The sequence below is a fragment of the Chlorocebus sabaeus genome, chromosome 25 (genome assembly GCF_047675955.1).
Source record: "Chlorocebus sabaeus isolate Y175 chromosome 25, mChlSab1.0.hap1, whole genome shotgun sequence".
Classification (NCBI taxonomy): domain Eukaryota; kingdom Metazoa; phylum Chordata; class Mammalia; order Primates; family Cercopithecidae; genus Chlorocebus; species Chlorocebus sabaeus.
In genome coordinates this window covers 47,677,585-48,746,319 of record NC_132928.1, presented here as the reverse complement: position 1 = coordinate 48,746,319, position 1,068,735 = coordinate 47,677,585, and the positions used below count along the sequence as shown (strand labels likewise).

Below are 1,068,735 nucleotides of genomic sequence, written 5' to 3'. Positions count from 1 at the left end.
CCTGCCTCAGCCTCCCGAGTAGCTGGGACTACAAGCATACACCACCACGGCCAGGTGATTTTGTAGTTTTAGTAGTGACGGGGTTTCTCCATGCTGGTCAGGCGGGTCTCAAACTCCCGACCTCAGGTGATCCATCTGCCTTGGCTTCCCAAAGTGCTGGGATTACAGGCGTGAGCCACTGCACCTGGCTAGTAAATTTTTTTTAATTGAAGGACAATGCACCTACTCATTTCTGTTAGGATATTTATAATTATCTGATTTAACTAAATACATTAAACTAATTACTATAGTATGTTCTGTAGAGACTAGCCAAATAATAGAATTGACCAGTTAAAGCGATCTGTATCTGTTATTACAGCTACCTAAAACCTCTTTTTAAAAAAATCGCACTTAGTTTGCAATCAGTAAGTTGTAAATTAAAATACTTAAGTGGACCCATTAACAGTGGAATAATCTGAAAAGTTTGTCCTATTAAAATTTGGCACTCTCATAACATTAAATATCATTTGTTTGGGGATTTGGGGGGATGTTTCCACTGGTTTAAGATTCTAGTGGGGGCACAGTGGCTCATGCCTGTAATTCCAGCACTTTGAGAGGTCAAGGTGGGCAGATCACTAGAGGTTAGAAGTTTGAGACCCGCCTGGCTAACATGGCAAAACCCTGTCTCTACTAAAAATACAAAAATTATCTGGGGGTGGTTATGGGTTCCTGTAATCCCAGCTACTCGGGAAGCTGAGGCAGGAGAATTGCTTGAACCCAGGAGACAGAGGTTATAGTGAGCCCAGATCGCACCATTGCCCTCCAGCCTGGGCGACAAGAGCAAAACTCTGTCTCAAAGAAAAAGAAAAAGAAAAAAAAAAAAAAAGATTATATAGAAGAAAAAGCCCAAGGTATTCGGTTCCTGGATCTTGCTACTATCTTCCATAATTCGAAGATGTCACCACCTAAGGTGACCATCATCTACTAACGTGTCTGAAAGTTCTTATCACTTGGTGGTGAGCAGCTCAATGAGATGATTTGAACTTTAAGCTCTCTTTGCACAGGCAGGAGAGCTATCACTTAAGACTGAGTATACTTTAATTACTCTGATTGTTGGGTTCTAAGATGGTTTCTTTGCAGTAGCTCTTTTCTAGCTTTTCATGGCTGCACCTTGAATCTACAGGTAAATCTCCCATTTTTGGGGCTTAGTGTTATCTAAGATGTGTAACTAACGTTTCTTTCCCATTGTGACTGTACCAGTCAACCTAATGAACAAACTTCAGTAACTGCATATTTCCTTAGGGGAAGTTCCCCATGGAGTTTATTCACATATTGATTAGACATGATGGTCAGAATCTCAATTTTGCTTGGCATGCATTTTTATAGGTCTAACCCTGGTCAGTTTTGTTCACAACAGCTATTCCAAAGTTTCTTCACTCACTTCAAGCTGTCTGCTTACTTTACAAAGTACCCCACTTACCTCCAACTTTACAAAGATAATTGAGGCTCTCAGAAGTCCCTTAGCTCCTCCATCCACAAATGGACCTGTATCCCATTTCCCTTTATCTTCTTCCATTCAGTCATCAACTCAGTACAGGTATTCTATTTTTGTCCTGGGCTGGGGCCTTAGCCTCCACCTAAGACTCTAGGTCCCATTTTTTACTGACTCTCCCAAGATCTTTCCCAATTATTCCTCTCTGTCTGCTGTAGTTCAGCCTCATAGACTATCGTAGGTGTGAACAGAAAAAAGTAGAGATCACGGCTAGTTTGAATGACCCTAGTATTAGTGCCTTAGGGTTGCCGTAGCAGATTACCTTTAACAACAGATATTTCCTTTGAGTGGCAAGCCACAGGAGATGGATCATCATTGGTCAAACTCAAATGTTGGTATCTTCCCATTCCCCTTTGCCAGTGATTGGTCTAGGGATGGACATGTGACCAAGTTCTAGCCAATAAGACATAAAGGAAAATCTTCTAGGTGCTTCTGGAAAACATTTTCTTCCATGATGAGGAAGAACTGTGTGAGGAGAGAATTCCTTGTACCTCCACCTTCCCTTCCTATGTTTTCATATTTTCATGTGAAGACGTGATGTTCAGAGTTGCAATAGCCATCTTGTAACTATTAGTGAAAATACTCTGAGGATGGCAGAGTTGAAAGATTACAGGATTTTTGTCTTTGATTACATCATTGTAGTTACCTTCAGACTCATTACAGAAGATAAATACATGTCTTTTTTTTTTTTTTTTTTTTTTTTTTTGAGACGGAGTCTCGCTCTGTTGCCCAAGCTGGAGTGCAGGGGCGTGATCTTGGCTCACTGCAACCTCCGCCTCCCAGGTTCAAGCGATTCTTCTGCCTCAGCCTCCCCGGTAGCTGGGATTACAGGCACACAGCACCACGCCCAGCTAATTTTTGTGTTTTTAGTAGAGACAGGGTTTCACCATGTTGGCGGGACTGGTCTCAGACTCCTGACCTCAGGACCTCAGGTGATCTGCCCACTTTGGCCTCCCAAAGTGCTGGGACCACAGGCGTGAGCCACCGTGACCAGTCAAACATCCGAGCGCGGTGGGTCACGCCTGTAATCCCAGCACTTTGGGAGGCCGAGGCGGGTGGATCACGAGGTCAGGAGATCGGGATCACAAGGTCAGGAGATCGAGACCACGGTGAAACCCCGTCTCTACTAAAAATACAAAAAAATTAGCTGGGCGAGGTGGCGGGCGCCTGTAGTCCCAGCTACTCGGGAGGCTGAGGCAGGAGAATGGCGGGAACCCGGGAGGCGGAGCTTGCAGTGAGCTGAGATTGCGCCACTGCCCTCCAGCCTGGGCGACAGAGTGAGACTTCGTCTCAAAAAAATAAAAATAAAAATAAAATAAATAAATGTCTTTTTTTTTTTTTTTTTTTTTTTTGAGACGGAGTCTTGCTCTGTTGCCAGGCTGGAGTGCAGTGGTGCGATCTCAGCTCACTGCAACCTACACCTCCCGGGTTCAAGCGATTCTCCTGCCTCAGCCTCCCAAGCAGCTGGAACTACAGGCATGCGCCACCACGCCTGGCTAATTTTTGTGTTTTTAGTAGAGACAGGGTTTCACTATGTTGGCCAGGATGGTCTCGATCTCTTGACCTTGTGATCCGCCTGCCTTGACCTCCCAAAGTGCTGGGATTACAGGCACGAGCCACTGTGCCCAGCCTAATAAATGTCTTTGTTACTGCTTAAGTTACTATTATTTATTACCTGCAGCCAGGGATATCCTTCATAATATAATTGACACACTGTATCTCTTCACATTTCCATGTATCCTTGAAATAAAATTTCATTATCTAAGGTCAACAAAACAAAACAAAACAAAGAAAAACAATAGTAAAAGAAAGGAAGGAGCAGAGATTTCACAGCCAGCCAGACAGGGATTCCCCATCCATTTACTAGCTGTGTGATTTTTTTGTTTGTTTTTCAGACGGAGTCCTTTTTTTTTTCAGACGGAGTCTTGCTCTATCACCCAGTCTGGAATGCAATGGCGCAATCTCGGCTCACTGCAATCTCCACCTCCTGGGTTCGAGCAATTCTCCTGCCTCAGCCTCCCAAGTAGCTGGGACTACAGGCATACGCAACCACTCCTGGCGAATTTTTTTTTTTTTTTTTTTTTTTTTTTTGTATTTTTAGTAGAGACAGGGTTTCATCACGTTGGCCAGGCTGGTCTCGAACTCCTGACCTCACGTTACCTGCCTGCCTCAGCCTCCCAAAGTGCTAGGATTAGAGGTGTGAGCCACCACACCCAGCCTACTTAACTGTGTGATCTTAAGCAAGTTCTTTTACATTGTGGTAAAATACATATAATATAAAACTCACTGTTAAGGTCTTAACCATTTTTTTTTTTTTTTTTTTGAGACAGAGTCTCGCTCTGTCGCCCAGGCTGGAGTGCAGTGGCGCAATCTCGGCTCACTGCAAGCTCCGCCTCCCGGGTTCACGCCATTCTCCTGCCTCAGCCTCCCGAGTAGCTGGGACTACAGGCGCCCGCCACTGCGCCCGGCTAATTTTTTCTATTTTTAGTAGAGACGGGGTTTCACCGTGTTAGCCAGGATGGTCTCGATCTCCTGACCTTGTGATCCGTTCAGTAAAGTACATTCACACTGCTGTGCAATCTATTTTTTTTTGAGACATAGTCTCATTTTGTCACCCAAGCTGGAGTGCAGTGGCATGATCTCGGCTCACTGCAACCTCCGCCTCAGGTTCAAGCGATTTTCCAGCCTCAGCCTCCTGAGTAGCTTGGATTAGAGACATGCACCACCACGCCTGGCTAATTTGTGTATTTTTAGTGGAGACAGGGTTTCACCATGTTGGCCAGGCTGGTCTCGAATGTCTGATCTCCAGTGATCCACTCTCCTCGCCCTCCCAAAGTGCTGGGATTACAGGCGTGAGCCACCATGCCTGGCCTTAATGTACTATTTTTATTCATACAAATATTGTTTGACCCCTGCTATGTGCCAGCTACTATAATAGGTGCCAGAGGTGCCACAGTGAGCAACATAGACAAATGTGGTGCCCTGCGCGTGTTTTGGGGGCAGATGCTACTTCATTAAGGATCGGACGGTGACTGGAGCTGTCTCTACACACTCCCATCTTTCTGTACATTACCCTCTTCTGCAACTAATAGAAGAAAAAATAGCTCAAGCTGCCTTCTTAGATACCATAAGCCTTGGCCCCCAGCTCTCCCCTTGTCCCCATGCCCTGCATCACAGAAGAGTTACCTTTGCCTTCTTTGATCCTACCCTTGTCGTTGTACATAGTCATACTATAGGACTGATTACAATGTATTTCTATTATATTCTCCCCTGTCCATTTCCCCTACGAGGAGGTGAGCTTCTTGAAGGCACCAGTGGATGAGGCCTTACTTGTCTTAGTATTCCTAGGGCCTGGTATAGTGCTTGGCACATGGTAGACAATCAGTGAATCTTTATTGGGTGGCTGAAGTTGAAAATTAATATTTTTTTAAAGTTAACCATCTCGAATATTATGATGATTCTTTCTGTTCTCTTATAGTGTGTTGGTTTAGAACTTGAACTGCAGGGATTTTAATAGGCCATGGAAACATACAGGAAACATCTTAATTTCTTTTTCCTTTACTTTTTATTTTAATTTTATTAGAGACAGGGTCTTATGGTGTCACCCAGGCTGGAGTGCAATGGTAAGATCATAGCTCACTGTAACCTCAAACACCTTGGCCTCCCAAAGCACTGGGATTATAAGCATGAGCCACTGTGCCTGGTCTCCATTTTCCTTTAAATATTCTTCTACTGCCAGTAATTTGGCAAATAAAGTTGGGCTACTCAGTCTTTTTCATTCCCCTTTTTCTAGCATGTTAGCAGTGGAAAGAACCTTAGATGAACCTCTTCTTTGATCAGATTAGGAAGCCAATGACTGTATAGTGCTATGGTTTGCACAGGGCCCATGCCTAACAAGAGGTAGAATTCCACATGCCAATCTCATTGTTCATTCAATGCTCTTTCCACTATCCTCTGCCATCTGGCAAACATTCAAAGCCACAAATATTTATGGGGTGCCTATTAGATACAAGACAGTAGGCTGGATTCTACTGGAGAGATACAGGTTGAAAAAAGATTCCTGGCCGGGCGCCATGGCTCACACCTGTACTCCCAGCTCTTTGGGAGGGCAAGGCACGTGGATCACCTGAGGTCAGGAGTTTGAGACCAGCCTGACTAACATGGTGAAACCCCATTTCTACTAAAAACACAAAAATTAGCCAGACGTAGTGGTGGGCGCCTGTAACCCCAGCTACTCGGGAGGCTGAGGCAGGAGAATCCCTTGAATTCAGGAGGCGGAAGTTGCAGTGAGCCGGAATCACGCCATTGCATTCCAGCCTGGGTGACAGAGTGAGACTCCATCTCAAAAAAAAAAAAAAAAAAAAAAAAAGAGAAGATTCCTACCTTGAGCCAGTTTTAATCTAATGAGCAAGAAAGACATGTAGGCAGAAAGTGGCAGAAAAGATTGCATATGTGAAAAACAACTGATATGGCTTGGATTTGTGTACCCGTCCAAACCTTATGTGGAATTGTGATCCCCAATGTTGGAGGAGGGGCTTGGTGGGAGGTGACTGGATCATGGCAGAGGATTTCCCCCTTACTGGTCTCATGATGGTGATTTCTCACACTCACAAGATCTGGTTGTTTAGGACAAGTGCGGTGGCTAATACCTGTCATCCTAGCACTTTGGGAAGTTGAGGCAGGAGGATCGCTTGAGGTCAGGAGTTCAAGACCAGCCTGGCCAACATGGTGAAACCCCATCTCTACTGAAAATATAAATATTAGCCGGCCATGGTGGCACATGCCTTTAGTCCCAGCTACTCAGGAGGCTGAGGCATGAGAATCGCTTGAACCCAGGAGGCAGAGGTTGCAGTGAGCTGAAATGGCATCACTGCACTCCAGCCTGGGCGATAGAGCCAGACTGTCTCAAAAGAAAAAAGATCTGGTTGTTTAAAAGTGTGCAGCTCCTCCCTCTGCTTTCTTTCTCCTTCTCCAGCCATGTAAGACATGTCTGCTTCCCCTTCAACTTCCACAATGATTGTAAGTTTCCTGAGGACTCCCCAGCCACGCTTCCTGTACAGGCTGTGGAACTGAGTCAATTAAACCTCTTTTCTTTATTACCGAGTCTCAGGTAGTTCTTTATAGCAGTGTGAGAATGGACTAATACAATAAGGTACATGGAAAAATCCATGAGGTAATGAGCTCCAACTGAAGAACTGGCAGATTGCTTTGGAGTAAAGGCAGTATCTTAACAGTGAGCAGACCAGCCCAGTTGCTCACACCTGTAATTCCAGCACTTTGGGAGGCCGAAGCAGGAGGATCACTTGAGCCCAGAAGTTCAAGACCAGCATAGAGAACACAGATTCCTGCCTCCACAATTTTTTTTTTTTTTTTAATTAGCCAGGCATGGTAGCATGTGCCTGTGTCTCAGCTACCCAGAAGGCTGAGGCAGGAGGATCACTTGAACCAGGGAGATCGAGGCTGCAGTGAGCTATGATCGTGCAATCTGGGCAACAGAGACACTGTCTCCAATCTGGGCAACAGAGACACTGTCTCAAAAAAAAGAAAAGAAAAGAAAAGAGAACTGTGAGCACCCCCTTCTCCTTTGAGAGAGAGGGCATGGGTGTGTGGAAATGAGGACATGGCATCTTTCAGCATCCCTGGATGCCATTTCCGGCACAGTTGGCAGGGTTGGAATGCAGCTCACCTCTCATTATGTGCTTCCAGGAGAGATGAGGAACCATGACAATACCCAGACCAGCCACAGGTTTTCTGAACAGAAAAGAAAGAACCAAGCTCAGTATTTCAAACATATATTTACAACCTTATCTTTTCTTAATCTAAAATGCTCCTGAACAAGGGCTTTTGAACCAAGACTCTTAGTTTACAATGCAACCTGATTTTGTAAACAGGAAACAAAAACCTCCAGAAATGCTCAGGATATCAAGTAATACAGAACTGCAGAGAATAGTCTGTAGAACTAAAGGGCTAATGAGGTACTAACACAGCTTTGCTCAGGATTAACACATTCAGGAGCCAACCAATTAACTGTCTTTTCTAATACCTCCCAGGCAAATTTCTGCATTCAGAACTTGGTACAGCTCCTGGCCTATGTAAATCTCAGCTCATATATATATATATATATATATATATATATATATATATATATTTTTTTTTTCCTGGGCTTGACTTGTGTAGGGGGCAGGTTGGGTAAATGAATAATCTTAAAACTAGCCGAGTGACACATCCCAGATTGAGTTATTGTGTCATTATACTAAATGTTGGTTATATACCTGCACAATCATGTATTTCCTTAGCATCATCCCATTCCTTCATGGATTCGCACAGCCTTTCCCTGACCCCAGTCTGAGTTAGAGCAGAAGCCATGCTCACTGGGCTTCTATTTTGCCAACTGTTCTGGTGCTGACCTTCCTCCCTAATTAATATCCATGTATCATGCAGAGTCCTTGCCAAAGCAAAAAGAAGGTAAGCATCTCTGGATCCAAACATCTAACAGTTGAGTCAGCCACAGACAATTTTAAAGGAGGATCTTTTAGAAATATCACACCACATATATATTTCCATTTCTCTCTCCTTAAGAGCCCTTCCAAGATCTCCAGAAATATCTCTTCTCTTCATGAGGTTTTTTTTCTTCTTTAAGATGTTTCAGAGTCAAGACTGGGAAAGACAATGTCGTAAAACGTTTTGCATTTGCATTACTATACAGAGCTCCTCCATTCCCTTTCCTGGAAACCTCCTTCTGAAGGGACAATAGCTGGTTTTCTTCTCTAAATCATTAATTCAACAAACATGAGCTGAGCGTCACCCTGTGTGTGCCGCATCTATTGGGCTAGGTGCTGAAGAAGAAATATGAGGAGCAAGTCTTGTTGGAACATCAAAGTTAACAGGATTTCTCCATTTTGCCTACCTATTAGAAGAAAGCTTGCCAACTTTATACTTCCTTTTCTGGCTATTGGGTGAAAAGGAGATGATTTATGAGTATTCCAAATGTCTTCCTCCACTATCTATTCCTCCATCCTTTCATCCATCCACTCACCCCAACACTTTAAAGAGCCCTTCCAACTTCAGTGCTTCCTTTGGACCAAGTACTATGCTAGGCACTGAGGATACACACAGGGCAAGACCTGCCCTCTGCCCCCAGGGAAGTCCCAGTCCAGAGGGACACAGTTGTATGATCAAGACACAGTTGTATGCTTCATGTAGGAACTAGAATGTCATTGCTAGAGTAGAAGGATGCATACAATGCTAAGGAATCAAGGTTGTGGTTTCAAGCAGCTGAGGCTGATTGTGGATTCATTCATAAAACAGGTTTCTTTTTTTTTTTTTTTTGATGGCTGCTTTAATTCCCTGTAGGTATATTGCAAGGAAATTTAGAAACAGCAAAATCCAGATTCCAATTTGATATGTATAATCTGTTGATACTTTGGGGGCACGGTTTGGTCCTTCCATTTCTCCATGGTCCTCTTTCACCTCAGGCTCTGGGCCTTCTCAAAGGCATGCTGCAGGTCTGTTCCCCTCCTCTGGGCCTTCTCAAAGGCATGCTGCGGGTCTGTTCCCCTCATTCAGCTCATCGTGTGCTTTCCCTTCTCGTCCACATCCCCAGTCATGACAGGAGACATTTCAGGACCCGCAGAGCCTGGGCTGGCAGTACCAGTTGACATGGGGGAGTATGAGAGGGAGTCTTTCACAGACAATGAAGAGGAAGAAGTAAAAGTGGCAGCGAAGGAGAGCAGAAAAAGGAGAGAAGGAAACAGGGAGGAAAGCAGAGAATGAAGGAGAGGTGGCCGCAGCAGCAGCCTCGGTTCTAATCAGATCTCTTCAAGACCTGGTGCTGAGCAATTTCTGTAACTGAGAATCAGGCTTACAGAAGGACTGGCTGCAACAGTCCTTCCAAATATGGGGGCAAGGTGGAGCAGAATTGCAGGAATACCCAAGACCTGACTCACTTGCCGAGTGACATCTTAAAGGACAATTTCGCTTCAAAATTATGAAGTGGGGAGAAGAAAACTCTCTCAGGATCCATCATGTGTTGCTTTTGGAAATTATTATTTTGGAGCTCAAGCTGTTTCCTGTCTTTAAAGGCTATTATCTATTTCCCTTCCAGGTGGAGGCTGGGCTGCCTGCTAATTTAATCCCCTGGGCTTCCCCCTCTGCCTTCAAGAGCTCACAGACATTCAGGCTTCATAAAGAGGGCACCTTTGTGTCTTCCTCCCCTGAAGGCCTCCATCTACCATGGCAGCAGAAGAGCTGCTATTTTGGGAAACAGCAGCTGAGTTGGGAGGGTTGTTAATTGTTTGTCAAACCCTTCCATGGGGGGAAAAAAGAGCAGAGCAGCAGTGCCCTTGCCTTCACTCTATTTCACTCTTGCATCTGTGAGAAGGGAGGGGAAAAGAGGACTCCTTGTCCTTCTCAGGCACAGGCACCCAAACTAATTAAAAAAAAAAAAAATTCATTCTTCTACCCAATGGAAAGACATAAACAAACATAATATTAGCCCAGAAACCAATCAAAAGAGTTTAAAAATCATTTATACCCTCAAAAACAAAACAAAAACAGCCAAGCAAAAGCTCTTCATAACAGAAACGAAACACCAGGGGTTTTGCCGTCCACTCTGACCAAATCACTGCAGCCAAACTGACTAAGCAGATCCCCAAGCCCCGCCAACACCCTACTGACACACGTGAAAACAATTCTAGCCAGGCACACTAATGGGAGAATTCACCGTGACACACACTCACTCCATCACAGCACAGACAAGTTCAAAATCAAACAGAAAAAGTCCCAGACTAAGAAAAAGCTACTCAGGACTCTGACCTCAGAGGCCCCCATGTGATTCTGAGACTTTCCAAGAGTTAGGTCAGCCGCTGAAGGAAATGGGTGGGAAGGAGCAAAGACTGGGAACCCAAATCTTATGCTGCTTCTTTTTTTTGAGACAGGGTCTCGCTCTGTCGCCCAAGCTGGAGTGTAGTATGTGATCTGGGCCCACTGAAACCTCTGCCTCCCAGGTTCAGGCAATTCTTGTGACTCAGCCTCCAGAGTAACTGGGATTACAGGTGTGTGCCACCACACCCGGCTAAGTTTTGTATTTTTAGTAGAGACAGGGTTTCACCATGTTGGCCAGGCTGATGTCAAACTCCTGGGCTCAAATGATGTGCCTGCCTTGGCCTCCCAAAGTGCTGGGATTATATGTGTAAGCCACTGCACAGGCCAAAATCTTATGCTTCTTAAAAGGGCAACACCATCAATCATTTTATAACTACTTGGTTTTCTTCCTAGACCAATGCTCATATGGAAGCATGGCTAATCCTACTTGACTTTTTTTTTTTTTTTTTTTTTTGGAGACGGAGTTTCTCCCTCATTGCCCAGGCTGGAGTGCAGTGGCGTGATCTCAGCTCACTGCAACCTCTGCCTTCCCGGTTCAAGCGATTCTCCTGCCTCAGCCTCCCAAGTGGCTGGGATTACAGGCATGTGCCACCATGCCCAGCTAATTTTGTATTTTTAATAAAGACAGGGTTTCACCATGTTGATCAGGTTGGTCTCAAACTCCTGACCTCAAGTGATCCACCCGCCTTGGCCTCCCAAAGTGCTGGGATTACAGGCATGAGCCACCATGCCCAGCTACATTTTTTTTTTTTTAAATACAATGCTCTTTCAGCATTTTCAGAAAACTCCAAAAGGAATGATCTCTTATTAATAGAGCAGTTGGGCTCAGAGAACTATGTAAGTGATAATGATAAAGGGAAGGATATGAGAGAATGCCTATTTTACATTTTTCCTCAAAAGAGCTCAGACTGCCTTATAAATACAAGTCTACTAATCCGCCACACACTAGCTCCTGGTTAGACAGCAGATCTGAAACTTCCTTTTGCACTGGAGGATGTGTTTGTATAAATACTTACTCAGAATTCGTTTAGTCAAAATGAGCATACGATGGGTTAGTGATTTAGGGTGTTTGAATTGAATGAACATTCATGTTAGAATTTAGATCAGCTTGGCCGGGCGCGGTGGCTCACGCCTGTAATCCCAGCACTTTGGGAGGCCGAGGTGGGCAGATCACGAGGTCAGGAGATGGAGAACATCCTGGCTAACACGGTGAAACCCCGTCTCTACTAAATATACAAAAAATTAGCCAGGCGTGGTGGTGGGCACCTGTAGTCCCAGCTACTAGGGAAGCTGAAGCAGGAGAATGGCGTGAACCTGGGAGGCGCAGCTTGCAGTGAGCTGAGATTGCGCCACTGCACTCCAGCCTGCGCGACAGAGCGAGACTCCGCCTCAAAAAAAAAAAAAAAAAAAAAGAATTTAGAGCAGCTGTGTTGCTCTAAACTGAACTTGACTCATGAATTAGAATATGTTCTATTAGCTCCTACGATTAGAATAGGAGGAGGGGGAAGAGGGGCAAGACTTTCTTATTGGCTGAAAGAAATATATAGGTGGTCCCTAAACGAGCTGCTGATACCCCGCAAGGTTTTCAGTGCATCAGTAATCCACAACAAATGTTTAATCAGAACAGAGTAGGCAAGCAATTAGCTCAGTGATAAAAATCACACATTTGTAAACAGCATGGCAGGAAAAGGAACCTGTTTAAAAGCAACTTATTTTATGTGAAAAATAGCTTTTATAGGGAAATGGTATAATGTAGAGTCATGAAAAATTATGAGCTAGGGTAAGATAACATGTATTTGCGGTAATATTTGGTTAATCTAACACTAGAATAATTTATGTCAAGTACTCTTTTTTATCCTCTAGTTGGCTGTGTTTAAATATTCTGGCCTCAAATTTTAGGAACCCATTAATTAATCCATTTATTCAGTAGTCATTCATCCCCTGATACAAACATAGCAATATTCAGGGTGCTGGTTACAGGGAGGGCAGGATGCAAAAAAGTGTAAGGGAGCATCTCCCAGTACTTTGTTTATTTATTTTTTGAGACAGAGTCTCTCTCTCTAGCCCAGGCTGGAGTGCAGTGGTGCAATCTTGACCCCACCTCTCTGGTTCAAGTGATTCTTGTGCTTCAGCCTCCCGAGTAGCTGGGATTACGGGCGTGCGTCACCACACCCGGCTAATTTTTGTATTTTTAGTAGAGACGGGGGGTTTCACCGTGTTGGCCAGGCTGGTCTTGAACTCCTGACCTCAGCTGATCTACCCGCCTTGGCCTCCCAAAGTGCTGTCTCCCAGCACTTTACAATGCTATTGGGAAATGAGAACTATAGCCACATAAAAGTTAAGTAATATGAGTAAACAAAATATAATACAAAACAGAAATACAAGGGATACCACAAGATAGTGAGTGCTACTGTGGTTTTAAGTAACAAACAACTGTTGGATTATGAGAGAAAGTGTGTGTAAGAGCACACAATAAGCATCAGTGGGCACAGAAGACTTCCTGGAGGAAGTGATGTGCAGAATTTGGGCGGGAGGGAAGATGATTTCTTGTTAAGAAACTAGATGATATATATATATATATATATATATATATATATATATATATATATATAGTGTTTTTTTTGAGACAGAGTGTCGTTCTTGTTGACCAGGCTGGAGTGCAATGGTGTGATCTCGGCTTACTGCAACCTCTGCCTCCTAGGTTGAGCGATTTGCCTCTGGAGTAGCTGGGATTACAGGCACACACCACCATGCCTAGCTAATTTTTGTATTTTTAGTAGAGAAAGGGTTTCACCATGTTGGTCAGGCTGGTCTTGAACTCCTGACCTCAGGTGATCCACCTGCCTTGGCCTCCCAAAGTGCTGGGATTACAGGTGTGAGCCACTGCACTCGGCCGAGATATATACTTTTGGTTAGATCTGTCTAGGTGAGAAAGAGGGCATTTATGTTGTTCAGGATAGTAGAAAGGTTAGAAAGATTTGCCTAGATTCATAGAATCATAGAATCTTGGACCTAAAATGATTCTAAAACAATTAGCTAGGACACCAGTTCTCAAATGTGGATGCACGTTATAATTACCCATGGAGCTTTTCAAAATTCCAGTGCTGGGTTTTACCCTAGAGACTGATTTAAGTGATCTGGGTGAGGCCTGGGTGTCTGGAGGTTTAAAAACTCCCCAGGTGATTCTAATGTACAACCTTAGCTTGAGGACCACTGATTTAGTCCGACTCCCCAGTTTTATGAGAAAAGGACCACCTTCAAATTTGTTCACGCACAGCTAGTAAGAGCTGCCAGGACACCCAGTGAGCTCCAGCTCTGTTCACCACTCTCGGTTGTTTGTCTTTGACAATGTATTGTGTAGTACTCTGGAGACCATGCCAGAGAACTGGATTTTTGCCATAAAGGTCATGGGAAGCCACTGAGGGTTTTTGTGCAGGAAAATGGCACGTTAAAAACAAATGGTCCTGCAACTTCTAGAAAGACATCAGAATTGAAAGGAATAAATGCACCCTAACAACCCAGGGGACTGATGCTATCCAAGTAAATACTCCTCTGAAATTTAAGTTTTCATGTTTATATTTTGAATTAAAAACTAATATTGTGATAATTTCTATGTCATGGCATTCAAATAAGGAGAACGGTGCTCCTCTAACTTGTGGTTGTCTAGAAAGAAGTTTCTTCTGGCCGATTCGTTCTGTTGTTTACATTTTTCTTTGATTTCATCCTTTACAACTATCTAAGTGTTCTATGTTTCATTTCTTTTTGTCTTTTCTGCCCTTTCCCTCTTCTCCAATCAAGGACATTTGTTAATTGCCCACAATATGCTCATGCATATTTATATGTCTACACCTCCCTCTCCCATTATTGTCCCCAGGGCAGTATTGTCCAATAGAGATATAATCTGAGCCACATACGTAAAATTTTAGAAACAGATTAAATTAATATTAATAATCTATTTTATTTAACCTAATATATCCAAAATTGTATAGTTTCAACATATAGCCATTATAAAAATACAAATGAGATATTTTATATTCTCTTTTTCATCCTATGTCTCTGAAACCTGCTGTGTATTTTATGGTTACAGCACATATCAATTGAGATGCTAGATTTTCAAAATTCAAAAACATGACACGATAAGGTTGGGTTTCAGGAAACATGTATTCTGCTTCAATTTTTAAATTTAAATCGATTAAAATTACATAAATGTAAAATGCAGTTCCTCAGTTGTACTTAACACATTTCAAGTGCTCACTAGCCACATGTAGTGAATAGCACAGGTCTAGGGTTTTATATGGTGGTTTCTCATTCTGCAGCTTGATAGGATCCTAGGCTCATTTTAATGAGTTTGATTGCTCTACCCTTATTGAAGAATCTGTTTTCCTTAGGAGTCTTAAAGGAGACAGGATCTGAAAAAGTTGATCATAAAAACAATTTAAGGTTCTCTAGGGGCCGGTGCAATGGCTCACGCCTGTAATCCCAGCATTTTGGGAGGCTGAGACTGGTAGATCACTTGAGGTCAGGAATTCAAGACCAGCCTGGCCAACGTGGTGAAACCTCATCTCTACCAAAAATACAAAAAAATTAACCAGGTGTGGTGGCGCACGCCTGTAATCCCAGGGAGGCTAAGATACAACAGTCTCTTGAATCCAGGATGCGGAGGTTGCAGTGAGCTGAGATCCCACCACTGTAGTCCAGCCTGGGCGACAGAGCAAGACTCTGTCTAAAACAAACAAACAAACAGCAAAAAAAGAAAAACAAAAAACAATTTAAGATTATCTGAACAAAGATTCAACATTTAGTACAAGAAGGTGGGCAGGGTTGTAAGCAGTTTAGGAAGGAAAATGGGGAGGAGGGAAAAAGACAGGTTTTGGTGCCCATTCCTAGTCAAACACCATTGGGAAATTTAAAAATTATATAGAAAATCAAGCAGCCAGAGCCAGGCACGGTGGCTCACACCTATAATCCCAGCACTTTGGGAGGCTGAGGCTGGTGGATCATGAGGTCAAGAGATCAAGACCATCCTGGCCAACATGGCGAAATCCTGTCTCTACTGAAAATACAAAAATTAGCCAGGCATGGTGGTGCGTGTCTGTAGTCCCAGCTACTCGGGAGGCTGAGGCAAGAGAACTGCTTGAACCCGGGAGGTGGAGGCTGCAGTGAGCCAAGATTGTGCCATTGCACTCCAGCCTGGGTGACAGAGTAAGGCTCCATCTCAAAAAAAGAAAAGAAAAGAAAAAAGAAAAGCAAGCAGCTGAGAGAGAGAGAGAGAAAAAAAAGTACAATATTCAGAATAGTGAGAGAAAAAAGGAACAAATTAAAAAGTGGATTTGGGCCAGGTGCAGTGGCTCATACCTGTCATCCCAGCACTTTGGAAGGCCGAAGCAGGTGGATCCATTGAGGTCAGGAGATTGAGACCAGCCTAGCCAACATGGTGAAACCCCATCTCTATTAAAAATACAAAAATTAGCCATTGTGGTGGCACGCGCCTGTTGTCCCAGCTACGTGGAAGACTGAGAGGCGGAAGTTGCAGTGGGCCATGATCACACCACTGCACTCTAGCCTGGGCAACAGAGTGAGATTCTGTCTCCAAAAAAAAAGAAGAAAAAAAAAAAGTGGATTTGTCTGTTCTCAGAAGAAAAAAAGGAGTATCACTTACACAAAAATCATTTACATAAAGTGCTAATAATGTATTCTTATAGATCTTTTCCTCCTAAAAATTTAGTATGTTATACAAATGACTATTTGATTGCATAAGCAACTTTGACACCGCCGCTCACACCCCACCAATTGAAAATGCCCTAATATTGAAAGGTAGGGATAAATAAGTGCAAATAACTTATTTTTCTTTCACTAACTCCCTTCTTACTAATTGTTACTTCTCACATCGCTACTGTGTGCATAATCTATAGTGGGTTTGCACAGACTAGACGCAATTTAAGGCAGGTTAAGATCTTAAATCGTCTGATAATACTTAACCTTCAATTAGTTGTGTAAACAAGGGCGTAAACAGTGTCAACAGCAGTGGGCAGAGCAGCCCTGTGCTGACAGGAATCCACAGGCTTGAGCCCAGATAGCGCCTGAGTAGCCTCAGACAGCTGTGGGAACAGCAGAGCCCAAAGCTCCTTGTACTAATCTGCCTGTGCCCAGCAGAGGGGTGAAAAGACAGAACAGACCTGTGGGAGGTGCTCTGGCCTTTTCTTCCAGAGCAGTTGCTTCCTCTATTCTTCTGATAACCCTACTGTTTCTGATCATGCTGCGAACTTCTTTTTCCAACTGACAAAATCTCAAAGATGGATGATGGCAAATTCTAACTCAGTTCCTGCTTGCTAATGCTTAGAAGAATATGCTATCGTCCCACTTTTTTTGGTAGGTGAAGGTGAAGATTCCTGATCATAAGAACTCGGGCCCTCCAGACATGAGTTCTAAAGGTTCCATTTTGTTGGCTCAGGATCAAAGAAAATCCTGATAATGATAGTGATAATGTACAACTTAAAAGTCATCAGACAATTATTAAGCACCTATTTTGTGGTACAGCAGAAAAAGCATTAAAAATTCAACAAGTACTAAGAGTGTACCTACTATGTGTTCAGAACTGTGCTAGGCACTGGTGTAATAACAATAACTATAATAACAATATAACTAAGAATTTTAAGTGCTTATATGGTGCTAGGAACTGTACTAAGCAATTTAGTTATTTTTATTATTCCCATTTTTCACAGGAGACTAAGGCACAAAGGGTTAAATAACTTGCCTACGTAAACAAACTAGAATATGGATTTCCCATTTCACCTAAAGGTGAGATGACTTTCCAAAGGTCACACAGCAGTCAGAAGGGGAGCAGGCAATCTAGCCCCATGACCCCACAGTGCAGCTTTAAGTAGGTTAATGTAAATGAAGATAATGATACCTACTTTCAGAACTTTATATATTTGCTAAATAATGCATATACTATGTCTAGCACAGTGCTTGGCAAACATTATCATTATTAGGAATTCATTAATCCAAGTGCATAATCACTCAGTATGCACTGGTACAGCCACCCCAGTTGTTAAAAGTATGGAAATGTTTCCATGTCAGTTGATAGAACCTCTGCCCTAAGCCCATGAGTAGCCCCCTTACTGGCCATGCAGCCCCTCTTGCAGGAGCCCTCCAAACCCCTAGCATTGTAAGGACCTCCAGGACCCTGTTCTGATGGTTAGTGCCTGTGCTGCACCAGTTGTTATGTATTTTCACCATATCCTGGCTACAAATATGAGCTGGGTTCCTGCCTTCAATGAAGGCATAGTCTAGGAGGGGCACTGGGCATGACAGAAGAAAGTGATGAGGGCAATGATGAAGGAGTGTGCTGAGTACAGTGGTGGACGATGGAAAAGCTCAGCTCAGGCAGGTCAGAAAGGCTTCATGGAAGGCAAGAGGCTGGCGCTAGCAATAACCTGTCTGGGTGGGTGAGTGGGAGCATCCCAGATCATCACTAAAGTTCTTTTGTCTCTCAGTTTCTTCATTCTTTTTTCTTTTTCTTTTTTTTTTTTTTTTTTTTTTGAGATGGAGTCTTGCTCTGTCGCCCAGGCTGGAGTGCAATGACGTGATCTTGGCTCACTGCAACCTCTGCCTGCTGAGTTTAAGCAATTCCCCTGCCTCAGCCTCCCGAGTAGCTGGGACTACAGGCACGTACCACCATGCCTGGCTAATTTTTTTGTATTTTTAGTAGAGACAGCGTTTCACCATGCTGGCCAGGCTGGTCTTGAACTCCTAACCGCGTGATCTGCCCACACTGGCCTCCTAAAGTGCTGGGATTACAGGCGTGAGCCACCACACCCTGCCAGTTGCTTCATTCTTGTTTCCTCCACCTAGTTCAGGTCTTCACAACCGTTTGCCTAAATTTCCACAAGAGCTTTATATGTGCTCTTCTATGCACCAACTGTTCTAGAATCTGTTCTGTGGTTCCCTTACTGAACAACCTTTAGTAAGGTCCCCGTGGTCCTGTCTCCTCATCAAGGCACCCACAACCCACTATCATGCAGCCTCGGCCTCTGCTTCTAGCCTTTCTCACTTGCTTTTGGGCATGCCCCCAGCGCAACTGCAAAATAAGATGTTCCCTACACTGGACTCTGTTGCTCCTGCTGCTTGGAACTTGTGAATCCTACCTCAGAGGTTTTCAGCACCCTCTTCAGATACAACTTCTTCGGTGAAACTTTCTTCCATCTATGTTCCTTTCTTCTCCCAGCCTCTTCTCCCACCCCAAGGTAGTATGTGGGATAGTGTGTTCTGAGAACTACCCTACATTGATAGCTTATTGTATGCCAGGTGCTGTTCTACGAGCTTTGCATGTGCTACCTTGTTCTATCCTCACAAAAACTCTAAGAGGTAGGCATTATTATTATTATATTTATTTTTATGTTTTTTTATTCTACTTTTTGAGACAGAATCTCACTCTGTTGCCCAGGCTGGAGTACAATGGTGTGATCTCAGCTCACTGCATCCTCTGTGTCCTGGGTTCAAGCCATTCTCCTGCCTCAGCCTCCCGGGCAGCTGGGATTACAGGTACCTGCCACCATGTAAGGCTAATTACTGTATTTTTTTTTTTAGTAGAGACAGGGTTTCACCATATTGGCCAGGCTGGTCTTGAACTCCTGACCTCAAGTGATCCACCTGCCTTGGCCTTCCAAAGTGCTAGGATTACAGGAGTGAGTCACCACGCCCGGCTGATTATTTTGTAATAAAAAAGACAACAGCACAGAGAAGTGAAATAATTTTCCAGAGGCCATGCAGCAAGTGAACGGAGAAGCTGGGATTCCAAGGCAGGAAGCCGGCCTCCACAGCCTGTGCTCTTAGCCATTGCTTTATAGTGACTAACAACTTGCACAGAAAAAGACAAGAGAAAAATTCTTGCATTATTACTTAATATATGCTACTTGGTTTTGTAATTATTTGTGTCATCATTTTATCTCTTTCTCTGCATGGGCTGAAAATTCCTAGAGCGGAGGAACTGGGTCTCAGAGCCTGCAGTCTCAGTTACCATCAGTTGTGGGCACAGGTAATGCTACTGAGCCATCACATCCTCTGGAGATTGTCAATTGGTCATGATCAAGCCCACCCTTCACTGGTATTTTTCCTAAATAAATTCATTGCTTGGCCAATCCCTGGGGCAGGATCAGGCCCAGGGTTCCACATAGACTCCAAGAAAGCAGTGCTTAGTTTTCTCATTCAGTTTGTGGCTGAGAAGTTGTCATTTATCGTCTGTACAATAAAGCAGATGTGTATGCGACTTCCCCTTTTCAGCGGTGGAGACACTGAAGCGGCCTGAGGTTATTTACCCAGAGTCCTCAGGCAGGTCTGTGGTGGAGCTTCGGTGGAACTAACTGGAAGTGACTCCATGTTTCCAGTCCAGGACCCTGGGCAACCCTGTGGTAATTGTGCCCTGAGATAAGGACCAGTAGATGGACTAAATTGTTGACTGACCAGAAAATTCTGGAACTCTCTAGCGCTATATTTTTACCTTGACACAAAATGAAATTATGACATCATCATGGGAACACAGGACTTCTTTCTTTTTATTTTCAGACCTTGCTCGATTTTTCCAAGGGTTGACTGGTCAGTCCTTGTAATGGAAAAACGGAAATGGAAAAAAAATCATTGTGGAGAACCTGTAACATCTTCCATTTAACCTATTTGATAACTGGCTTTGTTCTAGAATCTAGAGAACAAAGTGAAAGATGCCGGCTTTAGAGGACAACCAGTAACTTTGTATCTAGACACAATTCCTTGATAAGAAGCCAAGAACCTAGCCAAAAACTTTTAGAATCCCCCTTTTCTTTGGTGTTAGAACTGACAGCTGCTAAGAGTGTATGTGACTCTAGCGCGGAAAGCGGCTCATCCAAAAATAATGACAGCCAAATACTTTGCAGTAATACTATTTGTTAACCAGGGGTGTCCTCCGCCGCGTATAACCACCATCTCTATTTTTGCCAGGGTTGAGGGGAGTCGCTTACAGGTGTGGCGGGCCTGGAAATGGTGGCGTGGCCGGTTAGGGCGGAGTTGATTAGGAAAAGATCAGGACTTTATGGCAGAACAGAGTCCAACACCGTGCTCAGAAGAAAGTTCGAATATTTTGTTCGCTTTGGTTTCGACAAGCCATTGCACAAGCCAGAATCTGTAACTCCAAACAGTAGCGCCCTCGAGCACGGTACCCAACACTCACTCCTCATCTGCCTGGTCTGCTCCCGCAATCCGTCGCCCCCTTTAAGAGCTTGCTCCGCGGGACTAACGTTCGAACGGGCCTTGGCGCCCCTCCTCGGGCTCCGATTGGCCGTGCGCGGCGCACGAGGGCGCGCCGGCCAGCCCCGGAACGGTTGGCGGCCCTTCGTGATTGGCGGTCGAGGAGTCTATATAAGGCGCAGGGCGGCCGGGCTGCCCTGTTTAGCGACCGGACCCGAAACCAGGCAGCTGTCTGGTGTGGCGAGGTCTGCGGGGCAGTGAGCGCGCGTCACCGGAGTCGTTTCTCTTCCGAGCCTTAGGTGATCAAGGGTGTGCCCAGGGGGCGGACTTGTTTGCGCCTCCCGTTCTCTCCCAGTTTCCGAACGTAACACCCCGGCGCCGACGGCCCTGTGCAGGGGAGGCAGGATGGAGTTCAAGCTGGAGGCTCACCGAATCGTCAGCATCTCCCTGGGCAAGATCTACAACTCGCGGGTCCAGCGCGGCGGCATCAAGCTGCATAAGAACCTCCTGGTCTCGCTGGTGCTGCGCAGCGCCCGCCAGGTCTACCTGAGCGACCCGTGCCCCGGCCTCTACCTAGCCGGTCCCGCTGGGATCCCGGCGCCGCCACCGCAGCAGCAGCCCGGGGAGCCGGCGGCCGGGCCACCCGCCGGCTGGGGAGAGCCGCCCCCGCCCGTCGCCCGTGCCTCTTGGCCGGAGACTGAGCCGCAACCGGAGCGCCCTTCCGTCTCACATGCGCCGCGGGTAGGGGACGAGGTGCCAGTGACCACGGTGACCGGAGTCGGGGACGTTCTTCAGGGCGGAGAGGCGGACGCGACGGAAGCTACCTGGAGCCGCGTGGAGCGGCCGCGCCAGGCGGCGGCCAGAGAAGCCGAGGGTCCCGCCGGAGGCTGGGGCGTCTTCCCGGAGGGATCGCTTGCCGCGCGCCGCCCCTGCGGCTGCCCCCTAGGCGGGGAGGACCCGCCGGGTACACCGGCCGCGACCCCCCGCACTGCCTGCTGCTGCGCGCCGCGACCAGCCGAGGACGAGCCCCCCGCGCCGCCCGCGGTGTGCCCCAGGAAGCGCGGCGCGGCGGGGGTGGGCGGCGGCCCAGTGGGCTGCCCGGCGCCCGGCTCGACCCCGCTCAAGAAGCCCCGCCGAAACTTAGAGCAGCCGCCAAGTGGAGGAGAGGACGACGACGCGGAGGAGATGGAGACCGGGAACGTGGCTAACCTCATCAGCATCTTCGGTTCCAGTTTCTCGGGACTCCTACGGAAAAGCCCCGGGGGCGGCAGGGAGGAAGAGGAGGGAGAGGAGAGCGGTCCGGAAGCCGCCGAGCCCGGGCAGATCTGCTGCGATAAGCCGGTGCTGAGAGACATGAACCCCTGGAGCACAGCCATCGTGGCCTTCTGAGCCCTTGGCCCCCGTGCGGGGAGGAGGTTGAGCAGCGGGCGTCCTCGAAGTGAGGGCCGGGCCCTTGCCGGCTGCGAGGACGCCCAGAGACCGCGGCCGCTGAGCGCGTTGGGCAGACTGGTTGCCGCTGGGCATCGCAAACTGCCCCCGGGCGCATCTGGCTTTTCTGGAGACCTGGGAGCTTGAGGCTCATTGGAAGAGGACGATCTTTAACTTTTTGTGTTTGTGTATGTCTGTGTATGTAAGTTTGTCTTGTGGCATTAAGACTATTTTGTTCTGGAATGCACCACTCCTTCCCCAGGGCTTAAGAGATTGGGGGCAGACAGGGACTTTCCTCTGCCGGCTGCGTGGAGAAGGAAGCGGCTAAAAGGTTTGGGCCGGGGAGTTCCCCATTCGTTCTCCGGGGAGGGAGGGACTTTACACCCACCCCTCACCGGAAAGCTAGACCCGCTTCAGGGCCAGGAGTGGCGTTTCCGCACAGGATTTCCTAAGACGAGAGGGATTTAGCGAGCAGCACAGACTTGGATTCCTTCTGTCCCTCCCCACCTTTCTCTCCCAATGAAGAAACGTTTATATCCTGTGTTAGGAAAGGGGCATATTAACCGTCCTTTGCTTCCCCGCAGGGGAGAAAAAGCTTGAACTTCACAGAAGAGTTCAAGTTTGGAAATAATGGAGTTTATAGAGAAAAGATATATTTTTAAAAGCTCTAGGTCAGAACTACTACACAGTGCTTTTAAAAAGTGTTTAATGAAAGTTTACAGACAGAAGCCCGAAGTGGAAAGACCTTATGGTTTTGTAGATATGGTGACTCCAGTCTTTGTTATATAAAGGTTGGGGGAGCTGATAAGGTTTTTGTACAGTATTTTCTCCTTCGTTGTATTGATTTTTGTATAAAAATGTAACTTCTACGTGTCTAACACGTATTAAATATTTTGAAGCAACGTAACTGCCTGCTTGTCTGCAATAACCTGCCTGGGTTGGGAGGGAAGTGGGAGGAGAAAAACCAGGGCCTGAGCTAGAAAATTGAAGGTGTGGTTCTTAATATCAGTCATTCGCAGACTGAGAACATTGTTTACTGACTCCACTAAGTATCAAGAGAGACACGTTTAATTTTTCCTCCTAGATCAGAGGAATGCTATTAGATAGTATATCAGCGACCTGCCAGGTTCTTGAAACCTGCTGCTACAACTGTCTTTTCTAAGGTCATTTTAGACCAATTTGTCACCCAATATGTGGGTGTATATTATTAAGTAATTTAACCATCAGCTTTTGAAGCCCTGCTTATCTGCAAAAATGTTTTTCAGCAAAACTTTGTTTCCTGTTAAGCTATTAATATGGGTCATCTTTTAGCTTTGTAATTGAAAAAAAAAATGTTTAGATAGTAGTTTACCTTAAAAACCCATTCGAACTGACATAGGAAGATGAAAGAGACTGACGTCCAAATTGTCAGGTCCACCTCTGCATTACAGTGGATGTCAGGATGTAAAATTTCCATTTTTCTCTTATATCTAGAAAGTAAATGTATTGGTGAGAGGGAAATTGCTTGCATCAAACCAGATAAGGAAGGAGGGCTGGGCAAATTTAATTCTCATTTAGCAAAACTTCCTGATTTGTTTTGTTACTCAAATGGTGACATCAGTGTTTGGTCATGGTAGACACTTAGATCATGATAGCCAAAACACGCATCGATTTTACTAAAATCACTGCCATTAAGAGCTGTTTGTCTCTTCATGTTCAGTGTTTGAAAGGTATTCAATAATCTATTTCAGAAGCAAATCAATTAGGGAATGGTGTTTAAAATACGGTACAGTTGCCAGGACTTTAAAAGGTGGTGCTGGTTTCTAACAACTTATGAGTATGTAGGGTGTTTAAAAGATGGGAGAGATTGAAGAAAGAGACAAAGGTTTAAAGGTCATAGCCTTCGAGTATAAGAGGCATATGAATGGTGTCTTGGCCTTAACTCCCAATTATATGAACTTCTGTTTTAGCTGAATAGGCCAGTGCCTCGTGCCTTGATATTTCAGCAAATCTATTAGTGGTTCCTTAAGCATAGGGAACTTTCTACTTTACGCCCTGTCGCCATTATAATGTATTTATAGAACTAAACATTCTCAAATTAGAGTCTTGTTAAATTGACTTTTTCTTTCAGACAGTAGCTACTTAAATTCTGTTACAGTTACAAAAGATCCATCAAGTGCTGACTGCTTAAACTGAAGAAGGTGTCCAGGGCCTTAATTCTGCAAACATTTACGGTTGCTAGAAAGTATGATGCTTAAACAGCGATCTCGGTATATTTTATGTTTGAAAGGGGGTAACATTTGGTGTGTTTAAGAGAGCTGATGTGTTTTGGAAGAGACAAAAGTTGATCCTTGGTTTCACATTAAGATGAACCTGGGTCCATGTGTCTGCTTAAAGAATGTAAATTGGCATACTTGATAGGAGGATAAAGCTTTGTAGGAATTAGAAAAGATCATTCTTTTTTTGTTGCAGAAGCAGTATAGTGTAGTAGTTAGAGCATGGGCCCTGGAGCCAGGCCGCTTGGCGTCTTCCTTTATTTATTTATTTATTTATTTATTTTACTATAAAAAGTGAGCTATGTTGGCTGGGTTTGTCTTGAACTCCTGCCCTCAAGCAATCCTCCTGCCTCAGCCTCCCAAAGTGCTGGGATTACAGGCATGAGCCACCACAACCTGGCCTGCTTGGGTTTTTGGCTCTGCCACTTAGCTGTGGGACCTTGGACAAGTTACTTCATCTCTCTGTGCCTCAGGTTTTTCCAATGTAAAATTGGGATAATTGGATCTATCTCATAGGGTTGTGAAAATTAATGAGTTAATGCTCTTAGAAGAGTACCTCATGTAATAAGCACTCAACTGTTAATTATTATTAATGTAGAAGTTAATTCTGTGTATAAATCAGATATACTGTGGTCAAAGATTTGTGTGTATTTGTAAGAAAGGAGGAGAATGGAGAATCAAGTGGTCCTATCTGTGAATGCTGGGTTCTTCTATTCCTCTTTTTCTCTGGACACCTGGCAGTCAGGAAGCTTTGTTCTACCAACATAGTTTTGTTGCTGTGAATGTCTCACACCAACCGGGTGATTTTTCCAATTGTATCAACTCTTTTCAGGGAGGAGTAAGCTGGAGTGAAAACAGGCAAGGAGCAAAGTTCTTGTTGACATACAGATGCTTTCTGTGGATGAGTAAAGATAAAAGTAGCCCATAAAGTTATTTTTAGCTTGAATTACTTGGGCATGGAATGTTTAAACCATACTTACTGATAGGTCCTGGATAAGAGCCTTCGCAATGCCAACCTAGGGCTACCACACAACCAAATCAGATGCAGTGTGACTAGAAACAATGCCATGGTTTTATAGTACCTAACCACTTCTTGACCACTCTGGGAGGGACCTAGTCTCTTGATCAAATTAACCTTAGCTCTGGGGTGTAAAAAAATCCTTCTGACTGCTGCGTAAAAGCCAGATGTTTAAAGTGCTTTCCAACAAGTACTCCAAGAAGATCACATTAATAGGGAATAAAGGTCGGGCGCAGTGGCTCACACCTGTAATCCCAGCACTTTGGGAGGCCGAGGCGGGTGGATCACCTGAGGTCAGGAGTTCGAGACCAGCCTGGCCAACATGGTGAAACCCCATCTCTACTAAAAATATAAAAATTAGCTGGGTGTGGTGGTGGGAAAAAAGGGCATAAAGGGATAAATGTTAGTAATGTACTTATTTTTTTTGAGACAGAGTCTCGCTGTGTCACCCAGGCTAGAGTGCAGTGGTGCAATCTCAGCTCACTGCCTCCCTGGTTCAAGCGATTCTTCTGCTTCAGCCTCCTGAATAGTTGGGATTACAGGCGCCTACCACCATACCTGGCTAACTTCTGTATTTTTAGTAGAGATGGCGTTTCACCATGTTGACCAGGCTGGTCTCAAACTCCTGACCTCAGGTGATCCACCTGCCTTGGCCTCCCAAAGTGCTGGGATTACAGGCGTGAGCCACCACCCCTGGCCCAGTATGTACTTCTCAACCATGTCATTTTAACCCTGTCTTCCCTTTCGGAAACCAATATTTGTTCTTGGCAACGGGAACTAATGATGGAAAGCCTGAATTGCTCCTCCAAAATGACTGGGTTTTCTTTATGGCACCAAATAACCTTTCCATTCCTTCTACTCATCACTGATTGGATTTGGGAGTGTGAAGTGAGAGGAAATGGGTCATTTGACAACTTTGGTGGAAAGCGTCTCAGAATAAAGATGTAGGAAATATTGGGAATGAAATTAATAATTATAAAACTGTTCCATCTTATCACTGGGTTAGTCTGAGTTTCTCTTACTGCAACTTACTAGGCATGATAACCTAGCCTCAGATCTTGTGTGATGGGGTCGACAGGCTAATCCCACTGTGATATGGCGTTTGATGGACATTTATTTCCTTGTACTTTTTTTTAAAAAAGTAGAGTTAGTTCAGTTCACTGAATAACCAAAGGATTTCTGATCTCTTGCCCTAAATATTTTATTCTTGTCCTGTTTGTGAATTTTTTATTCTTCTAGACTTCCTTTTATCCCAGCAGTCCCTGAAAAAAGACAGGAATGAAAAGAAACGCTGATCCAACCTTTCCGTGACTATGAAAGAGGCCATTACTATGAGGTGCAGTGCTCTGGTGGGGAGGGAGGCCTGCTTCCCAGGATTCCTGGCACTCTTTCCAGTAATGAGCAGTTTGTCTCTCAGCCTTTGAACCATTGTTCAGATTTAAAATTCGACCCAGTGGAAAGCCTTGGGAGGAAAAACATAGAAGGAGAGTTGATGTTAGGAGTCACTGTGATCTTAACGCATGCCCTTGGAGTTTTTCAGTAATAATTCTTAAGGGTATCATAGAGAACAAATGTGGAAGAGCAGAAAGTGTGAAAGGATACACACATCTAGCTGAATGCCTCCTTCCTGATTCAAATATAGTTTTTCCCAGTGCCTGCTACCACTGCTCCCTCCCCCAGTAGGAATGGGGGTTTTAAAATAAAATCTCTCTCTAGCAATTGCTCTCTCCCAGAGGAATACAGCCCAAAGCATCTTTGCTGGACTACTGCCTGGGGTTTATCTCAGACCTCTGGAATCCTTCAGGCAGGGAAGGAGAAACCTCCAGAGACTGCATTCCCGAAAGGGCCTCTTCTCTCTCCTCTCCAGACCAGCAGGAGCCTCTACTACCGCATGCTGCCCACTTATGGGCAGGTGAGATAGAGTATTGGCTATCCGCTTTTGCAAGCTGCAGGAAGAAGGGCTGGTACCCAGCACTGCCACTGAGCATCTCTAGTAGATGATTCTTTTAGGGGACTGGCATAGAGCTGACCTGGTGTATTATATTAGTTCGTTTTCACACTGCTATAAAGAAATACCTGAGACTGGGTAATTGATAAAGAAAAGAGGTTTAATTGGCTCACAGTTCTGCATGTCTGAGGAAGCCTCGGGAAACTTAACAATCATGGCGGAAGGGGAAGCAGGCACATGTGAGCGCAGTAAAAACTACCATTTATAAAACTCATGGGAACAGCATGGGGGAACCACCCCATAATCCAATCACTTATTTGGGTGGGGACATAGAGGCAAACCGTATCATCTGGGATATTTGCGGTAAATCTACTTTTTATGTAATAAAGTTTTCTGGGACCCGGTCACAAGAAGCCTCTAGGCCTGTGTGATAAGCCATATCCCTAACTTACAGGACGGTGAGACAGCTGCCCCCTTTCCATCCATTTAGCACCAACGCAGCCCTGGTCCCAGCCCTCTGCTTTTTCCCTATGGAATGGGGCCTCTGCAAGGTTGCCCCAGCCCAATCATTCCACCAGATGCCAAGACAAGGCTCCTTTCAGTTCTCCTAGAATTCAGGGATGTGCAGAAAGCCATGTGTTCCCACCTGCTTGTTCCTCAACCCCTTCCACCTCTCAAGTCTTGGGGCAGAGCGGCTGTTGGAAACTTGCATAGTGTGAGGTAAGAGAAAAACCATTTTGTTCCTCTGTGCAAACACGGACGTTGTCTCTGAAGTGTAGGATTTCCTTTGGTACTCCCCACACTTGATCCTCTTCCAGAATCCAAGATACCACCCGTGAGTTTTTCTCTCTGTTGATCCACATCTGGTTCGTTCTTTCTAGCCAGTCACAGGATCTGCCTGTCTTCTGTAGCATAGATATTTCCTTCAGCGCTGTAGCTGTTTTGTCTTCCCATTTCTGTCTGTCTGGGTCTTTCTCTGTCTCCCCTCCCTCCACCCTTTCCTGAGGATGCTCGTGTTCATTATTTTCCTCGGGAAGAGTCTGACTGCTAAGGAGAGAACTGTGATTGGGAATGCTACAGCCTGCTAAGAAGGAGAAAAGATTTGGATTTCCTGACCACGAGACTTGCAAAGAATCTCCAGAGACTCTGGGCCCTGGAGATCAAGCCACAGCTGTGTTAGCTGGAAATCATCCTCTCACTGTGTCTCACCAGACCGCCAATTCCATCATAATAGCAGGGGGTGGTTACGGGAGTATACATCCTAGAAACAGGGGCAGCAGCTGAAACCCAACTTGGCTTGTGGCCAGATGCAGGAAAGGAGAGGCAAAGCAAGGGGAGCTCAAACGTGGGCTACACAGCATTTCCGCTCTCCACCCCAACTTTTTTTTTTTTTTTTTTTTTTGCTGGAACTGCGTGTGCTGCTTTCTAGAACAGATAATGAATCACAGAGCTGCTCAGATGGAGAAATCCAAAAGTGCCTCTTTGCCTTATCTCCCCCTTCTAGGCTTTGATTGATTAATAGAGACTTTTTACAGAGTCACTAAAGTGGGAGTGGGGAGTCCTCATAACCCCCTGGGGTCGTGCAGCAGAGGTGACCAGCGGGAAGTGAGTTACAGGGTTGTGACGTGATGTAGGGAGGTGGAGGAGGAACTGCCACTCAGTCAAGTTCTGCTCAAGGTCTGCTATGGGCCGAGTGAATTTAGGGCAGGAGCACCACACCCACTTTTTTCTCCTTGGCTTTTCTTAAACTGCATCACAACCTCCTGTTTTCTTCAGACAATTTCCAAGTTTTATTTTTGGTTTGGAAAAGGGTGAAAGTGCCTTGGCATCTGCATTGATCAGCTAGCACTCTGTGTGACCTACTTAAGAGACTGCGTAGTGACTTTTCTTTTTAGGGCCATGGGAGAAATCCCTAAAAGCAAAGATTCAGTGTCAGAAGCTGAAGTTGAGGTATATGGGATGCTCTGCTTGGGGGATTATTGTTCTATAGTTCCTGCGGGTTTCTCCCAGCACCCCCCTCCCTCTTCAGAATGCATTTGGAAAGGCGCTCCTAGCCTGCACTGCAGAGAGCAGCTGTAAAGATGTGGTGTGGGGGCGATTCTGGTGCGTGGGGTGGCCCAGCTGTCTGCTTCCCAACCTTTCAGTCACCTCAGCATCAGGCATCTGGCTGCCTAACATGGAGCTGGCAGCTTGCTAAGGCTCCTGAATGCCCTCAGGAGATGAAGTGGGGAGTCTCTTACTTTATCAGCCAGAAAAGACTAAATGAGGTCCAAAGAGTGAGCAGCAGGTCATCATGAATGATCAAGTGAGGACCCAAGCAGAGGCACTGTTAGAATCAGCCCTGGACTGACTCCTTGAGACCTCTCTGGGCAAAGGACAGTGGTCTTAACTCTGAACATGTGACTCACGATTTGGAAAGTCATTCATCTTTCTTGGTTTCTATTTACAGTTTTGAAATAAAGTATCCACTTGCCTCACAATTGTGATTAGAAGATAAATGAGTGTTTGTAAAGCAAAGCTAAAAGATACAAACAACTCAGTCCTGGAGCCCATCAATTAAGCATTGACAGGAATACCCAGAAGAAACTCATGAATAGGGAATACAAAAATGCAGACAACAGGATCCTGGCCCTCACAGCCATTACATTCCAGTTGAGATGCAAAACATCACAGAAACCCCCCGAAACTTGATAGTGCGTTAGGTGTGGGCTAGTCGCTTGCTTCTCAAAGTATGGTCCAGGGACCATGGGTATTGTCTGGGAGCTTACTAGAAATGGAGAGAATCTCAGGCCCCACTTCAGACCTACTGAATCTGCAGTTTAACAAGATCCCCAGGTGATCAATATGCACATTAAAGTTTAAAGAGCAGGTATTTCCACTGATCTCAGAATCAAGCGTGAATTTCTCAGCTTTAGGTCACTCAAGGTCTATCTGTGTCTGTTATTTCTTCTCTCACATCCTGCCTCCAGCTATACGAACTATCTGCAGTTTAGGTAGCTTTTCTGCAGGCTTCTGGGCCTCTTCACGTGCTGCTTCCTAGAGAGGCGTGGTCAAGTTTACAGTTTAACTGTGAGAATAAAGAAACTACCGGGAAGGAAAAAGGGCAGAAAGCTAAGACCTAGTGATATGGAAGCCTAAAGGTAGGGACTGGAATAGGAAGAGGGCGCTGTTAAAAGGAACAGTTTGCAGAGAGGTAGGAGTAGAGCCCAGCTGCTGTGAAGGGAGGTGGGGCAAAGAAAATGTCCTTGAACTAAGATTGTCATTAGTGAATTATTATTATTATTTTTTGAGACAGGGTCTTGCTGTGTCTCCCAGGCTGCAGTGCAGTGTAACGATCACAGCTCACTGCAGCCTCAGCCTCCCAAAGTAGTTGGGACTACAGGAGCGCACCACCATGCCAACTAATGTTTATAATTTTTGTAGAGATGAGGTTTCACCATGTTGCCCAGGTTGGTCTCCAACTCCTGGCCTCAAAGGATCTTCCTGCCCTCAGACTCTCAAACTACTGGGATTACAGGTGTGAGCCACTGTGCCTAGCCACATTTTTTTTTCTTTTAGAGACAGGGTCTTTGTTGCCCAGGCTGGAGTGCAGTGGTGCAATCATAGCTTACTGCAGCCTTGAACTCCTTGGCCAAAGTGATCCTCCTGCCTCAGCCTCCCGAGTAGCTGGCACTATATGCACATGCCTCTAAGCTCAACTAAGTTTTCATTGCTGAATTTTGAGAGAGGTTCTGTAGAAGATGGGAGAGAAAACTAGATTATAAGTGAGTGGAAAGATGTGGGGGCCCTGGCTGTAGCTCCTTCCCCAAGAAATTTGGCATAAAGGTAGAAAAGAACCAGGTGACAGCTAGAAAGGATCTGGGGTCAATTGGAAGGGCCTGCACATGTCTTAAGGCAGAACCAGTGGGTGCAGAAACAGCTAGACTGAGGGTGAATGGGATTTGAATATATAACTTCTAAATATGAGTCTCTTATCAGGAGGAATAAACACTTTCTTTTCCTTCTCCTGTCAAATAAAAGGAGACAAGAGACACTAATAAATCACTCCAGGGACCTTGTTAGTATCAGCAGTCTGCATTCCGCTCCTCACTCCCAGCTCACGAAGACCCTTGCAGCTGAAACTCCAGCATACCAGTTGGCAAGGTAACAAACTGCTAAGGGATCCTGGAGAATAAAAGGATCACTCCCGAAACCCTAGTGCCGCCAGCTACTAATCTAAAGATAGAGATTTCTGATGCTTCATCCCCTTTATAGATTAGGAGTTTAAAACATACTGGAATGCAAACATGTGCTATGAGGAAAGTAGGATTTGTCATTCTTGCCAGCAGAAAACACACATGCACACACGTGCACACACACACTTGTAATCTGTTCTCATTTGGAAAGCCAGTTATGAATGAGCATGGTTTCCTGGGTAAAAAATTTTCTCTTCCTTCCCTCCCCACCAAGTCTGACCTCATCTGTCATTTTCAGTGTTATGGAGGATTAGTCTGAGACTGAAAACAGGTTGAGACATGTCCAACAAAGAGGCTCCAGATACTGAGAGAGGAGGGAGGGAAGTCAAGCAGTTTGAGGTCTCTTAAGGCAACTGACAAGAGGATCAGGAGAAGAAAGTAGGAGTAAGAGAGGAGAGTGGATTGGATGGATAGGGAAGGCAAGAGAGACAGATGTCTGTGATGATTTAAAGAGAAACACGATTAAAATAAATTCAGAGTCAGAAAACAGGAACAATGTGAGAAGCAGGAAAAGGTAACGGACTGAGAACTGCAGTGTATTTGATAAAACATAGCCCCATCCAGATGGAGAAACAGCATCATCCCCCAGCAAACTCCTCTGGAACGTGGGGGTGAGGGGGAATGCAAAAGAATTAATAGCTCCACTTGGTAGCGGGATCCTTTCATGCTAAAGGCGTGAAAGTGATTTACAAACCAGCATCATTACAGGACCTTTGTCACAGTTTGCTGAAAAGATAAGGTGAGGCTCTAACTTGTTAGTCTTTGCATGCCTAGACCACCCAGAGACAAAACTCAACCCAGAGCTCAAAATTCCTCCAGTCTGTTTGCTCTCTGTCCTAATTAGATGAAGCTATTTCTAAAAACAAACAGATCATCTCCTCTCACAGATTCCCTCGCCCCACTGCTATCTGCATTTAGTGCCTTCTCCTGACTTGTCTGATTCTTCCACTCACATTCCTTCTCAGGTACCAGGGTTGCAAATCTTGGCCTCACCCCCCACCTCCACTCCCCATCCCCCATCCCTCTTACCAACACATCTAAACACTCGTTAAGCTCACAGCATTATCTTCACAATGTAGTTCATTTCTATTCCTGCTTTCTAGTTCCCACTGGTACCATCTTCGTTCTTCAAACACTTCTTCAGTCTGTTCTCCACTTCGCCTCAATAGCCCCCCTCACCCCCACCCCAGCGCTACCTTATAACTAATGGATTACTCATCTGACAGTACAGTTTTGGTGATATTATCAGTCTGACTCAAAAGCCTCTAATAACTTCCCATATTCTCTATGAACTCCTCTGCCTGCCAGTCAGCCTTTCATTCAGCCATCATTTATTGTCTACTCTGTGTCAGGCACTAGGTACAAAGATGAGTAAGGAAGTTGATATCTATAGGGAAGAGGGATGAAAAATGGATCATTACAATCCAGAGTTAATACTACTGTGATACAGGAATATTGATGAAGGATACTTAACCCAGACAGAGTGTCAGGGAAGGGTTCCTGCAAAGAGGAGGTTATTTCTGTGCTGAGTCTCAAAAGGCAAGTTGGACTTAGCCAAGTAGGGAATAAGGGGGAAATCATTCCAGGCAGATAGAGCTGCATGTGCAAAGGCCCTGAGGCCTTGAGAGCTGGTAGGAGCTGAACATCACAAATGCTTCCTTCCTTCTGTTTGGAGCATGGGTGTGAAGAATGGCCCTGAGGATTAAGAGGGGTCATACTGCAAAAGACTGAGCATGCCATGGTAGGGGGTTTGGTTTCACCTTAAAAGATGTGAGGAAGCCAAGGAAGACTTTTAAGCGGGGCAGGGGAGCAGGGTCCAGTTAGAGGGCTGTTCTATAATGCAGGTGAGAAATGATTGGGGCCAATAGCAACAGTGGCACTTCTCCTGAGGCATCTATCGTACATTGCCTTACTTGTGTACATATTGTTAAATTTCCTGAAATGTCTTACCTCTCTTTTCCTCACCAAATTGTAAACTCTTTGAAGATAAGTGCTGAACCTTAATCTTTTCTATGTCAAAACCTTTTCTGCCAGGATCTGCTCTGATATCAGCAGAAACAGAAACTGAAAAAATGGGGACTAGCCTAGAAGCAGTAGGCAAGAGGGAGCTCCCAAACCAAAAGAAAGAAAGGAATGTGAGGTTTCTTTTCACTCCGACCCCACACTTCCTGCAGCCCAGCTGGGTTCCCGCTCCAGTTTCTGAGAAGCAAGGTCTGAGTCACCTCTTTCTTCCTGAACTCCCCTCTTCCCCAAAAGGATCGGAAGACTGGAGGGGTACTGAGTCAGAAGGATAGCAGGCAGCACCATCTGATTCTTTCCCCTTCTTGCCATATAGACAAAGGGCAGCGATACTTACAACGGCCAAGCCCTGAAGACCCTAGCCAGAATGTAACATCCACTTCTCACCCCTGGGACCCAGCTTCCACTAGGGTGGAATTTCGCTTGGAGAGTAGGCAGAGGGGGGTGAATTTAGCCTTGAGAAGCTGGGTGGGAGGTGTGGAGAGGAGGGCTTGAGGGAAGGCAGGGAGTGGAATCAAATAATTTGAACCACTTCTCTGGTTACTGGGCTGTTTGCCGTCTTTCTGGTAATTGCTTGTTTACTCACTTCCTGGTTCTCAGAGGCTGTTGGACTCCTGCTGCTTCGGGAGTTGTGGGCTTACCTGACCCCCCTCCTCCCCACACCTTCTCCACTGTATAGAACCTACTGGGAAGGAACAAAGACCAGAGTTCAAGTCCTAATGAGGTCTCCAGTGAGGCAGAGGTGATAGTCTTCATTCGGTACCAGGCAGAGAGATGCTAAAATCCCAGAACCAGCCCTTAAATTGGCTGTTGGCCTGGTGCTCAGAATGAGTACCCCTGGGAGGTGGGCAAGCTTCTGGAACCTGGTTTCTGGGAGAGGGGCTCTAAGTGCAAGGGCTCTACTGGGCCTATTTTGTCCCGAACCTACAGTCCCTCCCCAAGAGAGCATCTGAGTGCTGTGATTTAATAAATAATAAAAGTCAGAGTAAGGATATATGATAAACACAAATATGCATATTATACCCATAAAGAAAACAGCAGACAAATAAATCCGCCTATCTGACTATAACTGGTAAGAGCTTGTACAAATGTTCCCAAAAGGGGACAGATATTAGCCCCTTCATTAGTTAAGGTCCTTATCTGCATTCCTATGGTGAGGGATGATCATGTATTCATTTAAGTATGACTCTGTGCCTCTGGAGACAGAGATTTTGCGAACACATTGATTAGGGTAGGACCTTGCTAGAAAAAGCCATGGGTGTGCAATTCATATCTTCTAATTAATGCACATTATCACTTACTTACAAATGGTTAGGGCTGTAAAAAACTAATCCTTAGGAGACCATAGGTCAAAAAACAAAGATAATTTTCTATAGAGGGGTCAATATAAAACTAATGGAAGAGTTTACTATTGCTTTTTCCTTAGGGACATTAGGTCCTTAAGGACTCTTAGCCTTGATCTCCAAATTCAGGTCTCCCCTTTGGCCAGGGCCCTAGGGAGGCCATGAGTCCTTGGGAAAGTAGAAGCAAAGCTGAATCTCCAATGGCATCTAGGACATCTCTGCCCCTTCCTTCTCTGTACTGTACCCTATCCTCAACAGCACTTGTGGCTCCCCCAAAGCCATGTTTTCCCAGTATTCCCCTGCCTGGGCCACCCTTTCCATCTATCTGCTGGGCCAATGAATCCTTGCAGACTTTTCTCCTTGATGTAATGATTTGTCCACGTTTCTTTGCTTGACCAGACTGTACCCTCTCCACCTCTAAATCACATTCATCTTCCCATCCCTCGAATCTAGCCCAGAACCTGGCAGGTTCTAGGGACTAGATGTTGTCTGGGGAGACTCAAGTTCTGGTTCAGTCATTCACAATCTGTCTGACTTTCAGCAGGCCTTTTAATCTTTTTGTGTCTTAGCGTCTTCATTTTAAAATAAATCTTGCCAATTCCAACTTACATGGTTACAAATTAAAAATGAGACAACTGTGGAAGTGCTGAACAAAACGCCAGGTGGTGGAGGTGGTAGGAGGGGCGCTTAGCTCCAAGCGAAGACATATTTGTCTTAGTCTGCTCTGGCTGCCATAACAAAATACCATAGAGTGGTTTAAGCAACAAAAATGTATTTCTTATAGTTTTGAAGCCCGGAAATCCGAGATCAGGGTGCCAGCATGGTCAGGTTCTGCTGAGGGCTTTGTTTCTGGCTTGCAGATGGCCACCTTCTTGCTGTGCCCTCACACGGCAGAGGAGAGAGCTCCTAAAGACCCTATTTCCAGATATAGTCACATTACGGGTTAGAGCTTAAACACATATGAATTTTGGGGATACTCATTCCACAGCAATACTGAAGGAGATTCATCAGCACATAGCCCTTCAGTCCTGTCCCCACCTCCCACAGGTTGCAGATCTGGAGCACGCCCCCCAACTCCGTATTGCAACTACAGTAATCATGACCTGTATACCAATTTATGGATGTTTCAGTAACTACAGCATTTGTATGATATATCCTATGGTTATGCAGAATATTTCATACATACTCTAACCTCATTTTCACACTATCGTCTCACAGCCAAGGCCCCAATGGCCCAGCCCAAGTCTTCATTTATTTATTTTTTTGAGACGGAGTCTTGCTCTGTCGCCCAGGCTAGAGTGCAGTGGCGCGATCTCGGCTCACTGCAAGCTCTGGTTCCCGGGTTCACACCATTCTCCTGCCTCAGTCTCCCAAGTAGCTGGGACTACAGGCGCCCACCACCACGCCAGGCTAATTTTTTGTATTTTTAGTAGAGACGGGGTTTCATCATGTTAGCCAGAATGGTCTCAATCTCCTGACCTCATGATCCGCCCGCCTCGGCCTCCCAAAGTGCTAGGATTACTGGCGTGAGCCACCGCGCCCGGCCTTGGCCCAGCCCAAGTCTTATTTCCAGGTCCTTTAACTGTATACCTCCAAACTCTTTAGGCCACACCAAAGTACTCTGCTGTAACTACTTCAAAGAAAACAGGACTCTACAAGCTAGTGGAGTCTAAACTCTTTAGTTTCTCCACTGTGACCACGGTTGACGGTCTTTATTTTTTCTATTTGCTCCCATACTAATCCTTTCTTTGTGCTCTAGAATTTTATGGAGTGGAAAATATACATGGAAGGAGACAACATTCTTAGAGGAAAGGACTTCACAAATCTGAAGTAGGGTTAATATTTTGTTTGATTTGGGCACCATTTTCAAAGGACCCTGAATACTTTCTTAGTGTGTTTGGGATGCCCTGCCCACCCAGGACAACTGAGGGAGCCACTCTGGTTTTAATTGCATCAATTCACCAGACATTAGTTTAGAACTTTTTAAGTGCCAGGGCCTCTGCCCTGCAGAAGCTCACATTCCAAACAAGTCAGGTGTAGGCTCCGGTCCTAGAGAGGGACGGTGTGAACAGAGCTAACTGGGTCGGCCTCTCTCCTTCCGACCTCCTACTCCCCTCCCAACACCTCCCTGCCCAGAAAGTCTCAATTCTGACCCAGACACCCTGGGAGGCCGAGAGGCTCTTTTTGGGATCTGAAATACATCCTCCTCACCACAACCAACAGACAAAACGCACGAGTGCCGTGCAAGGTGGAAACCCTTCCCTCTCGGGGATGATCGCCCCAGCAGGGTGAAGCAGACCTCTTTGTTCACGGGATGCCTCGCTAGCGAACCGGCGGCGGGGGCGTTCCCTGGACCGCGAAACCCCGGCTCCCGAGGGCGCCTCCCGTGCCGCTGCTTCCCTCAAGCCCAGTGCCGCCAGCGCCCAGAGCTCCGAACTCCTCCCGCCCCCAGCCCACCGGCAGGAGCTGGCTTCATTTTCCCAGTCCCCCTTTCATCTGGCCGCGCAGGCCGAGCACTTTCCGCTAAGGTCTCCTCCCATCCCAGCAGGAAGGGCGGGGAGACCCGCGGAGGATTTAAAGGGGCGCGTAGGTCAGGAGGACTGGGGGCGGCTCCGAGGAGAAACTGGAGCGCGCTCGTCCGCTCCCGCAGCCTCGGCCGCCGCGCAGCTTCCTCCTCGCTCCCGCCTTTCCGGGCCCGGCGGGCCGAGGGGGAAGGGAGGCTTCCTGCGCCGGCGCCCGCGGCGGCTCCAATGCTGTCCCGCCCGAGAGCGGACCCGGGCGGGGGCTGGGCGCGCGGCGCTGCCCTGCGGGCGGGGGCGGGGCCCGCCGCTTTCCGAGTCACCTCCCGCGCGCCGCGGCCGCCGTTGCCAGGGTGACCGGGGGAGCTCCGTTGGGGGGAGGCGGCCGCGGCGGGGACCGGCGGGCGGAGCGCAGCGGGCGGGGCGGGGCGTGGCAGGCCGGGGGCGGGAGGCGCTGCCTTGTCGTCATGGGAACGGCGCAGTTATTTCCAGCCCCCGGGCCGTGCCAGTGGCGCGGTGCCAGGGTGCGAGGGTATTGCAGGACAGCGGCAATCTGCTGCGGCCTGGGACATAACAATGCGCCCCTTCTGCAGCGCGGGGCCCGCCAGCGAGAGGTCCCGCTGGTCGGAGGGGCCGGGGCCGCCCCCGCGCGTCGTGCCTCCTCTCGGCGCTCCTCGGCTCGGAGCCTAGCGGCACAGGGCGCTCCCGGCTGCACGTGCTGCCCCCGCCGCCGCCCACGCCAGACAAAGCGGGGCCCTCCCGGGCGTGTTTCCTAGGCGCCCCCCTTCCCTCGATGAACTCTTTGATTTCTATCCTCTTCTCTATCTCTCACTTCGTTCCAGCCCCCTCAACTGCCTCCTGGAGCGCCTTTTTTGTGTGCTCGCCATCTCATGTTTGGCCTTCTCTCCAAAGCTCTGCCTTCACAAACGCCTCCATTTGACCTTCCCCCTCCCCCACTCTCTAGTCTCCTTTGGTAGCTTTATAATACATTTGATGGAAGGGCGACTCTCCACTCTTCTATTTTCAGCTCCACGTTACCTTTTGTATTGTCTTCTCCCCTTCCTGTCAGTACCTTCTTTCCGTCCTCGCCCTTTTCAAGACTCTTCCAGAAACTCTCTTGACGTCTCTGCCTCTTTCCCGGTTTCCTTTCTATTTTTTCTTTTCTCTCTGGGCTGTGGGACAGCAGAAGGGAGACTGCAAATGGCTACCTAGATTGAGTCCCCCTTGTACCTCACTGATGCCATCCTTTTTTCTGTCACCTTGAGGTCACATTATTTGGGCACCTGGATGAGGCTCTGGGGGTTCTGCTGCTGTTGCTGCCATTAGCAGTCTCTTTGCTTGGAAGCTTAAATGAAGGAAATTTCTGGCAACTGGTCAAAGACCACTGAAATGCAGCTTGAGGACTAAACATCTCTCTCACTCCATCTCTGCTTGGTTACTCTTCGGTTTGTTTCAAACACCATCTGCTTCTTGCCACTTCTTAGACTCCCTTCACCCCTACCCGCCCCCCCCCCCCCCCAACAATCACATTGTTCATCCCTTTGGCACCAGCTCTAGAGAGGAAAGGGTAGGTCCTCCTCTCCAGGAAGGAAGGTGGGGCAGAGTAACTCCCGCAGGAAGGGAAGGAAAAAGGAGGGAAGGAAGGAAGTGGCCAACAGAAGGTGGAATCCGGTGGGAGGGCTTTTCATTGTTTGAACGTCTTTCCTTTTTAGCTCTGCAAAGTCAAGCCCAAGGCCATCTCACCAAGGTTCTGCTGCCATCTCCCAGAACCCCAGCTAGGACTCCCTTGCCAGAGGCTGGAGGGGGCTGAGGTTTTGGTGGACATATTTAAGGGAAGTGGGCAGAGTTTCATGTATGCTGCAAATTGTAAGCACTTACATTTTTAATGTATCCATCTTCTTCTGTTTCTTTTCTGTCCAACAAAGTCAGCTTTTATCTTCCCTTTTCTCCAGGGGGGGAAAAGAAAGCCCCAGGGTAGAATCATGCCTCAGGTAAGGAAGATTTATCTAGCATTTCCTGAGGAACTTCTGCATGTGAATCTGCTCTTATATTCTGTAATACTTCACGTTTATATAGGGCTTTTTTTCCCTGAAAGGCTGAGTTTTAAAATTAATGGGTAAAAGGAACCAAGTAGGGTTGCGATAAGAGTTGAGATGAAGTAGTGGAAGTGGGAGCTCTTTAAAACTACTCATCAATACTGCTCTCCAATATTTCCCCTCCTTTTTTCTAGCCTAGGCTAATGGCTGAATGCAAGCCCCAGAAACACAGGCAAGGAAGTGCTTTTGTCCATTCTGGGCATGTGATCCAGTACCAAAGGTGCTTAGTTATGGACGAAAAGAGGTTTGTGGTATGACTATTCTTTTGCATAGTGTATCTTTGCATCTCCATTCACTTAATACCCAAATGCCTAGAGAACTGCCAGCCAGGGTTCGGCTTCATTGGCAGTGTCTTGTTCCTTGAAAGCCCTAGAAGGAAAAAAAAAATTAGCTGTGCCTTGGAAGACTTTGCCTGAAACCTACACTAGGTTTCAGACAAGGTCATCCAACCTTCTGGATTAGTTAACTATGTCCTGAACACTGAGCAGTGGCCAGAGGGATTGGGGTTTTGTTTTTCTTAGCCTGAGGAAGCTCATCCTTGTGCTCTGCGAGTGTGTGCTCTAGGGAGAGAGTTTTATCAACACTTCCGTGGTGTGGGATGGGGTAGGGGGTCAGGAAGGGGGCCCAACAACTTTAGGAGGCTTTCTTTTGTTTTCTGTTTTAAGTTGCTGTCTTGGTGGTGGAGGAAGATATGAAAGGGTGGACACCTGGCTGTTGGAGTTGGGACAAGTATGAGCAGAGCTGTGGGGCTTGACTTCCTTTCCTACTGGCTCACTTCCCCAGGGAGGGGAATATATTGCTCTAGAGGGAATTTGCTATCCCCTTCAATCAGCAAACAAACCTGCAAGCCAGTTTGCCTGGGCATTTAGGGCACTGAGTTTGGGGTACCTCAGGGAGCTTAGACTCTCACAGAAAACGCAAGCCCTATGAACAGTTTTCTGGTCATTGTGTGGAGCAGAGGTGGGTAGGGCAGATTCCCCGTAAATCGAAGACAAGATTTTCTCATAAATGGAGGTCTCAACTATGAGGGAGAGCTGGGCTTCCTTGGGCATTCCTAGTCATGGAGATGGTCAAGGAGCCTGGGCTAGAAGTTTGCCTGTCAGAAATTCTGCAGTGTGTGTTCATGGGCTGGGTAGGGGTGAACTGATGGCCCACATGGTCCCTTCTGACTTCAAGATTCTGCAATTTTGAAATATGCTAATGACCCTAGGCAGCATGTGATGGATAGCTTGAGCTTTACTAGGGAATCCATTCATCAAATATTTATTGAGTGTATAGTTTGTACTGCAGCTCTGCTAGACACCGTAGGAGATTCAGAGGTATGAACAATGGAGTTTAAGATCTTTGCAGAGGCTGCTAACACTTGGAATACAATGAAGCAGGAAGGGGGTTCCAGGCCGGAATGAGTGGTCCTGCCCCACATTATCACCCCATCAAAACCAGACAGTCAGCATTCTCTTACACCAGTGCCCTGTGATTTGTTTCTTCCTGAGATGCTGGTTTCAAAGTTTTCCAGGGACTTTGATCTATAGGACAGGGGCAGAAAGGAGAAACAGTGTTAATCCAGAGAGAAAGGCAGAGCGTGTGGGGTTGTGTCTGCAAGGGTGAACGCTGAGTGAAGATAGAGCCCCTCCTGTCAGGACGTGCCAGGATGGAGCAGGCATGAGAACCGGGAGGAAAATGAGGTGGAAATGAATGGGCCCCTGTAGGAGGAGGTAATGAGGTGAATCAGAAAAATCTGTCACTGAGATCCAGGAAGCGACTGGGAGATTTACTCTCTCGGTCCTTTTAAAGATGAGACGCATCAATTTGGGAGCCTGGACTCGCGAAGACAGATCTACCAGGTGCCTAGGGATGGAGCGGGTAGGAGCTTGCCGTAGCTGCTGTGCAAAATGGTAAGATTCCCATACTTGGGCAGCCTGGAATTGGCCCTGGGGCCCATCTCTCGTTTACCATCTTTGGCGAAAGGAGACCTGCTGAACCCCAAGAACTCCTTCCCTGGCCAGTGCTCAGTGCCCCCATCCCCATCAGCAGCCCCCTGGGAAGAGTCCAGGTATCTGTAGGGACTCTCAGGATTTGTAAGCCAGAGAGAACTGTGGGGAGGGGGTGGAGGTGACCACTGCAGGATGGTGAATGTCTGAGGAAGTGAATGTGTCCCTTTCAAGGATTCTGATTGGCTCAGTTGTTCAGGGGAGCAACTCAGGAGTCGGTTTCATTAGACTCATTAGCATCTTCAGGGATGGAAACCTCTGCTTTGTTGGTTTATGTCTCTGTGTGTCCTGGGATAACCTCCCTCTACCACAGCTGTGGACACTCTCAGAATCTTATGCCCAGAATGTCCTTCAGGGGATCATTTCTTATAGCTTGGGAGGGACCTGGGTGTGATTTGAAGGGTTTTTGGAGGAGAAGCAGGCACTCACATGACCCTAACCATGTCTTCTACTAGCCTGTAGCTTCTTTGAGGACATTGGTCTAGTTTTGAGGCATGATCTTGGATACGCATTGAAATACAAGTGCTGCCTCTGCACCCCTGATGACTGTGTGCTGTAAGGAGCAGAGCAGCAGGCACAGAAAAGGGCCACCTAGCACAGGCAGGAGCCTGAAAGAATGAGATCTGGGACCAGGGAATGATGGGGATGGGGACAGGTCCAGGAAGGAAAAAAACAAACACGGGGGTTAGGGTTAGAAGCCTTCTTTGCTGTCTGGCCTTCATCCCTGGTGAGAAGGACTCTGGAGCTGCCCCCTGGGTCCTGACTGCAGGATAGAGGTCCTCAGCCATCTCTGAACCACAGGGCCTGTCTGAACCATAGAACCTGACACTGTGGCCTGGGATATCTGGGAACCTCTGTGAGGTAGATGGGGGCTGGAGTGAGATTTTAGTTTACCTTGAATATGAGAATAGGAAGGCTGCTTCTGGGAGTTTTGCTCCTGTGTGCATTCAGATCACCTCAGGGTTCTTTGCTTTGAAGAATGAACAGAAGCTAGGGGCTCCATTTGACAAGGGCTCTGCGGGGGAATTGTGGGATGTGGTTGTGAGCTGCAGGGAGCCCTTCTCCTGCCCAGATGATGGATGCAACAACCCTCTGCAAGAGAGGCAGCCAGATGCCAGTTGCTTTTCTGGTGTTAGCTCTCACTGGTGGGATTCAGCTAGAAAGCCCTGGCAGGTATCATTCGCAAGCCAAACGAGGGCCGGAGGCACCTGGCCTGAACCCAGGGTCCTCAATGCCAGACACCTGGGAGTTACCCTGCAACGGGTAGGCTGTGGAGGGGAGGGGCTGAGCTGGAAGCTGAAAGAGTTGGGGCAGAGAATGGATTCTTCAGCCCCAGAGGAACTGGTCTTAAGCCCATTGCACTAGTCAGAGTGACCAAGAGGAGCTCCCATGCCTGTGTGCATCATCAAGTTCTGAGAGTTGAGTGATCAACGTGTAACTCCGGCAACTCAGATCTGGCCATTTGTGGATACTCCGAGGCCACTGAGCCTTCCCCATGAGGCTCCCTGCATTTCCCATCTCCACCTGTCAACCTCTGTGTTGGACTGTTTGGTTTTATCTTCATCCTTAGCTGACACGTTCAAGAGCTAATTGAGCTTAGAGGGTGAAAAGAGGCTCACCTTCACTTTCAGGATTAAATTGAAATCCTCCAGTACTAGACATTCAGGTCTTTGTGGTCCATACCCTGCCTACTTTTCCTGCCTCATCTTTTGACACCATCCCACATGCATGGCACCTTCTAGTCCAAACACATGGAAGTGTTTGTAGTTTTCCAGAGGATGGTCTACTGTCATTCTGCTGTTCACTCTCCCTGGAGCATATCCTTCCCTTCTCCCAATCCAGTGATGCCTGGCTCTTCCTGTGAGGCCTTTGAAAGAGCTTGTGGCTCATCTTTTCCAGAGTTACTTTCCTGATGCCCCATGTCTCCCCAGTCTGGGGTGAGAGGTCCCCTCTCTGTTCTCCCAGTCAACCCAGTCACAGCAGTTATCATATTAGATTGTGATCATTTGCTCCTTTGTTTTTTGGGTTTTTTTGGCAGCAGCCAGGGGGCAGGGGGGATGGAGTTTCACTCTTGTTGCCCATACTGGAGTGCAGTGGCACGATCTCAGCTCACTGCAAGCTCTTCCTCCCAGGTTCAAGCGGTTCTCCTGCCTCAGCCTCCCAAGTAGCTGGGATTACAGGCATGTGCCACCATGCCTGGCTAATTTTTGTATTTTTAGTAGACAGGGCTTTGCCATATTGGTCAGGCTGGTCTTGAACTCTTGACTCAGGTGATCCCCCTGCCTCGGCCTCCCAAAGTGTTGGTATTACCGGTGTGAGCCACTCTGCCTGGCCAAGCTCCTTTGTCTTCCTAAGAAACAAATAATTTCTTCTGGGATTTCCCAGTGCTTAGCACTGTGCCTGATACAGAATCCTCACTTGTTTATTTGTTTAGTTGCCAGTTGTCCGTGTCCTCCCCAACCCCACTAGAAATTAAGCTCCATGAGAGCAAAGATCTTGCCTTCTTCATTCACTGCTGAACCCCAATGTCTAGCACATAATGGGCCTGCAATAAATATTTGTTGAATGAATGCATGGAAGTCATGAGCTGTGATTCACATGTGGCTCCTCCCCTGAGTGCCCCAATTACCTTGTGTAAGTTCCTCAGTATACTTAGGATGGTATAGAGGGGAGTTGTGGTGAGACCTGTGTCCAGTGCACAGCCTTTATGGACCACTTCAAGTCTTCTCTGTCTGAAATCTTCCAGCCTCTGCTCCTGTGGCCAGTTCTGTGCAGGATTCCCAGCTTTGTGCATGTACAACTCAGAAGTTCGGAGGAGTTCATACCTTGTGGATGAATGCTTCCCCCCATTCTTCTGGTTGATCATCTTGAGTTTCAGTTTCCTCAGATGGTTTTGCAGGTTGGTTACCAGTTGACCCTTAGCCATAGACAGCTTCATAGTGAATCCCTGTATTGACTCTCTGTCCCGTTTCTGCCTCCTGGGATTGTATTCCCAAACGCACTCTTGCACATAAGCCTTTGTCTCAGGCTCTGCTTTTTGGGGAACTCAGGTGAAGCAATCAGGTTCCATTCCTGGCTCTGCTACTAACTAGTTCTATTTTTGAGTCAAACCATTTCACCTCTCTGCTTCTGTTTCTTCAGCTGAAAAATGAATATCAATGCCTACCACACAAGATTTTTTGTAATATTTGATAATACAATATATGTGAGAGTGTCTGATTCAGTCCCTGCATATAGCAGGCACTCACTAAAGGGTTTCTTTCTTTTCTTCCCTCCCATCACTATAAAAAGGCAGGTCTGGGAAGCCTGCTTGGCCTCTTGGCTGGTGAGGCCTTGTGAACAAATGCCGGTGAGCATGATCTCTGCTCTGGTGGGACAGCCAAGCCAGAGGAGCGAAGGGTGACTAGGCCAGATGACTCAGGGGTTTGGCAACTGGGTCATTCTCTTTGGAGCATTCTGTAAACATCGGTCAATGGAGTCTTGCAACATGCCTGACAGGTGGGAGGCGGGCAGGAGCACGGGTGTGGAGGATGTGGAGGTAGGGAGGAGGCCAAACATGTTGCTCCCAGGGGCCGAGGGCAGCGTGTTTAAGATGCTTCTCCAGCATGCTGGTAGGAAATGTTTTCAATGTGGGAGAGAACAGGGTGGTGACTTCTCAAGTTCTCTTTCTGTCTCCTGCTGCTTTCCTATCAACCCCATGGCCTTTCCTGGGTGGCATCTTTTTGCTGCAGAGAAATATCTTCATGTACTCCATGTCCAAAGTAGCTTGCAGCCCATAGCCATGAAAAGCGAGAGTACAATTTCTGGCCTTCCTATGGAAGTTGAGAGAGGGATTTGGGGGAAGGGAAGCTGCCTGGCTCCCCCTTTATTTATACATGATATGCCTCTTCAGCCTACAGGTAAGGCTGGTTCTAGGCACATTAAGCCCATTGACTCCTGGGAAGATCTTGGGAAATGACTCAGAAGGGCTGGGTCAGCTTTCATGGTGTTTTATCTTTGAGCAGTGAGACCTCTACTTCCCACCCTCCCTGGCAGCCTCGGCAGCCAGCTCGGGACAGTCATGCTCGCTGATTTGCAGGGGGATTCTCTTTCTCTCTGCAGCCTCCACCACCCTAAGACGAGCATGGGAAGGGGAGGTTGGTGTCAGGGTGAATGTTTGGGTGCCTCCACCTCCACAGAGGTGGTCCATCTCCCAGAGCCACCCTCCTGCACCTCCCGAGGGACTAGATTCCTGCCCTCTTGGAAATCCAGCAGACATCCGGCTTTGGCTGGGCCTTCTGAAGGAGCCCAGGACGGGAGAGAGGCAATTGTCAGCAGATGATAGCTGCGGCTGGTGCTGTGCCTTTGTGTGCACAGCCCCTCCACCTCCCGGTCCCTGCCCTGCTCCTTCCTTTTGGTGGCAGCCCAAGGCCTGCTCCCACCTGGCTAGCAAGTCCCTGAACTTACCTGCCCACCCTTAGGTCTCTGCACCTTGTGGTCAGTTGCAGTTAGAGACCCGAGGCTCCTCTTGCTACAGCTCACCCCGCGGACCTCCCTTCCCTGCCCCCTAGGCAGCTACTGGCTGTGCAGGCACAAGCAGAGCCATCGGAAGAGCTGGGAACTTTCTCTGGAGGGAAGTGGCTGAGAGGGGTAGGGAGAGAGAGTGAAAACTGAAGGGGAGACCTGCAGTGAGAGAAATGTGGCCTAAATTGCCAGGACCAATCATCTCTAGGCGCCCAATTCCCTATTTGTTACATTCATCTGGGGATGAGCATTGAAATAGTCACATGTGTGTATTGCTTGCATATGCGGACATTCAGTGTGCAGTAAGTCCTCAGCTAATGTGATCGATGGGTTCTTGGAAACTGTGACTTTAAGTGAAATGACATATTGAAATCAATTTTACCACAGAATAATTGATATAAACAAGAGTTAAGTTCCTATGGAATATTTCTTGTTTTAAAGTTAGCCAGGCATATTGGCATGTGCCTGTAGTCCCAGCTACGAGGGAGGCTGAGGTGGGAGGATTGCTTGAGTCTGGGAGATCGAGTCTGCAGTGAGCTGTGGTCACATCACTGCACTCTGGCCTGGGAAACAACAGATGGAGACCTTGTCTCAAAAAAGGAAACAACAACAACAAAAACTAGTATTGTAGGGTTAGATACTAAACACTTTAAACTTGCCCAAAAGTTTTTTCAACAGGGTTCTTATCCTATCCTCAAAGCATTGTTTTCAGGTAAATGGAGTTAATATGACTCTAGCTGCACAGGTTGGGAAACTGGCCAGAAAGAGTCTCGTTAAGTTGAGAAAGATATGTTAAAAGTGGGTAGAAGAGTTCATGTTTCCTGACTGCTCATCCAATGCTCCTTCTAATGTACTCCTTGCCTCCACAAATTTGGCCTTGTTACTCAGAAACACCCAGCTAACCAAATAATACTGTCACAGGGGCCCCTTCCAGAGAAAAGACGTGGACACCAAGTCAGAACCAACACTGCATTTTAATGCTGAGCTAACATGTTTCCTCTTGCAAGTCACTGGTTCCTTGAGAAGCCATTTTTCCCATATTCTTGTTTTGTTTTGTTTCGTTTTGTTTTTTGTTTTTTGAGACATAGTCTCACTCCATCACCCAGGCTGGAGTGTAGTGGCACAGTCTCACTGCAACCTCTGCCTCCTGCGTTCAAGCAATTCTCATGCCTCAGCCTCCCGAGTAGCTGGGATTACAGACAGGCAGGCATGTGCCACTACGCCTGGCTAATTTTCTGTATTTTTTAGTAGAGACAGAGTTTCACCATGTTGGGCAGGCTGGTCTTGAACTCCTGACCTCAACTGATCGGCCCGCCTTGGCCTCCCAAAGTGCTGCGATTACAGGCGTGAGCCACCGCGCCCGGCTTTTCCCGTATTCTTTCCTTATTGCTCTTTCTCTTTTCACTGCCCCTCTCTCCCAGCTTCACCACACTCTTGGGAAAGAGCGTTTCTACCTCTGTTGAATCCCACTCCCAGTTAGGAGCGATGTTGGTGAGAATTGTCGGCTCAGCATTTCTGGATGCCTCTGTTGTATTGTTAGTGGGCGGGGCCCTCTAGCACCTGTTGCAAGCTGTAGGGTGTTCACCAGGAAGCCTGGCTTGTTAGACCAATTACCCGCTGCTGGCCTTGGCCTCTGTGCCCTGGACAAAGTATTCTTTGCTCAGATTCTTGCAAACATCATGAGAAAGCAGTGGTTCTCATACTTTAGAGAGCATCAGAATCACTTGGAGGGCTTGATGAGCACAGATTGCTGAGCCCTATTCTGAAAGTTTCTGACTCAGCAGGTCTGGGATGGGCCAGTAATTTGCATTTCAAGTCCCCAAGAGATACTAATGCTGCTGGTCGAGGACCCACACTTTGAAAACCATTGTGATAAAGAACACAATTCATACACTCGGTGGACCGTGGGCCTGGAGTATGGGAGGATCAGACAGCTGGAAAGGAGAGTTGGGGCTTAGGATGAGTGTGACCAAATTTGGTCAGCCAGCTACAGCAGCTCCTCTTGGCTTTCTCTGTGTACTGTGGTGTCCTCCCACATCCCAAAGATTCATGTGTTGGGTGAATTGGCATGTCTCCATGATCCGAGTCTGAGCGAGTGGGGATGTGAGTGTGCCCTGCAATGGAACGGCGGCCTCTCCAGGGTCAGCTCCCACTTTGTGCCCTGAGCTGCTGGGATAGGTTTCAACCCTGAAATGGAAAGTAGGTAAATATCTTATTTTGATTAATCTTTCTTAAATGTATACATAGCTCACATTTATTTCAGTGTTTAATATTAGAAATGTTTTGAGTCTTTATTAAGAAGTTTAGTGATGGCCAGGCACAGTGGCTTATGTCTGTAATCCCAGCACTTTGGAAGGCCAAGGCAGGTGGATCCATTGAGCCCAGGAGTTCAAGACCAGCCTGGGCAACATGGTGAAACTCATCTTTGCAAAACATACCAAAAAATTAGCTGGTCAGGGTGGCATGCACCTGTGGTCCCAGCTACTTGGGAGGCTGAGGTGGGAGGATCACCTGAGCCCAGGAGACAGAGGCTGCAGTGAGCAGTGATCATGCCACTGCACTCCAGCCTGGAAGACAGTGAGACCCTGTCTCAAAAAAAGAAAAAACAAGTTTGGTGATATTTTTGAGACCAGTGACTTGCAAGAGGAAACATGTTAGCTCAGCATTAAAATGCAGTGTTGGTTCTGACTTGGTGTCCACATCTTTTCTCTGGAAGGGGCCCCTGTGACAGTATTATTTGGTTAGCTGGGTGTTTCTGAGTAACAAGGCCAAATTTGTGGAGGCAAGGAGTACATTAGAAGGAGCATTGGATGAGCAATCAGGAAACATGAACTCTTCTACCCCCTTTTTTTGTTTTTTGTTTTTTTAGAAACTGATGTTTATTTTCCATCAACCATTTTTCTATGTTGCTTAAGAGCCCATGCAAGAACAGCTTAAGACCATTCAGTGGTTGCTCCTACCCATTCAGTGGCTTGAGCAGTGGGAGCTGCAGACCAGTCTTCCGTGGCAGGCTGAGCACTCCAGTCTTCAGTAGGGAACTGCTGAATAGGCACAGAGGGCACCTGCATACCTTCAGACCAGTCTGCAACCTCAGGCTGAGTAGCAGTGAACTCAGGAGCTGGAGCAGTCCATTCACCCTGAAATTCCTCCTTGGTCACTGCCTTTTCAGCAGCAGCCTGCTCTTCTTTTTCAGTCTCTTCAGGATCTCTGTAGAAGTAGAGATCAGGCATGACCTCCCATGGGTGTTCACGGGAAATGGTGCCACGCATGTGCAGAATTTCCCGAGCCAGCATCCACCACATCAAACCCACTGAGTGAGCTCCCTTGTTGTTGCATGGGATGGCAATGTCCACACAGCGCAAAGGAGAATCTGTGTTACACAGAGCAATGTTAGGTAGGTTAACATAAGATGCCTCCGTGAGAGGCTGGTGGTCAGCCCTGGGGTCAGTAACCACAAGAAGCCGTGGCTCCCGGAAGGCTGCCTGGATCTGGTTAGTGAAGATTCCAGGAGTGAAGCAGCCAGCAATTGGAGTGGCTCCAGTGGCAGCAGCAAACTTCAGCATGGTCCTCTGGCCAGTATTCCTGGAGGATATAACACTGACATCAGCAGGGTTTTCAATGGCAACAATGGCACGAGCCGCCAGCAGAAGCTTCTCCCAGGTCCTCTTCAGATTTATGATGTAGATGCCATCACTTTTCCTTTTATAGATGTACTGCTCCATCTGGAAGTCAAGATTGGTGCCACCTAAGTGGGTTCCTGCTGCAAGGAACTTAAGGACATCATCCTCCTCCATTTGCAGGACATCAAGGGCTCCGGACATTGTGAAAGTTTTCCTTTAAGTTATGACGGGAATCCAGAACAACGCTGTATGGACCCCTCTGTAGGTAGCATGGAAAGGCCTTCTACCCACTTTTAACATATCTTTCTCAACTTAATGGGACTCTTTCTGGCCAGTTTCCCAACCCGTGCAGCTAGAGTCATATTAACTCCATTTACCTGAAAACAATGCTTTGAGGATAGGATAAGAACCCTGTTGAAAAAACTTTTGGGCACGTTTGAAGTGTTTAGTATCTAATCCTACAATACTAGTTTTTGTTGTTGTTGTTTCTTTTTTTGAGACAGGGTCTCCATCTGTTTCCCAGGCCAGAGTGCAGTGATGTGACCACAGCTCACTGCAGACTCGATCTCCCAGACTCAAGCAATCCTCCCACCTCAGCCTCCCTCGTAGCTGGGACTACAGGCACATGCCAATATGCCTGGGTAACTTTAAATCTTTTCATAGGCTGGGCGTGGTGCCTCATGCCTGTAATACCAGCACTTGGGGAGGCAGAGATGGGTGGCTCACTTGAGGTCAGTAGTTTGAGACCAGCCTGGACAACAGCAAAACCCTGTGTCTACTGAAAATACAAAAGTTAGCTGGGCATGGTGGCTGGTGCCTGTAATCCCAGCTACTCGGGAGCCTGAGGCATGAGAATCGCTTGAACCTGGGAGGTGGAAGGAGGTTGCAGTGAAATGAGTTCACATCACTGCACTCCAGTCTGGGCAAGAGAGTGAGACTTCATCCCAAAAAACAAAAAAACCAAAATTTTTTTATAGAGACGGTGTTGCCCCGGCTGGTTTTGAACTCCTGGGCTCAGGCGATCTGCCTGTCTCAGCCTCCCAAGTGCTGGGATTATAGGCATGAGCCACTGTACCCAGGCATTTTTTTTTTTTTTTACAGAGTCTTGATCTGTCACCTAGGCTAGAATGCAGTAGTATGCTCACAGCTCACTGCACTGGGCTTGACCTTCTGGGCTCAAGTGATCCCACCTCAGCCCCCTATAGCTGGAACTACAGGTGCACACCACCATGCCCAGCTAAATTTTTGTATTTTTTGTAGAGACAGGGCTTCCCCATGTTGCCCAGGCTTACTGCACTCGGCTTTACCTCCTGGGCTTAAGTGATCCTCCCACCTCAGCATGTGTAGCTGGGACTACAGGTCATGCTACAATGCCCAGCTAATTTTTTTGGTATTTTTTATAGAGATAGGGTTTTGACATGTTGACTAGGCTGGTCCTGAACTCCTGGGGTCAAGGGATATGCCCACCTCAGCCTCCCAAATTGTGTAGCCACCATGCCCCACCGATTTTTTAAAAATAATCTTCTCTGTGGTCTGAACCCAAAGGGCAAGCAGAATCAAAGGGCAGGTTCGTATGTTGGAAAGAACAGTTGAGCAAGGACAGGATGTCTGAGCTCTGATTTCAGTTTTGCCACTAACCAACAGTGTGATTGTACAACAACTGCCTTTCTCTCTGGGCCTTAGTTTCCCCATCTATAAAATGGGGATGTTAGATTAGATCATGTCTAATGTAACACTAAGATTTAACAGTCTGGAAGTCTGTGACTTTAATTAATTAGTCGTCATGGTCTTGATTTCTAGGCAGGCTATCATACTCTGGCCTTTGTGTCATGGAGGGAGATAACCAAATAAAAGAGATGGCGTGCATCAGAATATTGTTGCTAGATCCAGGGTGCAGGACATGGGGGATGGAGACTGAAGCCAGAGCCGGAAGGCTGGAAAGGGACGTGTCATTCTCAGACAATTTGCTGCAAGTCTGGGTGCTTTTTTCACCCATGAAGCTCGTGTTGGCAGCTCATAAACCAGGGAGTTCCCAGGAGAGAGAAGCTAGTGGGCTGGCTTCATAGACTCCTATCCCACCTCTCCCCTTGGCTTCATGACATTGGATATTTGAATTCCAACTGTCCCCTTCTGGAGACTAGAAGGGGTGGAGGGTGAGGGACTTAACCTTTCACCTCCATATCTATGCCTCATCCTTAGCCTGGCCTTGAGGTAGCCGCTCAGAAAGAAGGGCAGTGAGCAGGCCACTGGCTTCCGGAAGGAAAAGAAAAAGCCCAGCATACTCTTAGAAGACCAGCGTTCCTGCCTCCCAAAGCACTATCTCTGGTTCTCCTGCCACAGGGCGCCCCTATCCTTAGCCAGGCCAAGGGTGTGTGCCCTGAGCCTCACTCTCGTCCTTCCTCCCTAAGGCCCACTCACACCTGTGGAGAGCAGCTTAAGTGGCAGAACCGGTATCAGAGCACCCTGGGGCTCTGTGAGGCTGTAGCTTCTACTCCTGGGAAAGGCTGGAGGCTATTTCTACTCCCTTAGTCAGCACAGGGTGGGAAGGGTGAGGGCCTGGGAAAGGCCAGTGGTGTGAGCTTCTGCAGTAATTGCTCCTCTGTAAACACAGTAATAGCAGGCCTGGGATTATGGCTGTTACTCCTGATAATTATCAGCTGCAGTGCCTTCCTCCCTAGGTGGGCCACACCGAGCTCATCACAGCACAGGGGGCTGTGGAGTAAGCTCCGGATTTCCCAGATCTCTTTCTACAGTTGCTAGGCAACTGGGAGTCTGTGCTGGAAGCAGGGGATCTCATTTAGGAAAATCTCCCTAGGTCCCCCAAATCTCTGAAGTCTAAATTGATTGTTCTCCTAGTGGAGGCCTTGAATGAATGACCACTCACCTGGGAGGGTCAGAGTCCCGTCCAAATGCAGAAGCAGTCTGTCTGGTAACTGAATGAGGGGCCCAGCCAGCCCAGGGAACATGGGTAGGAGAGGCTGGTCCGGGAGAAAGCCTTTTGCTGAATCCCATGACTGTTGTTTAGGGAAGGGGACTGGTTCATGTGTGCTATGGTTTAGCTGGCTGGGATGAGAAGCAGCTTACAGGTGTCCACCTTGTACTGGCCAGAGAAGCTTAAGAGGTGACCCAGAAGAAGAGAAGACACAGAGGGCGGGAAGGTGACTTGTGTTATTTGTCTTGTTTTTGTTTTTGTTTTTTGAGACGGAGTTTCACTCTTGTTGCCCAGGCTGGAGTGCAATGGCATGATCTCGGCTCACTGCAACCTGTGCCTCCCAGGTTCAAGCAATTCTCCTGCCTCAGCCTCCTAAGTTGCTGGCTGGGATTACAGTCATGCACCACCACACCCTGTTAATTTTTGTATTTTTAGTAGAGACGGGGTTTCACCACGTTGGTCAGGCTGGTCTTGAACTCCTGACCTCAGGTGATCTGCCCACCTTGGCCTCCCAAAGTGCTGGGATTACAGGCGTGAGCCACCAAGCCCAGTCAAGCTGGCTTGTTTTTAGTGGAAAGTGCCTGTGAGGGTGTTAAGGAACAGGCCCTAGTGTCTTCTGCTCCACTCCAGAGCTCCATGGACCAGTGTGTGAGGCCACAGGGGAGGAGAAAGTTCTTGGAGCTGCCTTGATTGGTTGATGAAGGGGATGTGACTTGGAGGTTATTAAACCAAATTGTATCTATTCAAGGACCTAATGCATTGTTTTAGGCATGACTTGGGAATCTGCTCCCAAGACACTCGGTCTCTATGTCATAGGTTCGGGCAGGTGTGGAGTTGGGAAGGAGGAGAAGGAAGCAGCAGGGACTGTTGGTCCTGGATCCCGTTCACCATGACCCAGCATGACATTTTCCTATTGAGTTTTGAGGAGTGCATCTACTCTGCTTACCTGGCAAGAGACTCTAGCTCAGAAGCAGAAACCAAACACGCAGGCATTAAAACTCAAGAAACCTTCCTTGACCATGTACTCAGATAGGCAGGTGCTGGGGGCCAGGAGGAAAATGAGGACCTGTGGGACCCAGTTCCTGCTCTCAGGGAGCTCACAGTCTACCAGGGAGGTGTCACATGCACTGCTGCAATTAGGGGTCATTTTTCTTCCTGGGAATGAGTGTCTCACAGCAGCCAGAGGTTGAGGCTTTGTCTTAAGGTGGAGGTAATAAAAACCTGTTTGTCTTCCCAGAGCAAGACTTGCCTCAGGGCCCCTGCTGGTTCACGACAGGGCATTCAGTTTGCCTGAGTCAGGCTGGGGAGGTTCTCCTAGTCTTTGGAATCCTGTTGGGCAGGGAGGCTGCAGGGGATCTGGAAGAGGTAAGGCCTGTCCCTGGGGTGGGAGCTGAGGAGGTAGACATGAAGAACTCCCTGGATTAGGACAGTGGCCCAGGAGGGGAAAAGAGATGTTTGGGTGGTAAGAAAACAGACCTAGAGAGTAGGAGCAGCTGGCCACCCAGCAACCCTGACCACAGTCCTCTCCACCTAGCTGGAATGGCCCCAGGAGCCTGTGATGAAAAGAACCAAGCTGCCCATACACTGGCGTTGATGGCACTTTAACACAGAAATATCCATGATCACAGTCACCTTCAGATTCAACCCATATTCATGGAGTTCCCACCATGTGCCAGCTAAAAGGCTTGGTGCTTTTCCACAGCTATCTTCTTTAGCCCACATTCTCTCAATAATTCTATGAAGTAGGTGTCTCACTCCTGTAATCTCAGCACTTTGGGAGGGCAAGGCAGGCAGATCACTTGAGGTCAGGAGTTCAAGACCAGCCTGGCCAATGTGGTGAAACCCCATCTCTACCAAAAATACAAAAATTAGTCGGGTGTGGTGGCACATGCCTGTAATTCCAGCTACTCAGGAGGCTGAGGCACAAGAATCACTCAAACCTGGGAGGCGGAGTTTGCAGTGAACCGAGATTGCGCCACTGCACTGCAGCCTGGGTGACAGAGTGAGACTGGGGCTCAAAAATAATAATTCTATGAAGTAGGTAGCAGCCTCATTTTACAGAAAAGAAAACAGAACTGTCGAGGCCTAAGAGTACACAGTGAATACTCACCAGATTTGGGTTTGAACTCATCCTGCTGGCAGGTTCTGTGGGACACCACCTAGATGTCCTTTAAGTATTTATTTATTTATTTATATATTTTTTGAGATGGAGTCTTGCTCTGTTGCCCAGGCTGGGGTGCAGTGGCATGATCTCGGCTCACTACAATATCTGTCTCCCGGGTTCAAGCGATTCTCCCGCCTCAGCCTCCCGAGTAGCTGGGATTACAGGCACCCGCCATCATGCCTGGCTAATTTTTTTTTGTATTTTTGTAGAGACGGGGTTTCACCTTGTTGGCCTGGCTGGTCTTGAACTCCTGGCCTCAGGTGATCCACCCACCTCGGCCTTCCAAAGTGCTGGGATTACAGGTGTGAGCCACCACTCCTGGCCTCCTTTAAGTATTTCAAATTCATTTTATCTAAAACCAAGTTCACTACTCTTGACTCCTCCAGGGTTCCCTTGTCTCAGTAAACAGTCATCAGTGCAGCTGCCTGGAATGTGGGCGTTTTCCTAGATACTTCCCTTTTTCTCACTCCTACTCTCTAGGTCTGTTTCTCTTACCACCTAAACATCTCTTTTCCCCTCCTGGGCCATAGTCCTAATCCAGGCTTGAATCAGCCTGGTCATCACAATGGCCTCTAGCCTGGGCTCCCTGCCTGGAGCGTCCCCACCCTCTGCCGTCCACATTGCTGCTGCAGGTGCCTCTCTGTCGAGATAAATGCAAACCCGTTATGTTCACTGAAAGGCCCTTCTGGACTGGACCCTGATTTTTTGCAGTGCCACATCTCCTATCCAATCTTCGCGCACATTACTGTCCCCCAGGCAGGTGACCTGTGTGTGGTTCCCCAAGTGTGCCACACCTCTTGTCTGCCACGTGCTTTGCTCCAGCTGTTCTTTCTCTCTGGCCTCCCTTGTTCTCACCCATCTCTGCTCACCTCCCCAATTTCTATTTGTGTCTTCCAACCTAGCCCCAGTTTCACCCCTTTGTGTTAGCATTTCCAGATGCCCCAGGTGCGGTATTGTCCCTTGCTTATGCTACCTGTCCCCAGAACAGACCATGGGGCTCTGCAGACCAGAAGTGGAGTTTTGGATGCTTGGCAACTGTAGTCATTGTTTGACAAATGAACAGCCTTAGAAAATAGTGTTTTAAGTCGAGGAGACACTGCAACATAAAATAAATTTTGGAAAACTATATATATCTTGTGTAGTTCATTATTCAAAGGAAGACAGTTAGCATTTGTTGAAGCCTACTACAGTCTATGCTGGCCCTTTCCATGTGTTATGTCACTTAACCCACAATGCTGGGACTGAGGCACAGAAAGCCTAGATGGCAGACCCACAGTCACTCCGCGGTTATGGGCCACACCTAGGGGTCAAGTCCAGGCGAACTGTCTGCTCCTTCCCTGCCTCCTCTGGCCTCTCCTATTTACAGACAGGCTATCCAGTGTGGGGATTCTTTTTTTTAGCCATCTGGGGGCCTATCAGGACTGCCACAAGGGAGGGGAAAAGGGATAGAGGACCAGGGACAGGAGGATCAGTGATGCCCAAGACCCCACCACTGGATGTGTTTTCTTTCTTTTTTTTTTTTTTTTTGAGACAGAATTTCACTTTGTGTCAGAGGTATGATCTCGGTTCACTGCATCCTCTGCTTCCTGAGTTCAAGCGATTTTCCTGCCTCAGCCTCCTGAGTAGCTGGGACTACAGGCATGTGCTACCACGCCCAGCTAATATTTGTATTTTCAGTAGAGACAGAGTTTCACCATGTTGGCCAGGCTGGTCTTGAACTCCTGGCCTCAAGTGATCCTCTCACCTTGGCCTCCCAAAGTGCTGGGATTACAGATGGGAGCTACCGTGCCTGGTCTTGTGGTATGTTTTCATCACACCTTACTGTGTTTCTCCAGAAGCACAATTCCTACAGTAGGATTGTCACAAAGTGACCTGAAGGCTGACAGCATTGTGACTCCATGACCAGGCACATTGGGCCTATGCCCCCGTGGCCCATTTCAGCATGGAGAGAAGCAGAAACAGAGCTGGGCCTTGGGTTTTCCCAGGAGCCTGAAGCAGGGCCCTCCCCTCCCTGTCTCCTTGCTCAGCAGCGTGCCCGGTGCCAGCTGGTGCCGAGCACAGGACTGTTGCATGAATGAAGGAATGATTGGGTGCATTCCAGAATGCCATGCTTCTCAGGAAGGAGGAGAAGGGAATGCTCTCCCTTGTTCTTGGGTGTCTTTCCTAAGACCAGGGGCATTTCTACCATCAGCCAATTCCTAGTGTTCCCTCCATGCTCCCCTCCTTCTCTTCTCCCTTCCTTGGCCCCTTTTCTAGTCTCTTATGCTAGTCTCTTACCTGGGAGATGAACATATTATTTTACTTTTGCTGGCTTTGGGATCCCCTGGAGAATGATCCATTCAACATTTATTCACCAAACACTTACTGGATGCCTTCTCTGTGCTTGGCAAATGTGAGGCTCTATGGGTAGAAAAAGAATGAGGAAATGCGCCCGACCCCCAGGAGCTCATGCACAGGGGACAGCCAGACAAGGCGATGGGTTACAATGGCATTTGATTGGAGGTGAGTGCAGTGAGGGACACCAGGAAGACTTGGATGGATGGGATTCAGGGAAGGCATCCTGGAGAAAGTGACAACTGAGCTGAGTCCTGAGCACTTGCATGACCTGGGAGTGAGTGCCTCCTTACATTTTGTATCCTTAGTACCAGCTCTGGTCCTGAGGATGGGTCGGGGTTGGTGGGAAAGGGGAAGACAGTGATGGTGAACGGCTGGGAAGTGCCTTCCAGGTAAGGGAAGCAGCTTGTGGCAGAGGCCTGAGGTGAGAGCCCCATGGTTCCTTCACATCCACCTCTCTGGAGGGGGTGCTGTGTGTGTGGGACAGCTGCTAGTTAGTGCCTGTACCTCATCAGTCACACCCAAGAGCCAGACCATTGTCCCCACCCCCCGTGTTACCGGTACTCTTGCTGGGGAGAGAAGGTAGCTCAAGATGGCAAGGGACAGGCTGTTGTGCGCTCTGACAGCTTCTCAGCCTGTCTACCAGAGTGATAAAATAGCTGACACTTAGTGCTCACCATGTGCCAGGCACCGTTCTGAGCAAGCACCTTACATGCATGAACTCACCTAGTTCTATGGGGATGGTGCTATTACTGTCACCCCAATTTACAGATGCAGACACTGAGGCACAGAATGGTGGAGTAACTTGTCCAAGGCCATACAAGCAGAGCCTGGATTCAAACTCGGGCAGTGCAGTCCCAGAGCCCGTGCACCTAACCACTATACTGCTTTTCCTAATACTGCTGAAAAACAGGAGAGAGTAAATGCCCCTTGGGCAATTTGTAGTAACTACTACAGGCGTAAAATTTATAAAATACTCACATCTTGTCTTAAAAATTCATGTACATTGTGACCAGGCACAGTGGCTCACACCTGTAATTCCCAGCACTTTGGAAGGCTGAGGCAGGGGGATTGCTTGAGCCCAGGAATTTGAGACCAGCCTGGGCGACATGGCAAAACCCCATCTCTACAAAAAAAAAATAACAATTTAGCTGGATGTGGTGGTGCATGCCTGTAATACCAGCTATTCGGGAGGCTGAGGTGGGAGGATCACCTGAGCCCAGAAGTTGAGGTTGCAGTGAGCTGTGATGGTGCCGCTGCACTCCAGCCTGGGCCATAGAGTGAGGCCTTGTCTCAAAAAAAAAAAAAAAAGTCATGTACGTTTTGCATCTATGGCAAAACGAAATCCCTGTTTAATAAAAATATCTTCCACCAAATAATCAAGTAGAATCGGTGCTCCAGAGAGATGTGGCCCATGTCTTCTGAGGCACTGAGTATTTTCAGAGACACGGTCTGCAGCAGGGAGAGCCCAGCCAAGCACAGCTTTCAGAACAGGAGGGGCTCAGACCAGGCTTCAGGAGTTGGGAAGAAGGGACTTGAGTTTTCACAGGGGTGCTGGATTGCTTTCCACCCTACATCCTCTCACCCTATTTATACTAGTGTCTCTCTGAAGTCAGAGTACATGCTAGGAACATGGACAGAGACTTCCCCATGTGACCATCAGTGTGAAAGACTTATGTCAATGGGCTATTCCCATGTTATGGTCACTGGGCTGCCTTGTTGGTAGCTGTTGTTTCTCCTCCTCCCCTTCCTTGCTTCCCCTTTCCTTCCTCCCCCATTTCCTCCTCCCCCTCCTCCTCCTTGTTTGTCCCTCCTCCTCCTCCTCCCCTTCTTCTCCCCCTCCTCCTTCCTTGCCCCCTTCCTCCTCCCACTCTTCCTCCCCCTCCTCCTTTCTTGTTCCTCCTCCTCCTCTTCCTCCTCCCCTTTCTCTTCCTTCCTCCTCCTCCTCCTTCTCCTCCTCCTTCTGTTTTCTTTTCTTCTGGAGGAGGCCTCCCTAAGGGTTATGTGAGCCCACACACATTAGATCAGACGGGGGAACCTATTCCATTTTAGCTGCAGCATTTAGTTCTTTCTAGTTTTCTAGTTCCTCTATTTTTTTTTTTTTTTTTTAGTTCTAGTGTTTGCTCATGTTGAGCCACTGCAGAAAACCCCCTTGAGTGGGCTTAAAAAATAACAGCCACCACTACAAAACACAACATTTTTGTTCTTCTTTCTTTACCCTCCCAATTTCCAAATAGTTCCCTCTCTTGGGGCACACATTGACCATCTTTCTTCTGTCCCAGACATGAGGTGCACTGTCGCATGGCTGACTGTGAGGCTCAGCGGGGCCATTTCTGTTGAACATATTGCAGGTGAAACTGCCCCAGCTTTCTTCTCCTCGGATGTCTTTCAGCCCCATCGTCTCTGAGGTCTTCTTAGCCTTCATTCATTCAACCAGTGGGTAATTATTGAGCACTTGCTATTGGCCAGGTGCTGTCCCAGGCACAAGAGTGCCATGGAGAGCATGATAAAATTGTCTTGTGAAGCTTACATTGGTCAATGGAGACAAACACCCAAGATGTAAATAAATTTAAAAGTTTCAGATAGTTATAAATGCTATGAAGAAAATAAAATAGAGTACTATATGGAGTGACAAGCAGAAAGGAGAAGAAACATCGAGTATCAAGATCCTAGAGCAGGAAAAGACTTTAAGAATGGAAGGGAGGCCAGTGTGGCCAGAGCGTGGTGGCTGAGGGGAAGTGAAGTATAGAGGGCAGCGGGTAGAGGGAAGGGACAGATCACTCAGGCCTTATATGCCATGGTGAGGAGTTTGCTTCTATTTTATGTGCAGCAGGGGAGCAACATGATCACTTCATGAAAAGAACCATCCTGGCTGTTGTGGAAAATGGATGGTTGGGACCGAGAGTGAGAACAAGGAGACCAGTTAGGAGGCCATTATAGTGACCCAGGTCTCGGCTATGGTGACTTGGAAGGCGCCCCCTTGGATGGGGGCAACGAAGAGGGTGAGAAATAGATTTGAGGTAGATTTATTTATTTTATTTTATTTGTTTGAGACAGAGTCTCACTCTGTTGCTCAAGCTGGAGTGCAGTGGTGCGATCTCGGCTCGCTGCAAGCTCCGCCTCCTGGGTTCACGGCATTCTCCTGCCTCAGCCTCCTGAGTAGCTGGGACTACAGGCACCCGCCACCACACCCAGCTAACTTTTTGTATTTTTTTTTTTTTTTTTTTTTTTAGTAGAGATGGAATTTCACCATGTTAGCCAGGATGGTCTCAATTTCCTGACCTCGTCATCCACCTGCCTTGGCCTCCCAAAGTGCTGGGATTACAGGTGTGAGCCACTGCACCTGGCCTAATTTTGTATTTTTAGTAAAGACAGGGTTTTGCCATGTTGGTCAGGCTAGTCTTGAACTCCTGATCGCTGGCAATCATGCCTGGCCCGAGGTAGATTTTAGAGGCAAACACAATGGAGTAGCAAATGCTCTTGTCTGGGCCCCAGAAGTCCTGGGATTAAATCCTGAGTTCACCACTCATCAGATGTGGGAGCTTCTACAGATGGCCTAATGCTTCCGTCCCCTCATCTATAAAATAAAGATAACAGCACCTACCTCCCAGTTTCTCAAGAAGGGGAGCTGAAGAGGCAGATGTGCCCAGCAGGGTGCCTGTGAAACAGGGCCTCCTCCAAGTTGCTTTGTGAGAATGAGTGGGGGTTTGAGTGTACGCTGGAGAGGTAGGTAGGCACTCCAGGCATTTCCTGGAACTCACTTGTCCTCTGTTAAAAAGGCGGAAAGGAAAGATTCTTACCCAGGCTACTGGGAGTGCGCCCATCTTCCAGGTAACTCAAAGTCAACTCTTGAGTAAACAGGGAAGGGTGTTTTTGGAAGCCACTCATTGCCTTTTATACTGGGGACATGGGTTTTAGGTGATGGTTGGGAAATGCCTGGGGCTGGCAGGAGAGAATAGCCTGAGGGGCTCATGGGAGCTGCCAGGCAGGAGGGCCCGAACCTGGGGGCAGGCCTGCTGCGTTCAGAGGGGCAGCTGGTAGAGGTGGCTCTGGAAATACGGGCTCTGGCAGTTGATGGAAGGAAGGCTGGGGAAGAGTTTGATGGACTGATAGGTTTCCAGAGACTCTCAGCCAGCCTGGATAGTGACCTTTTGCAGGTGGAGCCGCTCAGTTTGGAGGCCTTTCCATGGAAGTTCTGAAAGCAGAGTTCCCGCCCCTGGAAATCCCCCATCCTACGCTGGCTTGTGGTCCTGCAGCCCTGTGGTAGCTGCCTGACCCTGGGGCAGGGTGCATGGACTTCGATGAAGGCCAGAACCAAAGGTCAGCATAACTGGGATAGTATTTATGGGCTATGCCCCTTTCTCTTTAGCTCTCTGAAGTGTGGCTGCTGCAGCCTCAGGTTTCTGAAGGGCGGGAAAGGGGAGCTGACGTCAGCAGAGCACCGATGGAGTGCCTGGCCCTGTGCCAAGCAGCCTACACTCCTCATGACACATGGGTAAAGCAAACATTATCATCTGCATTTTTTTTAATAGTAGGAAACTAAGGCTCCAAGGGATGGAAGTAGCTTTTCCCATGTCTTGTGACTGGTACTGGGAACTTGAGTCTGCCCTGCTTCACAGCTCCTGTTCCTGCACAAGCGTCTCCGGAGAGGCTGGGGTGCATCAGAACCTCCAGAGAAGGGGACTTGGGAGTTTGATGTTTAAAAATGCCACACAGGCATGTGAAATGGAGAACTGAATTGGAAACTTCTGCCTGTGGCTTTTTTTTTTTTTTTTTTTTGAGATGGAGTCTCGCTCTGTCGCCCAGGCTGGAGTGCAGTGGCAGAATCGTGGCTCACTGCAACCTCTGCCTCCCGGGATCAAGCAATTCTCCTTCCTTAGCCTCCTGCATAGCTGGGATTACAGGCATGCACCACCACGCCCAGTTAATTTTTTTTTTGTATTTTTAGTAGAGACGGGATTTCACCATGTTGGCCAGGCTGGTCTCAAACACCTGACCTCAAGTGATTTGCCTGCCTTGGCTCTCAAAGTGCTCAGATTACAGGTGTGAGCCAACGCACGTGGCCTGCCTGTGGCTTTATTGAAGGCCTTAGTGGGGGCGTTGTTAGGTGCCTGCCTTTGCAACACCACCTTAGCAGGACTTATAGAATCTTAACGGGAAAAGATACTTTAAACTGTGTTGACTAGGCCGGGCACAGTGACTCATATCTGCAATGCCAGCATTTTGGGAGGCCAAGGTGGTGGTTGTGGTGTGGGGATCATTTGAGCTCAGCCTGGGCAACATAGTGAGAATCCATCTTACTATGGGCAGGGTGGTGCACGTCTATAGGCCTAACTACTTGTGGGGCTAAGGTGAGGGGATCGCTTGAACCCTGGAATAAACTGTGTTAACTGATTTTCCAGCTATAATGCCTGGGGAAGTCATTTAACCTCTCTTAGCCTCAGTTTTCTTGTCTGTACAATAGGGATCAAAATGTTTGCCCTGCAGAACTCTTGAAGGATTAGGGACGTTATAGGAAATGACTTAGCATAATGCCTGGCCCAGCTAACCACTGAATGAATGGTAGCTGTTAACATTAACCAATGCGTCATTAAATCTTCTTTTTTGTGAGGGGACTGGGGGATTGTTGGCTCCCCTGTGGTCTGCTCACCCATTGCTGAGGCCCCCTCCTTGGCACAGCCTGTTCCATAGAAAGAGCAGACTGCCAGCCACTCCTCTCCTTCTTCCTGGGCAAGCCCAGTGTCCCCACAGGCCATCGGACCCTTGCCCCTGGCGCTTGAGGCTTGGACACATGGTGACACCCTCTGCTTTTCAGCTGGCAAGCGTGCCCCTCTCCAGGCTGGCCCCAGGGCAGCCCGGGTAGGGGGAGCTGGCCTCGTGCTGGGGAGGCTGGCCCTTTGCCCTGCTCCTCTGCCAGCTGGGCGGCTGGGCCCGGCAGCAGCTTGGACTAGCTCGAAGGCCCAGCAGGGGCCTCTGTGGGCGGCAGCCTCCCTGAGCCCCTCTTTTAGCACCGGGCCATCTGGTGCCTCTGTCCCCTTTTGTGTGCCTGCAGGGAGAGGAGGGGAGGTGAAGGGGGAGGAGACAGGAGATCTCTCTGGCCAGCTTTCTTCTGAATTGTGGAGAAGGAGGAGTTTGAGACAGAAGGGAGCAGGGCCTGGGAAAGGTGGAGGGGACTCTAGGCTCCGGACTTAGGAAGAAAGGAGGACGGAGACATGAGAGGTGGGAGGAGAAAGAAAGCCCAGAAGGAACGGACCCTCTAGGAACCTGGGTATGAGAGCTCAAAGGGAGAAGAGAGCAGAGAGAGCAAGCAAGAACCAGAAAGCTGTGTGGAGAGGAAAGAGGGAGTGCTGCAGAAAAGGGAAGAAAAGTACTCAGGAAAGAACGATGTCCAGGACTTGAAAGGGGTACAAGAATCTCTCCAAGTACAATGTGTTAAGTTGGTGCCTTATTTCAGTTCTTGAAAAGAGGAAGTGAGAGTGTGTGGGTCAGATGCCCTTCCCTGGCCAGGCTGTAGGTGAATGGGAGGGTGGCTGAGACCCACAGGGTGCATTTCCGCAGAGCAGCCCGGGGCCCAGCCTGGCCCTGCCCATTGACCATGCAGGTTGGTTCCCAGTCATGGCAGCCACCAACTGTGGACTCCCTAGGGGTGGAAAGAAAACGTCTCCTATTGACAAATACCCCTTTGATGGGTTCACCTGGGGAGTAAAAGTGCATTCCTGAGGGCATTAGAGGCATGACTTTTTTTTTTTTTTTGAGACAGAGTCTCGCTCTGTCACCCAGGCTGGAGTGCAGTGGCGCGATCTCGGCTCACTGCAAGCTCCACCTCCCAGGTTCAAGTCATTCTCCTGCCTCAGCCTCCCAAGTAGCTGGGACAACAGGCGCCTGCCACCACACCCGGCTAATTTATTATTATTATTTTTAGTAGAGACAGGGTTTCACCGTGTTAGCCAGGATGGTCTTGATCTCCTGACCTCGTGATCCTCCCGCCTCGGCCTCCCAAAGTGCTGGCATTACAGGCATGAGCCTCTGCACCTGGCCAGGCATGACTTTAAAGAATGTCACATTTGGGATTTTACAGGTTTTGAAGCACCTGTCCCCTGCTGGATGGCAGAACATGCTGTGTCCTCCATCAGTTCCCAGTGGCGTGGCATGAATGATGCAGACACAGGAATAACAATAAAAGTGTGTGGCTTTGTGCTTTTCTGGTGCCATGTTCATTTGGGCTCACGGTCTGCGTTTGGTGTAGTCACAGAGGACACAGAGAATGGGCTATTTTCTCTGCTGAGGACAATACAGACTGGCCTTGGGTTGGATGCCTGCCTTTCCCTGGCTGTGTTCCTGGAGCCCGCTCAGAATTGAGCTCCTCTCCCTGCTGAGTTCTTCCAGGCAGTGGCCCCCTCCCTCTACACTCTGGCCCTGAAGTGTGGTTAGCCCAAAATCTGCCCAGTCATCTGCATAAGGCCTTATCAGGGTCTGTCTTCCGGTCCCATCTGGAAAGTACTGTCCTTGAAGCAGAAAATCTTTGCAAATTAACGCACAACTGAGGCACTGGGAGAGCACATTAGGCGTGAGAAAGCTGAGTGTGACTGATTTAGTGCATATAGGTCCATTTAGCATCAACCAAGTGCTGAGATTTTTTTCTTCTACCATTAAGTTCAATGGAAGATCACAGGCTGCCAGCTCTAGGAAGCACTTTGCAGCTCGAGTGCTGGTATGGGGGTGCTCCATCTTGCCTCAAAATGTCCGTGCAGTGGTTCAGCCCTGCTGGGCTCTGGAGGAGAATGTGCCTTAGACATGCTCGCTGAGGAGCCACGGGGAGCAGGGCAGGCCATGGGGGAAGCAGTCGCTGCCATCAGGGCACGCTCACTTTGAGGAAGGGCAGGCTGCAGCTCAGAAGATCCCTGAGCAAGGTCACCAGATGCAGCCAGCGGACAGCTGACAGCGAGCAGAGATCTCGGGAGATGTCTGTTCACGTGCGTCTGCAGGCAGGCTCACAGCTGAGCCACCTGAAGAAGGGCTAGAGATGACTTGCAGCAACTGCTGTGTATCGAGCACTTACGATGTGCAGGGCGTTGCACGGCAGGTGGTCCCGATCAGTCCTCGCAGCACCCCTGGGAAGGATGAAGAAGCCGTGGCCTAGAGAGGCTAAGGGACTCGCCCACCATCACACAGCCAATAAGGGGCAAAACTGCTCTCCAAACTGTGGCCAGGGGCCAAAAAAGGCTGGGCCCGAAGGAGTGTCGTGGAGGAGGGGTACAGCTGGTGGTGGGGGTGTCAGGAACGGTTGCATGGAGGAGGCCTTGAAGAATGAGCAGGACGTTGACTCTCGGAAGGGTGACATTTCTTCCAAATGGAGAAAATACCTGGCACCAAAGCACGGGGTATTTTGGGATCCGAGCAAAGGGCAGATTATGGAGTGCTGTTTGGAAGAGCCAGGCCAGGGAGGCCTGTTGTCCATTTGTGGAGTCTTTTTTTTTTTTCCCCCCCCATTCCCCTTTATTTATTTATCTATTTATTTATTTATTTATTTATTTATTAGAGATGAGGTCTCACTACGTTGTCCAGGCTGACCTTGAACTCCTGGGAGGCAGTGATCCTCCCACCTCAGTCTCACCAGTAGCGGGGATTACAGACGTGTGCCGCATCACCTGGTTCACTGTATGGAGTCTGAATGCCACTCAGGGGAGGCTGTGTTTTCTTCATAGGGGTGGGGTCTGATGAAGGTTTTGATGAGGGGAGTCCCATGGGTGGGCCTGTCTTGGCGGTGGCCTGAGGGATTGGAACACAGGGGAACAAAGGGCAGCAGGGCTAAGGCAGAAGACCACCGTGGGGGCGCAAAGATGGAGGGGTGGTGAGGAGGCGGCATCTACGGGGACACTGGGTGGGGACAGAGGATGAGTGGGTGAGAGTCGGGCCCTGATGGGATTCAAAAGTGACTGAAATGGTGATAGAGGGTTATTTATAGAAATGGGGAAGTCACAGAGAGAAGGTGCCTTTGAGTCGGGGAGGGGATGGGAAGAAGAAGGAGGGAGTAGATTTTTATTTTGAACCTGGTGGTTGTCAGTGGTTTGCTGTACATCTTGGGGGGCCGACAGTGAACAGCAGGGGCTCCCTAAAACCTTGTCTGGAATACATTCAGCTTCTTCCTTGTCCACCCTCCTCCACCCCGCCAGGTGCTGAGCTCACCATTTGTGATTCTTGGCCTTACATTCTGCACCTCCCAGTGGCACTGGAACCTTGGATGCCCCCGGAGCTGCAGGGCCCCAGTCACCAGCTGGTGCTGAGGGTCAGAGACTGTGACTGTGCAGGCCATGTCTGCAGGTGCTCCCCTGTGCAAGGCCTCCGGGGGCGGGGGGTCCCTCGGACCTTTAGGGAAGTTGCAGATAAAGAATTTCCTTAGAGAGGGTGAGTCCTCCTCCCAGACCCAGCAAGGCCTTCTCTATGTTTCCCCGGAAAAACCTCTTCCATTCTTCCGAAGCTCCAGGCCTTGTTTGTGGGTGTGACAGCCATGCCTGGATCCAGTGTCAGCAGGGGAAGGGAGACACATTTTTGTTCAAGAGGCCATGGCAAAGGCACTGCCTGGCAGATGGAGGAGGGAGCTTCCTGCTGCTGGAGTGGCTGTCCTGGCTGTGAGTATCCTGTCCCATCCACTCACCTGTTCCCCTCCCTTTTTTTTTTTTTTTTTTAGGCTAAGTCTTACTCAGTGGCCCAGGCTGGAGTGCAATGGTGCGATCTCAGCTCACTGCAACCTCTGCCTCCCGCATTCAAGTGATTTTCCTGCCTCAGCCTCCCAAGTAGCTGGGATTACAGGCGCCTGCCACCACACCTGGTAACATGCCTGGTAATTTTTGTATTTTTGGTAGAGACGGGATTTCACCATGTTGACCAAGCTGGTCTCAAACTCCTGACCTCAGGTGATCCACCCAACGTTGGCCTCCCAAAGTGCTGGGATTACAGGTGTGAGCCACCACGCCCGGCCTTCCCTCCTCTTTTCAAATACTCTACTGGTACAGGGAAAAAACTTTTTGAACTCAAATTTTGGACTTGAATTAATTCCAATTCTAGGAAGAAGCAAATTAGAGTGTAAATAAGATTCATTCATTCATTTTCTCACCCAAGAAGTGTGTATATTGTGTCTATTCCATGTCAGATAAATGGTAGCTAGGCTAAAATCCTCCCCACCCCTGAAAAGCTACGAGTTGGGAGGTACAGATATGTAAACAGGCAAGAACAGTGTAGGAGTGGCCCATGACCCAGATTTGGGGAGCTTGGGGGTGCCTCTGCAGAGGAAATGTTGCCTCAGCTGAGACCTGAGGCAGGTAGGAAACTGTCCCAGGCAGGGCGAAAGGGACAACAGTGATCTCTGCAATGAGAACAGCAGAAGCAAAGGCCTGGATGAGAGAGCATCCCCGCCTCACTAGGCACTAGAAGATCATCAGCTTAAGGTATTCTAAAGATGCCTGCCCAGTAGATCTCAACCCTGGTTGCACATTAGAATTACCTGGAAGCTTGAAAAAAATGCAGCAGTCTGGTACCCCATCCCTAGAGGTTCTGATTCCCTGGGTCTGGGGAAGGTCATGGGCACTGGTATTTAAAAAGTTCCCAAGCTCCCCATATGAGTCTAACTTGCAGCGTGGGCTGAGGACACTTACTGCTGGTTTGTTTGCTGAGGTTTGCTAATTACAGGCTGGTCTTACTCAAGGGAGTGAGAGGTTGAAGCCGCTGAGTGTGGTGGGAAGAAGGGGAACAGCAGGTCTTTAAAATGAGTCTTTTTTGCATCCCTGAACTGGCTGAGCCAGTGGCACTCTCTATGGGGAGTCAGCTTCTCCCCATTTCCCCTCCTCTCCATCTCTTTGTTCCCATTGCCACCACCTTGTGCTGGCCCCTTGCCTCTTCAGGGATCTCCCAACCAGGCCCCTGCTGCTCAGGCAGTCAGCGTGACCTTGACCCTAGGCACAGACAGCTTCCTGTGGCTCCTGGCTTGGATGGGATGCCCCCACCTCCCACAGGCTCCTGAGAGAGCACATGGCCGTAATCCTCCAGCCTCCCACCTGCTACCCCTCGCTTCACAACTTATTCTACCCTGAGAAACCCCACACTTGTCATTCCCTCCCCACCTTCATTTCCCTTCCTGGAATGGCCTCTCTGCCTTCTCTACCTGAATTCCCTGTGTTCCTTCAAGAGGCTCAGGCGGCGGCCCCTGGAGATGAATTCAGTGCATTCTCTGAACACCCAGCCCGCACCGCCTGCCCACGTGCCTGCGTGGGAATGGTAAGACCAGATTTCTCCAGCAGCCTTCGGCCTTTGCTTGCCAGGCCTAGTGGCCCCCAGCACAGAGCAGGCACTCAGGGAAGGCGAATTAATGAGTGCAGCTGAGGTGAGGGCAGCAGCCAGGTCCTGCCTGCAGATGTTCATGCCATTTGGGCTGCTCTCCTTGTTTTAAAATGAGGAAATTGTGGGCCAGGCGTGGTGGCTCACGCCTGTAATCCCAGCACTTTGGGAGGCGAAGGCAGGCGGATCACCTGAGGTCGGGAATTCGAGAACAGCCTGACCAACATGGAGAAACCCTGTCTCTACTAAAAATACAAAATTAGCTGGTGTGGTAACGCGTGTCTGTAATCCCAGCTACTCGGGAAGGCTGAGGCAGGAGAATTGCTTGAACCCCGGAGGCGGAGGTTGCTGTGAGCCGAGATCATGCCATTGTACTCAAGCCTGGGCAACAAGAGTGAAACTCAGTCTCAAAAAAAAAAAAGAGGAAATTGTGGTTCCCTCAGAAGAAGAGAGACTTGTCAAAGGTCATTCTGTAAATGACAGAGTTGGCATTTATTAAGTCTCAGGTTTGAGATTGCTGCCTCCAGGGTTTTTCTGGCTTTGTGTTGACAATGCCAGATTTTCAAGGCCGGGGGGAGGAGTGTAGGAATTAGGGGAAGCTGCTATGTGACCCGCATCTTTCCTCTGTCTTCCACCCAAGTGTCCTTGTGCCCCCAGCTACTTTCTCCAATTTGCCTGATTTCATCCTGGGTGTTTTGTGTTTGGCTTTCACCACTGACTTCTCCTGCAGGCCCCCGACAGTGACAACGACTCTTAAGCAGCCTTGTGGTTTCACAGCGCCATCCCTGCCAGGAGTTAGTTTCTTCAGAGCCTTGGTCCCCCAGCTTGGGAGCCTGGGGATGGGTGTGCCCCATGGGAGGGGCAGCCAGGGACAGAGAGCAGAGAGACTGTTAGTGGGATGTTTCTGCCTGTGTGTCCCTGGGTGTCTGCATCTGCCTGGCAGCAGCCCAGCATGGGGCTGAGGGTGAGGGAGGCATGCCCGGGCATGTCTGCTGGGGCAGGCTGGCCAGGCTCCTGAGAAGACCAAGGAGATCCTTGGGAGAGGTGACTAGATCTGAGGAATGGAGAGAATGCCCGCGTCAGGGGAGGGGAGGAGAGCCGGAGCAGGGACGGGTATTGATGAGGAGGCTGTAATGGGGGTGGCTAATAGTAGTGGTGGGTAGCATTTATTGACTATTTACCAGATGCCCGGCACTGGCTTAGGTCTTTTACATATATTGGATCATTTAGTCCTTAGAGCAACACCATGAAGTGAGATTTATCTCCGCTTTTCAGATTTTACATTTTGCAGTTTACAGGTAAGGAAACTGAGGCTCACGTCATCAGCCATCATTGGTGTCCCTGCCTGTCTGAGCCTCTGACTACTGTCCTCTCTGAAGACCTCGAGAGCCCTTGTGGGGACATCTGGAACAGCTGGGTGGGGTTCTAGGGGTGGGGGAGCTGGAGTGGTGTGGCTCAGAGCCAGGCAAATATGGATTTCTATTGTTTTTGTGTCTCAGACTGGCAGGGTCTAGGAAGTCTTGGGGAACTTTTATAGATCTTTAAAAAACTGAATTGTTTTCACCCTGGACTCCAAGATAATGAACTTTCTTTAGCCTTTGTTCATAAGGAGGTGCGGCTTTCTCTAAAAGACTCCTTCAGAATGCTGACTGTGATGGCTCCTCTGGGCCATACTACTACGAACTGGCACAAAAACTAACAGCTCAGACCCTCCTGTGCCAAACTGCAGAGGAAAACAATTCCTGGAGTGTCATAGTTGGCCACAAGCTGAACATGAGTAAGCAGCAGAGATGCTGATTTGTAAGAAAAAGCTGATTTGTGACAGTGTGATCTGCAAAAGAGGGAACTGTCCTCCTCCCCCAATTTGTGTAAGGCCAAGTGACTTACTCTGAGTTGGTCCCAAGGCTTTACTTCTAGGCCACTTGTTAGGAATGCAGAACCCCTTGCCTTGCAGAATTACTGTAGGAATGGAGGCACAGTTCTGAAGCTAGCTTGGAAATGCCCACCTATAGCTCAGAACCTCATATTTATGAGAAAACAATAGGAGAAAGCAATTCCGCTGTGATGTGCAGCTAATTTTCACCATTCCTTTGTTATGACCAGGAAATGCCCCATTGGACACTTTGTGAAGGGAGCGATGATGTCATGGCCAGAGGCACAGCTTCTTTTAATTTTCAGGTTGTTAGTATTTGGCGAAGCCTGCCTCTTTCCACCCCCAACCCCTACTGGATTTTTCTGGAAGGCTTTTAGCTCTTTCCTCAATTGTGCACATGTGTGCACACACACACAGAGACACACACACAGACATCCCCCCCACAGACACAAACATACCATTTACACAGAGACACACACACAGACACACCGCACACATAGACACACCACACACACAGACATACCACACATAGACACACAGACACACCACACACATGCCACACACACAGACACACACCACACACAGACACATACCACACACAGACACACCACACACAGACACAGCACACACACAGAGATATACAGCACACACACAGAGACACACAGCACACACACAGACACACCGCACACATACAGACACAGAGCACACACACAGACACAGCACACACACAGAGACACACAGCACACACACAGACACAGCACACATACAGACACAGCACACACACAGACACAGCACACATACAGACACAGCACACACACAGACACAGCACACATACAGACACAGCACACACACAGAGACAGCACACATACAGACACAGCACACACACAGACACAGCACACACACAGACACAGCACACACAGACACAGCACACATACAGAGACACACAGCACACACACAGACACAGCACACACACAGACACAGCACACACACAGACACAGCACACATACAGACACAGCACACACACAGACACAGCACACATACAGACACAGCACACACACAGAGACACACAGCACACACACAGACACAGCACACATACAGACACAGCACACACACAGAGACACACAGCACACACACAGACACAGCACACATACAGACACAGCACACACACAGAGACACACAGCACACACACAGACACAGCACACATACAGACACAGCACACACACAGACACAGCACACATACAGACACAGCACACACACAGAGACACAGCACACATACAGACGCAGCACACACACAGAGACACAGCACACATACAGACACAGCACACACACAGACACAGCACACACACAGAGACACACAGCACACACACAGACACAGCACACACACAGACACAGCACACACACAGACACAGCACACATACAGAGACACACAGCACACACACAGACACAGCACACACACAGACACAGCACACATACAGACACAGCACACACACAGACACACACAGCACACACACAGACACAGCACACACACAGACACAGCACACACAGAGACACAGCACACACACAGAGACACAGCACACACACAGACACAGCACACACAGAGACACAGCACACACACAGACACACCGCACACACACAGACACAGCACACACACAGACGCAGCACACACACAGAGACACAGCACACACACAGACACACCGCACACACACAGACACAGCACACACACAGACACAGCACACACACAGAGACACACACACACACACAGACACAGCACACACACAGACACAGCACACATACAGACACAGCACACACACAGACACAGCACACACACAGAGACACACACACACAGAGACACACAGCACACACACAGACACAGCACACACACAGACACAGCACACACACAGAGACACACAGCACACACACAGACACAGCACACACACAGAGACACAGCACACATACAGACACAGCACACACACAGAGACACAGCACACATACAGACACAGCACACACACAGAGACACAGCACACACACAGGCACAGCACACACACACAGACACAGCACACACACAGACACAGCACACACACAGACACAGCACACACACAGAGACACACAGCACACACACAGACACAGCACACATACAGACACAGCACACACACAGAGACACACAGCACACACACAGACACAGCACACATACAGACACAGCACACACACAGACACAGCACACACAGACACAGCACACACACAGACACAGCACACACACAGAGACACACAGCACACACACAGACACAGCACACATACAGACACAGCACACACACAGACACAGCACACACACAGAGACACACAGCACACACACAGACACAGCACACACACAGACACAGCACACATACAGACACAGCACACACACAGAGACACACAGCACACACACAGACACAGCACACACAGACACAGCACACACACAGAGACACACAGCACACACACAGACACAGCACACATACAGACACAGCACACACACAGACACAGCACACACACAGACACAGCACACACACAGAGACACACACACACAGAGACGCACAGCACACACACAGACACAGCACACACACAGACACAGCACACATACAGACACAGCACACACACAGACACAGCACACACACAGACACAGCACACACACAGAGACACACACACACAGAGACACACAGCACACACACAGACACAGCACACACACAGACACAGCACACATACAGACACAGCACACACACAGAGACACACAGCACACACACAGACACAGCACACACAGACACAGCACACACACAGAGACACACAGCACACACACAGACACAGCACACACACAGACACAGCACACATACAGACACAGCACACACACAGACACAGCACACACACAGACACAGCACACACACAGAGACACACACACACAGAGACGCACAGCACACACACAGACACAGCACACACACAGACACAGCACACATACAGACACAGCACACACACAGACACAGCACACACACAGACACAGCACACACACAGAGACACACACACACAGAGACACACAGCACACACACAGACACAGCACACACACAGACACAGCACACATACAGACACAGCACACACACAGACACAGCACACACACAGAGACACACAGCACACACACAGACACAGCACACATACAGACACAGCACACACACAGAGACACACAGCACACACACAGACACAGCACACACACAGACACAGCACACACAGACACAGCACACACACAGACACAGCACACACACAGAGACACACAGCACACACACAGACACAGCACACACACAGACACAGCACACACACAGAGACACACAGCACACACACAGACACAGCACACACACAGACACAGCACACATACAGACACAGCACACACACAGAGACACACAGCACACACACAGACACAGCACACACAGACACAGCACACACACAGAGACACACAGCACACACACAGACACAGCACACACACAGACACAGCACACATACAGAGACACACAGCACACACACAGACACAGCACACACAGAGACACAGCACACACACAGACACAGCACACACACAGAGACACACAGCACACACACAGAGACACAGCACACACACAGACACAGCACACACACAGAGACACACAGCACACACACAGACACAGCACACACAGAGACACAGCACACACACAGACACAGCACACACACAGACACAGCACACATACAGACACAGCACACACACAGAGACACACAGCACACACAGAGACACACAGCACACACACAGACACAGCACACACACAGACACAGCACACACACAGAGACACAGCACACACACAGACACAGCACACACACAGAGACACACAGCACACACACAGACACACACAGCACACACACAGACACAGCACACACACAGACACAGCACACACACAGAGACACACAGCACACACACAGACACAGCACACACACAGACACAGCACACACACAGAGACACACAGCACACACACAGACACAGCACACACACAGACACAGCACACATACAGACACAGCACACACACAGAGACACACAGCACACACAGAGACACAGCACACATACAGACACAGCACACACACAGACACAGCACACATACAGACACAGCACACACACAGACACAGCACACACACAGACACAGCACACACACAGAGACACAGCACACACACAGACACAGCACACATACAGACACAGCACACACACAGAGACACACAGCACACACAGAGACACAGCACACATACAGACACAGCACACACACAGACACAGCACACATACAGACACAGCACACACACAGACACAGCACACACACAGACACAGCACACACACAGAGACACAGCACACACACAGAGACACAGCACACACACACAGACACAGCACACACACAGACACAGCACACATACAGACACAGCACACACACAGAGACAGCACACACACAGACACAGCACACACACAGACACAGCACACACAGAGACACAGCACACACACAGAGACACAGCACACACACAGACACAGCACACACACACAGACACAGCACACACACAGACACAGCACACATACAGACACAGCACACACACAGACACACCGCACACACACAGACACAGCACACACACAGACACAGCACACACACAGACACACCGCACACACACAGACACAGCACACACACAGACACAGCACACACACAGACACACCGCACACACACAGACACAGCACACACAGACACAGCACACACACAGACACAGCACACATACAGACGCAGCACACACACAGACACAGCACACACACAGACACAGCACACACACAGACACAGCACACACACAGAGACACACACACACAGAGACACACAGCACACACACAGACATAGCACACACACAGACACAGCACACACACAGAGACACACAGCACACACACAGACACAGCACACATACAGACACAGCACACACACAGAGACACACAGCACACACACAGAGACACAGCACACACACAGACACAGCACACACACAGAGACACACAGCACACACACAGACACAGCACACACAGACACAGCACACACACAGAGACACACAGCACACACACAGACACAGCACACACACAGACACAGCACACATACAGACACAGCACACACACAGAGACACACAGCACACACAGAGACACAGCACACACACAGACACAGCACACACACAGACACAGCACACATACAGACACAGCACACACACAGACACAGCACACACACAGACACAGCACACACACAGAGACACACACACACAGAGACACACAGCACACACACAGACACAGCACACACACAGACACAGCACACACACAGAGACACACAGCACACACACAGACACAGCACACACACAGAGACACAGAGCACACACACAGACACAGCACACATACAGACACAGCACACACACAGAGACACACAGCACACACACAGACACAGCACACATACAGACACAGCACACACACAGAGACACACAGCACACACACAGACACAGCACACACACAGACACAGCACACACACAGAGACACAGCACACACACAGACACAGCACACACACAGACACAGCACACACACAGAGACACAGCACACACACAGACACAGCACACACAGAGACACAGCACACACACAGACACAGCACACACACACAGACACAGCACACACACAGACACAGCACACACACAGAGACACAGCACACACACAGACACAGCACACACACAGAGACACAGCACACACACAGACACAGCACACACACAGAGACACACAGCACACACACAGACACAGCACACACACAGAGACACACAGCACACACACAGACACAGCACACATACAGACGCAGCACACACACAGAGACACAGCACACACACAGACACACCGCACACAGACACAGCACACACACAGACACAGCACACATACAGACACACCGCACACACACAGACACAGCACACATACAGAGACACAGCACACATACAGACACAGCACACACACAGAGACACAGCACACACACAGACACAGCACACACACAGACACAGCACACACACAGAGACACACAGCACACACACAGAGACACAGCACACATACAGACACAGCACACACACAGACACAGCACACACACAGACACAGCACACACACAGAGACACACAGCACACACACAGACACAGCACACACACAGAGACACAGCACACATACAGACACAGCACACACACAGAGACACAGCACACACACAGGCACAGCACACACACACAGACACAGCACACACACAGACACAGCACACACACAGACACAGCACACACACAGACAGCGGGGCCTGCCTTGAGCAGCTCCTGCCTCTGTGGATGCCTGACCCCTTCCCTCACCCCAGTGTCTCTGACTCCCAGGGTGAGATGCTCCTTCACACACTGTCCCAAAGCCTGACAACAACAATATGCCAATGGTTAGTCCTGCCTCCAAAATACACGTCCCTTCAGATTGTATCTCCATCCTTCCAGGGCCTTCCATCTTCTTTGCCAACACCGAGTCATCGCTTCTCATCCACACAAGGTGATTACCTATGGGACTCTGTTTTTGAGACGGAGTCTTGCTCTGTCGCCCAGGCTGGAGTGCAGTGGCGCGATCTCGGCTCACTACAACCTCTGCCTCCCGGGTTCAAGCAGTCTCTGCCTCAGCCTCCTGAGTAGTTGGGATTACAGGCGCACACCACCATGCCTGACTAATTTTTGCATTTTTCGTAGAGTCAGGGTTTTACCACATTGGCCAGGCTGGTTGTGAACTCCTGACTGCCTTGGCCTCCCAAAGCGCTGGGATTACAGGCGTGAGCCACCACGCCCCGCCCACCTATGGGACTCTTGATTCCCCACTGGCACCCCTGTCCTGACCCCGGGTTCCATTCCCCTTGCAGTAGCTGGAGTGAGCTCTGAACTGTCTGTCGGGCCATGCTGCTTCCCAGCCCTGAGAGTGAAACCCCCAGCTTTGAGCCTGTCCCTGTCCCTCTGCTCCTCCTGCTTCTCACCTCCTTTCTCTTTTCTCTGCCACCACATTGCCCCGGGCTGCCTGAAGACACCCAGCTCCTTCCTGGCTCTGGGCTCCTGCTCTGGCTGTCCCCAGACTGTAGGATGCACCTGTCAGTTTAAATCTTGGCCCCACCTTGGAGACATCTTCCTTGATGTCCCTTCCTAAAGTGGCCTCCCTCTACTCTCTTGGCTGATCCCATTTGTTCCCTCAGAGAACAAAGTCACAATCCACAGTGCTCTGTTTTTTCATGCGTGTCCTTTTACATCGTGTGTCTCCTCCACCAGAATGTAATTTTGGAAACCTGTTCTAGTTGCAGAGTCCAGAACAGTGCTCGACTGTGAAGCTGTTCATAAATGTTTGTTGAATGAAGCACATTAAAGAGGTCGAATGAAAAAATGCTCCCACAGTCGGGAAACATTATGGCGTGAAGGGATTTTGGGAGGTGGATGCTGCAGAACTTCCAAGTCCTACTGGTTGGTGACTGACTCAAAGTGGAGGACAAGCAGAGTTGTGTGAGGGCCTTAGTGGTTGGAGGGCCCTGCTGGGTTTGGTGAGGATGAGCTTTAGAAGCCCAAGCCCTGGGGTCAGTGTCCAGGATGGACATGGCACTGGGGCTGATGCTTCCAGGAAGATCACAGGGGAGGTATAGCCATTCGTGGAGACCTTGCTGTATCTATGCTTATTTTATTTTTCATTTATTATTTTTTTTTGGGACAGGGTCTCACTTTGTTGCCCAGGCGGGAGTACAGTGGTGTGATCATAGCTCACTGCAGCCTTGAACTCCTATGCTCAAGCGATCTTCCTTCCTCAGCCTCCTCGGTAGCTGGGACTACAGGTACATGCACCATCATGCCCAGCTAACTTTTAATTTTTTTGTAGAGTTGGGGTCTCACTATGTTGCCAGGGCTGCACCTATGCTTGTAACAAATTGGGCTATGTGGTTTAAACACAAACAACAAACCCTACTTTCCCACCAAGTGGATTGAGAGTAACGGGGCTGGGGTGAAAATAATCACAGTTTAATTGGTTTTAAATATGCTAATGCCTGTGTTGAAAACACAGTGATACGAGCAGATGCTGGCACAACTTTGGGGGTGTGACCTTTGTACCACATGGTGGAATGACTAATGAGTGAAAGACAACCCCCCAAAATAAGTTAGAGGTATGTTTATGAAGTGTCAAGTAGAGTCCTGGGAGAAACAAATTCAGGACACATAAAGGACTTGGTGATAAGGGGAGAAGAATGTATGAATATAAGAAGCAAAAGGAGCAAGTTCTTTTAGATGTTTTTCTTGGGCCATAAGAAAGAAATCAAATATCATTTTTGAGATATTAAAACAGTGGATTTTCACTCTCAGTAATCAAGATGCTCTTATTCACTGAATCAATGGGTTTAGTAGCTTTAGGGAAGCCCCAAACGTCCTAGAACGAAGAAGTCTTCCTCAGTTTTGTGTTTCAAACTAGATTTTTAAAAGTCCGTAGCAAGCTAATACAATAATTTTGAGAGCCTGATTAATAAGAGGGATATATTTTTTCTACTTTCCAAGAAGATCCCTTCTGTAAATCCAGAGCAGAGCTGGGGGGATCTGAGCATGGCTTGATGTGTGAAGCCACAGTGGAGAGAACAGAGGATTCCTCACAAAGGAAGTGCCTGCCCCACAGGAAGGAAGAAAAACCCAGCTGGTGCTGGGAGAGGCTTGGAGGGAGATTGACGCAATGAAGGGGCAGGGTGCCATGCTGTGTGCCCCACCCACCACCCATGAACTAAGTGAGGGGCAAGGTGGTAGAAACAGCCTGCATAGGTAGACAGGAGGTAGAAAGTAGAGGAGCCTGTCCCCTACTTCCCATTTGGATATCTGGGAAGAGAGTCTCTTGCAGGTGTCTGCAGGGCAGCCCTTGCATGGTAGAAATGCTGGCAAATTGTGTCCTGTCAGAGGAAGGGCTGGGACAGTGGCCCTTGCTTCTCCACGGCCTGCATGAAGGTGTATCCGCAACTTCCCAGGTGCCCCCTGCGGGGCATAAGGAGGCTGGGAATTAAGAGCCAGCGTGCTGCAGAGGTGGGCCTAGGAGGCCCCATGGCTGAGTCTCAGAGTGGACAACCAGAGCAGGGCGAGAGGGAGGATGTGGCTGGGCCCTAGAGGGTCAGCAGCGCCAGGGAGCACTGAGGAGAGGCCTGGGCAGTAGGGGGCTGGTCAGACCATCCAAGAGCATGTTCAGGCCATTACCTAACCTGAGAGACCAGGTTATAAGCATCTCAAACCCAGCCACACAGGGGCAGGAAAGGGTGTGGCTTAGGGACAGCACATGGGAAAGACATTTAAGGGTTTTCATTCATAATAAGGTCAAAATGAGTCCCTAGTGTATTAAGATCTGTAAATCAATGAACAAATTACAGTCTCCTCAGTGGAACCTGGTCCCATTCTCGGGGCTGGTGAGCTCACTTCTGGAGAATTACAGTCATGCTGGGTCTCCCTTCGAGACCGAACAGACAAACCAGACCCCCCCATAGAGAGGAGAGTGGGGAGAAACCTCCACATAAGAGCAGCTTGCAAGCACTCGAGAACACGCAGTCTGGCGAAAGAGAATTCAGGGTGACACTGCTTAGGTTCTGTATGTTCCCAAGAGCACACCCAATGCATGCATGTTATAGGGAGAGAGTTCAGCTCCAAAACCGCTAGAACTATCTAATAATTCTAAACTGGCAGGGGCGGAACCAGGACACTTCCTGGATTGGAGCATCCAAGCAGAAGCCAAAACCCTGCTATGCAGGAGAGGCAGATGTCTGCCGGGTCATGGACCTGGACAACCTTCAACATTTCTTCCAACCTTAAGATTTCGTGAATCGCTGAATGAAATTCTAATTTTAAAGTTTCTGACTCAGAAGCAGAGGAGGCTCCTATTTTGAGTCAGAGTACCCGAATGCAAAGATCCCAACTCCTTGGAGACAGACGGACCTGGCTTCTGAGACTGGCTCTGTCACTCACTAGTTGTGTGCCCTGGAGAACTTCCTTTCCCTTTCTGAAGTGCAGTGTTCTCATCTGGAAGATGGAGATATTTACCTGGTAGGGTGTTGTTGGCATTAAGTGAACCAATGTAATAAATATGGCTGATTGTGTGTATGCACACACGTGTGTGTGTATGTGTGTGTTAGTGAGGGTAGGAGGAGTATAGGATGTTTGCCATGCTAGAAAATCGTATTATTGCCTACTGGTTAATTTTCTTCTTCCTAAGACCAGCTTACAGAGCAAGGGAACACTGAGTTTAATGAAAAGATGAAACAGATGCCGATGTGGTGTGGACAGATACTGGTTTGAATCCTCTTAGCAGACAGGGGAAAGTTCTGATGTGGGGAAGATGGGGGAGGCACCTGTGACTATGCTGGGGGAAGGGGCAGGAGGAAGTCACCCCCTGAGGGCCACAGGTGGACACCCTCTGGCCCTGTACCTGGGCTTCTGGCCATGGGATGAGTTGAGCTGTGTGGTGCTCACTGTCTTTTGGGAAGGGAATAGGCCTGGAAGGATCTGCCTCCCCCAATGACTGTCTGCAGGTGACACCAGATCTGCAGTGACCTTTAGCTGTGAAGTGGGCACAGGTTTTCTTTTAGCCCTCCCCACCTTGGCTTTCTGCACTTGTTCCTGCCAGGCCCCACTCCCTCTTACTTCATTCCTAATTCCTTCCTCCATCACATATTTTTCCCTTAGAAGCTCATGTACATAAGGAGGTATGAAGGACTGGCAAAGCTACAAGCCTGACCTCTCCCAGGGATGCTTGCATTTCATCTTTCAGCCACTGCCAGCCTTCACTTCAGCTGGCACGACGCTGATGTCTGTCCCTTTGCAAAGCTGACCTACCCTGGGTCAGGTCCTGGCTGCCTTGAGTAGTGGGAGAGGGTAGTGAAACACAGGCCCAAAGCTCTGCGGGAGCAGCCCCCTCTCCCCTGGCCTTGGGCTAGGAGGAAGTGAGTGGGTCCTGCCTTGGGGCCTCCACTTCCGGGGCCTGGAGGGCTGAGGCTGACTCAATGATTCCTGGAAGGTGATGATGTCACGGTGACATAGCAGTTCCCCTCTCCAGCCAAACTCAATAGGAGAGTGGGTGATGAGTGTCTCTCATTGGCACAGAGGCTCAGGAGTGACCAAGTCCACTGGCTTGTCCAGGCCACTTAACGCCACTTTCATCAATAGTTCCCTTCCTCAAATTCCTACAGCTCTGATCATCTGTCCCTTCGGCCATCTCACATTCTGGACTTCCAGGGCAGTCTTGATTGATTTTAAACATTCTGCTCCTTTGTTTTTCCACGTCAACAAATTCACAAATCATAGAAAATCATCCCAGGTTGGCCTGTGCATCCTGGGGCTTTGGGGACATGGAGCCACCAGGCTTTCTCCGAAACAGAGCATGATCATGTGTACCCTTGTGTCCCAGCTTCACATCTGCATGTCTTTTCAACAATATTAATAGCTTCTTTAGAATCAGCATCTGTGTCTGTTTCTTTTGTCTTCTCCAGGACTCCCCGAAGGGGCTGAGTGTGTGGGAAAATCTAAAAATGCTTATGGGGAGGGGGAGGTTAAGCTCCCCTTCTTGTCCTTGTCAAGGTCTCTCTCCCACTGCTTCACTGGGGGTGAGGGCGCATCTGCAACAGGGGCCCCGTGAGTCTGTAAGGAGATGGCTTTGCTTCTCTCACCCGTGCTTATCGAAGGGTAACCTAGTCCTGGTGTGGGTTTGGGAAAAACGCTGCTGGACTTACGCAGGTCGGGTTGTTTTTGGATAGCCACTCCCTGCAGTCTTGTTTACCAAAGACCTGACTCCCTAGCAGACTGCGTCAGACCCGCATGGAGTAAAATAGATCCTTTGTCAGCTGGAGTCTGATTTCTTCTCTGCGGCCCTTTCCAGACCGACCCCAGCGTTTTACAACGGAGCCCTGGCGTTGCCTTACGCTGCCCGATGCTGCCCCCTGCAGGCGGCTCGCAGACACAGCCCGCTCTGCTGAGCGTGGAGGCTCAGCCTGTGCTGCCCAAATGGTGGCTTTTCATCACCTAGAGTTGTCAGAGCAGCTAATAGCGCATGAACAGGAAGAAAATTAGGCTTCTCTAAGTGAATTGGGTGTTGAAAGACACTGAGATAAATGGTGGAGGCAGTGAGAATGACGGAGTTTCAAGTTTGAAGTAATACATTGGAGAGGTGAGAGTGGGAGAAGGAACCAGTGTTTACAGTGACCATGTGATTTAAATCTGGGCTCACAACAGCCTCAGAGGCAAATGCTCTGAACTCCTGTTTAATAGATGGTGAACTCGAGTGTTAGAGAAAAGTTAAATAACTGCCCAAGATTATACAGCAATAAATGGCAGAACCAGGACTTGAACTCAGTGACCCCAGGCCTCTGTGACATCTGCTGTCCTGCCACCCCACCATAAGAGATCATCGTCCTGCCTGGAGGAAGATCCCTTTGTCTGTAGGATGAACTGGGGTTTTTGGAATGAAGGGGAAACTTCAACAGGGAATTCTCTTCACTAAGAGAGTTTGTAGCTGTAGCCTCTGTCATGTGATTTGAGGGGTGTTTGGCAGATCTCCCTGCCTGAAAGCATCTCCCCAACTTGCTCATTACATTGCCTGGAATTTTGCTATAGAGATCCCTTCCTTTGATTAAGACTGGCTAAGTGGTACTCCTGTTAAATGAAAATGCAATTCCTGTCGGTGGGGGGAAGTCACAGGTTAAACCTTTAAATCTTAATTCAACCTCAGTGGAGATTAGCTCATCAGGTTGCTTCATCCCTGAGGTAGAGAATGAAGGGTGTGGGGAAATTGGAGGACAGGGGTGTGCCAAAACCTAATTTTGTTACTGAATGTCTCACAGACTCCTCAGACTGTACCAAATGAAACTCTTTATCTTCTCTCCCACGCTCTCCCTTCTTGGACATTAAACAGGCTCAGAAATCCCTGCACCGTCCCTCTCTCCTCCATCTGATGGTCATTGGATCCTCCCCAGCCTGCCTCTGAAGTGGCGCTTGAATCTCCACCGTGCGCCCTCACTCTCTGGTGTGCTCAGGCCCTCGTCAGTGTGTTTCTGCCCCTGGGACTTCACCCTTTAATCAAACCTCAGTGCAGCAGCAAATGAGAGCTTTTGAAAACATGAATCGGAGGATGCTGCATTTCCTCCTAAAATCTTCCTCACTGCCTTAAAGAAAAGTGCCAACTCCTTTTGGTACTTTTTTTTAGGAGCGTGTTCCCATCCTTCTCTCTTACCTCTCCTCTGTACCTCTCATTACCACCCTCCTTCACCCCATTCCCCAGCCTGGTCGTCTCATTCACAGCTTCACGCTTTTGTGCTTTGTTTTTGTCAGGAAAGCCCTTCCCCTTCAGTGGTCAGCTAACTACTCCTCCATGAAGCCATCCCTGATTCCTACTCCAGCCCCCAAGGAAGAGGTAAGTTCTTATGTCACCCCCGACTAAGCCCAGACACATGAATGAATGGATGAGTAAACGAAGCTCAACTGATGAGTGGACTATCCAGTTCAAAAGATGAGGTTGTTTCTGAAATGAATATAAACCAAACTGTGGCTGCATTTTTGAAGGTTGCTGCTATGATGCACCGAATGTGTCTGTGTGTGCACTGGTGGGATACAAAGACTCTGTTAGGGTAAATAATTTGATGGGCCTTGAACTTATACAAGCAGACTAGTTTCAGAACATTGCCATGGAGACGAATGAGGACTCAAGCAGCAGGGTACCACTTAGACAGTGACAGATTTTACAGAAAATGGGCTTAGATACACCTTTCTTGTCAAAAAATCTCCTAGCTAATGGGGAGAGTGCTTCAAGGCAGAATAAAAGCTTGCACCCTCAATGAACAAAAAGCTCCTGAAGTTAGAAAACCAGGAAGTAGTAGGTCAGGAAGAAGATAAATTCTTAGTGATAGACTGAAAGACAAATGGCCAATAAGGATGTTGGGGCCATGACATTGTGTTAGAGTTCAGCATATTATATTAGAAAATAAACAAAGGATGAAGATGTTTCAAATGTATCTTTATATGTTCTGTTGTGTGAAGTGAGGAAACTGGTCCCTTGGTCCTTGGCAAAGGGTTAAATCATTTATTTATTTATTTATTTGAGATAGCATCTCACTCTGTCGCCCACGCTGGAGTGCAGTGGTGCAATTTCAGCTCACTGAAACCTCTGCCTCCTGGGTTCAAGTGATTCTCCTCTCTCAGCTTCCTGAGTGGCTGGGATTACAGGCACCTGCCACCATGCCAGGGTCATTTTTAGTAGAGATGGGGGTTTCACCATGTTGGCCAGGCTGGTCTTGACCTCCTGATATCAAGTGATCTGCCTGCCTTGGCCTCCCGAAGTGCTGGGATTACAGGCATGAGCCACCCTGCCTGGCCATGTTAAATCATTTATTACAGAACTAGAACTATGTAATCTCCTACGTAGCCACCATAGAATCTTCCAAGTCAGGGGTTGCACTTGGACGCATCTGCCATCCAATCCACAGACCCCATTCAACATTTTCAAGTTGTCCCAACAATGTCTCTTTTTCCTTTCTCGTCCAAGATCATATCCAGGAATACAAGTTGCATTGTTCTTGTGCCTCTTTAGTTTTCTCCAATTTGAAACAGTTTCTTAGCCTTTCCCTGTCTTTCATGTCATCTACTGTTTTAAACCTTTCATTCTGTAGGACGTCCCTGGGTCTGTCTAATGTCCTGGTGTCCAGACTTGGGTCATGCTCCCTTGTTAAGAACACCACAGCAATGATGCTGTTCTCATCTCAGCGAACTGCGTGGGGTGGAAGGAGGAGACATAGGATGTAAATCCATTCCACAACTGGTACTGTTTATTTTGATCACCAGTCACGTACCAACGTTTGTCTGCCAGGTTTCTCTCCTATAAGGACCCTATTTACCCCCTTTAAATTGATGCATTTTGTGGGGAGATAGTCCTGTTCTTTATCAAACTCCTGTCTCCCAATCTTAGCCTCCATTGATATCTCCTGCCAGAATCAACCACCATTATGACAGTTTCCAAATTATGGTTTTTTATTTCCATCATTCCTTTTCGTTTTATTAGTTGGTGGGCTACTGTAATACAAAACTTTCCCATTTTCTGTTTGTGTTTGCATATTTATTTCAGTAGGGAATCTTGTTTTAGTCAATGGATTGTATTCCATTGCTATCCTTGTTTATTTTGATGTTCACATTGCTCCAGATATGGCTGGTAGAGTCCCTTCAGCTGGGCTCCTGCCTCTTTTTGACACATCTCCACCATTCTCAGCACTGTCTTACTTTCTGGCACTACAATATGACCAAAGCTCATCTTGGTACTTTTCATTCTCCAGCCTGGAATTAGCTCTTTTTCCAAGGAACCCTGCCTTCTTGTAGTGGAGCATGGTGTTTAGAAACCAAGATTTGGCCCTTAGTGTGCTTCTTGTTACTGGGGTGCCATTGCTTCTAGGCCCGTTGAGTGGACAGATCTAGGAAATATATGTGTGCATATGTACACTCACAGGTGTATACACACTTCTAGAACTATTTCCATATCTACCTGTGTTTATATATTATAAAACAGTAAGTCGATGATACTTACACCTCCAGTTCCAACCCACCTCAGTGTTCTTTATAGTTTCCTTATTTTCTTTTTTTTTAAATTTAATTTAATTTTTTATTATTATTATTATACTTTAAGTTCTAGGGTACATGTGCATAACGTGCAGGTTTGTTACATATGCATACTTGTGCCGTCTTGCTGTGCTGCACCCATCAACTCGTCAGCACCCATCAACTCATCATTTACATCAGGTATAACTCCCAATGCCATCCTTCCCCCCTCCCCCCTCCCCATGATAGGCCCCGGTGTGTGATGTTCCCCTTCCCAAGTCCAAGTGATCTCATTGTTCAGTTCCCACCTATGAGTGAGAACATGCGATGTTTGGTTTTCTGTTCTTGTGATAGTTTGCTAAGAATGATGGTTTCCAGCTGCATCCATGTCCCTACAAAGGACACAAACTCATCCTTTTTTATGGCTGCATAGTATTCCATGATGTATATGTGCCACATTTTCTTAATCCAGTTTCCTTATTTTCTATATTTGTAATTCTCTTCTCCAACAGTAAGAAACCTGACTGTCATTATCCTCAAGATATGTACTTATTTGCTCAATAAGTTTACTTATTTGTGTAATTTAATCAATCTCCCAATGACAGCAGCTGTGCCTTTCACCTCTACTCCCTCTCCCCACCCCTAGTGCCCTGTATCCTTAGGTGCCAGCAGGCATATCATCAGTGAACTCCACACAGCAGCCCCCTCTCTGTCAATACCCCATAGGGGCCCTGGGTGACTCCTCCATGCCAGGAAGGGAGGGGAAGGAAAAAGAGAAGAAAGGAAGATAGAGCCTGTGTGGATTGTTTGAACTGAATGCCAAAAGGAAGAAGGAGATGCCATTTCACCTGTGCCAGCAAGTGCTTTGTCAAGTATTGATCATTAAGAAAGTATAGATAGATGCTCATGCATGTATGAATCAGTGATGAATATGACTTTAATACATAATCTAGTTATTGATCAGGGGTCAAAGAAATGCCCAAAGGGCAATTCAGAGTTGTAGTCAGGCCTCAAAACAGGACACTTCTCAAAATTTGGGGGACAAAGTTAAAAATAGCTTATCCTGGTGAGTATGGTAGCTCATGCCTATAATCCCAGCACTTTGAGAGGCTGCAGTGGGCAGATCACTTAGAGCTCAGGAGTTTGAGACCAGCCTGGCCAACATGGCAAAACCCCATCTCTACAAAAATACAAAAAAATTAGCTGGGTGTTGGTGGTTTATGCCTGTAGTCCCAGTTACTCAGGAGGCTAAGACTGGAGAACCTCTTGAGCTCAGGAAGCAGAGGTTGCAGTGAGCCGAGATTGTGCTACTGCACTCCAGCCTGGGCAACAAAGTGAGACCCTTTCTCAAAAACAAAAACAAACGTGTTTATCCTCTGACGTTGAAGCCAACAAAAATCAGCCCCAAATAAATGAGATTAACCACCTGTGGGTGGAACTGTCTTGTAAGATGACTTATAATTGACTCCAGGCACCTTTCACATCTCCATGAAGGAGAATGAAGAGCCTTCCAAAACCTTCCTCTGCAGTAGTTCATTCATTCAACACTATTCACATTGATGTCTGCCATGTTTTCCCTTGTAGCATTGCTATTTATCTCTTTGGAATTACATGTCAGTCGGCTGAGCACTGGAGGATATAACAGGGAAGAAAACACATTCCTTATAGTCAGAAAGTTCATGGTCTGGAGCGGGAGACAGTGACCAGGGCACTTCAGCACGTGAGCTATGTGCATTGAGAGGCATGAGCATCCAGCTGTGACTGGGTGGAGGTGTGTGGAAAGGTGTGCTGGGGAGGCGACTGCAGATACCTGAAGGACTCATGAGAATCAGCCGAGAGAAGGGAGTGGAGGGAATGTTACAGAAGGAGTGGCCACATGTCTCAAGGTCTGGAAAAGTGAGAGAGCACAGAGCGCCTGGCCAGTGGCAAGTGAGAATGTCAAGTTTGAGGGGGAATGGGGTGGGGGTGAGATGGAGAGCTAAGCAGACCTGGATCATCAGAGGTCTTGGAAGCTGTATTTAGGCATTTGGACTTCGTCCTAGGGAGAGCGAGACGTCTCTCAAGCATGATCTGCAGATGTGTGATATGATCATGATCCCATTTTAGAAAAGCTCCCTGACTGTGTACAACAAGTTAGCCACACTCCTGGTTAAGGGCACAGTCTCCACAAGACTGCCCTCACTTCAGACATCAGCCCTAAGTCTGGAGGTCCCCAGGGTCACCTTCTCTTCAGACAAGTTGCCTAGAAATTCAGGGGTTCCCACACTACCCTCAGCTTTGATGATTCACTGGAACAACTCATGGAAATCTGGAAAGGGCTATACTTATGATTATAGTTTTGTTATAATAAAAAGATACAAATTGGAACCTGTCAAAGAAAGAGACATACAGCAGAATCTGAGAGGGTTTCAAACATGAAGCTTCCGTGTCCTCAGGACACAGTGCCCTGCCAGCATTGATATGTGACAATATGCATGAAGGAAGTCCACTCAAGCTTTGGCATCCAGAGTTTTCACTGGACTCTAATGAAGTCCAGAGCCTTCATTAGCTAGGCATGATTGACTGAATTATTGCCCCTGTGGGTGGACTCGATCTCCAGGCCTCCTCCCCTTCCCAGAGGTCAGGCTGATATCATGAGGCCCAAAGGCCCAACCCCCTAACCACATGGTTGGTCCTTCTGGCGTGGTCAACCCATACACTGAGTCCTCTCATAATAAATAAGGGACCCACCACAGATAACAAAGATACTCCTATCACTTGGGAAATTGCAAGGGTTTAGAGGTTACCTCCCAGGAGCTGGGACAAACGCCAGATCTCTCCTTAGGTGAGGCCAGATTCCTTGCTATACACACTGTGGTGTGGCAATTAGACTGGATGAAAGCAAGTTGAGAAGCAGAGAAATCAATTGCTAGTTGCTGCAGCAATCTAAGGAAGATAACATGGTGGTTTGGACCAAAGAACAGCAGAAGGAATGGAAAGAAGTGGAAGGTTTTCAAATGCTTGAATCCTAGAATGTCGGGACTTGGTGCCTGACTACTGGATAAGGGGTTTGAAGGATGGGGACAAGTCAAGGATGATGAGTAGGTATCTGGCCTGGGCAAATGGTTGGTTTGGGGCTGCTGTTTGCCAACACCTTTGGCTTTCAGTTTCCTGAACAATCAGCCTCGCAGAGTGCTTGGCACATAGTGAGCATTCCATAAATAGCTATTGAATAAAGAATGAATGAATGGACCCATCTTTAAGCAAAAGAGACAGTGACTGGACCTAGACTGCTGCAAGAGAGGAGACCAGGTTCAGAAATGTTTATTGTCCACTTCTGAGACAGGGCCACAGAGGAGCTCACCTATCTTCAGCAACTGGACATTTTCACCTTCCATGTAGGAAGCTTCCCAGGCCTGCTTAAGTAGGTGTGTGTATGTGTATGTGCATGTGCATGTGCATGTGCATGTATATGTGCGTGTGCGTGTGTGTGTATGTGTATATGCCTGTGTGTGTATGTGTATGTGTGTGTGTATGCGTATGTGTATGTGTATGTGTATGTGTAATGAGGGGTGGCTCTATGCAACTTGTGAATTTTATTGATCGTTTGAAAGCCAGACTCATAATACTGTTTTGGGGAGGCTTGAAAAGGGGCTTATGTATGCTTAGAATGGAATTGGGTTGAGTGTTGAGGAGGAACTTACTTTCTCCTCTTTTCACGTTTCTATATGAGGGAGTTTGATTAGGGTGATATCCCTGGCTTCTCTCTGTCTCTTACTCTCTTTTCTTTAGTAGTTGAATCGCTTAGTGAGCCTGCAAAGGAAATTGAGGGTATGTGGCTCAGCCCCTTCCTGGCCCTCTCTGAGGATCTGCCTGCCTGCAGACAGTGTGATCATTGCTTTCAGCCAGGTGCTTAGTGAGGCAGGCCCCATGGAGGGGTGCCTGGGGGATGCAGCTGTGCTGATGCATGGGGGGGCGAGTCCGCCTGATCCTGGGATGCAGTGTTAGAAAGCTCATGGTTACTGTGTCCCTAAGTCACATTTCCTGAATCGGTTTTGTTATTCATACGTTCATGAAAGAGGGATGTTGTCTATTTCAATCTCTCCCCAACACTGGGCTCCCAGCTGAAGGAAAGATGTCTGCAATGGGCTTTTCATGGCCAGAATGACCCTGCCCTGTTTCCCTGGGGAGTGGTTTTATGGCTCCCTCCCAGCTTGAGTTCCCGTTTGTCTTAGTCCATATTCTATTGCTATAACTGAATATCTCAGACTAGGTAATTTATAAAGAAAAGGAATTTATGGAATTATTATAGTTCTGCAGGCTGGAAAGTCCAAGGTGAAGAAACCACATTAAGCGAGGGCCTTCTTGCTGGTGGGGACTCTCCATAGAGGCTCAAGGTGGTACAGGGTGTCACATGGTAAAGGGCTCATGAGAGACCTGAGCTGGCTTTTAATAACAGACTCGTGCTTGTGATAACAAACCCACTCCCCTGATTTCCCATTAATCCATTAGCCCATCAATCCATTAATCACATTAACTTTTAATTATTAATCAGAGCCCTCCTGACTCAATCACCTCTTAAAGGCCCCTCCTGTTAATACTGTTACATTGGGGATTAAGTTTCAGCGTGAGTTTCAGAGGGACAAACACTGTTGTTTTAGAGAGCCTCCCAGATTCCCTTCATGATTAGAATATGGTTATGCAGTCTGAGTTGGGATTGAGTTAGGGTTACTGGATTGTGATTTCCAGCTGGTTTTAAGAATCATGAACCTGGTACTCAGTAAATACTAGTTGACGGCTTGGGGAATGTGAAGCTTAGGCTTGTATAGTATTGGTGTTGGGTGGGCTTTGGGCAAGACACCAGTGGATATGGGCAATATCTTGGTGCTGATGTTGGCTGCACCCAGATGCATCTGGCGACTTTTCCAGTGCTAACCAGCAGGTGCTATTTGTTATATCACAAAAGTCTTCCAAGTCCATGTGACTGAAAATTGGGGGCAAAGGTCACCTCTGAAAGCTTATTTCTATCTTATTCCTATGTCATTGCTGAAAAGTCCATGTGCTTATTATAGATTGTTGTGATAAAAAGAGGTGAGTTGCTGAACTGAGAAAAATACTACAAAGTAGAAGGAGGGGATTAAATATATAAAATTGTAACCTGTAATCAAAATTATGATTTTGATCTAGGCTTAGAAGTTGTTACACCTTATCCTATGTTACTGGCAGGCAATGTAAGGTCAATATATTGCCAAAGAATTTGCCAGCCACACTAGGCAGCATCCTCTCTACTAAAAGGCCACAGCCACGGAATGAGAGCCCTGCTCCTGGTCACAGACAGCCCAAGTCTGTTCTGGGAGCCAGATTTAAGGGAGGCCATAGCAGTGCCAGATGGTAGAAGCCAGAATATGGACTGTGGAGTCAGGTAGAACCTGGTTTGAATCCTGCCTCTGCTGTGAATGACCTTGGGCATATAACTTAACCTCTCTGAGCTTCTCTGAGCCACTGTCTTCTTACCTGTGAAATGGGAATGGTAACATCACACTAGATTCTTGTCACGATCAAAAAAGATGATGTACTTATGTGTGTACCGAGCACCATGCCTTATTGACATTGACATGTGAGACCCTTTCTCTCAGATTCGATCCTGATTGCATCAGAATTCTACAAGGCCTGGCATCCACTTATTAATGGTATTAATTTCCTCCACAAGGCTGCTTTGACCTCTAGAACCCAGCAGGCATGCTCTTCTGATCACCTTATCGCTTGCATGGATCATATCTTGCTTTGCTGAGTGTGCTTTCTATTCCTGTATCTGCATTTTACTTCCTCGATTAGGGTGTAATCTCTTTCTGAGCAGAAGCTTTCATCTTTTAAAAATTTTCCATTTTTGCATCTTAGCGCCGTTCCTTTTTGCACATAGCACTTGCTCAAAAAAATAGGGATCGGTTGATAGTTTATCTACTTTTGTGTCCTAAAAATTGCCCCAGAGTCATGAGCTGAACTTAGCTTACGTGAGGTCATTACTACAAAGTCACAACATGTTTATTCATTTATCTGTTTATGTGGTAGCCCTGCCATGACTCACACATCCAAACGAGGATTGCAGCCGTATAAGGGGCACTGTGAAGGCTGACTGTGATTCTGGGAGCCCGTCACCTCGCAGAACATTTTTGGAACTCCTGCTTCGAATCAGTGCCAGAGTTGCAGTGGTGAATCTTCACACCTCCGGGGAGGAGTTATTTTTGGAAACAGTGAAAATCTGTCTGGTCACATTTGGTAGGTGTGGTCATTCAGGGCCTGAGTGTGAGGAGGGATGTTCAGTGGAGTGATAATTAGTTACTATTTAATTGGCCATTTCCAATGCGTCAGCCACTTTACATCCACTGTCTTATTTTAATCTTAATGTGACCTCTATGAAGTAGGTGGTCTTATTATCACCATTTTATAGAAGAGGAACCCTAAGGCACAGAGAGTATAAAGCACACTCTGTACAAGGACTCCATGGCTTTTTACCCATTATTAAGCTAGTGCAGCAGGCACGGGGGACATACCCAAGTAACCCTTACATACCGTAGCAGAGGGACAAGGGGCCTGCACACCTTTTTTACAAACAATAAGGCCAAGGACAGCCACATCTGGATTAGTGGGAGCAAAGGGAGAGTATGGGCGATGCGGGAACCCAGGAGGGGCTGAGAAAACTGGTCAGATCCTGCATCATAGGTGAGTACAGGCACCTCAGGGGGCCCTCTGGGAGAGACCAGAGAAGGGAGGAGAGCACTGGGGCTTGTTTGGGAACCTCTGAGTGGGTAAAGATGGTCACTAAAATCCCCAACCGAAGGAATTCCTTTTATGCCTCTCATTTTTGCTTTCTTAAAATTGTATTCATACTTGCTGATTATAAAAGGAGTTCAAATGAGAACACTTGGACACAGGGTGGGGAACATCACACACTGGGGCCTGTCATCGGGTGTGGGGAAGGGGGAGAGATAGCATTAGGAGGTATACCTAATGTAAATGACGAGTTAATGGGTGCAGCACACCAGCCCGGCACATGTATACATATGTAACAAACTTGCACATTGTGCACATGTACCCTAGAACTTAAAGTACAATAAAAAATTAAAAAATTAAAAAAAAAAAAAAGGAGTTCAAGTCCATCGTAGAAAACTTGGAGAATATAGAGAAGTAATAAAGAAAATAAAAGTCATCTATAAATGTCCCTCTCCTCCCCCAGGCCTCAGGCTTTGCTAAGACAAGGCCGCTGAGCAGATCGGCGCACATCGGGTTATTTATAAATCTCCCGCCTTCCTCTCCACCCACTCCCCTCTCTCTTGGCTACGGAGAAGCCTTCGGCCAGGACATTCCCTTGCAGCCTACTCAAGCTGCTATATAAAGCCCTGCACTTCTCGGGGCTGGATCAGAACGTTCCTTATCTCTGTGCAGCAGGACGCTGATAATCTGCCCAGCTGGCAGGCGCTCTGAGGTCGGCTTGGGCTGCTGCTATCAGGGTCTGCAGCCCCTGTGTGGTCGTCTTCGCTGGTTCCCGCTGAAACCTGGCCAACAACACTAACTGAAACCTCAAATATAGGAAGTTGTTTGCTTGTTTCATTAGAGGGCAGTTGCCAGACAGCTGAGATGAACTTAATGGGCTTGGCATGGCTGACTGGTGTGTCCAGCACATGCAGGCTCTGTGGTCAGTACTGATGGCCCATCATGACGTCCCCTTCGGAAACAGCTGTGCCAGCTCCCTCCTTCCCCAGCCCCCACCCCTGTTCCTTCCCCTTTCTCTGCATTAGTGCTTGGCTCAGAGTCTTCTGCATCCATATGGCTTCTACAGGCAAAGGCCTTCGTGGCCAGGTGGCCTGCTGCATTGCAGTTCCACAATTCCAGGCTGGACTTCTACCTAATAGAGAGTGGACCACAGCAGACTTACTTGCTCTGCCTGGAAAATAAGTTTTGTCATGGGAGGCAGAACCATCTTATTGCTGCAAGTCAGGGCAGAGGAGTGTACAAAAGAGGCAAGGTGTTATCCTGAAAAAATACACAGGTTTTAAATCAGAGCTGATGTGACATCCTAGCTTCTCCACTTAGAAAGAAGTGTGATCCTAAGTCAGTTATGTAACCCCTTCAAAGTCTGGTTTTCTCATCTTTAAAACGTAGAGTGATATTTCCATCCTAGAACTGTTGTAAAATGTAAATAAGATGACATATATAAAGCACTGAAAACATACATCAGATGGCATTATGGTAGCTATTTTTTTCTTTTCTTTTGTTTTTTTGAGATGGAGTCTCACTCTGTTGCCCGGGCTGGAGTGCAGTGGCACAATCTCGGTTCACTACAACCTCCGCCTCCTGGGTACAAGCAATTCTCCTGCCTCTACCTCCCAAGTAGATGGGATGACAGGCACCCACTACCACTCCTGGCTAATTTTTGTAGTTTTAGTAGAGACAGGATTTCACCATATTGGCCAGGCTGGTCTCAAACTCCTGACTTCAAGCGATCTACCTGCCTCGGCCTCCTAAAATGCTGGGATTATAGGCGTGCTGGGATTACAGGTGTGAGCCACCGTGCCCAGACTTGTGGTAGCTATTATAATTATTGTTAATAATATTATTATTTATGAACATTTGAATGAGAAAGAGTTGGTGGTTTCTTTTTTTCCTCTTAGATTCAAGATTCAACAGGGAAACTTTGGACTTTGGTTGTTAAGAAACCCATCTAGGCAGATAGGTGTGTTTCCATTGATATTTAAATGAGTTTTTCAAGTTTTGAGAGAATTTTTTCAAAGGAACTTCTGGGCCCTGAGAAGGTTCTGGTTCACCTTCATATTGGCCTCATAAGAATCAGGTCAACCTCATATGAAAAGGCAAGTCATTGTACCTACTGCTTGGTCAAAATTTAGTAGCAAAATATTCCTGCTGTAAGCCACAAGACGCTTTCAAGATGGAATAATTATCTATAAAACAGCAATAATGAAAACATCACTTACCGGAACTTAGGAGGTACAGTTAAAGCACTGTCCAGAGGAAAATGTGTAGTGTGATGGTTCATTTTATGTGTCAACTTGTCTAGGACACAAGGTGCCCAGATATTTGGTCAAATATTCTGGGTGTGCCTGTGAGGGTGTTTCTGTTTTTAAATTATTATTATTATTTTTTGAGACAGGGTCTTGCTCTGTCACCCAGGCTGGAGTGCAGTGTCAAGATCTTGGCTTACTACAACCTCAACCCCTTGGGCTCAAGTGATCCTCTCACCTGAGCATCCTGAGTAGCTGAGATCACAGGCATGCCACCATACCTGGCTAATTTTTGTATTATTGTTATTTTTTGAGATGGAGTCTCGCTCTGTCAGACAGGCTGGAGTGCAATGGCATGATCTTGGCTCACTGCAACCTCTGCCTCCCAGGTTAAAGCAATTCTTATGCCTCAGCCTCCCGAGTAGCTGGGATTACAGGCGTGCACCATCACATCCAGCTAATTTTTCTATTTTTAGTACAGACGAGGTTTTTGCCACATTGGCCAGGGTGGTCTTGAACTCTTGGGCTCAAGCAATCCACCTGTCTCAGCCTCCCAAAGTGCTGGGATGACAGGTATGAGCCCCCATGCTGGCTGAGGGTGTTTCTATGTGAGATTAGTGTTCTAATTGGTAGACTGTGTAAAGCAGACTGCCCTTCCTGATGTGGGTGAGCCTCTTCCAACTCATTGAAGGCCTGAATAGATCAAAAACGCAGAGTAAGAGAGTCTTCTCTCTCTCTCTGCCTGTCTTTGAGTTGGAACATCAATCTTCTGTCTTCAGACTCAGACTTGGACTGGAACTTATATCATAAGCTCTCCTGGTTCTCAGGCCCTCAGACTTGGACTGGAATGACACCATCAGTTCTCCTGCATCTGTAGCTTGCTGACAGAAGATCTTACAGCTTCTCATCCTCCATGATTGTGTGAGCCAATTCCTCATAACAAATTAATACATATCTACATAGATATCCGATTAGTTCTGTTTCTCTGGATGACTCTAATTTATATGCATAGTCTTATAATGAATTAATAAAAAATCAAACAGGAATGAGAAAATGAAATAAGCATCCAATGGAAGTAGTTAGAAAAAAGGCAACAAATGTCAAGAAAGCAGAAAGGAATTAATAAATGTTAAAACAGAAATCAATTAATTAAAAGACAAATATTTTATAATTGATAAACTGATACATAATAAATAAATTCAAAATAAAATTCTTTGGAAAAACAGTAAGATTTCTAAATTGTCAGCTAACCCTCTCAAGAGAAAAGAAAGGAGGAAGCACAAATAAGAAATGCTAAGGGGTACTTGAGAGGCTGAGGTGGGAGAATCACTTGAGCTCAGGAGTTCAAGATCAGTCTGAGCAACATAGCGAGATGCTGTCTCTAAAATAATAATAATAAAAAAAATTAGCCAGGTGTGGTGGTGTGTAACTGTGGTTCCAGCTACTTGGGAGGCAGAGGAAGAAGGATCACTTGAGCCCAGGAGTTCAAGGCTGCAGCGAGTTATGATCATGCTATTGCCTGGTTGACGGAGCAAGACCCTGCTCTTAAAAAATAAAAGAAAAAAAGAAATGCCAAGGGGATAATAACCATAGATAGAGGAAATTAAAATAATCCTTAGGGATTATGTGGCTCAACTACATGTAAGAAAATTAAAAAACTTACATAGTTAAGAATTAACCTTACCCAAAGAGGTTTGGCTTTTGTCCTGGCTCCTGGAAGGTAAGCTCTGGACCCTTGGAAGGTCCTGCCTGATAAGAGTGTCCTTGTCTACCTGGGAGCCTTAGGCCACCCTGGACAGTCAAATCCCATGTGATTTATGATGGGAGCTGGGGGCACACGGTATCTACTCTACCTCCTGTGGGTCCAGAGAGTAAAGGTCAGCCCATGGACAGTCAATTATGTCTGTGTTCTTGAGCCCCAGTAAAAACTCTGGATACAAAGGCTCAGGTGAGCTTCTTTGTTTGGCAGTACTCTGTGTGTATTGTCACACATTGCTGCCGGGGAAAGTAGCATTTTCCATGGCTTCTCAGGGAGAGGACAACTGGAAGCATTGTGCTTGGAACTTTCCTGGACTCTGTCCTATGTGCCTCTTCTCTTGCCTGATTTTAATCTGCATCCTTTCTCTATAATAAACCATTAACCATAATATAACAGCTTTTAGTGAGTTATGAGTGTCCTGGCAAATTATTATTATTATTATTATTATTTTGAGATGGAGTCTCGCTCTGTCGCCCAGGCTGGAGTGCAGTGGCACGATCTCGGCTCACTGGAAGCTCGTCTCCTGGGTCCATGCCATCCTCCTGCCTCAGCCTCCCCAGTAGCTGGGACTACAGGCGCCTGCCACCATGCCCGGCTAATTTTTTTGTATGTTTAGTAGAGACGGGGTTTCATCGTGTTAGCCAGGATGGTCTCGATCTCCTGGCCTTGTGATCTGCCCGCCTCGGCCTCCCGAAGTGCTGGGATTACGGCCATAAGCACCGCGCCTGGTCCCTGGCAAATTATTGAAACTGAGGGTGGTCTTGGGAACTCCCCCAACTTTGTAAAGCCTGATATACTGGATACTTTTCTGGGAAAATATAATTTGCCAAAAACGGACTCAACATCATAGTCAATTGATATTTTGCCTTAGTTAACCTATAAATTAAAAGGAATCCCCAACAAAAAAAGGAGAATTTTAGACCAATATCTCTGATGAACATCAATGCAAAAATCCTCAATAAAATACTGGCAAACCGAATCCAGCAGCACATCAAAAAGCTTATCCACCATGATCAACTGGGCTTCATCCCTGGGATGCAAGGTTGGTTCAACATATGCAATTCAATAAATGTAATCCAGCATATAAACAGAACCAAAGACAAAAACCACATGATTATCTCAATAGATGCAGAAAAGGCCTTTGACAAAATTCAACACCCCTTCATGCTAAAAACTCTCAATAAATTCGGTATTGATGGAATGTATCTCAAAATAATAAGAGCTATTTATGTCAAACCCGTAGCCAATATCATACTGAATGGGCAAAAACTGGAAGCATTCCCCTTAAAAACTGGCACAAGACAGGGATGCCCTCTCTCACCACTCCTATTCAATGTAATGTTGGAAGTTCTGGTCAGGGCAATCAGGCAAGAGAAAGAAATAAAGGGTATTCAGTTAGGAAAAGAAGAAGTCAAAATGTCCCTGTTTGCAGATGACATGATTGTATATTTAGAAAACCCCATCATCTCAGTCCCAAATCTCCTTAAGCTGATAAGCAACTTCAGCAAAGTCTCAGGATACAAAATCAATGTGCAAAAATCACAAGCATTCCTATACACCAATAACAGACAAACAGAGAGCCAAATCATGAATGAACTCCCATTCACAATTGCTTCAAAGAGAATAAAATACCTAGGAATCCAGCTTACAAGGGATGTGAAGGACCTCTTCAAGGAGAACTACAAATCACTGCTCAATGAAATAAAAGAGGACACAAACAAATGGAAGAACATTCCATGCTCATGGATAGGAAGAATCAATATCGTGAAAATGGCCATATTGCCCAAGGTAATTTATAGATTCAATGCCATCCCCATTAAGCTACCAATGACTTTCTTCACAGAATTGGAAAAAACTGCTTTAAAGTTCATATGGAACCAAAAAAGAGCCCGCATTGCCAAGACAATCCTAAGTCAAAAGAACAAAGCTGGAGGCATCACGCTACCTGACTTAAAACTATATATACTACAAGGGTACAGTAACCAAAACAGCATGGTACTGGTACCAAAACAGAGATATAGACCAATGGAACAGAACAGAGCCCTCAGAAATAATACCACACATCTACAACCAGCTGATCTTTGACAAATCTGACAAAAACAAGAAATGGGGAAAGGATTCCCTATTTAATAAATGGTGCTGGGAAAACTGGCTAGCCATAAGCAGAAAGCTGAAACTGGATCCCTTCCTTACTCCTTATACAAAAATTAATTCAAGATGGATTAGAGACTTAAATGTTAGATCTAAAGCCATAAAAACCCTAAAAGAAAACCTAGGTAATACCATTCAGGACATAGGCATGGGCAAGGACTTCATGACTAAAATACCAGAAGCAATGACAACAGAAGCCAAAATTGACCAATGGGATCTAATTAAACTAAAGAACTTCTGCACAGCAAAAGAAACTACCATCAGAGTGAACAGGCAACCTACAGAATGGGAGAAAATTTTTGCAATCTACTCATCTGACAAAGGGCTAATATCCAGAACCTACAAAGAACTCAAACAAATTTACAAGAAAAAAACAAACAACCCCATCAAAAAGTGAGCAAAGGATACGAACAGACACTTCTCAAAAGAAGACATTTTACAGCCAACAGACACATGAAAAAAATACTCATCATTACTTGCCATCAGAGAAATGCAAATTAAAACCACAATGAGATACCATCTCACACCAGTTAGAATGGCAATCATTAAAAAGTCAGGAAGCAACAAGTGCTGGAGAGGATGTGGAGAAATAAGAACACTTTTACACTGTTGGTGGGATTGTAAATTAGTTCAACCATTGTGGAAGACAGTGTGGCGATTCCTCAAGGACCTAGAACTAGAAATACCATATGACCCAGCCATCCCATTACTGGGGATATACCCTAAGGATTACAAATCATGCTGTGATAAAGACACCTGCACACGTATGTTTATTGCGGCACTATTCACAATAGCAAAGACTTGGAACCAACCCAAATGTCCATCAATGAGAGACTGGATTAAGAAAATATGGCACATATACACCATAGAATACTATGCAGCCATAAAAAAGGATGAGTTCATTTCCTTTGTAGGGACATGGATGCAGCTGGAAACCATTATTCTCAGCACACCATCGCAAGAACAGAAAACCAAACACCGCGTGTTCTCACTCATAGGTGGGAATTGAACAATGAGATCACTTGGACACAGGAAGGGGAACATCACACACTGGGGTCTGTTGTGGGATGGGAGGAGTGGGGAGGGATAGCATTAGGAGATATACCTAATGTAAATGATGAGTTAATGGGTGCAGCACACCAATATGGCACATGTATATGTATGTAACAAACCTGCACATTGCTCACATGTATCCTAGAACATAAAGTATATATAAAAAAAAAAATCCCAAGGTACCTAACAGTTCATATGAAAAAAGAAGGAATAAAAATCAATGGGAAATGAGCCCTACAAGATATACTGTAATGCATATTATAAACCTACAATAAATAAAATAGTGTAGGACATCTTGGAGTTGGAAAGAGATAAGAAGTCCAGAAATAGACCAAAACTTATTGGAAGTTTAGCTTCTGATAATGATGGCATTTCAAATTATTCAGAGAAAAGAAATGAATTATTCAATAAATGGTGTTGGGATAACTGGATAGCCATCTGGAAAAAAATTAAGTTGGATTCAGACCTCACTTCTTATATCAGGATATATACCAGGAGAAGTCAGTGATTTAATAAAAATGATAGAAATAAGTTTGGGAGAGTAAAAAAGGATCTAATGACCATGTCGGAAGAGGGAAGAACTTCCAAAGTATGACACTAAAAACAGAAGCCATAGAGAAAAAACAATAACTTCTATTACATTAAAATTATGCCTGGGAAAAAGAACAAAAGTCAATTCAGAAGAGTAATGTCAAACCAGAAAAATTATGCTGATATTCCTAATGCATAATGACCTTTTCTTCATCAACAAGAAAAATGACATACTGTATAGTAAGAAAATTTGCAAAAGGTATGAATAGAGAGTTCATAGAAAAAGGAACACAAGTGTTTTACAAACATATATAAAGCTGCTTCATATTTCTCATAGTAAGAGAAATAGTAAAATAAAACAACAGATAGCATTTATCATTTTTTGCTTGACAAATTGACAAAAGATTAAAAATTTGTTTATATACTCTGTTGGTGAAGGTATGAAGAACAGAAACTCTTACATGTTGCCGATGGGACACTAAATCTGTACAGCCTTTATAGGTGACAAAAATGACAAATGCACACACCTGTTGTTTAGCTTTCTACTCCTATCGATTTATCCTAGTCACTTTTGAACAGAATGAAGTATGTAACAAGTTATTCACTGCAACATTGTTTGAAAAAGTAAAAGACTGGATATCTTTTAAATGTTAATCAAAAAAGGAGTGACTAAATCAGTTCTTGTACATTGAGGCAATGTAATACTATGCAACTCTAAAAAAATTAAGATTAGTTCATCCGTAATGCAAGTAAAAAAGAAAAACAATGAAGGAAGTTCTTATTTTTTTATTTTTTTTATTTTTTAAGATGGAGTCTCAGTCTGTCCCAGGCTGGAGTGCAATGGCATGATCTTAGCTCACTGCAACCTCCGCCTACTGGATTCAAGCTATTCTCCTGCCTCAGCCTCCCAAGTAGCTGGGATTACAGGTGCCTGCCAACATGCCTGTCTATTTTTTTTTTTTTTTAGTAGATACGGGATTTCACGATGTTGGCCAGGCTGGTCTTAACTCCTGACCTCATGATCCACCCACCTCGGCCTCCCAAAGCATTGGGATTACAGGAATGAGCCACCATGACCGGCCCTCGAAGGAAGTTCTTTATGTACTGATATGGGAATAACCTCCCTGATACATTTCACAGTGAAAAAATAAGGTGCAGAACAGTGTGGGCAAAAGTGTATTATCATTTCTGTAGAACGGGAAAGAACATATGTGACAGTGAGAGCAGATATATAGTGTTGAACCTCCCTTGCCAGGTAGGTACGACGATTATATCCTCTTCTGTGGATGAGGGTAACTGGAGCACAAAGAAGCTGTCCAAGGTCACATACTAACTGGTGAGGGGCAGTGCTATGTCTTGAACTCAGGCAGTCTGGCTTCAGAATTTACACTCTCTTTACTACATCATGTTCCTTTGCATGTATACATGGGCATACTTGTTTGTATTTTCATAAACTATCTCTGGGTGATTAAGAGAAACTATGGGAAGGGGATATTTCACTGTATTTCCTTTTGTGCATTATGACTACTGGGTCACATGAAATATGATCTATATATATTTTTAAAAATTCAATAAACATATGATTAGGAGCAGGGTGCAGGGGAGGGGGATATGTTGCTTAGGACCTGGGTTCCCTAAGGCAGTTGTAACATTTCAGCCCGGGTACCAGGGGCCGAGGGTCTCTGCCTGCTGTGCTGACTACACTGTGTGGCCTCACCATGGCTCTGATCCACTCATGGGGCTCTTGCATGAATGGTGGGTGAAGGTGAGCCAGGGAATGTTCAGGCCCTGCCTACTGGAGGACTGTGCCAGCCCACCCTGTCTTATTCTGACTCCAGGGCCCAGGGTCAAGGAGGTGGTCAGGCTGGACCCTCCACTTGGGCCTTTGGTGTGATCTGAGGCCATCATCCCCACACCCTGAGGCTATCAGGTTGCCTGCTGGGCTTGCTTGGGTGTCTTAGGGCAGTGGGGTGGTATGGGTCAGGGTCTATTTTTGGTGGTGCCCATAAGGGGTTCTTGCACCAGAGCATGTTCCTGGGAATGGAGGTGCTGCAAGCAGGAGCACCTTCAGGTTTTCAAGCACTTGGACTTTGCTTCAGCTCCAGATAAGAGGCCTACACAGCAGTGTGAGGGAGTCACCCATGGCCACAGAGAGGGCTGTGGGGCTTCCTTTCTGACATACACTCATCTGAAGAGAATTTCCTTTCTCTGCCCTCCCCTTTCTTTGCTTGTCTGGGCACAGCCTAGCGCTACTGTGATGAGTTGGTGCCTGGTGTTCAGAGGCTACGCCTCCCAAGTGGCTGGTCTCCTCCTCCATCTGTGATGAAGGAGCCAGAATACCTGCAACAACCATGCAATCTCACAACCACAACTGCCACAAACCACACAACAACCATAGCTGCAACAACCACAGCCATTTGACCACACACCACAACTGCAGTAACTACCAGAACTGCAGCAACCACACAAGCCACAACAGCAGCAACCACAACACCTGCACAACCACACATCCACAGTGGCCATTAGCTGCTGTTTACCAAATGCGTTCTGTGCTCTCACTTAAGACCCTGAGATGTGGTCCTGCAGCCTCCTGCTGTAGATCAGTGGAGGCCAAGGAGGTTGGGAGACTTTCGAAGAGCTTCAGGCAGGAATGGGTGAGGCTGGTCTTTGGCTCAGAGACGTTGCTCCTTGGAGGGAAGGTGTGGTCCCTTGAGGACTTCCATGTCAATTTGGCTGTAAGCTCTCAAGGACTGAAGCTCTTTCTAGTTTCCTTTTCCAGTGGGTGCCCTGAGATGCTCAGCTCTGACCTATAAGCATAAATGGGCCTCTCTGTGTAAAGGGGTTGGGAGCAACAGGCTTATTTTCCTATTGTCCCAGTGTCTCATTTACTATGGCACCTCATGTGGGAGTTCAGTCAGGCTGGTGAGAAATATTTCAGATGGAGTTATAGGATATAGACACAAATCTTCTTGGAAGGCCGGGGAGTTTTGCATAGCTTCAGATAGTTTGGCTGAAGGCAGCCAGATTCTTTTTCAGGAGCCTAAGAGCTTAGGGCACAGATACAAAGGAATATAGGGGAGTTTATTTAAATAGCTTGTTTACTCATGTTGTCCTAAGACTAACTTTTGACCATTCATGGGCAGGATGGCTGTCTTGGGAGGAGGGCGGCCAGATTAATTACCCACAGGTGTGTTGACTCAAAGCTTTTGTCATTTAATGTGTACTGAATAAATGCTGGCAGGGCCAGCTAGTCGAGGCCACGGCTGCTACTCTTTACAGTACCTTCCTTGGTGTTTGTGAGGCGCCCAGACCCTTAGCCGGAAGGACAAGCAGAATATCTGTGTCACTGTACGTTATTCATCCATCGTTGGGTCAGGGTCTGTGGGATGGACCCCCACAATCTCACACCAGGGAGCAGGCCTCCGGCCTTCTGAAAGCCACTTTCCCAGAGGCCACCTTCCTCCCACTATGCAGTCACAGCTGTGTACCTGCCAGTCCACCCTGATGCCTTGGGGGGTCCCATGAAGTCAGGCTCTGTCTTTCTAGCTTTGCGCATCTGTGCTCTGTGCAGGGCCTGGCATTTAGCAAGTGCTCTGGCAATGAAGGAGGGAACTTCCCTAGAAGGTGGGAGGGGTCCCCAGATCTTTGTGGCTCACCGTCACGAGTATTTCCAGGTGGATATTTGAGCAGCAGACTGTCATCGGCAAGCAGGCCCTGGGCTCCAGGTCCCACTGGATAGGCAGTTTCTGTTAGCCAGAATCTGCTAGCTTTCTCTCCTGGGCACCGGTGAGGTACTGGGCACAGTGGGCTGAGGCCAGTGGCAAGCTGGGCACAGTCATGGTTCTTTCAGTTTCTGTTTCCTATTAGGGACCGATAATGGAATTAAGGGGCATGGAGAAGTGTGAGGCAGATGGTCCATGCTTCTGGACAGCTCTGAGGACCTAGATGGTGGGTGCAGGGGGCACTGGAGGGGATGTCAGAGGAGCCACAAGGGAAGCACAAAGGAGAAGCGGGGAGTGGGTTGGGGTCAGAGATTGAAGCCAGCTATCAGAGGAGGGAGGGCACTGGCAGCTTTGCATTGTGTGTGGGGTGGAGAGCACAGCCCAGGAACAACGGTGATGGGGGAGGGAAGGGGTGAGGTGAGGCTAAAAGAAGATGCAAGCTGCTGCTAAGGAGGCTGGGTTTTATGTAATAAGCGACTGGGAGTCATGAGCACCAGAAGATGATGCAGTCCACACGTGGCCACTCAGGAAGACAGCCGCATCTTCTGTGAGGACATCTGGGGAGAGCTGTCACCCGGGCAGGATGGTCTATGCAAGGTCTGCTGCAAACTCAGGTGCTAGCCTGGGTAGTGGCTGAGAAAATGAGCAGCTGGGACACCGGATGAGCTGGGCTGGGAAGGGTGAGGCTGTGTGGTGCATCACCAGTCAGATGCCTGGGGTTGCAGGCTGGGAGTGGGGAAGGTGTGCCCAGGATTTAGAGTTCACTGGGCATGGAGAAGTAGGGGTAGGGGACAGGGGGAGGAGAGGGGATAGGGAGAAGTGCATTCTAGATCCAGGAGAATAAGATTTAGCAGCAAACGTACTTTGTTCAGTTCATGTCCTCATGAGGCTGTGCAAGTGAGAAATGAAGTGTCTCCTCATTACCCTTAATTCTGTCAATGTTAGGAAGCAAGAAGAATCCCTTCTTCCAGTCCTGGGGTTGTTAGTTTTGCTGAAAAGCACCCTGTGCTTCTCTTTTTTTGATTTCAGAGAAGGGGTACATTTTCCTTCAAGGAAAGGGGAGCCAGTTCTGGGACCTATCAGAACGGCACCTCTGAGGTTTGCTAAAGTACTTGCCAGGCTGTTCAGAGGCCCTATTAACACAGTCAGTTAACACATAATTTGCTTTATTTGTTTATTTAGAAATAGAGTCTTGCTCTGTTGCCCAGGCTGGAGTACAGTTGCATGATCTTAGCTCACTGAAGCCTCAACTTCCTGGGCTCAAGTGATCCTCCTGTCTCAGCCTCCTGAGTAGCTAGGATCACAGGTGTGAGCCAAAATGCCTGGCTAATTTTTTTGTGGACATGGGGTTTCACTATGTTGCCCAGGCTGGTCTCAAACTCCTGAGCTCAAGCGATCTACTTGCCTTGGTCTCCCAAAGTGCTGAGATTATGGGCATGAGCCACCACACCTGGCCATAATTTGTATATGTATTATAACTGTATTCATACAATAAAGTAAGCTAGAGAAAGAAAAATGTTATTATGAAAGTCATAAATGAGAGAATACATTTACTATTCATTAGGTGGAAGTAGATCATCATAAAGGTCTTTACCCTCATTGCCTTTACATTGAGTAGGCTGAGGAGGCAGGAGAGGAGGGGTTAGTCTTCTCTTGGAGTGGCAGAGGCAGAAGAAAATCTGCAACTAAGTGGGCCCAAGCAGTTCAACCCCATGTTGTTTAAGGGTCAACTGTATTTCAAATGAGGAAAGCTCAGGCTAGACTTAGAGAAAGGTAAACAGGAGAAAAGTAATCATTAGCATGAAATACTTATGAATTAGAATGCTGTTCACCTCCTCCCTGTCAAACAGCTGTTTGTACCTGGCTCAGGCCCCCTATTATTGTTCCAAAGTGTCAATAAAATTCCACCTGTACCTTCATTGGCTCCTTATCTTCATATAGACCCAGATTTTTGTGCATGCATCTTAGCTCAGACTGCTGTAAGAGAATACTAAACTGGGAGGCTAAAGCAACAGACATTTACTTGTTTCTCACAGTTTTGCAGGCTGGAAGTCTGAGATCAGGGTACCAGCATGGTCAGTTCTGGTAAGGGCTCTCTTCCTGGCTTGCAGACAGCCACTTTCTTGCTGTATCCTCAAATGAGAGAGAGAGAGAGAAAAAACTCTATAGTCTCTTCCTCTTCTTATAAGGGCACTAACACCATTATGAAAGACCCACATTCATGACCTCATTTAAGCCTAATTACCTCCCAAAGGCTTTACCTCCTAATACCATCACATTGGGAGTTAGGGTTTTAACATATGAATTTTGAGTGACACAAACATTTAGTTCATAATAGTATAGTTACCTTGTTCTCCCAAAAGCTTTTTTCATTCTTACAAAGGAGTTAACACTATCTAGTTAATAACATGACTTTGAGGGCTAAGAGATATGCTGGTTGGAAAATGTCTAATATATAATGCCTGGCTCATAGCTGAAAGCAACACATCATAGCAATAGTCATTATTGTTTAGATATTTAGTGCTTTTGTGGTTCAGTTCTAAACTTTTGTAATTTTCACTGTGATGTCATTCCACAGTAAATTTTTTACCTGGAACATGGGCTATAATTTATTTTAATTATTATATGCCTAAAAAAGTATATATATTTTCCTCTTACTCTTGAATGAGTAACAGTTTAGCTAGGTATAAAATTCTATATTGATAGTAACTTTCTCTTGGCACTTTGTGAGTTCCTCCCATGTTTTCTGGCATCTGTTTCTGATGATGTTCCTCCTATCAGTTTTCCTTTTTTGGTAGATAATCTGTTTTATTTTCTCCAATGAGATTTTTTTCTTTATCCTGAGGTGTCTCACAGTTTCACTGTAATATATAGACACATAGATATATCACAGTGAAAATACAAGTTTCTATGTATCCATATCTAGTGAATTCTAACTTTATTACTGGAAAACTTCAGATATTATCTCTTTGAACATCACTTCTCTCTCATTCCTTTTATTCTTTTCTTCTAGAATTCCTATTAGCTGTATGTTGATGCCTGTCAGTGTACCTTCTATATCTCTTAGCTGCCCTTTCATATTTTAAAAAATATATTTTCCCTCTTTGTGTTGAATTATGGGTGATTTCTACCGTACTGCCTCCTAAGTAGTGGATCTCTCTTCCACCATGACATCATAGAGTTTATCCAATACTTCTGAGTTTATGTATTTTTTTTTTTTTTTTTTTGAGACTGGGTATCACTCTGTCACCCAGACTGGAGTGCAATGGTGTGATCATGGCTCACTGCAGCCTCGATTGCCCAGGCTCAAGCAATTATCCCACTTCAGCCTCCCAAATAGCTGGGACCACAGATGCATGCCACTATGCCTGGCTAATTTTTAAATTATTTGTAGAGATGAGGTCTTGCTATGTTGCCCAGGCTGGTCTCAAACTCCTGGGCTCAAGCTATCCTCCTGTCTCAGCTTCCCAAAATGTTGGAATTATAGGAATGAGCCACTGTGCCTGGCCTGAGTTTATGTATTTTAATACCTATATTTTTCATTTCAATTGGTTCTCTTTTATAACTTGCTTTTGTTTTATTTTGCCTATTTATTGTTTCATAGTTTGTTTTTATAAATGGTTGTTAGTCATTCCTTTATATCTGTGAGGATCCTAAACATTTCTTCAAGCACTTGTTAATAGTTGACATGTTACATAATTTAAAATTTTTTCTGTCTCTTCCCCTAGAATGTAAGTTTCAAGAAGGCAGTTGTATTAGTCTGTTTTCACAGTGGTATAAAGAACTGCCCGAGACTGGGTGATTTATAAAGAAAAGAGGTTTAATTGATTCACAGTTCTGCATGGATGGGGAGGCCTCAGGAAACTTACAATCATGGTGGAGGGGGAAGAGGCACATCTTACATGGTGGCAGGGAAGACAGAGCATGCAAGACCTGGAAAAACTGCCTTATAAAACCGTCAGATCTCGTGAGAACTCACGATCACGAGAACAGCATGGGAAAATCACCCCCATGATCCAAGCATCTCTCACCTGGTCCCTCCCTTGACACATGGGGATTATAAGGGATTACAATTCAAGATGAGATTTGGGTGGGGACACAGAACCAAACCATATCAGCAGTCTTGTTTTGTTGATTATTGTATCTTCAGCACCTAAAACAGTGTCTAGGACATGGTAGGTGCTTAGAATATTTGCCAAATAAATAATCAGTTCTTTCAAAAGTCAGCGTCACATTGCCCTATCATTTTCACTTCTTCTGAAGTGAATTTGATGCCTACCATTGCATTTTTAAATTACATTTTTTGATTGCCTTTTTAGTCTTTCTCTTGTGGGAGTTATTATTAGTAATTTTAGTCTCTATGCTCATTCCCTTTCAAACTAGTGGTTTTGCAGTAGCTTCTTTTTGGTCCTCACAGCCCCCAATTCAGAACCAGATTTTCAATTGTCAGCTCAGGTATCCATACTGCCATGATTTTGGGACATTGCTGATCCCATCACTGAGCCAGGGGACCTCTTTGGCAAGGTTCCTCCTCAACGGGGATAAGAAGCTTTGTATAAGTCTCAGCCCCAGCATTTTATATTCCTGGTTCTTGGGTGTGAAAGCCCCACGCAGTTTCTGGACTGGGAACCCCTGGTCATGTATAGTTCCCCTTTTACCACAAGAGAAAACTCCTGGCCATCTCTGCCTGAGTGGTGACCTGGAGAACCTACAGCACCATTTCTGCTGTAGAATTGTATTTCTCTGTTTCTCTGATCCTTGGAGATGCTGATCTTTTTTTTTTTTTTTTCCTGGAATGCAGTGGTGTGATCTCAGCTCACCGCAACCTCCTGAGCTCAAGCGATTCTTATGCTTCAGCCTCCCGAGCAGATGGCAGTACATGAACGTGCTACCATGCCCGGCTTATTTTTATATTTTTAGTAGAGACAGGGTTTCACCATATTGCTTAGGCTGGTCTCGAACTCCTGACCTCAGGTGATCCACTAGTGGCAGCCTCCCAAAGTGGTGGGATTACAGGTGTGAGCCACTGCACCCGGCCAAGATGCTGATCTTTTGGAGCAAGGCTCGGACTTTCATTTTTAAAATTTTTGTATCTTATGTATTATTGTTAGGTGTTTGGAGTGGTGGTGGTGGGAGGGTCTTAATGCATGGACTTACAGTACCATTGTGCCTGGAAGGCATTTGTATCCCCATGAAACCTATTGGAACAGCAGGCCCGCGGGTTTCACTCTGGAATGGCTGCAATGCTGACGTTGGAGGACATGTTAAAGCTCACCTAGCTCCACTTCATCTTACAGAAGCGAGGCCCAGTGGCTTGCCTCAGGCCCCGCATTTTGTTAGCCTCAGAGCCAGGAAGGTAGACGTGACTCCGCGCCTGGGTCTTTGAACACTTGCCTTTGAACATCTGATGTTTTTCACGCAGAATGGCCTTCCTGCTTTGCTGCTGTCTGAGCCTCACAGTTTAAGGGTCAGCTCTAGTTCTACCCAGTTTTCTGTAGTCTTTTCTTCTTCCCCAGGCATATGGCACTTAAAAGGAAGGGAAAGAGCATGGGTTTTAATCATTACTTAGTGCTGACCCTGTAGTAGCTCTGCATGTGGACTGGGCGGGGTGTCTTCACAGTTAATGCTGTGTGAACGCTCACATTTTGTATACGCCACTGCTCTCTAGTGGTCAACCCAGGCATCAACTGTGTGGTCTGGAACAGTGAGTAAAGCCACCCCAAGCCGTTCGTAGCAAATATTAAGGTTCTCATAGTCATAACTTTCCTACCATTCATGAAAGAAAAAGTTCAAGTCCTGTTTATTTGATCTTTCAAAGCCAAATATATGATATTTATTTATATAATCAGAAATTATATATCCACCTCTGTATGTAGAGGTACACACATTCTCCCATTGAAGTTGATCATTTAAGCAGCACTGTCCCATAGAAATATCACGTAGGGCTGAGGCCAGGCATGGTGGCTTATGCCTGTAATCCCAGCACTTTGGGAGGGTAAGGAAGGAGAATTGCTTGAGCCCAGGAGTTTAAGACCAGCCTGGGCAACATAGCGAGACCCTGTCTCTACAAAAAATAAAAAAATTAGCCAGGGGTAGTGGTGCACATCTGTAGTCCCAGCTACTCAGGAGGCTGAGGCAGGAGGATCACTTGAGCCCAGGAAGTTGAAGCTGCAGTGACCCATGATTGTGCCACTGTACTCCGGTCTGGTTGACGAGACTCTGTCTCCAAAAAAAAAAAAAAAAAAAAAAAGTAATATAACATAAGCCACAGGCCGGGCACGGTGGCTCAAGCCTGTAATCCCAGCACTTTGGGAGGCCGAGACGGGCGGATCACGAGGTCAGGAGATCGAGACCATCCTGGCTAACACAGTGAAACCCTGTCTCTACTAAAAACACAAAAAACTAGCCGGGCGAGGTGGCGGGCGCCTGTAGTCCCCGCTACTCGGGAGGCTGAGGCAGGAGAATGGCGTAAACCCGGGAGGCGGAGCTTGCAGTGAGCTGAGATCCAGCCACTGCACTCCAGCCCGGGCAACAGAGCAAGACTCCGTCTCAAAAAAAAAAAAAAAAAAAAAAAAAAAAACATAAGCCACATAGTAACTTAAAATTTTCTAGTAACCACATTAAAAAAATACAAAACATGTTAAATTCAGTTTAAGGATATAATTTATTTAGCTGAATATATCCAAAATATTATCATTGTAACATGTAATCAATGTAAAAATTACTCATGAGATATTGTATGTTCTTTTCTTGACAAGTTTTTGAAATTTGGTATGAATTTTACACTTATAGCACATTTTAGTTCAGACCAGCCACACTGCAAGTGCAGGTAGCCACATGGGACTAGTGGCTACTGCTTAGGACAGCAAAGGTCAATGGCAGTGGTTTCCAAACTCCGTTCTTGCTATTGCAACCTCCAGGGAGGGGAGAGGAGCTGAAGTTTAAGTTGATCACCAATGGCCAGTGGATTTATCAGTCATGCCTCATAATGCAGTAGCTTCCATAAAAACCCAAAGAGACAATGTTCGGAGAACTTCCAGATAGCTGAACACATGGAGGTTCTTGGAGGGTGGCGTGCTCAGGGAAGGTATGGAAGCTCCATGCCTCTTCCCCCGTACCTCATCCTATGCCTCTCTTTGTCTATATTCTTTGTAATATCCTTCCTAATCTGGTAAACATGTTTCCCTGAGTTCTGTAAGCCACTCTGGCAAAATAATCAAACCTAAAGAAATGTCGTGGAAAGCCCAGCTTGAGGATCTGTGACCGGTGTCTGGAGGAAGAGGGAAGTAGTCTTGTGGGACTGAGCCCTCAACCTGTGGGATCTGATGCTATCTCCAGGTAGATGGTGTCAGAATTGAATTGGAGGATACCCCTGCAGCTCACGTCTGCTGCTGAATTGATTGCTTGCATGTTGGTGGGGCAAAACCCCCAAGTATTTGGTCATGGAAGTCTGTTGTTTTTTTGAGACAGAGTCTTGCTCTGTCACCCAGGCTGGAATGCAGTGGTGCAATCTCGGCTCACTGCAACCTCCGCCTCCTGGATTCAAGCAATTCTCATGCCTCAGTCACCCAAGTTGCTGGGATTACAGGCGTGCACCACCACACCTGGCTAATTTTTGTATTTTTAGTAGAGAAGGGGGTCTTACCATGTTGGCCAGGTTGGTCTCAAACTCCTGGCCTCAAGCTATCTGCTTGGTTTGGCCTCCCAAAGTGCTGGGATTATAAGCTTGAGCTACTGAGCCCAGCCAAAAGTCTTCTGTGTTGATGCTGTTGGTGGTGTGAGAGCAGAAGAAACACTCTTCATGTTTGTTCCACTCACCTTGGCTGTTGCCACACACCTTGGAGGATGGCATCGCAATTTTTTGTGCCTCCTTTTAAATGCAGAGCAATGGAAACTGATAAAATACAAGAAGAGAAAGCCATTGTTTTATGGGGAAAGTCGTTAATATCCTCCCAGGCTTTTAACAGGCCTAAATCTGAGGTGATACAGCATCAGTTTGTCCCATTTCATGGGGCTGAGGGACAGAGGAGGAAGAACCTTTTTTGGAAGCGGGAGTTTTCCCTCCTTTTGGAAGAGGAGTTTTACCTCTCCACTCTGGAAGGAGCATCTCCTTGCAGTTGCTCCAAGTTGCAGACTGGTCTCAGGGTCCTCTCATCTCCAATTGGTGTCCCCCTTGGTTCATCTGTCTGATTGCATGTCCTAGCAAGTCACAGTCCTATCCCAGGCATCAAGGCTGAATTTCAAAGTGTCCTTAAGGTATGTCTTCTGGTCACCCTGTTTATAAATGCAGGCCTTAACTCTCCACTCAGCAGCCTCTAGGGCACTCATTAGTAGTTGCGTTTCTTTTTTCAAATATAACCTTTATGGTGGAGTCATAGTATGGAAAAGATGCCAGCAGATTGAAATTTTGTAAATCAAATAATTTTGATTGCCCTGGGAGCTCACAGTTTAAGGAATCCTATGGTGAATTCTTTTGTAGACCGAGTAATCAGCCCTCTCTTTGTTTTGAAAATTCAAGTTTTAATATATTATCTTGCCCGAGGGAGATGATTCCACGCATATTAAAAATAAAAAAGATGCAAAGAAAAGATCCCATCTTCATGCTCCCCTTCTATATTTAAATGGTGGTCTGTAATCACAATCATCCAGCTCTCAAGCAATTACACTAAATATTAATGAAAGAACCCTAGTCACGCAACTGTGCCCAAGGGAAGCTTCTGCCTGAAAGTCAGGGTTAATGGCCCAGCAATTGTTTTAATGGATTTTCAATGAAGTGTGAAGATGACAGGCCAGCAAGGGTGAGGTTCCATGACAGAGCACAATTAGCATCTTACCATTAGTACCTGACTTTGTTTCTATTTTTATTTCTTTACAATCCTGGTAAACCGATTCCTTGAGTATTTATTTATTAATTTATGTTGAACACAACTCAAAAGACCTTTGTTAACTCAGAATAAGAGCGCCCGTCTCCACTGCTTCTGCAGGAGAGGTGCTATAGCTTTATTTAGTGGGGGGTGTTGGTAAAGCCCCTCCTGATGATGCTCAGATGGCAAGGCTGATGCCCGCAGATTCTAATGACTGACACACTGCTGCTTTCCACTGGCTCTTTCTAACTCCCTGGCCCTCTGGTTCCAACCCTGTGACTCCGACCCAGTGACTGGTCCTCTGCTGGTTCTTTGTCCTCTGGAGTAATTGCTAGTGGTTACAAGCTCGGCCCCTGGAATCACATTGCCTGGGATAGAATCCTTCCTGTACTAGCTGTGTCTTTTGGCAAATCACTTGGTCTTTTGGTGCCTCAGTTTCCTCAGCTGTAAGATCAGCCCTTAGTGCCTGTGGGCAAGCCAAGAGCCTCGTGCAGAACTCCTCCAGGGTGCCCCATCTTCCTCCCCCATTTTGAGTCTACCTTCCTAAACCCCAGGACTTTCCTTGACTCCCCTCTTAGCACTTCTGGGAACTCAGATTTTGCTCCCAATCTCTGGTTCCCTGACTGAGTCCCCTCTTTCAGAAAGGCTGCAGAAACTCTTTTTCCTTGTTTTAAAATTGGTGTTCTAACCTAGGGATTGGCAGACTATAGCCTGCCAACCAAATCTGGCCCACAACTTATTGTTATAAATAAAGTTTTATCGGAAAAAGTCAGGCTCATTCATTTATGTATTGTTTACAGCTGCTTTCGGGCTGCCACAGCAGAATTGAGTAGTTGTGACAGAGACAGTGGCTCACAAGTCTAAAATATTTACTATCTGGCTTTTTCCAGAAAACATTTACCAATCCTTGCCTGTTATGGGTTGAACTGTGTCCTCACAGAAAGATATGTTGAAGTCCTAACCTCCAGTACCTCAGAATGTAACCTTATTTGGAAATAGGGTCTTTACAAAGATAATCAAATTAAAATAAGGTCATTGGGTGGACCTTAATCAATATGACTGGTGTCCTTACGAAAAGGGGAAATTTAGACACAGAGACAAACACACACACAGGGAAGATGTTGTGAAGGCAACACCCTGTGATGAGGCAACGCCCTGTGAAGAGTGAGGTGTCTATGCCTGAGGCTACCAGAAGCCTGTAGGGAGGCCTGGAACAGCTCCTTTCTGAGGGCAACTTGGTCTTAGACTTTAGGCCTCCAGAGCTGTGAGACAGTAGATTTCTGTTGTTTTAAGTCACCTGGTGTGTGGCACTTTGTTATGGCAGCCCTAGGAAATGACTGCACTGCCTAACCATCTCTTTTCTTTATTCCTCATTGTTCTTTTATGTAACACATTTGTATGTTGTGCCAAGTCACTTCAAGGTGGCCCTCATACACGAGGCAATGGTGTCACCACCCAGTGTGTTCATTTTGCCTGCGGCCCAGAAAGAGCTGATGATCAAGTCTGGGGAACTGCAATAGAGAAAGAGTTTAATTCACGTAGAGATGGCTAAACAGGAGACCAGAGTTATATTATAACTCAAATCAAATTTTGGAGGCTAGAGTTTTTCAAGGTTTTTTTGGCAGGCAGGGGGAATGGGTGTTGCTGATTCATTGGGGATGCAATTCTAGGGCTGTGGAAAACAGTCCTCGTGTGTTGAGTTCACCTCTGGGTTGGGGAGCCACAGACTGGCTGAGTCTTGAGCCACTTGTCCAGGTGGGTAAGTCTGAAAAAGGTCTCAAACCAATCTTAGGTTCTATAATAGTGCTGTGATCTGCAGAAGTAATTGGGGAGGTTGCAAATTTTCTGACCTCTGGAATAATGGCTGGTAATCGTTTATGTCTACACCTCAGCAGCAGCTAGGCTCCCCTCCTCCTCTTAACCTGGTGGTCTTTCTGTTTTTTTTTTTTTTTTTTTTTTGAAAGGGAGTCTCACTTTGTCACCCAGGCTGGAGTGCAGTGGCGCGATCTCGGCTCACTGCAAACTCCACCTCCTGGGTTCACGCCATTTTCCTGCCTCAGCCTCCGAGTAGCTGGGACTACAGGCGCCGCCACCACGCCCGGCTAATTTTTTGTATTTTTAGTAGAGACGGGATTTCACCGTGTTAGCCAGGATGGTCTCGATCTCCTGACCTCGTGATCCACCTGCCTCGGCCTCCCAAAGTGCTGGGATTACAGGCGTGAGCCACCGCGCCCGGCGACCTGGTGGTCTTTCATTCGTAGATTTTCATTAGTAAACCGCCTTTCATTTCAAAGGCAGTTTAGTTTTGGGGAAGGGCTATTACCATTTAAACTATAAACTAAATGTCTCCCAAAGGTAGCTTGGCCCATGCCCAGGAATGATGGAGGGCAGTTTGGAGGTTAAAGACAAAATGGAGGTTGGTTAGATCAGATCTCCTTTGCTGTCATAATCTTCTGTTATAATTTTTGCAAAGGCAGTTTCAGCAGGGCCAGTCATCAACTCATTTAACAGGTGACGGAGGCTCAGAGACTTTGGAGGCCTTGTGCAGGGGACCCTTGTAGGGCAGCAGTGGGGAGAGAACCAGCAATTCCCGAGGGCCCCTTCTGTGTTTTCCTCACGTCACTTCGCGGCCCCCACAGCCAGCTGAGGAATTACGGAAGAATCAGGCAGTTAAAAGTGTGCTTTCTCTCCCGCCTCACTTCCCTGTCTCTGTGGGCTACTCAGCCACCTTAAGGAGTGTCACTGTTGGAACCAGCTTGCATGGGAGGTGGAACGTCTAGGGAAGTTGTTTCTTCCAAGGACAATGCTGGCCTCACCAGTGTGTGGCAATAAGAGACAGGATTGCTCTAGAGGCTGAAACCACCTTTGCAAAAATCATAACAGAAAATTATGACAGCGAAAGATATCAGACATAACTGACCCCATCTTGCTTCTAACCTCTAAACTGTCCTTGTTCATTCCTGGATATAGGCTGAACTGGCTTTGAGAAGGAATTTAGTGTATAGTTTATATAATAGCCCTTCCCAAAAGGCTAAACTGTTCTTGTAAAACAAATGAAAGGCCACCAGCCGCCAAGTCAAGACAAGAGGGGCTAGAATTCTAAATATTACCAGCCATTATTCCGGAGGTCATAAGATTTGCAACTTTCCCAGTTACTCTTGAAGGTAACATCACTATTGTGGAGCCAAGATCTGCCTTTTGAGATGTCTTTTCAGGTTTTTACATTTCTAACAACTGGATGGCCCCACCTGGACCTGCCAGCCAGTTCTGGGGCCCCCACCCAGGAACTGACTCAGCAGAAAACAGCTTTGACGGGCCAACCAATCAGTACTCCTGATTCATTGGCCCCCTACTCACCAAATTATCCTTAAAAACTCTGATCCCTGAGTTTTCCAGAAGACTGATTTGAGTAACAATAAAACTTTGATCTCCTGCACAGCCGGTTCTGTGTGAATTACTCTTTCTCTGTTGGAATTCCCCTGTCTTGATAAATTGGCTCTGTTTAGGCAGGAGGCAAGGTGAATCCCTTGGGCGGTTACAGGACCTCTTCTTCGGCCCTATGGGGTTTGCTGGGGCCTGAGGGGGAACAATGGGAGGGGTCTGGAGGTTGTTCCAGCATGTAAAACCATTGTGAAAGTTGGCACTTGCCCTGGTTAAGGCTTGGTCTTGGACGCTGTGGGTTCTCCTGACCTCTGGCCCCAGGTGCCCATACAGTCTGAGGTTCTTGCAGCCATGATCTCTGTTTCTTCCTAGTTCTGCTGTTACAACGATTCTTCCACGTCATGGACATTTTGTCAGTTATGACAGGAATTTGGGGACCACAGGTAGGGACAGTCATCCTGAAAGGGATGATCTCCATTTTATAGAAGAGAAAACTGAGTCTCTCTGGGGGTGGGTCTCACAGCCATCAGGGATGACGGTGGCACTGGGAGTGGCCCTCATGGCTCTGTAGCTCTTGTGGTCACCCTGGGCTGTGGTGGGGCAGTGTCCATGTGCTTGGCCTCTTTTCCCATCGAACGTCAATCAGAATGTGATTCCTGTGTGTGGGGTGGGTGAGGGGAGCGAGAGCCCCAGCATAGACTCTGTGAATGCCCTCCTCTGTGCACTGACTATGGAAAGTGCTGGATGCACTGAGTGTCACTAGCTAAGGTAGGGGAAGATGGAGAACTAGAGGGAGAAAAGCCAGAGTGTTTTCTGGGGAAGAGAAGAAGCAGGAGGCAAAAGAACAGAAGAAAAATGTGTGAAACTGACCTTGGGATATTAACCTATCCCTCTCATCCCTGCTTTGTCTCTGTACCCCTCCCCTCAAAGTTGAAGGAGGTGCCACCATCCCGGCCTCAGAGACGCCAGTTCCTGAGACTGCCCAGCCCTGGTTCGGCCTTAGCAAAAAGTGTAACCAGGGGCTGCAGCTGTCCTGGAACTGTGGGAAAGCCTGGGGTCGGGTGTTGGGGGATCTGAAGCTGGGGTTGAGGAGGAGCTGATAGAAGGACTCTGGGAGGGAAGGTCCCACCTCAGCAGGGTGGGACAGGTGCCTGGCACGTCATTGTCAAAGGCGTTGGAACCAGAGTGACTCCATCTTGAATAGGGGCTGGGTGAAATGAGGCTGAGAACTGCTGGGCAGCATCGCCAGGAGGTTAGGCATTCTCAGCCACAGGATGAGACAGAAGGTCACAAGATGCAGGTCACGAAGACCCCACTGATAAAACAGGATGTGGTAAAGAAGCTGGCCCAAACTTGCCAGAACCAAGATGGTGACGAAAGTGACCTCTGGTTACCCTCACTGCTGATTATACGCTGATTAGGATGCGGTAGCATGCTGAAGACACTCCCATCGGTGCATGACAGTTTACAAATGCCTGGAAGTTACCATGTACGTCTAAAACGGGGAGGAGCCCTCAGTTCCTAGGGAAATCTCTGCCCCATTTCCCAGAAAACTCATGAATAATCCACCTCTTGTTTAGCATACGATCAAGACATAAAAAATAGCCAGCAGCAGCCCTCGGGGCTGTTCTGCCTATGGAGTAGCCATCCTTTTATTCCTTTCCTATTTTTTTTTTTCTTTGAGACAGTCTTACTCTGTTGCCTAGGTTGGAGTGCAGTGGTGTGATCTCAGCTCACTGCGACCTCTGCCTCCTGAGTTCAAGCGATTCTCCTGCCTCAGCCTCCTGAGTAGCTGGGACTACAGGTATAAGCCACTATGCCCGGCTAATTTTTGTAATTTTAGTAGAGACGGGGTCTCACCATGTTGGCCAGGCTGGTCTCAAACTCCTGACCTCAGGTGATCCACCCGCCTCAGCCTCCCAAAGTGTTGGGATTACAGGTGTGAGCCACCATGCCTGGCCTATTCCTTTACTTTTAAAATAAACTTGCTTTCACTTTACTCTGTGAACTTGCCCCAGATTCTTTCTTGTGTGAGCTCCGAGCGCCCTCTCTTAGGGTCTGGATCAGGACTTCTTTCCGGTAACATCCTGACAGCGGTTAGGGAGCAGGGCTGCTCCATTCCTGCCAGCCAGAGGCTGAACAACAGCTCCCAGATATGCTTAAGCCCTCATCCCTGGCACTAGGAATGTTCACATAGATCAAGAGGGACTTCGTCCATGCAGTTAAAGATCTTGAAGTGATTAGCCTGGCTTATCTAGGTGGGCCCCAGGTAATCACAAAGGTTCTCATCAGAGGGACCCAGGAGTCAGAGTCAGAGGAGAAGGCAGGAAGATCCGGGAAGCACAGACTGGAGGGCTGCACTCGCAGAGACCCAGAGACCGGACGGCTGTGCTTTGGAGACGGAGGAGGGGCCAAGGCAGGCCATGGATTGTCTTCCCCATGCTTTGGAAGGAACCAGTCCCGCTGATACCTTGATTTTTAGCCCCATTAGCCTTATTTTGGACTTCTGACCTCCAGGACTGTAAGAGAATAATACTGTGTTGTTTTAAACCTCTGAGTTTGTAGTGATTTTTTGCATCAGCTGCAGGAAACAGAAAATGCACTGCCTAGATGGACCCTCTGGCTCCCCACTACCCAGGCTGGAGTGGCAGAGGCTGCCAGGAAGAGCCAGGAAACAGGTGACCCTGAGGCCACTCCCTCCCCAGCCTGAGGCAAGCAATTCTGGGAGGTGTGGGGCCGTGTGGGGCCTGCTGAGGACAGCAACCCTTCCAGGTAAGGTTGGGGTCGTCCCTGTGCCCAAGGCAGGAAGGGATCTGAAGCCCAGCCACCCCTCCCTGACCCTCAGGACACCAGCCCCGGTGCAGGGGCCCTCCAGCAGCTGCAGAGCTCCTCTAGCACCTGGTGTGGCACAGCAGCTTCCTTTATCTGATGATACTTCACTGACCACCTAATACAGGCCAGGGCTGCTGGGAGGCCAGGAATATGGCCATGAAGAGCACAGCACGATGTTCCCTCCATCATGTGTGCATGTTCTAGTGGAGAAGACTGATGGTAAGTAGGTAAATATATGTATATCAGGTGGTGGCAAGGGCTATGGAAAAAATGAGCAAGAGAGGGTCATAGAAAGTGGTAGGATGGAGGGGATGCAGGGAAGGCTGGATAGAATGCAGTTTGGGCCACGTAGATCTCTGAAGGAAGGAAGAACATTCCAGGGATAGGGACCAGGAGGACACAGGTGCCAGGACAGGAGCATGCTGGGCATTTTCAAGGACAGGATGGAACCCAGTGTGGCTGGCGTGGAGTGAGAGGTGGGGAAGGGATAGGAGCAGGAGTGTGGAGGGAAGATGGCCTGGGGCCCTGTGGGCATTAGCCGGGCTCACAAGGGAACTCTTGGAGGGTTCTGAGCAGAGGAGTGAGCTGTTCTGCACATTCCAAGGGTCCCTCTAGGAGACTTGAGATACCTCCTTGCCCTGTTCTGCAGCTGTGCTGGCTGCAAGGTACAGATTTGGCCCTCAGCTACATTGCAGGGAAGACAGAGGAAGAGAGAGGAAGGCTCCATTCTCCTGTTTCTTGCCCATTTCTCCTCATCAGTGGAACCCTGCCTACGCATGGTCTTCATTTGTACGCAGCTCCCTGCCCTCCTCAATACCTTACCAATCATTTACACTTTAGTAAAATTGAGGCTATATATCCCATGACCCCTTCTGCAAAGTGACGAATTATGTCTCCAGAAAAGATGTGTTGAAGTCCTAACCCCCAGTTACTGCAGAATTTGACCTTATTTGGCAGTATGGTCATTGTAGATGAATTAGTTAAGATGAGATCAGGCTGGAGTAGGGTGGGCACTTAATCCCATATGAGTGATGTCCTTTTAAGAAGATGATGTGGGCCGGGTGTTGTGGCTCATGCCTGTAATCCTAGCACTTTGGGAGGCCGAGGTGGATGGATCACCTGAGGTCAGGAGTTCGAGACCAGCCTGGCCAACATGGTGAAACCCCATCTCTATTAAAAATACAAAAATTATCTGAGTGTGGTGATAGGCACATATAATCCTAGTCACTCAGGAGGCTGAGGCAGAGAATCACTTGAACCCAGGAGCAGAGGTTGCGGTGAGCTGAGATGGCGCCACTCCAGTCTGGGTGACAGAGTGAGACTCTGTCTCAAAAAAAAAAAAAAAAAAAAAGGAAGACGATGTGAGATACAAGGGAGGAATGCCATGTGAAGATGGAGGTGGAGATGGGATTAGGCAGCTGCATGCCAAGAACAAGGCCAAAGACTGCTGGAAACCACTGTGAGCTGGAAGAGGCAAGGAAGGACTCCTCCCCAGAGCCTCTAGAGGGAGTGTGGCCCTGCTGACTCCTGGATTTCAGGCCTCTGGCCTCCAGAATAATGAGAAAATGAATTTCTGTTGGTTTAAGCCACCTGGTTTGTGGTACTTAGGGCCTGATTTCTAATTGTAAAATTTGAGATTTTATCCCCTTCAAAGAAATATCCAAAGTCTTATTAGCCTACTAGTCAGCCTTTACCTGAGGACAAAGAGCTTTGTTTTGGGGGAATCCTGGGGCTGTATGGGAATTCCGAAAGGCACATTTGGCTCGATGGCCTGGATGTCTTACCTTTGGGAAGTAGGGAGCTGGGAGGAGCCCAGCTGGACCCCTGCCCCTCTGTTGGATGGGTTTGGCTTAGGGTGTGGGTATTGGTTAGGTGTGGATACAAAGGTTTGGCCTTGCTGTGGCAGAGAAGGTTGATAAAGGGGCCTGGGGAAAATTAAATTAGATGCCAAACTTTGCCTTTTATTTATTTGCCTGAAGATTAAGCTGTCCACAGTTTAATCTGCAGGTCTGTTCACAGGCCAGGGACACAAAATGATGGAGACAGAGTCCCCTTCAAACAAACACCACACATGTATGTTCACTGTGGCATCATTCACAATGGCAGAAGGTGCAGAGAACCCAAATGTCCCTCAGTGGATGAATGGAGAAACAAACATGGCACACCCGCACAATGGAACGCTCTTCAGCCGTAGATGGAATGAAGTACTGCCCCACGCTACAGCACAGACCAACCTCGAAGACATCATGCTGCACGAAAGAAGTCAGCCAGAAAAGGCCACATACTGTATGATTTCTTTCATGTAATTTACCCAGAATAGGCAAAGCCGCAGAGACAGAAGGCAGAGACAGAGACAGATTGTCAGGGCTTGGAGGAGGGAGAAATGGGGAGTGGCTGCTTAATGGGTATGGGTTTCCTTTGGGGTGGCGAAAATGTTCTGGAACTAGGTAGTGGTGATGGTTGTCTAACACTGGGAATGTGCTAAATGTCACTGAATTGTGCAATTGAAAATGGTAAATTTTATATTATTTTACTACAATTTAAAAAAACAGAGTGAGAGAAGACAATCAACAGAGAAACAGATATTTAACATACACGCTACGAAGACCAAGAAGATGGGCTAAGGAGGCAGAGAGTGATGAGGAGGGTGTTATTTTATGGGGTGGTCAAGGCTGGCCTTTCTGAGGAGGATGTGGGGGGAGAGCCAGGCACCTGGCTGGGAGGAGACCCTTCCAGGATGTGGAGGAGGAGCAGCAAAGGCCTGGGGCAGAAGCGAGAAGGAGTGCTGGGGAACCAGCAAGAAGCTACCGGGACTGCAGCTGCAGTGGGAGGAGGCGGTGCAGGGAAGTGAAGTGGGGCTGCGGGGAGAAGAGGCCAGGCACCTGTGACCACTGTCAGGGGTGGGAGCAGAGGAGTGGTGGGAGGGGCGAGCATGGAAGCAGGAATTCAGCCAGGAGGCTGTTGTAGACAGGGATCTGTTTCTGAAGATCCATCAAGACCGGAGAATAAACGCTTGCTTCTTGCTTTGGCTGTGCTGATATTAATTACAGCTCTGCGAATGGCCTCTCTCCTGTCCTCAATTCCAGTGCTGCAAAGTTATGATTAAGCAGATCTGTCACTAAGTGAGGATTTTGTTGTGCTTTTTGAATGCAGTGCCTCGGTATGTTCATTTATTTTTCATTCAAGTTTGTATTGAACGATGTATTATATCTCACATGGTAGGTCTCCTGTGCCCCACTGCCTGGGGCTCCTTGTCCCTCTCCACCTGCTTTCTTTTCCCCCATTGTACTTACTTATCACTACCCAACACATTGGGCATGCATTTGGCATGCTTAGTTTTATGTGTCAAACTTGGCTAAGCTATAAGACCCGTTATTGAAGCAAACGCTAACCTAGTGTTGCTGTGAATGTATTTTATAGATGTGGTAAGCACTTATGATCAGCTGTCTTTAAGTAAAGGAGATTACCCTTGATAGCTTGGTGGGCCTCATCTAATCAGTGGAGAGGTTTGAAGAGCAAAACTGAAGTTTCCCTATGAAAGAAGAAATTCTGCCCCAGGACTGCAGCATCAATTCCTACATGAGTTTCCAGCCTGCTAGCCTGCTCCACAGATCTCAGACTTGCCAGCCTTCACAACTGTATGAGCCAATTCCTGAAATAAGTTCCTTTATACAGGTATGTAATATGTACATATACACACATCTATGTCATCTAGATTTGGAGCTAATCTAACTCCTGGATGTGTTTGTCTGGAGACCCCTGACTGATACTGATGTGTTTATTTGCTTAGCATCCTCCCTACCCCAGATACAAACTCTCTAAGGGGAAGGTCTTCTGTCTGTTTCCTTCATGCTGTGTCTGAAGTGCCCAGGACAGCAGCCGGCCATAGGAGGTGTTCAGTCGATATTGTACAATGGATCTTCATAATTCTTACTTATTTGTGTGGTTGTCAACTCTGTCTGAAATTCAAGAAAGAAGAAAATAAGAAAAAAGGATAAAAGCACACCGGTCTTATCTGAGGCTGGGGATTTCCCAGTTGGGCCCAGTGTTGTGGATTCTGCAGTTGAGCGTGTGTCTGTTTGCGGCTGAAAGAAAGCTGTGGCAGTGAGGAGAGGTTGCAAATTTAAACTCAAGTTCAAGTTCTCCTAGCAACATGCACACCCCCGCTGCTGGCTGGTGTAATCCAAGCACCAGACACGTGCAGCTGGGGCAGTTCGGGTTGCTAGGAGAACAATGACTCTCTTGATTCCAGAGCTCGTAGGTGACTGCGGTATTACCAGAGGCGCACGAAGTGGGTGTTGCCCTTTGTTTCCCAAGTAATTGTTTTCAAGCAAGGTGAGGAGGAGCCTGGGGAGGGGTAGAATAAGAGAGAAATCATGAACCCTGATTTGTGTTTGTTGGTTTGTTTGTTTAGGAACTAGAAGTTAGTGAAAAGCCTCTTGTTTCAGAATGTGTCCCAAATGGGTTTACAATTAGTGACAGAGTCTGTAGGAGCTTATGAAACAACCAATTCCCCACACTGTTTGGCTCTCAGCATCCACAGACCATCTGGATCAGCTGAGCTTGAAGTGTGGGGGCGTGCATTGGGGGCGGGGTCCAGAAACAAAAAAGATCAAGCTGGCATCGGTTGGGGCGGGAGAGGGATTTGGGTTTTCAGATTTTGCTTTCGCTTAATTACATTCGCAGGCTGTCCTGATCCTTACTCCCCTTCCCCATTGTTTCTGCCCTGTCAGCGGGGTTGACCGGCTGAAAACAAACCAGACCACCCAGGCAGCCAGAAGAACTCGTGCCTGTCCTGGCAGCCCTGACTGTGACTCTGGACGGGTGGTGGTAGGTGGTTGGGGGGTGGGAGAACAGGGGAGCAGGGACAAGGACAGTAATATCCCTGGCCACTCTTCATATATGTTGTCACCAATGCTCAAAGCCCTCCATGCCACCACTTCCATCCTGCAAAGGAGGAAGCTGAGCTGCCAAGGAGCGGTGGAGCTGCGAGCAGCACCAGCTCCGTCTCTCCCGAAGACCACCTTCTTTCTCCCATGTCTGCCTGCAGGATTTCATGATGAGACATCGTCTGCTATAGGATTTGCAGGGAAACATGGAGTATCACTTTGGGCCTATTTTCTAAGAGAATGGCCTGAAGAGAATAGATTCAAGTTTCCTCTCAGAAAAGCCTCTGCTTCAGGAGCAGGTAGCAGAAAAAATACAATATGTTCATAAAACAGGTTTGATTCTCCTCTTGGACACATGGAAAGGCTATCTTTTTTTTTTTTTTTTTTTTCTGAGATGGAGTCTTGCTCAGCCACTCAGGCTGGACTTGCAGTGGCGTGATCTCAGCTCACTGCAACCACTGTCTTCTGGGTTCAAGCTATTCTCCCATCTCAGCCTCCCAAGTAGCTGGGATTACAGGCACCCGCCATCATGCCTGGCTAAGTTTTGTATTTTAGTAGACAGGGTTTCACCATGTCGGCCAGGCTTGTCTTGAACTCCTGAACTGTTCCCACCTCGGCCTCCTAAAGTGCTAGGATTACTGGCATGAGCCACTGCACCCGGCCGGAAAGGTTATCTTTCTGAGCTTCCACTGCTGTAAGGTGGGGTCATAGTATTAGAGTAGGTAGCTAAGCAGAAATGAGCAGGGCAGGAGAGGACCCCCCACCGCCCACAGCAATGTCAGGCAACCATCAGGTGATGGTCAGGCAGTTGTTAACTGTCAATCTAAAATAATAATTGGGCATAGCTGGCACTAAGGAAAGGAAGGCTCCCAATAGAAAACACCTGAAGCTGATGAGCAGCTGCTTCCTGGGAAGATCTCAGGAGCCGGGCGAGTGGGCTCAAGCATGCGCATTAAGAGGCAAAATGACAGAGTTTAACCTGTATATGACCTTCCTCTAGGAACACTCGACTGGTAAGGGGAGAAATGCCTCAAATGAGCATGTGCACAACTTCAGTAAACATGCTGTGCATGTGGCCCCTCCCAAGTGCCGGCAGGCCACCACGCAAGTGGGCAGTCCTGGACAGCCCGCCCCTGGGGAATAATCAAGGGAGGAGAAACAGAAACCCTGGAACCGTGTCAATATATAAAACCCCAAGTCAAGGGCTGAATGGCACACTTGGATCTCTCAAGTCACCCGCTTGGCCCCCTTCCAAGTGTACTTTACTTCCATTTGTTCCTGCTCTAAAACTTTTTAATAAACTTTCACTCCTGCTCTAAAACTTGCCTCGGTCTCTCCCTCTGCCTTAAAACTACTTCTGTCCCTCAGCCGAATTCTTTCCTCTGAGAGGACAAGAATCAAGCTGCTGCACACCTCTGCAAATTCACCACTGCTAACAATGGGGCTGGTTTTCTGGCCCGCGGAAGGTGGGCTAAAGGACCCTGCCTGGCACGGTCCTAAAACCTGCCAGACCATCCTCCCTCTGTTCTCTTCCCGTCTGCTTGTTGGATGCAGGAGACCCAGGGTGGGACTCCAAGGCCCTGAAAGAGAGTGGAGCTACTTGGGAGGAGCCCGGGTCCCCGAATGCCTTAGTGGAGTAGAATGTCCCCTACACTCAACTCATATTGGACTCTGAAGGCAAAACTCGCCTTTGTTGTGTTGAGCCACTAAGCTTTGGGGGGCATCTGAAACAGGCTGTGCTGATTAATACAGAGCAGACAGGAGGGTATGGGAGATGACCAGTTTTGTGGGCTGGGGGAGAGGCAGTGGGATTTGGTGGAGGTGTTTCCATGAGGAGGCAGAAAGGAGCCTCCTGGGGATACAAAGGTGAAGTGGAATGTGCTACCCTAAATTGAGAAAAGAGAGCCAGTGTGTGTGCACCCTCTCCTATTTGTAAATTAGAGTTAACACCGCTGGTGGGGCCCTCTGTAAACTGTAAATACAGATAATAATGAAGGTTTGTATTGCATACTCACTTTCTAAGTGCTTTAGACGGATGATCTCATTTAACCCTCATAATATCCCAATGAGGTAGGAAATATTAATATCAACCTCATTTTAGAGGTGAGAAAACTGACCCCAACAGAGATGAAGCACTTTCCCCAACACCACTAGAAAGCAAGTGGCAGAGGCGGATGGGGCTGAGGTGTCCAGGCTCTTGAACTTGCCTCTTAACCATGATGTCTGTCTCTATGGACTATGCACTAACAGCTTTCTAATGAGGATGAAGAATTCTGCTGTTATACCTGGTTGTGTGAAATAAAGCAGGAATTTGGCTGGCTTAAGTGTTCTAGGTTGCTAAAGAAGCCATGCCATTCAATCCTGTCTGAAATGGTGCTGTATATTCCTGGAACCATCCTAGAGGGAACAGCGAGTGCTGGGCTGATGGGGGAAAATGAGGGTCGATAATGGGGGAGGCCAGCCTGCATTATTTGTAGGCTCAGAGGAAGGGTCCTGAGTGGAGGGCTAAAGGAGCTGCCATGGCTAGACCCATCATGCTCTTCTGACCCTGGTGCCACCCAGGAGTGCATCTCACTGCTGGGAATGGCCAGCCCTGGCACATCTGGAGAAAGGACTGTTGGTGGGAAGAGACCTGGGACACCCTCTCCAGACTGTGTCCTGTGAAGGAGGATGGGTCCCAAGGTGGGAAACGTATCCTATACGTCTTTTTTTTGAGACAGAGTTTCACTCTTCTTGCCCAGGCTGGAGCGCAATGGCGTGATCTCGGTTTACTGCAACCTTCACTTCCCGGGTTCAAGTGATTCTCCTGCCTCAGCCTCTCAAGTAGCTGGGATTACAGGTGCGTACCACCACACCCAGCTAGTTTCTGTAATTTTGGTAGAGACAAGATCTCACCATGTTGGCCAGGCTGGCCTCAAACTGCTGACCTCGGGTGATCCATCCCCCTTGGGCTCCCAAAGTGCTAGGATTACAGGTGTAAGCCAACACACCCGGCCTCCTATACATCTTTATATCTTATACAAGAGAGGTGTTGAATCCACATAGCAAATCCTTAGCAAGGGCCTACTATGTTCCAGGAGATGTACTAGATGCTGTGATAGTGAACCATGGCATGGCTCCTTCCTCATGGACCTTTCAGTCTAGAATCTTCATTGGAGGAGGAGCTGAAGGTCATAGGCACTATAGAGGTGGGGCTAGGATGGCAAAAGGGCTCAGAAGTTCAGAAACCTCCAAAGGTAAGCCATACAGTTTGACTGGGATGGGGTTGTTTATTCGCAGGTGTTTTCAGACAACTGGAAGCTGTTCCTAATGGCAATTTGTCCACAAGAACTTATACAGTGCATTTTAGATTTGCGGGAGAGTAAAGGAGCCTTCACCTGGCTGGTTTCCCCCAGGGAGCCAGAAGGGGAGCTCTTGAGTGGGAATTTGGATAACTCTTTTTTAGGACCAGCAGAAATGATGCCCAGAATAGGGTCTTTCCATTTTCAATGTCACTTTGCATGAACAGCTACTTGAGAGGCTGAGGCAGGAGAATTGCTTGAACCTGGGAGGTGGAGGTTGCAGTGAGCGAAGGTCATTTGGGATTAATTAAATCTACATTTAATTTTCTCAGTGCCACAGGCACTCAGATGGAGCTGAAACCTTGCATTGAATTAGGAAGAGAAGAAAAATCACTGGTGGGTCTAGAGCCTGCAGACGTGGTTTGCTCTGGGACACTGCATGGAGGCAGCTGTGCTTTTCCCCACTGTCTCTCATGCTTCCTTGGACAGCAGCTTTCGGTAGTGTAAGTGTTGGATGCTCAACTGATGTTTGGCCTTAGGGTGCGGGCAGACTTGGTGTCCTCATTCCTTCAGCAGATGTGCTCCGAGTGGGAACAGCCTCCCTGTGCCAGGGATGTGTCTGTCCCCTGCTCATGCAAGCAGTGCTGGGAGTGCAGAGGCAATGTGGGTGGGAGCTTGCTCATTGTCTTCATATTTCCTTTAAGCTCTGAGACCCCCACGCATTCTCCACATCAGATTTAATGCAACTCACACAGACTTACAGATGAGCAGGGCAGAATTCCAAAAATATCCCTCTGCGGTCACCTCTCCTAAGCTCCAGCCCTCTGTTCCTAGTTGCTTTCTGGATGCCCTGCAAGACTTCCCAATCATTATGTCCTCCTTTCACTCCACCACCATTTATTTAGTCTTCTCTGTGCCAGGCCTTGCTAGTGGTGAAGAACAAAGAGTCAAAGAAGAGCTAGCCGTGCATCGGTTCAAGTGGCCACCTCCTTCCTCCACTGGACCAAGCATTCCTTGCTCCACAGCGAGTTCTCAGCACCTGGGAGTTAGAACATAGTACGTGCTCGATAAATATTGTTGCATACATGTTGGATAAACTAAACACTTGTCTTCAAAAGGCTTTGGGAAGATTGGGGAAACAGAAGTGAACCAGTAACTGCAGTTCACCCAGCACAAGTGTTAGGATGGAGGTGAGTGAGAAACTGTACTGGGGAGGAAGAAGGGCATTTGACTAAGTCTGACTGTGGGACTCGGGGGCTGCTTCTAGGAGAAGGCAATGCTGGAGCTGAGAACTGAAGAATAAGTGAGAGAGCCTGGTGAGGAAGGGGAGGGGAGCTGGGGGAAGGATATTCCAGCTCTTGACTACAGCAGCCCAGGGACACCACTGCAGGTGTATTCTGGGAGCAGTGGTAGTAGGTGAGGTGGAGAGGTCCGGGATAGGTGGCCAGGCTCATTTTTCTGCAAACCAGCCCCGCCTTCCTCATCTTCCCAGGTTCTCTGGTGGGCACCCTCATTGTCTTGTAGCCATTAGAGCAACCTTCCGCAGTCCAGCTTGTCTCTTCCTTGGGATGAAGCCCTCCAGGTTCCATGCTCGCTCCACCTGGGGCCTCTGATCTAGCTCCACCACCCCGCCCTTACGTTCTGCTTGCCTGGGTTGCTGTCTCTGCATTCTAACTGGTCCTCCCATCCCTTGTTTGGCTCCAATTCATCCTGCACACTTCTGCCAGAGTCATCCTTTTAGCACTCAGATCCTTCCCCTGCTCAACAGCTTTCAGTGGCTCCCAGGTATCTACTAAATTAGGTGAAAACTTTTTTTTTTTTTTTTTTTAAAGAAACGGGGTCTCATTGTCACTCAGCCTGAAGTGTGGTGTCACAGTCACAGCTCACTGTAACCTTGAACTCCTGGGTTTGTTACATAGATACACATGTGTCATCATGGTTTGCTGCACCCATCAACCCATCATCTACCTTACGTATTACTCCTAATGCTATGCCTCCCCTTGCCTCCCACCCCCCGACAGGCCCTGGTGTGTAACATTCCCCTCCCTGTCCATGTGTTCTCATTGTTCAACTCCCACGTATGAGTGAGAACATGCGGTGTTTGGTTTTCTGTTCCTGTGTTAGTTTGCTGAGAATGATGGTTTCCAGCTTCATCATGTCCCTGCAAAGGGCATGAAAGCATCGTTTTTTATGGCTGCATAGTATTCCATGGTGTATATGTGCCACATTTTCTTTATCCAGTCTATCATTGATGGGCATTTGGGTTGGTTCCAAGTCTTTGCTATTGTGAATAGTGCTGCAATAAACATACATGCGCATGTGTCTTTATAGCAGAATGATTTATAATCCTTTGGGTATGTACCCAGCAATGGGATTGCTGGTTCAAATGGTATTTCTGGTTCTAGATCCTTCAGGAATCGCCACACTGTCTTCCACAATGGTTGAACTAATTTACACACCCACCAACAGTGTAAAAGTGTTCCTATTTCTCCACATCCTCTCCAGCACCTGTTGTTTCCTGACTTTTAATGATCACCATTCTAACTGGCGTGGGATGGTATCTCGCTGTGGTTTTGATTTGCATTTCTCTAGTGACCAGTGATGATGAGCTTTTTTTCATATGTTTGTTGGCTGCATACATGTCTTCTTTTGAGAAGTGTCTGTTCATATCCTTTGCCCACTTTTTGATGGGGTTGTTTTTCTCTTGTAAATTTGTTTGAGTTCTTTGTAGATTCTGGATATTAGACCTTTGTCAGATGGGTAGATTGCAAAAGTTTTCTCCCATTCTGTAGGTTGCCTGTTCACTCTGATGATAGTTTTGTTTGCTGTGCAGAAGCTCTTTAGTTTAATTAGATCCCATTTGTCAATTTTGCCTCCAAATTTCTATGGAATCCTATGTGTCTTTCTTTCTTTCTTTTTTTTTTTTTTTGGAGACAGAGTCTCACTCTGTCGCCTAGGCTGGAGTGCAGTGGCGTGACCTGGGCTCACTGCAAGCTCTGCCGGCTGGGTTCACACCATTCTCCTGCCTCAGCCTCCTGAATAGTTGGGACTACAGGCACCCACCACCACACCTGGCTAATTTTTTTTTTTTTTTGTATTTTTAGTAGAGACGGGGTTTCACCGTGTTAGCCAGGATGGTCTTGATCTCCTGACCTTGTGATCCGCCCGCTTTGGCCTCCCAAAGTGCTAGGATTACAGGCGTGAGCCACTGCGCCCGGCCTCTATGTGTCTTTCAAGGCCAGTGTTAAACTCTGCTGTCTCTGTGAAGCCTTTCCCAACTCCCTGATGAAACCATATTCTAGCTCTTCCCTCCTCCTTCAGCACTGTGCTAGCCTCCCTGCTGAGCTGGAGGGTGATGGCTCCTTATCAAAGCTATTGGCAGTACTGAGGTGCTAATCCATGTGTAAGGGCTAGGGCATCCAGGCAGACCTAGACCCTAGCAACCACTACCTGCAAAGTCCCAGAGGGAGCCCTAGAGGAAGAATAGAGGAGGAAGTTACCTTTGCTGGTAGCTGGGCTTGGACCATAAACCCCATGCAGAGAACTGGGGTCAGCTGGGCTGAGTATGGGGGCCTTGTTCTCCCCAACTCTCTGCTCTTCTTGTGCTCTAGCCAGCCACATGGAAGGACAGTGCCTCAGCCTGGGCCCATGAAGTGCATCTGCTGGGTGAACAGAGAACCTCTGCAGCCACATCCTCAGCTTATCTTTTATGCATAGTGACCACACCCACTTGCAAATACGTCAGTGTCCTGAAATCTGGCCAACCAGATGAGTGCTCTTCTTCCTTGGGTCAGAATGAATGGCGGGGTGAGGGAGTCTTGAGATCTTCTCATCCTGCCTTTGAAGTCCCCCAATACCCAGCACAGTGCTGAAGCCAGAGTAAGAGCAACAGGGAATTGTTGAATTAATTTGAAACCAATACTGCTACCATGGGATTGGGTCTGCCCCTCACCTCAGAATCCAGGACCTGGAACTTCTAAACAGGGTGAGAATTGACATCAGAGTGTTGTCCACTTGGCTGCTAGGCGTCTCATCCCTCTGCCTGCCTCTGTGTGACTGCACTTAGACAGTTGAGCTCAGTAAAATCCAACAACCCACGCCGCTTGGGGGACTCAGAAGAGATGTCTGTCAAAGCTCCCTCCCAGAGATTCTGGCACTCTGGAGGACCACAGAGGAAACAGATATTGCAAGGTACCATGTGATGCAAGGAGGAAGAAAAGCCTGAGAAACAGAACCAACTGGGACAAAAACACTGTGCAGCAGAAATACACAGGCTGTGATGGTGTATGCGCCCCTCTCTACTTAGGAAGGAAGACAGTAAGGGAGGGGAGGGAAAAGGAGGGGGCTGCTAGGATCCGCACAGGACCCTGCATGTCAAAAAGGACTTTTAGGGCCGGGCGCGGTGCCTCACGCCTGTAATCCCAGCACTTTGGGAGGCCGAGGTGGGCGGATCACGAGGTCAAGAGATGGAGACCATCCTGGCCAACATGGTGAAACCCCGTTTCTACTAAAAATACAAAAATTAGCTGGGCGTGGTGGTGGGCACCTGTCGTCCCAGCTACTTGGGAGGCTGAGGCAGGAGAATGGCATGTACCGGGAGTCGGAGGTTGCAGTGAGCCGAGATCGTACCACTGCACTCCAGCCTGGTGACAGAGTGAAACTCTGTCTCAAAAACAAAACAAACAAACAAAAACAAACAAACAAACAAAAAAACGGACTTTGAGGAGATGTGTTAATCAGAGGAGCTGAAATCCCTCATTCGGGTCTGCCCTGCCCTGCCAGGTGCTGGGCCCCTGCTCTGCTTGCCCCAATCCTCTCTCCTGAAGCAGGTGTTCTTGCTTTCCCTGCAGCTGCTACCCATGGTACACAGGCGGTGAGGGAATGCTGTTTGGCTCGCTGCTCTATTTTGGGGGTAGAGGTCGGGCCAGGGCTGCCTCCCTGCCTCACTCTGGGGTCAGTTCTCATCCTGCCTTGAGATTCCAGGTCTGAACTCTGAAGTAGGGGACAGCTTTGTTCTCATGATACTGGGCCAATAGTCAGGGGCCTGGGTTCCACCGCTGTGGCTATCAGAATGGGGTCTGCAGGTGGATTTGTTCTTGTGCAAGGAATAGCCCCATACAAGTGGGCAGGTGGAGGTGTTCATGCGCACTCTGGATAGATGCTGGTGGCTGTTGGGATGTCCTAGGTCACTGTGAGGTTCTGTGATTCTGCTTTTGAAGTGGATCAAGTAGGATCCTAGTTAACTTTTGGCTTCTCCTTTGTCCTCCAAACGTCTTTGGGGATTGTAATGTCTATTCTACTGGTTTCCTGAAGAGCGAGCTGCCTTCTAAATTTTATATAGTAAAATCCTTAAGATCATTTAAATTTCCCATATGGAACTTTGTATTTTTGGATCTCAACTGCATGCTCCTTTCTTTCCCCTCCAAACAAAAGTCTCTTGTTTGAGGAGTTTTTAATGTCAGAACTTGAGGGGCTGACTCTTTAAGTAAGTGTATTTGTAATTTCTTGTATTCACCTGGTTACTAAAGCCATCACAGATCAGAAACTTTGAATACCATGGTTTTTGGTCTTCAAAATGCTTTTGTCAGCATTATTTAGTGCACGCCTCACCTCCCCCACCTCCGGAAAGGAGGTTGGGTAGATTTTTATTTTTATCATCATTTTTCCGCAGATGGGAACATCAAGGCACAGATGGGCTGGGGCACACATAGAGTCAGGGCAGAGCTGGGATTAGAACCTGGACTCTACGCCAAATGCTATTCCCTGGAGACCCCAGCCAGGGAACGAGGCGTTTCTCCAGCGTCAGGGTGTAGAGTCCCGTCTTTGTCTTCTCATCAGCCCAGAGCTGTGGCGCTGTGGGTGTAATGCGCTCGGTACAGGGAAGCCAGAGATTCCAGGAGCAGGAACCTCAGACTCATGCCAAAGATTGTCCTATGGGAGGGGTCTCCTGGGGCTGGGGATGTCTAACCCACAGGGAGAAAAGGGCCCCTGCAGGCTCTGTGCACCGGCGCCCTTGCAGCCCTGCCCACGGATCACTGCTTCCTGGACTGAATGAATTGCTCTATGACCTACAGACGAGCAGTCCCTTTGGTGATACGCCCTTCCTTCCACCTTCTCTCCCTTTTGTCAGCCGGGGCATCCTCTGGGCCTCCAGGCTCTTGTAGGCCGCCTCCGCCGCCGATTCCGCATGTGGCCACTGGGTGGCGCCCGCGGCATGCGGGCCGGGCCTTTGCTCTGACTCGAGTGGCGCGTCCAGCCTGCAGCCTCCCGGACCCCCAGCCCTCAGCGGGGTTGCTGGGGCCCCTTCCGCGAGCCTGGGGGCCTGGCGGAGCTGGACGAGGCTCAGGGTCACTTACAGAGAGACAGAGGTGGGTGGGTGGGTGGGGACGCTGGAGGTGGGACGGGGTGGGGAGAAGGGGAGGACGCTCGGAGCTCTGACAAGGTGGTGGTTCTTTACCCCAGGGAAACCCTCTGGGGGTGGAAAGGGCCGAACAGTTACCTTGGAAGAGCAGAGGAGAAAATGGTCTCTGCCCACAGACAGAGTGATCTGGGGAGTGGAGGGCGGGGTGGGGGTGTCTTCCTTATCATTTAACACACGTAGCGCTTACTGCCTGCCAGGTACTTCACAAATGTTAACTCATTTACTTCTCAGGACAACCCCACAGACCCCGTTTTACAGCGGAGGACGCAGAGCCACAGGTTACCTCGTAAGTAGCAGAACCTGGACTCTACCCCGGGTGGCCCAGCTCTCCTGCGGCCTCCCCTCCCTCCTCATAGGGTGGGTAGAAGATGCTGGAGGGAGGCAGGTGTACACCCTCAGCGTTTATGGCCTCTTGCTTCATTCACTAGCTCATTCATTCACTCAACAAATCTTGGTGTGGGGCTTCCTGCTGCCCAGGTGTGGTGCTTGCACTTGGGCTACCATGGTTAGTGAAGCCAGCCACAGCCCTTGTCTTTGTGGCGCTGGTGAGGGAGATGGAGACTAATCAACTCATCACACTAACCACATTCTCCAGATGAGCGTTCTAGAGAAAGGAAGGCGCTCTCCCTCGCAGCCCCCTCTTCCTCCTCTTCCACTCTGTCCCTCCCATCCCAGGCCCACTGGCTTATCTGGCCCAGATGTATCTGCTGAGATGCTAGCTCAGAGCGTTACACAGCCCTTGGGGACTCCCAAGGCGGACCACATCCGTTGTCTTTTTTGGTCTTGTCCAGGGCAAGCTGCTGTGAATCTCTTGGGGAGGCAGCCTTTTAAGAAGGGGTGGGTAGTTCAATTCAGATAATGTTCTAGGGGGGACTGGAGAGAGTCTTTAGTTTAAAGCTGGAACCTGAATCCAGGCTGTCACCTGCTTTGTAGTGTTTGCCGATTTCTGTGACCCATCTGTTGGTAGGTTTCAAGCCACCAGTGAGATACCACAGAACAAACAGTTGGGAAGAGGGGCCCAGAAGTGACTCTCATGAGGCTGTGTGGTGCTCCAGCACTCCTCTGGCAGTGTCTCTTCCTAGTTGTATGACCTGAGGCAGTGATTTCACCAATGTAACCTCACTTTCTTCTCCTGTAAATTGGGCCAACGCCACCTCTCCCAGGCTGTTGGTGTGAGGATTAAATGACTTAGCGTTGTCTCCCACTTACTATACGCAGCTCATTTAATCCTTAGAATGGCCTTACACATTCTAATTATTTGGTTGTATGTCAGTTTTTTCCAATGAACTGTGAACTCCTTAAAGGCAGGGACCATGTCACATTTATCTTTGTATCCCCAGTGTCTAGTACAGAGCTTGGCACATAGTAGGTACTCAATAAATGTGTCCCTTTCAAACCCAAAGCTATGGTCTTGTGCGAGTGAAACCTGTGGTCCACCCCTCAGCCCGGGCCTTCTCTGTGAGCCTGGGGAGGGTGGACCTGCGAACCCTTGCACGGATCCTTCCCGAGGAGCCCACGTGGCTGGGTGAGATTTCAGCTTTTCAAAGTCGTTCCTGGGAACCACGTGTCGTCTGAGGGCTGGTTGTCGGAGGATCACCCTGAGCACATTCCCTGGGCACCTGGAGCCCCCCTGCCCTGGCCTGCAGTCTCTATATCTATAGAGGACAGTTTAGGGGCAGGGTCTGTTTCACAGACATGAGCAGGTCACTGGTTCCTCCCAGCTTCTCAAAATTTCTGGAACAGGGCGTAGGGAACATCAAGGTAATGACGCCATCACCCAAACATATGCCTGTACGTGGAAAAGGAGCCACCCTGGTCCTCTCCCCATGAAGCATAGAATCCGTCCTCAGTCCTGCCAGCCCTAGCTCGGATGCGGCTTGAAAACCTCCCCGTGAGCTTCCACTGGTGAGATGGGCCCTCCTCACATCTGTGTTCCCCGACACCTCAGCTGCTGCCAGAGGCCCCAGCTTGGCACTACACCCTGCCGCCATGAGTTGCACACCCTTGCACCCCTGCTTCCCTTTCTGTTATCCAGTCACTCCTCTGTCTCTAGGGCTGTGTCCCTGAGTAAGGGGCTGCATGGCCTGGTGAGCAGAGAAAAGAGCTTCAGGGAGGCTGTCAGCTCTCTGCAGGAGGCTGCAGTAATCATGCTTTCTTACTTTCCACGCTGTTTGCTTCTCACCACCCGTTCTAGCTCCTCCCCACAATATCTGCTCAGTGGAGGATGCAAATGCTGTTCTCCAGGGTGGGCCTGGAGCATCTCACATCTCCAAGCCCTACAGGTTTCTTCTTCCAAGCAGCCCATTCCCCTCTCCCTCCTTCATCAGGATAGTGGCCAGGTGTCTTTAACACCTCTTGCCCCGTGTACACTGTATCCCATTAGTCTGTAAGTCCTGTTGAGCCCACCCTCACTGTTGATTGACTGTGTGCTCCTCTCTCTGTACCCATCACCACTGATTTCCCTGGTCAATTCTCACCCGGATGATTGCTGTGAATTCTTTTTTTTTTTTTTTTTTTTTTTTTTTTGAGATGGAGTCTCGCTGTGTCACGCAGGCTGGAGTGCAGTGGCGCGATCTTGTTTCACTGGAACCTCTGCCTCCTGGGTTCCATATTGCTGTGAGTTCTTAATGGGGTCCTCCTGTCTTTAGTCCTTCCCCAGCCTCTACATTTAAGTATGTTCTCCAATGCAAATCATTTGTTTATTCTTTCCTTCCATCAATAAATGTGCCAGGTACTGTTCCAGGCACGGGGGAGATGGCTGTGGGCAAGGCAGGATCTCGAGTGTCCTTGGGGCACCTCTGTCCATGGCCTTCTGGGAGTTTCCAGAACCATGGGGCTAAGGCACATATCCCACGGTTGGCATTTGGAGCATGTCAGTATCAGTCCTGGACTCTTTTTGCAGCCCCTTGTTTTCCATCGCCTGCCTGTGAGCTCAGCTTTGGCCTTGCTGACCACTCTGCCTTCTCTAAACACATGATGCAATGTCTTAGGTCTGGAGTGCCCTTCTTTGCCTTTCCATCTATTCCCTGGCCTCCAGCTCCAACACAGCCTGCACAGTGCCTCACACATGGCTGGTGCTCCCTAACAAGCATTGACTCAAATGGGATTGATGGACTGGCAAAAACAAAGGAGGCCCTCTGTTTGCAAAACTGAGCTGAGAGTCCCCTGATCTAACCACCTGAGGTCCTGGGGATTGCCTCTTCATTGTCTTTGTCCAAGCTTTAATAAAAGTAGGATTCTGTTTACCTCCCTAGAAATCGTCTTGGTAAGTCCTATGTAAGTGATTGCTGTTACTGTTGTTAGAAGCTGACTCTGCCATATCCTTAAAACTTCTTGAAGAACTTAACGTCCTTGTGATATGGTTTGGCTCTGTGTTCCCACCCAAATCTCATCTTGTAGCTCCCATAATTCCCACATGTTGTGGGAGGTACCAGGTGGGAGATGATTGAATCATGGGATAGGTCTTTCCTGTGCTGTTCCTGTTCTGTTCTCATGAGATCTGATGGTTTTAAACATGGGAGTTTCCCTGCACAAGCTCTCTTTTTGCCTGCTGCCATCCATGTAAGATGTGACTTGCTCCTCCTTGCTTTCCGCCATGATTGTGAGGCTTCCCCACTCACGTGGAACTGTGAGTTTCCTATTGAACCTCTTTCCTTTGTAAATTGCTCAGTCTTGGGTATGTCTTTATCAGCAGTGTGAAAACAGACTAATAGAGTAAGTTGGTACCAGTAGAGTGGGGTGCTTCTGAAAAGATACCTGAAAATGTGGAAATGACTTTGGAACTGGGTAACAGGCAGAGGTTGGAACAGTTTGGAGGGCTCAGTAGAAGACAGTAAAATGTGGGAAAGTTTGGAACTCCCCAGAGACTTGTTGAATGGCTTCGACAAAAATGCTGATAGTGATATGAACAATAAGGTCCAGGCTGAGGTGGTCTCACATGGAGATAAGGAACTTGCTGGGAACTGGAGCAAAGATGAGTAACTTGTTATGTTTTAACAAAAAGACTGGCGGCATTTTGTCCCTGCCCTACAGGTTTTTGGAACTTTGAACTTGAGAGAGATGATTTAGGGTATCTGGCAGAAGAAATTTCTAAGCAGCAAAGCATTCAAGAGGTGACTTGGGTGCTGTTAAAGGCATTCCATTTTATAAGGGAAGCAGAGCATAAGTTAGGAAAATTTGCAGGCTGACAATGCAATAGAAAGGAAAATCCCATTTTCTGAGGGGATATTCAAGCTGGCTGCAGAAATTTGTGTAAGTAAACAGGAGCCAAATGTTAATCCCCAAGACAATGGGGAAAATGTCTCCAGGGCATGTCAGAGGTCTTCACAGAAGCCTCTCCCATCACAGGCCTGAGGGCCTAGGAGAAAAAAGTGGTTTCGTGGGCTGGGACCAGGGTCTCTGTGCTGTGTGCAGCATAGGTACTTGGTGCCCTGCATCCCAGCTGCTGCAGCCATGGCTGAAAGGGGCCTACTTAGAGCTTGGGCTGTGGCTTCAGAGGGTGCAAGCCCCAAGCCTTAGTGGCTTCCATGTGGTATTGAGCCCACAAGAGCCCACAAGTCAAGAATTGGGGTTTGGGAACTTCTGCCTAGATTTCAGAGGATGTATGGAAACACCTGGATATCCAGGCAGAAGTTTGCTGCAGGAGCAGGGCCCTCATGGAGAACTTCTGCTAGAGCAGTCCAGTAGGGAAATGTGGGTTGGGAGCCCTGACACATTCTATACTGGAGCACCGCCTAATGGAACTGTGAGAAGAGGGCCACTGTCTTCCAGACCCCAGAATGGTAGATCCACTGACAGCTTGTACCATGTACCTGGAAAAGCCACAGACACCACCAGCCCATGAAGGCAGCCAGGAGGGAGGCTGTACCCTGCAAAGCCATAGAGGTGGAGCTGCCCAAGACCATAGGAACCCACCTCTTACACCAGCATGACATGGAGTCAAAGGAGATCATTTTGGAACCTTAAGATTTGACTGCCCTGCTGGATTTCAGACTTGCATGGGGCGTGTAGCCCCTTTGTTTTGGCCAGTTTCTCCCATTTGGAATGGCTGTACCCCCACTGTATCTGGGAAGTAACTAACTTTGCTTTTGATTGTACAGGATCATAGGTGGAAGGGACTTGCCTTGTCTCAGATGAGACTTTGGACTGTGGACTTTTGAGTTAATGCTGAATTGAGTTGAGACTTTGGGGGACTGTTGGGAAGGTATGAATGATTTTGAAATGTGAAGATATGAGATTTGGGAGGGGCCAGGGGTGGAATGATATGATTTGGCTCTGTGTCCCCACCCAAATCTTATCTTGTAGCTCCCATAATTCCCACGTGTTATGAGAGAGACCCAGTGGAGATGATTGACTCATGGGGGCGGGTCTTTCCTGTGTTGTTCTCATAATAGTGAATGGGTCTCATGAGATCTGATGGTTTTAAAAATGGGAGTTTTTCTGCACAAGCCCTCTTTTTGCCTGCTGCTATTCACATAAGATGTGACTTGCTCCTCCTTGCCTTCCATCATGATTGTTCCCATCCATGTGGAACTGTAAGTCCAATAAACCTCTTCCTTTTGTAAATTGCCCAGCCTTGGGTATGTCTTTATCAGCAGCATGAAAATGGACTAATACACCTTGTCATGAAAATATGATTGTTGCTGGGCATGGTGGCTCATGCCTATAATCCTAGCACTTTGGGAGGCCAAGACAGGAGGATTGCTTGAGCCCAGGAGTTTGAGACCCCAGCCTGTACAACATAGTGAGACCCCCATCTTTACCAAAACTTAGGTGGGAATGGTGATGCAAGCCTGTGGTCCTAGCTACTTGGGAAGCTGAGGTGGGAGGATCACTTGAGCCCAGAAGTTCAAGGCTGCAGTGAGCTATGATTATACCACTGCACTCCAGCCAGTTGACAAAGACTCTGTCTCTTAAAAAAGACAAAAAACAAAAAAGAGTAACCAAAAAATAAAAAGTTGAAGAAGAAGGGAAAAAAACACTGGGAATGCCCCACTGGCTGGGAAACTTTTATCAGTCAGTCGCAGACACAGAAGGCTAAATTCTAGCTCCATTTTTTAGGTTACTTACTTTTCCTCTCTAGGCCTTATTTCGATCTACTTCTGAGAACTAAAGGAGACAACTCATGTAAACAAGCTTAGAACAGTGCCCATATGGTGAGTGCTCAGAAAACGTTAGTGAGACACAAATCCAAACACCTCATAGCAGCCTGGAGGAGGGGACACACCTTCATTCATCACAGGTCACAGTCCCCTATCTGCCATTATGAAGTCCAAAAATCTCCAGATTCTCAAGTTTTCTATTTGTTTGCAAGAAACTTCTTTGGTTGCAAAACCTGACCTGAGCTGATGCTGACCTGTTTATAGTCTTTATAATACTTGGTGTGAATATTCATGCAGTTCTCTGCAGAACTATTAGGCTGTTTAATTATGAGATGCTAGCTCAGACCCCTATTGGGGATTACAGAGTATAAAGTATATGCACTCCAGTTCTCTCTAAGATTGGAAAATTCTAAGTTCTGAAGTGCATGTGACTCCAAGGGTTTCTGATATGGGATTTCAGACCTGTTTTAGGAAGTTTGTCAGATGAAATAAAGTCTCTTGAGTTTGTTTGTTTGTTTGTTGTTGTTGTTGTTTTAAACGATAATCTCTAGGAACTACTTGAGTTCTAAGAGGGATTTATCATGGTCTTTGAATAAGGTGCCTAGAGTAACATAATTGATAAGATTCGTTCATCCAACAAATATTTATGTCAGTTTAAAAATAATACAGCTAGTCCAAGATGGCTGAATAGGAAAAACTCTGGTCTGCAGCTCCCAGCATGATCGACACAGAAGACGCGTGATTTCTGCATTTTCAACTGAGGTACCTGGTTCATCTCACTGGGACTGGTTGGACAGTGGGTGCCGCCCATGGAGGGAGAGCCAAAGCAGGGCAGGGCTCCCTTTCCTAGCCAAGGGAAGCTGGAACAGACTGTACCTAGAAAAACGGGACACTCCCACCCTAATACTGTACTTTTCCCAAGGTCTTAGCAACTGGCAGACAAGGAGATTCTCTCCTGTGCTTGGATTGTCAGGTCCCATGCCCACGGAGCCTTGCTCACTGCTAGTGAAGCAGTCTGGGATCAAACTGCAAGGTGGCAGCCTGGCTGGGGGAGGGGTGTCTGCCATTGCTGAGGCTTGAGTAGGCAAACAAAGCAGCTGGAAAGCTCAAACTGGGTGGAGTTCACCACAGCTCAGCATGGCCTACTGCCTGTATAGACCCCACCTCGGTGGGCAGGGCATAGCTGAACAGAAGGCAGCAGACAGCTTCTGCAGACTTAAACATCCCTGTCTGACAGCTCTGAAGGGAGCAGTGGTTCTCCCAGCATGATGGTTGAGCCCTGAGAATGGACAGACTGTCCTCTCAAGTGGGTCCCTGACCCCTGTGTAACCTAATGGGGAGACACCTCCTAGTAGGGGCCAACAGACACCTCATATAGGCGGGTGCCCCTCTGGGATGAAGCTTCCAGAGGAAGGATCAGGCAGCAATATTTCCTGTTCTGCAATATTTCCTGTTCTGCAATATTTGCTGTTCTGCAGCCTCTGCTGGTGATACCCAGGCAAACAGTGTCTGGAGTGGACCTCCAGCAAACTCCAACAAACCTGCAACTGAGGGACCTGACTGTTAGAAGGAAAACTAACAAACAGAAAGGAATAGCACCAACATCAACAAAAAGGACATCCACACCAAAACCCCATCTGTAGGTCACCAACATCAAAGACCAAAGGTAGATAAAACCACAAAGATGGGGAGAAACCAGAGCAGAAAAGCTGAAAATTCTAAAAACCAGAGTGCCTCTTCTCCTCCAAAGGATCGCAGCTCCTCACCAGCAATAGAACAAAGTTGGACAGAGAATGACTTTGATGAGCTGACAAAAGTAGGCTTCAGAAGATCAGTAATAACAAATTTCTCTGAGCTAAAGGAGCATGTTCAAACTCATCACAAAGAAGCTAAAAACCCTGAAAAAAGACTAGATGAATGGCTAAATAGAATAAACAGTGTAGAGAAGATCTTAAATGACCTGATGGAGCTGAAAACCATGGCATGAGAGTTTCGTGATGCATGCACAAGCTTCAGTAGCCAATTCGATCAAGTGGAAAAAAGGGTGTCAGTGATTGAAGATCAAATTAATGAAATGAAGCGAGAAAACAAGGTTAGAGAAACAAGAGTAAAAAGAAATGAACAAAACCTCCAAGAAATATGGGACTATGTGAAAAGAACAAATCTATATTTGATAGGTGTACCTGAAAGTGATGGGGAGAATGGAACCAAGTTGGAAAACACTCTTCAGAATATTATCCAGGAGAACTTCCCCAACTCAGCAAAGCAGGCCAACATTCAAATTCAGGAAATACAGAACACATCACAAAGATACTCCTCAAGAAGAGCAACCCAAAGACATGTAATTGTCAGATTCATGAAGATTGAAATGAAGGAAAAAATGTTAAGGGCAGCCAGAGAGAAAGAGTTACCCACAAAGGGAAGCCCATCAGACTAACAGCAGATCTCTCAGCAGAAACCCTACAAGCCAGAAGAGAGTGGGGGCCAATATTCCACATTCTTAAAGAAAAGAATTTTCAACCCAGAATTTCATATCCAGCCAAACTAAGCTTCATAAGTGAAGGAGAAATAAAATCCTTTACAGATAACCAAATGCTGAGAGATTTTGTCACCACCAGGCCTGCCTTACAAGAGCTCCTGAAGGAAGCACTAAACATGGAAAGAATCAACCAGTATCAGCCACTGCAAAAACATGCCAAATTGTAAAGACCATTGATGCTAGGAAGAAACTGCATCAATTAACGAGAAAAATAACCAGCTAACATCATAATGACAGGATCAAATTTACCTTAAATGTAAATGTGCTAAATGCCCCAATTAAAAGACATAGACTGGCAAATTGGATAAAGAGTCAAGACCCATCACTGTGCTGTATTCAGGAGACTGATCTCATGTGCAGAGACACACATAGGTTTAAAATACATGGATGGAGATCTACCAAGCAAATGGAAAGAAAAAAAAAGCAGGGGTTGCATTCCTAGTCTCTGATAAAATAGACTTTAAACCAACAAAGATCAAAAGAGACAAAGAAGGCCATCACATTATGGTAAAGGGATCAATTCATCAAGAAGAGCTAACTATCCTAAAGATATATGCACCCAATACAGTAGCACTCAGATTCATAAAGCAAGTCCTTAGAGACCTACAAAGAGACTTAGCCTCCCACACAATAATAATGGGAGACTTTAACACCCCACTGTCAATATTAGACAGATCAATGAGACAGAAGGTTAACAAGGATATCCAGGACTTGAACTCAGCTCTGGACCAAGCAGACCTAATAGACATCTACAGAGCTCTCCACCCCAAATCAACAGAATATACATTCTCCTCAGCACCACATTGCACTTATTCTAAAATTGATCACATAATTGGAAGTAAAGCACTCCTCAGCAAATATAAAAGAACAGAAATCACAACAAACTGTCTCTCAGACCATAGTGCAATCAAATTAGAACTCAATTAAGAAACTCACTCAAAACCACACAACTACATGGAAACTGAACAACCTGCCCCTGAATGACTACTGGGTAAATAACGAAATGAAGGCAGAAATAAAGATGTTCTCTGAAACCAATGAGAACAAAGAAACAATGTACCAGAATCTCTGGGACACATTTAAAGCAGTGTCTAGAGGGAAATTTATAGCACTAAATGCCCACAAGAGAAAGCAGGAAAGATATAAAATCAGCACCCTAACATCACAATGAAAAGAACTAGAGAAGCAAGAGCAAACAAATTCAAAAACTAGCAGAAGGCAAGAAATAACTAAGATCAGAGCAGAACTAAAAGAGATAGAGACACAAAAAACCCTTCAAAATATCAATGAATCCAGGATCTGGTGTTTTGAAAACATCAACAAAATAGACGCTAGCAAGACTAATAAAGAAGAAAAGAAAGAAGAATCAAATCGATGCAATAAAAAATGATAAAGGGGATATCACCACTGATCCCACAGAAATACAAACTACCATCAGAGAATATTACACCTCTATGCAAATAAACTAGAAAATCTAGAAGAAATGGATAAATTCCTGGACACGTACACCCTCCCAAAACTAAACCAGGAAGAAGTTGAATCTCTGAATAGACCAGTAACAGGCTCTGAAATTGAGGCAAAAATTAATAGCCTACCAACCAAAAAATGTCCAGGACCTGACGGATTCACAGCCGAATTCACCAGAGGTACAAAAAGGAGCTGGTACTATTCCTTCTGAAACCAATCCAATCAATAGAGAAAGAGGGAATCCTCCCTAACTCATTTTATGAGGCCAGCATCATACTGATACCAAAAACTGGCAGAGACACAACAAAAAGAATTTTAGACCAATATCCCTGATGAACATCAATGCGAAAATCCTCAATAAAATACTGGCAAACTGAATCTAGCAACAAATCAAAAAGCGTATTCACCACGATCAAGTTGGCTTCATCCCTGGGATGCAAGGCTGGTTCAACATATGCAAATCAATAAATGTAATCCATCACATAAACAGAACTGACAAAAACCACATGATTATCTCAATAGATGCAGAAAAGGCCTTCGACAAAATTCAACAGCACTTCATGCTAAAAACTCTCAATAAACTAGGAATTCATGGAGCCTATTTCAAAATAATAAGAGCTGTTAATGACAAACCCACAGCGAATATCATACTGAATGGGCAAAACCCGGAAGCATTCCCTTTGAAAATCAGCACAAGACAAGGATGCCCTCTCTCACCACTCCTATTCAACATAGTGTTGGAAGTTCTGGCCAGGGCAATCAGACAAGAGAAATAAATAAAGGGTATTCAATTAGGAAAAGAGGAAGTCAGATTGTCCCTCTTTGCAGATGACATGATTGTATATTTAGAAAACCCAATTGTCTCAGCCCCAAATCTCCTTAAGCTGATAAGCAACTTCAGCAGAGTCTCAGGATACAAAATCAATGTGCAAGAATCACTAGCATTCCTATACACCAATGACAAACAAACAGCCAAATCATGACTGAATTCCCATTCACAATTGCTACAAAGAAAGTAAAATACCTAGGAATCCAATTTACAAGGGATGTGAAGGACCTCTTCAAGGAGAACTACAAACCACTGCTCAGTGAAATAAAAGAGGACACAAACAAATGGAAGAACATTCCATTCTCATAGATAGGAAGAATCAATATCATGAAAATGGCCATAATGCCCAAGGTAATTTATAGATTCCATGTCATCCCCATCAAGCTACCAATGACTTTCTTCACAGAATTGGAAAAAACTAAAGTTCATTTGCAACCAAAAAAGAGCCCACATTGCCAAGACAATCTTAAGCAAAAAGAACAAATCTGGAGGCATCACGCTATCTGACTTCAAACAATACTACATTGCTACAGTAACCAAAACAGCATGGTACTGGTACCAAAACGGAGATCTAGACCAATGAAACAGAACAGAGCCCTCAGAAATAATACCACACATCTACAACCATCTGATCTTTGACAAACCCGAGAAAAACAAGAAATAGGGAAGGGATTCCCTATTTAATAAATGGTGCTGGGAAAACTGGCTAGCCATATGTAGAAAGCTGAACCTGGATCCCTTCCTTACACCTTATACAAAAATTAATTCAAGATGGATTAAAGACTTAAATGTTAGACCTAAAACCATAAAAACCCTAGAAGAAAACCTGGGCAATACCATATTCAGGACATAGGCATGGGCAAGGACTTCATGACTAAAACACCAAAAGCAATGGCAACAAAAGCCAAAATAGACAAATGGGATCTAATTAAACTAAAGAGCTTCTGCATAGCAAAAGAAACTACCATCAGAGTGAACAGGCAACCTACAGAATGGGAGAAAATTTTTGCAATCTACCCATCTGACAAAGGTCTAATATCCAGAATCTACAAAGAACTCAAACAAATTTACAAGAAAAACCCATCAAAAAGTGGGCAAAGGATATGAACAGACACTTTTCAAAAGAAGACATTTATGCAGTCAACAGACACATGCAAAAATGCTCATCATCACTGGTCGTTAGAGAAATGCAAGTCAAAACCACGATGAGATACCATCTCACACCAATTAGAATGGTGAACATTAAAAAGTCAGGAAACAACAGATGCTGGAGAGGTTGTGGAGAAATAGGAATACTTTTACACTGTTGGTGGGAGTGTAAACTAGTTCAACCATTGTGGAAGACAGTGTGGTGACTCCTCAAGGATCTAGAACTAGAAATACCATTTGAACCAGCAATCCCATTACTGGGTGTATACCCAAAGGATCATAAATCAGTCTACCTAAAGACACATGCACCCGTATGCTTATTGCGGCATTATTCACAATAGCGAAGACTTGGAAGCAACTCAAATGTCCATCAATGACAGACCGGATTAAGAAAATGTGGCACATATACACCATGGAATAGTATGCAGCCATAAAAAAGGATGAGTTCATGTCCTTTGCAGGGACATGGATGAAGCTGGAAACCATCATTCTCAGCAAATATCACAAAGACAGAAAACCAAACACTTTATGTTCTCACTCACAGGTGGGAATTGAACAATGAGAACACATAGACACAGGGTGTGGAACATCACACACTGGGGCCTGTCAGGGGGAGGGGTCCTGGGGGAGGGATAGCATTAGGAGAAATACCTAGTGTAAATGATGAGTTGATGGGTGCAGCAAACCAGCATGGCACATGTATACCTATGTATCAAACCTGCACGTTTGACATGTACCCTAGAACTTAAAGTATAATAACAATGAAAAAAAGTTCATGAGAGAAAAAAAAAGAAAAAAAAATCTTACTTCAAATCTAGATCTTCACTATAACTGAAAATCATTTTGCTACAGTTGGGTCAAATATTCTGGTATCACCATGGCTGAATAAAAGGGTTGCCAACTATCAGTACCAAAATGGCATTATTGAAATAGGTACAGAGGCTGGGTGTGGTAGCTCATGCCTATAATCTCAGCACTTTGGGAGGCCGAGGTGAGTGGATCACTAGAGATCAGGAGTTTGAGACCAGCCTGGCCAACATGGTGAAACCCTGTCTCTACTAAAAATACAAAAATTCGCCAGGCGTGGTGGCGCATGCCTGTAATTCCAGCTACTCAGGTGGTTGAGGCAGGAGAATCCCTTGAACCCAGGAGGCAGAGGTTGCCACTGCACTCCAGCCTGGGTGACAGAATGAGACTCTGTCTCGAGAGAGAGAGAGAGAGACAGAATAAGCAATTATCTACCTCTCTGGGCCTTGGTGTCCTCATACAAAATGGGAATAGCAATAGCAACTCTCACTGAGCCCTTGCTAGGCACTAGGCAAAGTTCTAAATCCTCGACATTATTTTATGTAGCTCATTTAATTTTCACAACAACCTTACAGGTTATGATACTCTCATTTTGCAGATGAGGTAAATGTGGCACAGAGAAGTTAAATAATTAGACGAAGGTTATCCAGCTAGTCAATGTGGATCTCAGCTTTGAACCTAGGCAGCTGGGCTTCAGAGCACAAGTTCTGATAATAGTAGTTCCTTCTCTTCCTTCTTCCTTTTCCTGAACTGCTTAAAAGCAGTTACCAGGAAAAGGCAGTTACTATTCACTCTCATTTATTCTTTTAAATAGCTCTACCCCTTTCTTTAGCTAACCGAGGGACTCTGAGGGTCAGCTGCCTTTTCTTCTGCTCTTCATCTGTCCATCCATTTACCGGTCCCTCTATCCGTGGACAAGATCAATACAATGTAAACAGCTACAGGGATGCCACTTACCAGCTGCTAGCTACTCTCCTCTCTGAACCTCAATTCACTCACCTGGACAAGATAGCATCTCTAATATTTGCCTTACAGATTGCCTGCAAGTATTAAATGAGCTGTTTTATGTACAATGTCTAGCCTTGAATTCATATTACTCTATGTAGTTAAAAGAGACATAATTATATTTTAAAAAATTCTACAAGTGGTAGAATTAAAGATTTCACTAGCGTTCTCACATTCACACTTATTCCAAATCAGCCATGATTTCATTTTTGAAAACCTCATCTCACTATACCCTGGGACAAGCGAATCCTCCAAGTGTTGAACTGACTAAGGAACTGATGTCCACCTTGGCCATCACCGTCTTCCTATGATTAAGGGAGCCATCTGCATTTTGGATGGCAGGGATTCGGGCACCATGGACTGGCTTAGTGTCCTTACCTTCCTGAACTTTTGGTGGACAATGCTGCCTGCTTCTTCCCGGAAGAAAGGGATAGGAGGCTTCAGATGTGGCTGTCCAGCGGGGAGAGCTTCGGGAGAAGCCAGGTTGGACTGGCCCTGGGGGTAGCTGCAATATGTATCAACTTCTAGGGAGTGTTCCAACAACAAGGCCAGGGGCAGTATTTAGAAATTTCTAGTTCCCTGTGCTTCTGATCCTGGACATGGGGTAGTCGGGGGAGGCAGACTGCCTTTAGTCAGAGAGAGCTTGGCACTCAGGCTCCTGCCATCTGGGTTGTGAGTGCTATGTGTGTATGTGTGTGTCCCTGTGTGTGTGTCTGTTCATAGGCAGACTCTCCAGCCAGATGTCAGAAGGTCTCAAACAGGGGAGTTTTTGATCAACTGTCTCCCCAACCACACCCCCAATCATGCCTTCTTCCACCAGTTAAAATGTAGAACTAGATTACAGTTCAAAAGAAATTGAATTTTCGTACATGTATTGCCTTATATCTATGACACCAGGTAATACATTTTAAAAATACAGTCTGTATTATGTAATAATCATCAACGGCAAAAAGAAGAAATAGGCAACACATAAGACAAATAAACAAATCAAAGGCTCAAGCTATCTGCTGCAGTCCCTTCCATAGTGCCCCAGGAAGGAGGCTGACATTTCTGGATCTCTGTCTGCAGTCTGGGAGCAGGAGGGCACATGGTGAGCTGCAGTGTTGCTCAAGAGTCCAGGCTACCAGCAGCCCCTAGCTGAGGGTGAAAGCTGAGCTGAAAGCTTGACTAGCTTGTCCCCATGGAAGCATTCTCCTCCCAAGAACTCAGAGGCAGGAGTGCCCCCAGATCCCATGTGGAGACCGTGTTGGAGCATCTATCTGGACTATTAATGCAGCTGGGGAGGAGTGAGCCGTTGCTGCTGGAGTTCAGGGAGCAGAGAGTTTTCCCCATGGGTGAAAAGTCAGGTGGCTGCTCTTGTGAACAGCAAGGCTTGTGACACTGTTTGACTTTGAAGGTGTGACTCTAGAAGGAACTTGCAATTACTGAACACATATTGGTTGGTTATTCTGGCACCGTGCTGAGTCCTAGAGATCCCAAGGTTCACTCCCTCAACAATCATTTGGTGATTGCCTGCGACGGGCACTGCTCTGGGTGCTGGAGTCACAGTAGCAGGCAGGACAGAATCAGTAACCCTATTGTCATCGAGCTTGCCTTCTAGTGGTGCTAGACAATGGACAAGTGAAATACACAGCATACTAGCTGGAGAGAAGTGTCTGGAGAAAAACAAGGGATAGAAAAGGACTTTTGGGGGAAAAGTTGTACAGCTTTAAATGGGGTGGCTAATAAAGGCCTCACTGAGAAGGTGTCATTTACATGACGACTTGAAGGAGGTGAGGGAATGAGCCTTGTGGTTATCTAGAGAAAGAGTATAACAGGGAGAAGGAATGGCAGGTGCAAAGGCCCTGTGGTAGGGGAGGCCAGTGAGGCCAGAGCAGAGGGTACAAAACAGAGACAGGTAGGAAATGGTATAGGAAGAGGGGTGAGTCATGCAGCACTGTGTGGGCTGCCTCAAAGCCTTTGCTGGACAGTTGCTTCAGGCTTTACAGGACTGCTTTTGCAGGATGCAGAAGAAACAGTGTTTGGCCCCTAGCTCTGGGGGCATGGTGAGATGGTTCCTTGAGGGAAGGCCCAGGTGTACCAGAGGATACCTTCAACTTGGGCCTGAGCATGGAGAAACATGGATGGAATCATCGGGTACCTGGGGAGAGAGGTCAGAGGGGGAGGCTTTGAAATAGACTTGAAAGTACTCTTGACAAAAAGAGAGAGAAAAGTGGCTATGAAAACTGCAGTGTGTACAGTACAATTCCATTTATGTGAAATTACACATGTATGTATGTAAGAAGTACTCGAGGTGTGTGAAAACTGGTCATTAAAAACAGGCAGTGGTCATTTCTGGGTGGCAGGTTTCAGGTGATCCTTTTATCCAAATATATTTCTGTATTGTTTCCTTATTTTTAAATTCTTACAAGAAGCAGTTATTATTTATATAGCCAGAAAAAAAAATTCAGTAGAGCCACATATTTTTATTATTTTTTTTTTTTCCTGAGATGGAGTCTCACTCTGTCTCCCAGGCTGGAGTGCAATGGCATGGCTCACTGCAACCTCCGCCTCCCAGGTTCAAGCGATTCTCCTCTCTCAGCCTCCTGAGTAGCTGGGACCACAGGCGCACGCCACAGCACCCAGCTAATTTTTGTATTTTTAGTAGAGATGGGGTTTCACCGTGTTGGTCAGGCTGGTCTCAAACTCCTCAGGTGATCCTCCCAAAGGCCTCCCAAAGTGCTGAGATTACAGGCGTGAGCCACCATGCCCAGCCAGCAGAGCCACTTTCATGGTGGAAGAATGAAAGATTCAGGGCGATTACTGGATTTGTGTTTTGTTTTGCTGATACATTTAACCTTCTTAGGCCCTGAAGTAACCAACTCAAAAACAGGATGGAACTAGTTGGATGGGGATGGGGTGATTTTTTCTTCTCCAGTTAGTCAAAGAGCTGAATTTGATTGGAAGCTGCGGTGGTTTAGCTTCCAGGTGGTTCATTCCCGTTTGCTCCATTCAGAGCATCTCCCCTCCGTGCTGCAAGTTCACAAGCATCCTGTCTGCCTCACTCCAAGCTCATCACTGTCAGGAGGTGGACACTGTGAGGAGGCGAACTGCAGATTTAGGGCTGAACCTTACCCTGCACCTGATGGGCATGAAGAAGTGAGAAAGAAAGGACTGGCGCCACCACCTAGAAATCCTGGGCCCCAGAGCAACCGTGGCCCCTTGCACCAACCCCTTTCGAGGAAAGAGTAGAAAGGGCTTTGCAGAGCAGAGCGTGGTGGAGGAGGAGGCTGGCAGGGCCTGTCTCCACAGTCCCACCTTGCTTTCCTGCAGAATCACATCATGTGAATCATTACCCCCCCTCACAGGCTGAAGAACTGACCTTCAGCAAGCAGATTTCATAAAAATTTAAAGACCTGAGTCTGCATGTTGTTTTCATGGTGGCTTAAATATCTTTGAAAACCCAAAGCCTCAAGGTCTCCCACAGAGGCCACTGTGACATCTGCAGGGGCTTCCTGGACTCCTGAGCCCTCGGGGCTGCATTCCCCAGGGACTCTGTCCCGAAAAGGAGGTCAGTGCCGGAGGGCGAGAACACCCATGGATGCCTCTGCCTGATACCTGTGGGTGGGTTACAGGTGTCTGACAAAGCAGTGGACCCATGCTGCCGGGTTACCAAGGCAACCCCGCTCCTCCCAGGACACAGGAGGAAGGGCATGCTGACAGTAGGATCTCAGAGCTGTTTTTCTGTAGGGATCCAGGCTAAAAATACCCCACAGTTGACACCCGCATGATTTTGGAGGCCTCTGCCTTGTATCCCAGTGTGTCAGAAACTGTGCCCTGGCTGTGTTCTGATCTCCCTGAGCAGGGCTTGGCACTGCTTGAGGGTGAGGAGGGCAGGCACATTGGAGAACTGACAATGACCTTACTGGCAGCAACTGCAGAGGCCCGAGTTAGGGCAGTGTGAAGAGGAGGGTAGCTGTTTCCCTGGCAGACACAGGCTTGCCTTGTTTTACCTTGCTAGAAGTCATTAGCTTGGTAACTCCTGGGCAGCCTGTTTAAACCCGTAAAACCATTGGCAGCTCCTGGGGGCACTGGAGACACAGGAGATAGAAGAGTCTCATGCCCACCTGCCCGCCCTCCCTGGTGGCCACAGAGAGCTGAGGAGGCCCTCCTGGGTCATTGCAGAGCCTGGGCCTGGGTCAGCCCGAACTTTGCCAGCCTGTGGCTCCTGATCCTTTTGTTACATGCTGCAGGGATGCGCACTGAAGCCGAGAAGGCAAGCTTCTGCTGCTCCCAGGCTTCCAGTCCACGCTTTGGAAGGCAGCCCTCATTCTGAGTTTACGTGTGGCAAGTGCTTAGGTCCACACTGTGGTGCTGACCCCATAGTGCTGCGGGTTTGAAGGTGTCCTGGGATTCTGATATCTAGGAAACTCCCACTGACAAGGACCTCTGAGGCCACTGCTACAACCTCAGAGCCCTGTAGGAGGGTAATATGGAGACTCAGACTGTGACTAAACAGTCACACACCTGGTGACAGGCCGCCTCCCTGCAGTGCTCAAGCAGGGAACTGCCTGGCTGTCAGACGACCCACCAGGCTCACACAGAGGCGACCCTAACTGCCTTTAGGTTGGTGCTCCTCGCACCTTTAAAGTCACTGCAGGCTCCTGTTACAGTGCGGTTTCTGATTCCGCAGGCCTGGTGGGACCTGAGATTCCGCATTCCTAAGGAGCTCCCAGGTGATGCTCGTGTTGCGTTTCTGTGGAGCAACACCTGTGAGAAGGAAAGCTTGCGAGCAATGGTTCTCAAACAGGGGAGCAAATATGAACCTTGGGAAGTGCTTGAAAGTTCCAGATTCCTGGACCCTGTCTGAAACTTCCTGAATCAGAGTCATTACATGATGTGTCCAAACAGCTAACAGGTGATTTGATGCATGACTTTGATTTGCAACCACTGTCCTCAAGCCTTTAGTGGATGGCTAGACACCAGGAGAAATATCTCCCCAAGCCAGTCCAAACACTTCCCTATTTTTAGCAAGATTTGCCCTTTGCAACCCTGGCCTACCATCATTCATACTTCAACAAATGTTTATTAATTCTCTTCTGTGTTTTCATAAGGGTCTATTCTTTCTCTTCTAGGTGGACAGACAGATGGCAGATGACAGTGTCTGCTTCATGCCTCCAAGGCTGTAAAACGGAATCAGAGAAATCTCCAGTGGCTTAGGGTTCACTAGGTTGGCTTCCTTACATGGTTGCAGAACCACTAATGTGTTCTTAACGAACTGCCATTTACTTATGCAAATAGCGGGGCACAGATGCCAGGGGGATGAGGGCTTAGCAGAGAGGCATGCCTCTGCATATGGCTCATGTTTTAACATGGGAGCTGCTATCCTTGGAGCCTGCCTTGTTATTCATCTTTAACAGCCACTGTGCGGGCTGTGTGTCTGTGTGTGCATGTTTGAGGGTCTCGCCAAGCTACACTGGCATGAAGCCATCTCCACCAGCCAGAGGTCCTGGTGGGAGTCATAGGCCAGCCCCTGTTCTGCTGGTTCTGCCTACCTCTGTCTTGTGTCTGGCCTCACTGAGCTTTGTGAGGACTGGAGAAGGTGGAATCAGGAGCTGTTGAACTGCATAGTGTGATGTGCTTGCTAGATCCAAACAGTGCTGTAAGTTTCATTTCTGGTCTCCATAAAAAACTTTTAGCAGAGGTTCTGTTGCATCTTGCCAAAATATTAAAACCACTGTCTTCATTTCTCTCCGGTTTTCCCAAGAAGCTCCCCCCAACACAACAAGAAACGCTGGTGCTCTGACTTTGATGGTATAAGGTCCCTGAGCGTGTGGTTCCAGCATTGGTGTCAGCATCTTCGTTATTTAAGGAGTATCTTGCAGGGCTGTTGGCCTTTGATACCACAATAGGCACTGTTGAGACAGAACTGAACAGGCCCCTCTCCTCATGTCCAGGAACTTTTAGAACCTGCACAGGAGGCCGGGCACAGTGGCTCACGCCTGTAATCCCAGCACTTTGGGAGGCCAAGGCGGGTGGATCATGAAGTCAGGAGATTGAGATCATCCTGGCAAACATGGTGAAACCCCGTCTCTACTAAAAATACAAAAAAATTAGCCAGGTGTGGTGGCGGGTGCCTGTAGTCCCAGCAACTCGGGAGGCTGAGGTAGGAGAATGGCATGAACCCAGGGGGCGGAGCTTGCAGTGAGCAGAGATTGCGCCACTGCACTCCATCCTGGGCGACAGAGCAAGACTCCGTCTCAAAAACAGACAAACAAACAAACAAACAAAAAACAAAAAAGAACCTGCACAGGAAAGCAAAAACCTATCTGAAAAGGTGTTCTGGGGAGAGCTAGCATCATGCTTCCAAAGGGCTTCTGGGTCTTCTTGTCCTGCCATCTCATTCATGCTGCTTTGTCTTCACATCCTTTCTCCTGTAATAACCAGGGGAGCTGCTCAGGATGTCTCCATGGACACTGCTGAGAACAGGCTCTCCCCATCTGGCTAGGCTGCCCCATAGCCTGCTGTGAAACACCTGCTGTGGAATCACAGATGCTGCCAGGTGAGGCCTTCTGCCACTTTCTGGAGATGCCAGACCTGTTAGTAACACGGCCTTCCCATCCCCATCCCCCGTGCTTCTTTAAGTCTCAACCTATCCTTTTCTCTCTGTAGCCGAGGACTTCTCTGCTGTGAACCAGTGTAGATTCTTCCTGGGAAACCAGCCTGGCAGGAAACACTGAATGGGCAGTGGATGGCAGGGGTGCAGCATGGTAGAAGGCAGTGGGGGTTTCCATCCTGGCTGTCACTTAAGAGTTGTGAGACATAAATCACCTTGCCTCATGGGTCTCTGCTGCTTTTCCTTTCTTTTTGAGACAGGGTCTTGCTCTGTCACCTAGGCTGGAGTGCATTGGCACAATCAAGCCTTGACCTCCTGGTGTCAAGCGATCCTCCCACCTCAGCCTCCTGAGTAGCTGGGACCATAGGCATGCTCCACCACACCCAGCTAATGTTTGAATGTTTTGTAGAGACAGAAGGATCTCACTGTGTTGTCCAGGCTGGTCTCCAACTCCTGGACTCAAGCAAACCTCCCACCTCAGGCTCCCAAAGTGCTGGGATTACAGATGTGAGCCACCATGCCTGGCCTCAGTTTCTTCATCTGTAAATGAGAAGCTTGGTTTGGCTTTATCTGGCCCACACTGATTCCAAAAAACAATAAACAGCAACAAAACCAACAAAAAACCCCATTTGAACTAACATTGAAAAGTTTCATATAAAAGTATGAATTTTGACCAGGCTCATTCCTCTAATCCCATTACTTTAGGAGACTGAAGTGGAAGGATCATTTCAGGCCAGGAATTCATGATCAGCCTGGGCACCATAGCGAGGTATAGTCTCTACAAGAATAAGAATTAGAATAAGTATAGATTTCTTCCTTCTCTAGGAAGATTGGCATATCTGGCATCATCAGGGACTCTTGGAGGCCACTGGTTGGACCTGAGTAACTGCTGCCCCTGGGTGTGGGCTGTGCTCTCAGGCCCACTTCTGTGGCCATGCCAGGTCACTCAGTTGTTTTACCTATTTGGTTCTCTAGGCATGTATATTAGTTTCCCAGGGTTGCCATAACAAATTCCCACAAACTGAGTGGCTGAGAGCAACAGACGTTTATTCTCTCACAGTTCTGGAGGCCAGAAGTCTGAGATCAAGGTGTTAGGAGGGCCATACCCACTCCTGAGGGCTCAGGGGAAGACGAGCCCTTCCTTGCTTCTTTCTAGCTTTGTGTGGTCAGGGGCATCCTTGGTGCTCCTTGGCTTGTGGATATATCACTCCAACTTTACCTCCATCATCACAGGGCCATGTTCTCCCTGGGCGCCCATGTCCCTTTATAAGGGTGCAAATCACTGGATTGGGGCCCACACCAATTTAGTATGACCTCATCTTAACCTGATTACATCTGCAAAGACCCCATTTGCAAATAAGGTTATATTCTGAGGTTCCTGGTGGACACAGATTTTGGAGGATCATTAGTCAACCCAGTATAGCATGTGGGCTAAAACCCCTGGACCAGCTGATTTCTTCCATGTTTTGTTTTGTTTTGTTTTTAAAGACAGGTCTTGTTCTTGGGCTCAAGCAATCTTCCTGCCTCAGCCTCCTGAGTAGCTGGGAATAGAGGCATGCACCACAGCGCCCAGCTCCAGCTGCGTTCTGATGTCCCTCTGACTCTTAAGTCCCCTGATTCGCTGTCCTGCTGACTTCTGCCTTTAGTTTTCTTTCTCTGAATGCCATTTTTACTTCTTCACTTCTCTGGATATGAAGAGAAGGCACTATGATCTTCCGGTCTTCTGGTCTTGGTTTGGCCACTTGAAGGGTGAAGGGCCACCTTGGTGACAGTCATTGCTCTTCTGGGTTTTTGTTTCCCTGTGTCACTGCAGGACAATGGAAGCTTTCCTAACCTTTGGTGGAAGCAAGCTGAGAACAGGACGTATTTTTTTTTGCCTGGTGAGATTCAGCCTTCAGTGGCACCGTCTGTGAGCAGCCCTTTCCCCGTCTCCCTCTGGAGGTCAGTTGTTTTTCCTGTGGACCCCCACAGCACCTTGGATGTACCTTTATTCTAGCACTTACCTGCTAGATGGCAATGATCTATTTACAGACCTGTTTCCTCTCTAGTCTTGAGCTTCATAAGGTCAAAGACTGTGTTTTTCTACCAGCCTTTCAGGTGGGAACATAGTAGGCTCTTAATAAATGTTTAATGAGTGGATGATGCTTCAGGGAGTCTACCAACTCTATAATCAGGGCGGGATCAATCCCCTACACCTCCACACCCCTTCATAACATCATAGGCTTGAAGTTATTCTTTGCTTTCTTGAATGCTCCAGCTTCTGACTTTCCCATGGGCTATCCAGCCTTAATTGGGTGGATAATGGGGAAGAGATGGAGAGCTGGAGCCTCCCTTGCCAACCCTTCTTACTGCTAGGTCTGATGTTTGTGTTTTACAGTTTCTTTCTCCCAAATTTCAAACCTGCTGAAGAGCAGCATTTTCTAACTTAGGGAGGGCGTATTCACCAGATCTCTGGATGTTGGATGATGTCCATGGTCTGCCTAATTCTGGCTGTACTTTACATCCTTCATCAAGGCCCTTCAGCCAAGTGATGACTCAGTTTCCCCATCTGGCTGTGTCTATGTTTTATTCATTCATTTTTTTTCCCCAAGAAACATGTATTGAGCTCCGATCATGTGCCAGGTGATGTTTCTGTTCTAGAAAAAAAGTAGTCAATGAGGGAACATGGGCCATTGTCATGAAGTATTTTTTGATGTAAATTGTGATACATGCTATAGAATTAAGCACACAGTGGTGAAAGAGTGTCTGTCAGAAGGATCTGACCCAGTTTGGAGGGTGATCTGGTTTGGCTCTGTGTTCCCACCCAAATCTCATCTTGTAGCTCCCATAATTCCTCCACATTGTGGGAGGGACCTGGTGGGAGATGACTGAATCGTGGGAGTGGGTCTTTCCCGTGCTGTTTTTGTGACAGTGAATGGGTCTCACAAGACCTGATGATTTTAAAAATAGGAGTTTCTCTCACAAGCTCTCTCTTTGCCTGCCACCCTCTGTGTAAGATGTGACTTGCTCCTCCTTGCCTTCCACAATGATCGTGAGGCCTCCCCAACCACGTGGAACTTTTAAGTCCATTAAACCTCTTCTCCTTCCCAGTCTCGGGTATGTCTTTATCAGCAGCATGAAAACAGACTAATACAGAAGGCTAGGGAAGGCTGGCTTCTGTGGAACATGTTGTTTGGGCCGCAGTTTAAAGATAACTAAAAATCTTGTTGGTGTAGGTGGGTGGGGACAGAAAATAGAGGGAAGAGGACACCTGGAGACCTTGAGGTGGGAGAGGGTATAGCATCAACGAGGAGCAGAGGGAAGGCCCATGTGGCTGGAGCTTGGATATCAAAGGGGTGAGGGTAGCCCTGGAGAGTTTAGAAAGACATGCCAGGACTAGACCATGCCCACCTCATTGGTTGCATTAAAAATTTGGTGCAATGGGAGCCAGGGAAGCATTTTAAGCAGGGGTGTGACATGTCCAAATTTGGATTTTCAAGTGCTCACTCTGGCTGCTATGTGGAGGATAGATTGGAGGGAGCAAGAAGGAAAATGAGGATACCAGTAGGAAGCTGTTGGAATCACTCGGGCACAACTTGATGATCACTTGGATGGAGGTAGAGACAGTGAAATATGAATAGTACCTAGGAAGTAAGATGGACTTGGCAATGGATTATATTTGGGGGCTGAGAGAGAGGGAGGTGTCAAGGATGGCCCAAGGTTTCTGGTTTATGAAATTGGATGGGGCCATTCATCCTGGTGAAGAACAATGGATGGGAGGCAGGTTTTCAGGAGAGCGTCGAGAGTGTAGTTTTGGCTATGACCACAGTGTTCCTGGGACTATAGAGAAGGCTATCATCCAGGAAAAAACCTAGGGCTGTTTAGAGAAGCATCTCTGGATTCAGAGATTAGATTCAGAGACAAGCCACTGACAGAGATGCTTCTCTGTCTCTTTTCCCCTCACCGAGTGTGTCCATTGATACCTAGATGAGAAATGATCCCTTAAAAATACTTATTTGTGGAACTAATTTATCTATTAGTGTAATGGTACTTTGCAGTCATTAAAAAATATGATGCCCTTCTGTCCCGAAAGAGTTAAATGTCCTTCCCACAATGAGCCACTGGCTCAAGTGGGATAACTGATGTTTTCATGAGTGGGCAGAAAACAGTGGACCTCAGAGCAGGTGCTTCAGTCACCCAGGTGCCCCAGGGACTTAGGGGATCACTTTTGCATCTCTCCTTTTGATGGCAAGGATTGGCTAAGACTGTGTGGCTGAAAAGGCTTTAGAAAGTTGACCGTGATGTAAAAATATAAGGTGTTGATTGTTGTCACTGTGGCTGCAGGTCCCCCAAGGAGCTGCCTGCTGCCCCTTTCAGATAAGGGGCAACTACTGTCTCTCCAGTGCCCAGCACAGTGTCTGACACATAGGAGGAACTCAACCACTGTTTCCTGAATGAATGAAAAAATCCAACTGCAGAACTAGGGCTTACGTTTATTAAAGCCTGTAGCTTGTGTCTGATTTACTCATGGCTGTATCCCTAGCACCTAGAACAGATATTCGTTAAATGAATGTATGAACTTCTAAGCCAGAATGGGCAACTTTTTACAACTGAGAATGCCCTCTTTTTACAACTGAGGAAACTGAGGCCCATGCCAATGATCACATCACTTTGTGGATTTGGCTGTTGGCGTTGTCCGTGTCTGTAGTCCTGTAGGCAGATTTTTATTACATGTGACACTGTCCTTACACAAGAATTTTGCAGATTCAGTTCCTTGAGACATTGTGCCAAATCCTTCAGCAAAATTGAAATCTGCCACATCTGCTGTGTTCCTCTTAGTCACTAATTTTGGTAATTTGATTACAGAGAAAACCCTCTCTGTTGGAGATTTTCTGCTCTGACCAAGGAAGCTGACTCTGTTTGAGGTGCTATCAGCCCTCCTTCTGAACAGGTTTTTTTTTTTTTTTTTAAACTTTGTGTTTTGTTCTTGAGTTTGGAAAATACAGCATTGACATCAGTTGCAGTAGGCAAACTGCCTCCAGTTCTTTTTAGAGCGGCACAGGGAATAAGCAAATAAATACCTTCACATATACATAAATACTTTAGGCAGATGCTTCCAGGAAGGATCAGTACCTGAATGTGTTTTCCTCCAAATAAATCTGGTTGGTGAAGGTGGGTGGGGGCAGAGAATGGAGGGAGGAGGACAGGCGGTTACAAATGACTTCATTCATTGGCTCTGGGGGCCCAGTCCAGCTGTTTGAACTGTGAAAGCATGGGCAGGTCTTTGGTTTCTCTGGCCCTCAGTTTCCTCACATGGAAAAAGAGGGCATTAGACTAACCTCCGAGTTGCCCATCCTGGCTTAGAAGTTCATACATTCATATAACAAGTATCTGTTCTAGGGGCTAGGACTGTAGCCCTGAATAAATCAGACACTAACTCCAGGCTTTGAGAAACATAAGCCCTCGTTCTGCAGTTGGGTTGTTCATTCTTTCAGGAAACAGTGGTTGAGCCCCTCCTATGTGTCAGGCACAGTGCTGGGCACTGGAGAGACAGTGGTGGCCCATGTAGAAGTGGGCTCTGCTTCTAGGAAGCCTGTGGTCTGAGAGGGAAGAAGGACTAACAGTAAGGGATCCTTGTCATAATGCAGTTGGAGAGGGTCAGGGAGCGTCTCTCTGCGAGGAGAAGGCTGAGCTGAGAGAAGGGTGAGGAAGAGCGGGAGGGAGCATGTTCCTAGCCAGAGAAGAGTCACAAGTTCAGAGCCTCCTTCAGCCAGTTCAGTTCCACTCAGTTCTCACTCAGGCTCTCAGTGCCTTCTGGGCTGCTGGGATACCTTTTGCATTTGGCCTTCCATGCTAAACTCTTATCCCTAATTTCTATTTTTTTAAACAATTTTTTCTCATGTCAGTGGGGTTTGAGGCATCAAGGGTGTTTGACAGCATGGAGGCCTTTTGGAATTTTACAGTCTTCTTTTTCTAGTAAGCCTGTGTCTTTTTTTTTTTTTTCCTGCACGTTTTCCTTGGAAGTGTGGTTGAGGGTTTGTCTGGAGCTCTGGAGCCCTCGCTTTGGTGGGGTGAGGGCACATGGAAGCTGGGTCGGGGGCTGATCATGAGCCGTTTCTTGCCAGCAGCAGGAAGGACCCACACACATGTCCCACACTGACCAAAGAACCAGTGTCAAACTGTAACCAGTGTGCATCTCAGCAATCTTGAAAGGAGCCTCCTCTCATTTGAAAATAAAACATGGCCAGGCATGGCGGCTCACGCCTGTAATCCTAGCACTTTGGGAGGCTGAGGTGGGCGGATCACCTGAGGTCAGGAGTTTGAGACCAGCCTGACCAACATGGTGAAACCCTGTCTCTACTAAAAATACAAAAATTAGCCAGGCGTGGTGGTACACGCCTGTAATACCAGCTACCTGGGAGACTGAGGCAGGAGAATCGCTGGAACCCAGGAGGAAGAGGCTACAGTGAGCCAAGATTGCTCCACTGCACTCCAGTCTGGGTGACAGAGAGAGACTATTTCAAAAAATATATAAATAAATAAAACTAAAATATATGGTTTTCCATACGCATTGTATACCCCGAGACTGTGGCACCCAGGGGCACTCTCACCCTCTGAGCCACCTTGCAGCTCCTCAAACTCTCCACATGCTTCCCTCCTCAGGGCCTTGGCACCTGCTGGGGCTGCTCCTTGGAGCCCTTTTCCCTTCGCCTTATGCTCTGCCTGGTTTCCCCTTACTCACCCTTCCTACCGGGCTCCACCTCCCTTCTTCAGAGGAGTCTTCACTGACCCAGGCAAGGTTGGGTCCACTTTAGCATTCGGCCATCACTCCTTATAGCACTCACCTTTGCTAGTAGTTATATATTTGGGGGGTGATTTGATTAGTGGCTGCCCCCCTGACTAGACTGTAAGTCCCTTGAAAGCAGAACCATGTCTGAGTCCCTGTTGTTTCTTTTTATCTTTTTCTTTCTTTTCTTTTTTTTTTTTGAGACGGAGTCTCACTCTGTTGCCCAGGCTGGAGTGCAGTGGCACAATCTCGGCTCACTGCAACCTCTGCCTCCCAGGTTTAAGCAATTCTTATGCCTCAGCCTCCCAAAGAGCTGGGATTACAGGCATGCACCACCATGCCCGGCTAATTTTTGTATTTTTCATAGAAATGGGGTTTCACCGTGTTGGCCAGACTGGTCTCGAACTCCTGACTTCAGGTTATCCACCTACCTCGGCCTCCCAAAGTGCTGGGATTATAGGCATAAGCAAACACGCCTGGCCCCTGTTATTTCTTGAGAGCACAGTGCCTGTCACGTAGTGAGGGCTCCACAAACATGTCGGATGAGAAGCTGTCACCCATCACCACTGCCTAGCCATTTGCCACTAGGGGCCTCAAATGAGGAAAAGTCATATTTTCTTTTGGTAGCTCTCTGGGTAGTGCTTTTGTGAGACCTGGACTGAGTCGAACCCACTGGGACAATATGCTTTAGTCATGGTGTTTGACAACAGCCCTGGACAAAAGGAAAATGAATGGACTCTTTGGAGGCCAGCAGCTCAGTGCCCCAGGAAAAAGATGAGATATTTTGGCAAACAGTTGGTTTATATCTAATGTGCCTGAGATGGTGCTCATCAAATATCCACATGCTCCTTGCATATGCTGGCTTCCCTGGGCATGACACTGGGGCCATGCCTGGCTCTCTCCAGTGGGCTGTGAACGGAAGTGATGGGGCCATTTCCATGCAGACACAGTTAAGGTGGAATATGCCTTTTTATTTTTATCTTTTATTTTTCAGACTGAGTCTTGCTTTGTCACCCAGACTGGAGTGTAGTACACGATCACCGGTCCCTGTAACCTCTGCCTCCTTGGCTCAAGCGATCCTCCCACCTCAGCCTCCTGAGTAGCTGGGACTACAGGTACATACCACCATGCCCGGCTAATTTTTTGTAGAGACAGGATTTTACCATGTTGTCCTTGCTGGTCTCAAACTCCTGGGCTCAAATGATTCTCACGCCTCTACCTTCCAGAGTGCTGGGATTACAGACATGAGCCATTGCGCCTGGCCTCAGTGTGCTTTTTAAATCTCTTTCCTTACCTTGATGGCCATGTTTTTCCATAGGGCAGAGTTGCAAGATGAAGGAGGCTCTCCTGACATGTACCAGCCTCTTTGTGAATGAGAAATAAATCTTTGTTATATTAAGCCTTCAGATTTAAAATTAATATGATTAAGATTTCAAGATTTGTTACTGCAACATATCATAGATTGTCCTGACTAATACTCTTTCACCATATTAGACCTTCCTCACAATTCAGTTTTCTCCAAACCGAAATATTTACTTCCTTTAAATTCATACCTGCTAGCCAGATGGCTTCAGACATTCTGGGATTCGTATTAAGCATTCCAGGCATCCCACCAGTGATTTTCAGACACCATCTCCTCTGCCAACATTTGGTTGCACTGGTCTCTTGATACAGCTTCCTTCCCCTCCTCCAGGAACAATGTTTCATATTAAGTAAATGTCTTCCAGCCCCTGGTGACATTTCTGACAGCTTCTAGAAGAGGAGTTCTGCTTGACAGGTTCCTGGAGTGTCTCACATACCCTTCTGACTTCTCCCAGGTGATCTCAGGGCAGAGAGCATGTCCCTCTCAGGCCCTGAGCTCTTCCAATTATTCAGCAGGCTCCGAATTGAGAGGGTCAGACCTAAAGCAGACAACTCCCACCCACACAGACACATAGTCACGTATAAGTAAAGGAGGCTCCTCTCTGCCCTACTGGTAGAGGAGGAAGTCCTGCAGTTTCTTTCTCTTTGTCCTTGGAGAGCTCCTGGGGAGGTGTCAGGGTGCCTGCCGAGGACTAAGGGGCTTCTGCTCAGGTACCAGAGCTGATGTTAAATGTTAGATTCTGTTAGAGCTGAAGGGGCCTCTGGCTTGCCTCAGGGTCTGATTAACCTTGGGCCAGCCCCTGGAATTTCCTCACCTGTAAAACAAAGTGTGTGAGGCCCGGCACGGTGGCTCATTCCTGTAATCCCAGCATTTTGGGAGGCTGAGGTGGGCGGATCACCTGGGGTCAGGAGTTCGAGACCAGCCTGACCAACATGGAGAAACCCCGCCTCTACTAAAAATACAAAAATTAGCTGGGCGTGGTGGCACATGCCTGTAATCCCAGCTACTCGGGAGGTTGAGGCAGCAGAATCACTTGAACCCAGGAGGTGGAGGTTGCGGTGAGCCAAGATCACGCCATTGCACTCCAGCCTGGGCAAGAAGAGCAAAATTCCATCTCAAAATAAAAAAAATAAAAACCAACCAACCAAACAAACAAAACAAAGCTTGTGAGTGGAGGGTCCAGGTGAGAGGATGGAGCACTCAATAGTTTCCAAACCACTGGCCTTCAGGGATCATAAAGGTGAGTGATGGGGTCAGAGGGTCCTGGCCTCCTTTGACTGAAAAGCCCTGCATTCATTTATTTCATTTGCGCAGTGGGATAATCCATTGAGGTTTTAGCTCATCCATTAATTCACACTGTGTTCTGACTGCCATGAGAGACTCCAAAGATCATGGTGAGCTTTTTTTCTCCCTCCATCTTAAGCAAGTAGCCAAACCTTCCCATCTGGAATTTTGGCCTTCTTGCTTTAGGGGTTTATGAACAACATGTGAGTTTTAGGATGAAAAACCGATGCACAGGGACCAAGCTAGGTTTTGTTTGGAGGTGGGGAGTTCTGGAGGAGAAGGGAAGGAGTCTGGGGCTAGAAGTGTTCCTTCCTGGAAGAGAGGAGCTGGCAGGGGCCATGAGGGGTAGAGGTCTGTGCCTTACCTGCCAAGGCGATGGTGTCTGGTGGGTGGTTGGCTGCTGTGATTTTGAAGGCCAATGCTGTGGCTTTGAGAATAGTCATGGGTGGGAATGTCATCAAGTATGTGCTGGTGTAAGGAATCACCAAAAGGGGCATTTCTGTGTCTTCCTGAGTAGCAGGGTCTAAGAGATGGGTGAGGGTTGAGGAGGGTAGTCCTCCCTGTATGAGGAGTAGCAGCAGATGGCATTAAAAGCAGAGCCCCCTCCCTGGTGACTAAGGAGTGAGCTGAGAAAGAGGCAGCTTTAGAGACTGGAAATGGTTGATATTGGACCTCTTGGCTACCATGATGGGTAGAGACTGGGGCCAGATTTAAGGCATTTTAGAAGAATAAGGAATGTGAGTGCTGTGGAGGAATCCTCTGTTCCACTCGTTTGGCCTTGTAGTAAGAGTTCTTTTGGAGGAAAGGTGACTACATGTTTGCAACCCACTGTACTCAGTAGCCTCTAAGGTTCTTTCTGGAACAGATACTTGATGACATGGTAGCTTTAAGGGTGGCTTGAGGGTGGTAATGTTCCAAACTAGGGAAATTGCTCTTGCATCTCCCCTCCCCAGAACTGCTGTACACCAGGGGGCACACTTGTGAAACGGTATAGTTTCAGCCATGGCTGGGGAGTAAAAAAGGAGCCTCCTACCAATGTGGACGTGATTCACAGAGTACACGTGAGACTCTGGGAGGCATGGTTGGAGACCCTGGGTCCCGCCCTGCTCAAACCAGTGCTGAGCTACTGATAACTGGAAGCACTCCAGCAAATTGACGGAATTCACGTTTGACCTGTTGGGCACAAAACTCTCCAGCTTTGTCAGTATTATTCAAGGGCACAGCCTCAGCCAAAGTGGAAAAGGGCTACTGCCCCTACTGGGGGGCCCAGCATGGGGGTTCACCTGAGGGAAATGCCCGTGACAGCAGGAACCCAAGTGCATACATGAATCAGAGGTGGTTTTTATGTGCCAGATCACATCGGTCACTGTCCTCTGTGTTTTCCACGTCCTCAGCAGAGTCTGAGGGTCATCCCCAGGGTCTGTCCCATAGACTGACTCACTCCTTCTGTTTTCTGGAAATGTAATCCAAATCAATTTCTCATTTTCTTATGCTCAGGGAAAGATTTGCTTGGAATTCATGAGGCTTTGGCTCTAGGCTCTGGGAGGCACTATGGCCGGCCAGTGGGGGATGGTGGGGGTGAGATAGTGTTCTAAGTGAAAGGGGAATTTCTATGTAAGCATTTGTGGCAAGTTGCCTAAAGAGATCTTAGTAGAAAAGGTCCTGAATTTCCAAGGCTCCAGTAATAATTTGTCATCATTTATCTTATTCTAAATAAATGTTCTTTCACACCTGATTTTATCTTAGTAATTCTGCGTTCTTCTCTTTCTTTCTTTGTGCTTAGAGAGCACAAAGACTGTAGAAGCAGGGACCAGACAGGGCTATGTCCAGCAGTCCCTCAAACACACCCTGTGCTTCATGCTGTTGGTGCTTTTGTCTGGATCATTCACCCACTGACATGTCCTTCCCAATCCTTGTAGTGGGGCCAGAACCTGGCTCAAAGCCAGCTATGCTTGGCCTGGCATGACTTTTCCTTCCTTCCAACAGTTCTGGGTATTTTCTTTAAAATCCACTTAGCAAGTTCTGAGATACAACTTTATGATATTTCTTCTGTTGTTTGTCTTGAACTGAGCTTCAATACCAGCTTGTGTTTAAACGTCTTGTATACATATTTTGTCATCCCTCCCCAAATCAGAGTGTAAGCTCCTTGAAGATAGCGACTGGTTTTGCAAAAAGAACTTTGTATTTTCCACAGAGCGTGGCTCACAGGAAATACCTCAATGCCTATCATGTTGGCTTATTTGAACATAATTCCTGTAATGTTTTTAAAGTTTAAAAAATTTAACTATTCAATTTAAAAAAGCAGAATAGGTAGATATTTTCTCTGCTTTATAGAATAAAAAAATTTGGCTGAGACAGCTCATGTAGGAACGAGAATTAGATCATTGTTCCAAGGTGACACAATTAAAGACCATTTTACATAAATGGTTCCATCTTATTTAAGTTCTTTCAAGAAAGTAGAAATTTCTAGCAAGTCCCTTTCTAGCTGGTCCTATTTATCAGGAAGACTTCTCTTCTGGCTACCCTGAGTCCTCTGTTCTGATTTAAGGGTTATTTGTCTTTTCTGCACACAACTGGAGAGATCTTTTCAAAACCCTAACCATGTCGGTGCTCTGCTTAAAACCCTTCAGTGACTGCTTCCCCACTGAGTTGAAAGAAACCCAGCATCTTCTGTGACTCACCACCCTGGTGAGTGGGCCCTGCCTGCCTCCTCAGCAGTCTCTGCCCTCCTCTTCTCTCACTCTGTTCTAGACACAGGGTTCCTCTTACACTTCCTAGGACACACCAAGTGCTCTCTGCCTCAGGACCTTTGTGCGTGCGGCCAGTGCCTCTGCCTGCTATTCCTCCAGCTCCTTATCCTGTGGGTCTCTGCTTAAATATCACTAACCTCCTCTGACAGGCCTTTTGGATGCCCCATCATGAGTAGGCCCCTGCTCTGCTGGACTCTGTCACAGCACTGTATCTATTTTCTAGACAGAATGTTTCATAGTCTGAAATAATTTTAATCATCAGTCGCTCCAGCTGTTTATGATCTCTGGGACCCCACTAGATGTAGGTTCTCTGAGGATAGGGACCCTGTCTGTTTTATGGAGCGTGGTATTACCCCAGCCCTACCTCTACTTGTCACATGGCAGGGTTTTAATATGTATTTGCCAACTGGAGGACAGAAATATTGAATCTGTTGATCTTGAGGTAGAGGAAAGATCAGGACCTACCCCTCAGAGTTTGGTGGTAAGAGGTTCCCCTGAGTCTGAGAGGCCTGGGCGGGAGGTGCCCTGAAGATAGGTGCCCGTCTCTGGATCAAGTCCATCAGCTGGCTTGGCTGGCAGGACAGGGCCCTCTCTCCCTCTGCTCTGGGCCCTGTGCATATACTCATGAAGTCAGGAAGCATTTCCTTTGTCCTTCCCTCTGGCCCCTGCCTACCAGCTTTGAGAAGGCCAGCAGGGAGCTGGTGAGCACTGGGTACTGCCTGAATGGCTGGGGAAATGAGGTCGCGGAGACCCCCTCCTGTCCCTCATGGCCCCGTCTTTTCCTGAAGCCTCCAACGGTGAGCATTTGCCACCGAGCAAGGCTCAAGGAATAGATTTGGCGGTTTGTGTGCTCAAGGGAGGTGGAGATCACTCAGGGAGATGAGTCCAGATGAGGTTTTAAAATAAGCCATTGTTTGAGGCAACAGGGAACAGCCCATTTTGAGGCCCAGAGGCTCACCTGGGAGTTGGTGGATAAAAGAATGATCTCGTAGCTAGAAAAAGGGAAATCAGCTTCTGAGACTTTTTCCAGCTGCTCAGCTATAATACCATCCAAGAGTTGACCTTTAATGTGGGCGTGTGAGGCCAGCCTGCTGGGATAGACCAAAGGAATCAAGCCAAGAGATGCTGATGGCAAATTTAAACCACTCAAGGGTGGAGTGGCCAGGGGCACAGCCTGTAGAAAGGGCAGTCAGAGCATGGGAAATTAAAAGAACTCCAGAAGTCAGCAATCGAACGTTAGGAAGAATCGAACGTTAGGAAGAATCGAACGTTAGGAAGAAGCCCAGTGAGTGGAGAGGGCTTTTGTGGAGGCCTGCAAACAGTGGGTGCCACAGCGGGAAAGCCAGCCAGGCGGTGCCCAGGGAAGTGGGTGGAGGGTACCACAACCCACCCTGAGAACTGGCAGTGTTCAGAGATGGGGCAGTGTCTGGGAGGTGGAGGGAGATGGAAAATGTCAGTCCCCTACCCTCCCAGAGCAGGATGGGCAAAGATGTCTGGGGCTGCAGGGTGTCACACATCTTCAAAGGACATTTAGTGGCACTTGGTAAAGTCCATTTCATGTAAATAGCTTAATCCCAGCCTGTAAGGAGCATAGCACCATCTCCATTTCCTAGACATGGAGACAAGCCCTGAGAGGTTGAGTGAGTTATCTGAGGCCCCTGGCTAGTTAGAGCAGAACCAGGACTTGAATCAGGTTTTCTGATGCTGAGATCAAGCCCTGGTCAGGTGTTTGGTCAGCACTGCAGGTCCCTGGAGACTGTGTCTACCCTCTGCCTCCCAGTTCTTCTACCCATCTCTCAGGAGCCTCCTCCTCCTCAGTTCCAGTCAGATCCAGGTACCAAGAGCCTTCGAGGCCCAAGCCTGGCAGGTTCTGCTGCTTTGCTCCATCACCCCATGAGGTGACATTTTCACCCTGGACCCAGGATCCTAGGAGGCCCAGAGGCTGTGGCCTTTGGGGTGGAGCAAGATAGTAGTCTCTGGAGCCCACAGTTCTCTTCAGGCTGCATCATCGGGGAAGGGGAGCCTACACGTTTGTAGGAAGGGCCTGATTCCAACGAAACCTCCGTCAGGCCCAGGAGGATGGATCATTGGCCTGACTTGGGTGGTCCTTTTCCTTGTCTCAGAGAGGCTGTGGTAGATTGCACTAAAGGCCTCTATTCTTCCCCCACTCTGTATCTATGCCCTTTGCCATGTGACTTTGTGGATTTGATTTCCTTATTTTTTGAATCTGGGATTAGTGTGTGACCCGCTTTGGCCAACAGAATGAGGTGGAAGTGAGTCTGAGGCTTCCAGCCTGGACCTTGAGAGGCCTTGTGTGTTTCTGCTTGCTGTCTTGCTGTCTCCCTGAAAGGAACGTGCCTGGGCTGGTCTGCTGGCCTCAGAGATGGGGAGGATGAGAGACATGGGACAGAGCTGCCCAGCTGAGCATCCCAGAGAGAGCCCCCACAGGTCTGCAGATGCCACAGTGAGCTTAGCCCACATCAGCTGCTCCATGCAGGCATGTGAGCTGTCATTGTTTAATTTTTTATGCCACTCAGGTTTTGTGGCTGTTAAGCAGCAGTCTACTGATAATAGCTAACAGATACAGAGGTACTTTAAGGGTTAGGAAAGCACTAGAAATCTGAAGAACTAACTAAATATATTATGCAGAAACAGGAAAAAAAGAGTAAGAAAGCTGGCTGATCAAACCTCAGCTCAGGAAGGGATTAGCTCAGGAAGATGGGTGCACCGAGCTGATGAGGACCCTGAGCATGTGGGTGAAGGTCAAGGGCAGGTGTGCTCCATAGCCATGCTCGTAACCTCCATAGTCTGCTGCCTCTTGGCCTTTCTCCACACATCACTCCAGGGTCTGAGGCTATGTCTGGGGCCTTAGAGCAAGAGGCGGACCTCACAGTGACCCTTCCACCTTTCAGTATGGGTCTCCTGGCTGCAAATGCCAGCCAGTTGCTGCCAAACCCCAGAGGTGTCTTTTGAGCTCTGCAATGCCAAATTGGTCCTGCTCCCAGAAAACTGTGACATGGCCTTGAGCCTATTTAGGCAGTTAGATTATACTCCAAGCACTGCCATTGCCCCGCCCTTGGAGCCTGAGAAATATCTTTTCGTATACCAGGCACAGGAGAGAACAACTGACTTGTGCCTTCCTTTGCTCCAGCTTCGTTTCTTGCGTATCTGTTTTCCCAGAGGTGGGCTAGGTTGCCAGCTCCTGACAGGCAGCTAGAGTTTACATATGCATTTCTGTGTATGCGCATGTGTTTGACAATGTAAGTGTGTGTGTGTGTGTGTATGTGGGGAGTGAGACTGGGACGGGACAATTCCATACACACACACACACATACACACACACACATATATGTATATGTATTCCATATATATATATATATATAGTGAAGCTCTCTTTATTCCTGGAAAGAACATAGTGGGTTTACTGGATTATGGTTGTGCTCTTCAATAATTCTTCTGCTCTGGGTCCCTGCTCGTCTCATTGTCTTTTCATTCCTTTCTTACCGGAAGTGCAGGAATTAGATCTGTGCTGGGAGAGTCAAGATTGCATCCCAGTTAGGGGAAGAGGGAGCAAGTGTGGAGCCCCAGGCAGCCGGACTGGAAAAGAACAAGCTCTACCTGAACCCTTCCACTCAGGCCCCGCCTGTCAGCCTGGACTCTTCATCTTATTTCCAGGTGTCAAAAGAAGGCCTCTGGGATTCCTGGGTTGGTTGACTAGTCAGGAAAGAAAGGCCGAGCTACAAGCAGCTGAAGGGAGCTTCGCAGCTCCTCCTGGTTCCCCAGGGCACTTTGTGCTGTGGTTCTCCAGCCCAGCTGTACATATGAGAATCACCCAGGAGGTTAAAAAATACCTATGCCTCAGACAATAGAATCAGAAGTTTTGGGGGTGAGCAAGATGTTTTTATAACTCCCCATGTGATTCTCATATGCAGCCAGCATTGGAACCACTGCTTCCAGAGGTGACTCTGTAGGCACTACCCGTGAGCACTTTGACCAGATGGTATTGGGGCACCTGCTGGTGAGGCAGCTCTATGAGTTAAGACACTGCCTGTAGTAGGCTGAACAATGGCACCCAAAGATATCACGTCCAAACCCACTGAACTTACTACCTTATGAAAATACCACCTTATTTGGAAAAAGGGTCTTTGAAGATGTGATTACATTAAGAATCTTAATAAGGGGACGTTATCCCAGATTATCCAGGTAGGTCTTAAATGCTGTCACGTGAACCATTATAAGAGAAGGCAGAGGGTGCTTTTCACACCCATGGATGAGGCGATGTGAAAATGGAGCAGAGAGAGATGTGAAGAGGCTGACCTTGCAGATCGGAGTGCTCGTTAGGGATTCCAAGACAAGGGATGCTAGAAATCACTGGAAGTTGGAGGAGGTAAAGAACTCCTTTAGGTCTTTCCCTTAGAGCCTCCAGAGGGAGTGTGGCTCTCTTTCTCTTGATACCTTGCTTTTGGTCTAGTGAAACAAACTCTGGCTTCTGGTTCTGGAACTGTGAGATGAATGTGTGTTGGTTTTAAGCCATGTGGTTTATGGTAATTTGTTACAGCAGCCACAGGAGACTCATACACTTCCCTTCATGGGAGGCCGTGTGAAATGTTAGGTCAGGGTTACCCTTTATGGGCTGTTTAGCTGCATTCCCCAGCCCAGCACATAACCTATTGAATTCAATCCACCAGCCAACTGGTCAACTACTATCCAGCCCGATGCTGGATATGATGGCAGCTACCAAGCAGGATGGGCAGTGATGTGGCACATGGTCAGGACTGGGGTAGAGTCAGCAGACTGGGGTTGGCAACCTTTTTGGTTTTCTCCTTGCTGGTCACATGATGGTCAAGAAGAACTCGAGCTGGTAGGGCTCATAGAAGCAGGGAGAAGTGGGTAGGGGAAAGGGGAGAACAGGTGAAAGTTTGGAGCTAGAAACATGTTCAAGATTTTTGGGAAACAAGAGCATGGACAAGCTTGTCTGGAGCCAAGATTTTATGAAGGGAGATTGTTCTTAAACTTCAGGGTGTTGAAAGCCAGAGAAGTGGTGCCAAGAAATCTGCATGTAGTACGAGCTCCCTGGGTTCTTCTGATTTAGATGATTCACTGATCGCATTTTGAGAAACACTGAGTTTGGGGACCATTGAGATAGAAAGTTGAAAGAATGGATTGTAGTCACACTGACTTTACTTTCTCAAATTAGCAAAACGTAAAATAGTATTTGCTTTACTACTCAGCATTTCTTTCATTCTTTCTTTTTTTTTTTTTTTCCGAGACAGAGTCTGGCTCTGTCACCCAGGCTGGAGTGCAATGGTGCAGTCTCAGCTCACTGCAATCTATGTCTCCTGGGTTCGAGCAATTCTCCTGCCTCAGCCTCCTGAGTAGCTGGGGTTACAGGCACAAGCCACCATGCCTGGCTAATTTTGTATTTTTAGTAGAGATGGGGTTTCACCACATTGGCGAGGCTGGTCTCGAACTCCTGACCTTGTGATCTGCCACCTCGGCCTCCCAAAGTGCTGGGATTACAGGCATGAGCCAGCATGCCCATCCTCAGCATTTCTTTTATACCTACACCATACCTTAAATTTTTATTTTTCTTAAAATATATATGTATATAAATTTAAAAATTCTAAAACTACTATAAAAATTATAAGAAAAATATCAGTTTCTATCTTCCTCTCTCATATTCCCAGAGGCAATCTCTTTCAACTCTTTTAACTAATACTTATTCTGGGTTTTAGCCTCCATATTTTTAAATGACATGTGTGTACTACTATTTTCTGATGTTTCAATTTTTGGTGTTATCTTTCGACTTTCCCCTCAGGTTGATGATTAATTTTTCCATTCATCCCTGTCCCTCTCAACAGACCCAGTTCTTTCCCTCCACCTTCCCTGCAAAGCTTTTCATAATTTTTGGTTAAATAAAAATCAATGTTTAGTTTTCTAGGTAAAATTATTCACAGCTAAGCCATTTAGTATATTATGATTACATATCTTTTATGATATAACTTAGGTGTGTCTTAGAATAATAATTTGCTTATTTTTCATTGGCTTTGTTTTCTATGTACCTGTGATGGAGACAGCTAGCTGCTCCCCAGCATTCTTCCTTCTCTGTAGTAAGAGATTTTTTAGCTGCATCTATTGGCGTCCAGCTAAAGCTCCATTTCCTATCCTCCTTCCTGATATCTGGCTACAGTCATTGTGATGAGGTTTGGCTAACAGGAGGTGGGCAAATGTGATGTGGCCACATCTGGATCTTGCCATGACAGGCTAGGCATGTACCATTCCATTTCTCCTTCTTCATTCTTGCCAACTGAAATGCAGATGTTGTGGCAGGAGTGTGATCAGCCAACTTAGACCATAGGGTAGAAGTTGCATGTTGAAGGAAGGACAACATGATACAAGATGCCTGTGTTACCATGAGAAAGAAAGATGTCTGCTATCTTGTTTGACCTCCTATACTGTTGGGTCTGTGTGGGGTCTAGTATTAATAGCCATCAAAGTACCTGTGGGCAGATTTTCCATGAAGTGAATGAAGCTCAAGCTTCAGGATCTCTCACTTGCCCAGACCCCTTTCAGGGCCCTGGAAGGAGCCCTGGCAACTTTGTAGTTCTGTATTCTTTTCATTAAGGAAGCCCTCTAGTTATATAAGCTTCAGGGCCCCAAAATTGGATCCCACCCCGCCCAGTATCTAAGGTAAAGACTGCTAGTTCTCCATCAGCATCCACTCTCCTCTCCTTTGGACCTCAGATTGCGTGTCCCAGCCTATCTTCTGTTAAGTGTGACCCTGTGAGTGGCAACCATGTATGCTGCCTCCAGGCCTGGTTCATAAAAACCTCCTCCAGACTTCTCTGTGCCTTGCCCCATTCTGTGTGCTTGGGAGGGTGATAACCAGCAGCTTGGAAGACAGGTGCTGAAGATGGGGGAGCACTTGTCAACCAGGGTCCCTGATGAATGTGTTGGGGGAGTCCCTCGCCAGTATGAATGTCTGCTGAAGGCCATTACCAAAAAGACATAAACGTGTTGACTGTACGCTGCTGACTTTGGAGGGGTATATTTGTCTCTACAGATCAGCTTACCCTACCTAATACAGTGTCTGTCACTAATTGATCCCCACCTTGCAGAACTCTAAATCTCATTGCAGCACAGTTAAACCTGCTTGGTAATCTATCAGTCCCAGCGATTTATTTGGGAAAGCCCTCTAGGGATTGCTCAACTCCTCTAATCTGTTTTCTTGCTGGGTCTGTTACATAGCTATTAATGCTTACTGTCATCTTAGGGAATTCCTTTTGCTACTCTCCTCTGTTGCATCCTGTTTTCTGGATTCTATGTCCTAATTTTTCCTTATTTATTCCTGTGTTTTGTTGTAACAAAAAAGATCTTCCGGTAGATTTCTAAGAAAGAGTACATGAGAGGTAAAATTGAAGATATTTTGTATGTCTGATTTATATTCTTGTCTGATTTATATTCTTTTCCAATTTATATTCTTGTTTTCTATCTAATATAGACTCTTTTTTTTTTTTTTTTTTTGAGGCAGAGTCTCGCTCTGTCACCTAGGCTGGAGTGCAGTGGTACAATCTTGGCTCACTGCAACCTCCACCTCTCAGGTTCAAGTAATTCTTCTACCTCAGCTTCCCGAGTAGCTAGGATTACAGGTGTGTGCCACCATGCCTGGCTAACTTTTGTATTTTTTTTTTTTTTTTTTTTTTGAGACGGAGTCTCGCTCTGCCGCCCAGGCTGGAGTGCAGTGGCCGGATCTCGGCTCACTGCAAGCTCCGCCTCCCGGGTTCACGCCATTCTCCTGCCTCAGCCTCCCGAGTAGCTGGGACTACAGGCGCCCGCCACCTCGCCCGGCTAGTTTTTTGTATTTTTTAGTAGAGACGGGGTTTCACCGTGTTAGCCAGGATGGTCTCGATCTCCTGACCTCATGATCCGCCCGTCTCGGCCTCCCAAAGTGCTGGGATTACAGGCTTGAGCCACCGCGCCCGGCCCAACTTTTGTATTTTTAGTAGAGATGGGGTTTCACCATGTTGGTCAGCCTGGTCTCGAACTTCTGACCTCAAGTGATCTGCCTGCCTTGGCCTCCCAAAGTGCTAAGCTTACAGGTGTAAGCCACCACGCCCGGCCTAATGTATACTGTTAATTTATAGTTTGATCAACTGCAGCATTCTAAGTTGGAAAGTTTTTCCCTCAGAATTTTTGAGACATTGCTCCATTGTTTTCCCAAGTTGCTGCAGATACATTCAATGCGATTCTGATTTCTTAGAATGTGATCTGATTTTCTCTCTGAAAAATGTTCAGATACTTCCTTTATTCCAGTATTCTTATATTTAAGTGATATGCCTGGGGTCTTTTTTAAATACATTCAGATAAGCAGATGATAGACTCTTTTAATTTATAAACTTAGGTCTTTCGGTTCTGGGAATTTTTTTTCTTTCCTTTTTTTTTGGATAATTTCCTCCCTAACATTTTCTCTGTTCTCTGTATGGAAGTCCATGTTATTTGGATGCTGTACCTTCTGAAATGATCTCTAATTTTTCCTGGTAGATTTTCATCAATGTTAGTTTCTAACTCTTGTACTGAAATTTATATTTCCTTGATCATATTTTAATTTCCAAAAGTTCTTTTTTCTCTTTTTGAGACCGGATCACCCAGGCTGGAGTGTAGTGGTACGATCGCGGATCATGAATCACTGCAATCTCTGCTTCCCAGGCTCAAGAGATCCTCCCAACTCAGCCTCCTGGCTATTTTTAATTTTTTTTTTTTTTTGAGAATAAGTATCACTCTTGTCCCCCAGGTTGGAGTGCAATGGTGCAAACTCGGCTCACTGCAATCTCTGCCTCCTGGGTTCAAGTGATTCTCCTGCCTCAGCCTCCCAAATAGCTGGGATTACAGGCACCTGCCACCACGCCTGGCTAATTTTCGTGTTTTTAGTAGAGATGGGGTTTCACCATGTTGTCCAGGCTGGTCTTGAACTCCTGACCTCAGGGGATCCGCCTGCCTCGGCCTCCCAAAGTGCTGGGATTACAGGCATGAGCCATCGCACCCGGCCTTAATTGTTTTTTTGTAGGGACAAGATATCACTGGTTGTCCAAGCTGGTCTCAGTCTCCTGGCTTAAACAATCCTCCCACCTCAGCATCGCAAAGTGCTGGGAATAAAGGCATGAGCCACTGTGCCTGGCCTCAAAAGTCCCTTTTTTCTCTGAATCAATCAATTAGTCTTACCTTTTTCCCCCAGTGTTTTATCCTTGGTTCATGAATATGATATCATCTTTTATCTCTGTGAGGATAAAGTTAAAAAAATGTTTTCTTCTGTTTATTGCATTATTTCTTTTACCTCTGAGTTTCTTTCTTTTTCTGTTTTGGCCCTTCATTGTCATGTTTGAGAATTTCTTCCAAATATTTGGCAATTCTTGACTGTTTATATTTAAGAGAGAGGTATTCAGTCTACTGGGAACTTCTGAGAGGTTTGTTGACTGGTGAGCCTCCCTAAAGCCAATACATTGCAGGGTCCCAAAGGTCAGTATTTCTATATAATTTTTTATGGCCCGGTTCCCTACAGAGAAATCCTCCAATCTCTTGCCTTGGAGTATAGCAGTGGCTGCTCAGAAGGGGAAAGGGTCTGTAGTGGAGATGGATCTCCACCTTCGAAAAAAGACATGTTGGGCCAGCTTCTGGGATTGTCGTTAGTGAGGGGCCCTCAGGTGTCATCCTTCATGGATATCCAAGCTGCAGGAAGCCACCTTGCCCAAGATCATGTCCTTCCGGTGCTGGCCCACATCCAGTGATTGATTAAGGTGGAGATATAAATGTCTTGCATTTTTGGCCCAATGTGAACCAGTTCCATTGGCCCAACGTGGGACAATTTCAGTTCTAGAGACCCCATAGAGTTGGCTAAAGCTGTCAGACTTGAATTGCAACTCTATTCAAGTGCTGATTCCAAGAGTACTCCCTAATAGACTTGCTGTGTGGGAAACTCTGTCTCATAGTCCACTTTCTAGGCAACCCAGTTTGCAACAGTTTCTTAAGGAGCATTCCATAAAAGCAGAGGGTAAGATGGGGTTTTGGAGCTGGATCGTTCACCTGCCTTCCCAACAATAATGATCCCATCATTGCTGCTGGGTGGGGCACCCCGAGCATTGTATTGTGTCCCCAATACAAATCTAGTGGTTCAACCTTTCATCAGTTGTGGATTTGAATGGTGTACCAGTAGAAGAGAACAACACACTAGCTGGTGCTATCCATCAGGTATTAGAAAAAATGAGAAAAATATTGCTATAGACACAATAGGATTGGGTGATGTCTGTCTTCCATTGCTGCTGTAATAAATTACCACAAATGTAGTGCCTTCTACAACTCAAATTTATTATCGTATAGATTTGTAGGTCAGAAGTCTGACCCAGGTCTCAGAAGCCAAGATGTCAGCCAGACTGTGATTCTTTCTGAAGGCTCCAGGGGAGGGTGTTCTTCACCTTTTCCAGCTCCTAGTGGCTGTCTGCATTCCTTGACTCATGGCCCTTTCCACCGTCTTCAAAGTCAGCAGTAATGGGTGGAGTCCTTCTCATGCTGCTGTTGCTCTAGTTCTCTGCAGTCAGGAAAAGTTTTCTGCCTTTAAGGACTCATGTGATTAGATTGGGCCCACCCAGACAATCCAGGACAATCTCCCCTCCTTAAGGTCCTTAATCTTGATTGCATCTGCAGAGTCGTTTTTGGCATGTAAGGTCACATATTCCATGGGCTCTGAGGATTAGAGCATGGCTATCTTTGAGGACCCTTATTTTCCATTGATAGATGGATATTGCTGAGTTTTATGAAGAGCTAGAGAAAGATAACAAGAGGCTGAGAGCGGTTATCAGCCAATTTAAAGCAAGGGTTAACTCCTCCTTGGCAGCATAAAAACAGGTTTTCTTGTCTTACAAAGGGAGGACAGGAAAAGAAGGCCAGGTCCAGGCCTTAGTGGTCAGAGTGGTTGATGTCCAAAGAAGGCTCAACTCCCAAACAAGGCAGGTCTTCTGTGCCAAGGTCAGGGACTGGCTGGAAGAGGATACAATCCTGACACATGTATATCTGGGACAAATCTCCAAAATCTTGACTTCTCAGATTTCCCTGAACTCTTTGAACCTGCAGAAGTTGATCACCCCTCCCTATTAAAAACTAGGATTATGGCTGGACACGGTGGCTCATCCCTCTAATTCCAGCACTTTGGGAGGCCGAGGTGGGCAGATCACCAGGTCAAGAGATCAAAACCATCCTGATTTCAATGGTGAAACTTCATCTCTACTAAAAATTAGCTGGATGTGGTGGTGCACACCTGTAGTCCCAGCTACTCGGGAGGCTGAGGCAGAAGAATCACTTGAACCCAGGAGGCAGAGGTTGCAGTGAGCCAAGATTGTGCCACTGCACTCCAGCCTGGTGACAGAGCAAGACTTCGTCTCAAAACAAAACAAAACAAAAACTAGGATTATCTCCACCTTCCTGCTTGAAGATAATGCATAGGCCTCTCCCTGCAGGATAAATTGTGTTTCTCCTCCCTCTGTATCTGTCCTGCCTCCTTTTGGCCACTAGATATGTAACTAGGGTTAAGTCACAGCACAGTGCAGCCAGGGATATGCTGAGCTTGATAAAGGTGGAAGGGAACTATTTATCTCCCCAAATCTAGCCAGCATTTACTGGCAGGAACGGGAGGAGTTCTCTAGACTGGATTCTCAGAGTGCTTGATCATGAATGCCAGAGCTTAAGATCAAATAATGGAAAGTGTATTGATTTGGGTATATTCACAAGACACATGATTTAATCAGATGGTGTGAACTCAAAACTAGAGTGGCTCCTATAACCGTACCCACCTAAGTTAGGTCAAAATGCCAGAGTGGCCAAAACAAATGGCAGAGAAAGAATTAAAAGACTCAGGGTCATAGGTATGCTGGATGTATATACCACATGAGCCCAGGAAACCTACTAGATGAGCTTACACAATTTAAGGAATGCACTGTTGAGAGAGTCACCAACATCACAAAGTTTGGTTGTGGCTCTCCTCTGTGGACCAGAGCTAATGGTAGGAGGAACCATTATAAAACTAGGCTCACTAGGCTGGGCCCAGTGGCTTATGCCTGTAATCCCAGCACTTTGGGAGGCTGAGGCATGTGGATCACCTGAGGTAAGGAGTTTGAGATAAAACTAGTCTCACTAGTAGCAGAAGGAATAGGACCCCAATACAATAGAAGCCAGGTGGCAGTACTTAGCCTTCAGAAGCCATTTATGGATGCAATAATTGTAATGCACAGCAGAATCCATTATCGTGGAGGCAATTATTGTAGTGAGCTGCAAGTTCAGAGTGATAGCCAAAGGGGGCCTGACTCACAGATAGTTGTGGGGATGATTAATGGAAGACAGTGTCCTTAGGGGCAAAATATATGGGCAGCAAACAAGGGTACTACTCAACTTGTACAAGCAGAAGAAATCAAGAACAGATTGTCAGAAACAGAATAGAGAGTCCAGAAATAAGTTCACACACCTAGAACCAACAGATTCTTGACAAAGAACCAAGAAAACACGTTGAGGAAAAGACAGTCTCTTCAAGAAATGGTGCTGGGAAAATTGGATATTCACATGCAGAAGAACGAGACTAAACTCCTACCTCTCATCATATACAAAAATCAAATACTTAAATGTAGAACCCCAAACCGTGGCACTACTAGAAAAAAATACAGGTGAAACATTTTACAACCTGGGGCTGGGTAAGGATTTTTAAAAGAAGACCTCAAAAGCACAGTCAATGAAAACATTAACAGACAAATGGGACTACATCAAACTAAAAAGCTTCTGCACAGCAAAGGAAACAATTAACAGAGTGAAGAGACAACCTACAGAATGGGAGAAAATATTTGCTAACTTTACATCTGACAAGCAGTTAATATCAAATATATAGGGAGCTTAAACTACTCAACAGCAAAAAATCAAAGAATCCAATTGAAAAGTGAGCAGAGACCTTAATAAAGATTTCTCAGAAGAAGACATTCGAATGGCCAACAGGCACATGAAAAAATGCTCAACTTCAAAATGCAAATCAAAACAACAGTGAGATACCACCTCACTCCAGTTAGAATGGCTATTATCAAAAAGACAAAAGAAATAAGTGTTGGTGAGGATGTGGAGAAAAGGGAACACTTAGGCACTATTGGTGGGATTGTAAATTAGAATAGCCACAATGGAAAACTGTGCTGAGGTTCCTCAAAAAATAAAAAAGAAGCTACCGTATGACCCAGCAATCCCACTCCTGGGTATGTATTTAAAAAAAAAAAAAAGGGAATCAGTATATCAAAGATATATCTGCACTCCCATGTTTATTGGTTCACTATTCATAATAGCCAACATATGGAATCAACTCAAGTGCCCAACAGTGGATGAATGAATAAAGAAAGAAATCATATATATACACAATGAAATACTATTCAGCCATAAAAAAGAACAAAATCCTGTCATCTGTGACAACATAGATGGCCCTGGAGGACAGTCTACAAGCCAATCACAGAAAGAGAAATACCATATGATTTTATTCATATGTGGAATCTAAAAAAATAAAAAGCCGACATCATAGAAGCAAGTAGAAAAGTGGTTACTAGAGACTGGGGAGAAGAGGAAAGAGGGGAGGATGGGGAGAGGTTGGTCAATGGATACAAAGTTACAGTTAGAGGAATAAGTTCTGGTGTTCTATTACATAGTAGGGTGATGATGGTTAACAGTAAGATATGGTATATTAGAAACTAGCTAGAAGAGAGGCTTTTGAACGTCCTCATCACAAAGAAATGATAAATGTGTGAGGCGACTGTCAGGCTAACTACACTGATTTGGTCATTTTACAATGTATATATGTATCAAAACATCAAATTGTACCCCATAAATATGTACAGTTACAATGTCTCAAAGTAATCATAAAAGAATATTATTATTAGAAGGAAGGATTTCTGTAAAGGAAAAGAAATAAGAAAAGAATAGATGGTCAGGACTGTAAGTGCAGTCACCCAGTAAAAAGTCATGGTTCCTTGTCTGGTTTCTGGACCTGAGATAGTTTCCCAGACTCACTGAAGGAGAGACAAAGTCCCCAGGAAGAAGGACATCTCTGCAGGTATACATGGTAATGATTCCACCATTCCTTCCTTCAAAGCCTCCTACAACCATTTATTCTGATATATTGAAATAGTTTGTGGCAGGTGGACATAGAGTTTGAGTTGACACAGACACTCAGAGACCTGAAGCATCATCATAGCCCTAGAGTAGGGGCATAGACAGATCAGATAATAAATGAAGTCCTGGCCAAAGTCCAGCTCTCAGAAGTTCCTCTGGGTCTTGTGGACTCACCTCTGGGTCATTTTCCCAATCCTAATATGTATAATTTGAATGGCTATAGTTCCTTGTAAGATGGAAGTGGTATATCCAGAATTGAACATGTATAGGACCAGGGGGCACAAGTAAGGGCTTCATGAGCAGGTAGCTCAGACTTCCCATTATTTACCAGTGTTCCTTTCTCAGCTCACACCTATGACCATATGGGGGAATCCCTTATGGCTGGCTGATGGAGGAGGAAAAGCACCATATAGGATTACAGATGAGTCAGCTTGGTACGTGGCTCAACTCAAAATACATATGGCAGCTGCACTACAGCCTTACTCAGGGGTGGCTTTGAAAGACAGAGGTGAGGCTGGGTGTGGTGGCTTATGCCTGTAATCCCAACACTTTGGGAGGCTGAGGTGGGCAGATCGCCTGAGGTCAGGAGTTTGAGACCAACCTGGCCAACACGGTGAAACACCATCTCTACTAAAAAGAAAAAAAAAAACCTACAAAATTAGATGGGTGTGGTGGTGCATGCCTGTAGTCTCCACTACTCAGGAGGCTGAGGCAGGAGAATCGCTTGAACCCAGGAGGTGGAGGTTGCAGTGAGCCAAGATCTTGCCATTTCACTCCAGTCTGGGCAACAGAGTGAGGCTCTGTCTCAAAGAAAAAAAAAAAAAGGGTGAAGGAAAATTCCTCCAATGGATGGAGCTTCATTGGTACATCTGGTCATCTACTCTGTGTGGAAAGAGCTCTAGGATATATATAGATTCACAGACAGTGGCAAATAGTCTGACCAACTTGTTGGTGACCTAGAAAGGAAAAGATTGGAATGTTGGAAACAAGGATGCCTGGTATAGAGGCATAGGCATGGACATATAAGAATGGGAAATAAGTATAAATATCTTTATATCATATGTTACTGCACACCAGAGAGCATCTACCATGAGGAGACACTAAGTAACCAAGCAGACAAAATGACTCAGCCGGTTGATGTCAGCCAGCTTCTGTCATCAGCTACCATGGTAGTGGTATGATGAAAATAAGAACGAGGTGGCCATGGTGGCAGAGAATCAGGCTATTCTGGGCTTAAAAAAAAGTCTGGACTCCTACTTGCCAAGGCTGGTCTGCTGACTACTGCTAACAAATGTGCAATGTGCCAGCAAGAGAGATCAATGCTGAGCCCCCAGTATAGCACCATTTCTTGAGGTAGCAAATTGTTCTGACATGAAGTGATGATACTCATTGTGAGCATGGGTTTGCTTTTCTTGCCAATGCCACCATCCAAGGATGTATATGTGATCCTGTGTAGTATCATACCAGACCAGAAATCTACATTACACAAGGGAGGCACAAGATTAGGCTCATGACTGTGGAGTACATTGTTTGTGTCACGTACTCTACCATCTAGAACCTGATGGACTGGTAGAGCCTGGGATGACTAGCTGAAGGAACAGCTGAAGCTTCAGCCCAGAGGTGAATCTTTTGAAGATGATGTGTCATTTTTGATGTGCAATATATACCTGCAATTAAGCATCTTTGTATAGTATTATGTCCAAAATTAGAAGAATTTGCGGGCCTAAAGACCAAGGAGGGTATGGATGAGTGGTCCTGCTTACTGTCACTTCCAAGAACCACATAAAAACCATGTGCTTGCAGAATGTTCTTGCAACTCTGGGCTCTATAAGGTTAAAGTTCCCGCTCCCCAAAGAGGAAACATTTCTACCAGGGACTCAGCAAGAATCTCTTTGAACTAAAGCGATAGCTGCCACCTGAGCACGTCAGGCTCCTCATGTCCAGGGAACAGCAGGCAAGAAGAAGGGTGACTATCTAGGCAGGGGTGATTGGCCCTGATAATTAGAGGAGGTTGAGATGCTATTACACAATGGAGGCAGGGGGAAATATGTTTAGTGCCCAGATGATACCTTGGGCACCTCTTTGGGTCTCTCTTCCTCAACCGTGATAGTAAATAGATAAGTCTACCAATGCTGGCCTGAAGGGCAAGGTGAATGGAGCCATGCCAACAGTATGAGCCCAGGAAAGCCTAGCAAAAGTGCTAGCTGAAGATGAGGGAATCTAGACTGGATAGTGGTGGAAGGAGATGATGAGTCTAGGTTGAGGCCTCTGGAGCAGCCGCAGCACTGACAGCTGTCATTTATCCCATTAATTTTCCTTTTAAACTGTAATTTGTCTTATTAACCTTCCACTTCTAAGTTGCTCCCAGGAAGAGAGACCCATGAGTGTGGTGGATAATTAGCAGCACTTTCCAACAAGACAATCCCCTGAAGTCCTCACACCATCCTGAGAACAAGAGTTGGGATCTCAAAATGAGTTAGAACAGAGAAGCTCTATCATTTGCTCATCTTGGCTATGGCCACTTCTTGGAATTTCATGTGACAGAGTTATGTGCATGTGTTCCTTCCTGTCAATGCTATTTCCCCTTAATTCCAATCCCGCTCTCTTCCCTCCACCACACACAGTGACCTCAGCCAGTTTCAAACAAGCAATCAGCAAGTGTCTCATGAACAACTTTATTCAGCTCTGTACCTTGGCTTTCATGAACCCATTACAATGGTGATTTGTTCAATTTCCACCCTCCCCACTAGACTGCAAATTCCATGAGATTCCATACCATCGTGGTTGAGGAAGGGAGACCCAAAGAGGTGCCCAAGGTATCATCTGGGTGCTAAACATATTTCCCCCTGCCTCCATTGTGTAATAGCATCTCAACCTCCTCTAATTATCAGGGTCAATCACCCCTGCCTAGATTGTTACCCTTCTTGCCTGCTGTTCCCTGGACACGAGGAGCCTGACGTGCTCAGGTGGCAGCTATTGCTTTAGTTCAAAAAGATTCTTGCTGAGTCCCCTGTGTCAAGCATCTCTAGTCCTGAGATCAGGGCCTGGCTCATTCCAGGTGTCCTATAAACTAAAAAATAAGTAAAGGAATGATCTTGGCTTTTTGGAAACCCATTGTCTGGTACAAAGATAGGGCTGACGAAAGGAAATGAGAAAGACAGGAGAAGATTTAAATTTGGGAGCAAAGATCAGGTCACATAAAAGGTCAGTGTACAGTTAACTGCTAAACAAATGCGGTGGCACTGACTGTTGTGTTTTAGGAGGGTAGAGGTGTATGAAGTCAATGGAGGAAAGGCTTCCTGGAGAAGGTCGGATTTGGTCTAAGCCTCAAGTAGTACATAATGTTTACCCAACTGAGAACATGTGGGATTGAAGGGGGCCCAAAGAGAGCTCATTCATTCAGGAAATAAGCACTTTGTGTTTCCCATGTGGCTGGCCCTGTGCTTGGCACTTGGAATGCAGCTGTGAACAGAAGAGCAATCCCTGTGTTCATGGAGTGTACATTCTGGTGGGGAAAGACAGGCAATAACAAAGTAAATAGATGAATTTATGGCATATTAGCAGGTGTAGACTGCTTTGGAGAAGAATAAAGCAAAGCGGGGTGATAAAGAGGGTCAGCAGTATGGAGTGGGTGCAAGGATGGGCTCCCTGAGAGGTGAGGTGGGGGGCCATGCAGATCTTTGGGGGAAGAACATGTGGGCAGAGGGGACAGCAGGTACAAAGATCCTGAGGTAAGTACACTTCTGACCCATGCAGCTGGCTCAGAATGAATGAGGGCAGGAGCAGTGGGAGGTGATGTTTGAACTTTTTCTTTTACTCTGAGCGAGAGGGGAGCCATTGGAGGGTGTTTTGGTTTTCTATTGCCATGTAACAAATTGCAAACACAATGGATTAAAACAACACAAGCTTGTTATCCCACCGTTTCTGAGGGTCAGGAGCCTGGTGTGTTTTCACTGGGCCCTCTGCTCAGGGTCTCACCAGGCTGAAACCTAGATGTCAGTTGGGGTTGTCGGCTCACCTGGGGCTCAGGATCCTTTTCCAGGCTCACTGGTTGTTGGCAGAATTGGGTCCTTGCAGCTGTAGCACTGAGATTACTGTTTCCTTGCTGGCTATCAGCCTGGAGCCATCCTTAGCTCCCAGACACCACTTGCTATTTCCTGCCATGTGGCCGTCTCCACAACATGGCCGTTTTGGAGGGTATCTCTGTTGCTTAGAATCTCTCTGACTTCCTCTGTCTCTGACCTCTAGACTCTTTAAAAAACGGTCACCTGCTTAAACCAGGCCCACCCACACTGGGGCAGGAATCTTTGACCCACAGAGGGCTTTGAGCAGAGGAGGGGCATGGTCTAACTTACATGTGAGCAGGATCTCTCTGGTGCTGCATTGGGAATAGACTGCTGGGAGGATAGATGGAAACAGGGAAATTGGGAGATGAGTTAGCATGCTTGGATGAAGGAGGGCTGAGAGTGTGTGCTGAGGGCATTGAGGGATGCTGACGCATGGCCGGGGAGTCCCTGCAACGCTGGCCGGGGAGTCTGAACTTCATCTCGGTGCCACAAGGAGCCAGGGTAGCATCCTGAGTTGGGGCTAAGTGTAACTTTATTTATTTATTTATTTATTTTCTTTTAAAAATTTTATAGGTACATTGTAGGTGTATATATTTATGGGGTAAATGAGATATTTGATACAGGTATACCATGTATAGTAATTGCATCAGAGTAAATGGGACACCTATGACCTCAAAACTTTGTCATTTCTTTGTGTGTAACTTTATTTTATTTTATTCTTTTAGAGACAAGGTATTGCTCTGTTGTCCTGGATGGAATGCAATGATGTGATCACAGCTCACTGCAACCTCAGACTCCTGGGTTTAAGCGATCCTCCTGCCTCAGCCTCCCTAATAGCCGGGACTACAGGTGTGTGCCTCCATGCCTGGCTAATTAAAAACATTTTTTTTTGGTAGAGACAAGGTCTCACTATTTTGCCCAGGCTGGTCTGGAACTCCTGGGCTCAAGTGATCCTCCTGCCTCAGTCTCCCAAAGTGCTGGAATTACAAGTGTGAGTGAGCCACCACGCCCGGCCAAGAGTAACTTTAACTTCACCAAAGCTCAAGTGCTCTGGCATTCCTTTGCCTTACCCTGCCAAAGGGTCCAGCTATAGTAAAAACATAGTGGTTACCAGCCAGGAAGGGACAGAGTGGAGGTAAAAGAGGAGGGGAGTGAAAGGGGGCCGGGTTGGCTGAGAATGCTGCACCCAGGTGTGGTGGGCGACCCAGCCCCTGAGACCCTTGAGAAACCTGCCACCTGTGACTCCGGCTGGTGCCTCCGTTCCGCTTGTCTTAGGACCCCTTCTTACCTCCTGTCAAGGAACATGGTCCCAGGATGCCACAGAATGGAAGATGGTAGTGGCTCAGGGCCATGGAAGGCAGGAGCAGTCTGAAAAGCTCGCAGGGGACCTGCCGGTGAATACCCATTGTCTGTTTCTGAGACTTGTCACTGTTCTGTGAGGGAAAGAGAAAGAGAGAATGAGGATGTTTGTGTGAGTCAGGGTTGGGTGAGAGCTAACGCTGAACTTAATGCGAGAATATCTCGCCCGGTGCCAGCACAGAGCAGACTTTCAAGAAAGGTTATCAGTGGCCCTTGGTTCAGTGAAATTCACTGAGGCCTTGCTCCTGGTATCAGTGACTGCAACTCCACTCTTGCCTCAAGGGGTTCACAGTTTTGTTGAACGCAGGTTTTCAAATCACTTGTGTGCAACAAACACAAGTGTGCATGTGTGCACACTCAAAAGCCAACTGTCTGAGTTGAGATCTTGGCCCCATCACTTAACTGCTTGACTTTGAATTGTATGCAAGTCACTGAATGTTTCTGTGCCTCCATTTCCTCTTTGTAAACGGGGTGATAACCACAGTACCCCCCCTCCCCCCACCAGGGAATTGGTAGAAGTGTTGCATTAATGACATGAATTGCTATTTGTAAAGTGTTTAGAACAGTGCTGAACATGCAGGTACACTGTATAGGTGTTTGAGACCTACAAAAACATGGAGATTGAATTCTTAGATGATGTCTCCTCATCTTATGAAGTTCTTTCTTGATTCTTGCAGCCACCCTGGATTGGGTGAAACGGAGCTGAGCAGCTGAGGACTGAAGGTTGTGCCTTTTGTGTGAGTGAAGGAGACAGGAAGTCCAGGCAAACCTTCTGTGGGGGTTCATCAGTGGTTACCCAGGCTCGTCCCTGAGCTAGGCTGCTAGGCTGGCCAGCGTGTGACCTCCAAAGTCCACCTCAGACCACAGGATCCTGGTTTCTGGGGATGGGAACAGTGAATGAGTTTTTAAAAGGTCCTCAGTGAGCCGGGGATGGTGGCACATGCCTGTGGTCCCTGCCATTCAGGAGGCTGGGGAGGGAGGATCACTTGAGCCCAGGAGGTCAAGGCAGCAGTATGCTATGGTCAGGTCTATGAATAACCACTGCACACCAACCTGCAGAACATAGTGAGACCCCATCTCAAATAATAAAAAAAAATCTTCAGGAGATTTTGATATATAACTAGCTATGGAACTCACTGGTAGTGTTGATTTGCCTTTTCTGCCTGTTTTATTTTGTTTTAGTCTGTGGAGAGTGAGTGTGTTTGTGTGTGGGATAATCCTCTGTAATCCACTTGCTCTGGCAGAGTTATTGTAACGACTGGTTTGGATGTGGTACTTTTGTATCAAAACTCTTTCCATTGTCAGGTGGGTGAATAAAGATCATTATTTGTTCCTGTGTGTCACTGTCAAGTAGAGAGCTTTCCCGTTTTTTCCCTGCATCTCTCTGTATGCAGTAGGTATGCGGGCATGTAGTTATGGCAATGACATGCCCTTTCTTACCATTTCCCACATCCCTTTCTGAGTCAGGTAGAAATATTTGAGGGCCAGTGGGACTGATAATAGCTGTTCTAGGAGGTCAGAAAGGAAGCGGAAAGGCAAGGCTGGCTTGGTTTCTGGAGGAACAGAAGCCAGTCCTCAGAACCCTCCAGCCTCCCGGCACGGCACTGCTAGGGGAACTGTCCAGTTGAGTTACTTAGAATCGCATCTCTACCGGGACCTGCTGTTAATCTCCAGCCCAGCCCCCATCAGAACCCAGACCGATAGCTGAGAATGGAGCTGTCTGTCTTTCTGAGCCCCCTGATTGTTTTGTTATTGCTAATGGGCTGATTTCCAGTTATGTAACCTCCTCTCTGTTAGATGAAATCTCATTATTTTACTGTGCTGTGCACATCAGGTCTGGTTCACATTGAGCTACCTGAGAGGAGCTGGGAACGTGCTGTTTCTCATCATTTGCACCCAGCAAGAGAACTGGAGAGAGAAAGCTACACCCAAACCAATTATGGTCAGGCCCTCTGGGCTGTTATATGATATTCCAGGAGACAGTGGAGTGAAGCGGACCTCAGCGTCCTAGAGGTGTGCTGCCAAGACAGTGTGCTTTCTTTGCTTGGAAGTCTTGGGTAAGTAAGGTCTCTTTCCAACCCAGAAGATTTTGAGGGGCATTGTATGTGGGGTAGAGAGAGTTCCTAAATTGACTTACGATTTTCTTACACACAAATAAACAAAGAAGCAAGCAAACAAAAGCAAAGAGAGACCTTCTTTCTAGGCCTGCTGTCTACTACGTTTTAGGGCCTGAGTGAGCTCTGATCCAGGCAAATCAGGTAACCAGGGTCGTGGCCTGGAATCCACATATGAAAACCCTGACTCCCAGGCACAGTGTCCAGTGGGAAACAGAAGGTCTGGTGAGATCCCAAGGCCTGGAGTCCTCCGAGGTGGTTAGTGTGGTATGACTGGGGGAGTGGGGGCTCCGGGGTCAGGAGAACTGGTTTGATTCTGCTCTGCCACTCACCACCCATGTGATCTTGCACAAATCACTCTGCCAGTCAGAAAAACAGAAACAGGTCTTTCCACAGAGAGTGTTTAATTACACAGGCATTGGAAGAGCTGAGGAGACAAACAGGGGCCAAATGGGGGCCTGAGAGCACAGGCCCAGAACAGAAGGATTCTGCAGGAGGTGGGAAGCCAGGGCCCTCCAGTGGGAGGGGCTGCCCATTGTGAGCTGGGACTCTGGAGCCAGGGGAGGAGCTGGAATCATGGGGAAGACAGAGCTGAGAGATGTCATTTGGGGCAGAAAGAGATGAAGAGAAATACCCTGGCATCTCCCTTACTCTCTCCTCCAATCTTATGCTGATCCCCCTTTGGCTGAACCTACAGGATGGCAAAGGAACTTGGGAAACGAGTCTACCGTGGAACAGAACAGAGCGGGGAAAGGGCAGGGAATGGATGAAAGAGCAAATGGGGCATGGCCTGCGTAGAATGAATGTCTTTGAATGAATTGTCTCCAATGTGAATTATTGCCACTGACCCTAGGGCTGAGGCATGGGTGGACCAGGAGCTGGACTGGCCAGTGGACACTCTCAGCTATTTGGGAGGGGAAGGGGATGCAGTGTTTGCCCACATTGGTACTTCCTGTGACTGGAACAGCAGCCCTTGGTGATAATCTCCACGGGGCAGATTAACATGACCCTGCCTACTTCCGTTTTACTGCTTTGTTTCTTTCTTTTAGCAGCTTCCTACCTCCTCTAAGAAGATTTTCCAGGCAAAACCCAGATCTGCTTTAGTGACTTCAGAAGAAACAGATCTGAGGGAGGATAAGAAGCCAGTAGACAATGGTATGTGTGTAAAAACACGCGGCAGACACACCTGCTCTCCAGCGTTCTATCTCAGCTGATGGTCAGCGAGCTTTGGGCCGTCTTCACCTCTTTTTCCTTCCTCTCACTGTCTTTCCACCATGCCATCTCTATCAGTTCAGTTCCCAGTGGAACACAGATGGTTTGCCCGAAGAAAATCTAATAAGGGGTCTATTTATCTGTGGTCAGGGTTTGGGATGCCCATGTGCAGTTGATGCTCCAGGGATGAGCAAGAGTGGAAAACGGTGGCTCCCTTGAGGCCTCAGGGCCAACGGAATGTACTATGCTGCTGGAGCCCTGGGGAGCTGGAGCTTGGAAGAGGGGAAAAGGGGTCACCTCAGAAACTGTAGTCATAGAGATGCAACCACTGCCACACTCCCCAGACTGTGGCAAGGCATGGCGGGAGCAGAGGGAATCAACACCCAGCACCCGTCCCTTTGACCCTTTGACCTGCTGGTGCCTTGCATTGGCTAAACCAGAAACTGGAGGGCAAGAACGCCCCAGTGTAGCAACCTATGGGGCCAAACTTCTGAGGTCAAAGCAGGACAGAAGGTGGAGAAGGGACTTGGGGGGACACATGGAGAACAATCAGCAAAGTTTACCCCCTTTGTCACTTGGCACTGGAAAATCTGAGAAGCACCAGATGTTGTATGAGTTACCTAAGAGGGGTTTGTTGCTTGAATGTCTTTCCACTTTGGGGGATTTTTGAAGAAAGTGTTTATGAGCAGGGCAGCTTTCCCCTTTACCTAGTCTTCCAAGAATAAAAGACAAGGCCTCAGTTTTTAGTCAGTTGTAAACACTTATATTCTTTATTTTTAGGTTATGAGGATGAGGGTGGCTATCCAAAGGATTGAGAGAGTAGGCTTTTGCACTATGTAGCCATAGATTCAAATCCCAGCATTACCACTGACTAGCTTGGGGCTTTGATAAAGTTAGTTACCTCTCTCAGCCTTGATTTGCCAAAACGTAATGTGTTAGAAATATCAAAACACAGTTGAAAGGATGGAATGGGGTAAGATGTATAAATTGTTTAATAATGTTAGCTACATGTTTTTATTTTGCAAACACATGGAGTGGAGTCACTGGGCAAGAAGCAAGATGCTCTCGCAAGGGAAAGTCTTGGCCATTTAACCAGTTATGGGGTAGGGTGAGGACTTTGGTGACACGACAGGTGCCCAAGGTCCTCAGAGTGGCAAATCAGTGCATTTAAGGGCAGTTTTGACTGCCTGGCTGACCAGATGCTCCCCCAGCAGAACTATATCTGTAGGTACTATCTGGAAGTTAGAAGGTATCCTGTTGGGCTGCCTGGAGGCAGGGTTGTAGGGGGTTGGTGACCCTTTGTCTTGGGGTGTGAGGTCAGATGTGTCTGATTAGAGAGCACTAAGAAGGAGACAGGCTGCTGTCCTCTTGGATGGCTCATCTCAAATAACTGCCACCATCTAACATCTGACTAGTGCTCTGCCACCTACAAAACACTCTCATTTCCATCATCTCCTAATTTCACATGGACAGGGCTTAGCTTGCTTGTTCAAATCTCCCATGACTGACCACTTTTGCTGATTCACACAGGAAAAATCATCTAGTCTAGATGAAAAAAACAAACCTTGAATGTGTCTCTACAGACTTTGACATTTTGAGTAGGAAATAGAAGGACTTGAGGACTCATGAGTTTTCGTCTCTCCTTCCTGTTGAAGGTTGAGACTTTGCAAGAGAGAGGGGGCCGTGGGCTATGAGTGGCTGGCTCTGGGGAGGGTTTTAGAAGTGTAAGGTTGGTGGAGGTGACACACCAGGGTGACGGGTTGCTTGCAGGAATGGAGTGGCAACCCAGGAAGGGTGGGGTTTTGGCCTGAATGCTTTTGTCAAACCCATCTTCAGAATGGACTTTATTTATTTATTATTTTTTATTGAACTTTTATTAAATGAAGGTCAGGGGTATATGTGCAGGTTTGTCTTATGGTAAACTTTTGTCATGGGCGTTTGTTGTACAGATTATTTCATCACCCAGATATTAAGCCTGGTACCCATTGGTTATTTTTCCTGGTCCTCTCCCTCTCCCTCCTCCCACCTTCCACCCTCCAATAGGCCCCAGGTGTGTTGTTCCCTTCTATGTGTCCATGTGTTCTCATCATTTAGCTCCCACTTACAAGTGAGGACGTGTGGCATTTGATTTTCTGTTTGTGTGTTAGTTTGCTAAGGATGATGGCCTCCAGCTCCATACGATGGACTTTAAAGGGGGCATTTGAGACTCTAGAGAAAAATGAAGCATAAAGCTCTGAAGAAACTCTGAAGAAGCTAACTCTGAAGAAGCATAAAGCTCAATACCATCCCTAGCAGGTGGAGCCAGTGGAGGCAGTGGTTACTTTTCAGGTGCAAATGAGAAGAAAAGGGTTGGGGACATGGCTGTAGACTTCAGACCCAACTGCACAGAGTGTGGGCCTGAAACAATTTAAACTTGAATTTTTTTTTTTTTTTTTTTTTTTGAGACAGTCTCACTCTTGTCACCCAGGCTGTAGTATAATGGCACGATCTCAGCTCACTGCAACCTCTGCCTCTCAGGTTCAAGTGATTCTCCTGCTTCAGCCTCCCAAGCAGCTGGGACTACAGGTGCCCACCACCATGCCTGGCTAATTTTTGTATTTTTAGTAGAGATGGGGTTTCACCATGTTGACCAGGCTGTGAACCTGAATTTTAATGCAAGAAAGTGAATACATGTGCAGATTCATTTCCCCACTTTGTAGGTTTATGTCAAGTTGAAGACAGACTGCTACTGTTGCTGGGAGGATAGAACCCTGTGGATGTGCCTCACATCCTCTTCCAACGAGGTAGAGTTGCACGGTGGTGAAGTCTTGGCCTCAGGCGTTCAAGTCCTGGCTCTACCACTTACTCTCTATGTGACTTTGGACAAGTCCTCTAACTTTTCTTAGCTGTAGTTTCCTTCTCTGTGAAGCAGAAATGGTAATTGGGTCTATGTCAGGATGATTCTGAGGCTTCAGTGAAATTATGTGAGCAAAGAACACTGTTGGCACGCAGCAAGTATCATAGCATCCTCATTGGAGCCTTTCCTATTCTGGTGGCCTAAGCTGGTGTTCACCTTCCAAGTGCTCTCTACAGGCCCCAACCCTGGCCTGACTTACCTTTCCAGAGGCACAAGGAAGTCCTAGACATCCCCAGATCCACACAGTACCACATGGGGAGAGGAGGAGTTGCCCAGGCAGGAGACTGGCGGGAGCTGACAAAGAAGCAGGAGGAAAACCAAGGGCAAGCGTTTCCTTGAAAGACAGAGAGGGAAGATTCTCATGAGTGAGGGGTGACTGCTAGTGTCACAGACTGGAGAGAAGGGAGATGTGCTGTGAGGGGAGAGCAGAGGGTGCCTTCCAACTTGGGAGATGCAGTGTGATGGCAGGTGGGATACCTGAAGTCCACCCTGCCCTGCTGTGGGGTCTTGAGATGACTGCTGACATCTCTGTATTGGCCTTCCTTAAAATTATGGGGACCAGAGGCGGTAATTCGATGATTTATTCTTTCAAATTTCTTTTAGCTTTAAAGTGGTATGATTCTATGATTAAAGGATTTACTTTTTAATTTTTATCTCATTTTATTTTATTTTTTTGAGGTGGAGTCTCGTTCTGTAACCCAGGTTGGAGTGCAGTGGTGCGATCTTGGCTCACTGCAACCTCCGCCTCCTGGGTTCAAGTGATTCCCCTGCCTCAGCCTCCAGGATAGCTAAGATTACAGGTGCCCGCCACCATGCCCAGCTAATTTTTGTATTTTTTAGTAGAGATGGGGTTTCAAATTAAAAATTAAATCTCAATTCAACAGGCTTTATTGAGGACCCCAAGATTTTTACTGTGTTCAAGGTGCCCTGGGGAGCCTACACCTGGCTGGGAGTCCTGGATTGGTTATCCGTGATAGTTTGATCTTGAATGAATCATTCAGCTTTCTTGATCCTCAGGTTTTCCATGTCTTCTAATAGTTATTGAGCACTCACCATCCAAGCAAGGTAGCAGGCACTTTCAATTAGATTATCTCATTGAATATTGACAATCCTGCAAAGAATTTATGGATGAGGAGTAGTATTAGCGAAACTGTGGGTTTCTTCAATGTCCCATGTCTCTGAGTGGTGCAGCTGGGAGGTAAGCAGAAGTCTGTTCCCTCCCCTGTCCCTTATATGATGCATCTCCACACCTGTTTGCCACAGTTTCCGTCAGTGGAAGAGGCACTACCAGGGTCACGAGTCTATTACAGAGCAAACCTAGTGAATTATAATGAGATACTTATTTATCTGTCTCTCCTGCTATGTGTAAGATTCTTAAAAAACAAAGACTGAATCCAAATTACCTTTTTGTATCTCTGGAGTCCAGTAGAACATCTGGTACATAACAGGGGCTCAGGGGATGTTGAACTAGGCATTAGGACAGGCACTGGGGATTCATAGATTAAAGGATTTAGATCTAGCCTTTAAGGACTCACAGTCTAAAGGGGATATGGGCGTACAACTATATAATGACAATGCAATGAGACACTTTCTTTAATAGAGGTATGTATAATGTGAACATTTTTCTTTTTTTGGAGGGTTGAATTCATTTTAGTGAATACATTTTTTGAAATTTAAAAATTAAGGTCATTTTTATTTTTATTTTATAGCATATGGACAAATACAAAGAATTTTATAATGAATATCTATCTATCACCAAACTTATTAGATCTTGCCAAATATTTGCCAAACTTACTTTAAATGAAAACACACATACACACACACACACACACACACACACACATATTGCAGATCAGCTGAAAGAACCTGGATGTTCCTTTGGATCTCATTGTCCTCCCTCTGTAGAAGTAGCCCTTAATGTAAATTTAGGTTTATTATCCCCATGCATTTTCTTAAAGAGATAGGGAGAGACAGGGTGGTGCTCTGTTGACCAGGCTGGAGGGCAGTGGTGTGATCATGGCTCACTGCAGCTCTACCTCCTGGGCTCAAGTGATCCTTCTGCCTCAGCCTCCCATGTAACTGGGGCTATAGGCTCACACTTCCACACCCAGCCCCCATGCAAATTCTTTTATACTATTGTGTGTGTGTGTGTGTGTATAAATATAAATATAAATAGAGAGGAGCCTATATAGATTCTTTCCTTCCTCCTTCCCTCCTTCTCTCTTCCTTCCTTCCCTCCTTCTCTCTCCTCCTTCCTTTCCCCCTTCTTCTCTTTTTCTCTTCTCTCTCTCTTTTTCTTTGTGATTCTTAACAAAGTGGAAGTCTACTAGACACATTACTCAGAGACTCGTATTTTCCCAGTTAATCTATGCAGATTTATTGGATGAATGGCTTACTTGCCTTTCATCCTGTGTTTTGTGAAAGTGAGAGGTTATAGGGGCTATGCCTCCCACCAGAGAGATGTCTTTTTGCCCTTAAACTGGTAAGAGAAGGTCTCAAGAGAGGCCACATGGGAAAGAGGCAGAAATGCTCAGTTGGATCATGAAGGACCCCTGGGCATTGGAGCAGGAGCCCTCACAATCATCTAGAACAGCAGTTCTCCACAGAGAGGGGGCTTTTCATGTTGGAGTTAGGCTGCAAGAAATATTTTGCTTTTAAAAAACATAATAGAAGTTTGAGAATTTTTTGCCCAAAGTTATCCCTGGGGGCACCATCATTTTTCAGGGGACCCCAGCTCATCCTCGAGCTGAGTGGTCTATCACGCACCCCCAAGAACATGCTCTCACGTCCTATAAACCTTTGTATTAGTAAGGATGCAAGTTCTGCTACTCTGACAAAGACCCAAAGCTGGAGCTGCCACACATTTTCAGAAGTCTTGAGACCTGATTGTTACACAGAGCTATCATTAACAATTAAATTTTATAAATTTAAAAATGATATATTAAAAGTCAAGCTAATCAATACTCAAAACTCCCCGCTTCCTAATTCCTTAACTACATTGTACTCTTCTTGATGCTGCTGCGGTGATTCGCACGTATCATGTCTGCATGGGGCAATGCTCTGTAATGGGGTGAGGCTGCAGCTCTGGGTTCTGACCATCCAGTCTCCTTTGATCCTGCTGCTCTGGCATCTTAACACCTTATTCCATCCTGGGTCCAAGGAGGCTTGTCTAAGCTCTAACTCCTGCCTGCACCCTGGATCAAGGAAAACAGGGAAGAAGGAGAGGGAGGGTCCCTTTTTTCCTTTTAAATGCATGGTCTTGACCTTGCATACATTCCTTCTGCTCTGTTACCCTAACGGCCACATCTAGCTGCAAAGCAGCCTGGGAATGCAGTCTTCATCAGGGCTGCCATGTGCCCAGCTAAAACATTTCTAACTCTAGAAGGAAAGAATGGATATTAGGGGAGAGCTGGCCCTCCCTAACATTTCAAGGGTTCTGCTCAGCTTCTAGGCCACCAGCCAGACCTCCACTCCCTCATCCCAACTATTCTGAAGGCCTGTGGCAAGTCTCCAGGAAGGCTCTTGGAATTGTCCAAGCTGGTGTAGATGTGGCCCCTTCCAGCCAATGTGTTCAAAACACTCATGGGCTTCCCATATCCCCCACCTCCGGGCAGCAAGAAGAGACTCAGAAACACATGAACTAGGACCATCTTTGTACAGAGTGAGCACCAACAGATAAACCCTGGCAAAGGGGCCTCCACTGTATTTAGGACTGAGCTGGACTCTGGGTGAGGAGGGAATAATGGTATTAGGAAAAACTAATAGATAGTCCTTGCTTCAAGGAGCTCCTAATCCAGATGAAACTTTTATACCTGGAGGATCACTAATAATACAGGCAGTATCTGGTAAGGACCAGGTAATTCTTTTCTAATTTTGAATTATGGGCAGAGAACCAGTCTCCATGAGCAGCCAACTCAACTCATTGTTGGTCTAAGCTCTTGTTTTGAACTTGGACAATTATAATCAAATAAAACTTACAACAGAGTTTGGTTGATATTAGTTAAAGCTCTATCTAATTGTTGTGCTGCCTAGTAATTAGGCAACAATGATAAGCAGTCCACATAAGTGACTAATTAGCATTATTTTTACATGATCAAAGTTTTTAATTTTCACTGTTACCCTGTACAGTTTATTGGTTGTCACTCTTGGTTCCAGCCATAACTAACACTTTGCAGTATGCAGAAGGCCCTGGCCCTCTCCAGACTGTAGCCTGTGCCTGGAATGGTCTCTCTTGAAGTTCTCCATCAAGCCCTGTTGATACTTGGAGGAGGCATGGCACAGTGGTCAAGTGCTTGGGCTCTGGGGTCAGAATGCCTTCACGACTTAACTCCAGTGTTTAAGCTGGTAAGCTTAAGTGAGTTGCTTAATCTTCCACTGCTTCAGCTTGAGAATGTGCCTAAGACATAATTAATAATATATGTTATTAGCTCCTTTATTCATTCATTTGTTCAGCAAACAACAGCATCCACTATTTTCCAGGTCCTGTTCTACATGCAGAGAATTAGTAGTGAAATAAACAAAGTTCTGCCCCCATAGTTTACATTTTAGAGGAAGGAGACAGATAATTAACAAGTCTGAAAGTTTATCAGGTGGTGTTAAGTCTGATGAAGAAAACAAGGCATGTTAAGGTGATAGAGGAAGTGCATCAGTCAGGAGAAGCTAGATGAAGCTGCAATAACAAACAACCTCCAAATCTCAGGGGCTTTGCTCATGCTCCATGTTAATTGTGGGGTGGGCAGGAGGGCTCTATTCCACATCTTTCTCACTCTGTGATCCAGTCCTCATCCTCTGGACTGTCACTGGTCATTATAGCAGGCAGAAGGAGGAATATGATGACTCATGTTGGAAGAGGGGAAACCAGAGATACTGATGTGCTGAGTAATCTCTGCTTGCTCCAGATCTGTGCTTACAGTTCTGCTCTGCTCCACTCTGTGCTCTTGAGCCTGAACTCCATGGATTGCATCACCAGGGCTCCCTGCCCTCTGATTTCCAGTTGTATTTGGCCAAAAGGAGGCATCATCATGAGACTCAAGGATGGGAAGAGAGCCAGGTGCTTGCTCTATTGCTCTCTGCTTGGCCACAGTTCTGCAGTGGCTGTTTTCCTAAGGCCACAATGCCATCAAGCACTCTCACTTCCATGGCCCTGACTCTCAGAGGGGCTCTGGTAACACCAGTTTCTCCTCCTACAGGACTGACCATGGTATTGGCTTCCTAGTGTGGCTAGTTTTGAGGGGCCTTAAAATCTCTTCTTGGTTTCCTCCTTGAGTAGAATGTTCATGGAAAGATCTCTCCAAAGATCGTAGCTGAATGTTCCAGTCACTTCTTGCTGGGACCCTCAAATATAATAGGTCAAAGGATTTGTACCACAGAGGACCCCTCTAAGGACATGACATTTGAAGTGGGGGAGAAACTCAAGCAGGTGCTGGGTGCGGTGGCTCATGCCTGTAATCCCAGCACTTTGGGAGGCCAAGGCAGGTGGATCACCTGAGGTCAGGAGTTTGAGACCAGCCTGGCCAACATGGTGAAACCCCATCGCTGCTTGCTACCAAAAAATACAAAAATTAGCCGGGTGTGGTGGCATGTGCCTATAGTCCCAGCTACTGGAGAGGCTGAGGTGGGAGAATTGCTTGAACCCAGGAGGTAGAGGTTTCAGTAAGCCAAGATCACACCACAGCACTCCAGCCTAGGCAACAGAGTGAGACCCTGTCAAAAACAAAACAAAACAAAACAAGTTAGGCAGATATTGCAGTGGGGAAGGAAGATGGTCCAGACTGAAAGAAGACCTTAGTGGTGGGAGAGTGGTTCTTGGCACATTCAAGGAACAGCAACAAGGCCACCGTGGCCAGAGCTAAGTGAGCTGGTGGAGAAATGGTAGGAATCAGGGCCAGAGAGGCAGAGACCCAGATGATACCAATGTTTTTGTAGGTGATGGGAGAAACTTTAGATTTTATTCTGAGTGACACAGGAAACCACTGGGAGGTTTTGAGCCATGAGGGACATGATCCGGCTTATAATTTTAAAGGATAGTTCTGATTTTAAAGGCAAGATGGAGCAAGGAGATTGATTAGGAGGCTGATGCAAGAGTCTCAGAGGGAGAAGCTGGTGGCTTAGACCAATGCGAGAGAAATAGAGGTGGTGAGAAGTGATAAATTAGGGTCTTATTTTTAAGGTGGAGATAACACAAGCTTTGCTGACTGGTTGGATGTTGGCATGAGAGGAAAAGAGAACTCAAGAAGAACTCCAGAGATTTGGCCTGAAATGGGAAGACTGAGGGAGATGCAGTTTTTCTGAGAGATGAGGGTGGATCTCAAGTGTTCAGTTATGGTCATATTTAGTTAAAGATTCCCATTAGAACTTGAAGGGGAGATGTTGAACTTAGATTTAGTTAAAGATTCCAATTAGAACTTGAAGGGGAGATGTTGAGCTATGGTTAGAGGAACAGGTCAGAGCTAGAAATACAAATTTGGTGGTTTCTGGTTGCAAGTGGTGTTTAAAGCCAAGACATGGGTGAGCTCCTCGAGGGAGTGAGAGTGACAGAGAAGAGGTGTGAGGAGGGAGGACTGGGGCATTCCTGCATGTGAAGGTGTGGAGGGTGAGGCACCAGCAAGGGAAGGAAGGAAGGGTGGATGAAGGAGAAGAAGTAAGTGAAGAAAGTGTTTCAAGGAGGAGGGGGTAGTCACCTGCCACGATGCTGCTGAGAGACTGAGAGGCTGCTCCTCCAAGAAGTCTGCTCTAGCCCCTCAAAGTGGACCCTTGGCTTTTTCCTGCGCTCCCGCACATCCACTGCTGATTCTCTGTATTGTAGTTATCTTCTGTCACATCCATCTCCCCCTCTGTACCCAAAGGTCCTTGATGATGATGTCTTGTTAATGACACTGAGTTCATGCCATGCATATAGTGGTGTTAAGTTAACATAATTCACAAAACACAGGACTCAACCAAGGGGATGTGCACCTATCCCTGCAACCCCATGTACTGCCCAAGCCTCCAGATTTGGTTCAAAGAACTGAGGTTCTCTATTCTTTTCACCTTCCAGGGGCCCAAAGACTCTTTTAAGCCCTCCTTTTATAGTAGCCAATGTCCCCACCAACAATCCTCCCCCTTATCATGTTGAGCGCTCTGGGACTATTTCCCCTGGCCAGGCAACCTAGGTACCAGGAAACAGGGCTGCAGAATTGTGGAGATACAGATTTTTACATTGTCTGTCTTGGTGGTGACCTATTGAGTTCTGAGGGGGTAGGAGAGAGGGTGGGCGGGGGGGTGGGGTGGGGAAGAGAGAGAGAGAGAGAGAAAGAAAGAGATAGATAGAGAAGAGAGAGAGAGAAGAGAAGGGGAGGGGAGGGCAGGGGAGGAGAGAAGAGAGGAGAAGAGAGGGGAAGAGAGGGAGAAAGAAGAGAGAAAGGAGAGCAGATCGGGAGAGGAAGAGGGAAAGAGACCCAAGACAGGGGTAGTGGCTCAGTATCAAAGAAGTGACCTGGGGAAAATTAGCTTTTTTCCCTCTGACACCTCAGAAACTTGGGGCAGAAAAGTGGTTTGGCTTAACACTTCTGTTTTACAAAAGGAAAATTGAGGCTCAGAGAAGTGAGTGACTTCCGATTTCAGAGGTGGCTGTGTGGCAGGGCTGGCCTAGCATGCATCCCTTGTGTCTCCCAGTTCAGTGTCCTCTATAACCTGGTGGTGACTTTGGGGAAAGGAATAGTTGTGTCTCTCTTAGACAAATATCTTCTACTTATTCAGTAATACCTGGAACTGCTTTAAAAGACAGCCTTCTGGTCCACAAATGAGAAAGGCTAAAACTGCACATGATGCAGAGAGAACAAAGGTGGGGCTGCTTCTCTGCTAAGGATTGATTGACAGCCATTCCTTAGGAGAGGGGTAGGGGATTGAGATTTAGGAAAGGGAAGGCTAGAATTGTGAAATTCAAACTGAAATTGAGTGAGAGGCACAAATTTGCTATTTGCCTCCTGAGCATGAAGGGACTGATTTCATGATGAATCAACCTGACTGTGCACACTTGAGAAGGCAGAAGAAAGCCACAGTGGCTCAGTTTTCATCCCACCAATGAGAGAGTGAGGCATGAATCTTGATTCTGCTCCTATGAGGGGCCAAATGATCTGCCAAGAAAGGCTTAGGTTAGTGGAGTCCAAGTGTGACCACATAGGATCGGAGTGGGGCCGTTCTCCTTCTGGGCACCGCCTGGGCAGTATCTGTCTTGCCCTGTTGGCCACTGGTGGTGGGGGTGGGAGGTGGGGCATATTCTAGGCCTTTCTGGGATCTTTGTTGCTGGGTAGTCATGAGGTTCAGCAGTGGGCTTGGTGCTCAAGTCCATGAGCTGAGCATTCCTGGGTTTGCTCAAGTCTGGGGGCTTTGCCAGGTTCTGTCTCACCTAGCTCTTTCTAACAGTGCTAATTTCCAAACCCAGTCACTTCCACAGACAGCCTGGCAGCCTCACCTCTTTTCTCAGTGAAGGTTTAATAGCAGAGCACTAAAACAGGTCTCGTTGCTAAGCCTTCATTATTTTCACAACATATACTACAGGACTCCAACTAATATACTGTGACGCATTGTCCTCATTAAAACTAAACGACTCATGTCAAATTAAATGAGCAGAGAACATTGGGTCAGCCAAGGGTTTGGCTTGCAATTACATGTTTGTTTACTTGTTAATTGTCCAAGTTTAATAATTTTAGTAGCCCTTTCTTCTTATCAATACAAATTACTGATGCCTCGGACTTGGTTTTCTAGGGAGCCCAGACTGGGAGGCAGGATATGGATGATCAGTCCTACTGTGCCATATTGTACAAGACATTGAACCCTGTGCTGAGCCTCTCCTGGAATACAGGGGCATGATCATCACCACCCACCCACTTCTCCAGCGTGCTGCAGAGCTACTATAAAGTGGCAACATCCAAAGAGCCCTAAGTGTGCTCCTCTCTGGAAGAGCTTTGGTCCAAAGATAAGTGTTCAGTTCCTGGGTCTAGCAGGGCTTTGAAGGTTGGCGTATCCATCAGGGTTCTGCCAGAGAAATAGAACCAGTAGGATTTATTGCAAGGGACTGACTTACACAGCTGTGGGGTTGGCTAGGCAAGTGAAAGCCACAGGGCAAGCTGTCAGGAAGGGCAGGGTGAAAACTCATGTAGGAGCTGAAGCTACCATCCACAGGCAGAATTTCTTTCTCCTCCGGGAAGCCTCAGTTCTGCTCAGTTCTTTAGCTTGCAATGGATTGGACTATGTACAGCAAGATTATTAAGTATAATATTCTTCTCTTAAAGTCAACTGACTGTAGATCTTAGCCACATCTACAAAGTACCCTCACAAGAACACATATCTTAGTGCTATTTGAATAACTGAGTACTATAGCCTGGTTAAGTTGACATACAAAACTGACCATCAGAACTCCAATCTAGAGACAGTCATCCCATTTAGCACTACTGCCTGCACTTGGTGCTAGAAAGTCCACGGGGTTCAGTTCAATTTTAAGAGGAATATTTTCTTCCAAACATTTCATTCATTTACATTTTCATCAGACATATTTGGAGCACTTGCTAGGGGCCAGGCCCTGCACTAGGAACTGGAGGTACATGTATGAGTAAGCTGTGGTTAGTCTGTGCTGCAGAGGAGCCTGAAGTCTGGTGAGTGAAATGAGCACACACACAGACGACAATGTGGGAGTGCCACAAGAGTGCTATGCACATGGCTTTCAAAGAGCCCAGCCCTGGGAAGTCAGAGGACGTTTCCCTGAGGAGGCAATGCCTGGTTGTGAATGGATAGGGAAAGTGGGGGAAGCAGTAGAAAGGAGATGTGGGGAGATTGGGCATTTCAAGCAGAGTGGGCACACAACTCCACAAAGGCACAAAGGTGAGGAATGCCACAGATTTGCAGGGGATTGTAAGCAGGTCTGTGAGCCTGGAGTGAGGACTGTGGGTGGTGGAGGCTAGTGAGGCTGGAAAGGTGGTGCTGCATCCTGAAGAGCCTCAGAGAGGAGTTTAGACTCATCCGTAGATGATGGGGAGCAACATGATCACCTCTGCATTTAAAAGGGCCTCTTGACTGCGCACAGGGACTCACACCCGTAATCCCAGCACTTTGGGAGGCTAGGGTGAGAGGATCACTGGAGCCTAGGATTTGAGACCAGCCTGAGCAACATAGGGAGACCCCGTCTTTACAAAAAATATAAAAAATAGCCGGGCATGGTGGCATGCACGTGTGGTCCCAGTTACTTGGGAGGCTGAAGCAGGCGGATCATTTGAGCCCAGGAAGTCAATACTGCAGTGAGCTATGATGGCACCACTGCACTCTAGCTGGGGCACTCAGTGAGACCCTGTCTCACAGAAGAAAAAAAGAAAGAAAGAAAAAGAAAAAAGGTCCTTTCTAGAGTGCGAGGGGAGGATGAGATTATGGGACAAGACTTGGGAGAAGAAGGCCCATTAAAGTCTAAAGACACAGAGTCAGGCCAGAGGAACTATTTAAGGATTGGAGAGAAGGCACCCAGAGCTATTTGGGAGGTGAAGTCCACAGAACTGAGTGGTTGCTTGGTCCCATGGGTGTGTAAGGAGAGGCAAGAAGAAAAGATCGCACTAATTACCCAGATAGAGAACATGCGGAAGGCAGAGACTTATAGGGCGCAATGATGAGCTCAGCTGGGGGTATATTGAGTTTGAAGTGTCTCAGGGACACATAGCTGCCAGCTGGCACCTTGACATATGGTTGTAGGGCTCAAGGAAGAGGTGCGGGCTGGGTATTGGGATATAAGATGTTTGGGAGCCATTAGAAATAGTGATGATCCAAAGTGTGGAGTAGTTAAGATCATATAGAAACAACCCCTTGAGACAGACATTGTGTCCAATTCACAGATGTGGAAACTGAGGCTCAGAGATTGAGTAGGTGTATTGAGGTTTATACACCTGGTATTTCCCTCTGGTTTTGTCCCTCCTCAGAGCACACCCCCAGTTGTGTCCATCACAATGCGTGTCTACAGTCTCTTACCTGCCTGCCTCCCTACCAAACTCTGAGCCCATGAGCACACAGTTGCTTCAGGGTGGGTGGGGGTGATGGCCCTGTGTGTAGATGGTCGTCACAGGAGCCCATTGTTATGAGACAATATCTTCCACTGTTAACTGATGCCTGGGTTTCTACAATTTGGAATGTATTCTTTTTCTGGAAGTAATTTTCTTTTTAAATTTTTGTTAAATTTTTTAAAAATTTTAGACTAATTGACAAAGACTGTATATTCAAGGTGTACATAGTAATGATTTGATATACATATATTGCATAGTGATTATCACAACCAAATGAATGAACACACCCATCACCACCCACACTGTACATTAGAGCCTTAGGATTTACTCATCTTAGAACTTGCAGTTTTGTACCCTTTCATCAACACTGCCCTACTTTCCCCACCCCCAGCACCTGGCAACCACTGTTCTATCCTCTGCTTCTGTAAGTTCAACTTTTTTAGATTCCACATGTAAGTAAGATAATATGGTATTTGTCTTTCTGTGTCTGGCTAATTTAACTTAGCATAATGTCTGGCAGGTTGAGCACCTGAAATTTATTCTTTTGGTTTAAGGCTCCTATTTTGTGAAAAAGGCAAAATAACCATGGGAAGCGAATTTGCCACATGTGGTCATTTTCACCAACTGGTGAATGCATTGACTAGGTTAGCACTTTTTCCACTGGTGCAGCCCTGTCTCACAGGGGAAGGGACTGAGATTCTGGGAGGTCGTGTAGCTCGTAAGTGGCAGAGCTGGGGCTGGAACCACACCCTTTATATTCCAGTTATCTTTCCCACTTCGTGTGATACCCTGAGGACTGGCTTTGATTGGGTGAGTAAGGGAGCACATGTGAGTTCTGAGTACCTGGGACGAGGAGGAGGTGTAGGAGATCCTCGGGCAGGAACTCTCCACAAGCAGGGAAGGAGTCCTACGGGAAGGGGCCCGGGGTTTTTCCCACTACAGCACACAGGGCGCGCCTCTCTCTCACCCGGTTATTGTCAGAGTGAACACCCTACCCTTGTACCTCGAGGTGGTGTTCAGAAAACAACCCAGGCTGTCCTCAACCAGTTAGCATAATTTACAACCAGCATGAAAAAGAGAGAAATAAAAGGTGAGCAAGGGAGAATTTGACCAGGAGACAGACAAGGCAGCCTCTGGCTGGTTTTCCCTGAGGCTGAGTGGTTGTCCAGGTTTACCAGGAGCCAGGAGCTGCAGTGGCTAAGGAGCTCCACATGTACGAGCAGACTCTGACCTGACCACAGTGGTCAGTGTGCCCTGCTCTGTACCAACCATTCGGAAATACGTTAGCTATAACTCAGTGCACTTTGCAAAAGGCAAAAAGATGTATACGAGATCCTAGAATGTTAGTTGCTATAGCAACATCTGCCTTTATTATCACCTAAATCCATTCACCATGTAAATATAGTAACTATTTGACTTCCCCACCCCCAGTCCATTTGCTAGGATTAAAAAAAATTGTGACAACTGGAAAAAACCCCAACAAACAGAAGCGTGTGTGTGTGTGTGTGTGTGTGTGTGTGTGTGTAGTGGGCTTTCAGAGGACGAAAGAGGATGAAGACATTTGTGGGGCATGTAGATGTTCATATATTCCAAGTTCTTGGATGTAAGACTTACATCTCAACCAAGGCAGGAAGATGAATTCCTAGAAGGAATGGGCCAGATTGCCACATGGAAAGTTGAGTGATGAAGAGTGAAGTAGGTGAGGTGCAGAAGAGGGAAATGATATCACAATGGGAAGAATTCTAGTTTGTAATCAGACAGACCTGGACGCAAGTCTTGGTATCATTACTTACCACCTGAATAACACTGGACCACCCAATCACCTGAGACTCAATTTCCTCATCTGAAAGTGGGAAAACCATATCCCACAGCCTGTTTCAGCAACTTGGTCTTCTTTCGGGGGGCCTCAGTACCCATGAGCCTGAGCTAGAGATGTGCTCACCAGCAGGAGTTTGTTTCCTGTGCACCAGTGCAGTTCCCTGGAGGGGCAGGTGAAAAGGTCCATGGCAGGGGTTGGTGAGGGTGATCATCGTGCCAGTCTGAACAAAGGGGCCAGGCTAGCTGGAGAAAGCAGGGCATGAGACAGGTCAGGGCAGGACAGTGCAGGGCAAAATAGGCAGTGGGGAGCAGGAGGCTCCTAACAGTGGACATTCCATGGGTCGTTTTTTTCTTTTGAAGACTCAGTTTCCACAGACGGAGGTATTAACTAGGATTAGATGGGGTGAGGAATGAAACCATGGGCAGAAACTCAGCATCCAGCAGCCACTTATGGAGAGCCTGCTGTGAGCCAGGCACTGTGCTGGAAACTGGGATGTGAAGGTGAACAGATACAGGCCTGCTGAGGCCAGGGGAACCACTCCTGCTGAAAAGATGGAAACTTCCTTCTCATAGTCATCCTGTGCTCCATTTCCTTTCTTCCTTGGAACCCATATAGCAAAAGCAAACATTTGCTTTGCACTCACTCCTTGACAGGCACTGTTCTAAGTGCTTTACACACATTAATTCACTTAATCCTTGCAATAATTTCCTAAGGAAGGAGCTAATATTATCCCATGTTACAGATGAGTAAACCGAGGCACACAGAGTGACATGCGGAGGAGCAGTGTGAGCCATAAGGTACTGGCTCTAAGAGTGACACTCAATCTGGTAGCTTCTTTTTCTATAATTCTCATGAGAAAATATACATGAAGCATTTAGCCTGCACCTGGCCACACTAAGTGCTCAGTATATGTTGGTCATTAGTGCTGCGGATATTACTGTCTGATGGAACTATTGTCAGGCTCATGAAATTCAATCTTTTCTCCTCTTTTTAGAAATGGCACTCAGTGTGCCTCATTAAAATTGTGATTGAGGCTTGATATGTTTTTAAAACCTATTTTAGAGTATGCTTTGGTTATCTACTGCTGCCTGATAAACTGCCCCAAAATTTATTATGCTCCCGGACTCTGTGAATCAACAATTCAACAGGGCACAGTGGGGATGGCTTGTTTCTGTTTCAGGATGTCTGGTGCCTCAGCCGAGAAGATATGGGAGTGACTTGAAAGGTGGGGTTCTAGAAACATTTGGTGGCTATTCACATGCCTGTCTGGATAGCCGGAAGACTGAGCTCAGCTAGGATTGAAGATTGGAATGCCTCCATACACCTACCTCTCCCTGGGCCTGGGTCCACAGGGTAGTCAGATTTCTTATGTACATGGTAGCTCAGAGCTTCAAGTGCAAGTGTTCCAGCAACCAAGGAAAAGCTGCATAGCCTGATGATCCAGCCTTCAGAATACTCTAGGTTGGAGGAGTCACAATTTCTTTCATATGCAAAGGGAAGAGATATAGACTCTAATGGGAAGAGTATCAAAGGATATATCTGATTATCGAATATTTAGGAGGTTTGTTCACTATATAGATAAATGAAACTCAAAGATTAAGCCAAAGACATGGTTGATATAATGTGGGTAATTTGCTTTTGTCAACATTTCCTTTAAAACTATTTTTTTAAAAAATTGCTTGACAAAAAGAATATACTGTAAATGATATAGGTAATATTTCTCAAGTTATATTTCTTAGCTATTCCTAGAGTCATCCTATAAAACAAAAAGAAAACAAACAAAGTTTCTGTGGTCAAATAAGTTCAGAAAATGCTGCATTCTATACATATAACCCCCTCTTGGAAAGTCATAATGCATATTGACACATCAAGGCCTCTGAGAATCCTGCAGCAAATAAATATTTATCTTCTGTCAGAGTTTAGATTTTTCTAAAGCTTATTTGAGCAAAGAAACTTAAAATTTTTCTTTGTGGGCTGTAATAACTGTTAAAAATCTTGCTGAACCAATATCCCTTGAGCTCTTTTTAAGAAAGGTTATCTAGACTCTAGATTCCAGAGCAAACTTTTTCAGAACAGGTCCCAAAGTATTATTCAAGAACGTTTTCAATCTTTGTACATAATTTTCAGAGCTTGACTTGAACATTTTCATTAGACCAATACAATCAGAATCTATGAGGTGGGGCCTGAGCACTGGAATTTTTGAAAAGCACTTCAGGTAGTTTTTTAAAAAATTATTATACCTTAAGTTCTGGGGTACATGTGCACAACATGCAGATTTGTTACGTGGGTGTACATGTACCATGTTGGTTTGCTGCACCCATCAACTCGTCATTTACGTTAAGTATTTCTCCTAATGCTATCCCTCCCCCAGGCCCCCACACCTCAACAGGCCCTGGTGTGTGATGTTCCCTGCCCTGTGTCCATATGTTCTCATTGTCCAGCTCCCACTTATGAGTGAGAACATGTGGTGTTCGGTTTTCTCTTCTTGTATTAGTTTGCTGAGAATGATGGTTGCCAGTTTCATCCATGTCTCTGCAAAGGACATGAACTCATCCTTTTCTATGGCTACATAGTATTCCATGGTGTATATGTGCCACATTTTCTTTATCCAGTCTATCATTGATGGGCATTTGGGTTGGTTCCAAGCCTTTACTATTGCGAACAGTGCTGCAATAAACATATGTGTGCGTGTGTCTTTATAGTAGAATGATTTGTAATCCTTTGGGTATATACCCAGTAATGGGATAGCTGGGTCAAATGGTATTTCTAGTTCTAGATCCTTGAGGAATCGCCACACTGTCTTCCACAATGGTTGAACTAATTTACACTGTCACTAACAGTGTAAAAGTGTTCCTATTTCTCCACATCCTCTCCAGCGTCTGTTGTTTCCTAACTTTTTAATGTTCACCATTCTAATTGGCATGAGATGGTGTCTCATTGTGGTTTTGATTTGCATTTCTCTGATGACCAGTGATGATGAGCATTTTTTCTTAAGTTTGTTGGCTGCATAAATGTCTGCTTTTGAGAAGTGTCTGTTCATATCCGTTGGCCATTTTTTGATGGGGTTGTTTGTTTTTTCTTGTAAATTTGTTTAAGTTCTTTGTAGATTCTGGATATTAGCCCTTTGTCAGATGGATAGATTGCAGAAATTTTCTCCCATTCTGTAGGTTGCCTGCTCACTTTGCTGATCGTTTCTTTTGCTGTGCAGAAGCTCTTTAGTTTAATTAGATCCTATTTGTCAATTTTGGCTTTTGTTGCCATTGCTTTTGGTGTTTCAGTCATGAAGTCTTTGCCCACGGCGGTGTCCTGAATGGTATTGCCTAGGTTTTCTTCTTGGGTTTTTATGGTCTTAGGTCTTATATTTAAGTTTTTAATTCATCTTGAGTTAATTTTTGTATGAGGTGTAAGGATGGGATCCAGTTTCAGTTTTCTGCATATGGCTAGCCAGTTTTCCCAGCACCATTTATTAAACATGGAATCCTTTCTCCATTGCTTGTTTTGGTCAGGTTTGTCAAAGATCAGGTGGTTGTAGATGTGTGGTGTTATTTCTGAGGCCTCTGTTCTGTTCCATTGGTTTATATATCTGTTTTGGTAACAGTACCATGCTGTTTTGGTTACTGTAGCCTTGCACTATAGTTTGAAGTCAGGTAGCGTGATGCCTCCAGCTTTGTTCTTTTTGCTTAGGATTGTCTTGGCTATGTGGACTCTTTTTTGGTTCCGTATGAACTTTAAAGTAGTTTTTTTCCAATTCTGTGAAGAAAGTCAGTGGTATTGATGGGGATAGCATTGAATCTATAAATTACTTTGGGCAGTATGGCAGTTTTCACAATATTGATTCTTCCTATCCATGAGCATGGAGTGTTCTTCCATTTGTTTGTGTCCTTTTTTATTTCCTTGAGCAGTGGTTTGTAGTTCTCCTTGAAGAGGCCCTTCACATCCTTGTAAGTTGTATTCCTAGGTATTTTATTCTCTTTGTAGCAATTGTGAATGGGAATTCACACATGATTTGGCTCTCTGTCTGTTATTGGTATAGAAATGCCTGTGATTTTTGCACATTGATTTTGTATCCTGAGACTTTGCTGAAGTTGCTTATCAGCTTAAGGAGATTTTGGGCTGAGACGATGGGGTTTTCTAAATATGCAATCATGTCATCTGCTAACAGGGACAATTTGACTTTCTCTCTTCCTATTTGAATACTCTTTATTTCTTTCTCTTGCCTAATTGCCCTGGTCAGAACTTCCAATACTATGTTGAATAGGAGTGGTGAGAGAGGGCATCCTTGTCTTGTGCTGGTTTTCAAAGGGAATGCTTCCAGTTTTTGCCCATTCAGTATGATATTGGCTGTGGGTTTGTCATAAATTGTTTGAGATACATTCCATCTTATGGTTTTGAGATACATTCCATCAATACCTAGTTTATTGAGAGTTTTTAGCATGAAGGCTGTTGAATTTTGTCAAAAGCCTTTTCTGCATCTATTGAGATAATCATGTGGTTTTTGTCACTGGTTCTGTTTATGTGATGAATTACATTTACTGTTTTGCATATGTTGAACCAGCCTTACATCCCAGGGATGAAGCCAACTTGATCATGGTGGATAAGCTTTTTGATGTGCTGCTGGATTTGGTATGCCAGTATTTTATTGAGGATTTCCGAATCAATGTTCATCAGGGATATTGGTCTAACATTCTCTTTTTTTGTTGTATCTCTGTCAGGATTTGGTATCAGGATGATGCTGGCCTCATAAAATGAGTAAGGAGGATTCCCTCTTTTTCTGTTGATTGGAATAGTTTCAGAAAGAATGGTGCCAGCTCCTCCTTGTACCTCTGGTAGAATTTGGTTGTGAATATGTCTGGTCCTGGACTTTTTTTTTTTTTTTTTTTTGGTTAGTAGGCTATTAATTATTGCCTCAATTTCAGAACCTGTTATTGGTCTATTAAGAGATTCAACTTATTGCTGGTTTAGTCTTGGGAGGGTGTATGTGTCCAGGAATTTATCAATTTTTTTTCTAGATTTTCTAGTTTATTTGCATAGAGGTGTTTATAGTATTCTCTGATGGTTGTTTGTATTTCTGTGGGATTGGTGGTGATATCCCCTTTATCATTTTTTATTGTGTGTATTTGATTCTTCTCTCTTTTCTTCTTTTTTAAAAATTTTATTTATTTATTTATTTATTTATTTTTATGATACTTTAAGTTCTAGGGTACATGTGCACAACATGCAGGTTTGTTACATATGTATACATGTGCCATGTTGGTGTGCTGCACCCATTAACTCGTCATTTACATTAGGTATATCTCCTAATGCTATCCCTCCCCTGCCCACTCACAATAGGGCCTGGTGTGTGATGTTCCCCTTCCTGTGTCCAAGTGATCTCAATGTTCAATTCCCACCTATGAGTGAGAACATGCAGTATTTGGTTTTCTGTTCTTGAGATAGTTTGCTGAGAATCATGGCTTCCAGCTGCATCCATGTCCCTACAAAGGAAACGAACTCATTCTTTTTTATGGCTGCGTAGTATTCCATGGTGTATATGTGCCACATTTTCTTAATCCAGTCCGTCACTGATGGACATTTGGGTTGATTCCAAGTCTTTGCTATTGTGAATAGTGCTGCAATAAACACACGTGTGCATGTGTCTTTATAGCAGCATGACTTGTAATCCTTTGGGTATATCTGCAGTAATGGGATAGCTGGGTCAAATGGTATTTCTAGTTCTAGATCCTTGAGGAATCGCCACACTGTCTTCCACAATGGTTGAACTAGTTTACAGTCCCACCAACAGTGTAAAAGTGTTCCTATTGCTCCACATCCTCTCCAGCACCTGTCGTTTCCTGACTTTTTCATGATTGCCATTCTAACTGGTGTTAGATGGTATCTCATTGTGGTTTTGATTTGCATTTCTCTGATGGCGAGTGATGATGAGCATTTTTTCATGTGTCTGTTGGCTGTATGAATGTCTTCTTTTGAGAAGTGTCTGTTCATATCCTTTGCCCACTTTTTGATGGGGTTGTTTGTATTTTTCTTGTAAATTTGATTGAGTTCTTTATAGGTTCTGGATATTAGTCCTTTGTCAGATTGCAAAAATTTTCTCCCATTCTGTAGGTTGCCTATTCACTGTGATGGTAGTATCTTTTGCTGTGCAGAAGCTCTTTAGTTTAATTAGATCCCATTGGTCAATTTTGGCTTTTGTTGCCGTTGCTTTTGGTGTTTTAGACATGAAGTCCTTGCCCATGCTTATGTCCTGAATGGTATTACCTAGGTTTTCTTTTTAGGGTTTTTATGGTTTTAGGTCTAACATTTAAGTCTCTAATCCATCTTGAATTAATTTTCGTATAAGGAGTAAGGAAAGGATCCAGTTTCAGCTTTCTACTTATGGCTAGCCAGTTTTCCCAGCACCATTTATTAAATAGGGAATCCTTTCCCCATTTCTTGTTTTTGTCAAGTTTGTCAAAGATCAGATGGTTGTAGTTGTGTGGTATTATTTCTGAGGGCTCTGTTCTGTTCCATTGGTCTATATCTCTGTTTTGGTACCAGTACCATGCTGTTTTGGTTCCTGTAGCCTTGTAGTATAGTTCGAAGTCAGGTAGCGTGATGCCTCCAGCTTTATTCTTTTGGCTTAGGATTGTCTTGGCAATGTGGGGTCTTTTTTGGTTCCATATGAACTTTAAAGCAGTTTTTTCCAATTCTGTGAAGAAAGTCATTGGTAGCTTAATGGGGATGGCATTGAATCTATAAATTACCTTGGGCAGTATGACCATTTTCACAATATTGATTCTTCCTATCCATGAGCATGGAGTGTTCTTCCATTTGTTTGTGTCCTCTTTGATTTCACTGAGCAGTGGTTTGTAGTTCTCCTTGAAGAGGTCCTTTACATCCCTTGTAAGTTGGATTCCTAGGTATTTTATTCTCTTTGAAGCTATTGTGAATGGAAGTTCATTCATGATTTGGCTCTCTGTTTGTCTGTTACTGGTGTATAAGAATGCTTGTGATTTTTGCACATTGATTTTGTATCCTGAGACTTTGCTGAAGTTGCTTATCAGCTTAAGGAGATTTTGAGCTGAGACAATGGGGTTTTCTAAACATACAAACATGTCATCTGCAAACAGGGACAATTTGACTTCTTCTTTTCCTAATTGAATACCCTTGATTTCTTTCTCTTGCCTGATTGCCCTAGCCAGAACTTCCAACACTATGTTGAGTCGGAGTGGTGAGAGAGGGCATCCCTGTCTTGTGCCAGTTTTCAAAGGGAATGCTTCCAGTTTTTGCCTATTCAATATGATATTGGCTATGGGTTTGTCATAAATAGCTCTTATTATTTTGAGATATGTTCCATCAATACCGAATTTATTGAGCGTTTTTAGCATGAAGGGCTGTTGAATTTTGTCAAAGGCCTTTTCTACATCTATTGAGATAATCATGTGGTTTTTGTCTTTGGTTCTGTTTATATGCTGGATTACATTTATTGATTTGCATATGTTGAACCAGCCTTGCATCCCAGAGATGAAGCCCACTTGCTCATGGTGTATAAGCTTTTTGATGTGCTGCTGGATTTGGTATGCCAGTATTTTATTGAGGATTTCCGAATCAATGTTCATCAGGGATATTGGTCTAACATTCTCTTTTTTTGTTGTATCTCTGTCAGGATTTGGTATCAGGATGATGTTGGCCTTATAAAATGAGTTAGGGAGGATTCCCTCTTTTTCTATTGATTAGAATAGTTTCAGAAGGAATGGTACCAACTCCTCCTTGTACCTCTGGTAGAATTCGGCTGTGAATCCGTCTGGTCCTGGACTTTTTTTGGTTGGTAGGCTATTAATTATTGCCTCAATTTCAGAGCCTGCTATTGGTCTATTCAGGATTCAACTTCCTCCTGGTTTAGTCTTGGGAGAGTGTAAGTGTCCAGGAAAGTGTCCATTTCTTCTAGGTTTTCTAGTTTATTTGCGTAGAGGTGTTTATAGTATTCTCTGATGGTAGTTCGTATTTCTGTGGGGTCAGTGGTGATATCCCCTTTATCATTTTTTATTGCGTCTATTTGATTCTTCTCTCTTTTCTTCTTTATTAGTCTGGCTAGCAGTCTATCAATTTTATTGATCTTTTCAAAAAAACAGCTCCTGGATTCATTGACTTTTTGTAGAGTTTTTTGTGTCTCTGTCTCCTTCAGTTCTGCTCTGATCTTAGTTATTTCTTGCCTTCTGCTAGCTTTTAAATGTGTTTGCTCTTGCTTCTCTAGTTCTTTTAATTGTGATGTTAGGGTGTCAATTTTAGATCTTTCCAACTTTCTCTTGTGGGCATTTAGTGCTATAAATTTCCCTCTAGACACTGCTTTAAATGTGTCCCAGAAATTCTGATATGTTGTATCTTTGTTCTCATTGGTTTCAAAGAACATCTTTATTTCTGCCTTCATTTCGTTATGTACCCAGTAGTCATTCAGGAGCAGGTTGTTCAGTTTCCATGTAGTTGAGCAGTTTTGATTGAGTTTCTTAGTCCTGAGTTCTAGTTTGATTGCACTGTGGTCTGTGAGACAGTTTGTTTTAATTTCTGTTCTTGTACATTTGCTGAGGAGTGCTTTAATTCCAACTATGTGGTCAATTTTGGAATAAGTGCGATGTGGTGCTGAAAAGAATGTATATTCTGTTGATTTGGGGTGGAGAGTTCTGTAGATGTCTATTAGGTCTGCTTGGTGCAGAGTTGAGTTCAATTCCTGGATATCCTTGTTAACTTTCTGTCTCATTGATCTGTCTAATGTTGACAGTGGAGTGTTAAAGTCTCCCATTATTATTGTATGGAAGTCTGAGTCTCTTTGTAAGTCTCTAAGGACTTGCTTTATGAATCTGGGTGCTCCTGTATTGGGTGCATATATATTTAGGATAGTTAACTCTTCCTGATGAATTGATCCCTTTACCATTATGTAATCGCCTTCTTTGTCTCTTTTGATCTTTGATGGTTTAAAGTCTGTTTTATCAGAGACTAGGATTGCAACCCCTGCTTTTATTTGTTTTCCATTTGCTTGGTAGATCTTCCTCCATCCCTTTATTTTGAGTGTATATGTGTCTCTGCATGTGAGATGGGACTCCTGAATACAGCAAACTGATGGGTCTTGACTTGTTATCCAATTTGCCAGTCTGTATCTTTTAATTGGACCATTTAGTCCATTTACATTTAAGGTTAATATTGTTATGTGTGAACTTGATCCTGTCATTATGATATTAGCTGGTTATTTTGCTTGCTAGTTGATGCAGTTTCTTCCTAGCATCGATGGATCTTACATTTTGACATGTTTTTGCAATGGCTGGTACCTGTTGTTCCTTTCCATGTTTAGTGCTTCCTTCAGGATCTCTTGTAGGGCAGGCCTGGTGGTGACAAAATCTCTCAGCATTTGCTTGTCTGTAAAGGATTTTATTTCTCCTTCACTTATGAAACTTAGTTTGGCTGGATATGAAATTCTGGGTTGAAAATTCTTTTCTTTAAGAATGTTGAATATTGGCCCCCACTCTCTTCTGGCTTGTAGAGTTTCTGCCAAGAGATCTGCTGTTAGTCTGATGGACTTCCCTTTGTGGGTAACCCAACCTTTCTCTCTGGCTGCCCTTAACATTTTTTCCTTCATTTCAACTTTGGTGAATCTGACAGTTATGTGTCTTGGAGTTGCTGTTCTCGAGGAGTGTGTTTCTGATATTCTCTGTATTTCCTGAATTTGAATGTTGGTCTGCCTTACTAGGTTGGGGAAGTTCTCCTGGATAATATCCTGCAGAGTGTTTTCCAACTTGGTTCCATTTCCCCGTCACTTTCAGGCACACCAGTCAGACATAGATTTGGTCTTTTCACATAATCCCATATTTCTTGGAGGCGTTGTTCATTTCTTTTTACTCTTTTTTCTCCACACTTCTCTTCTCACTTCATTTCATTCATTTGATCTTCAATCGCTGATACTCTTTCTTCCAGTTGATCGAGTTGGTTACTGAAGCTTGTGCATTTGTCACATAGTCCTCGTGTTATGGTTTTCATCTCTATCAGTTCTTTTAAGGTCTTCTCTGCATTGATTATTCTTGTTATCCATTCATCCATTCTTTTTTCAATGTTTTTAGTTTCTTTGCGCTGGTTACGTAGTTCCTCCTTTAGCTCTGAGAAGTTTGATCGACTGAAGCCTTCTTCTCTCAACTCATCAAAGTCCTTCTCCGTCCAGCTTTGTTCCATTGCTGGCGATGAGGTGCATTCCTTTGGAGGGGGAGATGCGCTCTGATTTTTTGAATTTCCAGCTTTTCTGCACTGCTTTTTCCCCATCTTTGTGGTTTTATCTCCCTTTGGTCTTTGATGATGGTGATGTACTGATGGGGTTTTGGTGTGGGTGTCCTTTCGGTTTGTTAGTTTTCCTTCTGACAGTCAGGACCCTTAGCTGTAGGTCTGTTGGAGTTTGCTTGAGGTCCACTCCAGACCCTGTTTGCCTGGGTATCAGCAGCGGAGGCTGCAGAAGATAGAATATTGCTGAACAGTGAGTGTTGCTCTCTGATTCTTGCTCTGGAAGCTTTGTCTCAGGGTTGTACCCCACTGTGTGAGGTGTGAGGTGTTGGTCTGCACCTAGTGGGGGATGTCTCCCAGTTAGGCTACTCAGGGGTCAGGGACCCACATGAGCAGGCAGTCTGTCCGTTCTCAGATCTCAACCTCCGTGCTGGGAGATCCACTACTCTCTTCAAAGCTGTCAGACAGGGGCATTTACCTCTACCGAGGTTTCTGCTGCTTTTCTGCTTCCCTGTTCCCAGAGGAGGAGTCTACAGAGGCAGGCCAGCCTCCTTGAGCTGTGGTGGGCTCCACCCAATTCGAGCTTCCAGGCAGCTTTGTTTACCTACTTAAGCCTCAGCAATGGTGGGCGCCCCTCCCCCAGCCTTGCTGCTGCCTTGCAGTTGGATCTCAGACTGCTCTGGGCCAGATATGGGATATAATCTCCTGGTGTGCCATTTGCTAAGACCCTTGGTAAAGCGCAGTATTACGGTGGGAGTTACCCAATTTTCCAGGTGTTGTGTGTCTCAATTTCCTTTGGCTAGGAGAAGGAATTCCCTTCCCCCTTGAGCTTCCCAGGTGAGGTGATGCCTCGCCTTGCTTCAGCTCTCACTGGTGGGCCGCACCCGCAGACCAGCGTCAACTGTCCGACACGCCCCAGTGAGATGAACCCGGTACCTCAGTTGAAAATGCAGAAATCCCCCATCTTCTGTGTCACTCACGCTGGGAGCTGGAGGCTAGAGCTGTTCGTATTTGGCCATCTGGGGTGTGCCCCTCTCTTTTCTTCTTTATTAGCCTGGCTAGAGGTCTATCTATTTTGTTGATTGTTTAAAAAAACCAGATCCTGGATTCCTTGATATTTTCAAGGGTTTTTTGTGCCTCTATCTCCTTCAGTTCTGCTCTGCTCTTAGTTATTTGTTGTCTTCTGCTAGCTTTTGAATGTGTTTGCTCTTGCTTCTCTAATGCTTTTAATTTTGATATTAGGATATCAATTTTAGATCTTTTCTGCTTTCTCTTGTAGGCCTTTAGTGCTATAAATGTCCCTCTACACACTGCTTTAAATGTATCCCAGATATTCTGGTACACTGTGTCATTGTTCTCATTGGTTTCAAAGAGCATCTTTTTTTTTTTTTTTTTTTTTTTTTTTTTTTTTTTATTATTAAACTTCAAGTTGTAGGGTACATGTGCACAACGTGCAGGTTTGCTACATATGTATACTTGTGCCATGTTGGTGTGCTGCACCCATCAACTCGTCATTTACATCAGGTATAACTCCCAGTGCAATCCCTCCCCCCTCCCCATGATAGGCCCCGGTGTGTGATGTTCCCCTTCCCGAGTCCAAGTGATCTCATTGTTCAGTTCCCACCTACGAGTGAGAACATGCGGTGTTTGGTTTTCTGTTCTTGTGATAGTTTGCTAAGAATGATGGTTTCCAGCTGCATCCATGTCCCTACAAAGGACACAAACTCATCCTTTTTTATGGCTGCATAGTATTCCATGGTGTATATGTGCCACATTTTCTTAATCCAATCTGTCACTGATGGACATTTGGGTTGATTCCAAGTCTTTGCTATTGTGAAAAGTGCTGCAATAAACATACGTGTGCATGTGTCCTTATAGCAGCATAATTTATAATCCTTTGGGTATATACCCAGTAATGGGATGGCTGGGTCATATGGTACATCTAGTTCTAGATCCTTGAGGAATCGCCATACTGTTTTCCATAATGGTTGAACTAGTTTACAATCCCACCAACAGTGTAAAAGTGTTCCTATTTCTCCACATCCTCTCCAGCACCTGTTGTTTCCTGACTTTTTAATGATCGCCATTCTAACTGGTGTGAGATGGTATCTCATTGTGGTTTTGATTTGCATTTCTCTGATGGCCAGTGATGATGAGCATTTTTTCATGTGTCTGTTGGCTGTATGAATGTCTTCTTTTGAGAAATGTCTGTTCATATCGTTTGCCCACTTTTGGATGGGGTTGTTTGTTTTTTTCTTGTAAATTTGTTTGAGTTCTTTGTAGGTTCTGGATATTAGCCCTTTGTCAGATGAGTAGATTGCAAAAATTTTCTCCCATTCTGTAGGTTGCCTGCTCACTCTGATGGTAGTTTCTTTTGCTGTGCAGAAGCTCTTTAGTTTGATGAGATCCCATTTGTCAATTTTGGCTTTTGCTGCCGTTGCTTTTGGTGTTTTAGACATGAAGTCTTTGCCCATGCCTATGTCCTGAATGGTACTACCTAGGTTTTCCTCTAGGATTTTTATGGTATTAGGTCTAACATTTAAGTCTCTAATCCATCTTGAATTAATTTTCGTATAAGGAGTAAGGAAAGGATCCAGTTTCAGCTTTCTACTTATGGCTAGCCAGTTTTCCCAGCACCATTTATTAAATAGGGAATCCTTTCCCCATTTCTTGTTTCTCTCAGGTTTGTCAAAGATCAGATGGCTGTAGATGTGTGGTATTATTTCTGAGGACTCTGTTCTGTTCCATTGGTCTATATCTCTGTTTTGGTACCAGTACCATGCTGTTTTGGTTACTGTAGCCTTGTAGTATAGTTTGAAGTCAGGTAGCGTGATGCCTCCAGCTTTGTTCTTTTGACTTAGGATTGTCTTGGAGATGCGGGCTCTTTTTTGGTTCCATATGAACTTTAAAGCAGTTTTTTCCAATTCTGTGAAGAAGCTCATTGGTAGCTTGATGGGGATGGCATTGAATCTATAAATTACCTTGGGCAGTATGGCCATTTTCACGATATTGATTCTTCCTATCCATGAGCATGGTATGTTCTTCCATTTGTTCGTGTCCTCTTTGATTTCACTGAGCAGTGGTTTGTAGTTCTCCTTGAAGAGGTCCTTTACATCCCTTGTAAGTTGGATTCCTAGGTATTTTATTCTCTTTGAAGCAATTGTGAATGGAAGTTCATTCCTGATTTGGCTCTCTGTTTGACTGTCACTGGTGTATAAGAATGCTTGTGATTTTTGCACATTAATTTTGTATCCTGAGACTTTGCTGAAGTTGCTGATCAGCTTAAGGAGATTTTGGGCTGAGACAATGGGGTTTTCTAAATATACAATCATGTCGTCTGCAAACAGGGACAATATGACTTCTTCTTTTCCTAACTGAATCCCCTTGATTTCTTTCTCTTGCCTGATTGCCCTAGCCAGAACTTCCAACACTATGTTGAATAGGAGTGGTGAGAGAGGGCATCCCTGTCTTGTGCCAGTTTTCAAAGGGAATTTTTCCAGTTTTTGCCCATTCAGTATGATATTGGCTGTGGGTTTGTCATAAATAGCTCTTATGATTTTGAGGTACGTTCCATCAATACCGAATTTATTGAGCGTTTTTAGCATGAAGGGCTGTTGAATTTTGTCAAAAGCCTTTTCTGCATCTATTGAGATAATGATGTGGTTCTTGTCTTTGGTTCTGTTTATATGCTGGATTATGTTTATTGATTTGCGAATGTTGAACCAGCCTTGCATCCCAGGGATGAAGCCCACTTGATCATGGTGGATAAGCTTTTTGATGTGCTGCTGAATCCGGTTTGCCAGTATTTTATTGAGGATTTTTGCATCGATGTTCATCAGGGATATTGGTCTAAAATTCTCTTTTTTTGTTGTGTCTCTGCCAGGCTTTGGTATCAGGATGATGTTGGCCTCATAAAATGAGTTAGGGAGGATTCCCTCTTTTTCTATTGATTGGAATAGTTTCAGAAGGAATGGTACCAGCTCCTCCTTGTACCTCTGGTAGAATTCAGCTGTGAATCCATCTGGTCCTGGACTTTTTTTGGTTGGTAGGCTATTAATTATTGCCTCAATTTCAGAGCCTACTATTGGTCTATTCAGGGATTCAACTTCTTCCTGGTTTAGTCTTGGAAGAGTGTAAGTGTCCAGGAAATTATCCATTTCTTCTAGATTTTCCAGTTTATTTGCGTAGAGGTGTTTATAGTATTCTCTGATGGTAGTTTGTATTTCTGTGGGGTCGGTGGTGATATCCCCTTTATCATTTTTAATTGCGTCGATTTGATTCTTCTCTCTTTTCTTCTTTATTAGTCTTGCTAGTGGTCTGTCAATTTTGTTGATCTTTTCAAAAAACCAACTCCTGGATTCATTGATTTTTTGGAGGGTTTTTTGTGTCTCTATCTCCTTCAGTTCTGCTCTGATCTTAGTTATTTCTTGCCTTCTGCTAGCTTTCGAATGTGTTTGCTCTTGCTTCTCTAGTTCTTTTAATTGCGATGTTAGAGTGTCAATTTTAGATCTTTCCTGCTTTCTCTTGTGGGCATTTAGTGCTATAAATTTCCCTCTACACACTGCTTTAAATGTGTCCCAGAGATTCTGGTATGTTGTATCTTTGTTCTCATTGGTTTCAAAGAACATCTTTATTTCTGCCTTCATTTCGTTATGTACCCAGTAGTCATTCAGGAGCAGGTTGTTCAGTTTCCATGTAGTTGAGCGGTTTTGATTGAGTTTCTTAGTCCTGAATTCTAATTTGATTGCACTGTGGTCTGAGAGACAGTTTGTTATAATTTCTGTTCTTGTACATTTGCTGAGGAGTGCTTTACTTCCAATTACGTGGTCAATTTTGGAGTAAGTACGATGTGGTGCTGAGAAGAATGTATATTCTGTTGATTTGGGGTGGAGAGTTCTATAGATGTCTATTAGGTCTGCTTGCTGCAGAGATGAGTTCAATTCCTGGATATCCTTGTTGACTTTCTGTCTCGTTGATCTGTCTAATGTTGACAGTGGAGTGTTGAAGTCTCCCATTATTATTGTATGGGAGTCTAAGTCTCTTTGTAAGTCTCTAAGGACTTGCTTTATGAATCTGGGTGCTCCTGTATTGGGTGCATATATATTTAGGATAGTTAGCTCTTCCTGTTGAATTGATCCCTTTACCATTATGTAATGGCCTTCTTTGTCTCTTTTGATCTTTGATGGTTTAAAGTCTGTTTTATCAGAGACTAGTATTGCAACCCCCGCTTTTTTGTGTTCTCCATTAGCTTGGTAAATCTTCCTCCATCCCTTTATTTTGAGCCTATGTATGTCTCTGCATGTGAGATGGGTCTCCTGAATACAGCAGACTGATGGATCTTGACTCTTTATCCAGTTTGCCAGTCTGTGTCTTTTAATTGGAGCATTTAGTCCATTTACATTTAAGGTTAAGATTGTTATGTGTGAACTTGATCCTGCCATTATGATATTAACTGGTTATTTTGCTCGTTAGTTGATGCAGTTTCTTCCTAGCCTTGATGGTCTTTACATTTTGGCATGTTTTTGCAATGGCTGGTACCGGTTGTTCCTTTCCATGTTTAGTGCTTCCTTCAGGGTCTCTTGCAAGGCAGGCCTAGTGGTGACAAAATCTCTAAGCATTTGCTTATCTGTAAAGGATTTTATTTCTCCTTCACTTATGAAACTTAGTTTGGCTGGATATAAAATTCTGGGTTTAAAATTCTTTTCTTTAAGAATGTTGAATATTGGCCCCCACTCTCTTCTGGCTTGAAGAGTTTCTGCCGAGAGATCTGCTGTTAGTCTGATGGGCTTCCCTTTGTGGGTAACCCGACCTTTCTCTCTGGCTGCCCTTAAGATTTTTTCCTTCATTTCAACTTTGGTGAATCTGGCAATTATGTGTCTTGGAGTTGCTCTTCTCGAGGATTATCTTTGTGGCGTTCTCTGTATTTCCTGGATTTGAATGTTGGCCTGCCCTACTAGGTTGGGGAAGTTCTCCTGGATGATATCCTGAAGAGTGTTTTCCAACTTGGTTCCATTTTCCCCGTCACTTTCAGGCACCCCAATCAGACGTAGATTTGGTCTTTTTACATAATCCCATACTTCTTGCAGGCTTTGTTCATTTCTTTTTCTTCTTTTTTCTTTTGGTTTCTCTTCTCGCTTCATTTCATTCATTTGATCCTCCATCGCTGACATTCTTTCTTCCAGTTGATCGAGACGGTTACTGAAGCTTGTGCATTTGTCACGTATTTCTCGTGCCATGGTTTTCGTCTCTTTCATTTCGTTTGTGAGCTTCTCTGCATTAATTACTCTAGCCATCAATTCTTCCACTTTTTTTTCAAGATTTTTAGTTTCTTTGCGCTGGGTACGTAATTCCTCCTTTAGCTCTGAGAAATTTGATGGACTGAAGCCTTCTTCTCTCATCTCGTCGAAGTCATTCTCCGTCCAGCTTTGATCCGTTGCTGGCGATGAGCTGCGCTCCTTTGCCGGGGGAGATGCGCTCTTATTTTTTGAATTTCCAGCTTTTCTGCCCTGCTTTTTCCCCATCTTTGTGGTTTTATCTGCCTCTGGTCTTTGATGATGGTGATGTACTGATGGGGTTTTGGTGTAGGTGTCCTTCCTGTTTGATAGCTTTCCTTCTAACAGTCAGGATCCTCAGCTGTAGGTTGTAGCTGTAGGAGATTGCTTGAGGTCCACTCCAGACCCTGTTTGCCTGGGTATCAGCAGCAGAGGCTGCAGAAGATAGAATATTTCTGAACAGCGAGTGTACCTGTCTGATTCTTGCTTTGGAATCTTCCTCTCAGGGGTGTACTCCACCCTGTGAGGTGTGGGGTGTCAGACTGCCCCTAGTGGGGGATGTCTCCCAGTTAGGCTACTCAGGGGTCAGGGACCCACTTGAGCAGGGAGTCTGTCCCTTCTCAGATCTCAACCTCCGTGTTGGGAGATCCACTGCTCTCTTCAAAGCTGTCAGACAGAGTCGTTTGCGTCTGCAGAGCTGCTGCGTTTGTTATTATTTACTGTGCCCTGTCCCCAGAGGTGGAGTCTACAGAGACAGGCAGGTTTCCTTGAGCTGCTGTGAGCTCCACCCAGTTCGAGCTTCCCAGCAGCTTTGTTTACCTACTTAAGCCTCAGCAATGGCGGGCGCCCCTCCCCCAGCCTCGCTGCTGCCTTGCCGGTAGATCACAGACTGCTGTGCTAGCAATGAGGGAGGCTCCGTGGGTGTGGGACACTCCCGGCCAGGTGTGGGATATGATCTCCTGGTGTGCCTGTCTGCTTAAAGCGCAGTATTGGGGTGGGAGTTACCCGATTTTCCAGGTGTTGTGTGTCTCAGTTCCCCTGGCTAGGAAAAGGGATTCCCTTCCCCCTTGCGCTTTCCAGGTGAGGCAATGCCTCGCCCTGCTTCAGCTCTCGCTGGTCGGGCTGCAGCAGCTGACCAGCACCGATCGTCTGGCACTCCCCAGTGAGATGAACCCAGTACCTCAGTTGAAAATGCAGGAATCGCAGGTCTTCTGTGTCGCTCGCGCTGGGAGTTGGAGACTGGAGCTGTTCCTATTCGGCCATCTTGCTCCGCCCCCCGCCTCAAAGAGCATCTTTATTTCTGTCTTTATTTCCTTATTTACCCAGTAGTCATTCAGGAGCAGCAGTTTCCATGTAGTTGTGCAGTTTTGAGTGAGTTTCTTAATTGTGAGTTCTAATTTGATTGCACTGTGGTCTGAGACACAATTTGTTGTGATTTCTATTCTTTTACATTTGCTGAGGAGTGTTTTACTTCCAATTATGTGGTCAGTTTTAGAATAAGTGTGATGTGGTGCTGAGAAGAATGTATATTCTGTTGATTTGGGGTGGAGAGTTCTATAGATGTCTATTAGGTCTTCTTGCTCCAGAGCTGAGATCAAGTCCTGAATATCCTTGGTAATTTTCTGTCTCATTGATCTATCTAATATTGACAGTGGGGTGTTAAAGTCTCACACTACTATTGTGTGGGAGTCTAAGTATCTTTGTAGGTCTCTAAAAACTTGCTTTATGAATCTGGGTGCTCCTATATTGGGTGCATATATATTTAGGATAGTTAGCTCTTCTTGTTGAATTGATCCCTTTACCATTATGTAATGGCCTTCTTTGTCTCTTTTGATCTTTGTTGGTTTAAAGTCTCTTTTATCAGAGACTAGGATTGTAACCCCTGCTTTTTTTTTTTTTTTTTTTTTTTTTTTTTTGCTTTCCATTTGCTTGGTAGATCTTCCTTCCTCTATTTATTTTGAGCCTATGTGTGTCTCTGCATGTGAGATGGGTCTCCTGAATACAGCACAACCAATGGGTTTTGACTCTTAATCCAATTTGCCAGTCTGTATCTTTTAATTGGGGCATTTAGCCCACTTACATTTAAGGTTCATATTGTTACGTGTGAATTTGATCCTGTCATTATGATGCTAGCTGGTTATTTTGCCTGTTAGTTGTTGCTGTTTCTTCATAGTGTTGATGGTCTTTACAATTTGACATGTTTTTGCAGTGGCTGGTACTGGTTGTTCCTTTCCATGTTTAGTGTTTCCTTCAGGAGCTCTTGTAAGGCAGGCCTGGTGGTGACAAAAATCTCTCAGCATTTGCTTGTCTGTAAAGGTTTTTATTTCTCCTTCACTTATGAAGCTTGGTTTGGCTGGGTATGAAATTCTGGGTTGAAAATTCTTTAAGAATGTTGAATATTGACCCTCACTCTCTTCTGGCTCGTAGGGTTTCTGCTGAGGGATCCGCTGTTAGTCTGATGGGCTTCCCGTTGTGGGTAACCTGACCTTTCTCTCTGGCTGCCCTCAACATTTTTTCCTTTATATCAACCTTGGTGAATCTGATGATTATGTGTCTTGGGGTTGCTCTTCTCGAGGAGTATCTTTGTGGTGTTCTCTGTATTTCCTGAATTTGAATGTTGGCCTGCCTTGCTAGGTTGGGGAAGTTCTCCTGGATAATATCCTGAAGAGTGTTTTCCAACTTGATTCCATTCTCCCCGTCACTTTCAGGTATGCCAATCAGACGTAGATTTGGTCTTGGTCTTTTCACATAATCCCATATTTCTTGGAGGCTTTGTTCATTTCTTTTTACTCTTTTTTCTCCACACTTCTCTTCTCGCTTCATTTCATTAAGTTGCTCTTCAATCACTGATATCCTTTCTTCCACATGATCGATTTGGCTATTGAAGTTGTGTATGCTTCACGACGTTCTCATGCTGTATTTTTCAGCTCCATCAGGTCATTTATGTTCTTCTATACACTGGTTATTCTAGTTAACAATTCATGTAACATTTTTTCAAGGTTCTTAGTTTCCTTGAGTTGGGTTAGAACATGGTCCTCACTTCAAGTGGTTTTAATGTGCAATCAGGTTGAGAGCCATGGAGTTAGACTATTATTTCAGAGAATGGCTGTTTGTTCTTGGGAGGCTGTGCACTTACCTCAACAGTTTCTTGCTGGAAAGTTAGGAGAACAAAGAGGCAATTTTGTCAACTATTATGAAGTAGGAATTACAAAACAGACTGATTACTGAAGTGGGAATCACAAAAGTGCCCGGACAATCATTGTCCAGGCGTTGTGGCTCATGTGTGTAATCCCAGCACTTTGGGAGGCCAAGGAAGGAGGATTGCTTGAGCCTAGGGGTTCAAGACCAGCTTGGGCAATATAGCAAAATTTAAAATATTAGCCAAGTATGGTGGCATGCACCTGTAGTCTCAGCTACTTGGGAGGCTGAGGCAGGAGGCAGGAGGATTGTTAAAGCCTGGGAGATAGAGGCTGCAGTGAGCCGTGATTGCACCATTGCATTTCAGCCTGGGCCACAGAGGAAGACCCTGTCTCAAAAAAACAAAAAACAAAAACAAAAACAGAGAGACAGACCAGATGTGTGATGTCCGTATTTACCCTGTTCTGCTCTGTGGGTCTTGGCTTGCCAACCGCTGACCTTTGCCCATTTCCTCCAGATTGCATTGTCAAAGCTGTTGTTGACTATTCTGCTGAAGTCTCTCCTCCTCCTTCCCCTTCTCCCCTCCCTTGAAAAACAGGACCTTATTCTAGAGTGGTTACTTCATACTGAGAGTCATGTGCTACTCAGAAAGGGAGACCCTCTGTCATAGATTGGAAGAAGGCTTTTCAAAATTAGTGTGGAAATTCAAAGGAGGTGGTTAGAAAAGAGGACAGACATGGGGACTGGGGAGCGGAGATAGGAAATGGGATGTATCAATGAAAGAAACCTTCTTCCCATCCATGGGAGTTCCATGAAGAACTTAAACCTTAGCTTGCTCATCCCATAGGCTGGAGAAACTTCATACAGCATATAACTTTAGGCTCTCTATTCCTATTTATAACTCTCTTTAATTAATCTAAGATTTTTGGGGAAAAAAAAAAAAACCAAAACCTGCTACATTCACAGGCTATGGCTGGATGTATGAAGAATAAAGTAAAAGGTCAGTGAAAGGGAGTGTGGCTGGCCCCAAATCCAGCCTCCATGGGGTCCTTGAAGATGGCTATATCTAGGAGTTTTACATGGAGCCCATCTACGAAGTGAATGATGGTCCACAGTGGAGCTGGAAATGGCAAGATAAGCACCTTGAGTATCTTTAGGGTAAAACATTCTCATTTCTCATATAGTAGAGGAAGGGGACCTTGAAAATAAAGGGTGGGGATCAGATGGGGAAGAAGGACAACATGACACCTGAGCTGTCAGGTACATCATTATTTATTTAACAATTTCTCTGTAGACATTTGTTTTGTTTCAGGATCCTTCTATTTTCTATAGCACTGCATTGTTATGCACATTATTGCATATAGATCCTAGCCTGCATCTTGAATTATTACCTTAGGATAAATTCCTAGGAGTGGAATCACTGGATTAAAGGATATGGGTGTTTTTAAGTCTCTTAATATATATGACTAATCTCCCTGTAGAAAACTTGTATCAATTTATACTCCCATTAGCAGTGTGCAAGCATGCTCATTTCCCCACATGTCTGCCAACACTGGGCATTATAACTTAAAATACTTCTTGGTGCTCTTATTATTTTTCCCTTGATTGCTCTTTTTCTGGGTTATTCCTAGAATTTTCTAATCGAGTGAATTAAATCCTGTGAATGTCTCTCTGTTTTCTCTTTGAGAAGTAAAATGGCAAATATCTCTTTGCTTTTCAAAACATAACCATCAATTTCTTTTTACACCCTCTGCCTAGTCAGAAGAAAGGAAATTTCAGGTTACTAATAAAGAACAAGAAACCCCTTTTCTTTAATGGACGCTGCAAATAGCAGATGGTTCTAGGTGACTTTTTCCTAATGATGGCCTCCCACTTGTCTGTGCAAACATATCAAAAACTTACTTCAGGGGAGCTTGTCTCCCAGCCTGAACATACATTGTAAAATGAATTTTAAATAAGCATTCTTGATAGAGATTTAAGTGAAACCATGAGTTAGTTTCTTCTTTTATTTGTCTTTCCAATTATGTAGAGTAATACTTATTGCATGCCTGCTAAGAGTCTTGTGTTACACTAGATGCTGTCAAGTACCGATGATCTTCGTTTTTCACAGATCCTGTATTTATGAATTTGCCTACTTGCTAAAATTTATTTGCGACTCCCAGATCAATACTCATGCTGCTTTCCTGGCCATCCATGGACATGCACAGAATGGTGAAAAATGTGGGTCCCCCAATGTGACCAACTCAGTTCCCAGCTGAGGTTGCACAAGGCAATCCTGTGCCTTTCTGTTTCATTTCTCATACCCTAAATAAGTGTCCCTTTAGTGCCTTTTCTTTTTTGCCTTTTTTTGCTTTTTGTTGGTGACTTCATTGTTTGAAATAGCTCCCAAGCATACTGCTGAAGTGTGCTCTAGTGTTCCTAAGCACATGGAGACTGTGATATGCATTGTGGAGAAAATGCGTGTGTTAGGCGAGGTTTGTTTCAGGCATGAGTTAGAGTGCTGTTGGCCATGAGTTCAATGAATCAACAATGTATATCCAATAAGAAGTCTTTAAAACAGAAACATACGTAAAACAAGGTAATGGATTGATTGATCACTGAAAATGTTGTGACCAGAGGCTCTCAGGAATCTAACCCTATGTTTCCCTTAGGGGCAATGGTTCAATATTCATTAATTCAGTGTTCCCAGCAACTTTATAGAACATAACTACTGGGAATAGTGGCAGTTGGCTGTATATCAAAGGGTGACAGCCTACCTTGAGAGATGAGAGGAATACACAGAAAACACATAAAGAACGACCTAAATGTAAAAGTGGTACAAATAACAAAGACTAGAAAAATCAGGACATGCTAGAGGAAGGATTTGTGGAAGGAGTGGTAGTAAACCTGGGCTCTGCAGAATGAAGAGGGTTTATGTAGGCCCAGGAAACTGAGAGTAGGAGTGAGTGAATAATCTTATTTGGGGAGGATATTTCGTATTTCAATTTGTTTGAATCTGAGGGTTATTTAATCTGGGGCATATGAGAAATAAGGATGAAAAAATATAGGGATAAGTTATGAAGAATCCTGAATGCAAGTCTGAGAGGATTTTGGTTTGTTCTTCAGACTAGTATTTTTTTTTTTTTAAAAAAACAACTTTATTGAGGTATAATTTGCATGAAATAAAATGCATCCATTATAAGTATACAGTTTGATATATTTTGACAAATGTATACACCTGAGTAAACACCAGCACAGTCAAGATATAAAACATTTTTATGACCCTAAAATGTCCACTTGTATTTCTTGGCACTCAGTACCCCTGCCACCCATGATCCTAGACCAAAAAATATAGCATAGAATAGCCTCTTAGAGAATTTCATACAAATGGAATCAGATAGTAAGGGTTCTTATGAGACTTGTTGTTTTTTGCTCAGCATAGTGCTTTTGAGATTTATTTATTTTTGTATGTAGAATGTAGCTTTAATAAATTACTGGATAATATCCCATTGCACAGATATACCAAAATTTGCTATTCATTCGTTGTTGAACATTTAAGTTGTTTCCAGTTTTGAACTACTATAAATAAAACTGCTATAGCCATTTGTATGTAACTCTTTCTGTGGAAATATGTTTTCCTTTTTCTTGAATAAATACCTAAGAGTGGAATTGTGGGTCATATGGTAAGAGTATGTTTAACTTTTTAAGAAACTGCCAAACTGTTTACAACGAGGTTTCAACATTTTATATAACTTCAGTCATGTATAAAAATTTCGGTTGCTGCACATTCTCAGCAGCCAATACAGTTTTTAAAGTTTTTGCCATTCTAGTGGGTATGAAGTAGTATCTCATTGTGGTTTTAATTTACATATTCTTTATGACTAATGATAAACAGCTTTTCCTGTACTTGAAATTTGTATATCTTATTTTGTGAAGTCTCTGTTCAAATATGTTGCCATTTTTAGGGTTGGTTGTTTGTCTTATATTGGGCTGGAGACATGCTTTAAATATTCTGGATATCAGTCTTTTGTCACACATATGTACTATTAATAGTTTCTTGTACGTCTTGCCTTTTCATTTTCATAATGGTGTCTTTTTTGAATGTTTTCTTGTTTATTTTTAAAATGGCAAAATAATATACATATTGTTCTGCAACTTGATTTTAAAAAAAATCTAACAATGTACTGTGCATGTTTTTCCAGGGCAGAATATGTACAATCTACTTCATTCTTTTTAATAGATCCATATGTTCAATTTCATTTGATGGGCACCAAGGTTGTTTTTATTCTTGTTATTACAAACAATGCAGCATATAATCCTTAGGCATGTAATGATGTAAATCTGGGGTTAGGGATAGGATCATTTCTAAATATAAGAGGTCTAGACAGAGATTCACTGGCCTGATTGTAGACTCTCTCATGCTGTTGAGTGACCTGTGCTGACATTTCTTACTATATCTATTGTTAGAATATTTTTGATGTCTGCTAAAATATGTCTTCCTCATAATACTTCTTTTCAGTTTTAAAGCTATTTTCCTGCATTTTTATTTTTATTTTATTTTTTTGAGATGAAGTCTTGTTCTTGTCCCCCAGGCTGGAGTGCAATGGCGCGATCTCGGCTTGCTGCAACCTCAGCCTCCCGGCTTGAAGCAATTCTCCTGCCTCAGACTCCCAAGTAGCTGGGATTACAGGTACCTGCCTCCACACCCGGCTACTTTTTGTATTTTTAGTAGAGATACGGTTTCACCATGTTGACCAGGCTTGTCTCAAGCTCTTGACCTCAGGTGATCCGCCCACCTTGGCCTCCCAAAGTGCTAGGATTACAGGCGTGAGTGACTGTGCCCAGCCCTTGCATTTTTATTTCTATGTAAACTTCAATAAATATAACATGTTAAATGCTTCATTAAGATATTGATCAGATATACCCTAAATTTATTAATTTATACCTTCACACTTTTGAGTTTTCTTTTACCCTTTTCAGAATAGTCTTATAATTTTCTTCAGAGAGATACAGTTGTCTTCTGAAGAGCAGAAGTTTTAATTTTTTATGAAGGTCATTTTACCATTTTTTCCTTTTATAGTTCATGGTTTTTGTATTCATTCTAAGAAATCTTTACTTATTCCAAGGTCACAGAGATTTTCTCCTGTATTTTCTTCTAGAAGTTTTATAGTTTTAGCTTTTACATTTAAGTCTATCGCATGTATCAAATTAGTTTTTTTATATGATGTGAAAAAAGGGTTGAAGTTCATTCTTTTCTATATGGATAGCCAGCTGTTTCAGCAGCATTTATTGAAACAACAATCTTTTCTCTATTAGATCCCCTTGGCACTCTTGTCAAAAGTGACAATTGACCATATATGCATTAATCTATTTCTGGACCCTCACTTCAATTCCATTGGTCTACATGTATATCCTCTCTTGATACTGTACTCTCTTGATTACCGTAGCTTTGTAGTAAGTCTCAAAATCAAGTAGTATAAGTTTTCCAACCTTATTCTTTTTTAAAATTGTTTTGTCTAAATTCTTTGAAATTCCATATACATTTTTAAATCAACTTGTCAAGTTCTGTAAAAACATCTGTTGATATTTCCATATGCATCCCATTGAATCTACAGATCAATTTGGGGGAGAAATAACGTTTTAACAATGTTGAGTTTTCCAATCCATAAACATGGTATATCCATCTAATTATTTAGGCCTACTTTAATTTACATAGTAATGTTTTGTATTTTTCAGTGTAGAGGTTTTTCACATATTTTATTTAAATTCTCCCTAAATAGTTTGTTTTATAAAATGCTACTGCAACTTTTTTCATTTACTTTCTCTACCTTTATCCATTTACATGTCATTGATTTCTGCTTTTTTATGATTTCATTTTTCTTGTTCATTTGGTTTTAATTTGCCCTTTTTTCTAGTTTTTGTAAGGTGGAAATTTAGATAATTTATTGCAGACTTTTATTCTCCTCTAATATCACTGTTTAAAGCTATTAATTTCCCAATAAGAACTGCTTTATTTGCACACTATATATTCTGATATGTGTGTTTTCCTTGTCATTCATTTCAATATGTTTCAAAGTTTATCTTATGATTTTTATTTGGCCCCTTAATTATTTAGAAGAATTTTATTTAATTTCAACATATTTTGAGATTCAGATAACTTTATGTTGTTGACTTCTAATTTCACTCTGTTATGGTCAGAGTACACTGTAAGTTCTCTGAGTAGAAGATACTGAGTGGGGTGATACGTTCTATAAATATCAATTAGCTCAAGATGATTGGTAGTGTTGTTCAAGTCTTCTGTATTTTTGTTGAACTTTTAGTCTACTTCTATCAATTACTAAGAGAGGAGTATTGAAACCTGTAACTCTAATTATGGATTTATCTATTTCTCCTTTCATTTCTGTATGTTTTTCTTTCTGTACTTTAAAATTTTTATGTACACACACATTGAAAGCTATTATGTCTTTTTGAGGAGGTGATCCTTTTATTGTGAAATATGCCTCTTTATCCTGAGTTTTATTCCTTGTTCGAATATTAACATAGATACTCCAGGTTTCTTTTGATTAGTGTTTTCATCATACATACCTTTTTACATCTTTTTCGTTTTAACTTATCTTTCACTTTATATTTAGTGTTGATTTCTTATAGGCAGCACATGCTTTTGGATTCCAATTTTTTATTTGACTGACAATCTCTGCCTTTTAATGGGACTGTTTAGACCACTTGCATTTAATGTAATTATTGATATATTTGGGTCTAAATCTATTATTTTTCTGTATGTTTTCTCTTCAAATTAGTTTTTATCTGTTCTTTGTTCATATTTTCCTTTTTTTCCTGCCTTTTCTTGGTTATTTTGTAGTATTCTATTTGCTCCCCTCCATTAGCTTAATTGTGTGTGTGTGTGTATGTGTGTGATATGTGTTCTAGGATTTACAATATGTGCATTTAACTAAAGACAGTCTACCTTTGAATACTTTTATACTGCTTCATATGTAATAGCAAAACTTTAATATAATTCTATGTTTCTTTCTCCTATCCTTTGCTTTGATTCCATTTTTGTTTATTTATTTTTAGAGACAGAGTCTTACTCTGTTGCCTAGGCTGGAGTGAGGTGGCACAATCACAGCTCACTGTAATCTTGGTTCCTGGGCTCAAGCAACAAGCAATCCTCCCACCTCAGCCTCTTGAGTAACTAGGACTACAGATATACACCACCATGCCTGGCTAATTTTTACGTTTTTTTTTTTTGAGATGGCATCTCAATGTGTTTTTGTTGTCATAAATTATACTTCTACATATGTTATTAACCACACAATACATTGCTGTTAGTTTTTTAAAGTAGTCAGCCAGCTTTTAAAAAGTTAAAATATGAGAAAACATGACTTTTACTTATATCATCACATTTACTTTTTTCAACTTTCTTCATCCTTGGGGTAGTTTCAAGTTTCCATATGGTATTATTTTCTTTCTTCCTGAGTAAGTTTACATTTCTTGTAATGAAGGTCTTCTGGCAACAAATTTTCTCAATCTTTAAAAAAATGTTTATGCTGACTTCATTTTTTATTTCGTTTTGATATTTACACTGGATTTTAAATTCTAGGTTGACAAATTTATTCCCCTTTCATCACTTTAAAGCATTCATTTAATTGTTCTCTGACTTGCATTGTTTCTGATAAGCCTATATGAATAAAAGCATATACAATTTCAGTAAGGAGGAACAAGTTCATGAGAACTATTGTACAACATGGTGATTATGGTTAGTAACAATCTATTGTATATTTGAAAGTTGCTAAGAGAGTAGATTTTAAATGTTCTTGCTACAAAAAAATGATAAATATGTGAGGTAATGGATGTGTTAATTAGCTTGATTTAGTTATTCTGCAAGGTATACATAAATAAAGATATGCTGCACACCATAAATATACATAATTTTTAATTTGTCAATTAAAAAAAAAATAAAATAAAGTGTTGAGCCAAAAAAAGATGGCATTCCATTGTCATCTGGTTTGCATTGTTTGTGATAAGAAGTCTGTATAAATCTTACCTTTGTTGCCAAGAATATACACCGGAGAAAGGACAGCCTCTTCAATACATGGCACTTGGAAAACTGGATATTCATATGTAGAAGAATGAAGCTAGACTCCTGTCTCTCCACCCATATACACAAATTAAATCAAAATGGATTAAAGACTTAAATCTAAGACCTCAAAATATGAAACTACTATAAGAAAACATTGGGGAAAATCTCTAGGACATTGGACATTGGTCTGGGCAAACATTTCTTGAGCATTACCCCACAAGTACAGGAAACCAAAGCAAAAATGGAAAAATAGGATCACATTAAGTTAAAAAGCTTCTGCACAGCAAAGGATACAATTAACACAGAGAAGACACAACCCACAGAATGGGAAAAAATATTTGCAAACTATCCATCTGACAGGGGATTAGTAACAAGAATATATAAGGAGCTCAAACAACTCTACAGAGAAAAATCTAATAATCTGATCAAAATGTTGAGCAAAAAATTAAAACATTTCTCAAAAGAAGACATACAAATGGCAAACAGGCATATGAAAAGGTGCTCAACATCATTTATTATCAGAGAAATGCAAATCAAAACTACAATGAGATATCATTGCACCCCAATTAAAATGGCTTTTATTCAAAAGTCAGGCAACAGCAAATGCTGGCAAGGATGCGGAGAAAAGGAAACCCTTGTACACTATTGGTGGGAATGTAAATTAGTACAACCATTATGGAGAACAGTTTGGGGGTTCCTAAAAACACTAAAAATTGAGCTACCGTATGATCTAGCAATCCCATGGCTGAGTATATACTCCAAAGAAAGGAAATTGGTATATCAAAGAGGTATCTGCACTCCTATGTTTGTTGCAGCACTGTTTACAATAGCTAAGATTTGGAAGCAACTTAAGTGTCCATTGACATATGAATGAATGGAGAAAATGTGGTACATATGCACTATGGAGTACTATTTAGCCATAAAGAAGAATGAGATCCTGTCATTTGCGGCAACATGGATAGAACTGAAGATCATTATGTTAAGTGAAATAAGCTAGGCACAGAAAGACAAACATCACACGTTCTCACTTACTTGTGGGATCTAAAAATCAAAACAGTTGAATTCATGGACATAGAGAATAGAAGGATGGTTACCAGAGGCTGGGAATGGTAGTGGGGGCTGTAGAGGAGAGGTGAGGATGGCTAATGGGTACAAAAAATAGAAGAATGAATAAGACCTAGTATTTGATAGCACAACGGGGGGACTGTAGTCAGTAATAACTTAATCGTACATTTTAAAATAACTTAGAGTGTAATTGGATTGTTTGTAACTCGAAGGATAAATGCTTGAGCAGATGGGTACCCCATTCTCCATGATGTGCTTATTTCACATTGCGTGCCTGTATCAAGACATCTCATGTACCCTTTAAATATATACACCTACTATGTTCCCACAGAAAGTAAAAAAAAATCTTACCTTTGTTTGTCTGTATTGTGTGTCTTTTTTCTCTCTGGTTCTTCTTAAAGATATTCTTCTTCTCACTGGTTTTCAAAAATTGATTATGAGGTGTCCTGGTGAGGTTTCTGTGTGTTTAGACTTCTTAGACTCTGTGGTTAGACTATTTGTTCAGTATCTGATCTTTGGATTTACAATTTTTATAAAATCTGGACAATTTTCATCTATTATATCTTCAAATTTGTTTTTGCCCTCCCCCAAACTTCTTGTTATGTTAGACAGCTTGATATTTTCCTACTGGTTACTAAGGTGCTGGTATTTTGTTTTTGGTCTTTTAAAACATTTCTCTTTTTGTACTTAATTAGGATCATTTCCACTCTCATGTCTTCAAGTTAATTGATCTTTTCTTCTACAATGTTTAATCTTCTCTTAATCTTATCTAATGAACTGTTCATTTCAAATAATGTGTTTGAAATCTCTGGATGATTCATGCTGTTTTTACTTATATCTCTCCTCAAATGTTCTTGTTTTCTTTTAAATGCTTATACACAGTTGCAACATTTTAATTTGTTGTTTTACGTCTTGTCTGCAAATTCCTCATTTCATCTGTCATTTTTAGTGTGTGTTCATTGACTGATTTTGCTTGAGGTTTTGGATCACGATTTTCTGTGCTTTTGCATATCTAATAACTATTTGCATTAGAAGGTGAATGTTATAAATTTAGTTTGTTGACTGCTTGATTTTGTTGTATTCCTCTAAAGAGTGATTGGCTTTGTTTTGGCAGGCAGTTAAATTACTTGAGTATTGATCTCGAGGCTTGTTTTAAAGGTTGTTGTTTGTTTTTTTTTTTTTTTTTTTTTTTTTAGGTTAGGTGTGGAGTATACTTTATTCTAGGGCTTGTTTCCAACGTTACCAAGCTATGACACTTCTGGTGTCTCTAAAGAATGCTTCGTAAATGCTTTGGGGTCTGTCCACTTTGGCTGATGGAAACTCAAATGATTTTCAGATCTGTTTGAGCTCTGAAATTTCTTGCCTTACAGCTGTTTGCTAATTGTTCTTTCTCAGCATTATGAGTCTTCACCCTATGCATGTACAGATTAGTGTTCGGGCAAATACTTGAGGGGATCCCTGTGCAGCTATCTGGAGCCCTTTGTTCATATAGCTCATTCATTTTCAGTATTCTACCCCCAAAGTTTTGACTGCACCCTGAAAGTTTTGACTGCACCCTGAAAGTTTTGACTGCCTCGACCTTCTCAAACCTCAATCTCTGTCTCCTAAACTTGGCAAGACTACCAGGATTTGTTTGGATTCCTCCTTCCTGTGCTACAATCTGGAAATTGCATCTAGGCAGATAGTCAAAGTGAATATAGAATTTACCCCATTTATTTCAGTTTTCTCAGGGTTCATACTCCTGCATTGCTTGTAGTTCAATCTCTGAAGATAGTTGTTTTGTCTGGATTTTTATGTGTATAAGTTGGCAGGGCAATTTCTATAGCAGTTATTTGTTCACAGGTAGAAGCAACAGTCTAGAGCAATATTTATCAGTGTCTGTGCTTGAGCCTATGTGATCAGGTATATGCATGTTTGTGCCTTCATATAGTTATTGAGGGCCACTTTTTCTTAGTCTGCTTGAGCTGCCATAACAAAATACCACAGACTGAGTGCTTAAGGAACAGAAATTTATTTTCTAATGGTTCTAGAGACTAGAAGTTCAAGATCAGGCTATCAGGATGGTTAGGTTCTAGTGAGGGCTCCTTTTTTGGCTTGCAGATGGCTGCCCTCTCACTATGTCCTCACATGGCTGCAAAAGGGAGGGAGAGAGGGAGGTAAGGAGGTTGGGGAGAGAGAAAGAGAATGAGAAAGAGCGAGTGAGCAAGAGCTCTCTGGTGTCTTTCTTTAAAAGCACACTAATCCTGTCATGAGGACTCCACCCTCTCTTATCTGAACCTGATTATCTCCCAAGGATCACATCTTTAAAAATCATCACATTGGGCATTAGGGCTTTAATACATGAATTTTGGGGGGACACAATTCAGCCCATAGCACCAATTCATCGGAAATATCTCATTACTCACAGTGATTTTTTTCAACTGGTGTTAGCCACTCTTCTAAGATGTGCTTTTGTATCTAAATGACAAAACTCTCACTTTCTACTGTGTTAGGGCTGCTCAGTTTGAATGTTACTGCAGGCAATAGGGAGCCCTGACATACAGGTCTTGGAGCAGGGAGTTGACATGATGAAATGGTGATTTAGGTGTTTGAGATAGAAAGGAGTATGTATGGGAGGGTGACAGGGACAGCAAGCTATTTCATGGTCATTATGATAACCAGTTGATGAACTCTTTCAGGGTTGAGGGTTAGCCAAATTTGTCCTAAGTCACTTGCTTAGCTGGTTGTGCCTAACCTTATCGTTAATCTCTTCACCAGAACCCTGGACAGCTCCAACAGTGAGGAAGACTCACATGTTGAAATGTATTATTCATTAGTTTATTTATCAGCACTTATCTAACTGTTTTATCTTTCATTTTAAAGAAATACAAAATAAGTAAAGACTACTGCTCCAGCCCTTGGGAAGGCAAGACAAATATAAGTTGAAAAATAATCGTAATAATTCACTATTTTGATAATTTTTCACTGCTGAAAAGTGACCTTCAGTAAAAAAGATAAGCAACATAGTCTCTTGAAGATTGTTTATATGTTATCTGGAAAAAAAGGATAGTCAATGTAGGATGGTATTAGGTGGAGAAGACTTTACAGAAGAGGTTTTTTGAGTGTTGTCTTGAAAGATAGGCTGAGTGGAGCCTGCTCAAGAAGAGGTGTAAGATCTTTTGGACTATAGAAACCTCTGGGGCAATATCATAGGTGTTCAGGCTAACCCAAATAGGGTGGAAGTTGGACTTTGGGAGATATTATGGGATAAAGGGAGGACTCCCAATAATAAATGTCTTTAAGCCTGGGTGGGGGCATGTGGATTTGATGTTGCAGTTGAAGAGTGAGCTGTAGGAGGTTCTTTTGCAGCAAAGTGACAGAAATTTTTGCCCTGTTTTCTATTCCTTTCCTCCACTTTCATGTGAGCTTATTTTAAAATTTATTTTTGATAGTGATACAATTTTTAAATCAGTTTTATGCTTACATTTTATTTTTCTAACAAGCTATATAGTTGATCCTCTCCACAAAAACCTGCAATAATATTTTAGGTTTTATTATTATTACAAATAATAATATTTATAACCACTGAGTTAACACGTTAAACTAGTAACCGAGCATCTTTTCTCTCCCAGACATAATCTGAGACACTGAGAGAGATACAAAGTTTTAGCATTTGTTCATTCACTCATTCAGTCAATATCTTATGATGCTTAATAGGACATGGTCCATGCCTTCAGTGTCTTAAAGTCTAGTGATCACACAGAACTAAAATAAATGACTGATTGAATGCAGATTTCATCTCCTCTCCTTTTGTTACCAGAGAAGTTCACTCATCCTTCAGGGCTTCTCCCCAGGGCATTCTGATTGGCTTAGTGATACAAGAAGGGAGGATGAAGGATGGAAATCAGGAACAGTGTTGGGGGCCTCTGGGGCTGCTGCAGTCTTTATTCTCATCTCACAGAATTCCATATTGACATTCTCAACATCTTTCCATGGAGATTTCTTGGTTAGAAACAGTGTTTCTTTTCTTAGGTTTTTGAGACAGTCATTTGAATCTGTAATTGGGGCTCAAGTAGAAAGGATGAAAAGAGTATGAAAGATGTAACTTTCTTACATAGTTTCTGCGATAATGCCCAGCTGTGTGAGGCAGGTATAAGTGAAAATCAATTATTTCATCAGTAGGTGGGAAGCCCTTTCAGCGAAAGGTTTTCAGTCTACAGTAAGCACATGCCATGGCATGTGGCCACACATAGAGTTGAATGCAGCCTTAGACTGTGTTAATAAAAGTATAGTATCTAAGTATCAGAAATGAAGAGTTTCTGTTTTACTTTACATTGGCCAGTTTATGTCTGGAGTCTTTTATTCATCTGTAGAGATCAGGTTTTAAGAGAGATCTAGACAGATTGATATCTTAAAGCACCAAGAGATAAAATGGCAAGTGATATCTGGAATGGCCGAAGCAAGTCTGTATGTTCCTCTCACAGAAGTGAGGACTCAAAAAGGACTGGAGAGCTGTCTTTATTAGATTGGATCTGGGTGGACCCAAGAGTTATAATTAAGAGCAACTCAAGGAAGTATCAGGGAAATACAAGTGAAGGAGTACTTTTTAACAATTAGAACAGTTTCAAGATGGAATAGCTTGTCTGTTGGGGCAGTGAGTTCTCCATCACTGGATAAATTTGATGAACATTTGGAGAAAATGCTGTGGAAGGATTTCAGTATCTGAAAGATGCTTGGGTTGTTTGATTCTACAGTTCTGTACTCTATAACAAATCCCATCACACCCCAATGCCCTCTGAGTGGAGAGGCAGAGCTAGTGGGAACCAGGAACCTTGGCTGAGTGGGTAAAGAGAGTGACTTCCAGAGGCCCCATTTCTGAGTCATATTTGAGCCACTCTTGGAGACAGAACAGAGGGAGGAGGAGAAATAAATTCCAAGAGGGAAAACATCTTCAGTTGCCCTTAGCAAACATTGAAACACAGCACTTAATGCAGCCCTACAAGGGGAAGGATGGTCCCTGGTGCACTGGCTTCTCTATCTGTCTGTACTTCCCAAAGCAAGTGGCTGATCATAGGCAACCTCTGAGCTACCTCTGGGAGATAATTTGGTTCTGGGGTGTGAGTGAAGTGAGGGTAGGTCTGTTGTCAGTAAAAGGAGATACAGTGTATACCAACCTCAAAGCTGTAGTTGGTCTTTCCAGACACTAAGATAAAGTCTCAGTTGCTTTTTCTCCCTTTGGCTGTGGGTGTTTTCTTGGTCTCTAGGACAGATGGGGCTCCTCACTAGCAAAGGTGAGTATTCTAGAATTTGCTGCTAATGCCCTCGCTTGACATTAACACATTCTTCATTCACTCCCTTTGGCATTTTTCTTTTCACGTGTATTTGTCTTGTATCTCCAATAAATCATAAAATTCTCAAGACAAGGATTGACTCATACTTTTGTGTGTCCCCCATAGCACCTAGCCCAGTGCTCTTGTATAATGCAGGTGCTTATTGAAGTATTAATAATAAATGTCAACTTGTCAAAGTAGATCTTTTTGCTTGAAGGAGATGATGTTAGCTAGTTTTAATCTAGCAAAGTTGTAATCTCTTTGTTATGAATATTAATTACTGAACACCACATATTTCCCTTTTTAGGTATACTGGCTTATGTCATTTGAAAATTATTGCAGGTGGGGAAGGTGTTGAACACCTTGAGGTCTCTCCTGGCCCAGCATTTGAGGATCACCCTGAAGGTCTGTTTAGCTCTGTTTGTTAGAGTTAAGTTTTTGGGATTCTGCTAATGATGACACGAGTCTACCCAAAGTCAACAATACACTCCCCTCACCCCATGATTTGGGTAGCTACTTCTCCTAGCAGAACAAAGAGAATATTTTTTTCAGAAAGCCACACATACTATTTAATTCCTAAATGTCCAAAAGGAAGAGAAATCTACTGGAGGGCAGCTGGAAGCCATGATCAAGGCTGGCTTATGTGTGTGCATGGCAGTGGGGATCGTGACCTTGCACACATCTCTTTGGCCTTTTTCTCACTCCCTCTGGAGAGGGCCTTGGGTAAAGGGCAGACAGGTTAGTACCCCGTAAAGGAGAGTCTTATCAAAAAAAAAAAGCAAGAAATCTCAAAGCAAGGGTGTTTTATTTTCAACTGCCTGGCTAAAAGTTCATATGTGGGGAAACCAAGGAAACCACCTTTGAAAGCTGCATGTGGACGAAATAACAGAATCTGAAACTGTGTTCCTGTATTTTAAAAATAACAAAACTTGGCAGGTAATGGAAGCACACCATGATTTAATTGCTTTTGGTATTAATTAAAAAGGATAGAACAGGCTTTCAGGGAGGGATTTTTATGACAGTAGGAGTGTTTGAACATTCTCTCTCTCTCCCTCTCTCTCTCCCCCCCTTCTCTCTCTCTCTGTGTATACATATATATATGTATATACATATAGATGTGTGATTATAAATAATCACAAAAGCTGGAAAAGAAAAAGAAACATTAAGGGCTCATTTTACTGCCAAAACAAAGATTATTATTATATCTATGAAAAAGTAACTGGGGTTCCTTATGGGAGTCTGTGCTGGGTAATGTTCTCATGATACTCAACCTTAATTTTTTCTTTCTTAATTTCATGTTCATCCCTGCGGCCCATTATCTTCCCTTATGCCACTCAAGTTATTTTGCATCCCCATCACTTAATTGTAAAACATGAAATCATTGTTTTGTCCCAGCCTTTTAAATAATTACTGATGGAACTAACCTAGCTGGCTGGGTTATTTGATCATCTTCAGTTGGCCCTTGTATTACCTAATCATTATAGTTGCTCTTCTCTGGGAAACTTGGAGATTTTTTATGGCCAAGGCTAAGATAACTGTGCAGAAATGTCCTGTTGCTTCAAGTTCTATCTCTCTCAGGAATGCTGAACAGACTTGCATAATTTTTCTTCGGCTTTCTAGATGAGAGAGAGTAAAAAAAGTGCCTAGTGCTGTTCCTCACTAGAAAGCTGTTTCTCAGGGTCAAAGATTTCTTGTCTTTAAAATGAAGGCATGAATTGTATTGTCTTGAAATTTTCCTTTGGTCCTACTATCTGTGATTCTGCTCCAGCTTAGCATTCTTCACTCATGCTCCATACCATGGGGCACCACGGGTGCACAGCAGACAAGAAACGGTTGCATTGAAACAGAGAGAGACCTGAGTCAAGAGAGTGAAATGACATTTGCAAAGCCCTGAGAAGCTGAGCTCTGTATGTTAATTGATGAACATTTCCCAGTACAGTGCCCTGAGCATTTTTGAGGAAACAAACGATATAAATTGAATGCATAAATGATTCCTCTTACATTCTAATTCATATTCTTTCCCTTGGCTAAAATGAGATCTTACTGGTGTTCATGTTTGGGGGTATACATTTCTTTTGTGTGTGTGTGTGCTGTTCAAGGCCCATTTTAATTGGTCTCTAACAAGAAAGAGCAGGACAGCCAGCTGGTTTAGGGGTGGGGAGTATGGAGTCAAGGGTGGGACAGTGACCTGGCATTGGGCACAGGCTGCAGCTGGAACCCACCTCCCTCACTGAGGTGTGAAGTTGTCTTAGATGGCAGCATTCTTCAGCCTCCATCTCAGCAACCCAGAAACCTGGGGAAGCCAAAGGAGCCTTCACAGGAGCCCAGTCAGGCTACAAGTCATGGCAGGTTATGGCATGTGGCATGTGGTTGGGAGAACAAAGAATACTAAGCACCATTAACCTGGAAAGAAGCCTTGGGAATGTCATTGGGACTATTTCCCAATACTCAAAGGACTGTCATGTGGAAGAATTAGGCTTGTGTTAGCTTTCAGAGAATGTTATTGGTGAAAGTTACAGACAGATAGATTTTAGTTCAGTTTCAATAAAATATTCCAAGACTATGTCAGAAATTGGAATAATAATAATATTTTACATATTTATAGTGTTTTACAGTTACAAAACTGCTTTCCATGGCTAATTTAATGGCAATATTATGTAGGTAGAGCTGGTATTATTGTTAATATTACCATCGTTATTACCACCAACACCATCGTTTTCAATCAGATGTGAGCACAGAGGTACATATTAAATGATTTATTCAAAATCATGAAGCTGTGAAGTGGGTAAGTCTAACTCCATATTATATGCCTTTCATTGAATACACACACACACATGTGCACACACACACACACTCCTGCCCCTCTAGTTTTCACTTTCATGTAACAGACCACTCAAAACTCACTGGCATAAAACAACTATTTTTAAATTCTGCTCACGTACTCTATGGATCATGAACACACACACAGTAAGGCATGGTGGAGATGCCTTATCTCTGCTCCATGATGTGTGGGGCCTCAGCTGGGAAGATGCAAAGGTGGAGGGTGACTTGATGACTGCGAGTTGGAATCATCTAGAGGAATCTTTACCCATTTGTCTGGTGGTTGATGTTGGCTATCAACTGAGAACCCAGCTCTCCACATAGCCTAGTTTGGGCTTTCTCACAATATGGCAGCTAGATATCAAAAGCAAATGTCCCAAGGGAGCAAAGCAGAAGTGTATGGCATTTTTAAAAATTTAACCTTGGCAGTCACATAGCATCACTTTCACTGTATTCTATTGTTTGAAATAATCACAAGGATGCCCAATTGCAAGGTGAGGGGACAAAGAGCCCACCTTTTGATGGGAGGAGGGCCAAAGCTACATTGTAAGAAGCATGTGGAATGGAAGATATTGCTGTGGTCATCTTTGGAAAATACAATCTGCCACTGTGTGTGTGTGTGTGTGTGTGTGTGTGTGTGTGTGCATATGTGTGTCTATTTTTTCTGAATTATCAGACATAGTAAAAGCACACTCCTTTATGTTTTATGAATTTGTTAATGCGACTATGTGTTATAGGCAAGTTTTATTTATTTATACTTGCAATAAATTATCTTAACTGAAAAGGCTAAAGTTACTATTTGTTTCTAGTAATATGATAGAATAAACGTCTCTTGGTGGAGAATACCTAAAAAATGCTGAGGTAGTAAAAAAGATATGTCTTGTAAACACATGAATAAACTGGCAAGGAAGTAGTAGAAATTCCTGGGGGCCTCAAATGACAAGAAATATGACTAGGGAAAGCTAACTTCATGCTAAATCTGGTGTGAGATTGGGGGCCGCTGCAGATCCTCGACCGTCTAGAACTTGGGTTTCATGTGAAATCTACATAAAATGACTGAGTCAAAACCATCTTCGATCAAAGTTGAGTGAATGAGATTGGAGGTTGGAGACCCTCACTGGGATTGGAGACCCTCACATAAAGCCACCAGAACCCTCAGAGGCTCGGTTCCTAGTGAAAAAATAAAACCCACCCTGCCAAGCGAGGTGGAGGGAAGAATAAGTTCCTCTCCTAGTCTTGGTTCTGAGTGGAATGGAAAAAAAAAATCCCTCTGGGAATATCTACAGGCCCACCCTCCTGCAGGTTGAGGGCTGGAATTCACATCCTGTTTCTAACCTCCAAAATTATAATCCAAACATGTAGGTTAAAATGGTCCTGGGTTGGTTGTGTACTTGGAAGGAGATTCAAATCCTCTCGGAGGAAGAGCTACTTGGAAGGAGATTGAAATCCTCTCGGAGGAAACCCAGACTTCACAGAATTTTCACAAAGTTCCAAAGATTATGCATACACACACACACACACACACACACAGACACACACACGTACACACAGTTTCCAAACTACAACAAAGCCTGCTGCCAAATCCTGCCAAATCTTTTTAAATGATTGGTCTGACCACGCCATTTTCCTCTTTAAGCCCTTCCTAGTACTCCTTGCACAGAATATTAACTGCTGGCAGCGAATTCCAGGGCCCCTCTCCTCATTCTGCATGAGCTGAGAGGGGTCTTTTTCTAGCCATGGTGAGGATTATCTGGGACGGATCAGTGGGTGGGACTGGGAATCTGGGCTCTACGTGGCTAATTCAGGGTCTAATTTGGGGGGCCCCAGGGAGCAGCTGAATGCTTCCCCAGGTGCATAGCTGGCTTCTTGTAGTGTTGCTATTATGGGATTACTGGAAATGGCAAACTGAGCATCAAGCAGCAGGACCTCTTTCCTCAGACTCTGAGGGAAAGTTAGCAGCAACAGCTCCTGCTCGTGGCAATCTTTGGCTGGAGGAAGGGAGTGGACAGTGGAGGGGAGGATGCTCCTCTTATGAGGAGAATACACCCTCCGTTTCAAAGCTCTCTAAGGGATAAGTCTGTATTTTGTGGCCATTCCTAGCCAGCTTCTCAAGTTATTTTGTAAGACCCAAATATCTCTTCTAACATTTAGCAAGTAGGTTACACTGACTGAGCACTGCCTCTTTGAAGAACGTATAAGGAGATACAAAGGAACACAGGCACGTGCTCCTTGAATTTAAAATGTACTCGATTTCAATTTCCCCAAAGAACAAAGAATTAGAATTGTTAGAGTTAATGACAGAAGTATCAAAAATATATGAAAGAAGCTATAAAAACTGGGACACGTCAACATCGTTCTATTTGCTACGCAGCAGTGTTTGTTAAAAAATCGTATTTTTATGTCAGGATAGAAAATAAAAACAGAAAAATTATGAGCACATGAGAGGTTAGGAATAGCAGGATCTGAGCAGCAGGCCAGGGATGGCCTTCCACGTCTTGGGTCTTTTCTACCTTTCCATCTTCACCACAGGTTGGAGTAGCCTAACTTCCTCATTGCTTGTTTCTTAAGTCTTCTTAAAACTGCTCTGTCCCTAGAGCCTGTCAATCCCAAAACCTTCTTTTCTATTTTTCTCACCTGGCCTAGGAGCTCTCATGCAAACAGGTTACCTGCAGCCTGCCTACACAGTCCAGAGGCCCCAAGAGGGTTTTGCAGAGAAACCCTGTCTAGACACCCAGTATGGATGTCAACAGCTGAGGGCAGGTTGCCTGTGGGGAGGGCTACTAACACAAAGAGGGACCCATCACCCAGGACCACAGTGTTGTCAAGGGAAGACACTGGAGGAGATGCGCTGTCAGCAATGTTCTGCCAGTGGTGAGTATCTTTGCTTGGGGGCAGAGGGTAGAGACAGACCTGGGAGAAAGCAGGATTGAGCAAGACTGGAGCATGAGAAGGGAGGGGGCAAATAGGAGTTCTGGGGATGGTGATAGATGTTTAGAACTTGAACCCCTGCTCCTATCATTATGCTTCCTTTTCTCTTTACTTCTCCCTCACATTCCAAATACAACCGTAGCTTTTTATTACACAGCACTCAGGGGGCAGGTAGATGGAGCCGGAACAAACAAGCCCATTGGATTTTTGATGGAATATTCTTTCTTGCCTAGCATAAATAATAAGCTGAAGATTTGAAATATCTATTTTTTAATTCTAAAAAACTTGGCTTTAAATATCAAAAACCAAAGTCTAGATAGCTGAGATTTTAGACAGCAGAATGACGTAATTTATTGCCCACTGAAAGGAGAGAAAAATGTGACAAACTGGGGGAAAGAGGAGAACCAAAGTGGATATTGCTAGAACTTAGTTGTTGCCTGAGTTTCCATAAAGGAGTGCAGAATCTCCATTCCCCTGGGATGAATTAGGGGAGATGGGGTGAGACTGGGTGACTGAAACAATAAGTGGATTGAAAAGAGTTCCAAGAACTGCAGACACCTGTGCCTCTCTTCCTGGTCTGTGGCCAAAGACCAAATAGTATAGTCTTTCCCCAACATGGCACTTGGGCTGCAGAGTAGCAATGACTGGGGAAAGGCCAGCTTGGCAGGTCTGAGGACAGCCTTATGGAGTCCCATAGAGTGTTCTGTACTCTCCAGGGTAGAGGCAGAGAGCATGCAAAGAATTCCCACGGCACCTGCAATGGCTGCAGAAGGGGCTGGTAATAAGCTGGGAGGCCCTAAGAGCCTCAAGTTGGATTCTACAAGGAGGCTGCAGAATATGCATGCCTCCTGGTGAGAAGCTATGGCAGGATGATGAATGGTGAAGACCAAAGAAGATGAGATATCCCTCTGTGGAGTTAGCCAGGACAGAGGAGCAGTCAACAATCAGATGTCTCTCCTGGAAGCCAGGACAACACCCACCTCTCCCTAACATAGGAATTTAGAACATCCTCAGCAGGAAGGGAAGGAAAAGAGATGGAGAGTGTACATGTCACATTAATCGTATTTATCAATAAGTTCAAAAGAGACGGAGCAACCTTGAATGGAAAGACAATGATTTCTGCTACAGAGAAGGAAACGAGGGCTCATTAGCTAAGTTCTGTTATAGGCAACAAAAATATTGTGCTTTTTGTGCAGTCTATGGTTGCACAATTTTATTCGTCATACAGATTTGCCTAGATGGGGTGAAGACACCAAAATGAAGTTGAGTAGGAGATGAGTGTAGAGACCTTGAGAGGGCAAGAAAGCGCAAGGCACATAGGAGCTAATAATGATGAGAACTTGACTAGTTTCCAAGAGGGGCCTGGGAATGGAAGAAAGCATGCTGATGTTGCATGTTGCACAGAGAAGGCTGCAATCAGACCCCAGCCAACTTCTTTTGTTTTCCAACACATTGATCTGTTTAATTGGTGCTTGTTGTCATGACCTCAAATAGCTCTTTGTAGAGAATCATGATGAACCCAAGAATGACTTTGGCCTCTCCCAACACTCCTAGATCTGAGTATGCAAAGCCATCTATTAGTGCTGTGAGAATGACTCCCATACACAAAACATGGAGAAGCAACAGTTGTGCTTCTCCAAGTACTGTGCACGACCCAATAGGGCCAGACCCAGACATCACTGAGGCTTATTCTCCGCTCCTGAAAGGTCTGCTGATGAGAACAGGGAAACAGAAGGCTGTTGTGAATCAAAGTGTCATGAAAGAGCCAAATACATGTATCTCAAACAAAGCCACCAAACCCACTTCTACTTCTGATGACTGAGCAATCACCTGTGAAATTTACTAAGAAAATTATCTGTAAGCTGGTTTCCCAGATCAAGAAAGATTTTCATGAAAAGAATGGGATTTTTGGCACTATCGCATGAGCTCTGTCATGAGGAGCATCTTCCCTTTTTTTGAGGTTTTCCCCCCTTTCCTTATCTGTGCTAGCTTTTAGCTTTTGCTTTTCCCTTCCCTTTTCTTTTTGTTCACTTTTCTCCCCCTATTGCTTGGCCTTCAATTGTGGTCCCCTGAGCTTCAATTTTACATTCTAGGAAAAAATGGAATTCCCCCGCATTAGGAGAAACTGGATTTCCCTTTCTAATTTCCTGGATCTTTGTAAAATTCGAAGAACATTCTCAGATCCTAGGCTGTTTATTGAATTATGGGTTTCACCTTCCTCTGGAAATTTGACTTGTGGAGCAGGTTTGTCAGAAGGATGTGGGCCTGGCATGGTGGCTCATGCTTGGAATCCCAGCATTTGGGGAGGCCAAGGTAGGCAGATCAACTGAGGTCAGGAGTTCGAGACCAGCCTGGCCAACATGGCGAAACCCCATCTCTACTAAAAATACAAAAATTAGCCGAGAGTGGTGGTGTGCGTCTAATCCCAGCTGCTTGGGATACTGAGGCAGGAGAATCGCTTGAACCCAGGAGGTGGAGGTTGCAGTGAACCGAGATTGTGCCACTGCACTCCAGCCTGGGCAATGCAGTGAGACTCTGTCTCAAAAAAGAAAAACAAACAAAAAACAACAAAACAAAAAAAAAAGGGGGGGGAGAAGGGATAGATTCAGAAAGATTCACCACATTAGCAGAGATTGATTAATCCGTGTTTCTATGACCTCAGCATCCTAAGGGAACAGTGCAGGGATGGCGTTTTGATGGGGCAGAAGAACCTTTACCGATTCTACTCTCTGGTAGATGATGATCGTACTCATGAGGCTCTCAGATAAAGAATTACAGTTATGCTGTTAATGAGTAGGTTACATATAACTCCCCAAGTTACCTTTAAGAAAAAAAAAGAGATGGAGGTCTCCTTTTGTGATCAGGACTGGAGTGCAATAGCGCGATCATAGCCAGCTGTAACCTCCAACTCCAGGGCTCAAGGGATCCTTCTGCATTAACCTCCCAAGTATCAAATTGCTTTTTGAATGCATAGTCATGATTTTTAATTTCAGTCATGTATTTTTTTTCTTTAATTTGGGGTGGCGGGCTTTGGGTTTAGAGAGTAGCATTAATCATCCTCTTCTGTTCCTGGAGTATAATTATCATCATTCTTTGCAAAGTCATTTTCTTGTATTATTATTTTATTTTTTCTTCATTATTCAGGTCCTTATTCCTATCTCCTAACCAGTACTGGAGTGCTCCATCTGTGACCTTGAGTATGCATATGTCTGTGAGGAATAGTGCATTTTCTACATATGGCATTTGATAAAATTATGCAGAATTTAAAACATTTACAAGAAAGGAAGGCCTGATGCATCTCTATGTATCTATCACTCAGCTGCAACAATTATCAACTCGTGGCTAATTTCTTTTTCCTGAGTATTGTTTTCCTACTCTTCTCCAGATTTTTAAAGCAAATCCCAGATATAATATCATTTGATCTATAAATATTTCAGTATGTATTTCTAAAAGATAAAAACTCTTCCTTTTGACAACTTTGCATCAGGAACCAAAGGAGGCCCAATACATTACAATCGGTTAGTACATTTCTTAAATCTCTTTTAGCCTATAGGTTCCCATTCTATTCCTTTTTGTCTTTGACAGTTTTTTATTCTTGAAGAAACTCAGTCATTTGTCTAGTTGTTTCTAACAATTGTTTTGTTCATTGCATCATTGTGATAGTGCCTGACACGTTCCTCTGTCTCCTCTGTAAATTAGAAGTTAGATCTGGAGGTTTGACCAGATTCAGGTTCAATGTAGGGGAGGCCAGACTATGTCATAGGTGGAACCAAGTCCTTCCATCAGAGGGGATGTCACGGCTAGTTGTCTTGTGATGTGAGTAGCCCTTGATGATCATTCTTTATATTTAATTCATTAGAAAATGCAAAATGGGCATAACCTAGTTTTATCATGTCTATTTTTGTTTGTTAGCTGAAATACTACTGAAAGGAAACTTTTCTTCATCAACTTTCCCTCATCAGTTTGTGTAGGAAATAAATGCTTGACTCTGTCTTTTTATTAACAGTTTTTAAAAGAATGAGTTGATTTCTGAGGGTAATCAATGAAGTTTTTAAAAATAGTATTATAGTGAATTCATAGATTTAAACTAATTTAATGTGTTTCAATCAACTGTAGTTACTTTCCTTCATGGTCCTCAAATTGCCCCTTCCTTGGCTAGCAGGAAACTATTCAGGTTGGCTTCTGAGTTCTTTGACATGACTATAGAAGTCTTATTTTCTGAGAAGTTTGCTAGATATTGTTAAATTCTTATCCCCAGGAGGTTATATCATTTTGCCTTCCCACAAGATTTGCCAGCAGAATGTGATTTTGAAATTAGATTTTTACTAATGTAACTGGTGAGAGATGATATCTCAGTGTAGTTTTAATTTGCTTTTCTCTTATTATGATTCAGGATGAACATCTTTTCATATTGTTAGGAGCCATTTGCATTTTTTCCTATGAACTCTCAGTTCATATCTTCATTATATATTACATTTTATTATACATTATTTATTAAATGAAAATGTTTTGGCCTCTTCTCTATTTTTAGAAGGTCTTCATATATTAAGAATAGTAACCCTTTGTTTATGAATAAATTGCAAACAGTTTTTCCTATTTTGTCATTTGTCTTTTTTCTTCATGGTTTTTTTCTTGCCATGCAAAAGTTAAAAAATTTGTGTAATAAAATTTATCAATTTTTAAAATTGCTTCTGGGTTTGAGTCATAGGAAGGTTTTTCCTACTCCAAGGTTATAGAGGAATTCGCCCATGTTTTTTTCAAATACTTGTATGGTTTCATTTTTTAATATTTAAATCTCAGATGCATTTGGAATTCATTCTGGAATACAGGTTAACCCATTTATGCCTAATGTTCCATTATTGGAACACTAAGCATGGGGGAGTTATTCATATCCTACTGCTCAAGGTCATCGCCAGGGTCTGCTTTTTCACTCATGCAAAAATTCAAAAAATTGCAACCTCTGGCATAGTAATGAATCCGATCTTATCTTTTTCCATGTGGTTATACAGTTATACTACTTACTAGAAAGTCTACAATTCCTCTGGTACTTTGAGATGCTGTATTTAGCATATATTAAGTGTTCGTACACAGTGGGGTCATTTTCCAGATTTTATTTTCTGCTCATGTGACAATACCAATGAATTTTAATTATGGAGGCTTATGGTAGGGTTGAATTCTAACAGGACTACTCTTCCCCTCTCCCTCACCTCAAACCATTGTTCTTAATTTTTAGATTTTTCCTGGTGATTCTTGCTTGTTTGTTTTTACAAATGATTGTTTTTGTTTTGTTTTGTTTTGTTTTGTTTTTTGAGAGTTTTGCTCATGTCGCCCAGGCAGACGTGCAGTGGTGCAATCTCAGCTCACTGCAACCTCCGCCTCCCGGGTTCAAGCGATTCTCCTGCCTCAGCCTCCTGAGTAGCTGGGATTACAGGTGCCTGCCACCATGCCAGGCTAATTTTTTTTTTTTTTTTTTTTTTTTTGTATTTTTAGTAGAGACGGGATTTCGTCATGTTGCCCAGGCCGATCTCGAACTCTTGAGCTCAAGTGATCTGCCTGCCTCAGCCTCCCAAAGTGCTGGGATTACAGGTGTGAGCCACAGCACCAGGCCACAAATGAACTTTATATTACACTTGTCTAACACAAGATAAAAAATATTTGATGATATTTTTTATTGAGATTGCATTACACTTAGAAGATACAAAAAAATGGAATCTTTAGGATGGTAAGTCTTCCAGTTGAAAAACATGGTATCTCATTTCATTTATTCAAGTCTACTTTTGTTTCTTCAAGGTTGTTTTGTAGTTTTCCTCATATAAGTTTTGGCCTAGGTATTTTATTTTTGCTATAGTAAAGTAAGGTTTTCTCTTTCATTAGACTTTGAATTGGGTTTCTCTGTGTATAATAATTTTAATTCTTGTTACTTTACTAAGTTTTCCTATAATTTTGGTAGTTTTTCTATTGACTCTTTATAATTTTTAAGATTATATTATATGTAAATAGACTTTACCTCTGTCATTTCAATTCTTATTCCTCTAGATTCTTTCTCTTGTCCAATTGCAGTAGTTTAAACACAATGTTAAATAGAGGAAGAGATAGTGTTTGTCTTGTCTTGTTCCTGAATTTTGTAGAAACACCTTTGGTTGTTTGCATTTGATAAGATGCTGGATTTGGGTTTTTGTCTGTTGGTTTCTTTTGTTTGTCTGTAATTCCTTATTTTATCTCCCTTTTCTTTCACTGAATCTATTTTGAAGTGATAGTCATTTACTCCCAATAAAGTCCCATAAGGCAATCAGTGAGCTTATTTTATTCTTCACATATTCCTTCCAACTCCTTCTGTTTTTTAATTGTATCACATGGAAATTGTCACATAGCTTCAACACACTACTTTTCATATTCTTGTGTGTTCTCCCTTGTAACTATAATTTAGTCAGGGACTTACTAATAAATCTGCATTTAATATTAAACAATTATTTTCTAATTGTTTGCTACTAAGTATAAAAGTAGAATTACTTTTGTATATCGACCTTGTATCTTACAACCTTGCTAAATTTGTTTGTAAGTTCTAACAGGTGTTTTATAGTTTCCTATAAAATTTTCTGTGTAAACAATGTCTATTTCATTGCAGATATTCCCTACCTCTTAATTCATTACAAGCATATTTTCCTTTACCTCACTGAGCATAGTTATACTGTATAAAATTGCTTTAAATTCCTTGCCTCAGAATCCTAATGTCTGGGTCATCTCAGGGTTGGCATCATGTTGATTATTTTTTCCCTTGAGAATGGTTCACATCTTCCTGAGTCTTATTTGTTGAATAATTTTGGATCGTAGCCCGGATACTGTGAATATTATGTTGTGAAGACTCTGCATTCTGTTATATTTCTCCAAGGAGTGTTGACAATTTTTTAGCAGACAATTTGTTTTAGCAGACAATTAAGTTGATTTAGACTCAGAATGCCAACCATTGTGCCTGTGTTAGGTAGTGATTCAGATCCCTGATCAGTTCTTGAAGTCATAGCAGTCAGCTGCTTTCAGTTTGTTCCATGTATGTGTGATTCAGAGGTCAGTCAGAGACTTGGGCTAGGTTATACATACAATTTGAGATTATCTTTTTCTTCTTCTCTTCTTTCTGGGGTTTACTCTTATTTTCCAGAAGCGTTGGTTGTCCTGGTTCCTCTGGTTAGAAAGATGATGGGTTTCTACCAGAATTTAAGCCATTCCGCACCAGTGTTGCTGCAAATGTGCTCTCCCTCAGGGTAAAGCCACAATAAACAAGGAACTTGCTCCAGCCTGGCCACTTGCTTCAAATTTCGCTCCCCTCGAAAATATGCCTGCCTTTGTTCAGTCCTCAGAGTTCTTAGGTAACTTTTTGTTGTATTTATTTCCTAAGCGTTTATAGATGCTATTTGGCTTGGCAGAATTCATTCTTTTATACCAGAAGCAGAACTCCTTTTAGTACAGGTTGAGTATCCCTTATCTGAAATGCTTGGGAGCAGAAGTGTTTCGGATTTTGGATATTTTCAGATTTTGGAATATTTGCATATATATAATGAGATGTCTTGGGGATGGGACCCAAGTCTAAATATGAAATTTATTTCTGTTTCATATATACCTAGCCTGAAAGTAATTTTATACAATATACTTTAATAATTTCGTCCATGAAACAAGGTTCCTGTACCTTGAACTGCTGGAAAGCAAAGGTGTCAGGTGTGGAATTTTCCACTTGTGGTGTCATGTAAGTGTTCAAAAAGTTTCAGATTTTGGAGTATTTTAGATTTTGCATTTTTGGATTAAGGATCCTCAACCTGTAGTTTAAAAAATGTTGAAAGTGTCAAGTTCAAGAGGCTGGAGGAAGTCCAGCCTCTGGAGCAGGCCCAGCTGGGATTAGTTTTGATCCTAATAATCCTTCAACAGTGATTTCTCTACTCCCCTATAGCAAAGCCTACCTTTTCTGGGTTGAGGCTGACGGTAAGGCTCACTGTTTAATGATGAGTACTTCTCCAAAGGAGAATTTTCTGCCTCTTAGGTTCTGAGCCTCACTATGGCCACTGCTAGCCACCTGGAACTAGATGGAATCAGGACAGTGTCAGGTGTCACATCTCCCATCTATAAGCCCGCAGGACTGTGCTCAGCAAGCATCCCAGTCTGCAAAGCAGGTGTAGAGTTGAGATGGCAACATCTCCTTAAATCTCCCATATATGAGATTGCTCTTCAGTCCGACAGTAAGATAACCACCTTACCTCCAGCAGGGAATATTGTGTCTACAAAAGCAAGGGAAAAGGGACCAAAAATGGAGGTCTGTTTCCTCATTCCTGGGAAATGCAATCACTGGATCCTGCCATGTTTTCTGCCTTTCGTGTAACTTTCACACTAAGTTGTAGTCTCTTTCAAATCCCATTTCTTTCATAAAGCCTTCTGTGATTGTCACTAATCTCATTTAAAAAATCTCTCCAAGAACTGAGTATTTGTGGACTATGTTATCCCCTGTTTTGTCCTCTAATAATTTCATATGTACATATCCTGTCTTCTCTATCAGTCTGCAATAATTTTTAGGGCTGGATCCCATTTCTTGAACAATTTATCTACCTATCAGGGCCTAACATAGGACATATTATTAGAGTAGAATTGGTTTGAACTTGAAACCAGGAACACATTTTGACAGCTGAGAGCTCTGGGTTTGCAGTAGAAAAATTTCACGGCAGGTGGTCACAGAGCAATTTTATGAGTCGAGGCCTCCAAGTTTGCAGTGCAGAATATTAGGAGTAAAGCTTTAAAAGAAATAAGTAAATGATGGACCTGTGTATCTGGAGATTTCAATTTAAGTAGAGGGGCTTAAAGTCAAGATGAGGATTATCAAGAAAGTAAACATGGCTATTTCAACAGCTTAAGGATTTAACCAAGTTAAATCCTGGGGCATGATCCTGGCATTTTACTTGAAATTAAAATTTAACATCAATGAAGTAAGAACACAGCACTGAATACGAGTGGCACTTTAGTCTCATCCTGTACACAAAATGTCAGCCTGACTTTTTCTCCCGGAAGTTTCTGTGAGACCAAGGAATTTTCTGAGCAGGGTGTCTCCAGATTAGCAACAAGTGTTACATTAATGTTATTCCAGTCACAAATGGTTTTTAGACATTCTGTGTCCATCAGTTTGTTTCCTGACCTAATAGGATATACTGTTTAAATTGTCTTGCTGGGAGTGCTATCAGCCTTGTTATGTTCCATAGGCCTTTTCTCCTCTTGTGAATAATCCTCACTGATTTCTGCCTCCACTGAAGTCCTAGCACTTATCATCCATGCTGCCTACGGACTCATCAAGTCATAATATCTTGTCTTTGATGCCCACCTGGTTCAACTCACTCACCTTATGCATGAGAAGGCCCAGAGTGCTGTAGTCAGTTTCCTAACGTCATGCAGTAATTTGATAGCAAAATTGTGATTGGAATCTGAGTCTTTACAGACTGTTCTGTATGCTTCCACCTCCGTGGCACTGCTCACATTTACTATTATAAACATACAATAAGAGAAATAATAATAATAAAATAATGTGTTATATTTGTATAATGCCTTACACCTCATTTATTACATTATTATTATTTTTTACTTCTATCAAGACAGTACTGATTTGGTTAGAGGGCCAGTTCTTACAATATTTGCTCCCTAGAATTGAGCTCTATTTACAAAAAAGTATTTTTAAAAAAATGGACAAATTGTATTTGTGGTGCACAACATGATGTTTTGAAATATGTCTACATTATGGAAAGGCTAAATCATAAGCTCTGTTTTTGGGTGGGAGCCCTTATCAGGATTTTCCATGGCCTGGACAGACTGTACTGACTCTGTCCTCTTTCCCTTGTTATGCCTCTGCTCACCAAGCAACCTTCTGAGGACTCACGTGGTCTTGCAGATACACTGATAGGAAGGAGGTAAGCTGACTGGAGAATTTGAGTGCATTACTTCGGGCCTCAGAAAGAATAACTCCCTGAGTAAATTAATAAAGAAGCATTCTAGTTTCTCAGTCTCTGGAAACTTTGGCTTGTGTGAACTATCCCCTGAGACTGGTTAATTTGGAGGGGATGGACAGAAGAACTGTGTTTTAGAAGCTGCCCAGCTGAGATCAGATCTTCACTGATGATGGCTCTGCTGGGCCGTGACTGTGTGGTAGGGCCTGTCTTAGGAACTGCAAGTGGGCCAGCTAATCACAGCTTTACGATGAGCTACTTGATTTCTGGTTCTGTTTGGTACACCCCATTTTATGCAGAGCTAAGGCACTTTCACAGGCTGGGTTTGGTACTCACAAAGCTTGATTACAACGTCAGCCCAAAAACAGCCCAAGAGGACCCCCCGAGGCAATCCTAGACAGCTGTGAGACAAAGGGGATGCCTGGCTTTTAATTCAGGTGAGGGCAGATTCCAGTTAGAAAAAAATCCTGAAGCCAATGAGACTTTGCTACCATTTATCAAAAAATCTCATTCTCCAGAAATCTCACTCTCACCTACATTTAGGACAAACAGTAGGTGGGCCTGTTACTGTGCCATCAAGTCAAACCACCCCAAAAGTCAGAGGCTGAAAACAACAATCATTTATTCTCAGGGACCAGCAGGTGAGCTGGGGCAGCTTTCCTTCAGGCTACAGTGGCAGGGTAGCTCTTCTTCCTGTGTCCCTCCTGCTCCTCCTGGGACTGGTGGGCCAAGCTGGGCATGTTCTTTCCATGGTGGAGTCACAGGGGCAGGCAGGACGGCCCTAATGTGCAAGCACACTTCAAGCCCCTGCTTGCTTGTGTCTGCTGCATCCCATGGGCCAAAGCAAGTTACACGGCTGAGCCCAGCTTCTGAGGCCAGGGATGCTTCCCTGCCTTCCTGTGGGAGGAGCTGCCAGGTTACACAGCAAAGAGTGTGGACACAGGGAGGGCTGGAGGACTAAAGACATTAAGACAAGCAATCCCCAGGGCCAGCTGGCTATTTGGAATTCTTGGTGACAGATTTTTGTTATTCATAGTCCCTGGAAAAGGTTTCTCTGTATGATGAGGTCCGTTTAAAAGAATGTGGTAACATTTTGGCAGTTCCTCAAAAGTTAAATGTAGAATTACCATATGATCCAGCAATTCCACTTCTGGGTATATCCCCAAAAGAATGGAAAGCAGGGACTCACATAGACACTAGGACATCAGTGTTCACTACAGCATTATTCACAATAGCCAAAAGGTGGAAACAACCCAAATGTTCATTGAAAGATGATTGGATGAGCAAAATGCGGTATATACATCCAATGGATTAGTATTCAGTCTTAAAAAGGAGGGAAATTCTGACACATGCTACAACATGAATGAACCTTGAAAACATGGTAAGTGAAATAAATCAGACACAAGGGATATGTGTGGGATGACAAATACTGCATGAATCCACTTAACATGAGGTATGTAGAGTAGTCAAATCCATAGAGACAGAAAGTGGAATGGTGGTTACCAGGGGCTGGGGGCAGGGGGAATGCAGTTATGGTTTAATAGGTGCAGAGTTTCTGTTGGGGAAGATGGAAAAGTTCTATAGATGGAGGGTGGTGACGGTTGAACAACGTGAATGTACTTCATGCCACGGAATTGTGTCCTTTACAATGATTAAAAGGGTGAGTTTTATGTTATGTATATTTTATGTTGGCTTGGTCAGCAGATCTTCGGAGAGACCTGGGGCATCAGATGTGCAGACAGGGTGTGAAGATCCTGCTATCCACTCTGGTATGAAGGCCTCTGTGTCTCAAAGATGAGAAGAGAAGAAAGCTCAGGTCTAAAATATTTGGATTAAATATGCTTATTAAATTTTTATTTGCAGAATTAAATCCATTTGGCCAGGCTAGAAGCTTGCTCACTTTGTAGAAACTGACTCAAGCTTGTATATGAAAAGTTCTGGGAAATGGGAGGATTCAGGACCTGAGGAGGTAAAATGAGGGCAATTTGGGGGCTAATGAGACTGTGGTCTCTTTTCTCGCCTTTTGTTAAATGGGTAACATAACAGATGCACAGGGGAGGAAAGTGGACCCAATAAAGCCAGCAAAGTAACGATGAAGCCAATATGAGTGCTTAATGACACCTGCAGAGCTTGTCTGGGAATACGCAAGATTTTGATGACAGAGATGCCCAAATCTTCCTCTTACGATGGTTGGGCTATTAGTATATTTTCTGAGAGGAGAAAGCTAATGGGTACCTCAAAACCTACCAGCTTCTGGTGTAGAAGGAAGTAGGTTCACGTGTCTAAATATATGTGCTTTTCTTTTTTTTCCTTCCCAAATATGCTCTTCAGAAATATGTCAATGACATTGATATCTCAGTGTGGTGAAGGAGCAACGAGGCGCTTGTCTTTAATCTTGACAACTGAAGAGGACTTCCTTTGTGCTAAGGTTCCATGCCTTTATTGTTTTCTCTTTTCTCCCTGTTTCTTCTGTCCCCTATCTCCCTGGACTTGGAAAGAGAGAGATTCTAAATGGCTACCTTTCTATGTGACAACATTTTTAGGGTAGCCACCTGGGAGGACAGGGTTGGCACATGCTGAGGAAGCAGTACATGGTCTGATTAGTTGTACCTGCTTTTAGACCTGCCTTCTAGGACACAGCATGGGCTTGGGATGAGAATATCCTTTTTTTTTTTTTTTTTTTTTTAAGATGGTGTGTCACTCTGGTCACTCTGTCACCTGGGCTGGAATGCAGTGACACGATCTTGGCTCACTGTGATTTCTGCCTCCCAGATTCAAGTGATTTTCCTGCCTCAGCCTCCTGAATAGCTGGGATTACAGGTGCCTACCACTACTCTCAGCTAATTTTTTTGTATTTTTAGTAGAGAAGGGGTTTCACCATGTTGGCCAGGCTGGCCTTGAACTCCTGACCTTATGATTCGCCTGCCTCGGCCTCCCAAAGTGCTGGGATTACAGGTGTGAGCCACTTTCTTTCTCTGATGACTCATGTGCTCTTTGCTTGAGAATTCTGGGCCTTGGCAAGTTGGGTACCACTAGGCTCTGTGAATGGACAGACCACCATCGTCTGCATTTCCTGGAGTTGTGGAACTAAATGTTATTTCCTTGGCCTTGGCCTTTTCTTCAAGCAAATACAGCCTCATGAAATTCTGGGTATAACCAGAGTCCCAAGAACCATAGGCCTGGGTGTCTGGCCGTGGTTCCTGAGGGCAGAGCAATAGAAATATTGCAGAACAGACCCAGCAGCAACCAAATCAAAGGCCCAAGGAGGGCAACTGACAAGGCTGCCTGTGGTCCTAGGTAATGGAAAGTGAAGGGACATTTGGTGAGTCATCACCAGAGCATCTATGGGGCTCGGGCAGAGAGTGCTGGGAGCACTGCCTGCTGTTTTCCAGGACTCTGTAGTCCAGGACCATCCCTTTCTGATCAATGGCAATGCATTTCTGCTTGTTCTAGTCTGGTGCCAAAGATGAACTCTCCCACTTCCCCCTCCTCTTACTCTAAACATCCCACAGGGACAGAATAAAGAATGTTTCAGATCAGTTGTCCTCACAGTGGAGACCTGTCAGAGATCTGTCAGGAATGATGTGTAAACAGGGATGGGAAAATGAAAACCAGAAAAGCCTCAGGTGGGCTGTTAGGCAGGCGTGAGGGCACCTGTGACAAAACAGTTCACAGACTGTGATGGTTTTGGAAAACTATGGTTACTTTTTCTAAAATAATCAATATGTGTGGGTTTTAAGGATTAAAATTTGCAGCCTTCCCTGAAACGTAGGGAGGTGGTACTCAGACTTCTGTGTAATTGCAGTGTTAGGAGGCTGCATAGGAAGTTATCTTCCCTATTTCCTTGTTTTCAGGCAAGACCAACCAAGGCACCTGACTCAGTTCCAGCCTATTTTAAAAAAATCTCCATTTAAAAAATTGCTCGGCTTGTTTTTGTAATAATGTTTATTGAATATTTTCTATGCACTACGTTCTTGACAGGCAGCATCTCCTTTAATCCTTGCAATCACCCTATGAGAAGGGTGTTGCTATTATCCACATTATACAGACAAGAAGACTGAAGCCCAGAGAGGTTCAATCGCTTGCCCAAACCCACATGCTGTTTAGTTAGTGGCTGCTCTGGCAGTGAACCTGGGCGTCTGACTCCAAAGCCTGAGCCTGGAGCACTGCTTGGGAGCCGTTCCTCAGAGTCTCACTTTGGTGTACCTTCTGCAGTTTCGTCTCAGGTCACCATAACAAAGTGCTACAGATTGGGTGGCTTAGACGACTGAAATTTATTTTCTCACAATTCTGGAGACTAGATGTCTGAGATCAAGGTGCCAACAAGGTTGGTTGCCTGACTTTGCTGGCAAGCTGTTCTTAGACTTTCAGCCTCCATGGCTGTAAGAAATAAATTTCTGTTGTTTATAAGCCACCCAGAACATGGTACTTTGTTATAGCAGCCTGAACTGACTAAGGCAATAACCATTTATAGGTCCCCTGGAAGGGACATGGAGTGGAGAGGAGATACCAGTGTTGGAGCCCTGTCCCCATTCCTGTGGGCTTATGCTGGTCTGGGCCCTTAGATTTTATTCTCTCAGATATTCTTATGAATTAGTAAATATGGTTTTTCTTTCCCATTATAGGGTGGTTGTCTTTCTTGCATAGAGGAGAGGGGATGGGTGTATATGATCTTGGCTGCTCCTAGACCTTAATTAGCCTGAGACTTTTCCAGGGTAACCCATCTGTTGAAGTCAGAGTTTTCCATTTCAGAATTTTATCTCTTTCCAAGGTACAGCCAGAACCCTAGGAAGGGTTTGACTCTATTACAATATACTCGACTTGAAATTGTAACTAAAAATGATGGTGATGAATTGCAGACAGAGCAAGCAAGTGAGCGAGTGAGCATGCAGGAGTGAGCAAGCAGCATCTGTTGAATGGTGAACCCCAAGAGTTCAATTACCCCAGTTCTCGCTGCAGAAGGTAACCATGGAAACCTTATAATCCAAAGCATCACCAGTCTCCAAGCAAAAGACACACACACACACACACACACACACACACACGCATGCCTCAAGAGGGCAGTATGTATGTATGAGTATGGGTGCACGTGCCTGTGTTTCAGTTATGGTGTATGAGGGGTATGTTTGTGTGATACCTTGACAGTTTGTGTTGTGTATATATCACATGGAATTAGTATGGGCGTTTGCTGCCATGCTTTCCGGTTCTGTTCTCAGAGGTGGTGAAAGAGTGCAGATTTGTCCCAGTGTTTGGGTGTTGCACTCAAAGATGGTTAGAACGTGGGAGAGGATGTGCAACTTCAATTTAGTGGAGGGTAATGTGGTGGCAGGGTTTGGGCATATAGGAAGGCTTTTAACTTATTTTTTTCCCATGTCAGGTTTCTATTGCACAAAAGTGTACAGGATTGAATATTTTACCAGTTGGGAGGTATATTCCTGTGGAATAGGGCAACTCAGTGTAGATCCATATTGAACTTCTCAAACAATCTAATGTGGTTGTAAATCCAGGTTTGGGGGTATTATTTTTATAAAGCAGTGTCTTTTTTCAGGGTATGTGCTGGTCTTTTTGTATTTTTCTTTTTTTCTTTCTAGCTTTCTGCTTTAAACCTCATCCTTTTTTCTTAAGCTTGGGGCTAGCTGCCTATTGCATGAGGGATATGTGAATGTTGCACTTAGGGAGGGAGTGGTAGGGACAACTCATGAACGTCTGCTAATGAAATATGTCACTCAGTATGTGCACAATATCAAGAAGACTGTGTGTCACTTGGCAGATCTTTGAGTGTAAGGCAGCTCCGTCTGGATTAAGAATTATTTGTTGAAGGGGGGGTAGCTGTATGAAGACTGGGGCTTCAGACAGGCATTCCTAGGTTTCTGAGTGATGAATGGGGGGCCACACACCATGCGAAACCTGGCCCTGTGTTAGAGGCTGTCTCAACTTAATGGTAGCTCTGTGCACGCAAGTATAAGGGCTATGTGTATGTGTGTTTACCAGCCCTGTTCCTCCTGCTTTGTGTGATGTATGAATGAAAGAGAATTCATTAGGAGGCATTGGGAAGAAACCCTGTCTTTCGAATTCTTGCCTTTCATTCACATTTATAGCTGAGGGTTTTTAAAATATAGAGGTCTTGTTTGTCTATCAAAAGATAATTACCAAAAGAATATTTTCTTTTCTGTTTTGAAAGGAAGCTGCTTCCTGGATGACAGAAATCCACATTGGCATCTTCCAGCAGGGGCTTGAAACACTGCCCACATGGCCCATGTGCCTCTGGTAGCACCATCCCAGCCTCCGTCTGCTCCCAGGAAGAAAGGACCAGGCTAAAAGGCTGGGAGACATTGGATGTTAGGCAGTTGCTTGTAGCTCTGACACCATGAAAGGAACTCCTAGTACTGGATGCATAAAGTTACCTTCTGAGCTTGCCCAAAGGGCACCAGGGCAACCCCAGAGATGGGCTGAAGAGAACCACCTACTTGGCATTGATCACTTTCCCCATTCCTGCTGCTGCCCATCCTCATGTCCTTCAGGAGCTGGGTTTTCCAGCCAGAATGTCTGAAAGATACCCTTGCTCTTGGCCCTCTACCTCCTCAAAACAGTCCAGGGAGGAGGAGGAGGTCTCCTTCCCTCCCTCCGCTGTTGTACAGGGGGAGTCTCCCACCCGGGCTTCCTACCCTGTGCCCTTCCAGGGCATGTCTTGAGTCTTTAACAAGCAATGATTCAGAAACCTGTGGCTTTAGTTTATTTACACTTTCATTCAACTACTTTTTAAGTTCATTCCAAATGGTAGATTCTGGAGATATGGCAATTAAGAAGGCGCTCTTTTTGCCCTTATGAGCTCACACGCTAGTCAAAGTGCCAACAAATAAAAAGGCAGTTATAGTACTATACAGTGAGATAAGATCCAATAGGGGTTAACCCAGGACACTATGGGAGCTTCTAAGAGGGGCACTAGCCCTGTTTTGGGGACCAGGGAGGTTTATCAGAAGATCTGATGTCTGATCAGTAACGTAAAGGATGAAGGGGAATTATCTGGGTAAAGGGAGGTGATGGGATGCTTTCCAACAAGGGGGAATGAAGTATTTGTTAGAAACATAACTGCTTCACAGGTGAAGCCTCATGGCAAATGGTATTTCTGAGAGATAAAAAATGAGGGGTTTGGGGGGGGAGAGAGAGAGATGGAGAAGTACAGGAAGCAAACAAACACGCAGAGAGAGGAAGAGACAGAGACAGCTGGGCAGAGAGGAAAAGCTGGATGGTCGGGAGATGGCGAGACAGAGAGAGGACCACAGAATCATGCATTGTTAGGGCCAGAGGGAACCAGAGCAGACATCCACAAGCTCCTCATTTTAAAGATAAGAAAACAGAGGCAAAGAAAGGCTAAATAATTCGCCAGAGTCCTAAAGGTGTTTAGTTGGAATGCTGAGTGAGGAAACTAGATCTCCAGCTTCCAGTGAGTTGGAGAGAAAGGAGACAGAGGGAGACACGTGGAGAGAGAGTGAAGTCAGAGATGGAGGGAAGAAAGCTAGGTAAAAGCACAGTTGGCTAAGATTCACTAGCGTCTCACTGTCAGGATTATGGTGCGGAGTGAAAGCAGGGAAAGTTTAGATGACATCTCAGCTGGGTTTCTTTCTTTTCCTTTCCCCTCTATCTTTTCATCTTTCTCGCTTTCTCTTTCCCTTTCCAACCACATCTTGCCTACAACTAGATGTCAGGGAACTGGTTGCCATGGCTACTAAATGGCATTCATGCAAGCTGAATTATTAAACCAGGGTCTTTTCTTTGAAGCCCTGGTCCCAGTATGAAGTCCCATTAGGGGGCATCATGTGGGGCATAGGTCTGGGCCAGGGTGCTTTCTTGTGGGTCTGACTGAAAACTGAGAGGACAGGGAGTGTGTCTTGGGCACTGGGCTCTTTGCGTTGCTAGATGTATAGAGGTTTGGGGGTGGGGGGAGGTGCACCAGCGCCGTTGGAGGGATGGAGGGAGACAGGCCCTGTGTGCTGCTGAGAAGAATTCCAGCATCCCAGCCTAGTTCCCCTACCTCCTCTGACTAGAGCAGCAGCCACAACTCATTCAAATGGGACAAGAACCAAAACCAATATTTTTATTATGTCTGAAAGGACACCATATTGTTCTAAATAGTTGTTACTGTAGCCAGGGAAGAAAGAAATAACATGGCAGGTATGTCCCAGGGGGTCATACTTGGGTGTCTGGCATTGAGCCCCGTATATGGATAGGAAAAGGGAATGGGTTGGGGGATCCTCTTATTGGTGAGCAACCTATGCTCCCAATTGTATGAATGGGTTGTCAGAGACAGTCTTGTTTGTGGGTACAATTGTTGTTTGTTTTGATGGTGGAGAGGAGTGGGTATGGACGCTCTGCTCTTTAGGAGATTCCAAGCCAGGAAACCCATCAGCCGTCTGGTATCCTAGCTCTTTAAACTTTTTCATTAAAACAAAGAAACCCACACATTGTAGAGTGGATGCTCCTGCTACGGGCTGAGGGGAGAAGGCCTGGGTGGCTGGTGACTGCACTGTGTGTGTGTGTGTGTGTGTGTGTGTGTGTGTGTGTGTATGTTGGGGTAGTGGTGGGGGCATGAAGCGTATATTTTGGGGTTCATGGAGTCATTCTCCTTTCCCCTGAGCTCCAACAGATTCTGAGGTAATTTCTTAAAGTGGGGAAAATCTCTTCCTCTCCTTCCCCATGTTGTGCTTCTGACCTGGGGGTTCGAATCCTAGGGCCAGGCTCTTCTCAAGGGTTCAAGAGAGGCCCCCACTGCATTCTTATGCTTGAACAGAAAAACCAAACAAACAGCCTTTTGATATGGGAAACCAGACCTCCGAGACTGGTCTAAAAATCTGTCAGCCTCTGAAAAACTGAGGTGTGCCCTGATTTTTTTCCTAATGCCCTGCCAGAACATTGTTTTTTCTTTTTAACATCAGGTTAAAGCCCAGGTTTTGAAAGTCTGATTCATAGACTCAATTCTTTTCAGGTTGGTGAGAATTTTCGGGACTTACCTGGCCCTGGGGCCAACATCCTGGCTCCTCACAGCATGAACCTTTCAAGCAGACCTTCTGGGGGTAAATTGGGAACTAGCTAAGGAGGATACATAGCCACTCCTTTTCCTGCCACAGCTAAGAGGAAAGGTGAGAGGAGCTGTTGGCATGGTGGCTATTTATTTCCCTTTAGTGCATGTTTTCACTGTGTGCCAGGCTCTGCCCTCAGCCATGGAAACTCAAGGCCACGTAGAAGGGCCAGCTGTCGTCATTCAGCCCTGATCATCCTCAAGCGAGGCCTTCTGAGGATTTGACCCACCTGGGTCAAGGCTAAGCCGAAGCAGTAAGAGTGGAGAGAAAGAGAACTCTCCTCTTTCTCTCGCTCCTCCTTCCCTGCAGCTCCCTTCTCTTGTCCCTTCCAATCCCACTGCCTCCTCTTCTCTCTTTTTCTGGAGCCCCTCTCTTCTCTGACTCTGAGCTCCTGGAGGAGAGGAGGCAGTTGTTTATAAAGCCACCTGCCAAAACCTCCCTAGGGACCCTGCTGGGACGTGTGAAGCTGGGTGGGTGGGACGGAAAGTCATCACCTGCAGGGTTCTGGGAGACATTTCTATTAATTTGAGGGAAAGGTATGCAGAGAGCCAGAGACATGGGGGAGAGAATACCCTAGAGGGATTCAGGTCTTGGAAGCCTTGGAAACACCAGTTTGACTCAGTTTTGGGGCTGTTGATTTTTTGTGCTCCTTAACTGCCCACAGGAAACAGGGTCTCGGTTAGAGCCCTCAGCTAGCCCCCGGAGACCTTCAGAGAGCCTCTGGATCAGTCCACAGGCAGTGAACAGGCTCTGCATCAGGCTGGGGCTTCCCCTGGGAAGCGTCTGGCTCAGGGTCTGGTCCCCCACACCCCTCCTTCCCCCTTAACTTGATCCTTGAAGCCCCCAGGTCGCTTGTTTCTTTTTAGATGTAATTATGCTTTCCCTCTCCCTGCCCAGCAAGGCCAGCGGCCAGGACCCTGGTGAAGTCCAGAGCGGGAGCCCAGGAAGGGGCCATCCCGCCCACAAACGAGAATCGGATACTCCAGTGGAAATCGCCCGCGGAAGTTTGAGGTTATTGAACTTTTCCACAGAAATCCTGACCTAAATTTCTTGACCTCAGGCGGTTTACAACACAAACCTCCGCCTAAATGAAGCCTCGCGGCGCCCCCCGCCGCCCCCAGCCCGGGGTGTATGCGCGCTCACGCCGGCGTTCCCCTCCCACCCTTGCGCCGCTCCCTCGCCGCCTCGCGCGTGCCGCCCTTGTCTGGACAGCGATTTCTTCTGCTGTTTGGATACAGCTCTCTTCCCTCCTTCTTTGTTAGTCCCTGGTCTGCCGTCTCTGGAGGGGGCATGTATGCGAGTTCTCTTTCTGATTGCCAGAAATTTCTTTTCCACTGTGTGAGGAGACAGATTTTTTTTTTTTTTTTTAATTGTCTCTCTTCTCTTTTATGAATTTTGTTCCCTGTTTCTGGCCCTCACCTCCGCCTGCCTTCCCCATTCTTTCTGTGGATTCCTCCTTCTTCCCCCTTCAATTTCACCATCTCTCCTCCCCCGTCTTCGCCCTCCCACCCCCACCCCTTTCCTCTTTTAAAATAATTCAGTGATGTCTCGGGAATACTAGCACACCCTCTTCATTCAGCTGAGCGCGGGACTCTACATTAATTCAAGGTAAGCCCTGGGTTTTTACTGCCGGAGATGTGTCTGTCTTGCGTCCCGCATCCACTGCCTGCGGGTCTGCGCTGCATTCCCCGGTGGCGCCACCGGTCTGGCCCCGGCGCTGCTACCTGTTGGGGGGATGCATGGACCTTGGAGATCCGTACTTGGCCCTAACCTTCTCGGAATCTCCTCTGCACGCGCTGCCTGTTCTTCCTCTGCACTCGCTGTCCGTTCCTTTGCAACTTCCGTGAGAATTGTCCTGGCGTGGGAAAGCCCGCTCGCCCTTTGGCGCTTAGGGTGTGCATGTTGCGCCCCTTGCCGCGGCGCTCAGGGCAGCATCCGGCTGGAGGATGCAGGGTTCTCACCACGTGAGGGGGGCTCACGCGGAGCCAGGCTCCGAACAGGGAGCGGGCGCGAGCCGCTGGGTTTTTGCAAGCCTTGGGGCCTCCGGCCGCCCTTCCATGCCTCCGGGCGCGGGCGGCTCAGCAGGTCCTCGGCATCGGGAAGTTTGTGCGGGGATAGCTGGAGGGAAGGGCGCGCGGCCCAGGGGCTGAGCTTGCAGCGAAGTTTCCGTGAGGGAAGCTGCATGTGCCTTTGGAGGCGACTCGGGACTGCTGTAGGGTGGGCTGGGTGTCTTATGGAGTTGCGGGTCAGAGCGAGTGTTGTGGGTCCTTTCCTGGGACAGGACTGGGAATTGGGGCTCGAGGTAGGGGATGAAAGAGAACAGAGGAAGCCAGGCTGCGTAGGGTGGCTTGCTTTTTGATTGGGCTTGAGTCTCCTTGTGCGAGGGTGGTTGTGCGTCCTTTCCCAGGGATGGAACATCCAGTTTTCTGTGCTATTTTGCTTTGTGCCCATGTCCTGGAGAGAATGGTGGGGGACACTAACCCACCGACGTCTCCCTTGAGATCGCGGCTTCCTCCTTGCGCAGGGGTCTGAGGTCACTTGCTGCAATCGTGTCTGTGAGTTTGGCTGCTCCGAGCAGGTGATTCAGGCTGTGGGTGCCTGCCGAGATCTGGGGGCTTGTGCCGAGATCTGGTTCACCGTGTTGGAACATCGATTCGTACTTACTCTTGGCTGAGAATCACACCATGTCATAGAAACCTCATCCTCAGAGGAAAGGCTGGGAGTCAGGATAGCTTAATCCACAGAGCAGGCTGAACCCAGAGAAGTGTATTCATGCAAGGAAAGGGTGTTTCTGATGCTTAAATAAGAGTATTACTTTATCTCCACTGAGGTCAGAACCAGAGGAAAAGGGGCTTTCTCTCCTGGGGTTGGGAAAAAACTTCCCATTTGCAATTCCAAGATAAATTACTAATGGGAAAATATAGAACTTCCCCTGCAAATACATGGGTCTCGTAGGATGGTGCAGCGATTTCTACCATCTAAGATAAGATGACCGTTTCTTGTTGTTTGATTCCATTCTACTGTTCTCTCACATGCTAAGTTTCTCACCAGCTAAGGAGCTTTTTACCACTTTGTAGTATAGTGTAATCATATCATTTATGATTGACTGCATAGGGTGCAGATTGTCCAAGCTGGGACATTTCTGAGAGTGGACAGAGATGTTGGCAATAATTACACATGGCCAATGAAGACTCCCATACAGCTAGAGATAAATGATTGCCCTAAGAGTGACTGTATTTATGCTAGGTTAGAGGTAGGGATAATTCAAAAGGCAACATGCGTTGGTTTCATATCATTTGGATCTTGCCTCATTCTTCCTGACTCAGATTTCTAATGGACTTTATTTCAGTTCCCTCTGAAAATTCAGCTCTCAAATACAAATCTCTTTCCTGTGATGAACACCTTTTTCTCCAATTACATGAGTCCCTCTGAAATGCCCATTCCTGGAGTAGAGCTTCATGCTGTAACTCTGCAGGGATGACAAATTGACAGTGATTTACATGGAGTTGTTTCTATTCCTCTGTCTTCTTGATTGTATTTACGAGTCTGGGGCTCCCAGGGAGCTGTCCTCCTGCCAGGAATTGTGAGTGTTGTATTGATGGTAGCATGATATACAGTGATCCACACAGTCACATGGTTGAGCTATTGGATCATCGCCGTCACAGCTCCTCCACTCCTTGAAGGCTAGGATGTGTGTGTTGGGTGTGAGAAGAAGGAAGAGGAAAAAAATCCTACATATCTGGATTTCAAACTGAGAAACTCATGTTCAAGAAGCATCCTATTGTGGAGAAATGTCTGTTTTTTACTTCCTTGCTTGTGTGAGGGAGTGATGAGGATTCTTACGGATGTGTCAGTCACACCTCCATCCCCCTTGCAGCCTATAAATCTGCCAGACAGCTAAGTCCCTGCAGGGCCTCAAAAAGTGCAGTTACCATTGATTGACTGCTTATTGCTATATTTTCCAAATATTATACCAAGCAGCTTCCAGACATTTTCATAATTAATTGTTAACCAATCCTATTAAGTAGGTATCTCCATTTTATAGATGAGGAAACTGATGCTCAGAAAAGTTAACTAACTTTCTCAAGTTCACCCAGCTAGTAAGAGGCAGAGCTGGGATTTGAACCCAGGCTAGCTGACTCCCTGCATACAAGGTTGACCCTTTGTGCTGTAGTTGATGGCATCTGACTCACAGAGTTAGTCCCAGCTGCTCAGCCTGGGGAGTGATGGCTGGTTCCAGAGTGGGGTAGATTGGCCAGTCTGCTTGGTCATCCTGCCTGGTCCTTAACTCATGTTGCCTCTGTTTTTTCTGTCAGCAGTGTACTTCCTGGTGTCCGTCTTAGTGCATTTTGCTTTGCCGTAAAGGAATACCTGAGGCTGGATAATTTATATATAAAAAAGAGGTTTATTTGGGTTACGGCTCTGCAGGCTGTACAAGAAGCATGGTGCCAACATCTGTTTCTGGTGAAGGCTTCAGGAAGCTTTCACTCTTGGTGGAAAGGGAAGGGGAGCTGGTGTGTGCAGATCACATGATGAGAGAGAAGCAAGAGAGAGAGGAGGGAGGTGCCAGGCTCTTTCTAACAACCAGATCCTTTTGGCAATTAATAGAAAGAGAATGGATTCATTACCTTGAGGATGGTGCCAAGCCGTTCATAAGGGATCTGCCCCCATGACCCAAACACCTCTCACTAGGTCCCCACCTCCAACACTGGGGGTCACATTTCAGCACGAAATTTGGAAGGGATGAACAACCAAACTTTGTGTGTCTTCCACTTTTTGCCTGGCAACCTAGATCTTACCAGAGGGATCCCACCTCTGGATCCCAGTCCAGTGTGCTCACCAATCCTACCTGGGGTGGTGGAATTGTCTAATGGAAAGGCAGAGCACATGTTACCATCTGATTTTCAGGGTTTGTCTGCACCTTAGTTATTGATGCCTGCTTCTCTCAAGATCATAGTTAGGTGAATCCAGTTGTCTGAGAGACTGACCATGGCCTAGATTGGAAAGGGCCTTCCCATGCCTTGGCTTCCCCAGAAGTAGTTCTGTAGACTAATAGGGGAACCAGACCATCTCTAGTTGATAGCGTGTTGGTTGGGTCCCTCAGATCCTCTCTATCATAAAGGCAAAAATAGAGGCTTATGTGGATAATTCTAGATATTGTCATTCCCACTTACCCTGAAGCACAATAATTTACCAGACCAAGAACAGCATGGCTGGGGGGAAAGGAGGCAGGGTGATGATTGGGTCAGGGTGGGGAGTTAGAGTACTGTGTGGGAGACTTCATTTCTACCCAACTCAGCCTCTCTAAGAAGCCATGTCACCTTGCGCAAGTCACTAACCTAGTTGGGCCTCATTTAACTTGTCTGAAAATGAAGGTTGGGAAGATGCCTTGCAGATATTTTCTAGCTTCAGCAGTCCCACAATTCAGGGTGGCTTTCTGCTCTGTGCTCTGTAAGTCTGAGGCAGAGCCACGCCTTTTCTCTTCCCCTCTATTGGCAGAGTGTAGGCGGGACAGATGGGGCTGATGGACAGGAGTTAGATGGAGGGCCATGGAAGAAACCTTCTGGGTGGAGCAGCAACTGCCCTTGGTCTCCTGTAGGCAGGCCTCAGCCCAGTTCTGGTCTGAAAAAATTGGGTAGCTCAGCTGGTCAGGGATGAGTAGTTGAGATGCTGGCATATGTTACTTTGCATCCCCAACAAGTGAGGGAGAATTGGGAAAAGCAGGAAATACAATAGTGTACTAACAACCATCTACAATATGCCCTGAATGATTATCTGAGCAGTGGGGGAAAGGGTGGGAGTGAGAGGTAGGACAGTGGGAGAAGGAGAGACATGGTCTTTGTCCTCCTGGTGCTGACAGTGTGGGGAGAGCCTAGAACTAGGCCATTGGACCAAGTATACATGTTACAAACTATAAAGCCATTCAGAACCAAAAACCCCTTGCAAAACTATTTTTACAAATGGTTGTAACAAATGGTTACAGTTGTTTATATGCAAATCAAGTACCTTCTGGCAGAAGCAAAGATGTGTGGTACCTTTCTCATTGTAACCTGGAAAACTGGTGTTATGAATGTCATCCTCATCCCTGACATGAGGATTCAAGAAGGTTCTATTGTCTGCAATACATGCATGGACTTGGGGGAAGTGCACTGAATGAGGTTCTAGAATGGGGCTCCCCCAAGGACAGGCCTTCCCATTTATGTTCATGTAGTATTGCTTTGGAAGATTCAGTCTGAATCACAGGGCCTTTGTAACTATGTGGACGGCAGTTGAAAAATAAAATTTCCTCCATAAACACTAGTCTGGGATTGGGGTGAAGGGAGAATGCTCTAGATTCTCAGTATAGGATTAGTAGTGACAGCAGCAGCTGAATGGGGCTGAGGGAGGGCACAGCCCCTGGGAGCACCAGGATGAAGGTGTGATGCTGTCTTGGGTACAGCTGCCTATGGCACGGGAGTGCATCCATCCTGATGAGTTTTCATATAATTTCTAACCTGGGTAAAAAAAATCTAGGGCTGCACTTATGGACACACCTCTTATTGATGAAAATATCACTGTAGTTGCAAAAACGTAACTTGATATCAAAGTAGTTCTCTGTGCCTTGCTGTCTTGCAGAGGGTATCTGGTATATGCCTCTCTTAAGTGTCTTTTGGGGTTTCTTCCCCTTTCTCATGAACCAAATGTGTACATGTGCTTTTCCCAGAAGGAATGAGAAAATAAAGATGAAAATGACATGCATGGTTCTTTCTCTTAAGTGATTGGTTTCTAGCTCTAAGTTCAGTACTTTAAGAAAGTATTTCTTTTATCAAATTATATATTCTCTGACTCTGGCATAGTGGATCTGGTCTTGTTCCAATCCATACTAGCTATATGACCATGAAAAAAGCACTTAAACCTGCTGGGTCTCCACTTATTAATACACAGGCACAGAACTCTGTCTTTCAGAGAAGGGGACTTGGAGCCAATGGTCACTTGAGGCCCCTTCCCATGTTAAAATCATTGACTGTCATATGATTCTGTATCCTTTCCCTTCTCTCTCTTCTTCTACTATCTGTCTCCCCCTCTTACCCTTGACTAGTCATACAATAGGATTTTTTTTGTTTGCTATATTTACTGAATAGGAATTTTATTCTTTGTTCTTAAATAGCTATGAGGAACATTTTACATTTCTGCTTCTGAAAAGAATGTAAATTGAGTTACTCTTGACTTACTTAGTCCTTGATTGATGTTTTCTTGAAAGTAATGATCCTAAATACAAAAAAGTTCCACCCTTTCCTTAGTGAGGGGATTCATAATGACAGGTGAACACACATCCAACTTCCACCTTCTTTTGTTGTTGGATCTCAGAATCTGGGTTAATGAGCTGTTCAGTGCTGAAGTCTAAGAGTCCTAGGTTCATCCAGGCAAGGAAAGCCAGCCTTCCAACCTCAGAACCTGAGCCCTGGTCCAGGGCGGCTCCCATGGTGACTGGAGAGGAAGGAACCTAGGCTTGGGGGGCAAAGCCGCTGGTGTGAGCTCAGTTCTGTCACTGGGTAAAAAATCACTTCAGTTCTCTCTGCTTTCCCCTTCCTTTCTTCTACTCTCCTTTCCCCCTTCCCTCTTTCTGAAAATGTGTCCTGAGTGCCTGTTCGGGGCTAGGCACTGACTTGGACACTGGGAATACAGCAATGAACAAGACAGCCAAATATCCTACTGTTTTGGAATTTATGTTCTATTGTAGGAAGAGAGAAACCATACATAGATAAGTAGATTGTTAAAAAAAAAAATCAGACCATAATAGAATAGCGTTCAGATAATTAATAGAGGGTGATGTGGCAGTGACAGGGTCGCACTTTAGATTGCAACATCAGGGAAGGCTTCTGAGGAGGTGATATTTAAGCTGAAGATCAGAATGGTAAAAATGAAATAGGATCTATATCACCGATTCTCTATGGCTATTTTGAGGAATAAGTTAAATTGTATGCAAAAGTGTGTGAGACTATGAAATGAATGCAGCACATTTTATATCTCACTGGGCAAAATTCTTTGAGGTGGAGCATCGTGATTAATTAATATTTGCAGTTTCAGTACCTAGCATAGTAATGAATGTAGGATGAATTAAATTATAAATGTAAATCAGGAGTTCAGAGGAAATGTTTAAGAGATAAACTAGATGATGCCTAGGACAGGCCTTTGTGGAAAGAAGATCCTGTTCCTTCTGCTCTTGCCACTACTGGGCTTTCCTGGAGATTTGCATCCATGAAGCCCTGGGAGAGCAGAGGTTCCCTGGGTTTACAGGGTACAGAGGGATGGTGAGGGACAGACAATACTGAGGGAGTAGAGTTCCTGAGTAAGTTCCAGGTTGCTCTTCTTGCTTTTTGGGGTCTTCTTAACCCAGAGCAGACAGAGATTAGATGCCCAGGCCTCCTTCCATCTCCTGCATCTGGGAGGGTGGCTGTTTTTCCCATGCTGCACAGGATGCAGACTTCATAGCCTTTGCCTTCCTCCAGTGCTGCCACAGCTCTCTCTTCTCTCCAGCCCTGGGCAGAGCTCATCATGCTTTTCCCTGTTACCTGCCTGCCCAAAGGGTTGACTCAACACAGCCCACCTCCTGCACCCAAAGCTGTGAGTCACAGTTGTTCAAACATGGAGGTGTGAATCACTCAACTTCTAGCCTTTGAGATGTCTTGGGTGACAACTGAGGGAGAAGGCTTTGTGTGTGTCCCTGCCCCTCACTTCCCTTTGAGTTTATCATGCTTCCTCCACTTAGACCCTAGAGCTCAGACCTCATGGCCCTTCCCCAGGGCCACAAGACCAGTCTGGGGTACATGGAGTGTTTATTCACTCACACAGGAGGGGGCCTTAGGAAGAACATCCTGTCTCAATTTGTGGTTTCTGGACCAGCCACATAGCACCCTTGAGAATTTCTTAGGCATTCAAATTCTCATGCCTAGTCCCAGACATCTTGAATCAGAAACTCTGGGGGCAGGGCCAAGCCCTCCAGGGGAGTCTCATGCACATTAGTTTGGGAACCCCTGTTAGAAGGATAACTGAGTGTGGAGCATCCAGCATGTGCCAGAAACTAGTTATATTGTATGTACACCTCTTTGAGTTACAGGAATTGTCAGTCTTGTTTTATAGATGAGCAGAAAGGCCTGCAGAACCCAAGATCATAGTAGCTGGTAGATCCCGAGTTTGACTCCAGTCTTGACTTCGAAGTCAGAATTATTGTGAGGTTTGGACCCCTAATTAAAATGCAAATATTTCTGACGACATCTGTTACTAATAAGTAACATCTTAGTGCTCTTAGTGCTAATTCCTGTCCTGGCCATTCACAATAGACTGCTGAGAGGAGAGCAGAACAGCCCTGAGAAGGAGGCCTGGATACCTTGTGGTGTCTCATGGGTGCTCCCACTGCTTGGCAGTTTCTCCTCTGGTTAGCTCTGGCTGAGTTCCTTATCCAGATGGGACTGAGTGACTGATCCTTAAACACAGGTGCTTCCCAGTCCACCCTGGCCCTTTCAGCTATTTATGGTCCACACATCCCTCAATTTGCCTTGGCCATCGCTCATATGCTGGTGACTTCCAAATTTCTGTTCCAAACTAGGATTCTCTTTTGAGTTTCAGAATTTCTCTCCAACTGAATACTAGATGTTTATACTTCAACACCTCATAGTGTCTCAAACTCACCTTGTCTAAAACCTAATGCATCTTTATTTCCCAAATCTTGTCCTCCTCTCACATAGCCTCTTTCAGCAAATGGTACCACCCTCCATCCTGTTGCCCAAGACAGAAATCTGGGAGTCATTTGTGACTCTTCTTCCTCCCTTTTGCCCTGACGTTCATCAACTGACCTGCCCTCGCCCATCCCACGGGAGCCTGGCTCACAGTTGCTTATCCTGATTCCTTGATACCTTTGGGCTGTCCTGGGTTCTTCTCCTTTGCACTCCCTTGGCATCCTGTGCTTACCTCTGGCACTGTGCTTCTTAGGTAGTGTTGTAACCATCAGTCTCCCCTATGCTGAGATCCTTGATGGCGAGGATTGTGTCTTTTATCTATGTGTCTCCAATGCCTTGCCCTTAGTAGGTGACTGATAAGTTTACTGATTATATAAACAAGTAAAGAAGCTACCCTGGAACCTTTGGCAAATCCTGATTCTCCTTCCCTTTGTTAAAATACAGTCTCCCCTATGATGGGGTCACTGTGCTCACCAACTGTGACTTTGACAAATTCCTTATCAGTTGACTTTAAAGTGACAGTGAGTACCCACCAACTCCTCTCAGAGAAAGCAGGGAGTTGACTGAAGGCGGTAATACTACGGAGCGTGTATGTGGTATATATATCTGTGTAGAAAGTGTTGCCATGAAGCCGAAGTGGAAGAATCCAGGCAGATTTCATATTCCTGCCAACTTTATGTCCAACAATTTGTAATTTATAGAAAATCAAAGAAGAGTTTTCTCTGATTTCCCCAATCCCCATCTTTCCCCCCAGGGTAAAGACTGTATTTCAATTATCACTGTTTACCCGCAGCTCCTCAATATGTTGTCTAGAACACAGTTAAGTGCTAAATAAATGTTCAGAAAGAGCTTTGGCTAATGGCAAGAACTCTAGGAAAGGTTCTGGGTTGGGAGAATGAGGGCAGGACCTACAGATCCATGATCAGACCAGCTGAGTCCCATGACTTTGAATATCATCTTTATGCCCTATACTCCTGTAGCAGTTAGCTTTTGCTGCATAATAAATCACCTCTGATCTCAGAGGCCTAAAACAACAGTTAGCATTTCTCATAATTCTGTGGGTTAGCTGGTGGTTCCTTTGTCCTAGGCTAGCCTGGCTGGAGTTGGATGGTCTGGTTTGGCCTCACTGGCATCTATGGGTCATCAGCTGAGGCAGGGGCAGGGGGACAGCTGGGATACTGGAACCTCTCTCTCCACAGTTTCATGTCCTCAGAGAGGCCAGCCCAGGTGTCTTCACATAGTTGCAGAAGGTTTCAGAAACAAGTGTCTTTGTTTGAGCTGCTGTAACACAATACCATAGGTTGGGTGGCTCATAAACAGCAGAAACTTAATGTTTACAGTTCTGGAGGCTGGGAAGTCTGATATCAAGGCGCTGGCAGATTTGATCATGGTGAGGGCCTGTTTCCTGGTTCATAGGTGGTGCCTTCTCGCTGTGTCCTCACGTGGTGGAAAGGTAAGGAGCTCTCTGGGGCCTCTTTTGTAAGGACACTAATCCCATTCATGAGGTCTCCACCCTCATGACCTAATCACCTCCTAAAGGCCCCACCTTCTAATACCATCACAATGGTGAATAGCTTTCAACATATGAATTTGGGGAGGATACAAACATTCAGACCACAGCAAGGAGAGAGGGCAAGCCCCAGAGATCAAACCTTTTTCCATTCTCTGCTTGTGTCACATTTCCTATTATTCCATTGCCTAAAGCAAGTCACATGGCCACACTAGACTCAGTATAGGAAGGGACTACCCAAGGCATGGATATTGGAAAATGTGAACAAATTGGGATTTGTGTTAGCTTGGGTCCTCTGAGAAGTAGCCACCAAGATGGGATGAAATGTACATGGATTTTTATTAGGGGAAAAACTGATGAGAGTAATGGGGAAGGAGTTGGGAAAGGCTAGAAAAGCCATCAGACTACCATGCAAGTCTAACCCTGAGTGACAGATTGAGGGAAGGTAAGTTGAGTTCAAGGGTCCCTGCCTGCTGTGCAATCTGAGGATTGCAAGGCTTTTGGGAGACCCTCAAGCCAGAGTTGGCTATCAAGGGAGTCCTGTGTCTCCTAGAGGTCTGCTAGGCACATTCTCACAGCCACCATAGTGTCATTACTCAACGAATTTATCACAACTCCCAAATTTATACTTCCAGCTCATTCTTTTCTCCTAAGCTCTAGACCTCTATAGTTAATGGCTTTCTTAATCTTTCCACTGGGTGGTCTCAGAGGCATCTCAGACTTACTATGTCGAGACTGAACTCTTGATCTCTGCCTCCAAATCTGTTTTTCCTCCAGCTTTCTTTGTCTTGGTGAGTGACATCTTCATCCACTCACAAGTCCAGGAGTCATTGTTGATACTTGCATCTCTGTATTCCTGTAGGTGATCCATTATGAAAGCCTGTCTACCTTATCCCTCAATATTTCTCGACCTTGTCTTCTTCTCTCCAGCTCTGCTGCCATTACCAAGACCAAACCATCTTCATCTCTCCCTTGGACAATCACAGTAGCCTCCACTTCCTCTCTGGTCCCCTTGTGGAGCTGTAAGCTCCACAAGGAAGCCTGCATGATCTTGAAGAATAAACATGATTATATCACTTTTCAGCTTGAACTCCAAGATCTTAGCCATGGTCTCTGTGCCCTGCAAACCAGTCCCTACCCAACCCCAGCGTCAATGCCTACATTGCTCTCTATCACCCACCACCTTCCAGCAAGTCTGGCCTCTTTTAAAATACGCCAAGCTCTTTCTCACTGCAGGCCTTTGCACATGCTGTTCAGTCTCCTCATAATCTCCCATCCTCTCACTCCCCATTCACCTGGTTGGTGCCTATTCATTGTTCAGTTCTTGATTTAACTGTCATTTCTTCAGTGAGATCTATCTCACAGATGAATCCAACCCCCACCCTAGCCCATCTAATTTATGTTCCTCTGTGACACTGTCTTATAGCATCTTACAGTTTTATAGCTCCCATCCCAGTTCATATGTGTATACTTAGTTTAGTGTCTGTGTCTCCCAGGCAGACAGTTCCCTAAGGATTGGGACTGTGTTTGCATGGTTCATGGCTATGTCTCAGAGCCCAGCACAGTGCCTGGTATATAGCAGCATATCAGTCACTGTTGGTTGAATGGATACAGGTCCAAGGGAGTGGAGGGGAGTGGGGGAGAATGGGTCTTGCGGGGATTTGCCCCTCCCAGTCCCTGACTCAGGAGGAATTGAAGCTGCTCTGGTTCTGAGCGTGTGAGCTGAGACGTAGCATTGTTTCTCCCTGCCCATTCCTTGCTGCCTTACCTGCCTCATGCTCTCCATGCCCTCATACTGGGGATATCATCATACTCAAGACCCAGGGTCTCAAAGGAATTGGGCTGATCAGCTGTTCCTGGATTGGACAGAGAAGCTGGGGCCCCTTCCTGAGCTCATCACGACCTGTGAAGGCATCCCGCTCCCTGATTTCATTCTGATTCCCGCTTCCTCTGGCTTTTGCCACCACCCCTCCCTGCCATGGCCACCTCCCCCCAGCCCCCCTCCCCTTCTTCTCTGCCTACCTCCAGTTTCTTATGACTGAAACCATAGGCTGAAGCACCTCAGAAATGTCAAAACAGGGGTCTTGGTGATGCTGGCTGTGCTGGGCATGAGTGGAGGAGACTGCTAGAGAGTGAGCCTGGGGAAGGTGCCTAGGGAACGGGGCAAACACAGCCCGAGTTCCGTGTGTGGCTACCACAACTCTGACCCCAGATTCTGTCATGTTCTGTCCCCCTTGGGTGGGGCAAGTCCTGCTGGTACCCAAGAAATCATTGCTGGAATTCTGTTGCTAAAACATAAAGCTGCCGAAGTCCCTGTGACAGAATTTCCTATCGGTAGGTGAGTCCAGCGTAGTGTCAGAGGAGCAAGAGCTAAGCAGCCGGGGAGTCAGTGCTGCAAGGCAGGGCTTATTGCAGCAACTTTCAGACTGGGTCCTAGCTCTCCAAATTATTAGCTAAGTGGCTCCATACAGTGACTTATTTTCTTTGAATCTCAGTTTCCTTGATGTATGTAGGAATAGTACTTAACCTCATAGGATTTGTGTAAAGATTGGGTCAGTAGAAACAATCAGCAAATATTAGCTAGAGATGATCTGGGCTTGTTTGAGAGCAGGGGATTGTAGTGATCTCTTGTGGGAAGGGAAGAGGGCAGGGTGGCAGGCAGAGCTCTAGCTGGGGACCACCGTAGTACCTATGGCTGGCCCTCTTAATCTGCTGTCTTATGGCATCTCAGAGCCTCAAGCCCAGTAAAAGTAGATTATGCAAGCATATAAAATATTTGTGGGAGGTAGATGGTGCAGATTGCCTTGGATCTCATATCCTTTCAGGCATGGCTATGGTATGGAAGTGTATTAGTTAGGGTTCCCCAGAGAGAGAATCAATAAGAGATAGATAGGTAGATAGATAGATAGATGGATAGATAGATAGATAGATGGACAATAGATGAAAGGGGATTTATTAGGGGAACTGGTTTATGTGATTATGGAGGCTGAGAAGTCCCATGACAGGCCATCTGTAAGCTGGGAACCGTGAGATGCCAGTCACATGGCTCAGTCCAAAGGCCTAAAAACCCGGAAGAACGGCGGCTGGTATAAGTCCTGGAATCCAAAGAGCGGAGAGCCTTGAGTTCTGATGTCCAAGGCGAGGGGAGGAAGGTGTATCCCAGCTCCAGGAGAGAGTCTTTCCTCTGTTTTGTTCTATACAAGCCTTCAGCCAATTGGATGGTGCCTGACCTCGTGAAAGGTACACTTTCCCCACCTATTCCACTCAGACTCACACGCCAGTCTCCTTTGGAAACACCATTAAGACACCCCCCAAAATAATGTTTTACCAGTTCTCTAGGTATTCCTAAATCCAGTCAAGTTGACACCTGATATTAACCATCACAGCATGTAAAGTTGTGAGGGCTTGGGCGATGCTAATTTGTAGAGGTCATTCAAACCATTAAGATAATGAAACAGTTTCAGTTTTCTGCATGTGGCTAGCCAGTTCTCTGAGCACCATTATTAAATAGGGAATCTTTTCCCCATTGCTTGTTTTTGTCAGATTTGTTGAAGATTAGATGGTTGTAGGTGTGCAGTGTTATTTCTGCGTTCTCCATTCTGTTCCATTGGTCTATGTGTCTGTTCTTATATCAATACCATAAATGCCTAACAATTATAGACTAGATAAGGAAAATGTGGTACATATACACTATGGAATACTATGCAGTCATAAAAAGGACCAAGAGCATGTCCTTGGCAAGGACATGAATGGAGCTAGAAGCCATTATCCTCAGCAAACTAACATAGGAACAGAAAACCAAATACTACATGTTCTCACTTGTGAGTGGGAGCTGAACGATGAGAATACATGGACACATTGCGGGGAGCAGCACACGCTGGGACCTGTCGAAGACTGGGGAGTGGGAGAAGGAAGAACATCAGGAAGAATAGCTAATGGATGTTGGGCTTAATACCTAGGTGATGGGACAATCTGTGCAGCAAACCACCACGGCACACATTTACCTATGTAACAAACCTGCACATCCTGCACGTGTTCCCCGAGCTTAAAATAAAAGTTCGAAAAAAAAGAGATAATGAAACATAATTCAAAGATATAAATTGTACCCCATTTTTATTGTTTTTCTCTGTTTTTCTAAGTATTCATGGCTTGTAAAGTATGTATAATGTCAGCTATTACTTGGGAACTAGCTCCTGATAAGTTTGTTCTTTTGTTCGGCTTATAAAGGTAGAGGATTCTTGAGATTTGCACTGTTATCAGCCTGCCATTGAATAATTTTAACTCTTATTTTCATTGATCCAGAAAAAGTCTTCTAGTTTGGTGGGTGGGAAGCACATATTGACTTTCGAAGGAGACTTGACAGATGTGATTATATCCCAGACTTGCTCCTAAATCCAGTACATCAAAAAATTATTAAACTTTGAGTGTGGTGATTTTGTAGGGCTCTGTGACTACAAAGGGCTTTGTAGTCACAGAGCCCTTTGAAAATCTGATGAAAGCTGTGGACTCAAACTGATAAAATGCACACTCCAAATGCTCATATGACATCAGGGGACCCCAAAGTCTCCTAAAAGTCATTCTACTTGGAGCCTGGGTGAATCACCCTAGATCAGGGCTATCCATCGTGAGTCAACCGGAAGAGGTCCATGCAGAATGCAGAGGACAGAGATACTAGGTGGAAAGGCAGGCCTAGGGCTTGCCCTTATGGAAACATCTGGTGGTATGGGAGTCATGCAGGTAGGGGTGTTTCCATCCTCTGTGTGCAAACTGGATCTCTCTGAGGATGCCACCTACACCTTGAAGGAGAGGGGCTCCCTTCATCAGCTGCGGGCCTGGATGCCACTGAGAAGTCCCACAGGAAGCAATCTACAGTGAGGCAGTGGAGGGTGGACTACATCAGTCCGCAACCCCTTCCGCATGAACACACTAGAGGTCTGTGGAAGAGGCTTCCCCTCACAAGCCTCAGCCTTTACTCACTTTCTTTCCCCTCCTGACTTGCCCTGCCCTCTCCTCTGAGCCCATCTTCTGGGGTCTCACTTCCTCCAAGCCCACACCCATTACATACATCAGGGTTGGCAACATTTTCTGCAAAGGGTCAGACAGTAAATATTTTAGTCTGTGGGCCATGTGGTCTCTGTCTCAACTACTCAGTCCTGCCAATGTAGCTCAGAAGCAGCCACAGCCAATACATAACTCAATAGGCATGAATGAGTTCCAATAAAACTTTATTTATAGAAGCAAGCAGGCCAGATATAGCCCAAGGGCCATAGTTTGCTAACTCCTGCTGAGATAGTTTGTTTCATTAGGGGCTTCCAAAATGATGCTTTCTAATCCCGTAATTCCTTCTTCATTTCTTTTTCTTTTTTCTTTTTCTTTTTCTTTTTTTTTGAGATGAAGTCTCATTCTGTTGCCCAGGTTGGAGTGCAAGGGCGCAATTTCGGCTCACTGCAACCTCTGGCCTCCCAGGTTCAAAGGATTCTCCTGCCTCAGTCTCCTGAGTAGCTGGGATTACAGGCATGCACCACCATGCCCAGCTAATTTTTTGTATTTAGTAGATACGGGGTTTCACCATGTTGGTCAGGCTGGTCTCGAATTCCTGACCTCAGTTGACCCACCCACCTTGGTCTCCCAAAGTGCTGGGATTTACAGGTGTGAGCCACCGCATCCAGCCTTTCCTTCTTTATTTCTTAGTTGGAATACATTTATAAAGAGAAACTTTCCTTGCACTATATGGCTACCTCCATTCTTTTTGAACCCTCCTTAATGAGGCTCTCCTCTCCCCTCACTTCACCAAAATTCTTCTTTCCAAGATCATAAATGGCCTTCCCATTGCTAAATACAGTGGCCAACTCTCAGTTTTCATCTTGAGATACTAGACCTAATGAGTCCTTGACATGGACACGCACTTCTTCACCTGGCTTTCAGGACATGCCCTCTCCTGGTGTTCATTGCTAACTCCTTCTGGGGCTTTGTTAATTTTCTGTCATCAACCAGCTGTGAGCCTTGGATACCCCAGGGTGCAGTCCTAAGGCCTCTTCTTTATCTGTAATCACTTATCCAGGGTACAGATTTAAAGTACCACCCAATATAGATGACTTCTAAACATATAGCTGGTCTTCTTCCTGAATACTACACGTGTCCATCCAATTGTTATGAGAGGCATCCACATGGATGTCTGAGAGGCACATCAAACTTTACATATTTAAATATGAATTCTTGATCTTCTTCCCAAAACCTGCTCTTTCTTCAATCTTCCCTATGTCAGTTAATGACAACACCATCCTTCTAATAGCTCTGGCCAAAAAATCTCAGCATCATTCTTGACACCTCTCTTTCACTCCCCACATCCAATCTGTCAGCAAATCCTGTTGGCTCTGTCTTCAAAATATATCTGCTTCTCACCACCTCCACTGCTACCAGCCTGGTTCAAGCTACTGTCACCCCTCTCCTGGATCACTGTCACAGCCTACTGCTAACTGACACAGGTGGTCATGCTACCCTACCTGGAGTGTGTTCTCAACCCAGTAGCTCAAAGGACCCTTTAGAAGCTGAGTCAGGGTGTCTCACTCCTCTGCTCAAAACCCTCCAGTGTCTTCCCATCTCACTGAGAGTAGAAGTTAGAGCCTTAAAATGGCCTATGGAGTCCTACAGGGTCTGAGAGCTGCCCCACCGCTTATCTCCCTGGACTATCCACAGCTCTCCCCATCTCTCTCTATTCCAGTTGCACAGGTTCCTTGCTGTGCCTCACATGTGCTGGGCATACTTTACCTCTGGCCCTGTAGACTTGCTTTTCCCTCTGGCATGGTCTTCTCCAGGTTTCTGTATGGCTTGCCCCTCACCACCGTCAGGTCTTTGCTCAAATGTCACTGTATCAGTGAGGCCTTCCCTGATCACATTGCTATTCCCACCAACCCTGCACTCCAAGAAAGGAAGTCAGGATATCTAGCAAACAGGATCCACACTGTCTTTCCTCTGAGACCCTCAGGAAAGCTGCCCGGTTGCAGACCATGTAGGGAATATCACCCTGCCCTTCCTTATCCTTATCCCTAAGTGGATACTGCAGTTGAAGTCTTGACTGCACATAACGTTCCAAGACTGAACAGGGAGCCTTGTCTTTCCTTCTGTCTCTGTGCAGGACACTGTCAAACCTCCAAGAAAGAGACCTGTTTTTCTTTTCCTTAAATACTAGGCTTTCAGACTCCTCTGGTTGCTGGCCCAGCTGTGCTGTCTTGAATCTGGGGAGTGGGATACCTTCTTTGGATTCACAGGTGGCCTTGTGTTATTTTCTTCAGGTTTTCAGCTGTGCATACTGCTGTAGTTTTAATCCAAGGCCTGCATCCTGGAGCATGCCCTGGCCCAGAAAAAGGCGGTGGTGGCTTTCTCTTTGGGTCTTTTTACCCTTCTGTCTGTCATCCAGGGACCATTGTGCCTTGGTTCATCTCCATTCATCTATGTGGAAATCATGTCTGTAATTTTGAACTTGAATCCACACCTGACATATGGACACTTTGGTTTCCTGCTGGGGGGAATTTGGATGATGTCATGAAGCAGAGATGTCTGTGAGGCTGACACCCTGGAGTCTTTCCCCAGTCAAGCTGCTGATAGTCCAGTCCTTGGCCCCCACCCTAGAGCATCACAGACTCTCTGAGCCATACGGGGCCATAGTGATCTCATAGTCCAACTTCTGAGTTTCTCTGCAGTATGCCTGGTAAGTAGTTATCCAGATAACCTCACTACTTTTCAGCATAGTCCCTTCTATTTCAGACCAGTCTAATCAATAGAACATACTTTAGACCTTCAATCTAGTTGAGTCTCCTGTTTTTCCTTTTGACAGGTACTTCTATTGTGACTTTTCAACATTTGCTTGTACAGTGAGGACTTGAGTGAAGATAGAATCAGTTAAGGGCCCATTTACTAAGTGGTGAGGTTCTTAAAGGCAGGAACCCATCCTGTTCATCTCTGTAGTCCTAGTACTTGGCATAGTGCCCAGATGTTAGAGGTGCTCAATAACTGCTAATGATAATAATAAATAAGAAAGTCCTACTTATCAAGCTCTTATAATGTGGTGGGCACTACTCTAAGCCCTATACGTGCCTCAAAACAACTCAATGCAGTACTATTATTACTGTTTTGTGGATGACGAAACTGAAGCTTAGAAATGTTAAGTACCTTGTCTCAGGTGACATAGCTATTAAAGGAAGGAGCAAGGATTTAGGCCTAGCACAGCTGACTTTAGAATTCGTACTCTTTGTGTATTATTTATGGTTTCTTTTTTCTCTTTATTTATTTTATTGTGGTAAAATATATATGACATAAAATTTACCATGTTAGCCATTTTTAAGTGTACAGTTTAGTGGCATTAAGTAATTCACATTGTTGTGCAGCTGTAACTGCCTTCCATTTCTAGAACTTTTTCATCTTCCCAAACTAGACTGTATACCTATCAAAGAGTAACTCCCCATTCCTGCCTCCCCCAGCCCCTGCAACCACCAATCTACTTTCTGTCTCTCTGAATTTGACTGCTGTGGGTATCTCATATAAGTAACATCATGTAGTATTTGTGCTTTTGTGATCAGCTTATTTCATCCAGCATAATGTCTTTTTTTTTTTTCAAAGTAGGAAGTGATTTTGGAATTTAATTTTCTTTATATTACATCTATATAATGTCTATTACATCTATTACATAGATACAATGTAATGAAAATTAAATATAGATAAATATAGATATAATATACATAAATATCTATATTATATATTTTACTTTTCTTTATATTATATCTATATTTTATATATTTAAGGTGTTACAACATGATGTTTTGATATACACGTACATAGTGAAATGATTACTACAGCCAAGCAAATTAACATATTCTTCACCATACACAGTTCCTTTTTTGTGTGATAGGAGCACTTAGAATCTACTCTTTTGTTTTTTTTTTATTGAGACGGAGTCTCGCTCTGTCACCCAGGCTGGAGTGCAGTGGCATGATCTCGGCTCACTGCAAGCTCTGCCTCCCGGATTCACTCCATTCTCCTGCCTCAGCCTCCCGAGTAGCTGGGACTACAGGTGCCTGCCACCACACCTGGCTAATATTTTGTATTTTTTTTTTTTTTAGTAGAGACAGGGTTTCACTGTGTTAGCCAGGATGGTAGAATCTACTCTTTTAACAACCTTTCAGTGTACTATACAATATTGTTAACTCTAGCCCTAACCCTGTACATTTAAGATCTGTAGATGTATTCATCCTATATAGCTGCAAGTTTTTACCCTTTGACTTACTTCTCCACTTTTCTTCCTCCTTCCTGCCCCTGGTAACCACCATTTTATTCTTTATTTCTACATATTTGACTTTTTAAAGATTCCACATGTAAGTGAGATCATGCACTATTTTTCTTTCTGTATCTGGGTTCTTTGTCTACTATAATGTCCTCCAGTTTCAGTCATGTTGTCTAAAATGAGAGTATCTCCTTTTTTAAGGCTGAGTAGCATTCCATTCTGTACATATATCATAATTTCTTTATCCATTCATCCATTGGTAAACATTTAAGTTGTTTCCATTGTCTTAACTATTGTGCATAATGCTACAGTGAACATGAAAGTGCAGATATCTCTACGAGGTACTGATTTCATTTCTTTTGGCTGTATAACCAGCAGAAGCGTTGCTGGATCATATGGCAGTTCTATTTTTAATTTTTTTGAGGAACATCCGTGCTGTTTTCCATAATGATTGTACCAATTTACATTCCTACCAACAATGTAGCAGACATTCCTTTTCTCTACACCCTTGCCAACACATGTCTCTTGTCTTTTTGTTAATAGCCATACTAACAGGTATAAGGTTATACCCCATCGTGGGTTTTTTTGTTTGTTTTTTTGAGATGGAGTCTCGCGCTCCCACCCAGGCTGGAGTGCAGTGGCGTGATCTTGGCTCACTACAACCTCTGCCTCCCAGGTTCTAGCGAGTCTCCTGCCTCAGCCTACCAAGTAGCTGGGATTACAGGTGTGCGCCACCATACCCGGCTAATTTACATATTTTTAGTAGAGATGGGGTTTCGCCATATTGGCCAGGCTGATCTTGAACTCCTGCCTCAAGTGATCTGCCCGTCTCGGCCTCCCAAAATGCTGGGATTACGGGTGTGAGCCACAGCACCCGGCCCCCACTGTGGTTTTGATGTGCATTTCCCTGATGATTAGTGATGTTGAGCACCTTTTTATGCACCTCTTGGCCATCTATATGTCTTCTTTGGAAAAATGTCTATTCAGGTCATTTACCCTTTTTTTTTTTTTTTTTGCTGCTAAGTTGTGTGAGTTCTTTATTTTAAATATTAAGTCTTTGTCAGATATGTAGTTTACAAATATGTTCTACCGATCAGTAGGCTGTCTTTTGATTTTGTTGGATTTTCCTTTGCTGTTCAGATGCTTTTGAGTTTGATGCAGTACCACTTGTTTATTTTTGCTTTTGTTACCTAAGCTTTTGGTGTGATATTCAAAAAATTATTGCCAAAAGCCACTATCAAAGAGCTTTTCCTTTTTTTTTTTTCCAGCACTTTTATGATTTCAGGTCTTATGTTTTGGTCTTTAATCCATTTTGAGATGTTTTTTTGTATGGTGTAAAATAAGGGTCCAGTTTCATTTTTTTGCCTGTGGATATACAGTTTTTCTAGCACAATTAATTGAAGAGACTGTCCTCTCTCCATTGTGTATTCTTGGTGGCCTTGTAAAAAATTAGTTGACTGTATATGCTTCGAATTATTTCCAGGCTCTCTATTCTGTTCCATTGGTCTATGTGTCTGTTTTTATGCCTATGTGTCTGTTTTGATTATTATAATTTTGTAATATAATTTGAAATGAGGAAGTATGATGCTTCCAACTTTGTTTTTCTTTTTCAAGATTGCTTTGGCTATTCAGGATCTTATATGATTCAATACAAATTTTAGAATTGTTTTTTATTTGTATGAAAAGTACCATTGGAATTTTGATAGGGGTTGTGCTGAATCCATGTATCACGTTGGGTAGTGTGGCCATTTTAATAATATTAATTCTTCTAACCCAGAAACATGGGATATCTTTCCATTTATTTATGTCTTTTTTTCAATTTCTTTAATCAATGTTATATAGTTTTTAGTGCACAGATCTTTCACTTCCTTGGTTAAATTTATTCCTGAGTATTTTGTTGTTTTTGATACTGTTGTTCACTTAACAGCGTCTTCAGGCTTCATTCATATTATATCATGTGTCAGAACTTCCTTTCTTTTTAAGGCTAAAGAATATTCTGGCCGGGTGCGGTGGCTCAAGCCTGTAATCCCAGCACTTTGGGAGGCCGAGACGGGCGAATCACGAGGTCAGGAGATCGAGACCATCCTGGCTAACACGGTGAAACCCCGTCTCTACTAAAAAATACAAAAAACTAGCCGGGCGAGGTGGCGGGCACCTGTAGTCCCAGCTACTCGGGAGGCTGAGGCAGGAGAATGGCGTAAACCCGGGAGGCGGGGCTTGCAGTGAGCTGAGATCCGGCCACTGCACTCCAGCCTGGGCGACCAAGCGAGACTCCGTCTCAAAAAAAAAAAAAAAAAAAAAAAAAAAGAATATTCTATTGTATGTATATACCACATTTTGTGGTATGAGTTTAAAATTTGGCAGTACAGTCCCAAATAACCTTCTGAGGAAATTGTACAGTTTATTAATCTACCAACATAGTATCTATTTCCTTGCCTCTCTGCTAACATACTGTGTTAAACATTTTTGGTTCTTGACTATTTGAGAGATAAAAGATGTTATCTCCTGGTTTCAATGTGCATTTCTCTTATTGTGAGATTCAACGTCTTTAAAATTATTAAAAACCATTTATATTTCCATTTCTGTGAATTGATTATTTACATCCTTTGCACAGTTTCCTATTAATTTGTAGACTATTTTGTATATTAAGCAAATTAGACTTTTGTAGTATAAATTCAGAAAATGTTTTCCCAGTTTGTAGTTTGCCTTTTGAAGTTGTTTATGTTTTTATGACAGTTTTTACACTTTTATACAGTTGAATGTATCAGTCTTTTTATTATTGTGTCTTGGTTTTATATTATTCTTACAAAGGCCTTCACAACCACAAAAATTATACTTTTTTTTTTTTTTACTTCTAGCACTTTTCATGGCTTTATTTCTTACATTTAAATCTTTGATTCATTGATAATTAATTTTGGTAGAAGACTTGAGGGAAGGACCCTACATATTTTTTTTACATGTCTACTCACTTGTCCCAATACTATTTATTGAGTTATTCATCTCTTCCTCACTGATCTCAAATTTAATATTTCTTGTAGGTATATGGGTCTGTTCCAGCATTTTCTATTTTATTCTGTTGATTAATTTGTTTATTCATATGCCAGAATATAGGTTTTAATTAATGTGATTTTTATAATATGCCTTAATATGTTGTATGGCTAGTCGTTTTTGATATACTTCTTTTTCAGATTTTTTGGGGATAATATTACTTATTTATTGTTCCACATGATCTTTAAATTAAACTTACCTAGCTCCCCCACAAAATTTATTGGTAATTTTTTTGAGAACAAATTTACATCTTTATGATATAAAATTTCTTTATTTATGAATGTGGTGTGATTTTCCACTTGTTCGAGTTCTTCTTTTGCATCTTTAAATAGTATTTAAATTAAAAGTTTCTTCATCCATCTTGCGTATTTTTTATTAAATTCATTCCTAGGGTTTTGTTTTCATTTGTTATTATAGGGATCCACATTGTTAACTAGTAGAGATCTTATTGTGCTGGTAGAAACTTAGTTTCCACCCTTCTGGCCTAGGATGTTATGAGTGTCCCTCAAGGAAAAATCCCCCCAAATCCTGCCACTTACTCCAAACTTTGCTGATGATTTACTATCTGCTTTTACTTTCTCAGTAGTGAGTGTGTTTCAGGCCCATTAATATCATCTTACATTTGTCTACAAACTGTTTTATATATGTGATTCCATTTGATCCTTACAATTACCTTAAGATGTGGACAAAGAGGTTATCTATTTGTATCCATTTTGAAGTGGAAATAATTGACCCTTGGCAGATTAAGAAGCCTGCCTGAGATCATACAGGTAAGGAAGGACCAGGAAGAACTCAGGCCTCTTACCTTCCAGTCCAGGTTCTTAAAGTTACTCCCGTGTCCTGATGTTGGTCCTGCCCTCCTATTCCACCTCCGAGAGGAGCGCCTCCCTGCCTTGCCTTTTATGATTGCTCCTATTCCAGTCTTCCCTCCCCAAAGCCTTGGCCTTGCTGCTCTGGATTTGTGCAGGGAAGTGCCTCAAAATGCTTGGAGCACACCCCACAGCTGCGATGGAAGATATTGAGATCTGGTGCTGGCTTCTGCTGTTCTCTGGATGTTTACTGCGGCAGCAGTGAGGAGAGTTTGTCACTCCTAGAGGTTGCATTGTCAGGTTGACACCCAGATTGTCTCATGCTGCTGCCTTGACTTCTTAGAGAATAATGAAACACCTCCACCTTCCTCCTCCCTTGTCTAGACGAGGATTAAAGGCAGCCTCCCTTATTCTCCTATGTTAGCAGGGGTTGGCTGTGCTCTGAGAAGGTTTCAGTGTTTTCTGCCTCCCAGGGAACCTTCTCCTGGGCTCCAGCTCAACCAGCCTGCAAGGGGCACACAGCCCTCTAGCACACCAGACACCAGCCCTGCATGGGCCCAACAGGAAACCGTTGGCCTAGGGCACAGAGCACAGAGTTTCAATCAGTGTTAATCTCCTGCCTCTCTTCCTTTCTCTATTTTCTGTAGTTCTCAAAAATGTTCACTGCTCTCTACTCCCTTCTCCCAACTGCCACTGGACTACGTACATGGCTATTTTTCTGGGAATTCATTCATTCATCCATCCATTCATTCAAAAAGGTTTTATTAAATGCTCACTCTGTGTCTGACAAGGTTCTGGGTGCTGAGAATAAAGCAGTGAACAAGACAAAGGCGGGAAGAGATAAACAACAAGCAAGTAACCAGACAAGTAAATAAGACGCTTCCCACAGTGACAAGTTCCTTGAAGGAAACAGGACAAGGGTGTGTGGAAGAGGGAGATTTGGGAGTGTCTTCAAAATGAAGTGGTCAAGGGAGTTGTCTGAGGAGGTGGTATTTGCCTGGAGACTTGAATGGTAAGAAGGGACCAACTATGTGAAGACCTGGCAGAAGAGCATTCTAGGCAAAGGGAAGGGCAGGTGCAAAGGCCCAGAGGTTGATGTAGGCGTGGCATGTTCCAGAGGCTGGTGAGGCACGAGTGCTCTGGGCAAGGGGGCAAGGGGAAGAAGAGGAGGTCAGAGGAGGAAGCATAGCCTTATAAAGCATTTAGATTTTCAGTATGGTAAGAAGATTTTTGGAGAATTTTAAGCAGAGGAGTGACAGGATCTGATCTATGTTTAAGACTGTTTTGGCACCAAGAGACATATCAAACTGCTTGTGGCAACATTATTCATAATAGTAAAAAACCCTGGGAATTACTCAAATTCCCATCAACAGTAGAATGGATAAATAATAGATTGTCATATGACAATAAGAATGAACGAACTATGGCTATACACACGGATGAATTTCCTAAATATCATGCTGAGGGAAAGAAGCCCAACACAACAGAATCCTTGCCGTCTGATTCCATTTGTGGAGACTTCAAGTTCCAGCCAAAACCCAGACTAGAGCTTTTAGGGATGCATGTTTGGGTGCTTTTAGGGATGCATGTTTGGGTGATAAAATATAAGAATAGTCAAAGAAGTGCTTACCTCGAAAGCGTGGATAGTGGTTGTCTTTGTCAGAGAAAGAGGATTGCTGATAGAGAACACAAAGAGGGCTTCGGGGTAGAACTGGTAATGTTCTATTTCTTGATCTTGCGGGTGCTTCCACATGTGCTCACTTTGTATGGTTTTGTTTTGTACACTTTTCTGCTTATATATTCACAACAAAAAGGTATAGAAACCTCACTTTGGCTGCTGTGTGACAAATGGGTGGCAGGGCATCAAGAGCCGGGGGAGAGGACTATCGCTTAGTGAGCTGCCAAAATCACAGGACAGGGGGTGGTATATTGGGAGGTATTTTGGTAGTGGCAGCCACAGGATGTGGCCACAGATTGGCTGTGGTTGGTGGTGGTGATGAGGGAGGCATCAATTAGGATGCCTCCTGGAATTTGGCTTGAGCGACTGGGTAGATGGGGGTTCATTCACTGACAAAGAGAAGACTGTGGTGGGGGAGGCTAGAGGGGGAGAGATAGAGCGCTGCTTTCATTCTGTCAAGTTTGAGAGGCTGGTATGGGCTGGATGGTGTCCCCTCCAAATCTCATGTTGCCATGTGACCTCCGGTGCTGGAGGTGGGCGTAGGGGTAGATGTTTGGGTCATAAGGATCGACTCCTCATGAACAGCTTAGTGCTGTCCTCATGATAATGAGTGAGTTCTTGCTCCACTAGTTCACGTGAGATCTGGTTGTCCAAATGACTGTGGCACTTCTCTCCTTCCTGCTCCCTCTCTTGCCGTATGAGGCACTGGCTGCCCCTTTCCCTTCTACCGTGATTGTAAGCTTCCTGAAGCCCTCACCAGAAGCAGATGCTGGCGCTATACCTCGGGTACAGACTGCAGAATCATGAGCCAAATAAACTTCTTTCCTTTTTAAATTACCCTCAGCTGTTTCTTTATAGCAATGCAAAAATGGACTAACCCAGATGTGTATTACGCATTTAAGTGGAGAAATCAAGTAGGCGACAGCTTTCTGACTGGCTAGTTGGCCTCTAGCCTGGCCCCTTTCATTGCATCTTTGGCCCCCTGGCTTCCATGACCTGTCTAAAGAGGAAACCTGGTGATGCCGTGTCTTCTCTCAGAATCGTCCCTATTACCCAAAGGATAGGAACCAAATTCCTCACTGTGGTCCCAAGCCTGTGCCTGGGTGGTCTGCCTCCCCGGCTTCACCTCTCCCCTCCCTGGCTATATAAAAGGACAACAGGCCCTTCCCTGGTCCTTACCCCCCTCACCTGGCTACTTTTGCTCACCCTTCAAATCAACTTGCATACCTATTTCCACAGGAAGTTTTTCCTGCCAAGAAGCCTTTCTCAGCCCCATAAACAGAGTCAGGTACCCTCCTGCGTTCTCTCAAACTTCCTTTTAGTTAGCTTTCCTGTTAGCTAGCAGTCATCCCACTGCTCTGGAAGAATCTCCTCACTTCCATCTTCTCTGTGCAACTGTAAGCTACTTGAGGGCAACATTTGGGTCCTGTTCACAACCGGATTCCAAGCAGCTGCAGGTACCTGTCCAGGCAAACTCTCTTTCCACTAACACTGCTTGCTAAATTAGTACATCGAACGTACCTCCGTACGCATTCCGGGCACTGCTCTTTCTCTCCACCCAAAACATGCTTGGTCTTGTTACTTCTACAAGAATCCTGTCTTGGGCTGAAAGGCTAAGGCAAACCCTCACAGGGAGAGGACATGGGAAGTTTGGTGCTGTCTCTAAAGTCTCCTGAGGTGGCAGATGCTTTCCTGCCTCAGGGTCTTGAAAGGTGACCAAGGAGGAGGCAAGGAAAGAGAAACAACACTCAGCCTTTCTGCCACCCTCAGAGACAAAAATGACCGAATAATTGCCTCAGGGGAAAACCGGGAGTCTGAGCAGCTGCAAATGCTCTTTGCCCTAGGGACACACTTGGCAAGGACAGTGGAATGACACTGTGGCATCGTCCCTGCCTAACAGTCCACCTCCACTTGACATGAATGTTGGAGGAGTCCTTAGTGGAAAAGAAACCACCCAGAGTGCAAGATAGAGGGGCCTTTCTTGGCTGATATCAGTAAGGCCCCCGGGCTGGCCATCTGCCTGGGAACCTGAGGTCTTTCTTTTAATTACCTGCTGGCAAAGCCCCAGTTGCCTCTGGTTTACACTGGCTAGATTAGCCCAGGGAGCTAACCAGCTCTGAGGCCATCCTTGTAATTATGCTATATCCCTTCCCCTGCCCCACCATTCCTAGGTGGCCAAGGTATGACACATTGAATTTCATGCCTGTCAGAAAAAGGTGATCCAGGCCAGACCCTGGAGGTAAAGACAGTGAGCAGGGCAGGCAGGACTCCTGCAGTCTTAGCCAGCTCCCTGTTACCCACCTCAACAGAGGTGCCAGCACTAGGAGCCCCCTGCCTCAGCTGCAGCCTGGGTGCCTCCTTCAGCAGGGTCTGCACACCTAGCTGGGCTCTGCTCCTTGGAAGGCAAAGCCAAGGAGAAGCACCTTTGCAGCGTGAGCTGTCATCAGCTATGCTGATTGATACTGATTGCATTGGAGTGCTGGTGGCTATTTGCTTGTAAAGTCTCCTCATAAGAGCGCTGCAGACCCTGGGGTGAGACGATCTCGCAGTCAGTGTGAACTTCAGTGACAGGAAACACTGGCGGATGAAGGGCTGGCTGCACATGGAATTGCTGCATTTCTTCTTATGGTACCATGTGGCCACGTGCTGAGTTGCTGAGTTGGGGGGCCAGGGGGCTGCGCCTGGGGCATGAGCAGCTACCGAGAAGGCTCTAGGCCTAAAATAACTCCCCAGGGTCTTCTGGCTTTGGTCTTTCTTGGGCATGTGACTGTGTGACTGCAGAGCTGCCGTTAGAATGTCAGGTCAGTCTATTGGCGGAGAAGAGACAGATGAACACGCTGGCAAGTTTGGGCTTCTCAGCAGAGAGCAGACTCATCCAGGACTGGAAGAGGTGTTCGAGATGAGCTATCCAACCATCCTCATTTTACAGATGCACAAACTGTGGCCCAAGAAGGGCAGATGACTCGCTCATTTCCCCGCTTCTTGAGTGGCTGAGCCAGGCTTGTGCCTAGTTCTACCTTCTGGCCAAGGACCATCTGACAGAGGCAGAAGTCGGGGCTCCAGGATCACTGAGTACTGTGGGAGGAGGGGATAGAGTGGTCCCAGGAAGGAGGGGCTGCAGGCACTGAAGGTGAGCTTCAGCTCCCCACAACGTGTCCAGGGTAGTCTCCTCACAGCTCTGTCTCAGGCAGGACCAGGTGTTCCTGAAGGGCAGGCCATAGACGGCCAGCTGGACATGCGAGAGTGAAGGCAGGCACGCTCTGGCAGGATGTGGAATGGAGAGCCCTGCACAGATGAAGGGGTGCAGCAGGACAGCAGGAGTGCTGGGGGGCACCGAAGGTCAGCGAGGGCCAAGGGTTCCCTCTGGAAGGCACCCACACCAGAACTTCTCTGTGTGTTTCCTTAGATGTCTCCATAGTTCTGTCCCCAACTCCTTTCAGATCTTTTCTCAAAAGTCATTTTCTCTGGAGGATTTTCCTGGGTCATTCTTTCTCCAATACATTTCTCTGCTGTAGTTTTTCTCCTTAGTCCTTATCACCATGTAAAATGCCATTTGTTGTGCTTTAAAAACATTTCCTTTATTGTCTGTATCTCCATGAGAATGTAGGCTACAGAAGGATAGGGGTCTTGTTTGGTTTGTTGCAGTACAGCAGGCAGCCCCCAGTAGAAGGGAGAGGGCCATCAGTGGATGCAACCTGAATTTATTTTGAGACGCTGTCACTTCCCCATCACTTGTAGGCTACAGGTATAAGTCCCTGTTCTTCCTAATCAATTCAGGTTACTTTACCTGTCCTCAGTCCCTCCTGGCAACTCTCTGGGGCAGGGTTCCATTCCCTTAGGACCCTTCCCTAAGGGGAGTCAGCCAATCTCAGGTGTGTCAATGTCTACCTTTATTACCTTTTAACCAAAACCTCTTGGGATCACATTCCCTTCATGCAAAGGACTGGATCTCTAATGATGGGAATTGGAGGCACCATGGCCAGGGACAGGGAGGCACCTGGCATCAAATCTCCCTTGGTTGCCTCTTAGACACTGGGACAAAGTGGCTGCTGAGTCCTGCCTTGGGGCCACTGCTTGGACCATAAGGAAGCCTCTCTACGGAAGCAAACCCCGGGTGGTGTGTTTTGAGGAGCATGCCCTGCACCTGAAGTGCAGAGTCCTCTAAAAACTTGCTGAGAGCAGAGCCGGGCAGTCACTGACTGATAGTCTCGGGCTAATCACGGAGGACCATGCCTTTTCACGAAAACAGCTCATCTCAGCACTGCCTTCCTGTTAGCACCAAGGAAATCTTCACTCTCCATGCTTCCCGCATTCAGATCCCATGCCATCCCCCATCACTTCGAAGAATGGCCACCACCTTGCTGTATGCGCACCAGGATCACAGAAATGTGGCCTCCCACAGGCTTGTCCCACAGATGGTTTGTTTCACTTCTAACCTGGTTTCTCTTAGGATTTGTCTAATTTTCTATAAAGCATGACTGTTCATGGAGCCAGAAAGTCCCAGGAACCTTCCCAAGCTGAAGAGATACAAAGCAGGCAATGGAAGAATCAAAATCTGTCTGCATATTCTTCCTTCTCTGTCTTTCTTTTTTCCTCCCATCCCCAGATGGCTGTTTGGTGTTTTTGTCTATGAATCAATGTGCAACTTGTTTCTGCACAGCAAGGCAGACAGAATTCCTACTCAAGAAGCTCTTGTCCAAAGAGCATCAGAGTCCCCTCCCTCCATCTCCACCCTGAACTCCAGACCCTGCAGGCTCTGAGATCACCCCATTTGAAAGGTCCATGCCTGCCTCTGCACCCACTCCTCCTCCACCAGTGACTCTGGGTTTGTTGTGACTCAGGCCTTTATTTGCGTTCCCTGTTTCAGTCATTTGTGGGGCTTGTGGCGGTTTAAACTCATTGACTGTGTCAGCCATTGTGGGTGATGGAATTGGTGACAGCAAGCGTGACTCAGCCTGCTGGGTGGGATGGGGGATAGCCCCTTCACCATCAAGAGTTTTTCTGAGTACTGTGCCCTATCAGGTTTCTGGTGAGAAGTGCTCTAAGACAGTAAATATTTCCCCTTTTTATCAAGAAATAACAATATCCCAGTTGAAGGTGTAAAAGGCACTTTGCATAGGCGTTAATTATGGAGGCTGCACAGCAGCTCTCCTCGAGGCACCATCCAGAGGTGGCTCACAGCCAGGAACACAAAGGATCCCCTCTGGGAGTGCAGCCAGGGCCAGGCCTTCCACCCAGGCTTGGTTCCTGAAGTGAGCAGTTGGAGCTGAGCATCCTGACAACAGACTCAGTCCCACTCCTTGAAGCCGTGCATCTCATGGAGGGTGCTATTGATGCCAGTTGCAACTCAGCACTGAGCTATCCTGGGAGCTTCGATGGGGTCTGGGTGGACAGATGGGCTTGCAGTGGAGATGAGGGGTCATTTCATTCCAGATGTGGGCACGTTTGGTCATGGGGGTCAGCAGGGCTGGTCAGCATGCCTATTGTCAGCATGGGGGAGGGTATCAAACCAGGTCGTATCTAAACTTAGAGCTTCCAAGCCTGAGGTCTCTGTGAGGCTGCACCTCACCTTTCCCTCCCCTTCCTCACATCTAGTGCATCCCCCATTTCACAGTCAAAGAAAGCGTGAGTGATCTGAGGAGCTGACTTAGAGGGTCAGTATGGTTTGCTAATGGCAGTTCTGCTGTTATCATCTTGGCGATGAGCCTTGATACAAGCCACTGAGTCTGCAGATCTCATTAACCATTACCGGGCTCCTGGGAAGCTGTGTGAGGTGGTGATCAACTGTGTATGTGTTGGGTGGGCATACTGTTGCCTCAGTGGTTTTTGTGCCTTCTAGTATTTACTGCACACTCTCTTCTGGGAGATCCAAGCCAGATGTCCAGGAAAAGGGTGAATTCTCCTCTTTCTCCTCTTACATGCCCCAGACTTTAAAGCCATGTTCTGCTTTCAGCTGCTCTGCTGGGCATCTGTGCCTGGAGACATTGATGTCTCTTACAACTTAGGAGAGTACCAGGCAGTAGAGCCTGTGGAGAGCAGAAGTGAGTTATCATATCCTCATTTTGCAGAGGAAGAGCCTTCAGTGAAGGCACAGTGGGATGTGGCCAGGTCCTACAGCCAGACAGTGCTAGGGGCAGGACTGGAACCCAGGACCAAACATGGAACTCCCTATCCAGTGCTCGTCCCACCAGCCATGCCGTTCTCCTGGGCAGAGGCAGCAGAATGGTTGATTAATAGGCAGTCAGGGGGCTCCTCAGACAGCAGCATCCTTGGGGAGCTTTTGGGGACCCATGGGAAGAGCAGGGAAGGGGCAGGCTTGGGCCAGCTGCTGTTATGGGACCAAGAGGAGGTGCAGAGAAGTATCACAATGTGGAATAAAATCGGCCCTTGGTGGAGTTGATGCCCATAGTCTGTTTAGGTGGGGACAGAAACACAGTCTGCTGTGGGGCTTGTCCAAGGTCACAAAGGTCAACTAAACCTGGACTCAAATCTTGGCTTGTCAAGGAACAGACAGCGATGGCTCTCACTGTGTGCTGGGCTGGGGAGACTTGAGAGGAAGCCTCTGGGAACCCCAGTCTTGTTGGGAAGAACAGCCCTGCCCCAAGGGAGACAGGGTACAATTCAGAGCTAAATTGTGTTCTACAAAAACTCCCAAGAGCTGGAGGAGTTCAAAGAGGGGAATGAAGCAGTGACATTGAAAGGGAAGACAATAGAGAAGGCAGGCCTTGAACTGAAGCGTGAAGGAAGGTGAAATTAGAGAGACAGTGAGGGGGTGAGGGCTGACAGGGTGGGAGCGCCTGCAGCAAAGCAAGAGGTGGGGCTAGGCCTGAGTTACTGAGACAGGCCTCTGTAGGAAGTACTCCACGCTGTGTAGGGAGGACTCAGGCCTGTGTAGGAAGGACTCAGGCCTGTGTAGGGAGGACTCAGGCCTGTGTAGGGAGGACTCTGGGCTGTGTAGGGAGGACTCAGGCATGTGTAGGGAGGACTCCACACTGCATAGGGAGGACTCAGGCCCGTGTAGGGAGGACTCTGGGCTCCCTATGGAGGACTCAGGGCTGTGTAGAGAGGACTCTGGGCTGTGTAGGGAGGACTCAGGGCTGTGTGTGTGTACGGGGGTATTGTGGACAAGCCTCCAAGAAATGTGAAATGGAGCAAAATTGGGAAATTTGAATTCTGGCCTCCACTCTTACCAGCAGCTCTGTGACCCCAGGCAAGTCACTGTCTTCTCTGCACTCAGTATCCTGGGGTGTAGTTGCCTTTCAGACCTGATCCAGCCTTAACTTCCGAGACATTCTGGGCAAGACATTCTTGCCTCCTCAACTTTACTGTCCCTGAGTGTGGAGAGGAAGGGTGTTGCACCCTGTGACCCCTGCGCCCTGGCCAGGAAGCTGCCTTGGAGCTGCTTGTGTTTATTGGGGGAAATTTAGTGGGTTCTTAGGAGCCTGATGCTCTCAGCGAACCAGAGCCTGAATTAATGCTTTAATTATCCAGGCAGCCTTCCCTAAGGTCCTGTTCTTCATTTTAATTTCGGGAAACTCACGCAAGGATATTCTTCTTCTCTCGATCTGTCATCAGTCAGGCTGAAATCACTCCCCTGGAGCCCTGGTGGAGGACGTGTGTCCTGGCACTGAGAGCCCTCTGTCATCCAGAGCTGGGTGGTTCCCACAGCTGCTCCCTAAGACCAGGGCAAAAAGAAGAGATCAAGCAGAGCCCTGCTCCTTTGGGGCTTTGAGCACCCCTCGTCTTTTCTCCTGCTCCTTTTCTGCTTCCTCTCCTCTCCTCTCTCCTTTCATAACCAAGGGTGGGAGACTTGGGGGTGTCAGCTGGCTCCATGTCTCCAGTGGAACCTCACAAGGACTCGCAGAGCCCAGCTTGTCCAGGACTGAGACATTAGATGGCAGCATTGGTCATGTGCTTGCACTAACCTTGACCCCTGGGGGTCAAAGTAACTCTAGTCAGCATTCCTACAGGAGGCATTTCCACCCAGACTGGGGTTCTGTTTCAACAGAGTCATGGGCCCCATGACTCAAACTTGAAAATCATCAGAAATGCCTACCCAGCTTTGCCCTATATTCTCCCCATTTTTTCCCACCTACAACCTTATATAGTTAAGGGATTAATTAGTTAATTGAGCAAGTATTTATTGGGTACCCACCATTTACTAGGCACTGTGATGGTGCTGAGGGTGCAGGGGTGAACAGGACAAATGCAGTCCCTGTGCTTTGGGTGGGAGGAGGCAACTGAAAAAAGCCAAACAAATAAATGAGCAAATAAGTAAAACAATGATAAATGGTGGTAAGTCCTATGAAGAAAACACACAGAGGCCAAGAAAAACAGGAGGGGACTCTTTTGGAGGCTGGGTTAGGAAAAGACCCTTTTGGAGGTGACATTTAGGTTTAGACCAAAGAAGGAGCCAGCCACGTGAAGAGCTGCAGGAGCAGGACTGCAGATAAAGCCAGTGCCTAGGGCTGGGAATACCTTGAGGAGGAAGGGTAGGCCTGGGCTCCTCCCTCCTGAGCTGTGGTGGAATCCAGGCAGGATAGGTGGATCACACAGGGGGAAGCGGATGTGCTGAGTCTCAGCCACCTCAGCATCTAGGGCTGTAGCCCCAAGGCTCAAGAAGTGCTCAGAGTCCCCGAATGTATCACGGAATATGCTGGGGAGAAGAATGGTCCTACCCTGGACTCTCTGAGGTGGAGGAAAATGGCCACGAGTTCCCCAGAGTGGCAGAACTTTGGTTTTCCGGTATGGAGATAAAGTGATTTGGATGTGTTCATTTCCTGTGTCTGCTCTAACAAATTGCTACAAACTTAATGGCTGACAGCAACAGAAATTTGTTCTCTCACGGTTCTGATGGCCAGATGTCCGCTATCAGTATCACTGGGCTGAAGTCAAGGTGTCAGCTGGGCCGAGCTCCCTCTGGGGGCTATAGGGGAGAATGTGTTCCTTGGCTCTCCCAGGTTCTGGTGGCTGCTGGCATTCCTTGACTTGTGACCACATCACTCCCGTGTCTGCCTCCACAGTCACATTGCTGTCTCCTCCTCTGTTGCCATATCTCCCTCTGCCTCTCTTGGAAGGATATTTGTGATTGCATTTAGGCCCATCCAGATAAATCCAGGATAATCTCTCCATCTCAAGACTCTCAACTCAATGACGCCTGCAAAGTCTCTTTTGCTATATTAGGATCATTTATGGATTCTGGAGACTGGAATGTGAGCATAGTTGGGGACCGTTATTCAGCCTGCCACAGATGAGTTGGTAAAAGGAAGAGGAGGAGGAGGTGAGTGGGGGCAGTGAGGGCAGAGTCCATGCATTTGCAGCATCTGGAGTAGATAATGCTGGACATTCAACACGCTCTGGTAAAATGCTATCAGAGAATCCTGCCATCAGCTGGAGGTGACAGGCCTTACTTGATTATGTCACCAGCTATGATATTTTAATTTTTCATAACATCTTAATCCTGTCATTCCCAGGAGAGGATTTGATTAGCAGGAAAGAGGGATGAGAAGTTTGGGGTGGTAGAAGCCCTGGGCCTTCCGGTTGCATTGACTCTTATAAAGAGCTTTTTGATGAGGAGTAAAAGGGCAGAGAGCAGTGGGAAATGATGGCGTCCAAGTGAGTGGGGGTGAGAGTGGGTGGGGAGGGGTGAGTACTTCCACTGGCATAGTGAGGTCCTTGGCTGGCTTTAAGTTCTGAGTTACTTATTGGTAGATTTTAAGAATTGATGGAGTTAAATAATTATGAGACAAGATCAAGTAAATAAGAAAAGAATATTGTTTTTCTTAGATCTGTCAAAGAAACCATAAGGTCTCCTACCTAGACAGTCTTTCTAGAAATATTGAATTTCTCTTTATTATTTCAGAAGTTAAACAAGAATAAATTTGAATAATTAATGCATTGGTCTCTCTCTTCACCGCCTCCTCTGCCACTTATTAGTGTCTAGATCATCTTAAGGTGCTGAGAGGAAAGAAACAGATCAGAGAAATGGCAAGGCAATTTGGAGACATCAACTAAATTGCTTGCCTGGTTTGTGGGTGGAGGTGGTGGTTGTGATTGGAGGGTGCGGGCCCTTGACTGGAAGTGCCTGGGGGACTGTGCCAGTGTCTCTTTGATCTGTCTCAATGTAGGACTCAGGTTGATGAGACCTTTCAAATAAGATCACCTCCCTGATTAGGCTAGGGAGTAGGGCTTAGTATGGGCTGCAAGAGAGGCTGCAGATGGGCTGACTCCAGGAAGAACTAGTGAACTAGTTCTGACCTGAGGGAGGGCAGGTCAGGGATTTGGACTGACCCTCAGTGCCCACTCGGAGTGGCCTCTGGGGGCTTCAGTCATGCTGCCCCGGCTTCTGGACTGCTGCTGGTTAATGGTTGTGCTGCTATTTGCTGTATCTAACACAGATCGTTGCCCACACATATTGGGAATTAATGGGATGCCTGACTTCTGATGAACCAATGACCTCCTCCACTAACCCTGATGGGCCTGTAGGACATCATCTCTCTGAGATCCTTTGAGGGGCCCATTTGTATATCCCACAGCATTTAATGGGGGCCTACTGTGGGTCAGGCTCTGGGGATACCACAAAGCATGGTTCAGGCTTGGCCCCCAAGTTTGTCCAGTGGGAGAAACAGACAAGTAATAGGCAATCACTACAGAGTGCTTCAGCCCTGAGTGCAGGGGGATCTGAGAACACAAAACCCAGCGTTGAGAGTCAAGGGTGGCTTTCTGGAGGAAGTCACATCTGCTCTGAAGTCTGAAAGATAACTTGGGATTAACCAAATGAAAGGTGAACATTCCAGATAGTAGGAAAAAACATTGACAAGCTCTTGAGAGAGAGAGAGCATGATGTGTTTGGGGAACCATTAGTAGTCTGGCATGAATATGGTATTGGGTGAGAGATGGGGGTGGGAAGAGATGTCAGTGAACCATGTGTGCTAGACACTTTGGATGGGGCATTAGGGAAATGGGTTCTGAGAGAGTTTAACAGTGTAAATAAACTGTTCTTTCCAATGCATCCCATTGGTCAAAGCAGTCACAGATCCACCCACCTAGATTCAAGGGATGAATGGGAGCGTAGAGAGATTCTACCTCCTGAAAGAGAGAGTACTAACAAATCTGTGGCTACCACACTGAAGAAGGAAGGTGATGGAAGGTTGTAAAAGGCAAGACTATTCTTACTCACAGGCAAGGCATTTGAAGAGATTCCCTATCTGTTAGAGTTAATAATTATTTGCTATATACCTGTATTGCCATACTGGGTTGCTAAAAATAGAAAGGTTTCCACACATTTTAGTAAACAGCAACTTCTCTGAGCCCCTGAGTATGGTCTAATTGCCCTGCTGCCTGACTCGGTTCCTCCCCTGGGACACACAATTGGACTCTTACTTTATTTACATATTATTTAAATTGAATATCTCTCTCTGTATCAGACTGGCAGCTGAATAAGGGCAGAGGACATTTTTTTAAAAAAACAGAGTCTATGGTAATAGTGCTTGCCACATGGTAGGCACTCAATCAGTGTTTGAATAAATGAATGAAACCAATATGTATCAGGTACCCATCATGAGCCAGGCACATTGTGGACCTAGAGCAAGAGAGAGATCATAAGCAAAATAAATAAGTAAAATCTATAGCATGTTAGATGTGGACTCGTGCTGTGGAGAAAATCCGGGGCCGAGGACAAGGAGTGGCAGGGAGGACTTACTCTTTTAAATAGGGTGCTCAGGGATGGCCTGCTGAGAACGTGACTTGAGTGAACACCCAAAGAAATGAGGGAATGAGCTTACACAGTTGATCAGTGCGGGGGGACACTGTGGAGTCCACCTTGTTAGAATCAATACCTTCTGTGCCAGTTTCCTGTGGTTAGAAGGGTCTCAATTAGAGATTCTTCTCTATGGTTCAGGTTGTCTGCACCTTCCCACAGTGCACATCCCTTCAGAGGGACACTGAGCTGCAGGTCTTGCTATAGCTCCCACCCACAAAGTAGTTTTCCCAGAGGGAGACAGGGAAAAGGGCAGCAGGGCCTTGGTTCCAGGAAGGTTTTAGGAAGGGGAGGGTTTCGGGAGATAATGGGTGAGGGCAGGGGTGCCAAGTTCCACTGTGGAAAGAGGAAAAGAGAGGGAGGCAAAAAAGGAGGATTTTGCCTATGAAGAAACCAAACCAGAAAATTAAAATGGCCCACCCCAAACCTAGTGAGTAGCATGAACCAGTAAGGTTAAGGACCTTAGCAATACTTGCAGGAACTCTGGCTGTGTTCAGTTGTGCAATGAGAGCAAAGAGGGCCAGCGCACAGGCAGAGCCTGCTGGTGCCTGCTCCACAAGGAGAGCTGAACCCTGCTGCCAGAAAACCCAGAGAAAGGGGCAAATTTCTCAACATACATAGAACAGTCTCTGGGGAAAGAGCCCAGCAGCTGCCTAAGCCAGGCAGGGCCCATCTGCTTGCCTGGGTTTGGATCCTTGGATCCTGGCCCCACCATGAACTAACTGTGAGGCCCAAGGCAAACTCTTCATCCTTTTAAGCATCAGTTTCCTCATTGGAAAAATGTGGAAAAATAATGAGACCTCCCTCATAGGGTGGCAATGAGGGTTGCATTAGAAAATGAGTACAGGCTGGGCATGGTGGCTCACACCTGTAATCCCAGCACTTTGGGAGGCCCAAGCAGGCGGATCGCTTGAGGTCAGGAGTTTGAGACCAGCTTGGCCAACATGGTGAAACCCTGCCTCTACTGAAAATACAAAAAATAGCCAGGCATGATGGTGCGTGCCTGTAATCCCAGGTACTCGGGAGGCTAAGGCAGGAGAATCGCTTGAACCTGGGATGGGGAGGTTGCAGTGAGCTGAGATCGTGCCACTGCACCCCAGTCTGGGCGACAGAGCAAGACTCCGTCTCAAACAAAACAAAACAAACCAGACAATGCGTACAAAGTACTTAGCCCAGGGCCTGTAGATTAAGTGCTCATTTTATTGATCTTTTTTAAAAAATATGCAGAGGCCACCTTTAAAAGAGAGCTTTGCACTGCAATGCTTGTTTACAGAACAGCTGCGTGACAGTCACTGGAGGACGGGGGATGTTAAAGCTGAATTTATAGAAGGCAATACTGAGAGCGGAGGCATCACACATGAAAGTGAAGCATCTCAGGGACTGTGCAGCAAACCAATGGGGAATGAAGACCCAATTTGTAAGGCAATTAATTTGCATACTACTTTGTGATCCAAAAGCTCATATAATATTAAAGTTGTTTTAAATGTTTCATTTCCTCCTTTCCTTTTTTGCTCATTTTTTTTTTTTGGCTCAAAAAATACTCAGTTTTAAAAACATTTTCATCAACACCATAAAGGCACTCCCCCCCTACTCCCCAGGGTTCACAGCCTGACTCAGGGCCGTCATAGTGCCTGGTTTTTCCTGTGGTAGCAGACATGAAAACTGCTCCGTTAGACGAGGCTCACTGGCCAACAAGTGCTCCCGCAGACAAATTTATTAGGAATATTCTAGATGACTTAGAGGTACTTGGAGCAGAGTTGTTTTTCTCTGAATTTTTAGGAAGTAGAGCATGCGGACTCAGGGGAGAAGAAAAGTAGCAGGACTCTCTCCAGCCACTATATTCCCTGGCTGTTGGCTGTTGCCTTCTATTTGTGTGTGTCTGTGTGTGTGTGTGTGTGTGTGTGTGTATGTTTTCAAGTTGATTGTGAGATGCTAGAATGTAGGCCCTATATCACCTGTTTGCTCTGCGTCTAACCCATACTATTTCCCCTTCCCCTCGTTTAATGTAAGATTTTATGCCTCACACTTGGGACACAAAGATGCAAGAAAGACTCTTGGTTTGACTTGGTCCCTTAGCAGCTGGACCCACTCATGGCTCAGCTGTCCCCAGAAGACACGCACGCTCTTGCCTTTGCACAGCCTGCCACCAGGCCTTCAGGGAGAAGAGAGCCAGGTCTGCTCTGAAGGGCACTTAGGCTCTGCAGGCCTCAGCCTTATTGAACTTCTCTGCCACCTTGGAGGAAGCCGCGGCTGTGGAGGCTGTTCCAGGCTCTACTGCTGTGCGTCTGTTCCTACCAGGACGGGCTCCTGTTGTATCCTGGGAGTTTCCTTGTCCTGGGATGTGAGGTGCAGGGAGGTTAGCTTCTCTACACCCTAGTCCCTTCCTCCCCCATCTCCTGAGCCCTGGTAGGAGCTTTTAGAGTATTCTTTGGCTCCAGTGGACAAAATAACCTGGTTGCTCAAATGGATTCTAAATATAACCGCGGCAGCAAAGAGGCTCAGCTAGAGGGTACGGAGAAGTTGTGCTTGGGTAAACGACGGTTCGTTTCTGATTATTTTACCACTAATTGGAGCTGCCTTCTCTCGGGCTTCCTCTTCTCCTTTTTAGCAGCAAATGTGATTGCTTCCATTGAATTTGCTCCCTTCCTCCCTTCTGCCTGCTGCTTCCTCCCCCACCCACTGCTGGAAAGCAGCCTTTTCTCTTGTTCTTGTTCTTGCTCTTGGATCAGCCCCAGAGGCTCACTGGTCTGGGGCAGGCCTCTGGAAGGCTGGGGTGTCAGCTTCTTCCCCTCCAGCGGAGGTGGCTCCCACTCCTGTTCTCAGCTCAGTCCCCCTAGAATGGGTGTTACCTCACCATTGCCATGTTTAGAAGTCCTCGGGGGGGCATTTTGGGAATTTTTTAATATTCAAACTATGATTTATGAAAAAATGGAGATGGATGCATTAGTCTGACTCTTCTCAGGTCACGTAGTGAACAGGGCTGGACCCTCTGTCCCCTGTTCTGGGCTACCACCCTTTGTAGTGAGCACAGACTCCTGTTCTTGTTTCCCTATTTTTATTTGTTTCTTGTTTTGAGAGAAAGGATGCTGCCAGGCAGCCTCTGTGAATTCAGGGTTAGTTGATGATGAAAAGTCATAGACAGGATTGCCTGTATGTGACCAAAAGAAAACCTCCTCCCTGCTCTTTGGGGAAATTCAGTCCTGCCTAAACCATCAGTGTTCAATTTAGACAAACTAAAGGGTGTTTGGTTTTTCTCAGGTTTCAAAGCTGTATAGATTAACTCCAAACAGCTGGATGACATTAGACATCTAGATGCCACGAACACCCAGCCCCCTGGGGTACCCTTGGTGCCTACCCTGGTTGGACACCATGTCTGGAATCTTTGCCTCTTGGTATCATGAATGAGGGTGGCAAGGAGGTCACTTCTACTCCATTGAGGGGTGTTTCCCTGCTGCTCATTCATGGTGAGTGGAATAAAGGGAGGATGGAGCCTCTCATAACGTTTGCCATGAAGAGGAGGTGAGAGATTTGCTGGTGGAGCATTCCGTCTGTCAGAAAGTGGGAGGTCTGGTCCTCTTCTAGTGTCAGGGGAGGCAGTAGGATGGAGACTGAGGAGAGTAGAGGGTTTGACATCTCCTCAGGAGAATGGGGAGTGCTGCCTATCCAAACACACGAGGCTGTGCCCACAGCTAGCTCTCCACGTGGAAGGGGCCAGGTCTTCCTCACTGCAATGGCCTAAGCAGTCTTCGCTCCTCTAACTCCAGGGGAACCAGGCTGGCAGTGGTCTTTCTCTTGTTTGGAGCAGGTGAGTTCTACCCACTACTCCTATTCCTTGGTCAGGAACTTTTTCTGGAGACTTAGCTGGGAACCTGGAAGTATGTGAAACCATGCTTAAGATCACACACTCCGTTTTGTTTTGCTGGAAGATGCAACAATGAGATTTGTATTGATTTCTATTCTACTGTATAAAGAGACATTTTAAGGAGTATTTGGTGAAATCTTATTCAATGTGTAATCTTACGAGAATGTACTAGGTTGCAGGAGAGATTTTATATTTTGGATATTATAAAGAGTTTCTTTATTGTGGCTGGTGTTCTGATGAACTGAGGAACTAGGCATGGAGATTTCTTGGAAAAGCCTAGACAGCTGCTGTTTTGGAATGGGTTGAATGTGAATATTCGATTTTGCAGGAGGAGTGTTAGTGAGTGTGGAATCTGGCCATCACAGAGCTGTGTGTTAGATCTGATTTATTCATAATGAACTATCATTCCCCATCAATGTAAAGCAGGCTTCTATAAACTGTCTTCCCTCAGAAGTACACCCAGCATGCTACATAATATCCCCGTAACATTTTCCCCCATATGTTTTTCCTCAAATACCAGTCTAATGCATATGCCAGCCATGTTCCTCACTTATGACATTTCCTTACTTTTATCATTTCATCAGCAACTCAGGGAGCAGTCGTGGGACTAACAGGAATTTTGGATGACACCAGAGTGTTTATCTGGTGCACCTTCTGGCCATTCCTTGGAAAGTGCCTTGGTTGTGCTGTGTTTGATCAGTAGCTCAGCCACTCACTAAATGTTGGAGTCTTTGATAAATCGCTTACCTTTCTTGGGTTTAGTGCCCTGTTTGTAAAATAGAGGCTTGGCCTGATCATTCACTGAACAGGTATTTATGGAACACTGGGTATGTGCTAAATGCATAGCATGTATGATCATATTGATATAAGACACTGTCCTTTAGCTGGGGGAGGGACATGGAGTTTGGACAGAAGACAGAGACATATAAACAATTAAGTACAAGGCAAAGTGTACAGCATGCTAAGGGAACAGAGCGGGGAGATAGAGTAATTATGCCTGAGAGGGTTAGGAAATGACACACTGAAGTAAGTGACATTTGCTCTTGGTCTTGACATATGATCTTTTTAGTGTACAAGGTGAGAAGACAGAAGAAAACAGCATGGGCAAAACCACAGAAGTTTGAATATGGCATGGCTGTGGGGCTTAGCAAGCAGTCCAGTATGGCTGAAGGGAGAGGTGATGCTGGGGAGGAAGCTGAAACCAGCTAAATGGGTTCACTAGGCCATTGCAAGCGGGTGGGATTCTGCTCCCACTAAGAAGCTAGAAGTAGTTCCGATACTCTATGGCTCTGTATTGGGGTCCATGTGTTTCCTAAACAAAGGAATGAACACACAAGACAACACAAGACAAGACAAACATGGCGGCCGCCTCGAATGGCGCGCTGTGCTTTATTTTATACAGTCGTTTGTGGAATGTTGCCAAGTCACAAGACACATTGTTGTTTTTCTGACCTTTCCCTGACTTTCTGGATTTTCAAGATGTTTACACATAAACAAGCCCCCAATGCCCTGCTTCGTTTGCAAGAGCAGGACTTATCGGGAATGTCTCGTTTGCAAGCACGTAGTCCTCTACAGCTCTGTGCTTACTCTGCCAGTTTGGATATCCACCCAGAAGTGTGGGTTATGGGGGGTTTTAAAATTCCTCCTGAGCTTCCCTGGTCTTTTCTCTGAGACATTTCTAAGATTAAACTGTGTAGTGGGTACTTATCTCTAGTCACAAATTTAGATGTGCAAGAAATGTAATTTTATTTATTTTTCCGTAATTCAGCTTATTTCTATAATACATTCCTAGTCTGCTACAGAAGAAACTTAACCTCATTGAATTTGGGATCCCCTCCTTTCCTTAGGATTATAGCTAACTTGGGGTACATGGGGGAGCATCTATCATGAATTCACACTGGCAGTTGCTGAAATGTCTACATTGCTGCCCAGCCTTACATTTCACTGCTGAGCAATTTTGACTCTCCCTCTCTCAATGCAAGGCTGCTTTAGGTCTGTCTCCCTCTCTTCTGGTGCATGGGAATCATAAGGGTTTTGCTGATTCCATGACACCTTGGTCCATAGGGGCAGCACCACAGGGCTATCTAAACCCTATCTCTGGTTCAGCCTTTAGTAGAAAAGAGCTAAACATAGGGCTCACCCCAAAACATAGGGTTTACCCAAAAAGTTAAACATAGGGTTACCATATGACCCAGCACTTCCACTCCTAGGCATATACCCCAAAGAACCAGTAACATATAACCACACAAAAACTGGTACATGCCTGTTCATAGAAGCATGATTTCTAATAACCCCAAAATGAAAACAACACAATGCCCATTAGCTGATAAATAGATAAACAAAGTATGTCATATCCATACAAAGAATTTAGCCATAAAAAGGAAGGAAGTACAGATATATACTATATTATAGATATGAACCTTGAAAACATTGTATCAGGTGAAAGGAATCAGACATAATGGCCATATACTGCATGACCCCATTTGTTTGGAATGTCCAGAAGAGGCAAATCTGTAGACCAGAGACTAGGGGCGGGGGAGAATTGGGAGGGACCACTCATGGGTACAACAGGTATGAGCTTTCTTTTAGAGGGTGAGGAATGGAAATGTTCTGGAATTAGATAGTGGTGATGATTGTAAAACATTGTGAATATACTAAAAACCACTGATTGTACACTTTAAGATGGTGAATTTTATGGTATGTGAATTAAATTTCAATTTTGAGGATTGAAAAAAAAAAAAACCAAGATCTTTCTGGACACCCTTTACAACTATATCTTCTCCAAGATCTTGTTGCCCCCTAGAGTTCTACCTGGGAAGGGGGGCAAGGACTCACAATGCTCTCAGATCCCCTAAACCTATGGGGAGAGTGGCTCTAGTACCTTTGAGGAGTGGGAGGCAGGGCACAGGGTTCCCCTTTTTTAGGGACCTGCTACATCTTTCCACTCCTTGCTTCACAGGTGGCATCTCACCACTCCCGCTCACCCTTACCACTCACCACTCTGAGCGCCTTCTTCACGTGGTCTCCTCAGTCTGCTGCCTAGATGCTGAATCTTCTCTGCTCCTTTCCAAGGGCTGGGCTTTGAAAACCCAAAAGCCAAAAGTAACTCTTTCTCTTCCTTTGTAATTCCTTTGTGTCTTCCTTCCCTGAGGCAATGTACTGTCAAAGCAGACTCAATGAGGGAAGGACAGAGGAGCATAGGGAAATATGGAGGTGGCTTGGAAGTATTTAAAATGGTTAATATTTAAAAATATTGTTCTACTACCATATGCGGCTCAGTCTTCTACTTTGGGCAGGGACCCCTTTCCTGGATGTAGGAGGGAAGGTCTCAGAGGTTTCACAAGGCAGGAGATTTGGCTGCTAGACTCCTTTTCCCATGACTCACTGGGAAAACTCCCAGATTATCATTAGAAGAAGATGGAGTGCGTTGCTAGAGGACTGGCCCTGGGCAGAGGCAACATGAAAAGGGGCCTTTTCATGCCCCCAGAATCACCCCATTGAGGGAGCTGTTTATTCTCTTCCCACCTCTCCTGCAAGCCTTTCTTCCTCAACCTGTTCCCCTCCTACAGGCATCGCCTTGGTGCCCCAAGTTCTGCCTGGGACTGTCACTGCTCTGTTTGTATCTGAGGATGTAATGGGGAAGGGCATTAGACTTGATCTTTAAGTCCCCTGGATGGTTCTGATACCTACAAACTGAGTAGCTTTGGGCAAATTACTTAACAAGACTCAGTTTTCACATCTATAAATGGTGATATGATTCCTTAGCTTATACAGCCTCTCCAGTCTAGACATTAATGATTATTAGAATTATTAAGTATACATACTACTCAGCACAGTATGTGGCACATAGCAGGAGCTCATTAAATGTTTATCACATTGATTATTATTACTAGGTTGCAGTCTTGAGCTAGTCATTTGCCTTCTCTGAGCTTGTTTCCTCATCTGTAAAACGGGGCTAATATTACCTCCCTCATAGGAATATTTGAAGCATCTGGCATCCAGTAGGTATTAAATGAACTTTACTGGACCTTTTTCCAGCAACTTCTGATCCAGTTGTTTTCTCCAGCAACTTCCGATCCTTCCTCATCAGAGCCCAAAAGGAGAGGTGCTTTGTCCCAATTATGAGCACGCAGCTCTGCATCTGTCAAACTGCTAACTCTTTCTCCCTGGAGGCCCAAAGTCTCATCTGTTTTCCTAGTAGGTGCAGAAATGGAAGAATGGACTGATGTGTGTGAGTCCTTTCTCCTGTGGATGGCAGCAAGACCTCCTCATTACTGGAATGAGTTCTTGCCTTTGTTGCTGTTTCCCACATGGATACAGGCTTCATCTGGCCTTGGCTTTGTTGGTCCACAGGTGTGTGGTCTCCAGTGAGGAATTCAGCTTCTCCAGACCTCGGTTTCCTTGTCTGTAGAACAGAGATGATGATACTGTTTGCCTCATACATCTTACAGGCTTGTTGCTTGAAACTAATGGAATGATGGATGTGAAACTACTGTGAGCTCTGTAACATGCTGTAACGGATTATTCTTCTGGGCTGCCTGACTACCTAAAGTTTTGCCAATGCTTTGGAAACATGAATGTCTCCCAGAGGCAGCTCACTGGGGACTCATGTCAGTAGGAATTAGAGCAAAGTATATGGGAATAAGACTTAGAAACAAACATCAAGGAAGGGAAATGGGGGAACCGGGGCAAATGTGAAACAGGAGATGGGAAAAACCAAAAACAGATTATTTTCCTGTTTTACAGACTTGTTTGCAGTTTTGCCTTGGGCTGACCTGACCCATAGGCTGTAACCCTCCCTCTGGGAGTCCTCCTTAGGATCTCGTTATGAGTTTTCTGAAGATGAGAGGCGTGGGGATGGTGGAGGTATCTGTGAAAGGACATAAATGTCCCATCATAGGTCTGACATCACACCCCATATAGGCCCTCAAGGGCTCTGCAGGCATAGTTCCCCCTGGGGGACCATCTACAGGGGACAAATAGACCTGGATCATTTCTGATTCCATTCCCTAAGTCTTGAGGGCAGATTTTTGTGCCTAGTCTGGTGCTGAAGGTTATAAAAAGCCTAAAATCTCATCCCGGCTCTCAAGGGTACTCACAATCTCATTAGGAAGATGGGAATATGGGAAAACTATTACACAAACCAAAAACCAGAAACAACCCGCTTGTGAATACCTGCCAAAATATGCGTGTGGGATGTCTATTGCTATAATACCTCAGAGGAGAGAAATAGTCCTAGCCAGCACGGGTAAGGAAGGAAGTAGAGAATCCATGTTTGAAAATAGTGGAAACTAAATTTGAATGGTGTTATAGGTCATATCCCTAAATGCAGACCTCGAAATAAAGATTGATATGCAAGTGACTTACAAAGGAAGTGCTTCGAGGAGACAGAGGTAAGGGACTAGTGGGGCAGGACAAGGTGAGAAGAACATCAAGTAGGGGTGCAATTTCAGGTGGCATCCCAGCCTCAGCCTGACCCCTCAGGCAGCTCTGGAGCATAAATTGCACAAAACAGTTTGTCAACCACTAGGCAAGGGTGGATGATATGGTCCCTGTCCATCAGTCATTGGCTATATAGGTTGCTGCAGGGTAGAAAGAGACTCCGCTGGTCTCTGGCCCTCTGCATGATGATGTGGGAAGTAGCCAAGTCCAATAAGGTGCAGGTGCCAGCAGTCAGAAACAAGGCAGCCAGAAGCTGTGGTCTGGTGCATGAAAGTGTGAGAGAGCTCTGGGAAGGGCAGCAACAGACTTCACTACAGATAGGAGAGGTGGGGCGAGAGTATGGGGTGTCTTCATCACCAGAGTTAGAAGTCTGGACTTGGTCCTCTGTTCACCATAAGCCCTTATGAATTCCTGAGGAGGTGGGCACATGGAAAAGAGAAAGATGAAACCAACAGTGATATTCAAGGGGACTGGAGGTGGCGGAGCCTGGAGGCAAGTCAGGCCAGGCATGCCCTTCCTGTTAGGGCCTTTGTACTGGCTGTTCCAGATTGCCTAGAATGTTTATTCCCTGTGACTCTGATTGGCTCCCTCCCTTACCTCCTTCAGGTTTTTGCTCAGATTTGAATTTTACATCAAAGCCTTCCCTGATTCCTCCATTGAACTCTACATTGTGTGTTTTCTTTATTCACCATCCTAAGCTCCTTTGTCCAGCCTTTTCCGTAGTGCTGATCAGCAGCCATTGTATTTTACACCATACTTGTTTATGATGCCCATTGTTAATTGTCTCTTGTCCTTAGAATGTGAGCTCCGTGTGGGCAGGATCTCTGTTTTCCTCACCGATTCATCCGGAGTGGGTCAGGAGTGCCTGGTCCATGGCAGGCATGCAGCAAACATTCTGTATAATGAATCACTGTGATCAGAGGTGGGATGGAGGCTGTCCCAGAAGGAACCAGATTGGAAGGCCAGATCTCAGAGACCTTATACAGAAGAAATAACAGGGATGGATGGTTCAACACAGGGGCTGAATTGCAGGAGGGCACAAGAAAGATTATGAAGATCTGGACAAAGGAAGGTAGAATGATGCTGTATCCTTGTTGAGTAGCTGTGCCCAGGTAGTTGGTGTGGTGGCATGGAGGGGACAGAATTCCGGGTGGAGCAGCATGTTGAAGGGATATACAATACAGTGAGGTTCTAGGGAGCAAATTTTCCCTTGAGGGTGCCGTGGGGTGTGGGAGGATAAAGTAGTTGCTTTGGATCCTCTTGGGCCCCAGTCTTCTGCCTCTGCAGGGAAAGCCAGGTGCTTCGAAAGGAGCCGGCGGAAGGCTTTTCCTGCTCTCCTGCCCATGGCCCCCGTCCTGCCAGCAGGGCTGCTGGGATAATGAGTGGTTTCCTGGTCTTTCCTCTGTACAAGCCTTTGCAAACGTTCATTAGCCAAGCCTCCCCTGTCCCATTGAGGAACCTGGGAGGTCTCATTCACCCTGGACATGGCTGGGTAGCAGCACTGAGCACACACTTTGGAAGGTAGTGCTGGTTAACACTCTCAGTGAGTGTGCGTGAGTGTGGATGAAGGTGAGGACAGCCTGCTATCATGATGGCAATCCTTGCTTTTTTTTTTTTTTTCAATGAATCAAGGTCTCACTCTGTCACCCAGGTGGGAGTGCAGTGATGCGATCATGACTCACTGCTGCCTCAACCCCCCAGGCTCAAGTGATCCTCCTGCCTCAGCCTCCCATGTAGGTGGGACTACAGGCATGTACAACCACACCTGGCTAATTAAAAAATTTTTATTTTGTAAAGACAGGGTCCTGCTGTGTTGCCCAGGCTGGTCTTGAACTTCAGGCCTCAAGCAGTATTCTAGCCTTGGCCTCCCAAATTGCTGGGATTACAGGCATGAGTCACTGTGTCTGGTCAATCTTAGCCTTTGAGGGCTACCTGGCATTTGGAGACAGTTGGGTAAATCTGATGACTGGGGTCAGGGCAGCTGCAGCCTATTGGCTTGATTTGTTGTTGTCCTAATGAAAAACTAGCAAGGGGAGGCCTGGGCCAGGGTGGTCAGTTCAGTGGCTGCCTTAGACACTGTTCTCCCTTTCTAACCTGAAGCCAGGGTCTGGACAGAGAGGGGCACCCCAGGAAGAAGCTCAAGGAGCTGTACTTGCTTTGTTGAGCACAGGCCTTCTTCTCTGTGGCTGGGGCCATGGACCTGCTCTGGTGTCCTGACATTTAGCAGGAAATGGCACCTAGGCACAGTTGGTAGTCTTTTAAGGCAGATGATGGAAGTGCTGGTAGCTACAGGCATCCTCACAGAGGAAGTGGATGAGGGGGCTAGGGTAGAGAGGAGGATTAGGGCAGATGCCCTGTGCAAACTGGCTGGTGAGCACATGTGAGATGGTTCTTGGGGACCTTCTGCTATGTAAATGGGGAGATGTTGCAGGGCACCAAAGGCCTGCCAGAGCCTATGAACTTGAGGTGTTCTGTTACTCTGACTCTACATCTGTGGGCTAGGGAGAGATGGAGAAAGGCTGATGAAGGGAACCTGGGTCTCCAGAGAACAGGACTCCCCTTGGGGACCTGGTTCTCATTTGACTATCCTCTCTGAATGTTTATTCATATCTGACACCTTCCATTTTAGGGTTGGAGGAGAGTACTGAAGCACCTCTCACACATGACCTCTGTGGTGTTACATCCTTCCTTCCATCTCTCCTGTTCTTGCTACAGAGGTCTTTGATGGCCTTTGGTTCCTGGTATCAGACACTGGCTCAAGGCAATGCACTGTGCTAGAATCTGACTGGATTTACTTGGTTTGCAGGTTGCACGAGACCTGGTTATCTCAAGGTAAGAGTCAATAAGTACATCTGATTAACTGATTTGACCTGGGGGACTTTGAGGGGTCCTGTTGTAATCTTGTTGTTTTCCTCTGCTTTTCTCATTTATCCCTCTTTTTTGCAACTTGAGAAGTAAAATAGCAGCCTACCAAGGTGAGGCCACGCTTGCAGGGATAACATTTGAGCCAAGGCTTCATAAGGGCTGCTGTAGGAGGGGAGAGCATCCTGGCACTTTAGTGGGCTACGTGGCAGACTGCAGTTGCAAGGATTAGCAGTGTGAGCCCTGATCCTGCTACCTCTTTGCTATGTGACCCCAGACAACTTGCTTCCTTCTCTAAACCTGAGACCTGCCTCACAAAAATGAAGAGGAAGCATATATGCCTTTATGTTGGGTAACTGAAGAGTAATAGACTAATACTGATAATAGTAGTAGCTATCACCCCTTGAAGACCCTTGTGGTGCTTGGCACTTAACCTGTGTGATCTATAATTCTCATAAGCAGCCATCTAGGGGTACTTTTATTTCCATTTCATAAGTAAAGGGGCAATGGCATGGAGGTTTGCATCCCTTGAAATGTGCTCTTCTTTCTGTTTTGTGATTCTGTGTCTGTGGTGAAGGAGGCTTTCCCTGCCTAACATGTCCTGTTAGCTACTTTGGGAGCTACCAACAGGGGTGGGCCTAGACTGGGCCATGGATACCTGGCTTCCTGGGACAACTCTGTGTCTCCTACCTCTCCCATCCCTGGAGGTTGCCATTCAAAAGAGTACTGTGGTTGCACCTTCTGCATTTGGGTGCCCTGTCACTCATCAGGATCAAGGCAAGTTCTTAGCAAAATTTAGAATTCGTCAAGATCTTTGGCCTGGTGCCTCATCCAAAGTGCTGTTTAAGAAGCTCTTTTTTGAGTTGAATTGGCACCATGTCATCTCTCCATTCAAACTAAGTCCTTTTTTTTTCTTGTTTGGGCTCCAGGAATTTTTTTCTCAGCTTTTCCCAGGACATCCTGGATATTTATTTTTGCTGTGCACTTTAACCTTGCAAAACATTTAGGGATCTCTACCTTGTCATCTCAAGGGGGTATAGAAATTGGAGTTGTAGAAGAAATTAATAAAAATAAAGCTTGAAACTTTCTAGATGAACCTTGATTTGAATTAATAATTATTTATATTTATATAACTATAAAATATATAATATAATAACATAGTATATAATAATATATAAATATGATATAATTATATAATATATAATCAAGTATTAGAACAAATTAATTATTAATAATGAATACCTTCTAATTATAACTTTAATTAGATATTAAAATAGCAGAGAGCAACTAGTTGACTACTTAAAAATGTTTCATAAAAGATGGGTAAGATATGGTAAAGTAGCTTTTATATTTTAATCATTTTCAAATGCAATGAATATAATTCTATTCCAGAGTCATAGAAACATGCCAATTTATTTGTAGTTTACTTTGCTTTCTTTGAAAACAATGCTTTATTTCTCATATAGTCTTCAGAATAACCTTAATAATGCTTTTGGTAGATTGTCTTGTGAAGTAGTTGACAAAAAGAAAATTGGCCAGGCGTGGTAGCTTGCCCCTGTAATCCCAGCACTTTGGGAGGCCAAGGCAGGCAGATCGCTTGAGGCCAGGAGTTTGAGATCAGCCTAGCCAACATGGTGAAACCCCATCTCTACTAAAAATAAAAAAATGAGCTGGGTGTTGTGGTGCGCATCTGTAATCCCAGCTATTGGGGAGGCTGAGACATGAAAATCGCTTGAACCTGGGAGGCAGAGGTTGCAGTGAGCCGAGATCACACCACTGCACTCCAGCCTGGGTGACAGAGAGAGACTTTGTCTAAAAAAAAGAAAGTAAAAAGAAAATGCATCATTTATATATAGAGAGAGACTCTGTCTAAAAAAAAAAAAAAAAAAAAAAAGAAAGAGAAAATGCATCACAAATCTACCAGAATACCCAGAAAGAAGGTATTTATAACAAGGTGACAAATGAAAACTATTTTCACAGGAACCTATGTACAAATCTTATTGTTGAAATTTTTTCTAAAAAGTTATTAAAGACAATTGAATTAGAAATGATCAAAGCTGAAAATCACAATTAGCTTGAAATAAGAATATCAGTTTATGTGAGAGAAGGTTGCGTTGTGTAACAAACAATTCAGACGTCTCTATGGGGCTGTAGTAAGAACTGCTTTTCACAATTTGCATCTGGCATTTTCCCTCTTCTGTCTGTGAGGATGGAGAAAAGCAGATGGGGTTGGGGGTCAGGACCAATGAGGAGGGGGCAGTGCTTTGCCCATAGTTAACATGAGCTGCTTCAGTGTGAGTGGTCATGGAACTGATTTTGAAAAAGTTGTATAAAGAAAGCCCCTTGCACTCCACAAAAAGATTTTGTTTGGTCTTTATTTCTACTGAATTTGTTTCTAACTTTCCAAGAAAGGAGACAAATGAAATATCTTGGAGGCAGCAGGGTAAATGAGCATCGGTTTTGGAGTCAGATTACTCAGTTCCACATCCTTAGAATGGATCTCAGAATACTCTCCCTGTGTATTCTTCAGTAAGTAAAGATGATATATGCAAAGCACTGGGCCCACTGTAGATTCTTTTAAAATCACTGCTAGGATTTGTATGAATGATGTTCTATCAGGAGGATGACTATGCTAGAAGCAGCACAGTCCAGATGGTTGAAGTGCATGCTGTGGAAGAGAGCAGACTCTTTGGTCTAAGTAACTCCACTAGTTCAGGTTAGGACATTCATCACTTCATGATGCAGGACTGCAAGTACACCAGTGAATAGTTGTGTGTCAACATTTCAAAGCTAGTTGGCTCCAAGGTATTTCTAGCTTGGAAATTTCCACTAATTGAAGCCTTGCTTTGTACAAAATGCAGTGTGGAGGTTGGAAACTGGAGAAATTACCTGGCTCGCTACCAAGTCTTTTTAATGGCCGCATCTTCGGGCTCTGTTTCTTGGTCTGACTTGGCCACAGGAGAAAACAAATGTCTGTGGTGTCATGAGCCTTGCTCTGGCTGTCAGAGTCCCCTAGGAGGGAAGCTAATTTTCTATACGTTAAGGAGCTTGTGAAGCTCAAAAGGCCACATCACAGAGCTTTCTCTTGAATGAATTTGTGGAATGAAAGCCATCCTGTAGTTTTAATACATAGGCCTCAAATGTGGGGACCGCATACCAGGAGACATTTTTTTAGCAGCTGGTGCCAACCTGAAGCATGACACACCAAAGAACTGAGGGGCTCCAGCTGCTCAGGGCCAGGCCAGACTAACCACACTGCCCTGGAGACACAGGAAGACCAACGAGTCCCTTCTGTATGCCGTCAAGATGCCCTATGGACTTCCTGAAACTCAAACACCATTTGATTAGTAGGAGAAGTGGGGAGAAACACCTTTGGTAGGAAATTCGACTTTGTCTTTTTAAAAAATCTTTTAGGCTCAAGGGTACATGTTCAGGTTTGTTATATGGGCAAATTGTGTGTCATGGGGGTTTGACGTACAGATTATTTTGTCATCCAAGTAAGTAAGCACAGAACCAGAGAGGTAGTTTTTCAGTCCTCACCCTCCTCCCATGCTCCACTCTCAAGTAGGCCCTGTTTTCTGTTGTTCCCTTCTTTGTGTCCATATGTACTCAACTTTATTTATTTTTGTTTTTTTTTTTTACCGCTGAGAATTTTAATTTTTCAAAATTATTAATTGATGTCAATTAATTTGCAATATTGAAAGACTAGGACATTCAGGGGTGTGGTTAAAAAAACAAAATTAAAATATAATGAACCTTGAAAAGCTGAACTCCAACTTGTACATTGTGTTAGTGTTGCCTTCCTCTTTATTTCAGAAAATCATCTCATGTTCCAGGATACTCTAACTATTCACACTTGTTTTGTTCCATACTTTTGTTTTTTTTTCTTTCAACTTTTATTTTAGGTTCAGAGAGTACATGTGGAGATTTGTAACATGGGCAAATTGTATGTCACCGGGGTTTGGTGTACAAATGATTTCTTCATGCCCAGGTAGTGAGCATGGTAACTGATTATAGTTTTTCAACCCTTACCCTCCTCCTACCCTCTTTCATCAAGTAGACCCTGATGTCTATTGTTCCCCTCTTTGTGTCCATGTGTACTCAGTGTTTAGCTCCCACTTATAAGTGAGAACATGTGGTATTTGGTTTTCTATTCCTACATTAATTAGCTTAGGATAATGGACTCCAGCGGCATCTATGTTGCTGAAAAGGACATGATTTTGTGTTTTTTTATGGCTGTGTAGTATTCCATGGTGTGTACATACCACATTTTCTTTATCCAGTCCGTCATTGGTGGACATCTAGGTTGATTCCATGTCTTCACTATTGTGAATAACACTGTGATAAACATATGAATGCATTTTTTTTGGCAGAATGATTTATCTTCCTTTGGGTATATGCCCAGTAGTGGGATTGCTGGGTCGAATAATTCTGCTCTAAGTTCTTTGAGAAATTTCCAAACGGCTTCCCCCAGTGGCTGAACTAATTTACATTTCTACAGTCAGCATATAAGTATTCCCTTTTCTCCACAACCTCACCAACATGTTATTTTTTGACTTTTTAATAATAACCATTCTGACTGGTGTGAGATGCTTTCTCATTGTGGTTTTGATTTGCATTTCTCTAATGACTAGAGATGTTGAGCATTTTTTCATATGCTTGTTGGCTGCATGTATGTCTTCTTTTGAGCAGTGTCTGTTCATGTCCTTTGCCCATTTTTAAATGGGGTTGTTTTTCACTTATTGATTTGTTTAAATTCCTTATAGATTCTGAATATTAGACCTTTGCTGAATGCATAGTTTATGAATATTTTCTCATTTTGTAGGTTGTCTGTTTATTGATGTTTTATTTTGCTGTGCAGAAGCTCTTTAGTTTATTTTAAAATTTTGTTTATTTTTATTTTTTGCCATTGCCCAGGTTGGAGTGCAGTAGTGTGATCATAGGTCACTGCAGCCTCAATGTTCCAGCATCAAGAAATTCTCCCACCTCAGTCTATGGAATAGCTGGGACTATAGGCATGTGCCACTACATCCAGCTGATTATTTATTTATTTACTTATTTATTTTTATTCTTAGTAGAGACAAGGTCTCAGTATGTTTCCTAGGCTGTTCTCAAACTCCTGAGCTCAAGCGATTCTCCTGCCTCGGCCTCCGAAAGTGCTGGGATTACAGGCATGAACCACTGCATCCAGCCAGAAGCTCTGTAGTTTAATTAGGTCCTACTTATCTATTTTTGTTTTTGTTGCAGTTGCTTTTGGAGACTTCGTTATGAAATCTTTGCCAAGGCCTATGTTCAGAACGGTATTTCCTAGGTTTTCTATTAGAGTTTTTATAGTTTTAGGTTTTACGTGTAAGTCTTTAATTCATTTTGAGTTGATTTTTGTATGTGGTGAAAGGAAGGGATCTAATTTCAATCTTCTGCTTATGGCTAGCCAGTTATCCCAGCATCATTCATTGAATAGGAGTCCTTCCCCATCGCTTGTTATTGTCAACTTTGTGGAAAATCAGATGGTTGTAGGCATGTGGCTTTATTTCTGGGTTCATTAACCTGTTCCATTAGTCTATGCATCTGTTTTTGTACCAGTACCATGCTATTTTCGTTACGGTAGCCTTGTAGTGTAGTTTGAAGCTGGGTAACCTGATACCTCAAGTAATGTGATTCATTTGTTCTTTTTGCTTAGGATTACTTTGGGTATTTGGGCTCCTTTTTGTTCCATATGAATTTTAGAATAGTTTCTTATAATTCTGTGAAAAATGACATTGGTAGTTCAATAGAAATAGCATTGAATTTGTAAATTGCTTTGAGCAGTATGGCCATTATAATGATATTGATTTTTCCTGTATATGAGCATAAAATATTTTTTCCATTTGTTTGTGTTGTCTCTGATTTCTTTCAGCAGTGTTGTATAGTTCTCATTGTAGTGATCTTTCACCTCCCTGGTTAGCCGTATTACTAGATATTTTATTCTTTTTGTGGCTATTGTAAGTGGGATTACATTCTTGATTTGACTCTCAGCTTGGATGTTATTGGTGTATAGAAATAATACTGATTTTTGTACATTGATTTCTTATTCTGAAACTTTACTGAAATTGTTTATCAGTTTTAGGACCTTTTGGGCAGATACTAGGGGGTTTTCTAGGTATAGAATCATATCGTCTGCAAAGAGAGATAGTCTGACTTCCACTCTTTCTATTTGGATGCCTTTTATTTCTTTCTCTTGCCCGATCACTCTGGCTAGGATTTCCAGTACTAAATTGAATAGGAGTAGTAAGAGTGGGCATCCTTATCTTGTTCCAGTTCTCAAGGGGAATGCATCCAGCTTTTGCCCATTCAGTGAGATGCTGGGTTTGTTCTAGGGGGCTCTCATTATTTTGAAGTATGTTCCTTTGATACCTAGTTTGTTGAGCTACTAGCTCATGAAGGGAAGTTGAATATATATATATATTTAACATGAAGGGATATTGAATATTATCAAAAGCCTTTTCTGTGTCTATTGAGATGATCATGTGGGTTTTGTTTTTAGTTCTGTTTATGTGATGAATCACCTGATTTGTATATGTTGAACCAACCTTGAATTCCAGGAATAAATCCTACTTGATCATGGTGAATTATCTTTTTGTTGTGCTGCTGGATTCGGTTTGGCAGCATTTTGTTGAGATTTTTGTGCCTATGTTCATCAGGGATATTGGCCTGAAGTTTTCTTTTTTCATTGTTTCTCTGACAGACTTTGGTATCAGAATGATGCTGGTCTCATAGAATGAGTTAGGGGAGGAGTTTCTTCTCAGTTTTTGGGAATAATTTCAGTAGGATTGGTACCAGCTCCTTCATTGTATTTCTGGTAGAATTTGGCTGTGAATCTATCTGGTCCAGGGGTTTTTCTGGTTGGTAGGTTTTTATTACTGATTTAGTCTTGGAACTCATTATGGTCTGTTCACGACTTCAATTTCTTCCTGGTTCAGTCTTGGAAGGTTGTATGTTTCCAGGAATTCACCCATTTCTTTTAGGTTTTCTAGTTTGTATATATAGAATTATTCACAATAGTCTCCGATGGTTTTTTAATATTGGTGGGGGGTTGATGGTAAGTCACCTTTGTCATTTCTGAGTGTTTTTATTTGGATCTTCTCTCTTTCTTTTTCTTTTTTTCTTTTTTGAGACGGAGTCTCGCTCTGTCTCCCAGGCTGGAGTGCAATGGTGTGATCTCGGCTCACTGCAACCTCTGCCTCCCAGGTTCAAGCAATTCTCCTGCCTCAGCCTCCCGAGTAGCTGGGATTACAGGCATCTGCCACCATGCCTGGCTAATTTTTTGTATTTTTAATAGAGATGCGGTTTCCCCATGTTGGCCAGGCTGGCCTCGAACTCCTAACCTCACGTGATCCACCCGCCTTGGCCTCCCAAAGTGCTGGGATTACAGACGTGGACCACCGTGCCTGGCCCGAGGTAGATTTATATAGATTTTTGCATCTCAATTTCATTCAGTTCAGTTCTGATTTTGGTTATTTTGTTCTGCTGGCTTTGGGGTTGGTTTGGTCTTGTTTTTCTAGTTCATCTAGGTATGTTAGGTTGTTAATTTGAGATCTTCTAATTTCTTGATGTAGGCATTTAGCACTATAAACTTTCTTCTTGTCACTGCTTTAGATGTGTCCCAGAAAGTCTGGTATGTTGTATCTTTGTTTTCATTAGTTTCAAATAATTTTTTGATTTCTGCCTTAATTTATTTCTTTACCCAGTGGTCAATGATGAGCAGGTTGTTTAATTTGCATGTAATCATACGGTTTTGAGAGATGTCCTTGATACTGATTTCTATTTTTGTTGCACCGTAGTCTAAGATGGTAGTTGGCATTATTATTTTCTTTCTTTTTTTTTGGAGGAAATTCAACTTTGAATTGATTCATTTTTTTCCCTTAAAAAGCTGAGATACTCCAAATGAAAAAAAAATTTTTTTTTGAGACAGGTTATTGCTCTGTCTCCCAGGCTGGAGTGCAGTGATATGATCATGCCTAACTGCAGCCTTGGATTCCTGGGCTCAGCTGATCCTCCCACCTCAGCCTCCTGAGCAGCTGGGACAATAGGCACGTACCATCATGCCTGGCTAATTAATTTTTTTTTTCTTTTGGTAGAGATGGGGTCTTGCTATGTTGCCCAGTCTGGTCTTGAACTCCTGAGCTCAAGTGATCCTCCTACCTCAGCCTCCCAAAATGCTGGTATTACAAGTGTGAGCAACTGAGCCTGGCTGAAAAACGGTTTTAAGTCAGGAGGGTCTTAAGCAACTTTAAACAGCATGTTTAAGCACCCCTCCTCCTACTGCCCAGAGGGATTTAGGGCTCAATAATAAAACTAAATTTGGCTTTAAGAAAGGTATACATAAAACCTTTTTTTACACATCTGAACCATACGTATAATTTTTGTATTTCTACATATATCAAATAATAAATATAAAAGATACAAAAGGATGAGTAGGGTGAAAACAAAATAATCCAACATAGTTAAGATGAATCAAAAAGTGGGTACACTATATGCCATAAATGTCTTCTCAGTTATGAAGTGGGCTTCAGTTTTGGTTCTGAACTTCTTTGCAGCTAGAATAAGAAGAGAACACAATTAGTCACAGGTGTCACATTTTTATGAGGTGAAAGAAAAACAGTTGCTCTGAAGAAGGTTTCCAGACACTGAAGATGGGGAGACCATGAGGTGCTTAGTGATGCAGAAGGCAAATAACACCTGTGAGAAACAATGTGATGGGAATTTGTTAATTTTTTCAAGAAATATTTATAGAATGTGCACATTATGCTTATCATGCAGGTACTGGGAATGTGCAATGGACTGATGTTTATGTCCTCCCGACAGATTAATATGTTGAAATCTAACCCCCAACTGCAAGGTTTGAGCCGAGACCTCTGGGGATATCTGATAGGGTCTGCCAAAAGGAGAAACTTGAGCTGGTTCCTGGAGGATCAGGACAACCACGATAACAAAAGCAAACTTTTGTTTGGTGCTTACTTCGTCTATTCTAGGAACTATTCTAAACACTTTACCATCAAATGTGTTGGTTAGCTTATTTTAATATTCACAACAGCTCTGTGAAGCAGGTAGTACTGTTACAGCCCCCATTCTACAGATGAGGAAACTGAGACACAGGTAAGTCTGGCATCGTGCTGTGGATTGCCTACCTGGTAAGCAATGGCAAGCAATGGAGGCCCCTTCCACTCCTCCGTGAGGGATTGACTTCTACTCATCCTTCCAGTCTTCTCTGGGAGGCCTTTCCTGATTCCCTTGATGAGGCTGAGTTTTCTGGTTGCGTGTTCTAACAGCATGCTGTACTTGCCCTGCTTAGAACTTACTACATTATATGATTACAAGTTTATCTATGTACATTATTCATTCAGTTTGTCAAATTATTTATAACTTACTGTGTTATTATTCTTACAAAATATGTTATTTATAACATATAAATAAAAGTTATTTAATGTCTGTTTCTCCCCGGTAGACTGTAATCTCCATTAGGGCAGAAACTCTGCCTACATTTTCTCACTATTTGATCTTTCGTGCAAGAGTTTGGCACACATAAGGCACTCAATAAGTATTTTGTAAGTGAATGGAGCCAGGATAGGGCTTGAGCTATAGGAAGAATTCATGGTAGAAATCTAAGGTGGCTGGGAATGAGAGTGGGCATGGGGTTTGGAGATATTTTAGGACAAACCTTCCACAAATCATACCGTCTATGTGGATTCCTCCTTAGGAATCCACGTTGTTGTTTGCCTTAAAATAAGCTCTGACCAGAATTACCCACCCAGGAAAGTAAGCTGTTTGCCTTTCTGGGGCAGAGGCAAGAAAAAGGGAAGGAGAGTTGGAAGAGCTTTTACTTCTACGATTGCATTGGCCTACTGTATGTTTCCTGAACCAGTATAGCAGTGCAGAATATGCCAGGACACATTTTTATGTCTTAATTTTCTTTTCCTCCCGAGTCTCTAAGAGATAGAGGCATAGAGGATCTCATGCTGGGAGGCAGCTTGTGTTACATTTTCCTTTGTTCCCTGTTTCCCATTTTTGGAAGGCCCCTCACAGTTTGGGGCAGGAGAGGGTGAAGGGTGGCTCCCACTGTCTGTCTTGCTGCAGGGTTGGCGGGGATGGGAACCGGTTTTAGTCTATTGACATCATGTCACTCTTCCTCTGTATCCTAAGCTGCTGTCTCCCAGTTTTCTATTTCCAGGGGAGGATGGTGGCTGAGTCTATATTTGATGGGATTTTCTGCTTTTCTTTGTCACATTTGACTCAGTGAAGGTGAGTTAATTAGACACATTTAAGAGTCTGGCAACTGGTAACTGGAGTTTTGTGGCCTTTGCTACTTCTGTACCCCTGAGGCTGTCAGGAATAATGTGGCTGTTTTCAGCTCAACTCCTCCTACCATTTGTATGATGAGGAACTCAGCTTTTCCCAGGAAGAACTGGCTAAGGAAAGAGTTTACTGTATGGTCCCTTACCTTGAATGCCCCCACTAGTTTTATGAGTCAAATTCATTTATTTGTTCATTGAGTAGATGTTTACTGGTGCCTTCTGGGTGCCTAGGTCTATGATAACAAGCACTTATAAAGAAAGTAAAAAGGGGTCACATGAAAATCATGGACAGTCGTTACCAAAGCAGTTGAGAGGACATAGAGATTAAATATTTTTAGAGTAATCAGAATAGACTTTATAAGAGAGGTGGAGTTTTAGTGGGACTTCTAAATATGGATAGGAATTTGATCAGGGGTAGAGGTGGGTGGAAGGGGACATGCTAGAATTCTAGAATTCTAAGTGGAGGTGATTGTGTGAGCAAAGACCAGAATAAAGACCTATTTGGGGTCTGGCAAATGAATCAATATTACTGTAGCAAAGAGTTCATATGGTATTTGTGGTGGTAGGGAGATGTGTTTAGAGATGAATGCTGGGGTTAAAGAGTAGGAGCACTTTGGAGGTTATGTGGGGAGCCACCAAAGGTTTTACAGCAGGGATGAAATAGAATAAAACTTAAAATTCAGGAAGCATCTTCGAAAATAATTCTCTTCTGGAGGATAAATTAAAGGGAGGAGAAATTGAAAGCAAGGAGACCAGTTCAATTCAAGCCCATAATATTAGCTAACACTTAAATGATGTTTACTGTGTAGCAGGTACTGTTCTGTGCACTTCACCTATGTTAAATCATTTAATCTTCACAATAACCCTCTGATATTGATACTGTAATAATTCCTGTGCTACAGTAAAAAAATGAATGCATAATGAGGTTAAGTGACTTGTCCAAGATCGTATAGCCAATGAACAAATACAATGAGCTGGTATTTGTACTCAGACAGTCTGGCTCCAGCATTCTATACTCTTAATAATACACTATCCATTCTCTTTGTATTTATTGAAACCTAACAACGTGCAGGAGCTGCTAGCAACATATAAACAAATAAAATGCACATAATTTTGTCCTTCATCACTTAGTTAATGGGAAATTATTTTGGTAATTCAGATGACCATTAAGATTTTCACTATAGTGATGGTAATAGAAATGGATAAAAAGGGAATAATTGATAGAACTTAGTGCTAGACTTGTTGTGGGATTTGAGACCACTTACAATTTGGAATCTTGGGCTGATCCTTCCTTCAATTTACTTATTTGTGATATAGGTGTAATAATAATGATAGAGATCTGGCTTCTGGCCAAGATGGATCAAAAAGGAACATATTGAATTTCCCACGTGAAATAACCAAAAATCGCACACAGTATATGAGATAAGAGTTTGCAAGATCTTGAACATCAGGCAAAAAAGGACAGTAATCTTTGAGCGATGGCAAGAACATGAGGTGAACTCTATGATTCCCTTACTTTACTGTCTTGAGAGAGATTTCAGGCTGCATTGTGGGGAATAGAAACCCAGGTAGATTCCAGCAGACTCCCTGAATTAAGGAGACAAAGCTGAGAGCCCAGGGAGACCAAAGAGATTAGAGTTTACAGGACAAAGTGACAGACAGGAGAGACTTGTACACAGAGAGAACTCTAGAGATTTGGAAAGGATTCCTTTTAAGTATTCAGCTGAGTACTTATAAGTGCATGTATGTGAGGAAACTACCCAAGGCTGGGGAAATAACTGCCTGAAAGGATTAGAGGTAACAGTGCCCAGAATTCACACAAGGACATAAACAGTGCCTATTCTCAGTAGGCTGACTGGAAACCTCGAGATTCAAGGACACTTGGTAGAGTACAAAGAAAGGTCTTCAGTAGTGGGGAAAAAGTATGTCTAGAGCAAACATCACTCTGGTTCTGCAAAACAAATTTTGAAAGCAAGACACAAAAGGACTGAAGTGTTTCCAGGTAATTACGTCTCAGAACAAGGCTCACAAATATTTATGGGGAAACAATTGCCAGCATCCAATAAAGTAAAATTCACAATGTCTACCATCTAGTCAAAAATTACCAGGCATGCAAAGAAGCAGGAAAATACATCCATAATGAGGACATAAGTCAATCAGAATTGAGGTAAATGTAAGAATTAGCAGACAATGACATTAAAATCATTATTATAACTGTATTAAATATGTTCAAAAAGTTAAGTAGAGACATGAGAAATAAACAGAGGCCAAGTCCAGCTTCTAAAAATGAAAACTACAATGTGTGAGATGAAAAATACATTGGATAAGATGAATGGTAGGTTAGACTCTGCAAAAGGAAAGTTTAGTGAACTTAAAATCATAAAAATATGCAAAGTAAGACAAAGGAAAAGGGATCTGTTTAAAAAAAGAACAGAGCGTTAGTAAGCTGTGGAACAACTTCAGGCAGCCTAGTATACATGCAATTGAAATCCACAAAGGAAGAGACAGAAAGGAAAGAAAAAAAATTTGAAGAAACAATGGCTGAAAATTTCCAAATGTAATGAAAACCATAAATCTACAAATTCAAGAAGCTTACAAACCACAAGCAAAATAAACCTGAAGAAAACTATACCAAGGCACATCATAATCAAATTGCATAATCAAGGCATGTCAAATCAAAACCACTACGTTTTAGTCTATTTGAGCTGCCTTAATAAGATATCACAAACTGGGTAGCTTATAAATAATGTTTATTTCTTGCAATTTGGTAGGCTGGTAAACCTGAGATCAAGGCAGATTTGGTGTCTGGTGAGGCCCCACTTTCTGGCTTATAGACAGTGCCCTTTTCATTGTGTCCTCACTTGATGGAAAGGGCTAGCTAGCTCTCTGGGATCTCTTTTATAAGAGGGCTAATCCCAATCATAAGGGCTCTACCCTTTTGATATAATCACCTCCTAAAGGCCTCACCTTCTAATATCAGATTCATGATTAGCTATGAATTAACATATGAATTTGAGGGGGACAGAACCATTTAGATCATAGCACATGATAAAGAGAAAATCTTAAAAGCAGCCAGAGAAAAAGCCACATTATGGATAGAGGAACAGAGATAAGGATGACAGCAGATTTCTTTTAGAAGCAATGCAAATGAGAAGGCAGTGGCAACATCTTTAAAATACTGGGAAAGTAGACTGTTATTTTATATATATATACACACATATATCATAAGGTAAATATATTTAATATATATTGAAATATAATATGTATTTGATATATATACTATAAATCCTAAATCAACCATTAAAATAGCAAAGAGTTCTAGGTAATAAGCCAATAATGGAAATAAAATAGAACAATACAAAATATCCAGTTTATCCAAAAGAAGGCAGAAAAAGAGGAAAAACCATATTAATAAAGACTGCAGTTGAAAGAGACATTGTCAGATTGGATAAAACAAGACCCAACTATATCCTGCCTACAACAAACACACTGCAAATAATAAAGACACAAACTTTATAGTACTAAATGCTTATTTTGCAAAAGAAGAAACATTTCAAAGTGGTGACTTCAGCTTCCATCTTAAGAAATAAAAGAAAGAAGAGCAAAGTAAACCCAAAGTAAGTGCAAGAAAATAATAAAGATCAAAGCTAAAATCAATTACATAGAAGACAGAAAAGTCCAATAGCAAAACCAGACAAACGATATACTAAGAAAAGAAAACTGCAAATCAACATCCCCCATGGACACAGTTGCAAAAATAGTTTGTTTGCTGAAACAAAATTTCAGGAAACTGAATTCAAACAAATGGCAAATAAGCACATTAAAATACACTCATTATTGTTAGTTGTTAAGAAATGTAAATTAAAATCTTAACGAGGTACTACTACATGTCTATTAGGATAGCTAAAATTAAAAATACTGATGGTATGAAGTGTTAGTGAGGATGTGGAAGAAATGGAACTCTAAAACACTAGTAATAGGAATATAAAATGATAGAATTATGTTGGAAAACAGTTTAGCAGTTTTTTAAAAAAGTTAAACATATACCTACAAAATGATATAACCATTTTACCCAAAGTAATTTACCCAAGGGTAATGAAAGTATATGTCCATATAGGCCAGGTGCGGTGGCCCATGCCTGTAATCCCCAGCACTTTGGGAGGCTGAGGCGGGTGGATCACGAGGTCAGGAGTTCGAGACCAGCCTGGCCAAAATGGTGAAACCTCGTCTCTACTAAAAATACAAAAATTAGCCAGGCGTGGTGGTGGGCATCTGTAATCCCAGCTACTCAAGAGGCTGAGGCAGGAGAATCGCTTGAACCCGGGAAGCGGAGGTTGCAGTGAGCTGAGATCGAGCCACTTGCACTCCAGCCTGGGCAACAAGAGTGAAACTCCATCTCAAAAAAAAAAAAAAAAAAAAAGTCTATATAAAGACTTGTACACAAGTGTTCATAGAAGTATTTATAATAGTAAAAAATGAAACAACCCAAATATCCATTAACAGAAGCATGGATAAACAAACTCATATACCAATACAATGGAATACTATGCGGCAATAAAAAGGGATGAACTATTGATATGAGCTACAACATGGGATGGATCTCAAAATAAGTATGCTGAGTGAAAGAAGCCAGGCAAAAATGAGTATGTAAGGTATGATTTCACTTATGTAAAATTCTAGAAAATTCACATTAATATATAGTGACAGAAAGCATATCAATGATTGCTTGGAGAAGATGAAGAAGTGGGGAGTGGTAAGGGAAAGATTGTCGAAGGATACATACAAAGAAGTTTTTTTGGGAAAATGGATATGTTTGTTATCTTGATTTTGGTAATGTTTCGTATTGTACTCAATTCTACTTCAATAAAGCTGTTAACATAGTAATGAAAACTTCAGTGATTAGTGAGATGATACATGAAAACCCTTTATATGCTGTACAATACTATAGAATAGTTATTAATTCTATACAAGGAATTAATTACATATAACTGTGAGGTTGTAAGTTTATGAAACTAGAACTGTGGTGGTAGGATCAGCAGAAATAAGAAAGGAATAGGAACTGGTTTGTAAAAGATTGTGAATTCTATTTTCCCAAATCTATGTAGGGAACATATAGGTAGAAACATATAGGTGAGAAAATCCAGGAGCTAGTTGAGAATGTGGAACTACAGCTGCAGAGAGGTGAATGCTACCACAACAATGTGCACATGAGCATGGAGGTGAGAGCAGAAGGCAAGAGAGTAGATGAGATCTCTGGCCAGAAAGCATGGAGTAAGGGAAGAGAAGCCTGGAGACAGCCCCTGGGCTGGAACAATAACTAGGGAGGGGGCTATTTGGGATAGGGCAATTAGAGGTCATCCAAAATGGTGACCTTTGAGCTGAGCCAGTCATGTGAAGACGAAGAGGAAAAGTGTTCCAGGCTGAGGAACAGCAATTGCAGAGGCCTTGAGATGAGAAAGACCTAAACTGTTCTTGGAACAGTTCAGGAGGGCAGTGTGGCTAGAGTTGGTAAGGGAGAGGAAGGTAGTGTGAGACTGGGTTTGGCTGGTAGGCTGTGGTGAGTTTAGATTTTATTTTCAGGACAATAGAAAGTTATCAATGGGTTTTTAGAAAGGTCAGTCTGGCTGCAGGCGAACAAGTGCTTGTGGAGTGAGGAGGAGTGGAAGTTGAGATCAGCTAAGAAGTTCTTTGAGTAGTTCAGGTGGGGCATCCAGTGACTTGGGCTAGGTTAATGGCAGTGGAGAGGAAGAATTTAAGGAGAAAGAGCAGGATTTGATAAAACCCAATGTGTCTAGGAATCTTGTTGATGACCAAATCACTTGGGCCTTGAAATTTTAGAGTTGGAAGTGAGTTAGGGATGGCCTAATATTACTCCTTGACCAACACCTTATTTTCCACTCTGCTCTGTACAAATACCTTAGCAAATAGCAATAACGATCTTCTCTCAAACTTGTGTGGTCCTTTAAAGCTTTCCGTGTACTTCGTCATCAATGCTTCCTTTAAGGGCATGGCCTCACCCAACCTTTAGCTCAGCCCATTGCTCAGGTGCTCTGCTCCAGCTGATCTGGTCTTATCTTGCTAGTCAGGTGCAGGGAATGGTGGTTCCTGTGTTGTCAAGTGGGACTTACGTGGTAGGGGCAGAGGCTTAGGTAGTGGGATGAAGCTGGAGAAATGACTCCACTCCAGAGACTGACTCTGAGTACACAGCCAGCCATCTTGTCTTAAGACAAGGCCAGGACAGCTGCCTCCTCTTCTGGTGACCTCCTCCCCACATTCCAGCCTGTTCAAATCAGACTGTGTTCACAGTCCATAGTGTAGTGTTTTCTCCTCAATGGGATCTTTCTCTGCTTTCCTCCCCTGACCTCATCTCTCATTCCTTTGAACTTCCCCACTGTTATCTCTTTTCAGGCATTTATCTCAACCGAATTGTTATTCTTATTTCCAACTTTCCTTGAGGTATTGTGTGTTTCACTTCTTTATTCCCCACAACCCCACTTACATGTAGCTCGTGCATATAGCACAGTCCAGTGAACGTTGTTGAACTGAACTCATTCGAGGTCAAATACATCCTTTGGACATGGTAGGTGCACAGAAAAATTAGAAGGAGCTAAGATTCCCTGGTGAATGCTGATTCATATCTCTACACAGGTGTGATGATGAGGCAAGCGGGGGCAGAAAGGAAGCAGAAGTAGTAAACGGAGCAGTTGGGAGTGCTTAGAACTAAGAAAGTCTGTGTGTGGCAAATGCCTTTAGAAAACTCTGACTGAGCAGGAGCCTGACCACCATCTTAACTCTTCCTCATTTAAAATTTAAAACTGTCTGTGGGGAGATACTCTCCTTTTAGGATCATCAATCTGATTTTGTTCCAGAACTCAGTTGGGAAATTCGGTTTTTATTTTAGGAATTTGCTAGAATATACTGTGGCAGAAACTGGCAAATGCTCACTAAACCCATTTCCTTTTCTCCCTGTGCACACAGCTCAACTACATTTCCCTGCCTCTCTTACGGGGTATGAACATGTGACCAAACTCTGGCTGTGGAGTGTAGGCAAAAGGGATGTGTGGCACCTCCAGTCCTGACCCACAAAACCTCCTACATCGTCATCCAGGCTCTTTCTCTTATTTGCCTGCTGACTGCACGCCAGAGATCCGGCGGAGGGCAGCACTGCCCAATGGAACTTTCCACGGTGATGCAACTTTCCATATCTCTGCTGTCCACTCTGATAATCATGTGCTCACTGAGTGCTGGAAATGGAGCGAATGTGACTGAAAAACTGAATGTTTTACTTTATTTAATTTTAATTCATTTAAACTGCCCCAGGTGGGTACGGCTGCCACATTGGGCACCACAGCTTTTGATGCAAGGAGTCTGGTTCCTGAGTGACTGGATGGAGCAGAATTTCCTGTTTACCTGCACCGCACAGTGAAGTACATGAGAAACCAGTATGGTGTTAAGATGCTGAGATGCAGTATCTATGCCATAAAGTGAGGGATACCTGCTGATTCACCTATACTAAAAATTTATATAGTATACATCTTCAGCTGGGTACCAATGTGGCTGGACAAACCCAGTATCTAACGTCAAATCCAATTATCCACTGTCATTCTTAGAAGGAAAATCTAAACTTCTTTTGCCTCTCGAGTTCCCAATCTTTCTTCACCCTACTTTATTGGGGAAAAAAAATGTAGGCCCCCCCAAGCAGGCACTACTTCCTTTTTCCATGTAGGGTAGCAGAGTGAACTCAGGGTTCTGGTTTCCCCTCCATCATAACTCACTGTGTGACTCAGGCAAGTTACATCTCTTCTCTGATTGTTGGCTTTCTCATCTTTAAAGTTGTGATTTCTGGTTTTGGTTATTTTTCTAAAATGCTCTTTTCAAATATTTGCTCTCTCCCTGCACCCTTTGTGCTTCTCCTCCTGTCTTGGAAGGGACCCTCACTCCCGGTGTTCCTGGTACAAGCCCCTTCCAGACCCTGCCGTGTTCCATTCTGCCCTCTGTCTTCAGCCTTAGAAATCTTTCCTGCTTTCCTGCCTCTTTCCTCTTTACCAATGATTAAGCCCATTCCTGCTATCACTACTGCTTCCCATTTCACTCACCTTCACCCTTTCCAGCCTAGATTTTGCACTGATGCCTCTGCAGAGATGGATTTTAGGAATATCACTGTAATTACCCTCCCTTCAGCTTACAAAGGGTGGGCTCTGGGGACAGGGTGAGTCTCTCCTGTCTGAGCAGAGAAAGACACTTAATCCTGTTGCACAGCTCTTCTCCCTTCATCTATAAATTCTAGACTCTTACCTCCTACACTGCCAGGGTGTCATGAGAATTAAAAGTTTGTAAATTGCCTTGAGTTCCTCGGAGATAGCTAGCGAGTGCAAGGAATGAAAATCATTTCATATAAAGCTGTTGAAAAACAGGCAGTGAATTGGTTCACAGTCTCCCCCATTGGGTTATGATTATGAATGTCTCCGATGGAATATCACATTACAGCAGGACAAGTGATGCCTGTGTTCAGCTGCTAATTGTAATAAAGAGCTTAATTTGCACTTCTATCTATTTTTCATGTCAGTGGGTTGGGGAGTGGAGGTGACAGGGATGGGGATATTCAAGGAAGCTTTATAAGCCCATCTTTGAGTTGGTGATGGGGAGATGATTGTTCTAGTATTGTAAACAGTCAAAGCTAGACAGCTTGCTACCATGAACTCTCCAGCTATTCTTTTACTTAATTACTATTGTTTTTCCTATTTCCTAAGGCAGGGACTTTGAATCCATCATTTCTGCAGCTACCCCTTCCTTCCTTTTGTTTTCCTTACTTTTATTTTCTTCCCTTCTCCACTTCCTTCCTTTCCTTCCTCTCTCCTCCTCTACTCTCTTACCTTCTTCCCTCCATTTCTCCCTTCTTTCCTTTGTTCCTTTCCTCCTCTCTTTACCTTCCTTTCTTTCCTCTTTCCCTCCCTCTCTTCCTCCTTTCCTTCATTTATTTTACTATTATTCCTCATAATTTTGATGATCTACCATATATATTGAAGAGAGTGGAGATAAGGTAGTGAATGAGATAAATAAGATTTTTGTTCTCATGTAATTTGAAAACTATGATGGTTGACAACCAACCACACAAGGAATTCTAACAAAGTGTTATTTGTTCATTCATTGTTTCATTCATAAATCATTAAGGAGAGCTTACTATGAGCCAGGCAGTGTTCTAGGCACTTGGGATACATCAGTGAACGATTGACTGATAGTGGGGCTCTGATGGTGAAAGTACAGACTTCTCTGAGAATGGAAAGCAAGAGACCTCTTCTTATCCAAGGGGTCAGGAGGGACCCCAGGGAAGGGATGCTTTGATGGTGAGAAGTTAGCCTGGCAACAAAAGGGGCAGGGGAAGTGTTCCAGCTAGCTGCTGAAGGGAGCAGCCTGTGGAAGGTCGGGAGGAAGCTCACTCAGTGTGGCTGGCGCACATCACGTGTAAGGTCAGAATGGCAAAAATGAGTCCTGAGAGCAAGGCAGGGGCTGATCCCCAAGGGCTGTCTGAGCCACAGTGGGCAGTTTGAGGTTTATTCTAGGTCATCTGAAGGACACTGAAGGGGGTGAGGACAATCAGGATCAGAGCCTTCCAATGAAACTTTCTGCAGTGATGGAAACTGGTCTCTGGCCAACATGGCAGCAGCTAGCCATGGAAACTATTTATTGCACACTTGAATTGTGACTAGTATAACTGAGGAAGTGAGGTTTAAATTGTATTTTATTGAAATGTAAATAGCTCACATGACTAGCAGCTAGCATAATGGACAGTACAAATCAGTATAGTCTGCTCATCATATCCAGAGTACAATCAGATTCCTCCTGCACTCCCATGTAGGCCCTTCTGCAACTCTTAAGCCTTCCCCAAACACTGAAGCCTCTTGTACTGATTGAATCTCTCGGTTAATTGGGTAACTATGTGTGTTCCCGTTTCTCCTCAATGAGTGTGCACACGCTCTGAGTGGGGACCGCTCTTGAGCTTTTGTTTTTGCCCCAGGGCAGGCCACATAGCCTGAGTTCATTGAATAAATTCTGTTCAATCAATTAATTTCTGTTTTCTTTCTTGGGCTGATGGGTAGAAAGTGCAAGGATGCAGATACCAGTGTTGCAGATGGGCTGCCCATGAGGTCTGTGTGCCCCAGCCCTCCGAGAGTACACAGGGGAAGTCTGTCTGTGAGAAGCCAAGCCGCGTGGCCTCTGGGAGCCCTTCCAGAGCCTCATTTGCCCAGCCCTTGGGTGTTTCTGTGCTGTGAGTGGGGTGAGGTGGAGGGAGTTCTCAGCTTTCCGGCAGAAAGGCAGGCACCTGTCACCACCCTGAACACTTGGGCTGCTTCTTTGAGTGCTTTACAGTGACAGGAAGCTTGCTTTCCATTCCTGTATTTTCTCTGGACAGTCAAATCACTTTCCCACTGAGGCTTCTAGTTTTAAAATTATTAAAAAAGGGCCTATTTCCATGCTTATGTTTTGGGCTCAGCTAGAGGCATAAAGGGAAATGTCCTCATAGTAATTGCTCTGAACGGATTTGGGGGTAATAGATGATCTGCCTCTTCCCCAGCTCCCCTCAGCCACAGGAGCCAAAGGTGTATGGAGCTCCTGCCCCGAGGGAGAGCTGCTGCTCAGTGCATTGTTTCATGTGGCAGCAGAAGGCCCATGACACTGTGCCCAGGGCTCGTTCTCTCACTGGAAGCACAGATGGTGTCGCCCCGTTTTCAGAGTCCACGGAGACTGCAGACGTGGTAATTTTAGTGTTGGAACAGGGATCCTGCCCTGGCAGAGTCTTGGTTCCTACTTGGGGAACGTATTTTCGTAGAATAACAGACTTTCAAATGTAATTTAGTCAGTGCTTGCGTTTTTTGTGTCCTTTTCTGGTGGTTGTCACTTGCAGTGATGTGGACTACATTAGCATATGAGGCTGCCCTCCTGACCTCAGGACCGCTAACTCTTGCAACACACTTCCCTAGGTTGAGCTAAAATCTGCCCTTTGTAGTGTTCACTCCTGGATCCCAACCTTCCCCCTGGGGACCCTATAAAGCAAGCCTGATCGTCCCTCCTTCATGTGAACACCCACTGGTATTTGATGAAAGGTAAGAGTTCCTTCAACAGTTTCTCCGAGGATAAGGTCTGAATTCCTGTGGTCACCTTGGCTGATAGGCATTCGTTTCTCCCCAGAGAGTGGAGCACCCAGCAGTGGTCTTAGCAGAGCAGCCAGAGCACGGCCATCGCTGGAAGTTCCACTCCTTTGACACAGCCTAAGAGAACCGTGGGAGACTACAGAGCTCCAGTTAGTCAATGCTGCTTATCTGCGGTAACGTTCTAGAAGGTCGCTGTGAACCCTCAGTTAGCCGATGCTGAGCCATTGCTCCTAGACAAAGAGGAAATGCAGTCATATGTCAGTTAATGACAGGGATACATTCTGAGAAAGGCATCACTAGGTGATTTTGTCATTGTGCGTGCATCACAGATATACAAACATAAATGGTACAGCCTATTACACACCCAGGCTAGATGGTGTAGCCTATTGCTCCTAGGCTACAAACCTGTATGGCATGTTACTGCACTGAATACTGTAGGCCCTTGTAATGCAATGGTAAGTATTTGTGTATCTAATAAACATATATAAGCATACAAAAGGTACAATCAAAATATGGTATGGGCTGGGTGCGGTGGCTCACGCTTGTCATCCCAGCACTTTGGGAGGCCGAGGTGGGTAGATCACCTGAGGTTGGGAGTTTGAGACCAGCCTGACCAACATGGAGAAACCCCATCTCTACCAAAAAAATATAAAATTAGCTGGGCATGGTGGTGCATCCCTGTAATCCTAGCTACTTGGGAAGCTGAGGCAGGAGAATCACTTGAATCTGGGACGCGGAGGTTGCAGTAAGCTGAGATGGCGCCATGGCACTCAAAAAAAAAAAATGGTATTATGATCTTATGGGAGCATCGTTGTATATGCTGTCCGATATTGATGGAAACATTGTTTTGTGGTGCATGACTGTATAGGGTTAGGTTCTGTGAGCCTCTGCTTACAACATTTTCATCAAATGATCAATCCATAAGCTTGTTTCATGTATGTTTTTGTTTAAAGACATCTTCTTTAATATACATTGTTGATTCATTAGCATTGAACTCTCAGCCAACAGCCCTATAGCTCATGCCTGAACCAAGCTTATGTAACACGTATATTTTCTCCGTGAGGCACATTGCAGCTTTCTTTCACTTAGGAACACTAGACAGCACTCAGTACTATGTTTGGGGCCATTTTAACAGCATCATCAGCAACAGAAAGTGCAAAAATGCAAAAATCATGGCACTAAGTAGACCACAAAAGGGAACCTTGTGTACAGCATGAGAGCTGAAACAAGAAGACATCATGTTACCTGTGTGAATTCAACTGGGAAAGAATGTGACTACTTTTTTGCCACCCTGCAGAGGTCCACAGATGAGCTATGAGTGTTGGTCTTGGGGTTACAAATCAATGGTAGTGAGTAGGCTAATTCACAAGTACGAAATCTGTACTTAATGAGGATGGGCTGTACCATGAGCCTAAGGAAGTGGAAAAATGGAGGTTGGCTTCATGCAGAGATGTGGAGAATAGTGCCACAGCAGCAATTTCATGCATGCATGTGTCGCAGGGAGGTCCCATGTAGTGGCCTGTGTCTGTGTGTGTTTTACTTTTGGTCCCGTGTCCTCAGATGGACTCTCAGCTCCAGCAGAACAAGCCTCTCATTTCCATCAGCCATGTCTGGCACAGTGTTTCACCCAGAGTGGCACTTGCAGATCTTTGTCACTGCGGCTGCTGAGGAGGAGATCAGTGCTGATTTAGAGCAGAAGGAGCTGAGGGAGAGAATGAAATGCGACAAGGGATGTGCATAGGTCCTAAGAGATACTTCAAGTGAAGACACAGAGGTTTAGGTTAATTCAGAAAATCAATGAAGAGGTAGTGGAAGGAAGTGAAGGAGGAGACTGACATGGCTGCACCCACAAGAAAGATGATTTTAGAGGAGGCTGACTGTGCATTGGCATGGGACTGGTGAGAAGCTTGTTTTCCTTTTCCCAGGAAGGGCTTTCCTTGTTGAGAGCATGAGACCTTCGCTGCCGTGTGAATGATCGCTGCTCTTCGTAACAGTGCCCCTGAGCCTAGGCAGGGCTATGTGTCCACTTTTCAGATGAGCAAAGTGGGAGGGGGCTTAAGCCACCTTCCCAAGGGAACAGAATCAGTGATGGCGCCAGGGTTCCCACTGTTGCTAACCTGACCACCTTAGGAGAGGCTTCTGCTGAAGGCAGTGATCACCCAGGAGAGGAGAGGAGACACCTTTTTTTTTGTTTTAATGAGAGGTTAGGAAAGTGAAAGAAGTTGAGAGAACCTATAAAAGGAGAGGTGTTGTTTTTGTTGCTTGTTCATGACAGCTTGATTCAGTTCAATAGACATTTGTTGAGCTTCTGCGTGTCCTTCCTGCCACAAAGGATGGAATCATGGGCTGGACAGAGAAGAATTCTGGGCATGGAGGTCACTGACAGCTGCCTGTAAGTAGGAGAGTGGGTTTAATCCATGAGTCAGGGAAGCACATCAAGGACTGGTAGCGAGGGCTCAGAGTGGTTGCTGAAAGCCATATGCTTTTGTGTAGTACGAGGCTTGAGCCTGAAGTCTGTTGCCTAGAGATGATTCTGTTCTGTTAGGCTGCCAGCTCAGCTCTTTTGCCCTGTGGCTCAACATCCATAGGTGCTGCGGAGGTCAGAGAGTTGGAGATACGGTGAGCTGTAACACATGGCACTCTAGCAGGGGAAAAAGTCAAATGGACATGTAACTGTATAATTATAGTGTGTCTCCAGTGCTGTGTGATTACGAAGGAGGCAGAAATTGCTTCCTGTTGGAAGGTTGCCCAAAGCTTCATGAAAGAGATGATTGATGTGCTGATTGGCCGCCAAACTGCCCTTGCCTTTACCTTTCCATCTCTGTACTTTCCACCCAGTTACTTAAGCCAAAAATCTAGAGGAGTCATCACCAATTCTCTCCTTTTCTTAATCTTCCCCACATCCAATCTATCACCAAATTGCTTAGCTTCTGTCTTAAAAATAGAGCTCAACTCTCTCAATTTTACTCTTTATTCATTGCCACCACTGGAGCCCCGGGCACATCACCTGTGGCTGCGACTACTGAAAGAGCCTCACCTAAGGGTGGCTTAAAATTCTACTCATTTTCCTCTTTTATCAGCAGTTTTTGCAGTGGCCAGAGTAATCTCTCAAAAAATAATCCAAGATCCTGCCACTCCCCTGCTCAAAAACCTTTGTAGATTTCTGTATTAGTCAGGGTCCAGCTGTGGAACAACTTTAGGTATTTCAAGCAGGGAATATTAATACAAAGATTTGGTTGCATAGGTACAAATAGAGATGGAAGGCAACCCAGGGCAGGCAGCTGTTACCACCTTTACACTGGAGGCACCCGAGCCCTGGAACCTGGAACTTACTCAACCATGGTGAGTCCTGCCTGGGGGTAGCTGGGAATTCAAAGGGAGGGGCTGTCTGGGTGGAAGCTGCAGTGGCAAAGGAGACACCCCCATTGGCTAGAGCCAAGAGGGAGAGGGGAAAGACTCTGGCTTCTCTTTTCTTTCTTTCTTCTAGTACTCCCCTGCGGCCTCCCAGTGGTCAAACCTTGCCAGAGCCAGTTCTCTAGGGAGTTTGGGGAATGCTGAAGGGTAGAAACAGATGTGACAGGAGTGCGGTGGAGTAAATTTCAGGCACTGGCGGAACTATTTATGCAGACTGGGTTTGGCTCCTAGGTGGAATAGAAGGCTGTTGGATTTGTCTGTCAGAAAGTACCACAGCACAGGAATCTGCTCTGCCACTCTAGATCTTCTCTCTCTCTGTCTCTCTCTCTCTCTCTCTCTCTCTCTCTCTCTCTCTGTGTGTGTGTGTGTGTGTGTGTGTGTGTGTGTGTAGTGGAGGGATAGACCTCTTTTGGGCCAGGGATTGGTGAATGAGGAAGAGCTTCTCTTGGCCTCCTGTTGAGCCTGGGAGGACAAGCACAGAATATTCTTACGAGTGGTCTGTGGCAGATCAGCACAGAAAGTGTAAGGAACAGGCAGTTTGGTACCTCCAGAATATAATCCCAGTGTCTTTTAATCTGGCATCAAAGCCTTTTAGGATCTCATCCAATCTTGCCTTCCATGTTTCTCTAACTGGAATATTTTTCCTGACGCTCAACTCAAGACTTACTAATTTCACCCTCCATGCCTTTGTATGCCTTCATTCAATTCCTGTCATTCTTCAAGAATGGTTCAAACCTCACCTCTTCCAGGAAGCTTTCCTGGTTTCCTCCAGCACTCAGTGATCTTGCTTTCCTTCTCAGAGCTCCTAAGAAGGTTAAGGTTGCTTTTACTACTTGATAAGATCATAGTTTTGCCAAAGAAGGATAGTTTACCTCTCCAAAAATATTTCAGGCTCTTCTATGGCCAGGGCAGGGAGTCACTAAGTTTTTGTATTCACCAGAGATGTCATCACTGTGTCCAGGAACACAGTGGATGCCTGACCAACATCTGTGGAATGGAAATGTATTCAGTCCTAAAGATCAAGTAGTCAGTGTTCAACAAAACAAAGGAGAAGCAGCTGAGCAGGTAGAAATGTGTGATCAGTGATCTCACAACCCCACAAAAAGGTGCTTTAGAAATAAGACAGAGCAATACAGTCATTGGAACCAAGTGTGAGACTGTGACTTATAAAGAGAAAGGAGGCTGTCCCTAATTAACAGGAAGCTGGAAAAAAAGACAGTGGCAAGAGAGAGGCTGAGATGGGGAGCAGGCTGAGGAAACTTAGCATGAAGGTATTGTGTGATGTTGGCAATTTCAAAATGTTATGTTTAGCAATGAGTAATACATAACTGATCTAGTGGAAAATGTAGGGCTGGTTTTTCAGGGAGGTAAGAATGAGATCTGTGAAATGATAAGGAGTTAATTGCAGATATCTGTGTTGGAAGTTATGTCAATTTGCCAATGCAGGCATTGCCATGAGTATGAATGGATTTTCTTTGTGGAGCGCTGGAGGCATAAACAGCTGCAGGTGTTGTTTACATGTTCCACATGCTTTCATGCTGAAGTGTGCTTATCAGCTAAATGCATGCTGTGGGAGAAGACTCCCGGGGTTCAAATCCTGGCTCTACTAATGACCAGTTATGGGATTTTAGGAAAGTTGATAAACCTCTCTGTGTCTCAGTTTTCCTCACCTGTAAGATGGGGTTAATAACAGTACCTTCCTTACAGTGTTATCATAAGGATTAAACGAGATGTAAAGGATTCAAGAGTGTCTAGTTTATTGTAAAAGCTGATAGGATGTTAGTTATTATTACCATTAGTTGTCTTTTATGTTGTCTTCAAGGCTTTGAGGATGGAACTGATGGAGGGGCAGGTGATCTTTTCTTTTCTTTTTTTCTGAGACAGGGTCTGCCTCTGTTACCCAGGCTGGAGTACAGTGGCGTGATCTTGGCTCACTGCAAGCTCTGCCTTCTAAGCTCAAGCTATCCTCCCACCTCACATCCTGCGTAGCTGGGACCACAGGCACGTGCCATCAGGTCCAGCTAATTTTTTGTGTTTTTGGTAGAGACAGACTTTTGCAATGTTGCCTAGGCTGGTCTTGAACTCCTGAGCTCAGGTGATCTACCTGCCTCAGCCTCCCAAAGTGCTGGGATTACTGGCGTGTGCTACTGTGCCTGGCCAAGAAGGACTATGATCTTTTCTGATGGGGGCAGTGAGTACTCATTTGGACTCAAGGCCTTAAAAACCATTACATTTCAAATATTTGGAAAAACGTTTGCAATTTTCAACAAGCAGGTACCAAGAACCTCTTCCTTGGTTTGTGCGTTTGAAGAGCAGCTGGGGTTATGTTGTGTGACTGTCAGCCACCGTGGGACTGAGTGGGACTGAGTGCCTGAACCTGGGGATAGCAAGAAAAGTAGGGATTGGCTGCTGGTCTCTAGACAGGGCCTGTAAGGGATCCTGCAAGAGTGTGATGTGGTGACTTTTGTTGGCCAAAGGTGGCTTCTCAGGGGACGGTTGATTGCTGACTCAGTCCAGGTGCACGGAAGGTGCTTGACACAAGAATGGGAAGAGCAGTGGGGGAGTTTACTTTATTGCCAGCCAGACCTGGGTTCAAATCAGAGTTTGCCTTCTCACCACTTATGTGACTTTTGGAAATCACTTAGCATCTCTGAGCCTTGTAAAATGGGAGGTTTAAATAAGATAGCATATTTAAAGTGACTGGCACATAGGAAGACTGAGAAATGTGAATTGCCTTTTCTCAGTTTCTTCATCTGTAAAATTTGGATAATACAGAATATTTTGTGAGGCTTTTGTAACAATTTCAGATAACTTATTCATTCACTAAAATATTTTTAGTGTTGCCTACGTGCCAGAAATCCTTAAGGGCTTGGGGTAGCTCACCAAATAAAGTGGACACAGATACAGGCCCTTTTGTAGTTTAGATTTTAGCAGGGAAAGATAGACAATACACTAACATAAGGGACAAATACAGCTTCTAGTGTGTTGAAAGATGATAAGTGCTATGGGGGAAAATAGGATAAGGGGGCTCGGGAGTGCTGAGGGTGGGGTAGCATGCAGGATTCCACAGGATGGCTAAGACAGGCCATCATTGTTAAGGTGATACTTGAGCAAATATGTGAAGAAGATGATGGACTTACCCAGAATGATATTTAGGGGAAGAGCATTCCAGACAGAAGAAACAGTGACTGCAAATGCTGTGGGAGTGAGTCTGGCATGTTCCGAGAGCAACACGGAGGCCAGTGTGGCTGGAGCAGAGGAAAGAGAGACTAGAAGGAGATGGAGTCTGGGAAGTAACAGGAAGCCAGGTGGTGCAGGGCCTTGCTGACCACTGGGAGGCCAGCTGTGGCTGTTACTCTAAGTGAAAGGAGGGTACATTGCAGGATGCTATGCAGAGAGGAATGATGTGCTCTGCCTATTTAAGAGGCTCACACTGCACATTGGCTACTGTGTTCAGAATAGACTGTAGAGGGTTAAGGGTAGAAATAGGGAGACCAGTTAGAAGGTTGTTGCTGTGTCCAGATGAGAGATGATGGTGGCTTGGCCCAGGATGGTAGCAGTGGATGGTGAGAAGTGACTCGATCTTTTTATATATCTTGTAGGTAGATTCAATAGCATTCACTGATGATTGGATATGGGGAATAAGAGAAGTATAGGAGTCAAGGACAGCCTGAGCAACCAGAAGGATAGAGCTGCCATCAATTCAGAAGGAGATTGGGAAGCAGACTTGGATGGGAAAAGTTAGGAGTTCACACTTGAGCCTGTTGAATTTGAGTTGTATATTAAATATCCAAGTAGAGAAGTCATGGAAGCACCTGGTTATATGAGTCAGAAATTTGGGAGAAAGATCTGAGCTGAGATATACATTTTGGAGTTGACAACATATATGGTAATTAAAGTCACATGAGTGCATGAGGTCACCAAGGGAGTGAGTGGAGACAGGAGGGAAAAGGACCAGCAGCCTGAGGGCCTCCAGCTTAAAGAATCGAGGCAGAAGAAGAAGAGCCAGCAAAGGAAGTTGAGAAGCGATCCATGAGGTCGAAGGAAAACCAGGAGACTGTGATGTCATGGAAGCCAGATGAAGAAAGTGTTTCAAGGGGGGCAAGAGTGATCAATTGTGTCAAATAATGTGATGAGTCAAGTGTATTAGCTATCTATCATTGTATAACAAATCACTCAAAAACTTAGCCGCTTAAAACAACAAAAATTTATTATCTCACAAAGTTTCCAAGACTCAGGAATCTAGGAGTTGATAAGGTGGCTAGTCCTGACTCAATATCTCTTGCAGGTTGAAATTAAGTTGTTAGCTGTGGCAGCAGTCATCTCTAGGCTCAACTGGGGCTGGAGAATCCCATGCCAAACTTGCTCTTGCAGTTCTTGGCACCCCAGTTCCTGGCCATGTGGGCCATCTGAGTGGCTTCCCCTAGAGCAAGTGGCCCAAGAGGAAGACAGACTGCAGGAGAGCACCCCAGACAGAAGCCATAGTCTTTTGTACCTAACTGTGGAAATGTCATGCCATCACTTCTGAATGTTCTTGGCTACATAGACCAGCCCTGGTACAGTGTGGGAGGGGACCACACAAAGGTGAGCATCCCAGGAGGTGGGGTCATCTTGGAAGCTGGCTACCACATCAAGCATGACAAGAACTGGTCACTGGGTTTAGCAATGTGGAGGGCATTGATAATCTTAACAAAAGCAGTGGGGAGAAAAGTTTGATCAAAGTTGGTGTAAGAAGGGATGAGAGGAGGAGAACTGAGACAGTGAATATAGATGACTCTTTTGAAGAGTTTGTCACAGAAGGGAACAAAGAAATCAGGTAATAGTTGGTGAAGGAAGTGGTTTTTCTAAGATGAGAGAAAGAACAGTATATTTGCACATTGATGGGAGTAATCCAACGCGGAAGAGAAAGGTAACTGCTGGGGCATGGTCCTGAGTAGAACAATGTGGAATAACATAGAAACAGAGCTCCACTCAACCCAGAATAAATAGTTTATGCTAAAACAGATAAAATTGTCCACTACATTCTTTTATAGACAAGAGGTATAAGATCTCAAGAGTTTAAGGAAAAGAAATTACAGGAGAGAAATCTTAAAATTGAGAAAATTATTTCCATTAACTAATTCTTCTTCTGGGACTTCGGTAAAGACTGGAGCTACTTTATTTTAGGAGTAGAACACATCTGTCCAGCCTGCAGAAGATGCCTGGTTTGAACACCTCTGTAGCGAACCTGGCCAATGGAACAGCTGGGACTCCCTTGCAAGCTGCAGACCTGGGAGGGTCAAGAGCATCAGTCCCCACTGATGCCTCCCATGCTCCCAGCAGGCCTCACATTATAGAATGCTCTCCTATTACTATGTCTCACTACAATCACGGTGGATGGGAACTCTGTCCTGAACCCTTAAGAAACCCAGGCCCTTGCCTGGGTGAGTTTTTTGTTTGTTTGTTTTTGAGATGGAATCTCACTCTGTCACCCAGGTTGGAGTGCAGTGCCATGATCTTGGCTTACTGCAACCTCTGCCTACCGGGTTCAAGTGATTCTCCTGCCTCAGCCTTCCAAACAGCTGGGATTACAGGCGTGCATCACCACACCCGGCTAATTTTTGTATTTTTAGTAGAGACGGGGTTTCACCATGTTGGCCAGGCTGGTCTTGAACTGACCTCAAGTGATCCGCCTGCTTAGCCTCCTAAAGTGCTGGGATTACAGGCATGAGCCGCTGTGCCTGGCCAGGGTGGGGGGTTTTAGCCTCTCATTGAGGTCACTAGGAAGACTCCAGGATAAAGGAGGAAAGTGAGAAAAACTTTTGAATGGACTACATCAGTGATGCTTAGAATCCAGCTCCAGGACCAGGTGTCCCTCCCCCTCATCTGGTCTTGTCCTTCCCTCTCCCTGCTGAGCTCCCCAGTCCTGGGGCTTTCACATGCAGCCCTTATCCTTCTTGTACTCCAGTCAGTTCTCACTGGCATTCTCCTGGTTCTCAAAATGCTTTTACCCTATTGGCTAGGACAAAAAATGACCTGAGAGATCCTGGACACTCTTCTAGCAACTGTGCCAGAGCTGGTGGCCATCGCCTTTTTGCAGAGACAGATGCTCCTGTAACAGGAACAAATCAATTAGCCAGCCTGCTGCTAATGTGCAAATGTCACCTTATTAAGCTAGTGTCTGCCTGGGTAAGCCGCCTCTTTCTCCTGTCCCCACTCTGGAGCTCAGCCCTCCGCTGTTGCTTCAACCTCTCTCTCTTCTGAGGTCAATTGTAAAATGAAACTGCCGTCATCTGAACATCTATGAAAGCCACATGCTCTACCCCGATGCCTTGGCTGAGGGGAGGGGCAGTTTAATTTCCCTTCCTTCTCCAAGGAGTCTTGATGTGCAAGGACCAGCTCTCCCTTTTCACCGTTTCCAGAAAAACAGAAACAAGGGAAAACAAAATAAAAACAAAACTTTGGCACCTATTTTTGGTGCCAAACCTTACATTAGGTTAAGATCACATCAATTTCTTCCATAAGCTTTGTAGCTTAGGACGTGCATGCTCACACTTTATCTTATTTAACCCTCATAATAAATCTATTGGAGGAAAGGACAATTATCTCTATATAACAGATGAGAAAACTGAGGCCCAGGGAGGTTGGCTGACTTGCTCAAGGATATTAAGCCAGTAAATGGCAAAGCCAGGGCTGGAAGAAGGGCAAGAAGGGCCAGAAAAGCTGATTCAAAGTGCAGGAACTCTGTAGGCACCTCCTGGCTGCTGGAGCAGGGCATGCGGAGTACCCTCCCTCCATGAGCTAAAGGAGGACTGGGTTCCATGAAGCACCAGTATTGCTCTGTCACCCGCACCCAACCTGGTCACCTTTCACTATGACCACTTTCCATCCCATGTTACTTTCAGGAACGAGGTCTGAGCAGTGCAACTGGACCTACTATAGACATAGTTTCCACTGGCTTTGACTTCATCAAGCGAAAACCAACACCCCTTTGAAATCTGTAGCCTCATCCCTAAAAATCAGCCTTTCAACTTGAATCAAAAGGCAAAAGGCAATGGAGATCCACTTGGAAACAGAGCTCCCTTCCTCCCTTTTAGGCAATGCTGCTGTGTAGAAGGTCGCTTCAGAAATTTTGTCTACACTATGAGGACATAAATATTAGGGAGAATCCCCTCTGCCTCACATGAGCCTGGGTCCTTCAGTGAGTCCCCCCACCACATCCCCTCAGTCCTTTGGTTCTTCCCAGTATTGTGACCCTTCTGTCCTTCCTCTGAAGTTGTAGGAGTTGATTCTTCCCAAAATAACCTGAGTAATGGCTTGCAGGAAAGTTACAATTAGCTTTTCACAGGGAAGAAAGCTCAGTGAGTTTTTTTGTTTGTTTGTTTGTTTTTTAAAGGAAAAGAGGTAGAAGGAAAAAAAGAAAAAAGCAAATGAAAAATCTTGTGGTCTTCTAAGCCAATTGAGAAAACACTGAGTTATTTCCGTAGAGCTATTCTGACAGGAGATACATTGATTTTTGGCCTCTTCATTGCTTTTATTGCTGATTACATCCTCTTTTTCTAGATTGTCCCAGGTGGCCACAGGTGAATAAATTGTGTTTCCTTACAGACCATTGATTTCTGTGTTGACACACATTGATTTCAGCTCAGAATAAGAAAGATCATCCTAATAGAGCTATCTAAAGTTGGAATAGTTGCTTGGGTGGTGGTGGAAGGAGGGTGGTAATGAAATAGTGAAATCCCTGTCAACAGAGGTGTTCAAAGACTGAATGACTGTGGAGGGAATGTGGTCCAGCTGACTCCAGCAGGACTAGGATAGCTCAGGGGATCTTTAATGTTCTCACCTCATGTTCAGCATTAACACCTCAGATGACTGTTTAATATTATGTAGATACTACATGCCAGTGAGGACAGTGTTTCCCAAAGTGTCACTTGTTAGATGTTTCCCACAGGGTGGTATACTTGACGATTTCCTTTGGTGAGGAATTTACTATTAAAATAGTAAAAATGCAATTAGTACAACAAGTCACAATTTCATGGATATCATTGCCTGGGATGAAGCTAACAAAACCCATGCCGTGGTAATGGACATTTAGACTATAAGAATTACAGGTGAGGCCTTAAGTGGTGACCTTGAACATTTAAGACCTTTATTGCTGAATTTTAGCCCTAACTGTTCTGAAGGATGAATCGTACAGATGACGCAGATAAATAATATGGAATCTGATCTACTGTGGTTCTATGCTGTATCTCAGTGTTCCCCCCGACCCAGGGGTACATTGTGAAGCAGATTTGAATTTGCTTCACAAAACTTAGATTATAAAAATCTAGCATTCATTATTTCTAGAACCTTGCTAGATTTCTGAGTTTCTAGCCACTTTAGTGGAAAACAACCTGATCTTTTAAAATTTATGTTTTGCCTTAGTTCTAGCCAGAGATTTTCTAGTTAACTGATGATTTATTATTCTTTTGATTATATATGTCATTCCTTTGATGTATAGACAGTCAGTTGCCTGCTACCCCTCCTTTCCTGAAGCTTATGCAGCCTGATGTTGGGGTTGGGCATCTGGGCTGCAGACCCTCTCGGGAGGCTGCAGACTGTCGGTGGCTGCAGGGAAGAGGGCCCTCCTCGTCTGTGGGCATGGACACCTCTCCCCCACCACATCAGTTGCTGAAGCATCCGCATGCCCTACCAAGCTTCTTGTCTCCTGATACATGAACCCTGTCCCCTCCTTGCCCAAGCCTTGAGACCCCTTTAGGACCATTGGCAAGATCCCTGTGCCCCTCTTTGGCTCAAGATTGTGTGCTGAAGACAGGGAATCTTCACAGAGCCTCCTGCACCACTCAGGAGACACAGGAGCTTTAGGGATGGGAAGGGGCCATCTCAGGCCCTCTCTCTCTGCCTCTCCCCAGTCCTGATGTTCTGTGTTTTCCCTTGGGGTACATTGAGCTCCTATTGATCACTTTGCAAAGCTGTCTCTGTCCAGGGTTTGAGAGGGTCACGCTTTGCTGTATTATGGCTGCAATGGCTTCCAATTGGTCTCCCTGCCTCTTCCACTGCTCTCCCAGTTTGTCCTCAACAGCAGCTACACAGGAGTATCATGCCTGCTTAAAACCCTCTGAAGGCTTCCCACTTCCCTCAGAGCAAAAGGCCAAAGGCCCCTGTGATCTGCTTCCTAACATTACATCGCTGATATCATCTGCTGCTACTCCTGTTCTAGCCACACTGGCCTCCTTGCTGCTCCTAGCAAGGAACATTCTAGGCATGCTCCCTCATTAGGCCTTTGTGCAGCTTTTTCTGTCTTCCCTATATCAGAATTGCCACTTCCTCACTTACTTCGAGTATGCTGAAATGTCACCTTCTCGATGAGGCCTACTCTGACCACACTGTTTCAGTTGCAGTCCACCCTAACTCCCATCCTTCCTGCCTTGCTGACCCTGACATGATGCACAGTTCTTCGCTCAAACACCCTGTCCTCCAGGCAGCCTCCCCAACTCCCCAAGACCCTCTAGGGCCTCCCAGAGAACCTTATTTGTTTTTTCCACTTTAGCACAAATCAAGGTTCATGTTAGAATCTGTTTACTTTTCTGTTTTAAGCTCCGGTGCCTGGCACAATGCCGGGCATGTAATAGGTGCTTATTGTCAATGTATTGAATAAGTAGATGGTTGGATGAATGAGTGAATGACTCAGTTCACTTTGAAAAAAAGCTTAAAGATTGTTGAGGAGATTGGCTAGTAAGGCTTGTAAAACCTCCAGTATGGTGCTTGGCTCAAAAAGAGGAAGTTTATATTTATAATTCATACGATAAAGGAGGGCTTCTTGTCACAGAGCTTCCCTATTGTCTGTGATTCAACTAGTTCCAGTGAAAATTGCACTGATTTTTATATAGGAAACATCAGGCTAAAATGCTTGAAAGATGTGCAGCAGGAGGAAGCGGCAGCCCTCCACTTTGCAGCACTGGATCTTTCTTATACCCGCTAGCAGACGCCCCTCTTCTTGACTCCTCTTGGAATTACTGCCTGGCTGTTAAGTGGCCCAGCTCTCTAGAACACCAACACCTTAGAGGGGGCCTATTTATGTCAGCGATTTTCATCTCCAGTGAAGAATGTGGCCCTGGGGGACTTGTGTTTGGTCTGAGAAGTAGAAGAAAGGTAGGATGGGCCACTTTGGAGCTTGCGTGTGATGATTGATGACCCAGACAATCTCATACTCCTGTTTTGTATCATTATATATTTTCAAAGAAGGTGATCTGCTAACACAGCTGAATGTATACCAATTTTTGTAACCAGATGAGGTATTTCTTATATATAAATTTGCAAATCAGAAAAAATATTCTTTTCAGACCAGTTAACTTCCTTTTTGGATCGAAGAGTAGTGTTGCCATAATCATGGGGGATTTTGTAGAATATTATGGTGAAGACAGGAATTTGGCAACAGCTAGAGGGTGGTGTAAAGACTCTGGCAGCTGGGAAATAGAGGTCTAAGGTGGTGAGAGAGAGCCCAGGGGCCAGGGAAAGAGGTGGGAAGGGTCCCAAGACTCATTTTTCCCGTTCCTCCTAGTTTCCTCCCAGAGCAGAGCCATCACTTGATTCCCATCAGGCAATCACAAGATCACAAAGGATGATCCACCCCTTATTTCCCTTACCTCTTGGGGCAGTCTGAGAGCTTGCTCTGTGATGATGCTGCTTGGAGAGGCCCAGGACTGTTGTGCCAAGCCAGAGCGTATTCCATTCCCATGCAGCACTGTGCTTAGTTAGAAAGTGCTGCTGACAACAGCTCTGCTTCCTCCACATGGACCTGCTTAAAGACAAGGAACCAGGCCAGGGGGAGGGGGCAGGTGGAACCTGGCACAAACATGCACCTGGCACAAACATGCATGAACTTATTACCCCCCTGCACATGCATGTACATATGTACCTGCCATCACTGAAACATACAGTCAGGACAGGACTATTTGAGGACCCATCCAATTTCAAAGTACAGCCTATACTATCCTTACTTCAACTTCCAGAGAGACGTTGGGTAAGGAATCAGATTTTGAATTCTAGGTACAGGGTTACTAGCTATGTGACCTTGGGTAAGTTTCTGTGCCCTGTTTTCTTATTTACTTAATGGGAAAGATAAAAGTACTTACCCAATAGGTTGGTTAATAAACATGAATTTCGGGTCTTGAGTTCAATAAATGGAACTCATACCATAATTAGAGGCAGCAAGGTGCAGTAGATGAAGGCATGGCATTTGGAGTCAGTCGGATCTAGATAAGAGGCTCTTCCATTTAATGACTGTGTGACCCTAACCTTGGGAAAATTATTTAATCCTTTTAAGTCTCAGTTTTTCATTTGTAAAATTGAGTTCACAGTAATAGTTATTTCATAAGATTTTTTTTTGAGAATTAAGTAAAAATTTAAAGGATTTGTTGCATAAAAGCCCCTTATAGTATCTAGTACAAAATTAAAAACCCAATAAATATTAACCATTATTTTTATTGATGATGGTGGTGGAGGTAGTGTCTAGTATGACCCCTCATTCTCATTCTACCCTACTTAATTGCAGAAAGGCCTTTTACATATAATCCAATGCAGTGTTCACTTCCCCACCTCAAACTTACTGCTTGCCCAATTGAACTTAACTTTATTCAGTTTAGATTGAGTCATTTTTCCATTATTCTGAAGACTGTTAGAATTAGAATACTGACCAAGAATTTTATGCAAAAGTGAAGTCCCAGTGCCCATTTATAGAGCATGAACTACAACCAAAAAACATAGAGAGGGATAAAAAGACTCCCCCACTGCTGTGATCAGAACAATGAAGGCTTGTGGAGTATTTAAAGTCTTGTAATTGTGCAGGTGAATATGGGAGCTCCCTCAACTAACGTGCTTTGGGGTGTAAGTAACAGAAAACCTGACTCAAATGGGCTTTGGCCAGTAGGAGCTGTATTGGCTCATATTGCTGGTGGTCTAAGGTAGGGTGGCTTCCAGGTTGATTGAATCTGGGACTTCCTCTCCATTGCTTGTGATTTTCTTGGCCCTCCTCTCCTCCATGTGGTAGGCTTATCCTCAGTTGGCAGTGACGTGGTGGCAGCGGTTTCACAGTTTGCATCTGTGCAGAACCCTGTCAGAGGCAGAGAGGGACCACTTCTTTTTCTAGCCTTCCCTTAAAAGCTGGGGGATTTTCCCTCCAAAATCCTAGTACGTGTTACCTTATACTTCATTGGCTTTAAATGAGTCACATGCCCTTTTCTCAACTAATCACTGGCAAAGGGATGTGGCTACCTTGACTGGATTAGTTTAATTAGAACCCGCCATGGAGCTGGAGCCCATCCCCCAAACTGTATGCACGGTGCATAAGGTTGGGGGATGGAGCGATCTTGAGGAGGTAAACATAGTGCCCACTAGAGTTTTCCTTTTTAGATCACTGGAGAGATGTGGGCACTTTCAATTGGATTGTAATTGTTCGTCTTATCTTACAAGTGCCTTGTGTCTTCTTGCAGAACGTCAGGAAACACCAGTCTGTGTTGTGCAACTGGAATTGCCGACATCGTGCTCAGTATGCATTTATTGAGTTTAAAATCCTTTGGACCACATTATCTCTAGAAATGTGAATTTTGTTCTCAATGAATTCTTTGGCTTAAAAATCAGGTTAATTATAACATAATTATTAGTAATCATGTGGTAAAATATGTAATAAATGACCAGAAAGAAAAAGCACAAAACAGAATAGTCAGAGGGCACAGAGAAGAGAGTGGAATGAAGAAAAGATCCTAAAAGCTTTCAGAGATCAGATATGCTTCGGAGGCACAGGTATGCCCTTCTTCCATTTCTATCAGCTCCTGTATATCCAGATCCTAACCCGAGATCTTCCCACTCGTTGTCAAGCTTCTTTGTAACTTCCCACGTGTTTGATCACAGCTGAGGTGTGCACAAAGGCTGGGTTCTGAGATAGGTCAGATGGAATCTGACCAGAAGGGGCCAGACTTGGCAGCCAGATGGGAAACAGCTCAGGCCACCAGCACAGGAGTTCACAACTGGCCAACATGTGAGGCACTTGAGGGCTGTGAGGTGTCCTCCATGAAGACCACATTGTAGGCCCCATATGCCCAGCTTTGGGCTTTGTTCTTGTTTCCCTAGGTGGCAACTCGGACTGGCTCTCCTAGTCCAAACCATGTTCCCTACTTAGAGCTGCAGCATGAGGGGATACCCCTGGGCTAGTACCTTTGAAAGCCTGTGCTGCTGTTATGACCCTTCTCAGAGAGGAGACTTAATCTGCCAGCACAAACAGTGCTGTCCATAACTTTACTGCAGTAGCAACGTACTCCCTTTAAAAGACAATTACCTCCAAGAAAATCACTTCAAGTAATCTTGGTCTGAGTGGGTGGGAGGGATATTACGAGGCTCTAACTGGAGATCCCCAGTGCTACTGGGATTGATACTTGAGAATGTTTTGATAGAAAAGAGGCTATTGGAGAAGATTTTGCAGCATTGTAGATGCCGTTGTCTGAGCCTGATGCTGCAGTGGTTTGGACAAACACCCTTCGGGGACTATATAGAGGCTTCTGGAAGTTAGCCCCTAGCCCTTCTCTATCCCAGTCTAGATAACTGTGGAACTTCAATTTGTTTCTCCAAGTCCAAGGGATTGTCCCATTTTGTTTTCTTTCCAGTTATAACTATTACTGACTCCTAGTGACTTTTCCTTCCAGAGGCTATCCGAGGAGTAGTGTTCTGTCCTAAGTTTTCTACCTCCCTTAAGTTCCTTAGAAAAGTATGGGAAACTGCAAAATATCTTCCCTCCTCCGTACCTGTTTATCTTCCTCCCTCTCTCCTCCCCTTACTCTTTCCTTTCATAAGCCCTTACTGAATGCTTACAATTGCAGCTGCTGGGGATACAGCAGTCAATGAAGCAGAAGGTGTCTCTGCCTTCGTGTAGCTTCAAGGCTAGCTGGGAAGGGGTAGTCGTTAATCAAAGGACTGCAGAAATAAATATGTCTGTGATGTAAACCTTCTATGTAATTAATGAAGACCCACCAACACTTAATATTTTTGAGGTCTTGTTTTCCAAATCATCAAGATCCTTTGGTATATTGATTGCCACAACATTTAGAGTTTCTCCTTTTTCTTTTATGTAAAAAAAAAAAAAAATCTGATTACCTATCTCTCTACACATTATGATGTAGCAATTTTTTGGCAATCAACTAATTCCCTTCCACAGGTAGATTGGCCAATATTCCATGTATTTGACATATTTGTAAGTGTTTGCATTTGTATTTGCTTTTGTGATTGTAACACAATACAAATAGCAATAGTGTAATAGAGATTGCCAGTGCTTATTGATATTGGTTTTCTCCTTTTCTTCCTTGGCATGCATGTGTACTACATTTCTGCTCTCCTGTGATTAAGCAGGGCCAGATGACTGAATTCTGGCTAATGGAATGTGGAGAGTTGATACACACCACTTCTAGGCCTTGCTTGTAAGCTTCATGCAAAATCTTTCAAGTGCTTTTTTCTTTTTCTTTGTCTCCCAGCTGGAGAGAAAAAGAGCTTAGGAAGACTCTGAGGTCTGAGGCTTGGGTGTTAGCAGGACCAGTTGCCTGTTTTTGTAAATAAAATTTTTATTGAAATACAGCCGTATCCATTTGTTTATATATTGTCTATGCTGCTTTCACACTGAAAGCAGTGTGAAAAGGCAGAGTTGTGTAGTTGCAGCTAAGACCTCATGGCCTGCAATGCCTAAAATATTTACTCTCTAAGCCTTTAAGAAAAAAATTTGCTGAACCCTTCCCCAGGGGATGGCGGAGCCACTGAATGAAAGGAGCCAGGTTCCCTGAATGACTATGTGGAGCAGTCTCTCTTTCCCATCTTCCAGGGCAACTTGCATCATTAGACAGTGATATTAGAGAGAAATAAGTTTTTATTTTATTAAGCTACAGATATTTTGAGATATTTTGAGGTCGTTTAATACAAACATAAGTTATTTTACATAATAAAAATGGTAGTTAATTTTTATGGCCAGGTGCTGTTCTATGAGCTTCTGTATTTAATTCTCACAACTTTATGATGTATCTACTTTTTTTTTTTCTTTTTTTTTGAGATGGAGTCTCATTATGTCTCCCAGGCTGGAGTGCAGTGGTACAATTTTGGCTCAGTATAACCTCCACCTCCTGTGTTCAAGAAATTCTCTGCCTCAGCCTTCTGAGTAGCTGGGATTATAGGCATCCGCCAGCATGCCCGGCTAATTTTTTTGTATTTTTAGTAGAGACAGAGTTTCATATTCTTGGCCAGGCTGATCTCAAACTCCTGACCTTGTGATCCACCCACCTCAGCCTGCCAAAGTGGATGTATCTACTCTTAACAATCATTTTACAGATTAAGATAAGCAAGGCTATGTAATTTGCCCAGGGATTCAGTTGGTGAGAGTGGAGCTGGGATTCACACCTAGCTCCAGAGTTCAAGGTCCTAACTTCTATTTTTTTGCCCTATATTTACCTAACTTACAATTCCAAGTTCCTCCCTGGACACTATCTTGATTCTTATCATAGGCTTCTGTAGGGCAGGTTATATTATTATCCTCATTGTTTATGTGAGAAAACTGACCTAGAAAAGTCAGTCTAAAGCTTGCTTGATTAGCAAGTGGCAGAACTGTAACCTGAACCCAGAGCTTCTGATACCAGACTACGGACTCTTTCGACTCCCCCGCAGAGACTCAGGCTGACTTAGTGCACACTCCATGTTTGAAGCTGAGTGTTTTCCTTGAGTCCTGGTTTACATTCAGAATGCACCAGCCTGTTAAATTGCTGTTGGACATTAGCCCATCCTTGAACAGTCACCATAACAACATAGGCATGTGGAGAGGAATGTAGGGTGGGCAAAAACCGATGCCAGTCCAGGGCAGAATAGAGCTTTGCAGGGAGTGGGGGTGGGTCAGGGAACTCTTTCTGGGTATGTTTTGCTATGTTTTTTTCATGATATAGACTCGAAATGGTTGAGAAGGACACTGTTCTAGCGGCTTTTAACAACCTGACTCATCTAGGACAATACCTCTTACCAACTTAGCACAACCTCTCAGGCTGACACACTGCTTTTAGGACAGTGTTTAAAGACATGATTCCTAGGGGGAAAGGGTGTCTATTAACAATACAGATTCCTGAACCCACCCAAGATCTACTGCATGAGAATCTCTGGAGAGATATTCAGAAATCTGCTTTTAACCAGCAATGTAGATGGTTCTGATGTATACTAGAGATTGAGAAGAGCAGTCTTAGGAAGTCATGGCAAATGAAAATCATGCCCAGCTTTTACTCCTCCTTTTGTGGCCAGGTAGCATGTTGGCTTAGCTAAGAAAAATCCCTAGATGAATGTTTATTTCTGCACAGGAAATATTTCCTCTCAGAGTAGGAGGGTGAATATGCTGAGTAGGTCATTCCCTGCCATTCTTATTGCTGGACAGGAAACCCATTTAACTGTATCAGTTCTCTCTCAAGAGAATCATTTTTACAATTAACTCAGCATGATATATAAGTTGTAGAGTGTCATATCTAAAAATTCATTTCCATCTTATAACTTTTAATTTCTAACAGGTGGGAATTAGGACATCTTTGCCCTCATCCAGCCTATAGCAGACAGAGGATACAGAGCCAGGATAGCTCAGAGCCAGCTTGGGGACACTTGTGTGCCTAACACTCACCTCATAGTACTCATCAGTTCCATTTCTGTCCACTGTCTCTTAGCCCATGTGCTTGGTGGTATATGCAGTGGAGACTTCTTTGTTGAACTCAGAACTTTCAGGGAATGAAGATAGTAGACTTAGAAAAGCGTAAGTTTCATTGACTTCCTGGTGTATCTACTTCTCACAAGGTAGAGGATGCACATGTTCTGGGGGAATCAGAAAGAGAGTGGTGGAGGGGTGGGAATAGGATGGGCATGCACCCAAGAAGAAGAAGATGAATGTCCTCAATGTGGCAGACTCATCTTTAAGGGTCTGAGAGGCACAGATAAGCCAAAGGGGTGCACGGACCATTATTTCTAAAGCAGTCAAAAACAGATGAATTATAAAGTAAAACTCCTGATAGAGTAGAAAGGGAAAGATGGTGCAAAAGACATAATATTTCTTCATGGACAAAGATCTTGACTTTGACTCTAGAAGGGTGACAGGGAAGACAATTTCAGAAGTAGGCAGGAGTGTAATTATGAGCGCAGGTGTTTTTGGCAGTGCAGGGTGCTTGGGTGGAGGTGGAGGAGGAGAGCCCTTATTCTGCCATCCCACTGTGCCCTGAAAAGCAAGGGAAGGGTTTTTCTGGGGCTGCTGGATTGCACTAAACCCTCTTCCTCCTCAGGATCCCCATAATTTAAAATCACACCCTCTGCCCACTAACCAAACTTAGCAATGAAGAATAAGAAGAGAAGTAGGTAGAAAGCAAGGGTTAGAGTCAGACAGGTGCCCTCAAAGCTTTCATTAGCTCATTCTTGGGCAAGTTTCGCAGAGCTGGTCTTATAACTTTTAATTTCTAAGCAGGCCCTCTTTTCCCTCCATTCAGCTGTGTTGAGTGTGAGCTACAGGACAGCAACTTTGCTCTCAGGAAGCTGCTCACCTGGGTCCACCCCTCGTTCTCTTTTGTAGATCTCCATTTCCTATTTTTGCCTAGTTCTCTGTAGAACTTGCTTCCATGGGCGTAGGCTGAATGACAATAATGGAGTCCAAGAAATGCAGTTGAAAGACCAAAGTTTACAGATAAAGTTTTATCAGAACACAGTCATGCCCACTCATTTACATATTCTCTAGCTGCTTTCATGCTACAACAGCAGAGTTTGAATAGTTGCAACAGAGATTGTATGGCACGCAAAGCTCAAAATATTTATTTTCTGGCCCTTTGCAACAGAGATTCTATGGCGTGCAAAGCTTGAAATATTTATTTTCTGGCCCTTTGCAGTGTTTACCAATCCTTGCTCTAGAGAGTTTTATACTGGCATTTAAATGCTAGCCTTAAGTAACATATATCACTTCCACTCACAGCTCACTGGCCAGAATGGTCACATGGCCCCACTCAACCATAGAGGGCCAGGAAGTACATCCTACCAGGGCAATCATCAGAATATTTGGCAAACAGCACTAATGGTCACCATAAGCACCTACTCTGAGTTGAACTCAGTACTAGGTGCTGGGTATAGAAAGATGAACAAGACAAAATTGTTGATCTCAAGGAATTTAAGGAACGCCAGAATTTGGGGATTGGAGGGGGAAGGCTAAGTATAGATTCAAGTATCCTTTCCTAGAAGATATAGACTAGCTTGTCTGAATTGCTTGAGATCTCAGCTTGGTGCTAGCCAGAACTGGGGACTGGCCGGCTTGGCAAGCAGTCGGGGTGACAGATCCTCCTGATGAACATTTGTATCAATAATAGAAGGGTTGTTTAACAGAAATTCTTAAAGGAAAGATGAGATAATTTCATGTTTTGATATTCACAACATAAAGCCGGAGCTCTGCAGTGCGTATTATTGCTGTTGTAATTTTGGCAAAGATGTGACTCAAATTGGCAAAGTGTCTGGGAAGAGGAAATCATGTAAGGAGAGAGGGTGGGAATGGTCAGGAAACAGGTGGGGAGCCAGGTACTGGTGGCCTGGTGAGACCTGGGAGGGTGGCCCAGGAGCCTTTGTCACAGAGAGACACGAGGGAAAGGAGGCTGCAGACAGCAGAGCCTGAGAATTCTTGGAGTTGCTGGAGATGCTAAGGCCTGGGGAGGGAGTGGGAGCAGCAGGGGAGGGGTGTGTGCGTGCATGTGGCGAAGGAGAGACATTTAAACATCGTAGGAATGAAGGATAAATTTAAAATCCCTCAAGGGGAGTTGAGACAGAATGACAACGTGAGGAACATGAATCACTCTTTCTAGGGACCCACCCAGCTGTTGGCATGATTTGGAATACATTTTCTCCTCCTTACCAAGCTCATTCTGGACCCTTTATCTTCCTTCTCCCTGATCCCTTGATCTGGCCTTGGTGGCCAAATACCTAGTGCCGGCTATCATGTCCTGGGAGGTTCAAGCTCAAAAGCATTGAGGCCTTAGGGTGTGATGCTGGTAGGGTGAGGAAGACCAGTCCAGATGCTGAAGATGGAGAAGGGGACAAATAGAGAAGGTATTGTAGGGCTCCAGGGACGTCCATGTCTACTGAATGCTCCCATCAGGCTTTATCACGTATGTGCTAAGATCATCCTCTCATCTAGCCTTTTTGTTTCTATTTGTTATCTAAGCATAATGAGGAGGGGGGCTGGGAGAGGCATTTATGGATTCTGCTTCATGTGGTAGAGACAGTGTGATCAATATAGTGGAGAAAACCATAAGCTAGGACTTGAAATCTGAGTTCTCTCCCAGCTCTGCTTTTTATTGGCAGTATGATCCTGGGTGGGGCTCTCTACTTTTTTGGACCTCAGCATCCATAAATTGATATGGTTAGATCATTAAGATTCCTAACCATTGAAATAGTCTTTGTTTTTGTGACTTGCAATTTGACTTGCAGTCCAACCCAGGGAAGGCGGAGTGGGAGATGTGTCTGGAGGGCAGTGTTCTGGGAGGATGCCACCCTGGGTGCCCAGCACAGCTCCCAACATGTAGTGGGTGCTCAACCATCCAACACTGGTTGAATGATCTGGAGGCCAGGGTTCCTCTGAGCGTGTAGAGCATGGGATACTTCTTAGATGCCACTTGTGGTCACTAAGATGTGTAGTTGGGAGGAATTCTGGTTTTGGGCTCCTGGCTAGGAGGGAGGCAATAAGCAGGTATCTTGAAAAGGTGGTAAGTTCAGGCCCTCTCAAGCCACAGGGACTGTCCCCCCAGTACTTAGACCTGCTATGGGGACTAGCAATGTGTGAGTAACTTTTACGTCTCTCATTAAGTTAAACCTTTGCTAATTGGAGCATGTCAAGATCTAGTACCAGCCACCCACCTGGACTGCTGCTTTCACTTGGGCAGGACCATGAGGTGTAAAGCAGGGAAAACACCTCAATGGCTTTGGACTCAACCTTTAGGGGTGTAGTAGTGGAGGAGAGGTACACAAAGGAGGAGAGAGGAGTGACCAGGGAGGCAGGAGGAATCCTTTGGTTTCCCTAAATCCTCCCTCATGCATCTGCTCTTCCTTTTGCCTGTATTCTGTTCCTAAACTGGCAAGCTCCGTTTAACCCAGCTCCAGGGTCCTTTCCTTCACAAAGCCTCCTGACCACCCCCAGCTGGGCTAGGTGCCCCTCTTTTTTTTTTTCTTTTTTTGGGACAGAGGCTGGGCTGGAGTGTACTGGTGTGATTTCGGCTCAGTGCAACCTCTGCCCACCGGGTTCAAGTGATTCTCCTGCCTCAGCCTCCCGAGTAGCTGGGGTTACAGGCATGCGCCACCACACCTGGCTAATTTTTGTATTTTTAGTAGAGACAAGGTTTCACCATGTTGGCCAGGCTGGTCTCGAACCCCTGACCTCAAGTGATCCGGTCGCCTTGGTCTCCCAAAGTGCTGGGATTATAGGCGTGAGCCACTGCGCCCAGCTAGGTGCGACTCTCATGCGCTCCTCTGGCATGACCAGAGGCATATGACCTCATATGACCAGAGGCATATGACCTATGCCAATCATAGCACATCCTGTCATGTGGTCATAGTCGATGTTCTTCCTGTCTCTCCCATGAGGATGATGTGGACTAAGTCCAGCTCATTTGTTGTGCCCAGTGCCTGGCACATGGTAAGTTCTCAGTCAACGCTGATGGAATGCGTATGTCATTCAGAGGCCAATCTGGTCCTGTCCTCCTTGGCATGGAAAAGGAGATTGACGATACCAAGGGGAGCAGTAGGGCATCTGAGTCACACATGGCCCCAGATCCTGAGGCAGACACAGGTATTAAAAAAGGAGGAAGGAATCTGCATACAGGACCCAGTTCTTAAGAAGAGTCCTTCTTAGGCTGGGCTCAGAGGCTCATGCCTGTAATCCAAGCACTTTGGGAGGCTGAGTCAGGAGGATCGCTTGAGCCCAGGAGTTGGGACCAGTCTAGGCAACATGGGGAAACGACATCTCTACAAAAAATAAAACATTTGCTGAATGTGGTGGCATGTGCCTGTGGTCCCAGTTACTCCGGAGGCTGAGACGGGAGGATCACTTGACCCTCGGAGGTTGATGCTGCAGTGAGCCGTGATTGCGCCATTGCACTCCAGCCTGGGTGATGGATCCTATCTCAAAAAAAAAAAAAAAAAAAAAAAAAAAAAAAAAAAAAAAGGAGACCACCTTGTGGCTTGGTGCCCCAGGAGCCAGGAGCTCGCTTGGGAGGCAGGGCAGCAGATGGTGGGTGGGAGTCCCCCAAGAGTGGGCCCTGGGGAAGGGGCTAGAGGGATTCTTCCACCAAAAATGTGAGGGAACAGCCAGCTAGCTGTCCGAGGTGGGGCTGAGATGTGCGGCCCTCAGAGTTCTCCTCTCCTTATTGCAGCACCTTGAAACCTTATCACCGGGGCATACCATTATTTCTTTAACCTCTGTCTTCTGCAGTAGACTGTAAGTTTATGAGAGCAACAATCCAGTCCACTTTGTTAAAAATCTGGACACCTGGCGCCCAGCCTGGTCCACTGCGGATGCTCCTGATTTCAACATCATTTATTGAGCTCCACTGTGTGCCAGTTTGTGGGTCGGGCCCGGGATGTAGCACTGAGCAAGCCAGAAGCCTTGGCCTGGAGGGCAATGCCATTAACTTCTTTCTTTCTTTTCTCTATTTCCCTGTGACCTTGGCCCCATTCTCCCTCCCTCCCTCCCTTCCCCACTCCTTGTCTCTGCCCTCCCGCTCCCACAGAGCAATGTTCTGTGATGGTGCCCGAGATGCATGGACTGAGCCCAGACCGCAGGCTGCCCGAGCCCGCCCCCTGCCCGGCTGCGAGGAGCCCTGAGCCCGGGTCCGCGGGCCGCCGCCGCCGCCACGTCCTGGCCCTGCCGGAGGAAGAGGCATGGCGGCCCCAGCAGTACGCTCTGCTCGAGGCCGACGCCTCGGACGAGGTGGGCATGCTGCCGGCCTCTCCGCGCGCCGCCTCCGGCTTCGACAACTTCTTCCCGGTGCAGGAGGGCGAGGGTCCGGGCTGGGAGGGCGCCGTGGCACTGGAGGCGGGCTCCAGCCCTTTCCTCCCGGTGAGCCCCGAGGTCATGAAGCGGCGGCGCGGGGGCCTCATCGAGCAGCGCGACATCATCAAGGCCCACGAGGCGCACAAGATGCAGAGCACCCCGCAGGCCCGGCGCAAGGAATGGGAGTGAGTATGGCGGGGATGCGGGGGGCGGGCATGGCTGGCTGGGCCTGGGGTTGGGGTGAGGTCCTGGAGCGGATGGGCGCCCTGAGGCCGCCCTGGAGGGTCAGGAGATGCTTTCAGCTGTGCTGCGACTAATGAGGGACTGGATCCTCTGGGTGAGGTCCTTGTGGTCAGCCCCAGATCACACTACCCGGCTGTAGGCCTCGTCCAGCCTCACTGAGGCGTTCGGCTGTCAGATGCGGGTGAATCTGGCTTGCCCCCAAGGCTCACTTGTTTCACTAAGAGCCTGTGGAAAAAGAACTGGGGTCTGTTTCATTCTCTGAGCTTTCCTGAAAGCCAGGGAGAATCCTTCACAGCGTGGATCAACTATTTCATCTTTCCTTCAGGATCTACAGCTAACCCTGCCTTTTTAATATCCTCCTTGGATGAGTGATTACATTTTGGGCACATCTCCAGTGGATGGAAGAAAATGACCAAGATCTGTGTGGCCACTCCTGGCTTTATTTCTGCTCTATTTGTGTAGGGCAAAAGGCCAACTTTAATTCACATCTGTTGAGAATTTTGGCTTTTTCTCCTCAGGAGTCCTAAATTAAAGGAAGATGGTATTTCATTTAATTCTCGGTTGCCCCGGGTTTATGCTCCATAGAAGGACTTTGCTTTGCCCTCTGGATGCAGTTTATTCTGCATGCTGGCATGCCCTGTGGTCTGTATGTCTTTATCTCTTCTTGCTTTAGATTGTTGACTTGCTAGATGTCATCAAGTGCAAAGAGACTAGTCATAGGTGTATTTTGATGGTGGTGGTCGTGGTGGGATTTACCTACTTGGTTTCAGTGAATGTTCCGATGATGCAAGTAGGGGTAAATGAGCTGATCTCTGTTTCATAAGGATGTTAATGTTTGTTAGTTCATTCATTCGTTCAGTGAGTTGGAATGTATGCCGGGCTCCTGGGATTCAGAGAGGAGTTGGGCATAGGCAGTATTCAACAAATCTCTTGGTTGTTCATCGCTCAGCATTATTAGTGTTTAGAGCCTTACATACCTGTCTTTCAGTGCCAGACAACATTCCAAGCACCTTACATATATCCACTCATGTTAATCTTTACCATAACTATCAGGTAGGTACAGTTATTAGCCACATGTAACCAATGAGGCACACAGAAGTTAAGTGACTTTCTCAAGGTCACTTGGGGAACAACCACATTGTTACTGTGATTTGATATTAATTAGTGATTTGAACCCTGGCAGTCTGGTTGTGGAATCCATGCCTTTAACCATGATGGCACAGTGCTTTTCATTCTAACTCTCAAAGTACTTCTCTCAACAACCTATTGAGATGCCATGGTAAGAGCACCAGTATGGGGGTTTGGAGACTTGGGTCTAATTCCCAGGGTGACCTAATTAGTGGTGTGACCTTGAGTAAGTCACCTCATCATGACTTTGAAAAACAAGTAGAAGGGAGTAGATGGCCTTTAAATACTATGCAGCTCTGATAGCTGGTCTTTCTTCATATTTAGAAGTTTATTTTTTAATGCACCTCCATCTTATCTTTCTAAAAGGACCCTGAACAACTTGAGGGCAGAGACTGTCATACACATTGTTCATGTCACTCAATGCCTATCATCTGGCCTAACCCAAGAAATCCCACAATACTCAATGAAAAACTAGCTTTACCATGACTAGCAATGTGGAAATAACTTTTATGTCTTTCACTAAGTTAAACTTGTACTAATTGGAGGATGTCAAGATCTAGTAGCAGCCACCTACCTGGGGTGCCGGCGGGGATGATTGGGAGACTGTTTTCACTTGGGCATGTCCATGAAGAGGTGAACCAGGGAACACACATCAGTGGCCTTGGGGAATGTCGGCCTTTAGGGGTGTGGCAGTGGAAAGGAGCACATGAATGAGGTGAGAAAGAGTGGAAGGAGGTGGGAGGGTAACCAGAGGGTAAAGGGACAAAGAAGTGAGGAAAATGGTGTGTTCAGAAGGAAGGTCATCATCTCCATAGAATGTTGCTGAGAGGCCAAATAAAATGTTGATAGAGAAGGAAACACTGGCTTTGGCAACACAGAGATGACCTGAATGGGAGTAGTTTCCGTAGGGCGATGGGGTCAGTAGCCCAGTTGAAGTGGGTTGAAGAGAAAATGGGAAGTGATAGAGACAGTGATGTTGCCCCATCCTTCTCTGCTCCCCAACACTCACAACCTCCTCGTGGCTTTTCCCCTCACCACCCAAACTCCTTAGCCTCATGGCTCTGTATGTGCCTTAATTTGATCTCCACACCCCTCCCCAGCTCTTCAAACCCTAATGTTACTGAGAAAAGAGGGATTGCTGCTTGAGGTACTAGAAGCCAATACTATAGCATTGGGTTTTTGAGAAGAGAAGCTTTTTATTGCATGTTGACTCACAAGGAGACAGGATGTCAAGCCCAAATCTGTCTCTCTGTCCTTGCTTCAAGGCCATATTTTCACTAGAAAATGTTCAAGGGATTAGTAGGTGATCGGTGGAGAGAAAGGGGAGGTCTGGAAAGTCCTTGGACATGCTCAGTTATCTCTTCATGCTACCTCATGGGTTGCATGTGAAAATTCTTAAGGACTTAATATGAAACACATCGTGGAAGTTCAGCTGTGACGTCAGCAAGCTTGTTCTGCACAGACTCCAGTAGGCCAGGCCATCTTAGTTCCAACTGATGTCAGCCAGTTTTTACTTGATCTCACATTGTGGGGAATTTCAGCATTTCTGCAAGTTGTTTCTTTTCTTATCTGCCATTCTGCAAGCTCAAGAATATCTGTTAGTCATTGTTTTCTTACTCATTGGGGCACAGTTTCAGCTTCAACTTTTCAGCAGGTTGTTTCTTTTCTTATCTGCTATCCTGTAAGCTCAAGAATGTAGTCATTGACCTCTTTAACTCTTTGGGGGCATGGATTCACTAATACACTGTCTGGCACTCATGTTCCATCATCAACAAAATCCTGTTCATCCTCCTCACCTTCTCTGGAAGTCCCTTCTTCCACGCTGCCTTGGACTCTGGAGTCTAGAGAAGCAACTTGCTCCTCACTGTTGCTTCCAGACCATTACTCCCCTCTCCTGTCCTAAAAATGCCAGCTGTGGAGCACATGTCATCACCTACTGCCCCTCGTTGCCACCATCTACAGACTACTGAGTCACTTGCTTCATTCCAGGAAGAATGGGTTAGGCCTGGGTTTACTGTCTCGCTTCCCCACGTCTTCAGCTGCCAGCAGTTCTTGGTGATTTCAGTATCCACATAGCGGACCCTTCCTGCACCCTGACCTCTTGTTTCCCTAGCCCCTTCTGTTTGGTGACTTTACCTTCTTGCTTCCTGCTGACTGCTCACCTCCATGGTCTGCCTGGACCTTGTCATAACTGCATTGCTCCATAATCTTGGTTTCAAGCATCCCATTGCGTGATCACTTCCTCTTTTCTCTCCACTTCACTCCCTCTAGTGCTCAATTCCCAAGAATCTTTAATCTTTCTGCATCCACAAGACATTGATCCAATTACCTTTTCACTATTCCCTTCCCTAGTCATGTCACCATTTCCCATCTTATCAAACTGAATTCCATTGTAGGCACCAAACATATTTTCCAGATAAAATAGTGACCTTTCAGTTGAGGTCTCCTCCTGCCTCTCAATCTCTTTCTTTTACCAACTTCTAAGATAGAATGAATCATCCACAAAGGACAAGAATGCTGGAGCTCAAGTTGATTTCCAGTGCACTTCATGCTTCGCCATCATTGTAATCTCCTTATTTTCACCCTCACCTTTGTTGTCCATCTGTTGCTTTGTTATACCTTGTCTGGCAAAACTTCAGCCCTGCTAAATCCCACTTGCCCCATTCTTCATGTACACATGGGCAGGTGACCATGGCTATAGAAAAAGTCACAACCACGCCGATTGACCTCACTGTGAATTGATGACTACTACCTCCAGTTGGCCCTTAGTCCTGCCCAGAAATCTTACTACTTTTCCCTTTTCTATTCACTCTCACCCTCCTCTACAGATTGTTTCACATGCTTTTCCCTTAACTCTCAAATCGCATCATTTCCTGCTAGCTCGCTCCTAGCTCATGACTACAATTGCCTTCCTACTTCACTGGGAAAATAGCAGCAATCAGGAGAGGCATGTACAGGCTGCATCCAATGCACTGACCACCTGCTGCATCTGGGCCCTGGTGCCATGCCTTTACCTTCTGTTAATGTGGACTGACCACCCCTCAAGTTCCATGTGGAGTCTGGTGCCCATGTAGAGCAAAATGAGCCCCTTTGTTTATTCTCTCTCCATTTTTTTTTTCTTACATGTTTCTCTGGAACCCATTCCAATCAGGTCTTTGTCCCAGGCAAACAAACAGCTGTTGACATGGTGACATTGGCCTCCTCAAGGCAGAATCCAATGGGTGTTCCTTCGTATCCATCTTCCTTGACCTAGCAGTATCATTTGATCACTTCCTCCTTCTTGAAACTCTTTGGTCCTTATTTTTAATATTTTTTTAGAGACAGGATTTTGCTATGTTGCCCAGACTTATCTCAAACTCTTGGCCTCAAGTAATCCTCCTGCCTCAGCCTCCTGAGCTAGGAGTACAGGGGAAAGTGTTTTGTCACATGGCTTTTATGATACACACTCTTGGTTCTCCTGTGTTGCTGGTTGCTCCTCAATCTCTTGCTAGTTTCCATTTCCTTTTCCCAATCCTTACTAAACACTGGATGTCCCAGGGCTCAGTCCTCAGCCTGTTCTCTTCTCACCAGTGCTTACTTCCTAGTGCTCTTGTCCAGTCCCAGACCTTTGGTTAGCATCATATACAGCTGACCTCTGAATTTCTATCTGTACTCAGGACCTCTTCCCTGAATTTTAGATACCACCCACTTATTCACCATCTTTACATCCATCGGCATCTCAAGCTGAACATGTGTAACATCAAAATATTGATTTCTCTCCAAAACTGCTTCTCTTGTAGTTTTCTCTTTCATTAAACCTACATTTTTTTCTGTTGCTGGGGCCAGAAATGTTGAAGTCATTCTTATTCTCACATTGACACTCAATTCTTTCCAATCCCCAGTGTCTCTCCCTTCAAAATGTATCAGATCACTATTCACCACCTCTGCTGCTATCTCCCTGGTCCAAGCACCTTCTATTATTTTTATTCCACACACATGTATATGGTACTAGATGCCCAGTGCTATTCTAGGTACTTTAAAAATATTAATTAATTTATCCATGTAATAATTGATTGAGTCTGGTACCATTATTACCATTATTGCCCCAATTTTTGCACTTGGGGATAGAGAGTTTAAGTCACTTGCCCAAGATCATAATGTCAACCACCTCTTAATGAGCCTCCCTGCCTCTGCCCCTCCCTGCTAGACTCTGTTTCCCCAGCTGCAGCTAAAGATCCTTTCTTTTCTTTTTTGATTTACAAAGGATTCAGAAAGATAGAACAATGAGTTTCTGTCCAAGAGTCTTAAGAAATGTTTCATGTCAGTCCTTAGCTCAGTACATGATTTCCATCTTCTCCCTCTTCTCCTTGCCCGGCCAGCCTCCTAAAGATGCATGGGTGTCTTTGGTTTGATTTCTTCATCTTTCTCATTCTGCTCTGGCTACACTGGTCCACTGTTACTCCTTGAATGTACTCAGACCTCCCACATCAGGCCTCTGCCCTTTGCTGGTCCCTTTGCCTAGAATGCTTTCCCCATTTACCAGGATGGCTCCTCTCTCGTTTCATTTAGGTTTCTGCTCAGAGAGAACTTCCTGATCACCCTATTTAAATGGCATTCCCCCATTGTCTCTCTCCCTCTTTATTTTGCTTTATTTTTCATCATAGCCCTTATTCTTTCCCCAACGGACACACAAACACACACACATACATACAAGCACGGCTATTTTGCATGGAAGTGCAAGCTTCTTGAAAGCAGGGCCTTTGTCTTACCTTCAGGGTCCAGAACAGTGCCTAGTGTGCAGTTGACTCACAATAAGTGTTTGCTGGAAGAATGATGAATAAACATATTGAGGGGACTTGATATCCATTCTAATCAGTTAAGTTCCAGGGAAGGAGGCAGCTGAGTTCCCTGGGTCAACTGTGTGGTTGTGCAGGTTGCTGACTACAGAGTGCTCCAGTTCTCCAGTTGAACAGTCAGCAGTGGAAGTGGGGAGTCTGTTCTCTGCCCCATTTCAGGGCTGCTCAGGATCTGCATGCACTTTGTAGAGATGGAAAGTTTACCTCCCTTCTGTCTCCTGCCTTTCAGCTTCTCCTGACTTACGTTTTTTAGACAGGATCCCCTTGGCGGTAGGACAGGGGCAGCCTGGTCCTTTCCCGGGGCTTGGATTTGCTACAGTGGGAAATCAGGCAGGGTTCTCTGTGGGCAGCCTTGACAGCATTTTGCTCCTCCCAAGGCCCTGTCCACTGCTTATACAGCTGAAAGCCCGGGACATATACTACCAGCTTTACAAATCCTGTCTCCTAGACACTGAGTCAGGACCCTGCTGATGAGTGAAACAGACTAGAAACCAACCTGGGAGGTCTCCTGCATTTTTTTTTGTCTTTAGCTGGGTAAGCCAAATGTTGATGGGAGAAGGAGTACTTTAGGTGATTTCAGATGAAGCAGATTTTCTTGGGCAGAATGTTGTTTTCCTAAGAACCTATGTAAAGGTTTCCTCAGGCCCACTTTTTTAGGTGACGAGGACTTCTTGGTTAACACCAAGTGTTTCTTGTGTACTAAGTTTTATAACTTTAGCAAGTGGGCATGTCACAATGTTTTACTAATACTTTAATATAGTTCTCTCCAGCTTAAAACATTTTTCATACACATGATCTCATCTGAGCCTCACAATGACCTCATGAATTAGCGTTATTGTTTCTAATTTACAGAAGAGAAAAACGAGCTCCAAAGTTAGAGGTGGTACTAGGTCAAAAACCTATGTCTTAATAATGACTGCCACCATTTATTGAGCACTGGCTATATGGTAGGTGATTTGCATGTATTATTTATTCTAATGGAAATAATAGGTACCATGATGAAGAACAGAAACATTTTGTATGGCACTATTATTGCATATGGGTCTGGAAGAAAGGAAATTATGTGTAACTTTAAAGTCTGCGTAGGTTGGTATGACTTACTCTATAAAGAGGGAGGGGTATTTCCATAATCATAGTACTTAGCACCCTTCATTGTAATTGCCTGTTTACATGTCTGTGTCCCCCACTAGACTGTAAGCAGAGAAATCTGTCTGCTCCCCATTGTGTCTCCTTTACTTAGCACTGTGTTGGGCACATAATAGGCACTCAGTAGACATTTGCAAGATGAACAACAATAACAACAACAACAACAACAACGTAATTTTCCATATCGGGAAACTGAGGCTTGAAAAGGTTAAGTTACCTGCCCAGTATCACAGAGCCAGTGAGGATTCACTCCAGGTCCTCTAATTCCAAAGCCCATGCTTGTTCTAGTGAGCCATCCTACTCACTGGTGTCCCTATAGTAGCTGGCACAGCACTGGGTAAATGACAGGAACTCAGTTTGTGCTTGAATTCTTGCAGTGCTACTTGTAAATTGTGGGATTGGGGCAGGTTGTAACCTCCGCATTTTTCTGAGTAGAGGTGAGAAATAATACCTGCCTTGCAGGCCTGTTGTAAAGTTTGACCACATTTATTAGATCATATAGTCTGGTGGGGGGTCCTCAAAATGTTGATGAGCACCAGGGTTATTCTGGGCCTCTTCTCTGCCTACAGTCTCCCTGGGTGACCTCACCAGGTCCAACTATCTGCAGATGAATTGCAAATGTAAATTTCCTAAGAACCCTTGACTCTTGTAGCCAAATGCTTGTTTGGCATCTCTGCACTGTTATCTATCTAGTCAGCTTCTAAAACGTAACGTGGCTAGAACAAAACTCCTGATCCTCTTCTGATCCTGTCTGGCCCCTCATTTTTCCTTATCTCAGTAAATGGCACCACTATTTCTCCAGTTGTCTGAGCCAAATATTCTCATTATCTTTTATTTCTCTCAATTTTTCATTTCTGATCAGTGGTAAGCCCTGTCAACAACATCTCCCAAACATATCCCAAGTCCAAACACTTCTCCATCCCCACTGCTACCAGTCTTTTCCAAGCCGCTATCCTTTGGACCATTGCAATGGCCTCCTAACCTGTCTTTGCATCTTTGTTTCCCTAGAATCTGAGAATGTGTCTATTGACACAACAGGCAGGGACAATCTGAACTCCTTTTGCTGGCTCATAAAGCCCTCCCCAACCTGAGCTTTGCTTAATTCCTGGCCTCATCTACTCTCTCCCTCGTTCCCTGTGCTCCTGCCCACTTGACTTTTATTTAGGCTGTGCCTGTTTATGTCTCTACCCTGGCCCCTGCCTTTGCCTGGAATATTTCTCCAGATCTCAACAGGGTTGGTTCATTCTTGCCATTTGGACCTTAGCTCAAATGATACTTCCTCAGAGAGGCTATCCTTCGTCACACAGTCTAAAATAGACACCTGGTCACTGTGCCGTATCACCTATGCAGTTGACCACCTACCCCCACAAGAATGTTGGTGCTGTGAGATCAGTGATTTGACTGCCTCGTTCACTCCATATCCCCAGTGCTGAGGGCAATGCTGACACATAGGCCCTCAGTAATTATTTGTGAATGAGTATTTATGAATGTTCTATAACAGTGGCTATGGTTATGATCTATGTGTTCACCTGGCCTCTGATAGCCCTAGCCATACCAAACGGTCTAGTCCAGGAAGCTCAGGATACCAGGGGCTCTAGGTCTAGAACAGGACCAGCCCCTGGGGTGTGGAGATTCATGACCTGTAAAACACAGGTTAGTTAACTTACAGGTTGTATAAGAACTGTCCTCCTTTAAGTTATTGTTTGATCCCCACAGAGCCATGTCTTATTTGACTTTGGGTAAAATATCCAAGCTTTCTGAGCCTCATTTTGCTCTTTTGCTAGATTGTGGATGAGTACAGCAACCTTTTTGAATTGTTATGAGGGAAAAACAGCATGTAAAGTACTTAGTCCGATGCTTGGTTGTTTTTCTCCTTGATGTCTTATTCCTCACCTTCAGGAGCCTGTCACTTGCCATTGCTTATAGTTTAACCAAAACATAAATTGTGAATCTAACAAGAACTGCTAACTTATGCCCCCATGCTTAGCAACATGGCTTTCTCAATTTTGAAGGGATTAGAGTCATCTGTGGGTCTTAGGAACCAAAAACATTGATTCAACTCCAAATAAAAGTAGCAAACATATATTTGTCCACTACTATAATAACCCTAATCCCCTTAATCTTACCCATCATTACTACCTTAGCCAACCCCTATAAAAAAGGTTCATACCCAAATTACGTAAAAACATCTATTGCATGTGCCTTCATCATCAGCCTCATCCCTACAACAATGTTTATATGTACAGACCAAGAAGTCATTACCTCAAACTGACAGGCATCAGAGATTTGCCGAAGCCCACGGTGCAGAGGTTGCAATTAGGCTTGGGATCAGCTGTATACATCAATGGACCACAGCAGCATGTGGGAGATTACAGGAGGGAATGCACAGTGCCTGGCACAAGGTCAACAGTCAGTGCATATGAGCCATTATTATGATCATTATTATTATTCATCTGGTCTAGCTGCCTCATTTACAGGTGAGGAAGCTGGGGTCCTGAGAGCCTGGGTGACTGCTGGTGCTTTATGTGAAGGTCAGTGGACTGTGGTGAGTGACAAGGTAGGAGGAACCAGTCCTGGAATTCCCACCCACTTCTGTCTCCTGTGCCCTGCAGCTATGCTAACTTAGTAGGGGTGATCACATCCAAACAACAGTCTTATCAGCATTCACACCGCATTCAGCATCAGCAACATATTCTGTAAGGCAACACCTGTCTCAACCTTGAAGCTTAATAGTTGAATTTAAGGGCCATTGGGCCAATTTTTTTTTGCTGGCCTTTTGAACCGCAGTCAGTCTCATGCAGATCTAGTCAGACTAAGTAGAGCCCCCAGTCCACATGCTGCCACCTGCTGCCAGCATCAGACATCACTCGGGTTGTTAGAATACAGGAATCTGTGGAACTGCTATTGCCAAAAGGGTGCATGGCAGAATTTGTTCCATTATATATGAGTGCTTTGTTGAATTATCAGATATTTTAATCTTATTTAAATGTGTATGTTTTTAGAGGGGGCAGGAAGTCTCCAGGTTACTGTATTCCCCACCATTCCCTTCTGCCTTAGGGCTAGTTCACTCTTTTAGAGGACTGACTTGGTCCTGAAGGCACCTGAGTTTGCAGGTCTGCAAAATCCAACCTTCTCACTCAGAGATGAGGCATTTCAGGATCCTCGGCTGTAGTATAACAGGGTTGCAGAAGCCCGAACATATGCCAGTGGAACAGAAATCATGAGCCTTCAGTACACCGGGTTATCACTAACCAACAGCACGTTTGAAAACCACCAGCCAAGAAGAGACCTGGAGCATATGCCGTGCTTTCTTGGAATTCTGAACAGAGCAGGAAGGCACAGAGAATCCAGAGAACTGGGCTTCCCTTGGGAACTGACCCAATTTGGGTGATTTCTAGAGATTTGCTTTCAGATGATCCTTTGGGGAACTTCAGCACACACCCTTGAATTTTCTTTACTTGTCCTCCCGGGATTAGAAAAAAGAGGCTGTTTCTAGATCTGGTCTCTGGTGACTCACCTTTACCCTCAAACCTTCCACAGTTCTAGAAATGCTTCCCTAGAGAACTGGGTTTGAGAATAAACAAGGTAGTGCGTGAGCAGTGCAGGTTTCTGTGCTTGCAGCGGAGACCGCCTCTGACAAGGAGGGTCCTGTACTGGGAAGAAGGGGACTGGCCCCCTGCTAAGTGCCTGGCGACTCTCATCTCTTGCAGAGAACGAATGCATAACCTCTCTGCCACTCCCTTTCTCTTTCTGAAGCCCCTGGATGCCCTGAGAGAAAGCAGAGGGTTTCCGTCTTTTCCAGAGCACAGTGCTGGGAGCAAGGGCTCAGGGAGATCGATTGTCCCAGTTCTTCCCTTCTAAGGCAGGCCTTGGGGGAGGAGGCCGGGGAGGGAGTTTGTGACTCTGCAGCCTGGTGCTCAAGCCGGATCGGCCCCTTCTGTGCTTCCTTTTGTGGCACCGTCAGAGTCTCCTCCCTGTTTGGAGGCTCAGGTGAATCAGTCCCCTCTCTCCCACCCTGCCCTTGCGCTGCGCTGCCTCCACTCTGCCCCCATGGCCATATCTGCAGAAGGAGGCTCATCAGTCTTCTGAACATGTCAAGATACGGAGATTCTGCCCCCAGCCACCTTTTTGAAGAAAATGGGAAAAGCGGCGCCCTCTAGCGCCAGCTGCGCAATTTGTCACGTTTTCCCTCTTCTTCAGAAGAGATATTTTTTCCTCTTTTATGGGGCCCCCAAGTGGTTGTTTCTGTGTATTGCAGCCGCAGTCTCAATGGGATGCTTTCCGCTGTGTAGCTGGAGGGGCTGGGGCAGCTTGCTGGTCAGCACTCACATCACAAGACAGGAAAGCGAAGCCAGGAGGAGGAAGGGCCTTGGCAGAGCATGGTGAGCGTCCCGAGACTTCCACAGCAGTCCAGGGCCTTCCCCCTCCCAGACCACTGGCAACACTTGGCTATCTTTAAGGGCTTGCCTGGTCCCATGGCTGCAAATGCGTCAAAGGCGTTTTCCTCTGGGATATGAGGGAATGGCTGAAGACACGTGCAGAAAAGGAAGTGCTCATTGTGGAGGAGGTGAACATAATTGAAGGAATTTGCTTTGGCCTTTTTGGCTGAAAAAAATATTTATGAAATTGCTGAACACCACACACACACACACGCACACACACACACGCAGAGTTAGACACCTGTAGAATTCCAGGCACCAATGAAAAGACTTTTAAAATTAATCTCACAAAGCTTCTCATTGAAGGTGCAGATGAGAAAGCTGAGGCACAGAGAAGGAGGTGGGCATGGGGCATCCTTCTGAACACCCCACCTCAGCCGCTCTTACCCCAGCCACACTGTCCTCCTCTTCTCTTCTGCTTTTAGCTCCTTTAACCGTCTTTCTCTTCCTCTTTTTCTTTTGAAGCCCATAGCAGGGAGAGAATGAAGGCATGCGGGGCTGGCCTGTGAATGAGGAAGAGGGCTCATCCTCCTTTACCTCTCTCCCTGCCCCTGCCTCTCCCGGGGACTTCCTTGCAGACCCTCTGCAGCTGTGCTCACATCCCACTACACAGCCTCACTGCTGTTCTAAAAAGGTAGCGTCACTGCCTGCTGATCAGGTGATTAGAAACCTGCAATCCTTCCCAAATTTATAAAGAAAACACAGAGGAGTTCAGTAAATTCTGTTTCTGCTCTTGGAGTAGAACAGACCAGTGGTCAGTTCTGGGGACAGTGCTCCTGGTGTGGAGACAGTGTTGTCTGGACACACCCGGGTTGGGTGTACTGGGATCAGATGGTCAGGTCTAACTCCATCCCTTTCCTGTCACTCCTTCTCAACCATTCCCCAACCCAATCCTACCCCATCTCAACCCTTCCCCAACCCAACCTGTCTCCATCTCAAGTCCTCCCCATTTCAGCCACTACCCATCTCAGGCCTTCCCATGTCAACCCCTAACAATTAAACTCCTCCTCATCTGAATCCTTCCCTAACTCAACCCAACTCATCTCAACCCCTTCCCGTCTCAACCATTTCCCATCTCAACCCCTTCACAACTCAATCCCTTCACAACTTAACCCCTTCCCATGAAGTCCCTTCACAACTCAACCCCTTCACAAATCAACCCCTTCACAACTCAAGCCCTTCCCATCAAAGCCCCTTCAAAACTCAACTCCTTCACAACTCAAACCCTTCACAACTCAACTCCTTCACAACTGAACCACTTCACAACTCAGCCACTTCACAACTCAACCCCTTCCCAACTGAACCGCTGGACAACTCAACCCCTTCACAAATCAACCCCTTCACAACCCCAACACAAGTCAACCCCTTCCCATCTCAACACTTTCACAACTTAACCCCTTCACAATTCAACCCCTTCCAATCTCAACCCCTTCACAACTCAACCCCTTCCCATCTGAACCCCTTCACAACTCAACCCCTTCCCATCTGAACCCCTTCACAACTCAACCCCTTCCCATTTCAACCCCTTCCCATCTTAACCCCTTTACAATTCAAACCCTTCACAACCCAACTCCTTCCCATCTCAACCCCTTCACAACTCAATGCATTCCCATCTCAACCCCTTTACAATTCAACTCTTTCCCATTTCAACCCCTTCCCATCTCAACCCCTTTACAGTTCAAGCCCTTCACAACTCAACCCCTTCACAACTCAACCCCTTCACAACTCAACCCCTTCACATCTTAACCCCTTCCCATCTCAGCCCCTTAAGAACTCAACGCCTTCCCATCTGAACACCTTCACAACACACCCCCTTCCCATCTCAACCCCTTCACAACTTAACCCCTTCACAACCCATCTCCTTCCCATCTCAACCCCTTCACAACTCAATGCATTCCCATCTCAGCCCCTTCAGAACTCAACCCCTTCCCATCTCAACCGCTTCACAACTCAACCCCTTCCTATCTCAACCCCTTCACATCTTAACCCCTTCCCTTCTCAGCCCCTTCAGAACTCAACGCCTTTCCATCTCAACCCCTTCACAACTCAACCCCTTCCCATCTCAACCCCTTCACAACTAAGCCCCTTCACAACTCAGCCCCTACACAACTCAACCCCTTCACAACTTAACCCCTTCATATCTCAACCCCTTCCCATCTCAACCCCTTCACAACTCATCCCCTTCACAACTCAATCCCTTTTCATCTGAATCCCTTAACAACTCAACCGCTTCCCATCTCAAGCCCTTCACAACTCAACCCCTTCACAACTCAACCCCTTCCCATCTCAACCCCTTCACAACTCAACCCCTTCACAACTCAACCCCTTCCCATCTCAACCCCTTCCCATCTCAACCCCTTCACAACTCAATCCCTTACCATCTCAACCCCTTCACAACTCAACCCCTTCCCATCTCAACCCCTTCACAACTGAGCCCCTTCACAACTCAGCTCCTACACAACTCAACCCCTTCACAACTTAACCCCTTCATATGTCAACCCCTTCACATCTCAACCCCTTCACAACTCATCCCCTTCACAACTTAACCCCTTTTTATCTGAATCCCTTGACAACTCAACCACTTCCCATCTCAAGCCCTTCACAACTCAACCCCTTCACAACTCAACCCCTTCCCATCTCAACCCCTTCACAACTCAATCCCTTCACAACTCAACCCCTTCACAAATCAATCCCTTCACAACTCAACCCCTTCACAAATCAATCCCTTCACAACTCAACCCCTTTGCAACTCAACCCCTTCCCATCTCAACCCCTTCACAACTCAATCCCTTCACAACTCAACCCCTTCACAACTCAACCCCTTCCCATCTCAACCCCTTCACAACTCAACCCCTTCACAAATCAACCCCTGCACAACTCATCCCCGTCACAACTCAACCCCTTTTTATCTGAATCCCTTGACAACTCAACCGCTTCCCATCTCAACCCTTTCACAACTCAACCCCTTCACAACTCAACCCCCTCATAAATCAACCCCTTTGCAACTCAACCCCTTCCCATCTCAACCCCTTCACAACTCAATCCCTTCACAACTCAACCCCTTCACAACTCAACCCCTTTACAACTCAACCCCTTCCCATCTCAACCCCTTCACAACTCAATCCCTTCACAACTCAACCCCTTCACAAATCAATCCCTTCACAACTCAACCCCTTCACAAATCAATCCCTTCACAACTCAACCCCTTTGCAACTCAACCCCTTCCCATCTCAACCCCTTCACAACTCAATCCCTTCACAACTCAACCCCTTCACAACTCAACCCCTTCCCATCTCAACCCCTTCACAACTCAACCCCTTCACAAATCAACCCCTGCACAACTCAACCCCTGCGCAACTCAACCCCTTCATAAATCAACCCCTTCACAACTCAAACCCTTCGCAACTCGACCCCTTCCCATCTCAACCCCTTCACAACTCAACCCCTTCACAACTCAACCCCCTCATAAATCAACCCCTTTGCAACTCAACCCCTTCCCATCTCAACCCCTTCACAACTCAATCCCTTCACAACTCAACCCCTTCACAACTCAACCCCTTCACAACTCAACCCCTTTACAACTCAACCCCTTCCCATCTCAACCCCTTCACAACTCAATCCCTTCACAACTCAACCCCTTCACAAATCAATCCCTTCACAACTCAACCCCTTCACAAATCAATCCCTTCACAACTCAACCCCTTTGCAACTCAACCCCTTCCCATCTCAACCCCTTCACAACTCAATCCCTTCACAACTCAACCCCTTCACAACTCAACCCCTTCCCGTCTCAACCCCTTCACAACTCAACCCCTTCACAAATCAACCCCTGCACAACTCAACCCCTTCGCAACTCAACCCCTTCATAAATCAACCCCTTCACAACTCAAACCCTTTGCAACTCGACCCCTTCCCATCTCAACCCCTTCACAACTCAACCCCTTCACAACTCAACCCCTTCATAAATCAACCCCTTCACAACTCAACTCCTTCCCATCTCAACCCCTTCACAACTCAGCCCCTTCACAACTCAACCTTTTCACAACTCAGCCCCTTCAGAAATTAACCCCTTCCCATCTCAACCCCTTCACAACTTAGCCCCTTCACAACTCAGCCCCTTCACAGCTCAACCCCTTCACAACTCAACCGCTTTTCATCTTCACAGCTCAACCTATTCACCACTCAACCCCTTCACATCTCAACCCTTTCACAAATCAACCCCTTCACAACTCAACCCCTTCCCATCTCAACCCCTTCACAACTCAACCCCTTCCCAACTCAATCCCTTCCAATCTCAACCCCTTTGCAACTCAACGCCTCTCCATCTCAATCTCTCCCCAACTAGACCCTTCAACATCTCAACCACACTCATCTCAACACTTCCCTATTTCACCCTCTCCCCATCTCAAACCTACCCCATCTGAACGCTACCCATCTCACCACACCCATCTCAACCCTCACCCATCTCAACCCCTGCCCCATCTCGACCTCACTTATCTCAACTCCTTCCCTATCTCAGCCCCAGTCATCTCAATCCCTCCGCATCCCAACCCCGCCCATCTCAATTCCACCACCATCTCAACTCCTCCCCCATCTTAACCCCTCCTCACCTCAATCCCTCTCCATCTCAACTCCCTCCACCTCAACTCCTCCCCCATCTCAGTCCCTTCCTCATCCTAACCCCTCCCACCTCAACCCTTCCCCATCTCAACTGTCCCCCACCTCAACTCCTCCTCCATCTCAACCCCTCCCCCATTTCAACCCCTCCCCCACCTCACCTCCTCTCCTATTGCAACCCCTCCCCCACCTCAACTCCTCTTCTATTGCAACCCCTCCCCCATCTCAACCCCTCCCCCACCTCAACCTCTCCCCATCTCAACTCCTGTCCCATCTCAGCCCATCCCCCAGTTGCCATCTGTTGTGGTTGCTTCTTTCCCCTGTGTTTATACTTAAGCTGGGAAAAAGTTCCTCCTCCCTTCTTCCCTCCTCCCCTTCCCTCTTTCTGTCATGAACATGAAATTATATTACACATATAGGTCTTTGTTTTGCTCTTATTCTTTTAGTTTAAAAAAATTAACGGTATATGGTATGCATCTTTCTTTGGCCGTTTCTGGAAAGATGTCCATAACATCTCATTCACGCTGCAGGGTATTCCTCAGCATGGCTGAACTGAAGTTTATTCCAGCAGCCCCTGTCCATGGACGTTCCCAGTTGCTTTGCAGTTACCAGCTGTGCTGTAGTGAGCCTCCCCTACCTGCCTTTAGGACATGCACTTTCATTTCGGTAGGGTCAAGTCCTAGAAGTGGAGCTGTGGACAAGTCTTTCCCACGCTGTGCCCTCGCTCCCCAGAGGACTGGCACTTCTCTTAATACCCCTCCTCAGCATCTCAGCCTCAAATTGAAATGTGAACTTTCACAATCTATGTTATCTCTCTGCCCCCACTGGAGAGGCCCGATGAATTAATAATGTGGCAGCAGGAAACAGACAGATGGAGTTATTAATTGTTAGTTCATGAGCCCCCCTCTCAAGGTCCTAATTACCATGCTGACAGCTTTGGTTTTATCCAGAGCCAGGGCAATGCTCTGGGGACACTGTGGCTCAGCTAGGGGCATCCGGCACAGAGTGGAGAGCCCTGGTGCCTTTCTGGGTGGGTGGAGGGGCGCTTGCAAGAGGCTTGTGAATTCAAAAGTTCCTTCAGGGATCCCTTTGTGCCTGCTGGGGGGTGGGGGAGAGAAACAGGCTGGGAGTGCGGGCAGGAATGGGAGTTTTAGTGTACAGGTGGTGATGGTTGGTGTGTGCTGCTCTTGGGCCCAGGTGGTAGGTTTGTGATTCTGGTTCTGCTGTAGGACAGTGACTCTCGCCAAGCTGTGTTGGGTGTAGTTGTCTCAAGGAGGTGCCTGCTTTCAAACCAAGGTTCCCTTGATGGGGAGGACGGACCCCAGGAAGACCGCTTGCATATCAATATTACTCTAACCCATGGCCATCTTTCATAACATGCACACTCCTGGAAAGGGTGTCATTAAATCTGGCATTGGTGCATGGCCAGGCTCACATAGCGTTGCTCAAGAAATGTTTCTGTAAAAGAGGCCGGGCACTGTGGCTCACTCCTGTAATACCAGCACTTTGGGAGGCTGAAGTGGGTGAATCATTTGAGGTCAGGAGTTCAAGAACAGCCTGGCCAATATGGTGAAACCCCATCTTTTCTAAAAATACACAAATTAACTGGTCATGGTGGCACGCACCTGTAATCCCAGCTATTTGGGAGGCAGAGGCAAGAGAATCGCTTGAACCTGGGAAGCGGAGTTTACAGTGAGCTGAGATCACACCACTGCACTCCAGGCTGGGCAACAGAGTGAGACTCCATCTTAAAAAAAACAAAAAAGAAATGTTTCTGTAAAGGAAACTGCCTATAGGAAGCTGCATGACCTTGGCCAAGCCTCTTCACCTCTCTGGGCCCTTTTTAATGTGGATTAGAGGTGGCCCTTATTTTTGGTTTGCTCCATACTGGGCAGCCAGAACAATCCAGAACACTAGCCAGGACTTGCCTCCCAAGGGTGCTCCTCTGCTGTGGTGCCTGCCTCTCTGCCCAGTCTCTCTCCACACAGTGGAGGCTCTGAGTCTTTCCTACTCTGAGCCGTCAACTCCACCAGCGACTGTGCTTAGCTCTCCCGTCTCAGGTGCCTCTCAAGAAGTTTCAGGCAGCAGAGTTGGTGGAAGCTGAAGAGTCATTTGAATTAGGGTGCCTGGGTCTACTGCTCAGGAGCCTAGGCACATCTCTTAACCTTTCTGGGGCTGAGGACACCAGCATTCAGGGTTGTGTGCGGTGCTTAGTATAATGATTACTAATGTTTGTTATTAGGCTCTGTCCTGCTTCCCCCAGGCTGTGGCCGGGAAGGCAGAACAGCCATTTACACAGTAACCTGCCCAGTGACCCTGCCTTCCCCATTCCCAGTCTGCTTTTAAAAAATATGGGTGCCTAGACCCCAACCCTCAAAGATTCAGATCAGTTCATCTTAGGTGAAGTTTTAATAGGAAGATGTATATATTTGACAAACTCTTCAGCTGATTGATTAGTTTGAGAACCATTGATTGAGACCCATGGCAGCTGGGCAGGTACCTTGTGTTCATGGGACCTGCGCAGCCAGACACAGCCTTTTTCAGGAGCAAATCCCCCTATCTGCCTTCTGGGACATAGCAGACTGTCTGAGATCATCTCCTGATGGCCTCTACATACTCTTTTCTGAGGCTAAGCTGCCTTTCTGGATCAGTTAGAAGGCGACTGGAACATCTCTGAGAGGCTCTGGATCTCTGTATATGTACAGGAAGGGGACAGAGCTCATTCTATGACAGTCTCACCAATGCACCACAGTGTAGCAACCTCTCACTGTGAGGCATCACCCGGAGTTCTTTGTTTCATGACCAAAAAGTTAAGGAGTGTGGACAAAGCGTGAGATTAGAATGAAAGTTTAGTAAGCAAAAGAAGAAAGCCCTCTGCCACAGAGAGGGGACCCGAAAGAGGGTTGCCTTTTTACAGTTGAATTCAAAAGCTTTTGTAAGAAACTCCCCTCATCTCTGTGGCGGTTTGTGTAACTCCCCTTATCTGTGCAGCTGCGGGCATGTCCTTAGGCAAGCACAAAGCACAGCTTCTCTTGTTCGTGCATTTTGGGTAAGCCCCCCACCTCCCTGTGCAAATTCCCATGGAGTCCACTGTGTACATGCCCGAAAAGGGGATGTGGAAATGTTTTTGTGGGAGCCCACTGATTACACCAAGAACAAAGGCTGCTATGTTGGGCCTTGCTTGCTTATCTGTGCAGCTGCAGCCTGAATTTTCCCCAGGCTGCTCTATTTGTTCCTATAGCTCGATTTTTTAGGCTGTCTTTCATTTTAAAATAATTTTACCAACGACAGGCTTTAGCTGTCTGCCCAACTAGATTTCCTTTTCTCCTCCCTCAACTGGATCATAACTTATGACTCTGAGGCTAAGTCCTGGGATAGTTGGATGTAGACGGGGCATCATCTGGATTTGAACCCAGCAGTTCTTAGCTGTGTGATATTATATAAGTTACTTTGCCTTCTTGAACCTCACTTTCACCATCTATAGGACAACATGTGCTTTGCAATAATAACATTAGATTTCTAGAAACACATACACATGCATACCGCCAGGGACAAATTTGCCTGTAACTTATTTTATTGATTTCTTTTACATATATGAAATAGAAAAATGATATTCCAAAGAATTATACCTCTCTATTTTTTGAGGAAAAATGTTAAAAAAATTAAATTCCAATTGTGCAAGTAAAACAAAAGGTGAATTGGAGCTCGCTTTAAAGTAAATTTCAATAGAAGATTGTTGTTGTTTCCCTTGAGTAAGAAGCTGAAATTGCAGAGTGAGTTTTGATGTGGCAGTGTGTTTGCTATCTTTGTCATCCAGCTGTTTGACTCAGTTTTGATGGTAACATATACTGACCATGAAACTCAGAGGTAAGTAATTTCACCATTTCGAAGACACCCACAGCTCTTGACGTTTTCAAAAGGTGGTTCCCAAAGTAGGAATTCTTTTGAGATGGCATTGGTATATTCTAAAGCGATGGATGCCAGAGACTGGCTGGGTGGCTTGATCTGGGTTGCAGACAGTTGAAAGTTAAAGAAAAGTAGGGTAGCGTCTACTTCCTTCATGACCTGCTCCAGGATATGAAGAGACATGCCAATGGCCCTGGTGCTTGGTGTTACTTAACACAGGTATCATTTCCACTTTTTCCCTCTGCTCCAAGCCACAGGGAAACTCAGCCATTTCGAGGGCACTTGGCTTCAGGGAGGTCTCTGCAGTTGCATGGAGCCTGCTTTGTCTGACATTCTGCAGGATTCTTTAGTACAAGGATTTTGACTGGGGCAAATCAGAGATTTGGGCAAATTCCTGCATTTTAAAATAGTCTTCTCCTAAAACCATTTCATTCTATGTGATGGACAGATAAGAGATACACGGCTCCTGTATCAGAAATTTTATTTGACTTTTGGAATACAGTGACCTGAAGAACAAATTGCAGTTTTATTTTTCTCATTATAGCAAGTCAGGAGGAGGCAGCCTGGGCCTGGTGGGGCACTTCTCTGATGTCATCAGGGTCTGCCCACCCTGCCATCTTTAGTGTGGCTTCCTGCCTCACCGATCGACCGAGTGGCAGATCTGAGGGCAAAAGGAAGCCTGATATTGGAGTCAGCCTCCTTTGGAAGAACTTCCCCTACAGCCCATCTAGTAACTTCTGATGATACCTCCTTGGCCTGATCTGTGTCCCTTGACTTCCCCTAGCTGCAAATGGGGCTGGAAGATGTAATTGTACTAGTGAAGCCTTCAACTGTGCCTTATAGTATCAGGGTTTTGTTAGGAAGAAAGGAGGAGAAAAGGGCTATTGGGTAGGCAACTCCCAATGTCAGCTACAAGAACCTTGTCAAAACCAAGAAACAGTACAGCACTGCTGCTTTATGTTGGGCAATGAGAGTAAAACCAAAACTCAGGTAAGCTTTGTCCTATTATAACTTTCCAGCTTTAGCTAGAGCTTATGTAAACAAAGAATATGCCCCTGAATGAAATGGTGGGATCTAGTTTAATTTTTATCAATGGGAGACTTCAGACCTCATTCCATGGTGATGGTTATGTAGAACATCACACACCACCCTACACAGGCTTGAGTTGAAACGATACATGAATGAAAACATTAAAAAATGTTTTCACAAAGACAGTTTTCAAAGTAACAAAGGACACTGGGAAAAAAATCCTTTAGTTGTAACAAGTGTACAGAGCATCAGATAACAATAACACTAACTTTCCACAGAGAAACCAAATATGTCATTTAAATGCTTCCAGAATTAAACATTTGATGTGTATGTTGGGTGAGGAGGCAAGGGGATTGGATAGGGTGGTGAAGTCTGAGTTTGGTCTCCCCTCTCTCACTAACTAGCTGTGTGGCTTTCACTAAACAACTCCAGCCCCTTAACCTTGCTAGCTCAGTTTTGTAATCTGTAAAATGAAAGGATTGGTCTCGATCAGTGCTGTCCAATAGAAATATTATTTGAGCCACCTGTATAATTTTAAGATTTTTAGTAGGCTGGCGCGGCGGCTCACACCTGTAATCCCAGCACTTTGGGAGTCCGAGGCGGGCGGATCACAAGGTCAGGAGATTGAGACCATCCTGGCTAACATGGTGAAACCCCACCTCTACTGAAAAAAACAAACAAACAAACAAAAAAGATTTTTAGTAGCCATGTTAAAAAAGCAAAAAGAAACAAGTAAAATCAATATCTTTTATTTAATCCAATGCACCACAAATATTATCATTTCAACATAAAACCAATAAAATTATTGAGAAAGTATTTCACTTTTTTTTGCACTAAGTCTTTGAATGCTATGTATAATTTACCCTTCCAGCACATCTTAGTTTGGACTGGCCCAATGTCAGGTGCTCAGCAGCTGCACACCTCTCCTGGCTCCTGTTTTGAATGGTGCTGCCCTCCAGAGCTCCAAGGTTTCTTCCAGTCCTGACCCTTGAGGATTTTCAACTTTCCTTCTTGTCTCAGCTTTGAGTGTCTTGGCCTCTTTTTCCATCCCCCAACCTGGGGCTTACCTCTCTTCAGGCATGGGGTGAAAGGATCAAAACCCTGAGGGACACCCCCACCCCATCATTTCTTTCTGCACTGTCTGTTCTCTGTCCTGTGCCTTCCTGATTTGGAATCACTTTCCTTGCTGCTTTTTTTCAGGCTGAGATCCCTCCCAGCTTGCCTTATCTCTGCCTGGTCCCTGAGGGAAAGCATTTGCAGCCTCCCATTCCTGCTTTGTCTAGACTGTTTCATGTTCTCTTAGTTTTGCATTCCATTGCCTTTAAGATCTTCAACCACTTAAAAAATGTAAAATATACATTTTTTCCCTCTCATTACAAAAGATGTGCTCATTGTGAAACAATTGGGAAATATAGAAGCTTATAAAGAATAATATAAAAATCACTCATAATCCACTCACTCCAACATAACCACTGCTGATGTTTTGATGTGCTACCTCTGGTCTTTTTCTAAGCATTACATATACATGTAAATGTGTTTTAAATTTCTTTTTCTGGAGATTTTACAGAATATATAGTTTCCTATTCCATTTCTTTCACTTTTCATTATGCTGTGAGCATTATAACAATATCATTAAGTATCGTTTGAAAACACGGTTTGTAATTGCTAATGGCTGAGGTTCAGGGAGAGATTTTGATGCTATTATGTTGCCGTTAAGCGAGGGACTTAGATAAACTTAGTACCTTCTTTGCTTCTCATTCCTGCTTGTTAAAGAGCTCTTGACCAATGTAAAGAGCAATAGTCAAGCAATAACTACCTTATTAACAGCTCAGCAAGCACTGGAGACCGGCACATTTGCATTTCCGTGCTCATTGGTCTAGCTGAGGCTTCCTGGTTCCATCCCTGGATTCTGAGATGAGCTGGGCTTGTGGAGCAACCTTGGGCTTGACTTTCCTACTTGGCTCGGACTGTCTTTGGCAAATAACCGCTCTGGGTATGTCCTTATCTGTGAAGTGGTGGTTATAATAGTGATCACCTCATAGGTCTGTTGTGCAAATTAAATGCTTATCATAGTTCCTGGCAGATAGTAAATGATCCATAAATGTTTTACCATTTCCCTATTTTTGGAACTTAAGTGGTTTAATTTTTTTTTACTGTTATAAATTAATCAATCGGTAACAAATATTTATTGAGTACTTACTACTGGCCAAATTTTTTTTTTTAAATACTGGAAATTACAGGGGTAACCAAGACCAGACAGGTGTCTGATCTCATGGAATTTAAATTTTAGTGGGGAGACATGATCAATAAGTAGGGTAAGTTTGGATATGGAAAAGGCTATCAATCAAATATAACAAGATGATGCCCTGAGCTTCAGGTAGGGTGAGCAGCAAGGAGCTTTCTGAGTAGGTGATGTGTGAGCAGACACCTGAATGACAAGGGGGAGATCTGGGGAAGAGGAAGTTAAAGATCTTGAAGTGGAAGTGAACTTGAGTTCAATCAAAATTCAGAAGCAGGGAGTGCAGGGGAGATGGTGTGGTAGGAGGAGCTACGGGAGGTGGGCAGGAGCCACCTGGTCAGGGAGCACTTTGGAGCTCAGGGTGAGGAGTGTGGACTTCATTGCAACGTATGATAGACATGCACTGGAGGCTTCTGTGCAGCGGAGGGATGCCAACTCAGTGGTGTGCTGGAGCGGGCTCATGGGGGCTTCTGAGAGCAAAAGATCATAAGTGGAACCATCATAAGCCCAGGACTGTCTATATTTGTAACACAGGAGTTTATAGCAGATGCTGCTCTTCCCCTAGAGAACCAGTTGTTAAATGTTTACCAGCACACCACTGGAACAAACTAATCTAGGTTTTAAAAAATTCTCTTAGCCTATGCTCTGTGAAGAATGAATTTCTGGGAGGCAATATGCAGTTTTGACTGAGAATTTCCTTAGGATAAATTACTGGAAGTGAAATTATCTCATTGCTCCCCCTACTGAAAATGTTTATCAGTTTATACCTCCACTAGCAGCAGGGTACCATTTCCTTGTACTCTTGCTCACACTTAGCTTTAGCCACCCCCGTAGAATGTTCCTTCTATCTAGAACTTTGCATTCTGTTCTCTTTGCAGCTGATTTTTAATTAATTATTTATTTATTTTTAATCCTTCTGGTCTGGGCTCACATCTTTCTTTTCAGAGGACTTTCCTGACCACTCAATTTCATTGTAATCCTTTATTTGCCAGAACCGTGGCCATTTATTTATGTCTGGAACAGGGTCTGCCACATAGGAGGCTCCCAATATATATTATTGAATGAATGAATGCATCTGGCTACCTTTCTGAATTCTCAAATTGATTCTAATACAGTCAAAGGAGTTCTTTTCCTTGGAATGTCTAGGATTGGCTTTTTTCAGGTTAATGACATTTCTGGAGTTGAGGTATATTAAGTCCAAAAAGAGTGCAGTAATTGATAACAAAATACTGTGCCATAACCTAATATTATAACAAGATATTATGCAATAAAATGCAACTTGAAAACATCTGTTATCCAAGTGAAGTGATGACTCACAGATTCAGAGAAATTATTTCCAGACCATACATCTGATAAGGAGTTAATAGTAAAAATATATATGGAACTGAAATGACTTAAGAGCAAGAAAACAAATAACCCTATTAAAAAATGAGCAGGGGACCTGAACAGACACTTCTCAAAAGAAGACATACAGATGGCCAACAAACAGATCCACGAAAAGATGCTCAGCATCACGAATCATCAGGGAAATGCAAACTGAAACCACAGTGAGAGATCAGTTCACACCTGTTAGAATGGCTATAATAAAAGAGACAAACAATGAATGTGGGTGAGGATGTAGAGAAAAGGAAACTTTTATGTATTGTTGGTAGAATGTAAATTGATACTGCCATTATGGAAAACAGTATGGCGGTTCCTTAAAAGCTAAAAATAGAACTACCATAGGATCCAGTAATCCCACTTCTGGGTATATATCCAAAGGAGATGAATCAATATTTTGAAGAGATATCCACACTCCCATGTTCATTGTCATATTATTCACGATAGCTAAGATATGCAATCAAGCTAAGTGTCTATCAATGTGTTAATGGATTAAGAAAATGTGGTGTGTATACACAGTGGAATGCTATTCAGCCTTGAAAAGAAGAAAATTGCCGTTTGTGACAACATGGATGAACCTGGAGTATATTATGCTAAGTGAAATAAACAGGCACCGAAATACCAATATCATGTGAGTTCACTTATATGTGGAACCCAAAAAAGTTGAACTCAGACATACAGAGTACAATGGTGGTTACAGAGGCTGTGGAAGAGGGGAGTGGATGAGAAAGCGGTGAGGTTGTTCAGAGGGTACAACATTTTAGTTAGGAGGAATGTGTTTTAGAGATCTGTTGCACAGCATGGTTGCTATAGTTAATAATAGCAGATTGTGTGTTTCAAAATTACAAAAAGAGTAGATTTTAAATGTTCTCACCACAAATTAGTATATGAGGTGATGGATATGTTAATTAGCTTGATTTTATCATGTAAAATCTATAATGTAAATATATATGAAAACATCACATTATACTCCATAAATATATACAATTATTATGTCAATTACAATGAATTAAAATAATAGAAAACCAAAAAGAGCATGTTATTCATTAAAAGGTGAAAAACCAAGAGCCATCAATAATTGTGTGTTTCTAGTGAGACTGCAGCAATTTCCCTGTGCACTTGGTAGAGGCTTCTCTGACTGGTGGTCACCCTAGAGCCCATGTACCACCCTCTTATTACCACAGGTTTCTGTGCTCACTGCATGGCCGATATGTTTAGACTAACTTCTGAGAGTTTTATATTCTCTTTTAAAATTTTCCACATTTGCTTTTGATCTCATTCTTTCTTTTTTCTGCACTATAAATTTCTCCAGCTCTACTAGATCATCCCACCAGTGTAAAAAACATGCAATAGAATCTCACATATAAGAACAAAACGCAAGAATTCTTGCTACCTCATACCCTTCTTTATCCTCGGTCCCATTTCTCTGCTCTCCTTTATAGCAAAACTTCTCAGAAGAGTGGCCAATGTTGTCCCCACTTTCTCGTCTCCTGCCGCTCCTAACCACTCTAACAAGCATCTGCTCACAAAAACTGCTCTTGTTCAGGTCATTAGTGATGTCCACGTTCCTAGGTCCCATGGTTCTTTCTCTGTCTTTATTTGATTTGACTTCTCAGAGTACTTGATGCTCTCATTCTTGAAGCATTTGCTTCTCTGGCTTTTGTGGTAGCATGCTGTTCTAGTTTTCCTATTTCACTGGCTGTCCTTTTCCAGTCTCTATTGCTGGTTCTTGCTCCTCTGCTATACCTCTGATGTAGGTGTGCCCCAGGGCTGGGTTCTGGGCCCTCTTCTCTGTCTATGCTCACTCCCAGGTTCTCACCCATTTTTGTGGGTTTACATAAATCCATATGTTGATGACTCCCACATTTATAGATTCAGCCTTCATCTCTCCTCTGAGCTTCTGAGGCTGAAATCCAGCTGTTCCCATGACATCTTAACTCAGGTGTCTAATGAGAGTCTTCAACCGAACAGGTCTAAGGAACTTTTGACTTATGCCATCCTCCAGTCTATTCCTCCTCATGTCTTCCTTTCCCCACAAATGACACCACCATCTATGGTGTGGCTCCAATTCCAGATTATACTAAAAAGTTAAGGGAGGTGTGTGGTGAGAATGGTGGCCATACTCCCTTAGGGCGCTGTCACCAGGACAAGTCTTGAGTCCAGTTCAACCCTCCTTGTTTAGTAGCATATGTCTCAGAACACGATATGCATGGCCAGTTCCACCCACCACTTTTACTTCTGGCCCCTTTTCTTAGGAGTTTTGGTATCATAATGGCTCTAGAAGCAGAGGAACTGAAGGCTAGAGTGGGCAAAAGTATTCTGTCTACTTCCAAAGTTATATCCATGCAAGAGAAGTTGGCTTCCTGGTTTTCTGGGTAGCACAATCCCTGGGTCCATATGATGTAGAGCTGCAATTGTGGATGGGGAATGGTGCATCTATGGAAATTATTTCAGGGCAGTAAGTTTGTTTTGTTCCAATTCCATTCTCATTTTTTAAAATGCCATTTACTTTTGCCTTTTTTTTTTTTTTTTTTTTTTTTTAAATCGTCAGGTGGGGAGTGGGAAAATGTCAATCAAAGATTGTCATTCAGATGGTATTTTAAGCTAGAAATCAAGTTCAGGTGGTATTTTAAGCTAGAAATACAAATATAAACAATTAGGAGAAATTTATTTATACCCATGAGAATGGCAAACTTCAGAAAGGTGGATAATACCACTATCGTCACTGACGAGGGAGATGGAAATTTGCATGCATACACTGGTGGGAGCATAACTGGCACGCATATTTTGGAAGAGTCTAGTGAAGTGAAACATGTGCATGACCTATAACCCAGCAATCTCACTCTTGGGTATAGATGTCCTCGATAAATTCTGAAAAGATGTATACAAAGATTTCATTGTAGTATTTTATTTGTGATAGCAGGGACTTAGAGGCAACCTAGGTGCCCGTTCCAAGGGAATAGATAGTTGAAGTGTAGTGGAGCAGCTATGGGATGGATGTGCAGTGGAGAAGCAACAGCCTAAACACATACAGCAACATGGTTAGATTTTCACAACAGTGTTGGGTGAAAAACAATAGGAACTGGATGAGATTTATAACATATTATGACTTATATGTTAAGTTAAAAACATACCTACCAAACTTTTCCTATTTGATATGGATATTTGAATATTTAAGTTTGTATATTAAATATATCAGAGATGGCATCCATGCTGGGGCAGGGGTTGGAGGGAAAAAAGCCCTGTTGCCTCGAGTCATTTCAGACATAGAGAATAATAATATGTCTAAAATGAAAGACAGAAATTTCAAATTTGAGATTTTTCCCTGTAAATTTTAGAAGGTTAGGTTTTCCCAAATTTAGTTTCCTTTTTATAAGAACTGCCTTTAAACCAAGGTTCATGCCCTGCTTGAGTAGGCCATGACTTTGTCTATGGCAGTTAGAGCTGGACTCTACCTCTTTTCTGCTCCCATACTGCTCCGAGTTGCTTGTGGTGTGAAACCAGTATACACAATCAGTTGCCTTACTATCTAGAGGATGAACCCCTCAAGGACAGGGCCGCAACTCATTCTTCCTGGTGTCCCCATCACCCAGCACACTGACCGGCAGTGATCTGTACTTATTTGTCACCTTTAATGGCATCACTGTGTTTGTAGTCTTTTTGGTGTATGTGCTTGCCCTGGCAAAAGGCTTATCCAAGGCATTTCCCTGCAAAAGGGCGAGCCTCTCCCAGAGATACAGTATAATAGTAACTTCCAAGAACATAACATGTCATAGGGTCACAGGTATAAAAACATAAAATGGATTTTCCTGAGTGATGGCCAGATTTATCCCCACAGGGAGGCAGCATCTTTTCTACTTAAGAAATACCTTTCTGGAGTGCTTTTCAAGTTAATCCAATCGCAAAAACATTCAATGCCTACTAAGTGCTAGGGGACGGAAGTCTAGAGGGCATTTCCATCAAGATGGCCAGAAGGCTCTAGATAGAGTGGTAAATAGAGCGTGGTATGTGCAGTACAATCCTTTCTGCAATAATAGTCATAATAGGAAATAATAAAGACTTACATTTATAGAATGCTTTAGACCTTTTAAAAGTACTTTCATGTCAATTATCTCAGTATGGTTTGGTGACCAAATCTCAGGCAGCACCCGTGATCAGGTAGATGTTTTCTTTGGAAAATTATCTCCAGCACTTGGCTACATATTTTTCAGGTTGCATGAGTGTGCGGGGGAAAGAGGCAATTGTCATATGCTTCCATAGAAGGAGATGAAGGAGCCAAAACTGGAAAGTTTCCCATCCTGGGAGTAAAACCTTACATCAGTGATACCCAATCCTGCTTATTGATGCCCCAGGGGTGTCTTGAAATTCTTCAAAGGAAATTAATTGTAATTCACTTCAATTGTTAAAATCCACAGATATGCGGCATAGCACAATGCTTCTGGGTAGGGGTGGCCCAGGGGAGGTGGACTGGAAGTTGTGTGTGTCAAAGAACCTGTCAATCCACCAAAGAACAATAGAGAGCTGAAACTCCTCCAGATTTGGGAGAGTGATTGGTCTGTGTTTGTACCTGCAGGGTAGGCAGAGGCAGAAAGGGTTGATGTTGATTACTGAAAAAGTTAAAATAGCTTGATGGGTGACCAAAGTGACATCACGCTCTCAACAGAGGATGCCCTGCCTGGGACCACTGATTAAGATGCCCAGCTTGGCTGGACACCATGGCTCACTTCTGTAAACTCAGCACTTCAGGAGGCTGCAGTGGATCCAGGCTGGGGCAGGCCTTGGATTGCTTGAGCCCAGGAGTTTGACACCAGCCTGGGCAACCTTGTGAGATCTCTGTCTCCACAAAAATTTTTAAAAAATTAGCTGGGTGTGGTGGCTCATGTCTGTGATCCTACTCAGGAAGCTGAGGTGGAAGGATCGCTTGAGCCTGGGAGGTCGAGGCTTCAGTGAGCCATGGTCACGCCATTGCACTCCAGCATGGGTGACAGAGTGAGATGACCTTGTTTCAAGGAAAAAAAAAAAAAAAAAAAAAGGTGCCTAGCTCTTCCCAGAGTCTGGAAAAGCAGGCTTCCTCACCCCTCGGAGCTATGTCAAATCTGTGTTCCACTGTGGGTGGCAATGCATTGTATCTTTATCATTTTTAATTGGCTAAACAATTCATTGCTTTTATTTTTGAGACAAAGTCCCACTCTGTCGCCCAGGCTGGAGTGCAGTGGCACGACCTCGGCTCACTGCAACCTCCACTTCCCGGGTTCATGCCCTTCTGTTGCCTCAGCCTCCAGAGTAGCTGGGACTACAGGTACCCACCACCACACCCAGCTAATTTTTGTATTTTTAGTAGAGACGGGGTTTCCCCATGTTGGTCAGGATGGTCTTGATCTCCTGACCTCGTGATCCACCTGCCTCGGCCTCCCAAAGTGCTGTGATTACAGGCGTGAACCACTGCGCCTGGCCCAATTCACTGCTTTTAACATTTGTTGATACCAAGAAAGTGCTACTGGAAGGCTGCTATAGGTTTAAGAACACAGTGATTGGTCATTCTCTTTCCTTCCTACCCAGATTGGAAATTCCAAGTTTGCTCTGTCATCGCATCTGGTTAACGCACACTCAAATCACTGTGTGTTCTGGTACTCAGAACTTAAAAGCCATCATATCAGATATGGGAGACTCACTGACAACTGGGCCTCGAAGGAATTTATCAAGCGCCGCCTCTGCTTTTCTCTTCCTGCCTTGCTGGGTTTGCATGGGAGCTGGGATTTGCGGGCAGCTGTAAGTGTGTTTGGGCTGGAGGCAAACTCTTGTGTCTTCTTAGCCTGATTCTACACAGCATAGTAGGAAAGGGGCCAGAGAAAGTGGCTGGCAGTAAGAGAGCCTCTGTTTTGAGAATGTGAAGCAGCCTGGGAGAGAGTGAGGGAAGAAAGGAGGGGAGCCGAGAGTTAGGGAAACCTTAATTCATTTCATCTGAAGGCTCAGAGCCAGAGTTGCCAGGTCTACTCATTTGCAGGTTGTGTTGTCAACACAATCACAGCATTTTAGAGCCCACATGGACCCTGGACTCTGGCACACCATGTAATAGGCTGCAAAAAGCAGCAGCTCTGCTTCCCATCTCACTGGGGGCATGGGGAGAGGAGGATTGGGTTTAGGGAGGAAGGGTACAGGTGTGAAGGACACAGGTATGAGGGGCATAGGTATGAGGGACACAGGTGTGAAGGGCACAGGTGTGAGGGGCATAAGTATGAGGGACACAGGTGCGAAGGGCACAGGTGTGGGGGCACAGATAGGGGCATAAGTATGAGGGGCACAGGTGTGAAGGGCACAGGTATGAGGGACACAGGTGTGAAGGGCACAGGTATGAGGGACACAGGTGTGAGGGGCAAAGGTATGAGAGACACAGCTGTGAAGGGCACAGGTATGAGGGACACAGGTGTGAGGGGCACAGGTGTGAAGGGCACAGGTATGAGGGACACAGGTGTGAGGGGCACAGGTATGAGAGACACAGCTGTGAAGGGCACAGGTATGAGGGACACAGGCATGAGGGGCACAGGTGTGAGGGACACAGGCATGAGGGACACAGGCGTGAGGGACGCAGGTGTGAGGGGCACAGGTGTGAAGGGCACAGGTATGAGGGACACAGGTGTGAAGGGCACAGGTATGAGGGACACAGGTGTGAGGGGCACAGGTGTGAAGGGCATGGGTATGAGGGGCATATGTATGAGGGACACAGGTGTGAAGGGCACAGGTGTGAGGGACAAAGGTGTGAGGGGCACAGGTGTGAAGGGCACGGGTATGAGGGGCATAAGTATGAGGGACACAGATGTGAAGGGCACAGGTGTGAGGGACACAGGTGTGAGGGACACGGGTATTAGGGGTATAGGTATGAGGGGCACAGGTATGAGGGAGACAGGTATGAGGGACACAGGTATGGGGGGCACAGGTGTGAGGGGCACAGGTGTGAGGGACACATATGAGGGGCACAGGTGTGAGGGGCACAGGTGTGAAGGGCACAGGTATGAGAGACACAGGTGTGAGGGGGACAGGTATGAGGGACACAGATATGAGTGTCAAAGGTATGAGGGAGACAGGTGTGAGGGGGCACAGGTGTGAAGGGCAGAGGTATGAGGAACAGGTGTGAGGGACACAGGTGTGAAGGGCACGGGTGTAAGGGGCACAGGTGTGGGGGAACATGTGTGAAGGGTACAGGTATAAGGGGCACAGATGTGAAGGGAATGGGTGTGGGGGACACAGGTGTGAAGGGCACAGATGTGAAGGACACAGAGCTTCATCTTTGCTCCTCATTTTGTTCTTGCACCTTCTCTTTCCAGCTGTTACAGAAGTGCCTTCCAGTGGGCCACCTCCCCACTTCCTCTGTTGGGAACAGGCCAGCACAGCCTGTCACCCAGAAGCCAGGGTCTCAAAACGGCCTCCCAGTGACCTGCTTCTATAATATGCTAGAAGGAGTTGGAGGACATGACCATGTCCTGGTTCTTTGTGTTCAGATAAACTCAAAGGCCCTCAATTCCAAGCCCTTCCACATCCTGTCCCTTTCTTCCTTCCATTCCCCAGAAGACAGTAATTGGTGGGTCAGTGGGCTCCATAGGTGACGTTCCATCCCATGGGAGAGAGAGCATCTCAGTGCAGCTGTGCCCGCTGTCCCATACGTGGGCTGCTCCCTCTGCAGGAAGTCTATCTCTGCAGACCAGCCTTGCTGTCAGGAGCGCCCTGGTCACCTGGCCTCTCTGGCTCATTGTGCAGGAGGGGCAGAATTCTAAACCAAGGAGAAGAAAAGCCCAAATGGAGATAAGCTGGCCCAGTGCAGAGGGGCAGCATAACTTAGTAGGAAGCACTAGGCTAGAGTCCTGGCTCTGGCTTTGCAAACTGTGTACATTTACACACACCACTTTACTCTTTTATCCTCAGTTTCTTTCTCTGCAAACTATGGGAAAACATCTCTACTTTCTCTGCTTCACAGAACTAACATAAAAATGTGTGAAAGCGCTATGCAAAATATGAAATACCAGATGAAAGTAAGGTAGTGGACAGAACTGTACAGCCTCAGGTTTCTCAGCCAAAGATCCAGGTCCATTCTGCTGTCTGCCTCAAGTAGATGTTTGACACGAACTCCATTGTCTCGATTTCAACCTCATACTTCATGGCTTCTTTGTCTCTTTCTCTTCCCTGGGTTTTCCCCATGGCGATAAGAGAGATCAGAAAATGTGCCCTCTCTCTGTCTCCGAGATATTGGAGACGACTAAGAAAATATCTTAAATGTATTTTGAGGCCTGGTATTCTGAAACAAAGCCTGCTGCTGAGGAAAAGTACAAAGGGTGGTGCAGATTTCAAAGGAGGCAGATAGCCTGCTGTAGTCAGGACCCCGTCTTATCACCCCACTACACAGCTGTAAAGACACCCAGGTTCTGAAGTGGCATGTCCTGCAGCAGCTGTGTAAGGCGGGGCTTCTTACCCCTGTTTACAGATAAGGTAATACTGAGGCTTTGTGAGCAGACAGGTCTCTCCAATGGTGAGGCCAGGATTTGATCCCAGGTCCCTCAAACTCCAGCATCCATTCTCTTCCCCCTGCAGCACAATGAATTTGATTATGCATAGAATGTACATGTGACAGCTCTCATCCTGCATCTGCCTCACAGCAGGACTTAGTGCTTTGATGAATCCTCAGAATAATCTAGTTTCATAGTACTTTGATGGGAAATGAAGTTTTTACTGAAGATTTTCTGGGGCCAGATGAGGAAGACAGTTTGCATTAAACATCATTGAAACAAACTTCCTTTAATTCCTTCAATTCATTCTTAACATCTCTGTTCTTCTTTCTGATGCTTCTCTCTCAGCTCCATTTCCAAGGTTGGTTCATCTATTTTTTTCTCACTCTTTTGCTTTGACCCCTTGGTGTCTCCTCCGTTGTTCCAAATAATTCATTTCCCTCCCTCAGCATAGGCAGGGTGGCCGAGCAAAAGCCCTGCAGTTAGTTGAGCTGCCTTTCTTTGATAGCAATTCATTGAGCATCTGGGTTATTCTGGCACGTCCCCGGGTGAGGCTGACCAAAGCATTCACTCAACAGAGCAGGTGTCCTCCAAGGCTAAGGTGGACTGTGCTATTAAAAATATATGCTTTCTTCTTATATTGTGTCATGTGGGAGAGAATGGAGAAGGAGAGTTAAAAGAGAGGGCGTAAGGTACTGGAACTGCTATGGGAGGAAAGAGAGGAGGGAATTGATAGGGAACATTAAAAGCTGAATTACAGGACTTGGTGATTATCTGGAGAAGCAGAGAAAGGAAAGAGAAGGGAGGACTCCCAGGTACTTGACTACAGCAGCAGGTACAGTAAGATGGAGAATTCTGGAAGAAAAATGGATTTGAGATGGGTGAGAAGAAGAACAGTTTGGGAAAGATAATTTATTTTCTGAATATAGGACTTCTTTGCTATCTACTTGGGACCCTGCCCCTCCTGTCTGACCCCAGCAGATGCACTTTTTGCTTTAGTCTTAGGTCATCTGCCGATTCAGGCCAGCACCAGCTGGGGAGATGGGAGCAGCCAGCAAGCTCAGGAGCTCAGAATGTGATTCCCCAGCTCACCACCATGATGAGTGCTCCATAGACAACTGACTCTGCTTGGAGTCCTCTGGGGTTGCTCCCACCTCTGGAGTCTCCTCTTCCATTTTTCCCAGCCATGGTTCCTCTGTCTTCTCTTGCTGTAAATTTGTATCTATTGACTTCTGATCTTTTAGAAATTTCTCACATCTCTGGTTCACTGATGGCATTCCTGTTTTCCAGTACTAGTTTTAGATATGTTCCTAAACAAAACACAACAAAATGGAGGAAAAGAAAAGAGATATGTAATGATACGTCTCTTGATTAACTCTTCTATACTTATTTGTTTTCATGTCTCATTCCCCTTCATGCCTTTGAATTTCTTAAGGGCAGGAATCCCTTTGTTTCTGAACACTAACCAATTCTCCTTTTCCATGCACCGGGGAACTCAGTATATAGGAAATTCTGTGGCTACTTCTTTTGTAATTGAAAACAAAGATAAAAATACAATACATAATCTTCCAATTCAAGATTTGTTTTTTCATGTATTTTCAAGTCAACACTATTCCTGAGTGCCTCTTCTGTGTTTAGCATGAATTTAAGCAAATGTGTGAAAAACATGAACACACCAGATGACCCTGCTATTCCCCATGCTTCTGACCCTGGGTTTCAGGGCTGGAGAGGATGAAGGATGGGAAGTGAGGATGAAGGATGGAAGTAATTCTCTGACCTGGAGGAAATGCCTTGTGTAGCTGGCTGATTGGTGGATGAGCTTCTGTCAGCCTTCCCCAACTCCATGTCTTTTCTGCATACTTGCCCTGTAATTGGCATTACACCAGGAGTATGAGGTACAACAGGTGATGTAGCACACAAGAGCCTTGCCCTCAATGAACTGGGTGGATCAGCCTGACACAGAGGCAGCAGTTAGGGAACATTCTAAGTTAAGAGTTAAAAATCGTAGCTCTTGACAGATCTGGTCTCAAGCTCACCTCACCTGCTAAATTAGTGATTCATGCAGTAAGATCATTCAGATTCCAAAAAGGGAGGCATCAGTATGGGGAGAGCATCTTTGCACCTTTGCACATGGCTCCAGAATTTCCACTGGTTCAAAAAAGTCCCCAGCAACCCCAGTCTCAGGAGATAATTGCTCTTAACAGTGCACCACACTGGGCATCCCAGGACTCATAGACAGCAGAGGAATGTAAAGGTGAATGAATATTGTTTTTTCTGCAAATGACTGTCACTCATTCATCTTGGAGCCCACCTGACAACTTGCTTTCTAGGTAAAATAGCATCATTTTTCTAGGCTGACTTCTTCTATGCTCACTAGCAGGGCTGACCTCAGATGTCTGGGGCAGTCTTAGGTGCCTTGCCAGACTGTGGTGTTCTCTGGGGGTACTTCCAGGACTGGGAGAGGATGTGGCAGGGGCCATTGTTCTGGAGTCTCCCAATATCTGTGAGGTCACCATAGGGGTGCCATCCTGCCCTTGCAGCACAGCTTAGATTTTGCCTTGGCCTGTAATAAAGGATGAAGTGAATCTCTGCCAAAGGTCCCAGGCTTGCTTGGTGCCAAGGGTTTCATTCTGAGCACGTCAGCATACAATGGGCCTAATGGATAAAGCTATTATAGATTATCTAATTAATACAGCAGACTGCTGTTTCATTACAGGGGCTGTGGACTCTGTCAGTGCACAATGCTTAGAGGTACTGCCATCAGTTTCTTGTTCCTGGCGTTGGGGTGGCTAATGTACTATATGAAGATTCAGGGGCATTTAAAAAGATGATCAAGTGCCACGCTGAATTCATGTTTATAGCTTCTTGGCTTGGGTCTTGAAATCTAGAAGTCATTGGGACTGAAAGCTAAGAATTTGTCTTGGTTCAAATGCTGTCTGCTCAATCCCGTTATTGCCTTCCAGCACGTGCCCTCGGATATTCTCGTATCTTGTCTGGTTGTAGAGCAGATTTTGACATGCTGGGAGACGTCATGAAATGTGCCATTTTTTTTCACTGAGACAGCTCTTCTGGTGGCTGGTGGGGCTGTGGCACCTACTAGATCACTGTGTTATTTTCAGATCCTGTGTTTCGTGTAAATGGTACCTGGTTTGTTTCCTATCTTTAAATTACACTATTCTTAGGAGTGCTGTTCTTTTGAACTGCACCTGTTGGACTCTTTCTTAATCCCAGAAGAATCTGGGCCATTGCTTTTTAAGCTTGTAATGTTATCCTCCACTGTAGGGTGATTTGGTAAGGTTGCACTTCCAGGGTTCTTACACTCTTCCCAAATGTACCTCATTGCACAAGCTGCTACCAGGAGAAAAGGGTGACTGGATTAGTCTCAGGGTTCAAATATCCAGAATATCAAGGTTTCTCTTAGGAATAGTTAACTGAGTAAAAGAAAACCTGCATGTTATTCTTTTTTGGGATTTTTTCCCCTATAAAAATAGAACTGTATTTAAAAGTTAAATTTATTATTTTACAATTCTGTAAAGCAGAAACCCGGTATGGGCCTCCCCAGACTAAAATTGAGGTGTGGGCAGACTGTGTTCCTTTCTGGAGGCTCTCAGGGAGAATGTGTTTCCTGTTCCTTCTGGCTGTTGGCAGAAGTCATCTTGTGGCTGCAGGATCACAGTCTCCTTTCCTTGCTGGCTATAATGTAAGGACTCTTTCGTGCTTCTGGAAGCTGCTGCATTCCTTGGCTTGTGGCCTCTTCTCTCCATCTTCAAAGCCAGTAATAGTGGGTAGGGTCTTTCTCATGCTCTATCTTTTAAACTCGCTTTTTTCTCTTCGTCTCTGCTTTTAAGAGCTGGTGTGATTAGATAAGAGATTATGTAATTAGACCATGATAATCCATGATAAATCTCTTCATTTTAAGGTCAGCTGATTAGCAACCTCAATGCTATCTGCAATCTTAATTCCCATAATTTACAGGTTCTGTGGATTATGATGTAGACATCTTTGAGGAGGACATTATTCTGTGTACCATATGTAATTTATTCATTAAACACAATACATGTAATTTAAATTCTAGAGGTTACAATGGAGAGGAGGTAAATTAGCTTTTTTTGAGCACCTACTGTATGCCAAACGTCATGCTAGACCTGCACATGCATCCCCTCATTCTAACATCTCAACAACTGGATGAGATAAATACTATCCTTGTTTGATGATGAGTTAACTGAGGTTTGGAGAAATTAACTAACTTTCCTGAAGTCCAAAAGCTAGTAAACGTAGGAGTCAGGATTCAAGCTCAGGTGGCTAAGATTCCAAATCTGAATGTTGCTCTTTCCACCACATCATATTGTTTCTCCTGGGATCTCAACTAAAAGCCTCAGAATTAATCACTTGTTTAAATGTACGTGTTTCCTCCAGGTTCACTATAGTCTCTTTGAGGTCTGAGTTTGACGTAGATAGATTACTCATTTCCCCTACTCCAGCCTCTGACAAGCAGCAGACCAATTGTATATTACCACAACCTGGGAAAAGAGAGACAACTAATAACGAGACTTTGTTTCAAGGCCTTTGGTGGGGCTGAGCTCTAAATCAACTAAGTGGCTTAAAGTGGAACCAGGCATCTTATCCCTGCAGGGTCTCCCCTGTGTGTGACAGGTGGAGGGCATACCAGTCGGAAAGCTGGTCCAAGCCTCTTCTGTCCTGCTCATCTCAGTTGCCTGGGACTCTGCAGAGAGACTGCCTTTGGTCAGTTCAAGCACCCCTGGCCAGTACGGTTGACTGGCACACAATGGCCTGGAGTGGTTGTGCCAGCTCAGTCATAACGGGAGGAGCTGTGCAGAGAAAGACCTTCCAGGAATTGAGGGTGCAAGGAGATAGGATGGGGCAGATAAGAGTGGCAGGTTTGGTGGGGCCATTGGCAGGGCCACATCTGGAGGCCTCCCATTCTGTGAAACACCCCAGGACTGTGTTAATTGATTTCTTTTGAGTGCAGTTTGTTTGGATGCAGGTAGACTATTGATGCTGTGGTACTTTGGAAGCTCACATTTCCAAGCCAGAGATACTTAGTTTGTGTCTGAATGAGAAAAATCTCAAGATACATGCAGCTCCATCCCTGAGATGTCTGCCACAGTACCAACTCATGGAGGCTGCAGTTACTTCAGTCTCATATGCACATATATGTGTGCTCACGTACACGCTTTAAAATAATGTGATCAGCTTATGTCCTGCTTCAGTATTCTTGCTCTTTTCTTCCAATTTGGGTGCTGATCTGACAGGCTGGCAGCACAACACTATTCTGTCTTTGCACATTGATTGACCCGACTCTGACATATCAGGATTGCAAGTTGCTAACTTGCTTTTAGGCCCTGGCTCCTGAGGAATTTATAATGTCTATCGGGATCTCTTCTCCCCGTAAGCTTCTGCATTGAGAGTCAGAAGTGTGCATGAAGTGGTGTTGGCTTCTTTCTCTTTGTATCCAGGAGGGTGGGAGGCCCCAGGAGAACAGACATCTGGGGCTTCTTTCTGTTGCACAGCCAATGCCTACCCACAGACCACCTTATGTGGAGGTGCTAGGCTGTGAGTTCCTTTGTTTTATTTCAGGAAACATTGATTAAACATCTATTTTGAATATTCAAAAACAAAAAATGACCAACTTATTTCTCAATTAAAATGGCAAATACAATATAGTATTATCATTGCTATGGGTGGTGGGTGGGAAATATAAGGTATTATAGGGGCACAGGGGCACATAGGAGGGTGCCTGTATTAGTCTGTTTTCACACTGCTATAAAGACATACCTGAGACTGGGTAATTTATGAAGAAAATAGGTTTTAATTGACTCACAATTCTGCAGGCTGTACAGGAAGCATGACTGGGGAGGTCTCAGGAAACTTACAATCATGGCGGAAGGCGAAGGAGAAGCCAGCATGTCTTACATGGCTGGAACAGGAGGAAGAGAGAGAGCAAAGGGGGAAGTGCTACACACTTTCGAAGAACTAGATTTCGTGAGAATTCACTATCACAAGAATAGCAAGGGGGAAATCTGCCCCCATGATCCAACTTCCTCCCACTAGGTCCCCTCCCCCAACACTGGGGATTACAATTCAATATGAGATTTGGGTGGGGACACAGAGCCAAACCATATCAGTGCCCAACCCCATCTTGGTAGTGGATGGTCAGGAAAAGCTTCCTTGAAGAACTGACATACAAGCTAAACCTAAAAACAAAGTGGAGATTTTCAGGTGAAGAGGGATTGTGTGTGTGTGTGTGTGTGTATGTGTGTGTGTTGTGTGTGTAGAGGGGGTTCAAGAAGAAGGAAAGACAAGTTCTAGGCGGAATAGATGGCATGGGAAAACACCCAGAGGCCAAAGATAATTTGGCAATGGAGAGAATTAGAAACCGAGATTATGGGTGGTTTTTAGAGTGCAGTAATATCATGGATGGAGGTATGGGGAGAGATTAGATGAGCAGGAACTGAAAAATGAGATAATGATATATAGGCCAGGTGCATAAATTTGTGCTTTAACCTTAGGGAAACGCAGAGCTACTGAACAATTGTAGAAGAATAGTTTCATGATCAAATTTGGCTTTAAAGGAGATGATTTTAGCTGTGATACAGAGAATGGCTTGGAGGAGGCAGGACCAGCATCAGGGAGACCCACTGCAGTGGTCTTAGGTGATAAGAGCAGTAGTCTGACCTAAGGACTAGAATGGAGAAAGCAGGTGAATCTGAAAGATATTTAGGAATTGCAAAGAGTAGGACTTGGTGATTGATGAATAGGGTTGAGGGAGAGGAGGTGGCAATAAGAATACCCCTATTTCTGGCTTAGGCAACTGGATAGTGACAGTGGAGCCATTGATGGCTTCAGAGACAGATAAGGCAGCACAAGTGTGGAGGTATGGGATGGAAAGATGAGAGCAGTATGGGCATGTGGAGGTACAGAAATACCTTTGTGCTGTTGACGAATAGTCGGCCCTGAGCAGGCACTTATATATTTTCTTCCACTGCCTCGCTCACCCTAATTAACCCAGTCCCTAGGGCATTCCCAAGATCTAGAAATGGAACAGTTACTGTGTGACATAGCAGGAGGTCTCCTATTCTGACTGGTTAGTGCCCTTGCCATACCAGATCAATATTTTTAACATCCCTCCTGTGGAGACAGTTCCTGTGGTAGGATTCCTGTGGTAGTTGGTTGTAAAAAGACAATAGCTGAGGAGAAAGAGAGGTTATAGCCAGCCAGGCATGGTGGCTCACACCTGTAATCACGGCATTTGGGAGGCCGAGGTGGGTGGATCACCTGAGGTCAGGAGTTCGAAACTAGTCTGGCCAACATGGTGAAACCCCATCTCTACTAAAAATACAAAATTAGCCAGGCATGGTGGTGCATGCCTGTAATCCCAGCTACTTGGGAGGCTGAGGCAGGAGAATTCTCTTGAATCTGGGAGGCGGAGGTTACAGTGAACTGAGATCATGCCACTGCACTCCAGTCTGGGCAACAAGAGCGAAACTCAGTCTCAAAAAAAATAAAATAAAATAAAAAAATAAAAAAAGTCATAGCTAGCAATGTTCTGTTTGAGAGTCACCACCTAGAGGGTGAAGCCTTTAAGTGGATGAAAGTCTTCAGGAAGAATGTAGGGAGAAGGAAGAAAGGACCCAGGGCTAAGGAATTTGGACTTTACCCTATGAGAAGTGGGGAACCAATAATGTATTTTAAGCAGGGGCATGAGGGAACTGGTGAAGCCTGCAGGACTGAAGAGAGTGCCAGAGATGTCTGACAAGGTTGCTGCCCTCAAGGAACTAATTGGGGTAGGTGAGATAAATGTCTCTTGGAAAGTAATGGTCATGCCAGGTGTGATGATTAAGTAGCAGGTGTGTAGCACAGACAGTAAGGGGGCTAATTGTTTCCCACAAAGTAACTTGGAGTCCCTGTGGTTAGGGCCAGATGAGGGCTTAGTCAATCAATTTGCTTTTGTGGTAATCCTCAATAGAAGAGACTGCTCCTTGGGTGAGAAGACAAATAGACTTCTGAGTTCCCTTTAAAGGCTAGACACTTGGATAAGTAGAAAGGGTTCTTAATAAAAGTGAATGCCTTTTATGGGACTTTGCAGTTTACAAAGCCCTTTGATGTCTGCTACCTCATTTCATTATTTTAGCAAGTAGGTTAGAGGACATTACAGAGATAAGGAACTGAGGCCCAGAGACGTTAGAAGTTAATTAACAAGTTATGGAGCCAGTCTTCATGTCTGAGTCTTTAGATGCAAAGTTTGATTCTTTCATACTTCTCCAGTGGTTTGCAAACTGTATTTCTTGGAGCCCTTCAGGGATGCCTTAGACTTGCAGGTGACGGGGAGGGGATGGGAAACATTCAGGGAGCAGGGTTTCTGCTCCGAGTCCTACCTCAGCCAGGACTCTCAGGAATTTTCAGTTTTCTATGTCAGCCTTTTTTGGAAGGTTTCCCCCAAGTAAGAATTTCCCATTGTGGAAAACCTACTCTATCCTGTCTTCAAGGCTATCTCTAGGTAGGCCTGTCCCTAAACCTTCCTCCAAAGTCAGTGTGAATTCCTGTGCTTAACCACATACAAGATCTAGCAAAACACTTCCTCTTTTCTAACCCTAACTCTTCAGCTCCAGCTCCAGCCTCTTCCCTCTGGATCTTGTTCTAGGTTGTGCTGGTGGTTCTTCTCAGTACAATGTCTGTTTCATTTCTGCCCCAAAACCCTACCACCTTTTTCTGGATTCCTGGCACTCCAGACACTGGAAGAAGCAGTATAAAAATTTACCAGCTTGGATCCTTTCCCAGGAATGCATTGTTGCTGACCCTGTGACCATCAGCTGGACGGTTTTAGTGTCTTCAAATCTTGATGGACTTGTATTTGGACACTTTGTGGCAGTGTTTTTCTGAAACCAGTGCATCTCAAGCATTTGGATCTAATAATTCCTTTGTTCTCAGAAATTGTACTTTCATTAAAACACTCCTTTGTCCATTAAGTTATTTTTTTTAAAGGGTACAGTTTGCCTGGATGTATCCAGTAGGCATGAGTTAGAGATTAAAGACAAAGGGCCCAGGGGCAAAGGAAATAATTTTATTTCCTAATTATACAGTGACATTAGAAGTTAATATTTCTGTAGTTTCCCTTGCTGAGAACTGCCTAGAATTTAGATAACTTCCTGACTCACAAATTGTGAAACCTAGGCCTAAGCCCTTCTCCTTTTCTTAAATATTTATTGAGCACCTACAGTATAGGTGCAAAGCTTAGCTCTAGACTCTATAAAAGATACAAAGATTTTAAGAAACAGTTTCTGCCTTCAAGCGAGTTAATGGTCCCAGCATGGGCCTAAGTAATACAAGGAGGAGGCAAGTGCTGAGGGTGGCCTGAAAATGGAAGTAATCAGTTTATTTCAGGGTTTCAAATGAGAACATTAGTATTTTGCTAAGTAACTTCTCTTTTATATCCTGCTGCAGAAGTGTGGGGGTTGATGGCAGAATCCCACTGTGGATAGAGGGCCAGAAGCCAACTGGACAGAAGGTCTAGCAAGGAGAGCTGACCCTGGTAAATCTAGTTCCAGCTGCTGGTGTGGTTGATGATAGAGAGCTGTGGGCTCTAGAGGAATTCTGGTGCTGAGACAAACTCAGATATTTCAGTTGTGTGCTTTGCAAAATCTGTTTGATTGCCAGTAGCTCTTGAGCCCTTAGCCCCTGATAGGCTGGTCACTCACCAGATCCACAGCAGGGAGAACACAGGCTCTGCAGCCAAAGACTGGGTATAGGTTAATGCTCTCTTTCTCACTTTACTGTGTTGGTTGCTTAACTTCTCTTGCCTCAGGGTTCTCACACCTTGATGGGTGGTTGAGAGGGTGGGAGAGAGTGCGAGGAAAGAGCTTGGCATACAGTAGACACTCATTAGATAGTACCTCATTACTTTTGTTATGAATCCAAGGGCTTCATGGTGAGAAGAACCACAGCTGTGACCACAGCTGTGGTGGCCTAGCACAGATGTTACATTTTACTCTTGTGAGTGGTCAGGAAAGCCATGCTGTATGGTGGAGTGAGGGTCTAGAGATCAGGCCCCTCCCCACAGCCTCCAGGGGACCTTGGACAAGACTCTTAACCTTCTCTGTACATTATTCCTATTCAAACACTGATAAAATGGGAGTAAAAAATCACAAACTTCTGAATTGAAAGGGACCTTCCCATACAATCTACAATAGGGCATATTTAGTAGGAGACACAGTTGAGGCTTAGACAAGGTGAAATGAAGCTCCAAAGACAAATGAGGGGTGGCCCTGTCTTGACTCCCAGTGTAATGTTCCCCTTCACATAGTTGCTACCTGGTGGCTTGAGAGTTTGGGAGCATTCATGAACTATTACATCTGAGGTACTTTTGGCTGGACCGCCTATATCATAGACAAATCCATTTTTATTAGCATCATTCAAGGGTTCATAGCATAAAGGCAGCAAGAAATGGTAGTGGAAATGTGCTGTCTTCCCCCTAAGCCAGTTTTAATTTCTTAACTCCCTCCTGCCCCTTGGTTCCTTTAAGTATTTTCCTGCCCTGACCTGATATTCATTCACTTGGTATTTATTCCACATGTACTAGGCTTTGTGTACTACGGGGACTTCATAGACAAGACACGCAAAGTTGAAAAGTTGGATAAACAATACAAGAAAAAACAAAAGTGAACAAAAATGCAAAGCACTGTATAACTAAACGTCAAATGAGAAATCTATGCCTGTGGTTCCCAAATGCTAATTGACGGATTCGTACCTGTTGATGATAACATTTTCATCAGTTTTCTGTGAAATGAGAAAAGTAGGGCAAGGTATGATTATTTCATAAGGCTAAATTTATTTAATAGGATTTTCTGAGATTATATCCTTCCAACATTTTAGTGCTAAAATGCCCTTTCTTTTATGAAATGTTGGAGCATAAATAGTGGTGGTTGAAAGCCTATACTTAAAAAAATAGAAAGTTGACCACATTATATTGGTTTCTTTTGAAATTTTGCTCATCCTTGAAATCTACAGCTAAGACAACCACTGGTGGGCACAAAAGTCCAGAGTGAAGGGGAGGAGCAATTTTTGAGGAGTGGAGTGCTCAGGGAAAGCTCCAAGAACAAGGACAAACATTGATAAGGAATTGAAGGATGAGAGGATTCAATAATGTGGAGAGGTCTGGGGAGGCTTCCTCTTGAGGGGGTAATGTGAGAAAAGCCTTGGGAGCAAGCATGGAGGGTCTATTTAGGGAAGTAGTGAGAAAAGTTTGGACGCCTTATCTTTTTACCCACTGTGCTCATAAAAAATTCACGCAGTTGTTACCACAATAAAAGCTGACCTCTGCCTCCTTTCAATTAACCAGGTCACTGTCCTGAACTACTTGCCCCAGTCACTGAATCAATGCCCCAGTTCACCTTGTATTCCAGAACTTGTCTTCCATCTGCTCAAGGCAAAGTCAAAAATAGGCATGCAAGAGCATCCGGTGCTCAGTAACTCAGCTCCAGTTCTGACTTCTTTTTTTTTCATCCTTGACCATAATTTAGACTCATTAATGGGTTAGATGGTCTTTACTCATTCAAGCCTTGTTTCTGGGCCGTATGCCCTAGACCATGCCCTTGAATGTGGCCCCAGCTCTGTGAGGAGGACCCATGAGTAGCGCTGTGACAGATGCATCACATAGGGTACTTAGGGAATGGAGGAAGGCTCAACAGGATGTATTTACTGGGTGGAGAGGGAGGAACTGGTGGCCTAAGCCTGTGGGACTGAGGTTCGGATGGTTACCATTGACTAAAATGGGAAGAGAGCCTGTTTGGAGGAGAAGAATTTGGTTCCAGGGAAGTCGAGCCCAGGAATGGGAAGGGAGAACTGGTAAGAAATTGGAGGGAGGTGAAGGGAGGATGGAGGAGAAGGACTAGGTCCATTTGGAGTCATGGTCAAGGATTTCTGGAGAGAGACTGCATCATTGCTGCAGGTACCAGTGAGTGAGGAGGAAACTGAAAAGAGTTCAGCCTCACAGGAAGGCTGGAAATTAGTGCAGGAGGGATGAGCAGGTGAGCAGGAGGCTGGGGAGGTCACAGAGGACAAGATGAGAGAATCAATTAACCTAGAGAGCATAAGTTTGTGTCTGTCAGGGGTGCTCATGCGTTCTGGACTAGGAGGAGTTGTGTTTCACTATGGGTGAAGAGCCTGAGGGTGAGGAGAGGCTGTGCCTGTTCTGCGAGCCTCCATGTGATTTGAGGTATTCCCTTGGCACATACTCACACACCCACCTCCTTTGCTTGGTGTCTTCAGATCTTTCCATACCTCCTCCTCCTCCTCCTCCTCAGGGGGAAGAAGTCCTTGCTTCCAGTAACTGACTGGCTACAAGCATGGAGAGGGTTGGGGCCAAGGGAGCCATCTTTCTTTATGCCTCCCTCTGGGGCTGCTAAGAGCAGTAGATCTATTTGAGCTTATTTATGTGCCTGGAGTTGAGAGCTCATATTTTGCTTATTCAACCAGCTTCCCACGCTGCCAGGAAGGCACTAAGCAGCAGAAATTCATGTTCACCCTCTCTTCTGTCTCCCTCTCTCTCTCACTCTCTTTGGTATTCTTCAACTCCAACGGGAGCTAATATTTACCTGCAGTGTTAGCTGTGGGGCCGTGGGATGTGGCAGCTGGAGGTGGAGAAGACTTTTTTCTCCCTTCCTCCTCCACCTGTCTTTCCCTAGAGATTTTAAAAGGGAAAAATTGTAATTTTAATCTTTAAGACTGCCTGTTTGAGATTTCAGATGTTGCTGAGAAAAGTCAAGGGGTCTTGTGCTCACTTTTCTACTGAAAGATAAGTGTCTTAGTCTGTGGGCCTCTATAATAAAGTACCACAAAGCAGGTGGCTTGTAACAACAGAAATTTATTTATTTTTTTATAGTTCTGGAGGCTGGGAAGTCCAAGATCAAGGTACTGGTAGATTCAGTGTCTGGCAAGCGCCCCCTGCCTGATGGATACCTTTCTTTCCACTGTAACCTTACATGGTGTAAGGGGCAAAGGATCTCTTTGGGGCCTCTTTTAAAAGGGCACTAGTCTCATTCATGGGGGCTCCACCCTTATGACCTAATCACTTCCCAAAGGTCCCACCTCCTAATACCATCCCCATAGCGGGTTAGGATTCAATGTATGAATTTGGGGGAAAAATAAACATTCAGTCCATCAAAACAAGGAGGAAGATGAGATTGGTGGGCTTTTAGGACATGCTGTAGAGAAGGGAGAAAATGTCAACCAAGGAATACTGTCATACTGTTCCTTACAAATGGAGTGACTCTAGTGTTGGAGACAAGAGGGCATGGATGACAGAGTCTGAGGCATTACTGTGACTAGTCTTACTTGGTGCCGGTCAGCTTGGACAACTTCTGCAGTGGGAGCCTAGCAGATTTCATGTGCTAGGCACAATAAGCAGGGCTGGCAGCCATAGCTTTTCCCTACCTGCAGGGAATGTGCATAGGGACAAGTTCCCTCTGAGCCCACTGCCTGGTGCTGACTCAGCCCAAGTGCTTACCTGCTCACAGTCAGGAGTTGAACATATAGATGAAGTTGAACAAATGTCTGAGGCCAGGAATAGGAGAAATGTCTCAGCTCAATGTGGTTTGTGCATGACAAAAAGAATAACTGGTGATTTTCTAAGACCTTGGTACGTTCCCACTATGGGACAGGATCCTTGCTCCCCAGGATGTTGGGGGAAGGGAGAGGTGGGAGATGGGGCAGGGACGGAAAGGAGAACCTCGAGGCTGGGAGTGGGTGAGGATGTCGGCCCGCATGGATTCCGCACGAGGTCTAAGTCCATCTGTGTGTGAGCCAGCTCCCATAGCGGCTAGAGGCTCCTCCACTTCTCTAGTGCCTTTTCCTGCCTTTCTAGCAGTTTTCCAGAAAGTCTGTTCTTGTTCTTCAAACTGCTCTTTTACGCTGTGTGTCATGATTTCTCATGCCCCAGTTTGTCCTCTTGTTGCCATAGTAGCTGGCTAGGGGTCGTCTCCAGTTGGCTGGGGATGTCTTGCTGGCAGGCTACGGAGGCAGAAGACATGGGTGACTTCAGGCTTGTGCTTCGGGGACTCCTGGCATTACAGACCACCTCCTGGCCCCCCATTCCCACCCCTCTGCATTTCCCACAATTTCCTATGCTCACCAAAAGGCAAAAACAGAGGAGGAAACAAGTGTAGCATTTGCCTTTGTTATGGCCATTTCAGAAACAACCTGGCAAGGCATAGACTGCCTCTTTCAAGATTGAGCTATGGCAGAACTAAGATGGGACCCTTGTCTGGGGAAGAACCGCAAGGGAACACTTGTCCCATCAACACTTAGAAAGAGAAAAGAAGGCAGCAGACAGTGAGCCAGGATTTAGTTGTGAAAAGTCACTTTTAAGAAACACGAAGATATACTGAAGGCCCTTGACACCTATGAGCTAAGCATCTGGCAGCTGGGACTCTCCATGCCTATGAATATAGAAATTTTTGTATGGGCCCTTGACTTCACTTTTGTGAAGTTTCCTGTGTTTTGGGCACACTGCATTATTGTTTCCCTTTCTATCTTTCACTTTGGTTTGTATCACATTTGATGACTACTTTTCACAAGATACATTTTAAATCATTTATTTATCCATCCATCCATCCATTTATTCAACAAATATTCAAGAAATAACCATTGATTACCTACTATATATTATGTACCATTCCAACTATGGGGAGATAGCAGTGAAGTATATTGACAGTCTCTGCTCTCAAGGAGCTTACATTCATCTGAGATAGATCAATAACAAATAAAGAAAATACAGGATAGTGAAGAGTGGAAGATTAACCTGGGGTGATGTCACAGAGTGTGACTGGGTGGATGGTCCAGGAAGGCTCTGCAAAGGTAGCATGTGAGCTGAGATCTGAGAGCCAGGAAGCAACTGCTATGGGAGGATGGGGAAGAACATTCCCAGTACAGAGAAAAACTAGCTTAATGCCCTAAGGCAGAAGCAAGATTGGTGTGTTTGAGAAACCTCAAGGAGGCCAGTTGAGATAGGTGAGCAGGTGAGCACTTGGGCTGAGTCAGTACCAGGCAGCAGGCTCTGAGGGAACTTGCCCTTTATACACATTCAGGTAGGGAGAAGCTATGGCTCCCAGCCTTGCTCGTTGTTGTGTCTAGCACACGAACTCTGTGAGGCTTCCTCTGTAGAAGTTGCCCATGCTGGCCAGTACCAAATAAACCAGTCATAGTAATGCCTCAGACTCCATCATCCATGCCCTCTTGTCCCCAACACTGGAGCTACTCCACCTGTGACTGGAGTGATGGGGAAGGAGGTGGAAGATACAGTCAGGGGGTTAGTGTGCCAGACACCTCACCTGAACCATGTCACAGCTTTGTGGCCTCACCTATTTCTGAAACTTTTGGCTGCTTGTTCAGGCTCCAGTTGTCACTGCAGTAACTGACCAACTCCATGCATGTAAAACCCAACAGCACTTCACCTCATGAAGGTGTACCTCCCACCTCTTACCCTGGAGCTTCCCTATTGACACCCACTCATGAGATGCACAAGACTCTCCTGGGCAACTGGAAGGTGGAGAGGAAGTTAACTCCCTGAGTGATGAACATTTTATCAGTGAGATTGAGCAGATGAATTCTTCTCTGTCTTCTGATGGACTGTCCTGAGGCACAGCTGTCTTTTACCAGTGGCCAGCTAGGTCATGCACCATCATATTAGCTCTTCCTCCTTGCCTGCCTTACTTCCCTTTCCCCTCACTCCTGCTTCCTTGCATTTGCATACCTTAATAAAGGCATCTGAACCCTTGCCTCAGGCTCTGCTTTCTGGGGGAACCCAGACTTAGACGGAGAGGCAGGCACCAGCTGATATAGGGCCTGGTAGGACATGATAAGGAATTTACATTTCATTTTGAGAATTAGGGGAGGTTATTAGAGAATACTGAACTGGGGAATGATATGGTCTGATAGACTTTTTAAAAAGCTGACTCTGGTTGCAGTTTGGAGAACAGATTGAAGGAAGGTAGGATGAGCAGTGCGCAGGCTACTATCACAGTTCAGGGGAGAGATGGATGATGGCATGAACCAGAGTGGGAGGAGTGGTGGTCATGAGCCTGTGTGTTTGTGAAGGGCAACCATAAGAGAAGGCTGTACTGAGAAGTATACTGGGTAGTGGGCCAGGAACAGGACCCACCCCTTTGCACAGCAGCTGTTATGGTTGAAATTCAAATTCAAATATGTGGTTCAGCAAGACAACAAATTACAACCCACCAAGGACCTTCATCACCTATTGAACATAGAGAGACTTCAGCTGGGGAGAACTGAAGACCTTTACAGAGACCTCAGGACATTGTTATTCAAACCGATCCATGGAGTTCCTTCAGGAGGAAGGAGATTGGGTTCACCTCCTAGTTGAATCAGAGTAACTCTCTGCCTTCATCTGTTTAATTCATTTACCCTTAGAGTAGTATTTCTTTTGCAGAAAGGGATGCATGGCTAAAAATGTAGTACTGCTTATATTAATGAAAATTAATTTAGCTTAATGAGTCTGAATCTTGGATTCTGCCAGCCCTGAGTTTGAATTCTAGTTTGACCCATTTCTAGGTATGTGGCCTCAGTCTAAGTCTCTCATCTGCAATATGGGAATCAATAACACTAACTTCCTGGAGTTGTGAGAGTTAAATGATTTGGGTGTATAAAATACCTGATACATGCTCTTTATACCCTCTTCACTTCACTCATAATAAATACATCCTGTAGGAAGTTGAAGTACGGTGGGGATTGAATTGAGATGGGTTCATCCTTAGCCCTCACCTGGTAGACTTCTTTCCAGGGTTTAACCTGGAGATACTGGAGTTTGTGCCATTAAGGGAGGTAACAGATCATTACAAAACATTCCTTTGGAGTTATTCAGGAGACTACAACTGAGCTCTCTCTTTTGAGAGGGTCAAAACAGTATCCATTTATGAATGACTATGATAGTACCCCCATGAGATGGTTTAAAAGAAGTGTTGGGCCAGGCACGGTGGCTCATGCCTGTAATCCCAGCACGCTGGGAGGCTGAGGTGGGTGGATCATGAGGTCAGGAGATCAAGACCATCCTGGCTAACACGATGAAACCCTGTCTCTACTAAAAATACAAAAAATTAGCCAGGTGTGGTGGTGAGCACCTATAGTCCCAGCTACTCGGGAGGCTGAGGCAGGAGAATGGCATGAACCTGGGAGGCAGAGCTTGCAGTGAGCCGAGATTGCGCCATTGCACTCCAGCCTGGGCAACAGAGCAAGACTCATCTCAAAAAAAAAAAAAAAAAAAAAAAAAAAAAAGTGTTGTTCAATCAATTTTATAGATGAAAGGTTCTAATATTTCAGGCAGTTGTGCCTTCCCTCTGCAATCAAATTCTGGGGCATTTTTCCCCTTAAAGCTGTCTTCTTCACTTGCTCAACTAAAAATAATACCAGCTCTTGCAGAATAAATCATCAGTCTCTGAGGGTGGCTGATGTGAACAACTCATATGAATATCAGGCCCATCTTAGATTTATTTTTTATTGGGAAATTACAAAAGTATTTTACATTTGTTATAGAAAATATGGAAAAGCATAAGGAAGAAAATGAAAATTATCCATAATGCCATCATGTACAACTGATCATTAATAATGGATAAATATCCTTCTAGGCTTTTTTCCCCTATACACATACCTGTATGTACATTCACATACATACATATACCCACATACAGCTTATTATACTAATGAGGATTATAGTGTGCACATCTTGCTTTTGTAACCAGCTTTACTGATTAATAATATAATATGAACAGTGTCCTGTGTCATTAAATATAATTTTACCATGTGATTTTGAATAATTGCAAGAATTCTCTTATGTGATTCTTATGATTTGCTAACAAGTTCCTTATTGTTGTTCATGTAGTACAATACAAAAAGATTGTAGTTTTTAATATTCAAATGAACAATCCAATGACCAGTTTTATAAATGCATCTTTGTGTGCAAGTCTAATGATCTCATAAGGAGAAATTTCTAGGATTAGAATTATGGGGGCATAGGCTGTGCACATATTTATGACTCTTGAGAAGTACTGCCCTATCTCCCTGAGGAAAGGTTGTGCTAATTCCACCCTCACCCATAGTGAATGAGATTGCACTCATCTTTGCCAACTCTGGGTATTTCAATTAGTAAGAAATGTCTTGAACTTCTCCTAAACACTTAGTTTAATTATGATATATTTCAAACACTTGTATAGAAAACAAGAGACACTCATGTACCCACTACTAACATTAAATACATAATAATATTTGCCATATTTGCTTCATCCCTCTCCCATTTTCAAATACATTACAGATGCATTTTGTATGCTCATTCTTTATTCCTTGCTCCAGAAGTCATCACTCCTCTGAAATTGGTATTTCATTACCATGTGCATTTTTGTAATTTTACTACATATGCATTTATGAAAAAGTATGTATATCAATTTTTTGAGTTTTAAAGTTTTATTTATGTGATACATAGAATGTGTCCTTTTGCAGCAAAATGAACATTTTTGTTTTTAAGATTTACCAGTATTGGCTGGGTGCGGTGGCTCATGCCTGTAATCCCAGCACTTTGGGAGGCCAAGGCGGGCGGATCACAAGGTCAGGAGATGGAGGCCATCCTAGCTAACACGGTGAAACCCCGTCTCTACTAAAACTACAAAAACTTAGCTGGGTGTGGTGGTGGGCACCTGTAGTCCCAGCTACTCGGGAGGCCGAGGCAGGAGAATGGCGTGAACCCAGGAGGTGGAGCTTGCAGTGAGCCGAGATCGCGCCACTGCACTCCAGCCTGGGCGACAGGGCGAGACTCCCTCTCAAAAAAAAAAAAAAAAAAAAAAAAAAAAAGATTTACCAGTGTTATTACATGCATACTGAGTTCATTATTTTACTTTCGGCGTAGAATTCCATTGTATAAATAAATCACAGGTTCTTAATTCACTCCCTTTCTGAGGGGAGGCTAGGTTGCTATAATTTTTTATCATTACAGATAATATTAAAATGATCATCCTTGTCCATGTCTCTTAGGTGCATGTGTGAGATTTTCTCTGGGAAAGATACCTAAAAGTGGAATTGCTGAGTTTAGGAATGCGCATTTCCAACTTTTATTGGTACAGTAGCTCCCCCTTATCTGCAGGAGATAAGACTCCCGGTGGATGCCTCAAACTGTTGATAGTACCAAATCTTATAAATACTATATTTTTCCTATACATACATACCTATGATAAAGTTTAATTTATAAATTAGACACAGGAAGAGATGAATAACTATTAATAAAATAGAACAATTATGTGATATACTGTAATGAAAGCTATTCACGTAACTTATACAGACTCTCTCTCCCTCTCTAAAATTATCTTAGTATTTTTGGACCCTGGTTGACCGAGGGTAACTGAAACTAAGGAAAGTGAAATTGTGGATAAGGTGGGGACTACTGTGTTAACCAACACATGGCTTTCCAGAGTGAATGTGTCATTTCCACTCTGCATATCATATGCAGAACTCCCATTTCTATGTATCTTCAACGTCATTTGAGATATTCAGAATTATTAAAGTGTGCCAATCTAATGGGTGTGAAATGGAATCCAATTATTGCATTAATTGCTCTTTCCCTGATTACTAATGAAATTGAGCACTGGACATATGTTTGTTGGCCATTTGGATTTCCTCTTATGTGAACTGTAGATTCCTATCCTCTGCCCATATTTCTATCAGGTAGTATGTGATTTTCTTATGATTTCTGAAAATCCTTGTATATGTTCTAGATACAATTCGTGAGTTGTCAGTATCTTCTCCCCCACATGACTTGTCTTTTCCACTTTGTTTATGGTGCTTTTTGTCATATAGAGTTATTAATTTTAGTTTGGTAAAATGTATCTGCCTTTTTTTGATGATTTTTGTTCATCTTGTCTCATTTAAAAATTCCTTCCACATACTGAGATAAAAAAGAAGTCATTCATATTTTTTAACTAACGTTTTTTACAGTTTTGCATATCACATTTGGCTCTTTTAATCTATCTGGAATTAATTTTTGTGTATAGTGTGAGGTGGGCTCTAATTTTATCTAGTTTTTCTCTGCTATGATTAGTCCTTTGACTCAACACCATTTAGTGAGTAGGCAATTCTTATCTGCTGTTTCTGGGCACTTCATTGTATTCCACTGGTCTATTTGTATATCCTTCTCACCCATGTCTCACTAATTTAGTTTTTATTACTTTGTAGTTTTGGTATATTAATTCTCCCCATATTCTTGCCAAATTGTCTTGGCTATTGGCTCTTTATTCATCGTATGATTTTTAGGATCACCTTGTCACAGTTCACTAAGAAGATAAGATGTTAATTGAAATTGAATAAATGGATAGATTAACCTAGGGGAGGCTTGCCATATTTAAGCTACTTTGATTTCTGATTTTTTTTTTTTTTCAGTCCCTGGGCATGACATATTTCTTCTTATGTTCAGATCTTTCTTAAAGTTCCTCAAGAGAGTTGAAAATTTTTCTTTACATCTTTGATTGGGTTTGTTTTTAGGTACCTTATGGTTTTGTTGGTTTTGCATGGTGTCTTCTTATCATTATGTTTTCTGATTCTTTGTTTTAGGTGTACCAGAACTTGAACTTTTGTACACTGATTTCATGTCCACCACCCTTGTAGAATTCTCTTACTACTGTGAGTGGCTTTTTTTTTTTTTTTTTTTTTTGGTAGGCAACTCTTATATTTTGGATGCAAGCAGCATCACCTGTGAATAATGATAGCTTTGTTTTTTCCTTTATAATCCATATGCCTTTTCTTTCTTTTTCTTTACTTATTACGTTGACCAGTACTTCAAGTCCAAGACTGAATAGAAAGAGTTTTAGGGGGTGTCCTAGACTGATACCTCACTTTACAGCTATGTCTTGACTTAGTCCGTGTTCCCTGTAAACACCACCTTACCTTTGACCATCCTGCCCACTTTACATGGCATTTTTGGTTAGAAATTTAGTTCTTTTTTTTGTGTATTTACTCATAAATTAGACATTATATATAAAAATATAATTGTCATTATATCCACTAATATCTTTTGCTCCTCGTGCCATTTTCTTGCAGGCCATTCTTCTTTTCTATTTAAATTTCCTCCCTAAGAAATGTCTTACAGTACTTATTTCACCTGAACTTGTATAGTAAACTCTCTATTTTCCTGGAAAAGTCTTTATTTCGAGTCATAATTTAACTATTTTCAACACTTGATGATATTATTCTATCACTTTCTGGCCTCTATTATTATAACCAATAATATAATTGCTGCTTCTTGTAGGTAATCTGTCTTTTCTCTCAGGATGCTTTTAAAATTTTTTTTCCTTCATATTTTTGGATCTTTTGATATTTCACTAGACTGTGTATAGGTTGAATTTATTTTTATTTATCCTCCTTAGAATTCATTGAAATTCTTGACTTGGAGGATTTATATCTTTCATCAATTGAAAAATGTATCCTACAGATCTTCAAATATTGTCTTTCTGCAGTCTCTATGATCTCTTTATAGAAGTCCCATTAGATATATTTTGGGTCTCTTCATTCTGTCTTCCATGTCTGTTAACTTTAATCATATTTTCTCTATTTTTATCTCCCTGGGCTGTATACTGGGGAGTTTCCTCATATGTGTTTTCCTGTTTACTGACACTCTCCTTAGTTATATATAATCTAATAGTTAACCTATCTATTGCCTTTAATTTCAATGATTATATATTTTATTACAAGAAATTTTGTATCTGCCACTTTTTCAAATTATCTTTTTTTCATTGCATTGCATTCTATTATTTTATTTCTTTATATATCTTTTCTATTATTTCAAGTACTGGGGCTTTAATCTTCTTGTTCTTTGTATCAGCTAACTTTTCCTTATGCTGGATTATTTCCTTGTGTGCTTCAAAAATTTTGATTGCAAGTCATGTTTTAGTAGTGCTTGTTTTCCACATGGAAATGCAGTGTATTCGGGATTGTAAGAGTAGCCTTGTTAAGTAGTTTTGTTTGGTTTTCTTACTTGACCCAGGGGTATATGTTCTTGGCCTAAGGGTTCCTGAACCCCAATGAACATGTAGTGTAAATTCAGCCCATAAATCCATGTCACATACAATCTTGAGTTTTGATTTCTCAGGGTTTTGCTTTTTCTCATTCACTCAGAGACAGAAGCTTACTTGTTATCTGTTTTTGCTGTAGAGTTGATTTTCATGCAGTTTATTTAATTGAAGGTACAGTTCTTTAAAGGGTTATAGTTTAGCGCAGAATCTTAGTTCCAACTTCTGTCCACATAAGGTCTAAAGACCTTATCACTTCTCTCGAGTGGACATTAAACTTACCCATTAGGCTGGGCATGGTGGCTCATGCCTGTAATCCCAGCACTTTGGGAGGCCAAGGCTGGTGGATCACTTGAAGCCAGGAGTTTGAGACCAGCCTGGCCAACATGGCAAAACCATATTTCTACTAAAAATACACACACACACACAAATTAAGCCTTGTGTGGGTGGCGTGTGCCTGTAGTCTCAGCTATGTGGGAGGCTGAGACATGAGAATCGCTTGAGCTTGGGAGGTGGAGGTTGCAGTGAGCTGAGATGTGGCCACTGTACTCCAGCTTGGGTGAAAGAGCGAGACCTTGTTTTAAAACAAAACAAAACAAAACAAAGCAAAACAAAACAAAACACATGAAAAACCCCACCCATTAAATCTTCTTTGTTACCAGGACTAGTTACTGCCTATGGGACAGCTGCAGTTTCAATTCACACGCTTCCTCTTTGTATTTCAGTTCCTCCTAGGGGTTTCCTTTTATATCTTTCAAGTTCAGCAATATATCTTTTCAAATATATTTGAAAATATATTTCTGTACTTTATCAGTTTTTCTAGAAATGTGTAGCAAGAGATTTTCTTATTCTGCCATCTTTCTAGTACTGAATCCTTGAATGACTTTTACAAAGAGAATAAAATAGGAAAGCATAAAATAGTCCCTGGGAAATACACACAGTCCTCTAAGACTTATAACTAGATGTTCCTAACGGAGAGGTTAGTAAGAGTGCCGGACAGAGCGTAGGGAAAGATTTGAGGAAGGAAGTGGGTGAGAAACAGCAGTGCATTAATGGGCAATTACTTTCTGCCCCCTCAGATGGTACGTGAGTGCTTAGCTAATGGCAGTTCACTTAGAAAAGTGATCATTGGTAAGTCCTTACCAGCAGCTCCCAAAAATATCTTGCCTGAAGTGATCGAGCCTTTTTAGGAAACGAAAGATCAGATTCAGAAAGCAAGGAGATGGTTCTCAAATTCTAGTGAAGATAAATTCTAGAAGAAAAGCTTTCAAAGGGTGTTGTTGACCAGAGAAGCTGAAGGATTCAAGCTTTCCTGTAGCTTTATAAATAAGAAGGGAAAGAAAACAGAAGGAAAAGCAGGGGATGAGGGTATACAGGGTTGAGTTGAAAGCATGAGTGTAGGAGTTTTCACTGCAGACGTAGCTGATTTGAGGGGGAAACACTGTTTTGCAGGGCTTGTGACCACATTTTGTAGTATCCAAAGTGTCGGAAAAAATCCTATTTATTTGAAATCTAGTTGATAAGCCTTAAGCTGATTATGTCGGGTTGAGGCCACTTTTTCTTTTCAGCTTGGGTTGTCCCTTCAGACTCTGCTGTCCCTTCAGTTTCTTTTATCTTAAGGCATGGAGCCCTGTGCAGGCCTATGAGACCATCAGAAAACCAGAGGTGCAGCTCTGAGTTCATTCCAACTCTCAAAAGCTGTGACTTACTAGATATGAGGGAGAAAACGAAAGTGTACATAGTGAGGCAAATGCATTCCACTGGGGTTCCTGCATTCCTGGTCATGATGTTGATGAGTCCTATAAGCTAGATCAATCCATTTAATTATTCTACACCAGGAGTTTCAACTGGGAAGCGATTTGGGCCCCAAAGGGTCATTTAGCAATGTTTGGAAACATTTTTGATTGTCACAACTGAGTGGCGGACATGTATCTGGTGTCTAGTGGTTACACGCTAGGGATGCCGCTGAATATCGTATAATGCAAGGGCATCCCCTATGACAAAGACGTATCTGACTCAGAAATGCCAATAATGCTGAGCTTAAGACACGCTTCTCTACATGTCTTTTCTTATCTGTAACATGGAAGGGTTAGAAGAAGAGGTTGATGTGTGTGGCTAGATTAGATTATCACCCATCTGTCTAACAGAGACCACTTCAACCCACATCACATCTCTAGATATACAAAGGAAATGAAATTAGTTAAAAACATTCCCCAATTTTCTACCAAAGAACAAAATATTGTACTCAAGTTGTTGTGAGCTTTGCAGGTTCACGGTGACCACTGTGTCTGCCTTTACGCACTGGGTCATTCATATTGTCATGTTAGGTTTGCGAGTTGCACTTGTACCTGTGAGGGGAGGGTTGAGCATGGGCTTCCTTGAGCTGAACTGATTATCTCCAGAACAGTTTTATCACTTGCAGCTTCTCCCACAGCACCTTCCCAACATGGTACAGATCCTAAGGAGTCCATATCCTGCTAGTGTCCACTTGGCTTTGTTTATAGTTACCATTCATTTATTTATGCATTTATTCATTCATTTAATAAACATGTATTCAGAGTCCACTAGACATAAGGCATTGCATTAGTTACTATGGAGAATGCAAAGATGAATAAGCCAAGCCCCTTGCAGTATAGTGGGGAGCCAAGATGTGTACAACACAGTATCTGAGGCAGGGTGACAGAAAGTGCCAGCAGTACTCAGAGGAGAGAGAGATTACTTTTGTCATATGACCACAAATTGCTTCATAAGGGAAGTTGCATATGGGCTGGGCTTTTAAGTCTAAATAATTTTTTGGCAGGTGGTTATGGAAGAAGGGGTAAGGAAGGGAGAAAGAAAATGAGAAATGATATGGAGGAGGACAATTCTAAGGTATTCTCAGGGAAGGGTGAACAGTCCTGCTTCATTGGAGCAGTAGTAGGAGATATTGCTAGGAGCATAATAGCGGGTAACAAAGACTTGGACTGGATGACATTTAAGTTTTCTTTCAACCCTAAGATGATAAGATCTTATGATTGGATAGTTATATTTGATAGGCACTAGAAAACTCATTCATTCATTCAACAACAACAAAAAATTACTTACTGACTTTTTTTTTTTTTTTTTACCAGACACTGTTCTAGGCACTGAGGATACAATATTGTACAAGCTCTTCAATTTTATTGCACTGAAAGGTGAGATAGGGTCAGAGTTGAGCTGTGCAATTAATTTTTGTGGTAGAACCTGGAAGAGAAAGATGAATGAGGAGACTCTGCCCACCTCCTGAACAGAAGGTAGTACTGACTTGAGGGGTGGTGGTGCAAATGGAAAGGACAAGAAGACTGTGACAGTGGCACAGAGAGAAAAATTACAGGGCTTGGAGAATGCTTGTTGTGGGAGTTGGAGTTAAGGATGCAGCCAAAGTTTTGTGCTTGAGTTAGGGGAAGACTACAATGCTGCAAAGAGCATTAGAGACCTAGGAGGGAGCTGGTTCATAGAAAAAGAGGATGAGTCTGCTTTTAAACCAGCAGATTCATGGTGCTGTCAGGCCATCTAGGTGAGGTGCCCATTTGAGCCATGGTGAATATAGTACCAGACAAAAACAAAAACAAACAAAAAACAAAACACAGAGCCAAAGATAAACGTTTGGAAGTCTTCCGGATATTAGTCTTAGTTGAAGCCATCCATACGGATGAGATCACCGAGAGAGTGTGTACACAGTGAAGAGGGCAGAAACCAAGATCTGAGGAATGTTCACATTTAGGAGGCAGGAGAAGGAAAGGTGAAGAAGATGAAGGGGCAGTTAGGGAGGCAGAAGGAGAAGTTTGGAAATGCTCCTGAGGGAGGCAGGAAGAAAGAGGAAAGCCAGTTCATGCTGAGTCCCAATACATAAGAATGTGTGCACACCCTAATAGCCTCCAGGGAAACAGACTCTGGGGTGAAAAAATTCCCTGGAACATATTTAGCTGTAAAAGTGTTGAGCCACCTTATCATGTTATCACTTCTTAGTGCTTCAGCCAGAGGGTGAGGAGGGAGGGGGAGTGGAGGAGGCTTTTCAGTGAGTCATCCCTCCTGCATGTTAGGAGTTTTGGTTAAAAGATTTGCAGAGAGACAGTGAGAGAGAGAGAAAGAGAGAGAGCAAGAGAGAGAGCATAGGAGCGCACAAGTGAGTGTGAGCGAGCTGCTCGATTTATTTTAATTTTTTTTAGAGATAGAGTCTCTAAATTTGTTTTTTAATAGATGGGATCTCTGTCACCCAGGTTGGAGTGCAGTGCTGTGATCACAGCTTACTGCAGCCTTGAACTCCCGGTTTCAAGCATTCCTCCCATCTCAGCCTCCTGAGTAGCTAGGATTATAGGCATGTGCCAAAACACTTGGTTAATTTATTTTTATGTTTTTGTAGGGACAGATTCTCACTATGTTGCCCAGGCTGATCTCAAACTCCTGGCTTTGAGTGATCCTCCCATCCTGGCTTCCCAAAGTGCTGGGATTATAGGCGTGAGCTGCCACATCTGGCCTTCATTTATTTTCTAATAGGTTCCTAGGGCACTGTGGCAACAATGCCTTTTCCCCTGAGAGGTATACAACCAAGGAGAGGACATTTGGGGACCTTCTATGATTGATTTTCATCTGTGCCATCCTGTTCCCCATAGCCTTGATGGCCAAGTGGCTATGTGGGGATCTGTAGTGCACGCAAAGCCTACAGTTCCCAGGTAAAGGGACTTTTTATCCTTTCACCTTTGGCCATGGCTTGGAGGAGGCTTTGTGCATATTGCTTGGCTCTTATCAAGTCCTGAGTGACCCCCTGCTCTTCCATGTTAGGCCCTTGAAACTCTCCTCATCTAGTCTTAAGTTCTAGGCTACAATTTCTCCTTCAGCTTGTCTCTTGCAATAAGGTTGTCTTAGTCTGTTTTTGCTCCTATAACAAAATACTCTAGACTGGGTAATTTATAAACAATATAAACTTATTTCTCACAGTTATGGAGGCTGGGAAGTCAAAGATCAAAGTGCTGGCAGGTTCAATGTCTGTCGAGGACATGGTCTCTGCTTCCTTGAATGCTGCTTCCTCCCGAGTAGCTGATGGCAGTATCCTCACATGGCAGAAAGCTGCCAGACAAAAGGGCCCTAGCTACTTCTCTCCAGCCCTTTTATAAAACACTTATCCCATCCATAAGATTACCCCTGATGGCTTAATCATGTCCTAAAGACCTTACCTCTTAATATGTCTGCACTGGGGATTAAGTTTTAACATGAAATTTGAAGGTGATGCAAACATTCAAACCATAGCAAAAGGCAGTAGTAAGATGTAGTCTCTGGCATTTGGCAGGCTCAGACTCCAAGTGTAGCTCTGTGTGATCTTAGTGTAGGAACTTAGTTTCTCTGATCTTTATTTGCCTTATTTGAGAAATAGTTGAAGCTAACCATACCTACGTTAGAGGATTCTTGTACAGATCAACGAGGCAACACATATACAGTGCTTCAGCCCTCCACAGATGTTGGTAACTGTTGCTGCTTTGAAGAGTTTCTTTGATTTTTTTAACTTAATACTCTTTTGGTTGAGTTGTTTTCAGAATTTCTTTCCCTTTTCTTCCAATGTTTTTCAATTAAGAAAAAAATGTAACTAATTTGAAGAAAATAATAACCTAACACCTCTTAGCTAACTTCTGTGTGGCTCTTTGGGCAAATAAAGGGCCTTGAATGCTTTGATTATAGTGATATAATTCCCTTTTGGAAATAACAGTTTGGTTTTTTTACATCACCTGTAATGCCTGGTGTCTGTCCCTGCAAATATAATAATAATACCACCCACAGTGGTGAGACACTGTGTTTACAAAGCATTTTCATACGTATCATCTCAACAGTCTCAGCATCATTCTGTAAACTGGGTCTTTCACCCTCAGTGAAAGTAATCCCTTTTCTGATATCACCACCTCATAAAGGTATCTGCATTCTCATGTTTATTGCAGCATTATTTACAATAACTAGGATGTGGAAAAAACAAAATGTTCATCGATGGATGAATGGATAAAGAAAATGTGGTGTATGTAGACACACACACACACACACACAATGGATTGTTATTCTGCCGTAAAAAAGAAGATCCTGCCATTTGCCCCAACATGGATGGACCTGGAGGACATTATGCTAAGTGAAATAGACACAGCATGACCTCACATATGTAGAATGAAAAAGGAAATGAAACAGTGGTTAGCACCAGTGGAGAGGTCGGGGGGCGGGACTGGAGGAGGAAGTAGGGAGATGTAGGTCAAAGGATACAAAGTAGGTATCTAGGATGAATGAGACTAGAGATCTAATGTGGGGCATGTGGAATAAAATTAATAAAATTGTATTGTATTAGAGACTTGTGTTAAATAAGTAGATATCAGCTGCTCTTGTTACAAAAAAAGTAACTGTGAGATAATGGATGTTAATCTTCTTCACTGTAGTAACCATTTTACTATCTATATGTATCCGATAACATCCTGTTATAAATCTCAAATGTACACAATAAAATTTATTTTTTAAAAAAGGAAGTTGTCTTTTGACATCACCTATAATGCCTGGTATCTGTACCTGTAAATATAATGGTAATACCACCTACAGTGGCATGACACTGAGTTTACAAAGCATTTTAATACACATCATCTCTACAATCTCAACATCATTCTGTGAGCTGGGTCTTTCTGCTCCAGTGAGCTGTGGTGACTGTCTTCAGGTTTTAGACGCACACACGTGTGTGTGTGTGTGTGTGTGTGTGTGTGTGTGCTTGAGGTATTGCTTCTTTTCTTTTAACACAAAAAGCTGAAGTTTCAAAGCAGGTGGGGTGTGGGTTAAACACTGTTCTAAATGGCAGGCCTGCTGTTCGTGGGGAGGGAGAGTGGCCTGAAAGTTTAAAAATAACCTGAACATTATAGACTCCTGTGAATTCTACAGCCCAGAGCACTGTAAGTCTGTGGGTGTTTTACCTGCTGGAGTGCAGGCAGGAAAACAAGTTGAGATGCAGGAGGATTTAAATTTGCTGAGTCCTTTAGTGGCATGGGCTGGCAGCAGAAGTATTCGTGAAAAAAAAATTAAAGCCAGAACTAATGATCAGGATCGATGTTCCTGAATGGTAGGAACAGTGCTACCCTTTGATTTGCTGAACACAGCACTGCATATTTGTATCAATGATGTAGCGGACCCTTATTTTCTATGACTGAACAACTATCCTTTCCCCCTTGCTCCCTTCCCTCCCTTACTGACCTCTCCAGAGTTTGGTGGATACCTTTTGCAGATAGCTACCTGAGGCGGACCTACCAGGGAGCTCAGGGTTGGGACATTTTGGATAGACTTAGCCATTCATTGAAAAACAAGTAAATGGTGTAAAACCGGGCTCATCACACATAAATTGTGGGCAATAGCACACCCTTTGAATTTTGAGAAGTTTTGAAGGGTTGAAATAATTTTTGAATTAGCACTCAATTCTTGGTCTGACTCCTGTTGCTGTGGGATGTTGCAATGCAAAATGATGGCAGCAGTAGGAGTAGCGCAGCAGGTTGGGCTAAGAATGTATCATCATATTTGGTTTATTTGTAGCCCCATGTAATTCAGAGGGCAGGTACTACTTTTGCCATTTTTGCACATAAGGATATAAACCCAACCAGGAGGTGCAAGCCTCCTGGTGTTTGCACCCTGATAACTCATTTATTCTGAGGCCCTTCAGCACCATCTGTAGAGTCTGGATATATTCTTGCCTCTTGGAACTGCAGAATCATCATGAAATCTCTATTCTCTAGCTCAAATCTCTATTAATGATATCAGCGACACAAATTAAAGTGGCTAAGATAATGGGTTTTGAAGTCAGGGTGACCTAGGATTGATCTTTTGCTATGTCACCCACCACCTACCTATGTGACCATCAGGGAAGTTATTTAGTCCCTTTCAGTCTTGCTTCTCTTATTGTAAAATGGGGTTTATAATAGCACTTACTACATGGGCTTATTCTGAGAAATAAGGAAAGTGAATCTAGTTAGCATGGAGCCTTGCCCATAGCAAGTATTTAATACCTAGGACAAATAATGTTATAAACAGCATCACCTATACTTTTCTTTGTAATTATTCTTTACTTGTTTGATCCATGCCCATTTTTCTGTGTGTGTGTGTGTGTGTGTGTGTGTGTGTGTGTGTGTTTATAGCTCCAGAATTTGCAATATGAAAATAGAGATTATTTAAACAAAACGAAAGTAGCATAACTGGAAACTTTGAATTATTCTATTAATACTTGACTACATATGGAGGAATATTATTGAAAAATGTGGTTCAGTGATGGGGTGGTTTTGTGGAAAAATACAAGTCTTTAAAGGAAAAAGCTAAATCGTGAGTGCATGTATATGTGTGTGTCCAAGGAGCTGGCTTGTCAGTGGTGTTAGGAGTATTTCAGAAATTCTCTCTTGATTGAGAATTACATTTCCACCTTTCCAATTTGTAAATGGCACATTGGGAATATTCAGAAACCTGCAAAAAAGCCTGTAATTCTTCACATTTGAATGTACTCTATTAAGCCTGTCTGAAAGCTCCCTGTAGCATGGGAAGATAACCTGCATGTTTGTACACTCAGCTGACAGAACTTGAGATCACACCAGAATCTGGTGCATGTCTTTGCAAACATGTGTGTGTCATTTTCATATGTAATTCTTCATAAGGGAAATAGGCATGATGACATTTGCCTTTTTGTAAAGAAGAGATAGAACCACTTAATACTGTAGTTGATATGGGTTTTTTTGAAGCAGGACTTCATTATGTTTAATTTTCTGTGGAAAGGGATCTGAAAATATTCTTTAGGTGGGGAGCTGTTTCCTTTTAATAACTGATTCCCCAGATCTTATTTCAACTCCGTTTCTAAGAGCAAGAGATATTCCTCATAAGACAATGAACCCTAATGTTTAATGATTGGTAAGACAGGGCTTGGGCAGTTAGTGTGCTGGGGAAGTTACCCCTGAGTTACAGGCACTTAATTTCCTACAAGGGAATTAAGTACCCCTTTTTGATATATATTTCTTCCTGTTTATATCATCTGGATTTATGGCCACTCAATTCACAAGAAACAGCTGGGAACCCCTGGCAGCAGAGAGAGAGGCTCCTAGTCAGAGCTAGAATGTGTTAGGGGAAAGGTAGCTCCTCAGACAGGGCCCAGATACCTGACTGATGCCGAAGCTCTTTTCCACCAATAACAGTTGCAGGAGATCCATGCATTCATTGACAATTTATTTTGCAAAGGCTTGCTATGAGGATAACATAATGCAGGCACTCTAGGTAATAAAACAAAGAGAAAGATATGTCCTTTACTCTTGAGAAGCTTACACCATAGTTGAGGAGACAAGGCATACATAATTGAAAAATTAATATGAATGTAATGGTGAAGTTACAGTCATGATGATATCAGTGAGAAAACACGGTACTATGAATGATACAGAAGTTCTGTGAATTTATAGGAGGTACACGTCATAGAGTTGGAGCGATTATGAAAGGCTTTGTGGGAGAGCAGATTTGAACTGAACCATGCATAGAAGGATGCCTAGGAATGGGAGAAGCAGAAAAGAGGAAGAATGTTTTTGGGGCAGTGTGAAGCAGGTGCTGTGAGCGGGGCTTTGAGGCAGGAGTGGGCATGACACGTTTATTTATGTACCTCATACTATGATACATGAGGAGATGGTGTTGGAAAGATAGGTTGAATTCTGATTGCCTTGAATTGTCAGGCTAAGCTGTTTGGCCATTTTATAGGCAGTGGGGGAGCCACTGAAGTGATGACAACGTAACATGCATAGCAACTAGCATTTTAGGAGGGGGAGCTTGCTTTGAAGGATTTACAGTGATGTCACTTTTACACATATTGAGTCTGGGGATGAGGGATAATCCATATACAGTTACCCCTAACTTAACTGGACACATGGGTCTGGAAATGAGTCAAAAGGTGAGGTCTAGGAGCTAGATGTGGTGTGGAGGGGGTAGTTGAAATGGCAGGTAAGGATATAACCTTGAAGAGAGAGAAATTAGACAGAGGAGAGAAAGGGGTTTGGGACAGACCCACGGGTGCCCCACAGGTGAGAGCAGTAAGAGAAGGAGAAGGAAACGATGAGAAACTGGGAGATGTGGTAACTGGGATGCCAAGAAGGATGACCTCTGAGGAGAGGGGGAGGTCAGTGGTGTCAAATGCTGCAGAGTGGTCAAGGAAAAGGAGGGTAAAAAAAGGACCATCAGCGGTTCAGTGGGAGTCTTAGAGCAATTTCTGTGGAGTAGAAGGGGCAGAGCTAGTAAATGGCCTACCCAGGTGTACATTTCAAAACTGGCCTTAAGTCCATATCATATGGGAATGCCTTCTTCACTTTGATTATTTTATACCAGGTGGGTGTAACCAGCTGCTCAGTGTAGGAGAGAGTGGGAGAGAGAGGGTGTGGTGATGGACAGGTGGTGGCTTAATCTGCTGATGATTCCAACACAAAGGGTTCTTGGAGAGGCAAGACTGGTGGGTGCAGTGGAATCTTATTCTCTTCTCTGGGCCTTCAGGGACCCTCTAGGCTTGACTGCAGCTGTGAGCTGCATTTTCTATTACTGTGGCATTATCTTCAAGAGTGAAATGTAGGGAGTGGATCAAGACCAGGCAAGACATGAATCCAACCTGGGCACCTTCTCCTAGGCACTGCCTCCTTTGGGTTAGTCCCTGACATGATACCTGACACGTGGAAAGTGCTCATTGCATGTCTGCTAAATGAATGAATCTGCCTGAGCCCACCCGGGCTGAATGAGCTTTGCAAGGTGTGGGCTGTGTTGTGTTTTCTGAGGCAAGAGGCCGTGGGGGTGGATGGATGTATGTGCTCCTGCTGGTTGTTCTCACCCTCTGCTCATCCCCATCAGTGGGAGCTGGAGCGCTGCTGAGTCCTCCTGCTGCTCTTTGCCTTGGCTGAGCAGCAAGGTTGGGTCCTGAGGGTGGGAAGGGAAGTAGACAGTGATGGGCGTGGGATCCTTTGCTGTCTGGGGCTACACTCTAAACCTTCAAATCAACTTTCCCAATAAAGCTTAATATCTATTAGGGTAAGCATATTTTTGGCTTTTCTCTGGGCTGAAAAGTGACCTCATCTTATGGAAAAGAAAGGCTTGAAGTGGTAATGCTATAATCTTCATGATCCTAGATACACTGAAAGAAAATAAAAATGCTGATTGGCTAATCAACCCCATGTATCTTGTGTACCCCCCTCCCCCAACATCCTAAACACTCACGCTCCAGGCTGCTGCTCCATGCCTCCAATACTAGCTCTTTCAAAGAGATCTCTTTTGGATTCTTCCCCTTTCCGGCTGCCTCCAGTGGGAGGGGATGGCTCCCCGCTCTGTTCTCTCTCAGTGCTCTCCTGTGGTGCACTCCACATCCTGCCTTGTATTTGAGCCCTTCGTGGGTATGTTTTCCCTTCTCCTCTTTTGAACTGTAAGTTTTTAGAGGCTATGACTGTGTCTAATTTATCTCTGAGCCCCAGAATCCCTGAGAACAATGTGTGGCACATTGAAGGGGATTAATGAGTATTTGTTAAGTGGGTTTATAAATTCATGAATAAGTAAACAAACACACAGCTCTCTCAGGTATCATGGCCTTTGGGTCTCCAGACACTGGTCTCTACCATTTTTTTTTTCCTTTTGTCCTCCATTCCTCTTTCTGACCTGATCTCAGGCACTTACATGTCTGCGCTCCTCTGTCCATCCCCCGCACAACAGAGTGTGTTCGTCCCTGGCTGCGCTTCTGAAGTCGGCTTTCAGAAACAGAGTCTGTAGACATGCAGTGTTTCCAGTGTGTTACCGTGGTCACAGCTACTGAAGGTGAAATATACATAACAAGTACTTATGTAGCACTTACTTATTGTGTGCCAGGTACTGATCTAAGAGCTTTATGCATATTAACTAACTCAATTTTCATAACAGCCCAGTGGAGCAGAATGGTATGTATTCTTAGCAGTTAAACCCTCTAGGAGACTCTCTGGTTCAAGGTCATGCCTTACCTCTCTAAAGCTCAAGATCCTGCTTATAACTTGACTCTCAAGCAAGGAAAATATTATTTTGACATGCAGTATGTTAATAATGGTCACATATTGCAAAGAATCCTGTCCTTATTATTAGGAGATCTAGATCTGCTATTTCCTAGCTCTGTGCACTGGGACAAGTCCCTGACCCTCTGGGTGTCAGATAACAGGATGTGCCTCACAGTCCTTCCACAAAGATGCAATGAGAAAACATTACGGTTGGCACCCAGGAAGTGATGGGTTGTCATAAATGAATGGTTTGTAAAACATTTTAAAGCCTACTTTGCTGACCTGTGGTTAGCTGATCGCATGTTGGAGTGTGGGGCTTCTCGGGCTTAGGTTTGAGAGATGCTGATTCTAGGGATGGACATTACATAAGGATGTGAAGTTATGTTTTCACCCAAGTAAGGGCTGTGAGGTATTGTGAAAGCCACCAGACTCCCAAGATGTCTGCATTGCCATAATGCTCCTCTGCTCCACTATGCATTTGCACATGGTCTCCTGCCAACTTTTTTCTTAAGAACCCACTCCCAAATCCTCTCTGCATTATGTTCCTTAGAGCACTGCTTTGCATAAGAGTCTATTTCTTGGAAAAGCTCAACGGAGGAAAAATAGAACAAAAGGGGCTCTGATAACTTAAGCATAAGCTATCTGAGTGTAACTGGCAGGGTGGGGGAAGATGAAGGAGCAGGCCTGGTGGGAGGGGCACAGGCCCTTTGGATGAAGCCCACATTCACAGACTTCTCAGTGATGGCTGAAAAATCTCTTATGAAGATGGCCTAAGGCCTGACAGATCTGGGAAGAGCTTAAGAATGAGGGTAATAGGCCAACTGCTTCTCCAACTTTGCCACTCATGTCCATCTGTCTTAGTACAAACTCCCACAGGCGGTATGGTCTGGGGCAGTGTGGACACCTTGTTTTCTGCCTTTTCCAGAAGAGGCTGGAGGGACTACCGACCAGTCCCCTGCACTCCTGATTGCAGCTCGATCATACACTGCAGTAGAGGGGCTCCAGGATAAATGCTTTGAAATGAAAGAGTCTTCATAGGCTTTATAAACTAGGAAAGTTTTCCACTTGCTTCCTTAGCTCCTGTCGGGTTTCCACTTTGCAGGTCACTGCTTTCAGAAAAACATGGAGCATTTGGTAACCCCATCTTAACTTGGGAGGCTGTGTGTGGGACTGTACTTTCCAAGTACTGTGAGATGGGCTGGCTGCATTGTGGTGAAATTTAGGACCTCAACAAAGTCCCATAGGGGAGTAGAGGGCTGTTGACAAGAGGTCAGAGCCTAGGAATGTCTAGGCTCTGAGGCATGGTGCATGGGGTGCTGGGCTGTCAAGCACTTGTGCTCACAGTGACATCTCACAGAGACCAGTAGATGGTGCTCTGACAACAGGAAAATACAGTTACTGTCCCTCTGAGGCTGGAAAGGGATTTTCAGATGGTCTTCAAACTGGTTTCCAATCAGAGTTATGACTAATTGCTGATTTTCCACATTTCCATTTGTGGATCCTTAATAGGATAGTGGAACTGGGGGCACTGGAAGAAGAATGCCCACCACATTCCCATATGAAGAGCATGACTGCAATATTCTGGTCATGAACTTTTTCTGAGGATCCTCCTGGATCTTGAGGGCATGGTGCCAGGAACACTTGGACTCTGATCAAATTCAATTTGAGGATGGTAAGCATAGCATTTCCATAGGCTTAGTGTCATTGCATAGTTCCTTCTCTTGATGAACAATTTAGAATTACACTATTGCTGCCCTGAAGGACGGCACGGGTTTTAGAAAGAGCCACAAATTGGAAATCAGATGTGTTAGAAGTCCACATGCTGCCTCTTAGATGTGGGCAAACGGTTTAACATTGCTGAAACTCTGCTGCTTTGTCTGTCAAGGGTCGTGATACATGTGTTGCCAGGCTCACCTCAGGAGTTTGGAGTAAGGGTCAGCTGTGGGGCTTATGTAAACTGAAAACTATTAAACGCATATATTATTCAGTCATTAAAATTGTAGCCACTGGCGGGGCATGATGGCTCATGCTATCACTTTGGGAGGCTGAGGCAGGTGAACTGCTTGAGCCTAGGAGTTCCATACCAGCTGGGGCAACATAGTGAGACCATCGTCTCTATAAAAAAATAAAACCAACAACTGTAGCTGCCTTGGGGGCTGGTAGAATGGGGGATTAGAGAGTATGATACCAGTATAGAAATTCATAGATCTCAAAGCTCTCAAAAGCTATGACAGCCAGGTGGGGGTGGAAGATGAGAGTCTGTCTTCCTGCTAGCACTGCTGCCCTTAGGCCAAGTCTCTTCCCAAAGTCATTTATGCCATTATGTTTGCCCCTTTCCTTTTGACTGCACCCTTCAAGAATTATCCCTTTTAACTCACTTACATAGGTGCTGAAACTCCCTAAGGTATTCTACATTATTCCTACCTATGCATTTATGATTCTTGTCTCCTTGGAAGGCAGGTATCAACTCCAGTGTGTCGTCGCATTTGCACATGTAATATCCCGTCTTGAGTATTCTAGGCCTCTAAAGAATTACAACAGCCACAGAGAACACAGGACATGGAATACTGGATCTCTGCTGACATCTGATAACATTGAAGACACAAGTCAGGGATCTCTGATGTTCCAAGAACGACGTCTGGGAGGTAAAAGGCTAGTGAGCCCTGCTTACTCTGGGCATTAACAAAAAGGTATGCCACCCGCCAGCCTGCTGAGGCACAACCACAAAGGAAAGGGGTGAGGTGACAGCATGAGAGTGAAGTTTGTGAAGCTTTCTGGCCTGCGAGGCTATACAATTTAGATAATCTAGTGTAAAAAGGTACATGATTTATGTCATCACCCATCTTGTTCATTATTGTATCCTCAGTGCCTAAAACAGTACCTGGCACGTGGAAGGTACTCAAAAATACTTCTCTAATGATTTGAATGAATTTTGTGCTATGGATTATGGTACTGTCTGAAAGCAGTGACATGCATTTAATAATTTTTGAAAGTTGTTTTTCTAACCCTATGTAGTTTACAGGGATACCAAGATAGCCACTTGAAACTAGTGCTAAGTGACTGGCTGATGCGACTTCATGGTTCACAGCACCACCCTCCCTCCGTTTCACATCTGACTAGGTATTCAGACAGAAGAGGACCCTCTGATTAAAGCAGGAGGAAGGACAGAGTAAGGCAGTAATGTGAAATCAAAATAACAATTAGAGCTGACTCACTTTGAATAGTAATTTCACCTGAAATGCGCTCCCCTGAATCAAAAGGTCAAACGCCTTCCCCAAGGGCAGCAGGCTGGACATGTTGAGACAATTCCTTTGGATTTCCAGTACTCAGAATTTTCCTTCACACACACACACAGGCGCACACACTCACATACATTCTCACACAATAGACACATGTCAGTGCTCACATGGCCTTGCCCACACACACACATACTCGTAGGAACACACGTGCCATGCACTCAGACATCACCTCTCAACAGTTAATCTCACTTCATAGGCGTGAAGCCATACTCACCCATGGTTTCCAACTTCTGGGCTTTGGTTAGTGTCTTTGTTTCCTTCCTCAGCCCCTCCTTTCCTTCTTCCTTTCCATTGTTCAGGTTGGGAGGATTTGGAGAGGACTATGTGTTGAGCCAAGGCAGGAAAACGCAGAGGACGGTGTGCCCCAGCTACTGTGGACATGGGAGGGGACGGCTGGTCCCTGTCCTCAGTTCAAACCGCCAGTCACCTGTGGGGAAGGGCTTGGCGGCTAAACAGGAGCTCTTTCCCTAGGGCTTGGAGTCCACCTTTCCCACCTCTGCAGCTCAGATACCAATTCTATTTTTTTTTCCTACATTAATGGGGTGGGTTTGAGAAAGTCCGTGGAGCTTATTTGGGAGTAAAGGATAGGGGGCTGGAGGATCCTTTTGATTATTTGCATTTCGAGAAGGGTAGATTTAGCCCATAACTCACCATGGAGGGCCCTTCCAGGAGAGGTGGGGCAGGGCTCTCCTACAGCGGAACCAGGAGGCCTCCCCGTGAGGGCACAAGCTCCCGCTAGGAGCCAGCACCAACAGCAGAGTGTGGAACCCCCAGAGGTCCTAGCCTTCCCCACGGGGCCTCCCAGATGCTAAGTGGGGAGATGGGGAGATGGTGTTGCCCAATCCTTGGAAATCCTTGGCAGTGTTCATGGAGCATGGGAGGTGCGGAGGAGCGGCGACGCTGCCATGGCGCTAGGCGCGCAAAGGCCCCGACTCCTCACTAGGGCGGCGGCGGGCATGTGGCAACGCGCCAGGCACAGAACAGGGCACAGCACTGGGGACACCTCTCTGCAGGGACCCAAGGCGCGCGTGCGTGTGCGCCTCACGCCAGGCCCTGGCTCTCTTGCGGAGACTCCGCCGCGTCGCCTGCTGCACCTGCCTCTCTCTTCTCGGCATTACTTGGGGGAAAGGGGACTCTTCACTGGACCTTTGCAGAGGTGGCTGCTACCCTTTTGCCACATAAATCAAGAAGGCAAGCCAGCCTCACCTCCCAGGAACCTCCAGCCTTCCGGCTGCGTCCCCGCCCCTCCCGCCTCACCAGCTCCTCCCCCGCTTCTCCCGGCGCTCGCGCGCGCCTCGCTGCGCCTCTGCGCTCCGCTCGCTCTCCCCTGCCTCGCCTCCCCCCTCTCCTTCCGCATCTTCTCCAGCGCTCCGCCGAGGGCGCTGCCTGGGTGGAAGAGGAAGACCCAGCCGTTAGTGAGGAAGTTCGGTCTGTGGACAAGTGTGGTGCCAGGCCGCCGCCAGGCTCGGCTGCAACCTGTTCCTCGCCCGCCGGTGCTCGCTGCCCGCCAGCTCGCGCTCCCGCCCTCTCGGCGGCGCAGCCGCGGATCGCTGTTGCATGCTGATCCGGGGAGGCGGCGGTGGCGAGCGCTCCGGGCGGATGCTGGCACTCAGGCTTCGCTGCTCTCTGGATGCTGCTCAACTTCTAGCCCAAGCGCAGGAGCTTTGAAGTCATTTGTCCCTTTCGCTTGGATCGACTTCTTATTTTGAGATTTGGGGCATTGCGGTTTACGCAGGAACCTCAGTATCGCTCTCCCCACCTCCTTCCCTCTTTCTCCAACCTTTGGATGCGTCTCTGCTGGCAGATATAAAGACCCAAGTCTTCGCGGTGGAATTTCTTAGATGGACTCGTGGGGACTGGCGTTATAAAGCATGTCACCGTAACCCCGTCCTCGTCTTTGTTTATTTTTTTTAAAAAAGTTCTTTTGTTTTCAATTTCCCCTCCTTCCCACCCCTCCCCCCAACCAATAAATCACCAAACTGTTACCTAGCGGGCCGGTGCCTGCCTCTCTCCCTGAACTAGGTGGTGCGTCTGCCAGAAGAGGAGCTATGTTTGAAGAGCAGCCTACTCCACCCCTCTCCTCTCTGGTCCCTGAACACCACCACATACTGGCATTTTGAAAACAATATTTTCCTCCAGGAACTGAGCACCCCCAAGCCCTACCCCCTGTTTTTTTTTTTTTTTTTTTTTTCCTTCTTGAGGAATGGAGCTTCGCAGAGGTTGCGTTTAGATTCAACAGTTCACAGCGGCGGGCTGCTGCTGCCGCCTCTCCGAAGAGCTCGCGGAGCTCCCCAGAGGCGGTGGTCCCGGTGCCTGTCTGGATGCGGCTCTGAGTCTCCGTGTGTCTTTCTGCTTGTTGCTGTGTACGGGTGTTCGGCCGCGATCACCTTTGTGTGTCTTCTGTCTGTTTAAACTTCAGGATGGCTCGCTTCGGGGAGGCGGTGGTCGCCAGGCCGGGGTCCGGCGATGGAGACTCGGACCAGAGCAGGAACCGGCAAGGAACCCCCGTGCCGGCCTCGGGGCAGGCGGCCTCCTACAAGCAGACGAAAGCGCAGAGGGCGCGGACTATGGCTTTGTACAACCCCATTCCCGTCCGGCAGAACTGTTTCACCGTCAACAGATCCCTGTTCATCTTCGGAGAAGATAACATTGTCAGGAAATATGCCAAGAAGCTCATCGATTGGCCATATCCTTTCTTGCCCACCATAACTCCCTCTCCCCCTTTGCATTTCTTTGGGTAAAGGGGGGTACCTAGCATGGAATGTATCCCCCCACCCCCTTCCTGGTGCCAATTTGCCCCTTTGCTGAAGCGCACTCTTCGGTGCATCTAAGGGGCAAGCTTGGTGCTGTGGAGACCGGTTTGGGCACTAGTGTTTTTCAAGGTAAGACTTTTGGTTTTTTATTTTTCCTATGTGGAAATCTCTAGTGTCCCTGGGTGCGTCCCTTTCTGGGCTGGGCTTTGTCTGATTCCCAGCCTTCTCCCCACCCCTACTCCCTTCACATGCCGCCCTCTACATAGATTGGGTTGCCCCAATGCTTCCTTTCATAATCAATTCTCATTTTCCTTTCTTTAAGCCAGCCACTCTGCCCATACCCCCCACCAGCCAGGAGGCACTGCACTGTCTTCCTGTATGGAAGTCAAGGCTCCATGAGGAGATTTATCAGTTCAGAACCTCCCAGGGCCAAAACCTTGTATACAGATAGACAGATGAATAAATAAAACAGGCTTTTGGCTGGGGACTCAGCTAACTCTGGGGACTTAAGTTTAAGTTCCACTGAAAGTGGCATGAATGAGTGTCTGTCAGAGGAGGTGATCTCTGTTGCCACAGCTCAAACAGCTCAAACTTGGAGTTCTCCTCTCAGCCAAGGAGGAGCAGCTCATCAGGCCCATCCTTTCCTTGGTCCTTGGTTGGGTACTCTTGCTTCTTAGTGCTTGACCCAGCTGGTTGCTCTCCCAGTGTCCAGGATCCAGGTGGATCTCCTGGGCCTGAATTCATCCGCTGAGGCCAGAGGTGTGCATGCAGTCTCTCTCTCCGTAGCTCCAAAGGAACTGCTCTCCTCAAAGCTCTGGTGGGGGCCATCTCTGATGGTGGTGGTGTCAGAGTGAACAGACATGGAAGGAGCTTCTTTGCAGGTTTAATCAAGTGCACCAAATGCAGGCTGCTGATTAGGCAGCTGGCTGCCTTGTTCTTCACTAAGGATTGGACGCCTGGCAAGGCCATTAGGAATTGGGGGTGATGAGGTAGTGAAGGGGATTAGTGGGAGGCAAGCTAGTGGTCTGGTGTTAAATATGGGGATGGGGTTGGACACATGGGACTTTGGGAGGGAGATTTGGGAGGGCTGCACCTGCAAAGAAGGCCCCCTTTTTTCTCCCCTATTCTCCCTCTTTCCCACCCTCACCATCCAGGTGTGCAGCAGTGAGGCAGCTGGAGCTGACTTGGGTCTCCAGTATTAGCCAGACACGCAGCTCACTTCCCACAGGGCCTGGGCATCTCCCTACTCCCCCAACCCCAGCCTCTGGCCTTCCCCTCCTTCTCTAGTTCCCTGCCTCAGCAGCTCCATGATTGGCTGGCGCGTGGTGCTTCTAGGCAGCACCCCTCATTAGAAACGAAGGAGCATCTCTAAGCAGATATTCTTCCTGCTGCTGTTCGCATCCTCCCACAGCCACCCCTGGCTGGGCTTCTCCCTCTCTTCTCCTCTCTGCACCCCTCTCCCCTGTTCCACTCCCACAGAGTGATCCTGGGCCATCTATTGCCTGAGTTAAACGTATCTAGCTAGGGAGGTTTCGGGCGGGGGAGGGGTCGGGTCCCTGCAGTCACGCCTGCCGGTGCGCTGCACAAAGCGGACAGATCTCATTGTGTTGTGTGCTGCGGCTGCAAATATTCCTCTAGGCAGTCTACGGATTTCCCAGCTGGGCCCTCCTTTCTCACTTGGCTTCTACAGTTCTCTAAATCTTCCTATGCACCAGGTGCTGCTTTGCTGTGCCACTCTCTTAAGGACGTGTTTACTCAGGCGCCCTCCCGTTTCTTTGCGGTAGACAAAGCCGCCCAACCGCCTCGCGGGTGGCAAAGTGTGCCAGCAGCCATCGTTGGCACCTCGGACAGCGCCGCTGAAACTCCCGGTGGCCCGGGGCTCCCCAGTTACCCCGGTTCAGCACCTCGGGGTACTTCCGGCCGGGCCCAGGCTTGGGGCTGAGAAACCAGGCACGTTTCCTACACCACGCGGTCATCTTTTTTCACGTTTTCTCTTCCGCTGCAAAGACACCGCCTTTCCACCAGGCGTTGCGAGCGCGCAAGGTGCGGCTGTGAGTTTTACTCCTCCCTTTCCTTATCTTTGGCCAAAATGGACCAAAGAGAGTCAAACGGGAGACTCTCAGACTCTCGAGGGAGTTGATTTCAGCATCATGCTCAGTGCCTTGGCCCCAAGCCCTGTCCCAATGGTCTCTTCTGTCTGCATAGTTGGCAATTTCACAGTGGTTCTACAGCATGTAGGCTGTGGTAACAGTGTTCAGAGAACATCTGCTAAGGTGTTTAGTGGAGCCCTGTTGGAAAATGTAAAATACACCATGTACAATGTAGTTGACTAATATATTCCTTCTGGTGGTGACCACGTGGAAACATTGGGCTTCCGTGGGAAACGCACCTAAATTCCTAGTCTCACCTTCCTTTCCTTTCTAAACATCCAACTTCCCAAATAATCTTACTTTGTCTTACTGGAAGTCAGTCTGGGTAGTGGTTGCCCATAAAGTTTTGGAGCTAGGCTGCCTGGGTTCAAATCCTAGTTCCTTCACCAGCTCTGTGACCTTGAAAAGTTATTTCATTACTCTGTGACTCAGTCTTCTTATCTGTTAAATGAAGATAATATTAATACTGGGAGAATTAAATGAGTTAATATATATCACGTGCCTAAAGCATTATCTATTTACCCAGTAAACACTAGTTGTTATTATTAATGGTGTCTTTCAGAAATTTCAGCATGCTTGAAGTGGGGAGGGGTCTTAGTTCAGGTGAAGTCTTCTAGATTCTTGCCTCTCAGAGCGCGGAGCTGCATCCACATCACCTGGGAACTTGCTAAAAATTCAGAATCCTCCACTTCAATCCTGCTGAATCAGAATCTGCATTGTAATAAGATCCCTATGTGATTAATATGCTCATTAAAGTTTAGGAAGTACCTCTTTGCTCTTTGTAAGTGCCAGATTTTTTAAAAAATTTTTTTAGAAGGAAAGGTTGTTCAGTTGTTCAGAAAGCATGTCAAGACCTGCTTTCATATTGACATATGCACATTTAGCATGCTTGAGGATTTTGTTTGTATTACAACACCTTTTGGGATTTACATTTTCATTGCCTGCAGAAAGTCACTGTGGGACAAGGGGGATAATGTACACTTCTATGTGCCACATTAGTGGTCTCATCATGCTGTGCGTTACTGGTCTTTAATCATGTTTGTCTGAAAAGATTGGTTAAATAAAAGGAGTGGTTTAATTTATGCTTGTAGGATTACCCTGACTTGGAGGGGGAGGGTAACCTTATCCAGTTATTAATAGGGGAGGTCTAGTTCTTATGGGAAGAAATGCTCAAGATAACCCAGATTTGGCGTGAAAGATGGTGGCAAGTCAACAGCCTACTCTGAATGTGTTTCATTTTTCTTGGAAGCTACATCTGCATAGGGAGATAATTTTATTTTCTTATGGCACTTTCCTCTGCAGTGGATACCATACTCTTTTTAAAAATGCTAATGTGGTTTAAAATGTGATGTTACATTCTATATGATTCCTCCTTTTCTTTTTTGCTCATCTAATAGATCTTCTCTGGCAGTGGGCTGTTCTGGGTGCCCTTCCATGTTCATTGTGCTTCACGCTTACCAGCTCTCACTCTTTCATGCCCAGGGCCAGTTACCCTGTGGGCATACAGCACCTCTCATGTGGTTTGCAGGATGCCCCTCACTTGTTTGAACTTTTCCAGGTCACGGGTATGAAGGGAAGACGTAATGTGTCTGGCTTGGAGACTCTATGCCAGAGTTGGGCAATAGGATATGCCCCCCACACCTCCATCACCTTGGTTGTCTCAGCAGGGGAGCACATGTTTTGTGTGGAAATGAATATGGCTTACAGTAGGAAGGTCAAATATGTTTGCAGCCCTGAGATATTGAAGCTCATCACAATGAACCTGTGGACATTCATCCATGATTTCTTATTGTAGAGAATTTCATTGTATCCCCAAAGCACTCTGGCTATAGATCAGAGATTGTATGCTTTATTTTTATGAGTCTCCCATTATAAAATGTCCATTTATTTTGGAGGATTTTGGTGAGGATTACCAAAAGTTTTAGTTCTTTTTTTTTTTTTTTTTTTGAGACGGAGTTTCTCTCTGTTGTCCAGGCTGGAGTACAGTGGTGCCGTCTGGGCTCACTGCAAGCTCCGCCTCCTGGGTTTACTTTCCACATTCTCCTGCCTCAGCCTCCTGAGTAGCTGGGGCTACAGGCGCCCGCCACCACGCCCAGCTATTTTTTTTTTTGTATTTTTAGTAGAGACGGGGTTTCACCGTGTTAACCAGGATGGTCTTGAGTTTTAGTTCTTAAATTTCCCATTTTGGTATCTTCTTTTCTTCTGCTTTTGTTGTCTATAAATATACAGCACATTGCAGGATAGTAGACTGAGGTCCTGGTAAGAATTTCAGGTTTGATGTAATTCTAGTGAATCATGAGGCAAGATGCCTTGATTAGGGAAGACGATGGCAGCTAACAAGGATGAAATCTGTAATTATATCCTATGATCAGATAATGCAGAAAGGATTCATATCTTCTGTGTACCTGTGCACAGATGCAGATGTTGAAACAGATAGTGACTGCAGCTGCTACTGGAGCTGTAGGAGAAAGGTCTTCATTTTCTGAGCATCCCAGGACAATCTCTGAATTGCCTGTTGGCTTTGCTTTTGATATGAAGTGTGGGTAATGTTTCATCTGGAAACCAGGCCATGACTTGTTGTGGGGACCATTTGTAATTGGGATGCAGCCTGGAAAATGAGTTGGAGTGAAGGAGTTTGACAGAAATGAAATGACTTAGGATAGGGACAAAAATATCCTCAATGTGATAGTTTTGTCTGTTGGTTTGCATGTCATTATTTCTCCACTTCCCTCCACTTGCTGTTTCTGCAATAGGCGCAACGCATGCTATGAATTAAAGAAAGAAGAGGACAGTAACGAGAACAGGCCTGCTTTTTCTTCTTCTGAAACATCGAGACTCTGAAATTATTAGCTCCATCCAAAATTACTTATCTCTTTATAGCATTGCTGTACAAAATGTAGGTGTTTTTCCCCCTCAAACTCTGCTGCTTTCCCCCTTCTTTACAGGAACATCTGGTTTCTTTCAATCTTCATATTCTTAGTGAAAATAAAACTGAGTGAAGCTTTGCTAAGCTCTCAGAACTCTTGCAAACCTTTGACTCCATATGTTTGATGAGCAGGTCAACTGCCCCCCTTACGTCATGCACAGGGCTGCCTGGAAAGCTACAGACACCAAAGCCCAGATGTGCAATCCAGTCCATCAGTGGTGACTCTGCTGATCTTATTTTGCTTATCATTGACCACAAAGACATAAAAGAGGAAACCTGAATGCAACTCTAATTAATATCCTTTTATTCAAGGAAAGAGAGAGAGAGAGACCAGGTCTTTACTTTCTCTTTCTGCCCATCTTTTCATCTTTCTATATTTCTGCCTCTCTCATTTTTAGGTTCAGCCTTTGTGAATAATTCATTATATGTGTGGGTTTTTCCTAGGATTTTCAGAAAAGGAAGGTTATTTGTCTTCCTCTTGGATAGGATTATTAAGGTCTCTCACAGAGGGCCAACTTCAGAAATCTACTTTTTCCCTAAGACCTTTGTTTTCTGCAGTGGGACCGTCACACAACAAAAAGGAAGCTGGGGAGAGATCTTGTAACCTGCTTTTTCTTGTCATTTGTATGATGACTGCCTCCTACCCAGCCCTGTTACATTTGAGTGCCCCCAAAATATGCAACTACTAGCCTTTTCTACTCAGAGGCCATGGGTAAGTGGAAGGTACGTGTCACTCTGAATCCTCTCATCATCTTGGGTTTTCACACTGATAAATGCTGAACAACTCAGCCAAGGAACAGTCCTCTGTAACCATTTCTTTTCAAATTCCAGTGTGAATTTTTGTAGGAATTACAGGGAGCAGGGGTAGTTATGGGGACCAGACGTAGAAATTAGTGTCTAATATTCCGCCACCACTACCACCACCACGACGTGGCTTCTAAAGCAGTCCCTTCCAAAGAGGAATAGAAATATGTTAGTTTTCCCAAGCCTTCTAAACATGCACAGAGAGGACGCATGTGTGGGTTCACCCATCAGTCATGTTTCCAGCATCGATCTTAATTAAGGACAGAAGGTACAGCACAAAGTTTTTAGACTCCCCCAACCTCGTGGTTTCTTAGTGTTAAGCTTATTGCAGGGAGATGTTTATGGTGTATCTTTGCTCACTGAGTACCCCAAATATGTTTCCTTATAAACCTTGATGAGCCCCAGTGTCCTCATCTCTGGAAAGCAGGGAGCCACTAGAAGATGTGTTTTTATAAGGTGAAGATAGGCCAGATTAAGAGGAACAGCAGTGAATGACTTTAAAATGTGTCAGTTATCCAAGACATCCTCCCTGCCGCCTCCCAGAGCGGTGGGTACTTCTTAGGAGCTTCCTTTATTGTATTTTGAGCTCCAAATTTGTAGGACTAAATAGTTCCACTCTTAATCCTCTTACTTATTAAAAAAAAAAAAAAGAACCTCAAATAGACCCATTTGTAAAGCAGTAGTTAATCCCAGAAGCAGGTGGGTGGGGCTTGGGAATGATATGCCCAGCCAGGCTCCAGCCACGCTCCAGCCACGTGAGGCTTCAGAGAGAGGCCCTGCCTGGCACCTGTGCCAAGTGTGGTTTTTTTTGCCTGTGGGTGGTTGATTTGAATCACTGTTGCAACTCTGCATAATCTTGAGGCTATATTTTTTTGTGTGTGCTGCATTTGGTCTTTTGCTGCATTTTTGCTGCATTTGGGCTGCATCGGTTCTCTTCATCTCGGGAGAATTTAGAAAGCTTCTTCCAGATATATGCCTGAGCTTTCCAAAGACTTGTGTCATTAAAGGGGGGTGTCATCTTTCTTCCCTTTGGGGGAGGGATAAAAAGGATGTAGCTGGACGGTGAGTAGCAGGCTAGAAGGGAAAGGAAGAAATGCTCTGGTGTAGATCATGGACGGAGCCTTGATGATGCTCAGTCTATGGCATCATTGCTGAGATGCAGGACATCGTGCGTGGCCTTCTGGATCTAGAGCAGAGGCTCTGGAAACCAACAGTAGGAGGAAAACTAATTCTCTCAAGTCTTTCTCAGCCTTCAGCTTAGCTGTAGGTTGGAAGTTTTTCAAACTTTCTGTGCCTCTTTCTCAATTTCCACACCATTGTCTCATGGGACTGGTCAGAGCCAAAAAGCATGAAATGGATTTTCAACAGTCACTCACTAACGTCTTGGCAATCTCCAGCTGTGTTCTCCTGGGAACTGTTTTGCTGCTTTTCTGTCAGCTACCATTCCTTTCAGCAGGTGATTTCCATCAACATCAAGGCTAATTCCTAATTTAGTTCCTTTGTGTTGAAGTCAGACATAGGCAGTCTGCCTGTTTCATCTATACTGCTGGCTGTCAACCTGTGTCTCAGAATCACCTGAAGGACTTGTTAAAATACAGATTACTACCCCCTACTTCCAGAGTTTCTGGTTCAGTAGGTCTGAAGTAGGGCTGGAGAATTTTTGTTGGTTGCAAGTTCCCAGGTGATATTGATGCTGCTGGTCTTGGACATCATGCTTTCAGAACCATTGCTGTACGTGATTTTGTTATCTGCCTGGCAATGCCTTTCTAGGAGGCCAGTGTTACAAATTGCTGATGCATTTCCTCATCCCAAATTTCTCTCATTTACCAGCTAAAGCCCTGCTGCTAACAAAAGCTTATGCTTTGGGTTTGGGTAGTGAGGAGGCTTTAAGATTTCTCTAACAAAATGCTGATGACCTTGAGAACAGGGACATATTAGGCAAAATATATGCCATTATCATCTTTGAGTTGGTTTATCTTGTTCTTTCAGGACTTATCACTGAGACCAGGCTCTTCTGAGAAGGGACATGCCCCCATTTAATTCCAGCACCTAGCACATGCTGGCACATGGTGAGCATTCTGTAAACTTTTGTTGGATGATTTATACCCAAATTGGCTACTGTTGAGTTAACAAGCATCAACAAAGTGCCTTGGGTTGCCCTGACCAGGACCTGTAAGACCAGGTGTGGCCCTGGGGAGGGGACAGGAGGTTGCCAGGAGGTGGTGTGAGGGCAGTGGATGGCTAGGAGGGGAGTGAAGGGTCATCACATGGGAATTGGGAGGCTGTAAAATACAAGATTTAGCTACTTCATAATTTTCCTCAGGATTCTTTCAGTTTCTGTATTGCTTAATGCGGGCTTTCTCACTGTAAAAAACAAAACAAAAAAAAAAACAGGGTATTTGTTATCTGGCATTTGTTACATGGAACCCTTTATTAATTGGTGTATAGTATAATGACAATTGAGATTGTAATGGTGACCCCCTAGGTATCACAGAATGTTGGAGTGCTTTCTGAATATTGCCAAGGAAGCATTCATTGCATTATATCCAACACAGTTCCAATGGTATGTGTACTTCATTGTATTTTGAGCTTTGTGTGATTTATAATTCATATTGATTATGTAAGTAGCTCATTATCACTTTTTTTTGTTAAATTAACCAAAGTGTTCTTCTCCAGCTATACCAGATGACAGAGGAATTGGTATGTTGTTCTAGAAATCAGCCCTTTTAGTTCTAGAATATTATAGGACCTGGAGGTGAATCATGGTGCAATTGTCATGTATCAGGTGATAGTAAGAACAAAGTCATTATTTCAAAAATGGACTAACAGCTCAGCAGGCCTTAGATTTACTGGGGAAGTTCCCCAGCTGGTAAGCTGGTATTACATCTAACTGGGTTTGTTTGTTTCTGTAGGCTAACATTGAAAATAAACCACCAAGATTTCCAAGAGAGCTTTCATAAGCATGTCAGCAAGAAGTTGTCAGATGATACCTTCCCCAGCTTGACTCTGAGTTATCCAACTTTTGTGCCTTGGGCTTATTTTCCTGCTCTTTTTTACTCCCACTTCCCTCATCCTTGAAGGTCAGGAGATGATGAGCTCTAAAATGATTCAGTTGTAGGGTGATGGTCTTTAGGTTCTTAAGGGTCAGTGTGAAACTCTGTGGAACTTTAGAGTATGACCTGAATAAGTATCTGAGTAGTGACCTGAGTAAGTGTCTAGATGGCATCTAGATGACTCTTTTTGGAGTGTTGGGACCATTAAGTCCCATCGTCTCTAGTACGGTGTTTATTCATTTGCTTTCTATATTGGGATCACAAATCCTACTGACATCTGGTTGATGCTATAGACCTGTCTCTCCTGAAAAATACACATACAATTTTGCATTCAATTTTGAAGGTCTATGAATCACAATTTAAAAACATCTATCCTGTTAAAAAATTCCCACAATTTGGGATGTTAGGATGCTGGGCTATCAGGAGTAGTGATTCTCAACCAAATATCAAAGGTTTTATAAGCAAGTATGACAGGAACTTTATGTAAAGGAGCTAGAAAGATATGGTTGCACTGGGCTGTCAGCCAGGCTGCTGTGAAAGAACACAAACATTCTAACCAAAGGGCATGAATTCAATACAGAAACTCTTTCTACATCACTGTGAAAGATGACTGTCAAGCTGGAATACTTCCAGTAACAGGGTGCTCTTCCGTTATTAAAAAACTTAAGATATAGGAAGTGGAAATATTCCTCCTTATAGCTTCCATCTGTTCTTTCCCCTCCTGTTTTTTGTTTTGTAAAGCAGTATAGACTCAATCTACTTCCTTTCACTTGATGATCCTGTGACATTGAACAGCACTGTTGGTGGACTTTTGGTGATGATAGACATGGCTCTTGGCACATGTGGCCCTTAAAGACTTGATATGTGGCTAACGTGACTGAGAACTAAATTTTAAATTTTACTGACTTAATTTTAGTTAAGTTAAATTTAAATAGCCACATATGGCTAGTGGCTACTGTACAGGATGGCACAGGCAGAGGGGATGCATGATGAGTCAGAAAGCTTAAGCTTCCCTTTGGTTCTGTCATTCGTTAGCTTTGTAACTGGGCAGGGTCTCCTTGGCTTGGTGTGCAGTGCTTCTCAGGAGCCACCCTGCACATTGCTCCAGCTTTCCTTGACCACTGTAATCACTGTCTCTCCAGCTTCAGTGGCTCTTCCAGGCCTCCATGCCTTTGCACTTGCTGCTCTTCCACCTGGAATGAGTCTGGCTTTAAGATTATACTCAGAGGTCACTTCCTCTGTGAAGCTTTCCTTGATTTCTCTTGGCCGAATAAGACCAGCTTCCTCCTTTGGGCTCTCATAGGGCGCCTTATTTATTACTTTGTTGTAACACATACCACATAATTTTAGTATTTGTTTAAAATCCCTGCAAGGGTGGGGGACGTTACCTAATTACCATATAATAAGGCAATGCTTATTAACATCAGCATGTAACACATTAGTTTGAATTAAAATACTTTTTAATTTTTTTTTTTTTTTTTTTTTTAAGAAGTGGCATTCTGTTTCTGACTTGAGGTAGTCAGCTAAAATCTCTGGACCTTTTAATATGAATTGATGACGGAGTTAGTTTTCTCTTACTCTATTCTCATTCAGTTTAATTTTTGAATCTAGATTCAGTGTTTCTATCAAGTACATTTTATCTCCTTGCTTTTGCTCCAACGGTTTATCCTGTAGAGATCCTTTTCAACTGAGAACAAGGAACTAAGATTCATTGAGCATCTACCAAATTTCAGGCTCTACTTCAAACAAGTATATTATCCACATTTTAAATATGGGGAAGCTGAGGCTAAAGAAGATTAAATCGCTTGCCCAAGAAGATCAAATGACTTGCCCAAGGTCACCACCAGTGAGCTTGAACCAAGTGGTCTGAATCCAAAGTTGAAGTGATTTCTACACCACACTGTCTATGGACTCTGGTGTTTCATGGGTGAGCTCCCCACCCTGAGTGCTACGTCATCTGCAGATTTATAAGCAAATACTTAATGTTTTCATTCGAGTAATTGATAAAAATATATTTAGAATCAGGGACCCCCTTTCTGCTTATCATCAGTGTATCAGTCAGTGTGCGCTGACTGTTCAGCTTTTCTCAAGTATTCTGAACTGTCTTTAGCCTACTGACATTTCTGTATTTTGTCTGTAAAAATATTGTGTGCGATATTCTTGTCACATGCTTTACTGAAATGAGTACACACTTTCATGACTGCTTCGTGTCTATTTTAAACAGGATGTAGCATCTTGGTTTCTCCAAAGTCCACCTTAGGTATCATTTTCAGAGACTCAGACAATATTTTATTTCTTTCTTAGACAATAAAAGTGTTGTGTCCTAGATCTCAGGAGTTGAAAGGATATTAGATGTCATCTAGTCCAATGCCAGTTGATGAAAGCTTCACTTTAGAGTTCAGGATTTACCAGTCTCTGCATGGAAGCATTAGGGTATTAGGGTGTCGTTATTAAAAACATGACCTCTGGATTCAAATCTCAGTATCACCTCTGCCACTTCATAGCTGTGTGCCTCAGGCAACCTGCTTACCCTTGCGGTGCCTTGGACTTTTCAAATGTAAAACAGAGATAGTAATTTGCTTCTGGGGTGTATCATAGGATTTTTGTGAAGGTCAGATGAGATAATACATGCAAAGTGCTTAGAACCATGTTTGGCAAATAGTAAGCTGTGAATAAATCTTGGTTATTAGTATGTGGTTAATTTCAGATACATAAACATTAAACTTCTGCAGCTCTGTTTTCTCTTTCCAACAATGCTGTCCTACTTCCTCCTGGCTCTTACAAGTTTCTAACCTGAGTGCTGCCAGATAATGTTTACGTGACCTTGCATTGGTCTCATTACCTCCCTGAGCCTCAGTGTCTTCAGATGTGAGGTGGAGGTCACTTTCCCTGCTTTGCCTACCTTATAAGACTGTTGCGAGGTTAGCATTGGCTAATGTGTATGAAAACCCTTTGCAAACATATTAGGTATTAGTACTAGTGTTAATGTTGATAGAGTTTATAAATATATAACACTTATTGAACATTTACTATGTGCCAGATTACTGTGCTAAGTGCTGCCCATGAATTATTGCATTGATTCTTCACGACGATCCTACAGAGATAGGCATTATTGTTTTCTGTCTTTCATAGTTAGAAGGATTAAGATGTGGAGAGGTTAATTCATTTCCCCGGGATCGCCCAGTAAGAGCTGGAGGCCTGGATCAGAGCTGGTGCTCTTAATCCCTGAAGCTAAATAGTCTTTCCACAAGCCTTTTTTTCTTCCTTGTCAAAGTTATTGGGTTTACATTTTTAAAAATAAAATGTAAAATATCTACATCAAAACCTGTTTCCTTTATATGTTTCTAATGCTGATTTTATACCAATATTGTACCTAAGGACACATTTGGATTTGCAACCAGAAAAAATATCTTCAGGAGCAATAGTGATGCAGAATTTTCCCAGCAAGCTTTTGATAGAAACAGATAGGATATTTAAAATGATCTATAACCTTAAACAAACTCACTTGGTTTTGTCTTTGTTTGAACAAAAATGATAGCAAAAAATTTCAGATGGCTTGATGGATGGTATGTAGAAGGATCCCCTTTAGATCCTTGGTATCTGGGCAGATTTTCCTCCTGGCGGTTGCCAGCTTCCTGGCTAAATACTTCCTGTCTGCTTAGGTTTCTTGGGTATTTAGGGCCTCTATGTTTGTTCTATCAGATAAGAGAGAAAAGATTGGAATTCGTGAACTGTGGAGGAAGCTTCTGAAAGGGTTACGGTGCTGTGGGGGGAAGGGGAAACCTCCATTGCTTGGGACTCTTGGAAATTTGCCTAATGAGCTTGGTGAAGGTCCTCTGCTATGGTTATTAGGGGCATTTTACCTGTGGGAAATGTTTACTGGTATGGACACGAATGGAGAATTAGGATGCACCACTTGGCTTCTGGAAACCAGACAGAACACTCAAAAGAAATTAAGGAGTGGGCCTAAAAAGTTAAAGGAACTGCCTCTCCTTTCTGCTAACTTTGGATTGTTTTTGCATGGAAATTTGTATTTGTGAAATAACTGAGCCATATGGATGCACAAGGATGCATGTGTTCTTCTAGTCTGTTGATATGAGGAGCAGTTGAAGGGTGTGGGCTTGTCTGGAGGTGGGGTGAGTAGGTGGATGTGGTAACATGAGGAGGGAGCAGGTCTGGGGAATATGGGCCTATGTCAATCCAAGGATCTGGGCATTTTGGCAAGAGCACCCTCCCTTCTCATAGAGAGGTATTTATTTATTTTTGAGATCACCATCTGCCCCACCACCTCCCCCCACCTGAAGTTCTATGGATAAGGATGTTACATCTCTGGGTAACCTCTTTCCCTGGCGATGATTAAAGAGTAACAAATGCCCACTCAGAAAGACTGTACAGGCTCAGAAAGACTGAGCTCATTTCTGTCACAAACATCAGTAGACAGGCTCAGGAGAGCAAAGCAAAGGAATAGATTCTAGGAAATTAGAACTTCTAATAGCTTTCTATACTTCCACTGTGAAAAAGGCTGGGTGCAGAACACCCTGCATAATCATATGCCTTACTATTTCTCTTTTTCTCTTACCTTCGTGTCTTTTTAATCATACAATTTTGCCATCATTCTATAGGGACCCCCCCACCCCTCCAGGCCTGGAGAGCTTTCTGTTCCTCAATATGCATCCCTGAGAATGGATGAAGGAAACTAACCTTTAATGAATGCCTTTTGTATGACAGGCACTCTACAGTGTGCTCTAGAGGAGTATATCATTTCATCCAACCCCGTGTGAAATGGATATTGTTCTCATTTTATAGATGATTAGCCTAAGGTCACAGATAGATGTGGTCTGACTGGTGCCACTGGCTGCTCTCTTTCAATTGTTTCATTCTGCCTTGGGTTAGACCAGAAGACCAGCAGCTACTCTTCCCTAACAGAGTATCTTTTTAGGATGACACTGTGAACTACTTGCATGTATCTGCAGCATCATTGGGTATGAGGCTAACTCACGAGGGAGTGAAGGATCAGTAGATGGGAGAAGAGCAACGATCTCTTTCCCCTCGCTGTGGTCATCATGACATGGACCTGAGACATCCTGCCCTGAGTCACTGGAATGCGAGCTTGAGTCAGAACCTGAGATCTTTGCTATTTTGTCTTTTCTCCCAAAAAACTCCACTGCCACAGTTCCTTTATCACTCTGTAGAGCGCGTTTGGTTTGGAAATGCCAGTGCCCCTTTCAGTATTAGCATGGAAAGTCCATTTTCTTTTTTCCAGTTCTCAAAGAAGTCTACCCTCAGTCCTTTCTGTTCTGGGGTACCCACAGTATGAGTCATAGTGTGGAGGTGGCAGCTTTCATGACCTTCTCTTGAAATTTTACATACTGAATGCGGCTTTTTAAGGAAATGAGGGTTGGGGTATAGAGAAACTGCAGAAAGACTCTTATATCCTGATACAGAATATAGAAAAGGCTTATAGTAGGTTTGTGGAAAAGCTGCCCTTTTCCACAATGGTTCACCCCCAGGCCACCACTGTGGGGATTCTAGCTTTTCATTAACTCTATTAGAGAAGCTGCTAGTCAATCCAACTGGTCATGGAGTTCCTATGCTTGACAATTTAGAAGTATTTCCATGGACTCTAGACCCTTTCATGATGTCCCTGGCTGTGCCAGGATTTCCATTTTGAATGTTATTGTGGTATCTCTTCATTAGTAATTTCACCAAAAATGGCTTCTGTCAGTTGTAATCATGTGTGCTCTTTCTTTCTCCTCCATGTCCCTTCCCATCATGTTCCTCATTAGCATCACAGAATACTAGAATATTAGATTTATAGAGAATAAAGTGAAACTTGAATCAAACTCACACTTATCTATAAGAAAACTGAAGGCCACAGAGGTTAAATGACTTGCCACAAGTCTCTCAATAAGTGGCAGAGCAGAGACTAGAACCGAGGGCCCCTGACCAAGTGCCAGCATCCTTTTGTCACATTTTCTCTTCTTTCCTCTGTACCCTTTCTGTGCTCAACCATCTTCCCTCTAGTACCTTCTTTCTCTTCTGGGGCTTCCTCATCCTTAGCAAGTATATGTTTTTGGTGTTTGGGGCATAGGCGGCTGGATATAAGGATCATTACTAATAAGAAAGGACTTACGTAAGAAAAAATAGGAATGGACAAGAGAAAGATATTCATAGAGGTGAAGCCAACCAGCAGAGATCCAGTGAGAATCAGATACAGTGACTCAGAAAAATGGTTAATGTTCTTCTTTCCCAAATATATTGCTGGAGAACTTTGTGAAATGATAATATAAAACTCAGTAGGCAGTGGACTTCTACCAAGTGTAAAACCAAGAGCAGACCTCAGCGGATGGGAGAATAGATGGATGCTTAGGCAAGCACTCATCTCAGAATGGTTGCTGGGCTCTTCAGTAGCCCTAAAAAAGGCAGGCTATCCAGTCTCTGCCTTAAGAGGTAGCTCTTTGAGAACAATTGAGTACTCCTGGGAAGGAGGAAGCAGCTCAAATAAAAAGATCCTTAGATCCCTTTCTTTTAGAATTCTCAGTTGGAGCTAAGAGACCAGAGAATTTTGTTTGATTATTCTGATTATTCTGTGTATAATAGTTTTCCAAGCTTTTCAGGGCATAGGTCTGAGAGTCCAGAGAGGTTTCTAGCCCTGGTTCTAGAAAAATCTCACTCCTTTCCTAGTCTCAGTATGTACATCTGTAAAATGAGTGTGTTGGAATAGTTACTAAGACTCTAAGGTGCTTTTCAGTTCCCACTGTAGTGCCTCTGGGATTCTAGTTTCCATCATTGTTCTCTCAGCTGATTGGAGGATACCATTAACTTTCTTGGTCTCCAGCATTCAAAGCCTGGCTGCACATTAGAATCAGCCTGGGAACTTCTAGAAATGCTGATACCTGGACTGCAACCAAGACAAATTAAATCCAAATTTCTGGAGATAGGACACCTGTATTCTTAATTTCGAAAAGCTTTCCAGGTGATTCTACTGTCCAGCCATGGCTGAGATCCACTGATCTTCTAGACTGAGAGGAGCCAATTACCTGACTTCCTTCTGTTTCTTTTGAGTGTACTTTGATCATGTCTTGGCTGCTCTCTCTCAGTTTTCTTGCAGGCTATGGTGAAATAGCAGGAGCCCCCTGGGTATCTTGAAATGTAGCCTGAGAGAATGGGGTGATTAATTCTTATGTTTCACTGCATTGACAAAGCCATTCACCTGTGGCTGCTTCCTACACACCTCCAGCTGCACAGGTAACAGCCTTCTGTAACGAGGGGGATGGACCAGACATCGTGAACGCAGATCTAGCTGAGGAGGCCATTTGAGGCTGAAGGACAGAGAAGGCTCACCAAGGAGGCCCTTGAGCAAGTGACTAAAAGTTGTTGACCTTGCTTCCTACCTGATTGATTCACCCTTATGCATATGAGGGTTGATCCAGCATGACTACCGTCAAATACAGGAGTCACCTCCATAACGTCCTTGACACTCCCCTGGGGATGTGGAACTCACAACAAGTGCTGTGCTGAAACTGGCTTGTCCCAGCTCTTGAGTGTCCTCTCTGCGTGTCTCTTCCAGACTCCGTGTTCAGTGATGTCAAGATGGTAGCTTGAAATTGGCCATGGAGAGAGTATTTATACTCCAGAAATTTGCGAATGTTACACATGGGGGCTTTCCCCCCAGTGTTAAACATCTATTAGCACAATACTTAGTTTTCTACTTAAGAAGTAGTCCATTCACTTGTGGAACAGTGGAAGTTCTTCTCTTCATTGCTCCAGATCTGTCTTCGGATGGGTACTCTGCATATTGGATCTTAGTCTTTGCCTCCAGAATAACTTTAAAAACATCTGAGCCCCTTCAAGCTAGCCCTTCAGATATTTGAAAGCAGCTGTGATGTATTTCTCAAGTCTTCCCTTTCCAAGCTGAGTATCCCTAGTTCCTTCAACATTATCTCACGTGGTTTGCAGGCTTGGTAGGTGTCTTTGAATGCCAGGGCTCAGTTGCAGAGTTTTCAGAGGAAAACAAACATTCTCCTACAGGTGATCTATGGACTCTTTCACAAAAGGCTTTTCATTTTTCTTATGCTGTCTCAGTTCCATGATGCTGGTGTTGATATGAAGTGGGGTGTAGTCTTGGGTGGGGTTGCTGATTGCACCTCATAGTCATCTTCCCTGAAATGCACGTTGCTGCCAGAACTCTTGATGGGCTCCAATTCATCAGAGTGTCATCAAAACACAAATTCTCGTTTCTGAAACAGGTAATTTTCCCACTGCTGTTTTGTTTTCTTCCAGAGGCTTTTAATGCTCCCCTTTTCTTTTTTCCCTTTTCTGTAGCATTCAATCATTTGTCTGCTGTTCACCAAAACGGTGTGTTGAATGACAGCATTTTGAGTCCAGGATCCAGTCACACACAAAACAAATGAATTTGTTAAGACTTATCCAGCTGTCTGTAACTGCAAGGGGCATGGCAGTGGGAGGAGGGAGGGAGCCAGTACTGTTTTATTTTCTCAGAACCAGCACTCCCCATCCTTTGGGAATCAGGGCCCAGATGAGTCTGGAACTGACCTGAATGTTGGTTCACCAAAGTAGCAATCGTGTGCGCTTCCTTTCAGTCATTTTATCCAGAGGGCAGGGTCCTGGGAGTCAGATGGGAGCTATTTGGTCTAAAGTAATGAGAATTTGGACTTGGCTTCATAGCCAGCATTACATGAGTAATGCTTAGGATCTTTTGTTTTGAGTAACTGAGTCCATTGACCTCCATGAGAGAGCAGCAGGATTGTATTGGCAAACAAAAGGCCTTTTGGGGAGTTCTCTGCCTCTTTGTTATGTTCTCAATATTGCTTTATTTGTCTTTCATTCATTAGGTTTTAAGTCTTTAGGAGTAGGTGTGATGGCATTTCCATCTTCTTGACAGCAGGAAGGGGGAAGAGAGAGAGAGAGGGATTAAGAAGGAGAGAGGTGTGTGTCTGTTCAGGACAGCCTGTCAGATGGTGAATTTGAACAGAGGCAGCTGTTGTCATGGCGATGGCAGGTTGCATCCCACCACCATGGAAACCAAAGTTAAAAAACTGATGTTAAGGCTGGAAGTCACATGATGCATTTTTGTTTTGTTTTGTTTTAAAAAAAGAAAAGGGGTTTGGTTTTTTAGTCTTTTTTTTTTTTTTTTTTTAAGATGAGGTTGGGTGGTGAGAAAAATTACACTAAGGAAAGCAATGAGATGATGACATGGGACAGTATGGAGTAGGCAGAGCCTTCTTCCATGTTTTTCTGCTTGTTGACAGTGCGTGTCTCCTGCCATGGTTAGGGAGGGGAGGGGAGGGATATGCAGGGTGGACTTCCAGGTTTGCAGCCAGAGTTGTGTACTGCTAACTGTCACATGGAGAAACACAGGGGGTTAGCCCTCTTGCCCTTTGGAGGTGAAGTGTGGTTCACCTTCTGTTGATCAGCCCAGAACAGACACAGGAAACTTAAAAGTATGGACTACCCAAATAGGAAGGTGGTCCATATATTGATAAATGTGGAAGGTTAGCATTTATTTTCAGAGAATTGCAAAGTTCATCTATAGCTCCTCAGAATCTCCAGGAATAGTTCTGTCTGTTTATTGCCTTTTTTGGGCTGGTCTCTTTTGGGCTACCATGTCCTGCCAGGGCAGCCATAAGAGTGAGTGCAAAGAAGTCCAGAAGGAGCCCTGGGCTAAGTCTCCTTGCACCATAGCTTATCTCTTAACCTGGGCCCTCTCACCTGAGCAGAGTGGGGCAGCTTGCTGAGAGGCGTTAGAAAGCCCTCTTGGCTCTCCATCTTTTTTTTTTTTTTTTAATTATACTTTAAGTTCTAGGGTACATGTGCATAACGTGCAGGTTTGTTACATATGTATACTTGTGCCATGTGGGTGTGCTGCACCCATCAACTCATCAGCACCCATCAACTCGTCATTTACATCAGGTATAACTCCCAATGCCATCCCTCCCCCCTCCCCCCTCCCCATCATAGGCCCCGGTGTGTGATGTTCCCCTCCCCGAGTCCAAGTGATCTCATTGTTCAGTTCCCACCTATGAGTGAGAACATGCGGTGTTTGGTTTTCTGTTCTTGCGATAGTTTGCTGAGAATGATAGTTTCCAGCTGCATCCATGTCCCTACAAAGGACACAAACTCATCCTTTTTTGTGGCTGCATAGTATTCCATGGTGTATATGTGCCACATTTTCTTAATCGCTCTCCATCTTTTTACCTCATACTCACTTCTACTTTATGCCATTATTTGGAGAAAATGTGAAACATCCCTCCAGGAAGGGAGCTGGCCTGACCAGGGCTGTTTTTGTTTGTTTGTTTTTTTTGTCTGTTTGTTTTTTGAGACAGAGTCTTGCTCCGTCCCCCAGACTGGAGTGCAGTGGTATGATCCCAGCTCACCACAACCTCTATCTCCTGGGTTCAAGCCATTCTCCTGCCTCAGCTTCCCAAGTAGCCGGGATTACAGGTGCACACCATCATGCCCAGATAATTTTTGTATTAATTGTAGAGACAGGGTTTCACCATGTTGGCCAGGCTGGTCTTGAACTCTTAACCTCAAGTGATTCACTCGCCTTGGCCTCCCAAAGTGCTGGGATTGCAGATGTGAGCCACTGCACCTGGCCAGGCCAGGCCTGTTTGAACAGGGCTGGTTTGACTTTTCTTTTTGTGTAGACAGGTTAAGAAGCAGAGATTTCTGTAAGAATGTCTGCTTCTAGGAAGGTGAGGAAGACCATGAGGGATACAGAGATACTGTTGAAGTGATGGTCATAACTATTGCTATGTCTGGGTTTTAGGCACAAGGTCTTGTGTCTTCGGCATTACTCGTCCCTCCAAGACAGATGTATCTTTCTCAGTCGGCTCAGACGAGGGTCATATGATCTCACCAGCATGATCTCACTGCATTTCCATCAGGGTCTATGGGAACTGGAGCCAGACTTCTGTGATGGTTCAGCCCCTCCTGTTCTTAGCCCTGGCCTTGGGTGTGATTAATATCCTTCTAATCACTGGGAGAGATTGCATCAGAGTCATCAGCTTCATAAATCCTCCTCTGGGGACTGGTGTTTGGATGCACTTTCCATATTCTCAGGAGGTTCTGGGCCAAGTGTCTTTGCTCTTTTCCCGGAGGCCCATTACCATAATTTTCTTTTAAATCCTTTATTGGGGTTGGTCTTCTCCGTGTTAGCCCATGGCTATAGCCAACCAGCCCACTCCTGAGGGCTGGAGGCTGTGACCACCAACAGATGCTTTCCCCAAATTATCGAGCCACAGTAGATGCTGAAAGATTGAGTTAGTAGGATACTGAAAGTAACTGTATTTGTGCAACACTTTACAGTTTTCAGAGGGAGTTCAGATTCCGGTATCATTTTAGGCTTCGGTCCTTTTGTATTTCTTGTTTGGTTCTGTGGGAACGGATGGTCATAACCCTCCATTGACTCGAGTACTGTGCTGGGGCAGCTTTTGCAGTTGGAGGCCTGGCTCTGGTTCCCATTACCAAGCTACATTTTCTCCATTGCATTCCAGGTCTTGAAGAAGATTCTGAAGTTACACAGAAGCCTTGGATAGCTGTATTTCATTCCTGTTCACGTGTAAAATGTCTATTTGGTGTGATGCTTTTAGGGAATCATAGACTAGTCAAGGCTCTTTCTCAGTTACTGTCTTTGAGTCAAAGTCCACTTATTAGGATGAAATTTATGTGCACATGAGGAAGAGGTGGAAAGACATACACAAAGGCATCCATGCCATCCTCTGAGGCTGTTACATCTCTTGGATTTAGACATCCAAAAACATGAGACTGAAGGGAGAAAAGGAAACAGGTCTTCCTGTAGGGAGATTATTGTGGGCCTGGGGCGAGGGGCGGAAATGGGTAAAGGAGGCTGAGGGATGCCTCCCCTCAGACTGTGGACTCTTCTGTACCCCCCAGGAGTTTCCAGGAAGTGCCTGAGTGCCCACTGACTGCTCCCCACAAAAGCATATTCTGCATTAGGCTGGAGTTGGGAGAGCACACAGCATTCTATCTGCCTGCCTGTCCCTGGTGGCCCCTTACCCCTCAGAGCATGGCCTTCTTAGTGTTCAGATGTCATAGGCTCTGAGAGGAGACAGCTGAGTACAAAGGTCTTCAGGATGAGCCCCCTGGTGGTGATAGAGATGCGTATTTGCCTGGGGACACCCAATATTTACTGCCTGAGGCCTAAGTCCTTTCAAGGCGTGTACCTGAAGATCTGTACCTGAGAGGTGGTGATGGGGAGGCTCTTCAGGCCTAGGCAGAGGAAGAGCTCAGCTCCAGGCCAGGCCCCCAGGGCTCTGGTAACAGCAGAACCAGCATCACCACCCTTGCCCCAGCTTTCTGTGCTTCGAGAAGGAAATGAACAAATGGCAGGTGTGCAGGCTGCGTTGTGCTGCTCAAATTAGCCATGTTGCTAAGGAAACAAGTCAACCGTTTGAAGGAAGGAGCATTGGGTAAAGGAGATAAATCAATAAGCGAACCTATTTTTATCATTTCCCTAATGATTGTCTTGAAACTGCTAGACTAGAAAGAGAGTTGGAGCGACACAGGTCCTCATTAATGGGCTCAGAGGGAGTGAGGAGTGAAGGGGTGTTTGAGGAGATTGCCAGTAAACTTTATGAAATGAGGCCCCTAGCGAGCAGTGAGCTGGTACAGGAGGGAATGCAGGAGGGGAGGTGTCTTTTGCAGGTTTCAAAGCGCTTTCATGGTCATTTCCTCATTTTGGCCAGGTCTCTTTATTCTCTTGCATTTAATCCTCTCCGAAGTCTTTCTCTGATTTCTCTGGCCATCGCATTCCTCCTCACTCTCGGGTTGGGATGGGTTTTTGTGTTGATTTGTTTTTTTCAGGATACATGTAGCTTTAATTGATTTTATAGTTATAAATGAACACATGCTCATTTGAACACTCAGAAAATGGTTAGAGGAGTAAAGAAGAAAGTGAAAATAACCCTACTACTGAGAGAAGACTCATCAGCCTTCCAGCCAGACAGAATTTTTTCTCCTTCTCTCCCTTCTCTCTCTTTTTTTTTTTTCTTAGACGGAGTCTTGCTCTGTCACCCAGCCTGGAGTGCAGTGGCGCAATCTCCCCTCACTGCCAGCTCCACCTCCCGGGTTCATGCCATTGTCCTGCCTCAGCCTCCCGAGTAGCTGGGACTACAGGTGCCCGCCACCATGCCTGGCTAATCTTTTGTATTTTTTTTTAGTAGAGATGGGGTTTCACTGTGTTAGCCAGGATGGTCTCGATCTCCTGACCTCGTGATCTGCCCGCCTTGGCTTCCCAAAGTGCTGGGATTACAGGCGTGAGCTACTGCACCCAGCCTTCTCTCTCTCTCTCTCTCTCTCTCTCTCTCTCTCTCTCTCTCTCTCTCTCTCTCTTTTTTTTTAACATGAAAGGGATCTTCCATGTATGCTGGTTTATTTTCTTTTTAAAATAGATCATGTGTGTCTACAGTGGACAGTATAAAAAGTTCAAATGAGTATGCAGTGTGGAGAGTGTGGGTACCTTTTGTAAGGATACCTCTGGCTCTAGTTTCCCTATATGATTCATTTATCACTTGAGTATTAATTTATTAATAAAATAACAGTTACCAGGGCCCCACTGTGGGCCAAGCACAGTGGTAAGTGAGACAGGCAAGGTCCTGCCCTGGGACTCCCAGTCCTCACTGCCCCATCAGCTCCATTTGTTCAAGATTTCAAAACAAAAACAATCTGGACACCAGGGATAGATAGTCTTCCCTAAAATATCCTCAATGTCAGTGACAGACTGTAATGAGTGTCACTGAATTCCAGAACAGAAAGAGTCAGAGACCTGGACAGACTTCCATCTTGTCCCTGATTGTGGTTGCTGTGAAGGGTGTTGGTCTTTGAGGCCGTGGTGACTCGGAGCTCCCTTTGACCTTTCCAAGTCATGTCTTTGTCCAGTCTGCCAGGTTGAGGTGCACTAGCTTGACTGGTGGGTGGGTGTTTCTTGCTGTTTTGGCTCTTCCCTTTGGGCATGTAGCAGAGCCATTGCTTTGGGGTGTGAAGTTTTGCTGTCGGGAAGAAATGGGAGTGGCGCCTCAGAGGCAGCCTGCAACAGTGGGAGTGAGCGGGAGCCCTGGCCTGGGCCAGAGTGGGTGAGCAAAGCGCTGTCTTTACAGTGGCTCCTCAGTGAATGCCTCTTGTTCATTCCTACCTGCATTGAACTTTGACTAAGCTCCTACTGTGTACCATGGGCTCTGCTAAGCACTTCCAGTAGAGAGACGAGCAAAACTCCTGCTTTCAAGATACAGTTTCCTGATTTAAATAGGAGAAGAAATAATACAGTCACACAATTCAAAGACCTGTGGGGCAGGGGGAGAAACTTTCACTGACAAGGTGGCAGTTCAGCTTGGTCTTGATGTATGACCAGAAAGGAGAAGAAAGGCCATTGCAGGTGGTGGCAGAATCACCTAGATGTAAATGCCTCTTCTTTGTGCTTTCTTCAGAAAGGGAAGTGGAAAAGAGGTTGAAGAACAGGGCTGTAAGAGAGAGCGCCTGGGGCCTAGGCAGAATTGGATGGTCTCTTCTGCTCACCTCCCCTGAGATTTCCCTGCTGCTATCCATTCTTTCACCTAGCCCACAGTTACACAGAATCTCCACATTCTCCCCGCAGGTTCTTCGTTACCGCAGCCATGAATTTATCCTGAGGTCTAGATGCCCTATAAGGCCGAAAGGGACATCCCTCTCAAGGGCATATATATCTGAACAGTTTTTAAAATGTAAAGCAAAAAAATGTATATTTTTAAGCCAGAAGATTGCTGCTCTGAATGGGCCTCACATCAGTTAGTGGGCAGAGGATTTGGCTAGAGAGGAAGTAGGAATAGGGTCTTCTCAGAATCTGTGAATTACCAAACTCCCACCTTTAGATTCTAGACTTTAGGGCCTTGGGTAGCACCAGCCATCAATACCTCATGAATTCTCAGCCACCCAGATACTTGGCCAGTCACTGGGAGTTTTACTAATCAGCACCTGGGCCAAGAGCCATTCCCCTGCCTGGAGCATCTTGCAATGGTGATGGCTACACCTTCCTGAGCTAGCCTGTGTCCCCACAAACCCCACATATCTGCACTTGGACATTCTGGGCTAGTTAAGCTTAAAGGTGCTTACAGGGAGCAATATACTTGGGTTAATTGGCTAGGAAAATGCAGGTATGAACGCGGAAGCAGGGAGCCAGGGGCAGTGGAGGAGCTGCCATGGTCCAAGTGGATATTGTGAGTGGGGAGTCATGGGCAGTGGAGGAGCTGCCATGGTCCAAACGGATATTGTGAGTGGGAAAGCCTTGGAGGCACAGGGCTGCCAGGACCTGTCTTGCCTGCAAGTTCAGCACTGAGAACCCATCTGCTTTTAAGCCTGTGCTTATTACTTTCAGGCTTTCAGGGGAAGATTCAACCCCTGCAAACAATCATAGACCCCACATAGACCCATGAGAATGCGAGAGGTCTGCAGCTTGAATGAGAAAGTACTCGTGCCCAGTCCTACCTCTCAGGGCAGGCACTGGGCTTCTTGGATCTGCTGAGCAGGTGTCTGAAATTGCATGAGACATTTCCAGCTGTGGGGAGTGACCAGGTGAGCCCCACACTATTGTGAACAAGGAACAAGGACAGGGAATGACATGGAAGAGGCCCTGGTTTCACTCCAGTCAGAGCCATCAGCCTCCTCCCCCAGCTCTTGGGGACTGGCAGAGAAACCCCCACTTTGTGTCAGGCTGCCCAGCTATGTTCCTGGGAACACCGTTCAAGAGAGATGCTCTGAAAAAAGATTTACAAGGTGAAGCAAGTTTGGGAAATGTTGTGTGCTGTCCCAAACCCCCTGTGTGTGTGTGTTTGTGTGTGGGATGGAGTGTGTGCCCACTGTGTGCAAAAGTGTTAAAGGCCACAAGAAGTCCTGCTGGGGAGAAACCTTCTTAACTTTACCCAACCCAGGCTTTCTCTCACTGGTTTGATTGCAAGTTCCTATAGCACCAGTATTTCATGGCCTGCATTTTAGGAACACCACTCTCAACACTCTCAGCTTCTGTTGTCTTTCATCAGTGACTTGTATGCGTGTTGTCAGTTCCCTTTCTGGCCCTATCGCCCAAGCATGTTTTCAGGAAAAGGTATGAATTCCTTGGCCACCATTGCTCCCGGGTTCCCATCTTTAATTTGCAGGATGAGTCTGGGATTCTGGGTGCCTGTGCCAGGCCCAGGGCAACCTAGGCTGTTCAGAAGGCTTATGGGACACTCGGTCCTGGTGTGGTCCCTGATTGCTCCATGTTTGTTTGTTCAGAGGTCTGGGTTACAGCCATGATGGGAGGGGAGGAGCACTCCCCCTTTGATCAGTGGGCATGGGTGGCCCAGGGCAGGCTGTGTGTTGGAGGGCCTGTCCTTAGAAGGTGGGCATGCTAGCTGGGTGGGCATCTGTGGTGTGTGTCTGCTGGCATGTTTGGCTCTCAGGGGCTTGGCGTCCAGAGTGTTTGAAGGAGGAGGAATGCCCATGGGTGCTGAGGGACTTTCCATGTGGGGAGGCTCCTGTCTGAGTGGGAGGGTTTAAGCAGGCGCAGTGGGGTGTGGAGGCAGTGGACAGGCTCTGAGGTCCCCTGAGGCCGGGTCTGTTTTTAGTTCCAGTGGCTGAGCCTCAGGGCAGCAGAGGCCCGTGGAGTGGTCTCTGGTGTCTGTATGCTGTGTGAGTGTTGGAAGTGCGTGGGAAGGAAGGATGGCGGTCAGCTGCTGGCGAGTGAGTGTGACTCTCCAGTGTGACTCAGGGATGCATGGTGGTGGGGGAGGAGAAGGCACTGCCAAATGAGGATTAAGAGAAGGACTCGGGGCTCACACACAGCCAGCATCTCAGCCCTGCAGCCCTGCATGCCAGCACCCAGACCAGAGCAACTGGTGAGCAGCTCACATCTCATTGCACACACTGCCCCAAGCCCTCTGCCCTGCCCTCCCCAGAGATGCCCTGGGTGCCAACTTAACATTGTGTTATTGCCACAGATAGCCTGGCAGGATGGGAGGCATTGCAGGGATAGCTGTGATTTGCCCTCCTGAACTCCACGAGAGCGTTCCAGGCCCTGCACCCTACACAGCCTGTCTGGGTCTGTGTGGAGATAAGAAGAGCCCCTTTCCTTCCATCCACTTTGCCAGATCTATTGCTCCTCTCTTCTGCCTAATTCCAGAATCTTCTAGAGCACAGGTTGCTCAGCAAGACCAGTTGCAGTAGCTAACTTGTGTTTGTCCTAACAGTGATCACAGAATGAAATCCCAACATGCAGAGTGACAGTGCTGGGAGCTGGTGATTCCCTCTTTATCTTCTGGCAGTCCTTCCCACATCCCTTGGAGCATGTGGCAAAACTTTCCTGCAGGGATCAGGATGCTGGCACTCGAGTCATAGTCCTGTTTTTAAAAAGGCACAGGGAGCACCTCACCTGTTTTCAAAAACATCTAACAGAAAAAAAGCCTGCATTCATTCATTGTAGTGTGGTTCTTACAGGACTGGACTTTGCTGTCCAGGATTCGGATTTGTGATCAGTCTCTGTTTCGTATAGATGCAGACGCTTAGGAGAAAATAAGGTGGAACAAAGCAAGCCTCTCCTTCCCCCAGAAGTACATTGCTGAGTGGAGTTTTAAAATAGAAGGAAGCTCACATGGAGAGAATTGTTTCTTTTCCAGGGGCTCTTCTGTTACTCAGTGGTGCAGAGATTCTGGAAGAGGGGACTCCAGTTGTGAGCCCAGGAGAGCAACAGATTGCAGCATCTGGATCTGTGCACAAGCGTTGTTACCCAGTCCAGTGGTTTGAAGACTGGGGAGAACAGGGGGTCTGCTATGGCATTAATTATGTGACTTCCTTCTTTCTTCCCCCTTCCATTTTCAGCCTTGGTTATTGGATTTGTTATTGAATTCACTCAGTAGCTGGAGTGTCTGTCATATACCCAACTATATTATGTATTGGCTACATACGTTCTTTTTATGGAGAAGATGCTTTGTGTTCAGAGACCAGGCAAAAATGTTTTTGGTTTCACATGCTAAGGACCATCCTCTGTCCTGCCTGCCTGTTTACAAATAAAAATCACGCAAACTGCACAGACACAATGCGGATTGATAGAGCTTGTGTGTTTATGGGCATGGCCATCTTGGAGGCTGTGTCCCTCTCTGGTGAATTTGTTCCTTAACTCCACTTTCCCACGCCATTTGAGTACATGATCCTGGCCACCATCATTGCCAACTGCATCGTCCTGGCCCTGGAGCAGCATCTTCCTGAGGATGACAAGACCCCCATGTCCCGAAGACTGGTATGTGCTTCCCCTGCTTCTCACCTTTCCCCCTTTTGTCTTTCTTGGTTTCTTCTCCTCTGCTTTATCACTCTCCCTCCCATTCCCTTCCTGCCTGTGAGTTCTGGGAGGGGTTTGCTCTTTGCTGGGGGACAAGTTAATGACAGACCCCATGGGGATTCACACAGAAAATAAGAGATTATAGACACCGTGTCTGTGTTGTGTGGCAACCAGGGAAGAAGAAAGGGCAGGCATAGGCCCATTTTCTTCCCTCCTCTTTCCTAAGGGTCTTCTGACACGAGAGGAAGAGGTGGGGAGTAGAGGGGAGATGATGAAGGATGCTTAGTGCTTGTGTGTATTTGTGGTTATGAACTTCCCAATGCTTACGTCCTTATTCTCCTTAAAGAAATGAGTCACACATCTAACGTATTCCCCCTAAAAAGAACAGACAAATTGCCTAAAATCCATGTGTGTACATGAGATGACGACCTTCAAGCTTCTAACTTATGTGACGAACAGCAAACTCCTTCAGGGCAAAGCCAGGGCCATCAGGGACCTTCCTGGGAAGGAAGTCTATCCCCTAGGTGTGACCCTTACATCGTCCATTTCTACAGCTGGTTCCCCCTTGCCCCGTGCACTCCTGAGTCACAGACAGCCTGCAAGGGTCCCTTAGCACCCTTGCTTCCCACCTACACATGGGCAGACCCAGCACAGACATCCAGGAAGGGCCAGGCTGTGCCTTTACCTGTCTCATAAAGCACAGTCCTCTTCTCACTGGTGCTTCTGCTCCTCATCCCCACAGGAAAAGACAGAACCTTATTTCATTGGGATCTTTTGCTTTGAAGCTGGGATCAAAATTGTGGCCCTGGGGTTCATCTTCCATAAGGGCTCATACCTCCGCAATGGCTGGAATGTCATGGACTTCATCGTGGTCCTCAGTGGGTAAGTCCACTTTCTCTCTGTGTGTATGTGTGTGTGAAGGGGGTTGGTGTCATGAAGTGGCTGGGGGCAGGGAACCTGGGGTGGAAAGACAGCAATCTGTAGAGTAGGGGCAGAAGAAAAAGTTCAGGGCTAAGATTCCCCAGGGTGTTGGACCATAGGTCAGCCACCTCAAGAGCAGGATGAGTACTGTGTGGAGATGCTTGTGGTGTTAAGCAGAGGCCGTGGGACTCTCAGCCAGGTCTGAAAGCTACCACTTCTGGTTTTCCATTCTGTGCTTGGCTCAGTGGCTAAACACCCACTTCTCTGGGGAGGGTGACTTTTCCCAATAAGCCTTTTCACCGAAGCAAGCAGTTTACCCCAGCCTGGGAGGCACCTCCTAGTTGGGCCAAAAGATGCAGTCAAATGCAGCTTCTTTGGGGTGTTGGAGAAGACCCCAGCCATATTTTCTGAACTGATGATTGAGACTTGTGTTCTGATAACAGAATTTTTTATGATTTGCAGGTTTATTAATAGTATAAAATCGAATCATATTAAAATGTTGGATAAATCATTTGTGGAAATTAATATGGCCATAGCACATTGGGATTGACCCAGCATCACTGCAGCATATATGATGGCAGTACATTTAGTTAAATATTTGATAAATCATTCTATTGGAAATGAATGTAGTATGAGGACGTTGGGTTGACCGAGTGCCGTTGGCAGCAAATGTGTTGGCCTTGGGAATGGTGTGATGGGCAGGCCTTCCTGGGCTTTTGTGGCTTACTGTTGGTCTTTGTGTCAGGTGGCTCTCGGTGCCTGCAGGGTTGGGCACTGGGGAGTGGTCCTGTGTAGATGTGGCAGCGAGTGATGTGGTCTGGAAATTCCCTTACCCAACTGCTTGGCAGGCAGAGTTCAAACCCATGAAGAAAAGAAGAGAGTGACTTAGAATGACAGGGAAGGGGAAATATTAGCAACTACGTGATTGACCAAAAGGAGAGAGGAGAAAAGATGAATTGTTTTCCAGGGAGGAGTCAGAGGAATGGCGAAGGTGGGTAAAGTCTTAGAAGGAAGGGTAAGGGCATGGGAATGATTGCATCTGTTTTTTGTCTTGTGGAATAGACAAAATATTCTTATTTTTTAACCTTTATGCCATTGGGATTACATGAAAGAGAAAACACTGAAGATGTAATGGACTGGAATATGTAAATGGAAGCACGTAAGCATGTAAGCAGCCAGCCCCTCAATATGGGAAATGGATAAATAGACAGGGATGACTATTCATGTTTAAAAATATCTGTTGCCTTACAAAAGAATTTTCTGGAGGTTATTTTTCTAAAAGAAAATTCTACTACATTTTAAATATGAGTTAGCATATGAAGATATAGTTTCTACATAGTATTACAGAAGTATATTGGGTAATATTTTAAATGTCCCTAAAATAAATAATATGTGCTGTATTAGAAGAGGCCGGTATGAGAATCTGAATCATTTAGAAATGTTACGATTCTATCTAGAAGAAAAGTGTACAAGTCACTACAGAAGAATAAAAAACAAAAAGAAGAAAAGTATTGTAATGTATATATAATAAGTTTATGTAAATTCTTGGTCCTGCTCAGCTCTATATGTGGCAGAATCCATTTGAAATTTCTTGTCTAGTCCATTTATTTTTATTTAAATGATTATATGTTCATTAAAGAAATATGGAAAATACAGAAAAATCAAAAGAAGAAAAAAAGTAATTCACTGATTCAGAAAAATTCCAGATTATTTTGGGGTATTTCTTTCCAGGCCTTCAATGCCAAGCAAGCTGTCTTTTAAGGGCTTGTAATTTTGCTGCTTTTTCCTAATATAGTATGAGCATATTACATGTTATTGCATGTTTTGGTAAAAATCTATAATGATTGATCAGCAGTTTGTTAAGTAGATATACACATCTTGCTTCTCATTTTTGCAATTACTTGACACTTGGATTCTTTCTGTTTTTTGCCGTGATAAATAATTATTAAAGATGCTCCAATGTGCGTCTTTTGGATGTCACATTTTACGAGGCATTTTACAAGGTTGAAGAAGTACTTCTGGAGGAGAATACAGCTGTTCTGGTGTGGGGTCTGGGAACTATGATGGCTGAGAGGAGGTGGAGAAACTGGACTGTTTCACTGCATGAGAGAAGACTTACAGTAGATGTTAATCTCTCTGCAAATAACGGTTGCTACATGGTTGTTGAAGCAGCAGATTCATAGGGACCCTTAGGGTTATTTTGTCAGCACAACCAAGAAGGGCCCCTGGGTCCTTGCCTGCATGTCCAGGGGGTGTTCAAGAGTCGGTGCAGGTGCTGAGCTTGGCTGAGTCAGTTGTCCTCTCTGTGCTCTTTTTCCCATCCCTCACATCTTCCCTTCTTAGTGGATCTTCAGGTGTCCCTGGCTTTGTGGATTGCCTTTGCAGGCCCCTGATTTCCACCTGAACTCACAGGACTTTGCTCCTGTTCCTCCTCCAGACCCGCTGCTTAGCCCTCTTCCCAGCATGGACCATTCCCTTGCTCTCTCCTCAATTCACGGGTGAATGTGCTCCAGGCAAAGAGCTTGGTCCTCTTGAGATCCCCGCTGAGGGGCTGAGGGTTGCGGTTCTATCCCACAGGAATGGATGATCATATTTAGTCTTACAGTCACATGGTGCTCTCATCTACCACACTGTGTGGCTCTAAGATGCACGTTTTTCATGCTGGAACATTGCTGAAATCAGCCTGTGTCTTACAATAATGGCATGATGTAGTTTAATTGACGGCATGTTTTTCTTTCTTAGTGCTACATAAAATTATGGGGCATCATACAATTGTTGGGGTTGTAGATTCAATGACATGTGATACCAACCAGGGAGGCAGGCAAAGAGGACTTTAGAGATAAGTCATCTGGTACTCGAAAAGGGTAAGTTATTCGCCTAAGATCTCTCCTGCCTCTTATTGGCAGATGCAGGAGTCAGAATGGTGCCCTTTGATCCGGGGCTAGTGTTTTGACCCCTGTCCTCTGCAGCCTCCTTTCCAGGCCACCCGGTATCCTCCTTTGTCTTCCTGACACCTGCACCCACAGCAGTCCCTGCTGACAGCTCTTCCTTCCCACCTCATCTCCAGGTGTCACCTCCTATTTTCCCCTGTGCACAGGAGGAATGACAGGTGCTGGAGCATGACACAGTGCCTCAGGGCTGAGGCTGCACAACTTCTCAGCTCTCAGTGCTGACAGGAGGGAAGTGGGTGCTGAGGTGTCAGTCAGCTGGCTCAGTGTAAGGCCTACTCTTACTGACCTTTGCTAAGAGATGACTAGTTGGGGGACCTGGGCAACCACATTCTGCCTGTGACCTGTGACCTCCTAAACTTTCATATTCTTTGGCCTATAAGTTGAGGGTGTGCATGGTTCAGAAAGTGCATTTATGTTCATTGCTTCATCTTGTCCTCATAATGCCATAGTAAAGACCTTGTTAGCCTCATTTTACAGATGAAGAAACTGAGAATCAGAGAGGGCACATGAATTGCTAGTAGGCACTAGATCCAGTACTTGAGCCCACATCTCCTGGCTCCAGGTTCCTTCTTTGACTCACTTTTCCCCATTCTGTCAGTTACTTCACAAACCCCAAGGGCCCCATGGTTCTAAGGCTCTGTGGTTGCAGGTTCCTTTAGTCCCCATGAGACAGTGTGGGATGAGCTCAGGGAGGGGCATAATCAGGCAAATGTTCACTCTCAAAAGTGGGGCTTCACATGTGAGTTGAAGGGGACAGGGGCCCCATGTGTCCATCCTGATACTTCTCTCTGTGGTAAAGAAGGATGCCACTTTAACTGTCAGCATAGCATGGTTTGATATGTAGAGAGTGGATCAGAGTTCCAGCTGATTTCTTCATTAATTGGCTTGTTTGTTCACTCATTCACTCACCTATTCATTAATTCAGTGAAACTAGTTGTGGGTTGTTGAAGGCAGAAGGAAATGCTGGGACCGAGAAACATGGACGTTATTGTATTTTCCCACCTGCTAAAAGACAGTGGAATTTGCCATTCTTTTAACACATTCTTATCTTACAGAACTTGGGATCTCTCTTGCATTGCGAACAACTCAGGCAATTTCTGAACACTTGTCAGGCCACCTGGAGAATGCCAAATTAGTTGAAGTCACTACTACACATTTGTCTTAAGAGTAAGTTATAAAAATATAGTACCTGGAATAGATGGGCAGATGAGAAGGGAGGATGAGAGTCAAGGGCACTCCTAAACCATGGGTAACAACAGGGAAATGAAGGCGAGGACTGTGCCTTAGATGCCCGCTCATCTCCATATGCCCAGTGCCTGGCATATAGTTGGTACTCAGTAAATGCTGACTGAATTGAATTACTGGCCTGTCCCCAGATTCTCTTGTCTATAGGATACAAAAATGAGTGCTGGGGGAAGGCTGGGGCTGGGGTAGAGAGGGGTTGTCTGTTCCCAGCCTTCCCCCTTGGCCTGGCTGAGCCAGGCAGTGTCTATGTCTCTCTCATCTCTATCTACCTCTTCCAGGCTGCTCATATTCTGGTCACTCTATTAGGAAAATGAAAGCTGGGAGCTCAATTTCTAGGCCATTAAGCAATATTGGGATTCCAGTCATTTGTGATTATTTACCAGGTTGTCAGTGTTACCTCCTGAGAATTGCCTCCTGGGTGATGAGGGCAGAGTCAGCGCTGCATATTGAAGACGTAACCTCATCGAAGTGGCTGTGGATGGGATGGGGGTTGGAAGGGTGGATAAGGAGAAAGCAGGGGTATCACATCACCTGGCATTTACCATATAATAAAAATGGCCATTTATTGAACCATATGCCAAAGGCTAGACACACACACACACACACACACACACACACACACACACACAATTTCTAATCCTAAAAATGGTACCAGGAGATGAGAATCATTAGGCTTGACTATTACCCAGTCCCATTTTACAGATGAAGAAGCCAAGGCACAGACAATTTAAGTAACTTGTCCAAATCCAAATGGTTGGTATAAGGTAAAGTCAGAATTTGAACCTAGGCCTGTTTGCCTTTAGCACCTGGGCACCTTCCCTAGGCCAAGTGATGTCACTGTCTTAGGCTCAGCGATGGCACCAGCTGTTCTGTGCTAATGGAACAATTTAGTCTCCTTTCCCTATTTCCTTTGTGCCTCTTAGGGTTCGGGCCAAATGGAGAAAAGCGTGTTATCCCTTTCCATCTGGGAAGTCTTTATTTTCCATTGTATGTTTAAGTATTGGTGACATTACAGAGCTAGTCTTGAGTGTTGGTAATATTGTCTATTTTCGTACAAAAACCCCCAAATCAGCTCAAAATATGCTCTTTCCTGAGTTTTGCCAGCCTTGTGTGGGAGGTGACCTGCGTTGGCTCTTCCCTTTACTGTGGAGGACATGGTGTAGACTCTGGGGAGGGGCAGGTGTGTCTGTGCCTGGCTCTTCCTCCTTCCTCCGCCAAGATCATCACCCCGGGGCCCAGGAGGCCCCTCAAGAGCTATTGCTGAATACCCACCGTGTGCTGGGTACTGTGTTTGGTGTGGGTGGAATGGGGCCTAGTGTCCTAGTGGTGGGGGCTGGGGCCACGCAACATGAGAACCTGAAAGGGTGTCCAGCCTAGCCCTGAGGCCCTGGGGAAAGTTTCTTGAAAGAAGTCACATTTAAACAAGTGTAAAGGATGGACATATGGGACTCAGCTGGGCGGGGAAGGAGAAGAGCCTGTCTGGTAGAAAGAATGCTGTGCACAAATGCCCTGTGCGGGTGTCGCATGGAGAGAGGCACACAGACAGACCACAGGACACTTCTGGAAGCCTGACGGGTGGCATGGGGAGAGACCTGCAGAGGTCAGCAGGGGCCAGTCTAGGCCATTCTGAGGAGTCTGTACTTTAACTAGAGGGCAGTGGGGAGCCACAGAAAGCTTTGAGCAGGGGGTGCACTGTTTTGCTCTGAGTCTGCTCTGGATGTGGCTCAACTCGTTTTTCTTTGTTACCCTGGAATCAACTCTGAGGAAAGCCATGGAGAAGAGTCTGGAGCCATCTCTACCTCCTTAGCTGCAGTTTGGGAGGATGTGCAGAGCCAAGCAGAACGAGGGGAGGCAGAGGAAAAGGGAACAGGAGAGAGGAGAGCCAGGGAGTTGCTGCAGGAAAGCTGGGAGCTGCCGTCCTCATCCAGCTTCTCACCAGTGGCACATGCAGAATGATTTAGCCTGAAGCCTGTTGGTAGGAGGACGCTATCTCGAGCTAAATATATATTGATAGGTATTTTTAGAGGGTTTTCTGTAAGGAGGCTGCCCTAATATAAGAGTTTCCTGAGCAGCTAAAGATCGAGGAAAGCAGAGTTTTCCTCTGGGAGCACTGTCTCTCTGGGGCTGAGAATGTGGGGGAAGAGTTGTGAAAGCAGTCCTCGGGCCCCCAGCCCAATTTAAATCCCTGTGGTAATAGTATGATATCACTGGGTATTTATATAGCATCGTCAGGCCAGTGAGCCTGGCGGGATCTCACAGACCTGCCTTTTACTTGTCCTTACTGTTCTGGGCAAGTGAAGGAGGCAGATGGGGAGCAAGGGCAGAATGGGTAGAGGGAGGAGACGTGCGAACTTGTTATTTAGGAGATGGGGAAACAGAGGCTGAGTGGAGTGAGGCAAGGGACTCAGAGATTCTCAGCTGAGCTGGTAGATGACCAGATATTTATTTAGTGCCTTAATGCTAGGCACTAAACTTGGCATCAGCATTATTAATGCTGATGTTGGGGAGGTCTGCAAGCCTGTAAGCCTTACCGCTTTTCAGTTCTTCCTCTCAGCATTGTTGCTGGCTGCTCCTCTGACAGACCTCCACCTCCTCCTCTGACTTTTTGTGTATTTCTCGTTCCACATTGGGGAGTACAACTGCCACTTGCAGTATCTCCTTTTATCAGAACATTATTTCTGTTCCAATTGCATTTCTCCCCAGATGGGCGAATGATGGAAAATATAAGGTTGGAGTATAGGATTTTGATTCTGGGGAGAGGTGGGCAAAAGGCAAAATGTGAAGCTTAAAGATCTCTTCTTAGCTCTGTGCTGCTGATAAACCCAGTTCCTTCAGGGAGACTCTGAGTGAGAGTGCCAGTTAGTAGTTGATGGGCAGCTGAGATGGGATTGTGCCTTGGGTGGGAGGGAATTTTTTCTCATGTATACACTCCGTCTTTTTTTCTAGATTGAGATACACCATTGGTTCACTCAACAGATACATATTGAATATCCACTGTGTTCCAGATGTAAGACACTGGTGTTGGGATGGTTTCTCTTTCCTGAAAGGCTTCTTCTTGCCACTCCCACCCATTGACAGAAGCTCTATATGGACAGAACTGAGTGGGGCCTGAATTGGCTTTGATATCACCAAAGAGGAGGAAAAGCCAGAGGGAGTGAAGAAAGCTTCAAAATCCCTGAGTGATTTGGTTTGGGACTTTTTTTGTCTCCTGGCATTGCATTCACTCAGGGTGATACAGGGAAAGAAATGGCAAGGTGCTTTCTAAGTCAGACCACTCTCCTGGACCTGGAGCTCTTATTTGAAGGCAGTTAAACGCGTGCATTCTTGTGCTTTGCATGAGTGTGTGTGGAAGAGGGAGGTGGGGTGAAAATTCCCAGGTATGTCTTCAAAGTAGAGGTGGATATGGCATAAATGGGAATTCCATAGATTTACAAGAATTGAGAATTAAAGGAACTGTTTACATTTCTGTTCTGTGGTTGAAATATGTCTCCTCCTTTGGGTAGAGATTTGTGCACGTGTGTCTATGTTGTAAATACAGTCCACAGTTAGGTATAACTGTGTTGGTGTGAAATGTGAAAATGCAACAGCACTATTTAATGTATGTGTCACTGAAGTCAGGAAATAGCAGATATAGTGAGTGCAGAGTGGTTACCAAAGGGAAGGGGCAAGGGGGGCAGTGCCAATGTTGAGAGGAAAATGAGGGTGTGCTGGTTTGAAAGAGAAACATATGAAGACAAGGTAAGGCTAAGGTTACTAAAGCTCAATCACTGAATTTTAGATCTAGGAGAATAATAAATTTGCCTAACTTTCCCTTCCTTATTATTTTTTTCACAGAAGAGAAGACTAAGGTGCATGTTGCTAAGTAACTTGTCCAGGGTCTTTTAGATGGGGTGTGGTGAGCTGGGGCTTGGATCCTTTGTAATTCCAAATCTAGCACTCTGTTGCAGCTATGCCTTACTACCCCTGGCGATGAGAATCTGCTGCTTTTTGGTTGTATTTAGGACATGAACCTGGAGGTATTAAAAAATAAGAGTTTCTATTATTTGGCTGGAATATATATGTGCAACTTACATGGAAACAGAGTTTAATCTCATGGACCGAATGACTTGGGGGTTCTGGGTTCTGGTCCTGATCCTGACATACTTCTTTCTGTCATACTGGTGATAATGTAACCCATCTCAGCTTGGCTTTCCTTTACGAAACTTCATTTATGATGTGAAGGTAAAACCTGCTGGGGCTACCTCCACCAGGTTTCATGACAAGCAAATAGGATAGTGATGATGTTGATAATGACAGCTCCCATTTAACCAGGAGCTCATGCCTTATTTTAAATGCAGAAGGCTTCGTATACTATATTGGCGCTTGCACATATTATTTTAAATATAGAAACATAAGGCAATACTGATATTATCTCCATTTTACAGATGAGGAAACCAAAACTCAAAGAGGCGAAGTCACTTGCTCAAGGTCAAACAGTTACTAAGGGGAGAGATTGGCACTTTAATTCTATTATCAACAATTCTAAAGCCCTTGCTATATCTAATGTACAGCGCAGCCTCCACCGTCAAAGTGTTTTGCAAAACAATAAAGCAAAATACCAAATCAGTGAACAATAATACCTTCCCTCCAGGACAGTGATATTATAAAGATAAATGTTAAAATACATATAAAGCACCCTGAATGCCTTGAAAAAAACCAGCATATAAAAATTGAAAGTACTCAAAATACTGTGGTTCTGTAGAGCTCATTAAGAATGGTCATTTATCTCTATAAAACTTGCAACCACAGAAACAAATTTCACTGAAACCTATTGCAAATTTTAAAACTATGGCAAATTTAAAATTTTCCATTAGTTATAATTTTGCCTCAGGAGAGAAGTTTACTACATATTGCACATAGGATATATCTTATTTCCTTTCAGCAGTATATCTAATTTTATCAAAATTAGTCAAATCCTGCTACAGTCATTACCCATAAGAACAACAAAGAAGTTCCAAGAGAAAAAGTTGAAACAAAGACATTTATTTTAAACTTTACTAACAAGGAAAATGTTACGTTTTCTAGAATTCCATTTTTTTGGTCTTCTCTTTCTTTGTCTTCTATCCTCTCCACTTCTCACAACACATACACAGGCCAGAAGGGTCAGCCCCTGTCTGCCCACATCTGGATGTGACCCAGGAAGGCTGACAATGCCCTCTCTCCTCCAGGAGGAATGTCTAGGCAGAGCCCTTGCCTAGAGGAGGGGCTGAAAAGAAGCCTGAGGTCTGACTTTGTCCCTCTTGTCTTTCATTTCCTTCCTTCTTGGCTGCCACTCTTCTGTCAGTTGCCTGGGCCTTGGTGACAGAACATTTAGGAAGGGGGCTCAGGGCCATGGTTTTTCTCCCTGGCCTCCAACACCGGGACAGTAAGTAGGAGGCAGAGTGGTAAGTGTGGCTGCTTCACATGTCAGACGCATCAGAACCAATTTATATCACTGTAAATCGTTTACAATGTACAATTTACAGATGGGGGTCCCTGCATCTCACCTCCTCCCCACCAGCCCTCTGGGGCCCAGCTGGCCTTGAAGAGTCCTTACATAGTCCAGGTTGGCATGACTAGCCATGGGAGAGTTCAATCTGAAATAGAACTGAAACTGACCTGGTTTGGGTTATCTTTGCTGTTGAATCTTAGTCAAAACTCTGGGTGAGGGAGAGACAACCAGAAAGAAGCCCACTCAGGGCTAAGCATCCCTAATACCCATATATGAAGCTCTGAACTATGGTGTGGGGGAAAACGGACAGAGTCAGGAGAAGACAGGAGGGAAGGAAGTATAGAGGCAGCCAGTATTAGTTGAGCACATCCTGTGTTCAAACATTGTGCTGACTGCTAGGGACACTGCACTGGATGTAGATACAGCCTTTACTCACAGCTTGCTGTCCAGCAGAGAAGACAGATATTTACTTTAATTTAATAGTGTATAATGTGCTGCACAGGAGAAGAGTTAGGGTGCTAGGAGAACTTTTCAATGGGACCCTAACCTAATTTGAGACCTGAAGGCTGAGTTGCACTTAGCTAAGATGAGATGAGAAGAGGGAAGGGGACAGGAGGAGGAGAGTTCCAGGCAGAGGGTAGGGCAGCTGTGCAGGGCTAGAGATAGGGGAGGCCATGGCAGGTCTGAGAAACAAAAAAGTAGGCTGGCGGGGCCCACAGTGATTGTAATCTAAGAGGAGTTGGAAAGCAGGCAGGGACCACATCATTCAGGGCCTCATTGGCATGTCCAGGCATGTACAGTGGGAGGCCATTGAATGGTTTGAAACAGGAAAGTGAACAGATTTGTAGGAGAGGCATGATGTTTGCAGAGAAGAAGATAGAACAAGTTGCCCAAATGACTCCATGTCTCCTCAGAATTAGGGACATAGGATTAAAGTCCTCAGAGTCCCTTTCTTCCCTCTTGCCTTCTCCTTCCAACATCAGCCCTCAACTATAATTTTGTTTAACCTATTGGAGCTGTACCAAAACCCAGTCTACAGACCTTATAATCTAGCCCAGCACATGTTAAAGATTTGTTAACCTGCCCAGAGTAGAGACATAGTCCCTGGCCCTCTGAGATTATACTCTGCGCATCTCCTACTGATTCAAATAATGGGTAAGAATTGATGAGTGTGTGGGCTTTTATTTTTTATATTCAACAGAGAAATTATTTTAAAGATGCTTTGCTGAGAACATTGCTGTATGATTATTATGATTTTAATTTTTCTGATAGAACAATAGTCAAAAGGATCAAGCCAACTCACATGCTTGTTTATGGGATGTTTCTCTTTTTCCTGTTCCCAAAGCCCATGACACATCATGATGCTGAATCTGGATCCCAACTGAACTCTGGTTAATAACCACTGTAAATATAACATTTTGTGATTTAGAGGCCCTTACATTCTTCCAGTGGGGAGCTCAAAGTGTTCTGTGAGTTACGTTCTACCCACTCATTTGGAAAAGGGAAATAGAGAATCCCAGTTCCCTTTCCAAGTAAGTGTTGTATTCTCTGTTCTGGAGACAGGTCACCGAGATGGATTCTTCACATATGGACTCTGGTGATAGAGATGGGAAGGGAGTAAATGCTTACCCTGGTCTTTTCCCCTGCCCGCTTCCATCCCATGTCCCTTCTTCAGATGAGTGCAGCCAGCTCTTTAACGTGGTAGCTTCTTCCTCCTGGCTCTTCTGTTACCCTTTTCTTAGTCTCCCTAATCCTTCCCTGTTTTCATTTTACATTCTGTTCTGAAATACAAGACTTGGGGAGTTTGGGGTAGATGCCACAGAGGGTGGTAGGTCCGTGGTGTTGTGGTTGTGGTGTTGTGAGAGACTCATTCTGACCAAGACCTTGTTTGAACTTTGTCTATTGGACTCTGACCTCCAGTCCTTCTTCTCCAATAAACAAATTCAAGTTTAGGGTGGGATCTCCCTACTGGGAATCTGATCAGGTCAAAGTTTGCTCGTACTGCAAATAAAGGAGGAGGAACTTCCGATGATTTCCACTCCCCCCAGCTGTGACTGGTCTGAACTCTAAGCAACAAGAAATCACCTACAAGCACTGGCTGCTTCCTGAATAAAGTTTCCCACAAATATGTAATCTAGTATATTTTGTAATGTGTGGATGCTGTTGTGATTTATAAAATACAAATACATCTAAAAGTATTGTTGAATAAATAGTATTGTTTTCTTTTTAAATGTATGAAATATAGCATAGTGGTTAACAATTTGGGCTTCATAGACAAGCAAACCTGAATTCATATCTTTGCTCTGCTGTTTACTAGTTCTGTAGTTGTGGGCAAGTGACTGAGGTTCTGTTAAGTCTCAATGTCTCCATCTACATAGAGAAAGGAATGACTCTGGGTAATAACAATTATTTAACCATGTTGTTAAGGGGCTATAGTAATTGAAATAACTCCTCCAAGGGATGGGGTTGGTCTTGAATTTTTGACATTAAAAAGAGAGCCTCACACTTGAAAGAATGAGAATTGCTAGTTCAGTGTAACTAACCCATTGATATGAAAAAAGGAGATGAGGCTCAGAACTGCAATGTATGCCCCATACTCTTGTCTCTAGTTGGAACGTGGAATCAGGGTTTTGACTGTGGCTAACACCTGATTTTAGTCAAGCTGGTCTTCAGTTTTGTGTAGAGGTGACGGGGAAAGGAGAAGTAGAAGTTAGATACAATGCTTCGCTCGTGAACAGAACAGTCTAATTGGAGCTCATGAGATATGTGGCCCATATTTGATTTTTGGTATTTGGTAGTGGAGGTTGGGGAGTTGGGAGCAAGCAGCTGTCATCCTTTTGGGAAGCCATGCTGTCCCCAGTAGGTGACACCCTAAGTCTCTTTGCCATTGAGGCCCCACCACCCCGCACTGGTATGAGTTAGGCTGCTCATGCAGAGCCGTTTCTCAGGCATTATTCCTAACTGTTTTCCTTTTCATAAAGTGAGAGGGCTTATGCTTCTCCCTCAACCAGGCTATGAAAGAAGACACTTGCGTTCCCAAGTGGTGGTTTTATTTTTTTATATTTTATGTTTGTATGGGAAATTGTGGATAAAGTGAAATAATTGTAAATAAATGGTATCTTTCCTTTTTCAAAAAAAGAGCAATCTAATTGGAGTAGAATTTATGTGTATGTGTGGTCCTAAGGCAGCCGGGAACAATATGACTAGTATAGACCTTGTTCCGGGTTGGCTGGTCCAGGCTCTAGGAGTCTCATTTTTAAAAACTAAAATACCTCTCTTGCAAGATGTATGTATTAGATTGAGCAGGGCTGGATGCTCTAACAAATAACCCCCCAAATTTCAATGGGTTAACATAGTAGGTTTCTCTCTTGCTCCTTGAACAGGCTGTTCTGAACAGTGCTCCTGGCTTCCCTCCACTTGGTGATGTAGAGACCCAGGCTCCTTCTCTCTGGTAGCTCTGCTGTCCTCTATGATCTCATGGTTTATGACCCTTCAAGAGAAGTAGAAAGAGAAAGTAAGAATAAGGCATACTCCTTAAATGTATTGGTATAGAACTGATACACATTATGTCTAGTCACATCCCATTGACAAGGAGCTGCCATGTGGCTCAGCCTAGTTGCAGGTGAGACTGGGAGACCTAATCCCTAATTGGGCAGCTGCCTTCTAGCAACAACCTTACCCTGTGGAAAGGACAGCATCAATTTTGGAGGACAGTAATTGTCTCTTAATTGTCTATGTGAATATAAATTGTCAGATGCATGGGAGATATATAATAAATGTTTTCTTCTAATTATTATTAACATCCACTGAGTCAAGAAATATTTGCTATGTGTATACAAAACATTTTGCTAAGTATTGAGGCTATGAAGATAAATAATAAGATACCTGGCCCCAAGGAACTTTAAGTCTGATGTGTAGATAGTATATATGGGTAGATGATTTTCATTTGAGCTTGACATCATTTGATCAGAAGAAAAAACTGGGAATAAATGTGCTCTACTCTGTACAATCAGCTTTCTATCTGTCCATCTATCCTCCTTTCATTGAATGGTTCCCATGTATAAGGCCTAGCGGTGAGCAGTAGGAGGGACAGCAGTAGAGAATAGGGAAGAGATGGAAGATCAGTGGGAATGTGGTTTCACTTTGCCCTAATGCAGCAGCTGTTGACACACTAGATGCTGGTGTAAGTAGCCATTGAACTGATTTTGCCACCTCTCTTGATCAAGCTTTGAAGATAAGAATGAGAAACAATTAGTGTATTTCATATTTTTTTATTTTTTTTGTGATGCTTATTTTTGTCCTCTTCAAGATAGCAAAACCTAGAGGTAGTCAGCCAGCTGAGGCTATTTATAAAATGTCCATGTTGACCTGGATATCACTACTGGTTAACATTTGTCAAATTCTAAACTCTGTAGTCTAGTAAAACAGAGGATCAGGAGCCAGTTTCAGAGGGAAAACCAGCCTTTCATTTGCTAATTTCTTTTCTATCTTCAGCCTGCACAAAGAAGGTTGAGAAGTCAGAAGTTTAGTTATGAGCTGTGTACTGCTACAACAAATAGAGTCAGTAGTAAATAAATGGTTGTCCTGAGTCTTTGGAGAAGGATTTATTATTGTGGCCATAGATTGGAGTGGTCCTTGAGGATGCTAATTATGTTGCTCCTTGTTGCAGTTTATGACATGCCTTCTATGTGGCATGATTGGATCTAGGGGAGCTATCCTTTTCCATGGAAAAAGGCCAGTTTGGTCTTAGGTTCATAGCCCTAAGGAAAGGAGTTTCAGAAAGCAGTTGTCCAAATTTTTCAGCCTCCTTGATATTTCCAATGTACAATTCTGGAAAAGGGCTCCTTAATTCAGAAATTGACCTTTGTTGCAGGGATGCTAGGTCAGGAGGCAGGGAGGGTAAGAATGGAAAAAAGAGCTGAGATTACCTAGTTATTCAGGACTGTGGACCTAATTAATAGCTGGTGTTCAGTGCTAATCACTGCATTAAACATTTCAAAGCGTTTAAAAAAATTCTTGGCAACATCCGTGTGAGGTAGGCACTATTATAATCACTGCTAGATGAGGAAACCAGGGCTTCGGTGGTTCAGTAATTTCCCCATATCATGCTGCTAATAGTTGGTGGGGTCAGGATTCCAGTGAGGAAGCTGCCTCCAGAGCTTAGGTTTCTGACCATGATGCTACACTGCCTTCCTAATTTGAGTATCTAGTGGCTGCATGGTCTGAATTTTTTGTTTTTTACTCCCGATGCATCTTAACAAAAGTGAAAGGATGTATCTGCTGGTCTGGATGTCAAAATCCATCCAGGGGAATATAAAATTCACTACTTGGTTTTAGTTACTGGAAAAATGGCTTCTATTGAAGGGGATTAAGAGAACAATAGATATTGGTTTTTCTATATCATTTTGATCTTGAAATCATTTTAGAAATATTGTCCATTTAGCCTATTAACAATAGGCTAGAGTTACAACACAGGACAGCCTGGCAAGATGCAAGGAACAAAGACTCTGGCATGACATAGTTCTGTATTTGAAGTCTGCTTCTGGCTTTGTGACACTGAGCAAGTTATTTAACCTCTCAGCCTCAATTTTCTTATTGGGAAATGAAGGATTCAGGGTATTTCTGAGTATTTTATGAGGCTAAACTGGGGGGTATGATATACTGGGGGTCGAGCATTTGAAACAGTGCTCTGTACATAGTAGATTTTCAACAGTGGTACCTGTTACTATTTTCTAGTTTATTGATGTGGAAGGGGAAGCATATAATGAACAAATACATTCTCTGGGTTACTCTATCTCCCACAAAAAACTTACCCTAGCTGGGATGAAGTTGTCCTTGTGTTTTCAATCTGTTGCTACTTGTACTGGATTGTGCTAGCTTCTAGAACATACTAAATCTTGAGTTAATTTCTCAGTCCATTTGGGCAGCTGTATCAAAAGTATCATAGACCAGGTGTCTTATAAACAACAGACATTTGTTTCTCAACAGTCTGGAGACTGGGAAGTCTATGATCAAAGCAGATTCAGTGCCTGGCAAAGGCCCCTTTCCTGGCTCCTGAACAGCTGTCTGTGTTCGCACATGGTCGAAGGGGTGAGGGAGCTCTCTGGTGTCTCTTTTACAAGGACACTAATCCCATATAAGAGCAGAGTCCTCATGACCTAATACCTTCTAAAGGCAGAATCTCCAAATATCACATTGGGGATTAGGTTTCAACCTATGGATTTTGGGGATATACAAACATTCAGTCTATTACAGTGAGCTTTAGAGTCCTGGAATCACTTCATCTTTGATCTGTATTTATAGCTTAATTTATCTTGATAACAGGTTTTAAAGTATAATTGAATAGCTACACTCACTTGATAATATTAAAGTAGGGCTATATCTTTAAGGCATGGTATCAACTGGCTGTGAACAAAATGCTTGGCTGATATATATGGTCTTCTTTTTCTCTCTCTATTCTTTTTTGAATTCTCATTCCAGTTCTGGTTCTAAATGTGGCTTCAGTAAATAGATCCACTTTATTTCCTTTCTAGTTCCTTACTTCCTTCCCATGCCTTCCTACTTATATAATCAAAATCTCATGATAGTTCTATGTTGTTTGTGTTGCTTTCCAATTACTTATCTGAGTCTTCCTCTTTTGAGAGAATATAACACATTAATACTTGTTGTAATAAATGGTTTGTTTTTGTTTTTATTCCATTCTTTTATTTGCTATTTATTAGACTTTATTACTGTTTCTTTATTTTTCTTCTGTATTTCTTTCTGTATTGATCAGTATATCTTATAAATCAGTTTTTTTAATAATTATCTACTGGATTATCAAACTCTTGTGGTGGACACTATTTTTTATCTGCTTCATTTTACTCCCCATCTTTCCACTTCTGATATGGTTTGGTTGTGTCCCTACCCAAATCTCACCTTGAATTTTATCTCCCACAATTCCCACGTGTTGTGGGAGGGACCCGGGGGAGGTAATTGAATCATGGGGGCTGGTCTTTCTCATGCTGTTCTCGTGATAGTGAATAAGTCTTATGAGATCTGATTGGTTTATCAGGGGTTTCCACTTTTGCTTCTTCCTCATTTTTTCTCTTCCTGCTGCCATGTAAGAAGTGACTTTTGCCTCCTGCCATGATTCTGAGGCCTCCCTAGCCCAGTGGAATTGTAAGTCTAATTAAACCTCTTGTTGTTTCCAGTTTCAGGTATGTTTTTATTAGCAGCATGAAAATGAACTAATGCAGTAAATTGGTACCAGGAAAGGGGTGTTGCTGAAAAGATACCTGAAAATGTGGAAGTGACTTTGGAACTGGATAACAGGCAGAGGTTGGAACAGTTTGGAGGGCTCAGAAGAAGACAGAAAAATGTGAGAAAGTTTGGAATCTCCTAGAGACTTGTTGAATGGCTTTGACAAAAATGCTGATAGTGATATGGACAATAAGGTCCAGGATGAGGTGGTCTCAGGTGGAGATGAGGAACTTGTTGGGAACTGGAGCAGAGGTGGCTCTTGTTATGTTTTGGCAAACAGACTGGTGCCATATTGCCCCTGCCCTAGAGATTTGTGGAACTTTGAACTTGAGAGAGAAGATTTAGAGTATCTGGTGGAAGAAATTTCTTAGCAGCAAAGCATTCAAAAGGTGACTTTGGTGCTGTTAAAAGCATTCTATTTTACAAGGTAAACAGAGCATACAAGTTCAGAAAATTTGCAGCCTGACAATGAAGTAGAGAAGAAAAACCCATTTTTTGAGAAGAAATTCATGCTGGCTGCAGAAATTTGCATAAGTAGAAAGGAGCCTAATGTTAATGCCCAAGACCATGGGGAAAATGTCTCCAGGCCATGTCAGAGACCTTCAGGGCAGCCCCTCCCATCACAGGCCCGGAGGCCCAGGAGGAAAAAGTGGTGTTGTGGGCTGGGCCTAGGGTCCCTGTGCTGTGTGCAGTCTAGGGATTTGATGCCCTGTGTCCCAGCTGCTCCAGCCATGGCTGAAAGGGGCCAATATACAGCTTAGGCTGTGTCTTTAGAGGGTGGAAGCCCCAAGCCTTGGCAGCTTCCACAGGTATTGAGTCTGAGGGTACACAGAAGTCAAGAACTGAGGTTTGGGAACCTCCACCTAGATTTCAGAAGATGTATAGAAATGCCTGGATGCCCAGGCAGAAGTTTGCTGCAGGGGCAGGGCTCTCATGGAGAACCTCTGCTAGGGCAGTGTGGAAGGGAAATGTGGGGTTGGAGTCCTCACATGGAGTTCCTACTGCGGCACTGCCTAGTGGAACTGTGAGAAGAGGGCCACCGTCCTCCAGACCCCAGAATGGTAGATCCACTGGCAGCTTGCACTGTGCACCTGGAAAAGCCACAGACACTCAATGCCAGCGTATGAAAGCAGCCAGGAGGGAGACTGTTCCTCACAAAGCCACATGGGTGGAGCTGCCCAAGACCATGGGAACCTACCTTTTGCATCAGTGTGACCTGGATGTGAGACCTGGAGTCAAAGGATATCATTTGGAGCTTTAAAATTTGACTGCCCCACTGGATATCGAATTTGCATGGGCCCTGCAACCCTTTTGTTTTGGCCAATTTTTCCCATGTGAAATAGCTGTATTCCCCCAATACCTGTACCTCCATTGTATCTGGGAAGTAACTAGCTTGCTTTTGATTTTACAGGCTCATAGGTGGAAGGGACTTGCCTTGCCTCAGATAAGACTTTGGACTGTGGACTTTTGGGTTAATGCTGAAATGAACTAAGACTTTGAGGGACTGTTGGGAAGGCATCATTAGTTTTGAAATGTGAGGACATGAGATTTGGAGGGGTCAGGGTGGAATGATATGGTTTGGCTGTGTCCCCACCCAAATCTCAGCTTGAATTGTATCTCCCACAATTCCCACATGTTGTGGGATGGACCCAGGGGGAGGTAATTGAATCATGAGGGCTAGGCTTTGCTGTGCTATTCTCGTTATAGTGAATAAATCTCACAAGATCTGATGGGTTTTTCAGGGGTTTCCACTTTTGCTTCTTCCTCATTTTTCTCTTGCTGCCGCCATGTAAGAAGTGCCTTTCACCTCCCGTCATGATTCTGAGGCCTCCCCAGCCATGTGGAACTATAAGTCTAATTAAACCTCTTTTTGTTCCCAGTTTCAGGTGTGTCTTTATCAGCAGTGTGAAAATGAACTAACATAACTCTTTTGCAGGCTTGTAAACATCCATATACATACAGCACTAAATTTGATGCTGAGTATATAGTAGATTTTTAATACTTATGTGTAGCTGACAGTTTGACTGTGAAACTCAGTTGATTCCAGTGAAAAATGGTGTGTTGTGGTGGAAAGCCCACCTAGACCCATATTGGTCGAATCCTGGTAGTGGTCCTTATTGGTGGTATGACTGCAGCACTAGTTGCTTAATATTCTTGAGTCTTAATTTAAAATGAGATAGCAATACTAGCTTACAGAACCATTGAAGAGACTAAATGGAATGGCATATGTGAAAATGGTAACTTTATTGTAGCTGGTACCTTTACCTGTCTACCTTCCTCCCATCCCTTCTGTGGGCCAGTGGCAGGGGTCATGAGGGACACCATATGCAGTTGTCTATATTCAGGCTGTGGGTGCTGCAGAGAAGAGAGCCCATTAAAATTTGATGGTGTTCCCAGGAGCTGCTGGGCTGGAGAGGTAAAATGGAAGAGAAGAGAAAGAATAAGAAATAAGAATAATCAGAAATTTTGCAGCTTTTGAAGAAGGAAGGCACAGGCTTATGGTTTATGATCTGTTCGTATGCGTGCCTGCCTATGGGTTGTATTTATTCCTGCCTGAGGTTACATCAAAGTACATCTGCATCTATATTTCATACTCATCCTCCATACCATATATTCTCCTAAGGAGAACTCTTGAATGTGAACTGTGTGGCAATGGTGTTTCCTTTGCAGCATGCTTGCTTTATCCATGATTTTGCTGAAAGAATTTAAAAGACTTTTCCTTCCTTTGGAGAAACCATAACTTATTTGGATAAACTGCTCCAGAATGGGATTCCCCTGGCTTTTCTGTTCGTATCCTTCCTGCCTTTTACCAATCCGTGCCATGATGTTCTGTTGTGTGGGAACCAGTCTAAGACTTGGCTTTCTAGGGAGCTAGCTCCCTTCATCTGTACCCACTTAGCATTTATCTGCATTTTCCCTCCATCAGCAGGCATTTGTGTCCCCTCTGTGTTATTCTTGTGGCCCTCTTGTTTCTTCACTGAGATTGAGGGCAGGGGTCATGTTCTCCTTTCCCTGTTCTCTAGGGTGACTTGTGTATATATTCTTAGACCCACAATGGATGCCCAGCAAATGCGAGATGAGTGAGAGGTGAAAAGCAGGGTTCTATGCAAATCTGTCCATGGAGCTGGGCAGGGCGGGAGGTATGGGAACCATGAGCCCAGTTTACGCCTTATCCTGCATGTTCACTTATACTCTGCCCAGGGTGTATTTACTGCTCCTGAGCCCAGGTGGCAGGCATAAGAATCTAGGTTATAACCAAACCTTAGGCCCAGGAGCAGTGAGAGTATGGGTTCTAAGCTCTTAGTCCAACTGTGGGACTGAGGCTGAAGGTAGAAAAATAGCAGGGCATGGTGGCTCATGCCTGTAATCCCAGCATTTTGGGAGGCCCAGGTGGGTGCATCACCTGAGATCAGGAGTTTGAGACCAGCCTGGCCAACACGGTGAAACCCCATCTCTACTAAAAATACAAAAAATTACGCTGGCGTGATGGCGCGTACCTGTGATCCCAGCTACTCAGGAGGCTGAGGCAGTAGAATCACTTGAACCTGTGAGGCAGAGGGTGCAGTGAGCCGACATTGCTCCATTGCACTCCAGCCTGGGCAACACAGCGAAACTTCATTTCAAAAAAAAAAAAAAAAAAAAGAAAACTTGGTGACATGGAGTGGGGTCCTTTCATCAGGATTCTGAGGAGGCTGGTGTGTTTCTCCCTTCCTGTTGCAGAGGTAGCCCACATCACTTAGCCAGTTAACTTGGAGGAGTCTATTTTCTGTTTGCATGTTTGTTGTTTTTTGTTTAAAATAAATGATGTGTTAATATGGCCAATTGTTTGCATGACACAGATTTCTTTTTCTTTTCAATCAGTCTCTTTTCCCCTCTCCCCCCTCTTCCTGGACAATTAGCAAAGTGTTTGGTCTTTGGTTTGGATGAATAATTGATTCAGAAGCTTTGTGAATGATTCATGGCCCATATGCTGGGGCAGCAGGATGTGGTGTATGGGTGTGTGGCAGCAGCACCTCATTACAAAGGTCAAGCTTCTCCCTAGCTTGGAGCAGGGGCTGTGCAGGCCACCTCCAGGGGCAGAGCAGGTTGCACGTGGTCTTTCTCTCAGATTCTCTCTAAGGGAGAGTGTTGGAGCTTCTTCCAGAAAAGCAAGGTTCTCTATGAGTGTATACCTTCCAGACCAGTGATTCTGGTTTGGGTCAGATTTGTCAAACTGGAGTTTTCTCCTTTAAGCCAACACTTCACTCTCCCCAAGCTGAATAGCTGATTTGATTTTCAAAGCATTTGAGGAAAGAAGATACCTTGCCTGCCTTCCCTGCTACTGCACTAATTTTATTTCTTTGTGTAGCGCCTTCACTGGAGATAGAGAACACCTGGTTACCTTTCGCTTTATAGGTCTCCCTTGGCTTTGAAGGCTATTATTACGTACTTGCTTGGTTGAGGCCGTGGGACTGTTGCCTGGCCTGTGGAAGAGTGGCATTCCATATCCAAAAAACCTCTCAGTATTTGAGACTTCTGAATGTGTCCTGGTCTTTAGAAGCTGGCTTAGGAAAAATAAGTTAGTTACATTAAGTCCTGAACTAAGTTTTTTGTCTGTTAGGCAGTCAGATCCCACATTTTATTATAGGGAATTGAGAACAGAGACAGGGTATGAATAAAATCCAAGACTCTGGTAAAGATGTGGCAGTTTGGTGATTGATCATTTGGGTTTTTTTTAAGTAAGATCATAAAAATAGTACATAAAAATGTATTTTCTAGCATAAGTTACGATTACCGTATTTAGGTCCTAAATCCATACGGCGTTTCTTTGCAGGTACTATGTGAGATATGACTATACCTATATATTTTTCCGTCACTTCCCAACTTCATTGAGTGAATATGAATAGTACAACTTTGCCCGCTGATTTATCATGTCACTTCTGTTTGTATACCAAATTCCCATATATATGTGGTCTGTTTTTAGGCTGTCTTTTCTATCCCATTGGCAATCATTAATGACTATATTTTTATAAAGCTTTTTGATAACTGGTAGTGCCAATCTTCCCCTCCCCTATTTGTCTTTAAAACTGGCTAATCTTAGGCATTATAGTTTCATATGAATTAGAACTAACTTGTCAAAATCTTCAGGTTTTTTTTTTTTTTTTGGAAATGCAGTGGATTTATTGACTAATTTGGGGAAAATTAACATTTTCACAATGTTGAATCTTACCAATATTTCTCCATTTGTTTGGAGTATATTCTAGACCCTATTATAGTTTTGGAGATTTTTTTCCACTTATGACTTGCTCATCTTTGTTATGGTTTTTCTTCTGTGTCTTGTAATTTTATTACTCTTGTGAATGATTTAATTTTTTTCATTTCTAATAGAATGTTGCTAATGTATAGGGATGTTAGTTTTTATTTGTTGATGTTGTATCTAGCAATCATGTAAAAGTTTATTAGTTAAAATCATGTTCGTATATATTTTTTAGATTATATAGGTAGAAAATTATGTTAACTACAAACAAGTGTTATTGTATTTGTTTCTTTCTAATTCACCTACTGTATGCTTCTTTTTCTTATCTTATTGCCCTAAACAGAACTTCCAGGAAAATATTGTGTAATGGCAGTAATAGAAGGCTGTCTTATTTTGTTTCTTATTTAAAGTTTAGCAATGAAGATAGATGTTTCTTATAGTGTTATGGTGAATACTCTTTATAAAGGAAGTAAAGAATAATTGTTAAACTAATGTCAATAATAGCGCAATATTTTCATCTAATTCATAAACTCAAAGGTTCATTCTGTACAAGATTAAACATTGACATTATTGTGGGTGCTATTGAAAATTGAGCTAAAAAGTTTAGTATTAACAATAAGCTTATTTATTTTTGGAGTGATAATATACATACAATTTGATGAGACATGATGTATTATAAAATTTTTACTAAATTAAGAAACCTGTGGAACAGAAACATATAAGATGAATTGTATGGACAAAGAATTCATTATCATAGCCGCACCAAGTATGGTATTCCGCAGGTTGAAATAAAGACTATATATCGGGTACAGTATACCCTGCTTGGGTGACAGGTGCACTAAAATCTCAAAAATCACCGCTAAAGAACTTATCCATGTAATCAAAACTACCTGTACCCCTAAAACTATTGAAATAAAAATAAAAAATAAGAAAAGAAGTTGTAGGCAAATAGAACCAGTAAAAAAAAAAAGTAACAAGAAAATTTAACAAGTTCATCAAAAAGTAAGAAGAGAGAGAAAGGAAGCAGTTATAAAGTGAGGCAAGCAGAACGTATGAAAGTGGAAATAAGTCCTGACTTAATAGCAATTGAAACGAATGTAACAGATTAAACTTATTTTTTAAAAGCCAGAGGCCCTGTGACTTTATTTAATTTTTTGATCTTATGTTTAAATGACTAAGCTAAATAAAATGACACTAGAAAACTGAAAACAGAGGAGGTGGCAAAAGGTATTCTAGACAAATGCCAACCAAAAGAAAGTGACTATAACATTAAAAAAATTCAAGGTGAAAATATTGAAGGAGACAATAATGACTATTTCATTGTGATAGAAAGAAAATAATTGAAGGACATTTAAAAGTTATACACCATCAGAATAAATGTCTGTTAAAAATATAAAGGTAACTATTAGGTAAGGAGATTTCCAACTGTTTTTGAATAAAATGCAACAAAAATTTAGGGGTCTTTATGAAAAAGTTCAATATCATTTTGGGCACTTAGGTTGATTTACAAAGCAGGTCCTCAGAGGCTTAAACATTTATAAAATGTTTCCCCTCCCCCATTTGTCTTTAAATGTCTTTAAAATTGGCTAATCTTAGGCATTAGAGGTCCTAAACTAAGTTTTGAACGATAATGGGCAGTAAAGAGAAAAAACATATACTGCAATTCTAATTTGTTAAAAATTCACCACCAATATCATCACAAAACTTTTGTAGTTCACTTACTCTGTGTATTTGAAATTTTTGATAAAACTATAATGTGTGTATAAATATATTTTTATGTATATATGTAAAATACATTTCTGCCATATGTATACACACGTTTACATTCACACATACATATGTAATACACACACCTATGCCCATGCACATATAGATGGTTACCTTTACATTTTTAACCGCTCTGTTATTGTCTTTTATCCTTTGTGGCTGATAGTACTTCTCATATCAACATGATTATTTCTTTTTTTTTTCCGAGACAGTGTCTTACTCTGTTGCCCAGGCTGGAGTGCAATGGTGCAATCTCAGCTCACTGCAACCTCTGCCTCCTGGGTTCCAGCAATTTTCCAGCCTCAGTCTCCCAAGTAGCTGGGACTACAGGCATGCTCCACACACCAGGCTAATTTTTGTATTTTTAGTAGAGACGGGGTTTCACCATGTTGGCCAGGCTGGTCATGAACTCCTGACCTCAGTTGGTTCACCCACCTTGGCCTCCCAAAGTGCTGGGATTACATGCATGAGCCACCATGCCTGGCTAACATGATTATTTCTTTACAGATAACTTTTGTTTCCTCTTTCATTGGAAACACTAGCATTTTTTCCTTACTTTTGGTGCTGTAAAATTTCACTAATATGTGTCTTATATGATGGTTTTTATTTATTTTTATTTTTATGGCATTTTAAGGTTTCTATTTTTTTTTTGTTACATTATGCCTTTTTTTTTTAATTATACTTTATGTTCTAGGGTACATGTGCACAACGTGCAGGTTTGTTACATATATATACGTGTGCCATGTTGGTGTGCTGCACCCATTAACTCATCATTTATATTAGGTATATCTCCTAATGCTATCCCTCCACCCTACCCCCTCCCCACAATAGGACCCAGTGTGTGATGCTCCCCTTCCTGTGTCCAAGTGATCTCATTGTTCAATTCCCACCTATGAGTGAGAACATGTGGTATTTGATTTTCTGTTCTTGAGATAGTTTGCTGAGAATGATGATTTCCAGCTGCATCCATGTCCCTACAAAGGACATGAACTCATCCTTTTTTATGGCTGCATAGTATTCCATGGTGTATATGTGCCACATTTTCTTAATCCAGTCTGTCACTGATGGACATTTGGGTTGATTCCAAGTCTTTGCTATTGTGAATAGTGCTGCAATAAACATACGTGTGCATGTGTCTTTATAGCAGCATGATTTATAATCCTTTGGTTATATCCCCAGTAATGGGATGGCTGGGTCAAATGGTATTTCTAGTTCTAGATCCTTGAGGAATCGCCACACTGTTTTCCACAATGATTGAACTAGTTTACAGTCCCACCAACAGTGTAAAAGTGTTCCTATTTCTCCACATCCTCTCCAGCACCTGTTGTTTCCTGATTTTTTAATGATTGCTATTCTAACTGGTGTGAGATGGTATCTCATTGTGGTTTTGATTTGCATTTCTCTGATGGCAAGTGATGATGAGCATTTTTTCATGTATCTGTTGGCTGTATGAATGTCTTCTTTTGAGAAGTGTCTGTTCATATTTTTTGCCCACTTTTTGGTGGGGTTGTTTTTTTTCTTGTAAATTCGATTGAGTTCTTTATAGGCTCTGGATATTAGCCCTTTGTCAGATGAGTAGATTGCAAAAATTTTCTCCCATTCTGTAGGTTGCCTGTTTACTCTGATGGTAGTTTCTTTTGCTGTGCAGAAGCTCTTTAGTTTAATTAGATCCCATTTGTCAATTTTGGCTTTTGTTGCCGTTGCTTTTGGTGTTTTAGACATGAAGTCCTTGCCCATGCCTATGTCCTGAATGGTATTCCTTAGGTTTTCTTCTAGGGTTTTTATGGTTTTAGGTCTAACATTTAAGTCTCTAGTCCATCTTGAATTAATTTTCGTATAAGGAGTAAGGAAAGGATCCAGTTTCAGCTTTCTAGTTGTGGCTAGCCAATTTTCCCAGCACCATTTATTAAATAGGGAATCCTTTCCCCATTTCTTGTTTTTGTCAGGTTTGTCAAAGATCAGATGGCTATAGATGTGTGATATTATTTCTGAGGGCTCTGTTCTGTTCCATTGGTCTATATGTCTGTTTTGGTACCAGTACCATGCTGTTTTGGTTACTATAGCCTTGTAGTATAGTTTGAAGTCAGGTAGCGTGATGCCTCCAGCTTTGTTCTTTTGGCTTAGGATTGTCTTGGCAATGCGGGGTTTTTTTTGGTTCCATATGAACTTTAAAGCAGTTTTTTCCAATTCTGTGAAGAAAGTCTTTGGTAGCTTAATGGGGATGGCATTGAATCTATAAATTACCTTGGGCAGTATGGCCATTTTCACAATATTGATTCTTCCTATCCATGAGCATGGAATGTTCTTCCATTTGTTTGTGTCCTCTTTTATTTCACTGAGCAGTGGTTTGTAGTTCTCCTTGACGAGGTCCTTCACATCCCTTGTACGTTGGATTCCTAGGTATTTTATTCTCTTTGAAGCTATTGTGAATGGGAGTTCGTTCATGATTTGGCTCTCTGTCTGTCTGTTACTGGTGTATAAGAATGCTTGTGATTTTTGCACATTGATTTTGTATCCTGAGACTTTGCTGAAGTTGCTTATCAGCTTAAGGAGATTTTGGGCTGAGACAATGGGGTTTTCTAAATATACAATCATGTCATCTGCAAACAGGGACAATTTGACTTCTTCTTTTCCTAACTGAATACCCTTGATTTCTTTCTCTTGCCTGATTGCCCTAGCCAGAACTTCCAACACTATGTTGAATAGGAATGGTGAGAGAGGGCATCCCTGTCTTGTGCCAGTTTTTAAGGGGAATGCTTCCAGTTTTTGCCCATTCAGTATGATATTGGCTGTGGGTTTGTCATAAATAGCTCTTATTATTTTGAGATACGTTCCATCAATACAGAGTTTATTGAGAGTTTTTAACATGAAGGGCTGTTGAATTTTTTATTCAATGCTGGGAAGTACTTTTGAATTGCTTCTCTTCCTTTCAAATTCTCCCCTTCTCCACTTCTTAATTTTGCCTTCTCTCCATTTTATCTATTCTTTATTTCTAGCACTCATTTTTAAATGATGTTGGAACTTCTTCCCTCTATTTTTAATCTTTTCTTAATATTTTTCGTATTTTTCTTACTCTTGTGTTGATTTCTGGGAACATTGCTCAGTTTCATTTTTCACGTCTCAAATTCACCTATTTTGCCACTGAGTCTACTTAATCATTTTAAAAGTTTTCAGTTATCAAAATGTTCAACTGCACCATCTCTGGGGTAATTTTGTAAAATGCTTGCAATATTCTCACACTTTTCTCTAAGCTGGTAGTTATATATCTTCATTCTCATTGAGTACAAGTTCTTTGATTGTTGAGTTTGTTCTCTCTCTCTCTGTGGTACTGAAATTCCCCAAGTTTTTAGTGATTCTTGATTGTAATATTATCTTCTTTCTACCATGCCTGTTTGTGCAAACTTCTTGGAAGGAGAAAGCCTATGAAGCTAAGAGTCTGGCAAGGGTATGGAAGTGGTGAGACCTGCTGCTGGATGGGTCACTTTGGTGACCAGTCCCCTGGGGGTAGGCATTTCCTGTTCCTCTCAGGCATAAAAAGGCACGAGAGCACTTCCCCATCTTTCTCACCCACCTTTCCTGCCCATTGCCCCTGCTTGTGGGCAGATTTTCCTTTATTGCTGCCAGGTCTGAGAGATAAGGTGGGTTAAGGAGGAGGGTTAAAGTGAGTGCTTGATCTTTCTGCTACTGTATTCAAACTGTCACCCTGTTGGTCACCTGGATCCCATCAGATCCCAGTGTCTACCCTCTGTGGATGGGAGCACTTGTGGTGACATGCCCACATTTAGAGAGGTCATATTCTCTTCTGAGGGCTGGGAGCTGTGGTTTCTTTTTCTTTTTCTTTTTTTTCTCTTTTTTTGAGATGGAGTTTTTGCTCTTGTTGCCCAGGCTGGAGTGCAGTGGCATGATCTCGGCTCACTGCAACCTCCACCTCCCAGGTTCAAGTGATTCTTCTGCCACAGCTTCCCGAGTAGCTGGGATTACAGGCATGCGCCACCACGCCTGGCTAATTTTGTGTTTTAAATAGAGACAGGGTTTCACCATGTTGGCCAGGCTGGTCTTGGACTCCTAACCTGAGGTGATTCATCTGCCTTGGCCTCCCAAAGTGCTGGGATTACAGGTGTGAGCCACCACATCTGGCCTGTGGTTTCTTTTTAAAAATCAGATTGCATCTACTTTCTGTCCAGAGGGGATTCATCACAACATCTAGCCCAGTGAGGGTTTGTTTCTCCTTTTGCTGTCCAGTGTGGTTACTGTATGTATATAGAAAATGATTTCTAGGAATTTGGTGGAAGGAGGGAAAGGTCAGAGTGTGTGTTCAGTCTACCTGTCAGAGAAGTTGGGGCAATATTTTCTTCTAACTTCTCTGAGTCTCAGTTACTTCACATCCAAAATGAGGTGGTGATGATGATGAAGCATGAGGGTGGTAGTGGTGATCCTCAGTTAATATTTGAAATCGGAGTGTATGTCAGGCACCGTTCTAAGTACTTTACATATGCAAACAAATCTAATGCCTCAACAATCCTTTGATGTCTATTCTATTACTATTGCCGTATTATAGATGAAGAAACAGAGGTACAGTGAGATTAAATAATTTAGCCAGATAAGGGGCTACCTACTGTATAGAATTAGTTTGAGAATTATTAAGCTAACACATGTAAAGCACTTAGCATAGTACCTGAAATATATTGGAACAATAAAAATGGCAGCTATTATTTTTCTCAGAGCCAACAAAAGAGCTGGCTTGTAATAGGTGCTAATAAATATATATTGAGTGAATGAAAATTCACCAAACATTTCTATTCCATGCAGTTTGCAGCAGATATTGTAGAAGTTAGTTGGAGAGGGTGACCTGTTCTAGTGTTTTCTGTCGTAGTGTTTTTATGTAATGTAAAAGCTGTGTGTTTCTGGCCATTTGATTCTTACCCTACCAGCTCAATATTTTCAATGTTTACATATTGAGTTCTTGGTGCTTGAAACCATTTTAAATCTTTCTGCTTTGTCATATAATATGATTGCAAATAAATTAGGTAATGAGTTTTAAAAACTCAGTTGTGGTTAATCTTTCAGGTTCAGAGAACTGAAAAATATATTGACTTCTGCTTTAAGTGAACTTACATTCTAATTTCCATACACATATACATTACATGCATTTTTATATATGCTGCATAGGAAAGATGTCCTTCATTTGCTCGTTCTGTATTGAATACCAGCATCCAGTACATTGTCTGGCACAGAGCAGGTGTTCAATAAAGTACTGCTGATTCATTGGAATCTTTTTCATGTGTTATATGTAAATGTGCATGTATATGTAAATTGGAATGCAAATCTATGCCTTCCTGGGACCCATAGTCTAGTGGAATAGAGTAACTGTTAAGAAGCAATTGCAGTACATCACTGCAGTAATGCTCTATTGAATGTATTCTGGGAGTAAGGAAGAAGGAGAAGGTGACTGTGTTTGGGAGAAAAAATCACAGAGCGGTGATATTTATTTAAGCTGAATGTTGAAGGTGGGTAGGGGATTGCCAAGGAGAACGTGGGAAAGGGCTTTCAATCAGGGAAAGTGGAGGATATCACTCTATATAAAACAAACTGACTAGCAAAGTCCTGAGAATCTACAAAGTGAAAATCTGTTCAGTGATATACTGTTAATCTGAAAAGGCTTCTGTTGAATTTTGAAAAAGATCATGCAGAAGATGATAAGCATGGTTTCACAAAATGTAATATGATTCGGCAATTCTTTGCTTAAAGGCTTTCAGTGGTTTGCTGTTTTCTGCAGCAGAATACAAGATCCCTCCTGACCTGACCACATGCAGCCTGCCCTCCAGCTATACTGGACTACTTCTGGTTCCTTGAATTGTGTGCTATTTCATGCCTCCTTCCTTTTGAATGTGCTCTTTTACATGCTGTAACACCAACCCTGCCATCCCTCTGGCTGGTATCTATTCAGCTAAGTGACTATTCCCTGACTGTGCTTCCTCCCCATTTCCCTCTACCTTCCTTTACTCATTGACCAGGCTGGCCCTGAACTTCACTCACACAGTTGACATTAATGTCTCCTCCACTACATAGCTGCTCACTGAGGGCTTGAAGGCAGGGGTTGTATCATATTCTGTTTGAACTCCTTGTGTGCCTAGCACTTAGTAGTCATTCAGCAAATATTACCAAAGGAACAGATAATGATTGGACAAGCTAATTAATGAATTAATGAATGAATGGCAGATATGAAAAGAGGAAGAATTTAGGGAGACAGGCAAAATATTTCAAGGATGCCTTTAAGGCCAAATGAAGAAATGGCAGGTTGATCCATCCAATCCTTGTCACATGATCACCTTCATGGGAGGAAGAATATATTATGCCCAGTCTGCTTCCCCCTTCTGTAATGGTCCTTTTGCTAATGCTTCCGTAATGGTCCATTTCTCATGCTCTGTATCAGCCTCTCAATCCAGGTGTCCCAGAAGATCTGAGTCCCACTGAAGTTTTTCTGAAGTTGAGTAAAAGTAACCTGAAAAAACTGATAAGCATTTTTCTTAGTAGAAATACTTCCTCTGAGTGGTAACCTCTGAATATTGTGTATAAAACCATTATATTACTTAATGGATAAGACTCACGTTAAAATTCACCTTTTCTCCACAGAAGATAGACCCAGAGTTTAGTCTTTGCTTTTAGTGGCCACATGTGAAAGTGGTGTGCAGTGGAGCTGTATTACTTATTATAGGTCTTGTGTTAAAATAGGACAAAGGTAAAATTAGAAACCAGAATGCCTGATTTCAGGTCCCCAGTCTTACAACAAATAAACATGTTTCCTATTTGGTTCCTGTTTGGTCTCTATCCTCCTTATCATCACCATCAGTAGGTGCTCAATGAACACCTCCTATTTGGGTGTGACATCCTGTTGTGTGCTGGTGATGCACAGTTAGAGCCTTCAGGTTGTTTATAATAAGGGAGATGGAGAACCTTCACAAAATGCCCCTGATGTAAACACATTTCCTAGATCCCTTGTGGAGTTTATTATAATTCTATACATGCACACAATAAACATCAGAGGACTTTGAGTAGGTGCCTTATCATCAGGAATGTCCTGTATCCTCATCTCCCAAACCGTGGCGCGGGGCTGATTCCCCTGTGCTTACTACCCTAATCTCTGTGCTGTATGGCAACATGGTGCTATATGTGGCTTTTATGTGGTAGCTTGTATTCCTTGTATGCCTGACACTTAGTAGTTATTCAGCAATATTTGATGAATATTGAACAGATTAACAAATGGCACATATGAAAGGGAGAGAATTAGGAAGGCAGGTGATGGGGCTCAGAATATGCTCCCCAAAATATGTCACCCTGGCATACTCAATGTTTTAAGCTAAAGGAATTTGAAAAACAATGTGTGCAGGGAAGACTCTCTGGCCTTCCCCTGAAACAGCTCATAGAATGCTCATGTGAGAGGTGCCCTCCCATCCCTGGAGGAAAGAAGCATCCTGATCCCTGAAGACAGAGGGACACTGACAGGGATATGAACGAACAGACCTCACAAAGTCTCCCCTAGTTTACTGTACTTAGCCCACACCATTTTGTCCTATTGTATTTTTCCATAATTTTCCACTCTTCATCAAACCTGGTATTAAAACAGTCGGGTATAACCATTTCTTGGGGTCTTCATTTCCTTATGAAGGCTCCTGTGTCATATAAAAGTTATACAGGTTAAACATCCCTAATCCAAAAATCCAGAATCAGGAAATGCCCCAAAATCTGTAACTTTTTGTAACGTGGTATTCAAAGGAAATGCTCATTGGAGCATTTCAGATTTTGGAGTTTTGGATTTGAGATACTCAAGTGGTGAGTATCACACGAATATTCCCAAATCAAAAAATAAGACCCAAAATCCAAAACACCTCTGCTTCCAAGCATTTTGGATAAAGGATATTTAACCTGAATTAAATAAATCTATATGTTTTTCTTTTGTTAATTTGTCTTTTGTTGTAGAACCCCAGCTGAGAACCTGGAAGGGTAAAAGGAAAAGGTTTTTTCCTCCACTACATGGGCAAAATATTACAAGGATGTTCTTAAGGTCCTAAAAAACCTTAAGATTTAACAGGTTTTTAGGCAGAAATGTACTTTCCATTCTGAAAGAAGTTGAAGCTTTATATCCAACATTATATATGTGTAACATAATAACAGTTAAAGATACACTTAAAAAAAATGGAGAGAATTTCTAAGGAATAGGGTTTTAGGAGCTAGAGGTACTAGGAGCTATGAGTCAGTTAGATAGGTAGACAATGGAAAAAAAGGGGGGAAGGGGATGATTTGCAATTTGATGGTAACAGGATCGTTGAGAGCAGCACCAACAGAAGTAAATTGATGCTCATCTCCCAGATTAGTTGAGAACAGCCTAATTAGCTAATGAACAGTTCTAGTCCTATGTTCTGAAAGGCTCTGTTTCTGGGCAAGCTGCAGTGCTTAGCAGCAGCTGCTAAAGCATGTGGACATGCTAACACCAAGCAGAGGAGCACATGTTATGTTTTGACCTGCAAAGGCTCGTCTTTTTGAGTCACACATTCTTCAAGGAGTATTAGAAATCTTGTTTCTTCATATAACAGAGAAGTAGCAGTCACGGTGGCATGAACTCTGGAGTCAGACTGCCTGGGTTCAAATCTCAGCTTTGTCACTTACTAACACAGTGATCATTGCCTCTTGGTCTCTGCATCCTCATGTAGGCGCTTGTTCCCCACCATTCTATCAGGTTTGGTCTGGGTGACCAAGAGAACACGGCAGAAGTGAGGGTGTGGCTTCTGAGGCTAGGTCCTAGCAGACATTGCCACATCATCCTTGCTCTCTTGGATCACTTGCTTGGTGGGGAAGCAGGTTACCATATCATGAGGAACTCAAGGAGCCCTATGGAAGGTCACATGATCAGGAACTGGAGACTCCTGCCAAAGCCATGAGTAAGCTGTCCTGGAAACCCAGAATAGTCGAGTGTTCAGATAACTGCAAACCCCAGCTGACAGCTTGACTGCAACTGTGGTTGGCTTCTTGACTGCAACCTCATGAGAGATCTTGAGCAAAAGCCCCCCACAAAAACACTCTCAGGTTCCTGACATGCTAATTGTTGTTTTAAGCCACCAGGTTTGCTTTTCAGAAATGTTAATAGATAATTAAAGCAAAAGACTTTGTAAAGAACTAGTTTAAAGGATGTTGTTAACAACAGACTTGACTTGATGAAGAAACAGCAGCTGGTTTGGCTTTGTGTCTCCACCTAAATCTCATCTTGAATTGTAATCCCCACAATCCCCACGTGTTAAGGGGGAGATCAGGTGGAGGTAATTGAATCATGGGGGCGGTTTCCCCCATGCTGTTCTCATGATAGTGAGTGAGTTCTCACGAGATCTGATGGTTTTATAAGGGACTCTTCCCTATTGCCTCAGCACGTCTCCTTCCTGCTGCCTTGTGAAGAAAGTGTCTTACTTCCCCTTTGCTGTGATTCTAACTTTCCTGAGGCCTCCACAGCCATGCTGAACTGTGAGTCCGTTAAAACTCTTTCCCTTATAAATTTCCCAGTCCCAAGCAGTTCTTTATAGCAGAATGAAAACAGACTAATACAGTTGCATACCTTTTAATTTCTTGGTTTATGGAATACCTTTAAAGTGATGTTCCCTAAAGTAACTTTTGTGGAACACTAGTCCTACAAGATGCTCCATATATAAGGGGTTTGATGTGTTTATTAGTTTGGGAAATGCTGCATACTAGATCTCCTTCTTGGAAATACACATTGCTCATGAGTGTATTAGAGAATCTAAACGAGTCTTCAGTGAAGGATTTTTTGTTTGTTTGTATAGCCCGTTGTTTCCTAAACTCATATTGCCAAGGAATTTTTAAAGTCAGATGTCACATAGTAAAATATTAGAGAATACTCTAAGAAATGTTGTCCTATGGCATTGATTCTCAGACTCAAACACAAGATTGCTGGGCCCCACTCCCCGTGTTTCTAATTCAGATAACCTGGGGTAGAGCTTGAAAATTTGCATTTCTAGTAAGATCCCTGTGGATGCTGATGTTGCTGATGGGTGTGTATGTCGGGAGGGGACCACACTTTGGGAACCACTGTTCACTAGGGTTTCAGGTTCCTTAGCTTAAAGAATGAGCATGCAAATGGCCAATAAGTACATGAAATGATGTTCAGCATCTGCTATGGACTGAATGTTCCTGTCCACAAATTCATATGTTGAAACCCCAGTCCCCAATGTGATGATATTTGGAGGTAGGGTTTTGGGGAGCTAATTAGTTCATGATGGTGAAGCCCTTATGATGGGAATAGTGCTTTCAGAAGAGCCATAAGAGAGCTTGCTTCATCTCTGTCATGTGAGAACACAGTAAGAAGATGGTTCTCGCCAGGAACCTAACTGGCTAGCACCTTGATCTTGGACATCCCAGCCTCCAAAACTTCGAGAAATAAATTTCTGTTGTTGAGGCCACCCAGCATATGGTATTTTTTAAAGCAGCCAGAACTGAGCAAGACAACATCATTAGCCATTAGGAAAATGCAAATAAAAACCACGATAAGATACCACCTCACACCCATTAGGATAGTTATAAAAAAGACAGACAGTAACAAATATTGAGCAGGAATATGGAGAAATTTGGACCCTCACACATTGCTGTTGAGAATGTGAAATGGCACAGCCTCTTTTAAGCTCCTTAAAATGTTAAACATAGACCATATGACCCAGCTATTTCACTCCTAGAAATTTTAAGAGACATAACATATACCCATACAAAAAGTTGTGTATTAATGTCCATAGCAGCATCATTCACAATAGACAAAAAGTATCTCAAGTGTCTATCAGCTGATGAATGGGTAAACAAAATGTGGCATGTCAGACAATGGAATACTACTCGACAGTGAGAAGCAATAAAGTACTGATACTTGCTATAACGTGGGTGAACCTGGAAAACAAAGAAATTCCTCACAACAGGCTACATATTCTATGACTCCATTTATATTAAAAAGTTCAGAATAAGCAAATCCATAGAGAAAGGACGTACAATAGTGGTTACAAAAGGCTGGTAGAAGTGAAGTGGGGAGTTGACTGGTAATGGGTTTGGAGGTTTTTTTGGAGTGTTGAAAATGTCCTAAAATTAGATAGTGGTGATGGTTGCACAATCCTGAATATACTAAAAAAAACCCCACTGAATTATACGCTTTAGAAGGGTAAATTTTGTGGTAGTAAATTATAACTCAATAAAGCTGCTATAAAAATGCATATAGCTTCTAAATTAGCACAGCAACAAAAGTATAAATATCCAATTACAGTATACATTGTAATTTTATTGTAACCTATAAGGTGCCACAGGCATACTACCGATGGTGGCAGTGGTGGGTTGGTGCAAACTGAAAATTTAGGTGTAGCTGGCGTTTTAGCACCCTTCTCTCCCTCCTTCATTCCTGTGAAGATAATAAATGTTTATTGTTGTTTTATTGTGGCCCTGAGTGAGCTGTGGAGTGGTGCGGAATCAGCAGGCTGACCCCGGACAGTTTGCTAATTAGAGAGAGTGCAAAACCTGCTTCAGAATCTGTCATTCACATGGGGCAGCAAATGACAGAGCAATTTAAAGGGTCACCATTCCCAGGGTATGGCTGTTTGTTTTGGTCATTGTGGTTGGTCGTTTGCATTTTAAGAATGTTTGGAGCCTTAAGCTAGCACAGTGGCTCTCCAAGCTTTAGCGTGCTTCAAAATCTTCTGAGGTTCTTGTTTAAAATGAAAAATTTGGCCCTACCCCCAGAGGGTAAGGAATCTGCCTGTTTAGCAAGCACTCAGATAATTCTGATGCAGGTGGCTCGTGGACCATGGTGAAAACATTTCAGCTCAAAAAAACGGTCTTGCTATGTTGGGGGTGTACATAAATATGCATGCGGCTGATCTAACCAACCCCAGGATAGTAGTTACTCCCAGAAGGAGGGGACGAAACAGGTCCGGTGGAGCCTTACCTGTGTCTGAAATGTCTAGGTTTTTAAAAACGTGATTTGAAAGAAATAACAGAAAATATTAACCCCTGTTACATATAAGACCATGTTTGTTGTGTCCTTTGCCTTATTTTTTGATTATTTGAAATAGAGTATATAAAAGTATTTTGTCATATTTGGCATTTTAGATGTTTGTCCATTCCAGGGACTCAGCGCACTGAGGCAGGAAGGACAGCATCCGGCTGGTGGGCTCCCTGTGTCCTGCAGGGCCATGGGGGGATGGCAGTGTTCCCAGCTTGGAAGCCCCCCACACTGAGGTGGGAGATTTCCTCCTCCCACGTGACAGTGTGGTCTTGACGACTCCTGGCTCCACACAAGCTGTCCCTCAGGGCAGGGGTCAGGAGCTCAAGAAGCTGGAGGATAGAATTTCTCCTGAGAGAACGGGAAAGAGAGGAGGCACGAGGAAACCACAGCCTGCCCACTTTACCCAGTCGGACTTCTGTTCAGGGAGTTTGGGTGAATTCCGTATTTGGATCACAATAGTTGTCGCCTGCCTTTTCTTTTCCCCTCATAGCTTTCAAGATCCCTTTCATTTCCCCCTGTCTCCGGGAGAGACAATTTTTTTTTTTCTTGGCCCAAGGCTCCCCCAGGGGCCCTCAGTCCAATTACTTTCTTTGCTGTTCCTTCAGGAATGTTCTTTGTGTGATCCCCTTACACTGAAATGCAGATGAGAGCATCACGTGTGCCTCTAGGGGGTTGGGGGAGGAGCCTAAGGAACCTAGAGAGCCATCCTGAGATGTGGGGAGAGGATTGGGGTGCTGCGGGAGAGCGGATGACTGGCCTGTGTTGAGAGGGACGCCGTGGGGAAGCAGCAGCTGCCCCAACAGTCTTGTAAATGGAGAGTTCACCTCTAGCAGACGTTAGGCATGGTTTGGAAGGGGATGTGTGCCAGGTCGTCCAGTTTCACAGCAGTCTCAGGCCAGCTGGGAAGCCTGGCAGTATGTGCCATCCCTGAGCAAGAGGTAGGCTGGCAGAGAGGGCTGTGGCCTGAAAGTTAGGAGCCCTGGGCTCTTGCTAGCTTCTTCCTTCCTGGAACCTCTGCCCTGCTGTGTGAGAGCAGGTAGTGCCCTTCCTCTGCCTTATGGAGTGTTGAGAAGGAATTAGGGCACTTGGAAGATGCTGATTTCTAATCCTCTAGTCGCCACCAGGCCTCAGCCCCCTTCCTCACCCTCTCAATTTTCCTGCTGCCCTTGAGCTCTTCAGATAAGTCCCTGCTGGGGCCCTGCCTTCTGTTTTCTGTCTCAAATTGTCCCCTTTCCCTTCCCAGACCTGCTGTCCTCTGTGTTGAAAGTTTCTAAAGTTATGTGAGGGACTGTTTGGGGCTAGAGTGGAAGGGGGCTCCTAGTAGACACCACCACCCACCCGTTCTGTGCCAAGCATGGGACCAGCTGCTGCAGTGATAAACACACCCTCTTCTCTACACAAAAGAGCCACGCAGACAGTGCAGATTCGTCAGCTCCTGTTCTGCCTCTTCGTGACAACTGTCCACCTCTCAGGACGTGAGGTGCTCTGGATATCAGGGTCGGGCCATTTCAGACTCCGGGGATTTGGTGTCTGGTGTTAGCATGGGATAGGAAGTAGTGACCCAGGCACTGGGCTCACCCCTTTCCTGCATTCTTTATGCCTGGCAGTTTCTCAAGTCCTGCCTGTCCTTTCAAATCAAGCAATCTCTTCTTCCGTTTGATGTCATCCTCCCAGCCATCAGCCTACATCCTCATCGCCTGGTAACGTAGATGATTTAAAGCCTCACTGGTTGGCTTCTGGGTGTCATTTTCTCCCCAGCTTCAGTCTGTTGACAGCCACAAGAATCTCGCTAAAGCCCTTCTACAGCAAGGCGCATCCCTACATGGGAACTCCAAACATCTCCCTCTTTCCTGTTGCCCTCTCTGCCCTATACTCTGTGGCCTTTGAAGCCTTCCTCAGCACTGATGCCACCTGAACTCCAGTGGTACTCATGCCTGTTGCTTTGGATTTCTCACCCCTGTTCATAATCTGCCCTCCTCTGGAATCCTCTATCCTCCCCTTTTTCCCGTGCTTCTTTCAGAGTCTTTCACGACAACACGGGCTGGTGCATTTGCATTCAGATCCTCCGTTCACTAGAACTGGAAGGGGCCTTGGAGGTCCTTGAGTCCAGCTTCTCTCCAGAGCCCCAGCGAGGGGCAGTCACCTGCCGCTGACTACACACCAGGTTATTCCAGGACCAGACCTCTCCCTCCTAGTCCAGCGCTCCTTCCACCACACCATGCTGCCCAAAGATGTAGAGGAAGCATTCTCGCCCACAGCTGACTGGGATGTTGTCATCAACAGCCGCAGAGATGCAGGGGGAGTAAATAACAATGTTTGTGGAGGCCTTCTTATTCATTGCATTTGCGATGCAATTAGCACTTTATTATAGCTTGTTCTCATTCTTATTGTCAGTTCCACACATTGAGCCCTTTATTTTATCAGAACATAACACTGCCTTGTTTGCTAATTACCTCATGCATAGAAGTCAAAACTGTCTTAAATATCTTTTATAGCCCACAGCATCTCCTGACGTTCTAGGCATAGAGGAGAACTTACTATCTGCTTGCTTATTCACTGGGTTTCAAAGACAATTTTAGGCAAGTCTCACGTTTGAGCCATTAGTTGTGATGAAGACCTGTCCACTCACAGCATTATCGGCTTTGCCTTAATTTTCCATCTGAGGCTTCCTAGAGCCTCCTGGTTAGAGGCAGGTATACTTTCCCCTCTGTTCCCATAACCGCCCCCCCCCCCCCACCTTTTCTTTTCCTAGTCAGGGTCTCACTCTGTCACCCAGGATGGAGTGCAGGGGTGCAATCTCAGCTCACCACAACCTCCGCCTCCTGGGCTCAAGTGATTCTCCTGCCTCAGCCTCCTGAGTAGCTGGGATTACAGGCGTGTGCCACTACCGCCCAGCTAATTTTTGTATTTTTTAGTAGATATAGGGGTTTCACCATATTGGCTAGGCTGGTCTTGAACTCCTGACCTCAAATGATCTACCTGCCTTGGCCTCCCAAAGTGCTGGGATTACAGGTGTGAGCCACCGTGTGCAGCCTCCATAACACTTTATTAGTATCTTTATTGTTGCTCATATCCTGTGGATAATTACAAACAGACCCCTGCCGCCTCCTGTGTTTCTGGGGACATTAAGAAGTCTTTCCTTGTATGGCCCGTAGGCTGCTTTGTCCACACAATGTCTTGCACGTGGTTATGCTCATACATGGTTGTTGAACTGAATGTTATGAATAATGACAGAGTTAACAGTAGCTTACCCTCATGTGGTTTATCTGCACAACCCAGGGCTTTCTTCCACAGTGTGGCCAAACCCCAGACTGGGACTAAGGCCAGGCTAGGAGGGTTTGGGATGATTTCCAGATGGGCAAAGATAGTTTTGTGTCTCAGAATGTGTCTCTAACCGTATCTCAAAACCAAATACAATAAATTACTTTCGTCTTACCCATCATGTTTACTTGGCTAAGCCTCTTCCTCTATCAGCCCAGATAATGAAGAGATGGCATTTTTATTGTTTTCTCTGTGGCACAGAGAATGAAACAAGTTCCCAGGTAACAAGGCACAGCAGCGTTTTTCAAGTCCCGAAACTGAGATGGTCTGGGAAGGACAGGCACGTCTAGGAGAAACAGAAAGGAAAAACCAGCCGGAAAGGAGAATCATTCTTCATCGATCCCAAGCCTCTGAGAGCTGGAAGGTCTTACTTCATTTTACAAATAAAAAAGTCAAAGCCCCATAAAGGAAAGTAACCTAAAGCCACATGGATAGTGAAGGAGTGGGGTCAGGATGAGCAGAAAGAGCTCTGGACTCTTGAACCGCTGCTGCAACCACCTGGTGTGGGGTTTTCTTAACACCACAGCTCCATCAGGTTCCTAGGAAAAATGTCACACAACCAGGCTGTCAAAAGGGCTTTGAGGGCATTAAGAAAGGAACAGAAGTGGATGGATTAGAATGGGCATGTAGGGTATCGAGGGGCCAGAGTGAGAACAAAGAAGAAGGGCTGAAGAGAGAGGGATCGGTCGTATTTGCTTCTGTTTCCGAATACTTTCCCTTTCTGGAAAGAGAATCAAGTGAGAGAATAGGAGAAGGCTAAAATCATGCCACAGATTGGCAGGGGTGGTTGGGTGTAGACACAACAGCTCACCTTCAAGCTGCTTTCACATTCATTCATCTCTTTCCCTTATAATGATGATGCCTCCCGCTTTTAGAACTTTCTGGAAACTTCTGAAAAGTAACTGTCTAAAGGGGGATGATGGGAGAGGGGGAGTTGCCCATGGGTTCCCATCGTGCTTGCTGGAGCAATGGGTGTTGGCAGATTTCTTCAGAAGGAGTCTGTCAGCAGTGGAGTGGGGCTGGGAAGAAAGCCACAGTGAGGCAACAGGTGCAGGCATGGAGACCAGAGCAAGCAGTGTCCGTGGAGAATGGCATGCATGTCACGGCAACCGCTGGAGTGAGCATGGAGTGGAGCATGGGGGAGAGTGGAGGTGAACAGGCAGGCAGGAGCTCTAGGCCTGTGTACTGCAGTGACACATCTGGATTCTACTGAGGAGACAATAGAGGGCCATTAAAAGGCTTAAAGTGAGGGGTGGTAGAATCCTTGGCTATATAGACCTCCCAGCACTCAGAGCCTTGGAATCTTGCCATGGTGGTACGTGTGTGTGTGTCCGGGGTAATTAGGGAGGAAGGGGTGAGGCTGAGCTAGGACCACCAGTTAGGACACCATCTTTACTGTCTAGAATATACTGAGGGCTATGACCTGGGCTGTGTCAGTGGGACCAGAGGAGGGGACAGATACAAGAAATACTTAGGGTCTTTAAACTTGGGGGATTAGAGGGAAGAATCCAAGATGAATCCCAAGTGTAGGGGAGGGTGAATCCCAAGTATAGGGGAGGGTGGTGTTTTTCACCCTTGATGAGGAGCAGTCTGGTATGGAGAGGGGATGAGGGTGGCCCTGGCTTTGGGGTTTGGGTGTGTCTTTTGGACTGGGTGTGGTGCCCTATAGAAAGGCTGGAGCTTGGGACAGGTCTGCGTGGACACCTCGATTCATCACTGCATGATTGGTAGTTGAAACCATAGACATGGGTCAGATTGTCCCAGTGAAATGGCGGAGAGAGAAGAGGGCAAGGACAGGCTCCAGAGGCCCTGAATCAAATGGGTATGGAAAATATGGAGGGCCTGGGATGGAGGCTGAGAGGGACCTGGCAGGAGGGGTGGTGGCAGATTGGTGGATACCATTAGCAGGAAAATGAGGGAGAAAGTTTCCAGAAGGGAATGGTTACCAGGTTCAAATGTGAGGGAGGAATTCACTGCTGGCATTTGTTTGAGAAGCCCTGACTTTTTTCTATTCCCTTGTTAGAAAGAAATGCTTTTTTTTTTTTTTTTTTTGTAGCAGGCAATAACATACTGGAATGGAATCATGATTGTTCCATGTCTCAGAATCCGTATGTTAAGTCCCTTGTCAGATAGCAGGGAAACAGTCATCTTTGGGCAGTTTGTACTGAGAGGGAGAGGAGGCCGGGTGTGAAGGATCGGCGCCTTAATTTTAGCAAGGCTCTGAGCTCCTTGGAAGGCAAGCTTTATTTCTACATAAATAGAAAGTATTATTATTATTACATCCTCACGCTGTATCAGCGCCAAACACTGGAGTCCTCAATACTGTATTTATTTCTCTGGGCTTTTGGAGGGGTGGGGAAGAAACGGGACATTTAGGTTGCTAAGTGATTGTGCTTGCTTCTAAAAATAATGAGATTCCCCAGTGGCTCCTTCTTCTGTGTTTTGCTTAGAGTTAGAGGATGCCAAGGTCAAGTTATAGATGACAGGCTGTGTCTCCAGGTGGCCTCAGGGCATCCTGTTGCGGAAGGACAGGGTAAACTCTCCCTCTCTGGTCCTCCCACCTGCATCCCCTTAGGGCCCACTACTTTGGGAAATTGCAGGAAAAACTGGGCCTCCCCCCTGTTTGGATTGAAGAGCCTCGCCTAGGCAGTCAGCCTCAGTGGTTGCCATGGTGATGGTGGGTAGTTGGTGGGGTGGTGATGCAGCATTTGGCCTGTGCAGCTGAGGTCCCCAGTGCAGGCTGCTTGGAGCCCAGGCTTCTGAAGCTTTTGACAGTTTGTTTAGGATTCCAGAGGGTCACTTGCTGCAGTGTTGAAATCTTCAGACAGACCCGCCAGCTCAGCCAGCTGAATCCTTCATTGTTGAATATGCATCTCACACGCCAAATTTTGGCAGGCGCTCATGGATTTAGGAGCTCCACAGCAACCTTGATGGGGGAAGGGGTATGCAAAAAAGTTCTGTGCCGGGGAGAGGGCCTGGGATCACAGACTCTGAGGACAACAAAAGGCCAGAGGCCCTTAAGATCGTCCAGTTCATCAACACCTTCAACAACATCCCTGACAGCTGGTCACCAAGCTTCTGCTTGGACTCTCCTTGTGATGGGGAGCTCACTACCGGGCAAGGCACACAACTCCATTGTTGAATAGGTTTTATTTTTTTCCCCTCTCTCCCTCACTTCTTTCATTCCTCCCTCATTCTCTCCATTCTTCCTTTCCCCCTCCTTTCCTTGCATCCTTTCATTTGTTTGGCAAAATTCTGGCCCCTTCTAATTTGATTCACTGACTCAAGTTATGCCAAGAAGGAAAGCAGTGTAAGCTTTCATGCAAGTGACAACCACTTGCCACCCAACAAAACATTCATATTTTTCTCAGCTACTTCTGACATTATTTCAAGACCCCTTATTTCCCCATCCCCCAAATTTCTCCATATTGCTCTTAAAATATGACACCCAGAATGGACCACAGTACTCGACTGGTCTGACCAATGCAGGGGACTTTAGGGTGACACACATGTTTGTGAACAGTCTGAGATGATTTTGTAGCCCCCTCCTCACACCATTGGCTGATACGAAGGCTGTGATTCTCTGTCGTTCCCAGATCTTTTACATATGAGCAGCTGATGCTGGACTCTACATTTGTACTTTTTTGATTTTGTCATCTAAGCTGTTGATAAACATGTTGAAATGGACAGAAATGATGATGGAACACCGTGGCAAAACTCTAGAGGCCTCCTTGCAGGTGGAAATATAGTAGTAGTCATAGCTTTTTTTTTTTTTTCCTGTTTTTTATATCCAGCTATCTACTTGTCTATGTAACCAATTAATCACTGGTCTTTTTTTTTTTTTTTTTTTTTTTTCCTTAGAGTATTCCATTCCATTGTATGGATGTGCTACAGTTTGTTTATTTATTCAGCAATGGAAGGGCATTCTTTTTTTTTCCCATTTGGGGCAATTATGAATAGAGCTGCTCTAAACATTTAAAAAAAATCTTTACATATTTATAATTTTACTTTAAGTTCTGGGATACATGTGCAGAATGTGCAGGTTTGTTACATAGGTATACATGTGCCATGGTGGTTTGCTGCACCTGTTGACCCATCCTCTAAATTCTCTCCCCTCGCCCCCACCCCCCAACAGGCCCCTGTGTGTGTTGTTCCCCTCCCTGTGTCCATGTGTTCTCATTGTTCCACTCCCACTTATGAGTGAGAACATGCGGTATTTGGTTTTCTGTTCCTGTGTTAGTTTGCTGAGGATGATGGCTTCCAGCTTTATCCATGTCCCTGCAAAGGACATGATCTCATTCCTTTTTATGACTGCATAATATTCCATGGTGTATATGTACCTCATTTTCTTTGTCCAGTCTATCATTGATGGGCATTTGGGTTGGTCCCATGACTTTGCCATTGTAAATAGTGCTGCAGTAAACATATGTGCATATGTGTCTTTATAGTAGAATGAGTTATATTCCTTTGGGTATATAACCAGTAATGGGATTGCTGGGTCAAATGGTATTTCCAGTTCCAGATCTTTGAGGAATCACCATACTGTCTTCCACAATGGTTGAACTAATTTACATTCCCACCAACAGTGTAAAAGCATTCCTATTTCCCCACAGCCTTGCCAGCATCTGTTGTTTCTTGACTTTTTAATAATCTCCACTCTGACTGGCGTGAGATGGTATCTCATTGTGGTTTTGATTTGCATTTCTCTAATGGTCAGTGATATTGAGCTTTTTTTTTTTTCCATATGTTTGTTGGCTGCATAAATGTCTTCTTTTGAGTCGTGTCTGTTCATATCCTTTGCCCACTTTTTGATGGGATTTTTTTTTCTTGTAAATTTGTTTAAGTTCTTGCAAATTCTGGATATTAGACTTTGTCAGATGGTAGATTGCAAAAATTTTCTCCCATTCTGTAGGTTGCCTGTTTACTCTGATGAGAGTTTCTTTTGCTGTGCAAAGATTTTTAGTTTCACTAAATCCCATTTGTCAATTTTGGCTTTTGTTACCATTGCTTTTGGCATTTTCATCATGAAGTCTTTGCCCATGCCTATGTCCTGAATGGTATTGCCTAGATATTCTTCTAGGGTTTTTATGGTTATAGGTTTACATTTAAGTATTTAATCCATCTTGAGTTAATTTTTGTATAGAGTGTAAAGAAGGGGTCCAGTTTCAGTTTTCTTCATACAGTTAGCTAGTTTTCCCAGCACCATTTATTGAATAGGAGATCCTTTCCCCATTGCTTGTTTTTGTCAGGTTTGTCAAAGATCAGTTGGTTGTAGAAGTGTGGTGTTATTTCTGAGGTCTCTGTTCTGTTCCATTGGCCTATATATCTGTTCTGATACCCAGTACCACGGTGTTTTGGTTACTGTAGCATTGTAGTATAGTTTGAAGTCAGGTAGTGTGACGCCTCCAGCTTTGTTCTTTTTGCTTAGGATTGTCTTGGCTATACAGGGTCTTCTTTAATTCCATATGAAATTTAAAGTAGTTTTTTTCTAATTCTGTGAAGAATGTCAATGGTATAGCATTGGGAATGGCATTGAATCTAGAAATTACTTTGGGCAGTATGGCCATTTTCACAATATTGATTCTTCCTATCCATGAAGATGGAATGTTTTTCCATTTGTTTGTATCCTTTCTTATTTCCTTGAGCAGTGGTTTGTAGTTCTTTTTGAAGAGGTCCTTCATATCCCTTGTTAGCTGCGTTCCTAGATATTTTATTCTTTTTTTAGTGATTATGAATGGGAGTTCATTCATGATTTGGCTCTCTGCTTGTCTATTATTGGTCTATAGGAATACTTGTGATTTTTGCACATTGATTTTGTATCCTGAGACTTTGCTCAAGTTGCTTATCAGTTTAAGGAGTTTTTGGGCCGAGATGATGGGGTTTTCTAAATATACAATCATGTCATCTGCAAACAGAGACAATTTGGCTCCCTCTCTTCCTATGTGAATACGCTTTATTTCTTTCTCTTGCCTGATTGCCCTGGCCAGAACTTCTAATACTATGTTGAATAGGAGTAGTAAGAGAGGGCATCCCTGTCTTGTACTGGTTTTCAAAGGGAATGCTTCCAGTTTTTGCCCATTCAGTGTGATATTGGCTATAGGTTTGACATAAATAGTTCTTATTATTTTGAGATAGGTTCCATCAATACCTAGTTTATTGAGAGTTTTTAGCATGAAGGGATGTTGAATTTATCAAAGGCCTTTTCTGCATCTATTGAGATAATCATGTGGTTTTTGTCGTTGGTTCTGTTTATGTGATGGATTATGTTTATTCATTTGCGTATGTTGAACCAGCCTTGCATCCCAGGGATGAAGTCGACTTGATCATGGTGGATAAGTTTTTTGATGTAGTCACTGGTCTTTTGAGATGATTAATATCATTATCATGATCTTACTAATGAGAAAGCAGAGCCACAGAGAGGTAAAATAAGTTGCTCAAGGTCACACAGGCTCTAAATAGCAAAGTCAGTATTTGAATTTAGTGTTTTTTGTTGAGATGGGGTTTCACCCTGTTGTGCAGGCTGCAGTGCAGTGGCGAGATCATAGCCCACTGTAGTCTTGACCTCCTGGGCTCCAGGGATCCACCCCAGCCTCCCTAGTAGCTGGGACTACAGGCACACTCCACTATGCCCAGCTAATTTTTTTAGTTTCATTTTTTTGTATAGATGAGGTTTTGCCATGTTGCCCAGGCTGGTCTTGAACTCCTGAGTTCAAGTGATCCTCTCACCTCCGCCTCCCAAAGTGCTTGGGATTAAAGATGTGAGCCACTGCACCCAGCCTGAACTTAGTTTTTATTGAGTAATCCATGTAATTTTGGAATGATTGTTCAAATGGGACAAACTCACCTAGGGGTTTTATCTACCATTGTGTCGGTGTAGCATATGAGATTTTTGTCAAGCAGCTTGCTGAAATCCAGGGTACCATATCTTTAGCGTTTTCCTAGTCTATTTGTCCAATAACCCGTTTAAAAAAAGAAACAAGGTTAGTTTGGATCAGTTTATTCCAATAAATCTCATGCTAATTCCTAATAATAAGAAACAATGCCAATAGTGATACTAATGGTCCTCACATTTGCTGCGCCCCAGCCTGTGCCAGGCACTGAGCTAAGCTTGTCCAGTGCACTGTTTGATCATCCTGCTTTCTCGTTGCTCACACACTGTGTACTGATGTACTGCTGAATTCTCCTGGGATTGACAATGAGCTTACTGGTTATCATTGTAGAGTCTTCTGTTTGGATTCAAGACATTTGCTCAGGTTTCTAAGGCCTCTGTTTTTATCCCCAGTTTCTCACAAGCTGCTGGTTTGGATGTCTTATCAGTGCTGGATCTAAGTGAGCATTTAATTTGGGAGCTGCAGGCTGGGTTCAAGTCTGGCTCTATGGCAGCTTTTTATCAGTGAAACCAACAGCAAATCACTCAACCTTGAGCTTTGGTCTTCTCCTCTTCCAAATGGGGATAATAATCCCTATGCAGAATATTTCCACAGATGCTGAGATGCTCATATAGGAGAATGTTCATGTAAAAGTGCTTCTCAGATTTCAAAGTTGTGGACATATTTGAGCCATTTTTATTTAAAATGGTTAAGTGTTCCTACTAGTAATATCTCCTATCCAAGTTTCACTTTTAAAAGAATTTGTCCTCCCCCTTTTAGATTTTTAAAAAATATTTATAAGACACTCAGAGATATGACTGAATGTTGGTCACTAGACCCAGAAAGGGGTATACCTATCAGCTCTTGCCCCCTGAGTTGTGCTTGAGGTGGAAGAAACGGAATTTCAGACTCTAAGAGGAAAAGGTATGCTTCTAGAGGTCTCTCATCCAGAGCGAATCTTTCCCACCTTCTGATCAGCAGAAATCATTACAGGAACAAGACATACCGATCCTGGTCAGAGGGCACAATATACATAGAGTTCTATTTTCTTCTTTTTCCTTCCACCCTCCCTCCAGCCTCAGCAGGCTAATTTGGTGCCACCTGTGTTTTCTTCTGATGTTACTGTGGAAGGGAGGGCTACATACAGAGAACAACCAGCTTTCCCCCTGTGGCACCTGCCGCCCCATTTTCTCATTGGGAAAACTGAGGCATGAAGGAATAGGTCAGAACTGAATGGTGCATAAACTCAGTAGAGCCAGCAGTCATTTGTCCATCCCTGGTCTTGGCATTTGGAAGATGTGATCCACTACATTGTAAACTCTAAGGGGCAGGAAATACAAGATGATGTGTTTATGTAAATATAATGTAATATGTTGTAATCATATATGTATGCAGGAATGAATGACTGGATAAGTGAAGGGAGAATTCTTTTCCAGTTGAACTGTGGCTTCTGCCAGTCTGAAAGTCATACAGCCTTTCTTAAGCTTTATGAAGAGGAAGGGCTAGAAAGAAGTTCAGAAAAACTTCTCCCATCTTTATTCTTTAAACTCTGTATAAAGGCATGAAATGTTCTGAAACTGATGAAAACGTGGTCTTATACCAGCAAATGATTTTGGGATAACAAAGATGTGCCTAGTTCTCTAGCTATCGTCACTTCCTTTGTTGTGCCAGTGATGGTTACCGTGTGTCCTCCTTCACTGGAGGATACAGCCAAAGTGAAGGATGCTGCAGTGTAAGGATGCAGGATGGGTTTTCTGGCTTCAAATTCGTTATAGACTAGAGTAGCCCAGGGCATCTTCTTACTAGATGTCTTGCAGCATGGCAGTGACACCCCTGGTCCCTCTGGGGTGGATGGGGTGCAGCACACCTTGGCGAGGGGTTTACGCTAAATACTACTGACCCCAGGACAGCAATTTCTCATACATTTTTATTCCAAAGTCTTCCTGAAAGGTACTTTTGCTTCCTCAGGTTTCCACAACAACCCCCTCTAGAGCAAGGACATAAATAAGAAAGCAAAATTTCAGGCTCCCTTTACAATCACAGTAGCTGTTAACTGCTGAAAGGGACTCAGAGAGGGGCCCCTGTGGGAGGGGGAGGCAGAGGGTGGAGCAGGCCAGCCTATCTCCCTGGGTAGCACATCTCCGAAGAATCTCCTGAGCATTGATCTTTGATTGTGCTCCTTCCGTGATACCCAGCAGGACCTTCTCCCCCAAAGAAAGATCACTTTGTATTGAGGATCTCCTTCTTATATTGCATTTGCTTAGAGGGTGCATGGCCTCAGACCACATTTTGGGGCTGGTGGGAAGAAGTTGGGGCAGGAGGGCACTGTGGTCATATTGAGGTCACGGAATGCTAAAGCTTCCAGTTCTGAGGGGCTCAGGTTTCTCATTAACAGAGCGAAGATCAAAGTGTGTTCAGCATGGCTGCTGCTGCTACAGAGAAGTGTGAAACGTGGGTTTGGAAAGAGAACCAGGGATAATTTGCTAGTTTATAGCCTTTCCTAGAGTTCACACAGAATTTTTAGTACTTTCTCTCCCTCCCCTTTTTGTAACTGTGTCAGAGAAGGTGAGATCAGCAGGCTGTGAACATCCTGCAGTGTGGGAATGGGGAACTGAGGCGAGGATCTCTGTCTCCTTGGCCCTGGGAGAAGGGATTTTGGTGGGAGCTGGGAGAGTGTTTGGGTGTCGTCTTGGGGAGCATGTTGGGGAGTGTGTGGGATCAACATTCCCACCACCTTCCTCCCTGTCACCTGGGTGCTGGCTTCTGGAAGACTCAGCCCTGCAGGTCCCTAGCAGGACTTTTCTGGCTGTGCTGTACAAAGTACCTGATTATGAGATTGCTTGGAAGGGCATGAGGAGGAGCCAGTGACAGATGTGGTGGGATCCATAGAAAGGGCTGCTGTGGAGCCTCTGCGTGTTACTCAGGAGCACCTACTGAGTTTTCTGTACAGCCTTTGTTTTGCCCTCTGGAAAAATGCCACCAGGAGCTCTAACGTTACTGTGATCACCCTTTGCCGTTCAGTGCCTGCCTCCATTCCTTCTGACAGCTTTAGCTATTTGAACAGTCCTCTTGCTGACAGCTGTGTGGAGCAGGCGTGTCCTGTTGGCACGCCAAGTACTCAGACTCTGGGAAGATACAGATAGTGAACTTCCTTTTCACCCCAGTGATTGCCTCTGAGTTCAGAACCCTGTGCCCTTGCATCAGGCTGTGGCTGAGCCTCCAACTTGCTTTACTCCCTTGGCCCAGCATCTCTCCCCTTCCTGTCTACTTTCCCAACCACTGCTGGGAGACCTTCCTAAAGCATAGCTTTGCTCACGTTATTCCCTGGGCAAAAACCATCCACGGGTCTCAGTGCTCATGAGAGGAGGGAGTGGAGCTGGCTTAGCGGCACTCTGTGGGGAAAGGACTCTGGTTATGTTAAGAAAGTGATATTGCTGCCAAAAGGCCTCTGGGCCTGCTGTGACCAGGGTTCCAGGCCTTGAGTAAGATTCAGACCGTCCCACTTTTAAGTTCAGCTCTGGCCAGACTGCCTCTGCAGTGTTTTTGAAATGGGCACTACCTTGCAATTGTCCAGAATAACTAGGGTTTGATCTAAAGAGTGAGTTACAGGGAGATGAGAGAAGGAGTGAGGACATAGACCTGGAGAAGAGAATAATTCCAGGAGCAAATGACATTTGTCTTGAAATACTTGAAGGACAATCTTGAAGCTACACTAAGAGAAGGTTACTCTGTGTAGCTCCAAGTTTGGGGATGGGCTGTGCTGCCCTCACTGCAAGAGTACATGTAGATACTGGGATGAGCTTCACCCAGGAACACTGTGTTCCTGGAGTTTCGGCTTGATGTTTTCTAAGGTCATATCCAACTTGAAATTTATCAGTTCACCCTTTCCTTCCACATACATTTATTGAGTACCTACTACATGCCAAGCACCTTAGTTTTTATTATACTGGAAAGGTAGCACAGGCTTTGTCCTGAGAGAACTCAGTCTAGTAGGGAAAAACAGATAAGAAAATTGAATTGTAAGATAGAAGATTGAGGGAAAGGGTGGTTTGGGAACCCTTCCTGAAGCAAGTGCATGCTGAACAGTGTTGAGGAGGAGCAGTTTAAACCTAGCCAAGGCGAGGTGTGTGCGAAAGCCCTGCAATGTGAAAGCTGGGCACCTGCAGGAAACCAAAATTAGTTCAGGTGACTGGGGGGTGGCATGTGGAGGCGTGGCAAGAGGCTGGAAGACAAGATGGAAGCCAGATCATGACATTATTCTAAAGTCAGCATGGAGGGATTGGAGGATTTTAAATGGGAAGCTACAAGCCAGACTTGGATTTTAGAAAGATCACTCTAGTAATGGTCTGGAGAGAAGAATGTGGGGGGAAGGGGCAGGGAGGCAGAGAGAAACCAGTAGGTATTGTGAAAAATTATGAGGACGTTGGCAGTAGGGATAGAGAAATGAAGCTATTAACAGAGAAGAAGCTATAGAGTTCATACAAGATGGTCTTTTGGGAAAGACATAAGAGGTGACATTTAAGTTGAGACCTGGAGGATGAGAAGAAAACAGCCATGTGAAGATGTGAGACCGAGAGAGCTCCAAACAGGAGGACTAGTGAAGCCCTTGAAACAATTAAGCCTGGAACATTTAAGAAACACAGAAGGCTATTGTGCCCAGATCGCAGAGATCAGTGGAGACAGCCTGAATCTTGCAAGACTTGGGAATTCCTGGGAAAGGTTTGGGCTGTTACTGCAAGTGTAGTGAGAAGCTAGGGAGCTTTAAGCAAGTTGGTCTGACTTACACCCTTGGAAATTTCACTCTACTGTGTAAAGAATGGATTGCACAGAATATGTGCAGGCTCCTTGTAGGGAGCTATTGGAGAGTGGAAATGCCCAGCAGGGTACCAGGTATGCAAGGAGAGACATCTGTCCTGGAGATAGACTGGAAGTCATTTGCGTCCAAGTGATAGTTGAACACTTGGTTTCAGTGAGGGCTTTTAGAGAGTGAGTGTGGATTGAAAATAAAAGCAGGGAAAGGCAAGTATGAAACGGTAGGAATTGTGGCTTTTAAAGGGAAGTGGAGGAAGAGGAGTAGCCAAAGGAGAAAAGGATACCTCAGAAGGAAAGGGAGGACTTTCAAGGAGCGGGTACTAAATACTACAGAATTATGAAGTGCTGCAATACAATACCGCCAAGTACATCTTGAATTTGGAGACTTATGGGCCGCTGATGCCCTGTAATGAGTCATTTTCATGTAGTGAGGAGGGCAGCAGCCAGGTGCAGCAGGCTGGGTAGGTAGAGGGTACAGATGGGCACCAGTTTCAGAAGCTGGACAGGGAGGTGAGGAGGCTGGGGAGGGACCACAGAGATACAGGGAAGAGCTGTGTCAGCAGAGAGCACACAAAAAGTTGAGAAAACAGGAGAGGGGGTCCTCACAGAGCTGCTGAAGGAATGGGATGCAGAGCATCGAGGTTCTTCTGCAATGTGAGAAAAAAGATCACCACTTCTTTTAGGAGACTTCAGTCCACATTGGTATTAGAAAGTTTTGATTGTTTAAAATAAGGATCTCTAATGATTATGGAAGAGCTATTTTTTTCCTTTATTTGTTGACCTTTAGTCGTATTTGAAATTTAGCAATCAGAACATGTGCTACAGCTCTTAATGTGAATGTAAACTCACCATCCAGGCCCACCTAGACAGGGTCACTAAGAGTCACTTTTGTGAAGAGCTCTCAATATTTTTGCCAACTTTAGAAGGTTAGGGAGATACTGTAAACAACCTTGCTTTTTTTTTTTTTTTCCTGATTATAAAGAATATATTTCCATTGGAAAAAAAAATCAAGAAAATACAGATAAGCCTAAAGAAAATACAGATAACTCATAATGCCACTACCTAAAGACAATCCCTGTTAGAATTTTGGTATATTTCCTTCTAGTCTTTTTTCATTTTGAATATATTTTACACTGTTGAATTAATATTTTAGATAAAATATTTTTCCTTTAAAGTTATACCGCTTTTCCTCTTAAGACTATATGATGCCTTTTCCATTGTTTTAAAAGTTCTGTAGAAATAACATTTAATAGCATTTAAAAGGCTGTGTAATATTCCACTGAGTGCGCCATACTTTACTCAACCATTCCCCGATTGTTAAAACACTAAGGACTTTCTGTGGAAAACCAGTATGGCAGTTCCTCAAAAAATTAAACATAATATGATTAACTATATAAACCAAATTAAACCATAAAAATTAAACCATATGATTCAACAGTTCCACTTCTGGGTGTGTTCCCAAATGAATTGAAAGCAGGGACTTGAACAGATTTGGACACCCATGTTCATAGCAGCATTATTCACAATAACCAGAAGGTGGAAGCAATCCAAGTGTTCACTGATGGAGGAATGGATAAACAAAATGTGATCTGTACATACAATGGAACAGTATTCAGCCTTCAAAAAGAAGGTAGGCCTGACACATGCTACAGCATGGATGAACCTTGGAAGCATGATGCCAAGTGAAATAAGCCAGGCACAAAAGGACAAATATTATGTGATTCCACTCATATCAGGTACTCAGAGTGGTCAGATTCATAGGCAGAAAGCAGAAGATGGTTGCCAGGGGCTGGCAGGAGGGGAGACTTATTGTTTAATGGTATAGAATTTCAGTTGGGGCAGATGAAAAAGCTCTAGAGATGGGTGGTAGTGATGGTTGTACAACAATATGAATGTTCTTAATGCCACAGAACTCTACACTAAAAATGGTTTAAAATGGCACATTTCATGTTATGTATAGTTTACCGCAATTAAAAATCTTAATACTGACTTTTTTTGAAGTTGGGTTTATTGGGGTATAATTTGCATTTAGCAAAATCCATTCTTTTTAGATATACAACTCTGTGTTTTGACAAATGTATATAGTTGGCTAACTACTACCGTAGATATAGAATATTTCTGTCACCCCCCAAATTCCTTCCAGCCTCTAGTTAATCTTTTCTAGTTAATCTTTTCTCTTCATCCCCAGCCTCTAGTAACTGCTGATTTTTTTTGTTCTTGTAGTTTTGCCTTTTCTAGAATGTCATAAATGGGATGAGGAGTCTACAGCCTTTTTGACTTCTTGCATTTTGCATAATGCTTTTGAGATTCATCCATGTTGCTGCGTATATCCATAGTTCATTTCTCTTTATTTCTGCCTAGTATTCAGTTGTATGGATGATCACAATTTATTTAACAATCAAGGGACATTTCCGTTGTTTTCAGTTTGGGGCAATTATGAATGTAGCTGTGATAAATAACTATTCATTGCTGGATCAAATGGTAAGTGTATGTATAACTCTATAAGGAGCTGCCAAACTGTTTTCCAAAATGGGTGTATTATTTTGCATTCCCATCAGTGGTATATGAGAGTTATAGTTGCTCCACATTCTAAGCAGCATTTAATATTATCAGGCTTTTTATTGTTTTGATTTGTTTTGTTTTTAGCCTTCTAATAAGTGTGTAGTAATAACTATTGTGGTTTTAATTTGCATTTCTCTAATGATTAGTAATGTCCCATCTCTTCATGTGCTTATTTACCCTCCTCATCTCTCATTGGTGAAGGGACTGTTCGGTTCTTTTGGCCATTTTTTAGTTAGGTTGTTTGTTTTATTATTTAGTTGTAGATGATTTTAAACTTTTTTACTATTATACGTAATGCTTCAATGAACAACATTGTATGTGAAAATATTGCCCTTACTTTGGGTGTGTACTTACAATAATTTCCTAAAGCTACAAGGTCAAAGAGAGTGAACATCTTCACCGTCCTTATATGCCCGTAGTTCAACAGCTCTTCAAAACCATTGCACCAATTCACTGTCCTAGTGGTGGTAGTTTAATAGGTATGACAGGACATTGTGTTGTCTTAATTGGAATTTGTTTGATTATAATGCAATGGAACTTTTTTTTCGTACAATTGTTAAACAGTCTGTGTTTCTTCTTTTGTGAGTCATCTATCCCTTGCCTTTTTTGAAGCTGGATTGACATAGAAATTTGCCATGGCTGTATCTCTACAGGGTTAGTTTTAGAGTATGTGGTGCTCCATGCCAGGATCAGCAATTTACAGTATTTTCATAACATCTTAACTTGGTCTTAGCCTCGTTTCTTTCATTTTCAGAGGTCATGAGTTAATTTACATAGCTGGCAAGGTAAAAATAACTTCAGAGTTGAAGAGAAAGATTTTTGCCCTCAAGTTAAACTTGGACACTGGGTGTCAGCACTTCTGTGAGAGGCAGACATCTCTCTGTTGCTCCTAATAACTAGAAAAAAGGTGTTCTTTTAAATTCCTCTCTGAGAAAATGGCCATGCCACTTAGTTTCCCTGTTGTGAGAGTAACCTCTTGATTCCTCTAACAACTCAGCATTTTATGTGTTCACAATGAAAGTACAATTAAGAGCACTTACTTCGTGCTTGAATATCTCTATCAAATATATTTGGGCAACAAACAGTTCCTGTATATAGGCACAATTCTTTTTAATTATTAAAATTGCTTATATTTTATTGTACTCCAAATAGACGGTATGGGATGTGATATGACTCAGAAGTACTAGAATGAATTTTGACTTAATAACTCTAAAATAAAAAGTATTTTGTTTTCTCTGACAAATAGCTCTTGTTCATTTTGAGGCTCGACAGACAGTTGATATTTTATAAAACTTTATGGTTGCCTCTTCATCAAGCACTGTAATTGTAGGTTTGTCTTCTATGCAAGTATGGGGAATTGTCTGGGTATTTTCTTTTAAATACTTGTCATCCTAGGAGGCGGGTGGCATATGCCTGTCATGCAAATCAATTTTTCAGGCATCATAGGCAGAACTAGGAAAGTAGAACAATGGAAAAATATATATTTTTGTCTAAAATTTACAGATCTGTGATTTGTCTGAGTTATTTGAGGTTTTTATAAATTCAAACAGATTCCTTAAACCAGATATTGCCCAGACTGCCCAAAAAAGGGCCTCTGTACCCCAATACCACACAACACTATGAGAAAGTAGAGTTTTATTGCCTGGGTTTCTCTTTTCCTCATACTTTGAAAGATTTCTTTGGCCAGCTTTCCACTCAGTGTTAACCCACACTTGTCGGTGTTTGATGTCATGAGAAGAGGACTCTGGCTTGCTCAAGGATCATGAATTAGTAAATTTTTCAGTCTTCCAGAAGGGGAAAAGGAAGCATCATTTCAATATCTTAGGGATTAAGACACTTGCTAAGATGACATGAAGAAAAAAGCTTACACACTCTCTAATTGGTATACTGGCTCCATGCCAGGTACATAGTTTTGGGTTTTTCCTTGTTTTTCATGTACAAGGATACCTCAGAGAATGGTTGTTTGACTCCAGACCACTGCAATGAAACAAGTATCTCTAGAAAGTCACTTGAATTCTTTGGTTTTCCAGTGCATATAAGAGTTATGTTTACACTATAGTGTAACTTATACATATAGTGTAGTCTGTTAAGTGTGCAGTAGCATTATGTGAAAAACAATGTACATATCTTAAAAATACTTTATTGCTAAGAAATGCTCATGATCATCTAAGCCTTCAGCGAATTGTAATCTTTTTGTTCCTGGTAGATCTTACCTGGATGTTAATAGCTGCTGACAGATCAGGGTGCTGGTTGCTAAAGGATGGAGTGGCTGTGGAAATTTCTTAAAATAAGACAAGAACAAACTTTGCTGTATCCGTTGACTCTTCCTGTCATGAAATATTTTTCTGTTGCTTGTGATACTGGTTTATAGCATTTGTCTCACAGTAGAATTTCTTTCAAAATTGGAGTCAGTCCTCTCAAACTCTGCTGCTGCTTTATCAACTAATTTCATGTAATATTATAAATCCTTTGTTGTCATTTTTACAATGTTCACAGCATTTTCAGCAGGAGTAGATTTTGTCTCAAGAAACTACTTTCTTTGCTTATTCAATAAGAAGCAATACCTACTGTGAAAGTTTTATGAGATTGCAGCAATTCAATCGCATCTTCAGGCTCCACTTCTGATTCTAGTTCTCTTGCTATTCCTACCACATCTTCAGTTACTTCCTCCACTGAAGTCTTCAACTCTCCAAAGTCATACATAAGAGTTGGAATCAACTTCTTCCAAATTCTTGTTTATTTTGGTCTTTTGACCTCTTCCTGTGAATCATGAATGTTCTTAATGGCGTGCAGAATGGTGAGTCCTTTCCAGAAGGTTTCCAATTGACTGTGACCAGATTCATCAGAGGAATCACGATCTATGGCAGCTGTAGTCCTCTGAGATGTTATTTCTTAAATAGTATGACTTGAAAGTCGAAATTACTTCTTGATCCATGGACTGCAGAGTGGATATTGTGTTAGCAGGTATGAAAACCACATTAATCTTTGTTTCCATCAGCGCTCTTGGTACACTGTCAATGAGCTGTAATATCTTGAAAGGAATCTTTTTTTTTTTTTTTCTGAGCAGGTCTCAACAGTAGGCTTAAAATATTCGGGAAACCATGCTGTAAAGAGATGTGCTGTCACCTAGGCTTTGCTGTTCCATTTATAGAGCACAGGCAGAGTAGATTTAGCATAATTTTTAAGGGCCCTAGGATTTTTGGAATGGTCAGTGAGCATTGGCATCACCTTAAGTTACTGGGTGCATTTACCCATAAGAAGAGAGTCAGCCTGTCCTTTGAGGCTCTTATAAGTCTGGCCATGCCAGTTATACCATCTTTCACTTTGGTTTCTTATCTAGATGGTATTAGCTAAATAGAATAGGCAAGTGGGTTATTTTGAGTGACGGAAACCTAACTTGGACTACTTTGAGCAAGGAGGGGCTTTTCAGGGAAATGACGTTTCACAGAACTGCCACACTGCAGGCAGAGTTAGAAAATAGGCCTTGGGAACCACACGAATAGGGCTCCAGGTCCACCAGAATTCCTTCCTCTTTTCATTCCCTCTTGGCCCTGTAAGATTGGCTTTATTCTTCTCTCTCACTGTAGCCAGTTTTCTTCTGGAAGAGAAAACATAGATAGCAACAGCTCTTGAGCCTTTTAGCTTATGGCTTCAGCTGCTTCAGAAGAGATCAACCAAACTCTGTTGGTTCTAACTTCAAACATCCAGGGAAGGAACTTCCTGCCCCTGATCCTGTTAGCTGTGGCCATCAGTGTCATGTAAGAGCATTGTAATTTTTGGAAAGACCTTAGGGATGAAGTATTGTTGTCAGAGGAAGAGGAGGGACTGGTAGTAAAAACAATAGGTGTACATTCTTTGTGGGCAGTGTTGGATTACATAGCTAATCATGGAACTTGGATACTGGAGTTCATTAGTGCATCTTGTAACAAGGCCACTTTTGGGGGTGTGGCTCCCACATGTATAATTAGCTGGATCCTGGTCTTCAGCTGTGTCCTGCTCTATCCCTGACTAGCCATCTCACAACTGCTTGTTCCTGGTCCTGGGGGGTACCTGCGGAGAGAAAGTGTGTGGGTGGTAGATCAATAGAAATCCCTCACCACAACTAGAAAAACAACTCAAAGAACATGTATTTATGTAGATGATTTCTTATAATGTGGGATTTCCCTCTTGAGCAATTTTCCTTTGCCAACTCTCTGAAGCACAGTTCTGGTAACATTCATATGATGCTGCAATCATAGGACACCATAAAGCTCTGCAGAGAGGCAACTCTGGTTGTCCTAGAGAATGTATTTGTCAAATATATGTGCCTTTGGGATATATTACTAGCTGTTAGCCATTATCTTTCGTAGCTTTTGAAAGCACTCCAAATTTGGAATCTAAATTTCTGGGTTTGAGTCTCAGCTTGATCATGTATTATCTCAGTGACCCAGGGCTAGCTAGTTTCTCTCTCTGAACCTTAATTCTCAAACTTATAAAATTGGGATAGTGGTACCTGTATGGAATAGGGCTATGTAAACTGTGAAACAACAATAAGAAATTTTTCTTTTTCTTTTTGTCATCATCACCTGGGTCTGAATGACAGAGTTTTTCTCCATTTCTTGGCATTTCTCCTAGATATGTCTGAGTGCATAATCAGGGACTTTCTCAGAAAAGAGAAGGAAACCCAGGACCATTGGTAGGAACTTGACCTTTGTTTCTATTATACTGAGGTTAAGCAAACAAAACTCTTTATTTCTGTATTCTTCATCTGGCATCCTTTGGGGAACCTCTTCTTGAGGTTAAGGTGAGATGAAGGCTCCCTTTGGAGACATATTGGGGCCAAGCTTCATGCTCTGAGGAGGTGTTTCAAGAAGAAAGCAGAAAGAGGAGCTATGTGTGTTTTCTCCCAGTGTGAATAGGGACTAATGTGAAATATATGCTGTTGCCTTTAATCAGGCTATTAAGCATTTCTCAGTTTTGAAGGAACTTCTATCTGAGAGGTTCCCCTATAGCAGTGGTTCTCAACTAGGGGTGATTTTTGCTTCCCAGAGGACTTTTGACAATATCTGGAGACATTGTTGGTTGTCATTGCTGGGTGAGGTGGGAGGGGGTTGGCAGGAGGGGTTGCCACTGGTATCTAGTGGTTAGAGGCCAGGGATGCTGCTAAATATACTACTACCGTGCATAAGGCAGCTCCTCACCACCAATTATCTGTCCCCAAACATCAGTACAACCTCTTCTTAATGTGGTGGTTTTGATCGTTGAGCTTTCTTTTGGTGGGGAAGGAAAGAGAGGAATTTTAGGCCATGATTTTTATTCTCATCAAAAGGCATATGTTGAGACCACTTCATACCTACTAGGATTTTTCTGAAATTTAATTTAGGAATGCCATTTTAAATTCCAGAAGGGGTTGCCTTACTTTTGTTAAATACAGCACTCTTTATTCCCTCCTAGAAATGGCACAGATCTCTCTCGGAAAGGGCAAGGTGACTCTACTCCCCTTCTCATCCTCTTAAGAAATATCAGGGCTTCTTAGCTGTTATATATTGTCTGTGGTCTTAGAAGAAAGTCCGTGCTCCAGTTTGGCCATAAATTAACTCAGAGCCGTATGTACTGATCAATATACACCACCAAGCCGTAAAACAAACAAACAAACAAATGGACAACAACAAAAGAAACTCCAAACCAACCAACCAGTCAAAAACAAATCAGGAACAGGTCACTGCCCCATGCCAGTTTTGAAGCGTGTGTGAAAGGGCCGGTGGGGGAGGGGGAGAGAGAGAGAAAGCTTTAAGACTGTCCATGCTGGAGGGCAGCAAGATGTTGTTGCTTCAGGTAGCATAAGAATGAACAGATTCTCTTCTAGAATGCTGTGTTTGTGGTTCTTGGAAAAGCACAGCAAAACCTTTCAAGGCAAACTGTTTCATCATTCTGGGATAACATCAAGAAGCTGCATGGTGCTATTAAAGCAGTCATTCATATTGGTCTGCCTTGTGTTCTACAGAGGTCGGTTTTTCAAACTGTGGATCAGCTCCATTGGAGGGTCATGAAATTAGTTTAGTTGATTAAAACCAGCATTAACCTTAACTAAGGAAGAATTGAAGAGAAAATATGAGTACGTCACACAGAGTATTGCTTTATGAAATATTATGTAATTTTATGTATGTGTATATATATATACATCCTGGCTTATGATGTAAAATATATTGCTTAATGTTGGCTATGATGAAAAAAGCTTGAAAATCACCACTTTATATGCTTTTACCTTTGTTCTAGAACATAGGTCAATTGAAGCCCAAAGCGTATTTTCTGTTCTAACTCAGAGGCCTGAGTTTCATTACCTGTTTACCTGCTCATTCCTAAACCAGTCACTACCCAGGACGGTGGATGATTTGCTTACAGGAATCTAGATTCACCCGCTGGGGACTCTGGAGAGCTGCCTGGCCTCCCTAGCATGCATGTTGTTGGGGAAGGCTGCTGCAGAGAAGGCAGCCAGCAGTAGCCGCCCCAGGAATGGCCTATGGGGCTAGAGAAAGTGGCATTAGTTCAGGTACAAAGACCAAGGTAAACACCCAGTTATAGCAACTGGAGCTGGGGCTTGGGGAGAAGGTAAAAGACCAATGGTTAATGAGGAAAATTATTTTGAGCTCAGAGTAACAGTGTGGTTAACCTGGTGTTCCATCGCCAAATTTAAGCCTGGAGTTCTTTGAACACTGCCGGACTTGGTCCAAAACCTTAACACAGCCTAAAAAGTTTTCCTTCTGTGACATTTCCCAGTCTCTCCAGACTCTGTTTTTCGTTCGTTCGTTCATTCATTCATTCATTCATTCATTCATTCATTTATTTTTGAGACAGTTTCACTCAGCTGCCCAGGCTGGAGTGCAGTGGCGTGATTGCAATTCACTGCAGCCTCTATCTCCTGGGATTGAGTGATTCTCCCACCTTAGCCTCCCAAGTAGCAGGGGCTACAGACACATGCCACCATGCCCAGCTTATTTTTATTTATTTTTGTATAGAGAGTTGTAGAGATAGGTTCTTGTCATGTTGTGCAGGCTGGCCTTGAACTCCTGGGCCCAAGCAATTCCTCCAACTTGGCCTCCATAAGTGCTGGGATTACAGGCGTGAGCCACTGGGCCTGGCTCTCTTTGGACTCCTTACTGTCTACTCTCCCCTGATTCATTAGGTTTCAGTCACACCAACCTTGTTTCAGTTTTTCAGATATGCTTGTTTCCTTTGTGCCTCAAGACCTTCTGTGCAGGCCTTTTTCTGCATCTGGGGTGCTCTTCCCACATTGTTTCCTCCGACCTACTCCAGCTTCACCTTTGAGCTCACCTGCCACTTCCACAGTGAAGCTTCCTTCCCTGACCTTCCACTTACCATAATTGAGACCTATTTAGTGTATGTCTCTTTCATTAAGTATTGTGAGGACAGCCATGATCACCATCTTGTTCTCTACTGTAATGCCAGGGCCTGTTGGTGGCACAAGGTCAGTAAGTATCTCGATTGTAGAGTGAGTCCTGGGCTCTGGGATGGAGTTAAGCCTGATGCCATCAAGGGGTCCCGGCAGAGTAGGTGGGGAGGAAGAGGTAGCTTACAGACATCTGGGCTGGGCTTGACATCTTTTACACCTTTCCCACCCTCGTCCTCTTCCCTCAGATATATTTTGGTCAAGTTGATTTTCTTTGGCTTATCTCTATGTGAATAGTTTAATACACAGGGACTTTTTAAAAAATAAAATGAAGTAAAGTCTCCAGAAATTGATTCCCAAATGAAATCATACTTCTAGTAATTTATTTAAAAGAAATGGAGAGCAAAACATCATGTGTAATTCAGTAGATTTTTGATAGATCATAATTACTTACACATGTGGCTACACCCACTTCAATTTGGATATCCAATTATTAGGTGTCATGGGCCCAGTCACAGCTCCGTGGATGCATCTGTGGATGAGTCCAACTAATATGCTGCAATTGGAAATGTATCAACACCCACTTCTCCTTGAGTGAAGGGCATTTCTAGAGCATTACTGTTGCATATTGTTCCAGAAGGAGCCATAGTGTGTGGAAATGTGAAAGATGGTTTCTGCCATCAAGGAGCAGGTTTTGAACTGAGTTGCGAGGAGCTGACTCATTAACGGACAGACCCATGTTCTAAGATATAAGAACTGTATGTAATTGGGAGTTAAACATAGAGCAGCTCTCCGGATGTTGAGAGGAAGGGAGATTGGTGTGAGCTACAGAAGCATAACACCATCGGGGTAGGTGTTGGCTCACAGAGTTAGAGCCAGGAAGGGTCTGAGAGGTCCCTTTATCTGATGATTTCATTTTATAGATAAGAAAACTGATATATTATTTCTCTTTTTCCTCTGCAACACCTGATTATTTTCTGTGGGCCAAACTGTAGTAGGCATTTTTTTTTTTTAAGTTTTTCTTCATTCAGCTTCCTCAGTGGCCCCGGCTTTCCTTTTGGGAGAATCTTATTTTGTGTGTTCCTGGGGGGAGTCTTGCTTACCTTGGAAGTGGTAGGGGATTTGGGTGCAGGGGGGCTTAAGCTTGACCATGTACTTCTTCCGACTTTACTCTTAAGCTGATGATGCTGCAACACCAAGACAGTTGATGTTTATATTCATACCAATAGCCACGGTGGCCTAAGAATCAGATTTCCCAGAATCTCTGACCTTTGCCAAGTGTATTAGTTTCCTATAGCTGCTGTAACAAATGACCACAAATTTGGTGGCTTAAAGCAACACACGTGTATTTTCTTACAGTTCTGGAGGACAGAAGTCTAAAATCACTTTCGCTAGGCTAAAATCCAGGGTCATGCTTCCCATCTCTCCTCCCCAGAGGCTTTAGGAGACAGAGTTCATTTCTTTGCCTCTCACAGCTTCTAGAGCTTCATTCTTGTGTTCTTTGGCCCTTCATCCATCTTCAGAGACAGGTGGAGAATAACTCACTTCTGTCCTTACATTGCCTTCTCTCTCTGGAGTCAATCTTTTTTGCCTTTTTCTTTTAAGGGAACCTGTGATTGTGCCCCGGGTCCACCTGGATAATCCAGGCTATTCTTTCCACCACCAGATCCTTAATCCCATCTGCAAAGTCCCTTATTCCATAACAGGTAACAATCACAGATTTCTCAGTTAGGACCTGGATATCCCTGCCCCAACAAGGTTTCTGCTTTCCTTTTTTCCCAGCCTGGTCTTCCAATATCCCCTCAATTCTGTGAATTCCTGGTATCTTCTCAGTATACATTTTTGGAGGGATGGAGCTGATGGGTCTGCAGTTTAAGACAGTTAAAATCTGTTTCTGTTGTTTACGACCAGGAAACTCCATGGTAAATCAGCGCTATGTGCAGAACTTTACAAGCATTATTTTTTTTTAATCCTTGTTTTAACTTTCTTAGGAAGGCACTATCCCTTTTTTCCAGGTAAGAAAACTGTAGCTCAGTGTGGCAATTGCAAAAGGCCTGACAGCTAGTATAGGTGATGGAACTGGGATTTGAAACCAGCCAGTGGGACCGGAGAGCGTGTGCCTTACCCCCTTCTCAGAATCCTAGTTCAACTAGCTTTTGGTTGTAGACCTTTTCCAAGGAGGAAGTAGAATGTCATCTGGGCCGTGAGGTCTGAATCAAATTGTTTAGGCAGGGGAGAGAAGGCAAAGGAGAAGCATTCCAGGTAGGAGGGAGGCTGGAGAGTGAGAAGTGAATCCAGGAGATTTAAAGGAAGGGACATGACAGGTAAAGTGGAATGACAGATAAAGGAATCAACCACTTATGTAATGTTTTTGAATAGACACAGCAACTCATTTATGTCAACTACCCATGGGAATGATATTCTGACTCAACTTTGTGTTGGGAATTCAGCTTGTATTAGGTCCCTTGCTGCCTCCTCATGGCCTCCTCATCACATAGGCTGGTTAAACATCTCACATCCTTTGCTAGTGTTAGCCTTTTCTCACAGGTGCTGATGAAGAGCCTGTCTTTCAAAAACTTAAGGTTCTCCATTGATATTGATGTGGGTAATTTCTGGAGCTTGGGAGACATCCTGGACCTAATGGTGAAAGACCTCTGGCTTGTGTCTCCTTTCAGAAGAGAACTTGGAAATTTTGTCTAGGACTGGGGCAATGACTAAGAAGGGAGCTCTTTATCTGGTCTTTGCTGATCACTACTTAAGTGTAACTGTCAGATTTAGCAAATAAAAATATAAGACATCCAGCTAAATTTGAATTTTAGATTTCAGATAAACAATGAATATTCCATGCATTATACAAATATTGCACTAATCTGAAATTCGAACTTAACTGGGTGTCCTGCATTTTAGCTGGCAACCCTGAACCTATGACCACTGTTTCAGGGTATTTTCGGGCATGGATTTGCACAGTGGAATATGCCTGTGAAAAGAGATTATAGACCTGGATTGACAAGGAGGCTAGGAAAGAACCCCAAGGTCAAAGGGAATGCAAGGTTGGAGAATTCTTTGGGTGACTAATTTGGGGAGAGATGATTTGGTTCTTATTGCCCAGAGCATTACCTCTGTCTTCTGTTCTGCTGTGCCACTGCAGTATGGCCACAACGGGAAAGACTTGTGCTGCATCATCAGGATTGTATCAATCTCCATTCTCTTCCTACTTGCTGACACCTAAAAGTAAAAACATTCAAGGTAGGGCTGAGCCATGATCTCTAACAGGAAATAGTTATTGAACTTGACTGTGTGCCGAACATGATACCTCTGCTGGTGGTGGTCAGAGGGCTGAGTGCACTCTCCAACTGTCCTCTGTTGTGGGAGCAAAGTGGGCATTAAGCATCCCTCTGTGTACAAAGCTTTCCACCAGGCTGTGTGCCTACAGTGACAAAAGAAATGGAAAATACACTTCTGCCCTTGAGGAGCACAGACATATGCCTCTTGGGACAGCGGAGAGCTTAGGCTTTTATTAACTCAAAATTGGAGTTGTTCTCAGTGGCCCCACTCTGATTTTGTGGTGTGTGTGTGTGTGTCCATGTGTGTGTACAGAAATATTGCAGCAATCATCACCTGCCGTTAAGCTGCTTTTGTACGTGGTAATTAGGAGAGGTGCATGGAGCCTGGTCCTGAGAGAGAGACATGGCAAGTGATCTGTGGCATTTGGTGATTTGTGGCCTTAGAATGAAGGGAAGAATGCTCACTTGCCCGTTTGGGGACCAACATTGTGACCTTGGTATTTTTAGCAACACACTGGACTAAGGAACAGTGAATCTGCCCAGCGCCAGGCAAACATTGCACAGCGTAATGGCAGAGTGGGGAAAAGGACTGGTTTTGACATCAGAAGAGAACTGACTTTAATTCCCGGTCTTGCCATTTATTAGCAATTTAATTTTTTCTAAGCTTTGGCTTGCTCTTTTATGAGATGGAGACAATAGCAATATGAGGAAAAATTTGAAGATTTAATGACATACCATTTGAAAATGCTAACAGACAGCAAGCACCCTGCATTTGTCACTGTGGTGTTTCCCATTCTCATAGCACTTTGTAAACAACTCTGTTATAATGCTTCATGGTGTGTTATAATTATTTCTTTTATGTGTCTGTCTACTTCCACTAGACTGAGAGTCAAAGGCTGTTTTCTACTCTTTACTTTTCCAGTAGACTCCTGATTAAGTCCTGGTACTTACAAGGCCCATAGTTTTGCTTAGCTGTATGTACCTCAAAACTTAAGCTTTGCTGGGAGGCAAGACTTTAACTTCTGAGTTTCCATTCTTTCCTCTGTCTCTCTAGCTCTCTTACTGAGAACTGGGAAGATCCCACAGAACAGGATCTGTCCAGTCCTCAGTCAGTCTTTCAAGAATATTGCCATCTCAACACCAGTCAGAATGGTGATTATTAAAAAGTCAAGAAACAACAGATGCAGAGAAATAGGAACGCTTTTACACTGTCGGTGGGAATGTAAATTAGTTCAACCATTGTGGAAGACAATGTGGTGATTCCTCAAAGATCTAGAACCAGAAATACTATTTGACCCAGCAATCCCATTATTGGGTATATACCCAAAGGAATATATATCATTCTATTATCAAGATACATGCACACGTATGTTCATTGCAGCACTATTTGCAAAAGCAAAGATGTGGAATCAACCCAAATGCCCATCAATGATAGACTGGATAAAGAAGATGTGGTACATATACAACATGGAATACCATGCAACCAAAAAAAGGAATGAGATCATGTCCTTTGCAGGGACATGGATGGAACTGGAAGCCATTATCCTCAGCAAACTAACACAAGAACAGAAAACCAAACACTGCACTTTCTCACTCATAAGTGGGAGCTGAATGATGAGAACACGTGGACACAGGGAGGGGAAAACACACACTGGGGCCTCTCAGGGGTATGGGGTGGGGAGAGGGGGAGGGAGAGCATCAGGAGAAATAACTAACGCATGCTGAGCTTAATACCTAGGTCATGGGTTGATAGGTGCAGCAAACCACCATGGCACACATTTACCTATGTAACAAAACTGCACATGCTGCACATGTACCTTGGAACTTAAAATTTTAAGAAAAAGAATATTAGAAGATCCTCATTTGACTCTTAAATGCTTGAGGATAGATTCCCAGTATTCTCCTATGTACTCAAACACATGTATATTTGAATACTATCCCAGCTTGCTACCCTATTCTTCTCACAGTAAGTTCTAGGATTTCCTTGATGTTCTCTCCTTTTGACCTCTGTCTCAACAAATTTATTAATTTCATCAGTGCAATTCAAATTCAATTCATCAAGCCTTTACTGAGTGCTTCTTACTTGCCAGTCACTGGGCTAGGTTTTGGGGGTAGAGATGAGTAAAATGGTGCCTCCATTAGAGGTGTTTCAGATTTAGTGGGAGAGACAGATGAGAAAACAATTTCTCTAGGATGTGATTAGGGCAGTGATGAAGGTGGACGCGTTATGGGAGCACAGAATAGGGCTCTTTTCCTTAATTGTCTTTTTGCTCTGAGAATCCCATTGTTAGCCGGGCGTGGTGGCTCACACCTGTAATTCCAGCACTTTGGGAGGCCGAGACGGGCAGATCAAGAGATCAGGAGTTCGAGACCAGCCTGGACAGCATGGTGAAACTCTGTCTCTACTAAAAATACAAAAATCAGCCAGGTGTGGTGGCAGGTGCCTGTAATCCCAGCTACTTAGGAGGCTGAGGCAAGAGAATCGCTTGAACTCGGGAAACGGAGGTTGCAGTGAGCCAGGATTGCACCATTGCGCTCCAGCCTGGATGACAGAGCAAGACTCTGTCTCAAAAAAAAAAAAAAAAAAAAAAAAGAACCCCATTGTCCCTGCTTTCTAACAGGTGAACAGGGGAGCCAGCTGTCAGTTCTGTCTCAAGGAGTACTGGAACAGTGGGAGTTAGGAAGCAGCCAGTGGCCAATGTGCATCAATTAAAGACCTAGTTGGTAGCCCTCCTGCACTGGAAGAGAGAAAAGAAAATTTTGAGGGCCAAGACAGCACGAGACCACAGGCTGCATGGCCCTGGCTGCAGTATGGTTTGGACAGTTTGGGGAGCAGGTAGTTTCAGCCAGGGACCAACTTGGTGACATGTGCATACCTCATGGCTGACTGTGTGAGACCCCTGCAACAAATGCCATCTTTTTCCTTCTCTCTTTGCTTTTGTTCTCTTTCCCATTTCTCTGACATTTGCGTCTTCCCCCGGTTCTTATTTATTTCCTTTCTTGTTTATATCCCTACATTTTCTTTTACTACTCACTCTTCTGTCATCTCATTCTTTCCCTCTACCATTTTCCCCCTCTACATTTGAGCCTTCTTTGCCTTTTAATTTTATCTTTCTGCCTCTATCACCATGTTCTGAAACATAACTGTTAAACTCAGGATTGGAGAGGAAATTTTCATTTCCAGCAGGGCTGTTTATGATATGAAAAGAGTGTCTCATGTGTATCTGAGTATCCTAGGAAACAGAAGTCTAATTTCTAACTCATATTCTGCATACTGTGTTTGAAAGACATCATCGTGAAAGGAGAGTCTCCCACCTGGGCAGCACAGGAGACTGTGCTGTGCACCTTACCTTTATTACAAGAACCAGGCAAACAATGATCTCTTTTTTATTTTCGTGGTTCTCTATCTCCCCACCTATCCTTTCTCTTTATCTCTCTCCTCTTTCTCTTTTTCTATTTCTGTCATAGTTTTCACTTCTATTTTCCATGTTTCTCCTTGTTCTTTTTTGTCTTTAGTCCTTCCCTACTTTATATTAGAGATTATATGACCCGCTCCTTAATGTCTTTCCTTGGCCTTGGAAGATAGAGTCAAAAGGAGTGTGGAAGACTCCACTCCCCCAAGTACCCCCGTTTCTGATGATGGCATGGAAGTGTGACTCAGGAGAGATGGGGAAGATTCAGAAACCTTGTCTAGCTCTTGAGATTCTTTATGAGTAGGATTTCTTTCTGCTTCTTATTTTTAGGTAGTATGAACGTAGACTCAGAGAATCTTAAAGCTGACCAGAATCTCTACTGGTTGTTTAACCTTCACCCCATGTAGGATCCCTCTTTACTTCCTAATGATGCTCTACAGGCAGCTCCCGGATACTTGGAGTCTGGGGAAGCGTGCCAGCACATGAAGCTGTCCGCTTGGCTGTTGGCAGCACTAATTGTGTTGGTTACTGCTTGCGATTCTGTTGTCCTGGTCTGTATGATTTGTACCTTATGATTGTATGTCTGCTTCCGAGGGCCATAGGGCATGCACTTTCCATACAGTTCTTTTTCTGAGATTGAAGACATGTCAAATATTGAAGGCACTTCAGGTACCTTCTTTAATACTTGAACTATTTCAGAGAGGTTCCATCAGAAATAAACAAAGCAAGCCATTCTTGCCACCCTTTGACTGTAGAGGAACCCAGTTTTCTGAATGCCTCGTTTCCTGATGGTTCTGGGTAGCTGAGATTGTTCTGGAGGGATTATGAGGGAGAAGCTCCCTTTCATTCTTCACAGAAAGAATAAAATGAGCAAATTTTAAATTAAGATTTTATTAATATTAGTAAACTTTGCATTAGCCACATGTCTGTGTGTACATTACAGTTTATAGAACACTCAATATTAAATACCATGTCATTTTATTTTTATAAGTAGACCACAATACACCCTCATTTTAGAGATGATAGAAGTGGGCTTCATCGAGGTTGATAGACTTGTGTTGAGTCACCCCATTCTCAACAGATTGAGTCAGACTTAAACTCAGTTTTTCTGCTCTTATTCTTCTGCTGTGTCTTTCATAAATACATATATGTCCTTGTCTCTCCAAAGTCCCTGCAATGTCATGAGATTATAGGAAATAAGTTGTCTCCTTGGTGCACACAATCTAATAGAATTATGGATTTGTGTGTGTGTGTGTGTGTGTGTGTTTCTGGATATGGCTGTGGAACGTGGAAAAATAGAAATGGTGAAATCCGATTAGGGTTAAAGAGTGGTTTTGTGCAATTATAAAAATACTGATACTATGTGAAGACCATTGAAATTCTTCTCCAGTGTAATTTATTTGTTTGTTAAAATTTCTAAGTGTCCCAGCTACTCGGGAGGCTGAGGCAGGAGAATGGCACGAACCTGGGAGGCGGAGCTTGCAGCGAGCCGAGATCGCGCCAGTGCACTCCAGCCTGGGCAACAGAGCAAGACTCCATTTAAAAAAAAAAAATTCTAGGTGTCAAAGTAGAGATGAGTGAGTTACTCTTTTGCTGGAGTTAATCCAGAGAAATTTCCTGAAGGAGATAGGCAGGGGAACCTAAGACAATTTTGAAATAAAAAAATACAAGGACCTGATGGGTTGGAAAGAGGGGAAGAAGTTGAAACAGGGCAGAGTGGAGAAAGGGGACAAGGTTTGGGGACAGGAATGGGACAGATGTTGTGGACCTTGTGTTTTGCTTGGGATTTGGAACTAGGGTTCTGGTATGATGATAAGTTTTCCTTCTTTGCAAAGTGAAACCCAGATGGCTAAATTTAATTCCACTTGGAGCCACTGGTGATTCACCCAAGCTCAGGTGCACCCACATACAGCTGGCGTCAGCGCTGTGTGCTTTCCAGGCTGAGCTTGCCTCAGCCCTGCTTCCTGCATGGAACAAGAGGGGAAAGCCAGACTGGTAACCTTGACCCTTCTGTGTCTCTGTCTGCAGCATCCTGGCCACTGCGGGAACCCACTTCAACACTCATGTGGACCTGAGGACCCTCCGGGCTGTGCGTGTCCTGCGGCCCTTGAAGCTCGTGTCAGGGATACCTAGTGAGCATCTGCCATTCTTTCTGCTCTGCTAAGAACTTTCTTGATGTGTCCTCAGCTGGATCCAGGTCTAAGGGAATTTGGGATAAACAAACAATATTCCTCCTGGGAGGAAGCCTCAGTGGTAATAAATAGTGGAGATGGAGCAATCTGGCATAACATTTTACTTTAAATTTAACTTTTCGCAAATATAAAAGATAATAGAAAATCTTTACAGAAAAATGTGGAAAGTAAAGAAAACAACAAAAGAGAAAAGTGCTCTTTATCCTGTCACTCAAAAATCACTTCTGTTAAAATTTCAATATTTTTCATTTTCCCCTGTGCATTTTAATGTAATTGAAATCATTATGTATATTGTAGTTTTATGTCCTGAAATAAGTATTTTATTTTCCTAACCTTAAAAATTCTTGGCTGGGTGCAGTGGCTCACACCTGTAATCCCAGCTCTTGGGAGGCTGAGGTGGGTGGATTGCTTGAGTTCAGGAGGAGTTCGAGACCAGCCTGGGCAACATGGTGAAACCCCATCTCCACAAAAAATAAAATAAAATAAATAGATAAAAAATTAGCCAAGCATGGCAGCTCATGCCTGTATCCCCAACACTTTGGGAGGCTGAGGTGAGTGGATAGCTTGAGTTCAGGAGGAGTTCAAGACCAGCCTGGGGTACATGGTGAAACCCCATCTCCACAAAAAATACAAAAAAGTAATAAAAATTAGCTGAGCATGGCGGCTCACTCCTATAGTCCCAGCTACTCAGGAAGCTGAGGTGGTAGGATCATTTGGGCCTGGGAGGCCGAGGCTGCAGTGAGCCAAGATCATGCCACTGCGCTCCAGCCTTGGTGACAGACCAACACTCTGTCTCAAAGCAAAAAAATTTTTATATGTGTTATGATTTATTTAGCCGTTTTTATGTTTTATGTTGCTGGATGACATAAAAAATAGGCTATTTCCAGTTTTTCTCCAACTATAAATGTGCTGCAACAAACACCTTTTTACTTAAATCTTTATTCAAATCTCTGAGTGTTTTCTTGGCTAGAATCCTAGAAGTACAATGTGTGGGTCAAAGGATATGTCATTTTCTGAATAGTACTTGTACTAATTGTGCTTCCCCAATAAGGACTGAGAGAATTGGGTCTGAGATACAGTGAATGGGAAGATTAACTTTGTCCCAGCTCTTGAAGGATTTACAGCCTAGCAGAGCTGGGTCTAATTTCCTTTAGGAAAGGTTCACATTCTAATAAATTTAATCTATCAGAGACAGAAGGCAGCATGGATGAAACCAATGAGGGAATGAAACTAATCCTGCCCTATCAGATGGTGCTGAGGGACGGCTGCATTGGTCATTCTCTGTCCTTCCTTCTAGGCCTGCAGATTGTGTTGAAGTCCATCATGAAGGCCATGGTACCTCTTCTGCAGATTGGCCTTCTGCTCTTCTTTGCCATCCTGATGTTTGCTATTATTGGCTTGGAGTTCTACAGTGGGAAGTTACATCGAGCATGCTTCATGAACAATTCAGGTAGGGTCGTTCTTCTCTGTCTTCTCCTTTTCCCTTCTCCCCTCTGTTAACTGGGGTAATTTCAGGGCACTTGGAGGCTCATTGGAAAAGTGTGTCCTATTCTGACCCTGGAATTAGAATCAGAAGCTTCTAGTCAGCAGCCTTTTGAGGCACAGCCAACTGAGACTAGAGATCCTGACTTGACATTAATATTGCAAGGCAAATACATAGTTGGAAGATTTCAAATAGATGGTCTCGGCTCCCCTATCCCATAGTCAGGGGCCATGAGAATGAACTTCAAAAGCCATCTGTCTGAGCCAGGCATAGTGGCACACACCTGTAGTTCCAGCTACTCCCTGGAGGCTTAGGCAAGAGGATTGTTGAAGCCCAGGAGTTTGAGGCCAGCCTGGACAACTAGTGTCTCTCTGTCCCCATCTCTCTGTCTCTCTACAAAAAAATAAAGTACCACCTCTCTGAATATCTGAATCAATACCCCTTGATTCTTTATACAGCAGCCTCTGACCAAATAAATAAGTACTTTTTCTATAGTGGCCTCTCTGGCCCACAGGCTGGTGAGATCTAGGAGTCCAGAATCAGAGTTGGGTCCCTCCGGATCTGTGGAGACATTTTCCCTTCATGATCCTTCTCACCATCTTCTCGCTCTCTGTTTTGACCCACACGTGGTGTGGATGAACTGAGAATGCTCTGAGCTTGGTTTGCAAGTGTGCTTGGGAGATTGTTAGGGTACACAACCCCGAATTCTCATATCTTTGTATTTCATTTGTTCTTTTCAAGTTGAGTTGAGTATCCTAGGAGGAAAGGAGATGGGAGGCAGGCTGAAGAATCCCAAATAAGTACCATGCTTTTTATGAAAAGAACCTTCAAAGAACACCTTCCACCTTGGATTTCTGTTTTTTGTTTTAATCTTTTATTCAAAGCCAGGAATCCATGCTGGACAAACAAAGAGCTAAAACCCCCTAAAAGGACCGTAGTTTATAACTGTCCCCAGGAAACCCAGGAAGAACTCAGGGCTCATCCTGGAGTCTGAAGCTAAAAAACTTGACTTTGCCTTTTCCTCAAAGTGTGCCATGTGATTCAGTCCTTCTAATTCCTGTGGTACTGCAGGTGAGGGTAGAGGATGAAGCTTGCAGAGTAGGGGACCATGCGGAGGAGAGGCTCCATTTTCAAGAGAATGGGAAACATTGGGTTGAACACATGGTATGTGAGCTGGGAGGTGCAGAGAGGCCAGGGAGGAGGGGGAGCCTGAGACAAAAAAGGGCAGACCTCTTTCCATGGGGAATGGAATTGCTTACCTGTGGCCTCCTGAGGTCATTTCCAGTTCATGTGAAACACCATGTGATTTATCCCCCACCCTCCAAACATATCTGCAGGTATTCTAGAAGGATTTGACCCCCCTCACCCGTGTGGCGTGCAGGGCTGCCCAGCTGGTTATGAATGCAAGGACTGGATCGGCCCCAATGATGGGATCACCCAGTTTGATAACATCCTTTTTGCTGTGCTGACTGTCTTCCAGTGCATCACCATGGAAGGGTGGACCACCGTGCTGTACAATGTGAGTAGAGCTGGTGGGGACTGGGAAGGAGGAGGGAAGAACCCTGGATGGAGGCTTCTGGGGTTGTTTGGCCTGGCTAGTCCAGCGACAGGGAGGGCTGTGGATATAGGTGTATTGGAGCGGGAGGTGAAGACTCAACTGGGACAAGCCTTAGCAGTTCATAATTCTCTCTTGTCTGGCCTCTTGCTAAGTACAAGTACACAGCTTCTTAATACGATTAGGAAATTACATCCTAGGTTGGATAGGTGAACAAATTAGTTAAGTCAGATCAACTTAATAGTTATAGAATATGTTGGTTGGACATGATGGTGGGCTATAGTGAAGGGTACTAATAATGTATAATACTGGCTGCCCAGTAGAATTAACTGGAAGCTTAAAAAATTTTATCACCCCCCCTCAGGATCTGGGAGAATGTACTGGAAAAGAACAAAAAGAAAAGAAAAAAACTTATACCAACTGGGCTCCATCCCAAACCAATTAAGTGGGAATATTTAGGGGTGAAGGTGATTTTAGAAAAGTCATTGGCTTTTCTAAAAAGCTTCCTATCTGACTCTCGCATGTAGCCACTGTCAAGAACTGCTGCATTACATGCACATAGAAAGCATGCTTAATTGTGAGATTCACCAGGGATGCTTGTTGAAAATTCAGATTCACAGGCCCCTTCTCTGGAGATTCTGATTTTGTATAACTTTGTAAGCTAGTGAGCTGTGCGTTTTTCAAGTGCCCTGGGGATTCATGTGATCAGACATATTTGGAAGTTTCTGAGTTGATCTAACTGCCTGTCAGGGATGTTGGGGATTCCTGCATGGGGACAGAAGGTAGATAGAGGGTGATCATGAAGTCTCTTCCATCTTCCAGAATCAAATTTTAACGACTTATCAAAGGCTTGGTGCAGACTCTATGCTCAAAAATGAGAGTGAGTTGAAGTATGTGGTTTGATGTACATGGATCCTAGGTGGGTAAAGCCATGTGGGCAGGTGCTTTTGAAGGACTGTACCCTTACCTGCATTTAACCAGCCCATTCCAAGACAGTAACTTTGGAATGATCACGCCTCTTATGTACGCTCCCACAACCTGCCTTTACCTTAAGGTGCCCTCTGTTTCCTTCAGTTCTTCTCTAGATCTTTTTAGCCTGATTCTATCTGTATAAAACTTATTAGGTGGAAAATAAGGTGGCATATACAAAGCACCCTTTAGAAAGAGCTTTGGATGTAATTTACAGTGGAGGGAAAGGAAATGCTGTCTCAGAAGAAACTCGACTAGACTATAATGACCAAAGAGCAAGGATTGTGTAAGGCCTGTACAAGAAAGTACTTAGTAGAGGTCCATTGCTAACCTGGATCCATTCCCATATAGGATGAGCAAGGCAGGACTGAAACTTTGCAGAAAAGAGTCACAGGCTATTATGCTAAAGCTCTTAAGGGCAGTGAAGAAGTCCCAAGGACCAACTTACACCCAGCAAGCCCAGGGATGAAGTGTGACCCAGAAAACCCTGGAGGACACTCTGCAGTTCTCACCAGCTGTGGGAGGCAGCAGGAAGGAGCGGAGGGAGGCAAGGTTGATGAGTGCAGTCACTCCTCATTTGAGATGTAAAGGTTGTCTTGAGGCCGTGCCATTCAAATTAGCCAGGCGCCTGTAGGAATTGCAGCACTGGCCCTGTAGTGGCTGGTGTCACTTGTAGGGCTTTGAGAGTGATGCGTTTCAATTATATGTGTAGACTCACCTAAGTGATGTGATAAATGCATTGAAAGTCTGAAAGGAGAAGTGTTGCATTTGAGGATACAGGTGTGATTGTTGGTCCTCTTTAGCCAAGATTCAGATGGTACTGAGAGGAGCAGGATCTCAGCTGAAGAACCACTCATTATTTTTTCTTCATTAGTTTCTTTGTTCATTCCTTCATTCTTTCACTGTTTATTAACTGAGCATCTATTACATGCCAAGCACTGTTCTAGGCACTAGGGAAATGGGGAGGAAAAAGTGCCATGATTCCTGCTATCATAGTGCTCTCTTCAAATCTCTATGTCTCTCCAGTTACCTGTCAACTATAGGTTTAGAAGTTAAACACAGGCAGAGATCTTGCTCCTCTCTCTAGTTTTGCTCACTAAGGAGTGAAGGAGGGAGGAGAGGAGATCAAGTTGCAGATACTCTGAAACCTTGTATTGCATGGGTGTCCAGGGCCCACAGACTCACATACTCTGACTTCCAGCCTGTGATTCATTGAACTTGAGTTTACTGAAGGCCTCCTGATATTCTGATGGCTGGATTTAGGGCTAGGGGTACTGTCACCCAAAGACTGTCTACCTGTTTGGACTGTCTGCTACCTGTTTGGACTGTTCCTTCACACACACACACACACTCACACACACACACTTATATACACTGGTTGCATACCATGAAGTTAACTATGAATGACTAGTCAACTTAGTATTATAAATACATGTATACATATATGTGTGTGTGTTTCTGCATATAGAAAAATGACTCACTAAGCATTACCACAACCACCACCAATAAGATGCAAATATAAATATAACTATTGATTTTCCTTTCTACCACTCCTCATTCTGGGAAGGCCCAGTTCACCCAGCTGCTGGATTTGTTCATGCAGAGCACTAAGAGAGGGGGATCCCCTGTTTCCCAGCCCGATGCACCTTCTATTTAGTGGTGCAACAAACATGTAAGATTTATTCTTGTTAGTTAACATCCAAACCAGTAGGAGAATCTTCAGGTTTACCCAGTAGGAAGAAGCTCTCAGGCATGTGGGCTCAGTTTAACCTTGTTAACCAATGTAAATGCTTCCCTCATGTTTGCATCCCTTTTCTGTACCACAGACTCTTCCTAGATGCCTCCCTATGACCTTGTGTTGCTCTGCCATTGATTACTATTAACTTCATTTGCATGTGGCTTTTCTCATTATAATGAATTGTAAGGGGGAGGGTTCCCATTGTCAGGGCAACCTGGAGTCACTCGTGCTTCATTTAGTCTCTATCCAAATGTCAACTGCTTGGTCAAACTCCAACTATATCCTTGGCTTCCCTCCCTCCTCTGGCGGAAGGAATGCAAAACTGTCTACAGTTCTGGCTGTTGCTACCTGTTTGCACTGTCTCTCCCAAAGGTCTCCTCGAGACTTGCAAACTCTCTTCTTTACTTATTTCTCCTAACCTGCTAAGTATGTCTTCCACAGTACAATGTGTTCTCCTTCTGATCAATGCTCTTCATTCAGCAAATGTTACCGTGGGTCGCTAACCCTCTTCACCTGTGCTGGAAGTGGCTGAGAGAAGTGACTTTCTTCTGATTCTGATCTGAGTCTTATTTCTCTTTGTCATTCTAGTTTTATGGTATCTGCTGATTTCGTTAGCTCTTTTATTGTATCAGGACTAATTCCCAGATTGCAGAGGTTCCCAGTCCGTGTCTGCGGTTACTCATATCTTTGCTCTTAAAGTTTAGTATGTTTCATTTGCATTTCTGTAGTTATAGTTATTTCTCTTCTTACTGTTGATAGGGGAACTCATGTAGAGGCAGAAATTTCTTGGAGGTGTACTGTTTCTGCAGCTTTGCAGGTATGCTTGCCACATCTGTTGTGACTACTTAAGATGCTCCAAGCTGCTATGATGGAAGGGGTTTTTATGGACTTCATTGGCTTTTGGCAAGAAGAGGCAACTTAAAGTCTGGGTGCTTTCTGAGAGTCTTCCCAACACCTTAGAAATCTTTTGGTCTATCAACAATGACTGTGGCTCTCCTTTAAGTTGCCTTTTCACAGCTGCATATAGTCAGGATTTATTAAATGGTTAACAGCTATTCACTTTCTCAAAATCATTGAGATTTTGCTGTATGTGTCATCTATCAGCATGGTGAGGCATAACATCCATCTCACAGTTGATGAAAAACTACCATTCTCTTTATGGAGTTCCTCTGATTTTGTGGTATCTGCAGAGAATGCTTTGGGTTCTGAGATCCATGAGACTAGGGAATGTGGCTTCCATCTTTGCTTCAGTCTTTTCCTACCACCTCCTCCACATTGTAGTAGAACTACTCAAAACTAATTTGACAATGGGTGGCAGGAGTCTATGATTATCTTATGGTGCTAGGGTGATCCAGCTGACCTAGGATCGGGTGTATAGTTCATAAAATTTGTAGACACTGTAATTGTGACTGGTATTGTAGACACTGTAAGTGTTATTGTAATTGTAATCGGTATCCAGGATCAGTCATGCTCTGGAATAGACTGGTTTCTTTTTTTCTTTTTTTCCCACAATCCCATCTGGACTGCCCTGTTCCTATGTCCTTACATGAGTCTGGGATCCTGTAATACAGGTGATACTTGGAATCGGATACTAGTATCTGTTCATCTGTTACTTATCCATAGAGGGATTGGTAAGTGGATCTTGGAAGTTACTGTTCTTTTTCCCATGATGGCTGGGAGGTAAGGTGTGTGTGCTTAGTGAGGAGCTATGATAACTTCCTCTTAACTGGCAGAACACTTTGCTTGTCAGGCTTTTCATGGAGAGGAGAGAGTAGAGGGAGAGGGAAACTATTTCCTGAACTCATAGTAAAGGCTTTTCCCCTCTGTTTACATTAATACATAAGTGTAGACTCGTTCACTAACTCATTATTCATTCAGCAAACATTTGTTAAGTGGCGATAATGTGCCAGATACTGTTCTGGATGCTGGTGATACAGTAGAGAGTAAAACATAGGAAAGTCCCTGCCCTCATGGAATTTATATTCTAGTGGGAAAATGCATATAGAACATAAGGAAAACATATGGTATATCAGATAGTCATAGGTGCTGTGGAGAAAAAAAAATGTGGGGAAAGGGAGAAGTTGGTTGCAATTTTAAATGGAGATGTCAGGAGGGCCACGTTGAGAAGGTGGCATTTGAACAAAGACTCGAAGTGGGTGAGAGAGTGGGCCATGTGGTTATCTGGGGGAAGACTGTCCTGAGTCCCAGATAGCTGGGCCAGCAAGTGCAGAGATCCTGAGATGGGGACAGGCTGGGTGTATTTGAAGAACAGCAAAGAGCACAGTGGGTTGGATTGCAGTGAGTGAGGCAGAAAGTAGGAGATGGAACAGTCAGTCAGATCATGTGGAGCCCTGAAAGCCATTATACAGACTCTGGTTTTTACTCTGAGTGAGATGGGAAAGCAGTGGAGGGTTTTGAGGAAAGGAGTGGTGTGACCTGACTTGTGTTTGAAAAAGGATCACTCCACCTGCTTTGATAGAGCAAAAGTAGAAACAGGGAGTCAAATCAAGGTTATTGCAAGGATCTAAAAAAAATTGTTAGAGGCTTGGACCAGGGAGGTAGCAGTGGAGGATGTGAAAAATGGTTGGCTTCTGCATATATTTTTAAGTTGAGCTCGTGGGATTCTTCGATGGATTGAATATGAGTTTGGGAGAAAGCAGCAAGAAGAGTGGAGTGGCCGTTAACTAAGCTGGGGAAGAACACAGGTAAAGTATGTTGGGAGGAAGAGGAGAATTGAGTTTGGATGTGCTAAATTTGCCATGCTCATTTGATATGGTAGTATAGGGAAGGAGGTGAATAAATGAGTTCAGGGTAGAAGGCTTGGCAGGAGATACAAATTTGGGAGTTTTCAGTGTATAAATGGTGAAATATTGAGACTGGCCGAAACCATCAAGGAAGTGAATATAGACAGGGAAGAGAGGAGATTCCAGGACTGAGTTCTGATGTTAAGGTGAAGAGAAAAATGATTATCAACAAAGAAGACTGAGAAGGAACAGTAGGGAGGCAAGAGGAAAATCAGAAACTTGGTGTCCTGGGGCCAAGTGAAGAGTGCACTGCAGAGGGAGAAAGTACAGGATGATCAAGTCAGTTCTCTGAAGAAGCGTTTTTTCCTATCATATGATTATTCAGTATCTTGCTAATAATTTCTTGGTGATTTGTATAAATCACATCCACAGATTCTCTTGAATTCACATTCATATTTACTCTTTCAAAAACTCTTACCTATATGCTTTGCTCATTTGAATCAAATGCTTCAGATGGGTCAGGGAAGGTGAAGGCTAAGAACCACTGAATGCCAGGAGCAGTTTGAGTGGAGTGGGAAGGATTTCAGAGAGCAATGGAAACAGCATGGAAGAAATACCACTTACATGCTGATGGGAATGATCCATTTGAGATAAAAATTATCGTTGATGAAGGAGAGGGAGGATAATTGGGGGAGGGATTTCCTTGAACAGGTGTGTGTGTGGTGTGGGGAGGTCTAGACCACAGGTGTAGGGCTTGGCTTAGATAGGAGCTCTAATCATCCATTCATAGTACTAGGAGTAGAGGAAGAACAAGTGGCTGCAGAGGCTGGTACGTGGGTAGATGTGGTGTTGGAATCTTGTAGAAATTCTCTTCCTATTGCTTCTATTTTCTCAATGAAAGAGGAAGTAAGGTCATCAGCTTACTGGGTGGGAGGAGGAAAATATTGAAAGTTTGAGGAGAAGGTATAACATAGTTTCCCAGAAGACTGAGGGAGTAAGTGGAGTAGGTAAATGCATTGGGTTGCTGGGCAACTTTACGGGCTCACTTGGAGTTAGCTGTGATGAAGTTCAAGTGAGACCAGTGAGCCTGGTGTGTTTTCCTCTGGTCACATTCAGCCGCTGAGTCTCAGGTGGGAAGTAGGTGGAGAGTTGGCTTTTCCGAGAATAGTTTTGTCAGGTGAGCACGATAAAATGAGAGAAGATCAAGAGAGTGACTGTAACATAGCCGTGGAATTTGAGCTGGATAAGGAGCAAAGAGGTGGGGGAGAAACCGTGAAAAGGGAGGAGAATAAGTGGATTATGGACCCTTTTTGAAATGTGACTCTTGAATCTGATGGACAAATTCAGTCTGTGGAGTAAGTTGAGAAACCTATCTTGCTGCATAGAAGCAGGGAGTGGGTTTTGAAACCAAATGTTCTGATTTCTAATTTGGTGCTCGCACTGCCCCCAGTGGAAGGAGAGAGAGTGTGTGCATGTGCCGCACATGTGCAGAGTAAGCTGTGACTCTGCGCGCCGGCACACCGCTGGGCCTTCTCTAAGGCCACTCCCAGGGTGTCTGGTCCTGTTTCAGCTCAATTCAGAATATGAACTTGGGGAACATTTGGGGATTGAAACCCACCAGGCCCGCGCACCTACCGTGCTAGCATTGTACTCTGTCATCTTGTTTTCCTTCTCAGAGTGTCTGTCTCTTTTTTAAACATACTTACGTTGCAGCTTCTGATGCTGACTTTGGCAGCCTGTTCTCCTGTTAATACTTGTCCTCTCCAAACCCTACAGTGCCTTCTTCTTGGCCTCTGTCTGCTGGGCTGGGAGCCTGTGGTCCACAGCCTTCTCCACACCGCCTCCCTGGGAAGAAACCGGCGTTTTCTTTCTTTCTCATACTTACTATTTTCCCATCCTAAGCTGTCTCCACCCTGAAGTTATTCCTACTCATTGCATTTCTGTCTTGATTTGTCAAACCAGGATGCCATCATGTTTGGGATTTATTCCAAATGTGCTAAGTGTGCCTCCTGATCTGATGCCTGAATTTCACACCACGAACCAGGCCAGTCTCCTGGTCTTTTGTCTGTGCAGAGCCATTAGGCTGGCTCAGGGTTCCTTTCCTTTTTGTTTCATTTACTCTAATATGCGGTTTAATTTCTAATCCGTGGCCAAAGGCCTCAGGTGCCTGATGTGTCATGCAGCTTTGGGCTATGATCTTTTTGTTCTCAGGCAACTCCAGGCCTTAGGACTCGGAGGCAGAAATTAGCTGGAGGTGGTGTGTTGGTGACTCAATGGCTGTTTCAGGTACTTTTCACTCTGGAATCCAAATGCGGACAGAATCTCAGCCAGGTGGGGATGGCACAGTGCCAGTATATGGCACACTAGGAAAGCCAAGAGGTCTCTATTCACCGTTCCTCAATTCATTATTCACTGAAAGACCTATGAACAATTTTTTTTTCATGCCCCTCAGAGTGTGGTCTGTCTTGGAATCATCCAGGGGCAATTAATGTAATTGCAGATTCCCGGGCTCTGCCCTAAATCTGGTGGGCCAGCATCTCTAGAGGTGGGAGGAAGGAATCTGTATTTTCAGCAAGCTCCCATGTGATTCTGAGGCTACACTGAAGTTTGAGAACCACTGTTCTGCATCAGTGTAATTGCCAGATGGTAAGAGAGTGACATGGCACATAAATGGGAGATACTGAAGAAAAAGGCACACTTCTGCCTTCAGCCTGCATGCCCACTATGTGGATTTCCATGAGGTCATGCTTTATTCAATGTTTGCCTAACATAAAGTGATTGACACACAGTGCGCTCTCAGGAAGTAGTTAATTTATGGACTTAGGTCTAGAAGGGGCAATAAGTCAGGTGCATGGGTACATACATATACTTGTAACAAATAGGGCAAACTAAATATAGCGAATAATTGGAAGATATACAAGCAGAGATCTCTGGGAGGATTGAGGAGAGAGTGGATAATTTAAAGTGAGCTGCTGAACCTGGCTTGGTGGCTCACACCTGTAGTCCCAGCTACCTGGAAGGCTGAGGCAGGAGGATCTCTTGAGTCCAGGAGTTCAAGGCTGCGATGTGCTATGATTGACCTATGAATCATAGGTCAGCCTGGGCAACATAGTGAGACCCCATCTCTAAAAAGAAAAGAAAATAAAGTGAGCTTTTGGACAGCCCATGTAGAAATGTGAAAGCTGGTGAACTCAAGGGGAGCCCATGATACTGGATTGTAGCCTATTGGACAAAGATGTCAGAGCTCTTGACAACACATTAAAGGCATCATTTACCCTCTGGGCACTTAGATGTTACTTTATATTTTTACCTTCCTTTAGGGACAAGGCTTAGAAACTGACTTGAAAGTTAGTATACCCAACCGTTTTGGTGGGAGGGAAGGGTTGGATGTACTAAGTTTCCCTTCACGATTCACTCCTTAGCCGGTCCTCATTCCGTGCCTGTTGAAATAATATGCGTAGATTTACAGACCTTTGCCTGCCTCCAGTTCCCTGTGTTGCAGTTAGATGTCAGCTGCTTCTCCACGGCGAAGCTTCAGCTGCAGCTTTCCCTGTTGATTGTCACATGTGCCCTCAATTACACCTCAGCTCCCTGCCAAAGGGAGGGAAGGATTGAACAGGATCCTTTCTCCTTTAAGGTGCCAGATACTAGAGGCTCCATTTACACTTCTGGAGAGCTCTTTTAAAAGTGACTCCTGAGAGCCTCCACTCTCCACTGCCTTCCACCTTGAGCCCCATTGTCTGTCCACAAGAGGAAACAGGATTTTGTGCACTCATGGGGCAGCAGAGTAGTGGAGTTAATTACAAAAAAAAAAAAGGTATTGTATTTGACTGGCGAATACATCTTTGGTTTATCATCTGCACTGGAATGTTTCTGATGTTCTGGAAAATCACAACACTCAAATCAGATAAAGAAGCCACGGTGACAGGACCTGGGATATCTTCTGACTTTTGTCCCCTCAGCTTCTAGTGCCCCTTTTCTTGAGAAGCAGTGACCCAAAGCGGGGCCCTTCCTTCCAGTGTGCAGTCTTCCTCACCCCAGGAACTGGCGGGTGGGTCGCAGCACCTGTGATGGTCAGAGAGGACCACTTGAATTTCTGTCCTCCTGAGGGTGCCTTGCCAGGTGCTCCCGCCCTCCCTCCCACTCTCCCCACTCACCATCCCCAGGCCATGGCCTTCACTCCAAACCTAGGACTTGTCAGCGGGTATCTGCGAATGGGCTTTGATGGCATCTATAAAATTTGTTGCAAGTTTTGTTTTTAAAACATGTCTTTTAACCACATTTTCTTGAATCCAAGATGCCATTGATTATATACTATATCAAAAATTGACTAATTCTGTTATTAAATTTAAGCATTATTCAATGTTGTCGGGGGAAAGGCCACTGCATTCTATGTATGATGCATTCATATATTCTGAGTTACAAAACCTTCCTCTGTAAAGAAAGGTATATTGTAGAATTGAGGAAATAGAAAATGAAGGAATAAAACTAATTTTAAAAAGCCACAAGTAATCCATATGTTATAGACCAAATTTTCACACTTGGAGACCTCCCACGGTCACACTGGCATAATTCTTTTCTTTGTGGAGACCTTGGAGTCAAGCTCCCTTTGCTGTCTCTGCATTTATTTGAGCTTTGTGTAAATGTGGTATTAGAAAGCTTCTAGTTCTGTGTTAGTCTTTTTAAAAGAATCAGGCCCCAGCTTGTTTGCTTTCATAAAATGATGTAAGTGATCACACTATTACCTTTCTGTATGATTCAAGATTTTCTCAATACTGTGAAACTAAAATAAAATATAAAAATAAGCTGGATGCCAAAGCTGATTCAAGACTGCAATAGTCATCTATAACCCTGGTTTCAAATTTTTATCTTCTGGAAAACAACCTCATGTTTTGAATGATATTGAATAAGTGTTCTGTATTATGAATATATTTGTATTAAATATGTAAAATAGATTTATGCCAGAAGATGCCCCATTTTTATAAGTTTTATGCATGGATGTTCTGATATAAGTTTTATTTGAAAAAAGTGATTTCTGATGCCAAAGGTGCTATAACATAGTAGTTAGGAATCCTGGTCTTTACTATCTATGGGACTTTGGCAATTTATTTAATCTCTGTGCCTTTATTTTCCTATCAGTAATGTGAGGATAATTGTGGTACCCACCTCTCTGAGTTGTAGTAAGAAGTAAGTTAACATGGATAAATGTCTGGCACATAGCACTCATGTGAGAAATCATTAGTTAAAAAGTTTTGAAAACCATCTAGGATAGACAAGCAAAGCATCTTCTTCCATTGGCCCACTGTATAAACCTATTCCTCTCAGACTGGTCCTTCCTGTCTCTGGGTAAGTCTAGCCACTTTGCACTTTCCATTTGCATCATTGCCAACCTTGAGTGCACATTCTTGGAATTGCCTCCAAAACTCTAATGTCGCCTTCTCCACAGAGCCTTCTCTGACTATCCCTGAGAAATTCAAAAGAGGGGAGATGTTTCCTCTGAGCCTTCTCCCCCGGACCTAAATGTTATTAGCATTCCTTCCCAGATTCTCCTGTGTCATTCATCGTCGTCTTGGTGTTTATGTCCCTTTTCCTTATTAAATGTTCTGTCTCCTGGCATCAACCACAGTCCCCTAGACACGGCTAAGTGTTCGGTAAATATCCATTGGTGGATTGATTTCACAGAGTGGCTGTCAGAACCCACCAAAGATGCCATGGCTTCCAGACTGCCAGGCTGTCGGGAGACGCAGCACAGGGTCTGCTCTCAGAGTGAGCTGCTGTCCACAGGGAGTATGGCTGCTGCAGCCTCTGCTCGTCCTGCCTCACTCCAGCTCAGCTCCATCCTCCTGTGACAGGTAGAGAGGGGGAAAAAAATAAAACTAGGGGAAAGGTTTAATTTATTTCAGTGTTTACAGAGGGTTTGCATGTAATTAACAGTTTATTTCTATGACACAGCTGGCCTCCTCAGCTTGGAACCTGGCTTTGAAATGCTCTTAAAGAGACCCATACCTAGGCAATCTGAGGGCTGCTGGGGACTTGGGAAGAGAATGAAGAAAAATGTCATTCCCTGTCTTTGGTGACGATGCTTGACCAAGGACAGCCCCTAAAGTGAAGACTCCCTTGTTCCTTCTTTCCCCAACCCTCCCATGCGTGTGCGCACTCGCACACACACACGCGCGCACACACACGAACGTGCAGTCACACACGAGCGTGCACTCACACATACAAACACACTTATGTTTTTTGAGTCATATTCTGTGGGTGAATCCACCTTCGACTTAGATCTTTTACAGGGTACATTTTTTTTAACCTTTTGTTCACATCAGAGCTTGGGCTTTGATATCTTCACTGGGGATAGGGGAACAGTCACCGGATCCCCTCCTGCTATGAGCCCCATGATTGCAAAACACTGTACTCCTTGTAAGTATTGAATAGATGAATAAATAAATGTGCATCAGTCTTTTCATCAGTAATATGGGGGTAATACCACCTTATTTCTACCTTAAAAGTTTTATAGCAAGTACGTGAGAAAAAGTATACAAAAGTGCTTTGAAAAAGACATTCAGCCCCCACTATGTGAGTGTGCTATTTTAATGACTTTTTGCTTCTGTGAACTGTGGACTTATAAACTCAATTTTGCTAAGTGAGCAATTTTTTTGTGCTTATTCAGAGGGGGTGTCTGGTTGCTTCGGGGGCATGTAAGACAAATTCTCCTAACATACTTTCTGTCTCTTACCATCAGTTAGCTGTGTGTGTTCTGTGTTGTGAGTGTGCTCAGGTCCTGTGATCTTGGTTAGAAATACAGTATTTATATTTTGTACATATTGAAAAACATGCCTATATTTGGTGCAAAAGTGGCACTTTGAATTTAATAACAGTTCTTGCTAACTTGCATAACCTGTGAATAACTGGTGAGACCTACATTGCAGTTGCTTCCAAATTCAAACATGTTTCAGAACTTTTTTTTTTCTTTTTGAGATGGAGTCTCGCTCTGTTGTCCAGGCTGGAGTGCAGTGGCATGATCTTGGCTCACTGCAACCTCCTCCTGCCGGGTTCAAGCGATTCCCCTGCCTCAGCCTTCTGAGTAGTTGGGACTACAGGCACCCACCACTACTCTTGGCTAATTTTTATATTTTCAGTAGAGACGGGGTTTCACCATATTGGCCAGGCTGGTCTCGAACTCCTGACCTTGTGATTCCCCCACCTCGGCCTCCCGAAGTGCTGGGATTACAGGCGTGAGCTACTGTGCTTGGCCAAGGATGTCTTAACCTTTGCAAGTGTTAGGGTAGACCTGACATTTATCTGCGGCAATGTTCCTGAATGAGCTGGGGCTGAGCCAATGAGAGAGTCTATACCAGAATAGCATAATGGGAAAATAATGGCAATGTAGTTTTTCACGAAACTAAATTTGCTCAACTTGAAACTGGATTTAAACATTCAAAATGTTAGTGTCCTTTCCTGGCAAAATGAAAAGTTAAGAACATCATTGCAAACACAGATATTTTTGTTTTTGTTTTGTGAAAGTTTTGTGATCTGTGAAGGCTAAAAATCTATGCTGATGTATATTTTATCTATGTAATAGATATAATAGGTAAATATATTAATATAATTATATAATTTCCTTGCAAATGCATAATATTGCTATTAGCAGCTTGAGTTTTCTTTTCCATTCTAGTGATACTGAGATTTTTACATTAATTTTAAGAGAAACTGGTAGTCATTTATATAACCTGTCATTGAAGAATGAATATTTTAGAAAACCACATAGGCTGGTATAGTGAATGCCATTTCTAAGAATAAAGTAGTGTCAGGCATTGGGTTATATTCAGAAGACCTGTGTTTGAGCCAAGTGTTTCACCTAGGCTGGAGTGCAGTGACGTGATCTTGGCTCACTGCAACCTCCACCGTCCAGGTTCAGGTGATTCTTGTGCCTTAGCCTCCTGAGTAGCTGGGATCACAGGCGTCTGCTACCATGCCAGACTGATTTTTGTGTTTTAATAGAGACGGGGTTTCACCATGTTGGCTGAGCTGGTCTTGAACTCCTGACTGCAAGTGATCCCCCTGCTATGGCCTCCCAAAGTGCTGGGATTACAGGTGTGAGCCACCACGTCTGGCTGCAAGTTTTATTTCTTACCCATTCTTCCTGACTCTGCCATGATATTAGGCAAGTCACATGACCTCATTTTCCTCTTCTATTAGAAACACCAATTCGGTACTTAGTTTATACAATGGTTATAAGAATTAAAGAAAAATGTATGTGTGAGAGTGCTTTGTGCATCAAGATGTGCCTTATGAATTTAAGGTATTATAAAAATCCTTTAAAGTTATGAGCATTCATGTTAGGAAGATATCTATTACTGAGATGTACAATGCAGGTTTTTCATGTATCATTTTTAACATGTTTTGACAGATATGGTCAATGGCATCCCTTGGAAGAAAGGTAGAATGTATATTCAAAATATTGTTAGGATATTTCTCTTTCCTTTGTGCTCAAAGCATCCTAATATCATGACCTTTTCAAATGTTTTCTTGATATGAAACAAAGCCGCCACTGCCTGAGTAGTTTGTATAAAAACATCAGATTTCTAGGTGAAGCAGAAAAGAAAGGGAGTGTGGGAGCTTGATTCCTTCCCCAGGGGTCTCTATGACGCCATCCTTGAATGAATGATCAAGGCGTGTCCCCCACTGCCTCTGAAGGTACTTCTCCTGGCTGCAGCCAGCTGCCTTAACAATTTGGAAGGAAAGGCAGGCCCAAAGGGCAGCAGGCACATGCACACCCAGGTGATCACACCTCCCTCGTCCCCTGCACACATTTAAACTCTTGGCAGCACATATTCCCCAGGCACAGGCGGGGCTGGCGTAGTCAGCAAGGCTGCCACATCTCTGTCACAAGCTTCCCTTTCTCCTAGTGTTTTCAGCAGGCCTGTATCTCTCCACCATCCTCCCCTTCCCGGGTCTCCCACTCTCCTCTCTCTGTGACAGGTTCTTTTTCCTTGGCAGATTGCACTGGAATGGTGTGACAGTCCCTCAGGGATCATGCCACCCGCCCAAGCTGGGGAGGAATAGCAGAGAGGCATCCATGGCTGACCAGGTCACCAAGATAACGCTCCCCACGGACGAGGGTATCCAGGGCTCCTGGGACTGCAGATTCCATTGCCTCATTGAGCCAGGAGCCTTGGTCTACCGTATAGGACCTCATTCCGCTCAGGAACACTAAACTTGCCTGCCTGCCACTTGGCGCTACTATAAGCAGCTGTACCTATCAGCATACCATGTCTCGGAAGGTGACCGCAGAGATTAATTGCCAGTGTTTAGTCTGTGTGTGCATGTGGGTGACAGAGCGAGAAGGAAGGTACGGACCTCTTTTATGCCCAGGTTATTTATTGCATTTGTCTTACGACTTCCATTTAGAGCTAAATAAACTGCAAAGTAGGTTATTTAAACTGGATCTTGGGTGCCTTTAGCAAGTGGAGAGGTGGGCGGTGAGGATGGAGAAAGATGGGAGATTGGGCCGGGGAGATTGAGAGAAAGGGGCCAAAAGAAACACAACATGGCTTATTTTCCTCCTGTTGGTAGTGGAAGGCATGGTATACTGTGGCTCACAGACAGAGATCCCCTTTGCTGGGGGATCTTAAAGAGCTTTCTGTCTCAGGCTTTTGGGAGTCAGCCTCCTGTGCACGTATCTTGTTGTTTTTACGATTTATAAATAAAAAACTAAGGCATGACCTAGGAGTGCAGATTGCACAAAGCCTGCACTTACCTACCCCGCCTGAAAGGGTAGCTCCCCACTTCTTTGCTTGTCACGGTCACATGCCCCCTCCACCTGCCTTGGCCTTGTGCAGCCTAACAGAGGGCAGAGGTATAAGGAAGAATGTCATTGGGGCATTTTGTCGTCACCCTATCCAAATGAGGTTTCAGGGCTCTCATCTCCAGAGAGTAGTCTTCTACCCACCATGTACTTGTGTGTGTGTGTGTGTGTGTGTGTGTGTGTGTACACACACACACACATATTTAAGCTCAGATGCCCTGCAGGCCCAGGGAGCTCTTTGTCAAGAGACTCTTGGTCCATCCAGATCACTCATGAATTCTCTTTTGTACAGACTTGATAAAGGGTGTTTCTTGAGTACCAGAAGTACTGTACATAATTCATAACATGAAGCAAGATAAAGTAGAAAGAACAAGAAAAGATAATAACGGGGGAATTAAAAGTTTCCAACTTTGTTACAAGCTGGGAGAGTGAGTCAGCAGTACATATGTCCTTAGGGAGAGCTTTGCACAGGGTTGGTTTTGGGGTAGGGGCCTAGGTATCCAAAAAAGGAGGAAGGAGATGCTCAGGAGGAGTCAGAAGTAGGGGTGTGGAGGAAAAGGGACTGAGGGCAGGGAGCATGGGTGCAGATTGCAAGTGGGGGTGAATTCTAGCTCTGCCCTGCCTCCTCCCCTCCCTTTGAAGGAAAGAGATATCCTGGGGCCTTAATCATCTCCTTATCTCTCATTCCTTTCCTGGTTTAATAAAATTTGTTATAATTTGGAAGAGCTTGCATGTTCTCGACTGCTGTGGCAACCAATCTCTTTTATGAGACCCACCCTGGCACTCAGAGGAGTTTATCACCTCCATGGGACTTGGACCCTCTGTAGCTTTTATCATCATGGTCGGTTCTGTGGTGAGCAGAGGTGGATTTGAGAAGAGAAAGGGGCTCTCTTACTTCGCCTTCTTCCACCAGGAAGTGAAGCTTCTTCTCCTATCCATGTATATTTTTTGTCTTTTGCATTGTGTTACCTCTCCTCTCCCAGGACAAAACACACTTCGTTGGAATCTCTTTGAATGTTAAATAATACCAAAAAGAGAGATGAAAGACAGGAAATGTGGATAAATGTACCATCAGCATTCCTCTTACACCTACTGTGTGCTAGGCACAGTGCTGGGCATTCTACGTGTGTGACTGCCTTGAAGGTGATGGATCCACTGGCTATTCTTCCTGAGCCTCTCCCCTCTCCCCCATCCTGCCCTCCGACCGGCCCCAGTGTGTGTTGTTCCCCCTCCCATGTGTCCATGTGTTCTCATCATTTGGCTCCCACTTATAAGTGAGAACATGGGGTATTTGGTTTTCCGTTCTTGTGTTAGTTTGCTAAGGATAACAACCTCCAGCTCCATCCATGTTTCTGCAAAGGACATGATCTCATTTCTTTTTATGGCTGCAGAGTATTCCATGGTGTATATGTACCACATTTGCTTTATCCAGTCTATCAGTGATATACATTTAGGTTGATTCCATGTCTTTGTATTCTTCATCTGGCCAACGCCTACTGATCCTTCAAGCTTCATCTTAATTGTTACTTCCTTAGAGAGCACAATCCTAATCCCAATCTAAATTGAGTGCTTTTGGTATAATTTTTTTAATCACAGTCTTATTTCCTTCATAGCACTATCACCTCTTGTGTATGTATTTGTGTGACCATTTATCAAGTTTCTGCTCTGTTAACTACACTGTAAACTCTGTAGGTGCAGGGATGTCTATTATTTCATGACTATTGCCAGACACTTGCATATTGTGTGGCATGTAGTAGATGCTTAGTAAAAATCTGGTGAATTACCGGATGGATGGAATAATAAATTAATGAATGATACAGGATCAAGCTATCAGCAGGGAATATTCTTATGTTAGGTGAAAACGCAAAGCCTATGTTAAATGAGGCACATTTGCTGGTATTTCCAATTGCATTTTTTTAATTCAACAAATATTTGTTGAGCACTGATTATAGCTAGGCGTTGTGCTAGGAGTTAGGGATACAGTGAAGAACAAGCAAAATCCGTCTTCCTGGAATTTATATTCTAGTGTGATGATATCTATTAAACAATTTAAAAAATAAGTGTATACTGTCAGGTAGTGATGAGTCATATGAAGACAAAGCAAAGGAAGGGGCAGAGAGTGTTGGGGTGGCGGTATGCTTCAGATGAGGTGGTCTGGGAAGGAGGTGGTATCTGAACAGAAATCTGCAGAAGTGGGAGGGAAGGCCCTGGGATATCTGTGGAAGAGCATTCTGGATGGAGAGCCAGCAAGTGCAGTGACCTAAAATGGTTGTTTGGCAGGTTCAGGGAGTGTCCAACAGGCCACGGAGGCTTAAGCACTCCGAGGGGCAAGAGGTCAGAGAGAGGGTCAGGGCCAGATCAGGTTGGGCCTCGTTGACCATGATTAGGAGTTTGGATTTTACTTCGAGTGTGATGAGAAGTCTTTGAGGTGCTTTGAACAGATGAGGTAGAAGATCTGATATATGCTGAAAAATCACTCTACCTACTGTGTGGAGAACTGGCCATGGCAGGGTAAGAGTGGAGTCAGGCAGATGGCGGTGGTGGTGCAGCCTGGTATGGCTGGCTGGTGGGGCTGAGCAGTGGTTAGATTGGGATATGTTTTGAAGGTGGAGCTGGCAGGACTTGCTAATGGGTTGAATATGGGGTAGGAGAGATGGGAGAGATCAAGGAGGGCTCTTCAGCTACATTAATCTGTTAATAGTGGTGCCATCTACCGAGATAGGGGAGCTGAGAGAAGGGGCAGGATGGTTGGGCAAGGTCAAGAGTTGAGCTGGGGGCATGTTAAATTGGAGTGGCCTAACTGACGTCTGTGAGATAGCCTGGCTAGAGATGTCATGAGAAGTAGCTGGACGTCTGAGTCTGGAGGCTGGGTCAGGGCAAGAGATACACACTTGAGAAACATTAATTTATTAATGGTGTTTTGAGTCATGAGATTGACTGATGTCCCTTAGTCTTGAAGAAGGCACAGACAGAGAAGAGGACCAAAGACTTAACTCTGAGAAACTACAGCTTAATGTTTATTAGCACTGCAGTAGGTCTATTACTAAGGCCCTGAGAACTTGGTCATCTTCTCTTAGGGCTATTTCTTCTGAAATTGACCCAAATTTAGTGTTGTTGCTCCTTTTAGGAAGTTATTATGACACGGGCTACTTTGCCATAGGGGATGAAAATAGGAATTCCCACCACCACCCCATGGGCTAGCTGCAAGTGCAGGACAGGTAGAGATTCAGGTGTGGAGGGAGCTCTTCAGTCTGAGTCTGTTCTGTTTTGGTTCATTTTGCTTTTGTCTGCTGTTCTTCTCCTGTGAAAATTATATTTTCCCTCAAGCTGATGTTTTTAAAGCTTGATTTTTATTTCTGTAACTGTACTCCTTTTCATTCTACAAACCTTTATTGAGGGCCTGCCATGTGCTAGACACTGCTCAGAACTGCTAAGTGCTGGGATGCTCCCTTTCCAAACACACGGCTCCTCCCCGTGATTCTTTTCCTGCTCAAAGCCATCTGCTCTCTCCCACCTGGTCCTCATTTTATTGATGGCTATTACATCATCCACCTGTCCATCATTTTTCCTACCTCTTATATCATTATTAGATGTTCTAGCTACAAAGTCTTGGAACCACTCTTTCCATTTTGTCTTATACCCCACATTTAGCAAAGCAGCTCCTTTGGCTCTATATTCAATATTTATCCAGAATCTGCCCACCAATCCTGACCTCCAGCACTTCACCCTGGTCTAAGCCACCACTATCTCTTGCCTGAGTTAGTGCAGTCTCTCCCTGACTGCATCATTGCCCCACTTCAGACTGTCCTTATGATCCTGGCAATGTAAATCAGAGCATATCCCCACTCTGTACAGAACCCTCAAGTAGCTCCTCCTCCCTTGCTGAGTAAAAGCCAGAGCCCTTGCAAGGGTCTACAGGAACCTCCGTGATCTGCTCTTCCACTGCCTTCTGCTTCTTCCCTTGATCTGCTCCAGCACAGTAGCCCTCTTGCTGCAGATGACATTTCGGGCATGCTTCTGCCTTGGATGGAACCTTGCTACCATGGGTCTTGGTGGAACATTCTTCCCCATTATCAGGGTGGGCTCACTCTTTCGCATCCTCTGGTCTTTACTCGTTGAGTCCTTTCCTGACCACCCTATTTAAAATTGAACCTCCTCCTTCCCAGTACTCTCTTAACTCCCTTTGAGATGTATTTCTCTCCAGAGAGCTTATCAGTAGTGACCACAATATATACTTTGCAGGTTTATTTTGTTTGTTGGCTAAGTCAGCCCACCAAAGTACGAGCTTCACGAGGGCAGGACTTTTGTCTCACACACTGCTGCAAACAGTTGGTGCTCAGGTTAATACCTGGCAGAAGATAAGTACAGGTTGAGTTACTTCTCATCAGAAATGCTTGGGACCAGAAGCATTTCAGATATGGATTTTTTCAGATTTTGGAATATTCGTATTATATTGGTTGAGCATCCCAGATCCGAAAATGTGAAATCTGAAATGCTCCAATGAGCATTCCTTGGAGCATCATGTTGGTTCTCAAAAAGTTTTGGATTTTGAAACATTTCAGATTTCAGATTTTTGGATTTGGGATGCTCAACCTATATTTAATAAATATTTGCTGAATGGATAAATATGATAGAACATGAGTTCATGGGATGGGAGGGTGATCAATGCACTGTATTTGTTCTAGTTACTGTTACTCCCATAGTCTTTGCACCAGGCCCTTTGGTGATCATTGGGCTGCGTTTGTGAGATGGTTGGCTGCCATTAGGGACCTAAGCTGTGCTCTCAGAATAGCATTGCCACACTAGAAGTCAGTTGGCCTTAGCAGGGTTGAACCATTTGCTGGGATGGTCCTTAGTATTATTAGGCAAACTGAACATCCCAGGTTTAGGGTTAGATGAATCCACAAAAGAGCTCATTGAGGTTGTATTGATAAAAACAACCATTCATTGAGTCCACAAGATCCATATTTATGCACGAAAATTACTCTAGGCTCTCTTGCTGGGGGATGGGAGGGGGATCGGAATTGCTAAGGGCCTCCTAATGAGGAGGCCTCCATCCAGGCTCAACAAGCCTTAAATACCTCATTCAGGTGCCATAGCAAGCCTTAAACACCTCTGGGTAGGGTTTGAATCTATGAATGAATCAGAGGTGAATGAATCTTAAAACCTACTAGCCTTAAGAATTGAAAGGCCCCTTGCTTATATCCTTGGGGACATTTACTGTGGTGAAAGGATGAGGGTAAGGAATGACAGCAAACATTCACAGAGCACGTATTATATGCCAGGTGCTGTTCTAAGAGCACTCTGTGGATATAAACTCACTTAATTTTCCCAATAGCCCTTTGAGGTAGAAAGATTATATTCCCATTTTACAGTTGAGAAAACCAAGGCTGCCTGTCTGCAGGGTCTGTGCTCTTGTTGATTATGCTACAACCATCTCAAAAGAAGTGTTGTTCTAGGGCCATTTAGGATGATAGACTGATGTTTAATACACTTATGTGTTACATTTTGATGTGTAATGTTGTTGTAGAGAGTAGCTATCTGTGTGTGGAAATGCACTTTTCATGAGGCATGCATGTGTGGACACTGTAAGTAGTATTTCCAAGAGAGAAAAGCAACCCCCTGCCAATGCCCCAATACTGCACCTAGCCGGAGACTTTGCTCAGGACACTTCCCCCTCCCCCCCCCCCCCATAAGAGAGAATGTTAAAGTAGGGCTGTCTTTTTGATGAAAGTCCTAGAGGCTTTGGGACGTATGAAGACTGGTCAGATGCTATTGAGCATTTCTCACCTTTGATCCTCTGTTCTGGGGAATTCTTAATAGCCTAGGACTAATCTATAGCTCTCAGAGGGGCCAATGTCTTGTTGCCTCCTGTTCTTGCCTCTGCCTGCCTGTCTCCCTGGCTCTGAGTCTCTGGTGATATGTGCTGGCTCACTGTCAGGTGTCGGGGGATGGGGAGGTAGGTGTGCAGCCGCCGCAGAGCTGCTCACTTGGTAGGAGATGTGTGCCATTAAGTGAAAATGAGGCTTGGCGACTGCCCTGTGACCCACTGCCCTCTGTGCCTTGCCCTTCCCTGTGGGTGGCAGAGCTAGACAGCCATTCTCATCCTGGAAGCGCTGGTTTTAAGGGAGAGGCCAGGCTTCTTGTGTTTGCTGCACTCATCCTGACTTGGAAGGAAGGTCTTTGTTGACTCCATGAATGGCGCCGAGAGGTCCAGTCTTCAAGTTTCATTGCTTTCTGATGCTTGTGGCTCATGACTAATTCCATCCCAACCTTATCTCAGACTGGGGTCCCACTCACCACTAGGGTGTGAGCTTTTGGGGAACCCTCCCTGTCTGTCAGCCCTCCTTTTGGGGGAGTAACCAGGACCCCAAACCCTACTTTTAGATATCTGGGTTCAATATAACACATAGAACTTTCCCCTCTTCTTCCGGGCAAGCTTGAGATGGTATTTTTCATGAAAAGCGGCAGCTGAGGGATCGTTTCAGAGGAGAAGCCCAGGTTGGCTACACTTTCCTTAGGATGAGACTGGGATGTGGAAAGTGGGAGGAGAAGGAGCAGTTGGGTTTGGCCCCTGCAGGCAGTATTTACATCTGGACTAGGAGGTTCTCTGCACAGTGCTGGGCCTCACACTGCATGTAATTAGGCTTCTAATGCCACTTTCTATTGACAAAGGTGAGCTGCTGCCAAGTCACTTGAGATGAAATTGGGTCGCCTGTCACAATTCCTGTGGGACTGAAGTGGAACTGTGCTTACTACACACCTTGCCCTATTTTAACCTCTGCCTGGATCTGATCCCATATCTTAGCTGGAGGAGGAGACGAGGGAGGAGCGGGGGCCTCTCAGAGCCACTCTGATCCTCATAGGGTGGGAACTTGGCCCAGGGATGCCTTGCTTAATCTAGCAGGGAGTTTCTTAACAGAGGTCAGAGTGAATATTTTATCCCTTTCTAAGTCCAATTTGTAGGACATGGGGAGGACAGTGACCCCAAATTCCCAGCGTCGGAGGCATGAGAGAGGCCTCGTTTGTCATTCTGAGTCAGGAGGAGGAACGGGCAGTTATTTGTCTTCTCTCAGAAAGCTATGCTGTCTAGTTGATAACTCTTCTCTGAGAATGGAAATAAGGAGAGCTGTCCAGAGATTGAGTGAAGGAGAGGGAGAGAAAAGAAAGTGCTTTTGAGTGTGTGCATGCATGCTTATACATTCATGTGTTTAACTTAGGAGGCAATTTCGGAGGAAACAAAGAAATTAGAACAAGCAGGAAGAGTTCCAAGATGTGGGAGAAAGGGGCATAAATGGACAAAAACCTGCCTAAAGAAGCGGTGAATGGACCACTTGCAAGTGGGGAGACAGAAGCAGAAGAAAAAGCAGGGGAGGGCGGAGTGGGGGAGAAAACAGGTGGGGGCTGGGAAGCCCTGCCTATGTGCATCGTCTTTCAGGTGCTTCTGTAAGCCAGAGCCATGCCCAGGGCAGCACTGGCAGCTCAAGCTCAAGCCAAACACATGCAAGCAAAGAAGAGTATTGTATTGTGTTTTCTTTTCTTTATGTTTTTGAAACAGGAATAAAAACTACCAAAAGAGAAACACAGGGGAAAAAAAAACAGAAAGAAAAAAAATCTATTCAAGGAGGTATGAAGATTTAATCAACACCAAGTGTTCTTAGCAGGTTGGGAGCAAGCACAAATCGTATTATCTATGCAGCTATTCTGACACCTCCCAGTGGCCCTCAGAGCAACCCCTGCCACTGTCAGAGTCTGGGAGGCCGTTCCTGGGTTCCAGTGTCCTGGGCTATCTTGGGTGGGAAGAATTGCTGAGCCAGTCAAGGGAATGGGGTAAGGGGTGTGTCATCTTCTTGAGCTTCTCAGCATATTGAGATTTCAGGCTTCACATGGTAGGTATTTGTCCAGATGGAGATTTTGGCATAGACATTTATCCTAATGTGCTGGATACAAACTTGGGGGTAATTTGGGAATTTGAAACTCAGCCATGTTACCTTCAGTATAGTATACGGATCAATCTCTTCTGCTTTATCTCTCAGTGGCATTCAACACGATTGCTTTCTCTGTCTTTAAAGCTCATGACTTCAGTGCCATCGCACCGTCCTGTTTCAGTCCATCTTTCTGGTTGCTTCTTCTCCTTTGGGGCTCTCATTTATTATCACTCCATCTCCTTCCAGGAGATCTTGTTGAAGTCTCTTGACTATACAGCAATGAGTCGAATTTCTATTTCCAGCCCAAAACTCTCTTCTGAGCTCCAGACTCATATCTCATCACCTACTGTTAGCACTGTTCTAAATACCTGAGACTATCAAGCCTTCAACTGAAGGCTTGATCCCTCTGTTGTTCTCTTTCCCACCTGCCTGTCCTAGTAAAATAGCTCTACCACCTATGGAGTTGCCCAAGCCAAAAGCCTCACATTGTCCTTCTTTTACCCCCACTCCTTCACCCTCTTGTCTGTCTCCCATCCAACAGCAGGTCATATGGATGCTACCCCCAAAATATATCCTTGGCTGCCCCCAGTCCTCCCCATTACATCTACCCTGACATGGCCACCATCTTCTTTGCCCCGATGACTGCAGCACCTTCTTGACTGTCCTTCCAGCTTTCTTCCTTATTTCTCTTCAATCAGTTCTCTACTCTGTGGCCAGAAGGATTTTTAAATAATGCAAATGTCCTATGTCACTTCCCTTTTTATAAAACCTTTACTGGATTCATTTGAAATACAGACCCAAAGCTAACATGATCCATAAGGCAAGTGGCCTCTGCCAGCCTTTCCAGCCTTGCTGGCCCTATTTTACCCATGCTGGCTTGTGTCAGAATCACCCCCCAACCCTCGTCCCCACCAACTCCATCAACCTCAGAACCTTTGGACATGCTGTTCTGCATGCATGAGGGTTTCTTCCTTCAGTGGCCCCTCCCATTTGGGTTAATTCCTACTTATTGTTTCCATCTCAGTGTTTACACCTGAGGATATGACCTTTAGAACATATCCTCCGGAAAAATCCACCCTGATCATTGACCCTAAACAAAGTCAGTCCCTCTCAGAAATCATACTCATGACCCTTTCAATTTTTCTTTGGAATACTTACCACCATTGTAACATTCCAGTTGTTTTTGGAATGTTTAATGCCATTCTACCTACTAAACATAAGCTCTATGAGAGCTGGGCTATGTCTGTCCTGTTCACTGTGGTGTCTCCAGGATATGGCACCCTGGATGGTCCATTGTAGAGGTTGAATGAATCTATCTCGAACACTTTTGTGCCTAGGGCTTTGGTTTAAGCACAGGTGAGAGTGGAGCAGGGTGGGATGTTCTAAAAGACAGAATAAAGAATTCTTGTCCTTAAGGCCCCTCCTACCTAGTCCTGTTCTGTTTTGTGTTATGATTATCAGCTGTGTGTATATGTACTTTCCCCAAATAAAGGTTGTTACTTTTTGAGGATTGGTTCTTAAATTTTGTTGTCACACCCGCTGTGTTTCATTTCCTTGGATGCTTTATAGACATGCACATACCTTTCAGCCCTGTCTAGGTGGACACACCTTCCTCCCCTTCCCCACTGGTCTGTATTCTTGCGATCCCAGCATGTGTGGTGGCCTGAACTGCTTGAGTTATGACAGCCTAAGAGCTGGGTGTTCTTGGCCATGGCTCTTATTCTCTAGAAGCTTCAGCTCTTTGCAAAATGCGAATGAGATTATTAATGGTAATAATACCTTGTCTATCTTTCAGGGTTGTTGTGAGGAAAAGATGAGTTCCTTTATGTCAAATACTTTGAAAACTACGAAGCTCCACGAGAGTGTTGGAATTAAGTAAGGATGCTGGGGAGTGATGAGAGATGAGCAATCGTTTTTAACTACAGAGGAGAAGAAAGTTTGCTGCAGGAGGTGGAGATTTGGAATGAGGCTGGAAAGATGGCGTTTCAGGCAGGATCCTGGCAGGAAACGGAAGGCAACTTCAGCTGGGTTTTGAAGAGGATTGGTGATGGCACCATTTCAGGCATGAGAAGCCATACTTAGACCCTAGGGATTAGCTACTGTGGGATGTCATTTCTACTCCTGGGCCTGAAGGAGCAAGGTGAGGAAATGGGGTTGTTAAGAGCCTGGTGAGGAAGGAAGAGGGGCTGCCTGACTGTGACCACAGAGGGACCTCAACCTGCCCGAATTGCCACACTGACGCTTCTGGTGCCACCTCTTAGAAACTAGAGGGCTAGGGAGCCGGGTGATGCAATTTGTAGGGCCTCACATCTCAGGGCACAGAGAAGGGCGGAAAGTAGGTGAGGGAGGGGCACGTAAGTGGAGAATAACCAGTGTGGATGGGTATGATGTGGGAAGACAGGGAGGAGCAAGGAACAGTGAGGATATCCAGGTGAGGATAATGGTGGGAGAAAAAGCAGAAAGGCTGGAGAATACCTATGGAGCAGTTGAAGAAATTAGTGGGAAATAGGATTTAAGAAGTAGGCAGTGATGACCAAACCATGATTGTCAGGCTTGGAAGACTGGGCTCTATCCTGCAGACAAGGGGGACTACAGCAGATGTTTCCACAGAGGAGACCCATTATGAAAACTGTCTAGAGAAATAGTTTGGGCAGAGGTATGTGAGTAGAGGGAGGCAAGGAATGACCGGAATACTGTTGTGACCACCAGTGAGAATGGAGAGCGCTGGGTGAACATGAGAACCATTGGGAATGGATGAGACTGAATGCAGAGGCATGTCTACAGGAGACCCCAGGGTACAGAGAAGCCCCAAGCCTGGCATTTCTGAGCAGGATTGCTTTGCTCGATGCCGCCTTCTCCCTCTCCTCTAGTCACGTGCCAGGGCTTTCTGACCAGTGCTTTTCTGTTCTTTCCTTGGGACATCTCTGCTACTGTTACAGCTGCCTCCTTTCTTATTTCTGAAGATTTCTTACACATTTCTCATTACTGATTATATATTATTACTGCAACTCATGAATGATGGACGGAGGTTTCTGAGCCTCCAGGGCTGGGGCAGGGTGTCTCCTGATCGTTTCAATCTTTTGCCACAGCCTGGACCACGCAGACAGCTTTAGCATCAGAAGAGATGGCCACACCCAGAGCTGGGCCCTCAGTATCCACAAAGGAAAGTTCAGCTTAGGAAGAAGAAATGGGGAGAGAACATTTTTCTTCATTATCACCTGAATGAATGCTTTGCCCAGCAGGGCTACCTCCTGCCTATCTCTACCTTTGTTGTAATGCCAATTCTTATTTAATGTCTGCCAAACACAAAAGGTTCATCAGGGTCACGTGGAAAGAAAGTGAAATGCTGGCAGTGCCCCCTGGGCATAGGCCTGAAATAAGACGAACAGGAAATAAAGCATAACCCCAGGGAGGCGGGCCCTAGACAAAGAATGGCAGTGAGCTTGCTTGCTCCTCTTCCTTGCTCCCTTCCTTTCAAGACTCTTGCTTTGAGAGGGAGAGGCTTGTGTGTGTTTTGTATGGTATGGTAGTATGAGAAGGAAGTCAAGATGTTTGGGAAGGGTGAATTTTGAGGGAGGATGTTAAACAGAAGAACAGCCAAGTATGGGGAAGGATTGGGAATAATGGCCCTAAATGTGGCAGAGTAGAAAGAGAAGGAAAAGAACAGAGTGAAAAGGCACACCGGTTTCAGAGTGGCAGAAGGAGCTCAAACACAGGGTGGGGAGTTGATGAGGGCTTTGCTTGGCTATTTGTGTGCAAGTTGTGAGAAAATTGCTAATAAACCCATGCAAATCATCATCATTTATTCATGTCATTAAGCACTGTGTTTAGCTCCTTCGTGCATTATCTTATTCTCCCAGCAGTTGTGTGAGCTGGAACTCTATTTTCTGTGATTTGCCTAGATTTGCAGATGACTAAACTAAGGCTGAACATGAGTAACTTGCCCATACAGCTGATAAGCAGCACGCTGGATCTAAAACTCAAGTGTGCAAAGCTAGGATCGTCAGGGGAGTGTTCCTCCTTCTGGACATAGCTCCTAGGCATGAACTCCCAGCATATTGGCTAGAGTTGGAGAAGTATTGCCAGGACAGAGCACATCTCCACCTTCCTCTGTCTCCCCATCCTGTGTCTTGTTATCCAGTTCTGTGGCCCCTGGACACCAACAGAGTGTTTACTGGATGGTGAAGAATGGTGGGAAAAGCACATCCATTTGGTGTGCACAAAGCATCTTCCTGACCTCTTACTGTAAAAGCCATGACAGTTTGCTCCCTATGTTGTACAAGAGAAAGGATGAAGCCTTTTGCCTCCAGTATTACAGAGAGAGTCTGTAGACTGGGCATACTTCCGGAAGGCAAGTCTTTTCACAGTCCCTGCACATAAGTACCAATTAGATAATTTTCCCAGCCATTTCCTCTCATTCCCATCCCAATAATAAATGAATAACCTAAACATACTAAGGTTGAGAACACTCCTCCCAGATATCTTTGGGTAATTGGATGATCTACAGAATGTATACAAGAACTTGTTGGGTGATGCCTGAGTGCTATGTCTTCGTCTGCAGCACTTTCTACTTTGCTTGGTCTATAAAAGACAGCTAACCACAGAGTACAATGTGGTCTGTCTTTGGCTTTGAAGTTGGACATGCTGAATATTCTTAATTATTCCTCGCAATACAGCAAAAAGTTCTGATCAAAACATTGTTTCTTATGCTTAAGTTCTTTGAAAAATTTGAAATCGGGCCTTGTGAATTTGATCATCTAAGGTCTTATTTGCAGACATATGCTTGCTCAGGTAGCAATGTCAACAGTGATGTCCTGAGGCTCAAGAGATCCCTGTTTGCATTGTGGTGAGTTCCTCAGCCACACTGGAGCATCTTGGCTGATTCCAATGAGGCCTTTTGAGGACCAGCTCAGCCCCATGCACAACAGCATGCAGCTTTGCTCCAATATAAATAAAAACAATGGAAGTAGTTATTTTTATTGGACTTTTACTGTTCTAATGTGTGCTAGGCACTATATAGAGGGCTTAGGTTCATTATTTGTTTCCGACTCTTACAACTTTGCAATCTAACATTACTACAATTTTTTTTCTTAAGATGGGGAAACAGAGAAGTTAATAACTCACGAAGGTCACACCTCAATCCATGATCTTATCCTCTACCAGTTCTGAAAGACATGCCTCCTGCTTTGTAGTAGTTCCCACAGAGCATGGTTCTGATGCTAATCCATTTCCATGATTATGAGTCTCAGAGCAAGGCCTTGGAAAAATTGTGAGATAGTAAGGCATGCCTTCTACCGCCAGCCCTTTTGTCCTTTCCCTTAGAACCTTTTGTAAAATTCTCCACCCCCATCACCACCATCAACACACTTCTACCTCTCACTGTCTCCCCTAGCAAATTCTTTTCCCTATCGATTCATTCATTCATTTCATCAACTGATCTTTATTGCATGCTGACTATATGCTGGGTACCATTGTGGGCACTGCTGTAAGGAAAGATTCTAATTTCAATTACTTCCAGTTTTGCTTGATTTTTAAGTCCGTGGTTTTTTTTTTTTCTCAGAAGCAATTCATTCTGAGTGCTTACTTCTAATCAGAGAATGGAAAACCTTGTCAATTAGCAAAAGAATATGAGACATCAGCAGGCAGATGTTGTGTTTTTGGCAGGTGCACCTCTACTGTCAAGCAAAACGGTTTGCCATTTTTCCTCAGGGATAGGATAGAACTGAGGTACACAGAGGTGAATTCATGCATGATGTGGATCTACCTCCAGAGGCCCTATCCCAATAGATGATTTATAGGTTCAATAGAGGAAGGGTGCTTCAAGACTTAGAAATCAGATCTCAGCCTGTGACCCTATCCTTGCACTGTGGCTGAGTTATGTTTACTGCCATAGTCACTATAGTGTGTTTAAAGCCACAGTATTGAAAGACCCTATGGTTGTCCGATTTCTTCTTGGGCAACTGGCTTATGTTACAGTTCTTAGATGAAGACCACTTGTGTATGATCATTCTAGTATGCAACCAACTCTCTGTGATCATCTCTGATGAAATTGTAGTTGAGGATAAACTTTTCCCTTGATGCATACTGAAGGCAAAATCAGATATCTTCTATAAAAGCACATGAGAGAAAGAAGATTTCCATCTGAAGGCCAATGAACCTAACAGCAGAGACTGTCAAGTCACCCTACAGATCCTTCCTCTCCCAAGAGAAAGCATGACACTTGAGGAGATTACCATACCCAAACAAAGCATGACCCTCTCAGGGCCTGGTCACCTATGGAAGCAAGGGAAAGAGCACTGGAGGAAAGAATAGGTAGGACCCATCCCAACATCTGTAGGGAAGAGGGAACTCTGTCCAAGGGCTGGACTTTCAGGTCTCTCTGGAGGGGAGCCGGCTGAACCATGCTACTGCAGCCTAATGCCACTGGCTCTCTCAGTCGCGTGATGCACTCTCCTTGCTCTGATCCATCTTGCAATCACAAATCGACTTCCCATGTGGCTTGCCTGTGAGAAGGTGATGGGTTCACCTGAGCACATGTGGGCCCTGGTCTTTGCAAGGTTTTATTTTTCATTGGAATGCTCAGGCGTGGTGAGTTTGACCTGAGAAACAAATCAACTGTAAGGGCTGATGCATCAGGTTTGTGAGTAACTGACATTGAGGGCCAGACTCTGGAGTAGATAGAGTTTACTCAGGGAAGCCTCTCACTAGAGGCTTCCTGGGAGAATGCTGTCGGTCTGTAGGCAATAGTCCTTGACACCATTCCTTTTCCAGTTTGGTGCTACTTGACTCTGAGTTTTCTTTAAGACAGCTGGGACGGTTCCATGGAGGGTAGACTCATACACAGAGATATCACGTTCATAACTGCTCTTTGCTATACAGCTACTGCAATCTACAATCCCACACAAGATACCCCCTCCTTCAATTTTTGAGTATACATATAACTGTCAGGTTGACCAAATAAGTTTGCCTGTCCTAAGGTCATAAAGACAGTCTCCTGTTTTGTTTTCTAGAACTTTTATGAGTTTATTTTTCACATTTAGTTTCCAATCCACCTGGAATTGATTTTTATGTGTGTTGTGAGCAGGAGTTAAGATTCCTTTTTTTTTTTATGTGGACATCCAATTGACCTAGCACTATTTATTGACAAGTCTTTCTTTTCTGTATTACCGTCTGTCACCTTTATCATAACCATATCCTGACCACGTGTGTATGAGTTTGCTTCCCGACTCTATTCTGTTCTATTGTATCTCTTTGTACCAAATACCATACAGTTTCTTAATAAATGTAACTTTATAATAAAAGTCATGTGGTGATATAATTCTTCTAAATTTGTTCTCTATTTTCAGATTTGTCTTGGTTATTTTTTTTTTCTCTCAGCATTTATGTGTACATTTAGCCTTTAAAAAACATGAGGGCTAGGAACGCTGACCACCTCTCGATCAAAAATCCACATATAACTTTTGAGACCCCCAAAACTTAACTAATAGTCTGCTGTGGGCTGGAAGCATTACTGATAACATAAGCAGTCCATTAATACATATTTTATATATGTGTTATATACTGTATTCTTAGAGAAAAGAAAATCTTAAGAAAATCATAAGGAAGAGAACATATTTACTATGATTAAGGCTAAGTGGATCATCATAAAAGTCTTCGTTCTCTTCATTTTCACATTGAGTTGGCTGAGGAGGAGGAAGAAAAGGAAGGGTTGGTCTTACTGTCTCGGGGGTCAAAGAGGTGGAGGAGGTGGAAGGGATGGCAGGCACACGTGTTGTAACTTTATGGAAAAACATAATTTCTTTTTTTTGTTTTTTCATTTCTTCAAAAATGTTTCTGTATGGTACCAATCCTCCTTCTACCATTTGCTTTAGTTTCAGTGCCTGTATAATAGAAGGGCACATGTCATAAAAGAAGACAAAATCAGTCTTGAATAATAAGAACCCTTCTGCCAGATTGTCTAATGTCAACTTGTTTTCTGGGACTGCTGCTTCTATATCTTCTTCCTCATCATCTGGCACTGGTTCGGAAGCACTCATCTTCACTAAGTCATCTTCTGTTAGTTCCTCTGATGAGGTGTCTGTTAGCTCTTGATTTTCTCCAAGATTCATATCTCAAAACCCTTTACCCCCAATCTTTTATGGCATATCCACAATCTCTTTCATGATTTCCTTGATTTGCTCTGTTCTAAATTCTATGAAGTCATGTAAAACATATGGACACAGTTTTCTCCAGTGGATATTTATTATTTGGGGCATGATGATTTTCACAGCTTTTACTGTAACAATGATGGCATCTTCAATGGTATAGCCTTTCAGACTTTTATATTTTATCTATTGGAGTTATCTTCCATAGCATTGAAAATCCTTTCTATAGGGTATTGTGTGTAATGAGCCTTAAAGGTCCTTGTGACCCCCTGATCTAGAGGCTGAATTAGAGACTGTGTTTGAGGGCAAGTAGACCACTTCAATGCCTTCAGTGTTGAATTTGAGAGTTTCTGCTCGGCCAGGGGCTTTATGTGATGTCAGAAGAACTTTAAAAGGTAGTCCTTTATTGGCAAGATACTTCCTGACTTCAACGGCAAAGCATCGATGGAACCAATCCAGAAAAGTGGTTCTTGTTGTCCAGGCCTTCTTATTGCACAACCAAAAGACTGGCAGCTGGTGTTTATCTTTTCCCTTCAAGGTTTGGGGGTTAGCAACTTTATGGGTAGGGAAGGTCCTGATCATAAACCTAACTGCATTTTCACAAAGCCGTAGAGTTAGCCTATTCCTTCCTGCCTTAACTCCTAGTGCTCACTTTTCTTCCTTACTAATAAATGTCCTTTGTGGTATGTTTTTTCCTCAAAATAGGGCACTTTTGTCTCCATTAAAACCACTTAAGGTAGACATCTTTCCTCTTCCATGATGTTTTTCAGTGGTGCCTGGGAAATCCTCTGCTGCCTCTTGGTTGGTGGCAGCTGCTTCTCCTGTTAGCTTGACATTTTTTAAGCCAAATCTCTTTCTAAAATTATCAAACCATCCTTTGCTGACAATTAAATTCTCCAGCTTTAGATAATTCACATTCCTTTTCCTTTGTCATACAATGACTTCAATTTTTCTCAAATCAAATTAGTCTATAGGTATGCCTTGCTTATAGCAATCCTGTACCCATGTAAAAGCTGCATTTTTAATATGAGGTAAAAAGATATTTCACAAAAAGTATAAGGTTTTTGTACCTGCTGACATAGCTGCTACAATACTTCAAAATTTTCTTTTCTTTTTCTTTTTTACAATGATCCATATGCTGGATTCATTTATCTTGAAATAGCAGGTAGCCATAGCTGTAGGCCTCAATTTATGGCAAATATCAAGCAATTTAACTTTTTCTTATACTGTCATGACTTTTCTCTACTTCTTGGGAACACTCCAGCATCACTAGTAGTGACACTTCTTATGGGTCCCATGATGTTATTCAAGGTTTACAGTATTGCTCTAAACACAATGAAAACTATGCAAGAACCATGAGAGATCACTTTTTATTACAGCACGCAATTTACTGGAGACAATTGCTCACTTGGAGATGATTATTGTCACATGGCATTTGAAGCAGATATTTGCAACACTTGAGCTCATTGCAATAGCAACAGGCGGTGGCTACAAAAATATAGCAGTAGTACAGTTACACATGCAGTTAATTTTATGCAGTTATGATTTAATACTGCATCTTTACATTTGTTTACATTTCTCTTAACTAAATGGTACCACGGGCAGTCTGTAAGTGTGTGGATAAGTTTTGATACATTTTAACTTTTTATAATCTGTGTATATTTTATGGTAGTAAATGATATAGATTAATATCTACATATATTTTGTGCATTCATGACATACCTAACTTTTTTGATATTTCTAGGTTACACAGTTCTGTGATTTTTTTCAAATTGTTGCAAAGGTCCAAAATTTTTTTCCAATATATTTATTGGAAATAATCTGCATATAAGCGGACCCAAACAGTTCAGACATCTGTTATTCAAGGATCAGTTGTATATACTTTAGAATTACCTTGTCAATTTTTACTAAAAATCTCTTGCTAGGGTTTTGATTGGGACTGCATTGAATCTATAGAATACTGGGGAGAATTGACATCTTTATAATAATATTGAGTTTTCTCATTCATGAAAGTAATATAATCATCCATTCATTATATACTTTTTCTCATTAATGTTTTATACTATTTCGTGTAGAGATCTGATATATCTTTTATTTTATTTTATTTTTTTGAGATGGAATCTCACCCTGTCACCCAGGCTGGAATGCAGTAGCACGATCTTGGTTCACTGCAACCTCTGCCTCCTGGGTTCAAGCAATTCTCTGCCTCAGCCTCCGAAGTAGCTGGGATTACAGGCACCTGCCCACTATGCCTGGCTAATTTTTGTACTTTTAGTCGAGATGTGGGTTCACCATCTTGGCCAGGCTGGTTTTGAACTCCTGACCTTGTGATCCGCCTGCCTCAGCCTCCCAAAGTGCTGGGATTACAGATGTGAGCCACCATGCCCAGCTGATATATCTTTTATTAAACTCATTTTGATGCTATTGTAATTGGCATTATTTTTAAAGTTCTGTTTTCTAGTTTTTGTTGTTAGTGTATAAATATACACATTAATTTAGCCGTACTCAGCTATCTTGATAAATCCACTTATCAATTTTAGTAGTGTATCTGAAGAGTCTTTTGGATTTTCTATATATGTAATCCTGTCATCTGTGAGTAATGGTAGTTTAATTTTTCATTTCCAATTCTTATGCCCTTTTTATTTCTCTTATCTTATTATTCTGGCTAGGACCTTAAGTTAAAAATTAAATAGTAGTGGCAATAATGGAATTCTTATCTCATTCACAGTCTCAATGGGAAATTTCACTGTTTTCTCATTAAACATGATCTTTGCTGTAGGTTTTTTATAGACACCCTTTTTAGGACTAAGAAAGTTTCCTTCTATTCCTAATTTGTTAGGTGTTTTTAATAAAATACAAGTTGAACTTTACTAAATTTTTCTCCTGCAACTATTGCATTGATCATGATTTTCCTCCTATATTCTTTTAATATAGTGAATCACATTGATTTTTCGTTGCAACCTTGGAGCGACATCACCTTTGTTGTGATATGTTTTTTCTATATCATTGGGTTTGATTTTTTAAGATTCCATTATCTGTTTTCGCAATAGAAACTGGCCTATAATTTGTTTTTCTTGCAATTCTCTTGTGAAGTTTTGTTATTAAGGTTAGGTTTCTTTAATGAAACAGGTTAGATATGCTCTCTTTTTCTACTGTTTGGAAGATTTTGTAAGATTGAAGTATTTTCTTCCTTAGAATTCACCCATGGAGATATCTGGGCTTGGAGGTATTTTTTTTTAAGTTGTTTTTGTTTTTTTGTGGTTTCTACCAAGTTGTAATTTAACACAGTGAAGAATCAATCTGTTATTTACCAATAACTTTCTGCTATTTATTGAAAGAATAGGCCGGGTGCAGCGGCTCACTCCTGTAATCCCAGCACTTTGGGACCCCAAGGTGGGCAGATCGTGAGGTCAAGAGATGGAGACCATCCTGGCCAACATGGTGAAACACCATCTCTACTAAAAAAAATATATAAAAATTAGGTGGGTGTGATGGTGCACCCCTGTAGTCCCAGCTACTCGGGAGGCTAAGGCAGGAGAATTGCCTGAACCGGGGAGGAAGAGGTTGCAGTGAGCTGAGATTGTGGCACTGCACTCCAGCCTGGCGACAGAGCAAGACTCCATCTCAAAAAAACAAAACAAAAACAAACAAACAGACAAAAAAGGAGGTGGGGGGATTCATGGAATCAATGTGAAAAAAAATTTAATAAGGTTCAAACTTTCTTTTGTTCTATCTTTTTTATGTCTCTTATAAGTTACAGATTTAATTTCTTTGAAAGAGAACCATTAAGCTTTTCTACTTCTTGTACCAATTACTATAAGTTACTTTTTGAAGTAATTTATCCATTGCATTCTTATTTTCAAATTTAGTTGCATAAAACTCATAATATCTCCTTATTATCGTTTAAAACATTCATAGGATCTGTAGTGATGTCCTTTTTTCATTCCTGATAGTGATGATCTCTGCTTTCTCCCTCTTATTTATTTGTATCTATTAGTCTTGCTAGAAGTTTATCAAATTCATTAGTCTTCTCAAAGAACAATTTTTGGTTTTGTTGATTTTTCTGGATTGTAAATTTGTTTTTGTTTTTATTTCTGTTCTTTATTTCCTTCTAAATTCGAGGGGTTTAATATGCTATTCTGTTTCAAATTTTTCCGTGCATCTTTATATTTAAGGTGTATTTCTTATGAGCAGTTTTTTTTTTTTTTTTTTTTTTCCCTAGTGGGAGTTTTTAGTGTTTGTTTTGCTCATCATGGTTGTACCTGGAATAGTACCTGGAACATCTGAAATGTTCCACCAGAAAATACTGAATGAATGAGAGAATGAGCACTGAGGTCTTTGTCAAGGGCAGAAGATGGGACAGAGATCATCAGGGATCTGAGTTTGTCCTGCAACAAGTGAATTGGTGCAACTCCCTTGAGGACTTTTGTTCTCTGTGTATTCCCTGTCTGATGATGATTTAGCCAGTCTTCATGCTTATCTGTTTCATGCCAATCCCCCTATCAAGGACGTCTGCTTTCCTTCTTCCCACCTCCATCACTCACAATTATAGCAGTGAGAGGTGCCACAAGCTTAAGTATATAGCATGTTCTTTGCCAACATTCCCGACAACCCCTCCTTTTCAATGTTCTCTCACAGAAAGATTGCCTCCCACACCTCTCTTCATTACAAAAGCGCCCAAATGACTCCGGGTATTTTAAGGGGCACAACGTTGTGACAGTGACAGAGCGATGTGGTATTAGCACAATGACTCCGTTGGATGTGCCATTAGGGCTTTGCATGTCATCTGGGTGACTGCTGCTTTGTCCACATTTAGCTGGGTGAGCCCCAGAGCTGACGGAGTTTATTTTCAGTGTAGGAAGAAAAGCTTTTTGGATTTGCCTGTCAGTTCCTTTTTTTTTTTTTTTTACCCCAAAGACTCCAAAGTTGATATGGCTTTTCCCCTCTGCCTTGCTTCAGAGGCCCAAAGATGTAGACAATGAGTCTCTGCATGACATTTAATTCGCCTACGGTGCTGTTTTGAATGTTACAGATGAACCAACTATGAATTGGCTGTATGTCTGTATTTGTATGAATATGTGAGACAAGAGAACTGGATGAACCAGAGAGGCATTCTTGGGAAGAATAAGAAGACACCAGAGAAGGGATGGTGGTGCACGTGGCAGATGAGAATCACAGTGGTAGAAGGGACTTCACGAGATCATCGGGACTGGGCGTGGTGACTCACGCCTATAATCCCAGCACTTTGGGAGGCCAAGGCAGGTGGATCTCTTGAGGTCAGGAGTTCGAGACCAGCCTGACCAACGTGGTGAAACCTTGTCTCTACTAAAAAATACAAAATTAGCCAGGCGTGGTGGCGGGCGCCTGTAATCCTGGTTACTCAGGAGGCTGAGGCAGGAGAATTGCTTGAACCTGGGAGGTGGAGGTTGCAGTGAGCCAAGATTGCGCCACGGCACTCCAGCCTTGGTGACAAAGTGAGACTCTGTCTCAAAAAAAAACAAAACAAAACAAAACAAAAAAACAAACTGGTCACGGTGGTTCACGCCTGTAATCTCAGCACTTTGGGAGGCTGAAGCAGGCAAATCACGAGGTCAGGAGATCGAGACCATGGTGAAACCCTGTCTCTACTAAAAATACAAAAAATTACCCCAGCACGGTGGTGTACACCTGTAGTCCCAGCTACTCAGGAGGCTGAGGCAGGAGAATGGCATGAACCCGGGAGGCCGAGCTTGCAGTGAGCCGAGATCATGCCACTGCACTCCAACCTGGGTGACAGAGTGAGACTCCGTCTCTAAAAAATAAAAAAAGAAACCATCTGGTTGAGTCCTTTGTCCTTTGGTAGATGAAGTGTCCTCATCCATATTTTACAGACAATACAATTGAAATCCAGAAGTGTTTCATTATTTGAAGAAGAAGTTGGAATCTGATTCTGCTAGCCTGTGAATTTCAAAGGTCAAAGACTATGTTCACCTTGATCATTGTTGTATTCCCAGCACCTAATTCAGTGAGTAGTAGAGGGTAGGTGCTCAATAAATATTTGCTGAGTAAACACCAAATATGTACCTACAGCTGCTGAAAATTCCTTTACATTACACTTTAAGTTGTTCTCCAGAGCATCTGGTTAATCTGGCCCTAACATACTACAAAAATTATCAGTTTTTAAATTCATAGATACATGATAACAAGTAAAATAAATGGATTTCAGTGTTTTAGATGAGGGTTCATTAATATAACAATTTTTTGTTGAGTATCTGTTAATATTATATACAAAGCACTGGTCTAAATACTGGGAATACATCAGGGAACAAAACAATCTAAATCCCTGCCCTCACGGAACTTACATTTTTACAACGTAAAAAAAAAAAAAAGTCATATACATAGTGCATTAGATGGTGATACAGTACTAGGGGATAGGGTCAGTTTTGGTAGGAGGGCCTGATGGTGTACTTTTATATCGGGTAGTTAGGAGAGACTTCACAGAGAAGTTGACTTTTGAATAAAGACCTGAAGAAAGCTAGGGATTAAGTCATATGGACATCTGGGGAACAAGCATTTTGAGAAGGAACAGCAAGTATGAAGACCCTAAGGAAGGAGGGTGTCTAGAGAGAAGCTAGGGAGGAGCTAGGAGAACCGTATGGATGGAGCTTATCAACTAGGGGAGCCGGGTCAGGTAGACTCCTGTAGGTCATGATGAGACTTTGACTTTAACTTAGGGTGAGGTAGGAAGCCTTGGAGAGCTTTGAAGAGGACAGTGACGTGATTCAGCTTACATTTGAATAGAGTCACACTGGCTGCTTTGTTGGGAATGGACTGAAAGGGAGCAAATAGGAAGCAAGGAGACCAGTTAGGAGGCAATTGCAATAATATGAGTGAGAGATGATGGTGGCTTAGACTAGGGGGTAGCTGTATGAAGGGTGAGGAGGAGTGAAATTCTGGATAGGTTTTGAAGGAAGGAAAGGCTGATGGATTTATTGATGAACCTGACGTGGGATATGAGAGACAAAGGGGAGGGTCATGATTATTTGAAGGCTTTTGGCCTGAGCGGCTGGTAGGTTGGCATTGTAATTAACTAAGCGGGGGAGAATGGTGAGAAGAGCAGGTTTGTGTTTTGCGGGGGAAGGGGGAAGGATCAGGAACTCAGGTTTAAATGTGAAGTTGGAGGTGGCTACTGGACATCTACAGAGGATCTTTTGTAGGCAGGTAGAAACATGACTTGAATTCAGAGAAGTTTGTGGTGAAAAAATACATATGTATCTGCATTATTGTAGTATATAGTTTTTAAGACCATGAGAATTAGATGTGAACAAAACTGATGTCATGAGTTTTATTAGTATATGGTCCAGGTAGGGTTTTCTGTTATATTCTGGGGGCCATTGATAAGCTTCAGGGCTACTAATCCAAGCTAACCATGTAGGGCAGGTATGTGTTAACTCTACAGGTGAGCTGGTAAGGGAAACAGGTGGATCAGCTTAAGCCAGCCTCACTGCCAGGAAAGCAGCCTCAGGTGTTGGGTCAGCTCTGCTATCATTCTTTCTGTGAAGGGGAAGATATCCTGATTGCTATTATAGATATGAAGATAAACTCACCTGGATAATGTCATTTCACCATGCAGGCACCCCTCGTCCACATGTTGAGACATGGACATACACGTGCAATTGAATTCATTTCTTGTTTTTCTTGTGATACATTCATCTCAGGGTGAGACTTAGATAGAGTTGACCAATGGGCTGGAGATCATGTGCTTAGGAAACCCCGAGAACACAGCTGCTCTCAACTTGTTGTAAGGTGTTTCTTTCCAAGGAGCCCCAAATGGATTGTGCTACACTCATAGAATTATGGTTGGTACTGGAGTCGCAAAAAAGTAGACTTGGAGAGTTCCTTTAAGGAACTTACCTGGTAGACTTACATGAAAATTCAAATAGTAAGGCAAGATGGGAGGTGCTAGACAACAGAGGCATGAAATAGTTCATATGAGTCATGAGAAATTCTGAGCGAAATCCTAGGTGCCATAAAGTCAGGAAAGGCTCATTCACATAGGAGATGGGGCTTGAGCTGATCTTTGAGAAGTGGGAAGACTTAAATAAGTAAAGAGGAAAAGGGCTTTCTAGAGCAGGTTGTACATAAACAACTCTAAACAGCACCATAAATATCACAATCCATGTGTATGGCCCCAAGATGGAAAGACACTCCAGGATGGAAAAAAACAAGGAGATAGAGTTACATAATACATGGAAAGTTTATTTGTCTGATGCTAGTCAAATATCCATCTACTTATTTAGCAAATATTTATTGTCTGGCATCATTGAATTCACACTGAACAGAGTGGAAGATTCATTTAGGAAAGCAGTGACAAAACTGTGTGGGCTGTTGCTACACAATGTGAGGCCTTGAATGTCAAACCAAGGACTTAGGACTTTGCCCTATGGGCAATCAGGATGTATAGAAGTTTTTGGATGAGAGGTTGATGTTTTAAAAATAGTGTTCTAGAAGGATATCTTGGCAACAGTGCGCTGGATGGCTTGGGTTATAGGGTGACTTGTGGTGGGGAAGTGAAGGAAGACTATAAACCAGGAAAAGAGTAGAGAATGTTAAAGGTAATTCAGTATGGGTTAACAGAAAGACATGGAGCTATTTTCAAACATACAGAGTCGACTGTACATTCACCAATTAGTTGCTTGGTAAATGCTTACCGTGTCCATGATTCTCTAATACATGTAAAGGGGAGACAGAAAAAAATTCAACAGTAATAATCCCAGGTATATCTGTGAATATAAAACATATATCCACGTTGCAAGTTAGCCTGTCAATAAGGGAGGACAGAACTTAGATAAGCAGAATGAGATATGGTGAATAAATTTAATAACTGCCAAGCCAGTTAGCATTTATGGAGCTCCTTAACGTCTTAAAGCATGACTTTATCACACTTGAGATTTTTTTTACTACAACCCTATGAAATTAGTGTTACCACCCCATCTTTCAATTTCAGTGAGGAAACCAAGATGCCAAGAGACTGAGTGACCTATTGTGCTACCTAGCCTTGCACTGTGCCAAGCTCAGTATCTCTACAATGCGTAGGTAGGGGAGCCTCTAGTTACTGAGCCAGCTTTGTCAGCTGTGGTGAGGGTCACACCCGATGCAGCCATAAGTGCATCCCCTCCTCAAGGGACGTACAAGACCCTGCTGAGCTAAGACATCCAGTATGGGGTCTTGTCACTGCCGAGAATGCCCCTGGCCATGATAACCGTCCTTGAGTAGCAAGAATAGCAGAGTCCCTACTCCCTGCTCCTGAATGAGTTAGGTCAACAGGGACTCTGCCGACTCTCCTTGGCACTGGTCCATCAGAGCTGCCTCATGCCTATTTCCATGCCTAGGTTATGCTGTAGGAAGCATTGGCATATCCAAGGCTAGATCTTCCATTTCCTTCCCCTGCAAGTCTTCTGTAATTGCTTGGAACTCTGGGAAGTCCAGCTTTTGGCTTAGTAGAGGGCCGTTCTTTCACTGAGTCAGGGCCCTTTCATGCTGGAACCTCTTTTGATTATGAAGGTAATGTTGGAGTAGTTGGTTGGGTATATTTGCTAGGGCTGCCGTAACAAAACACCACAGACTACTGTCTTAAACAGAAATTTACTTTCTCGTAGTTCCGGAGGTTGGGAGTCCTAGAGCAAGGTGTTGGCAGGTTTGTTTTATCCTGAGCCTCTCTCCTTGGCTTGCAGATGACCCCCTTCTTGTTGTGTCCTCACATGTTCTTTTTCTGTGTGCATGCATCTTTTGCGTACAAGTTTACTTATCTTGTAATAATACCAGTAAGGTTGTATTAGGACCCACTCCAGTGACCTGATTTTTAACCAGATCACCTCTTTAAAAGGCCCTGTCTCCAAATATAGTGGGGGTTACAGCCGGGGGGTGAATTTTGGTGGGAGACACAATTCCGCTCATAATCCTGGGGAAGCTCTTCCCACTCCACATTTCATTGTCCTGTTGTCCTTGCTCTCCTAATTCCACTTCCCTTCCCTCACCTTTTCTGGAAGTCTATTTGAGCCTGGATCCAGAAGATGCAAGGGAGAGATCTGAAGTGTTGCTTAAAAAAACTGCGACAGCCCACTTATGCTTAGGAGCTTTTTCTGGACACCTTTCAGCAGCAACACACCCTCACAGTTGGACTTCCTGTGGTGAAGGAAATTTTCTAATTTCTTTTATTAAGCTAATTAGGAAAAGAAAAACAATCATTTTTTCTCAAATCAGATACTGTAACTGGGACACAATGATTATTAATCATCATCAGCTGCAATTGAAGTCCATTTGGTCATTCAACAAACATTCCCCAACCCCATTCCCACCTTTCCAATTATGCAACCCCTCAGTTAAAATCGCCATCTCCAGGAGACTCTCCCTGACTGGCCCACAATGATAAACCCCTTTTCAAAATTTATGTAACATTTGACATCTGTATTACTTATTTGGTATGTATTATAGTGTACCTTAAAATCTTTTATGTACACATATACCTAACAAAATAAGTTCCTTAAGGACAAAGGACCACACTTTATGTAATTTTTGTTTGCTGGAATTTAACAGAGAGTAGGCACAGAATAAGTTCTCAAATGTTTGCTGAATGATTAAATGATTAAATAATTTGAGGATGGGTATTTTTTGGGTCCATAAATTTAGAAGTTACTGTTTAATCAAATAAAATAACATTATTATAGATTTTGTGGATTACAAATTTTGAAAAAATTGAACAGCAATAAAATACATTTTAAATTCAAACAATATATAGGCATACCTTGAAGATACTGCAGGTTTGATTTCAGACCACTGCAATAAAGTGAATATTGCAATAAAGTAAATCACACAAATTTTTGTTTCCCAGTGCATATAAAAGTTATGTTTACACTATATTGTAGTCTATTAAGTGCACAATAACATTGTGTTGAAAAAACAAATCAACATACCTTAAATGAAAAATATATTGCTAACAATCATCTGAGCCTTCAGAAAATCTTAATATTTTGCTAGTGGAGGGTCTTGCCTCAATGTTGGTGGCTGTTGACTGATCCAAGTAGTGGTTGCTAAAGGTTGGGATGGTTGTGGCAATGTCTTAAAATGTCTTATTCTGTTTTCATTGCTATAAAAGAATACCTGAGGCTGGATATTTTATAAAGAAAAGTGGTTTATTTGCCTTACGGTTCTGCAATCTATACAAGAAGATGGCATTGGCATCTGCATCTGGTGAGGGCGTCAAGCTGCTCCCACTCATGGTGGAAGGCGAAGGGGAGCCTGCCACATGGTGAGAGCAGGAAGCAAGAGAGTGGGGAAGGACGTACCAGACTCTTAAAAATTCTAGAGAGAACTAATAGAGCAAGAATGGAGAACTCATCATCATGATGAGGATGGCACCAGTCGTCAAGCTATTCATGGGAGATCCACTCCCATGACCCAGACACCTCCCATTAGGCCCCACCTTCAACACTAGAGATCCAATTTCAACATGAGATTTGGAGGGTCAAATTTCCAAACTACAGCAATAAGAGAAGAATGATGCTTGCTGCAGCCATTGACTCTTTTGTGAAAGATTTCTCTATAGCATGTAATGCTGTTCGGTAGCATTTTACCAACAGTAGAACTTTTTTTTGAAACTGAAGTCAGTCCTCTCAAACTCTGCTGCTGTTCTATCAACTAAGTTTATGTAATTTTCTAAATTTTTTGTTGTCATTTCAACAATGTTCACAGCATCTTTGCAGGAGTAGATTTCATCTCAAAAAGTAAAAAGCAACTCCTCGTCGATGAAAATTTTATGAGATTGCAGCAATTCAGTCACATCTTCAGGCTCCATTTCTATTTTTAGTTCTCTTGCTGTTTTCACCCCATCTGCAGTTACTTCCTCCACTGACGTCTTGAACCCCCTCAAAGTCATTCATGAGGGTTGGAGTCAACTTTGTTCAAATGCCTGTTAATGGTGATATTTTTACCACCTCCCATGAATCATGAATGTTCTTAATGGCATCTAGAATGGTGAATCCTATTCAGAAAGTTTTCTGTTTACTTTGCCTGATCCATTAGAGGAATCACTATGGCAGCTATACCCTTATGAAATACATTTCTTAAGTAATAAGACTTGAAAGTTGAAATTACTCCTTAATCCATGGGCTACAGAATGGATGTTGTGTTATCAGGCATGAAAACAACATTACTTTCCTTGTACATGTTCATGAGAGCTCTTGGATGACCAGGTGCGGTATCAGTATTTTGAAAGGAATCTTTTTTTTTTTTTTTTTTTTTTTTGAGAAGCAGATCTCAACAGTGGGCTTAAAATATTAAGTAAACCATGCTGTAAACAGATGTTCTGTCATCCAGGCTTTGTTATTTCATTTATAGAGCACAAGCAGAGTAGATTTAGCATAACTCCTAAGGGCCCTAGAATTTTTGGAATGGTCAATGAACATTGGCTTCAACTTAAAGTCACCAGTTGCATTAACCCCCTAATAAGAGAGTTAGCCTGTTCTTTGAGTCTGAAGCCAGATGTCGTCCTCTCTTCTTATGATTTTCTCCTCCCTAGTTATGAAAGTCCTAGATGGCAGCTTCTTGTAATATGAAACTGTTTCATCTACATTGAAAATCTGTTGTTTAGTGTAGCCATCTTTACCAATTATCTTAGTCTTCTGAAAACCTTGCTGCAGCTTCTATATCTGCACTTGCTACTTCACCTTGCACTTTCATGTATGGAGACAGCTTCTTTCCTTCAACCTCGTGGATCAATCTCTGCTAGTTTCCAACTTCGGCAACTTTCTCACCTCTATTAGCCTTCACAGAATTGAAGAGACTTAGGTTCTTGCTCTGGATTAGACTTTGGCTTAAGGGGACGTTGTGACTGGTTTGATCTTCTAACCAGACCACTCATACGTTCTCTGTATCAGCAAAAGGTTATTTAGCTTTCTTATTCATGTGTTCACTGGAGTTGCACTTTTAATTTCCTTCAACAACCTTTTCTTGCACTCACAAGTTGACTATTTGGTGCAAGAGGCCTAGCTTTTAGTCTATTTCAGCCTTCACCATGCCTTCCTCACTAAGCTTAATCATTTCTAGCTTTTGATTTAAAGTTAGAGAAGTGTGACTCTTCCTTTCACTTGAACACTTAGAGGCCATTTTAGGGTTATCAACTGGCCCAATTTCAATATTGTTGTGTCTTGGGATAAGGAGGCCAAAAAAGAGGGAGAGAAATGGGGGAATGAATGGCAGGTCAATGATGCAGTCATAATACACAACAATTATCAATTAAGCACACCAACTTACATAAACATGATTTATGGCACCCCAAAACAATTACAGTAACATCAAAGATTGCTGATCACAAATCACCATGACAGATATAACAATAATGAAAAATTTTGAAATATTGCAAGAATTATCAAAATGTGACACAGAGACATGAAGCGAGCATGTGCTGTTGGAAAAATAGCATCCATAGTCTTATTGGACTCAGGATTGTAAAAAACACAACATTTGTGAAGTGCAGTAAAGTACAATAAAACGAGGTATGCCTATAGAACTAATCTCGTGTCTTAGATGTGTGACAAAAAGAAAACACTAGAGCAAGGTTAGAGAGTTCTGCTTTCTGCTGTTCCTTTCATGGACTTTTGGACCTTTGGAAGTTACTCAACCTCTCTCAGGACCTTTCACCATTTGCAACGTGAGGCCATGGACTCTCAGATGACAACTAGATTTACCTTGCATGCAGTTTTCAGTGTATGGATATGGTTTCCTGCAGAAAGATCCTGAGACCATGTCCAAGTCCATCTATGAAAAGTACCTGGAACTGTTAGTCATGTCAACAAATGCAGAGGTGGAAGTATAGGTAGTGTAAGTGTAGACGTTCTCTGAGGTCACTCTGAGCAGTAAAGCTCTATGAATTTATTATTCACTTTCTCTTTCATGACGAGAAAGCACTTCAGAAACTTGTGGGGCTCTGTAGTCATCACCAAGAACATTTGCTTTCATTGTACTGTTGATAAGTAGGAGTGCTCATTAGCAGAGATTCTGGTCAACCAAATGCTGGGTTAGTGTATAGTATGCTACTTGATCTAAATTCAGGAAAACATGCCCAGGGCGTAGGACTTCCATACACAAATTTTCTTAATTGCATTGATGTAAAATGTGCAATTAAAAGGGTAATGAGTGGTTTTCTCTAGGTAATGATTGCGGGTAATTTTTATTTTCCTGTTTATGCTTTTCTGTACTTCTAAATGTTCATGTGTTTTATAACTAGAAGAAACAAATCCTATAAAAAAGAGTAATAGATACTCTAGCAGGATTAAAGAACAAGGAAGAATTTCAAAATTTGTTCATTTCAGCAAACATTTATCCATTTCATTCAATAAGTATTTATTTACCACTTACAATGTTACGGGTACTGCGGGGGTTACCAGTAACTGATTCAAGGAGAGCTGTTCACAGAGCAAGATGTTTCACACAAGGGAAAGCTATTGAACTAGGTCTTATAGGAAGACTTATCAATTGACAGAATATGAAAATGGGGCATCTTGGGAAGAGGAAATGGCACCTGTATCTGGAAAATGTAATGCATTATCCAAGGACTGTGAAAGGTCAGTTAATGTTTCTGAGAGGAATCCTCCTGAGGCATGGGGGGAGATAAGGCTCAGTAAATAGATGAGGCCCAGACTGTTGTGTCATGGTGTCTAGTGGGCAAAGTGGAGCCACTGCAGGGTTCTGAGCAGAGGAAGGTCACCATGAGAACAGTGTGTTGGGAACGCTGATGTTGGCTTCAGGAGGGTCAGAGGGAATTCATTGGCCAGCACAGTGGTTCAGGGTAAGGGAATGCTGTCTAAGCACCAGGCTTCTTCCCAAGTGTTCTTAATTACTACAGTTAGGAAGATTAAGGTTTAAATTGTGTCACTAACTTGCGTATTCAGCGGATGAGGCTACAGATTGCTAAACTTTTTGGAATTGTGATACAATAATCTCATTGTTTTAGTGTCATGTCTTTTCCACCCACCTCTGCTTTCTCTTTCTAACCTTCTCCCACCCCATGTTATTGGCATTTAGTTCATATTCATTTTAGTATTAAAGTGAAGTAATTATTTCTGTATTGTGAAATTGGCATTTGAGATCATTGGAAATATTCCTTAATGCTGTAAGCTAGAGTTTTAAAAAATAGGGTTAGTTAAGTCATATTTTTAAAAAGAAAAAAATCACCCAGAAGCTATTGAAGATGATGAGATGTTGAGATGGACTGTGTGTCTCTCGAGTCAATGTCAATAACCTTTGGAACCTGTCCTAAGTGAGAACCTCGAATGCCCTACTGCAGATGCACGTGTTGAGCTGCTGATTCAAGACTGATCACTGAGGGTGCCTCAGAACTTTCCATTTTCTTAGATTCTTCAGCAAACCCCCCACTGAGGAATGGAAAAACTCACTCTCAGGGACCTTATGAGACCAAGTCAGAGTAAATGTCCAGGGTTTACAGAGTGGATACAGTGGCTCTTTTTCTCAAGAAGGACTCTGTATAATTAGATTATCATTCTTCTATTAAAAAATTGAAATTCTTTCTCCCAGGAGCTCATTGCCAGTGCCTTCTCTGTAGTCTTATAGTCAATTCAAAAATATATCACTTCTGGAAGATGTGAGCTTGAAGTGTGAATGCTATCACATGAATCTTCTTTTTATCATAGAAAAGGCTTTTAGTTGGGGTGTTGATGTCAAGATTAACTCAGAGAAAAGTGGCTGCAGTTAGGGCTGAATGATAGTGATCATTCCAAAGCTCATTAGGAGTCTAAAAAGTTAATATTTACACTTTGACCAAAACCCATTTGTCCTAGAGTGAAATATGGTAGCGAGAGAAAGAGCCCTGCAATCCTGAAGTGTAGGCGGGCCTTTCTTTAGGAACCAGGCATGTTCTTGAAATCTTGTGTGTCAATCAGCTTTTTGTAAATGGAATCCTTTTTTTCCCTTCATTAACTTTCCCTGTAATTTCAGCAGTGTTTAACATTCATTACTGATTGATCTTGAGTTGGCAGTTAACTGCTAACATTCAGGTTTCGATTTTAGTGCTTCTTTCTTGATTTTCTTGCCCTTTTTTTTTTTTTCTTCCTCGCTTTCTCTCAGCAACTACTTAAGGAGTAAATACTATGTCTCAGGCCCAGTGATAGGGACTGGGAATGTAGGTGAGAATGACAGGTAAACAATTACCGTAGGAAATGGTGAATGCAAATCCTAGGAGTGCAGAGAAGCTGTGGTAGTGCAGAGTCCCTCTGTCTGGGGAAGGCTTCCCAGGGCAGGGATTACTGAAGGATTTGAAGATGTGAGGAGGAGCTTGCTTGGGTGATGCCCATCCAAGGAATACCAGGATCAGAGGCAGGTTTGGGACTGACTAACTGGAAGGACTTTGGTGTTGAGGAGTTTCAGTCTGAGGACAAGCAGTGAAGCAGCTGATGATCTCTGCTTAGCCTGCTACGTGGAATGAGTAGTGGGGAAAAGTTGTTTTCAACATTTATTTTCCTAATGGCCAGGGAGGGGTTATTTCACTATTATTTTTCTCTCAACTTTTCTATCAAATACACTTGTGGAGTTTCTGTAGTGTGAATTATCTTACTTCAATCTGTAAGTTCAATCTATATTCATGAAGTAGGAGGGCACCCCTAAATAACATTGAGAGGGAAAAAACATGAATATTTTCACTTTTAGTGGGAACTGTCATATTTGACTTAGCAACATTAAAAATGATTATATAGAAATTACAAATTTTTATGGTAAAGGACACCACAAGTAATGTCAACAAATGATTAATACACTGAGAAAAATTACACGTAAAACAAAATTCTAATATAAGTGATATATAAAGAGCCTTTATAAATGTATAAGAAAAAGACAACATATAGAAATATGGACAAAGAAAGTGAGTAAGCAATTCAAAGGAAAGGCAATCCATATGGCCAATCAACACCAGAAATGATGCTAAAACTCGGAAAAAATGCAAATTAAAGCAATAAATTGGACCCATTCTTTATCCATCAGGTTGACTAACATTAGTAGGAAGATTAGTGGAATGTTGCCTATCTGTGGTTCTGTGTGTCTGTGTGGGTCTACTTTAATGAGTTTAGATCTAGATGCTTGTCCTGGAGGCACATTCGCAATGTGTTTTTTAAATAAGAAAAGCAAGTTACAGAGTAATGTGTATAGTATGATCTCATAAAAAAAAATAGCAAAATGCTATGTGTAAGTTTGAATGTGCAGGAAGACAGGTGGGAAGAACACACATCGAGCCATAAGCACTTATCACAGCAGGATGGGAATGGAGGGAGGGTGGGGGCAAGTAATTTTTTCTATATACATCTTTGTATTTCAGTTGTATACATATTGGCTTTGTAATTTAATGTACAAAGACAATTAAAATAAGTACCTAGAAATTACGAACAGATTAGTATACTTTTTCTGCCATAATGTTGTTCAAACCAGCTAGAAAACAGTTTTGTGATGCCAGGTGAGATGAACTCTCCACCTCTTCCTGAGGGCTTTGCCTTCATGCATGAGACAAAACAGTGTAATTAACATGCTCCCCACGCCCCCTCCCCGCCACCTTAAAACCTAATATTCATTCATCTCTTACTTTGGCTAGTATTTAAAAAGAAAACATTTGTCAATTACTTCCCACTGACAAGCACCATCCCACTGAGGGGGCAGGCAGGAGGTCCATCTCACTACCCAGCCATACTGCCACAACACCGTCTCCATCTGGTAATACAGCCCAGGCACTCCCCTGGAATCCTGAACACACTCCAGGCACCTTTCTTCTTACTGAACACCACCAATGCTCAGAGCACGATGCGGGGGAGCATACTGTGAGAGGACACCTCTGGTATCAGGCGGCTTAAGACGTATTCAGAGAGATTGAAAACTGCAAGGATTCAAGGCACAGCAAATGATACACAGACAAGAAAAAAAAGACGTTTAGAGAGGGGGATAGGGCCTGAAGGCTTGAATGGTCCCGTAAGACTTTCTCAAAGGTCATCACCCTGGACCTGAAACATTAGAGCTCTTTCCAGAGTAAGTCTGTTCTCAGCCAGAGGCAACAGAGGCTGTCCATGTGTACTGGTTTCGAGTTCTGCTTACCTCCCAAGTGTCATTTTTTCTGACCCTGACCTAATTCCTCCCAGGCCAGGCTGGCCAGCACCTTCTGAAATTGCTCTCAGGCAGCTGGAAGGCCTGGCTGGCAGGAGCCCTGGGTTTTTCACCCTCAGCCCCAGGGCTCTTTGAAGGCCTACTCTCCAAGAACAAACAAACCTGGCCTGACGCTGCATAGCTGCATAATAGGGGAGCTTTCTCGGCCCGGTGCCCAGAGTGGCAGAGCGGCCAGCCAGGTGCATGATCCTCAGTTAATTAGGTGATTATAGGTAGTCCTGCAGCCCAGACTGTGTGCTGATTAGTCTGGGCTGGTGTTGGAGACCTCTGACTGAGAATAGACTTACTCTGGAAAGAGCTCTAATGTTTCAGGTCCAGGGTGATGACTTTTGAGAAAGTCTTGTGGGACCATTCAAGCCTTCAGGCCCTATCCCCCTCTCTAAACGTCTTTTTTTCTTGTCTGTGTATCATTTGCTGTGCCTTGAATCCTTGCAGTTTTCAGTCTCTCTGAATACATCTTAAGCTGCCTGATACCAGAGGTGTCCTCTCACAGTGGGCTCCCCGGCATCGTGCTCTGAGCATAGGTGGTGTTCAGTAAGAAGAAAGGTGCCTGGAGTGTGTTCAGGATTCCAAGGGAGTGCCTGGGCCATATTCCCAAACGGAGAGGGCATTGTTGCGGTACAGCTGGGTGGTGAGATAGGCCTCCTGCCTGCCCCCTCAGTGAGATGGTGCTTGTCAGTGTGAAGTAAACCCTGGAGCACCTGAGGGAGGAAGAGGAGAAGGCGATAGATCTTCAGCTTCCAGGGACTAGACTAAAAGCTCACCTGGCAAAATGCCCATTTTATTCCCTCATTGCAAGCTGAAAGTAGAGAGCTGAGGAACCCCCAGGCTTGACCACTTTTTTGCATTGACAGATCCTTCGTGGGAGACACCTGATCCACATGGGCGTTCCCAGATCCCTTTGAAGGCTCCACAAGCCCAGGGAGATCAGATTTACCTCAGGTAGATCTCAAGATCCCACGGGAACTCACATTTTCAGGGAATTTCGGAGGTAGGGCATGAAGTACGGAAGACAGTATCAACAGCAACAAATCTGTCTGAGATTCTGAAAGAGTTCATCCCAGTGTAGCCCCAAGGACTTCAGGCTGAACCAGATTCCCCTTGAATTGAATAAGCTGATGCAATATTGGCAACTACACATTCTTCATATGACACCTCTTTTCTCAACTTCTCTTCACCCTATATCCTCCACAGAGATATCCCTGAGGGATAGCAAGAGTGGGGAGCTAACCTGTTTCTTTGCACTGAATGAGTAAGCTTGTGCCTTTCCTCTTTTCTTCTATCCATGTTTCCAGAGGAGCCAGTTATAGAGGGTATAGAGTAACCCAAGAATACAGGTCTGGGAGTAAGGGAGCTGGCTTTTATTCCAAGTGCTGCCACTGGCTCTCCATGTCACCCTGGTCAAGGCATGTGGTGGGAGCAGGTGTTGAAAGGAGCCTGCTGCCAGGGATTGGCTGGCCCCCAAGGAGCTTATGCCTCCCTTGCTAGGATGCTAGGGATCAGGTCAGTAACACCTGTCTTTACAGTTGTGCACTTTGTTGCATATTTAATGTTTAATTTTAAAAGAATTAATAATAGTCATAGCCCATCTGTAACCCACTTCCTGATGTGATTTGTCTGGCCCCATTTTACAACGTTATCCTGTCAGAGGGATTTCATGTATAAAGTTCCTTGTTACTGAGCCTCTGTGTGTTCCAGTTATGAGCCACATGTGTCAACACCGTGGAAATGAAATTTATACCCCCTGGATCCGTGCAGATTGATTTGATTCTGGGCAAAATGGAAATAAAACCTGTACAAGTCCAATGTTTCTGGAGCGTCTGCCATCTACAGGGCACTTGGAGGAAACATAAAGACATTCAAGACACAATCCATTTCTTCAAAGAATGCACAGTCCAGTCGACATTTTTTTTAAAGCCTCCAGAAGTTTCCTAAACAATACCACAGTCTTTTTGAGTTTGGAGAATATCATTACTGTTGTCAATTACTTTTTATTAGCACCCTGTAAGATATAGGTACTATCTTAGGTTGATTTCCCTGGGAGTCAACTGTGCAAAAGAGAATTGCATGCAGAACGTCTATCGAAGTGTGCCTTGGGAAGATACACCTGAGGATGCAAAACAGCCAAAGTTGAACAGAGGAAAGGCTGATTCAAACCACCAGAACTGGATGTCCCTTCAGAGGTGTCTCTCATCAAGGCAAGGGACGGTTTCCAAGGAAGGGTGCAGCTGTGTGTGGCATATGTTTGCAGCAGCTGGGGAATAAGAGTGTCTGCCCTGAAAGCAGAACCTGAGTGTAATATTACGGTATCCACTCCAGGCTTTCAAATTCATCTTATCACCATAGTTAATATTTATCAAATGCTTTCTGCTTTCCATAGCTTGAGCGGAGTGTTTTAGCTGCACTGTTTCTAATTCATGCAATGTAGAGATGAGGCAGTTAAGGGGCAGAGAAGTGAACTGCACAATGAATACCATGGTAGGCAAAGAGGTGGAGAGGGGAATTACTAATAACTATCAGACTATACCTTTTTTTTTTGAGATGGAGTCTTGCTCTGTCACCCAGGCTGGAGTGCCATGCCACCATCTCGGCTCACTGCAACCTCTACCTCTCAGGTTCAAGTGATTCTCGTGCTTTAGCCTCCTGAATAGCTGGGAATATAGGCACCTGCCACCACGCCCGGCTCATTTTTGTACTTTTAGTAGAGACAGGATTTCACCACGTTGGCCATACTGGTTTCAAAATCCTGACCTCAAGTAATCTGCCTGCCTTGGCCTCCCAAAGTGTTGGGATTACAGGCATGAGTCATCGTGCCTGGCCTCAAACTGTACTTCACATGTAATTTTCAAAGTGCTATCCCATGATAGGGATTATCATTCCCATTATACAAATTAAGAAACTAAAGCATGGAGAGGTTAAGGGATTTACCCAATGACACAGAACAAAGAAGAAAGAGGTGAGGCCAGGGTTTTCCCATTAGCCTATGATGTCTTACAGAGATAACCTGTCCAGTTAGCTACCCAGTTTTGGCTGGAGAAGGCATCACAGACCTTGGGTAATTCATGGCCCACCTGTTTGCACCCCTTTCCATGAGTGTGGACAGATCATGCCGTTGGTTGTGGGTCAATGAGCGTGGTCTTTGAAGTCAGGCAGATGTGGCTTTGAATCCTAGCTCTCATTTTATGACTTATGTGTCACTTCACACCTCTGAGCTCAGTTTGCTGTTCAGTAAAATGGGGGTGATAATGATGACTTCATTGGGTCATTATGAGGATTAGAAGAAATCAGGTATGAGAAATCTCTCAGCACATTCTCCTCTCCTCTGCAAAAGGGTTAAAGGCTACACAAAGATTATCTAAGGGCAGATACTCTGAACATAGCCATAGTTTATTGATTCAGCATTTTCTCATTTGCTTGCTTCACTCAAGAGGCGAGAGAGAAAGCGAGACTGTCTTCCACGCAGTTTGCTCAGAATTCTAACACTAGCCTGTTAGTCTAATCATAACACATTTCTTCTTAGAAACAAACATAGCAACAGCAATTATATCTTACTTTTAATGTCTAATTGGCTGTAAACTCGCTTTTACTAAGTTATTTCCATCGAGTGTATAGAGCATTGTGCAGTTGGCTTATCTCGATGTCCTCCTCTTGCAGTCCCCATCTTGGCTTTATTCGGGAGGCCAGTTACGTGTGTGCTTGCCTTGTGGGTGCCCTGGAAGCTCCAGCAAAGGCCAGTGACAATGTTGTGAGCCTCCTGCTCCTCATTATCCACAGAGACAGGAGCCTATCAGAGCCTCCAACCTTGAATTTTTGTGTGAGTTCTGCTTCTGTTCTCCTTCTCCAGGTACGTCCCTTCACCTGGCTTTTGGAGTAACTCATCCCTGCTCTCTGAACCCCACTTCGCTGTGCCTTCCTCTGCTTCTAATCCTGCCTCTACAATGGGCTCTCTCCCTTTCCTCATAAGCCAATCATTCTTTCCTGTAAGAAGTCCCACAGGGCAGCCATGCCATCCTAGCCAGACTTGGTTACGGTATGACCTGGCATTCAGAGGACACACCCCAGCACCTCTACACTGACTTTCAGCCAGATATGTCTTCACTGCTTGTTGAGACAGAACCGCTTTCTTCTACCTTTATGCTATGAAGCAGCCTTTCCAGGAGCCCCACTGGGGCCAGAGCCCATGTGGGAAGATCCTGCCTTAAGCTTTCCCCCTGTTTTTCCAACTCCTGAAACTCACATCCTTCTGCAGGGTTCAGGACTCAGCGTAGGTGTGTCTGATGCCTGGTCATCCTAGAGAAGGGATTGTGGGAGGGGCTGTACCTGTTGCTATTGGCAGCACCCAGTTGATATCATGAACCCATTTCATTCAGAGTCAATTGCAAGGTGAATCAATCTCCTTCTCACCCACTCCTCTACTCCTCCCTCTCTATCTCTCCCCACAGCCTTCTGTCATCTTTCCTCCTCCCCACTCAACCTCAAGCTTTCTCCTTCCTCATATCTCTCTCTCTCTTTTTTTTTACTCCTAGATATAATACATCAATGTAGCAGCTAAAGCTACTCATGGTAGACTTCTTATTTTTTTCCTAGAACAGTAGTTCCCAAACTTTAGCAAGCATCACCTAAAGGGCTTGTTAAAACATAGATTGCTGAGCTTGCCCTAGAGTTCTGATCTGGACTCTGCACTGGGACCCAAGAAAGTACGTTTCTGACAAGGTCCCAAATGATGCTGACACTGCAGGTCCAGGGGCCACACTCTGAGAACCACTGCTCTAGACTATGTTTACCCAGTTTGATTTGGCTGTGGCTGGAATATTCCTCTGCATTTTGATTCTAAATTATTTGATTAGCTCATTCATCCATTCATAGAACAGATGTTTATTGAGCACCTATTCAGTGTGAAACACTGTGCTAGGTACTACTTAGAGAAATATAAAACCTTGCCCTCTAAGAGTTCACAGATCTGTACAAAAGATACAGTAAATAAGTAATTATTATATGGGGTGATAAGTATTGTAATAACCTACAAATAATAAGAGATTTCAAAGTATACAACCAACTCCTTGTTCATGGCAAGTAAAATATTTAGATGACAGGAATATAAATAATAATGACCTATGCATTTCTTTTTCTTTCTTTGCCAAGAATTGCCTAAGGGGAACTGAGCTTAACCTATTTAAATAATAATATTAATATCTAATGTTTGTGGAGCGTTTACTAGTTTCAGATACTGTACCACATACAGGGCATATTGGTTAAGAGTGCTGGGGTCAGACTGCTAGGGATATAGTCCTGACCTGTCATTATCTGTGCAACCTCAGGCAAGTTACTTAACCATTCTGTGCCTCAGTTTTGTCATCAAAGGAAAAGGTTATAGTACTAGTTTCTGCTTCAGCAGATTACTGAGAAGATGAAATGTGATCATGTAGTCAAAACATATATAGTAATTACTCCAAAACATGTTGACTCTTATTACCAACATACTTTGACCTGATGCTGAATATCACAGAATTGACCTGGAGAAATTGATATCCTCCAGACTAAATAAATCTCTAGGATTTTGTCAAGAGAATCGATGGGGGCTGAACCTTAATGTGGGGATCAGAGAATTCCAAAGCAGGCCTGAAAAACCCTTGGAGCACCCGTCAGAGGAAGCAGCCCTACTTGGCTGTTGGAGAATCAGTGCACCCCAGTGGAATGTAAGAAAGGCCCTGATGGATGGCCAGGATTTGGACCATGAAACTTGTTTTGGAGGAGGGAGGGGAATTGTCAGGACTAAGGCTTTACAGTCTCTGCTTGACACAGCTGAAGAAGGCAGAACCCTCAGATTGGGGTGTGAGAGTTTCAAGTTTAGCCTTGCCCAGTCTTGCCATCTAGAGAACCAGGGTCAATTTCAGGCCCCAATGCCGTGGGGCTGGTGCTGTCAGCATTAACGGAGCGTTCCGTAGCAATGCCCATCAGCAAAGGGCCTCTGTTTTCTGAACCTTCTCCAAGGAGGCTGCCCTCTCCCCTCTTTGATATGACCACCCCCCGCCCCATCCCTGAGAGAAGTGGTTTCCTCTTGTTATTTGGAAATCAGGGAGAGTTTCCCAATCTTTGTCTGGGGCTCTACAGGGACCACAGTCCACATTCATGATGAGTCAAGTCTCTCCTGTCTCTTAGACCCAGCCTCACAGCTGAGACTGTAACTATATGAGAAAGCAGAGTCTACCAGTTTTGTTTTAATCTTCTCTGAGCTCATCTGAGATAAGAGTGATAGAGACTTTCTTCTTCAGAGAGGATTAGAAGTTCTTTGTGGCAAGATATACCTGGGAAGGGCTTATTAAGTGATAATCCCTGATAAAGCCCCTCTAATCATCTATTAGTTTTGCCATTTTAGTGGTGGGGAAAAAAAACAAAACCCTAGGCACTTAATTAACTCTTGGGGAAATCTTTCTAATCACCTCTTTCTTTCTGTCTCTCTTTCTGTCTTTCTGTGTGTCTTTCTTTCTGTGTGTCTTTCTGTCTTTCATCCTTTCTGCTTGTCTCAGATTTAATTGGAGCCATACATTCAGCTTATTCGCTTATTTGTTTATTCATTCAACAAACACTTGCTGAGCACCTACTGGGAGCTGAGTTGGGTTCTGGGCCAGAAACAGATAAACCAAACTTGCTTCTTGTTCTTGAGAGTGTCAAGTCTTGTAGAAGTGAACAACATACCAGCCTACAATGATTATGTTGCAGTTAAGTGGTATGGTGGAATTCAGTGCAGGACATAAGGGAGTGACTGACCCTGGGAAGGTGTTTTAGTGAAGGTAACATTCAATCAGAGTTTGAGCAGAGGCTTTTCAGCTGGAAAAGGTAGGAAAGACATTATAGGCAGTGGGGACAACATGAGCAATAGTTAGGTACTAGACATAGGAAAGAACATGGCATAGATTGCAAGAAGCTGGGTGTGACTGTGTGACTTGGTATACAGGTAGGCAGATGCTGTGAGAGACAGATGAGCTAGAGAGGCTAGGTTGGGTCAGTCATTCGTCATGGGCAAATCCCCATTGCAAGGTATTAAGCAGGGGAGAGACAGGGCAAGATGTGTTGGTTAGAAATGACAACTCTCCCCTGCTCTGAAGAATGAAACCAGCTGTGCCTGGGAATTACTTGCCCCACTTTACAAGATCTCCCTGGCAACAAAATGGCTGTTGTACAACTAGCCAGGGAATTTGCTGTGACAGTCTTCCAACCTAATCTGACATCCAGAGCAGAGGAGGAATTGCCAAGTTAGGGTGTAGATATCAAAGGAATGGAAACAACACAACATTGGAATAGGATTACAATATGAAATTAGAAACTATTTTCTCCGCTGGTATTGTTGTAAATACCAGAATCCATAGCTCCATTCTCAAATATATTCTGAGTTAAAACATTGCTATTTTTGTCTCTAACCCCCTTGCCCTCCAACCCAGGCAATACAATATAGCTTCTTGAGGAGAGGCCCAGGCTGGGTGTGGATTCTGAATTTTCAATATGCTTACTGTGGGAGCTTGGGCACATCCCCTGTGCCTTCTGAGCCTGGGTTGTGTTGTTCTTGTTGCCTGTTGGTTTGTGATATGGTTTGACTGTGTCCCCACCCAAACTCTCATCTTGAATTGTAATCCCTGTAATCCTCACAATTTCCACATGTCAAGGGAGAGACCAGGTGGAGGTGATTGAATCATGGGGGCGGTATCCCCCATGCTGTTCTCATGATAGTGAGTGAGTTCTCACAAGATCTGGTGGTTTTGTAAGTGTTTGGTAGTTCCTCCTACATGCATTCTCCTTCCTGCCTCCTTGTGAAGAAGGTGCCTTACTTTCCCTTCCACCATGATTGTAAGTTTCCTGAGGCTTCCCCAGCCATGCTGAACTGTGAGTCAGTTAAACTTCTTTCCTTATAAATTGCCCAGTCTTGGGCAGTTCTTTATAGCAGTATGAAAACAAACTAATAGTTTGTTACATGTACAATTGCAATAGCGCTTCTCTTGCATGTGGTTGTGAAGATTAATGTATGCTATTCACCTGGTCCAATGTCCAGCTTAGAGTAGAGTAGATGCTTTTTTATTATTATTATTTATTTATTCTTTTTTTTTTTTTTTTTTGAGACGGAGTCTCACTCTGTTGCCCAGGCTGGAGTGCAGTGGTGTGATCTCGGCTCACTGCAAGCTCTGCCTCTCAGGTTTGCGCCATTCTCCTGCCTTAGCCTCCTGAGTAGCTGGGACTCCAGGTGCCTGCCACCACGCCTGGCTAATTTTTTCGTATTTTTAGTAGAGACAAGGTTTCACCGTGTTAGCCAGAATGGTCTCGATCTCCTGACCTCGTGATCTGCCTGCCTTGGCCTACCAAAGTGCTGGGATTACAGGCATGAGCCACTGCACCCGGCCAAGTAGATGCTTAACAAGTGGAAACCATTATTATTTTTCTCCCCTTTGTTACATGGAGCCTTAGGGTCTAAGTGACAGGAAAATGTTCAGATAAAGATGTTTTAATTATGTCTTCTTAGTACTTCCAGAAAGAGGTCTGAATGGGTTTAGGTTGGCTCTGCCCTCTGACAGCTTATGTGCGTTCTTGTGTTGCTCTCCCATCTTCACTGCTCTTCCTACATTCCACCCTAATGAACAGCAGAGAGCTATGCAAAGTGGTCAAAGTAAAAAGGGATTCTTTCTGATGTTTCCCAGATTGGAGAAACAATGAACATGATTACTTTATCATCTCTATTTTGTTTTAACCTTGTTGTGCCCCAAACTAATGGGGATTCTCATTTGGAATGAGCTTTGTGTATCTTTGGGGAAAGAGGAGAGCCAAGATGAATTTCTAGGGGGGGCAGCAGGAGAGTGAATAAGAGAGTACAAATCAAGAGATGAGAAAAGAGAAGGGGGTTGGGAGTGGCAGAATTGAAACCTGAGAGTTAGAGTCCATGAGAGAGAGGAGAAGCAGAATGAGAAATATGGAGTCTGAGTGGGAAGGAACCCCACATCTGTTGTCTGATACAGGCACCTACTGAAGGGAGGAATTTGGCATCAGTGTTACTCACAGATGGTCGCCTGACACAGTGATTCCTATAAATAACAATTATATGGCACTAAGGGAAGTGGATGAGGCTACTTACAAGTGGAGGTGACCAGCCTGGGGACTGACTGTCCCCAAGGTCTGTCAAAGAGGTGAGGGGAGGATATTTTGTGCACATCTGTAGCTCAGTGTGCTATGAGAAACTGACCTCGTAGGGCCATCTTGGAGTGACTCACCCATGTACCCTCAGGCCTTCAGGTCATGGATAGGCATGCAGGACTGACATTTCATTATCACTCCATCAATGCTGATGTAGACTTATTGAGCATGTCTTTCATCGATGCTATCTTGGGTTCCAGAGATACAAATACTTACAAGCCATGGTTCCTTGCTTTCAACCTGTTTTTATTAAGGAATAGGAGTGTTTCCTGTGGCCACAGAATAAGTGAAACTAACTGTCCCGGGGCTTCTTCAGGAAACCAGTGGGGCTAACCAGACTTATGTAGTGTTTGATACACAATTATTAATTAAAACAGAGATGTTCAGTGATAAATTAATTCACCTTCTGCTCAGAATTCATTGAGGAGGGAAGAATGAAAGCCATGAAAAATGATTATCTGAAGCTTTTTTCTTGAGTGTCTGCTCTTATAGGCTGTGCTGAATATTTGAGTTAGCTAAGTGTACTTGCTGTATGTCAACAGAGATGACATTTTACAGGTGATATATTTATTTCCAGAGAAGGAAACTTATATAGGCTTGTGAAGCAGAAGAATGCCAGCAGGTTTCTAATCTCCTATTAGTAAACAACATTATCGAGAATCTCCTGTTTGCGGAGTAATATTCTAGGCATTGGTAGAGTGAACACAGAAATAAAGATGCAGTTCTGTCTTTAAGAAACATTCAGCCCTAATGGGAATGGAGGACCAATATGTAAAAGAGACAGAACACATATAAAGAAGGTCTATAAATAAGTGTACATGAATGCCTGAGTGCAGCACTTAATGTTCTGTTTTCTATTATAGGTATTTGTACTCATGACTTAGCCTTCTTATGGATACTAAAGCCCTTGAGAACTGTTTTTCCTTTCTCATTCATCTTGTGCAGAGTACACACTCAAAAGTGTTGAATGAATATGTATGCTACTGTGAGGTGTGCCTGATTGCTGGGGGAATTCTGGAGTGAAGTAGAATGACATGTTTAGGGGAAACCTTACGGTGGCTTAACAGTGTTTTCAAGTATGAGAGGACTTGAAATGGTGGAGTAAGGGGACAGGAGAGAGAAGACAGAAGGAAGAGTTCACAGGGACTGAGCAAAACCAAACATTTTATGCCACCATTCAGGGTCCTCCATGATCTGATCCTTCAGGCCTTACCTTGCCTTGCTTGCTACCACCAAAGGCAGCCCTCTGTGGTCTTAGCATTCCCACCTCTTTCTCTCTCCTTGGAATATCTTCCTCTGTTGATTGGCCAAACTGAATCCACCTTCCACTTCATGTCTGGGTGAAAGTACAGTCTCAGGAAGCCTTACATGACATATCTATCCTTGCTCCTATCTTCATTAAATGGCAGTGTTTGCAGGTCTGATATCAGTGGTCTTAACCTTCAGAGGACATGAGAGACAATCGTGGTCTTCAATCTCAGGTAGCTTTCAAATGAGATAATGAGGCAACACAATTTTTTTTTTTTTTTTTTTTTTTTTTTTGAGACTGAGTCTCGCTCTGTCACCCAGGCTGGAGTGTAGTGGTGCGATCTCAGCTCGCTGCAACCTCCATCTCATGGGTTCAAGTGATTCTTCTGCCTCAGCCTCCTGAGTAGCTGGGACTACAGGCACGCCCACCCGGCTTAATTTTTGTATTTTTAGTAGAGATGGAGTTTCACCATGTTGGCCATGCTGGTCTTGAACTCCTGACCTCGTGAACTGCCTGCCTCGGCCTCCCAAAGTGCTGGGATTACAGGTGTGAGCCACTGTGCCTGGCCTAAGGCAACACTACTTATATACAAAATAATGAGAGGGTACAGGGCTGTGTATAATTAGGTGCTAAACAGAGTGGACAGAACAGAAGAGCTGTGCAGAGTGGATTGGAGGTCAGAAGTCCTGCATTCTGGTTCTACTTCCATAACCAATGAGTGGAGTATCTTTTGGCAGTCACTTGGCTTTTGAACCTTGGTTCTTCTGTAAAATGAGGGTTTTGTGCAAGATTCTGTGGCTCCTTCCAGCTCGAAAATCTGTAAGACGATGTAGGTTAGAGTACTTATATTAGACTGTGTGGAAAATAGTGATTTGTTAGTGAGAGGGAGAAGGGAACATCAGGAAAAGCAATAAATGATGGCGACCAGTAGGATTGATCCCTGACAACCATAGGTCAAAGTGGAGAATCAGAGAAGGACTGGTTGAAGAGAGGTTACCTTGTATTATCCAGCATGTTCTTTCTGGAATAGGATGGGCATTGCACAAAACATTCACAATAGAGGATATATGAAGCCTCCTATACTCTTTTGCTTTTCTGATACTCACCTCCCCTCTTGTTCTCAGAGCCCTTTCTGGTGCTTGCCCCTCTTTAAAGAATACAAATCTCTCATCAGCAAGCACTGTAGAAGGCGCTAAAGCGCATCACCACTGGGCACGTTCTCTTTAATACTCTCTCAAATTCACCTGCTTTGGCTAATCTGCATATAGTGGGGGTGGCGTCAGAGCAACACACTGGCCTTTTCCCAAAGCAAAGCAGGATCCCAGCCTGGATGGCCCAGCACAGGGTCAACTGCCTCTGTCCTGCCCCCGGCAGATCATCTGCCTCTCCAGCACCCTGGGCTGTGGTTGCAGAGGGCCTTCTTTTTAATTTTTTCTAATAATCATTGTTTTTTCAAACCCTGAAACAACACTTTGTTATTGTATGAAAGTTGCAAAGTATAAAAATAATTTTAGGAATAACTCATTTCTACCCCCTCACTCCCCCCACAGGTTATCACTATTAACATTTTTCCCTGTTTTGACTAAAAAAGGATTTCTTTTAAAATTCACCCATGACCCAAAACTATTTAAATAAACTAATTTTATTTTGGAAAAAAACCCTAAAACTTTTATTATAGAAATTTTCAGTCATGCAGAAAAGTAGAGAGAATAGAATATTGAAACCCTGTGTAACCCAGATCAGCCCCAGCAGTTACAAGAAGAACTTCTTTAGAGGATCCAGCATCTCCCAGTTGGGCTTCTGCGTCAGAGTTCAGGAAAGGAGAGGGGAGGGATGGGATAAACATCACATGACATCGATGTTGGAATTACTAGGATTTAACCAGAGGGATTTTAAGCACAATAGGACCCTGAGCCCTGCCCATATTGGAGGTGCCCACTTTTGCAAACCCTGCCACAGCAGCTTTCATAGTCCTATGTGGCACCGCTGTTTGCTCTTGAATTGCCCCCCCCAGGAGCGTGGATGGGTGTTCACTGACACACGGGTGCCTGCCTGCCCAGTGCCAGTGGTGAAGGCTGCCCACATCTGGGGTGGGCCGTGCCTGCCCTTGCAGCTGCCTGGCCAGAGCTCCTGACCCTGGTCTCGGTAGCATCGGGTGGCTGCTTGTAGGTTGGGAGCAGGAGTGTTTCTTTCTGTGCTACTCCTCTTTGCCAAACACTCTGCTGCATTTTCCTGCTGGCAAAAGAAGGGGAAGAATAGGTCCTGAAATGTGGTTCTGGATTACGGCACTGCTGCATCCTCAGTGACAATCACTGACACTCTGGGCAGCGGGGAGATGGTGGCTGCCTCAAGTCCAGAGGATTCGGAATGACCAGAATGTGTGGGAAGCCTTGCTTACTCATAACGGCCCCTGGCTAAGTCAGATGCTGCCTCCAGAGATTGTTTGTGTGGGGAGACTTAGTGTGTTTATTAAATATACTCAGGGCTCCAAGTTCCAGTGAAACACCCTGCTCCTGGGCCTGGCAGGCTCAGCCTCCTGGCTGGGTGGCAGCAGGTGCTTATGTTTCACTTGGAGCTCTAGGTCCTCATTCTTTCCTCTGCTCCCCAACCTTTGCCTCTTTCCTGGGGGCTGAGAAGACAGCTTTCATTTTTCTGGCGCACGATCCTAGTGGTGTCTGTCCTATCTGTCTTTTGTTCTTCCCTAGAAGGTGGTAATAGTATGGGTAGGATTGCTTTTAAGAGTTCTGGAACTAAAGCAGGCATGAAGAGTCAAGGGTTTGCAAGAAGTTGACCCATTTTGGTTCTAGATTGTGGCCCCAGATCTGCTGATAAGTTGCTCGGATCCTCAGGGAAGTCGCTTTGCTTCCTTGGGGCTCAGTTTCTTCTATGGAATGATGAGTTGGATGACTTGTTCTCATCATCCTCTTCCAAGAGTATGACTGGATTTCCTAGTCTGCAGGAAACCCATTATAGGCATTTAATTGCCCAGTGACATGTGGGGTATGCTGTACATTGTATTCTTTTCCTAAAATGTGGTGTGGTCAGAGGACTCATACAGTGGCTTTGAGGTAGAAACACCATCCAACTGGTGTGACTCAGGGGAGGGGTGTTGCCAGCTTTGTATGGTGGTCAAAACCCTGATAGGATGCCTTAAATCAAATTCCCTAGAAACCGATTGTGAAATTGAGCTTCTTGTGGCAGTGTTTTAATGAAGGACTGCTCTTAGGAGTTACCCGTAGGTATGTGAGGGAAGCAGAATAGGTCAAGGGAAAAACTAGGCAAAGCCTCAGCCTGGTTCCATGGGCAGCCCAAAGTGTGAATTCCAGCACAGCAGTTGTCTTACCCAGTGGCAAAAGGGCTGGGCCGTTGATAACTCCTACATTAGGTTGTTATCTGTTATAGCCCCCCATCATCACCAGCAGGGGCAGGAATAACATTCTAGGTGAAGCTGGTCTGTCAGGCAAGGGCAAGCATCTGAAAAGCGTACAGGGGTGAGGCTGGTGTGAGTTATTAGCAGCCAACAGTTATGTAGCAGCTGGGGGATGAGACATGGGCGAGAGTGCCACAGAACCTGCCACGTCCTTCCTGGTGAGAGCCGGACAGGGAGGAAGGCAGGAGCAGGGTGGGAGAGGGCTGTCCTGGGTGGCTGATTCCTGTGGATGGCTCAGCACATGCAGGGAAGTGTTCAGATGGGATTTCCAATTAGGCCAATCTAAGTGATTGTTCTAAAAGTTGGGGTGATGTTACATTTGGGGTGGGAGATAGAGTGCCTAGGAAGGGATATGAGGAAGGCCTTAGGGTTATCTGGAGGCTGGTTGTCCAGTGATATATATTTTGACAAAATCAGGGGTGCCTTTATGACTTGCATTTCAGCATAACATCCACACAGGGCTCCGGGGGGCTGCTACCACAAGGTAGTAGCAGTTCATTCTGAGAGCCTTCCCAACCCTCCTTTTCCTTCTTATAGGTCCCCCACTTCTTGGCATGTCTTCATCATCATCTTTTCCTCCCTCTTTCTTCCACCTCCATAATTAACCTTTTCACTGCCTTTCTGGCTTTTGCTGTCTCAGCCAAGGTAGTTTCTTAGACTCCCATGTGATTGTTTTCCCTGAAAGCTTCAGCACATCCTTTTCTGACCTCCTGGACCATGCAGGCCCACCTGCCCCAGTGCCCTGTGCTCCTTCATAGCACTGACTGCACTCCAGAGTTAAAGTTACATTTGTGTGCGCACTTGCTTCATGGGTGTCTCCCCCATTAGATCACAAGTTTCAAAGGACTGGGACTGAGACTGTCTTACTCATCATCCTGAAATCATAGAAAAGTATCTGTCACATAGTAGGTGGCCCATGAATGTGTTGAATAAAAAATATGGCATTTCAACTCTAAGACATGGAATCCAAGTCCCTCGGGGTGGGATAGGAGCTGTCACACTTGGTGCTGGAGGAAATGGGAGCCTAGGGGAGGGTGTGTTGGCCTGTGAGGTGCAGGAGGAGGCCAGATGTGTGGCTATGAGGGAAGGTGTGAAGCAACTGAATCAGTCCCTGACCTCTTTCCTTCCCTACTCGCTGCTCTGTGAATTTTGCTTTCCCTGGGAGTGGTCAGCAGAGGCTTTGGACACATGTTTCTGAGGGATGAATGGCCTGGCTTTTTTGCTAGCCTATGTTGGCTGCTCCAGCCATCTCCTGACCTGAGCTTGGTTAATAATTAAGAAAGCCGAAGATCTCTCCTTGAGAGGGAGCCTTGAGTACAGCAGTTCTTAATCAAAAGTCATCTTGCCCCTCAGGATATTTGGCAATTTTTGATTGTTGCATCTGGAGAAGTACTAGTGGCCTCTAATGGGTAGAGGTCAGGAATGTTGCTAAGGCACACAAAGGACAGCCCCCACCACACAGAACTGTCTGTCCACAGGTGCTGGCAGTGCGTAGTGGAGGAAACCCTGCCTAGGCCAGCCCTGCTCTAACCAGCAGGTGCTGCTGCCAGCCTTTGGAGCAGATGTCTTCCAGAGACCCTTTGCTTCTGAAAGGACCATGGAATCAGCATCTGCCTTGCTCCCAGCCCCAACACACTCAGCCTTCCCACTCAATCGTAGGCAATTCAGCCGCCCAGGTTAGAGCTGCTCTGTGAAGAGGGTGCACAGACAGGGAGAATGTTTTCCATGGAGCCCTGGGGAACCCCATTAGAGACCTGTCTCTGGGGTTCTGGGACCTGCCCACATAGGCTGGGGGCTGGGACCTGCCCACATAGCCTCAGCTCAGGGGACCCATGGGACCCCTTTCCTCCTGCTTGCTCTATCTCCATCCTTCTCTCCAATCCTCCTCCCACCCTACCTCGTAGCATCTCCCCCAATCCCCTGGAGATTAATGTGATAATTGCCATGTGTGCCTGTTTACGCAGGGAGTGGGTGAGCTCGCCACCCCCATCAGTCAGGTTCCCAAAGGAACACATTCCCACAATGTCAGGACTGGTACCCGCTGAGCACTCCTGTGCAGGTGGGCCGCCGCCCCCGAACTGCTTTCTGTCTGTCATCACCCTTGTCGTGCGCACGTGTGCATGTGTGTGTCACTCAGGGGATCGGCAGGTGAGGAAGATGGAAAGCAGCCAGCATGCCAGTCTAGGGAAGGGCTGGGTGGGGAGGGTGTTGGGAGATGGGAGGAGCATCAGTGCCCCATGTAAGAGGACACTGACCAAACAGAAGCGCTCTTCTGTGATGCCTGACTCATAGTAGGTGTTGCATGAGTGGTGTGGGATGGAGGGGCTAGCATTTTCTGGCAGCATTCTTTGCAGGGAGGGCCCTGGTTTCCCTTAGCTGCTCCACAGTAGAGTTCTGGGCTGTGAAGGTTCTTGTGGGGCCAGGATCTTGACTGGAGTACTTAGCATGGCTGTCCCGTGTTCCTGAAGGAAGAGTTGCTGGGGAAAATAGAGTGCAAGTCTTACATGAAAGGAGCTTGTGAGAACTGCCACTCTGTCACAGAAGCCGGGGGAATGCTGTAGAGAGAGAATGAGTGATTCTCCCTCTCACTCACGGCAACCTTCCTCTCTTGCACCTCCTGCTGAGACAGAAACGTGCACACCACAAGAAAGAAAACAGTCACAACTCCACTGTTGAACTGGCAACTTCACCCCGACTCCCACTTCACATGCTTTGTGGGTACTTGCTGCCTCAAGTTGTCGGTTGCTGCTGCTTTTTTTAATCTCAAAGGACACTTGAGTCGTTGTTTCTCCTACATTGGACAATTTGGTTTAATAATGATGAATCAGAAGGAGATTGAAGCCCCAACTGGCCTCAGAAAGAACCGTGCCATTTTGAAAAAGGGAAGCACAGATTCCTTTGCTAGCCTGCGTCCTGCCGAGGTGTATCCCTTTGTCCTACCGGGTGTGTCACTGACCCATGGACAAGCATGCAAGGGGAGTGGAAGCCACCTGGCCAGGAAGAATGAAACAGGAGGGAGAGGAGCAAGGTGTGGAGAGGGTGGGGCAAGCCTATTAAAAGGCGTGTGATAACCTACAGGAGCTGTCAAGCTACTTTCTCCAAAAGAATCTTTTAAGCTGTCAGTCATCTTCAAGAACCCCTAGGGCCTTGCTGGTGCTGGTGTCATCCCAGCTATTCTTTTTCTCCTTCTAGTTCCCATCCTCCTCCTTTTTCATCCAGCAGTCCCCAACACTGTGGTGGATAATGTTTGCGGCAATTCAGAGAAATCTCCGCAGATTGAGGGGGGCTATCAGAATGAACTGTATCAGTGTATTTTTAACAGGAGAATCTTCTTATTAGAATCGTGGACATTTTTTGATTAGTTGGCCATCTATGTGTGCCAAACCCTTAGTTAGGTGCCAGATACAGAAATGAGCAGACAGTTAAGGTTTCTGCCTGAATATAGGTTGAAGCAGCACCAAAACATACTCACAAAATGCTGAATCAAAAGACACCGCTCGTCAATAGTTTTTTATAGAATTGAGAAACACATTCCAGATTCTGACCCACTGTAGTTCCTATCTTTCATAGACTATATTCCTTGATGTGTTACTAGATTTTCTCTGAAAATGAGGGTTCCATGATCAAAAGTGTTTATGAAATGTTGGGGTAAACAAGGTAAATAATGTTCTGTTTTTGTGGATCTTGTCACAGGCTCAGAAGAAAATATAATCTGCTGTGTTTCCCAAATGTCTTTGGTTACAGAAGCCCCTTTTCCACAAAATACATTAACTTCTTACAGATCTCTAGCAATGAGAACAGTGTAATTTTGGACATCCTCTGTACAGCATCCCTTGCAAGTAGTCACCTGTGTGAAATTGCTCTGAGCCACCCTCAAACTGTAGCTCAATTATTTAAGAACAAAAATATCTTAAAAGTCACAATTTCATCATTGCTATTGCTGATACCTGCTAATGTTTATTGGCAACAAAGTCCTATCTGGGTGCTGGATGTAGACTCAGTTTTTCTTGCCAAGGAATGTTGCGGTGCTGGGGGGTTTGGCCGCTGGCTAAGCCATAGAGTGAATAAACCCTGTTAATCTGGAACTCTACTGGTGAACGATCAGAGCTAGCCAGCCTTACAGAAGGACTAATTTGTGATCATGAATTAACACAGAGCTAGCTATACAAATATCATTGCAATTCATTTTTCAGCTCATAGGGAAGGTCCATGTCTTAACAAACTCAGAGAAAATGGCTTCCTACCTCCGTTAAAACCCTCCACAACTCTTGGCATCTAGTTCCTCTGCATCTTTCTGCTAATATTCAGGAACAGTTTTCTCTGAGTTCTGGCCCACATCTTCCCTGATTGTATTTAATTGACCAGACCTGATTGAACCAAAGAGCTCCATCTTACACACTGAAATTGGCAGGTGTCTGCATCTGTCCCTTCCCATTCAGAAAGTGTTTTCTTGTTTACTTTTAACTTTTATCCTGCTTCAATTGCAATTATCTCTCTCTGAATAGTGTAGGGGCAAAACAAAACACACAAGTTTGGTGAAAGGAGATTGCCTTAGAAGCTGTTTTAGTGGTGTGATTCTTCAGATACCTAAAAACAGAACTAGCATTCAACCCAGCAATCCCATTACTGGGTTTGCTTATAACCCAAAGGAATATAAATCATTCTCTTATAAAAACACATGCATGCATATGCTCATTGCAGCACTATTCATGATAGCAAAGACATGGAATCAACCTAAATGCCCACCAGTGACAGAATGGTTAAAGAAAATGCAGTACATATACACCATGGAATACTATGCAGCCTTAAAAAGAATGAGAACATGTTCTTTACAGGAACATGGATGGAGCTGGTGGCCATTATCCTTAGCAAACCAACACAGGAACAGACGACCAAATACTGCATGTTCTCCCTTATAAGAGGGGGCTAAATGATGAGAACACATGGACACAGGGAGGGGAACAACACACTGGAGCCTTTTGGAGGGTGAAGGGTGGGGGAAGGAAGAGGATCAAGAAAAAGCAGCTATTGGGTACTAGGCTTAATACCTGGGTGATGAAATAATCTGTACAACAAACCGCTGTGACATGAGTCACATATAACAAACCTGCACATGTACCCCTGAACTTAAAATAAAAGTCAAACTGTTTTTAACGGATGAATCGACTATACAGTGATAGCTGCCATGATTGGTAAGAGGCTATATCCTGCAGACTGGAATATTTGAATGGGAGATAATTTGGGAGAAAACAAGAGAATGTCACAGAAGTCCACAGGAAACATGAGGACAATGAATCAAAATATGTTTTCAAAATTTAGTAGTGAGAGGGGGAAAAGGTAAATTGGAGGGACAAGAAATACTTTGCCAGAGAAATTCTGAGTTCTGATCTTAATTTTACTAATTTAGCTTGTGAGTTTTAGGCATGGCATTTGACTTTGGCCTTGTTTTTCCAGTGAAGTAAAGATAAAATATCTGTTGTAAGTTTCAAATGGGTCTTAGAGTTTGTGTGTGAGAGAGTGGAGTGGGGGGTTGAAGGGATTTCAAAGCCCTGCGTATGTGAAATGCAATTCAGGAAGACTATTTGGAAAGACTTGGAGGTGCTATCAGGGGAGGAAGAGTCAAAGGGAAGACTGAGAGCCCTTAGTTCAGTGGTACAGCTTTTAGAGAGGGTCCCAAGCTCTATTTCAAGGTTCTAATAAGACATCCTGCCAAGAATTGCTTCTTTCTTTTGTTTAAGTCATAAGATATAATTCTTCCTCAATCCCTGACCATTGAAGGGTCTTGCAACTGGTTCGTGATATAAGAATCCAGAATATGGATTTGCAGGCATTTTTTAATTCACTGAGTGTTAACATTGGAGTGCAAGTGATCACTCTGCAAATCTAGATTTGTTCCTTGTTCTGGCCAGAGCCTTGCTGGGGCCAGGCCTGGGCCAGCTCTGTACTATTGTACTGTGATGGAAGAAAGAAAGCTGGGTCCGGGTCAAGGGCTGAGCAAGACACAGAGGACCCTAACATTTCTTCTAAATAATCCTGTCAAGGCCTTTACTAGCATCCATGGAATAGATTGGGCACAACCTGCCTTTGTCTTTTTGAGAATTTGCCCAATTTTGTGTGCAGAGGCTTAGAACCTACATTACCAAATGCTATAAAACCAGTGGTTGTTTGCATGACTTTGGAAAAGTATCTGACCTTTCTGTATTGTCTTCCCATGTGCTAAGCGAGGGTGTGAGAATATTCCAACTCAGTATATTATGGTGAAGCTGATGCTATGTTCTTCATTATGTACATGGGAGATTGTGAGCTAACTCATAGTAATGCCAAATTGGGAATGGAGTGAGGCAATATTTAACTGTATTGCATTGCGCTTGTTACATCACCCTCTGTGAAGCTGCAGGAATGTTAGCTTTACTTATGGAAGATGGCTTTAAGTACTAAGGAACCATTTTTCTTTCTTTCAGACCAATGATGCCTTAGGAGCCACCTGGAATTGGCTGTACTTCATCCCCCTCATCATCATTGGATCCTTCTTTGTTCTCAACCTAGTCCTGGGAGTGCTTTCCGGGTGAGCCAGATGTTTCTCTCTTCTTAACTCATTTGCTGACTACTAACTGTAAACTAATACCTCCTGACTCATGGCAGATTCATTCATTTAACCTTCATTTAGAAGACACTTACCGAGCAGTTCTTCTGTGCCAAATGCTTTCTAGATGCTGGGAATACAGTAGTGAACTGTCGTTCTAATAATCTTGATTATTTTCAGGAATTAAAAAGTCTTGACCTCAGGCACAACACTGAACACAGTATCTAGTGAGAGTTCATTTATTCATCCACACTTTCATTCAGTAACTCAGCAGTCAGAGACCTATGTCAAACATTGTGCTGGTTGTTAGGGAAATAAAGTTGAATTAGACACAGGCTTTCCCTCAAAAGTTTCTTACTCTGTAGTGTATTGGGCATCAACTCTCATATTTGTGGCTTGAATTAGTTTGTACAAATCTGCAACTATTTGGTGTCCAATACCATGGTAAGCATTGCCAGGAGCACACAAAGTATAAGGTGTGGTTCCTCTCCTTAAGAAACATGTTTTGCTAAGAAGATGATACAAACACATGAAATGGAGAATAGGAGTTCTTTTACTGACTTATAGAAGATATAATCATTTGTTTTGAGGAAAGAACGAATCTATGTAGTCTGAAGTCATCAGGGATAGTTTCATGAAAGATTGGGATTTTGCTTGGGTTATGAAATATGTAGTAGGATTACACAGACTATATGGAAGTGAACATTTCAGGAAGGGGAACATTACACCGTAAGCAAAGATGAAAAACTGGGACTTGTCATGGAGTGTGAAGAAATTATAATGTAACATCTTAGGATAGCCAAGATGGAGATATATTTTAGAGATTCTTTTATTTTTCTAAGCAAAACTGAACTTAATTTTTTGTCAGAGTGGCATACGTTCTTCAAATGAAAATTTATAAGGTGGTACTTGTGTTTAAACATGGCAGATTGAACTAAGTTGGTCATTTCTTGAAACTCCACTAATACAGAAAATAAATTTTAAGAAGGGCACTAGGACAAAGGGAACAAGAGGAATGACAGGAGATGAGAGATGTCAACAACATTTTTGAACATAGGAAAAAATTGGCAACTGACAGTGGTAGGAAAGCTGAAGTTTAATTGTTTAGGGAATACCAGTATAAAAGCAAACTGATTGTCCTTCAGAGCCCTAGAAATGCTCAGGAATTGGAGACACCAGGTAGGTCTGAGAGCTGGGGTAGGCATGGTGCTAAAAACAAGAGGATTGATGCAAAGTCCTTGTAAGGAACGTTAGTCTCCCTGCCCTACCCCACTATAACCTCCAGGCAATGCTGACAGATACCGCTTCACCCAACCCCCACCCTAGCAAAAGTTAGGAGACTTAATCTCTATAGATATGGAATCATAGAAGCCTGGAATTGTACCATCAGGTACACCTGAGGGTAGTGTTGATATGTTGTACTGAAAACAGGAGAGCTAAATGAAAGTCTACAAACAATGTGCATAGTCCAGCCCACTTCTTCTGCTTGACTCTTAAAAACATAGCAATCTGGTAGGAGTTGAGAGGATTCCTCTCTTGGGAAACTGTCTGAAGAGAAGGGACAAATTTATACTGATATTTGGGGGAGACCAGAGAAACAGGTTCCCATCTCATCATCTTTGTTGAGAATCGTTATATTAATTACCTGTGGCTGCTTTCAACTAATTACTGTAGCTCTGTGGCTTAAAACTGGGAGAGAAACTTTATTCTCTTATAGTTCTGAAGGGTAGAGGTCCAAAATCTGGCAGGGCCGTTGATATAGTTTGGCTGTGTCCCCACCCAAATCTCACCTTGAATTGTAGCTCCCACAATTCCCAGGTGTTGTGAGGGACCCGGTGGGAGGTAATTGAATCATGGGGGTGGGTCTTTCCCGTGCTGTTCTCGTGATTAAGTGTCACAAGACCTGATGATTTTATAAAAGGGAGTTTCCCTGCACAAACTCTCTTCTCTTGTCTGCTGCCAAGTGAGATGTGCCTTTCACCTTCTGCCATGATTGTGAGGTGTCCCCAGCCATGTAGAACTGTGAGTCCATGAAACATCTTTCTTTTGTAAATTTCTCAGACTTGCATATGTCTTTATTAGCAGCATGAAAATGGATGAATACAGCTGTGCTCCCTCCAAGGGCTCTAAAGGAGAATTGATTTTCTTCCTCTTCTAGCTGCTGGCAGCCCCAGGCATTCCTTGGCTTATCACTGTAATCTCTGCCTCTGTGATCATATTGCCTCTTGTTCAATGTCTGTGCAGTTTCCCTCCACTTTGCTCTTCTAAGGCCACTTGTCATTGGATTTAGGGTCATTTTGATAAGCCAGGATGATCTCTTATCTGAACATCCTTAATTTAATAATCTACAAACATTATTTTTCGAAATAAAGTAACATTCACATGTTCCAAGACTTAGAATGTGAACAGATCTTTTGGGGGGCTTCCAGTCATCCCATTACACTCACCATTCCACAAGCTGCAAGCTTACATACAGAGTTGCCAATGAGCTTTTGTGCTATGCTCTTAAATATGAACACACATCTAGAGATCATCAGCATTTGAGGAAAATGCCCAACATGAAAGAATAAAAAACAAAATCATGAATAAGAAAAGGAAATTGAGGGAATATGAACAATGCAGAGAGTAGAAGACAATTTTAAAAGCTGTATTTACGATTAGAGATAGAAGAGAAACCATTTCATTTACAGAATAACAGACCAATAAATAAAAAAAAGACATTTAGAGGTTAAGGCTCTTGGAAATTAATGTAAAGTGTACATTCATTTTACGAAGTAAATTTACATTAAATATAAAAATGAAATAATGTAAAAATATAAAAATGTAATAAAACTATAAAGATAATAAATGTTTGGAATATAAAATTGGTGAAATTACCTAGAAGATAGAACAACAAAACAGGATTGATCCAATTTTTAACTATAATAGGAGTTCTATAACAAGAACAGAGAAATGGAAAGGAAAAAATTAACAAAAATACAAGAAATGTTCCCAGAACCAAAAGACTCACATTGCCAGTTTAAAAGATGTGTTGAGACAGATGCAAGGATGTTCTTTCCAGCATTATTTCATGGTTGTGGGGAGTTGGAGGCAACTTGCATGTCTATAACTGGGAGATTATATAGGTAAAACATTTGGTGTATACCATGGCGTAGTATGTAGCAGTGTGTACTGTGGCATCCTGTGTAGCACAGAGCAACAAATACTGTGTACACATGAAACATAAGATATCTTAAGAACATAGATTTTAGTGAAAACAAGAAAGAATCACTGTGATATGATACCATTTACATAAAACTACATGCACACAAAACATACAGTTTGTGAAAATACATTCAAATCAAAGGCACATTTTGAATGTATTGTAATTTTTTTAATTTTTATTTTACTTTAATGATAATTTTTATAGCAGGGAGATAGAAGGTGGGTATGGAGGTAAAAGGGAACAAATGAGTTTAATTAATAATGAAGTGCACACTGAAAACTCAGCATGACTAATGGAAAGCAAGCACACCAAGGTGAGTTGTCATGAAATTTCAGAACATCAGATTAAAAAATATTCTGAAAGTGCCTGGTAATTAGGAAGGAGATGGAATTTATCTACAAAGAAATAGAAATCAAGATAGCTTTGGGCTTCTCAATGGCAACACTGAAAGTTAGTAACAAATAGAGAAGTTCCTAAAACTTTCATAAGGAAAATAATTTCCAAGATAGAATTCTATACCTAGCTCAAATAACAATTGTTTTTTAGGATGGAATCACAATATTTTTAGATATCCATTTTGAAAAAGTTACTGGTGAATGTGAGTCACTAAAAATAAGGAAATAATTGAAGAAAGAGAAGAACGTGATACTCATGGAAACAAGGGATTCAATGGAGGAGAGAAGGAGGAGATTGATTCCCAGGGTGATGAAGGAAGTCTAGGATGACAGAAGCCTAGAGATTATCAAGCACAGATTTGAGTAGGGTGACAGAGGCCTCTAAAAATGCTATCTGTAAGAAAAAAATAAAACTAATGTATTCCCCAATGTGTGTTGTTATATTCAAAAGAGCTTATGGTTTTGCTGAAACTATATACAGTCATGTGCCACATAATGACATTTCAGTCAATGGCTGATGTATATGCAACAGTGGTCCCATAAGATTTAGTGGAGCTGAAAAATTCCTGTGGCTTAGTGACATCATAGTCATCTTAACATCATAGTGCAATGCATTATTCACATGGTTGTGGTGATGCTGATGTAAATAAAACCTGAATTGTCAATCATATAAAAGTAGAACACATACAATTATGTACAGTATATAGTACTTGACAGTAAATGACTATGTTACTGATTTGTGTATTTACGTTTGTTATTTTACAATTGATTCCTACTTACTTTAAAAAAAGTTATCTGTAAAACAGTATCAGGCAGGTCCTTCAGGAGGTATTCCAGAGGAAGGCATTGTCATCATAGGAGATGACGCTCCCTGTGTGTTATTGCTCCTGAAGACCTTCCAGTGGGACAAGATATGGAGGTGGAAGACAGTGATATTGATGGTCCTGACTCTCTGCAGGCCAAGGCTAATGTGTGTGTGTGTGTGTCTTAGCTTTTAACAAAAGATTTTAAAAAGTAAAAAAGAAAAAATAGAAAAAAAGCTTATAGAATAAGGATGTAAGGAGTTATACCTGATGTAAATGACGAGTTGATGGGTGCAGCACACCAACATGGCACAAGTATACATATGTAGCAAACCTGCACGTTGTGCACATGTACCCTACAACTTGAAGTTTAATAATAATAAATTAATTAAAAAAAATAATAATAATAATAAAAAAAAGAAAATATATTTGTACAGCTGTGCAATGTGTGTTTTAAGCTAAGCATTATTGCCAAAGAGTCTAAGTTAAATTTTTTTAAGTTCATAAGGTAAAGTTAGAGTCTGTGAAGATTAATTGATTGAAAGAAAAATGTTTTTAATAAATTTAGTGTAGCTTAAGTGTCCAGTGTTGATAAAGTCTACAATGCTGGACAGTAATGTCCTAGGCCTTCACATTCAGTCACCACTCACTTTCTGACTCACCCAGAGCAACTTCCTGTAAGCTCCATTCATGGTAAGTGCCCTATATGGTGTACCTTTTTTTTTTTTTTTATCTTTTATACCATATTTTTACTATCCCTTTTCTGTGTTTAGATGTATTTAGATGTACAAATACTTCATGTTGTGTTATAATTGCCCACAGTATTTAGCGTAGTAATATGCTCTATAGGTTTACAGCCTAGGAGCAATAGGTTACAGCATATAGACTAGGTGTGCAGTAGGCTATACCATCTAGGTCTGTGTAAGTACACATTCTGGTGTTGGCACAACAACAAAATTGCCTAGCAATGCATTTCTCAGAATGTATGCCTTTTGTTAAGTGATACATGACTGTGTGAATATGTATGTTATGTATTTGTGTACACACACACACACACACAAAACACTAAGCATTTAATTCCATGAAATATGAAATTGTTACCAGTAAGAAATATAAGCATAGTAGGTAGGTCATCTATTCAGCTCAATTGTCAACCAAATTTATGTTGCTGATGCCGAATTTTGAGATAGCCCCTTACGGTGCTGTGATTGCCTTAAGTGGATGGAGGAGGCTGAATATGGGGAGGGAAAGGAGATGTCAAAGACTGAAATCTTAGGTTCCACAGTAAGGAAGTATTTAGGGAATATCTAAAATGGAAAGATAAAGACATTTCAGTGTTTAAGTATAATATTTAGAAATTTGGAAATGAATACCAGAAGAAACAGGTAAAGAGTTTAAAGTAGTTGCCTTTGGGGAGTGAGATTCAGGGGTTAGGAGAGGTAAAGCAGAGGGCTGCCAGTTTTGCATTAGAAGTCTTTCAAAATTATTTGACTTTTTAAGTTCTACATGTGTTACTTTGAAAAAATAGAAATTAAATTTTAAAGTAAAAATATTGCACACACACAAAAGTGTAGGATGAAAGGCGTATATTAGAATATTCATCTAACATCCGTGGGGGAAGGATTGGCATGGAGAGAGACCAGATTCAGTAGGATTAAGCAGGAAACAACCATAGTAATCCAACTACGTGCTACTAAGAGCCTGTGGTGGTAATTTGTGAGATGGATATGAGGGAAAAACTGAAGACATCGTAAAGAAGTAAGAACTTTAATAATGTTTATTTTGAGTGGAGAGTCTTAAGACGTAAGCGATTTCTTCTATATTTACTCATTCAATGAGTGTTTGTTGGCATTCTTTGTGCCGAAGCACTGCTAGAAGTTACTGTCTCCAGCCAGCTAGTACCTATGACTCCAGTGTGCACCCTCCATAACTCTGGCCCCCAGAGAAGCCTGACCACAGGACCTCGTCTTGTACTTCTACTGAGAGGATAATGTCATGTTTGTGTAATCTTATATTCTTTGTCCTAAGTGTGTATATATTTTAGTTTGGAAAACTTAAGACAGATTCTTACTATATATTTGGGGAGAAAAGTAGATGCTGTGCTAACGAAAGCCACTGGTGTTCTGGATGAGGTTCCAGTATAGGTTCAAGTTGTGTCTCAACAGAGCTGGAAATGGAACAGAACACTATCCTTCTGGACAGTGCCTTGTGTCTGACCACATGGACTCTCTCTGGTTTGGAATCACATCTTTTCATTCTCTTACATCTTTCTCTGCATGGGATAGAGTTGTACATTGGAAGAGGCATGGGCTTTAGCATCTGACATTCATGGGTGAGAAGCCTAACCCTGTAAGAAACCACTTATTAGCATTGCGAATTTGGATAAGTTACTCTGAGCCTGCTTCCTCCTCTGTAAAATGGGATAGCAAAAGCTCTCTCATATACAAAACCCTAACCCAGGGTCTGGCATGGAGTAGCCCTTAGCTCTTATTAGCTGCCTATGTCCTTCGATGATATTAACATACATTTTCTCAGCCTGTTAGGTCCAGGTGGCCATCACCTGCTTAACGGCCTGTCGATGTTCGGTTGAGCCAGCTGTGGGGCCATGGGCTCCTCTGGGAGATGGCCTGCACAGGTTAGATGTCATGGAACTGGGATGGCAGATGCCTCCTTAGTACTTCTGGAGAAGCCTAGGAAGTGACAGTGAAAGCTGGGAACAGCTGGTATGAATAAATTTTGACATTTAAAGGAGTGTTCACAATAGGGGCCTTATAGGCTGGGACTGAAATCATTCTGACCTGGTTTCTTTTTCTCATTCTGAAGCTCAACACAGTTGGGGGTGGGCTTTATTGGTGTCTGCAGGGGGTTCAGCAGCAGCCAGTCCTGTGTACAGGAGGAGCCATGGGTTCTCTCTTCTGCTTGGTTGGCTCTCACATGCCTTTGGAAAGATTGTAAGCTTTCTCCTTAGAGTGGGGATTTAGTAAGGATTTAATTCAGAAGCAGCCTGGGAAATAGGTCGGAAACCTAGGGAGCAGGTTTCTTGTGACCTGCAGGCAGCTGAATGTTATGTACCAAGGCTGTTCCCAAAGCAGAGAGAGAGAAATTAAAGGGGGAACACACATGGCTCCTAGGTTGGGCAGGTGAGGGAGAGAGTCCACCTGAGAGGGGGCAGGCCGCATCCACTGGTGCTCAGGGACCCCTGGATGCCAAGCGTGGAAATGACTGAGGCACCTGCCTCTGAGGCACAGACGTTGGTGGGAGGAAGGCTGTGAGGTATGTTTGTTGCTCATATTTAAAGAGGAAGTATGGATGGAAACATCGTAGCATTTTTACTTGTCTCAAAGGAAATGGGATTTGATGAAAATCATTAGCTTAGGCATGAAGAGAAGCAGAGCTTCCTGTCTCCATGGAAACAAAGCAGGGCTGCATAAGCACATCCTGAAATGGCCGTCAGGGGCTACAGGGCAGAGGCTCACACAAACAGAAATGACCCTGAGCCATCCCCCTGTCACCATCCATTGTTCCCTGGGCTTCTGAACAGGGGAAGGTAAATATGGGGAAGCAGTTGAGCTGTCTCAAAACCAGAGCAGGGACAGTCAGGCCAGAGACTGCTTCCATATATGTGTGGGGAGCTGTGTGAGCTCTCTTGTGTAAAGCATGCCGTAGTTTTCAAAGTGCCTTTGCTTCTGTGTTCGTATTTGTTCTTTGCAACGACTCCATGCAGTAGGTGGACAGTATCTTTATTTGGAAATGAGAAGAGGGAGGTTTAGAGATGTTAATCTCCAACTAGTTACTGGCAGAGGTGGGGCCAGAGGTTACAATTTCTCAACTTTTGGTTAGGTGCTTATTTTAGTGTATACTACATGGCCTCCATTCAGGAATACTGACACCTAAGGTGGCACACGCAGAGAAATGCTGCCAGTGGTAAGCCTGGAATATCATTTTGACCATATAGATTTGGCGCAAGTTTTAATGTGTATGTGCATTGATGTACACACTTTTTCACGCACACTGATGTTCACGTATACAATGTGACCCGGTATGTGTACAGGGCAGAAGATGCCAAGACCCATTGTCAAGGTCCTGTTGCCCTAAGACTAATGGGAAGTGGTGAGTTGCCCATTGTAGAAGAGGAATTCTTCTGGTTGCATCTCATGAATGCATAGAGTGGCTCCCATGACAAGCAAAACTACAGCTGTCTGCCTTGCTAGCAACTGATGTGCAAGCTGATTCTGTGCGATTCAGTAAGTGTTTATTGAGTGTCTGCTATGCAAAAGATACCTGGTTAGACATTTAGAATACAAAGATGGGTAAAATAAGGAGATTATAGACTCATTATGGAAATATTTCAAAAATACATGTAATGGGACTCTAAGTTCAAATAGTCCAGAATGCTAGTCCCTCCCTAAAGCTAATTTTTTTTTCAGATTCATATATGGAGGTCACTAATTTTGAGTTCCTACTACCTTGCAAGGCATTGTTAAGGATAAAAAGATGAATAAGACCTAGGTCTTGGCCACAATGGGTATATTAACAACTATAACTTCAGTGTTAAACCTTGCATCTCCTGTTGGACGTGCCATTGCGTATTAGGAGGTGGTACCTGAGTGTTTCCCAGGCCCGACCTGAGACAGGCTTGGCTGCTGGTCTTAAGAAGGAAATTATTCATGCCCAGGTCAGTGCTCCAGATGAGATCTCTGAGGGGAGTTGGTGGGTATTAGTTTGATGTATACCTGCTCCTCCCAAGGCTGGCTGACATTGAAGGTGACTGGCTAAGATAAAGGAGAGTAATTCTGCTGGGATTCTAACACTGGAATCAACCAGTAGAAAGTCAATGACTGACTCACACAACAGTTACTAAGTACTTGTTGTATGTGACTCACTGCTAGGGGCTAGGGATACCAGGTCAAACAAGGACAGAGAGCTGCTACCCCTCAAGCAGTTTGAGTCTAGGCAGAGATAGCAACAGAGGGGCATTTAAATTAGAAGGGGCAAGGATCAGGTAAGGTCAACTGAAGCAAGTGACAGTGGTGTGTGCCTGTGAAGAGCCAGTGATAATTTACGGGCACAAGGGAGAAGCACATTCTAGCACGGAGGCACAGGCAGAGGCTCATCGAGAAGGGCTTCTTGGGTTAAGCCGGTAAGTTTAAGCTTGATCCCAGAAGCTTGGGGGAGGTTTTAAATTGTTAGATAAGAAGATGGCTAGATTTGCATCTGAAGATGATCACCCTGGAGAAGGTACATACAGAAGCAAGACTGGAAGCAAACAGAGAGGAGCAGTAGTTCAGGCAAGAAGCAGAGAAGCAGCAGGACTGAAGTACAGCAGTGGAAACGGAAAGGACAGGACAGCTCCAGGAGGTGTTGGGGGCCAGGTGTCGGATCTGCAGGACTCGGGACTGTGTGGGTAGGTCTGAGTGGGTTTGGTGCGGAAATCACAGGGAAGTCTCCTGGATTGCTTTTAGGTTTCTGAATTGAGACTGTAGGTGGCTCGGGGAGAACACAGGCCAAAAGGTAGGTCTTAAGGGAAAGAGGTCAGGTTTTGGCCCTGCTGAGTATGGGAAAGCGTAACACACTTCATGGCTTTTGGCTAGTTCACAGGAGTAAAGCAGGGTTTGTTTTAAGTTGTTTTTCTTGTAAGCTGTGATTTTTTGAGACTGTGCTACCCATCAAGCATTGTGCCAGTCACATGACACATATTGTCTCATTTAATCCTCACAGTGACCGTATGAGGAAGTACTAACTTCCTTTTATAAATAGAGATACTTGGTCATAAATAGGGATGCTTGGTAATTTGCCAAAGCAAACAAAGCTCATGAGCAGTAGATTCAGAATTTGGACCGAGGTCTGCTAGGCACAAGCACCTATGCTTTTAAGCAGATCCTCCAGATAGTTTAAATGTCCTTTATGGAAGGAAATTATCTGTCATCTCGTACAGCAGAACTTGATGAAAATGAACGGGTCTTCCATGATGGCCATGGCACATGGAACTCCCCAGTCCTGTGGACAGAGATTTCCTGTGTGAGAACCCGTTTTGATGACCAGAGTAGGGTGTTCATAATTCCTACGCTGACGAGAAGGACTTTTCCTGGGTGAGTTGTGTGACCATGGGGGTTACATAAAAAGCTTATGGGAGCTTGCTGAGAGAATCTGCATTTCCCCAAGACACTGCTTAGTGTATCAGTTGTGAAAATTGTATCTTAGGGTGAGAGAAAAATTATTTGAGGAAGACAAAACTCTAAGTGTCATTTGCGCCTGCCTCCTTGTTACAATGGAGGAAGCTCGGCTGCAGAGTGAAATGACTTGCTCAGTTTGCAGACAGCTATTTAGTGTTAGAACTTGGCTAGAAGCTAGCTGCCCTGGCTCCCTGTCTGGGGTGCTTTTTCCTCCGCGCCCTACGTATTGCCTAGTAGTAAAATACAGACTCTCTAGATAGTCTAGCTGGGTTTGAGTTCTGTTCCTGTCACTTGCCAGCTATGACAATGTTAGGTAAATTATTTCACTTTTCTATACCTTCAATTACCCAAATGTGAATAAGGATGTTGGTGTTTGTCATATAAGATTACCGGGGAAATGAAATCAGATAATACATGTTAAGTGTTTAATACCTGGGAGATAGTAAATACTTAATAAACGTTAGCTGTTAGTAGCAGATTTCTTCTCTTGAGAGCCTGATTTACACTCAGTAGGTAGGGCTGGGAAAGAGCCATTCTTACCTACCAAGTGCTCCCATTGAGTCAATTAGCGTGAGCTCGGATGTTTTCAGATACCACTGGTAGAGCTGACCATCTATGGCCCCCTACAGGGAACAGCAAAGACAGACTGTGCCCTTGGGCCCCACATGAGGCCGTCAAGTTGGACACTCCCCCATTTGAAGTTCCTTGGATTACCTGGGCCTTTCTATTCTCTGCTCATGTGGTCTGGAGTAAGCCTCTAATTTTCTTTGTTAAATTCCTGCTCATCCCTCTCAGCTTGTTTTAACTTTGACTTCTTTCACGAGATCTTTCCAGGTCTATACCCCCCACTCTTATTTTACAATTAGTATTAAAATCTTTCTCCCACATGTTCCCATAGCACTATGTGCCTGTTTGTTATAGAATCTGTCACTCATAGTAACATCACGGAATTGTTATATAATTTAATACTACTAAAGATAAGATCCAATATTTATTGAAACCTTGCCATCTGCCCGATACCATGCTAAATGCTTTATATACATTATTTCAATTGATTTTTGTAACAGCCTCATGAGTCAGGTACTGTTGTTAACCCCATTTTATAATTGAGGAAATGGAGACTGAGAGTGGCTAAGAGTCTTGCCTAAGGGTGCACAGTTTAATGAGAGGCAGAGCTCTCCTGCCTTCTCCTGGATGCACTGTCTTCCTGTGCTTTGGAGTCACAGATGTCTCTGTCACCCATTAAGTTTTGTTTCTTCTGCTGAGGAGGTCTTTCTATGTAGTTGGATTGCTTCTGATATCTTAGTGCCTTGTTTTTGTGTTCAAGAAATAATTGATGAATTGAAGGGAAACCGAATAACATCAAGACCCTCTTAGGGGATGCCATACCCCCCATGACCTCCTGGGGGATAGTATTGCAGAGAATAGGAAGAGGCTGGCATCTTAAAAGTCAGGAGCATAGTCACTGGTATTGGAGATCCTCAAAAAACCTCCGGAAAAGCTGTTTGCTTTCTGGAATGGTGATCCCAGCTTACAAGCATTACAGACAAGTAATTATGACAGGTTGGACACTTTTACACTTGGCCATTGCTAATTTTTTTTCTTCGAGTTAATTCCTCATACCCTTTGCCCATTTTCCCATAAATTGGCATATTTATCTTTTTCATATGAATTTAAATTATTTGCGTCATAAGGATATTAACCTTTTATATCATGTGGCGCATGTTTTCAGAATAATCACTTCTAAAGGATTGCTAAAGCTGTTATTCTATAGGCCATTGTGGGCAAATAAGGCTGTTGGAAGCAGAAAAAGACAAAACAGTTATTCTTTTTTACTTTAGCACATTTGGTTTATAAAGCATTTCATGTGTTTGATTCTTACGGTAGTCCTAAGAAGTATAGTAGTATTTTACATATAAGGAGATTGCAGCTTGAAGTGAGCAAAGTGACATGCCCTAAATTATAAATGTAAGTGCGATTTTATGACTCTCAGTCCAGTGCTCTTGTTACACAAAGCAGTGCTTCCCCTTATGGAGCGGGCATTTGCAATGGGATCTTTGCTGCTTGGCTTCTACTCACAACAGAGCTGTGATTTACACACATGCCCCAGCACAACAACAAAGTGCTCTTTTGAGTTGATTAATTCAACAGATATTTAGTGCCAAACACTGTTCTCCAGATGCTGGGGATTGGAAAACTCCCTGCCTCCTTGGAGCTTATATTTTTCTGTTGCACATGTAATCTATATTTTATGTAATATTACCCCCATTTTAGGACTCTAGTATTAGGAAGAAGTACAATCAGCACCAACACCCTGAAACTGCCCTGTGTTGATAATGCTATGAACTGTGAAATGTGAATGTGAAATATAATGCAGCTGCTTTTGTGGGGGAAAAAGGCTCTGGTTTTCTTATATTAATTAAAGTTCTTTCTCCTTTCAAAAATTAATTTCTAGTGTCTCTTGCTGTTATCTACCTTGAGAAGCAGAGGTAGTGTCAGGATAGGTGGTTCTGGGGGCTCAGCCAAGGTGAGAGCATCCTTGGCTACAGAGGTATGGCGGGGGTGGAGAGGTGAAGTCATAGCTGGGAGAAGCCAAGAATCCTATCCAGAAAGATTGCATCTGAGAGGCAGGGTAAAGGTGTTGAGAGAAAAGGAATAGAGAAATCAGTAAGTAGAACTATCAACATAAATAATCAAAACAAAGTACTATTTTACAAGCATTTATCCTTTTTAAAGCAAACTGTTGACAATTAGATTGGGACTTCATTAGGTGCCTTTTTGGATATAAAGACAATAACCACATATAAAAATGCCTCCATTCTCTGTTGAATTTTTCACACGTGAAATTTCTAGTTGACCAAGTTCTTAGGTAACTGAAACATCCTTGTAGCTCCTCATCCATGCTCTAACTTAGTGTAGGTACATCTTCTAACACTCTGATACATATATACCTATATATACACACACACACATATATACATGTACACATATATACATATCTGTGTATATAAACGCCCATATATGCATACATACACACATATTTTCACACGTGTGTATGATGTTTTCTATTCATGTGCAAACTCCAATGCTTATACTCCAGGATTTGTCCCTTCATTTAGTACTGAAGGGACCCAGTAGATAATTGTACCATTCTCTGAATTTGCCTTGCACAGTGACTACTTTTAAACTCATTTCAAGAATGTTCCATTTTGAAATCTAGTTTTATTTGTTTTTCAGAGGAGGAGATAATTTTTACTTAGTAAAATATAACATGAAGTAACATTTAAAAAGATGGCTTTTTAGATAGATGAAATAAGTTCTGGTGTTCTATTGCACAGTAGGTGGTGACGGTTAACAGTAAGGCATTGTATATTACAAAGTAGCTTGAAGAGAGGCTTTTAAATGTCCTCACCACAAAGAAAAATGATACATGCATGAAGTGATAGATATGCTAAATACTCTGAGTTAATCATCATACAACATATATATGTATAGAAACATCAGATTGTACCCCATAAATATGTACAATTACAATGTGCCAATTAAAAAATAAATGAAAAAGATGGCTCTGCTAAGAGACAGACCTGGATTTAACGTTCTGATCTGCTACTAAGCTCCGAAGTGTACATATTCACTTAGATATCCCTGAGGTGTCTTAAGCTTAGGATGCCCCAAACAGAATTCACTGTTTAACTCCCTTTCCTCATCACTAAACACAGTCTCTATTCTTTCTGTATTCTCTGGTTTTCTTTTACTTTTTCTGTGATTCTTTTATCACATTTGTTATCCAAGATAGAAACCTGAGTTAATCCTGGTATCTTCTCCTCACTTATTCTCTGGGCCTAATTGCTCATCAAGACCTACTGATTAAGTTTCATAAACTATGGCCTGGACTATAGCAATTGTCTCTTTAAATGTTCTGTCTGCTCTAATGCAGCCTGCTATTCATGAGAAAACAGTCTTTACAAATTAGACGTTTAATTATAGAATTTGTACACCTTAGTTATTTATAATGGGATCCCATTGCCTAAATGATAGAATCACTTATGTATTCACTTAACCAGTTTTCAACAGATGTTGAGCTTCTGTGTGGCAGGCAGTATTTTAGATATTTGGAATATAGCAGGGAACAAAACAAAAATCCCTGCCCTCATAAAACTTGCTTTCCCATATGGGGAGATTCTAAGAACATATATTCCAATTTAGGTAAATGAAAAGACAAACCCTGCTCATGAAAAGGAATACTTCAAATTACAAAGATGTCTGCTTTCTCCACTTTAGTCTTTAATGTGATATTGATAAACGGAAACAATGGTTTTAGTAAATTATATTAAAATTTATCTGGAAATATAAATGTGTAAGAGTAGCCAAGACATTTCCTTAAAGAACAATGAGGAACAGGAACTTTTTGTATAGGGAGTAACATATATTCTAAAGCTACAATAATTGAAATGATGTGATATAGGAATACAGAAACCAAATATATATATACACACACAACATATATTGTGTGTGTATATATTAATTTACAGTATATATAAGTGTAAAGTGTCATTTCAAATCATTGAAGATGAATCATTCAGTGAATTGTGTGACTGGCTAGTTACCTGGAAGGACAAAATTGGAGTTGGAGCCCCATCTCATATCTTATATCAAAATAAATTGCAGGTGGAGCTAGTACATGCATTTTAAAAATTAAATCATACAAGGATTCAAAGAAAACACGGACAATTGAAAAAAATCTTCAAGGGAGAAGACGTTTCTAAGCATTATGCAAATCAATAAACCATAAAGGAAATAATTGGTACATTTGAATTTGTAAAAATAAAAATACACTGACTACTATAATTTATTAATAACTTCTAAAAACAAATGACTTAGTTTTGAATTTTAGATTGATTATATAGAGGATTCAGGAAGGCGATAAAAAGATGATTGATAAGTAATAAGATTGTAATAAAGCTCTAGTTCCAGACATAAGATGAGGATTTCGAGCACTGATGGCTGAAATGTAAAGTGAGAAACAGGTGAAGATTTTAAGTGGTAAAATAGTCAGGACATGATGAATGACTGGCTTGTAAGGAGTAGGGAAAATCACCTAGTATATGATCCCAAGATTCAGTTGCAAATGTTTTGGAGAACTTTTGTTCCATTTACTGATATGATATGAATAATAGAAGAAGAAAAAAAGCTCTTATTCTGAGAGGAAGGTTTGTTTAATTTTAGACATAGAAAGTTTGAAGTTCAAGAGGCCTGATCAAGTAGATAGGATCATCCAATATCTGCGTCTTAAGAAAAGAGGGAGGAAAGATATGATACACTATCAGAACACAATAGAGAAAATGGTACAAATACTTAAGGTTATCCATGGAGGGAAGGTAGAGAAGAAAAAACAGCCACAGATAGAGGTTTCTAGAAACACCATTTAAGAGAATATTAAGATTTTCAAAAGGACATAACAGAAACATCACATCATAGAGGATGAAGAAGTACAGCGTTTCAAAAAGGAATGAGAAGACCCCAAGTGCTGAATGAGTCATAGAGATCCAATACACAGTTGACTAAAAAATAGCTGTTGAAGCTGGCAATGTGGAGGACGTGTCTGGCTTTTTTTTTTTTTTTTTTTTTTTTACTTTTTATTTGAAATAATTATAGAATCACAGGAAGTTGTAGAAAAAATTACAGGGAGGTCTTATGTGTTCTTCTTCCAGTTTCCCCCAATGGTAACATCTTGCATAACTGTAGCACGATACCAAAACCAGAATATTGACATTGGTGCAATCTATAGGGCTTCAGATTTCACCAGTTTTACATACACTCGCTTGTGTGTATAGTTGCATGTAATTTTATCACGTGTACATTTGTGTAACCACCACCACAATCAAGATACAGAACTGTCCTATCACCATAAGACCCCTTGTGCTACCCTTTATAGCCACACCTACTATCCTCTACCCTCGCCAATGCATTCTTCTAATTTTGTCATTTCAAGAATGTTAAATAAGTGGAATCATGGGGTACAAAACTTTTTGAAATTGACCTTTTTTCGCTTAGCATAATTGCCTGGAAGTCTATCCAGGTTGTTGCATATATCACTTGTTCATTCCTTTTTATTTCTGAATAGTATTCCATGGTATGGATATACCATGGTTTGTTGCCATGCACTCCTTGGAGGACATATGAATTTTTTTCAGTTTGGGCTATTACAAATAAGGTTGCTATGAAGAACATTTGTGTACAGGTTTTTGTGTGAACATAGTTTCCTTTCTCTGGGAAAAAATGCTCAAGAGTGCAGTCGCTGGGCCATATGGTAAGTGCATGTTTAGTTTTATAAGAAACTGCCTACCTGTCTTCCAGAGTGGCTGTTCCATTTTACATTCTTGCTAGCAATGCATGAGACTTCTGGGTTTTTTCCATATTCTTACCTGTGGGCTTAAAAAAATTATATACAGTGAACATTAATAAGTATCTTATTAATTAACACATTTATCTTGAAGTTATAAGACAATAATGTAGACCCAGGCTGGGCATGGTGGCTCATGCCCGTAATCGCAGCACTTTGAGAGGTCGAGGCAGGAGGATTGCTTGAGCCCAGGAGTTTGACACTAGTCAGGGCAACAAGACAAGACTCAGTCTCTTAGGGAAAAAAAAAAAAAAAAAAATTAACTGGGTGTGGTGGCATGTGCCTGTAGTCCCAGCTATTCAGGAGGCTGAAGCAGGAGGATCACTTGAACCCAGGAGGTCAAGGCTGCAGTGAGCTGTGTTTGTGCCACTACATTCCAGCCTGGGCAACAAAGTGAGACCCTGTCTCAAAAAAAATTGTAGTAAGATAGACCAATGATTATTAAATCATGTTTTTAAAATTATGGTCCAGTAAATTCTTAGGAAAATAATAAACAACAAAACCAACATTGGTTGGGTAGAAAAGATGAATACAGAGTTAATGACTTTTAATTTTAGTTAAAGACTTTAAAACAAATAGGTTAGTCACAGAAACTCAACTGCTAGCTTCACTCACCATCAGTTCATTAAAGAAAAGGTCCAAATTAATGTTCTTTGTTTTGCAAGACCTCTCAAAGCTTTTCTGCAACCTACTTTTCTAGCCTCAATTCAAAGATTCCTCTGCCTTAGCCTGGCCACATGGCTCACTGTTCCCGGATTTCCCAGGTAATCACTTCTTTGGCTAGAAATAACCAACCCCCACAGCCACTTCCACCCACTGCTGTATTTGACTGGGGAACTCTGACTCATCCTTCAAGGTCAAGTTTCTTCATCTGGGTTCCCATTGCACTATATATACTCCTCTATTAGAGCACTTATTATGTTATTTTATAGTTATTTGTAGAGGTCTTTGTCCCTTTCACAGGATTATGAAGGCTGGCATCATGGTGAGTTCACTTTCTTTTCCCCAGCATTTAGCAAGCATAATTAACAAGCACATGGTAAGCTCCCAGTAAATGCCCTCAAGTGAACAAATCAAAGGCCAGCTTCCTGTTTGTGATGTCTGTATTCATCAGAAATTTTCCTGAGATTTTGAGCATTGTTTTCAGTGTGTATAATTCCCCTGAAACCCAAGTTTAATATTAGCTGAAGAGCAGAGCACAGGGCACTTGTAGTAGTAGGACTCCAAGAAGTGTGCTGCTCTAAGAACGTCTCCATTACATCGAGAAAGAGGGAGTATTTGTTATCAGCATGATGGACATGATCCCAGTGTAATTGTTGCTGTTGTGAAGGTCTTTTGAATGGTTTTTCCCCTCCCTATGATTATTTATCTGGTATGTTCACTTCACTGTAGCTTTGATATCAGAATCTTAGGCTTTTCCAGATTAGAAAAAAATATATTTTTGTTTAAACTTGTCTCTTTTTCTGGTCTATAGAACCTCATAATAATTGGCTTCACTACGTGGAAATTTGTAATAACATTAGAGCCCCACGTCATTCTGGGGTTATAGGCCATAGTCGAGCCCCTATAATTAGACACGTTTTCTGTGCACTTGCAGACACGTACACACTGAGGTGGCTGAAATAATACCTCCCAATTTCCCCGGCTGATAATCACAGTCTTTACAATTTGGTTATATACTGGGTGCTTGGCATTTCTAGCTGTTAAGTTGAGAAGCTGTTACAGTTGTAGTTGAATTAGAAGTTCTTTATTTTCCCCTTGGTGTCAAGTGTATCACTACATTCTCAACACTTAATTATCATTGTGTCCCAAAATATTCTTCATTTAGCAAAATATTGAAATTACTCGTTCCTGTTGAAGAAGCTAACTCTGCTATGCAAGAGAGTGCTGAGATGCCGTGTTCCACAGAGAACCCAGGAAATGAATGGCATTTGAGGGCATTTGGGGCAACTGGAGGAGCCCTAAAACCTGTTAAAGGGGCCACATACTCTTACCTGTATTAGACTCAACTTGATAGCTAATCTTTTTAGCAGCTGACAAGTCCTCAGGCTGAAGCTGACCAGACCAGAAGAGGCCTCCCCACCCTCGGCAGAGTTGACTGAGATGGCATTAAAGTAGGACATGACTTTCCTTCCCCATGCCCCACCCCACTACCTTTTGTGCTGTTCACAGAGAAGTTTCTCCTCCATCCTCTTGCCACTGTGTTTTCACATTGTATGTTCTATTTAGATCAAGGTACTCAGTGACAAAATGTAATATGAGAAAAGGATGATCTAATTATGAGCAATTAATACCTTAGTCAGCAAGAGTTGAAGGAGGAAGGTACAGACTAATTTTTTAAAGTAAAAGGTGGTAAGGGAGGGAAATACTTCTTTGATCACTTACTAAAATATCTAATCACAAACATTCATTTATTTTATTATTATTATTATTATTATTATTATTATTATTATTATTGAGACAGGGTCTTGTTCTGTCACCCATGCTGGAGTGCAGTGGTGCAGTCATAGCTCACTGTAGCCTCGATCTCCCAGGCTTAAGTGATCCTCCCACCTCAACCTCCCCAGTAGCTGGTACTACAGGTGCATATCACCACACCTGGCTAATTTTTTGTAGAAATGGGATTTCACTTTGTTGCCCAGGCTGGCCTCAGACTCCTCAGCTCAAGCAATCTTCCTGCCTTGGCCTCCCAAAGTGCTGGGATTACAGGCATGAGCTGCTGCGTCCCTCCAGCAAACATTTGTTAAGCACAAATATGTCAGGCATTCTGAGTTTGATAGTGAACAACAAGATGCAGTCCCTTGCTCTTATGAACTTTATTTTTCTCATGGCTGAGACAGAAAACAAGCAAGTAAATAACACAAATAATGGGAAATGTTATGAAGAAAATGAGCAGACTTTGGATAGCAACTTTGATTCCTGTCTTAGAAAGAAAAAACAATCAGTTGAGAGAACTGCTGCCAGACTTCTACAGTCTGCATTGATCTGACCCTGTGTGATTCTATGGATATACTTCCCTCATCTGACATAATGGCTTCCACACTATTTCCCTACAGGAGAAATGATGCTTGTGTTTCTCTAGTAGACAGTGTCAGTTACTCTGAAGATGTGATTTACCAACCAACTGGGCTAAACAAACAAACACGCAAACAAAAAATGGAGCAGTAGGACCTTGAATGCATAATTAACTTGTGTGGAAGACTGTGTTCTTCACTCAGAGGTGTCAAAAAGGATGCCCTTGTGAGCTAAAAGCAGAACTACCATTTGATCCAGCATTCTCATTACTGGGTATATACCTAGAGGAATATAAATCATTCTACCGTAAAGACACATGCATATGAATGTTCACTGCAGCACTATTTACAATAGCAAAGACATGGAATCAATTTAAATGCTTATCAGTGACAGATTGGATAAAGAAAATGTGGCATATATACATCATGGAATACTATGCAGCCATAAAAAAGAACAAGATTATGTCCTTTGCAATAACATGCGTGAAGCTGAAGGTTGTTATCGTTAGCAAACTAACGCAGGAACAGAAAACCAAATACCTCAGGTTCTCACTTATAAGTGGGAGCTAAATGATGACAATTCATGAGCACAAAGAGGAGAACAACAGACACGGGGATCTACTTGAGTGTGGAGGGTGGGAGGAAGGAGAGGAGCAGAAAAGATAACTATTGGGTACTAAGTTTAATACCTGTGTGATGAAATAATCTGTATAACAAACCCCCGTGACATGAGTTAACAAACCTGTATATGTACCCCAAACCTAAAATAAAAGTAACTTTTGAAAAAAAGGGTGTCTTTGCGTTAACTACTGGGGAACGTTGCCATAGTGAATTAAGTAACTTAATATTTCTTCCAAAGATAATGATCTGACAACCAAGACTGTGCTTTTATTGACATCTTCAGCTTCTAAATTCCCTCTGTAAACACCTATGAATAGAAGGGAAGAAAGGGCCTAAAATGGTCAGAGGGAACCTCAAGTTCAAGGCCAAGTTGTATCCCAGACTGTCTGGCTCCAGGGAGGAAGGTCTTCCTTCAGTCATTCATTTCTGGCCCCCTTTCCTCTGCACTACCCTCAGAAATAGTAGCAGATACCTATTGCAAGGTTGCGCTGTGCTGCTCATGTTCACAGACAAGCCAAACATTTTCGCTCCTTTCTAGGCATTTCTTATCCATATAGTCTTTCAACCCTGGTCAAGGTTTTCTCCTGGCAAAATCTGAGAAGTTGGTGGCATTTGTATTTAAGATCATGCACCTTTGCTGTCCCTTAGTTTAATGTTCCCCTTTTCTCCTCCCTGTCCTTCTGTCAAGGAGGAGTTATTTGATGAACTTAACTAGCTCGCATAAGGGGTTTTGGCCTGGGTTCCCTGAAAGATGACCCAAAGAAAAGAATTGGCCACAAAAGGGAGCAAGTGAGAAAATTGAGGCAGAGAAGGGGAAAAAGCCAAAGAGTTATGTGTTAATCAAGAGAGCTGTCAGTATGAACTACTGAGGTTTCATCCACTGGGAACCCTTGGAAGAACCATGTAGAATGTACCTCAGCCCTGCTCCACCAAGCAGCTGGGAAACTGGGACATAGATACATGTATCTGTATGTTTATGTGTGCATCTATATGAGTACGTGTGTGTGTGTGTATTTTTCCCCCATCCATCAATCCCTGTCCATCCTTGAGTGATGACACTTTGGGGCTACCCTGTTTGTGGACTGAACAGTGCCTGGAGAAATTCCATAGGTGGAGAAGCAGGAAGATGTAGGCACTCAAAGTGGGCGCTGTCACACACCTGTGTGAGTGTTTAAGGCCTGTCCACTGCAGCTGTAGAACCCAGAGGTTGCCTGAGGGGATATGGGGTGGCATCCAGAGCATATGCTCTTGCTGCCCATTCAAGGAGTAGATCATTCATTCAATATTTGTGGAGCACCTACTATGTGCCAGGAGCAGTTTTTCCAAGGTTAGTGAGTTAGAAGAAGCAGAGTGACAACAGAATTCAGGACTAGAGTGAGCCAGAGAGCGGATGGTCCGCTGCCCACAAAGAAGACATCCCTTATAGGGCCAGGGGATGGAAGCCATGGGCTGGGCAGGACACTCCCGTCCCATCCCACATGGCAGCTCGAGTCCTGGAAGTTTCAGTCGACATGACCCCACCGCTCTCCTGAGACATAATTTCATCCTCCCAACCCCACCCAGCAGTGCACACCCCAATACCTGCTCTGCCAGCTCTCATTCGTTGCCTGTTTCTCAATATACCCACCATTTTATTTTATCCCAGCTCCCAGTGTGCATTTGTCCTGCACAGCCTTGCTGCCCTTCACCCTGCTCCTCAGTGTAGAGTACTGTGTTCCCGTTATCATTGTTCAGTTCCCCAGCCACACAGCTAATCCTGTGAGGGCCAATTTAGGCAATATGAGTCTGGAGCTTTTATGACCTAAGCAGTTGGGGCTCTCCTTATGCTACCAATGATGAATGATAGAAAAAGTAAGCAGAGGGCCGGGCGCTGTGACTCACGCCTGTAATCTCAGCACTTTGGGAGGCCAGGGTGGGTGGATCACGAGGTCAGGAGATTGAGACCATCCTGGCTAACATGGTGAAACCCCGTCTCTACTAAAAATACAAAAAAAAAATTAGCCGGCCGTGGTGGCAGGCACCTGTAGTCCCAGCTGCTGGGGAGGCTGAGGCAGCAGAATGGCGTGAACCTGGGAGGCGGAGCTTGCAGTGAGCCAAGATCGCGCCACTGCATTCCAGCCTGGGTGACAGAGCAAGACTCCGTCTCAAAAAAAAAAAAAAAAAAAAAAAAAAAGAATAAGCAGAGTCTCAATTAAAATACTCATTGATCATGTCTGATGTCACAGAGTTTAGTCTTAAATTCAGTAGACCCATAAATTAAAAATACTGGATCTCAGTAGCCAGAGTGTCATTCTATCTTAGAGCCTCTGTACACTGTCCCCCTAATACGGACCAGGCCCCATCTGAATGTTCCATGCCCCCTCAGCTGCGAATTCCCATATTTTCTGGGCCAGTTATCTGACCTCTTCCTGCGAGGGCAGTGCAGCAGGGGCATGGGCTGCCAGGGGGAAGGATGGACTCTGCCACAGACTTGTCCTGACCATCTCTCTCAAGTCTTTCTCTGCACCCCAACACAGAGAGCCAGAGCAGAGGTCCGCAGAGTGCCACCCCTCTAGCAGCTATGTGGACCAAACAAGCATTTCACCTGCAGGTGCCAGCTCAGAGTGCCAGGGCATGAGTGTCCCCCAGGTGGTGGGGTGACTGCCTTTCTTAGGTGCCTTGTGTTCAGTGTGGAAGTTCAGGCTCTCTCATTCCTGTTTCGATTCCTTTTCTCTCTCTGTCTCACCTGGTCTTTGATAGCAAAGGTTAGTGTTGTAATTAAACAATCAATTTAGCAAATTTTCTTTGGGGATTTCCTTTCCTTTTGTTTTGCCAACTGTAATTCCTCCGGTCTCCAGAGAGATCCCCTGTGAAGTGCATCTGAGGTGTTTTCACTTTCCCTCATCCACAGTTGTTGTTGTTTTCAGAGACTAACAAATGACAAATAAGACACAGCATGTTCGTGGTTTATATAAGCAGGAAGGAATATATCTGCTTCTCTCTGCAGGAAGAGAGGAGGAGGAAAAGAGGAGGAGGCACAGCTGATGGCTGCTACCCAAGGCCTTGCTCCGAAACATCACGGGTGATTGGGAGTCTAAGAATATTAATTGGAGACACTGGGAACAGGGGTAATTTCACGTACCCCGTAGGGACATGCTGTGCTAAGAGCATGTGAGAAAATAGCGTGTGAGAAAAATTTACCTGATGGTGCTCTAGGTCTTATTTTCTTCCATGTTTTGTTTCTTATGCAAAACATGTATGTGGTAAGAGAAGGGGATGGGGAAGGAGAGTTCATGGAGGAGAGAAGAGGAGGAGAAATAAACTTTGAAAATTCTAGTTGCCATGACAACATAATGAGCTCCAAAAGTGGCATCTCTGAACCAGTTTTGCATGGGAAGGCAGAGAAGCTCAAAAGGGAAAGAATTAAAATAATAAAAATAATAAAACAGTGATCATGAAGCAAATGATACATCTGAAGAGGCTGTGAGCCCTTCTTGTCACGCTCTGGGTGTTGGGAGTGTCAAAGCCGCTTGCTCCTGGCTGACCTTGGCAGAGCCTGTGGGATTGCTGTCAGGGGTTGGAATGCCTTTGCAGCCTCCCGGGCTCTGGACAATGTGCAGCTAAGGGATTCTGACAAAAGAGACCTCATGCATTGTGTGTGAAGTGCATTGTGCTTGAGAACCCCTTGCAAGCCAGGCTGTCTTCCGGCTCTGTTTCTCCTCCCTCCTACCCGCCCTTTCTTATAGCTCAGCTTTACTCTTTTCAATGAATTTCACTGTAGCCCAAGTGACAGTGTGTGCTGTATCACTCTTACCACCACGGTATAGAATGTAAAATCCCCATTATTGGGCACTCATTAGAACTATAAGGCTCTTCTCCCCAGCAAAGTGTCCCAGAGCTGAACGAGGCTTATACAAAAGAAGGAAGCATTGAGAAGTGCAAAATGTGAAAACCGAGAAGGATTTGTAGATAATGTTTTTGCCCACCGTACTCAGATTGGAAATGCACTCAGAGCATCTTAGGATTATTTATTATTAAAAATGTATTTTAATGAAGATATCCCTTGGTACCCCTTGTCCTGGTTCAAGTCATGTTCGTGTTTTCCTCATTAGAATGGCCGGGACATTGCACTACATATGTTTCCATAATATAATCAGTGTTTAACAGCATCTGAGCCAGTCCATCAGTTAAGGCGCTTTTTCTGAGAACTAGCTGAATGTGGGGATCCTGCTGCCCCCTTGTGCTTGTTTGATATTGTTGCCCATGAGACTATCTAGGGTGTACGTTATGATGTCTGTACCACCGAGCTCTGTGTCTGGCTCACAGTAATTAATATATGTTGAATGAATGAGTGCTTAGTTCCAGCTGAAGCATGAAGCTCTCCTTAGTATATATGTGCTCCAGCTAGCTCCAACGAATAGCTGTTTGGCAATAATCCACGTCAAGTCGAATGGATGATGTATGAGTGAACTAATATCCCCTGTGGACTACAGCAATTCTCAGTGAAATAAGCAAATCATTGAGTGAGTTCTGTGTATCAGCAAAGATTAAATCCATTAAGTTTCTAGCTTCTTTCAGATATTAACCACTTAAGTAGTTAATATTTGCATAATGCTTCCTATAGTTTAGAACCATTAGTGAGAGAGGGGAACCTCCTTTTCTCTGGCGTTATGTTTCCTGGTGGAAGAACTTCCTCCAGAAAACACTTTTTAGGCCTTTGTCTTCATCCTTTGCTCATTCCTCCTAAATTGTAATTGACGACTTTAGAAGAACTGGCTGTGCTCCTCTCAGCCTCTTCCTCCTCTGAGAACTGGCCTGCCCTCCAGGAACATGTCTCCTCTACTCCCTTTTGCTTGTAGCTTCTGGGACAGTGCCCTGTAATAGGGTAGGCCTGGGCTTCTGTGGTTGTTTCTATGACTGGATGGTTCAAAATTCTGGGGTATACACTAAGGATAGATCTAAAAGGTAGATGATAGATCTAAAGTCATGTTCTCTAGCTTACTTTATCAGAAATGAAACTGATTATTTTTTGTCTTCATTTATCTAACTCCAGTATATCCTGTGTCTCAGCTGGTTGCATAATCAGGAGGGGAATAAAAGGACAATTGTATATTGATGCCCACAGCACTGCTATACTTGATTAGCAAGTCTTTTCCCCCTTTAAACATGTAATTTTAAATGATGCAATACAATCTCAGATGTGATTTTTGTCACCTTCAAGGCATCCAGAAATTCTAGCACCTTATTTATATCGCAGGTCAGTTGGAAAAGAGTAGTCACAAAACACAAATTGTGTTCATAGCACACTCGGCTACTGTGCAATCTTCTGATCACCAAACACAGGAGAATTCAAAAGTAGTATGAAACCTGGTCCTTTCTCTTGGGGGCTTATTTCCTCCCACAGAAAGCTAAAACCTGCCACATCTTTTCATATGGATGATCCCTGAAATAGACATTCTGGACTGGAGATACCACTGTGACTTCCATCACGTAAGAGCAGTTTTGTAGAAGAGGTGAGATTTGAACAGGGCTTTGAAAGGTAGGTGGAACTGATATAAGCCCAGGGGTGTCATGGAGGGGATTTTGGGGAAGAAGTTTTAGGAAGAACTTCCTAAATCCTTAGGAGGATCCCCAACTTTGAGATAGGCCCTAATTTATTTGTGGGATAAAAAGGATATTGCATATGAGAGTGGCGAGAGCATCATTGGTTTAATTAGGTCTGGTTAGATCATGGAGCATCTCACAGCAGAGGGAATGAAGCTTTATCCTGCAGATAGGAGAGTTACTGTGGGTGCTGGATGGAGGGGGCAGGATGACCATAGCGGGCAGGATGACCATGCGGGACATGGTATTTGGGGAAGATTAGTTTGCAGGCCTGTTCTGTGGGTGAGGACACTTGCTTGTCTGGGTTCTCTGCTGCCTCTTCAACTTGAATCTTCTAGGAACTCTGAGTGGTACCAGCATGAGGACTATAGTGTGCCCCTCTGCCAACCACTCTGAACTGTGGCAGTCTTGCCCAGCACAGAAGTTAGGATAGGCTGTCTCTAAAAGAGGACTGAGAGAGTATTTGTTCTACCCAGACCGTGGCTTTGAGATTGGATATCAGGATGCATGTTATTTTTTTAAAAGAGCTTTTTTGTTGTTATCTTCTAGACAAATGAGAAATCAGAAGCAAAGTCATCATTCACCTGAAAAGGTATCACTGTCTGGGAGCAGTAGCAATGGGCTATATATAATAACAATAATGGTAATAAAAACAGGTACTGTTTATAAAGTGTTAACTGCCTGTTAGGACTTTTCTTATTGCATCGCTGCGTATCTAACTATCTAACATGTATGTATCTAACGAGGACATACTGAACTAACAAGGACACACTGAATACTGGTATTAGGATTTTAAAAGGCTGAGGTAAATACAGACATACAAAAACAACCCTGATTTGAAGGTTTTGGAAGGACCTCTTAGGAAAAGAGGGAGGCAATTTAGCATTGTTTTGGATTACAGGGCTCAAATCCTAATTCTTCATTTAACTAGCTGTGTCACTTTGGGCACATGTTCTAACCTTTCTCAGCCTTAGTTTCTCCATCTGGAAAGTGAGGATCATATTTCATGGAGTTTTTGTTGATTAAATGATGTAATGAATACAAAGAACTTAGCACAGTGCCTGGCACATAAGAGATGTCGAATAACACATAACTATTATTATTAAGAACCTCTTAAACTAGCCTCCTGTGAAACATGAATTTTCTATTACTCATTTTTATGTTTGAGTTCAGGCTTTTTAAGAGCCTCTGGATAACTGCAAATATGATATCTGGTGAAAAGTTCCACATTTTCTCCCTCATGCTCTTTCATACCTTTGCATGACTCACTTATTGGCATCTAAGGATGACAGAGTCACAGGAGAGAGGTAATCAGGCAGGATAGAGTCATTTTAATAGATAGGGAGTAGAGTTGTAAACGATGAAGAAATCTGGAAAAGAATAGCCAGAAAGTTAACAAAATGTATTGGATAACTACAATGTGCTAGGAAAATGTTTGTGTATTATCTCTTCCTTACAACAATTCAGTAAGACAGGCTGTGTTTCTCCATATTACCCGTGGTGGATTGTGGACTGCAGGAGCCTTGCACACTTGCCCAAGGATCCCCAGTTAGTAAGTTGAGGACTAGGATTTTTCACTTGAATCTCTCTTAATCCAAAGCTCATGTGCTTTGTCCTACACTCTGCTGCCCCTTGGAAAATGCACAGAGCAACGGTGCCTATTAGAAGAAGGCAAACTTGGGCCAGGGTTCCTGGGCAGCCAGGGAGCAGATAAGGACATAATGCCAGGGAGCTCTGTGTAAACACGTGAAAGAGGGAAATGGGTGACAAGGTACCCTTTCACAAATGATTACTTCCAGTGTCCTTAGAGCTGGCTTGGTCTCAGGAGGACAGAGAGGCCACACTCACAAGGCACATTATCCATCAGGATGGCACTGCAGGGATGGGATTCTGAGATCTTTGTGTTCCTCCTATCAGTGGCTGGGCTAAGAGCAGGCCAGGCTGGACAGTGGCCTGGTAACATAGGGCAGGCAGGCAACCTGTTACTTGCCATAGAAGTATGCAGAATTGGCAAATCCATGTTCAGAAGGGCATCAAAGTCTGGGTGAGGCTGATCTTCTAAAGTTGGGTCCACCTGTAATTCCAGTGCTTTGGGAGGCTGAGGTTGGAGAATTACTTGAGCAGCCTGGGCAACATTGTGGAACCTCGTTTTGACAAGAAACTTTAAAAATAAAAACTATTAGCAGAGCATGGTGGTGTGTACCTATAGTCCTAGCTACTCAGGAGGCTGAGACAGGAAGGTTGCTTGAGCCCAGGAGTTCAAGGCTGCAGTGGCAGTGGTTACATCACTGAACTCCAGCCTGCATGACAGAGTGAGACCTTGTCTCAAAAAAAAAAATAAAAAAAATAAAAAAAAGAGTCCCCAATCTCAGCAGCTAGACAGAGAACAAGAGTCAAGACCCAGGAGAAACCAGTGGGTGGAAGGGAAGCAGTGAATGAGGGGATTTAAAATGGGCATTTGGGAGATGTCCCTAGAGGTATTCCCTGGGCAGAGAATGGGCTGTTAGTGTGGTTCCTATGTCCTTCTTGTGACAGTGGCTAGGCACTTTCAAGGAGCCAGGTCTGACGTGCTATGATGCATGAGCCTCCAACCATCAGGGTGAAGGATGTGATCTGGGATGAGAACACAAGCCAACGATGTGACAACCACATGGGCCTGAGTGAGTGAAAACTGCTACAGTGAGCAGCGTGTAGGCTGCCAACCCACAGGGCCGGGAAAGTCAAGAACTGTGTGTTCCGCCCGCACATGTTCTCTCATGCACATGCCGACCAGCCCAGCCCACCCTGCTTCTCACACGCCCTGCCTCCGGAAACAAAGAGCCAAAAAGGGAAAACTTCCCGAGAGTGCTTTTTACATCTTGCCAGACATCAGTCCACGCAGCAGCACACTTCACCACACCCCATCCCTGTCCTCAGTTATCCTCCGTGTTCCCAGCCAGTGGTCTCTCAGCCCTTGAAGCTCTTTCACCTCCTTGGGGTGCTTGAAAATGTTGGCCAGCTCCTTGAGACCTTCCTTCTCCCTTCTCCCTAGATTTCTCATTTCTCACTTCCTGTGTGTCTGACCACTCCCTCCCAGCACCAGTAGGAGAAATCTTTAGCTCTGTTGCCATAGGTGCTAGGTCAGAGTTGCTTCCCGAGTGTCACATGGGGACTCAGGCTGAGGGACACTCTATCGTCTTCTGATGCCACCTTTTCAACAAGCACCAGTACAGTCGCCCTGGTAGAAGGGAAAGGCTGTAGAGGGAGCAGTGTCAGTTAAATGCTTTAGGGCGGAAGTGCCGCGTGACAGTTCTACTCACATTTTATTAGGGAATGAGTCACGTGGCCATGCCTCCCCTCAAGGGGGAAGAAGAACAGTTGAGGAGAACTGGATGTGTTCTTTTTCTCTGGGTTCTGGGTGGTTCTCCACAGGGAGCTGTTCTGAGCGTGATTGCCAACCACGGCTCTAAGCCTTCTGTGTCCTTGTGACCCTCAGATCCATGTCCCCAACTTCTGCCTCTCCTGTGCTGCAAAGCCATATTTTCAACTGTGTGGCAGATTCAAATGAAGTACTTCAAGCTTAGCATCCCACAAACCAAATTAATTTCCCCTACCAAAAACCCACTTAGCCATCTTGGGGGGTCTTTGGAATTCCTGGAACATCCTTATCTGGTCTGCAGATTCCCTTTTATTCTGTGAAATGTCTGTTGCTCTCCCCATCCTCCTGTTTATTTCCAGTATCCTTGATCTTGTCACACCCAGGTTTCTGCCATAGCCTACCAAATGGTGTCCCTTCCTCCTCTTTAGTTTTTGGCAAAAACATAGCTATTTTTCTAAAAATAGACCTAATCATGTTACTCCCTTATGTAAAAACCTTAGACAATTTCCTACAACCCACAGAATGAAGTAAATCACATCAAGTCATTGGGGGAATGGGGTTGTATTTGAATAGAACCAGACAAGGATCTGAGTGCTGGTCTACCACCTACCAGCTGTGAGTAAGTTATTTAACTTCATTGACTCTGTTTTTCAATCTCTAAAAGGAAGATAATGATACCTACCTCACAGGGTTGCTTTATTTTTTGCTGTGTTCTGTGCCTATCATCTTGTTGGCTGGGGGCTTTGGGCAAGTCATTTTATTCCTCTAGAACCAGGGATGGGGAAGCAGCTTCTCTCTGACCTCATCACTTCCTACTCTCTTGCCTACTTCTCTTTGGCCACACTTTCTATAACTGTGGAAGGGGAAAGAGCTCTGGAGGTCCTTACCCTGGCAATGAAATATTTGCCCTTAAACATATTTGCCAAAACTGGTCATGTGGCCACATCCAATGTTGGAGGCCAAGAAGGCAGGGAGCCAAAAGTGTTATGTGAGCAGCATTAATGACTATCCCATTAATGATGACCCCATAGTGGGTAATAGACCCTTGCCCTTTGGAGCACCTCTTGCCTGGTCAAGGTCTGACACTGGGACCCCATGTGACCATAGTTCAGTTGACCTTGTCAGGTTTTTCTTAACTTCCTTCCAAAGAGGATGGGATACACAATACTTTTAAGTACACCTAGGACTTGAGGACAAAAACTGACCCTCCAAGATGCTCTAACTAGAAGGAATGCTATCTTCTTGTCAGTTTTGCTTATCACAGGTGAAGAAACTGGAAGACCAAGAAGGGTGATACATTCCCACCCAGCTGGTTACTGGCATCTCAGACTCAGTATGGTCACCTCTGAACTCTCATTGTCCCTCCCAGCAAATCCCACCCTCCAGCCTATATTTCCTCAATGGCTGGTTGTATTAGTCCATTCTCACATTGCTATAAAGAATACCTGAGACTGGGTAATTTATGCAGAAAAGAGGTTTAATTCGCATATGGTTCTGCAGACTGTGCAGTAAGCATGATTCTGGTATCTGCTGAACTTCTGGGGAGGCCTCATGAAACCTACAATTATGGCAGAAGGTAAAGCAGGAACTGGCATGTCTTACATGGCAGGAGCACAAGCAAGAGAGTGAGCGAGGCAGGAGGTGCTACACACTTTTAAACAACCAGATCTCATGAGAACTTACTATCACAAGAGCAGCAGCAAGGGGATGCTGCTAAATCATTCATGAGAAACACCTCCATGATCCAGTCACCTTCCACCAGGCCCCACCTCCGGTGTTGGGGATTACAACTTGACATGAGATTTGGGCAGGAACACAGATCCAAACTGTATCACTGGTGTTGCCATTGATCTCTACTTATCCTTTAACATGCAGTGTCCTCTTCCCTGAGTACCTTCCCCAGTTCCTTCCATAGAATTGGAGCCCCTCCCCTCCCTATGTCATCCATGTCCCATTTATGGCATATGCCATTTTATATTGGTTTACTTATCTGGCTCCTTGGTAGGTAAGATTGACTTGAGCACAGCAAGGGCATCTTATGCATCTTTGCATTTTCCAATCTAGCAAGTGGCACTTTATGCAATAGCACTGGATAGAATTCTGTGTCTGAATTATTGGGGAAAAAAAAAAAAAACCCAGTTCCCACAGCTACACAAACAGGCAGTGAAAGAGTTGGTACCAAAACCTGGAATTTCTGATTTTTGTTCTCAGTCACTTACTACTGAATCGTATTTAGCTTGCAGTTTTTCAGTCTCCTGCAGCATTGTGTTCCATGCTCTTATGCTTGGGTTTAAGAGACTTTTTTTTAAATCAGATTTTATTTCTTTCTTGCAACTTTTATTTTAGGTTCAAGGAGGTATGTGTGCAAGTTTGTTACGTAGGTAAATTGCATGTCACTGAGGTTTGGTGTACACATTATTTCATCACCCAGATAGTGAGCATAGTACCCAATAGGCAGTTTATCATTCCTCACTCTCCTCTGATCCTTCATCCTCAAATTTGCCCTGGTATCTATTGCTACCCTTTTTCTGTCCATGTGTACTCAGTTGAGCTCCTGCTTATAAGTGAAAACACGCAGTATTTGGTTTTCTGTTTCTGCATGAAGTCACTTAGGATAATGTCCCCAACTGCAACATGTTGCTGCAAAGGATGTGATTTCATTCTTTTTTGTCTGCATACTATCCCATCATGTATACACACCACAATTTCTTTATGCAGTCCACTGTTGATGGGCATCTAGGTTGATTTCATGTCTTTTCTGTTGTAAATAGTGCTGCAGTGAACATATGCATGCATGTGCTTTTATCATAGAACAATTTATATTCCTTTGGGTATATACCCAGATTGCTCCTTCAGGTTCTAGAGGAAGTATGACAATGACTTGCCCAGGTTTGCTAGGTCAAATGGTAGTTCTGTTTTAAATTCTTTGAGAAATCTCCAAACTGCTTTCCATAGTGGCTGAACTGATTTACATTCTCATCAACAGTGTATAAGCATTCCCTTTTCTCTGCAACTTTGTCAAATCTTTTATTTTTTGACTTTTAATAATGGCTGTTATGACTGGTGTGAGATGGTATCTCATTGTGGTTTTGATTTGCATTTCTCTAATGATTAGTGATGTTGAACATTTTTTCATATGCTTTGTTGGCCATGTGTGTCTTCTTTTGAGGAGTGCTTGTTCATGTCTTTTGCCCATTTTTAAAGGTTTTTGCTGTTGATTTAAGTTTCTTATAGATTCTGGATATTAGATCTTTGTTGGATGCATAGATTGTAAATATTTTCTCCCACTCTGTAGTTTGTCTGTTTACTCTTTTGTTAGTTTCTTTTGCTGTGCAGAATCTCTTTATTTTAATTAGGTCCTACTTGTCAATTTTTGTTTTTGTTGCAATTGCTTTTGGAGTCTTCATCATGAAATCTTTGCCAAGGCCAATGTCCAGAATGGTATTTCCTAGGTTTTCTCCTAGGGTTTTCATAGTTTTAAGTTTTTCATTTAAGTCTTTAATCCATTTTGAGTTTTTTTTTTTTTTTTAATGTATGGTGAAAGGAAGGGGTCCAGTTTCAATCTTTTGCATATGGCTAGCCAGCTATCCCAGCACTGATTATTGAATAGGGAGTCTTTCCCTATTGCTTTTTATTGTCAACTTTCTCTCTTGTCTTCATTTGGTTTGCTGATTTACTTTGTTTCATGTTTGGTGATAATGCCATATTCTCATTCAAGATGGATGTTCTTCCTAAATAAAGGATTTTTAAAACCAGTTTTTTTTTTTTTTTTTTTTTTGCCTTGTTAGTGTCATGCTACAGAAAATAAACAGGGTAATTCTGATTTGTGATTTGACAGCCTTTGAAGTAAAGGAGTACATATGGCTTTGGGAGGCTTAATGTATTGTAAAGACTGAGTTACTCTTGAGATTCTCTGTAAGTTTTTCAAACTGTAAAGTGCCAGACATTTGAAAGTATTATATGTTGTTTAACATTCAGCATCATGTCTGCTGCATAGTATATGCTAATTGGGAGAATTTGATGAATAAATGGAGAATTTTTCCTCCCAGGAGCATGCTTACAAAGGAAACATTTTTTTTTTTGCCTGGCCTAGTTAGCACATAGCCTACCTTTAACTTTTTAAATGATTTTTATATATGTTATTTATGTCCTCACAACAAGCTGTTGTGCAACCATATATTATACCTCTCAAGTCAAGTATTAGGTTATGAATGCCTTGTACAAGTGTTGAGGGAACTGAGCTGGAATGTGAATAACCCAGTGTGGTCTATCTTCTGCCAGTAACAGGTTCATTGCACCATCATCCTTACTGGAGGTCAGTCACCTTACCCCACTGACTTGGCCCCTCTTGGAGTATGATTTTTACTTTTGGAAGGGTCTCAGAACTTTCTCAATAATATTTCATATTGCCATGGTTTGCTCAGGTGTTTTCAGTTGTGCAAATCTTAAGCAAATCCATTTCTAGAAGATGTTCTCAGTCCTGGTCTCACCTATTCAATAAATATAAAGTTTCTACTATGAGTTAAATGGTCTGTTAATTTTGGTGGGGAAAGCACAAACAGACCTATTGTTAAGGGACACTCTCAAACTTTGGAAGACCTTTTGGAATACTTCACCTGTATCTCATAGTTTTATTATTTCTGGTTTCTCAATACTTACTCATTTGTACCCCACTTGTTTCCTGCGTTGTATATAAAATGACCCTGTCCTTTATACTTTTTATCTCCTACATCCTAATTCTCTAAGTTTTACTTCCTGAAAGCAATCAAATGTAACTAACATTGGGTTTCATTTGAGTTAGACTGTAGAGTGCTTGGGCTAGAAATGCTGTCAGGGAGCACTTTGCAGTCAAAATGAAGCTATTCCCTAACCCCCACTCCCTGCCTCCCCAAGGTAGTCTTGACCAAGACCTAGAAACAATGAAGGGTAAAGATTAGGGCCAGAATCCAGGTCCCTGACTCCTAGTCAGTACCCTTTGTCTACCTATCCTTGTCCGGTGAACCTTTTAATATTTGATTTCCATCCTTGTTATGCCTTTCTCTTTATTTGGTGCTAAGCTATTGTCTTCATTCCTCATTAGATCCAATTACAGAGACTTGGAGGCCAGTAAGAACCAAGTTTGTTTGTTTGTTTTTGAGATGGAGTTTCCCTCCTGCGGCCCAGACTGGAGTGCAATGGCATAATCAATCTTGGCTCACCGCAACCTCTGCCTCCTGGTTCAAGCGATTCTCCTGCCTCAGCCTCCCAAGTAGCTGGGATTACAGGCATGCACCACCACGCCCATCTAATTTTGTGTTTTTAGTAGAGATGGGGTTTCTCCATGTTGGTCAGGCTGGTCTCGAACTCGCGACCTCAAGTCATCTGCCTGCTGCAGCCTCCGAAAGTGCTGGGATTACAGTCATGAGCCACTGCACCCAGCCGGAACTAAGTTTTCTAAGGGATGGCTTCATGTCTGTGAGTTTTGGCCTTTCAGACTGACTTGCTATGGCTGGTAGCAAGATGAAGAGGCTCTTTTAATCTTCATGGATATTCAGATAATGCAGCTTGGATCACTGATAGTAGGAATTACAAGGCCCTCCTAATCCAGTGAGGACATGGTGTTCAGAGGCCAAGACAAGGTGGGGATGCTTGCAACACCTTCATGTGAAGAGTTTCCCTGCATGGAAGTGTTTGGAAAACAGACTTGTGGGTGAGGGGCAAAGAGAGTTCTAAAAAGACTACATTGACCTTTTGGATTTTTCTGTAGCTCACCTCAAAGACAGGCAGAGATCCTGGGTGACATGTGGTGCTAATTTTTATTGTATTCCTACTGGCACTGTAGATATTGTCTTTGTTATGTTCTTGGCAAGAGAAATGTGATTGATGTGATTGGGAACATGAGACTGGCGTGGTGGGGGTGGTTCTCAAGCTCCCCATAATTCACAGATTTCAAGAAAGGAGCACAGAAGGACTTCCTCTGAAGGGAAGAGTGAACTATCTAACCTCCAGTGGCAGATGGGAGCCGAGACCCTGGAGTCATTGGGGCAGCAGGTGCCTGAGCAAGGGGAATAACAGCAGTTTCCCACCAAAAGTCTTCTGTTGGGATTTTCATGTTTTCTGTCCTGCCTTTTAATGTTTTTTAATGAACAATAGGATCTATGACTCTTTATGCTTTGGGGAGTCACTCAGGACAAGATTCATACCCCCACTTGGAGTTGGGATTATTATTTACTGATTTAGACAGCTTGGGGGGCTGTCACCACAGTTCTTCTGTCTTGTCCAGTTCACCCCTCAGCTGGCTAAGTGTGGCCGTCTGAGAAGGTGTTACACGCACAGCTCAGGAAGAAGGCATGCCTAAGTTTCTAACTAAGTGAAGGCAAGGCAGCTGGGTCTGAGAGCCCCAGTGGCTCACCTCTGCACATGGTGAGGGAAAAATAAAGATGGCTTCTCAGTGATTTTATGACTTTTGAAAGAAGGGGCAATGGGACAAATAAAAGGATGCAGCCAGTGGACACGCAGTTCTTTAGACTGAAAGAAAAATTATAACCTGTTTGCTTTTAGGGTCTTTGTATTCATCTACAATAGTCTGTTACAGATTCCAGGGCATTTTCCATATATCTGTTTTATTTTTTTCTACTATAACTTTAAGAGAAATTATGTCCCCCATTATTTAAATTAATAAAGGCTTATTGATGATTTACCTAGAATCACATAGTCAGAATATGCCAAAATCAGAACTTGAAACCAGCTTTATTCCTTCTGGTTCAGTGCTTTTTCTCTTATTATTCAATGTAACTCAATTCCCTCATAACCATGAAGCATTGTTTTTTCGTGACTTATGGTTCATTGACTTACAAACATCGTTTTGTCTGAAATATTTCATATACACAAAAGAATATATATCTATATATCTCATATGGTTTGTTCCATATATGTGGGACAAATGAAAATGAAATGAGTATCTGGGCACTAACAACAAAGTTTAAGTGATAGAACATTACTGATGCCAGGGAAACCCAATTGCCTTTCCTGCATCTCTCGCCCTCCCACTCAAGGGTAGTATTTATTATCCCTTTGCTTATCATTTAGTTTTACCTCCTGTGTATGTTTTCCTATGTAATATATCACTAAATGTTATATGAATTATAAAATAGTGTATGTTTTTATAGAGGTTGGTTCATTCACTTCACTTTCACTGCTGTGTAGAATTCTACACAGCAGAAGTGTAAGTGTATTGCACGTTATTTATCCCCTCTCCACTTCTAGAATTTTGCTAATGCAAGTGACACTGCTATGAAAATTCTGGAAATTTTCTGGGGCTATAGGACATTTGCATGCTTAACTCTACAAGATAATGCCCAATTCCTCTTTTCCCCTATCCTTTTTAAGTTATAATTGACAAAATTTATACATATTTACAAGGTACAAAGTGATGTTTTGATATATGTATATATTGTGAAATGATGAAATCAAGCTAATTAGTCTATCACCTCAAATACTTATCATGTATTTCTGGTAAGAACATTTGCTATCTACTCTCAGTAATTGTCAAGTATACAATACAATGTTATTAATTACTCACCATGCTATATAATAGACCTCTAGAATTTATCCTGTTTAACTGCAAGTTTTACTATTTGGCTAACATCTCTCCATTTCCCCTGCCCACTCCAGCACCTGGTAACCAGCAGGTGCTGCTGGTCTACTCCTTGCTTCTATGAGTTCTACTTTTTTAGATTCCACATATAAATGAGATAATGCAATATTTGTCTTCTTGTGCTTAGCTTATTCTATTTAGCATAATGTCTTTGAGGTTCACTTATGTTGTCATGAATGAGAGAATTTTGATTTTTTTAAAATTATACTTTAAGTTCTGGGATACATATGCAGAACGTGTAGGTTTGTTACCTAGGTATACACATGACATGGTGGTTTGCTGCACCCATCAACCCGTCATCTACATTAGGTATTTCTCCTAAAGCTATCCCTCCCCTTCCCCTCCCCCAACTCCTTGACAGGCCCTGGTGTGTGATGTTCCCCTCCCTGTGTTCATATGTTCTCATTGTTCAACTCCTACTTATGAGTGAGAACATACAGTGCTTGGTTTTCTGTCCTTGCGTTAGTTTGCTGAGAATGATGGTTTCCAGCTTCATCCATGTCCCTACAAAGGATATGAAATCATCCTTTTTTATGGCTACATAGTATTCCATGGTGTATATGTGCCACATTTTCTTTATCCATTCTGTCATTGATGAGCATTTGGGTTGGTTCCAAGTCTTTGCTATTGTGAATAGTGCTGCAATAAACATACGTGTGCATATGTCTTTATAGTAGAATGATTTCTAATCCTTTGGGTATATACCCAGTAATGGGATTGCTGGGTCAAATGGTATTTCTGGTTCTAAATCCTTGAGGAATTGCCACACTGTCTTCCACAAGAGTTGAACTAATTGACAGTTCCACCAACAGTGTAAAAGCGTTCCTGTTCCACCACATCCTCTCCAGCATCTGCTGTTTCCTGACTTTTTAATGATTGCCATTCTAACTGGCGTGAGATGGTATCTAATTGTGGTTTTGATTTGCATTTCCCTAATGACTAGTGATGATGAGCTTTTTTCCATATGTTTCTTGGTCATATAAATGTCTTCTTTTGAGAAGTGTCTGTTCATATCCTTTGCCCACTTTCTGATTTTTTTTTTTCTTGTAAATGTGTTTAAGTTCCTTGTAGATTCTGGATATTAGCCCTTTGTCAGATGGAGAGGTTGCCAAAATTTTCTCCCATTCTGTAGGTTGCCTGTTCACTAGCTATTGATGCAGTGTATCTTAAAATAATAAGGGCTATTTATGACAAACCTGCAGCCAATATCATACTGAATGGGCAAAAACTGGAAGCATTCCCTTTGGAAACCGGCACAAGACAAGGATGCCCTCTCTTACCACTCTCATTCAACATAGTATTGGAAATTCTGGCCAGGGCAGTCAGACAACAGAAATAAACATATTCAAATAGGAAGAGAGGAAGTTAAATTATCTCTGTTTGCAGATGACATGATTGTGTATTTAGAAATCCCCATCATCTCTGCCCAAAATCTCCTTAGGCTGATAAGCAACTTCGCAAAGTCTCAGGATACAAAATCAATGTGCAAAAATCACAAGCATCCCTATACACCAATAATGGATAAACAGAGAGCCAAATCATGAGTGAACTCCCATTCACAATTACTACAAAAATAACAAAATACCTAGGAATACAACTTACAAGGGATGTGAAGGACCTCTTCAAAGAGAACTACAAACCACTGCTCTAGGAAATAAGAGAGGAAACAAACAAATGGAAAAATATTCCATGCTCATGGATAGGAAGAATCAATATTGTGAAAATAGCCATACTTCCAAGGTAATTTATAGATTCAATGCTATCTCCATCAAGCTAACATTGACTTTCTTCACAGAATTAGAAAAATCTACTTGACATTTCATATGGAACCAAAAAAAGAGCTCTTATAGCCAAGAGAATCTTACACAAAAAGAGCAAAGCTGGAGGCATCATGCTACCTGACTTCAAACTATACTGCAAGGCTACAGTAACCAAAACAACATGGTAATGGTACCAAAACAGCTATGTAGACCAATGGAACAGAACATAGGCCTCAGAAATAATGCCACATATCTACAACCATCTGATCTTTGAAAAACCTGACAAAAACAAGCAGTGGGGAAAGGATTATTTAATAAATGGTGTTGGGAAAACTGGCGAGCCATATGCAGAAAACTGAAACTGGACCCCTTCCTTATACCTTATACAAAAATTAACTCAAGATGGATGAAAGACTTAAACCTAAGACCCAAAACCATAAAAACGCTGTAAGAAAACCTAGGCAATACCATTCAGGACATAGGCATGAGCAAAGACTTCATGACTAAAACACCAAAAGCAATGGCAATAAAAGTCAAAATTGACAAATGGGATCTAATTAAACTAAAGAGCTTCTGCCCAGCAAAAGAATTGTTATTGTTTTTAAGGCTGAATAGTATTCTGTTGTATATATACCACATTTTTTTTTGCCCGTTGATGAGCACTTAGATTGATTCCATATTGTGGCTATTGTGAATAATGCTTCAGTGAACATATGAGTGTAGATAACTCTCAGATATACCGATTTCATTTCCTTTGGATATACACCCAGAAGTGGGATTGCTAGTTCATAAAGTAGTTATATTTTTAATTTTTAAAGGAACCTTAATACTCTTTCCATAGTAGCTGTACTAATTTATATTCCCACCATTAGTGTACAAGACCTCTCTTTTCTCCATATCCTCGCCAAATTTATCTTTTGGCTTTTTGATAATAGCCATTCTAACAGGCATGAGATAATATCTCATTGTGGCTTTAACTTGGGTTTCCCTGATGGTCAATTATGTTGAACCTTTTTTCATATACCCGTTGTCCATTTGTATGTCGTCTTTTGGGAAATGTCTATTCAGATCTTTTGGCCAGTTTTTAGTCATGTTATTTGTTTTCTTGCTATTGAGTTGCTTCAGTTTCTCATATATTTTGGATATTAACCCCTGTATTAGGCCATTGTTACATTGCTATAAAGAAATACCTGAGACTGGGTAATTTATAAAGAAAAGAAATTTAATTGGCTTATAGTTCTGCAGGCTGTGTGGGAAGTATAACACCAACATCTGCTTCTGGAGAGGCCTCTGGAATCTTATAATCATGGTGGAAGGTGAAGTGGGAGCTTGCATGTTACATGGTGAAAGTAGGCACAAAAGAGCGAGTTGGGGATCCTACATGCTTTTAAATGACCAGATCTCACAACAACTTACTCACTATGGTGAGGACAGTACCAAGAGGGATGGTACTAAACCATTCATGAGAAATCTACCTCTGTGATACAGTCACCTCCCACCAGGCCCCACCTCCAACATTGGGGAATTACATTTCAATACGAGATTTGGGCAGGGACACACATCCAAACTATATCAACCCCTTATCAGATGTACAGTTTGCAGATATTTTCACCCCTTCTGTAAGTTGTCTCCTCTGTTGAATGTTTCCTTTGCTGTGCAGAAGCTTTTTAGTTTGATGCAATCCTATTTGTATATTTTTGCTTTCGTTGCCGGTGCTTTTGGGGTCATATTCAAAAAAATCATTGCCAGACCAGTGCAAAATATCTTTTCTCCTGTGTTTTCTTCTAGAAGTTTTACAGTTTTAGGTCTTATGTGTAAGTCTTTAATCCATTTTGAGTTTATTTTTACATATGGTGTGTATAAGGGTTCATTTTAATTCTTCCACATGTGGATATCTATCCAGTTTTCCCAATGCCATTTATTGAAGAGACTGTCCTTTCCCTATTGCATGTTCTTGGAACCTTTGTTGAAGATCACTTGTCTGTAAATGTGTGAATTTATTTCTGGGCTTGAAATAAGGTAATGTGATGCCTCCAGCTTTGTTCTTTTTGCTCACGATTGCTTTGGCTATTCTGGGTATTTATGGTGAAAATTGATTTTTCTATTTCTGTGAAACATGTCATTGGAATTTTCGTAGGAATTACATTGAATGTGTAGATCACTTTGGGTAGCATGAGTAGTTTAACAGTATTAATTATTCCAGTTGATGAACATGGGATATCTTTTCATTTATTTGTGTCTTCTTCATTTCTTTCATCAATGTTGTATACAGAGCTTTCGCTTCCTTGGTTAGGTTAAATTTATTCCTAAGAATTTTATTTTTTTGATGCTATTGTAAATGGGATTTAAATTTTGTTTCAGATAGTTGTTAGTGTATACATATGCTACTCATTTTTATGTTGATTTTATATCCTGTTGCTTTACTGAATTTATTAGTTCTAATAGTTTTTTTGGTTGAGCCTTTATGGTTTTCTGTATATAACATCATGTCATCTGCAAACAAAGACTATTTTACTTATTTCTTTCCAATTTGGATGCCTTTTGTTTCTTTTTCTTCCCATATTGCTCTGGCTAGGACTTCTGGTAATATATTGAAAATAAGTGGCAAAAGTATGGGTATCCTTGTATTGTTACTGATCTTCAAGGAAAAAATTTCAGTTTTTTGCCATTGAATATGATGTTAGCTGTGGGCTTGTCACATATGGCCTTTATTATGCTGAGATACATTTCTTCCACACATACTTTTTGAGAGTGTTTATTATGAAAGAATGTTGAGTTCTGTCAAATAGTGTTTATGCATCTATTAACATGATCATATGATTTTATCTTTCATCCTGTTAATGTGGTGTATCACACTTATTGATTGTATATGTTGAATCATCCTTGTGTTCCGAGGATAATTTCCACCTGATCATGGTGAATGGTCCTTTTAATGTGCTCTTAAATTTGGTAATTAATAAGTAATAGAAATGTATTTCTCACAGTTCCAGAGGCTGGGAATTTTAAAATGAAGGCCCCTATAGATCCGATGTCTGCTGAGGGATCTTTTTTCCCAGGATGGAGCCTTGTTGCTGCATTCTCACATGGCAGAAAGGGCTAATACTGTGTTATCACATGGTACAATGACAAAAAGAAAAAAAATGAGATGAATACTATATCATTACATGGCGGAAGGTATGGAAGGACAAAGGGATTTAGCTAGTTCTCTCTAGCTCTTTATAAGGTTGCTAATCCCATTCATGAGGGTAGATCTATAATGGCATAGTCACCTCCTAAAGGCTCCACCTCAGTACTGTTGCATTGGGGATTAAGTTTCAACATGAAGTTTGGAGGGGGCACAAACATTCAAACCATAGTACTTGTAATACGTTGTGAGTTAATTTTTGTGAGGGGTGTAAGGTCTGTGTCTGGATTCATTTTTGTGGTATGTGATATCCATTTGTTCCAGCACCATAGAGAAGAAAGTATCTCTATTCAATTGTATTACCATTGCTCCTTTCTCAAAGATCAGCTGCCTATATTTATGAGGATCTTTTTCTGGGATCTTTATTCTCTTCCATTGGTCTATTTGTTCCATTAGTCTATTTCATCAATACCACATCATCTTGACTGCTGTAGATTTATAATAAGCCTTGAAGTCAGGTTGTGTCAGTTCTTCAGCTGTGTTCTTCTTTAATGTTGTGTTAACTATTCTGAGTCTTTTGTCTCTCCTTATAAACTTTAGAATCAGTTTGTCGGTATCTATAAGATTACTTGCTGGAATTTGGGTTGGAATTGCATTGAATCTATAGATCAAATTGGGAAGAAGTGACATCTTGACCATATTAAGTCTTCCTATCATGAACACGAAATGTCTCACCATGTATTTAATTCTTGATTTTATTTATCAGAGTTTTATAGTTTCCTTTATGTAGATCTTCTACATATTTGGTTAGATTTTTACTAATTGTTTAGGTACAAATGAAAATTATACTGTGTTTTTAATTTCTGTTTTGCAAATAATAATTTTTTTATTATACTTTAAGTTCTGGAGTACATGTGCAGAACATGCAGGTTTGTTACATAGGTATACACCTGACATGGTGGTTTATTACACCCATCATCTACATTAGGTATTTCTCCTAATGCTATCCCTCCCCTAGCCTCCCCACCCCCTGACAGGCCCCAGTGTGTGATATTCCCCTCCCTGTGTCCATATGTTCTCATTGTTCAACTCCCACTTATGAGTGAGAACATGTGGTGTTTAGTTTTCTGTTCTTGTGTTAGCTTGCTGAGAATGATGGTTTCCAGCTTCATCCATGTCCCTGCAAAGGACATGAACTCATCCTTTTTATGGCCACATAGTATTCCATGGTATGTATGTGCCACATTTTCTTTATTCAGTCTATCGTTGATGGGCATTTGGGTTGGTTCCAAGTCTTTGCTATTGTGAACAGTGCCGCAATAAACATATATGTGCATGTGTCTTTATAGTAGAATGATTTATAATCCTTTGGGTATATACCCAGTAATGGGATTGCTGGGTCAAATGGTATTTCTGGTTCTAAATCCTTGAGGAATTGCCACACTGTCTTCCACAAGAGTTGAACTAATTGACAGTTCCACCAACAGTGTAAAAGTGTTTCTATTTCTCCACATCCTCTCCAGCATCTGTTGTTTCCTGACGTTTTAATGATCACCATTCTAACTGGCATGCGATGGTATCTAACTGTGGTTTTGATTTGCATCTCTCTAAAGACCAGTGATGAGCTTTTTTTCATACGTTTGTTGGCTGCATAAATGTCTTCTTTTGAGAAGTGTCTGTTTATATCCTTTGATCATTTTTTGATGGGGTTGTTTGTTTTTTTCTTGTAAATTTGTTTAAGTTCTTTGTAGATTCTGGATATTAGCCCTTTGTCAGATGGATAGATTGCCAAAGTTTCTCTCATTCTGTAAGTTGCCTGTTCACTCTTATGATAGTTTCTTTTGTTGTACAGGAGCTCTTTCATTTAATTAGATCGCATTTGTCAATTTTGACTTTTGTTGCCATTGCTTTTGGTGTTTTAGTCATGACGTCTTTGCTCATGCCTATGTCCTAAATAGTATTGCCTAGGTTTTCTTATAGGGTTTTTATGGTTCGGGGTCTTAGGTTTAAGTCTTTCATTCATCTTGAATTAATTTTTGTATAAGGTATAAGGAAGGGGTCCAGTTTCAGTTTTCTGCATGTGGCTAGCCAGTTTTCCCAACACCATTTATTAAATAAGGAATCCTTTCCCTATTGCTTGTTTTTGTCAGATTTGGCAAAGATCAGATGGTTGTAGATGTGTGGTATTATTTCTGAGGCCTCTGTTCCATTCCATTGGTCTATGTATCTGTTTTGGTAACAGTACCATGCTGTTTTGGTTACTGTAGCCTTATAGTATAGTTTGAAGTCAGGTAGCATGATGCCTCTAGCTTTGTTCTTTTTGCTTAAATTGTCTTGGCTATAAGGTCTCTTTTTAAGTTCCATATGAAACTTAAAGTAGATTTTTCTAATTCTGTGAAGAAAGTCAAGCTAGCTTGATGGGGATAGCATTGAATCTGTAAATTACTTTGGGCAGTATGGTCATTTTCACAATATTGATTCTTCCTATCTATGAGCATGGAATGTTTTTCCATTTGTTTATTTCATCTCTTATTTCCTAGAGCAGTGGTTTGTAGTTCTCCTTGAAGAGGTCCTTCACATCCCTTGTAAGTTGTATTCCTAGATATTTTGTTATTTTTGTAGTAATTGTGAATGGGAGTTCACTCATGATTTGGCTCTCTGTTTATCCATTATTGGTGTATAGGGATGCTTGTGATTTTTGCACATTGATTTTGTATCCTGAGACTTTGCTGAATTTGCTTATCAGCTTAAAGAGATTTTGGGCTGAGATGATGGGGTTTTCTAAATATACGATCACGTCATCTGCAAGCAGAGATAATTTAACTTCTTCTCTTCCTATTTGAATATGCTTTATTTCTTTCTGTTGTCTGATTGCCCCAGCCAGAACTTCTAATAGTATGTTGAATAGGAGTAGTGAGAGAGGGCATCCTTGTCTTGTGCCAGTTTTGAAAGGGAATGTTGCCAGTTTTTGCCCATTCAGTATGATATTAGCTGTGTTTTTAATTTCAAATTCCATTGTTCATTGCTGATATATAGGAAAATGATTGACTTTTGTATACTAACCTTGTACCCTGCAACCTTTTTATAATCAGTTATTAGTTCGTTTTTTTTTTTTTTAATCAGTTATCTTGGATTTTCTACATAGATGACTTCTTTCAATTTCTTAGGCTTCTTTAAAGACTTTATCTTGGTGTTATGGAGTTTACTCTAATGGTGCTAGTTATGGGTTTCCTTTTAGCTTTCCTGCTTTTATATGCATTGTGCTCACTGCATCTACGTATCTGAATATTTCATTCTTGAAAAATCAAGATTATCTTTTCAAATATTTCCTCTCATCATTTGTCTCTTCTTGTTTTATGAAACTGACTTCACTTATTTAAGATCTTCAATGTAACATTTCTATTAGCCTCACTTTCAATTTTCTCATCTCTTTATTTCTATGCACTGCATTAAAAAATATGTGTGTGTATGTGTGTGTATATGTATATATGTATATATTTGATTTCATTTATCAGAGTTTTTTAGTTTTCCTTATGTAGATCTTGTACATATTTGGTCAGACTTTTACTTATTTAATTTTTTTAGGTAATACATTTTACACACATTTTCTGTTCTGCTATCTGCTCTGTCCTGTAACCTATCTTTGAAATTTAAATCTTAAAGAAAAAACTACACAAATGACCAAAATCTGGAATGAAAATGGGGGCATCACTATAGACCCTACAGAAATCAGATAATTAAGGTTATATTATGAATAATGTTGTGCCAGTAAATTCAATAACTTAGATAAAATGGCAAGTTCCTTGAAAACCAAAATACCAAAACATTGGCAAAAAACCATATGATCACCTTAATAGATACAGAAAAAGCCTTTGATAAAATCCAACATTGCTTTATGATAAAAACCCTAAACAAACTAGGCCTCAAAGGAACATACCTCAAAATAATAAGAGGCAACTGTGACAGACTCACAGCCAACATCATACTGAATGGGCAAAAGCTAGAAGTATTCCTCTTGAGAACTGGAACAAGACAAGGATGCCCATTCTCACCACCTCTATTCAGCATACTACTGGAAGTCCTAGTTGGAGTAATCAAGTAAGAGAAATAAATGAAAGGTATTCAAATAGGAAAAGAGGTCAAACTATCTCTCTTTGCTAACAATAACAGTTCTACATCTAGAAAATCCTAAAGACTTCACGAAAACTTTCCTGGAACTGATAAACAACTTCAGTGAAGTTTCAGGATATCAAATCAATATAAAATTCAGTAGCATTTCTATACATCAGTAGTGTTCAAACTGATAGCCAAATCAAGAACACAGTCCCATTTACAATGGCCACAAAAAAATGAATACCTAGGAATACATCTGCCAAGGAGTTGAAAGATCTCTACCAACAAGAAAAACCACAAAACACTGCTGAAAGAAATCATAGATGACACAAAAAACTGGAAAAATATTTTATGCTCATGAATTGGAAGAGTCAATATTGTTAAAATGGCCATACTGCCCAAAGCAACACTATTTCAATCAAACTACAAATGTCACTTTTCACAGAATTAGATAAAACTATTCTAAAATTTCTGTGGAACCAAAAAAGGGCCCACATAGCCAAAGCAATCCTAAGCAACACGAACAAAGCCAGCAGCATCACACTACCTGACTTCAAATTATACTATAAGACTACAGTAACCAAAACAGCATGGTATTGGTACAGAAACAGAAACATAGACCAATGAAACAGAATAGGGAACCTAGGCATAAGGTTGCAAACCTAGAGCCATCTGATCTTCAACAAAATTGACAGAATTAAGCAATGGGGAAAGGAATCCCTGTTCAATAAATAATGCTGGGATAGCTGGTTAACTAGATGCAGAAAAATGAAACTGGACCTTTTCCTCTCAATATATACAAAGATTAAGATGGATTAAAAATTTGAATATAAGACCACAAACTATGAGAATCCAAGAAGTACACATAGGAAACATCATTTTGGACATCAGCCTTGAGAAAGATTTATGACTTAGTCCTCAAAAGCAATTGCAATGAAAAAAAAATTGACAAGTGGGACCTAATTAAACTAAAGAGCTCTGTATGGCAAAATAAGCTATCAACAGAGTAAACAGACTACCTACAGAATGAGAATGCAAAATATTTTGCAAACTATGCATCCAACAAAGGTCCAATATCCAGAATCTCTAGGAACATAAACAATTCAAGCAAAAACCAAACAACCCCATTAAAAAATGGGCAAAGGACATGAACAAGCACTTTTTAAAAGATACACAAGCAACCAACAAATGTGAAAAAAAGGTTCAACATCGCTAATTATTGGAGAAATACAAATCAAAACCACAGTGAGATACCATCTCACACCAGTCAGAATGGCTATTACTAAAGTAAAAAAAAAAAAAAAAAAAACAGATGCTAGCAAGGCTGCAGAGAAAAGGGAATGCTTGTACTCTGTTGGTGGGAATGTAAATTAGTTTGGCCCCTGTGGAAAGTGGTTTGGAGATTTCTCAAATAATTTAAAACAAAACTAGCATTTGACCCAGCAGTCTCATTACTGGGTATATAATTCCAAAGAAAATAAATTGTTCTACCCAAAAGACACGTGCACTTATATGTTCATCACAGCACTATTCACAACAGCAAAGACATGGAATCAGCCTAGATGCCCATCAATGGTGGATTGGACAAAGAAAATGTGGTACGAATACACCATGGAATACTATGTAGCCATAAAAATGAATGACATCATCTCCTTTGGAGCAACATGAATGCAGCTGGAGGCCATTATCTTAAGTGAATTAATGCAGGAACAGAAAACCAAATACCAAATGTTCTCACTTATAAGTGGGAGCTAAATAATTGGGCACTGATGGACATAAATATGGCAACAATAGACACTGGGTAGTACTGGAGGTGGGAGAGGGTTGAAAAACTGTTGGGTCCTATACTCACTACCTGGGCAACAGGATCATTCATATCCACACTTCAGCATCACACAATATACTCATGTAACAAACCTGCACATGTACCGTCTGAATGTAAAATAAAAGTTGAAATAAAAGAATACCAAAACTAACAGAAGAAATTTAAAATCTAAATAAACACAGATCTGTTAAAGAAATTTATTTATATTCCAGAAGCTTCCCACAAAGAAAACTCTAGGCCACATTGTTTTACCAGTCAATTCTACCAAACATTAAGGAAGAAATAATACTGATCCTTCACAAACCCCTTTAGGGTATGAGGCAGGGGGAGAAACACTTCCCAACTCATTTGATGTGATCAGCGTAACCCCAATACTTAAACCTGACAAATATATAATGAGAAAAGAACAATGTCCTTTATGCATGTAAATGTAAATTTCCTTGAAAATATTAAATCTGGCAAAATATAAAGGATAATATGTCATTACCATGTGATGTTTAATTCATGAATGCAAGGTTGGTTTAGCATTTGAAAACCAGTCAAGGTAATATGCTACATTAGCAGCGAAAGAAGGAGAAAGCATACAGCACCTTAACACATGTGCAAAAATAACTTAAAACTTACTAGTCCTTTATAATAAATGCTTGCAGTAAATTAATAATAGAAAAGAACTTTCTCAGTCTGATAAAATGGCATTGCTATTGTGTGAATGTGTTTTCCAAAGTTTATGTGTTATAATCCCCAGTGCAACAGAGTTGAGAGGTGGGACCCTTAAGAGGTGATTAGGTCATGACAGCTCTGCCCTTGTGAATGAATTAATGTCATTATTATGGGAGTGGGTACCTGAAAAAAGGATGAATTCATCCCACTTTCCCATGCTCTGTTGCACAGGCTTTGCCATTGCATCCTTCTGCCATGAGATGATGCAGCAAGAAGGCCCTTGCAAGGTACAACCCATTGATCTTGGACTTCTCAGCCACCAGAACCATAAGCCATGTAAATTTTGGTTTATTATAAATTACCCAGTCTCAAGTATTCTGTTATAGTGGCACAAAATGGCTTAGGACAGGTATCTATAAAAAACCTACAGCCAGCATCATACTTAATGAAATATTAATCCCTCTTCCCTATCATCTGGAAATGGGCAAGGACTTTCACTTTCACTACTTGTCTTTAACGTTGTTATGTAAATCTGAGCTGTATTAATAAGGAAAGGAAAGAAAATAAAAGGTACATCAATTGGAAAGGAAAAAGTAACCAATTTTTTCACAGATAACATGATTATATATTTTGAAAATCTAACAGTAGACTCTGAACTACAAGAGCTAATTAAGTGAATTCAGCCAGGTCACAGGATATAAGGTCAACATACAAGAAATTAATTGGGTTATATATGCTTGCAGTGACCAAGTTAAATTTAAATTTAAATTAACTAAAAATGGAAGTTAAAGATTTAAGGAATAACAAAATAAAACCAAGTATCTAGAAATAAATCTGACAAAAGGTGTCAAGACCTTTCTACTGAAAACTACAGAACATTGCTGAAGTAAATTAGTCTTTTGAAAAATGGAGAGACATGATATCTTTATGGATTGAAAAACTTAATATTATTAAGATATCCATTATCTTTAAATCAATATGGAGATTCAGTAAAATCCCTATCAAAATTCTAGCAGATTAATTTGAAGAACTAGACAGATGATTCACAACTCGATATGGAAAGGCAAAGGTTTTAGAGAGCCCAGAACAATTCTGAAAAAGAGAACAAAGTTGTAGGACTTACACTACTTGATTTTAAGATCCACTGTAAAGCTACTGTAATCAAGACAATATGGTATTGCTGTCAGCAGAGAAATAGACCACTGGAACAGATCAGAGAGCCTCTCATGGGTATTGGTGGCTGATTTGTGACAAAGATGCAAGATCAATTCAGAGGGGGAAAGGAAAGTCTTTTAATAAATTTTGCTATATCCACTGTATATTCATATTAAAAAGTGCACCTACAGCTGGGTGTGGTGGCTCACACCTATAATCCCAGCACTTTGGGAGGCTGAGGTGGAGGACTCACTTGAGGTCAGGAGTTCGAGACCAGCCAACATGGCGAAACCCCATCTCTACAAAAATTACAAAAATAATCCGGGTGTGGTGGTGTGTGCCTGTAGTCTCAGCTACTTGGGAGGCTGAGACATGAGAATTGCTTGAATCCAGGCGGAGGTTGCAGTGATTGAGATTGCACCACTGCACTCCAGCTTGGGCATCAGAGCAAGACCCTGTCTCTAATAAATAAATTAATAAATAAATAAGAATCTAGACCTTTATCTCTCTGTGTAGATTAAAATTAATTTGAGAATATCTTTGCGAATTCAGGCTAGACAAATGTTTCTTGGACGGAATACAATATAAAAAGCACAAACAAAATCAAAACAATTGATAAGTTGGGCTTTGTCAAAATAATTTCTCTTTATCAAAAAATCCCATTAAGAAAATGAATATAAAGAAGACACAGACTAGGAGACAATATTTACATAACATATATCTTTTTTTTTTTTACCTTGGAGATTTTCATCACTTTTTTGTAAGCTTAGGTATGCAGTAATTATCATACTTGTCAATCTAGCACCTGGGTCTTTTGTGTAAAAGGTATTTCAGAATACTGGTGTTTTATTCTGCCAGAGTAGAAGTCAGTTCTTTGACTTTTCAGATTCTCTGCAAAATATAACGTTTTTTTCTGGGCAGCATTAGATGGAAATATATTATAGTATCATAGTGATTACCTTATTTCACACCAACAGAATTATATAACCAAATTCTCTATGGTTACCCCTTCAGAAGTAAAGCCTATACTTACTAGTTTCCCAGGGAAAAGTCATTATTGCAAAGGAGTAGATAAACCTGTGGGGAAAAAATGTTGACCTGGTGTATCTTTCTAGGCATCAGCCTTCCTGTAAATGGAGCTGTGGCCAGGTATGTGTATACACATGTGTGTGCATGTGCATTTTCATGACTGCAGATGTAGACACGTGTATGCACAGATAATGTTTGCAGATAAGATCCATTTTGAGATAAGAATGGAGTCATATTTTAACTTGGGCTCATTGTAATGTTTGGATATAAGATATCTAATAAAAGATCAGTGTTTATTGGTAGAGCATGATTACTTGCAAAAGCATTTGACTGTTTTATTTATGCTAGTGACAACTAGTGTTTTTCATAGGAATCCATTTCTAGTAATTACTGTTTGATAATATAAGGGTAATGTGAATTTCCTGCTTCCTGTACATAATAAGAATGTGAATTTAATGCCTTCTTTATAGCCTCGTTTCTCAACTCCATAGAGCAGGGTAAGGAAGAGGTACTCTGTAGTGGAGTTCAGGGGCTTTTCTGACCTCAGGTCCTATCCTTTCATCTGAGTATATCCTCAGAGACAAGAGGCAAAAGAGAATACAGAAGGGGAAAAATAGGATGAAAAAGAATAACAAAAGCAGGGGAGGAAACACGCAGGAAGAAAGAAGAGGAAAATACACTGAAAAGCTGTGGTGAAGTGTTGCCAATGTAATCCTAAGGGCCTCAGGTGGCACAGGTCCCCTGGCTTTTATTTGCCTCTCTAGACCTATTTGTGGTCAGAAGAACCTTGTTCTGTCAGTACTTAGATGTATGACCTTGAACAGGTTCTTAAACATCATTTGGCTTCATTTAAAAAGTGAGCTAGCATCATGTGTTTTGTGGTTTTGTGAAAATTAAAGCAGATAGTGCTTACAAACCAGCAGAACAGCAGAGTGTCTGGTACATCATAAACACAAAATAAGTGGTCATTAGTATGATGATCTCAATACCACATCTTCCAGCTGCAAAGAAATGGTTTTACTCCAGACAGTGCTTTTCAAACTATCCACGTTGAAGAATCGCTTCTAAAAATTACCCGTCTACTGTCTACTGTGTCTTTACACTTTGGTAAAATGCGTTTGTTTATAAAATGGATTACCAGAAAACTGAAATGAAAAATATAAACAGATATAAAATACAGCCATCAATTTTTATTCTTATATTTGGTAGACATCAAATATCTGTAAAATTATTATAGAGGTTACTAGTGCTTTTAATTTCTGAATTTATCTTATGGACTGGAAATAGTTTGCAGATAGGCATTGGTCCATGGTTCACACTTTGACCGATACTTCATATACTGCTCTGTGAGGAGCAGATACACTGTTGCCTATAAATACATATAAGGGTGGACTTTGCTAAGGCAAGGGACTTAGAAGTGTTTAGAAGTCTATGCTGGGGTGGGGGTTATGGTCCAAGCTGGAAGCTTCCACCGTCATGAATGTCTCTGATGGCTCCAAACTCTGGAGAGTCTGCTTTGAAGGAAATATTCACATAAAAGGTCCTATGTAAAAATGTCTTCTCCTGAAGGTGGTAGAGTTATTTAGAATCTATGACATGGTGAACAATTAGAGTTGAGAAGTTGTCTAACAGTCTACGAATGTTTGGTAACATAGACTTTATCAAAAGATGCACTCTCCTTCTCTCTAAACCTCACCAGTATTCCTTCCTTTCCAGTGTTGATTTGTATTATCCTTAATGCAAATATCTGATTTGAGTTAATATTTCAAGGTGACAAAGTAATAAGAGTTGTCAGCTGACAGTGCTTTGTACTTTAAGAGAGCAGCTCCTTGGGAACTTCAGATTCCACTCTTATCTATTGAAGATCTACCATACTAGACACTATGACTGGTGCCTTGGTTCACATGGGCTTGCTGATACAGCAGCTCAGTGAGGTTGCAGTTTTTATCAATGCCATTTATTAGGAAATTGAACTTCAGAAAGCTTCAATAACTTGCCTGTGGTCTGATTCAAAGATAGGTATAATAAGTCCAAATACAGTTTTTATTTTTACAATAACAGAGGTTTAATCATCTTTCATGACATTTTGTCACTGTCATTGTATATGTATTGTTACGAATCCTCATAGAAAAGTGCATAGCCTACCACAGCCCTAGGCACTGGTGTCTGTGACAGGCCAGCCATCTAGTAGGAAAATGTCTTTGCTTGTATGTCACCAGCTTTTGTATCATTTATCTCTGATAGATAAGGGTATTTTCAATAAGGTAATAATTAATTGCCTTTTAATGAAGAACTTAGGTTAACTGTAAGACAGGCTAAAAAATTGGTGATTTATTAAATATCCTCAATTTAAGAAGGACTTCTAAGTAAGGGATGACAACAGTCAACTTAAATGATGCCGAGACTACAGAGAGATAAAGTCTCAATTGTAGCAGAAAATATTTAAGCTGAATATGGTGAAGAATTTCCTGCCATGATGTTGCTTTACAGCTTTGGAATGGTCTTGAAAGTTTGTATAGAGTGTCAAAGAATTAGGTGTACAGCTTGTTTTCAGAAGGTCCTGGCTGAGAATTCTTGGATTGACTACATTACCAGTAGATATGATCTGCAGTGGTTGTGACCCATAGAGGTAATCTCCAGAGGAAAGAATATGTACTTCTGAATGTTCTGATGCCTTTTTTCATTCATGCAACAAATATTGCTTGAGTTCCTTTTAAGCACCAGGCATTGTTCTGAGGATGTTATGGTGAACATGACAGAAGAGATCCTTTTCTTGTATAGCTTATATTCTTGAGAAAAGACAAAAAACCAAATAGTTGAACAAGGTAGCTTTTAGGGACAGATGTTATTAATGAAATAAACAGGTTAATGTGGCAGAGTACAGCAGGTAGTGGGGCCATTAATTTTAATTTTATGATCAGGAAAGTTCCCCCATCCCACGCCTGTAGTCAGGAAGAGAGACAGAGCAGATCTATGGAGGATCTCATAGGCCACAATACAGAGTTTGTATTTTAACAATGAGAAGCCAGAAGAAAGTCTTAAACAGAAGGATAGCATGATGTATTTTGAATTTATAAGTCACCCCATTTTCCTACTATGAAGGAAATAGGGAGATTGGGACAAAGATGGAAACGTGAAGTCAGTCAGGGAGGCTACTGCACTATTGCAGCCAACTGAAGGCAGGAAGCATTCAGGCAGGAGACGGCAGTAGCCTGGACTAGGATGACAGCAGTGGGTTTGGAGAAAAGGGGTAAGACTGCCAGGAATTTCTTATGGATTGGGCTGAGGTTGGGATAGAAAGGAAGAATGGAAAACGACCTCTAACTTGGGTGGTATTATTTCCTGAGGTGGGAGAGACTAGAGGAGGAGCAGCTTGGGGAGAAATCACTTGGCCATGTTACATCCGAGATGCCTATTTGACATCCAAGTAGCTAATGTCAAGTTGACAGTTATATAACTGGGTTTCCAGCTCAGTAGTGAATTTGGGCTGGAGTTAAAAATTCGGTAGCTTTCAGCATAGAGATGATGTTGGAAGTCTCCCTGGGCTTGTGCAGCGTCACCTGGAGGGAGAATGTTTTAGAGGAGAGGACCTATGCCTGGGCCCTGGAGCACTCCAATGTCTAGAGGAGGAGTGAAGGAGATTGAGAAGAATCAAACCAAAGAGTAGGTGTCATGAAAGCCCAAGAGAAGAGGCCTTTTCTGGAAGGATCTTTTCTGGATGGATCTTTAGTTGAAGTCTAAAGATCTACTGTGCCCCTAACCCCTGTTAAGTCCACAGACCCTGGACCCACATAACTTCAGAACTGACCTGGAATTGAGCTAACCTCAGTTGTTTTAGGTCAAGGCACAGGGTGTGTGCCCCCCTCCACTCCATTCTCTCCTGTTGTCCGCAAATCTGAACTGCTTCTTGTCTGGTGGCTGCCTGTAGTGTGAGATGCACTTATTCACGTTGTAAACAGTTGCCAGACAGCCTGTCTGTACTGGGACTTCAGGCATAACCATGAACAAGAGCAATCTACACAGTTTGTGCCCTCACAGAGCTTACAGCATCATAGGGTCACCAACGAGAAATGAGACAATTGCAAGAAATGGAAATAGTTGAGATATAGCTGCTTCTAGTACAGACTGTGTGATTTGGGCAAGTCATGTTGCTGTTCTAAGCCTGGATTTTCCTGCCTGAAAAATAGAACTAAGTCTGAGAGACTTTCTAAGATACCCTGAAGATGTGAATTAATGACTGTGTGAATCAAAACTCCTATATATCCCATCCCATTTTAATTACATCCCTGGAAAGGACAGCGAGTGTAAAGGCCAGGCTAGTCCTTTTGTGTACTGAGTCACATTCGGTGTGTTAGCCCACACCAAGCCTCTAAACTTCCTTCCTCTCACTTCGAGTCTCTCCTCAGGAACTCCCCCCGGTCCATTTTCCCTCATATTTTGGCTCTTCTTTCCCATCTCCACCATCCTGTTTCTGTCAGCTTTGGGCCTTCTCTTTGGTTCCACTTGACCATCCCAAAGCATATCAAAGGACTTGTTTTCACAAGGAGGAACCTTTTGGTGATGAACCATAACATTTTGCCTTCCTGAGGGGAATCTTTGATGTTTAAATTATCTGGAGATGTTGAACAAAGGAATGTGGGAAATTCAAAGCTTTTTACAAGGGGAAAAAAAACGCCCACACAGGGCGAAGTGTACAAAGCTTCAACCTGGTAATAAACTCTCAGTTACTTCCTTGAACACAGCCACACCTCTCCTCAGACACCTCTAAAGCTTTTGGGGAGGGAGCTGGTTGCTGTGCCTTCTCAGAGGAGTGTGAAATGTGTCTCTGAAAAGAACACAGCCATTTGTGCTGTCAGGATGCCTCTTTCATACTGTAATTAGAGTGCTGTGGGGGGTGTAGATGAGGGAGAAAGAAGAATATGAAATGCTCCTACTTCCCTGTGGCTCATTCTTCCTGCACCACGGGGCTTTGAACCCACTGAAATATTGTGACTGAAACATACACTATTATATGCAGAGACAGAGAGAAAGCAGCACGTGCACCTCTGAGTTCATGCCTTGATAGTATCTGTGTGCCACAGTGAGGTGACGCAGGGTGGTGGAGAATTAAACAGAGTAGATCTGAATTCTGCTGTGTAACTCTTTGTCTTTCAACACTCTTGAAAGCCTTTATTTTTCCGATCTGCAAAACAGAGATGAAAGTGTGGTCCCCTAGTCCTTTTCTTAAAAGGTTTTAGGGACCACCATGTGAGAACTCATAACTTTTCAATGTTCATAGTACCTGCTATTCCGTGATCATCCACTCATGGGAGGGATTTGTGAAGCAGTTAGAATGAAATAGTGTAGTATCCAAGAATATTTGTGGGTTTTTTGGTTTTGTTTTAAATTTTATTTGCAGCAATACCAACAACAGTTTATTGATGGTGATTTACTGAATAATCAGTTAACATCTTTCTAGCATGTGCCAGCAGCAGGGAAGGAGGGTGGCAGAGAAAGAACATCTAGGATGGTTCTATTTCATTCACAGCAGATAATCCTTGAAGCAGCTGGCACATATTGTGTGGATGACAGAGAATTTGGTGCTATTGAACTTAATGGTCTTTAATATAAATGTGTCAGGATATCCAGCTGACTTATATACGCAGCTGAATTCCTGATCTTCCCTCTTCCCAAACCTGCTCCATTATCTTTTCCTTCCCAGTTCATTTAACTCCATTCTTCTGGTTGCTGTAGCTGAAAACTTTGGGGTCATCTTGGATGCATGTCTCTCTTACACTCCTCATCCAGCGGCCGGCCAGCAAGTCCTCCTAGCTATGTCTTCATAGTCTATCCAGAGCTCCGCTGTTTCTCATGAACTATACTCTACCACTCTGGCCAAGGCCGCCATCATCTGGATACAACCTGGAAGATCTCCCTGCTTCCACGCTTAATCCCCTTCAGTCTCTTCTCAACAGGACAACCAGTGACATTCTTTGCAAACAAGTTGTGGGACTCCTCTGCTGCAACCCACCAGTGGTTTCCCAATCACACCAAGTAAAACTCAAATCTTTATAGGGTCTCTGTGGCCCTACATGATGGTCCTCCACTTCCCCACTGCCTGCTACCCACTTTGACCTTGTTTCCATGTATTCAGTGCACTCTAGTCACATTGGCCCTTTTCTGTTCTTCAAAAGTTCCTGCACGATGCTTCTGCCCCACAGCTTTGCTCGGTCATCACCTCTCCCTGGAATCCTCCTGCCTGGATGTCTGCATGGCTCACTTCCTCACATCTCTCATATCATTCCTCAAGTCTCCTCAGTGGGGCCCTCCCTGGCCACTCAACATTCCAGCTTCCTGACCCCCAATACTTACTATACTTCCCTGCTTTATTTTTCCCTGAGGAATTATCAGATTATAACATTCTATATATTGTATTTATTTATCTTGTTTATTGTTTTTCTCCTGCAGTATAATGTAAGTTCTGTTGAGGACAGAGATTTGCTGCTTTTTTGAGAAGGGGGTCTCATTCTCTGGCCCAGGCTGGTCTTGAACTCTTGGCCTCAAGCCATCCTCCTTAAATTGGCACTCAATAAATTGTATTTTGGAGGTGGAATGAATATATAAAATAAAGGCCTTGATAATAGGTTATCTGTATTATGATACATTCTCAGAAATGTTAGTAATATAACAGCTACTTGGAGCAGCTACTATACTTTGCACTTTCTATCATTTAATCCTCACAACAACCAAATTTTGAGATAGGTATGATAATTATTCCTAATTTTATGAATGAGGAAACTGAGATTTAGTTTAAGAACTTACCCCAGATCACACCATGATGGAACTACAATTCAAACCCAGGTCTGTACAACTTCAGAGCTTTTAATCATTATACTTTAACATTCTGGATTCCACCAACTTCAAGGTTAAAAACCAAAACAGGAAACATATTCCAGTTCCTTCATTATCTCCCTTACATTAATTGTCATGCTTTTTTTCCCCTGCGTCTACTCAAACAAATAAATGAGATCTCAATATTGAGAAGAGAAAGAAAAAAGACCAATCATTCCCCGAGCTCCTAAAAGAATAATCTTCTTTGAGTTCTCATAACTGAAATGTCATGAAGCTGTGGCATAGCACTGGCTTTGGAACGTGATGCTCCAGGTCTGCCACCACCACCCTAATCCTTGGAAATGGCAAATCATCTGACCTCTCTCTATGCCTTAGTTTCCCTGCTTGTGGAAAGCCGGTCTTGGACAGGTGATCTGTCGGGTTCCCCTCGCCCGATATCCTGGTCTGTAAGACTCCTGGTCTGTCTTCCATTGCTGTGGACATAAGGTGGTGGGGTAGGAATGAGATCTAGCACTTCATGTAATGCCATTTATTTGCCTTACCTACTTTAGGGAAGGATTTCTGCTTATAGGAGGAGCCTTCCAAAAACTTCAGATTCGAAGGAAGAATGACCCCGTATGATGTCGTTGAGCATTTGCATCACCCATCCTGCTTATTAGAGTCAATAATGGATAGGATTTAGAGGGCTAGCTTCTGTTTTGGCCTTTATTGACAACCTAAGTCTCCTTAAATCCTTTCTAGAACAAGTCAAGGGATAAAGCATAAATAACTTTAATACTGCTGAACTCTGTGACCTTCAGTAAGGTGTTTACCTTCTCTGGGGCTGTGTTTGCTTCTCTGAAAAATGGGAGAAACGGTTCCCCAGGCTCGTAAGAACACTGAAAATATAGGAACACTGAAGAGGCTCACCCCAACCCCAGCCCATTTTCCAATGGCACTGAAATGAAACTGCTACCAACACAGAATTACCAATATTGCTTCCAATTTCTGTTAGTTTCAGAACATTTAGGGTTGAAGAGGTTTTTCTTGATGTCTAACCCAAATTCCTCCTACCTAAAGCAAAGACTTTACGGAAACCTTGGCAAGGTTTCCCTATGGGTAGCAAAGCTATCTGAAACACGGACTCTGAAGATGAATAGGAATATGACCATGTGGCCATTTGTGTGCTTGGCAGAGTGTGTGTACATATGCTGCTTGTGCCAGGATGAGTGTGTGTATCCATGCCAATGTGTGTGATGAAGCATGCAAGTGTGTACAGGAGTGTGGATAAACAGATCTTTGAGTCACACAGGCTGGCCCATCCTGGCACTTTGTCTTCCTTTTGGTTGTCATGACAGCAGCGAGGGGCTGTGCATCAGTAAACAAAGCTCCCTGCATGGAGGTGGGAGGAGAGGTCTGGAGCGAGAGGCTAAAACACGAGCCAAGCAGTCCTCCAACAGAGGCTTTCTTACCCCAGCCGACCTACCAGAACATCTTCATCACTAGATAAGCATCAAGATACTTGTCCAGGTGCCCTGTGACTGACTCTGTTATGGGTCATGTAACATGGGCAGACATTTCAGGCTGGAGCTAGGCTTTCATCAACCTCACTTCTAATCCCCAAGAATTAGCAACAGCATAATCAAGTCTAGAAATGTGAATGACTGAAGACCTTCCTAGTATCAGCCTATGGACTAAAACCAGTTACTTCATTAGGGCAGAGATTAACCAGTTTGTGATTTGTCTGTAGCAATGGCTCCTTATAGGTTCAGACAGTCATAAAATATTAATTTTAATAATAACCTGAAAATGATTTCAAAGAAGTCTCTGTTTTCTCTCCCCTCATCCCTCTACACACACATGATAAATGTTTTGGGCATTCTACCTTGTCTGAGATTATGTAATTCTTCCACTTCATCTTATTGATGAATAATATAGAATTAGCTGTATATGAATAGTTGATTTTTACAATTTATGTTTATCATGTAAACTGCTGCAGATAAAAAGCAGTCACAAATACAAATGTAGTAACCAGGATAAAAGAAAACTGTGCTCAACCATGTAGTGCAAAGAGATCCACCTTGTTCTTAGTTTCCATGACTGAAATTTAGAAACCCAAACCTTGCATACATATGTAGCATCCAGAATAGAGGCTCCTCCATGCTTAACTCCAATTCACCTTACTTCCCTGTATGCAACAGCCATATGTGAGGGGAGCTACAGGTTATCCTCCCTCAGAGGAGCCAGGTTTGGGGCTGGAGGAGCAACCTAAAATTAAGGATAACAGAATTGGGTAAGGAGAAGCGTCTGGAATGAAACACTACTTGGATTTGTGTCACTCTACAATCTCTTATGGGAATCTAATCAGGACGCTCAGAGTCAACCAAATCTATCCCTGCCTCTAGTTATGAGCCTAGGGTTTATATGGGTCCTAATGTCAACTCTGACTGATGAGGAAATTCAGACAGCAAGTTGACTGCCCAGTTCGTAAGCAGCAGAGGATACCTAGATCCCCGGCTCTGAAAATAGACTGGTGGTGTTTCTGCTGCATCACATGGGGATTTATTTTTGTTCCCCTTGTTTGGAATTCTGAAATCTGGACGCATCCTATCTTGAGTTCTGTTGCATCTCTGGGTGTAGAAAGCCTGGATAGAACAAATGAAAAGGAGCCAATTACCTATCCTCTTACCTTAGGCCACAGGCTGATGCCAAGGGGCCTTAGAGAATATGAACACTCTTCTACTATAGGCAAGATTCTCCCTTTTACATTTTCTATGCCTTGCTCCAAGGGAACTGGATAAATTAAGATATTCGTAGTGCCTTGCTTTGAGCTGCCTTTCAATGCGGGAATTCAGCAGTCATCTGGTAAACTAAATAACGGTAATATGCTTTATCTTTACAAAAGCGTCATCATCTGAATAACCCCAGGATCCTCTGTGAAGAGGACAGGGTACTCAGATTGTCAGAGGAGAGAGGGACCAGTTAAAGCAGTATGCTTTGTTTCCCAGGTCTAGTCACATATATACTCATGAGCCTGATGGGCATGTTAAATCTAAGGTTTATGAAGCTGAATCTTATTTGCTCCTGTTCTTTCCAGAATGTAATATATGTATGAATAAATGGACACAAAATCAAACAGTATATCACTAGCTTGACTAATGCTATGAATTTTATTCTAGGTCTTTAATAACCCAACACAGAGCAATGGATTTTTATGCTACTGTTTCAATGAAAAGGATAATCCCTTAAAGAAAAACAAAAACCATCTCTTTATATCCTTGTTTTCCTCAACCTTGGGCTGAAATGAAATCCCTCTTGTAGATTTTAAATGTTGACTTCTAGGTAGCAGGGTAGACAGCTAAGGCATTGTGAAAACAGCACATAACCTGGAAGAAGACATTAGTTTGAATTTTGTCTCTGCCTCTTGCTAACTGGATTATCTTGGACAAGTAATCTTTTTGAATCTCGCAGGGCTTTTGAAACTTTAAATGAAATAATTTACATGAAAATGATTTGTAAACTTAACAAGTTTAAGGTGTTATATGAACATTAGCTGTTCTTGATATTTTATTTCTATAACCTATAAAATCTATCATACCAGACACTGGGTTAAGCTTCACTGACCCTTGTTGGAATGTGATATGATGCAGGCTTTACTTGACCTCGTGAAGCCTGCACACTAGTCAGGGAGACAGGCCATGGGTACTAACAATTACAGCAGTGACAGTGGAGGGGCGATAAGAGTTAGGAAAGACACAGGTGCCGGACTTGCTACCCAGGTTCCCAATGAAAGAACAAAACAGAAAAGGCCACTTGACAAAGCATCATAAAGAAGGTCCCCCACATCCTCCATGAAGGTGCTGGAGCTGCTTGGGAGTACCCCCAGTGGTGCACATTCGTTGCTTTAATTCTTTTAGCCAAGAGACTTGGCCAAATTTGTCAGACTCTGGGCCTGTGAGTTCCAGCTAGGATGCCAAGTGGGAGGGTGGGAGGAAAGGGAGCCTATAATGGCAAAGAAGAGCAGGGAACCCAGAAAGTGAGACCTGGATCCAAGAAACTTCCAAACACAAGGAGGCATGTGGAAACACCACTTAACCTGGAATCAGAAGAGGTTAGACAAAGGGAGGTTAGACTGGGGTTTGTTGGCCTATCCTGCCAGAAATCAAGCTACATTGTCATTCTGGGGGCCATATGGAGATGACAAAGCCCATTCTTTATAGTCTAATTTATAGTGATTATAGTGAAGTCAAACCAAGAGAAACTGGTGGCAGTGTGCAGGAGTTGCCACTCGTTTACCTGCTCCCTTTGAGTCAGTGCAGAGATGGAATACACCTTCTTTTAAGCCTCTGGGAGTCAGAGAAGAGCTATGACTTCTCCTAGTAAGCCTGGATATTTTTCATAAAAAAAAAAATCTACTGAACATATACTATGTGGTAGGCCTATTCTAGTCTGGGAAGATAGAAAGTTGAGTAAGGCACAGAATGTTTTCTGTCTCACACAGAAAGAAAGACAGCTGACCATAGTAAAGGTCTGCCTGCAAGATGAACTCTAAAGAGTTGTAGAAGAGGTAGACTAGAGGCCAGAAGGTTGAGGGGCAGGGATGGTGGGACCCAAAAAGAAGAGGCAACATTTCAGCCTAGCCTTGAAGAAGGATTTCGACTCAGGCAGATAAGAGGGAATTCCAGACGGATAAGCATTGTGCGCTAGCCTCGAACGCTCACTCTGCCTTTTCAGGAAGGGTGGAAAATGTGCTGTAGTAGAAGTATGGCTGTGGTGGGCTGTAGGCAGGCAGGGGGTGGATAGGGATGGCAGGGGGTGGATAGGGATGGCAGGAGGAGATGAGGCTTGAAGAGAAAGGTTTGGCTCCAACTGTGTAAGACTTCGAAAGTCATGCTTGAAGGCTTCATCCTCTTCATTCAGCAGAGGATGATGGAAGCCGTAAAGGAGGGGCTGATAGAAAGAGATGGAATTTAGAAGATCTGAGAGTTGTGGTTCCTCTGAGGGACTGTGTGTCCTTGGACACTTGCCCTCTCAAAGGACCACTTAAGTCCCTTCAGATTCAGTTTTCTGAGCTGGAAAATGGATCTGTTGGTCATAATGCTTACCCTAGATGCTCAAGGATGATTATGTTCCTCTGGTCGTAGCCTGCTTCAATTCTTCTCTTTCAAGGTCTTGCTCAAAATATCACCTTGTTAAACTTCCCTGGATTCCCCCCAGAGCTTAGTTGAAAAATCAAGACACAGACCTATGAAAAGATAAAGTAGCATATAAAAATGCCATGGGACTAGGCAAATATGTGGGGCCTGAAGGACTTGGGCTCTTACAAGAGAAAGGCCTGGGTTCTGGTCTTGGCTCTGTTTCTTACTTAAACTCCATCAAGTTGCATAACTTTTAAGTTAAGGATGAAAATACCTATTCTACCTTCTTCTCAGAATGGTTGTAAAGATTAAATGAGCAAAATATATGAAGATGCTTGGTAAATTAAGAGATGCTCTACACTTGTTACTTGCTATGGTTATTACTGGAGGTTTGGAAGTGGTAAGATCCAATGAATGGCCTTTTAAAAAGATAACATTGATAGTGTGAGATGGGTAAAAGGAGGAGAAAGAGACAGGAGGTTGAGAGACCAGCTGGGTGCTATTGCAGTGGTCCAGGCGAGGAAGGATGAGATCATGGACCAAGATAGTGAGGATGGAGAGGGAGGATGAATTCAGGTGCTTTTATGAAGGTAGAACCAACAGGACAATGGTACTAATTGGACAGGAGGGACAGAAAGAAGCAAAGATCCGAAGGTAAGAATTTTGGTGGATGGTGATTCCATGTACCAAGCCAGCCCTTTTTTACTTTCAAATTGCTGAAATTCAGAAAGCAGAAAGGAGGCATCCCAGGGCTTGAATTCAATTACCCTGGTCCTCACTGGCCCTGGTGGCTCTTCATTTTGACTCTCTCCTTTCCTTCCCCCATAGCACCTTTAGTAGAACCCAGTGAACCTGAAGCCAAGCACAGGAGAAATTCTCCTTCCAATGTGCGTTTCCCTAAACCCTCTGCCTGATTGTGAGCACGTGGCTATACCCAAGGACACCAGCTCTATTTCGGCAGGAGGGCCAGGTGAGGCACGAGCAGGTGTCTCTTGGCATTATGGTAGACTGGCATCTCCCCTTTCCCCGCACTGTGGCTGGGGCCCATCCCCCAGCCCCTCGTTCATTTCTTCTTCCCTAGACATGAGAGAGAAACTGGTAGGACTCACAGTGGGTGCTGGACTCCCTCAGATTCAGACTGCACCTCTCTCTTTTTTTTTTTTTTTTAAACAATGTCTTGCTCTATCGCCCAGGCTGGAGTGCAGTGGCACAATCACAGCTCACTGTAACCTCAAACTCCTGGGCTCAAGCAGTCCTTCCACCTCACCTTCCCAAAGTGCTGGGATTACAGGCGTGAGCCACTGTGCCTGGCCTGCAGTTCTTTATGGAGATCACATTTAATAAGTAGAACAGCTTCCCAGGTAGTAGGAGAACACCTGAGCCACGGCTGGGAGGCACTGCACTGGTAAGGAGCATCTTAGCCTGGAAGGGTGTTTGGTGATGAGAAAGGCATTGCTAGAGGTGGCTTCTGGAGGAACCTGTTAGGAAACTGATTTATTTATCCCCATTCTTTCACTCATTAAATTTGATCCTCCTTTTCTCTACCAGGGAACCCTTAGTCCTCTTCTCTCCTCTTTCTCCCATGGAACTGTAGCCTTCTCATTCCTGTTGTCACACCAAGTGGCATTAGTCCCCTGAGCCTGTCATGGGCTCTGTCTTCTTCCTGACCCTCACCTGGGCGTTCCCTCTGCCTCATCATCTCCCCTCCACCCCCGCCCCACCCACCTTCCCACTGGCTTTATGGGAGTCAGGTGTCCTTCCCACGTCTCTTCCTTTCTTATTTAACTGACATCAGCCACCTTTGAATAGCATTTTAGCCTTTGAAATCATCAGCCTCATTGATCTTCAGTGGCAGCTTTTATTAAGCACCAGAGTACAGGACAGCAGAGGCAACACGGCATTGTTGTTAAGAGTTCAAATCCCAGCAAGGTATTTCACCTCACTAAACCTTGGCTTCCTCATCTGTTAAATAGGAATTTTAATAGTATTAATACTTCGTAGGATGGTTGTGAGGATGAAATGAGTTAACGGGTGTGAAAACCATTGCCACTATCCAGGGAGGAGATAATGGTGAGAACAAGTGTTTTCCTAAGCCTTGGTCATATATTGATCATAATTGGTCAATATACATTAATTGCTATTGTTATCAAAAGGAGAAAGAGTAGCTGTGCCCTTCAGAGGGTTAAGGGTTTTCGTTGTAGCTGAAGAGGTGGAACATGGCATTTTGAAACCTACTTTCTCACATGGCTAAGAACATATCTTTCAAAATAGAGCAAGCAATCAGTTGATCCTGATTGGAATACAGCTAGTCTGGGAAGGCTTCCTGTGTGAGGCTGAATGAGGTGTGTTTCTGTGTAACATTGTAAGGAGGTCATATTTGCAGCCTGGATCAGAGGAAAGGGTACATCAGCTTAATAGAGGTACTTGCTCAGATGCTCTGTCTCTGTTGCTTAATTCACCCTTTCCCTTAGTCATGGCCCTATCCAAACCCAGTGAATCTTATCCTTCTTGTCCACAGGGAATTTGCCAAAGAGAGAGAGAGAGTGGAGAACCGAAGGGCTTTCATGAAACTGCGGCGCCAGCAGCAGATTGAGCGTGAACTGAATGGCTACCGTGCCTGGATAGACAAAGCAGGTAGGCCTGGGGGGCTGCAGGAAGCTGGTGAGTGGGCTGCAGAGACATCAGGGCCGGCCCCTCACTCCCAATTCTCCCATTCAAGGGGCAGCCTAGACAAGAGAAGAGAGACACTTTGGATGCCTGGTTGGCGCTTAAGGTTCCCTGCTCATCCCATTTTCTTCCTCTGGGCTCTAACTGTCCCGTCTACCAAACCATCCCATCTACCCAACACCTTAAGGCAGGCATCTTAGCAAGGTAAACTGAGTAAAAGTAATATAACCCAATCCTGGAGCTGAGACTGGGCTGATAGTGTGTTATAATACTGTTCCTGGTGCTCACAGCCATCCATTTGTTCAGCAAATATTTATTGAGTACCTACTTTGTGCCAGACCCTGTTCTAAGCACTTGGGATACAGCAGTGAGCCAAATAGTCAAACAACTCACCAAAGCTCTCCTCTTGTAAAGCTCTCTAGTTGGGGAAGGCAACAATAAACAAAATAATAAATGAGTAACTCGTAAGACAATGATAAGGTAGTAAGTACTACAGGAAAACGGATCAAGGTAGGGTTATGGGGTACAGAATGTGCCACAGTTTTAAATAGGAGGTCAGGGTGGCCCCACTGGTGTGTAGACTTGAAGAGATGAAGAAGTGAGCCAGAGGAAGATCTGGGAGAGGAGTATTTCAGCACCAAGTACTTAACGTGGGAGTGAGCCAGGGGTGCCTGAGGAGCAGAAGAGGGAAGGAACAGGGAAGAAGAACAGGAGACAGAGTGATGGCTGTCACCGGGGAAGTGGGCAGCAATTGTGTTTGACCTTATGGGGCACTGTAAGGGCTACGAGCTTCACTCTGAGTAATACAAGAACCATGAGAGGGTTTTGAGCAGAGGACTGATGTGCTCTGACTTTAGACCATAAAGGAGCATGTGCTGGCCGCATTGAGAATAGACCATAGAATGACAAGGTTGGAAGCAGAGGGACTAGTAGTGAGGCCATTGCCACCACCCAGGGAGGACATAATGGTGAGAACAGGTGTTTTCCTAAGCCTTGAGCTGTCATCAGTTCTCACTCTGTGGCTCAGCATTAGGAATAGTTCTCAGCCGCCTGTGAGAATAGGTCCAAACCTGTCATGATTTCATTAACCCACAGAGCCACCAGATTCAAGTCTGGCTGTGGCTTAGATGCTTATGACGGGTATCAATCACCCCCATACTTGTCAAGAAAAGAGGCGGGTTTGCTTTCTTTATTATTTTAAAGGTTGGTTTGCATTAGTATTATGTATCTTCATTTTCTTCCAGAGGAACAAGTGATTTTTTAAAAAAACCTACACATATGACAGTCAGTATCTTTTCTCTATTCCTAATAGAAAACATAGCACAAAAGTGAGGTCACAGAGGAAAAATTTGGAGTATGATTTAGTGCTTAGTTGCTTGAGCCTTATTCTTCTGTAGGAACTTTGGAAGGACACTATGACACTGTGGCTGCCAACACACAAAAACTCTCTCTAAGCTCTGCAGTCAGCTTTTGGTGGCCTCCAAGGGTTGAGAGAGTACATGTATGATTGCTGTCTGCACTCCTTTGTAGCCTCTGGAAACATGAGCAATGTGTATTGACTATACTTGCGTTTCGCCCTTTCTCCTCCAAGGCTGTTGTGTAGGGATGAAGCAGACATGAATGTCCCCTACCGCTTCCCAGAATGGTAACTCAGGCTTGCCATGGGAGGGCAAGCAGATTTGCCTCCAGGCCAGGCAGGCAGCTCGATGGTCCCAGCTGTCCTTGGCTTTCTCGGTGGAGGAGCCATCTGACAGACCACTAAGAGAGCTGGCAGCAGACCCAGGAAGGAGCCCTCCCAGCCCTGGCCACCCCACACAGGTCAGGTGGCAGGGTATGCTGCTCGCTGGGGCTCTGCTTTTCAAATACTTGCAGAATTCCAAGGCTTCCCTTTCTTCCAGTTGGCAAAGCCAGCTCTCTCCTTCTAAGAAAAAAGACGCACTGCGACGTCAAAATGTGCTTCCTGGCCCTTCCCTTTACAAATGGAGCGCGAGTGAATCAGAGACATATGGGTTACATTTCCCTGGAAAGACACTCAAGTTCTAAAGCGAACTTGGCAAAAGGGATGAGGTGGGGAGGAAGGGGGGTGGCTTCAGCACATCCAGAGCCCTTGAGTGCTTCCCAGAGATCTCAGCAGCACCACACACCTTCCATCTATGCTGGGGGTCCCCAGATCTGCCCACCCCAAAGCCCAGACACTGTGTATAGCAAAAGTAACCGTCTGGCTAAGGTGATTAAAGTTGCTATGAGGGATTTTAACACGTTCCTAATTTTAAAATGATGCCCTCCAAACATGTGCTATAAAATGACTTAAAACCCCTTTATGTCTGCAGGCAGGAGTGCCCCACCAATAGTACTTAACCTATTAACTTAGCCAGAGGCTATACTTAAAAAAGAAAGCAAACATTTATGACTTAGTAATAATGGCCATCCTGTGAGTACTATCCCAGCCTTAACATGTTCGCCTCCCTAGGAAATACATTATGTACTCTCAGTTTTATCTGCAGCTGGAATTATGGTAATGACTTTAACCTCTCCTACTGTCCTTTTACTTGTTAAAAGTGTTTATGTTTAAATTAAACCATTGTTTAGTAGGGTCTGAGGCTAGCTTTCCCCCAGCAGCTGGGATCTTAGGGAATGTTTACTGAGGCCTCCAGCTCCCTGACCTGTGGGTTGGGCTCAAAACTCATCCCATCACTCCTCCTCATAGGGCATGCAGGATCCCACCAGACTTGGGAGAGAAAGGCTATTTTGTTGGTGCACTTGGAGGGATGCTAGTGAGGTTTGGTCCAACAAGTCTTAGTAGAAAATATTCCCCTTCAGATGATGACACCTCAGTAGAGTATGGGACTGCTCCTGGGGGCACCAAGAGGGAAGAGTACAGGGGACTGTGTGGTGTCGTTTTAGAACTCCAATAAGCAAATATATTATTTCATCATCAACCAGTCCTTCAGTTCTCTAACACCAACTAGGTGTTCAACAATCAGTTAAATTCTACACTAAATACTACCTCAAATTAGCACAGACCCCACAGGTTAAAGGCTCCGTTCCATAGGACTGCCCCCACTTTAGATGGCAGCCAAAAGTGGGGTCTCCAGGCAACCAGCATATCTGCCTGGCTGACTACAAATCTGGGGTTCCCACAGCCTCCCCCCCCCCACTCCCCACTGGTTCAGTAATTTGCTAGAATGACTCTCAGAACTTTGGAAAAACCATACTGTATTATAAAGGATACAACTCAGGAACAGCCCAATGGAAGAGGTGTACAGGGCAGGGGATGGGGGTAGAGGGTGCAAAGTTTCATGTCCTCTCTGGGAACGCCACCGTCCCAGCTCATTGATGTGTTTACCAACTCAGATGCCTCCTGAACCCCAACATTTAGGGGGGTTCATGGATATTTCATTACATAGGCATGCTCGATTACACCATCAGCCACTGGCAATTAAACTCATCTCTAGTGACCCCTCCTCCCTAGAAGTGGGAGTAGGGAGAGGCTGAAAGTTCTAGCCTCCAGTCCTGTGGCTGTTTGTTCTGGCTACAAGCTACCTCCTCTAACCTATCGGGGCCCCTCTCTCCTCCATGAGTCATTTCATTAGCATACGAAAGACTGCCAGGAACCAGAGACAAAAACCAAATACTTACTTTTTATTTTATCTTAGGGATAAATTCATGATTGGCCCAAGCCTCTTTGGCTCAGGCTATGGTAAACCAAGAAAGGATGGAAGCAATGGGGACAGGAGGAAGCCTACAAGCCCTCATCCTGTCTCTGAGGACCTTTGGGCATCTTCCTCTGACCCCTCCTCAGAGACGTAGACTAAAGCCCAAAACGTGGGCTCAGCTCCTGAATGAGGGTGTAGATGTTATGACCAATGGCCACTGGCAAGAGAAGCTAAGGAAGCTCTTGCTGCTAGAAGTTCAAGGAGTCAGGAAAGACAGGAAGCTGGGTGGAATTAAAAACAGAAACAGAAATTTTTCATTCCTATCAAGGATTTTAGCCTCTTCTTCTCCTCTCACAGGTATCCTCCTGAACAGGGGTATCAGACACAGAGTGGATTGTTACCCCAAGCACCCCCTCCCCGAGGCTTCCTTTCTGTTCTCAGGAGCTCTCTGTGCACCCTGTGTGACACTTGCTTGCTTTCTGATGCTGGTGCCTGTGACAGGCTCTGAACTCTGCTCTCTCTCTCTATTGCCCTAAGCTGGAGCTGTCCCTGAGGGATTTTCATCTTGCAGAATAATTTGGCATTTACAGATAATTTACCAAACCATTTGTTTCCATATAGAGGAAGTCATGCTCGCTGAAGAAAATAAAAATGCTGGAACATCTGCCTTAGAAGGTAAGGAAATGTTCTGACGCCTTATTCCAGTTGCATTTGCTCCCTCTTCGGCGATGGCAATCTCTCTTGATGAAAAGGGGAGAAAGAAATAAAAGACGGTGCTCTGGGATTTGAAATGAGAGTCTTTCTGTCATAAAATCCCTCATGCTTTAAAATGAAGGGAATTGAGTCACAGATTTAAATGCCTTTTAAAGTGATGAAAATGAAACCCAAGAGTTGCTTTGTTCCAGGGCATGTGATTGATACTGAGCGAGGAAAAGGCCATCCTACAACCAATGCTATCTAAAGGGACCATCTCTTAAAATGTGTGGGGGTCACCTTGAGACCACTTTCATTACCAGGAAGTGGCATTGTAGGTGAAGAGCCAGGACAGATGGATACGGAGTGCCTGTTTACCTTCTGTATTTAGATAGGCTCTAGCATGGCTTCCAGAGCCCTTGTGTTGCAGGAGGTGCTGGTGAGCACAGCATTTGTGGTCTAGTAGACGTCCTTGATTTCTCTTACCCTGGCTCAGGTATTAAAGGAAGATAGATGCCAATGTTACAGGGACCTCAAACAAGGCCTCTTGCCTGCATTCCTCAAAGTTTTGTCCAGATTGGTCTGGGTGTACTTGTGGCCTCTCACTGGCCTTCCCTTTCCCTGGTGCAGTGCTTCGAAGGGCAACCATCAAGAGGAGCCGGACAGAGGCCATGACCCGAGACTCCAGCGATGAGCACTGTGTTGATATCTCCTCTGTGGGTGAGTGGATCCAGTTAGATCTTTTACTTCTCTGATCTCCCATGAAAAGGAAGATCCTATCTTTTGAGAAGCACCACAAGGAGGGAAAGAATCCAAACAGTCCAGAATTTATGAATGTAATTAAGGAAAAGGGTGGAAATGGAATCTAGATTACAATGATTTGTTAAAAAAAAAAAAAAAAAAAAAAAAGACCTGAGGATACTGTTCACATGAAACATGGGATTTAGGGCTAAGAATCCAACCCAAGTTTTTCAGGTGTGGCAGATGTATTCCATTTGCAGAGGTATCCTCCCTCTCCTGGGAGTGATGATGAGAACCCACTTTGGGACATTGTTCAAAGGATCCTGAGGATCTGTTGCTTCCAGGGACATGGATGTGAGATCTTGAAGCCATTTGCTTAACTTAAAACTAATTCTGATTGGCAATTCTTTAATATTATGGGTTCCATCTCAGGTGCTCCTAGAGATTCTGGCTGATGGCAGGTTTTTCCTCCCCAGAAAAGGGGAAAAATCTTGTTCCATCCTCAAAAGCAGAAGAGACTTACAAAGCTCCTTGCTGTTTTGTGCCACCAGTAGTAGAAATACCACCAATGCAGCAAAAGGATTGTAGTGCTTGAAGCTATTTAAAAGGAAAGGGCAGAGAGAAGCCCAATCTGTTGCAAACATAAACACGATCCTATTAAGATTCAAGATGCTGGTGTCCTGCCTGGGGAATCTTTCCATTTCTTAGGACTAAGAGTGCCCAGAGAGGAAAAACAGGTTCACTGCCTGTAGAAACTACTGAGCCCATAAGATGGGGATTCCCCAGACCGGCAATGTGGCAGTCACCTTGCCCTTGGACTAGAGCAGCCCATCTTGTCCTTCGAATGCTCCCTGGCTGTGGAGGATGACCACAGGATATTTTGCAGCCTCATTCTTCTTCCTTACTTCTCCCCTTAGGCACACCTCTGGCCCGAGCCAGTATCAAAAGTGCAAAGGTAGACGGGGTCTCTTATTTCCGGCACAAGGAAAGGCTTCTGCGCATCTCCATTCGCCACATGGTTAAATCCCAGGTGTTTTACTGGATTGTGCTGAGCCTTGTAGCACTCAACACTGCCTGTGTGGCCATTGTCCATCACAACCAGCCGCAGTGGCTCACCCACCTCCTCTGTAAGTAAAGCCTCTCTCTAAAGCCTCCTCTGCTGGTCCCCATGTGGGGCAGCTTGGTGTGTGTGTGAACACAAGAGAGCAAAGCACCCTGCTAGGAGGAGTTCTACCTCTTCACACTGTGAGGGAGGCCACATCATCCTCAAGGGGGCTGGAGTATCTCATGACTGTTTCCAGCTTTCATTCTTTAGGTAAACAGATCATTGCTGATGAATCAACAAGATAGCATAGCATTATACTTTTGGGTACCACAAAGCCTTCACTTCCTTTCTTAAGGAGGCTCAATGATCAGGAGTTTTGATCACTGAAATCCTGGGCAGGAAGTTCTCAGGACAATGGAGATCTCAAATAGACCAGAAGAAGAGCTGATAGGTCAACTCCAGATTAGACTGCCACTGGGCATGAGTGAGGGTCAGGGGCCTGTCCCTGCTGGGTGTGTGGGGAGGAATCCAGCCCTTTGATCAAAGCCATAGTAAGTCCTCTCTTTCCCCTCTGAGGGCCCTTTACCATATAAAGGCCAGTGACAGGCCTGCCTACTGAAAGAGAGCAATGCTGATCTGTTGAGTGCGCCTGGGACTCAGCCTGGGTCAGAGGGTACTCAGACATCATTAGGCTCTGCCCAGCCCTGGCCTGATATGGCCACCGAATGTCCCGACATGTGTTTTTGTGAGCTGCTTTGTAAGTGGGTGCGTTAGCTGAGAAGTGCCTGAGCCCACCCCACGTGTGGAACCAATGCTCTACTTTTAATACTTCCAGACTATGCAGAATTTCTGTTTCTGGGACTCTTCCTCTTGGAGATGTCCCTGAAGATGTATGGCATGGGGCCTCGCCTTTATTTTCACTCTTCATTCAACTGCTTTGATTTTGGGGTAAGTCATCGGAAGCCTGCCTGTGCTCCTGCTTTGTGTTGATAGGCCCTGGTTTTAGATAAGCAGCTTGCTCCTTACTCAGCATGAGGTACTGAAATCAGAATATATAAAAAGAGAATCGATAAGATTAGCTAAAGGGAATTCAGAAGTGAATGAATCCTTCCCATGCAAGGTTTGTTTGTTTTTCTAAGCTCTTTAATTTTCAATATTTTTATTAATGTAACATACATTATAAAGGGTACACTTAAGTGTATAGCTCCATGAGAGTTTACAAAGCTACCCATAGCCAGACTTTTGAACCACTTATTATCTTGGGGGAAGCCTGAGAAGGACAAAGGACTTGATTCTAGAGGTGGTTCCATAGGAAAGAGAAGCTTATGTATTTGTTTTTCTACTTCAGTTTAAAATTGGGATAATTATCTAGATAGACCCTCACGCAAACACATACACACACACTCTTATATTAGCAAGTCGCCACAGAGAATCTCTCAGTCAGCTGTTTACTTTCTACATAGTATGGATATCTAAATGTATACATTGTGCTAACACTTCAAGGTGCTTTCACATATCTTTTATTTTTGTCTCCTGCCGCTTACAGGAGTCCTATGAACTATATTACATTTCAGGAGTTAGCCTTCCTACTTACACAAGAATAAATAGAAGCTCCCGTGCCCAAGTTCATATACCCAGTTAGCAGCAGAATTGGGTCGCAGAACTTTGGGCTCCTGAACCACTTCTCTTTGTGCCAATCCCACTACTTTTTCTGCCAAAGCTTCAGTTAGGTGCTAAAGATTTCGAGCACTTGCTAATCTACATTTTAACTTGGAGCATATGGTTCTGAGTATGGGCAATTTTCAGGCCTAGCAGCTAGTGAGAGATCACTTTAACCTTAGTTTCTTTGTGTCCCTACCTTTCGGCATTACTCTCGGGATTAATAGTTGTTGTTTCTCCTAGCACAATATCTAGAACATAGTGGACATTCAATAAATACATAATTAAAATAAAAGGAAATTGAAATGTTCATCTGCAATTGCTGCATCTTGTAGCAATCAGATCCTACATCACCATGAACTGTCACATTGCGGGATGCAAGACCTCTGTGACTGAGAGATATTTATTATATCAAGGACTGAAACGTTCTTGTTAGCACTGAATTTTAGGATGATGAGAGAATGTAGACCTTCTCTGAGATTTCTGTATTGAGATGAAACTTGTACTAATCCAAATCAGTTTCTTTGTTTTGAGTACCACTCCTTTGTCAGAGCAGCAGAAGCAGCAACTGGCTGTTGTAGTTTTCACCAAGGACAGGAGTCAGTAAGCCAATCTACAGTATGAAGGATTAAAGTTAGGAAGGGGATTGAAGAGCAATGGGAGAGAGGTGGCAGCTTCCCACATAGGTGGTTTTACTGAAGGTAGGGCTGGTAGGAGAGGAGAGTTTTTATTCCCTCATCCCCCACTGAGAGCTGTTGATTGTGTGCTGGGCGTTAGAATGCCCCCTCTTCTTCTCCTCCTCCTCCTCTCACTGTGACTGGCATTGCCTCTCTAGGTCACAGTGGGCAGTATCTTTGAAGTGGTCTGGGCAATCTTCAGACCTGGTACGTCTTTTGGAATCAGTGTCTTGCGAGCCCTCCGGCTTCTAAGAATATTTAAAATAACCAAGTAAGTGAGCAGAATTTGGACTTTTCCCAATGACTTTGAGAGTAGAACCTTTTCTCTGCCTTATATTTTCTTCCATCTTCTCTTTCCCCCTTAGGGGAAAGTATCCCTTCCCTGCCCCACCCCTTCTCTATTCTTTAGCTCTTCCTTCTTCTCCAAAGATTAAACCAAAAATATCTATGGTGCCACATTCCCAAGGGGAGCAATAGGTTGCTGCCCTCTTTACTTCCTACAAATATACAAATGCAGGTTATTTCATAGACTACCAGGCAGATGCTGAGCTGGGCTTGGGGGCTAACTTGGTATGCAGTGTTCACAGCTGTCACATTGTCTGGGTTTTGTAGGTATTGGGCTTCCCTGCGGAATTTGGTGGTCTCCTTGATGAGCTCAATGAAGTCTATCATCAGTTTACTTTTCCTCCTCTTCCTCTTCATCGTTGTCTTTGCTCTCCTAGGAATGCAGTTATTTGGTGGCAGGTAAGTGCTCAGAAGCTTTCCATCCAAAGGAGGCTCAAAACCCAGTCCTAGCCTGTGTTGGGCCAGGGTCTAATATTAACTCGATCACCATGTTACTATCCTGTCTGCCTTTGCCCATGGCCTGAATTGACCACCAAGTGCATGCATATGTGGAGTAAACATCTCTGCTTTTATTACTTTCAGGCTATACAGGGTTCTCGTTCCGGGGACCCATTTCTTTGGTGTCCCTGAAATGTGCAGCATGGGCACATCCTTCAAAGTGCATAGTTCATCAGTAGTAGTCATTGTTACAGTCTTTATAAGTTATGTGAAATGGGGGAAAAGTAGGGAAGAGGGGGGTTGTAGAAGAAAGGAGAAAAGAAGTGATGAAAACTGTGATCTTGGGGAATGAAAAACTTGGTATGTGAGATTTTCATTCCATTCTTTTCTCTACTTTTGTTTTCAGGTTTAACTTTAATGATGGGACTCCTTCAGCAAATTTTGACACCTTCCCTGCAGCCATCATGACCGTGTTCCAGGTATGAGGCCAGCTGACGGTTCACAAGTGCTGCGTGAGGTCCCTTGGACTGCACACTGCAAGACAAGGATGAGTTTCAGGATAATTCTGCTTTTCCTTTCCAGGCTCCTCCCAGGGGAGTGAGACACTCTTTCTAGTTGAGCGGTCATTACTACAATAATCCCTAGAACTTCTGTGGCTTTGTTCTTACCAATAATAAGAGAGCTCTGTTGGGACCATCTCACTGTCCTTCTCCCACACCTGTGAGTTTGCAGGAGACATTGAGTCTGAGGCATTCAGCCAAGAATCACATCTATGGTTTTCTGAAATCTAGGGACATCTTCTAACCCATTTAATGAGGTATCCATTAAATGATGTTTATTTAACAAGATCTCTTTTCCACCCCTGCTCCCCCCAAAACTCAACTGTTTAAATCATGGGGAAAATTCAAAATTGATAGTATCTTAGACCTAAAGAAAAATACTATTTGGCCAGAATCTGAGGTTGGACCAGAACCCAAGTTTCCTGAACTGCAGCTCACAAGGCTCTTTCCAATCCTGCTGCTGTTCCAGACCCTGTATCTGGGCAGCTCTGAGGACAGTTAGGTAGTGACCAGACCACCTGATCTGTGTGATTTCCACAAGGACCTTGCAAAACTGAAGGTGGGAGGCACTCTGTAGTTGGAGGAACAGAACCTTTCCCTTTGATGCTCTCCTGCCATTTTCAGTGTCTAAAATTCTCTTCCATATCAAAAGAAAGTTTAGGATTATTTATGGGACTTTTTTTTAACTCCCTGGCAGGATGGTCAAGCAAAGGGGTAGATGCAAAAGACCCAGGCCCAGAATTTGCCCTTGCTATTGACCCCATTTTCTCCACCAGCCCAGGTTTCTGATGTGCCTGTCATTTGCTTTGTGTAGATCCTGACGGGTGAGGACTGGAATGAGGTGATGTACAATGGGATCCGCTCCCAGGGCGGGGTCAGCTCAGGCATGTGGTCCGCCATCTACTTCATTGTGCTTACCTTGTTTGGCAACTGTATCCTTTTTAAGATGTACCTCCTCAAGCTTCCCGCCTTCCTGGACCAGCATTTGAGGAGGTATTGGTGGTGGTGGTGCTAGAGCTTGGGTTGGTGGGACAGGGGCGTGGACATTGTTTGGTGTACTAAAGTAAATAAGGATCCTGATCTGAAGGACTTCATGTACTAGTTGGGTAAAGAATACAAACATAAACAAGATAGAGTATTATCCAAATCTGTCATGTGTGCAAAGAGTAACATAGGAGACTGTTACATTGAATGGTTGGTGGTACTATGAGCTGGACAACATTAGACAAAGCAGAGATCACTGTAGGCTGAAATAGGCACATTATACCACTAATGAATTAATTACATGCTAATGTAGAACAAAGCCTGCCACATAGTAAGATCTCAAAACATTAGCGTTAGGATTAATGCCATTACTGCTAATTCTAGCAAATATGTGCTATATTTGGGCTATACGTGAGACCTTAAACTAAGTGCTTCATAGGCACTATTTAATCCTTATAAGAGAAAAAAAATCTCGAGTAAAATAACTATTAAATTGTAAAGGGAGACTAAAGTCCAGTTCCATCTAACTCCAGTGCCCTATCCAATCACAAGATCTAGACCAGGAGATTTAGGTTTTAATCCCAGCAACTCTGTGTATCAGCTGTGTGGCCTTGGGAAAGTTACTTAATCACTCCAAGCTTCTATTTTTTACAACTGAAAGAAGGATAATAATATTTATCTCCTTTGTTAGTGGTGAATACTAAATGAGACAATTTATTTTCATGTGATTTATAATTACAAACTTCTATACAACTGTTAGATGCTTTTGGGGAGTGGGGTTGGTCATGAATTGGGATTAGTAGAATAAAAAGGGAGAACCATGGGATGCAGGTGTATTTTTGCATTTTCCATAGCTTCATAGACTAGATGTGCTCTTTTAAGTTTTCTGCCCTGAAAACGTCTAGAGGTTGGAGCTGACTAGAAGCTTAACATGAGAAACTCATGAAAAGAACACCAGGTAGTGAGTCACAGTCATGGAAGCCCCATGTGTCCCAATGGCATAATAATTGTCCTGATATTCTGGGGGTCGTCAGAGCTGGACTTTGATGCTAAAACAGTTCTATGTTCCACAACACATAGGCTTTGAAGACAGTTGGAAATTGAAACTTCAGGCCCTAGAGTATGGCATAGGAATATATTTCATAGTGAATCATGTCTGCTGTGTGACATTTTGTTAAATGAAATGTGGAACCCTTCAGGACCCTCACAAGAAGAACGGGAGAAGTTAGCATCTCATTATTGGGAGATGGTCAGTAACAGGGGCTGTGGAATCTCATTCTTTTTGTCTTTAAGGATAGAATGGTGTGACGCCCATTGGCCTAGGTAGGATTCAATTTCAGGCTCCCAGAATGGGCAGATGAGCTCCCACACTGAGCTCCCTACACATGTTGTTCAGTGATTCTCTTAGTTGTTATTGCTATGGGTAGAGGCCACAGCTGTCTAAAGACCTTTTGAATGTGGCTGAACAAATTCAAAGTGCTTTTTCTGTTTCCTTACTCATCAACAATCAATGCAGAAGACTTCTGTAACCAAATGTGTGGGTTTTTTTACTGACCAAACAATCCTACAGTGGATACTAGTTGGTGTCCTCTAATTCAATTCTGATGCCATCTACCTGGAGATAGCATTAGATCCCACAGATTGAGGGCTGAATCCCCAAGACTGCCACTGGCTTACAATGACAATTGCATGCCTCAGGTTACTTTACCTGTGTTTTGAAGGCTATAATTTGGGGTTCCCACAACCCCCTTCCTGGGTTCAGTTAATTTGCTAGAGTGGCTCACGGAACTCAGGAAAACACATTTACCAGTTTATTATAAAGGATATTACAGAGGATACAGTTGAAGAGAGGCAGAGGGAAAGGCATTGGGGATGGGCACAGAACTTTCATGCCCTCTCCGGGAGTGCCAGTCTCCAGGAACCTCCACATGTTTAGCTATCCAGAAGCTCTCTGAACCCTGTCCTTTTGGATTTTTATGGAGTCTTCATTACATAGGCATGACTGATTAAGCCATTGGCCATTCGTGATCAACTTAACCTTCAGTCCCTCCCCCCTCCCCAGAGGTTGGGGGGATAGGGCTGAAAGTTCCAACCCTCTAATCATGCCTTGGTTTGGTGACCAGCCCCCATCCAGAAGCCACCTAGGGGCTACCAGATATCACTTTGGAGTTTCTAAGGATTTTAAGAGTTGTATGCATAGTTAAAGACCTAGTTAAAGACATAGTTAAAGACCAAATAATAATTTTTCACAGTATCGTAATTCTCCTCACCCCATCTGGCCCCCAAATGGTTTGATTCAGGTATTTCTTTATCCTGGGTAAAGAGATGATATGTGGAAGGAAGGAAGAAATACCCTCTTTCTCCTTTCAACAGAGTTGTACAGCATCTCCCTCTCTGTTCCCACAGCCCCTGCTTAAGTGACTCTTCAGGGTAGCTTCTGTTCCTGTTAGTGTCCCAGGCAGGAAAGATCATTAGGTGGCCTCTCGGCCTTGCTGAAGACTTTTGCTTTTCTTATTTGCCCATCCTTAATTCATCACCCCAGACACGCTACTGAATGTGTTCTTGGCTATCGCTGTAGATAATCTAGCCAACGCCCAGGAGCTGACCAAGGTAAGCATTGTTCTCTGGGGATCTGATGTTTCTCTAGTGCCATTGGGTGCCCTCTGGCTTTTGGAACTCTCTCCAAAAGTCTACATTGTCTGACTCAGGCCTGCCAAGAAGGCCCTTTCTAGAAACTTCTGGACAGTTGGATAGCCACACACCGATGATGGAAGCCTGGTTCACTTTTATTGAGTTTGGTGAGCCTCAGCCTCACCTAGGGGGCCTCAAGGAACACAGAAAATAACATCTTAATTTCTATGAGCCCTCAAAGGAGTCCTTTCCAGGATTATCATGGAGAGTCAGGAAAATTCTAGAGCCCTGGTTTTAAGTTCCACCTCTGCTACTGAAACCTATGGCTGTGTGACCTGAATCACATGACTTAACCCTTCTGGGTTTTGGTAGGAGAGAGATCAGGGCCATCACAGTTCCTGGGCTATGGCTATTGGGATATTCCAGTGGCCAAGGTCATTTTGGGGAAATTTCAATGAAGCCAGATACTAAATTTCTCACAGAACTGTTCCCTTCTTTTCTCTGATTAATTTCCCCAGTATGGGGAGGCAATATTAACAGCAGTGGGATGGTCTACAGAGATGAGTAAATACCCTTTTCTCCACAGAGAGTGTCAATTTGGTTTTGGGCAGAAGTGCATAGCATCCTGCTGACATTTCTGAGCTTCTTCCATGCGTTCTCTGATGTTCTTTCTACATCCTTGAGGGTCTTATTATCCGCATATATGGTAGGAAAAATACCAGCTTTAAGTAGCTGAGAAACTGGGTCTGAGTCCCACACCTGCCATTGGCTATGTTGGCTTGGCTTGGACTCCTGATCTCCATTAGCATCGGTTTCTTCATGCATGAGGCAGGAATGCCATATCTGCATTGTGTACCTCACATGATTACTGTGAGGATTAAGTAAAATGACGTCTGTGAAAACCATAGCATGCTCTGAAGATGTATGTGCTCTTATTAGCTCTAATCCTTTTACCTGAGCTGGTTTTCCTTGGGTTCATCACAGAGGGGATGCTTGCAGGAATGCTGCTTGAAGGGATGAGAGCAGGGAAGACACTGCAATGGGGTGCTCAGCCTCAGCATTTTACTCGGTGGGGTCCTTGCCTGGAAGGCCCTTGCTCCATCACTTCTAGACACTGTAGGACATCTGAGAAGTGTCAGCTCCTGCCACTGACCTCCACAGCCATAGCCAGCTCCACTGAGGACTTGGGGTTGGGGTAGACTTCTCCTGGTTCTCATGAGCAGCCTGTGGATGGCTCCAGGATGGAGACAAGGATTGCTGGCCATGCCGGAGCGGTGAGGCTCCTGACTCCCGAGGGGCCTGGCCTCTGGCCATCAGAAGTCTCCGAGCCAACCTAACATCTCGCTACCTTGTTTATCCTCTTCCTGTGTCTTCCTCACTTCACTTGGTATTCAGAACTCTTCTTTAGGAGAGCCAAGGGAAGCTACTCTCCTTCCTGGGGATCCCAAGCAAAGCCATCTCTGCTTTGTGTCTAGGATGAACAGGAGGAAGAAGAGGCCTTCAACCAGAAACATGCACTGCAGAAGGCCAAGGAGGTCAGCCCGATGTCTGCACCCAACATGCCTTCGATCGAGTGAGTCAGCTGCCCCCTTCACTGATCACTGAGCTCCTGTGCTAACAGCCAGTTCATCAACTCACAAAACTATTGGTTGCAGGAGTGCACCTACTCCATACTGGAACTGTTCCTGAGAATACGCAGTGAGCAAGACAGAGTCTGTTCTCATGGAACTGTTATTTCAGTGAGCGAGATAGACAATAAACACGCACATCATTTCAGATAGTGACAAGTGCTGTAAGTAAATGAAACAGGGTCCTATAGTGGAGAAGTACAGGAGCTGGGTGGGAGCAGCTTATGTCAAGCCAGAAGGGATTCTCTGAGGTGGAGCTGTTTAAGCAGAGACCTAAATGTGTAGATGACAGTCATGTGACATTTTGAAGGAAGAGTGTTCCCAGCAAGGTCCAGTGTGGCTGATGTGTAATTAATGAGGGGAGATAGAGACAGGGCCGGGGAGGGGACGGGGCCGACTCTGAGGTCCTTAAAGTCCAAGTGGAAGAATTTAGCTTTTATTCTGGCTGAAATCATAGGAGGACCTCAAGTGGAAGGATGAATAGGATATGATTTACACTTTTAAAAAGTCACTCTGTTCTATGGAGCATAACGGATTGTAGGGGCCAGAGTGGAGGCAGGGAAAGAGTCAGCTCTCAGAGTAAAGTAGGGGAGAGGTGATGGGGGTTTACACTAGGGTGGGGGAAATGGAGGACATGAGTAATCCCATTCAGTCTGTAGTTTGGAGAGAGAGCCAATAGGATGAGCTCATGGATTCAATGTGGCAGGGGTGAGGATGAATAAAAGGGAAGAAACAAAAATTGATCCCAGGTTTTAAGGTTTTGCAGACTAAGCAGCAGGTTGCGGGGGGCGGGGGGGGGGTGGTAGTTACTGGATCCTTAGAAACCGGTGGAAATCTAAAGTTCATTTTGAGATTCTTCTAAGGCATCCAAGTGTTGAATAGGCTATTGGTTACCTGCAGCAGGAGCTCAGAAAAGTCAGAATTAAAACAATGATTGGCGGACGTTATTCGCATTTAGATGGTATTTAAGTCATCGGTATGGGTCAGGTATCCCAGAGACCTAGCTGCTGAGGACAGAGGCTGACAGTGATCCTGCTACGAGGAGAAACCAGCCACGGAGACCAAGGGAGTACAGCTAGGAGGCAAGAGAAAGAACAGGAGGCATAGTATGCTGGAAACCTGTGAGGGAAAACTCTGCAGGAAGGAGGAGTGGGTGCCAGTGCTGCATACTGTAGAAAAATCACATACAATAAGGAACAGAAAAGGGACCATTGCGTATGGCAAAATGAAAGCTGTTAGTGACCTTACAAGAGCCATTTCCATGGCCAGGTTGGAACAGAACCCAGTTGAAGTGGACTAGGGAGAGAACAGGAGGTGATAAAGGAGAGTGGTGAGTCTACTGCTTCAGGGGGCCAGCCTGGACCTGTGGTAGAGCTACAGGCAGTCGGCCTGGGCCCTGCGTGGCCTGGTCTCTGCATGGTGAGACGGGGAGGTGTGGGAGGAGAGGCTGGGAAGTGACTGTAGAACCACATAACTCCTGTTGTTTGCGTCCAGGCCTGCATGAGGACTGTGTGAGTGGTGAGTGGTGCTGGGGCATCTGTGGGATGGTCTGAGACCCCCAAGGGGGTGGAAGTCTATCCTGGCAATGACCCTGTCATTGTTACTTGAAGCTAGTAAGGGAGGAGCCTTTGGTTGGCTAGAGCTCCGGTAAATGGCTCCCAGCAGCCTCTTCTTGCCTTGTGGGGCGTGCCAGGGTTGTGTGCGTGTGTGGGGCGGACCTCCCTCCATGCACGGCCATCATCTTGCCTTTGCCTTTTAAAACTAAAGGCCTGGCCCTTGGATCCCTCTTCTGTGAGTGAGAGAAAAAAATTCCCTTCCAAATTGTTAAAAGTTGATAGGGAAATGCCAAAGATTGATAGGGAATATTCCTCTCTGGAATATTCTCTGGGCCTTGAGTAATTTCTGCTCCACCTTCCCTGAACTCATGAGTTTGGGTTAAAAACACATACACACAGGTATCCAAAAATGTGGATGGGTAGGCCTGGCTGCCACTTAGGAGTGGGTGGTTCTATTTACTGAGATGAGGAAGCCTGGGGGAGAAGTGGGTTTAGAGAGATGTGAGTTGGGACGATGCTTGGCCCAGAGTAGAAACTCACTATTTCTGGAATGAAAGAATGAATGAAATGTGGGTAGGCACCGGCAGGGCCGTGGGAATTGAGCAGAGTGTGCATCAGGGCACAGCGAGGTAGAAGGAGGTGCTGCAAACATCCAAGACCAGCAGACACCCGGGCTTTGGTGCTCTACATGTGCTGTGAGGTTGGTGTTGCTGGTGTGAGCCACCTCCAGGTGTGTGTGCCCTGCTCAGCTGTGTGCACTCTGCTCAGGTATGTGTACCCTGCACAGATGTGTGTGCCCTGCAAAGATGTGTGCATCCTGCTCGTGTGAGTACTCTGCTCAGGTGTATGTGCCCTGCACAAGTGTGTCTACATTGCTCAGGTGTGTGTGTCCTACATAGGTGTGTGTCCTCTGCCCAGGTGTGTGTGCCCTGCACAGGTGTGTGTGCTCTGCACAGGTGTGTGTGCCCTGCACAGGTGTGTGTGCTCTGCACAGGTGTGTGTACAATGCTCAGGTGTGTCTGCATTTTGCTTGGGGGTGTGTGCCCTGCTCAGCTGTGTGTGCCCTGCACAGATGTGTGTACATTGCTCACATGTATGTGACCTACTCGGGTGTGTGTGCCCTGCTCAGGTGTGTGTGCACTGCTCAGGTGTGTGTGCATTTTTCTCAGGTGTGTGTGCACTGCTCAGGTGTGTGTGCATTTTGCTCGGGTGTGTGTGTCCTGCTCAGCTGTGTGTGCCCTGCACAGATGTGTGTACATTGCTCAGATGTATGTGCCCTACTCGGGTGTGTGTGCCCTGCTCAGGTGTGTGTGCATTTTGCTCGGGTGTGTGTGCCCTGCTCAGCTGTGTGTGCCCTGCACAGATGTGTGTACACTGCTCAGGTGTATGTGCCCTGCTCAGGTGTGTGTGCGCTCTGCACAGGTGTGTGTGCCCTGCACCAGTGTGCGTACACTGCTCAGGTGTGTGTGCTCTGCTCAGTCGTGTATGCCTTGCTCAGGTGTTCATGCCCTGCTTGGGTGTTACGGCGAAACTGCTGATTTCGGACTACACTTTAAGTGCAAACATGGCTGTCCATGGGGAAACACAGAAGAAGCACTGTTAAAAACCAAAGTGCCTGAGCGCTAGTTATATTTCTCTCACTAATATACTCTGTGATCTCAGAGAGACAACCACTCCGATCTCAGAACCTCTGTTTCCTCATCTTTGAAATGAGAAGAATGCCACCTGCCCTTCCTATCCCACAAGGCTATTGTGGGGTGTACACAAGGTCTCATTCATATGAGTTGGAGACATGTGGATGCTCTTCTGTATGATTTTAGGTATGAATGTAAGTTTGAATCTGTGCATATGTGAGTAGAGAGAATGCCCATGCTTGTGTGTGTGAGAGAGAGAATCCTTCCACGTACATACACTCTTACACACATGCTTCTGGATAGCTGGTATTTGAATATTTGAGAATTTGCAAATAGATGGTGTGATGTGCTTTTCCTAGCAGGTGTGCATGCTGCCTGTCTAGAGCGTACGCTTCTACTTTTGTATCTACCCATGCTTTTTGGCTCTCCTGCCCCCACCTGTGCCTTGTTGCATTGCAGACCACTGATGCTGAGGGATGTATTCAGTTGAGGAGCTCACAAGCTTCTCCACAACGATGTCTGCATCAGTGGGTGCTCCTGGGCAGCCACACACATGTGCACTGTGCATCTTCCATACACCCAGAGTGGGCCTCAGACCAACTGCCTCTGCTCCCTCAGAGGGTGGGGGCTCTTCTGCAGACATGTGAAAGATGGTAGTTGATGGGGATTAATTTGCCTAGCATGTTCTCCGTGGGTGGGCATCAGCTTTATCAGGAGAGGAACAGCATTTGCCAACATCCCAGGTCCAAGCAGGGCCCATCGGGCTGGACTGAGTTCATCAGGCCAGTAACTGGGGCAGGCTTACTGCAAGGATAGCCCAGATGTATCATCCTCTAGCTGAGCATTGACCCTGTGCTGACAGCTTATTTACCAGGCGTCCTGTCTGTTTTTGTGGGCACAGTTCATACGTCGCCATTCTAACCTTGTGTTTGTAAGGACACAATATGCATATGAAAGAGAGTTTTCTCTCTACAAGGCTTAGAAGGTCAATATTGTGCTCTGCCCTGCCGAACATAGAACAGGGCCTATGGCCAGGGCCTCTGCATTGCTCATAGGCAGAGGTCACTGCTCATATCCTGGAGTACATAGATGGTGGCCTATGGAAAGATGGTGCTGCCTCTGACCATGGACCACTTTGTAGCCTTGACATCATGCATGGCAGAGCACTTGCTCCCCTGCATGTTTTGTGAAGCTGGGTCAGGGTCTGCTACAGGACTCATGAGCTGGGGAGCCACACCCAATGAATGTGCTATGCTAGCCCTAGAAATGACTCGGGGAGGGGAAGAAAACTACTCAGCAACATCTACTGGATTTCCAAAATAGGAATCTGAAGGATGTGTAGGTGGAAGTTTGCGTGCCTGTGGGGCATGGTGTTTGAGCATCTGGAGCTGTGGATCGTGTGAAATGGCGTAGCCTGTGTGGCTCTGCATGTGTGCTTCAAAAACTAGATCCATGTATTTGCACATAGCAAGGAATTGAAAGTCACTGCATTGGAGAGTCGAACATGGGGAGTCTACAGAAGGCAAGCAGGCACATGGAGACCCGATGGCCACGCAGAGGACTCTGTGTCCCCCTCCAGAAATCCGCTGGTGGCTCTGGGGCTTGAGGTTCCTAGAGGCTGGGGTGAACTGAACCTGTTCGTTTTTCTTCCCCAGAAGAGACAGAAGGAGAAGACACCACATGTCGATGTGGGAGCCACGCAGCAGCCACCTGTATGTGTGTACCAGTTTGCGTGTTTGTGAGTGGTTACGTGTGGGTGTGGGACAATGTGTCGTTGTCCTTGCCATAGACAAAGTGGCACTGGGTGTGCATGTCAGTGTGAGGCTTGGTGTGTGTGTGTGTGTTCTGTTCACATGATCTGTGGATATGCCCTCTGCACCTCTCAACATGTGCTTATATCAGTGTGTGTCTACGTACATGACCTGTGTGTTTTTCGCTCTTCAGTCTGGCCTGTGAATGGGTATATGTTGTGTTAGTGTTGGTGGGTGTACCTCTCACGTAGGCAAGTTGTGTACAGCTATGTGTGGGCCTCAGTGAGGGTGCGTGTGGGTACATCTGCGTGTCCCCTTCACAGTTTGTGGGTGTGCGCCCACAGGCACAGGCGTGGGGAGGAGGTGACTCCCCGTCCGCCCAGCAAGCCCTCTCCCGTGTGCTCTCCTGCATTTGTGTTCATGTGTTTCTGCTGCCCCGTGAATGCTCCTCTAGGCCCCTGGGCTGAAATGCTCAATCGCAGTTTTGAGTATGAGCTGCTGGTGGTCTCTGCACTTAGCCTTCTGTGGCTTTTATTAGCTATTGTGAAAGAGACTCGTAGCACTCTCACTTTTGAGGGTGCAATAAGTCTGCCTGGCACTCTTCTCACCTTTCAATGGTATCTGACCATTTCAGCCCTCATTATCCCAGGCTGTAACCTCAGAGGGAAGGGAGATTGAGGGGGAGAGGAGGAGGAAAGACCTTTGACCTTGAATCAAGGGCCATTGAGTGTGTACAAGCAGACGCCCTGAAAGCAAGGAGAGCAGGGGAGTAAAGACGTGGTAAGCCTGTGGACTGCTGCCCCAGCAGGCCCTAGGGACTTGGAACCCCTCCCAGGGCTGATGCCTACCCACCCCTCAGTTACTGCAAGGCAGGGATTGGAGTGGAAAGTGGCCAGGCTGGGAGGCACCTGCCCGATGAGCTCCTCACGTGTGGCCCGCCTGCTCCTCGCATCTTTCTGTGCTTCCTGTCTGCAGGTCCTGGGCGCTCCCATTTGCCCCCACCATGTGTCCCGCCCTCTCACATGGCCCCTGCGGCCACCCTCCCTGCCTGCAGCTTTCAGGCTCTGACCACAGCCCTGCCCTTTCCCCTTGGCAGGAGGGAGCGGAGGCGCCGGCACCACATGTCTGTGTGGGAGCAGCGCACCAGCCAGCTGAGGAAGCACATGCAGATGTCCAGCCAGGAGGCCCTCAACAGGGAGGAGGCGCCGTCCATGAACCCGCTCAACCCACTCAGCTCCCTCAACCCACTCAACACCCACTCCAGCCTTTATCGGAGACCCAGGGCCATCGAGGGCCTGGCCCTGGGCCTGGCCCTGGAGAAGTTCGAGGAGGAGCGCATCAGCCGTGGGGGGTCCCTCAAGGGGGATGGAGGGGACCGATCCAGTGCCCTGGACAACCAGAGGACCCCCTTGTCCCTGGGCCAGCGGGAGCCGCCGTGGCTGGCCAGGCCCTGTCATGGGAACTGTGACCCGACTCAGCAGGAGGCGGGGGGAGGAGAGGCTGTGGTGACCTTTGAGGACCGGGCCAGGCACAGGCAGAGCCAGCGGCGCAGCCGGCATCGCCGCATCAGGACGGAAGGCAAGGAGTCCTCCTCAGCCTCTCGGAGCAGGTCTGCTAGCCAGGAACGCAGTCTGGATGAAGCCATGCCCACTGAAGGGGAGAAGGACCCTGAGCTCAGGGGCAACCATGGTGCCAAGGAGCCAACGATCCAAGAAGAGAGAGCCCAGGATTTAAGGAGGTGAGTGAGTCACGGGGTCCCAGATGGACGGCGCACAGGCTGCTGTTAGGCGTTCCTCAATATAAGCCTTTCTGAGCTCCAGTTTCCCCTTTTATAAAATGGAAATTATGCTGACACACACTTTGTGCGGTATGAATAAATATAACAGGCAGTGGGCTCTGTCCCCCTGAAAACGAGGGCCTGTTGGAAGTGGGTCGTGGATAGAAGGACAGGAATAAGGCAGTGACCATGGCGTGTGGGTCTTAGCACCTCTCTGCCTGGCTGGGTGGGGTGGAAGGCGGTGGTGGCTTTGTGCTTTCCAGGCTGCCTGAGCTTCCCCACCTTCCCCTCGTGCCAGGCACACCCGCCATTTGGGGACAGCATCTGAGCACCAGCTCTCTTCTCCTCTCTCCACAGGACCAACAGTCTGATGGTGTCCAGAGGCTCCGGGCTGGCAGGAGGCCTTGATGAGGCCAATGCCCCCTTAGTCCTGCCCCATCCTGAGCTGGAAGTGGGGAAGGACATGGTGCCGACGGAGCAGGAGCCGGAAGGTAGCAGTGAGCAGGCCCTGCTGGGGGATGTGCAGCTAGACATGGGCCGGGTCATCAGCCAGAGTGAGCCCGACCTCTCCTGCATCACGGCCAACACGGACAAGGCCACCACCGAGAGCACCAGCGTGACCGTCGCCATCCCCGACGTGGGCCCCTTGGTGGACTCAACCGTGGTGCACAGTGAGAGCGCAGTCCCGTTTCCCCTCCAACCCCACCTCCTATCCTGTCTGGGGCTGGGGCCCTTCCAATAAAGCCACATGGAAAGCACCACCAGGAGGAGTAAATCATCCTTCAAGAAGTAAAAATGAGTGGCAGTTTTCTCCCAGTGTGCAGAACAAAAATAAGGCAGCATTCTCTTCATCTTAAATTTTTCCCATAAAATTTCCCCAAGCTTTTGGTTCCTGTGACCACACTCAAGTCTTCAGAGTGATCACATGTGACTTTGTGCCCAGTGAGATATTCAGCTATTTGCTTTGGTGTATGAATATTTGATGGTGTTCTCTGGGGTCTCCCAGGTGCTCTGCTGCCCCAGCAAGTTAGGGAGCCTCTGATGGAGTGGATCATGGCTCTGCTCACTGAGTCACCTTTGAAAAACCTCTGTGTCTCTTGAGGCCTCAGTTTGTCGTCTGTAAAGTGAGAGTGTTGTACTAGATGATCTCTGAGGTCGTTCCCTGTACTAATATTTTATATGATTCTATTGCTCTTACCAACTCTTTTTCTCCTAGGAGCTGTTAGTCACAAGTTCTCCCCATCACAGTTCCCTTAGACAACAAATGTTAATTATTGATGTCCTAAAGGGAAACACAGCAAAACGAACAAACCAACCAAAAAACACTTCTCCACCCCTGCCCTGACCCTACATCCCATCCCTGTATTCATCCCACCCCTTATCCTTGCCCTGACCCCATACCTCATCCCTGCCCTGACCCCACACCTCATCCCTGCATTATTAATTCCACACCCTATCCTTGCCCTGACCCCATACCCCATGGCTGCTCTGGCCTCATGCTGTCCCCGCATTAATCCCACCTGCTGTCCCAAGATCACTGAATTGTGACCACAGGGTTCCAGCTTTGATGTTTTCCTCTTATTTTTTCTGTATTTACTCTTTCACATGACAGTCTTCCCCCTCCCTGTTTTTCTTTCTTCCATGCTCCCTCCCCATTTCTGCATGTTCTCTATAGTCAACATGCCACTACTGCTTCAGAAAGTGCAGTTTCCCATGTCCAGTGGCACGCTTCAGTTGACTTGGGCATGTCTCAGGATCCCAGACCCACAGCTCTTTTGGTGTTTGTTTGCTTTAATACGTAAGAAGTGTTTTGGGCCTTCTTTTATGAGAAAGAACATAAAGCTTTACTCTCCCTCTGTTCTAATTCCAGAGCTACTCTTTGGTCTTGGTCATAGGTAAAAGCATGTGATAGGAAGGCTTTTGGATACTTCTTATGACTTACTCTTTAGGAGGAGGCCCTGGCGTGGGCCAGGACCACCAGGATCCACTGCTGACACAGGGTTCCAGGGTGGAGTCATTCAATGAGCAGGGAGCAGTGGGGCCCTTTCCCCGCTGTGACAGTTTCAGCCTCCTGCCAGTTTAACCTATACCATGTCTTGAGTATGGAAACAGCAGCAGCAGCTGAGAGCTCCCCTCGACCTCTGGCTCCTTCGTCCTCCCAATCCTGGGATGCAGTCATGAACCTATACTCACATGATTATTACATTCTTATTTCTACATTAATCATGACCAAAAAAAGCACAGCCAGAAAGGCTGCTGCAAACAGAGTCATGATTTATTGAAATCTTCCATTGCAGGGTGATTCACTGAAAGGCGATAGGATTTTAAATCAGGAACCCATACTAGCTGTATGACCTTAGGAAAGGTACTTAAATTGCCAGAACTTTAGTTTTCCCATCTGTCTCATGGGAGTAATAATACATGCCACTCGGGGTATACCATGGGAAAATTCAGTAAGTGAATATGTACAAAGAATCCAGAGTTTAGATATAAAATCTAAACCTTGTAAATTTTATAACAGAAACACTATGTTGTTTATCAGACTCTAAAAGTTCAACCTTAAAAGGGGAAACATGATCATAGTCATTTATATGACATAAAAGGTTATTTCTCATAACATCTGGGGAGGGTGAAATAAGAAGAGAAGAGTTTAACTCAATGTCAGGTAGTAAATACCCCCAATGCCTGCAGGGCACCTTTGTTAGGGATGTCCCTGGAGCCCTTTCTCCTCCTCTCCTTTCATCCCCAACTAAACACAAATGGTGCCAGTTTCACATGCTGCATGGTTTCTGAAGATTTCAATGTGTTCCTCTTGTAGTTAGCAACAAGACGGATGGGGAAGCCAGTCCCTTGAAGGAGGCAGAGATCAGAGAGGATGATGAGGAGGTGGAGAATAAAAAGCAGAAGAAGGAGAAGCGTGAGACAGGCAAAGCCATGGTGCCCCACAGCTCAATGTTCATCTTCAGCACCACCAACCCGTAAGCCACCCTCGCGTTGCTCCCTCTTTGGTACTAGGGTAAACGGCCAGGTCTGAGGCAGGGCAGGGTGAAGGGGAGAGGAAGGATGGGGGCCCAGCCATCTTCTTAAGCCTTCCTGGTGGGGCATGGCCAGACACTGAGCGTCTGGGGTACCCACTAAGTGAGGTGGGTTGGTGAGTTAGACAGCCTCTGAACTCTGCCCGTAGCCGAAAGAGTAACGTCAGACAGGACAGCATGAGACATGTCATCAGAAAGGAACTCTTTACCAGTCTTTGGTCAGTAGGTAGCATGGAGAAAGGAAGGAAATCTACATGAGATTGTGTCACCGAATATTCCAGAAGTGGATAGAGCCAAGAATGTGGAGCCTAGAATGACCAGATCACCTGTTTGAGTTGAGAGTTTTGGTCACACTGCTCTCCATGTGGAGTTTTGAAATGGTCTGCTCTGAGCATGCTACTCAGAGCAGAGGCAGGGACATGAAGTGGGCGTGACAGAGTGGAGTCTGGAAGGTTAGATTCAGGAAAGATGGAATTTGGGAAGAGCATTCCAGCAGGGCTCCGGAGAGAGGGCAACCTGGGTTAAGGCATGTGAGCCATCCATGACTAGAATGCAGAATATAGAATACAGTTACTTTAACCAGAATAACCTGGGGCTCATGAAAACTCATTACTGCTTTCGTCAGGAATCTTAGAATCAAGATCTATTTTTATGTTTCTTGGTTCTTTGTAATTTCCTTGGGATGTCCCAGTTTCCTTAGAGTGGGAGAGTAGACATCAAGATACAGCAGAGGGTGCTGTGCAGCCGCCCTGAGTTGGTAGGCTGATGCTGGCTGCTCCCCATGGCTCAGACGTGCCTGCAGATAATGTATCTTGGCTTGCGTGCCGCGGCCTCTAACCAATCTGATTACCTTCTTCCACTGGGGCTTTAAATCAAGGGTGGTGGCTGAGAAATTAAATTGCTCTCCCTGGCGGCTTCCTTTGGCAAGGGCCTGGCTGTCTGGAAGGGGCCGATATGTGTATGTGGGAGTGAGGAGTAAGGGCATGGGTGTAGTGGGGAGTGGGCAAGCTCAGTCGTGCTCCACTGCCCGCAGGATCCGGAGGGCCTGCCACTACATTGTGAACCTGCGCTACTTTGAGATGTGCATCCTCCTGGTGATTGCAGCCAGCAGCATCGCCCTGGCGGCAGAGGACCCCGTCCTGACCAACTCAGAGCGCAACAAAGTGGGTGCACAGGGACCATGTGTCAGCCTCCGTAGTACTCTGGTGCTCACCCCATCCCAGCACTGGAGGTGAACCGAGATGGTAACAAGGTTTCTGGGGAATGAGCAAGGATTGGAAATTGCCCACTCCTTTTCCTCAGGGCTAAGTATGAACCATTCCCAGACAAGCCCCTTCCAAGCCCAACACACTGCAAGGCTCTGCCTCAAACCGGCCAGGGCTCTGCGAGGCTCTGCAGCCACCCATGGGCTTGGATATGGGTCTAATATAGGGTCATGGATGGTGTGTGTGAAGCTGGCAGCTGCAGCTCCACTACAGAGGGCCAAGGCCTCTCCTGGGGGTCCCACGGGTATATGTCAGGAGACATGAGGGACGCGAGAAGGACAGGAGCTGACAAGGATTTCAGGTCCTGAGCCAGAACTAAGGGACAGGTATATGGACAATTCAGACCCAAAAAGTTAAGTTCTGGCCAACGAGAGGGAACAGCCAAGGAGTGGCCACTGGGTCACACGGCTGCAGCAGGGCCCATGCCCGTCCTTCTGGCATTTCTCTCAGTCCAGCTAGTGGCTCTAATTCCAAGCCTTTGTTCTGAGGGTGCAGTGGGTGAGGGCCGGGGTGGGCAGGCACGAGTGCATGTGTCCTGGCACGTGGGAGTGCATGTAGTAGCCTGTTGGCCACACATGGTCATTTCCTTCTCCCATATATGTCTTTCAGGTCCTGAGGTATTTTGACTATGTGTTCACAGGCGTGTTCACCTTTGAGATGGTTATAAAGGTAAAAACTTCTAGAGAAAACCTGGGCTCTTGGGTTTAGATGGGTCACCTGTCTGCTCCTTAGGCTAGAGCCCTTCCTCAGTGTTACCAGCTACCAGCCAATGGCAGCCCTCTGTACAGCTTCTGCCGCCCCTTCTCTGGCCTCAGAATCCTGAAGAAATCTGTCTCAGCAAGACACGGCTGCATGGATATGTTTGTACTGGTGCAGGCCTGTGGACATGGCCCAAGTAGGAGGCAGGCAACAGGTGTGCAGGCAGGCTTGGGGCCAGCACTCTCCTCCCCAGTGCTTGTCCTGGCTGAGCCTGGGTGTATGCCAAGGCAAAGGGCTAGGTAGAGATGAGTCTTCCTGGGCTTCATCTAGTCCAAGCCATCATAACACCCCATTGTCTGTCTTGTTCCCAGCCTCATCCATCCAGGATTTTACCCATCTGTGCCTATGTGGCAATGCCCAGTGCTCTGAGCCATAAATGAAAGGAGGAATGTGGCAGGGTTCTGTGAAAACCAAGGAGTCTAGTGAACCCTGGGTGACTATGAGATGGGGGCCTCAGGACTCAGTCATGTGGAGAAAGTCTGCTGGACCTACGCTCTCATTCTCCAGGTCCTAGCATAGGGTTGGCTGTGGAGATGGTGGCAGTGGAGGCATTGCCACGATGAACAGAGCTCAGGTCCAGTGTTGCCCACACCTTCTGGGCTCATTGTGGCTGTTCATATCCTTCTTCTGCAGATGATAGACCAAGGCTTGATCCTACAGGACGGGTCCTACTTCCGAGACCTGTGGAACATCCTGGACTTTGTGGTGGTCGTTGGCGCATTGGTGGCCTTTGCTCTGGCGTAAGTGACTCTTTTCTTATTTGATTCCCTTCCTTCCCCTCTTCCTGGAGACTCCAGTTGATTTAAAGCCCTTTCCAGAAATGCAACATTCAGGGTGATGCCAAAGAATGCCCCTCCGGGAAATCTGCTCCCCAGTCACCCTCAGCAGAGCTCCTGAGTACCTTGCAGCTGCAGCTCATGTGACCTGACTGGCAGAATGGGGGAAGCAGGAGTAGGGAGCGTCAGGAGGGAGAACTCAGAGGCCCTGGGAATTCCTTTCCTGGAAACAAGTAAGCATGGGCAGGCACTCAACAATGTGGACAGTGCTTCCATGCATTTAGCAATAGACCTAGGAACAGCTAATGGGCCCTTTCTTTCTTGAGTGTGTCAATCAAGGAAGCAGCTTGAAAGAAAGATGCAGAGGGTAGTGCAAAGTTGAGGATCACGGAATCCCAGGCATGGTGAGGTTTTCTGTTCATAGCACGTGTAAATGAGAGCTCTTCCAGGGATGCAAGAACCGTGCTTTCGCACACACCTAATAATATGTTTAATCTCCAAAAGGAAAGGCTTTCCAAATTTTCCTTGATAATGTACTTAGGAAAACAGCCTTAAACCATTCAGGCAACTAAATCATGTTCATTATATTTGTGGGATTTTTTTTCCCCCACACATAGATCCAACTCTAGACAGTTTTCAATCACATTCTGACATTTCCTGTGGAATCTAGCCAAGGAAAGGGCTCTTCTAGCCCTCCTGGGTGTAACTAGGAAATGGGATGCTTTCAGGGTCTTTTTCCTAACCTGGTGTATAGAGTGCCCCAGAAGGATGAATGACAGCCTCGGGGTTCTGTCTGTACCTTGTTCACCCTGAGCAGCTTCAGCCTCTTCCAGGATGCACAACAGAATTCTCAGAGCCATCCCTCAAGTCTCTCTGAGTACAAGTGGAAGCCTCATCTTTAGCCTCAGCAAGGCTAGCTACACCGTGTGGCGAGGCAGGAGAGCTTTCAGGAGCTGCTGTCATTGAGTCATTGATGGCAGCTGCGAAAGGAACACAGTGTCTTCATACATTTACCCTTCTGAGTGGTTTTCCCTCCAAGGGTTTGCCCTTCCAAGTGTTTAGAAAGAGATCACCATTGGAAGGGTTTTCCCTTCTAAATGTTTAGAAAGACAGGGAAGCTGGGCCGGGCACGATGGCTCACGCCTGTAATCCCAGCACTTTGGGAGGCCGAGGCAGGCGGATCACAAGGTCAGGAGATCGAGACCATCCTGGCTAACACGGTGAAACCCCATCTCTACTAAAAATACAAAAAAATAGCCAGGCATGGTGGTGGGCACCTGTGGTCCCAGTTACTTGGGAGGCTGATGCAGGAGAATGGAGTGAACCAGGGAGGTGGAGCTTGCAGTGAGCTGAGATCGCGCCACTGCGCTCCAGCCTGGGTGACACAGTGAGACTCTGTCTCAAAAAAAAAAAAAAGAAAGGGAAGCTGACAGTGCTTCTCCTCAAGCTTCTCCTCAAGCACTGTCAGCTTCCGTCTCTTATCCTTTCCGGCAGAAAAATAGGTGGGATGAGAATTACAAGATGTTTCTCAAGTGGCCTGGTAGGGTGGGGATAGTGGAGGGCTATGTCTTAAGGAGAGGTACAAGGTACACGCCCAGCTGTGCTAGAAGTGTAGGATCTCCCAGAACCTGCAAGTGGACTGTGCTCCCTCAGCCACGAGACTGTGACATGAGTGGACTGTGCTCCCTCAGTCATGAGAGACCCTACAAAAGAAAACCATGTTGGGCATAGTTTGTGACCCTGAAATGGGCTGGTGATCAAAGTAACTCCAGTGTCCCTTGTCCCCATGTGCACATGTTAATTCCATTGTGCAGTCACTTTTGCCCCCCACAAAAAGAAAGCTTTCTGTCACATGTGGCTGGACTGTTCTTGAGGAAATTTTACAGAAACATGGGGCATTTTCTCAAGCATCTGGGCCCTGTCTGGATTCTCGTGGTACAATGAAAGGAAAGGCAGCTCTGGCTCCATCAGAGGGACTTCCAGCTCCTCTTCCATCTTCTTGGAAAGATGGATTAAAGTCTGCTTTTGCCCTAAGGAGACCCACATTTTTTGTTAGAGATAAATATTATCCTTATGTTTTTAAAAGGTCAAGTTCCCTTTTCATTTTACTAATTCATTTGCATAGGTTATCCACTGTATCGTTCTTATTTTGATCTCTAAAAATAATGTGTCTCTCTTTGAAGTATAAAGAACAAGGAGAGAGAAGCATATAGGAAAGAACCCACCCCATCTTTAGGAAGAACAGAACCCACTGGCGTAACAGGACAGAGTGGCAGGAAAGGTTGGGCTGTGGAACCAGATGGGCCCTTGTTTGAATCCCAGCCCCTCTACTTTCCAGCTTTGTGTCCTTGAGCCACACAGCAAAACATTAACCCTCCTAACCTCAGTTCTCATCTCTGAAATGCAGATAAAATAATGTGTGTAAAGTGCTTAGGACAGGACCTGATGTAGTGTGAACAATCAATACTTGTTAATTCCCCTCCTCATCCTTCCATTCTCTTATCACATCATGAAATCCAAATATAGGAGCAAATATGTATTGATGCGCAATGTATACAGATAGATGTGTGCAGGCTGGCCCAAGACCTAGTTGTTTTATACATATACACCCCCCTCGCCTATGCCTGTGTACCTGGTAACCAGGCTGGCGTTTTGGTGCCAGTGTGGGAGGAGGTATGTTTTAGAGGAAGCTCCTGCATGCCTGCCCATTGTCCACAGTCCAGACATCTCTCCTCAGACCCAGAGCAGTGATGATGTTCAGTAGAGCTGTCATCTGTCTTGTTCTTTCTTTGTGCCCTTTGAAACATGGCAGTGGTGGCTTTGGTGCTGGTGGCAGGGGAAGCCTTAACAGCCCCGGAGCCGAAGCCTCTCTGTTGTTCCTCAGACCAGGTACAGTGCAGGGGCCTCCAGGAACCCCCTGGTTCTGGGGTCCATACTTGTGTGATGGATTGAGAGTTATGATCCATCACTTGCTTTTAGTCATGTCACTTCTTGAACTCTCCCTTCGTTTTCTCCGAAACATAGATGGTACTTGCTCACCCTTCTCCATCCATTTTCTCTTTTGCCTTCAACTTTCCAAGCTTGCCATGCCCATTCCCTCTCCCCTTTCTCTGCTCATGGAGCAGGCTCTCACTCCCCCTCCTCTGGCCTTCGTCACATTTGCTGAGCGAGGTCCAGGTAATGCTTTCTTTTGCTCATGCACCCATGCTTTCAAACTCTGTCCTGTTCCTTTCCTCATTAATGGCACCAGAGAATTCAGCTCTCCCATCACTTTGGTGGAGTTAGCCAGAGTCCTGCCTGCCAGCAGAGAGAGGACCTGGCCTGGGACAGAGAGTGAAACAAGTCACTGAGCCTATGTCCCTCATGATCAGGGGCTCAGGCCAGCAGAAAGCCAAATGTGGGGCTGTTTGCAGGCTTGTCAAGTATCTCTCTCCTTGTGTTTACAACTTTCGTTATCATATCCCATATATTTGCCCCATAATGTCCACCATTCAAATAACCTTATTCCTGTCCCAGTCTCTTTCTCTCTTTCTTAAAATTGAACCATGACTTACTGAGGAGGCTTCTGTGAAGCCTATTGCTTAATCGACTTGAGCTACTGATGGTGGTTGCCATGGTAGCATCTTTCTGTGGCTCCTCAGAAACCAGGGCTGACATGGCATTCCTTCCACCACCCAGCCAGAGCCTTCTCAGACCCTGGTCCAACCCCCAGGAGCAAAGCCCCTCACCAAGTAGGGGGAATGACCTCTAGCTGAATTCTCAAAGAAAGCTGCGGTGTCCCCTGAGCCCTCCTGCCGAGGCGTGTGCCTGCCACCATGTATGTTTTCTACAAGCATATATGTTGTTTATGCAGTGGCTGAAGAGAAGACTGTTCTCCACAGCTGCATACATCAAGTTAAGGGAATGTTTATAATGTAAACCTGGAAAATTCCGTTGGGGAACTTTATTGACTTTTGAGGAGGAAGGGAAGGGGATTTTTTCATTTATTTATTTTTCTTCTTGGATTTATTTTAAGTGTGGGCAGAGCAGTGGATAAAAAAATAAATGGAAAGATACCCACATTGCAACTTTTCTGTTCTTTCCAATTCACTTTTACATTATAAGGCATTTATAAGAACACTCAGGTCTCATTCCTTAAGCTCAGCGTCCCTGCAGGGAGGTGGGCAGAGTTTTGGCAAAGGTTGGGTTCATGGCTTCATTATTCCACTGTCCTCACAACGCCTGCTTTCTGGGCCACATGGAGACAGAGTGTTTGCTGACTATAAATGTCCGCAGCTGTGCCTTCTGTACTTTGAGGTTTCAAGAAAAGTCTGGTGAGTGGCTGGATCTATGAAACCTTCCTCTTTTATCTTTTTCCTTCCAAAGAAGAGGGATTCTTTTGTGTGATTTTATGTGAAAGGACCAGAAACCGCTTTGCCCAGTTTCCACACACCCTGTTGCCATCTCTGCTGCTTCCCAGCCTCCTGGAGGGAAGGCAAAGATGGTTACAGCCTTGGCATTTCTGGGGATCTGCACATGAGGCACATTCCCCTGCTTTGGGGGCTCTGCTCCCCAATCAAAGTCAGCTGTCTTGTAGGGAGGTCACGCAACCACTACACAGATTACATTCCTGAACCTCACAGAACCCTCATGTTTCATGTCTTTCATGTTTAGTGAAGTGACTTGGGCAAACAGGTGGACAGGGACAGAATCTCTGGAGAAATGCAGGAGAGGACCAGAACACCTATGCGTGTGTGTCTTTCTGTGTGTGACACCTGCACTCCAACCCAGGACCCTCACCCTCTCCATTTCCACTGCTCTACAGCATGTTACTTAACTAGCTCGATTCACATGAGGAGGTGAGCTCTCCTGGATTGGATTCTAAGTAGTCAACTCATGGCTTATAATTACTCAGCAGCAGCACAGATGGTTTAATAGAAAAATAACCAGCAATTCTGCTCCCATCTCCTCCCCCACCTCAGAATTCACGATGGCCTGTGCATCAGTCAGTTATACAGGCTCTCCAGCGGCTGACGCCAAAACTTCCTGTTGCCATTTGCCATTGTAGCAGGGCATGGGGTGAGGTCAGGACTCCCTGGCACTCAGGAGATTTGGCTCACAGCCGCACTTGGCCTTTCATTATTCAGTCCTTAGCCAGAAATGAAAAACATGAGTCAATCTGCCTTCTTGATGCCAGAAGGAACTGGAGTTCCCACATTAGCTTTTATTACATTCTTTTCATTAAAGTATGTCACTTTCCTGACACTTGACACTCTGCCCTAGTCACTGAGATGGATAAGGTCCATTGAATGCATTCAGCACTAGCTGTGGCAGCAGAGTTATATATACAGGCATGGACAACTTTAGATTTGGAAGGACCCTAAGGAGCCAGAGAATATGTTCCTCTGCGAGCTGGGAGTGGTGGCTCACGCCTGTAACCCCAGCAAGTCGGGAGGCTGAGATGCGAGGATTGTTTAAGGCTGGGAGTTCGATAATGTGGTCCTCTGGTTCTGGATTTGCTTGTGGGATTTTGTGTGTTAGAAGGTGAGAATGTGCACATGTAAGGAAGAGGTGGCTATTCAGCACCAAAATGCTCGTACACACTCATGCTCAGCACCGCATGGAAACAACAGACAAACATTTCACCCTAAACCTGGTTGGTTGTTTCTCCTATTCTTCACTACCTGCCTGTGTCTGAGGCAGTCGGTTGTTTCTCCTATTCTTCACTACCTGCCTGTGTTGGTTGTTTCTCCTATTCTTCACTACCTGCCTGTGTCTGTGGCAGTCCCCTCAAACCTCCAGCGCTGCCTATGGGACTTCTTTCTTGACAGAACTTCCCTCTTTTTAAACTGAAAGGGGAGTCTGCCAAAGGGAGCAGTGACTGCACATTAATCTTGGAGGCAAAAAAAGTGGACGAAGTCCTGCTTCATGCAGAGAAGACCCATTTACCACTGAGCCAGACAGGCCATCCAGTTCCCCTGTTCTGTGGAAGAGAACGAAGGATTAAAATTAAATTTAGCCGTCAAGTAGCCCATTAACTGTGGATTTAGGAGGCCAGCTGAAAAAGAATTGGAAATTTCCAACCGTAAGCAGATGGGAGGATGTTGTTCCCTGAGACTCCAATTTAAAAGTCACCTGAAGAATGACTACATCTGATTTTTGTGCCCGGTCAAGGACACTAAAGATGATCAATGCCCATGGACTTTTGAGGTGCCTACTGCTATATCATAGCTGCATTGAAAATGGAGTTTGGGAGGGAGGAAGGAGGGACAGAGTGGCAGCCACATGGAGGGAGTGAGTGTCTGAAAGGAGATAAGTCCTCAGTCTACCTACTCGTGGCATTAAGTCTCAGCATGCATAGTTTTTAGTGAACACTGGAAAATGTGTTGTCTGTTGCGTGTAACATTGGTGCTGCCGAGGAACTGCCTGTAGAATATTCACTTTGAGACCTTTATCTTATGGAAGCAACGGCTGTGAACACCACAGTATTATTATTATTATTTTAATCAACAGCACAAAATTGGGAGACGGTTGGTTGTAAATGGGATCTCAGCCTGTGGCCACAGACCCAAGCAAAATGAAATGATCCAATCAGGGAACACTGCCCCATCCACATGGTAACCAACAACCAACCAGACCCAGATACAAAAAGCACCCTGTGAGCCTTCACAACCATGGGAAGAGCCCAGTACTGCTGGATTAGTGGAAACTCCTCATAGTGCTCTCCAGATTTAAAAGTAGATTTTAGGCTGGGCGCGGTGGCTCACGCCTGTAATTCCAGCACTTTGAAAGGCCGAGGCGGGCGGATCACGAGGTCAGGAGATTGAGACCATCCTGGCTAACATGGTGAAACCCCGTCTCTACTAAAAACACAAAAAATTAGTCGGGCGTGGTGGTGGCGGGCGCCTGTAGTCCCAGCTACTTGGGAGGCTGAGACAGGAGAATGGCGTGAACCAGGGAGGCAGAGCTTGCAGTGAGCTGAGATCGTGCCACTGCACTCCAGCCTGGGCGACAGAGCGAGACTCTGTCTCAAAAAAAAAAAAAAAAAAAAAAAAAAAGTAGATTTTAGAGTTACTTGGGTCAGAAGACTTCATAATGGACTTGGGGACCATCAACACAGATCATGCCAGCTACCTGCCTAATCCATATGCACAGGGACACAGCCTAGCATTTCAAATTAGTCTTCAGTGGGACAAGTGTATTGGGTGGATTTCCACCTGCTCCAAGGCCTTCTTAGAAAGATCAGCAGATGAGGGGTCTTTGAGTATGTTTAGAATAAAAAGACAAAGAAAAGAGACAACTAAGTCCACTGTTCACCAGATTGAATAATAAAACTGCTAGGAGACAGTTAGATGCTCTGCTGTCTCCTGCTGCTTCTCAGTGTTTGGACAGAAACACCACCAGTTGGAGTATGGTGCTGTGTATGGCAAAGGAGGAAGCTTACAAAAGGCTCTCAGGAGTGTGTATGAGCTTGTTGAGGTCCGTGTGCAAGAGGGAAAGGATTATGCACCAAACACTTAGCACAGAGCTAGTGCTCTGGTCACATGACAAAGAAACATGGCAGAGTAACAATGGATTGAGGGTTCGAGGGTGACCCCAAGAGATGCTGAGGCACGGACCACGAGGAAAAATAAACCCCAAATGGCAGCCGCTAAGCAGTGACAAGGTCAAAGTGGTAAATTTAAAATGTTCACAGAAGCAGATGAAAATATCCTTATCTGCAGGTCCTAGAGAGACAGGCACTGCCAGCGCAAAAGGGGAAACTTCCCCACAGGTCTTTAGAATTTTTAAAGTGCTTTCACACTGTTTATTTTATTTATCACCGAGCAGTCCTGTTTTACAGTTGAGAAGTGGATTGCCTGAGGTTTGACTAGTCTAACTCATTTGACTAGTAAGTAGCAAAGGCAGTTCTTGAACAACCTTGGTGTTCTGATTTGAAGTTCAGTGTTGTCTCCATTATGTTAAGCGCCCTTCTACACATCATGTTCTAGTTAGCTCCAAGATATTAACCCCTGTAAGCTAAGAGCAGTGGCTTGATATAGATCTCTCCTCAACCTACAGATCCTTCTGTCTCTACCTGGTGACAGACAAGACCTATGGGTAGGTGGAGAAGGGCATCCCTGAACTTGTCCATCTTGATGTTTCATCTGCAACTTTTTTTTCCTACGAACCCTCATAGACCCTAAACTGATTACAGGGAGTGTGATAGCTCAGTATTTGAGATCAGGAAGTACTGGTCCTTTTACTGTTTCCTTCTTTGGTTAAAACCCTCCAATGGTTCCCATTTGAAAGGCACTCTAACATCACAAATAAGAGCATAGGTTTCAGAGTCAGGTACATTTAGGTCTGAATCCCAGCACATTAACTGCCTTAACTTTGAACCTCTGCTTCTTCATCTGTAAATGGGGATTCAAAAATAATGTTTTGGTCCTATGAGCATTAAACAAGGTAAAATGTATTTAATGTCTGCTATAGTGCCAAGCACTTAGTAATTGTATAATGATAGTTATTATTTCCTACCAAATAATAGTCCAGACACATTAGTGAGACACTCGAGGCTCCTCACAGCATGACCCCTCCATCTACCTTTCACTCCTGCAAGCCTGGCCATTGCCTGAGGCAAGAGATTCCTTCAGATCCCTGAGCTATTCTCTGCTGAGCTCATGGGGGTGGGCAGAAGGCCATGGCACTTAAAGGACAGAAGGGTTCTTTAGAACCTGATGTCCCTGCTCTGCCCTCATGGGAGGAGAGTCAGTTCCTGGCAGAAATCAACTTGAGAGCATGTCCTTTGAGAAGAGGGGACCTGGGAGGTGAAGAGCAAGATTACATTGAATGCTGAGTGATTACACATGAAAGATCTGGAGGGCAACTTGACAATTGAGCTGGAAAATTCTCATCTTTTACTGATGAAACAAGAAAAAAATATGTCATTTTTTTCTCCTGGAGAGCAGCCAGGAACCTACCAAATAAATAGAAAATAAATGGTAAAATGGGTGGCCCAACTGAGTCCCAATTAAAGTGAGACCAGCGCATCCTAGTGTGTGGAATTGTCCTTAGATTTTAACATTAGAGTCAATTTTTGAACCTGATAGAAATTTAATTAATTAGGCAGTGTAAAAACATCTCAAGATAATTTAGTAGCAGAGATTAGCAAAGTATTACCGAACAATTACATTTAAATGATTTGTAAAATGCACGTGAATTATTTCCAAAACAATGTGCCTCAGTTAAGGTACTTGAAGAGCTCATCCTTTTAGTTTAGTGAAATGTCTTCCTTGCGATCTTGTTGGCTTTGATAATGGCTTAAATCACTCTTGTATGTGTAGATTTGGGAGCAGTACTTTGGCCTAGTCCCTGTGTAAATTATATTTTAACTAATGGGGACTAAATTGTTGAGGCTTTTCTTGACTCCAGGGCCTTTGTTATTCAGTACTCTTTTCATTTCAAATGGCAATTTTTAAATCAGTTAAATCTTGCCCCTGTTAACAAAACTGAGGATGAAAGCATAGTTTTCTGCAGCTATTCCAATTTATAGCTTTTCAATGGCTCCTCTGCAGTAAGAGACCTGATGAAAGATGTGTAGAGCAATGACTAATTTTTTTTTTATTTTACTTTTGGCCTGTGTGTGATTGCTATCCCTGGCTCAGACCTGTGGGAGTTAGGATGGGACAAATAGCCCCACCCAGTGGTTTGGCAGCCACACTCAGCTGTTAAGATTAGAGTGTACCATTAAGGAACCCTGTTTTCCAAAACAAGGGACAGTGGTGAGTTTGCATTATGCCATGCATTATATGATATATGTGGTAATATAATGAATTATACCATGACGTTTTACTAGGATTCTGGGGGGAAATTAATTCAAGAGAGCAAATTATATCCTTTATCCAGGTATGTGGGAAGAGCAGAAAATATTGGGGCCTCCCGCAGAAGATGTGTGTCTATGAGCATGACCTCTGAGAACCTTTTCAGATGCTGCAGGATAGAAAGGTCTCCGAGATGAGGACTTGAGTTAAGCAGAAGGCAGAAGCTTGGGGTGTGTGATCCTAGACCACCTGCTTATCTATTGATCTCCCACCGCATTCCTACATCTTAGAGATATGAAAGATTATCCCGTAGTTCTTCCTTAAGACAAATGTAGCCTGGGGAAAGGGAAACCTATGTAGTTATTTTGGTAAACTTTTTAATTGATTTCATTTTTCCTATGGCAGCTTGCAGTTATACTTTTATTTATGTGCTTGTTTACTTGAGGTCTGTCTTCCCTACTAGACTAGGTAAGTTTCAAAAGGTTGGCAACCTCATTTGGTCACAACTGTATATCCAGTATGCAGAACAGTGCCTGATATATATTAAGGACTGCACGGATGCTTGCTATATGAATGAACAAAGGTGTGTTTGGCTGACCTACCATATGCCCTGTCTTATATGTGAGAAGATGCTGGGGGAGATATTTCTGTCCTCTGAATATTTGGAGGTTATCACATTAAGGATTTAAGGTTTATAAGGCCTTGGGTCTAATTCCCAAGTCATCATTCATTTGGCATTTATAGTGAAAATTAATTTAATTTTGAATATGGGATCATTTGTTGAGTAAAATGACCATTAGAAGTCTTTCCTTGTGACATACAGTAGTGGAACGTAGGTTTGCCATACATTGGCAAAAAATAAGAAAGGAAAGAAAAAAAGTAACCTTTATCACAATCTGCAACTAAGAACCAAACCCTGAATTATGAACACTTCTTCTTAAAGTAGGCCAGGACAGGGAATCATGAGATGCAGGTTCACCTATGGTGAACTCACTCAGTGAATGATCTTAGGCAAGGCAGTTCCTCCTGGGGCCTCAGTTTCCTTTGCAGTTGGGTGGATTTCAGGGATCTCTTCCAGTTCAGAAATACACTGTGCTGTTTGACAGAACTTTGAACTGAAACCTGCTGGTGCAGAGCCTTAGTGGTTAGGAGCAAGAGCTTTGATCATCATACGTGCTTGGGTTCATGTCCCAGCTCTGCCAACTGATGCCGGGCACTCTACCTCTCTGAATCTCTTCTGTGAAATGGGTATAGTGATTCCTATGTGCTAAAGGTAGGAGGTTTAAATAAAGATTTGCACTAAAATTGCTTACCACAGAGTCTGGCCCAGAATCAATAAATATTCAAAAAATTTAGAAGTTGTCATTACTTCTATCTTGAAGATATTTTAAATGCCTGATTTTAAATGCCTCACCAATAGAACTGGGATGATTTTTCATCTTCAAACTGCACAGTATGCTCACAATGGACAGGTGGTCATTTAATTTATCAAAAGGCAAACTTTGGTGTGACATCATGATCTTGACAGACAAATGCCTCCCTCCCTTATTTCAGGTTAGTTTAACAGTGATGCTCCTCTGAGCTTCTAAGAGACATCAGTGTCTCTCTCTCTGAGTGGTTGCGTGTCCCTCTTTAGATGAAACCCTTTATAAGCATAACCATGCCAGTGTGTGAGAGAATTTCTGGCCTGGAGTGGGCATAGTTCCTCCAGCCTGGTTTCTTATAAATTCACTGGAAACAGAGTTTGTCTGAAGACTACACAAGAAATGAAAGTAAACGCCTGCACTTAGAAAACTGCAGTTAAACCAGACTCCATGGAAATAATGCACAGTACCCAGAAGCCTATGTAGAATTGTCACTTGTGCTGGCAGAGGGCCTTTGCCCCTGCAGGCTGGGACAGTGGCCAGGGAGCAAATGGTGTGCTGGCCCTTCCTTTCACAAAGGTGTGGACACTCTTAAGTGCCAAGGCTGTGGGTGGGGTCCCTTGGGCCTGTGCTGCTCTGATTCCCTATCATTGTAAGGTTCTCTTTTCTCCCTGAAGTGTTCTGACTGTCTTTCTTCTCTCTACCCCAACCCCACTTTTGTTTTATTTTGATTTTCTACTGCTCTCTGATTGGATCCTCCATAGGAACGCTTTGGGGTAAATATGTTCAATTATCTTTGAAATAAAAGATACAAGGAATGAGTTGGAGGAGCAAGAAAGTATGGTTGGGAGGAGAGGGGCTCATGCATTGAGAAAAGAGTGATCAGCTTTTATTTATATCCCAGAGACCAAAATCAGGAGTCACCAAGCCTTCTTGGGAAATGATCATTCTTGTTGGTGTGGATATGTATTAGGCTCATATGTTGCCTCTTTTAGGTATGTAGACAGATGAGCCTAATGCGGTGAAATAGTTTGTAAAATATACCAAAGCCTCTGGATGTTAAAGACCATATGAATGCAATGCTTTTGGATTATTTTTATGCAGATCTAGGATTGAATAAAAGTGACTTGTAGGTCATGGCCTGTAATCATTAAGAGAGTCTTAAAATAAACATTCTGGGAAAAGTCAGCATTCCTTGAATTCAATTAAATATCTTTTGGCCTCACTTCTGTGAAAGAAAGCCCTTGCAGTTCCCACCTGATGTTCTGGACCCCATTTCCTCAGACTGTTGGTGTAAGAGTAATCTGGGTCAACATGAAGAAAGAGACAGAGCCTTACTCCACTATTTGGAGTCTTGTTTTCCACCATTTGTGTGTTTTATAAACGATCATTATTTGAATTAAATGCAAAGGTCTCAGGGGATGAACAGGGAAGAAAGAGAAATGCAAGTTTATTGTTCATTTTATTCCTAAAAATAAAAAAACATACTGTCACTATTAGGAGTAAACATTTCCAAGAGGCTGAATAGGGAGGGTCATTAGCCGTAGGGCCAGGATAAAGGTAGGCCAGGCCTGCAGTTTGGGCCTCCCCCAGCCCAGTGACTCTCTGCAGCCTGTGCTAGGTGCACACCGTCTGCAATGGAAGGTACTGCGGGAAAAACCAGCCACACAGAGGTACTGCAGTGTGAGCCAAGGTCCTGGCTAGAAGCCTGCATGACATGCTTTCTCTGGAACACGTGGCCCAGCAAGAGTGTCATGTCTGCCACCACCCTGCCTCACCTTGCTCTCCCCTGCACTAATGAACTGTGCAGCGGTGACAAACCTAGATTAAGTCAAGTGCCCTGATGAGGCTTGCTCTCAACTGTGGGTTCAGCAATTCAGCGAATATCATTTGAGAACCTATCATTTAACAAGCACTGGATTTGGCACAGTGGGGATCTGAAGTGGGCTACTGCTCACATTCCCTAGTTGACGTGTCTTCTGTTTTCATTGTGCCAGGGTGGTAATCAGCAGCATTAGACTGGTAATTAGGGAAGGAAGTGTTTATTAACATATGTGCATGGATGCCTCTGTGTGCCTATGTGTTCCTCTGTGTGTGTATATATCAGTGTGTATGTGCATGTGTGGGTGTTTATGCATGTGGATGTGTGTTCATGTGTGCACACCGGGAAGTGATTTGAGAATATTCCTGAAGCATTTTTTGTAGGATGTCCCTGGAGTCAAATCTGACTCAAGTTTCTGGCTTCTTGCCTCCATCTCTCCCATACATCTCTCCCCTTTTAGCCTGTTGTTGCTAATGCCATAGTTTGAATGTCATTTTTATTTCTCCCCCATTCCATATGATTCCCTGGGGGCCTCTCCCCTGCAGAACCAACAAAGGACGGGACATCAAGACCATCAAGTCTCTGCGGGTGCTCCGAGTTCTAAGGCCACTGAAAACCATCAAGCGCTTGCCCAAGCTCAAGGTAGTGTTTACAGAGTTTGTTCCCATCAAATCCCCTTCTCCCGTCTTCTCTCTTTAGCCATGGCTGGCCTGCCTTTGGAGAATTTGTTCTCGGAATATTCCTTTTTCTCACACGGATATTGAAGTTCTTTTCATCTGTCTGAGCTAAAGGTCTTAGTTTCAAAGGAAAATAGCCAACATCCCAAGAAATCTATAAGAAAAGCTTTTCCTTTTAGTTCAGACCCAGGTGGTGTCTTCTCTCCAGTGTGATATGTCATCCAAGAGGGAATCCTGTGTGGCTTTGTCCTGGGGCCTCCTATGTCCCCAGTGCAGACCCAGAACACCAGAATGGAAGCAATGGGACCCCTCTGTGTGTTGTGGTCTGCGTAGTGTTTAAGGCCGAGTATCCTGGGACATTTTCTTTTTCTTATAGCTCTGGAGGAGAAGAGGCTCTTCTGGCCCCACCCTTTATAATTTTGAGGCACAGATAGGTCAGTAACTTGTCCAAGGACATGCAGTCCATTTTTGGCAGAGGCAGAGAAGAAATGGGGAAGTGAGCTGACATAAATTAAGTTCTTCCTATTGCCAGGACTTTTACTAGGTATCTTACCCAGATTTCTCCTTGTCTAATACTCTCCCTGCTCAACTCGCCTGGGGCTCCACCTTCCATGAGCCTTCCTGCCTCTCAGGAAAGCATCATGTGCTCTATTACACAAGTCTGCTAGCCTGTTGAACCCACCTGCCCCACCCCACATACTTTGCTGTTAATAGAAGCTGAGGCTCCATGGGAGGAAAGTTCTTTCTCCCTGAATTCCTATGAATGACAGCAAGTCACTGCCAGGGAGAGGAACAGAGCTCCTGGTTTCCAGCCCCAAAGTCTTTCTGCTGCTCAGGCCACACAGCCAGCCAAGCCCCATCTTCAGGGGCTACACCAGAATACTTTCCAGCAAGCAGACTCAATTCCCTAACTTCAGCATCGCATGGAATCATGCAGTGCTTCTCAAGGTGTGGGTCATAGGCCACCTGCATCAGGATCACCTGGGTACTCCTTAAAATCCAGATTGCTGGCCACCACAACACAACAGAGCCAGAATCCCTGTGGGAGGGGCTTGGAGTGCGCCTCCTAAACCGGCTTCCCAGGTGACCCTTAGAATATAGTGTAGTTTGAGAACCCCTGTCAACATTAAAAAGAACCCACCTGAGTGCCAGGCTCAGCTCTAGGACTTAGGAGCTATATGACCCAGGGCAAATGACTTATTCTTTGACTTTCTTTCACATGGGAAATGAGGACACCTTATAACTCATACATCTGTGGTGTGGAGAAAATGAACTGATGTGAGTGGTCCCTGTTAGAAAACTCAACAGTTCTCTGGAATGCCTGGGCCTGCTCTCCCAAGCCTGCCATAGGGGACAGAGCTTGGGGAGGGCTCTTGTGCATTTGACTCTCCCTTGCTTCTCAATTCCCACTTCCTATTGGATTCTCATCACCTCTGATACTCTTTGCCCACCCCCACCCCAAATGTCCTTCAGGCCTCATAGCACTGCTTCCCTTTCAGCCATTTGGCTCTGCAGAGAGGTGGCAAAACTAACTAGGTTCATGAAACAGAAGAAAAGTCACTTCTGAGAGGCCCTGATGTGACTGAGACCTGGCTACATTTCCGAGCCCAGGGCCCTGGCCCACCACATGGGTTCCCAGAGGGAGACGCCCATGCTCCCAAGGAAGTGGCCTGGCCGACTGCTGTCCTCCCTGGCTACCCCGCCTTGCCCCTGGAGGAGGCACTTGCACAATGTCAGCTGTTTATTACTACCTTCCTGCCCAATAATGGCCCAGTTCAGCACCTGCCCATAAATACTCATTGGGTTGTGCCTCACACCCCACAGTGTGCTGCCTGGGACCCTGACCCTTATCAGTGTTGTCAGTGATCCTGCAGGGCAGGATTCAGTGGGCCTCAAGGAGAGTGCAGACAAGCTTGATGAGATTAGTTAATAGGCCAGAGAAAGCACCCTGCAACCTTGCTTAATTCTAAAATTAGAAAGGGCTAGTTCCTCGCTCTGCAGCTCCATAACCTGAGGGAGACGTAGGTGGCTCTGATGATTCCACAAGGCTGCCTGTCACTCACATTCCCCGCAGTGTTGAACTAATTAAACCAGCAGTGCTTTACCCAGTGCTGCAAAGAAGCAACTGCATAAATGCAGCACCACTGTGGGGCTAGATTATCCTGTGAGCTAAACCTAAAACCTAGAAAATAACCTAAAAATGGCCTGCAATGTGTTGAATTCCCATGTAACTCCTCACAGCTTAGGGCATAGAGTGGAGGTCTCTGGAGATCTGTCGCCTTTTAACTGAAGTGTAAGTCCCTGGTTCTATCTACCCAGTCTCGCCATCTCTAAGAGAAGGTGTATATTGGTCTTTCCCACTTTACTTCTATTGGTCTTCATCCCAAATGCAGCCACCTTCATTAGAGAACATTTACGTAAAGTACTGAATATAATCACAAATGTATGAACTTGCTATGAAATATTAGTGAAATGAACAAAGATGATAGTGTATTATTATTACCTGATCCTTTTAGAAAGGTAAGGAGAAAATAATACATAATCAGTATGTAATTCGAATATAAGAATGTCACCAAATAAAGCACAAGCTATTTAAAGACTAAAATGGGCTAAATGATCTCAAAGATCCCTTTCAGCAATACACTTCTATGCTTCACACTAAGTGGAGTACCCGTACCAGGAACCCACAGAGGACCACATTCCTTGCTTGATATCATCGGATTTCTACTGCATTGGGTCTACATTCAGTTTCAGAACATGTGTTCCCATCTTAGGTGGTAGGTCCTTGCAGTCAAAACCAGCTTAGAAGCCAGCCCTTAGTCTCATGAGCGACACCTCACCTCTTAGCAGGAAATTCTGTCCTGGGACAACTTCTTAGTGGGGCTTGGTGGTGGTGGTGTGGCCCAGCTTGGCTCTAGGCAAGTGTGCAGACCATCACAGGGTTCACACAGCAGGGCTGTTTGCTCTATCCACAGGCTGTCTTTGACTGCGTGGTGACCTCCTTGAAGAATGTCTTCAACATACTTATTGTCTACAAGCTCTTCATGTTCATCTTTGCTGTCATCGCAGTTCAACTCTTCAAGGGAAAGTTCTTTTATTGCACGGACAGTTCCAAGGACACAGAGAAGGAGTGCATGTAAGTGCCGCCAGCACATCCCACTTGATTTTGCTGAAGCATGTCCTGATGAGCCCACTCCACCCCCACAGGTCCACCTTCCCTCCTTTCTATCTTACCCATCTCCACTCTTCTTTCAGCAAAAAGACAAAACAGGGAATCAATAAACTTTTTATTGAGTGCCTCTTTTGTGTCAGACATGAAAACTTGAGTGTAAACTGTCTTGTACCATGACATTTTACACTCGAGTTTTCATTTTAAACCCCTATAATGAGCTATTGAAATGAGTTTTATTTGCTTGTTGTACAAGTGGAAGCTAAGACTCAGAAAGTTAACCTTAAGCAAGTTGCTCAAGGTTACACAGCCACTAGTGAAAGGGTTAGGATTTACTCCCATATCTATTGGGCACCAAATCCCATTTTTGCTCCATGGTAAAAATACGTTCCTTTAATAAAATTCCTTTTCCTTACACATATATGGTGATCATTATTACCCCCAAATTATTGTGGCCTGTAGAATGTGCTGACTCTTCCACGAGCTATAGTGAAGGGGCCCTCTTTCATTTCTGCTCTGGTTTTAGAGGCAACTATGTAGATCATGAGAAAAACAAGATGGAGGTGAAAGGCCGGGAATGGAAGCGCCATGAATTCCACTACGACAACATTATCTGGGCCCTGCTGACCCTCTTCACCGTCTCCACGGGGGAAGGATGGCCTCAGTGAGTGATTGAGTTGGCATGCTTGTGTGTGGCTGTGATAGGCCCCCTGGTTGCCTTGAGAAGCTGACTCAAGATGAACAAGGCTCACCCTTTGTTATTGTATCAGGGAAAGTAAGGGGTTTTCAGAAGGTGACACAGGCAGAAAAGAGGAAGAATGAAAATTCTTCAGGCAAAAATGGAGAAGTGGGTGAGCAAATCAGGGAAATATTTGAATCTCTTAATGTTTTAGCCAATTATTGAGGAGTTGAGTGGAGCCATCTGACTTCTGTGGAACAAATGAGTTTTGAACAGCCCTGTACCCATAAGGAGAGTTCCTGAGAGCTGTTATAGACAGATTTATCCTCCGGGGGGCCTAGTACCTGAGAGCCTGAGGATTGAGAGTTAAGAATGAGTTGGCAAAACCCAAAGGCACTTCCTATGATCATGAAGAAGACCACAGAATACAGGTCTTATGCTGCACATAGCTGAAAGCTAATTTTTCAGAGACTTAGCAATGACTAAGACACCACTTTCTGGTGGCAGCATGTTCTTGTTGGCAGCAAACTGTTAAATGGAAATCTGGGAGTCTCTTTGTATTGAACATGACAACCTAAACTATGAAATTATGTCCCTCTGTTGCTTAGGAGTTGAGTGCATGATGGAACGGGGGCTAGAAAGAGAAGCGGATTGTTGATAGCAGGATATGACACTTGGGTTTGGACTCAAAAAACTTAATGGAGGATCTGCAAAGTCAAAGAAGTCAGATAAAATATTATAATAGGTGGCATATCTCCTAATGAAGCCAAGAGTGTCATCCACCATCTGTGCCCTCTCGTTCTGTCCCCACAGAGTTCTGCAGCACTCTGTAGATGTGACAGAGGAAGACCGAGGCCCAAGCCGCAGCAACCGCATGGAGATGTCTATCTTTTATGTGGTCTACTTTGTGGTCTTCCCTTTCTTCTTTGTCAATATCTTTGTGGCTCTCATCATCATCACCTTCCAGGAGCAAGGGGATAAGATGATGGAGGAGTGCAGCCTGGAGAAGAATGAGGTAACAACAATTGGTCTAAAGTGGGAGGCAGCAGGGGCTCCAGAAAGGATTCTTGGGCCAGCAGTGTAAGAAAGGAGGACTGCATTTTCTTAACTTGATTAAGAATTATAGAGAGAAGATGAGAAAAGTAATTATTCAGCCATTAAATAAACATTTCCAAGCACTGTTTAAGGCCTGTGTATGAGGCACAGAGATCTGGAAGATGTGTAAGATGTTTATGATGCAGTCATTACCTTTGTGTATGCATAGTCTAGAAAACAAAGATGTGTGGCACAATGATAATATCAGATATCTGCTTATCTGGCTGCTGTGACCTTCCATGCCATGTATTTGCTGTAAGGGCAGGGAATGTGTCTTATCGCAGCTTTTCCAGCAACAAGCATAGTTCTGGCACATTGTAAGGTTTCAAAAGCTTTTTTTGAAATTTCTTTCCTTTTTTTTTTTTTTTAACGATGGAACTGAACTAGAAATGTTAGGGACTGTAAGAAATGTGACAGAAAGTGCTGTAGAAATACATAGGTAGGTAGATCTTTACTTCTGACTAAGGGCACCAAGGAAGGCTTCCTGCCTAAATAGCTCAGCCACATGCTGTGTAAAGGACTTTTTAAATAATCATGAAGTCTCTACTCCACGTGACAACACCTCCTTCAAGGTGATGCCTTGTCTGTAGTTTTGTCTAGGTGACCCCAGTTGCCATCTTTACTTGCCCAGCCCTGCCCTTTTTCCCATTCACTGCCCTCCTCTTCTGAGCATGGAGCAGAGCCTCCCATGCTAGATCTATGGGATCTGAACTTGTGCGAATAACCATGACTTTCTTGCAGAGGGCGTGCATCGACTTCGCCATCAGCGCCAAACCTCTCACCCGCTACATGCCGCAGAACAGGCACACCTTCCAGTACCGCGTGTGGCACTTTGTGGTGTCTCCGTCCTTCGAATACACCATTATGGCCATGATCGCCTTGAATACCGTCGTGCTGATGATGAAGGTGAGAGGAGAGAGGCACAAGAGCTGGCTGAGCCCCAGCGATGGTTCCCTCCCAGGGCAAGTGGGAAGATACCCCAACATCCTAGCCCATCACTGCTTTACCTACTTTTCCATCATGGAATTCTTTTGTGATCTGCATTTTGTTCAGCAACCCAACCTCTGGGGCTTTGGGGGTCCACTGAGCAAAATGTAGTGCAGCCTGTAGTAGCCATCCAGGGGCTCCCAAGACCTGAGATGGCAATGGGAGGCAGCTTCAGACAAGGGTGGAAAAATCAGGAGACAGAGATCCATCATCATGGGGTCTGAAGGAGCCTTGGAGTATTCAGAGAGGCTCATTCTATTTAATACTAAATGACTAACTCCAGTAACTAACTCTAGAAAACGTTTCTTCTCTGCCCACCCTCATCTCTAGGAAGACTGTCCATTTTGCTGTTAAGTCTGGTGGGGCATGGGTCTGTGTTTTCCTTTGGTTTGTTGGGTAGAATATGTGGTTCTCCCCTCCAGCACCCGAAGTCCATCTCTCCTCCTCTACCGCATACCAGAGTCTTCTACAGGGCAGGAATGAGAGATGGCCAACCTCGGTGACATGTATTCCCCCTCTTACCTTAAGGCTGTGATTCTTTCTCTCTTCTTTTCTCTTCCTGGCAGTATTACTCTGCTCCCTGTACCTATGAGCTGGCCCTGAAGTACCTGAATATCGCCTTCACCATGGTGTTTTCCCTGGAATGCGTCCTGAAGGTCATCGCTTTTGGCTTTTTGGTATGTCGCTGAATCCTTCCCAGCACTGGGCGTGTCTCTTTCTGTTGGGTGCTTTCCCGACCTTTGTTGAAAGGGAGGTGGTTACTGCTATTCCAGAAATCACCCACCTAGATGTGGGCTCATTTCGACTGCTCAGTAAACTGCCATAGAGACAAGATGATGTGTCAGGAAGTTGGGAGAAAGGGCAAAGGAAGACACATCCCAGGTTCATGCTTATGGGGCTATCAGCCCTGGTCCTGTGAAATTCTGTCAGCAGTCCAGAGGCGGCCATCATTGGGTTTTACTAGAACTGCAATTTATGTTTAGATGAAGGAGCAAGCCAAAGATTGGACTAATAAACTTCGAGTGCTTATTTACTGGTAAAAGGTATAAGAGCTTTATAACACAAATGGGAAAATACCTATCGCTGTTAGCCTCAAACATAGCAAATAATAGATTTTACCTATTAGTCCTTCTGCCATTAGTAACATGAAGAATAGTTTCTGCCAAAGAAAATAGGTGTTTATTACTTATGCCTATAAAGGTTAATGGCCTTGAAGAGGGGTGTGTGTGTGTGTGTGTGTGTGTGTGTGTAGTGCAACGGGAAGGATTCTGGAATTAAGTCTGAGGAGGTTTGGGAATGATGAATTTTTCTGCTATGAGCCCTCTTTTTTCTTCTCCTCAACTACTATTAATAATTATAATGTTTGGCAAATTCTTGCATCTGTTCTCAAGAGTGTTAAGAAAACCTAGCCCTTTGCTTCAGTGTCCTATAAACAAGATAATCCTGTTGGCCACCCTCCCCCCACCTTGCCTCAGTGTGTACAGTGAGTTCAGTGGGATGCAAGCCCACGTGACAGCTGTTTCACACTTACTTAGGGTGTGGGCTACCATTTCAAATTACATGGGTATATGGCTTTCCCTGCAAGAAGGAGAACTCTGCTCATTATCTGAATAAGTGTTTGTCTGGTAGCAGCTTTAACAGAGACTCTGGGCTGGGTTCAATAATTGTGAGTGTTGATTACGGGGGCTGCTTTTGGTCTCCCAGTGGGTTCTTTGAAAAACCATTAATTTGATCATTTTGGGTGGAGAGTTTAAGGGAACCAATTGCAGTTGGCTGCATTGTGTTTGCCTGGCTCCCTTTTGAGTGTTTTGAGACTTGGGGAAATAAAAAAGTAAAAGAAACTACTAGGAACAAAGATGCCTTTATAATACAGTCTAGCCCTGAGCAGGGGGAGTTGACCGAGAGGGAGACACAAGCACCACAACAGGGAAAGTTTTTCTGTGCATGTTGATTACTTGTATGTCGTATTGACATTGTCTGTGACTTAAGACCCATTATGTGTCTAATTATGGCGAATGCTGAATATATACTCACAGCCTTAACTAGATTCGGCCCTTGAAACCTGCATCCTTCCCACCCTACCCCCATGTTTTTGTTCAAGGTCTAGAGGGATTTTCACTCTATAAAAGGTACCACTAATTCTGATAAGTCCTTACATTGTTAAGGCACTCTAAGCCTTCAGAATATCGTAATATATACTATTTCATTAGATCTTCTCAGTGACTCTGAAACAGGCATGGCAGATGTCACTGTCATAATTGCCATTATTGTTGTTATTTTAAATGAGGAAATTGAAGTTCAGAAAAATTGTATAGCTTCCTAAAGATTACATAATGACAGGCAATAGAATTGCAAGGCAAAATGGGGAAAAAAAAGGAAAGGAAAAAGAAAAAGAGGGTAAGATGTAACAAAAATTGGTTGGTTATCAAGTACCAAATGCTTTACATATTGTTTTTCTCTCCATAACAATATATTAGATAAGCATTCTTATTTTTGCCTTTTTATGGATCAGCTGGAGCTCAGAAAGTTTGAATACTTTGGCCAAGATTAGTAAGAGGTAGGGCTAGGATTCAGACCCTGTTCTTTCTAACTTCAAAGCTCACAATAATCTACTAGTCTACACTACACTGTACTATTCTATACCATACACCACAGTGTGCTAGTCTATACCACAGCATGCTATTCTGTATTGTAAAGCATTGTTAACTGGAATCCAGAGCTTCTGGTCCTCTGAGACTTAGATCCATGCACCAATATTTAGAAAGAATTAAAACCAAGAATTAGGAAGTTCACCCCAGGTGGGACAGTAGGAGAGCCCTGAGAATTGAGGAATTCAGCTACTTAATTTAGCTCCACCATTGATAGACTAAATATTCTAATGGAAAGTGCATTTATGAAACTCTGTGCTTCAGTCTCTCCACATGCCCCATAAGTACATGTGGCTTTGGAATAAGGCCTCTCTCAGCCTCATTTTCTTGTACATAAAATGAGGATAACAGTAGCTACCTTATGGCCTTAGCTACTTTGTTGTATGTATCCAATTAAGTGATATTCGTAACCTTCTGAGTGGATGTTCATTAAATATAACTTCTCTCTCTCTCCACACTCCTTTTCTCTCTTTATTGGGTATTTTCCCCCCTCTTGCCAACTTTTCCATTCAGGATTCTATGAACATGGGGTATTTGTCACTCCCTGCCTCTAGGATCCATGAGAGGAATAAATGTTGAAAGAATGCCAAAGGCCTGGCCTAGTGTCTGGCTCATGTCGTAGGAATTTGATGATGCTAGTTGTGAGGCTGGGATGGAGTATACTTCTGCAGTGCTCTGACAGTCTTTTGTTTTTTATGCCAAGGATAGGATAAAATAATCCATTGTCCTGTGATCTTGCTGAGGATATCAATTACAGGTGTTTGAAATTTTCTTCTCCTTGTACTTTCTCTGTCTCCTCTGAATTTCTGCATTCTGTTGATTTTAATATCTGTTTTCTGTGTTACAGACTGCCCTTATATGTCCCAGGGGCAAGCAAGTGAATTGTTTTTGAGATTCAAGTATCCTTTTTGTTTGTTTGTTTTTAAAGGAACACGGTCTAAGGTCTGTGTTCATCTGAGCCTAGGAGATGGATGCATAGTCCACCCCCTCCTGTTAAATGGAGTGTTATCTGATTGGTGGATTTTCCAGGCCTTTTATATCCCCTTCAGCTCACTCATTTTATTACTGCTTCCTTGTACTTAGTTACATCTCCTCAAAAGGTATAACAGCAGAGAAAAAGGGGAAACATGAAGTCTATTCATCCTATTACCAATCAGTAGTTGGTTTGAAAAGGCTCAAGGAGTTAGAAGGAGATTTTTGAAACATCTGTAACCTTTAATCACTTACCACTTGTGTGACTTTTGTTGATAGTTGAAAGTCAGACTGTATTTTCTAGGGCACTTGATGCAATAGAGATAATTTAAAAGCTATAGCTGTATGACCATGGTGATGGTTTCACAGGTATAGACGTTTCCCCAAACCAATCAAGATATATACCTTAAATATGGATAGCTTTTTATTTGTCAATCATGCCTCCTTAGAGGTTTCAAAATACATAAATATTTGTTAAAAATGAAAATTGAAAAAACCTTTTTTTATATATGAGCTTTTGGTGACAGTTTCAAAAATAAAGTCTTCAAATAGTGATGGAACTGCTTTCCAAATGAGAAATTCCCAGATTAGTAAAGGAGAAATGGCATCTCTGGTTAGAAATGGGAAACCGAAGCCAAAGTAAGAGTGAACTTATGCATGAATTGACAAGTTATATTTCCAAGTGACAAACAAAGTTATATAATGAAAGATGTCTTTTCTCCTCTTTTTTTCTTTCCTTTTTCTGATGTTCCTATGACTGAATTCATTTGGCAGAACTATTTCCGAGACACCTGGAATATCTTTGACTTCATCACCGTGATTGGCAGTATAACAGAAATTATCCTGACAGACAGCAAGGTGAATCGCCTATAACATCCACATCTGTAAGCTTGGTCCTGGAGTAGCATTTTTAAGACTCCTCTGTACATTCAGTCCATTTTTAACCCACCAGAGAAAATGTGTACCCCTCTAAGTGTTGGGAATTTACTCCCTCACTGCTCGGCATTAGCCAGGGAATGCAAACGGGAGTGGCACTGGATCTCCGGGAAGGCTTTGTTGATCTGCATGACTCAGGCAGCAGACCTCTAATGGGGCAGGTGGAATAGACGGTGTCAGAAGAGAGCTAGTATGCGTAGCGTTCCACTAGATTCTCAAAGGAGGCACAGTATCTTTGCCCTCAAAGTTCATAGACCTGTAGTTTTTCCGTAAACTTGTTATTTCTAAAGACGACTTGGAGAGCTCATGGTAACTGTCTTTGAATATCAGAGGGCCAACGTGTGCTAGAGGGGTTCCCAGATCTGCTCTTTTTGGCATCTAAGTGCAGACTTCAGACCACTCAGTAGAAGACTAGGGAGGCTGGTTTTGTGAGCAGGGTGCCCTTCTCAGGTACATCCTTTACCCTTCTACCTGGGGATAGAGAGCAGGCATGGGAAGGCTTAGGAGATGGGCCTCACTGGCCAGCCCATCAGCTGGAATTGGGGTTAACAAAGACAGAGACTGTGTCCCATTTATTGGAATGAGGGATAAATACACAAATACTAGTGCTTAGATTTTTCTAAATGACCATAATGTTCCTAATTATATGTTTCCTTTTGGTCCACCAGCTGGTGAACACCAGTGGCTTCAATATGAGCTTTCTGAAGCTCTTCCGAGCTGCCCGCCTCATAAAGCTTCTGCGTCAGGGCTATACCATACGCATTTTGCTGTGGACCTTTGTGCAGTCCTTTAAGGTAAGAGGTACCAGCAAATCCTCTCTGAGGGTTGTCATATCAGACAGCACAGCCAGGCAACACTGGCGTCATTACCCGAGTCCCTTCACCTCTGGGAAGCTGAAGCTAGTAGAACGGGTGTTTGTTAGAAGCATTCAGTAAATACTGCAATTCTTAGTTACAGCACAGCTTGGCTTGACTGGAATCAGCTTATGTCTACTGGATAGAATCTCATTTTAGAAAAACACCTTGACTTTGTGACTCAGGCATCCTCTCTGTCTGCTGAGGCAGGAGACACGTTTTATAAGATGTGCTTTGTCCCTAGAGATACCAGACAGTCCTGAGTAACCCCATCCATGTAAAGAGCCAGTTGTCTGTAGTCAGATGTCCTCTGCATTTTCAGGGACTTTGGATGTTTTTATTTCACATGAAAGTTTTTCAAAGGACTCGCTGAGTTGTGTTTCATAGAGAGATGATTCATATTTAGCCCCACCTTTGTCTTCATCAGCATTTATTTCCTGAGGCACTGAACACAGGGTATACTAATGGTCACCTCTGTGTCCTACAAATAAATAGGGACATCTGGGCAGGTTAATATGCTGTGTTTCCTTTGAACAGTCTAGTGGAGCTGTACAGCGGTGTATATATAATAAATAAAAGTAAAAAATTGACAGCTGAGACCCAAACTTTCAGTAAAAGTTTCCTAAACATACTTAAATATCTTTGGGCTCTAGCAAGTACTATAAATTAGTTGTTTTTAAGCTTTGGGGGGTGAGGGCCTAAATGTTGTTCAAATGCCTGTTCTTACTAAAACGAGTTTTCCAGTGAATGTGTTTAAAAATAAACTGGATGGAATTAAGTGATTCAAAGATGAGAAATTATGAATTCACCAAACTGACTTTATTTTAATTATTTATACAGTTTAATTAAAAATTAAGCTAAAGATTGGGAGGCCGAGATGGGCAGATCATGAGGTCAGGAGATCGAGACCATCCTGGCTAACACGGTGAAACCCCGTCTCTACTAAAAAAAAAATACAAAAAACTAGCCAGGTGAGGTGGCAGGTGCCGGTAGTCCCAGCTACTCGGGAGGCTGAGGCAGGAGAATGGCATAAACCCAGGAGGCGGAGCTTGCAGTGAGCTGAGATCCGGCCACTGCACTCCAGCCTGGGCGACAGAGCGAGACTCCGTCTCAAAAAAAAAAAAAAAAAAAAAAATTAAGCCAAAGAAGGCAAGCCAGTGAACTTGTGGTTTCTCATCACTTGGAAAAGGATTTCTCCCCACATCCATCATTACTGATTTACTTCCTCACCGAGGACCTGGGATTTTGAGATATGAGATCAATTTGAAGGATGCTCTGGCTCCTAGGAGCGACCTTGATATTTTTATCATATCCAGAACAATTGTTTGGCATAATGACCCCACGGAGGCCTCACCTCAATGAAAACTACTTTTCTAAAACTAGATATGGAGAGAAATCTAAAACCTTAGCAAGAATTTTCTGAGTCTCAGGTGATTTTGGATTTAGAATTGGAAACACAAGATGCTTTTAAAAACTTTTTTTTTAGAGTATTGCCCAACAAACTTCAGTTGTTAGTCTCTTAAGAAATATGTGTCATCCTGTCATATTTTCACAATTACCAAGTCTCTGAGAAACCATATACTATTGAGAGCAAAGATAATATTGTCAAAATTTTCCTGATGGCCAAATGGTTGGCTTATTCCAGCAAATACTACAGAGAACAGAGAAGACAGGTGAATTTGCCTCCAGGTGACACTGTGTTATAGATAGATGTTTCCTTTTCAGAACAGTTCTGGGACACAGTATAGCAGTTTGATTTTTAAAAGTCAGATTAGCAAAGGCTGCCTCTGCAAATAGAAAGCAGAGAGCCACACAATATAAACAGCATCGACATTGCCTATACCTCCCCCACCCTCCCCTAAACAGCATCCAGTTTTCTACATCTGACCCCTACTCTAGAGTTCTTCTCTCTTTTTCCTTATTTTGTGTTAGAATGTATAAACATGACAAGAAAGGAAAACGGAATGAATCTTTGCTTTTCTCCCTAAGTTGGGAGTAGGGAGAGATAAACTAGGGACTAGAGTGGAGACAGTAGAATAAGGGTAAAAGGTGAAGATCAAAGGCAGCAGCACTGTAGGCACAAAAAACCCTGTCTCCTTCCTCCTGGCTTTCTGTAGAAGAGGTCCACATTGCCCGTCAAAGTGCAGCCAACCCCCATCACAGAGCCTAGGAATCAACACTTCCTCGGAGAGGGAATTCTCCCACCTGCTTTCAGTCGCATTTTAATTTTAGCCTCTATTCAAGTTGTAAATAGTCTCATAGGGCTCTTCATTTTGTTAGTGCTGTTGAAAAGCTCTGCCCTGTTCATGTAGTCTGAAAGCCTCAATTGATCTCCTGGGATTCATGGTGTGCACAATCAAGACAGGGTGGAGACTCCTCATAGCACTGTCTGCCAGGGAGCTTAGTGGATGGTAAAGAAGAGGGACTTCTCTGGCAGCACTGAGATCAACACAAAATTACAGTGTCCCACTCTGGCCCCAAATCCAAACTGTCCTATGTCTGCATCCTCCTCCAGCACCAAGGCCAGTTCCCTGCCTCACATCTCCTTGCCTTGACCCTCACCTCTGAAACTGGAATGTTATCCCAAAGTGGCAGTAAGCATGCACAGTATGGAATTTTGTGCTACATGGCTTCATGGCAGAGTTTTTTGGTGGCTAACTTAACCAGGCTTTTGCATGAAACATAATAAAACGTCAGGAGGCTTAAACACTGGGAAATGACATTTCATCAGAAAATGAAAGAGCCTTCTGGGAACTTAAAAACAAGTGAGACCCCAGTCATTTCACTTTGATTCCAGAGTCTTCACTATGGGCGCCACTTTGGGTATGGGAGTGGGAGGGGGTAATACAGGGATTTGGAAGCCAAAGCTAGGTGCTTCATATTTAATTTACATCACGATTGCTAGGTTATTAATTTTCTGCATAGCAAGTGGGAGGAACCCCAAGTCCAAGAAGTTTTCCCAGCTTTCCTTCTAGATATGGGCTATACTTATGGGTGAGTAAATCTTCCTGATAGAAGTAAATTTTAAGCCTCCCTTTGGCCAACTGTTTACCTATCTGTCAGAGGACAAGGATGCCTGAGAAAGTATTGTACCTCAAAACAGAACAACCTCAGGGAATAGAGAGTCCCAGTCTCTGTTTGCATTAGCCTCCAGGCAAGATCCTGTACTGCCAGTGACTGCAGGTTGTTGAGCCTGGGTGCTGCCTTTCTTTGATTAATGTCTTATCTCTACTTTCCTTTCAGGCCCTCCCTTACGTCTGCCTTTTAATTGCCATGCTTTTCTTCATTTATGCCATCATTGGGATGCAGGTGAGCTGGTAAAACAAGGGCCCGGTGGGGGACAGCTGTTACCCAGATAATCTCTGGCTTAGCAACCTAAGCATGCAAGACCTGAAGATGCTTTGAACCCCTTCTTGCCTAAGGGTGCTCCCGTGAGGTCTTGTCACAATGTGACCTTGGGAATTTCACATGTGCAGCGGCTCCCCATTTAGCTTGCCTAAGTATTCAGGGTAGTCTGGTACAAGGGCTTCATCTCAGGTTGTCAGATCATGGTGCTAATTCATAAGCAGCTAGGCTTCTGTGGTGACAGCAATGGAAGTAAAGCAAAGATGACACCTTTGTTCTTAGCCAGAAAGATCCCCCAGGAGACTAAGAAGTGGGAGCTCATGTCAGTCTATTTCTCAGGATATCTGGTATTTTGACTTGGCCTAAAAGAAGGTCAGATGTTAGTTCTTCCTGTATATGGTGACACCAAATCACCACATATAGTCATGGCTGTCTTATAGACTCTTATACTTACACAATCTTGACTGGCTCCCTAAGACACATCACTGTGAACAACTCATGGAGTTCCTGGCAGCCCGCTCATTCCTAGGGTGACTCAAGGGCCACATTCCAGCTAATAAGGCCGTGCAACTTGCTGGATAGTTCCCTTGTTTTCCAACCCCAGGTGTTTATGCAGGTAGCCAGAGGCCTGCTAAGCAGAAGAAGCCAAAGGACCTTTCAAAGATGATGGTTGTTCATGGTGGGTGAACTCCTACTGTAAATAACGAGCAGCACATCCATGAACCTATCTGGTTGGAGACACAGGCTTTCTGCTTGTCTCCAGAGGACTAACTTTCTGACTTGGAGATATTGTGACTAGATCCCAGCAAAGAACTTCAGCTATGTGACAGCCTCCTGCAGTCAGGCAGTCTGGCTGCCTTGGGCCTGCCGGCTGCCTTCCCAACTGTGTTGCCACCTGGAGCTGCTGCTGGAGTGTCCCAGCCTTGCTGTGTCTACAGCCTTTTCCAGAGCCTTTCGGAAATGTCTCTTCTTTTCGCTCTTCTCTCTTGCCTGTACTTCTTGGTTTCATTCTTTAACTCTGTTACTGGAGAAATTTGTTCTCTAAAAATACAATAGAATGTCAAGTGTCAAAATGTGTGAGACTTGGTTGAGAAGTCGTGAGTTCTCCTTCACTGAGGATATTTCAGTAGGAATTTAATGATCATGTTGGCAGTGTTGGAAATAGAATTCCTGCTGAAGTTTCAGATTGGCTTGGTAACACCCATGAAGTCCTGTCTAACTCCAGTATATTTCATTCTGGAATTAAAATATTCTTGAAGAGCCAAATAAAAGCTTGATTTAAATTATTTTTTCAAAATTTATTTTTTTGATATATAATTGTAGATATTTTTGGGGTACATGTGATATTTTGATGCTTATATATAATGTGTAATGATCAAATCAGGGTAATTGCGTTATCCATCACCTCAAACATTTATAATTCTTCTTGTCTGGTTATCATTAAGTTCTTTTTGCCTATGCTCAAAATAGTTCTTACCCCTTTTCATCTTCAAACAAAATAAACTAGAATAATACCATCTCCAGTACTGATCTGGTATGAATACTGTTGATTCTGATAATGGCGATAATGCTATTTACCATTATTTAAATTCCTTGGTGTACAAGACACTGTACTAAATGTATGCATAGAGAGAAAGAGAGTGAAGGGGGGGAGAAAGGGAGGGAGTGAAAGGAAGACAGAGCGAGCATCCCCAGGCAAGACATATGACTGCTTTTGAGTAACATGAAAACGTTTACAGGTGGGTTTCATTGTCTCCACTAATGTTTAGTGTAGTTAAGTAACTTATAACACACTCAAGTTCTCAGACAGTAAGTGAAAGAGGTGAGTTGTAAGATCACAAGTATTTATTTTTACCCTCTAGTTGGAGGTAGAAGTTGTTCAGTTATGAAACGGTAGTCTTCACAATAACTGTGCCGTCTAACATCTTATTCCCCTCAGATTTCTTTCCAAAAGATAAGAGCACTATATCCATTCCACAGAGACATGAATGACATTTCTGCTATGACTTGCTTTGAGCTGGCCATCCCCATCCTGGTCTGTGACAGAAATACAGCACCAAGCACAAAGCAGATACCTGAGCTTGTTGCTAGAGAGACTGTTTCTAATATAGTCACAAAAAAACTGAGGGATCTATACAAATAAACACAAGGGCAGGGACAAGCTTTTGGAAAAATATTAATAGAAACAAGGTATGTCTGAGAAAAACCATTATTATTCTAAACTTTCAAAAGCACCTTGGAAAAAGGGACCTTTGCAGAAGAATCAGAAGTTAGAAAGGAGGAGTAATTGGCTGGGAATGAGAAAGAGCCCTGTGGCTACATGGTGTTAGGAAGTGGAACTGTCAGCCTTAGCTCCTTCACCGACCAACTGTGTGAACTTGGTAAAGTCAGTGTATCTCTCTTCACCTTAACTCCCTGGTAAAGTCAGTGTATCTCTCTTCACCTTAACTCCCTCACCAGTACAGTGGAGGCGTTGGTTAAAGACCTTCGCAAGTATCTTCTAGTTCTAAAGTTCTGTAATCCCAAGTGAAATTGATTTAAATCTATACTCTCGTGAGATTTTTCTATGGGGCTTCAGCATCCCTTCTTTCTTTTCCATACCCTATTGATGGAGGTTTAAGTTAGTGACAAGGACTAAGTGAAAAGTGAAAAAAAAAAGTACAAAAAAATTTAAGACCACCTTCACAATAAATACATGTTTTTGACTTAAATTTTGTTTTGTTTTGTTTGTTTTGTTTTTGTGTGTGTGTTTTTGTAAAGACGAGGTCTCACTGTGTTGCCCAGGCTTGTCTTGAACTCCTGGGCTCAAGCAGTCCTCTCACCTCAGCCCCTCAAAGTGCTGGGATTACAGGTGTGAGCCACCATGCCCAGCTTGACTTAAATTATCTTAGATTCAAAATAGCTTTGGTTTACTGGACTATTACACACATACTTTGTGCAAAATCACAGTGTGCCCTCCAGTTAGTTTGTGATTGGATAGAGGTGTTTGAGAAAATCATAATGAATTCAACTCATGATACTTCCAGGAGTGTCATAGGGAAAAAAAGACACTGTAAGTTGTATGTCTGATGAATCAAGGATAAATCGTGAATTCCGAACCAAGAGGGTGAAAAGAAAGAAGAGGGCAGGAAATGTGAACAGGGCAAGGATAAATGTCAGTGCCCTCCTGGGGGTATCCAGAGTTAATTAGATTTGATTGCTTGGGTGGGATTTTTTACATGCTACTATTTGTCTCTTTGGGGCCCTCTAGCTTCTTCTCCTCTTTCCATTCTTCTCTGCTGCTGCCTCACTTGCCACCTCCATTCTCCCTGAGAGATAAGTAGTATTTGGGTTTTGAAAAACAGCATTGAGAACAAATTCCCAGAGCAGGTGTCAGTGGGAGTTACTTGAGCAAAATAGCTGGGGGCAGAGATTGTTCCTCAATTGCACATTCTAAAAACTGTGAGGGGGAAAATGTGTTCCATTTAGTACACATTGGATAAACTGAAGCATGTTCAATGCGGGCTGAAAATTATCTCAGATGACTGGAAAAGTAACCCAGTAAGTCCTCGATTGTCCCAACATTGACTTGTGAGACTAGATTCTGATACCCAAAATGTGATTGGGGAAGAAGAGTACATGTGTGAAAGCCTCCTTTTCATCTGAAGAGTGGAGGGGTTGACCTTGGCTCCAGGCAGCCCTGTGTCTGGGAGTTCATCACTACTCAGTCTCTGTGGATAAAGATCTCTGAGTGTTCACAGTGATCACATTCTAAGCTCAGTAGCCAGCAGCAGATCAGCAAATCTCACTCTGTCACTCAGAATCTGCCCAAAGCCATTTTTTGTTTTCCTTTTCAAAGTGTCCAGGTGGCCTGACTTTCCCCATCCTATTAGCCTGGACTTCATTTTAGATCCTGCATAAATGTTTCCTTTTGGATGGGATTTGGGTCTGTTGGATGACCCAAACTGGATGATACATGTGGACATACGTAGATATATGCACATGGATATGTGTGTGTTCATTCTCATGGATTGTACATTAATGACAAACAGACCTTCTAAGATATGACTCAATGGATAGAAACATATCTAAGGAAGATAGAGATGCCACTCTCTGACCTGATCTGCTTGTAAATTACAGGGTAGCATCTCCCCAAGCCATAAATGATGTCTTCTTGCAAATTCGAATGCCCCCATCATGACTACCTGAGACAGGAAGAGAGGGGTAACTCCTTCCATGCACTCCTGCTGTGAGATAATGTCTTTGACAGACTGCTTGAGTACCATGGTGACAGGTACCATGGAAATAAAAGACCAGATTAAGTGTGGGAGGAACTATGTACAGGCAGAATGACTTCGAAAGAGCCTGCATTCTACGTTATGCTGGGACCTTGCTGCACGGGTCCCCTTTGCTGCACTAGAGCAGTGGAGGATAATTATTCTTGCATATCAGCCCAAGAGCACAGTGTCCAGCAGCTCTCTGGGTCTGAGTTGTCTGCTTCAGGGGCGGGTCATCAGGAAGAGCCATGTACGTGGCTTTGCCAATCCCCATGTGCTGGACACATCACACAGCTTGGTAATGCTCACTGTTTTTCTGTTGTTTCTCTCCTCAAGGTATTTGGAAACATAAAATTAGATGAGGAGAGTCACATCAATCGGCACAACAACTTCCGGAGTTTCTTTGGGTCCCTAATGCTACTCTTCAGGTACCTGGCTGCATAACTGTCATAGCTGGAGTTCTCCTGATGGGGGGAGAGAGAGTCGGTCTGCCTCTTCATCCCATTTCCCATTGTATCTTTATTCCACTTCCTTTGCTCCTGTCAGTAGAAGGGGGAATTTGCAATGTCTTTGCCAAACTGCCCCATAACATTAGAAAGTTTCGTCTTGTCTACAGCCATACCACCATGAATGTGCCTGATCTAGTCTGATCTTGGAAGCTAAGCAGAGTTGGGTCTGCTAAATACTTGGGTGGGGGAAAATTTCATCAATGTCTTTGGCTCAGCAGTTAATTTGCAAATTTTAACTTCAACATGGCCTGCAAGGGTTTCGGGGGGGGAATGTCAGGACAGTGTTTGCAGACCAAATTCCACTTAAGGGCCGAAACCTTGGATAGCCAGGTTTATGTGGGGTCTTAGAGAATCCCACAACTAGTAGCAGAGACCCCACAAAAGATGGAAAGGCAGTGGATATGGTAGCAGAACCCAAAACAGACCTCAATGGGACTCTTTATCTCTGCATGGAAAGCACTAGAAGGGGAGAACCGGGTAAAAAGGGAGCCTGTTGGGCCCAGGCAAGAGCAAGGATGGGGAATTGGGAAAGAGGAACAAGGATGTAATAGGATCTGCAGACCTGCTCCTGCTAACCAAAATGTCTCTTGGGCTCAGGAGTGCCACAGGTGAGGCCTGGCAGGAGATTATGCTGTCATGCCTCGGGGAGAAGGGCTGTGAGCCTGACACCACCGCACCCTCAGGGCAGAACGAGAATGAGCGCTGCGGCACCGATCTGGCCTACGTGTACTTTGTCTCCTTCATCTTCTTCTGCTCCTTCTTGGTGAGCAACATTGTGCTCTTGCCTTGCGATATGGCCCATCCCATCCTACCCCCAACCCTCTGATACACAGACAGGAGATGTTTACTTCAGTGTATGTTTGTACTTCCCTCCCCTCCTATCCCCCTCTCTCCACACCCCCACCATGCACACACTCACACCCAGACCCAGGTTAAGAACTAGATCGTCCTCTGGAGAACTCTTGGAGATTAGCGTGCCTGTCAGACTCCTGGATGGGTGACTTTCAATGATTAAGAAAAGTTTTTGTTGCTTCTAGGGAAATATTTTTGTGAAAAGGGAAGGTGAGCATATTTCAGTGCACTGAGCTTCATATCAAATCTATGAACACTCAGAGTAAATCCTTTGTCATATCTCAGGTATTTTATCTTATAAGTAGGTCTATGGATATCTTCTCTTTGGGAGATGTTTGAACTGCTTAGAAAAGGTACCTGAAAATGCAAGGCTATAGCATTGATAAGAGTAGAATGATGATAATGGAATAAATGTGGTTCTCTCTTGACTTGTAATGTTATTACATTTGATAGTTGACCAGCTCATAGATGATAAAGAATATGATTGCTTTGATTGCTTTGGGTGTTAGTAAATATTGAGTAGTATATGTGGAGCACACCCACCTATAAAGTGGTGAGAAACCCTAGGTGCCTCTTAAGTCTCTTTTGGAGAAAGCATGACTCAGCACACCCACTTCCAGAAACTTCTACCCTGTGTATCAGACAAGCAGTGATAAATAGAATAATAAAAGGGTCAGTTTAGTGTTTCTGGTCACTCTGAAATTCCTCAGCTCAACTTCACTGCTAATGCCACTGGCTATACAAAAACCTAAAACTAAAACAGTGACACCACTGAAAAGTGGTCAATTTCACGACCATGCATCAAAAAGTGAATTAATTGTCTTATGTCCAGGGATTGCTACCTTGCAAGTGATCCCAAGGGGACTGAAACTTCCCACATGTCCAGGTCTCCAGTGAGGGGGTGGGCTACAGAAAGACCATTAAGTGTTGCCTGTAGGTCAGTGTGGCAGGGAGTGAGCGAACGGGAGATGTGGGCAGCCCACACAGTAGTCTTGGCTTTGTTCCTCTGCTAGCCTTGGCCCTTTAATAGCCCTTTTATAGCATCTATAAAACGGGAGGAAAAAATGACTTAATAATAGCGTTTTATACACAATGAACTGATCCATGTGTTTTAATATACTTCCTTCTTATGTATGTGAAAGGTTTTTCAATAAAAAGAAAAGAATACACAACAGTATCTTATTTACAAATATAGAAGTATAATGTATAAAGAAAAAAAAAACCCTGAAATTTAGAAAAATGCTATTGATGGGAGTTTTCCATTTATTCACATCTTCAGTACATTTTTATTGAGTGGCCATTGTGAGATTCACTCTCAGCAAGGCCCATCCCTCAGTCACCAGTAGTCAAGGGGTGAAACTGACTCTTAGCTTCCAGGAATCGGTGCTCACTGCTAGGGTGAAATGGAGCAGATAGAAGCACATGTGGACTTCTTACTTTTATCTCACATGGTTTAAGTGTTTCATAATAAATATTTGAAAGAAACCAAAGATAAAACTGGAAATTAATTAGAGACCATAAAGGTACTTTTGGAATTTTGAGACAGAGGGTGCTGCATAATTCACATTACTGTTATTTTTAATGAGGCTATATTCGGTATGAGATGATCTGCTTTCAGATCTATATGAGACTGCCTTTGTGACCTTGGACAAGTCACACAGCTTCTCAACTCAAACCTGCCACTCTACAGAGATTTACTGATGCCCCCACGATGTGCCCCAGGCCTTATACTGGAAACTAAGAATACAAATGTGAATCCAAAGCAGTTCTGTCCTTGAGGGGTGATGGTAATTAAACCTGCCTCTAAAAGAGTTGGAGCAAGCGTAAAAACAAGTAATAGGTGTGACTGCACACGTTACACTCTTAATGACTGTACAAATGAAAAGCAGTAACAATGCTAATAGTTTTTGTTGACATTAATACTAGGTACCCTGAAAAGAGTACAAAAGAAATGTCTGGATACATGGAAAACCCTTTATAACCCAGGCAGTGGTTGAACAAATTCACTGTGGCTCCAACCTTAGAGGCAGAAAGACAGGCCTGTGTTGGGATTAGGTTCACCTGCATGAGACGGAAATCTCCAGATAACAGCAGCTTAACCAGGAGGGATGCTGATTTCCCTTCCATGTCAGTGAAGTCTGGAGGAAGGTAGTCAGTCTGGTTATGGTGGCTCCACAGGGGTGTTGGGGCCCCAGACCTATTCCTGCTTTCAGCTCCATCACCTCTGTGGTGTGTCCCTCATCCTCAAGGAAGAGGAGACATCTAGACCTCCAGCCATCCATCTCTACTCTACTCTAGGCAGCAGGAGAAAGGAAGAGTCAAGTCTGGCTGTTAGGTGTGACCAGCAGTCTGTGTATTGTAGAGACTCCAACCATGTCCTTCCTCCACACTGTCTCCTTATCCTGTACACCCTGTGTGCATATCTGGCACCTCTGTGCACCTGGCCACCTTGACCTGGGGGTCCACAACAGAGACTCCAGTTCTCCTACCAGTTGTTGTCTATCAGGCAGGACCCTTTCACTTACAAGAGACAGAAAGCCCAGCTAAATCCAGCTTCAGTAAAGTGGGATTTTACAGGCTCCTGTAAATGAGGAGTCCTGGGGCAGAGCAGGCTTGATATGGGGCTCAGATGATATCACCAGGTCCAGTTTCTTTCTATTTACAGATCTTGCCTCCACCTTGCTCCATCCTTGTGAGTGCAAATATCAACATCCCAAGATGGCTGTAGTGGCAGCTCTAGACCTCACATTTTCACACATTTAAGAGCAACAGGAAGAACTATTTTGCCCTGAAGGTTCAATACCATTTTATTGGTTTTGATGGGATCACCAACCACAGTGCCCAGGGAAATGGGATTTAATGACTAGTTGAGGCCTGGGTCACCGGAGGGTGTCCCATTGAATCTCACTAACTGGGAACAGCCAAGAACCTGGGCCAGAAATACAGTGAATGGGTGATCAGGGCAGCCAGGAAATAAGGAAACTGCTGTTGACCATCAAGTCCTGTGGATTCCACCTTTGTTAACTCTGCTGTGGTCCTTGCTGTCGTCCTGCCCCTGGTAGATTCAGGAGTACTGCAACATCCTCCCTTGGTTTCCCACCCACCCTACATGCTGCTACCGTGAGTTCTTTCTGAATGCAAATGTCCCTTTATCTCTCTCCTCTCTAAACCCCTTTAGTAGATCCTGTTGCTTACAGAACAGTCTAGATCAGTGGTTGGCAAACTACAGCCCTTGGGACAAATCAGGTTTACCACCTGTTTTTGTGTGGCCAGTGAAATAATGGCTTCTACATTCTTAAATGGTTGAGGAAAGAAAACAAAAGATGAATGATGTTCCATGGCATAGAATTACATGGAATTCAAATTTCAGTGTCCATAAACAAAGCTTTATCAGAACACAGCCATGTTCATTTGTATACAGATGATCTATCTGGTGCTACAACAGAAAAACTGAATAGTTACAGCAGAGACCGCACAGCCTGCAGAGCCTAAAATATTTGCCGTCTGACCAGTTCACTGATCCTGGTCTACACTCTTTAGCTCAGTGTATGAGATACTTCTGTGATCTGGCACTTGGATCCAGCTGCTCTGCCCTCCTTGCAGATCCCTGGCTATTCCCTGTCCCTGCATACCTCTGTGCTGGCTCCTTTGCTAAAACACCCTCCTCCATGCGCATGTCTATCTGGTGAACAGTACTAAGCATCAACTCTCTTATACATTTTTTCTTCAGCCCGGAGAAGTTGCCTTCACACTCCTTTTTGTCCCCACCGGAACCTGCATATGCTTCTTTCATGGTTCTTAAAATTTGTCACATTTGTATGTTTCCATTACATCACAGTCTCTACTCAGTACCAAATAAGTCTTGAAGGGCATTCAAGTAACCACATCTAGTGAAGCCCTGCTGTCCTGTAAGCCCTGTGCTAGGCATGGGAATATACCTCTGGACAAGAACTTTGTTATCTCACATCTCTGGCACCTGAATCTCTGTTTGGAACATAATAGGTGCACAGTAAAGGCTGGCTAAACAAATACGTGGAAGAGTAGGGACATACAAACTGCTTAAGAGTCAAGAACAGCTTAAAGTCATCACAACAGTAGACCATGCCATCAGCTCTAAAACATCCTACCAGTTGTTCTTTGGGCTGCTTTTATGGAGCAAGAATGAAGGGGGAGGCTAGGGAGGAAAGGTTGGCATCTGGCCTTGACTTCCTCTAGCCCTCAAGAATGTTATGGCTGCTGGTGTTCCCTCTGCTGCCACAGTAACAAATAAATGGAACAGATAATAAAAGTGACTGTGGGGTACTCTACAAATATGAAGTGGCATAGAAATGTAAAGTAAGAATGCTCACACAATGAAAGTGTGGTACAAATAATGAAAACGTGTTGCATTCAGCAAGATCAGTGGTGCTTGAGCTAGGAACTTCAGCCCTACAAACTTTTGAATTCTTTTCTTTGCCCTGAAGCCTATTTTCCTGCTTCCTGAGCTCTGCTTTAGGTGTCCCCTAACCCCTGTTCTTCCCCTTGCCCTTCAGATGCTCAACCTGTTCGTGGCCGTCATCATGGACAACTTTGAGTACCTGACTCGGGACTCCTCCATCCTGGGGCCTCACCACTTGGATGAGTTTGTCCGTGTCTGGGCAGAATATGACCGAGCAGCATGGTGCGTAGGCCCCTCAGCCGTCCCAGCAGGGCCCAGAGCAAAGGTCTCTGGAGTTCCCAGGGAAGAGGTCAGAATTGGAGCCACCCAAATGCCTGCCTGTTGCAGAAGGAAAGGAGATTCCTCTTGATTGTGGCCCATGGAAGAGGCTCTGGTATCAAGCCAGTCACTAAAGACTTCTGAATCCTCCTTTCCCCTCTCTTTCCTTCTGTGACAGGGTTTTCCTTTTCTGGGCTGGTCTTATCACCCAGGCCTCACCTCAGATTATTTGGGTTCAATCCCAAGAGAAGTTTCCCATAATCTTTTTCTGCCAATGGTTTAGTGAACTCCTTTGAGTTACCAGGGGGTTTGACAAGGGTTTTTGGCCAGCTGGACATCCGGCCACCATGATCAGTGCCTATGAGCATTTTCTCTTTCTCACTCCTCTCAGCGGATACAGTTGGATATAACTCTGAAATTACTCTTTTTTAAAAACCAAACAAGTTGTTCTTCCAACTGTTCCCTTAAACATTTGTGGATTTTTATTACATGGAACTAAATTAAATGGTAGGAATTGGTGGAGATAACCTCTTTACTGTCTCTCTTGCTGTTGAGTAGTTCTGAAGTGATAACATGCCTTCTAGGCTCTAGTGCAGGGATTGGCAAACTACATCCCATGGGCAAAATTCGGTCCATTTTTTTTTTTTTTGCAAATAAAGTTTTACTGGAGGACAGCTCAACCATTCGTTTATGTATTGTCTCTGGCTGCTTACATACTACAAGGAAGAGATGAGCGATTGTGACAGAGATGGTATGGTCCTCAAATTTGAAAGTATTTACTATAGAAATATTAGGTTGGAACAAAAGTAGTTGCAAGCCATTTTTGCATCAACCTATAGTTTACTGTCAAAAAATTTACTGCCAAAAAGTTTGCTAATCCCTGCTTTAGAATATAAAGGCAGAAAATACTGCCTTTTTTCTGGCCCTCATGGCTGAGGACAAGGTGAGAATTCTGTGAATGCTCACTCCGAAGGAACTGTCCTGTTCCAGGTCATTTTAGCTTTTGGATCTTAACTCACCAATCTTCTATCCATTCTGGTCCCCCTCTGAAAAATACTACAAGAAATGTTATCCTTCACAGGCATGGACCAAGTTGCTTCCACCTGGAACCCCCTTCATGATCAGAGACTTTTCCCAAAAATCTATCCTCTGGTGAGGCTGTTGAACTTGGGTCACTGTTTTAGCGACTGGAAGGGTGAATCAGAATTCTTTCCTTCATTAATTATTAATGACTTAGGGTACAGAGTTATCTAAATCCATTCCTATTACAATGGCTGAGCATTCTTTCTGGTCTTACTTTCTAGTAAATAGATCCTAGAAAGCGATGGGCAGTGTGTTAGAGGAGAAGGCAGCCAGGCCTGCGTGTCTTCAGCTCCATGGCCTTGGACAAGTCACATAACCACTCTGGGCTTCTTTATCTGTAAAATGGCGATTGTGACACCTACATAACTTGCAAAGTGGTTATGAGGATGATATTAAATCATGTGTGTAACTGTTATTATAATCAACAATAACCACACGGGAATGCTACTTGGAATGTCTAGAAAATCGGCCTCTGTAAGCATGAATATCTATGGGATTGGGAGCCTAAGAAGGGACCTCTTCACTCACCCAAGAGGAGAAACCAACTGTGAGCAAAAAAGTCCATTGTTCATCTGGGCTCACTCAGGTATCCTTGGCTTCCAGAAACCCCAGCTTCTTGTGGTTTCACTTATCTTGGGATCCAAATGCCATGTGTATAAAGCATGCTTCTCCCTACTCATTGCAGTTGCTGGGAAGAAATGATTCCATGAGGATGAAACATGAGACTCAGACATGTGGACTGGGGAAGAGCAGAAAGACAAAGAATTTCTTCTGTGTGCTTTGAAATTCACAGTGTAACTCATTCTAGTTAGAGTTTGGTTGGCTTTCTTTATAAGATGGGTGAGGAAGACTAACAAAAGTAACGTGAGCCAATGTCTTCAAAAGGAGGACTGATACCAGTTGCAAAAAATGTCAGTCTGTAGCCACTTCCAACCCACCTACTTCCCAGTCTCACTAAGGCAAAATGAAAGGACAACTGGCTAAATTACCTCAAGAGTTGGGAGACTTGGAGGTACTGATGAGCTGCTATCCAGAAGAAGAGGAGGAATCAACCCTCAAATTTCAAAAAGCCTAGAAAGAGTAAAGCTGGGCTGAAGCAGTAGTCTCCATATGGCTGCCAGCAAGGACTGAATGCACAGAGGTGGAGATGGCTGTGTTTATAATTTCCAGCGGAAACCCTGGTCTGTACCAGGGTGTATACAGACCTGCAAATTCCTGGGTGTTGCTTCTTTTTCTGGAGCCTGACAGAGAAGATGCTGTAGCCACTGAAAATTAATCAGTCATTAATTCTATCCCTTCCATAGGAAGCTAGTACTCTCTAGTGGGCTCCTGGGGAAAAGGTTGGTAAGATAGCTAGAATTCTGGCTGACTCCAGCCAAGCTGCTGTTGGCTGAATGGCAGGAAGAGGGCTGGGCGGGAGAGTGTTCATGGCTTCCTCCCTGGCTGCTCTCTGAACACAGACCTCAGCAGGCTCCTACCGAGTAGAGAAGACTTGCCCAAGCTGAACGCAGAAAAATCTGTCACAAAGAGAAGCAAAGCCCTTTGTGATTTCCCTCATGCCAGCTGTGCTCCTTGCTAATTAGCCTAATGGGAAATTTGTCTCTTCCAGACTGCAGAAAGCCGCTGACTTTCCACTGCCCCTGACAAGCGGGTCTGAGTAACTGACTATAATCAGTGTCTGTGAAAAGCAAACAGTTCGCAGTCCACTTCAAGGCAGCCTGGCATCTGCTCTGGACAGCAGTCTGAGTCATTTGTGAATTGGCAGGCTTTGTTCCTAGAAGCCTAGCTAGAGCCAGGGCTGTGTCTGCATCTGGCCAGGTATGGGCCAGATAGGTATTATGGGGTGCTCTTGGTCATTAGGCAGTTCCCTTTGGCATTGAATGGGCACTGATTTCCTTAGAAAATTGCAGCAGTACAGTTTGGCAAGGTAATGGTTCTCTGGTGCTTACTGTTTTCAGTCTCTCCTGGTCTGGCTTTGCCAGGCCCAAGGAAAGAAGCTGCTCTGACCTCTTTCAGCCATCCTCTTCATGGCTAAGCTGTCATTTATTTCCCACCCTTCTCTGAGTGTCCTATTAACCCACCTGTGCTTCCTTTACAGCGGCAGGATCCCGTATAAGGATATGTACAAATTAGTGCGGGTGATCTCGCCTCCTCTGGGCCTGGGAGAGAACTGCCCCTACAGGGTGGCTTGCAAGGTTTGCCTCCCAGTCCCCAGCCATGACCTGCCGTGGGATGCAACATCTAACCCCTCCTCTCTGTCCTCTGCTCCACCACCACTGTGCCACATGAGGGAATCTTCATGTTGCTTTCCTTTGAGTTTAAAGAGGTCCAAACCCTTCCAGAACCAGCAGCTGTTACATAAGCAGAAGGGCATACTTTGGGGAAAAGGCAGAAGAGTTAAGAACTTCATATGAAGACCAATGTGATCACTCTCTTCTTCACATGCAAACACTCATGTGTGTGTATGTACATGTATACACACCACACACACACACACACACATACACACACACACAGGTCCACCTTAGTCTGTATAATCAGAGGGACCTCTCCTTTCTCTATAGAATGCAGAAATGTTTTTAACCCAGCAAAAGAATTCGGGCTTATTTTCACTGGAGACAGAGAAGCCTCGTTTTAGCAAAATAGCGTCATCATCCCATATGTAATGTATGGAGTATGATCCCAGTGATCCCCCCTCCCAGCTCCTGGATGGTCTGGTCAGAATGACTATGAAAGCTATAGGACAGAAGGGGTGAGAAACAAAGAATTAGGGCAAGAGGTGAGAGTAGGTAAAAGAGGCATGGATTTGGTGCTGTGTGGAAGAAGGTAGTAATAGCTCAGAGAGTCTGGGAAGATCACAGTGAATGAAGCACTCCTGAGCAGAGTCCATGCCTTAGGTTCCTGCCATGGGTTGCTGTGAGGGATCTGAGGGGGCTATCATAATTTCTAAGTCACTTCTTTGTCAGACCAAGGATATTGTTCAGGGGTGAGTAGAACCTCCCTGCTCAACTCTGCCATACCCAGAGAACTCTCTATATCCCAATGGCTCTACTAAGCCCCTATGTAAGGCCAAGCCTGCTAGATAAGGAACCCTCTCCTGGTGCAAGTGGATAGAAGCATGGGCTCCCTGGGGCATAGCACTGCCCAGGCAGCTGGAAGATGACCTAGGCTCAGGAAGGATGCCAGCCTGGACATTGGGATACAGCTGGCCTGGGATGGTGACACAGTGATTCCGTACTCAGGAGGCTGGACAGCTGCCTCTGCTGAGACTCTTTAAACTCCACCCTGGTGAAACCCGCAGCCGCATGTGGGAGAGCTGGGGAGGGTAGCATGGCATGCAAGATGCTCTTCCTCCTCCTGTTTTTGTTTCTTCTGTCCCCAGCATGCCATCGACCTGGCACATGCTGGGGAATAAAGAGCAGTCTTGTCCACAGAGCCAGGTGGAAGCAACGGGGCCAACTCTTTGAGCAGCAAGCACAGCCCACCACCTTCAGTGCAAGACGCCGCCTCCTGCTGCACACACACCACAGAGGGGGGATACACGACGTTCTGTCTGTGGGTTCAGTGGAGAATAGCCTGACTTTCAGGCCAGCACCCCAGCCGGGGTCAGAAACTCCAACCCATGGCCGGAGCACCGTCTATCCGGTTTATACCGCTCACACACAGCCCTGGGAATTGAAAATAAGCTGTGCTGTATTGGGAAGGGATGAAGTGAACAGGGAAGACAGGGGAATGCTAATCGAGGAGAAAATGAGTCCCCGTGACTGTTCCCGTGGAGAGTCATAGGGACCAAAGGTTGCCACCAGTGTTCCTGGGTCTGTGTGGGGCATGATATAAACCGCACCAGGATGGAGTCATGTCTACGATTTGCCTTGATTAACAGGTTTCCTATTCTTTTCCCGTTTGTCCATTTTGTTTTGTTTTTCTTCTCCTGTTTTCTGTATTTTGTTCGTTTTTGCTCTCTGGGAATGCCTGTTCTCCTACCTGTCTGCATCCTTCGCCCCACTTCCTTCTCCTTTCCCTGCCACCTCCCTGCCCCGCTAACCCTCCCCATCCCAACTCACCACCCTCCCTGAGCAGTGGCCGCATCCATTACACTGAGATGTATGAAATGCTGACTCTCATGTCACCTCCGCTAGGCCTCGGCAAGAGATGTCCCTCCAAAGTGGCATATAAGGTAGACCACCCCTTCTTTGTTCTGGGCTAGAGACCAACAGGAAATGGGATCTAGTTGTGGGGAGGCCAGAACATGGGGAGGAAGCCAGGCTGGGGAGGCGGAGGAGGGAACTAAGGAGGAAAGGCACGATGAGACTGAAGAGTCAGGAAGGTTCCCAGGACGAAGTCATGAGATAATACAAGGAATGGTTTTTAATACTGTTCAACATGTTTTTTTATGTGGTATTTTGTGTTTCTACAACTGTGTGGCTTCTTGTGAGTGAGTTACCTGACAAGCAGTGTTAAGTGATGTGTTTCCTTTTAGAGGAGGCAGAGTGGTGGCCTATGGGATGGCATATATGGGCAAGAAGGAAGCCTGCAGCAAAACAGCTATCAGTGCTCATATGCAAAGAAATATCTTCAATCAGATAAATTAAGGAAATCACGCAGAAATTCCTTTATACATGGAATTGTTAGGAGAAAATTACTTTAAACAAGAAATTTTTAGGAGAGAGGAAAACTCATAACAAATGTTTTCACCCATGACATAGGAAGAATGGCATAGGTTCCTTCTAGGTCTAAGAAGAAAAGAGGAACCTGTCTTCCATCCTGTGATAGACTGAGGAATGCAGCTCTATCCCACTAACCTAGCTACCCAATTCTCTTGGAAATACTCAAAATGAAGGAAAATCATGGGCACAAGTTATATTCAGCCTTAAATCTGACTTGCATAACATAGTTATGGGGCCTGGCCCCAGAGTTGTGGGTGGATTCCCCCATGACTTGCTGCTTAGAGATTATTGCACACTGGGAGTCATTTGCCCTTGGGGTGCTCATAGCTTTTGGACATGAGTTGTTTTGCCACCCATTAGTAATAGTTACTGTCGGTTCCCCTTTGCTATTTAGACTGACCCAGAACTCTGGAGCTCTTTCATTTACCTAGGAACACATCATAGTAATGTTTCCACTCCTCTAGATGTTTAAAGAAGTGGGAGAGAGATGGAACTCAAATCCAAACAAGAAACTGGCTTTCCACTCTAAGACACCATGTGGCATCAGCTTTAGGCAGGATGCTGCAATGGAACGTTAGAGACCCTTCTTTGGGAAGAGGTACTTCCCTCTCTGCCAGGCTGGTGGTTCTGCCAGAGGACATTCTCCTGCTGCTATCTCAAGTTGTATGGCCCCAGAGAGCATCTCACTGGAACATGGCCATTAGGGACCCTCATTCCCCCCAGTACATGGCTCCTCGTGCACAGCTTAGGGGCTGGCATCCTTTTTGCTCACGATGGCCACATCCAAAAGTACCAGGTGGTAGAATGTGGCCTTGAATTTGTACTTCTGGGATGAAGCTTGGTGGGAGAAGGGGAGCGGGGATTGGAGGAAAAGTAAAATAACTCCAAAAGCAAGATACTCTCTGGAAAGTGGATTTGGCCATTTCAGTGTGATCCCTTTCTTTGGGTGAGGGGAACAAGGCCTGCCCACTCTGCTCCTGCCTGGGCCACCCTTCTCTCATTCTGTCTTCTTTCTCCGCTCTCCCCATCCTCCTACCCTAGAGCCTGTTTGCACTCTCCCCCTCGTTCACCCTGCTCCACCTCATCCTTTAGACAAGTTGGACTTATGCATGTTCAATCATGTGCTGGCAAATTTCATCTATTAAAGACTCAAAAAGGGGGCACCAGGATGCATCTTTCAAGTTAGATAAGCAAAGCAAAATCTCATCTCTCACTGTATTTCCATGTGAGTTTCAGGGGGTATTCATGGGACAAGTGGAAATATGGAGCAGCCCTGAACAGGGAATGGAGCCACCTCCCAGAGCTGGCTCCTTTCCTTGAGACACTTCTTCTAGAAATCACTTCCCATCCCTATCAAAGACATTCTTAGGACTCCATCGGGGGAGCCCTACAGAATGATTAGGGAAGCTCCTTCCCTTTGGAATTTGGCATCATTCCCTCAGTGAAGAAAAAACAAACTCAAAAAAAAAAAAAAAAAAAAAAAAAAAAAAAAAAAAAAAGGAAATAAGCCTTCAATGAGAAGCAGGGAGAGAAGGACTGGGGCAGGGGATGGGGATCCTTGCCCTTCTTTTTTGTCTGTGCATTTGACCTCTGCCCTTTTCTTCCTTTCTCACTAAGATGTCTTTCAATTTTTTTTTTTTTTTTTTTTGGCCTGCTGTTTCTTTTTTCTCTTTCACACAGAGGTTGGTCCTGATGAACATGCCAGTAGCTGAGGACATGACGGTCCACTTCACCTCCACACTTATGGCTTTGATCCGGACAGCTCTGGACATTAAAATTGCCAAAGGTAAGCTTAGGAAGGGAGATGGGAAGGAGGAATTCTGGAACAACTCATACAGGTGGCACAGGATGGAGATATTTTGAACTGTCATCTATCCAGCTAAGGATACAACAATGCAGTCATCTGAACATCAAGTATCTGACTCAACTAATATTTACCATTTCCTTTTGGTACAATGAATGGTTTGATCGTCTCCAGGGCTTCTTTCAGCTTTAAAAATAATGATCTTCAGTGTCTGGCTCACAATAGGTATTCTAGAAATATTTATTGACCAAAGGTTAATTTTGTCCTTTTTTTCCATATATGGTTTATTTTTCTGAAGTCTTGAGAGGCTTCTGTGGCAGAAGGTGCTGTCATAGAGGCCACGGTAGTGTTTTATTCCTCTTGATTTCTAATCATTGGTTTAGGAGAGAACAGGTTTACTACTACCTCCAGGTGGGTCTTTAGCCTTTCTGCTCTTGTGCAATCTAAATCCTTTTTAAAATCAGATCACTCAGACTATGGAGTTAGGGTTGCTGGAAGGATTGCTGTATGGATAAGAAGGCAGAGGAACGTACTTGCGGCTATTTTTATTTTCTCCTCTGATACACTGAGCACCCGGGAGGCTTTTAGAATGAATGAGAAAATTGCTCTTAGTCTGAGGGTCTCGGATCTCTTGGCAGGATATCCCTGAGTCACTGAAAACGGGAGCCAAAATGTGTTCTGCTTCTTCAGCAGAAAGACCTGGTATTGCAAGATCCACTGTCACTAAGTGCCAAGATTTCTTCTTAAAATATGAGGTGCCCTGCTGATTCAGCTCCTACCTCCACCTTCTCCCTCAGTCCAGGTTATTTCCGGGTCTATTCTATTTATTAGTAATTTATCTTATTCTAGGTGGTGCAGACAGGCAGCAGCTAGACTCAGAGCTACAAAAGGAGACCCTAGCCATCTGGCCTCACCTATCCCAGAAGATGCTGGATCTGCTTGTGCCCATGCCCAAAGGTTTGGGTCTTCTCCTGGGTATCCTTGTCACTGTGGGCCCAGCAAATGAAGGCTACGTCTTTTGGGGGAACCCAGAGTGATCAAAGAGATAAGGGAAGTTTGCCCTTTTATCCTTAAGTCCCTTTTGTCCTTATTAATTGAAAACATGTTCTTTAAGATAGGTCACTGTGGTTGTGGATGAGACTTCCTGGGTATATAGCTCCTTCCTTCCACATAATACTCCTCAGCAAACCCTCATGGGAGAAAGGATGTTGTCACTTAGCTATAGAGATTTAGAATGGTAGGCGTGATGCTTACTCATGTACTGCTTATCCTCAGTATCATCACCATCACTAGGTGGGCATGCAAGCCCCCTGAGGACAGATCAGGGGACCTATGCACTCTGCATCCTCAGATCCTGGGACCATGGGGACCCTCAATATATGCTGGATGAATGGGTGACTGACAGTGCAGACCTGTTCCAGAGAGTGGGTAACAAAGCTTAGAGGTTCCTCACTCTATCCCATCATCTTCTCCCTCTTCACCATCATGCCACATTTGTGTTTTTAGCCTCTGACCTGACTGTGGGCAAAATCTATGCAGCAATGATGATCATGGACTACTATAAGCAGAGTAAGGTGAAGAAGCAGAGGCAGCAGCTGGAGGAACAGGTGAAGGTCAATGCCAGCATGCTAAGTGGGTGGGCCACGAGGAGTTGCAGGAGGGGATAGGCTTGTGCATCCCTGGGGCATAGTGCCCTGCAAGGACTTAGAAGCAGCAGTAATGGGTGCAGGGCCCAAGAACTTTGTAGTGATGTGGAATTAGAAACCCAGTGGATCAAAGGTTAAAATGGTCAAACAAGGGATAAGTTATGTGCCTGTATTATCCATGTAAATTGTATTTTCCCCATAGCAAACTCCGTAGTCATTGGAATTCTTTTCTTCTCCTTCCCTCTTTTTACCCAGAAAAATGCCCCCATGTTCCAACGCATGGAGCCCTCATCTCTGCCTCAGGAGATCATCGCTAATGCCAAAGCCCTGCCTTACCTCCAGCAGGACCCTGTTTCAGGCCTGTGAGTAGCACCAAAACATCCCTGGCATGGCTGCTTGCAATCTGTCACCCATGCTGTTGTGCAGACCCCAAAACTCACTGCTCAGAAGGGCCCAAGAACGAACACTCTGAGCTTGAGTGATCGTTTTTCTGAGGTTGAATATCTTAAAATGATTTTCAGCAGGAGTAAGAGAAAAGCAGACTAAGCATACTTAGCACTGTGGTCAGCGTCAGAGACGGCGATCACTGTGAATGAACAACAGAAGAAGGGAGTTTCACTTGTCTTTTAATATACTTGGGTCTTAGTTGTAGTTCTGTTGCGAAGAATAATAATCTCCTCTCTAATTCTTGGCTATCGCTTCCCTGTGGATCTAGTGTCCTGCTGGAAGATAGAGCCTCCCTCACGGGTGCCATGCTGGCTGAGTGTAAGAGAACCAGTAGTAACTGCTTTCCCTGAGGTTGACACTTCTAGAGACACTATTTGCAGGATCTCACTTGATTCCCACTCTAGCAGCCTACTATACCCTGGAGGTATATATTAATATCACCACTTTACACATGAAGAAACTGGAGACTAACTGAGGTTAACTACGTTGCCTAAAGTCATGGCTAGTAGAATGTGGAACTGGAATTTAAGTTCCTTATTTCTGACCCCAGAGTGTTTTCCCTACATCATGTTTTCTTTAATAAACAAAAGGGACCTTATTCAGAAAGGGACCTTACTTTTTCTATAATAGGAGTGAAAATAAAACACAAATGAAGGAATTTTCCCATCCTTCTGAGTGATAAGCCTTAGCCCCAATTAATCTACTATAGCATATGTATCTCATAACATTGTATTTCTGTCATCAGCATTTAGTGTGCACCCAAAGAACACAGTCTTTCTACTCAATGTAAATGAGCTTTTGTGATTGGATTTAACAAAGTCCCAGTTCTTACAAAACCAGGAATCACCAAATTGCATTTTTTGTTTTTTGTTTTTTGTTTTTTGTTTTTGAGATGGAGTCTTGCTCTGTTGCCCAGGCCAGAGTGCAGTGGCACCATCTCGGCTCACTGCAAGCTCTGCCTCCTGGGTTCACGCCATTCTCCTGCCTCAGCCTCCTGAGTAGCTGGGACTACAGGCGCCCGCCACCACACCCGGCTAATTTTTTGTATTTTTAGTAGAGACGGGGTTTCACAGTGTTCACCAGGATGGTCTCGATCTCCTGACCTCATGATCCGCCCGCCTCGGCCTCCCAGAGTGCTGGGACTACAGGCATGAGCCACCGCACCCGGCCCAAATCACGTATCTTAATTACTAGGAGAGTGATACCCAGGACTTGGGAATGAGACCTCTGTCGGAGTCATTTGGAATTGCTCAGATTGTTTCTTTCTTTCTGCCTGTGGTGCTGGAGATCTGTTTTTCAAAAGCACTGCTTTCAGATATCAAAGTCCAACACCTTTGGAAGAGAAGACAAGACGAAGAGTCATGACCAAGGCCATTGGTTTATATATATATAATTTGATAGATATACTATATATGTGTATATATAATGTGTGTGTGTGTGTACATATATATAATTTGATGTGATGAAGTGCAGGGTGTGAACTCTCCTGTCCACAGAAAACAAGTCAGTGTTTATCTTCTGCTTGTGCAGGAGGGAGGGAGGGAGGAAGGAAGTACGATCGGAACAGTGGGACCTCTCCACTGGAAGGGTTTATGCTGTTTTTTGTTTTGCCAGTCCTTGGCTTAGAAATGGGGGACACACCCCCTAAATTGCAATCTCTGTTTTATCTACATTTTGCTATACAAATTAACCCCCCACCATAGGATCACTCTGGCTTTTCTTCCATATATTTATTGATCCATTTAATCATTGATTTTTACCAATGTTTTTTAAGAGCCAATATGGCCCCAGAGCTGGCTTAGGCACTGGGGCTACAGCAGAGAACAGGTCCCCATGGAGACAAATCTGGAAGAAGAAATTACAAGAACAATACAGGCAAACAATGCTGAAGGGTGGGCTGTTGTGATGTCATGGAAACAGCTCACCCAGTTTGAGGGTTTAGAGAGGCCTTCCTGAGGAAGTAACATTTGAGTGAGACTTGAAGACAAGCTCTTCAAGAGTGGTAAGAAAAGTGTGGTAAGTTTAAGGAACCTAAAATCTGTCATGATGGTTGAAGCATAGAGAACTCAGAGGATGTGTTAAGTTACGGATTTGGAGAGATACACAGGTGCTAGTATTTTGGGGGCATTATAAGCAGGACAAAGAAGTTGGATTTTGTCTTAGGATAATGGGGTTTTATGCATCACAATGATGTGATCAGATGTGTGCTTTTTAAAATTCAGTATAGACTAAAGGGATTGGAGGGAAGCAATTCTAGAGGCAGGAACACCATTTCGTAGGTTATTACGGTTGTGTAAATTATCAGTGAGAGTAGCTTGGACTAGCAAGATGGAGACAGATGGTCAGATGTGAGACATTTGGTAGATAGACTGGATAGGATTTGGTGATTGATTTGCTACTTGGACTAAAGGGGAAGGAGGAAGCAGAGGATTCAGGGTGAAGCCTTTGGTAGGTGCATGTTGGTGTATTTCCTGACATGGGGACACTGGTGGACCCAGAACCATCTGTGTTTCTAGAGCAATGCATCATTGTTCAGTAGAGGTCGATCTAGGAGTACAGTGGTAGACATAACAGATAGGGTCACTCCCTCAAATATGATGGAAAACCAGACATTAAACAGAGAGATATTGGAAAGAAGAAAAGTTGCATTTTCAGTGATTTAATTACGGAAAGAGTTTACAGGGCGGTAGGGAGTTGGAGTGAAGTGTTCTGCACCCTTGGAGTTGCCTGTATTAAAATCTCGAGGCAGAAACAACCCTAGCCTGTCCAATGAACTAAAAGAGGCTGGCGTGTCTCGAATTCAGGGAGCAAAGGGGAAAGTGGTACGAGAGGAGGTTAGTGAGGTAGGGACCAGATCGCGAGGGAGGCTGTGTTCAGAATTCTGGATTCTGTGCCCCAGCTTGACAAGGTTTTCAAAGTAGGAGATCACTCTGGCTTCTGGTTATTCAACTCTGTTAAGTGATTCCAAGGGTCCTCTCCCTCTCTTGAGGATTCTATAATTATTTACTCTCTGTAGGACAAAAAGGAACCTATTTCTTTCTTTCTGAGACATGATCTCACTCTGTTGCCCAGGCTGGACTACAGTGGCACAACCAGCTCACTGCAGCCTCGACTTCCTGGGCTCAAGTGAACCTCCTGCCTTAGCCTCCTGTGCAGCTGAGACCACCCCAGGCGTGTGTTATCACTGCTGGCTAATTTTTTTTGTAGAGACAGGTCTCGCTTTGTTGCCCAGGTTGGTCTCGGACTCCTGAGCTGAAGCTATCTTCCTGGTTTGGCCTTCCAGAGTGCTGAGAGTACAGGTGTGAGCCACAGTGCAAAGCCGAGAACTCATTCTTTTACTGGCTGTGCTCAGTCTTATTCCCAGTGGTTCTCAGGAGATGCCACCGTGAGGAAGATGACTGACATTAGGCAGGTCATTTAAATATCCTGAAAACTCAGCAAAAGCTGTCACTGGAAGCAAGCGGACAGATTAGGTGACTCTGCTCTTCACCTTCTTCTACAGAGGGAGACTCTGATCTTCCTCTGTAATCTAAAATTCATACCTATGGATTGTTTTTAAGTAATTGGCAATCCTTGCTCATGCCTTGAGTTTTCCATTGGATGCAGTCATTAGCAGTAGACTTAAAAGAAATGGTATCCCATCTCTCCCTCCTAGCTCCGCCACCAAGAGAGCTGCTACCCAGCCACTTACCCCGTCCTTCCTGCCATACTCTGGAAGCTCACTCTGTGTTCTTGAGCAGGTGAGATGGTAGCTATTACGATACTGGTGGCAGTCAGCCAATAATTTGGCAACAGGCACCACATTCTCCAGAAAGCTTGACTGCTTCTTTCTCTCCTAACCAGCCCAGTGGATCCCCCATCAGGTTAAGAGTGTCTGGAAGTACTAGACAGTGGTTTAACAACAAGCCTACTGTGCCAGTTCTCCATTCTTTTCCCTTGGAGGCCTCTAAACAACTGGGCAGACTTTGTCTCTGTCCTCTTTCCTCACCACCATTTAAACCTCTTCCTACATTGCCATCAACCAAGAGGTTTTCATCTCATCATCACATCTGAAATCCCTCTCAGTTCACGAACCAACAGACTTAATGTATGGTACACAGTAGTCCCTCAATAAATGGCAATGGAATTGGACTGAATTGTTTTGTTCGGCCAGGGATGTTGGCAAAACAAGACCACATTCTTACCGTGAGTAGGGAAAATTTTTAAAAAGACCATGGCTGCTTAATACTGAAACAAACTGTTCACTGCGTAAACTAGGGTGTTTCTCCGCCAAATGGGGAAACTGAGCAGAAACAGGTTTACAATCTAGCATTGGTTTTCCATATGGCTGAGTGTGACAAATGATGTCATTTGTCATAGATATGCTAGTCCCCAGAATAATGAATGGTTCCAAAGGCAGGATGCAGGTTGAAAACACCAGTTTCTGTCTTTTCCAGTGCTTTTTTTTTTTTTTTTTTTTAATTTCAGGACTAGCCACGTGTAAGTTACTAGGTTTATAAAAGTCAGTCAAGGCTAAAGGGTGTTGCCCTACTGGAGTGGGAACTGCTAGTGGCAGCCGTGACATGACTGTCCCTCATTACTTCTGGATTTGACATTGCTTTTCAGGAGTGGCCGGAGTGGATACCCTTCGATGAGTCCACTCTCTCCCCAGGAGATATTCCAGTTGGCTTGTATGGACCCCGCCGATGATGGACAGTTCCAGGAACAGCAGTCTCTGGTGAATGCATGAGTTATATGACCTCAAAAATACTTCCGTGGTTTCCTAATCCCTCTTGCTAATTTTAATACATAGTCATGGTCCGTCAGGAATATCCATTCTGGTAGTTTAGCCAATTGCCCTGGAGGTGTCCTGCCTTAGCCCTTTTCTAGCCCAGTTTCTCATGTGCTCTGACAATGTTCTTTCTTTAGGTTTTATAGCCCCAGAGGTCCCTTCCCTGCAGCAGGAACTTAAATTGCTTTAGGCCAAGCCCTCTTAGTTTATGGCCCTGAGTATCAAGTGTAAGACCAGAAGTCACATACAAAATCTTGCCTTTGATGGGGAACTTGAAGATGCATCACCAGAGAATGAGTGACACCAACCCTGCCTCTTAGTGTACCTAGGTACAGCTTGTGGGACACACGAATGCCCCATGCCATTCCTTAGTGATGCCCACCTCCTCTAGAACCTAGCAGCAGCATGTGCCACAGTGATGAGCTCCCTGCCAGGAGGCACAGAAGACTGTCCTACCTCTGCTCTGTGTGGGTTCAGTCACATTGTCCCTTTTGGTCACAATTCAAAGACATTGTAACAGGCCACTAAAGTCACTTCCCTGACCCCAAAATGAGTTTATTAGCATAAATGGTAAAATTCCTGGCTGGGCGCAATGGTTCACACCTATAATCCCAGCACTTTGGGAGGCTGAGGCTGGTGGATGACGAGGTCAGGAGATTGAGACCATCCTGGCTAACACAGTGAAACCCCATCTCTACTAAAAATACAAAAAAATTAGCCGGGCGTGGTGGCGGGCGCCTGTAGTCCCAGCTACTCGGAAGGCTGAGGCAGGAGAATGGCGTGAACCTGGGAGGTGGAGCTTGCAGGGAGCCGAGATCGTGCCACTGCACTCTAGCCTAGATGATAGAGCGAGACTCCGTCTCAAAAAAAAAAAAAAAAAAACAAAAATTCTTGAGAGACCTATTGAGTCAAGTGAAAGCTTGGAGAGGAGAGAGTGAAGTTTTGGCTTAGCTAATACAAAGCTAAAATATGGTTCCTAAACATTGACTTTACCATTATTCCTGGTTCAGGAGCCATGAGCTCAAGGTCCCCCACCCCAACCTCAGCTTAGAATTGAAGCCCAAGCAGTCATTGGACTGAAAAGAAAAAAAGACAAAACCCAACCATTGCAAAAGTCTGTACAGACAGCTTGTACTAAGTGAGTTCCATATCATTTAAATTCTGATTCAGCCGTGGCTCTTCTCTCCCCTTCATTTCTCTCCTGATCCCTCCCTGCTGCTGCTGCTGTGTACCTCAGAGCCACCCTGAATGAATGACGTGTGATGGAATGGGCACCCCCTCAGAGGGGAAAAACACTCAGTGGCTCAAACAAATGTATTATTCTATCTATCTCCTGCGAGTGCTGAGACAGAGAATCGTGCATGGTTGTGTGGGGGAAGACAGTTTGTCCAGACACCCCCAGGGCTGAGTGATTGACTGCCTGAGGGTGTTCTTGATGAGGCCGGTAGGAACTCGTGGAGTCATTCTCTGCCCTCCCCTCTGAGGAACTTAGCACCAAGACCTGTGGAATAATTGGTACAGATAGTTTGATTCTTGAAAAGGCCTCGCAGCATTTTGCCTGCCTGGGGATGTGTCTAGTGGGAAAAAAATTGCAATAATGTGTCCTTTTCTTCACAGGGAGACTTTATGACATCATTTCTGCGGGTTCCCCAGGGCTGAGCCATAGTGCCAGGACTTTTTGGATATGTGTTCATCTCATTGTCAGTACTGGTGTCTGTAATTCAATTCAGGTGTCAGCCTGTGCTACACACTCACCACTGTGTACTTCTGCCCATCCCTCGGGGCCGCTGCTCCATGTCCCGAGGCGTGGCCGTGATTGTGTGTGTGCATATGGAGTGTGCGTCTCACACCACCTCTGATACCTGTAGACTGCAGTGTTGTTACCACGTCTGTTTGGAGTCAGAACTGTGTGCTGTATAAAGCATGTACTACAAACACTGTAACTCCCTCAAGAGCACCATCGCACATGTCTTGGGAAAGTACCCCTCCCATACACACCGGAAAGCACTCAGCCAAATGGTCACAGACGCTAAGGTGGGGGTCCCAGACATTTTCTTTTGGGCAATGCCCTACATGTTTTTAGGATGTCATTTCCTAAATATAAAATAGCTTTTTCTGGTACTATCTCCATCTGCCCAAGATGTTCTTAGATCTTTTTGTTGGGTAGCCCACGTAAACATCTCCCATACGGCTCTTTATGCAATGATACTAGCTATCTGTATAGAGCATGCACGGCTGCCAAGCTAACATTCTTTAACCAGGAAACTAACAAAAATGACAGAACCTTAGAGATTTGCAGTCCAACCTAATAATATTCTAGGCTGGCACAGCCCAAAACAATAGCTCTTAGCCACGTGTGGCTAGTCCAAATAAAATATAAACTATCTGATTTTTATATTGATTACATGTTGACATGCTAATATTTGGATCTATTCAATGTTATTACATTTCTTTTCACCTTTTACAACATGGTTACTTGAACATTTAAAATTCTGCAAGTGGCTTGCATCGTCCTTCCCTGGGACTGTGTTACTCAGGGCATCCCTGACAGCCACCCACCACACGTTTGGATGGTTTCAATCAGAAGAAAACTCTTAAAGTCCTGTGTCTTAAGGCTTGAGAGGACACAGTTGACATCAGAAATTGTTGACTTCCCTTAGAATACTGGTTTCCATTTAATTGATAAAAGTCGTCTTCAGATTCAAAGAAAAATCCAGTGCTACCACTTCTTGAAAGCGAACTTCACATATCTGAAAAGTATTATACCCAACAGTATTTGTTGCAGAAAACAATAAAATCTGAATCCTTGCTTAGTGATGAAAAATAGGTGACCTTCAGCACTCAATCCCAGCTAGAGCTTCCTGTCTGGAACATACAGCACATAGGTGCACACAAACACACACATACACATACAACTGAGACCTTAAAGCTGCAGTCTCTCTTTTGAAAGTCGTTCTTGAGGAGGCTGAATTGCCCACTGGACGTGAGAAGCAATGAGATGAAACCAAGTCCCACAAGCTTGGCTGTGTGTTTATTTCCAGGAGCCAGAGGTTAGTGAATTAAAAAGCGTGCAGCCCTCTAACCATGGCATCTACCTTCCTTCGGACACCCAGGAGCATGCGGGATCTGGGAGGGCATCCTCTATGCCACGTCTGACTGTGGATCCCCAGGTAAAAAGCAACCACCTACCTTAATGCAGTGGCATCCGGGCTGTATTAGCTGGGTTATGGAATAATATCTGATATTTGCAGGTGAGCCCTTGACTTGCCCGCACCCCTTCCCTATAAATAAAACCTGGCTCATGGGCCTTCTCTAATAGAGCCTGCTCCTCCAGTGTTTTCAGTGACCCCCTAACCACAACAGCCCAGCCAACAAAATTGCATACCTCACTCTGGACGGGCTATACATCCTCAAGATTCAACCAGCCATGCAAGAAATATTTTCCAGGATTTTCTCTGTGTACTTTTCCATCCTTTTTTCGTTTCCTGACTCCTCCAGCACATATGCAGTTATTTACACACACAGGTCTGTGTCAGGACTGTCTGTCCTAACAAGTGCAGGCCACGCCTCATTTCTTTGTCTGTTTTCCTGGCTGCTTTCTCCTGTCTGTCTGTCTTACATCAGGTTTTGACAGAGACAAGAAGTTTTTGTGGATTTGTTTTAATATGTGTGGCAAATCAAAACGCCGGAATTTAAAATGGGGCTAGGTGGGATTGATGGCAGCAGAGCGAGAGTGATACATGCTTAGCACTTGTTAAATTGCAGGCTCTCCTAGGCTGAAGGGCAGAAGGGCAGGTACTTCTCTGGCAAGGGCATTTAAAAAAAAAAAAAAGCAAAGCTATGTTTCTTTCATGGGGTAGCCTCTTAGACAGTTGCCGTCACATGTTTCAAAGCAGCACGGTATTTGCTGCAGCCCGGCTGTGCCCATGGTAGAGGGCTCTGTGGGAGCTTGCATAGTGCCTGCCTGCATTCTGCTTGGCTTTGTACACTCAGCTACAGGAAGAGAAGATCCTGGACCATTTCCAGTGACTATGTTAACATAACGTAAGAATACTTTCTTGAACAGTTTCCACCAGCTAAGGTTTGAGCAAGAGAGATTCAAAGGAAGTTACCATTTGCAGGGGTTACAGTTTGCCTTCCTCTCAGTCTTGCCGCTTCTGTCCTTTTAGATCTTTTCAATCATTAATCCATACCTTGTGTTTCTCTGGGGGCTTGTATTTCCAGGTGGTGACAGACCCTAGCTCCATGAGACGTTCATTTTCCACTATTCGGGATAAGCGTTCAAATTCCTCGTGGTTGGAGGAATTCTCCATGGAGCGAAGCAGTGAAAATACCTACAAGTCCCGTCGCCGGAGTTACCACTCCTCCTTGCGGCTGTCAGCCCACCGCCTGAACTCTGATTCAGGTGAGGTCTTCAGTGTCCAGCTCTTTCATCAGGCAGTGGGCTCCTGCCCTGATGGACTTACTCTCCAAGCACTGTAGATAACCAGAAAAGAATTTAGAGACAAGGGTTGAAGAAAGTGAAGGATGCTCCTTACCAAAGGGAATTCCTGTATGTGACTTAACATCCTGAAACAGGCCACAGCCCCTCCTCTGTGTTCACCAGAGAGGCTGTTGCAATCCCTTCCTTCTGAAGCAGGGCTATACAAATCATTAGAATTGAGGGAGCTTTTCAAATAGCCTTCTGCAAAACCACTGGGGCTTTTTAGGAATGTATTAGAGACTCACTGTGAGGACTGACCTTTAACCACCAATTCCACTTCAACACTTCAACCCAAACAGTGCTACCTGGAATTATTTCCTGTGTTTTAATTTCTTTTTCTTTTCTTTTTTTTTTTTTTTTTTTTTTTTTTTTTTGAGACGGAGTCTCGCTCTGTCGACCAGGCTGGAGTGCAGTGGCGCAATCTCGGCTCACTGCAAGCTCCGCCTCCCGGGTTCACGCCATTCTCCTACCTCAGCCTCCCCAGTAGCTGGGACTACAGGCGCCCGCCACTGCACCCGGCTAATTTTTTCTATTTTTAGTAGAGACGGGGTTTCACCATGATCTCGATCTCCTGACCTTGTGATCCGCCCGCCTCAGCCTCCCAAAGTGCTGGGATTACAGGTGCCCGCCACCTCACCCGGTGAATTTTTTGTATTTTGAGTAGAGACAGGGTTTCATTGTGTTAGCCAGGATGGTCTCAATCTCCTGACCTCATGATCCACCCGCCTCGGCCTCCCAAAGTGCTGGGATTACAGGCGTGAGCCACCGCGCCCGGCCTGAATTTCTTTTGAGCTTTTCGCAAAAAAAAAAAAAAAAAAAAAAAAAAAAGGAAAAGGAAATTTAGTCTGGCTCAACCATTTTATTTTATTGGATAAAGACATGAAAGTTGAAAAAGCAGTGACTTGTCCCATGTCATAGGGCCATTAAGTGGCAGAACTGGGACTAGCACTGGGATCCTTTCATTTCAATCCTGGACTTCTCACCATGGCATTATGTTAGGTGTGTTATTATTTAGTTCACAGAAATTTCTTAATTCCCTTCTGCTGGTGCCACCTTTCCCTCAAAAAGTTACACAGCCATATTTATGATACAGAGAGTTCCTGAGCCATATTGTTAACCAATATCCTATATTGTGTGTAGCATAAATAGAAACAGAATAGACTGCGTTGTTTGACATATGTATCTCTCCTGGCACCTTGCAAACTTACCTGCTTACAAAATAGGTAATTTGTTAGCCTGCCTTTCTCCCCTGCTTCCCTTTCAGATCATCTTTTGACATACCTGGAGAAGCCAGGATTCTTTTAGGGGCCTATCTTTGTTCAGGCTGCTACAAGAAATTCCCACAGACTGGGTGGATTAAACAACATGTATTTGGCACGGTTCTGGAGGCTGGTAAATCCAAGACCAACGTGCCAGCAGATCTCTGTCTGCTTTCTGTTCTCACATGATGGAGAGAAGAGAGAGTGGAAGCAAGCACTCTCAGGTCTCTTCTTATCAGAGCACTCATCTCATAATGGAGGCCCCACCCTCATGCCCTGCCTCCTAACACCATACCATCAGGAACAAGTTAGGCCTCAACCTTTGAATTTGGGTGGGGACAGAAACATGTGGTCCATCTGAGGGCCCAACCCCAGGCTGTGATGGGATACTTGGAGAGAAGTCCCTTCATCATCAGTGGTCAGAGTGGGCAGAGTTATAACCAAGTGCTTTTGTCACCTCTCACAGGCCACAAGTCTGACACTCACCGCTCAGGGGGCAGGGAGAGAGGACGATCAAAAGAGCGAAAGCATCTTCTCTCTCCTGATGTCTCCCGCTGCAATTCAGAAGAGCGAGGGACCCAGGCTGACTGGGAGTCCCCAGAGCGCCGTCAATCCAGGTCACCCAGTGAGGGCAGGTCACAGACGCCCAACAGACAGGTGAGCACAGAGAGGAAGCCAGTCTACAGCAGAAGGACAGAGGAGGGTGGGCTGTATAATTACATGCAAGTCGTGGGCATTTAGCAAACATATTCAAGTACCCACAAAGACTGGAATTTCACAGGAAGCTTTACCTATAGTGCATAGAGGTTAGCTGCTCAGTGCTTGTGTACTCAGAGATTATCTGAATTCACAGAAAACCAGATTTCCCCCAAGGAAGATGGTGTCTAGAGGTCATTCCATTCCAGCCTTCGGAATCCAGAGATATAAATAGGTTGACAGATGTCTCAGCCAGATTTTGGAGGACAGGATGGTCCTTTAGCCAGAAAGGTTCCTTTGACCATCTTGTGATCCTCAGTATTGGTGAGAATGGTGATTCATCTCTCAGCCCAGGATTCACAAGTCAGAGCAGTTCACCCTCATTTACCTAGCTTCCAGCTGTCCCAACAAGACCATGCCTTTTGCTGAACCACCAGCCTGGTGCATAAGGAATAACTATCAGAGCTGTATGAGAACATTCATCGACTCTGTGTTACTCCTCCTCACCATAGCCCTATCTCTAGTCATGGCACTTTGACCCATGATAGGAGACCCCCTCAACAGAAATGATCAGTGGAGAAAAGGCGGGGCTGCTAACGCAGACCTTTGGAGACACAGCAGCTGAGAGGTTTCCCTTCTAGAACAACAGTTTTCAAATTTTAGCGCAGAACAGCATTAACCCATGAAGTTTACTAGCACTGCACATTCCTGGAGCCTGCATCTGCAGTTTAACCAAATCCCCAGAGGTCTGTATGCTGATTAAAAGTCTGAGATGCCCTGGTCTAAATGTTCTTGACTCCTTAATCTCTTCAATCCTTGTGTCCCTGAGTGGATGTGAATACTACAGGGAGCTCCAGCGCAGGCCTCTCCCCCACAGAATTCAGACTCCAAGGACTCTCTTAAAAGAGTTGCAAGTAGGGATCATGCCAAGCCCAATCTAACACGCCATGTCTCTCCTGCTATCCAGGGCACAGGTTCCCTAAGTGAGAGCTCCATCCCCTCTGTCTCTGACACCAGCACCCCAAGAAGAAGTCGTCGGCAGCTCCCGCCCGTCCCACCAAAGCCCCGGCCCCTCCTTTCCTACAGCTCCCTGATTCGACACGTGGGCACCATCTCTCCACCTGCTGATGGAAGCGAGGAGGGCTCCCCGCTGACCTCCCAAGCACTGGAGAACAACGACACTTGCCTGACCGAGTCTTCCAACTCCCCGCACCCCCAGCAGGGCCAACATGCCTCCCCACAGCGCTACATCTCCGAGCCCTACTTGGCCCTGCACGAAGACTCCCACGTCTCAGACTGTGGCGAGGAGGAGACGCTCACTTTTGAAGCAGCCGTGGCTACTAGCCTGGGCCGTTCCAACACCATCGGCTCAGCCCCACCCCTGCGGCACAGCTGGCAGATGCCCAATGGGCACTATCGGCGACGGAGGCGCGGGGGGCCTGGGCCAGGCATGATGTGTGGGGCTGTCAACAACCTGCTAAGTGACACGGAAGAAGACGACAAATGCTAGAGGCTGCTCCCCCCTCCGATGCATGCTCTTCTCCCACATGGAGAAAACCAAGACAGAATTGGGAAGCCAGTGCGGCCCGGGGGGGCGGAAGAGGGAAAAGGAAGATGGAAAGACACCATGCATTATCAGAGAAGAGGAAGTAAAGGACAATCGGAACACCAAACCCACCAAATTGCTTTATTCCCCTTTGCAAGATGGGCACTGCCATAGTTCTGCCTCTTTGCTGGGGAAAGAAAACAGGAACGTGGAGGGTTATTCCTGCAGGAGAAGGGACACGAGGATGGCTTTGCTTCCCCTTGCCCCTTCCCACTTTTCTAAAAGCTGTGGAGGGATCTAGCTGGCCTATGTCTACACTCAGTGCCCTGAGAAGCCTGGAAGACTTTCTGGCTCTTCACTGGGGAGTAGTGGAGACCATAGGAGAGGACTCTCCTCCCTCACCAGCTCTTACGCCTCAGCCAGCACCACTGCCACCAGGGCAACGCAGCAGCATCTCACACATAACCCTGTGGCTTTCTTCCCCCAGGGCAGCACAGGCTAAGTCAGGAACATCGGATGCCAGGGAGGGAGGAGAAAGCCGAAGCGAAAGGGGTCAGTGTGCTGAGGCAACAGCAGCAAGGGCTGGTCTGGATGAGAAAAGCCATAGCCCGGCAGCCCCTACCATGAGGGAGACGGTCAGAGAAACTGGTGGTGCTGGGGGGTATAGCCCCCCATCCTTGAGGCCTGTCACTCACAGTAGGTGCTGAGAGTTAGTTAGGACAGGTCAGGAAGTTCCCCAGGGTCCACAACGGTGCCTAAGGCTCTGGTAAGGGTGAAGGTAAAAGTATTTAACAACTACTGTGGCATCAATGTAAGTGGAGTTTGGTCGTAGTGCTGGAGCCCACGCTGTTCCAGGCATTGGCTCTTTAGATGCCAGTCATGGGGAATGTGGGTAGAGTAACAGGGGCCACCTAACGGACTCAAAACAGAGTCTGTTTTCCAACCAGTGTGGGAACAATTAAATATGCGCAGCAGTGCTACGGCCACACCAGCACCTCCTGGCTGAACGTCAGCCCACACTCTGGTCCGTGAGGCAGCAAGGCCAGTGCTGTGCCAAGCCCAGTAAGGCCAAGTGCCAGAGGCCCAGCCTTCCCTGCCACTCCTCTGAGAGGGCAGAACACACATATCCAAGTAGGCTACCCACCACTGGGTAGGGACTTCTGTAAAGATGGGAAAGGCGGATAGATTGAAATAAGCTTCTAGGAAAGTCTGGATTTACTGAGGACCTCCCATGAGGCAGGACCATTGGGACCGCAGCGTCTGCAGCTGGTGTGGGGTTCAGGTCAGTTTGTCAGGATGCTTTAAGGTGATTAGTAAATATACCTCAGCTTAGACCTGGGCTGCTCCTTCTAGTAAAGTGGGCTCCAGTGGGGCCTCATCATACAGGATGACAAGACTGGGGCTCTGGTCACCTTGAATATTCCCCTGGGCCAAGAGGGGGCTTCACCCCTCCCAGAGTAAGAGCTGGGGCTGACAGTCCCACCCTGTCATTCCTAACTGCCCAAATGCAGAAGCACTGAGCAAGAGAGCCCTTTCTTGCCAAGCCAGTGCTCTTTTGGTACATAGCATACAGCTCCATTGGAGGGCACACATCACTGGCTTTATCTGGTGGAAATGTACCTTTCCCTTAAGTTCCTCTTTAGTGCCATCACAGCGGGGGAAAGGACGGGACCCTCCTTCCCCCCCACCCCCACAGGAACAGATGGAGCCTGCCACCCAGGATCCTGGTCTGCCCTGCACTGAGCACTCAGTGGATAAACACTCCTCCAGCCCAGACACACTCCTCCTCTTGGGCAGGAGAAATCCAGAGCTGTTATTTTTCTTAGAAGGAGCCTCTTTTCCCCCTATTTTTTAAATTGAAATATAATAGCGGCATCAGCCCTGAAAAGCCAAATTCAACCACGTGGCTGGAGAATCATTAGTCACGGCCCCGCCTTCTCTTCTGATACTGATGGAGCGTCATGACCCATGGTCAGCCCCCAAACCAAAGCTGTCCCAACAGAGGAGGCCAGTGAGGCAGAGACAGAGCTCTCCCACTCTCAGACCCTCTTTCGTCTTCATTTTCCTCTCCCACTTAGCACGTGTGTGCTTGAGGGTGGCTGGGAATGTGATATACAGTACCCCGATCCTAACATAAGACGCTGATGCTGGGCCTTGTTTTGTTTTTAAAGTTTCCTCTGCTCAGTGTCATTTCATGCCAAAGTGCTGCTATGGGCTGCTTTGTGTGTACGAAATTGCTTTTTCCACTTCGGAAATGCAGCTTTCCCTAGGGGAAGGCCTACAACAGGACGACTATTCTGAGCCAGCGAGTCTATTGCATGGTGTTTTGAGAAAGGGAATTGTAGTGATACCTTATGCCATTTCAACAGGAGAAATGCAGGCTGGCAGAGCAATTCCCAGAAATGGAATTTGCCTGCAAGTAGTATAAACACTAAATTTACTGTGCCAGGAAACCTTCCTGAACTCCTTGAACTCATACACACAAGTATTTGAGTCCTGAATAAAGTGTTGGAAGCACTGCAGATGCAGTCACCTGACTGACCACCTGGTTTTTCTATTACCAGTGAATTTCTTTTATTCACCTTCCCTTGACCAAGAAATTGGGTTTCTTTTCCCTCAGCCTGCACTTACTCTTCTATTAAGACCAGAAAATAAAATAATTTTCTGTTGAGTCACAAACTCATCATCATGTTTGGTTTTCTGCTGCCTCTGAACAAAAGTGAATGCCAGCCTTCCTTTGCTAGGTGTCGGAGCCTGCCTCCCTTGAAAAGAGGCCCATGTAGACCCCAACACCTGTTCTTTTCTCTGGTTAATTACAGCAGCGTCTTGAGAAATTCCATGCAAAAGAAGACTACAACCAGTGTTTGAGATATAGCACAAGATCAAATTTGGGCACTGGCGGTCCCCTCAGAAGACTCTTGAGTCATATGTTCAGTTTATCTTGCTAATATATGACTCGTCTTCACCATCTCCTCAAAACAGAGTGAAGCCAAGATAGAGGAAGGTAAAAGGAGGAAAGAAAACCAAGGCAGGGAGATGATGTTCTAAGTAGATTGGCGTTTAGATATCCCTGATTTCACTTAAGGCTCCAGACAGACTCCAGGTAGGGAATGCATGTCTGTCTCTTTCTCTGTATCTTTCTCTGTGTCTGTCTCCCCATCTCCTAGAGGACAAAGTGCCAGCGACCTTTGGACAGAGTCAGGGTTCCAGCCAAGGTGCCCCTGAGCCAGGGTCAGCATAGAATTTCCTGCCCTGTGAAGGGCTGGCACTGGCTAGCATCCCATTGGCTCCACGTGAGTCATGAACACAATTGTCAGTGGGGGTCTGTGCTGCTTTTCTAGCTGAAGAATCTGTTTTTCTTCTGGGCTTCACTTGTAGTCCCCACTCAATGTCTCCATAGGGCACTGAGATCACCAAGAACATTGCCCAGTAGCTAAACTCCAGATATTCTAGATTTTGACCTCCCTTGACTCTGGGGCCACAAAGAGAAGACCCCATAATCCACCTCTCAGCCAGTATCTCCCTTCCCTGCACAGATTCCCCCCGACCCCATAGAGCCTATGTGGTGAGCATGAGGGTCATCTTCCCTCTGTTCTCCCATCTCAGCCTCTGTTTTGCTGCATGTTAGCACTGATCCAATTCCTGAGATGGTTAATTCCACCCAATCCAAGCTTATTTGCTTGCCTGACTGACTCCACCACTCTCTCAGCTATTGGGGAATGCTGCATTCTAATGAAATAGGGTTTGGAACTCACCTGGTGCTCCTCGCAAGACGACTGACACGCGGTGTAGGGTGTGGGGGTGGACATAATGCCCACCCACTGGATAAAAGCTCACGGCAGGAAAATGAGGTCTCTCCTGGCATAATGGAACAAAAATCTCAATTTTGATTTTTAGAAAGTTCTCAATTTTTCATTACATCCTACTTCTCAGCCCTCTGGATGTTTCATTTTTTTGGACAGAGTGTTTCTTTAGTGGGTGGGGCCAGGGACAGGTTGAGGGATATTTCTCAGCTCATTTATAAGATGATATAAATATTATGAGGTTGTATGTAAAGAAAAAGCAAATGTATAGCAGAAGGGGAGCATATAGATAGCTACCTTTCAGGGATTTTGAGACTTGAAAGTTAAGGAATTTTTACTGCTATTTTTGTTCATCAGCTTCATGTCTGTTATGTTTTGAGATCCTCAGAAGCCTAGGGCTAGTATATGCCAAGAATCCTGGTGAGAGGCGTTGCCATGTCTTGGGGTGAATTCTTCCCCACTAGCTCTCTCACCCAGCCTGCAAGTTCTTCCCTCATAGATCTCAGAGCAATGGGCACCGTCCAGGAGGTATAGGAGAGGACTTTATGATGCAGGAAAGAAGGAAGAAGTGGGTCCCTTGCAAGTGGCCAGAGAATGATGGTTTGACTCCAGAAAGAGTCTCTATGGAATCAGGTTCAGGTTTGGATAACTTCTCTTTAAAATATCTCCACACTGAGACTCTTATTTTAACAAAATCCAAACAAAATTAATTAACTCAGGGCTTATGACCTAACCTTTGTAAGAAGGTGATCAAAGAGACCCCACATTAATAAGCACTGCCTGTAGCAGCAGCTTTGCCTTTTTGTCTTTTGCTGTTTCTTTTCTGAACCACCCTGTACATCATAGCCAGGTCTACCCCAAATAGAGCAGCAGCTGATGGCTTCTCTGCTGTCTGAGGAGGGAGGGCTTGGCTGCAGAGCTATGGTGTTTTGTCAGCTGTTAGGTGCTACAGCCCACCCAGTCAGAGTACATAGAGTACATAGCGCTTTAAGGGACAAAGGACAAAGAACAGAACTATCTTTGCTTTCCGGAGGCCATCTTTTTCTTTCCTTGAATCCCTTGTGCTTTAACCTTCTGAGGTTTATGCATCCCAGAGAGGTCACACCAAGCCAAAGAGAACAAATTCATAGATTGTCCCAACCTACCCAAAGGGCCTGAAAATCCTCTCTGAACAAGACTCAAGACAGTTGAGAAGTATGAATGGGGCTCATAGCAAAGTCCAATTGATGGCTATTGATGGCTTTTGAGGCTGGGGCATCCCCGAACTGCCCTTCTATTTTTGTAGTTTTGCTTTCTTTTACCCACCCTCTCTCCGCATGCTGTAAGTAGAGGAGTTAGAATCTTGACCTTCTAAATGCAAAAGGAGATTTTACAATAAGCCATGCTACCTATAAATACATTATTGAGGTTTGCATGTTTATTTTTGGAGGTATGAAAGAGTTGAGTAGAGCAAGTCAAAAGAGGTGTGGGGATTTATGTTTATTTTTATTTGTTTGGGGTTGTTTGGTTGGTGGCTGGGTTTCTTGTAACAGACCTATTATGGAATAGTAAAGGATACCTTTGTGATCTGCAATGTTTCTGAATCTGTTTCTCTTTAGGAAGTGATTGCCATCAAATTTAGTGATATGATATTTGAGTCAAAAATCTGAGGTTATAGTACCATCTCTGTCTTTTCTCTCTGGTCTCCTTTTTGTCGTCTTTCTCTTTCTATCTAAATTGACCTCTGTCTTTTCCTAAGGACATAACATATAACCCAAATTAATGAAAAACTGCCCTAAAACTTCGGTGAAAGCCAAAGAGATACAGAATTTTTTCAGGACATCTTTAACCAATACAAAATTTATGTCTTAATAAGAAGGTAATTTTTACAATAGTGTAGTAATCTGATAAATGAAAACTATTGGAAGTCAATAGTTTTTTATGTTCCAGCTTTCTGTATTCAAACTTGTGCCTTCAGCAAGCATCTCTTCACTTTCTTTCCCTTGTCAACTGAAATATGAATGTTTGGCTAACTCATGATGTAAAGTGTCTGTTAAGTTAATAATACATAATTTAAAGTACTTAGTCTCCACAAAGCAATTTTAAAAAACCTTCACTTGTTAGATCCCATGAAGTACCTATGAAATTCTCAGCATTGCTATAAGCATTTGATTTTTTTTAAAGGAAACTTTCTGTTTAATGGAATATGAATCCAGGATTTGCTTTAATTTCACTCTGTTCTTCCCATTTTTCCTTATTCTTCTTGTTATCTAATTTTGAAAAAAACCTAGACTTTTTTTTTTTTTTTCAATCCAGAAAGTTGGGTTTTCATGATCTGAGCTTCCTTGTGTCACCTTCTCTTTGTGCAAACTTAAGCCAGTCATAGATCGTCATCCAGACATATTCTCCAACCCAGCACTGGAAATCCGAATGAATCTTTTCTCTTTTTGTCCTACGAGTTTGTCAGAGATAAGAATGGATTGCTGTCTACATTCTACAACCAGATCCTAGACTTTACACCAGGCTGTGCCACTTCCTCTTCACTTCACTCAGAGGATGGCCCCAAAACTGAAAAGGAAATGAAACCATTCAAATATACCAAGTCTGAATTTGACTTTATTTGATGACTCAGTTTTCCTTCTAGTTCTCTGATTTTTTTTATGGCAATGGCCTATATGGCACAAGAACCCACCACTTAAAGCAAATCTGTTAAACATTTTTATAAGGGATGAGCAGGAAAAACGTACTCCAAAATTTTAAAGTGCCATTAATCAATTTTTAAAAATAAAGGTACTATGAAATGAGGGCTAAACAATGTAATATAACTGCCAGTTAAGGTAGACAGTAGTTGTGGTCTTAGTTACATTTGATATGGAGTTGTATAATATTAGGCAGATCCCAGTGGAGTTAGTAAAAACATAGGTATTAAGTTTTAATGGCTACCAATTGGGATATATACTTAGCCTGCAGGCTGAACTTTAGTCAGTGTTTTTCTATCCTGGTGTTTTGTGAACCAGTCAAAAGTTATACAAAGCCACCCTAACTGCTGCAATTGCAGAGGAACTTGCCTCTTGGTGATATTAGAGGGCAGTCCAACTCCACTCAAACTGAGTCCAAGATTTGAATTCACCCAGAAAAACAAATGGAGGAGAAAAGCCTAATTCACTAGATGTGTTTGGCATTTCATGGCTGGGATAATGGAGTAGAGGGTAGGAAGACAAGCTGTAGAACAAAAGCAAAGTGAGGTAGAAAATAACAGGTCCCAGAAGGGGACAGACTTAGAGATGTGTAACCTTGGATCCTCTTTTTCACTTTGATATGGGTAAACTTCTTAGCACAAGACTGGATTCAGAGAAGTTCTTTCTGTTAAACTCACCTAGGGTAGTGGATTTGAAGGCCTCAGAGGATTAATAGAGTCCCGAAATTCTCTTCCAGACCTGAGAGATGGAGGGAAAGAGGTTCTTGCTTTAAAGCGGCTCGAAGACAATCTTTATGACTTTAGCAACTCTTCAACATAGTAGCACCAATAATGGAGAGATTATATTAACTTCCTAGTGGTGAGAATACCATGGGATGGGAGAAGGGCCAGTGAGTGGGACGGGGATGAGCTTCATCAGGAACAGATTTCAGACTCTGCAGGGTGCACCAGTTCTAGCCTCAAATAACAACATTGCAAGGAGGTGGATTACAGGGTCCACACCCTCTGTCCTTTGGGGCCCATGGTCAGGCCATTCCCTCTTTGTTTTGCTCCTAGAGGATGAGCATGTAATAGGAGATCAGGAGGGAAATTGGGTGCTCTGCCTCAGGCTGTTAAAATGCTGCTACCTGCATTCTAAAACGTGCAAGTCATGCCCCACAAGACACCTCCTTAGGGCAGCATCCACTGTGGTGTGCCAGCCTGACACCCCTGCAGTCACGGTGTTTGAATGGCAGCTGATGCTGGCCCACCCAGAGTATCGGTGCATCTCTCCTAAAGCCACAGTTCAGCACTGCATGTTGACCAGGCGGATATCCTGTAATATAGATGCTCGTTTGGATCCAAAAGGAAAACCATTAAAAATAAAAGAAAGATGAAAAACTTTAATGTTTTGGGGGGGATAAAAGAAAAGAATAAATAAAACCTTGTTGTAAAGAATGTATCGGCCTGATTTCCCTCACTTGATGTGTTTCTTTGCTGCTACCAAAAAGGGAGATCATGGGAGTGAAGCCTGCCAGGACCCTCAGGGTAAGCTGGCAGCAGGCTCTGCAGCTGCACTTAGTTGGGGTCTGCTCACACCACTCAGGAGGAATTCAGGAGGCTTTCAAAGTCCCAAGGACATCCTGGCCCTGAAAGGTTTTCTTTTACTAAAAATGGACTTTGTGCTGTGTGTGGTAGCTCGTACCTGTTACCCCAGCTATTCAGGAAGCTAGGGCAGAAGGATTACTTGAGGCTAGGAGTTCGAGACTGGCCTGGATGACAGAGTGAGACCCTCACCTCTTAAAAAGAAAAAATAGGAAAAAAATACTCTCTGCCTTGGATAATATTTTTTTTATAAAGATTCCATACTAACTCGTTCCCTGAAAGAGATAAACAGATTTTCTAATCAGGACATTGTCCTGATCTCCAAGTGAGGAATTTAACAAGGTAGGCAAAGAACTTCCTTATGCAACAACAGAGCTCTGTGACCGGAAAAACTATGACCAGTCTCCTCGAAAAAAGGTGGGATTATAGGACACCAGCTCAGCCACCAAGTTCAGGAAGTAGCTGATTCCCAAGACTCTTAGGAGATACTGTCCATTCTTCCTCCTGCCTACATCACTCCCCATTTCACTGCAATTGCTCCCTTGCCACAGGGAAAGCAGCAAGCCCCAGGCCCAGGCATCCATTTGATTTGCCACTCCGAGAACTGTCTGCTTCATTCTGCTTGGGGAAATATCATCTAATCCTAGTGTTAATTATTTTACTCTGAGCAACGCTTTTATCAATTAGATAGAAACCAGCATTCCAAAATAAGTCCCCTAAGTTTGAGCCAAGATATTTTCTTGAGTCCTAAGATACATGACTTTATTAGCTAGGATTTTTCTTATGATTAAAAACATCCAAAAATGTGATATGTGGTCATCTCTCAGGGAGGTCTAGTTCCTTGGAGGCTGGATTTTAGAAATTTCTAAGATTCTCTACAACTCTTAAATTTTATGTTATTTTTCAATCATAATTTGTTTCCTGTGGCTTCTATCACAGGATAGAAGTCTTCTATCTAATTGGAGTTAGAATTTGACAACCTTTAACTTCATACTTTTATGAGATAAGAAGTTGGTTTCTTGGGCAAAAGTTGGTTTGTAAGCAATTTACATGGATTGATTATTTCTGTTCTTGTTTTCTTCTAACCCAGAACTTAGGTCCACAGTTTTCCACAGGCTAATGGCACTAGGAAACAGATATAAAGAAAAACAGACACTGTTCTGAGTTTCTCTTGAGTGTTTTTGTGCTATGATCTGATCATCTGTTGGTTACCTTTACACATTATGTTCCTAAACCTTCTATTCTGCCTCTGGGATATTAGAAACTTGTCTTTACTTGTGTATCACATTACTTTGCTAATGAGCTGGGAAAATTCCCAAACTAAAGACCCAGATTTCAGTTTTTTAAATATTTAATCACAAAATATTGGGACTAGTCACAGGCGCACATAGCCCGGGAACTCCTTAAACACCTGCAACAAAAAGAAAGAAAAGAATAGAGGCTACAAATGCAAGTGCTGGAATAGAACCAACTGAGGTCAAACTTGTGCACCACCAGTTACATGCTGTGTGGCCCCGAGTTGGCCACTTAACCTAAGACTCACTTTCTTCACCTTTAAAATGGGAACAATAATAGCAACTACCCCATAGCGTGGTTGGGCAGAGTGAACACAGAGTATATGAAGAGAATAGCCCGTGTCTGTCCACAATAGGCATCTGATAAATGTCAGGTCTCACCATTGTTGTCATCATTATCACCATATACAAGTGCATTCCCCAAACCCACCACATCTAAGAAACTGAACCTTTCAGGGCCACATGCTGAGAATATGCTAGTGGGTGCTCCCCTTCTGTTAATGAAACACAGAGGACAAGTTGATCCTTAGGCAAGTTTCTAAGGAAAGGGGATACATTTAAAAAGCAAATCATTACTGTGTAGTATTTTAAAATAATGCCGCCACTCTTGTCTCAGAAACAAGTCATAATTTTGTTTATTCTTCATTTCTAATTTCCATATTCATTTAATAACAAAATGGGAAAAACATTAGTGGGAGACGGTAATTGTAAAAGTAGCCAATAAAGTTAATGGCAGCATTAAAAACACTGTACACCTATAAACACAGCAATATTCAAGGCAATTTGAAATATCAGGTAACTCACAAATTGACGGCACATGTAAGTGAACCATAAATTTAGGGTCAGTGGCCTAATGATTAGTCCATTAGAAAAAAGGAAAAAATAATAATTATACTTTTTGAAGACCATTCCTAAGTGGTCAATAAAGAATGATTAGTTCATAAAGCATCAACTCTGGACATAAGTAAATTGAGAAACCCTTTCCAGGAGATCGCCAGGGGAATATTCAGGATACTAGAAGGCGAAACAATGCGAGACTGAAGTCAAGCACTATAAATCCATCCAGAAAGAGGGCTCGCTCCCATGCCTCAGGGCACTGCTTCCAGATTCCCATCCGCTGCTTCTGCATGCAAAATCAGGTGTGTGTTTAAAATCAACTATAGCCTTCATCTGCTGATCTAAATGATTCTACAACACATAGGAATCACAGAGCCCAGAATGTTGGCTTAAGGGAGAGCCTAGGTGTTGATTCTGCCCTAGTCTATTTCATACGTGAGGGATTTGACATTTGGAAACACTCTAAAATGGCTTTTCCAAAGGCCAAGAAAGTCTCCTGCGAACCTGGACTGCCATATTAGACTCCCGAGGGTAGCCTCAGCAACCCTAGCACAACCGTCCAAAAAAGAAGGAAAAAATAACTGAAACATACCCCAGGAGGCTTCTTTTGCTAATGTGTCCAGAAGACTCCTTTAGGAACCTAATGGAAGCTATGTATCCTCTCCCTTGAAAAGCGTACCAAAATATCTGAGTGTTTACATCCTCCAGTCCCACCCCGAGCCTGTTTATAACCCCTGTAACAGTAGCAGGAGGTATCATGGAAAGACCAGGCGTAAATGAGCTATTTTCATCAAAGTAATTCAAAGAAAGAGCTATGACAGTTGGACCAAACTATTCAGGCCTAGAAATAGAGGACAGGATCCAGGCTGATTTCCTGGCATATTGGAAATACTGCTTGCCCCTGTGACCAGATCAGATGGCTCGACATTGATGGGAATACAATGTGGCTATCTGGGAGGTGGGGTGGAAGAGAAAAGGGCAACTTACATAAATATAGCTCAGTAAATACACTGGCATAAGGCATTAGGTAGACCTGGGTAGAAATTCTAGCTATGTATTTAACAGCGACCCCAGCCAGGTTACTTAGCTTGTAACCCCTGATTTCCTTAACCGTATAATTAGGATAAAAAGACTAACCTTGCATAGTTGTTTTTAGGATTAAACACACACACACACACACACACAGAGAGAGAGAGAGAGAGAGAGAGAGAGAGAGAAAGAGAGAGAGAGAGAGAACCCAGCATGGTGTCTATCACATAGCTGGAATTCAATGAAACATGACTGCTATTATTAGTCCACTCATTCATTGAATGTATTTATTAACCATTTACTATGGTGCCAAGCACTAGGGTTTTAATAAGCAAGCGAGATGAAGCAGTGTCCTTAAGTTGTTCACAGACTAATGGAAGCTACAGACAAGGAAACAAACCACTGCACAATGGTGTAATCTTTCTGAGGGTGAGGGAATTTCAGGGTACTATGGAAGCCCCTAAAAACAACTTGGGGAGTCAGAAATGGCTTCCAGGGAGAACTGCTATTTGAGACAAAGCCTAAAGAATAACAAGAGTTGGCTGGGCCATAAAAATGGGGGCAAAGATGTCAGGAAGGGGGGCAGGAGGAGGTATCTCGCTCTAGTTCAAGGGCAGATCTTTGAGAGAGCTTGTTAAAGGACAGGCTGGAGAGTGAAGGAAGAGCTTACAAGCCATTTCTCAGAGTTTAGCCTTCACACCATCCCTGTATTGGCAAACAGCAATGGCAAGTATTAAAATCATGGGGAGACTAGGCACAGACATCGTACCGATAAACTAAACCAGGTTTACTTACCTGAATAAGGAAGAAACTCAAGATAGAGAAATAATTCTATTCTCCAAGACCAAGATACAAGCTTCTGGTCACTGAATTCTGCATGAGAGTGCACAAAGCTGAAAACATGAATGAGTAAGGGTCATACCAGACCCTCTGGAGACCTGATTATCTCCCCCATTTTTAGCCTACCTCAGAGGGTCTCATTGAATTCTTTCAGCAACACAAGCTCCACATGTCTATACCCACCAGTGGAAGGCAGTGAGCTTGACCAGTACTAGTGAAGCCTTCAGACATTCCCTGCTGATTCTCCACTGCCCTAAGAGACCCAAGGGACCCTCTGTAGGATACCTTTCAAGTTTCCCTTAAGGGCATATACAGCTCTGTCACGAACATGTTCAGCTTTTTCAGAACATTTCTCACAGGATGAGCCAAGGACCAAAAGAAATCAGACCACAGTCCCATTTTCTAATAAGAAAATCCTCTGATAGAATCATAGCCAGTGGTGGAGATAAATTATAGAAGCTTAATGTATGTCATCAAAGCAGTCTTTTCTTCATTAAAACACAACAATTGTCCCTTAAAAATAGGATTGTGTTAATAATAAACTGGTAGATGAACAATTTCCAGGAGCATATTTTAAAGTGAAACTCACCTCAAATATTTGTCTAAGGAGAAGCAAACTAGTTGCTGTGGTAAAATTGGTTAACCAATTCTACTGAAAGTCCTCTCTTGTCATATTAACTCCCTTTGCCTGGGACTCTATTTCCCTGTTATATTTCTGCCCCAGACCTATCAGATCACCTTTCTTATTTTCCAGGCATTTGGAAACTATCTTTTTCAATCACTTTTCTTTTGTTCAGTGTGGGGTGTGTCATTAAAAATAAAGGAGAGGGTCTCCATAGATAGACTGTAACTGTTTTAAATAACTCCAATTCTTAGAATCAATTTAAAACAAGCCGTGTTGTATGGGCGTGAGTGCTGCTTGGGGAGATTGGTGATGCCCCCTCAGCTAACAGTGGGGTAGGAGCTAACAAAGAGTTCCTGGTGCCAGGTGGGTCTTTGCACACTGAATTCATGTCTGTGGGGAGAAGCAGCTGCCAGTCACATCTGAACTGGGAGGAGATGACGTTAACCTTGGGCAATAACTAGAGTTCTGAATGGCAGCTGCTCTGCACGATTGAGGAAATAACAGAGGTTCTCAGGCAGCATAATTGTATGCCAGCATAAGTTGTTGTTTTATCTTTTTAAGAGAGGGAGAGAGAAAAAATAGATATGGAAAAGAGCGGAAGAAGAAGGAAAAGAAAAAGAAGAAAAATGGTAACTGGCAACTTTACCATTATCAAGCATCACAATCTAGTCACTAAGCATAGAAGAAAGACTATTTTTTAATTAGAGAAATAAGCAGGTTAGTCACACACTAATCAAGACCTATTTTTACTTGAATTAGGTCAGTCTTCGTTAAATGCCTCTCTAGAAATAGGCGGAGGTCGAACTCTCCATGGGTGGTTTGCATGGATGCAGCAGAGATGACTCACATTTGCTGATCTTAAAAGCTGTACAGATGGCTGGGAGCAGCTGATTAAACCCTCCTTGACAACTCCTCGGAGACTGAAGACCACCCGCCTCCATCTTCACTGGGAGCAAATGGACTGTAGAGTGAGCAACAGGGTTTCTGACCCGATCCTCATGTCAGGGGGTGCACAAAGGCAGCCTGACCTTTTGCTAAACAGAGCGGCAGGGAAAATAATCCTCGGCTTGTTGTGAATGCACACTGGACAGAGAATTGCTGGCACTTTTGTGAACTGGTAGGTCTCTGCACTGGAATAAGAAGCCACTGTAACTGGGTCCTTGCAGTGTGACTGATTCGTTTTCAGTCTACCCAGACTGTCCTGGTTTTAAAACTGAAAATCCTGCAGCCTGGGAATCCCCTGAGTTCACTGCAAACCCACAATTGGTCATCTTCGCTCTCCTCACAAAGAGTAAGATGCAAGACCAAATTTTGGCTTGAAAGATGCTACAGGTTCTCCACAGTTGGTGAAAAATCATTGAATGAGAAAATGTGCAGGATGAAAGGGATATTAGTAACTACCTGATCCAGTAGTTCTCAAACTTCGGTGTATATCAGAACTCCCTGGGCCGCTTATTGAAAATGTAAATGTCTGGATTCTAATTCCAAAAATCTGATTCTGTGTATCTTAGGTAGGGTCCCAAATTCTGCAATTTTATAAGCACCCTGGATGACTCTGATTATACATGGTCTAAGGACTTATGTTTGAAAAGCAGAGATTTAATTACAGCTCATTTTATGGATAAGAAGTCTATGTTGCCTGAAGCCACGCAATACGCAACTGCAACGTGGTCTAAAATAAAACTTCAAATCTGCACTCCACTCTTGGTCCAAATTTATTTTCATTTATAGCATTTGGGGGTTACATGGTCCCTTTTTCTTGTAACTGTCTGATCATGTTATCCTTCTCGAAAAATCATCATTTCAAAAAGTATTTGACAAACAGAAAATAGAGACTCACTAGATGTAGCCATATTTATAGGGTTTGGCATTTCTTTTCTGTGAGTAGCTGATGTCAGCTTCCAAGGAACAGAAGCTGTAATGTCTTGTTTTCCTTCTTGAGAAGTTTCTTAGAAGCATCAGCTGCTTTGAGCCAGTTTGCTTTTGTATACAAGGTTCTGAGGCCTCACACTGATTCAGCCAGGACAGGGGATGTTAATTTTAAAGGTACCTGAGGCTGGGCATGGTGACTCACGCCTGTAATCCCAGCACTTTGGGAGGCCAAGGCAGGCGGATCACAAGGTCAGGAGATCGAGACCATCCTGACTAACATGGTGAAACCCCATCTCTACTAAAAATACAAAAAATTAGCCGGGCGTGGTGGCAGGCACCTGTAGTCCTAGCTACTCGGGAGGCTGAGGCAGGAGAATGGCGTGAAGCCAAGATCGCGCCACTGCACTCGAGCCTGGGTGACAGAGTGAGGCTCTGCCTCAAAAAAAAAAAAAGGTACCTGAGATTAGACATAATAAAATAATTCAGTCTCCCAAATTTGCAGTTCATAGAATTGGACCCAAGGCATTTCATGTCAGTATGCCTTATCTCTGGTTTTTCCATAGCATATAGAATCAGTCCTTAAATTTCAGGGCAAAGGGTAAGCTTTCTAATGTAGTATTTTAAGCTGGCTTTGACTAAAAAGCTGGCAATTTGGGATGGGTCCCATTTCATGTTGTTTTATTCTGTGTCTGTCTTCTCCCATTTTATTTTTTGTTTTTATATCTGAACGCATACTGCTAGTCTTCAGAAATCTTCCTCCATGTGACTTTTGTCTAATAATGCTCATAGGCTTGTCCTCTGGAGCTACCTAAGTCTAATTCCTATTCCAGAAGACAATTCTTCAAATATTTGAAAAAAGTTATCAAGACCTACCTAGGCTATATGTGCCTAATTTATTCAGGTGTCAAGTCCCCTTTCCAAACTCCTAGTTCTCCTTCAGGTGTGATTTACAACATTACTGTCTTCTTAAAGTACATCATCCAGGACTGAACCCAGATCCTCATCCCCACCGATCTCCTCACATGCAGCATCCATCATTAGAACTGGGTGAGGTGAAGGGAGAAGACCCACAGACCCACAGAAAAGCACAAATATTTCCACAACTAGCAGTCTGTGAAAAGGGCCCCATCCAGAAAATGCAGGGAGAAAGCATCCATTCCTCTCACCTTCCAGGTGTGGACTGGGAATTGCTTTAGCAATGGTGACAATCAAATGAAGCCAAGTGGAGATGTGAAGACAATCCATTCAAAGCATTGGTATGATCGATGCAATGGACTGAATGTTTGTGTCTCCCCAAAATTCGTATGTTAAAACTCTAACCCCAGTGTGATGCTATTTAGAGGTGAGGCCAATGGGAGCTAATTAGATCTGGAGGGTAGAGCCCTCGTAAGTGGGATGGGTATCGGTCTTAGTTAACTAGTGCTGCTATAACAACATACTGTAGACTGAGTGATTTATAAAGAACAGAGATTTATTTCTTGGAGTTATGGAGGCTGTGAAGTCCAAGATCAAGGAACCAGCACTGGTGCCTGGTAAGGGCTGCTCTCTCTTACAGGACGGCATCTAATAGCTGTGTCTTCACATGGCAGAAGACAGGAGGGCAAGAGAGTGCTCCCTTCAACCTCCAGTCCTTTTATAGGGGTGCTCCACCCTCATGACTTCACGGCAGGTGTGATCTACCAAAGGCCACACCTCCTAATACTTTTGTATTGGAGGTTAAGCTTTAACATGAATTTTGGAGTGGCACCATCATTCAAACCATTGTAACACCCCTACAAGGAGAGGCCAGAAAGGTAGCTAGTACTCTTTCCACCACAGAAGCAACACAGCAAGAAGACAGCCACCTACAAACCAGGAAGCAGGCCCTCACCATACACCTTATCTACTGCACCTTGATCTTGGACTTCCCAGCTTCCAGAACAGTGAGAAATAAATGTTGTTTAAGCCACCGAGTCTCTGGCAATGTGTTATAACAACTGGAGCTGACTATGATAACCAGCTTCTTGAGCCACAGTTCCTACAGGCTGGGTTGCATATGTTTCAAAGAAAAGCATTTTTTTCAATAAAACATTCTTTATTCATGAATTGCAGAGTTTTGTCTTAACATTTTTGTCCTTTAACAACTTTAGCGAGATACAATTCACATCTCACAGTGCATCCATGTATAATTATAGTTTAATGGTTTTTATTATATAGAATGGTGAAACTATCACCACTGACAACCTTAGAATGTTTTCATCACCTCAAAAACATAATCAAATTTTAGGCATTATCCTAATCAATTTATTTACTAATTTCACCCATTTGCAGGACATTTACTTTGTGTAGTAATAACTGTCCAGCGAGTACTAAATATTATAACTCAATATGAAAGAATGAGGAATAAAGGGGGAAATTTACTACTTGGAGACTAAATGACCCTGGTGTACAATATTAATATGCCATGTATTTATTTATGCCATTTATTTATTACTATGCCAATTTTGTATAGCAACTAAGAGCAAAGACTCTGGGGCCAAATTGGCTGGGTTCAAATATTGCTTTTGCTACCTCCTGACCCTGGGAAAGTCAGTTCCATGTAAAACATGAAGACAATGATTGTTCTTATCTCATATGATTCTTACAAGGATTAAATAGATTAATATGCACAATATTTAGGACAGGGCTGGTTCTCAATCAGTGTTTGCTAATCTTATTGTATATAAAGTAATCCTATACATTCTGACCTTCTGCTAGGGTAATCCTTCATGACTATGAAGGCTGTGAGATTTTGTATGTGTACATATACTCTGCCAGCAGTTCAGTATGCATCAAGAATGTGGTTAGAATGAGATACCTTTGAAATTATTCATGATTGGGTGTTTTACCTGGGAGAAAAATTAGAGATAGTCTAATCTTATTTAATGAATGAAAAGGAAACGAAAAAGAAGCCCAGAGAAGTAACTTATTCACTCAAATTCACACAGCTACAGAATGGCAGTTCTTGGCTTAAAAACAAGGTTTTCTGTCATTTAAGTTTGCCAGTGCCCAGAATGGTACTTAGTACATAATAGGTACTAAAATGTCTAATTGAAGGAAGTGGATGATTCGCTTAGAATATGCCAGAGTGATATAAGAGAGTCACTGACCTTTCAGTTTCTTTATTGCAACATGCTTTCTCTCACCTCCAGACTGAGGCATGCATTTTTATTTACCTTGAAAATCTTTCCCAACTGTCTTTTGCCTAGCTTCCTACTCCACCTTCAGGAGGAGTTGAGGCAAAAAATCTTCCCCAATGGTATAACTCTGGGTGGAGCACTTCTTCTATGTACTGCCATAGTACCTTGTACTTTCCCTGTTAATGCAATATTATATAATCACACCAAGTTATAACTGGTCAATCCATTCCACTAGAATGTAAGCTACACAAAGGTAAGGACTGTGTTAATGTTTCGACAGTTTTCATTTCTGACACAACAGGGACCTAGCATACACTAATAATATTTTCAGAGGAACATCAGAAACCATGGAAGGAACTGATGGTTGTTCCCAATATTTGTTCTCCCTTCTTCTTCTAAGAACAGAATTTTCTCACTGGTATTTTAGGTCACATGACTACCAAACCAGAGACAGCATTGCCCAGCCCACCTTGGAGCTAGATGTAGACAGTGATTAAGTTGTCAACCAGTGGAATCAAAGTGTGGCAGGCCTGGTTTTATGAACGCAGGCCTCCACAACAACTGTTCCGGCACTGACTGAGTGCTTAAGTTAAATATTAAAAGCTGATAGAGCCAGTGCCCTTATACAAAGGCTGGAATGTAATAAAAGCCCACCAAGAGTCTTGCCTAGGCCTTTCCTGGGCCTTAACAAGATAACTAAGATAACAAGATAACAAAGGAATTCTTAACAGGACCCGTTTAGAATTAAACAAGTTTTACTGGGGTTTTGAAAAAACTCCTCAGACTTTCACAAACAAGTTTACTGGGGGTCTGAAGGAACTCCTCAAACCTCCATAATTTAGCAGAAGACAAGATAAGGGTAATCACCCCACCACTTGGACACATTTAGATTAAGTAAATTTACTAAGGATCCAGAGGGAGATCTTCAGGACTCAGATCTTAGTTATAGATCAAAAGAAGTTAATCACTATGTCTTTAGATAAATTCATACTTGCACATAGACATATAGCTTAGAAGGTATATAAGCTATGGAAAACTTTATAATTTTTGAGTTGTTCTGGCGATGTTTTCCAGGCCTTCTCCCTGTACCCAGTTACAGAAATAAATTCTCTTCTTCCCTAGTTCATCTGCATCTCATTATTGGGTCACAAGACTAAGCAGCCCAACCCTCATTTTTGTCTGGGAACAAAAGCGCAAGTGATGCGTACAACTTTCTTAAAAAGAAATGCTTACAATCGACTTTCTCGTCTTCCCTTCTTTCTTTGGGCTAGAAGGCAGTTGTGGTGCTGGGAAGCCAAATGGGAGCAGGTGAGGGCAGAAAATACCCCCAAGGGATGGTGAAGCAGCCAGGTAGAAGGAAACAAAGTTCTTGGATGATCGTGTAGGGAACGGTAGTACTGTCCCACCTACTATGACTGGCTGCCTAACTTTGGATTGTTAAATGAGAAATATATAAACCTATAACTTCTTCCAACTCCTATGCTTTGAGGTCTTCATTACAGTCTCTTAGGCCATTCCTTAACTAAAATAAAAACAAAGCATAAGTATTCCAAACAATCACCGACCATTCAGAGCCTTTGAAATTCTAAATACTAGAATTACTTAAGCTCTATTGCTTGCAAAGAATAGCTATATCCACTCAGGTTAGCACTAGTACTGGAGGAAATTTAATAAGGCTATCTCTGGACATAAGAATAGCAGTAATCTTGACCATATGACCAGATGCCACTGGGACTGGAAAAAGTTTGTAGCCTGCAGAATTCTGGTCACCTGGCAGATAGGCTAACAACTGACCCCGTAGAAGCAGGCATCCATTCAAGGCAACCCTGTAAACCCCAGCCATCAGCATGACTCAGCTACTCTCCCCATGGCTGATTCCCCCTGGTCTTTCCACTTCCTTCTTCTTTTTTTATGTAATTCTGATTCTCTCATATCTCAGAGTTCAAAATCTCAAGGGAAAAAAAAAAAAAAAAAAAAAAACCCCTGATTAACCCAATTTAATCAACATCTAATAGGCTACTGGCCAAACTATAGATGGGCAGCTTTTATTTGAGATGTCTTTCATGCATAAATTAGCTGCAGCTAAATTGGGATTAGGAGTCATATGGCACAGAACATGGCCATGTCTGTATTAGAATCTGCTTGATAGTTTATCTTCAGCAGGAGTATACTATTGCTGTTATAACAAAATTGCTAAAAATTTAGTGGCTTAAAGCAACACAAATTTCGTTATCTTACGCTTCTATAGAGCAGAAGGCCAACATGGATCTTACTGGGCAAAGGTCAACAAGTAAGCAGGGTGTATTCCCTTCTGGAAACTCTAGGGGAGAATGCATTTCCTTTCCTTTTTTAGCTTCTAGAGACCTCCCACATTCTTTTGCTCATGGCCTGCTCTTCTGTCTTCAAAGTCTGCAACATCAGGCCATGTCCTTCTCATACTGCTATCTGTCTGGTTCTCTTTTGCCTCCCTTTTCTGCTTTTAAAGACCCTTGATTTTACATTTGGCCCACTCAAACAATCCAGGATAATCTCCCTATTTTGAGGTAAGCCAACCAGCAAACTTAATTCCACCTTCTCCCTTAATTCCTTTTTTTCCATGTAATAATGTAACATGCAGGTTGGAGGGATTAGATATGAACATCTTCAGAGGGCCATTATTCTACCTACCACAAGGAGACTACAGATGGAAGTTGCTAGCCTCCCGTGATAACTTTCTCCTATATTTTCTCATAGGACAAACATTTTGTATTTTTTGTCTATTGTATGAAGAATTGCAGCTCCTTTTTACCCCCATATGGATATCAAGTTGTTCTAGCACCCTTAAAACAGAAAAAAAGCAAAAGACTAAACTTATTCCATTCAATTATATTGAATTGTTAAAACAAAAATCAACTGACCATATACACACGGGTCTATTTCTGGAATATTTATAGTGCTCTATTGTTCTATAAGTTTATATTCATACCAAGTTTATATGAATATACCAAATATATTTATATTTATACCAACCATACTATCTTGATAGTTTTATAATAAATCTTGAAGTCAAATAATGTTAGCCCAACATTTTCTTTTTCAGAATTGTTCTGACTATTCTTAGCACTTTGTATTTTTAGATAAATTGTAGAATCAACTTGTCAATTTCCTCAACAGTAGCCTGTTATGATTATAATTTGGATTGTATTAAATCCTTTCAAATATTTCTGGGTTAATTTTATAAATTGCTTAGTTCAAATCTTAATATTTTATCAAGGATTTTTACATTTATGTTTATGAGAAATATTGGTCTATAGTTTTTTTTCTTGTAATATTTTGGGGATAAGAATAATGATAGCCTCACGTCTTGAGAGAGGTTTTGATGTGCACCTCTAACTCCATAGATTTAGAATTAGTTTCAAGCAATAAACCCAGCCTGCTGTTCCTCAAAGTCCTTTTATCCCGGACAATGATCAGCCCGCCCTGTGAACCTGAGATTCATTGATATAGATCTGAATGTGTGCAGAGGAGTATTACAAAGATTCATTGATATAGACCTGAATGTGTGCAGAGAGGAGTATTACACAGAAGATATAGGTAGAGACCAAAAGCTGATTCCCAGCCCTGGTAAAATTTATAAAATAACTAAATGGAGAAGTCAATAGGGACTAAATGAAGCTAAAAGTACCTCTGCTGAAAAATTTTCTCATTTGTTATCATTTAGTCTGAGCTGAAATGTATTGGGAGAGATGGGTAATATTTGTATATGTCTGCACTCCCCTTGCTACCTTTCAGCCTAAAGCTGTAGTGCATCCATAGGAATGGTTATGTCCATCACTGTAAATGATTAGCATCATAATTTCTAAGCACAAGTATTAAATATGAATACTTGTAAAAAATTTCCTTTTTACAAGTATTCATATTTATGAGAAATAAAACCCTCTTCCTTTTAAAGTCGCCAACTAGGGCCTCTTAGGGCACTCTTGCCTTGTTTTGATCAAACTAGCAGAGCAGCAACTGTTACTGTTTGGAAGGTATGACTTAGAAATAACCATACTGTCTCCTTAAAATTGTTTCCTGTGTGAAAGCTACAAGGCTGTAAGTAGGGAATGCACATACAAGCAGGGTATACATCTACACATTAAAACTACAAATGCACATGTGTATTGAAAAGTTCATTACTACTCAGCCATAAAATGGAATGAATCAATGGCATTCACAGCAACTTGAATGGGATTAGAGACCATAATTCTAAGTGAAGTAACTCAGGAATGGAAAACCAAACATCATATGTTCTCACTCATAAGTGGGAGCTAAGCTATGAGGATGCAAAGACATAAGAATGATAAAATGGACTTTGGGGACTCAGGGAGAAAGGGTGGGAAGGGGGTGAAGGATAAAGGACAACAAATTAGGTTCAGTGTGTACTGCTCAGGTGATGAGTTCACCAAAATCTCACAAATCACCACTAAAGAACTGACTTATGTAACCAAATACCACCTATTCCCCAAAAACCTATGGAAATAATTTTTTTTTAAAAAAAGATCCTTCAAAATGGCAATAATTTATTGAGACCTTTCTAGATTCCAGGAACTGTGCTAAGTGCTATGAGGGATTCATAGATGTCAAATGAGGAAGAGACTATGAATGAAATAAGCTTACACATCAGATGAGAACATTAACATTCATATACATAATTCTAGGACATAGGAAAGAGTAATAAGGTTTAAAATGCTAGAAAGAGGCACATATATACAACCTGAGAGGGTGAAAGTGCCAACTAGTGCCTGCCACATTGTAAGTTCTCAATAAATATTTCTTTAGTGGATACATGGATGATGAATAAATATCTCTGGTCATATCCCTTAAATACAGTTACTGAATAAACTATTGTTGAGCAGTGGGAAAAGACTGGGGACTATAAGAATACTATTAGAATAATTTTGCCCTTCACCTATGCTTATAGGCCTGTGTAATCCAGATATATCAGAAAGAGATGGTTCTGAATGATTTTTCTAATATTCTTCCTGGAGGTTATTTTATAATGAAATGCTGTGTTGCTATGTCATTAGTTATCAATATTAGGCTCACTCTGGCTCTTTACCCACAATACACAACCAGGAATCATGATTCCCAGAAAGCTGCAGCATTACACAAAAGCAGATGGAGGATCAAATCTGGATACTAAAGTGTGTGCTAGTAAAAGAGAAGCCAAATGATGTCTGCTGTTGAGAAATGCTAGAGAACAGTATTTTCCTCTAGGGCAGGCCATATGACTTCTAGAATTTCATTCCTCTCCCCTACCCCTAAATGTGCTTCCATCCAAGATGGAACAATAGGGTCTATGTTTAACTTCAACCAACCAAAAAAAAAAGGACCATCTATAGGAAACAATGGTTTGTAAGACACTGCATATCTGGCAATGAAGAAGAGTAATCCTTGAGACACAGGAAACAGAGTGAGTATTAAGATTGCCCCAGAATAGTTTCTTGAGAAAGTTTGCAGGCCACAGTTTAAGGGCTGGGAGAAGGGGACCCACATGGAGCCCAGTGAACTCCTTGAGCTGAGAAGGAGAGGAGAGGAGAGGTTGTGGGAGACCATGAATGTTCACATTGGCAGAATAGAGTACCAGAAAGGAAACAGCTTCAAAGAGAACTCTGGAGATCTGTAGAGATTTCCCCTTGAGTATTGAACTTAAAACTGATCAGCCCATGAATATGAAAAAACTAACCATAGCTGGGAAGAAACGCATTTCAAATGATTACAGGTAACAATGTCTGGTGATAAGACAATGCAAGAAACTGGAATGAAAAGCCAGATTAATGGGATATTGGGTATACTTCCCAAAAGGTATTTAACTCATAATGGGGAATAATTAGCCCTAGGAAAACATTTCTAATTCTGCCTTACAAATCTTAACAGCAAAACTTTAAAGGATTAAATTATTTCCAGGTGACATAAAAACAAACCAGAACAGAGTTCAAGAATATTAACTGAAATACATAAATATACAGTGCCCCACAAAGTAAAATGTACAGTGTCCAACATCTAATCAAAAATTTTTACGAGGCAAAGAAGCACAGAAATACAACTCATGAGATAAATTAGTAAATTGAAGCTGACTTGGAACTGACACAGGTGTTAGAATTGGCAGACAAGGACACTGAAACAACTATTATGGCTGTGTTATGTATGTTCAAAACATTAAGAAGAGACACTGAAGACATTAAAATTACCCAAATTGAGCTACTGGAGATGAAAATTACAAGTGTGAGATGAAAAATAAACTAGGTAAGATTAATAGCAGATTAGATTTTGCAGAAGAAAAGATTCATGATTTTAAAATATACATAGTAAATAGAAAACATGCAAAAAACAAAGTTAAAAAATATGAATGGAACATCAGTGATCTATGGGTCAACTTTATGCAGCCCAACTAAAGTGTAGCTTGAATTTTTTAAGGTCGGGGGACAGAAAAAATATTTTTAAAATAATGGTTGAAAAATTTTCAAAGTTGATAAAAACTATAAACTTATCCAGGAAGCTAAATGAACCACAAACACAAGAAAATGAACCACACAAACACAAGAAACGGAAGTAAATATACACCAAGGCATAGCATATAATTGCTCAAAGTCAGTGATATAAGAAAATCTCAAAAGCATCTAGAGAAAAAAAGACATAATACATACAGAGTGTGGTGTGCAGAACAATTTCTTCCTAAAGATATCTATGTCCTAACCCTTGAAACCTATAAACGTTAGGTTTAGGTTTCATGGCAAAAAAGAATCAAGGGAGAAGAGAGAGTTAAGTTTGCTAATCAACTAACTTGAAGATAGAGAGGTTATTTGGGTTGATTTGAGTGGGCCCGATGTAATCACAAGAGTTCTTAGAAGTGGAAGAGGGAGGCAAAAGAGAGGACCAGAGATGGCGGTGTGAGAAGGACATGGCCCAGTGTTGCTGATGTTGAAAGCAGAAGAGGGAACCAGGAGCAAAAAATGTGAAAGATTTTTGGAAAAAAGCAAAATAAATAAACAAATAAATATTTTCCTCCAGGGCTTCCAGAAAAGAATGTAGCTCATGAGTCCATTTCAGATTTCCGACCTCCAGAACTGAAAGGAAGTAAATTTGTACTGTTTTAAGCTACTAGGTTTCTTATAATTTGTTACTGCAGCGAATAAAAAGTCAATAGACAAAGTAAGGAATAAAAAAATGACAGATGATTTCGTATTGCAAGCACTGAAAGAGAGAAGACGGCTTAACATCTTTAAAGTACTAAATGTTTTAAAATGTGAAATTTTTTTAAAATGAAGGTTAAGTAAAGTTTCTTTCAGATGTACGAAAGCTGAAAGACACAGCAGATAAATGTTTAAGGAGGTCCTTCAGGCAAAAGGAAAATGACCCCAGATAAAAATATGAATTTACACACAAAAAAATGAAAAGCACTGGAAATAACTACATGTGTAAATATAAAGTATTTTTATTATTTAAATATTTGTTAAAGATAAAGTTTTAAATTAAAGATATAATGTATTCTGTGGTTTACAACATCTGTAAAAGTAAAATTTATGACAACAAGAGACTTACAGTAGTACACTTTTCATTTCTTCCCTCCTGAAATGAAAGTGTAGTGTTGTAAGTGTCTTATATCCTGTTAGAAGTGGTTTATCACTGGAAAATAGACAAATAGTAAGTTAAAGACATACATGACAAACCCTAAGGCAACCACTACAATGACAAAGCAAAGAGTTATAGTGAATAAACCAATAAAAAACTAAATGGAATTGTAAAAATACTAAATTAATCTAAAGGAAGGCAGAAAAAAGAAGAAAATGAAAAACAGATGGACAAACAGAAAACACTAGCAACATGATACATTAAAACTAGACATCTCAAGAATTATATTAAAGTAAATGGTCTAGATACACCAATTAAAATGAGAGACAGTCAGATTGAAATAAAATTTAAGGCTCAACTTTATGCTGCTTATAAGAAACACATTTCAAATATAAAGACACAAGTAGATTTAAAATAAAAGGAGGAAAAATACACAATGCTGACAATAGTTTTTAAAAAGCTGAAGTGGTAATACTAATATTAAAGCATATAGATTGCAAAGTATAGATTACTAGGAATGAAAAAAGTTAATTTATAATGCTAAAGGGTCATTTCATCCAGTAGAAATAATCATAGAGGTTTATGCATCATGTAACAGAATTTCAAAACACATAAAACAAAAATGGATAGAACTGCAAGAATAAATAAGCATATTCACAATTATTGTTGGATATTTCTATACTCCTCTCACATTTGTTGATAAAACAGACAGGAAATCAGTAAGGATATTGCAGACTTGAATACCTCCCTCATTATTTGACCTAGTTGAAGACCATAGAAGATTAAACAATAAATAGAAGACATATTTTCAGGTGAACAAGCAATATTTATCAAAATAAACCATACTGTGGGCCATTAAAAAGCCCCAAGAAATTAAAAAGTATTCAGCTAACACAAAGTATGTTCTTTCATTACAATAAGATGGAACTAAAAGCCAGTAACAAAATGATTTATGGAAAATCACTCAAATAATTGGAAACTAAATAATATGCTTCTAAAAAACACAAGTCAAAGAAGAAATCAAAAGGGAAATTAAAATGTATTTTTAGCTTAACTAAAATGAAAAGACTACATATAATTTGCAAGATGCCATAATTTTATACCATTAATGCCAACATTAGAAGAGGGGAAAAGCTTCAAATCAATGACTTCATTTTCCATCTTAAGTAACTAGAGAAAGAACAAATTAAATCTGAAGGAAGTAGAAGAAAGAAAATAAATTTCAGATAAGAAACAAATGAAATAGAAAATAGGAAAAAAAATCAATAAAATGAAAAGCTGGTTCCTTGAGATCAAGCGATAAATCTCAAGCTTGATTCATTAGGAAAAGAAAGAGAAAAGATACAAACAAGTAGTATCAATAATTAGATAGAAGACATTACTACATAGTCTAGTAATATTAAAAACCTAATCATGGAATATTATGAATAAATTTATCTCAATACATTTGACAACTTAGATTAAATTTGTAGTTGAAAACCTTCCCATAAAGAAAACCCCAAGCTCACATGGCTTCACTGGTTAAGTAATACCAGTTCTATACAAACTGTTCCAGAAAATTGAAAAGGATGGACTACTTCCCAAGTCATTCTATGAGATTATTAGGTTATTACTAAATTGATGTTAAAACCAGGTAAAAACATTACCAAAAGTGAACTACCAATTACTATCCTCATAAATATTAATGCAAAAGTTATAAATAAAATTTTAGCAAATCAAATCCATCAGTATGTAAAAATAATAATACATCATGACCAAGTGAAATTTTTTCAGGAATGTGAGATTCATTTATTATGCAAAAATCAATTAAAGTAGAATTATGGGAAGATGCAGAGTAGGAATCACCAGAAATTTGTCTCCCCACCTAGACAACAATTGCACTGGTAGAATCTTGTCTGATGTAACAATTTTGAAACTCTGAAGTCTATTGAAGGCATGTAACTTCCAAAGGAAGATTTAGACAATAAATTACAATTAATTTCAGTTAGTTTCAGCTCTTAGCAAAGTAGTAGCTACTCCTAATTCTCCTACTCCTAATTCTCCACTCCTCATTCCTGTAGGAGACAGCTGTGCATGTATTCCTGGAGTAGCTTACACAAAGTTTGTGGGAGCCAAGGTGGGCAAAAGTACCATGTCCTTCCAACAGTGAAGACCTGTGTCCTCATCTTAGAGATATAGACAAAGAGATGACAGCCAATGTTGTTACACCTCCCCACTACGTTGTTTCAAGACCCTTCTCCTCTGGCTGAAATGACTTTCATAGTATTTAATGATCTAGTGCTTTGCATTGCCACCTCCTTTATTTGCAGTGCCCCCTTCTCTACTTTCTTTTCCCTCATAGGGACCCAGATATTGAAAACCAGATCATTCAAAAGCAACCATACATATGAGGCATAGGTAGAAAGTCACCATGCATTGCAAAGACAGATACCTCAAAGGATTAGCAAAAAAACTTAAGTTTATACCTGAGGCTGAACTATGGCCAGAGACTGCCTACAACAACTAAAAACAAAAACAGCAAACACTAGCAAAACATTGTTAGATTCAAATGTTCAGTGTTCAACAGCAGAAAATCACAAGGCATACAAAGAAACAGGAAAGTATAGCCTTTTCAAAGGAAAAGGATATCAACAGAAACTGTCCCTGAAAAAAGACCTGATGATGGATTTTGTAGGCAAAAACAGCTAGCTTAAAGCTGCTCAAAGAACTAAAGGAAGATGTGAGAAAGTGGAGAAAGTCAATAAAATTATTTAAGAACAAAATGGAAATATTAGAGATAGAAAACGTAATAAGAAACCAAAAGGAAATTCTGTATCTAAAAAGTACAATAACTGAAATGAAAACTTTACTAGAAGAGGTCCAGAGGCAGATTTGAACAGGCAGAGAAAAGGATCAGCAAACCTAAAGATGGAACAATAGAAATTACTTCATCTGAGCAACAGGAAAGCAAAAAAGACCAAAGGAAAGTAAACAGAGGGTAAGGGACCTGTAGGACACCATCAAGCAGACTAATTTACTACTAATAAGTTCCAGGAAGAGGAGAGAGAAAGAGCCAAAGGGGCATACAGAATAGTTGAAGTAGTAAGTGAAACTTCAAGCTTGATGAAAGATATAAACACCCAAGAAACTCAACCAACTCTAAGTACAATGAACATAAAAAGCCCTACGTTGAGACACATGATAATCAAACTGTTGAAAGACAAAGAACCATGAAAGCAGCAAGACAGAAGTGACTCATCGCATACAACAGATCTTCAATATACTATTCGACTTCTCATCAGAAATTTTGGAGGATAGAAGGCAATGGACTGATATATTCAGAGTGCTAAAAGGAAAAAAAAAATTGTCAACCAAGAATTCTATATCCAGCAGAATTGTACTTCAAAAGTGAAGGAGAAATTAAAACATTCCCAGATGAACAAAAGCTGAGAGAGTTCATTATCACAAGACTTGCCTTGGGATAAATGCCTAAGGGAATCCTGCAGGCTGAAATGAAAGAACACAACACAATAACTTGAAGTGATGAAAAGAAATAACTATCACAGCAAAGGTAAATCATGGGCAATTATAAAAGCTAGCATTATTGAAGCAATGGTTGTAACTCTACTCTTTGTTTTCTTCATGATTTAAGAGACTAATATATATTTTTAAATAATCTAAAAGCTAACATTATTACTTCAGTTTATAACTTTATATTTTATTATCTAACTTATGAAACTAATGCATTTAAAATTTGACTAATTTATGTTTCTGAACACACAATGTATAAAGATATAATTGTATAACATCAACAACTGAGAGGGTGAGAACAGAGTTGTTAAAGAAGAAAAAGTTTTCATATGCTATTAAACTGGTATAAATTAAAATTAAAGTATTACAACCTTAGGATTTTAAGTGTAATCCTCATGGCAATCACAAAGAAAATGGTTAAACAACATACAAAAAAAGAAAATAAGAAATATATAAACGTTTCACTACAAAAATTCAACTGAACACAAAAGAAGACAGTAATGCAGGAAACTAGGGACAAAAATGCTATAAGCCATAAAGAAAAAGTAGCAAAATGACAGAAGTTCCTCATATCAGTAATTACTTTAAATGTAAATAAACTCTGCAATCAGAGAATGTCAGAATAAAAAAAATGATCCAACCATATGCTATCCACATATGAATATCCATATCGCTGAAAGTGATAACATAGAAAAGAATATTGCATGCAAATAGGAACTAAAAGAAAGCAAGGATGGCTATACTAATATCAGGCAAAATAAACTTTAAATCAGAAAAGGACACAAGGGATAAGGAAAGATATTATATATAGTATTTAATCCAGCAAGAAAATATAACATATTTCACAATAGATATAACATTATATCTATTATAAACATTATGTACCTAATAACTGACCGTCAAATATGTGAAGCAAAAATTGACATTATGGAGATTAAACAGCACACACTTAGAAAACCAAAACCAATAAATCAAAGAAGAAATCATGAGGGAAATTAGAAAATACTTAGTGATGAATGCAAATCAGACCATAACATTCCAAAACTTATGGGAGGCAGCAAAAGCAGTGCTAAGGGAAAAATTTATAGCTATAGATGCTTACATAAAAAGCCAGGAATATCTCAAATCAATAATCTATCTTTACAATGTAAGGACAACAAACTAAACCCAAAGCTAGCAGAAGAAAGTAAATAATTAAGATTAGAGCAGAGATAGAGCAGAGATAGAGTGGAAAACAAAAAAGAGAGAGAGAACAGAAAAAAAGAGAAAAACTATCAACAAAACCAAAAGTGAGTTATTCAAAATGATCAGCAAAATTGACGATCTTTTAACTAGATGAACTAAGAACAAAGAGAGAGAAGATTTAAATTAGTAAAATTGGAAATGAAAGTGATGACATTATTGTTAATTCTACACAAACAAAAATAATCAGTAGTACTATGAGCAACTGGATGCCACAAAGTTGGAAAACTTACATAAACTTGAGGAAACATAAAACCTACCAAGATGAAACTTCAAAGAAATAGAAAATCTGGATAGACCTATAACTAGTAAGGAGCTAAATAAGTAACTAAGAAATCTCCCAACAAAGATAGCACTGGTCTTGATGGCTTTACCAGTAAATTCTACCAAACATTTAAAGAGCTAATATCAATCCTTCTCGACTTTTCAAAAAATTGAGGTGGAGGGAACACTTTCTAAATCATCTGATGAGGTCAGCATAACTCTGAAACCAAAGCTAGACAAAGATACTAAAGGAAGATAACAGACCAACATCTTCTATGAATTTTTATTGTTAAGAGAGAGTCTTGCTCTGTTGCCCAGGCTGGAGTGCAGTGCTGTGAACATGGCTCACTGCAGGCTCAGCCTTCTGGGCTCAAGTGATCCTTTCACCTCAGCCTCCCAAGTAGCTGGAACTACAGGCATGCACCACCAACCATTTTTTTTTAATTTGGTAGAGACAGGATCTCAACATGTTGCCCAGACTGGTCTTGAACTCCTGGGCTCAAGTGATCCTCCCTCCTTGGCTTCCCAAAGTGCTGGGATTACAGGTGTAAGCCACCATGCTTGGCCAACTTTTATGAATATTGGTGCAAAAATCCCCAACAAAATACTAGTTAACCAAGTTCAACATCAAATTAAAAGACTTATACACCATGACTAAGATCGTTTTAACTGCAAAGATGGTTGAACATATAAAAATTGATCAACTTTATACCACATTAACAGAATAAAGAAAACCACATGATCATCTCAGTTGATGTAGAAAAAGTATTTCACAAAATTTAACACTTTCATGCTGAAAAACTCGTAAAAATAGGAATAGAAGGAAACGAACTCATCATTATAAAAGTCATATATGAAAATCCACAGTGAATATCATATTCAATGGTGAAAAATTGGAATATTTGCCTCTGACATCAAGAACAATGCAAAGACGACCACTTTTACCACATCTATTCAACATAGTACTAAACATGTTAACCAAAGCATTTAGGCAAGAAAAGAAAAGGCATTCAAAATCAGAAAGGAAGGAGAAAAATTATCTATTCAGAGATGATACAATCTTTTAGGTAAAAAACCTAAAGCTTTTACAAAAAACTATTAGAACTATGAACAAATTTAGCAAAATACCAGGAAATAAAGTCAACAAACAAAAATCAGTTGTATTGTTATACATTAAAAATGGGCAATTTAAAAAGAAAGTTAAGAAAAGAATTACATTTACAACAGCATCAAAATGAATAAAATACCTAAGAATTAACATAATCTAGGAGGCCAAAGACTTATACAATAAAAGTTACATCCTTCTCAACAGCACAAGGAACATTTTCCAATATAAATTATATGTTAGGCCACAAAACAAGTCTTAAATCTTTAAAAAAATTAAAATTATATTAAGTATCTTTTTAAACCACAATGGAATAAAACTAGAATTCAGTAACAGGAGGAACTTTGTAAACTACAGATGCATGAAAATTAAACAGCATGTTTCTGAACAACCAATGGGTCAATGAAGGAATAAAAAAAGGAAATTTAAAATTTTATTTAGAAAAATGAAAATGAAAACACCACATATCAAAACCCATGGAATATAGGAACAGCAATCCTAATAGCACAGCAATAAACATTTTTATGGCAAAAAAAAAACCTAGATCAAAAAAGCACAAAGATCATAAGTAAATGTCTAATGTTGCATGTAGAGGAACTAGAAAAGTAAAAACTAAACCGAAGATTAATGGAAAAAAAAGAAATAAAAATCAGAGCAGAAGATATTTTTTAAAATACAAAAGATTAATGAAATGATGAGTTGGCTTTTTGAAAAGATAAACAAAATTGATAAACCTTTAGCTAGACTAAAAAAGGGGGTACAGGACTCAAAGAAAATCAGAGATGAAAAAGGAAACACCACAACAAATACCACATAAACAGGATCATAACAGACTATTATGAACAAATATGCCAACAAATTGGAAAACCTAGAAGAAATGAATACATTTCTTAACACATAAAACCTACCAACATTGAATCAGAAAGAAATAGAAACATAATCAGACCAATAGTTAAAGCAGTAATGAAAACCCTTTTCTCAAAGAATAGCCCAGGACCTGATGTCTTCCCTGATGAATTCTACCTCACATTTAAAGAAGAATTAATACCAAATTTTCTAAAACTATTACAAAAAAATTAAGAGGAGGAAATTCTTCCAATTTATTATTTGAGGCCAGCATTACCCTGATACAAAAAACAGACAAAGATACTTCAGCAACAACAAAATTATAGGACAATATGCCTGAGGAACATAGATGCAGAAATCTTCCACAAGATACTAGCAATTCAAATTAAACAGCACATTAAAAAATTCATTCACCATAAACAAGTGGGATTCATTCCAGGAATGCAAAGGTGGTTCAACATACACAAATAAATGTGATACATCACATTAACAGAATGAAGAATAAAATAATATAATAATCTCAATAAAGGAAGAAAAGGCTTTGGTAGAATTTAACATCCTTTTATGATTAAAAAAAAAAACTTTCAACAAATTAGGTATAGAAGAAATATATCTCAACATAATAAAGGCCAAATATGATGTACCCGCAGTTAACATCATACTAAACTAAGAAAAGTTGAAAGCTTTTCTTCTATGATTCAGAAAAAGATAAGGATGTTCACTTTCACCAGTTTTGTTCAACATAGCATTGGAAGTCCTAGCCAGAGCAATTAGGCAACAGAAAGAAATAAAGAGATTAATAACCAGAATATATCAAGAGGTCAAACAACTATGAAAAAAATTAATAATCTGATTTTAAAATGGGCACAAGATCTGAATAGACATTTATCAGAAGAAGACATACAAAAAGGCAGGGAAGATAAATGGCAGATAGGAGGCAGGACTAAATTGCAACTCCCACTTGGACGGACAGAGCAGTGTGTGGAAACTCACATCATGAACTTTGTTCCAAGAACTACTGCAGGAACATAACAAAAAAGCTGAGAGAATCCACAGACCCTTTAAAGGAAGTGGATTGCTCCTGCAGGCCATGAGAGACAGCCGAAAAACTGTGAGTGCCCACAGCATAAAAATGTGACAGGGGAATCATTCACCCCCGAACACATACCCTCACTGGGGAACCCGAAGGTCCAGGTCACTGGAGAAGGATTTGACCTTACCTGGAGCTGAGACAAATTTAGAGAGCCAAGCAAAATACAAGGGTAGAAGAAGCAACAGGAAGAGCCTTGTGGGCTCTCTTGGTCCCCAGGGAAACCATTTCTGATTTTGTCTCACAGAGGTCCTTGAGGAGGGCTGTCAAAAGATCTGTGAAAAGTGAAAAGACCACAGGAAGAAGGAAACTTCCAGCTAAACTTTGTAACAAGTTCACCCAAACACAAAGTTTCCTGAACAGAACTCGGGGGAGGGGCTGCACTGGGAATGCAGACACAGCACAGAAGCCACTGTAAGCTGGGAGGTGTGAAACCTGAAAGCGCTACTTATTTTCTCAGCTAGGAGGCTGGTTGCCTGGGGCAAGTTCTCAGCCCTGTTCACCCACTGCCTGGAAATAAACTTAGTGCTGTTGGGGGGTGGGGGGTGGGTGGGAGTGAGACTGGCCTTTTGGGCTGTGTGGGAGCTGGATAAGGCCTGTAACTGCCGGCTTTCCCTTACTTCTCTAGTAATCTGCATGAGACAGCAGAGGCAGAACATAACTCCATTGGCCTGAGAACCATACCCCTATCCCCACCAGTAGCTGCAGCAAGCCGCACCCAAGGAGAATCTAAGCTCAGACACACCTAACCCTGCCCCAACCTGATAGTCTTTCTCTACCTGCCCTGGTAGCTGAAGACAAAGAATATAATCTCTTGAGAACTCTAGGGCCCCACCCACTGCCTAATCTTCCCTATACTATAGCAGTGGATGCTCTCTTGAAAGCTTCACCTCCTGGCAGGAGGCCATCCAACACAAAACTAGTGCAATCAACAAAACTACAACTAAAGACTCTCACAGAATCTATTTCACTCCCCTGCCACCTCTACCAGAGCAGGTGCTGGTGTGCATAGCTAAGAGACCTGAAAATAGTTCACACCACAGGACACTGTGCAGACAACCCCCAGTACCAGCCCGAGGCCTGGTAGCTCTGCTGGGTGGCTAGATCCAGAAGAGAAATAACAATCACTGCAGTTAACTCTCAGAAAGACACATCCCTAAGGAAAGGGGGAGAGCACTACATCAATGGAGCACCCGTTGGGACAAAAGCATCTCAACAGCAGCCCCTAAGCCCCAGATCTTCCCTCTGACATAGTACAACAAATTAGAAGGAACCAGAAAAACAGTTATGGCAATATGACAAAACAAGGTTTTTTAGCTCCCCCAAAAGATCACACTAGCTCATGATCAATGGCTACAAACCAAGAAGAAATCCCCGAATTGCCAGAAAAAGAATTCAGAAGGTTGATTATTAAGCTAATTATGGAGGCACCAGAGAAAGATGAAGTCCAACTTACTGAAATCAAAAAATGATACAAGATATGAAGGGGAAAATCTTCCGTGAAATAGATTGTGTAAATTTAAAAAATCACAACTTCTGCTAATGAAGGACACACTTAGAGAAATGCAAAGTGCATTGGTAACTCTCAACAATAGAACTGAACAACAGAAGAAAGAACTTCAAAGCTTGAAGAAAAGATTTTTAAATTAACCCAGTCCAACAAAGACGAAGAAAAAAGAATTTTAAAAAATGAACAAAGCCTCCAAGAAGTTTGGTATTACATTGAATGATCAAACTTAAGAATAATTGGTGTTCCTGAGGAAGAAAAGAAATGTAAGAGTTTGGAAAACATATTTGATGGAATAATTGAGGAGAACTTCCCTGGCCTTGCTAGATATCTACACATTCAAATACAAGAAAATCAAAGAACACTGGGAAATTTATTGCAAAAAGATCATTGCCTAGGCACATACTCATCAGGTTATCTAAAGTAGAGATGAAGGAAAGAACCTTAAGAGCTATGAGGCAAAAAGTACCAGGTAACCTATAAAAGAAAACCTATCAGATTAACAGCAGATTTATCAGCAGAAACCCTGCAAGTTAGAAGGGATTGAGGCCCAATCTTTAGCCTCCTTAAACAAAACAATTATCAGCCAAGAATTTTATATCCAGCAAAACTAAGCTTCATAAATGAAGGAAAAGTACAGTCTTTTCCAGACAAATGCTGAGAGAATTCACCACCACCAAGCCAGGAGGCACTACAGGAACTGCTAAAAGGAACTCTGAATCTTGAAACAAATCTTTGAAATACACCAAAATAGAACCTCTTTGAAGCATAAATCTCATGAGACCTATAAAACAAAAACACAAGAAAAACAACAACAACAACAACAAAAAATAAGGTATTCAGGCAACACCTAGCATGATGAATAGAATGACATCTCAATACTAACATTGAATGTAAATGGCCTAAATGCTCCCTTTAAAAGATACAGAATGGCAGAATGGATAAGAATTCACCAACCAGGTATCTGCTGTCCTCTAGACACAGATAAAGAGTCACATACACTTAAGGTAAAGGGGTAGAAAAAGATATTCCATGCAAATGAACACCAAAAGCAAGCAGGAGTTGTTATTCTATTATAAGACAAAACAAACTTTAAACCAACAGCAGTTAAAAGAGACAAAGAGGGACATTATATAATGATAAATGGTCTAGTCTGACAGGAAAATATCACAATCCTAAATATATATGTGCCTAAACTGGAGATGCCAAATTTATAAAACAATATCTACGAGACCTAAGAAATGACATAGATGGCAACACAATAATAATACTCCACTGATGGCACTAGACAGTTGTCAAGACAGAGAGTCAACAATGAAACAATGAATTTAAACTATACCTAGAACAAATAGAATTAACAGATATTTACAGAACATTTTATCCAACAATTACAGAATATGTATTCTATTCATCAGCACATGGAACATTCTCCAAGAAAGACCACATGATATGCCAATAAACACATCTCAATAAATTTAAGACAATTCAAATTATATCAAGTATTCTCTCAGACCGCAGTGGAATAAAATTGGAAATCATCTCCAAAAGGAACCCTAAAAACCATGCAAATACATGGAAATTAAATAACCGGCCCCTGAATGATGACTGGGTCAAAAATGAAATCAAGATGGAAATTTAAAAATTCTTTGAACTGAGAGATAATAGTGACACAACCTACCAAAACCTCTGGGACATGGCAAAGGTGGTGCTAAGAGAAAAGTTTATAGCCTTAAATGCCTACATCGAAAAGTCTGAAAGAGCACAAGTAAATAATCTAAGGTCAGACCTCAAGGAACTGGAGAAACAAGAACAAACCAAACCAAAACCCAGCAGAAGAAAAGAAATAACGAACGTCAGAGCAGAACTAAATGAATTGAAATAAAAAAATACAAAACATAAATGAAACAAAAAGCTGGTTCTTTGAAAAGATAAAAAAAATTGATAGACCATTAGTGAGATTAACCAAGAAAAGAAGAGCAAAGATCCAAATAACCTCAATTAGAAACAAAATGGGAGATATCACAACCGATACCACAGAAATACAACAGATCATTCAATGCTACTATGAATATCTTTACATGCATATACTGGAAAACCTAGTATATGGAGATGGATAAGTTCCTGGAAATAGACAATCCTCTTAGATTAAAACAGTAAAAAATAGAATCTCTTCACAGACCAATAACAAGCAATGAGATTGAAATGGTAATTTTAAAAATTGTCAACAAAAAACATCCAGGACCAGTTGGATTCGTAGCTGAATTCTATCAGCCATTCAAAGAAAAACTGGTACCAATCCTATTGACAATATTCCACAAGATAGAGAAAGAGGGAATCCCCGTAAATCATTCTATGAAGGCAGTATCACCTCAATACCAAACCAGGAAAGGACATAACAAAGAAAACTACAGACCACTATCCCTGATGAATGTAAATGCAAAAATCTTTAATACTGATGAACAAAATCCAACAGCATATCAAAAAGATAATCCACCATGATCAAGTGGATTTCATACCAGGGATGCAGGGATGGTTTAACACTCACAAGTCAATAAACGTGATACACCACGATAATCTCAATAGATGCAGAAAAAGCATTTGACAAAAACCAGTATCCTTTATGATTAAAACCTTCAGCAAAATTGGCATAGAAGGGAAAGACCTTAATGTAATTAAAGCCATCTATGACAAATCCACAGCCAACATTTTATTGAATGGGGATAAGTTGAAAGCACTCCCTCTGAGAACTGGAACAAGACAAGGATGTCCACTCTCACCACTTCTATTCAACATAGTTCTGGAAGTCCTAGCCAGAGCAATCAGACAAGAGAAATAAATAACGTAAAAATCAGTAAAGGGGAAGTCAAACTGTCACTGTCTGCCAATTATATGATCATATACTTAGGAAACCCTAAAGACTCCTCCAAAAAGTTCCTAGAACTGATAAGTGAATTCAGCAAAGTTTCAGGATACAAAATTAATGTACACAAATCAGTAGCACTGCTACACACCAACAGCGACCAAGCTGAGGATCAAATCAAGAACTCAACCCCCTTTACAATAGCTGCAAATAAAATAAAATAAAATACTTGAGTATACACCTAATAAATGAGGTAAAAGACCTCTACAAGAAAAACTACAAAACACTGCTGAACAAAATCACAGATGACACAAACAAATGGAAACACATCTCATGCTCATGGATGGGTAGAATCAACATTGTGAAAATGACCATACTGCCAAAAGCAATCTGCAAATCCAATGCAATTCCCATCAAAATATCACCATTATTCTTCACAGAACCAGAAAAACAAAATCCCAAAACTCATATGGAACCAAAAAAAGCCCACATAGCCAAAAAGAATATATCTGGAGGCATCACATTACCTGACTTCAAACTACTGTAAGGCCGTAGTCACAAAAACAGTATGATACTGATATAAAAATGCATGCATAGACCAATGAAATAGAATAGAAAATCCAAAAATAAACCTAAATACTTACAGCCAACTGATCTTCCACAAAGCAAACAAAAACATAAAATGGAGAAAGGACACTCTATTCAACAGATGGTGCTGGCATAATTGTCAAGCCACATGTAGAAGAATAAAACTGAATCCTCATCTCTCACATTATACAAAAATCAACACAATATGGATCAAGGACTTAAATATCAGACCTGAAACTATAAAAATTCTGGAAGATAACATAAAAAAATCCTTCTAGACTTTGGCTTAGGCAAAGAATTCATGACCATGGACCCAAAATCAAATGCAACAAAAACAAAGATAAATAGATGGGACTTAATTAAACTAAAAGGCTTCTGCAGAGCAAAAGGAATAACCAGCTGAGTTAACAGACAACCCACAGAGTTGGAAAAAAATCTTCACAATCTATACATCCAACAAATGACTAATATCCAGAGTCTACAAGGATCTCAAATCAGCAAGGAAAATCCAGACAATCCTATCAAAAAGTGGACTAAAAACATGAATAGACAATTCTCAAAAGAAGACATGCAAATGGCCAACAAACATATGAAAAAAATGCTCAACATCACTACTGATCAGGGAAATGCAAATCAAAACCATAATGCAATACCACTTTACTCCTGCAAGAATGGCCATAATTTAAAAATCAAAAAATAAAAGATGTTGGCATGGATGTGGTGAAAGGGGAACACTTTTATACTGCTAGTGGGAATGTAAAGTGGTACAGCCACTGTGGAAAACAGTGTGGAGATTTCTTAAAGAACTAAAAGTAGAAATATCATTTGATCCAGCAATCCCACTGCTGGGCATCGACCCAGAGGGAAAGAAGTCATTATACAAAAAAGATTCTTGCACACCATGTTTATCCAGCATAATTTGCAATTGCAAAAATATGAAAGCAGTCCAAATCCTCATCAATCAATTAGTGGACAAAGAAACTGTGGTATACCTATGCCATGGACTACTATTCAGCCATAAAAAGGAATAAAATAATGGCATTTGCAGTAACGTGGGTGGAATTGGAGACCATTATTCTAAGTGAAGTAACTCAGATATGGGAAACCAAATATTGTATGTTCTCACTCATAAGTGGGAGCTAAGTTATGAGGATGCAAAGGCATAAGAGTGATACAATGAACTTTGGGGACTCAGGCAAAAGAGTAGTAGAGGGGTGAGGGATAAAAGACTACACATTGGGTACAGTGTACACTGCTTAGATGATGTCTGTACCAAAACTTCAGGAATCACCACTAAATAATTTATCCATATAACAAACCCTACCTGTTCCCCCCCAAAACCTATTGAAATTTTAAAAATAAGACATACAAATGGCAAACAAGCATATGAAAAGGTGTTCAATATCACTGATCATCAGAGAAATGCAAATCAAAACTACCATGACATATTATCTAACCCCAGTTAGAATGGATTTCATCCAAAAGACAGGCAATGACAAATGCTGGCAAGCATGTGGAGAAAAGGGAACTTTTGTACATTGCTGTACAAAGTGTCGAATGTAAATTAGTACAACCACTATGGAGAACAGTTTGGAGGTTCTTCAAAAAACTAAAAATAGAGCTTCCATATGATCCAGCAATCCCACTGCTAGGTATATACCCAAAAGAAAGGAAATTAGTACATCAAAGAGATATCTACACTCCCATGTTTATTGCAATAATATTGGCAGTAGCCGAGACTTGGAAGCAAACTAAGTGTCCATCAACAGATAAATGGATAAAGAAAATGTGGAATATACATACACAATGGAGTACTACTCAGCCATAAAAAGAATAACATCCTGTCACTTTCAACAACATGGATGGAACTGGAAGGAAAATGTGGTATATATACACAATGTTATTCATAAAAAGAATAACATCCTGTCATTTGCAAGAACATGGATGGAACTGGAGGTCATTATGTGAAGTGAAATAAGCCAAGCACAGAAAGTCAAACTTCACATGTTCCCACTTATTCTGGTAGCTAAAAATTAAAGCAATTGAACTTATGAAGATAGAGAATAGAATGATGCTTACTAGAGGCTGGAAAGGGTAATGTGGAGGGAGGGGAACAGTGATGGTTGATGGAAACAAACAAATAGAATGAATAAGATCTAGTATTTCATAACACAATAGGGTGAATATAATCAACAATAACTTATTGTACATTTTTAAACTACTAATAGAGTATAATTGGATTGTTTGTAACAGAAAGAAAGAATAAGTGCTTGAGGTGATGGATACCCCATATACCCTGATGTGATTATTATGCATTGTATCCTGTATCAAAATATCTCTTGTACCTCATACATATATATACCTACTATGTATCCACAAAGTTAAAAATTAAAATTTTATTTTAAAAAGAAATAAAGAGCAAATTAGAAAGAAGGTCAAATTATTCTTTTTGCAGATGACATGATCTTACATATAGAAAACCATAAAGACTCCACCAAAAATTAGAGATAATAAATTTAGTAAAGTTGCAGGATACAAAATCAACATGCAAAAAGAAGTGACATTTCTATACACTAAAGTGAACTATCTGAAAAAGTAATCAAGAATTTAATCCCATTCACAATAGCAACAACAAAAAATACCTGGAAATAAACTTAACAAAGAAGTGAAAAATCTCTACAATGAAAACTAGCAAACATTGGTGAAAGAAATTGAAGATGGCACAAATAAATGGAAAAATATCCTGTGTTTTTAGATTGGAAGAATAAATATTGTTAAAACATCCATACTGCTCAAAGCTCTCTATATCAAAATACTGATGAATGCAATCCCTATCAAAATATCAATGACACAGAAATAATAAAAAATTCTAAAATTTGTATAGAAACACAAAAGACCCCATATAGCCAAAGAAATTCTGAGCAAAGAGAACAAAGCTGGAGGCATCAGACTTTCTGACTTCAAAATATACTACAAAGCCATAGTAACTAAAATAGCATGGTATAGGCATAAAACAGACTCATAGACCAATAAAACATAATAGAGAATGTAGAAATAAATCCATGGAAGAATCAGTGAACTGATTCTTGACAATAGTACCAAAAGCACACATTGGGGAAAGAATGGTCTCTTCAATAAATGGTGCTGGGAAAACTGGATATGCAGAAGAATAAAACTAGATTCCTATCTCTCACCATATATAAAATCAACTCCAAATTGATTAAAGATTTAAAAGTGAGACCCAAAACTATGAAACTACTGAAGAAAACCTAGGGGAAACACTTTATAACATTGGTCTAGGCAAGGATTTTTTGGATAAGACATTTTAAAAGCACAGAAAACAGCAAAAATAAACAAATTGAATTATATCAAACTAAAGTTTCTACACAGCAAAGTAATCAACACACTGAAGAGTCAACTTATAGAAGGGGAGAAAATATTTGCAAACTATGCATCTGACAAGGGGTTAATATCTAGAATATATAAGGAACTCAAGCAACTCAGCAGCAAAAATAAATTAATTAATTTAAAAAATCTGATTTTAAAATGGGTAAAAGACCTGAACAGACATTTTTGAAAAGAAGACATGGTCAGGTATGGTGGTTCACGCCTATAATCCCAGAAATATGGGAGGCCAAGGTGATTGGATCACCTGAGGTCAGGAGTTCGAGATCAGCCTGGCCAATGTGGTGAAACCCTGTCTCTACTAAAAATACAAAAAAATTAGCCAGGCGTGGTGATGTGCGCCTGTAATCCCAGCTAGTTGGGAGGTTGAGGCATGAGAATCACTTGAACCCAGGAGACAGAGGCTGCAGCAAGCCGAGATCATGCCACTGCACTCAAGCCTGGGTAACAGAGTGATACTTTGCCTCAATTAAAAAAAAAAAAAAAAAAGACACATAAATGATATAAATGGCCAACAGGTACATGAAAAAATGCTCAACATCACTAATCATCAGAGAAATACAAATCAAAACCATAGTGAGATATCATTTCACTCTGGTTAAAGAGATAAGTCATTATCAAACAGTCAAAAAATAAATGCCAGCATGGATGTGGAGAAAGGGGAACTTTTATACACTGTTGGTGGGAACATAAGTCAGTATAGCCACTATATTCAACAGTATGGAAGTTCCCCAAAAAATTAAGTATAGAACTACCATGTAATTCAGAAATCCCACTGCTGGGTATACATCTACAGGAAATAAAATCAATATGTTAAAAAGATATCTCTACTCTCATGTTTATTGCAGCAAAAATTCACAACATCTAAGATATGAAATCAAGTGTCTATCAACAGATGAATGGATTTTTAAAATGTGATATATGTATACAACATAATACTATTCAGCCATAAAAAAGAATGAAATCCTGTCATTTGCAAAAACATGAATAAACCTGAAAGACATTATGTTAAGGGAAATAAGCCAGGCACAAAAGACACATACCACATGATCTCATTCATATATTGAATCTAAAATATTTGACCTCTTAAGAGTAGAGATTGGAACAGTGGTTACCAGAGGATGGGAGAATATAGGGAGAAGGTGGGAATTGGGAGAGATTGGTCAATAGCTAAGTTACAGTTAGAAAAGAAGAATAAGTTCTGGTGTTCTATTATACAGTAAGGACTATGCAGTGAACAATAATGTATTGTGTATTTCAAAATAGCAAGAAGAGAGAATTTTAAACAAAGCTGGAGGACTCACATTTCCTGATGTCAAGTCTTACCACAAATCTACAGTAATCAAAAGTGTGGTACTAGCATACAGACATATAGACCAATGGAGTAGAATGGAGAGTCCAGAAATAAACATTGAATACGCCAAGACCATTCAATGGGAAAAGGAAAGTCTTTCCAACAAAGGTGCTGGATATCCATATGCAAAAGAGTGAAGGTAAACTCTTACCTAACACCATACACAAAAATTAATGTGAAATGAATCAAAGACCTAAACATAAGAACTAAACTATAAAACTCTTGGAAGAAAATGTAGGGCAAAATATTAATACTACTGGATTTGGCAATTATTTCTTATATATGACATCATGAAAACCAGCAACAAAAGAAAATCAAATTGGACTTCATAAAAAAATTTAATATGCATCAAAAAACACTATTGGAGTAAAAAGGAAACCCACCGAATGGAAGAAAATATTTGCAAATAATATATCTGATAGGGAATTGATATACAGAATATATAGAGAATTCCTACAACCCAAAAATCAAACAACCTGAATAAAAAATGATCAAATTCTTGAACAGACATTCCTCCAAAGAAGATATGCAAATGGCCAATAAACACATGAGAGCTTGTTTGGAGTTTCTAGCAGGGGAGCGCAGTTACACCTATTCGCATACTCTTGACCTGTCTTCCTCTATCGGTGATGGTCATCCTCTATGATTGAGAATGCAGCTTCAGGAGGGATGCACATGTAGCAGTGAGAGAGAAAGGGCATACTTGCCTAGCCAGCCAGATCAGCCAAATCAACCCTGGCAATCAAAGGGGAGGCAGATGTTGCAGCCAGATCACCCTCATATCCAAGCACATAAAAAGATGATCAAATTCACTAATAATCAGAGAAATGCAAATAAAAATTATACTTATATCTCACCTCTTACCCATTAGGATATCTACAGTCAAAAAAATAAAAAATAAAAAACCCAGGAAAACACAAGTGTTGATGAGGATGTGGAAGAATTAGAATCTTTGTGCACTGTTGGTGAGAATGTAGAATAGGAGAGCCTCTGCAGAAAACAAATGGCAATTCCTGAAAATATTGAAAATAGAATCACCACATGAACCATCAATTTCAATTCTGGGCATACGCCCCAAAAAATTAAAAGCAGGGTCTAGAAGAGTTATTTTTATACTCATACTCATAGCAGTATTATTCACAATAGTTAAAATGTAGAACCAACCCCAAATGTCCATCAACAGATGAATAATCAAAATGTGGTATATACATACAATGGAATATTATTCAACCTTAAAAAGGAAGAAAATCTTGACAACTACTACAACATGGATGAATCTTGAGGACATTATTCTGAGTGAAATAAGCCAGTCACAAAAATATAAATATTTAATAATTCCACTTATGTGAGTTATTTAGAGTTGTCAAACTCATAGAAGCAGATAAGAGAATAGTGGTTGCCAGGGACTAGGGATAAGAGGGAATGAGGAGTTATTGTTTAATGGTTATAGAGTTTCCTTTTTACAAGATAAGAAGAGTACTGGAAATGGATGGTTGTGATGGTCACACAACAACATCAATATGGTCAATACCATTGAACTGCATACTTAAAAATGGTTAAGATGGTTCCATATGAACTTTAAAGCAGGTTTTTTCCAATTCTGTGAAGAAAGTCATTGGTAGCTTAATGGGGATGGCATTGAATCTATAGATTACCTTGGGCAGTATGGCCATTTTCATGATATTGATTCTTCCTATCCATGAGCATGGTATGTTCTTCCATTTGTTTGTGTCCTCTTTTATTTCACTGAGCTGTGGTTTGTAGTTCTCCTTGAAGACGTCCTTTACATCCCTTGTAAGTTGGATTCCTAGGTATTTTATTCTCTTTGAAGCAATTGTGAGTGGAAGTTCATTCATGAATTGGCTCTCTGTTTGTTTGTTACTGGTGTATAAGAATGCTTGTGATTTTTGCACATTGATTTTGTATCCTGAGACTTTGCTGAAGTTGCTTATCAGCTTAAGGAGATTTTGGGCTGAGATGATGGGGTTTTCTAAATATACAATCATGTCATCTGCAAACAGGGACAATTTGACTTCTTCTTTTCCTAACTGAATACCCTTGATTTCTTTCTCTTGCCTGATTGCCCTAGCCAGAACTTCCAACACTATATTGAATAGGAGTGGTGAGAGAGAGCATCCCTGTCTTGTGCCAGTTTTCAAAGGGAATGCTTCCAGTTTTTGCCCATTAAACAGAGATATAGACCAATGAAACAGAACAGAGTCCTCAGAAATAATACCACACATCTACAGCCGTCTGATCTTTGACAAACCTGACAAAAACAAGAAATGGGGAAAGGATTCGCTATTTAATTAACGGTGCTGGGAAAATTGGCTAGCCATAAGTAGAAAGCTGAAACTGGATCCTTTCCTTACTCCTTATACAAAAATTAATTCAAGATGGATTAGAGACTTAAATGTTAGACCTAAAACCATAAAAACCCTAGAAGAAAACCTAGGTAATACCATTCAGGACATAGGCATGGGCAAGGACTTCATGTCTAAAACACCAAAAGCTATGGCAACAAAAGTCATAATTGACAAATGGGATCTAATTAAACTAAAGAGCTTCTGCACAGCAAAATAAATTACCATCAGAGTGAACAGGCAGCCTACAGAATGGGAGAAAATTTTTGCAATCTTCTCATCTGACAAAGGGCTAATATCCAGAACCTACAAAGAACTCAAACAAATTTACGAGAAAAAAACAAACAACCCCATCAAAAAGTGGGTAAAGGATATGAATAGACATTTCTCAAAAGAAAACATGCATACAGCCAACAGGCACATGAAAAAATGCTCATCATCACTGGCCCTCAGAGAAATGCAAATTAAAACCACAATGAGATGCCATCTCACACCAGTTAGAATGGCAATCATTTAAAAAAATCAGGAAACAACAGGTGCTGGAGAGGATGGGGAGAAATAGGAACACTTTTACATTGTTGGTGGGACTGTAAACTGGTTCAACCATTGTGGAAAACAGTATGGAGATTCCTGAAGGATCTAGAACTAGAAATACCATATGACCCAGCCATCCCATTACTGGGTATATACCCAAAAGATTATAAATCATGCTGCTATAAAGACACATGCACATGTATGTTTATTGCAGCACTATTCACAATAGCAAAGACTTGGAATCAACCCAAATGTCCATCAGTGACAGACTGGATTAAGAAAATGTGGCACATATACACCATGGAATACTATGCAGCCATAAAAAAGGATGAGTTCGTGTCCTTTGTAGGGACATGGATGCAGCTGGAAACCATCATTCTCAGCAAACCATCACAAGAACAGAAAACCAAACACCGCATATTCTCACTCATAGGTGGGAATTGAACAATGAGATCACTTGGACTCTGGAAGGGGAACATCACACACTGGGGCCTATTATGGGGATGGGGGAGGGGGGAGGGATGGCACTGGGAGTTATACCTGATGTAAATGACGAGTTGATGGGTGCTGATGAGTTGATGAGTGCAGCACACCAACATGGCACAAGTATACATATGTAACAAACCTGCACGTTGTGCACATGTACCCTAGAACTTAAAGTATAATAATAATAAGAAAAATGGTTAAGATGGTAAACCTATGTTATATGTATTTTACCAAAATAAAAAGTTGGAATAATGCAATGTAATTAATCATATTAATAATCTATAAAAGAGAAACCATGTGATCAGCTCAGTTGATGCAGAAAAATCACATGACAAAATCTGACACCCATTCCTGACAAAATCTATTAGCAAGAATATACAGACACTTTCTTAATCTCATAAACGGCATGTATGAAGAACCTATAGCTTACATCTTGTAGTGGTTACCTTACAAATTTCAACGTTCATATTTTACATATTCAGCATCTATCTTAAATTAGTACTTTTGCAATCTCCCAAACAAAAGCTTAACTGTATTTAACTTCAATCTCTTGCCATGTGTACTATTGTGATATATAGTTTAGCTACATACGTAATAAAATTCATAGGACTTTATATCGTCATCGTCATTTTAAAAAGCATTATTTTAGTTACCATCTCCTGTTGTTTTCATTCCTTCAAATAATTCCATGATTCCAATAGGATTATTTTCATACGGTCTTAAGAACCTCCTCTAGTGTTTTTTTAGTGCTTATTTGCTTGCAGTGAATGCTGTTTTTAGTTGTCTAAAAATCTTTATTTACCATAATTTTCTTTTAACCTTTTATTTTGACAGAATTTCAGAGTTCAAAAAGTCAAAGCAGTAATACAAGTTGAAATAATACAAAGAATTTCTATACTCACCTAGATTCCTCAGATGATTACTTTTTTGCATTTATTGTATTATTCCCTCTCTCTCTTCTCCCCCAACCCCACTTCTTGTCTTTTTTTTGTTTTTTTGTTTTTTGAGATGGAGTCTCGCTTTGTCACCAGGTTGGAGTGCAGTGGTGCCATCTCAGCTCACTGCAACCTCCAACTGCCTGGTTCAAGCCATTCTCCTGCCTCAGCCTCCCAAGTAACTGGGATTACAGGCACGTGCCGCCACACCCAGCTAATTTTTGTATTTTTTTTTTTTAGTAGAGACGGGGTTTCACCATGTTGGCCAGGATGGTCTCAATCTCCTGACCTCATAATTTGCCCACCTCGGCCTCCCAAAAGTGCTGGGATTACAGGCATGAGCCACCATGCCCGGACTCCAACCCCACTTCTATGTATTTCTTCTGAACCCTTGAGAGTCAGCTGCAGGATGATAATCCTTTAACCTGCAGTACCTCAATAATGTGTATTTCCTAAGAAACACAGCCACATTCTTACGTAGCCACTGTACATAATCAAAATCGGGAAATTAACAGTGATGTAACAGTAGTGTCTGATCTACATATCCAATTCACTTTTGGCAATTGTCCTCATATTACTTCTGGCAGTATTTCTTAACCTTTTTATGTCTATTGTATCTTCCCACCAAAAACCTTTCAAGACATTTTTTCCTAACCACTCTCCATTAAATTAATTCTACAAATATACTTTGTATATGTGGTTGGTGGTGTTTATTTACTGTGAACCTTTAAAGGGCCATTGTAATTTCTAAGACATTTGAGCTCTTCCCCTAAGAATCATTTTTTTGGCCCCTTGGCAGGGTGTGTGTGAGGGTATCTTCCACACTGAAAATGCATGCTTTGTAGCAGAGAAAAATCTTGTTAAATAATTTCAACTTTTGGCCAGGCGTGGTGGCTCACACCCGTAATCCCAGCACTTTGGGAGGCCGAGGCGGGCAGATCACGAGGTCAGGAGATCGAGACCATCCTGGCTAACACAGTGAAACCCTGTCTCTACTCAAAATACAAAAAATTAGCCGGGCGCAGTGGTGGGTGTCTGTAGTCCCAGCCACTCGGGAGGCTGAGGCAGGAGAATGGCGTGAACCTGGAAGGTGGAGCTTGCAGTTAGCAGAGATCACGCCACTGCACTCTAGCCTGGACGACAGAGTGAGATTCCATCTCAAAAAAAAAAAAAAAAAAAAAAAATCAAGTTTTACTTTAGATTTATTGGATCATGCATTGCATTCAGCAGTCACATATTTTTAACTTACTTTAATATAGAATAGTTATCAGTCTTCCTGTTTCATGACATTGATGGTTTTGAAGTGTACAAACAAGTTATATTATAGAATATCCCTCAGTTTGGATTTGTGCAATGTTTTCTCATGGTTAAATTCAGATTATATATTATATAAATTTGTTACATTATTATTAGTGATGCTAACGTTGATCTCTTTGTTTAGGTAGTATCTGCCAGGTTTCTTCACTCTAATGTTACTATGTTTGCCTTCATAAGTAAGAAATATCTATGGGCCAATACTTTTAAAGTGTGTGGATATGACATTACTTTTTAAACTTTCATCCACTTTTACTATCCATTGATGATTCATGTCTAAGTGAATCATTGTGATGGTTGCCAAATGATAATTTTTCGAGATGGAGTTTCACTCTTGTTGCCCAGGTTGGAGTGCAATGGTACAATCTCAGCTTACTGCAACCTCTGCCTCACAGGTTCAAGTGATTCTCCTGCCTCAGCCTCCCAAGTAGCTGGGATTACAGGCATGAGCCACCACGCCTGGCAAATTTTTTTGTGTGTTTAATAGAGATAGGGTTTCACCAAGTTGGTCAGGCTGGTCTCGAACTCCTAACCTCACGTGATCCACCCACCTCAGCCTCCCAAAGTGCTGGGATTATAGGTATGAACTACCATAACCAGCAATAATTTCTTAATTATGTTATTCTTTCTAAATTCACTGGCTATCTAGCATCAGAAACAGCTTTTCCTTCTTAGTCATTTATTGATTGGTATCAGTATGAATTTATGGGGTTTTTATTTCACCTTTATTTTTTGAAGGATAGTCTCTCTGGATACAGCTTTTTAAAATATGTCATTTCATTGCCTCTGGCTTAAAGAGTTTTAGTGGAAGAGTCAGCCATTAATCTTGTTGTTACATTGGAAGTGATGTCTGCAGCTCCCACTTTGCTCTGCCCCCAGCTATGTTTAAGGTTATCTCTCTCTTTGGTTTTCAACAGGTTGAATATATGTACTGTAGTTGGTTTTCTTTGTACTTTGCTTTTTTGGGATGTGCTAAATGCTTTGATCTTAGAATTGAAGACTTTCATTCACAGATGAATGAAAAATTCTCATCCATTACATCTTCAGTTATTACCTTGGCCCCAACCTGTCTTTCTTCTTCTTCTGGGACCTTTACGTAATCCTATAATTTTTCTTTTTCTTTTTTTTTTTTTTTTTTTTTTTTTTGAGACAGGGTCTCATTCTGTCACCCAGGCTGGAGTGTAGTGGTGTGATCATGGCTCACTGCAGCCTCTACCTCCCTACGGTCAGGTGATCCTCCCACCTCAGTCTCCCAAGTAGCTGAGACTGTAAGTGCATGTCACCACAGTCTATAGTATTTTTTGTAGAGGTGAAATGACACCAGGTTGCCCAGGCTGATCTTGAACTCCTGGGCTCAAGCCCTCCACCTGTCTTGACCTCTCAAGGTCCCGGAATTACAGGCATGAGCCACCATTCCTGGCCTACTACAATTTTTTTTAAACTGAGTTCCACATATCTGTTACTCTCTAGTTTAAAAAAATTTTTAAATTTTTAATTTGTTGTGCTTCAATTTCAATTTGAGTATTATCTCTTGATCTTCAGTTTACTAATTCTATATTCTGTGTCTAAGACTACTGTTGAAACTAATGACATTTTAACATCAATGAATTTTTAATTTGTTCTTGTTAGTTCTAGAGTATCCACCTGACACTTTCAATGGTTTTCAGTTCTCTGCTGAAATGTTTCGTGTTATATCCATTTGGTCCTCTTTATGTTGTTTAGCATAAATCATTGTTGTTTTAAAGTCTTTGTCTGTTAACACCAATATCTGGATCATTTGTGCATCTTCTTTCCTTATTCTTCCTTCTCTTCCTCTTTCCCTCTTTTGTTCTTCTTCTTTCCTTGTTTTAGGCTATTCTCTGACCTATTTGCATGTTTAGTAACTTTTAATTTTAAGATACCTATTGTTTATTAAAAAACCATAAAGACAACAGATGATAAGAGTTCTATAGCAATTGTTCTCCCTTTTTGTGTGTTAGGTTTATCGAGTATAGGGTTAATAATCTCAATCTGGTCAGGCTTTATACTGAATAGTGTCTGGTTTGAAGATTTAGTGTGACTCAGTTTACCTCTGGTGTGTCCCTATGCCCCAGGATTAGCCCTCCAGGGCTTTTTGTAGTCTAGTGAGCATCTTTCTCCCACCTGAAAGATGGTATGTGCTTCTATTGTTCTTTTCGGAGATTTTAAGCTTAGCTTTTTAGTCTCCTGCCTTATCCCACTTCAAATCTGGCAAAGGAAAGGACAGTCTGTTTGCGGTAGCCCCCTTTTCTCTAGAAGGAATTTGTCTCTTAAGTCCTGCAGTGTTTGGTTTTCTGTTCCTGTATTAGTTCACTGAGAATAATGACCCCCAGCTCCGTCCATGTTGCTGCAAAGAACATGATATTGTTCCTTTTTATGGCTGTGTAGTATCCCATGATAGATATGTACCACATTTTATTCAATCTACCATTGGTGGGCATTTAGGTTGATTCCATGTCTTTGCTGTTGTGAATAGTGCTGTAATTAATATACATATACATATGTCATTATAGTAAAACAATTTATAGTTCTTTTGGCATATACCCAATAATGGGATTGCTAGGTTGAATGATAGTTTCAAATTCTTTGAGAAATTGCCAAACTAGCTGGCTCATGTCTATAATCCTAGCACTTGGGAGGCAGAGGCGGGCAGATTGCCTGATCTCAGGAGTTCAAGACCAGCCTGGGCAACATGGCGAAACCCTGTCTCTACTAAAAAAACAAAAAATTAGCTGGGTGTGGTGGCAATTGCCTGTAATCCCAATTACTGGGGAGGCTGAGGCAGGAGAATTACTTGAACCCAGGAGTCAGAGGTTGCAGTGGGCCAAGATTGCATCACTTCACACCAGCCTGGGCGACACAGTGTGTGTGTGTCAAAACAAAAAACAAAAACAAGTTGCTGCAGATATGGTTTCCAATTTTCTAATGAAAACTGGGTGTCAGTATATTAACAACTGCCATGTACCCTTATATTACTTTTTATTTAAATAAAATAGCAGCATCATTTTAGGAAATTGGGAAGCCTGAACATCCACTAATTCTAATGAAATTTTATTTGACAGTCTGTGAAAAATAAAGGAGGAGTTTTATAAACTAATCAGTTTATAAAATCTCAAACATATTTTAAAAAGATTCTTCAAAATATGTCATAGGAATATAGAGAGAAAAATGGAGATATCAATGTTGTATTTATACATTGTTTATATTCACAGTATAGTTATTATACATTTATAATGCAACAAGACTTCATTAAGCAGCTTGTTTTGGTTCCCTGTGAGACATAGGTGACTAGCTCTCTATCCTTAGTCTCTTCTGAAATCAGTGAACTGAAACAATGTCGTGACCATAACCTTGGACAATGGTGTGTTGCTAAATATCTAACAAAAGGCTCTTCAAGGAAGAAACAAACACACATGGACTTATAGCATTACCCATTACTCATGGTATAAATCCTCCCACTATGTTCAATTTCAAGCAATCAGCATGATTACTTAATGTGGGGTTTGGGAAGAGATATGAACAACTGGCTTGCATAAGCCACTGCCAACAAGCTCCAGTGTGCCACTGAGTCCTAGGATTGACTGAGTTGAGCATAGTGAGGAGTTCTTTAACAAGTCTATTCCGGCTTACTTGATGCTTTACAACTGCCTACGCTGGTGTGGTCAGAGCGCACAATAGGCTGCCTTAAGTGATTATCTCTTTATTCCATGAGCCATTATTCATTTTACACAGGCAACTCACAAACAGCATCTTCTACTGAAACACTAAGACAATAATAACAGTAAAATGAAAAAAGGTTTCTAAAATCTAGGGGTGCTGTCCATCTGGGACATTTATTAAGATGGTGTATGCAGACTTCAAGTGAGAGTCAGCTCTCAGAGGAAATGGAATCTCGGCAGAGGGCAGGGAGCCCAGTGGGGGGAAAAATAAATCACAAACCTGGAGTTGCTGCTGGACATAGATTTACCTTCAGGAAGAGTGACTGAGAGGCCTAAGGAGAACCATAAAGCTGCTAGAATCTCAGGGTTAGAAGAGCTCCTGGGATGTATCTGGACTTACCTCCCACCCAGGACCATGTTCTCCCCCAGAGAGGAATCTGAATGTCCCCTGGAGCGCAGTGATTTCTTTCTCTTCAACTCAGTTTCTCTATCCTTTAATGAACCAATGTCTTAAGAAAATTATGACTCAGATCATCCTAAAATATACTGAGAATCTATGTCTTTACCAAATATGAGCAAAACTTAAAGAGGGATATTTTATATTGACTGCAAACTACAGATGACTTCAGCCATGATCCATCAGTGCCACCTGCCATGGACACAGGAGAAGCAAGTGACTGTGCTAACACCACAAATCCGTCATCTTTGACTTAAAAGAATCTATTCCTCTCAGGTCTCCCCACATATGAAAATTGATCATCACAGCATTAGAGAAAATGACAAGAAACCTCAAAGCAGAGGGAAGTTGTTTACTTCTTTCATGCCATGCTTTCTCTTTTATAATTCACAGGGATCATGAAGACAAAATAAGACACCATCCAGAATTTGGAAAGGAGGTAAAGCTTCCTTGCAAAATTATTATTATTAATATTATTATTATTATTGAGATGGAGTTTCACTCTGTTGCCCAGGCTGGAGTGCAGTAGCGCTATCTTGGCTCACCATAACCTCTGCCTCCTGGTTTCAAGCAATTGTCCTGCCTCAGCCTCCTGAGTAGCTGGGACTACAGGCAGGTGCCACCACACCCAGCTAATTTTTGTATTTTCAGTAGAGACAGGGTTTTACTATGTTGCCCACCTTAGCCTCCCAAAGTGCTTGGATCACAGGCATGAGCCACCATGCCCAGCCTACAGGACATAATAAGTTACAGCAGACATATGTAAAGTCATCTTAAAAGACAGCAAGATTTGACTATAACCTGAATGGACGTCCATTCAGGTTATATATAGTCTTTCTTGGATGTCCAAGAAAGCATATGGCAATCAGGATAGGGATGACCAGCAAGACAAACTTGCCAATGTTGCCAGAGTCTTTAAGCAGTGTCCAGGGCAGAAGGAAGTCTGACTGCAAACTGGAGAGTATGTTCCCACTGGTAAAGGACACTTCATAATGCACTGAAGAGTTTCAAGTCACCTTAGCTAAAGAGTGGGAACCCATCTAAAGAAATACACTGTTCTATTTGCCTAATCCTGGAACACTTCGCTGTCCAGAAAAACATGCCTATTTATAATGAATGTGGTCAACTGGAGAACAACAAAGATAGAGAGGTTGTCTGAGAATCACCCAGGAAACTTTCTGGAAGGTGCAGGTGTGTCATGATGAAGGCAAGTGGCCATGTGTTTGCTGAAATCCTCTCCAGTGACCCTGGCATTCATACCATCACCCATTTCTGAATATCACCAGCCTTCAGAAAAAGAGTACATCACACCTACATGAAATTAAAGCCCATGTGACAATTATATTTCTTTTCATAAGTTCATAAATAATTTAAGTAATACGTACATCAACTCCTGTGAGATTAACGTAATGCTACCCCTAAAAGACTAACTCACGCTCAGAAAAGCAAAACAGGTTTCAGGTGTTCAAAAACGATGGCTAAAACCTGGACTTAGGTGAAGTCAGCTGGTTAACTGGCAATCAGCTAACCTTCCCTGATAGCTACCTTGCCTTGTGATAGAGACTCTTAATTTTGGGCAGCAAAAGATGGCATGACTAACAGTGTTAACCCTTTCTAGTTCCTACCCGCAAAATGAGGCTAACACCTTCTGCACAGAATTGTTGTGAGAATAACAATGATAAAGTTCCTGGAACATCTTCAGTGGTCAGAGACAGGCTAGATGCTCATCTATCCAACTTCATTTTGTGCGCAAATAAATGCTACATTTCCCAGCCTCCTCTGGAATTACATTGAGGCCATCAGATTCTGGCCAATGGGATGTATCTGTCACAAAACTCCCTGTACTTTCATATGTGGTTAAGAAAAGTTACATATAATAGGAGGCCTCTGGGAGAAAACAGGAGCCACTGAGAGTAATGAAAAAGAGAGTTATTTCCATAGTCAGGGCATAGCTAAGGAACCCCTATGACATCTGCCTAACAGGATTCCAGAATTGTTACAAACAAGTAACTGTACAGTGTCTCTACTTTTTCTCTTTCTGAAGGGTGCTTATTGTGGCTATCCTACCTCTGTTCCATCATTGTATACTGGGGGGAAGGAAATATAACTGTTTTATTTCATAAGTTGCCAGGCTTAAAAAAGCGACATTTAGATGTGATGGAAAGGATGGCTGTACAACTATCAGGATTCTTGAACTTTAAGCTAGATGCAGGGACTTGAGGGAGGGAGTTTGGGTGATGCCCTTGGTGAGCATGTCCTATGTATAAAAGCAAGAATGAAAGAGACTTCTCTGATCAGATGGGCAGTGCATGAAGAGGCTTACTAGCTGTCCACTACCAAACCTGTTTTTCTCCAGCACACAGAAGCCTGCATTTTCCAGTATACTTTGAAGTTATGTTGGAACAATACGAATGGGTTCTGGCAAGTGGGATGTGGATAAAAGTGATCATCCATACTCACTCTTACCAATAAATAATAAAGTGGCCACTAGCCACAGGTAACTATTTAAAAGCAAATTAACAAAAAGCAAAAATAGACAAATGGGACTGAAACTAAAATGCTTCTTCACAGCAAAAGAAATAACCAGGGTAAACAGACAACTTAGAGAATGAGAGAAAATATTTGCAAACCATGCATCTAATCAAGGAAAAATATCTAGAATCTATGAAGAACTGGAACAACTAAATGAGAAAAAAGAAAACCATTAAAAAGTGGGCAAAGGACGCCAACACTTTTTCAAAAGAAGATATACATGTGGCCATAAAACATGAAAAAATGTTCAACATCACTAATCATCAGAAAAATACAACCTAAAACCACAATGAAATACCATATTACACCAGTCAGAATAGCTATTATTAAAAAGTCAAAAAACAACAGACGTTGGTAAGGATTCAGAGAAAAGGGAACACTTATACACTGTTGGTGGGAATGTAAATTAATGCAACCTCTATGGAAAACAGGATGGAGATTTCTCAAAGAACTAAAAATAGAACTATGATTTGATCCAGCAATCCCCCTGCTGAATATCTACCTCAAGGAAAATAAATCATTTTATATGTGTGTGTGTGCATATATATATACACACACACACATATATATATGCATGTGTGTGTGTGCATGTCTATATATACACACATTTTATATATGTATAAAATCACTGTGTATATATATACACACACACATATATAAGACACCTGCACTTGTATGTTTATCACAACACTATTCACAACAGCAAAGTTATGAAATCAACCTAAGTGTCCATCAATAGATGATTAAAGAAAATGTGGTACATATACACCATGGAATACTACTCAGCCATAAAAAAGAATGAAATTATGTCTTTTGCAGTAACATGGATGAAACTGGAGGCCATTACCCTAAGTGCAAGAACTAAAAAAATCAAATACCACATGTGGGAGCTAAAGAATGGGTATGCGTGAATATACAAAGTAGGATAACAGACATTGGAGACCCCAAAAGGTGGGAGGGGGGTGGTGGATGAAAAATTACCTACTGGTGAGCGGGGCCAAGATGGCCGACTAGAAGCAGTGGTGTTCTGAGGCTCCCATCAAAGAAAACCATAATAAGCATGTGAATCCTTTACCAGCAACCAAGGTATCCAGGTTCTGTCATCAAAATTGACTAGAGGGCTGGGATGACTCACAGAGAGAAGGAAGAGCAGTGTGGTGCAGTGGCCCATGTCAGAGCCACATGGGGAATGGGAACCCTCTCCCCCCAGCCAAGGGAGGCAGTGAGTGAGAGTGCTACTCAGCCAGGGAAACTGTGCTTTACTGTGCAACCCATGGATTGGAAGACCCCACTCATGAACTCACACCACTGCAGCCTAGCGTACCAACCCCGGAATGCACAGATTCTTACAGTCTCTCAGCTGGAATCTGCTTAAGCCTACTGAACTCCCAGGGGTAGGGGCAACTAGCACTGGCTGCGGCTGCCAGCTCTGTAAGTCTTTGAGCTCCTTGAGGGAGGGGCAGCAGCCAGTACTGGGACTCACAACTGCTTAACATGCTAAGATCCCTGGGTAGGTGAAGGGTGGCATCCATTTCTATAGCTGTGTTTTTCCCCTGCTGGAACCAGGGAGGTTGGATGGCTTGGTCCCAAGACTTGTCTCCATAAACTAACACACCGGCTGTGACAGTCTGTGGCCAGAGTGCCTCTTTAGGTCTAACCCTGACCCATCCTTCCTCAGTGAGTGGGGCTTCCCTGCAGGATCTCCAGTAATGCCAGCCAGAGTCTCAGGGACAGAATTACGATCTCCCTAGGCCTGAGCCCCTAGGGGAGGGGTGGCCACAGTCTCTGTGAACCAGTAGTCTTAGCCTTTCCTCCTGGTAGTTCTCAGGAATCTGGGAAGCCCAGATGAGTGGGTTTCCCTGTAGTGAAACACACCTCCTCCACCAAGGCACAAAGTGCTTTGTTAAATGGGTTATGCTCCCGGTGCCAACCAGGTGAGACCCTCCAACAGGGTTTGTCAGACGCCCTACATAGAAGCAATCCTACTGACACAGGTTGATGCTCCTTGAGGTCAGAGGTCCTAGAAGAAGGAGGAGGCACCCATCTTTGCTGCTCTCCAGCCTCCCTGAGTGACATCTCCAGGCACAGGAGCAAATCAGAAGAATAGGGCTGGAAGTGAATCCCCAGCAAATTGCAGCAGCCCTACAGAAGAGGGACCTGACCGTTGACAGAAAAAGACACAAAGTGACAATGACACCATCAACAAAAATAACAACAAAACAGGCCCCCATAAAAACCCCATCCAAGAGTCAGCAGCCTCAAAGATCAAAACTAGACAAATTCATGAAGATGAGAAAGAATGAATGAAAAAATGCAGAAAACCCAAAATGCCAGAGTGCCTCTTCTCCTCCAAATGATCACAACATCTCTATATCAAGGGTGCAGAACTGGATGGGGGATGAGATGGATGAATTGACAGAAGTAGGTTTCAGAAGATGGGTAATATAAACCTATGATGAGCTAAAGGAGCATGTTCTAACCCAACGTAAAGAAGTTAAGATCATTGATAAAAGATTAGAGAATTGCTAACTAGAATAACCAGTTTAGAGAGGAATATAAATGACCTAATGGAGCTGAAAAACACAGCATGAGAACTTCATGAAGCATACACAAGTATCAACAGCTAAATCCACCAAACAGAAGAAAGAATATCAGAGTTTGAAGACTACATTACTGAAATAAGACATGCAGGCAAGAATAGGAAAAAAAAAGAATGAAAATGAATGAACAAAGCCTCCAAGAAATATGGAACTTCATAAAAGACCAAACCTACAATTGATTGGAGTACCAGAAGGAGACAGGGAGGATGGAAACAAGCTGGAAAACACACTTCAGGATATTATCCAGGGGAACTTCCCCAACCTAGCAAGACAGACCAACATGCAAATTAAGGAAATACGGAGAACACCACAAAGGTACTCCACAAGAAGATCAACCCCAAGACACATGATTATCAGATTCTCCAAGGTCTAAATGAAGGAAAAACTGTTAAGGGCAGCCAGAAAGAAAGTCCAGGTCACCTACAAAGGAAAGCCCATCAGACTAAGAGCAAACCTCAAAGCAGAAACTCTACAAGCCAGAAGAGATTGGAGGCCAATATTGAACATTCTTAAAGGAAAGAGTTTTCAACCCAGAATTTCACTTCAAGCCAAACTAAGCTTCATAAGTGAAGGAGAAATAAAATCCTTTCCAGACAAGCAAATGCTAAGGGATTTTGTTACCACCAGGCTAGTCCTACAAGAACTCCTGAAAGAAGCACTAACTATGGAAAGGGAAAGCCAGTACCAGCCATTGCAGAAACACACCAAAATATAAAGACCAATGACACTACAAAGAAACTGCATCAACTATTGTGTAAAATACCCAAATAGCCTCATAATGACAGGATCAAATGCACACATAACCATACTAATTTTAAATGTAAATGGGCTAAATGCCCCAATTAAAAGACTCAGACTGGCAAATTGGATAAGGAGTCAAGACCCATTGGTGTGCTGTATTCAGGAGATCCATCTTATGTGCAAAAACAAACATAGGCTCAAAATAAGAGATGGAGGAAAATTTACCAAGCAGATGGAAACAAAAAAAAAAAAAAAAAAAAAAAAAAATCAAGGGTTGCAGTCCTGGTCTCTAACAAAACAGACTGTAAACCAACAAAGATCAAAAAGACAAAAAAGCACATTACAAAATGGTAAAGGAAATAATTCAACCAAAAGAGTTAATTATTTTGAATATATATACACCCAATACAGGAGCACCCAGATTCATAAAATGAGTTCTTAGAGATTGACAAAGAGACTTAGATTCTCACACAAAAATGGGGGGAGACTTTAAACCCCCACTGTATCAACAAGATAGAAAATTAATAAGAATATTAGGACTTGAACTCAGCTCTGGATCAAGTGGTCCTAGTAGATGTCTACAGAACTCTCTACCCCAAATCAACAGAATATACATTCTTCTCAGTGCCACATGGCACTTATTCTAAAATTGACCACATAATTGGAAGTAAAACACTTCTCAGCAAATGGGAAAGAACTGAAATCATAACAAGCAGTCTCTCTGACCACAGAACAATCAAATTAAAACTCAAGATTAAGAAATTCACTCAAAACCACACAATTTCATGGAAATTGAACAACCTATTCCCAAATGACTCCTGGGTAAATAATAAAATTAAGGCAGAAATGAAGAAGTTCTTTGAAACCAATGAGAACAAGGAGACAACATATCAGAATCTCTGGGACACGGCTAAAGCAGTGTTTAGAGGGAAATGTATAGCACTAAAGGCCCACATCAGAAAGCGAGAAAGATCTCAAATTCACACCCTAATATCATAATTAAAAGAGCTAGAGAGGCAAGAGAAAACTAATCCAAAATCTAGAAGAGAAGTAATAACTAAGATCAGAGAAGAATTGAAGGAGATAAAGACACAAAAAACCCTCCAAAAAATCAATGAATTCAGGAGGTGTTTTTTTCAAAAAATTAACAAAATAGACCACTAGCTAGACTAATGAAGAAGAGGAGAGAGAAGAATCAAATAGACACAATAAAAAATGATACAAGGGATATCACCACTGACCCCAGAGAAGTAAGAACTACCATCAGAGAATAATATAAACATCTCTATGCAAATAAACTGGAAAATCTAGAGGAAATGGATAAATTCCTGGATGCACATACCCTACTAAGACTAAACTAGGAAGAAGTTGAATCCCTGAATAGACCAATAACAAGCTCTGAAATTGAGGCAGTAATTAATAGCTTACCAATCAAAAAAAGCCCAGGACCAGAGAGATTCACAGCTGACTTCTACCAAAGAGGAGCTGGTACCATTCCTTCAGAAACTATTCCCAACAACTGAAAAGGAGGGACTCCTCCCTACCACATTTCATGAAGCCAGCATAATCCTGATACCAAAACCTGGCAGACACACAACAGAAAAAGAAAACTTCAGGCAAATATCCTTGATGAACATCGATGCGAAAATCCTCAATAAAATACTGGCAAACTGAACCCAGCAGCTCACAAAAAAACTTATCCACCACGATCAAGTTGGCTTCATCCCTGGGATGCAAGACTGGTTCAAAATATGAAAATCAATAAATGTAATCCATCACATAAACAGAACCAATGACAAAAACCACATTATTATCTCAATAGATGCAGAAAAGGCCTTTGATAAAATTCAACACCCCTTCATGTTAAAAACTGTCAATAAACTAGGTAATGATGGAACATATCTCAAAATAATAACAGCTATTTGTAACAAACCCACAGCCAATAAAATTGAAAGGACAAGATCTGTAGGCATTCCCCTTTGAAAACCTGTGCAAGACAAGGATGCCCTCTCTCACCACCCCTATTCAACATAGTATTTGAAGTTCTGGCCAGGGCAATCAGGCAAGAGAAAGAAATAAAGTGTGTTTGAATAGGAAGAGGGGAAGTCAAATTGTCTCTGTTTGCAGATGACATGATTCTTTATTTAGAAATCCCCACCATCTCAGCCCCAACACTCCTTAAGCTGATAAGCAACTTCAGCAAAGTCTCAGGATACAAAATGAATGTACAAAAATCAAAAGCATTCCTTTACACTAACAATAGGCAAGCAGAGAGCCAAATCATGAATGAACTCCTATTCAGAATCACTACAGAAAATAAAATACCTAGAAATACAGGTAACAAGGGATGTGAAGGACCTCTTCAAGGAAAACTACAAAACACTGCTCAAGGAAATAAGAGAGGACACAAATGAATGGAAAAACATTCCATCATCACAGATAAGAAGAATCAATATCGTGAAAATGGCCATACTGCTCGAAGTAATTTATAGGTTCATTGCTATTCCAATAAAACTACCATTGACATTCTTCGTGGAATTAGAAAATACTATTTTAAATTTCATATGGAATCAAAAAAAGACCCTGTATAGCCAAGAGAAGTCTAAGCAAAAAGAACAAAGCTGGAGGCATCATGCTACCTGACTTCAAACTACACTACAAGGCTACAGTAACCAAAACACCATGGTACTGGTACCAAAGCAGACACATAGACAAATGCAGCAGAACAGAGACTTCAGAAATAACACCACACATCTACAACCATCTGATCTTTGACAAACCTGACAAAAACAAGAAATGGGGAAAGGATCTCCCATTCAATAAATAGTGCTGGGAAAACTGGCTGACTGTATGCAGACAACTGAACTGGACCCCTTATTTACACCTTATACAAAAATTAACTGAAGATGGATTAAATACTTCAGTGAAAACACCAAAACGATACAAACCCTAGAAGAAAACCTAGGCAATACCATTCAGGGAATAGGCATAGGCAAATACTTCATGACTAAAACACCAAAAGCAATTGCAACAAAATCCAAAATTAACAAATGGGATCTAATTAAACTAAAGAGCTTCTGCACAGCAAAGGAAACTATCATCAGAGTGAACAGGCAATCTAAAGAATGGGAGAAAATTTTTGCAATCTACCCATCTGACAAAGGTCTAATATCCAGAATTTACAAGGAACTTAAACATATTTACAAGAAAAAAACAACCCCATCAAAAATGAGCAAAAGATATGAACAGACAATTCTCAAAAGAAGGTATTTACATGGCCAAAAAACATGAAAAAAAAAAAAAGCTTAACATCACTGATCATTAGAGAAATGCAAATCAAAACCACACCATCTTATGCCAGCCAGAATGATGATTATTGAAAACTCAGGAAACAGTAGATGCTGGCAAGGCTGTGGAGAAATAGGAACGCTTTTACACTATTGGTAGGAATGTAAATTCATTCAACCATTGTAGAAGATAGTATGGGGATTCCTCAAGGATCTAGAACTAGAAATACCATTTGACCTAGCAATCCCATTACTGGGTATATATCCAAAGGAATATAAATCATTCTTCTATAAAGACACATGCACATGTATGTTTATTGCAGCACTATTTACAATAGCAAAGACATGGAACAAACCCAAATGCCCATCAATGATAGACTGGATAAAGAAAATGTGGTCCATATACAGCATGAAATACCATGCAGCCATAAAAATGAATGAGATCATATTCTTTGCAGGGACATGGATGAAGCTGGAAGCCATCATCCTCAGCAAACTAACACAGGAACAGAAAACCAAACACCGCATGTTCTCACTCATAAGTGGGATTTCAACATTGAGAACACATGGATACAGAGAGGGGAATAACACATATCAGGGCCTGTTGGGGGCTGGGGGGTGAGGGGAGGGAACTTAGAGGATGGGTCAATAGGTGAAGCAAACCACCATGGCACGCGTATATCTATGGAACAAATCTGCATGTTCTGCACATATATTACATTTTCTTAGAATAAAGAAAAAGAAAGAAATAAAGAAAAGTCACCTCTTGGGTACAATGTACAGCATTTCGTTGATGGCTACACTAAAAGTCCAGACTTCACCACTATGCAATATATCTATGTAACCAATTTGCACTTTTACCCCCAATTCTATAAAAAATAAAAAATACTAAAAATTTAAAAGATACTTTTCCTAGGATAGTAATGATGATTACATCATACAAAATTGTTCTTAGTATTTGGAATGAAAGGTATGGTAATTAGTTCTGGTCAACCCAGTCAGAAAAGATTTCAGTGGAATGACATTTCCTGAGATTGTCATGTGCTAGGTGCAAAAATTTGGCCAAGGACAAAGTTCTGGTAAGCAGACTGTGTGGAGATTCTGAGTATGAGGTCTTTGGTCCGGCTTTGGGTCCTCTGCTGACTCACAGATTTGTGCCCATAAGCAAATGAAACTTTGTTCTTAGTCACACTAGCTACACTCTGAGTGTTCAGCAGCCACATATCTAGTGACTTTCATACTGGATGGTGCAGATAATAAAGCATTTCCTTCATCACAGAAGGTTCTATTCAACAGTGCTGGTCTAGCCCTGCAGGAGTGAACTTGGCATCTCCTTAAATGAGATGAAGGCTCGGAAGGCCCAAATAGTGGGGAGACTGGTGACTATTAATTAGGAAAAATTTAAGACATATTCAAGTGTCAATTAGAAATAACAAATGCCTCTAATTAAATATGTGACTGGTGGATGAAACAAGCATATTTATGCCTGTAGCAGACAGTTGGAGACAAGGGGACTAACAGTTGCTACTTTAATAACAATGTTATCTTCCTCTATAGTGGAAAAAAATGTCATTTATTTAGCTCATCTAGGTACAAAGTGCTATGAAAATAAGGCAATGGGCTATCCTGACTTCTGAACTGATAATCCCCTCAAAAATCATATTAACACATTTGAGTTATGCTCTCTATGAAGGAAGAGTTTGTAAACCAAAAGTAAACCTCAGGGCCTGTTGAAACAAGTTTCTAATCAATGAAAAGTCCTGGGATGCCTGCAAAAGTGCTTTCGGAAATATTGAATATTATCTAATCATGATCAGGGCCAATGGCTGCCTGTGTGGCTAAAAGTTTCCATATAGGACTCACAAAATGTTTCCACACCCCCAATCCAACAGAATTTGGTTTCTTAAACATTTCTCCAGAAGAATCCCACAGGTAACGAGCATCATTTGTGACATTAGCTTCCTCTCTGATGATTATGATGAAGTCAAATGTCCTATGTTAGTCTGGAGCCATAGGCATTGTCTATTCGTTTATTTTTCATGTATTAATGTGTGCCTAAATCTAAGTGTGATATCAACTTCCTTAAGATTTTTTTGCATATCTAAATCTACACATGTTCCTATACACAAAAACATGATCATACTGTATCACATAGAGGAGAAAAACAGCATAGTTTTACTACTATTCCTGTGGACATAGGCAAGTCACTTAATTTTTTAGAACACCATTTAACTGTACTCTAAAATGCATGAGTGAACTAAACATCTACAATTCAATCTCATTAACTTACATTATTTTTAACTTCTATATAAAGAAAAAACAAATAGGAAAATATATTAATATTCTACTTAAGATTTTATTGTCCCATTTAAACATTTATTTAGTTTTAAACAAGCATATTTGACTTATTAGTGCCCATAAACATATGAAACGTTGTTCAAATTTCCCCCAAGTACTCTTGAATTGCTACAAGTATTCATGAATTCACAAGAACCCTTGGACATAAGGACAAACTATTACACCATTGAATGACAGGGCTGATTGACTGATCTTGCTAGCTAGACAATCCAGGATGACATTTGCTGTAATCCAAGATTTGACCAAACTAAATGTGTATCTTTGCACTATAAATTGGAAAATGGCTGTCTACACTGTAATCTAACTGAGGCCACATCTATCTAACTTTGAGTCATCTTAATCTTTCAAATATCTTTCTTTAGTCAAGTAAGTACCATAAGTAACCATATGATCCTCAGAGCAAATACTTAGTCCTTGTCAATTGTCCCTTAACATATCCATAATAAAAGAATGTTCAGTTAGGAGGCAGGGCTGTAGTGGGGAAATAGAGTCATACTAGGAACAGAAAAACTAAATTTGAGCCCTGGTTTCCATTCAATCTAACAAACATTTATTGAGTCACCACTATGTGCAAAAATGTTGGGTTGGATTCTGGAGATACAATGGCAAATAAGACAAAAATAGCTTACTAATTCATTGGCGAATATAAGCACTAAACATGTAATTGCAGATATGATAAGCATTTCCAAGAGAAATATGAAAGATACTATGGGGGCACAGATGAAGGGACTTTTACTTAGTCTGAGAGTTAAGTGGAGATGAGAAAATTAAGTGACAGTTATCCAGGGAAAGGTAAAGGAAAAGTAATCCAAACAGTAGGAAACGCATGTGGCGAAGGATTAGAGGCAAAAAAGAGCATCACATATGAGGAATTAAAGGAAGTTCAGATGAGCTAGAGCATAGAGAACAGGAGGGAAATATCCTGAGACAAAGAAGAGGTACACATGAGCAGAATATGGAAGACCCTGAGATAACATCAAATAGCTATGATCTTGGGAAGACCTTCTTGGGCCACTATAGTACAGGATATCAGAGTGGATGAACTCTAAGAACCCTTCCAGCTCTGACATTGAAAGAGTGTATGACATTCAATTATTCCATATTCCAGAAGTCCATAATTTAAATTTGAGGGTTGAAATGTAGCTAGGGAATGTGGTACATATACACCGTGGAATACTATGCAGCCATAAAAAAGGATGAGTTCGTGTCCTTTGTAGGGATATGGATGCAGCTGGAAACCATCATTCTCAGCAAACTATTGTAAGAACAGAAAACCAAACACCACATGTTGTCACTCATAGGTGGGAACTGAACAATGAGATCACTTGGTCACAGGAAGGGGAACATCACACACTGGGGCCTATTGTGCGGAGTGGGGAGGGTGGAGGGATAGCATTAGGAGATATACCTAATGTAAATGACGAGCTAATGGGGGCAGCACACCAACATGGCGCATGTATACATATGTAACAAACCTGCACATTGTGCGCATGTACCCTAGAACTTAAAGTATAATTAAAAAAAAAAAGAAAAGAAAAGAAAAGAAATGTATCTAGGGATACACTATAGGGTAGAGTTTAGGGTAAAGTATAGCGTGATGTCTCAAGCAATTTTTCCCTATTTCATGAATTTTAGGGATGTCTCTGTATTTTGTCATGGAAACAAAGCACGAGGATTCCAAATTGTCATGCTGTGTGATATGGCCATTGAGTGGAGATTCTAAGTAGGAGGTCTTTGGTCCTGCTTTGGGTCCTCTGCTGGCTCACACCAAACCTGGGATGTTTATTACTGTCTAACCTATCACCTCCTTTCAAAACTCTCATGGACATACTGAAAACACTTTTCCTAGGATACTCATGATGATTACATCATACAAAATGTTCTTAGTATTTGGAATGAAAGGTATGGTAATTAGTTCCAGTCAGCCCAGCCAGGAAAGTCACCTGAATTTCAGTGGAATGACATTTCCTGATATTGTTACGTGCTAGGTGCAAAAATTTGGCCAACGACAAAGTTCTGGTAGGCAGATTCACAGCTGGTAAGCAATTGTTGCTAAGACTGCATGCCTTGTGAAACAGAAAATGTCTTTCTTGTTCTGCTATGTTTCAAACACCCTGACAGTGTTGGGGCCATAAAGATGCTCAAGAAATATTGATAGAATATGAAAATGAATCAAAGTGTCTATTGGTATGGTTTATGTTGACTCAACCCACCTAGATAGACATGCAGCAGGAACCCATATAAATCATAAAGGATATGAACACACATTTCCAGAACTGGTCCAGCCTCCTTTCTATTTATGCATTCTGACTTGTTTTGTGTAACTCTGGACTTCCTTGGTTTTTCTACCTTAGTTTGACTTTGTTATTGAATGTCACATTTCCTATAACACCCGCTCCCAGCTTTTGATAATTTATTTTAGGCTCACTATTCCAACCAACTGGCATCTCACTTTGTACCAGTAAATGCTAATATTTAATTATTTAAATAACAGACATCATGACAGAAACCTTTAATTCTCCTAGTGATACAGAACAAGCCATTTGTGAATACTAAGGGTCACATGTCACTAGAAAGCCCTTTTTTGCATAATGGCAGAAGATGTTTCCTTTAACTTCAAGTCACTTAACCTAGTGTTTTCCCTTGGAAAAACACAGAATTAGTCTGTTCCTTTAACATGACAGTCATTTAAATAGTGAAGATTAGGGATTACTTTCTACCTCAAGCTCTTTCCTAGAAATTCTTTCAACTACTATGTAGGGTACAGTTTTGAAATAATCTACCTTCCTGACAAATTTAGTATATAAACCAAAAATGACATGACAAAAAACACCATAACTGAAGTCAAAAGAGAAGTGAAAAACCAAGAGAAAATATTTGCAATATATAACAGAGATAAAAGCTAATATCCCTAATAAGTAAATGTCTCATAAAAATTAAGAGGAGGGACTAAAATCTTGATATAAAGATAGGCAAGGCATGAATAGACAACTCACAGAAACATACAAAATCTGACATATGAAAAAATGTTCACTCATTAGATTTTATGCAAATTAATTTAATACTAATTAAATTATACTGACATACCACTTCTCATTTATCAGAAAGGTAAAAACTACAACTAAAGGCATTTTGTTGGTGATGCCATGTGGAAATGGCTCTCTCTTACATTGGTGGTGGGAATATAAATTAGTACAATTCTTTTGGAGGAGAATTTGGCAATATGTAATTTTAAAAATATATATGCAGTTACCCATTGGCCCAGCAAAATAGTCGAAGCAATTGTGAGTAGTTTTAAGAATTTACCCTAAAAATATAACCTCAGCAATATGAAAATACACATGTACAGGATTACTCATGGCAGCATTGTTTGTATTGCTCAGTATTTGAAATGACTTAAAGAATAAAATATAGCAAAGTGAAGAATAAACTATGGTACATCTACACAGTGCAATACTAAACAGCTGTAAAAAGAATGAAGGAGTTATCTATGAACTGATAAAGAGTAATTGTTAGCATGGAACGTTAGGTGAATAGAAGCAACCTACACAAAAGTGCCAGTAGTAAGCTACTTTGAGTACAAGAAAGGAGGAATAAGAAAATACACATGAATTTGTTCACTGTGAAAAAATGAAGCAGAAAAGGCAAACCAGAAACTAATAAGTGTGTTTTCCTACAGACTGTGGGTAGAAACTAAGTGAAAAAGAAGGGGAATGGAGTATAAGGGAATGGGGGAGTGACACTTCTCTAGTTAAAAAAATATATATACATATATATATACACACATACACACACACACACATATATATAGTTGTGACTTTTAGAACTATGGTGATTTCTCACACACTTGGAGTAAATATAATAATTAACAAGGTGGGGAAGGAGACCTCAAATAGGATATAACAGAAAAGAATGAGCCACACTCCATTACAAATACAGTCATATGTCACTTAACAATGGGGATATGTTCTGAGAAATGGTAATGTTGTCTTTGCATGAACATCAGAGTGCACTTACACACACCCAGATGGTATAGCCTACTGCACATACATAAACACAGGAAAGACACAGTAAGAATATGGTAGTATAACCTTATGGGATCACTGATGTGTATGTGGTTTATTGTTGACTGGAACATCATATTGTGGTGTGTGACTGTAATATAACCACACTGAAGGAGTCACACCCGTAGCTAACTAACCAATTAACTTTAAAAAACATCAGTTTGACTCAAAATTTTTAAGGCCAAAGACGAAAGAAAAACTGTGCACAAATATTGTACTTTAGTTAGGTTTGTTTTCCACAGGCTTATGTATCCTGAAACTACTTTGCATGTATTCTATGATTCAGCCTATGATATTAATAATAATAATAGGTTGGTTTTTGTTAGGGAAGGGCATTGTGAATAAGCAAAGGGGGAAGGTTAGAAAAAACCTTGTCTGGAGGTATCAGTACAAGCTCAAGGTTTGAAAATGCATCTAGGTAGAGAAATAGTTATAGGAATGTGCGTGCGTGCGTGTGTGTGTGTGTGTGTGTGGATTCATACATGTATTTCATAGCCCTGTCTTCTGAGGACTAGGAGCAATTATACCTACATATCAATGAATGAACCTGACACTTATTCTCTAGAAAAAAGGAATGCTTTCAATAAAATATTATTTGTCAATAAAAGAAGCCAGGACTCCTTGAAGAAAAGGCACACTCCAGGGCTAGGGCAGGGAAAGTATAAGATGAGCCTCCAGCATCTTGTGGTGCCAGAGATCTAAAAGTGCTCAAAGAATGATAGGACCGTATCAAAAGGACACTGGAGCTAATTGAATGAGCTCCTGGTGATCAGAAAAATTGGAGCAACAAAATGAATAATGGTGCTGAATTATCACTCACAGTATAAAAAAGAATTTGTGAGTCCATGCTTATATAAATAAATAATTGAATAGCTAAATGGTAAAGAAAGCAAAAAACTTGTTTTATGAGACTCCAATTAATAAATGTAGATGGAATGCTGAAAAGAGAAGTTCACCGTTCAGCAAATACTTCAGTAACAGCTATTTAGGCAAGATTTATCAATAGAAGCTATAATTACTAGACAAAATATGATGAGAAAAAAAGGTATTTACATAGTCTTAAAGTATCTTCCATAAGACACTCATTTAAAAGTGGAAAATACAGTGGAAGAGCTTGGCAGACACCATGTTGACCAACTGTCAAGGATAATGTCACCAGCAATGAGACAAGTCAACATTATGTGCCTCCTGATATGATACAATGAGAAGGACATATTGAATGTTGAATTCTTGAAAAAAAAAATGCATATCCTGAATCCAATCAAGAGGAAACACATAAATTGAGGAATGTTGTAAAATATTTTGAACAATATTCTTCAAAAATGTTAAAGTAAAAAGAGAAAGATCAAGGAACTGTTTCAGATTAAAGAAGACTAAAGAGACAAGACAACCACTAAATGCAATGTGTGATCTCAGATTGGATACTGGATCAGGAAGATGAGATGGGACAATTGGCAACATTTGAATAAGGTCTGGTAAATACATAATAAAATTGTATCAATGTTAATTTCCTGATGCTTATAACTGTACCATATAGAATAGGCTGAATTTGCTTCTTCCTAAAATTCATATGTTAAAGTCCCCCAGTACCGCGGAATGTGACTATTTGGAGATAGAGCCTTGAAAGAGGTAATTAAGGTAAAGTGAGATTCTATGGGTTTGCCATAATGCCATATGAAATAATGCCATATGATTGGTATGTTTATAGGAAGTGATTAGGGCACAGACAACACAGACTGAGGGGTGATCATGTGAGGACACAGTGAGAAAGTAGCCATTTTCAAGCCAAGGAGACAGGCCTCAAACGAAACCAAACCTGCCAACACCTTGATCCAGGACTTCCAGCCTCCAGAATTTTGAGAAAATAAATTTCTGATTTTTAAGCCACCTAGTCTGTGGCATTTTGTTATGGCAGCCCTAGCAGACTAATACAACATACAGCGGAATATTGTTTAGTCTTAAAAATGAAGGAAATTCTGACAACATGCCAAAATATAAACTTTCAGGGCATTACATTAAGTAAAATAAACCACTTATGACAAGCAAATGACTCCACTTACATGAGATACTTAAAGTAGTTAAACTCATAGAGCCAGAGAGTAGAATGGTGGTTTCTAGGGGCTGGGAGGAGAGAATGAGGAGTTACCGCTTAATGGGTATAGAGTCTCGGTTTGAGAAGATGAAAAAATGTTCTGGAGATAGACGGTGGTGGTTGTACAACAGTGTAAATATACTTAACGCCACTGAACTGTGCACTAAAAAATAGTTAAAATGGTAAATTTTTTATTAAGTATTTTGTCCACAATTTAAAAATAAAATTTAAGAAAAAACAAGGAGGAAATTTGGATACAGAGATGAAAGACACAGAGAAGACACCGTGTGACAACAGACGCAGAGACTGGAATGATGCAGTCCAGGAATGCCAAGCAAGGACTGTGAACAGCCACCAGCAGCTGGGGAGAGGCAAGGAGGGATTCTCCTTTACAGCCCTATGGGAACACAGCCCCGCTGACAACTTGATTTCAGACATCTAGCCTCCAGAACTGTGAGAATAAATCTTTGTTGTTTTAAGCCAAGAAAAGAAGAAGAAGAAAAAAGGAACTCATGAGCCTTAGAGCCCCAACCTGAAGCTTCTGTGAAACATTATACAAAGTCATATATCTGGCCAGGTTGGAATGGATTCAGGAGGGTGAAGTATCATTATTTCATGTGGATTAAGTGCTTGAAATGTGCAGGTCTGAAGTGTCTGTAAATGCACCTGCCCAAACAACAGCCAAGTCTCATTCTTTGCCTTGGGGGAAGGTACTTATCTTTGTAAATCACTGCCTGAGTGGGGCATCACCAGGAGGAAAGGGTGAAGCAGATAAACTTTATCTCCTGTGATCCTAAGTCCAGTTTGCCCACTCTCACTTTCCACCAGAGCAGCAATGGTGGTGGGAAAATTGTGAAGGACTTAAGAGACTTGTTTTTATTTTTCGTGTTTATTTATTCATTTATTTGTTCATAGTTGACAGACAATTATTGAGTACTTTTTGCATGATCCAAGGAATATGTAAATGTGTTTAGTTGACAAATATTTGAGTGCTTGCCATGTGTAAGATGCTGGTATATGCACTGGAGATACGGTAGTGAACAAGACAATGTCCCTGTGGTTACCATGAAAATGCACCTTTCAGATCTCCCATTTCAGGGAATGTAAGTGACACCCCCAGTTATTGTGTTCTGAAATCTGCCACAATATTCCTGTCAAGGCCACACTTCCCATAATCTGCTTCTAGCTATTAACTGAACATAGCAGAGGTACAAAGATAGGCCAGATCCTGAAAGATGTAGGCTTCCTATAATGAATGACTTTGGTTTAGGGACTCCTTGGCCTTCCAGAAACTTTCTTAAAAGTAGATGGCAATCCACGGTCTGTCTTTCTTACTCTCCCTCATTCACGAGAGTCAGAACTCCATTATGGTCTAACCTGTTTTCCAGTTCTCTCTGGTTTCTTTTTTTTTTTTTTTTTTTTTGAGATGGAGTCTCGCTCTGTCGCCCAGGCTGGAGTACAGTGGCGCGATCTCGGCTCACTGCAAGCTCCGCCTCCTGGGTTCCCGCCATTCTCCTGGCTCAGCCTCCCGAGTAGCTGGGACTACAGGCCCCCACAACCGCGCCCGGCTAATTTTTTGTATTTTTAGTAGAGACGGGGTTTCACTGTGGTCTCGATTTCCTGACCTTGTGATCTGCCCGCCTCGGCCTCCCAAAGTGCTGGGATTACAGGCATGAGCCACCGCGCCCGGCCCTCTCTGGTTTCTTCCCCATATTCCCTTGCTAGTGTTTCCCCCAGTAAATCTCTTGTGTCCTGTATTAGACCATTTTTGTGTTGATATAAAGAAATATCTGAGGCTGGGTAATTTATAAAGAGAAGAGTTTTAATTGGCCCAAGGTTTTGTAGGCTTTATAGGCATGGCTCTAGCATTTTTTCTTCAGTGAGGGCCTCAAGAAACTTACTATCATGGGAGAAGGTAAAAAGGGAGCAGGCATCTCACATGGTGAGAGCAGGAGCAAGAGAGAGAAGTGGGGAGGTGCCACACACTTTTAAACAACCAGATCTCATGAGAACTCACTCACTATCATGAGGACAGCACCAAGACATTCATGAGGGATCCACAGCCACACACAAACATCTCCCACAGGGCCCTACCTCCAACATTGGGGATTACATTTCAACATGAGATTTGGAGGTGACAAACATCTAAACTATATCACATCTCTAACCCCATCTTGATGTCTGCTTCTTAGAGGGCCCTGACCAGCAGTCCCCAACTCTGTGCGGGAGGTGGCATAGGGAGTGGTTAAGAGCACAGGCTCTGGAGTCAGACTGCCTGGATTTGAAGCCCTGTCCTGCCATTTACTAACAAGTTCTCTAATGTCTCCCTGCCTCTATTTCATCAGCAACTTTGCCTCAGTTTCATCATCTGTAAATGAGGATAATAACAGTATATTAATCTCATAGCATTGTAGTTAGGATTAAATATGTTGTTATATTTAAATACCATGAGATTTACAAAACACTACTGAAAGAAATCAGAGACAACACAAACAAATGGAAAAACATTCCATGCTTGTAGACAAGAAGAATCAATATGTTAAGATGGTCATACTGCCCAAAGCAATTTACAGATTCAATGCTATTCCTATTAAACATAACAATGTCATTTTTCACAGAATTTAAAAACACTACTCTAACATTCATATGGAACCAAAAAAGAGCCCAAATAGCCAAAGCAATCCTAAGCAAAAAGAACAAAGCTGGAGGCATCACACTACCTGACTTCAAACTATACTAAAAGTCTACAGTAACCAAAACAGCATGGTTCTGGTACAAAAAGAGATATGTAGAACAATGGAATAGGTCAGCAAACCCAGAAACAAAGCCACATACCTAAAACCAACCATCTGATCTTCAACAAACTCAACAATAACAAGCAAGAGGGAAAAGACTCCCTATTCAATAAATGGTGCTGGGATAACTGTCTAGCCATATGCAGAAGATTGAAACTGGACTCCTTCCTTTCACCATATAAAAAAAATCAACCTAAAATAGATTAAAGACTTAAATGTAAGACCTAAAACTATAAAATACTAGAGGAAAACTTAGGAAATACCATTCTGGACATAGGCCTTGGCAAGGATTTCATGAAGTCTCCAAAAGCAATGGCAATAACAAAAAATAGACAAGTGAGTCATAATTAAATGAAAGAGCTTCTGCATAGCAAAAGAAACTATCAACAGAATAAAGAGAAACTGTAGAATGGGAGGAAATATTCACAAACTATGCATCCAACAAAGGTCTAATATCTAGAATCTATAAATAACTTAAACCAACAAGCAAAACACAAGCCCATTAAAAAAAAAAAAAAGACAAGGGATATGAACAAAACCTTCTCAAAAGAAGATATACACATGGTTAATGAGCATGTGAAAAAATGCTCAACATCACTAATCACTAGATAAATTCAAATCAAAACCACAATGGGATAACATCTTGCACCAGTCAGAATGGCTATATTAAAATTTCAAAAAATAATAGATGTTGATAAGGCTTCAGAGAAAAGGGAATGTTTATATACTGCTATTGGAAATGTAAATTAGTTCAGCCACTGTGGAAAGCAGTTTGGAGATTTCTCAAAGAATTTAAAAAATAACTCTCATTTGACCCAGCAATCCCATTACTTGGTATATACCCAAAGGAATATAAACCATTCTACCAAAAAGACGTATGCACATGTATGTTCATCATAACACTATCCACAATAGCAAAGACATGGAATCAACCTAGATGCCCACCAACAATGGACCAGATAAAGAAAATGTGGTGTGTATGTACCATGGAATACTACACAGTCATAAAAAATAAAATCGTGTTATTTGCAGCAACATGTATGCAGCTGAAGGCCATTATCTTAAGCAAACTAACACAGGAACAAAAACCAAATACCACACATTCTCACTTATAAGTGGGAACTAAACCTTGAGTGCATATGGACACAGAAATGGGAACAACAGACCCTGAGGCCTGCTTTGAGTGAGGGGAGGGTAAAGATTAAAAAAAACCTACCTATTGGGTACTATGCTCACTACCTGGGTGATGAAATCATTTGTACATCAAACTCCAGCAACATGCAATTTACCCATGTGACAAACCTGCACATGTACCCCCCAAATCTAAAATAAAAGTTGAGGAAAAAATACTATGTAAAGTACTTACAATGGTGCAAGGTTACAAGGTCTATATAAACATCACTTATTATAGAGCTTGTGTTTTAGTAAAGGAGATAGAAAAATACATATAAAATACTAGGTGGTGAAAATACTAAGGTGAAAATCAGGAAAGTTATGTGATATGGTGACTAATGAACCATTTTAGATTGGGAAGCCAGAAAAGGTCAATAAGAAAGAATAACTAGAAGTTATGCCATACATTGCTGAGTTCAGTATAGCTAAACCTGACTGTGTTCCAGCTGATCTGAGATCTGGGGAAGAACTGCTTAGCCAAAGGTAACAGCTTGTGTAAAGAACTGAAAGCAAGAATGAGTAGGTCATGACTCAGACAAAACAAGAGTAACAGGGAATCTAAAGGATGGTGAACAGTGGAGGAGACAGGTGAGGAGTCCAGGGATTCAGGTAGAAGCCAGATAGAAGAGTCTCATTCCTTTCTTCTTTCATTAATTCATTGTATATTTGGCAGCCACCCAACTGTGTACCAAGAACTCTGCTAATTCTAGCTCTAAACTTTCTAGTCACATATTAGAGGTAACTTGAAGTAGTCAAGTCCTAGGCAAAACTGACACAGGAGGCAAAACATTCCTCTAAAGACAGCCTCCTTCTTTGCGTTTTTGCATAACTTGATTCAAGTTTTCTGCCCTTTGCAAATTTCTACTTGTAGACATACTTATGATGAACATAGGCTTGTTTCTTAATTAAGCTTCACCTTATAGATACTTCAGGTTTTAAAAATTATATATGGTGCTTAATATGTATAAAATAACTAGATTCATTTTAGTTATCAAAGATCTGATAGCTTGAAAACAACAACAAACCAACCACTCTGACTAGTAGAATTAGAAATTATTCCATATATTGCTGAGTTCAGTATAGCTTAACTTGACTGTGCTCCAGTTGATCTGACCAGCAGTTAAGGAGTTCTTTTCATAAGGGGGTGGAGTTTGGTAACCCCTCTAGCAGTTTTATATAATAGTGTCTGAAACACCCACTTAGGGGTATTTTTTATTTTACCGTGTGTTGCAGTCTAATGTGAAGCCAGAGATGAATGTTTTGCAATTTCAAGGTCTTAAGCAAGCACTTAATTCTGCATAACATAGAGCTTTCTCTGAACAGACATAGCCATAGAATTCATCAGGGTCTCAGTGTCCTCATTTATAAAAAGAAGTCTAATATACATTTAATATATATTACATAAACATGGTATATTCATTTTAAATATTAGCCTGAATGAGTCACACCTTCTCCAGTGGAATCCCCTGAATCTGGAATGTGGGACAATGAGGAGATTATGAAGCTCTTTTGGGGTATCCTTTTTGCCCACAAATTCAGTCAAGGTGAAAAAAATCTCTAACTGGAATTTCAGATTGGGAAGTGACAGCTAAAGTGGTGCACTAGACAGAAAAACCACTGGACTTTCATCTCAAATTAGAGCCTGAACATAAGAATAGCTTTTGCAGCAACACTCACCTGTGCAAAATTACAAAGGACATTAGTTTCCAGGTCTCAAGCTGCAGTTGGCTGTAGTGAGTCCTCCCTCAAGGGCTGCATACCTTCCTCTGATAAAATCTATGAACTCCCCAGGGAAGCCAGAGATTTCCTTGCTATATCTGCCTCTAACTGGGGTTCAGCCTCTGTCTGAGTCCATTTGCTGCCAAGAAGGAATACCGGAGGCTGGGTGATTTATAAAGAAAAGAGGTTTATTTGGATCATGGTTCTGCAGGCTGTACAAGGAGCATAGTGTCAGTATCTGCTTCTGGTGTGGGCCTCAGGCTGCTTCCACTCATGGTGGAAGGCAAAGGGGAGCTGGCTTGTGCAGAGAGCACATGGTGAGAGAGGAGGCAAGAGAGATAGGAGGGGGGTGGCAGACTCTTTATAACAACTGTCTCTCATGAAAACTAATAGAGCAGTAACTCAGTCATTACTGTGAGGGTGGCACCAAGACATTCATGAGGAATCTGCCCCTTTTATCCAAACACTTCCCATTAGGCTCACTTCTAATATTGAGTATTGAATTTCAACATGAGGTTTGGAGGGTCAAATATCAAAACTATAGCAGGACCTGTGCTATTTATTAATCCTGTGGCATCAGTTGTTCAGTCTGCAAAATACAGCAACATATAACTGACACCTATCTTCCTCAAAGTGTTATGGTGAGCTTTACCTATAACTATATGTGAGGGAGAGAAGGAGTAACTTAGAGAACAAAGTGGGCCATGACAAGAAGCACTTCCTGGGATCTTAGCATTGAAGGGAAAGAATATAAAACTGATTATCATGTAGACTAGACAAAGGGCCATAGCAGCGGAAAGGAAATAGCTTCTAATATTGGATAATTGAGGAAGGAAAATAAAGCTTGCCTATATTGTGTTGCTTGTTTGATTATGGAAAGTGAAAATATCATTTTTACCTGAAGCAGTGGCTCTCAAGTTTGGTTGCTCATTTCATTGAGCTTGATCCCACACTTACTGAGAATATCTGGGACCTCCGCTTCTGGCTAAGATAGAATAACAGATCATGTTACTCTCCCATTTAAAATAGCCAAAAATGGACAAAGTATATAAAACAATGTTCTACAAAGCACTTGACATAGGAAAAAAAAAGGAAGGACAATAATCTTTGAGACATGGGAAAAGCATTAGGCAAGCATTGATTATCCCAAGCTTACTACCTGAGAAACCTGAGAAAGCTTCTAGGCTCTGGTGCAGAGTGGAGCCTAGCAGACTGCTTGAGCTGGAAGGAGAAAGCAGAGTCTGGTGAGACTAAGCTGGTAGAATTCTAAGGACAGAATACCAGAGAGAAAGAGTTACAAAGAGAGAAAATGAAAGTGTGAGTACTTTGGATATCTGCAAATGTACCCCTTGAGTATTCAACTGAACATTGAAAATGTATACGTATAAGAAAACTACCTAAAACTATCTAAAAGAACTAGAGGTGACAGCATCCAGCATCCACATAGGGCCAAAAATAGTGCCTATTAATAATACCCAGAATGGAAGACCTCAAGATTCAAAGGTCAATGGCTAGGTCAAACAGGTTGTTGCTCCAGTGGTATGGAATAATTAGCCCTATACTGATAACTGCTCCAATCCTGCCTAACAAACCTTAAAATCAGACAGAAAAAAATTAAACTGTTTCCAAGTAACTTAACTATATTCCAGAACTAAGCCCAAGAATATTTATAGAAATACAAAAATACCCAGCACTCAACAAGGTAAAATTCACAGTGTTTGCCTTTCAACAATAAAAATAAATTACTGGCCATAAAAGGAAGCAAGAAAATATAACACATAATGAGGAGATAAGTCAAATAATTGAAAAGAACTCAGAATTGACACAGATGCTAGAGTTCGCAGACAAGGACATGGAACCACCAGTTATTATGGCTGTATTCTATATAAGTCAAAAAGTAACTAGAGATATTGATATGAAAAAGGCTGAAAGAAAACTTCTAGAGAAGAAAATGACAATGTTTGACATAAAAACACACTGGTTGGAAATAGCAGATTAAAGATGACAATAGAAAAGATTAGTAAACTATAAAGACCGAGCAACAAAAACTATTCAAAATGAAACATACAGAAAAAAAAAGAACTAAAAATAATGCAGCAGTGTGCTATGGGATATCTTCAAGCAGCTTAATATTCTTAAAACTAGAACACCCAGAGAGAGAGACAGAGACAGAGAGAGAGACAGAGAGAGAGAGATAATGAGAATGAATGGTGAGAAAAAAAGTTATAATAAATACTTACAGAACAAAATGACTGCAATATTCCCAAATTTGATGAATACAATAAGACACAGATCCAAGGAACTCAAAAAACCCAAGCACAAAAAAATAAAGAAAATTATACCACATTAAATAATAAACCTGCTCAAAACCAATGATACAGATTCCTAAAGGCAACCAGAGGAATAAAAGACATTAATGGCTGAGGAACAAAGATAAAAAAGAAAACAGACATCCCATTGGAAACAATGCAAGTTGAGAAGATGGTGGTGTCACACTTCAAAATACTAAAAGAAAACAACTGTCAAACTAGAATTTTATGATCAGTGAAAATATCTTTCAAAAATTAAGGCTAAACACTTTTTCACACTAAAAGAATGTTAAGACTTTTTTTTACAGCAGATTTGCACTATAATAAATGTTAAAAGATGTCCTTCAGGCAGAAGGAAAGTAATACCAGATGGAAGTATAGATCTGTCAAAAAGAATTAAGAACAATGGAAATTGTAACTACATGGGTAAATATATATATATTCTTATTATTTAAGTCACTTTTAACAGTAATTAACTGCTTAGACATAAATGATACATTGTGGTATTTAGTTTATTACAGTTTTAAACATCTGTAAAAGTAAAATAGATGACTAAAATAGCATAAAGTACAGGAGGGAAGTAATATACTATTGCAAATTTCTTCTATTATATATGAAGTGAAGGTAGACTCAAATAAGTTAAAGAAGTATACTATTTACCCTAAAACAAATACAAAAATAACAGAGGTATAGCTAATAATCCAAAAATTTAGATAAAATGAAATCATAAAATCTATTCAAATATTCCAAAAGGTGGCAAATATAGGGGGAAAAGTTGGGGGAAGGGGGATGCATAGGGAACAAATAGAAAACAAATAATATAATAGACCTAAACCTAACCATCTTAATAACCACATTAAATATAAGTAGTCAAAGTGTCCTAACTAGAAGGCAGAGATTATGACACTGGATAAAAAGTAAGACCCAACTGTATGCTGACTACAAGGAATATACTTCAAATAAGAGGACACAAATAGCTTGAGAGTAAAATGATGGAAAAAAATTTACCACACTCACACTAATCAAAAGAAGGTCAGAGGGATTTGGCCTATCATCATGGCAGATGGGAGGTAGGACGAGATTGCAGCCCTGACTCAGACAGAGCAGCATGTGGAGGTTCACACTGTGAATTTTAGCTCCTGAACAACTGCAAGAACAAACCAGGACTCCTAAGAGGACCCACAGACCCTCTGAAGGAAGCAGATTGCTCCTGAATGACCTGGGAGACACCCCAAATACTGTGAGTGCCCAAACTGCAAAAGTGGGCAAGGGAGATCCTCCACTCTCGAGCACACACCCCCCACTAGGGAAACTGAAGATCTAGTCTGTGGGAGAAGTTTCTGATCTTACCTGGAGCACTGAGTCAACTTAGACAGCCGAGCAAAATACAGTGGCAGAAAAAGCAGTGGGAAAGGTCCTGGGAACTCTCGTAGGGTCCCCAAGCAGGCCATTCCTTCCTGGCACCACAGGAATCCTCTGGGAGGGGGCCAGAGGCATGGGGAAAATGTCACAGGGAGGAGGAAGTCTCCAGCTGAACTTTGTAACAATTTGAACCAGGCAAGAAACTTCCTGGCCAGAACTCCAGGGAGGGCATGAATCCAACATGCAGACTCCATCAGTGGGGGAAGAATCAAAGCCCTTTTCTTTTGCAGCTGAGAGGTAGGCAGCCTGGGGCAAGTTCTCAAGGCCTACTTGCCCACTGCCTAGAAACAGACTTGATGCTGTTGGGGGGCACCCAGTGGGAGTGGGACCAGCCCTTTGGATTGCGTGGGAGCTAGGTGATGGCTGTGATTGCTGGCTTTCCCCCACTTCTCTGACAACCTGCATGACTCAGCAGAGGCAGTCACAATCCTCCTAGGTACACAACTCTATTGGCCTGGGAACCTCACCCTCACCCCCGACAGCAGCCACAGCAAGCACCACCCAAGGAGAGTCTGAGCTCAGACACACCTATCCCTGCCCTCACCTGATAGTCCTTCCCTACTCACCTGGTAGCTAAAGACAAAAGGCAATACTCTTGGGAGTTCTAGGGCCCCACCCACCACCAGCTCCTCTCCATACTAGTACAGCTGATGCTCTCTGGAAAGTGTCACGTTTTGGTAGGAGGCCAACCAGCACAAAAATAGAACATTAAACCACCAAAGCTAAGAACGCTCGTGAAGTCCATTTCACCTCCCTGCCACCTCCACTGGAACAGGTGCTGATATCTATGGCTGAGAGACCCATAGATGGTTCACATCACAGGATTTTGTGCAGATAACCCCCAGTACAAGCTCAGAGCCTGGTAGACTTGGTGGTTGGCTAGAGAGATAACAGAAGAGAGATAACAATCACTGCAGCTTGACTCTCAAGAAGCCACATCCATAGGAAAAGGGGGAAAGTACTGCATGAAGGGAACACCCATAGGACAAAAGAATCTGAACAGACTTCAGCCATAGACCTTCCCTCGGACAGAGACTATCCAAATAAGAGGAAACTAGAAAACAAACTCCGGTAATGTGACAAAACAAGGCTTTTTAACATCCCCCCCAACCCCAATCACACTAGCTCACCAGCAATGGATCCAATCAAAAGAAATCCCTGATTTACCTGAAAAAGAATTGAGGAGGTTATTAAGCTAATTGGGGAGATACCAGAGAAAAGCAAAACCCAATGCAAGGAAATCCAAAAAACGATACAAGAAGTGAAGGGAGAAATAGTCAAGGAAATAGCATAAAGAAAAAACAATCAAAACTTCAGGAAACATTGGACACACTTATAGAAATGCAAAATGCCCTCAAAAGTCTCAGCAATAGAATTGAACAAGTAGAAGAAAGAAATTCAGAGTTCGAAGACAAGGTCTTCAAATTGACCCAATCCAATGAAGACAAAGAAAAAAGAATAAGAAAATGTGAACAAAGCCTCCAAGTCTGGGATTATGTTAAACCACCAAACCTAAGAATAATCAGTGTTCCTGAGGAAGAAGTGATATCTAAAAGCTTGGAAAATGTATTTGGGGGAATAATTGAGGAAAACTTCACCAGCCTTGCTAGAGATCTAAGACACCCAAATACAAGAAACACAAAGATCACCTGGGAAATTCATCACAAAAGATCATCACCTAAGCACATTGCCATCAGGTTATCTAAAGTTAAGAGGAAGAAAAGAATCTTAAGAGCTGTGAGACAAAAGCACCAGGTAACCCATAAAGGAAAACCTATCAGATTAACAGCAGATTTCCCTACAAGCTAGAAGGGATTGGGGCCCTATCTTCAGCCTACTCAAACAAAAGAATTATCAGTCAAGAATTTTGTATCCAGCAAAATTAAGCATCATACATGAAGGAAAGATACAGTCTTTTCCAGACAAACAAATGCTGAGAGAATTCTTGTAGCCACCACTACAAAAATTGCTAAAAGGAGCTCTAAATCATGAAACAAATCCTGGAAAGACATCAAAACAGAATATCTTTAAAGCATAAAGCACACAGGACCTATTAAACAAAAATACAATTTAAAAAGCAAAAACAAAAATATCAAGGTAGACAGGCAACAAATAGCATGATGATTGGAATGGAACCTCAGATCTCAATACTAACATTGAATGTAAATGGTCTAAATGCTCCACTTAAAAGATACAGAATGGCAAGATGGATAAGAACTCAACAACCAACTATCTGCTGTCTTCAGGAGACTTATCTGACACATAAGGACTCACATAAACTTAATGGGGTGGAAAAAGGCATTTCATGCAAATGGACACCAAAAGCAAGCAGGGGTAGCTATTCTTATATCAGACAAACAAACTTTAATGCAACAGCAATTAAAAAAGACAAAGAGGGACATTATATAATGATAAAAGACCTTGTTCAACAGGAAAATATCACAATCTTAAACATATATACACATAACACTGGAGCTCTCAAATTTATAAAATAATTACTAACAGACCTAAGAAATGAGACAGACAGTAACACGAGTAGGGGATTTCAATACTCCACTGACAGCAGTAGATAGGTCATCAAGACAGAAAGTCAACAAAGAAACAATGGACTTAAACTACACTTGGAACAAATGAACTTAACAGATATCTACAGAAAATTTCATCCAGAAACCACAGAATGCACATTCTAATCAACAGCACATGGAACTTTCTCCAAGACAGACTATAGGATAGGCCACAAAACAAGTCTCAATAAATTTAAGAAAACTGAAATTATATCAAGCACACTTAGATGACAGTGGAATAAAACTGGAAATCAACTCCAAAAGGAACCCTCAATACCATGCAAATACATGGAAATTAAATAATCTGTTCCTGAATGATCATTGGGCCAAAAACAAAATCAAGGTGGAAATTTAAAAATTCCTCAAACTGAATGACAATAATGAGACAACGTATCAAAACCTCTGGGATACAGCAAAGATGGTGCTAAGAGGAAAAGTTCATAGCCATAAACACCTACATCAAAAAGGCTGAAAAAGCACAAACTAACATTCTAAGATCACAGCTCAAGGAACTAGAGAAACAAGAATAAACCAAACCAAAACCCAGCAGAAGAAAGGAAATAACAAAGATCAGAGCAGAACTAAAATTGAAAGAAAAAATACAAAATATAAATGAAACAAAATCTTGTTATTTGAAAAGATAAAAAAAAAAAAAAAGACCATTAGTGAGATTAGCCAAGAAAAGAAGAGAGAAGATCCAAATAAGCTCAATTAGAAACAAAATGGGAGATATCACAACTGATACCACAGAATTACAAAAGATCATTCAAGGCTACTATGAACACCTTTACATGCGTAAACTAGAAAACCTAGAGGAGATGAATAAATTCCTGAAAATATACAACCCTCCTGGCTTAAATCAGGAAGAAATAGATACTCTGAGCAGACCAATAACAAGCAGTGAGATTGAAATGGTCATTTCAAAATTACCAACAAATAAAAGTCCAGGTCCAGATAGATTCACAGCAGAATTCTACCAGACATTCAAAGAATAATTGGTTCTAATCTTTTGACACTATTCCACAAGGTAGAGAAAGAGGGAACTCTCCCTAATCCATTCTATGAAGCCAGCATCACCCTAATACCCAAAACAGGAAAGAACATAACCAAAGAAGAAAACTGCAGACCTATATCTCTGATGAACATAGATACTGAAATCCTTAACAAAATACTAGCTAACTGAATCTAACAGCATATCAAAAAGATAATCCACCATGATCAAGTGGGTTTCATACCAGGGATGCAGGAAGGGTTTAACATATGTGAATCAATCAATGTGATATACCACATAAACAGAATTAAAAACAAAAAAATGCATGAGTGTATCAATAGATGCAGAAAAAAGCATTCCACAAAATCCAGCATCCTTTTATGATTAAAACTCTTGGCAAAATCAGCATACAAGGGACATACCTCAGTGAAATAAAAGCCATCTATGACAAGCCAACAGCCAACATAATACTGAATGGGGAAAAGTTGAAAGCATTCCCTCTGAGAACTGGAACGAGAAAAGGATACCCACTCTCACCACTCCTCTTCAACATAGTACTAGAAGTCTTAGCCAGAGCAATCAGACAAGAGAAAGAAATAAAGGGCATCCAAGTTGGTAAAGAGGAAGTCAAACCATCTGTGTTTGCTGATGATATCATTTACCTTGAAAACCCTAAAGACTCCTCAAGAAAGCTCCTAGAACTGATACACGAATTCAGCAAAGTTTCTGGATACAAGATTAATGTACACAAATCAGTAGCTCTTCTATCTGCCATCAGTGGCCAAGCAGAGAATCAAATCAAGAACTCAACCCCTTTCACAATAGTTTCAAAAATAATCAAATACCTAGGAATATACCTAACCAAAGAGGTGAAAGACCTCTACAAGGAAAACTACAAAACACTGTTGAAGGAAATCATAGATGACAGAAACAAATGGAAATACATCCCATGCTCATGGATGGGTAGAATCAATATTGTGAAAATGACCATACTGCCAAAAGCAATCTACAAATTCACCCCAATCCCCATCAAAATACCACTATCATTCTTTACAGAATTGGAAAAAACAATTCTAAAATTCATATGGAACCAAAAAAGAGCCCACATTGCCAAAGCAAGACTAAGCAAAAAGAACAAATCTGAAGGCATCACACCACCTGATTTCAAACTATACTATAAGGCCATAGTCACCAAAACAGCATGGCCCTGGTATAAAAATAGGCATATAGACCAATGGAACAGAATAGAGAACCCAGAAATAAAGGCAAATACTTACAGCCAACTGATTTTCGACAAAGCAAACAAAAACATAAGGTGGGGAAAGGACACCCTTTTTAACAAATGGTGCTGGGATAATTGGCAAGCCACATGTAGAAGAATGAAACTGAATCCTCATCTCTTACCTTATACAAAAATCAACTCAAGATGGATCAAGGACTTAAATCTAAGACCTGAAACTGTAAAAATTCTAGAACTTAACATTGGAAAAACACTTCTAGGCTTTGGCTTAGGCAAGGATTTCATGACCAAGAACCCAAAAGCAAATGCAATACAAAGATAAATAGCTAGGACTTAATTAAACTAAAGAGCTTTTGCATGGCAAAAGGAACAGCCAGCAGAGTAAACAGACAACCCACAGAGTGAGAGAAAATCTTCACAATCTATATATCTGACAAAGGACTAATATCCAGAATCTATAACAAACTCAAATTAGTAACAAAAAACAAACAATCCCACTAAAAAGTGGACTAAGGACATGAATAGACAAGTCTCAAAAGACGACATACAAATGGTCAACAAACATATGAAAAAATACTCAACATCACTAATAATCAGGGAAATGCAAATCAAAACCACAATGCAATACCACCTTACTCCCGCAAGAATGGCCAAAATCAAAAAAATCAAAAAACGGTAGATGTTGGCATGAATGTGGTGATCAAGGAACACTTCTACACTGCTGGTGTGAATGTAATCTAGTACAACTGCTATGGAAAGCAGCGTGGAGATTCCTTAAAGAGTTAAAAGTAGAACTACCATTTGATCCAGGAATCCCACTACTGGGTATCTGTTCAGAGGAAAAGAAGTCATTATACAAAAAAGATACTTGCACATGCATGTTTATAGCAGCACAATTTGCAACTGCAAAATTGTGGAACCAACCCAAATGCCCAAGCAATCAATGAGTGGATAAAGAAACTGTAGTATATAATATATATGATGGTATACTAAAATCTGCCATAAAAAGAAATGAATTAACAGCATTCACAGTGACTTGAATGAGATTGGAGATTATTATTCTAAGTGAAGTACCTCAGGAATGGAAAACTAAACATCGTATCTTCTCACTGATATGTGGGAGCTAAGTTATGGGCACTCAAAGGCAGAAGAATGATACAATGGACTTTGGAGACTTGGGGGAAATGGTAGGAGGGGGGTGAGGGATGAAAGACTACAAATAGTGTTCAGTGTATACTGCTTGGATGATGGATGCACCAAAATCTCACAGACCACCACTAAATAACTTATTCATGTAATCAAACACCACCTGTACCCCAGCAATTTATGGAAAAGAAACAAACAAATACAAGAAGTTTGGAGGGATTGTTTTAGTATCATAACAAGAATATTAACAGAGATAAAGATCATTTTTTAAATTTAAATTTTAAGTTCAAGGGTATATGTGCAAGTTTCTTATATAGGCAAACTTGTGTCATGGGGGTTTGTTGTACATATTATTTCATCACCCAGGTATTAAGCCCAACACCCATTACGTATGTTTTCTGATCCTCTCCCTCCTTCCATATTCCACCCTCAGGCCCTGTGTCTGTTGTTCCACTCTGTGCCCATGTGTTTATTGCTCCATTCTATGTGTCTATGTGTTCTCACCATTTAGCTTCCACTTAAAGTGAAAACATGTGGTATTTGGTTTTCTGTTCCTGCATTAGTATGCTTAGAATAATGGCCTTCAGCTCCATCCATGTTGCTAAAAAGGACATGATCTTGTTCTTTCTGGCAGCCTAGTATTCCATGGTGTATATGTACCGTATTGTCTTTATCCTGTCTACCATTGATGGGTATTTAGGTTGGTTCCATGTCTTTGCCATTGTCAATAGTGCTGTAATGAACATACACGTGCATGTGTCTTTATAACAGAATAATTTGTATTCCTTTGGATATATAACCAGTAATGGGATTACTGGGTAGAATTGAATTTGTTTTTAAATATTTCAGGAATCACCACACTGTCTTCAGCAATGGTTGAATGAATTTACACTCCCACCAACAGGGTACACCATTCCTTTTTCTCTGCAACCTCACTGGCATCTGTTATTTTTTGACTTTTTAGTAATAGCCATTCTTACAATCATATGAAGTTTTTCTTCATATGATTGTTAGCTATTCCTATTAAACTACCATTGACATTCCTCACAGAACTAAAAAAAAAAAAAAAAAAAACTATTTAAAAATGTATGTGGAACCACAAAAGAGCCCAAATAGCCAACAAAATCCTAAGCAAAAAGAAAAAGCTAGAGGCATCATGTTACCTAACTTCAAACTATGCTACAGTGCTACAGTAACCAAAACAGCATGGTACTGGTATAAAAACAGACCCATAGACCAGTGAAATAGAATAGAGAACCCAGAAATAAGGCTGCACACCTACAACTATCTGATCTTCAACAAACCTGACAAAAACAAGCAATGGGAAAAAAATTCCCTATTAAATAAATGGTGCTGGGATAACTGGCTAGCCTTATGTCGAAGACTGAAACTGAACCCCTTCCCTACACCATGTACAAAAATTAATTCAAGATGCATTAAGACTTAAAAGTAAAACCCACAACTATAAGTGCCCTCAAAGACAATCTAGGCAATACTTAGACATAACAATGGACAAAGATTTCATGACAAAGACACCAAAGCAATTGCAACAGAAGGAAAAATGGACATATGGGATCTAATTAAACTAAAGAGTTTCTGCACAGCATAGGAAACTAGCAACAGAGTGAACAAACAACCTACAGAAAGGGAGAAAAAATGTTGTAAACTATGCATCTGACAAAGGTCGAATACCCACCAGCTATAAGGAACTTAAATTTACAAGAAAAAAACATTCAAAAGTGGGAAAAGGGTGGGTGGGTGGGGGGCAGTAATGGCAGATAGGAGACAGGACTAACTTGCAGCTCCCACTCAGATGGACAGAGCAGCATGGAAAGGCTCACATTGTGAATTTTTACTCCAAAAACTACCACAGGAACATACTAGGAAAACCGAGGAAATCCACAGACCCTTTGAAGGAGGTAAACTGCTGCGGCAGGCTCCATAGGATAGCCAATAAACTGTGAGTCTGCTTGGTTTCTCAGCTGGGAGGCTTGTAGCCTGGGGCAAGTTCTCAGCCCTGTTCATCGGCTGCCTGGAAATAAACTTGGTGCTGTTGCGGGTACACAGTGGGAGTGAGATGGGCCTTTCACATGGCAGGCTGCATGGGAGCTAGGTGAAGCCTGTGGCTGCTGGCTTTTCCCCACTTCCCTGGTGACCTGTGTGACACAGCAGACACAACCATAATTCCCCATAACTCCACTGGTCTGGGTACCACACCCCCATTCGCCATAGCAGCTGCAGCAAGCCCTGCCCAAGGAGAGTCTGAGCTCAGTCATTATACAAAAAAGATACTTGCACATGCATGTTTATAGCAGCACAATTCACAATTGCAAAAATATGCAACCAGTCCTAATGACCATCAAGCAATGAGTAGATAAAGTAAATGTGGTGTGTATATATATATACATATATATCTGTGTGTATGTGTGTGTGTATATATGTGTGTGTATATATACCTATACATACACACAAACATATTTACACACACACACACATATATTTACATATATACACACACATCATGGAATACTAGTCAGGCATAAAAACAAACAAAACAATGGCATATGCAGCAATCTGGGTGGAATTGGAGACCATTATTCTAAGTGAAGTAACTCAGGAATGGAAAACCAAAGATCACATGTTTCTCGTTCGTAAGTGGGAGCTAAGCTATGAGGACGCAAAGGCATAAGAATGATACAATGGACTTTGGGGACTTGGGAAAGGGTGGGATGGGGGTGAGGGATAAAAGACTACAAATTGGGTACAGTGTACACTGCTCAGGTGATGGATGCACCCAAATCTCAGAAATCACCACTAAAGAACTTCTTCATATAAACAAACACCTCTTCCCCAGAAACCTATTGAAATTTTTAAAACGTGAGAAAACAACATGAAGAGACACTTTTAAAAGGAAGACATACATGCAGTCAACAATAAAAAGATCATTTAAACACAACAAAAGGGTCAGTTCAACATAACAATTTCAAATGTTTATGAATCTTATAACAAATTCAAATACATAAAACAAAAATTAACCAAACTTCAAGGAGAAAGACAAGTCCATAATTGTAGCAATAGCTTCTAATATTTTCTCTCAAAAATTGATAGAATATGAATACATAGGCCAGGCGTGGTGGCTCATGCCTCTAATCCCAGCACTTTGAGAAGCCACGGCAGGTGGATCACTTGAGGTCAGGAACTCAAGAACAGCCTGGCCAACATGGTGAAATCCCGTCTCTACTAAAAATACAAACAAATTAGCCAGGCGCGGTGGTGTGGGCTTGTAGTCCCAGCTACCTGGGAGGCTGAGGCAGGAGAATCACCTGAACCCAGGAGACAGAGGTTGCAGTGACCCAAGATTCCACCACTGCACTCCAGCCTGAGTGACAGAGTGAGATTCTGTCTCAAAAAAAAAAAAAAAAAACAACAACAAAACAACAATAACAACAAAAACATAAAAATCAGTAAGAATATAGAAGACTTGATTATCAACCAACTTGAACAAATTTGTATGTATAGAATACTCCCACTGACAATATCAGAGTAAACATTCTCTTCAAGTACATGAGGAATATTTACCAAGATAGACTGCACCTTGGCTCACAGAGCAAGTCTCAGTACACTTGAAATGAAACAATTCATACAAACCATGTTCTCTGACCACATTGCAATTAAATACAAAATCAAGAACAGAAAGATACCTGGAAAATGCCCAAATATTTGGAAACAAAAATGAGCTTCTAAATAACCCATTGGACAAAGAATAAATCTAAAGGGAAATTAGAAATTATTTTGAACTGAATGAAAATAACATAACACATCAAAATATTTAAGATCCCACTAAAGAAGTAAATAGGGGAAATTAAATGCATATATTAGAAAAGTCTCATGTCAATGACCTGATCTCACATCAATGACCTGAGATTCTATCTTAAGAAGCTAGAAAAAAAACTAAATCCTAAGTAAGCATAAGATAAAAATAAATAAATACTAGAGTGGCTATTAATAAAATAAAAAGCAGGATTCCGTTCTAAGATGGCTGAATAGTAACAGCTCCAGTCTACAGCTCCCAGTGTGACTGACGCACAAGATGGTTGATTTCTGCATTTCCAACTGAGGTACCTGGTTCATCTCACTGGGACTGGTTGGACAGTGGGTACAGCCCTCAGAAGGCGAGTCAAAGCAGGGTGGGTCATCACCTCATCTGGGAAGCATAAGGGGTCAGGGGATTTCCCTTTCCTAGCCAAGGGAAGCCGTGACAGATGGTACCTGGAAAAACAGGACACTCCCACCCAAATACCGCGCTTTTCCATTTTTCCAACAGTCTTAGCAAACGGCACACCAGGAAACTATATCCCATGCCCAGCTCAGTGGGTCCCACCCCCATGAAGCCTTGTTCACTTCTAGAGCAGCAGTCTGAGATCGACCTGCGAGGCAGCAGCCTGGAAGGGGGAGGGGCGTCCACCATTGCTGAGGCTTGAGTAGGTAAACAAAGCAGCTGGGGAAGCTTGAACTGGGTGGAGCCCACCACAATTCAGCGAGGCCTGCTGCCTCTGCAGACTCCACCTCAGGGGGCAGGGCATAGTTGAACAAAAGGCAGCAGAAACTTCGGCAGACTTAAACATCCCTGTCTGACAGCTCTGAAGAGAGCAATGGTTTTCTCAGCATGGTGTTTGAGCTCAGAGAACAGACAGACTGCCTCCTCAAGTGGGTCCCTGATCCCCATGTAGACTAACTGGGAGATACCTCCCAGTAGGGACCGGATGACACCTTATACACATGGGTGCCCCTCTGGGACGAAGCTTCCAGAGGAAGGATCAGGCAGCAATATTCGTTGTTCTGCAATATTTGCTGTTCCACAGCATATGCTGGTGATACCCAGGCAAACAGGGTCTGGAGTGGACCTCCAGCAAAATCCAACAGACCTGCAGCTGAGGGTCCTGAATGTTAGAAGGAGAACTAACAAACAGAAAGGAATAGCATCAACATCAAAAAAGAGGACATCCACACCAAAACCCCATTTGTAGGTCACCAACATCACAGACCAAAGGTAGATAAAAACACAAAGATGGGGAGAAACCAGAGCAGAAAAGCTGAAAATTCCAAATCCAGAGCGCCTCTTCTCCTCCAAAGGATCATAGCTCCTTGCCAGCAGTGGAACAAAGCTGGATGGAGAAAGACTTTGATAAGCTGACAGAAGTAGGCTTCAGAAGGTCAGTAATAACAAACTGGAGGATGTTCAAACCCATCGCAAGGAAGCTAAAAGCCTTGAAAAAAGATTAGATGTATGGCTAACCAGAATAAACAGTGTAGAGAAGACCTTAAATGACCTGATGGAGCTGAAAACCATGGCACAAGAACTACGTGATGCATGCACAAGCTTCAATAGCCGATTCGATCAAGTGGAAGAAAGGGTATCAGTGATTGAAGATCAAATTAATGAAACAAAATGAGAAGAGAAATTTTGAGAAAAAAAGAGTAAAAAGAATGAAGCCTCCAAGAAGTATGGGACTATGTGAAAACACCAAATCTATGTTTGATTGGTGTACCTGGAAGTGACAGGGAGAATGGAACGAAGTTGGAAAATACTCTTCAGGATATTATCCAGGAGAACTTCCCCAACCTAGCAAAGCAGGCCAGCATTCAAATTCAGGAAATACAGAGAACACCACAAAGATACTCCTCAAGAACAGCAACCCCAAGACATGTAATTGTCACATTCACCAAAGTTGAAATGAAGGAAAAAATGTTAAGGGCAGACAGAGAGAAAGGTCAGGTTACCCACAAAGGGAAGCCCATCAGAATAACAGCAGATCTCTCAGCAGAAACTCTCCAAGCCAGAAGAGAGTGGGGCCAATATTCAACATTCTTAAAGAAAAGAATTTTCAAGCTTGAATTTTATATCCAGCCAAAGTAAGCTTCATAAGTGAAGGAGAAATAAAATCCTTTACAGACAAGCAAATGCTGAGAGATTTTGTCACCACCAGGCCTGCCTTACAAGAGCTCCTGAAGGAAGCACTAAACATGGAAAGAATCAACCAGTACCAGCCACTGCAAAAACATGCCAAATTGTAAAGACCATTGATGCTCGGAAGAAACTGCATCAACTAATGGGCAAAATAACCAGCTAACATCATAGTGACAGTATCAAATTCACACATAACAATATTAACTTTAAATGTAAATGGACTAAATGCCCCAATTAAAAGACACAGACTGGCAAATTGGATCGAGTCAAGACCCGTCAATATGCTGTATTCAGGAGACCCATCTCACATGCAAAGATGCACATAGGCTCAAAATAAAGGATGGAGGAAGATCTACCAGCAAATGGAAAGCAATAAAAAATCAGGGGTTGCAATACTAGTCTCTGGTAAAACAGACTTTAAACCAACAAAGATTAAAAGAGACAAAGAAGGCCATCACATAATGATACAGGGATCAATTCAACAAGAAGAGCTAACTATCCTAAATATATATGCACTCAAAACAGGAGCACCCAGATTCATAAAGCAAGTCCTTAGAGACATACAAAGAGACTTAGACTCCCACACAGTAATAATGGGAGGTTTTAACACCCCACTGTCAACATGACACAGATCAACGAGACAGAAGGTTAACAAGGATATTCAGGACTTGAACTCAGCTCTTGCAACAAGCAGACATAATAGACATCTACAGAACTCTCCATGCCAAATCAACAGAATATACATTCTTCTCAGCACCACATCACACTTATTCCAAAATTGACCACATAGTTGGAAGTAAAGCACTCCTCAGCAAATGTAAAAGAACAGAAATCACAACAAACTGTCTCTCAGACCACAGTGCAATCAAATTAGAACTCAGGATTAAGAAACTTATTCAAAACCACACAACTACATGGAAACCGAACAACCTGCTCCTGAATAACTGCTGGGTAAATAACAAAATGAAGGCAGAAATAAAGATGTTCTTTGAAACCAAGGACGACAAAGATACAATGTACCAGAATCTCTGGGACACATTTAAAGCAGTGTGTAGAGGGAAATTTATAGTACTAAATTCCCACAAGAAAAGCAGGAAAGATCTAAAATCGACACTCTAACATCACAATTAAAAGAACTAGAGAAGCAAGAGCTAGCTTCTCTAAAAAGCTCTTCAAAAGCTAGCAGAAGGCAAGAAGTAACTAAGATCAGTGCAAGACTAAAGGATACAGAGATACAAAAAAACTGTTCAAAAAAATCAATGAATCAGTAGCTGGTTTTTTGAAAAGATCAACAAAACTGATAGAGTGCTAGCAAGACTAATAAAGAAGAAAGAGAGAAGAATCAAATAGATGCAATAAAAAATGATAGAGGGGATATCACCGCCAATCCCAGAGAAATACAAACTACTATCACAGAATACTATAAACAACTCTACACAAATAAACTAGAAAATCTAGAAGAAATGGACAAATTCCTGGACACATAATGGGTGTGGCAAACCAACATGGCACACGTACACCTATGTAACAAACCTGCACATTGTGCACATGTACCCTAGAACTTAAAGTATAATAAAAATAAATAAATAAAATCAAAAACGAAAAAAAGGAAAAATCAAAAGCTGGTTCTTTGAGGATATTAATAAAATTGATAAGTTTTCAGCAAGACTGATGAGGAAAAAAGAAAGAGAAAACACTCAAATCACCAATATTAAAAATGAGAGAAAATACAGCACCACAGATCCTACAGACATTAAAAGGATAATAAAAAGATATTATGAGCAACTTTATGTCAATAAATTTCATAACTTAGATGAAATAGACAAGCTCCTTGAAATACACAAACTAGCAAAAACTCACTTAGGAGGAGAATCGTTTGAACCCAGGAGGCTGAGTCTGCAGTGAGTCAAGATTGCACCACTACACTCCAGTCTGGGAGACAGAGTAAGGTTCTGAGGAAAAAAAAAGACTGAGGCCAAGATGGGCAACTAGAAACAGCTCCAGTCTGCAGGTCCTAGTGAGACCAACACTGAAGGCAGGAGATTTCTGCATTTCCAATGAGGGACCCAGTTCATCTCGTTGGGAATGGTTAGGCAGTTGGTGTAACCCATGAAGGGCGAGGAGCAGCAGAGTGGGGCGTCACCTAACCTAAGAAATGCAAGGAGCCAGGAGGACCTCCCTCCCCCAACCAAGAGAAGTCATGAGGGACTGTGCTATCCTGTCCAGATACTATACTTTTCCCACGGTTTTTGTAATCTGTAGATCAGGAGATTTCCTCATGTGCCTACACCATCAGGGCCCCAAGTTTCAAGCCCAAAACTGGGTGACTGTTTGGGCAGACACTGAGCTAGCTGCAGGAGGTTTGTTGTTTTTGTTTTTTTTCCATACCCCAGTGGTACCTGGAACTCCAGCAACAGAAACATTCACTCCCATGAAAAGGGGGCTGAAGCCAGGGAGCCAAGTGGTGCTCAGTGAGTCCCCCTCCCATGGAGCTCAGCAAGCTAAGAACCACTGGCTTGAAATTCTCACTGCCAGCACAGCAGTCTGAAGTTGACCTGGGACGAACCAACTTGGAGGCGGGAGGGGCATCCACCATTACTGAAACTTTAGTAGGCAGTTTTCCCCTGACAGTGCTAAGGAGGCTGGGAGGTGTGGACTGGGCAGAATTCACCATAGTGTGGCAAAGCAGTTGTGGCCAGACTGCTTCTCTAGATTCCTCCTCCCTGGGCAGGGCATCTCTGAAGGAAAGGTAACAGCCCCAGTCAAGGGCTTAACAGATAACTTCCATCTCCCTGGGATGGAGCATGTTGGGGAAGGGGTGACTGTGCGCACATCATCAGCAGAAATAATCTCTCCTGCCTGCCTGTTCTGAAGAGAACAGCTGATCCTGACAAGAGGGATTCTCCCAGCACAGCACACCAGCTCTGCTAAGGGACAGACTGCTTCCTCAAGTGGGTCCCTTACCCCATGCCTCCAGACTGTGAGAGATCTCCAAATAGGGGTTGACAGACACCTCACACAGGAGAGCTCTGGCTGGAATCAGGCCAGTGCTCCAGAGGAAGGAGCAAGCAGTAATCTTTGCTGTTTTGCAGCCTCCACTGGTGATACCCAAGTGAACAGCATCTGGAGTGGACCTCCAGCAAACTGCAGCAGACCTGCAGAGGAGGGGCCTGATAGAAGAAAAACTAAAAAACAGAATGCAACAACATCAAAATCAAAAAAAGGGACCCCAACAAAGAAACCCCAACCAAAGGTCATCAGATTCAAAGACCAAAGGTAGATGAATCCACGAAGAGAAAAAAAAAAACTAAACAACAACAAAGAAAACAAAAAACAAAACAAAAAAATGCAAAAATGCTGAAAATTCCAAAAACCAGAATGCCTCTTTTCCTCCAAATGATCACAACTTCTCTCCAGCAAGGGCACAAAACTGGACAGAGAGTGAGACTGATGAATTCACAGAAGTAGGCTTCAGGAGGTGGGTAATAACAAACTCCTCTGAGCTAAAGAAGCATGTTCTAACTCAATGGAAGGAAGCTAAGAACCTTGATATAAGGTTACAGGAACTGCTAACTAGAATAACCAGTTTATAGAGGAACATAAATGACCTGATGGAGCTGAAAAACACAGCATGAGAACTTCATTAAGCATAAACAAATATCAATAGCTGAATTGATCAAGCAGAAAAAAGAATATCAGAGATTGAAGATCAGTTCACTGAAATAAGGCATGAAGACAAGATTAGAGAAAAAAGAATGAAAAGGAACAGATAAAGCCTCCAAGAAATATGGGACTATGTGAAAAGACCAGACCTACATTTGATTGGTGTACCTGAAAGTGATGGGGAGAATGGAACCAAGTTGGAAAACATACTTCAGCATATTATGCAGGAAAATTTCCCCAACCAAGCAAGACAGGCCAACATTCAAATTCAGAAAATACAGAGAACACCACTAAGATACTCCTCAAGAAGAACAACCCCAAGAGACATACTTGTCAAATTCTCCAAGGTTGAAACGAAGAAAAAAATGTTAAGAGCAGCCAGAGAGAAAGGTCAGGTTAACTACAAAGGGAAGCCCATGAGACTAACAGCAGATCTCTCTGCAGAAACCCTAGAAGTCAGAAGAGAGTGGGTGCCAATATTCAACATTCTTACAGAAAAGAATTTTCAACACAGAATTTCATATCCAGCCAAACTAAGTTTCATCAGTGAAGGATAAATAAAATCCTTTACGGATAAGCAAATGCTGAGAGATTTTGTCACCACCAGGCCTGCCTTACAAGAGCTCCTGAAGGAAGCACTAAATATGGAAAGAGAAAACCAGTACCAGTCATGGCAAAAACACACCAAAATATGAAGACCAAAGACCTATGAAGAAACTGCGTCAACTAATGTGCAAAATAATCATCTAGCATCATGATGATAGGATCAAATTTACACATAACAATATAAACCTTAAATGTAAATTGGCTAAATACCCCAATTAAAAGACACAGACTGGCAAACTGGATAAAGAGTAAAGACTCATTGGTGTGCTGTATTCAGGAGACCCATCTCACATGCAAAGACAATATAGGCTCAAAATAAAGGGATGGAGGAATATTTGCCCAGCAAATGGAAAGCAAAAAGAAGCAGAGGTTGCAATCCTATCTTATAAAACAGACTTTAAACCAACAAAGAACAAGAAAGAAAAGAGCATTACATAATGGTAAAGGGATCAATGCAACAAGAAGAGCTAACTATCCTAAATATATATGCACCCAATACAGGAGCATGCAAATTTATTAAAAAATTCTTAGAGACCTATGAAGAGACATGGACTCCCTCACAATAATAGTGAGAGACTTTAACACCCCACTGTCTATACTAGACAGATCATTGAGACAGAAAATTAACAAGGATATTCAGGGCTTGAACTCAGCTCTGGATCAGGTGGGCCTAATAGAAATCTACAGAACTCTGTACCCCAAATCAGCAGAATATACATTCTTCTCAATACCACATAGCATTTATTCTAAAATCAATCACATAATTGGAAGTAAAACACTCCTCCACAAATGCAAAAGCATGGAAATTATAACAAACAGTCTTTCAGACCACAGTGAAATCAAATTAGAACTCAGGACCACACAACTCAAAACCACACAACTACATGGAAATTGAGCAACCTACTCCTGACTGACAAAACAGCATGGTACTAGTACCAAAACAGATATATAGACCAATGGAACAAAACAGAGACCTCAGAAATAACACCACACATTTACAACCATCTGATCCTCGACAAACCTGATGAAAACAAGAAATAGGGAAAGGATTCCCTATTTAATAAATGGTGCTGGGAAAACTGGCTAGCCATATGCAGAAAACTGAAATTGGACCCCTTCCTCACACCTTATACAAAAATTAACTCGAGATGAAGACTTAAGTGTAAAACCTAAAACCATAAAAACCCTAGAAGAAAACCTAGGCAATACCATTCAGGATATAGGCATGAGCAAAGACTGCATGACTAAAACACCAAAAACAATGGCAACAAAAGCCAAAATTGACAAATAGGGTCTAATTAAACTAAAGAATTTCTGCACAGCAAAAGAAACTATCATCAGAGTGAACAGGAAGCCTGCAGAATGGGAGAAAATTTTTGCAATCTACCCATCTGACAAAGGGCTAATATCCAGAATCTATAAGGAATTTTAATTTACAAGAAAAACAAAAATAACCCCATCAAAAAGTGGGCAAAGGATATGAACAGACACTTCTCAAAAGAAGACATTTATGTGGCCAACTAACATATGAAAAAAAGCTCATCATCCCTGGTCATTAGAAAAATTCAAATCAAAACCACAATGAGATACCATCTAATGCCAGTTAGAATGGCTATCATTAAAAAGTCAGGAAACAACAGATGCTGGAGAGGATAGAAAAGCTTTTACACTGTAGGTGGGAGTATAAATTAGTTCAATCATTGTGGAAGACAATGTGGCAATTCCTCAAGGATCTAGAACCAGAAATACCATTTGACCCAGTAATCTCATTACTAAGTATATACCCAAAAGATTATAAGTCATTCTATTATAAAGACACATGCACACATTATGTTTATTACAGCACTATTTGCAATAGCAAAAACTTGGAACCAACCCAAATGTCCATCAATGATAGACTGGATAAAGAAAATGTAATACATATACACCATGGAATACTATGCAGTCATAAAAAAGAATGAGTTTATGTCCTCTGCAGGGACATGGATGAAGCTATAAACCATCATTCTCAGCAAACTAACACAGGAAGAGAAAACCAAACACCACATGTTCTCATTCATAAGTGGGAGTTGAACGATGAGAACACATGGACACATGGAGGGGAACATCACACACTGGGGCCTGTCGAGGGGGTTGGGGGCTAGGGTAGGGATAGCATTAGGAGAAATACCTAATGTAGATGATGGGTTGATGGGTGCAGCAAACCACCATGGCACGTGTATACCTATGTAACAAACCTGCAGGTTCTGTACTTGTCTCCCAGAGCTTAAAGTGTGTGTGTGTGTGTGTATGTGTATATATACACATATATATGTATATATACCTATATATACATGTATATATACGTATATTTGTATATGTATGTATGTACATATATATATGAATAGCTCAAATTTAAAAGACTGACCATATTAAGTACTGGGAAAGATGGGGAGGAACTGTGATTCTTATACATTGCTGCTGGGAATGTAAAATGGTACAACCACTTTGGAAAACAGTTTCACAGTTTCTTAAAAAGTTAAAAAAAATACACCTACTGTGATTTGTCTATTCCACTCCTATATATTTATCCAAGATAAATTAAAGCATATGCCCATATAACTTATACATGAATTTTCATATAAACTTAATTTGGAATAGTCTTAAACTTGAAGCAACCCAAATCTCCATCAACAGATGAGTGGTTAAAGTGATACATCCATACAATGAAATATCACTTATTTAAAGTGGGGATGGGTTAGGAGAGGAGAAAGAATGACTCCTCTAAAGAGTTTAACTGAGATCACTTTGACAACATCACAAGGAGGCCTTGAGGTGTCTTATCTCCAGTGCAGTTCTGGTGCTCAATTGCAGTCCCTTGCCAGGAGCCACTGGCAATGCTGCTTGACCTTGTGATAATTTTTTAGCATGTTTCTGTGTTCTTTATAATCCCACTTGCAGCTCCCCAATTTAAGTCAGTCACAGAAGAGTTGCTTAGATACAAATCTGGCTATCATCTATCCTCTAAACATACCTACTGCAACAGACTAGAATACATTTAGAATTGTGAAACTGCAAAATGTTTGTTTTTTTGTGGGAAATATTTTATAAAACCATAAGACAGGCATACATACATTATCTCCCTTTAAACTTCATTTACAATTTTCAGGGATGGAAAATGGTTTATTCCTTCAGTGGAAACCAGAAAAAGACAAAGTTTTCCAGCTCAAGGTAGATATTTAGTCTTTCTTTTCTCTGAAAATACTAAGACAAATATTTGCCCTCCAAAAAGTTCTCCATGAACAATATTGTAGGAGGAAATGTGCTGTCTTCCAGAAGTGTGTTCGGGTGTGATAAGGATCCTGTAGAGACCTACCAAACTCTAAAAGCCTCCCATTCCTGTGATTCATAACTGCAGAGATGATTTCACCAGAAAAAACCTAGGGATACATATTCAGGGTTTTTGGCAGCCTTGGGCAAAACGCTGAAGGCTTGAGGAAACTGGTTAGGGCTTTGGATAAGGTAAGGTCTGAGAAGCTGCTGACTAGCTCTTGTTGTAATGATTGCAATCTGGACTTTCTGATCTGAGTCTCCAGCTGTGAGTGGACTCTCAGCACCTCCCAGTTGTTCTTCTGTAGGTTCCTTCTATACTTCCCCATCTTCACAAGCCTGTTTCAAACCTTCTCCACCTCTTTTCAATTTCTGGTTCTTCAAAATATCTGCACTTCTCTCTTCCATCAGATGGAACCTCACTCAAATTCTGGCCCCTAGATCCATAAGTGAACCTGCATCCTTAGTCGTTCTTTTCTACTTTTCTCCTTCTAGAGAGGGAAAGGTCTCTGGATTCTATGCCACATGTTTCTCAGAAGTTTTCACCTATAGGTTACCCTTTTCTCCCCCTGTATCTTAAACCTCTTCCCTACTTGTTTCTTGCCACTTATTTTTAAATGATGTTAATTTTCTTCCATCGTAACATAGAAACAACATATAAAGCCATAACACCTTCTCCCTTTTTTCCTTCTTCCCATCCAGATATTGCCCTCTCACCTTTCTTTTACAATTAAACTTCTTAAAACACACACATAACACAACTATCTCCAACTCACTCTTCTACTCAAATACGTCCTTCCACAACATGCCATTAAAGTTCCTATTACCAAAGTTGAAACAAACTCTCTTGCTAAATCTAATGAACGCTTCTCATGTCCTACCTTCTCAACCTCTGTGGTGTGTGACAATGACACCCTTTTCTCTTCTTACCCCTGGACCTCTTATCCTGTCCCTTTTATTCACTTCCCGTCAATGTACTGATAATTTCCAAATCTCTAATCCTAGCTTGGGTTCATCCTTCAAATTAGCATTAACATTAGCATTTCTGATTACATATATATATAGCATATGTGTGCATATATATGTGTATATATATTCTTTGACTTATGTGTAACATCTTACTAGTTTCCTCATTTATGATATAAATATTTAATACATGTTCACTTCACATTTTACATTTGTATGAGAATCATGATTTTACCCTTTTAAAAATGTATCTTTTAATAACCATGTAATAAATTTATTATCATTATCCCCATTTTACATTTGATGAAACTGAGCCCTAATTTATAATAGAATTGGGTCAGAGAAAGAGGAAATAATTTACTAGTAAGTGACAGAGAAGAGCTTTAAACCCAGTCCATACTCTTAAGTACTACCCTACCTTCTGTGAAAAGTTGGGGTCCCTGTTGGTTTTGTCCACCACAGTATCCCAGTACCTAGAACAGTGCCTGGCACAAGGTGGATTTTCAGTAAATATTTAATAACTTGTGGGCTGAATTAGTTGACTAAAATTCAAGTATCTGACAAATTTCAAACTGATTTTCTGACAATTCCATCCCCCACAAAGTAGAAAAATCAACCACAGATAGTGCTACCCCAGGAGATCAGGAAAATACACAAGAGTTATTACATTTAGATTTTGTATTAGTCAGGATTCTCCAGAGGTATGAAACTAATAGAATATACATATATATGAAAGGGAGTTTATTACAGAGAATTGACTCACACAATCACAAGGTGTAGTCCTACCATAGGCCGTCTACAAGTTGAGGAACAAGGAAGCCAGTAGTGGCTCAGTCTGAGTCCCAAGACCTCAAAAGTAGGAAAGCCAAGAGTGTAGCCTTCAGTCTGTGCCTGAAGACCCCGGAGCCCCTGGCAAACTACTGATGTAAGTCTAAGAATCCAAAATCTGAAGAACATGGAGTCTGATGTTCAGGGACAGGAAGCATCCAGTAGGGGAGAAAGATGAAGGCTGGAAGACTCAGCAAGTCAGCTCATTCCACCTTCTGCTCGCTTTTTCTAGCCATCCTGGCAACCAATTGGATGGTACCACTCACATTGAGGGTGGGTCTGTCTCTCCCAGTCCATTGACTCAAATGTTAATCTCCTCTGGCAACACCCTCACAGACACACCAAGAAACAACACTTTGCATCCTTCAATCCAGTCAAGGTGACAATATTACCATCACAGATTGCAATATAGCATTTGACAAGGTCTCTCATGTTACCCTTTTGGGGAAGAAAACAAAATGCAAACTTGATATGATTTATTAAGATGGTCAAAATTAGCTGAAACAGAAGGATGCTGGATTTCCCAACTACAGGAAGACAGTACTCTGCCTTATCTCAGTCTTGTTGAAATATTTTAATCTGCCTTACACAGAACAAGTCTGCTTTATTACTTGCTTTAGCTCCAGGACCTAGAAGAATGCCTAGCATGTAGATATAAATTTGTTTGAGTGAATGTTGTGACATACTAGCTAAAGTTTGCATAATAGAATTGTAAAGAAAGAAATACACTGGACCTCTAAGCAGCATTTGAAACAATTGACAATTCCATCCTTGAGGACTCCTTGCTGGTTTTCTATCTATAAGTCGGGATACTTCCTTTCTTCTTCCTTTGTGGAATCCTCTTTCTCTTCCAAGACCTATGTGGTGGAGTTTCTTACACCCTTTTCTCTTCTTACCCCGGACCTCTCATCCTGTCCCTTTTATTCACTTCCCATCAGTCTAATGATAATTTCCAAATCTCTAATCCTAGCTTGGGTCTGCCCTTCAAATTAGCATTAACATATTCAACTCTATATTTGACATTTCCATTGTTGCCAATCCAAGCTTATCATATGCAAAATAGAACTTATAACTCACCCAAGAAACTGAGAAAACACCTGCTTTTCTTCCTATGTTTTTTCTTTCAGCAAATGTACTCATAAAAATTGTTTACCTGAATGAACAATACAGAGGCCACACCTAAGAATACCCATTTAAGTCCCAGAGTTAGCTCTTCGTTCCAAAAAAAGCATCTGTATCATCAAGGGTGGAGGAGAAGGAGCTTAGCAACAGCACATGTGACAGAGACTTTGGGAATTGTATGACAAGAGGCTGAGGATGAGTCAGTACTTTGAGCTGTGCAGCCAAAGAACTGATTCAACTTTGATAGCATTGACATGAACTATGGTACTTGAATAAAGAAAGTGGTGGCTTTTCTATACTCCATATTGGTTATAACCCACCTGGAATACTGTGGTAGAAGAAACTGACTAGAAAGATGCTACAACTTAAAACCATTAGAAGGGAATCAGAATACACTACCCCAAAATATGTCACTTTGCCATATTGATTACTTTGAGCTGAAGACAATGAGAAACAATGGACAAAGGGCTCTCAGTTCTCCCCATTTCTACCTAAAAGGTAGGGCATAAATTTCCTTTGGGAAAGGTTCCCTTCATGTGCCAGGAAGAAAACATTCCTATCACTAGAAATAGGGAGTTGACACAGAGATGAGTCTGTACAAATAAACCTCACTAAAATAACACTTACCTTCCATTAGTTTCCCTACATGTTTTCCTAGTTGCTTTCCTACAACTTACTGCCTCCAGCCCAAATCCCTTTTTCCTTTTTCTTGTCATGGCTCTAAAATCTATTACTCTTTGTTAAAATTATATATAGGCCCACAGGTCTAACTTCTTCTTTGGGTTTTAAAAAGTATTTCTATGGATCTCCAATGCCACATAAAAATATTAACATCAAATAAAATTTGTATGCTTTTTCTCCTAATGTGTCTTATGTCTGTTCAATTCAAAGGCCCAGGGACAGAAACTAATGTGAAAGGAAAATAAATCTTGGCACCCCCAAATCACTAAGCCAAGGGAAAAGTCAAGCTGGGAACTATGTCAGGCAAACCTGCCTCCCATTTTATTCTTAAATAACTACAAAGATAAGAAGCTACATACCTCCCTCACAATTTGCCCACAGAGAAATTCCTTGTGGATAAAGGACAGACAGAACTCAGTCATCCCTCTGCTCATGTGAGACAAATGCATATCTGATTGTACCTTTGCTCTATTGTATCACTAAGCCAGACTAAAGCATAGGTGACTATTCCTATAAATCATGTATTCAGAAAAACGCTAATCAGAAACTAAAAAGAATTCAACTGTTTGTCTTTTATCTGCCTAAGACCTGGAAGCCCCCGCTTTGAGTTGTCCTGCCTTTCTGGACCAAACCAATGTATATCTTACATTGTCTCATGTCTCCCTAAAATGGATAAAACCAAGCTGTGCCCAACCACCTTGGGCACATGTTGTCAGGACCTCCTGAGGCTGTATCATGGGTGTGTTCTTAACCTTGGCAAAATAAACTTTCTAAGTTGATTGAGACCTGTCTCATATATTCTTGGTTTACACCAAGAGGGTAGAGGAAAAGTCTTTCTTTCCCTACACATGTGAAGTGAGGAGCTATTAAAGGCTCAGTATAGACATAAATGCTGTATCTCTACAGTTGTGCTACTTTTGTCTTTTAATCTAAGATATAGGGTGCCTAAGAGAGTGATGGAAAGCAACAGGTCTCAAATATATTTGCTGATTGATCCAGGACTTTAACAATTGACTTAGTCTGCTTTCTTAAAAGGCTGAATGGCTTTCTTAGTCCTATAAATTGCATATAATTTGGATATAATATTTATTTTACAGATTTTCTCAATTCCTTGGAATCTTAGGGTGGAGCAGTCCAGATTCTCCAAGCTGAGCAATTTGGCTTCTCCACTTTTTTTGGAAAGTAGATTAGGTGCAAAGGTGTTTAATTACCTTCCAGGCTCTCTAAATAGGTATGAGATTCTAAGCTTTATGATCCTTGATAGCTGTAACCGGCTTATGTAAAGATGCTCAAAGTAGCTCCTATGGCCTATTTATTTTTTCTTTTCTTCCTGGAGTTTCCCAAATACCTCTAAGATGCAACATTTGCATGCCCAATGGGTATATTCAATCCTATTACTGTGCTGAGTGTGAAACAGTCCACCCACAGAATGGTCTCTGCCCTCAGGGTAAATTAAATGAGATACCAGATGTGGTAGAATACTGCATTGAGTAGGTGCTTGATAATAGTTGGATGTGAATGCAAAAGAACTATCTTGCCTCTACACTAATTCATTACTGGGAAATGGCTCTAAATATTGGCCAGTTTTCGATAAGTAGACATTGCTAATGAAACCAATACAGTGAAAAAAGTGTTCTTATTATTTAATCTGGCTATTTCATCTCTCACCAGATACTTTTCAGATCTTGGGTATTCTCTGGAGATAAGGAGTGGGTGTAGTGACAGTGGTAGTAAAGATCATGGATCTCATTAATGAGACATTTTGAGACAAGAAATCTGTCATGTCTAATGCAAAAGTTTTCTGTGAAAACTTAGAGATAGATGCACTCACTCAACATTATTTACAAAAAAGTGGGTAATACATTTTCTCCCTGTGAAAATTTATTCATGGAATAAGAACACAGAAGCCAAATTGGAGAGTATGACTCAGTGGACCTTTGGTTGATTGACAGACCGATTAATCTGAAAAGAGCCTTTCTTATAGAGTTTAAGGTGTTCCTCTTATAATAGAATAAAATTAAGGACTCTTGAATACAAAGCATTGGCATTGTAACTACTAGAATGTGGCACATTTTTAAAATGTTAATAGTGGGAAAATTTCCAAAATTTGTAATCATGTGCAAAGTTCATATCATAGTTTCCCAATACAGTTGTACTGTAGCATGATTTTATGTTTCTGACATTCCAGCAACCATAACAACAGTTCACACTTATTGAGTACTTACTATGTGGATGACAGGATGCTAAGACCTTATATAGATTAATTTAACAACCATATGGGGTTGGCGGGGTGGGGTGGGCTGAGGTGGGAAGATCTCTTGAGCCCAGCTAGGAGGTTGAGGCTACAGTGAGCTGAGACGGCACCACTGCACTCCAGTCTAGGTGACAGAGTGAGACCCTGTTTCTTAAAAATCAATGACAATAAAACAGAAAACCACCAGCACCACCACCACCACCACCAAGACAACCAAGTAATTAAAAGGGGCCCCTGGAGAACCTCTGGCCAGCTGGCACACTAGGAGGATGGGATGAGGCCTTGGGAAGTTCGTGCCATTTGCAGTGGGGAGGAGCCTGGCCTCTCCTGTTCCTGGATGGTAACCTGGAATTCAATCTGTGAGATGTGGGCCTGTTAACAGGAACCTCTCTGGCTTTGCTGAGAGTCTTTTTCCTTTTTGCCCAATAAATTCTGCAACCCTTCACCCTTTAAAGTGTCTGTGTGCCTAATCTTTCCTGGTCATGTGACAAGAACCCAGTTTTTTCTACAGTACCACCATGTGGGGCATACAAATTGTCCCCATTTTGCAAGTAATGAAAATATCTAATATTTACTGAACATAGGCACTATTTCAATGGTTTTATGAGCATTATTGCATTAAATTCTTTAAGCAAAATTACCAGTAACTTGGAAATAAGGTAAAAAGACTACATCATGACCTTTTGAAGACTTACAGAGCAATGTCCAACAAACTTGCATAAGGGTTACATGATTCTCTAGAGGAGGTAACTTTGACTTCCCACTTAATACTAATCAGATCCCAAGCTCCGTAAAGTTATTTTCTAACTTTTGGAAAATCAAAAGTTACAAATGATTTTTGCAAATTATTTTTGTCTGATAGGAAAGATAATACTAACGATCATAGTGCTTTTACTTAGAGGACATTAATCAGTTTTCTGTCAAAATGTTCCAATCTTATTCTGGTGCTTCTTTCTATTTTCCAAGTTTCTTGTACCTTCCTTTACACCAGTTTTGTCATCCTCCTGGTTCCATCATTAATGAGTCAAATTAATCCTTGATACATTTTGTACCTTATCGTTGCATAATTATGTATTTCACTTATTGAAAATTATATAGTTAGATATTATAATACTTGCAATGATCCTCTGAGACAGTTGTTATAGTCATCATTCCTGTACGAAAGTTGAGGAAACAGACTCAGAGGAGTTCCTTACTTGCGCAAGAACATACGAATGGTAAGTAACAGAGTCAGAATGCAGAGCCAGGCTCTTTGATATCAAATCTTACATGTTTAAATTCTGAGTTGTCTTCTAAGAAGGCTGAGACAAAGAGTTAACCAACCTTACCAATAAGACTGCATTGTAGTAGGTGGGAGCTTCGTTATTCTGACTCTGATCCCACAGGCTTAATGTCTATGTTTTGCTGTATATGACATGTAGGCATTGCACACAGTCTAGGGAAGTAATTCATGGAAGAGAGGAAGCGAATTTTTAAAAATCTTAATTCTTATCCATTTTGCTAACTTCATTAGGGATACATCACAAGAAACCAAAGCCAAATTAAGAAAACAAAACAAAAGAACAGTCCAGAAACCTATAAAAAAGTTGCAGAGTAATTTCCTACCCCAGCTTTTTTTTTTTTTTTTTGCTGAGTCAACAAATGAATTTTCTAATTGCCAGGGTTCCAAACTCTTGGTTTTGCATTTTTTCTAATTTGCATTTCAATGCCATTAGGGAAGATTTCTGGAAAGAAATTTAGGGGATGAGTCTAGTGCTGGTGCATATGCCAGAGAGAAAGCCAAGTTTACTATTTACGAAGTGAAACAGGATGAGAAGTAACTTATGGCACTTACCAAATACAGATTTCCAGGTAGTCAGGAAAACATATGCCTTTTGTTAGCACTTCTGATAGGTCCCTTATTTGGGGGTTCCTTGGGAAACCTGTGGGACAGAACCCTTCCCACCTACATGTGCTCTTCCCATGCTCAATATGACCTAGAGTTCTAATGTAAATGCACACAGGGAGGTAAGTACAGTGTGAGGATCAGGGGAGGACTGTGGCCTCGCTCTGACCAAAGGTGGCGGTCATTCCTTCACTCAGCTGATTGCTGTCACATGCTCCATGCTGACAGGCTTAGTGTGACATCATCCCACTTACAAAAAATAAAAAGCCCCACAAACTCAGAGTTTTATGTCAAAACTCCTGCTTTTGAATGTTGACAATTATTTCAGTATTTAAACACTGTACTGAATAAACAAAACATATCTGAAATCCAAATTTAGCCCACAGGCTACTGGTCTGCACTTTCTGATTTAAATAGACCTATTATGGGAACATCTAGATTTATTCACAAGTTAAAATAGGGCATAATTATTATTTAAAAAGATTTATCATAGGTTCCTTTAGGAAGCAAGTTCTTTTCTGTGTTTAAAATATCACTAGGTTCAGGGAAACTTAATTTTAGACTCATTTTGAGTAATACATCAATTATGTAGAATGCCTTATTTGCAGAGACTACCTAATCTTGCTTGGTCCTATCCTAGCTCTTTGAATTCAGAACAATTCTAATTAAACTTAACACTTCACTCATTCAATGTATAAAGTAACCACCACCTAAGAAATCTGCAAGGTGTAGAAAATACCAGGGTAGGTAAGACTTGATCTGGAAGAGTTCTTTTCACAGCAGCATAGTATATAGAGTGGGAAGAATGTGAGTGACTTTGAAACGACAGACTGAGTCCTGAATCTGATTTTTTCTTGTTGTTGTTTGAGACAGGGTCTTGCTTTGTTGCCCAGGCTGCGGTGCAGGGGCATAAACACTCACTGCAGCTGCAACCTCCTGGGCTCAGGCGATCCTACCTTCTGTCTCAGCCCCCTAAGTAGCTGGGACTGCAGGTGCACACTACCACACCCAGCTAATTTTTGTGTTGTCTATAGAGATGAGATTTCATCATGTTGCCCAGGCTGGTCTTGAACTCCTGAGCTCAAGTGATCTGCCTGCCTTGGCTCCCAAAGTGCTGGGATTACAGGCGTGAGCCACCACACCTGGCCTCTGATTGTGATTAGTTCTATTTTCTATTACTTGCTGTATATTTCTTAGTTTTAGTTTCCTTATCTGGAAAATGTGAGAAATAACATCACCATTCTAAGATTTTGTTAGATATACATAAAAGCACTAGGCAAATAGTAAGTGCTCAATAGTTAACTGAATTGAATCTTTGCAAGAATTTTTCCCATTCTGTTTTTATTAAAAATTTTTGTTGCAAGTGACATAAACCCAATTCAAACTGGTTAGGCAAAGAGGTGAGTTTTTTTGGAAGAACACAAAAATAATCTATGTAAGCAAAAAAAGAGTTGAATAATCAAAAGACAGGAGGGGCAGGGATGCCTCAGGCGGGAAACAGAACCTGGACTGCCATCAGCATCTCTCTTTCTGTTTCTTCTCTGTATTCTCTTTTATTGCAGTTCAGCTTTCTCCACATAGCAGTGCAGATGCCATGGACAGTGCCCAGTCCTCACACTTCACAGCTTTTACCTCCAGAAAATAACTACCACTATTATTTTAGTGCCAGTTTGAAGAGTGACAGGGAAGGACCCTGATAGGGTTGGCTTGGGCCAGCACTCACTTCTAAAAGAAATCACTAGGGACCATGAAGGTAGGTTATGGGAACATATGAAAATTTAAAATTCCCTATAACCACATGAGTGCCTGAAGAAGAAAGTTTCAAGAAGAGGGTAGGCTGATACTATGAGAAGGGAAGGCTGTTGGACAGACATAATAGACTTTAACCACACAGTCTTCACCCTCCTCCTTCTCTTTGTATGCATGTAAAACATCTGAAAAGAGAGTAATTATCAAACACATTCCCACAACTATCTAATTATTTTATGCTTATAGCACCTCCACAAGGGGCAGGATAAGTATTTCCATCCCTTTTTATACATCATGAAATAATTTCAATCAGCATATGGAATTGAACCAAGAGCCAAGTCTACCAAGTAATATATTTTGAGGTTGAATCATTATATGCTGAGGCTGATTTGCTTTTTCCACTTGATTCATAACTCCTGTTGGGGAGAAAAAACTTCTCTACCCTGTTAGATTCAATGACTAGTGACTAGGGACCTTCAAATTAGACTAACGAAAGACAGATTAACAGGAGGAAAAGTACATACTTTTCATTAATGTTTACATGCACAGGAGTTCACAGGAAAAAGTGAGAACCAAAGAAGTGGTTAGAATCAGGGATTTAAAGACATTTAACAAAGGAAAGCGAGTTTGGACTTTGAGGGACAATAAATCATGGGGAAGTGACTTCACAAATAAATTAGGGAATGAATGTAAGGCTTATTTTAGTAAAGCCATTCATGCAAACTCGTCTTGGTGTCAACTCTCTGTCTCTGGTGATAAGGGTCCCCCTCTTCTTTTCCTGGTACAGGGGAGAACCTTCACAGAATAAAATTTATGCCTTGCTTTTAAACAGATAAGGGCAGAAATCTCTTTCTGCATTTGTAGCTTCTCAGTTGCCTTCATCCCAAAACTATCCCTTTTCCAAAGTAGCATATGTGGGGGTGGCATATCCTGATCCCTTTCATCCCTTTAAAGACTAGAAGCTCCTTGGCTCTAAACCATGTTCCCATGAGAACTGGGCACAGAACTAGGTTGCATGTGTGGCAGAGTGACCGAGATTGTCAACAGATAATTCCATGGATGTTTTCTTTACCTCAAAAACAATCTGCAGGCTCAGAATGCTCTGGAGATTCACCATGTGATGCCCTATTAATCCAGAACCCCTAGGAGCTCCCATGGCAGGAATATTATGCTATCACTGTTGCTAACTATGCACAGGAAAAGTATCCCATGGGATGCCACTTCCAGTTTTATTAAGGTATAATTAACATACTGAAAACTGTGTATATGTAGAATGTACAATTTTATAAATTTTGCCATTTTAAATACTTGTGAAGCCATCACTCCTATCAAGATAATGAACATATGTGTCACCTCCTAAAGTTTCCTCATCCCTCTTTGCAATCCCCTCTCTTGTGCCTTTCTCCCCATCTTTATCTCCAAGCATGTGCAGATCTGCTTCTGTCACTATGCATTAGTTTGCATTTTCTAGAATTTTATACAAATGAAATCATACAGTACGTACTCTTTTTTTGCCTGGCTACTATCACTCAGTATAGTTATTTTGAGATCCATCCCTATGGTTGTGTATATTAATGACTTCTTCCTTTTTACTGCTTGTTAGGGTAGTGTTCCATTGTATGGATATGTCACAATTTGCTCATTTATTCACCTGTTGGTAGGCATTGGGGTTGTTTCCAGTTTAGAGCTAGTGCAAATTCAGCTGATATGAATAGTGAGCAAGTTGTTGTATGGACGTGTGCTTTTGTCTGGGGTAATACCTAGGAGCGGAATAGCTGGATCACATGGTAGGCATGTGTTCAACTTTTTAAGAAACTAAGTTTTCCACAGCCATTATATTATTTTACATTCCTACCAGCAATGCATTAGAGTTTCAGTTCTTTCATATTTTTGCCAACACTTGGTATTTTTTTGAAGTTTAGCCATTCTAAAAGGTGTGTAGTAATATTTTATTGTGGTTTTAATTTGCATTTCCCTCATGACTGATGATACTGAACATCTTTTCATGTGCTTAAGAGCCATTTGTTTATCTTTTTTGAAGTGTCTGTGCAAATATTTTGCACATTTAAAAACTTGGTTACTTCTTGAGTTTTGAGATTTATATATTCTAAATGTAAGTTATTTATGAGATACATGCTTTGCAAATGTATTTTCCCAATGTGTGGCTTTTTATTACCTTTCAAAGGGTCTTTCTAAGAGCAGAATTCTGCTGCAAGTAATCACTGAGAAGCCCATCTCATGTAGTTTCTAGGAGGGGTAGAACAAGAGCTGTTACTGGTGTCCTTGTATAATCCAGGAAGTTAGGTGTTATTAACACATGTGGCACCACACTTACCATGTAGGACATGGGAGTTATGTTCTGTGCCACGTCACAGGATCATTAGGTAGCATTTTCATCTAACTCCTGACACCACCACTAGGCAGCAGACCCCCCTTTAGTGTGCACCCAGATACTTGGCAGGCTGGCAGGTACAGTGACTGCCTCACTGTGTTACAATCAATCACTCCCAGCGTCCTCTGGAGCCCTGAGGCAAACTTGAAAGCTAGGTGCACATTCAGCATCTGCAGCACCTTGCAGTTCATTGCAGTTTCCTATGTGGTGTACAGCTGCAAATCAGCATCATCATCTTCAGCATGCCAACAAGCCTGCATCAAATGGCAAGTAGAATGCATGGAAGAAAATGCTCTCCAGCTGTGTTCTTCCTGCAGGACTGCTAAGTCCTGAGATTCCTCCAAAGGCCTTAATGTGCCAGGAGTAGTATTGTATGATAGTCCGTAAAGGGAGTATGGATCCCATTCCAGAGCCATCTACAATATACTTGATTGTCTGGAAATACCCAGGGGCATGGTTAGGTTGATTTTTCCCCAGACCGCCATCCATCACATAGGCGCATCATCCTTCCTGGAGGAGAGCTGATGTCTGACTGAGTAACATTGCCCACAGTCACGGTCTGCCTCCATTACAAGTGGCCGTGTCAAATATATGATGGAAATTATTTGAGAAAAAGGTGGCAGGAAGAGAAAAAATAACGTTCATATTTCCGATAGGTTAAAATAGCTACAGTGAAACAGGGTGCTCTTTAGTGCAAGTAAATAACTCTTTTTCTGTCCAGAAATAGTCTTGGAGTCCAAAAAAGTGCTAGCAAGGTCATGTTGTATCTGGTGAACATCTTCCTAATTGCTGAGGTTTCCACCAAACTATTTAACCAAATTTGAGGAGGAGGAGCATCAATTTTTTTAGAAGAAATAATATAGGCTCTGAAATAATCTTTGACAAGAATCCATGATAAGACATGAAGTCTCAGATAATAATTCGGGGAATGTGTGGCTAAGGGGTCTAAGAAAGTTGCCCTGAGGTGGAGGAAGGCAAGTCTTCACACACTTGGAGGACTATGGGCGAGGTGCCCAGCCAGGTTTCCAGTCTTGGGGATACAGACCTCCCAGGTACTCTAGAAGACAGACTTAGAGACCCTGATGGCAAAGTCACCTTCAAAAAAGAACCCTGGGGGAAAGGAAGGAAATAACCACTGATTGAAGGGATACCTGTGTCAGACAATGAGCACCAGGATACACCTAAGCTATAATTATCTTGTACACAATTAGACAGTATCTCACTGCATCTAGACAATAATACTGTGAAGTATTATTTCTCTCACTTTTAGATTGATGCTCAGAGTGGCTTCTCTAATTCCTTCACTTATCCTAGCATTTACTATACAGCTTTTACTGTGCAGTGTGTCAGCACTCTGACAGTCACTGGGGCTACAAAGAAGAATGAGACAAAGCCCCTGACTTTGAGGAGCTCATGATCAAATCAGCCTAATTCATGGGACAGATATGTCAACAGAAAAATGACTGTACAGTGCTCTGTAATATGTTGTCTTATTTCAACTGTGCCATTCAAGCTGAGAGGCAGGGCAATATTAGAGCAGAAGTAAGACTAGAAGGACAGCAAATTTGGTCTGAGCCAGTTATGGAATGCTTCGCTTAGGAGCCTACCTGAATCACGTTCTCAAGGGCAAAGGAATTAGCTGGACAAAGAGGGGAGGAAATGGGCTTTCCAGAGTCCTGAGCTACCATATCTCAGAATGGATTTTGAGCCTGGCTCTTGCCCATTTTCAAAATGGACTCAGCCTTGAAGATTTCTGAGCTCCCAGAACCTGGCTAACTCTGAGGGAGGTGGAGTGGCCCTAGTCAGGTCCCAGGGGGTGAGATGATCTTCAACGATCTTACTTTGACAATACTCCTAAAGTAGCAGACCTTGATTTAACCTGTAGCTTCTGAGACCTGTGGGGCATACCCTAAGCATCCCTGAAATTGAGACAAATAACTGAATACTTCTACCTTTCATGTGAGGTCCAAGAACAGTTTACCCTTCACAAAATCAAGTGAGTGACTTCTTAACATCTTAGCACCTTCTAGTTTTCTTAGTGGTTAATGAGAGCTAATATTTATTGAATGCTCACTAAGTACTAAGAACTAAGCATTGTTCTTAATATTTGCATATATAAATGCATTTGATATTCACTATAATAAGTAGATAATTAAATATATTTTCCATTTAATAGATGAGGAAAATGAGGAACTGAGAAGCCAGATTGATCTAGTGTGAATCAGAACCTGAGGAATAGCAGCCCACATTTTCAGACTCAACACCAGATTTATTAAGTTACTAGAAGCTCTAGAAACCAACTCTCAGCAGGGGGGAGGAGGGGGAGAGAACCTATTAGTACATCATTTGAATCAGAGCTATGTACCAAGCTGGGACAAAGACTCACATTTTTCGAATTTTTGTGTGTGTGGGACTCCTACAATCCCAAGTGCTAAGTAGCTAGAAACAGCAACACAGAGAGACACTGGGCAAAGAAGAGGGTAGCATTTCATTTCCACATGACTCAGATGCTAATGTATTATGTCTTGTTATTAATAGCACTTACTACGCTCTTACCTGCTCTTGGCCCTCAAGAGAAACTGAGAAGACCCCTAGTAGTCTAATCTCACTGTCTTTCCACATGTACCTTGCCAGCTGCATGTTAGTCCTTTGGGACAGTTTCCCCCTTTTTCGTACCTCCAAAGTTCCCCTTGATAGTCATTGAACTCAGATTTCACAAAGAGCAATTTGCTCCAGGTTCCAAAATTGCCCCAAGGAGGGCTTTGCTATGGAGGTTGTTTTGTACTAATTGGATGACCTATCCTTGGCACACTTCCTTTAGCGTATGGTATGGTTTGGCTCTGTGTCCCTACCCAAGTCTCAAGTCAAACTGTAATCCCCACATGTTGAAGGAGGGGCCTGGTGTGGGAAGTAACTGAATCATGGGGGCAGATTTCCTCCTTGCACTTCTCATAATGAATGAGTTCTCATGAGACCTGGTTGTTCAAAAGTGTATAGAACTTCCTCCTCCTCTCTTTCCTGCCACCATGTGAAGACATACTTGCTTCCCCTTCACCTGTCCACCTTGACTGTATGTTTCCTGAGACCTCCCCAGCCATGCCTCCTGTACAGCCTGTGGAACTGTGAGTCAATTAAACCCATTTTCTTTATAAATTACCCAGTCTCAGGTAGTTCTTTATAGCAGTGTGAGAATGGATGAATACAGTATAATTCAAGCACATTTATCAATGGTTCCTTGACGCATGCGGTTGTACCACTGACTTACTGACTTCCACCTGGAAAGAAGCAACAAAGGTTTCTGCCAGAGAGGGCAGTTTTCTGCTAGATAAACATCCATAGACCAAGTTCTCACTGTTGGGATCCATTTTAGGGTTTAAAACTCATGGATCTCCATGGCAATTCTCAACACAACCCCTCCACCCCAAACTCCCCACCCATAGAGCAAGAGTGTCATTTCCTTCCTAGTTGCTTTTGGCTTGACTCCTGATTTTTTTCTTTCTTCAGACTTGGGAAAGTGTTTTAAGAAAGAAGTTATTATAATTATAATTATTATTCTGGTATTGCAAGGCCAGTAGATTGGGAGACAACCACCACTGAAAGAGAACTTGTTATACTAACATACTGCAAAGGAGGGGCCACACAAGAAAGTACCAGGGTCAGTAGAGAGGCAGAGGGAATGGGAGGAAAACATGGGAAAAGCTTTTACTGTAATTTCTCTGGGAAGAAATGGACAAGGTAGGGTAAGCACGCTTAGAATGGGCTAGTTTGAATAATTTTAGTGGTTTCTAGGGATGTTCCTAGTTTTCTGTTTTCTGGTTTCTGGTCCTGGGGTGAGTAGGGCATGGGAATGGTGGCCCTGCATGTGAGAACTGCACAGAGGAGATAGTTGGGGATGTGGGCTCTAGATTGGATGGTTTGCATGTAAAACACATGTTTGCAGGCCAGTCCTTTACCATCTTTAGGAATTGGCTAACCCTGAGAGAGGCAGTCCCTACAGGATGAGGAAAGCCCTAGATTTCAAAGCATCAGATCAAGAACTAGAAAATGTAATTATTTGTAATTATTATAGAAGAGAGCTGCTAGATTCTTCTCTGCTGAGGAGGTCTTTCTTTCTCCAAGGTCCTGCCTTAAGCATTTATTTTTTTCAGAGTGAGGTGCTCTGACTCATCCTGGGAATGCTCCATTTTCTCTGATTTGCATCTAAAAATTAAAATATACAAATTCAGCAGTGGATCTGGAATTCACACATCTTTTATGTGAGGCTAGTTTCCCTGGATTGAACATGACTTCCTCTTTCAAAGAAGTCTCTTTAAGTCTCTGCTGAAGGTGAGGTTATGGATCCCTAGGTCATGTGTGAATAGACAATTGTTTCTTGCGGGTCAACTGCTGAGAAATTAATCAACCAACAGCAGCCAGATCAAGCCAGTTATCTTAACAGTTACGACAATTAGGCTGGGATTAGGTATTCTCTATACTAGTACCTCTCAGCCCCAGCTGCAAAACAGAATCACCAGGGGATCTTTAAAAACATATCAGTTACTGGGGCTGAGAGCAGACCAATTAAAGCAGAATTTTTGGAGGTATGATCTGGGTAACAATATTTTTCAGAAGTTCTCCATTAAATTCTAAAGTTCAGCCAGGGATAAGAACTACTATTCCATACTAACTGAATTATTAAACAATTTCACAATGGGTCATTAGAATAGCTGGTTAATAGCCAACAGATAATGTAAAATTAAAACTTTGGGTTATTTTGGAACCATCTTGATTTTTAGAACACAGCGTTCTTGCCATAGAAGAGCTAGGTCTGAGGTACTCAGTGTCTGTTGCTTCCTGCTTCAGACTTCAAAACTACCTGCCTTCCCCCTTACACTGCCTATATGGGTAACTCCGCTGGACTTAGAATATCCTCTATTCCCCTTACTCTGTGAAAATAGAAGATTGTCAGAGGCTATGATAGATTCCAAGAGGCATGTTTTCGCTTCCAGTTGCCATTCTAGTGACAAATTGGATATTCTTCAGCCATGAGACATGGCTCAGCTTCTGACAGAATTTAGTGGAATGCCAGGAGGGAATTGAGGTATCTGACTTTGGACCAGGATGCCTGTTCTCTGAAAGCCTTCCAGATCCCTAGTCAAGCTTCTTGAACTCTAATTGTTGAGATAAGCAGCGGCAGACTATTCACTCAAATCAGCCGAGACCTGTTGCTGTTCCTATTTTCACAGACACCAGGAAGAGAAGCTAATGTTCCTAAAGAATCCTCGTTTTCCATAAAGTCCTGGGGAGGGGAGAATAGTCCCCAGAGGATGCGGCACCCAACTACAGAGGTGCCTTGGTAAACCTTCTTCCAGAATCTTCCGTTTCAGAAATCTCATTAAAGAGTTTGAAACTCTATTTTGGCTGTACTTTTGGAGGCTGATTATGGAAAATCTCTCCTATCTACCTCAGCCTTCTTCTGTCTTTATTAAGCATGTGAAATGATCATATTATTGGGGGAACAGAAGTATCCAGGAACAAATTGAATGAGCTTTGTCAAGATCACTGAGAGGACATCTTCAGATGCTCTTATTTAAGATGTCATATGTAACAGTAAGTCATCTTAATGATCATGTACCCAAAAAATACACAGGTTCTGAGAATCTGTAAAATAATGATGGTAGTAACAGTAGAATCCCTCAGCACATTATAATTTATAAAGCATTTTTCACAGCATTGTTAACAATAGCTAAAATTTAATGAGCACTTCTCATGTGCCAGATTTTGAGTGATTTGGATGTATTTTCACCTTTAATTTTCACAAATTCCTGTGGAAGTAGGGGCTATTATCCAAATTTGAAAGACATAAAAAAGGAAGGAAGGAAGGAAAGAAAAAAAAGAAGGAGAAAAATTGAAGAGAGGTTAACTGGCCAACATTTTCACATTGTTAAAAGATGGAGCTGGATCTCTAAGTTGAGTGTGTCTGACTCCAGGGCTGGTGTGGTTAACCACCCAAATGCCTACAGGGGCTAGGCAGGTGAGAAAAACGGGGAGGCCAGGTTTAAAATAATACTCTTTTGCTGAATTTTCCTGTTCTTCCAGATCTCTAAATGTAGAAGAGAGCTTCTGGTCCTTGGGTCTCTTCTCTACCCACCTTTACTCCCCGAATGACATCATCCACTATCAAGGACTCCCAAATTTTCACCTCAGAACCCAGCCTCTTCCACACATCCAGACCCATATATCCAATGCTTATGGTTACTTTCACACTTGAATGTCTAATAGACATCTCAAAGCTAACACATGTGAAACCAAACTCCAGTTATATCCCTGGAGACCAACCTTCTCCACCTCAATGTTTCCTGGTTCAAGAAGTAGCCCTGTGATTCACACATGTGCTTATGCCCACACTCTTGAGTCATCCTTGTTGCCCCTTATTCTTACACCTCATAACTAATCCTCTTTTTATTTTATTCATTCATTTTACCCACAAAGAATATCCCAACTATTCTCTCTCTCTATCCTGCCTTCACTGTTATAATTTAAGCCACCATTTCTCTGACCTGGCCCTTGCCTTTTAATGGTTCTCCCTGTCTCCTTGCCCGTAGTCTCTCCTTTGTCCCCATAACAATTAATGATGAGGACAAACATTGCCTGGGTAAAAAAGAAACTATCAGTATGTGGAAGGACTGACAACTTAAGTATTGTAAGGTCTCCCTAGCCACCATCTGGTACAGCTTAGAAACTGCACAAACCCACTTACCTCATGACATTGCTCCCACAACGACCACAGCCACTGGGCTTTTGCATTGGGTTCCAAATCACTCATCTGACAACCATGACCTAGAATCAATGCTCACCACAGGGTTGCTTGGTTATTCCTCTGTACCATTTCCCCAACATTCCCCCTTCTAATAATGGGGTTCTCGAGGTCTACTCCATCTCTGTCCTTGTCTGTATGCTGTATGCTTAGCTTGGATGACTGAGTTTATGCTTCAGCCCTGACCCCAACCTTCCTGTTCCAGCAAGCTGTCTCTCCCCGACCCTCCTATGAGCATCAGGCCCTGTCTTGCCCTCGCAAGCCCCTCCTTGGGATTCAAGACCTGCATCAACACCAGCACTATGCTGACAGTGGTTGCTTTGCAAATGGCACTCTCAAGCCTGACCCTCAAGGCCAAGCCCAAGCTGGTGCTGAGGCAGGCTTCTTCTTGGTAGCAACACAATAACTGTGCCCATTTATAGAGGGCCTGTCTGCTGAGTCTGGGATGCTGTATATAATAATTAAAACTCAGTCATCCTGGGGGATGGAGGTAACCAGGTCCCTGACCATCCCAGGCCAAAGTGCTCAGAGGGGCCCAGCTGAGCAGCCAGGAGAACAAACTTATAGACTAAATAAATTTAACCTAGGCCCAAGAGCCAGAAATTGACAATGAAAGAAGCACCCTCCAGAAGTAACCAAAAGGATCAGAGCCTGAGACCTTTGTCATCAGGGTACCTGTGGCTTGAGCTCTCAAAACACTTTGAAGAGAGGGAGTTATTTCTCAAGGAAGCACTAAAGGCCTAGCTGAGCATGTTTCTCCTGTGAGTCCAGTGTATTCTGCAGAGGAAAGGTCACCTGGGACCTAGAACAGGCTCCCTTCAGATCCAGAGAAGAAAGAGCTGTTCTGCTAGATGGGGCTGGGCTCAGAGCTCAGCTCCTCCACCCCCAGCTCTGTGGTACAGCACCTCCATGTACGCCACCTCCTTTGATCTTCTCAAGACTCTGTGGGCCCGGTAAGGCTGTGTATTCATTTCCTGTGACTGCCGTAAGTCACCACAGACCAGGTGGCTTAACACAGAAATTCTTTCTTTCATAGTTCCGGAGGCCAGAAATCTGAAACAAAGCTGCCAGCAGGGTACCCTCCTTCTGGAGACTATGAGGGAGCATTTCTTCCATCCCTTTTTCCTAGCTTCTGGTGGCTGCTGGGAATCCCAGCATTTTTTGACCTCTACGTACATCACTGCTACTTATCCTTTCTTCGTGAGGTCTTTCTCTCTGTTTCTCCTCTGTACCTGTGTCTCTTATTTTTATCTTTTATAGGAAACCTATCATTGGATTTAGGGGCCATCCTAATCCATCATGATCTTGAGATCCTTATCTTAATGACATCTAGAAAGGCCCTTACCAAATAAGGTCACATTCTGAGGTCTTAGGTAGACATATATTTTAAGGGGTGATATGGTTTGGCTGTGTCCCTACCCAAATCTCATCTTGAATTGTAGCTCCCACAATTCCTATGTGTCATGGGAGGGACCCAGTGGGAGGTAACTGAATCGTGGGGGCAGGTCTTTCCTGTGCTATTCTCATGATAGTGAATAAGTCTCACGAGATCTGTTGGTTTTATAAAGGAGTTTCCCCTGCACAAGTTCTCTCTTACCTGCCACCATGTAAGACATGTCTGTCAGGCCTCTGAGCCCAAGCCTGCATGTATACATCCAGATGTCCTGAAGCAAGTGAAGAATCACAAAAGAAGTGAAAATGACCAGTTCCTGCCTTAACTGGTGACATTCCACCATTGTGATTTATTCCTGCCCCACTTAACTGAGCAATTAACCTTGTGAAATTCCTTCTCCTGGCTCAGAAACTCCCCCACTGAGCACCTTGTGACTCCCATCCCTGCCTGCAAGAGAAAAAACCCCTTTGACTGTAATTTCCCACTACCCACCCAAATCCTATAAAACGGCCCCACCCCTTGTTGCTCACACAAAGCCTGTTTAGTGGTCTCTTTACACGGAGGCACGTGACAATGTCTTTCACCTTCTGTGATAATTGTGAGGCCTCCCCAGCCACATGTCACTGTGAGTTCATTAAACCTCTTTTTCTTTATAAATTACTCAGTCTTGAGTATGTCTTTATTAGCAGTGTGAAAACGGACAAATACAGGGGACATTATTGAACTCACCACAGGTTGACAATTTTATTACATAAGGGAAACCAAGACTGTGAGAGGTTAAATCACCCAAATCACAAAGCTATTAAGGAAAATGCCTGATTTGGAACAGAGATGACATGGCATATCATATCTCTGGGGATGTTCTGAAGCAATGGAATACCCAATGCCTTGTTCTAGCAATAAATGGGTGTCTCAAGTTATGTGCTGTTAATCATAGATGAAGGAAAAATCTTAAAATAAAAACTAAGGGGTAATGCCAAGACCAAGTCATCTCAATATACTTTTAGTTGCCCAGTTGCTTTCCACAGAATTTCCATGTAATTTGTAGAGGATTTTCTTTAAAGCTAAAGTATCTGAAAACACACTCCTTTTCCGATTATTTAATTACATTTATGTGACAGTCTTTTATCAAGTGTCTATTATGTGTCAGACACTGTTCTGGGCAGCACAGGTATAAAGATGTATAAGACATAGCCTCTGTCCACAGAATGCTCACTATCTGGGAATAAGCTTGTGTCTAACGGACCATTGCTGTCCAGAACAGACAGATGAGGGTAATAGAGAATGTTTGCAGTACCAAGAAAAGACCAAAGATGGAGCCAGGAATTATGCCTAAAGACCAGAGGGCACGGTTCAGGAAGTGAGCTTTAATGAAGTCTTGAAAGAAAAGTGGTGATTCCTCAGGAGGATAAGTAGGGACAGCATTATAGATCAAGAGAACGGCACGTGCAAAGGTATTTACAAATAAGTGGGGATGTTTTGTGTGCCGGGGTAAGGGTTAATACCTATTAAAAGTTTGAGAAAGTAAGCAGAGACCATATTGTTACCAGCCTTGTGTGCTAGAACAGGCATTTAGGTTTTATCCTAAGCCACTGATGAACTTTAAGTAGGGTGAGGAATGTCACAGGTGAGTCTGCACTTTTAAAAGACCCAGCAGCAGTGTGGAGAATATATAGGCAGAGGGCCAGAGTGGAGACAAGAAGACTATTAAGAGGCATTTGCAATAGTCCAATTGTCAAAAGCTTAGAGTGATGGCACACATGGCATTGTAGATGGAGGGGTAGGATGAACTAGAAAACCATTTTTTGGCACCCATCCTGAATCCCTGCCAGGCTGAGTTCATGACTCCCTTTGTGTTCCCACAGCATTCCTGCTGTGATGCATTGTTCACCTATCACATCACACCATGTTTTTGGTTTACAAATCTGCCTCCACCATTAATCATGGACTCCTTGAGATTGTGCCTTATTCATCTTTGTTTCCCAGAACCTAACAGAGATGTCCAATAAGTACATCTTGATAGAATTTTTAATGAGGCAGAACCAACAACAATTGGTGATCAATTCAATGTAGGAAGTAAGAAGGAAAGGGAGGGTATCGAAAGAGGAAAAGGAGACTCCTAAGGCCTCACTTGTGTGGCCAGGGAGAAGGTGGTGCCTATTACTATTATTAGCCTATTACCAAGTTTTTGACTTCTCTGGGCTTGGAGTTCTTTGAGGAAAGATACCTCATCAGACCCAGCTTGGTACTGAGTGTTGTAAATACTTCATCAATTGTGTTAGGTTGAATTGCCTGCTGGAGCAAAACTCACCATCTAATGGCTAAATATCCCTGGAGTGGGATTCAGGAGAATAGAGTTCTACCACTAGTCCTGCTCTGCCACCCACAAACTCTTTGCTCTCAGAGATGAGGTCCAGCCTCTCTGACTGGAAAGTCATGCTTGCAAGCCCAACTGCTTCAAACACTACCTCCCACTACAAGCTTTCCCTTGGGACCTCCCAGTAATTTTTTCCAGCTTTACTGAGGTATGATTGACAAATAAAAATTGTACACATGTAGGATATACAATGTAATGTTTTGATATGTGTATATACTATGAAATAATTAATACAACCAAGCAAGTTAACATATCCATTGCCTCAAGCAGTTACCATGTTTTTTTGTGATGAGAATACTTGAGATCTACTTTCTTAGCAAACTTCAGGTATATGCGTTAATAACTATAGTCACTGTGTTGTATATTATTGGTCTCCAGTTCTCATTCATCCTTTAACTGAAGGTCTGTATTCTTTGTGCAGCCTAATCTGATATAATCTCTCCTCTTTCTGATCAATCATAACCACACCCCCTCCCACACACAACCCCTGTATCTCTTATGATATTTGCATCACTCTACCTTGCATTATAGTTTAGGGTGAGCACATTCTGACTTCCTTCATAGATTAAAACTACCAGGAGCAGGATTCATGACAGAGTCATTTGACGACAGTATGTAGCATACTGCTATCTATTCAATAATTTGGCTAGATGAGTAAATGAATAAAACTCATTGAAAGGTGGGAAAAATCCATCTGGAAGATTCCTCCTGGTTTTTATGTTACTTTGACAATTATTGCCTGATCTGCAGGGTGAGCTTGGCAGGAGGACTGGATGGGGTGTGGGAGGGCAGATTTGCGGGGAGAAAGGACTCAGCTCTTCTTATAAGCCCGGGGATCCCATGAGAAAATGGCAGTCATTTACCTGATGCCCCCTGCTCCCCATCTTAGAGAATAACTGGATAAGAATAAGGCTCATTGAGTCTAGAAAAATATCAAAAAAGAATTCAGGATGGGCAGGTTGCTGGTTTCCTTACAGCTTGGGGGAAGTTTCTCTTCAGCTCTGAGAATCCTCCCGGTTTTATAGGCTACACAAACTTCTGGTTTCGCTTGGTTGCATATTTCAGCACCCAATGATCCAAAAGACTGATAAGGATTCCCTCAGTTGCTGGGTCACATCCCTTGCCCACACCCAGTCCTGGCTGCAAATCTGCTGGGTCTCTGGAAAGCTGCATGCAGCACTGATCCAGGAGCAGGGATCAGCACCTATGGGGGGTGGCTGACACTGTCTCAGGCTCCTTCTTGCTGTGAGGTCTCCCATTTGTAATCCACTAAAATACTCAGGGCCTTGGTGACTCATGCCCGCCTGACATTTACCTAATTAATTCTGCCTCTTAAATTCCCAGCTCTCTGGTCCGTGAAGGGGTGGCTGGGAGCCGCGGGGGAGTGGGATTTGCTGAAGCTGCAGGGGCAGAGCCAGTGGGAAAATGGAAAAGAGCACAGCCAGGGAAGGGACTTTCCGGGAGCAAGGCGAGTGGCTGGACCCCCTCAGCTATTCAGGGAACGTGTGGGGCCATCTTACATTCCTGCAGCCATGCTGGGAAGGCCTAGATGAGGCAAAGGACCAGAGGGGCCCACGGGCAGGATGCCAGGGGGAGGGGAAAGGGGGAATCCCCTCTTGGCATTGATCAGATATTGACACATAGCACTCCTGGCAGATAACGGTGGTGTTGCTGGGGCATTTGGTCAAGCTTAGGGACTGACATAACTACACTGCAGGGACAGAGAGGAGAGGAGGCTTTCCTCCAGAGCTGCTGGCCAGCAGCATCATCTACTGCCAGCTGCTGTTCATTGGCGGGTGTTGCAAAAGGGGTACTGATGTATCAGGATGCCGGGGAGGGATTTTAGGACTCAGAAAGCAGCAATATTTAAATTGTTATGTACACTAGAATGGTATAGGAAGCTTGTAAAATGCAAACTCCTAGGCTGTGTCCCTCAGAGATTCACTGCTCATGTTACAAATTCCAGGGTGATTCTGATGTCAACAGTCCTCAGATCAGGCCAGACACTCCTGGAGGGTGGGTTGGACCAAATGATCATCCCACGACAAGAGGCTGCCCTTCCAGAAGCACAGGTAACTTACTTTAAAAGTGTCAATTGGGGGCTGGGTGCAGTGGCTCACATCTGTAATCCCAGCACTTTGGGAGGCTGAGGTGGGCTGATCAACAGGTCAGGAGATCGAGATCATCGTGCATCCTGGCTAACACAGTGAAACCCCACCTCTACTAAAAATATAAAAAATTAGCCAGGCATGGTGGCAGGCGCCTGTAGTCGCAGCTACTCGGGAGGCTGAGGCAGGAGAACCGCTTGAACCCAAAAGGCGAAGCTTGCAGTGAGCCGAGATCATGCCACTGGACTCCAGCCTAGGTGAAAGAGCGAGACTCTGTCTCAAAAAAATAAAAACAAATAAAAAATAAAACAAAATGTCAATTGGGAATTCCTGGGCAAGATGGCCGAATAGGAACAGCTCTGATCTGCAGCTCCCAGTGACACCAGCGCAGAAGGCAGGTGATTTCTGCATTTCCAACTGAAGTACCTGGCTCATCTCATTGGGACTGGTTAGACAGTGGGTGTAGCCCATGGAGGGTGAGCAGAAGCAGGGTGGGATGTTGCCTCATCCAGGAAGTGCAAGGGGTTGGGGAACTCCCTCGCCTAACCAAGGGAACCTGTGAGGGACCCTGCCATGAAAGATGGTGCTATCTGGCCCAGATTCTATGCATTCCCATGGTCTTCGCAACCCACAGACCAGTAGATTCCCTTGGATGCCTACACCACCAGGGCCCTGGGTTTCAAGGACAAAACTGGGCACCATTTGGGTGGACACCGAGCTAGCTGCAGGAGTTTTTTCCATACCCAAGTGGCACCTGGAATGCCAATGAGACAGAACCGTTCACTCCCCTGGAAAGGGGGCTGAAACCAGGGTGCCGAGTGGTCTTGCTCAGCAGGAGCAGGATCATGGAGCCCAACAAGCTAAGATTCACTGGCTTGAAATTCTCACTGCCAGTACAGCAGTCTGCAGTTGACCTGGAACACTCAAGCTTGATGGGAGGAGGGATGTCCACCATTACTGAGGCTTGAGTATGTGATTTTCCCCTCACAATGTAAACAAAGCCTCTAGAAGTTCGGACTGAGCAGAGCCCACCGCAGTGCCTCAAAACCATGGTAGCCAGACTGCCTCTATAAATTCCTCCTCTCTGAGCAGGGTGTCCCTGAAAAAAAGGCAGCAGCCCCAGTCAGGGGCTTATAGATAAAACTCCCATCTCCTGGGACAGAGCACATGGGGGAAGGGGCCACTATGGGTGCAGCTTTAGCAGGCTTAAATACTCCTGCCTGCTGGCTCTTCACAACTACACACACATACAACTGTACAACTACATGGAAACTGCACAACCTGCTCCTGAATGACTGCTGGGTAAATAATGCAATGAAGGCAGAAATAAATAAGTTATTTGAAACCAATGAGAACAAAGACACAACGTAGCAGAATTTGTGGGATACAGCAAAAGCAGTGTGTAGAGGGAAATTTATAGCACTAAATCCTCACAGGAGAAAGCTGGAAAGATCTAAAATCGACACCTTAACATCACAATTAAAAGAACTAGAGAAGCAAGAGCAAACAAATTCAAAATTTAGCAAAAGACAAAAAATAACTAAGATCAGGGAAGAACTGAAGCAGATAGACACACGAAAAACCCTTCAAAAAATCAGTGAATCCAGGGGCTGGTTTTTTGCAAAGATTAACAAAATAGATAGACTGCTAGCCAGACTAATAAAGGAGAAAAGAGAGAAGAATCAGACAGATACAATAAAAAATGATAAAGTGGACATCACCACTGATCCCACAGAAATACAAACTACCATCAGAGAATACTATAAACACCTCTATGTAAATAAACTAGAAAATCTAGAAGAAATTGGTGAATTCCTGGACACATACACCCTCCCGAGACTAAACCAGGATGCAGTTGAATCCCTGAATAGGCCAATAACAAGTTCTGAAATGGAGGTAGTAATTAATAGGCTACCAACCAAAAAAAGCCTAGAACCAGAGAGATTAACTGCCAAATTCTACCAGAGGTACAAAGAGGAGCTGGTACTATTCCTTCTGAAACTATTCCAAAAAATACAAAGGAAAGACTCCTCCCTAACTCATTTTATGAGGCCAACATCATCCTGATACCAAAATCTGGCAAAGACACAACAAAAAAAGAAAATTTTAGGCCAATATCCCTGATGAACGTCAATGCGAAAATCCTCAATAAAATATCGGCAAACCAAACCCAGCAGCACATTAAAAAGTTTATCCACCATGATCAAGTTGGCTTCAATACCTGGGATGCAAGGCTGGTTCAACATATGCAAATCAGTAAATGTAATCCATCATGTAAACAGAACCAATGACAAAAACCACATGATTATCTCAATAGATGCAGAAAAGACCTTTGATAAAATTCAACAGCCCTTCATGCTAAAAACACTCAATAAACTAGGTATTGAAGACACATATCTCAAAATAATAAGAGCTATTTATGACAAACCCACAGCCAATATCATACTGAATAGGCAAAAGCTGGAATGAAGCATTTCCTTTGAAAACTGGTATAAGACAAGGATGCCCTCTCTCACCACTCCTATTCAACATAGTATTAGAAGTTCTGGCCAGGGCAATCAGGCAAGAGAAAGAAATAAAGCATATTCAAATGGGAAGAGAGGAAGTCAAATTATCTCTGTTTGCAGATGACATGATTATATATTTAGAAAACCCCATCGCCTCAGCACAAAAACTCCTTAAGCTGATAAGCAACTCCAGCAAAGTTTCTGGACACAAAATCAAAGCGCAAAAATCACAAGCATTCCAATGCACCAAGAGTAGACAAACAGAGAGTCAAACTATGAGTGAACTCCCATTCACAATTGCTACAAAGAGAATCAAATACCCAGGAATACAACTTACAAGGGATGTGAAGGATCTCTTCAAGGAGAACTACAAACCACTGCTCAAGGAAATAAGAGAGGACACAAATGGAAAAACATTCCATGCTTATGGATAGAAAGAATCAATATCATGAAAACGGCCATACTGCTCAAAGTAATTTATAGATTCAGTGCTATCCACATCAAGCTACTAATGACTTTCTTCACAGAATTAGAGAAAAAGTACTTTATATTTCCTATGGAACCAATAAAGAGCCTGTATAGCCAAGATAATCCTAAGCCAAAATAACACAGCTGGAGGCATCACACTACTGGACTTCAAACTGTACTACAAGGCTACAGTAACCAAAACAGCATGGTACTGGTACTAAAACAGATACATAGACCAATGGAACAGAACAGAGACCTCAGAAATAACACCACACATCTACAACCACCTGATCTTTGACAAATCTGACAAAAACAAGAAATATAAAAACAATTCCTTATTTAATAGTTGGTGTTTGGAAAACTGGCTAGCCATATGTAGAAAGCTGAAACTGTATCCCTTCCATACACCTTATACAAAAATTAATTCAAGATGGATTAAAGACTTCAATGTAACACCTAAAACCATAAAAACCCTAAAAGAAAACATAGGCAATATCATTCAGGACATAGGCATGGGCAAAGACTTCATGACTAAAACACCAACAGCAATGGCAACAAAGCCAAAATTGACAAATAGGGTCTAATTAAATTAAGAGCTTCTGCACAGCAAAAGAAACTATCATCAGAGTAAACAGGTAACCCACAGAATGGGAGAAAATTTTTGCAATCTATCCATCTGACAAAGGGCTAATATCCAGAATCTACAAGGAACTTAAACAAATTTACAAGACAAAATCAAATAACCCCATCAAAAAGTGGGTGAAGGATATGAACAGACACTTTTCAATAGAAGACATTTATACAGTCAACAAACATATGAAACAAAGATCATCACTGGTCATTAGAGAAATACAAATCAAAACCACAATGAGATATCATCTCACACCAGTTAGAATGGGGATCATTTAAAAGTCAGGAAACAACAGATGCTGGAGAGGATGTGGAGAAATAGGAACACTTTTACACTGTTGGTGGGCATGTAAATTAGTTCAACCATTGTGGAAGACAGTGTGGCGATTCCTCAAGGATCTAGAACCAGAATTACCATTTGACCCAGAAATCCCATTACTGGGTATATACCCAAAGGATTATAAATCATTCTACTATAAAGACACATGCACACTTACATTTTCTGCAGCACTATTCACAATGGCAATGACTTGGAACCAACCCAAATGTCCATCAATGTTAGACTGGATAAAGAAAATGTGGCACATATACACCATGGAATACTAAGCAGCCATAAAAAAGGATGAGTTCATGTCCTTTGCAGGGACATGGATGAAGCTGGAAACCATCATTCTCAGCAAACACAGGAACAGAAAACCAAACACCATATGTTCTCACTCATAAGTGACATTTGAACAATGAGAACATATTGGTACAGGGAGGGGAACACCATGTACCGGGGCCTGCTGAAGGGGGTGTTGAGGAAAGGGGAAGGATAGCATTAGGAGAAATACCTAAGGCAGATGACAGGTTGATGGGTGCAGCAAACCACCATGGCACATGTATACCTATGTAACAAACCTGCACGTTCTGCATATGTTTCCCAGAACTTAAAGTATATAAAAAAGAAAGTATCAATTATCTCTCCTTTCTTCTCCAAATGCATATAGCAAAACCCCAACACCAGATCTGTCTAATTCTCCACCTTTTTAAACTTCTTGAGATACTGAATGTTGTTAGAGAAACACAAATTCTTGGGCAAACTGGTGGCCCTCAAAGTGAGGGCCTTCAACTTGGCTCAACCACAACCCAACCATCACACTGTGGTCCTGCCACCTCACTAACCTATTTTTAAGCCCACGTTCTTCATAGTTTTGCCACTCTACCAGCTCTTCCTAGACCACCTACCTGCTTCGTTCTCTGCAAATGACTTTAACCTCCATATCAAGTAAAATAAAGGTTCTTGGGTTGGAAATCCACTTCCTCCCAAACTTACCTAGCACTGTATCTGCATGAATATCTACCCTGTCTTCTGGTCTCATGAAAGAGATCACAGTCCCTATCCTTTGTCAGTGTCTTGATTATCTCCCCTTCTCTCTCTCCATCATCCTTCCTTCATTGGCTATTTTTTGTGTGTGTGTGACACATTCTCATTCTGTCACCCAGGCTAGAGTACAGAGGGCATGATCTCAGCTCACTGTATCCTCTACCTCCTGGGCTCAAGTGATCCTCTCATCTAAGTTTCCTGAGTAGCTGGGACTACAAGTGCATGCCACCACACCTGGCTATTTTTTGTGTTTTTTGAGGAGACGGGGTTTTGCCATATTGTCCAGGCTGGTCTTGAACTCCTGGAGTCTGGTAATCCACCCACCTCAACCTCCTAAAGTGCTGGGATTACAGGTATGAGCCACTGGGCCTGGCCCTGTTTTTTTCCCTTGACAACTATACATGTCCAAATCTACCTTAAAAAATTCTTCCTCATTCCTATGCCCTTCTTTCACCACTCCATGACTTCTCTTCTGCTTTTTCAATGGGCAGTTTTACCACAACTTTCTCCACTTTTCACCTCCCGTTGAATCCTCTGTTAAATTCCAAGTTCCACCCCCCCACCCCTCCCACTCTGAGGCCACTCATCAAGATGGAAAATTACCTTCACTTGCCAAACACTATCTCATTTGACTTCTGAGCAGCCCTTGAACCTGTTTCCATCTCCCTCCTCAAACCTGTCTTTTTCACTGGCAGCACTGCCTACTGGTTTTCTTCCTACCTCTCTGTTGCCTGTCACTTTCCTTTCTAGGGTCCTTTCCTTTACCTGCCTCAGAAGAGCATTCCCTCCCTGGGTTTCTTTCTTAGCCCCTATTCTTCCTCCATACACTCTCATGGCTTCAACCACCATCCATAGCCTGATATCTCCCAATCTAGATCCCACGCCCAGATCTGTTCCATGAGCCTTGAACAGTTATATCCTATGATTTATTGGCTATCTCTACTCAGATCTCTAACAGAGAGCTTTAACTCATGCCCAAAACAGAACTTACCACTCGTTTATCCCTGCCATTGATAAATTGCATTCTTTTACTATTTCTATATTTTGTAACTCAGTGTTTCTCAAACTATTTCACTTATTGTTATGTCTCAGCTTGTCACCTTTTCAAAGAGGGTTCTCCAACTACCTTATCTAAACTAGCAACCCTATCCTCACCTTCCAACAATCTCCATCCCCTTGTGTTTTCTTCACAGAACGTATTGGAGCCTAAACATTATTGTATATATTTGTTTTATTTTCTGTCTCTCCTACTTAAAGGCTCTAAAAGGCAGGGACTTTCCTTCACCACAGCATCTCCTGCACCTAGAATGATGCCTGAAACATAAGGAATGAAAGTATGGACTCAGAATTATGCAGTGGACCCCACTGGGGTGATTTTAAAATACAGATTCAGAGGCCCCACTCCACTTACTAAAATCAGCCTCCAGGGTGAAGTCCAGGAATTAACATTTTAAAAAGGCTCTCCAAGTTAGTTATTGTAGGGACTCTTTCCTAACAAGATGAATGTCACTGTCACCAATCTGCACATCCTAACTCATCATTCCCTCTTATTCTCCTTGTGCCATCTATTCTAATGTTTCTGACATTACTTAGATATGCACCCTCCCTATTTTCCAATGTTACTACCTTCTGTGAAACAAAAATAAAACCCTAAACTCCCTGACTGACTGAACTCCCCTCTTGACCAAGAAGACTCCAGAAAAACTTTAAAAACTACATTTCTGGGCCATCACAGAACAGGAGGTTGGTCATGCCTCTCAGTACACCCTCCCCTTCCTTGCTATCTTTTGCCAGATTTTTTTTCCTAAGAGATAAATAGAAACCAGCCTTGGAAAACAAAGAGTGGAAAACTCACTCCTCTGCTGACTTCAGCCAACCACTTAATATTATGGCCAATTCCGCTCCCTTTTTGCAGTTTCACAAAGCATTCTTTCCTGATAAATGACCACCAACCACAAATTAGGTCTGGCTGGTTTATGAAGCCTGTGCCCACACAGCACCTGTGTCCTAAATTTCACCTTTTGATGAAGAGACTAATTTTACTGCATTTTAATGCTACGTCTCCACCCCAAAGTGAACATGGGATGTATGTAACATGTATGTTTCCTTGCCATGACCGCATGACCTCCCTTTATGAATATTCATAGCTCCTCCTAAAACCTGTTGAATATGTATATTTCCTGTTTGGCATAAAATTCCTGTTCTACCTTTCCTCCCCTCTAAGTGCCTGCTTTTGGTCTCAGCAGGAGGCTTCACTTCCCAGCCTGCAGGTTGCAACCCCTTGGAGGAAATAAAGTTCTCTTTTCCAAATTTTAGATCTCATGCTTTTAAGTCAATACTTCATACCATTACTATTTTTTGTCAGCTATCTGGGCATGTTTCTAATCATTATCCCCATCCTTGACCTGACATAATCCATTTTTCTATGCTTCCCTCAGATTAAATATCACAATATCACTTCCCTGTTAAAAATATTTTAACCATTTCCTACTGCCTTTGAAATTAGGCCCAAATTCATGATTGTGTTTGGCTACCACATATCTCTCACGTCAGTCTTCCTGAATCAGCCTTGTCCTCTCTGCTCCAGTCAAACTGGACAACTTCATGGCTGTGTTTGTCATCTCTCCTAGATGCACAGGTTTGTAGCTACTCTGTTTGGAATTCCCTTCCCTCTGCTTTTCTCCATTGCCAACCCCAATAAGTCACATCCTCCCACTCAGGTATGGGTCTTCTCTTAGAACCAAATGCACTCCTAGGTCACAGCTAGATGAAGTCGTTTCCGTCACTAGCTTGTAGGTCTCTTAAATGCAAAGTCTGTGCCTTTGAGCTCTGCATCCCCGGAGCCTACATAGGCAGGGTCGTGCTGAAGCCAGCTTTCCACAGCTTAGAAAAGCCAGTTGAGCAGCTCTCCCCAGTTTCCACACTTTACGTTAGTAGCTTATAATCAGCCACGGAGGGAGTATTTACACCAAAGTGATTGGCAAATTATGTAACTCAGGAATTTTTTTCCTTTCCTGGAGAGGTGGCTGTTAAATATTCACCAGCGTATCCCTGCCTACAGAGCACCATATCTAACACCAAACATGCACTCAATTCAATCAATGTTCGCTGGATACATGAATGAACATATGAGCAAATAAAAGCTTTTGGAAGTCACAATTGTCTTTTTGAGACTTGCAATTTCATGTTTTTTCCTTGTATAACACATTGCCCATTAATTCCTTCTTTTATAAAATCCTTCAATTGAAGAAAGAGATAGCTGTCATGTTTCCCCTTAATCTTCTATTTCTCATACTAGAGTTCCTCAGTTCCTTCAGCCATTCCTAAGGATATTCTTCACTCTGGCCATGTCCCTGGAAAGGCTCTGACATAACAGGGTTCCTTTTTAAAAACTGTGGCTCCCAGGTGTGACACATTTTCTAGGGTGGCCTGACCAGTGCTGACTACAACAGACCCATGGAATTCCAGTAACTAGTGTTTGGTGCTTCTATCACTAAAGCTTTGGGTATAAGCTGTGTTTACACACACCTAAACTCACACAAATCCAACATACTCTTATGCACTAAGTGGATATTGATACAAAATGTCATTTTCACAGATAGCCTTGTTAAATGTTGTTTTATATTTTTTCAGCCTCAATCTCTTAACCTATTAAGATGCTATTTAATCTTGATTCTATCATCTCTCAGTGTTTTTGTCTGCCCTCACGTCTGAATTTCAAATTATGCACCAGAGATTCTTGAGTAGGTAATAGAAGAGGAACCATGGGAAGGAAGGAAGCTAACACTGATCAAGGAATGCCTTCCTTATGCAAGGTATTAGGTAAGATATTTATTATCATTATTTTTCAATACAGGGTCTCACTCTGTCACCCAGATTGGAGTGCAGTGGCACGATCTCATCTCATTGCAACTTCCGCCTCCCAGGCTCAAGCAATCCTCTACCTTAGCCTTCTGAATAGCTGGGACCACAGGTGTGTGCCACCACACCCAGCTAATTTTTGTGTGTATGTGTATTTTTGGTAGAGATGGGTTTCATCATGTTGCCCAGACTGAAAGTATTTCCATATATTTTACCTCCTTTAATTCTAGTGACAACCTACAAGGAAAGCATTGATAGTAACATTTAAACAGATTAAAACTCCCCAGTGCCACACAGACTGAAAGTGTCCTTGATTGGAACGAAGCTGTTTGTAAGCTGGAGCTGGAATCAGATCCCATGTTTATCTGAGTGTACACTTTATGTGCACCATTACACTGCTTCCCAGAAAACATTACCAATAGCTAAGGTTAGCATTCATGAAGTGCTTTCATAGTGACTTCTTTACAGAACACTTACAATGTTATGAGGAGTTTCTACTCCCTCTTTTTAAAAGACTTACTTCTTTGGCCAAGGTAATCTCCACAGAGTGGCCAAGGAATGGCCCACGCTGCCTGACCATAAGGTAGAATGCCAACAGGCAAACCATTGCTGCCCTCTAGCCATGAGAGCAGTAATAAAATCAACATTATTTCATAGCCTGCGTTGGGCACTGAGATGCCAAACTCTGTATGAAGCTTGCTATTTACATGTTCTTGATCACTTTCATAATCAGACTATGAGGCAGGTGTTCCAGGTGTTCCTATTTTCCAAGTGTGGAAACTAACACCTTGACAGGTGAGTTCACCTGCCCAGGATCATGGTTAATAAGAGGCAGAGTTGGGCCTTATTAACTTATGTGCCCCACTCTCATCCATGACAGGTGAGGGGGAAGAATCACCTGGAGTACCAGAGCCCAGATTGTCTCATAGGCCACTTGAACAATTCCTGGCCTTGCCTGACCTTTTCTCCAAGACTCTCTGGGTTTTCTAAGGGTAATCACATATTTGCAATTCAGTGATGTCCAGATCCATGTCCAAATTCCATTTATTGTTTAAATTTATTGTAAAGAAAGAAGGAAAATAAGCAAAAGAAGAGGAGACGAGGAAGGATTTGTGTCTGTCCATTTTAGAACTGCCATTCCCCACTCCCCTATATGTTGCCGTTCTGGCTATGAAAGTCAAGTTTCTTCCAGCAGGTGCATATCTGTATGATGTCAAAATGGTCAATCACCCAGGCCTACAAGGCTGCCTGGATTATATGTCAGCATTCAACGTCATGTCAATGACCCAAATAGGCCAACAGATTCCTGACAGGCTTATTTCCCCCAGACAGAGGCCTAAACCCACCCATTCCTAAGAATATGGTATCTTTTTTTTTCCTTTACTTATTCACTCTTAGATTCTTTCTCGTACCTGAACAGGTCCTGACTAAACATTACCACCACGATGAATGTTAAACTGTCATGCAGAGAAAAGTGCCATACTTCAGGGGGCATTAGCTGCAAATAGGAGCATGAGATCTTAAGACAACACTTCTGAAGCCAGAATAGCTAAGAAGAGGGAAGTACTGCTAAGACTTGGGTGTTTGGTTCAGACATGCTCCTTTTAGCTCAATGTCATTCCATTCTCCTCTCATCCATCAGATTGGATGTACATAATTGGTCTCCAGGTGTGTTTTTGCTGTCTCTTGTCTCTGATTCCGCCCTGTAGCCTGCCACTGCCTGTTAATGCTGCCTGGAATTATGCCCCTCCCAGCTTTCTTTCCCTCTGAAGACCTTACTAACTTAATGTTTCTCCAGAGGTTCAGGCTACTATCCCAGGCCACCTTTCCACAACCTAGAGTCTCCAGCTAAAAGAACAGGGTCCAACTTATTAACAGAGTTGCTGGATGGCTTCTTGGTCACTGACCTGAGTTGTATTTCTTGAACCTGCCTTTTGGGAAAGAGGCAGAATTATTGACTAACTCAGAGCAAGGAGGGTGTCCTACTATATAATTGTTAGCGAGACTCTTAGCAGGGAGATCTGAAGCTAAGACCCCTGTCTATGTCACTACAGACCAGACCTTACAAACTGCCAAGGCTCTTCAACCCAGCCCAGCTTTGAATGGTCTTGCCTTTCGAAATATGGCCTTTATTAGAATGAACTAGGTGTATTTTAGGGACAAGGAACATTCAAAGAGGCTTGAGAAGATGTAACACCCACTCTTTCACACTCCACTTCCCATACATGAGAGATCATGATGATCATAAGCACCACCCCTCCAGGGCCAGGACACCATGGTTATCCTAACTTACTGATAAAAACAATTCAATTTATCCCTGTTCCAAGGACACCCTTAGTTCCAATGCCCTTAGTTTTAATGCCCTGTTCCTGAGGGAGGTGACTAAGCCCAATGCATGTGCCAGGTTTGAAGGACATTGCTTAGGAAAGGTTTGGTCTGTAATTCCCCTCCTCACCATTCCTAAGAATGATGAAATAGAATCTAGGAAAATACCCTCACATTTAGGGGCTTCCTGCTGGCAGGACAACTGAGCCACTCATTCCTTTACAGTTGAGTCTGCTTATAGAAAATACCATTCAATTTCTGCTCAATTCAACATGCATGTGTTGAACATTTAAGTACCTGGTTCTGTGCTAGATCCTGAAGATATAAAAATAGATAATAGGACTACTTCATTCAAGCAGTTTATGGTCCAGTAAGAAGACCCAAACTTCTTATGTCATCATGTTACATATGCAACTAAATAAGTATGTACAAGGTTCAGATAAGAAGTGCTATAAAGAAGGAAGCCATTGATCCTACAGGTGCGGGGGCAGTCAAGGGTCCTAACAGGAGATCATGCCACACAAAAATTTGAAAAATAACTGTGTACTTCCTATTCGAATTAGTGGAATGAATGTACGTTATCCCCACTATCTCCTGAAACCTTACCAAAAAACAACACAGGGATTTTTTCTTTAAAGAATATTTAAAGACAAAAATATCAGGAAACAAAACAATACCAAACACCTTATTTTGAAGAAGAAAAGCAGATGGGCATTTGATAATGACTCTACAGAGCTGAGAAGACTGAAATCTTAGCTGGCAGTGGAAGTGACTGCACTGTAGAACCCCAGAAAGGTACAAGATGTCTCTAATCATGAAGGTGAAAGTGAAGCTAAAAACTGAAGCATCTGAAAGTTGACCCCTGCTGCCTTCCTTCCCACAACCATCCTCCCCACAACACATGCAGATAGCTCTCCCTCCTCAACCGTGGCAGAAGTTGGGCGAGGATGAACTAGTGGGACTCCAGGTTGGGGCCATCAGGTACAGTGAGGGCTGAAGTGCTGTCCTGAAAGCAGGGATTCAGGGAAAGTCTGCACATAGAACTGTTAGAGCCTTCCACACTCTGCAATCAGAACATCAGCACCAGCCTCATTCTCTCTAGAAAAAGAGAAAACTGCCTACTCCAAGAGAAAAAGATACAAAGGGTGCCACCATATAACAGCGTGGTCACGTCAACCAGCCAATGAAGCTGTTTCTAGTCAACAGGCCCCATTCACAAGCATAGAGCTCTTTAGGGCTTGGCTCTTAGAGTGGACAGCCCAGAATTTCCAGGTGTTGGAGAAAAGCCTCTGAAAGCAAAGCTCCCTCTCCCTCCAAAAACAGGAAAAAAAGAATTTAGAAGAAAACCAAGTCAGGGAAAAGAGGCCCATATAATTTTATATATATACATTTATATGTGTATATACAATTTACATATATATAAAATTGTATAGGCCTCATATATATAAAAGATACATATCATATATAAAAGAAATAAGATGTAATTATATAAAAGATATGTATTTTACATTTTACAATATATAGTTATATATTATATATAACATATCTATTACCATAAGCTATATAACATTACATCTATTACTATATATAAGCTATATAATAACATTATATCTATTACTATATATAAGCTATATAACATATCTATAGTATATATGATATATAGGAATATATAATATGTTATATGTATAATGATATATAATATAGATTATGTTATCTATATTTTTTCAATATCCTTAAAGAGAAGAGAAAGCTTCATTGATGAAACAAAAGCAGGATGATTTAGAAAGAAGTGGGGCATTCAGAGGACCAAAAATTAATGATTTCTTAGAAATGCCTAAAAACTTGACAAATATTTGGAAGATAATTTGAAGAAACCAGAGAATAGAATTAAAAAAAAAACAAAGAGATAGCAAACAGGAAATTATGAAATTAGGGAATCAGCCCAGGAATACTAAAGAATTTCTTAAAGAAACAATGGCAAAATAAAAATTATTAAATATTTCAAGAAAATTTCTCGGAACTGAAGGACTTTAACTTCTGGATTATAAGGTGCATCAAGCAACCAGCATAATGACAGAACACAGACTCACATCAAAGCACATCATTGTAAAATTTCATACCATGAAGGACAGAGAGAAGCCCCCTAAATGTTTTCAGGGAAGTCAGATACAAAGGATCAAGAACCAAAACGGCATCAGACTTGCTTAGTTTTCATTTCTTCACTTACTACTAATCCATATTTTTTTTTCCTGAGAAAACTCCCTGATCCAAGAGAAAAGCATTGGGAGCTGCTGTCAGTGGATTCATAGTAAGTAAAGAAAATGGGGCAATGCCTTTAAAGCTCTGAAAGAAAATCATTTCCAATCTAGGATTCTATACATAGGCAAACTGTCAATCAAAAATCAGTGCAGAATAAACATACTTTCAGCTTACAAGTTTTCAAAAACATTTATCACCCATACATCTTTCTCAGGAGGCTACTTCAGGATATGGTTTGGCAAAGACAGGAAGTAAATAAAGACAAGACAACATGGGATCCATGAAACAGAGAATCTAACATAGAAGAGGGGAAGGGGGAAAAGAGAATTCTAGGATGATGAAGAAGGGACCTCAGGAAGATAGATGCTCAGCAGGCAGGCAGTGCAGGTAGCACAGACTGGAGAGGAAGCATAGAGAGTATCTAGAAAGCTCCCAAGAAGATGAACTTGATGGAATATCTGACGTGTTTAGATACATTGAGAAGAAATGTACATATATGGAAGAATGTCTAGGTAGGAATTAGTGGTACAGAAAACTGCACAAATGAAGAAATAAGGCAATTAACTCCAGGTAATATTAAAAGTTGTACAAGAAAGAAAATGTAATCATCTTTTACTACATGGACATGCTGTGAATACAGTCATAATTATGTAAACACTGAATACAGATCTAACTAAAATGATGATATAAGCCTACTGGGAGGTTTGGAAAAAAAAATTGTGGAGGTGGGTGAGGGAGGTGTTAAAGAGAGCTAATTCTTCATCTTTCATAGTGAGAATTTAATAGATAATTCCTAAAACTGAAAAATCAAGAGGTTGGTAGTAGAAACATGTTATTTAACAATTTGGAGGTAAATGCCCAAAGAGCAATCAAAAGTGGTTGCCTCTAGGAAGTGGGAAAGAAGGACGGAGAAAGGAAAGGCCAGGAATCTGCTATTTTTCATAATAAGTCTTATAACTACTTGACTTCTTAGAACCCATAAAACATTTAAATTTAAAAAGACTTCCCTGGGTGGAGAGAAGGAAGAAATCATCTTCAAGTATTTACAAATACTCAACATGTGACACAGTAAGGAATACACTCAGAGTTGCCCTAGGCCATTGGAGTGTGGAAGAGTTAGGAGACCTGGGAGAGGCCAGCAGAATCCAGATCATGAAGGGCTTTGCATGCCTTCAACTCAGATGGATCACTGCCTAGGGCACTGTGAGAAAACTCAAACTGAACCATGGAAAATGGAAGATCGACTGGGCTATTAACATGGAAAAATGTTGGTCTGGTTTCTGGAAGGAAGAAAGAGCAATGGCTCCTTGTTCAGGTTAAATTCTAGAATGGACTTTAAAATGAACAATTTTAGTGACAAAAGGAATAATCACAAAAAATCAACATGGGTTCATGAAGCAGTTACACCAGAATCCCTCTTTCTTATCCAGTGTGGTTATGAGATTGAAAGATACAAAAAGCTGCACATTCAGGATCTCTTTCAGTTAAATATTTGTCTTCTTGCTGCTCCTATGAATAAGATGAAGACATGGACCAGGCGGCAATATGGTGGGGTGACTATATAACTGATCGATTAGCCATAAGCTGTGGTTTATGTCCTTTGCTCAGGGGTTTAGTCCTAACTGATTTCTGCCCCAAGTCAGTATTTTAAACCATGAATTAGACGACTTTTTTTTTCAAGTTTCCATGTCAGAACCCCAAAAAGGCTAATATTTGGAAAAGTCAGTCTCCTAAATGATTTTGACAGGTGTGAAATAATGAATTGAATCTAACAACCTAAGCTTACTAGTAACAAATATGAGTTCCTTTGCATGGAGTATGTGGCCCTGTCATCACCAGGCCAGCTTTACCTGTGACTACAAGTGCCTTAGACTCTGGACAAAGGAAACTACCTGCAGTACTGAGACAAGCCTTGCTTCTTCTGTTTTAAGTGTCCTCCCACTTTTGTCCCCCACCCCGCAATATACTTAATCAACGCAAACTCCACTGGCAGATTCAGCACAAGCTATGAATTTTTGTCTTACTGCACCCTCTCTTTCTCCACCCCAATACCAGTAGGATTTGACATGTTCTTCCTTTGGGTTCCCACTGTACCCAAGTGATGTCTTCAGAGTAGCTACAGCATTTCAAGGCCATTTCCCCCTTTAATTAGTGAGGAAGTATAATGGGGTAGTTAAATAGCTGCTGGAACCAGACTCACTGGGTTCAAATCCTGGCTCTACCATTTATTGACTGTGTGATGGTGGGAAAGTCCCTTAAATGCTCTGGGCCTCAGTCTCCCCATCTAGACAGAAGAGGTGATAATACTTCCTACCTCACTGGGAGGAAAAGGAGATTAAATAAGTTGATGTTAGTAACTAGCACAAGGAAAGTATAAGCAGTTATATGTATATATCTGTGTCTCTTAATAGTCACTGACCACCTTATCAACTGTGTCTCTGTATCACAGCACTTAACATTTTGGAACATAGCAAATCCAAGAGCACTGACTTACGACCCCTCAGCAGCTCTCTACCACCCCTAAAACAAAGACCAACTTCCACAGCCTGCCTAGATTTCCTTGAGACCTGGTGGGAGCTGGCCTCTCAAGCCTACACTCTCCCTCAACACTCTTCAGTTGCCACACTGAAGCCCTGAAAAATATCCCAGCCACTAACCTTCTCCAGACCTTTGTTCTGAGGCATGCTCCTCCCTCTGAATGTTGATGTTCTGGCCAGAGCCACTTTCATGGCTAGACAGCTTGGCAGAGAGAGCAGAACCCAGAAAAATAGTGACAGCTCCCAGTTCACCAGTGGCTCACTCTTTGTGAGGATGTCACCATGGACCAGAACGTGCATCATCTCCACATCTCCCTCAGACTGCTGTGTGAGCATCTCAGCATGGACCAGAACACGTGTCACACACATACTGCCAACAGGCTCTCTGTGTGAGTGCCTCCACATGGACCAGGGTTTGTGTCACCCCCACACCACCATCGGGTTCTGCGAGTGTCTTACCATGAACCAGGATGTGTCACCCCCACACTGCCATCAGGCTGAGTGCCTTACCATGGACCAGGGTGCGTTTCACTCCTCCATCACCATCAGGCTCTCTCATCATTTGAGTGGCTTCTTGCAGAGCTTATCAGCACCTGAAGGGAGCCCTCGTCTGAGTCCTTCGTCTCTCAGGACAGCTTTTTCCTCATGTGTCCTGCCCTCTTCAATACAGATATTCTCAGGGAATCCAGTTAATTTTGTACTCTTATAAAATTAACTCAGTATTAGCCAGATCTGGGAATATTAGCTGAGAACATCTTGGTTTCTTCATGACCTTTACATATATTCTAACTAATGTTTTGCGGTCAGGGCCTCTGTCGTCTCCACATTTGAACTTCTCAGATTCCTAATCTGAGTCATGAACTTGGAAGATACTTTTAAACCTCACTGGTGATTCTGACAACCTGAAAGCCCACAGTTGGGGGTTAAGGGGAAACACTCGACTGAGAAGCAACGTGCTTATGTTACCCTCTCTGAAAACCTTTAATCACTGTTATAAAAAAAAAAAAAAAAAAAAAAAAAGCAAAAACTGTGTCCTGCTTAAGTTCAGCTCTCTGGGGCATGTGGACCTCCGCAAGCTAGGGGCCATTTCCTGCTGCAGAGGCTCCGGTTGCCTGTGACTGGAACCGCAGTGCCATCCAATGGCAATCTTGTGTAATGCAGCAGCTCCTCCATCTTTCTGCACCTGTAGTTTTCCTAGTGCTCCTGAACAGGAAACCTCACAAGTCCTGTGGTGTAGAAACCTGTTTTCTGTTCCTGTGTTGGTTTGCTTAGGATAATGGCCTCCAGCTCCTACTGTGTTGCTACAAAGGACATGATCTTGCGTCCTTGAGGGTGGAAGGTGGGAGGAGGCAGAGGATCAGAAAACTGTCGGGTACTATGCTTATTACCTGGGTAACAAAATAATCTGTAAACCAGCACCCCTCGCCGCCGTGATATGCAATTTGCCCATATAGCAAACCTGCACACGTACCTCTGAACTTAAAAGTTAAAAAAAGGAAATCTGTTTTCTCAATATCATTTGGGTATGCAGGCTTTTTCTTTCTTTTTCTTTAATGTCTATTAACCTTTTGAAGGCTTAGTGCTTTATAGAGTTTGAGCAGCAGTTTGCAAAGTGTGGTCCAGGAGGTCCCAAGAACCTTTTAGGGATTTTACAAAGTCAGAATTATTTTTATAGTAATACTAAGACATATTTTGCCTTTGGCTTCTTATTCCCTTATGAGGGTACACTGGAGTCTTCCCAGGGCTATGTGACCTCCATTGCCATCAGACTCAAACAGAGGCAGATAGGAGAATGGAGCTGTCTTCTACTAAGCAAGATATTATCAAGATTTGCAAAATTTAAAAAATGTCATTTATTACTTTTTTGGAAAATACAGCTATTTTATTGAAATACATTATATGTATGTAATAATTGTTATTTTTAATGAACATTTTTAAAATTTCTAATTTTAAATATGGTAAGTATTTTGAGATGTTACCCACCCACATAGACTAAAGCTCTTTGGAGTGCTGGATATTCACTTTAAGAGTGTAAAAGGGTATTGAGACTAAAAAACTTAATAACCAAAACCTTAAAAACTTAAGTTTTAGAAGCTTAGTTGGACTGTCCAACTACGTACTCTCATCATTTCTGTATCAAATGGGACACATGGGTGGCCCAGAACCTCACTGACATAGTAAACAAGGGAGGGGATGTGGGTATATTTTTTCTTGGGAGAAGGCTTAGCTTTCCTCTAGTTTTCAAAGCTCTATGTGACACTGTCCAACCCCATAAAGGTTAGGAGCCACTTAAAAGTGAGCGTGACAGCCAAGGGGCTAGAAGGCTTGACACTCATCCCGTCTCTGACACCGACTACTCTATGACAGATACGAGTCACCTAATCTGTGCTTTATGAGAGGAAAAGGATAGAGGAACTCTCTGGTCAGAATATAGAGAAATCAGATAAATGTCCATTTAAAGGAACAGTCTTTTAAGGTGTGATTTATATGATGCCTTGTCTGTTGAAGAACTGAAGGTAGTTTGATTCTTCACTAGCTAATGTGAAAAATGTGATCTACAGCCTAGGGTAACCAAAGGAGAGTAAATTGAAATTAAGACTCATTGCTTTTCCAAATGTTCATCTATTTTAGTGATCTTTCAAAGATCATGTTGTTGGACTTATCAGGCCTACTGCCTTTCATTTTTCTGTTTTATAGTCTCTTGGTTTTTGTTTTCCTTGGATAAAATTATTTCATTACTTCCTGTTTTATAATTACTTAACATCATGAATTTTCCCTTTAAGGTACAGATTTAGCTATATTCTTTGTTTTTATATGTAATGTTCTATTTTTTAAAAATTCTGATTATTGAAGTTTCAGCTTTTTCTGTTGTCCAAAAATTAAAAGCTTTTAGAAGTTTCTTATGATTCTTTTAAAAAATACTTATTAATTTCTATTTCCATTACATTTTTATAACTGCTATATTGATATAATTCACACACCCTAAAATTTACCCTTTAAAAGTGTTTGTTTTTTGTATGTTAGTTATGTAATAATCACTACCATCTAACTTTAGAGCATTTTTATCACTCCAAAAAGAAAACCTGTATCTATTAGCCATCACTCCCTAATCTCCTTACACCCCCACCCCACTCCCATCTTAGAAACTTCTCATCTATTTTCTATCTCTATAGATTTTCCTGTTAGGAACATTCCATATATATGGAATTATATAATATGTTGCCTTTACTGTCTGGCTTCTTTTACTTAACAAAATGTTCTCAAGGCTTTTCTGTGTTGTAACATGAAAGAATACTTCATTCTTTTTTATGGCTGGAATAATACTGCATTGTGTGAATTTACTGCATTTATCTGTGTTCATTAGCTGATGGGCATTTGATTTGGGTTGTTTCCTCTTTTGGTTATTACAAATAATGCTACTATTAACCATGGTGCACAAATTTTTGCATGAATAAAAACACTAAAAAACTATTCCTCTTTGCTATATACCTTTACCAGTAGAATTGCTGTGTTACATAGTAATTCTATGTTTAACATTTTGAGGAACTGTCAAACTGTGTTCCAAAGTGGCTGTATCATTCTGTAGTTCAACCAACAATTTCTCCACATTCTGCCCAATAATTGATATTTTTTTTATCTTTAAAATTTTAGTCATCCTAGTGGGTGTGAAGGAGTAGCTCATTGTGAGTGTGAGTAGCATTTTCTTAATGACTTATGGTGCTGAGTCCACTGCATTTTGGTCAGAGATTGTGGCCAAATCTTAAGATTTATTGTGATTTTTTCTTTGTAGCATAATATGTGATCAATTAAATATTCTCTTAATTACATAAGACAAAATCTTTGTTCTTTAGTAAAATGTGATGGCTTTCTATAAAGACTTCTGATTGATATGTAGGGTGTACATTGCAATATACATATTATTCAGTTACGTTCTTATTATTTGCCTGTTAAAAATGCAAAGTATTGAAATATTTTATTACTATTTCTGCTTCTTCTTGTATTTCTATCATTTTACCCTTAAACAAATTGAGGCAATGTTATTTGGCACATATAGGTTTATGACAGTTTCAGCTTCATTGAGAACTACATCCTTGTTAATATAATGGTTCTCTGTGTAAAAATGCATAAAAAATTTTTATCTGATATTGATATTGTTCACTGTTTCCTTGTTAATTCCATTTGCATAAAATGCTTTTGGTATGTTCATAATTTTATTTCCACTTTAAATAAGTATCTGATAAATAAGATATAGACAATTTGAAGTTTTTATATTAATATTAAAATGTATTTATACAAATGTGTTTTATTGTCTACTAGTAAAAACAAATAAATGAAAACAACTTTTCTGTCCTTAGTGTGATGTCCCTTTTTTCCAATAAACTGTTAATAAATTAATAGTAATATCACAATCTCAATGTCATCTTATAAATGAAAAACTATATCCTAGGAATAAAGGATACAGGTTGTGGGTTTTTCAAAAACTCATTCTGAATGTCTATATATTTTAATGAAAAAATTCATCTATTAATAATTTGCATTTATTTTGATAAATTTCGTATTTGGTTTTAGTTCTTTTGTAGCACTCCATACTTTAAAAAAATTTTGTTTTCTGTTCTTTGATAAATTGTATTTTCTCTGCATTTATAATTCATAGTTTTCAAAGGGTATAAACAGTTCCTAATTATGCCATTGGCTTCCCATAAGCTTTTTAAAAGCATTGTGTTAACCTATATTTATTTAAAATTAGATTAAAAAGTTCAACAATGTTCTTAAACTCCCTACCCCTCGATCACCAACTTCTACATTTTTTTGTTATAACATTTCAAGTTTTTCTATCCATGTTTTTATTATGCAATTATTGTATATGCTTTATATTATCTTTTGATGACCATTATTTGAAGTTTTCACTAATTTTTTTTTTCTATGAGACAGAGTCTTGCTCTGTTGCCCAGGCTGGAGTGCAGTGGCATGATCTCAGCTCACTGCTACTCAGCCTCTTAGGTTCAAGCAATTCTCCTGCCTCAAGCCTCCCACGTAGCTGGGATTATAGGCATGCGCCACCACACCTGGCTAATTTTCATATTTGTAGTAGAGACAGGGTTTCACCATGTTGGTGAGGCTGGCCTCAAACTCCTGACCTCAAATGATCCACCCACTTGGCCTCCCGAAGTGCTCAGATTACAGGCCACTGTACCTGGCCTGAAATTTTCTTAAATTTTATGTTCATGTAAACAGCAAATATTTAGACATCTCTATTTTAACTGGTTTAAGTAATCATTGCTGCTTTTCTTTTTATATCCTGATCTCCCTAACCTCAAGCTTTTAGTTTTGCTCCATTATTCATTTGGAACAAATATTCAGGTAGCTTATAAAAAGTAATATACATGAGTAGGACATTTTCTGAGTACCTAAACATCTTAGAATATCTTCAAATTGCTGACATATAAGGAAAGAAATCTTAGCTTTGTACAAAATTCTTAGGTTACAAAATTTTCTAGGGTGTATTCCATTCGTTTTCTAGAATTTCCTGTTTCTAGAATCTAAAATCAACCTGTTTTTTCAGGCAAAGAAAAATAATATATAAATACTACCAGCAATGAACACAATACTTTGATATTAATAATTACAGGTTTTTATTCCTAGGATATAGTTTTCCATTTATAAGATGATGTTGAGATTGTGACATTACCATTAATTTATTAACAGCTTATTGGGAAAAAAGGGACAACACACTAAAGGACATAAAAGTTGTTTTGTTTGTTTTTACTAGTAGACAATAAAACACATTTGTCTGTATAAGTATATTCTAATATTAAAATAAAAATTAAGTTGTCTTTTCATCTGAAGCTTAAAAAAATGAAACATTTTAGCCATTAGCAATCATACATAAGAATAATATACTTTTATAAACTATGTTTATAACATTGATCTTTTTAGCAACGTTGGAATAGTATAATTTCAAAGTAGATCATGGAATGCCAGGATTTTGTCTACATTTTATATTTGGAAATTTTTATTATTTCCTTAATCATATGATTGGACAGAGCCTGAGTGACAGCACTTCTTCCAGACACATGAATTGGTCAGAGCTTTTCTAGTTTAGAAAATTCTATCTAGTACCAGAAATCTGATGGTGCCTAACATCTTTTATCACATTGCTTAGCATATAATATGCAATCTTCTATTTGCAGGAAACCTTTTTATTTTAATGCTGTCATCATACAGACACCTTTTTGGGGCATTTTATGCAATGAAGAGGCATTTCAAAATAAGTTAGAATTCAATGGTTAGTGTTATACCGAGACAAGTAACTTAACTAAAATGACAACTCAGTGTAAAACCATAGTCTTCAGTGAGATTTACACATGTAAAAGTAATGACAATCAAATCATAATTTGCTATTCTACCAGACAAATGTAGGTGGCCTTTAATATCAATTGTAGCATGCATTTATTTTTTATAATAAAATTTTATTAATTGTATTTACATATCATTGCTTCCTTTTTAAGTATATTATGCTAGTATTTATATTTGGCTTTTACTGTTAATGCATTTATGCTCTACTAAGGCAGTAATCCTCATTTATTTTGCTGTATTTAGTTTTTGTGAATAATTTTATTAAATATTTTACTCTAATATACTAATGATACATTATTGGAGTAGATCCTGCTTTTTCCACATTGGGCAATTTTTTAATCTATTACATTTCCTTTGCTAAAATTTTGCTCATTTTGCACCTTTGTTTTATTAATGAGATTGCTTAGCCCTGACAAGCTTGAGGCTCAACAAATTTACTTTAGAAATATTGTTCCCGAAGGAAACATAACACCTTAAAAATATTTTTGGAGAGCAATTTAAGCAGCATAAAGCATTATTTATTTTTTAAATTTATTTTTTATTATACTTTATGTTCTAGGGTACACGTGCACAACGTGCAAGTTTGTTACATATGTATACATGTGCCATGTTGGTGTACTGAACCCATTAACTCATCATTTACATTAGGTATATTTCCTAATGCTATCCCTTCTCCCTACCCCCACCCCACAACAGGCCCCACCATCTCACACCAGTTAGAATGGCAATCATTAAAAAGTCAGGAAACAACAGGTGCTGGACAGGATGTGGAGAAATGGGAACACTTTTACACTGTTGGTGGGACTGTAAACTAGTTCAACCATTGTGGAAGACGGTGTGGCGATTCCTCAAGGATCTATAACTAGAAATACCATTTGACCCAGCCATCCCATTACTGGGGATATACCCAAAGGATTATAAATCATGCTGCTATAAAGACACAAGCACATGTATGTTTATTGCAACACTATTCACAATAGCAAAGACTTGGAACCAACCCAAATGTCCATCAATGACAGACTGGATTAAGAAAACGTGGCACATATACACCATAGAATACTATGTAGCCATAAAAAAGGAAGAGGTCATGTGCTTTGTAGGGACGTGGATGCAGCTGGAAACCATCATTCTCAGCAAACTATCGCAAGAACAAAAAACCAAACACTGCATATTCTCACTCATAGGTAGGAATTGAACAATGAGAACACTTGGACACAGGAAGTAGCATGCATTTAATTTGGAAATAAGACTGTGTTACAATTTCAATTCTTTTGCATTTGCTGGGAGTGTTTTACTTCTGATTATATAATTGATTTTAGAGTAAGTGCCATGTGGTAATGAAATGAATGTATATTGTTGTTTTTGGGGGGGTGGAGAGCTCTGTAGATATCTGTGAGGTCCATTTGATCCAGTGTTAAGTTCAGGTCCTAAACATCTGTTAATTTTCAGTTTTGATGATCTGTCTAATATTGTCAACGGGGTGTTACAGTCTCCCAGTAGTATTGTGTGGGCATATAAGTCTCTTTGAAGGTCTCTAAGAACTTGCTTTATGAATCTGGGTGCTCCTGTGTTGGCTGCATGCATATTTATGATAGTTAGATCTTATTGAATTGAACCCTTTACCATTATGTAATGCCCTTCTTTGTCTTTTTTAATCTTTGTTGGTTTAAAGTCTGTTTTGTCAGAAATTAGGGTTGCAAGCTCTGTTTATTTCTGTTTTCCATTTGCTTTCTAGATTTTTTTCCATCCTTTTATTTTGAGCCTATGTGTGTCACTGCATGTGAGATGGGTCTCTTGAAGACAGCATACCAATGGGTCTTGGGGTTTCTCATCCAGCATGCCACTCTAACAGCCTCTCAGACCACAGCACGATCAAATTTGAAATAAAACTAAGAAACTCACTCAAAACTGTACAATTACATGAAAATTGAATAACCCGATCCTGTATGACTTTGGAGTAAATAATAAAATTAAGGTAGAAATCAAGAAGTTCTTTGAAACTAATGAGAACAAAGATACAATGTATCAGAATCTCTGGGACACAGCTAAGGTAGTCTTAAGAGGGAAATTTATAGCACTAGATGCACATATCAAAAAGTTAGAAAAATCAAGTTAACAACCTAACATCACAACAAAAAGAACTAGAGAACCAAGAGCAAACAAATCTCAAAGCTAGCAAAAGGCAAGAAATAACCAAAGCCAGAGCTAAACTGAAGGAGATAGAGACACAAAATACTGCTCAAAAGATCAAGAAATCCCAGAGCTTTATTTTGAAAAAAAAATTAATAAAATAAGTAGACCACTAGTTAGAGTAATAAAGAAGAAAAGAGAGAAGATACAAATAAACACAATCAGAAACAATAAGGGGGATATTACCACTGACCCCACAGATATACAAACAACCATCAGGGAATATTAGGAACATCTCTATGGATATAAACTAGAAAATCTAGAAGAAATGAATAAATCTCTGGAAACATACATCCTCCCAAGGCTGAACCAGGAAGAAATTGAATTCCTGAACAAACCAATAATAAACTCTGAAATTGAGGCAGTAATAAATAGCCTACCAATGAAAAAAAGCCCAGGACCAGACGGATTCATAGCTGAATTCTACCAGACATACAAATAAGAGCTGGTACCATTCCTACTGAAACTATTCCAAGAATTGAGGAGGAGAGAACTCCTCCCTAACTCATTCTAGATGGCTGGCACCATCCTCATACCAAAACCTGGCAGAAATACAATAAAAAAAGAAAACTTCAGACCAACATTCTTTTTGAACATTGATGCAAAAATCCTCAACAAAATACTGCCAAATCAAATCCAGCAACATATCGAAAAGCTCATCCACCATGCTCAAGTAGGCTTCATCCCCAGGATACGAGGTTGGTTCAACATACATAATCAATAAATGGGATTCATCACATAAACAGAACTAATGACAAAAAACCATGATTACCTCAATAGTTACAAAAGCTTTTGATAAAGTTCAACATCCCCTCATGTTAAAAACTCTCAATGAACTAGATATTGAAAGAACATACCTCAAAATAATAAAAGCCATATATGACAAACCCACAGCCAACATCATACTGAATGAGCAAAAGCTGAACCCTTTCCCCTTGAAAACTGGCACAAGACACATATGCTGTCTCTTACCACTCCTATTCAACATAGTATTGAAAGTTCTGGCTAGGGCAATCAGGCAAGAGAAACAAACAAAGGGCATCTGAATAAACCATCCCTGTTTGCAGATGACATGATTCTTTATCTAGAAAACCCCCATCATCTCAGCCCAAAAGCTTCTTAAGTTATAAGCAACTTTAACAGTCTCAGGATACAAAATAAATGTACAAAAATCCTAGCATTTCTAACACCACCAACAGTCAAGCCAAGAGCCAAAACAGGAACAAATTCTCATTTACAATTGCCACAAAAAGAATAAAATACCTAGGAATACAGCTAACTAGGGAGGTGAAATATTGCTACAAGTAGAACTACAAACCACTGCTCAAAATAATCAGAGACAACAAATGGAAAAACATTCCATACTCATGGATCAAAAGCACCAACATTGTTAAAATGGTCATACTGCCCAAAGCAATTTATAGATTCAATAATATTCCTAATAAACTATCATTGACATTCTTCACAGAACTAGATAAAACTATTTTAAAATTCATATAGAACCAAAACAGAGTCTGAGTAGCCAAGGCAATCCTAAGAATAAAGAAGGAAGCTGAAGGCATCACACTACCTGATTTCAAACTATACTACAGGGATACAGTAACCAAAACAGCATGGTACTGGTACAAAAATAGACATAGACCAATGAAACAGAATGGAGAACCCAGAAATAAGACAGAACACCTACAACTATCTGATTGTTGACAAACCTGACAAAAACAAGCAATGGGGAAAGAATTGCTCATTCAATAAATGGTGCTGGGATAACTTGCTAGCCATATGCAGAAGATTGAAACTGGACCTGTTCCTTATGCCATATACAAAAAATAACTCAAGGTGAATTAAAGACTTAAATGTAAAACCCAAAACCATAAAAATTCTGGAAGACAACCTAGGCAATACCATTCAGGACATAAGCATGGACAAAGATTTTATGAAGACACCAAAAGCAATTGTAACAAAAGCAAAAACTGGCAAATAGGATATAATTAAACTAAATAGTTTCTGCACAGCAAAAGAAACTATCAACATAGTAAACAGACAACCTATAGAATGGGAGAAAATTTTTGCAAACTATGCGTCTGACAAAGGTCTAATAACCAGAGTCTACAAGGAACTCACATTTACAAGAAGAAAACAAACATCCCCATTAAAAAGTGGGCAAAGGACATGAACACTTTTCAAAAGATAGCATACATGAAGCCAACAATCCTATGAAATAAAGCTTAACATCCCCATTAAAAAGTGGGCAAAGGACATGAACACTTTTCAAAAGACAGCATACATGAAGTCAACAATCCTATGAAAAAAAAGCTTAACATAACCGATCATTAGAGAAATGAAAATCAAAAGCACAATGAGATACCATCTCACACCAGTCAGAATGGCTACTATTAAAAAGGAATGAGATCATGTCTTTTTCAGGGACATGGATGAAGCTGGAGGCCATTATGCTTAGCAAACTAACACAGGAACAGAAAACCAAATACTGCACATTCTCACTTAAAAGTGGGAGCTAAATGATGAGAACACATGGACACAGAGTGGAACAACACAGGCTGAGGTCTTTCAGAGGATCAGGCAAATAACTAATGAGTACTAGGTTATCTTTAGGGTATAGCCCCTTCCTTTAGGTATTAAGCCACCACTCTTAATATCGGGGTGATGAAATAAGCTGTACCACAAACCCCTTTGTTACCTGTGTAACAAACCTGCACTTGTACCCCTGAACTTAAAAAAGCAAAAAAAAAATGTCTTGAGGTCTATGAAATAGATCACAAGATCTGATAGTTTTATAAGGGACTTTTTCCCCTTTTGCTTGGCAGTTCTCCTTCCTGCCATCATGTGAAGAGGGATGTATTTGCTTCCCCTTCTACCATGGTTGTTAAGTTTCCTGAGGCTTCCTAGACATGTGTAACTGTGAGTGAATTAAATCTCTTTTCTTTATAAATTACCCAGTCGTAGGCAGTTCTTTACAGCTACATGAGAACAGACTAATACGGTAAATTGGTACCAGGAGGTAGTGGGATGCTGCTATAAGGATACCTAAAAATATGGAAGCAGCTTTGGAACTGGGTAATGGGCAGAGGTTGAAACAGTTTAGAGGGCTCAGAAGAATACAGGAAAAGACGGGACAGTTGGGAACTTCCTAGAGTCTTGGAGGGCTCAGAAGACAGGAAGGTATGGGAAAGTTTGGAAATTCCTAGAGACTTGTTGAATGGCTTTGATCAAAATGCTAATAACATTTTATGTTATGAACAATGATATGAACACGATATGAACAATGAAGTCCAGGCTGAGGTGGTCTCAGAGATGAGAAACTTGTTGGAAACTGGAATAAAGGTGATTCTTGCTATTCTTTAGCAAAGAGACTGGTGGCATATTGCCCCTACCCTAGAGATCTGTAGAACTTTGAACTTGAGAGAGATGATTTAGGGTATCTGGTGGAAGAAACGTCTAAGTGGCAAAGCATTCAACAGGTGACTTGGGTCCACGTAAAAGCATTCAGTTTTATGCATTCACAAAGTTATGGTTTAGAATCGGAACTTATGTTTAAAAGGGAAGCAGAGCATAAAAGTTTGGAAAATCTGCAGCCTGATGATGCAGTAGGGGGAAAAAAACATTTTCTGGGGAGAAATTCAAGCCTGCTACAGAAATTTTCATAAGTAATGAAGAGCCAAATGTTAATCACCAAGACAATGGGGAAAATATCTCCAGAACATGCCAGAGACCTTCATAGCAGACACTTCCCTCACAGTGCTAGAGGTCTAGGGGGGAAACATGGTTTCCTGGGCTGGGCCAAATAGTTTCCCCCTGCTCTATGCAGCCTTTGGATGTGGTGCCCTGAGTCTTAGCTGCTTCAGCTCCAGCCATGGCTAAAAGGTGCCAACGTACAGTTGATGCCATTGCTTCAGAGGGTACAAGCCCCAAGTTTTGGTGGCTTACACGTGGTGTTGGGCCTCCAGGTGCACAGAAGTAAATAATTGGAGTTTGGGGACCTCAGCCTAGATTTCAGAGGCTGTATGGAAATGCCTGGATGTCCAGGCAGAAGTTTGCTGTAGGGGCGGAACCCTCATAGAGAACCTCTGCTGGTGCAGTGTGGAAGGAAAATGTGGGGCTGGAGTTCCCACAGTTCTAACGGGGGCACTGCCTAGTGGAGCTGTGAGAAGAACACCACCATCCTCCAGACCCCAGAATGGTAGATCCACCAGCAACTGGTACCATGTGCCTAGAAAAGCTACAGATGCTCAACACCAGCCCATGAAAGCGGCCATGAGCAGGGCCATACCCTGCAAAGCCACAGAGGCAGAGCTTCCCCAGGCTGTGGGAGTCTACCCATTACATCAGCATGACCTGGATCTAAGACATGGAGTCAAAGGAGATCATTTTGGAACTTTAAGGTTTAATGACTGCACTATTGGATTTTGGACTTGCATAGAGCCTATACCCCTTTGTTTTGGCCAATTTCTCCCATTTGGAACAGGTATATTTATCCAATGTCCATACCTCCATTTTGTCTAGGAAGTAACTGACTTGCTTTTGATTTTACAGGCTTATAGGCAAAACAGACTTGCCTTGTCTCAGATGAGACTTTGGACTTGGACTTTGGATTAATGCTGGAATTACAATTTTGGGGGACTGTTAGAAAGGCATAATTGTGTTTTGAATTGTGAGAACATGAGATTTGGGAGGGGCCAGGGCAAATGATATGGTTTGGCTGTGTCCCTACCTAAATCTCATCTTGTAGTTCCCATAATCACCATGTTTCATGGAAGGGATCCCATGGGAGGTAACTGAATCATAGGGGCAGTTATCTGCATGCTGCTATTCTCGTGTGAGTTCTCACAAGATCTGATGGTTTTATAAGGGACTTTACCCCGCTTTACATGGCACTTCTCCTTCCTGCCATCATGTGAAAAAGAATGTGTTTGCTTCCCCTTCCACCATGATTGTAGGTTTCCTGAGGCCCCCCACACCCATCAAGCTATGTGGAACTGAGTCACTTAAACGTCTTTAATTTATAAATTACCCAGTATCAAGCAGTTCTTTATAGCAGCATGAGAACAGACTAATACAGATAAAAATGAAACGCTTTAATTTGCACTTCTCAATGTCTAGTAAGTTTGAATATTTTTTATAAGTTCTCTGCCTTTCTACTGATTTGAAATATTTCTTTATAAGAAAATACTAATAGCTTATCTGTCATATGTTATAAAATATATATTCCCAATGTCCTGTTTGTATTCTGATATTGTTCATGATGCTTTCATCACATGCAAGTTTTCAATCTTAATATAATTAAGTCTATCAGTCCTCCCCTTTATTCATTTCCTTTGCTATGATTCAGCCTGATTTTCCCCCACACAAGTTCCTTTTAAGCATTTTTCTTTCATCAACTTTTGGCATATTTTGAAGTTCCTTGTATATTTCCATATTTATCTTGTTTGAAGTTCATAGTACTTCCTCAATATGTAGGTTGAGGTATTCAGTTTCATAAAATTATCAGCCATAATTGCTTCAAACGCCACCTTTATCCTCATCCTCATTTTCCTCTGAGATTAAAATTGTATGTTAAAACTTATCATAACCTGTGTAACTCTTGTTTTCCATGGTTTCATTACTTTTCCTTGACTCTTGTTTTTCTTACCTGTCTTATCTGTTTTTTCAGTTATTATCTAAACCCATTCAGAGTTTTAATTACAGCTGTGTTTTTCAATTCTAGAATTTCCATTTACTTAAAAAAATAATTTCTAGTTCTCTCAGAAATTCCCCTTTTCAACTCCCTCAACACAGTAATCAAAGCTATTTTAAAGTCTATTATAACTTCCCTTATAACTTCCTTATATGTATTTTTCATGGATCTGTTTTTATTGTCTGCTTTTATTTTCTCTTGGTTTTCACTTAAGTGTTCTGTTTTCATATACCTGGATATATTTGACTAAGTGCTGAAAATCATTAATGAAAAATTTTATAAATAGTTGAGGCTTTGGATGATATTTTTATCTTCCTTCAAAAACAGCTTATATTTTCTTCCCATGGGCCACTACTCTAGGAGTACTAATCCCAGATCACTTACTACCATCATATATTTAGATGATCCAAGGTATTTTTATGTCTCTCTGGGAGTCATTCCTGATTCATGATTACCCACAGGGTGTAAATCTTACCTCAGCTGCTTCTGAAATTGACAGATGTCTTGAGAGGTAAAATGATACAAAATGCTGGGCTTATCCCCTTAAGCTTTTCTTCCCAGATTGTAGCCTCACAAATTCTCATTGACTTGGAAGCTCTACAATGCTTTCACAATTGAGTTTTCTAGATTTTTAAAAATAAAACCTCAGCCTGATTTTTTCTCTTTATTCTTAGTCTATCTTTGGATATATGTAAGATTTTCTCAAAAGAAATTGGTCAGGTTATATCTAGATATGATCTCTTAAAGTGATTCATTTGTCTAAAGTTTGCATTCAAACATGTGCTCTCCTACCCCCCAGCCAGATAATGAAAATACTTTTTTCTATTTCTTGAACAATTACATCAGTTCCACTTACTCTGGTCTTTCATCCAAAAATACCTATTATCCACATACTGTGCTATTTTCCACCATCTATATTGAAAAAATTCTTGGTCAGCATTTTTCTCTTTGTCCTTTTAATCTGAATTCCAAAAAACTTCCCTGTTTCGTCTGATTCAATTCTCTACAATTTCAATTCTGTTCTTCGTATCTGACAGTAAATTTTAATGTATAATATTTGTATTATAATTTTCTTACAAATTTCTTACTCTTTTTAATCTCATTTTATGATTTTCATTTCACCTTAGTCTTCCTTTTTGACTTTTTGCCATTAGTTCATAGACTTCATGTTAACTTTTAAGGGTGTTGAACGGGTTCCTGAAGTCCTCTATATCCTGCACTGCGACAGGTATATGCTCATCATTTGAGTCTCTCACGTACTGTTAGACATTTTCTTTATATTGATTCATAATTTGTCTACTGCTAACTTGCACTTGGGGCAGTCATTTAAAAATATAGACAGGAAGAGAATGTGTTTATAGTCTCAGAATTTAGAAATAACTTAGGGTCACCATCAGAATATTCGGAGCAAGTAAAATTGAGTGTTTATATTACTTTCTTGAAATTTCAGTAATAAAATGGATCCCAAGTTTGCATTTTTATTTGTTTAAATATATGTAATATTTGAAACTACCTTAATGCCAGCAGCACACTTTAGTTTACATTGCTTGTTCAACAAACATAATGAAAGGATATGTGTACCTAATTTCTTACAGGGAATGGGGTAAAAAAAAAAAGAGAAATGTGGCCGGGCGCGGTGGCTCAAGCCTGTAATCCCAGCACTTAGGGAGGCCGAGACGGGTGGATCACGAGGTCAGGAGATCGAGACCATCCTGGCTAACACGGTGAAACCCCGTCTCTACTAAAAATACAAAAAACTAGCCGGGCGAGGTGGCGGGCGCCTGTAGTCCCAGCTACTCCGGAGGCTGAGGCAGGAGAATGGCGTGAACCCGGGAGGCGGAGCTTGCAGTGAGCTGAGATCCGGCCACTGCACTCCAGCCCGGGCTACAGAGCAAGACTCCGTCTCAAAAAAAAAAAAAAAAAAAAAAAAAAAAAAAAAAAAAAAAAAAAAAAGAGAAATGTGTTAGTGAAGAAAAGTATAGGAGTATACTAGTAGAGAAAAGTATTACCTATTTGAAGGATGCTTAATGAAAAAATTTGGAATTATTTGTCCTATTTCATCCATAGGCACTATGTGCAATGTTGTCAGTTGATTTATTTAAACTTAATTCCATCTGTGAAAACACTGTTTTAGCTCCTGTTGCCTAAATTTCCTGTGAGCATTAATGGGAAAATATGAGGAATTATCTGCATTTGATACAAGAAAGTCCCTGTATAAGTTCAAGGTGGATTATTAATGCTATTATTTTTTACTGTAATTATTAAGTCGATCTTCTATTAAATCCACAGAGGAGAATCCAGTGGGATTGATGCATCTTCAAAAACATAGCTTATATAACAAATAGATACATTAAAAGCTGATAAGTAATACTTAGAACTCTTTCATGAAGTTACTAAACTAGAGAAACTTTTATATGTTTACGTATTTTTCCTTACATAGGTTGCTGTCTTAATTATACGAAGGTTTTGCTAGCTTTGCTTGATTCTCTGATATCCCCATCATTAGATACTATTTGGTCTATTTTAGCAAACATCAACGCTCAAGATTTCCAGTGAGAATTACAAGGTAATTACAGCTCATGTTGGGGTATTTACTAGTAATATGCAGAGTCAGACACACACACACACACACACACACACACACCCACCCAACACGCACAGCACCACAGCTTTGTAGATGACTTGGTCCTTTAATTTTAAAGGTTTTCTTTCTTAGCTTTTATAGTGTCAACCTGTAGGCAAGAGGCAGTGAAAAATCACTATGACAACTGTTACATATTTTACACATGTATCATTATATAAATATATATATGTTATATATATATATCTGATATGATAGTAAAAGTTCTCATCTCTTACACTTTGCACCTTCAGTTTTGTAGTAATGGAGATTAGGTGGATAATTTTATTTTTAATTTCAAGTCCCAACTTCACTAATCTCTGAAAAAGATACACAAATAACCTGTCTCACAAGCCACTAGCACTGAGTTTATACTTCATTTTCTGAAGCAAATTGTCTTCCATAATTGCGTGCTTTGAACATTTTAACATAGAAAGCAGTCTTTAATTCAAATATCTGAAATAATTTCTCTACTGATCTATAAACTAGTATGCACTAGATTGCACACCTACTCGTTAAATACTACTGAAAAACAGAAATAGCATAGTGTGTTAACTCAAAAATATGTTAGAGAGGAATCATCTTTAAGGAGAGAAGTCTTATTCATCTGGCTTCATCTTCTGCTGTTATTCCCCTCTAATATTTGGAGTAGACAATACAGTTTGTCCATTGGATTTAAGCTACTTGTCACTAAATTTCTACTGAGTCATACTTACAAAGAAATTATTTTTGAGAAGGCATGATGACTGCTAACAAAATTCACCATTATGACTGGACCATCATGTCAGCAAACACTCAGCGCACATACTATGTATCAGACATCATGCCAGGCAGTGGGGCACTAAAGAAATGAGAAAGACATGGAAAACAGTATGGCGATTCCTCAAGGATCTAGAACTAGATGTACCATATGACCCAGCCATCCCATTACTGGGTATATACCCAAAGGATTATAAATTATGCTGCTATAAAGACACATGCACACGTATGTTTATTGCAGCACTATTCACAATAGCAAAGACTTGGAATCAACCCAAATGTCCATCAGTGACAGATTGGATTAAGAAAATGTGGCACATATACACCATGGAATACTATGCAGCCATAAAAAAGGATGAGTTTGTGTCCTTTGTAGGGACATGGATGCAGCTGGAAACCATCATTCTTAGCAAACTATCACAAGAACAGAAAACCAAACACCGCATGTTCTCACTCATAGGTGGGAACTGAACAATGAGATCACTTGGACTCGGGAAGGGGAACATCACACACCGGGGCCTATCATGGGGAGGGGGGAGGGGGGAGGGATTGCATTGGGAGTTATTCCTGATGTAAATGACGAGTTGATGGGTGCAGCACACCAACATGGCACAAGTATACATATGTAACAAACCTGCACGTTATGCACATGTACCCTACAACTTAAAGTATAATAATAAATTTAAAAAAAAAGAAAAAAGAAAAAGAAAAAAAAAAAAAGAAAAAAGAAATGAGAAAGACATGGTCCTTGCATCAGTGGAGTTTTTCAGAGGGGACCAAAAAGTTTTTCTCAGCATACCAAATTTCACTCAGAAGGGAGAATTCAAAATAAAATCTAGAAGACTAATGAGCCAAGCTAAGGATGTTAAAATTCACAAGAGGTCCCAGACTCTGAATATTTACATAGCAGCATTGGGATCCATCTGCCCAGCAAAATGTAGCCATAATCATAGCTGACATTTGAGCAGCACATTTTTTAAAAAATTTAATTTACAAATAGTAATTGTACATATTCATGGGGTACATACTGGTGTTTTGGTACACAATGTATAGTGATCAGATCAGAGTAATTAATAATATCCATCACATCAAACATTTATCCTTTTTTTGTGTTGGGAACATTCAGTACCTGCCTCTGAGCTATTTGAAACTCTATATTATTGTTAACTATAGTCACCCTACAGTGATATAGAACATTTGAGTATATTCCTATCTGCTTGTAATTTTGTATCCTGCCTTTCCGGTCTCTAGTATCCCGTACTCTACTATTTCCTTCTAAGAGAAACTTTTAAAAACTTCCACATGAGTGAGAGCATATGGTGTTTGACTTTCTATTCCTGGCTTATTTCATTTATTGTAGGGTCCACTAATTCCATCCATTTTGACATATACTACAGGATTTCATTATTTTTTATGGCTGAATAGTATTCCACAGTGTATACACGTCATATTTTCTTAACTCATTCATCTGTTGTCGGACATCTAGGTTGATTCCTTATCTTGGTTATTGTGAACAGTTCTGGAATAAACATAGGGTCTCTTCAATATAATTATTTCTTTTCCTTTGGATAAATGCCCAGTAATGGGATTGCTGAATCATATGGTAGCTCTATTTGTAGTTCTATGAGAAACCTCAACACTGTTCTCCATAGTAGCTGTACTAGTTTACATTCCCACCAACAGTGTAGAAGGGTCCTCCTTTCTCCATATCCTCTCTCCAGCATATGTTGTCTGTAGTGTTGATAATAGCTATCCTAAAATGATACCTTATCATGGTTCAGATTTGCATTCCCCTGATGATTACTGATTTGAGTGTTTTTTCATATGTTCTTGACCATTCATACATCTTTTTTTAAAAAGAGAAATGTCTGTTAAGATCATTTTCCTAGTTTTTAAAAAATATAATTTAAGTTATGAGATACACGTGCAGAACACGCAGGTTTGGTACACAGGTATACACGTGCCATGATGGTTTGCTGCACCCAATGACCCATCATCTACATTAGGTATTTCTCCTAATGCTATCCCTCCCTTAGCCCCTCACCCCACCAACAGGCCCCAGTGTGTGATGTTCCCTCCCTGTGTCCATGTGTTCTCATTGTTCAACTGACACTTATGAGTGAGGACATGCAGTGTTTGGTTTTCTGTTCCTGTGTTAGCTTGCTGAGAACGATAGTTTCTGGCTTCATCCATGTCCCTGTAAAAGATATGAACTCATCCTTTTTTATGGCTGCATAGTATTCCACGGTGTATATGTGCCACATTTTCTTTATCCAGTCTATCATTGATAGGCATTTGGGTTAGTTCCAAGTCTTTGCTATTGTGAAGAGTGCTGTAATAAACATACGTGTGCATGTGTCTTTATAGCAGAATGATTTATCATCCTTTCATTGTATACCCAGTAATAGGATTACTGGGTCAAATGGTATTTCTGGCTTTAGATTCTTGAGGAATTGCAACACTATCTTCCACAATGGTTGTACTAATTTACACTTCCACCAACAGTGTAAAAACACTCTTATTTCTTCACCTTCTCTGTAGCATCTGTTGTTTCCTAACATTTTAGTGATGGCCATTCTAACTGGGGTGAGATCGTATCTCATTCTGGTTTTGATTTGCATTTCTCTAATGACCAATGATGATGAGCTTTTTTTCATGTGTTTGTTGGCTGCATAAATATCTTCTTTGGAGAAGTGTCTGTTCATATCATGTGCCCACTTTCTGACTTCTTTTTTTTTTTTGGTAAATTTGTTGAAGTTCCTTGTAGATTCTGGATATCAGCCCTTTGTCAGATGGATAGATTGCAAAAATTTTCACCCATTCCATAGGTTACTTTTTCACTCTGGTGATAGTTTCTTTTGCTGCGCAGAGCTCTTTAGTTTAATTAGATCCCATTTGTCAACTTTGGCTTTTGTTGCCATTACCTTTGGTGTTTTAGTCATGAAGTCTTTGCCCATGCCTATGTCCTGAATGGTATTGGCTGGGTTTTATTCTAGGGTTTTTATGGTTTTAAGTTTTACATTTCAGTCTTTACTCCATCTTGAGTTAATTTTTGTATAAGGTGTAAGGAAGGGGTCCAGTTTTAGTTTTCTGCATATGGCTAGCCACTTTTCCCAACACCATGTTAAAAAGGGAATTGTTTCCCCTTTGCTTGTTTTTGTCAGGTTTGTCAAGGATCACATGGTTGTAAATGTGTGGTGTTATTTCTGGGGCCTCTGTTCTGTTCCATTGGTGTATATATCTGTTTTGGTACCAGTGCCATGCTGTTTTGGTTACTGTAGCCTTGTAGTATAGTTTGAAGTCAGGTAGTGTGATGCCTCCAGCTTTGTTCTTTTTGCTTAGGATTGTCTTGGCTATTAGGGCTTTTTTTTGGTTCCTTATGTAATTTAAAGTAGCTCTTCCTAATTCTGTGAAGAAAGTCAATTGCACCTTGATGGTATTGATAGTACCATCAGGTACTCTGATAGTATTGAATTTATACCTTGGTACCTTGATGGTATTGAATCTATAAATTAATTTGGGAAGTATGGCCATTTTCATGACATTGATTCTTCCTATCCATGAACATGGAATGTTTTTCCATTTGTTTGTGTCCTCTCTTATTTCCTTGAGCAGTGGTTTATAGTTCTCTGTAAGGAGATCTTTCACATCCCCTCTAAGTTGTATTCCTAGATATTTTATTCTCTTCATAGCAATTGTGAATGGGAGTTCACTCATGATTTGGCTGTTTGTCTATTATCAGTGTGCTATTATAGGAATGCCTGTGATTTTTGCACATTGATTTTGTATCCTGAGACTTTGCTGAAAGCTGCTTATCAGCTTAATGAGATTTTGGGCTGTGATGATGGGGTTTTCTAAATATACAATCGTGTCATCTGCAAACAGAGACAATTTGGCTTTCTCTCTTCCTATGTGAATACCCTTTATTTCTTTCTCTTTCCTGTTTGCCCTGAACAGAACTTTCAACACTATATTGACTAGGGGTGGTGAGAGAGGGCATTCTTGTCTTGTGCCTGTTTTCAAAGGGAATACTTCCAGCTTTTGTCCAATCAAAATGATATCAGTTGTGGATTTGTCATAAACAGCTTATTATTTTGAGATATGTTCCATCAATACCGAGTTTATTGAGAGTTTTTAGCATGAAAGGGTGTTGAATTTTATCGAAGGTCTTTTTGCATCTATTAAAGTAATCATGTGGTTTTTGTCATTGGTTCTGTTTATGTGATGGATTACACTTATTGATTTGTGTATGTTGAACCAACCTTGCATCACAGGGATGCAGCTGACTTGATCATGGTGGATAAGCTTTTTGATGTGCTGCTGTATTCAATTTGCCATTATCTGAGGGCCTTCACATCGACGTTCATCAGGAATATTGGCCTGAAATTTTCTCTTTTTTGTTGTGTCTCTGCCAGTTTTTGGTACCAGAAGGATGCTGGCCTCATAAAATGAGTTAGGGAAGAGTCCTTCTTTATCTGTTTGGAATAGTTTCAGGAGGAATGGTACCAGTTCCTCTTGATACCTCTGGTAGAATTCAGCGATGAATCTGGTCCTGGGGTTTTTTTTTTTTTTTTTTTTTCTTTTTTGGTTGGTAGGCTATCAATTACTGCCCCAATTTCAGAACTTGTTATTGGTCTATTCAGGGATTTGACTTATTCCTGATTTAGTCTTGGGAGAGTGTATGTGTCCAGGAATTTATCAATTTCTTCTAGATTTTCTAGTTTATTTTTGTAGAGGTGTTTATAGTATTCTGATAGTAGTTTGTATTTCTATGGGGTCAGTAGTGATTACCCTTTATCATTTTTTATTGTGTCTATTTGATTCTTCTCTTTTTAGTTTGGCTAGTGGTATATCTAGTTTGTTAATCTTTAAAAAAAAAACCAGCTCCTGTATATTCATTTATTTTTTTAAGGGTTTTTCGTGTCTCTGTCTCCTTCAGTTCTGCTCTTAGTTATGTCTGGTCTTCTGCTAGCTTTTGACTTTTTTTGCTATTGCTTCTCTAGTTCTTTTAATCGTGATGTTAGGGTATCAATTTTAGATCTTTCCCACTTTTTCCTTTGGGCACTTAGTGCTATTAATTTCTCTCTAAACACTGGTTAGCTGTGTCCCAGAGATTCTGGTTTGTTGTCTCTTTTATCTCATTGGTTTCAAAGAACTTATTTATTTCTGCCTTCATTTCGTTATTTACCCAGTAGGCACTCAAGAGCAGGTTGTTCAGTTTCCACGTAGTTGTGCAGTTTTGAGTGAGTTTCTTAATCTTGGGTTCTAATTTGATTGCACTGTTGTTGAGAGACTTATGATTTCCATCCTTTTGCATTTGCTGAAGAGTATTTTACTTTCAATTATGTGGTCACTTTTAGAGTAAGTGCAATGTGGTGCTGAGAAGAATATATATTCTGTTGATTTGGAGTGGAGAGTTCTCTAAGTGTCTGCTAGGTCTGCTTGATCTAGAGCTGAGTTCAAGTCCTGAATATCTTTGTTAATTTTGTCTTGTTGATCTAATTTTGACAGTGGGGTGCTAAAGTCTTTCACTATTATTGTGTGGGAGTCTCAGTTTCTTTGTATGTCTTTAAGAACTTGCTTTATGAATCTGAATGCTCCTGTATTGGGTGCATATATACTCAGGATAGTTAGCTTTTCTTGTTGCATTGATCCCTTTACCATTATGTAATGCCCTTCTTTGCCTTTTTTTGTTTGTTGGTTTAAAGTCTGTTTTATCAGAGACTAGGATTGAAACCCCTGCTTTTTTCCTTTTTTTTTTTTTTTTTTTTTTTGCTTTCCATTTGCTTGGTGACTATTTCTCCCTCCCTTTATTTTGAGCGTATATGTGTCTTTGCACGTGTGAGATGGGTCTCCTGAATACAGCACACCAATGGAATGGGTCTTGACTCTTTATCCAATTTGCCTGTCTGTGTCTTTTAATTGGGGCATTTAGCCCATTCACATTTAAGGTTAATATTGTTATGTGTGAATTTCATCCTGTCCTTATGATGTTAGCTGGTTATTTTACCAATTATTTGACGCAGTTTCTTCATAGTGTTGATGGTATTTGCAATTTGGTTTGTTTTTGCAGTGGCTGGTACCGGTTTTTCCTTTCCATATTTAGTGCTTCCTTCAGGAGCTCTTGTAAGGCAGGTCTAGTGGTGAGAAAATCTCAGCATTTGCTTGTCTGTAAAGTGTTTTACTTCTCCTTCACTTATAAAGCTTGGTTTTGCTGGATATGAAATTCTGGGTTGAAAATTCTTTTAAGAATATTGAATATTGGACCCCATTCTCTTCTGGTTTGTAGGGTTTCTGCAGAGAGATCTGCTGTTAGTCTGAGGGGCTTCCCTTTGTGGGTAACCTGACCTTTCTCTCTGGCTGCCCTTGACATTTTTTCTTTCATTTCAACCTTGGTAAATCTGATTATTATGTGTCTTGCAGTTGCTCTTCTCAATGAGTATCTTTGCAGTGTTCCTTTTCATTCTTTTTTCTCTAATCTTGTCTTAATGCTTTATTTCATTAAGTTGATCTCTAAATCTCTCATATCCTTTCTTCCACTTGATCGATTTGGCTATTGATAGTTGTGTACGCTTTGTGAAGTTCTCGTGCTGTGTTTTTCAGCTCCATAAGTTCACTTACGTTCTCTAAACTGCTTATTCTAGTTAGCAATTCCTCTAACCTTTTTTCAAAGTTCTTAGCTTCCTTGCATTGGGTTAGAACATGCTCCTTTAGCTTGGAGTTTGTTACCACCCACCTCCTGAAGCCTACTTCTGTCAATTCATCAAACATTCTCTGTCCAGTTTTGTTCCCTAGATAGCGAGGAGTTGCAATCCTTTGGAGGAGAAGAAGTGTTCTGGTTTTTGGAATTTTCAGCCTTTTTGTGCTGTTTTTTCCTCATCTTTGTGGATTTATCTACATTTGGTCTTTGACATTGGTGATCTTTGGATGGGGTCTGTGTGTGGACAACCTTTTTTTTTTTTTTTTTTGATGTGATGGTATTCCTTTTTGTTTGTTAGTTTTCCTTCTAACAGGTCCCTTTGCTGCAGCTCTGCTGGAATTTGCTGGAGGTTCACTCCAGACCGTGTTTGTCTGGGTATCACCAGCAGAGACTGCAGAACACCAAAGATTGCTGCCTGTTCCTTCCTCTGGAAGCTTCATCCCAGAGGGGCACCTGCCAGCCGGAACTCTCCTCTATGAGGTGTCTCCCAGTCAGGAGGCACAGGGGTCAGGGACCCAGCTGAGGAGGCAGTCTGTCCCTTAGCAGAGCTCGAGAACTGTGCTGGGAGATCTTCTGCTCTCTTCAGAGCTGGCAGGCAGGAACACTTAAGTCTACTGAAGTTGAACCCACAGCCACCCCTTCCCCCAGGTGTTTTGTCCCAAGGAGATGGGAATTCTATCTATAAGCCCCTGACTGGGGCTGCTGCATTTCTTTCAGAGATTCCCTGCCCAGAGAGGAGAAATCTAGAGAGGCAGTCTGGTTACAGTGGCTTTGCCGAGCTTCAGTGGGCTCCACCCAGTTGGAACTTCCAAGCAGCTTTATTTACACTGTGAGGGGAAAACTGCCTACTTAAGCCTCAGCAACGTTGAATGTCCCTCCCTCCATCAAGCTCAGTATCCCATGTCGACTTCAGACTGCTATACTGCCAGTGAGAATTTCAAGCCAGTGGATCTTAGCTTGCTGGACTCTGAGGGAGTAGGATCTGCTGAGCTAGACTACTTGGCTCCCTGGCTTCAGCCCCCTTTTCCAGGGGAGTGAAAGGTTTTGTCTCACTGGAATTCCAGGCACCACTGGGGTATGAAAATAAACTCCTGCAGCTGGCTCCGTGTCTGCCCAAATGGCCACCCAGTTTTGTGCTTGAAACCCAGGGCCCTGGTGGTATAGGCACCTAAGGGAATCTCCTGGTCTGTGGGTTGCGAAGACCATGGGAAAAGCGTAGTATCTGGGTCAGAATGCACCATTCCTCATGGCACAGTCCCTCACAGCTTCCCTTGGCTAAGGGAGGGAGTTCCCTGACCCATTGCAGTTCCTGGGTGAGGCAATGCCTCACCCTGCTTCGGCTCGCCCTCTGTAGGCTGCACCTACTGTTTAATCAGTCCCAATGAGATGAACCAGGTACATTAGTTGGAAATGCAGAAATCACCTGCCTTCTGCACTGATCTCACTAGGAGCTGCAGAATGGAGCTGTTCCTATTCAGCCATCTTGCCAGCCACCTCCTTTCCTGTTATTTTAGTTGGATTTTGTTTGTTTTATTTTGCAATGCCTCAGTTTTGTGTATGTTCTGGATATTAATCCTGTTGGATGAATAGTTTTCACATATTTTCTCTCATTCTATAGGTTATCTTTTCACTCTGTTGATTGTTTCTTTTGCTTAACAGCATTTTTAATCTATAAGCTCATGTCCCAGCATGATTATATTTCATTCGCATAGTAACTCATTCACTTTTTTGCTACATGACCCTGAGCAAATCATTTACCTTCTGTCTTATTTCCTTTTGGAAACAGGGATAATTGTACCTATCAAGGTTGTTCAGGAGGTTAAATAAGCATAGCATTTAAAATAATTTCACTGAAAACTACAAGCCATTGCTGAGATTAAAGTAAAGAATACCAAATAAATAGAGGAAAATACCATATTCATGGACTGGAATAGTTAAAATTGTTAAGATGTTAAATTTGCCCCCAGGTTATCAATCCAATCAAATTATCAGAAGGTATTTATAAAAATTGGTAAGTTGATTTTATTATTTACATGGAAATACAAAAGACCTAGAATTGAGGAAAAAAAATGTTGAAGAGCAAAGTTCAAGAATCAAGTTTAAAGTTACAGTACTATAAATATTATGTGGTATCAGTGAAAGAAACAGAACAATGAAACATAGGAATATGGCTACATAAATACCGTCACGCAATTTATTATAAAGATGCCATTGTGAGTCACTGGGGAAGGATGTCCTTCTTAATAAATGTAATTGGGTTTATTGGATGTTGATATAGGAAAAATGAAACTGACCTCCCATCTTGTACCATAAAAATTAAGATAGACTATAGACCAAATATAAAACATAAAACAATAAAATTTCCAGAAGAATAGTAGAACATTTTCAGAAGCCTTGCCATAGGAAATATTTTTAGACAGGACATAAAGATAAGTAATTATAAAAGGAAGGATATATTAATTTTGGCTTCTTTAAAATTAAGAACTATGGGCCAGGTATGGTGGCTCACACCTGTAATACCAGCACTTTGGGAGCCTAAGTTGGGAGGATCATTTTAGGAAAGGAATTTTAGACCAACCTGGACAACATAGTGAGACCTTGTCTCTACAATTAAAAAAAAAAAAAAACTTGCCAGGCATGGTGGTGCATGTCTGTAGTTCCAGCCACTCAGGAGTCTGAGGCAGAAGTTTGAGGTTACAGTGACTTATGATTGTGCCACTGCACTCCATCCTGTGCGATACAGTAAGACACTGTTAACCAAATAAATATTAAGACCTATCAACAGTGAAAAGTCAAGACAGAGAGGGAAAAGATACGGGCAAAACATATACTTCACAATGGACTATCACCTATAATGTATAAAAACTCCTATAAACCAGTAAGTAATACAAACAACAAAATTCAAAAGGCAAAAGACCTGAACTTCAAATAGAGGCTATCCAACTGGCCAATACCCATATAAACAGTTGCTTATCATTATTAGTCAGAAAAATTCATATTAAAGCCATGACAAAATATTTTTAATGACTAAAATTAAAGACTAGCAATACTAAGTGTTCATGAAAATACAAAGCAACTGGAACTCAAATTGTTGTTGCTGGTAAGAGTAAAAATTGGTATAGTCTGGTTGGAAAACCACTTGGCAGTTGATATGTATGTTGGTAAACATACACAAATCCTAGATCTAGCACCTTCCAACCATCCTGGTTATATACTCAAAAGAAATAAAAGCATTTCCACCAAAATCCTTCTACAAGAATTTTCAAAGTGGCTTTATGCATAATAGCAAAACCTGGAAATGATCCAAATGTTCATCAATAACAGATTTGATATAGTAGAGTCATATAATAAAACAGTACACAAGAGTAAAGAAAACTAGTTACTGTTACATGCAACATGGGTGAATCTCGCAAACATGTATGAAAAGAGCCAGGAAAAAAATGAATGCATCTTGTATGAATTCCATTTATATAAAAGTCAAGAATATGCATAACTAATTGTATTAGTCCATTCTTATACTGCTAATAAAGACATACCCAAGACTGAGTAATTTATAAAAGAAAGGTTAAATTGACTCAGTTCCATATGGCTGGAGAGGCTTCAGGAAACTTACAATCATGGCAAAAGGCACCTCTTCACAGGATGGCAGGAGAGGAAATGAGTGCCCAGCCAAGAGAGAAACCCTTTATAAAACCATCAGATTTCATGAGAACTCACTATCATGAGAACAGGATTGTGGAAACCACCCTCATGATTCAATTATCTCACCCCTCCCTCCCATGGCACATGGGGATTATAGGAACTACAATTCAAGATGAGATTTGCATGGGGACACAGCCAAACCATATCATTCTGCCCTTGGCCCTTCCAAAATTCAAAACATAATCACGCTCTTCCAACAGTCCCCCAAAGTCTTAACTCATTACAGCATTAATTCAAAAGTCCAATTCCAAAATCTAATCTGAGACAAGGCAAGTCTTGAGCCTGTCTCTTCTGCCTATGAGCCTGTAAAATCAAAAGTAAACTAGTTATTTCCTAGATACAATAGGGGTACAGGCATTGAGTAAATACACCCATTTCAAATGGGAGAAATTGGCCAAAACAAAAGGGCTACAGGCTTCATGCAAGTCCAAAATCCAACAGGTCAGTTACTAAACCTTTGTAACTTTAGTTCCAAAATTATCTCCTTTGACTTCATGTCTCACATCCAGGTCACACTGATACAAGAGTTGGGCTCCCATAGCCTTGGGCAGCTCTGCCCCTGTGGCTTTTGCAGGGCCTAGTTCCCCTCCTGGCTGCTTTCATGGGCTGGTGTTGAGTGTCTGAAGCTTTTCTAGGCACTCTGTGTAAGCTGTTGGTGAATCTACCATTTTGGGATGTAGAGGGCAAAGCCCTCTTCTCACAGCTGTACTAGGCAGTGCCCCAGTGAGGACTCTGTGTGGGAGCTCCAACTCCACATTCCCTTCTGCACTGCCCTAGCAGAGGTTCTCCATGAGGGCTCCATCCCTGCGGCACACCTCTGCCAGACATCCAGGCATTTCCATACATCCTCTGAAATTTAGGTGGAGGTTCTCAAACCTCATTTCTCATCTTCTGTGCACCTGCAGGACCACCACCACGTGGAAGCTGCCAAGGCTTGGGCTTTGCATCCTCTGAAGCAATGACTCAAGCTGAACCTTGGCTCCTTTTCAGCCACAGCTGGAGCTGAAACCACTTGGATGCAGGGCACCATGTTCCTAAACTGCATAGAGCAGGAGGGAAACCATTTGGCCCAGCCCAGGAAATCATTTTTTTTTTCCCTCCTAGGCTTCTGGGTCTATGATGGGAGTGGCTGCCATGAAGGTCTGTGATGTGCCTTGGAGACATTTTCCCCACCATCTTGGTGATTCACATTCAGCTCCTTGTTACTTATGCAAATTTCTGCAGCAGGCTTGAATTTCTCCCCAGAAAATGGGTTTCTCTTTTTTACTGCATCATCAGGCTGCAAAAGTTTCCAAACTTTTATGCTCTGCTTCCTTTTGAATGCTTTGCCACTGACAAATTTCACCAGATACCCTAAATCATCTCTCTCAACTTCACAGTTCCATAGATCTCTAGGGCAGAGGCAAAATGCTGCCACATCTCTTTGCTAAAGTATAACAAGAGTCACTTTGCTCCAGTTGCCAACAAGTTCCTCATCTCCATCTGAAACCATCTCAGCTTTGACTTCATTGTCCATATCACTATAAGCATTTTGGTCAAAGCCATTCAACATGTCTCTAGGAAGTTCCAAACTGTCCCACATTTTCCTGTCTTCTTCTGAACTCTCCAAATTATTCCAACCTCTACCTTTTACCCAGTTCCAAAGTCACTTTCACATTTTTGGGTATCTTTACAGCAGTACCCCACTACCAAGTACCAATTTCCTGTATTAGTCTGTTCTCATGCTGCTAATAAAGACATAACCAAGACTTGGTAATTTATAAAGGGGTTAAATTGATTCACAGTTCTACATGTCTGGAGAGGCCTCAGGAAACTTACGATCATGGCAAAAGGCACCTCTTCACGGGGTGGCAGGAGACTGAATGAGTGCCTAGCGAAGGGGGAAGCCCCTTATAAAACCATCAGATCTCATGAGAACTAACTCACTATGACAAGAACAGGATGGGGGAAACTGCCCCCCATGATTCAATTATCTCCACCTGGTCACTCCCACAACATGTGAGGATTATGAGAACAATTCAAGATGAGATTTGAGTGGGGACACAGTCAAACTCTATCACTAATCTACTGTGATAGAGGCCAAATATCAATTACCTTTGGAGGCTTTGAATTGGGAGAAGGCATGAAGGTCTCTTCTGGAATGCTTGTCATCTATATTTTTATCTGGGTAGTGGTTTTACAAGTATATAATTATATAAAAACTCACTGAGCTTTAGCCATAAGATTTGTGCACTCTATTGCAAATACACACACACACACACACACACACATATATATAAATGTGTGTATAAATATATAGACACACACTTTTAACATTATCTGGTACATAGTGAGCACTCAATAGGTGTTAACCATTTTTATTATTAAAACTCCACAGAGGAAATAGAACAAGTAATGTTGTCTTATTTCACAGATGGAAATGAAGCTTGACTACATTCAAGTCCTCATCTAAGCTCATAGAACTGACAAGTGGAGGAGCTGGGGTTTGAACTTTGACTCTGACACTAGGTCTAAGATAGGCAGTGCTACCCGCCTTGTCTTGGTGTGTGCTTGCATGTGTGCGTTCTCTCTCTCTCTCTATATATATATATATTTTTTATATATATTATATATATTTTATATATACACACACACATATATGTGTATATTTTAAGTTTTGTTACTTTTAATTGACAAAGAATTGTTTATATTTACTGAGGTACAATGTGATGTCTTGATACATGTATACATCGGTATACATTGTGGAATGATCAAATCAGACTAATTAGCATATCCATCACATCAAGTATTTATCATCTCTTTCTGGTGAGATCATTTAAAATTCTATCTTTCAGCTATTTTGAAATATACATTAACTTTGATCACTATACTGTACAATAGAACACCTGAACTTATTACTTCTAACTGAAAATTTGTACCCATTGACCAACATCCTGTTTCCCTACCTATTCCCCCTTCTCCCAGCCTCCGATAACCACCATCCACTCCTTACGTCTGTGAGTTTGACTTTTTAAAATTCCACATATAAGTGAGGTCATACAATATTTGTCTCTCTGTGCCTGGCTTATTTTACTTAACATACTATACCCTAAGTTCATGCATGTTGTTGCAAATAACAGAATTTTCTGTTTAAGACTGAACAATATTCCATTGTGCACATATACCACATTTTGTTAATCAATTTATCCATTAATGGGCACTTAGGTTGATTCCACATCTTGGCTGTCATAAACAATGCTGCAATGACATTGGAGTACAGACATCTCTTTGACATACTGATTTCAATTCCTTTGGGTATTATATCCAGCAGGATTGCTCAATTATGATTATTATTCATTTTTTGAGGAGTTGCTATACTGTTTTCCAAAATAGCTGCACTAATTGACAATACCACCAACAGTACATAAGGAGTCCCCTTTCTCTACATCCTCACCAACATTTATTTTTCATCTTTTCGATAATAGCCAATCTAAATGGTGAGGTGATATCTCATTGTGGTTTGAATTTGGATTTCTCTGGTGATCAGAAATGTTGAACATTTTTTTCTTATATCTCTTGGTCATTTATGTATTCTTTTGAGAAATGTCTATTTGACATTTCTTTGCCCATTTTAACAGTTTTTGTTTTGAGTAGCTTGAGCTCCTCGTATATTTTGGATATTAGCTCCTTATCCCTGTTGGTGCTCTTTCAAGGGTGACTTCGGTGTCCCGTGCCTACTCCTCAGCTATCAGGGCATGCTTTCTACTTTCCCGCATGGTGTTGGGAGGCTTCTCGGGTCTTTGGCTGATTAGGGGAAGCAGGCAGGCAGTCAGAACATACACAGGATGCCTCACTAAAGATGTATTTACAGGTATGTACCAAGTGCTTAGAACCATGCATTATTCTAATTACTCACAATTACTCACCTGGTATATTATAAGCCCAGAACACAGGGATTGAGAAATAATGGGGTTTTTACACAATGTAAAAAAATGCCCCTACTTCCTGTGTTCTGAGCCCTGCACCTGGCTGTGTTCCAGGCAGAAGACAGAAAAAAGCAAAGGGGAAGAGTTTGCTCCACAGTAAGACCTCTTCATGGTTCTTTTACTATGATTCCATTTCTAATTTCTTGAAGTACAAATGTGGCTGCTGTATTAGGTACAATCTGAGTAAAGCAAATCTTCTGGGTAGTCATAGGTGCTACAGTTTGCCTGATTACCTCTCAGCAATCATACATACATGAGGCCACCCTGCTCTCATCCTCATCATAACTAAGTCATGACCACCTAAGTCACGGCTGGAAGGGAGAATCTGTCATCATCAAATCCTTTTTGGGGGAAGTCTATCCTATGCTGCTATCAGATGTGATTGAAAATTTTGGCTGGGTGTGGTGGCTCACACCAGTAATCCCAGCACTCTGGAAGCCTGAGGCAGCCAGATCACTAGAGGTCGGAGTTTGAGACCAGACTGCCCAACATGGTGAAACTTCGTTTCTACTAAAAATACAAAAATTAGCTGGGCATGGTGGTGCACACCACCCAGCTACTCAGGAGGTTGAGGCAGGAGAATTGCTTGAACTCGGGAGGCGGAAGTTGCAGTGAATGAAGATCACGCCACTGTACTCCAGCCTGGACAACAGAGTGAGTAAGACTCTGTCTCGAAAAAAAAAAAAGAAATTTGATCATCTGTTTTTTCATCAGACCATGTGATGGATACTGTTCTGGGATCTGGGGATGTATCCATAAACAAAAGAGATGAAAATTCTTGCCCTCATTGGAGAAGATGAAGCATAAAAGAAATAAATAACTGATATGACAGGTTTAAAGGTGGCATGTGTCACAGGAGAAGTAGAGCAGGGTATGGAGGGTGAAATGTGCTGGCTGGGGAAAGGACATTGGTGAATGAGCCCTCTGAGAGGGTGATGTTTTGGCAGAGGCTTGAAGGAGGTGAGGGAATGAGCTTTTCTCCGGGAAGAGGCCTCTGGAGGGAAAAAAGAACAGCCAGTGCAAAGGCCCTGAAGCAGGAATATGGCTGCTTTTCTTAAGAAGCAGCAAGGCTGGGGCAGGTGAGTGAAGAGGAGCTCACTAGAAGCTGAGGTCATGAGAAAGTATTTTTTAAATGCTGAAGGAAGGGGCCTTCTGAGAGTTCTCTATTATTTTCCGCTCTGAGCCCTGTGATTAAAAGGTGTTTGGGAGGAAGAGGAACCAGGGCAGGTGGCTGGATGCATTTTGCACCCCTGTGGTGTGCCATTGTCTAGGAACAAAGCACCCCATGCTGGGAATGACTGGAGCTCAGGACTAAGGAATTATATATATACATTTTTAAAGAATCCAATTCCCCTCCACCATCCTAGGATCCCTGTATCTCCGGGGACCAGTGCTTCAGCCAGAATACATTCTGACTCTCACCCTCCCTTCCTTCACTCCCAGAATCAGGCAGAGAACGTACAGAATTTATTTTTGTACTTTTGTGGCAAGGCTGAGTTATTTTTATCTTTATAAATTATTTCCCATTTTTAAAAATATCTCATTTAATGAGCTGTATTTCTAAGTGATTAAGGTTATACATATTTCAAAAGGCACCCTCAGGGGCCATCTGAGAGCCTCGCCTGGCAGGAATGTTTCCAAGTCCTCCTTGTTCCCTTTCTGGGTGCAGCCTCAGGTGGTCACTGGGCCCCAGGACACTACGAGGATGGAGGATGCAAACATGAGGAGGTGGGGGTAAAACGGACTCTGCCCTCCCAGTCCCCCTCCTCCAAGGTTGTCTTTGTCAACTAACAACTTTGTTACAGTTGGGGTCAAATTTCCATGGAGACTGACCAAACAGGGCAATAAAATGCCTCTCTATTCAGTCCTCAGTAACAATTTTTACTGGAAACTGCTGTGTGTACATCATCACTAGAAGCTGAAAAGGAAGTCCCAGGTCCCGCCAGCCAGAGTAAACATCATGGCACCTACATCTTCATCATAGATACTTCCAATTATGGGTTGAAAACATTTTGACACATGAGCAAACCTCTGGATTTACATAGAAGACGGTCTTAAATTAATAGAAACCCCAGGAAAATCTAGAAATGACTTTCTGACATAGGAAAAAAGAAAGGAAACAGAAAAGGACCTATGAATAAATAAAAATAAAAACAGTAACACTGGCAGCAATGGCTACATAGCTAGCAATTACACACTTTATTATGTGCTGGATACTGAGCCATAGGTCCTATCTTTATTACTCATTTAACCTTGAAAAACCTCTATGAGGCTATTATCCCCACTTTTCAGGAAAAAAAAAAAAAAAAGGAATTTTAGAGAGGTAATAAGTCCAATTCCAAACAGCTTGATTGTGTCAGAAAAGGTCTGTCTGCTCCAAGTTTTTGAAGAAAAGAAAAACAGAGGTTAAAGAAACGGGAAGGACATTGGGCGAAGCGGAGAGAAACTTACAGGTAAGAATATAAGAAACAAGTTCTGCTTGGATGGTAAAAGAAAGATAAAAAATATTTGGGCTTGTAAAACAAATGTTGTATCAAGAACTTCCATAAAGTTATGTTTTTAAAAGAAGAAATATTCTTTCTTAACTGGTTGACAGGTGTTATATTTGTCCATAGTCTTTTGAAACATTAGAAAGATGAGTTATAAGATGATAAAAGGTAAGTTATCCTGGGGTGTCAGCTACTGATCTGGTGGTCGAGATTAATGACTCTGAAAGCCAGGTGCTAGTTGTTATCACACTTACAGAACAGAGTGAGGTTCTGGTGGCCTGACAGCTCATGAGAGCTTGGTAGGCCCACTCAATTCCTGGAGTGGTGACTCCAAATGACTGCTAAGGTTCCCTCACAACCCTAAGGTGTTATAATTTCCTCACTTTGGTCAGGTCACACTATCTCATCTACCGACCTATTCTATCACTTATCTTCATATCCGTAAATGGCTCCCAATTCGAATTGCAACTCAGAACTGCACATTTGTGAAGCTCTGAAAACTAGAATCAGGTTAAAAATCACTAAAATATGTAATACTCTAATGTTTAATGTGTATAAGGCTAACACAGTATAATAAAACTAATCTCCTGAAACAAACAGTTTTGTTGTTGTTGTTTGTGTGTCTTGTGTGTGTGTGTGTGTGTGTGTGTGTTTAGACAGAATTTTACTCTGTTGCCCAGGCTGGAGTACAGTGGCACAATCTTGGCTGACTGCAACCTCTACCTCCTGAGTTCAAGTGATTCTCATATCTCGGCCTCCCGAGAAGCTGGAATTACAAGTGTGCACCACCAGGCCCAGCTAACTTTTGTATTTTCAGGAGAGACGGGGTTTCACCATGTTGGTCAAGCTGGTCTCGAACTCCTGACCTCAAGTGATCCACCCGCCTCAGCCTCCCAAAGTGCTGGGATTATAGGTGTGAACCACCACACTCAGCCAACAAGTTTTAACTCTTATCAGTTGCCCCATTCCAAGTTTGCAAGAAGTCCAAGCAGGAAGCTAAAATAGCAGCTTCAGGGGCTACTTTGTCAGAGTTATTAATAGGTTGGCAACTCTTTTCCAAAGGAGAGCATTGTAACTCTTGAGCACAAGAACATGCAATTGATCTTTGTAACCACCAAAGCACCTAGTTCTGTGCCTGTCACATGGAGGTGTTCTGCATTGGCTTGTAGGATAGATGGATGCACTGAGATGAGAAAAGCAAGAGGAGAGGTTGAATATCTCCCAGCTCTGCCCCCTACTAGCTATGTAAATTAGGTAATTTACTTAACCTCTTTAAGCCATAATTCCATATCTTCCAAATGCAGAACTCGTACCCATCTCATATTTTTTTGTTATGAGAAGCCAATAAAATCATCTCCATAAAGCACACAGCACAATGCCTGGTGTTTTTAACTTGCCTAATAACTGTGACCTAGTTAAAGGAGGTTAGGGATAAATGTTAAAGATGGAGAGAACAGAAATTCAGGGGGCTCATGGTAGATGACAATAAGAAATGAGGTAGGTTTTCAAGTTGAGACTTAGAAAATCTGTCGGAATTCTCTAGAAGAGTCAGTAAGAATACAACAGATGGTGCCAGGCATGGTGGCTCACGCCTGTAATCCCAGCACTTTGGGAAGCCGAGGCAGGTGAATCACCTGAGGTCAGGAGTTCTAGACCAGCCTGGCCAACATGGTGAAACACAGTCTCAACTGAAAATACAAAACTTAGCCAGGCATGGTGGCAGATGCCTGTAATCCCAGCTACTCGGGAGCGAGGCAGGAGAATTGCTTGAACCTGGGAGGAGGAGGTTGCAGTGAGCTGAGATCGCGCCATCGCACTCCAGCCCAGGGGACAAGAGCGAAACTTCATCTGAAAATAAATAAATAAATAAAATAATAATAGTAATAATACAACAGATAGTACCTAGTTGGGAAACTAGAATCTGATTCTGGGTCAGAAGTTTTGGGAAAACAATTATTCTAAAAAGTACATAAACAAGTAAGACCACAATCTTAGCACAACACCAAGGAGTAAAGCTCCGTTTCTCATATGACAGTTGAAAATAAGTCCTATATCTTTAGAGAAATCACCCCTAAATTAGTGTGTCCTTCTTTTTAGACTTTGACACTGCAAACATCTATTAAATATTTGCTATCTTCTAGGCATTATGTCATCATAAAGGCCTTTGAATATCACTAAGAAGCCCACAGTTGCCAGGCTGATATGCAAGGAGCTTGGCAATTGTAACTCCTGTCCTCACAACAAGAAATAAACTGAAAACCAGTAATTCTTCTTAGATCCATCAGAGAATTAAGGTCACAAAGCCAACTATTAAATACATCCTTAAAATTGGAGAGACAGATGAATATAGAGAACTGCAGCTTACCTGGAGCAGAAGCTGCTGCCAGAGACAGGTAGGAGTATTTAAGGGAAATCGACTAATTGCTGGAGACTTAATGTAAACCAGCTTGAGAGATAAAACTTCGGTGCCTCACTTTAGGGTGGATCTCTACACTTTCATGAATTTTACCTTCAGGAATTTCACCAGATTCTTGGGATGAAGATTGAGGAAACCCTGCCCCAACTTAAAACATAAAAAAAAGTGCCCAACATAAAAAAAAATGCATTTTCCCCAATATAAAAGAAAGCAAAAGCACACACACTTATGGGGAAGCCTGAGACCAGCTAGGTAGAACCCAGTGTTAACCAGAGGTGGCCACAGAGTTGACTCTCAAAATCAACTCACAGTTGTTTGGGTTATCTAACGGGTAATGCTGGGGATTTCAGGGGGCTATTATGGTTAAGAACTGGTAAAGTAGGTCAAGGTCACAAGAAATTATGATGAACACATCATAGACAGTGAGAAGGGAAATAAGTGAGATTGGGAGTAGGCAGGATGGGATGGTGGAATTAGGGAGGTCAAAGAACTGAGTTCACAAGATGGCCGACTAGAATCAGCAGTGATCAGTCTCCCACTGAAAAGAATGATTAGGCTGGGCAGTGTGGCTCATGCCTGTAATCCCATCACTTTGGGAGGCTGAGGCAGGCAGATCACTTGAGGTCAGGAGTTCGAGACCAGCCTGGCCAACATGGTGAAAGCCAGTCTCCACTAAAAATACGAAAAATCAACCAGGCGTGGTGGCAGCTGCCTGTAATCCCAGCTATTTGGGAAACTGAGGCAGGAGAATTGCTTGAACCCGGGAGTCAGAGGTTGCAGTGAGCCAAGATCATACCATTGTATTCCAGCCTAGGTGACAAGAGCAAAACTCCATCTCAAAAAAGAGAAGAAAAGAAAAGAACCATTATACTGTGTGAATCCTGCACTGGCAATCAAGGTATCCAGCTTCTGTCATCAGAACTGACTAGATGGTTGGTATGATCCACAGAGAGGAAGGAAGGGCAATGTGGTGCAGTGGCCCACCCGAGAGCCACACGAGGCAGGTGAGTCCCCATCCCCCAGTCAAGGGAGGTGGTAAGTGAGCGTGCTACCCAGCTGGGGAAACCATGCTTTTTCCACGGAACTGTGCAACCCACAGATCAGAAGATCCCACTTGCAAACCCACCCTCTACCATGACCTAGGGTCCCAATCCCGGACCTGCACAGATTCTCAACAGCCTCTCAGCTAGAATCTGCTTAAGCCTGGCGAGTTCCCGGGGAAAGGGGCAACCAGCACCAAAGCTGCTGCTGCTTATCTAAGCCATTTGAGCTCCTTAGGGGAGGGACAGCAACCAGCACTGGAACTCATAGCTGCCTACTATGCTAAGCTCCCTGGGCTCCATCTCTGTAGCTCCAGGCCACGCTTTTCCCCTGCTGGAGCCAGGGAGGCCGGACGGCTTGATCCCAAAAGGTGTCCTCCACAGCCCAACACACCAGATATGGCAAACCGCAGTCAGAGTGTCTCTTCAGGCCTGACCCTGACCCATCTTTCCTCACTGGGTGGGCCCTGGGCCCTCCCTGCAGGAACTCTAACAACTCCAGCCAGAGGCTCAGGGACAGAACCCTGATCTCCCTGGGCCTGAGCCCCTAGGGGGAGTGGTGGCTGCAGTCTCTGCAGACTAGCAGACTTAGCCTTTCTTCCTGGTGTGTCTGAGGAATCCAGGCAGCACAAACAAGTGGATTTTCCTCTAGTGAAGCACACTCCCTCCACCAAGTGACAAAGAGCTTTGTTAAATGGGTCCTATTTCCCATGCCACCCACCTGGGTGAGACCCTCCAACAGGGGTTGTCAGACACCCTACACAGGAGTGATAATACTGGCATCAGGCTGGTGCCTCTTGAGGTCAGAGATCCCAAAAGAAGAAACAGGCACCCATCTTTGCTGTTCTCCAGCCTCCTTGAGTGACATCTCCAGGTGCAGGAGGTAAGAGGTAACCAGATGAATAGGGCCTGAAGTGAACCCCCAGCAAATTGCAGCAGCCCTACAGAAGAGGGACCTGACCATTGAAAGAAAAACAAACAGAAAGCAAGAAAACCGCCATCAACAGCAATAAAAGTCCCTACAAAAACCCCATCCAAGGGTCAGCAGCCTCAAAGATCAAAATTAGACAAACTTATGAAGAAACAATGAAAAAATGCTGAAAACCCAAAAGGCCAGAGTGCCTCTTCTCCTCCAAATGATCACAGTGCCTCTCCAGCAAGGGCACAGAACTGGACGGAGGATGAGATGGATAAATTGACAGAGGGAGGCTTCAGAAGACAGGTAATGAAAAACTACACTGAGCTAAAGGAGTATGTTGTAATCCAATGCAAAGAAGCTAAAAACCTTGATAAAGGTTAGTGGAACTGCTAACTAGAATAACATGTTTAGACAGAAACATATATAACCTGATGGAGCTGAAAAACACAGCACGAAAACTTAAATGAAGCATACACAAGTATCAATAGCTGAATTGACTGAGTGGAAGAAAAGATATCAGAGTTTGAAGACCATCTTGTTGAAATAAAGGATGCAGACAAGAATAGAGAAAAAAGAATAAAAAGGAACGAAGAAATCCTCCAAGAAATATGGGACTACATAAAAGGACCAAACCTATGACTGATTGGAGTACCTGAAGGAAAGGAACAGAATGGAAACAAGCTGGAAAACACACTTCAGGATATTATCCAGGAGAACTTCCCCAACCTGGAAAGAGAGGCCAACATGCAAATTTAGGAAATACAGAGAACATCACTAAGATACTCCATGAGACACATAATCATCAGATTCTCCAAAGCCAAAATGAAGAAAAAAAATGTTAAGGGCAGCCAGAGAGAAAGGCCAAGTCACCTACAAAGGGAAGCCCATCAGACTAATAGTGGACCTCTCAGCAGAAACCTTACAAGCCAAAAGACATTGGGGGCCAATATTCAACATTCTTAAAGAAAAGAATTTTCAACCCAGAATTTCATATCCAGCAAAACTAAGCTTCATAAGCAAAGGAGAAATAGAATCCTGTCCAGATAAAAAAATGATGGGAATTTCATCACCACTAGGCCTGCCTCACAAGAGAGTTCCTGAAGGAAGCACTAAATATGGAAAAGAAAAACTGGTACCAGCCCCTACAAAAACACATCAAAATATAAAGATCAATGATATGATAAAGAAACTGCATCAACCAGTGTGCAAAATAACCAGATAGCATGACAACAGGATCAAATTCACACATAACAATACTAACCTTAAATGTAAATGGATTAAATGTCCCAATTAAAAGATACAGACTGGCAAATTGGATAAAGAGTCAAGACCCATCAGTGTGCTGTATTCAGGAGACTCATCTCACAAGCAAAGACACACATAGGCTGAAAATAAAGGGATGGAGAAAAATTAACCAAGCAAATGGAAAGAAAAAAAAAAAAAGAAAGAAAGAAAAGCAGGGGTTACAAAGAAGGACATTACATAACAGTAAAGGGATCAATTCAACAAGAAGAGCTAATTATCCTAAATATGTATGCACCCAATACAGGAGCACCCAGATTCATAAAACAAGTTCTTAGAGACCTACAAAAAGACTTAGATTCCCACACAATAATAGTGGGAGACTTAAACACCCCACTGTCAATATTAGATCAACATGACAGAAAATTAACAAGGATATTCAGGACTTGAAGTCAGCTCTAGACCAAGCAAACAGAATATACATTCTTCTCAGCATCACATGGCACTTATTCTAAAATCCACCACATAATTAGAAGTAAAACATTTCTCAGCAAATGCAAAAGAACTAAAATCATAACAGTCTCAGACCACAGTGCCATAAAATTAGAACTCAGGATTAAGAAACCCACTCAAAACCATACAATTACATGGAAATTGAACAACCTGCTCCTGAATGACTCCTGAGTGAATAATGAAATTAAGGCAGAAATCAAGAAGTTCTCTGAACCTAATGAGAAAATAGAGACAACACACCAGAATCTCTGGGACAGAGTTAAGCAGTGTTAAGAGGGGAATTTATAGCATAAAATGCCCACATTAGAAAGCTAGAAAGATCTCATATTGACACTTTGACATCACAATTTGAAAAGCTATAAAAAAGAATGAGTTCATGTCCTTTGTAGGCACATGGATGAAGCTGGAAGCCATTATTCTCAGCAGACTAACACAGGAACAGAAAACCAAACACTACATGTTCTCACTCATAAGTGGGAGTTGAACAGTGAGAATACATGGACACAGGGAGGGGAACATCACACACTGGGGCCTGTCAGTGGGGTTGGGGACAAGGGTAGGGAGAGCCTTAGGAGAAACACCTAATGTAGATGGTGGGTTGATAGGTGCGGCAAGCTGCCATGGCACATGTATACCTATGTAACAAAACTGTGTGTTCTCTACATGTATCCCAGAACTAAAATTTAGAAAAACAACAACAAAAACACTTAAAAGAGCTAGAGAAGCAAGAACAAACAAATCCAAAAGCTAGCAGAAGACAAGAAATAACTAAGATCAGAGCAGAATTGAAGGTGATAAACACAAAAACACCCTCCAAAAACCAAAAAACAAAAAAAAAATCAATGAATTCAGGAACTGGTTTTTGAAAATATTAACAAAATAGACTGCTAACCAGACTAATAAAGATGAAAAGAGAGAATAATCAAATAGACACAATAAAAAATGATATAGGGGATATCACCACCGACATAATAAAAATACAAACTACCATCAGAGAATGCTATAAACACCTCTATGCAAATAAACTAGAAAATCTAGAAGAAATTGATAAATTCCTGGACACATACACCCTCCAAAGACTAAACCAGGAATAAGTCAAATCCCTGAATAGACCAATAACAAGTTCTGAAATTGAGGCAGTAATTAATTAATAGCCTACCAACCAAAGAAAGCCCAAGACCAGACAGATTCACAGCCAAATTCTATGAGAGATACAAAGCAGAGCTGGTACTGGTACCATCCCTTCTGAAACTATTCCAAACAATTGAAGAGGCGGGACTCCTCCCTAGCTCATTTTATGAAACCAGCATCATCCTTATCCCAAAATCTGGCAGAGACATAACAAAAAAAGAAAGCTTCAGGCTAATGTTCCTAATGAACATCAACGTGAAAAGCCTCAATAAAATACTGGCAAACTAAATCCAGCAGCACATCAAAAAACTTATCCACCACAATCAAATCGGTTTCATCTCTGGAATGCAAGGCTGGTTCAACAAACACAAATCAATAAATGTAATCCATCACATAAACAGAACAAAAGACAAAACCACACGATCATCTCAATAGATGCAGAAAAGGCCTTTGATAAAATTGAACATATTTTCATGTTAAAAACTCTCAATAAACTAGGTATTGATGGAACATATATCCAAATAATAACAGCTATTTATGACAAACCCACAGCCAATATCATAATGGGGAAAAGCTGGAAGCATTCCCTTTGAAAGCCAGCACACGACAAGGATGCCCTCTCTCACCACTCCTATTCAACATGTATTGGAAGTTCTGTCCAGGGCAATCAGGCAAGAGAAAGAAATAAAGGGTATTCAAATAGGAAGAGAGAAAGTCAAATTGTCTGTTTGTGGATGACATGATTCTACATTTATAAAACCCCATCATCTCAGCCCCAAACTCCTTAAGCTAATAAGCAACTTCAGCAAAGTCTCAGGATACCAAATCAATTTCCAAAAATCACAATCATTCCTTTACACCAACAATAGACAAACAGAGAGCCAAATCATGAATGAACTCCCATTCATAATTGCTACAAAAATAATACCTAGTAATACAGCTAACAAGAGATGTGAAGGACCTCTTCAAGGAGAACTATGAACCACTGCTCAAAGAAATAAGAGAGGACACAAACAAAAGGAAAAACATTCCTTCCTCATTGATAAAAAGAATCAATATCATGAAAATGGCCATATTCCCCAAATTAATTTCTAGATTCAATGCTATTCCCATCAAACTACCATTGACTTTCTTCACAGAATTAGAAATAAACTATTTTAAATTTCATATGGAATCAAAAAAGATCCTGTATAGCCAAGACAATCCTAAGCAAAAGGAACAAAGCTGGAGGCTGTTCTGACTTCAAACTGTACTGTAAGACTACAGTAACCAAAACAGCATGGTACTGGTACCAAAACAGACACATAGACAAATGCAACAGAACAAAGACTTCAGAAATAACACCACACATCTACAACCATCTGATCTTTGAAAAACCTGACAAAAACAAGCAATGGGGAAAGGATCTCATATTCAACAAATAGTGCTGGGAAAACTGGCTAACCATATGCAGAAAATTGAAACTGGACCACTTCCTTACACCTTATACAAAAATTAACTCAAGATGGATTATAGACTTATGTGTAAAACCCAAAATGATAAAAACCCTAGAAGAAAATCTAGGCAATACCATTCAGGGAATAGGCATGGGCAAAGACTTCTTGACTAAAACACCAAAAGCAATTGCAACAAAAGCCAAAATTGACAAATGGGATCCAATTAAACTAAAGATCTTCTGCACAGCAATAGAAACTATCATCTGAGTGAACAGGCAGCCTAAAGAATGGGAGAAAATTTTTGCAATCTATCTATCTGACAGAGGTCTAACATTCAGAATTTACAAGAAACTTAAGCAAAGTTACAAGAAAAAAACAACTTCATCAAAAAGTAGACAAAAGATATGAACAGACACTTATCAAAATAAGACATTTACACAGTCAAAAAACATATATATAAAAAAAGCTCAACATTACTGATCATTAGAGAAATGCAAATCAAAACCACAATGAGATACCATCTCACACCAGTCAGAATGGCAATTATTAAAAAGTCAAGAAACAATAGATGCTGGCAAGGCTGTGGAGAAATAGGAACACTTTTATACTATTGGTGGGAATGTACATTAGTTCAACCATTGTAGAAGACTGTGTGGGGATTCCTCAAGGATCTAGAACCAGATATACCATTTGACTCGGCAATCCCATTACTGGGTATATACCCAAAGGAATATAAATCATTCTACTATAAAAAGTAGACTATTCTACTCTTTATTTTGTAAATATTCTTCATATATATTTTTTAAATATTTATAAATTTATAATATTTATAAATATTCTATTTATAGAAACATTTACTATAAGCACACATATGCTTATTGAAGCACTATTTACAAAAGCAAATTCATGGAACCAACCCAAATGTCCATCAGTGGTAGACTAGATAAAGAAAAATAAATAAATTGTGGTATATATACACCATGGAATACTATGCAGCCATAGAAAGGAATGAGATCATTTTCTTTGCAGGGACATAGATGAAGCTGCAAGCCATCATTCTCAGCACACTAGCACAGAAACAGAAAACCAAACACTGCATGTTCTTACTCATAAGTGGGAGTTGCACCATGACAACATATGAACATGGAGAGAGGAACATCACGCTCCAGGGCCTGTTGGTGGGTGGGAGGATAGGGGAGGGAACTTAGAGGATGGATCAATAGGTGCAACAAACCACAATAGCACATGTATACCTATGTAACAAACCTGCACATTTTGCACGTGTATCCCAGAACTTAAAGTAAAATAAAATTTAAAAAACTGAGCTCATGATGGAGTGCAGAGCAAAGGTGAGTATGGGTGGTATAAATCATAAAACAGAAAGGATGTTTAAAGTCTGGAGGTACAATAAATGTCAGTAATGTAGAGTTCAATTAGTTTGTATATACTAGGATAGGATAGAAAAATGGGGAGGGACATATTCAAAGGCAACTGTGTGACTGAATGTGTAAATCAAAGGACATGTTCTATGGGTAGAGGATAACTTGCTATCTTTACACATTTACCTTTTATTGTTTTAGAGTGATTTTTGATCCTCTGATGCAGATACCTCCTGTCTCCATGTTTTACCTATTACATCAGACTATGACTCTAGCTTTTTAGGTAATAAGAAATTTTTTCAAACTATGGAAAAGGGGAAAGGGCATAATAAACACTTTGGACTTAAGTCATTGTGATGGATTATCTTGCTACTTGGTTTGAAATCTAAGTTTGCAAATCAGAAAGGCAAAACATGCTGAAGCATCAACAGCTGTGAGCTGGGCAGGTCACTTCTGCAAGGGTTTGATCACTCAAGTGGCAGAAAAGGAATCGTCAGGGAAATGTGTATGGTCAGCAGCAGAAAGTACCAGATGACAATGCTTATTTAGAATTTGAGGTTTGATGCTTAGGAAATGTGAAATAATAGGCCACATGAATCATTATCACCTGGGCTGACATTTCTCTTACTTAAGAATAGACAATTGCCTATGTGGTGTGAATTGAGGGACATCACAAGGAAATATCATGAAATCTTACACTACTAGAACCAAAAGAGATCTTAGAAGTCACCTAGTCTAGAAGTTCTCTCCCTGTGTGCTATGGGTGTGCCTCAGCCCTTAGGGAAGACTCTAGAAGCCTCGTTTCCAGGGGTGCAGTACAAAAATTACTTTCCATGTGTGTTATGATGGGCAAAGGCTTGTGGGTACTAAGTGGTGCAACCTCATCACAGTCCATGTGAAAAATCTGAAAGAAATGAGGTGAAAGAGCTTGGCAAGTTGTTTTGGGTAGTTAGAACTGTGATCCAGATGTCCTGAATCTGCTTCTGAATACACTGTCTTAGCTCTTCCTCTGCTGACTTGAAAGTTCCTTCACGGTAGAGAAACATTCTGTTAAGTTAGAGCCTAGCCTTTTAATAATTAAATGTAAAGTCAGTGCCCTTCCAAAACCCTCCAAAGACTTCCCATTGCACTTATAAAATTTAAACTTCTCATCAGGGGCTACAAAGCACTGCATGACTTTACTGTAGCCCACCTCTCCGGGCTTATCCCCTCCACTCTCCTTACTCATCACACCACAGCCATCCTCACTTCCTTTCCTTTGCTATCCAAGTTCCACCTCAGAAACTCTACACTTGGTCTTCCTTCTGCCTGGAACACTCTTTTCCCAGATTTTGCTCTGCTTCATTCAGGGGAAGATTCAAATGTTGCCTCCTCAATGAAGCCCTCCCTACTTAGCCCAGCTTAACTAATGATTCTATTACATTACCTTCTTTATTTTCTTCATAGAACCTACTATCACAAATGGTCTTGTTTATGTACTTATTGACTGTCTCTCCCACTAGAAGGTAAGCAGGGACCTTGTCTAAATTGATCCCTAGAATAAGGCTTAGCACATGGTAGGCATTTCAGTACTTCTGTGAATTAATGAGTAATATATTATTTGCCTAGGATACTTCACATTTCCTATATTATTTGCTTATATTATTGCCTATATTATCTGCCTAGGATACTTCATATTTTAACAGTATTTTAATAGAAATTTTAATAGAAAATGTGAAGTATCCTAGGCAAATAACATATAGTCATTATCAGTTATTAATAATTAGGAAATGGTTTATCAGCTTATTTCCAGGGCTCCAGCTAGCAGGGATTCATGATTATCTCTAGCAGCTCAGGGGAGAAACTAAAGAGGATTAAATAGGACTGCAGATTGGTAAAGAGGTTTTGTTATGGGTAAGTAGGAAAAAAAGAGGCCCAGTTGGGAGAAACTGCCAGGATGAGGGTGCACACAGGTCAATGACATTAGAAGGGGCTTCTAGAAAGGAGAGGAGATTGCTATCATGACAAGTCACTCTGTTCGCTGGTGTGCTCAAAGCTGACCCCAAACATGGGCATTTATGGAGGCAGAGTGGAGCCAGAAACATCAGGACAGTTGTTCCAACGTAAATGTGGCTCTCTTTCAACAACTCACCTGTGTAGTATCCAAATGCCTGCCATTGGCCATCGGGATTCCTGCCACCCTGTACCACTTACTAGGAGGAAATTCAGAGAACTGTTGTAAGCAGTTAATGTAAGCTGGAAGAAGAATCTAAAGAAATGGATTTCTAAAACCTCTGGACGCCTCTTTCTAAAACCACTCAGAAGGTAAAGATAGAAAAAGGAAAACGGAGAGAGAGATGCCAAAGGAATGAGGGTGGGAGGTAGAAAGAGACGTTCCTTCAGGAGTTCAATAAGAATAATGTTAAGGCTTTTGGAAATGATTAACAACAGTGACAGCTCTATTCAGAAGTGAAATGAATAAATATTAGAGCTACCTCACAACATCTAGGTGGGAAGCACTTGACAGACATCAGCTCTAAATGCACCACTCACAGCTGCATGGATGGAAAAGCCAAAGGTTCCCAAGTTTCATAGTCTCTCAAATTTTCTGTTGAATCTCTCTTAATGGTTCTTTCGGGATAGGGCTGTCCCTTCCCGTTTGACTATTTTGCAGGCCTGTGGCACAGACTTACATAAGGCATATGCAGAGAAATAACAGGATTTCTGGGAAGCAGCACTTAAAGGCTTATTTTTTTAAAACTGCATTGCTATATTTAGGGAAATGATTCAGAAGACACCCCCACTCCATCACATGCACACCTCTCTGTCTAGTGTTCCATGCACGTTTGACTGTTTTTCTTGGCATTTTATGTTTTTTCTAATTTCAGTATAGGGTTTTGCATCTGTCCATAAAGGTTCTTTCTGTAGCAATCATTTTTGCCCTTTTTAAAAAGGTGATGTGATGGCTTGGGCTATCATGAATAAAATATAAAGCACCGTATGACATCTCCTCACATGGATCCAAAGTTTGGGAACTGCATGGTTCATGAGGGAAAATGTGTTCTCTAAAGGCCTGGGAAGGTTTGGGGTAATTCTTCTTGTCACAGGACATCAATCTTTGAAATGTCAAGCTAAAAACAAGCTCTTGACATCATATTAGTGCTATTGGCTCATTCAGCAGGTTCTCTCCCCATTGCCTGGGATGCAGAGGCTGTGGTAATTTTCTGTGGAAAAAAGCACAGCAAGGAGAGGTCTAGGTTCTAATCCCAGAGGCACTGCTAATAAGGTAAATGTCTCTGAGTGTGGTTTTTTTTGTTGTTTTTTTGTTTTTTGTTTTTTGTTTTTTAAACAGTCTCTTTCTGTTGCCCAGGCTAAAGGGCAGTGGTGCGATCTTGGCTTACTGTAATCTCCACCTCTGGGGTTCAAGTGAATCTCGTGCCTCAGCCTCCCAAGTAGCTGGGGTTACAGGCATGCGCCACCACGCCTGGCCTTGCTATTTCCTCTTATAGCCTCATTTTCCTCATGTGTAAAATGAGAGAATTGAATGTTATCAGCCCTTCCCACACTGACCCACAGAACTCTAGTGAGAATACACAATATACATGTATGTCCCTTCTTTTGGTCATTCATAAGACTCATTAGCACTTTAAAGACTCAGTATGTCCTATAATAGTAATAAAACTTTGTTGATTACATTATTTTCCAAACTAACTTGCCCATGAAACAGCCTCTGAACCTCTCTTTCCTCTTCCCCTGACACCCTTTAACCTCTATCTCATTGGGCCCTAGTGTTCTAAGGAACCTATTAATTAGATGATTTTGTGGGCTCCTTTCAGTTCCAGATTCAGTTTGGTTCTGCCTTAAGGCCCTACTTCTTGCCAAACATGTGTTGGTGCAATGAGAAGGGACATGTCCCCTGCCTCCAAGTTGCTCACAGTCATGGTCTATTCTGGTCCCTGTGATAGAAGAGCAAGTTGTCTAATTAGCCGAGGACATCACTTTGAAGGGTGAGCAGAATGCCCAGAAGCTGAAGATTGCTTATAGTTCATTGGCTGATAAATAGCTTGCTCTGTGCTTTAGATGTTTACTTGTGAGTTCACCAGAAATATGTGAATCTATGATGAAATATTAAAGAGAAACTGTGTCATTGTTTCCCCAAGAAATCCCCTGAGAGAGCTCTGTGCTGGCATTGGAGAAGACCATGATCAAATTTGCCCATTGGGATAAAATGACAGTTGCCAAGGATCATGCAGGTAAGTGTCGGGAGCTTCTTCCCAGGATGGGCATGTCTGAAATCATTTGAGGGGAAAAACTGCACAGAGAACAGGAAGATTCTTGTTTGGTGGTAGAGCAGCTTTAAATTTGTTCCAGAATATTTTATGAAAACATTTCTCTGATTTGGGATTCTCTCTTCTGGACAAAGCAAATGCAAATCTGCCTCAAGCTTTACCACTAATGGTACCACCCACCAAGTCTCCATATGGCCCCGTGACTAAGGACATTTGTTTTAACTTTAAAGTGGTCCCTAACTGTGCCATAGGCACAGTAGTACATGATATCAAGCTACTAGAGATATGGCTTGGGGCGGGGGGTGGGGGGAAGACAGAGAAAGAAAAAGCAGGCAGAAATGCTGCTTTGTGCTACACTGATGACAGATGGATCACCTATGGCATGTGGAACATTTCCTAAACCACAGCTCGCCTCTAACAAGAACGCAGAAAGAAGGGCTCTCTCTGCCCTTCTTCCAATACAGTGTTAACAGAGATGACATTTGATTTGGAAGAGGAGTAAATAAAAATGAAACAAAAATGTGGGGAGACTGTGGGATGAGAGGAAGGCAGCTGATGAGCAATTGGACCACAAGGTGATAACACTGAGCACATGTAAATTAGAGAGAATTTCAGTAGAGATGGATTCAATTTCAAGTCCAGGGAAATCAAATGCCCACTCTTGCTACCCCCCATATGTGTGGCAGCAGGCAAGAGAGAACATTGTTCCCTAAAAGGAGAGTGGGATGTTAGAGAAGTGGGAGAGAGAGAAATAGGAGCTATTCTGCGACTGTGTGTTTCCTAAACTGGATGACCACAGGTGCTGCAGGGAGCTATGCTAAGCCTGCCTGGGGAGGGGCACTCGATTTCCTGATTAGCCTTCTCGTCAGGCTTCTGTGAGGCTGGAGAGGTGGGCTGTTTATGCTGCTGCAGCTTTGGCAGGCTGATGTCTTTCAGGGAGAAAATGGGAGTACGGCCAGGAGGCAGTGCCAGCATGGCGTTGAGGCCCAGTGGGCACTCAGGTCCTAGGGTGCCAGGAGAGCCAAGCAGCTGGTGTATCTTAACTCCTCTATGAATCCCCTTTCTGACGTTACCTCCTTCCTCTCTTGCCCCTCCTTTCACAACCCATTTTCCAATCTTGTTGAGATGTTAGATTTTTCTTTCCTTTTTTGTTTTCCTTCTCTTCTTGGCCCATTTTCTCACTGTCCTGCTCAGACCCACAGCCAGTCTCGCCAGCAACTGTCTTGTCAGCACGTTACATAATTTTGTGTCTTTGTCTTTATCCTGTGCTCACTCTGCAGACTTTAACCCCAAGAAAACCCAGCAAATGTTTTTTTCTGCTTGCATGGCTGATTGCTAAAGAATCTGTTTCAGCTGAGTCCCCCAGCATCCCTGGCATTCCTTTCCATCGATACTCCTGTCTCCCTTTTCCTTGCAGAGGCCACTTGGCATTACCCTACCCCCTTCCGAAGCCCTTTATTACTCCTGCCCTCCCCACCTTAGCTCCCCGTCTTAGCAGATGGCCTTGCTTCTATCTGCATACAGGGCAATAGAAAGGGAAACCAGGCAGCTGGATCTGGTTTCATGGAAGATCTTTTCATCAGTGGAAAGCCTTAATGAACTTGGATTTACAAAGGAAGGCTTAGACCAGAAAGGAGAGTAAGGGATAGGAACAGTTGCCTAACATAATAGAGTAGAAAAAATTAGCATTCTGAAGGACAGGGAGAGGAATAGGGAGGAGTCGGCAAGTTGGCCAAAGTTAACTGACACTCAAGAGAAACCGCAAGTGCAAAATCCCAGTATGGAAAACAAAGGCTTTTAAGAACAAGAGTGGATAAATACGCCTTCTTTGCCTCCCATCAAAGGCCTCTGTAAAGTCTACCACAAATACAAGTGCTTTGTGAGAATGTGGTTTTGTAGAATTTAAGGAAGGAACACTTTTCTATCCGGGGCAATGAAGCATAGACATCAGAGCGCTATTATTGAGACCCAGAGGAATCTATGAAAATGCAAGCCCGGGACTCTGTAGAAATTTTGGGGAAGCCTTAATAACTTTCACTTGTTTGAAATACTGAAGCACTCTTGTCTCAGTTTAAAGGGGAAGAGAGGACCCCCGCAAATGGATATCTGGATTAAACCAGAAAACAAAAACAAAAAACATGCCTTCAAAAGTAAATTTCTTCAACTCTGCCCCCATTCCACAATCATATCTTCAGTTATACCTATCTTACCTCAGTCTCATTCATCTCAAAGAAGAGGTAGAGGCAGTGTGATTTGAGAGAAAAAGAATGTGAACAAACAGACCTGGACAAAACTAAACAAAAGGAAAAAATGGATTTGGCTTTTGAATCTTAACTCAAACCTGACTAGCTGTGTGGCTTTGGGCAAGTTGCTTAACTTCTCTGAGCTAAGGTCAACTTTCACATCTATAAAATGAGGAATAAAACCCTTTTAGAGTTGTTAAGTTTAAATGACAATGTATGATAGTAACTCCACAGTCCCTCCCTAAGAGAGGTCAAGCATAAGCTCTACCCCAACTCTAAGATCCCAGTTCTTCTACCTGCCAAGGACAGGGCCCAGCAGGAAGCCCCAGACACTCATGCCTCCATACCCCCAAATGCTCACAGCTCAACACTCAAAGTTTCTCATCAACATCTACCTTGAGTCCGCTGGAACCAATCTCATTATGGCATTTGTCCCTGTTTGTGTTACTTGCCCCAAGAAGTTGCTGGTTCCCAGGACACTCTCACTTCCCATCTTTTTATCCCTAGATGACTCTGTACAACCCAATTCTATCCCCACATCCCACCCCTCCTGAGCTCCCCAAATCTTCCACTGTGCCCTCTTGAATTAATGATCCATCATTAGCAAAAATCCCCCCGTCTCCAGCCTCTTCTCTGAACATTTACTTTCTTGCTCTAACCAAAACTTGGCTCTCCCCAGAGGACACGGCCTCCAGTAGCGCAGAGGCTGCTTTTCCTCCCACGGCCCTCAGACTTCTGGGCTTGAAGGCAGGATGAGGTCCTCCTTGCTGCTCATCACAACTTCCAGACCATTCTCCCTCTCTCCTCCCAAAATACCCCTGCTTTGAATCATATGTCATCAGACTATATCACCCACTACCCTTCATTGCAACTACAACTTACTGACATTTGTCTCACTGTCGTTTTCTCCAGCATTACTTCTATCTTGATTTTTGGTGGTTTTAATATACCACCGGAAGACACTTCATGTGTCATGGCCACTCACTTCACTCAATGTCCCTGCATTGGTGGTCTTGTCCTCCACTCTCCCTCATAACTCTCATAGTGACACACTGGGCCTTATCATAACAAATTACTGTGACTATTCCATGATACTCCCTCCCTGATCACTCTTATGTTTTTAGCTCTTTCTAGAGCCCTAGATACAAAAAATCCTCTGCACACCACCACCCCCACACACAGGACCTATAATCCATTGATCCTGCCACCATTTTATTGTCCCCACCCACTTTATTTCCTCTTCTTTTCCCTCCTAAACCAGCTTAGATCCATAGTTAGTCATTAGTCACTTCTGTGTATATATCCTCACTTTCCATGTCCCTCTTCATTATATTTGCTTGGCTAAATTCCAAATTTGATTATTTCTCATTTTTGCTGCTTTGGCCTATGAAGTCAGTCCAGCTAGAAGTGGCTGGAAACATAAAAAACCATGCTGGCGTGTCTTTCTTTAAATTCAACTCTTGACCTCAAGGAGGTCCATAAAACTGCCTGACAACCATACTGTATTTCTCTAGTACATTCACCCTCCCACTCTACTAGATGATTATTTCGCACCTTCTTCTTTCTCCTCACACATCCAACACCTCTGCCCCCACTCACAGCAGACAACCTTGCTTCTTACTTTCCTGGCAAAACTGGAGCAATCAGAAGAGAACTTCCACAAACTCCCACTTCCTCAATCTACCCACCTTCCACCATCTGCACCCATATATTCTGCCTTCCTGCTGTTACTAAAGATGAACCTATGCTCCTCTTTCAAGCCAATCTTTCCCTCACGTAATTAAGAACACCTGACGGGTAAGTTGCATGTATATGTGTTGAAAGTGTGTGTGGTTTTAATTTCTTCCTGTTATAAACAAGACTGTTATGAATAACGTAATGCCAAATATGCTGAATTTTGGATCATTTCCTTAGAATGGATTCCCAAAAAGATACAAGGATGAGGGCAAACCATATTTCTATTTTCATGGTAATATAGTATGTGCTGAGGGGAGTGGGAATCAGGGGAATAAGCTATCTCTGGCTCACTGTTGCATATGAGAGGGAAAAATTAACCTTATGAAAGAAAAACTTAAAATAGAGCTAAGCTACAATGAAAACATGAATAACACTTAGGAAATATTTCTGAGTTTATATGTTACAATGCAGTTAATCCAAATGATAACTTTTACATCTATTCCTTTCTCCAAAAGAGTCAATTTTTCATGTTTACAATTTTGTCCAGAAACCAAATAACAAAGCAACAAAAACTAAAATATTAATTTTTGCTTGTACTATTGGTGCCAATTCACAGAAAACAATTCTGGAAAGGAGTTTCAGTGATGTGATTTTTCTCAATAAGTATTCCTGAAATTGAATTACTAAACCTTCTTAATATTTCAAGAATTGCATAAGCACCTACAGAATTCCATGAAACCTTTGCTGATACTGGAGGGAGGTGAGTGGGAAGAAAATCAAATCACGTCTGTTGGCCACTTTCTTGCTGTACTTGTGTAGATTTTAGTTATTCATAGTGAGCAGTGTTGGCACTTCCTTGTAATTATTTTATTGAGATTTTTTCCATTACAAAAGCAATATATTTCCAGATAAAAGAGGTAATTTACCATTTATTTTCTAAAAGAAATTTCTTCTCTGTTCCTACATGCCGTCAAGTCTCAGTGAAGGAATAAAAATACATAAATCCCACAAGAAACAAGAGAACACAGAAGCAAACCATAGATAAGAAGAAAATTTGGCAAGTTTGAAAGATCTCATTTATGTCAAGTCCAAATACCAGATGGAGGAGTAGTGACTGACTGCAGAGTGGAGTAAGCCCAGCCCACATGCCCACAGCAGAAAGGTAACTTGCTCAGTGGGTTCCTGGGAGGACTTAGCATTTGGAAGACCCAGGCACTGCCAAAGATGAGGATGAGGCATAAGACTAAAAATAAAGGGCTTGGTTGAAACCTGTATGTAGTTGGATCCTCCCAAATCCCCTTCTCAAAACTATACAGGCCAGGCGCAGTGGCTCACACCTGTAATCCCCAGCACTTTAGGAGGCCACAGCGGGCGGATCACGAGGTCAGGAATTCGAGACCAACCTGGCCAATTTGGTGAAACCTTGTCTCTACTAAAAATACAAAAATTACCTGGGTGTGATGGTGCGCACCTGTAGTCCCAGCTACTTGGGAGGCTGAGGCAGAAGAATCGCTTGAACCTGGGAGACAGTGGTCACAGTGAGCCAAGATTGAACCACTGCACTCCAGCCTGGGTGACACAGCAAGACTTCGTTTCAAAACAACGACAACCACAAAAACAAAACAAACAACAAACAAACAAACAAAAAACACTGTACAACCAGATGACTAACCCCGCAAAAGATCAGAAGTTGATTCTCTAGCGAAATCAAATAAGGCTTCCAAATGTGGGGACACCAGGCATTGAAAATGCAGAATTTAGTGAAAGTTTGCAGTTTAAATAATGAGACCCTTCCCACACCTTGCTCTCACAACACAGACAGATATATGTGCCATCCCATCTCCCAAAATATTGGAGGACTATTCTATTTGGATATTGAATAGCCCTAAAGGATTTTCATGTATTGACACATGTGGGTCTCTCAATGAAGAGCTAACCTCTGCTTAATGGTCTACAAGACCCATCCATGCTTACAAAACTTTGTATCAAATTTTTAATACCTTATTTTTAGATTGAATGGTCAAAAAGCATAGGATATTTAAGGAGAGCCTCTAATATGCAAAAGAGAAACAACAAATGGGAAAAGGGAATTAGAAGAAAAACAGATTATACCAGCAAGGAATTATTATAATACTGAGAGGAGAAAAAATACTGCATTCATGAAGGCAGAATGCCATGAAAAAAAGAAAAAGCATTGTATTAGTTAAAATACAATAGGCTATGCTGTAGCAACACTCAATTTTCAATGATTGAGGACAACTGAAGTTTATTTCTCATTTATAGCAAGTCCAAAGCAATTATAAGTTGTTCTCCTTTATCTGGGACTCAGAGATGCAAGCTTCCCTGATTTTAGGACACCACCATTTTTACATGTGGCTTATAAGGACACCAGAGCAGGAGGCAAGAGGGATGGACCCAGGCACAGTACTTTTTAGCTGCCTCAGCCTGAAAGTGATGTATGTCACTTCTCACAGACCACTCACCAGAACTAGTCACATGGCTCCAATCTAATTAAAGCCAGGAAATGTAGAGAAGTACATGGAATATTTGTTGAGCTTCACATGTCTGCAACAGGAACTATCAGAGAACAAGAAAAAGTCATGAAAATGAATAATGATAGCTGAAATTAAAGATTCAGTAGAAAATTTAGAAGATAAACTTGAGAAAACCTATCAGGAGATACAGTTGACCCTTGAACAACACAGGTTTGAACTGGGCAGATCAACTTACAAGGAGGTGGAAAATATAGTATTTGAGGAATACAAAAGGTGCTTACACTTTTCTATATGCAGATTTCACAAGGCCAACTGTGGAACTTGCATATATGTGAATTTTGGCATACAAGGGGGTTCTGAAAACAATCCCCTGCACATCCTGAGGGATGACCATACATTTTTAAATCACAGAGAAACTTAAAGAGGTTTATAATCCATCCAATTATTAGGAATTATGAAGATTGCAGACAAAAGAATGGGAAGAAATTTTCTATAAATACCAAAAAATCATCCACAAACTAAAATATACAAGTCTCCAAACTAAAAAGACCCACTAACACAGACACTCACCCTTTGTGCAAAAGCTATGAGGAGGAGTCATGTGATGCCTGTGGGTGAAACAATAAACCCTCAAAAGTATGGCCTGCACTCGGTTTAATGGAAGGGAGTGGGATGACTGGCAAGTACCTTGCAGAGCCTGTTCAATTTAGTGTAGGGTGTCATGCCTTTTGTTTATCACTTAACATTGTATAATAATTGTATTTCTATGGAACTTGATGACCTTCACAGCTATTACATTTAATGGTTACAAATATCCTATACAACACACACACCATATTTTACTTAACCCCACTAGTTAGACTTTAATGTTGCTTCCAATCTTTTATTGTTCTAAATAAGATCATTGTGACTATCTTACTGAGTAAATTTTAAGTTTTAAATTATTTCCTTAGGAGGGACACCCTAAAGCTGTAAAGAAAGGGAGCAAACCTTATTCTATTTCCATGATTCTTGGTGGATTTTACAGAAATCAACTTCTACAATTATTATCCCAACTCCTAATGCATGCAAGCATAAATGCACATACTCACATAGTCATTGGTATTGTATGTTTTTATTGAAAAATATTTTGCTAACTTAAGAGGAAATGGATTTGTGTACATTTCTGTATATTTGTATATGATTTCATTGTAATGAATTATCTGTCTGTAGACATCACTTATCCATTCAGTGCTTACTGCTTTTCTTATTACTTTGTAGAAATACTCTATATTGATCCATCAGTTACTTATTTTTTAATAGATCTGTCCTTAAAATCTTTAAATCAGTTGATCTTCTTTTAATGATTACTACTAATCACATATTTTTCTAGAAATTTCACAATCAATTACTTGTTTCGCTGAGATTAAATTTTGTAAATGCAGGTCCTCAGTAAAATATGCTCAGTATTATTTGACGAATGCCTCCTACATGTCAGGTATTGGAGGTGCAAGATGAGCAGAAATGGTCCTGCCTCCAGCAGTTTACAGAACTGATGCTTCCTACACATTGTTAATTAATTCCAGCTCCATCACTGAGCAGAATGCTTTCTTTTTGCACTGCTGTCTCATGTAAAAAATTCTTATATATAAATACATTCTATTTTTAGCTGTTTTTCCTATTTTCTCTTGTGTCAGAACTATAGTTTTAATTATTGTAATTTGTTTTGACATCAGTGAATAAGTTTTTCCTGTTTTTCGTTATTTTTCTTTTTTCTTTTTTTTGTAGAGACAGGGCTTCACCATGTTGCCCAGTCTGGTCGTGAACTCCTGGCCTCAAGCAATTCACACATCTTGGCCTCCCAGAGTGCTGGTATCCCAGGCATGAGCCACTGTGCTGGTCAGATGTTCATTTATTTAAACAAACATTAAAAATCATTTTTTCAAGTCCCTAAGTATTGGAATTTTTATGGGACGTATATTAACGTCAAGTAGGTAGAGAATAGTTGAAGTCCTTACATTATTTGGATGTTTCAATTCACAGTATGGTAGGATTCTCTATTTATAAGGTTTATAGTTTTTGTTTGTTTACTTTTTTTGAGACAGAGTTTCACTCATGTTGCCCAAGCTGGAGTGCAGTGACGTGATCTCGGCTCACTGCAACCTCTGCCTCCCGGGTTCAAGCAATTCTCCTGCCTCAGCCTCCTGAGTAGCTGGGATTACAGGTGCCCACCACCATGCCTGGCTAATTTTTGTAGTTTTGGTAGTTTGGGTTTAACCATGTTGGTTAGGCTAGTCCTGAACTCCTGACCTCAGGTGATCCGCCCGCCTTGGCCTCCCAAAGTTCTGGGATTATAGGTTTGAGCCACTGCACCTGGCCTTTAAGTTTATAGTTTAATACTTGTTGAGTATCTGGCAAAGTGTTGCCTGTTGTTTAATAGTGCCTAATATTGTCTTTTTGGTATTGCATCCAAGTTCAATGATGAGAGAATAAAAGGCCAACTTATGAACAAAGGAAAATAAAGGTAGGTGTGAGTACATTTATCTTTGTAACTTTTAATAAAGCAGTTGAATATCCTAAACTTTTATACCTTTTTAATAGTTTTAGACTCTTGCAAAGTTATTGGATTTTGTTTTGTTGTTGGTTTATTTAGTATTCATAGAAGTGTGTGTGTGTTTTATGGCATGCAGTGGTCGCAATGTCTGCCAGTGATATCTTGAGATTCAGAGATAATATTAACCAACTGAGAAGAAGGGCTATAGTTTATACTTGTTGATTCTGGTGGAATCCTGAGACCTATCCACTTGTTGCTGAGTAACAAAGCATTTCATAACTCAGTGGCCTAAGACAACAATTTACTGTTGCTCACATTCAGTTTGTCAACTGGGGTTCAGCAGATCTGGACTGGACTCTGCTTCTCACTACAGCTCTACAGATCAGCTGGCAGAGTAAGAGGAGGGGAGGTCTACTTTAAGCTGGCAGTGATGGGAGCAGATTTGACCACATGAGTCTCATCCTCCCTACCGTAGGCATGTCCTTCTCATGATAAATGGTGGAAGTGCAAGAGAGCAAATGGAAATGCAAAGCAAGCAACAGGACTAAGCCCAAAGTCAAGCCCCATTTATATTGAGGACATGACAAGGATGTGAATGCAGAGGATGGGGCAAAGAATTGGGACCAGTAATACCATGAACTCATGTAGGAAAGAAGGAACTGGTGAGGAAGGATCCATAAGACCAAGGGAAGATTGGGATATGAGGAAGTAGAGAAGTAAGACAAGCACTCTATAAATAGTTAAGCCTACAGGAGATCAGTGGGGTTTCTGCTATCATTTAGGCAAGGGGTCCGGGACATGGAAAAGGAATGATAACAAGAACTTCATCAATTCCTAGCTTCTTCCAAGTCTGTAGTAAAGAGCACTACAACCTTTTAAACAAAAGGCTATGTGTTTGTTCTTGGGACCTGCAAGAAGGCAGCTGTGAGAATGAGACTCACTCTGCATTCAGTCACAGGAAAGAAGGACTTTACACAATTCAAATGGAGACTGGTTGAGATTAACTTCTGTTCAGATTGCTTCTGTTCTGGGCTGCTGGTGTTAGCTGGCCATCTGGGGAGGGTAAAAATCCTATGCAGCAGTGGAGCTCTCCCCTGCTCCATTTCTTTTCCTCCTGGTGATATATCCCTGGAATCTTTTGGAGAAGTTTAAGGATCTATGTGAACATGAGGGAGAGGAGTAGATTCTCAAAGGCTCGGTATAATTCAGATTCGATTTTCCCTCTCTCTGTGCAGAGATTTCGCTCCCTCTCAGTCTTCTCCTAAAGCCGGACTCAGGAGGAGCCAGCAGGGAAACAAGCTCTTAGAGGGAAGAGAGATTATACTTTCCAGTCAAAATAGGGGGAAGTTTCTGGTTCCCCATATTTCTCCACAAAGCTTATATCTGTTTTTATCCCCAACTGTGAGTCATACTTATTGTTTGTAAGGTATCTATTTTAAACCATTTAAAAACAAGATTTGATATAAGCTCTTACCAAAATGTATAAATTTGTTAATTGGCATAATTATTTGAAAGCCCTGCTTAATAGTAGAAATTTAAAGTAATTTACTAGCTACTTATATTCTCACTCTACAACCCAAAATGTAATTAGACACCCAACTCATTTTAAGAAATTAACTCTATGTCTAATTGGTCTATTTAACAATTTCCAAGTTCATGAATTCATGAATGTCTTTCATGAAAGACATAGGTACTCTTGGGGAAGATAATTTTGTCATAAGTTTATGGTAAGTAATGATACCACATCCAGCACAGCAGTTGCAATTAGGAATACTGTTTGGTTTCATATTTAATAGTCCAATATCGTTCATAATTCATCTGTTTTGCAGGGGCCAAACTGGTGAATTAAAGGGGAATGCAATGAAGACAATCATGCCTGCATCCTTTGGATGTCAGGGTGGTGCTAATCTCTGCCATTCCTTTGGGATAATTTTTGTTTTTTTAATCTTGGTGTAAGCAGAAAGGGGTGGTGTGAAGTTTCAGGGGTTTCCACTTAATCTTCTCCACTACAGGACTTCTTACTGTATACATCAAGAAATGAATGCGAGGTTTCCGCCAAATGCTAAATATGTCTCTTCCAATTACCAAGCTTGGAAGCAGGAAAATGAGCACAGTGTGGGACTGTGACCCATTGGATCCACTGTGAGGTGGATCTGGGCCAAGATTCCATTTGCTGTCTCAGCCGCAAATGTGCCCCTACTCTAACAGGGGTGCCACATTGGTGCTCTGAGCCCCCTGGGTTTCAGCATCAACCCAAAATGTGTATCTGATAACTCTAGAAAGATCTGGGTAAATGGTCAAAGATTTTTTGGGGGGGAAGATTGGAGAAAATAACTGTATACACTTGCCATGGTCTTGCAGCATTCTTCCTCATAGGGACCTGGCCTGTCCTTCAGTCAATGAGTTCTAACCAGAGAGCCAAAAACTGATTAGGAGATTATGACTTTCTACAGAAGTGGCTGACTTCAGCCTTCTACCAAACCATTCTTGATCTATTTTGATTATATATAATAAACAGTACCCTTTTTGGCTGTCCATTTATTTTGTCCCTAGGAACACCATGTTCTAGCCATCTCCTTTGATATCTGTAGGTTAGGCCTCTCTGGCTGCCATTCTGAGCCTGCTGCCCATTATGGTTATTACACCCACCTTGCTTCTGACAGTTAAGTGCTGCCACGTGACTTGTTTTTCCAGACTCCTATCATCCCGGTTGTTAGTAGGAACCCAATTCTTTAACTGCATGCCCTACCACCAGAACTGGCTTACAAAAGACAGCTGCTGCTGAGGTTTTCAATGATGCTGAAGCCCCCTCACCAGTGCATTTCTTATCTTATTTAGCAGATGTAATCCAGCATACCCACTTCTCTGAAATTTCTAATACCTTCTCCATTATTTGTCACAAAAGTTCCTGCATTTTTACTTCACTTTGCCTCATTGCCTTCTTCAATCTTCCAAAATCTTTTCTAGCATCAGTATGAGTCACCTCCTAAGTCCTTGCTAGGGAATTAGCTTACGGCAGTGGTGAAGTGTCCCAAATCCCCAAGCTTTCCCTTAACAAACTTATATTCTGTTCTCTTTGGTTAGGCACTCCTAGGGTGCTCTCTTAGACACACTCTCCCAGCTTCTGCTTAGTAAGTTTTCTCTAGGTCCTGAGGTTCCTTGAACACATATCATCTTCCTTTCAGAAGGCCCAGCACTTTCCTGATTGAGCTGAGATTTGATGCTAGTTATGCATCAGGTGGCTAAGAGAGGAAGTGGGGGCATATCCTGAAGAGGGCCCTTCATTGTCTTATAAAGCCTTATTTGAAGTCTCTTTATAGTCTTCAAGTAAGCTGGGGAATGGGGGACAATCTTTGTCAATGGAGAATAGGCCATTTCTTCAGGAACAGAGGGTTCAGGGGAAATTGAAGTTCGAAGTGCATATATGCAAAGATCTATTCCAAGAGTCAAAATCACATGCTTTCCCTATTAAGATCATGACTTTGGCTTAAGAGACTTGCCTAGCCTGAGAGCTCTGCCTTCTCAGAGTTTTGCACTATTGCAATCAAGTACTGTGCCCCCCACCCCATCCCAGCTGCAGGAGTTGAAGCCTTCTACTCTTATGCTTTGCCTTAAAATTTTGTCTAATTTATCTGAGTCTGTAATTTTCTCTCAACTACTCATTCAACTCCAAATAACTTATAACTATTTTCCCTCATTTCTCAAATGCCTGAGACACTGCACCAGACATTCCACCCAAACCCACACCAGCTCATTACAATGGAAATCTTAGTAGTCACACTGTATAGTATACCAGGGATTAATTCTCCACCTACCTCCACCAGTGGGGTCCTCATTGCCATCCAGCCAGCAAGTGGATTAACCCTAGAATCCTTCTCCAGTGCCAGTTGCCTTAAATTGGTTTCCTAAGCAGTGAGGACTGAGATGAAGATTCTTATACTTCATTGGGGAAGTTCTCCCAGGATAAGAGGAGTGAAGGAAGCAGGATAGGACAGCAGTAGAAAAATTAAACAAGAGTGTGGTCACTGCTGAAGACTAGTTTTGGTTTGATTCTACAGGGAAGCTCAAGTTGCAACACATCTTAACCCACTTGGAGGTAGTGGGTAAAGAGCTTGGTGGGCAGCCTTTTGTACCACTGTGTTTGTTACAATTGGCTGTCCTGGGAGGTGGGGGCGTTTCCTCCCAGGAAAGGAGGCTTCTGTTTAGCTGAAGGCTAGTTCCTAGTGGAGGGGCAGCTGAGAATTATCAGCAGCCAACACAAACAACAGCAACCAGGAGATATAAAGAGGCCTGTAAAGAGGATGCAGCTGAAGTACAAAGCTAATCCTTTACAATAATGAGTATGTACTATATGATAAGCTTTCTTTCCTTTTTTTTTTCCCCCTTTTTTTTTTCTTCAGATGGAGTCTCACTCTCACCCAGGCTGGAGTGCAATGGCATGATTTTGGTTCATTGCAACTTCTGCCTCCTGGGTTCAAGCAATTCCCCTGCCTCAGCCCTCCTAAGTAGCTGGGATTACAGGTGTGTGCCACCACACCCGGCTAATTTTTGTATTTTTAGTACAGACGAGGTTTCACCATGTTGACCAGGCTGGTCTGGAACTCCTGACTTCAAGTGATCCACCTTCCTTGAGCTCCAAAAGCACTGGGATTACAGGCACTCTAATGCTAAGCTTTTTAAAATTGATTGTGTCATTTAAACTTCATAACAATTCCGTGAAGGAGGTATTATGATTATCTCCATTTTATAGACAAGGAAAATGAATCTTGAGAATTCAAGTGATTTTCTCATGGTTATACAATGAAGGGGCATGTTTTCAGGTGTAATAATATCATAGATAAAAAGGCATACCTCAGTTTCTGCATGTTTTAAATGGGTACATGCGAAGCTATCTCTGTTTATATCTTAATGTAGGGACTCTAAAGTTAGCCAACTGGATTCATATCCTGGGTTTTAAGTGCTTTACAATAATAGTGCCCTTAGAATTCGATTGTGAATCTTATTCCCTAACTATTATTGATCTTATGTATTGGTTTTATGTGTGTGCATATCAATTCAGTTACTGGTAATATTCAATTAATTGAAACACTACATTTACCAATTACTTTGGATAGTCATTGTTAAAAATTACTAAGAAATTCTCCATTAAGTAATAGAAAGGCCAGAAAACAAGTCTTCATACGGGATTAATAATTTATCTGGCTTTGGGCTGTGTGTTAAGCACTTTACATCCATTTTCTCATTATGAAGTAAGTACTAGCATCACATCCCAAAGCAGATAAGAAAACTGAGACTCTAGGGGGTTTGTTAACTAGTTTCAAATCACAGAACTAGGAAGGGATGGGTCTGAGAATTAAACTAAAACCACTATCCAACACCAAAACTAATATTGGACATTTAATGAGAAAATGGCTTATCTTAGATTCACATATATAGACACAATTGGTGATAGAGAGATCAGTGTGGGTAAAGGAAATTTTCCACCTTCTCAGCTTTCTTTCACATGAGCCAAATCTGAAGGCTATGAAGGAGATGGAAAATTTCAAAAACTACTCATTCACCCAGCACATCACTGAGCAGGAGAACATTTCTGAAACAAGAAGGAAGAATCATTAATAATGACTTGCTAAAATAAAAAGTATTTTTCTAGAGGCAGTGCCCTGAGCTGACACAGAATTGAGTGGCTCTGACTCCATAGCTTGGATGAAATCATCAAATTGTGTCCGCTGGCATAGAGGAGGATGAGGTTTTGTGCAGGGGATCGTATCTATTACTATAGGAACCATGCCAGCTACCTGCCCTCAATGGTGGCTTCCCCAGAATGCTACTGAGATTTTCTTTGCTTTCTTTTTCTGCTCACCACTCCTACCACCAATGGAGAAGACAAGTGCTGAATCCCTCTGTGCTCTGTTTCCTGAGGTTACTCTGAAAAAGGAAGCAAAGCTGTCCCTCTGTTGGCAGAAGCCTACTCCTGTTGTCCTCAGATGTTACTTACCTTTCTAGACATCAATTTCCTCACCTGTGAAGTAGGAATAGTGCACTCCTTTTGATTGTTGTGGGGATGAAATTATTTTATACACATACACACATACTATTTTGTGTGTGTGCACACGCACATACATGCGTGTCTAGGACAAAAACATTTCTGAATAAGTTCAGATACTCTCCCCATGCCTCACTTTATTAAAAGTAGAAGAACTGAAGGGAATATTATTATCCCATTCAAAACTCATATTCATTCTCCACAGCCTACGAGATTAAGAACAAACCCTGTCCAATATTCAAGACCTTCCTGGGTCCGGTCCCGGATTCACTTCTCAGCTACCTTTCCCATGATGCTGCATCTCTCGTGAGTCACTGAACATGATCTGCCCTTGCTGACCTTTATGCTTTTCTCATACCTGTCTCTCTACTTGCACCAGTCTCTCTAAATTTAGCCCAAATCTTGTCTACTAGTTTAGTCTCAGAATGTGAAAATTCTATACAAATCAAATTTCAGGAATAGTTATGGGTAATAGTATTTCATTCCATCAGTGTAACTTATCATTTGCTGTGGGTGAAACTCCAGTTTAAGAATGTTTCTTAATGTTATCAAACTGTATGTGTATAACTTGATGGATTTCTAAAAGGTACACATGTTCACATAACTACTTCCCAGATCAAGAAATAGTTTTATAAATACCCAAGAAGCCTCCCTCATGCCCCTTTCTAATCTGTACCCTCTTCTTCAAAGGTAGCTACTATAGTGATATATCATAGATGAGCTTTTGTATTTTTAAATTTTTATATAAATGGAATCATATAGCATATGTTCTTTTGTGTATGGATTTTGACTAATATCACATTTATGATATATATTCATATTGTTATATATAGCAGTTCATTGTTTATCGTGGCTTCATAGCATTCAGTCACATAAAAATACTACTATCCATTTTACTGTTAATGGGCATTTTGGTTGTTTCCAATTTGGGGTCATAATGAATAATGCAATATGAACATTTTTATATTAATATTTTTGTCTACATGTGTACATGTTTTTGTGAGCTATATATAGGAGTGAAATTGCTAGGCATGGTGTATGCCTAGTTCAAATTTAGTGAATACTGCTAGTTTTCCAAAGTGGTTGTACCTGTTTACACCCCCACAGAATATAGAATTTCAAGTGTTTTCTGTCTTCACCAACGCATTATTGTATGTCTTTTTCTTTTTTTTTTATTTTTTATTATACTTTAAGTTCTAGGGTACATGTGCACAACGTGCAGGTTTGTTATATATGTATACATGTGCCATGTTGGTGTGCTGCACCCATTAACTCGTCATTTACATTAGGTATATCTCCTAATGCTATCTCTTCCCCCCTCCCCCCACCCCACGACAGGCCCCAGTGTGTGATGGTCCCCTTCCTGTGTCCAAGTGTTCTCATTGTTCAGTTCCCACCTATAAGTGAGAACATGTGGTGTTTGGTTTTCTGTTCTTGCAATAGTTTGCTGAGAATGATGGTTTCCAGCAGCATCCATGTCCCTACAAAGGACATGAACTCATCCTTTTTTACCGTTGAAATAATACTACACATCTACAACCATCTGACCTTTGACAACCTGACAAAAACAAGAAATGGGGAAAGGATTCCCTATTTAATAAATGGTGCTGGGAAAACTGGCTAGCCATATGTAGAAAGCTGAAACTGGATCCCGTCCTTACAGCTCATACAAAAATTAATTCAAGATGGATTAGAGACTGAAATGTTAGACCTAAAACCATAAAAACCTTAGAAGAAAACCTAGGCAATACCATTCAGGACATAGGCATGGGCAAGGACTTCATATCTAAAATACCAAAAGCAATGGCAACAAAAGTCAAAATTGATAAATGGGATCTAATTACACTAAAGAGCTTCTGCACAGCAAAAGAAACTACCATCAGAGTGAACAGGCAACCTACAGAATGGGAGAAAATTTTTGCAGTCTACTCATCTGGCAAAGGGCTAATATCCAGAACCTACAAAGAACTCAAACAAATTTACAAGAAAACGCAAACAACCCCATCAAAAAGTGGGCAAAGGAGATGAACAGACACTTCTCAGAAGAAGACATTTATGCAGCCAACAGACACATGAAAAAATGCTCATCATCACTGGCTATCAGAGAAATGCAAATCAAAACCACAATGAGATACCATCTCACACCAGTTAGAATGGCGATCATTAAAAAGTCAGGAAACAACAGAAGATGGAGAGGATGTGGAGAAATAGCAACACTTTTACACTGTTGGTAGGATTGTAAACTAGTTCAACCATTGTGGAAGACAGTGTGGTGATTCCTCAAGGATCTAGAACTAGAAATACCATTTGACCCAGCCATCCCATTACTGGGTATATACCCAAAGGATTATAAATCATGCTGCTCTAAAGACACATGCACACATATGTTTATTGTGGTACTATTCACAATAGCAAAGACTTGGAACTAACCCAAATGTCCATCAATGACAGACTGGATTAAGACAATGTGGTATATATACACCATGGAATACTACGTATGTCTTTTTCATTATAGTCATTTTAGCAGATGTATAGTGATGCTTCATTATGGTTTTAATTTTCATTTTCTGGATGACTAATGATTTTGAGCTCCTTTTCATGTTTACTGGATATTTAGTATTCTCTTCTGTGAACTGCCTATTCAAGTTCCTTGCCCCTTTTGCTATTGGGTTAAGACTATATAGCTTTTATGGTTTCAACCCATTATTCCTGTACTGTCCCTCAGTGATAAAATCTTACCTGTCTTATAGGCCCTTTTATATAAAGCAGGTGTAGAATTTCATCAGTAATTGTTTTAGAGTTCCTCAGGGCAGCTTAGAGTTGTGACTTGAGCAGCAGGATCTCTGAATTTTGAACCTATAAGAGTTCCTCTGACATTTTATCTGACTCCAGTAAAGAAAGTTAGTTTGTTTGTTTGTTTTTAAATTATGTATAGTGAGTACTGAAAATTAAAATAAATGAATGAATCCAGGTATCAGTAGATAAAAAGTTTATTTCACAGGCTTACCTTTTTAAAAAGATACATCAAAAATATTGAGATGGGATTGTTCCCTTGACCTTGACTCCCTTCATGGGTGGGAACTAGGGTGGCTCATTTCACTCAGCCTGCCACTGGCTACTCCTCACAAGAGGGAGTGTGTGAGCAAGTAAGCGCAGGATACAGAGGGAACAAATGCTGGAACCGGCTGGTCACTCCTGTCTGGCAGGAGCAGGCTCTGTGCAGGCCCCACAGCAGTATCCAAGCCCCTGCTCTCTTGGCACCCGAGTTCTTGTCTAGAGTCCAGGAAGAATCGGGTCACACAAACGGTTTGAAGGCTAGTATACACAGAGGATTTTATTGGGCAATAAGTGTGGCTCTCAGCGGGACGGTGAATTGGAAAGGAGGTGGCGCAGGAAGAAGGTGCTCTTTCCCTGAAGCCACGCCATCTGAAGTTAGCCGTATCTATCCTTAGTCTCCGATGTTCAGTTGCTGCTTCTCTGCTAGACACGCTCAGCCACTTGTGTCCCCGATGCTCAGCAGCTTGTGTTCCTGACGCTCAGCAGATTGTATCACTCTGCCAGCTGAAATATTTTTGTGAATACAGGAAAGGGGCATGGCAGACCACAAAAAAGCAACATTTGGGTGGGAAAAAACGGGGTTATCTGTTTTCATTTAGGGCGATGGTTCCAGGCTTAAGGGTGGGTTCAGCCAGGATCCCAGCCATTCTGGATCAATATGATAATTGATCTGTAGGCAGAGGATAATGGCAAATAGGAGGCAGGACTAACTTGCATCTCCCACTTAGATGGACAGAATAGCATGTGGAGACTCACCTTGTGAACTTTTGCTCCAAGAACCACTGGAAAAACATATCAGGAAAACCAAAAGAATTCACAGACCCTTTGAAAGAAGCAGCTTGCTGCTGTCAACTCCGGGAGACAGCTGAAAAACTGCGAGTGGCCAAAGTGCGAGTCGGGGAATTCTGCCTCTGAACACACATCCTCACTGGAAAGCCTGAAAATCCAGATCACAGGAGAAGAATTTAAACTTACCTAGAGCTGAAACGAATTTAGAAAGCTGGAAGAAATACGAAAGTAGAAGCAGCAGCATGAAGAGCCCTGTAGGCACTCCCAGGCCCCAAGAAAGCCCAGGGAACCCATTTCTGACTTTATCTCACAGAAGTCCTTGGGGAGGGTTGCCAGTGGAATTGGGAAAGGACCACAGGGAGAAGGAAACTTCCAGCTGCTTTGTAATAATTTTAACCAAGCATGAATTTTCCAGGGCAGAATCTGGGGGTGAATGGGAAGTGTAAACACAAAAGCCATGGTGAGGAGGGGCAAAATCTGAAAACCCTGCTTGCTTTCTTAGTGGGGAGGCCTGTAGCCTGGGGCAAGTTCCCAACCCTGCTTACCAGCTGCCTGGATATAAACTCAGTGCTGTCGGGAAAGCATGGTAGGAGTGAGACTGGCCTTACTGGTTGTGTGGGAGCTGGGTGAGGCCTGTCACTGCCAGCATTCTCCCACTTCCCTGGTGACCTGTATGACTCAGCAGAGGCAGCCATAATCCCCCTGGGAATATAACTCCACCAGTCTGAGAAACACGGCCCCATCTCCACAGTGGCCACAGCAAGTCCTGCCCAAGGAGAGTCTGAGCTCAGACACACCTAACCCTTCCCCCACCTGATGGTCTTTCTCTACCTGAAGTCATAATCTCTTGGGAGTTCTATGGCACCACCCACCACCTGAGAAACCCCAGTATTTATCTAGGTGACCCTAGGGCAAGCTTGTATCCTTCCTACAATACCACAGCAGATGCTCTCTTGAAAGCACCACCTCCTGGCTGGAGGCCAACCAACACAAACCACTACAGCAACTCATAAAAGAACAACCCTGTCCCAAGAAAGGAGAAAACAATAGCTAACTCCATTGCCTGTAACATCCTGGCTAACTAGAGGTCCTGAGTCTGTCCATGTGACAACTTTACTGCCAGCACAACCAGCATTCAAGAAAACCAGAGCACTAAACAAAACTACAACTAAGTTCCCACACAGAGTCCACCTCACTCCCCTGCTATCACCACCACAGCAGGTGCTGGTATCCATGGCTGAGAGACCTGAAGATGGATCACATCACAGGACTCTTTGCAGACCCTCCGCAGGGTCTTGCTGGGTGGCTAGACCCAGAAGAGAAATAACAATCACTGCAGCTTGGCTTTCAGGAAGCCCCACTTCTAGGGGAAGGGGAAGGGCACCACATCAAGGAAGCACCCCGTGGGACAAAAGAACTTGAAGTGCAGCCCTTGAGTCCCAGATCTTCCCTCTGACATAGTCTGCCCAAATGAGAAAAAAACAGATAAACAATTCTGGTAATATGACAAAACAAAGTTCTGTAACACCTCCAAAATATCACACTAGCTCACCAGCAATAGATGCAAACCAAGAAGAAATCTCTGAATTTCCAGAAAAAGAATTCAGAAGGCCAATTATTAAGTTACTCAAGGAAGCATCAGAGAAAAGTGAATACCAAGTTAAAGAAATTTTTAAAATGTTGCAGAATATAGACATAAAAATCTCCAGAGAAATAGATAGCATAAATAAAAAACAATCACAACTTCTAGAAATGAAGGACACACAGAAATGCAAAATACACTGAAAAGTCAACAATAGAATCAAACAAGCAGAAGAAAGAACTTCAGAGCTCAAAGACAAGGCTTTTGAATTAACCCAATACAACAAGGACAAAGAAAAAGGAATTTAAAAAATGAACAAAGCCTCCAAGAAGTTTGGGATTATGTTAAACCACCAAATCTAATAATAATTGGTGTTCCCGAGGAAGAAGATAAATCTAAAAGTTTGGAAAATGTATTTGGGGGAATAATTGAGGGAAATTCCCTGACCTTGCTAGAGATCTAGACATTCAAATACAAGAAGCTCAAAGGACTCCCGGGAAATTCATTGCAAAAAGATCATCACGTAGGCACACAGTCATCAGGTTATCTAAAGTCAAGATGAAGGAAAGAATCTTAAGAGCTCTGAGGCAAAAGCATCAGGTAACCTATAAAGGAAAACCTATCAGATTAACAGGAGATTTCCCAGCAGAAACCCTACAAGCTAGAAGTGACTGGGGTTCTATCTTTGGCCTCCTTAAACAAAACAATTATCAGCCAAGAATTTTGTATACAGTGAAACTAAGCTTCATAAATGAAGGAAAGATACAGTCTTTTTCAGAAAAACAAATGCTGAGAGAATTCACCATTACCAAGCCCATACTACAAGAACTGCTAAAAGGAGCTCTAAGTCTTGAAACAAATCCTTGAAATACACCAAAATAGAACCTCCTTAAAGCATAAATCTCACAGGGCCTATAAAACAATAACAAAATGAAAACAAAACAAAACAAGGTATTCAGGCAACAACTAGCATGATAAAAAGAAAAGTACCTCACATCTCAATACTAACACTGAAAGTAAATGGCCTAAACGCTCCACTTAAAAGACACAGAATGGCAGAATGGATAAGAATTCCCTAACCATGTATGTGCTATCTTCAAGAGACTCACTTAACAAATAAAGACCTACAAAAACTTAAAGGAGCAAAAAAAAAAAAAAAAAAAAAATTCCATGAAAATGGACACCAAAAGCATGCAGAAGTAGCTGTTCTTATATCAGACAAAACGAACATTACAGCAACAACAGTTTAAAAAGACAAAGAGGGACACTATATAATGATAAAATTTCTAGTTCAACAGGAAAATATCACAATCCTAAATTTATATGCACCTAATACTGGTGCTCCCAAATTTATAAAACAATTACTGCTAGACCTAAGAAATGAAATAGATGGCAATACAATAATAGTGGGGATTTCAATACTCCACTGATATCCCTAAACAGGTCATCAAGACACAAAGTCAACAAAGAAACAAGGGACTTAAACTATACACTAGAACAGGCCGGGCACAGTGGCTCACACCTGCAATCCCAGCACTTTGGGAGGCTGAGGAGGGTGGATCACTTGAGGTCAGGAATTCGAGACCAGCCTGGTTAACATGGTGAAATCCTGTCTCTATTAAAGATACTAAAATCGGTCGGGAGCAAGATGGCCGAATAGGAACAGCTCCAGCCTCCAGCTCCCAGCACGAGCGACGCAGAAGACGGGTGATTTCTGCGTTTTCAACTGAGGTACCAGGTTCATCTCACTGGGGAGTGCCGGACAATCGGTGCTGGTCAGCTGGTGCAGCCCAACTACTGAGAGTCGAAGCAGGGCGAGGCATTGCCTCACCTGGGAAGTGCAAGGGGGAAGGGAATCCCTTTTCCTAGGCAAGGGAAACTGAGACACACAACACCTGGAAAATCGGGTAACTCCCACCCTAACACTGCACTTTACCAAGGGTCTTAGCAAACGACACACCAGGTGATTATATCCCACACCTGGCCCTGAGGGTTCCACTCCCACGGAGCCTCCCTCATTGCTAGCACAGCAGTCTGAGATCCAACTGCAAGGTGGCAGGGAGGCTGGAGGAGGGGTGCCCGCCATTGCTGAGGCTTAAGTAGGTAAACAAAGCCTCCGGGAAGCTCCAACTGGGTGGAACCCACCACAGCTCAAGGAGGCCTGCCTATCTCTGTAGACTCCACCTCTGGGTGGAGTCTGACAGCAGTCTGACAGCTTCGAAGAGAGCAGTGGATCTCCCAGCATGGAGGTTGAGATCTGAGAACAGACAGACTGCCTGCTCAAGTGGGTCCCTGACCCCTGAGTAGCCTAACTGGGAGACATCCCCCACTAGGTGCAGACCGACATCTCATCTCTCACACGGTGGGGTACACCCCTGACACGAAGGTTCCAGAACAAGAATCAGACAGAAACACTCACTGTTCAGCAATATTCTATCTTCTGCAGCCTCTGCTGCTGATACCCAGGCAAACAGGGTCTGGAGTGGACCTCAAGCTATCTCCAACAGACCTACAGCTGAGGGTCCTAACTGTTAGAAGGAAAACTAACAGAAAGGACACCCACACCAAAACCCCATCAGTACGTCACCAGCATCAAAGACAGATAAAACCACAAAGATGGGGGAAATAGCAGGGCAGAAAAGCTGGAAATTCAAAAATTCAGAGCACATCTCCTCCTCCAAAGGAACGCAGCTCTTCACCAGCAACGGATCAAAGCTGGACAGAGAATGACTTTGACGAGTTGAGAGTAGAAGGCTTCAGTCAAACTTCTCAGAGCTAAAGGAGGAACTACGTACCCAGCACAAAGAAACTAAAAATCTTGAAAAAAGAATGGAAGAATGGATAACTAGAATAATCAATGCAGAGAAGGCCATAAATGAACTGACAGAGATGAAAACCATGACATGAGAAATATGTGTCAAATGCACAAGCTTCAGTAACTGACTCGATCAACTGGAAGAAAGAGTATCAGCGACTGAAGATCAAATTAATGAAATGAAGCGAGAAGAGAAGTCTAGAGAAAAAAAAAAGGAAAAAGAAATCAACAAAGCCTCCAAGAAATATGGGATTGTGTGAAAAGACCAAATCTATATCTGATTAGTGTGCCTGAAAGTGAGGGGGAAAATGGAACCAAGTTGGAAAACACTCATCAGGATATCATCCAGGAGAACTTCCCCAACCTAGTAAGGCAGGCCAACATTCAAATTCAGGAAATACAAAGAATGCAACAAAGATACTCCTTGAGAAGAGCAAGTTCAAGACACGTAATTGTCAGATTCACCAAAGTTGAAATGAAGGAAAAAATGTTAAGGGCAGCGAGAGAGAAAAGTCGGGTTACCCACAAAGGGAAGCCCATCAGACTAACAGCAGATCTCTCGGCAGAAACTCTACAAGCCAGAAGAGAGTGGGGGCCAATATTCAACATTCTTAAAGAAAAGAATTTTCAACCTAGAATTTCATATCCAGCCAAACTAAGTTTCATCAGTGAAGAAGAAATAAAATCCTTTACAGACAAGCAAATGCTTAGAGATTTTGTCACCACCAGGCCTGCCCTACAAGAGCTCCTGAAGGAAGCACTAAACATGGAAAGGAACAACCGGTACCAGCCATTGCAAAAACACGCCAAAGTGTAAATACCATCGATGCTAGGAAGAAACTGCATCAACTAACAAGCAAAATAACCAGCTAATATCACAATGACAGGATCAAGTTCACACATAACAATATTAACCTTAAATGTAAATGGACTAAATGGTCCAATTAGAAGACACAGACTGGCAAATTGGATAAAGAGTCAAGACCCATCAGTTTGCTGTATTCAGGAGACCCATCTCACATGCAGAGACACACATAGGCTCAAAATAAAGGGATGGAGGAAGATCTACCAAGCACATGGAGAACAAAAAAAAAGCAGGGGTTGCAATCCTAGTCTCTGATAAAACAGACTTTAAACCATCAAAGATCAAAAGAGACAAAGAAGGCCATTATATAATGGTAAAGGGATCAATTCAACAGGAAGAGCTAACTATCCTAAATGTATATGTGCCCAATACAGGAGCACCCAGATTCACAAAGCAAGTCCTTAGAGACTTACAAAGAGACTTAGACTCCCATACAATAATAATGGGAGACTTCAACACCCTGCTGTCAACATTAGACAGATCAACGAGACAGAAAGTTAACAAGGATATCCAAGAATTGAACTCAACTCTGCACCAAGTGGACCTAATAGACATCTACAGAACTCTCCACCCCAAATCAACAGAATATACATTCTTCTCAGCACCACATCGCACTTATTCCAAAATTGACCACATAGTTGGAAGTAAAGCACTCCTCAGCAAATGTACAAGAACAGAAATTATAACAAACTGTCTCTCAGACCACAGTGCAATCAAACTAGAACTCAGGACTAAGAAATTCAATCAAAACCACTCAACTACATGGAAACTGAACAACCTGCTCCTGAATGACTACTGGGTACATAACGAAATGAAGGCAGAAATGAAGATGTTCTTTGAAACCAAAGAGAATAAAGATACAACATACCAGAATCTCTGGGACACATTTAAAGCAGTGTGTAGAGGGAAATTTATAGTACTAAATGCCCACAAGAAAAGCAGAAAAGATCTAAAACTGACACCCTAACATCACAATTAAAAGAACTAGAGAAGCAAGAGCAAACACATTCGAAAGCTAGCAGAAGGCAAGAAATAACTAAGATCAGAGCAGAACTGAAGGAGATAGAGACACAAAAAACCCTCCAAAAAAATCAATGAATCCAGGAGCTTGTTTTTTGAAAAGATCAACAAAACTGATAGACCTCTAGCAAGACTAATAAAGAAGAAAAGAGAGAAGAATCAAATAGATGCAATAAAAAATGATAAAGGGGATATCACCACCGACCCCACAGAAATACAAACTACCATCAGAGAATACTATAAACACCTCTATGCAAATAAATTAGAAAACCTAGAAGAAATGGATAGTTTCCTGGACACTTACACTCTTCCAAGACTAAACCAGGAAGAAGTTGAATCCCTGAATAGACCAATAGTAGGCTCTGAAATTGAGGCAATAATTAATAGCCTACCAACCAAAAAAAGTCCAGGACCAGACAGATTCACAGCCTAATTCTACCTGAGGTACAAGGAGGAGCTGGTACCATTCCTTCTGAAACTATTCCAATCAATAGAAAAAGAGGGAATCCTCCCTAACTCATTTTACAAGGCCAACATCATCCTGATACCAAAGCCTGGCAGAGACACAACAAAAAAAGAGAATTTTAGACCAATATCCCTGATGAACATCGATGCAAAAATCCTGAATAAAATACTGGCAAACCGAATCCAGCAGCACATCAAAAAGCTTATGCACCATGATCAAGTGGACTTCATCCCTGGGATGCAAGGCTGGTTCAACATATGCAAATCAATAAATATAATCCAGCATATAAACAGAACCAAAGACCAAAACCACGTGATTATCTCAATAGATGTAGAAAAGGCCTTTGACGAAATTCAACAGCCCTTCATGCTAAAAACTCTCAATAAATTTGGTATTGATGGAACGTGTCTCAAAATAATAAGAGCTGTTTATGACAAACCCACAGCCAATATCATACTGAATGGGCAAAACCTGAAAGCATTCCGTTTGAAAACTGCCACAAGACAGGGATACCCTCTCTCACCACTCCTATTCAACATAGTGTTGGAAGTTCTGGCCAGGGCAATCAGGCAAGAGAAAGAAATCAAGGGTATTCAGTTAGGAAACAAAGAAGTCAAATTGTCCCTGTTTGCAGATGACATGATTGTATATTTAGAAAACCCCATTGTCTCAGCCCAAAATCTCCATAAGCTGATAAGCGACTTCGGCAAAGTCTCAGGATATAAAATTAATGTGCAAAAATCACAAGCATTCTTACACAGCAGTAACAGACAAACAGAGAGCCAAATCTTGAATGAACTTCCATTCACAATAGCTTCAAAGAGAATAAAATACCTAGGAATCCAACTTACAAGGGATGTAAAGGACCTCTTCAAGGAGAACTACAAACCACTGCTCAGTGAAATAAAAGAGGACACAAACAAATGGAAGAACATTCCATGCTCATCGATAGGAAGAATCAATATTGTGAAAATGGCCATACTGCCCAAGGTAATTTATAGATTCAATGCCATTCCCATCAAGCTACCAATGACTTTCTTCACAAAATTGGAAAAAACTGCTTTAAAGTTCATATGGTACCAAAAAAGAGCCCACATTGCCAAGACAATCCTAAGTCAAAAGAACAAAGCTGGAGGCATCACGCTACCTGACTTCAAACTATACTACAAGGCTACAGTAACCAAAACAGCATGGTACTGGTACCAAAACAGAGATATAGACCAATGGAACAGAATAGAGCCCTCAGAAATAATACCACACATCTACAGCCATCTGATCTTTGACAAACCTAACAAAAACAAGAAATGGGGAAAGGATTCCCTATTTAATAAATGGTGCTGGGAAAATTGGCTAGCTACAACTAGAAAGCTGAAACTGGATCCTTTCCTTACTCCTTTTATGAAAATTAATTCAAGATGGATTAGAGACTTAAATGTCAGACCTAAAACCATAAAAACCCTAGAAGAAAACCTAGGTAATACCATTCAGGACATAGGCATGGGCAAGGACTTCATGTCTAAAACACCAAAAGCAACGGCAACAAAAGCCAAAATTGACAAATGGGATCTAATTAAACTAAAGAGCTTCTGCACAGCAGAAGAAACTACCATCAGAGTGAACAGGCAACCTACAGAATGGGAGAAAATTTTTGCAATCTACTCATCTGACAAACAGCTAATATCCAGAACCTACAAAAAACTCAAACAAATTTACAAGAAAAAAAATAAACAACCCATCAAAAAGTGGGCAAAGGATATGAACAGACACTTCTCAAAAGAAGACATTTATGCAGCCAACAGATACATGAAAAAATGCTCGTCATCACTGGTCATCAGAGAAATGCAAATCAAAACCACAATGAGATACCATCTCACACCAGTTAGAATGGCAACCATTAAAAAGTCAGGAAACAACAGGTGCTGGAAAGGATGTAGTGAAACAGGAACACTTTTACACTGTTGGTGGGATTGTAAACTGGTTCAACCATTTGGAAAACAGTATGGCGATTCCTCAAGGATCTAGAACTAGAAATACCATATGACCCAGCCATCCCATTACTGGGTATATACCCAAAGAATTATAAATCATGCTGCTATAAAGACACATGCACACGTATGTTTATTGTGGCACTATTCACAATAACAAAGACTTGGAATCAACCGAAATGTCCATCAGTGACAGACTGGATTAAGAAAATGTGGCACATATACACCATGGAATACTATGCAGCCATAAAAAAGGATGAGTTCGTGTCCTTTGTAGGGACATGGATGCAGCTGGGAACCATCATTCTCAGCAAACTATCGCAAGAACAGAAAACCAAATACCGCATATTCTCACTCATAGGTGGGAGTTGAGCAATGAGATCACTTGGACTCTGGAAGGAGAACATCACACACCAGGGCCTCTTATGGGGAGGGGGGAGGGATACCATCGGGAGTTATACCTGATGTAAATGACAAGTTGATGGGTGCTGACAAGTTGATGGGTGCAGCACACCAACATGGCACAAGTATACATATGTAACAAACCTGCACGTTGTGCACATGTACCCTAGAATTTAAAGTATAATAATAAAAAAAAAAAGATACTAAAATCTGCTGGGTATGGTGGTACACTCCTGTAATCCCAGCTATTCAGGAGGCTGAGACAGGAGAATCGCTTGAACCTGGGAGGCAGAGGTTGCAGTGAGCCAAGATTGCACCACTGTACTCCAGCCTGGGCAATAGAGTGAGACTCCACCTCAAAAATTAATTAATTAATTAATTAAAATTAAATAAAAAATAAACTGTACCCTAGAACAAATGCACTTAATAGATAGTTACAGAACATTCTGCTGAACAACTACAGAATATACATTCTATTCATTAGCACATGAAACATTCTCCAAAATAGACCATATGATAGGCCACAAAACAAGTCTCAATAAATATAAGAAAATTCTAATTATATCAAGTACTCTTTCAGACCACAGTGGAATAAAAATGGAAATTATCTCTAAAAGGAACCCTAAAAACCATGCAAATATATGGAAATTAAATAACCTGCTCCTAAATGATCATTAGATCAAAAATGAAATTAAGATGGAAATTTAAAAATTCTTTGAACTGAAAGATAATAGTGACACATCCTATCAAAACCTCTGGGAAATGGCAAAGGCAGTGCTAAGAGGAAAGTTTATATTTTTAAATGCCTACATCAAAAAGAGCACAAATAGACAACCTAAGGTCACACACACCTCAAGGAACTGGAGAAACAAGAACAAACCAAACCAAAACACAGCAGAAGAAAAGAAATAACAAAGATCAGAGCAGAACTAAATGAAATTGAAACAAACAAAAAATACAAAAAACAAATGAAACAAAAATGTTGTTCTTTGGAAAGATAAATAAAATTGATAGACCATTAGTGAGATTAACCAAGAAAAGAAGAGCGAAAATCCAAATAAGCTCAATTAGATACAAAACAGGAGATATCACAACCGATACCACAGAAATAGATCATTCAAGGTTACCATGAACACCTTTTCATGCATAAACTAGAAAACCTAGAGGAGATGGATAAATTCCTGGAAATACACAACCCTCCTAGATTAAGCCAGCAAGAAATAGAAACTCTGACCAGACCAATAACAAGAAGCAAGATTGAAATGGTAATTTTTAAATTGCCAAAAATAAAAAAGTCCAGGACCAGATGGATTCACAGCTGGTGCCGAATTCTGTCAGATGTTCAAAGAATAGTTGGTACCAATCCTATTGACACTATTCCGCAAGATAGAGAAAGAGGGAATATTCCCTAAATTATTCTGTGAAGTCAGTTTCACCCTGATACCAAAACCAGGAAAGGACATAACAGAAAAAGAAAACTACAGGCCACTATCCCTAATGAATATAGATGCAAAAAACCTTAACAAAATACTAGTGAACCGAATTCAACAGCATAGCTAAAAGATAATCCAACATGATCAAGTGGGTTTCATACCAGGGATGCAGGGATGGTTTAACATGTCAGTCAATAAATGTGATACACCACATAAACAGAATTAAAACACCGGAGGCTGAGGCAGGAGAATGGTGTGAACCCAGGAGGTGGAGCTTGCAGTGACCTGAGATCGTGCCACTGCACTCCAGCCTGGGCGACAGAGCGAGACTCTGTCTCACAAAAAAAAAAAAAAAAAAAAAAAAAAAAAAAAAAAAAAGAATCAAGAACAAAAATCACATTCTCATCTCAATAGATGCAAAAAAAAAAAAAAAAAAAAAAAGCATTTGACAAAACCCAGCATCCCTTTATGATTAAAACCCTCAGCAAAACTGGCATAGAAGGGACATATCTTAATGTACTAAAAGCCATTTATGACAAACCCACAACTGACATAATACTGAATAGAGAAAAGTTGAAAGCACTCCCCCTGAGAACTGGTACAAGAATGCCCACTCTCACCACTTCTAATCAACATAGTATTAGAAGTCCTAGTGAGAGCAGTCAGACGAGAGAAAAAAATAAAGGGGATCCAAATTGGTAAAAAGGAAGTCAAACTGTTGCTGTCTGTGGATGATATGCTCATATACCTAGAAAACCATAAAGACTCCTCCAAAAGGCTCTTAGAACTGATAAATAAATTTAGCAAAATTTCAGGATAAAAAATTAATGTACACAAATCAGTAATTCTGCTAAACACCAACAGTAACCAAGCTGAGAATTAAATCCAAAAGTCAACACTGTTTATAATAGCTGCCAAAAAGACCCCAAACAAACAAAACAAAACAAAACAAACTAGTAATATACCTAACCAAGCAAGTGAAAGACCTCTATAAGGAAAACTACAAAACACTGCTGAAAGAAATCACAGATGACACAAATGGAAAAACATCCCATGCTCATGGATGGATAGAATCAATATTATGAAAATGACCATACTACCAAAAGGAATATACAAATTTAAAATAATTCCTATCAAAACACCATCATCATTCTTCACAGAATTAGAAAAACAATCCTAAAAATTATATGGAACCAAAAGAGAACCTGCATAGCCAAAGGAAGACTAAGTAAAAAGAACAAATCTGGAGGCATCACATTACCTGACTTCAAACTACACTACAAGACTATAGTCACCAAAACAGCATGGTACTGACATAAAAATAGACACATAGACCAATGAAGCAGAATAGGGAGCCCAGAAATGAAGCCAAATACTTACAACCAACTGATCTTTGACAAACTAAACAAAAACATTAAGTGGGGAAAGGACACCCTATTCAACAGATGGTGCTGGGATAACTGGCAAGCTATATATAGAAGAATGAAACTGGATCCTTATCTCTCACGTTAAACAAAAATCAACTCAATACAGACCTTAAATCTTAAGACCTGAATCCATAAAAATTCTAGGATATAACATCAGAAAAACTCTTCTAGACATTAACTTAGGCAAAGACTTCATGATCAAGAACCCAAAAGAAAATGTAACTAAAACAAAGATAAATAGAAGGGACTTAATTAAACTAAAAGACTTCTGAACAGCAGCAAAAGCCAAAATTGACAAATGGGATCTCATTAAACTAAAGAGCTTCTGCACAGCAAAAGAAACTACCATCAGAGTGAACAGGCAACCTACAGAATGGGAGAAAATTTTTGCAATCTACTCATCTGACAAAGGGCTAATATCCAGAACCTACAAAGAACTCAAACAAATTTACAAGAAAAAAACAAACAACCCCATCAAAAAGTGGGCAAAGGATATGAACAGACATTTCTCAAAAGAAGACATTCATACAGCCAACAGACACATGAAAAAATGCTCATCATCACTGGCCATCAGAGAAATGCAAATCAAAACCACAATGAGATACCATCTCACACCAGTTAGAATGGCGATCATTCAAAAGTCAGGAAACAACAGGTGCTGGAGAGGATGTGGAGAAATAGGAACACTTTTACACTGTTGGTGGGAGTGTAAACTAGTTCAACCATTATGGAAAACAGTATGGCGATTCCTCAAGGATCTAGAACTAGATGTACCATATGACCCAGCCATCCCATTACTGGGGATATACCCAAAGGATTATAAATTATGCTGCTATAAAGACACATGCACACGTATGTTTATTGCAGCACTATTCACAATAGCAAAGACTTGGAATCAACCCAAATGTCCATCAGTGACAGATTGGATTAAGAAAATGTGGCACATGTACACCATGGAATACTATGCAGCCATAAAAAAGGATGAGTTTGTGTCCTTTGTAGGGACATGGATGCAGCTGGAAACCATCATTCTCAGCAAACTATCACAAGAACAGAAAACCAAACACCGCATGTTCTCACTCATAGGCGGGAACTGAACAATGAGATCACTTGGACTCGGGAAGGGGAACATCACACACCAGGGCCTATCATGGGGAGGGGGGAGGGGGGAGGGATTGCATTGGGAGTTATACCTGATGTAAATGACGAGTTGATGGGTGCAGCACAGCAAGATGGCACAAGTATACATATGTAGCAAACCTGCACGTTGTGCACATGTACCCTACAACTTGAAGTTTAATAATAATAAATAAATTAAAAAAAAAAAAAAAAGACTTCTGAAGAGCAAAAGAAATAATCAGCAGAGTAAACAGACAACTCACAGAGTGGAGAAAATCTTCACAAACCGTGCATGCAACAAAGGACTAATATCCAGAATCTACAAGGAATTCAAACAAATCAGCAAGAAAAAAACAATCTCATCAAAAAGTGGCCTAAAAAGATGACTACACAATTCTCAAAAAAAGTTACACAAGTGGCCATATGAAAAAATGCTCAACATCTCTAATTATTAGGGAAATACAAATCAAAACCTCAATATGATACAAGCTTACTCCCAAAAGAATGGCCATAATTTAAAAAATAATAATAATAGATGTTGGCATGGATGTGGCGAAAATGGAACACTTTTACACGGCTTGTGGGAATGTAAACTAGTACAACCACTATGAAAAACAGTGTGGAGATTCCTTAAAGAACTAAAAGTTGATCTGCCATTTAATCCAGCAATCCCACTACTAGATATCTACCCAGAGGAAAAGAAGTCATTATACGAAAAAGACACTTACACAAGCATGTTTAGCACAATTTGCAATTGCAAAAATATGGAACCAGCCCAAATGCACATCAATCAACAAGTGGATAAATAAAATGTGATATATATACACACACACCATGGAATACTACTGAGCTATAAAAAGGAATGAAATAACAGCATTTGCAGCAACCTGGATGGAAGTGGAGGTCATTGTTCTAAGTGAAGTAACTCACAAACATCATATGTTTTCACTTATACGGGGGAGCTAAGCTATGAGGATGCAAAGACATAAGAATGACACAATGGACTTGGGGACTCGAGGGGAAAGGTGAGAGTGGGGTGAGAGATAAAAGACTACACACTGGGTACAGTGTGCACTGCTCAGGTGATGGGTACACAAAAATCTCAGAGATCACCGCTAAAGAACTTGTCCATTTCATCAAATACCACCTGTTCCCCAAAAACCTACTGAAATTAAAAAAATGATAAAAAATAAAAAGATACACCAGGTTAATTTTTATTTCATCAAACACTAGCAAAACGTTTTTCAAGGCCTGGGCCATGGTTTACTTATTTCTAGTAAGTGCCTATGTAATATTGTAGGACAAACAAAATAAATCAAAACAAAACAAAAACCTCTGCTGAAGTCATTGAGAATCATTATAATAAACTCCACAATTAAATACCAATCCCACTCAAGTATGTAAGGGCCAAAAAATATGATCACTTTGAATATCTATATGTAAATAAAAAATTAAAAGAATCAGAGCTGAAAGGAAAAAAGTTATTTATTTTCCAGGTTTCTACCTGATGAGCACAGTCTTGGATCAGGACGAGGTCTAGTATCAAAGCCAAATGCTTTTGATAGAAGACATAAGGCATAAATGAGAGATATCTAGAGAGACACATAATATTATGGCTCTGGATATGATGAATAATGAGTTTTGGATTTACTTTCCAAATGAATAACTCTAAAAATGTATAAATACATAAAGCAACAATTTTTAGATGTTGGATAAGAGGTAGCACAAGGCAGTGATCCTTGAGAAGAGGAAAACACAGGAGGTGAGCTCAATATTCACCCTAGGTTCTGCTTGAGGGCAACACAAAAGGCAGTGGTCACGCTGGATGGAGAAAACACAGACTAGAGGTTGGTAATGCTGGGGCAGCTCAAATTTGTAGTACTAATGAGGCAGGAGATCTGTAGACAAGCAGCCCCAGAAATATGTGTAGAAGTCTTCTTGATTTTTTGGGTGAAAACATGTAGCAAGACTCTACAAGGACATGGCATGGAATCACTACTGGGGTTGGTGGCGGGGTGGTGCTGCTAGCTGGATGAAAATGCAAGAGCTTGCACAAAACCGGGAGATGTGGGGATTCCTACCAGCCAAAGCGGAAAGGCTTTGCTGAACACTCAATGTAGACAATTGAATGCTAGAAAGGCCACTCTTTAGGACTGAAGACCACCATAGCACAGAGTGAGGGCTACTCGAGACTTGCTCTAACAAAGCCTAAAGTCAAGTCACCCCAGGATCAAAATGACTCACTAGTAAATTAACTACTTGCTAGAACAAAACTCAGTACCTTTTGAAGGAGATGGCATAATCCAGACTTTCTTTAATACAGCAATTGATACATCTAATGTATGGTTTAAAAAAAACACTAGATACAAGGATAGCAAAAATAGTGTTAATTACACATACACACACCTAAACAAAAATAGATTCAAGATGACATAGATGTTTAAATTAGCAGAAAAATATTTTTAAACAACTATTATGAATACACTCAAGAATTTCAAGAAAACTATACACATCATAAGTGAGCAGATACGGAAATCTCAGCAGAAAAAAAGTGGAAACTATAACAAAATCAAATGGAAATTATATAATTGAGAGTACAACAGCTGAAAGGAAATATGTACTTGAAGGGATTAATAACAGATTGGATACTGTAAAAGTAAAGATTATTTACTGAAACAAGTAAATAGAAACTATTCAAACTGAATTACCAAGAGAAAAAAAATCAATAAAATAAAAAGAATCCCAGAGACATATGGAACAACATAAAGCAATATATACATATAATTGAAGAGAAAAGAGAGAGAGAAGAGATAGACTGGAGCAAAAAGCATATTTGAAAAAATAATAGCAAATATTTTTCTAAATTGTTAAAAACAAATCAATCTACAATCCAAAAATTTCAACAATTCAGAGCAAGAAAAACACAAGGAAAACCATACATAGGCACATTATAATCAAACTACTGAAGACCAAAGCCTTTTTTTAAAACAAACAAAAGTCTTTAAAATAACCTGAAAAATACAGTCACAATACATAAAAAGGAACAATGAGAAGAATGGCAGTTGGCTTTTCATCAGAAACACTGGAGGACCTGACCAGGCATGGTGGCTCACGAGGCCGAGGCACGTGGATTGCTTGAGTCCAGGAGTTCAAAATCAGCCTGGGCAACATGGTGAAACCTCGTCTACAAAAAATACAAAAATTAGCTAGACATGGTGGTACATACCTGTAGTCCCAGCTACTTGGGAGGCTCGGATGGGAGAATTGCTTGAGCCCAGAAGGCCAAGGTTGTAGTGAATGAAGATCGTGCCTCTGCACTCCAGCCTAGGCAAGAGTGAGACCCCGTGTCAAAAACAAAAACAAAAACACAACGCAAACAAAAACTACGGAGGACCCAAGACAAAGGAACAACATGTGTAAAGTGCTGAAAAAACTCCCACTAAACTTTCTTCCTAAAATTTCACATGCAGGGAGAATATCCTTCAAAAGTGAATGCAAAGTAAAGAAACCCATGAAGTAGATTGATTCAATTCGTATAATTGAAACGAAAAAAATATGACTTAGTAAAGAAATATGACCTTAGATCTACTGTAGGGCAAGTGCTTCCCCTAGTCAATGAGATCTGCTGCCTTCTGCTGGCTCTTCTGAATGTATGGGATTTACTGTTGGTTATTTCTTGCTATCCTTAAGATAAAGATTTGGAGGTCCAGTTTCATTTCATGTAGTATTTGTTCTCACAGGAAATTCTAATGTTTCATTTGCTACTCGATTCTTGGTTGCCTCAACATATGCTTTGTGTCTATACTAGACCAAGAATAAATTATTGGATTCTTTTTATTTATTTGAGACAGAATCTCACTCTGTCACCCAGGCTGGAATGCAGTGGTGCTATCTCGGCTCACTGCAACCTCCACCTCCCTGGTTCAAGTGATTCTTCTGCCTCAGCCTCCCGAGTAGCTGGGACTACAGGTGCATGCCACCACGCCCTGCTAATTTCTGCTTTTAGTAAAGATGCGGTTTCACCACATTGGCCAGGCTGGTCTCAAACTCCTGACCTCATGATCCACCCACCTCAGACTTCCAAAGTGCTGAAATTACAGGTGTGAGCCACCATGCCTGGCTGGATTCCTTCATTTTTACATAAACAACCACTGTACTGTTAAGTTCAATTACAGTTTCAGACTACAGGAAATATCTGACATAATCTTTCTTGGGTTTTTCAAACAAAGTTTAATTCTCTAAAGGGTACAAAAGGAAGGATACAAAACTCAGCATTATTTTTTAGAGCAAACATGCAGGGGCAAGCTTCTAGAACCCCCTCCCTGATTCTGATGGAGGGGAGGGGAAGGAAGCACAGATGTTGCTAAGTCCAAGTAAGTGAGGGTCATGTGAAGCTTGATTAATCCCCTCCAGTAGTTCTGTCTATAGACTAATCAGGATAGGTCTTCATCTGAGTCAGGTGCATCTCATCAATCTCTGGCCCAGACAATGTACAGTGTCACTTCTGAGTTCATTGCAGTGTACAGAGGCTTAGACATACTACCCATTTTTCTCCTTCAGCCACCCACTCTCCAAGGCTGATACAGCTTGGTCTGAAAACTTTCTTGAAGTTTAAAGCTGCAGAATTACAACAAGGTCACTTACCAAAATGCTTCATGGAGTTATGCTAATAGACCCTTAAAATAGTCATGGAACCTGTTTTTTTTTTTTTTTCTATTTTATCTTCTCTAATAATAGAGTTTGAGAATTACGGATGTTGGCCCTATATGGAGGAAAAATGTACTTATGTTTTCCGAAATTATTGTGATTCACAAATTACATAATTTTAGGATGATAGACCTCAAAGGGACTCTGAAGCTCAGCTGTTTTAATGCCCAATTTTCAAATTAAAGAAAAGAGACTTAGAGACATCAGTGAGTTTTCCAGGGCAAGTATCTTAGAAGCAGAATTAGGTCTAAAACTTGACTAGGAGTCCTTTCTCCAACAAGATACTATCCAAGCCACTCAGCAGATTTCATAACATAACATGCCAACCTCACTTCCCTATAAACATGCAGTTTTCCTCACTGATTAGTAGACAAATATCTAGTTTCCTTCTGTGGGAGTGGGGAGGAGAGTCCACGATAGGTTCATCTCAAACCAAATGTATCTTTCCTTTTTTTTTTTTGTAAATTGATAATTTATAAATGTATATATTTATGGAGTACAAAGTGATATTATGATTTATGAATATAATGTGTAATAACTAAATCAAGCTATTTAACATATCACCTAAAATTTTTCTTGTGATGAGAACATTTGAAATTTACTCTCTTTGCAATTTTGAAATGTAGAATACACTATTATTAACTATATTTATCATACTGTACAATAGCTCTCAAGAAAAAATAATGCTTTTTTCTCCTGAGATTTTGTACCCTTTGACCATCATCTCCACATTCTCCTCACCCTCCAGCCTCTGTAACCACCATTCTATTCTCTGCCTCTGAGTTCAATTGTTTTGGTTTCTACATGTAAGTGGGGACATGCAGTATTTGTCTTTCTGTGCCTGCTTATTTCACTTAGCATCAGGTTTCCCTATTCCATCTATATTGTCACAAATGACAGAATCTTTAAGGCTGAAAAGTATTCCATTTTGTATATATGCACACCACTTTTTTGTTAATCCATTCATCTGTTGATGTACATCTAGATTAATTCTATAACTTGGCTATTTTGAATAGTAGTGCAAGGAACATGGGAGTGCAGACATCTGACAAACTGATTTCAAATATTTTGAGTCAATACACAGAGGTGGAATTGCTAAGTCATATGGTAATTATATTTTTAGATTTTTGAGGGAACTTCATACAGTTTTCCATAAAGACTGTACTCATTTACATTTCTACCAACTGTATACAAGAGGGACCTTTTTTTCCACAAATCTTCCTAATACTTGTTCTCTTTCAGCTTTTTGATAATAGCCATTCTGACAGGTGTGAGATGATATGGACATTTTAACTTGAATTTTCCTAATGATGAGCAATGTTGAGCATTTTTAAAATATATCTGTTGACCATTTATATATCTTCTTTTGAGAAAATGTTTATTCCCAGGTCCCTTGCCCAATTTTAGTTGGGTTTCTTTGTTTTCTTGCTATTGAGTTGAGTTCCTTATATATTTTGGATATTAACTCCTTATTGGATGTATGGCTTGCAAATATTTTCTCCCAATCCATAGGTTGTCTCTTTATACTGCTAAATGTTTTCTTTGCTGTGAAGAAGCTTTTTAGTTTGATACAGTCCCATTTGTCTATTTTTACTTTTGTTACCTGAGCATTGGGGGTTAAAAAAAGTCCAAAAATTATTGCCCAGATCAATGTAATGTAGTTTTTCCTTATATTTTATTCTACAAATTTAGTATCCCTAGGCCTGGTGCAGTCGCTCATGCCTGTAATCCCAGCACTTTGGGAGGCCAAGGTGGGCAGATCACGAGGTCAGGAGATCAAGACCATCCTGGCTAACATGGTGAAACCCCATCTCTACTAAAATACAACAGATTAGCTGGGCATGGTGGTGTGCAGTCCCAGCTACTTGGGAAGCTGAGGCAGGAGAATCACTTGAACTCAGGAGGCAGAGGTTGCAGTGAGCTGAGATCACGCCATGGCACTCCAGCCCGGTGACAGAACAAAGCCTCCATCTCAAAAAAAAATAAAAAATAAAAAATAAAAAAAAAAATTAGTATCCCTGATCTGAAAATCTGAAATTTGAAATGCTCCAAAATCTGAAACGTTCTTAGTTTTGGTGTGACACTCAAAGGAAATTCTCATTGGAGTATTTTGTATTTTGGATGCTTGGGTTAGGGATGCTCAACCATAAAGTGTAATGCAAATATTCCAGAATAAAAAAACGAAATCCAAACACTTCCAGTCCCAAGTATTTTGAGTGACAGATACTCAACCTGTAGCACTTTTACAATTTTGAGGCTTACGTTTAAGGCTTTAATCCATTTTGAGTTGATTTTTGCAAATGATGTAAGTGTCCAATTTAATTCTTCTGTATATGGATGACCAGTTTTTATAAGACTTTTATTGAACAGACTATCCTTTTCCCATTGTGTATTCTTGACTTTTTTTTCTGCAAATCAATTGACCTTACATACGTGCACCATTTCTTGGGTCTCTATTCTGTTCTATTGGTCAATGTATGTATTTTTTTGGCAGTACCAAGCTGTTTAAATTACCATAGCTTTGCAGTATAGTTTAAAATCAGGTATTGTGTTGCCTCCAGCTTTGCTCTTTTTGTTAGTGATTGCCTTTACTATTCAAAATTTTTCTGGTTCCATATCAGTTTTAGACTATCTTTTCTATTCTATTAAAAAAAAAGACATTGTAATTTTGATAGGGATTGCTTCAAATCTGCAGATTGCTTTGGGTAGTATGGACATTTAAACAATATTAATTCTTCCAATTGATGAATTGATTGGAAGGGGTATCTTTCCATTTCTGTCTTAGATTTTTTCATTAACATTTTGTAGTTTTCAGTGTATAGGCCCTTCTCCTGGGTTAAATTTATTCCTAAGCTTTTTTTGTTTGTTTGTTTGTTTGTTTGTTTGTTTGTTTGGTGGCTACTGTAAATGGGATTGTTCTTGATTTCTTTTCCAAATAGAATGTTGTTAGTGTATAGAAATGCTGATTTTTGCATGTTGATTTTGCATCCTGCAACTTTAGTGAATTTATTAGTTTCAGTAGTTTTTTTGAGTTTTTAGATTTTTCTATATATAAGACCATGTCATCAACAAACAGTGACAATTTCACCTTTTCCTTTTCTATCTGAATGTCTTGTTTCTTTCTTTTGCCCAATTGCTCTGGTAAAGACTTCCAGACAGGAAAAACAAGAGCTGTGAACTCCCAGGCAATTCCCTTGAACTCAAGCTGGAATCAGTGGCTCACCCTTATAAATTGGAACACACATATTTAGGGTATGTACACAGCTGAGCTGAAGATCCAAGAAAGAGTATTCATCACTGTTTCACTGTGCATCCTTTTGATTATTAGTGAGAATGTTTTTCTATATGTTACTACATAAACATTTCCTCCATGTTTGTCATTTGTTTTCCAGTGGAGGCTCATTGGCTAAATAATTTCCAAAGGAACCCTTGAGAAATGCAGTGGAGGGCTAAAAGGGAATAAACTGAAATTTAAGCTCAGAAAGGTTACTCCCACCTCCTCCACACTGTCCTTATTAAATTTCACACTGAGATAGAACAGTATATTCCAGCATATTCCAAATATCATCATGTAATCAATATAAGAAATTATTGCAATATTTTCTATTCTTTTTGTCATACTAAGTCTTTGAAATCGTGTATATTTTACACTTACAGCACATCTCAGTGCAGATGCTAAATTTTCATCAGAAATACTTGTAGTCAGATTTCATAAAATTTACAGTTGAAAAAATAGATTTATATACCCAAGTTGTTTCAAACATACTTAGAAGTTTTCCAATAACTGAATCATGTACCAAGACATCAGCTCCCTTTAAAATTTGCATGTACATTTGCAAAACTAGTTCATCCTTTTAGAAAAATTGCTTTGACTTTGAAGTAAATGTATTTCATGTTCAAAGCTGTTTTCCCAAGTTAACTCACTAACTCTATATATTAGCATCAAATTCAAAGGGATAGGATATAAATAACATCTCTAAATTTATAAATATTAACAACTTTTTCATATTTTTTTGTGTTTGCTAATTTATATAACACTGCTGATGACAACTAAAATCATGTGCATTTCGATTCATATTAGAGAGAATGTGAGAATCTTTATGATTGATTTTTATTATGAAAAGATTGAATTTCAATATACATACCTGTCTAGCCAGGTCTTATGTGAGCTTTTCTTTTCCTTAGAGCTTCAAACTTAGCTGTTCATATAAGAAGTATCATATCAATGAGAAATCACAAATAATATACTGCCATGTTTTGTCTTTGATGACTGAATATCTAGCAAGCATTCCTTCTGTTTGAAAAAAAAACTGGAATAGTATAGTATATCTCTGTAAAACTCTCCTAGTACTAAACCAACATGCAACTTCTGTCCCATTCTCAACTCTTGTTTTTCCTTCCACCACGTTTTTGCTCTTCTCCCCTTCCCAAAGGAGAGGAATTGCTAATCCAGTTGGGTTTCAAGTCACTGATTGGATCACATTTCTTAGTGGGTGCTTCCTTCATTTTTCAGTGCCATGTAGATACTCTCTCTTCCATTTCCTTTTTCTTTACAGCTAATGAACTGCCTCCTCACAGGTGACTAGCCATCCTGTTCTCTCTCTGTTACTCCTTTTCACTTAAGTGGGTAAGCTGATTTAGAACTTCCTGCTGCAGGCCAGGCGTGGTGGCTCATGCCCGTAATCCTGCACTTTGGGAGGCCGAGGTAGGCAGATCACGAGGTCAGGGATTTGAGACCAGCCTGCCCAACATGGCGAAACCCTGTCTCTACTAAAAATACAAAAAAATTGGCCAGGCATGGTGGTGGGTGCCTGTAATACCAGCTACTCGGGAGGCTGAGGCAGGAGAATTGCTTGAACCCAGGAGGCGGAGGTTGCAGTGAGCCATGCCACTACACTCCAGCGTGGGTGACAAGAGCGAAACTCCGCTTCAAAAAATAAAATAAAATAATAACTTCCTGCTTCAAAACATGCCTTGCCATCTTGCACTATCTTCTATCTTCCTCATTCATACACAAAGTAAAAATCCTTGGCTTGATCTCCAACATGCCACTGATTAGAAAGTGGCAAGGTCCCAAGATCTGCAGGTTTAGGGAAGAACAGATAGATCTGACATGACCTTTAGGTTAGGCTACATGTCCCTACCTAGGTTTACCAGGGCACTAGACATACATTTAGCTAGGACTGTCAGATGCAAGTGAACAAATCTAATAGGAAGTACCTTAGGGGGTGTGGGAAATTTTATTGGCTCATATAATCAAATAATGCAAAGGACGGGAATGTAGCTATTCTTGGAGACTTACTAGAACCGAATTATTTACCATTTGGACTTTATATCTTGCCTCTGCTTTCCTCCTTCTCTCAGACCAGCATCCTCTAGAAGACTGGAGTCAAGGGCACTAGCATCTTTCTGCTTCAACTTCAGGAAAAACAATCTTTTTCCTTAATTTCTATTTGGAAAATCCCAAAAGGATCCTGAATGACCACATTTACATAATCTGCCCATCCCTGGAAGAGCTGGGTAAGGCAATAGTTCCCAAAAAGAAGTAGGGAATGCTGTCAGCAGGAGAAGGGAGGGGTTCTAGAGAGACAAAACAAAAAGTATACATTACTGTAATTATCACATACTAGCCCAACTAACAACAAAGTCCTTCTGTATTACTTTGTTCCCTCTGCTTAAAACCTTCAGTAACTTTATGAAGGCAATGTGACCGGGCTGAGTCAAGATTTCTGGAATTTCTGGAATCCTGAAGTTAAAATCAATATTTCACCTGTGCTTCTAGTGCAGGTCAAGAAATGAGTATAAACTTTAGAATGTGTAAGACGGTTTGGAACGCTTATGATGCATATGCTTTTTTAAAAAAAAAAATAACAAAAAGGTGACAAAATCTGATTATCAAATTAATTAGGACTCTTTTTGTTGTCAATTAAAAGAGAAAAAATATAGACTCGCTGAAGCCAAAATAAAGCTATGGGCTCACATAACTGAAAACTCCAGGGATAATTTCACTGCAGACACAATTAGGTGCTGGGGCTCAGTGTTCTCAGAATCCAGTCTCCTTGTTGCCGTCTCTTGTCTTTGTGTTCCTCTGTCTTGGCTCCTTTCACAGATAGATTGTACCCCCATTCTGACTATATGGCTGCCTACAGCTCCAGGCTTCCACTCTATCCTCTTACCGATCCACAGTGGAAATAACTTGCATCTTTTCCTAAAGTTCCAATAAAAGTCCTAGAATTGGGTCTAATTGCTTTTGATGATCTTGGCTTGGGCTATGTCTCTGGCAGGCGTGGAGTCAACCCCACTGAAATCACATGAACTCAGAGAAGGAACCTGCAATTCCCTCTGTTGAGTCAGGGTGCTTTTACTAGAGAAAGGGCAAGTGATCCCTAGGATCCCTAGGATCAATCTCTGATACTCAGATAATTTGGGAACAAACAAACAAACTATAATTTCCCCCATCCAAATATAACTATTGTTAGTATTTTGGCAATATACTTACATTATTTTTCATATGTATGTTTTACATGATTATAATTATAGTCTACTTAAAATTTTCTCCTGAATTGCCTAACATTCTATCATATACACTTTTCATGTCTCTCTATAATTTTCCAACCATAATTTTAATGGTTACACATAAAATAACTGTAATTTACTCCCATGGACACCAAGGCAGCTTCCTTTCCTTTAAAAGCTATAAATAAAGCTGCGATAAGCATCATCATGCATACAGCTTTTTCTGTTGCTTAGATGATCTTAGAGTAGTTGAATTTTCAAAAAGTTGAATTACTCAATTAAAAGGTACATATATTTATGACTTTCCAAATTTTTCCCCTTTTCCAAAAAGGATAATGCTTATTCATAATGCTATCACAATATATAAGTAGTAATCATATCTAAAACGTTAAGTCCAAGAACACTGAAATGTTAAACTGAAGAAGGTAGTAAATGTCTCTGAGAGTAATAAAAATGCTTATGAAGAGGATATTTAACCCTTGGATTCTATATAATTTTTCAGAAATCAGTTATATCACACCACTCAGTCATTAGTTGCACATTTGTTCCTTTTGGAAAGTTACGTCAATCATAGAAGAACAAAAGTTGACAAGGACATTATTAAACAAAGTACTATCAATGACAAGGCATGGGATTATAAATTTCAGCCATTCTCATTTCTCTAATATCTTCTGCACAGTGTAGATAATTAAGCATCTGGGCAAAAATTTAGCCACAAGAACATATGTGACAATCTTGTTAATAATGACAACAAAATGGAGACATGTCTGCTGAGCTTTAGATGCCTTTCTCTACCTGTTTGCTACACATCTCCATCTCGATGTTTGAAGGCATTCTCAAAGTTATGTCCAAATTAGAAATTATTCTGGGGCTTAGCATAGTGTCTAGCATGTAGAAAATGCTTAAATGTCTGTCTGATGAATGAATCAATACATGAATTTTTTCCAATAAATACACTTCACTTCCTATAATCCATTGTGCTGAACTGTTTTTCATCTACCCTGTTACACAAACCAGAAACCTCATCATCCTAGAGTCCACCTTTTTATTATTTTGATTTGTCAACAAATTCTCCACTTTAGAAACACCATAGTCCCTACTCTCCAAACCATGTCCATTGTCCTAGTTCACCTCATCACCATCTCTCACTTGGATTATTACCACAACTTCTTCCTTGGCCTCCTGCTTCTAATCTCAGACTTCTTTTACTTTCCTAACAGTAAGCTTTCTAAAACTTAAGAGCCAATTACCCTACTCTTCTCAGAATCCCACAATGGCTCACCATACACAGGGCAAAATTTGAAACCACCTAGCATGGCTAGTAAGACCCTTCATATCACTTGACCACTGCCTATCTGCTTAGCATCACTTCTCATCTCTCCACACATCCTGACCACACCTATTCCACTTCACCCTGCAGCAATACTGAACTTACCACAACCCTCTCAATTTCTACTGGTCTTTCATACTTCTGTACTTCTGTACATGATATCAAAACTGCCTGTTTAGAATGCCCTCTCTCTCTACTTTGAGAGGCTGACAGTGAATTTTCACTTTTTCTTCAATATTCATCTTAAGAGAAAGTCCTTTGGAAATATTAAAGAGGAGGTCAGGTGAGGACAGAATCAGCTATACGTCTCTGTTGCATACCTATGTATAAAGGCACTGGTTGAAGCTATCAGAGTGGAATAATTCCCGGGATGGCATGCAATGAGAGACAGGCAGCGGGCCATATTAGAATGCAGAGGAAGAAAAAACTCAAGAAAACTAAGAGGAGCACAGACAGATGCAATCTTCCAGAAGCCAAGAAAAAGTAGAGTTTTAAACAGAATGAGGTAACAAAAACTGTCCTCTACAGCAGAGAAATGGAGTAAGATGATGATTTCAAAGCATTCATTAGCTTTGGTATTTAAAAGGCTTTCACGTAATCTTAGAGCAGTTTCAGTGGAAGGTGGGATCAAAATCTGACTACAGTGGATTAGTTGAAGAAGAAATGAAGTTGACAACTGTAGACTATACTTTTCTCTCCAGGGCTCGAAAGAAAAAGATGGAAAATAAGCCATTGGGTGGTGACTCGGGGGGTGGATGCTATAAAGGGATTTTTTAAAAAATAGGAAATATTAGTAAGCGCAGAGGACGTGGGAATTATGAAAGATACAGTTCTGAGATAAAGATCCCCAAAGAGGCTAAAAGGCATGAGATTAAGAGCACAAAGGAGGGGTAGGCCTTACACAGAAGGAAGAACATCTTGGTCTCTTAGAACGCAGAAAAAGAGAAAAGGCTGGGTATGATTGTCAATCTCCAAAGTATTCCACAAGGCCTTATTAAAGTTTACCAAATGATCAAAAGAAGATTTCTATATACTTCACAATTTTACTTCTAGCCAATTTTGGGAAAGAGAAGCAAGGATTTAGTGAAATATATGAATATGGAAAATGACAGCTCCAAGTGACTACTTGGAAAGGAAATAGGAAAAGATAATGTGAGTTTGGCAATAATACCACAAGGTGCTGGAAGGAGGAGAGAATAATACACATGCTCTTTGGAGCCAGACAAACCTGGGGGGAATGTTGTGCCTACCACGTGCTAGCTCTGACCTTAAGCAAGCTACTTAACCTTCTCTCAGTCTGAGTTTCTTCTTCCAAAAGCAAGGTTAATAATGCTTGTCTCATGGGGTTGGAATGAGAATTAGAGATAATATATTATAAACAGTGCAAAACACTACTTTTTCTCACCTTTCCTTCCCTCACTTCCAGGACATATCACCTGAGACATTTGTTGATTATATTTGGGAGCTCTTCATTAAGGTGTGTGCTGGAGTTTTTAAAAGGTATATCCCACATATAGATAAAGATAGTTTACTTTAAAAAAGTGAAAATAGAAACACAAATAGGGTGAGGCAAGAAGAGGGTGAAAAGCAGAACTCATTGCTTGTGACTGTAAAGGATAATAGCAGAAAATATTAGAAACACTGTTTAAAGAATAGTACTGATAACTATAAGACTGATGCAAAAGTAATTGTGCTTTTCACCACTAAAAGTAATGTATCCAGCACTTTGGGAGGCCGAGGTGGGCGGATCACGAGGTCAGGCGATCGAGACCGTCTTGGCTAACACAGTGAAACCCTGTCTCTAATAAAAATACAAAAAATTAGCCGGGCGTGGTGGCAGGCACCTGTAGTCTCAGCTACTCGGGAGGCTGAGGCAGAAGAATGGTGTGGACTTGGGAGGTGGAGCTTGTAGTGAGCCGAGATCGTGCCACTGCACTCCAGCCTGGGCGACAGAGTGAGATTCCATCTCAAAAAAAAAAAAAGGAACGTATCATTCCAATGGACTAGTTTTTATTACATTTCACTTTTCTTATTTATCATGTGTCAGATACTGTGCTAGGAATTTTAAAAAATAAGTTCATACATGGTTCTCATAATGGCTCTGCAAGGAAGGTACCTTTATTCTCACCTATGTGATGAAGATACTGAGTGTTATGGATGGAATTTTGTCCCCCGAAAAGTGATATGTGAAAGTCCTAACCCTCAGTACCTGAGAATGTGGCCTTATTTGGAAATAGGGACATTGTAGGTACAGTAATTTGAGTCCATACTAGAATAGGGTGGGTTCCAAATGCAATGTGACTGGTGCCCTCTTAAGAAGACAGTGAGACCCAGAACACCCTGTGAAGACAGAGCATTGGAGTGGTGTTTCAGCAAGCCAAGGAACACCTGGGCCTCTAGAAGTTAGGAGATGGAACAGATCCTCCTATAGAGCCTTCAAGAGAGCATGACCCTACTGACACCAATTCTGGACTTCTGACCTCTAGAACTGTAAGGCAATACATTTCTGTTGTTTTAAGCCACCCAGTTTTTGGTGCTTTGTCGCATCAGCCCTAGGAAACTAACACTGAGTCTTAAGGAATTCCTCACTTGTCCAGAATTGCCCAGCTAGTTTGGGATAGAGCCAATATTCAAACCCAGGGCTGCTTGGCCCCCAGATCCATGGGTTTTTTGTTTGTTTGTTTGTTTGAGACAGAGTCTCAGACTGTCTTCGGGGCTGGAGTGAAATGGTGCGATCTCGGCTCACTGCAACCTCCGCCTCCCAGGTTCAAGTGATTCTCCTCCCTCAGCCTCCTGAGTAGCTAGGATTACAGGCACACACCACCACATCTGGCTAATTTTTTGTATTTTTAGTAGAGATGGGGTTTCACTATGTTGGCCAGACTGGTCTCAAACTCCTGACCTCATGATCCACCCGACTTGGCCTCCCAAAGTGCTGTGATTACAGGAGTGAGCCACCGCGCCTGGCCTCCATAGTCTTTTGATAATGCTGGGGTGAGTCAATCTTTGATTCTATTTTACTGTGATAACATGATGTAAGATCAAATACTGACTCATATCAGAAAAGTGATTCCTTCTCTTCTAGTCTTTTTAATATTCTGTGAACAGTATATATTTCTTTTGTTGGAAAAATTACTGTACACTACTATAGACTTCATAAACACTGTACACTTAGGTTTCACTAAATTTATGAAAAAATATTTTTCTTTCTTCAATAACCTTAGCTTACCATAATGTTTTTACTTTATAAACTTGAAAAAATTGACTCTTTTGTAATAACTTTAAAAAGTAAATACATTGTACAGATATACAAAACTATTTTCTTTCTCATCTTTATTCTATAAGCTTTTTATATCTTAACTTTTTAATTTTTAAACTATTTCGTTAAAAACAGACATAAGCACACACATTAGCCTAGGCTTACACAGAGTTGGGATCATCAACATCACTGTCTTCCACCTCCACATCTTGCCCCATTGGAAGGTCTTCAGGGGCAATAACACACCCGGAGCTGTCATCTCTTATGATGACAATGCTATCTTCTGGAGTACCTCCTGAAAGGCCTGCCTGATGCTGACAGTTAGCTTTTTTTAATAAGTAGAAGGAATGCACTCTAAAATAATGATAAAAAGTATAATACAGTAAATACATGAACCAGTAACAATAGTCGTTTATTATCGTTTATTATTTTAAAGTCATTTATTATTATAAAGTATTATGTATTGCACATAATTATGTGTGCTATCTTTTTATATGACTGGCAGCATGGTAGGTTTGTTTACACCAGCATCACAACAAACATGTGAGTAATACATTGTGCTACAATGTTACAATGGCTTTGATACTAGGTGATAAGAATTTTTCAGCTCCATTATAATCTCATGGGACCAATATCATATCTGTAGTCCATCGGTGATCAAAATGTCATTATGGGACACATGACTGTAAATCTACATCTTGAGCACTGGCCTTTCTGACAGCTTTTTTTAGTTTCGAGGATCAAATCCTTAGGGCCATTCATTCATTGGATCGTTCAGCAAATAATCAAATGGGTAATTTGCCATACAATCTAAGCAAAAGAAAACCTGAAGATGTTCATTTCTTCAAGGAACCTCTAATCTGGAACAGCAATAAATTCTCTACGCAAAAGAGAATCACTCAAGGCAGTAACAGCTCTGAAAGTGGTAAAAATATGGAGGAAAGAGAGCGATAATTTTTATGGTCACCATTGACCTTGCTGATACAGAAATAAGTCATCTTTACTCTTCATTCTCTTTAATTCTCACCTACCCTGCCACCTCATCAAGAGTTGTTACTTCTATGTGCAAAACATCTTTCAAATCCACCCCTCTTCATCCTCACTGCCCCCATCCTAGTCCACATCAATGCCAGTCTTCTGATTTTCCTGTCTCTACTCTGATCTTTTCCCAATGCACTCTGCAGAGTGACCTTTATGAAACGTAGACCTCATCATGCCACGGTCCCGCTTTAAAAGCCTAAAGTGTGAACCTCTGGAGTCTTCTAGAATCTGACTTCCATTCTCTGTCCAGCTTTATTTCTTGCTGGACTACTTTATGCTCCAGCCATACTGGTCAAAAATTGTTTTAGTTTCCGGAACCTATGGTGATCCTCTCACCGAGGCCTGTTATTTTCCCTTACTGGAACTCTGTCCCCTCCCCTGGGTACCCTCTCGCCTCTGGTCTAGCGAATTCCCTCCTTCTTCCGGTCTCAGTTCCTCCAAGAAACCTCATCTAACCCGTCAGGTCAGGGTACTTTCCTTACCTAACACCCACTCCCTGGTTTACTTCTCTTTGGCTGGACTGAAGTTGGGCAGGGCAGGGCCTAGTCTGCCTTCTCCTGGGCCAGACCCTCCCGCCCAGGAACTACAGGTACTACGTGCACTCAGGCTGCCCAGGCCCGCAGGTTCCTCTCCTGGAGCTCAATTTCCTCTGAGGCGGACTGGAGGCGGAGCTTGTCCGCTGCGGATGGGGCTCAAAGCTGGGGCTCAAAGCTGGGGCGGAGACACGGAGCAAAACTTAGAGGAAGATACGAAGCCTGGTTGGCCAGGAGGCTCATCTGTCAGGGCACGGGGCGGTGCCTGTGGGGCCATACCTTTGATACCGCGAATGGGCGGGGCAAGATTTACCGACGCAGCCGGTCAGTGAAGAGCACCGAGCAGGCCCCGCCTTGCGGGCCTCCAGGACCCAGCCGCCGCCAGCCAGTGGGAAGTCGGGTGGCCTGCGAGTGAGGGGGGCAGGGCGGACAGAGGGCACCCCACCCCCGAGAACCGGAGCGGCCCCTGGAGAGCGGAGCAGGAGCGCCCTTTGCCCTCTGGGTGGGTCAGGCGTCGCCCCCTTGTGGTCTCAGCTGGCGGGCAGCCCTTTGGAGCACGTGGGAACTGGACGCCTGCCCGAGGAGGGAGGATCCAGGAGACCACTCCGGGGGGGCATCCGCGGAGTCTGGGACTGGGCAGTTGGCCCACGTTATAAGGAGGCCTGCGCTGCTTCTACCTCAAAGTCTTTAGGGTGTTTGTTAATTCCCCGCCCCCCAACCTGGTGACGCTCCAGGTGGTTACAGGCAGGTACCCCATAGGCTGTTCACTGGGAAGCAGAATTGGTGGAGTCAGTGCGGGGATATGAGGAAAGATCCATAAGCAGAGAGAATAAAGCCTTTGCACTTACATTTTACTTCTCTTATTCCTCACCTCTACCACCTCACCCCCAACTGGGCTGCAGGTCACATCATCTTGTCGTTGATATATTCAGATAATAGAAGCCCCTCAAACAACTTAGAAGCAGTCCCTGCATGTCACCAAATAATAGACCACAGCTGGCATGTGAATGCTACCAGTTAGCGATGTGTAGTAGTTTGTAATTTCCTCATGAATACTTCAAACTAGAGATTTCTAAATTATTACTAAATTTTAGTATTAATCTAAATATTGTTAATAGATTTTTCTATTACTAAATGCATAGTCTTTGGAGCAGAAGTTGTGGGAAAAGATTTGGATACATACCTGACAAGTTACCCAGTATTTTACTTACTTTGAAGCAATTAAATAGGTCTGTGTCTTGTCGTGAATAATTAATTTACTTAGGTTGCTGTTTAAAATGCTTTTCAATTTTCAAAACACATCTGTGAGGAGAGGTCTCCACATCTTCAGTTGAAAACTGGAAGAAGCAAAAGGAATAGTTCGTACCTTTGAAAAACGCACACCTAACTAAATAACAAAAAATATGCAGGTGGATAGAAACCCAACAGCTTTCTTCATAGGGTTTGAAACCGTAACTGAAGGAAAGGCTATCTGCCATCTCCACTTTGTCTGCCTCTTCAGTCATCTCTCATTATTCAACTTACCTTCTAGTCAGGTCAAATTACAGTTTCTCCAGACTCATATTGCTTTCTTATTTCTCTTTGTCTTTGTACATAATACCCCTTTACCTTCCTAATGCTTATTTTACCTTCGAAATTCAGTCAATGTATCAACTCTCCTAGAAAGTTCCAGTATCTTTCCTTGAAGTACAGGTCTTTCCACTATACTACTATCGAGTTCTGGGATGCTTCCCCTTGGTGGCACGTTTAATACTGTGATGTAATTCTCTGTTTACTTCTTCCTGTATCAAGTTGTTAGGGTAATGCCTTTATCTCAATATTCTGTAAATGCAGCATGGATGGATTGATGATGGACAGACAGGTGGGCGAGGGAATCACTACAAGGATGGACATATATGTGGGAGAAAAGGGATTGACAAATGTATAGATAGATGTTTTAAGCTTGGGTAGGTGAGTGGATGGAACTAAAGCTTGGAGAGTAAATCTTGATGAAGACTTGTTGAGAAACAAGAAGATCTTGATATGATGAGCTCAAGGAGGTTGATGGAAAGGGGTGGGGGATAGTTAAGGATGGGTCATTGAAATCATTATTTCTTTTGGAAAAATATTGAGAAAACATGTACTAAAGTTAATAAATGCTACTTTGTGAGGAAAATATATTAGTTTGATATTCTTAGTATTTAAAGTGTAAAATACTAACATTTCCCTCTCCTATTTAGTCTCCATTTCTTTCTTAATCTCTAGTGTAAATATTATTTAAAAGTTAATTATTATAGGAAACATCTGGATATTCTCGTCAGTGTGATTATTCTTAAAAGTTGTCGGTGGGGTGCGATGGCTCACGCTTGTAATCCCAGCACTTTGGGAGGCTGAGGCAGGTGGATCACGAGGTCAGGGAATCGAGACCATCCTGGCCAACATGGTGAAACTAAAAATACAAAAATTAGCTGGGCGTGGTGGTGTGAACCTGTAGTCCCAGCTACTCAAGAGGCTGAGGCAGGAGAATTGCTTGAACCTGGGAGGCAGAGGTTGCAGTGAGCCAAGATCGCACCACTGTACTCCAGTCTGGGCGACAGAGCAAGATTCTGTCTCAAAAAAAAAAAAAAAAAAAAGTTGTCTATAGTATTTTATTGTTGTTGCCTAAACTAATTGACTTCTGTGCTTTTGGTCCTTTGAAACACTATTTTAATAGTTACACTTTTTTCTATAATAATACTTTACATGTGTTAAAAGAAAAACTTTAGACGAATTAAATTTACCAGTTTATTTGAGCAAAGAGTGACTCAGGAATCATGCATCACTGAGAACCAAAAGTTCAGAGTGCTGCACAGTGTGAGCAATGGACTTTTATAGGCTCAACACAGAAGCAGAGGAGAGGAATCACCTGATTGGTTGGGCATGGGGGCTGTGCCTATAATCCCAGCAACTCGATAGAGTTACTAGGGAGGATTGCTTGAGCCCAGGAGTTTGAGGCTGCAGTGAGCTATGATTACACCACTGCACTCCAGCCTGGGCAACAAAGCAACCCTGCTGCCCCCACCCTGACCCCATCTGCTGTACTTACTGTCAATAAGCTTGCTTTGGGTTTATGAGATCCAATAAATATGGATTCATATCAAACTGTTTGTTTCACCTTATTCATCAGTTGACACTTGTCAAAGGCATATCCTGGGCACTGTTCTGAACATGTGAGGACAAGAGCTTCAAAATGCTAAAGGCTCATAATATCAGAGCAAGATGCTATTGGGAATTAGAGAGACCAGCATGTTGCTAACAAGAAAACCTGTGTATGTGATTGCAGAATTCTACAGGTGGTCTTAAATGAGTTTTCTCATGGGCCATATTCATATTCTGTTATTTATTCAGCTTCATATTTTTTTCTCTAGCAAGGTATCATCAAGAGTTTGCAGGAGGACATTGTTACTCTTGCTGAAATTCTGTCAGCAGGACAAAGGTTATATATTATCATGCCCCTTCTCCTTCCAATAACAAATGACCTTAAAAATAGCATGGCCTGAGATCTATGCCAAGAAAATATCCACATTATATTTGTAATTCACACTGTTCTGAAGTTGAATTTGTGATTATTACATTGAGACTATATTAAAATAATTCCCTAGTTGTATTTACTATACTCATGAGATTTGGTGATTTATTATTAAGCCTCTTATTGTTAATTATGTTTATTGCCCCAGTCTTCTCTGAAGGAAACTTAGGAATTGTCTTTCTTATCCCTAATTAGGAAATTACAAAACGCTCTTCTAAGCACATGGGAATTGTTTTCTCTTGCTCCATGAGACTGACCCACCAGGTTTATTAAACAAAAACCTCTTTGATAACAGATAAAAATTTTAACTTTACTATTAAAATATATAAGGATATTCTATTAAATAGCAGATCAGCATCACCCCTTCTAGTTCCTCATTTTACATTTTTGAGGGAAGAAGGGTTTTTTTCCCTCTGGTTGAAAACATACTTTAAAAAATAATAATAAAATTGCCAAGTTATAAATGCTGTATTAGTTTGCTAGGGCTATAATAAGAAAGTGCTATTAGCTGGATGACTTAATAAAAATTTCACCTCTCGGTTCTGGAGGCTAGAAGTCTGAGATCAAGGTGTCTTAAAAGTTGGCTCCTTTTAAGGACTGTGAGGGGGAGTCTGTTCCAGCCCTCTCCCCTTGGCTTTGTTAATGGCCATCTTCTCCCTATGTCTCTCCACTTTGTAGTCCTTCTATTCATGTCTTTCCCTGTGCCCAAATTTATGCAATGGACTGAATGTGTCCACCCTAAAATGCATATGTTGAAATCCTAATCTTGGTTGGATAATACTTGAAGGTGGGGCCTGTGGGAGGTGATTGAAATTCGTGCCTTTTATAAGAAGAGGTCCAAGAACTGCTAGCTCTCCTTCTGCCATGTCATGATCCAATTAGAAGTCAGCAGCAGTCTGCAACCTGGAAGAGGACCTTCACCAGACCCTGACTCTGCTGGTGCCCTAATCTTAGACTTCCAAGCCTTCAAAATTGTGAGAAATAAATTTCTGTTGTTTATAAGGCACCCAGTTTATGGTACTTTGTTGGAACAGCCAACTGAATAAGACAATTTACATGAATAGACTTATGGTTCTGTGACTTGGTTTCTTCACTCAACATTTTCTAAACCTGTACTTACAGCTTTGCTTCATTCATCTTAACTGCTATTTAACATACCATTATATTAATAAAACACAATTGATTTACGTATTCTTTTACTGATGAATATTTAAAATGTTTCCAAAGTTTTGCCATTACAAATTATGCTGCAATTAATATTCTTACATATATTTATAATCTCCTCATGTACACTTAAATTTCTTAAGGGGAGTGGTCTCCTGCTTTGCTGATTGTGTTGCCTCACCAATCAAAAAGCTTAACTGCTTATCCTCAATATGTCTCTATTTATAAATTATATAAATGTCCTATTGTATTAACATGTAATATCCATTATAAAATGTAAATTTTTTCTTAAAAGACAAATACAAAGTTCTTCTATTTTCTTCCCATATCCCATTTGAATTGCTAAGGTATAAGGTATAGATATATTGATCATTATTGGTATTACTATCATATCATCATCATATTATATTAATAGTATATCAGTATAATATTAAACATCATTACTCTCCAAGAACTGTAACAATAATTTGCATTCCTTTTATCAGAGTATGAAAATTTCCATTTCTCCACATCCTTACCAACACTTGATATAAATATGTACTTTTAACATTTTATTCTGAAAAAAATTTCAAACTAGCAGAAAAGGTGTTAGAATAATACAATGACATCTTGTATAACCTCCACCTAGATTCACCAATTAATAACAGTTTGCTGCACTTGCCTTTTTTTTCTGTTTGTCTATCTCCCTCTCTTCTTTCCTCCCTTCCCTCCGCTGTAGAAAATGTCAGTCTCCTGTCACACAACCAGGAAAATTTAAGCATGCAGACACATTGTAGGGTAAATAGGGCAGGGTTTATTGGGTGAAAAGGAAAAAAGGCAAGAGGAACTCTCAGCAAAGTGAGAGAGTCCTGCTAGCAGGCCCCCTACCTTACAGATTGAATCCCAGGCCACCACACAGGAAATGAAGAGATCAGGCTCCTCCCCATGCAAGGATTTCCCCTGGCTCCACGCCCTTCCCCCAGAGCACAGGTGGCCATCATTCAGAGAGAATCAATCAGGAAAGGGCGAGCTTTTTCTGGGACTAACAGTCCAGTTTTTCAGCCTTCAGGCTGTTGTAGGCTTGAAGGTGGGCTTTCACCAGGGACCCTTGGCTGTATCCTGTCTCTATCATTCCCCCTTCTAAAGCAGTACATCTATCTGCTGTTAGGATAAGCATAAGGATAAGGATAAGGATGGTAGGACTATCTTAACTGCCTCCTGCTGACAGGGGGTGCTGTTTTGGGAAAACGGCAGTCAAATCTCCCTCAGAGGCCTATCTAACAGTTTCTGGCAAAAGAGGCCATCATCCAAAGCTCTGGATGCATAACCTTTTAGAGTTTGATGGCCTGAGGCGAGAAGAAACAAATCAGGTTGTTAGAAAATAGGTATTAAAATGAAACAAGGTGAAGTAAGGACAGCTCAAAAATTCTAAGGCATTTTACCAGTTTGCACTGGGAGAAGGAGGCCAAAAGCCCAACTGGAAAAAAACTTTTACCCTTGTGTCAGCATGTCAGGCTTCTGGGTTCCCTTTCCCCAAGCCCAATCCTATGCCAACAAGTTTAAGATTTGGGAAATTAACTTTTTCCAGTTTGGAGGATGCATCCAAGGGGAGTTTCCTGTAGTACGAAGACACAATTACCTATCAGTGAAGAGAGGACAGAGGAGGAAAAAGGAAAAAAGAAGGCATTTTTTCAGAGGAGTCCCAGGGGTTCTGGATGCATTTGAAAGGGATACAGACTGAAGATAAATGACTACTCATCTGGAAAGAGGGGAGCAGGTGTCCCTGCTTCCTTTCTTTCCCTGGAAAATACTCAGGGTACATGAGGGAAAGAAAGTGGGGCATTGCTCTTTGTCTCTTCCATCCTTGTATCCCCAAGTCCCGGTGACCATGACAGGGTACCACCCATGAGTGTCAAAGCGGCTTTCACCCATGTTATCAGGGGGACCTGGAGGGTGTGGAAGTATCTGCTCTTACCTACATATACCCTATCTACCCTACTGTCAGTAGCCTTTGAATTCCTTAGACCTCACTTATGTCATGGATACTAGCATGACTTTTATCCATGAAACCAGAAGCTTGGCTTAATCAGCAGGAATTAGTCATGTTCACCTGTGCTGTGTCTTTTAATTTCTGCTATTGTCTGCCTCTGTATCCCTCAGATCCAGTTTTCTTTCCTAGGGCTTTTACCTGAGCTTGGAATTGAGTGGGTCTCTGGGGTATTGCATGGATTCCTTATCATAAGCCAAATGCTGCAGTGAAGCTGTGGGATTGAGTCCTCCTCCAACAAGGGAGAGAAAAGGACATCCAGATAATTGGTGGCTATAGATATGCTTGCTAAGGTTTGGAATGCATGGGTGTTGGCTTTGGTTAGCTCCGTTGGTCTTATTTTCCCAAAGAGGAAACCTCTGGGTTATGGGCACCCTATTTATTCCCATCACCTGGCAGGAATTGCAGGATAATTGCTCAGAACTAGAATATTGATCCAGATTTCTATATCACCCATCCCTCTTGTTCCTTCTGAGCTGCAGCCAGAGATCACTGGTTGGTTTATATGAATAAGCAGAGTTAGTTTAAAATCTAGGCAAAAATTTAAAAACAACTAATGAGTCTAGAATTTAATGATAAATGTATAAGTTTTGAAATATAATTTATCTTTCTTTAGTCCTCATTTATTTTAAAAACAAATCATGATAGGACTGCATTATTTACGAAATAGATGTTAGTCTTATACTTGACCTGATTATTTGCATAAAGTGCAACAAGAATAATAGACCTTTTAGGTTGGCTTTGGTGGAACTGTTCCACAAGGAATCTCCAGTAAGACCTTTTAAAGCTGAGCCCAGCCATGAGTTTGTATCCTCAAATACCTGTGAGGGGGTAAACTCCACTCCTTCTGAGGTCCCAAGAGCATGTGGTTCCTGGGCTTGCTGGACATTGTTTACTCACTGCAGGTCAGGAACCCTGTATGGAGACTGTGTAGACAAGGGTATAAGACCTAGTTTTATCAGCTCCACAAGTTGAGCTTGACTCTTTAAAGGGAAACATTCCCTTCTAGTCAAAGCTTTGATAAAAACAACCAGTTTCTCTAATTGTGTCCTGTTGCAAAAGAAAATGGATTCTTATTGCACTAGATGCAAACAACTATATTGCCATAAGTTAAGAATACTCACAGATAGTTTCCAAATTCCAGAGGAACCAAGCAGACAGAAACAAACATGCTCCAAATTTTGTTCACACTTTTCTCAATTATTAAAGGCCATAAATAGTTCAAAATAAGTTTCCATAACTCTGAAAAACAAAACAAGGATTAACAATGCTCCAAGCAAAAGTCAGAAAGATTACTGAAGTTTTCTATTAGTTCAGTCCACTCAGTCTTCTTTTGCTTTATATTCATGAGCATTTCAGCTCTTCCTGAGTCCTGATGGAAATAACTATATTGTCATAAGTTAAGAATACTCACAGTTTCCAAATTCTAGAGGAACCAGGCAGAAAGAAACAAACATGCTCCAAATTGTGTTAATGCCTTTCTCAATTATTAAAGGCCATAAATAGTTTTTCCTTTATTTCAATGTTATAATCTCCAAAGTTCTCAGAAACCTGTATTTGAGTGTACCTGGCAGAGTCCTGTAGCTTATTATAAACCATCTTTTGAAAAGGCTCAAAGCAAGACAACACTTTTCTGAATAACAAAATGTCCAGGGTAGTTACAGTCAGAAACACAGTTGACAAAGAAGGTTGGTTATCTCTGGGGTTTACAATAACTTAATATAACAACCTTAATGAGGATTAAGAATATATACTTTAGACATTAGAATTTTAGAAATCCCATACAATGTTGGAATATATATTAATATTATTCACTAAAATATAACCTAAAGAAGATTGAACATCATTTTGGCAATCCCATGTACCTAAACATGTTAACTAATCCCATTAACCTCCATTTTGAGTATTCCAGGGACCCACTGTAGCATCCAAAAGCCAGGCATCAGGAAAGACAATTTTGAAACTGAAGTTTGATTTGGGGAAGCTGATTAAATATGTGAGAGGTTTAAAACACTTGATGTTATGAAACAGAATTCCAGATTACCATAATTTATTTAATTTGCCAAATGACTCAAAAATTTAAAAAAGCAAAAACCTTTTACAACCATTTACAAATTTTGCTACAGAGCAGATTAGTGCCTTAACAGTACCTTGTGCTTTTATTTCAATGCTCAATTTACAGAAAAAACATATAATAACCTTTAAATTTAGTTATATGTTCACACGCAGAATTTCTTTTGCAAGATGAATTTTTACAGTCCTTCCACAGCTTGTTTGAACTTTGAGCTTTATCTTATCTAATTCAAAACAATCCTTTAACCCTAAGCAAAAATTTACATTTCCATACCTTCTTATAATCTTTTATTAAAAACACATTTTACTGCTCTTACATATGTTGCATGTAAATCTATTTCCAGTAGTTTCTATTACATGCTATAATAGTAATTCCTAGCAATTTTTAACTTTAATGTAAAACCTGGTAAGTTGTATTAATTATGTACTAAGTAAAGCCAAGGTTTGACTCCTTCCAGCATAATTAAGCGTGTGGTTGGTTCTGTATGTCCCCAGGCCTTACCAATTGTGAGGCAGGAAGTTGAGCAGTTCTCAAAAACCAAGAAAGCAGTTTATAACCCCAAAACATTTAGCAAACCTAGTATCTGACCTGCACAATCTACTCCACCTATTTACATTTTGGCAACATCTGCACTTTACCAATAATCTTTAAGGCTGTTTTTACTTTTCAAAGATTAAAATCATGTGAACTGAAGGGTACCACAGCTTTTATCTTCCCTTTAAAAATTTTTTTGATCCAAGCACTCATTCTCCTTTAAGTCAATTAATTAGAGTTTTGTTTTTTTTTTTAATAGACATCACACTCACAACATATATGTAACTACACAGACAGGCAGAAGAAAATCCGGCAGCCGTAAGAGTTTTCCTTTGCCAATCTCCTAACTGGAATATTGGCTTCTCATGTGTGCATTAAGAGTGGCAAGACAAAATGGAGAAAAAGAATTAATTTGGCTGAGAAAAAAAACATTTCTCCAGCAAAACAAGGTCTACGAAAATAAATAAATAAATAAAGGCCTTTTAAATATACCTGTAACTTGGATATCCAGTTTTAAATAAGCTGAACATGCTCTAAGAAAATCCTTTTAACTTCCTTATTATCCTACTTTAGCCTCGCCAAGCTGCCAATATTTCTGGCTTTCAAACTTTACTAACGGTAACCTCATAGGTGACACCAACAAGTCTTAATTAAGGTTATAATTTAACTGCAAGTGTAAAGGTATTTTCAAAGGGGGTAAGCAGTTCTTACAAAATTTAGAACATTTAAAGGTTACCTTTAATGTAAATGGCAATCAGTAAATGGCAAAAGCCACGCAGCTTTCAACCCGAAAGTATTCATTCCCTAAGCCAGGATTGAATTAGCTGCCTTGTAAAGTGGCAGAGGCTAAACAAAATATTGCCACATGGTTACAGGTCATGCTCCCAGGCACATGAAAAAAGATGGAGGCCTACAGCAAAATTTGCTACTGACCATACAGAAAATCATGCAAAGCACACCAGATTGGCTACAGCTTAAGACCAACCTCACAAATCCTTTTACATAATTAAAATTTCAGAGTGGCCAGGCACAATGGCTCACACCTGTAGTTCCAGCACTTTGGGAGGCTGAGGCGGGTTGATCACCTGAGGTCAGGAGTTCGAGACCAGCCAGGCCAGCATGATGAAACCTGGTCTCTACTAAAAATACAAAAATTAGCCAGGCGTGGTGGTGTATGGCTGTAATTCCACCTACTTGGGAGGTTGAGGCAGGAGAATCTTTTGAACCTGGGAGGCGGAGGTTGGAGTGAGCTGATGGCACCACTGCACGCCAGCCTCGGTGTCAGAACTAGACTCCATCTCAAAAAAAAAAAAAAAAAAACTTTGCAGAGAATATAAACAGTGATCCTTATCATTCCTGGCCTAGTAAAACATCTAAAGCAAAAAACAAAAACAAAAACAAAACAAAACAAAACAAAACAAAAAAGCTCCTTAAAAGTTAACGGCCGACAGGGTAGAGAAAAGGAAATAAGTTTAAAGGGCAGGGTTGGAAAGACACCTGGGGAAAGAACCTCTTACTCTTATGCAAATAGTTTCTTTCCCCTGGGTTTGGACTGAGTCTGGCCAGCCAGTCCTTTGGGGCTGCCTTGGGGCCTGGGCAGCTGCTGTAGCTCATTCCCATTCTGTGTGACCTCACCTTACACACGTGCTGCAGACACAGCCATGCACCCCCTTGGGAGAGAAGTGGGGGTGGGGAGTCGCAGCTCACCCAATCATCCTGCACATACGTGGGGCCACTGAAGTGGATGTGGACCACCTGCGATATTTTAAAAGAAAAGATAGGTGCTGTTACTGTCTTGAAAAATAGAAGAAAAATGCCAAAAGACCAAAAGGGTCACAAATGAAAATGAGAGGTTTTGGGTCTGCATTTTACTGACTCTTCCTCAGATCCCACATTCTGGGCACCAAAAATGTTGTAGGAAAAAGCTGGGTTCTTGTAACTTAACCAGGAAAATTCAGGCACCTAGACACATTGTGGGGTGAGTAGGGCAAGGTTTATTGGGTGAAAAGAAAAAAAGGAAAGAGGAACTCTCAGCAAAGTGAGAGACAGCCCTGCTAGAAGGTCCCCACCTTACAGATTGAATCCCAAGCCACCACACAGGAACTGAAGAGGCCAGGCTCCTCCCCCCTGCAACCATTTCCAGGGAATGAACTTCCCCTGGCTCCACCCCTTTCCCCCAGTGCGCAGGTGAGCATTATTCAGAGAGAATCAGTCAGGAAAGGGCGGGTTTCTTCCATCCCGGACCAGCAGTCCGGTTTTGCAGCCTTCACGCTGTTTTAGGCTTGTAGGCGGGCTTTTGTCGGGGACCCTTGGCTGTCTCCTGTCTCTATCACATTCTTCCCTTCATACATATTTATTTTTTACTTATATAATTTTTTAATCCATTTGAGAATAAATTGCAGACATCATGACCGTTCAGTCCTAAATATTCACACATGTATTTCGCAAGAACAGAGCTATTCTCTTATGTAACCATGATAAAATTATAAAATTCAAGAAACTTACATTGATGTAGAACTATAAAATTCACCAGTTTTCCCAATTAAGTCATTTCCAGCAATTTTTTTTTTTTCTGACCCAGAACATACAATGTATTTAGCTGCCATGTTTCTTTAATCTCCTTTAATCTGGAACAGTTTTTTTCATGACATTGATGTATTTGAATTGTACATGACGGTTATTTTCTTTCTTGTTCCTAAATTTGGGTTTGCCTAATGGTTTACACGTGATTTGATTGGGTTGTGCATTTTTGTCAGGAATATTATACAAGAGATGTTGTGTCTTCAGTGAATTGCATAAGGAGGTTGTGAAATTTGTGAAATGTTTGCCAATCTAACGGAAGTTAAATGGAGTTACACTTTATTTTGGGTTTCCTTGTTTATTCCTGAGGTTGAGCATCTTTTCCCATGTTTACTGGCAATTCATGTTTCTTCGGATTTTTTCCTTGTCTTTGCCCATGTTTTTTATATGTTTTCCTTATTGATTTGTCTGAGTTATTTATAGATTATAGATAGTCCTCTTTTGACAAGTATACATGTCATAAATGTTCTTCCAATCTGTCACTTGCCGTTTATATTTAGTCATGTCACCCTTTGTTTTACAGAACTTTAAATTTTTAATGTGGTCTAATTCCACCCTATTTTCCTTTATACTTCCTTTTAATGTCTTATTAAAGAAAATCATCTCCTATGCTATAAAGGTATGTAAGTTTACCTCTCACAGTTTTAACATTTCATTATTTACACTTAGATATTTAATCTTCCATGGCACAAGGAGGAAATCTAATTTCATTTCTTTCTGGATGTATATCTTGTTCCAACACCAATATTGAATAACTTGATCTTTCTCCACTGATTTGTAATGCCTTCTCTATCATATACCAAGAGCCTATATGTATGCTTGGGTCTTTCTGGATTTTCTAGTCTGTTTTTATGAAAATATTTGTCTAACCTTATGTCAATATAAAACTGACTCAATGACTCTGGAATGACTTGCTGTGCAAATACATCTTACTAACTGGTCAGGCAACCCCCCCATGTTTCATTTTTATTTTTTTCCCTCCCAGAATTATTTTGGCCATTCATGGGACTTTAACCCTTCCGTGAATCTTAGAATAATTTTCTTCAAAGTCCTTAAAACATATGCATTGGAGTTTTTGTTGGGAATGTGTTGACTTTAAGTTTCAGATAATTTAATCCTTATGGTGCTGAGTCCCTCCATCCATGAGCATAAAGTTGATCTATCTTGTATTTTATAAGGTTCTATTTTATGTTCCTCAATATCATTCTATAATTTTGCCCATAAAAGTTCTGTTAATCTTTTATTGGATTTTATTCCCAATGATCATAGAAATTTTATTGTTAATGTGAATATTATGTTAATTACATTTTAAAAATTGATTATTGCTTTTACAGAAATCTATTAATTTTTATAGGGTAATCTTGTGTATCTACAAATACAGTTTTGTCTCTTCCTTTTAGATTTTTATACTTCTTTGTCTTGAACTTACAGCATCAGGTAGGTCTTCAGATACAATGTTGAACAGTAATTTCATAACAGGAGGCTCCTTCTCTTGTTTCTGACTTTAAAGCATTTCACCATTATGATGCTGGTTGTAGGTTTTTTGTTTATTTTGTTTTGTTCTCAGACAGAGTCTCACGCTGTTGCCCAGGCTGGAGTGCAGTGGCGTGATCTCAGCTCACTGCAACTTCCACCTTCCAGGTTCAAGCGATTCTCCCACCTCAGCCTTCCAAGTAGCTGGGATTACAGGTGGGAGCCACCACACCCAGCTGATTTTTGTATTTTTAGTAGAGACGATGTTTCACCATGTTGACCAGGCTGGTCTCAAATTCCTGACCTCAAGTCATCTGCCCACCTTGGCTTCCCAAAGTGCTGGGATTACAGGCATGAGCCCAACACCCAGTCAGTTGTACGTTTTTGTTAGTTAGCTATGACAGACATTTTTAGTACCCAGCATCACATGCCCTCTGTCCACCTCTAATTACAGCTGCAGCTATAGTGGACACTGGTGGCTCATGCTAACAGCATCTCACCTCACGCATGTGCCATGTGTCTTTCTCTTTTGCCCAGTGACTTCTCTGCAACAGCAGGCCTTCTCAGAAACCACAGGAGCCCACTCAGTCCTAGTGTGGGTACAACCTGGGAGTCCTGGGCTGCGGGTGTTAATGTTGCCTGTGGGCATCTGTCAATCATTGGTAGATGGTAGCTTATGAATAGAAGCCTCAGCCTCTATTCTTTCTTTTCTCTGATGGACAATTCTTTGTATGCTCCTAGAAGTCTCAGTGGTACTGAGACCTTCTTGCTTAGAGCAGCAATCCTGATAACGCACCTTTATGTTGGCTTGCCTTCCTTGCTTGTTTCATCCTCCTTATGGCCTCACTCCTACTTCCTGGAATCAACTCCCAAAAAGAGCACTTAGTACTTTGGTCTATGTCTTAACCTCTGTTGTCAAGAAAATCTAAACAGGTGTCTTTTAATTTCATAGTTTCCAAGAGTTTTTATTATGGATTTCTAGTGAGTTTTATTGAATACTTTTTCTATCATGTCTGTTATGATTACCCTGTTTCTTTTATTTTAATCAGTTAATGTGGTTAATTACTTCAATAGAATTTCTTTATATTGCAACATCTTTTTATTCCTGGGATAAACCTTCCATAGTCATATTTTTTTTGTTTCATTGTTATTTGGTTTTGAGGATTCATTTTTCCCTATTAGATTTTATTTGCTAACATTTATTTAGGAGTTTTATATTTGTATTTACACATGAGATGCAGTCATAATTTTCTTCCCTTATATCTTCCTAATCCAGTCTTATGTAAAAGTTGCCTGCTCTCATTTCATTTTCTAGGATAGTTTGTATTAGAAAAGGATTATCTATTCTTTGAAGATTAGATAGATAAAATTTACTTGTAAAACCATGTAAGCCTAAGTTATTTGGAGGTTGATGGAAAGGGAATAAAATTTTAAATAATAGATTAATAATTTTTAGTGGTTATTGATTTGAAATTTTTTGTTTGTTTTGTTTTGTTTTTTGAGACAGAGTCTCACTGTGTTGCCCATGCTGGAGTACAGCGGCACAATCTTGGCTCACCACAACCTCCATCTCCCAGGTTCAAGCAATTCCCTGCTTCAGCCTCCTAAGAAGCTGGGATTACAGACGGGCACTAACATGCCTGGCTAATTTTTGTATTTTTAGTAGAGACAGGGTTTCACCATGTTGGCCAGGCTAGTCTTCAACTCCTGACCTCAGGTAATCCGCCCACCTCGGCCCCCCAAAATGCTGGAATTACAGGCATAAGCCACTGCACCTGGCTTTTTTTTGTTGTTTTTTTGTTTTTGGTTGGAGTGCAGTGGTAAGATTTCTGCTCACTGCAACCTCGGCCTCCCAGGTTAAAGCAATCCTCCCACCTCAGCCTCCCGAGTAGCTGGGACCAGGAGACGCCACCATGCCTGGCTAATTTTTGTATTTTTTGGTAGAGACAGGGTTTCACCATGTTGGCCAGGCCGGTCTCAAACTCCTGACCTCAAGGGATCTGCCTCCCTTGGCCTCCCAATGTGCTGGGATTACCGATGTCATCCACCGTGCCTGGCCTGAATGTTTTCTTTCTTTCTTTTTTCTTTTTTTGAGACAGGGTCTTGCTCTGTCACCTAGGCTAGAGTGCACTGGTGTGATCATAGCTCATTGTAGCCTTGACCTCTCAGGCTTACGTGATCCTCCTACCTCATGCTCCCAAGTAGCTGGGACCACAGGTGTTCGCCAACACACCTGACTAATTCTTTAATATTCTATTGAGACATTGCCTCCCTATGATGCCCAGGCTGGTCTCAAACTCCTGGGCTCAAGTGATCCTCCCACCTCTACCACCTAAAGTATTGGGATTATAGGCATGCGTCACCACACCCAGCCTGACTTGAACTTCTGTATTCCCAGGGCTATTTTGATGATTTATATTATTCTGGAAATTTTTCCATTTCATTGAAGTTTTTAAATTTATAGGCACTAGGTGGTTTAATTTATTAAAGTATTATTTATTCTGTTCTAGTTCTTTTTTTTAGAGATGGGTCTCACTGTCACCAGACTGGAGTGCAGCAGTGCAATCATGGCTCACTTCAGCCTCAACTTCCTGGGCTCAAGTGATCCTCCTGTCTCATCCTCCTGAGTAGCTGGGACTAAAGGTGTACATCACCACACTCAGCTAATTTATATTTTATTTTTTGTAGAGATGGGTCTCAGTGTGTTGCTTAGGCTGGTCTCAAACTCTTGGCATCAAGTGATCCACCTGCAGCCTTGACTTCTCAGTCTCAAAAATCCTCCTAGCCTTAGGCTCAAGTGATCCTCCTAGCCTCAGGCTACCTCAGAGGCAGGAGGATCACTTAGGCCAAGAGTTTGAGACCAGCCTGAAACTGCTGGGATTATAGGCATGAACCACCATGCTTAGCCTCCCTTTTCATTTCTAATATTTTGGTGCCCTCTCCCTTTTCCTTTTAACAGTCTTGCTAGTGCTTTCTCTTTTTGATTAGTGTCTACGAAGAACCAACTTTTCATTGTAATCCCTTTCTCTCCTGCTTCTAGATTACTAATTTCTTCTTATTGTGACCACATTCTGGTTCAGAGGATGTATCTTCTTCTAACTGTTATTCCAACTTTATATAAGCATCTCACAGGCTGTGAGCACAACTTTTTCTACCTAAGTTTCATTTTTATTTTATTTATACTTTGGGAACTGTACTCTCAGCCACTTCTGCCAATTCTCAGACATGGAACCCAACAAGCCTACATCTTTAGTCTCAACTACTGCATTGTGTTTCTATTTAGTTATAGTCCATGAGGGTTTTAATCTTAATTTTAAGCACAGCAATATTTTAAGTATTTTCTCTTGTTATAGCTTATCTATAATTGCATTGCAATGTATTTTAGGAGTGTTGGTTAAAGTGTAAACTTCCAACACCATCTTGGCAGAAGGTCAAGCAGCTACTGTTCTACTTCCTTTTAGAATTAGAAACTACTGGCTGTGTGTGGTGGCTCATGCCTATAATCCCAGAACTTTGGGAGGCCAAAGCAGGCAGATCACTTGAGGCCAGGAGTTTGAGACCAGCCTGGCCACCATGGCAAAACCCCATTGCCACTAAAAATACAAGAATTAGCCAGGCATGGTGGTGCACACCTGTAATCCCAGCTACTTGGGAGGCTGAGGCCTGATTCTACTTGGGAGAACTGCTTGAACTCAGGAGATGGAGGCTGCAGTGAGCTGAGATCACATCACTGCACTCCAGCCTGGGTGACAGAGTAAGACTCTGTCTCAAATTAAATAAATAGAAACCATTTATCTGTTGAGAAAAATGGAAATAATTTTGTAGTTCCTAGAATAGATTTTAGCAAATTCTATGAATAAAAGTTATTTTCTTTTCCTTTAGGATGTTTAAAAGTTAAAGTTATGTCAAAACTGTTTAGGAAGTGTGTAAGGTCAAAGGACCTTCACCAAAAAACCAAAAACAAATACCCAGCCCAGTGGCCTAAGAATGGACACAGAGGTAGCAAGGCAGTCAGATGATGCCCAGGACACAGAGAAGGCATCTTCAGATGATTCTAGCCTGAGCTCAGGAAAGATAAGTTAGGAATTAAGGCTGCATATGGATATTCAGGAGAAGTACTCGCCACCCTCCTTGCTGGCTGTGTCTTAGCAGGTTTCTCAGGTCAGCAGGAGCTTCTGGTAGAACTTTAGTGTGAAGAGGAGGAAACTTATGAAATCTGTTACCACCCACAGAATGAAACCCCTACAGGGATCTCGGTCACTTCTAGAACCAACTTTAACCTACAGTATGAGGATGAAGGCATAGAACCATATTGTTCTGAACATGCAGAAGAGCTTCAGGGACAGTCTATTGAGGATGATGAAAATATGATCCTTGTTGACATTTTATGATGAAGACATAGATCCGATCTCTAGAGAAGATTGCTCTGATCAACAGCACAATTGTTGGACATCGTTTTAGGACCTCAGAGGACTTCAAGAGCATAAGCAGAACCATTTAGGGGAGGATTCCTACTGTCACCCCACCTGTGGCAAGGAATCATTCTGGGCTGCCAACCTATGCATGCACAAATTGATTCACTCTGGAGACCAGCCATGTACAGAGCCTGAAAGTGATAAAGGTTTCATCTGCACAGTGGATGTTTGGAGGCACCTGTGTAATGTGCATGAGATGGAGTGCTCCAAAATGACTATGGAAAGTGTACTGTGAGAGATCCCTAGTCCACGGTACACCAAAGCCAGCACAGTTCAGATGCACAAAACACAGAGAAGGAGGACTGCAAACCACACATCCGTCCTCTCTGCTGTAAGGGGTTTCACAAATCAAACCTGCTGTCAAGACTTAAGGTGGCCCCTCAGCAGAGCAAGCCATAAAAGTGCCAAGAGTGTGGTGTGGCCTTTGTCCAGGTGGTCAGGTTAAAAAGATATCTATAAATGCACTCTGGACTGCAGTCTTTCTACTGAGATGAGTGTGGGGGACTTTCACTCAGCTGGCATCCCTGCAACCCTCAGCAGATTCATTCTGGAGAGAAAGCAGTCTCCTGTGCTTCCTCTGCTCATGCTGTCACTCAGCTAGGGACGTTGAGGAGGCATGATGGACTCATAAAGTGGAGGGACCCTAGTGGCTGAGCTGTCAAGTTTATCTTCACCTTTTGTTTTTATGTCTATTAAGATCTATTCAATAAAACAAGTTTTCTGTCACTAACTTACTCAGTTCAGGCTTTTCCTCCAGACTCTGCCTCTCATGAATGGCTTGAAATCAATCTAAGAATGCAGTTTTTCCCCCCTCAGAAATGCCATGGTTATTTCTAGCAGGAATAAGATAGGTATTTACTGATATAGATAATACTGTTATTAATGGCTGAAAATTAAATACATTATTACAGTTGAGTTTATAGCTGATAAACTGTAAAAATTATTTAATTCTCAAATAAATAAGCCTTACCAAGAAGCCAAGACATTTTTGTAATCTGGTATTCTGCTTGGTTTCTGAAGGACTAGTCTTTACTGAAGTTTTCTGTAATTGCAATCCCTGCGATGCTTTGCATGCAGTTCTGAATGTAAATGTAGCCTCTTTCCTCAAGTCCATTTGCAGTCTGGTTTATCTTTGTCGTTAATGATTGTACTTTTCAAAAGAAAGTATTTATTTTTCTTAAAAGCTGTGACAATACTTATTTGGATGATTTTTCAAACTACATATACCAGTTTATATATTCCAAGAGTAATCATTACATTTATAAGACAGAACATGACTGATTTCCTGTATCAGTAATACATTCATTTCAGTATTTGAAGAAATTTGTTTACCCCTTTGGAGTATAAGCTGTCTTAGTTATCTTGTTTGTTTTTTCTTTTAAAAATTATCCAAAAGATAGTCTTTGATAGGGCTTACTTTGCAAGTCTGTGTTAGCCCTTTTGCTATTATAACTGACTTAAGTTCCTGGGTTTTGGTGCTGGAGACATATTTGGAAGTGGAATTCAAAAGAGAATCTTAATTTTAGGCCAGTTGTTGAGCTTCAGGAGGCCTGTGACTCCTTGAAATTTAACACAAAACATCAGTAATGAGGGGTTTTTGATAGGGTCCGCAGCTTTTATTGGATTCTTGTGATTGTATTGAAGTAGCTTGTGATTCAAGAAAAGGTTCAGAAGCACTTTCATCATGAAGATTTAGGAAACAGTTGCAGATCTAATTGGTTATAGCATTTTGGAAACTCTGGAGTGATTTTCAGACTCACTCACTCTAATTTTATCCTTATACTTTGTTCTTTACTACTTTTCTCAGGACTGGTATATCAATACAAAAGCACCATCTTTAGTATACTTGTAATAAATGCTTTCCTTCATATTTATAATTATACGGACAGTAATCCTTTGCATGGTGTTTCCTTTTCTGCAAAATGGGGATAATATTATAATATAGCCCTCAAAGGATTGTGTTTTAGGCTCTGGAGAACTAGGAATTTCTCCCCTTTCTAGGGAAGACCATACATTGATTTACTTATCTCTGAATTAAGAATTGAAATACACCAAGAAAGAGAGTGATCAAAAGGGATTCATACTTACAATTCCTTATCAGATGTGATGCTGGTGTCCAGATATTTCTGCCCCCTTCTCAAAGGCTCCCTCTTCCTGGGCCCTGGAGCTATTAAGGCTCACTTGACAATGGGACAGATTACACAAGGGTACCCATGCAACAACTGGGCCTCAACCAGCCTTAGTGGGTGGCCATTGGAGAGAATGTGGCAAGAGGAAGCAGACATGTTTCCAACCCTTCTGGCAATTTACTTAGGGCAGAAATCAGGGCTTATGGTGACACTGAGTGACTAGTCTCTTACTCGTTAGGAGGAAGTTGTTCTTTATATTATTGTTTCTTATCTATTGTGGCATTACAAATTACCAACCAAAATTCAACATCTTAAAAAAAACAAGCATTTATTATTTTACGCAGTTTCCAAGGATCAGTAATTTGAGAGCCACTTAGCTGCACAGTTCTAGCTGTTAGTCTTTCATGGGGTTTCAATCAAGTAGTCAGCCAGGTCTCCAGTCAACTGAACGCTTGACTGGGGCTAGAGGATCCACTTACAAGCTCACTGATGTGGCTGCTGGCGGAACACCCCAGGTCCTCACCATAGGGCCTCTCTACAAGGCTGCTCATGACATGGTGGCTGTCTTCTGCCAGAGCAAGTGAATGAGGGAAAAAGAGAGAGAAAGAGAAACAAAGCATCCTATGGAAGCCACAGTACTTTTTATGCCTAGCCTCCAAAGTCACACACCATCACTTCTGCTTTATTCTGTCCATTAGAACCGAGTCACTAAGTCCAGCCCACACTAAAAGGGAAGGAAACTAGGCTCTACTCTCGAAGGGAGGTATGTCAAAGAATTTGTGAACACATTTTTAAAACCACCACAGTGATGATGGAAAATAAAAATGTAAGCAGGCATAACTTCTAAACCAAAAGGCAAGACATTTGCTACACATTCTCCTTGTTGCAGACAGGCAGCCTATTAGAAAGGACATGTAGACCTTACTGACCTTTGCTTAACAATAACAGACAATAACCATTACCTATTAATCTTGATTGCATTCCTGGAAAGGAAAATTATTGCAGACCCCATGTGGGAATATTTTTCAAGGACCTTTCATAACAGATTGTTGTAGGAATTAATTGAGATAATGAATGTAGTGCCCGATCCCTAAAAAGTGTTCACTAAATGGTAGTTATTTTTATCCTTTCACCAAGCCTTATTAACTCCTTAGTTATCTAAGGAGTTAGCCCTGAAATCTATGGCATCTTCACCTCTGTCCCCACTTGTCCTTGACTTCATCTGAACTACCACAAGAGAATCCCTGTATCCCTGTTTTTTGCTTCTTCCATGTCTTCTTTGTTTTTAACAAGAGGTTTTTCTTTAAATCTTAGTGATAACTTATATTTTATAGCAGTTCTATTCATTTGCTGAACCAATCTGCCGAGTTCCTGACACTCCTAAACAGTGAAACTCTGAACCAATTTGACTGAAAGTTGAGGGTGGGGGTGGTTAAGGAGAAAAATGAGGAGGAGAGACAGATAAAAACATTATCCAGACAGTGGAAAAATTGTACTGGCATGGTTTAATGCAGAATGGAGAGAGGGAAATTGATGTTAAAAATGAGCTTTCCTGTCAACTTAAACAGCTGCCCTCTTCTGGTTTGATGAAACATTGAGTCACTCCATCTTTGGCAATATGTTCATGGGTCATTGAGTTTGTAGTTCGTATTCTAGTTCTGAGTCTAGCAATGACATCTGCTTGAGTGTTCTGGCAATTACACTAATGCTTTACACAAAATTTTCTTCCAAGCAAGATTTTTTAAGGTCTAGTTGGAATTCCTGGGTTATCTATTGTGTTCATATCAGGTTAATATAGCTTTTCAATGTGCATGCATTTACATTATGGAGTGTGTAAATGTTGAGTGCCAAGATTAATGCTGGTATATTTTTCTGTGTAAGGCACAGGCACAGAATGTTTCTTTAGTCAGTGATATGAAACAACAGTGGGCCTTCAAGAAGTATTACTCCTTTAACTCCAATTTATTCCGCCTGGCTAGGTTATTGACAATTTCCAAGGCATTAATGATTAAGAGCTGCCAACCCAGACTCTCCCAGATTCATTAAGTCATTCACAGGTCTTTGTTCCTGAGTCATGCTATGATTTCTGCTGTGCTATGTTTCAATTTTTATCATCGTTTGAATTTATTGTCATCCACTTTAAAAATGCACATCAACAACTTCATTCCAAACAGAGGCAGTTGACCCTGTGAACAGTCTCTGGAGCAAGCATGTCTAAATGTCAAATCATTACTATGCCAACCACTTTCTGGCTGTGGTATCTTTCTCCCTTGACTTCCTAATCTTAAAAAAAATGGGGATAAGAATCACCATAAGTTTGCTTTAAAATCTATAGTTAACATATATAAAACACTTAGAACAGTTCCTGGCGCATACTGAACACAATGTAAGTGTTGGCTATTATCATTATGATCTAAAGAATACGAGTCATGAGCACTATAGACTGGTGAACCCATCAGGGGAATTTTTATTAAGTGGAAACTTATAAATGAACATTTTTACTGGGTATATTCAAATTAATTTTGGCAACCTATACTGTGGAAACAACATTAACCCAGAGAGAAGCTTTAAATTCTTTTTGTCACAAAGAAGGCCCTGCCCCTATTTTATTTTATTTATTTTGAGACAGCGTCTCACTCTGTCACCCAGGCTGAATTGCAGTGGCATGATCACAGCTCACTGCAGCCACCACCTCTTGGGTTCAAGTAATCCTCTTGCCTCAGATTCCCCAGTAGCTGGGACTACATGTGTGTGCCACCACGCCTAGCTCATTTGTTTTGTTATTGGTTTTTGAGATGGAGTTTCCCTCTTGTCACCCTGGCTGGAGTGCAATGGTACAATCTTGGCTCACTGCAACTTCTGCCTCCTGGGTTCAAGTGATTATCCTGCCTCAGCCTCCCAAGTAGCTGAGACTACAGGTGCCTGTCACCATGCTCAGCTAATTTTTGTAATTTTAGTAAAGATGGGGTTTTACCATGTTGGCCAGGCTGGTCTTGAATTCCTGACCTCAGGTGATTCACCCGCCTTAGCCTCTGAAAGTGCTGGGATTATAGGCATGAGTGACCACATCTGGCGAACCTGGCTCATTTTTAAATTTTTTTTATAGAGATGGGGGTGTCACTATGTTGCCTAGGCTGGTCTCAAACTCCTGGGATCAAGTAATCCTCCCACCTTGGCCTCCCAAAGTGCTGGGATTACAGGAATGAGCCACCACACCTGGCTTTACCCTGATTTTTAATTACATAATAGAGAAATAAGATTGTCTGCTGTGATGTACAGTAGGTTAATAGAAAACTGGAAAGTAGCTCAGCATAATTTGGGGCACAAATGCAAGAGAGAACAACCTGTCTTCAAGCATTGATTCTTCTCCAAAGATGTGATTCAACTGCCCCCACTTTGAATGGACAGACTCTACTGAGCAGAATTTGTCCCAAGCTACCTCACAGCTGGTTGGCTTCTCTTTTGTCCACTCCATGTACTGTTGCCTTCTACTTGTGTACCACTGTCTGGTCCAGTGATCTGTGACTACTGGTTCCAATGGGATTCCTTTCTTCTCTAATACCTACTCAGCATGACCCTTGCAGTTGATGTGAGAAAAGACTGGTTGGGACAATTTTCCTTAAAATCTGAGTTGTTTTGTGATAGGCCTGAAGGACTAATGAACTTCTCTTGGACCTATTCAGTATGTTCTACCCCTTATATTCCAGAAACATAGTATACAGCACCAAAGATACCCAGCACAAGCAAATCCGGCTTTTCTGCCTTTTAACAAGTACACTCACTCCTTCTCCAAAGCTATGCCCATGTGGAAGCCATACCTAGATACCACACTGCAGACCTTTATCAGTATTCAAGGTTATGGTGCAGCAAGTTATATGGTTAACAAACAGCCCGGTGATTCCTATGCAACCAGGCTTAGGGGAACAACTCCATAAAAATTATAAAACAAAACCAAATTTTTTAATTTGTAAAAACTATACTAATGACCATTTTTAAGAAAGGATACAATGGGTGCAGCACACCAACATGGCACAAGTATACATATGTAGCAAACCTGCACGTCGTGCACATGTACCCTACAACTTGAAGTTTAATAATAATAAATAAATTAAAAAAAAAAAAAAAAAAAAAAAAAAAGAAAGGATACAATGGAAAGGAGTAATCCTACAATGAAAAGGAGTAATCCTTCAGTCTTCAAATACTGTATTGATTATCTAGAAAAAAAAGTTAGCTTTTGCTCTTTTCATAGTCACAAGTTCATCTTGCATTCAGCCAAAGTTGCCATCATAGAGTGATCCTTACCTACTATTATCACTTCTATTTTGCCTACGCAGATGCAGAAGCTGAAGCCCAAGGTCACATCAACAGTAAAGGGTGGAACCGACCCTTTCATTAAGGTTACCTTGGTCAAACAAGACACAAGACTATCTAGTTATCTAGCTGTCTAGCTCTCTCTCTCTCTCTTACTTCTCTTTCGTGCCCCCATGTATCATGAGAATGATATTTAGAGGTCACACCCTAGGTCCAAATCAGGTGGAACCCAAGAGAAATTCAGATTTGGCATTCTTTGGTGGCAATTTTAGGAATATACTGAAGGTACTCCCCCCAGAAGGGCACTATACCTTCTTATGGAATATCTTATTTAACTTCGGTAAGATAAGAAGTGCCGTTTGCCTACGTGCACCAAGGACATCTGTGGAGTCATAGATTCCTCACAGTTGAGGTTCAGCTAAGAACTACTGACTTTATACAGATCACTATATGCATTAATACACTTTGAAGAATGGCTGTTAGTAATGCAAACTTTGAAATAACCTCATTAGGTAACTGTGAGTCATGTAGGCTTTCATACCTGGTTTTAAAGATTTTGAAATGCAGACAAGCCAATGGCACTTGGGCAAAGGGTGTTTTATTCACTTCAAGTCAAGGCTAATGATTCAGACAAATGTAAAAGAACCCAAAAGGTTTCAAGAACCATGGTCAAGGCTTTGTGGAGAAATTATAGATGTCTCTCTGTAAATGGGCCAATTGCTTTGTAAATATGACTTAAGCCCTCAGAGTGCAAACAGGAAAAAAGGCAGCCAGAGAGAAGGCACATATGAATTTTGTGGGTGAGACTCGGGTTAGATCTACGTACTAAATTCCACTATAAAGAGGAATGTGCTTCTTTTTCAGATGCTAAGGCTGTCCTGAACTTCCAGAATAACTGGAATAGGACATAAACCACCTTCTCTAAGATAAAGCCCTTCTCTACTTGAAAGCCAGGACTCATAAAGAAATATCCTAAGGGTAAAGCCATTTCTGCAGTCAAGTGAAATGATGGGATGTTGGACTGGGTTTGAGTCCCTCCCACAAAGGCATTGCTTTGGGGGAGTTCATCATAGGGACCACTTCTGGGGATTCCTTTACGTAAAAAACAAAAAGCATCTTTCTCTAAAGAGTACTAGTCCTTCATTCCTTCTTTTCAGTATTTGCATATGGCTTTGAGGGTAGGACAGGTTAGTCTTTTTTCCCCACCTTATCCCTGGAGCCCTGCCCAATGCCCAGCATGTAATTCTAGAAGCAGTTTCTGATTGATTCAGGTTCCCCAACCCCAGGAACTCAACGTTTGATCAGCTCTCACTACTCTGTCTTTCCCTTTTCCAATTGTTTATGACCTCGGACACTCAGAACCACCGATGTGAAACCACACACCTAGGTGCTCTCTCGGTGATGACTTTCTGTTCAAGGGATCAAATATATAATCAAATGGACCACTCATGACCCGCGACCTACTGGGAGGCAAGGCTGACCAGTGAGGCTGGCAATACCATGTGAGTGGGTCCACCTGGGAAGGTTCCAAGTAGTGAGGTCGACGACGATGCTGTCTTCACTCATCAGAGGAAGGGATGGGTTCCTTCTTGCAGGTGCGGTGCTTGGCTCGGTGTCGTTGGAGGTGATTGGATCGGGTGAAGGCCTGGCCGCAGTCCTTACACTGGTAGGGCCTCTCTCCGTTGTGCATTCGTATGTGCTGGGCCAACTCAGAGGCAATGCGGAAGGCCCTGCCGCACTCTGCACAGAGGAATCCCTTCTCTCCGGAGTGGATCTGTTGGTGCCGCTTCAGGGTCGAAGAGCGGGCAAAGGCCTGGCCACACTGCGTGCAAGGAAAGGGCCTCTCGCCAGTGTGGATGCGCTGGTGGCGCACGAGGCGCGAGGGCTGCGCGAAAGCCACGCCGCAGTCAGCGCACTTGAAGGGTCTCTGGCCGGTGTGCAGCGTCTGGTGCTCGGACAGGTTGGAGGACTTGGTGAAGCACTTGCCGCAGGTGGGGCAGGGGAAGGGCCGCTCGCCCGAGTGCACGCGCTGGTGCTCCACCATGCGGCTGGCCACAGCGAACTCCCGGTCGCAGGCGGGGCAGCGGAAGGGCTTGGCGCCCAGGTGCGTGCGCTGGTGGCGCAGCAGCGACAGCGGCTTGTTGAAGGTCAGGCCGCACTCGGAGCACGGGAAGGGCTTGTTGTTGCTGTGCATGTTGCGCTGGTGTTTGCGCAGGTCCGAGGAGCGCACGAAGGCCTTCCCGCAGTCTGGACACGGGTAGGGTTTCTCGCCTGTGTGGGTGCGGATGTGCTTCCGGTGGTCGGAGGACCAGGTGTAGGTCTTGTCGCAGAAGGAGCATTGGTAGGGCCGCTCGCCCGTGTGCAGGCGCCTGTGCTGCTGGAGCGTGCCGCGGTGGGAGTAGGCCTTCCCGCATAGCTCGCATGCGTAGCGCTTGGCTCCGCCGCGCGTCTCAGCGGGGCTCAGCGGCTTGCTGGGCTTCTGGAAGGCTCGCCCACCCCGCAGGCGCCTGTATGGACGCGCCTCAGCCTCTCCGTCCTCGCGCCCGCCCGCCTGGTTCTGTACTTTCCTGCTGATTCGCGCTTTTGCCAGTACCGCGGCAGTCAGGCTGGCTGGGGTGGCCGACGCCTGCGCTGGTGTGGGTGTCTCTCGCGTAGGGAGGTCCCAGTTGCTCCCTGGCCTGGGGAAACACAACAGAGAAGAGTTCTCTGCGGACGTGTCTGCACTTTTGTGCGCACAGAGATACTTTCCATTGCTGGGGAAGCTGGATGGGACAGCCAAGACTGTGTCCTGGTTGGCCCTCGAGTCTCCATCATCACCCGCAGGTAGTCGGTCCCCAAGAGGTTGCATCTGACCTAATTTGTGTGCGAGACCACTGGGAAGGGTACCCAGAGCTGTGCTTGCTCCTGGGGGACCCTGGGTCTCGTTGATCTTTGCCACATCTCTGCTCCAGCTGGCTTTCCCAGACATTTCCACTGGTTTCTGCCCCATGCCCCCAGCACTGGAGGAGTCAGAGAATTTCTCTTCCTCTTTGTCCAGTGGATGGGGCCATGGCAAGTCAGGATTGTCATATGTTACTGGGGAGCTGCCCCTTGGACAGGCCACCGGGTCAGCAGGCCCCTCTTTTTTGGCCTCCCCACCATCTTCATCATCACTCTCTAAGTTCATGCTCAGCATCTGGCTGTTATGAGCCTCCTCAGTCAAGCTGCTGAGAGGAGACGCCTCTCCCCACCTGTCCTGGGAGTCCACTTGTGCCATGATGTTCAGGCGCTTCCGTTGCTTGCTCCTCTGAGGAGCAGTATTCTGCTTGGCTCAGGATACCTGCAAAAATAAAAGTATGAAGAGAAAACCACAAAAAATGTACTTAATCACTTTCATGAGCAGAGGGATTGAGGTTCCCACTATAGCTCTGTTTCCAACTGGTCTCTATCCCACGCATATTGTTGAGCCTCACTAAGGACAGAGGCCTGGCTCTGCTGAAAATTCCAGTCATCCTTATTCCCTCTGGAGATCCCACTTGCTAGAAGCCCCAGGAGACCATGCTGTCAGGAATAGCCAGGGTGGGCCATTTGCTGGGTGCCAGCTGTGTGCTGCCCTGTCTAGGGTGCTCATCCCCAACCGTTAACCAAATGTGTCCTTTGTGAGCATGGGGGACAACTTGATGAGACGGTAGGAAGCAAGCTCTGGTCCTCCTAAGGCACTCTTACAGTGTCCACCACTCAGGAAGCTGGAAACCAGGCTGGCTCTTGCTTTCTCTGCCAGGAGTGGAAGTCTGCCATCCCATGATGGTGTCAGCCAGGGTTACCTCTCAGGCCCTGGACTGTGTAGGCCACCTCTTCCAAAGATAAGGAGCAGCCCTTGGGAGAATGAGGGTGAGTCAGGAAGGCACCAGCTGTCCCTCACTGATTAAGCGGGGTTTCTCAGGCCCTTGTAACTTCTGAGGAACTCCTAACTGCCAGGAAGGCTACCAATAAGCACCCAGGGGACAGAAGATGCCCCCTGAGAGCTTGACCTGTCTTTGAAATTTTGCTTCATCATAAACATTCAGGAGAGTTTTACATTTTATGTCGCATTTTTGTTTTTGTTTTTAATTGAGACGAAGTCTCGCTCTGTCACCCAGGCTGGAGTGTAGTGGCACGATCTTGGCTCACTGCAACCTCTGCCTCCCAGCTTCAGGTGATTCTCTGCCTCAGCCTCTTGAGTAGGTGGGATTACAGGCACCCACCACCATGCCTGGCTAATTTTTGTGTTTTTAGTAGAGACAGGGTTTCACCATCTTGGCTAGGCTGGTCTTGAACTCCTGACCTTGTGATCCACCTGCCTCAGCCTCCCGAAGTGCTGGGATTACAGGCGTGAGCCACTGTGCCCAGCCAGTTGCGTTTGTTTTATAGAAAATAGTATTAAAGTTACCTTGGGTTTAAATGTTTAGTCTTCCCCCAAGTGTGCCATACTGATCCCCTGGCATACCGCAGATGCCCGCTGGGGTACACACTTCCTGACTCAAGAAGCCAGATGTAGGATTTCAAACATAAGGCATGAGACATGAGAGCCATTTGGGGTATTAAAACTCTCATTTTTCTGGGCACACGTTATGAGCCCGGCACTATGTTGAGTGCTTCACAAACATAATTTCATTTATTCTTCTCAGCAAACTTTAAGATAGATGCTATTGGGAGGCCGAGGTGGGCGGATGATGAGGTCAGAAGATTGAGACCATCCTGGCTAACACAGTGAAACCCTGTCTCTACTAAAAATACAAAAGAATTAGCTGGTGGTGGTGGTGGCGGAGCTTGCAGTGAGCCGAGATCGCGCCACTGCACTCTAGCCTGGGTGACGGAGTGAAACTCCGTCTAAAAACAAACAAACAAAAAAAGAGATAGATGCTATTATTATTATCTTATTCTTTCAATTTTACAGACCAGGAAACTGAGCTTTATTGAGGTTACTTACCTGCCCAAGGCCACACAGCTCATAGACAGCAGCAGTGGGATTTCTCTCTAATTTTAAGGCCATTAAGCCCCAAATGGTCCTGCCTCCCAGCTGTGGCCTTCAGACTGAAGCCTGCTCTGGGGCTGGGCTCTGCCCAAGAGCAGCTGCAGCATCCTGGGGTGAAGAGCTGTGGCTTTCTGTAGGCATCAAAGCCCCTTGTGTTTTCTGGGCCAAGGAACCTTGGCTACAGGGCCTCGCTGCTGGGCTCCTCCCTGCTCTCATTGACCCAGATTGCCTTCCGCCAAAGAGAGAGGCCAGTGGCTGCCCATCAGAGCCAGGACCCATGTTGCAGAGACCACTGCCTGGGGTGCTCAAGAGTATTAGTCACTGAGTATTTACCTTCTGAAAGCTCCTTCTCTCTGCCTCTGCCCACCTTTCACTGCCTTCTCAGAAGGGATAAAAGGAGTGATCGTTGTATTTGGCTGTTCCAGTTACCCTATCCCCATCTCATTAAACTTTTCTTTCCTGGTGTCTGCCTGATCATGGGCTCAGTTACCCTGTGTGTATGAAGAGGGAGCAGTATGGAGGAATCCTAACTTTCTACTCTGGATACAGAAGCCATGGAGGGAGGGAGGACACAGTGCAGTTGTGACTGGAGTTCGGCATCTAATGTCTCTTTGTGCCCTCAAGCCCAGGGACCACTCCTCTTCCCTCACTGCTTCCCTCGCCCATCACATGGCAGAGGGTAGCTCGCATGTCTTTTGACAGGAGCCCAGGTCTGACATATTTTCAGCATAGTGGATCTTAGGGAGTGAATGTGTAGTTCATAGAGGGGACATACCACTAGCCAACCTCACAGAACTTACTCAGACCAGCAGGCTTGATATGAGGCTGTGGGTCCCCCAGCAGGGACAGCAAAGGAATGCTGGATTTGTATGAAACGCATGTCTTAGGTCTCTTTCTCTCTTTATGACAGCATACTGCCTGTTTCTGTGGCACTGTTCACAGATCACTGACTTTACCTGCTCCCCACCCCACCTCCAGCACAAGTACCCCCATTTTCCATAGCCTGTGTCTCATTCTTTTCCTCTGGGCCACAGGGGAGCCTCCTTAGGGTGGCACACAGCCCTCCACTAGCTAACCAATCTCTTCTCCAGAGCCTGTCAGGGGACTCTCTTTTCAGATGAGGAATCCCTCCTCCATCTGAAACCATATCCCCAGTGAATATGTCCTGCTTTCTTCCTCCTATCACTGCCACAGGCGTGCTCTCGACCACCAGGAAGACCTGGAGGCAGGCAGGGGCACAGGGAGAGATTTTCTGGCAGTCTACACAAATATACCTGGTCTGAAAGAGGAACACTGATGCCATGGTATGGCGGGCTCCTCTGCTCCCCAGATGTGCTAGTCCCCAGAGGCTGTCAGAGCACAGTCCTTTGCTGGAACTTCCTCTGCACTTGCCAGCTAGGAGTGGACCAAATGCAGCGTCTGACTCCCCAACCTCATACATCCATCAACACTCTGCAGAAGCCTACCCTAAGGGCTTGTTGCAACCCCAGCCCATACCCCTCTTCTTTCCTTCATTCTTTCCAGATTGTACTAAAGTCCATCCCAGGCAGCCACCTCCTACTTTCTCATCTGCTCACCGCCTTCAGGCCTTGCTGTCCACTCCTGGCTCACACACAGACAGTTCTTACCTGGGAAATGCAGACAGCAGTGTGGGCCCCCTGCTCTGGCTTCTGTGACACGTGGGCTCTCAGCAACAGGAACCAGAGTTGGGTACAAATCAGCAGAGATGGTGTCTCTGTCTCTCACGCTTTGTGTCCAGTCCAGCAGCTGCAGAGAGAGCCTCTGGAGGTGGGGCCAGTGTAATACACTCAACCTTCCTGCCTGCATCCAGAGAGCAGCCTGGGAAATAGAGTGGGGCTGCCCTCTCTCACTGCCTGAACCGATCCTCTGACTCCCTCTGCTCCTGCCTCCCCTCCCTGCCAAAGCCAGCCTTCCTCCTTCCCTCCTGTCAGTCGTCCTGCATGTGGCTCTATGCCTCCTGTTCACTTTCACTCCTTCCTTCCACAGAGCAGTCCATCCTTCACTTTAGCCCTGGTATGCCCACGGGCCACATGTCCCTTGTGGGCTTCCTGGGTAGCATGCTTTTTCCCTCCTGGAAGGCAGAACAGAGTATTTGGCCTATATGCCCACCTCCCTATTCTAGTACCCACCTTTTGCAGGACTGTGAGTCGCAGAACTCAGGGGTTGGGATTCCCAGAATTCTTTGCAGCAGCCCATTCATTGACTCAAAGATGCCCCCAGCCTTTTAACTGGGAGTAGGGGTGCAGGGAGATGGTTTTCTGTCTTATGCATACAGATGCCAGGCCTGTCTGGGGTCTCTTTACACTTTCAGCATTGGTTCCCATGTAGGCTCATTTTGAAGAGAAGGATTGGCCCAAGGTAGAAGATTCAGTACATTGAGAATTTTTATCCCCTCAAGTCTAATGTGCATTTCTTAAGATGAACATTCACGGCATTAAAATAGGTGATGGAAGTGTGGTTCCTGTGACATCACTAGGTGGTCACAAAGTATACTGATTGACAGTAGGGTCTGGATCTGGGTTTGAATCTTACTACTCACTAGCTGTGTGATCTTGGGCAAGTTATTTAACTTCTGTGTGCCTTAGTGTCTCATCTGCAAAACAAGGACTAGGATACTGTTGCCATTATGGAAGTTTGGAGAAGATTAAATGAGATAACGCATGTAAGGAGCTTAGCTCAGTGTCTGGAACATAGCAAGTACCCAAAAACGTTAGCTGCTTTCACTGTTATTATTGATGATTTTTTAAAGTTTTATTTTAAGTTCCGGGATACATGTGCAGGATGTGCAGGTTTGTTACATAGGTAAACATGTGCCATGGTGGTTTGCTGAGCCTATCAACCCTTCCTTCACCTAGGTATTAAGCCTGGCATGCATCAGCTATTTTTCCTGATGCTCTCTCCACCCCACACTTCCCCAACTGGCCCCAGTATGTGTTGTTCCCCTTCCTGTGTCCATATGTTCTCGTCGTTCAGCTCCCATTTATAAGTGAGAATGTGCAGTGTTTGATTTTCTGTTCCTTTGTCAGTTTGCTGAGGATAATGGCCTCCAGCTCCATCCCTGTCCCTGCAAAGAATATGATCTTGTTCCTTTTTATGGCTACATGGTATTCCATGGTGTATATATACCACGTTTTCTTTATCCAGTCTGTCATTGATGGGCATTTGGGTTGATTCCAAGTCTGCTATTGTGAATAGTGCTGCATTGAACATATGCATGCATGTATCTTTATAACAGAATGATTTATATTCCTTTGGATATATTCCCAGTAATGGGATTGTGGATCAAATGGTATTTCTGGTTCTAAATCTTTGAGGAATTGCTACACTGTCTTCCACAATGCTTGAACTAATTTACATTCCCACCAAGAGTGTAAAAATGTTCTTATTTCTTCGCAACCTCACCAGCATCTGTTGTTTCTTGACTTTTTGATCATCGCAATTCTGACTGGCATGAGATGGTATCTCATTGTGGTTTTGATTTGCATTTCTCTAATCATCAGTAATGTTGAGCATTTTTTCATATGTTTGCTGGCTGCATGTATGTCCTCTTTTGAGAAGCGTCTGTTCATGTTCTTTGCCCACTTTTTAATGTGGTTGTTTGTGAGGGTTTTTGTAAATTTGCTTAAGTTCCTTGTAGATTCTGGATATTAGACCTTTGTCAGATGGATAGATTGAAAAAATTTTCTCCCATTCTATAGGTTGTCTGTTCACTCTGATAGTGTATTTTGCTGTGCAGAAGCCCTTTGGTTTAATTCGATCCCATTTGTCAATTTTTGCTTGTGTTGCAATTGCTTTTGGCAATTTCATAAAATCTTTCCCTATGCCTATGTCCTGAAAGTTATTGCCTAGATTTTCTTCTAGGGTTTTTATAGTTTTGGGTTTTACATTTAAGTCTTTAATTCATCTAGCGTTAATTTTTGTGTAAGGTGTAAGGAAGTGGTCCAGTTTCAATTTTCTGCATATGGCTAGCCAGTTCTCCTAGCACCATTTATTAAATAGGGAATGCTTTCCCCATTGCTTGTTTTTGTCAGGTTTTCGGAAGATCAGATGGTTGTAGATGTGTGGTTTTATTTCTGAGTTCTCTTTCTGTTCCATTGGTCTATGTGCCTGTTTTTGTACCAGACCATGATGTTTTGGTTACTGTAGCCTTGTAGTATAGTTCGAAGTTGGGTAGCATGATGCCTGTAGCTTTGTTACTTTTACTTAGGATTGTCTTGGCTCTACAAGCTCTTGTTTGGTTCTATATGAATTTTAAAATAGTTTTTTCTAACTCTGTGAAGAAAGTCAGTGGTAGTTTAATGGGAATAGCATTGAATCTATAAATTGCTTTGGGCAGTATGGCCATTTTCACAATATTGGTTCTTCCTATTCATTATTGATGATTTTGTTGTTTTTAGGGAAGACATCATTCCAAGGCTTCTTTTATATCCCCATGGCCCTGTTGAAGCTACAACTCTTCTGAACAGCAATTTTCAGAATGTGATCCAGAAAAACAGGTTTCACTGTCCCCTTGGTATTTTTAAGGCATGGTTTCAGAGGAAAGAGGCAGGCAGCAGAGACATACCTCTAGGTCTCTGAGTCTGAATATCTGGAATAGGGTTCAAATTCTGAAGTCCATAGAGCCTCTGAAATAAAGTGCAGAATGTGGCAAATATGTGGAATGTGCTGTTCTGACAAGAGGATTCTTAATAGTCATCCATTTCTTGAAGGGGCCATGATCCAAAAAATGTTGAGAACCACTGGCATTTGGGGAGGGCATGGGATAGGGAGAGTAGGTGAACACTTAAAATAGCTCCCATAGCCACGTTATCAGTTGGTGCTGCCACTAACCCGCATCCCAACATGGTTGCTCAAAATATCCCAAGTGTCCATATGGTACAGGCTTTGAGCATCAGATATCTTTGGCAGGAAAGTACCTAATTCTTCACTGATTGTGAAGGAGCCTGTGGAGATGAAAGTTGGAGCTGGGATGAGAGTGAGTGTGTGTGTGTGTGTGTGTGTGTGTGTGTCCCTCCCATTCCCAGCCTCACAGCAATGGTACATTTATTGAGCAGTTACTAGTGCCAACACTGTGCTAGCATGCCACACACAATACCCCAATTAATCTTCATCACATCCTAATGAAGTAGCTACTACCAGTGTTACCCCCATTTACAGATGGAGGATACAGAGCCATAGGCAGCTTAAGGGCTACAGCCACACAGTTCCTACATAGTGGAGCTGCAATTTGAGCCAAGGTATCAGAGTCTGCACTCTTAACCACTACCACATTAGATTCCCAAACACTGTCCCTCAGAGCCTGCGCACTTGGCCTTTGCTTGACTCTACCCTTGTTTCGTCCTGGAAACTCTTAGTCCCTCCTCCCCAAGGCTATATGACCTGGGTATCTGTGGTCACTACAGTCATTTCCCCAGAAGGCATTCTTCTCCCTCAGCCTTGCTGCCCAGAGAGATGGTTCCCACTAAGTGCCTGCAGAGTCTTCTCACCTATTCCTCATCCAGCCTGGACAGCCTGTTTTCCATCATGCTTTATTTCTAGAAACCATAACAATTGAGTAACTACCAGATACCTTGGGACTTTCACGTTAAATTGACCACGTGACTCCACCTTGGTTTTCAAGACACACTGGTGTTACCATCTCACTGGTATGGGATAGGCCACCTAGTGGTGAATGGGACCAGCAGTGGCCTGGAGGCTACATCAAGAGACAAGGTGTACACAAGCCCCTTATCTCCCTGAGTCACTTACCCTGATACATCCCCCAAGCCATCTTAAGAATGCTGTTTTGAAGTGCCATGGGCCTTTTATCTATGTGAGACTTCACCATCCTAATGAGTGGGCACATAGCAGGTGCAGATCAGGCCTCAGATCTGAATCCCAGGTCTTGCCTATCCCACTAGTCAACCTATTGCTCAGACTCCAAGGGACAGAAATCCCTTTTGTTTCCTGAGTATGTTTCCCTTTTGACAGCACAAGCACATTTACTGTCTCATTTAATCTTCCCAACACTCACTGTAAGGACCACCAGACATGGAGAGTGGAAGGCCCTTTCCCTAAGGCCACATCCTTTTCCTGCTTTTAAGAACTTTTGAAATCTGTATCATTCTGCCAAGTTCCTTAGGCATGGAAACAAAAGAGGTGTTCTTTTATGCATTTGTTATTATTTGCAAGTCTGCCTCTAAAATCTGGCAATTCCCCTGAGCTGCTGACTGGCAGTAGTGAAAACAAGGGTCTGCCTACCTGTCTGGGAAGAGGAAAAGGGAGAGACTGAGGGAGGAATACAAGACATCTGGGAGAGAGAAGGTCATTTGGTGGGCATGGTGCAGGAGCTCATTTGTGCCTGTCAATGACTGGATGGGTGGAGTGGAGTGACGTGTGGAAGATGAGCCTATGTTCTTACCCATGCTCTGCTGCCAGCTGTCATCACAGCACTCTGCCTGAGCTGCTTCCAAACAGTGTGAATGGTTGGTGAGGTACCATCTAATCTTCTACTTGCCCCAGCCCTTCATCATCCTTGAGGAAGAGTGATAGAGGCACTTAAGTGGCCAAGACATGGTGGAGACTTTAAATATTGTTTTTCACGCAGGCATCAAACTTTGTTGAGTATGAATACACATGCAGAAAGCAGAATTGGACAGGAACTCAGTACACAATCTTGAGTCAGAAAGGCCTGACTTTAAATACCACTTCTGTTTGTTGGATGATCTTAATCCATTTACTTCTTTGAGCCTCATGCTCCTCACCCATAAAATGGGAATAAGAATAATTTCATAACAGGGTTGTGAAATAACCTGAAACCACATTTTAAGAACATTTGGTCTAGTGTTAGCTGTATAGTGGTTTTTCAATAAATTATAACCCTTATTGTTTTTATCCTAGAGCTATTGGGAGCTTGCTGATATCTTTACTCCATCCCTGTTCTTCCAGAATGCTAGCCCTTAATTACTCTGCTTCCAGAAGGGTGTCATTCTCTGATTCTGGTCTCCTAGCCCCAAACATTCCCACTGAGAGACTGACCAAGCAGCCTTTTTTGAGGCCAATAATATTCCTAGAGCAGTGATGTCATAAACCTGGGCCTGTCATCGTGTGCTACACTTGGCACATGTGGCAATAAATGACAGAGTAGAAGCTTTGTGCTTTGGATGGGATGACGTTATATGGCAATGACGTCACATGTCAGTACTTCCTGGCACCCCCTGCCAAACAGTGCCAGGTAGAATGACTTCTCTTCACTAACTCAACACCACCTGCCCCAGTGAAGGCTGCACAGTATAGTGATGGAGCGTACAGGCTCTGACATTAGGCTACTTGGGTAAATCCCATTTCTACACCCTGCGTGACTGTGAGCAAGTTGCTTAACCTTTCTGTGCCCCAATTTCTTTATCTGTAAATTATGGCTAATAATAATATTTAATATCTAGCTTATAGAGTTGTTGTGGGGTTTAAATGAGATGGTGAGCTTTGCAGAGTACCAGGGATGGACAAGTGCCCAATCAGTATTAGCTAACAATATAATATGGGGTAGGAAGTGGCCTCTACCTCCTGTCTAAACAGCAGAGAACCCACCTCTGGTCTCCACTGGAGCCTTTTCCTCAAACTTCCTGAAGCCCTTACCCTGTGAATGAGCTATAACCAGGTCCTACTGGGGCAGTGGTCTCTGGAGCCACTTCTGGAGCTCACCAGAAGACCAGTCCTTTCTAAGCTTCTCAAGACCCACATTGTACTGTAGTGGCCCTGCCAGATAACCCCAGAAGCCTCTGGCGCAGGCCAAGGGAGGATAAGCTGCAAGCAGTGGGATGGGCTTCACTGCAAGCAGTGGGATGGGTTCATGGAACCCTCAGGGTACAAGAGGCTGAAGATTCCAATTGTCTACTGGCATAGCAGCGTATTGTCTTGGCCCACACTGGCTACCACACCTTTCAAGGCCACAGAGACTTCAGGCCTCCACTCCTCCACATTCCACCTCAGCCTTGGGACCTTGTAGAAAACTGAGGAACACCACCACAAATGAGACTTCTGGGAATCTTCTATACCTTAGGTTTACCTTCTGACTTTGCTGGTCCTTCTGGGCTCAGGGATGGAAGGTCTGGGGAGGTTAGAAGGGAAGATACTGCTTATCTTTAATTAATCAACACATTGAAAAAGAACCCTTTGATCTCTTATATCAGTGAGAATCCCTACAACTGAGGCTTAACAGAGCCCAGGGGCATGATGAAGCTGTTGGAAATTTTTTAAAAAGGCATTGGCCTCAGTATTTTTAATGAAGAGATCTAACAAATTATCTAGTGCAGCCTCTCTATTTTACTGGTGTTAAGATTGAAGTATTCATTTATTTGTTCCATCATTCATTTACTCACCAAACATGTGTTGAGCTTTACTATGTCAGTGTTTTTCAAACTGTAGGACACAATCTGTGAATATGACAGTGAATCATTTTAGTGAGCTGCAACCAACATTCTTTTTTAGAATAGATCAGAAGACAGTAGAATATATCAAAGTGTCTCACACATAAAAGTATAGTTTCATGTAATTTTTGTTTTAGGTTTATATACATAATCTGGCGGTATATAATGAAAACTGTATCTCATAGTCTGGTTTGCTCTGATTCTTGGTCAAACACAGTTGAAAAACATTGTACATTGCATCAACCCTGCTGTACATAAGAATAATCTGGGGCCAGGTGCAGTGGCTCATGACTGTAACCTGTAGTCCCAGCACTTTGGGCGGCTGAGGCGGGAGGATTCCTTGAGCCCAGGAGTTTGAGACTAGCCTGGGCAACATAAGGAGACCTCACCTTCACAAATAATTTTTAAAAATTAGCTGGATGTGGTGGCACGCACCTGTGGTCCCAGCTACTCAGGAGGCTGAGGCAGGAGGATCAATTAAGCTCAGCAGGTTGAGGCTACAGTGAGCCATGATCAAACCACTGCACTCCAGGCTGGGCAACACAGTGAGACCAAGTGTCAAAAAAAGGAAAAAGAAAAGAAAATTTTCCTCTCTGTTCTTAGAAGAAAGAAAAAAAGAAAAGAAAGAAAGAAAGAGAAAGGAAGAAAGAAAGAAAGAAAGAAAGAAAGAAAGAAAGAAAGAAAGAAAGAAAGAAAGAAAGAAAAGAAAAGAAAAAAGAAAGAGGCAAGACAACACAGAGAAGAAAAGAAAGAAGGAAGGGAGGAAGGGAGGGAGGAAGGAAGGAAGAAAGGAAGGAAGGAAGGAGGAAGGAAGGAAGGAGGAAGGAAGGAAGAAGGAAAGAGGCAAGACAATACAGAAAAGAAGGAAGGAAGGAAAAGAAAGGAAAGAGAAGGAAAGAAGGAAGGAAGGAAGGAAGGAAGACAGGGGAGGGGCAGAGGAGGCGGAGTGGGGAGGGGAGAGGGGAGAGGGGAGACGGGGAGGGGAGGGAAGGGGAGGGGAGGAGAGGAGAAGAGAGAGGAAGGGGAGGGCAGGGGCCTCGCCACAGTCCGGAATTCTCCACCATATTCCCTGATCCTTGCTTACCGCCTTGGGCAGGTGCTACCTATTTCTCTCCGTACCTGGCTGGAGCCTCCCGGCTCTCTGGCTCCCCCTCTGGCTCACTGGAACATTGCCGCTGGGAGCCTGGCTTCCAACACAGCTGCGGAGCTCCTGGCTCGGCTGTCCTCCCAGGTCACACCACCTACATGCGCTGGCCAGGGTACAAGGGGCCTTTTCTTTCCAAGGCCCCCATCAAAACCACACGCCTCTCCTCGCAGCTGTCTAGCTCGGCTGCCTGAACACAGAAGTAATTCACAGGAGATGTGGAAGGGCGTTTGAGGTTTCCATAAAAACATACCTCCCTTTTCCTTTTTCAACTGCTGCACTGAACGTAACCAGAGAAGACCTCTCTTCATAGCCCTCTAGCCACGGGTGTGAAGCAAGTTTCTTGAAAGAAATTTCCTTTAGGGCTGCTGGAGTGTGGCATCCCTCTGTAGGTGTGGATTCTCCTGGCAGGATGAGCTGTGGCCTGGTTTTGCCTGTATCGAACAGTGAGCATGTCTGTTCTTCGAAAAGACCATGAAAACCTCTGGCAAATCTAATGGGGAGTGGGGGCTGGGTGAGTTAAAAATAAATAAAACATAAGTAAGGTATAAAAATATAAAGGCATACTTTGAGCAATTTTATGTCATCATGTTTGAAAACATCAAGGAAGCAAATTACATTCTTGTACATATGTAGAATTGAAATCTTACATTTGGAATAAAAAGTATCAACGATCTGCTAATAGCTGGGCCTCATCAGATGAAAGTGCCTGGGCCAGCCCCAGTCCTTGGCCTTGCAGAGACAAAATCTCTATTTTGCCACCGTTCCCCCACCCACCCACCACCACCTCCACCCCAGGTGCCCAGGTTAGTTAGGGAAGGCCAGAGGTGTGAGGGCTCCAGGCATGGCTACTCTGGAGAGCAAGCTTCTGCCCTTAAGCCAAGTTTTCTCACTTAGGAGGGGAGGGAGGATGAGAGATGGCAGAGGCCCTTTGCACAGTGATGTGCAGTCCTTCTTTACCAGGAAAACCGGGACTGCCGAGGATCCCAGGACACTCCTGAAGGCTCACCAGCCTGGCTCTGTGCATAGGGCAGTGTAGACAAGCTGAACTACAGCACCAAGAGCACTGAATCAGAGCTGGGGCTGGTATCAGGAGCCTGGTGCCTCTTCTGCACCCCAAGGACACAGCTGTGTAACCGGACCCAGGTTCAGCTGCTTGCTGCTGCAAAACCAGAGGCAAGGGTTGCTGGGAGGAAAAGCAAAGCCAGCAAACCCAGAAGATGGCAAGTTAGCATTCTAAGTACCATCTTACATTTTATTACTTACCATAGAGTTTTTAAAGGGATACGTGGTATAGGGGACATGTGGGAGTGGTACAGGGTACTGGGCTTGTGTCTCTTGTTCCGATGGCTATCTTGGTTAATTGCTCCTCAGGAAGTCTGGTTGGTATATCCTGATTTTGGCCCAGTTGTTCACAATTCCCCCTAAGTGGGAGGAGTGGGGCACCTGGATTGTTTTAATATTAGCCTCTGGGAGTTCTTAGGTAAGAGCATAATTAGATAAGCATGCACTGATGAGGGGAGTGTCTAGGGAGGGAAGGAATGAAGGGGTAAGAGGGGAAGGAAGGAAGAAAAGGAAATGGGTGATTTTTAAAACAGAGGTTCCCGGTTATATCTGCACAGGGCCCAGTTACCTGTGGCCCTGGCTGCAGGTTTGCTCTCACACAACCTATATGGGCAGTACTGGGGATAGACCTGAGTTCTCGCTTTGCCGAGTCCCTTTTCCTGTTCCCTGGCAGGCCATTCTCCTGTTGACACATCTTCCACTGTAAAGGTTGCTCCTTAGTTAGCACCCCGCTATAGTTTCATCCCAGTCCCAGTGACACTGTCTCAGCACCTTCAGTGGACATGGGGGCTTCCTGAGCCTGTTCAGCTCTGTGTTTCCGGGCCACACACCGACTCCTTGGGTGGTTTACCCTCACCCATTAGGATTCTTCCTCTTAAAAGGTGAAGACATTGCCAAGCTTCAGAACAGCCTTACTGTAGCCATCTGTCTGCTTAGTACAGGTTGAGCACCACTAACCTCAAAATCCAAAGTCTGAAATGCTCCAAAATCCAAAACTTTCAGAACACTGACATGATGCCACAAGTGAAAAATTCTACACCTGACCTCATGTGACAGGTCATAGCCAAAATGCAGGTGCACAACACACAGTTTATTCAGAATGCCTCCTCATCCTAAGGGACCACCTCCTGCCCCCCAACTGCTTTGAATGTTTCTCCTCATCTGAAAAAAAAAAAAAAAAATTACAGCACACAGTGACCTTTTAATCAAAACACAGCATTGTAGTTGAAAGCCTGTTGTTTGTTGCTGCTGTTGTCTGACAGCTGATACAGGTATTCTGGTGATGCTACTGTGCCGCTTACTTACCCAGAACACATTATTTTTTGATTGTATTAATAATATATCTTTTTTTTAACTGTCTACTTATGTGTGAATAAGTATAGAAAATGATTGCTTATTGGTAGCATCTACATTTAGAGTCAGGAATGATGATGCCAGACAACCATGTATTGTCCACATGGGTGGCTGAGAAAGTGACACCTGTGCTTTCTAATGGCTCGATGTATACAAACTTTATTTCATACCCAAAATTATTGAAAATATTGTATAAAATTAACCTTGGACTATGTATATAAGGTATATATGAAACATAAATGAATTTTGTGTTTAGACTTGGGTCCCATCCCCAAGATATCTCATTATGTATATGCACATATTCCAAAATATGAAATCCGTAACATTGCTGGTTCCAAGTATTTTGGATAAGGGATACTCAACTTATATAATGAGAAAAGGCAGGAGCATGGAGTACAACTTTGGAGTCAGAAAGGCTTGGGTTCACATCCCTGCTCTGCCACTTGCTAGTTGTATGACCTTGATGAAGTTCTCTGGCTTCTCTCAAGCCTGTCTGTGTAGGAGGGGCAGTGGGGTTAACAGCGTCTCTCTTATGGAACTTCTATATGTGTTATGCAGAGACACATTGCATCATCACCTTGCACAGTGCAAGAGCTCAATGCGTAACAGCTGTGTTGTTTTCAAACGGTGAAAAACATGGAGAGACTGGTAGCTGAGAAAAAAAAAAATGAGAAAAGAACTGCAGTCCTATTGTTGTCTGAGTTTCTCTATTCAGGACTCAGTACTTGATGATGTTTATGGACCTCTTCAAACATGGCTTCCAAACTGAACACGATGTTTTGGGTGCAGCTGGTCTGACCATTATGGAGCAAAGAAGACTTGGCTCTTCCTCATTTCTGGTTCTCTCTTGATATCCCCAAAGCTTTGGCCTTGCTGATGGGCCCAACCACCTAACCCCCTCAGTGTTAAGAAACATCCCAAAGCATTTTGTACATAAGCAATGGTGATGTCACATCTCTTGTATGCTATTTTTGGGTAGCTGGACTTCTCTTGTGAGTTGAATTTTGATTTAGGGGTACAAGATATTAATATTAGGGACCAACATATCTGAAGAGAAGGGGGATCAACAGAATTGGGTAGAGGAAGTTGAGGCCCAACAAAGCCTCAGCCAACGTGGCAGAAAGCTTTGGAACAAGTTTCCTTGGGTAGAGTGCCCAGCATTGGGCTAGAGAGGCCAGCTCTTTCAATATCCAGGTCACCAGATATAGGAGGCACTGGAAAGGCTATGATCTCGGACAAGGCAGCTCTGCAGTTGAGGCAAACTCTGAAGGAGCTGACAGCTAGAAGGCATCTGCTGACTGCATTCCCCACAGCTGCACAGCAAGTGCTTCTCTGGAGGAAGATCTGGGCAGCACATCTCCATGTATGTACCTCTGTACCCGGGTGTAGCACCTACAATTTCCACTTCAGCCCAGCTGCAGAGGCCAATGCTGTCCTATGTAAGAGAGGACTTTTCTCTCTTACTGCTTCTTCCCCACATAGACCAGCTTCTAGAAACCCTTATCTACACATGCTGTCTCCACTTTTTCTCATTCCATTTACTTTTCAAACCTGTTATACTCTAGCTTCTATCCTCCCTCTAATTGAAATTGCTCTAGTCAAGGGCATTGACCTCCATTTAGGAAAAGCCAAAATACACATTTTTTGTCTCTTACTGAAACGCTCAGCCTCAGTAAACATGGTTGGCCTCTCCCTCCTTCCTCACTTTCCTTTCCTGGCTTCGTCATATTGACACTACACTCTCTCTATGTCTCTTTTCCGCCTCTTCCTGTCTGTAAATGTTGGCTTTCTCCAGAGTTTGGCCCTAAGTGCTCCATTCCTCTCAACTCCTCTTCTGTCTCTTCTGTTCTCTCTCTTTTCCTCTTCTCTCTTCTCTTCTTTAATATTTTCTTCCCCTTCCCTTTATCTCCCCCTTTTCCCTCTTTTCTCCCCTCCTCTTCCTTTCTCTCCTCTCCTCTCTTCTTATCTCTTGTTTTCTCCATATGGTCTCTCTAGGTGATTTTATTCATGCTCATGGCTTGAAATCTCACCTATATTCTAAAAACCGCCAAAAATATATCTCTGAATTCCATATTTCTATAATTCAACTGCGTGGTTTTACTCATTAACATCCTAAACGTATCCATTCAAAACTGAATCCCCCAAATCTACTCCTCTCTGAGATGTTAACCATCTCAATAAATGACACCAACAATCGGCTTGGTTAAGCCAAAATCCTGGGAGTTATTCTTTTACTCTGATTTTTTTCACCACCTTGTCTGTTGGATCAGCTTGTCCTATTGATTTAATCTCCAAACTGTATACTGATGTAATTTACTTCCCTTCACCACCATTGCCACTTCTGTAGCACAAGCCATCATCACCTACTTCCTGGAATACCGAAGTTGCCTTGTTATTGGTCTTCATGTGAGCATTTTTGTTCCCCTACAATCCATTCTCCACACGACAACCACAGCAATCTTTTCGTAAGTTATGAATTTGTTAAATATATATTGAGCGCCTACTATGAGCTTGATACTGCTCAAGGCCTGGGGATATAGCAGGGAAAGAGAGAGGAGAGAGAGAGGAGAGAGGAGAGAGAGAGAGAGAAAGAGAGAGAAAAGAGGGAGGAGGAGGAGGAGGGGAAGGAGAAGAAAGAGGAAAGAGAAGAGGGGAAAAGGAAAAGAAAACAAAGTGCTACCTTTCTACTTCCAAGGAGTTCACACTTCTTGCCAGGACAAAAAAAAAAAAAAATATATATATATATAGGCTAAAGAGTGCTTTAGAAGGTGATGAAAACTATGAAGTGCTATGGAGACAAATCAAGTGGGAAGTGGGTGGTAACAGGGCAAGAGGATGGGAAGTGAGTAGAGGGTCATCTGGAAAGACTCTGATGTGACTTTCAGCAAGTACCTGAAAGAAGTGAAGGAGTAAGCCATGTCACTCTCTTGTTTGGGGTATGCAGGGAAGGGAAGAGAGAGAGAGTGTTCTAGGCAGAACAGTAAATGTAAAGGCCATGAGTTCAGATCCTGCCTGGCATGTTTGACAGACAGCCAGTGAGGCTGAGGGAAAGACAGCAGGAAAAGAGGACAGAGTAGCAAGGGCCTGATTGTGTATGGCCATGAAGATTATGTAAGGAACTGGCTTTATCTGGAGTCAGATGGGAACCATTCAGAGAGTTTTGTGTAGAGGGAGGCATCAATTCATTCACCTGACAAATATTTGTTTAGTACTTACTATGCACCAATTTGGGCTTCAGGGTTTTATCAGTGAAAAAAACAAACACAAATTGTACCATCAGGAGCTTATAGAACTAAAAGCCTATATTATAAAAGAAGAAAGGTCTCAGATAATGACCTTAGTTTCCATTTTAAGAAACTAGGAAAAAGAAGATCAAATAAATCTAAAGTTATTAAAATAAAGGAAATGATAAAGATTACAGTCAAAAGGAAAAAATAGAAAACAAATACAACAGAAAAACAACAATATTGGCTGGGCATAGTGGTTCACACCTGTAATCCCAGCACTTTGGGAGGCCAGGGTGGGTGAATTGAGGTCAGGAGTTCGAGACCAGCCTGGCCATTCCCCATCTCTACTAAAAATATAAAAATTAGCCAGGCATGGTGGCATGCACCTGTAATCCCAGCTACTCTGGAGGCTGAGGCAGAAGAATTGCTTGAACCTGAGAGGAGGAGATGCAGTGAGCTGAGATCACGCCACTGCACTCCAGCCTAGGCGACAGAGTGAGACGCCATCCTAGAAAAAAAAGAAAAAAGAGAGAGACAGAGAAATAATAACAATGGAACCAAAGGCTGATTCTTGAGAAAATCAATAAAATTGAAAAACCTCTGATCTGACTGATTAGGTAAAAAAGAAAGAAAACATCCTAAATTTAACCATCAGGAATAGAAGATATGACATCTCTATAGATTCTACAGATACTAAAAGGATAATAAGGAAATGTTATGAACAACTTTGTCCCTACAAATTTTATAACTTAGAATAGTTAACTTGCATATCCCTAAAACACCTCCTTGTTCTCCATATTTGTTGAAGTTCTCTATAACCGTCAGTGTCACTACCACAGGCTGGAAGTTCCTTTAGAGCAGGGACCAGATATTTTTCCTAGCCAGTCCCCTGTGACTAGCCATAAAATAAAAAACACTATACTGAGAAAGGGCCTGGTGCCAAAATAATAGATTTTATCCAGCAGAAAGTGAGGTCAATGGCCGGGTGCGGTGGCTCATGCCTGTAATCCCAGCACTTTGGGAGGCCAAGGCAGGCAGATCGACTGAGCTCAGGAGTTTGAGACCAGCCTGGTCAACATGGTGAAACCCTGTCTCTACTAAGATACAAAAAATTAGCTGGGTATGGTGATGCACACCTATAATCCTAGCTACTCGGGAAACTGAGGAATGAGAATCGCTTGAGCCCGGGAGGCGGAGGTTGCAGTGAGCCAAGATGGCGCCACCACACTTCAGCTTGGGCTACAGAGTGAGACTCCATCTCAAAAAAAAAAAAAAAAAAAAAAAAAAGTGAGGTCAAAATGCAGGTGTCCCCTGAAATGCCATTAGAATTAATAAACACATTCAGCAAAGAAGATGAATAGAAAGTCAACACACATTTCTATCCACTAACAATATTTCTACCCACTAACAATAAGCAATGTTAAAAAGAAAGTAAGAGAACAAATTCATTTACAATGACATCAGAAAGAAGAATATACTTTGGAATTAACTAAAGAGCTGAAAGACTTTACAATGAAAGCTACAAAACATCTTTGAAAGAAATTAAAGGAGACTTAATAAATGGAAACACAACTTATGTTTATGGATTGGAAGACACATTATTAAGATGTAAATACTACCCAAAGCAATCTACCAATTTAATACAATTCCTATCAAAATCCCAATAACCACTTTTGTAGAAATGAAAAAATCTTAAAATATATATGGAATCTCAAGGGACTCAAAATAACCAAAACAATTTTGAAAAAGAAAAAACAAAGTTGGAGGGCTCACACTTCCTAATTTCAAAACTTATTACAAAGCTACAGTAATCAAAACTGTGATACTGGCATAAAGACAGATATAGACAATGGAATAGAATAGAGAGCCTAAGTAAACCCTTGCATATATGGTCAAATTATTTTTGAGAAGGATGCCAAGACCATTCAATAGGATAGGCTAGCCTTTTCAAATAACGGTGCTAGGAAAACTGGGCCTGCACCTACAAAATATTGTAGTTGGACCCTTACCTAATGCCATATACAAAAATCAACTCAAAATGGATCAAAGATATAAATATAAGAGCTAAAACTGTAAAACTCAGAAGAAGACCTAGAACAAAAGCTTTACAACATGGGACTTGTCAATACATTCTTGAATAGGACAGCAAAGACATGGGGAACACAAGAAAACATAGACAAACTAGACTTAATAAAAATTAAAAACTTCTGTGCATCAAAGCACACTATCAACAGAATGAAAAAGCAACCTACAGAAAGGGAGAAAATACTTCCAAATTATGTATCTGATGAGAGAATAACATTCAGAATACATAGAGAACTCCAGAAACGTGACAACAAAGAAACCAAACAACCTTTTTAAAAAATTGGCAAAGGACTTGAATAGACATTTCTCCAAAGAAGATACACAAATGGCCAATCAGCACATGAAAAGATGCTCAACATCACTAATTATTCAGGAAATACAAATCAAAACCACAATGAGATACTACCTCACATCCATTAGAATGACTACTACCATTAGAAAAACCCTAGAAAATAAAAAGTGTTGGCAAGCATGCAGAGAAATTGGAACCATTGTCCATTGTTGGTGGAAATGTGAAAATGTACAACCACAGTGGAAAATAGTATAGTGGTTCCTTGAAAAGTTAAAAATATCATTGTCGAGCAATTCCACTTCTAGGTATATACCCAAAAGAAATGAAAGCAGGGTCTTGGAAAGATATTCGTACACCCATGTTCATAGCAGCATTATTCACAATAGCTAAAATCTGGAAGCAGCTCAAATATCCTTCAACAGAAGAATAGATAAGCAAAATGTGGTATACACATACAACGGAATATTATTCAGTCTTAAAAAGGAAGTAAGGTCAGATGTGGTGGCTCATGCCTGAAATCCCAGCACTTTGGGAGGCCAAGGCTGGTGGATCACCTGAGGTCAGGAGTTTCAGACCAGCCTGGCCAACATGGCGAAACCCCGTTTCTACTAAAAATACAAAAAACTAGCCAGGCATGGTGGTGGGTGCCTGTAATCCCAGTTACTGAAGAGGCTGAGGCAGAGAATTTCTTGAACCTGGGAGGCGGAGGTTGCAGTGAGCCGAGATTGCACCATTGCACTCCAGCCTGGGCGACACAGCGAAACTCCATCTCAAAAAAGTAAAAATAAAAATAAATAAATAAATAAATAAAGGAAGTAAATTCTTACATAAGCTGCAACATGGATTAACCTTGGGGCCATTATCCCAAGTGAAATAAGCCAATAACACTGAAGACAAATACTATATGATTTCACTTACGTGAGGTGCCTGGAGTAGTTAAAATTATAAAGACAAAAAGTAGAATGGTGGTTGCCAGGAGCTGAAGGAGAGAGGCATAGGGAATTACTATTTAAATGGGTATAGAGTTTCAGTTTTATAAGATGAGAATAACTCTGGAAATGGATGGTGGAGATAGGGGTTCACAACAATATGAATGTGCAGATGCTTCTCAACTTACGATGGGGTTATATCTTGATAAACGCATCATAAGTGAAAAAATTCCTAAGTGGAAAATGCAGTTAGTACACCTAACCTATCGAGCATCGCAGCTGAGCCCAGCCCACCTGAAACATGTCCAGAACACTTACATTGGCCTCTAGTTGAACAGAATCATCTGTATCACAGTCCACGGGAGAGTATCACGGTTTACTTTTGTGGATGGCGTGGCTGATTGACAGCTGCAGCTTGATGCTGCTGCCCAGATTGTGAGAGTATCACACTGCATATCGCTAGCCTGGGAAAAGGTCTAAATTCAAAATTTGAAGTACAGTTTCTAGTGAATGCGGTACATTCTCACACCATTGTAAAGCCAGAAATTTTTAAGTTGAGCCATTGTAAATAGAGGATCATTGTATTTAATATCATTGAGCTGTATACTTAAAAACGGTTAAGGTGGTTAACTTTATATTGTGTGTATTTTACCACAATAAAAAAATAGAAAATAAACTGTAGATGTCTCATTTATATTTTGTGTATTTTACCACAATAAAAAAATAGAAAATAAACTGTAGATGTCTCATTTATACTTTACTAACATGCACATGGGAACACACCTAAATTTGTACCTCCTTATGTCTCTGTTTTTTATTTTTTATTTTTATTTTTGACAAAGTCTCACTCTTGTCGCCCAGGCCAGAGTGCAGTGATGCAATCTTGGCTCATTGCAACCTCTGCCTCCTGGGTTCAAGCGATTGTCCTGCCTCAGCCTCCTGAGTAGCTGGGACTATAAGCACCTGCCAGCACACCAGGCTAATTTTTGTATTTTTAGTAGTGACAGGTTTTACCATGTTGGCCAGGCTGGTCTCGAACTCCTGACCTCAGGCGATCCACCCAGCTCAGCCTCCCAAAGTGCTGGGATTACAGGCATGAGCCACTGTGCCCAGCCTGTTTTTCTTTAGTTGATATGACCCTTCCTCCACTCACCCAGTCTGAAAATCTGGCAGCCAAACTGGACTTTTTCACACCATGCACGTTTGATTAGTCACTGACTCCCACAGCATGTTTTCTCCCTTGTCTGAATTACCACTAAATAAGACTTCTCCAACGCAGAGACCTCAGAGTCACTCCCTCAAATTGATTTATTTGTTTAATAAGTGTTCATTAACTGCTTAGTAATCATTTGATGTTGTCCATCAAATATATTTCCAGTTTTCTCCCTTGAAGGGGTGGCCTACCCCTCCACACCTGTGGGCGTTTCTCGTTAGGTGGAATGAGAGACTTGAGAAAAGAAATGAGACACAGAGACAAAGTATAGAGAAAGAAAAAGTGGGCCCAGGGGACCGGCGCTCAGCATACAGAGGACCCACGCCAGCACCAGTCTCTGAGTTCCCTTAGTATTTATTGATAATTATCTTTACCAACTTAAAGAAAAGGAAGTGGCAGGATAATAGGATCATTATAGGGAGAAAGTCAGCAGTAAGACATATGAATAAAGTTATCTGTGACATGAATAAGTTTAAGGAAAAGTGCTGTGCCTTGATATGCATATGCAAACATCTCCATAAACCTTTTTAGTGCATAAAGAGCAGCATTGCACTAGCAAGTCCCGCCTTTCGCCCTAAGGTGGTTTTCTCCTTTCTCAGTAAACAGAACATACAATCGGTTTTATACCGAGATGTTCCACTGTCCAGGGACGGATGCTTTTCTCTATCTCAACTGCCAACAACCGCCAAGAGGCCTTCTTTCCTCTTGTACTGGTCCTCCTCAGCACAGACCCTTCACGGGTGTCAGGCCGGGGGACAATCAGGTCTTTCCCATCCCACGAGGCCATGTTTCATACTGTCACATGGGGAGAAACCTTGGACAATACCTAGCTTTCCTAGGCAGAGGTCCCTGTGACCTTTGGCACTATGCGTGTCCCTGGGTACTTGAGATTAAGAGAATGGTGATGACTGTTAAACAGCAAGCTGCCTTTAGGCACTTGTTTAACAAAGCACACCCTGCACGGCCCAAAATCCTTTAAACCTTGAGTCACCATAGCACATGTCTCTTGCAAGGACAAGGTTGGGGGTAGGGTCACAGATTAACAGCATCTCAAATACAGAACAAAATGGAGTGTCTTATGTCTACTTCTTTCTATATAGACACAGTAACAGGCTGATCTCTCTTTCTTTTCCCCACACTCCCTTGCTAGCATGTCTTTCAGGCAAAGCATGTAATTGCCTCTCTGGGACTCTGAGCTCCCTCTGCCTTCTCGCAGGGCAACCAGTAACTAACATTTGAGATGGTGGCAGCTTCATCAGCCAGGAACCCAGGAGGGCTGTGACAAACAGAGCATCTCTGCTGCTCATGGTGAATATGTAGCATGGGAGGGAAATAATTTTTTATTTTAATTTTAAACCCTCTCTACCCACACCCCCTCCCCAAATAAGTGCTCTGGGAAAAAACTGAGCAGTGTTAAGGGGATTGGAAGTGTAGGGGTGGAGACTGCAATTTAAATTCCAGGGGCAAAGTTGATCTCATTAAGATGACTTTCGTGCAAAATCTTAAAGGAGGCAAGGGAGTAAGATGTGCAAATATCTGGGATAAGACAGAAAGGGAAGAACCAGTACAGAGGCCTGAAGTGTGCGGGTCAAGGACACCTAGGTGGATGGAATGGGCGGTGGGAAGAGCAGGAGGAGGTGAAGTCCTGGCCAGATCACACAGGGTCTTGCAGGTCATTGAAAGGAGTTTGGCATTTTCTCTGGGTAATATTTTAACCAGATCACTCTGGCTACTATTTTAAGAAAGCTGATGGGAGCAATGGTGGACTCAGGAGGATCAGTTAGGAGGCTTTGCAGTAATCTGGGTGAGGGATGATAGTGGCTTGGACCAGAGTTGTCACAAATGGTGAGAAATGGTCAATTTCTAGATATGTTTTGAAGTTAGAGCTAACATGATTTTGTTATATATTGGCTATGGGGTGTGAGAGAAAGAGAGGGGTCAAAGACGACTCTTAGGTTTTTGACCTGAACAACCACAAGGATGGAGCTGCCATTAACTGAGCAGGGGAAGACTATGGGAGAAACAGAATTTAGGAGAGAAAGTCCAGGAGCTTCAGTTTGGACGAGGTTTCCACTTGGAAACATCGATGCGACAATTGGAGAGGCATCTGGATTTCAAGATGAGGATCTTGGTAGAAAATACAATTTGAATTATCAACGTGTGGATTGCACTTAAAGCCATCGGATTCTATGAGTCACCAAGGGAGCGTATATAGTGAAGAGAGTCAAGGACTGAACCCTGGACCAGTCCAATGTTCATAATTAGGGGAGATGAGAAATGGCCAGCAAAAGATGTGAAAAGATGTGGACAAAAGGTTTGAAGAGAAGTCAGATGGTGTGATATTTTGGAGATCAAGGGAAGAAAATGGTTCAAGGAGAAGGGAGTGCTGCATGATGTCAAACATTGCTGAGAATTCCTATTAATGAGAACAAAGAATTGACCATCCAATTAAGATACATGGGGATCAAACCTGATTGGAGTAGATTTAAGGGAGGAGAGGAACTGTAGTCTGTGAGTCTAAACAGATTATTCAAGGAGTGATTACGTGGGAATAGAGAAATGGAATTGTGTCCTTGAGAAAGTAAGAGAGGATGGGACTCAGGGCCCATACAGGAGTGGCCTCTGCATAGGCAACTTGTTCACAGGGAAAGGAGAGCGGAAGTCATGGACAGAGGCACAGGTGTGTGGTTAGATGTGGAGGTGGCAGCTTGAGGAAGTACTCTTGCTAGGGTTGCTTTGTCTCAGCAAAATAAGAAGCAAGGTCGTTGGCTGAGATGGATGATTGTGGAGGAGGCGTGGGAAGTCTAAAGAGAAAAAAGGCATAAAATACTCATTTGCAGAGTGAATGGGTTCATAATTGCCAGGCAGCAATAAAGGCCCACGCGAGGTTAGTGGTCATGAATTAAAGTTAGGCCAGCCGGGAAGATAGTGTGCTTTCCCCCAACATGTTGGCTGTGTGGGCCGAAGCCTGGAGTTCACCATTGTTAGAGTTTTGCCAGACAAATGCAACGAAACTAAAGAAAGGTACTGAAGATGAGGGGTTATGAAAAAAGTGACTAACGTGATGAACCATGGAATTGAAGCCTGAGGGTAGCAGGATGACTAAAAAGGTGGAAGGGCCAGGCTCCCCCTGGGTGGAAAGACTGGTGGTGGTGGGATTTCAGGGGCAGCAACCTGGGAAGTTTAAGGAGGTGCTGGCCAGAGAGGGAGCTGCACCAAACTGAGACTGCAGAGGGAGTGCAGTTATTGATAACAAGTTTTAGATTTAGGTCATTTGCATATTTGATAGAGTAAAGGACAAGATTCTTGGAGAAGAGGAGCTCACAGACTCAGGGAAGCAAGAAGCCAGCTTCACGGAGTTGTAGTTCTTAGAATGATGACAAGTGGCGTTGGTGAAAATGATGGTGAACGAGGTGCTGAGATCCATATAAGGAATGAGAGGAAGCCATCTGGGGTTTGTGGGAGCCTTCATGGAGGAGTGGTGGATGCTGCAGTCTGCTTATTCAAAGCTGGGGAGTTTTAAGAGAGGAAGAATTGTCTGAAATAGCAAAGGAGTGAGGAAGACACTTGCCCCACCCAGTGGTAGGAGGGATGTGGAAAAGAAAATTAATCCTCCACTTGAGAAGTCTACAGGGAACTATTCTCAGAAGAGATCCATGTTTCATGAGAGCAAAAAGGGGAAGAGAAGATGTTGAGGATATAGGCTATTGTTTCCATCCAGTGTAACATGTTTCAAGTACTTCCCACCATGCTTTGAACCTTCCAAATCAAATCCCTTGCCACCAGCCCGCTACCTCTCTACATTCCAGCCACACTATCCTTAGCATGTTCCTTGGATGTATCAAGTTCTTTCCAACTCTGGGGCCTTTGCACTTGCTGGCACGTTCTTTCCTTTCTTGAAATTGTACCTCTTCCCCACCTCCATCCCTTAAGTCTCATGTTGAGTGTCATTTCCTTAAGAAACCTTGCCGAACACCCTCTTTAAATCATGGTGCTGTGCTTAGCGCCACTGAAGCAATAGGAATCCACACACAGTTTCTATCTCCAAGTTAGTTTACAGTCTGGTGAAGCAAAGAGGGGAGCAGGTGGTTTGAAAGTGTCTTAAGGGCTTCAATGGGGTAAACCCAGAGCATGTGGGAGCACACAGGAGAAACTATTACATGAGCCATGGTGGGGGTGGGGGTGGTAATGGAGGTGGGCGGTGGGCAGTGGGAGAGTTTCATACAATGGCTAAACAGAGGCCTGAGGATTATCAGGAGTTAGTGAGGAAAGGGTGGGGGCTACTGAGAGAGTATGGGGAGCCATGAGCTGGTCAGGATGGCTGGAATGTAGCAGCATGTGGAGATGATACTATAGGGATGAGTGTACCATGGCAGACTTGCAGGACATGCTATGGATTGGGCTCTTTCCTGGGGTCTCTGGGGGCCACTAAAGGATGACTTTTTGTCTTTATATATAAAGAGGTATATATATATAAATATTTTGCAGAATAATTATGACCAGAAGCAGAGTATTATCAAATTTGACCCCTTCTGTGTTTGGCCCTAGAAGAAGTATAGAGCTGCCATCTGGGAACCCAGTGACCACAACCTTCTGGGGCACAAGACAAGGCCTAGTGCTGTCTGGGCAAAAATTGGCTGGGATCATAGAACTGTCAGAGCTGCAGAACGTCCTGGACTAGTGGCCTCCCACCCGCCACCCAGACAGTTTCATTCACCAGCTTTGTAGTTGGGACACTTTCTCCATGTTATCCTAATGACAAGAAGATAAAAAGCAAGATAACAATTGAATGGAATCATTATAAAATGTTCCCAGTCCCCTTCCAAACTATAAGCTTTCAGACTTCCTTTCTCTAACTACAGAGTTATACCCTGATGCCTTGTGAGATGACCGTGACTTACATTTATTGTGTGCTTAGCAGGTGCCAGGCCCGTATCACAACAACACAGGCAGATACTTTCATCGCCATTTTGTACAAAAGGAAACCGAGGCAGAGAGGTTAAGTAAATTACCCTTTGTCACATAGCTAATAAGTGACAGGGCAAAGATTCAGACCCATGGAGTCTGATTCCAGAGCCCGTGGTCTATACCAACACTCATACCACCTCTAAAGCTGCTGTCTTCTAAGTTGTCAGAGTAAGATTAAACCAGGTTCAAACAGTGTGGGAGTGAGGCATACCTGGCTGTGTTCAAGACTTTATAAAACTTCTCTGGGACCAATGACCAGAACGTTTCACAGCTCAGAACCCTTGTTTTTGACCAGACTGGGGGCATCTAAAGAAAAGCTCTAGGGAAAGGAGGTAGCAGAGCATGGGCTACCTGTCCTCAGCTCCCACTGGCTGGCTCAGCGGGGGGCTCCGGAGCATGGTGGTCTGTGTCTATACAGCCCACAGCCTTCCTGTGCTTTCTCCCTGAGTGTACACACAGTGTCAATGGAAACACATTCATCACATGTTACATGTCTCTACCAGTCAAGGGCGGAAGCACAAATGTCTGAGGAATTGTTCAGGAAGGGCTTTGGGGAGCATCTGCTCAACATGAAAGTTGCTAGAAATATAATTGGGGGCCAGGCATGGTGGATCAACCTGTAATCTCAGCACTTTGGAGGCCAAGGCAGGTGGATCACCTGAGGTCAGGAGTTCGAGACCAGCCTGGCCAACATAGTGAAACCTCATCTCTACTGAAAATAAAAAATAAATAAATAAATAAAAATAGACACATGGTGGCACATGCCTGTCATCCCAGTTATTCTAGATGCTGAGGCACAAGAATCACTTGAACTGAGGAGGAGGAGGTTGCAATGAGCCGAGATCACGCCACTGCACTCCAGCCTGAACGACAGAGGGAGGCTTTGTCTCAAAAAAAATATATGTATACACACACACGCATATATATATAGTTTGGATTCTCAGGTCCAACTTCCCTATTTTCTCCACTGTGAACGCTGCCTTTTCCCTTTCTCCTAAAGGGAGGGAGAGTGCTGACACCCACCGACTGCCCTCCTGCTGTCTCTGGGCTGCTCCTCCATAGAACCTCCCTCCCCAACTGGCCAGGCCTCGTCTGTTATCTGCACAGGCCCACACCAACACCCTGTACAGACCACTCCCGCCACCCTAAATTCTTTGTTGTCATCATTCCTTTGCCTCTTTCCCGTTTTCAAAATCACATTCATGAAGACTCTTCTGGTTATTCTGACCCACCTTGTGTCTCCCCCGATCTCTCACAGTACATGTGGTCTGCATTCCCATAGACTCTTACAGCAGGAAAGGGCTTCGAGATTCTATGCTCCTCCTCCTCATCCTGTCACTGAAAATTAAACCAAGGCTAAGAGGGTGAGCAGTTTGCTCCACACCACTCAGAAGTGTACTGCTCTCTCTGAACTGTTTCAATAACAGGGGCCCTGTCTTGACCCCTTTGTACCCATGACCTGTATGAATCTGCTCTAAACCCTGCTGCAAGAACATTGAGATCCTTTATTTCCTGTTTGGGGTTTGAACTTGTATTTCTCTACTTCTGGGACAATGTCAAGGTTCTCGAGTCCCTCATAGAGTCAAGGAGGCTAATCCTTGGCCATTTGTCCACATGGGTTACAAGGGTGACCTCTGGGGCTCTTTCAGCCTGTATCACAGGTCTCTGGCTTCAGGATGCCTCTCTGCCATTCTGAGGACCTGGGAATTCATTGCAAGGCTGACATCCAGAGCTTCCTGGCACTATGCAGACATTTCCCTCTAGGCCTTGATACTTCTGTGGGGCACTGCGGGGACCAGGGTGGGGCAGTGGCCTGGAATCCTCCCCCAACACTGACCCAGAGAATTGTCTACTAGGGGAGGCATCTTCCCTGCCTCCTGCTTCCTTGGGTTGCATTGCTTTGTCTCTCAAACCCAGGCCTCCCTCTTGTTTTTCACCATAGACCTGAAAGGCCCCTAAACCCTAATGATTAGCAACTGAAAAACTTGTTTTACCTTTCTCTTAACCTTTTAAACCTACCCAGAAATTGAGGGAAAAGATTTGTAGTCTGTCCTCTTGGGGGCAGCAAAGAGGTGTATTAAAAATATAGCAATTAAGTTTCTATTAAAAAGGCTAGCAATTCATATCTTGCTCATCCTTTTACCTGGAATCTTATCCATTTTTCAACTGGTTAACACTGGCTTATCCTTCAGGATTCAGCTCAGACATCTCCGCAGAGAGAAGTTATTCATATTCATGAATCACCCCCATTTCTCCCTTCTGCAAAAGCGGGGCTTTGCGTTATTGTCCTCTGTATTGCCAGCCCCCTTATAACAAGTGCTCCACAAACACAAGCTGACTTGCACTGAATTCAAGGCAAGGTGGTGAGTGAGCGCGATCCACCTGTTGACTGGTGGCTTCCCAGGGAAGATAGGCTTAAACAAGAGGCACCAAAAGAGGCACGTGTTTGGGGGACATTCCACCTCTTAGAATAAGATATTCAAAGGCAGAACCAGAGAGGGAGGACAGGGAGGCCTCTCCCGGCTCCCTGCCTCTATTTACACCAGGCATTCAGAGAGTGGGAGACAGTTCTAAGACTGACCAGGAGGTGGCAGCATTGCCCCTTGGATGAGGGACTCCCTTCAGCAGGACAGAGGCAAAGGATACCACCTGTCTAGCTCTGGGAGGCAGTCACCAGGAAGCCTCCTCTAGGCCAGTCTCAGAGGGCCAGGATGCCAGCTGCCCTGCACACAGTAGGGATCTATAGCCATGTGTGGATCCAATGTGTTTTTTTGTTTTGTTTTGTTTTGTTTTTAAGACAGAGTTTTGCTCTTGTTGCCCAGGCTGGAGTGTAGTGGTGCGATCATGGCTCACTGCAACCTCCACCTCCTGGGTTCAAGCAATTCTCATGCCTCAGCCTCCTGAGTAGCTAGGACTACAGATGTCCGCCACCACACCCGGCTAATTTTTGTATTTTTAGTAGAGACGGGGTTTCACCATGTTGGCCAGGCTAGTCTCAAACTCCTGACCTCAAGTGATCCTCCTGCCTCTGCCTCCCAAAGTGCTGGGATTATAGCCCCACATGTTCTTATTCTAAGCTTTCTAGGGGCTTTGCATGGGGAAAGAAGGAAGGAAGAATGGGAGAGAGGGAGGGAGGGAGAGAAGGGACTCAGGCCTCAACCTAGAACCCCTGCATCAGAATCTCTTGGATGGTTCCTGGGAATCTCCAGGTGATTCTGATGGAGGCAGGCACAATTCTCCCTTGTGTGACTAAGTTCTCAAGTCCTCGCCTTTCAATCACAGAACTGATTTTATCCATTGTGAAAACCTAATGCAGACCCCAGCACACGCCTCCTGCTCTCCCTCTGGGCACTCCAGCTGGGAGGCTGACCAAGGTATTTTAGGCATCCAGCCAGAGATGGCAGCTAGGTTGCAAAGACAAACAGTGCCCTCCTGGGCACAGCCCTATGCCCCCAGTAGGCACTCCCCGCTCTCCTCATCCTGTCTCCTGACAGGCCACCCCACCCCAGCAGTGGCGCCCCAGGCTAAGCTTCAACCCAACTCTTGGGTAAGCAGCAGGGAAGCTGAGGAGTATTTCACAGTTAGCTCTGTCCCCTCTCAAATAGGCAGTATTTTCAGGAGTCCATTGTGACATTGAGGCCTGTGGGGGACATCTTGATGTTGACTGGGGGCACACGTTGGCAGGGCTACCCCCATGTGGAAAATCTTGGCCAGGGTGGCGGGCTTTTGGTTTTAACAACAAGTGACTCAATTGTTGTCCCTTCTTCCTGCAGTCTCCCCAAGTCACTGCCCACAGATGGCCCTGGGCAGAAAGTGGCCAAAGAGAATGAAGCCCGGGGGAGGAAAGCTCGGGTGCCCATGGCGCCTACTGGATGGCTGGCCTGGTTGGGACCCACTCTGGCGGGACTAGCTCCTGGTGGTTCCCTGCACATCCATCCACTGTTTCCCATCTCCACTCTGCCAGAAAGTCCTTCCTTTCCTGACCCCGCCATCCAAACCCTACGTGTTTCAGGAAATCATTTTTCAGATGCTACCTGGGGGCTCCTGCACCTCCTGTGCATTTTCTTGGAATCTCTCATGGAACCATGCGTGATGACTGTTTCTGTATATACCACATCTCTGCGTGGGAAGCAACTCAGGGATAGAGGGCACTCTGTTCCATACCCATCCCAGCCCTTAGTGCGGGGAAGAGAGCTGTGGATGTTAACTATTGTGAGTACATGACAGGAGGGAGAAGGTGGTGGTGCCTCAGGGTCAACAGGAAGGGACAGGAAGGTTTCATCATGGAGTCAGGAAGGGGGCCGGGCCCTGAAGGATGGATTTCATTTCTAGGTGAAAGTCACCAGCATGTGATCAGAGCGTCCTTTTTTTTTTTTTTTTTTTTTTTTTTTTTTTTTTTGAGACAGAGTCTTGCTCTGTCACCCAGGCTACCGTGCAATGGCGCGATCTCAGCTCACTGCAAGCTCCGCCTCCCGGGTTCACGCCATTCTCCTGCCTCAGCCTCCCAAGTAGCTGGGACTACAGGCGCCCGCCACCTCGCCTGGCTAGTTTTTTGTACTTTTTAGTAGAAACGGGGTTTCACTGTGTTAGCCAGGATAGTCTCGATCTCCTGACCTTGTGACCCGCCCGTCTCGGCCTCCCAAAGTGCTGGGATTACAGGCTTGAGCCACCGCGCCCAGCCAGCGTCCTTCTTAAGTAGAGTCAGTGCTGTGCTATTTTGGGTAGAAGGAAGGTGGTCTGTGGGTGGGAAAGGCCAGTCATGATCCCCAGTCCATTTTGTGGGTGCCCTTGGCTGATCCCCAAGACAACTTCCTGGAGTGTGTGGATTGACCTCAGATGGCAGGGCCTGGGCTTCTCTCCTGAACCCAGTTCACACCGAAAAAGGACATGAAGAACAATAACCAAGAGAGGGCTGGAGGCAGAAATGCTGTCAGAGCAGACACAGGGCCCTACCCCAATCCTTGTGCCTGAAGCAGAGTTGCAGTGTGGCGGCTACTAGCACCAGTACAGCAAAGTGACACCCTAAAATCAGAGCGGGAACAGCAGGAGATGGAGCCCGTGTCTTTGAGAACCTCAGAGGCAGAACTTCTGGCTGGGGCCTGAGGACTTTTGCACTCTCCTAAGCACCCTTGCCTTTTCTTGCCACCCCGAGGAGATGTTATCTCCAGACTCTGGAGCTATTGCAAGCTGCTGCCCTTCCATGAAAAGCTTGGGGCCTTTGCTCAGTGAAGTCAGGATGTTTTGAGGAGATTACAGGGAGGGTGGAGGAAACAGGAGGGCCCACAGGGTGGGTGAAAAACCTCATTCTCCACCCTCTCAGCTCCACCCTGCATGCACTACTGGCATTCTCAAGGCTTCCTTCTCAGTTTGTGTAAGACAAGGAAAGCCTGAACCAGGGATTCCCCTGTCAGCCACCCCAACCTCAGCCCCTGAGGGTGGGTGTGCGTGCAAGGGACAGGGCGGGGAGCTGCAAGTTCATCTTCCGGCCCTCCACAGCTCATCTGGCCTTGCCTCGATTGCCTGGGGAAAATGGCACCTTGAGGACACAGTGTGCCTTGCTTTCTCCTAGGAGAATATTCTCTTTCCTTTACTCACTGATGGAGCTCTGGCTAAAAAAGGTATATCTCCCTGCCTTTTCTTTCTTCCTCCTTGAGGGCCTCTCTGTAGCCTTTATCAGGCCACACTGATGAGCTCAGAACAGAAAAGTTATGGCTATATGGGAGCAGGCTCCTCCCTCATAGCTCCTAGTCAGATCTGGACATCTGGGGATGCCCCGGATCGGAGCCCCAGGCTGGCCCTGGACCAGACCCCTGCTCCTCTGTCCCAGGCTGGCCCACTGCCTCCATGAGTCACTAAGGTAACCAGGAGGGCAACCACAGGAGGAAAACAGCCACCCTTATTGCCCCAGGCAGCAGTCCCAGCCCAGGGCAAAACTGGGGCATTACTTCAAGTCTACCAAAGTCAGGCCTATGCCTGGGGCTGCAGGAGGTGGCTGCAAAGAGGCTGGGTGGGGCAGCAGGAAGCCTTGTGTAACTCACGTGTGTCCTGACTTGCCATTTCTGATGTCAGCACCTTCAGATGCCCTTTCATGGGGTAGGAACTAGGAAGGGTAGAGGTAGTAAGATCTGAACAGAGCCGGGTGAATTCCCACGGAAGATGGAACATTGAACCGTCAATGCCTTTTGGTAAACAAGTCGCAGTTCTTCCCTCTTGGCTCATCCTCACGGGCACATCCCAGTGGTATTCCCTGCCCACCTCTGCACCCACATTTAAGGTGTGTAATCTGCCTCCAGCTCCGTCCTCCCCACCTCGGAGCCTTAGGATCCCTGGCTCTGACATTCAGTGCAATGTATGCCACCTGGTAGGCACTCAGCATTTTGAGTGAAAGAATAAATGTTTAGGTTTCCAACAGCACTCCATGGTGCTGGGATCACAGAGTGGCTGCTAAACCCAGGGTGCTGATTTGAGTGCTCACTGGGTGCTCCTCCAAAAGTGAGGGAAGTGACCCTGTGGGCTGTGGCAGAGGTCGCATCCCCTGAGTTGCTGACCTTGCAGAGAGGCGCAGGGGGCTTCTGCCTGTGGGTGGGGTGAAGCACTGTGTGTATCTGTATCTCTGCTTGGCGGCCTGTTTCCTCTCCTTGACTTGTGCCTCCTCAATGGCAAGCCCGAGTCTCATTTAAGCTTTGAATTCTAGCACAGAGTTGGGCCCATCCATTAGATGAAGTGTGTTTACAAGTCTCTTCTGGAGTCAGTGGTGCTCCTGCCGCTTCACCTGGGCTCAGGACACCAAATGCAAGATGCAGTTTCAGGATCTGGAATCCGCAGAGCCAGTGGGCTCCATAACTTGGGTCTGGGTGCCATGGCTAGCGTCGTTGGCTGTAAGGAAGCTGTTCTGGCAATTATTGATGGCCCCTTCCCTAGCATCTCTGCGACAGGATCCCTGAGAGAGGTCCTCTTCCTCCCTTTCCTCAACATCTGCCCGAGAGCTTGGCTGAGCTTCCCTGGGCCCTTGCAGCCGTGGTAGGCCTTTAGCACACAGAGTGAATATTTGTAAGATGCTCTGATGAGTGGTGGGAAGAGAATATACATTCTGTTTTATAGAAGGCAAGAGAAATATCAGGGGGCAAAAGTAAGCTTGCTCTTCACATTTGACCCCCACAGTGTCTGGAATGTGTGAGAGGGATCCTGTCCTTTCCTTCACCAAGCCACCTAGCAGAACCCACGCCATCCATGGCATGAGTGAGAGAAACACCTCTCCCAGCCTCCCCCGAGCAGCCCACTGGTTCTGCATATTCCAGATCCTGAAACCGCATCTTGCACTCGGTGTCCTGAGCCCAGCTGAAGCAGCAGGAGCACCACCGACTCCGGAACAGACTTGTAAAGAAAGAAGGTATCTCCCAAGTCAGCCACAGAGGCTCATGGTTTCCTGCTCCATCTAGTCCTGGGTGTTTGCTTAAATGGGCGCTGGCTGACACAACTGAAACCTCATGTATCCATCACACATTCGCCCTCAACAAAGACACAGCCCCTCCTCTAAGGCCTGCATTCCCTGTACATACACAGTGCCCTGCCACACAGAGAAACCACACGAATGGCCTTCTTGGCTCAAGGAGTCAGGGAGTAGGGGCCTGCTGAGCATAAGCCATGTCCAGAAAGTGGAGACCCTGAGAACTGTTGGACATTGTAGGCATTGGACAGATGTGGGCAGGAGTGGGGACACAATCACCCATAGTCTCAGAACCAAAATGAGGTGTGAACTTGAAATCCATGAAAACCTCATGTGGAGGCCAAAAGACTAACTAGATTCCCATCTCATCTCTCCAGGCCAGAAGCCTATTATCCAATCCTTGCTCTTATTGCAAGCCCCAGAAGTAACAGCAATTACAAAATAAAGAAACGTAAGAACTTGTCAGCTCCGGTTTTGGGGTTTGAATGTGGTCTCTGGGGAATGATCAGACGGTGGCAGCAGCTGTGGGCAGGGACTCCTCATGCAGCGATGATTACTCACTAACTCAGGGCATGCATTCGAGGCAGACCCTGTGGGATTTAGGGCTTGTCCTGCATCTCACAGTTGAGCGGGCAAGAACCAATTTGATCCAAGTCAGGCTTTGTCCTGCAGGTCATCTGTAAGACCCTGCTCTAGGCTGCTCAGGGATGGTAAGATTTTTGTTCTTGAGGACTGGAGCAGGTAATAGCCCAAGTGCAATGAGTTCTGTGGACGTCAATGCTCAAAATCAACACTAATGCACTACAGTCCCTCCCACTTGAGAGGCCCCTACCTGTCCCACAGCATCTCATCCACCTAGAATTGAATCCTGGATCAGGTCCATACTCAACCAACTCATGTAATTGCCACCAAGGGCTGCGAGTGGTAATAGGCTTTCCCTATTACCTAGAACAGCCCTATAAGGGACATACGTTCCTTTTCTAGATGCAGAAATTAGAAGTCAGATTGCTTAAGTGACTTGCCCAAGACCACAAAGGTAACTGAGACACAGGTCTTTTTATTTCTAATTCAGTGTTTTGCCACCACACAAAGGCCACCTCCTTCTTTGAAACCTGGAATGGTGCCGATTGCCCTACAGAATCCCAGCATGGCGACTGGGAGGAAGAGGAGAGGCAAGGTGCCATTAGCGGCCACTGTGTGTCAGGCTTGAAGCAGGCCTTTTCCTCCACTTGTCCTCCCTTGGTAAGTATTGATCAGCCCTGCTCTTTGGGGTCCTAACATGTGGACTCAGGGACCAGAACTCCACCTCAGGCTACTTGTGGCATCCCAAACAAAATATTTCACCTCCATAGACCTCAATTTCCTCACCTGTAAAATGGGATTAGAATGCCATCCACCTCACTGAGTTTATTTATGGATTCACTGAGTTAATTTGTGTAAAGCACTCGGAACAGGGATTGGCGTTTAGTACATACTTTATAAGTAAGTGTTTATTGTTGTTTAATATTACTTCCAAATGGGACAAACTAGTTGCCACATCTCCAGGGCTCCCGGCCACACCCCCTGTCCCAGAAAGTTCCACTATGAGGTTCTTATGCACCTGAACTGGGCCTTCTAGGAAGAAGCTTCTATGGCTGAGGGTCCAGCCAGCCTAGTTCTGCTTTCTCCTCCCTCTGGACTCTGCTCTTATTCACCACCTGTCCTGGGAATGCTGGGACTGTCATCACAGCACAAAGGCGGCACAAAGCACAGATTAAGCACTCAGTGACTGGGGTGCCAGCAGCTTCTTGCTGCCTCAGATGCAGAAGGGACAAGTGCCTGGTTCTTGGCCTGGCCCAAGGGTGGAATGAAGTCTCTGGCACAGCCAGGCTCCCTCACAGGAAGAACCCAACATGGGCCCCTCCCACAACACTCTCATTGCTTGCTCTCCTCTCCCTCTTGATAGGGTCCAGGTAGTCCCTTACTCCACCCAGCTGCTTAGCGAGCAGCCTCTACCTGTCATTCTTTTTTGTTTGCTTCTTGGATAGTGTTCTCTCCCAGAAGCAGAAAGTCTGACGAGGGACATTGTGAGGTGGACTTCGTGTGATGGGGAAGGATCGCTTGTGAAGGGAAGACCATGAGGCTCTTGGGGGCACACACCTACTTTCCCACACAGCTAGCAGTGGTGGGAAGAGAAGCCTGCTCTCGGTAGACTTCTCTAGAGAGGAGATTTCAATAGGCTTATGGAAGAATTGGCACAGAATTTGTATTAGTTAAGGTATCCTCGCTATTATACTATGCAAATTCTCAAATCCTGATGGCTTCACCCATAGAACTTTACTTCTTACTCCTGCAAAATACAATCTGGAAAGGAGTTACTCAGGTACCCAGGCTGATGGAGGCACTGCCATATGCAACATGCAGCTTCCAAAATCAGCTGGAGTGTAGACATCCAACCAGCAGATGAGGCAGAGAGGGTGTGGAGAGTCGGGAAGGCTTTTTTGGGTTAGTCCTGGGAGCAGTACGTATCACTCCCACTTACATTTCACTCGCCAGAACTCCACCACCAGCCTCCCCCATCATAAATGGGACTGGGAAATGTCACCCCTGCTGGAAGGCCCCTCCCAACACCACCTCCATATTGGACAGGGAACACGACTGTGGTAGAATCAACCAAATAGGAGTGCCCACTGAAGGGCATTTGAGGAGGAGGTTCTAGCAGTGTGATCTCGGCTGCTCCTGACATGAGAGAAGAGGGTGAGAAATCTGAAAAAGCCATCTTAATAAACATAAGCAAATAAATGGACCAAGCGGCAACCCAGGAAACTAGGAAACTCAGATGAGCTCAGTCTTAAAGAAAACATGTACGAAAGGTGGAAAGAGTGGCCACTGACCAAAAACAACATAAAAATAGAAAAAACTGACATAGAGCTAAAGAGTCGTGTTAAGAATGTTGAACCAAGATATCAGAAAAATGTTATCGCAGGAGCCTTTTTAAAGATTTGTTTGAGTCAGAAGAACAAAGGAGTCTTAGGTCTGTCCCTGTGGACGGATGGTGGGATGTTCCTGAGCGACAGAAGAAACATTCCTACCCATTTTTATTTTCCTCCCAACTTTTTTGTCAAAGCGAATGATTTTAAGACCAAAAAGAGCAGGAGTTTTGAACAGAAAGCATTGAAATCTCCAAAGAATGAGGAGTATACGAGACCAAAACTTATTCCTCAAATTAACTGAAATATTCTAGCCCAAATGAATTACATTCTAGAGTTCTAAAATAATTTTTAAGAAGAGATTAGTGTAGATGCAGGAATTTAAGAGCATAAGCCCTGGAGCTAGACTACCTGAGTTTGAGTCTTGGCTCAGACACCTGCTAGCTGTGTGACCTTGGGAAAATTACCTAATCAATCTGTGCCTTAGTTTTCCACCTGGTAAGTGGATGAAATAATATTATCTACTTCACAGGATTGTTTAAGGATTTAAATAGGATGCTGTCTAAGCACCAGGCCTGATACCTATTCAATGTTCAATAACTGTTAGCTCTTGTTGCTGCTGCTACCATGACATGGCTGATCTTCTGTGAGTGATCTATAAAACATCATGGCAAACACAGGAAAGTCTAGAAAACAGAGATTTGAAAATACATTCCAATTTTCAAATACAAGAAGTAAAATTTTCTCAATGCTGTCAATGTCAGGCAAAATTTCTGACTCTATGATTATTTAACATATTGTTATGTACCTACTGTGTGTCAGGCTCTAAGCTGGGCCCTGGGAATCAAGCACTGAACAAAATAAACAGAAATTCATGCCTTCTTCATGTAGTAGGTCTAGTAAAGAGAGACATATACTTTTTAAAAATAAGTAAATATATAACATGTTTATTGCTAATAGGTGGTACAGAGAAAAACGATGCAGGCCAGGAGGATGCATAATGTTAGAGTGAGAGGGTGACCATTTTAAAGAGAGAAGTCAGGTAAAGTCTTTGTGACAAGAAGACCTATTAGTAAAATCTGAAGATGAGTGACTCGCTGGAGAAGGAACCACAAGTGCAAAGAGCCCAAGAGGGAAGTGTACCCAGTGTGTTCGCAACACAGCAAGGAGGCCAGTGTGTCTCATGTGGAGAAACTAGTAGGGAGAAGGGTGGAAGATGGGGTCAGAGAGATAGCAGGAGGCCAGATCAGGCAGAGATTTGAAAGCCTTTGTAAGGACCAGCAACGTTACCCAGAGAGAGATGGCAGCCATTGACCAGAAGAGTGATGTGCTCTGATTTACATTTTAACAGGTTCCCTCTGTGTTGCAAATAGACTGAAGGGAGGCTACAGTGGAAGCAAACAGGCCTGTTGTAATAAACTGTGCAGTGATGATGTTTGGAACCAGACTGGTAGCTCTGGGCATGCTGAGACATGGTCTAACAAGCAGTCAAATTCTGGATAGAAGCAATTGAATTTTGCTAATAGATTGAATGAGGACATGAGAAAAAGAGAGGAGTCAAGGCTAATTCCAAGGATTTTGGCCTGATCAGCTAGAGTGATGGTATGGCCATTAACTGAAATGGGATGGCTACAGGAGTGCAGACACAGGTTTAGGTGACAGGAAGAAATGAGGAGCTTGTTTTTGGTTGTAGTTAATATGACATTCAAGAAGAGAAATCTGGCAGATGGTTGGATTCGTGTGTCTGGAGATCAAGGAAGAGGCCAAGGTTGGAGAGGTACATCCACGAGAATGCTAAAATTAACAAGGGACTAAAGTAACTTACAAAAAGAGGAAGTCCAGGCCGGGCGCGGTGGCTCACGCCTGTGATCTCAGCACTTTGGGAGTCCGAGGCGGGCGGATCACGAGGTCAAGAGATCGAGACCATCCTGGCCAACATGGTGAAACCCTGTCTCTACTAAAAATACAAAAATTAGTTGGGGGTGGTGGCACACACCTGTAGTCCCAGCTACTTGGGAGGCTGAGGCAGGAGAATCACTTGAACTCAGGAGGTGGAGGTGGCAGTGAGCCGAGATCGCGCCACTGCACTCCAGCCTGGTGACAGAGCAAGACTCTGTCTCAACAACAACAACAACAAAAAAAGAGGAAGTCCAAAGACAAAGCTCCCAGGTATGCCAATGTTAAGACATTCAGAAGAGGGGGAGGAATGAGTACTTGGAAAGTGGTGATGACCAGGATTTGAGACTGGGTCACCAAGAACAGGTTTTGCCAGATGAAGCTCATTCTTTTATTTAGAAATTGTCCCGAACAATGCCATAGTTTGTCCAGATTTCAAAATGGTATTGGAAAAAAAAAAAAAAAAAGATTCTTCTGATGTCTTTGAACATGATGGCAATATGGTGTCTTATGAAGCAGCTTTATTGGATTTATAAATGGCCTATTCTATCCTCTCTCTCCATGGCCTGGACAAAAATTGGATCAAATAAGAGCATCATGGGAATGATACTCCAATTTGCAGATGCTGCAAAGCTAGGCAAGATAGAGATACATTGTGAAAACATGCAGGATCCCAAATAATTCTGGTGGATTAGATGAATGGTCTGAGCTAACAAAGTGACACTTAACAAGAATGATTGGGAATTCCTGCATTTTGGTACCAATAACTGAATATCTAAATGTCAGATGAGGGAACCAGTGTTTGGCCACAGTAAGCAAGAATGTGGCCCAGGAATTTATGTTGATAACAGGCTCCATATGAAGCAGAACTGTGATATGTTACCAAAAATGTATAGGCTTCCCCAGCAACAATAACGTAAGAGTGTCATCTATGATAATTAACTATCTTATGGCACTCTGTGCTGGTCAGTCCACACCTAGAATATTTTATTCCATTCTGGCATCATGCTTAAAGAGGGAAACTGACATACTGGGGTGCACACACAGGAGAAAAATCAGGACCTATGAGAACTGCTGCAACCTTCTGGTCCTCCTGCTTCCACCTCTTGCCTCTCCTACCAGTTCCCCACACTGCTCCCAATTTTCTTCCTTGGACATAAATAGGATAATATCACTCACTTGTTTAAAGTCTTCAGTGCTTTTTTCTTCACTGCCTAAAGAAGACTCTTCATGTTCTATCTTTTCCAGCCTCATTTCCCTCTACTCTGCTGTTGGGTTCTATGCTCTGGCCACCCTGTTCCCCAACTTACTACACTTGTTCTCACACCATGCTTTCATTTGTGGAGTTAGTACCTTCTGTGGGCTCTCAAAGTACCTAATTTTTCCCTTACCTTTTCTTGCCTTACCTCACTATGTATTCTGGCCTTCTTCCCTTACCTATATCACAACTAGGCTGCAACCTACTTGAAGGCAGGGACAATAATGCTTCTCTCTCTCTCTCTCTCTCTTTTTTTTTTTTTTGTACTTTGGACAGATCTTGCCACAAAACATGTACTCAGTAAAGACTGGTTGAATTAATGAAGGAAGGAATGAAGGAAGAAATAAATAAATGAATCAGTGCTAGTTCCTCTTCCTGTTGGCTCATCTGCTATATCCCATTCATTCCTTCCAGGAACCCAGCTCAGACATCAGGCATTCAGAATCCTTCCTGCTGCCACACACTGCACCTTTCCCTGAACTTCCCACAGCACTTGGCATGTGGCTCCATAGAGCCCCTGGGGCACTGTACTGATTTGCCTACCTGGTTTTTCTGTCTCATTCAACTGTGTATGCCCCAGACCATGGCTGGCCATGTACCTGGTGTCATGTCTTATGAGGAATGCCTAAAGCCACTGAGAATGTATAGCCCAGAGAAAGGGAAACACAATTCTTTAATTAGGAAGGAAAAACAGATGGTCCTTCAGCCTGGTGGTGTAGTGCTAGCTCGCATCTGTGAGGGATAGCAATGGACAGATTTGTCCACAAAACTCTGAGATTTTGTGGTTCCCAGCTCTGGAATTTAATTTGCTGTGTTACTTCATGGATAGTCTTGTTTCCAGGCTAAATAGCCCCAGAGAAAGGCAGGGAGGAAATGTGGCCCCCTTTGCTGCAAGTGGATTGTGGCAGAGGATAAGGAAGATGGTCACCCTCTGAGGCTGCAGAGAGGTCAAGGGTGAATTTTCTAATCTCTCCATACTTTATGGAGGGAAGGTATTCCTGACCATGGCATCCCATCAGGACTAGGAGAGGTACTCCTCACACCCTATCCCAGAAGGCTCTTGGCTCTAGCTCTCTCCAAAGCCAGTCTGATTCAGGGAGCCATGGCTGCTGTACCACAAGACCTTTTTCCCCTTGCATTTGGAGTATAGAGATTCAACTTTCTGCCAATGCCATAATTGATTCTGGTTCAGGGAAAGTCTGAATTCTTGCAGAGATAACTAGAAGGAGGTCATCAGTGTGGGCAGAAAAGGGTCATAGGAAAGACTGAATGTCCCTACGGCCTTTAGCTGCATGGCCATTTTGCCCTGGGACATGGATAAAGAGAGGAGTAGGAGGCCAGAGAGGAGCTATCTGAAGAACAACTCTGCCAGCGTTCTGCAGGCGAGACAACAGCTTTTCAGGAAATCTGTGGTCACCATAGCAAGATCCTGAGCTGGCATCAGCTTTCAGGATGTTGACACAGGTTCAGAGGATGCTGTACCTTGTCTCTGAATACCTGGTTTCCTAGAAAGTAATGCAGAAGACGGCTCTGTCTGCATAAAGCCTGCTTGGGTCTGCTCAGGTATCTACAGGTTGGAACTCAGAAAGCGGGTCAAAAACCAGGCTGGCCAACAGGAGGCATTTCTAGGATTGTTTTCTAAGAACAGGCATGATAAGATAACCGCATTCAAGTTTTCTGTTTCATTCCCCTTATCAAGGGGACAAAGTTTGTAAATGCTGCTGTGACCTTTACAAACATTCAAGAAGACACTTGACACAGTTGTGATGTCACTCTGAAATGCTCCCCTTGCTTGATTCTCCCTACCTGTTTTTCTAACACCTTATCCCTCCCACTGCAGTTTCTCCTCAATCTCACTACCAGAATTTCAATTCGCAATAAACTAGTAAGAGCCTTAAGCTTTGTCTCTGAGTGTCTTTGGTGCCTTACTGGTCCATACAACTTGTGACAGTAACTTGCTTCTAGCCTGTTGAGCTCAGCACCAGACCATGATTCACTCAGACAAGGACTGGCCCAACCCACAGTGGACACTGGGCTGGAACTGGCATGTGTGAAGGCAGAGAATGCCATCCTCCCGTCACTTCAAGTGTGCAGCTTTTCTGGGGATAAACCCAGATCTGATGGGCTGTGTTTTGGAAAGCAGTTGATAACAGTGTTGTCATAAAAACACCTACCTGGGGAGTTCCTTGGACCTTTAAAACAACATCTGTTTATTTAGCACAGTGTCTGTCACACAGGAGCCATCCAATAAACATTTGGTGGATATCTGTTCAATTGTTCTGTGGACAAGAATTTAATGAACACCCAGAATTAGTTCTAGGTATCCAGGGAGAAATAAAAAGGAAGAGTGGCAAGTCCTGTCTTCAATGATTCTACAACTCAATGGTGAAAAGACTTACACATTGGAAGAGTAAAATCCCACCATGTGGCAGTCCATGACCAGGGCACATCTGTGTACTGCAGTCATGCCAGACTCGAGGGCTTGGAAAAGCTCTGCTTTGCTCAGCTTTTCACACTGACTAGGGTCCTACCCAAGGTGTCCGTCTGTGAGAACCTATGTAGGAGCGATGACTTTGCCTTGTGAAAGGAGACGGCCACACATCTGTCACTCTAAATGTTAAAATTCTCCTTGCTCTAATTTGGTTAAAAGCATTTCATAAGTATTGAAGTTGGTGTCACATAGAAGGATTACAGAGGACACGTTAGTAATGCTCGTAATGTAGTGCTCATAACTTTGGCAATGAGCATGATGATGGTAATGGGATTGGAATCGCTGTGATGAGGGTTTTTGCTGCTTTGCTAATGAGGAAACCAGTAAGGAATGAGCTTCCAAAGGTCACACACACACACACACACAAACACACACACACGTTTTCTTCATCCACTCACCAGTTGATATATACTTAGGTTGATTCCGTATCTTTGCAAGTGTGAATTGTGCTGTTATAAACATACATGTGCAGGTGTCTTTTTGACATAATGACTTTTTTTTCCTTTAGGTAGATACCCCGCAGCAGGATTGCTGGATTGAATGGCAGATCTACTTTTAGTTCTTTGAGAAATCCCTGTACTGTTTCCTGTAGAGGTTGTAGTAATTTACATTGCTATCAATAGTGTGTAAGCGTTCCCTTTTCACCACATCCGTACTGACATCTATTGCTTTTGTGACTTTTTAATAATGGTTATTCAGATTGGGGTAAGGTGGTATCTCATCATGGTTTTAATTTGCATTTCCCTGATGATTAGGAATGTCAAGCATTTTTTCATGTTATTTGGGCATTTGTATATATTCTTTTGAAAAATGTTTGTTCATGTCATTTGCCCACTTTTCTTTTTTTAAAAAATTTTTTTCTGGCCGGGCGCGGTGGCTCACCCCTGTAATCCCAGCACTTTGGGAGGCCGAGGCGGGCGGATCACAAGGTCAGGAGATCAAGACCATCCTGGCTAACACAGTGAAACCCTGTCTCTACTAAAAATACAAACAATTAGCCGGGTGTGGTGGTGGGCGCCTGTAGTCCCAGCTACTCGGGAGGCTGAGGCAGGAGAATGGCGTGAACCCGGGAGGCGGAGCTTGCAGTGAGCCGAGATTGCGCCACTGC

The 1,068,735-nt window shown here is 43.2% G+C and overlaps 4 protein-coding genes and 3 long non-coding RNA genes across 13 annotated transcripts; 5 read left to right on the top strand and 2 right to left on the bottom strand.

The window, feature by feature from the left end:
• Positions 1–20,831: 20,831 nt before the first annotated feature.
• Positions 20,832–22,962, top strand: IER5 (immediate early response 5). The gene has a single exon (XM_007989298.3). It carries the CDS (start codon positions 21,038–21,040, stop codon positions 22,019–22,021), a length of 984 nt encoding a protein of 327 aa, XP_007987489.3. The 5' UTR covers positions 20,832–21,037; the 3' UTR covers positions 22,022–22,962.
• A 25,935-nt stretch (positions 22,963–48,897) lies between these two features.
• Positions 48,898–49,823, bottom strand: LOC103230486 (small ribosomal subunit protein uS2-like). The gene has a single exon (XM_007989297.3). The coding sequence runs from the start codon at positions 49,806–49,808 to the stop codon at positions 48,921–48,923; it is 888 nt and encodes a 295-aa protein (XP_007987488.3). The 5' UTR covers positions 49,809–49,823; the 3' UTR covers positions 48,898–48,920.
• A 27,965-nt stretch (positions 49,824–77,788) lies between these two features.
• On the top strand, positions 77,789–92,751 carry LOC140710204 (uncharacterized). Its single transcript, XR_012091144.1, has 3 exons — positions 77,789–78,121; positions 83,625–83,706; positions 91,923–92,751. It is a non-coding gene; the product is annotated as an uncharacterized lncRNA (long non-coding RNA).
• Positions 92,752–118,043: 25,292 nt separating this feature from the next.
• Positions 118,044–125,373, top strand: LOC140710203 (uncharacterized). Its single transcript, XR_012091143.1, has 3 exons — positions 118,044–118,135; positions 118,913–119,042; positions 125,053–125,373. It is a non-coding gene; the product is annotated as an uncharacterized lncRNA (long non-coding RNA).
• Positions 125,374–187,901: 62,528 nt separating this feature from the next.
• LOC140710202 (uncharacterized) lies at positions 187,902–190,151 on the top strand. The gene is made up of 3 exons (XR_012091142.1): positions 187,902–188,067; positions 189,174–189,279; positions 190,117–190,151. It is a non-coding gene; the product is annotated as an uncharacterized lncRNA (long non-coding RNA).
• A 74,910-nt stretch (positions 190,152–265,061) lies between these two features.
• CACNA1E (calcium voltage-gated channel subunit alpha1 E) lies at positions 265,062–760,067 on the top strand. 7 transcript variants are annotated; one of them, XM_037985856.2, is made up of 50 exons: positions 265,068–265,543; positions 313,665–313,867; positions 360,569–361,016; positions 434,109–434,375; positions 461,556–461,661; positions 462,443–462,582; positions 532,246–532,349; positions 533,707–533,859; positions 535,230–535,411; positions 605,282–605,385; positions 670,727–670,842; positions 675,153–675,206; positions 675,855–675,944; positions 676,883–677,092; positions 677,846–677,958; positions 679,505–679,617; positions 679,959–680,090; positions 680,536–680,608; positions 681,504–681,621; positions 684,216–684,283; positions 685,780–685,877; positions 690,778–690,834; positions 691,970–692,611; positions 693,008–693,321; positions 695,469–695,628; positions 696,719–696,848; positions 697,560–697,619; positions 698,343–698,449; positions 711,999–712,095; positions 715,106–715,266; positions 715,826–715,963; positions 716,792–716,993; positions 717,815–717,979; positions 718,627–718,737; positions 722,455–722,538; positions 723,285–723,410; positions 726,714–726,779; positions 731,408–731,499; positions 732,178–732,343; positions 736,965–737,092; positions 742,292–742,388; positions 744,559–744,664; positions 745,532–745,639; positions 746,189–746,289; positions 746,584–746,690; positions 751,381–751,492; positions 754,588–754,716; positions 755,771–755,951; positions 757,755–757,945; positions 758,952–760,067. In XM_037985856.2, exons 3-50 carry the CDS (start codon positions 360,583–360,585, stop codon positions 759,492–759,494), a joined length of 7,356 nt encoding a protein of 2,451 aa, XP_037841784.2. In that variant the 5' UTR covers positions 265,068–265,543; positions 313,665–313,867; positions 360,569–360,582; the 3' UTR covers positions 759,495–760,067. The 7 variants fall into 7 exon arrangements, with proteins under 7 accessions (XP_072867818.1, XP_072867817.1, XP_072867816.1 ...); XM_073011715.1 differs by lacking the exon at positions 754,588–754,716 and having other exon boundaries at positions 265,067–265,543; XM_073011713.1 differs by lacking the exon at positions 313,665–313,867.
• Positions 760,068–1,021,822: 261,755 nt separating this feature from the next.
• Positions 1,021,823–1,029,592, bottom strand: ZNF648 (zinc finger protein 648). Its single transcript, XM_007989286.3, has 2 exons — positions 1,028,553–1,029,592; positions 1,021,823–1,025,250 (listed from the first exon to the last, which is right to left on the bottom strand). Exon 2 carries the CDS (start codon positions 1,025,185–1,025,187, stop codon positions 1,023,490–1,023,492), a length of 1,698 nt encoding a protein of 565 aa, XP_007987477.3. The 5' UTR covers positions 1,025,188–1,025,250; positions 1,028,553–1,029,592; the 3' UTR covers positions 1,021,823–1,023,489.
• Positions 1,029,593–1,068,735: the final 39,143 nt, after the last annotated feature.

Excerpts from the sequence above, each read along its gene's own strand:
- ZNF648 (XM_007989286.3), bottom strand. The coding sequence starts at position 1,025,187 with ATGGCACAAGTGGACTCCCAGGACAGGTGGGGAGAGGCGTCTCCTCTC.
- CACNA1E (XM_073011713.1), top strand. The coding sequence starts at position 360,583 with ATGGTGCCCGAGATGCATGGACTGAGCCCAGACCGCAGGCTGCCCGAG. Across the intron at positions 697,620-698,342 it reads CCTTTGAGATGGTTATAAAG|ATGATAGACCAAGGCTTGAT; the intron begins GTAAAAACTTCT and ends CTTCTTCTGCAG. Across the intron at positions 732,344-736,964 it reads TCTTCTTCTGCTCCTTCTTG|ATGCTCAACCTGTTCGTGGC; the intron begins GTGAGCAACATT and ends CTTGCCCTTCAG.
- LOC103230486 (XM_007989297.3), bottom strand. The coding sequence starts at position 49,808 with ATGTCCGGAGCCCTTGATGTCCTGCAAATGGAGGAGGATGATGTCCTT.
- IER5 (XM_007989298.3), top strand. The coding sequence starts at position 21,038 with ATGGAGTTCAAGCTGGAGGCTCACCGAATCGTCAGCATCTCCCTGGGC.